This window comes from Globicephala melas, chromosome 17, assembly GCF_963455315.2.
Source record: "Globicephala melas chromosome 17, mGloMel1.2, whole genome shotgun sequence".
In the NCBI taxonomy this organism is placed as follows: Eukaryota; Metazoa; Chordata; class Mammalia; order Artiodactyla; family Delphinidae; genus Globicephala; species Globicephala melas.
In genome coordinates this window covers 8,643,689-9,797,121 of record NC_083330.1, presented here as the reverse complement: position 1 = coordinate 9,797,121, position 1,153,433 = coordinate 8,643,689, and the positions used below count along the sequence as shown (strand labels likewise).

General features: G+C 40.1%; 4 protein-coding genes, 2 long non-coding RNA genes, 1 other non-coding gene and 1 pseudogene across 18 annotated transcripts; 4 read left to right on the top strand and 4 right to left on the bottom strand.

Moving 5' to 3' along the window:
- Window positions 1–68,102: 68,102 nt before the first annotated feature.
- Window positions 68,103–74,459, bottom strand: LOC132593736 (uncharacterized). Its single transcript, XR_009559525.1, has 3 exons — window positions 74,358–74,459; window positions 73,249–74,213; window positions 68,103–69,892 (listed from the first exon to the last, which is right to left on the bottom strand). It is a non-coding gene; the product is annotated as an uncharacterized lncRNA (long non-coding RNA).
- Window positions 74,460–89,281: 14,822 nt separating this feature from the next.
- On the top strand, window positions 89,282–89,384 carry LOC115855080 (U6 spliceosomal RNA). The gene has a single exon (XR_004040272.2). It is a non-coding gene; the product is annotated as a U6 spliceosomal RNA (small nuclear RNA).
- Window positions 89,385–89,646: 262 nt separating this feature from the next.
- LOC115854902 (UDP-GalNAc:beta-1,3-N-acetylgalactosaminyltransferase 1-like) lies at window positions 89,647–90,706 on the bottom strand (annotated as a pseudogene).
- A 360,267-nt stretch (window positions 90,707–450,973) lies between these two features.
- Window positions 450,974–484,416, bottom strand: YTHDF3 (YTH N6-methyladenosine RNA binding protein F3). Of its 2 annotated transcripts, XM_030859662.2 has the most exons (6): window positions 484,071–484,416; window positions 483,543–483,567; window positions 480,101–480,246; window positions 477,717–477,802; window positions 467,651–469,234; window positions 450,974–454,086 (listed from the first exon to the last, which is right to left on the bottom strand). In XM_030859662.2, the coding sequence occupies exons 3-6, from the start codon at window positions 480,156–480,158 to the stop codon at window positions 454,063–454,065; spliced, it is 1,752 nt and encodes a 583-aa protein (XP_030715522.1). In that variant the 5' UTR covers window positions 480,159–480,246; window positions 483,543–483,567; window positions 484,071–484,416; the 3' UTR covers window positions 450,974–454,062. The 2 variants fall into 2 exon arrangements, with proteins under 2 accessions (XP_030715522.1, XP_030715523.1); XM_030859663.2 differs by lacking the exon at window positions 480,101–480,246 and having other exon boundaries at window positions 484,071–484,415.
- Window positions 484,417–484,552: 136 nt separating this feature from the next.
- On the top strand, window positions 484,553–550,237 carry TTPA (alpha tocopherol transfer protein). Of its 6 annotated transcripts, XR_009559571.1 has the most exons (6): window positions 484,553–485,116; window positions 488,235–488,394; window positions 492,331–492,389; window positions 497,716–497,842; window positions 508,238–508,347; window positions 511,101–512,284. XR_009559571.1 is itself a non-coding variant. In XM_060287412.1 (5 exons), the coding sequence occupies exons 1-5, from the start codon at window positions 523,617–523,619 to the stop codon at window positions 550,167–550,169; spliced, it is 672 nt and encodes a 223-aa protein (XP_060143395.1). In that variant the 3' UTR covers window positions 550,170–550,237. The 6 variants fall into 6 exon arrangements, 5 of the variants coding, with proteins under 5 accessions (XP_060143395.1, XP_030715527.1, XP_060143396.1 ...); XM_060287412.1 differs by lacking the exons at window positions 484,553–485,116; window positions 488,235–488,394; window positions 492,331–492,389; ... (1 more) ...; window positions 508,238–508,347; window positions 511,101–512,284 and adding exons at window positions 523,617–523,820; window positions 531,348–531,501; window positions 537,018–537,211; window positions 539,155–539,265; window positions 550,161–550,237; XM_030859667.2 differs by lacking the exons at window positions 484,553–485,116; window positions 488,235–488,394; window positions 492,331–492,389; ... (1 more) ...; window positions 508,238–508,347; window positions 511,101–512,284 and adding exons at window positions 523,617–523,820; window positions 531,348–531,501; window positions 537,018–537,211; window positions 539,155–539,265; window positions 542,077–544,182.
- Window positions 550,238–552,867: 2,630 nt separating this feature from the next.
- Window positions 552,868–576,659, top strand: GGH (gamma-glutamyl hydrolase). Its single transcript, XM_030859671.3, has 9 exons — window positions 552,868–553,085; window positions 556,027–556,141; window positions 560,109–560,159; window positions 563,939–564,023; window positions 567,287–567,425; window positions 569,835–569,941; window positions 570,025–570,115; window positions 574,083–574,220; window positions 575,740–576,659. Exons 1-9 carry the CDS (start codon window positions 552,977–552,979, stop codon window positions 575,859–575,861), a joined length of 957 nt encoding a protein of 318 aa, XP_030715531.1. The 5' UTR covers window positions 552,868–552,976; the 3' UTR covers window positions 575,862–576,659.
- Window positions 576,660–607,591: 30,932 nt separating this feature from the next.
- On the bottom strand, window positions 607,592–1,131,241 carry NKAIN3 (sodium/potassium transporting ATPase interacting 3). 2 transcript variants are annotated; one of them, XM_060287463.1, is made up of 7 exons: window positions 1,130,963–1,131,241; window positions 873,875–874,012; window positions 865,312–865,392; window positions 750,711–750,908; window positions 638,601–638,661; window positions 619,166–619,235; window positions 607,592–609,433 (listed from the first exon to the last, which is right to left on the bottom strand). In XM_060287463.1, exons 1-7 carry the CDS (start codon window positions 1,131,014–1,131,016, stop codon window positions 609,424–609,426), a joined length of 612 nt encoding a protein of 203 aa, XP_060143446.1. In that variant the 5' UTR covers window positions 1,131,017–1,131,241; the 3' UTR covers window positions 607,592–609,423. The 2 variants fall into 2 exon arrangements, with proteins under 2 accessions (XP_060143446.1, XP_060143447.1); XM_060287464.1 differs by lacking the exon at window positions 619,166–619,235.
- LOC115854986 (uncharacterized) lies at window positions 1,130,478–1,153,116 on the top strand. 5 transcript variants are annotated; one of them, XR_009559594.1, is made up of 4 exons: window positions 1,130,478–1,130,808; window positions 1,145,746–1,146,309; window positions 1,148,036–1,148,204; window positions 1,151,495–1,153,116. It is a non-coding gene; the product is annotated as an uncharacterized lncRNA (long non-coding RNA). The 5 variants fall into 5 exon arrangements; XR_009559596.2 differs by having other exon boundaries at window positions 1,130,479–1,130,808; window positions 1,145,894–1,146,309; XR_009559595.2 differs by lacking the exon at window positions 1,130,478–1,130,808 and adding an exon at window positions 1,131,032–1,131,269 and having other exon boundaries at window positions 1,145,894–1,146,309.
- Window positions 1,153,117–1,153,433: the final 317 nt, after the last annotated feature.

Here is a 1,153,433-nt window from a genome sequence, read left to right as displayed (position 1 = left end):
ATGACAGTTTGTTTTGTGGTAGTTATCAGTTCCTATTGATAGTTACTAGATTATTGTCGTGTACTCCTAATGCGTTGTTAGTTTCTTGAATGTTTCATTTGAAACAGACAAGTTATTAATGAGATACTGCCAAATAGAACATTTTGTAGATAAATCAAATAGATACATTTAATATGAAAGATTTAAATTATATAAAAAGTATATTTGAGCATTCTAATTCTTTCGAGAATGAAAAGATTAAATAACGAAAACCATAAGAAAAAAATAAGAGGCTTTACATGACATTCTCTCATGCCCGATACTCTGCAGTGCTTTTTATGGGAAATTACAGCTGCCAGAGTTAATTTAATTTGATGTAATTTAATTGTTGAATTTGTATTTTGTACACATCATTGGAGGCCCTAAAGCAATAATATCTTTTTCTTTAAATAAATAATTTTCTCTCACAGTTTAAAGAAATGATTGGCTTAGAAGACATTATTATACTGTAGAGAATATGCAAAGTACCATACAGAAAGATTTTTCTGACACCAATCCACCAATGAAAGTACTGAGAGGATCAAGACATCTATTTCTCTCCTTTTACAAAAATGTAATTTAGTCTTAAATTCTCACCAAACACCACTGCCATGGTTACAGGGCTTGGAATAGATACTCTATCTCCCTCACAACTAGCCTCCCTCACCCAGAATTCCCAATATGCAGTGCCTGCTCCACCATCTTGCTTTGACTCTATGAATGTAAGTGTAGTGACACTTCCGTAGATGCGTGTCTCACATCTAATGTATTCATTCTATAAATTGTCATTAATGTCAATAAAAGCACAATAGTTTCTAATTCAAACAGGTTCATGGATGTACTCAAGGATACTGAAATTTAATAAACATAAAAATAAAGAATGAAAAACATTACCCTATATCCAGCTTGAGTTATGAGTGATCGGGTATTTGACTCTTCTGGATGTCATCTAATGTTGTCACATTTTCTCTCCTCCTGCCTCCCCAGATGCCCTCATCCTAGTCTGAATCTCTAGGGTTCCAGAGAAGAAAGGATACAAATGCCCTTGAAAATTCTCACGTTTCTTCCTTTTCGAAGGCAGAAGAATGTATCTAAAAGCAAATGAGATGAACTGTAGGATATACATAAGTATTTTTTTTTAATATGTTCAACCTATGTATTTTCAGGTGTCTACCATATTGGGGGAATTATATATTATTTAATCATCATTACACACTAGTGTAGGCAACATTATTATCTACATTTTACTGATGGGGAAACCAAGGCAATTGAGGTCAATGACTTGCCCAAAGTCACACAGCAAGTGAAGGCACAGTTAGAATTTGTTCCTTGGTTATGATCAACCCTGAGCTGGTTTTCAGTGAGATGTTTAACTGCCATACCTTGTTCTTGGTTCTGACATCTACACAGACATTCATTGAGATATCCATGACCACACTTGATTGTTATATACAAATCATGCTGAGTTTTGCTCTCATGTTTCCTCTCATGACAGTGAGATTGCTTTGATATCCAGCCTCTCACACGGAGCCAAATGCTCTGCCCTTCTCAGGAACAGAAGGAAAGTGTAGCTTCTCTCCTCTATTTCTGTCACCGAAGAGACTCAGTGAAAGTTCCTCAGGCCTGCCTGACACAGCACCGCACACCCATTTTTACCTCTTCCATGTCATTATCATTGTAGGAGAGAATCCCCAGAAGTTCTTGAAATAAATTTGATTGTTCAGGAGTAGAACAGACTTGGCCTATTTGACTCCTAGATAGTCACAGTTAGTGGGAGCTCTACTGACAGTTTCCTCCTGAAGCTAAATAGTGGAGTGAGTCAGTGAGGTCCTTTCTCAAAGAACTTCACAGGCCACCATCACTCACAGTGCTGCAGGAGCTGGCATACGTCAACTTGTGAGGCCAGTTTTTAGCAGCCCCTCCCAACTCCACACTGAGTAATGGCACATTGGTAGCTTGAAATTAGCCATGGTAAGAATATTTATAGCACAGACCTTAAAGAAAAACATTACAAATTACAACTCCCCCCCCCGGCAAAAGCTGATTATTAAACATTTATCAGCATTACTTAAGCTTCTCTTTGAATTCTTTTTGCTTTCCCCAGCCCAGAAGGTTTATTTTTTCCTTCTCTTTTTCTGTGGGTAAGGGTGAACAAAACTAGATCCACATTCTTTCAAATCTTTTAGTTTTATACTTGCTCTAATCCCTCTTGAACTATTGGAGACCTTATATCTAGTTGTCATAATGAGGGAGGGTAAAAGAAAGTAGGGAAAATTTGGCTTATAGTTCACAAAATATATTCACAGAAATAATGTGATGCAATTGCACATGGAACACTTCCCAACACTTTCCAGAGGGAAAAAATCAACATCGATTCGACACAATGTTTTCCAGAGAAGGGAACCCTTTCCAACTCATTTTATGAAGTTAGTTACAAAACCAAAGAATGTACAAAAAAAGAAAATCATAGACCAATACGCCTCATTGAATACTGACATCAAAATCTTTAACAAAATATTAGCAAATATAAATCATCGATAGACAAAAAGAATCATACACCATGACCAAATGGGGTTTATTCCAAGGATACAAGTTTGATTTAATATTTGAATATCAATCAATGTAGTCTACCATTTTAACAGGCTAAAGAAGAAAAATAATATGATCAGAGAAATTGATGAAGAAAAGGTGATTCACAAAACACAATACCCATTCATGATAAAAACTCTTAAAAATAGGAATAAAGGGAAACTTCCTCAACTTGAAAAGGACATCTTTAAAAAAAAAAAAAAGCTCTACAGCTAACATTACACTTAATGGTGAAATATTCAATGCTTTCCACTAAGGTCAGAAACGAGGCAAGGATGTCTGCCCTTATCACTCTTTTCTAACATAGTGCTATAAGTTTCAGCCCGAACAATCAGGCAAGAAAAGGAAGTAAAGACGTACAGATTTAAAAGGATGAAAGAAAACTGCCCCTATTTGCGGACGACATGATTGTCTCTGTAAAAAATGCAAAGAAATCTTTAAAACCTCCTAGAACTGATAAGTAGGTTTAGCAAGTTCAAAGAACATGCCCTAAAACACACAATCCAATTGTATTTCTATATAGCAATGAATGTGTGGATACCAAAATTTAAAATATTTACAATCACTAAATAAATAAATAAAGGAAATAGGTGTAAATGTAACAACATATGCATAGGATTTGTATGCTGAAAACTATACAACACTAATGAAAGGAATTTTTCAAAGATCTAAATAAATGGAAAGGATGATGATGATCATGGAATGGAAGACCCAACATAGTAAATATGTCAGTACTACCTAAACTGATAGATGTAACTCAATTCTTATTAAAATCCCAGAAAGATTTTGGTAGATGCAAAGTTTTCCTAAAATTCATATGGAAAGGTCAAGTAACTAGAAGAGCAAAAAAAAAATTTTAAAGAAGAAAAAAGTAGAAACAATCAGTCTACTTGATTTCAAGACTTGTTATTTAACTACAGTAATCAGAACTGTATGGTATTGGCAAAGGGATAGAGATACAGAACTCAGAAATAGACCCATGCAAATAGGCTCAACTGAGTTTAGAAAAAGGGGCAAAAGCAATTCATTGGTTGAAAAATAGCCTTTTCGGGCTTCCCTGGCGGCGCAGTGGTTGAGTGTCCGCCTGCCGATGCAGGGTACACGGGTTCGTGCCCCGGTCCGGGAAGATCCCACATGCCGCGGAGCGGCTGAGCCCGTGAGCCATGGTCGCTGAGCCTGCGCGTCCGGAGCCCGTGCTCCGCAACGGGAGAGTCCACAACAGTGAGAGGCCCGCGTACCGAAAAAAAAAAAAGACAGTGGACTTTGTTCAGCACCAGACCCAGGCTCTTGAATGTTTCCCTTTCCTCAAATCATCCATAACCTTTATCTATCCAAAACCAAAGCCAAACAAACAAATAATAAACATAGGGAGAGAACTTTGGAACTTTTCCAATTTTACCTAAGGGTCATACTATTAAAAGTGAAGGTTTCTTCTTATTAAAAAAGAAAAAAAAAAAAAACCCTATATTCTCTTCTTCATTAACCTTGAGTGGAAAAAAAAAGAAAAACCCTATATTCTCTCTCTCATTAACCTTGAGTGATGGACCCAGATATTTTCTATACTGACACCCTGATGCACATGGAATCCACTAGGATTCTGAGGGGAGGCATAACCAGCCTGATTCTATTGGCCTCACTGAAGACAGTAGCACCTGTGCTCTGGTGTCAGCCCATACCAACAAGGGTTCCCACTAGAGAGATCTAAACGAATAATGTCCTTAGCTTCTGGAAGTTTCTGTGACGGCCTGTGTTTCCTCAAAGAGAATTGCTGCACACACTACACATCGCGGCTGCACTGCAAACAGCTCCTCGGAAAGAAGCGGAGCACCGAGCCCTCTGACCGCACGGTGGCTGATCTCAGAGGAAGAAGTGGTTTCCTCCACTCAGCCGGCTCCACCTCGTCACCTCTGAGGCCACCTTCCCTTCCCCAACTGGTTCTGACTCCGCTCTCTGCGCATGTTCTATTTCCTAGAATAACAGCAAACTTATCACTGAATTTACTCTTCGGTAAGAAGCAACTGTAAAACCAACTCATGTGGTTCAGACAAAGCCTGGGGGAAATGGTGGTGCTTCTTTCAACAGCACGTCTCTGGGCAGAGGAGGACAAAGGATGGAAAACGAACAGACACGCCAACCGGCAGTGTCCTGGCTTGTTTCTGTTTCTGCTGAAATCATAGGCACTTTTTAATGAGTAAGTTCAATGATCGTCCTGGCCTTTCTTCCATCCCCTCCCTCTAGGCTTTTCCTATTGTCTTTAACTGCACAGAATTCCACTTTCTAATTTTTTTGTGTACATTTTATAAAAATCTCAAATAAGATGGTTTGAGGTTTTTTTTTTTTACTTTAAAATGTCTTCCCTTTTTAAGCTGAAGACTCTTCGTCTCGAAAGATCATAAAATATTCAACGTTTTCCCTAATCTAAAAAGGGAATGAGATGACGCAGTATTTCAATGACCTGGTCAACGCTGGCCGTCTTCACGAGAGGACAAGATGCTAGGAGAGCAACACGCAGAAATCGTTTAAGAAGAACGGTTGCTCTTCAAAAATGTCAGCTAAGCTACAATTTCTCTGTTCATTAAAATTAACATAGGGTGCTCTTTCAGAAAAAAAAAAGTCAAAATACTCACAGTCTCCCTGGTTGTTCTACATCTGTGTTTAGAGCCAGCCAAAGTTTTAGCCACAGTTCTAACACCCCTCTCTTACTGGTCCCTTGGCACCTACATTGTGCATTCCCATTTTATTCCAGCTCTGCCGTCACACCCAAGAGGTGACTCATTTTGGTGGGAAGCAGACAAGAAGATGCCCAAGGTTTGACAATGTTCAAATCAGAGTGTTAAGTGAATGCAGAAGATTATACTTAAAATACCTGTCACAACTCAGGTGGCATCTATTTCAAGAGCACAAATAATCCAGTATTTTGTCATCTTGTCATTCACGGCTCTTTGAGAGAAAACAGAAAGCAGAACAAGCTACTAGTGAAACTAAATAAACAAATTTTGGTTCAGGCAGGGGGGACAGACCAAGCTATTTTAAAACCTTAAAATATAATCACCTTACTTGCTTGTGTGAAGTGCACATATTTTGACAAAGTTTTAAAGCCTGCATTTTTCTGAATTAACATGGTTGTCCAAATATCGGCTGATTTCAAGTGATAATGATAGCAGTGAGAATGAAGATGGCATAACTGCTCTGCTATATATAAGCTATATGTAAAAAATTACACATTTACACACACATACATGATATATATATAAACTTTATAAGTGATCAGACAGGACTTCTTAATTTGTATCATTAAAACAACCATATGCTTTATACTAGAGACCATTTCATGCCTTTGGAGAATTTAAAATAGATAAAAAACCATAAATAGTACATCTTGCCTCTTTTGTATTTCATTTTCTATTTGTACAAACACAAAATAGAAATGTATATCTTAAAGGTTGCCATGCAAGTTGCTGGGATGTCTGATTCTCTATAATTTTATCACCCCCATACTCATATCAATATTTAGAAATTTGCTCTAGAGAGAGATTGATTTACCATATGTGGTGATAACAACGATTACAAACTCCCAATATTTCACAAACCATGATATAAATTGACTTTACTTCACACTCCTGGATGCCATTAGGCTCCTCCCCTACCAGGGAAATGGTTTCCATGGTAACTGAAAGGGGAAAAGCACAGGGAAGGAAAAAAAAAAAGAGGTACAGAAAGCTTAATGAAATGAGGTATCTATGGAATAAACAAAATATGGACAAGTGTTGGATGTCAGAACACTCTTAGGACTTCTAGATACAAATACGTCCAGAGATGCTAAGGCCATATCATCTGACAGATCAGATGAGAAGGAAAAGACCGTGCCTAGGATTGGACTTGTTAAAATGGCCAAACACCAGCAGGGCTGCCTGCTAGTTCCCAGTGTAGATGTCTCCCAGTAAATGAAGCCTGCTGAATCTTTCTATCACCACCAACTCTGCAGAACCCACATGGGCATGGCTGGACCAATTCAGAGCGCAGCCAAGAGTGAGATGGAAGCAGAGCTGTTCACAGGAGCCCTGAATCACCCTCCGCAAAGCAGCTGCAGACCTGTCTCAGCCACACAGAGAATTTAGTGGGTGTCAGGCACTAAAATACATCCTGACCAGTTCAGGCGCTTCGGAAGTTCTCTAGAATGAAACGTTAGGTGGTCTCTGCTTTTATCTTTTTCTCTATGTTGCTGCAGTAAAATATGCAGCAAATGTCATTTAATTTTATTAGATTCTGCATATATGTGGCTTTTAGAATGAACTCAGGGGAACACACATTACTTATAAACATATACTTTTTAATTAATTTTTCTTTGTAATTTGAAGTAGGTAACTAATGCATTCATGAAACGATATGTACTCCCTCTGGGGGGCAACTTTAATACCTGCAATTCCTTAGCTTGTTAATCAAAGACTTTTTAGCCTTGTAGATCATTTATATCAGCTTAATGTTCAGAAGGTTGAAATTGCAGCTATATAAAAAAAAGTCCTTACCTCTTACAAAATCAGAAAGATAAAAACCTCATGGAAATTCTACAGGAATGGGAAATGGAGGAAAGAGTCTTTCAGAGCTGCTTTCCTTGAAAATATTTTGTAGCTTTACAGGGGGAAAAAATAGCTTTTTCCCCCAGAAGACACAAAGACATTGCTTGGCTGAAAATGCAGCAACAGTCAGGAATCTCCATCTTGGAACCTGCCTATTTCCAGTAGTTTTGTATTTTGAATGAATGCCTTTTTTTGCTCCTTATGAAAATAATATTGGCAAAAAAAATAAATAACATGGAAGAATTTGATTTTGTGAGGGTTCAATTCAGCTTTAAGTTCAGGTTTGCTAGTCTCAGACTCCATTTGTTTTTCTCCTGTTATGTTTATGTGTCACCCCGTCATTAAGCTCAGTTTCCTCCTGCACATAGTCAGACAAGAAGAACGGTTTCACCTGCACCCAGGGCAATGGCTTTACACGCAGAACTGTGGTGGGAGGCGCCCTAACTCAGAGAAGGGAAGAGGATGGGAACACATTCTCCGCATCTGTGATCCTTGCCCATGGTGAGGCACTGCTCCTTCACACGTGTGCATGCTTGTGTGAACATCTGCACATGTACAGACACCTTCACTTGGACGTGGACACACACACACACACATGCACACACATTTTTCCTTGTAGATACACAGCTACATTTTAACTGTAGTGGCAGTTCTACCATGGGGCCAAGGAGAGAACGGTGGACCCTTAGAGATGGAAAGAAGGTTTGAGAACGCCCCATCTAATCACTCGTTCATAGAGTGGGGGAATCAGACGTGGCCTTATTTTCACAGCCTGGTTGTGCTGCTGACTCATATTGAACTTAGAGTTGCCTTAACGCTCCTAGATCTTTCTACCGCCTGAAGTCTGTCCTACCCATTCTGCACTTTGTCTGCACCCATTCAGCTGACTTTCTGAAGCTGATGGCAGATCATTACGTTGATCGCTGTTAAAATTTATCTCACAGGCTAAGTCTCCCTTTTAGCCTGTTCATATCGTTCTCAACCCTCATTCCATTATTTTAGTATTAGCTGTTACTCTTGGATTTTGAGTCAGTCACAAAGTTGGACAGGATGTGATTCATGACTCAATCTAAGTCCTCATTCCAACTTGATGCAGGTGCAGATGAAGAAAGGCTGTCTGGGCTGCTACTAGAGACTTCTCTTGGAGTAACAAGAATATATATTCTCTGAAAGTTAATCAGCTGTGAGTATACCTCACTGGGCTATCGGGCCACATTTCTAAACTTTATCCATTAAGGGAAACTAGGAAAGAGTTTTGTGAATACTTCTGGAAATTACGAAGACTTCTGTTTCTCCTTGACCATTTTATGTGTATATCAAAAGAAAGGGGTCTGATGTGACTGGGATCCCTTGTGTTGCTTCCAATTGTCTTTCCTTCTGTTTACTCCTTTACTGGGCATTTCTTCTTACTGCCGTCTTTCCGTGATACAATAATATTCCTTCATAAGAATTGTTTTAATAGTTTTATCTGAGTATTTTTCTCCTTCAATTTAGAAGCTTCCTGCTAACCTTCTTCCTGACCCTTATACTGCCAGCCCCTTATCAAAGAACCTAGGTTTCAGGGTCTCAACCTATAATCCAGAAAGCCAAACTGTATTATTTAACAACTTCTCTTTGGCCTTCTTTAAAGTCACAACATTCAATAGCAATGAACTGATAACATCACCTACAACTTCAAGTCCTTTAAAAAGTGTTTGTTTTTTGTTTTGTTTGTTTTTGTTTATATATCTGTAACACTTCTTTTTGTGAGTCTGTAGAAATGGGAAGGGGCTAATGGACTTGATGACTCTGGATAAGTCCTCTGTCCCTAAGGATGTCACTTTCAGGAAGAAATCTCTTGCTTCCAACACATCAGGATGTCAGTTGCTTGACTTCCTCTTCTTTCTGCCATAGGAACTCTGCTCCAGTTGGGCAGCAGCTCAGATGGGCTGAAGTGACAAGAGGAGAAGAAAAAGCGGGTCGAGGTAAGAAAGCCAGAGAGTGATTCTGGGCCCTGACTCACTGACAACTCGTCAGCCAGGTACCAAGGCCACAGGTGGCAAACAAAAGACCTCATGGCTCCGTCCCAGAGGACCACACAGTGCTTCCCAGGCCCATACTGCACTAACACATCTAATTTAGAACTCTTGCTTCTGTTCCGGTGTCCCCAATTTCCAACGTGATACCACATGCCTCATCTTGGCCTAATACATCCCCTCATATTGATGCTTTCCTTAAATTGTCAACTTCGCCCTAGAAATTATTTCTTAGATCTGTTACATAATATTTTGAGAGGCCATGTTGATGCTATGGATATTTTGTTGCTGTGAGAGTGAGAGAGGAATGAAGTAAGGATCCGGGATGGAGCAAGGATTGCTGGATCATTTTTTGTTTCCATGAACATCTTTTCAGAAGCAGAAAATACCCCTGGCACCAAAAGTCTATTGAATTGGTTATTTCAAAACCTTTCTCCTGGTTCTCTGTTCAGCTCGTGATCTCAGTTCTGTTGTTGACTCCATCCTGCACCTCATCACACACCTCACACCCAAGCCCGGACCTGGGAACTTGGCCTTGCACCCTGACTTTCACTTGCCAAGGAAAGGAGTTCAGGTAATTGTGGGAATCAACTGAGCTAGTTTTATACAATTCTGACCACTGCCCGTTTCCTTTTTCTTATTATACAGGAAGAAGAAAACCAAACCCTTCCAGATGGTGTTCATCATTACTCCACCAACATTTGTGCAAGAAAAGAATCTGGGACACCTAGCACACAGTGGAAAGATTTGAGGGGCCATAAGAGTTCAAATATGGAGTCTGGTGATACAAAGACAGCAGTGGGTAGAGTTTGGAGCCCAATAAGTTTCCATGGATTTACACAGTTATTTTTGTAAAATAGGACCATAAGCTTTCAGATGGCTAAGGAAATATGTAGAACACTACCAGAAGGGAGTGATGGACCACTGCAGGGAGGAGACTGTTCCTGTGAAGGATTACTGTGAGTTTGGAAGGCAAAGGCAATAGGACAGTAAAGGGATATTTGATTCAGTTCTTGAGGAACTCTAGAATTTTCTGGTGTCCTGGCCTTTCAGAGTCTTAAAGTTGGGGTTCTGTCAAACTGCATGGGGCAGCATAGTGACTGTCCCATGAGAGTGTATATTTCTGTATTCTCATCCACTGCCCCTCAGCGACTCACAAGCATGCATGCCCAGTTCTGGCCTCTCCCCTGAGCCACAAGGTGATAAATCCAACGCCCATAGGTACGTCAAAGCTATCTAAAATTTAACAGGCCCAAACGAGGATGCTCGATATACCTTCTTTTCTAAGGCTTCTCCCTACACCAGTAAATAGGGATTCCCTATATTCCCTCTTTCAGTAAACAGCACCATCACCAACTTACATGCAAAGTCAAAAACATAGGAATCCTCCTGAATTCCTTCACCACTCACACCCAATTCAGCAGGAAGTCCTATTAGCACTGCCCCCAAATATATCCCAAATCAACCCACTTCTTCTTATGTCCACTGCCACCATCTTAGTCCAAACCATCATCAACCATTCCTTAAGTGGGCTACTTCAATAGCCTCCAGACAGGTCTCTCTGTAGCCCTCTAAATCAATTTACATGTTTTCCTTGTTCAAAACCTTTTGATGCTTTCTATTCTAGTGAAACAAATTAATGTGCAAAGAATTTGCAGGGCCTATTCAGTCCCATATAATCTGGGTACAGCTTTATCTTTATCTCCACTTTATCTCCACTTACTCACCCGGCCTTCCCTGGTCCCTCCACTTACTCACCCGGCCTTTATCTTTATCTTTATCTCCACTTACTCACCCGGCCTTTATCTTTATCTTTATCTCCACTTACTCACCCGGCCTTCCCTGGTCCCTCCCTCCTATTGTCCACTCCCACCAAAACTTGCTGTACCTCCAGGGCCTTTTCATTGACCCTCCATGCTATCCAGAGCTTTCTATTTTCAGATCTTGTCCTGACAAACTCTTTATTATTCAGGTCTCAGACCAAACATAAACTCTTTATTATTCAGGTCTCAGATCAAACGTCCTTCCTCAAAGGTCACTTCCAACCACCCTACTTACCATTTTTGAAAGTCACTCTCGATCTCATTGCTTTGTAGTATTTCTTTTTTATTGTATTTGCCACCTAAAGTTGTCTTGCTTAATGATTTACCTACTTCTTTACTCATTTATTATCTGTTTCTCCTGCTAAAATATAAGTTCTATGAAAACAGAAATCTATTATGTCTATTTCACCACCACATCTCTTGTGCCTGAAGCATGACATTCGATAAATAACTGATAATGATGTAACATGAGGAAAATTCTCCTTTTCTTTAATTTTTAAATTTTCCTTATTTAAACTAGTTTAGCTATGTTTCCTGAATATTAACAAAATGCATAAAATCTTAGCTCATAATGACAGTATAGAACTTTACTGATTCAAATAAAAATTATTTAGCTACTGAAACTAATGAACTAATGAGTATTGATTCATCACAGGAAAATGTTGCTAGTGAACATTTTATTTATTTCACTAGAAACCATCAGTATTTTAATCTTTTATAAGAAATTATTATGTGAGGTTGCAACTTGATACAAAGTAAAGTGAGTGGCAAGAGAAATAGACATTTCCCTTGGTAGCCTTCCTTATTACTTACTAATAGACATCCTTGAAAAACATTAAAAGTTACATAAAAAAATCAGTAAGAAACATTTCTAAATCATGATTTATAATCTGAGAGACATGAGTTAACTGGCAATGATCTCACAATCCGTACTTGAACAGTAGTGTGCAGAAGATCAAATAAAAAACTATTCATAAATCTATAAACATGTAGTTGAGAAAAACTCAGTTTGAACATGTGTACGAAATTTGTACATAAACATATCAGTCAGCAGAAGCTCATTCAGGTAGAATAAGCAGTAGATAAAAATCCAGAAATCCTGGATGCTAGCAAGGTGATCATCAACCAACTTGCCAGTGCTATAAAAAGCAAAACAACTAAAGGTATAATAGTTTGCGCTTATTGAGCAAATGCTACATGCCAGGCACTCAGTTCTAAGCACTTTATAAGCAATGGTCCTGTGTCTCAAATCCTTTTTTCAATGACCCGAGCATTAACAAGCATTTTTACAATGTATCTAATGAAGAACATTTTAACATACTAATTTCACCAACTTAAGAAAGCCAAACATTAGGTAGTTGAGGGGGAAAAAACCCTTCATGATCAGAAATACAGTCTGAGTAGTATGAGGAATAGGGTTCAAATATCTCAACCTTATGGGAAAAGGCAAACCTTGGACCAGGTTAGTAGCCAGTTCTCAGAAACTGGGAATTTGCAGGACAAATGGTAGGCAGAGATACTGAGAAATGAGAAAAAGCCAGGCGTGGAGGAAGTCCTTCAGGCCCTTGCGATGCCTGAGGTCTTTGCTTGGTCTGGGAGGCTCCACGTAGGCTGGCCTCTGTCGTGCCTCTGATTCACCTCCTACTCTTCTCACCCATCCTGGTTTTTTGCTGTGCCTCCAAGTTTCCAGGCATGCTCCAGCTCAGAGCCTTTGTACTCTTCCAGTCTCTGCAGGAATGCTCTCCCCAGATAGCCTCAGGATTAACTCCCTTGAAAGAGGTCATCTTTCAAGCGCTCACTCATTCTTTCCTTCTCAGTGATGCCTACCCTAACTGTTTCCCTCTACCTTCAGCACTACTGGTGCCCTAATCCTACTTAACTTTAATTTTTCCATAGCATTTGTCACCTTCTTATATATTATGTAATTTACTGGTTTTATTCAGTGTGTTGGTTCTTTCTCCACTCTGGAATCTAGGGTCTAAGAGTGCATGGAGTTTTGTCTGTTGTAATATATTGTGAAAAAAATGGCTTCTACTTTCCATCCCTCCCTGTATTAAGTTACTAGGGCTGCCATAACAAAATGCCACATACTGGGTGGCTTAAACATTAGAAATTTATTTTCTCACAGTTCTGGAGTCGAAAAGTCCAAGATCGAGGTGTTGACAGGTTTGGTTTCTCTTGAGGCTTCTTTCCTTGGTTTGTAGCTGGCCGCCTTCTTGCCATGTCCTTGCATATATAGTCTTTTCTCTGTGCGCATGCAACGCTGGTGTCTCCTTGTATGTCCAAATTTCCTTTTCTTATAAGAACACCAGTCAGATTGGACTAAGGCCTACCCTAAAGGCCTCGTTTTAACTTCATCACCTCTTTAAAGGCTCTACTCCAAATAGAGGTAGTGGTGTTAGGGCTTCAATGAATATTGGGGTGACACAATTCAGTGCATAGCACCTTCTATAGCTATACATTTGTCACATAACCTTGCAGTGGTCTCCCACTCTGCCTCTAAGTTTGACCATCAGACTTACTTTGGCCAGTGGGATGTTAAGAAATATGACAAAGGCTTGAAAAGCACATACATGATTGGACTTGTTCATCCTTGCTCTTCCATGACCACCAGGACACACTAGACTAGCCTGCTGAATAATGAATGAGACACGTAGAACAGAACTATGCTGCCCCAGCTGTACCAGCCAAGGCCATCTGAGGTCAGTCACAGCCAACTGACCCCCAGCTTGATGAGAAAGCCTGCAGACGCGTGAGTACCGCAGGTGTGACTGGCCAAACCCATGCCACACCAGTTGAACCCTGCAACGCATGTTTATTGTTGCCTCATGCTCTGATTTTGTGGTTGTTCACGTGTTATTGTGGCGGTGAAAAACTGATACAACTGTTTTGTCCATCGATGTATCCCAAGTGGCAAGAATAACACCTGGCACATTGCAAGGGATCCATAAATAGTTCTTGAATGAATACATGAACAAAGTCTAGAGTTAAATGCACATAAACAAGTGCCTGTCTGCAGGGGACCTCTTTCAAGATCCATAATACATCTCTCAGTAGGATGGCTTCCTCTGGCTTAATATCCTTGAGTTTTAAAGTGGTTTCCTGAGTAGCATCTAACATACGAGTCATTACGGTCTAATAGGTTTACTACTCTTTGAGGAGCATGCATTTCTTCAGGGAACGTGGCCTGAAACAGAAGAATAAATATGTGAAGCCAATAAGGGAAATAAGAGGGGGAGAGCTTTGAAGGTCTCCTTGCTGCATCTCAAAGTTCATTAGGTACAGGTGACCACGAATCCACCCAGAGGAACTGTTGACTCTAGCCTAAGGCTTTAGGCTGAAGGAAATTGTTCAGAGGTGATGAGGGAGTATTACAGAGAGACTAGTAAAAGTAGTGGGAGAGTGACTTTAGTAACAGTAAATAAAAATATAAGAAGAACTGCTCTTTGGAGCCTATGTGATGCTAAACATCACTTTTACACGTTATTCCCTCATTCTGAGCAACCCCCCACATCCTCACCCCACTTCATCTAGCTCAGCCTTATTCCTTCTTCAGTGTGAACATCTCCTCCGCTGAATGGGAGGCAGGAGGATGGGCAACCAGTCCATGCCCCTCCCACCGGACCCCAAGGAAGTGTTATGTAATCTCATACTACCTTATGCTTTCCTTGACACCATTTTCCAGAATATGTGATTACAAATTGTAGTGTATGTTTCTTGTGCACGATTCTAACTCCATGAAATTAACGTGTCTATTTAGCTCGGTATATTATATTCTTAGAATCCAGGACAATGACCCCATGACCCCAACGCAGGTTAGTATACAATTAGGGAGAATTAGGGAAGTGACCAAATATTATTCATTGTGTATTCTCCCTATCTAGTAATAGAGAGATATCACTGATATAGGTATCAGTGAGAGAAATCACAAATGAAATTAAATACTACTGAAATAAAACATTTTTTAAAAGTCTGATCATTACCAAAGAATTTCTGAACTTCTTTACTTGAGGAAGGTTTTCAATAAATATTTGTTAAATTGAAAAATTACTTTAAAGAAAACATTCTGAAAAATTATATTTCTGTAATGAACTCAAATTTCTCAATTAATATATTATTAAGGTTTTCGCAGTTTTTCTCTATTGAGTAAAATTCCAATAACAAGTGATTCACATTATTAACCAATTTTGGCAGTTTTGTCATGCCTCTCCTAGCATCAGCTTATGAGACCAAATCTAGAATAAAAAAGTTTGGAAGCAGAGTGTTTCCACAGATGTGGAGATCATGCTTAGATTCGGATCTCTACTTGGGAATGAATAGAGACAAATTATGAAAATGCTGTTTCGTGAACTTCAGGAGGCTTTGTACCCAAGCTTGGAAGGTCTGATTCTGATGGAGAACTTTGTAGAGGAAAGAGCATTTGCAAAAGCCCAGTTACATAGGAGCAACGGAGAGAAAGCTAATGTAGCTGGAGGGCCTTGAGCCTGAGATAAGGCTCTAGTGTTCCCCAGGGCCAGATCATGCCTGGCTTAGAAGGCTGCATTAAAAGTGCCTGTATAATCACTCTAGCTATCATGTGGAAGAGAGACTGGAAGGCAGAGTTAGATGAGGCCACTGTGACCATCTAGTGATCCTTGACAAGGCTTGTGGGAGAGACCCTGGCCACAGATATCTGCTATTTTTTCTTTTTCACAGGCATAAATAGAAATGTGTTTTGAAATTAGCCAAAGCTTATTTTAAGGGGAATAATGCATTAGACTTGTTGAGACTTTGGGTTGGGGCCCTAAATATCTAGCAATGAGGTCTTATCCATGGACTGTAATCCCCATTAAAAGAGGTTGTGAACATAAGCAAAACTCTAGTGCCTACCCTTACAACTGGCAACAGCACCGCGAATGAATGACTACATGAATCAAGGGTTACAGAAAAGGGTTACAATCAAGGAGAGACTCCAAGAAACGCGGGCAGTAGCAGTGAAAGCCATTTTCCTTTCTAAACCCTAGTTTCGTTACTTGCAGGAACCCGATAATTTTTTTTTCCATTTTTTAAAAGCATTTGTACAGATGCCCAATCTATATGCCGTACCATCAATTAAAATAGACTGTACAAAATGCCCACTCTGCAAAGCGCGCCTGCCTCTGGTCCACGTTCTGTTTCAAAACTGGCGCAACCGAAATAACTAAAGTGGCTGTTCAGCTCTGGGGTCAGCAATTTGTTCTGTCTCAATTCCTAAATCCCGAGGCAAACAGCTCTGAGATGCTAGAACGAAGAGAGCGAAAAGGAAATTGCCGGTTCTTTTGTTGCCTTATTAAGCCTGCAGTATTCTATTTAATCATATCTTCCTCTAGGAGAAATCAACTATTTGAAGAAAAATGCATTCCTGGTGTCTGAATGCTGTCTTTCAATAGGGAGCAAAGATCAAAGAGGGTGTGTTTTCTAATCTTTGAACATTGACAATGTCCCTTGTACTGCAAAATAGAATTACTTAGGGCCGTTATGGAAACCCTGTAGTTTTGAGCATATAAATGGAATGTCTTAAGACATCATATAAAATTAATTGTAACATATTTAATAACCCTCAAATAAATTGGAAAGAACAAGGTATTTGGCACTTGGATATTTATTTTAAACATTTCACCAAGTACGTGGAGCTCTGTAATGTGTCTGAAGTATTTGATACAGATAAGATATCTTACACAAGCTCGGCATTTTTCCCCAATGTTTGTAATTTTTGGTATAAGAAAATTGGACAGTTTTTATCACCAGATAATATATGTTAACCAGTGTCTGGGAAAGGGGAGAAGATGCGTGGCTGCTGGGTTATCACGTGGCCTGCCAAGAAAATAAAAGGAGACTCACGGTAAGTGATTTTAATCTGTTGGTCAGCGCCCTATTCAGGGTGTCAATTTTTTTTTTTACGCAAATGCAGAGGAAAAGGTTCATAACACAGAATGCTGAAGTTCTGTGATTTGCAAAGAGTAGGCACCTCACTGACTGGTGGATTTATTCTCTATTTGAAAGATAGCACTTGGATTAACCAAAGAGAGCTTTCTTATTTTTGTAATTGCTTTATCATTCCAAGGGGATGCTGGTGCATGGCTCATTTTCCCTCTCTTTCCACTGCCCCTTATACCTCTGCCTCTTAATCACAGGACACTTTGCCCAAGAATGCATTTACAGAAAATTGAGATACACACTCTGCATGAATGAAGGCAACTGTGTCATCTACATTTTCCACAATTCAGCCATGCCCTTTGTTCTTGGACATGATAGAAAATCTGTTTTCATTCTCAATTGGAAAGCCAGCATGAGTTAGACCAGATGGCTGCTGACCTTCAGGCGATAGAGAAGGGGAGAGATTCCCAACTGTTCTCATTACTCGGGGCACTAACCTCCTTTGGAGCCACAGCCTCAAGAAGCTGATACCTAGAAAACATTTCTCCTTGAACATAGACATTTTACTTGTTGTGTGTTGAGACGCTGGAGGTTGCCTAACTGTCATGGCATCAATGCCTTGTGCCACTGTTTATATACATTACTCTTTATCCATGGAAGTCAAGCTGCTGGTGTTGTAAATGTCTTGATAAGTAAGCAAAGACATCTGAGTTCAGATGTTTTCAAATTTTCCCTTATTTTATATCCATCAGTGTGTAACGCACTCAATGTGTGTGTGTTTGACTGAATGACTAAAACATAAATGTTAGTTGCCACACCTTACATTATCCATAGGTATTTTCAGAAAATGCACATATACAGAAGTATAATGCATACACTGAAAGCGCTCTGTCAATGTGTCTCCCAGTAGAGCCAGTGCTATAGGCTCTGTTATTATCCTCTTTAGCTAGATGAAGAATTCGATATTATGTAACTAGTAAGTGCGAGAACTGGCACTGGATCAAGTCTGTCTCTCCAACTCTGATGCTCAAATATTTAACTAGGATGTTCTACTGCTTCCCCTTTTGTTATCATGGGGAGACGGCTAACTAGGTTAAAATTATATCCCAAAAGTCATGGGATAGTTTCCCTGTAATTTTTCAGAGTCCATGTCTGCTCATTCTTTGTTTATTTACATACTTACAAGAAATAAATGACTATATGTGAGATATAATGTATCAGTATTCTTGCTACAAAATTGAAAGAGCTGATGAATGCTTGACAGAGTTTGGGATAAGAGTATTTTTCTCTTCTATTTCCATGAGGTTGCCTTTTAGATCTGATCTGAACTGACATCTCCCCCCAGGACATCTGAGTGTGCAGAGTTATCGGTTCTCTGTCTATTTCCTATTGTCTAGCCAAGAAAAACTGGCATTTTGCTGGGCTGGGTCTCTAGCTCTCTGCACTGCATATATTAAATGAATAAAACTGAAAGGACTGGGTCATTGGAGGAAGTGTATCCATCTATTGAGCCACAGATGAAGGGGTGTCTAAAATGCGCCCTTAATTATGGAACGTATCTGAATCCAGTGTTATGTCACATATTAGTTAAAATCACAGACAGAGCAGCCCTTTTCACCCACATAGCTATTCAAATATCGCTTCTTGGCAAAACTGCGTTCGCATGCAAGATGGCGGTAAGTAGGATTCTGTTTCTCCGTTAGCCTTAAAACAATCCACTTTCTTCACATCTTAGTGCCGTAATTCTGTCCCCTGGCTCAGCAAAAATAACGATCCCTCGGGAGGTACAGCAGAGTGGAAGGAACCTCCATTACGAGGGGAGAGAAAACCCCTGAGGCCGGGTCTGAGGGGCTGAGGGAGTGGCCTACAGCTATTGCTTCCCATCACTCAAAACTGTTAACATGGCAGTTTGCTTACTGAGCACATTTGTGTTGGTCTTACAGGAAGGTGGGCCCCAGGTCAGAGCGAGTACACTTTACTCGCATCCTCGTCTTTATCCCCTCCATTGCAGAACTTCTGCATAAAGCTAAGAATGTTTCTTTTCACAGCGTGTCTCATTTCCCCTGGCCCACACTTATCCATTCTAAGTGTGTCTGTTATCAAGTACTTACCAATTTAAAAGCAGCAATTTTTTTTGATATTTTGTTACACATTCAAAAGGAAACCATTATACATCTTTAAGGCCTCAGTTTTTGAATCTAAAGGAAAATTGTAATTGGGCAGAAGGTTATTTACTAGGTATTTTTGAAAAGACCAAATAATAGCTTTTCAGCATATCCTACATTAAGCAGCATCAAAATGATGCATGAAGATAGTATCCAACAATGACTTGGTAACTATGTGTATACATGGTTATGGCATTTTAATGCATCTGCCCATATTCTAGACTCCATTCACAAAATTGTTCTGAGCTATTCAAAGATGTTTTTACTTGAATATATATTTATTATTTGGCACAAACTTAGTCATTTTATAACCATCACTTTAAAACTAACACAATAGTTTTGAAACTATGTTGAATTTGAAGGAAATTAAGGAATCAATAATCTGAGATACTAAAAAAAAAAAAACCAGTTTTTAAAAGTATCCTTCTTGTTGCATTAAGAAAACTTACTTCACAATTCTCACATTCTCATTCCTAAAAATGTTTAAAGACAGAGCTTTTCCCCTCTGAATTAGTTGTTTACAAGGATAGCTTGCAGGCAAGAAAAAAGTCTTCTGCCCCCTCTTCTGGCTTTAATCCAATAAAAAAAATAATAGATATCGAGGGTCAGCTTTTACATGTCAGTTTTAGTTACTTGGAATGTTGAGAAGAATTTTGAAGCTCCATTCTGACACAGTGGAAAAAGTGTTATCAATTAGTGATGTCTGCCTTGGGAACACAATTGAGGAATTAGGTCCCATGTGCCATATATTTAACATCTGTGCTTTAAAGTTTTTCTTAAATATAACCACTTTTATTGAGTTGAACTTTATGAAAAAAATAGTTGCACATAGTAAGATTAAATGATTTGTGTTTATTGAATATTGCATTTTTAAATGGATATATATATATATTTTTGGATATATATTTTTAATTTTTGGCTATATGGTTCAAAATATGACATGAAAGAAATCTCATCAGCTTAATAATCGTAACTTTTGTATTGTACTTTGCAGGTTGCAAAGCACTTTTCAAAGACGTGATTCCATATGTGCTCCAACAAACCTATGAAGTAAGTATTGTATATTCCCTGTTTATATATGCTTGGACTAAGACACAAGAGTTTCAATAACTTTTCCAAAATTACACCCAGGATGAAAATGCCTGCCTCACAAAAGTAGTATATAGTGAGATTGTTGAGAATAGCCAAAGAATTCTGAGATGGCTACATTCACTCATGATGAGAGTTCTAAAATCAGTCTGAGAAGATGCTCTCTAGACCATCCAGGGCACAGCTGATACATGATTGCTCTACTGTATGGTCCAGCCAAATCAAACTGCTTATAATTCCACAGTAAAACAAAAAACAAAAAACAAAAAAAACACAGTGATTTTCTACATCTGTCCCTTTGCTCTAGAATGTCCCCTGCCCATTTTTATCATCTGGTTAGCTCCTACCTTCCTTTCAAAACAACTCAGGCATTCTTTCATTTTCACTGTCTTACCTGTCCCTTCCCAGAATTGAAATAAGTGTCCCTCTTTATACATCAATGAACTCAACTAGGGAAATGTTCCACCAAAATCTCACACCAAGGAGCTTCCCCTTCTGAGGGTTCTATTGGGATAATAAAAGGAGTTTTTGTTTAATTATTCTGTGATTGCCAGGACATTCATTAGATGATGTGGGATCACCGTGCCTTAAAACACATAAAGACAGATGTAACACACTCTATTTTCCCTTTCTTACGAATGTCTCCTTTCTTACCTCTGTGTGGTAGACGGAAGCTTGGAAGGACCTACATCCTGGGGCCCATTCGGGAAACCTCTCTCTCTTCCACTCCACAGAGTGGGATGCGTTCTTAGACACAAAGTCTCTTCTTTTTTCTTTTGTTTCTTCCCCTTCACTCCTTCTCTGCTTCCATAGATTGGCTCCAGGATTCAGAATATGGGAATGAGATCTTTTTACTGAGTCCCCACTTAAATCTTTAGGCTCAAGAAACACCCTCCAATCCAATGTTAATAAAAATTCTTTGTTAGATTATTAGACACATACAAAGCCATGAAAAGTTACCTTCATACTTAGTCTGCTGCTGGTTATCATGGGGGTAATTCCTTTAGGAAGGATTATTAATATGAAGGATATAGGCATTCTGGATTCTCTGGCTATAATAGCACATAACAGCAATGAATCTCCACAATTGTAATACTCCTTACATAGATTATTGCATTTACAAAATAATCTGAATAAAGTAGACCTTACAGCTCAAGAACTACTGAATCCTTTTCCTTCAGTATTATTTTTTAGAATCTCAGTCATTCCTTTTTGATTCAATAATTTCTTACAGGCTGCCCCTATCGACACAGCCTAAGGTCATATAGAAGTCTTTGAATCCATTCACTGATATGTATACTCACAGTTCCCCTTGTATTTTTGCGGCAGGGAAATAATAATCACAAGTTTACTGGGAAGGTCACTGTGGACAACTCCTTTTAGCTACTGTCATACATTTTGTTTTACTGCTATTATTATCATGATATGTAGTAAAACAATGGTGCTCATGTCAGAGCCAAAGGGCCAAGATACCAAGTCAGTCTCATCATTATTTCCTTTCCTTCTATTCAATTTCTTCAGAATTCATCCGTATTTGCAAAAAAGAAAATAAGATATAAAGTAGACTAGATAGGATTCACCACCCTTTTACACTGCTTGTGTGCAGATTCTTTTTAAATGACTAGAAAAGCAAGGAAGAGTAAGATTGTGAGGGATACATCAAGCTTGAGAACATTTAAGTGTCTGGGCTAATATACAGCAAATATGGTTCACTATAGGTAAATGCAAAGTAATGATCTTTCGAGTAAAGAATATAAAATGGGAAATATCTGCTTAATGGAAAGGTGCTGCAGCATGCTGATTAGAAACACATTTGAGAAGTTGCTGCAAAATTGTATCCATTTAGCCTTTAGCCCAACACGGGATTGCAGAGAGATACTGAGTTAAATTGCTGGAAAAATGTGTTGTAAACCAAAGGTAGAATCACTGTAATAAAAAGTAAGTATCAGAGACCTTCAAGATGGCAGAGGAATAAGACGTGCAGATCACCTTCCTACCCACAGATACATCAGAAATACATCTACACGTGGAACTGCTCCTACAGAACACCTACTGAACGCTGGCAGAAGACCTCAGACGTCCCCAAAGGTAAGAAACTCCCCACGTACCTGGGTAGGGCAAGAGAAAAAAGAAAAAACAGAGACAAAAGGATAGGGACGGGACCTGCACCAGTGGGAGGGAGCCGTGAAGGAGAAAAGGTTTCCTCACACTAGAATACTCTTCGCGGGCGGAGAATGCGGGTGGCGGAGGGAGGAAGCTTCGGAGCCGCGGAGGCTCTGAGCGCAGCAGCAGGGGTGCGGAGGGCAAAGCGGGGAGATTCCTGCACAGAGGATCAGTGCAGACCAGCACTCACCAGCCAGAGAGGCTTGTCTGCTCACCCGCTGGGGTGGGCGGGGCTGGGAGCTGAGGCTCGGGCTTCGGTCGGAGCGCAGGGAGAGGACTGGGATTGGCGGCGTGAACACAGCCTGCAGGGGGTTAGTGCGCCACGGCTAGCCGGGAGGGAGCCCGGGAAAAGGTCTGGAGCTGCCGAAGAGGCAAGAGACCATTGTTGCGGGGGGCGCAAGGAGAGGGGATTCAGAGCGCCGCCTAAACGAGCTCCAGAGACGGGCATGAGATGCTAAGACTGCTGCTGCCGCCACCAAGAAGCCTGTGTGTGGGCACAGGTCACCCTCCACACCTCCCTTCCGGAGAGCCTGTGCAGCCCGCCACTGCCAGGGTCCCGGGATCCAGGGACAACTTCCCTGGGAGAACGCACGGAGAGCCTCAGGCTCGTGCAACGTCACGCCGGCAGGGCTCGCCCTGCACTCCGTGCCCCTCCCTCTCCCCGGCCTGAGTGAGCCAGAGCCCCCGAATCAGCGGCTCCTTTAACCCCGTCCTGTCTGAGCGAAGAACAGACGCCCTCCGGCGACCTACACGCAGAGGCGGGACCAAATCCAAAACTGAGCCCCTGGGAGCTGTGAGAACAAAGAAGAGAAAGGGAAATCTCTCCCAGCAGCCTCAGGAGCAGCGGATTAAACCTCCACAACCAACTTGATGTACCCTGCATCTGTGGAATACATGAATAGACAACAAATCATCCCAAATGAGGAGGTGGACTTTGGGAGCAACTGTAGACTTGGGAGCCGTATGGCTACAGGCTCTTGGTGCTCGGGTTGGCTGTCAGGCCAAGCCTCTTAGGTGGGAGAGCCGAGTTCAGGACATTGGTCCACCAGAGACCTCCCAGCTCCACATAGTATCAAACAGCGAATGCTCGCCCAGAGATCTCCATCTCAACGCTAAGACCCAGCTACACTCAATGACCTGCAAGCTACAGTGCTGGACACCCTATGCCAGACAACTAGCAAGACAGGAACACAACCCCACCCATTAGCAGAGAGGCTGCCTAAAATCTTAATAAGGTCACAGACACCCCAAAACACACCACCAGAAGTGGTCCAGCTCACCAGAAAGACAAGATCCAACCTCATGCACCAGAACACAGGCACTAGTCCCCTCCACCAGGAAGTCTACACAACCCACTGAACCAACCTTACCCACTGGGGGCAGACACCAAAAACAACGGGAACTACAAACTGGCAGCCTGCGAAAAGGAGACCCCAAACACAGTGAGTTAAGCAAAATGAGAAGACTGAGAAACACACACAGATGAAGGAGCAAGATAAAAGCCCACCAGACCTAACAAATGAAGAGGAAATAGGCAGTCTACCTGAAAAAGGATTCAGAGTGATGATAGTAAAGGTGATCCAAAATCTTGGAAATAGAATGGAGAAGATACAAGAAATGTTTAACAAGGACCCAGAAGAACTGAAGAGCAAACAAACAATGATGAACAACACAATAAATGAAATTAAAAATTCTCTAGAAGGAATCAATAGCAGAATAACTGAGGCAGAAGAACGGATAAGTGACCTGGAAGATAAAATAGTGGAAATAACTACCGCAGAGCAGAATAAAGAAAAAAGAATGAAAAGAACTGAGGACAATCTCAGAGACCTCTGGGACAACATTAAACGCACCAACATTCGAATTATAGGGGTCCCAGAGGAAGAAGAGAAAAAGAAAGGGACTGAGAAAATACTTGAAGAGATTATAGTTGAAAACTTCCCTTATATGGGAAAGGAAATAGTCAATCAAGTCCAAGAAGCACAGAGAGTCCCATACAGGATAAATCCAAGGAGAAACATGCCAAGACACATATTAATCAAACTATCAAAAATTAAATACAAAGAAAAAATATTAAAAGCATCAAGGGAACAATAACAAATAAAATACAAGAGAATCCTCATAAGGTTAACAGCTCATCTTTCAGTGGAAACTCTGCAAGCCAGAAGGGAGTGGCAGGACATATTTAAAGTGATGAAAGGGAAAAACCTACAACCAAGATTACTCTACCCAGCGAGGATCTCATTCAGATTCGAGGGAGAAATTAAAAACTTTACCAACAAGCAAAAGCTAAGAGAATTCAGCACCACCAAACCAGCTTTACAACAAATGCTAAAGGAACTTCTCTAGGCCGGAAATACAAGAGAAGGAAAAGACTAACAATAAAAAACCCAAAACAATTAAGAAAATGGTAATAGGAACATACATATTGATAATTGCCTTAATTGTAAATGGATTAAATGCTCTAGCCAAAAGACATAGACTGGCTGAATGGCTACAGAAACAACACCCATATATATATGCTGTCTACAAGAGACCCACTTCATACCTAGGGACACATACAGACTGAAAGTGAGGGGAAGGAAAAAGATATTCCATGAAAATGGAAATCAAAAGAAAGCTGGAGTACCAATTCTCATATCAGACAAAATAGCCTTTAAAATAAAGACTATTACAAGAGACAAAGAAGGACACTACATAATGATCAAGGGATCAATCCAAGAAGAAGATATGACAATTGTAAATATTTTACACCCAACATAGGAGCACCTCAATACATAAGGCAAATGCTAACAGCCATAAAAGGGGAAATCGACAGTAACACATTCATAGTAGGGGACTTTAACACCCCACTTTCACCAATGGACAGATCATCCAAAATGAAAATAAATAAGGAGACACAAGTTTTCAATGACACATTAAACAAGGTGGACTTAATTGATATTTATAGGACATTCCATCCAAAAACAACAGAATACACTTTCTTCTCAAGTGCTCATGGAACATTCTCCAGGATAGATCATATCTTGGGTCACAAATCAAGCCTTGGTAAATTTAAGAAAACTGAAATCATATCAACTATCTTTTCCGACCACAACACTATGAGGCTAGATATCAATTACAGGAAAAAATCTGTAAAAATACAAACACATGGAGGCCAAACAATACACTACTAAATAACCAACAGATCACTGAAGAAATCAAAGAGGAAATCGAAAAATACCTAGAAACAAATGAGAATGAAAACACTGTGACCCAAGACCTGTGGGATGCAGCAAAAGCAGTTCTAAGAGGGGAGTTTACAGCAATACAATCCTACCTCAAGAAAAAAGAAACATCTCAAATAAACACTCTAACCTAACACCTAAAGCAGTTAGAGAAAGAAGAACAAAAAAACCCCAAAGTTAGCAGAAGGAAAGAAATCATGAAGATCAGAGCAGAAATAAATGAAATAGAAACAAAGAAAACAGTGTCAAGGATCAATAAAACTAAAAGCTGGTTCTTTGAGAAGATAAACAAAATTGATAAACCACTAGCCAGACTCATAAAGAAAAAAAGGGAGAAGACTCAAATCAATAGAATTAGAAATGAAAAAGGAGAAGTAACAACTGACACTGTAGAAATACAAGGATCATGAGAGATTACACTGGTATTATTTTACAATTATTTTATGTATTACCATACATGAAGTGAGCTGTCTTGCTAACCCCAAGACCAGCAATTGTGTGAATAAAGATTTATTAAGAAAATCCTTAGCCAGAGTACAAATGCACTGCCTCAAGTATAGAGCCTAAAATATTGCACGTTTTACTAAATTTGCATCCAAATAATTAAAATATAAGACTTCTATAAGACTTGTGTCTCAGAGTATGCTGGATGTCCTACTGTATGATCAGACGTATTGAGGAAAATTGCTTTTTGACTCACACAAAAGGGAAAGCTTCCCTAGAAAAAGTGTAAGTCATAAGAATTCCATTTTTGTGTCTAAATAGTGACAATATTTTTTAATTTCAGAAAAAAAATGAATAACTGAATTAATGTGTTCTAACATTTAAAAAATTATCAATAAATTAGGAAATTTTTGCATAGAAAGATAATTCTATTTTTATAGAAAAAATATTTTCTAAATCATTTTCGTAATTTCTTGAGATTTCTTCAGAATTCTAGTTCTATCCATTTCCTTTACACCTAGATAAAAATACTTCACATATATTATATCTCTGAAACCTTGTTAACTACTTAGCTCACTATTAAACTTCAATTTCCCCCACTTTCTACAACTAATGCAGATTTTCTTTGTTGTTGTTGCTGTCCTTTGGATCCATGTCCATTGTTTGCTATCATTGGTTACCACAGCACAACAGTGTGGACACCAGCAAGCAGCCCCCAAACACGTGTCTGCATACAGTTTGAGAAGAGAGCCCTGAAAATGTCTAGTTATTTGAGGAAAAGTACAGGGCTTCAGTTCAATGTGTTTAAATGGATTCAGTGGTTATTTTTCCAGTGTTTATATTGTGCAAGGCAATCTGATTTCTAAAATATGGCCCTCAAAGTCCGCCAAATGGATAATCCTAACCCAGATCTTCAAAAGTGGGGCAGCTCTCATGTCCTTTGCTATGGGGTTATCATGGCTTCCTCGGTCCAGCAAACTTTCCTTTAAAGCAGCATCTGGAGCTTCCGATCTGGCTTATATGTCTGTGAGGTCTAGTGCACTTGGGGCTCAGAAAATGTCATTGGCTTAAATAACCTACAAAAATTGGCCATGATATTGTAGAACAGGCCTGAAAATAAAGTCCCAGGGCTTGCACCCCACTCCTTCCACTTGCCCTTTAGACTCTGCACATTCAGGACGTGGTCTGGAGATGAAGGATGGGAAAATAAGAAGGAGCATCTGCTTCTCAGACTGAATCCCCACGCAGCCGTTCAACGCTCTTTTATGTTTACTATCTCTTAATCCTTGCAACATCTCTAGGAGGCAGCCTATACTATTATCCTCAGTGCACAAATGGGTGAAGTTTGAGAAAATGAATCATCTGTCCTGAAAAGCTGTTCTTATCTCCTCATGGGCTTCATCAAGACCACCTGAAATTTGGTCTAATCTCAGGGGTGGGCTAGCCAATGCCTCGGGGAAGCGGAAGAAATAGGAAAACTAAATCTGTGTCGGGCTGAAAGCAAAGACAGGTAAGGACTTCATTCCAGTCATCTCTTTCCACTACAAGTCTATAACCTTGATTAATCTCAAAACACCCCTCTAACCTTGAACAGAGGCGTAGAATGAGAACTCCCGCTGATTTTTCTCCTCACATTTTTCTAAATACTCTTTAAAAAGGGAATATTGTATTCACATTCTAAACGTCCAAATAATTAGCTAGGGATTTGGGAAACTCAACCTGGTCAGTATCAGTACCGCCCAAGAACCTATCCCAGTGTTTGTGTTTGTTTAATGCCCATTGCCTTTTCTTCATTCATTCAGCAAATGTTTACCAGCACCTACTGTGTTTCCTACACTGCGTTTGACATCAGGTGTCTATAAAAGGGATAAGGTTTCGGTACTTAAGACATTTATTCTTTAGTAGATGAAATAAGTCATAAATATGATAGGATAAGATCAACTGCATGATCAGGATAGCACATGATAGTATGGGAATGTAGAGGAATAAAACTTAAATAGAAAAAGGTCAGGGAAGGATATTCAGAAGGTGTGAAGGGTGAGGAAGGAGGGTTGGTGGAGAGAGAAGCATGTGCAAAGGAACAAAGCTGTGGTTAGCTGTTGGTATGTTATTATAACTGGAGGAACATGAATAGAATCTCAAGAGAAGATGAAAGCAGAGACCAAGACAGGGACCCTGATATGAAGTACGAATTTTATCCTGAGGGCAGTGGAGAGCCATTGAAGGATTTAAAAGGGGGATTCTTTTGATAAAGATCACTGACAGCAAAATGGGGCATGGGTGGGAAGAAGGGAGATCGCACATGTTAGGGAGTAACTGACACAACTGCTGTGGAATTAGAAACTTGCTGTCTCCACCACAGCAAGTGAAAATTATTTGTAACCTGGAAAAAAAAGTGATTGTCCTGCCCTTTTTAGAACCATGCAAACAGGTCGTGCTAACTGAGTTTTGTGTTTTCATCATATCTGACTACATTTCATGTCACATCTTTCTTCCAGGTCAAAGGCTCGTTCAAAGTTAGGATGTACTCTGGCTTCTGAAACTCCTTGTATCCAGTTCTAATAGTATTTATTGATATATGTTTACCAAGAAGAATTATATGTTTCCTTTTAAAAAAATTACTTGTAACTAGAGACAAAAACTACCAATTTATATAAAGAGAAAAATCTGATGGGAAGGTCATTATATACCTTGTGCATATTCAACCAGCTCGATATTGCCCATCTATTTGCATATTATTGCACATTTAAAAAATATCTAGTGACCACAACATTCCAGTACAATTTCATGTGAAAGAGAATATGTTTTAGTCTGTAAGAAAGCCCAGACACTGTGCAAGGTATCTTGTTCCTTGTTCTCTAGGTTAAAATACATCATTTATAAATGGAAATAAAGATTCTACACATGGTCTGATTTTTGAACTCAAGTTTATCAAGGCAATGTTTGACAATGTGTTATCTATATTTCGCAGATGAGCAATTAAGATTCAGAGAGATTAAGTGATTTGCTAAGGGTAACACAGTAGAAGATCTGACTCTATGATCTGTATTTTCTTCCGCAACAAACACATTATTTGCAGAGTGCTTCGTATTTTACAAAATGCTCCCATATGCATTTTCTTATTTGATCCATTTTATAGATGTGAAAACTGAGTACAGTAACTATGAAGCTTATAGGTATAAGGCTAAGAAGCGCTAGGTACTACACCGAAAATCCATTTTCTTAATAGAGATTTTACCTCCTTTCCCTTACATCTTGCTCCTCTAGGATTTATTGTATAGAGAAGAAAGCTGGGAAATTACATGCGAGTGTATTGAGAGAAAGGGAAGAACAGAGAACTCAGGCATTTTGACCTTTCTCCCTTTGTAACTCATTCTTTTTTTTTTTTTTTACAGTCTGTTGCATTTATTATTATTTTTTAACATCTTTATTGGGGTATAATTGCTTTACAATGGTGTGTTAGTTTCTGCTTTATAACAAAGTGAATCAGTTATACATATATCCCCATATCCCCTCCCTCTTGCATCTCCCTCCCTCCCACCCTCCCTAGCCCACCCCTCTAGGTGGTCACAAAGCACGGAGCTGATTTCCCAGCTATGCAGCTGCTTCCCACTAGCTATCTACCTTACGTTTGGTAGTGTATATATGTCCATGCGTCTCTCTCGCTTTGTCACAGCTCACCCTTCCGCCTCCCCATATCCTCAAGTCCGTTCTCTAGTAGGTCTGTGTAATTCATTCTTGAGACCGGCACCCATATGTAAAATTTTCCTTCCAGAGGTAGTCAATGAAGAGCCCTCTTGTATTAAACTCTACAGGAAAATGAGGGTTGAAACATCAAATATAAATAGAAAATTTATAAAATAAATTATAAATAAATTATTCTTTTTATATAAGTAAAATAAAAAATTTTAGAAGTGGCCCTTGATATTTCTGTTTTATATAAACAATTAGAACTCCATATGAGAATTCACACACACACACACACACACACACACACACACACACACACACACACACCAAGTACCAAAAATCCAAAAAGGTGAAAGAACCAAGACTCCTATCAATTCTATTAGTTAAATACTTTATCCTGTAAACCTAAGTTGTGTAACACTAAAAGCAAAAGTCTTACCAGTCTTCCTGTTTTTTTCCCTAAGGAGAAATTAAACTGGATTATCTGTTTGATGACTTCAAATAACTCAATTTTCTAGTGAGTATGAATGGGAAAATGCATGATAAGTCAAAATGATAATTGTAAAAAAGTGTAGCAACACTAAATGCATCCCCAATAACTTCATTAATTTATAAAGTATCTAAAATATTAAAAATAAGATAGAGGTGCAGGGATTCTAGTGCAGATTCTGTCATATGAAGTTGTTACCTTCGGTTTGTTTTCTCGTGCTCCTTATCTATTAAAAGTAGACGATAATTTCTTCCCAGTCTACATCATGACTTGTTTTAATAAGTGGTATGACTTATGTAAAAAGTTTCTTGGAAACTATGGCATTCCGTGGTATGAGGTCGCTATCTCAGCTCTCCTTTATTTTAGACTGAACTGCTCTGCTCATTGTCATCTTTTCAGGGAATAAAAATTTGATTTAAAAAAAGAGTTAACAGGGCTTCCCTGGTGGCGCAGCTGTTGAGAGTCCGCCTGCCGATGCAGGGGACACGGGTTCGTGCCCCGGTCCGGGAAGATCCCACATGCCGCGGAGCGGCTGGGCCCGTGAGCCATGGCCGCTGAGCCTGCGCATCCGGAGCCTGTGCTCCGCAACGGGAGAGGCTGCAACGGTGAGAGGACCATGTACTGCAAAAAAAAAAAAAGTTTACAAATGTAAAGTATTTTCTTTAAAGTGATACTGACCATGAGTTGGGGTACAGGTGAATTAACGCAATAACAGGAATAAGCCATTAAAAAAAGAAGAGGAGACAACCTCTTTTTTCTGATATTTATATATGGAAATATGTTTATGTCACACACACTGTGTTCCTTGCTTTATACGTTCCTTAATCCTCTCAATTCTAAAGACCTTCAAGTCTACCCCATTTCAGTAACATACTTATCCCTTGTCCTAAATGAACTGGCTTCTGAGATTTTAATCATTAAAAGCTCTCTCTTTTACTGTAATTTCCCTCATTTTCGCTCATCCCCACCCATCTGTTTTCTAATGTCACCAAGGCCACCGGTTCCTTGACCCTTTCATTCCTTGTCAGTTAGCTTCTTCTTGCTTCACTGTTAAGCAATGAACCCATTGTCTAGCTCTGAAATCACTCACCATTACCCTCAATCCTTCCGCTCTCTTTTTTTTCTACCTTAATGATTCAGTGTTGGATCAAAACAGTGATTCAGCTCTGTAGCTACAGGTAGACAGCACTGTACCTATTCAGCTGCTGGACAACACAGCTACCCAGACTGATGCCGCAAACAAGTGATACTGAACTAAGTGTTTCATTAAATGAGCCAGGACTATTTTCAGACTCTAGAGCTGATGGAACCTCATTTTACAGATACAGTACAGTACTCTGGTATAACATTTGTCACATTATGATCCTACTTAGCTATGCTCTCTGTGCTCATACTAGAGGATTTATTTCAAAGGCAGCTACCTTCGTGTACCTCAACCACCTGCTACAAGCCCAGCTCCTCATGCCTCTTCCAAAATTTCCCACTGTCCTCTGGTTTCCCCATCAGTGTCCCTTCGGCTTACACCTCTCTGTCTCTGCCTAATTCTACTGATTAACTCTTCAACGGCTTTCCTGTTCAGCAAGACAGTTCCTTGACCCAACATCCAAAAGGTCGATAATCCCACACCTGACTCAGTCTGTAGACTTTCACAGGGATGGGCACTTCAGGCCTCAGCTTGCCTGGGAGGAACGATTGGACATATTTATTATGATTACTTATTTGTACAGCTGTATTGTCTAGAAGACAATGAAGCACTTATGACCAAGAACAGAAAGAGTTCAAGACATCAAAGTTAAATCCCCTACATAGTGTCTTCCATGGATTACTTGCAACAGAGTCATCTGGGACTTTTTAAATATATTCTTCCCTGGACTCCACCCAATACCAGTCATATTGCTCTCCTGAGGGGGTAGGGTAGAAGCATTTGAACAAGTTTCCCGGGTGATTTTTTTTCACCATTTCAAAAGCTCTACTCTAAGGAGACATGTGTTATAGTGGTGAGAATTTCAAGTGCCCTACATACTCTAAACAGGCTATAAAATGTAGAGATGCAGAAATTAACACAACATTGTAAATCAACTACAGTTCAATAAATTAAATTATTTTAAAAGGTAGAGGTAAGCGTAGGTTCCGAGTTGGGCTAAAATCTCGTACAACTTACTTCCAGAAGATCTCTGCCCCCTCAAGAAGCTGAATTCTAGGGTTACCAAACCTTTTCAGTTTTCTGATTCCAGAAGCCTGGTATTTTATGTGAAATCTGCTGATTTTTATACAATGGAAAATAGTTCTTAATTTGTTAAAAATTGTTTGAACTACAGAAAACATGTCTACACCAGTTTATAATTCTGATTTTAGAGCAACCTGGACAATTATAACTAGAAAACACATAATTGAGGGCCAAGAAACTAGAAAACCAGTATTTGAAGGCCCAGCAAGCAAGGAGGGACACAATGCAAATAGTCCACAAGGAAAGAGAAGAATGAGGAAGAGGTCAAGGGAAGAAAGGGCTACAAGTGAGGGCTGCTCAGCAGCATCGCATGGTGCGGAGAGGTCAAGCTGGACCAGACTGAAAGTACACAATTGGCAATTAGAAAGTCATCGGCGACTTTGGTGAGTGCACTTTCCGAGCGCTGGGGCAGAAGCCAGAACATAATGGGCGGAGAACGAGTGGGATTAAGAGAGACAGAATCAAGTAGAAATTATTTTCCAGACACTTGGCAGTGAAGTTGAGGAGTGAGCTAATACAGTACAATGAGAGTAAGACAGTACAAAGAAAGCTGCTCTCCTAATAGTTTTATTGAAACAGAACTTTACTCGATGCTCTGTGGTGACCTAAATGGGAAGGAAATCTTAAAAAAACGGAAGGTATGTATACGTATAGATGATTCACTTTGCTGTACAGCAGAAATTAACACAGCACTGTAAAGCGACTATCCTCCAATAAAAATTTTAAAAATAAAATAAAATAAAACTAAGTAGGAAAACAGAAAAGCCAGAGCCATAGATTTTGATAGTGGGAAGAGAAGAAGAAAATCGGAGGAAGAATGGATAATGGATAGATTATTTCCATTTATTTAAAAAAACAAAACAAAAAATTAGTACACACTTTTCCTGTGTTTGCATGTCTGTAGCTCTCTCCTTCTTTTGGGCTTATAGATGGCAGGTTTTTTATTGCTTTTTTGTTTGTTTATTTTGTCTCATTTTTTAAAGCAAATCTCATTTTCTAGGCCTATTGGCTTTGAAGGAATCATGTCACTTGCATGTTTGCACAGAAAAATAAAAATTTTAAATCTTAAAAAAAAAAAAGAACACACACAGAAACGTTCACAAATCCTACGTGTAGAGTGCAGTGAATTCTCCCAGAGTAAACACCCCTTTGACCACCACCACGGTATAGAAACAGAACATTAGAATATCATCAGCACCCCAGAATCCTCCCTCATGCCCTTTCAGTCATGTCTCTCTTTTTCATCACCAAAGGTGACTGCTATCCTGACCTCTAAACACCACAGAGTAGTATTGCCTTTTGTGAACTTTGTGTAAATGAGATCACAGAGTATGTAATCTAAAGTGTTCACTTGTTCACTCAAAAATAATTTTAATAAAATTCATCCATGTTATTGCATATATGTAGTGTCACTTATTTTCGTTGCTCTATAGTATGGCTAGATTACAATATATTTAGGACAGGTGTCTAGTTTTGGCAATTGTGAATAACGCTGTTATGGATATTTTGTATGTAAACATTTTGGGTATATTTTTACGCACATATGCGTGTTGATTATTTACCTGTGAGTGGAATTGCTGCATCACAAGGTAAATGTATGCTTAAATTAATCAATGCTATTCCATTTTTCATAGTTGTACTATTCATATTTACATTCACATTCTCTCCATCGATATATGACTTCCTATTGCTCCATGTTCTTTTAACACTGAGTACTGTGTTTTTAATTTTGGCTCGTTGATGTTTTGTAGTGGTATCTCATTATGACTTTAATTCATTCACATTTCCATGATGATTAATGAGTTGACCATTTAGATACCCTCCTTTTTTGAAGTGTCTGCTCGTCTGCCCACGTTTTTTCTATTGAGGTATCCAAATTGTTTCTTGTTGAATTAAAGGAGAATTCCTTGTATAGTCTGTACAAGAGCCTCTTTTACATTTATATATGTGATAAATATTTTCTCCAACTCTACACTCATAAATTTATTTATTTATTTGGCTGTGTTGGGTCTTCGTTACTTCACAGGAGCTTTTCTCTAGTCGCGGTGAGCAGCTACTCTTTGTTGTGGTGCGTGGGCTTCTCACTGCACTGGCTTCTCTTGTTGCTGAGCACGGGCTCCAGGTGCCTGGACTTCAGTAGCTGTGGCACGCAGGCTCAGTAGTTGTGGCTCACGGGCTTAGTTGCTCAGCGGCATGTGGGATCTTCCCGGACTAGGGCTCGAACCCATGTCCCCTGCATTGGCAGGCGGATTCTTAACCACTACCCCACCAGGGAAGTCTCTCCAACTCTACACTCTTAAACAGTCATTTTCACCCTCTTACTGATGTTTTTTGATGACCAGAAGATTTTGATTTCACACAAATTGATCAATTTTTTCCTTTATGTTAGTGCCCTAAAATCCTATAGCTGTAGAGTAAGTCTTGATATCTAGTAGACTACAGTCTTCCACGCGGCTTTTTTTCTTCAAATATCTTATAGCTCTTCTTGGCCATTGCACTTCCGTATAAATTTTAAACCTGGGTTGTCAACTTACACATGCATGCGCATGCATGTGCACACAAATAAAATCTGTCATTTTAATGAGGATTTCTGAGAATTTATAGATCAGTTTGAGAATTCACCTCTCTTTAATATAGAGTTTTCCAATTTATAAACATAATATATATCTCCATCTATTTAGGTGTCCTTTACTTCCTTTCAGTGAAGTTTTATAGTTTTCTGGGTAGAGCTCTCTCACAGCTTTTGTTAGATTTATTCTTAGGAGTTTGATGTATGCTCCTGTAAATTGTATAATTATTTAAATTTTATTTTCTAATTATTTGTTAATTAAAACCTTGTTAAGGTCACATATAATAATTTATCTATAGATTTAAAATTTTTCTACATAAAAAATCCTGTTGTTATAGAAAGAGTTTTACTTCTTTGTTTCTAATCCTTGTCCTAATATACCTTTTCTTGCTTTTTCAAACCAAAGCTTCCATACTGTGTTGAAAAGAAAAATGACAATATTTTTTCATTTTTCCCTTGGTTCTGTTCTCACAGGGAAAACTTAACAATAATTCACCATAAATTATGCTGATTATTGATTTTTAAACTTTCTTCTTTTTAATAAATAAATTTAAGGTTTTAACTGTATCCAATAAGTTTTAATATGAACTAATTCAAATATTTTTAAAATTTCCATTCTACTTTTTTCTTTTAACCCATTAGTAATAGAAGTATTTGAAATTTTTAAAATACAGGGTTTTTTTTTTGTTTTCCTGTTATTTAATTTTCCTGTTATTTATTTTTTAATTTTCCTGTGATCAGAGAGCATATTAAGTATTATTTCAATTCTTTGAAATATTTTAAGATCTATTTTATGGTGTAACATATGGTTAATTTTCATAAAAGCTTTGTTGTGTGCATTTGGAGAAAAATGAATCCTTCAGTCTGGCAGTTAAATATTCTGTATCTGTCACTTATGTCAACTTTGTTAATCATGCTATTTAAATCTATATATATTTTAACATTCTTTTTGATTTTTATATCAGTTATATAAAGATGTATATTAAAATCTCCCCATGACTATAAATGTATCTATTTTTTGCAGCTCTGTTAATTTTTGGCTTAAGAAAACTTAAAGCGACATTATTAGTTTCATGTTAATTTAGAATTATTATATATTTCCAATGAATCAAATCTTTTGTTACTATAAAAGTTTATAAGTAGTTATTATTTAACGAACAATATTAACTTACGTCACCCAAATGATTGTTAATTTTGTTCTTTATTCCATCTTGCATCTCCAAATATTAATTTTAGATTATTTTCCTTTTACCTGAAAAATATTCTTTAGATTGCATATCCTAGTGAAAATTCTTCTAGGTTTTCTTTACCTGAAAATGTTTTTATATCACCTTTATTTCTTTAGGAAGTTACGCATTGTGTGAAGAATGTGATGTTGGCAATTTTTGTCATTAAGGGTAGCATTACTTTGTCTTTTGGTTTTTAATTTTTTTTTTTTTTTTTTGGTACGTGGGCCTCTTACTCTTGTGGCCTCTCCTGTTGCGGAGCACGGGCTCCGGACGCACAGGCTCAGTGGCCATGGCTCACGGGCCTAGCCGCTCCGCGGCATGTGGGATCTTCCCGGACCAGGGCATGAACCCCTATCCCCTGCATTGGCAGGCGGACTCTCAACCACTGCGCCACCAGGGAAGCCCGGTTTTTAATTTTTATGTTGAGAAATTGACTGTCTGTCTGATTGTGGCTTCTTACAAAGTAATGTATCTTTTATCTCTGGATGTTTTTAAGATATTTGTCTTTGTATTTGGGGGTTTTCAACAATTGTTCTATTATCTGGTTGTGATTTTCTTTACATTGATCCATTTTGAATCAGTAGGGTTCACAGTACTTCTTGAATTTGCAGCTTGTTTCTTTACTCAGCTTTAGAAAATTCTTAGTCTTCATCCTTTATATATGTCCTCTATTTTGATACGTCAGTTACATATATGTAAGTCATTTTTATTATATGTTTGTTTTTTATGCTTTCTTTTTATTTTGCTTTTTAAAACTTTATTTCAACATAACTATACTTACAGAACTACACTCATATTGGTTATTAGAACACAATTGTCCTATCTTCTAACTTACCAATTCCCTCTTCAGCTGTGTCCTTTCTATGTTATTCCTAACTACTGAATCCTTATTTTTGATTAAGGAATTTGTCTGTTTAAGAATTTTAATTTGCTAATTTAATTTATTATTTTCAGTTCTGTGTCACAACTCTGAGAAGTTTGCCATATTTCACTATTATTTGCCACGTATTATGGTCAGAATGATATACAATTATCCCATTTTAGGGGACGGATAAACCGGTAAGGCACAGAGAAGTGAAGTAAATTGAAGTCACACAGTGAGGGGAGGTAGATTTTTCAGCCAGCTCTGTGGGGCTCCAAAGCTCATGCCCCTTTCCAGTTTATTAAACTAGATGTAATATTCTGTAAACCAAGGAAAATACAAGATAAAGAGCCTAAAAAGATGATAAGGAATGAATATAGTAAACAGTTTACTTTTCATTCAGAAAAATTTAAGGGAATCTTTCCTAAATTACTTCCTTCATATTTCTCTCTGTTTGTCTGAAGATACTGGTGATGTGAACCTAAACAAATGTGTTTCTGTTGCATGGCAGAACCCCAGGCCTCAGTGGCCTCTCTCTCATCTGGCCTCTTGATGGGCAGAGGGGTGGTACTAAGAGAATATTTGTGGATGGATGTAAAAAAAATAAAACAAGAGAAAACAAAAACAGTCTTTAATGTGGCTTTGAAGGCCTTCCCCTCTCCAACTTTCTTCTATCTTCTTGACCTTCTCCATCCCTCCATTCAGACTCCTCTCTGATGTGAAAAAAACAAAAAAGATTTTTATTTTGAACATGTTAAGTATGAGATGTTTATCATACATCTGTTATATACCAGGCAGATATACTGGGGCAATAACATGACTTTCCCATCATATCTACTACAGAGCATATCTGTTCACAATCCAGTCATGACAGAAGCATCTTTATCTTGGACTTCAAAGGGTCCTTCTCACTCTAATAATCACTAAGGGTCATATCATGGCACCATTGGCATGACCTGATGCATGTACTCCCCTCTGAGAGAACTGTTCACTCAAAGTAACTTCTGCTGTATTCGTTGTTACACTATGGATACTGTAGAAGGGAGAAAAGACATCAAGACTGGGAATACAAAAGAGAAAGACTGTGACATAGACTTTAGCCTACAGGTGCTCAAAATACGCAATAGAGGATAAAGACGTGCCAAGCTGGAGATCTGAACACCATCTGCCATGGATTCATTAAGCCCTGGAAAATGCATCTACCTAGAGGTCCCATCTCAAGGAGCATCAAAGGGGGATGAATGGCTGCAAATTTGAATTGACAGAACTGTGAAGTCATTTGTGTGTTTTTATTTTTACAAACACTAATCCACAGGGTCTTGTATAACATTTCCTCTCACAGTAACCTTTAAAAAGGTTATATTATCCCATTGTGGAGAATTATCTGAATAGAGTTTTACCTGCATTTAGGGGCTGAGAGGAACACTTTGTCCAAGTTAAATCAGCAGTACAAGTGTATATATTACATCTTGAGATACATTTCTTACCTGCAATTAGTTCAGACAACAGAGGGTTCAAAATACACAGTTTAATTTTCCAAGGCATTTGGGACAATAACAATATTGCCAAGAAAAAAGTCCTGCTGAAGACCTATTTTAGGTACCCATTTGACATTTAGAGTAAAGATATTCTTTAGCATGTTAATTTATATAGACATCTTTAAGAAAATAAAGGGCTTGAAAGACTCTAGAAAAATAGTACTAAATCTCTTCATTATTATTGTGTTCCCTTTTCCAAAAAGTGTGGAGTAGATTAAGAGGGTAGCTGATAGCTATAGGGGATTATGGTAAAATGGAGACTTAAAAGGAATAACAGAAAAATGTCACAATCTTGACTGACTTTATGAGTAAACTTGCTTGACAATTCATTCAAGTTATATTGATAAAATGGCCCTTTTAAAACGCAGTGTCATGCTACATCTTATATGTTACATTTTTCCACATTTTAATGGAACGTTTGTAATTACATTAGATTAAAATGTTATAAAATAGAATATCATGCTATTTGGGACAACACAGGACAAACCCACAGAATTGAACTTTCTAGCATTTCCCCTTCCCTGTTCACTTTTCGGGAGAGCAGAACTGACCTCAGAATTTATTACGCAAGATCAAATAATGTGTTTTCTACTTTGCTGTCTTGTTTGTTTATTGTTGGTGGTTGTTGTTATTGGGCTCCAAAAAGTTTGAAGTTATATGTTTATTGGATGACTGTATTAAATGCAGCTAAATAGAATCATGGAGCAATTGGGTTTTCAGGGGCTTAGGAACCAACAAAAATATTAACTAAGCCACTGTTCAAATTTGATCAAGCTTGGGAAAACCTAAAAATCATTGATATTAGATTGCTTGTGGGTGACCCGAGTTAGGATTCTTAATACAGCATCAGGAGGCATTTATCTGTGTCATAAAATAACCACAAATATTTGCTTTCTTTTTGAAAAACAAACTGAACCCTTCTTTTGCTTTACCAACCTCTCTAGTTTAGGGAAGAGGCTAACAAAGGGTGGTGTGAAGATGAAAAATTTTTTGTAATCAATTTCTGTTTGAATTAAGAAATAAACAAAAACAATAGATAACTCCCTGGGGAACAAATTCACTGGAGCAGGAAGCAGATAATCAAGGATTTGTACTTTTTATTTAACAATCTATAATCTTAGTTATAGCTGCATAACTAGTATTTAAAAGAATATCTGCTTTAGCAATTAGGTGTGGAAATCCTTAGCTAATAGGACCAACTCAATACTAAAATCCTATAAGGCAAGGATTTTAATGAATGTGGTTTGGGTTATGTTTTATTTAAATCTATTACAATCATATCTATATTTGAAAATGTTAAGTCACTGTTGAATATCCTCTACTGGTTGTATATTGTACAATTGTGCCTTTTCTTTTCAGCAATACAGAAATTTACATGTTGAATTAAAATGAGGGAAGAAGTATTAACAGTTTCTTTCTTTTTAAATAAAGAAATTATAAAGATCGTAATTGTTCCTGTCCCAAAGAGCATGTTACAGGAAGTTTATAGGTAGCTTTCAATTTTTTTCTTATATGAGATTCTATCTGTTAGTGAGAACATATTAGTACAAGAGATTATGTGACATAAGGCAATATTGGCAATAGAATGAAATAATGGCTTTTGCCAAGGACACATGGAATGAGAGGGTAAACTAGCTACATGAGATGAAATGAATTCTACCCATGCTGTGACGTTCATTCTGAATCTTCTCTGGATGTTTTGATGAGAAAGAGTAAAAGTATTGGATTATTTTATTACATAAATTTAATTTAAAGGAGAGAGTAAGGTCAATAGATTAAGTAACAATCAAACTTCTGCCATTAGCTATAGATGTTGTGTAATCTAACTCCCAGATTTTTAAATGAACAATTTTCCCTCAACAATATACTTGGGAAAATTGCTTCCTCGTTCCATTGGTCAAAAGCCAGAAGAAAATTTTGTTGCAGTAACTTGGGTTCATTTTTCTTAGAAAGAATACATGCAAATGTGGGAGACCAAAAAAGCAATGTTTTACATATAAAGTATAAAAAGAAGATAGCAGATTCCATGTCTATGTACATTGTATACACACACACACACATGCGTGCACATGCACATGCACACACATGCACACAGCATTTGCATGATGCAAATATGTCACAGAGCACTGATCTTTTCATTGTAGGAACTTGAAGGGCAGCATAGAACTCCTACCTCCCTCACAGAGGCATGAAACACACAAGTGTTACTCTGTAAAATGAATTTTATATTGTGATATTCCTGTTACTCAGTTAACTGAAATGTATTTTTAGGATTTTCTTTTTACAATACCTAGACTACTTAAAATAAGTAATGAAAAAAAATGAAATAGAAAACCATCAATTATTTTTCCTGTCAATATACTAGCCTAGCACTTTCCAATAGAAATATCATGCAACCAACATACATAATTTTATATTTGCTAGTGGTTACAATAAAATAAAACTAAATCTACAAAAAAATAAAACTAATCTAAATCTAAACTAAATATAAAGGTGAAACATACTGTAATATATTTTATTTAACTCAAGATAGCCAAAATATTTTCATTTCAACATGTTGTCAGTATAAAAGTTATTAATGAGATAGTGTACATGTTTTTATTGTCTTCAAATCCACTTGTATATTACCCTTACAGGGCATCCCTCTTTGCAGTAGCTCCATTTCAAATGCTCGGCAGCCGCATGAGGTGTGGTTCTGTGAAAAGTATTTCTGATTCTCAAGTCTAACCCTTCGCAATGTCTCTCCTAAACTCCTGACTCATATTTCCAATTGTTATTATCCATTTCCAACTACATACAATGTACTGTGACTGACTGTAATATTTTTGGCTTCTTCCTCTAATCTCACAGCTTCACTACTTTTGTCCCTTACCTTGGTCAGTAGCATTGCTATCCACACCCTTAATTGTTCAAATTAAAAATCCGAAGGATATTCTCTACTTTTCCCTCTCCCTCATTCCTCTTCAATGGAATAAGATTTAAAACATTCCAAGTTTGCACTATTTTTTGTTTCCCCGCCGTCTCAACTTCATTCAGAACTGTAAACATCATGTACCTGGATTATTAAGGACTTCTTAATTCATCTCTCTACCATTCATCTCTACCATTCTCTTACTTCAAACCACCCCATGATCTCTTGAGCATGTGGGCTATGAATTAACTTTTTTTTTTTGGTCGTGCGTCGAGGCTTGTGGGATCTTAGTTCCTCAACCAGGGATTGAACCCGCGCCCTTGGCAGTGAAAGAGCGGAGTCCTATCCACAGGACTGCCAGGGAACTCCCGACTTAAAAAAAAATTAAAATTAAGTTATATTACTCATGTAAATCAAGATGTTATACAGATTCCTTTGGCTATATTTCTATTTTAAAAAACACGTTGCATTTCTTCATGTACTAATTGTAAGAAATACAGCAGCAAACTAGACAAATTGTCTTCCTGTTCTCAGGGAGCTTAAAGTGCAGTGCCTATGAGATGCCCACTAGGACAAAAAGAAAAGTTTTTGTTTTTTTTTGCGGTACGCGGGCTTCTCACCGCTGTGGCCTCTCCCGTTGCGGAGCACAGGCTCCGGAGGCGCAGGCTCAGCGGCCATGGCTCACGGGCCCAGCTGCTCCGCGGCATTTGGGATCCTCCCGGACCGGGTCACGAACCCGTGTCCCCTGCATCGGCAGGCAGACTCTCAACCACTGCGCCACCAGGGAAGCCCAAGAAAAGTTTTTAAAACTATGACCCCATACTACACATCCAGTTTGCCCTGAGCAAGTAAACATGACCACCAAGCCAAAAAAAATCACCTTTAGTGGTGTAAGACTTTAAAAAATTAGTCTCATTGGAATCATTGGAAGGCTAGTCAAGTTTTTTTTTCCCCCTTAGGAGTTAAGTGTCACTCTAGTTTATCGCTATATAAAGTTGATACTCTATGTAAACTTTTAAAGAGAAGAGAAATGGCTCTAAGTTTAGTAAGAATGTTATATACTATTTTCTGATTATATTTCACTAATGAATTATAATAGTATTAATCTTTTACCTTGTTTATTTATTTCAATTCCCTTATTTCTGCCTAGCTCCAATCCCAATTCATTGTATTGTTTCTTCCCTATTTTCATTCCGATGGAAATCTACCCAAAAAATTACTTTGCAGTTATAAGAATTAAGACATCTTTTAAGGGATACATTTCACTCTATAAAATCCATATGAATCCTACTACAACACTGGATTATTGTTAAGACGCTTTGAGTTCCTCCACTGGATCGGGCTGGAGCCCAAGGAAATGAAGTATGGAGGATCGTGCAGAAAGTGTGATGGGATGGGTCTAGAAACAGTGAACCTCACTTCTCCAAATATTTCATCGGTCAGAAGGCAGTCACATGGTCTGGGAAAGACAGTCTTCTTGGAAACCAAGGAGGAAAAAGAAAGGGTTTCTGCATATAAAGCTACATTTCTTCTGTGCAAGGAAGTGGATATTTTTATCCTCACTTTATAAATGAAGATAGGAGGTATTAAGTAGCTTGCCCAAGATCATGGAGCTAATAGGGAGAGAGTGAATTCAAATCTAAGTAATCTGACTTGAAAACCATTTATCTTTCTACGGACTTTTTTTTCTGGCTGATTGCTTTTTTCTTAAACTTTTCCAAAATAACGGGGAGGCAGTAGTTGCCCTACTTCCACTTCATTACTCTTTGTAGTAATTTATTTGATTGATAAATTTGACTCAGTCCCTTCATCTATTTAGAGCAACCTGCCTTCAACATGTTCTTGTTCATCTTTCTGCTATATGGGAAGTACCTGCCTAGTCAGGGATATGTTATAGCTCTGCCTTGGGGAGTGGAAAGGAGGTTATTTAGAGTGTGAATATTAGAAGGACTTGGCCATGGAGCCAAACCACTTTCCCAATAAAACTTTTCACTAATATAGCTGATGTCTTGATCTCACTCCATCTCAATCCTTTCTCCCTAATGGTTCCAAACTTCAGAGGGGAAAAACGGCATATAGCTGGTCTTAAGTCAATCTACTATTTCATTTAATTTTTAGAACAATAACTTAGCACACAAAATTTAAAAGTCAATGTACATCAAAGGCGACTAAGTCCCTTCCAGAAGAATGTGTAGCCATTAGAAATTCCAAGACAATTAAAACAATAGCAACTTTTGTATGTTGCATAATACTTGACGATTTCATTTTTAATCATGCTGTTTAACATCGGTTATAACCAGTAATGGAGCAGTACCTTGAAATGGGTGGTTAGTAACATAAATGACCCCAAGAATAGTTTTGTCTTTGCTTAGAATGCATAGAAGTTTGACATCTTAGCGTGACCCAGTGACTAATGAAAGATACCCCTTTCCAAGAGGGAAAGAGGGGAAGAAACTGAAGCTTGAAGAGGTCAGACTAGGCAAAAAGTTTGTGGAAAAAGAGGAATGAGGGCAAAAACCTCCTGGAACTTGGTCCAGTTTTTATTATTTAATTTTTGAGAGCAAATACATTCTTTATTATGAGTAGCTTAATTCACTGTAGTGAAGGAAAGTATCCCAACATATACTCTATAATGGAGGGTTGATATTTCACTTCAGTTAGTCCATGATGTGAATCTAAGTGCAGTTAATGAGGACTGGATTTTAGTTTATATTTTCTAATGGGATTTTTTTTTAATGAATACCTTTTTTTCCACAGTGGAAAAAAAAATGAAGGAAACTCAAGTAACATGCTCTAGGTCATAATATAAGTGCAAAACCAAGCAAGAAAATAAGCTAACAGTCCCTCTCTACCACTTATAAGTACAATGTAATAAAATTCATTATAATAGCATTCTAGTTTTGTCATAAAACCTTAACAAACCATAGTTATTACATGAAAAATAGAGTAACTAATATTTTGCCTAGTAAAACTATAGTAAATTGGTCCTAGTAATAGCAACACTATAATGATCATACTGAAATATAGCAGCAAGTTATGATCTGTATATTTACTACATTATTATAATAATTTTACTTCTACCATAGATTTCTTTTATACAAAAGCTAAATTTACTCTAGTAATTGCGTTCTCTTTTCACTTCACTTCACATAAGACCGTAAAAGAGTAACGTTTGATTTGAAATATGAAAGTTTCAAATTTTTTTTTTTATTAAATGATTTGCAGTTGGGGAAGATTAAAGGAGAAAAACACAAAACTTTTTCAGAACAAATATATCTACCTGTGTAAGACTAGTAAAATGTCAAAATCAAAAGGTAAGCTTTTATCAAAATTTAAGCATAAAATTTTTCTTAATATGTGGAATACAGAATAACCTGACATAACTGAACCGAACTGAAAAGAAGCTCTTGAACATATTCTATGTCATCTCCAAGGGAATCTCTCCATCTTTTCCTTGCCTGGTGACATGGACCAATGCACTTGGACTCTGCCTGTTGTACAAGCTCTCAGACAAAGGTAAGGACTCAGAGTCAGGAATTTCTAAGGGGAAATGATGTAAAGGGACTCATTGACACTCGTCAGAGGATGCAATAGACAGTTGAACAGCCGTGAGCCTAGGAAGAACTGAAAACAGTTTCTTGGCCAAGAGTAATCTTACTCATTAGATATCGACATTTCCTGTGAGAATTCAGGTCTAAAAGTGTTTGATAAAGAAACTTCAGCTTCTATAGAAAATGTTTTCTCCTTCTCTGTCATTTGCTTCTACCTGTTCATACACTGAAGTGACCGTACTGTGACAGAGGCTGGCTAGATGCTCACCAAATCTGTTTCCAATTCCTGGACATAGAGTTAAACTACATTTCCCAGCCTGTTTTTAATTAGGTGTGGGCAATATGACTCTGTTCCGTCCCAGAGAACGTCTGCCACCTCCGGGCTCACCCTCATGAGAACCTCATCATACTTCCCGCTCCTATAGTCGGTAAAGACGGCAGCACCACAAGATGAAAGGGACCCAGGTCCCTGTGTCTCATGCTTGCGGGAGAGGTTCCCTACCCTCGTGGCTGCAACGTGTACAAGCAATTCATCTTTACTGTATTCAGCCATTGAGAACCTGAGGTTGTTTGTACAGCACTTAACCTTCACTGACATTGGAACCCCAAGTTCCAGTGGCCTCTCTGAATTTTGCTTTAACACTATTTGTAGAAGCTGTGAGAGAAAACAACTTTAACTATACTATGTTTTCTTTCTCTTTCTTCCCTCCCTCTCTCCCTTCTTTCCTTCTTTTTGTTTCTTCCTTGCTAATGGAGCTAAGTAGGTGGAGGGCTATCACGCTCCCATACCCCTATTTCCTCGCCTTTCCTTTCTTTCAACTCTCAGTACCACCTCTTTGCTTCTGTTTTGAATTATATTTGGAATAATATTGTAAATGCAGATGTGTAATGTTTTGACGGTAACCTCCTAAGAACCTCTGCTGAATATCTGTACAAATCTAGCACAGAGACTCAAGCAATAAAAGGTTTACGTATAAACTGTCTAAATAGCTTAAGGATGTATTGTAACAGTGAATTTCCTGTTACTTAACATTACTTAAAGTAAGGTAGAAAAACACTGGTGATTTTGATTTTGAGCTCTATAATTTCTAAGACAGAAAAAGCATTGTGTTTCATCATGTTTACGGGTTTTTTCTGTAATTTCCTGCCTCTTGTTTGTTTTCAGAACTTGCATTGTATTGACTCCTTCAACCCAGCTTCTTGTACACACCTCTGCTGTGCATATCTAGAAGATCTTTCTCACTCCTTGCAAGAGAATCGCAAATCCAGCTTCCCAGCCCCACAGTAAATGCCATATTTTATATGAATTGTTTCAGAAGATTCTCCAAATTGAAACGGATCACCTTATTCTCTTCCCATTGCCTTCATTTTCTTAAATGGAATTCATCTCACCATACCTCTTACAGCCTGTTACAAGGTATCATCCAGAACACACAAATATCTGTCAGGGTCTTTCTGCCTTTAGCAAATTTCCCTCTCTCTAAAAACTCGAGAGAAGAAAACGCAGCAAGTCCTCAAGGGCGATGTAAGTATTTGTATATGTATGTGCGTCAGACTGGACTTATTATTTTTTTAATTGCTTAGAAAGAAACAGATTTTTTTATAGAAATTGTCAAAAGCAAGTTTTGCTCTAAATGAAATTTGGGTTTTGTTTTTTATACGCTGCTAACATGAGATAATCTGGTTCGTTTGTTTGGAAGACAGGCAGCATGGGAGCACTTGGCTGTTCCTGATTCGCTGGTTCGGTTGGAGAGGCTCGAACAGCATTGCTGAGGAGCTGTCCAACCCAAGAACTTCAGTTCTCTCCTCCCCCACTGATGGCAAACATCCAGGGTCCTCCTGTAGTGGCCCCTGAGAGTGACCCCGGAATCCTTAACATCGTGTTAAGTGCAGTTGCTGTAACTGCTCAGAATAAATCTTGAGTTAAAACTTACTTCCCGGGCTTCCCTGGTGGCGCATTGAGAGTCCGCCTGCCGATGCAAGGGATGCGGGTTCGTGCTCCGGTCCGGGAAGATCCCACATGCCGCGGAGCGGCTGGGCCTGTGAGCCATGGCCACTGAGCCTGCGCGTCCAGAGCCTGTGCTCCGTAACGGGAGAGGCCGCAACAGTGAGAGGCCTGCGTACCACAAAAAAAACACCTACTTCCCATCTCGTTTTTAAGGCACTACTGACACATGAGTTTTAAGATCAGAAAGGCCTATGTTCAACTCTCTGGCACTAACCTGTTATCATTCAAGAGGACATTTTGGGCACTGCTACTTAAGGTGGCAGGGTAACCGCCAGCCTCCAGAAGTGAGCCCAGAACATGGTAGGAGGCTGGCACCCAAATTCCTCCCTGTTTTGCACCGTCCCCTTTTGGGCAGGAACATGGCCTCCGAGGGGAAGGTCACGGTTGGCTCGGGCACCTACCTGCCTGCTCATGTATCCAAAGCCTTGACAACTTCCCTTTATCAAAATCTGCCTGGATTTGTTGGCTTCCTTAAAAAAACCATAACGCAAAAAGGTTTTGCATTGAAATGCTGACTTTCACCCAGCCTTAGAAAAAGGATGTCCAGCACATGGATGGAAGAGTGGCTACATTTATGTCCAGGGAGCTTATACGTGACCTTCTTACAAGAGCAACCACTTCTCTTTTAAGCACTTCTCTTGCTATTATGCGTGCGTGCACACACACACACGTGTTCACATGTGCACGCACACACACAACTTCAGCTGCGCAGGGCATCTTACTATGTATGTCGGTCACCTACAGGAATGTCCTGCACACTATTAGGTATGACGTTCATGTTAGCACACTTGTCTTTCTAGGTGCATCTATTGTTTATTGCTCATTGTTCCGTCGGGCTATATCTATGTATTGTTCTTCCAACTATTTTATACTTTATCAAAGGGGTGGGTGTCTCATCCAAACAGAATTCAGATGAACTCCACCCAAAGTGGGTAGGTGAAATTCTAGGCAGTCTTAGATTTAGGAATGGAGATCTCTGATTACTAGCAACAAGCCTATTAGGGTATTTCTTTCAATATTTTTTCTTAATTATGTAAATGTAAGGGGTAAATAACCACCCTTGGTATTCAAAGGACAACTGAATAGGAATGTTCAGGAATTCTTTTGTTTGTTTTTAGAATTCCATATCAAAAATCTCTCCCCCTAGAAAGGGGGGATCTATGACCAATTTACAAAAGATATTCAGGAGTCTTCAGATCTAAGGAGACCCATTGGGGTGAATGTGGTTGCTCCATGTCAGGTCCAAAAGGGGGGAAGAACAATAATCTGGATTAGCATCTGTTCACTCTACAAGGGATTAAGTGCTCATTAGACAGAGTTTGTGTGTGTTTGTCCGTTTTCCACTGTACATGACAGTTTCTGGAAGCTTCTACTGACCCAGCCATGCTGGCACAGTGGCCGGAGCTTGCGGAACAACGGCCAAGCCTGTGGGTGTGAAGTGGAGAGCTGGAATGTGGGCACTCATGCAGTGGGCAGGGATCTGAGCATCACAGGCAACCAGGCAGAGCAGACCTGTGTCTCTCACACACTGTTCTCACGTCGCGGCAACAGGCAACGGCAGAGCTGCAATTCCAGATCCCCCTAGAACTAGGTGTTCAAGGCAGCACTGGTTCTGCGTCAGAAGTGAGCCCACGAGGGTTCTTGAACCCTTGGTATGTGGGGACCTCAAGAGGAACATGTAGGATTTCATTGTTTATGCGATGATTTCCTTGCTCTAGAGAGTAATTGGGAAAAAAAAACCCCAGATATTTATAAACTGAACTGGTGAAGCAAGACGTTGGAGAAGTTTCCATTTGCCATGTCATCTACTCCCCTCCTTGTTTCTTGCTCTATAATATAGAAAACAGAAGAAGCTAATGTATGCTTCCATAAATAGCAGAAGTCTTATTTAGTATGGTCAGTAAAAAAGAAGCTGATGAAACCACTCCAAACTCCAAAGTGTAAATGAGAATTCAGAGCTATGCATATAAGGACCTATAAAATGTATCACTACAGGTAGGGAGGACTCTATAAAACAATGTGGATTATTGGATCCAATCTGCAGTTGTGAAGCACTAATTCTACACAAGGCTCTACGTCTGAGACTTTATCCTTGAGATGGGGTAAAGAATTATGAAAAGTGTTGATCCAAGAGTCCAGTTCCTTGGTTCTTGTTACAGGACTGCATCTTGCTAGCTTTGTGCCTTAACTTCTCTGGCCCTCAGTGTCCTATATAGGAAGTCGGGGGTAATAACAGTCCCCATCTTACAGATTTGATGTGGGAATTGAATGACTATTTAATATAAAGCTCTTAAAACAGTGTCCGGCACATCCTAATAATGAAGAGTTGTTATCATTATTATCGTCATGGTTATTATTACTAATAGTAATGGCAATAGTACTATGTTACTTGACTTGAATAAGGAAGTAACATTAGACCCTCCCCTCACACATAAAAGGAATTGTAGACTCAGGATGATGAAAGGAAAGGGGGAAAAAAATCAAAAGGAGACAAACAATTGAAAGCACCCAGGATACTTATTTGGGGCAATTGGAAGGAGACCATTTTTCAAGGAGTTTTATGCATTTAGTCAGTATACCAAATAAATTCTTGGATCAATACATCGAGAAATAACTTTGTAAAGCGGAAGTCTAGGATTCTTTGGGTCTCTAAGGGCTCCCCTCCCAAGGTAACAATGCCTTTCTAGGTGTTCACCAAGTAACACGCTCCCCACCCTTCTGCAGCCACAGGGCCGGGGAGGTGCAGGAAGTTAGCTTAATGCCACCAGTTGTTAACTGCTGAGCGAGATGATAATTAGTAATAATTACCACACTTCAAAGAAATTAAAAATAGTACAGTGTGCTCTCTTGATTGTATTAAGTAGGCATGGCCTCTGGTCTGAGCTCAAGCAAGAACTCCAGCCACAGAAATAAGTTGAAAAGCTACAAAGAATGCTGATTTGTCTGTGGCTTTTGCTGTTACCTTCTCCTTTGGACTCATTCTCCTCTATACAATGAATTCAATCAAAAGTTACAGTGAAGGAAGGGGGGATGCAAAAATACTATTTTGGACATAAAGGGAAAACAAAGAAAATTGACTTTCTCTAGAAGATAGGGAAACACATGTTTTTTAGGAGGAAGAATATTTTTAAATTGTGTCTACACTGACAGTCTATACGGGTGCTAATTTAGTTGTTTTTTGTAACTGTTATCAAACTACAAAATTGGCAGGGATTTTTCTCTCAAGTGCTTTATTTATTCCTTTTTTTATTTTGGTGTATGAGAAAAAAGGTCCAAGTGTCAAAACAATTGCTGGTTCAAAAAAATGGATTCATTACCTGACTTGTGTGTGTGATAACATATCAAAAACAAAGAGTTAGTACATCCCAATTCAAGAGAAACCAAAAGGTGACTAATGATCTTCCCACATTCAGAATACAGGGATTCATTAATGAATCTTTCTTCTCTGTGTGGCTCAGACGCCCTAAAATCGGGCCCATTTTTCTTTCTTATTTTCAATTGGCTCCGTCTGCTAATTTTAACTTCTTGCTTTCTTTGGGGGTCGGGGTGGGTGCAGTAGTTTTCAAATAACCTTTCAGTGACACAAAGGAAAAACTGGAGTTTGCAGTTTGGGGAAGCTAACGCTTCAAATTAGCAACTGCATCTAACAGCAGCAGCTATGATTAGAAACAGACTCCTGCCAATGGCACCAACAAAAGAGAAAGAGATGCAGAAGCACACGCCATGAAAGCCAAAGCCTCCTGCGGGAAGACGGGAGGGTCCTGATGGTGCTGGAGAAAACGAACTTACGATACCATGACTTTAAAATATGGGGAATAATATTTATTATATTTATACTGTACAAATGCAACAGCCAGCGGGGTTGGGGACTGTACAAGATTGCTTTATGACATAATGGTAACACTTGATTTAATACATGAATATCACAGGGTCTTCTACCGGGAGCTCGTTAGGCAGGTCACCATATTCTGGGACATATATTGGGATAAATCGCTTACACTGACTGTTAGAAAATACATGCCATTTTCCTTTTGCATTTTTGAACAATCTTTTAATCCTGATAATAAAAGTCAGGCATTTGAAGAAAATCTAGAGCTTACAGAAAAGAATAAGAAACCAAATATAATCTCACTATCCAGAGATAACCTTTGTTGATATTTCACATTTTTGTCTTGCACTTGTATGTCTGCATGTATATGATAAATACGATAATGTAGAAAAACAATTTGATTGCTTTTAAAACTACATATTTCTTAAAAAAATATTTAAAGTATAATTGATTTACAATGTTGTATTAGTTTCTGGTGTACAGCAAAGTGATTCAGTTATATTCTTTTTCATATTTTTTTCCATTACGGTTTGTTACAGGATATTGAATATAGTTCCCTATGCTATACAGTAGGACCTTGCTGTTTATCTATTTTATATGTAGTAGTAAAACTATATTTTAATATACAGAAGTAATAGATGCTTATTGTAGGAAATTCAGAAAATGTGGAGGAAATTTCAAAAAAGACAAATCAGTCATAATTCTACTATCCGTATCCTGGGGTACGTGGATCCAGATTGCCTTTTTCTTTATACATATAGGTTAATATTTTAGCTACTCATTTTAGTCAACAATACATCATCATGTACATCTTATCAAGTCTCTATAACATGCTTTTTAATGGCTGAATAACATTCCACTGAATGACTGTACCATTGCTTAGGCAACATATTTTAGGATACTTGAGTTATATAAATGGCCATTTTCTAACACTTTTTCAATAATAGGTTTTTGGTTTTGTTTTGTAAATTGAGGGCTGTATGTGTACTTAGGAGTAGAGTGTGATAGGAATACCTAACTACTCTGCAATTAGAGACCCGGGAGATGCACTATGGTGCTTGCATCTTAGTGTCAACAATACTAAAGCTGCCACTGACTGAATTATTAACAGGAGGACTCACCAAAAGCAGCCCAAAAAGATGGCACAGTTTTGATCCTGAGTAGCCAAATGTGGCCCAAACAGAAAGGTCTGTATTAGCCCCAGCATTTTTATTTACCAAGTTACCAAAGATAATACGAGGGATCCTTGGCATTTTATAACATCATTTCACAATGTCCATATGCAAACTCATACTAATTGTTGGAATTAATCACCCTTTACAGCAGCTATATGAAATAGCTTTCTGTTTCCAAGTTCTGTAAATGGAAAACAATAAAGAGATATAAGAAAATGTGACTTTCATAAAACGATAGAGGAAATCACGAGGAAAACAAAGCACAAATCCTTACTTTTTCCCTTGCTTCCGCATTTAGAAAAGAATTAAAATTAGATCAGGAAACCTATGTTAAGAATCTTTTCTTGAATAAACCTGTTCATTCCTCATATAGATCTGAAGCTACCCACCCTTATAGAGAAGTTTATGCTTTTCAAAAGCATCTAGATGGTCAGGGCTTCAAACTGAACAATTTATTTAGTCGAGTCTATCCATACATGAGTTAGTTTGAACTGTATCATCAAACTGGTCATTAGTGATGATTAAATAAAACCCCAAAGAAAGAAGATGTATGTATGTTTATGTAAGTGTATAGTATACAATTTTTATATTTTATTGCGTTTTTGATTAAGCCATTCAGTATTTTTGAATCAAGTAAACCAAAAATATTAGTTATATCTAATATCTAACAGTGTTATCAAATGGTCATAAGTGTTGATTAGGTAAAGTCCCAGTGGTGAAGACAGCTCCGAGCAAATATAGATATCTGCTATACGTGTACAGTAGAATTGCTTTTTCCTTTTTAAGTGCACATATATCTTCATGTCTGAAAGAAAAATGCTGATCTATCTCTAATGTTGCTGCAGACTATCATCTGTCCTTTCCAAAAACCTGATGAACAGACAAACCCCAGGCTCTTCTCCATGGAAATCCCACTAAACAATATTGCTAATCCTGAGCATTCCACTAAACCAAACAACTAGTAAATAAGTTTAGAAAAAAAAAAAACAAAAACCCTTTTTGTTTGATCAAAGTTATCGGTAAACTCAGTCAGAATAATTGAACTAGGATTCTCAAATAGGCAACACTCGAAGACTCTTCAAAGGTTCACAGGACAGAAACAATTTCATTTTCAAAGCATACAGGGCTGTGTAAGAGAAAATGTAAAAATACCCTCACAACAACAGTGCTCAACTAAAAATAAGCAGTAGAGATTCAGCCATGTGGAAGAGTTTCTACCTTACAAATCCCTAAGGATTTTGAATAAGAAAGCTTAGACTAATAGCTGTGTGTGGTACAGTGGAAGAAAACAGCCCTTCAGGAAAACTGTGTGCTCGTGTTAGGATGTGTCCAGTCAAGTTATGCTCTTCCTCTCTCAGAGAAACAGAAATCTTGAGCTATGAAAAGAATAAAGAAAGCTAGATAAATTTCTGTGTGGTGCTGAAAATGTGAATTATTCTTTGTTCTTAATATATAGAGGCAGGGTGCTGCTAACAGAGCATGGGCTTTGGAAGGAGATTAACTGGGTTTAAATCCCAACCTATCAGTGTGCGACCTTGGGCGAGCAACTGAATTTCACCCTCCTTCCTTGTAAAATAGAGGTAATAATACCTGCCCACTTTTCAGGGCAGGATATAAGCAGTAAATTACCTACTGTGAGGGGCAAAAACAGCTTAACATAGTCCCAAGCACCTGCTGGATACCCAACAAATGTTAGTTTTGTTTCTTCCTCTTAAGAATACTTGGCTCTAAATACTAACACTTGGGTGCCTGTATAAAAGACACTTTAGGATTTTGGCATTTCTTAATTTTCAGTTTTATCACAAGTTCTAAGTGTTCCCTTAGTTTATCTATGTTTTCCTCATTGTTTTCCCTGTTTTATTTTACTTCATAGCTTTTATCATCACTTGATACCTATTTGCTTGTCCGTTTTCTACCTTTTGCCGTTAGAATACCAGCTATAAGAGAGCAGGAACTCTGTGCAATCTCCACCAGTGGGACTTCAATAAATATTTGTTGAAATAAAGAATAAATGCCTTATAAATGTGTTTTATTTAAAGCTGTTTCCAGCATTTCATGCTGAAATCGTTGGCAACAACACACCAGCTACTTGTAAATAAATACGTACACGAATAGATAGTATCATAATATATACTCTTACAGCTCCCCACAAGATAAATAGTTCCCTGAATACAACCAACAGTTAATCAATATTTGTCAAACGTGTTAATACGAGCTCCTCATTCAACCAATATATATGCATGAGTATATCTTCGGCTGGCAGAAGGGTATTGTTTCTTATTTTTGTGCAGACGAATGACTGCTTTGTGTGGAGATAAAATACCATAGTCATGTATCGCCTAGTAACATATATTCATAATTTACCATAATAAGTACTGGAGGAGTCTTGTAAAAAGCAATATTCTGGGATTGAGTTGTCATTCACACATGTACAAATAAATATAACATCATAAATGTTTAGGTGTGTTATGTGTGCATATGTGTACGTGCTTGTTAAGTGGATCCTGGCTGTCTATTTGTTGAATAATTCATTAATATATTCACATATGTGTATAAAAAACAAGCTATAAAAATGCATTGACACAGTGGCATGGTACCGTAAATGTTGGGATAAATGGTATATGCCAAATGTCACTGAACTGAGTTGTGAAAGAAGAAGAATGCTAAAGTTTGATTAAAAAAAAGGCAAATTATGTGAGATGAGCTTAAAAGAAGCCAGGTTGTATACCATGTTTTTATTTACCATCCTTTTAATATATATATATATATATTGCCACGGATGAGAGAGAGAAATGGAAAAGCCTTCCAAGGGCCTTTTGGACGACAAGGAACATTAGAAACAGGGGTGGAAAGTTCTGGTCGTGGAGAGATTGTAGCCAACCTCCGGCCCGCACACCCTCAGTACTTCAACTCCTGCCAGGCAGGAACTAGAATCTTCTGTAGAGCACCATTATAGTATTAGGAAGTAAGACAACCACAAAGGAGAGAAGAAAGGCTCTATCTACCGCCGGATAGGACTCTAAAATGCTCCCCTGTGAGGAAGGCTGGGGCAGCGTGAGTCGGAAGAAAAGACCTCCCCACCGAAGTGTCATGTCTAAGAGAAGTTCTGAAGCCGGCTAGGAAAAACATTTCCACCCCCAAGGGCTTTCATTTATTTTATTTTTTTTTAAGTTAGTTCAAAGTTAGAGATAATGAAGCACATTTGTGTAATTCCATCCCTAATCTTGGCTCTGGACCAAGGCCTCTCCCATCTCTTGCCTACCTATCTCGATTCTCAGGCTCCTCCCACATCAGGGGAAACTCAGGGATCTCTCGTGAAATGTGCTTGACAAGTTATTGAACATTGGCAGAGGATGGCACTATTGATAGAGAATCCAGACACACACACACACACACACACACACACACACAGATGCTTGAAAGCATCTTTCTCCATTCGCTCTGTCAGTTAGAATATTCTCCTTTATTGATTTATTTATTTTTAATTGGAGTATAGTTGCTTTACAACGCTGTGTCAGTTTCCACTGTACAACAAAGCGAATCATCTATATGTCTACATATATCCCCTCCCTCTTAGACCTCCCTCCCACCCACCCCCACCCCACCCATCTAGGTCATCACAGAGCGCCGAGCTGAGTTCCCTGTGCTGTACAGCAGGTTCCCACTACCTATCTATTTTACACATGGTCAATCCTTAAAAAAAAAAAAAGAATATTCTCCTATAACTCCCAGCCCACATCACCATTTTTATCCAGACCCCTTTATTCCCCTCAGGAACAGTCTGGGATCTTCCAAACTGGCCTGTGACTTTCTCAGTAAGGTAACAGGGAAAAAACCCAATAAAATAATATTGAAAATCCTGCGGCACCACCTCCCGTACTCCCCGCCCCAGACACACACACAGAGGCACACACGATTCCTTGCTCCACTTTACAATGGAACACTGGCTGTTTCATGGGCCTTGTCTGGTGCTAAGGCCCAATACATCTGAAATCTAGAAGCTGAAGGAAAAATAAAAGCTAGGTGTGCAAAGGAGCCAGAAGGAATTGTTGTCTTGTCCTGGATCAGAGCTGGAGAATATTCCCTTCTGTGATTTCCTCTCCCCATCACAGGGCTATGAAAAGTCTCCCTGAAATAGGGAGACAGAAGAGGGGAAAGAAAAGGTGAAAGAAAAAGGGACAGTCGTAAAAAGACTTATTATTTACTTTTGAAATAAATCAGCAAAGGGAGGCCCAATCTGCCACGCACTCTGAGGGCCCTGGGATCCCACACTGACTGATGTGCCGCTGCCCATTTTGATCTGCACTGAAATTAACCATCAGCTGCTTTATGAAATATTATCTTTGTTAGCTTTACCGCTAACAAAAATACACTTCCAATTTTTCACATCCACACACTACATCTATTAAAGCAATCTGGGAAATTAGTTTGAGATAAACTGTACAGCAATTTTATTCATAGCTTCCCCATATCTCACACTGTTAATCTGCATCACAGCTCACTAAATAGTGCCTAATGTTTATTGCATTTAACTGAATGTATACAATTCTGAGGGTACGCCAGGGACCGATTATCATAATTATACATGTTTCTATGGAAACCCACAAGTCTAACAGTTTTGATTCATTATATTGTTATACCTTCTAGCACTTTCTAATTATTAGGTGCCCATAAAAAGTCTCCGTCTTGCTGTTACTATAGAAATGAGCTATAGACAGGCCTCAATTGTTAACCCTTAAAGGACCAAAATATATAGACTCAGACAGCTGGTAGCTATTCACATAACTGATACAGCTAATAATTTCATCTGTTACTTAAATTCATAATTGATTTTATATAAATTTCTGAAAACATTTCGCATGGATAACTCACGAATGATTATCTCAGATTTTATAAAACTGTCCTGACTTTGAGGTTCCCTATCCTATCAAACCCCTTCAGGTCTGATAAAAGACACACGAGCATTAATGCAACCTGGAATTAGCATACGCCCAAATCTGGAGTCTTTCAGGACCTATTTCTTATTTCATAGTAAGGATGCTTTTGCTGCTGTAAACTTAGAATTCACATGCTAAGTGATAAAACAGATAGCTCAGGATATTACAGCAAAAACTCAGATGTACTGAGAGCCTTTAAATCAAACATCTAAAATGGCTTCAGACTAATATGGCTATTTAGGTATAATTTAATATTGCTACTTAAATTGCAATTTGTAATTTAATATTTTCATTTTACTTTTTCTCCTATATTCACTAACAGAACCCTGTGAAAATTGAAAGGGACTGAGCAGTTTCATTGTCTCTCTAACCCTCCTGCTATTATAGTTTTCAATTAGAAGTGCCTTTTAATTTAGATCAGGAAAGCTCTCCTAAAGTGACAGCTCGCCCTTCACACTGCATATCTATTTATTTCGGAAGTCAACACACCATTCAATAACCTGAGAACAGCCCTGATTGCTATGCTAATAGTATTCAGAAATATGTCGACACAGATCGAAGCAAGTAAACTAAGGCTAATTCATAAAGTGAATAATAAAAGGCAAAGGAAAGCCTTTCATACCTTCTACTACTACTTCTTCAGCTGGAATCTTAAGCTTACAAATTTAATTTTTTTTCCTCCCTTAGGGAAATGAACACTATATGGTAACCAAACTGAAATTAGATTTTACCTAATATTACAGCCTTGCCTCTTTGACGCGGCTTGTTTTATTATATAAGGCTGCCATGGGAAGCACAGAGACAATGACCGGGTATGTTAATGTTTGTGTGATCTAGGAGTTGCTTGCTTCAGCTCAAAGCTAAATGCATTTTGCTTTTGGAGGTAGGGGGAGGAGATGGGAAGCCATAAGAATTTTAAACGGATGCCCACATGAAAAACAACAGCACATGTGAGGGAACAATTGTCTTCTTATTCCACGCCCAAGCCACCCATGTCCATAGCAGCTCCCCGCCAATTAGGAATAAATCAGACTGTATAAAGAACAAAAGGTATGGACATTTGCGTGTTGACATTCAAACTCTTAAAAACCAGAGAAGCGATCACAGCCTTTTGTTCCCAACTCTTATAACGCCATTAGCCTCTGAGAAAAGTAGATTTACCACTAAATAGAAAATTTAAAGTCAATTAAGAGTAAATTAAATCAGAGTTTAAAAACTCCATTCATCAGTATGTGCATATATTACTACTTACATGTATGTGGCCTGAAATTGATTATATTTAATTCACATTAAAATTCGTCTCTTCGCTATAACCAGTTATTGGTTATCCAGAATAATTAAAGTAGGTCTGCGTATTTTTTTTTACTTAACCATAGAAATTATACTAACCTTCGATAATCAACATCTTATTTTTCATCGTGTTTATACTGTCATTCCCATGATTATTAGTTACTCCACCTAATTCAATAGCCCCCTCCAAAAATCTAAAGAGCTTTTTCATACATTTTAAACCAAGCAAATGCATATACTCATTGATAAAATGTAACAAAATATATGTGTGCAGAAAATATATGAATGTGTCTAGATGAGTCAAAGAACTAGATGAGAAGAACAATGATACTAGAGCCAAGATTTCACACACTCGATTAATAAGCCTTAAAAGTGACAATAAAAGCTTCTGAAAGCAAAAGCACAACCGTTGTGTGTTTTTTGAGAATACCTTAAGATCACTGTTAAGTTAGTGAATCCTGGGGTAAGATGGGGGTCAGATACCGAGGTCAGGAGGGTGATTAGGCAACAAAAGCAGAGACAGTAAGTCGTTCAAGCAGCAAACATATTACCACCTGGGATGTCATTTATTTCCTAGCGATAGAGGTGGGTAAAGTCCCTGCACGGTAAAACCATGAATTAATTATATTCTGCCCCTCCCAGTGAGCATAAAGTGCTCAGATTTTCTTTTGGGGGGATAGGGGGAAAGATGGCTTATCATTCACAGTTGGATGTTAAAATCCCAGAGGAGAAAGCCAATAAAAGCAGCTCCTAGTGACAAAAATCCAGGAGCTGTACCATCACTATCAATCAAACTGAAATGTTTTAGGATTCATATTTATTTTCACCACTTTGTCACTGAAGAAAATGTCTAGTCAACTAGACAATGTATAAATTCTAGTTTTCTGATGCTTAAAAGAAAAGTGAAAAGACATTAGGGAGTTGTGATTTACTTCAGTGGAGGGGATTCCTTTGGAGAAGGCCGGTCCATGGTGAGGGCGGCTGATAGATGCCTCTGGCACTGTTTCTAGCCCCCAGGGTCAGTCTCAGGGGGACCAGCATCAGCCAGGCCCCGGGCAGAGGCACCCAGACAGGTTCCCCTCCTTCAAGTGTTCAGGATGAAGCAGGAAGATAATGTTATTTCTGTGGGGCTTAATCAGAGGCCCTTGGGCAGTAGTTCTTTTTCCAGTTTAATTACAAGAAATCAGAGAAGGAAGTAGATGGCTTGCTCCCCAGTTAGGAGCTAGCCAGTAAGTGTAACAGAGTGAGACCAGATAAAACAAATTCTGATCCAGCTGAAGGAAGATGTTCTGGGGAGAAAATGTAGGAAGAGAAAGAAGCCAAGGAGAGGCTCAGCTAAGCAGTCACCACAAGCAAAAATGCTCACCTACACTGTTCCTTCCAATACCCTTCCTGGCCGTTTGTCTTCCATGTCAATTTAACATAGACACACGTGCCTTTCAGCTGTGGATTGCCACATCGCTATGAGCACTAAGGATCTGGGCAGGGGCACTGGGTACCAAAAAGAAAGCAATAAAGGAGCCACTCCCACGGGAGACAAAATGTAATCACTACACAAGAGTATTACAATACCATCAAAGTGTCTTAATGTGTCTATTTTTCTCAGGCCCGATGTATTATTTCAGAAAATATTATATTGCTTATGCTTGAGGAACACAAAAAGTCAAATATTTTAGTTTCTCCTCTTTAAGCAAATAAAGAATATAGCTCTCACTTTCTCTTTCTCTGTGTCTCCCATGTTTCCTCTCTCCCTCTCTTTCTCCCGCTCTCTAACTCTCTCTCTTTCACTCTTCTACTTTATCAGGGCATCAACAAAACACTCATTATTATTCACTCTGGAAGACAGTCGTTTTAAGAGGCTAATCAGCAATGCTCGCGGTTTATGTTTAGTTTTTAATGCTACTTGGAAGTTGGAAAATGAAAAATCACCAGTATTAACACGTGTTTGTTTGAGTCTCACTGTCTGGCTGATAGACACCGTTCCTTGGATGTTCATACATGGCACACACGTGTTCCCTACCAGCAAGTAGCTTACATTCTCTCCCAGAGGCAGGACACAATACTAAACAATTACATATACAAGGGGTGTGCTGCAAACCAGTGTGTCAGCCAGTACGTGCTCTGTGACTCAGGTAAGGATGGGGGGGCTAGGGAGGGTTGGGACTACCGGGGACTTGAACATGAGCTACAAGGAATGGTAGGTTTAGCTCATGGAAGGGAGATGCGGAAATGTATTTGACAAATACGGAAATTATAATCACCTAAATAAAGTGGACCGTTTGTTTAGATGGAGAAGAAGCAGAGAAACTAGAGGGTGCTGACTGATTGGTACAGGAGTTTGGGGATTATTGTATTGTAATAGAAAGTCATTAACGATACTTTTGAATAGAAGATGTAGCTTGTGTAGCAGGAGAAAAGTTGGAAATCATGTGCCAGAAGACTAAAATGAGGAAAGATTTTGCCTAAAAAGCCTGTTAGAGACTCTTATACAATACTTCTATAGACACGAATTTTATACTAGAGTGTTCCTGGGGAGAGGAAAAAGAAACAAGCGTGATGAAAGAGAAGTAGGATGAACACATTATGGGCAGAGAGGAAGAAATAAGGGGTTAGTCCAAGCCACCAAGGCAAGTCACAAAGGGATGAGGACGTACTGGCAGAAATCAGTTTTGGGGGCAAGAGAATTCGCTTGACTGTTGACATATTGCTGGAAACCGTGCTGAAGTCCAGCAGGCAGCAGGACTAAAGATCGGAAAATGATCTTTAAAGCGAGGTCACTAATTTTCATTCTCATAGTCATGCACATGTTTTGTTTTGTGTTTTAAATGAGCCAGTAGGTAAATGAATATGAATAAGTAAAAAATGAACAGTACATGTGATCTGACAGTTGATGTTGTAAGAAAGAATAAACTCTACAAGAAGATATGGAGGGGGAAAATTAAATAAATAAGAACCGAATCTTTTAATTTTCATCCAACTATGGACAAAGGAAGAAGTAAAAGAAAGAAAGAAAGGAAAGAGAAGGAGTCGCAAAAATGAAGGGAAAATCTGCAGCAACATGGAAGGACTTGGAGGGCATTATGCTAAGTTAAATAAGTCAGACAGAGAAAGACAAATACTGTTGTTATCACTTAGGTGTAGAATCTTAAAAAAATACAACAAAGTAGTGAATATACCAAAAAAAAAGATGCAGACTCACAAATATAGAAAACAAACTAGTGGTTACCAGTGGGGAGAGGGAAGTGGAGAGGGGCAAGATAGGGGTAGGGGATTAAGAGATACAAACTACTATGTATAAAATAAGCTACAAGGACATACTGTACATCGTGGGGAATATAGGCAATAGTTTACAGTAACTATAAATGGAGTATAACCTTTAAAAATTGTGAATCACTCTATTGTACACCTGTAACTTATATAATATTGTACAGTAACTATACTTCAATTTTTTAAAAAAGTGAAGGTAAGGCAAAGACGAGAGGATGTCAAGAAGAGAGAAAAATAGAACAGTAGCCTAAGGGAGGTATCAAGACTGAAAGAAGCTTTAGTGACGTTGAATTTGTGTGTGTGTGGGGGGGGGGTAAAATAAGAGAAAACTAGACACATATGAAGGCACAGGAGGAGACATCAATGAAAAAGTTCAGGTTAAATGTTTCATTCTTATAAGGACCGGTTGATACTCTCAGGGGCGAAGGCAGAGGGGAGAAAATTTGGGAGAGTTCCAGGAGGACTTTAGACCTGGCAGTGGTAGGGGTGGGGGGAGGTTTATTCTATTGAAAAGGAAAGAAGAGAAAATAAGTGATGATCCAGAGATATTTTGAGGTTTGAAGAGATATGTGCACAAAGATATAAGTAGGAAAGAAGAAGGAATACATGCCAGATGGTCTCAAACTAGGAACAAAATGGCTGGGTAAACCAGGCTTTAAGGAACCAACTGAATGAAGCCAAAAAGTAAAATTAATATTGAAGAGTTGAAGGGGCAAGGCCCTAGTATTGCTACTGTGAACAATAGTCACCAGGATTTTTACTGCTAAGTAAAACTTCCATCTGCAAATCTTGGAAGACTACCAGGTGTAACAGTGAGGCAAACAAAACTGTCAGCAAAAAAAAAAAAAGGAACTATCTTAAAACTCAATTCAATTAAAAATATATCTTGAGCATTGATTACATGCCAGGCACTATATTAGATAAGAGCAGGAAAATTTTAATGGAATTCTAGGACCTGGAAACTTGCAAAAAGTGAACATAAAATTTGTGCTAGTTTCTTAAAACTCTAAAAATGAGCTTCCTCTAACCAGGATGACTCAAGATGACATGAAACTGGCCTCAGATGACCCCTCCATTCTTTTCCATATCAGCTTGTTGGGAGAACTCTGCATATCTAGCCAAAAAAATTTAAGTGAGGATTAGGTAAACTAAGATACCACCAATAATAATGCTGTTGTGCTACCAAAGCCAGAAAGAAATAGTCTTAGTTATTACTCACTAATTTCCGTCTCATCCATCCCAACGGCTGTAGGTTTTCTCATGACCTACAACAAAGCATGAAAAGCACGATGAAATGATGTACAAAGATTTAACAGATGTTAAATATTGAATGACTACTGTTTCGGGAACACTATCCATGTCATCTCAATAAATCTTTATATCTTTATGAAGCAGGTATTATCATCCCCATTTTACAGGTGAGGAAATTAAAGCTGAGAGACAATAAGTAACTGCCCAAGGTGACTAAATCAGTAAGTGGACAAGCTCCAGCTGAAGCATAGCTGCATCGTTTTCCGAAGTCTGTAAATTTTCCGCCTAGCCTAGTGATGCTCAATCTTGGTTGCATATCAGAATAAGGTGGAGAAGTTTCAAAACATATCAGTGCCTAAGTCTCATCACAGACCAATGAAGTCAGAATGTCTGTGGGTGTGGAACCGGCCTCTGGGTGCTGAATGATCTTCCGGGTGACTCTCACGTGCGGTCACCACTGGGAACCACGCTTCTACATCAAGCTGCCATCATTCAGTCATCTTTCATCCCTCTGTCTTTCTCTGACTTCCTCAGAGTCAGCCTACTTTTTTATTAGTGCTTACACTGGACAATAAGAGCAAATACTATGTCTTCGTGACCTTATATTTTCAAATTCCTGGTTTTCTCATCTGCAATTGTCCCTTCTAGCTGAGACTTTATGATTCTATAATTAATAGGTGTAACATCTTTTAAATTTTAATGAGTTATATTTATATCTGTTATACACATAATACACATTATTCTTAGAAAATTATTTATCAAGTATTCACTATTTTTCAAGCACTATTCTAGGGACTAGGGGTATGGTAAGGAAAAGAAAACACAGGCTAATAAAGAGTCAGAATTTGAATTCAGCCTTTTAATTATAGGTTTAGTCCTCTTTCTACTTCCTTATACTCATATAGAGTACATTTATGTAGCTATTATAAAATTATTAAGGGGGAAGCTAATATAATCCAAGGGTTGGCTATGCAAACATTACGTTTATTACAATATATTCTGTATATGATTCCGTCTGCTCCAAAACATTTTCCTCACTATGCTATCTACTCTAATTCTTCTTTTACTATAAAGTCTGAAATTCCCACCACTCTTTAGAAATAGACATCAAATATAAAAATGACGATACTTCAGTAAGGGTTACTATCACCTGCTACTTACAGAAGTCCTGATTAAGAAGAGCTTAAGCCAATCAGTTCTTTACTTCCAAGAAGTCTGAAGACAGGTGGCTATTAACATTGGTTCAGTGGCTCACAGATGGCAAAGCCAGTATCTCTGTAATTCTCATGAGCAGAGTGACAAGATGGTGACAAGATGGATGTGCAGTGCCGTCATTCCCATCTACACTAAAGGCAGGATAAAAGAAAAAGGGGCTTTCTGTGTCAGCTGTCTGTCCCTTCCATCAAGAAAGCAAAACATACCCTGAATCCCCAGCTCACTCCAGCTCATATCTCTATAAACCTTGTTACATGATCGTATCTAGCTGCAAGGGAGACTGGGAAAGTGTGTCTTTTCTCGTCTCTTTAGTGAGGACTTGAGAGACAACGTCTAGGCTCTAGTCACACATTATTTAGAAGCCATATTTAAAAGGTACTGCATTTGCAAGGATATGTGGACCATCAGGAAGTCTAGCCTTTTCTCATCTGTTCATTCACATTACTTAATCAAATACGCTGAATGTTTTCTTGGAAAGCTCAGAGCTCCAAACCGAGGAATCCCGGAGTTTTTAGACAAGAAGAGGTCGAATGCCAATGATAGCCCTATACATCTGGAAACATCAAAAGGGACTAAGGATTTCAGCACCTCTGAGGGGTGGTTGGGGAGGCAGCTGCTCATAAACACGGGAGATCCAAAGAAGGGGTCTGTGGAAAGGTCGTGGAAACATGGACACAGTTTGGATGAGAGTTGGTCCTCTCTCCATGTAAACTGATTCTAATATTGCAAAAGTCATTTCAGTTTTAACTGCTTTATTGGGATATAATTTAAATACCATATAATTCACACATTTAAAATGTACATTTCAATGGTTTTTAGCATATTCACAGATATGTGCAAACATCACCACAGCCAAGTTTAGAACATTTTTATCCGCTCAAGGAAGCCTGTAATATCACCTGTCTATCCTTCATCCCCCACCCCTGTCTTAAGCAGCCACTAATCTACTTTGTATCTCCATAGAGCTGCTTCTTCTGGATGTTTCATTTAAACGGAATCGTATAATACGTAGCCTTTTGTGACTGGCTTCTTTCACTTAGCACTAGGTTTTCAAGGTTCATTCGTGCTGTAAATGCATCAGTACCCTATTCCTTTTTATAGCTGAATAATATTCCATCCTATTATTTATGTTTGTCCATTCTTTAGTTGATGATGTTTAGGTTGTTTCCACCTTTAGGCTACTCTGAATAACGTTGCCACAAACATTACTGTTTGAGTTTTTATGTGGACGTATATTTTCATTTCTCTTGGGAATATACCTGGGAGCAGAATTTCCGGATCTATATTAACCGTTTAAGAAATTGCCAGAATGTTTTCTAAGGTGGCTGCATCATCTTGCATTTTCACAAGTAGTGATAAGCGTTCTGATTTCTATACATCCTTGCCAACACTGTTCTCTTTTTTTATTCTAGCTCTTCTAGTTGGTGTGAAGTAATATCTCATTGCAGTTTTGATTTGCATTTTCCTGATTACAAATGCTGTTGAGCATCTTTTCATGTGCTTATTGGCCGTTTTTATTTCATCTCTGGAGAAATGTCTATGCAGGTCCTTTGCCCAGTGTTAACTGGGTTATTTGTCTTTTTTATTATTGAGTTGTAAGAGTTTTTAATATACTCTAGATACAAGCCTAATATTAGATAGATGATTAGTGGATACTTGCTCCATTTTTTTGGTTTTTTTACTTTCTTAATAGTGGTTTTTGAAGCACAAATGTTTTTAATTGAGATGTTGTCCAATTGATCTTGTTGTTGTTCGTGCTTTTAGTGTCATATCTAAGAATTCACTGCCCAGTCCAAGGTCCTGAATATTTACTGCTATGTTTTATTCTAGAGTTTTATAGATTTAGCTCTTACATTTGAGTTTTTGATCTATAATCAGTTGATCTCTGCGTATGGTGTGAGGTAAGGGTCCAACTTCATTCTTTTTCATTTGGCTAACCCATTTATTCAAAAGACTATTTTTTTTTTTGTCTATTCAATGGTTTTGGCATCCTTGTTGAAAACCAGTTGACTATGGACACATAGGTTTATTTCTGGACTCTCAGTTCTATTCCATTGATCTATATGTCTGTCCTTATACTAGTACCATACTGTCTTGATTACTGTTGCTTTGTTGTTAACTTGAAATTAGGAAGTGTGAGTCCTCTAATTTTGTTCTTTTTCAGGACTGCTTTGGCTATTTTGAATCTCGTACAATTCTAGATGAATTTTAGAATCCGCCAGTTGCTACAATGAAGCTAGCTGGAATTCTGACAGGGATTGCATCTTATCCGTAAGATCAGTTTGGGGAGATTGCCGTCTCATCAATAGTAAGTCTCCTGATCCATAAACTGGTTCTTATCTTGTCAAGGACATTTCTTACTGTCTCTGTGTTTGCCATTGTTCAGTCCCTTTTCACTTTATTGGTCATGTGTAAGCAGAGTGTAATAAGGAAACAGAGAATCGAAGTATAGTGGTATATGGACAAGGAACCATAATTAAGGAATAGAACATGGTTCCTGTGAATAAATCCAGGTAGAACAGTTTCTTGTAAGATCAATCTTTTGTGTTTGAAGGGAAATCCTAGAGGCATTCCATTCCAGCGCCTCATTTGGGGTCATCTCTTTCTTTCATATGCTGCAGCCCTGGGCTCCCTTTTTTTTTCTTTCTTTTTTATTGCTGTGGCTGCCATGGCAACGGTTCACATGGGCTGGAATAGAGAAGATGAGGCCTCCGCGGAGCCATCATTAGTGCTACTCTGGCCAGCAGGGGGTGCCAAGAAGAGCAGCCACTTGCACCTTCTGTTTGTAAGTGTTCACACCCACACCCAGGAAAGCAGAGGACCTGGAACGAACTGAGGGGTGATGTGTGTACTACTACAAAAGGAGATCTTGAACTCTCTGGAGAGGTTTTTAAAGATTTGTAAGGATTTCACTAGGAATTCATATCAGAACATAATGTGTGAGTGATTAAATAGATAGGAAAATTGAAACTTAAAAAATTTTCACTACAAAATATGACCTTTCCAGAAATCAGAGGTCATATTCTTATTTTTACTTCTTTCTGCTACACAGATTTAATTTTTATGTATCCTTCACTCAAAAGACTCCCACAGGTTAGCTTCTCTTTGTGCAGAGTGGTTAGACATCCTAAGGAATTAACAAATGTTTATTAAGTTGAATTCAAATGCCTGTTCTCTAGATGCTGAAGGAAATTCTGTTTCCATTCAGTATAGAGCAGTGAACTGACCACCCACCAGTGCTTTCCTAGAACCACAGAATGAAATTTCAAGAGGACACCTGGTAGCTCTTTTACAATTCCATTTCACGTATGCATCAGAATATTGTACCCTCACACACGTAAGCAGGCAAGCAGCTATTAAATTAAAATATGATGCCAAATACACTTTAAAAGAACTGTGGAGAACAAGGTAATGACCTCCTATCACCCTCCCCAAAGTACTGTGTGGATAGTCATGGATTTATATTTTGGGGTTTATATTATGTGGAATAATTTGCACAGCTCTGACGTGTGAGCTTGAAATCTTCAGATCTTTGACGCCTATGGCTGACAGTTTTTACCTTTGCAAATTCTTTGGTATGCAGCCAGTGCTGCCTGATACACAGAGTTGACTAAATATTTAGCAAATATTCATACAGTTACTCAGCGCATTAATTATTGAACAAGTTTCCACTCGACCATCCTTCTTTTTGCTACAGCTAATTCTCCGTCGCTCCACTGACATCTGTTCTGGGGAGAGGCAGAGAAATAGCCAGCTCAGCAACTTTTATTCCTTTCAAGGTTATGCATTAAAGTGTGAGAAAGCAAGACACCCATGAAAGCTACATCACTGGCTTGGCTAGCTTAGAAGTTTAAATATATAGATGAAATTCCTAATGGGTATGTGTGTTTTGCTTTTTGAACAAACTTATTTTTAAAGTAACTCTTTAATAATCTATTAACTGACAAAAAAGAAATTTTTTTTTTGCAAAGCTAAATTTTTTTATTACAGAAGACAAAATATTTTCCACTGAGTAACGTTCATAATAATAATTATGAATTACAACAGAAGCCCTGTTCTTGATGAAAATATTCTAATTTTAATGGCTTATTAAAAACATTTATTTAGTTATTGAATATTCAATCTAGTTTATCTTATAGACCTTAGATATTTCTAAATAATGAAAGCCAATACGTTTATAACCACTTAAACTGAAATGTACAAGTTCTGTTTTCAGTAGCTTTTTCTTCTTTTTTTTGAATTTTATTTTATTTTTTTCTACAGAAGGCTCTTATTAGTTATCCACTTTATACATATTAGTGTATATATGTCAATCCTTTAAATAGCTAAAAAATAATTATTTCCATAGAGACTAATTATAGTATATTCTCCTGTGCAGTATTTCATTTTTTTTCCAGAGGAAACCCAGGCTAGCTTCTCTATTCCCATTTTACAGAGGAGGCAGATGAGGTTCTGAGCTACTCACTGATTTTTCCCAAATTCACACAACTGATAAGTGGCCACACTGGCACTGGGACTTGTGTTCCGTTTTATGTAGTGTAGCATAGCTATGTATATTAAAGGGAAAAAATGGAAATATTTGCTACTGGGATCAATAGGATTTTATTTTAGCAATGTTTTCATCATTCTCTGTATTCAGAATTGAAATTACATTATGCACAATTCTCCTCTTGATTTTGATAGACTATACCAAAAAGAAGTTACTGTTTCCATAAACCAGATCAGAAGAAATGGGGGAGAAGGCGGACCCGGGGATTTTTGTCCCCTCGTAGAGCAGCTGTGCTACAGCACTGGGATAGTCTGGACCAGAACGAGCAGGTGTTCAGGGATCAAGTGATTGCATCATCACCGCCAATCAGTCATCCAAAAATTCATAACCTTAGAGAAGACGGTAGAAATAAGATAGGTCGAGGGGGGGAGGGGCGGTGCAGAGGAGGAAACCAATTACTGTCAATATTCAACTGCAGCATAGTCTTAAATAACAGGATTCTCTTTGGGATCTTTAACATAGAATTTGCACTCCTCGGAAGAATATCATTTCCATTACAGAGTTTGATTTCCGCTTTCAGTTAGATCTAGGTAATTTATATCTCCTTCATAGAAGAACAGATCCCAAGCTACCATGCAAGCATCAGGCATCTCAGCATTTCTGTATTCCAATCTAGTGCAGAGTTCTCATTTCTACACCCTTTAATTGGGTCAGCAAGATTTTGTTTTTCCATCAAACATTCTCAACAAGACGTTATAATGTCATATCATATGCTATGTCTCTTCATTTTTTCCCTAATAACATTATCATAGTTTACCCATTTGGGCAGTCTACTTAAAATCTTAAAACTAGGAATTTAAACAATATTTTTGGGATCACAGTAAATAAAGATTTTGAAACAAAACACCTTAACATGCTTCTAAAGTATCCTTTTGTGAAGAAATGCTTAAAAACAAAAGATTTGCTATACATGTGATAATTAATATCTATTATAAATAGGTCAGGATTTCAAGGTTACTGACCAACCATTAATTACTAGTGTATTGTTTCAAATAAATAATAATACAGATTATTTACAACATTATCAGCAGATGTGTTCATGTTGTAAAACACGGGTAGTATATTTAATTAGTTGTAAGTAATACAAATGCTCGACATAAACTCTTGAGACTTCAGATGTGGAGATGGTTTGTGAAAAGCTTTGAAATCCACTGGCACACACCATTCTTTCATTCAAGACAAATATGTGGACGAATCAGCAGGAGTCCATTCTGGCTTCCAGAGAGTGCCCTGGAGCTGTCCACAGGAAGGTGCTGGAAAAGGCAGCCGCAGATGGTCCAGGTACACAATTATTTCAGCCTGAAATGCAGCAGAATAATCAGACTCATGTTAGGGTATTTCTACAATTACATGACCTGGAAACGGCTTCATGAAGGGTTTCAGGGCCACCTTCAATCTCCTTTGATGATTATAAAGAAAAGATATTTTTTTCCTAAGAAATAGGGAGAAGATTCACGTAAGACAAGGAATCATTTATTTAGTCTCAGATTTAAATGACATTCCTAATAGGTACCTGGCTCAATTGCTAAAAAACTGGCATTTTATTCCAGAAGATTTAAGTTCTTTATTGAAGAATGCTAAGTTCAGACTCTCCGGATGTTCCTAATATTTCCAAATCCATATTGGAAAATCAAACATCATTTAAAAAATCAGCTATTTACCTCCAACAGAGTTGCCCTCCTAGCACACTGAAAAGAAAGGGGACAAAAGGATTTGTAGTTTTAGCAATATACAAGGACTGGCTTTCAGATCCGTGGTAAAGGTCAGGTGTAATATTCAAAAACAAATTAAAAGGCAGCCATTCTATTGGACTCAGAAGATTCCAGCAAGCATTGGGTACCCATGGGCATTGGCTCAAAATGTGTTTATTGTGATCACACCCCAGATGATGCTGCAAGCACTATTAAGGACCCTATTCACCACCATCCTTCTTGCATTATGTATGCAGTTATTGTTTTGCATTATGCACTATCTAAAATGATACAAAAACATTTTGCTGAAAAATAAACCACTGGTTTTATGCTTAACACCAGGATTACAAAATGCGATGTCATGAATTATTCATATCGTTCGATTTAATGTAATCATTTTCTCCCCAGCGCTAAGCCTCTGTGAATGGTGTCCTATGCAGCCACTGTTTTGAAGAACTTAATACGAGGGGGAGAAACACCTGGCATTAACCGACAGTGAATTAGGCCCATTGTCACTCTGGAAAAAACACTGCAGTTTAATCTTTGATCTTCTGTACATCCTAATTCCAAGGAGCATTTATCAGCGCTACAAAATGAACCAACCTCGGGAATTTATGGAAATATTGACCTCGACGTCTAGACACAGATGTATACAAGAGTGCACATACACATTTGAAATGTGAACTCTAGAACGGAATCCGTCTCTGTTTCTTTCAAAGCAATAGCAGGATCTATTTTGAATGTGTTTACACTAATAGCAAATAGATTTTGATACACATTGATAATTTATTTAGATCAAATCTTTCAGAGAAGAACTGACCTTAGGACAAAGCCTTTTGAGAAAGATAGATACATCAATGCAACTTAGCCTGCAGATTAAAGTAATTTATCTGCAAGGCAGCCCCGCCCCTCAAAAAAAATCAAAACCGAGAGAAAAGAACACTTCTGAACGTTTGAAACTCTTTAGAGAAAGTACAAACATTGGCTTAAAACTGGTAGAAGAAACTTTTAAAAATCAGAATCTCCTTCTGGTGGCCTATCTTTGACTTTGAATCCATGTTTAACGAGAAAAGTTATACCGAAATGTTTCTATTACTCTTAAATTAGAAGATGCTTCGTTCTGGGATTGAATATAAGACTGTGTTATTAGTGAGAAGAGAAGAAATGCAGCCAGCCTGATTCCTAATCCCAGCCCCTTTCAAAGTCCAGCCCCCAAGCATCTCAAAGTGGTACTCTCATCTACCCTACCACCCACAGGATGGGGTAGGGAGACCCAAATGATGTACTGAGAAGTAAAACACATCCAAAACGCTGAAGTGATCCACAGATGTGAGGAGTTATTACTTAAAACCAAAAATGTCTGTAACCCGTACATGTCTGTAATCTACAGAAGGTTGGAATGGATACTGATACGGGTATCAGTAAGAAAGTAAGAAAGGTTTAAAAAAAAAAAAGGAATTGACTTAACCCAAAGAAAAGAACAACATGCATAGCAATTTAAAAATTAAATGGTACCCAAATCTATATGGAATAACTCACCCAGGTAATCAGGAAAAGGAAGGAAAGTTTGTACATAGTGTCAGGCAAGATCACAGTCACAGTTCCAGGACAATTTTTATCTCTCGCGGCACCTAGTATAGCATCTGGCACATAGTTGGGACTCAGCCAGTGTGGCCTGATTGAAAATGAAGATAGCTACCATGGTCAACCAGTAATTCAACGTTCAGTCTTTCTAAGGTCAGTGTAGTCTGTCAACTGCTCCTCTGTGATAACAAACGCCTGAAAAACTTGAAACTTGGGCTTTACCAAAATAATAATTGACAATGTTTGCCGCTTTTCAAAACAGCAATGGGGTATTTTAAGAGGTGCCGGGGCAGGGGGCCGGGGAGTAGCAAGAGAGGCAGAGCAGTGGATGGAAAGTATTCCTTAAACTAATGGCTTCTTTGATTTGTTTCTATAACAAATCTCTTTTCTACTTCATAGGTAAAGGAAAATTTCTCTTTCCCCTAAATAAAAATTATTAGGCACTTTGTCTATCAATCTTAGAAGCAGGCTTCAACTAGTCTCATTAACATTGTGAACTGGGCCAGAAGAAACCGTGTCATGTCATAAGAGCAGCCTTCCTTTCATTTCAAGAGCACCTTGACCTTCTCCAGCACCCTGTGCTCCTATCATCGTTCTCACTGCTTCCCAGGGCGGCTGTCTGGTCTCCCGAGGGTCCATCGGTACAGGGTGATCCCCAGAGACAGTCTGCACGGGAAGCCTTTAGGGTCAGCTTTTCATTTGCTCACTTACACACCCACGGTTTTAAAACATTATCATGGCTCCAAATCCAAAAAATGTTTGCGCTTTAAAAAAAAAAATCTGGAGAACTGAGAACCAGAGCCGGTGCTTTAAGCCTCTCCGTGAAGCTACAGCCTAATTACTGCCTGCTGCGTGGCGCAGTTAAACACAATCAGTCAGAAAGCCTTAAAGATACAATATCCCTTTTCACAAACTGTCTGCTTGTCAATTCCAAGTCACCCCCCTGCTTTAAATCAACCAACCACAGAGCTGTTATGAACAGCAACTGATTTTCCATGCAGTGCTGCAAAACAAAATCACACCGTATCCTATTTTTAATGGCCACAGTTTTTCAACTACATAACAAGAGTTAGCTGGCACTGCTGAGCTGAATGGTATCAAAAAAATGGGTTCAAGTAGAAATAGCATGGAACCCTTGAAGTGAACAAGTACAGACCCAATTACAACCGCTCAGTACCAATTACATCCAAATAACAGTGGAGCAAATTCCCCCTTAACAGTTATATTGTAGACATCAACTTCTTTTATTTTTGTTCCTCTAGGTTACAGCTTGATACTTAAAAGGAAAGAAAAAGGCTGAATCATAAATATTATTTTATTAATACATGGTCTATTTATGCACAAAGACCTTTCTGTGATGTCAGCTTAGAGACACGGTACCTTGGTCACCATAGAGAGAAGTGCTCTGCTTCTTTCTTGCAGAGTTCGTGGTCTGTCAGGAATTTCACTTGGGAAAATCAGATTTTCTTCCTTGTGTATTGCTCATTAGAAATGATCTTCCCTCAAACAATACTGTTTTCAATTATTTGAGCCTTAGAGATATAAACAGACACTACCAGGGAATTTTTTTTTCCTTTTTAAAGGAAACCTAGCCCCATCTCCAAAGTAGTGGGTAAAATTAGGCATTCCATGAATTAAGGAAGCTGCCACTCGGGCCCCTGGGGGTTGATACATGACAGGTGCCTTAATAGCTAGAAAGAAAAAAGGAAGAAAGGGAAATAGAAAAACAAATGAGGCTGAATGGGAGTTGAAGAGATGGAAAAGAAGGTGCAAACACCAAATAGGTCCTTAAAACACGGAGACAAGGTATGAGGAAAGAAGCAGCAAGGGAGACCAGATTAAACCAAGCAAACCAAGGAAACGTAGCTCTAGCGTATGTGTGGTGTTTTGTTGACTATCAGAGAAATGAGGTCCCTTCAATGTCATCCTGTCTAACCCTGGACCACATACTACCCCAGTGGTCACCCTTGCTCTGCTGGAATGTTCTGCTATAGCAGCCAGCGTTCACTTATTCCTTGGGTATTAACTTCACTTCCAACTTCTTCCAGGCCAGTATGGGCTCTAGAGTCGTCTGTAACAGCAGAACACCGGCTGCACCTTTCCAAGGCTGGCCACTCAGGCTTGAGGAAGGTAGCGAGAGAAATTAATGATGTCTCCAAGGCTTCAACAACATGCTTCAGAGGATAGGAGCACAGTTGTGAACAAGTAGATCCTTCTTTATTTGCCCCTTTGCTCTGCCCATTTTCTCATTATTCAGAACCATGAGATGGAGCATGTGGCCCCTAATTTCCCCAGCTTGCTATCCTTTGCTCTTTCCTCTTTTCCAGTTCAGTGTGAGCTTCATCCTGAAACACAGCAAAACAGAATATGCACCTTGGGGTGTAAGATGAAATGCAAGTTCTTTAAAAGTTTTCATTCAGAATAAAAGCTAAACAAGAGACATGCCACTGATACCAAGAAAAGTGTTAGAAAGCTACCAACCATCTCACCTTAGAGACGAGGAAACTGAGACTTCGGATGACCATGAATTCAATGGCACATTTGTCGTCAGCAAGCAGGGGTGTCAACGGCAGTGACACCTGGCATTGATTCCAAGACTCGTGGTAGCAGGGGGAATGCTATTTATTGTACATAGTGACTCACAAATCTAGGTTATGTGAACTATAAAAAGCCTGACTCAGAACCCCAGAGAGCAAGGAGGTGATACTGCTTGAAATATAGGCCATAGATTGCGGTATGAGGGTGTTTGTAGGATTATCTTTCAAGGCAGCACGATCCAGGCAGCATTGAATATAGCCATAGGTCCACTGATGAATAGGTGTCAGGAACTTTATAACATTAACTACAATAACTTGTGATGGTAATCAGCATATATACTTCAGGGCGTTCTTGGTGAGAGGGAGGGAGAATCGGGGTATAGCCGAGGTGGAGGTTGTGAGGCGATGAGCCTGTGATGCAAGTGCGCCTGGGGGTGGCCAGAGAGGGCAGGAGAAGCCAGGGCCCCAGACCCACCAGCAACCCAGGGCCAAGTCTCTGTCAATCTCTGCTATCTCTTTGTCCCTCTGGAAGGTCAGGGAGAAAAGTTATAAACGTTTCCATGCCCAACTTCAACATCTCCCCCAGAATGTTAAAGCAAGTCTACCTTCAGGACATTTGAATGATTTCAACCGCTCCTGCCTTGCCTCCAATTTCCCCAACCTCTGTCAATAACTGACGTTCCTTTAGACACTGAGAGCTGAAATGACCTAAAATGCAAATGCTTGGATGAGGTAATGTTTAATCAGTGAAATAAAAAATAGAACCAATCCATCAAAAGGCAAAGCCTGACTTGTGATCTTTTCCTGTTTTGACGGAGGAGTCTGTAAACAGTAGGAGGATACTGGTTACCTCACGTACTGGGGAGAAGAAATCAGTTTTAAAAGAGAGAGAGCTGAAGACACAGAAAGAACATTTCAACGACAGCCAACACAGCAGGGGTGTGGACGGAGGCTTAGTATCGAGTGTATTTTAATCTGCAGCTAGGAAAATGGAGTTTTATCCTCAAATGATTTAGGGAGATTTTTGTGGGGATGTTTTGGAGATGTTATGGGGATTTTTATTGTTTGCTGCTTCTGTCGTTTTTAACATCACTTGCTTCCTATAAAGAGAAATTTTTCCTTCAGGGGATTCTATCCCTGTAACTATATTGACTTAATTCTGAAGCGCCAATGCAATTAAAAGACGGTTCTAATTAATAGGCAATAGAATGGTTGTATGTGAAAGATTTAAGCAGTTTATGCTTGGTGCACTAAACGAATCTGAACAAAGTCGCAAAAGGCATCGGAGCTCCATTAGAATTTATCAGCTGAGATGCTTGGAATATTTTTCACACTGGGTAGCCACACTGCTCCCTGCATTTGAGATCGCACTGAGAGGAAAAATAAGGTCGACATATTTTTCTGTACCGGTGGCAGTAAAACGGCTTCTCATTTCAGCTGAGAAGTGCTAACCACCAGAGCAAAAGTACCTTTACTGCAGGAATGCTGCTTCTGACCCGCCAAAGAGAAATCTGATAGCATCACTGTGTGTGCTTTTCTAACAGGCAGCTGGACTGAGTGGGTCAGGCTCTGGGCTTTGGGGTCAGACTGCCTGCTTTCCAATCTGGCGCTGGCCACTAACGAGACGTAGAAGCCTGGGTGGGTAACTTGCTCTCTCTGCTTCAATGTCCTCATATAGAGGAGAATAGGATAAGAACAACCTTTCTTCTTAGGGCGGTTGTGAGTTACGTAAGTTAATTGACATAAAGCACCCGCGATGATGTCTTACTGTGCCGTGAGCACTTGATGAATTTTGCATTATTATTATCTAAGTCTGTCGTCACAGATCTGTGATGGTCTTGTAAAGGAGCTGCATGACTAAGCATGTTCCATATTTCATAGGATTATATTTTGTCCTGTGGATCTTATAATGCGTGGTCAGGTATGAAGGGAAAGAGGTTCTAAACTCTTATCTCCTAAATAAATAAAGTTCCCCAATGGAATGCTGTACAAAGCATTACAATTCCACTTTCTCTTCTGTTAATGCCCATGATTTCTGAGCACTTGAAAAAAAGATGATCCCTGGTTACCCGCAGAGGCTAAACACAGTAAATCTTAGATACTGTGTCATTATCACTTATTTACTTTTAAAAATAACGTCCTTGATATTCTTACTCCTGCGTGCAGTCTGTAGTTAAAATAGCAAGAAAAAGTATTATTCAGAAATGGAAGCATTTAATCCCCTACCTACCAGAGGCCATCTTAAAAAAGTAAAAATGGTACAGAGAATTTTGGTCTTTACATAAGTCTAAGATGAGAGGGTATAAAGTAAGGAGGTAAGAGGGCACCAATGGTAATTTTGCCAGTCTTGGGGCTGCCCAGCTTCTGAACTCTCTGCCTATGTTTCGAGAAGTCTCCCCTCATCTGGTGCAGTTGTGCCATTTTCGCAGCCATTGTCCTGACATGAGTCCTAGGCATTACCAAGAGCCTGAATAGGACGGGTTGGATAGCGGCTCTGCTATCCAGGCAGGGGCTGCTGTCATTCCAGGGGCAGCTCCAGGCTCCAAGTTCTGTGGGGCAGGAAGTAAAGCTCGGGGGTACAGTCCCCAGGGGCAGTGGCCTCTCCACCGGAAGCCAATTGAAATGTCACCTTGGGCTCCATTCCTGGCTGCTTAAGCTCTGAGCCTAGTTCTCTGGCCCTGGTAGAGATTTTGTAAGCTCCCCAATTATCTTTTTAGTAAATTTCTTTTCACCATACATCAGCCACTGTAAGTTTCTGTTGCTTACAGCTAGGAACTCTGGTGGACTGATAAAGTGGCCAGCGGGGTTTTTCTGAGCCAAACAGTCTCATAAATATTGATAAGTATGAACTGAAGTGAAATAACCTAAGCAGCTTTCCCTGGACTCTTCTTGATCAGGGCACACTGGAAACTGCACTACTTTCTGAGTGCCAGGTATCGGGAAAGACATCGTCAGACTGGAACTTGATCCCAGCGCAAAGCTAGGATAACAGTGTGGGAAAACCTATCAGTTAAGGAAGGTTCTGAGGCTATTCCTCCAGATCTCTGCTTCCAGGCTGGAATAACATAGACCAACGGCAAGCTCCCTTTCCTTCAGTAATCCAACAGGATCCTTACGAAAGGGCTACCTTTCCTAGAGTAACTGTCCTCAGGGCCTTCAGCATGGGGTAGCAGGTGAGATTAGGTTACATCTGAGATCCCTTCCCAATACAAGATGCTATTCAAGCTTGGGTGACCTAAGGTGAAAAAATATTGTCTGACGTCCACTAGCAATAACTTTTCATCTTCAGTACCACCATCTAATGTGAAGGAGAGAGAATATTTGACATCACAGGTAAAATATCATGTGTATTCACCAATTTTTCTTACCTAAGGTTTCAAAATGGACTACATTCAACACCTAGTAGGAACTCAATCAATACTGCTCTGAATTGGACTGAATTATGTCCCTGTGTCCATCCATCCAGAACATTTTTTCTAATTTTTCAGCTTATCATCCTTACTGGTTCCCTGACTCTGTGCTCACCTTCTCCCTGACCCTAAATTCACAGGCACTGCTGTAATCACTGTGTCTTCTTGGTCTCTCCCCTACAGACAAGCGCATCTCAGCTTCAGCCTGACCCTGATCACCAGCTTTCTTTACCAACTTTTTTTTCTTCCTTTTTGTCCATCTAGTCCAAAAACCCACTAGTCTCCCTCTGCCCAAGTTCCATTCTCAGAGTAGAGGCTCAGAAAATATTTGTTGAATAAGAGAATAATTCACTATCTCGTAATGACTTTTTTTTAACACACATTGGCTTAAAAAAAAGTTTATCATTTTCTGATATTTCCTGATGTTAATGAGCACATATTTTAAACTCTTCTTGAAAAGAAAAAAAAAACTGATTTAAGATCTTTCAAACATCACTTACATTTGTACTTATTTTTATTTGGGGTCAAAGAACATACCTAGAAATAAGACTTAAAAGGCTATCTGTGGTAAACGTTCTATAAACTTTGAAAATGATGGCTCATTTTCAACGCTATCGTTCATAGCTTATCATATTCCTAAAATTATGTAATATAACAGTGAGAATTAGCATTGCTGTAGGCAAAGCTTGCAAATAAATGCCTCTTTTCATAACACTAAATAAATGTAGAAGACTCTGCCCTCTTTATTTAACAAACCAGGGCCACTTTGACCTTACATGAAAAGGTACTGGTATTACGCGATTAAGTAGGGACTTTTCCAATTTGCACTTGAACACTGGAAGTACTAGTTAAGTGAGGTATAAGTCTCTTATTTTAAACATTCCATCACAAAATTTAGGTAAAGCTGCCTCAATTTTCCTCACAACTGCCCAGCAAGTAGCCTTTAAAAATTTTAGCCACTAAAAAAAGCATTTCTATTAATTTTTATCTTTCTTCCTTCAAATATTAATGAATAGATCCAGTGATAATTAGCAATTTTCCCTAATTACAGAAAATTGGCATTTCACAAATAGCAAACTCTGATATCTAGTATTGTGCCAGTTTTCCTATTAATTTGGAAATTCAGCAATTATCACCAGAACTATGTAGGTTAAAGTGTGTCGGATTCTGGATAAACAACTTAAAATACCCAGCAATACAAGGTTCAGTGTCAAGGAAAGTTCAATATCGACATTTAAAGACAAAAAAAATATTAGTGACCACCCCTGCTATTACAGCTCTGTGGGAAGGCTTTCCAAGTTTGTTTTCTTTCAGCCCAGCCCCTCAGATGACATCAGTGGCAGAACCTGGACAGCTTGCCTCATTGTCATTTGGAAGAAAACTGCAACAAAAATGTAAATTCTCAAATTGGAAAGCAGCATATACAAAAGTGCTGTATCAGGTCTCCAATGGACATTGTTATTAATTTTCTTTTCCGGAAACAGAAATTCTCCAAGACCTTCGTTGGGTGAGAAGTAACTGACACACTCATGCACTTAATCCCTAACATGTAAATATGTTTACGGAATGCAAACCAATCTTTATACGAACTGTGTTCTTGAGGTTCACCTTGCTGTTAAGAAGTCAGGTGTTGCGGAAGTGCAGTATATCTCAGTTCACTTTGGAATAGCTTGTTTCATGCCGGCCTCTCACAAGCCCCTAATTAACTCTGGTTAACACTAGGAGTCAGCAGATAGACTCTTACTTTTTCATCTTAATGTGTGTCAGGATTACTCTCAGCACAGTGTCACTTAGTTTTATCTAGAACAGATCCTCGTAAGTTCAACAGCTGAAGGCAAATGCTTGACTAGGCTTCCCAGCTTTCAGCAGTCTTTCCTGAACTCAGCAATTCTGAGACCAAAATTTAGGCTGCATTTGCATGTCATAAAAATAACTGGTTTTTCTGAAATGTAGAAAATTCAGTCAACTGAATCAATCCTCAGGAAGCCAAATCATTTTGACAGATTTTTTTTTCATTAAATTGATAGTGTTATGTGTGTTACTCAACCTCCTCAAAAAGGGAAAACAAGGTCAGGCAACAAGGGTGGTCAGATTTCTGTTAACGTGATAAATAAAACTACAGTTTCCAAAAATGCCATTCAGAAATTAAGAACGTATTAAAAATCAAACTATGTTGAAAAACATCGCAATTGATTTTCCACCTTCAGGGAGGGAAGACAAGAGAGGAAATGGACTAAAATTCCAATAAAAAAGATTTAACACACATTACTATATATAAGATAGATGACCAACAAGGACCTATCTATAGCACAGGGAACTCTACTCAATATCCCGTGATAACCTATATGAGAAAAGAATCTAAAAAAGAATGAATATATGTGTATGTGTAACTGAATCACTTTGCTGTGATTGAAACTAACACAACATTGTAAATCAACTATACTCTAATAAAGTTAAAATATAGAAAAAAGAGATTTAAGTCGAACCAAAACAAAATCTTCCAGTCTTTGGGGGTTAGGAAATGATGAAATGTATTAGAGAGGGTGAGATAACAGGAGACGTTCTTTCCTGTGATACAGTTTCCAGTCCACCAGAATTTCGACATGAGGGAGATTATTTCCTGTATCACACCCTATGAAGAAAAGAAAATCACAGTGGTTCTGCGTTTTCCCTCAGGCCAAGTCCAAACCTTGACACACCGTAACCCATTCACCCCTGCCTCCTGCAGTTCCTCGTGCCCCCTCCACTTCCTCGTGCCCCCTCCACTCTTGCTCCCTACTCCACCGCCCCCAGACATCATAGCTATCCCTATTCATTGCACCTTTGGTCAAGACAGCCCTCTCCCCTTTACTCTACTTAGGCAAATCCTGCCATGCTTTCAATCTGTCAGCTCAAATTATGCAGAATATATCAAGCAATGCTTCCTTCAGTGGGACAGTCCAGTTGGACATATTTCCTCTATTTATCTGAGTCCTACCTGAATCCATTTAAATCCCACCTCTTCCTTGAAACTTGTCCTAAAAACTGCAGGTAATGATGGCCTCTCCTCACTGTGAGTCTTGTAATACCACAGGCATTGTACTAGATACTTACTTTGGCACATGAATTTTGCGTTAGAACTTTATTGGTTCACTAACTAGTTCCATTTTCTAATTATTTTTAGGACATGAGACATGTGTCCCTAATCAGATGACAGCGTCCTTCCTTGAGAGCAGGAACAAATCTCACCTTTCTTGTGTCATCCACAAAGTCTAACAAGTACTTGACAGAAGAGGTTAATGGTTTAGAGAAAGGCTCTGGGGTTGGACCAGAGGTCATTCTAGTCCTTTGTCACTGACCAACCAGATTATGTTGTACAAATTGCTAAGTTCTTACTAAGTAAGTAGCATTTGTAAAAGCGGTAATAATTTCCACCTCATTTATTTGTTAAGAGGATTAGATAAAATAATCTATAGAAATTCCTAAATGCTGTGGAATATGGGGTATAATAGGAAGCTGGATCATAGTCTATGTCTTATATTATAACTTACATTTGTACTATAAATATTTTTGGCCTTATCTGAAAGCAGAGGACTCACTCCAAAGCCTGTTTTACTTCTAAAATAAAATACTAGAAACTCTGTTTTATTCTTTAAAATAAACACTTGACTCTGGTCTTTCCCTGTGAACCGCCTTCCTCCTCCTTCAACCTCTGTTTTTCCTTCACCTATAGGGTGTCAAATCACCATGGTTTTTCTGGAGTAATGGGGAGTGTCAACACCATTAACCAGCTTGATCTAACTATACTCAACAAGTAGAGAATTCATATTTTCTCAAGAAAACCTGACACATTTACAAAACTTGATTATCACTAAGATTATAAAGCAATATTCAAAGATTTCAAAGGTTAATACTCCAATCACATATTCTGATCACAATTCTAAAAAATCAATAAAAAGAAATTTTAAAGCACCATACATTTGGAAATTTTTATAAAACACTATTAAATAACCCATGGTCAAAGAAGAAATAAAAATGGAAAGATAAATGAAATTATAATAATTAAACTATAATTTTATAACTGAAAGATAACTTTGGATATAATAAGTTTATCAAAAGTTGTGCCATATAGTAAAAACAGTATCTACAGGAAAATTTAGTTTTAAAATTTTTACATTAGAAAAAAGCTAAAAACTAATGTTTCCAATTAAAAAATATTTAAGTATAATGAAAGATAAATTAAAACGAAAAAAGATAAAGTTAAAAATATTGGGTTTCCCTGGTGGCGCAGTGGTTAAGAATCCACCTGCCAAGGCAGGAGACACGGGTTCAAGCCCTGGTCCAGGAAGATTGCACATGCTGCAGAGCAACTAAGCCCGTGTGCCACAACTACTGAGCCTGTGCTCTAGAACCCGCGAGCCACAACTACTGAGCCTGTGTGCCGCAACTACTGAAGCCCGCGCACCTAGAGACCATGCTCCACAGCAAGAGAAGCCACCGCAATAAGAAGCCCACGTACCGCAACAAAGAATAGCCCCCGCTCGCCACAACTAGAGAAAGCCTGCATGCAGCAATGAAGCCCCAACGCAGCCAAAAATAAAAATAAACAAAATAAGTAAATTATAAAAAAAAGAATCAATAGGCTAATTGTTAACACCGACAACCAATGTTTAATAAACAAGTAATAAAAGTATTAATTAGTGAATATAAAATTAAAAAGATTCAATACAGAAGGTCAACCAAAACAATTTTTTTAAAGGCTAATAAAGTAAAAAATCTTTACTATGCTGTCTAAGGGAAAAAAAAGAAAAAATACTAATAAACTAAAAACTAATACGTAAGAGAAAATTCTGAGTTTTTTTGCCAGTAAATTTGAAGCTTTTTATGAAATGAACAAAATCCTAGTGAGATATAATGTATAACTGATTTAGGAAGAATGAGAAAGGTTGAAAAGTCCTATAGCTATTAAAGAAGTTGAAATAGATGTTTTCACAGGTTAATTCCACCAAAGTTTAAAGGTGAATATCTCTTATGTTATGCTTGCTCTCCCAGAAGATAAAAAAGGGGGGATGCCTTCCAGTCCATTAATGAGGTTAAGTGTAACCTTAATATCAGTATGAGAAATGCAAATTACCTGCCAGATGCACTCACCATCCTGATAGTTTATGTGAGTTAAATCTTTATCTTGCATCATGTGGCATCATAGGACAGTATGCTATTTAAAAATCAACAAGTAAAAGTATAACAATACTATTTAAAATTATGGGCATACAACCGATGAAGCTAACAACAGACACAAAAAATTATCACCTCTGGGGAGTAAGAACAGAGTTGGTGGGTGGGAGAACTTCTTCAGAAGCACTTTTGAACTGTTTGACCTATAATCAAATGATAAATTAAAATGTGTGTTTTATCAAAAAAGAAGAAGAGGATATATGGATAAGAAGTAAAGATAGCAATTGGAATATAACATATTTCCAGGAACAGGAACAGGTTAACGAGTGTCTGAAAGTTTAGATCTTATTTTCTTCTTCCATTACCAGGCTGCTTTCTTCACGATTGGCTGGGACAGTGTTGCCATGGAACCAGGGCTTGTATAGTCACAGCATCATGTTTGTCATTGTTCAGACGTATCGCTTTTTTTCAAAATAGGTATCAAGGCTTTGCCATAAATTAAGTTACCTCCTTTCCCTGTTTTGTTTTGTGGTTCTTGAATCACTAGAATTATTTGGATTAATGCACATTTCCTCATTTGTTTCTATAATAAAAAATATAAATATAAATGAACTGATATGTGTAAAGTACCTAAAACATGGTAGACATCTAATAAATATAAATTTTCTTTTCTCTGCTTGGGTTTCTGGACCCACTCATTACTTCTCATTGGAAGATTTAAGGGGGGAGATAGGATCAAATCGAATTTTGTAGACTTCAATTAAGCACTGCCATTTTCTTAAAACTGATGTCCTTTTATTACTAGAGCACATAAGTGCTATTTGTTATTCCAGCACTTTCATGAATACATAAGCACTCCTTTTCATTTGTATATCCTTAAAGAACTAGTATGTTGGCATTATTTTAAGATAAGATTCTCGAAAGCACATTCAATAGTTTTTGTGGAGCATTTAAGTGGATACAAAGATTGAGGAGTACCCAAATAGTTACCGTCTACCAAGGATCAAAGTTACATCATCATATTAGGACAACTTGAGAAAATAAGGGATGGGAAAACAGAGTTCTTGAATAATTTTATTTGTTTGCCCTCATTGCATGCAGTGAAAAACAAATCCTCTTGTGATTCAAACATTAATAAAGCATTCTAGATAGCTCTCAATGTCTTCAGTACGTATATTGCTGAAAATATTAAGTTTTTGTAGCTATTTTCTTAGCTACATAGACGTCTTATTCTTAGCAATGACAGCTAACAACACTTTCTCTTTTGCAGGGGATAAGTTAAATCCAAAAGGGTCCTGGGACACAAACGATCCCTGCAAATATTTCCTGATGTCAGAAAGACACTTCTCTTCCCCATTTATCCTTGTAGTAGCAAAGTGATATTAAGTTCCTTAGTTTGACTGGAAAAGAAAATCACCAAAGTAGGGCTCAGTCAAGGGAAAAAAATCATTGTATGTTCAAATATAATACTGCGGTTCAAAACGAAACAGCAAATGTTGGAGCCAGTACTCTTCAGGTCAGATGAATAAGAGCTGCAGATGAAGAGTGATACTCTCCTTTCTTGCTAAGATTTTGCTATTGTAGAAGATTTGGAGGTGGGATATTAAATTATTTGCTCTACTTTGTGACCACTGCATAGTATTCTAGAGCCTCCTATGTGAAGAAAGCTCATGAAAATAAAATACAGAGAAAGAGGCGGAAATGTTGAAGCCCTTCATTGAGGTTCTTTAGACCAGTGACCACAGAAGAGATCCCACAGTATCTAGAGTTCAGTGCTGCCTTAAGGTTCAATGAATAAAGACGTAAAGACAAAAATCCTTATGCCTTCCATTACTGAAGTATTAGCTAATAAGTGAACAAAGACATCAGGATACCTGGCTGAATTTCCCTCATTTCTTCAGGATTTCTGGAATCATACAGATGTTGAAATAACCCCTTTGAATCAAATGTATTCTACTCTATGGTAAATGAACTTCTGCTTCAGAAGTTCACTTGAAAGAAATTTGATGAAAGGCTTGATGTCTTGGTCATCTGCAATTTTCCTCAGTTAATGCACACTGGGCTCTGGATAGGAAAGAAGGACTTTCACAGAGCATGAATCGAGCATCTATACCGTTTTTCACACCCACCTCAAATCTGAACCCTTTGAAAAATAGGGGTGTAAACTAACTTTGTGAAAAAACTGGTCTCAGTAGTCCATAACCTAAAACACATTGTACTACAGGGGTTTAATCTAACTTTGTGAAAAAACTGGTCTTGGTAGTCCATAACCTAAAACACATTGTACTACAGGGAAATAATATCCTGAGGATTTTTTTTTAAAGGAAACACACTCCCCAGAAGCATTAGCATTATGTTTGGTTTCCATCCACGTCAGGTGTCACACTTTATAACGTGGGATACCTCTGTTTACACAGATCTATTTCAATAAAGTTGTTAAAATTCAGATTGTGAACCCCACTGCTTACTAGCTTATGGAGTTTTTATATTTATGTATTCCTCTACAAAAAAAAGCTTTATTTGTGGATGGAGTGAGTACTGCCTATTTGTAAAGTCCCAAATGGGTCTTCTTGTGCCAAAGCCTATTATCCTACCATTATAATTCCATGTTTTTGAGTCCTGAAAACTTTTTGTATTCAGAAGTTCCCTATTATACTTGTATGCACAGCTCTTCAAGCTTATGTTTCTAAAATTGCAGTAGATCTACCACCTGGCACATGCAGAATTGTGTCAAGGGAATGAGAAACTATATAATAAATATGACATCTCCTCCTGGAAAATAAATTTCACTTGAAAATTTTGATGCAGAAAGTGAAGTGATTTAAATGAAAATTTAAACACATTTTCTTTTTAAATATATATATATTTATATTGTTGAGGAGAATGCTAAGTGTGTGTAAATTGTTAGGCTGAAACCCAAAACTTCAAATAATTTCAAGGATATGGAGTTCGTGCTAGTGATTTTCATTTGTTTGTTTCAAATGGCACAAAGTACCCAGGTGGCTTAAACACACACACACAAAATATTTGCTTAGATAAATGAAAAGTCCAGGAACGGGACTGGCTTTAGATACAGCTTGTCCAGAGACTCAAAAGATGTCTCCTAGACTTTGTTTTTCTTCATCCTCTCTCAGAATCTTCCCTCCTCCGTACTGACTGTATTCTTATAACCAAAAGATGAGTGCCAAAGCTTCATATTTTATATCTTCTCTGTCTTTAATCTCAGGGGGAAAAAAGCAAGAGTCTCTTTCCTAGAAATCTCAGGAGAAAAGAAACCTTGAATCTCACTGACTCCGGTTGGGTCACTGAATGAATCATGGTGGCCAGCTATAGAATTAGCCAAATGTCACACCCACCCTGGAACTTCAACAGAAGTCTGTAAATTAAGAGTGGAAGAATCCTCTCCCCACTAGGTAAATTGTGGGATGTTTCCCAGAATAAAAGTGAATCATGCCAGGTGGCATGTTTTACACACACACACACACACACACACACACACACACACATTGCTGTCACCCTGCCTCACCTCATACACACACACAACACCTTCCCAGGTTTAGTTCCATATCTTAAGGGTATGCTGGTGGAAAAGAATCTGAGACACACTGCTTTAACTTATCCACCAGCACTTTAGCAGGGATTAACAGCTGGTGGAATCCAGCAACGCTCACTGGCGATAGGATAGAAGTACCCAGATCAGAGGCTTCCGATGCACTGACAGCAGATGCACCAAAGATCCTTAGCTCCTGAGTTCCTTTAGTGCTTTTCTCACCTAATGACTTGCTGATGGGAGATAAACCTAGCTGACTTAGTCAGCGTAGGCAGAGCTGGAGGAGTGTTTGCAGGACAAGGCCTTTTTGAACTCATCTTCAAGGTTGGCCAAGATAGTTGCCAACAGTATAATGAACCATAATAATGACACTGCAGAGAGCTGTAAAGTGCAGGATGATCAATGCTGAGCTCACAAAGTATCTGATCCTCTAGGCAAACCACACAACTGGGAAATTCCTTGTTAATGGATGAACTTTGTTTCTCTCCAAATTTCAACAGCAAGGGGTTTTGTTTCACGTGCTATAGCACTGCACTATATTTTCCCATACTCCTTTTTCCCCAAAAGCAGATATCTTACTCTGCCTCAAGAGATTACGTTGAGTTTATTATGAAATTTATTTTCATGTAACTACTTGTTAAATATACATGAGGTAGTGGATTTTGCTAGGGAGAATCCAGATTTTGTTTAAGGTGGAAATGTGCCCAGAAAAATAAACCCTCCATATTCCAACCTTGATCACAGATAAGGGTGACCTTGGGACATATTTCTGACCATCGAGATATAAGCAGAAAGCTTCTGTGGATTTCCTTCCCACTTCAGTGACTTCCTGACACACAGACATGAAGGTTGAGCTGAAGGAGCCATTCTGTGACCATGTGGTGACACACACGAGGGTAAAACCGTGTGTCAAGGAAAGTATAAAGAAGGAAAGAGCCTGGAACAATGATAGAATGTGCTGTACCACCCTGGGTCTAGGCTTAGTTGTTAGATGAAAACCTTAACGTATGTTGTATGAAGCCGCTATAATTGACTTTCCTTCTGTTGCAGGCAGCCAAACATTTTCTTCATCAGTAAAGGCTGCTTTTCAAAATTCTGCAAAATCTATTGATTTCTCACAACCATGGCAGAAAATTAGCCCAAAATAATTCATTCCAGTGGAAGTTCAGCCAGTATAATTTCTCCCCATTTTCTTTTTTTCATTTAATTGATTTTATTGTAACTGGATCAGGTCTGAGATGAGGGAAATGGAAATAGCCTTGTTATAAAGAATCAAACATTATAATGGTTCTAACTGAAATTAAGCTTTTCTTATAGGAGAATTATAAATATATGAGCATTACAAGAGCTGACTATACACTTTCAAGTTCATATTTTCTGCCAACAGATTTGATCTTTCACCATCATGTAATCCAGATAAAAGGAATCACTTGTCCCATATCAGGCATAATGGGAAATCACACAATCCCGAGAATATGGGGGCAAGGGGTGCCCCTCTTTGACCAACTAGCAGGTCAAAGGTGATCTACATCATCTCTCCTATGAAAAAATGTGCTTCACCCTGACATGGAAATCAGATTTGATTTTAGACCACATAGTAGGGCTTTCCTCTTGATGTGAAACTAATAACAATAGCAGCTGTGTTTTTTTGTTTTCTTTTTATTCTCAAACTGATTGTTAATGAGAAAAAACACGGAGCAGTTAACAATGCAGCTCGAATCTTTAGTCTTCTCTTTCCAACTCAAGCACTGAAATATGACACTCCTTTCATAATATTCTGGCCACCACATTCTCTCTTTTCTTTTTGGCTTCAGAGTCCTTTCCAAAAGGAAACATGCTGCCTGGCATTCTATACTCCTCCTAATTTCCAGGTGGAAAAATGAGACAGATGAAGTGACATCTAAAAACACCGGGGATGATATTTTTAAAAACAAGACAGTAATTCAGATCTTCTTGCTTTAATTCTTCTCTGTGTTACCATGACAAAATATTTATCAAAGTTCAAGAGATTACTGATATGCAATAATGACCAATGACTACACATTAATGGAGCTATTCATAATAAACTCATTAGTGAAGTAACTGGAAAAGAAGTTTAAATATAAAGAGTGATTTTCACTATTCTGTTTATACAGTATTGAAACAACCATAACTTCAAACACCCATAAAAGTGCAAAACTCTAAGTAACATTAAACAATAATTGATAACTCTGAAATACTGCAGCATCCTGACGTATCTTCCAAATGACCAAAAACAGATGAAATTCTATTCAGTATAACTTCAGTTTTTTTACACAGAACTATGTATTTCAAAAACTGTAATCCATGTAAGATATACACAAAACCCTGAACTGACTGGATTGTTCAATGAATAATACTTCACACTGCTTTGTTGTTATGGACAAATGAGCTTATAATTCAATGAAACCCATTTAAGAAATTCTAATCTACAGAATGACATGTTCAAATTGTTTGTTTTATTAACAAAAACCTCCTATTCCTTTGTCAGATGTTTAATTCCTCTAAATATCATCTTTAAAAGGCCTGACTTGATTGTTGTCAAAATAAACCACAGGTCAAGTGCAACCCTCCAGTATCCAACCTATGGGCTCTTCATGAGTTTTGGTTCTGTGTAAGCCACACAATGACCTTCCCATGAGTTTTCCATTGGAGATTCCACAGTCTAATTTTAACAGTCTCCACAAAGTATCCCTCCCTTCTCTAGGCTTTGGGTAGAATGTCAAATTAATAATGGCATGTGGGTGCTTGCTTCGGCACATATACTAAATTGGAATGATACAGAGAAGATTAGCATGGCCCCTGTGCAGGGATGACACGCAAATTCATGAAGCATTCCATATTTTTAAGCTGGGACGAAGTGAGAGAGTGGCATGGACATATATACACTACCATATGTAAAACAGATAGCTAGTGGGAAGCAGCCTCATAGCACAGGGAGATCAGCTCGGTGCTTTGTGTCCACCTAGAGGGGTGGGATAGGGAGGGTGGGAGGGAGACGCAAGAGGGAGGAGATATGGGGATATGTGTATACGTATAGCTGATTCACTTTGTTATACAGCAGAAACTAACACACCATTGTAAAGCAATTATACTCCAATAAAGATGTTTAAAAAATAAACAACAAAATAAATAAACACTGATATAAGGGGAAAAAATGGCAGGTGGTGTTCCTTAGCATAGCTTTGCCAAAATGTGATAATTTCCTTGGAAGAAAAGCCATGGGCTGCAATCATGCATCTGAGTTGACAGACATTCAGATGGATCCTATATAAAAAGAAAAGGTTGGTGTCTTCTGGAATATGAATGTCCACTTTTAATAAATTCAAACAGATCCCAACATAAACATCTTCAAACTTGATGGGTTTTACGTGACTCATCATTTCATAGATTCTTGGCACCAAATTTCTGGATATTATATAACCCAACCCACCGCAGTAGGGAGGAAACACCTTGAAGGGATACCCCTGGTATGAAATATGGGGGTTTTGGTAAAATCTTCTATAGGAATAATCATCAATTAGAGGATAACTTGTGAAAAACTCCTCTGAGTGGTTTAAATTTAAAAGATACTTCACTAAGTTGCCAGTATTGATGAAAACACCACTGTCTGTCTTCGTGATGTACTATGCGTTGGGGCAAAACTCAGTTACCCACCTAAATGCCATAATTGTTTTCAAGGTCACATTATTGTATGTGTCTAAAAAATCTTGTATTATGTTGCCATAAAGGAGGTGTTCATCCTCTAAGGATAATGCTAATACTTTGTCTTCCCTTTCAGCCTACTGGCCTAATAAGAAAAACGTAAGAACCTCATAGCTCCACCAAGACTTCTTTTCACCCCGAGTAACTCTAATGGCCCGTCTGGCTTTCACATCTGAGGGGTGTGAGGTCACCGGGATGACAAGACATGCATTTTGATGAGAGCAGCTCCAATGCTCTCGAAGTGTGAAGCGGAAGACTTGTCTGCAAATGGGCTCATAGTCATAGAAGTACATACAGTTCACGCGTTCTAGCACATTGTAGTGGGAAAGACTGAGGTACCACATCACCAGGAAACTCAGGAGCGACGGCAGCAGGAGGCTCCAGGGATCTCAGTGACATCCACCCGGAAGGGTGGTTCGGAGCGCCGGGGCCATTCACAGAAGCTCAGGAGCACGCGAGCCTCGGGTTCTTGATTTATTTCTTCTGAGTGAAAGACCTTCAGTTTCATCAACTGAACATTCCATAGCAAGTGGTAGTCAACACTAATGCTTGAAATTTCTACTGAAAAACAAGACTCTCAGATTGGCCTAAAACTCTGCCATATACTGCTTACAAGATACATGCCTGTAGAATTTCAGATGAGACTAAAGCACTAGTTGAAGTCTTTTGTTTCCCGTATTCCATATGCTTTAATTAAACGATTTGCCGTGAACTCTCCAGCGCGCCGCGCGCACCCTGCTCCAACGCGGGCAGAGGGCCGACCCTCCCCTCTTTCCATTTTCCAAGGCCATGTTAATACTGACATCTTGGACAAGTCACTTAACGTTTCTGAAACTCACTTTCTCCATCTCTAAAGTGGTATTAACGTATCACCTATTCCCTAGTTTTGTTATGAGGATTAACTGAGATAATCTGTAAATATTTCCTGGTAAAATATAAGCACTAAAAAACGGAATCCATTATTATTAATTATTATTTAACTGTATAATCTTGACTGGAAAGAAACATATCAAAAGGCACGTAGTAACCCCCTAATATGCATTTATGAATGAATGGTTAACAGTGGTTGTCTGTTTGTTGGGAGTAAGAGAGTTGGTGATTCTTTTTTCTCTTCTTCTGCATTTTCTAAATTTTATTGAATAAACATATTTATTATTTTATAAGAACATTTGTTCACCTCTCCATCCACCCTAAATACCTAATAACCAAAATTATATATATTATATAATATTTACTATAATATATAATTTGATATAATAAATATATTTAATACATGTTTTAATATAGTTATTTCGTATTTAATTGATAAAGTATAGATTTATAACATATCTGAGGCTTTATTTAAAAGACTAAGAGTGTTAGAATGAGGGGGAAGATGCAGTGATGCCTCTGTGAATACAAACACATATGCACGTATACATGCACAGACAGTCACAAATTATAACAATAAGCCATTTGAACAAGACACACCTAAACCATGGCATCAAGAGTTTAAAAGTAAATATGTAGTCTATAAATAAAGAAAGCAAGGATAACAATATTATCTGACATATAAAATTCAAGGTGACAAGCATCAAACAGTAAGAATGCTTGCTTGAATTATATTATTAATAATGTGGCCCATTTTTATATGGTAGAATACAGCAAATACGTAATTACGTTGCTGCGTTAGGAATTAAGAATTTCTGTGTACGAAAATAAGGGATCAAAATAAAATGACACAGCAAAAACTTGTAATGTTAAATCTGAATTGGAAATACTATTAAATCATGGACTTTTTCTTTAAAAAGTATGTATTCCCTAGTTCTGTCCACTTAAAATGCCTGAAGGCAATGACACCCCCAGAAGCAATGAGTGCTCCTATATGTAGACTGTGCTCCGTAAATACCAGGGTTCTTTGGATAAGTGGCTGATTACAAGTCTGAAGCATAACATTAGACTTGCCTGAGACATCTTGTTCCAGAACTCAAGGACACTATCACAGACTAATGGGGTTACAACCCGATGACACAGGAATCATATGAAGGAAGAAGGGACACGTGAACGCCAAAGAGCGCAAAGTCTACAAATTATTAAATCTATGGAACAGAAAAGCTATGAGTTAAAAAAGGAAAAGAAAAGAAGAATTTATAGTAGTACTTAATAAAGAGAAAGCCAAAATAAACTCAAATCCTGAAAATTATTGCAAATAACCATTACAACAAAGAAATCTAGCTAATGAAAGTGAAAGAGAAGATAGAATTTTAAAAATAATTCGACTTCTGGTTTCCAGTTCCATATGCAAGGAGCCTGGAAGTCACTCCATCATAGCAACAAGCAAAAAGCTGAACAGACTGAAAAATCAACAATTCCTCATGGATTCATAAGAGAGATTGAGGGCACAGGACAAATCCCCAACACTGGAGAGACAGATGGCTGAGTATAGGGAGTCACATACAGTCAAGAGCATAAACTGCCACAGGGACCAGTGCCAGGGTGGGAAAACCTCAACTATAATTTAAAAGTTGCTGGAAGCTCAGTGTGGACAAGTCCGAGAGTTAAAAACTTTGGGCAGACCCTATCGCATTGAGATCCCCACGCGTTTTGTAAGTTTCACCCCCAGGAGCTCAACCAGATTCTCACTGTAAATACTGGAGAAAAATCCCCTCTTGCTTCCAGCAGGGGGAGGAGAAAAGAAAGAAACTGGAAATGAACCACAGTACTCTGGGTTGTTTTTTTTTTAATGGATAAAACAAACTTTATTTTATTTATTTTTTTTAAATTTATTGTAGGGCTTCCCTGGTGGTGCAGTGGTTGAGAGTCCGCCTGCCGATGCAGGGGACATGGGTTCGTGCCCCGGTCCAGGAAGATCCCACATGCCGCAGAGTGGCTAGGCCCGTGAGCCATGGCCGCTGAGCCTGTGCGTCTGGAGCCTGTGCTCCGCAGTGGGAGAGGCCACGACAGTGAGAGGCCCGCGTACCAGAAAAAAAAAAAAAAAAAAAAAAAATTATGTATAGTTGATTTATCTATAGTTGATTTACAATGTTTTGTTAATTTCTGCCATACAGCAGAGTGATTCAGTTGTATATATAGATACATTATGCATGTATATACATATACACATTATACATATATATGTGTGTATATATATGTATACATTCTTTTTCACATTCTTTTCCATTATGGTTTATCACAGGATATTAAATATAGTTCCCTGTGCTATACAGTAGGAACTTGTTGTTTATCCATTCTACGTATAATAACTTGCATCTACTAATTCCCAACTCGCAATCCATCCCTCCCCACCCCTCTCTGCCTTGGCAACCACAAGCCTGTTCTCTATGTCTGAGTCTGTTTCTGTTTTTTTTTTTTTTTTTTTTGCGGTATGTGGGCCTCTCACTGTTGTGGCCTCTCCCGTTGCGGAGCACAGGCTCCAGACGCGCAGGCTCAATGGCCATGGCTCACGGGCCCAGCCGCTCCGCGGCATGTGGGATCTTCCCAGACTGGGGCACGAACCCGTGTCCCCTGTATTAGCAGGCAGACTCTCAACCACTGCGCCACCAGGGAAGTCCTGTTTCTGTTTTGTAAATAAGTTCATTTGTGTCGTATTTTAGATTCCACATATAATTGATATCATATAGTATTTGTCTTTCTCTTTCTGACTTACTTCATTTAATATGATAATCTCTAGGTCCATCCATGTTGCTGTAAATGGCATTATTTCATTCTTTTTTATGGCTGAGTAGTATTTCTTTGTATATATCTGCCACATCTTCTTTATCCATTCATCTGTCAATGAACACTTAAGTTGTTTCCATGTCTTGGCGATTGTAAATGGTGCTGCAATGAACTGTGCTTAACAAGGCCTGTCCTTAGGAGAAAGTACTTAATCAGCACTTAATCTGCTGAGGTATTACCAGACCATAATGGACCTAGGGGAGGAAACTGATCAACTCCAGTCAGTTCTACACTTACACATGGGAGAAGGGAAACACTGAACTCCAGCTCATTCTAGCCATCCTGTCTGACTTAAGGGGAGAGAAAAAACTGAGAAATACTTGTGAGGTTCACAGTCTAGAGGCATAGGTTCAGGTAAGACTGAGACTTAATCATAGGACTATACAATTATTCGCCTGAAAACCCACATTATCACCACATTACTAGAGAACTCTTTACAGCAGTGCTTTTACCCAGTACATCACGTCTGGCTATCAAGAAAAAATTACAAGGCATACTAAAAAGCAAAAAACAAAATTTGAAGAGAAAGTGCAAGTGGCAGAACCAGACATGACAAGGATGTTAGAATTAACAGAAAAGGAATTTAAAATAACTATAGTTAATATGCTAAGGGCTCTAATGTAGACAGCATACAAGAACAGATAAACAAGGGAAACAGAGAGATGGAAATCCTAACAAAGAACTAAAAAGAAACAAAATGAGGAATACATTAGATGGGCTTATTAGTAAACTGGACACAGCTGAGGAAAGAATCTCTAAGGATATCTCAACAAAAACCTCCAAAATTGTAAATAAAAGATAGTAAAAACTTTAAAATAAAACAGAACAGACTATCCAAGGACTGTGGGACAACTACATAAGGAAACAGAAGAAATATCTGGAACAATAATGAGTGAATTTTCCCAAATTTTCAAACTGGTCAGACACCAAACCACAGATCCAGGAGGCTCAGGGAACACCAAGCAGGATAAATGAAAAGAAAATATATCTGCACCTAGGCATGTCATTTTCAAATTACAGGAAATCAAAGATAAAGAAAAATTTTTAAAGCAGCCAGAGGAGAAAAACTGTAAGAAAAGAATTATGTTCAACTTCTCCTCAGAAAACATGCAAGCAAGAATAGAGTACAGTGAAATATTTAAAGGGTTGAGAGAAAAAAACACCAACCTGGAATTCTGTACCCTACAAAATTATCCTTCAAAAGTGAAAGACTTCCTCAGACAAACAAAAAATGAGGGACTCTATTGCCAGTAGACCTGCCTTGCAAGAAATGTTAAAAGAAGTTCTTTAGAAGAAAGGAAAATAATATAGGTAAGAAATTCAGATCTACATAAAGAAAGGAAGAGCATTGAAAAAGGAATAAGTGAAAGTAAAATAAGAACTTTTATTTTTCTTATTCTTGGTTCTTAATAGATAACATTTTTTCAAAATAATAATAGCAACAATGTATTCAATTATATATATATTTGTAAATGCTTATGTGTAAGTGAAATGAATGACAACAATGATACAAGGGATGAGGAAGAAGGAATTAGGGTAATTTTCTTATCATAAGGTACTCACTACCAGTGAAGTGGCATAGTTTATTTAAAAGTGAACTTGGATTATTTGTAACTATATATTGCAAACTCTAGGGCAAGAACTAAAATAGGGGGGAAAAATGAAGCATAACAGATATGTTAAAAAAGGAGAGAAAATGGGGTCATATAAAATGCTTGATTAAAACCAAAGGCAGAAAAATAATGAAAGACAAAAAGAGGAACAAAGAACAAGAGCAACAACTAGAAAAAAGTAACAAATATGGTAGTTATTAGTGCAAGTATATCAATAGTCACTTTGAACACAGATGGTATAAAAGCACCAATTAAAAGACAGAGATTGTCAGGAATTCTCTGGCGGTCCAGTGGTTAGGACTCGGGGCTTTCACTGAGGGGGCCCACGTTTGATCCCTGGTCAGGGAACTAAGATCCCGCAAGCCACATGGCACAACCAAAAAATAAATAATAAATAAAATAAAAGACAGAGATTGTCAAAGTGGATCAAAAAACAGGACCCAAATATATGTCATCTACAAGAAACCCACGTTGTATATATTGCATACATATAGCTTAAAATTAAATGGATGGAGAAATATCTACCATGCTAACACTAATCAAAGGAAGCAGGAGTAGTGTATCAATTTCTGACAGAGCAAATTTCAAAGCAAGGAAAGTTATGAGGGATAAAGAAGGGCATTACATAACGATAAAGGGTCAATTCTCCAAGAAGACATAACAATGTGTATGCACCTAATAGCAGGGCATCTAAATATGTGAGGCAAAAATTGATAGAATTGCAAGGAGAATAACTGAATCCACCAACATAGTTGGAGACTTCAACACCCTTCTATCACAGATGGAAAGATTCAGCAGCCAAAAAAAATCAATAAAGACTTAGTTGAACTCAACAGCACCATCAATCAACTGGATATAATTAACCTCTATTGACTGCTTCATCCAACAACAGCAGAATACACATTCTTCTCAAGCTCACATGAAACAATCACCAAGAAAGACCACATGCTGAGTCATAAAACACACATTAACAAATTTAAAAGAATAAAAATCATACAATGTCTGCTCTCAGACAACAATGGAATTAAGCTAGAAATCAGTAACAGAAAGGTAACTAGAAAATTCCAAAATATGTGGAGATTAAAAACCACACTTCTAAATAACATGGGTCAAAGAAGAAATCTCAAGAAAAATTTAAAAATATTTTGAACTAAGTTTAAATGAAAACATAACTTACCAAAATTAGTGGGATGCAGTAAAAGCAGTGCTAAAAGGGAAATTTATAGCATTGAATGCATACTTAGAAAAGAAGAGGATGGGAGTGAGGAGAGGAGGAATTGGATGAAGGTGGTCAAACAGTACAAACTTCTAGTTATAAGATATAAAGTCTAGCAATGTAATGTACAAAATGGCAACTATAGTTAACAATGTTGTATGGTATACTTGAAAGCTGTTAAGACAGTAGATCCTAGGAGTTCTCACCATAAGAAAATTTTTTTTCTTTTTCTTTTGTATCTACATGAAATGATGGATGTTAACTACACTTACCGTGGCAATCATTTCACAATATATATAACTAATACCATTATTCCATATGCCTTAAACTTACACAATGCTGTATGGAAAGTATATCTCAATAAAACTGGGGGGAAAGAAGAAAAGAAGAAAAATCTAATATCACCACCTAAGTTTCAACCTTAGGAAACTAGGAAAAAGAAAACACAGCAAATTCAACCCAAAGTAAGCAGAAAAAAATAATAAGTATAGCAGAAATCAATAACATTGAAAACAGGAAATCAGTAGAGAACATCAACAAAACCAAAAGTTGATTGAAAAGATCAGTTATCTGTAAGCCTCTAGCCAGGAAAACTAAGACAAAAAGAGAGTGCACACAAATTACTAATATCAGAAATGAAAGAAGGCAATGACTTTTTAGATACAATACCAAAAGCATGATCCATGAGAGAAATTACAAATTAGCTGGACTTCATTAAAATATAAAACTTCTCAAAGTTAGCAGAAGGAAAGAAATCATAAAGATCAGATCAGAAATGAAGGAAAAAATAGCAAAGATCAATAAAACTAAAAGCTGCTTCTTTGAAAAGATAAACAAAATTGATAAACCATTAGCCAGACTTATCAAGAAAAAAAGGGAGAAGACTCAAATCAATAGAATTAGAAATAAAAAGGGAGAAGTAACAACTGACACTGCAGAAATACAAAGGATCATGAGAGATTACTACAAGCAACTCTATGCCAATAAAATGGACAACCCGGAAGAAATGGACAAATTCTTACAAATGCACAACTTTCCGAGACTGAACCAGGAAGAAATAGAAAATATAAACAGACCAATCACAAGGACTGAAATTGAAACTGTGATTAAAAATCTTCCAACAAACAGAAGTCCAGGACCAGATGTCTTCACAGGCAAATTCTACCAAACATTTAGAGAAGAGCTAACACCTATCCTTCTCAAACTCTTCCAAAATATAGCAGATGGAGGAACACCACCAAACTCATTCTATGAGGCCACCATCACTCTGATACCAAAACCAGACCAAGATGTCACAAAGAAAGAAAACTTCAGGCCAATATCACTGATGAACATAGATGCAAAAATTCTCAACAAAATACTAGCAAACAGAACCCAACAGCACATTAAAAGGATCATACACTATGATCAAGTGGGGTTTATCCCATGAATGCAAGGATTCTTCAATATACACTAATCAATCAACGTGATAAACCATATTAACAAATTGAAGAATAAAAACCATATGATCATCTCAATAGATGCAGAAAAAGCTTTTCACAAAATTGAACACCCATTTATGATAAAAACCCTCCAGAAAGTAGGCATAGAGGGAACTTTCCTCAACATAATAAAGGCCATATATGACAAACTCACAGCCAACATCGTCCTCAATGGTGAAAAACTGAAACCATTTCCACTAAGATCAAGAACAAGACAAGGCTGTCCACTCTCACCACTATTATTCAACATAGTTTTGGAAGTTTTAGCCACAGCAATTAGAGAAGAAAAAGAAATAAAAGGAATCCAAATTGGAAAAGAAGAAGTAAAGCTGTCACTGCAGATGACATGATACTATACATAGAGAATACTAAAGATGCTACCAGAAAACTACTAGAGCTAATCAATGAATTTGGTAAAGTAGCAGGATACAAAATTAATGCACAGGGGTTCCCTGGTAGCGCAGTGGTTGAGAGTCCGCCTGCCAATGCAGGGGACACAGGTTCATGCCCCGTTCCAGGAAGGTCCCACATGCCGCAGAGCAGCTGGGCCCGTGAGCCATGGCCGCTGAGCCTGCGCGTCCAGAGCCTGTGCTCCGCAATGGGAGAGGCCACAGCAGTGAGAGGCCCGCGTACCACAAAAAAAAAAAAAAAAAAAATGCACAGAAATCTCTTGCATTCCTATACACTAATGATGAAAAATCTGAAAGTGAAAATAAGAAAACACTCCCATTTACCATTGCAACAAAAAGAATAAAATATCTAGGAATAAACCTACCTAAGGAGACAAAAGACCTGTATGCAGAAAATTATAAGACACTGATGAAAGAAATTAAAGATGATACCAATACATGGAGAGATATACCATGTTCTTGGATTGGAAGAATCAACATTGTGAAAATGGCTCTACTACCCAAAGCAATCTACAGATTTAATGCAATCACTATCAAACTACCACTGGCATTTTTCACAGAACTAGAACAAAAAATTTCACAATTGGAGCTGGAGGAATCAGTCTCCCTGACTTCAGACTATCCTACAAAGCTACAGTAATCAAGACAGTATGGTACAGGCACAAAAACAGAAAGATAGATCAATGGAACAGGATAGAAAGCCCAGAGATAAACCCACACACATATGGTAACCTTATCTTTGATAAAGGAGGCAAGAATATACAGTGGAGAAAAGACACCCTCTTCAATAAGTGGTGCTGGGAAAACTGGACAGCTACATGTAAAAGAATGAAATTAGAACACTCCATAACACCATACACAAAAATAAACTCAAAATGGATTGAAGACCTAAATGTAAGGCCAGACACCATCAAAATCTTAGAGGAAAAGATAGGCAGAACACTCTATGATATAAATCACAGCAAGATCGTTTTGACCCACCTCCTAGAGAAATGGAAATAAAAACAAAGATAAGCAAATGGGACCTAATGAAACTTAAAAGCTTTTGCACAGCAAAGGAAACCATAAACAAGACAAAAAGACAACCCTCAGAATGGGAGAAAATATTTGCAAATGAAGCAACTGACAAAAGGATTAATCTCCAAAACATACAAGCAACACATGCAGCTCAATATCAAAGAAACAAACAACCCAATCCAAAAATGGGCAGAAGACCTAAATAGACATTTCTCCAAAGAAGATATACAGATTGTCAACAAACACATGAAAGAACGCTCAACATCATTAATCATTAGAGAAATGCAAATCAAAACTTCAGTGAGATATCATCTCACATCAGTCAGAATGGCCATGATCAAAAAATCTACAAACAATAAATGCTGGAGAAGGTGTGAAGAAAAGGGAACCCTCTTGCACTGTTGGTGGGAATGTAAATTGATACAGCCACTATGGAGAATAGTATGGAGGTTCCTTAAAATACTAAAAATAGAACTACCATTTGACCCAGCAATCCCACTACTGGGCATATACCCTCAGAAAACCATAATTCAAAAAGAGTCATGTACCTAAATGTTCATTGTAGCTCTATTTACAATAGCCAAGAGATGGAAGCAACCTAAGTGTCCATCAACAGGTGAATGGATAAAGAAGAGGTGGCACATATATATAATGGAATATTACTCAGCTACGAAAAGGAACGAAACTGAGTTATTTGTAGTGAGGTGGTTGGACCTAGAGACTGTCATACAGAGTGAACTAAGTCAGAAAGAGAAAAACAAATACCATATGCTAACACATATATATGGAATCTAAAAAAAAAAATGGTCAGAGGAACCTAGGGGTAGATGGGCACAAAGATGCAGACCTACTATAGAATGGACTTGAGGATACAGGGAGGGGGAAGGGTAAGCTGGGACTAAGTGAGAGAGTGGCATGGACATATATACACTACCAAACGTAAAATAGATAGCTAGTGGGAAGCAGCCGCATAGCACAGGGAGATCAGCTCGGTGCTTTGTGACCACCTAGAGGGGTGGGATAGGGAGGGTGGGAGGGAGACGCAAGAGGGAAGAGATATGGGAACATATGTATATGGTTAACTGATTCACTTTGTTATTAAGCAGAAACTAACACACCATTGTAAAGCAGTTATACTCTAATAAAGATGTTAAAAAAATAAAATAAGATAAAATAAAACTTCTGCTCTTCAAATGACAGTGTCAAGAGAATGAGAGGACAAACCTCATACAGGGAGAAAATATTTGCAATATACATAACTGATAAAGAAGTGTTAGCCAAAATATACAAAGAACTCTTAAAATTTAGCAACAGAAACCCAAACAACCCAATTTTAAAAAAATGGACCAAAGACCTTAACAGACATCTCACAAAAGAAAATATACAGATGGCAAATAAGGATATGAAAAGATGCTCCACATCATATGTCATCAGGAAATGCAAATTAAAATAGCAATGGGAGACTTCTATATACCTATTAGAATGGTCAAAATCTGGAACACTGACAACTCCAATTGCTGGTGATGATGTGGAATGACTGGAACTCTCATTTCCTCCTGCTACAAAAGCAAAATGTTATAGCCACTTTGGAAGACAGCTTGGCAATGTCTTACAAAACTAAACACATTTTTATATAATCTAGCAATCATGCTCTTTGACATTGCTGGTGGGAATGAAAAATGCTACAACCACTTTAGAAATACGTTTGGCAATTTTTTATAGTTAAACCTTTACTTAGCATTCAACCCAGGAACTCCACTGCTAGAAATCAAAAGACAAAACAATGAAAACATACATTCACAAAAAGGCTTGCCGAATGTCCATCAACTAGTGAATGAATATACAATTGTGGTATATCCATACAATGCAATCGTCCCTGTAGGTTAAAAAACTGTATTAGTGATATATGTAGTAATATGGATGAATGCCAAAAGCATTAAGATAAATGAAGAATGCAGACACAAATGACCACATAGTTTATGATACCATTTATATGACATTCTGTAACAGTCACATTTGTTCCCCAAGCATGTTTCCATGTCTCTACATGAAATACACTTTTCTTCCTCACCTGAAAAATTCTACTCATTATTCATGGTACAAGCCTCCACCAAAATATATCAATCATTGGTTTCTGATGCAACTTTTTGGAAGTTTCAGTTACAGAAATTACTTTTTTAGAGGTATTTTTCCTCTGTTTTCCCTAGAAAATATAAATTCCTCAAGGACAAAGATCCTCTCTCCTTTGTATTCCTAGTGTTTGGCAATGACTGATACGTGGTAGGATCTCAATCCATGTTGAACAATGTGTTTAGTTTTCTGTCTTCCAGGTTCCCTTTTGGCCAGCATTTCTATAATGAAAAACAATTCAACTACAACTAAGTTGTCTCTATTTTAATTTATTGGTGTTGTCTAATTTTAGAGAATAAGCCGAAGAAACAGAGAGTATCTTATTTTTTCATATAAAAATATAGCTTTTAGTACACTTTCTCTTGGTCATTTGATAGAAACTAAGTCCTTTCTTCTTCTTTCTTGTTTCCTTCCTTCCTTCCTTCCTTCCTTCCTTCCTTCCTTCCTTCCTTCCTTTTTTGATTGTCAGTATTTCCTGCTAAGGAAATAAAATGAGATGGTGTTTAAATAAAGACAGGAAAGATAGAGAAATCTATTTAGTGGACACTGAGAAAATTCTGACAGCTGCTGTATGATGGAGCTGGTGATAATTATATTTTCACAGACACATTGCACTGATATTTAAGCAAAATACACTGAGAATAAATACTTATAGAAACATGGCAATTCATTTCTATTGTCAAGCAAATTACAAATTCCGAAAACTTCTTTAGAAAATACCACCATGAATTCTCATTCATTTGTTAGGCTTGATTGCTCCTGAGAAAGTAAAGGTTTTGTTTTTTAAGATATAAACATGTGTCTACCTATATAGACATAATTAAGAAAAGTGTGCATATTTAAAACAACATTTATAGGTTAGTAAAAAGATACTTTTATTTAAGGGCCTTAAGGTAGAAAGATGATGAAATATAGAGCTAGCGACAACATTTAAAATAACCAAGAGGAACAAAAAGAAAATAGAAAACTAAGATCAAATGAATATAAAATGAATTTATAAATACACACACACTTTCAGGGGAAATCTATTTTAAAGGGTAACTTTAATACTGCATAGCACACATTTAAAAAAATAAAATTTTCACTATGAGAATAAGCAAGGAAATCTGAAACAGGGCTCCCCACAAAGTTCCCTTTGCTAACACTAATTTTCACTCAATCCATGTGTAGATAGTCTTGGACTGTGGTCTCATAGGATGAGTGGTGAGACCACTAAGGGGAGAAGATTGAGAAACACAGCCTAATACTCATGATCCAAGGCGGCCAGCAATCATTCTTCCCACGGCCTCCGGAATCCGCCATCTCCAGCTTGTCAGCTCAAAAACGTTGCCTTCTGTTTGCCTGGGCTTTCCCTGCTCTCAAGGACCTACTGCTTCAGATTATTCCTTTCTTCCTGCCCCCAGACATCTAAAATGTCATTGAACTTTTGCTCTGTGCTCTATAATGGGCTGTTGGAATCTACTTATCTTGCAGCCACCCAAGACAAACCTCTATGTAAGTTCCCTTGCTTTTTAAACCTGCCACCAGCCAAGCTAGAGTGGCCTGCCTCTTTCTTGGGTGTCTCTTGCCCTTTGGTTCAGAGACTGGTTTCAGATTACACCAGGAAGCTCCCGAGGAGGTTGCACAGCAACAGGGGGCAGTTCAACCCATTTCCTACAACTCAGCTGAAATTTCTGGAATGCCAGTGTGAGCCAACCTTGAAGGGCTGGGAAGGTCAGACATAAAGACTGTGACACTTCACTCAACAGCAGGAATCAGACGTTCCTCTAGGAAGTAGGAAGGGCTGGTCCCCTACTTTATTCATCCAGCTTCTTCAGGGCAGAATTCTAAGGAACAGAAAGAATCAACACATTGGAGCTCAGTAGGAAGACGGGGGAGGGGAAAACAAATGCCAAACACAACAGAGAGGATAAAGTCCCAAGGAGGCAGAAATACTGGCAGAGATGGTCACAGATATCCCTATGCCTCATAGAAAATTCTCTTTCTCCACTTTAACTTCCTGCAAAATAAAGTATTTGTAGATGTGAAGAAATTTCAAAGTAGCCTGGAGGGGCCCTGGAGATGTTTGGGTTCTTGAGAGGTTTGAACTTCAAGGGCTTATGGAAAGGATTTCAATGACCTGAGGTCTCTGGGTCTCCTGAGACATTTGGGTGAAAAGGAGGTAGAGGTCTTTCTATGGCAGTGAGCGCCAAGGAACATAGTATATCCCAGAACAGAAGCTGGGGCTAACTGTTCAGGATTGACTCTGGTAAAGGGAGAGGAGTTGTCTGAGTTCCTTTTTCTGCTGCCCCTGCTTATCTAGGGGCAAAATTTCAAGACAAAAGTCATGTCTATAAATTAAGAAGACGATTTTGGAGTTATCATTTATCATTGCTGCATCTCTTGGGACCTAACCCAAGGAGAGAGGAACACTGTTTGAGGCAGTAAGGCACTTTAATAGTCTCCATGCAAATCCCGGAGGGGAAGTTTGCAGGGAGAAATCATCTCCACCACAAAAAATGAAAATGCACAACTTGAATCCTTTAAAGGCCCAGGAGATACATAAATGAACAAACTTACAATGAATAATATCCCTCCAAAATGCCATGAAATGTGTGTTTAAGTTTCTAGTATAAACAAATTCACCTCAGTACAAAACACAATGCAGAATATTAATTAGTCACCATTAATCTGGTAACTGGATTCTCGGACAAAACAGCTGCCCAAATGTATAGCTCTTTCTGGAATACATAACATTTGGAGTTAGAATCCTCATAAATGAGGGTGGTGATGAGAAACTGAAAAATGTTCTTCTAAATTTTAAATGAGATAATACAGTGCCTGGCATATAGGAAATGCTAAATAAATGGATTTCATTTTCTATACATTTCTATTCCCCATCACCCTGGACTTCTCCTTTTTGCACATTCTTCCTTAATGGCCCCAAATTCCTGATGGCATCACAAACCAATGTCAGAAAGACCCATCCCTGGATTATTAGGGACAGTACTCTCTACACTGCTCTTAATGTTGTGCAGGTGGGATACAGATCAGCTGGGATTACATTTAAATAGAAATGGAGATTCAGAGCGCAGATTTAACAGCAAGTCAAAGAATGTCTACCAGAGTAGCTCATTAATTACATGATAATTTTATTTTATTTTATTTTACAATGAAATAGCATCTCTGCATCCAGGAAAATGTTCCTTTACTTGCTGTTTGAAAGCAATGATTTCCATAGCTGACTTGTGTACATGTATTCCTTCAGTGACTGAATGTCTGTTTAAAGCAGTTCAAGAGCTCAGAAAATTCCCTCTGATGTGACTATAAGGCAGGAACAGTATTTAGGATATTATAAAACTGCCTCTGGTATTCAGGTTTGCAAGCATTTAACAAGCACCCTCTGCAGAGTCAGGTACCACTGGGTGCTGGGAGGATAAAAATAAACAAGACACGGTAGAGTTTACCTTCAAGGAGCTCAGAGACAAACAAGCAGGTGACTTCAGTACCATGTGAAATGAAGGGTTATGATAGAGAAGGGGCACCAGATCCAGCTATCCTGGGAGCAAGAGGCTGGAGAGGCGACGTATGAGGTGATGTATGAGAAGAGTCTTAGACGGTGAGTGACACAGGCCAAGCAAAACAGTTTGGAGCAGAGTAGAGCGTCCCAGGAGGGAGTGGGGCAGAGAGTGGAAATTGACTGGGGTCAGAGGAAGCTACTATTACGTAAAAGAGCTTAAAGCTCAAACTAGAATGGACAGGGAGCTTCAGAGAAGCTTATTCAGAGGAATGTCATGGTTAAAGTTGCCTTTTATTTTTTTATTTTTTATTATTATTATTATTTTTTGCGATACGCGGGCCTCTCACTGTTGTGGCCTCTCCCGTTGTGGAGCACAGGCTCCGGACGCGCAGGCTCAGCGGCCATGGCTCACGGGCCCAGCCGCTCCGCGGCATGTGGGATCTTCCCGGACCGGGGCACGAACCCGTGTCCCCTGCATCGGCAGGCGGACTCTCAACCACTGCGCCACCAGGGAAGCCCTAAAGTTGCCTTTTAAATAGTTGACTCTGATAATCCATCTGAACAGGTTTGGGGCTGAAGTTAGGAGGCCCAAACAAAGGATAATAATGGCCAAATTTAGGATAGGGGCTGTAGGTTTGAAGGAGAGAAAATAGGTTGAAAACATATAGGAACTAGAAATCATGATACCGGTCATTCATTATATATGGAAGGTAAGGTCGAGAATGAGTCCAGGGTTCTTCACTTGAGCAAATACTGATACCAACAAACATGAGAGGGATACAAGAATTCTCTGAACCAATAAGCTGCTGCATAATTCAAGGGGCACTACAGCGTATAGAGGGAGAGCGTGAGCTTTTGAGCCAGAGTGGCTGGGTTCAAATTCCATCGCCATCGTTTAGAATCTAGGTTAACTTGGAAGAGCGCCTCCATTCTTCCATGTAATTTCCTCATCTATGGAAAGGTGATGATAATGGTAGTACCTATATTGTAAGATTGTTATGAGGATTCCATAAGGAAATATATGCAATATGCTTAGAGTAGTTTCTGACACAGCAAGCAGTAAACTATATATATATGTATGAAAAACACTCAAGGTGAGAAGATAAGCGGAACAAAACCCAAACTGCAGTGAATACGACCATGAAGTAGATCAAAGGCAGAAGCGTAGCATAAGAAAGTCCAAAGAAGTAGAGTTTCAAGGAGCAAGAGGGAGCGAGTTTCAGATGCTGTTGAGAGATCAAGCAAAGTTAATGTAACAAAGGACTTTAAAGGCAGCAGATAGGTACACAGTGAAATATAACTTCTCATCCTCTTCTTCAGATGAAGCTCTACTGTGTTTTGAAAGCAAAAACAACGACTACTTCTCTCTTAGATGTTGTCAGTTCCATTTCACCAAGCCAATACAAGGCATAAGAGCAAATGCGATTTGGGACAACTGGCTAACTATTTAGGAAAAATAGAAGACAACTAAACTGGATCCCTATACCACCCCTCATATTAAAAGAAATCTCAGGTGCATCAGAGATTGATATGTAAAATACGAAGTCAAAAAATAAATTCATAAACATTTTGTAATCTAGGGGTGAAAAAGTATTACCTTTAAACATGATGAAATGTTTAGACACTATAAAGAAATGATTTACAACTTTTCTATAGAAAAAAATACCATAAAGAAAAATTTTAAAAACACGACGATACGAATATTTGTTGACTTATTTGATCAATAATATGGCCAAGACTCTAATATTTGAAAAAATATGTCAAAAATGGAACAAATTTATAAGAAAAGACCACAACCCCAGGAGAAAAACTGGCAAAGAACATGTGTAACTCACAAGAAATGAAAAATAAATGAATAACAAATCATTGAAAATATTCTCAATGTAAATGTGAATTAAATCTATAAAGTAATTCTATTTATCACCATCCATGTAGGCAAAGGTTGATAAGGTAAATACCTTCTAATGTCGATGCTGTTAGAAAAAATAGTCACTAATTTTTACTAGTATTTGGAGTATAGATTATTAAAACATCTTGGTCATCATTTAGCAATAGCTATTAAATTTTAAGTGCAAACATCAATCCATCCACCCTACAAAAGACCTGGCCAGTACTCTTTAGAACTATCAAAGTGATGGGAAACAAGTGAGAAATAGTCACAGACCAGAAGAAAGAAGAAACACAATGACTAAATGCAATTGGTATCCTAAATTAAATTCTGGGACAACAAAATTCAATGGGAAACATCCCACTGAAATCTGGAATTTAGTGAATAGTAATGTACAAATATTGGTTTCTTACTTTTGACAACTAATATGGTTTATTGTATTACCATGCTAATATAAGATGTTAATTTTAGAGTAAACTGAGTGAGGGGTATATATTATCTTGCAACTTTTCTGTAAATCTAAAATAACTCCAAAATTAAAAGTTTATTTAAAAATTTGATTAACCAGCAATTTCATTTCTAAGAAATGTATCCTATAGAAATACTGCAGCAGGACTTCCCTGGTGGCTCAGTGGTTAAGAATCCACCTGCCGGGCTTCCCTGGTGGCGCAGTGGTTGAGAGTCCGCCTGCCGATGCAGGGGACACGAGTTCGTGCCCCAGTCCGGGAGGATCCCACATGCCGCAGAGCGGCTGGGCCCGTGAGCCATGGCTGCTGAGCCTGCGCATCCGGAGCCTGTGCTCCACGACGGGAGAGGCCACAACAGTGAGAGGCCCGCATACCGCAAAAAAAAAAAAAAAATCCACCTGCCAATGCAGGGGACACGGTTTCGAGCCCTGGTCCAGGAAGATCCCACATGCCTAAGCCCATGCACCACAACTACTGAGCCTGTGCTCTAGAGCCCGCGAGCCCCAAGTACTAAGCCCACGCAACACAACTACTGAAGCCCACGTGACCGGAGCCCATGCTCCACAACAAAGACAAGCCACCACAATGAGAAACCCGTGCACTGCAAAGAAGTGTGGCCCCTGCTCACCGCAACTAGAGGAAGCCCGTGCACAGTAACGAAGACCCAACACAGCCAAAAATAAATAAATAAATAAATAAATAAATAAATAAATAAATAAATAAATTCATTAAAAAAGAAATCTTTGCCATAAATGTCCTGAAGAACATTTAAGAAAAAAAAATACTGCAACCAGAATAAAAAAATAAGTATATAAGGATATTCAGTACACAGTAATTGTAACTGGAAAAAGAAATGTAGAAAAGAAGATTAAATAATTGAGCTGTAACTATAAAGTGGAATGTTATACATCTATTAGAAAGGATGTGTTCTAGACTTAAAACTACGGGAAAGAAAGTTGTCTATGGTATATTGTTAAAAGAAGTAAAAGCAAGTTGCTGTATACAGATGCAGATAGAGAGATAGAAATAGATATTTACAGTTAAAACATACACACACACACACACACACACACACACACAAAGAAGGAATCTGGAAAAAACATGTAATCCATTTTTGAGAGATAGGAAAGTGGAGGACTTTGACTCTCTCAGTTTTTCAAATTTTTCCCCTTGAACATTATTAATTTAGTACAATTGATATGTTTCTTTTCAAATGTTGTAATGGAAAATATAGTGGACAATTAAGAATTAGAAAATTTAGGAAATATCCAGTTTTGCATTGCCATTATATGATCTCGGGCATGTGGCTTAGTGTATCTGGGCCCACCTTTCCCCAGATAACAGGAAGAAGTGAGATTTGATCACCTCTTGATATCCTTCCCAGACCTAAAATTCTATTAGTTTATTGTCTTGAATGTTGAGTGATCCTGCCACTCTAACATCTGTAGATATTGGTTTACTTAGTTTTACAATGTCTCTGTTAAGAGTTAATAAATGTTATCTTTTAGCTGATGGAGGAAGAGGTATGGGGCAGGTAAAAACGGGATATATTAACTCATTTACTCAAAGAGTTTCATAAAGTAACTTGGGACTCATGTCCAATTCATAATGAACACAACTGGTTTGTGGTTCATTACCTAACGGTAACATTAGGTTACCTGGAATATTCCTTTTTTACAAAATGGTTTTGACCAATTATTGGACACCATCAGCCTGAGAGACTATATATACTTTCAGAGGTTAATGGACATTTCAAAGGCACCATGATTCAAACTTTCTTTAAACTCTTTTATACACTTTAATGAGTTGCTCCTAGTCAACCTTGGGCACACACATTATGAAGAAGAATTCAAACACATTCTTTTCATTCCTAACAATTATATATTTTTCTGAAATCTATTCAGTTATTGCAGGCAGTGTAGGTTTATCAATTACCTCTCCAAGCTGTCCATTATCTATTTTGAGAGTATAATTTGTTTCCCGCATAGAGTACGTGTTAACAGCATGATGAGTTTTACATTTGTAATTAATTTTGAACTGACAAAGAAGGTAGGAAAAATTCTCCCATAAATAAAATGAATGCAAGTGTTTAAACAAAAGATCCTAGTAACTTCAAGCAACTAAAAAAGAAGAAAAAACTCAATCTTCTCTATCTTTTAAATTAAAAATACCAAGATATTTTGTTCCTTCTTCACGACATTCCAGAGATTTTGAAATTCTAATACTAAAAAGGATAATAAATGACAGGTATGCACACTGCGTTGAATCTGTGAACAAGAAATTGTTTACTTCTCAATAAAATTAATAATATTAGCTTTCCTGTACATGACCAATTGGCTTGTTCACACAAAGTTTTATCAAAAAAATCATTTTTCTAGACATAAATTCCTACCCATGATGAAACTAAATATTTTGCTACTCTTAACACTTTTAGAATGATAGAGAGCTTGAAATTAAATTACACTAAATGCCTTTATATTTATTCGGCATTAAACCTTATTTTCTTTACTGTCATTCTGCCAGCGTGATATCATCGGAGTTGAAGAGGGATGCTAATGCTATTTATATTACACTGCACTGTCCTCTAATTGACCTTGTTTGTGCAATGGAACGGCTGCTTTTCTCAAGCTGCCAGCCCTTTATTGCAGCATTTTGACCATGCACTGGTGGCTCTTTGTGCTAATGCTGAGTTCAAGAATCAATACTGCATTCCCCACAGCCAATAAAGGCAGCTGACAGCATGAATTAACTGAGTGTGGCCAGTTGCATGGAGGGCCATTGTCTTTAAGGAAAATCTGGACGTGATTACCAGCCTCCTTCTCTGAGTGAAGGTTTTAATGCAAAGTGCGAGGTTTCTATAATTTAATTTTGGCCTGCTGCTCTGACACGCTCTGCTTTGCCACCTCTTCATAGAATCCAAGCTATAAATGGCTGCAAACCAAAACACACACAGAGACAAAGGCAAAGACTCACAGTCATATGATAGCAGTGGTTTCACCTGACTTGGCCATTCTCTTCTGATAGTATCCTTATAACAGGTTCTATTTCTTCAACCCAGTCTACCTACCATAGTCATAAGTCAAGCAAAAGTTAAAAATTAAACTTGTTATAACCTCTATATCTAAATGAAATTTTCATATGTGGCAAGGTTGAAAAATCTGCATGAAGAACCCATTGCTTTCAAATCGACTGTCAAAATTATAGAGAAATTTGTCTCTACGTCCTCATCCCCACCCATGGCAAGATGACTTCCGTCCCCTCTATTCCACTGACCTATTTTCCCTTACAACAAAATCCAATCAATTATTTTCAGCTCTTATCTTCTCCACAGTATTTACTGTCAAAGACTTCCTCCTTTGTCAAGCGTTCTCATGTCTTGGAATCTTGCTGCTTCTCAGTGTTGGTGGTCCTCTCATTTTATCCTTCTCTTCTGACTTTAATGTGGCCCCTCTGTGTACAACCTCATCCTTCTTCATGCCTGTAATTACTTTCAGTTTCCATGTATTGACTCCCAAGTATTGACTATCATCTTCATCTCCAACCTGGTCCTCTTAAGAATTTTGATTGTCCCATCAGTATTTTGAACCCCTTATGTCTCAAACTCAGAGCATTATCTCCTGTTGGGTTTTCCAGTTCAGTAAATGACCATCAGTTTCATATGCAAGAACCTGGACCTGTCCTTCACCTTCCACCGAATCAGCTATCAAGTCCTCCTAATCTACCCCTTATTCTTGCAACCAAGACATCCCCTCACCTCCATCGTTTCCACGGCCTCTTTATACTAGTCAGGCTCTCCTTCAAAGGCCTTCAAAGGCCTTTCTCATCCATCCCTCCATACTTGGCCCTGCCCCTGCCGTTGAAACATCCACCCTGAAACTAACCTTATCTTTCTAAAAATCGAATCGGTTCACATTACTTCTTGTTAAAACATTTCAAAGACTCCACATTAAGACTTTAGCTACCTCTTTAGCTTCAAGTTTTACGGGGTGTTGTCTTTTGCCCTTTTGCAATGACATGTATTTTGGTCCCATAACTACTAACTCAATGATTTAAATACAAGGACAAGGACCATGGCAAAGACTTACTTTGCAACCAGAACAAAGGAAAACTATTAGACACTTGACTGCAATCATTATGCTCCAAGGCTGCAGTTATTGTCTAAGTTTCCACAAGTATGTTAGACAAAGAGAAAATCCACAGAATAACAAAGGGGGATTTATGTAAGCCTTTAAAAGGGGAAATGACATGTCATTTCTTGTTTTATCAAAAGACCTATATTTCCAGAGAATTTTAGTATTGAAAACATCAGTTCTGTTTATAATAGGCAATGCTCTTGGTTGAAATTAATTCAAGCAGAGTTATTCAAGGGACAGTGTATTATATACAAACCATTTAACTTGAGCTTTAAAACGATTTTTCATGTCTGAGAATTATCAAGAAGATACCGGTCTGGATCAACACTTTCCATAAACTGGAATAAAACCTGTGGTTTTAAAGGCTTTTATTTTAAATGCAGACATGTGTGAGACTCTTAAAGGCACATTTTCAGATCTCTTCCCCCTCCAAAATTCTGTTGCTATTCATTTTTTTCAGGGCGGTTTTATTTTACTTCCATTGTCCCCAAATATCCTACCCATTAAAAAACAAATTAAAGCAGCTCATGCAGCTCAATAACAAAAAAACAAACAACCCAATCCAAAAATGGGCAGAAGACCTAAATAGACATTTCTCCAAAGAAGATACACAGACTGCCAACAAACACATGAAAGGATGCTCAACATCACTAATCATTAGAGAAATGCAAATCAAACCTACAATGAGATATCATCTCACACCAGTCAGAATGGCCATCATCAAAAAATCTACAAACAATAAATGCTGGAGACGGTGTGGAGAAAAGGGAACACTCTTGCACTGCTGGTGGGAATGTGAATTGGTACAGCCACTATGGAGAACAGTATGGAGGTTCCTTAAAAAACTAAAAATAGAACTACCATATGGCCCAGCAATCCCACTACTGGGCATATACCCTGAGAAAACCATAATTCAGAAAGAGTCATGTACCACAATGTTCATTGCAGCTCTATTTACAATAGCCAGGACATGGAAGCAACCTAAGTGTCCATCATTGGATGAATGGATAAAGAAGATGTGGCACATATATACAATGGGATATTATTCAGCCATAAAAAGAAATGAAATTGAGCTATTTGTAATGAGGTAGATGGACGTAGAGTCTGTCATACAGCGTGAAGTAAGTCAGAAAGAGAAAGACAAATACCGTATGCTAACACATATATATGGAATTTCAGAAAAAAAAAATGTCATGAAGAACCTAGGGGTAAGACAGGAATAAAGACACAGACCTACTAGAGAATGGACTTGAGGATATGGGGAGGGGGAGGGGTAAGCTGGGACGAAGTGAGAGAGTGGCATGGACATACATACACTACCAAACGTAAAATTGATAGCTAGTGGGAAGCAGCCGCATAGCACAGGGAGATCAGCTGGGTGCTTTGTGACCACCTAGAGGGGTGGGATAGGGAGGGAGACACAAGAGGGAAGAGATATGAGAACATATGTATAACTGATTCACTTTGTTATAAAGCAGAAACTAACACACCATTGTAAAGCAATTATACTCCAGTTAAGATGTAAAAAAAAAGATGTAAAAAAAACACAAATTATATAATTCTTATATTCCCACTTCCAGAAAGGCTGAAATGAAGTTGGTAATGCTACAGCTACCTAAGCTGCCTCATTCTCCCCAGAATATGTAGCCATCAGCTAAGAAATAGGTGTGTTCAACTTCAAGTCAGCATGTGATGCTCCTTCCAGGATATCTGTAGAAAACATGTTTGTTGCTTTCCTACCCTTCCTCCCACCAGCTCTTTTCATCTCTCATATGAGGCACTTCCCTGGCCTGAGAAACTTCAAGGGTTTATGGCTTGGCGGCTCAACACCATTTGAGGGTTCTGTTGAGAGTGCAAGAGGCAGATAAAAGGAAAGCATGCACAATTCTCTGTCCTCCACACCTCTCATGGAGGACGGAGGATTAGAGCGTGGAAGGAGGCTCAGGCTGCCTCCATAATGACTGGCTTGCTGCTGCTTGTAATGTATGAAGAGTTAGTGAGCGGCAGCGGGAGGGGCATTTTGTGATCGTAGGTACATTCACTTTGCCATTAAAAGAGGCAACGTGGTCCAAGAAGCCTGAGGAGGAATCACCAGGTAACATCTCTAACTCACCCTCCCTTATTTTGTCAGGAGCCTCCTGGCATTGAAGTATGGCTACTAGCAAGAAAGAAAGTGGACACAAAGGAGAAAATGTCACACCCCCTTATACTTGGGAAGGTACATTTGTGTAGCTGCTTCCGAGACTTCAAAGTGACTAATTAATCCATTAAGTACTTTGGCTCTTGATTTAGTTTACCTAAAATGATTCTTCTGAGCAGCAAGATCTTCTGATTTTTACCAAGTTCCCTTAATCAAAGGCAACATCCACTGGATTAGATCTGCCTAAAAATATATTTTATAGGATTCAGCATACTTTACACATTCCTGAAATAACTCTACATTTTTAACGACAATTGTGGTTGCCCGGCCTTTTGACCTGATAGAAAAGTAATAGCAGCCCAGTTCCTTGAAGTGGTGCAAGTCTGGATGGGAGTGGGGGAATGGAGAGCCATTCTTTAAAGTCTTCGCTGTGGGCCTGTCCGCAAGAATCGCTGTACATCAAAGCCTGAAAATATATAGGCTTTTTCTCCCTCTTCGGTCATGTGCAAAAGCCATGTTTATTTGTTAATCTAGTCTCCATCCCCTTACCCTTACCCAAAAAGTCCTGTTTCCATTAATAAAAAAATGTGGCTGCTTTTTGTTTTTCGAACCAAGCCTCCGAGTGAATTATCTGGGGGCCCCCTGGATAATATACGAGAAGGCTCTATGGCATCAGCTGGGAAATCTGCAGCCAACATTGGAATAATCAAAAGTGACCCATATGCAATAATAGCATGTGTGACAGTGAAGAGGGGACATCAGGAAGCAGGTGGTCTATATGACAGAAGATCAATACTCCTGTAGAGGGGATAAAATAGATTCCAAATGGAAAACAAGCTCGTGGAGAATACATCCAGGAAGACAAGAGGAAGGAAAATAAGCCAGACGTGCAGAAAACAACACAACAAAGAGAAAGTGAGGGCATGTGTGAGGCCCACAGCTGATGTGATGATAAAAACTGACTGTGTGAGAGTCGATAGGAATTTGCTTCCCTGGCAAAGAAAGGGGGCGATGCAAGCATTCAGGAGCTCAAGCCACTCAGGTGAGCCATCTTCTCTATGCTAGTTTAATATGCTTAAAACGTATCGTCATTTGTACAAAGTGTTTACAGCCTCAAAAACTTGGTTTTGTTTAGTGAGGCCTAGTTTTTAGTAAGGAAATGAGGACAACCCATATTTCACTTCTTCTGAAAATTATTTCAACGAAAAGGGAGATGGATAGAGGTAAACCTAATTTGCATTACTTAGTTCAAAAGAAATGTTGCTTTGATGCCACTGCGTATACTTGCAGTGCTTCCTTGCTCTCCTGGGAGCTGGTTTGTATTAACATTCCATTCCTCTTTTTCATTATTGCTACCACATATATTAAAACACACGTACGCGCCCCCCCCACACACACACAAAATTAGCTGATAAAAACCATAACAGCAACCTCCAGTATGAGAACTTTCTCCAGAATTCAATTCCAAACATAAATAAAACTAAAGACTCTGACAAATGTTAATAAAATTTCATTAGCTTAAAAGACAACATTGGAATTTCATGATTCTTTGTTCCTATCGTGGGTCGCGTGAATCCGTGCTTCCAGGGACTCACGTTATTCTGCAGTTAGGCCTGGAGAATATTGCAAATCTCCTTCAAATGGTGGAACATTGCATTGTCTACAGCGTCATCTTGATTTCTTCCTTTTATTTTTTTGTAAAGGAAACTCGCAACGCGTTGTTCCTCAGATGCTGGGAGAGGAGTGGGGTGTCTCACTTCCCATCTGCTCACTGATACCCGAGGAGGGTTTTCCTCCCAACTACTGCAAACCTACATGGAAATCAGAAGTCAAGGACTGTGATCTTCTTACAGAAACGGCTTTAAAAATCTCCAGCTATTCCTGCAATGCAGCAGATGCGTGGGCTACTGCCCAGCTCCGGCTGGCTCTCAAAACTGCTGACACCAAGCCTGAGATTCTGTAAGGAAGCGGCGTAATGTTTACCCAGAGCTGCTGGGGTTGATGAGATGCTCTCCTTGGCACGCTCTTCAAGTACATCTTTTGTTCCTGCATCCCCACGTTGCTTGAAATGGTCTTGCTTTCCGTGGCTCTGGGCTCACTCTGCCTGGACGGCGAGCTCCATGAGGGCAAGTCTGTGTGTAATAATTCAGGTATCATCTCTCACAGGGCACAGAACATGGTAAGAACTCTGTGATCACTTGCTAGCTGAATAAACGGAATGAATAACCTTGAAGAAGCCTCCTAAAGGCCAATCACTTCCTGAATCTGGCAGGTAGCTCTGTGTCCCTAAAGGAAGACACATAACTGAGAAGAGCCCACTCCCCTACCGCCTGGAGGGGAAGAAAAGCCAAATAAGCCCTGATGCTGAGGACTCATTTGGACCAGCACAGGGTAGACTATAACTGGGGGCTGTACTGAGAAACACAGGCTGAGCCCTGCGAGCAGCTCATTGAAAGGGAAGGAAGGTTTTAATGAACTGCCTGGAGGGCTCCGCCTGTGTTTCTCAGTACAGCCCCCAGTTATACACTGCCCTGTGCTGGTCTTTCTTTCCTGACTGGAATTCCTTTGCTCCTCAGGATGAATCTCAGCCATGGTGAGCCATCTGCGTGTCTGGAACCCAACCAGGGAGTGGGATGCTGCTTCCAAAGTCAAAACCAGGGTCAAGCTCTTGCCTTTTGACCCTATTATTTTAATTTTGGGTGAGTCTTAAAAAGTAGAGATACCTGGATGATTACAGCTCCAGCTCCAAGTTTCTCGCAGCCCCAACCTCCATGCCTGATATAAAAGGCCCAGGAGACTGCGGGCCCCTCCTGCCACTGCCTTTCTCCTGACTGCCCAGCCCTGCTGGCCGAGCTGCCCTGCTGCAGTGTGACAACGCCTGATTCATGGCTGTCTGCGCTCAGGCAGGCAGGCTTTCGCTGGAGCCTGCACAGCTGCTGTATCCTGACAAGAGCCCACGTTTTATCAAGTCTTTCCCTCAGGAAGATCAGAAACCACGTGGCGCACAAACATCTCTTCATCCGGCCCCATCGCTTGGGAAGGGAAGACTCCGTGAGGCCTTAGAGAAAGAGGCTGTCAGAACTCTAACTAAAATGCGGCTGGTGTGCAGAGGGTTACTCTGTCCTCCAACAGAATGTACCATATGCTCTTCTGTAAGCACAAGTGACTGAATTTATTCTTTATCTGAAAGGTAGTTAAAATGAGTTGTCAAACACTTTCGGTTTAGTACCATATTCAAGACTCTTTTTTTGTTGTTGTTTCAAATGGCTCTTTGCGTAATTAGGACATTCTTAAATATATTAAAAAGACCTTTCGTCTATTTACCTATTTAATAATTTTCAAATTTAAGTGTCAGGAGCAAATCAAGGAAGATCTAATATAGAAATGCCTTCTGTGTTATTAAACAATGCATTTAATCTCCAGGACTTCCAGATGGATATTTCAGTCTGGGGCAGGTGGATAATGCTAGCAGCCCTCCCTACAATGCATAAACATACATGCATGTACACACACATGTGCACATATATGCATGCATACATAGTTATCTCTCTGCGGAGTGCTACAAACTCTATTTTTTATGCCACGGGCTACAGGATATAACCAAGTGAGAATTATAGTCTTTTGTGGTTTCAGAACAGTATGAACGTTCCTTAAAAAACTAAAAATAGAACTACCATATGACCCAGCAATCCCACTACTGGGCATATACCCTGAGAAAGCAGTAATTCAAAAGGACACATGTACCCCAATGCTCACTGCAGCACTATTTACAATAGCCAGGACATGGAAACAACCTAAATGTCCAATGACAGATGAATGGATAAGGAAGATGTGGCACATATATACAATGGAATATTACTCAGCCATAAAAAGGAATGAAACTGGGTCATTTGTAGAGATGTGGATGGACCTAGAGTCTGTCATACAGAGTGAAGTAAGTCAGAAAGAGGAAAACAAATATCGTATATTAACACATATATGTGGAATCTAGAAAAATAGTACAGATGAACCTATTTGCAGGGCAGGAATAGAGACACAGATGCAGAGAACAGACATGTGGACACAGAGGGTGGGGGAAGGGGAGGGGGGACGATTTGGGAGATGAGGATGGACATATCTACACGACCATGTGTAAAATAGACAGCTGGTGGGAAGCTGCTATAAAGCACAGGAAGCTCAGCTCAGTGCTCTGTGACGACCTCCTAGATGGGTGGGATGGGGGAAGGAAGCCCGAGAGAGGGGTCATATGTATACATAGAGCTGATTCACTTCATTGTACAGCAGAAACTGACACAACATTGTAAAGCAATTATACTCCAATAAAAAGGGAGGGAGGAAGGAAGGAAGGAAGGGGGGGGAGGGAGGGACGGAGGGAGGAGGGAGGGGGAGGAAGAAGGAAAAGTCCTTTGTGGTTTAATAAGGAGCTAAATGAGAAGAATCAGAATGTCCCCCTTGATCAAACCCCAGCCTCTATTTGCTCATCCTATCTGGGTTTCAAACGACCCCTGCTTCCCAAAGCCTAATCCCATTCTCTGTGAACCACCTGTGAGGACTTCACCATGGGGACTTGAAGACTTTGTGGGAGTGTCAAATGTATTTTATAAGGAAAACTATGTTTTACTCTTTTGAAGCTATCAAACAAAAAAAGAGTGCTTTTCAGTGTCGTTTTAATACACGAACCTAGGGATAATTTCCTTAGCCAAGTAAGGGAGCTCTCTTGACTCCATTTCCGTGCACACTGATATTTGCTTGAACCCACCCACCTGCTGGTATAGACAAACGGGTAACTTGGGAGATTTTTTTCTGTTCCTTAATGTATCAAACCCCAGCCTGATTCTTGAAAAAATAAATATTCTAAGAAAAAAATTAGGGGAAATATCTGCTTATCTCTCCTTTTTGAATAAAGAACAACACAAGACAGCATGAGCAAGGGACTAGCAAAATGAAAATGTGGCTTTAGAAAAGGTTATTCACAATCTGAGCAGCAAAATTCATCCCAGGTGAAATCTTTTCTTTAGAGAAGTGGATGATTTCCTTGATGCTCTAAGTGCAAATGGTATTAGATATTCAGGCACCTGATCTAGCCACCTGGATGGGTTTTTGGATTCTGTAAAATTCATTTTCCTTTACTCTTAAAACATCATTTATTTTCTTTATCTAGGTATGTAAAGGGAAAGAGAAACAAACAAACAGAAATAAAAATTACTGAAGAGGGGACATAACAAATCATTCCCTAAGCAGTAATAGTTGTGGAAAGCGGCCTTTCACATCCACTAACTTTTTTCTCTGAGTGAAAAACAAACACAAGTTGAACATATTTTCCCTTGAAAGCTGCAAAATGGTTTGTATTCTCAGAATTATCAAAGTGATTCTGTGCTCTCAGAAGTATCAAACAATTCACAGGAAAAACTGGAACTACTAACCTATTAGTAATGATATTCAAAGACGGAAGGAGAGAAAACTGAGGAGACAGTTCTCCTAAACATGTCAGTGTAAGAAAAGAAGGAGACTTAAAATGACCTGTCCAGCTTAGAGCAAGATGTTTGAAATGATAATTAGGAACTCCGATCATTAGAGTTTTGCCTTTTTATGCTAATTGCATCTATTTTAACTTAGTCTTCCTTTTTCACAAGGTTTAAAGTAAATCTTCTGATATAAAACTACTGAATTAGACAAATGACATTTGTTTGATTAATGTCTCTCATAAGCAAGGACTCCATGACGTCTGCATGTTTCTGTCAGGTGTCATTTAGGCTACATTTAAATTTAGGCTAGGATCACGGAGACACTGGATAAAGGATTGGTTTCGCTGTGATGATGTGCCTTTCCTATAGGCAGATAATGAGTGTGAAATAATTTTTCATATATATGGGATGGGAGAAGGAACAGTGTCAACTCAGAGCATATTTTATTTCAAAAATAGAATAAATTTGAAATAAATTCCCCAAGGCTTGTAAGTAACTTTCACTCACCTAATTTGGCATGTGTTTACTTGCATTTATGTACCACATTTGTATTACTATGTGACCCATATTAAACCAATTTAGATTATGGTTGGGGAACGTTGAGCAGATAATTTAGATTACCACAAATATCCTTAATGTGATATTTTTAATCACTAGCTAATTTAAATGGTAACAATTAAGATTGTAGTTATAATCTTTACCTGTTAGGAATGTATTTAGCTGCAGGTAATGAAGTACTAAACTATACTATCTTAACAAAATAGGTATTGGTTTTTTTCCCACAAAAAAGCAAGACGAGCTGTTTCTTTTTTTTTTTTTTTTACATCTTTATTGGAGTATAATTGCTTTACAATGGTGTGTTAGTTTCTGCTTTATAACAAAGTGAATCAGTTATACATATACATATGTTCCCATATCTCCTCCCTCTTGCTTCTCCCTCCCACCTTCCCTATCCCACCCCTCTAGGTGGTCACAAACCACCGAGCTGATCTCCCTGTGCTATGCTGCTGCTTCCCACTAGCTGTCTATTTTACATTTGGTAGTGTATATATGCCCATGCCACTCTCTCACTGCGTCCCAGCTTACCCTTCCCCCTCCCCATATCCTCAAGCCCATTCTCTAGTAAGTCTGTGGCTTTATTCCTGTCTTACCCCTAGGTTCTTCGTGACATTTTTTTTTCTTAAATTCCATATATACGTGTTAGCATATGGTATTACGACAAGCTGTTTCTAATGTGAGTTGGACAGCTCTAGGATGTCAAGCCAGACATGTTTTCTCTCTTACAGTCACAAGATGGCTGTACAGCTCCAGGCATCACATCTGCATTCAAAGCAGGAAACGAGGTGAAAAGTGGTGTGAACCATGTCTATTCTTCTATACAAAAAAGGGAAAATCCTTTGCAGAAACAATCTTAACAGACTTCTTCTTAGATTCCATTGGCAGAACTGAGTCTCACGACCACCCCTTATGCCCTGGAGACCAGGAGAGCAAGGAAAATGATTGTCGTGATTGGCTTTGGCTAATTACAATCTATATCGGATCCAGGATGGCAAAGGACATTGCCATTCTGAATAAATGTGGGCTTCTGTTAGAAAAGAAAAAGGAGAATGGATGTTAAGTAGGCAATAACACTGTCCTACATCCATAAACAGAAATCAATAGTTCTCTTGCTTATTTGCCAAAATAGGCAACCTTCAGTCTTCAAACTCAAAGTGTTTGCCCAGCTGACAACAGTCAAGCACGTCATCTCGGTATGGAGAGAAGCATACTTCCTACTCATTTCCACAGGGTCCTTCATATCTATCATCAGGACTGATGTTATATGACAGCAGAACTTAACCAAAGTTCAAATAAAATATCTTTCTTCTCCTACTGTTGTTTGAAAACTGCTTCATATGGGCCTATGCGTGTCTTCACACTCCATCTTCTCTACATTTGCTCTCCAAGCCAATAAGGAACAGGTTGCTTGGTTTGTTGTAAGATGCCCAGATCATCCTCAAGGTCTTTAAGTGAGTCGACAGAGCTTCACGGAAAGTTCACAGACGCTGGTAAAAGACAGACCTGAGCTTGCCCCCAAGTTTCTTCTCTTACTTGCTGCCTAATCTTTGGTAAGTTACTTTCTACTTCATCCTTCTCATCTGGACACGAGTGTAACCATCTCCAACTCATGAGCAGCGACGAGGATGGAAGGGGTCATGTAGACCAACGTTCAGGACCCCCCATGCTGTGCCTCAACCTCTCCCCCTTAAAAGTGTCACCTCTCCTGGGAGCCAGCAGAGAGGAACCACTGCCCGCTGAGAATTTCAGGATTGGTCTTAAATCTCGCCCTTAAGTCTGCAGAGAAAAAACTTTCATTTCCCAGGTTACAAAAGGTCTTTTATTTTGCTGAGATAAAAAATGGATTCAAATCCTTCCAAGTTTAAATCTGCAGTCCTAGAAAATAGAAACCCGACTTGACAATTCTTGGAAGTTGGGGTCTGGAGGCTTCTGAAAACAGAGATCCGGGTCGCTGGGGGTGAGGGAGGGGAACAGAGTGACCGCACAGAAGAAGGTGAAGAGGTTCTGAAGCTGTAGTCAAGGCTTCCTTCCCTGCGACCTTCAGCCCTCATTAAAGTAGCTGATCTCTCCTCTAACTGCGTTTTTTTTCTGAGTTTATTTTATATCCAAGCTAACATCAGTTTTATGATTATGTAGTCAATGTTATCTGCTTTCTCAAGTGTAGAAATAGGCTAATAATAATATCTTTTTCCGTGGAATTATGTGGGGATTAAATGAGCTAATGTAGGTGAAAGTGCCCAGCACAATGCTTGACTCAGGTTTGGTCCTTCAAATATATGCATTAAGCACGCGAGTGTGTGTTTTCTGACTAGTTACTCATCAGAACTTTCCAAAGTAATTTTCATCATTCTTTGAATAGTTTGGGTCTTTTAATAAATTTCCAACTTTCTTCATTTTATTCATTATAGCCTTTCGGAAGTCTTCCCAAGGGATATAACATACTAACTGATGCTCTGCTACACTGAATAAACATTTCCAAACCATTACATTTATATGAAAAATCGTTTTTCATCTATCTGCAAAATTTCGTTTACAGCACAGACTGTCCGTGAGGAACAGACTTAATGTGACTCTTGTCTAGAAATCATCCCTAAAAACAGCAAAAGCCACTCCTCTAAAGGGAAGTTTTGATGAAGAGACCTGCAGGGCAGAACTGATTCTCATAGAAAACTAACACCCTGGGACTTTCCGGGTGGCACCGTGGTTAAGAATCTGCCTGCCAATGCAGGGGACATGGGTTCAAGCCCTGGTCCAGGAAGATCCCACATGCCTCAGAGCAACTAAGCCCATGCGCCACAACTACTGAGCCTGTGCTCTAGAGCCCACAAGCCACAACTACTGAGTCCACGTGCCACAACTACTGAGCCCGCATGCCTAGAGCCCATGCTCCGCAACAAGAGAAGCCCCCGCTCTCCCCAACTAGAGAAAGCCCACACAGAACAACAAAGACCCAATGCAGCCAAAAAAAAAAACTAACACCCTGCCTGCACCAGTAATTCCTTTCCAAACATTCATTCCATGATGGGTAGACACAGCCTTAATGGCAAGTGAACACTGTATTTGAAGGATTGTTTTTGAAAATTGGAGACACATTAGGCATGAGTCTCATTTATGTAGAACTAGAAAGAGCAGCTCTGCTACTTGCAAAGCATTAGAACAAAATCCTGATCATAAATAAAATAAAAAGTCACACATAGTGTTTTAGAGCTTAATTGACTATGCTGATTTTGGCATATTTTCTTTCCTGTTCTCCAAACTATTTAAGTAATAAAGTTTTAATTGCTATCTGCACCAATTAAGAGTCCTTGGCAAAATGCTTGAAAGCAAATAATAAGTGATTCAAATGTATAAATAAAATGAAAATATGCTAACATAGGAATGATAGACTGTACATACAGCACACGGGGGCTTCCCTGCAGGAGAATGGAAGAGTCCGCCTCTTTCTAATATTACCATTTTTTTCTGTAGCAAAGGAAAAGGCAGCACCAGCAAACAGAAATTGCTTTTCACTTTGCCAACAAGCTAAATAGAATGAAATTTCAAAGAAAGTGACTGGAAAATGTACACGGTTGATGCTAAATTTGCAAAAAATTCCAAAGATATGGGTACAGTTTGTCACAAAAATGATGTTGAAATCTTTTTGTTTTGTCAGAAAAATTATGCAAAGGAAAAAATTGCCAATTTTCCTCCTCCAGCTCTTGTCCTTGCCTATTCTAGAATCTGTTGGCTTTCTGAAGAAAAGAGACAGGAGTATTTTTACTTTTAAATCTTTTATTTTGCTAATCAATAAGAATCTGTGGCAGCCATGTTTCTGTGGGAGATTTCAGGAAGATAATAGGCCTGCATCTGTCCCTCACAGCATCAGAGGATGACCAGAGACAGAGCCTTACATGAAAGCCCTTTTTAGACTTCAAAATGCCCCCAAATGTTCATTTCCCTTATTAGCTAAATGCTGACTTAGATACATTGAAATACTGTTTGTGGAAAAGAAAATGAGATTCTAAACTCGGGATCAAAGGGAAATTAGATAGCCTTAAAAGTAAGGATGGAAGATAAGAAAAAACAAAACATTCTTTTACTAAGATTGATAGACCAGGCCTAGATTCAGTCCTTATCTTTCATAACAACAGCAACGCACTTTTTTTTTTCACAGATCAGAGGAGCACAGACTCTTGTCTGAGTCTTCTCTGAACACCCAGCCCTTAAAACGTAGGAGGTCTATGCAAGAAGGTCTGTAAACACATTCAATGAATCAATGAATGTTCACTAATGAACAGGTACAGGGCTGAGGTTTTGTGGTTTTTTTTAACTTGCCATTGTTTATTTGTCTTTACATTAAACGTATGAAATAGGTTTGGTCCTTCATTTTTTATAAAAAAAAACTAAAAATCGGAAAGGTATTTGCTATATGCTTACTCTTCCTAAGCATTTCACATAATTATATCATTTAACGTTTCCTACAGCTCTATGGGGTGAGCGCTATTATCCCCATTTAAAAGTAAGAAAATTGACATAGAAAAAAGTAAAATTACTTGCCTAACAAATGAGGCCCACCAAGCAGGATTCTAATCCAGGCAGTCTGACCCCCAAGACCTCACTCCCAGTGTGAATATTATTCTGCCTTCCCTGCTGAGGGCACACAGCAAGGATGCGGTACAGACAAGATTTTGTATCTGACTCTGCTTGATTCCAAAGCATGATCTCTTTGCATTCCACCTCCTGGAGAGTATTTCAAAAGTTGCCAAAATAGAAGATTGGAGTCAAAAAGAGTTGGAGGATTGGGAGTCTTGGTAGGAAAAACTGAAGTTGATAAGCCCTGTTTTGGGGTCAGTTTTGCTAAGGAGACAAAGAGGAAGACAGCATTGATGCATTGATGTGAGTGAGGGAAGCTGACCAGATCCAGGAGAGAGTCTGAATTCCATCACTAATGAGTGGATGACACTGAACGCTTTAATGCAACTGATCTAAGACTCAATTCCTTAAATGAGAGACTCAAGTAAAAGAGTGAAGCAAATGCTATGCAACTTGGGTTTCATACCAAAGTAAGCGGGACTATGAAGTTAGAAAATGCCATGTTAGGGCTTCCCTGGTGGCGCAGTGGTTGGGAGTCCGCCTGCTGATGCAGGGGACATGGGTTCGTGCCCCGGTCCGGGAGGATCCCACATGCCGCAGAGGGGCTGGGCCCGTGAGCCATGGACGCTGAGCCTGCGCGTCCGGAGCCTGTGCTCCGCAACAGGAGAGGCCACAATGGTGAGAGGCCCGCGTACCGCAAAAAAAAAGAAAAGAAAAGAAAAGAAAATGCCATGTTAGAGAGTGACAGTATGTCTTAATTCTTTTATAGGAACTACTGGCTGTAATTGAAAAGTAATAGACCAGGTCTGCTTTGGTGGGAAGGAGTATATGATGTTCAATTCTGTTTCATTTGAAAGCTCTTTTGAAAGTTAGAATCTTCAGTTGGACCTTAGGGTCAGCTTATTTTTTTTAATTAAATACAGATTGCTCTAGAGTAAAGATCATTCAAAATCCAATCTATTTGTTTTCAAATCAGATACAAGGTATTTTTGAAAGAATGAAAGAATGATAACAATGAAAAGGACTTCAGAAATGCATGTAATCCAACCCTGTGTATTTAAGCCCTGTTTCCTCCAAATGTCTTTGAAATGGTTCAACCATGAACCCCTTCAATTAACTAGAGTCTATTGAATACTCTTTGTGTAACAATAATATTTATTGAACAATGCTCTGTGTCATATACAGGGCTAAACTTCATTTGGATTATCTCATTAAATCCACACAATAACCCTTATAAAGAGTGCTTTTATTATTACCATGTCACAGACAAAAGGCCTGGAGCATATAAGGAGGTTAAGGTAATACCCAAGAGTACAGAGGTCATAAGTGCTCAGGCCAAGATTAGAACTGGGTGTCCATAAATCCAGAGCCCATGAAGCTAATCCTCAAGTCACAGAGAAACTGTACTTGGTGCTGTGTTAATTCGGAAAATTTTGTTTTTGGAAACAATATTCAATTTATGGAAAACTTGAAATAATAAGATGAGTAGCATAAGAATAGTACAAAGAACATCATTATACCCTGTACATGATTCATCCATTAAAATTTTACCCACTTGCTTTGTCATTTGGGGGATAGATAATAGTTAGATAGATGATGATAGATAGCTAGCTAGATAGACAGATAGATGACAGATTAACAAATTGATATTGTGAAAGGAAAAATCAAAATTAAGTCAGTATTGCTAAGAGAGCTCTCTAAAATGGAGCCAGGAGACCATTATAGAAGTGAAACTTTGCATGTCTCAGCCTGGATGGAATCTGATCTTTTGACTACTTGTTGTCGTAAAAAAGTCACCCAGAACATCTACCAGAAACTCAAGATACTTATCCGACCCTTATCCTAAAATAACTCACAACAGCCTATCTACTCATTGGACCCCCTACCCTATAGTAACTCATGATTCCTTAAGGACAAATGTTTCCCAACTCGAGTCAGAGTTAATCACAATTCTCGGGGCTCTTTGTCTTCATAAGCCTCTGACTGTTTCTCTTCCCCAAGCACCCTTTTGCTTTTACCCTAACCTGTGTCTCCTGAATTGCAATTCTTAAGACCCCAAATAAACTCTTTTCTTATCTGCAGCCTTCTGAACTGTTTTTTGGTTGACATTACCAATAGATCTATAGACTTATACAGATAGATAGATTAGGTATTAAGGTAGGTGAGCAGGTAGATGGATAGATGGGTGGGTGGATAGAAAGACAGATATTACTTTACAGATATAGATACAGATACAGTTGTGTACCTTTTTTTCCTGAATTCTGAGAGAGTGAGCTGTATATATCAGGGTCCATTATCTCTATATACTTCAATATCTAATTCTTGAGAATAGGGTATTTTCTAAATAAATATCCTATTTATTTATAGGATATTTATTTATAAACTACAGTTATCAACCTCAGTATAATTAACATTGATAGGATACTTTTTTCTAATCCTCTGTCCTCTAATTTTGTCAATTGACCCAGTAATGTCCATCACAGCATTTTTCCCTCCAGTGCAAGGTCCAGTCTCAAGTCAGTTAATACATTTTATTATTATGTCTCTTTTGCCAAGTTTAATCTAAAACATCCTACAAACTTTGTTTCTTATGACATTGACAAGTTCGAAGAAAATAGCCCTTTATTTACATTGGGATATTCTTCATTTGGGGTTTGTCTGTTTCTTCATGATAAAATTCAGCTAGTGCATTCCAAGCTGGAATAATTCGTAAGTGATATTGTGTCTTCCTCAAGTTATCACACCTGGAGGCCCACGATATCCGACTGCCCATTGTTGGTAATGTTAAGTTGGATCAACCAGAGAAGGTTTGTCTCGTTTCATCATTATATATTGCTACTATATATTTACTATTATACAGAAACTAAATTGTACATAACTATATATATATATATATACATATATATATATATACACACATATATAATAGTCAATATATAGCTATATGGAGTTAGTATTACACTGGTACTATTTTTCCCCTTACAACTGTAAGTAATCTGTGGGGAGATACTTTAATACCAAATAAATATCTTGCTCCATCAAAATTTTCCTCTGAATCAGTAATTCTTAACTGATCCAATCTTTAGCAAGATGGTTGCAAAATGCTGATTTTCTAACTCCAGCACTTCCTCTATATTTACCAGTAGGCACTTGGGATTCTACTGTAAGCAACAACCCTCCCTTTTCCCTCTTTTATTTGTTTATCCCTATTCTTATTTTTCTGTGGTCTGTTACTGTGCTTAATTGTTTTGGTGCTCAGATTGTCTTAGATGTTACCAGTAGAGGTCCTTGGAGCTGTTTCTGTACCCTTGCAATATGTCCCATCATTTTATTAACTGGGGGAAGGGGGGGGGGCTTACTTTGTGGAATAAGAAGATATTCCCAACTCGTTTTGTACCCATTGTACCTCAGCCCTAAAAACAAACATTTCTTCAAGGAATCCTAATTCCTTCTCATAAGGGAACAGTATTAGAGACAAGATGCTAGTATGATAAGCTTTATTTTTAATCTTTTATCATTCTTTAATGTAGAATTTCTAAAATTTTTAGAGCTATCAGAAATCTTCCACTAATTAGAGCATGAACTCTTTCTTATGTATGTGCAATTTTAGTGGGTCTTGAAGGAGTTATAGGAGGATAAGGGAAGGGAGAAATATGGGATAAGAAAGTAATGAAGAGCTTCCTGAATTCCACCCCTAAAATTTTTAAGTGGCAAATACTCAACCTTGAACATCAGGGAATTGGGTTTTAGAATGGTTAAGCTAAACATATTATGAAGAAATGTCATCCCATCTGCTTTTGTTCTATAATATGTATTAACATTTCCCCAAGTTTGTTCAGTGGAAATTAGTTTTATAAGTTCCTCTTTGAGAAAGGCACTGTGGTCAAGTTTAGGCAATGATGCTTACCAAATATTAGCAAGTTAAAGGCTCTGTTAAGTCCTGCGTTAGAGAGACAACTGGTTAACTTTAACCCAATATCGCCACATTTATTTGAACCCCCCCCAATAACACTTGTTCCCATCATTCAGAGCATTATTTGAAAATGTTAATCTGTATATTTGAAGCTAATTTGTATATCTGAAGTATAATGCTGTTGAGCTGCCTTTAAGGTCCGTCCTCTTGTCCTTTTCTCTTCCATAGCCCTCTGAGCAGCCTTCTATGATAGCTCTTAGTAAATTGCTTTGCAACCAGTTATCTGCTTATCAAACAGCTCCATTTGACAGAAAGGTCCTAGAAGACACAAATTTGTTGTCCTCAATATTTGCCATTTCTGTTACAGTACCTGGTACCTAATAGGCATTCAAAAGATACATCTGCTGTTCAGTTGAAGCAGTGCCTTGCCTAAGAGATATCGAATTCACTCGAAATTTTATCTTAGTCCAGAAGTTTCTCTTCCTTCAGCTCTATCCCCCTTCAGTGAATTATTATCAAATTAAGTTTACCCTGGAAATTTAGGAATCACTCTCCTTTATCCTTAAAGAATAGATGTCCAGTGGAAAAACAAAGCAAAACATAGCCAGTGAGTGTAAAAGTTCATTTACCACTTGGATCAATGATGTTTTAAGTGATGGGTGTGGCCTCCGTCTCCATCTAGCCCAGGATGAAATTGAACCCGCTGGGCAGAGCTACTTGTTCATCACTTCACGGTCCTTTCACACTCTACTAGGGTGAATAAGACAAACAAGGTCCCTCCTCTCATGGAGCTATATTCTAGAGGATGAAGACAAATGAAAAAGAAGTGAGCAAATAAATAAACAAGAAAATTCCCCAGAGCCCTAGGCACTTTGAAGACAATAAAACAACATAATAAGATAGAGGGTAAAGCGAAAAGGGCTAAAACTTTGAGGATGAGAAGAAGCCAAGCCTGTGAAAATTTGAGGGTCTGAGAATCTGAGAAGGAGGGAACAGCAGGTGGAAAGACCTTGGGGCAGGATGCACCTTGGAGGGCTAAGCACCAGGAGGGGCCCAGTGACAATGAAGCACAGGCATCATATGACATCCTATTGCTGCAGCATGCGACCATCCTTAGCAGCATCTTGGGAAGGAGGGGGATGAAGGAGTAAATGATAGAGAAAGGTCTGAAAGCTCTGAACAGCAATAAATAAAGGAGGCGAGGTTTTAAAGTTAGGTGATGGATGATAATGTACAGAATCTAAGTGAGCAACACGGTGGGAAAACAGCACCACTGCCTTAGCTGCTTATCCCTCAAATCTCCCTGCTGCCTTTCCTGTGCATTCCCACTTGGTTTCTTTCTCTTCTGCTATCAAAGTCTTACCTTCTGTATTTGTCTCCCCCAGCCCATCAGCAGATCTCTCTCTTCTTTTCTACTTTCGTTCTCCCTTTACCTTTCTTATTCTTCTTGTGTGTCATAGCTTCCCCTTCAGCTAGCCCTTCTCATTCATATTAATTTATTTGACAAACCTTCACCAAATTACTACTTTAACCAGTCACTCTTCTAAGTACCTGAAGAAAATACTAAGATGAATTAGCTTTAGTGCCCCCGGCCCTCAAGGAACTCCTGGGCTTCTATGGGAGACAGATGAACACATTGTTACAATACAGTCTGTGCTATATAAACGTACAGACGCATAGATGGCCCCTCATCTTCATACGCCTTCTTCTCTCTGCCTTAAGCAATCATAATATGGCAACAGTCTCCTGGCATTCCTGCTTTCACCTCTCTGCCCTAAAATCTGTTTCACATGCTGCCTTAAAAGTAATCTCCCTGAAATACTGCTCTTGCAAATTTTGGAGTAAGAAGAAATGGGTTCAAAATGTGCCCTCTAAAATAAAAATTAAGTGCAGTGTTGGATCTTGGATAAGATCCTGGAACAGAAAAAGGGCATGAGGGAAGAAACTAATGAAAGTCAAAGAGGCCCACGGATTAGTTATAATACTGTACCAATGTTAACGTCCTAGTTAACTGTTCTATGGTAAAGTAAGATGTTAACATTAGAAGTAAGATGAGCGGTCTGTAGGAACTCTCTGTACCATTTTTGGAATTTTCCTGTAAGTCTAATATTCATTTAAAATATTAGTTAAATGGGGCTTCCCTGGTGGTGCAGTGGTTGAGAGTCCGCCTGCTGATGCAGGGGACACGGGTTCGTGCCCTGGTCCGGGAAGATCCCACATGCCGCGGAGCGGCTGGGCCCATGAGCCATGGCTGCTGAGCCTGCGCGTCCGGAGCCTGTGCTCCACAACGGGAGAGGCCACAACAGTGAGAGGCCCGCGTACCGCAAAAAATATATATATATATTAGTTAAATGTTAGTTAATATTAGTTAGCTAATACTGTTTAATGTTAGTTTTTTTTCTTTAAAAAAAAGAAAGAATACACATCACTGAAAATGTTCAAGAACAGGAAAAAATAGAGTATTTCTAGCAGTACTGTTCTTAATAACAAAAAACATAAAACCACCCAAATGTCAAACAGAAAAATGTCATCCAAAATATTATTCATACAGTAGAATTCAGGATGGCAGTGAAACGAGTGGACTGCAAGTACACCCATCAACACACAGGGGCCTCGTAGACACATATCGGGCAAGAGAAGCAACTGTGGTGGAATCCGTGTGGTGTGAGCCCAGCTGCCTAAGGTCTGAGCACAGGCCAGTAGAATACTAAATGTAAACCTGTGTAGAGAAACACAGGTGGGCGGCACGTATAGAAAGAGAAGAAAAGGGATGACGACCACAGAAGTCAGGCTGGGCTCCCTCTGGCACAGAAGGGTGGAAGCACACTCAGAGAGGAAACACTAGCTCTCCTCCTGGCGGTGCTCACATGTGTGTTTGTTTCATTATAATCCTTCAATTGCACACCTACCCCTTTATCATCCTTCTGAATGAGGATTGTGCCTAACAGTTTTAAGTATATACAAAAATTATATATTATTCAAAATTACATATATTCTCAGTAGGGGAAGGGAAAATTTTTCCTCTAACTTTCTAGGTTCTTCTGGCCGGCCAAAGAATTAAATTGACATGAGTCAAATCAACAGGAGAAAATCAAATTTAATTTTGTACGTACGGGGGCTTCATGAGAAAAGACCCAAAGACAAGTTAGGCAAGTGAGGCTTATATGCCGTCTGAGAGGAAGAGAAGGGGGAATGGGGCTTGGGACTTCAGAAGGAAGGAAGGTGATTCAGGGGAAGATGGAAAAGAGCAAATGTTTGGTTCACAAATGTTTGCTGGGCCACACAGAAACAGTGAGACTCAGAGAGGAATTTTAAGAAACAGACTTTACGAGGTCCCATTCCCCCGCTACCCCCCAACTTCCCCACCCACAGTCTACCCACCAAGTTCATATTATACTATAGTTATCTATGGCATCTATGGCATCTATGAAGATAGCTCCCTTCCTGGAACAGATCCTCTATCTACATTCTTTTAGGCAGTTAAGGGGAAGGTCAAAAGAATAACTTCCTGAGTCTTCTATTTCTTAAAACGATCAGCCCCAAATAATCCTCATTATTATTTAGCTCCCCTAGGGCTCCAGCATTACTGTGTGACTCCAGGCAAGTTGCTTCTCTTGCTTATTTGTTAGTCAACTGATTGTGATGATGACTAAATCAAATGATGGGTAAAGCACTTAACGCAAGCTTGGCCAATAGTAAACGCTCAATAAATGCCAGTTTACAAGTAAAGATATATATAAATACATTTTTAAGCATATAGCATTAAAAATAAAAAAGGAGAAATGGTCTCCTCAAGGCAGAATTAAACCACTTTATTAGCATTATTATTATGCTTGTTATTGTGGTGTTAAAGTAATAATAACTAACATTTATTGAGCTGATACTATGTTTCATGTTTCAGGAGCTCTGCTAGTTCTAAGGGGACCCTGGATTCTGGATGTTTAATTTTGTAGGTGATTCTACCACAGATGAGAGTGGATCCTCACTTGGAAAAGCAGAGCTCTAGCAGTACTGTCCCACAGAAAGAGGACACAAGTGTTTGAAAATGTAAGTCTTATCATTACACAATTATGGCAAGGCAAACAGATCAGAAAACGACTGCCATCGAAAAGGTCGTTTGTTATATTCACAGATCCCAGGAGGAGGGGCAGGTCATTCCATGGGGAGCCACCTGGGGAAGTACCAGGGTCAGTCAGGAGGCAGGGAGTGAGGTGACAGTGGGTGAGAGTCTTTATTGTGGGTTCCACAGGGAGGAATGGGTGAGGCAGGGCAAGCCGGTTTGGGATAGGCTAGTTTGAATAATTCCAGCTGGCTCTGGGGCATAGGGGCTCTTCCTAGCTGTCTGGTACCTGGACCTAGGATGATTAGGGCAGGTGGATACCGGCCTGGAGTGTAAGAGTCGAATAAAGGAGGTAGCTGGGGGGTATGGGCTCTGGATTCGTCGCTTTGTATTAATATATGGAAGGTGCTCTCACATGCCAACTTTTACTATCTAGAAATTGGCGAGCCCGGGGAGACACAGCCCCTTCGGGGTCAGCAAGGCCCCAAGATGCCAAAGCATCGAATACAGAAACTAGAAAACGCAGTTGTAAAGCTAGCCACAGATGTAAATGTACATTTGCTAGTAACAGAGAGTGAAAGAAAAGAAATGAATTCTAAGGAAATGTCTTAAATATTATCATTTCAACATGTAATTGATATAAAAATTATTAATGAACCATTTTACCTTTTTAATACTAAATCTTTGAAATCTAGGATGTATTTTACACTTGAAACAGGAGGCGATTTTGACGAGCCACATTTCAAGGGCCACATGTGGCTAAGGGCTACTCTGTCAGACAGTGCAGCTCTAGAGAACCACAGAAGAACTCCGTGAGGTTGACAGAGACTTCCGAGAAATCTCTGAGCATCTGCGGGGGCAGCCGTGTGGCTCATTAAAATGATCTCTATCCTCTTACTCCCAGCCCCGCCTCAGCACATTATCAACGCTGCTCTTGTCTTTTCGGAGCCCCCTCTCTCTGCCCTCCCCCTCAGTACCAGGTCCCCCATCACTGCTGCCACTTCCTCTTTCCCCATCTCCCTGTGAGTGGTCTCTCCTGGGTTGGACAAAGGAAAGATGCTGCTACGGCTTTTCTCGAGTTACTGGCATAGAAATCACCTCTCCTGTGGAAGGGACTGAGAGTGACCTTGGTGGGGAGAAGGATGCCAGAAGAACTTCCTGAACAGGCTTTGGCTGCCAAAAAATAAAAATTTAAAAAAGATAATCACAGGTTCTATAGTCACTGCTGTATGCACAAAACAACCCTTACCCAACAATAAAACTTCTTTCTTGGTGATCTGGATATAAAGAAAGAAAACTGATTTTTTTGTCGTTGTTGTTGTTATTGCAATCTATATGTCAGCTAAAGGATCACAAAAGAAAAGCCAAAAAATAAAAATTTATATTATATTAAAGGGTAAAATTATTTAAAACAAAGTAGTTTGCTAGTCTCAGAAAACAACTTCAAATCATGTCTGCTTTTTCATTTTTGCCTCTGATCATTTGCAATATCTACCAGCATTCTTGGTGACATTTAATACAATTCAAGCAGTTTTAATGCCGAAATGAGCAAGGTCCATGTAGCACTTCTCAACCTACACATCACATGACAAGCTAAGTTTCTCAAGATAACGTTCCCTTGGTTTCAAGCTCATTCGCCTTTGATCTCTATTTTTTTTTTAAATAAATTTATTTATTTTTGGCTGCGTTGGGTCTTCGTTGTTGCGTGCAGGCTTTCTCTAGTTGCAGCGAGCAGGGGCTACTCTTCCTTGCGGTGTGCAGGCTTCTTATTGCGGTGGCTTCTCTTGTTGCGGAGCACGGGCTCTAGGCATGTGGGCTTCAGTAGTTGTGGTACGTGGGCTCTAGAGTGCAGGCTCAGTAGTTGTGGCGCATGGGCTTAGTTGCTCCGTGGTATGTGGGAATCTTCCCGGACCAGGGATCGAACCCCTGTTCCCTGCGTTGGCAGGCAGATTCTTAACCACTGCGCCACCAGGCAAGTGCCTGATCTCTATTTTTAAGGTATAAATCTGACACGCAGGAAAGTGAGGAATAAGGAGCATTGTCCTGAGCCAGGAATCCTGTGAATACATCTCAGGCAGGTTGATTCACAGCTCAGCACACAACCTGCGACCTGAGAGGTGCCCTTGTCTTCACTGTGTTTCCTATAAATAGTGGTTGACTACAGATCTTCACAGAAAATGTCAGCTCCAGTGACATTTCCAGGACTAAGAATTTAGATCTACCTTAACGTCTTCTTGAAGTTTCATAAAAGATTTATAAAAATATAGCTACAGGGCTTCCCTGGTGGCGCAGTGGTTGAGAGTCCGCCTGCCGATGCAGGGGACACGGGTTCGTGCCCCAGTCCGGGAGGATCCCACATGCCGCGGAGCGGCTGGGCCTGTGAGCCATGGCCGCTGAGCCTGCGCGTCCGGAGCCTGTGCTCCGCAACGGGAGAGGCCACAACAGTGAGAGGCCCGCGTACCGCAAAAAAAAAAAAAAAAAAAAAAATATATATATATATATATATATATACACATATATATATATATAGCTACATCTGGTAACAGCCACTCTAACTTTGCATGTTGAAAAAAATTCTTGTTTACGTTGTTATTTTCAATCAAGTTACTCCTCATGAACATCTCTGGTAAAACTCTCTGAACGTGAATGAGAATGAACTTGAACTTTAAATGGTCTTGAAAAATATGCATTGCTATTCCTTATAAAGTAGTACTTAAAAGGCGCATGGGTTATACAATGACACGAAGCAAAAACTAGGGCTTCGTTCTCGGTCTCAATTACTCAAGTGATACAGGACAGAACGATGCTTCAAGAGATTTCTCAGAAACCCTCCACGTCCATGATTTCAAGGGAAATCACTAGTGTGTCTTCAAAACACTAGTTTGCACTGGTGGAATATCTGTCTGATGAAAGGCCACAACCCAGTACAAGGTAATCATTAGGGAGACATTATTATTATTTTGCTAATTAGTCAAAAATCATTGGCTTTCCCGTGGCTTCTTCCTGCTGAGCAATCATTTGATCTCGCTTATGTTGACAAACACGCACGTCACCGATTCTGCTTCATTTATCATTTGACAGGGACAATGTTTGCTTCTTCGTGTGTGAAAAAAAGAAAACTGAGTGTAAGCAAACAGGCAACAGGAACCAGGCGATAACTCAAACTCGTTTTCTTGTTTAGAAATAAATTTATAAATAAATAAATAAACAAGTAAACAAACAAATAAATAAAAGGGTGCAATTGCTTGCTTCCTAACAAACTAGTTTTTGTGTGCTCTGGCAGGTGCTAACAGAGATTTCATACCCTTAAGAATAAACCAGATGAGAAAGCGAGGAAAATCGGCATACTTAATATTGAGAGAGGGAGCAAGTGAGAACCTAACAAAAGACTGAAAAATCTTATGAAAGAGTCAAAGATGTAGGATATTCTTTTTTCTGTTTGAATTAATAATATCGAACATACGTTCAGCTAGAAAGAAAGATAAAAAGGACCTTCCCTTTGCCTCTACTTGGTTGAAATATAAGAAAAATGTTACATTCTGTGTAAGACAGACTTTCAGATTCAGTGTGACAATCATTTGAAATTCCAATCAGGCTGCTTAGATTCTGTTACTAAAAAAAAAAAAAGAAATTAAATCAGGAACTAAAATAAAGTGTCTAATAATTGCTTTGGGAAAAATATATTTGCTTCTATAGAGGAATGTGTCAGATAGAGCTTAGCAAAATTTTGTAGTCGGGGCAGCCCTGGCCAGTTAACGGGATCAAATGCTTGACTGACTGGTTGATTATTTACGCAGAAATCATCATTATGATAAGAAAAAAGAAGTGGATTCAAGGGCTTCAAGTAAAAGGGCACCTGGAGGTGGCTAAGGGGGGCAGATTGGGACAAGAGTGAGGCAAGGAGGGGGTCATACATCCCAGGTTAGAATAAACTGGGAAGACTAGTCGGTTTCTACAAGGAGGACCTGGTTTGGGAGCCTGATGTTCCCAAACAGTGTCCAGGTTCTATGTTGCCTGTAATCTCAGGTGGATTAAAAATCACTTCCTTCATCTGCAAAACAAAATAGCCATTTCACCCAGATACTGCAACTCAGCTTCAGACAGACCCCAAAATTCTTAAAACTGCCGGTGTTCTTATATGAACATTGAAAAAATCTTAAATAGAAGATTAAGTGGTTGCTGAGATGTGAGAAACACAAGTCAAGGAACATTCCCTGTATGTTCTTACGTCTGTTTTAAAAGTATATGATCAGTGACGTGGATGCGATAATCTATTAAAGGGTCGTGTAATTTTTATTAGCCGTGAAAACTCCACTTATATAAATTCCTTTAAATTTTTACTAAATTTTACTCATGGTTTTCATTTGTGAATGTAATTTGTATTAGGGAAACAGTACCAAACTGCATTTTTAAAAAACCTTTCCTGCTACTGAAATTTAATATGTTATAGCTTAACTTCTGTATTTGTTAAGTAAGAGGCATTCGGAATTCAATAGTTTAAACCCTTTCTTTACCAGCATCCCAACAAGTGTTAGATTTTTCATCAGACAAGAAAAATATTATTTAAATAATAATAATAGTCCACAGATAATTTTCTTGGCAAATTTTAAGATGTTAACTATGCCACTGCCCTCTTATACAGGAATTTTTAAAAGTGAGGCCATTTCCAAGTTTATGTGGTAAGTGGAATCAAGGTGGTCTGGATGTCATGCTTTAAGTTAGAGGAAAGTTACTAGCTAAAAAGAAAAAAAAGCTACAAACTTTATCTAAAGTACTTTTCTAAGCCATTTTAATAAACAAAAGCAAATTTACCATGACGAAAGAGTAAGCAAAAACAAAGATCTTCCTTTTATTCTCCAGAAGACACAAAGTATAATTTGTTTAGGTACACAAACAACTTATACTTTGTGTCCAGAAGACACAAAGTATAAGTTGAGCTAGCATTTAAGTGCTAGCTCAAATGCTTCTGATCTTTGTTAAACGGTGGAGGTTGGCTTGACACACAATTTGTGTATGTATCTAATTCCACCTAAACATTTTGCCAGAAAAACGAAGTCCCAGGGCCCTTATTTTGCCAGCTAACTGTCCAGAATGCCTTTTTCCCCTTCCTCTTAACCCATGCTTTTAGAGATAAAATTAACTCCTGAAGAATAAAATGCTTTCTTCAGAATGTCTGACAACTTTACAAAGAGAAAAATCAGTGTTTTAGTCACTATTTGCAAATAAAATATTATAATAAAATGCTTCTTCTCATCTTAAATGGATGCAGGATATTAGCACATAGAATATTCAAGGCTTAACTCAAATGATTAAAAACTGTAGCTGTCTCATTAATATAGGATTTTAAGGTAATGGCACAATGGCTCATTGGTTCTTTGTGTGAATAATGTGATCAAACGAAGCGGGGGAGGGGAGGGAGGCTAAAAGACTACAGAATCATAAGAGCTTATTTCCACTGGCCACGAGGAAAATATATGGAACAGTATCCCCACTCTCTTTTCTTCTCCCTGACAATGATTTTGAAACGTTGAAATACAACTTTTTGGGCTACTGTTCGTCAACAATGATGGCTAAGAGGTACCTGGCAGAAGAAATCAAACAATGTGCTTATTAACTTGGATTATTAACAATTTGCCCACATTTCTTTTCCACTTGAAATTATAAGGGTTATATTTTGAGTTTGATTATAACTCTTGTATGTCTCCAGGTATGGTGAGAAAAGGGACACACGCACACACACACACACACACACACATCTCTGACCTACTGCCTTTGGTTTCTTATCTATCAACATAGCATCTCATGTTTGCCCATTTGAATAGCATCTTTGTTCCAGACCCATGAAATTATTTCACACACTATACCAATTAAGTCCCATCACAATTGTTCTTTTCTTAGGAATTATCCCATATTCCAGATCCAAAAGTGAAATCACAGGGAAAAATGAATATTCCAAACAAGAACTAAAAGTGATTTGAAAAATCCCACTCCTTACTCATTATTTTTTCTCAAGTTTTTGGACCATTTTTATCTCTCTCAAGAGTGCTGAAAATCTACACACATGCAATAGAGGCTTTAAACCAAGTTACATGAACATGGAATCTGCTCTGTGCAAAAAATAGAAATATCATATCACATTCATTTATAGTAATAATTTCATGCTTTGTCAGCCTGTCATCTGTTATCAAAATTGTGGACAAATACCCAGATTAATTTGTTCAACGATAGGGTAGCACTGCAGTATAATACAAGGCTTTTCTTTTCATTCTTTGTGTCCCAAATCCTATAAAATAGGGCAAAAATAAACAAAAGAAATACACATGTTGTGTACACATAGTGTGCAATCTATGTATTTAAAGAGGCAGGGTTTCTCACATAAAGGTAACCACGAAAAACCGACTCAAAGAAAACCAAATCAATTTTCAGTAGACAATGGAACAATTAAAAGGCATCATGACTGAATATGTCTTTCCCACTGCAGCTTGGGATGTATTTTTAGGGTTAAGTGGGCCGCAGTCAAGCCTCCTGTAATCCCCTCATTCTGGAAGGCAGTTTGCTCCAGGGCCTGAGCTGGTCCTTCTTCCCTAGCTTGGTCTCTGCCACTGCTTCGCCCGCCTCCCTGTGTCCAACATCAAAATCACACACCGTCAAGAGGAAGAAAGCCCTCTGCTTCCGCAGTCATTGTGAGTGATGGCAACACACCAGGACGATGGCGAAAGTGTCGGAGAGAGTGTGTTACCTCTAATCACCGGCAATTATCAGAGAGGCCCCCTGAATTCCGCCCTCTGTCCCAGGCCCTGGGAGGGAGCTGCGGTGGTGAACAGAACAGAGGCATTCTCAGGAAACCATTTCATCTTAAGATTTCTATACCATGCATTTTTAGCCTCTTTTTTATGAGGGCTAGAAAGATACCACCTCACGTTTGTTTCCCAGTGAATGTCACAAATCTGTTCTCAGACTAAAGAATATCCTTGTCAAGAGAGGCTGCTAAAACCCCAAAGCAGACAGTTAATATTTTTGTTCCATTTTAATTAAATGCTTAAAACCCTCAAGGCACCCACAGTATTCATTCTAAGAGTTATTTATCTAGATAAACTGTATTAGTGTAGGTGAGAGATTATCATTTTATCACATTTTATAAATTACACGTGGCTACATGCCTACATACCAGTCTCCGCTTCCAGGAGATACTGTATTTGTTTAAAAAAAAAAAAGACAGCATTTTATTTTTTTATACAACCGTTTTGAAAACTATGCATAGCACATTTCATTTACAATATAGGTTAGGTACATAATTCTGCTGGGTAGAGGTATAGCTGGACAACAGTGCTATTTCTAACTCACCTGAACAGGTTTAAAATTGCAAAAAGTTGGACTTATGCTTAAAGTTCTTGATAATGAACTAAATATATTTTCACAGCCTGCATGCACTCTTAAAGGCAGATCCTGCTGTGGTCTCCTCCGTAAGCAATGCCGTAGGTGTTTGCATATCGGCATAAGATGTTACAGTGTGGTGGAGGGCTTGAATACTTTCCAGAATGAGGGAGCCTTCATGATTGGTCCAATTGATCACTGCAGTCGCTTGATATTACATGAAAGATTGGTGTTGAAGCATATGGATTGGATAATAATCAGAGTTGTTCTGACATGGTCTATTTAATAATTCAAAAAGGAAAATTTGAAAATGATTCTGCACAAGTCTGCAGCACCCAGGTGACACTTTATTTATAGCAAATGCTCTTTGTGTAGTTTGTGAGCTGTGCAGATTTTCTGTTCGATGTAGTTCTTTTTCTGAAGCATCAATATTCCAAATCACCATCAGCAAACAATCAGACACATCACCTGTCACTGTGTCAGGGGTTGAAATGTTCAGCTTCTCTATACACTGATGTAGCAGAAACCAACATGTAGGAAAATCACCGTTTATGAATGTGTCCAAAATGCATAGAGTTAAAGGCTTTGTGGAAGCGATTGGTCCACCTGGAAAGAAATACTTACTGGGAACATTCAATGTGGTCAGAGTGTTTCTATTTAATGTATCTTTTGTACCACTGGAAAAATCCAGGGTGGGTAGAAATGCAGCTAGATGAGTGATGCTAACCTGCTCTCAGGTGAGCACACAGTCAGGCTGTTTCAATAGTTGAGAACTAAGAGCCAGGTGCTCATGGTTCCACATGAACATGTGGAACCTATAAAAAGGGTCTGAGCACGATGGGAGAGGGGCAGGCGTGTTTCCACACCCCCCAACTGCTAGCTCCCCCACTATGCTCAAGACCCCCTTGGCGGGTGCCCTCGCTGGTCACCCTTTTGAGTGAGAGTAGCACAATCTGTGGACCACATTTCCCCCCACCTGTGACATGGAAATAGCACTACAATACATCATGGGCTTTCTTTCTGACTACTCTAGCCAAAGAAATGATTCAGATGGCCCTGAGGAATTTTTAACATATGCTTTGGAAATACTAAATGGTAACAATTTAAGTTTTCAAAAGGAAAGCCAATCGTTACTGAAGGGCAGGAAATACATTCTTGTCTTACATTATACTGCTGTACTTCTATTTTTAGTCTCAAAAATTAATCACAGCATATGTGCAAGTGCACAATTCATAAGAGCAACCCTCGCCAATAGGCTTTGACTCCATAAACAAGGGCGGGTCGCACGTTGCAATAACCACATACCATTTTAAATGCTAAATTTGTCTCTTAATGGTTTTGCTCACTAAAAAAATGATCTGACAGATTTTAATCTTGGAGGAAAGCTGCAATCTTTAGTATGTTTTCTAATCTTTTGTATTTCATCCTAGTAAGAATCAGTACATGAAGTGCTGACATATATCCAGCCTCAGAATGAACTAATTTAAATAGACATGGCCCCAAATTCTTAGCAGCCACATCAAAATGTACTCATCAGGGCTTCCCTGGTGGCGCAGTGGTTGAGAGTCCGCCTGTCGATGCAGGGGACACGGGTTCGTGCCCCGGTCCGGGAGGATCCCACATGCCGCGGAGCGGCTGGGCCCGTGAGCCATGGCCGCTGAGCCTGCGCGTCCGGAGCCCGTGCTCCGCAGTGGGAGAGGCCACAACAGTGAGAGGCCCGCGTACCGCAAAAAAAAAAAAAGCACTCATCATCAGACACCTGGTTGTCAAAGGTACATGTTTTTCAATGTACAAAATAATTGTATGAACATTTTCTCTTCCCTGAACATGAATCTAAGAAAGACAGATGACAGTCAACATCCAAGGGAATTTTAAATTGAAAATAAAACAAATTAGCTGATACAAAAAGATAATAAAGTAAGAAAAAAGGTCTATCTCTCTTGGCCTAAATGTTCTTCATTCCAGTCCCCAAACTACTTATGACCCATCACTATTGTTACTGGCTACAATCAATATTTGAGATGAGGCGATATGATGTGTAATGCCATTTTTCATTTTGGCTACGCCACGTGGCTTATAGGCTTCTTGTCCCGACCAGGGATCGAACCCAGGCCCTCGGCCCCGAGAGCACGGAGTCTTAACCACTGGGCCGCCGGGGAATTGGGATGCCACTTAACATTGCCCAGAGTTATCTTCATTGGAAATAATAAATAAATACATCTGGTTTACATACAGCATGAGGAGCTTCAAAGCATCCTAGAGCACCCCTAGGGAAAGGAGGTGAAGTCTGTGCTTCTGAATAAAAACATCCACTCTTTTTCTTGTAAGTATTTCCTACCGTCATGAAGCAGTTACATTATGCTCCATCACCTCAAGTGCAAAGCTGTCCTCATGGACTTTGATTTTCTGAAGAACATTCTGGGAGAATTTAATAAACAAGAAGGTTAGGGATACATGGCATTATGATAAATTAAGAAGGCTTGGGACCTGAAATCATAGGTTCTTCCTTTCATTTCTCATCAAAACTTTTAACTCCTCAAAAGAGAATGTAATCACATGGCCAGATGAAAGTTCACAGATGAGGAAAAGACCACGACCTCTGTATGTATACAGGTGACATTTATCCGGGGATCTGGGTCCAAATATCTAGATGCTAACAGGAGAAGCTGATTGTATCCTTTCATGGTCCACCCCCGTCTATCCTGTTCCCTGGCCACTGAAGCACCCCTAACTTGGTCTGCTCATCTCTCAAATGCATAAGACAAAGAGACAAAAAAATCCCTGCATTAGTTTGTTTCATATTTGCAATCTAATTTCATCCTGAAAAGTATTTTATAAGTTAAGCATCATTAACCCCATTTTATTGATGATGACTGTGAATCCTAGAAAGTTAAAATAACTTACCTGGGGTCAGACCTCTGATAAAGTAGTGAAGCTGGGTTTTCAACCTTGAGCTTTAGAACCCAAGTTCCATGACTTGTCCCGTAACCAAACAACAGATAATAAATGACAATAAAAGAGCAACGCACACGTCGTAAATTTGGCTAATCAGCATATTCTACTTATATATAGCTCAGTCCACTCAATTATCTGTTATCTAATAACTGATTTAAATAACGATTAATAAGTACAGTCATGTTGTCAATTATGATTCACAGAACCAAGCCCATGCCATGAAATAATAATCACAAGAAAAAGACAGAAGAGACAGGGGATTCGTCAAAGGCTTTGTAAACCACTCTCCCCAAGACAAAAGTCAACAACATGGGGATTATTTAAGTACATCATAGTATTTCTCTATAGGTGCTTACCTCAGGGGCGGGGCTATTGTCACTTTTCCTTACAATGCTATTATTTTTATTTTTATTTTTCTAAAGTAGGGAATTAGAGATCGCTCCCCGCCCCCAAGATCCTGCCCATCTCTAGCTGTTTCCGGGACAATGAGATATGAGGCAGCCCATCTGAAACTTTTCAATTCTCTATCGGGCACAAGTATGGTGTCTCTAGAAGTTACCTCAATGTATTCAATACAGACATTCCTGGAAGTTTGGATAAAGTGTGAGTTTTTTTTAATTGAGCACCTTTTTATATTTATTGGAATAGATGACTATTTAAAGGAAAACCCTGTGAATGCTTTCACAACCTCAAATACTGGATTTCAAAGTTAGTGGAAAGAGCACAGAGTTTATGCGAACAAGAGATCTGAGTTCGGGCTTCCCCGGTGGCGCAAGTGGTTGAGAGTCCGCCTGCCAATGCAGGGGACACGGATTCGATCCCTGGTCCGGGAAGATCCCACATGTCGCGGAGCAACTAAGCTCGTGTGCCACAACTACTGAGCCTGTGCTCTAGAGCCCGTGAGCCACAACTACTGAGTCCGTGTGCCACAACTACTGAAGCCCACGCGCCTAGAGCCCGTGCTCCACAATGAGAGAGGCCACTGCAATGAGAGGCCCATGCACCGCAACAAAGAGTAGCCCCCGCTCGCCGCAACTAGAGAAAGCCCGCGCGCGGCAACGAAGACCCAACACAGACAAAAATAAATAAATAAAATAAATTAAAAAAAAAAAAAAAGAGATCTGAGTTCAATTTCTGCCTTTGCTGTGTACTACCTTTCCAGAATGTCAGTGGTCTCATCCTTATTTTTTTATAGGACTGCTTCAAAAGTTGATTAAAACAGTTTGCATTAATGCACAATATAAACTGTAAATGTATGATGCAACTTAATTATCATCAATATGTCCTAATTTTAACTCATGCAAGAGAGATTGTAATCAAGTGGCAATATGAAAGTTAACATCTTTGATAACTCAGATATTTTTGCGATTATTTTCTCATAGAGAGATACAACTCTTCTTTTGAAATGATACTGTGTCCTCAAGATCTGAAAAACACAAAAGGTCTTGTTTAATGCCCCTCTCAACCTCAATCTAAACAAGAAACCCTGTTATACTCTTTCATAGTGTCTGTAATTTATCTTCACAGCACTTACTGAAGACTCTTTTTCAAAAATAAAGAAAATTAAAGACTATTGGCTTGAGCCCCCAAGTTCCTAGCCTATAAGAAGCCAAAGTATTCCCCATACTTTCTGCGAATCTCAGAGTATTTAATAAACCACAGCCCTTCTGTCCCCCTTAGGCCACCTCGATTTAATCTCTCACTGATCAGGGCAAAGAGAGCGGCACTTTTATAATTTTTCCACAGATGATCCACTGTATCGAGCTTTTCATGAGTTTAAAGGATCGCAGAGCACCTCACAGCTTTCAGCTTTCTTCCCCTTTTTAAATTCTACCTCGACTGTCTCTTCCCCTTCCCCCCATACAGGAAAACTAGTCAATCCCTCCCTTGGTATCCATATACAGCCCCTTCAGTATCTTCAACACCCCCCAAACCAAGGTCTTTTCAGTATTTTTCCAAATAATTCTGATTCCATTCATAGAATAATTTCTACTCCCAGCTATTAACGTAAACTTTTGTGTCCCTGTTGTATTCATCTTTATTTGTATAATCATTTGTTGACCGTCTCCCGATTTGGACTGTCAGTTCCATGAGGGACCATATCTATTTTTCTCATCACTGAATTCCTAGCACCTATACATAAGAGCTCAGTAAATATTTGTTGACTGAAATTAATAAATGAGAATGAATAGAATCTAAAGGGGAGATGGGAAAGCAGTAGACAATGCAGTTAATTGTAGATTGACATTGATTTCCAATAAAGTTCTCTTTAGCTGTCTATGCTTCAGAAGTGGTTTCCTCCCCATTTTCCATCTTATTTGAAGAAAGAGGAGGGAAGAGAGGAAGAGAAAGAGGAGGAGGTGGGGAGGGGGAGACAAAACAATTTAACGCTCGATATTTAGACTGCATTGGGTTTTTTAATGAAACATCTACTATTTTCCTCAAAGAACTATTAAATGTCATTTCTATTTAGTCTATTTAGGTATATAGCCAATGAATAGGCTTCACGATGGGGATACATTAGCAAGAAAACACTGAAAAAAACTAAAATAATTATTTACAGTGCTGGCATTTCTGAAAATATATTCAGAGACTTTTATCATTTTGTGTTAAGCTTTAACAAATAAGAATAATATTTATTGGCCTGAATGTGGACATCAATAAAATCCCTTTTGATCCGTGTTCTGTTTTAAAGAATTTCCCAATTTCTGGTTGGAATGAAATCAAAATCTGGAGCAGGAGGTGATGCCCTTTCCCTAGATGATAAAGAAACCTACCAAATGGCACAATAGATTTTAATATTACGGGGAAACGCATCTGCCATTTGGTTGACTTTCATTCTGATGAAATGGTTTGGGGTCAGCGCACAGTTGCAGCTCTTAAATGCAAATGCTGCCCGATCTGAGCACAGGGAATGACATCAGCGCCTTTGATGAGAGGATAGAATCAATACAGAGGTCAAAAGTGCACCTTTGGGAGGAGAGCCGCAATCAGGCACAGGGATTCCCCAAGATTACAATTCCCCCGACCAGACAGAGCAGTTGCAAGAGCCTTCTTCACACAGGGGGGCTCCCTACCTACCACGCAAAGGAGAGGCTCGTGAGGGTTTCTCGCTACCCACACTCATCTCTGCCCCGACTTGATTGGATGATGTTGCAAAGTTTGCCAACAAAATGCTGACATGTCAGACCAAACTTTCAGAAAATCAATACCAAATAATTGCCCAGGCCATGCTGGAAGATAAACTTATCCTGCATATTATGTACCTTCAGTTCTAGAGTGTGGTAAGCCTCAGAGCCCAGGGAGTTAAGCTGTTCTTATTGCGCATAATATACCTTTATATATCAGCAGGCAGCACAAATCATTTCCTTCCCTGCTGCGTAGTACCCAGTGATTCCATCTCGTCTCTATATTCATTTTTTGTACAGACTGATGCCCTGAAATGCTACGCTGCTGTCAGTTCCTGGATATCCCTTACCTGGCAGCCAAAGTGGAGTACTTAGGAATAATCTCTTGTCCTCACAGTAAACGTCTCCAGATGGTGGTATAGTTTGATAAGTTTAAGAAACAGATCACAATATCAACCATACTGTATTTCCCATAAAATCCTATCCTACAGAATGCACTTCTCAATTTTTCTACTGAATGGATAAGTGATGAGGTGAAACAGATACCAGAGGCCCTTTGTTATTGCAATGTTTAAGTAAAATGATTTCTTCATCCAACAATATTAAAAGTCAAGATATCAAACCAATTATAATATAGCATATACGTTTGTTTATACTTCAGTGACGAGAGCTATTTTGTTATAAAAATTAGAGCAAGAACCATATAATTCTTCACATTTCTAAACTTAGTTTTCCCCTCCCCCAATTAAAAAAAAAAGATTTCTCTTTTGGGTCATAGCTGTGTGTCTTCTACGCTATTGGTTTCAAAATGTGATTTCAAGCTTAGACAACAAAGCAATGACCTAGGAAAAAGCAGTTCAGTTGCCAAATGTATGAATGCCTAATTCCTACCCCCATGCACTGTTGTTTTTATTATTGTGTTAAGAAAAATAGAGAGCTAAAAATATTTCAATAAAAATAACAGACATGCCTATTCAAAACTCTTTGGATGCTAAATTCCTGCCAACCTTGTTCATCTCAAAGATATCATATTCCCATTTATAGAAAAATCTACCACATAATATAATTTGGAGATGCAGGCATAGAATGGGTGGGGGGAAAGCCAGGAATAAAAAGAAACTATGTCAAGGTATTTTAGCATGAAATTGGCTTGAACAGGAGGGAAAAAAAGAGAAGGGAGTTTATAATAACTGGCACTGGAATGCATATTCACCTCCTTAGAAATATATTAATTTTCCGTGATTGTTCCTTTGCACTTTATGACAGAAAGCAAGGCCCTGTTAACATTAGTCCAGCACCATCTTTAATCACATTAATTCAGTAACGTTCTAATTGGAAGACGAAAGACTAGTGTTTTATTTACATAAATATAAACGATAAATGAGCAATTCCTGGATTGAATCAAATCAATACACACTGCATTGTCATGTTGACCTCACTAGCCTTGAGGTCAATAAATGTGTGAGTCCTCAGAATAATACCCCATCAAAGCCAGAGGCAAATCTCCGAGTCTCCAGGGATGTTTCCATCACTCCTTTATCTACTAGTCTGAGGCTAGCTGATGAATGTGTGACGATGTTAGCTGGATGAAATGCAATATTTAGAACTGAGAAAAAAAGACCAGCCCGGGTGACCCCCTGGCTGATATCTAGCATGTATTGTTGGCTGCATCTGGTAGGGGTTAGTTAGCCGGCTCTTACTCACCAAATGAGTGAACCACAGATGGACGCGCTCACACTGATGTGTCAGCTTAGCGTCCTGACTTGAAGAATGTAATTTATTAACAACTGGAAACCTGGCACAAATATGCCATATCTACAGCAATTCACTAGAATTTTCTGTTTTGCCACCAAATTGTGCCTTTCTGCCAGGATACTGCAAACTTGTGAAAAATATGTGTTTCTTGTCCTTATTAACAACTCACAATGCAATGAATTAGTGAACATTACCTAAAATGGCCTTAAGAGATTGTACCAGCCTAAGGTATACAGAGAAAAAAACTACACTTCCAGCAGCTTATTGAAAAAGGAAGAATACTGCTATATAGCAACTCATAAATTATTATCAAAACTATGCTATCTACAATATCCAAATATCAGAATAAAATTAAATCAACAAATACGTATTGATTATCTACAAATCCAGACTATTCATTAGAACTAAGTTTCAGGATCATTTACTCTCTGAAGGCAATTTATCATCTGATGGCAGATTAACAAACTGAAAAGACTGAAAGAGAGAAAAAGATTCACGGGAAAATACACCTAAATATATAATGCATAAGAAAAGACTGTTTTTCTATCTTATCCCTGAGGCAACTTGAAAAGGAGTTCACTTTTGAAAGCTAAAGAACTATCCAAGTTAAGAGAAATAGCCTATGTTTCTGACTGCATGAAACCTAAGAATTAAGGATTAATTTGTGAAAAGATGGGATATAGAAGAGGGTTCAAGAGCAGTGTTTTAGATGAAAAGAAATTTTAATATACATTTTTGAAAACACAATATTTAAAATATTAAGGTATTATTAATTTTGGTACAATAGTGGAATTATAGTTCTTTTTATCTTTTTAGAGTATACATTAAAATTATAGGAAAAAATAATATGTCTGGAATTTGCTTCAAAACAATCCAGACGGAGAGAAATGAGGAGTTCTGTTTATGAAACAAGAATAACCATGAATTGATAACTGTTAAAGGTGGTTGATGGACTCATGAAGCATATTCATGATGCTATTCTCTCCACTTTTGTGTATGCTTGAAATTTCATACAATATTTACATGTGTATACAAATATATTTACAAATGTTTTAAGTATGTATAAATTATAAATATATATGTATGTATACAAATGTTAAGTTTGCATATATGTATATACATACATATATAAAATTTTATATTTATATAATACACATTCGTATTAGTAACACGTTGAAGGTTTATCTTTACCCAACACTGAACACTGGTTCTCCAGCTTTTTTGCTGAAAGTCTTGTCTGTCCCTCTTGCCAAAGTGTTCAAGAGTAATCCATCCTATATTCACTATATGTCAGGCCCAGTGTTAGGTTTTGAAGATTCAATGATCACTGACAGGTTTCTGACTTCATGGCACTTACATTCTGGAGGAGACAGGCATTTATCAAACACACAAATGACTAAGCAAGAGAGCTACAGATTGTGATCAATACTCTGAGGAAAGTAAGCAGAGAAATAAGAGAGAGAGAAACTGGAGAACGCCACCTGAAGGATAGTGGTCAGAGAGTCCCTCTTTATGTAGGTAACATTGGAGCCCAGTCCTGAAAGATAAGAATGGACCAGCCATGTACATGTTGGAAAACATTTAAGGCAGAGGGGTTAGTTCAACTGATGATCCTAAAAAAAAGAATAAGCATGGTATGTTTAAAGAACCAAAGGTCAGTTTGGTTGGAATGAAGAATTGACCACACTTGCTATGGGGCATCAGAGAAATAGAGACTCTATCTTTATTTCATCTATCTATCATCTATCATCTATCTATCTATCTATCTATCTATCTATCTATCTATCTATCTATCTATATAACTTTACGTAACATATATCCTTTATACCCATAGCTATAATACATATATTACCCCTAATACAAATATGTATATTTTTTATCCTAAATATGCAATACATAATTTTAAATTTAAAATACATTTTTATTATTACAAAGGTAATACAAGTTCACTGAGGAAAAATTTTTAAATAAGCTAAAATAAGAAAATTAAATGAGAGACCCATAACCTCCCCTTACAAAATGAGCCACAATTACCATATTATTCTTTTAATCTTTTCCTTTCATATTTTTGAATAAAATAATGTAAATATATATAGAGAGAGACAAATTTTAATCTGATTTATTTCACTTAACAATATAGTGTGAATAGCTTCCATCTCAACTATTTATTACACATTAATTACATTGTGTGGATAATTTATTTAACCCATCCTCCAACATTCAGTAAGTACATTACTTCTATTTTTTCACTATTATCAGTAACACTGAGATGAACACTCACAGAAAACTGTGTAAATCTTTAATGATTTCCTTATGATACAATTCTAAAAGTGGAATGACTTAGCCAAAAATCATGTACAACTTTCAAGGCAAAGTGCTTACTTTTGCTGGAAGAAATATGCATCAAAATAAAAACCATTCTCTCCACATTATTCAAATCTCCTTTCTGTTTTATTTTAATTCTAGATCTTTGAACTTCTACTGTCTGCAGACTTAAATCCTTATGTAGGACTTATTCCCCCAGGATGGTATTTAAGAACATACTCACGCAGACAGACTTAGATATTTTCTTTTAATAAGATGTATTGAATTCATCCTTCACATTAAGAAAAAAGCGTGGGGGGTGAAGGTGTTTGTTTTCTTCTCTTTTACTTGGGGATCACATTTAACCTATGTGATAAATCCTAAATTAACTTAGACTCCTACAATTAGAATCGGGAAGAAACTTAGAGTTTCCTTATTCTTGTTCTTCTCCCCTATTCAATGGAATTTGCCAACGTGGCAAATATGGTGCTCAGAAATGAACATGACTTTGTTTCCCATGATCTGAATATTGTATTTCAATTAATGCTGCCTACTGTGCTGAAATCTTTGTCTACATCCTGCCCTCAAAAAATAAAGAATAGATTTTTTTTTATACTGGTTGGCCTTCAATTTTCTCCTAATAATTTCACCTTCTTGAGATTTCTATCCTTGGGTCTGCAGTACACACACTCAAAGCTTACTGCCTCTTACGTATTTTGAAACATTTTGGAATTCTTTCTCTGGTTAATCCTTTGTTTCTCTCTCCTTTTTTCTTTTTCTTTGTTTCCTTTCCTTTTCTGCAGCTACTCACATGTTTTACTTGTGTTAAATAGGTATATTTGGGGCCATGCTCTCTGGAAGGGTGAAGTACATATGAAATTGGACAGGAAGAGAGTGAACCATCCATTCTCAAGGTTTGTTCAAGACTCTTCTCTAGGACTTGCCCAGAGAACCTTGCCGCTGTTCACCATGGATGAAGCAGCCCTAGCATCCACTTAAAAGAAGGGTATACGCTGGCTTTTAAAACAAAATGTAGCATTTTGTTGGGACCAAACCATCTTAAAGTTTGTCATTTGGAACAAAGTTAACTGAGCTCCTCAGGCATGGAGAAAGGAGTTATATGTATTTACATGCCCAGCACTCTCAATAGACTGTGAGTTCCTCAAGTCAGGGGTTCTAGTTTATTGATTCTTCTTCCTCCAGCACCTGAGAAGTGCCTGGAACAAAAGATTGCTAGAAATATTTGTTGACTGGGCAATTCATAAGTAAATGGATGGGTAGATTTCATGGCACAAATCATTCATAGTATTTGTAAGGTATGAAGATTCTTTTTCAAATTTGCAATTTCAGATTAAATTAATACATGTACAAACTGTCTGACTCTGCTTTTTACACATAGAGAACCCCCCACACAATTACCTTTAAACAGTTTACTTTTTAAAATTTTTTGAATTTAAGTATAGTTGCTGTATGATATATAACTTACAGGTATACAATATAGCGATTCACAATTTTTAAAGGTTATGCTTCCTTTATAGTTATAAAATATTGGCTAAATTCCCCTTGTTTTATAATATATCCTTGTAGCTTATTTTAAACAGTTGAAACGCACAAGCCTATGCTTACTTCTTTGTGACTACCTAAATTTCTCTGAAAACAATCATTGTTATACAAAAGTAACGTTCACAATGGCTACTTTGTTACTTTAACAATTTACTTTGAAATCCAAAAACATTTCCTCTACTATTATTTGCTGTAAACCATTTGACCTGTTAAGCATGGAATAATTCTGATTTATTTTCAAGTTGTAAGTTTTTTCAATAAATTAAGTAGAAGTGCTCTCTATTATTATTTTTTCTCAAAATTTCAGGTCATATTCAAAATAAGAATGAAAACAATTGCTTTTGAAATTATCTGTATATACTTTTAAGAACATTCTAATAATTCCATCTTTTCTTAAGTAAAATTTTCTATTTTGTTCAAAGGGACACTTTCTGCACTGCAGAAAGGTTTAGTTTTGTTTTGGTAGGTACTTCTGCCCACTCTCTGATTTTTCTTTCATAGGCAGGAACTTAACCTCTTATAAATTTACAGCAATCAATTAATCTCCTCCACCCTTCTCAGTTTATGTGAAGTGGCCCCCAAATAAATCTTTGCTTAGAGTGCACTGTGATAAGCCTTCTCTCCGGGATTTTTGTTCGCAACCCAGATCTCTGTTTCCCAACTCTGAAAGCTGACCTTGGTTTTCTACTTCAAAGTCAGTGCATTCCTCCGCACCATACTTTTTAAAATTATGAGTAGATTATGTGCCATCTCACTGTTTACTCACGTTTCCAAAGTTTCACAGCCCAAAGACGAGGAATGCAAAAGAGCATACGGAATCACTCTTCGGAGTTGCTGGTGCAACTTTATTAATTATGTTGATAAGTGTGGCTAAGATTTGAAGTTTGGCCTTCTATCTTTTCCATATTTAACACAACGCAAGACGACAGGTTTACAATTCAGTCATGCCATCCTCACCAGGAAGGTTCACAACTCTAAATACTGCTGTATGATCTTAGTGAACTCCTATTCAACCTCTGCTGCCCAGCTCACCATGAAGGATTCTTTGACTCCTGAAGGAAATGTCAGCCATTGATTCCTTCCGTTGTTGAGGTGCACATCTGCCAGCTGGTCACCTTGATATCATGGCTTCTTTCTTATGATGACTGCATCCTGGACAAGCATGCTCCTTTCCATGCTTCAAGTCCATGTGGTTCTGCTGGGACCCATTGCATTTCTTCAGCTGTTCATGACAGACGCCCAAGTCGTCGGCGTATCCCATTCCCACGGCCTCAGTGATTGGTTCAAGAAGGGGCACAAGATCTAACCCAGGCCAACGTGAAGGATTTCAGGAATTTTATTGGAACTGGTGAAAAGGATGTGCGTTTTCCAATGGGATTGCTAAATTGAGGATGATAACAGTCTGCAGCTGCCGGGAACTATGTTACTTATGAAGAGTGCCAGCTGGATAAAGAAGCCAAGACAGAGGAAAAACAACCTGAGACAGAGCCAGAGACAGAGCAGAAGCTGACTTGCTTAGCAGCCCTGATACCTTATGGTTATCTACAGTCATTGTCAGTGTGATTTGTTAGCAGGTCCATGTTATACGCTGCACTGTGAGCTCCTCAGCAGTATCACTGATGCTCCCCAGGGTCTTGAATTTGGTTTTCTTTTCACATCTTTCTCAAGCAGGGTTTCTTACACATAAACCACAAAACACACACGGATTTGAGGGCTGTTCTTTCATGTCACCCAAAGATGATGTGATGGTTAATTTTCATAGGTTAACTTGACTGAAGCATGGGGTGCCCAGATATTTGGCTAAACATTATTTCTGGCTGTATCAGTAAGGATGCTTCCAAATGAAATTGGCATTTGAATTAGTGGACACAGGAAAGCATTTTTCCCTGCCCAGTGTGGTGAGCATCATCTAATCCACTGAGGGCCTGAAAAGAACAGAAAGGCAAAGGAACAAGAATTCATCCCTTCCTGACTGACGGCTTGAGTTGGGACATAGATTTCCCCCTGTCCTTGACACTCTTGCTTCTCAGAACTTCAAATTGAGACTGAGTTACACCACTGGCTTTCCTGGGTCTCCAGCTTACAAATGGCAGATCATGGGATTCTCAGCCTCCATAAAAATGTGAGCCAATTCCTTATAATAAATTTATTTACATATATAGATAGGGGTGTGTGTGTGTGTATATATGTATGTGTATATATATGTGTGTATATATATATCCTATTGGTTCTATTTCTCTGGAGAACCCTGAATAATACAGGTTTTTTTTCTTTTAATAACTAATACCATTCTAGATGTCCAGGAAAGACACTAATTCATTATATACAATGGATGCCTGAGGGCAATCAGGCTTAATTTCCTCACAGATTCTCCCCCCTTGAAAAGGCCTTAATTTTTTCCCATGGTTTCTAATGATTTCTGTATTTTCATATATAAAAATTTCTCATTTTTCCCTATACTACCTAGCTCTTGTTTCTATACTCCAGACACTAGTAAATATATTCAGTTGGCCTTTCAAACCCTGGATGTGCAGGTGTGAAGTCATCATACTTGTCCCCAAAAGTGCTTCTCTCCCTGGATTTCCCTTCAGTCAATGTCACCAGAAAATGGCAGTCATTCTAGACTACTTCTTCATCCCATAAATCTCAACTGTATTTTTTCCTATAGATTCTAATTCCTCAAATGTTCCTTAAATCTATATTCCCAATTCAATCTCTATTGCCACTGCAGGAGTTAGGCTCATTATTTTATATCCAGACTATTTTAAAAATCTCCGAGAAGTTTTCCTGCTTCCACCCCCTGTTTCTTCACACTCACCCGTTATAGCCCTACCAGGAATGTCTTTCTAAAATAAACGCTTACCATGCATTTCTTGTCTTCTCTACTCTGTCAGAGACAGAGTTAGAATTCAAGTCAGGTTTGCCTGTTCTATAACCTATCTTTTCTATATATCAAACTATACTTACTGAGTTCACCTAGAATAAGATTTTTCAAACTTTTTTTTAGCTTTGGAGCCCTTGGTTTAAAAAGCATCAAGCGTGGGCTTCCCTGGTGGCGCAGTGGTTGAGAGTCCGCCTGCCGATGCAGGGGACACGGGTTCGTGCCCCGGTCCGGGAAGATCCCACATGCCGCGGAGCGGCTGGGCCCGTGAGCCATGGCCGCTGAGCCTGCGCGTCCGGAGCCTGTGCTCCGCAACGGGAGAGGCCACGGCAGTGAGACACCCGCGTACCGCAAAAAAAACAAAAACAAAAACATCATGCACAGGTCAAAAATGGAAAACACAAATTAGAATTATTCTGGTTAAAGCAGGGGAAAAAAATACCTAGGAACCATGCCTGTCAGCCCCTTCATGACCTCCTCACATCTCCGCAGAATGTTATTTTTTTGTAAATCAGTCACCCATTTTACAGATGAGCAAACTAAGGCCTGTCAGGATTCAATGTTCTGCCCTGGCACCATCTCCCTTGCCTGCGATTCAGCTTCCTTCCCACTCTATCAAGCTGCCTCCCTGAAAGATGACGTATAGTCTATTATTTTTAAGAATTTTATATCATATGTTCATGAACAGGGGAACTAATCTTTTTAATTGAAAATGCTGAAAACCCTTTAATAAAGCATATAATTCTTTGGTAATGCCAAATGGTCATCTTTCTGATTCATCTGTTTGGGAAGTTTGGTTGGCACTTATCAAATTTTCTCACGGTCTAGATTTCATTATCACTTAATCTACCTAAAGCTTGCTGCTACATTCCACCCCTCTGTGACAGCTGGCTTATTTGTAATGAGCTATTTGGCCTCTGTCTATACCATTTCTTATAGATAAGTATCCTTGAAAAGGCAGAATTTGTTGGTGGCCTTTACCTCTAAACCTCCTTTGAATAACTGTGATTTTTATTGAGGTATAATTGACAGATAACGTTATTTAGTTTCAGGAGTACAGCATAATGATTTGATATTTGTATATATTGCAAAACAATCACCACAATGTCTATAATTACGGTTATTTTCATGGCTTTCCAGACCTTTATCTAAACTCAACTAATTCTGCCTGATGGGTTGTATTCCATTGCATAATTTTTTTTAAAGACCAAAAGTCTGAATCAGATACAGTTGCCTGTAAGTCTTGAAATGGATTATATGTGTGGAGAGAGATAGATATATTTCCCACCTGATCTCCTCCACGCCCCAAATTCATTTTATATGCAGAGCTTTTCTGCCTCTAAAATGATCCCTGTGCAGCAAAGGATGGTGAGATATGTAACACAGTATAACATAAGTGCTGGACAGTCATGGTTGGTGTGGAGCGCTGAGGAAGGGAAGGACCCAGGGACAAGACAAAGAAAATGAGGACCATGGACCAGGGAGATTAGGCACAGTCTGCTAGGAAGACAGGGATGGTGCCCAGGAACCTCTAATCCAGGGTGAGAGAGCAAATGATGAAGGTTCCAGAGCGTGGGGTTAGATTAGCTTAAAGATGTGAGAGAAAGACCTCGGCAATGAGGATGACTGAGAACTGCGTCAGATGTGTCGCGCCCTGCAGGGCACCAGCATCAGTTCTGGCCAGTATGGGTGGCTAAGCACTTGTTTCCTCATCTTCCTCACTCTTCCACGTTCACCCGCTGACGTTGTGGGCTGTGGAAGGTAGGATGGCTCACTCAGACTTGGCTCCAACCGCAGAGTCACAACATTCTTAGGTGAAATGATTACATTTCCAGATGTGAGTCTAAAGCGGCCTTTCACTAAAATGATGTTTCGTTACAACCCCGGGTTCTGAGGAAATTTTGCCAAGTTCTTCTCACAAAAAGAACAATTTGGCAAATATTTTTCTGTTCGCATCAAAAAAAAAGTGACCTATTACAGGAAAGATTTTTCCTTCCAAAATCTCCTAGAGTGAAAGATTTCCATCTTTTTTTTATACTGGGGAAGGGAAGACAACTGTAACCCATTTTCCCTATTCCCAACCTTGGTCAAAAAAACCCCTGGTGTTAAACATATAGGGGTGCCGTGATAACCAATTCAACATTTTCTTTAGTCTATGCCTTTGGGGTCAGTAGCTACCAACCACGATCCCTGAGAAATAGCCTGTCGGCGCATCTATTCCAACCCTCAAGGTGTGGGGAGAGGGTGCAGGGAGGAGAGAATGGGATGAAAATTGAGGGGATGGGCATTCGTGATAACCCTTGATAATACAGTGTTTCGTATTTCCTATACAAAGCTCTCATACCCAAAATCAAACTAAAAACCCACTGAAGGAAAGAAAAGCCTTCAGAGTGTGTACACAGCACAGGAAATCAATACATACTTCTCGAATCAAAATTTAAATTAATTCGCGCTTTCTTTTAAGACCTAACCAAAATCAAGTGAGAGAGAAATCCAAGCTATAATTTAATCCAAGAGGAAATCTTCGACTTTTTTAAACCAACAAAAAAGAGCATTTCAGAAAAAGGCTTGTTACTAATTATATTTTGCTGACATATGCCAATTACATTCAGCAATATTGTTCTCGCAGCCTGTTGGGTCACGTAACAGCCTGAGAGAACAATGATGCTGAATTAACAACTGGAGTGAAAGCTTTCAAGAATCTCTTACTCAATTAGATGCTGACAAATTTACCTGTAAGTCATAAAGTTTTTTATGCAATTTAAATAGTTTCATAAAGTACATTATTTCACACAGTTAACACAATAGCTCTGAGATATGGAGTCCATTTTTACATATTTAGAACGTTCCTTTCTTATATTTAAGTGACTTAGTCAAATATTTATGCATATTTTTAGCCATTTCATCACATAATGTATGTATTAAGTTGTCTCTACAAGTCATTTGAAGCTAATGTAGAAAATGTAATTCACCAATTCAATGGCTTTCCAGTGATGTCCAGTTATGAACAAATTATTTAACCTTCAGAAGGCTGGTAGTGATAGATGCTAAAGCAAAGATTAATCACAAATACCAAAATTAAGCCAACAGGTAAATGTTTTTAAGCATTCATGACTCATAGAAATATTAACAGTCTGATTGAGGTACCAGAAATAAGCATTACCATATGCATTACAATGTCATTAGGAATACAGTTTGCTTTTGGAACACAATTGCTTTGTATTAAATTATTATTTTAGAAAAAGAGGAGAATGTTTCCACAGCCATTGTACAACAGAAAGTAGAGGTACAGAGCTAGGATTGCATGATAAAAGTATCACACAGAAAGTCTCACATAGACTGAAATGCGCTCTAAGAACTTCATCGGACTCTATATTGACCTCTCCCTTCCAGTGGGGAGTTCAAAGATTGTTCAAACCTTGAGAACACACAGTGACAACAATCTTAAAAAAATATAAGATCAGGATCTTAATACCTATATCTTAGGTATTTTTCTGACTGATCGATTAACTGAATAATCTCCCCGTAAGTATATATATAAGTACAAACTCCTTGAGAACAAGAGTTATATTTAGCTTGTTTAAATTACAGACAGCAAACATACAGGTTTCCACAGCTATCTGAAAGTTTCCTACGAAACCTTTCTTAAGCTGAAATGGTGAAAGCAAAGAAGCAATTACCTCAGGCCACATCTTGCTAATGGATGTACAAAATAAATAGAGTTAAAGCACAAATGCCCCCAGACCCAGATCAAAACTATGGCGGTTGGATGCTGAGATGCTGAGTGAGGTTCCCGGGGAAGGAGCTTGGCCGGGCCACACTCGCCACTCAGGGTGCCCGCTGCCTCTCTAACTGCTGGCCGCAAAATAAATGCTAAACTAGATTTTTGCTTTTTTGCCTTTTTCATAGAAGCAAATGTCTTCTTCCAATTTCTTTTATTTCTTTCAGTTAACAAAAATAGGTACTAATGTAGTTCTTCCATAAAAGAGAACTTTTGAAAAGCAGGGGATGCCTATACAACATCTCATTGAAGCAAGCCTTACTGATTCCATGCGAAAATAATTATGACAAATTTCTGGTACTTAGCCTATAGGCTAAGTAAAAACCATGTTGAGCAAGACATATTCTGACCTTCCTTAAAATTTTATTTTTAAATTATTTTTCTTTTAATGTTATCAAACTTAGCCAACTTTCAAATAATTCTCACACGTTATAGAATATTATTCAAACAAGAATAACTAGAGTCATATTTTATATAAAGTCTTCAGAATAGCATAGGATTCCTTTCTAAAACACTCTTGGGCTGCACCAGGGAGAACTGAATAATTTAACAGGAAGTTTGGGAAAATCCAGGGTAGTGATATTCTTCCCCTTTAAAATAAGCATGTCTATATATTCCCCAGTCTCATAAGCCCTTGTAAGTTTTCCTAGATACTATTTTAAAAAATATGTCGTGTCAAAATCAGCTGAGATTTCCTTTCTATAATCATTTCTCAAAACAAGGATTCTGGCTACTGGTTCAGAAGTCATGTGGATTGTGGGTACCCTCCGCTTAGTCTCATTTACAGGCTCTCTTTGCCCTCTGGTAGATAGGAATGGCTTATGGAGTCCTTACTTGATTGTGTATCTTGACCTTGACCACTGATGCTTTAGAAAAGCACTTCTTGCTTGTGCAAGGCAGCCATCGCTCTAGCAGTTCTTCTTCTCAGCTTGAGAAGGCTTCAGGTCATGAGATACGGCCCCTTCTCTGGACCACTATCTTTGTTTGGCTTTTTCTCTTGAAATTATCTTGTGCTGACTTCCAGACTTGCACTATCATTCATTCTTTTTTACTCTCTTCTCTCTCATTCCCTCCCTGAAGAGGGGAAGCCTTACTTGTGTGCACACACACACACACACACACACACACACACATGCATACACACAGAGGAAAATCTATATGTGTCAGACATTCAGCAAGGGAAAGACAAAGGCACTGAGTTAATTACCCATCATTTACTGCTGCTGAGAAGAGCAGATGGCAGCAGACGATATGTAAATGGCAAGGGGCAGTGAATTATTCGATTTTTTTAGATTAATCGTCGATGACAAAGGAAGTGATTACAGGCTGTGACATTTATACAAATGTATAAAGTACATCACACTAAAAAATAGAGCTTAATATTATTATGAGGATGTCAGGCATATGAACGCTATTGTCATAATACAAAGCAACAAATTTTACAAAAAACTGAGAATAGGCTCTCCTTTTACCTTAAAACTTTAGGGAGGCCCAGACTCTGAAAAAAAAAGATGAAATCAAGTCTAAATATCATGAAATAGTCCTCCAAAACCTAACCAGATAAAATAAGGTACAAGATATAGGGACTGCACCACAGAGTAGAATAATGTTTATGGGAACATGAAACAAACCGTATTGTTTGCTCACAACAGATCTGGTGCCACATGAGGACAGAAAAGGTGCTAATAAAATACAGGCTAGCTGCACAGCACAGGGAGATCAGCTCGGTGCTTTGTGTCCACCTAGAGGGGTGGGCTAGGGAGGGTGGGAGGGAGACGCAAGAGGGAGGAGATATGGGGATGTATGTGTACGTATAGCTGATTCACTTTGTTATACAGCAGAAACTAACACACCAGTGTAAAGCAATTATACTCCAATAAAGATGTTAAAAGAAATACGGGCTAGAAATAGAAATTAAAATTAAAGGTGATGTTTGGCTGTGAGGCCCATTTAGGTGGTGTGGAGGAAGAACAGATTAAAAGGGAAAAGAAAAAAAGACCGTGTTCCTATTATATCAAAATACTACCTTATCAGACACACACAATCTCCCAATAATTTTCAAGGTTAAAATGAAGAAATTTCTGACCAAGATTCCCTTCTAAGTAATATACACATATGTATAAACATGAGCCCAAGAGCACAGACGACCACACACACACACACACACACACACACACAGACACACACACTACAGCCTCTTTGCAGGAGGGAAGCCCAGTAGGCTGTATTTTCTGTTGCTTCCATAATTAATTGGTACACGAACAAATCAGATGCTTTCAGATGCTTTCCTTTGCAGATCAGAGAAACTGCCCCATCATCAAAATGTTTTCAATCACCCCGTTATTAAATCTAGATGGTGCTAATATTCTTGAAAAGAGAGGAAGTCGCTGAGGCACATGTTTGTTCCCTGAAAGCGTTCTGGGCACTGCGGTTCTGAGGCTGCCCCTTTGGATGAGAGCTTAGCTCCGAGTATCAGCATAGAGAAAGGGGGAGAGTTTAGGGCACATTTATTTATACTCTTCAGAAATACTTTCAAAACATGCAAGGCAAAACAGCATCAAAATTACCACTAAGTACTTCACCATTATTTATTCTTTGTGGACAATAGGGCCACCGGTGCCTGTGAATGAATGTGTGTGTGTGTATGAGAGAGAGAGACAGAGAGAGGGAGAGCGGATCAGAGGAAGACAGAGAAGAAGAGAGGGAGAGAGAGAGCGATCCCCGAGTGTGATGGGGTGGGAGCCGCGGGGGGGGGGGAGGGGTGTTATTAGTCAGCAGCAGCGGCACGGGATAGAGCATTTACGTCTGTCAATCCATTTCGAATGAACGTGGGTTCAGGAATAAAGTGCAGGCAGAACCAATCTGCCCGGAAGAGAAGAAAAACATAAAATATTGCACAAAGAAAGGAGAATTTCCAGGGTGGCTTTAATAGCATCCCAACTGGCAGGTGCATGAAGCAAACCATTAGCTTTGTGGGCTGGTTTTAGAAAATATTATTGTTTTTTGGGTTTTTTGTTTTCATTTAACCATACAAAGCAGTACTCACAGATGCAAATAATGCTGACGTAGGCCTTGCTGTAAACAGGATGGGTACACGACTTCACGACTTCCGTTTTGCATTTTACCTGTACAGACGCCTTGCTGACATTATATAAATGTATGCTTAGATACAGGTGATTGTTACCTTTAGTGGAAACGGAGCCTAAAATGTAGCCACCTTATCTTTACTCAGCATTTCATATGTATTTCAATGCAGTCATCTTTTAAATAAAAAGGTTGAAATATTAGTGAGGGTTAACCACCCCCTGGAAAAGTTATGTAAATATCTGGACCCCACGACAGAAAAGGACAATTATTTGAGCCAAGGCTACTTTTCTATACGTGCTTCACACGCACTCTGTCTTCTGTACCTTCAGGGCACCCGGCCTGTGACTTTAAGTTCATCATTGACAAGTAAAAATAAGCCAAACAAAATAATTCTCCCTATATGTGAAGAGGGAAATATTCTGGAAAAATTCACATGTAAAAAAACTTCTAGAAATATGTATAAAATCGTACAATATTAAAATAGCAGCCCTATGAAGCCAAAGTTATTGGCTGCTACTGAATCGTTATTAGAAGATCCACTCAATCATTCTTGCTCCAGATACTTTTGTTTTAAAACAAAACAAAAATTAAGAAAACATATTTACCCACAGTGAAAACTGTATCAGAAAGAACCTTTACTTTTAAAAAACCTCTGAAAGGAATATAAATAATTTTTTAATCTTCCTTGGATTTTATTAGAAGTCTCTCTTCCCCAATTCATAGGAAAAGAAAACAAAAGACAAACAGAAATCTAACTGGTAATCAAACCCTTGTACATTAACAGTCAAGTTGCCATTGTGTTTAAATATTTGTTTTAGCAAAATATTTTGTAAATAAAAAAAAAATTGAAAATGCTTTTATACATAATCAAACCAAATTGCATTTGCTTGATAACAGATCATACTAAGGACATATGTTATGAACATAGTATTCATAAACAACGATTTAGTATTCATAAACATATTGTGAATAAAAAAGGATTTGTCTATTAATGTAATCAGATCAAAGTATCATATATAGAAAAATCTTAGCAGGTCAAAGCCATTATAGTGAAAATAACTATAAGCCTTTTAAAGAAATACAGATTATAAATACAGACTATATTAATATACTATTACATAAAAACATACATTCATTAAACATAGATTATATACTAATGGTTAACTTGGAATATTAAACTGTAGTCTGCATTTGTATTCAGGAAGATCTAGAACGAAACATTTAGATAGTGAATACAGGCATTTATTAAGATGCCAGTATTTCTAAATGACATTTAGAAAATATTTTAAAAGGATATTTTTGGAATTTAGGTAAATGCATTTTAGGAAATATAACCAAACTTCAAATTATTTATTTAAATTGAATGTTAGTTATGCCAGCTACATCAAATGAAATAAACATTTTTCAACTAGACGTAATAAGATGGGTTAAAAATTTTTAAAGCTGTCTGCTCATGGAAAGTAATGAGCCCATGCATTTCAAAGAACATTGAAAGAGATGAGATTAAAACATTAGGAGACAAAGATCTATAGTCCAAAAGTAACTTATTGTTTTAGTTTATTCTTTGCTTTACTTTAATGCATATATTGCAAGCTTCTTCGATCTGAAAATAGAATAAAAAGCTAGGCCTAACGTGAAAAAGTAAACTCCGTAATATGCATAGGTAAAGAAATATATTTCACTAGAGCTTATTCTTATGCCTTTGTACTTCACCTTTCTAAACAGTATCACTTGTCTTTGTAAAATATTTTACTAACATTTTGCATTTTGCATGCATACACATATATACGCTGTGCATTAAATATTTACAATGTATTTTATGTACATACCACATCTCCTTACACCAACACTAAATCATTTGCCAACAGCAAAGATAAAATGTCTCCAAAGAGAGAATGAATGCAGTAGCTCCTCTTTTCTTTTAAAATGTAACTGAATGAGGTAATATTAATAGTACTTCAAAGCATGGAATATCTCTAATTTGCCCACTTTCTTATTTAGAGATGGTAAAATGTATTTTGTCTTTTGAAAAGAACATCAATTCAGAGAATGATGAAATTCTGTCTTATGAGAGGAGACCTTACATTTAATCTTTGGATGATTCTTCCAGTTCAACTCAACTGACTCCATTTTTATCAGTTCTATTTTTAAGGACATTACAGCATTTACTATAGCAACCTAAACCCAAGTAGTTTTTTCTCACTTTCTTTCTCCACCTAAATCAAACCCATAGGGCCCTCTGCTGGGAGGATTTCAGATTGCATCGCGTTGCCTTCATTTGGAGCACAGGAACTGTTTGTAATGCTAACCTTTTTTATTTTATGTTAACAATTTTTATTTTAGAGGACATAGGACACCAGGTTACATGCAGCTTCCTCAACACAACAGAAAACATTTTGTGTCAAAATAGTAAAATATATCAGCACATGATACCTTTGTTCCAGAAACTCCAATCTGTGCTGCATTAGTTCGGCGGGAATGATGTTAAAGCAGCAGATTCTACTCACTACATTCTTCGGTCTGTAAAACACTTGGATGCTGTTTTCACAAAAGGGAATTGATACAGGCATCCCTTGGTTTAGCCTGTAAGAGTGATCTAGAGGCGAGAGATACACTCATTCGACAAGGAATCGTTGAAATGGGTTCTAGGAGGTTTTCAAAGTATTAAAATTTTTATACAGTCATTTGCAACAGCAATATTTTCCCATATTTAAAAAAGATGTAATCCAAGGAGAAGATTAATGAGCTGCTAAAGGGTATTTTTTTTAATACACGGCTTTGTGTGTAGCACATTGTTAATATCAAATGGAGGAGGAAGACGGTTGGCATACCAGGGTGCCACCTTTCTGGGACAGCTCGGGGCTCCCATATGCTACAGACGCCCTCTGGGTCTCCTGTAGGTTTCCTCAACTTATGCGGACTCCTATTTGGTTTCAACGGTGGCACGTGTCTTATCACTTCCCACCGTCCTTATGGCTGCTACCCCGGGCTTCAGCCTCATCTCCCAGAGAACCATCCTCCAGATCTAACACAGCACTGCTTTCTCTAACAGGAAAATGACACATTTTACTTCATCTTTTATAAAAACCATTGTTGCTCCACACGCTTAACGGCATGACTTTTATGGGTAATGTGGCTGACCTCTTGGCTGGGTCAAGAAGCATCTTAGTTGACATTGAATAACTAATTTTTTAATGCATTGTGTTCATGAAAGTTCCCGCTCAACGCATGTGGCAGACTGACAGATTTGGAAAACCCTAAAAATTAACCAACAATTTATAAAATTCTCACTTTATATGAAACGAAAATGCATATTTCAATCATACTTGGGGGCCAAAAACAAGGTGTGTGCACGCCAGTTTGTCTTCTCTCAAGGACCCTTAGCTTCTATGATATAGATTTTTAAAAGTCAAACTAATTCACCTCAAAAAAAGGCTTTTCGCTAGCCCCAGGCAAAGGGCATTAGGTCTATTTTTTAAAAGACTCAATCATCCCACATTATTTAAGAAGATATCAGAAAGTAGGCCTTAGGAATCTTCTCTACATGAAAGGAAATGCTGATCTTCTTACCCCTGAGCCAACCTAAAGCTTTTCTTTAGAACTTATCCCAGCACACCTTGTCTCCAATAAAACTAGCTGAAAGTTTATAAAATGCATACCCAGATAGATAGATAGGTAGGTGCCAATACATATCGATATATCTGGAGGGAATGAAAGAAGGAACTTAAGCCAGGGAAACAAAACTTAGGTAGTCATGAAAATAAGCAATGGTCCCTAAGTCAAAATTTGGGAAGGGAATCTGGGAATAAGCTCAGAAAAAAATCAAGATGGCTGCTTTGCTTTATCCTTCTGGCTTTAGCCTTCACGGGACTCTGTCCCGGAATAACTCTTGTGTTCGTTTGCTACAAGCATTTATGTATTTTTACCTCATTCTGTAAGGGGAAGGGGAGGAAGTAGAGGGGACGGCTGTGAAGGAGAATGTGACATTGGTAAATAAGGACAAAACCAACCCAAGGTGTTTGAGACAATGAAATTGCGGTGAAGGAGGTCAAAAGAGTAAAGGGCATTTCAAAAATAATTCCAAGACAAATCCATAGAATTAGAAATGGGATTTGGAAGGAAGGCCAATTTTCCTAAACTTGAATTCATTTGCATAATAATCCTGAAGAATTTCCTTCAGTAACTATATGATAAGGATTCCAGCTATACAGAGAAGGGTACTCAAAATTCCAACCAAATGAAGGAGCAAAATCTTCAACCACAATTAAACTCTGGGCGTTAGTATATATCTATCAGCTGATTCTGGTCTCTTAGTCTCAAATTCCTGAGCTCAGAGCACAGAAACTGGGAAAAGTGCATTTCCCTGGTTAGCAGATTCATCCCTGCTATCTCCTGGGGGATGAGAGAGATGTGTCCGTGGCCCGCAGTCAGCACTGGCAAGTCACTGCAGCCAGGAGATTTGCATCAGCACCTTGGCAGACTTGGGTGTCATTTGTGAACTCGATGGCGCATTCTGAACTCGTGGGCCTTCTAAGTTCGTCCTCTAGAAGGAACGTCTGCAGGCTCTGCACGGCATTTTTTACTGATTAGGTTTCTTGTGTTGAGTTTTAGCCTGACAGTCAAATGGAGGTGCCTTTTTATCATCTGCATCTTTGCATCTGAACGTCCTCATTTCAAGAAACAACATCACCTTTGGAAGGTAAAGTAAGTAGTTACAGAATCATGTTTCTTTTGGGGACACACATTAAGTGTTTATATGCGAGAAAGCATCACATGCTAAAAGCAATTTGCTTAACACTGCCCCAAACTTCAGACGCTGGGTAGCAGACTGCTCATCAATAATAAAAGTGAGAATCACCAGTGCTTCTAAAGATATGGTTGTTAGGTATATGCACCTTGTGTCCTCATTAAAACGTTTTGAGAATAAGATCTCAACTGACCATTGTATCAGAGCATCTGATATTAATTTCTACCTGTCCTTGCACCGGGTGATAAAGGTAAGCACTTGAATTTTCCATACTAATAAGATTCTGCAAATACATATTTTGATGTATTTAACTAATGAAAAAAAATTGCATACGCATACATATTTTCAGCATCTTTCAAATCAGTTTCAGGATTGGAAGAGTTGCCTGGGTCTCTTCTCTTTCAGTGAAAACATTTAGTAAAATCACTTGAGGAAATAAACCATCAACAAGATGTATAATACTGTTAGTTTTCAAGAGGCTGAATTTCAGCAAATTAGATCAAATTCCATAAATTTGATAAAGCACGATAAAAAGAGAAAAATCCATTTCAAAAACTGTCTTAAAATCATAACCTTAGAAATTCCTTTATCCAGAAAAAAAAAAAAAACTAAAGATATGCTTTTTTCCACTGAGAGTAAAAAGGAATTCAATAGGGAAACCTAATTTTAAATGGCAACCAGATAAACCTCTAAAAATGAATTAAAACATGTCCTAGTGTTTTTCTAAGTTTGTCTAAAGAAATGTCCAAGGAGAACTATTTAAACTTCTTCCTTTTCTTTGTGGACTCTAAATCAAACCAAAGCAATAGCATCCCAGGAAAAATCTTCATCACTAAGATTCACCAACAGAATTCTAGAAAGAGCTGAGGGTGGTCCCCCTCCACTGATGGTATATGACGGGCTCCTGATGCCAGCTCTTTGTGGGTTGTATTAATAGTCCTCAGAGCCTGGATTAATGTTAATTAGAAACACTTTCAGGTTAGGCACTAAACTTTCATCCAGCATCCTCATATTTTGTAATTTTCCAAATTGCAGAAAAAACAAATGTATCTTTGGCTTTTACGCTATCAAGAGAATATGGTATGTATGTATGAGAGCAAGGGTTTAAACTGGAAGAGAATCCACAAGGGCCAACCTTCCTGCCTCTAAGCTCTCTCTCTCTCCAAGCCATTCTGGCATTTTACCAAGCGGATCTCTGTTAAAATGCTTTATTCATCAGTTCACCTTTCTCTTTAAAACCCTCAGTGATGCAAGGTCAAGGGCAGAATCCTTGGCTTGGCGTATAAGGTTGGGTTGTCAGGTAAAATACAGGATGCTTAGGTAACTTTGAATTGCAGATAAATAACAAATACATTTCTTTTATTATAAGTATGCAGTATTTGGGACATAATTTAGACTGAAAAATTACTTGTTGTTTTTCTGAAATTCACATTTAACTGGGCATCCTAAATTTTTACTTGTTAAATCTGGCAGAGAAGCCCTGACCCAACACTACTGTCATCTAATTTCCCCACCGCTGCAGAAGCAACCCTCTGTTCCAGACAGAATAGGGCCTCCGTGCTCCCAATACCTGCACTCTCCCGACTCCGTGCATTTGTGCAGTGTTGCTTCTGCCCATCACGCCCTCCTTTCTCCACTTGATTAAAACTCTGCTCGTCTTGAAGACCCAGTTTAAACTGCATCATTTCCATAAAATCTTTCTCAATCATTCCAGAGTCAATTCCTATAGCACATTGTCTTTCACATTAATTCCTCAATTGTCTCTGCCCTGTGGTAGCTTTTTTTTTTTTTTTTTTTTTGTATTTATCTTTTTCTTTTTCTTTTTTTTTCGGCCGTGCGCAAGGCTTGTGGGATCGTAGTTCCCTGACCAGGGATTGAACGCAGACCCTTGGCAATGAGAGCGCAGAGTCCTAACCGCTGGACAACCAGGGAATTCCGTTATCTTTCAAATTTCATTTATAACCTGGAGTCAGTTTGAGCTTTTCTCCCACTTAAGCTCACATCCTCAAAGAGTTTATACCTGCTGTTTATCTTGTGCATTTGCTCACAGACCCCAGAACCCTGTCTCGAGCAAAGCATACTTTCAGGAGGGGAAGCAGAGGTGAAGACGTACGCTGGGAGGCGCCACTATGTACTGGAAATTTTCGTATGTTATCTTATTTCATTCTTACAACAGACTGACATTATCTTCTATTTGCAACTGAAGAACCCAAGGCTCTCAGAAGGGGCGAGCAGCTTGCCCACGAGAGCAATAACAGAGGCAGAATCTGAACCCAGGTCTGACTCCTGCGTCAGTGCCCTGACCCCACCTCCATAAGTGCCCTCGTCACTCGCTGCTGCTGCTGCTGCGGCTGCTACCGCTAGGTTTTCAGGGAGGGTTTGGAAGGCTTGGGAAATGAAAAATCAAGGCAGGGCAGCTGAGGTCAAGTAGGCAACTAAGGAACCTTGTAGGAAGCACAGATTGCAGCAGGGACGGGCTCTGCCATCCTGGGAAAAGCAAGAACAGCTGGGGCAGCAGAAGAGAAAAACCCAGTGCATGGGGTGAAGAAAATTAAGTGGAACAGGGGCAGAGCTGACTCCACATTTCCTGGTAACTGAATGCGTGCGAGCAAACAGCAGTCCAGAGCCAGCCCAGGCGAGGGGCTCGCCCCACACTCTCCCTGTGGGCTGAAGCAGTTGGGGTCTTGCCGCAGAATAGGGTTGCTGGGGGAAAGGCAGAAAGGGGAGAAGCAGCAGGCAGGAGCCTGGAGTTGAATTCCCAGCAGAAGCTAGGCATTTACGTGCAGTAATTTCCTGTAGGTCAGTAGATTCTTAAACAGCATGAAAGCTCCCGAAAGGTCAGTGAACATTTTTAAAAATTTCAGTCCACATTTGTGCATCATCGCATGCTTTGCTGTGCAAAGCTCAGCAAGGGAGAAATGCAGTGATTCTAGGGTCCGGGAGCCTTACCCTGCCCTATGGAAAATACCATCTACTAGAGAAAGACACTTTCCTTCACCCACCTGGTCTTTTGGAAGGCTTATCTGATGATAAATTTCATCTCTGTCTCCTTACTGTTCGGAGTCCTCTGCAGTCAGCACGAGTGAGATAAGAACAGAGGAGTTGGATTTTCTCCCTCTTGCTTTTGTGGATTTCTGACGTGGAGGCCTCTCATTTTAACATATTTCGTGCAGTTAAATGTGAGCCATTTGGAAGAAGAACATTCCAGAGAACATTTGCCTGCCCACTGAATAGCCTCAGTAGCTAAGGTGAAATGCAAACTGTTGTTGTCAGGATAAGCAATGATTCCCCCACGATGCCAAAGACATTATCATCAACTCAGGATCAATAGACATTACAAAGCAGCGCTGCTTTCACTTTCAGCTTTAACCTTTGAGAAAATCAAGGCTTTGGAATATCGAATCGGATCAGGGCATCAGCTATTGCAGACACAGATACAATTAGGGCATCTGGCCAAACAATTATAAACCTTCTTTGTAAGGTGCCTTAGTTTCCCATCCTGTGTGGCGTCCACACAAATAAAGCATCTCACTGAACAGAGCTTTGGCCTTAACACATGCCAAAGTGCGTTTACAGTTCACGATTATGGGACATTCCATTTTACATATGGGAAAACTAAAGTCACAGGGTTTATAAACCCTAGATGTTGATTAACCTATCAGTTCTCTAGCCAAGAGGAGTGGCCAAAACTGAACTGAATGCATGAGGTGTTATTAGAGTCAAAAGATGTAAAGTCTCAGCTAGCTAAACAACCCTCTGCAATTGATGAAAGCTTGCTGAGTGAGAGGCCGCTCTTCAGCCGTAACCCTGCAAAATCCTTACGAAGGAGACACTCGATTTCTGAGGCACCTATAATTTTGCGTACTTTCCTGCTAAGGTGGTTTTTCTGCCCACTCGTCACTATTTCTGATGGCCCAAAGGTTCAGACTTGGGGGACAGACAAGGGATGCTTTGGAAGCGGGACAAAAGTGAATAGCAGTTTTAGGAAGCCAAGCTCCTTGGACAAAGCTCCAGTTTGCTATCTGTTTTGGAAGCAAGACAAATCCTTCAGACATTTCAAGGGCACACAGATACACTGAAATACAGAATCTTGCTAATAAATGACAGCAGCCAGCCAACCACGCTGGCTGGCAAGGGGCCACCAGAGGCGAAGTGATTCTCTCTGAGCTAAACTGTAGGTCAGGTCTTCCCTCGCTCTCTCTCTTTCACTGTCAGTAAACACACACACACACACACACACGCAGGCACACACACACACGCAGGCACACACAGACATACACATATGCACTCTTTGCGTGTGTATACCACTGAACAGGTCTGTGACAGAATCTGAGATCCAGAGAAATTCATTCTTTTGCCTCTTCTAAGTAAAGATATGCTCATGGATTATGAATATCATAAATAATTTTGTCTGCAGGCCTAGGGGGCAAGAGGGCCCCGAGGAGACCATACTTACTTAACATGCGATCTTCAAGCACATGGAGAGGGGAGAAGTAGGGGTTCTTGGAGAAGATGAAAGGCAGCCGTGTTGTTTATCCTCAAAAGGGGCAGGTGAGTAGATGATCTGGTGTCTGGTCTCGAGGACACAAAGGGCAATTTTTGGAAGGTGGTGGTGATTAATGGCGCCCCATATTAGCAGAGGGCCCAACAGGAAGAAATGGGCCTATAGACGGAGTTCAGTTAAACATAAAGAAAAGTGTCTGCAACTTCAGGTTGATCAAACACGGAAATGGCTGGCAGGGAGTTGTTCATTCCTGAGTTCTTCAGAAGAAAGTAATCATTTATCTTCCTGGTGTCTAAAATCACACCTGTCTGAGAGGACCTCCCAAATGACCACTTATTACTTATTCCAGGTTAATGGTTAGAAAATGAGAATGTGGAAACTGAGTGCTATAGGAAATTATATTACAATGCCTCCAGTATTGACAATATATTTGGTACTCATTTAACACCAAAACAAACCCATGAGAGTTACCATTGAGCTCCATGCTGTCACTTGGCCTGTCAGCTACAATGGACACAGCTCTTCACTTCCTCCTTCTTGAAATCTATCCTTCACTTGGCCACTGGAAAGGCACTTTCCCTCCACCTTATTGGTTACTCCTTATCAGCCCAGCCTCCAAATGTGGTCATAGACCCAGTCCTTAGATGGACCTCTTCTCTTCTCTGGCTATACTCCCCTCATAGGTGGTCTCTTCCAGTCCTGTGGTTTTAAGTACCACTTACACTTCCAAGACTCCCAAATTTATATCTCCAGCCTGGACTTCTCCTAACTCCAAACCCATACACCCACCTGAATACCCTACACCTCCCACTGGATCCCTAATAGAGAGAGAGCTAATAAGATCAAGCTCCCAATATCCCTCCTCCTTTGTCACTAAATTTGCTCATCTCACCATCTTTGCCTTCTCTCTAAATGGCAAATCCATTCTTCCAGTTGCTCAGGCCCAAGATCCTGGAGTCCTTCTTATTTCCCCTCTCTCTCTCCACCCCACATTCAATCCACAGCAAATTCTGTCAGTCATACTCTCAAAATACGTGTAATTTAACCTTGCTACCACCTGCTTCCAGCCACCATCATCTCCTGCCTTGATCCTTGCAACACTGTCCTAATTCATCTCTCTGCTTCCACCCTTGCCATCCAAAGATAGTACAGGATCATTCTTTTAAAATGTGTTAATTCCTATCACTCTTCTGCACACATTTTTCATTGGCTCCAAATTCATTCAGACTAAAGCCCAAGTCGTTATGCTCTGTATTTACCTTGGTCCCCAGGGACGTAGGTGAGTGGGTCGCTCTGACCTCATCTCCTATTATTCTTTACCTCACTCACTCATCTCCAGCCATGCCGGCCTCCTTATTAATCTCTGACCATGTCAAGCATGCTCTCACCTCAGGGCCTCTTGCACTTGCCTGGAAATTTCTTTTCTCAGATATACAAATTGCTCCCTTCCTCTCTCCTCGCTCAGAGGACATTTTAATAGTGAGACCTTCCCTAACTAACCATTGTATAAAATAGTAACCTCCACCCCAGACCCCTGCCCAGTCGTTCTCTCTGTGTGGGTGACCGTATAATTTACCAGCCAAAGAGACATTTACAGGACTGAAAGGAGCCACTATCGTGACAACTACATGTGACACATACACCAGGACTTTTCCAGGCGAACCCACGTGGATGGCCCCTAGTACCTATCACCACCCAGCAGAGCATTTACTCGTGTGCTTGCCCATTGTTTGACTCTCTTCAGTGGACCATAATCTCCAAGAAGTCAGAAACCTTTTGTTTACAATTACATCCCCAATGCCTAGAAGGTAACTGGCCAAAGTAGGAGGTGAATCGCTTACTGATTCAGTGGAGAGCGGGATGAATCAATACGCCCTATACTGAGTCGAATCGATCAGAAACTGTGCTATATCAATAATAATTTAAAATATTAGCTAAAATTTTGGAACGCTTACTAAGTAACTGTGATGGCTACTGTGTACACATCCTCATTCACCCTCACACCCATCCTTTAGCCCCACGTTACAGACTGAAGGGTGACACTCAGCTTGAGGATCCGCCTGAAGGCACTGACCAGGCTCTGCCTACGATCTGTCTCGACTCCATCCTTCCCTCCGTCCTCAGGGGCCCTTGCTAACGTCCACACTCCACCTCCCAGGCCTTTCCACTGAGTCTCCCAGCTGGCACTCAAAGCCCCCGGGGATGGCGTGAGCCTGCCTGCCTCTGCCCCTCACCTGATGCTCTCCCACCTCCGCCTCCACCCACCCTGCCCGAGACACTTCCAAGTGGGCAGCAGCCCCTCACTGATCCTCAGGCTGTGTGAGCTTTTCAGCCTCCTTCTTACGCTAAGGCCCCTCCCTTTCCCCCTCCCCCTCCTTCCTGCATCTGTCAAAGTCTGCCGTATTCCGTCCTATCTGTCCCATAACATTTCCCAAATCCCCCCAGTAAAAGTCAAGATCTCTCTCTCCCAAATCGGAAAACGCGTAGTTGAACCCATTCATTGTTTATTACAATGTGCCTTATTGAAGCTCTTTATATGTGGTTATTAGAGATTCACAGAAGACAGGGCCATGCCTAATTCCTCACTGTATCTTAGCAGGGCCTAGCAGAGTGCTTGGCTCCTAGGAGGAGCTAAAAACAGTATTGATTTTGCTAGATGTGCTGTGCGTGGATTGTTTAAGAAGCAGTTGGAGATGCAGAGCTGAAGCTCTGGATAGAAATTGTAAACATTCACATGTAGATGAAAAATACACGTGTAAGTGAAAATGAGAACTTTAAGAAAACAAGTGACAAGTGAGAGAGCTTTAAGAAATGCCATATTTAAGGTAGAAGTATAAAAAGTGTGAGTAATTTTTAAGAATGACTTGGTATTCATAATTCTAGGTAATATGTAAATATATACAATATGACAGAGAAAGGAATGAACGAAGGGTACTGATAGAAATCCCTTCCCTTTTCACGGCATACCTGGGGCTGATTTCTTAGCCTTGATCATTTGGTTTCCCCGTGAAGTTAGATTTCAGAGCAGACCCCATGAGGCCATCAGAATTCGTATGTAAGAAATATGGGTACTATCGTGTGTAGCTCTAGACCAGCAATTTAAGGGGGAAAACTATACAATGGCTCAGTGAAATCATTCCTTTGAGCTACTGTACAAATTTGTTTGATCCACAGACCTACTTGGGGGAGGGGGAAAGGAGGCTGGGTCTAAAACAAATTAAAAATGAAAATTTAAATAAAATGTTAAAATGCAGCCGCACACAAAATAAATCAATTTGCTTTGGTATATTAGCGGGCATTGACACAACATGTAGCATTATACATAGCTTTACGATAAGTCGTAAAAATCTTGCAAGGGAATGCATTTTATTTGCAACTTATTTGCAGATCAAATGTGAGAATAATTTCCAAATTTTTGAAAACAGACCACACAAATCTCCATTACGTCGGGACACAGGCAAAGTTTCCAAGGACAAAAAAAAAACACTGTTAGCCTGACTTGCACCAATACCTGAGCTATCAATTACTTCACAGGCAGTTATATCATTGAGTTAGTCTGTCCTCCCGCAAGGTTACCGTTACAGTATTGTCCCACTGATGAAGCCAAGGTTTAAACCGGGAAATGTGTGTGTTTGACCAGGTTGATGTGTTCAGGTATTAGCGGCCTTCTCAGCATTATCATCACAGGAGCAGCTGGTGCTTTCCTGGTGTCCCTGTGAAGACCCCATCGCCTGCCTTTTGTTCTATGCATCACTTTCATTAGGGAGCGTACGGCGGCATTTCCCAGGTGTGTTGCCTGTACAAAGGGCATTCATTCTACTGGTGCCCAGGTATTAAAGATAAAGGACCCAAATTATAGTCGGAGCTGTGTGCATGGATAAATGAATCAGGGAGAGGATAATGTTCCTGTGCTTCCTGGGTAATCCTACCCTGAATTCCTGAGATGCTTGTATAGACACGTTAGCCAAGAGGGAAACAGGTCTTTGGGTTTCTTTGCCTTGAGAGACAATGAGATGCCCCATGAATGTTCCGCCTCCTTCTGTCTATAGGAGAGCCTTTAAAATGCTAAGTTCCCAAGCCAATGTTACAGTGATGCTATTTAGAAGTATATCTAGATGGCAGAGGTTGTGGGAAAGGACAGTCTACCCTTTCCCACCCTGGAACATTCACAATAGTCTTCCTGCCTCCAGAGTCTTGAGAGGGAGTAAGAGGAAGTTAATAGCCAAAGCCAGCCCGTGGTGAAAGCTTACTGTGGTCCATGAACTGTTGCGAGCTTTGTCCTTATTTACTTATTTAACCCTAATTCAGCTACGATTATCCCCATTTTACAGACGAGGAAACTAAGATACACCGCAATTATATAAATGACCCAGGATTACATAGTGAATGGCAGAACTGAGATTTAAAATGCAGGTCGTCTAACTCTAGAACCTACCTCCTGAGCACCTATACTCTGAAGATATTACATCTCCCTACTTAATAAAATTTCAATTAAAATGCAGTATGTTCATCTGCACAATAAAAGCTATCACTTCCTCCTTTATTAAACCATTTTACCCTTCCTCCTCCTTAGTAGGTTATTTGAATTCTCACCTGGATCTGTACTGAGGCATCCTGATGCTTTTGAAATCTATTTTACCTTTGAAAAGGGCAGAGAAGGACACAAATCTTGTCAGCAGTTTTCCAGACTATAGAACAATCAGGGAAAGAGGTAAAGGAAGAAGAGAGGGATTTTTTTTTTTTTTTTTTTTTTTTTTTTTTGCGTTACGTGGGCCTCTCACTGTCGCGGCCTCTCTCGTTGCGGAGCACAGGCTCCGGACATGCTGGCTCAGCGGCCATGGCTTATGGGCCTAGCCGCTCTGCGGCATGTGGGATCTTCCTGGACCAGGGCACGAACCCGTGTCCCCTGCATCGGCAGGTGGACTCTCAACCACTGCGCCACCAGGGAAGCCCGAAGAGAGGGATTTTTAAAGGTGTTAATATCTATTGAGTGACTCTACAAATTGAAGTAAGATATTCAAGGCTGTATTAATTTCCTAGGACCACCATAACAAAGTACCGCAACCGGGGTGGCTTAAACAAAAAGAATGTATTGTCTCAAAGTTCTGGAGGCTAGAAGTCCAAACTCAAGATGTTGGCTGCATTGCTTTCTTCTGAGGGCCCTAAGGAAAGAGTCTGTTCCTGGCCTCTCCCCTTGGCCTTGAGATGGCCGTCTTCACATCATCTCTCATCTGTGCGTGTCTGTCTCTATGTCCAAATTTCCCCTTTGTGTCAGGCACCAGTGATACTGGATTAGAGCCCACCCTAAGGGCCTCATTCTAACTTAAAATGAGGGTCTCTATAAAGACCCTATCTCCAAATAAGGTCACTGAAGTCCTGGCAGTCAGACTTCAACATATGAATTTGGAGGGACACGATTCAACCCATAAGAAAGGCCACAGAGCTACTAAGAGGTAAGGCTGGGATTCTAATTCGGATTCTTTGATGCCAGTAGATGTTCTATTCATTATCACGCTACTTTGCATTTAAAGACCCATAAGCAACTTCCGATACCAAGTTCTGGGGTACTCAGTAATTCACATGAGGCTCTAAACTGGTAAAAATAGGCAAAAGGGTTTCTTTCTGAAAATAAACATCTTTAATTTCTGTCTCTCCAACATCCCTTCCTCACACTGGAAATAGCACCTCGTGTACCCTCCCCTGGGGAAATGACCCTCCCCCTCGTGTTCTGCGGGCTGGAGACCTCAGCACCACCTCCCACTGCCAGACACAGGGTGAACTCAACTCTCACCGGCATCTCTTTCCCTTGGGTCTGAAGACTGTAAAGACCTGATCCCAGATTTCCCAAAGTTAATACTCCCCCCAAAAAAGAGAAGCCTGAAATCCGATACCCTGAGTACCAGCACATAAAAGCCAAGTAAAGAGACCTAGAGATGGAAAAACAGACAGAACAGACCAACAGATAGAGTGACTGAGGTCAGTTACGCTTTCAGGCCCTGGTTTTATTTATCCTGAGAGTAGATCTACCCCAGCCTGAGCATGGGTGTGTTATATGAGTCAAGAAATGATCCCTTTCTTTTCTTTTTCCCCAAGACAGTTTGAGTTGTCTTTTATTCACTTGTCCCCAAATAGCGGCTGGAAGTGAATAAATCCTGAATCTCATTTTTATATATGTAATTGCACCACAGAATTTATAACATATGAAGTACCCTGATATGAAGAAACATTTCAGAAGTAGAATTCATACAGTCCTATTTCAGAAACCAGTTTAACTGTTTGAAAGGTCATAAACTCTATGTTTTCCATTTGCACCATAATCATTTTGACTCATAATTTCACACAATAACCCCTAGAGCAAACCATCAAGATGGTTAATTCATTTTAAGTTGAAAAAGTGAAAATTAATAAAAGTAAATATGGGGGCTACTATCAAAGTGCTGCTACTAATGGATATGTTTTTCATCTCATCATTACAGATCATGTTTTAGACCAGAGACTCAAACTATTCTATATAACATTTAAAATAAACTGTATTGCATTCTCTGGAATAAAAAAAATTTCAGAACCCATTTCCAAATACAATAAAACAACTGCTCATTTACATAAACGTCTTTATTACTTAGTCATATTTTTCTGTGTTAATCTTGAGCTTATTTACCAGACTTATGCTTTAAAAATTAGTTGGATAATCTGTATCTCAGCAAATAAAGTCAACAATATTTTCTGGAGGAACAGCATCTTCCTCAGTAATGAAAAGAAAACCAACGGCTAGAAACACCAGCTTTAAAAAATTGAAAAGTTCAGATTTCAGGTGAGAAATTTTATATCTGCAATACAAGAACACTTTAAATTATATAAAGTGTCACACGTCTTCTCCCAGGAGTATTCCTCCTGCCAACGTCATATAAAGAAGAAGTTCATAAATCATATGTGCATACCGTGTACAAAGTGTTGTAAGAATATTTCACCTGCTTTGAAGCAACATTAATTCTAATGGTTGAGGGAAAAAAATAAGACATAGAGGACATCTGAACCTGATTTGAACCACTTGAGCCTGATTTCTTATATTCTTGGAACTGTATATACTGTCTGTGTTCAATAAATATTTATCCAGTGGCTACATTCAAATAATGGATCATCTTTAACAGAAACATATTCCAAGGTGCTATAGAATAAATATTACATAGACAATAGGTGAATATAGATACAGACAGATGTGGATATTGACACATATATAGATATGTAGCTGCAGATATCCGTATAGCTATAGAGACGTGGGCATAGACATACAAGGTTCTAGTTATTTATAGTTTTCTGCCTGCAGTAGACATCTGTTATTTCCGTCTCTCCAGCATCCCTTTCCTCCCACTGGAAATAGCACCTCATTACCTTCCATTGGGGAATGGAGCCTCTCCTCCACTACATGTTCTGGTCAGCTGCAAATCACAGGACCTCCTCCCACAGCCAGACACATGGTGGATTCATAAAGTCTCACCAGCACCTCTTTCTCTGGGGTCTAAGAATTGTAAATATGTGATCCCAGATCTCCCAAAGGTAATGCTCCCTCTTCCCTAAAGAGAAGTCTGAGATTTTGAGCACAACACTCAAAAGCCATATGGAGAGCCTGAGAGATGGACAGACAGAGAGACAGACCTCGTGTGGCTTGAGCTCCATGGCATGCATCTGTTACACTTCCCAGACTGTAGCAAAAGATAGGAAAGGGAAGAGAGAGGTGATGTTTGCAAATGCCAAAAAGGAATTTGAGTCCTTATGTGAGGAAAAAAAGTTTTTCCCAAAATTTGGATTCAAGAGTCTTCTACAAAGCATGGAGGGTGTTAAACGTTGAAATGGGACACGATGAAAATTTTTTTAACCAGGAAGTCTTTAAATAAAAATACACTCTTCCTCAATCAGACTTTAGATAAAATAAGGAACAAGATGTGAAAACAGAACTTAGAACTGTAAGGATGGGATGGTCGGGGCAAAGCTAGATACATAGAGGTCCCACGATTCAGTACACGCTCTACGGAATTCTCCTAAAGCACGTGAAGATACAGGTGCAGCTAATTTAAAAATAAGATGAGTGACCATGTGGATATCTACCTTGCAAAACACAGGAAGCAGAACTGCTTTCTAAAATAAAGAATCTCCAGCATTTGATGTTGGCTAGATATAAATAAGGAAGGAGAAAAGAACCGAGATAATTCACACAAAGTCTCGGGAGTAACACCAGTGACCAAATAATTCAGGAATGAACTCCCTTCTGGGAACCAGCTCCCCCCCAGAGGCTCCCTTAGCCTCTGAAAATAGCACTCTAATTGAGGCCGTGGGCCTTCATTGTAAGATTTAGAGATAATTCAACAATATGCTTGTGCCTCTGCCTTTTCTATCAAATGAAGCAACATAAAAAAAATAGTTGTTCAGAGTTAAATTATTTTACATAGAGTTAAATCATTCTAACCCCCAACTCTCTAATGCTAAGTAGGGCAATCAAAATACAATTTAATTTTACCAATAATGGCTGTGGTTTGCTATAGCCTTCAAGAGTTAGACATATTAAAGGAACCTAGAGACACGTAACTCTAAAATGTTTAATTATAATATGTGTTATAATTGTCAAGGTTTAATGATTCATATTAAAAAAAAAATAATGTGTCTGTTGCTTCATGGTTTTGAAAGGGAGCCTTTCACTAAGTCCCTCTTCTGCCACGTCTATTGACTTATTCCCAGTACACTAGAGAAGAGGCCTTTAAACCGGTTCAGATGATTTTCAGGGGTAAAATCGCCCCTTAACAAACTCCCAACTCTTCCTTCCAAGCACGACACGAAAATGACCAGAAAGAGCAGATTTACTTTGAGGGAGACAACAAAAATATCAGCATGCATAACATATTCATTTGTACCAGAAACTGACACTATTTCACATGATAAAGAGCTGCACTATCAAAAGTTGAGACATTCTCAGTAACCAAGAAGATTATTCAGGATAGAAATTTAAGACCCTTATCTATTCACAAGAAACACACTCTCGCAAATCCAGAAAACATTTTGTTATCCTTCAACTATAGAGGACAGGTAAATATCACTTTTAAGGTCACGTATATTCTATGGGCTGGTATAACACACCATGGTCCTAGTTCCACTACTATGTTTCAGACACTTTTTATTATTTATTTTTCTTTATTCTTTAAGATAAAAATATATAGAAAGACAAGGCAAAATGAAACGAATCCATTAGATTTAAAGAGGTGGTAAAAAAATACTTCCATCAAAGAGAGGACTAGAGTCTAAGTAGTTGTCATAAAATTGTTCCACATTGATAAGCTTTCTTTCTAAACAATTTTTAAATCCTCTTCTAAAACATATGCCATCAGAACCATTTTCAAATCTCCACTAAATTTTAATAATGCGCTTAAGTGTTTAAGAATACTTGGATGTTCTTAGGTAATTATTAGGATTTGAAGGAAGGTTTATCTTTGCTCTTAGGTCAAACAGAGACATATTTAAGCTCAAAATATGAATATGAAATGGTGATGGCTAGGAATCTGCAAGTAAGTTCTCTTTTGAAAAAACCTCACTGTCCCTGCCAGAGATGGCAGAAATTACACTACCTACCATTCCTGTTGGGCTGCTGCTACACACGGTCTGCCAGTACACAGTGGACCTTAGGAGAGCGACTGACAACACCTACCACTCCTGAAGCCACACACAGGACCTCACAGGTCCCAAGCCACCCATGAATCTATCCCCCAAAATTCCACAAGGACAAATGACTTCACAGCACAACTCTGAACACCTGCCTATGACAGTCTCATGAAAGCCAGTCTTGCTCCTTATAGAGTTTAACTAATGATAGAAAATGCAGCATAACAGGTCTTAAACAAGACAAAAGTCTATTACTATCTTAGGCAAACAAAGTCCAGCAGTGGGCAGTTCAAGACTGGGTAGGTGGGGAATTCCCTGGTGGTCTGGTGGTTAGGACTCCGCACTTTCCCTGCTGTGGGCCTGGGTTCAATCCCTAGTCAGGACACTAAGGTCCTGCAAGCTGTGTGGCATGGCCATAAATAAATAAAGTCTGAATTCTGAAAAGATATTTCAAAAAAAGAACTTAAACCCAATAACAACAAAAAAATAAACATTAAAAAAAAAAGACTGGTAGGTGGATCCCCCTTCTATCTTTTAGCTACTTATTTCCAGCACATGACTTTACCTCACAGTCCAAAAGCGCTGCTGCAGATCCAGCCCTCCTATCCACATTCTAGCCAGGAAGAAAGAAGAGAGTTTAAAACAAAGTTTGACCCTTACTCACAAGGATACTTTATGGGAGTTATATATATGACACTTCTGCTTACATCTTACCAGCCAAAACATAATCATTTGGCCACGTCTACCAAGGAAGCCTTGGAAATGTAGTCTCTGTTGAAGGTAGCCAAGGAAAATCAGGGGATTCTATTGCTAAATTAAAAGAAAAGAGTTAATACTGAGGAATGAATAGCAGTCTCTGTCTCTTTCCTCTCTTCTAAAATGCTTTAGAATTTAAAAAGTTAAAGGGAGGGTGCTATTACACAATCAGATATCAATAGCCAATGTAGAAAAGATAAACATGGAGAAAGATCATAAATACAATGATTTCAGTTTTCTCATTTGAGCATCACGATACACTGTGAAATTATATTTAAATAAACAAAAAAGTCTGTAAAAATTTATTATGACAGATGCTTTATGAAAAAAAAAAATAATCCGTCAAGAGCAAAACCCCACTGAGTATATGTGAGTAGGATGGATTTCTAAAAATTGTATTCCCAGGAAATTATAAATTATGTCCCATTAGAAAAGACCCAACCACAGCTAATGCTCTAACCAAGAGCAAGACATTTCTACAAGTTCTTTATTGAATTGTTGCTTAATATTAGAAATTACATTTCTGTGAAAATAAGTATATTTTAATTTTATCTGTTCGGCGATCAACTTAAGATCTGGGGCAGACAGCAACACTGAATTTACACAGTGACCAAAAACTGCATTTTTTTCCAGCCTTGCAGTTTGGCTTCATTAAAAAAAAGTCTCATCAGAAGTAAATCACTTCAGCAGAAATCTTTATGGCATATGATGTAGGTAAGATGGATAGTGCTGACGGTTCAGGAGAAAATTACTTTGCCAATCCAGGTATGTTCTCAAATTCAGAGTTTAAAAGCCAGAGAGCAAAACACACCAAATTATAAGCCAGAGCAAATAAATATTAAGACATTAATGTGGCTGAAATATTAATACCCTCTAAGGTTAGGCTCTTTCAAGACAAAATTTCCACTGAATATTCCAGACTTGATTTATTTCCAGTCGATGTCCCACTAAGATATGACCTCTCCTAGCCTCCCTTCTACATCCCTAATCTTCAATCCAACAAATGAATGCTCTTAGACATAAAAATTTTAAAACTCATGGAAGGAGTTAATCTGGAAATTTTGATCAAGAAGAAATAACTTTTCTCGTGTGTGTGATCACTTCGGATTTCTCCACTTCAAAGAGGAGAAAACAACATTCACGGCAGCACCAGGAATATCCAAACTCAAGCCAAGTCAGGGTTAGTGCACGTCAAGTTCCTGCAAAACACTTTCAGAATAGGAGCGAACAAGCAAGAACCAGAAGCCACAGTAATCACTTTCTGAGCCCCTCTAAGCGAAGGAAGAAAATGGGAAGGGACCCAGCGTTTGACACATGGCCCTCAAGAGCCAGAAAAACTGTGTCCAAAAGACCTAACTCGCTTTCTAGCTGAGGCAATACATTTTGTTTATACATTGCTGTTAATCGAAGAACACTTCTGGGTGACTGCTGCTAAAGTTGATTCCCTCATTCATTTACTCCTCCGACAAATAGCTACAGTTTGAACATTTACAATTCTAATCCCCTGAGAAACAGCATGAATGAAACACACCATCCTTACCTCCATGGAAATCACTCTGTGTGTGTGTGTGTCCGCCTGTGTGCGCGTGTGCGAACGCATACTACAGAATCTTAGAGAGGAAATTGACATAAGCATTACAAATACTGTATAAAGGGAAAATATGGAAGCTAATTAATCCCTCAGAGGAGCGCCAGCCTGACTTGGTGGTGGTGGTGGAATAGGACAGGGGGAGAGGAGAGACTTCTCAACGCAAATGACATATAAACTGAGACCAGTGTGTGAATAGAAACAGAGAAAAAGAGAAGACAGTTTCAACGTGAATGCAGAGAAACAGTTTGAAATCAATTCATGGTTTGGTGATCCAACTGGTCAATAGAATTATTTTCCCTAACTACTGATAACTGAATATTGAAGACATTATTTGCATTCATTCAACAGATATTTTCCTGAACCCTTGATGTACCGAGCACAGTTCTGGGCAGTGGGTGTGCATAGAAGCGAGAGGAGGAGATGGGACCCAAGATTCTGTCTCTAAAATGTTTCCTGTTGATTTTGGAAGTCAAATTAAAAACATTAAGCATTTACACAAGGATGAAAGCATTCCATTACTATGCATTAGAGTCACCGACTCACAGGGACACCATATCCCCCAAGAGGCAGGCACCTCTAGTGGTTATGAATACGGACTTGGGAGCCAGACTGCCTCGCTTCCAATTTTCACTCTGTCATTTATCAGTTATGTGAGCAACAGCGAGATAATTAACCTCTTTGGGATGCAGTTTCCCATCTGTAAAATGAGGGTAATAATAATCGTTCCTACCTCACGTGGTGGTTTGAGGATTAAATAAGTTAATACATGTAAAGCACTTAGAACAGTGTCTGCTCCATCGTAAGCAGTCAGTCAGGGTTGCATATTATTACAGCGAAAATTCCAGTATAATCATCCTGGAGTTCAATTCACTCTATGTTACTCTGAATAAAGAGCATTCTGTCAGTCTCGGGGCTTTTATATAACCTTAGACAAGTCACTTAAACATCATTAGCCCAAGTTTCCTCCTCTGCAAAGTGGGAGCAATAATACCAGCCTCACAAGACTGTCTTGAGGATTAAATGAAACAGCAGACTGAAGGGCCTGTAGGCTGCAAATTGCTATGCGACCGCTGCTTGTTGTTATCATCTAGCTCTTTTTAACCCTCGTCCCCAAGTTGGTGTTTCTCTCCTTAGGAGGAAGACAAAAACGAACACACGTACAACTTTGACATAATGTCTCCCGCTTTCCAGATAGGAGAGAGCAGTTAAAAACGAACGCCTGCAAAGAAAGACCGGAAACTAACTTGACATCAATTTATAAATTCAAAAGCTGATATACCTTCAGGGATGAAGAGTAGAAGCAATACCTTTTTAGTGATAGTTTCTGCTTTCCACGAATGCTGCACTCTGTCTTACATGAGTGGACATCTGCGTTGTCCTTTCTTCAAGCAGCGTTTGGATAACTGAGAAATCAACACACCAGCAGCCCGTCACCTCCAAGTTTCATGTGAGCCCCACCTTGCTCCCCATCTGAGCGCTTTCTGTGTGTTGGTTTCCTAAGAGGTCTGCCACACCCACCTTTCCTCTGAGAAACACACTCCAAAGAGAGATGCTTGGAGGAGAGGAAAGGGTTGACCTGACAGGCCCGGGAACTGCCTTGGATTCACTTCACTGCCCCATATGGTCGTTGAACACTGACTGTGTGTCTGGCAATGTTTCTAGTCTCTGTGGAATGTGCCAAAATGAAGCTGATAGAACCCCAAGCCCAAGGGTCTCACAGACTCTAGTGGGAGAGATGTACAAAAACACAAATTACGCAAGTCAGAATTTGGAATCAGTGCTAAAAATAAAAGTGCAAATGAAGTATGGAGGCTCAGAGATAGTAGGGATTTAATCAGACGGATCAGTGAGGATGGGGCATTAAAACTTGGTTCTGCCTTCCCAGAGGAGACAGCATCTCAGCGGAGATGTGAAGAACGAGTAGGTTTCTCAAGTGGGGAAAGGAATAGACAAGAACGCCAGGTTGAGGAAAAAGACTGAGTACATAGACGTGTGTAAGAACAGCTTGTGTCCCTAAAACAAGGAGAAGAACAAAGGGACTGGGACATGGGATCTGATGGGGACAAGAAGGAAGAAGGAAATTAAGGTGAACAAATGTTAGACCCAAGATAGAGAAAGCCATAGAGAGAGTCGTAAGAAGAAACTGGAATTTTCTGGGCAGATTTTGCCATATTATTTTCTGGGCCAGTTTTGGAGCAGTTGTGTGGATAACCCACTCCTGGGTCTGCAGAGCTAAATCCCTCTACTCTGGACAAGAAGCACCAGGGATTCATTTCCTTCTAGAGAAGAACTGCCATCAGCAGACAGGATACTATGAACTTACCAGCTTGTCCAACACCTGCAGGCGGGACGTGTCCAAATGCTGCAGTAAAGACACTGCAGGACTTGGGACCTGGAGAAAACATAAAAAAATCATACTGTTCACTCACTAGGGACAGTGTTACCACCTAGAAAACTGATGGTGTGAAGATACCTGGTCATTTAATTTCATGTTAACTGATAACGCTTGATTTCTCTGGAATATACATATATACATGTATGTATGTGTATTCATGTTTATAAGGGGGCCTGTGGCTACATTAGAGTGTGTTATTTCTTTCATTTCAGGTGAAGTCTCTGTATAAAATGGAAACAATTAATTTCAAATGCCTCAGTCTCCGAGGAGGAAAGCCGGCTTCCCCCGATCAGCCCCAAGGGGGTAGCTGGCTCCACTGTGGCATTTGACAGTTTGTACTGTTCTTTCCCTGCCTATTCCTACCCCCAAGAAGTTCTAGAATTTGCCTGTGATTTCCTGCCATCTCTTCCCCAGGATTCCTTCCCAGAGGAACACACAGAGAGTGGGGCAGAATGATAGGCGAGAAGCAGATTGCTGAACTGGCTCATTCCACAGCTGTCCTATTTTTTTTCAAGTAGTTTAGACAAGGGTAAAAGAAGGCAGTCACAAACTAAACACCCACACAGCTTTTTATAATCCTCTGTTCACACTCTCTTCAGAAGCAGGCGAAAATTAAGGTCCCAGTGATTTCGGTTGAGCCCGAGTCAGGCAGGCAGATGTTGCCTGATCAACGGTGTTTTGAGGATTCTGCTTTGAATTTAGAGCCGGAGAACAAGGCCTGCCTCTCCCAATCATCGATGTTCTTTTCAAGTTTGTCTAATTCATTTTTGAAATTTGGAGAGGAGGAATTATTTTCATGCCTGTTTTACTGACTGGAAAATCGTAGTCCTAGACGGTGGAGCCAATGATTGACAATTGGTATTCTTGGCACCCTTTCTATTTTGTCTAAGAAATTGGCACAGATCCAGAGGAGTGAGGACATCTGCCGGCCATAACTCACAACAAGATCAGTACATGTTTATTGAGCAGCTATTATTAGGAATCAGAAAGACACAAACCAGTATCTTTTAAAGCCGCTGTATTTGAGGAACTTTTATTCTAGATTAAGAAATAAAACACACATTTATGAAAATTTAAAAGCTAAATAACAATGTATGACTGAAAAATGCTCTCTAGGGCCATCTTTCAGGTGTTCCTAATCACTCAACGTGGAATGTTTCCGAACTCTCCACATGGTCCCTCTGCTAGCAATACGCCTCCGACGCAGAATGCCTCCACATTGACTCAGAGGGGTGGTCCCATGAAACAAAGCTGACCGGGGGGGAAAGGTGTTCCCCATTTCTGGAAGTTTGGGGGCCACATTGCTAAGCGTCGTAATAGGGTCTTCACTCTGGTTCCAGTTTACATCCCATAACTTCATTTCTGTATTCCTTTCCTACTGCTGCTATAACAAATTACCGCCAACTAGCAGCTTGAAACAACACGGATTTATGATCTTGCCATTCGTTCTGGAGGTCAGAAGCCTGAAATGGGTTTCACTGGGTTAAAAATCAAGGTATCGGCCGGGCTGTGTTCCTTCCTGGAGGCTCTAGGCAGGAATCCATTTTCTTGCCTTTTCCAGCTTCTAGAAGCCACCTAGACTCCTTGCCTCGTGGTCCCCTTCCACCTTCAAAGCCAGCAACAAGGTCAAGTCTTTCTCACATTACATCACTCTGATACTGACTCTTCTGCCTCCTCTTCCACATTTGAGGACTCTTGAGATCACATGAGATTCACCTAGAAAGTCCAGGCTGATGTCTGCCTCTCAAGGTCAGCTGATTAGCAAACCTTAATTCTCAATTCCATTTGCAACCTTAACTCTGCCTTATGTAACCTAACAGCGCCACAGGTTCCAGGGATTAGAACATGGACATCTTTGAGGAGGCCATTACTCTGTCTCAGGAAATATTTTCTCCAATTTTCTCAGGCAAAGCCCTCTCTGAACAGTAATTCATTCCTACCACTTTTCATTCAACCAATATTTCTATTGCTAAGGAGCAATAATTCTATTATATTTTGAGTAGACAATGATGAACAAAACAGACAAGATTTCTTCTCTGAGGGAGTCAAGTGGAAGGTCTAGAAATGAAACAACGAATCACATATGTAAAAGTAGGTCATAAGCCATGATGATGCTGTGTGAGTAGGAAGAACCGTGTGCACAGGAGAAGCTGAGGGGGAAAGGGTTGGAATGGAGGGCTCAGGAAACACTCTTCTGAGAAAGGGATGTTTAACCTGAGGCACAAGGGGAGTTAGTCAGGGGAAGGGAAAGAAGCAAGTGTGGCAGCCAAGCGGGGACAGAGGTTGGTGTGATCAAGGCACTGACAGCAGCAGTGGACCTGGCATGAGAGCGCCTGAGACACAGCCTTCTGGCTAAAACACAGCCAGACGCGAGAGCTGCAGCCAGACCTCGTGGAGGAGTTTGCACTTTGTTCCAATGCAGTGGGACATCATTTTAGTGGTTCCAGCAGGAGACAAATGTAATCCGTTTTGCATTTGAAAAAACTCACTCTGGATGCTGTGTGAACAATGATTGGAGGAATCCAGAAAGGGAGCAAGAATTCCAGACAAGAAACGTTTGGGGAAAGGAGATGGAGACCGCACTGAAGAGAGAGGAAGAGATAGGAATGGTCTTTTAGGGCACGCTTATGAGAGAAATATAGATTTCTGGCCCATGTTAAGTATTCATTTGAAATGATATTGATACATTTGAAGGCAAACCTGTCTGCCCAGTTTATAATTTTCACCAGCGACGATCAACTGCTCAGATGTAGCCACAGGGGAGACAGATGGTTGGATTTATCCCGCTTTGGGGTTTGGCCAAGAAATATTGTGGATGGAAAATATGGTGGGTGAAAACTGGGGCAAAGCAATTGAGGGCTTTTGCAAGGAAGTGATTATAATGATTTACCACCGAATCCTCACAGGATCAGAAGGCAAGGAGAAGATGGGGAGGAAAATAGACGGTAGAAATCTATGGAACGATGCCATCGGTATATTTCAACAAGTGAATTAGGAGGAGGTTGATGGGAGAAAATGGGCTATTTCGTTTTGTTATTTTATATGTAGTGTCCTTCCTGATTATGGCAACATCCAGGATGTGACTATGGGAGGGAGATGGAAAGCAGAAAAGAGTCAGTAAAGATGGGTGGTCCAGGAACTGGGAGTTCAGTGAGCGGAAAAGGTCATCTCTGTGGCTGTCTGTGTGATCCAGAGCTCGTGATAAACAAGGAGCTGGTTACCTAGAGATTATTGGCAGACCACACACTGAGAAGAGACAGGTGGTTTTACCAGATGGTATAGGATTCAAAGTAATAGGATGGAGTTGGATTTTCATAAGGTGGAGCAGAAATACTGGCCAGAGTTGGCAGTGGGGATCGAGAAGGGCACTGACTCCACACCTCAGCCCTGAGTTACTGTATTTTGAGAAAATAAGCAATGAACCTCTCGTAAGAAAACCACATCTTTATGGAACAGCTGGGTGCCAATTAAGGATCCAGGAGGTGGAAGCAGCATTCAGATAAGAGTTTGGGAATATAGGGAAGATTCCTGAGTGTGGACAAGAACTCCTGAAGGCAGATGGTAAGACTTGGGGATAAGAAGGGAGAGAGGATTGGATTAGACCAGAGGAAGAAAAAGGATATGACTGAATGATAAGGTTTTTCTGTTTATATACTTCCTTCCCCACTAGAGAGTGAGTGTTTGAAGACCAAGGACTTTGTCTTATTTCTTTCTATATTTTAGAATAATACTCGAAATATCGGGTGCTCAGGAAATGTCTGTTGAGAGAGTAAGGCATGATTGCTAAATGGCAATTACAGAGTATAACTTTGATGCTATTCAGAGGAAATAATCCTATGGCTTAGAAAAGCTATGCAGACAGTGCATATGTACTGCATGATTTTGAGCAACAACGCATCTAAGTGAAACAGCATGAGAATAACTCTTGAGGGAAGAATATCTGGAAGTAAAAACAAGTATTCTATGGTCATCTAAGACCTGGTTTAAGAAGCAAAGTTCTTCAACACCTAAGTGGAAATTTCCACGTATTTGATGAAAGAGGAAAAACGGGACACTCAGCAAATGCGAAACCTATTTATTTCCTTTTCGATCTTGGAAAGGCTGGATATAATTCTGATTTATTTCAGCGTCACTTCCCAGATCGTCAGACGGTTTGTGCAGAAGTGGGTTTTCTCCACCACTGATGGAGTACAACGCAGACAACTCCTCCCTGTCTTAGGCTGCAGGCTTCTCTGCCCCATAAGATCTAACAGGACATTTTGCTCATGAAGATAGCTTCACAGTGACTGGCTGGCTTCAGAGATGGGTCACTCAAGAGATAAAACAGAACATGTCATTTGCTAGGTTAGTACAAAGAAATTAGTGCCAACGGATAATTTGGCAAAGTGTTCAATGTTGTGGAGATTACAAAAGGGATTAGCATCAGCAGTGCGACCTGCAGCCACGTGTCCCTGTGCCCACAGATCTGTGCAGGTTCTTCCAGAACCACAAAGGAAGACAGGCTGCATCTCCCCTCAGTGAGTCTGCACTCCACTGTGGGAGGAAACAAATGAGAACAACAAGCTCTTAGATACTGAAATAAAGGGAGTGGGTATGGGCTACAGTGGAAAAAAAGTCAAAACTCAAGAATCAAAAGAACTGAGTGCTGGTCTTGCTATCACGTTAGGTCTTTGAACTTGGTCTTGACCAACACAAACTATTTCAACTTCAAAATGAAGTGGTTGCATGGAATGATTTCCAAGTTCCCTTAGAGTTGTAAACTTCTATTAGTTTGAATGTATACTAACAAAGACATTCCTTATTTCTTAGGAATGTTTAGAGAAGCAGGGGTTATCAGAGCTAGGTGGGTTGGTGGAGGTCTTCCCATTTGTGAAAAAGAGGATCTGGTTAGAGGGAGAGTTTCGTGTGGGCGGTCATGCATGAGCAAAGGCTTGAAGCCAAGAAATCTCACGCACAGAAAAATGTGGAGACATTTGTGTCTGAAGAGATGCGCACAGCCTGAGAAGTTGTGGGAACACATTAGTAAGGGGAAAAGAGTGGCTTGCCTAGTGACTAATTCTGCAGGTGTGATTTCGAGCTGTAGTTGATTTTTGAAGCGATTCGGAGCCACGGTTGATTTCTGAGAAAGGAAGTGACTGATGGAAGGAAGAAAGGAAGTGGAAGAAGCCGCTAGGATGAGAAAAGCAAGGGCCCTTGGGGAAGCCCTGGGACAGGAGAGAGAATCCTCCCCTCCTACCCCCCGCCCTGTGTGACCTTGTGTCCCCTGTCTCTCACCTCCTGCAGCCTGGCGATCTTTCTGGGGGAATAAACAGGCTGGGGAGTGCCTGTGCCCAAGGGGACAGGCTAGAATTCAAGTTTCCTGCCACCTGGACCAGAGCTCTTTTCCAGTAAAGCCTGCCCCCTGCCACTTCCCTCACGGAGGCTCTTTCCCCCTTTGTTTCCACATCTCCGAGAATAGAACGTGTCTACATTTCATGGGTGCTGCATCCTAAGTGATCCAAATAAAGGGTTGGGAAAACGGGTGCATATCACAGCTGATAAGTGTCGCGTGTCGCCGGAAATAATAGAAGGAGAGAAGCAGGAGAGGGCCCCTCTTCCCTCTCTCCCTAACAGAAATCTAACGGGGCTTCGGGGAAGGAGGAGGGTGAAGTCGCCGTGCTGTGCTCCATTAGCATTCTAGCCACACACTGTCCCATCAGGGGCAATGCTTCCCGCACACACACGTGTTCAGGATATCAGTGTGATGGATCTGAGCAAGGGCCCCTCCAAACACAGTGACCATCTGCTAGGCAAAACATAGGGGTCTGACAAGCAGAAGCCATTCAGGCCCGTTGTTGGGCCACATTATTACAGATTTGACAAGGGTAATGAGGGGCTGTCATTAACCTTACATGACAGGTGCCACAATGACACACTAAAGCAAGGACAAAGAAGCCCAACTCAGTAAAAAGGCACCTACTTCTCATTTAACCCTGGAATTATGTGATGCCATTATTCCTGACGGAGGCTGGCAGGCCTGGGGTTAATTTCCATTTCTGTGTCTGCTTGTTCTCTTTTTAAAATGTACTCCTCGTATGGCTGAGGCAACTGTTGGGAAGGCGCTGCATTATTTATCACAACACACTGAGTTAGACGCAAAGAACAGAAAGGAGCTACTGGCAAAAAAGAAACAAATAGATTCCACGAGCCCTGGCGATGGCCGGAAATAAGGCTGCTACACTCTGCCTGTGATAGTTAAGGTAACTCTCACCTGTGCATGACATTTCTTGGAATCTTCTGCTGGACTTTTACCAGACTTAAAGGAGTAGGAAATAGGAATAGATCATTACTATGGCTTTTCAGGCCGTGGACAAACCTGGGGTTGGGGGGTGCGGGAGTTAAGATAATAGTTTTGACCATTAAAACACTTAATTTTAGAATCTAACCTTCAGGATCTTACTGTTGGAAATATCCTTAAGAGCATCCCGTGCTTTTGTTTTATTTTACAGAAGGGGAAGCCAAAATCATGAGGTGACCAGGTCCTCCCAGCCTCACAAACCCCCGAAGCTGAAGAGGTGACGGCCAAACAGCCCCCATGCTGTCCTGCTTTCCAGAGTCATGCGTCATCCCAGCTTCCTCTTTGATCATTCAGCTTTCATTACCAAAAGGAAAATCTTCTTCATTTGATTATTTTGATTATTTAAATCTCCTCTGAAAAGCATGCCGGCACGCGTGGAGTTTGCCATGCTACTGTTCGTGAGAGTTCTGTTTCATAATTCGGGAAGCGGGTTCTGCATAATTTGGCCACGCAAAGCGTTTCTCTCCTTGGTGCATTCTGTCTGCCTGATGCCAGGGAGCCACAAAAGTCATGACAGCCAATCAGGATGCTTTATTTTAAGTTCAGAAACTGTAATCAAGATGGCCCAAGCCATGAAGCAAAAAAAAAAAAAAATTTAGTAGAAAATAGAAAGTTCTGGTTTGGGTAAAAGATCTTATTGCTTTAGGTACCACCTGCCTAAATGACACCAAACCAAGGCAGTTCCAGAGTCTGTAACAGTCAAAAGACTCCAAATACCTAGCTATGTTGGTCTAAAATTCAATCTCTCCCTTCTGTCACGTGTCCAAACTAGAAAGATGGATAATTTAATTTTTATGAAAGGTACCCAACTTTTATATGGCTCAAACCTGAGCCAATGCCATCAGGTGGGCCTGTGCCTGCGACCGAGGGGTCTGCGGTCCTGCTCTGTCACTCAGCTAGCATGAGATACCAGGAAATTACTAAATTTCTCTTGGTTCAATTCCCCCAGCTGCGGAGTGAGGAGATTAGATGTGATACTGTCAAAGGTCAAAACTAGTTCTGTTTTGGCCAAACACTTCCAAGTCCACAGCAGAGAAAAGGTTTCTGCTGTTCTTCCAGAACGTTCCAGCAGCTCCTTCTGAATATAATCAACTCAATACGTGGATGAGTTTGGGTGATTTGGGAACTAGGAACAAAAGAAAATGAAAAGAATAAAAACCATCCCATCCCCCTGGGATTCATGTGCATCTCACATAAAAGCATAAAGGGTCCAGAAAGTTCATAAATGGACCAAGTTAGGCAAACGCACGGGCAGTGGGAGTGGACGGTTGTAGAACTGGCACCCTTTGGCTGAGGTAGGACTGGAGTGGAGGCAAAAAGGAGAAATGGGCGCAGTGCTAGAGTACAGGGTATTCCTCTGTAAAGCCACCTCATACTCTACTATCTGCCACACGGGGCTCAATAAATCAGTGAGTGAATGTATGGAAATGTGAGTGTGAGAAACACAGAGCCCACTAAAACACGAACCTTCTATCTTTCTAGATACCAAACTTCATGATAGCAGAGTATCAACTCTTCCTCACAAAATTACCAGTTAAAAGTAGAAAGATGTTTGGGAAAAGCCAAGAGAAAGGAAAAATCCAAAGTGGGCCAATCTTGACATCAAGAAAGGAAAATATTTAGATTTGACCTTGAAAGTTTGCTGCTGTGTTAATACTCTTTTTAGCTAGATTGGTGGTGATGTCTTGGTAAGATCTTTGGCTCGGTTAATTATCATAGTTACTGAGTCCTCATAATTTCCCTGTGTGGAATCCTGACACACAACTGCAATTTAAAAATCAAAAGGAAAGAGTTTAAAAACACGGTGAATTTAAAATCAGAGCACTTGTAAGATGTACTGGTTATAGTTAAAAGTGTTCATTTTTACTACTATTTTTACTCTTAATTCATAATTTTTAAAGAGTTAAAGCAAAGAAGTGGCAATTTTAGAAGGTACTAGAATAAAATCTCATATAGAAAACCAAAACAGCTGAGTGTAATTTTTATCTTCTATACAGGTGTATAAATGTCCAAAATTTGTTTTCCTGACCTAAACTGCTAATTTAAAAGTGTTACCTGACAGCCTGTAACACAGAGTATTTTAACAGTTTTCCAAATAACATACTTGTAAATAAAAATTATAACGCACTAGGACAATATTATAATGAAATTTAGCTAACACACTTAAAAATGTACACATATATACTACACAATAAAGCTTACATATTCCAATTGTATGTGTGTTACCTATACACCTAATGTTTATATACCTAATGTATATGAACAATACATTAACTATCTTTTCACTATATTCCGTATGTTAAATGGGACGAACGTTATTCTCAGAATTTGAGAGTGTCAAGTGAAAACAAATCTGGACTTATGTAAGGAGAGATGACTCGAAAGTCTATTGCAGTGGGTGTGGGGGGAGGTTGGGGGACTACTGCAACAGGGAGAATTCTCCAACCTTAGGACCTACAGGCTTCTCAAAGTTAGGCAGAAAGGGTTTTTTTTTTTATGAGGAGTAAATAAGGCCAGAAAGAACTGGGTGTCAGGAAGTGGGATAAGTAGGTGGCATGATTAGAGAATTGAGCAGGAAATGTCTCTGTGATCAGCCAATTTTCAGGATGGGTCATTAGGAGGGGCTGCTCTGCATTTCCAATGCTTGTTTAAGCTCAAGGGCAGGCCAAGCTCTAGGGGCTTGTAGAGAGGGGAGAAGCCAGGCTAAAGTTTGGTCAAGTTGACAAGTATTTTGTCCAGATTGATCAGTGGGGACAAATCCTTAGCTAATCATTTATAAGATAAAGAATAGGTATTTGGAAGATCTACGTTGGTCTTTGTCATAGATAAACAATGAGATCATCCCTTAGCTTATCTAAGTCTTATGAAGGAGGAGGATTCTTTGCAGCAACCTCAGGAATGCAAAAAGATAGAGACATTTCTTTTTCTTTTTTTTTTTTTAATTTTTTCATTGTGGTAAATACACATAACATGAAATTTACCATCTTAACCATTTTTATGTGTACAGTTCAGTCATGTTAAGTACATTCAAATTATTGTGCAACCAATTTCCAAAACTCTTTTCATCTGTTAAAACTGAAATTTTATACCCACTGAACAATAACTCCCAGTACCTCCCTCCCCCAGCCCCTGGAAGCCACCATTCTACTTTCTGTCTATAAATTTGACTACTATAGGTACTTGAATAAGTGGAATTATACGATATTTGTTTTTTTATAACTGGCTTATTTAACCTAGCATGATGTTCTCAAGATTTATCCATGATGTAGCATGTGTCACAAATCCTTACTAGTTAAAGCTTGAATAATGATCCATTATACGTATATACCACTTTCTGTTTATACCTTCATCCATTAATGGACATTTGAGTTGCATCCCCCTTTTGACTACGGTGAATAATGCTGCTATGAACATGGGTGTATACAATAAATATTTCTTAGAGACTGTACTTTCAATTCTCTTGGATGTATACCCAGAAGTGAAATTCCTGAATCATACGGTAATTCTATTTTTAACTTTTTGAGGAACTGCCACACCATTTCTCATAATGGCTGCACCATTTTACTTTCTCACCAGCAGTGCACCAGGGTTCTATTAAAGAAAAACAGAGCCTGCTAACAGTTAAAGTGGTAAAAATATATTTTATTTGGGAGCTATCACAATAGGGGAAAAAGAGACCTCAGTACAGAACTGGGCTTAATTCTAAATACAGTATGTACAAGCGGGGGTTCACAGCCAAGGAGCAGGGTGGGGTCAGTAAATGGAAAATTACTAAGAGGAAACAGCAGGACAAAGGGAGATTCTGGCCAAACTGACTCGACACGGTTCTTGCTGAAAGCTGGCCAGGGTTTTCAGATATCACCTGGGAAATCACAGGGGTTAAGAAATTTGATCAGATATTGAGGGTGATCAGATATCAAGGGTGGGAGATTCCAACTTAACTGATTTAACAGGATTCTTGCTAAAACTGGACAGTGCAGAGATAAACACAGAAACTCAAAAGCTGGAGCCTAGTTGAGTAGAGGCTTCAGAGGAGGCTGATTTCAGTCAAGGAGAGGCTCTTTGTCAGTTCCAATTTCTCCACATCTTCACCAACACTTGTTATTTTCTGCATTTTGATAGCTGCCATCCTAATGGGTGTGAGGTGGTATCTCATCATGGTTTAGGTTTCCATTTTCCCAATGATCAGTGATGTTGAGCATCTTTTCTGGTGCTTGATGGCTATTTCTATATCTTCTTTGGAGAAATATCTACTCAAGCCCTTAGTCCATTCTTTTTTTGTTTTGCGGTACGCGGGCCTCTCACTGTTGTGGCCTCTCCCGTTGCGGAGCACAGGCTCCGGACACGCAGGCTCAGCGGCCATGGCTCACAGGCCCAGCAGCTCCGCGGCATGTGGGATCCTCCCGGACCAGGGCATGAACCCGTGTCCCCTGCATCGGCAGGCAGACTCTCAACCACTGTGCCACCAGGGAAGCCCTGTATTTGTGTTTTTTACAGTTTTTTTCTCCCTATAATTGATTTCCAGTCTCATAGTGTTGTGGTCAGAAAAGATGCTTGATACAATTTCAATTTTCTTAAATTTTCTGAGGCCTGATTTGTGATCCAAGGGGTGATCTATCCTGGAGAATATTCTGTGTGCACTTGAGAAGAAAGGGTAATCTGCTGTTTTCGGATGGAATGTCCTGTAAATATCAATTAAGTCTATCTGGTCTGAGGACATGGGGAGGGTGAAGTGTAAGCTGGGACGAAGTGAGAGAGTGGCATGGACATATATACACTACCAGATGTAAAATAGACAGCTAGTGGGAAGCAGCCGCATAGCACAGGGAGATCAGCTCGGTGCTTTGTGTCCACCTAGAGAGGTGGGATAGGGAGGGTGGGAGGGAGATGCAGGAGGGAGGGGACATGGGGATATATGTATATGTACAGCAGATTCACTTTGTTATACAGCAGAAACTAACACACCATTGTAAAGCAATACTCCAATAAAGATGTTTAAAAAACCCCAAAGCTATCTGGACTATTGTGTCTTATAAAGCTTGTGTTTCCTTATTTATTTTCTGTTTGGATGACCTGTCCTTGGTGTAAGTGGCATGTTAAAGTCCCCTACTATTATTGTGTTACTGTTGATTTCTCCTTTCATGGTTGTTGGCATTTGCCTTATGTATTAAGGTGCTCCTATGTTGGGTGCATAAACATTTATAATTGTATCTTCTTTTTTTTTTTTTTTTTTTTTTGCGGTACGCAGGCCTCTCACTGTTGTGGCCTCTCCCGTTGCGGAGTACAGACTCCGGACGCACAGGCTCAGCGGCCATGGCTCACGGGCCCAGCCACTCCGCCGCATGTGAAATCTTCCCGGACTGGGGCACGAACCCGTGTCCCCTGCATCGGCAGGTACACTCTCAACCACTGCGCCACCAGGGAAGTCCTGTATCTTCTCCTCGATTGATCCTTTGATCATTATGTGTGTCCCTCCTTATCTCTTGTAACAGTCTTTATTTTAAAGTCTCTTTTATCGGATACGAGTATTGCTACTCCAGCTTTCTTTTGATTTCCATTTGCATGTAATATGTTTCTCCATCCCTTCACTTTCAGTCTGTATGTGTCCCTAGGTCTGAAGTGGGTCCCTTGTAGACAGCATATATATGGGTCTTGTTTTTGTATCCATTTAGCTAGTCTGTGTCTTTCCATTGGGACATTTAATCCATTTACATTCAAGGTTATTATCGATATGTATGTTCCTATTACCATCTTCTTAATTGTTTTGGGTTTGTTTTTGTGGGTCTTTTTCTTCTCTTGTGTTTTCCACCTAGAAAAGTTTCTTTAGCATTTGTTATAGAGCTGGTTTGGTGGTGCTGAATTCCCTTAGCTTTTGCTTGTCTGAAATGCTTTTGATTTCTCTGTTGACTCTGAATGAAATCCTTTCTGGGTAGAGTAATCTTGGCTGTAGGTTTTTCTCTTTCATCACTTTAAGTATACCCTGCCACTCCCTTCTGGCCGGCAGAGTTTCTGCTGAAAAATCAGCTCATAAACTTATGGGGATTCCTTTGTATGTTATTTTTGTTTCTCCCTTGCTGCTTTTAATATTTTTTCTTTGAATTTAATTTTTGTTAGTTTGATTAATGTGTGTCTTGGTGTGTTTTTCCTAGGGTTTATCCTGTATGTGACTCTGTGCTTCCTGGACTTGGGTGACTATTTCCTTTCCCACATTAGGGAAGTTTTCGACTATAATCTTTTCAAATATTTTCTCAGACCCTTTCTTTTTCTCTTCTTCTTCTGGGACCCCTATAATTCGAATGTTGGTGCATTTAGTGTCGTCCCAGACATCTCTGAGATTGTCCTCAATTCTTTTCATTCTCTTTTCTGCTCCTTGGCAGTTATTTCCACCATTTTGTCTTCCAGCTCACTTATCCATTCTTCTGCCTCAGTTATTTTGTTACTGATTCCTTCTAGTGTATTTTGCATTTCAGTTATTGTGTTGTTCATCTCTGTTTGCTTGTTCTTTAGTTCTTCTAGATCCTTGTTAAACATTTCTTGTATTTTCTCAATCCGTGCATCCATTCTATTTCCAAGATTCTGGATCATCTTTACTATCATCACTCTGAATTCTTTTTCAGGTAGATTGCCTATTTCTTCTTCATTTATTTGGTCTTGTAGGTTTTTACCTTGCTACTTCATTTGTGACATTTTTTTTGCCATCTCATTTTTTTTTTTTTTAATGAGTGGGATTGTGTTCTTGTCTTACTGGTTGTGTGGCCTGAGGCTTCCAACACTGGAATTTGTAGGCTGTTGGGTAGAGCTGGGTCTTGGTGCTGAGATGAAGACCTCTGTGAGACCTCACTCCAGTGAATATTCCCTGGGGTCTGAGGTTCTCTGTTAGTCCAGTGGTTCTGACACAGAGCTCCCACTGCAGGAGCTTCAGTCCGACCCCCGGCAGTTCATTTGGGGGTTACTCCTGTCTCCTTGGGCGTCAGGGTCCCCCACCAGCGGCCGACAGACACCCTAGTTGTGGGGAGACACTAACTCGGCGTCTTCCCACACCACCATGTTGATTCCCAACTGGGATTTCTTAACTATTGCTGCTTTCTAGGAGCAAGGGACTGAGGTAAAGTTTGACATTGTCAAGAATAATGCTCATTCTTAACTGTTATCATCAATTATCGTGGGAAAAGATGTAGCAGAGAATCTTCAACCCCTAACTATAACCTTAACATTCAAAGAGCAGAGTGACATGGTCCACTGTAGTCCAACATGAAGAATCCAGGAGAGCATGCAGGAGGGTTCCCCTGATATCCAGTTCAAGTCCCTGTGCAATCCAATCAGAGGACATGGTCAAGAACTGGGCAAGTAGTTGGGAGTCTAGGAAAGCATGTGATTCATATGGCTCAACAACAAACCAGAGAAGAACCACATGGGCAGGAAAAGCAAGGAGCACCTGGAAACAAGAAGTCACGAGATAGGCAAGATCTAGGCCGAAAGCCAGGAAGTCACAAAAATTTGAGAGCAAAGAAAGGCTGGTGATGTGGGACATTGTCCTACGGGTGGAAACAAGATGAGTAAACCAAAGGAGAGGTCCCTAAATCTCAGCCAGTTCCTGTTTGAAGCAGAGACCCAGAGAATCTCCAGGAGGTAGATAAACCATGAAGTCATCTCTTAAGTCCCATCATCAAACAGATGCCCAAATACTTTCTTATTTTTCTATAATATATTTTAAAATATTTAATTTTTCATCTAGAAATTTCAGTAATACATAAACATGACTTTTTAAAAAGTTAGGGAATACTACAGACACTGTAAAAAGTAAATCATTTTCCCCTCTCCAATCCACTTCCCCTTATGTAGACTCAATCACTAGTAATAGATTCTTGTGCATCCTTTCAGAAAAATTTGAATGCACATATCAGTATTTCCAAAAGGATATATTTTATATATTACCTTGCATCTTATTTTGTTTATTTAATAATATTTCTTGGAGAATTTTTCTTCATCGTCATATTTGAATCTCCCTCATTGTTTTAACAGATTTGAATCTCCTCACAGTATTCCACTGGGTTTATCATATTTAATCAATTACCTATTGATCAACAATTACATTGTACCCATTCTTTTGTTATTGCAAAAGTACTGCTAACTTATACATATATTCTTAGGAACACATGAAAATATGTCTGTATAATAAATTCTTAGAAACGGAATTTTCTTGTCAAAAACACGTAGATTTAAAATTTAGATAATACCAAATCATCCTCAAAAAACTTTATACCAATTTGCAGTTCCACTAAAAGTGTATGAGTGATTATTGCCCCATCCTGTGTCTATACAGTGTAGTATCAAAATATTTGATCCTTGCAAACTTTTTGCAATAAGCATCTCCTAGATTTATTTCATTATGAGTGAGGTAATGTCTCTGTTATATTTATAAAATAACCATATTACTCTCTATTAACTATTTTCTGCCCATTTTAAAATTAGGTTTTTTATTATTGATTTGAAGGATTATTACATATTAAGAAAGTTAAAAGTCCTGTATCTTACATATCACAAATATATTTCCCAGTGTGACTTTGTTTACAGCATTTGTTTAATAAATTTGTTTTTAATTTTATGTAATTGTTATTTTATGTTTCAAAACTAACAGCATTTAAGTTTTTATTGTTTTTAGAAAGAAAAACCTTTCCCTTTCCATTATTAAGAAAAATGTTTTTCCAAATTTTTAATCTACCTAGTATTGATTTTAGAGTAAGGGATGAGGCAGCAATTCAAGTTATTTTTTTTTTCAAATGGATAATTGATTATCTCACACCATTTATTTAATGGTCCAAATTTTTCCTATTTCTGCTTCTATCACATGTCCAGGAACCATGTATATACCTAGCACTGACCAGCTCTTCCAATACAATGATGAATAGAATCAATGCTGGTGAGCATCTTTGCCTTATTCCTGATTTTAAAGGAAATGCTCTTATTTGGGTACCATCAAAAACGATGTCTGCCAACCGAACTTTTTTAAAAGGTCAGAAGATCTGAACAACTATTTCACCAAAGAAGATAGATGAATGGCAAATAAGCACATGAAAAGCTTATCAACATCACAGGTAATCAAGAAAACACGAATTAACACAAAATAAAATACTACTATACCCACTAGAATGGCAAATAACCATTTTACAAATTTGTTACAGGATTCTGTGGAACATTTAGCTCCTGTTATTATTTTTATTATTCTTGAACTTATGCTGAAGACAAGAGAGATCCAGTAGAGGTTTTGGCTGAGATGCAACATGGCCATACTTGTCTCTCAAAAAGATAATCATGGCAGCAATGTGAAGGGGACTGGAGTGAAATAATCTTAGAGGTGCAGAGGCCCCAGAGAAGAAAGCTATTAGAAACAGTCCGGAGAAAGGAAAGCTTGAACCATGGCAGTAAGAAGTGAGGGAACAAATTAAAAAGTCATTACGAAGACAAAAATTGATAGAGTCTGGTGTATGATTAAATGTAGGATACCAGGATTCCAGAATTAACCTATTGGTAGCACTGTCCTAAAAATCAGATATTGAAATCTGATTTCAAAGTGGCAAAATTGTATAAATTGTATAACTCTCACGTGAGGGAAAATATTAATGAGGTATAGTTCCAATCAATCTTGAAAATTCTTAAAAGATAATCTTGAAGGTTTTTTGTTTTGCTTCATTTAATCAAATATTCAGATAAACATAATTAAGTCTATTGACTTTTTTTCCATGTGTAGTATGTATTACACAATACACTTACAATACAAAATAAACACACTGGCTCAGGAAAAAAAATGCATGAAGAAAAGGAAATTACAGGAAACAATTTTTTAGTTTAAACAGATATGTCAGTTATGTGCAGATACCCTAAAAATGGAATAGAAATTTCATACATTTTGAACAGGAAGACTGGGTTCGTTTAATATGTTTAGCATATCTTGGTAAATTGAAAAATATATAAAATGGCTCTCCACACGCGCTTAGTGTTTTAGCCTAAAACACTAAAATCTGGAGGGAAGGGGAGACTTCTGTATCTAAAGAAAATAGGCCTATGGGGACAAGAAGAACTGAATTTGGATACAAACACCTCCTTGGGACTGATACTTATCTTTTCTGAATTTCAGTTTCTGCTTATAAGTGAGAATTATAGTCCCCCGCTTCCAACACACATACAGGATTTTTGTGAAAAACAAGCAAGTTAAAAATTGTGAAAGCATTTTGAAAATAGTGAAGCAAGAATGGCATACGAAGCACTTCTCCAAAAGCGATGACACCTGTGCATGCCCTTTCTGACTTCAGACTAGCAATAGACTGGCTCTTGGCATTGGATTTAAATGGATCTCCTCACTTTAAAAGAAGAACCATCAAGGCTGGTTCAATCTTATTTCCTAAGGACTTAAAAAAATTTTTTTATCCTGTAAAATCATGATAGGATAGAAGAAATTCACAAATAACCAAACTGCACATGTACTGCATATGCATTCCTTTAAACATGGGTTAAAATCACACACACACACACACATACACACGATTCCAGATGATCATATCAGAATGAGAAAAGTCATTGTTGAGAAACTTCAGTCTAGACTGTTTGTTTGGCATGTTCTTAAAAATTCAAAGGCCTTGTGTGTGTGTGTGTGTGTGTATTTGTGTGTCAAATGTTCTCAAATCTGATGACGGCAATCAATAGTTGAGCATTAATTCTTTCTGCAAAACTTTCAGGTAAAATGTTATGTTGCACTGCCCCACACGCACTCTCCTATGTAGGGCCCACACCAGGGGAATGGAGTTACCCATCCAAATGTTTTGAGAGCCAAAGAAACTACTGTCTAAGTATTGATTTCCCTTTCTAAGGAATTGACTTTGTCCACTTGAAAATTGCCATGATAGGAATGCTCACTCGGGAATTTGGCCAGGGTAATAGTTTTCACAATTCATCGTCCCACTCTTATGAAATCTGACACCTATTTTGTTAATGAATAAAATAGGTCAGAACCTGAGCATTAGCGCAAATTCAAATGCCAGAACTTCCAGTAACTCAGCTAATTCTTTATATTATTGCTCAGGACTCTGCTTCTAGAATTCTCAACATCGGGACATGAGAATATCTATCAAACCAGCACATGCTACTTTAACCATAATAATTTCAGAAAGTAAAATCGCCAGGGATCACAGTCCCATGCTAAACAAGCAAAGCCTATGAAAGGAGTAAGATCAAGGTGCCCAGGAAATGAAGGTGGCTTAATTGCCCTAAGATTTGAGTCCTATTCTTAGTTATACAACTTACTGTGTAACCTTTGAAAATTCACTGAAACTTCAGTTTCCAGATCTGTATAATAGAGATAACATCTTTCCTGACTGCTTCACAGAAGGAGGAATGCATCTAAATGCCCTTCGTAAACAGTAAAGCCCTATCTAGTCACAATTACAATGTATTATTAATGGAAGATCATGGTAAGAGATGTTTTTGTGCCTGTTGGCATCAACTTGCAATTGTTACTGTTGCTTTGTAAAAGGCACATTAGGAAGTGGTTTTTTTCTGGAAATCTCTAGACGTGAAAATTTATCCACATCCCCATTCTTCACACTCTGTATGAACATTGCTCAATGTTTCTTCACATGCTCTGCAAGACAGACTCAGAGCTGTAAAGTATAGGCTTGGGAAATAGATGGAACGTCATCCAGACTCCCTCCGATGTAACAGTACAGTAAGTCCCCTGCACACGAATGAGTTCCGTTCCTAGAGTGCGTTCGTAAGTCCAATTTGTTAGTAAGTCCAACAAAGTTAGCCTAGGTACCCAACTAACACAATCGGCTATACAGCACTGTATTGTAATAGGTTTATAATACTTTTCACACAAATAATACATAAAAAGCAAACACAAAAAATAAAGAAAACATTTAAAATCTTACAGTACAGTACTTGAGAAGTACAGTGCAGGACCAGCTATATCACCGCTGCTTTCACGCTTGCTTCCGGACATCCTGGGCTTGAAATAAAGATACTGTACTACTGTGCTCTACACAGTACCATAAAGTACACAAAAGCACAACCACTTGTATAGGATGCACGCACGTGACAACGTACGCCAGACACGTGAACTTATGTGACTGCACATGCAAACGCACGTTCACATTTTGAAAGTTCGCAACTTGAAGGTTTGTATGGAGGGGACTTACTGTGTTTATGTTAGGTATCAAACAACCAAACGAATAAGCAGTAGAGCATAAGTTCCTTATTTTGTGCACTGCTGCCTCCAGCATGTACAATAGAGCCTGGCACAGAGAAGGCAATCAAACTCTTCCAAATCAATTCATTAATGCTTTTAACTAACGCCGTTGGTATGACCATCTCTAAAGGTCAAATATTTTTTGTAAGCACCATTCTATGGCTCTTCTCAGAGCTGTTGTATATATAACATCTCGACTCTGCCAAAATTCAGGGTTTCCAAAGCAAGAGCACAGTGACCAATCTGCTTGATAAATGTTGCATATAATATTTATATTTGTTTTATATATAGTCATATATAAAACATGTTTTATATATTCTCATATATATGATTTGGTACTTAGAAATAAAAACACTTTTATTAACTAAAAGGTTCACGGCATAAAGTGTCACAGTAACTGGAAGGTTTTCTTAACAATAACTAAACAGTAAGAATTGTTAATTTCAAGCTTTATTGAGATCTGCCTGATTTGAATTTGAATTTATTTTTCCCACTTCTTTAAGAAAATTATGCTATAAATATAATGAAGTATTTTGTGCTTGAAAATCTTACAGTGCCTGAATATTGTCAACTTGAATATTGGCTTTTTTGTGCAACAGAATAAATAAGAATTTGGGTTGATTTTGTTTTGATCCCAGAATGTACACTAAACTTTCTTTTGAGAATAAACCCCTTTTATCAACTTTATAGTATTTTGCCTCTTGTTTTAAGACTGAAACTGCAGGGTACGGAAAAAAAGAAAAGGAAAAAAACCTTTCCTCATTGTGGAGACTTCACTGAAATGATTTTGATAAGTATACATTTTACTTGGAGCATTTTTATAGCTCCATAACAAACAATTTTTGTTTTCTCTGTACTCCGTCTCCTCAGGTTACAACTACAGGAAAGAAAGATGAACCTCAAATCTCCTATTTCTGTGTTACCAACTAATTGTTTAGAAGCTTCAGGACTCACTTACCAAATTAGTATTATTTTACTGTATTCACTGCACTGGAACAACCAGGATTTTTTAATGAACATCCAAAAGAGACAATATGGTTTACCAACAGAGTAAAAATTTGGAACCTTAGGTGAGATGCTGTGGCTTTTGAAGCATTGCACTGTACCGATGGCAGGAATTATTCATGTCAGCTCTGCCAGGTGAGAACATACTTTCTTTTTTAAGACTGGGATCTTGTGGTGATGGTGTCTTTCTTACTTTTAAACTGAGATTAAAATGTTATATATTCTCTTTGGGATTGAATCTAAAGATATGCTTGTTCAAATACATGTAGCCCAACTAATCCAAAATCATTTACTTAAATTTCCCCCCACCGCCCCGCTCCCAGACTGCCTGGAAATCCAATCTGATTCGTATCTGCTTGAGCAATAGCATTGGGTCTGATTAACTAGGGAACTGGTGATCTGCCTTTGTGGACGAACAGCTTTTCCTTCGTATGTTCAAGAATCAAATCAGAACCAAAATTCAGGTTTGGTTTAGTGACCAACTATCTGAAACTTCCGTGAATTAAAAGTGAGCAATTATTTCTTCCTTCTCACTGCAACCACTCTGGTCCAAACCTTTAGCATGCCATGCTAAAGAACTCTGAAAGCATCCCAGCTGGGTGTGACCAGGGTCTCAGAGCTCTTGTATCCATGTGCTAGATCATTTATTCTGCAAACACTCGCAGAGTCTCAAATGAACATGAGGGACTTTAGGGACACAAAGATCACAAGACACAGTCATTGCCTCGTGCCTATAATAGACTGCAGAGAAAGGGAGTGTGTACTCAAATATTTTTTGAACTGGATCTTCAAGAGAGGGAAAGTGGAAAGGGAATTCCAGGGGAAAGGTACAAAGTGAGCTAAAGTATTAAGGCAGGAAAGATGGGCCATCATTGTAAACAGTGTAGCCATGAAGCCCAACGTCACCCACTAGAGATACAGAACACTTGCTTCCATCTGAGAACACCTAGCTTTGCCACAGTGCTGGTACACAGCAACACAGTGACAAGAAAACCTTACATAAAAAGAATGCAGAGCACTTGCTCAGAGTTGAGTCATGGTGATCTAGTGCTCAAAACTACTTGACATGACCTTTGATATTGATTATTTAATAAAATAAAATTGGGACTGCACAGCTGGGATATGGGGAATGTCTTCCACCTACTCTGGGAAACCCCTTGTTGGGACACTGAGGGAAATTTATTTGCTGAAGGTAAAAAGGAGCAGCTCTGCGTTGGGTCCCCAGCTTGGCTGTGACGCTGCTTCTCCTCAATCTTCTCGTACCCCTTTCTGTAGAATAAATCTCGCTTTGCAGAGATTTTTGGAATTGTATTAATGGCCTTGTGACAAACAGTAAGTTGTCCAGATGGACTGTATTTATTCCCACCCACCTTCAATCCAAGCAAAATTGAAAGCTATCTCCTTTCCCTTTTCCTAACAGTTTAACCACTGATTTAATGCTTAACAACTAGGATTGGTAATTTGTTTATGAGTTTCTTGCTCCCTAATAAAATGTGAGTGCCTCCACGCCAGGAACTATGTCTCTTCATCTCTGCATCCCCAGAGAATAATACAGACACCATGCACAACACATTATTAAATGTAACTAGTGTGTGCAGAGAACATGTTGGGCATTGGGGGTTAGGAGAAGGTTGGACTCCACCAGAATTCAGGTCTTGCAAGACCCTAGAGGCCCTGTTAAGGCATTTGCGGATCCAAGGAAAGTGATCTCAACAGTTCTTTCCGTACACACCTTATTTCATGTTTCTGTAACACTTTCAGGAGGTATCATTATCATCCCTTTGTTATAAATGAAGAAGCTGAGCCTCATCAAAATTAAGTCAATTGCCCTAGGTCTCTAATCCAGTAAATGGGGAGCCAGGACCGTGATACCCCAAGTCCATGCTCTTAACTATTACTTTACACTTCAACTCCAAGAATTTTATGTCACGATGACGGCCAGCAGGTGAGTTAACTGTCCTCACATGTCAACAGGGACACCCATCTAGATCACACCAAGAATCGGATGTCTCGAGTTGTGAATCAGTAAGTCTCAGCTCTGTTGGATTCTGAGAGCAAGATCATTAGACAGACTCTAAATGCCTCTTCGTACAAATTGGCCCCAGGGCAGCAGAGGAAGCTCCATTTGTTCCTGCCCCCTTGCACACTTCCCATTGAAAACGCACTTTGGACAAAGCCCATAGGTTGTATTATATGCCTATATGGAAGTATAGCATCTTGCCTGACAGAAACAAATGTATTCAAGTATAAGCTCCCAAAACCTTTCCCCTTCCTCACCTCCTGAAAGAGATTCTGTTTGTGCTGCTGTGCCAGTGTAACAAGTTGGGAGAAGGAAAAAACAAACTGAGAGGACCTTCACCGACTAAACAAGAAAGGGCATGATGTAAGAGGAGGGTAGGAGGAGGGGATGCATAGTGAATGAGATTATAGCAGTAGAGACATCTAAAAAGGATATTGAAGAAACTTTGGTATTGTGTTGAAAAGTATAATCTATCTTACAGCCCCTCAAGAAGAAATTTACCATGTTCTTCAATATTTGGGGGGTAGAATGTTTTTCCTTTGTGTATGTCACCTTGGTCAGATGGGACTTAAGACAGATGCAAGAATCCACGGTCTCCGTGAACGTCACTTATATCTGGCAGGACCTTAAGGGTCTCTCTCATACTTTACTTTGATGAAGCAAGTGTGGGTTGGTGAAAAAACTAGTCCAAAGTACCACAAACTCAGTGGCTTAAACAACAGAAATCAATTTTCTTATAATTCTGGTGGCCAGAAGTCCAAGATCAAGGTGTCACCAGGACTGGTTTTTTTCCTGAAGCCTCTTTCTTTGACCTGTAGATGGCTGTCTTCTTCCCTCTGTGCTTTTGTGTATCCTGATTTCCTCTTCGTATAAAGACATTAGTCATATTGGATTAGGGTCCATGTTAATGATGTCATTTTCGCTTAATAAGCTCTATAAAGATCCTCTCTCCAAATACAGTCACATTCTGAAGTACTGGGTGTTAAGACTTCAACATATGACTTGTCGGGGGGGACACAACTGAGCCCATAATGCAAAGGCAGAAGTATGACTCATTATACGGGTCTCTGTGTCTACAAGACAAAAACGAATCAGATGCTCAGGAAAAGCAAATGTGCTCCTCCTACTAATGACTGAAAATATATCTCCTGTAGATTCTCAGAAAGAGGTTTCTGAGTAACAGGTGGGAAATTTCCTTAGCAATATTCTTAGAGTAAATACAATGCATTTCATAGCACTGTTTCTTGTAACAGTCTTCAACGTAGGTCAGTGGCACAATGCTAAAATGCAATTTAGTGAAAGTATATCTACAAGCATGCAAATTCACATGATGTGTTGGCTTAATCCCAGAAGAGATTTTAGAATATCTAAGAGAATGGATTAATAGTTCTTGTTATGGAAAACCTCCATAAATGTTTCTCTCACAAGAAACATGTTTCTCCTTTCAGAAGTCTTAAGAGAGAGGCGGTTTGAAGTTTTACCTCCAAAAGAGAACCTGTAGTCCAACTATTCTCTGTTGCTACTTTCAGCATAGATCCAAATACAGTCAGGTCATCAGAGCTGGGGTGACTTCTCCTTCTAAGAAGACAGTGCTCTTAGTGGTACGAGCAGGTGCTCTGCAAACTGCCTTTGATCTGCTCCTCACTAGAACTGTATCAAGAGCAGACAGCCTCACCAAGCCCTCTGTCACTGTTCCTCAGTTGTAAACTGGGGACAGCAGCGCATAAAGGCTAAGCTACTGTGTGTGGACCACGTACAACAGCTGTAACACTCCACAAGTATGAGTCTTCCTTATGATGAAAGCTAAGGGATTTCAACAATAGCCTTGATACAACTTCCATGAGCTCTGTATATAACCAGTGCCAAAGCAAAGATTCGAATTCAGTTTTCCCTGACTATACTGCACTGTCGTGGTTCTCAAATGTGAGCCCCGTGACCAGCATCACGTGGGGTACTTGTTAAATTCACATCACAGGATCCCTCCCTGGAGTTTCGGGTAAAGTAGGTCTGGGACGGGGCACAAGATTTTACATTTCTAAAAGTTCCCACACTCCAACCAGTGCCGTGGTTCCTAATCCACCCCCACTTACAGCTGGTGGACCCCAAAGAGTTATGTCACTTCTTTCAGTCTTGTTTCCTTGTCTGTAAAACAGGGATGAAGACAGTGTGTACCTACTTAGCCTGCCTTGGGAGGATTAAAGAGTGCAGAGCCTGGCATGGCCACTTCTAGATCATTCCAGTGCTCTCCAGAGCGCCAAGCTGCCGACCTCAGTTTTTGTGTATAACAGAATATTAGTAGGATGTTCTTCCTCTCTCAGGTTTGATTCAAGCCCAGAAAACGGAGCACAGGATGATAGATGCCAAGGACCCCCTCTTCTCATTACAAAGTGGGGTGCTGGATTAACTACTCGGAACTTGTAAAGGAGATGACCAAGCACTCCTTCAGGCTGACCCTGCACAGCAACCCCTTTCAAGGTGTTAAAAGCCTTGAGTTGAAAGACCAAGAGTACCGATGGCTGTGGGATGTCTCTGTGGATTCCAGGAAGTGATCTATGTACGCATTCCCGTACTTTGCCTCTTGAAGTAGTCACCAAACTGAGAGACCATCACCTCCAGATGGTACAAGTCAAGGAAGCCTTTCCAGGGTTCTTACCTTGCGTCCTCTGGCTCCAACCCTGGAAGAACCAGAATCAGTCCCAAGAGGGGCTGGTTACCACGGAGAATAGGAGTACCAGACAGAGAAAGGGAGGAGACACCCAACTTCCACTTCATCATGCAGCTTCCCATAAGCCACACCTCAAACTGGAGGAGGAAACAGCTGTAACCTCTGATAAAGTTCTGAGTCGTCATCATTACAATAGATTAGGTAATTTCACTATTAAAGTAAGACTTCTTTTATAATTAGAAGTCCTGAGAGACTTGTGATTTGAACGAGTCTAGAAAACTAATAGACTTGCGCAGAATTTCATCCAGGGGCAGGAAAGGGACTAGCTCTCACAGCATGTTTGATGGGACAATGGGGATGAAAAATAGGCTGCTTCTGAGTTGCACCCTTAAAGTTCTGGTCTTTTAATGAACCACGTACATGCATACACCTGCACATCCCATGTCACTGAAGCATACTTCTTGGTTCTGAGACTGTGCTTCCTCTCAACATATGCCAGATGAGAAAATATCTTTATTTTAATGCCACTTTCAAAGAAGAGAGACATGATCATTTGGAGCAGCTCTCAGAAGCCCAAATATAAACCTTAAAAATACGTATCCTTCAGTGGCTATTTGAAATATTATGCAGACAAGCAAAACATGTACTGTTTATAGTCAATAAATATAAAAAGTACTTTCTAAAAAGGCTCTAAGAAACTTAGCTTATTCTAGATCAATCAACTACCGTTTTTAAGAAAAATGTTTTGCTGCTATTGGCTTGTTTTTCCAACCCAAGTCACTAATGTTCCTATTCGCAATCCTAGGAGATGCACAGCTGCCAGAAAACATCTGAACTTGTCAATATACGGAGCAAGGTTTATATTCTCCTTATGCTTTTAAACCATTTTTCATGTCCATCAGTGACATGGTGTAGGTAGTATCGTGAAGGACTAAGTTACGAGAAGCCAGTATTCGGGCACACTGAATATTTTACAGTGAGGATATTCTTAGGGCTTGGTTGCTACATTATTTCCTGCTTGAAAACACTCCAAAATTTTCTCAGAAAATTTTTATTAAAAATCAAGTGCTATTTGTTGTTTCTAACAAAAAAGCATCCATTGTAGCTTTAATTCACCTCTAAACTAAGATACATTCGTATAAGACATAGCATTTTTATCTAGCTTCATAATTGAAATAATTGTTTTTCCAATGAAAAGCAATTCACTGGACTTCCAAAAGCAGTCCAATGAAATTCACACACACACACACACACACACACACACACACACAGAGTGATTCCTAAACTCAATGTGTGATTTTGGCAAATAGTTTTAATAAACACTTTATCACCTGTAGAGCCCATCCCAACTCCACATTAGGAGTTATCTGTCCAGGAAAAAAATTCAAGAAATTCCTATTGCCTCAAAATAAGTAAGAACTATTTCTTTAAAGGGGCTGTCCATCCTCATCCTTTCTCCTTAACTTGGGCCTAATAAAATGGTCTATATCTACCTCACTGTTTAAGCACAATAAATATCACAGCCTCCTACATTATAAAGAACAAGAGTAAGGGTTACAGAGAGAAAAGTAGTAGAATTAAAACTAGAATTCCAGTCACTGATAATGAATTTCACTTCCAGGAATTCACTTCCAAAGTTACTGAATAGCAAAAAAAAAAAAAAAAAGTATAAATACTCCAGAACTGTAAATGTAGATTGTAACATTACACGAGAGATGATATAGTATGTCAGGCAACTTGGGTTCTAATCCTCACTCTGCCATCATCCACTCGTGAACCCAGAATAGGTTGTCTATCTCCACAGAGGCTTTAGAGTTAACAACAATAATGGCTTACCCACTGAGCAAAGCTGTTGAGAGAATCTGGCCAGTTAAGAAAGTGTGGGGTCCTTAAAATCAAAATAAAACAGAACCCGCCCAAACAACAAGGTCCTACTGTAGAGCACAGGGAACTATACTCAATATCCTGTGATAAACCATAAGGGAAAAGAATATAAAAAAAGAATGTCTCTATGTGTATAACTGAATCACTTTGCTGTACAGCAGAGATGGGCACAGCACTGTAAATCAACTACACTTCAATTAAAAGACAAAAACAAAACAGAATCCGCCCTGGGAACCAGTCAGACTTGAGTTTGAAACCAGGCTGTGCCTCTTCCAGGTCAAGACCTTGGGCAAATCATTTCCTCCCTGTGTCTTTATCTCATCTAAAAATTGGATCTGGAAGTAATTTAAAGTTTACAGGGTTCTTAAAGGGATTAAATGTCACAATATATGTTAAAGATGCAGTACATAACAGATGTTCAATAAATGGCCGTTGAATTTATGACTCATCTATGTGAAAGTGCTTGGGGAATATGAAGGCATCTGCATATGCAAATCCTTAATATCACATAACACATTCATGTAATTAGTCGAAGAAGGACTTCAGTCAGTATAGCTGCACAGCTACATGCACTTCTATTCTTATCCTTTCCCATAAACTCTTTCTAGAAGGTCCACTTGTTACATTTTGTAAAACTCCATGATTCCACTTAGCGTTGACCGCTAAAACAATAATGTCTGTCATGAGCTTAACACTCCTTTTACAAATAAAGATGACTATTAATTTCATACAGTCTATCATTATAAGCAAACATTTCCTTTCTCTAGCTGCTTCCCTCACAGGTTTCCAATTCAGGGAAACCTCGTTTCCAAACCACAGTATTGCTCATACTGAACTCTGTCTACAGCTATACTGTGGCTAACACAGTTTCCCAATCAAATGTTTATTTTTAAAATGAATCACATAGACTTCTAACCTCTAAGCAATCCTAAGTAAGAGCATGAATGATAATAACTCCCCAAAACTTGTAAGAATCACACACTGCAAATGATGTCTCGCAGGGGCTGGAAAACACAACTCGAGCCCATGCCCTTCTCTGCACTGCCTGTTACAGTACAGAGCATTTGCAGGTTTCCCTGTGCCAGTAAAACACTGGAAGGAGGCAACTTCTGTAATAGGATCATTGGCTAAAATGAAATGAGTCAACCTGATCAATCGAAATTGCACATGCAGCAGAGAGCTCTTAATGGATCTTAATCTCCATTAGGCTGAGCTGGAGGAAGCTGCATCACATTTCAGCCATTTATAGTAGCGTCGTGGTCCACGAGCAGCTTTCAGGGAATGGGAGTATTCATCCTGGGGTGCTCTGGGACAACCATCAATGGGATGGTAAACTCTTGCATCATTGGTGTCCAGGAAATGCTCTGAGGGATACTCTGGAGAACTGTCTCCAAGGCTTATAAAAATTTTAGCAGGAATTCATGGTGGGTCAACCAGAAGAACATTAGCACATGAAGCTTTTCTGTCATGTGTAATTAAATGTGGTTTAGAATCCCTTAGACATGATTTATAAAACCAAAAGGAACAGTTCCAAGTTTGTTACCAGAGGCCCATAAAGGGTAGGCTATGAGGAAAAGGACAAGGATGAAGCTTTCCAGAAGTAGGCATACTTTGCACGTGACACATGGAAATATAAAAAACCTAATGTTTGGATGCCCAGAATGTGAAACTAACTGCCTCTCAATTTAATATATAATAGGGAAAGCTCCATGTGGAAATTCGAAAGAAAAGGAAAATTGCACACAATTTAGAAGACTACCCATTGTACATGCACTTGGAAATTACAGCACAATATCTCCTAATTAATGTTGATTGAGTACTTTGATTTCAAAAATTGAAAAGCATAATACATGGACATTGCATTACACATTCACACACCCTCCCCACAAAGTCCTTGAAGTCAGAGACCAAAATAGAGAAGCCAATAGCAGATTACTTCGTTGCTTTTTTTCTTACTCTAAGTAAAGCTTGATGATTATAAATTCCAAAGTCCAGAATTAATAAAAGCTGAACTGTCTTGGGCTATGGCACAAATAATTTATCCCAAATGTTTGGGCTACTTAATTGGAAATGTGAGGATTTTTTTCCATATCATATCGATAATTGAGATTCAGTAACATGTCACTACTACTTCTGTTATGATAGCACTTCATCACTATAGAACACGGTTGCTCATTTTCACATCTGACTCTCAGCTTGATTGTGCCTAGATGAATTGTGAATCCCTTGAAAGCCACAATGTCCCTTTTCATCATTTTACGCTCTGTGCCTAAGACAATGGTGATATAAAATAAGTACGCGATATATTCAATTGAATAAATCTGAGAACAGTAAGTAATTTTATATACCATAATCTTTCAGTGAGGTATTTAGAAAATACTATTTTTTTAATGTTTATTGGAGTAAAATTGCTTTACATTGTTGTGTTAGTTGCTGCTGTATAACAAAGTGAATCAGCTATACGTATACATATATCCCCATGTCCCCTCCCTCTTGCGTCTCCCTCCCACCCTCCCTATCCACCGCTCTAGGTGGTCACAAAGCACCGAGCTGATCTCCCTGTGCTATGTGGCTGCTTCCCACTAGCTATCTATTTTACGTTTGGTAGTGTATGTATATCCATGCCACTCACTTTGTCACAGCTTACCCATTCCCCTCCCCGTGTCCTCAAGTCCATTCTCTACGTCTGTGTCTTTATTCCTGTCCTGCCCCTAGGATGTTCAGAACCATTTTTATTTTTTAGATTCCATATATATGTGTTAGCATATGGTATTTGTTTTACTCTTTCTGACTTACTTCACTACGTATGACAGACTCTAGGTCCATCCACCTCACTGCAAATAACTCAATTTCGTTTCTTTTATGGCTGAGTAATATTCCATTGTATATATGTGCCACATCTTCTTTATCCATTCATCTGTCGATGGACACTTAGGTTGCTTCCATGTCCTGGCTGTTGTAAACAGTGTAAACAGTAAACAGAACATTGTGGTACATGACTCTTTTTGAATTATGGTTTAGAAAATACTATTTTTAAAGGTCTGAGAGACCTTTAGAGACATGTCAAAAGATCACCTTGACATGAAAAACTTAAGTAGGAAAAAAAGCCAGATTTGTGTATCATCTGGGTACTTCCACAATAGAGGATATAATGACATCTATGAACTTCTCAGGTACGCTGCTTTATTGTCTTCAGTCACAAACTTAAAAAACTAAGTCACAAAGTTTTAATGTGTTGGATTTTTCTAGTAAATAAATATGCTGAGAATGATGGGAAAAAAAAAAAAGAAACCTAAGTAGCCAAATGTGTTTTATTTTCTTTGCAACTGAACACAGACAGGAAAGAAAGCACGTTATGTAAGTCAATTATTGGTGTCAGAAGGACTACCTAATAATTTACATTTTTAATTATCTTATTATCTATTAATTGCTGCTACCCATGGCACTTTCAAAACAGACAATCTTATATAAAGTGCCTGACCACACACAGTAGGGACTCAAGATGCATTGTGGAAAGAAGACATAAGTGAGTCTCATTCCAAGACAATGATGGAAGCAAGCATCCAGCTTCCCTAGGTGCCATACCATAAACAGTCTGGGTCCCAACACTTAAGACAACCTTTCTTTCTGTTTTAAAAATACCACTCTGAGCTCCCTGGACTATCAGAATGCCTTTACCTGCCTCTTCATTTTAAATTATCTTATTATTTATTACAAAAATACGAAGGCTAAGTCAAGTGAGAATTTTCCAACTCTTTAATTAATCTACTCTACTCGATTTGATAGTACTTAACTCATCCTGTCTTTTGGGAGAAGTTTCTTCTTTGTATATAATCTTCATCTTAGATAGGCTTAAATTGGCTTTATTATACCACTACTTGGAAGAGGGGAAAAGAGAATTTGCCAGTGTATGTCCAGATTTAATAAATATGATTGCCTAAAACCTAGCAAATGTACATTTTATTTGATATCACCAAAAGATCCTTTAACCAACAATTTCTTTCAGTAAAAAGAAAAAAAAAATTCTAGAGTGCAATAATTACAATAGACCCCAGTGGGAGGTGTGGGGCTCAGCTGGAAGGAGCAATTAAGTGAAGGTTCTGAGATACTGCGTGACTTTTGTGAAAGGAATGTGGAAGTGCCTGTCTCTATCCATGACTGGACAAGTCACTCCATTCAGCCATCATGGTCTCTGCATTTTGCAGGTTCCAGGAACTGGCCCAGCTGGGAGCCTGGAACTCAATCCACTTTAAAATACCTGATCAATCATTAACTGTTAGAAAAGATGAGCCCAGGAGAAGGTCTCTTATCAAGGAATCTCTTAAGAATTTATCTTAAGTAAACACAATTTTGAAAAATTATGTATTGTAATTAGCTCCAGAGGCATAATCCCCTTAGGAAGAGTGTGAAATAGAGTTTGCCTTGTCTTCCAAAAGAAAAATGCTTTATCTGTTCAAAACAATAGGCCTATTAGACTACTAGACATTCTTTTCAAATAACATGGCAGATTAATTCTAAACAAATGTTAGGACATTTTATTTTCCAAAAGGAGTAACTTTATGAGGAGGAAGAGGGTTTTAGACACAATTTTCTCACTGTGATCAGTTTTATAGAGTGTTTTATCTCCATGAAATATCAGATCAAAGCAATTTAAGACGATTTATGAAATTCACCAATCTATGACAGCAGCAATATTACCTGGTGGTTATGGGCAGAGGCTCAGGAGCCTGACTGCCCTGCTTTGAATCCAGAATTCTGCAGTTACTAGCTGTGTTAATGTCTCCATTCTTCAGTTTCCCATCTTTGAAAGGAGAATAATAATAAAAAATATGTATCTTTTAGGTTTCGGGTACATAAGATCAAATGAGTTTATATGTATAAAGTCCTTAACACAGTGTCTAGCAAGTTGTGAGTACTATTCAGAGTTAATCATGATTATTATTGTGAATAATAATGCCAATGGGTATACAGTCTGGGACAGTCATGATATTAGAGGCTACTCTATCTTGATATTAAAGCCAAAGTCAGGATCCACAAGAATGTTTTCAAATACATGTAAATGTTAATGGAAATGATATTAACCATGGTTATGTCTGATTCCCTCCCTGTCTTGTTAATTTATATCCAACAACTTGGTACAGCTAACAGATATACTGAATATATGACTTACTGTTCCCCACATACACATATGCTACAGGAGAGTATACTTTGATGGGGTTCAGGGTAGGCCACCCCAGAATGTGCCACTTTGACATGTGGATTATTTTGAGCTGAAGACAGTCAAGGCCCAGAAACCTGAGGAAGAGCTTTTACCTCCCCCATAACTGCCTAAAAGAATTTAGACAGAGGGACTGGTCCAGGAAGAGAGCTACCACCAGAGATAACTACAAAAAATATGGACTAGGAGTGGTGAGCTGGGGGAAGCCTGGCAGGGCCTGGAGACCAGTCCTCTGTGTGTCCCACTGTCTCTGAATAGCATGGCAAGCATTTGTTTACAAAACATGTGCTCTTCCCATCTTCCCACAAATTGCCCTCCTCCCTTTTGAAGTCCCAGACCCCCATCCCCTCCTCCCGAGCTCGGGATGGCATATAAGCCTCTATTGTCTGACTGCCTTTGGATCTCATATTCTATGGGGCCCCTGAATGTACATAATTAAATTTGTTTTTCTCCTGTTAGTCTATGTTAATTTGATTATTAGGCCAGCCAAAGAACCTAGAAGGGAAGAAGGGAAAAGTTTTCCTCCCCTACAAGTTCTTTTTAAAAAATTCTGGTGATATGTTTTAATCATCCTACAAAAGCGATCCACTTCCTACTTACTTTCAGGAAATGCAAATCAGTACCAAACATCAAAGGTAAAAGCAAACTCACTGAAGTGAAAGGCATTTCCTAACATTAATTACATTTCAATTAACTCCATCAATTTTAAGTGACTCCACACAGCGCATTAATTCTTTCAACTTTAAGAAAATGCCTTTTACAGTTAATTTTATTCTGTCTATCTTATCAGGATGTAGTTCCTTCTTGGACAAGATGGTCTGTTGGTAACAAATGTCTTTAAAATTGTTTCATGCTAAAAGGAATTCCCTCATGCTCTACAGTACAGGACTCTAAGATCCCAACCGAGTGGTTGTGCAAAGGCTGGAGAAGATTTACGGCTCTTCTTGGGGAAATCACTACCCTTACTGCAGGTGTCTCTGCAGCCACTGGGGTAGGCTCAAGGGGCTTAGGAGAAAATAAGAACTGGATTCTTAAGCGACTAGATGAGAATATCCACTTTGCTGCCTACACATTCAGTACATAAAATATATGGCCCTTGGTTAAGCACAGAAGTACAGAACACCTGCTCTACACTTAAAGAAATTGATCATGATCTAACTGTAAGTCAGGACTGCCCAATGGCTTACTCAAGTCATCTGGTACTAAAGAGAATGTTCAAATGGGCATCCAACTCTCTAATCAATATTCCCTAAATTCTATCCCTATATTAACGTACATGATCACAAGAGAAAATTACTCAGCCCTTGATGATGAATTCAAATATTCTGCTAAGTTACAATTTTATGTTACCACCAAAGCTTTTGTAGGTCAAAACAAGGAGCATTCTTTTGAAAAGTGTCTGGGGCTTTGCAAAATTATAATTGAAAAAAGCCTTCTGCACTTCATCCAGAGTGCTTCAGGAAAGTACACACAAAATAATACTCTCCCTTGAATTTAGCTCAGGAAAAAGTTGCTTTCTACAAATCCATGTACATATTTTCTTTGATCAGACAATGAGAGCCATGTGCCTCAAGTGTTTCCCTGGGTGCCCTGATCATTGGGAAACAGTGACTTAATTCATGAAGAGTGCCAGTGCTGGGCATAGTAAACACTCCGTGACATCCACCTTCTATTATTAGCTATTATTAATCATTATAATCTTATTTTAAGTGCCAGGTGACATTTCCTACTTGCTATAGATGGTCTCTGTTCTAATTTTATACCTGATTATCCTGTTTTGTATTATTTCATTGTATCAGCCACCTCAAAATAGAGAAAGTGTAAGTTCAAATTAAAATTTTTAAAACAAGTAGGAATTCAACACAGTATTTCTGATTCCAATAATGGTATCTGTGAATCCAGTAATGTGATCCCAATAATTGGTGACTTCAATCATGTATTTAAAACTTACAAATTAGTGCTGATGACGGAAGTAGAAGTAAGGCTGAGATTAAGGAGGATGTTAATTTTCCTACCACAATGAGAATATTGGTCCAAATTCAGTGTGTAACTATAATTTTCCATTTGTAGTTAGGTATAGTACATTCTCAGTAGGTCAAATTAACTGGGAGTTGTGGAGAAAGGCTAAAGTAATGAATGGAAAGTTTAAACTATAGAACACATAAATAACGTGGTCGTATTATTTGAAAAATCATGAAAGCAGAAGCCAAGTGAGTCCAAGTGGGAGGGATGCAGGGCATGCGGTGGGAAGGAGGGCTGAGTGCAGAGGAGAGATTCAATAAACAGAGGAGGGCACCTGCATGCAGGAGGCTGAGTGACCTTGCTCTGAACTCCGGAAGGCGATGGCAGGAAGATGCAATAGCACAGGCTCGTTGGAACTGAGATGGAGTCATTCCAGATTTCTAGGAGGGGGGCAGTCTCTATTCAAGCTGGAAATACAACCTTTTTAGGACATTATATAAATCTTTATAATTTGCTCCCATTTCAGTCACTGTAAATAGTCCTGAAATCATGGGCTATTGAAGCAGGAAGGAACCCCATGGACCATACAGCTAGAAATTTCGTTTGGCAGCTGAGAAAACTGCAGTTCAGAAAGGTTACCCAAGGCCACACAGCTGGTCAGTTAAGCAACCAATACTTAATATCAGCGTTTCTAATTCTCAGTTCAGTGTTCTACACCCTGCTATCCTCCTTGATAGGATAACCAAACGTCCCTATTTGTCTGGGACTATCCTGGTTTTAAAATTGAAAATCTCATGTCCCAGGAAACCCATCAGTCCCAGGCAAACCAGGATGGTTGGTCACCTTAATGGAGGTATGAATTATTATTCATATTCCTAGAATTTCAAAAGAGTAGTTTTCATCACTCATCTTACCAAAATTCTCGAATAGCAATAGCTTGTCCAAAACAGTTCCAGAATTAAGAGTGGTGACTTTATGTCATCGTGGGAGAAGAAAGAGTGGTGACTTTATGTCATCGTGGTAGAAGAAAGAGTGGTGACTTCATGTCATCATGGTAGAAAGGAGGTGGAAGAACCTCTTCATTTCCAGTCTCACTTGTGGCTGGAATACCTGCTGTTAGTCCCAGGTTATGCTATCAACGGCCCCCCATCCCTATCCTTTTGGGGCTACCAGATCACTGGTAAAATTTACGGAGGGTCTGCTTTTCCCAACACCAACTACATCTAGAAAAATATTTCAAAAGGTAAAAACAGAGTGGGATTGGTTACAAGACAATATTTTGCTCCCCTACCCCAGCCCATTACTCCAGAAAAGCGTGGACTGGTCTAAAAAGATCAGGCAAACAAACGTACAGACTTTAGAGAAACTCAACTGTCTGCTTCCCTCCAAAGTCACCCAGAAGCAAAAAGTAAGCCCTCTTGAACACTCCAGTTGGAGCACACTGGAAAGCAAACTGCACGGCCATCTGCTTTCCTGGGGAAAAGGCACAGAGGACACCTGGAAGAGCAGGCTCCTATCACCTAGCAGCAAAAGACTGGAGCAGAGGACTGTGATTTCCACCCTGAAGGCCTTTCAGGCCGCTCAGTGCTGGTCTGGCTCTGCCCCTCCTCTAAGTCATGCTGGCCGGCACTGTCCCTGGCAGCCCAGCTCTGCCTCAAAGTCACGGCTTCCACCAGAGATGCAGACCCTACAGCTGCGTCGCAGGCAACTCCAAGGATCTGAGCATCCACTTCCAACCCTCGTGTGGAGGGTGGGAGGAATTTTAATTTCAGCTTAAGCTGCCCTGAGTTTGTCAAAAAGAAATGCCTCCCGAGAAGACAGACAGAGAGGGGAATAGCACGTCATGCTTGTCCCTGGATTCACCACCTGACACAGAGACCTTCCTCCTGTAGGGAAATGGAGAGGTTGTTTTTTCTTTCCCCCTTTTCCCCTTTGATTTTGTTTTGAAGGAGCTTATGCAAAAAAGAATTTTTTGAATCAATTCCATTCACACTAAAGGAACCATGATATCTTACTTTTTCCTTTACTTTTTTACTTTTTTTTTTTTAAAAAAAAAAAAACCTCTTTTACTGAGTCTACATGAAGCTAAAGGGTATGGAATCAAGCCTTCTACCTAAAGGTTGCTTCTCAGAAAAGTTTGTGATTCCTGGCAATGATTCAGTGAAGGTGCAGCTCATCATATAGCTTCCTTTAAATGTCCTTTTTTGAAAGTCCACGGGAGTGGGCAAAACACCAAAGCGTGGATCAGCCTGGCTCAAAATAACATGAATTACAGCTAATGCACTTTCTGTGAATTGGAAAGATAGTAAAATTTCAATGGGAAGCCTCTGGTTCCATCCCGCTCCAGATCATTGTCAATCTCCCATCTGAATACTCGCATCTCTGAAGCTTCTTTTTTTTTTTTTAACATCTTTACTGGAGTATAATTGCTTTACAATGGTGTGTTAGTTTCTGCTTTATAACAAAGTGAATCAGCTATACATATACATATGTTCCCATATCCCTTCCCTCTTGCGGCTCCCTCCCTCCCACCCTCCCTATCCCACCCCTCTAGATGGTCACAAAGCACTGAGCTGATCTCCCTACGCTGTGACAAAGTGAGAGAGTGGCATGGACATATATGCACTACCGAACATAAAATAGATAGCTAGTGGGAAGCAGTCTCTGAAGCTTCTTGGTTGACTCAGAGCCACAGAGGCTGCCTGCCTTCCCCTGCTTTTGCAGACTGACTTTTCTACTGAGCACCTGCAGTGATACATCAACATTATCTCCCCCCAAGGGTTTAATTCTGTGTTTTTTGTTTGATTTTGTTTTGTCTTAGGAAGTCTCTCTGGAAAGAATGCTGAACTTAAAATGTGAAGACCTGCATCCAGTTCTGCCACTAATTGCCTTGAATTTGAGCAATTTCCTGAGCCTCTCTGCATGCCAGTTTCCTATCTAGAAAATGGCAATCATAACACAATTATACAAGTTTATTGGAGACTCACAATGGCACAGGTGAAAGCGCTGACACACAGTAGGTGCTTAGATATTTACGCAATGCTTCAGATAAACGATGACCTGAATATAAAATATTTTTTGTGCCTATCACCACAACAGACCTGCAGAGCAGGGCTCAAAAGCAAGACTTTGACCTCAAATAGATTGCAATCTCAAAAGAGCGCCTGTTAGGTGCCACAGGCTAAGTATTTTAACATACATTGTCTTACTTAGTTCTCATAACAACTCTATGAGGCAAACATTATTACACCCTTTTTGCAGGTGAGGAAAAGAAAGCTTAGAAAAGTTAAATATACATTTCCCAAAGTCACACAACTGATAACTGGCAGTGCTGGGACTAGAATAAAGGTCTGTCTGTTTTCACACTGCCCTCCAGTGCAAGCTGAGAAATCCTTAATCACATGCACACACAGAGAGACATGATCATATTCCAGAATGTTCCCTGTTCTCACTCAGGACTCAGAGGGTTAAAGAGAAGATGACAAAATAGCATGAACAGCTGGTTCCAAGGTGCTAGTTGCTCTTCTGTGATACCATTTTATTTGTCCTCTGCAGCTGTACCAGAAAGTTTTTGTTCTCTGAAGGAAATACTGAACTGGAAAGATAATTGGTATTCAAGACACACATGTTTTCTACCAGCAAATAAGAAGAACGCACAACAGTATTCTTGAAGGATGCTGATTTTTTTGTGTTTTGCAATTCTGCATTTTCAAAAATGACATCTGTTTTGCGAGTGACTAAAATCTCTGGAGGAAGAATTTGTAAAAGGAAATAAAATTGTGTTTCTGAACAGTTTACTCCTTACTGCCTTCAAATGATATTTGTTTAGTTGGCCCATTTTCCCCCAAACTTTGTCAAGGCAGAAGTTTTTCTATTTCCTCCCCACATCTCTGACAGGTTTGAAATGATGTTCCAGTGGCAAACGTTTTCAAAGTTTCTTTTAGCACTTTTTTGCCATGTATCGAATCATCCTTTCTTTTGAGCATTCCAAAACAAAAAATGTGCCTCCTAGGAGCATAAATGAATATAATGCATTGCATTTATATCACACGTTCTAGGAGGAACTCAAAAGTATTTGACTGTCTTCACTTTTCTAGGCTGTTTATTTTTGCCAGTGCATCAACAAATACAAAAGTTTGAGAGAACCATTTCTTATTCATTCCCATCTCTTGATTTATCACTTCCTATTCCATAAATTTCCAGTCTCTACGGCACACAAATAAAAAGATGCAGTAGCTCATGTAGTCTGTCAGACAAATCCCAGTTTTAGAGAAGAATGAATATTAACTAAGGTCATCTAAGGAAGCACCCACTGCAAATGGTGCTGTGTCGGGTTGAACGCTCACCCTCCCAGATCAAATTGTGGCCACTTTGCAAGAATCGCCTTCCTAACCCCAAACATACACCACCTGCCACGTTGTAACTGGCAGAATCAGCACCCTTCAAGGTGGGCTGGAACTCCTCGACTGCAGGTGTGAGTCTTTCTCCTCCTGCCTTTGCCCAAAATTTATGGAGCCATGCATTGCAGAGAAATGAAATATAAATGAATATTTGGGAACTTTCATGAGGCAGAAATCTCCCAAGTTGTCCTGACGATTTAGTTCTCATTTATCTAGTCCCATAATTCACAAGCTGTAAACCCTGTTTGTTCAACATTTCTTTCTCAAAGTTTATATGTGTCATTTTTGTTGTGATATCTTAGTCATACACACTTCAACTTGCCTTGGATTTTAGGCCTTGACTAGCCAAGCACACCTGCCTCGGTATTTTCTTTCTTGCGCAATCCTTCTGGCCCTTTGGTATCTACTGACTTTATGTCTTCTCTGTGCAAGTACTAAAGCAGACATTCCCAGACTACTTCACAGATAGGATGGCTCTATCATTACAAAGTGTGAAGAGATAAAAGCTACAGATAGGGAAGAAATTATATACCTCATTCTTGGAGTCAAAATTCTCACTTGCAAAGGCCAAAGCGAATGCAATCACCAAATGAGGCTCACAGATACAGAAATTTATATACAAATAATAAAAGCAGCATATTTGTCAGGAAACTCCTAGACATAATAAGAGTTCTGCCATGCCTGATGATCTGGGGTCAGGACCCAGGTTAGGCATCGTTCTCCACCTTTTTAATAAGTTCCTGATGTCACCACGAGCCATGGTGACATGGCTCACATGACAAAATAGACTCCACTAGCTCCCCATCACTAAGATGTGCCTCCCCACAGAGTTGTTCTGCTGGAAAAACCCCTGAGATTGGAAGCTCTGGTACAGCCTAAAGGACAGGTCCCACATTTTCTAAGTCACTGTGAACCATGGGAACAGCTAAAATGGGTACAGTGGACTTGTCCATTTGTTACCTAATGAAAATGGGGTCTGCTTACCTGTGTGCAGGAAAGCCAATCTACTGACACCAGGTTCTGGTGCAGGAAAATGCAGTGTTTATTGCAAGGCTACACAAGGAGCATGGGCAGCTCATGCTCAAAAGAACTGAATTCCCCAGTGGATTTCAGGGACGGGTGTTTAAAGGCAAGGTGAGAGAGGGGAGTTGCAGTGTGTGTGATCAGCTCGTGCACAATTCTGATTGGTTGATGGTTCCTGATTCAAGACTGACTTCCTTGAGGAAGCGATGACTTCACTGGGTTTTGAAAAAAATGAGTAAGATGGAGGAAGAAAAAGGGAAAATTTTCCAAACCAAAGGGGCAGTTTGAGCAAAGTCAGGATGAAATGTTAACAATCTACAAAGATACTAAATTAGTAAGCATGAGGTAGTCCTGGAAATTAGCTTATTTAACAAGCATTCCCTGACTAATTCTGATGGAGGTAGATCCAGAACCATACTTTGAAAAAAATCATTCCACATTCTAGTTCTTGAAGAACTTACTCAGAAATATTTGATAGTGGGTAAAATGCATCATTTGGCTTGGTGAGAGAGGACAAGACTCTTGTGTGGACAGGTCTTTCCTCCACACCCCTACCCAAGTGATCTGTCCAAAATATGAATCTGATCATGTTACCTCCCAGCTTATAATCCTGCAGTGACAGACCACTGCCCAGAGACGAATACACACAGTTTTAGTGGACCATCCCTGGCCTCACAGGAATTGACCTTCCTCCCTGGCCTTGCCTCTGGCCTCATTGATCAAACTCCACCTTACAATTACATTAAACTCCACACCTTCTGCTGCTTTTTATAATTGTTACAAAATTACTAAAATTTAAAACATATAGAAAAGGCTTTCTACTGAAGCTATTCAATTAAGTAAGATTATTGTTCTTATAGAAACATAGGATCAATTCAAGTGTTAAGAGTGGAATACCAGAGCACTTTGCTTCCATCTGTGGAAATGTTAAATGGTCTCATAAATAGAAGTAAACCAAAAGAGTTCAAAATTCTGACAGAATGTTAGAAAATATCCCATGAAATGATGAGACAGTCTATGCAATGAAGTAATAATGATGAACACAGGAACAAAAAGCATGCTAATCTCCCAGCCTAATATGTACACATACATACATGCACAGACACACACACACACACAGATGTCTTATAACACTGGAGGGCATCCTGGAATCTATGCATCACCAAAATATTCAGTGATAAAGACATTTTCTTCCTGGCACATTAGAGAGAGAAACTGAGACCAGACAGCTAGTAAGATAAGACACACTCTCCCTTCAGGAGCACATGCCGCTTTGGCAAACACAAATATCACTCACTCACACACACATGTACTCAAGCCTGTGCATAATTCTCTTGACAACTCCAACTTACAACATTAGCATATGAATGGTGAGGCTTACAGTGATATTCACCCGCCAAATGGAGTTTATAATATAAATGCAATGAAAAGTATCTGAAAGATTACTCTTCGTTCCGAATTGAGTCTGTCAGAGCCTGTATGTAAAATATATGTAATATCTGTACAGAACCCAGTGTAAATATATTCTTCCTGCATGCTCCATGGAGAAAAGCTGAGATGGTTAGGACAGTACTAAATTCATACTTCCTTTCCAAATAATGCATAAAATAAATGGTTCCAATTTCCTAGCTTTATGCATGTGTATCTTCCCCTGTTTCCAATATTTCATGTTTATTAGGCTAAATGTGATATTTTTCAAGGTCTCTCTGTCTTCATTTTGTTTTTGTTAGATGTCCTTTTCCTAGCTGCCAAGAATTATTCACAACTGTAGGAGAAAGATTTTACAACTTGACCCATAATCTACTCACATGAGAACCAGAAATTACTTAGTGTATGTGACATGTCTTTCCCAGCAGATTATAAGCTCCTTAAAGGGAACGACATTGACTTGTTCCTCTTTAAAGTCATGCCATCTTTTAAGTCGTGTGCCTAAAGAAGCAGCAATGTGTCGTCTCATGTGACTCTGCAGGTTGTCTGGGTGATTCCTCTCATGCCATCACCTGGGTTTGCTCATATGGCTCCATTAATCTGGGATGGCTGGCCGGGCTCAACACTTCCAGCTTCACTCATAGGTCTGGCAGTAAGTGCTGGCTGTCAGGTGGGCTTCCTTGGTCCTCTTCCTCATGGCCTCTTGGTGTCCAGTTGGCCAGGCAGGCTTCCTTACACGCTATCTGAGGGCAAGGATGCAAAGCTTCTTACTGCCTTCCCTCAGAGGTCACACAGCATCACTTCCACCAATTTTTATTGGTCAAAGGAAGTCAGAGGGCCCAGGTACGGATGAGAGGAGATAGATGCCACCTTGTGGTGGGAGGACTGGCAGTTAGCCGGCCGAGGGGCAGCATCCGGGACGAGAGGAAGCTTTGTAGCCATCTTTATAAATAAGTTACCACACCAACACAGGCCTAGGAAACATACAGTAATGAAAAACAACTTGGAGAAGCGTCATTCATTCATCCATTTCTTCACTCACCCATTTAACAAAGAGTTCTCAAGTGCCTACGGTGGTAAAGCCATAACTTTGGTAGCTCTGGAAACAGAAGGAGCAACAAGGCAGAACTAGTTCCTTTGTGGAGTTTATAAAGAATAAATGAATGAGTGAGTGAGTGAAAGAAAGGTGAGAGGCAACTGAGTGGAACTTGCAGATATACGGCTTCAAGTTCTAGGATCCTTTCTTAGTTAAAGGTTTATAACTTTAAAATGTCTGAATCTCTTATTGGAAGTGGGCATCCCCAGCCAGGATACTATCAAGGGGCTAAAGTCGGAGTTGGATCCCAAGAAGCTGGGGCTGGAGCCATGAATTTCTATTGAAGGCAACATTGGCTACAAGAGCCAGAGGACCCTGCTTGGTTTTAAACATGAGAGCCTCCAGTACCACTGTATCAGTCTGGCCAAAAAAGCAGAGTAAACTGTAATAGAGAAAAGGCAAGGAGAAAAGCCTTAAGAGAACCAAAAAAGAGGGAAATCTGGAAATTCAAGGAAAAAGAGTGTTTGTTTTTTTTGGGGGGGCCACACCGCGGGGCATATGGGATCTTAGTTTCCCAACCAGGGATCAAACCCACACCCCTGCATTGGCAGCACTGAATCTTAACCACTGGAAGTCCCAAAAAAGAGTGTTTTAAGAAGTTAATCACCTCTGTCAAATGTGATAGATCAAGTGGAAAAGAAATTACTGAATTTGATAATGTAGAGGGTGATGTACAAAGGTACAAAATAATGTCCTCCAAGAAGCTGCTGCAGCTAGTGTTATTTGACTAAAAAATATTTATTTTTAAAAAGTTTTTTTGATGTGGACCATTTTTAAAGTCTTTATTGAATTTGTTACAGTATTGCTTCTGTTTTATGTTTTGGTTTTTTGGCCTAGCTCCCCAACCAGGGAGAGAACCTGCACCTTCTGCATTGGAAGGTGAAGTCTTAGCCACTGGACCACCAGGGAAGTCCTGTCTAAATATTATTTAGAATGTGTTCATTATATCCATAGATGACTCCATGTCGAACAGGACTACTAATAATTTAAGACAGCTCATAATGTCAAAGTAAACAGTAAGTTTAAAAATGGCCAGCTTAAAAATACATACATACATACACACATATATATGAGACAGGCACAAGGCATACACATAGGTACCAAACAGAAATATATAACTGTGAGAAATAATTAGATAAGCATAAGTAAAGGAAGAAAAATATTTGGGAAATATATCATTTTCAAATCAATAAAACTGTTATTCTCATACCTATTGCTCTCACGTTTTACTAGGATGATTTACTAGGATATCAACATATGACTCCTAAGAAAATAATGTTTCTACTATATGTTAATCAATACACAGTACATACAGGGGAAAATAAAGTGGCTTAGGATCAGTTAACTGCTTTTATTGACTATGTAGATTACTACATCAGGTCCAATGTCATACACACAGGACACTGCAGCCATTTCCCTCCCTCTAATTGTTTATACTCTATTAGTTGTCTAAATTTTCCAAAAATTTCAAGTTTAATTTCTCTGTCATCTTTGAATTTTCCTCCAAATAACTTTCTCTCTACAAATTTTAAAGGTCTGGAGTTTTTGTTTTTTGGGGTTTTTTTTTTCTACATTTTGAAGACTGATGGAGAAGGTGAAGAGATAGGAGGGATAGGAAAGAAAAGAGGAGATACCACATCAATGTAGAGACGTCAGAAGAAGCCCTTTGGAGACTGAGGCTTACTTGGCCTGGACCCCAGCCCACTCTTCAGCTGCTGAAAGTCTGATGATTGCCCCACATTCCTGCCAATCTCCAGAGACTACAGCAGAAGGTCCACTTGCATCATTCTTACAGTCTGTCTTGTTTCCTTCCACGCATCACTCTAGGCATGCAGCTCTGCCCTGTCACCAGTTTCCACTATTCCAAGTCCTTTGTCAGTTTTTTAAAAAAAATTATTCAAGATACATGTGGTTGTTGGGATGTGTCACAGTCTCCAGCCATCATCTCCCTCCTTCCACTCTCTTGCTTCCTCTCCTCTCTGGAGCATATATATGCTGGACCGTAACTCTCACCCTCCAAGTTCTTCCAGGCAGAGCAGACTCCCTTTTCTTCCGAAATCCTAGCACCAAAGAAGGATGGTATTCTGCTTCTCCCAAACTTTCTTACACAAAGTCATTGAGGCCCTTAGCAGAACCAAGGCCTGAGCACCAACAGGGCCTATTCTCCCTAAAAGGCAGATAAGCTAGAGGTAACATGTTCGTCACAAGTAGACTTTTGCCATAACAGTACGCCAGAGTTCTGTGGTTACACACCTCACTCCAGGTCAAATCCTCTCTCCTAAAAGGTAACAGATCCCCAGAGTGAAAATCTAGCAAGAAGAAGTTAGTCTTTATAAAAAGCACTGGACATGTTCTCCACGTGTGTCTTTTATAAGCATTCCAATGCAATTTCTCCAAGAAAATATACCTAAGCAACCAGAAAATGTTGGAAATCTGGAAAGGGAAATTAAAAGGTCATGTGCTTCTTACATTTATTTCCTGAACCCTCTAGTATGTAACTCAGGCAAGAAGTGAAAAACAGCAGGTCAGGCTCCCACTTCTTCTATTGAAATGTTATCACAATTTAACAAACTAGAAAAGGGGTGTGCCATGATATGCTAATGACTTCAAACTAGGAAGTGTGTGAGTTTCTAGACTTTGGGAAAAGCTCATTACGTCTTTAGCCTAAGAAAAAGTTCATTTTCGTCTCTCACATGAACTAGACTGTTCCTGTAAGCCAAGTTTTGTATTAGCTTCCCTGCAGTACGTTTTTTTACCTTTGTCTTTTGAAAAAGAGAGAACGTGTCTCCATAGTCACCTTTCCCTACGCTCTAACGCTCTACCTATTAGGATCGTAATGGTTTGGGACACTACGATATAAGATGTGATTTTTGAAAAGGCTTCTATTAGGGTGAGAATTGCTGCCTCAGCCACATTTTTTACATGCCATTATTTTGGGAAAAAGTGATATTATAACCAGATAATAAGTATCTATTTGGGCAAACACCTGTGCTGATTTTTTGAAGCACTAATCCCTTAGCTTTCTGAAAATGAAAAGTGCTTTCTTCCAGTCTTTCATTGTGTCCTTAGTTAGATCCTCTTCTTCCTCCTGAATATTAGTGTTTCTAAGATTGTAACCACAGGGAAGTGGGCTTCTCACTCGATGCTCTATCCTTCTATAATCATATCTAAAAGTGTGTGTGTGTGTGTGTGTGTGTGTGTGTGTGTATGGGTGTGTGTGTGGGTGTATGTGCTGTGTTGTATGTGATAAAGTCTAAGGCTCAAGGGAAGTAAAAGGCTTAAGAAATAAATTTGAGAAGCATCAACTGAAAGAACTGAAGTTAAATAGACTATGTTTCCTCTAACAACAGAAGAAATATACATGAGAAATCAGTAACAAAGTGTATTTAGAAAATTATAAAAACAATTAAAATTTTAAACACTTTAAATAACCATGAGTCAGGTCTCTAATCTGCCTACAAGAGACTCACTTTAGAGCTAAAGACAGACACAGACTGAAAGTTAAGGGAGGGATAGTTCATGCAAACAGAAATCATAAGAAAGCAAGGGTAACAATACTCATATCAGACAAAATAGACTTTACAACAAAAGACAAAGATGGGCATTATATAATAATAAAGGGATCAATATAAGAAAAAGATATTACACTTGTTAACATATATGCACCCACTAAGGCGGTACGTAAATATGTAAAGCAAATACTAACAGACACAAAGGGAGAAACTGACAATAATACAATAACAGTAGGGGACTTTAGCACCCCACTTACATCTATAGACAGATCCTCTAGACAGAAAATCAATAAGGCAATGGTGGTCTTAAATGACACAACAGACCAGCTGCACTTAATAAATATCTATAGGACATTCCATCCAAAAACAGCAGAATACACATTCTTTACAAGTGCACATGGACCATCCTCGAGGATAAATCACATACTAGGCTACAAAACAAGTCTCAACAAATTTAAGATGACAGAAATTATATCAAGAATTTTTTCTGACCACGACAGTATGAAACTAGAAATCAATTACAGAAAGAAAAATGAAAAAAGAGCAAACACGTGGAAACTAAACAACATGCTAGTAAAAACCAATGGGTCAATGAAGAAATCAAAGAGGAAATCAGAAAATAACTTGAGACAAATGAAAATGGACACACAACACTCCAAAATCTATGGATACAAAAAAGACGGTTCTAAGAGGGAAGTTTATAGCAATACATGCCTTCCTTAAGAAAAAAGAAAAATCTCAAATAAACAACCTAAAATAGAATTAGAAAAAGAACAAACAAGAGATATTTTTCTTGAGAAGATATCTTTCTTCTCTTCTTGAGAAGATATTTTTCTTATAAGCACATGAAAAGATGCTCAGCACGGCTAATTATTAGAAAAATGCAAATCAAAATAATGAGACATCATCTCACACCTGTCAAAATGGCTATCATCAAAAAGTCAACAAACAACAAATAACAGCAAGGATGCAGAGAAAAGGAAACCCTCGTACACTGTTGGTGGGAATGTAAATTGGTGCAGCCACTATGGAAAACAGTACAGAGTTTCCTCAAAAAACTAAAAATAGAACTACCATATGATCCAGCAATTCTGCTCCTGTGCATACATCTGAAAAAAATGAAAACACTAATTTGAAAAGATACATTCACCCCAATGTTCATAGCAGCACTATTTACAATAGCCAAGATATGGAAGCAACCCAAGTGCCCATCAACAGACAAATGGATAAAAAAGATGTCACACACACACACACACACACACACACACACACACACTGGAATATTACTCAGTCATAAAAAAGAATAAAATTCTGCCATTTTCAGCAACATGGATGGACCTAGAGAATATTATACTAGTGAATTATTAGTGAATTATTATTATACTAGTGAATTATTAGTGAATAATTTTTAGTGAAAAATTTTTAGTGAAAAAAAATTAGTGAATAATTATTAGTGAATAATAATTAGTGAATTATTATTATACTAGTGAATTATTAGTGAATTATTATACTAGTGAATTATATTATATTAGTGAAATAAGTCAAAAAGGGAAAGAAAAGTCTTTAACTTGAAATCTTTCTACAAAGAAAATTCCATGACTAGATGGATTAACTGGTGCATTCTTCAACATAAGGGGGAAAATGCCCTAGTTTTACACTGATTTAGGAAGTAAAAATGAGAAAACCTTATTCATTATATTTTACAAGGCAAGCATAAATTGGATACTGCAATCTAACAAAGACATTAAAAGAAAGAAATATCATAGACCAATCTCTCTTCTGAACACCTGTGTAAAACACTTGACAAAATTAAACTTCCCAACAGTTACATTAAATTTAAAAATTTAATTGAGTAAAATCAAAAGAAGTCTTAGCAACTAATTATAATATGATAATATAATGTGAAAAGTACATTTCCAAAAAAGCAAAGATCATAATAATGATAAAACGAAAGCATTCTCTATGCAATCAAAAATGAGACAATGATATCTTCTGTCACTTCAGTACATTCAATGGAGGAATTAACTAGTGCAATACAAGAAGAAGAAATACACATATAAAAATCTTTAAAGGAGTAATAAAACACTAATTGTTGAAAAACATATTATTATATATTTAGAATATCCAAATGAATATACAGATAGCAACAACAACAAGAACAGCCAATAGCCACAATAATCCCTGGGGAGGGGAGAGAATCTTATTTCCAGAGTTGCCATATTATATCATTTTAAATATCCAGTTATAAAGAAATAATTATATGACATGCAAATAAATAAGAAAATATGGTCCATATGTGGAAAAAAGTTGTCAATAGCAACTTTATCCAAGAAGACTAGCTGTTGTACTTACTGGACAACTTAAGACTTTAAATCAGTCATTTTAAATATTATCAAAAAACTAATGGGGGCTTCCCCGGTGGCACAGTGGTTGAGAGTCCGCCTGCTGATGCAGGGGACACGGGTTCGTGCCCCGGTCCGGGAGGATCCCACATGCCGCGGAGCAGCTGGGCCCATGAGCCATGGCCACTGAGCCTGCACGTCTGGAGCCTGTGCTCCACAATGAGAGAGGCCACAACAGTGAGAGGCCCGCGCACCGCCAAAAAAAAAAAACCAAAAAAACTAATGGAAACCATGTCTAAACAACAAAAGGAAAGTATACAAATAATATATCACCAAATGGAGAATATCAGTAAGGAGCTAGAAATAATTTTTTAAGTAACCAAATAGAAATTCTGAAGTTGAAAAGTGGAATAACCAAAATGAAAAATTCATTAGAGGGGCTCAACAACAGATTTGAGTGGGCAAAAGAAAGAATCATTGAACTTTAAAATAGGTCAATTAAGATTTTCAAATCTGGGAAACAAAAAGAAAAAAGAAGAAAGAAAAATAAATAGTCTCAGATACCTATGGTGCACCATCAAGCATATCAACATATGCTTAATGGGAGTCACAGGAGGAAAGGAGAGAGAAAAAGGAAAGAAAGAATACTTGATGGGAGAGGCCACAATAGTGAGAGGCCCACGTACCACAAAAAAAAAAAAAAAAAAGAATACTTGATAATAATAACCTCAAACTTCCCAAATTTGATTAAAAAATATATAAATCTACATATCAAAAAAGCTCAACAAGCCCAAGTAGGATAAACACAAACAAATCCATACCTAGACACATTATAATCAAACAACTGGAAGGCAAAGAAAGAATCTTGAAAGTAGCAAGAAAGAAGTGATTTATCATATACAAGGGATTCTCATTAAATTTAACAGCTGATATCTCATGAGAAACCACAGAGGCCAGAGGACTGTGATGATGACATACTCAAGTGCTAAAAGGAAAGGACTGTCAACCAAAACTTTTATAACTAGCAAACCTATATTTCAAAAATGAAGGAGAAATTTAGACATACTCAGATAAATAAAAAGTGAAATAATTCATCACTATAAGACCTCCAATATAAGAAATTTAAAAGGGAGTTTTCAGGTTGAAATGGAAAGACTAAAGGTAATTCAAAATCACATGAAGAAATAAAGCACACCAATAAAGGTATCTAAATAGGTAAATACAGGAGTCAGTATAAATTTATTATTCTAACACTTTTCTTCTCCTTTCTTACTTAAAAGATTATTGCATAAAGCAATATTATAAATCTGTGTTGAAAGGCACACAATGTACAAAGATGAACTTGTAACAATAACAACACAAAGGTGGGAACAAACTTCTACAAGAACAAATTTCTTTATATACTTTTAAAACTAAATGGTATTAATCCAAATTAGATTATTATAAATTAAGATGCTAATTGTCATCTCCTGGGCAGCCACTAAGAAAATAATTCAAAAATGTATAGTAAATGAATGACAAGGTAATTAAAGAGGTATACTATAACAGGCTAGAAAATATTTAACACAAAAGAAGGTAGTAATGGGGAAATAAAGGACACGAAAAAAAGATATGAGACATAGAATTCAAACAGCAAAGCAGCAGAATTAAGTTCTTTTTCATCAGTAACTATTTTAAATGTAAATGGATTAAACTCTCCAATCAAAAAGCAGAGACTGGCAAGATGGATTTTTTAAAATGATCTAACTATATGCTGTCTATAAGAGACTCACTTTAAAGACTCAAACAGATTGAAAGTGAAAGGATAAATAAAGATATTTCATCTAAACAGTAAACCAAAAGAGAGTTGGTATGGCTGTATTAATATCAGACAAAATAGATTTTATGAAAAAAATTATATGAGACAAAGAAGAATATTATATGATGATGAAAAGATCAGCCCATTAAGAAGATACAATTATAAATGAATATGCACTTAATGAGATATCCCCAAATCACATGTAACAAAAACTAATAGAATTGAAGGGAGAAATAGACATTTCGACAACAAAAGTAGAAGACTTTAATATCCCACTTTGAATAATGAACAGAATAACTAAACAGAAGATTAATAATGAAATAAAAGACCTTAACACTTCAATCCAGTTTGAGCTAATAAACTTCTATAGAACATTACATCCAATAATATCAGAATACACATTCTTCTCAAGTGCACATGGAGCATATTCCAGAGTAGAACATACTTTAGGCCAATAAACAAGCCTAAATAAATTTAAAAGAATTGAAATTATACAAAGTACATCTCTGACCACAATGGAATGAAATTAACTATTAAAAACAGTAGAAAATTTGGGAAATCCACAAATATATGACACTTAAACAGCATACTCCTAAATAATCAATGGATCAAAGAAGAGATGACAAGGAAAATTAGAAAATACTTCGATATGAATGAAAACAAAAACACAACATGCCGAAACTCATGATATGCAGGTGAAGTTGTGGTCAGAGGAAAATCTATAGCTTTAAATGTACACATTTAAAAAAGATAAAATCCTAATTCAATAACCTAATTTTCACCTAAAGAAATTAGAAAAAGAAGAGCAAATTAAATCCAAATCAAATAAAAGAAAAAAAATTGTGAAAACTGATGTAATATATAATATGAAAACAATTGAGACAATTAATGAATCCAAAAGTTGATTCTTAAAAATTATCAACAAATTTGATAAAACACTAAAAAGGTTGATCAAGCAAAAAAGAAAGAGGATGAAAAAAACCAAAAACTGGAATGAAAGAGGGACATTACTACCAACCACAGAAATAAAAAGGATTATATGGGATTATTATAAACAACTCTATGCCAATAAATTAGACAATCTAGATGAAATGCTAATAATCCTAGAAAGATGGAAACTACTGAAATTGAGAACAGAAATAGAAAATCTGAATTAACTTGTAACAACTAAAGAGATTAAATCAGTAACCAAAAAAACACACAAACAAAAAAACAGAAAACAACAACAAAAAAACCTTCCTACAAAGAAAAGTACAAGATAAGAAGTCTTCACTGGTGAATTCTACCAAACATTTAAAGAATTAATACCATTCTTTAATAAACCTCCAAAATACAGATGGGGGGGGAACACTTCCTAATTCATTTTATGAGGCCAGTATGACCTTGACACTCAAACCAGACAAAGACATCACAAGAAAAGAGAACTATAGAACAATATCCTTTACAAATATAAATGTAAAAAATCCTCAACAAAATCTAAATCCAGCAAACTATAAACAGGATTATATGCCATGACCAAGTGCAATTTATCCCAGGAATGCAAAGCTGTTTAAACATATGAATATCAAGCAATGTAATACACCACATTAACAGATTAATGGACAAAAACCACATGATCATCTTGATAGACACAGGGCAAGCATGTGACAAAATCCAAGTCCCTTTCACGCTAAAAACACTCAAAAAACTAGGATTAGAAGAGAACTTTCTTGACGTGATAAAAAGGGATCTACAAAAAAATCCACAGATAACATCATATTTAATAGTGAAAGAATAAAAAGTTTCCCACTAAGATCAGAAACAAGACAAGGCTAGCTTGCCATATCTATTCATCATTGTATTAGTTCTAGCCAAGGCAATTAAAAGTATAATGGAAATAAAAACATCCAAATTGGAAAGAAAAAAATAAAATTTTCTCTACCTGCTGATGAAATATACGTACATATCCTAAAAATTCTACAGAAAAAAAAAAGAAAACAGAAGAAGTAATAAATTTGTTTAGCAGGTTTCAGGATACAAGATCAATATACAAAAAAAATCAACGGCATTTCTATATTCTAGCACTAAACAATTAAAATGATGTTAAGAAAATTCCATTTAGGGCTTCTCTGGTGGCACAGTGGTTAAGAATCACCTGCCAATGCAAGGGACACGGGTTCGAGCTCTGGTCGGGGAAGATCCCACATGCCGCAGAGCAACTAAGCCCGTGCGCCACAGCTACTGAGCCTGTGCTCTAGAGCCCGCGAGCCACAACTACTGAAGCCCACGTGCCTAGAGCCCGTGCTCCGCAACAAGAGAAGCTGATGCAATGAGAAGCCCGCGCACCGCAACAAAGACCCAATGCCACCAAAAATAAATAAATAAGTTTTAAAAATAAGTAAATAAAAAGGAAAATTCCATTTATAAAATATAAAAAATAAAATACTCAGGAATAAATTTAACTAAAGATGTACAAGGTTTGTACAATGAAAACTACAAAACATTGTTGGAAAAAATGGATATTTTGAGGAAGGTAATGAGTGATACAGTGCACTAGGGCAACTTCTGGGCTGTTTGTAAGTTTTTATACTGTGATATAAATAGTAGAGGCACAGGTGTATTTAATTTGTAAAAATTCATTGAGCTGTACACTTAAGATTTGGGCACTTTATTGTGTGTATGTTATGTTCCATTTTAAAAGGGTGATAAAAATAAATAGCTAATTAAATCATATTTTATTTCTATTCCATTAAACACAATGCATTTAAAACAGGAAAGACAGAAAACTACACTGCAATGAAGATACAGAATTTTTAAAAAGATGAGCTAATAAAGAGTATCCCACAATGGAAAATGAATTCAAGTCACTGGGTCAAAGTAAAGTACATCTTAAACTAATAAAGGGTCTGTTAATATAAACTTGCAGAATGATAGTAATTATGAAGAAGTTGTAGAAGACTTGAATAAGGGAGAGATTCTGATTTTCAAAAGGAAAAAAGGTAGAATCCAGGAATAATTCATTTAGAAAAGTGATATTGATCTCTATCAAAAATCAAAAACATCTTGGTCCCTAATACCATTCTTTACCAAATGGAAACAGTTCTCTTCAGAGAAATGGCTAACTACAGGCCTGTTGCAAGCTGGGAACAAAATCAACCTGGGCACCCTGTGAGTCCCCAGATGTTAAATGTTAAAACAATCACCATGGGCTTCCCTAGTGGCGCAGTGGTTGAGAGTCCGCCTGCCAGGGGACCCGGGTTCGTGCCCCGGTCCGGGAAGATCCCACATGCCGCGGAGCGGCTGGGCCCGTGAGCCATGGCCGCTGAGCCTGCGCGTCCGGAGCCTGTGCTCCGCAATAGGTGAGGCCACAACAGTGAGAGGCCCGCGTACCGCAAAAAAAAAAAAAAAAAAACAACAATCACCACCACCAACAAAACAGTAGTTGTATGTCATGAGGATATGAAGGAGCGCCCACTGGCAAATCTTGGACAATTTAAACATCAAAATAATTAAGGACAGTAATTAATTATAGACCACTGCAAAAATAGAAATTCATGAGTCTATTGATAACAAATAGATAACTAAGCATCTAAACAAATAAATAATGGAGAAGACAAAGCTCTTGCTTACAGTACAATTTCAAGAGCCAATAGGTAAATGTGATTGGAAAGGTGTAGTTAGAAAATTACAGTTTAAAAAAAAAAAAAAAGAAAATTACAGTTTAGCACCATTGGAATAAAGACTGTTTCAAGCAAGAATTATCAATGGATGCTAAATATAGGGGAAATTTTTGATGAGGACCAACCACAATACGTGCATAACCTTACAGCCTCCCTATGGATGTCTAGTAGTTGCAAGAGAAAAAGTAGTAACTATACAGTGACAAAGTAAGTAACACCTTTACCCAGTAATCAAAATTAACATCACCAATGAGGGGCAGATGGACATTGTGTATGTCTAGAAGCAACACTCTCAGAAGGACACAAACATCTCTTCTGTTCCATCTTGGAAAATGTAACCTAATTTTAATCATGAGGAAACTTTGGGCAATCCCAAAATAAGAGACAGTTGTATTAAAAGAGAGGAAAGGATGTAGAATTCTTTTAAAAGCGCCAGTGTCGTAAAAAATAAAATCTGTGGAAATTTTTCCAGATTAAAGTAGGTTAAAGAAATATAACTACAATAGCTGATCCTAGATTGGATTCTTTAATAAAAGGAAAAACAATTCAGTAAAGGACATTATTGGAACACTTAACAAAACTGGAATAATGACAGTAAAATAATGGTATCAACATTATTTTTACTAAAATTGATAGTGTCCAAGAAACAGAGAGAAAGAGAGAGAGAGAGGGATTGATGATTAAATAATAAAGCAAATGAAAGCAAATGGGGTACAAGAGTAAAAATAGGTCAATCTTACTAAAGGGTATACTAGTATTCTGTGTACTATTTCTATTGTTGTAATTTTTCTGTGAGCTTCAAATTGTTTCCAAATAAGAAGTGTTAAAAATTAAAAATCAAAATAAAATCTATAACAGTTATAAAACTAACATTAATTGAGGGCCTCCATATTCCAAAAATTATTTAAATATTCTTTTATTTAATCCTCACAACACTGTCCAAATAATTTAACAGGCTTAGGAAAATTTGTCCTTGGTCTTTTTTTCTGAAAATTTTACTTAATTCCTTGATTAAATAAGTAAAAGGAACACTGGTCAAAGTTCTTTGTGACATTTGATGGTTTTGAGTGATGGATGGTTTTTACCAACAGGATTGCTGCAGATAGGAGTGGATCCAGATTTCATGGGACCTGAAACCTTTAGAAATAACAGAAGAAAAGACTCTTCCAGAGTGCAAAGTTACAACACAAAATTACGTATTCATTATTCATTAAATAATAATTATTATTTACTAAGTAAACATATTTAACAAGAATGAAAAAAGAAATCACAATAAATAAACTTAAAAAAAACGGTAACTACCAAAAATATCACAACAACCAGAAAAATAACATAATATTTATATTAATTTACTACCTGACATAGCTGTGTAATACGATTTTCCTACAGGTTTTTGTCTATGTACTCTTGAATCACTTCTTCATATGATACTAATTTTGCAATATTTTTCTAGAGAGAACAGAAAGATATTTCAATCTTCTATTGATTTCGTTGATCGAAATTTGTTTTTCATAATTTCTCATGTAGAAAGTTTCCTTTGATTTCATAATTCCTTTGACATCATTACTCTTTATGTCACATACATTTTCAGTACTACTGCCAAACTTGGGGAAATATCTTTCAACTTATTTTCTTACGGAAGACCTACTCACTATAGTACAACTACAAGTTTGTATCCTAAAAACACAGGAAGTCTGATAAATTCTATTTTGCGTAAGTCCATCAAAAAAGACAAAATATATATGTTGTCATAACTGTATATATCCTATTATCAAGTATATATCTGACAACAGTTTCTGTTTTTTTTTTTAAATAAATTTATTTATTTGTTTTTGGCTGCGTTGTGTCTCCGTTGCTGCACGTGGGCTTTCCCTAGTTGCGGCGACCGGGGGCTACTCTTCATTGCAGTGCACAGGCTCCTCACTGCGGTGGCTTCTCTTGTTACGGAGCACGGGCTCTGGGCACGTGGGCTCAGTACTTGTAGCTCGCGGGCTCTAGAGCACAGGCTCAGTAGTTGTGGCACATGGGCTTAGTTGCTCCGCGGCATGTGGGATCTTCCCAAACCAGGGATCGAACCCATGTCCCCTGCATTGGCAGGCAGATTCTTAACCACTGTGCCACCAGGGAAGTCCCAACAGTTTCTGTTTTAACTGTGTCAATAAGAACAAAATCATTACTGCAGATATACATGGATGATTGAAAGAAACTTCCACAGTGTAGCTTCTCGGTCTAGGATCTATAGTATATGTCATATTGATATACAATCTCTGACCTTACAATTGTGTTTTAATGCAGGTTGAGTAGGCCCAGGGGAAAGGAGAACGATTTCTGGAACACATTTCTACATTGGTCAGCTTGAAACAACTATACATCTGTGTGTCCAGTTGTAATGCATGAAATGACTTTAAACCACGTAATTGTCTCACTGAATCCAAACTAAGTACATTCCCAACTCAGTTCCTCCTTAGCTCAGTTCCAGAAACATCCACAGCCATTCCAAACATGAGGAGAAACACGAAGGTTAAGTCAAAGTGGAAAAAGACAGTAAAATATCTCACTTTTGTAAAATTACAACGTGATATGACCATTTGAATATACTGCTAAGGCCCTCCCAGGGCCTTGGAGGGGCCCATGCAAGAGAGGGCCTTGAAATTAAAGCTTTATTTAATATACACACCCCTGGCTTCAGGGCATCTCTTGGCAGAAGAAATTGACAGTTTCACCCTGAACCCTTTAATTGAGTCTACTGTCCGATCTAGTAAACTATCAACTTGTTATAATAGCCTGTTGCACTATTAGGGGCATTAATTCAGCTCAAGGTGGGTGACAGTCCCATTACACTCATTAAGACCAATTCTGAGAATCAAACTTTTGAAGGTTACTTGTTTAACCTGGAAGACATCCAAAGGACAGTGACCAGGAAAATATAAAGACTCAAAAGAAGAAGAGGGCTTCCCTGGTGGTGCAGTGGTTGAGAGTCTGCCTGCCGATTCAGGGGACGCGGGTTCGTGCCCCGGTCCGGGAGGATCCCACATGCCGCGGAGCGGCTGGGCCCGTGAGCCATGGTCCGGAACCTGTGCTCCGCAACGGGAAAGGCCACGACAGTGAAAGGCCCGCGTACCGCATTAAAAAAAAAAAAAAAGAAGAAGAGTTATTAGAATTTGGGTATTTAGTATGTCAGAGATGACTTAGGGAGGAAAGACCTTTGGCAGAATGTGAAAGGGGCTGTCATACGGATGAGGAATTGAACTTGCTCTACATTCTCTGGAGCAGAAGAAGGACTAGGGTGTGGTTTGGAGACTTAGTGCAAAAAATACATATAGAATATCTCATGAATAATGTTTATGTTGATTACATGTTGAAATGGTAATATTTTAAACAGCTGGGGTTAAATCACATGTATTATTTTCACCTGTGTCTTTTTACTACTTTAATTTGGCCACTAGAATTTCTAACAGTATATATATAGCTTGCATTTGTGGCCCATGTTATGTTACTATTGGATAGCACTGGTCTAAGCTTTCAGCCCCACCAGGATAATCCCTAAGCCCTCAAAGCCATTGCAATTTTACCAAGAGCTGAAGCACCAAAGCCATTTCATATTTAGGCAGCTTTGACTTGAAATTCTCTTTTCTTGAATTTACTGCATTTACTGTACCTGGTTCATTGGTGTCACTTGGCTTTATCTTAAATCAGGAAAATGAGCTCCTATAGTGTTCAAAAATAGTCCAATAAAGATATATTACTGCCTCTTTGCTCAGTAGGGGTAGATGGGTCATAACAGGATGTCTGACACTAGCAGGTTTATACAGTAATTTTTTTCTTATCAGCTACTTAATGAAATGAATTTCTATCATAGCATCTTTTAAATGTTAATACTCTTACAGCTGTCTTCAAAGACCTATTTTGAACTAAACATGTTATCAATCAAAATACTCATTAAAATTCAGTGCAAGCTTATATGAAGAGAGAGATTAAATCATTGAGGCATCTGGGCCTCTTATTCCACTAATGTGACCTCATTATATCGTAATTTGTTATTACAGAAATTTAATTTTCTGATGCCATAGAATTACTAAGGGTCTTCACATTTCCCAGATTTTCATCCACCCTAAGTGCAAACTTTTTGATCATTTACTGGTTGGGTCCTTGGGTATTTTCAAGATTTGTGCTTCTGACAGACAACAACTGTAACCAAAGCAAGCAGTGCTCCCTGATGCTGGAGGGAGGTTCCAAGCCCTAAAGGCGCCTGGAGAGGGTGTTCTCTCTAATGAGGTAAGAAAGTACCTTGAATTAGCATTTCATTTCCTGGTAGCCACCATTAATAGATGTGGATCCTGATTTTTCACACCTTCGCACTCTCTACCTTATCTCTTAATGGAATCTTCCTTCCATGGAGGTGTGATGGAGTCAGAAGCACAGAGAGGGTTGCTTAGAGGGCTGAGCAGTTTGCCCACCCACCTCAGAGAGTCGTGAGGACAAAAGAAGGTAACGTGGGCTTCCCTGGTGGTGCAGTGTTTGAGAGTCCGCCTGCCGATGCAGGAGACACGGGTTCGTGCCCCGGTCCGGGAGGATCCCACATGCCGCGGAGCGGCTGGGCCGGTTAGCCATGGCCACTGAACCTGCGCGTCCAGAGCCTGTGCTCCGCAATGGGAGAGGCCACAACAGTGAGAGGCCCACATATCGAGGAAAAAAAAAAAAAAAGAAGGTAACGTGCAATTCCTAGTACAGTGCCTAGCCAAAGTAAACCCCAAAACAATCCGAGTTCCCTTCCTCTCTCCCCACCACCTTAATCTAATCATTCAACCAAACCTGCTACTCGGTTTTCTCCTGCTGTTTAAGGAGAACCCAAGAAAAACTAAAAGGAGAGACAGAACACCCTGAGTGTCAGGAATCAAGAATACGATATTCAACAATTTGGTCCATTTTTCCTACGAAGACAGTTACCAAAATACCATAATGTAGAAGAAAACTCAGAATTTCATCTGAAAACCCTGTCACCTTTAACGCATACACCTGTACCTATGTCCAACACTGCTTTCAATTACAACAAAATGGTCATTCTTTTCATCTCTAATATTGTTTCTCTTTGTTACCTTCTCTCTTAAAAAAAAAATTATCGGGCTTCCCTGGTGGTGCAGCGGTTGAGAGTCCGCCTGCCGATGCAGGGGACACGGGTTCGTGCCCCGGTCCGGGAAGATCCCACATGCCACGGAGCGGCTGGGCCTGTGAGCCATGGCCGCTGAGCCTGCGCGTCCGGAGCCTGTGCTCTGCAACGGGAGAGGCCACAACAGTGAGAGGCCCGCATACCGCAAAAAAAAAAAAATTACCAAGTTGCCTAATTACCACGGCCAGGGATGAATTCTGACCGGATCCCAGAACCCAGAGTAGTCCCGTTGTGATGGTCACTGATTTAGTGGCTTAGTTCCTATACTGCTTACACAGAAAGACTCAGAAAAAAGGCCATAAGTTGCCCATCAGATCAACAGTCTCTTAGCCTCAAGTCATTACAGTACATCTTTTATGACAGATGTGAGCTGTCAGGAAGTGGGTGTTTCATTTTACTCTCCAATTCCGTCTACTGTCTCTCCTACTATTCTCCTCCTCTGGCGCCCTGTCTCATCTACACTGGCCTCCTTCTTCTGCTTCCACAGCCAGCCTCCCACCACAGTAGGGTCTTCGCACGTCCTGTTCCCGGGGCTAAGATGCTCTTCCCCCAGATTCCCACATGGCTCACTCTCACACTCTACAAGGCTTTGCTCAACTGTCTCAGCAAGGCTTTTCCGATGACCTAATAGCAAACGAAACTCCTTCCCTGCCCAGGCCCACCCCCCATCCACTGCCCTGTTCAATCTTCTGGATGGCATCTATCACCATCTGACACCCTCCATACTTTACACGTTGTTCATTATTGTCAGTCTCCTGGGCTCAAAGGCGAGGTCCACAAGGTAGGGGCCCTGGGCAGCTTTTTTGCTGCAGTATCTCAAACACCTCCAAGAGTGTTTGGGGCAAAGGACAGTGGGTAAGTGAATGGAGAAAGCATATAGTCACGGATTTTTGTCATTTTGTTGGAGTACAACAAATAAGAGTTAGTCACACAAGGACATTATTTTTAAGTCCATGCAGTGCATAATTTGGGTCACTTGATTTGTACACACATGTCTGTTTGTAAACGTGAATGCACCGCAGTCTACATTGGTGGGTTGTCGTGGTGCCCATTCTTTAGGCCCTGAAAAAAACCAAAGGGCTCTGAATTCACACGACTCTGAATAACATATGACAGACTACTTTCCCACTGTTTTATGTGAAAGAATAAAAGAGAAATATGTAGGAGAAAAAGCCATCATAGAGTGAAAAGGAACGCCCGAGTCTGCTCAGCACAGCTACCATTAAGTGCAGCAGGATCCCAGGAAAACAGAGGAACTCTAGATGGCTGGTGACAACAGCTTCAAGTCCCTCCCAAGCAACAATGTCTGGCTCTCACCTCCCCAAACTTCAGCTTTGGAGATTCCACAGCCAACACAGGAGGGAAACTGTGGCTTCAACATTAAATAAAGAAAATGAAATCCCTCAAAGCAAAAGCATGGCATTTCTTCTCAACACCCTCTGTTTTTTTGTCCTCTATTATTTGAGATCAAGCCTGAGGGCGAAACCAAAACAAAGAAAAAGTAAACAATTCTTTGCAGATAACTCGCAGTTCAATAACCTGATAATTATTCGGCTTAAAGCATGCTTGTAAATATCATTTCAAATGAAGCACTGATGATTTTTAATCAATGAAAACTGACATTTGTTGAAAAGGCTTTCTGGATAATTACCTTGCATTCTTATTACTAAAGCAGATTTAACGGAAAATCAAAACAAACGATATTAATTACATTGTAGCCTCGTTATGTATTAATAGGTTCAGAAACCAAACACTGAGTGTCTTATACAGCTGGGTGTAATATTTATATGAAGCTTTATGATGGAAGCCAGCTTAATTCTAACGCTTCCATTTTAGTGCTCTGACCTTCTGCTCTCTGGAAGTGTGAGTTTGATCTCAACTAGGAATCCATGTTTCTGGCACCAACATTTTGGGCTCATGCCTGAGAACCCAGAATGTCAAAGGAAGTTGACTTTCTCATGCCAAGAGACATGAGCTGCATGACTGATCACCTACCTTTAACTCAGAGTGATTATTGAAACACTTCCCCTCTGGCTGATGAATTTATAACCTCAAGCAAAGGAATCTCACCCTGTGCCTATGCATTGAGATCTGCTATTATCTTTGTGTCCAGCAAGCAACTGAGCCGGTACAAGCAGGAGCCTGAAAATGAGGACAGTACCACAGGAGAAGGGATTTCCTTAGGTCTTCATCTCCTGTACTGGCTTTTAGACCATCACATCTTTACATTCATGTTCAGCTCTTTCATTGTAATTAGAAATCAGCAGGTGGGTTTCCTAGCTGGGGAACCTTTTTTTAGGTTGTACAATACCTCTGAGAATCAGTGTTTGCATCTGTAAATTGAAAATAAAAATAATGGTTGCTGTAAAGATTATATAAAACAGAATTATTATGAAGATTAAATGAATAATCCAAAAAGTGCTCAGCAGACATGTACTAGGCTGTCAAAAAATATTAGTTATTAGTCATTATTGTTAAAGGCCCCTTCCAGTCTCGACATTCTGTGACTACTCAGATGCAATATGGAAACCCTACTGTGAAAGTCTAAGGAGACTTATTACCTCTTAATGTCTTACTCTGGCACAATAGCCTTCTGACCTCTAGGCTTGCAGTAAAACACTAACATGAACAGTATGGACAAGTACAGAGAACTGAGTAAAGTTTGGACATAAAAGTCCTCCCTACCAGAATGTAGACCACACACAAAGCAGGGAGAGTTCACCAAAGCAGGTAGAGTCAAGACAATGCCATCGTCCTTGAGGACGACTTTTGCAAAATCTGAATCACTCATTCAGCAAAAATTAAATGCGCCACTAAGTGTTCTAGGTACTGAAGACTCGGCAGTAAACAAAAAGACAAGGCTGTCTCGCGAAGCTGATGTTCTGGTTGGGAGAGAAAAATGGGTGGAGTTGAAAGGAGCGGGGAGTGACATAGCGCCCTTCATCCTCCTAACAGCCTCCTTGGAACCTTCCCTGAGTTCTCCGTGTCTCCACTGCGTGTGTCAGTCAGCATCAAACTGCCGTTGACTTGTTTCTTTCCTATAAATCCTCAATCACCCCCTCCTCTTCAATTCCACTGACACTTTCCTCAGCCAGGTCTATATTCTCTCTAGTCTTGGTTACAAGACCAGCACCTTAGCAGATCTTCCCACCACCAGTCTCGACAACCACTGAAATGCTCTTTTCTCATTTGAAAAAATTCTACTCAGCCTTCAAGTCCCAACTCACATGTCACCTCCTCCATGGATTCGTGCTCAAAAACCTCCACCTCACATTCCAACACAGGCAGAACTGATCATACGTGCTCTGTAATTTCTTAATTTGGTCGCCCTTCCAGTTACAGCTCTGCTAGGCTGTTAACAGAACCCGTTCACTCATTTGGTAAATACTTATTAAAATCTGTACCCTAGATCTGGTCCTGTTATAGGCACTGGAGTTAAAACACTAAATGAGACAAACTAGGCCCCCATCTCAGGGACCCAGTGGTTCGACCCCCCTCTCCTTGAGGTTAGAGGTCATGTCTTATTTACCTGAGTGCCCCTGAATGTCCTGCATGCAGGACTTGCTGAATGTCCGCCTCATTGCCAGAATTTGATTCAGAGAGAATAGGTGTTGGCCAGGCCCAGCCCACCAGATTCTATGCCAGCATATGACACCGCATTCCCCAGTGTGGGGGAAGGTCCCTCATTCCTTTCTCTAATACAGAGAGGAAACAATTACACTTCCCAGAAGAGTTCTTAATGTTTACCCTTTCATCCCATTACTTTTAATTATATGGGGAAAAAGACATCCACCTCCTTTCACAGCAAACCAAAATTCCTTTAATCTATAACTTAAGGTAAAATTGATCATTTTCTATCATCCACAAGTATTTTCTTTAAACATTATGCTATTAGTCATTCAAATAAAATAATCCCTAAATTTTCCTGTCAGACGAATTGCTATCATCATATCAGATAATACAAGCACACAAGTGTGGCAGAATGAAAGAGGAAGGCAAGATCGCAGAGCTCTATAAGGTTTAAAATGTTCATTTATTCAACTTGAAGGCTTCTGTATAACCAATACCATTGTCAGATACTAGAAAGAATGGGTGCTAGTGAGGGAGGAGCTACTTTCAGGGAATGTATTATTAATGAGATAATTATTATTACTAAAATGAGATACATTGGTGTTGTCTTAGTTAGTTTGGGCTGCCATAAAAGAATACCATAGATGGGGTGGCCTTAACAGTAGAAATTTCTTTCTCATGGTTCTGGAGGCTGGAAGTCCAAGAACAAGGCCTTGGCAGATCCAGTGTCTTGTGAGGATATTCCTCCTCGTTTGCAGATGGTCATCTTCTCATTGTATCCTCACATGGTGGAGAGAGAAACTGCAATCATTTCTCATGTCTCTTCTTATAAAGGCACTAATCTCATTCATGAGGCCTGCACCCTCATGACCTAATTACCTCCTAAAGACTCCATCTCCAAATACTATCACATTGGGGATTTAGGCCTCAACATACGAATCTGTGGAGGACAAAAACATTCAGCTCACAGAAAGTATTATTAGTAACATAATAAAATGAGCATGAGAAACTATAAAAGGACCACATAAACTAAGAGAGTTAGGCCTAAACAAAACTTAGAAGTAGTGGAATAATAATGTCTTACATTTCAAATATATCATCTTTGGCCAGACCATCAGTTAAGTGAGTACCTGAACTACTACACGCCTCACCTGAACTGTGCTTTAGCATCATTCCATAAACAAATATTGAGAGAACTTACGAGAAACAGGACTTTGAATCTGGCTCTTCTATTTCTTTTAGGATTAATTCGTTCATTCCATGCATTCATTGGACATTGTTGACATTGATTATATGCCAAACATTTTATCCAAGGCCCTGGGAATGGAGAATTAAAGTATCATACGTTCCTTTAAGGAGCTTATAGTTTGGCGTTAAGTCAGACAAGCAACGTATTATCACCCAATGTCACAAGAGCTATGCCAGGCTTCAGTTCTGAGGACTCTGTCATCTCTTAAGACAGGCACCAAGCCTGGATGAGGGGATCAAGGAAGGCTTCCTGGAGGAAGGGAGAGCAGCATGGAAGGAAACTCAGACAGAAGGAACCAGAAGAGTGAAAGTACAGATCCTAGAAAAGTATAAAGCAGTTATACCAAATGGCTGTTACAGGTGTAAATGAGGACGAGAGAGGTCAAGGATGAGAGAACCAGTCACTGCATCACATGGTTGCCCCTTATGAGAATCCTCAGGAAGAATTTCAACCCTAATATCAGGCAGTTATACCTCTCCTGAGCTACTGAGTGATGTCATCTTGGGAACATGACAAAGTCTGCATGCTCTCTGTCAACAGTACAGAACATTACTGGCGTGCTCTGTTCAGTACCTTGCCTGGGACTTGGCATAAAGCAGGCACTTGACAATTTTAGTTGAATATCAAAATAAACTTTGGGGCTATTAGCCTTGGTTTCATCTTACCTTCCAACATGATTTTCTTACCTGATGTTTGTATTTTTATCTCTATAAATCTTTGAAAGGAGATGAGCTATAAAGAAGATAATTACATTTAAAAATACAACTTCCTTTCTTATGTAACTCTGTAGGTAAATCCGAAATTAACGTATCATTTTAAAGATAAGAAAATTAAGGACTTGTGATTCTGGCCAAAAAGGTATTAACAAGGACTGGATTTACTTGAAATGCCTCCTACCCTAAACACCAAAAATACTGGAGAAAAAATATGAAACAACAGTCTTTAAGGCATTGGCTATCAGGCAGTGAAGGGCAGTGATCCCTGGAAGACTAGAAATTAATGAGGTGAGCCCCACCACTGCTTGAGGTTACTTCCTTGAGAGAAATGTCCAGACCATGGAGAAGGGAAAGGGAATCAGGCAGAACCCAGCAAACTCCCTGAGTTGAGGAGATGGAGATGAAGGTCTAGAGGACAAAATGGCTAGAATTCGAAGAACAGAGCACAGGCGAGGAAAGAGTTGCCCAGAGAGAAAATTCCAGTGATCTGCAGAGGCAGGGTCCCCTTGATTATTCATCAGAGCACTGCTCAGCTCATGCATGGAAGGAAACTACTCCAGGCCAGGGAAAGAACCAGTCGAGAGAATTAGAGGGAAAAGTACCCAGAACTTGAATAGAGCCAAGAACAGTGCCTGTCTCCCTTCCCCACCCCCTCCCCCAGTCCGACTGGAAATCCTCCCGATTCTCAGGACATCAGGTAGAACACTCAGAAGGGTTTTGCCTCAGTAATGAGACAAAATACCGCTGTGGACTCACCTAACAAAGCTTAAAAGCAAGACCTGAAAGGATCAAACTGCATCCAAATAACTTAAAGGTGTCCCAGAACAAAGCTCAGGGTGTGGAGGAATAAAAGACCTGGAGCCCCCAAAAGCCAAAATTCACATCCCATCAGAATTGAACAGGCATGCAAAAAAACCCAGAAAACAGAACTCATAATGAGGAGAAAAATCAATAACCTAAAGTGACCCAGAACTGACACATGTCAGAATAGCAGACAAGGACGCGAAATCAGTTACAACAGCATTCCGTATGTTCAAGCAGCTACAGAGAAATAGAGAGGGATGGATAGAAAAAGATCCAAGTCAAATTTCTAGAGATGGAAACTACAGTGACTGAGATAAAGAATGGAATGGGTGGGATTAACAGCAGATTTGAAAACGGAGGAAAAAATATTTTCAAGAATTTGAAGACACAGTAATAGAAACAACCCAAAATGGGACACACAGAGAAAAAAAGCCTGACAAAAATATGAACAGAGTACCAGTGAGCTGTGGAACACTTTTGAATGGCCTCATATATGTGTAATTGGAGTTCTCAAAAGAGAGCAAAGACAGCAGGGAGCAGAAAAAATATTTGAAGAGATAATGGCCAAAGTTTTGCCAAACTTGAGGACAATTATAAACCCACAGTCCCAAGAAGCTTCTTGAGACCCAAGCATAAAAGACATGAAGAAAACTACATCAAGGCATATCATAATCAAATTGCTAACGAGAAGGCAACTAAAGCTCAGAGCATTTACCTGACGTCCTATTCAATGGACAAGTTTGCACTGGGTCCCTTCACATTGAGCAGACTTTATTCATATCTTAAAGCGGTCACAGACACGGATTGGCAAGGAATAGATCAGAAGTGAAAGCAAGAAGGAAAACACTACTTAGGAACGAAGGCAGAGGCGCTGCCATAGAACCCTTAATAAAATATGTCAACACTTCACGCACTTAGTCAAGGTTAAGGAGGCCTTGCCTCTGCAGGCAATGAGCTCTGCCAGCCACACTGGGTGTAAAGCCAGTGCCAAGGGCCACAGGGTATGTTTTCATCTCACTATGTCATTACCCCATTTCTTCAGTGTGCCGCCTTCTCAGGCCTTAATTTTCAGCGTCTTGTTCATTGTGGTGGGTTTTTTTTTTCTTTTCTTGTTCTTTTGGTCACTGGATTTTCTATTGTTGTGAAAAATAAATGCTAGGTAAATAAATGGGCTGTGTATCATTTCCAAAGCTTATAAGACCAAGAGGTTTATCAATTTTCTTTCCTCTTCTCTTTTTGTACTTGTAAAGCAGAAATTCCCCTACTCCTTTATACACTTGAAGATGCTGATTCTTTCAGTATTTGCCTGATGAGAATCCTTGTTCCCTTGTGTTTCTTAAGGAGTCTTTTAGTTTCCTAGCTTGATTTTGCTTATTTTGTGATTTCATCTCTCTTCTCTTCTAAATAATAATAAATTAAGAGAACAAGTGGTAAAAATTTGGAATTAAATTTATTATTGGACTAAGCACACTTTTAGTTTACCTTGCCGTCTTCCCTTTCCACTCCACAACTCTGAAATACTGTTTTTACTGAAGTTGAAGCACTTAAAATATGCTTCACGTTTTATTCAGCTAACAATTATTCTACCCTATTAGGCACAAACACTGAGCTAGACCTATATAGCCGGTATGAAGATGAGTGGCAGTGATCCTTCCCATAGGAAGTCCATAACCTAGAGGCAGTGAGACAAGACAAAACTAAACAAAACCCAAACCAAACAATAATAAGTACTTTCCTTATCAGTGGGTCTTCTTCTGAGTAGTTTGTTCAGATACAAAAACACACACGGCAAGTTATAAAATCCTTGTTCTAAACTAACTCAGTGTTGGTTGGGGCAGAATTCAGACCCGTACTCATGAAATCATGCACATATGTGTGTGTTTTCAAATAGCGTTTTTGAAATTTCGGTCTTTTTTTGCATATCAACTCTGTAACCATACAGCAAAAGTATGATATACCCAAAACAAGCAAACAAACCAAAAAACCCTTTATCAGGACTACTTTAAACCTATAAAACTTAGAAAACTGGTAGTAGTCAGCAGGCCATGAGAAATGAACATCGGATAGCCCAGAGGTTCTAATTCTGGAAGTAAACTTGGCTTTAAGTAATGCAGGTAATACTTGTGTATCTGCTTATCTTTTTCTATTTATAAAAAATTTTGAAAGGATGGTGACGCCCATCAATTATGAACACTTGTTCATAAAAACGTGAACATGATTCATGGTGTCGAGATAGATGTAGTTTGGAGGCAGACCATCCAGGGAAAGACAGGACAGCTTGCCTTAAAACCCCTCCTTGATCGCCTCACTTCCTGGAAATTGCAAAGACCAAATAAATAGCTGGAGTGTGCACTAGCTGAGTACAGAAAGTGAGGAAGGTGTCAAGGAGGGCGTCTCAATTTATTTCACAGTCATTCATCCTTCCCATTTCTCTGCACAGGCCCCAGGCAGGTGGATAACACAGCCATCAGAACCCGCGTGAGGACGGCTGAACAATCAGGACGGGTGGTGCCAGTCCGTTCGTGAGACTCAGCCAGGGAAGGATGGAGCCCGAGCAGCAGGGCAAGAGGGCGTGCGCGAGGTCTGGTCTCTGGCCTTGGAAAAGGAGCTTCCATTTCAAGGTGCACAGGGATGTCTGGGAGCCAAAAGAAAAAAGCCGCCTAGCCAGGGGAGAGCCATGAACGATGGAGTAACTAGGAGGTGCCTGGGGAAATTTATGTGTTATTTCCTGAAGTCAGAAGAAAAGGAGTCGCAGGAAAATACTTTATGTCAGCTCCTGAATTGTTTTATGGGCGATTTCCCTAGAAAGATTTTCGTTTTTTCCTTCTGAACTGTTCAGCACCCAAGCTCTCCCAGGATTTTCTCATTTCCATCCTCCCAGGAGTGGATCCTAACACTCCTGCAGTGAAAAGCCCTCTCCTCTCCGCTTCAGCATCTAAGTCTTCTATCATTCTTTTGTTACAAATGCTCTGCCAGCAACAGAAGAGATTCTTTCTAGAAATAGCAAGGGGATGAACATGGGGGTGCGGTGGAGGAGTGCAGGGAGAGAGACAGAGATGGAGGCAAGACAGAAGGGAAGGGCAGAAGGAGAAGAACGCAGCGCAGGGAGAGCCAGTGGGAAGCGCCAGCCTCTGAGGTCTTCCTTGGTCTTTTGCTGCCTTTCTCCCTGGCTGGCCTTCCTGAGAGCCGCTGCTCAGGGGCCGGCCTGCTGCTGCTGCCACTGCTGCTGGAGCTGCTCTTTCTTTCCTTCAGGCTCTCCTCACCATTGTGATGCAGTCATGAAGTCATGCTGCCCTGTCACACCTCATCTGCAGCCCTGTTAAGGCGGAATGAAATCACTTCTATTGACCCCCTGGCATATTTATAGGCGCCATAGGCGCCACCTCCCCGAGTTGCGCTTATTCACACCCGTGTGCGAAGGGAGCGTTCATCAGGGGCCACGCGCCCTGCTCCCAGGCTGCCAAACCTACCCAATTACTGAGGCTGGAAGGGATCGAAGGAAAAAAGAAAACAAAACCCTCTGCTGGGCCAGTTCTCGTTCGTAGCCTCTAAACATCAGACCTTCTGACTCTGCACGCTTCCCCTGTCCAATCTGCACGCTGACTTTGAACCAGCAGCGCGCTCATTATCCTTCGTTGGCTGTGTCTCCGAGATCCCCCTTTTCTTGTTAAACAATGAGCAAGAGACGCTGTGTTTCTTTCTGGAGAAGCAGGGGAGAGGATGCGAGTATAGCTGCAACTCCTCGCCCTTCTTGGCTTCCTCTTCAGATGTGCAAGTTATGCAGCCCTGCTCTTCTGAAGGGCGGCCAGCACTCTGATCCCGTGCTGCCCTCTATCTTTCTGTTTCTTGCTAAAGATGTTGCAGTTTCCTTTAATAAGTGATTTGGAAGAAACCATTAAAATTAGGAGGAAAATTGTGTCATGTGATTTACAGTCATGAGAGCTAGATGCAGACATTCCCTTAAATGTTGACGGACGAGATGGCAAATTGTTTAAAAGTATGTGTCTCTTAACACATTAATTTATTTAGAGCTTTTTTTTAACCAATACTTTTATAATTTCTATTTCTCTTGATGTATCTCATTCTTCAGATTAGAAAAGGAAGCAAAGATTAATATTATTAGACCTACTACCTTAGCCTGCAATGTTTTTTGAAGCTCATTACAATAGAACATTTATGAATTAGGATTTTTTAAGTTATGGAAAGCAGAGTTGAAGAAAAGCAACAAAACCTGCCTGGGACACAGAAAACCTGGATTCTTGGCCCAGCTTTGCTTCCACCTAGAATCATGACCTTGTAAGTCATTAATCACTCTGGGCTTTAGCTCCCATATCTGTGGTTCTGTCTAGAGCTAACACTTCCATACTTATAAGCAGGGGACTGAACAAAGGGAGCCTGGCTAAATGACACTTGATTAATAACCAAGCCATTTGTGAGAACGGGGGCAAAGGTTGATTGCTTCCCTTATCCCCATGGACTAATGCATAATAGCTAGTGAGGCTGCAGCAGCAACATACAAAGCATAAGAAAGACACCTAGACCAAGCATCAACTATACAGGGTGTGTTGGTCCCTACCTAACCATTTCTCAAAGAGAGAGAGAGAGAGAGAGAGAGAAAGGGGAGACTGATTTGGAGCTTTAGCCAATTTCTGTGGTATAAATACCCCCATCATGGTCAACTTGAATCTATCAACTTGATTTCACTGATGGAAGAGTTAGGAAGAAATGCTGAACACTTGACTCAAGAGCCCTTAGAATGGTGCTCCAGCACAACGCAAGTTCCACAGGTGCACATTGCTACATGCTCTGCCCATGTACCCCCAAGCCCCACCAACCCCTATGGTCCCCACAGATCAGCTGGGCTTTGAGTAGGGAACTGGGAATGGTAAAATTCCAGTGAGAGCCTGAGATATAAGATGAAGACAGTGAAATTGCAAAGAAAGGCTTGTCTTCACAGAGAGGTTTTGAATACTTCTCAAAAATGTGACAGAAAATCCCCAAAAACAGAAAAGAGAAAAAAGGGATCTTATGCCTCCAGTCTTTCTGGACACATAGTCTGAAGATACCTCAGAAGAAAATTTCTTCAAAGGTTTATGTAAATTTTGCATTCTATTTTGGAACTATCTAGGACTATTTTAATATAAAACTAATATAAACATTTTAAAACAAACAAAAAAAGATTTTATATACCCCCTAGTGTATCAAAACGTAAGTCAATACATGACTCTAAAATCAAACCACAACTTGAAGAGCTTAGAATGGCTTTCTAAATGAAGGAAAGAAGAAAGGGAAAGAGGAAAGGCAAGAGAAAGGGGAAGTGGGCAGACAAAACAAACTACAAACTCGATAAAAACACTAAAGCATGGAAGAAGAGTTGGCTTGCAAGGAGATACCACAGTTGTGAAATTCTTCTTATGACTCAGCTCATCATCATTCTCCATGACAAAAAGGTTCCAAATTTCTGTGCTCTTTAGCTCACTAGAGAAATGAACACTTTCTTATTTAGGCTAATGCCCATTTAAGCAAAATTTAAAGGTCAGCAGAAGAGGTGTTATAGCAGCCACCAAAATGGGTGTGTTAACAGGAGTAAGTTGAGAAAGACCGATGATAGAGAGCATCAAGCACAGACACTGAATTATGAGGACGTAATAGCTTTGGTTTAGAAGAAATTAACATCACATGGGTATTGACTCGCTTAGAGGGAAAGAGTAAGCAGTAATCCAGAGGCTCCACTACCTCAGTGGGAAAGGGAATGTTTCAGATTATTTGTACAAATGGGTCAAAAATTTCCTGAATTGATATCGGACAGTTCAATTTAATCTCATAAATATTCATGGTGCACCTCTGAGTACAAAAATCCCAAGTGGAGAAGAAATTGGTGCAGGAAAAGGGACACAGCCCAGGAAGTGTGTCTGGAGATAAAGACATGATACACACCCCGAAGAAGTGAAGACTATAGCAGGGGTTGCTACCTAAAGCACAAGGAAGAATGACAGGTGTTATATGAGAGGTAAAAACACAGTGCTTGTGTAATAACTTCCAGTGGGGAATAAAGAAATGCACTGTGAACTGATTCTACTTCTACTTCACAAATTTGTTTTTTTCCTATAAGTGGTATATTTTGCTTATGCAGAAATGAGGAAGTCAGTTTTATCTCAACTAGATATACCCAGTTCACCACATTTTTTCTTTTCTCAAGTATCTTTCAGCACAGAAAAAGGACTTTTTATGCATTGCTAGCTAAGTCAAAAGGAGTTTACAAATAGCCTGCCTTTCTAAAGACCTTGCAAACCAATTTTCAGTGATGAGCTCACAGAGCTGTGTGGTCAGAAAACTCTTTTATATACCTCCCAGTGCTGAAGGGAAGACTTTGCTTTCAGGTTCTAGCCAAGAGTCTAGAAACAGTTATTAAAGAATTAATTTTTACTAAGGGATATAATTCTGAACTTAACTTTAAAAACTTGTTAACATCCTATTAAACTTACCTGTCATTTAAAAATTTAATAATGCCAATCTAGTGTTTATTATGGAAGGATAGAGGACCATATGGAGGCTGGTAAAGAGAACACTACATGGCCCACAACGTGGTTGAGCTGGGAATTCTTCTGCCCTTTATATAATGCCACCTACACTACTCAAAGCCCAACACCTCACAGAAATCTAATAAACCTGGTTGATTAGTCAGATGTGCAGCCAAACATCTAGATATTTTGAAATTTCAGGTAACTGAATTTTCTTTACTTATAACACATTCTTGGAACTGCAGCTAAGAGCCAAATTCCAACCATCCATAGCAGATAAAGTAGCAAACGCATTAACTGTGAATCAAAACATGTGCTTTGAATCAGCCTAGAGAGGCCTGTAGTGTCATAACAAACACAGACTCTGGGTCCAGACTCCTTGGATTCAACTCCTAGCTTCTCCCCATTCTTGAGCTGTAAAGCCATGGACGGCTTACTAACCTCAGAACTTTCCTGCAGGGGAGGCTGTGATGATTAAGTGAAGATCTGCCATATATGGAAGCCATCCTTCAGCAGTGTGTATGTGCAGCTATTGCTATAGCCCTGATCCAACCAGCATTTCCAGATCTTTCTATTCCCCCAGTTACACATTTCCCCAAACATGTACCCTGCTATATAGTTAGGCTATTAATGAAAGATTCTTTTACGTTTCCAAGCCTTGTGAAATTCCAAAGAACAAAGTTGAGTCAATATTTTAGAGAACGACATCTGTGATAACACTTAACAAAGTTTTCCATGTTGACCCATGGACCTCAGGAAAAGGTGAAAGAAGGGGGTCATTGATGAACTTTAGGGAATCTGTGACCCTCTCAAAAAAATTTTATGCAGAAATGACTATGCCTCCATGGACATTGGAGGAAATTTCCATGGCTTTCAGCAGATGTGAGAAAAGACCCAAAAGATGACTAAAAAGCCCCTGTATGTGAAACAAAATATCACTGATTTTTTTGATTCAAGGCAACCTTAGAATTCAAATAGAACCTAATCCAGGTATTTACCCCTGATCTTCATGTGCTTGCCACCATTTTATGTTAGATGACAATTATTATATTCATGCAACTTGTTTTCTTTAACTTGCAGTTAAAACATAGATATGCAAAGTATATCACACCCCATCTTAAAACGCAAGGTTATTTATACTATGTTGAACTTAACGGTTACTTTCGATTAGAATTTTTATTACTCCCCTTTCTACTTCAGATGTTTTTAGAGAAGCATCCCGTGAAGACATAGAGGGATAGTAGGAAGAACAGAGGCTTTGGCATCAAACAAATGCGGGTCTGAATTCCAGCTTTCCCTCAGAGGAGAGACAAGAAACCTGTACAAGAAAATGGCTCTGAGGAATGTTGTAAACTACGTAAAACAGGCAAAGTACAAGACCCAGGGACACCGTGGACATGCCAAGGTGGTTTTCTTCCCCTTTCCTTCCTCTTCCTGCCCTCTATCCCGTAAGAGAAAGTATTGCAAGTTTGAAAGTGGCACTTACACCACAGACTCCGACAAACTGAGTATAATCACGTCTGGTTTTATTCATTACATTCAGAAGCATACATCCCCTGGAAAAAGGACGAGTGGTGATAAATAAATAAATAAGTAGCTTTTAATGTTTAAGTGCGGTAATTTGTTCTATAATGAATTCATGTTAATAAAAATTTTAAGTGTACATGGAGATCGTAAGATTATCAGTGTAATATTACTGAAAATGACCAATTCTTGGCCAATTATTTTGTGTGCCCTCAGTGAAAAATTTTATATATTTATTTTTAAGTTATTTCTACATAAATTCATATCTTTCACATAGGTGCATTTTTTTGTAAGAAATAGATCTTTAGTACAAAAACATCTTCAAAAATATTTCTAACACTTGAGTATTGGGAAAGATTTTTTACCACTTGAGTACTGGTAAAAAATGTCAGTGACTCAAAGGCTTCATTTCTTGTTTTAAACCCAAGTCTTGTCTCTTCAGGACCAAACTTTTAAAGCTGCCTCAAAACTTAAGTCCATAGAGAAAAACTGATTTTTTTCCCCATGGATTTATTTATTTATTTAGGGCTGTGTTGGGTCTTCGTTGCTGCGCGTGGGCTTCCTGTAGTTGCTGCGAGCGGGGGATATTCTTCGTTGTGGTGCACAAGCTTCTCATTGTGGTGGCTTCTCTTGTTGGGGAGCACGGGCTCTAGGCGCGTGGGCTTCAGTAGTTGTGGTGCACAGGCTTAGTTGCTCCCGGCATGTGGGATCTTCCTGGACGAGGGCTCAAACCCGTGTCCCCTGCATTGGCAGGAGGATTCTCAGCCACTGCGCCACCAGGGAAGTCCAAAAACAACTGATATAAGAATTTTAAACTATCAACAGTATTTATTATGATAAGATAAAGCAAAAACAGAGGGTACTAATTACCACAGTGACACATTCTGAGCTAGCCGAAAAGCAGAATTCACATTTCTGGTTCTCGATGAAATAGACATTAGATTTACTGCTGTTAAGGAAGCCGTTTCCGACGTTATTTACATTGAGGGATCAGTGACAGTAGCATTTTATGGCTCCCTAAGACGAGATCAGCCCAGGACCTAGGAGCAGAGGAAAGCATAGTAATGGATCTTATGGGGATGTTCAAGGGCCTAATAACTCCAGGTGGTCTTAGAGGTCGTGGAGAATATCGCATCAGGCGCTCTCGGGAGGAAGCAGGGATGTGCAGCTGGTCCAGCGCTCAAGTCCTCTTCACAAGCTGCACCAATACGGGTCCTTGTCACCCCCCAGGGCAGCCCTGTGGTGAGCAATTATTACACCATGTTCTGTGGATTATCACCCGACAAGTAATTTCTCAAACGTTCTCATTAAGAGATATCTTGAAAGCGACAGACTCCAGCTAGGAAGGAACAATGAGAGGCACTACGGGGCAAACGGGGACCAGGTGGGGACAGCAGTTCAGCAGAGGTTGCTATGAGCCCCTCCCCCTCCCATCCCAGGCATCCCTCCCCTCCCCCTGCCCTTCAGGGAAAAAAGCCTTTGGCTACTCTTAAAAACTCACGAATGGAAGAGTAATACCAAGAAATACCAATGAATTCTCCTTTCAACTTCTAGGTTCCTGCATGTGAATTCCGGTTCTGCCTCTCAACAACTACATGACTTTCAGATTATTTTTCCTCGGGTCTCAGGGAGAAGAAGACCTGCTTCCTAAGGCTGTTGCCATGACTAAATGAAGTAATGTATGTGAGGTACCTGGGCCAAAGGCCTGCACGTGGAACGGACCCAGGAAATGGTGGAAATGTGAATGTTTTACATTGATTGAGTAGCTTCTCCAGGCTGGACCCTGTGTGAACTTTCTCAGCCGTCCGACAGGGAGTGTGAAGGAGCTTCTAACTAATGGCCGTGCCCAACGATCAGCCTTCAGAATTCAAAACGGAAGTGCCAGCCCAGCCCTTCACTTGTTCTTGAAGTTTCCGTCTGTCGGGCTGCATGTTAGGGGATGGAGATACAAAAATTAGAAAGGAAATCCTATAGTTATACGTATAACTGATTCACTTTGTTATAAAGCAGAAACAAACACACCATTGTAAAGCAATGATACCCCAATAAAGATGTTAAAAAATAAATAAAATTACAAGGGGGAAAAAAAAGGAAATCCTTGCCCTCGTATTTCATAAGCGAATGGAGGAAACGTATATACTAACGCTAAAAGGGATCAAATGAATAGGAGAGGAGATTATAAAAGAGGATTCATAAACATTATCTCACATGTGACTCTGTTTTCTTCTCCAAATGGATTTCCTCTCATGTTTGTTACTCTATCACTTAACACACGATTCTGTTAAGTGGCTGCATTTTGCCAGCTCCACAAATGGCATTAGCCTTGGAGCCACGTGGAAAACGCCACACCCATGCAGTTTTGTTCCGTCCCTGATGGCGCAACCCATCCACTTCGAGCATTTCAGAAGGCTGGTAGGGTCCCTCCATTGTTATGGTAGACGAATGGTATGGAACTGGTAACAGGACAACAAGAAGAAAAACCACACACACACCGGCTGTGGTAGATGGGCACTGCCAAGGCCCCATGGCACTGCCTCTGACACCCGAGGGAACAGATACAGGAGGGAAGGAACTAGGGGGGGGCTCAGCTGCACCACAGTAAAGGAGATGACGGGGAGAGAGACCCGTCCAGCCATATCCCGGTTTAAAGTCAGTTGCTCCCTGACTGAAGCACGGTCTAAGGAACCTGCTTGAGATCTCAGTAACAGCTTCCCCAGCTCCGCACCAAGCGGGGCTAAGAGCTTAGTCCAGACGTTCTACATCAACCTCAACTCTGATTATGCTTCTCAGAGTGGGTCTGTAATGAAATGCAGGTCTAAAGAGTAGTCAACTTTTAAAATCAGAAAGCACTTCAGTCTCGTTAAAGGCTTAAAAATCGTGTGATACAACTGTTTACTCAGCACACATCAGGTTTATCCTCAGGACAAGGCAATGACCTGCCATGAATGACACGATTTAAACTGTTTCTTAGGCCCAAGTACTGTTTGCAAAACGCTTTGGAGACTTCCTTATACATGTAAGCTGGAAAGCCAAGATAAGCCCGTGTTTATAGCATCCAAAATCTTAGCAAATATTCTAGCCTGTGAATTATGAATTAGCAAGATTTCATTATTTTTCTTTTAGAAAATGAGAGGCATCGGGTCCTGCAGAAAACCTAAACAAGTCCTTGGAACTATGGCATTAAAAAGCTTCTCAGTATTTATAAAGCTATATGTGGAGAAAGATCAAGGTCGTGAGGAAGCACACCATTTAAAGGATAAGATACACAGAGAATACCCGCACTTTCCTCTGAAATATGTCCTATGCTTTGTCCCCCAGTGAAGAAGCAATTATCTCCATCACATATGACGTAGCATGTTCTACTTGCCCTTCTAGATAGAGGAAAAAAGCACTCAAATCTGAGGTTTATCTTCAGCGTTCTTTCCCTGTCCCATTTAGCATCCTTCTGCCACCTCTTGGAACCCCAAGTCTCTGGAACTACTTTGGTTTCCAACCACCAGACCTTTTTCCTCATCATCCTCATACACACACTTTGTTTTTTTCCCATTCTGCTCTTCTAAAGGAGCTTAGAATACAGAGAAAAGGAGAAACCGTGGACTTGAGAACAGATGTCTGAGTTTGAGTGGTGTGAGTCCACAGATGCAGTCCAAGCATCAGCAGTTTTGAATGCTTCCCAAGCATATTCAGCTGCGTTCAGAATTAACCTGATGCTAACTGATGGTGTTAATACTCAGCTAGAACTCCTGCTAGAAAGCAAGTACAGAAATCCCTACTTTCTTCCATCAACATCAGTTTATTGTGCTACCCAGTCTAAAGACTAAGTGTCCAAGGATGAAGGTTAGCACCTCGTGGCAAAGCTGCCCATGTGTCAGTGAGTCTTCAGGACATTCTCGGACTTCCTACTCCATCCACCCAGCAACTGGTCCTAACTCAGGCAATACCTGAACTTCCTCTTGTTGCCAGTGAGACTAAGGGACAGAACAAGATAATTCAGATGCCACAGGGGCTACTCATTTAATGTATGCAGAGTTGAACTCAGGTATGATCTCATAGGTCTAAACCTTTTCCAACTGACTAGGAAAGAAGAGTCCAGTGAGCTAGGCTCCTCCCTAAAAGTAGGGCACTTCTGTTTTCAAAGGACAAATTCAACTCGCAAAATAATATGCTTAAATAATTTAGATGAAAAAATAAAGCTACCCATATCACCCATATGAAGCTCAAAGAATCATCTGAGAGGAGACTGGTCAGTATATAAATTTCCTGATATTGTGTCTTATCAATAGAAACATATTCAGGCAAATATATCACCAAGCCACTTCTGGAAAACAGCTTCTTCTTCCAAATAGGGAGTAGGCTTCCAGCCAACCATATGGAAAACATTCATTAAGAAAAACAAAATTCTCTCACCTTCACCTCCAGACTGAGCCTTCTTGCTATGACTTACAAATACGGCTGCACATACAAATGACCTGGGACTTTCTTTTGGTGTCCCACCAAAATTTACTATATAATAACAATATCTGAGTGTGGCTTCTGGGAATCTGTATTATTGAAAAGTTCTTCATTCATTCAAGAACTAGAATTGGGATAACTGAGAGGCTCTGAGGGGAAAAAATTAAGTTAGGTCCACACCTCACATTGAAACAGGCTGAAGTCGCTTGATCCCAAACTAAAAAATAAATAAATAAAACCATAAAGGAAGAAGCAAGAAACTACGTGAGAATTCTTTTACCATTTCAGAATGGGAATAGCTAGAAACTATCAAAGAAAAGATTGGTTAATTAAGCATTATAACATATTTTAAATGTTGTTATAAAAACTGTTGAGAGAGATAGATAGACCATAAGAAAGTGAAAAGATAAACTGGAAAAAAAAAGTTTAACTTATATGACTTTTAAAAATTTGGTCTTTCTAATGTAAAGGATTCCAACAAATCAATAAGAAAAATCCCAACAACCCAGTAGAAAAATGAGCAAAAGATTAGAATACATAATTCACAGGATAAGAATAGCAAATGGCTCATAAACATATGAACATATTATTTTTTTAATTTTTCATAATAACAAAAAAGTAAATTAAAACTACACTGAAATATCTTTTCATAGTTAAGAATGGTAAAAAATCCCAAAGTTTGATGACACTGTTATTGAACAAGGCATGGGGAACCACTTTGCTCTCTCAAGTGGAGTGTAAATTAAATATCCGTGGAGAACAAGTTAGCAACAGCAGTTGATGTCATGTGGCCTAGCCACTCTCTTCTCTTCTATAGGCACACTTTCAGCCATATGACAAGATATATGTATAAAACTGTTACTGCAACATTGTTTGTAATAGTAAAATATTGAAATTAACCCAAATGTCCATCAAGAAAAGGGTCTGTTTTATTAAATTATGGCTTAACCACACAATGGAGTACCTGGCTGCCATAAAAGAAGATCAATGAAGTTTCTTTATGCACCAACAGGTAATGACATCTAAGGAAACAAATAGAAACGCAGCACAGTCTGTATACTGTTGTACTATTTGATCTTTTTTAAAGCAGAGGGAGGGGAGCACTGCTGTTCCTTGCTATCTGACCTTTCAGTCTCTGAAGAGTCACTGTAACTGCCAAACTGTTCTATTCAGCATTCCCTATCTAAACTGAAAAGCTGCTATAATGAATCCCTACGCAAGCACCCACAAACATTATGCACGATTCCAGGCAAGGTCAGAGGGAGTGGCAATCAGGTCTCAGGTGTCCTCCAGATAGAATGGAGTCGCGGCTGATGCTGTCTAATCAAGTCCTGCTTTATTGTCATTATCTTCCCCCACCTTAAGTAAAACAATATCTCCTAAAAGCAGAGAAGGAGAAAACAGGTGAGCCAAAGAGATATAGAAGTGCCCACACGTAAGAAGAAAAGTTTGAAGTGATAAAGCAGATGGAGAGAGGAGATCTCAGCAAAATGCACGTTCTGATTGACTAGGTTTGGGTTTGGGTCTGAGATTCGACAAAGCTAACAAGCTCTCAGGCGATGTTAATGATGCTGGTCCTTGGACCATATTTTGAGTAGCAAACTTTGTTATTGTGTACTGCAGGTGAACATACTCATTAATGAGTTCAGTAAGTGCTTGGTGTTTTATGACGTAGACATCCTTGCTCAATTAATATATAACAATTGGAGAAATAAATTGAGGTTTCTAATTGCCTGGGAATATATTATTTTTTCCTTTTAAAATAATGGATTATAAGCTCAAGTTATATAAAAATTTGCAATCCAATAGGTTTTCAGAAAGTTATATGTATATGCACGCCTGTATGTTTATTCGCTCTGATGTGAGTAAAATAACTCTGAAAGGTTCTGGAAGAATAACAGGTTTAACACTGAGTACATGGGAAACATGAATAGTATGTGAACTTTATTGTATTTCCTTTTATGCCTCTTGAATTTGAGTCATATAAATACAATATTTATTATTGAATAATTTTTTAAAGTTCCCCACCTGAAACTGATGACCTCTTGAAGTTGAATGGAAAGGAAGGAGAATTCATGCAGGTCTAAACCTACAGAAAGCTTTTCCAGGAAAGACATGGTGCTGAACTGACCCTGACCAATTTGGAATACCTTCAATCTACACACAGAAGGAAATAAGTGTACAACAGTTGTGAATGAGAGTTTTGTATTTTTCCAATAGCTTTTTGAAAGATACTTGTTAGAGTTATATAAATATGAAAAATTTAAATCACTTTATAAAGAAGGATATAATGAAAAGAAATGGTACCCTGGCCACCACCTATCCATCTAGGATGGATCCACAGGGGAAACCATTTTTAATATTTTCTTCCTATGATTACATCCATGCTGACAAATAGTGTGTTTCCACACGTATTTATAAATTCAGGAACTGTACGCATTAATCATCACTCCCTGCTATGAGGAATTAGGATTGGGCTCACCTTCCGTCACTCCCCACCTCCTCCCATCATCCACTTAAAATGGTTATATCACTATTTTTTTAGGCTTTCCAGCTGTTACGTTTATAACTGTAAGTAATATGTTTCCGTCTTTATTTTGTACTCTATCCACTGATACAGTGTCTCTTGACCCCTCCCTCTGTCTTATGAAAATATTCCTGCCTCCATCCTTCCTTTTAGCTGTCTCTCCATCTCTGGTCCTCCAAACACTGGCATCTACATTTTACATCTCCAGGGTGATCATATTTACACTCCGTTTTCAATGTAGTCCATATTTTACCCTAAAAGACTTATCCTACACATTGAAATTTAATGCAGTGTTTACTTAATTATGAATAAAACTATCATTTGCTGTAGAGCCAACAGCATAATATATTTTATTTCTTGAGCAGCTTTTCATTTTTCCTAGTGGTCCTAACTGGGTTCTTTCCTCCCATTATTTAACTTTTTCATAATTTTAAGACCTCATGATTTTTTCCTAATATTTTCATTTTTCCTCTGTAATGTCACGTCATATTTGTCCACCGTCTCTTCCTTCCCAGAGCCTGCCATTTTCTGCTGCAATCTGTACCAGTCTAGGCTTGTAACACAATCCTCTTCCTAAACTTCCCCTCTTGTTGTCCTGGCTTGAATCCCTACCATCTTAGCAGGTCTTCTGACGAAAGGAAAAGCTTCTGGCCAAGAGATTTTTCCAGCAACTACAATGAGACACTCTTCAGCCTACCAAGGACTTTTCTGAGGAAAAGGACTAATGGAAAAAGTCAAAATACAATATTCTATGCTCTTTTTTTTTTTTCCCTGCCTCCAGGATAGCAATATGCCTTTTTGAGAAGATCCCTAACTTGATGATTCAGATAAGACAATTTGGAACTTGATTTTAATTTAGTTATTTAACTCATGCCAGTTGTGATTTATTCTGTTTCATACTGAAATACTGTACTTTATTTTTCTTTCCAGAATTATTTGACAGACACTAAATAGAACCCTTTTTTTATAGTAAAGAGTGCTTAATTGTCAAAGGAGTAAAATATTATACATGGACAAATGACTAACATTTTACTGTATTTTACTAAGGTGCTCTGACTCTGCTTCCTTAATAATGACCAATTTTTTCAGAGTCTACTTCTTCTGAGCTTGTAAGATGCGGTAGGGAAGGAGAGCCATGATGATTCACCAACTTGATTAACTTTTCTCTCTTTTTGACAAAGTATTGTGTCATGATTATGCACAGCTCTGATTCCATTTAAATATCTGTGTGACAAATATTCTGCAGAGGAAAAAGAACAGGACTTGAGTAATATGACTAACTCAGCATACATAATTTGTTAATGTAGTTAGCTCTGATTCAGAAGTATGAAATCCTCAGAATTCATGGAATGCATAAAAGACAGACAGTCTAACTTTTACTTTTCTTATACTGGTTCAATTTATTCCAAATCCTAGCCTTTTTATACAGAGATCAATATCTTGAAGACATTCGATGTGCAAATGGCTTATTTTATTCATTTTAATTTTTAAAATCGGACCTCGAAAATTTAATTTGGTTACAGAGCTCACTGTCCTATCTTTTCTATTTGCTTAGTGAACATTTACAAAATGTTTAGCATCTATAGGTTCCTCCTATTTATCTGGCACAGTATGACACTCTTGGAGGAATCAAAATACTTAAAGTACTAATACCTCACTCCAAGCGATTTTACAGAAACATAAATGTTAATATGAAACAAAAAAAATATTCCAAACAGTGAAGAATCAAGAGCTACATTATGTGGCACAAAGAACCGTGTGGCACTTAGAGAAATCTGAAGGAAACAGAAGTGGGGGCTGGATCACCCACATAAGGCTTAGTGAACAAAGATGAGACGTGAAGAGCTGCTTGTCGGTCAGTCTGATGCAAACACTTGAGGCCAATGTATTGACTGTGAAACACAAAATTTCCCACTGCATCTGGAACATTATTTAACTTCTTGGGGTATGTTTTCTTCGTCTCTGTATCATGGGAATAAGATAAAAAGATTCATGCTTGCTTCTGTAAGTTGACTCTAAAAGTCAACATTTGTGTGTGTATATGACTTTAAATCGTGCCTATCATTCTACCTAAAATTCATGCAAGTAAAACTCTTTATTCTTTTCAAGTAACTTGAGCTCAGAAGGCATGATCATTTTAGAAGACGTATTAATAGTATCCTGCGACCAGCCTAATGCACTGGAGATGTCATTACTCAAGGCGGGCCGGGTAAGCTTATTTTAAATACCAGTCCTGTGGCCAAGAATTTATAATAGAGGATATTTCACTTAAGGAAATAGGTATTTCCTGGAAACTCTGAAGACTGAAAAGCAGAAGTACTAAGTTAAACCACACGAAACTGACAATCTGTAGGGCATAATATCGGCAATTTTCTATGGTTCTCTTTTCCAATTAGGTTCTCTTGGTAGCCACCACCTGTAGATCAGACTCTCCCAAAAATTACACCTAAAAAGGAAGAGCTACTTTTATTTCTCAAATCTTAATATTTAAAGTTGGAGGTTGCTAAATCATCTCCAAAGCAATCGAAACAGGCAACAGACCCTTTCTAAATTCCATGAAGTTTCTTTGAAGATTTCTTTGTGGATCTCTTACCTCAGCTAAGAATAAATAGGTTAAGAATATGTGTATTGGGTTTTCTGTACATTGAATAAGATCACTTATTCTGGACCTTTCAGACTTTCATATAAGAAATAAGGAAAAGAGGACAGAGAGAGATGTTTGTCAGCCTTGACCCAGAGTTCTTAAGACAAAGAGGAATAATGTACTGAGGTCTATTCAAGCTTTGGCTTCTCCACAGATCATTACAACCAAGGTGCCAATTAACACTAATGTGACAGTGGCTTGTATGACGTGGACAGCTGGCCACTCAAAGATACACAAGGACCACCTGCTCATGTAACATAGGCCACCAAACAGGCACCAGATGGTGACAACATTTGAATGTTATTACTATAGTCACTTTCACCTCAGCTCTATTTGAACTGGACATTAGGAGAAAGAGCTGTAAAATCTGCATTTGATTTTTAGAACAATATGGTTCTCTATCAATCTCACATGTATGACTTCCTTGAGACCAAAGAATCATCCCTGGGCATTGGTGGCTCAGAAGAAAGTTCTGTATCACATGGCAATTAGAAGCAATTGGCTTAACCAAGACGTACTATTCCTGCTGAGATGCCCTTCTGGAAAGCTTGGAGAAGAGAAATGTGGAAAAATCAGGGACAGGAAAAGACTTGACTGAGGTGATGGAGTTGGGGGTTGGTAAAAAAGTGAAAGACGGTTGTCAGAAGAGACAAGTCCAAAGCACCAAGAGGAGCCAAAACATGCAGTTTTTGCCGCGTATCCCAAGCCCTTGAACTTTGCTCCTGGCTATACAGATTTTCAAGGAAAAACATTCTAGAAACTTTTAGACATGCTTATTGCCCAAAAAAAAAAAAAAAAAAAAAGATGTAAATACAATTTTTTTCAATAAATATGCACTAGGAGTTTGAAAGAACATTCAAGAGTTCAAATCATTTCCCCAAACTGTGGAAAATGTTCTGTGAAATTGACTGATGCCCTAAGCATGGAAAAATAGTTATGAGGCAAAATTTGGTTGACAAATTCTGGAAACATAGTTTGTACCTTGACAAAGAGCAATCCATGTTTGTATGTCATAGGGAGAATAGGCTTCAGATATCATGCCCAAATCCTCAGTAAAGAAAACAACACTGTCTAAGGATCTAGAGATCACATGCAAAATTGTCTAGCAAAGTATACAGCAATCAAAAGACCATAGAGATTCCACTAATATTACTGCATTATAGACTGATGTGGTCTCTACTTATCTGTGAAAAAAATCAGATTCCCATTTCCCTAACGACATAGGTGACCCTTGTTGAAACAGCAGCCAGATGTCCAATAAGATTTCCTGAGTTTCGTAACGCAACAAACTTAGCAGGTGGTCCTAAGTCTCTAAATCAAACTGTTAGGGCTTCTTGGGGGTGAAGGGTGAGGATTCCTAGCTTAGGAGAACAGGGTCAGTATGGAAAAAAAGCCTGAAAAACTCTAGAGAAAGCAAAAGAATAGAGAAAACATATCGGTAAAATTTGACAAATGCATTTCTCAGTATTATGTCAAACATGTTTACTGAGCAGCACAATTAATAAAAAATATTCTGTACTAGAGCCCCTAATTATTATTCCATGCAGGACAGAATACCTCTTCATTATGCCTTTTTGAATTGATTGTGTACATCAAACAGTCGAGATATAAATAAAATATGCCTGCATGCATAATGCCCTCACATTAAAGCTAAAGGCAATTAACCTATGATTTCTCATTAATTAAATTAAACAACTTTCTAAAAAATGTCTAAAATCAAAACAGCTTTCTTTTAGTGTAGATTTTCTCCACAATGATGCAGAGAAGCTGTTTACCAAATTTATCACACCAATTAAAAAAATGCTGTTTCTGATTTTATCCCAGGCTTGTCTCTAGTTTTCTCCTGAGGTTCCAGTCTCATTTAGCTAAATCTGATTACAATGTCAGGGTTTAATTTTTTTTCCTCTGCCTTTAAAAATACCTGTTCTCATCAAGACTTTTTTCCTATTAAATTGTCCAAACCCCTTCTCCCTGAGCTGGATCCATATCATATAGTGGAAAATTCAAATTATGTGGTGAATTTGCTGAATTTAGATAGCTGAAACACATAAATGAGATACAAGAGGGCATAATGGGGCCCAAGTACAGGGCAGCCCTCAGCAAGGCTGGAAAATGCTCATTACCTCCTCCTGTTCAAGCTCTTTCCAAATCTCCCTCTCCTTCCCTGACTCCCAAGTTATACCGAGTTGTTAGGTATTTCAAATTTCAGTAGTCTCCCCTCTACAGAGTATTTTCACTTTAAAACAGGTATAAAAGGATATGTTCCACCAAGGAATATACCCTTAATAATAGAAACCTTTTGTTTTGCTTCTCTATAAAGTCCTTTGCAGACCCCCTAAAATCCCACTATATTAAGAGACCACGCAGCCAGAGACTGCCTCCACCTAAAGCCTGCCCTTCTTAGCACACAATCGGGCGCTAAAAATTTTCTTAAACATCATGCATTGATTTCTTAAACATCAATCCCTTCTCCAATGGGCAAAGTGTATATATATATTACATATATAATGTATATATATATATTACATATATAATATATATATATATATAACACTTTTTCTCATATCCTGAGGATCTGCCTGAAACAGTGCTTTCACATGGTAAGTCCTCAATAAATGATGCTGCACTGAACTGAGTTTAAGCCTGGGTTCACTCCTTCCCCCCAGTGAATCAATCCCATCTCTACTACCACAGGCTGTTAGTGACAGCCTTTGTCTTCTAGTTCCCTGGATTAGAACTGTGAAGATATCCTTCACTCCTTGGTCACCTTTTCTTAATCCTTTTATTGATTTCCTCATGAGGTGCTATCATCTCTTCCTCAAAATGACAGGAAGAAATGATGCCTTCCTTTTTCTTGATTCCAACGACCACAGCCTAATACAGACACATTATTTTGCCCTTAGAAACGTAGGCTTTCCCAGACAGCCCTCTAATCCCACTCACTGCCTCTAAATTATCCCTCTATGATATACGTTACCTGTACTCTTTAACAACAAATCTTCCTTCAGCCTTGTTTTGCCCTTGACCTCCTCCTCACACACGTACACCAGCTGTAAAGCACACAGTATCCATTGTCTGTTCAACAAATATCATCACCTTCGCTCCTAGTAGAGCCCTGGATTTTGTGTTCTAAAGGCAGGAGAGAGTCTATACCCTTACAAAAGAACCACCCTTCCTCTGCTCTATGATTGGTCTAAACCAGCTAGTTTCTGGCCAATGGACTTTAAGGGAACGTTTCTGGGGAAGCTAATAAAATCCTCAATAACATGGCAAAGCTTCATAAGGACAAAATACTATATCTCAGTCTCTTCCTTACTGCTTGGAATATGAGTGTAAGGTTGTGACGCCTAGACCTATACCAATAGGCAAGAACAGTAGATCAAAAGAACAGAAAACCTCGGGTCCTTGATGGCATCATTGAGCTGGGAGCCAACTCTTCAAGACTTTTTGTTAAAGAATAAGAAATTTAAATTTAGTACATTTAATTTAGTTGAAAAAGATCAAAAGAAATTATTTTACTATACAAGGTGAATCTGCAAAAAGACTCTGTAAAGCATTGTTCTTCAATGCCCCGATCTGGGAGCCCACTGGCACAGAAGACCATGAGTACTCTGAATACTAGGAAGCTTCATGATAGATTCTTTAGGAGACTGATAACATACTGCACAGGGTTTAATGGCAGGGTACACACAATCTCTGATCCAACAAAGGCATCTGAGAAATTCACTAAGCACGTATTTAAACAATTGAATCTGTCATGTGCATTCTGAGAAGTCCCTGAAGAAGAGTCAGCCTGACAGCATACAATGGCATTGGAGAAGCTATTATAGTCAATTCTATGAATCAGGTACCCTGATTCCCCAAGGCAATTTTTACAAGAGCGGGTCAATGGCTTACATTTAAGGCTTTGTTTTAAAAATGATACGAGGGATTTGAGAAAAGGTTTCCTTTTAGTTACAATACCTTTTAATACTACATTAAAATAAGACAGGTGCTACTGATACAAAGGTACATTCTGATAAAAGAGGATTTTATGATAAATCTTAAAATGAAGTACTAATCCAATTTTTACTGCAGACCATCATAAATAGAACACAGTACGCGGTGCATAAAGAAATGAAAAAGCCTACTAAAAAGGTCTAAAGTATTAAAGTAATGTGACTGAGTTTTACAAATCTGTACGTGTGATTTTAGTCACTTCAATGCAGTCATCTCGTATATGGTGTGAGAATGTAGCCCATTCTGATGCTCTTCCATGTAGCTGTCCAGTTTTCCCAACACCATTTGTTTAAGAGACTATCCTAGCCCCACTGATTACTCTTGGCTTCCTTGTCAAATACAGGTTGACTATATGTATAAGGGCTAATATTCCCAGGCTCTTGATTCTATTCCATTGGTCTACGTGTCTGTTTTTATGCCAGTACTGAACTCTTTTGACTACTATAGCTGCTTTGTGTCAGTCTCAGCCTATCAACAGCGACTTTATCTGCTAGGAATGCCTGAGGGCACCTGGGCCCATGCTATTTGTGGTGAGCCCCCCAATGTGGCGGCTGGACCACTCTTGTGGTTCTTATTATAAGAACCACAGAGTAAGACACGCCACAGCAACAACCATCAGGGAACTTGGAAAAAGCAAATGTTATTATTCACCAGTCCTGGAGGGTACCTGGCACACCTGGGGCCGTACCGCAAACTCATGGATTTGGAGGGAAGGAGAGAAAGCACAGACCTGGGGTTCTGCCTTTATTCGTGCGTTCGCTATTTATTGGTGAATTTAAAACATAAGAGCAAGAAGTAAAGTACAGGAAGGGAGAAGCAAGTAATCAGTTATCTAGGTCACCCGGGGCTTTCTAAAAGGGAAACTTCATGGATGAGGTACGCCTGGCCTTTATTTACGTTGTTGTGTGGCTGGCCATGTGTTTACTCGAGATGAACGTCTCTGAAATGGATGCCTTGGCAACCAAAAGCTTCATGTCAGTCTCTTCAATTACAATTAAAAAAAAATGCCAGATATTTCACTAAAATAGCTTAGTAATACAATTTAAAACCAGGAAGTGTGATGCATCCAGCTTCTTCTTCTTCAGGATTGCTTTGGTTATCTGATGTCCTTTTGGGTTCCATATAAGCTTTAGGACTGTTTGTCCTATTTCTGTGGAAAAATGCCATTGGAATTTTGATAAAGGATTGAACATATAGGTGGCTTTGTGTAGTATGGCCAATTCAATAATATTAATTCTATTAATCTATTAACACTGGATATCTTTCCATTTGTTTGTGTCTTCTTCAATTTCATCAAAGTATTGTAGCTTTCAGACCTGTTAGTATTTGCTTAATATATTTAGGTGCTCCAATGTTGAGTGTATATATATTTACAATTGTTATGTCTTCCTGATAAATTGACCCCTTCATTATTATATAATGACCTTCTTTGTCTCTTGTTACCATTTATAACAGGCCCAAAGTCTGTTTTGCCTGTTATAAGTATAGTTACCCCTGCTCTCTTTTGGTTTCTACTTCATGTATTATCTTCTTCCATCCCTTCACCTTGAGCTTATGTGTGTCCTTAAAGCTGAAGTGAGTCTTTTGGAGTCAGTATATAGTTGGATCCTTTTATAGTCATCTAGCCTCTCTACGTCTTTTGATTGGAGAATTAAATCCATTTACATTAAGAGTAATTATTAAGGAAATTCCCTGGCGGTCCAGTGGTTAGGACTCTGCGCTTTCACTGCTGAAGACCCAGGTTCTATCCCTGGTCAGGGAACTAAGATCCCGCAAGCCATGCAGCATGGCGAAAAAAAAAACCAGAGTAATTACTAATATGTAAGGACTTACTAATACCATCTTATTAATTGTTTTCTGGCTGTTTTGTAGTTTCCTTGCTCTTTTCTTTTTACCTTGCTGACTTCTTTTGTGAATTGATTTTCCATGGTGACGTGCTTTGATTCCCTTCTCTTTTATCTTTTGTGAATCTACTGTAGGTTTTTGCCTTGTGGTTATAATGAGGCATATATAAAACATCTTACAGATATAATAGTCTATTTTACATTGATAACAACTTAACTACAATCACATACAAAAACTCTACCCTTTTGCACCCTCCCATAATCTTATGCTTTTGATGTCATAATTTACCTCTTTTATATTGTGTATTCATTAACAAATTATTGTAGCTATAGTTATTTTTAATACACTTGTCTTTTCATCTTCATAATAAAGTTGAATGGTTAACACTCCACCATCTTACAGTATTAGGGTATTCTGAATTTGCCTATGTATCTACCTTTACCACAGTGCTGTATAGGTTCATGTTTTCAGGTTACTAATTAGTGTCCCTTCATTTCAGCTTGAAGGACTCCTTTCAACATTTCTTATAAGGCAGGTCTAGTGGAGATGAATTCCCTCGGTTTTTGTCTGTGTAAGTCTTTTATCTCTCCTTTGTTTCTAAAGGATAGCTCTGCCGGGTAAAGTAGTCTTGGTTGACTTTTTTTTCTTTCAGCACTTTGAGTATATCATTCCACTCACTCCTGTCCTATAAGGTTTCTGCTGAGAAATCCACTGATAGCCTTAGAGGAGTTCTAAGTTACAAGCTTTTCCTCTCTTGCTGCTTTTAAGATTCTCTCTGTGTTTGACTTTTTTGTCAGTTTTATTATAATGTGTCTTGAAGATCTCTTTAAGTTGACTTTGGTGACTGAAGAGCTTCGTTAACTTGGATATCCAAATCTCTTCTCAGATGTGGGGAACTCTAAGCCATTATATCTTTAAATACACTCTCTGCCTCCTTCTCCCTCTCCTCTCCTTCGGAATGCCGATAATTTGTGAATTGGTCTTTTTGATGGTGTACCACAGATTATATGACTTTCTTCTCTCTTTTTCACTTTTTTTCTTTGCACTCCTCTGACTGACCACAGGGTGGAGAAGGGGGTGTGTGGGCGAGGCAGTGTACTAGGGGTGCCCATGGGCCAGTCACGTGATCCACAGATGAGGCATTTCCAGGGGCTCATGAGTAGTCTTCTTCATGGAATCCATGACACAGTTAGTATCTGTGTCCCTTTAACATCCTCTGAGAGTTCTATACGCTGCTTTCCCCACCTCTATTTGCCCCTCAGTCACGTGGCTCACGATTCAGCACTCTGGATGGGGTGGAAGAGAAGTGAACCTTTTGGCAGCATGCTGCAGGAGGCTCGAGCTGAGGACAAACTTCCTTGGCCCTAAGCCGTGCCGCCTTGGGAGAGGGGTGATACAGGTAAAGTCAAACTGCTCCTCTTACCCACTCCAATGTGTCCTAACTTGTATTTTTTTGTTGTTGTTGTTCTAATGGAGTTCTGAAACTTCGTCTATGGAAACCTGGACTTTCACAAGGACCCTCTCATCTGTGAGTGACTAACTCAGTGTTCTCCAGGGGCTACCAGACCATGGCCAATAGAGGCTGCAGTTGGCTCACAGGCCACTGCAGTGTCCACACCTGGGACCAAAGTCTGTCTGCCTATTATCTGATGTGCTGGTAAGATAAGACTTCTCCCAGGTTCCTTGGCATATAGTGCTGGATCCACAGTGCCTGCCTCCCCCAAAGGCACGTTTGTCCATGGATGGATGACAAATTTTTGTTGTTGAGGGAGAAGAGACAAAAATGAGGGAATTCTTAGGCTGCCATGATGCTTACGTTACTCCTGACCATTAGATTTTAGCTGACGTTCTGTATTTATCCTCCTTCAGGAAAAGAATGTACTGACCATGCAAATGTACGTGTTTCAGTTCAGTGTCAGTTATATACCTTGTTACAAATATCAAATAACTCAAGTCAAATCTAGGTGGTGAGAACACAAAAAAAGCTGTGAACAAAGATGAAATAAGGGCAAGTAGTGTAGCATCTAAGGAAAATTAGAATCAAACCTGGAATTAAATTCTAGCTGTGCCAGTTTATAAGCTGTGGGACCTACATATGGTAAGTCACTTGATCTCTCAGAATCCAAGTCTTCTTATTCGCAAATGTGAATACTAATACAGTATGGTATTGTTGGGACAATTAGCAATGATATATTTCTAATCCAAATGTCAGTTGAGATCACCCTTTCCTTTTCATGCTGTGATCTCTGGAAACTCCAGTCCCCAAGATGCTTCGAGTCACATTGGGGCTTAAACTCTATGGTCCGCTCTCCTTCTAAACTCTTGTTTCTGCTAAATCTTTGATCTCTTTCACATTCTCCCTCCTATATCTTCCTCTTTTTTCTAAATGTGCCACCTCAGAGCGCAATCTTTTTCCTCTGATTTTTCTAAATCATCCAAGGCATTTATGCCTAGTAGACACTGACAGAGTATTAACAGATTTAAAAATAAATATTAGAAATGTTGTGGGCTATTTCCTGTTCCCAGCCAACTTTCCTACTAACATTGCTCCCTCTCCCAACGTTTTCCTCAAATCTCCTTCCCTATTCCCAACCACCAAAGTTTGTTTTATTTCTTTTGAAAATCAGTGTGTTACCTTTGCTTCTCACTCCCAAGGACATTCTTGTTATGCCCAGAGAGGATGATTTTAAGAAGAACTTGGTGGACAGCATTTAAAGTAATGTTGTTTAGCTACATTCCTAAAATTCCTGGAACAACAGACATTCAATTAGTGGTACTTGTTATCATTATGTGTATAAATCGCCAAGGTAATGACCTTGAAATGCTATTCTCTTTTGAATATATATATTCTTTTATGTTTGTTAACAAACCAGTCCCATTATTTTATGGTCACCACTTACAAATCACCATTCCAGAGGCCACAGAGGGTAATTCAATACTTTTGATTTTTAGAGTGCTGAAAAATAACTCACAATCATTACTTTTTCAATTATATCCCAACAAATGGACATTTTTTTTCCTTGTTTTGCTCCAACAATCACCTAATTTTCTGTGTTAGATGTATTCTGCTTTGGTCTTTAGAAATCCACCTCTCTGTACCCTCAGTCTTTATGCCTCCTCTTGTATTGCTGACACCAGCCCCACAGCCAGGGTGTATCTTGTGATCTAGGCTTAAAGAAACAGTACATTACACTCCCTGGCTTCAAACATAAGTCAAGGATGGACACACTACCAAAACTGAATGAATCAGACCAAGTGAGACAATTCTAGATGCTTTTAGGAAAGCCAACTGTAATAGTTAATTTTATGTATCAACTTGATTGGTATAAGGGATGCCAAGATATTTGGTCAAATATTATTTGGGTGTGTCAATGAGAATAATTCTGGATGAGATTAACATTGAATTGGTAGACTGAGTAAATCAGATTGCTCTCCTTAAGGTGGGTGGGCCTCATCCAATCAGTTAAAGGTCTCAGTTGAACAGAAAGGTTGACCCTCCTCCAGTAAGAGAGACTCCTTTCTGCCTGACTGCCCCTTTGAACTGGGATATCAGCTTTTTTCTTGCCTTCAGACTCAAACTGAAATGCCAGCTCTTCCTGAGTCTCAAGCCTGCTGGCCTGTGGATGGGAATGAAACCATCAGTTCTCCTGGTGCTCCAGCTTGCTACTGCACCCTGCAGATCTTGGGACTTACCTGCCTCTTGTCTCGTGAGCCAATTCATAGGTATATGAATCGTTTCTCTGGAGAATCTTAATACACCAACTATGCAAGATGGATCTTTTATAGATATGTTGTTATTGTCAAACACACAGATAATTTTTCTGAAAATAAAGCCAACACAGCAGAAAACTGCACTGACAGGCAGAGAGAGAAAAAAAAATCCTGTGGTCTTTCCTTGAGCCCTTGGTCAAGCAAAATTTGAAACCAACTCTATCCCTGGGTTTTTTCTGTTACACAGCAGAATAAACTCCCTTTTTGCTTAAAGGGCCTTTCTATGTCTTGTAACAAGAATTTTAACTGACAGCTCATTTCATCCAAATTGGGGATAAATAAATACAAAGAAATACATACAATCATCCAGATAAAAGTAAATGGAAACACGGAGACACACAATAAATGGAAAAAGTTTACACAGAGTCACATTTAAACCAAGTATGCAAAAGTACATGTAATTAGCTTCTAGGGAAAGGTCCAAATTCAGGACCTTCCTAATGGCTAATAATTAATAGTTGTGAAATTTATAATTTCCAAGAAATTAAAGAACATTAATTGCATAGGAAGACCCCAGTTTCCTGATTCAAGAAAGGAAACCAAATATAACATTAAGATAGTCATCAAATCACAAGGAAAGAGAGAAAAATAGGAAGAAAGGAATGGAAAAGAATTACAAAAACAACAAGAAAACAATTAATAAAATGACAATAGGTATATATTTATCAATAAAGATCCAAGAATTTTATATTATAGAGCATGTCTTAAATCACAGTATTTTGGAAACTTTTCAAATAATATAGGACTTCTCATAATATATAGCATTCACAGAATAGCTAACTTTTAACAATGTAATTCCTTAGAGAACTCTAAAAAATAAATTGGTTGAAAATATACCTCTGTAAAAATGAATAATTTGATACAAGATCATTGGATATAAGCCAATTAAATGCTGGAGGACGTCTGCTAAAAATGATAATTTGTGATTCGAAGTTGTTGAATGATGCATGTTCATTCTTTAAGACAATTTGATAGCAAAATCAATTGTCTGTAACCTAACATGTGAAAGAAAACCCATACCAGTGATATAAAGAATACTTATCTTTTTATTCTAAAAAGCATTAAAACTATTTCATCCACAAGTGATTTCAATTCATTACAATATCAGGATAATAAAGAGGAAAACATATGCCCATTATACACTAGCATGTTTTCAATGAGGATATTATCAGGTGGGAGAATGGCAACAACTGACTCATTTGTGAATGTAGTTTCTTTGTGAGCCTCAGTATGAGAAGTTTATGTTGAGTTTATATGACTTAGTCTAGTTAAAAAACTACTACAGATCACAGGACAGAGGCCTAAATAAAGTTTTTATAGGAATATAGCCACACCCATTCTTTTATGTTTTATTTATGCTGCTTTTGGGCTCCAGTAGCAGATTTGAGTGGCAGAGACACAGACTGTATGGCAGTAAGACTAAAACATTTACTATGTGTCCCTTTAAGAAAAAGTTTGTGTACTTGGGACTTAGTTAATAACTGAGGACTGCCCCTGGGTCCAAGTGCGCTATTTTCAAATCTTAGATACTTTTTTTTACAAAATTACAATGGAAATTGTGGGTAAAAATTGTCAATATTGAATGAGTAAAACTTAAAGCCTAGTTGTTCATCATGTAGAATACTGGCCCAAGGAACACAGATTTGAAATTAGTCAGGAAGGAAACTAGCACAGAATTTAGAAGACATGCCTATTTAATCAGTGGACCTATAACATCAGGTAAAGTAGAAGATTACCTTTTCAAAATTGAACAGGTTAATTAATGGACTAGCAGGATGAAAACAGAGGATCACTTGCTAAAAAGTGAATAATGAACCTATAACATAGGGTGAAGTAGACTACTATTTAAAAAATGAAGAGATTACTCAATGAGCACATTCAGATGGGACTAAAATCAGACCCCACAGTTTGCAAATAAACCATAAAAACTGCAGGGAACTTAAAGTCTTCAGGAGGTATTCTATTTAATTTAAACTCTTTAATCAACTATTCTAAATGAACAACTACTATTTACAGTAATAAAACCTGAAAAAAATTTGGAGACTACAAAGGTCAAGCAATTCTCAAAGTAACTTCCTTTGTTGTATTTTATGAGGGTTCACTTAATACATGTGCTTACTATCTCAGAGTTGTGGGACCATCCTTCCTAAGAAAACTCAGGATCTGGTATAAATACTAGAAATAAAAGAGTAACTATCTGTAGGGTAAAGTAAGAAAGAGCAAAAGAAAAGATAAATGTGCTCCAAAGAAATGGGATAAAATCAACATCTCTTAGCATGAATGTTGCAGGCCAAAACTCATCTCATTTATGCTTGAAGAGAGAATATACCACACCTGTCATCTCTCTGCTTGCTAAGCAGGAAATGAAGCTGGCCAGCTAACACATATGAACTCTGTTCACAGAGCCCAAAATCAACTTTCTACTCACAGCAGAGGCCTGTTTAGGAAAAGACCTACACAATGACAGAAGAACGCATGCTAACCATCTATATTAATCAACCTAGTCCCTCATAAGTAATTTTAAATATGAATTAATAAAGAAGCACTGCCCAACATTTGAGGAAAATCAATAATGTGAAATAAAAATGAAAAGGTAAATAAAGAAAATGAATAAGTTTGAATGAAACAAGATTATTTGGGAGAACAGAAGAAAACTTTTTTGAATTTTTAATATTTAATTAATTCATTAATGAAAATGTATGATACCCAAGAAACAAAAACAGACTGCCATCTATTTTTTTAAAAAATCAAAGAACCAAATAAAGAGTTCTTAGAAGTAAAAATATGATTGGTTAAAAAAAATAGAAATAGGAATAAATAAGTAAGGTATCTTCCAAGCATTGAACAAAAAAAGACAAAAAGGTAGAAATATAGAAAAATTTGACTGTCATATAAGATGGGATGAAAGGAAAAAACTTCAGAAAGAAAATAGGAGGGAGTAATCAAAGATATAGTAGAAGAAAAATATCCCAGAGCTGAAGAAAATTACTAGATAAGAATGGTACCACAAAGATTATTGAAAAAGTCTTAATACCTAGACACATTCTAATAAAATTTTAAGTACTCCCAAGATAAAGAGAAAACCCTAGAAGCTTCCAGAAAATGAAAACAAAAGCAAGCAAGACTCATACTGCTACCAAATATCTCATTCAAAATACTGGATGCTAGAAGAAATGGAACAATATCTTCAAGGTTCTGAGGAGGGGATTAATATCGACCCTAGAATTTTACACAAACTATTAATAACATGTGATGACAAAATAAGTGCATTTTCAAACACGAAAAAACTATGAAAGCTTTTCACAGATATATCTAATGTGAAAAATAATACTTCAGAGGCAACTGAGCAATATTCAATTCAATGATTCAAAAAACACTGACAGCTAAAGACATCACACACACACACACACAAAACAGAAGGAATTGGGAAAGAAAATGACAAAATTTTGAACATTTCCTTTTCTGTGGTTGATATCTTTCTTCTTGGTTGTTCATTGATACAGTATTTAAAACTAACCTAAAGACAAAGTCTAGAATTCTTAACTATAGTTATAATATTGAGTAGAAACAATAATATCATTTTATATAGACATGAATCAAAAGATAGTATCTGAAGTTAATTAAGAAATACTGGTTTAAGTGTAACATCTAAAGTTATAAATGTATATGAATAAAAATAATTATATATAATTATATATAATAAATTAAAATTATGAGTAAGGAGAAGGGTGTGAGAGTAACAGAATTAAGTCACTTTCTCCTTTTCATACTGTGGTAAAAATAGATGCTATGCTAAGTTGCTGAATACAGAAAGAAATATAAGATTTAAACACTAACAATAAGAATTATGAAAAGTGGTTATATCTGAAAAGTGGAACTGGAGTTGAATGATATCATGGGATATTTTTAATTTCATACTCTTTTGCATTGTTTAAATTTTTGCCATGGGCATATATTACTGTAATAATATTAGTAATAATAAAAAATAATTATCCCAAGTACTAACCATGAGATGGATTTCTAGCACCTCACTCACCATATTCAAATATGGAAAATACAATCCCAGAATCTATATGTATTCCCAGATATGAGTGCCTAAAACATCATAGAAGGTTTTGAGATTTTTAGAAGAAATAATATTTTTATAGTATAATTTAAATATGATAAGAATTCAGGTGGGACCTCCTGAGTTCCATCTTGTTTACCGCATAGGTAACTTTACCAGTGTAGTTTTTAACTTCCCATTAGTTTTTGTCAAGCCAAGAATTAAAACCCTGTGAAGTAGGAGCATCAGTTCCTCTTTTGAGGCAACCAAGACAGCATTCAGTAGATCCTAGGACACCAAACAATCACCAATAAAATTCAAAAGTCCCAACCATTTCATTCTTCTTAGCCCTTTAATCCTAATAGTCCAATTATGAGTACAAACAGGACCTAGGTTGAAGTTAATGTAAGAGGAAATTGATCACTTTCTAACCAGTTCATAGAATCCTTCCTAAGTGTAGCAATAAGCACAGAGGAGATAATTATAGTTCTGTTTCGCAGATTTCCCCTAGGGCTCTGCTATGCACTTCCATTCAGCAAGACCAGTTTCTCTTAGTAAAGAATTATTCATTCATATGTATTCAACTCACCAAAGGAGAACAGTCCCAGAAATGCAATCTCCTCCTTCTGCATTGGCTCCCAGTAGAACTCTACCAAGCCTACTCCCAGACCAGTCATTCAGATGTCCAGAGACAAGTATCTCTACCATGGAGATGTCTAAAGTAAAGAACAGTTGAAAGATTATTAGCCTGTGTGAACCACGTACAATTTCAGGAAATGCATCAGGATTTTTCCATGAGACACAACATCAAGTAGTACTGAGAATGAACAGAATGGCAGTAGTTTGCTTGCTTTTATGTTTCCTTCTAACATTTTGCCCTCAAAACAAAAGGTTTAAAATCATGGCTATAAAAACAGGTTATTAAAATTGAGATGCTCTTTAAATCTAGCAGGAAAGCTGACTCCTCCAGATTCTTATACGTGGAACCCCAACCAACAACATTTCAGGGAAGAAATTTTAATGAGTGGCAATTTTCAGGAAATCTAATGAGAAGAATACAACTTTTTTCTTATCATATAGTAGCTCTAACACTGCACCTGTTGTGGGTGACTTGGCCCAAATAAAAAGGGGCAAGCTCATCAAAACAAGATGTATTATATGTAACTATTTGGGACAGTATACTTTCTTTGTTTTTTACAACATAATACTCAGACTGGAGTGTGTCTCATGGTGATTTATACAGAAAGACTTCACGCAGGGAAAGGGAGGTCAAGAAATGGATGGAACTAGTAGTTACACTAATGTATATATTGATACTTCTCAAAACTCATCTAACTGTACTCCTAAGAGCTGTGCATTTACAGCATATAAAGTTTACCTCAATTTAAGAAGAAAGACGTTGAGTCATCCTGACGTTTTAAGACCCCAGGAAGGTGAGGGCTTAGAAAGGCACTGTTTTACCTGAGCAGTCCTCTTTTTGCACAGTTCCAGTATGTATGAATTTCAGTTACCACGGTTCAGTTAAATAACAGCAGTTCCCTGACATATAGCTCAAATTTCAGCTGCCACAATAGACTACCTAATTGCATAAAGTGCAAACTTCATTGTTAGCCCTTCAGTCCACAGATCACTATGTAAATAATGGATGTACTCATGATTGATGACCCATCATGTCACTTCTTTCAAAGTCTGTTGGTGACTGGTCACTGAGCATCTGTTATTCAGTTCACACAAGCTTGTAGTTGTGTTGCTTCCTTGTCTTTTAGTGGTAAACCCTTAAGACATTTTATGAAAATGAATACTTAAAAGAGAGAATTAGCCAATAAAATGAAAGTGCAGCAAAGAAACAAAAAGTGGTAACACTTGGAAGTGAAATTCGAATCAAACGTCTATTAAAAAAAAAAAGGAGCTGACTGGGAATATTGACACTGCTGCCCTTCAAGAGACCCTAGATATACAGCTGGAGGAACTTAGTGAAGGCCAACAACTTACCCCCATGAATGATAAAAGCACTTGTGACAAAAAAGATAAAGGTGTCACAGAGGAAGTGACACCAAGAAAAATGTTCACATTAAAGGAATTCTCAGAGATATTTCATGACATTGAAAGCACAACAGTTAAAATGCTGGGAGGTGGTCCAAAGGAGTGTGACAATTCCCAAAGCATAGAAGAGATGCTCACTCCATACCATAAGTTATATGACAAGAAGAAGGCAACCACCTTTCAATCTATTTTTCTTAAGTTTTTTACAAAGAAATAATACACCTTAATTCTCAATGTTTCTAATGTTTTAAATTAGTGTCATAAATAAATATTAACTTTACTATTTTTTATTTTGTTATGCATTTCCAATCAATAGTATGATAGTTTTTAAATTTTTTCACATTTTGAAGGGTAGAAGAACAATTGTAATTTTTTCATTGATTTTTAATTTTTTTTTAATTTCATTGTGGTAAGAACACTTAAGATGAGATCTACCCCCTTAACAAATTTTTACGTTTGCATTACAGTTGACCCTTGAACAATGCAGGGTTAAGGGCACCAGCCCCCTGCAGTCGAAAATCCACATATAACTTTTGACTTCCCCTAAACTTAACTACTAATAGTCTATGTTGACTGGAAGCCTTACCAATAATATAAACAGTCGATTAATACATATTTTGAATTATACGTACATGTATCATATACGGTATTATTATGATAAAGTAAGCTAGAAAAAAGAAAATGTTATTAAGAAAATCAAAATTAAGAGAAAATACATTTACAGTACTATACTGTATTTATTGATACCGTAAGTTTATGTCATCTGTTTGCAAGATGAATCATCTGTCTGTCACTATCTACATTAATATTGTCTTATATGATACAAAACATTATATGCTCTATGTATTACTAACACTCGACATCAAAAATGAAAAGATAATGTGAAAAAGAAATTCATATTTATTTATAGGTATACCAATTCATGCACTGAAAGCAGCATTTGTAGCAGCAGTATAATTGCTTTATGATAGCACACTGTAATCAATGTAATTGTTTCACAGTAGCCTAGCTATACCTAATGAATGAATTATTATAATATTTTTATGGCATAAAGTATTATAGTCATATTCATAATACAGGTATTAGAAACTGTTACACTTTTTAAAAAACTTATGTCATCATAAGCTGATACACAGTTTCTCCAATTATAAGGGAGAGAGGCACACTATACAAAAATGTTTCAAAAAGTCTTTGAAAGCAAAGTTATAAAACAGTAAGGAAACTAACAGTAAGGAAACTATTTAATTTTATATTAAATATCTCTCACCTTATGCCTACATAAGGATAGACTAGTCTTTACATATATATTATGCATTCATGACATACCTGACTTTTTTCAATATTTCTAGGCTATGTGGTTTGTCTATGATTTTTTTCAAATTGTCTCAAATCTCCAAAAAATTTTCCAATATATTTATTGAAAAAAATCCAGGTATGAGTGGACCCATACAGTACAAACCCATGTTGTTCAAGGGTCAACTGAATAGCACTGATGACTACAGGTACAACGTTGTACAGCGGATCTTTAGTATTTACTCATCTTGCTTAACTTTATGCTCATTGATTAACAAGTTCCCATTTCTCCCTCCCCCCAGCCCCTGGCAACCACCATTCTACTATTTGAGTCTATGATGTTGACTATTTTAGATACCTCATACAAGTAAAATCATGCAGTATCTGTCTTCCTCTGATAGCTTATTTCACTTAGCATAATGCCCTCAAGGTTCATCTATATTGTCACATATTGTAGAATTTCCTTCCTTTTTAAGACCAAATAATAAACATTGTATGTATATACCACATCTTCTTCATCCATACATACATCAGTGGACATTTAGGTTTCCACATCTTGGCTACTGTGGATAGTGATGCAATGAACATGTGAGTGCTAAGATGTCTTCAAGAATCTGATTTCAATTCTTTCAGATAAATACCCAGAAATGAGACTGCTGGATCATATGGTAATCCTATTTTAATTTTTTGAGAAATGTCCTTTCTATTTTCCACAGCATCAGCACCATTTCACATTCCCACCAACATGCTGTGAGGATTCCAATTTCTCTTCATTCTAGCCAACACTTATTGTCCTTTATTTTAATAACAGCCATCCTGACAGGAATGATGTGATATCTCATTGTGGTTTAGATTTGCACTTCCCTGACGATTAGTGACATTGAACATTTTTTCATATACCTGTTGCCCATTTGGAGGTGAGAGACACATACTAAAAACTATAAAACACTGATGAAAGAAATTAAAGAAGACACAAACAAATGAAAAGACATGTCTTGTTCATGGAGTGGAAGACTTAATATTTTTAAAATGCTCTTACTGCCCAAAGTGGTCTAGAGATTCAATGGAATCCTTATCAAAATCCCAATGGCATTTTCTACAGAAATAGGAAAAACAATTCCATATATTCAAATGGAACCACAAAAGACCACAAATAGCCAAATCAATCTTGAGAAAGAAAAACATAGCTGGAAGCATCACATTTCCTGATTTCAAAATATATTACAAAACTATAGTAATCAAAATGGTATGGCCCAGGCATAAAGCCAGCCATATATGAAACAGAATACAGAGCCCAGAAATAAATCCTTGCATTTATGGTCAACTGATCTTCAACAATGGTGCCAAGAATCCAGTATGGGAAAAGGACAGTCTCTTCAGTAAATGATGTTGGGAAAACTGGATATCCACAGGCAAAAGAATGAAATTGGACACCTATACACAAAAGCAACTCAAAACGGATTGATTTAAACCTAAGATCTGAAACTGTAAAACTAGAAGAAGACATAAGGGAAAAGCTTCATGACATGAAGTCTTTCCAATGACCTCACAGATATGACAGCAAAAGTATAAGTAATAAAAACAAACCAGTGGGACAACATGAAACTATAAAGCTTCTGCAAAGCAAGGGAAACAATCAACAGACTCAAAATACAACATATGGAAACACAGAGAAGGAAAACCAGAGTCCTGCCTCCTTTCAATACTGCTGTTTTCCACAACCCTGCACCATGTTGGAAATATTCTGTTCAGGACCTCTTCTAGACTCTAGTGCCTAGAGTTTTAGTCACCTGGGGAAGCAGACCACATGCCACAAGCCCTGATGTTTTCCACCTACACCATATCTACCTGAAAGTTCCTCAATTATCACTCTCACCTCAACATTCAACCCTAAGTATTGGGATTGAGTAAAACTCTGGTACCTGCCCTACTCTCTCCTCTGACTTCCTTTACTTCTCATTACCTCTCAGGTTAGACTCAGGCTTATCTTTATACAATAATATCCTTTTGCTAGGAGAACAGGTCTTTCAGTGAAGAATTCCAGGATAAAGTTTTATTTTCTCTACACTCAGGGAAGAAAATAACCAATCAAAGACCACCAACCTTGACTGTCGGTATGCTATAGAAATCTCTAAACAAAGCCCAGATTTTAAGACAATCCTGTTGCAAAGTCCTCTATTGGATATTTTATGGTGACTATTAATGCCTTCTCTTTGTATCCCAGTGGTAGCATTCCCAACATCCACCCCAACCCCTACTTCTACCTCATACTCACCTCTAGTAAGATGGAGGGCTCTATTTGAATACAGAGATCATCTCATGATAATGCAAAAGAAAGGGGACATTAATGTGCTTCAAGTATTATTTCCCTTAAATGAAATAGATGTGATGATGAGAAACTCCCCCATGCCAACAGCACATGAGCACTGTCTACAAGAAGGTGGCTGTGGCCCAGAAAAGGGTTGTTGGCCTGTGAGTTCCCTGAGAGGACCATGACTTTATGTACATATCACTAGAAAAGAGGGGATATCAACTGAATGCAGCCAAAAGGGCAGTTTAAAAAAAGGAGTTTGGGACTTCCCTGGTGGTGCAGCGGTTAAGAATCCGTCTGCCAATGCAGGGGACACAGGTTCGAGCCCTGGCCCGGTAAGATCCCACATGCTGCGGAGCAACTAAGCCCATGCACCACCGTTACTGAGCCCGTGCTCTAGAGCCCGCAAGCCACAACTCCTGAGCCCATGTGCCACAACTACTGAGCCCATGTGCCACAACTACTGAAGTCCACGTGCCTAGAGCCCATGCTCTGCCACAAGAGAAGCCACTGCAATGAGAAGTCCACGCACCGCAACAAAGACCCAACGCAGCCAAAAATTAATTAATTAATTAATTAATTATTGAAAAAAAGGAGTTCAAGGAGACTTCCAGACTTCCCTTGTAAGGAGGTTTGTCCTTGCTGCTTCCATTTTGCAGAGCTACTATTACCTAAACAAATTATGAGAAATAGTTAAAATCTTAGAAAAGTTTAAAATTAAAATTTATACATATATAAAAACCAAGGAAGGCTAAAAAATTAATTTAAAATTTGAAAGAAAAAAGAAAATAATTAACAATGGGGAAAAGAAGAAAAAAGATTAAAATTTTAAAAGGCTAAAATGAGTAAGGTTAACCAAAGGAAATAAGAAATATAAAACTATCAAAAATCAGGAGCAAATAAAAGTCATCAAGTGAAAAATTTTAACTAAAGGAAGGAAAAGTAACTTTAAACTTAAGAGAAAACAGAAATTTGCAAAAATAATTTGCCATGCTGGGTTACATGGCACAGATGCCCCCATCGAACTGAAGGAGTTTCTTGCCCAGGTCCTGGGAAAGCTGTCTGTCAACCTCTCAGCTTCAGCCCTCTCAGATGTTTTCTTCTACTGAAGAGAGCCACTGTGCCCTAAGACAGCCACATCCATCGTGGGGATATAAATCACTGTGGGGAGACAAAGCCCAGGCAGATCCAGTCATGCCAACTTGAGACAACTCTAACCAGCCATCCCAGCTTCAGAGCTCATCATGAACACGTTTAGTCATTGGTAACACACATGAGCTTTAGGCGATGTGGATTTAGGGGTCTACTAATTCAAAAACAATTTAGGGCTATAGTGGTCTAGGATATCTTGAAAAATCCCCTGAAAGTAAAGGACAAATTACTGAATATCCCACAACAAAGAAGGAAACACTATGCCTGATAAAACTTTTTGTGTTCTTGAGGCATGTTGCACCTGAAAATACAGCTGCCAAATGCCATGCAACACAGATAGCTGCCGGATTTGAGGGACCCAGAGCAAGAAAAATCTCTCCAGCAAGTTCAGGCTGATGTACTAGCAGCCCTGATGCATGAGCTATGCAACCCAGAAGACCCTATGGTGTTAGATGTATCAATGCTGGGGAAGGGTACCATGTGGAGTTTTTGGCAAGTCCTCATGGGAGAATTACAACATAGACCCCCTAGCGTTCTGAAGCAAGGCTGTGCAATCTTCAGCAGAAAACGTACACCTTTTGAAAAATAGTTCTTGATATGCTGATTGAATCCTGATAGGGATAGAATGTTTAACTATAGGAGAACAAGTCGCCTTGCAGCCTGAATTGCCCATCATGAGTTGGATTCTATTAGATCTACCAAGTCATAAAGTCGGACTGGCCCAGCAGCAATCCATTGTGAAACTGAAGTGGTATAACTGGGATTGAGCATAAGCAGGATATAAGGCCAAAAGCAGCCTGATAGGCAGATAGCCCAGAACCCCATGTGTCCACCACAGTGGTCCCTTCCTCAGCTCATAACAATGGTTCCATTTGCGGAGAGGACTGAAGAATGAGAAGACAATGAAACACGTTGTTATTCTTGAGTAAGTCAGCTCAGTATTTAGATTCAAGCTGAAAATGGATGGCAGCTGCACTACAGCCTTACTGAGAAGTACCCTTAAAGGACAGAGCTCAGGGGAAATCCTCCAAGTGGGCATATTCTGAGGCAGTGCATTTGATCAACCACTTAGAGTGGAAGGAAGAGTGGCCTGAGGTTAGCCCAGCATTTACGTGAACTTGTGGGCAGTGGCAAATGCCTCAAATGATTGGACAGTTGTCTAGAAAGAAACAGATTGGAAGATCATGGACTAGGAAACCTAAGGTAGAGGCATGTGAGGCACCAAACAGGAGAAGACACAAAGTATGAAGATCTTTGTATCATGCATGTTAACAGCCATCAGAGAGTATCCCACCATGGATGAAATGCCAAAAAACCTAAAGGACACAAAGGCTTAGCAAACTGACATCAGTCAGTCTCTGACATGTATGAATAAACAGCTGATACTACCCACAGGCCCAAGAGTATGGGTTCCCACTTATCAGTGCTACTGTAGCTTTTCCAGCTACCGTACGTCTAAACTGTCAGTAATAGATACTAATGCAGAGGCTAGTATAATCTAGAACAGATAATAGAGGAAAGAAATAAACATCAGTTGTGTACTCAAAACCAGATGTATCATCAGGGTCCACTACCTTTTCCTTACATGTTTTGAATAGGTTACCTCAAGAAAAGAGACCTAACAAACTCCTGGAAGAGCTACTCAAGAACTTAACTGGTAGATACAAGTAGTGTCTTCATGTAAGTTCTTGAAGAAGCTCCTCCAGGAGTTTGGCAGGTCTCTCTTCTTGGTCTTGAGTCCTGTGCCTTAGTACTAAGTTGCGAACCACCCAGATCCCCCATTACAGACTGAAAGATTTATTCCACCTAGCTGTAGGAAAGATTGTTGGCAAATAGCTTCCAGATGTCAGCCCTCTCTGGGGAACTGTAAGTTCCCCAGGAACACCTGCCTTAGTGTTTCCCACGGGTATCCTGTATTCCATAACTCATGTATATGACTGGTATAAAGACCCAGCCAGCTTGCCTCAACTTGGGACAACCCTGAAGGATCATCCCAGATCTTCTTTTTTTTTTTTGTTCTACTTTTCAGTGATTGGTACCAAGACATAAAACTGAAAGTCATCTTTTAGGCTTTCCTGACCCTCATCTTCAACATCCAATGAGTGCTTCCTGTCTACCAGACCCCATACCGAGTGCTTTACCTGCGTTGTCTCCTTTACACCTCGCCACTGCCCTCTGAGACAGTGACTTCTCTTACCTCCATCTACAGGTAAGAAAATTCCAGTTTAGAGGTAAGAAGTAAATTTCCAAAGTCACACAGCAAGTAAATGGAGAAAACAGTTTCAGACTATCTGCTCTAGAACCAAATCCTGAGCCAAATCTCTGTATGCTTTTGCATCAGAAAAGCCAACACGTTCCTATTTTTAACTTTGCATCCTCACCCAGTCCCTTTGGGAAAGGAATATTAATTATCCAGAAGCAATTTTAAAGAAAATGTTCCTGCTTGCCACAAGGAACAGAAGTTCATTCAGGTTACCTCATCTCATGCATGGTTAACATGATACATACACTGTCTAATAACAGGATCTTAGACTCTAGAAAGAGACATACAATAAGACCTTTGGAAGAGAAAGAAATTAGGGACAAAATGAATATTTAGGATCCAAGAAACTCCAAAAGCCAGCTTATCTTGATGCTTTTCAGCTACAGTTTGTTGATACTTCCTCTAGCATTTATCAGTTGGCATGGCTTAGTTCTTTCTCTGATTTTTCTTCTTTCTGGGTGTATCTCTCCACTTATACTTCTACTAACTCCTCTATCCTCTCCCCATATCTCCAGGTCAAACTCCTGAGGGAGTAAAATCATATTTGAGTAGAGCTTTCAAGTCAAGACTTCTTGAATGCTTTTGGCTGCCTGCAATTGCGTGCCCTTGGGAAGTTCCAGTTCAATAAAATGTGGCCAGGGTAGGAAAGACTGGACATTGCCGATATAGGAGATGACCACCTATGCCTAAAGACGTTCTGAGAAAGGTGCCTTCAGCCAGCAATGGACAGTAGGAAAGTTTCCCTTTGAAGGAGATCGACAAGGCAGGCCTTTTCAGCTTTGACGATCCAGTATGTTGTGGAAGACTTGTCAGGGATAGAACACACATTTAACACTTTACCACTAGAGTAAGCCTTTCCCCCACCCATTAGAAGAAATGACATATTTCTCTCTGCTAGAATCCCTACTAGTTGCTGCTTCAATGTGTGAGACAGGCCAGGACTTCAAATGTGCTTCTTATGGGAGCTTATGGAATGTGATGACTGAAAGAGTGGGTCTTACTATGAAAGAGGCAATGGGAATGGAGAGAAGCATAAGCCAGAGATATTTTATAGTAGGTAAAAATTAAGGTGCTAAAGACAATGAGATAAGGAGTGGAATCAATGGCAGGAGTGAGAGATGCCAACTATGACATAGGGACTATGGGGCCTGTAGTTAAGGCAAGAAGTACAGGTTGAACAGAGGATTTTTTTTATGGGGAGAGGATGACATATGACACATTTGATTTCGAACATGTTGCATTTGAATTTTCTTCAAGTGATCCATGTGGAACTTTCCAGAAGGAAGTATAAATCTGGATTTGGAGCTTAGAATAGAGATTGGAAATGGTCATATACATTTGGCAGCGTATGGTCCATTCTAGCCCTTCCACTTTGAATATTACTTTCAATAAAGGAAAACATGCCAAATAGAATGTGCATTTCTTTCTGTGATCCCCAAAATAGACGTTATCTCTTTTTTCTTATTGCTTGCAGCATACTGAATTTCCGAGAGAAAAAAAAATCCCCCAAGATTACATACTAAATGATTTCATTTGTATAACATTTTTGAAAAAACAAGAATATATAAAATTTTATAAATGAAGACCATGTTAATGGTTTCCAGAAGTTGGGCAGGGGCTACTGGAGGAAGGTGGGTGTGGTTATTAAAAGGGCACCATGAGGGAGTTTGCGGTGATGCAACTGTTGCGGATCTTGACTGTGGTGGTGGTTCCCATCAACATGCACATGTGATAAAATTACATATAACAAAACATACACACACACATAAGCACAGGCAAAACTGGGCAAATAGAAATGAAGACTGATGGACGGAGCAATGTTGATCTCCTGGCTGTGATACTGCATTCTTCATTTTCAAGACGTTACCACTGGAGAAAACTGGGTAAAGGGTAAGTGGGATCTCTGTATCATTTCTCATAACTGCATGTGAATCTACAACTATCTGAAAATAAAAAGTGTAATTTTTAAAAATAGAAATGTAAGATTATTTTGAGGAAAAAAAGTGTGCTTTCTCCTTATTTTTCCTCCATTTGCTTCCTTAACTTAGGAAACGTTTGTGGCAAGCTGGTGGAGACAACAGAATTTAAGGAGGAAAGAGTATCCCGAAGTCTAAGAATAACTTGCCCTCATTGGGATGGAGTAGGGTGAGGGAATTTGAGAAAAAAGTAAAGAGAGAAAGAGACTGAAGAGTTCTTAGCACTGGATGACTGAGACAAGAATAAGTGATGTTTATTAAGATGCTGACCAAGGAATGCCCAAGAACAAGGGCCAGCACACTGTACAAAGCAATGCCAAAGTACCCCCAGCATTTTTATAAACCCAAACAAAGGGACAGGGTGGGCATCTACTGAATAGTGTTATTTGAAGGAGGTGCTCTCCCACCTACATTTAGGGAATGATGTTAAACAGAGCCATGTTGAGACCCACCCCCTGCTCAGCGCAGCTACAATACCTCTCTGTTTCTTTAGCATTCATCTTAAGCCTAATAGAAAGTCTACATTTTTGTTTTTCCATCATCCTGTATGCTTTTTGTTATTTAAACCTCCTTTGGACATTAGTGGATTCCTTATAAGACTGGAGCTCAGCAGAGAGACTTCTTTGCAGCCACACTGATTTCTTTATACACCTCTAACTTTCATAGTGCGTGGGGATTATGAGTATTTTGTTTTCTGAAATTCTATTTGGGGGCCCTTCTACCAATCTTAAGCCACATTCTTCTCTATAATCACCCACCAATGAACGATACTTTCCTCGGATTTTGTTTCAGTTTGATTTCCTTGACACTAATTTATATGTCTGATTATTCTTGGAATTACTTTATTTTTTTTCCTTATTATGAAATCTGAGATTTCTTGTATTACTTCTGCATCACCAGCGAGTTCTTCCTTCCTGACAAGAACTGGTTCCAAAGTTCTGCATGTTACAACTTCTATCTTCTTGGAGAACAAAGTCTCATCAAGCCAATTGAAGAGTATATCAAAACCATGCTTTTGGCAGAGTAAGGCTTTTCAGCAGATGTCTGAATAGTTCAAGTTTCCTATAACAACCAGATCATATCCCCGCACCTGCTTTATAATCCGTGTGAGAAATGCATCATTCCTCTCCCCTAACTGCCCAGCCATCCACAGTAGTGACATCACATGTTTCCTTCTCAGTGTACCCTTAACCAGATGTTCTCAACTGTGTTTCCAAAATTAGGCTTATTAACTTTCTTCTGTAGGAAACTTCGATACTCTCCAGCCATTTCTATCTCTATTTCTATTCTTCTTGTCAATGCTTAAGGTCACTTGCATTGCCATTTATGGTACTGGTGATTGTTATAAGCAGATGTATATCAATCTGTGATAAAAATCTTCAGTTATTTTATTACTCTATGCAACAGTATGTAGTTACCTGTAATCATAAGTGTCAATCATGGCCTTCTTATTTACTTTTCCCCCAAGAGTCAATAAGTCCTCCCTCCTCTAAAGGAGAAAGCTATACCACAGCAGCAATTATTGATGATATCAAAATGTTACAGAGTTCTTTGAGGACATTTTCTTCTTTCCCCTCAACTTTCACTTTTTTTTTTTTTTTTTCGGTACGCGGGCCTCTCACTGTTGTGGCCTCTGCCATTGCGGAGCACAGGCTCCGGACGCGCAGGCTCAGCGGCCATGGCGCACGGGCTTAGTTGCTCCGCGGCATGTGGCATCTTCCCGGACCAGGGCACGAACCCGTGTCCCCTGCATCGGCAGGCGGACTCTCAACTACTGCGCCACCAGGGAAGCCCTCAATTTTCACTTTTTAGATGCCTTTTCAAACAGGTTGGTGAGGCTCCTGTTAAATATGTTCTTTTCAGGCAATTGCCCAATGAGTCAGAATGGGCTGAATTTCATAAAATGGTAAGAAAAATCATTCTCATCTGAATCATTATTCAACTTGTTTGACAGTGAGCATACAAATTTAAATAACAGAGAAAAAAACTTCACTTCTCCCTGTGGCGCTAAGTAACTGATTCTGAGAGGACCAATTGTATTATATGGTGAGGCAGGAATTTTTTGTTTCTTCTGGCCGCACCACACAGCTTGCAGGATCTCAGTTCCCCAACCAAGAACTGAACCCAGGCCACGGCAGCAGTGAAAGTGCCGAATCCTAGCTACTAGACCACCAGGGAACTCCCCAGGAATTCTTAAATAAAAATGTTTTCATTGTTTTTAGCTCCCCTTTTGTGGGTTTTTTGCCTTTACATTTTGCAGCTTGCTTTATGAGTACCAGCATCATTGTACAAGCTCCTCACAGATGTTAATGGCCCAGAATGATAAGCTTTTAGTATAATCTCCACTCAGAGCTTCTTCATATCATTCCAAAAGATATTCCCAAACATTCTAGTTCAATGATTGTTAATATAACACAAAGTGATTTGTAGAGTTTTGCTTGGGATGTTCCTATGCTTGTTTTAAACAACATTTAAAAGAAAAAGTTAAAAAAACTTTTCTGTTAGTACTCACAATTCCATAACAGGTATCTCCTTTGTCATGCAGCAGTAGGGGTACAGGTTCTAAAATGAGAACATTGATGACATCCAGATAAGGGGGATTGTCTGCTTCCAGAGAGGAGAGTCCCCTTGGTGACCAATTTCTTCCCAAGAAAGTCATAGGACAAGTAGATGACAGGGAATCCACTAGCCTGAGTAATCAGGTAGCTAGTATGTATCAAATTAGCAGTCCAGGTCACCTGTTTTCACATGTGGCCAAAACACAAGCAGAGGAGAGAAGCAAAAAATAGAAAAATGTAAAGATCAGAAATAATGTAAACACAACCTAAATTGCAATGAATGAATGCCAGGAAAAGCATCAAAATCAACAGTGCAATGCAAGGTAAGAAATACAACCACAGGAGACAGAAGGATTGCAAGAGAAGAAAAAGGAAAAGGAAATATAAGGGTGCAAAATTACCAGGGAGAGGCAACAAAGCTACTGTAACCTAAGATTTAGAACATAATACTTTTTCAGTATTTAATTAATATTATTTTTAACTGTATAAAGCAATAATAATTATGATGTTAATGGAATTTAAAGTATATTGTGACATGGAAGCAACCTAAATGTCTATCAACAGGTGAATGGATAAAGAAGATGTGATATAGATAGATAGATAGATAGATATAATGGAATATTAGCCATAAAAAAGAATGATATAATGCCATCTGCAGCAACATGGATAGACCTAGAGATTATCATATTAAGTGAAGTAAGTCACACAGAGAAAGACAAATAACATATGATATCACATGTGCAATCTAAAATATGATACAAATGAACTTATTTACAAAAGAGAAACAGACTCACAGACATAGAAAACAAATTTACAGTTACCAAAGGGGAAAAGGGGTGGGGGAGGGATAAATTAAGAGTTTGGGACTTGCAGATACAAACTACTATAGATAAAATAGATAAACAACAAGGTCCTACTGTATAGCACAGGGAACTATATTCAATATCTTGTAATAAACCATAATGTAAAAGAATATGAAAAAGCATATATTGTGAAGAAGAATGAAATATACAAACATATGACAAAAGTTACACAAATGATAGAGTGAAACTGATCTAAGATTCTTTCATATTTGGGAGAAAAGTAAAAGTTTTTATTAACATTAAAATTTGATGTCAAGAAACCTCACTAACTTCTAGGAGTAATCACTAAAACAATAGCAAACAAGTATAGACTTCCAAATTAATAAGGCAGTGGTAAAAAAATCAAATGATTTGAAAAAATACTCAGGTCAAATGAAAGAAAGGGAATAGAATCAGAGAATAGGCAAGACAAATAAAAAGCAGATAGATGGGAGGAGACGTTCAAGATGGCGGAGGAGTAAGACATGGAGATCACCTTCCTCCCCACAAATACATCAGAAATACATCTACATGTGGAACAACTCCTACAGAAGACCTACTGAACGCTGGCAGAAGACCTCAGACTTCCCAAAAGGCAACAAATTTCCCATGTACCTGGGTAGGGCAAAAGAAAAAAGAAAAAACAGAGACAAAAGAATAGGGACAGGACCGTCCCCTCTGGGAGGGAGTTGTGAAGAAGGAAAGGTTTCCACACACTAGGAAGCCCCTTCACTGGCAGAGACGGGGGGTAGCAGGGGGGAAGCTTCGGAGCCACAGAGGAGAGTGCAGCAACAGGGGTGCAGAGGGCAAAGCGGAGAGATTCCCGCACAGAGGATTGGTGCCGACCAGCACTCACCAGCCCGAGAGGCTTGTCTGCTTACCCGCCGGGGCGGGCGGGGCTGGGAGCTGAGGCTCGGGCTTCGGGCGGAGCGCAGGGAAAGAACTGGGGTTGGTGGCATGAACACAGCCTGCAAGGGGTTAGTGCGCCACAGCTGGCCGGGAAGGAGCCCGGGGAAAAGTCTGGAGCTGCGGAAGAGGCAAGAGACCATTGTTTCAGGGTGCGCGAGGAGAGGGGATTCAGAGCACTGCCTAAACGAGCTCCAGAGACGGGCGTGAGCCGCGGCTATCAGCGCAGACCCCAGAGACGGGCATGAGACGCTAAGGCTGCTGCTGCCGCCACCAAGAAGCTTGTGTGCGAGCACAGGTCACTATCCACACCCCCCTTCCGGGGAGCCTGTGCAGCCCGCCACTGCCAGGGTCCCGGGATCCAGGGACAACTTCCCCAGGAGAACGCACGGCATGCCTCAGGCTGGTGCAACGTCACGCCGGTCTCTGCCGCCGCAGGCCCGCGCCGCACTCCGTGCCCCTCCCTCCCTCCCCCCAGGCCTGAGTGAGCCAGAGCCCCCAAATCAGCGGCTCCTTTAACCCGTCCTGTCTGAGCGAAGAACAGATGCCCTCCAGCGACCTACACGCAGAGGTGGGGCCAAATCCAAAACTGAACCCCAGGAGCTGTGTGAACAAAGAAGAGAAAGGGAAATCTCTCCCAGCAGCCTCAGGAGCAGCGGATTAAACCTCCACAACCAACCTGATGTATCTGCTTCTGTGGAATACATGAATAGACAACAAATCATCTAAAAATTGAGGTGGTGGACTTTGGGAGTAACTGTAGACTTGGGGTTTGCTTTCTGCAACTAATTTGTTTCTGGAATTATGTTTATCTTAGTTTAGTATTTAGAGCTTATTATTTATGGTTGATTTGTTTAATGATTTGGTTGCCCTCTTCCTTTTTTAATTTTTTATATATATATTTTTCCTTTTTCTCTTTTTGTGTGTATGTGCATGCTTCTTTGTGTGATTTTTTCTGTATAGCTTTGCTTTTGCCATTTGTCCTAGGGTTCTGACTGTCCATTTGTTTTTTTGGTTTTTTAGTATAGTTTTTAGCGCTTGTTATCATTGGTGGCCTCGATTTTTGGTTTGGTTGCTCTCTTCTTTCATACTCTATTTTAATTATTTTTAGCTTTTTATTTCTAATAATTTTTTTCTATTTTAATATTTTTATTTTATTTTACTTCTTTATTTTTCCTCCCTCCCTCCCTCCCTCCCTCCCTCTCTCTCTCTCTCTCTCTTTCTTTCTTTCTTTCTTCTCTACCTGTTTTTCTGAGCCGTGTACCTGACAGGGTCTTGGTGCTCCTGCCAGGTGTCAGGCCTGAGCCTCTGAGGTGGGAGAGCCAAGTCCAGGACATTGGTCCACCAGAGACCTCCCGAACAACATAATATCAAAAGGCGAATGCTCTCCCAGAGATCTCTGTCTCAATGCTAAGACCCAGCTCCACTCAATGACCAGCAAGCTCCAGTGCTGGACAACCCATCCCAAACAACTAGCAAGACAGGAACACAACCCCACCCATTAGCACAGAGGTTGCCTAAAATCATAATAAGGTCACAGACACCCCAAAACACACCACCAGACATGGTCCTGCCAACCAGAAAGACAAGATCCAGCCTCATCCACCAGAACACAGGCACCAGTCCCCTCCACCAGGAAGCCTAAACAACCCACTGAACCAACCTTACCCACTCAGGGCAGCCACCAAAAACAACGGGAACTACAAACCTGCAGGCTTCAAAAAGGAGACCCCAAACACAGTAAGTTAAGCAAAATGAGAAGACAGAGAAATACACAGCAGATGAAGGAGTAAGGTAAAAACCCACCAGACCAAACAAATGAAGAGGAAATAGACTGTCTACCTGAAAAAGAATTCAGAGTAATGATAGTAAAGGTGATCCAAAATCTTGGAAATAGAATGGAGAAGATACAAGATATGTTTAACAAGGACCTAGAAGAATTAAAGAGCAAACAAACAATGATGAACAACACAATAAGTAGAAATTTAAAATTCTCTAGAAGGAATCAATAGCAGAATAACTGAGGCAGAAAAACGGATAAGGGACCTGGAAGATAAAATAGTGGAAATAACTACCACAGAGCAGAATAAAGAAAAAAGAATGAAAAGAATTGAGGACAATCTCAGAGACCTCTGGGACAACATTAAACGCACCAACATTTGAATTATAGTGGACCCAAAGAAGAAGAGAAAAAAAAGAGACTGAGAAAATATTTGAAGAGATTATAGTTGAAAACTTCCCTAATATGGGTAAGGAAATAGTCAATCAAGTCCAGGAAGCACAAAGAGTCCCATACAGGATAAATCCAAGGAGAAACATGCCAAGACACATATTAATCAAACTATCAAAAATTAAATACAAAGAAAAAATATTAAAAGCAGCAAGGGAAAAGCAACAATTAACATACAAGGGAATCCCCATAAGGTTAACATCTGATCTTTCAGCAGAAACTCTGCAAGCCAGAAGAGAGTGGCAGAACATATTTAAAGTGATGAAAGGGAAAAACCTACAACCAAGATTGCTCTACCCAGCAAGGATCTCATTCAGATTCGACGGAGAAATTAAAACCTTTACAGACAAGCAAAAACTAAGAGAATTCAGCACCACCAAACCAGCTCTACAACAAATGCTAAAGGAAATTCTCTAGGAAAGAAACACAAGAGAAGGAAAAGATTTACAATAACAAACCCAAAACAATTAAGAAAATGGTCATAGGAACATACACATTGATAACTACCTTAAATGTAAATGGATTAAATGCTCCAACCAAAAGACATAGATGGTTGAATGGATACATAAACAAGACTCGTATAGATGCTGTCTACAAGAGACCCACTTCAGACTTAGGGACACATACAGACTGAAAGTGACAGGATGTAAAAAGATATTCCATGCAAATGGAAATCAAAAGAAAGCTGGAGTACCAATTCTCATATCAGACAAAATAGACTTTAAAATAAAGACTATTAGAAGAGACAAAGAAGGACACTACATAATGATCAAGGGATCAACCCAAGAAGAACATATAACAATTGTAAATATTTATGCACCTGACATAGGAGCACCTCAGTACATAAGGTAAATGCTAACAGCCATAAAAGGGGAAATCGACAGTAATACAAGCATAGTAGGGGACATTAACAACCCATTTTCACCAATGGACAGATCACCAAAATGAAAATAAATAAGGAAACACAAGCTTTCAATGACATATTAAACAAGATGGACTTAATTGATATTTTTAGGACATTCCATCCAAAAACAGCAGATTACACTTTCTTCTCAAGTGCTCATGGAACATTTTCCAGGATAGATCACATCTTGGGTCACAAATCAAGCCTTGGTAAATTTAAGAAAATTGAAATCATAACAACTATCTTTTCCAAATGAAACGCTATGAGACTAGATATCAATTACAGGAAAAAATCTGTAAAAAATACAAACACATGGAGGCTAAACAATACACTACTAAATAACCAAGAGATCACTGAATAAATCAAACAAGAAATCAAAAAATGCCTGGAGACAAATTACAACGAAAACACGATGATCCAAAACCTACGGGATGCAGCAAAAGCCATTCTAAGAGGAAAGTTTATAGCTATACAAGCCTACCTCAAGAAAAAAGAAAAATCTCAAATAAACAATCTAATCTTACACCTAAAAAACTAGAGAACGAAGAACAAACAAAACCCAAAGTTAGCAGAAGGAAAGAAATCATAAAGATCAGAGCAGAAATAAATGAAATAGAAACAGAGAAAACAATAGCAAAGATCAATAAAACTAAAAGCTGGTTCTTTGAGAAGATAAACAAAATTGATAAACCATTAGCCAGACTCATCAAGAAAAAGAGGGAGAAGACTCAAATCAATAAAATTAAAAATGAAAATGGAGAAGTTACAACAGACACCACAGAAATACAAAGCATCCTAAGAGACTACTACAAGCAACTCTATGACAATAAAATGGGCAACCTGGAAGAAATGGACTAACTCTTAGAAAAGCACAACCTTCTGAGACTGAACCAGGAAGAAATAGAAAATATAAACAGACCAATCACAAGCACTGAAATTGAAACTGTGATTTAAAATCTTCCAACAAACAAAAGCCCAGGACCAGATGGCTTCACAGGTGAATTCTATCAAACATTTAGAGAAGAGCAAACACCTATCCTTCCCAAGCTATTCCAAAATATAGCAGAGGGAGTAACACTCCCAAACTCATTCTATGAGGCCAGCATCACCCTGATACCAAAACCAGACAAAAATGTCACAAAAAAAGAAAACTACAGGCCAATATCACTGATGAACATGGATGCAAAAACCCTCAACAAAATACTAGCAAACAGAATCCAACTGTACATTAAAAGCATCATACACAATGGTCAAGTGGGGTTTATCCCAGGAATGCACGGATTCTTCAATATACGCAAATCAATCAATGTGATACACCAAATAGAAGGAGAAAAACCATATGATCATCTGAATAGATGCAGAAAAAGGTTTCGACAAAATTCAACACCCATTTATGATTAAAACCATCCAGAAAGTAGGCATAGAGGGAACTTACCTCAACATAATAAAGGCCATATATGACAAACCCACAGCCAACATCGTTCTCGATGGTGAAAAACTGAAACCATTTCCACTAAGATCAGCAATGAGACAAGGTTGTCCACTGTCACCACTATTATTCAACATAGTTTTGGAAGTTTTAGACACAGAAATCAGAGAATAAAAAGAAATAAAAGGAATCCAAATCAGAAAAGAAGAAGCAAAGCTGTCACTGTTTGCAGATGACATGATACTATAAGAGAATCCTAAAGATGCTACCAGAAAACTACTAGGACTAATCAATGATTTTTGGTAAAGTAGCAGGATACAAAATTAATACACAGAAATCTCTTGCATTCCTAAACACTAATGATGAAAAATCTGAAAGAGAAATTAAGGAAACACTCCCATTTGCCATTGCAACAAAAAGAATAAAATACCTAGGAATAAGCATACCTAAGGAGACAAAAGACCTGTATGCAGGAACTATAAGACACTGATGAAAGAAATTAAAGATGATAACAAACAGATGGAGAAATATACCATGTTCTTGGATTGGAAGAATCAACACTGTGAAAATGGCTCTACTACCCAAAGCCATCTACAGATTCAATGCAATCCCTATAAAACTACCAATGGCATTTTTCACAGAACTAGAACAAAAAATTTCACAATTTGTATGGAAACACAAAAGACGCCAAACAGCCAAAGCAATCTTGAGAAAGAAAAATGGATCTGGAGGAATGAGGCTCCCAGACTTCAGACTATACTACAAAGTTACAGTAATGGAGACAGTATGGTACTGGCACAAAAACAGATATATAGATCCATGGGACAAGATAGAAAGCCCAGAGATAAACCCACACATATATGGTCACCTTAGTTTTGATAAAGGAGGCAAGAATATACAATGGAGAAAAGACAGCCTCTTTAATCAGTGGTGCTGGGAAAACTGGACAGCTACATGTAAAAGAATGAAATTAGAACACTCCCTAACACCACAGAAAAAAATAAACTCACCTAAATGTAAGGCCAGACACTATCAAACTCTTAGAAGAAAACAAAGGCAGAACACTCTATGACATAAATCACAGCAAGATCCTTTTTGACCCACCTCCTAGAGAAATGGAAATAAAAACAAAAATAAACAAATGGGACCTAATGAAACTTAAAAGCTTTTGCACAGCAAAGGAAACCATAAACAAGACGAAAAGACAACCCTCAGAATGGGAGAAAATATTTGCAAAGGAAGCAACTGACAGGGGATTAATCTCCAAAGTTTACAAGCAGCTCATGCAGTTCAACATCAAAAAAACAAACAACCCAATCCAAAAATCAGCAGAAGACCTAAATAGACATTTCTCCAAAGAAGATATACAGGTTGCCAACAAACACATGAAAGGATGCTCAACATCACTAATCATTAGAGAAATGCAAATCAAAACTACAATGAGCTATCACCTCACACCGGTCAGAATGGCCATCATCAAAAAATCTACAAACCATAAATGCTGGAGAGGGTGTGGAGAAAAGGGAACCCTCTTGCACTGTTGGTTGGAATGTAAACTGATATGGCCACTATGGAGAACAGTATGGAGGTTCCTTAAAAAACTAAAAATAGAACTACCATGTGACCCAGCAATCCCACTACTGGGCATATACCTGAGAAAGCCATAATTCAAAAAGAGACGTGTACCACAATGTTTATTGCAGCACTATTTACAGTAGCCAGGACATGGAAGCAATCTAAGTGTCCATCAACAGATGCATGGATAAAGAAGATGTGGCACATATATACAATGGAATATTACTCAGCCATAAAAAGAACGAAATTAAGTTATTTGTAGTGAGGTGGATGGACGTAGAGTCTGTCATACAGAGTGAAGTAAGTCAGAAAGAGCAAAACAAATACCATATGCTAACACATATATATGGAATCTAAAAAAAAAAAAAATGGTTCTGAAGAACCCAGGGGCAGAATAGGAATAAAGACGCAGACATGGAGAATGGACTTGAGGATATGGGGAGGGGAAGGGTAAGCTGGGACGAAGTGAGAGAGTGGCATGGACATATATACACTACTAAACGTAAAATATATAGCTAGTGAGAAGCAGCCACATAGCACAGGGAGATTAGCTCGGTGCTTTGTGACCACCTAGAGGGGTGGCATAGGGAGGGTGGGAGGGAGACGCAAGAGGGAGGAGATATGGGGATATATGTATACACATAGCTGATTCTTTGTTATAAAGCAGAAACTAACACACCATTGTAAAGCAATTATACTCCAATAAAGATGTTTTAAAAAAAAAAATTACCCAGATACCCTTTTCCCAGAGGAAAAAAAAAATAGCAGATAGATGGTAGATTTAAACTCAAATATATTAAGATGTGTATTAAATGTAATTGCATTAAAAAGTTTCAATTAAAAGACAAAGCCTGTTTACTTAGAAATAAAATGTATGCTGCTTAAAAGCACTATCTAAAGCATAAGGATACAAAAGGGCTTAAAGTAAAAGGATGTAACAAGATATACGATGCAAACATTAATGAAAACTATATGAAGTAGCACATAAATACCACACAAAATAAAACAAAGAAAAAGGCACTAGTAAGATAAAGAAGCTCCTTCATAATGATAAAATGTTCAATTTACCAGGAACATATAATTCTAAACCATACTCACTTAATAGTATAATCCCAAAACAAAACAAAAAGTAGCAGAAATGCACGGAAAAATTAATTCATAATTAAAGTTTAATTCACAATTAAAATGAAAGAATCTTAGTATACCTCTAGAAGAAGCAGACAAAAATCAGTAAGGATACAGCATATTTGAAGAACACGATTAATAAACCTGAATCACTGGGTGATACAACATCCAAACTCAACTGCCGAATATACTTTCTTTTCAAAAATACATGAAACTGCTTCAGAGATAACAATATACTCGACCATAAAGAATTACAATCTCAGAGTATATTCCCTGATCACAATGAACTTATGCTAGAAATTGATAAGCAAAAGATACTCTAAAAATCCCCCATATGGTTTAATATAGGAAATATAGTTTTAATTAACAAATGGGTCAAAGAAGAAATCATAAAGATAATCAGAAAGTCTTTGAACTGATAGATAACGAAACTAATTTATATGCAAACTTGTGGAACTCAGAAAAAAAGACAGGATTTAGAAGAAAATTTCACTAAAAATGGCAAGAACCTTGCACCAAAATTTTTGAAAATTTAGATGAAATTGACAAATTATTAGAAAAACACAACTTAAAAAGCTGACATAAAAATAACAAATAGAATGTAAAACATTCCCATAAAGAAAACTCCAGGCTTCACCAGCAAGTTGTTATAAATATTAAAGAAAGAAATAACTCCAGTCTTATAAGAAATCTTCCAGAGATCAGAAAAAGAGGAGACACTTTTCAAATAATTTTACAAGGTCAAGATAACCTTGGTCCCAAAACTCAACAAGGAAGAATAACTGCAGGCCAATCTCACTATGAACAGAGTTTCAAATATTCCAAATCAAATACTAACAAATTGAATCCAGCTATACACAGAAATAATACAATATGAACAACTTTCATCTGCCCCAGGAAAGTTGGGGCAAAGTTGTTTTTACATTAGAAAACCCATGTAATTTAGTGCATTTACTGAATATTATGATGATTTGCACAGAGGCAGAAAAGGCATCTGATAAAATTCAACATCCTGTCAAGATAAATATTAGCAAACGACCAAAAAATATCAAGTATTCTATTTAATGGTGAAACATTAAACATTTCTTTCTGAGATTGGGGAAGAACAAGAATGCCGTTGTTATTTCTATTCAACATTACGCTGGAGGTCTTAGCAAGTGCAGTAAGATGAAAACAGAATGAAAGGTAAATAGATTAGACAGAAACCAAACTTTCACTATTCACAGATGATGTGTGTGTATAGCAAACTCCAAAAGATTCCACTGATTGTTAGTTAGATTAATGAAGATGTATCAAGTTAGCCTGATTCAAAATCAATGGATAAAAATCAGCTGTGCTGGCAGTGTTCTGTTTCTTTACTTGCGGACTTGCTATATGTGCATCTGCTTCTTACTGATTTGTTAAGTTGTACATGCATGTTTTGTGCACCTTTTTTATTAACCCATACCCATTGCTAGTACCCTAAAGGTGTCATACTCTTCCTAACAGGTTCTACCAGCTCTCCAGAGAGGAAAAAGGTATGTAGCACTCAGCCTGAAAAGCAACAGTATACTTACATGAAAACACTTAAAGCCTTACTTAATGGACACTTACTTCTGATGCTCAGGATTGGCTTAATTCCATTCCTGTTTTACTGTTTAAGTTTCTTTTTAAAGCAACCATTTCCTTTATATCGTTTACAACAGACCCTGCAAAACTATGACAGAAGCTGTTTATCCAACAAATGATACTATTTCCCTTGTAGATATTTTACCTTAAAATAGACATTTACTTGGACAATTCTATGTACCTAGCTTTCAGTCAAAGAGATCTATATATTACACTTGGCCCTTGATGCACTGATCTATACATTAGCCTTTCCCTGAAGGAAACGGTCATTCAGAAGGAAGGAGCAATTTGATAAAGCCTAGACAGCAAGTCATTGTAAACAGAACTGAAACGTTTTCTTAAAGACAAAGTAGAACCATTTATTTCCAACCTCTGATCAGTAGACAAAAATAAGTTGCATATAAATTTATGGGCACAAACAAGCACTATTTGATTCACTTATTGTTAGCTGCACTGAACACTGTTAAAATCCACTGGAAGCCCAAAGAGCCATTAGCAAAGGGTGGCAGTCACAGCATCCCTGTCTTCGGGCCCAAGAGCAGAATAGAAAAGCAGTGACAGGCCTCATGTAGGGATATGGTTTAGAACTCTGGCAAAACTCCCATGCTCCTAGGGTACCTGCTTCCTCTTACAAAAACAGCATGCACTTTAAATGCCTGAACCACTTTTCATCTAAAAAAATACCATCCACTACTACACGGTTATTGTAATAACCTATATTATATGTACATTAGACATTAGAAATACAAACACTGACATTCTTTGCCTTACCTGTTATGGCACAAGAAAGCATAAACGAGTCTGTCAAATAACAAAAGGCTTTTGTTAAACATCCCAAAACTAATCTGTTATTACTCTGCCTGTCAAGGGGGAAAAAAAAGTCAGAAAACACAAATTCATATCATTTTCTATTAACCAACTAAAAATAGAGGGTAAAATGTAATTTCACTAGAAAAATGAATAAGTACTTGAAAACCATCACATTCTATAAAGGTCTAGCTTTTGGAAACTGTAACCCTATCATTAAATTATTTCCCTAAATCCATTCACACAGTCATGTGCTGAGTCTAAGAGGAGGAGGAAAGATCATTTTTTTCCCCAAATTTGGTATCTAGCTTGCTAAAAAAAGACAAAGGCACATTTTATCATCCTGGAAAAAGTGACTTCAGTGAAGCAGATAAAGTGTCTAATAAGGCCTAATTATCTCATGTTGTGATTCTTTTTAAATCACTTTTAACCTCAGGAAGAATTTTAATTATCTTGTATAATAAAGTCTCTCCTTATTTCACCCCCTCTAGGAGAAAAGAAATATTAAAGCTTATTTTTGTCAAAAGATAAGAGCAGTATTAGGTTTAAATTGATGTCATTATGAAATATTCGATATCAGGATTACAAATTTCAACTTCAGTAATTAATCGAGCGGTCACAAAAAGAGTATCATTGCACCACCAGCTCCTAGAAAGGCCATCATTGCTATCAGCACGCCTGTGATACACCAGGGATGGTGGGGGAGAGGAAAATGTCTTCTTTCTATTCCAGTAGAGTCTTGTGATTCCAAGGTTAAATTACTGAAGCAGTTTGGGAGGTACGTTTTAATATGATTTTCAAAAAGTTTTCTCCTCATTATCAACTCTTTAATAAACACTTCAAAGTTTCTGTGAGTTTCTCTACTGGGAAAAAATATTAATTCATGAGTTCTTCTTCCCAAACACACACTCACTTGTCTCACTGGGATTCAAGAACTCAGGAAGGAAATGTTATGCAAGGTCTGCATATGGAGAGACAAAGTTTCCCTTCCTCTTTTTCCTCTTTCTCCTACAAATGCAGCCTCTGCACGCTGGGCACAGAACCTCTATCCTGCAGTACGATTCTGGCATATTGAGGGACAGCCTCTCCGACTCAGCGAGGGTCTCTGAAACAGGGCATTAATCTATTTCTCTCCTCTTCCTTCCTCATTCACATAAAATAACAATAGTTAGTGTTGACTAGATGCTCGGCACAGTGATGAGCCCTTCCCAACACATTTATCTCATTCATATTCACAACTCCACCACCCTCTACTAATGAAGTAACTGAGCCTTAGAAATATTCGGTGGCTTCCCCGAGGTTACACAGCTAGTGGATGATGGAATTTGAATGCATCTCTGTTTCAATTTACAGAATCTGCTCATGTAACCATCACACCAGTTTTAACACATTCCTTTATTTTGACAGAATGGAAGTGACTCCTTTCCTCCTTAATATAAGGATGCAATTTGGATATTCATGATGTCTGGGAAAAGCATGGAATTTTTCACTTACTTGTATCTTTATATAGTTGTCTTTGACCCTTGCCACAGAAACGTATATATATGGAATATATATATATATATATATATATATATATATATATATATGAAACTTTATAGCAAAGTTGCTGGTATACTGAGCCTCATGTTAAAACTCATACTACAGAATTAAATATGAGCAGAATCCAATTATATCAAATTTTACTTAAAGGAACTCAACTTCTCTTTGGCTTACTACAATAGAAGTCTGTGTCTTATTCTGGTCAAATCCCATTGGCAGTGTATAGGGGATGGGAAAGAAGCTCACCTTCGTGCATTTAGGGGCCCAAACTGTCAGGGACTCTTGATGTCTTGCAAGGTCACCTTAGGTGCCAACCTCCGGCCCGGGGTCTTACCAAGAAAGAGTAGAGGACAGCAGGGAAGCGTTTTCTGAGAGGCAGAGAAGTACCCACAGAGAAAAGGGAAGAACTGGGCAAACAGCCAGCCAGTCTTGTTTACCTTAGGTATACACAGTAACATAAATTAGGTAAAAAATTGTGATTAGAAGAGGCAGGTATGGGTATTCTATGGCATGGACTGAAATTTCATTTTTTAATGTGATTATGTTTTCACTATCTCTCAATTTTATTAACTATTGTTTAGTCTGTATCTGTGTTAAGACCCTTTAAATACTCTCTAGAAGAAAAGAGAGGACTATATTTAATAATTAATAATTAATATTAATAATATTATTGAATAATATCCTATGGGATCAAATAATAGTAATTTTAATATTAGCCAACATCTACAAAACATTTCTTATATGTCAGGTACTGTTCTAAGTATTTGACATATATTAACCCATTTAACAAAATCACTATGGTTAGTCATTTATTATTAATAGGTAAATAATGTTGCTTTAATCTGTGATATTCATTTTTGTGCTGGGAAGGTTAAACCACTGCCTCATAATCTTTTTTGAAGTCTTAATTTGATTAGGAAACCTATTTTTTATTTTCAACACAAAGGTAAACATCAGACAAGCTTAACTATACAATTGGTTAAAACACAGAATCATGGTCTTCTCCCAGAGCTTATAACACAATAGGTCTGGGATGATGCCCAAGAGCTTTCAGTTTCCCTAAGTGACTCTGATACTGTTGGTATAGAAAAACTGAAAGGACTTAGTTTGCAAGGGTGCAGACGCAAGGGTGCAGAAAACCCTACCTAAAGAACTTAGACCATTGGACTCTTCAAGGAGTACAAGAGAATGGCTTACGAGAATGGATACAAATCTGATTTTGATTAGAATCATAGAAAACAATGTCCCTGGATATTTCTTGTAATAAGATTTCCAAAAGTTGTGTAAGCAGACAAGGCTTCAGTTAAAATCATGTCACACTGAGTTTGTACGTCTCCGTAGAGATTCTGCCAGTGTTCTTGGTGGGACGTCCCAAACCCCTTCTAAAAAGAAAAATTCAGAGATTTTAGGGCCGCCTAATATTTAGTGCTACCTCTAAGAGAGAAATGAGAAGGCAACTAGGAAGAGATCTCACAGGCAATCCATCTCTCCGGCCAGGAGGAAGGAATACTGAGACAATTAAGAGAGATGGGGCGTTCAGGAACAATGCCCGAGGAGGGTGCCGCCTATAGCCCACCCTCACAGCCAGTATGGGGTGGATACAAGCAGAATAAGGACCCCATTCCTCAACTCTGGACTGCTTCTGACTTTGTAATTCGAGAAGAGGGCAGAACATGACATGGTGATGGACACCCCATTCCTCTTCCTCCGTGGATAATGTTGAGTGGGACCTCTTCCGTGCCAGAGTGAATTTCAAGGCCTCCACAGAACATGACTGGATCTGGGGACTTTTAAGTTCCCACTTTTTTCTGAAATGAAAGGCTACATGTTTTGGTCTCTGCTCCTGATTCTCACTGCCTTTGCTAGACTGGCTTTTTTTTTTTTTTTTTTTTTTTTTTTTGCGGTACGCGGGCCTCTCACTGTAGTGGCCTCTCCCGTTGCGGAGCATAGGCTCCGGACGCACAGGCTCAGCGGCCATGGCTCACGGGCCCAGCCGCTCCGCAGCATGTGGGATCCTCCCGGATCGGGGCACGAACCCGCGTCCCCTGCATCGGCAGGCGGACTCTCATCCACTGCGCCACCAGGGAAGCCCTAGACTGGATATTTTTAAAGTCCTGTTTTAACCATGAATGAGCAACTCGAGTCTACCTTCCAACAGGGAAAGAAATTACTATTGTTGTATCAAAAGCTGATCTCTTCCTGTTCCTCTAAGATTATGTTCGATGGGGAAGGACGATCAGTTGCTCCCCGCTCTCCACCCCTTCCATCGGGGAAGGATGCAGCACAGACAGAGGTGTCACCAGCAGCCATAGGGCCATAAGCTCAAATGTGTAACAAACCTCTGTAAGAAAAGGAATCACTCCCTGAGAGTCTCTCAGTATCGTCGCGCCACCAAGCATTTCTGTTTGAGAAAGGAAGGACAGGGTACGAGCTGCAAGAGGGCAAGGAGGAAGCAGTCCATTCTAGCAATTCTGCCATTATGATTTCACTTATTCATTCAGCAAGCATTGACTGAAGGCTACTGTATACCAACGCCGTGTTGGACTCTGCAGACACATGGGCAGAAAGACACACACAGGTGGTCCTCTCATATACTTTCTATTCCAGCAGGAAGACCAGCTATTAAACAACGACATGCATTACTAACTAACTGTGATTCCAGTGAGGCCTGTGAAGCATGGCTACAGCCTGGGGAGCTGAGTTGGTCCAGGCATCACGGAAAGCTCCTTGAGGAACTGACACTTAAGTCCTGAAGGATAAGTGGAGTTCTCTGCTAAGAAGGGTTCAAGTAGGGAAAAGAGCTATTTGAAGGCCCAGAGGTGGCAGCATAGATGGTGTATGTGAGGAGCTGGCATACACCAAGGGCTTGTGTAAATGCAATAAAGACGGCAGGGCACCAGCAGGAGATAGGGCTCCTGGGAGGTTCATATAAGGCAATCATGGGCCCATAATTAACCATAAAAGGTTCTCCAAGCATCAAGGACTTTGTCCAGAACAATCCAAGTACTGTCTTCCAATCCACCTTTTTAAAATCCAAAGCATCTGGTGCAGTGCTCTGCCAAAGGTGTCCAATGAATGTCTGACGAATAATGAATAAATTAATCAAAAATGTAAGCATGTGTATAAAATCTATCTTTCACACACTGGAATTTGTGCTTTGGTCCATTTGCCGCAATATTGCAAAATCATATAAGCGTCTGGGCTTCCTGAATTTGAAAAGACAGCTTAAAATAATTATTGAATTCTGAGCCTCTATTCTCTCAAATTAACTTCCAGTGCAGCATACATGCTCTTAACCAGCTTTTCTAGTTTTCTGTCCAAATAAAATAAGAGTATTTCAAAAGACATACGGGGCCATTGATACCACATCAGATACCAGAAAATCTTAAAATGTTTATTTACAAAAGTCAGAAGAGAGAACAGTATCATAAGCAGCTGAAAACAATATGGACGACAGAATGGAAGACTTCCTACCAAATTTCTCCACTCTTCACACACCTTTTTTCTCCATCTATCCCCATCTCTAAATGCATTCAGCCAAAAGCTTGGGAAATTTAAAAGCAAGTTGTATGCTTTAGACAGTAGGTGCTTCCGCATTCTTTCTATTCATGTTTTTGTTCATCTGTTCCTATTTCCTGAGTTGTACATCAGAAGCTGTGCGAAATGCAAGAGATGCAAAGATGGATGTAACACAGTCTTTACTATCTACACCTCTTAGTAGGAGGTGTAGATAGATAGTAAGTGTTCAAGCATCTCAGGTAGGGACTCTGGGCCTGGGGGCAGTGGAGACACCAAAGAAGGAACAGCCAGTTCTATCTGAGGTGGGGTAGCAGTGGGGACCTGCTACAGAGAGGTCCAGACGAGAAAGGCTCACAGAGGAGCTGACGTTTTCCTAAGTCTTAAAAGGTCCACTACCCAACAAGGGACACAGAGAGGTAGCATTCCAGACAGAACCACCAGAGCAGATGCAGAGAGATGTGAAATAGCTTGCAATACTCAAAGAACTGGGGAGTTCCCTGGCAGTCCAGTGGTTAGGACCCCACACTTCCACTGCCGGGGGCCCGGGTTCAATCTCTGGTCGTGGAACTAAGATTCCGCAAGCCATGCTGTGCAGCCAAAAAAAAGAAAACAACTCCAAGAACTGCATATAGTTCAGTGCAGAAGAATACGGAGTTCAAGCCAGAGCACAAAACCAAGTCTGGTTGTGGACATCTTGTATTGATGAGAAGGCAGCTACTGAAGATGCTTACACAGGGGAGTGATAAAGCCAAGCATTTTCTTTCCAAAAAACAAGCGTAAATAATAGATTACAAGGTGGGGGAGGGATAAACTAGGAACTTGGGATTAATAGATACACACTACTATATATAAAATAAACAAAAAGGACCTACTGTATAGCACAGGAATGATATTCAATATCTGGTAATAACCTATAATGGAAAAGAGTCTGAAAAAGGATAACTGAATCACTTTGCTGTACACCTGAAGCACTGTAAATCAACTATACTTCAATTTTTCAAAATGAAAAAAAAAGAATGCATTGGACTAACATTGGCATTGGGACATTTACTGAAGAATACAAAACTAAATAATGCATTCACATCTCACAGACATTTTTCTCCCTTCTTTGACATTACAATTTCTGGAAAAAAACTAAAATGTTTTTTAAACATTTTTAGTTTTTTAAAAGCTAAAAATGCTTCTACTGTATGTGAAGAGATTTGGAAATTTCTTAAGTCCCAAATTCTTAATTCTAAAAAAACAAAAAGAAACAAAGAAAGAATGGATTATGAGGAATTTAAGACTAGAGGCAATTGTCTAGGCAAGAAGCATTATAAAGTTAGAACTGACAGAATTCAGTTGGCTTCCTGAAAACCTAGGTCTAAAATAAAAGGAGAGTCAACACAACTTTTACTTTTCTACTAACACATTGGTACCTTTGTATAGAATTATTCAAGGCTAGAGGTGGCTGGACTTAGATGTCATCTAACCCAGTGCCCTTAATTTGCTAAAGAATCTGAGACCCCAAGAAATAAAGGTCACAGAGCCAAGCAGGGCAGAGTAGACTCCGGTGTCCTTAGTCTGAGTCAGGCATCCTAAGGGCACCCGTCTCTTCATCTCTCCCCACTTTATTAGTTAATCACTTAGTGACCAGCTATCACATGGTACTACTAGGATTCTATTCCAAGAAACTACACAATGAATTTTTTTATAATACAAATAATTTCATTTTGTATTTTATACTTTCTTGTGTTTATGCATTATATTGTGCATGCCTAAAATTATTTTTTAAACTGTTGAAAGTCCACTTTCTGGGAGACCCAATAAACTATGACCAGTGTGAAAAACAGTGATCATTAACATTTGTAACTAATTCACATTCATCTTCGGTTTCTTGGTTGCAGTGATTCTAAGGGAGTCTTTTGCACCATGAAAATTACAGGCCTGTGTTTGAAATCTAGCTCTGCCACTTGCTAGCTGTGTGATCTTTAAAAAGTCACCTAACCTCTCTGTGCTTCAGTGAAATAGGCCTAATAATAAAACCTATCTGATAGGGTTGTGGAAGTCTTAAATGAGCTAATGCTTTAGAACACTGCTTGGCATATAGTAAATACTACAGAAGTGTCAGCATTTATCAGTATGGATAAAAAGGTTCAACTAGCCATGGGGTGGTCCAAAGCAGGCCCCTAACAAAGACAAGGCCTATCTGTGATAACATATCACCAGAGATGTTTATCTCTAGCTGATTTCAGCCTTCCATGAGTCTGTTGGGATATCCCATAAAATCAAGTTAAATTTAGGGAATTCCCTGGCAGTCCAGTGGTTAAGACTCTGTGCTTTCACTGCAGGGGGCCTGGATTTGGTCCCTGGTTGGGGAACTAAAATCCCACAAGCCGCGTGGCCAAAAGTATTTTTTTAATTTTTTAAAAATTTAAAACTCAAGTTAAATTTGAAGGAGGTGATTCTCCCTCTGTCCTTGTTTGTGATTATTTTCTTCTGACGTCCGACTCTTCACATGTTATCTTTCCTCATTAAGGAAATAATGGGGTACTATTTTGCAAGAATGGTACTAAACTTACCTGAAAATGTCACAAACCCCGCTGAATGGTTTCTAATGATGCTGCTGCATTTCTCCAAATAATAAGAAATCCCTCCTCACGTTTTCTGATCCTGCAATCAAATGCTCATTTTTATTGTTTTAATAAGACATTCCTATTCTTCCAACACTAAACACGCACTAAGAACATATTAGGTGGGGAACACTCAGCTAGGTGTTACGGATACACAGACATGACCTGTACTCAAGTGAATCACATTATTCCCTTTTCTGTTTGTTTACTTCACTCCTATCCATAGAGTACCTACTGGAAGCCAGGCCCTGTCCTTGGGAATGGTGTCTAGTGGTGAGTGAAACAACACAGGCGCTGCCCTCGTGGAGCATCGTCTATTTTATCTATTATACAGGTAATAAACAGGGAAACAGACAAAGGAGCACAAAATTACAAACTGAGAAAAGGCTTATGAGGGCAAAGAACAGGTTAAAATGACAACCTTCTCGCTCCTCCAAGGCAGGAGTTCTGTGTAAATAGAGTGGGCAGAGAAAGCCACCGTGAAAAAGGAGAGTCGAAGGTGACACCAGCCCAGCAGCCTGCCATACAGAGAACAGAGGAAAAGACGGTCGAAGCTGAGGAAACAATGATTGAAGCCCCAGGAGGGAAACAACTTAACGATGTTCAAGCAGAAGTAGCCCCGTGTGGTGGCTGGAGTGAAGGCAGGACGATACCACGTGAGACGCAGGGACGAGCAGGCACAAGAGCGTGCAGAACACTATAAACCACGGCCAAGAGGGTGTGTGTTATTCCTAATGCAACAGGAAGTCATTAAAAGATTAGGAGAGGTGATGTGCAATTTACATTTTGTAAGGTTCTGCAAATGCAGCTGAATTCTTAATGAACCTGATGCTAGAGCATGAAATGGACAGCCATCTTAGAGTACCATCTGAGCTGCCATGTTGGTGTACCTTAGGAGTTAATGCAGCCACCCCAAATGATCAGCCTGAGTGTAAGTGAAATGAGGAGTCTGGAGGCAAGGTCAAGGCCCCTCAAACGATCAGTCTAACTCAGTCATGGCATTCAACTCTCTCGCCAATGACTGGTTCAGGGATAGGCATGTGACCCAATCCTAGTCAATTCTAGTGAAGGAAAAACTGAGGGCTCTGGGGGAAATGTGTCTTGGTCCCAAGAAGAAAACACAAGGAGAGAGAATCCTTTCTTTGTCCTGTGGACATTGCCGTATCAGGAACCTCTACTGCCATCTTGCTCAGAATGGCTAAGGATGAAGCCAACGCACAGAGGAAGACAGAAGCCACACGATGCGCACGAGCTGAGCGGGGGCCCCTCCTCCCCTGGATCCCACCCTTCCTATCCCAGGGGGAAATCAAGTTCCTCATTGCTAAGCCAGTCTCATTAAGGGTTCTCTTGCTGACACTAAACACATCCTTACTAACGTACGCAAGTCCCGTGACTTGGGGAAATGATCAAATCGCTGCATGTTCAAAGTCCATGAAAAAACAAACCCTCTCAAGGGTTCTACTATATATTTTTTAATGCTGTACATACCTAATTTTTGAGAAACATGTAAATTCTCTCAAAAGCTTATAAATCAAGGTGTGTAGACAGAAGATATCTGGCAAAGAATTAAAGTACTTTTTAATAATGTTTTCCGTGGAATAGAAGTTTTGAAAAGAGAAATAAGTGGAGAAAAGTCACAAATTTCAGTTGCAAAGAAAAGGCAAAAACATAAAAGTGAGAACATGTTGAAGACCATACTTTAGTAAATAACCCCTGAAAGACAAAAATAAAAGAATCTACAAGAAAGGTTTCTTTCTCTCTCTTCTTGATTTATTAGCTACTAAGTCAGATGAAAAGTAGAAACAGTACTATTGAAGTTGAGAGGGGAGAATTATTTGGAGGACACCTCTGATGTTGTAAACAGCAGGGAATTGTATGAGCAACAAAAACGTCTTTGGATGGCAAGTTATGGAGAGAAAGGATTTATTGAGCTTTGTGGCCCTCACATCCCGAAACAAGTAAAGCACAAGAGCAGGGAGAGATTAGCATGGATCACAGGATCAACAGAAGGTATATGAAAAAATTGTATTTCTTGAGCAGCTGAGCACTGAGGACCCTGAGAACACGAAAGACCTAGACTAGAAACAACAATACCCTTAACGGGAGAAGACTGCAACTGCACAGTTCCACTGCCACACGGCACAGGACGTCCCCAGGATCCATTCCTTACCGGCGGCCTCTCTGCGAGGAAATTTCAGCTCGAGTCATGGAAGTCAGTCTGCACATTTTAGATTTTGGTCACCGTGAAGCTAGTCTAACTTCCTGGTCATTTATAAAAATGTCAGCTCAGATATAAACATTAGGGTACTTAGAATGTTTTTGAAATATTTAACCTCTCACACACATAAAATTTTTCAGATTTTTCATCTTCTAGAAAGTGAGCAGGCCCCTATGTTTTCCCTTCTGAGATGAAAAAAAAAAATTTTTTTTTCCAACTCATTCCCCAGTTTCATACTAGTTGTAGTAACAGCAATTTATTCTTTGAGCAAGTTTCCCAATAAACTTTGTCAAAGGGACCCACATGAGTGCTCATGTGTGTATAAACATACATGAAGATGTGATTCACTGTAAGCGAAAATATGAAAAGAACAGATTTACCTAGCAAGTAAATTCAGGGATGTCTAATCACTTTACCAAACTACCCACTATGGGAGCTCTTTAAATACCGAGTTTCCATGACAAGTTTTTATAAAATTATTAATTCATAAACATCGATATACATATCCTGGCACTGCTCTCTCAACTCCGTGGGCTTCAGCACAGCCCCAGCCCTTGAATGACGTGGAACACACATTAAAACCTCCATTGCCTGTGCAACTGACTACTGTCCTTCAAACATAGCTAAACACATTTGATTTTTCCCCCAAGGTAAAGAGGTAACTGTGAATACGGCCAAATAACCTAGACTATGAGAAATGATCCATTGTCAGACTGTCTTGACTATTTTCCTTGCAATCATAACAAAATCTCGCCTGTTCTCTCCTGGAAAAAGCGATGAAAACCAACATGCCACGTGATTGTTTCGGAGGAGAAATGAGATGAGACTTGGCTGGGGGCTTCTCTCTCTGGAGGGGTATTTTGTTTCCCACAATGGGCACGACCTGTCTAACCCCCGGCCTGTGAGAAGCGGGAGTCCGCTGTCATCCAAAGTCAGAGGTGGCAATGGCAGCCGTGCAGAGGAGGGGGCGCTGATGGGGAGTCCCCCAGGCAGATGGCTGTCATCGGGTCCTGTGGCTGCACAGGGCAGAGCAGGGACACTGACCTTCTAGAGCCAAGATGGGAAGTATCCCCTCCCAAGGCCAGTGGGACTTCTGATACCACCACAGGGAAGCCAGCTGTGCCCATCAAAGCAGAGGCCACCTGTGAGCACACCTGTGAGCACACCTGTGAGGACACCTGTGAGCACACCTGTGAGGACACCTGTGAGCACACCTGTGAGGACACCCACAGAGATACTGAGAAACACTCTGGAGGAGCCTCATTTATATAAAAGGAGCCAGTGGGAGATCTTACAGCAATTATGGATTCAGGTCTTTTCACTTGGCCGTTCTCCTTCTCTGAAATGTTCTTCCAGACAGACACATAGCTTGCTTTCTTACCTGCTTTGGGTCTCTGTTCAAGTATCACCTTATCAAGAAGTTCATCTCTTTCATCTCTGACCACCTTTCTTAAAATAGCAATACACACACACAATACCCATCCCGTACCCTTACTTTAATTTGTCCAATGCATTCTCACAATCTGACATACTGCATACCTTACTGTTCAACTCTTTTCCACTGGAGGCTCTGCAAGGTAGAAATTTATGTCTACTTGTTCACGGTTTTATTCCTAGTACTTAGGGGAGGGTTCGGCCAAGAGTAGGCCCTCAATTATTCTTTGTTAAATAAGTAACTAAATCTAGCCCACACTGTGGTCCACGGTCTCTCATTTCTTTGCCCCAGTCCAGCTACTGCAACAGTCACGTCTGGAACCTTGTCATCACCCAAAATACACTGCTCCACTCCCACACCTCTCTCCTCCACTGACGTGTGCAATTTCTCCCGCCGCAGACATTCTTCAAACTCACCATGGCTCCTTTTACTTTCTTCCAACCATCAACTCCATCCTTTAAAACAAACCCTTTACTTCTCTTGGCTCAGCCTTCATTGAATATCATTCCGATAACATTTCTTCATGCTCTCTGTCTGAGCTGTCCTGTCCCGCTAGCCCAGCCTGGGTGGCCCAGCTCCACACTCCTCTGTGACTCACCCCACAGCCAAGCATGGCTGAAGAGAGCCACACAACAGAGCAGTTAGCCGATTAGATGAAGCGCTATGGCTAACCTCACAAAGGTCCTCAACACCCACTCTAATGCCTTCATTTTCACCAGGCAGTCTCTCCTCCTAGTTTACAGAGAAAACAGAAGCTGTTAAGATGGGGAAGCATCACCTTTTCAAAAGCAAACACACAGGCCCACTCACCTCTCACACATTCCATCAACTTGCTTATCAGCTTGAATCCCATTCTCACTTATCTTCTGAGGGAACTCCACTATCAACTATCCTTGTATATTTGTCTTTTTTCCTAGGATCTTATATTAGTTTGCGAGGGTTGCCATCACAACGCATCACAGACTGGGTGGCTGAACAGAAATCTGTTGTTTCACAGTTCCGAGGCTGCAAATCAGAAAGTGCCAGTCGAGCTGGCTCCTCCTGAAGGCTTTGGGTTGTGTCCCGTGCTTCCTGCCTGGCTCCTGGCGGCTTGCTGGCAGTCTCTGGCGCTCCTTGGCTTGTAGCAACATCGCTCCAGTTTCCGCCTCATCTTCACGTGGCCTTCCCCTTGTGTGCGTATCGCTGGGTCCAAACGGCCACTTTTTGAAAGGACACCAGTCATACTGGGTTAGGGCCACCATACTCCAGGTTGACCGCACCCTCACTTCAGATAAGGTCACATTCTGAGATACTGGGGGTTACGACTTCAACATATAAATTTTGTGGGGACCATTCAACCCCTAACAGATCTACAACCTTCCCAATGGCTTTTCAATATGCTTAAATCTCTCCCTTTAACAAAAATCAACAGAGTCCACATTTCATTCTGAATTCTGACCCTGTCTCTATCCTTTCCTAACAGTCATTTCTTTTCATTGCTTTCTTTACCCGATGTCTCTATTTCTTTATTTCCCTTTCTCTCTTTGAGTCACTCCAAACAGCTCTCCAGTAGCTCCCAGAAAGGTCAACAGTACATAACACAATGGTTATCTTAGTGCTCAGCTTATTTGGTTCCCCAGAAGCACCTGACAACACCAAACACACCAACTCTCTCAAAATATCCTCTTCCACTGGGGCCTTGTCACTACCATTGCTTTGCCTTCATCTTTCTACTCACTTCTCCACTTCCTTCGCAAGCTAGTCATCTTCTAAGCAGCCTGTAAGCAAACCTATAATCTTTCATCTTTGCTCCTGGATCCTCTCCTTTTTACACTCTATACTCTTTCTAGATGATCCCATACATACCTATGGCTTCAGTTACCTCCCAGACAGAGGTAACTTGGAAATTGACCCGGCCCAGGTCTCTCCACGGTTGCCAGACCTGTGAATCCTACTGGCTACTTGCTTATTCTTGAATGTCTTAAACTTTTGTCAACTTCACATTTCTAAAATTGAACACAAAATCTTCACTCCATCACCATCACTAACAGAGCAGTCCTCCTCTTGCATTCTCTGCAGGGATGAATTCAAACATTATGCAGACTTGACTAAAGGACCATATGCCGAAGCTGTTTCTTCTTCCTTTAACTTCATGCTGTCCTCCAACTCAATTGCGTTTAAAGTACTTATTAAGCATCTAAGATTGTCGCTATTCAAAATGAAATATATTGGGCTTCCCTGGTGGTGCAGTGGTTGAGAGTCCGCCTGCCGATGCAGGGGACACGGGTTCATGCCCCGGTCTGGGAAGATCCCACATGCCGTGGAGTGGCTGGGCCCGTGAGCCATGGCCGCTGAGCCTGCCCGTCCGGAGCCTGTGCTCCGCAACGGGAGAGGCCACAACAGTGAGAGGCCCACGTACCGCAAAAAAAAAAAAAAAAAAAATTACATGCAAATATTCATTAACTCTCATAACAATTCTGTAAGGTAATTTTATCTATTCGCATTTTGCAGATGAGAAAACCGGGCTTAGAGAAGTTCCCTTACAATGACCTAAATAGCAAATGATGAAGCCTTGTGTCAACCTAAATCTGACTCAGAATCTGAACCGTTAGCCACATGACTAAACTGTCACAGTCATAGAATATATTGAAGTCATCAGGAGAACGCAGAAAGCCGCATTTAACCCTGGTTTTGAGGAATGAGAGAACTGAGCAAATCATGCCATCTGGGCAAAGTGAAGAGTATAGTGACCCTGACATATGAGAGAGACAGCAGAATCCATTCCAGTGGACCTGAGTCCCTACTGCGGACTATTAAATAAAAGTGAACATATAAGCTAGGGTCATTAAATGGAATTTCTTGAATGCCAGGCTGAGAAGTTAAAACTTGAACCTCTAAGCAGTAGGAAATCAAGAGCAAAAGCGTAATGATTTTGAAAAGAGGAGGATAATACAGTCTGTTTTTGTTTCCACTGCCCTTTCTGATGGCACTCAGATCTCTAATAGCCATTTTGGGTTCGGTGAGGACATAAACTCTTCCTTCCTGAATTATAACTGACACCTCATAGACGGTCACAGTAATGTTATCCCAGCAATCACCATGCATTAAAGGCGGGTAGGCTTTCAAAAGTAAATTTATAGATACTTGATAAGATTACACAAATTATTTAGAATAGGTGCTTTCTCGGACCCAATTGCCTTCTCTTTTATATATTAACGCACCTTTTTCTCCATCAAAGATCTATGCCAGAAATTAATCTGGAGAGTAAAAGATAAGGGTGTGGGACCGTTGTACTAGGAGATGGTGATAACGCATTCCTCATGATGACTGCTCACGTCCAGCTCCCAAAATGCCCTATTCTTACATCATGGCTGTGTATCAGGAGATAAACTAGTCGCCCCACAGGAAGATTGAGATCATTCACTGATTAGAATACCTAAATTGAGTCAGGAATTTGCTAGGGACTGGAGACCTATGGAGCAAAAGGGTCTCTTACACTCTTCGAGCTTCCAGTCTGGGGGAAGACAGACATTAGCCCAATAAACACAAACATACACATCGATATTGATGAGGACTCACATTATATAATTCACTTCAATATAACAGATGAGTTAAATTAAAATTTGTTTTGTTTTTTGTATGCTCTAGGCCCTGATGTGCAATCCTGAAACGTGATTCATGTGCAAAAGTCCTCAAGCAAGTTATTCAATTTCACCGAGGTTCAGTCTCCTCATATATCAAATGGGAGTAATAGTAACAAATGGGGAGTTTTATAAACATAAGTGAGATAATTTATGTGAAAATGCTTGCATTGTGCTTAATACATACTAACTATTAAAATATGTTAGCTACTGTAATTCTTAGAGCCTCCTAGGAGTCTGTATCGTTCCTGCTATGGGATATAGAATCTGATTAGCCAAACAGTTCTTAACTGCAACCACATCAACAATGTTTTGTGCTAACAGTGTATGCTTACAAAGTATCTCTTACAGGCACCGGATAACATTCTGGAAGTAGGGAAAGAAGACGGTAGTTTTTAATCTAGTAAGGGAAATAGATATGGATACAGATCGAAACAGACAGAGATGTACAAACCACAGTGGGAGCTGGACTTGGTAAGTGTGGGCTGGAGATGGAGAAAGCTAAGTGGAGCACGACACACATTAGAACACTGGAGGGAGAGTTATCTCAACGGTAAAAAGCCTTACGTGCATCTGGAGGCAGGACAGAAGCCCAGGTGGAGGCAAAAGAGAAGAACAAGCAAAAGGGAAACACTTCAGCTCCACCCCAGCCTCCTGGTGGGGAGAGCAGCCTAACCAACGTCAACCTAGAAAAAAAATACACGTTGCAAAGAATGCTTCCATTAAGCATTATCCATTGTCCATTCTGACAACGATGATCCTAGCTTCTTGATACCAACTTCAATACAGATGCAAGGAAGAGACATAAAACAGTCCTAGGTCTCAGGTGGTTAAGATTTCTTTACACCTCAGAGTTGTTATTTTTAAAGTCTCAGCCTGAAAACTGACGTCCTCACAAAAACCTGCAACTGAACATTTATAACAGCTTATTCGTAATTGCCAAAATGTGGAAGCAACCAAGATGCCCTTCAACAGGTGAACACGAATAGGTGAAGATGAATATCAAGATGAGTAGATGAAGACATGGAAGAATTTTAAATGCATCATCACTAAAAGCAAGAAGCCAATCTGAGAAGGCTGTATACTATAGTATGTAGACAGCATGATTCTAACTAGATGACATTTTGGAAAAGGCAAAACTATGCAAGTTACTGAGCCAAACTTGGGTCCACTCACCTGTGCACAGTAAAGCCAATCTACTGACCCCAGGTTGTGGTGAAGGAAAGTGCAGCATTTATTGCAGGGCATCAAGCAAGAAGCCCAGGCAGCTAATATGCAAAAAACTCAAACTCCCTGATAGCTTTCAGGGAAAGGTTTTTAAAGACAGGGTAAGGGAGAGGGATGCGGGTTGTGTTACCAGCTCGTGGACGTTCTTCCGACTGGTTGGTGATGAGGTAAGTGGGAGTTGGCATCATCACCCTTCCGGTTCCAACTGGTCTGGGGTCTACGTGCTTGTGGGCAGCAGACAGTTAACTTCTACCTGGTGGGGGCTTCAGTACCTGCAAAACGGCTCAAAGGCTCAAAGCTCAGAATATTATCTGCAGCTCTTGAGGAGGAACTAAAGGTCTCTGACTTTGTTTAAGGGCTAAACCATTATTACTTTGCCTTACTTGACTGCTTTCCTCTGCTTCTGCATTTTCTCACTTCTCCAATTAAATTTATTCTTTGGACCTTGGGGAAGGCCTAGGAAGCTATTCTACAAACAAGAGGCAGACAGAGGCCATGGCAGTGGGGAGGGGGTAGTCTGTCCCAGGAAGGCCCCATAGGGTTCTATTCAGTTACCTGGAGACAGTAAAAAGATCAGTGATTGCCAGGGCTTTGGTGGGAGGTCGGGAGGGATGAAGAGATTGGAGTATAACTGATTTTAAGGCAGTGAAACTATTCCATATGGTATTATAATGGTGGGTGCATGTCGTTATATATTTGTCAAAACCCATAGCACATACAACACCAAGAGTGAACCCTAATATAAACGATGGACTTAAAGTTTAATGATGTGTCAGTGTGTGTTCATCAGCTGTAACACAGGTACCCTCTGCTGGGGGATGCTGAGAGTGGGAGAGGCTGTGTATGTGTGGGGAGGGGATATACGGGAAATCTCTGCACTGAACACTCAATTTTGCTGCGAATCTAAAACTGCTGAAAAAAAGTCTACTAATTTTTTTTTAATCCTCAGTGGATGAACACTGTGTAGATTAGGTGACGGGGGTGGGAGGGAGGCTTGTTTTTCCTTGTATATCCTTTTCAACCTTTCGAATTTTACGTCATGACAAAATATTTCCTATTCAGTAAATAATTTCTTCAAAAATTAAAAGGGGAAAATATATATCCACATCAACGGTATTTGTTTAGTTTACAAGTAATTAAGTCTAAGTTTACAAGTAGTAATACATGGAAACACGTGGAAAACATGATTGGTCATCCCGAGGTAGCTCTGCAGCCTTGTACCCACCTATCTCCTAGAAAGCAGACACAGCAGTGGAGGGATTTGCCCCAAGACTTTTATCTGACCAGGAGGATGTTTCCTCTTCCTCTTCCCGCTATTTCACTGCTTCTTTGTATTGAAAAAGAATCGGAGTTTCACAAGATGTTCTAATCTGGCTCAAAGGCAACAGATTGTTCAAAATTAAGAAAACATGAACCAGCTATGTGGTTTGGATACCTTCACCACTTAAGAAATTATAACTGACCTTTACACCTGATCTCTGGCCTCTGCCTCATGGTCAAGCCTTGTCATTCAGCCAGGTGACAGGGTTAAAGGTAATGCCACAACACTTCTGGCCTCCCAACACCCAGGTACAAGGGCGCACTCCCAGGGACTGGGATGCTTCTTAGTTCAAGTTTCCACATAAGGAAACGGCTACTGGAGGTAAAGAGGAGGGATGACGATAATAGCTGATATTTATTGCAACTAACGTGCGAAGCATTGCTCTGAGCACTGTTCGAGTATTAACTCATGTAACCCACTCAACCCCGCGAAGCAGCTGCAGCTCTGTCCCCACTTTATAAGGAGAAAACAAACATACACAGCGGTTAAGTAAACTGCCGAGGTTACCCAGAGATGGAGTCAACAGACAAACTCTGGCAAACTGTGATCACTCAGCAGAGAATGAATTTGCCCACACGCCCCGATACTTGCATTAGGATTTTAAAATAGAGGCCAGGGCTTCCCTGGTGGCACAGTGGTTGCGAGTCCGCCTGCCGATGCAGAGGACACAGGTTCGTGCCCCGGTCCGGGAAGATCCCACATGCCGCGGAGCGGCTGGGCCCGTGAGCCATGGCCGCTGAGCCTGCGCGTCTGGAGCCTGTGCTCCGCAACGGGAGAGGCCACAGCAGTGAGAGGCCCGTGTACCGCAAATAAATAAAAAAAAAAAATTAGAGGCCACAGTTCTCAGCAGGATTGTGGAGTTGCTCCACTTCAGAGCTCAGTGCTCTGAAGTGTTCTGGGGAAGAGGAGAAGCAGCCTGAGAGCCATTCATTCTGTTCAGAAGGCGAGCAGCAGAGTCTGCTGGGAGGTCTGAGCGTGGCGTAGTTTCGGGACCTTAGAAGCCAGGCTGGGATCTCAGGAACCAGTCCCACATCCCTTACTGGGATCTGTGTGCTGCAGATCCCCAGGTCCAACCTCAGGAGTGACCCAGAAGCCTTAGCGATCTTCAAATACTTCCCGAAGCAGTGATTCTCCAGGTGTGGCCCCCAAGCAGCAGCGTCTGCATCACCTGAGAGCTTGATAGAAATGCAAATTCTCAGGCCCCATATCAGACCTCCGGAATTAGAATCTCATAGCGGGGCCTAAAAGTCTGTGTTTGAACAAGTAATTCTGGGTGATTGTAACGTGGGTCAAAGCTCGAGTACCACTGCCCTGCAGGACTCCTATATTTGATCTGCGTCTTCTGTCCCCAGAGCGCCCCCTTAGACAGTAATTTTCTGGGTATCCTTGGAATCACCTGAGCTCTCCTGATTCTGGGACCACCCACCTGTGACAGTAGCACATAAACAGAGTCAGGGGTAGGGAGAGGGAACCTGGGGCTCTGACTTCCCGTTCTCTTTTCTAACCATTTTGAAGGAAAAGAGAGAGTGATGATTTCTCTTCTTTTGAAAATGCCAAAGGCAAGCTAAATCATTAACACGTTCATTTTTGACAGAAAGGAATCACGTGGGAGAGTCTCTCAAACTTGGAGTGATTTATTCTGCTCAAACCCCAAGTCAGCCCAGGAGCCCTGGCCATTTCTGGCAGTGGTGAGAGTCCCAACTAAATCAAATAGAGTGCGATGCCTGCGTGCATGGACGTGCTGAGTCTCTCCCAGACACTTTGGAAACCCAGGACAGAAAATCTCATGGAATCTTCAGAACCTTCCCTTTCTCCTCCTTCTGTGTAGATGTGTTAAAAAGATGTGTAAGTGATTGTTCTAAGAATCTGTTCCACCGGCTCCAGTGCAGGAAGCTGCAGATGCAGCTGCTGTGTGATAAAGGAAATGGTTTCTGGAAGCCCAGCTCGAGGCCTGTGTTCCTCATGCGCCCTCTTGTGGCCACTTAGAGATAATGCAATCAGGTGAGGCCTCGGACTGTGTTCTTCCGTTAAAGCTACAATTTAGGGAATTTGAAATCTCAAGAATTCAGGATTTGGAAAGCTTGTCTTCCCATATATTATGCTTGCCTTGGGCCTTGTGGAAACCTATAGAGCCATTCTTCCTAAAATGACTGTGATGGTCTATCCCAACTAAAGCTGTTTTGCAAAGAATAGCGAATAAGTATCAGCTTTTTGTTTAAAGAATGTACTCGGGGCTTCCCTGGTGGTGCAGTGGTTAAGAATCCGCCTGACAATGCAGGGTACATGGGTTCGAGCCCTGGTCCGGGAAGATCCTACATGCCACGGAGCAACTAAGCCCGTGCACCACAACTACTGAGCCTGTGCTCTAGAGCCCGCAAGCCACAACTACTGAGCCCGCATGCCACAGCTACTGAAGCCCACGTGCCTAGAGCCCATGCTCCGCAACAAGAGAAGCCACCGCAATGAGAAGCCCACGCACTGCAATGAAGAGTGGCCCCCGCTCGCCGCAACTAGAGAAAGCCCACACACAGCAACAAAGACCCAACGCAGCCAAAAATAAAAAAAATTTTAAAAAAAAAGAATGTATAACAATTAAGGAGGCTGCAAGTAGAGAGAGGATAATTGAATTACCGTCGGCTTGTGGCTGTGTTTACATGGGCAAAGCAAAGTGCAAGAGAAAATTTAGATCATTTGCAGGCTTGTTCATCAGTTAAACCAAAAACAAGCTGTAAAAGAAATTAAAGATATTAATTTCTACCTAATAATAGATATTAAAGCATGTATGCATGGAGACTACACATGTTTGGTGCATGCCAGCCCTGCACAGCCCCCAGGACGAATTCCTTCCTGCTGTTGGTGTGGTTCTGAAATCCAGCGTCCTCCCCGTGGCTACAGTGCCTTAAGTTGGGAGAAGGGGACGACTTTCCTTGGCTCCCAGGGGGGATATCCCAGGGGTTATATGGCACTGTCCTCTCCCCTGGGCCCTTGTTCTTCACCTGAAAAACACTTCCCTGCCCCACTAAGCTCTGAGAATGTGAAGGCTCTGTTATTGGTGCATGGAAGTGTAGCAGTGTTATGTTCCTGCTAGATTCTCTTCTGGCTTTAGAAAGAAGCCTGCCTACAGTTAATAAGTTTTCAATAGAGAGCAACAAGATCTAAGTGCTGAGCAGTGTCTAGCTAATCACCTGCACAAGTAGATATTAATGAAAGTTTGATAAAGGGAAGATTACATTAATTATTCAGTTTTTTCTAATTGTCCAGAAATAAAAATGGGTTGTCGGCAGCTAGACAAAACTTTCCAGAACAAGGAAACATGGGGATGAATTAGGGGATTAGGAAGCACGTAAGATTTAGGACAGGGCAGCTCGACCTTGGCACTCCTCGGCCGTTGAGTTGAGTAATCCTTTGTTACAAGGGCTGCCCTGTACCTTCTGGGACGCACAGCAGTACCCCTGCGTTTACCCGTCAGATGCCAGTAGCGCCCCACGAGTGGCGATAACCCAAATGTCCTCTGATGGCAATACCACCCCCAGTTGAGAACCACTGTTTTGTGGGGATGAGGCTGGTAGCAAAATTATTAAATATTGCAATTGATGAACCGAGATGAGACAGAAGGTGTGTGACTACAGGGCGCCATGATGCGCAGGACAGCAAATGGGCTTTGGGGTTAGTAAGACCAGGGCTCAGGTTAAATGACAGGACCTTAGGCCTCTTTTTCTTTGTAAGCCTCAGTTTCATGTATGTACAATAATAACAATAATAATATAACAATGATAACATAACAATGGTAGTTAAGAATAACACTGCTGATAGGTTAAATGAAATAAAGCTCATAGGGGTCTAGTATATTGCTATTTATTAACAAGCTCAGTAGATAGCAGTGTCTCTTCCTTACCTCCACAAGTTTTTAGAAATAAAGTATAGCTTCTTGGGGTAGTTTAAAAGAGTCCTGGGAGACTGGCACAGGTAGGGTGGGAAGAGCCTTGTACCTGGGATCCTTGGTGAATGTCACCCTCCCTTCCTTCTGAAAGATTCTTCCTGAAATATAGGCTGTGCCTATTCAGAACGGAGGGTGGCGCAGTGCATTAGCGCTCAGGATAAATAATCACAAGGGCAGCAAAACAGATAAGAGCGTTCCAGAAACGGAAATATTTATAGTCTTTAAATGTTCCACTCTGGTCTCTATTTTTCAATCAGAAAAGTGCAAAATCATCCTTTTAACATGGAGAGTAAAATTCTTATACTTTGATGTCAATGAAACATTCTTGGAAATCTGAAGGAGGGTATGTTTGCCATGTTATTTGTGTCTGACGCACATCCCTCTTGAATAACGAGTGCTGTGTTTTCAGATTAGGCCTATAATGCTTCATGAAAGCCTTAAGTAACTCTCTGGAAACATCTTCATTGCCCTTACTGTTCCTTACAGCTTCAATTAAATCATTTGTTTACCTCTTACATAAACTACCTAAAAATAAAAAGGTGTTCAAATGATTTAAATTTCCCACACAGTAACAGTCATGGCATCAGTAATTTATTCTTGAATAAATTATCCCACTAAAGATTAATTCTCCTTTTCCCAGAATCCCTGAATCCTAATCTGTTCACATGTCTGATTCTCTTCTTTCTAACATTCAAGACCCCTTGTTTGAAAACGGGGAGCCTGGGAGAAGACTGAAATTCCCCGTTTTTAAACTTTATCCATGCCCTCATCACTGTCACAAATTGTTCTAGGTGAAGCTAGCTGAAATTAACAACATATGACTTTTTTTTGACCTACAAAAATGGCAAGTTCACATGGTTTAAGTTAAAATTCTATCCCAGTTTCTCTTACAATTCTGCTCATCCAATGTCACTTTCCTCATGGAGTTCTCCACAGTAGCTGCCACCCTGAAATGATCTCCCTTTCCTAAAGATGCCTACTTTGCGACAGTACTGTTGTTGATCCCTTATTATATTACTTTTGCGGGTGTTTCCCTTGGAGAGAGTGTAAACTGCAGAACTCAGCCAGGAGAGCTGTACTGGATTCTTGAGTCTTCTAAGTACTTGCTGGGTGAGTAGGGGTCAGCTATTTGGCCTTCCTAAGTCTCAAATTCCACTCTTGTAAAAGAGTTGTCTTAAGTATTGAGACAATGAATTTAATATTTTACGTAGTGTCTAAATGGTTAAATGGTCATTTAAAAAAATGAAATCTTGAAATCTCATCAATGAACTCCTGACGCCATGCCTTATTCACTGCAGCCTCCCCACAGGGGTTCAACGCGTAACAATGACAACAACAATATAACAATGAGTAGGCATTTACATACTTATTTCGAGTAGGCATTTACTCTACCTAGTACTTTGCTAAGTATTTTCCTTGTATTTATCTCATGTAATCCTCACAACAATCCTGTGAGGTAGATACTGTTAACATCACCATTTTAGAGATGATGAATTTGAAGCAAACAGAGATAAGATAAGTGGAACACGGCCACACACGTGGAGGAGCCAGGGCTGGAACCACGGTAATCTGACGTCAGAGTCCCTAATCTGTTCGATAGCTCCCTGGTGATGCCCTAGATCTACTGCAAAGGCCTCAAAGACTTCTTTCTACTTTAAAGAGTCCATGATTCCAACGTGATATTCTTGGAGCACTGTCATTTTTACTCACTAAACTCATCAATCTGCCCACTTTTTTCTTCGTCCTATTAACTGTTCGATATTTCATTTGGGTTCTAAGTAGCTAGAGATTTTTGTCAATGTAGCTGGGCAGGACTAAATCATGGTTAAAATTAAGAGTTCAGTTCATTTTGACCGTCTACCCCCTATTTGTGAGGTACCATGTGAGTCAGTCAACAAATATATATGAATACCATACAGTACTTTGCTAAAAGTATTCATAGCAGCATCATATGAAAAGCCTAAGCTTGACATTCAAGAGCTGATGCTGTGGAAGACACGAACGTAACGGAACTTGGAGAACCATCGCAACAGATATCACATAACTGCCCCTGTGTGTCCAGCCCACACTTTGCAAGGTGCCATGGGATCTAAACAAAAGTACAATGACTCTTGACTGCAGAGACCACACAGTCCCGTGAAGATAGCGACACTCACATGTGCAGTCAGGTGACTCTGCAAATCAGCATAATCATTCCTTTAACAAGTATAGATTAAGAACCAACTACCGGCCAAGCCTATGCTGGGAACTGGGACAAGGGTAAACAGGTTAGGCCTGGCCTTGCCCCCATGAATTGAAGTTTGGGGGAATACATGACAGATTTTGTGGGAAGGACAGAAAATAAAGTCACAGTTTAGAGAGCTGACTGAGGACTACAGTAATTGGAAAAGGCCTCTTAAATGAGGTCAGGATTTGAGTTTGGTCTTCAACAAAGGATGGTAACATGTCACCTAGTGACTTAATTCCCAAACACGGCAATCAACACAAATGCATAATGTGGTATCATAATTTCATAATGGTGGTAAAAGACAGCCAGTGAAAGATGATTACACCTTCACCATGTGCATTCATATTCACATCATCCTTCACAGCATTTTAAGCTTAGCATTCTTTTTTTTTAATTTATTTTATTTATTTATTTTTGGCTGCGTTGGGTCTTCATTGCTGTGCGCTGGCTTTCTCTAGTAGCAGTGAGCAGGGGCTACTCTTCTTTGCGGTGCACGGGCTTCTCATTGCGGTGGTTTCTCTTGTTGCAGAGCACGGGCTCTAGGCGCTCAGGCTTCAGTAGTTGTGGCACGCGGGCTCAGCAGTTGTGGCTCGCGGGCTCTAGAGCACAGCCTCAGTAGTTGTGGCACACAAGCTTATTTGCTCTGAGGTGTGTGGGAACTTCTCAGACCAGGAATCGAACCCGTGTGCCCTGCACTGGCAGGCAGATTCTTAACCACTGTGCCACCAGGGAAGTCCCTAAGCTTAGCATTCTCATTTCACTTACTGAAAGAACTAAGGCAAAACGTAACCTCAAATTTGAAAATGCTCCTTGCAAAGATTCTTATAGAACTATGTTAAAAAGCCAAAGTTCTGCACTATAGTTAAAATTGATGTGTTTTCCTTTCAATTCAAAACCTCAATTTTCAGACCTTAATATCTTGGACTTTTCAACCACAGGCAGTGGGAAGTTGGTTACAGAGACTGGTTACTATGAAGAAGGGGGCTGCTAATAGCATACTTCTGAAGTCCAACTGTGGCCTGTCATCTTTCAGTGGTTAAGGAAGCAATCCAGAGAAAAATATGTTGAGGGGTAAATTGCTAACTCAATCAAGATGAATAACCTGGGCAGGTCAAACTGTATTTTTTTCCATTTCCTTTAATACTGGTCCATAGTGTGAGTAAGAAGCCCAGCTATATTTTCCCCCATATGATGGTTTAGAAAAGATTTCCACAATATAATTCACATGGTATCAGGGATTATCTTTTTATGCGCAAACTAAACAAGATGAAATTATGTCAGCACAAGCCTCTGCAGATAAGATATGTCAAAAAGATAAATTACATAATTTATATTTGCATTCCTTTGCATTTTAATATTGTTATATTCTTTGCATTTCTAATTATATTTGCATTTTAAATATTGAATTCATTTTTAATTTCAGGGGTAAAATGATATGCTATAACTAGGAATGGATGGACATGAGACCCTTTCACATTCTTGTCTTTGCCACAGCTGCAAGCAAAGACTTCTTTCCTTCCCATGATCCCCCAGGACCCCCAAAGACCAGCATAATAATACTAATGCCTAGCTGCCTACTAATATGGCACCTCTTACTATTGCTCAAATTATTTCTCCCAGCCACGTGAGCAAAGTAGACACCTCTGCCCTGTGACACCCCCTTACAAGGGGCATCACACGTACCTCTGCCTCACCATGAGGCTTGCTTACGTGAGTGGACGTAGAAGTTTTGACTCGGCCAGCACAGCTTGCGTGCTTGCCCTCTGCCGTGAGAACACCAACCATGTCTCACATAGGGCTGCACCCTCACCTTGAATCCAGAAGTGAGAAGACATACGGAGTGGAACCGCAGACGATCTGCACCACTGAGCGGACCTACAGTTAGCACCAGGCTGATTCCATGGCCCTAGGCGCTGGCTCGCAGGGGATCCCTCAACCTGGGCCCTGGCTCACCCCGGTGCCTGCTGGCTCCAGCGGCCCCAGGAAGCTCCCATGGCCCAAGGTGACTTCCCTGTCACCAGGATCCAAGTGAGTTCCTGCTACCCCAGGACTACAGTGGCTCCTGCCATCCAAGGTGGCTTCCGTGGTACCAGGCTCCCAGTGGACTCCCACCAATCCAGGCCCCTGACCCACCCCAGCATCTGCTGGCTCTGGCAGCCCCAAGTGATTTCAAAGAAAATGAGCTCCCAGCCCACCCAGGCAGCTCCTGTGACCAATGTCTCCCCATGGACTTTACCCAACCCGGGCTCCCAGATCACCCCTGAGCTAGCCAACACCTGTGGCACCAGGCTCCTGGTAGGTTCCCAAGAACTCAGAATGAAAAAGAGTAAAGAAATTCTGCATGCGTTATAGGATACCATGAAAAGAAACAATTTACACATTATTGGAGTCCCAGAAAAAGAAACAATTTACACATTATTGGAGTCCCAGAAAAAGAACAGAGAGAGGGAGAAAGCACATAAAGTTTATTTAAAGAAATAATGCTGAGAACATCCCAAATTTGGGGAGAGATTTGGATATCCAAGTTCTGAAGCTAACTGGCCACCCAAAAATTTCAACTCAGAATGATCTTTAAGACACATTAGAATAAAAGAAAAGATATATTATAATGAAATTATCTAAATTCAAAGAGAGAGAATTTTTAAAGTAGCAAGAGAAAAAAATTCCTCACATAAGGAATTCCACAAGACTATCAGAGGATTTGTCAACAGAAATCTTGCAGGGCAGGAGAGAATGGGATGATATATTCAAAGTGCTCAAAGAAAAAAAAAGTCAACCAAGAATACTTTCCTTGGCAAAGCTATCCTTCAGAAATGAAGGAGAATCTATGAAACAGAAACAGAATCACGCACACAGAGAACAGACTGGTGGTTGCCTGGGGGTGGGGGTGGGAGAGGGATGGATTGGGAGTTGGGATTAGCAGATGCAAACTGTTATATATAGAATGGATAAACAACAAGGTCCTACTGTATAGCACAGGGAACTATATTCAATATCCTGTGAGAGACCATAATGAAAAAGAATATGAAAAAGAATGTATGTATATGTATAACTGAGTCACTTTGCTGTACAGCAATAATTAACACTACATTGTAAATCAACTATACTTCAATAAAAAAATAAAAATTGAAAAAATTGTTTTAAATTTAAAATAAAAAATAAGAAAAAAGAAATAATGAGTTTGAAGATGAATAAAAACTAATGAGTAAAGTGGGGAAAAAAAGAAATAAAGGGGAGATTAAGACTTCCTCAGACAAAGCTAAGGGAAATCATCACCACTAGACCTGCCTTTACAAGAAATGCTGAAAGGAGTCCTTCAAGCTGAAATGAAAGGACACTAACATTAAAAAATATTAGGACAGTAACATTTAAAAAACATCAAAATATAAAACTTACTGGTAAAGCTAAGTATACAATCAAATTCAGATTACTCTAGTACTCAATATGGCAGTGTGATAATCAGATTATCACTTAACTCTAGTATAAAGGTTAAAGGACAAAAGTATTAAAAATAACTATAGCTACTATAATTAGGTAATAGATACACAATATAAAAAGAGGTATATTGTGATATCAAAACCACAAACTTATGGGGAAGAAGGTAAGAGTGGAGTTTTTGTATGCAATCAAAATTAAGCTATTATCAGCTTAAAATAGACTGTTATACCTGAAAAATATTTTATGTAAGCCTCATAATAATTACACAGCAAAAACCAATAGTAAACATACAAAATATAAACAGAAGGGAATCAAAGAATATCACTATGAAAAATTATCAATTCACAAAGAAAGACAGCAAAGAGGAAGACAGCTAACAGCATACTCAATGGTGAAAGGTTGAAAGCTTTTCCTCTTAAATCAGGAGCAATACAAGGATGCCCACTCTCACCACTCCTATTCAGCATAGTACTGGAAGTCCTAGACAGAGCAATTAGGCAAGAAAAAGTAAAATAAATAAAATAAAAGCCATCCAAAATGGAAAGGAAGAAGTAAAATTGTCTCTTTCCACAGATGATATAATCTTATATGCAGAAAACCCTATAGACTACACACATACACACACACACACACACACACAAACCTGTTAGAACTAATTAAGGAATTTAGCAAAGTTGCAAGATACAAAATCAACACAAAAATCTGTTGCATTGCTATACACTAACAATGAAACAACTGAAAAAGAAAGCTAGTGGCAGGGCAGAAATAAAGATGCAGATGTACAGAACGGCCTTCAGGACACAGGGCGGGAAGGGGAAGCTGTGACAAAGTGAGAGAGTAGCACTGAGATATATACACTACCAAATGTAAGACAGATGGCTAGTGGGAAACTGCTGAATAGCACAGGGAGATCAGCTCGATGCTTTGTGACGACCTTAGAGGGGTGGGATAGGGAGGGTGGGAGGGAGGCTCAAGAGGGACGGGATATGGGGATATATACTTATAACTGATTCACTTTGTTGTACAACAGAAACTAACACAACATTGTAAGGCAATTATATTCCAATAAAGACATAAAAAAAAGAAAGCACCCAATTTACAATAACATGAAAAAGAAGGAATAAATTTAACCAAGAAAGTGAAAAAAATCTGTATGCTGAAAATTAGAAGACATTGATGAAAGACACTGAAGAAGACAAATAAATAGATCCCTTGCTTATGGATTGGAAAAAATAATCTTGTTAAAATATCCATAGAACCCAAAGCCATCCACAGAGTCAACGCAATCACTGTTGATTTCCAAGGGGTTTTTCACAGAAATAGAAAAAGCAATCCTAAAATTAGTATGGAATCGCAAAAGGCCCCAAATAGCCAAAGTAATCCTGAGAAAGAAGAACAAAGCTGGAGGCATCACAATTCCTGATTTCAAACTTTATTACAAAGCTATGGTAATCAAAACAGTATGGCACTAGCAAAAAACAGACATACAGACCAATGGAACAGAATTGAGGACCAGAAATAAACCCACACATATTATTTGTTCAACTAATATTTAACAAGGGAGCCAAGAATACTCAATGGGGAAAGGAGATAGGGCAACAGGGAGATGTTGATCAAAGGGTATGAAGGTTATGTGAGATGAATAAATTCTGAAGATTTAAGGTACAACAAGGTGACTATATTTAATAGTACTGTATTATACTTGAAACTGCCTAAGAAAGTCTCAAATGTTCTCACCACACACACCACACAAAATCGTTAGCTGAGATGATGAATGTGCTAATTAGTTTGATTGTGGTAATTATTTCATAATATATACATAGATCAAAACATCACGTTGTATACCTTAAATATATACAGTTTTTATCTGTCAGGTACACCTCAATAAAGCTAGAAAAAAATAAAAATGAAAATGAAAATAAAAATCTTTCAAGTGTTGACAGCTACAGGCTTCACAGTACTTGGGATGCTAACAGAGCATGAACTACTCCCATCAGATGGTGGAGATAAAAACATCATTAGAAGCACATTAGCAGAACTATAACCAGAGATGAGGTTTGAATTAGCGGAGGAGGGAGAAGAAGAGGAAGAGAAAGGAGGAGGAGAATTTTAAAAGTAAGACGAGGAGGAGGGAGAAATAATCACCTATATCTCAGCATACAGAGAGAAGCGTAGCTAACATTTCAGTGTCAGCACAGACACACAAATACACACACACAGTAACTTCAGCGCTTTTCCTAAAGTTGGCAGGTGTACAAAACTTAGACGAGAGCCAGTCGGTTATAAGCATGTCAGGTTTGTCATAGTCATGCAGCATTTAAGAAGATGCATTTAAGAGTGAAATTTAGGTCCAACTATGAAAGAAGGGAAAGAAAACAGATGGGTGAGTGGTATTTCTAGGGCTTGTCAATCTCTCAGGAATCTTGAAATAGACATCATAGAAGAGAAGGAACTGGCTGGGAGGATTTGAGAGCATCAGTATGGAATTAGATGAGAACAAAAATGGCCTTGTAGATAGGAAAGTTGATAGAAGGGGACACTGTGATAGAACAAAATAAAGTAGATTAAAACTAGGGGAAAAGAAGCTTAAGATTTTAAAATATAGTCTCCCCTAACAATTAGTTAGAATATGAAAAATATATGTTACTTTTAAAATTGGTAGGCATGATACTGAGACTGCTTTGGGAGTGATTTGACACATGTATATCACGAAGTAATTATTACAATAAGATTAGTTAGCACCTCCATCTCCTCATATAATTATCATTTTCTGCAGTGATAACATTTAAGATCTCCTATTAACAACTTTCAAGTACACAACACAGTATTGTTAATTATAGTCACCGTGGCATATATTAGACACCCAGAGCTTATTAATCTTACAACTGGAAGTTTATACCCTTTGACCAACATCTCATCTCCTCTGCCCACAACCCCCAGTAACCACCATTCTACTATTTCTGAGTTCGTTTTTTTAGATTCCACACGTGAGATCACGCAATATTTGTCTTTCTTTGTCTGACTTACTTTACTTAAAATAATGCCCTTGAGGTCCACCTATGTTGTCCCAAAAGACAAGATTTCCCTATTCTTTACGGATGAATACCTATTTATTTATTTATATAACATTTTCTTTATCCATTCATTTGTCAATGGCCACTTAAGACTGTTTCCACGTCTGGGCTATTGTGAATAATGCTGCAATGAACATGGGAGTACAGAAATCTCTTCAATGTCCTGCTTTTCTTTCCTTTGGATATATACCCAGAAGTAGGATTGCTGGAATCATATGGTGGTTCTATTCTTAATTTTTTGAAGAATTTCCATACTGTTCCACAGTAGCTGCACCAATTAACATTCCCACACACAGTGCACAAGGGTTCCCTTTTCTCCATATCCTGTTATCTCCTGTCTTCTTGTTCTCTCTTGTCTTCTTGATGATAGTCATTTTAACAGGTATGAAGTGGTATCTCATTGTGGTTTTGATTTGCATTTCCCTGATGATTAGTGATGTAGAGCATCTTTTCATGTACCTGTTGGCCATTTATATGTTTTCTTTGAAAAAAATGTCTATTTAGGTCCTCTGCCCATTTTTTAATCAGATTGATTTTGGGTACTGAGTTGTATAAGTTCTTTATTTTGGATTTTAACCCATTATCAGATAGATGGTTTGCAAATATTTTCTCCCATTCTGTAGACTGCCTTTTCACTCTATTGATTGTTTCCTTTGCTATGCAGAAGATTTTAGTATGATTCAATCCCATTTTTGCTGTTGTTGCCTGTGCTTTTGGTGTATATCCAAAAAATAGTTGCTAAAATCAATGTCAAGGAACTTCATCCCTATGTTTTCCTCTAGTAGTTTTACAGCTTCAGGTCTTACATTTAAGTCTTTAATCAATTTCGAGTTCATTTTTGTGAGTGATGTATGTCAAATAATGGTTTTATTTCCTTCTTTGCATGTGAATATCCACTTTTTCCATACCATTTATTGAAGAGGCTGTCTTTTCCCCGTGTGTATTCTTGGCACCTTTGTTGAAGATCAGTTGGCCATATATGTGTGGGTTTATTTCTGGGATCTAGAATAGAGAATTCAGAAACACTTGCAAGTTTTATGCCTAGCACCCTACTACTTACTTTGATCTTACATGTTTGGTACCAAGAATGCTGACCAACTACAGCTCTGTATAGGAAAAAACATCCAGTATTCCTCCTGGGTTTCTCCTTTATTCTCACACTCATAACACTTCTAGTCACCAAACGTGTGGGGGGTTTCCCACACCAAGCAGTTCTCTGTTACACGAGCTGGTCAATTCTGACACTATCTACTAAAGATAGCAGCAGAGTCCACAGGTTACGGGCTCAGTCTCATAAGACTGTCTCCCCGTCTCAGATGCCAGCTGCAAGTAGTAGGCCCCCAGGTTATCCACAATTTCTGTCTGGCTTGGCCACAAATCAGAGGTTCCCACGACCTCCACCCCTTGGATTTGATTTTTGCTAAAGCAGCTCACAGAACTCAGGAATACACTTACTTACATTTACTAGTTTATAACTAAAGGATGTGAAGAGCCAGATGAAGAGATTATGTAGGATGAGGTCTTGGGAGGATCCCAAGGAGGAGCTTCTGTCCCATGGAGTTCGAGTCCGTCACCCTCCCAGTACGTGGACGTGTTCACCAACACGGAAGCTCTCTGAGCTCCATACTACTGGGATTTTACGGAGGCTTCCTCACATAGGCATGATCAATTATTAACTCCATTTCCAGCTCCTCTCCCGGATCTGAAGGGTGGGGCAGGGGGGTGGGGGGTTGAAAATTCCAAACTTCTAATCATGGCTTCCTCTTTCTGGTGACCAGCCCCCATCCTGGAGCCATGCAGAGTTAGCTCACTAGTACAAAAGACGCTTCAAATGCTCCAATCAAGGTGGACTTTACATGGGTTTTAGGAGCTCTCTGCCAGGAACCGGGGGCAGAGATGAAGAGATAGGTAGGTAGGTAGATAGATAGATAGATAGATTATATAATCTAATGTCTCACAAGCTCCTTTACAATATTTAAGCTCCTTGGGTACCAATTCCATACACAGACCTGTCCTGTATTAAGTGGATATAGTGTTGGAGATTCTAAAATAAATTTGTATCTCCAAATATAAAAAAGATATAAGAATAAACAATTGATGACCCTCACATCTGATCAAATTTTCAAAACTCACCGTGTTAAGAATCAAGCTCTGTTTTGAAAATTGATCCTCAGAGGAAAAAAAAAACCGGGTAGGGGGGAGATTCTGAGCTGCTGACACTCAAACTGGAGAGACTCGATGTTGATAACTGAAGACTTCCTTCCCACCAAATCTATATCTAAGGGCGAGAGCAAGAAATAACGATGATTTTGAAGCTTTTGCAAAAGTAGAAATCCTATCCCTAAGCAGTTCTAAACAGAAGTTAAATCTTGAACAAATACAAGAAGTGAATATAACAATAAAGAAGTAAAGTGCTATGACCATTTCCAGAATGGAAATATAAGGTCCTTCTCTCCTCCCACATTTGTAAGAATCTCACGTTTTCACAAACCTCAAAATTCTGTGGAGAGGGTATAGTTTACTGATTTTTTGTACTTTAAATAGCACTTGAAATGCTTTTTTAGTACAAAAATAACACAATGATTTTTTCCTCTTAAAGAGTGGCTGTCCTTTTAGGTTTGCTTTCATCACTTTTAAAACATTTAAATGCCAAAGTTTTGTTATGATTTTGCCACAATTTTTTCAAATTTATGTTCTTCCAAAATTATTTTGAATGTGTAATGTGATAGTTAAGAAAGTGGGTTATGAAATCAGAACTGTCCAGCTCTCCTGTAGCTTGCCATGATCGTACAGTGGTTAGTACTCTGCATTGTGGAATCAGAACTGTGTTAAGTCCAGGTCCTGACAATTAATATAAAAAACTAACATATGCCCCTATGCCGAGGCTGTTATTTTTTTTAACCTGGGTGGATATAAAATAGTACATGTTCCATAACATTGTCATGAGTATTAAATGAGATATTGTCTATGAAGTGCTTAGAATAATGCCTGACAGAATAAGCTAAAGGTTCTTGAATATTGTGGAAATGTTTATTAATTGGGTAAAAATTAATTTCAGCTAGGAGCAGAGTGTGCGAACAAGCATTTGGATACTCAATAAATTCTGTAGAGGGAATGCTAAGGAAATACCTGCATTGACAAATGAATGAAATGTTACACAAAGTAATGTGTTGATGCTTTTCCTACTCTCCCAGGCAAGGTTAGAGCTCCCTCCTCAGGACTCCCTCAGCATTACAAACATGCTTTTATCACAGGACTTAATCGTGCTGTCCTCTGGGTCAAAGACTGTCTTGTGTCTTGTTTAGGTCCGAACGCAGAGCCTGGCGCTGTGTCTGAGTCTCCACAATTTCTCAATAAATCTTCCATCTAATGACTGAATTTCAATTCCTTAAACAAAGGTTAAGACTCACGTGTAACAGAACCTCTGTCAGAATAATCCCCTGGCCAAACTGTTCCTGAGAGGAGGAGGGATGCTCTGAGAAATGCTAAAATGGAAAATTTTAAAATAAAAAAAAGGGTCATAACCTATGGCCTCAGTTATTTATTCAACAGTCATTTAACAGGCACATAATGGGTGAAAGGTACTGCAGAGGATACAAAAATAAAACAAAGTGACATTTTCCTGTCCTAGGAGAGCTTATATTTGAGTAGAGAAAATAACATTTTTCATGTATCAGTAAAAGTAGCATATAGTAAATTCTGCACAAGCAAGTTTCTTTTAAAAGGACGGATTTCCAACTCATGTGATAAGGTTGTCCATCCTAAGAAAAGAAGTATTTAGGCTGGTTGTTGAAGATAGGTAAGGGCTCGGTGGGGCAGGTGGAGGAATAAGAATGAAGATGGAGAAAGGGCATGTCAGAAGAAACAGCAGGAGCGAAAATGCAGAGAGAGGAAAATGCAATCTGCGTTTAGAAAAGTCTAGCTTCCAGCTGCACTTGTAACATCTGTCGCATGAGGGAGGCAAGGAAGCCAGCTTAGGCGTGTACTGTTGAGCCTGAATGCCAGCCTGGACTGTTCTCAGCGATTTAGGAAGGTCAATGTGGTACCGTGCGTGGAGTGGTCTGGAAGGTAGGGAGGGATCTAGTGTGAAAGCTCAAGCTCAGGTCCCTAGTGCCAGAGCAAGGAATTAAAGAGAACTATCTACAGGGTCAGATAACTAATGGCTGGCAACTGACTGTGGGCCTGAGAGCCCAGCGGAGAGGAGGCAAAGATGACTTATCATCATTACACAGTCAGCCTCTGGCCAGGAGATGAAGTATTCCTTCCCTGTGACTCACACATTTCCAGAAGCTTTGGATTTCCTGGAAATTTTTATTAAATTTCTAAGTCTTTCAACAATACATTTTTAAACCATTTTTACCACTTGTTCATGTTGTAGTATCTCTGTGACAGATTTTAGAGCGGAGACTTTCTTTTCCAACTCCTGACATGAATCGGACCCAACATGACCACCTTTGACTAATTGGTCTCCAAGTCTATTACCTCAGTATGAGCTGCTGTCGACTGTTTTGTCCTAGACAGGAACAAATGAATGGTTAGATGAGTGGTTTTCTGGTAAATAAGGAACTTCTGGGTATGTTCGTACCAGTAAAAGGCAAGATCTGTTACCTCGTCATACTGACGGCAGGTTTCCAGGGTTTACTCCCAGTAGGTACTACTCACTGCAGCCCAGGGAAGTGGTCTCTGGTGCATAACAAAGGGGAGGGTGCCGTAGCTAATTCGCAGAGCCTGAAGCCACGTCTCTGGGTTAGACTTCTCTCCTTAGCTCTTCTCTTTAGCATCTAAATACCTATTTAAAAATCTCCACCTAGGTGTCCCACATGCACCTCAAATTCAGCACGTCCAGAAGATCATTCCTTCGTTGTCCTCTACCCAACACCTTCTTATTTTCTTGTATCCCTTGGCACCTAAGTCTACAGCCATGTTGGTCTCTTCTCCTCCTCTCCTTTTCTCCATAAAGGAGCGACCTGCTTACCCTATACCTGGACCCTCATCTTTAGTCCTATTTTACTGCCTTTGTTCCTCAACGCTTGCCTAGGACTTCTGCAACAACGACAAACAAGTCTCTTGCCCTCATTCTGTCTCCTTAAATCTATTCACTATATTAGAACCAGAGTTATTTCTTCAAAATGGACATTTAAAAGTGTAAGATTTTGCTTTAAACTTGTCGATGACTTCCACTTTCGAAAAAAGATAAAGTCCAAACTCTTCAATTTAGTCTTCTGTTGCAGCACTTACTACATTGCATAGTGACGGGTAGCACTTTTATCTGAATCCTCTAACACATTAAAAGCTTCTAAATGTTTGTGGGATGGAAGAAACGAAACAGTACTCAGTATATTTTTATGATATTATTTCATTCTCACAAAAACCCTGTCAGATAAATATTGTTCTTCCCATTCCACAGAGGAAGAAGTTGAGAATCAAAAGAGGATATTCAGCCTGTTGAAGGGACATGGAGAGTAACGGACAGAGACTGGGTTGAAGAGCAAATCTAGTTGACCCCAAATCGCAACAGCTCACTGTCCCTCCATACGGCCCTTTACTTGTATTTGTTGTCTTCTAATTGGTGTAGCTACCCTAGGTAAGCCTGAGACACACCTTTTGCTAAAATTTGTGTGTGTGCATATACATGTGTATTATTAGACTATGAACTTCTGAAATTCAAAAGCCATATTCACTTCCAGCATGATACCTTTTATACATGCCTTTAGTTGGTTCTTAATAAATGATTTGTTAATTTAAATTAAATAATGCAATGGTAAAGGTAATTTTGTTATTTTAGGAAACAATGAAGCTTACACCAATTACAAAGCATAAAGTAATTTTTAAAGTATCATTTAAGCACCATTCTATATGAGATAAGTAGTATATAAAGAAAAAAATTGCTGTATGCATTTACCATTTGTAGCTCATGAATTTTAACTACTAAAGAAGACAATATGTCTCTAAAACCTTGGTGTAAGTAATAGCCCAATGTTCTCAGGGCAAATTTTTTCAGTTATATTACTAATAAGATTTCACTTTGCTTTGGATTCAGATAGTCCTTGGCCAATAGCATTATTCAGTCTTTCATCTTGAATTCTCTATATAAAAAATTTCTTTGGGATCATAACCCTTACCAGTGATGGAAACTTCCAGGTCAGGTGAAGTGGTAAGTTCTAAGAGAAGGAATCTCACAGGGGGTCTCCAACTTTTGCCAAGATGACCTTAACTCCATATTGATCAAATATATCTGTTCTGATGAATTCTAGAAGCTATATTTTTATGACAAAATTTTGAAAAGTTAAAAAAAAAATAGGGAAGTAGTCTGCATGGAAGCTGAGTCATCTGAGAAAGGGGCTGGAAAAAATGGAGATATATAACCTGGTGATAAAATTAGGAGGAATATCTACAAATATTGCTGCATTCAAATATTTGTTATCTGAATGATATAACATTTGAATGACAAATAACAAACTATCTGAGTTTGCTTTGTGAGTTCACTGTGGGGCATTTAACCTCTGGCCAAAAAAGGAAGTATGTGTTTGTTTATTTTAATAGAAAACGTGGATCAAAACATCCTTTCCCTAAAATAATTTATTATAATCCTATTTGTTTGACTATGACTTTCTGTGAAACATACATGTTAAGATAGTGAGCGCTCTGGAACATCACGGCAGACTATCTGTTGGTTATTGTGGAGGATAAACCATTTACCTTGTGGAGTTCACGTGGTTTTACACGCATACTAATTGTAATAAACGATGCCAAATCAAAACAATGTGTTATCTGAATGACAGAGACACGGTATTCGTAGAACATACTCTTTCTCTAGAAACTGGCCCTCTTTTCCCCTTTTTCCACATGACTGCAGCAGGAATGGCCGTGTTCACATATGACAAACACAGATTTGCTCAGAGGTGGAACTCGATTCAAATAGAGCAGTAACCGGCCTCTCCAGGAATTATGGAAGAGAGAGAGAGGGAGAAAGAGAGAGAGAGAGAGAGAGAGAGAGAGAGATGAAAGACATGGAAAGAATCTTGGTGCCTTTGAGTCTCTGATTCCAGACCATTCCTCAAGCCTAATGCATTTGTGCATTTCTGTCCTTGGGTCCCATAGGAAAACTCTGCATCTTGCTTATTAAATTCCCCTTTATGCTTAGGCTAGTTAAGGTAGGGTTTGGTTACTTACAAATGAAAAAGTCCACATTAATACAGTTGTGACATGGAAAAGAAATTGGACATTCTTATTGTTTCCATAGAGAGATTAAACAAGGACCAAAGTACTGAGGTTACAAAAAGGCAGACATCAGTGAGAATATATCGGAGAACTTTAGAATAGTTCAGAGGAATCCGTAAGTGTGTTGCTGAATGCGCTTTCTATCCCTAGAAACATTAAAGGAAACGCTGGCTCTTGATCTGATACAGACGTAGTAGAGAAGATTTCTGACTCCCAGGAAATTGGACGAGATAACCTGTTAGGATCTTTCCAACTGTGATTTTCAATGAGGAGTTACAGCGATACATTATCACTCATCTTCAGGTCCCCTGGTACCCACCTCAAGTATGAAACTATGTTCTCTCACCTGCGATTATCCCAGTGCCCCCCCACCTCCATCTCCAGGAGTTGAGCTCTACTCTGTCACCATGTTAAAAATTTGGTGCTTGGTGAAATGGCATATGACAATTATAAATGTCAAGGTGGTTATGGGAATAAGAAAGAATTGCTAACCTGATACAGGGAGAAGAGTTTAACCGTGGACAGTATGGGAGTCAGCCAACAAAGAGGCTGGTACTTGAATGAAAATGATGGAGGAAGCACAAACTCAAGGTGCCGGCAAGGCTCTGCCAGCTCGACGCAGTTCACCCAACATTCCCTGCATCGAGGTGGTGAGTGGCTCATTACAGGAGTGCAATCAAGTCACTGAGTGGATGGATGGATGGATGGATGGATGGATGGAAGGATGACTGAGTGAGTGAGGAGATGAAGCAGTCAAGAAATTTAGGCAAGAAAATACGAGAGGAACCTGAGTATAGAAAGTTGAATTAACTTACAGAGCTCAGCACAATCAGTTGGAAAACCACCTCTTTAAGCCTGAATTGTGTGCATCAGGTCTACTTTGCACTTTCAAGGCTCCGTTCACTTGGTTTCAGAAGTAACTGTTCAGTTTGACCACTAACTAGAGCCCTTACTGCCTTTCCAGATTCCAGAAGTATTCTCATCACAGCCACAAGCAGATTCTTCATCACCACGGCTCAGACTCATTCCCTCAGAGCCTCAGACTCACGTTAACCAATGTTACTTCTCTGTCCTTCAATCTGAAGCAAACTTGAAGTGGGAGAGTAATCTCTGAACAAAACAAGAGGTTTGAAAACAATTTTGATGGTTGGAAATAAATTAAAGTGCTTAAAGTGCCCATTAAATTCAGCAGAGCTTGAGTCGTGCTGGCAACAATAAAGAAACCAGGCTCTTTGGAATCTGAAGACTCTCGAGTTACGTAAGTGACCTGAGAGTTCTGGGAAGAGAAGCCTCAGGGGGCCTTGTTCAAGCCCCTCACCCAGGGGCTCTGAGGATGGAGATGGCAGGCTGCTCCCTTCCCCAGCCCCTTATTCACTCTTCACATGTTCAAGCTCTGTTTGAGGGATTAGACGCCTTCTCTCTCTACTTTCAGACCCTTGTCTTTCCTCTGTCCCATTTCTTGCCTGGAAGTGTTGATGCTCTGAATTCCATTTTACTGGGTGTATCAAGCTCTGAAGGTCAAGGAGAATAGAGCAGAACAATTCCTGTGACCATGGACAGCAACCTGCTCCTCAAGCACTCCTGGAGGCCAAGCCTTCCACATACTTGGTTCGCTTCCAGCCCCTTGATTTTTTCTTTTTTTTTTTTTTTTGATAACCCACTCGTGATTTTAGGCTAATCAGGCAAAATATTAGCTCCAGTGTTGTGAAGAATTTGAGGTGGGGTGGGGTTATTTTGTTCTGTTGGATCCAGTTCACAGGAGGAATTACATCCACAAGTCATTTGAAAGGGAACCCGTATCTTTTACTTTTGCTCTTTGTGCTGGTAAAGGATTGACTCACACGCTCCAGAAGAAACAGCCCCCTTAGAGCATTAGCTGCATAACCCGTGCTTGTACCACCAACATGAACCAGCGTGACTCACTGAAGGACTGATTTTTTTTTTAAAAACTCCTGAGGTGACCATGTCAGTGCCTTCGTCTTAGTCCTAGACGAGTAAAGATTCTGATTATTTCTATTTGACACTATATCTTCCATCCACTTTACCACGTGGTAGTTTATTTATTAATTCATAACCAAATTTGTCTCAAAATTAAAGAAATTTTTCATACATGGATTTTCAGATTATTACTGCGTGCTCTGACAATCACATGAGGTCCTGTCATAAAGTGAAACTCATTAGTCACTAAACATGTTAACTCAGAAATCTCAGTGGCTTCACACAGTCAAAGTCATTTTCTAACTCAAGTACAACTGGTGAGAGAGGTGCTTGTCTGCCAGGTGCTTGGCATCCAAGGACTCAGGCCCCTTCTCACTTGTTGGCCCATTGTCCCTTGATGCTTAGCGGTCCTCTGATGGATCTCGGCATCCAGCAGATGAGGGCAGATGGAGAAAGAGAGAAGGCACGGAAGTTGCACGTGAGGCTTGATGGGCCAGATCCGGAAGGGGTATACTTGCTTCTGCCCAAGAGCCATTTCCTGCAGCCTAGGAAATGGTCTCACCTGATACAATGGAGGCGGGGGCATATAGCAGCTATTTGTCCAGGGGGAAAGGAAAATGGGATTGAAGAAAACTAGCCAGCCTCTGGCACATCTAATTGCTGAAGAGGAATAATAATCCAATATTTTTGAGTACATACTCCGTACCAGTCACTGTGCCAAGTACCTGAAATTCATTACTTCATTAATCCTCTCAGAAACCTAGAACTAAGTCTCATTCTTACTATTACTAGCTTATAAATGAGGATTCTGAGGCTGAGGAGCTCTGTCGTTCAATCAGAGTCACACTGTCATCCACAGCGCAGGATTGGGACTGGAGCCCAGGCACACTGTTCCTGGAGTCATGTTCTACATCCACGGTCCAGACGGCCATGTCTCCAGTTGCCGCCCTGTCGTCCTCTACGGGATCCGCACTCCAGCCCCGTGACTCCAGGGTCAGTCGCTGCCTACGCCACCCCTTCTACCTGCTCTCCCTGACGAATTCAGCAGAACGGACCAGTCCTTGTTTCACATCAAAAGACAGCAACGGGGCTTCCCTGGTGGTGCAGTGGTTGAGAGTCCGCCTGCCGATGCAGGGGACGCGGGTTCGTGCCCCGGGCCGGGAAGATCCCACATGCCGCGGAGCGGCTGGGCCCGTGAGCCATGGCCGCTGAGCCTGCGCGTCCGGAGCCTGTGCTCCGCAACGGGAGAGGCCACAACAGTACAGTAACAGCTTTTTTAGAATGAGCAACCCACCTCTGAACCCGCTCGGAGGGGAGCCTAAGCCCAGTGGGTCCTGCTCTGCTTCATGGGGCAGGTATGATATATACACAACCTGTGATTTAATTTTCTGAGCAGTTATCCTCTTTTCTACCTCTTGAATCCCCTTCTGCAGAGAACACTTACATTCTCTGCACGTCTGGCTGTCACAGATCAAAGTCCTCCTTTTCTCTGTTTTCTATATTCTTTCTCCCTCTCTCCCTTCCCCCTTTTCCCCCACCAATACACACACACACACACACACACACACACACACACATGCACAGGCACAGGCACACGCACACACCAAAACCACAAACAAAAACAAATAAAAATTCCATCTGGGGCTGGAGACAAGGTCTGCAGTATTTTTTCAATCCTCCAAATTTCCAAGGCCCAAACCACATACATACGGATTGCATGGGTACAAACATGAAAAATAATAGAAAAAGTGATAGAATCATAATCATTCTAACTGCTATGACCTAGGTCCTCTGGAATGGTTCTTAAAATTTTGCAAATGGTGTGGAACCAACGCGGAACAGAAATTAGAGAGGAAAGGGAAAAAGTGGTTGCGGCTTTTGAACTAATTCCCCCACTCCCGTCCTGCTCCAAATAAAGACGGTGGAGCCTGAGGCCATGCAATTTCAAACCAGTTTAGTGAGCCTGGAGCATTCTCCTAGGAGCCCTGAAATTCACGGCAGGCTCAAGACAGATCTGTAATGGATTCAGTTTTTGGACTCAAATGCAATAGGTGAATTCACTTAGGCTTCTCTAAACCTTAAACTGTTAAACAGGCAAGAACAAAAGCTCACCAAAAGCCTCTTTCAAACTGCTCTCAGCTGCAAAACACTTTTTTTTCCCAGACAAACCTCCTTTTGGACTAATAGCCAAGGCTTCTCTGTTTAAACTCAAGGAATGATTTTTAGAAGCCATGTTTTGTTGTGAAAATACACCAGTATCATATGGTAGACTTTGTGTGTGTGAGATTCTCTTTCCACCATTAAAGGGAAAATGCACCAGGTTGCTAAAGCAGAATTTCAGCTGGATGTGTTTCAGGAGGAAACCATCATAACTGCCTTAAGTAGACAACACCCTAATACGGGCATTAGATAACACAATTCACTGAAGGAAGGAAAGAGGAGAAGGCAAGCCTTTGGAAGACTGTTCTTTAGTAGAGATACACACCCTGTGAACCCAAACCGCTGCCATGGAAAGACTGAAGGGATCTGTTCATAAGGGAGGTCAAAATGTAAAATAAGCCACCTCTGAGGAGCGTTCGATGCATATTTAAGGAGCCCAGCAGTTGCTGGTTGGGTTCTGCTCTCCCCAAGCCCGAGACAGCTCATCATTAGACCAGCTGGGGACAAGAGGCGAAGTGGTTGAGGGCTCTGGCAAGAATCGAAGACCTGATTCTGAATCTCAGCTCTGCCTCTCACTAGCCAAATGACCTTGGCGACTCACTTTACCGTGTGGTTCCCACCTGCAAAATGGGAATAATGGTAGTACCAAACTCACAAGTCAGTTTTAGCAAGAGAGATACTTGTATGTCTTGTGTGTGCTCCACTCCTTAGCAAATGGAATTTGGCAGCAAAAATTTATAGAAAAGTGATGTGAAATAGCACTGGCCGACTAGAACACGGACACGTGCACTGGAGCCAGCCTGGGCCCCCAAGGAGCACAGGAAGGAGAGTGATGGCAGAGACGTCCAGACACACGTGAGAACTGCAGTTTGGTGAGGATGAAGAAGCAACTGTTGAAACTGATGATTTGAGTCTTGTTTACCTGCATTTCCAGAGTCCAGAATATGGTAGAAATACTCAATAAATGCATGGAGAATGTATGTGCGAATGTATGCATGCATGAACACTACTGCCATAAATGTCTCCAGCCAGTGTGCTAGTGGCCAAGACGGGGAATGTCCACGCTGCGGTAAAGAAAGCCTGTGGGAATGGTGAGAGTATATCTGGCATCTTGAATCTATTTTATAAATTCTCCAGAGCATTAAAAAGTGTCTACTCTTTGAAGAAAATGTATTGCTTGATAAACACCCAGTGATTTTTTAAATGAATAAATGAAGATAATCAAACCCGATTTCATTAGTACCTATGTATCTAGCCTTCTCTCCCCAGACAACTCTGTCCACCAAGCTAGCTGAGGACGCTTTTCTCATTATGTCCTGGAGCTGAGGGATCTGCTGAGTGGAGCTAAAAACAGGCTGCCTTTGCTGTAGCCCCTCCTCTCCCAGCCACCGGCCAACAGAGATTCTCTGCAAAAACAGGACAGCTGCAATGCAGTATTTCCTCTGGAACTCTGAGGCTGAATTAAAGATTTCAGACATACAGTGAAAGCATATTTGTTTTCAGTGTTCAGACGCAGTTCCAATGGTAGCTGCTGAAGGAGGCGGATGAATTATTGCCAGCTCAGCGGCACTTTATTGGGCTGGCCGATCAGAAGGGTGTTCTGCTGAACTAAATTATTTGAGGTCCCCTTGAAAATGATGTAGCTCTTCCCCAGAAAGAGTCTGCTGCTCATAACTCTAACCCTTTAGTACCACTGCAGGGAGCAGAACTGGAGAGGAGAGCTGTCCAGCCCTGAGCCTTCCAGACCCAGGAAAAGAGTACTGATAAAGCAGCAGCAGGAGACTCACAGCAAAACAATGGGAAATTGGAGGCCACCTTTCCTGTTTAAAGGTCATTTTTCTTACTCCTACTGATGCTAATCACAGAGATTCTGATTCCTCACTGGAGGCTTGCGTTACTCTGTACAATATTTCTCCTGGGCCCTATCTCGCTTCTGCACATTGCGTATTCCGGGGGATGTATTACTGTCTTCTGGTCTTCAGTACATTCTTTTTTCTTTCTTGCCTGCCCTCTCACAGACTTGCCACTAAATTCTCTGGTCTCAGTGTAACAGAAATCTGTCAACATCAACTAACAGACTACACCTCGGTCGCAATTCCAAAGTCCAAATTAATTCTTAGAAATCAGAAGAGAGTTAAGGCTAAAGACAGGAACTGCAGTGTTAGAGCTAAACGTCCCGGGTGAGGTATGAGGGCTGGAGAAGGAAAACACAGCGTCCCTTGCCCACTCTTCCGTAGAATTTTATGGTCCAGGATGGAAAATGGAGTCTGGTTCTGCACTTTGTAAGGTTGATATTCAGGACCGATGTAAGATCTCATTAACCCGCCTAGCCCCTCAGTGAGGTAAAGAGCCGCAGTATGAACTTGGCTTTATAAACAGGGAAATGGAACACCATCAGGTAAAGAAACACAGCCAAAACTACCTGCCAAATTAATGCAGGAGACAATACCGTGCGTGTGTGTGTGTGTGTGTGTGTGTGTGTGTTGTGTGTGTGTGTGTGATGTTTGGATTTAGATCTACTTTTAGGTTATGTTGCTTTTTGTTCTCAATGATTTTTTTTCTTCCTTTTCCTGCCCTTTTAAAATTATTTGAACATTATGTTTGGCTATATCTCTGTATTATACATATTTACATATATATGTAAGCTTTCGATAAGACTCTTACCAGCATCTGACCATTTCTAGAAATTCATGCAAGCTAATTAGAGAGTAGATGAGTGAAAATGTCTTCCAGAGTTAGTCTCTGTCTTCTTCCTTCCCAGCCGACTTTATTTCCCCTCTTCTGTCATCTCATAACTGGTAAACCCCATCGAATCATTAAGCCCTGTCTGTGACATTGCTACTTGGTTAGCTAATATTATCCTGCACTCAGGGGTGAAAATGTTGCATCTTTAATTTTCCTGAGCCCTTTCTGCAAGCAACTAGACTCTTTCATTCCAGAACATTCAATTCTAACTCCTCTTTTCGTAATGAATATATAAAAAGAGGATTTTCACAAAAACCAAACAGCTTCCTAAATAAGCTCTTTGCTCTCTTCTAGGGAAACTGCTTCAGCTGTGGGATACTTCGAATGTCCTTCTTATTTACCTCTCCTGAACTAATTCATCAGTGTTCTGTGAAAGCAGCCGTACAAGGGTCAGAGAGGGAGGGAATATTGTCCTTCACCCCAGGCACCGCAGAGGGGCGGCGATGGCTTAAACTAACTAGCCTGTAATAATACTGGCAAATGTATAGGGTTCTTTTATGAACAAGGTAATGACCATCTGAAACGGTCACCTTGACTTCTCCCCTGTCCCTCAATCGTTTAAACCTATTATTATGAGACAAAAGACATGAAATATCTGATTCTAAGAGGCAAGTAAATCATTTGTACAGAGATCATAACAGAGCTCTGCCCACACACAGTGTGGGGAGGCATGTCCCCCGATGCGGACCACTGATCGGCTGACCATTTGCCAAGTTTGGGGTAGAGCTTGGCTCAGAGCCCATGACCTTTTTCACGAAACCAGGAGAACTGACTTCACCCCCACGGCATGCCCTTGGGAAAATCAGTCCACACTTACAGCAAGTAGGACCCCCTGAGTGCCAGTGGAAAGGAGGGAAAGGAGAGGATGGAAGGCAAGCCTTCATGACCTCAGCAACACTCCCCAGAGGCCTGGGGGCATGGAGAGGGAGGTGGGATGTTTGGGGGGTTGAAGACTAGCACAGGAAGGGCAGCCTAAAAGATAGGCAGGTTTGGGAAATGTCTGAGAGGATGGGCACCAATTATCCAGGGAATAAACAAACTTCCTGACCTTTTGTGGATAAGGAAAATGTAAATTTGTGATTTTCCAGCCTTGGAAGCTGTGCCAGGGATTTTTCCATCCTATTTTTATCGATGAATCTCAATCCTGCTCCTTCACTGTGATCCGAAAGGTTTTTTCTTTTTTTTTTAAATGTTCTGAGAAATGAGGGTAGCCACACCTCCCATGGCAAAATATTTCCACTAAGATATGTATTGCTCTCCCTAGCTGTCTCCTTCACCCAGGGAGATAAGACAAAGCTTATCTTTACTTCAAGGTTCAGGCAATGTTTTGTTATAAGCTGAAAAACAGAAACAAAATGAATTTGCCAAAAGGAAAGAAACATACCATTGTCCTGGCATTATAAATTTTTCAACTATTATAATTTGTACTTTTCAATAAGTGGTTTTGGGGTCCCATCTGAACACATACAACTTTTTTTCTCCCTGGAAAATGGGCATAACTCCCACTTGAATCAAGAGAGATGTCAGATAGATAACGTTCCCATTCCTTTCACTGATTTAGATTTGCTGTGCCCATAACTGCTTTCTTTGGAGAAAAAACAGAAGGGGAAGACAGAAGAAAGAAAATGAGTTGAGAAGAAAATGAGAAAGGATACAGGAAGGGAAAAGCATTACAGAACAGTAACATCAATAAAAAATAAGCCAGAGAAAGAGGATAGGTAGATTACATTTTCCCCATACGGGCACTGACAAGAAAACCTGGGTTTTGTGTCCTGGAAGTGTTGGTTTCCCAGATAATTAAGAATTGTTCTCAAGAATTCCCTGGCGGTCCAGCAGTTAAGACTCAGGCTTTCACCGCCATGGACCCGAGTTCGATCCCTGGCCGAGAAACTAAGATCCCACAAGCTGCGTGGTGCAACCAAAAAAAGAAAAGAATTGTTCTCAAAACTAATTTCCTAACAGCATTACACAAGGTTTAATACAAGCTCTACTCTGAGTAGAGCTGCAGAAATGAAGAAGTAGAGAAGATCTGTACTCCCCAAACAGTGGAGGACAGGGTCTCCCAAGTAGGACTCTGACCTGTGTACACAGCCCTTCTGGGGCATGTAATAAATCTAAGAAGGATCCCTGTGTGTGTACCTAAGGCGTCTAGACAATAAGTACTAGAGTTTGGCAGCCTTGGCAAAGATGCTCATGACTGAGCAAAAACAGAAGAGGAAGCACAAGCTTTCAGACAATGGCAGGCAGGTAGGAAGAGACGAGAGCCTAGGAGACTAAAGCCTTTTTCTTTACAAACAAGAAATGGGGGGCACAAAGGGGCTTCTGTACCTGGGAGGGCCCTACAGGGTCCTGCTGGGTTTCAGCCCCCCCTTTTCTTTGATACCACTCAATCCTGAGGGGAACAGGGGCATGACAAGAATGGGAATAAAGTTTTGGATAGAGAGGTTAATCATAAACTCAGCAGGGGAACTCAGTGTTGGGGGGACTCAATTTCAACGTGAAATTTAAAGTATAGTTTGGGGGTCTTGAAAAAACAAGTGAGGCTCTCCTGATCCAACCAAAAAAGGTTTCCTGACCCTCATCTCCACTGTTACCACCAGTAGGCTAGGACTCCTGGGTGGAGGGAATGAAAAAAAGCCTAAATGCCCATTAGTAATGTTCAGCAGGTCAGGGTGGGATTGGCTCCACCCTACTTCCTGACAATCCACTGCAGGTAGCAGGGAAAGGATTAAAGTGGGACTCCCAGATTGAAGCTGAGATCTACTTCCTCCTAATGTGGGGAAATCAGAGGCTGAGAAGAAGAATATGATCCTGCGCCCGGAAAACATTATGGTTAGTTAACTGGATCCTGAGCTAAGTTTCATTTGAAAATCAAAAAAAAAAAAAAAAAAAAGATGTGGCTTTTTTTAATGTCTTTAATGTCACAGAGCAAATTTATTCCATACTTATGGCAATACAGGCATGCAGAATACATACAGAAAACAACATAACACAAATCCTCTGATCTGGAGGAATGAAGGAGTACTCAGATATGAAGAATAAAATGAATACTCAATTGAATTAAAGACTATCTGGTCTTAAACAATCTTTTCATTTCTCTGTGATTTAATTTCTCACTTCTCCTTGGGAAAAGTAATAGTTGTTATTAAAAGAAAGAAGTATTATGAGAAAAGTTTATGTTTAAATGTTGCTTCTGCACAGGAAGTATTACATAAAAAATTTTCTTTCATATAAGTTCTCTAAAATGCCTACAACACCATTTCTCCAGGAAACTTACTGGGCAGAGAAAGTAAACTGTAACTGAAACACCAAATAATGTCTGCTAAAAGAGCCATCCACCACATAAAAACAAACAACCATTTCTACAATTTATTTTATCGGAATGATTTAAACTCTAAATTATTTTGGACCACTAGTCAAGTATTAATTCCAAATTTAATTCTTCTCTAATCTAATGTGTCAAGTACCTGGCATAAAAAAGAACAATAGCTCAGGTAAGAAATAGGAAAAGTGTATCTAATTATTAAAGATAATAGTATAATAATTTTTTAAAAGGATGCAAGTTAATTGATTCTTACATTTTATTCTCTATTCAGATTTTAGTTCTTTATTTTTTTAATGTTTTTATAACCATAGATTGTGGATTAATCTGTTTAAATGGGATAGTATTTCACAGAAAATGGACATCCTCATGAATCCCAGAACTCCTTACCAAGATGAAAGGCCGTGTTAATAAAACAGTATTAAATTACTCTGCAGTAGTAATTGCTCTGCTTCTTTCTACCACAGTGAATGGTAATAAAGGAAGATTTCCCCATACAAACGTCCACACTATTTCAAAAAATGAGACCACTGGCTTGATTTAAAATTTGGCTGTAGGGCCTACCAGTTCTAATTAACATAACTAAATCTTGATTTAGAAAAGAGATAGAAAGAGGTTAAAAAAATACAGCATGTCCTAATCAAATAAGAAGATAATTCAAAGGTCTTCATTTTGCCCATGGAAATGACTGCCAGTTGAGATACATGAAAGGAAATTTAATCAAGTTGATATAATCTAATATATAGGAACTGACTTGAGCTTCATAACGTAAAAAAGTTTTCTCTGATTCAGGCATTCAACACATTATGAATACCAGGTCAACAGAATCAACATCAGTAACTCCAGTCCTATATGGGAATTTTATTTTTATTGAAGTATAGTTGATTTACAATACTGTATAAGTTTCAGATGTATAGCAAAGTGATTCAGTTTTATATACATATAATATTTCTCAGATTCTTTTCCATTACAGGCTCTTACAAGATATTGAATACAGTTCCCTGTGCTATGCATTAAGTCCCTGTTGTCTACCTGTTTTATGTATAGTAGTGTATATCTGTTAATCACCTATATGGGTATTTTTAATTGTCCTAAAATTTTTCACTGGGGCTTCCCTGGTGGCACAGTAGTTGAGAGTCCGCCTGCCCATGCAGGGGACACGGGTTCGTGCCCCGGTCCAGGAAGATCCCACATGCCGCAGAGCGGCTGGGCCCATGAGCCATGGCCGCTGAGCCTGCGCGTCCGGAGCCTGTGCTCCGCAACGGGAGAGGCCACAACAGTGAGAGGCCCGTGTACCGAAAAAATATATATATATATATTTTTCACTGTAGCTTTTTACATTAATCAAATAAACAAATGAATGGTAAGTTATCAGCAAAACAATGGCTATCTTCTTAGAAGCCAGAGACTCATGAAGCATAGCTACAGAGGAGACAGATATATAGAAAGCGGAGGATACTTGGCAGTGTGTATACACCTTAGATGACTCACTGGGATAATTTATTTCAATTTAGATGTCTTTTAATTTTGCGGATTCACTCTGAGCTAGGAAGAATTTATGGATAATTTCATTTTGATGATGACATGAATTAAGAGTTGGAGGGTAGAAATATTCTAATATGAATATTTAGAGTATTAGAATATTTAGAATATTAGAATATAGAATATCCTAATATGAATATTTAGAATCACTAAGTGATTCTAGGTGGTATAGTGATTTCCAAGTTGGCTAATCAAGTAATCTGAAAAAATGATCTGGAAGAAAGGAGACTGAAGACCACCTGAACCCAATAATCCATCTAATAGCAGAATAACCAGGCGCTATATAAATCCTAACAGTATGAATCATGAAAGATACATCATCACCTGGGATATATTTTACCAAGAATATTTAATCTAACTCTAACCAAGACGTTAGTTCTAACTTTAAGTTTACAGGAAATACAAGAGATAGAACAAGTTAACATCAGACAAATCCAGAATATGCGACACTCCACAAAATAACCTGTTTTATTTTTTCAATGACTCAATGTCATTTAAGAATTAGGGAGAAGGGGGACTTCCCTGGAGGTCCAGTGGTTAAGACTCCACACACCCACTGCAGGGGGTGCAGGTTCAATCCCTGGTCAGGGAACTAAGATAATACGTGGCATAACACATAACACATGGCATGGCCAAAAACAAAAATTAAAAAAAAAAAAAAGAATTATGGAGAAGAAAATTCCAAATAAGACACTTAAAAGATACAACGACTAGAGTCTGTGGGTCTTTTTGAATTCTGGTTTACCAACCATAAAAGCCATTTTGGGGACAAATGGAGAAATGTAAATGTGAACCAGTATTAAAAGATAATAAGGACTCATGTTAATTTTGTTAAATACAATAATGTTACGGTGAATACTTGAAGAAATGTCTTTATTTTTGTGGGCTGCACATGAAATATTTAGATGTAAAATGACATGTCTATAATTTATTTTAAAATATCTTTATGAAGATGGGGCTCAACTTCCAGTAATGGTGGAGAGGTGAGATGACAATGTGACCCCCACAGATAATGACTACAAAATACTGGCTAAAATTTAAATTCGGATGATTAAAAAAATCTTAGAAAGCATCTAAACACAAGCAAAAGCAACAGGAAAGTTTGACTGTGAAAAAACTGCAGCTGGAAAAGTTAAGAATTTTGAGTCTGTGGCTATTCGATCCATGGCTCTAGCCGACCTCCACAGCTATGGCTGTTGAACTGCCGTGGGAAACACAATAGCCTATTTTAGCTAAAGGTGTCACAGACTGAGTTCAGGCTTGGAAAGCAACTGGAATTTTAAAGGGGAAATTTTAGCAGCAACAGAGCCTCAGAAGGAGCGAGACCAAAATTCAGAGCAAACTGTACAAATCCCTGGCTGGCAACTAAACTATGCATAAGACCCTGGTGGGAAAAGTATTCAGAGACTAGAGAAAAAAATATTTTTGAAATTTAAACAGAACCAGAACTCTAAATTTGGTGCTTATCTTACTGAGGGCATTCCCCAACTACGAGTGGTTCAGCTGAAGAAAGCTGAATCCGCATCAGTCAGAAGAATGAGACAATAGAGCCTGAATCAGGTAGAAACTGGGAGACAGGGGTCATAGACAGGAAAAAATCACAGAAGCAAGGCAGCACAGAGAGGGTGAGCTGCACCTCAAAAAGGATTTTCTTGGCTGGCTGCCACATTTTATAGCTATGGGGATAACTACAAGGGACAGGTAAAAAGGCTGCGTTTGGAAGCCTTAAAAACAAATAACAGGGCTTCCCTGGTGGCGCAGTGGTTGAGAGTCCGCCTGCCAATGCAGGGGACACGGGTTCGTGCCCTGGTCTGGGAGGATCCCACATGCCACGGAGCAGCTGGGCTCGTGTGCCATGGACGCTGAGCCTGCGCGTCCGGAGCCTGTGCTCCGCAACGGGAGAGGCCACAGCGGTGAGGGGCCCGCATACCGCAAAAAAAAACAAACAAACAAATAACAGCTGTTTACAGAAGAGACAAAGTCTACAGTTTGAATCAAGACAAGGTGATCACCTACTAGAACAAAAACCCAATAATACACAGGATAACATGACAGAAGCCAGAGTTCATTACATTTTCTATAATATCTAGTTTCAGTGAGAAATTAGTACTCATGCAAAGAATGAAAACTGTGACCTATATTCAGGAAAAAAGGTAGTCAGAATCTGACTCTAATTTGGGCCAGATGTTGAATTTAGCAGGTAAAGACATCAAAAAAGTTACTACAAATATATTCAAAGAATTAACAGAAAATATGTTGGAATAATTATAAGAAAGTTTGCTAGCAATAATTGATATCTCAAGAGAAAAGTGGAAATTATTTTTTCAAAAGGATATCATAGAGCTGAAATGTAAATAACTAAAATTACAAAGGGCTAAATGGGCTGAAAAGCAGACAGGAAATGCGAGGATATAATCAGTGGACTTGAAGATAGATCCATAGAAACTGTCCTAGCTGAAAAAGACGCAAAAAAACATTAAATAAAAAAGTAGCAATACCTCAGAAAACTCTGGTAACATTATGAAGTGATCTAAGCAGGTGTAATGGGAGCGCCAGAAGGAGAGAGAGAGAGAGAAAGAAAATTTTTTTTAGGAAATGTCTGAGAACTTTCCAAATTTGTTGGAAAACATTAATTTATAGAACTAAAAATCTCAATGAATCTCAGTCAGAATAAATGAAGAGAAAATCATCCCTAGGTACATCATAGTCAAACTGCCATCAGTCAAAGAAAAACTGCAGTTCTTCAAAGCAGCCAGAAAAAATACATTACACACAGGAAAGCCACAATATAACTAATGACTAACTTCTTACCAGAAACTATAGGAGTCAGAAAAAATTGAAATAAAATGTTCAAAGTGCAGAAGAAAAAAAATGTTAATCAGGAATTCTATATCCAGCAAAGCTATTCTTCAAACTGAAAGAAAATAAAAACATTTTCAAATAAACAAAAATGAAATGGATTTATCCCTAAGAGAAAAGAGTCACTAGAAGTCTGAAGGAGAATGCTATTAAATTGCAGCTACTCATATCAACAGGATGAAGACCCCCAGAAGTAAATATGTGGTAAATACAAATATATATATACTTCGTACATATAGTTACATTTTATATTTATGTATAAATATATGACATACATACATGAGTCATATATGATAAAAATAGCACTGGGAGTTGGCAAACAAAAATACACTGTTTCAAAGTTGCTATATTTTACCTGAAGTAATTCAAATATTCTGAATTGATCGGGGCTAATTTTAAGATGTATGTTGTAAACCTTAGAGCAACCACTAAAAAAAAGTAATACAGAAAGACAAAGCAAAAAGTCAATCAAAAAATTAAAATGGAAAACTAGAAAATACCTGATTACCACAGAAGAAAACAGAAAAGAAAGAATAGAGAACAAAATGTTGATACAAGTAAGAACAATAAAAAACAAATAGCAAAAACGGCAGACCTAAAGCTACCACGTCAATAATTACTTTCAATGGGAACAGACCAGATACTCCAATCAAAAGGGAGAAATTGGGACTTCCCTGGTGGTCCAGTGGTTAAGACTCCATGCTTCCACTGCAGGGGGCACAGGTTCAATCCCTGGTTGGGAATTCTGCATACCACTATGCAGCATGGCAAATAAATAAATAAATATATATTTTTTAAAAGGCAGAGATTGCCCAACCAGATATAAAAGTAAAACCCAACTATATGTTCTCTATAAAATATGCACTTGAAATATAAACACATTAAAAGTGAAAAACTGAAAAACTTTTTTTAAAAAACAGATTATTATGGGATTATATGAAATCATGTGTGTGAAACTTTTGAAAATTATAAAGCATTACAGAATTTAAAGAATCTTTCATTCAATAAAAGAAAGTGAAAAACTAGAAAAAGATATATAATGCAAAAAGAAAGCTGGAGTGGCTATATAAAATCAAACAAAATAGACACCAAAACAAAGAGTACCACTGTGGACAATGATAAAAGGTTCAATATATCAGGAAAAGATAACAATTATAAATATGTATGTGCCTTACAAAAGAACTTCAAAATATATGAAGTAATGGACCTAAGGGGAAAAAACAGACAAATCCACAACCATCATTAAGACTTTAACACACATCTTTTCTGCAATTTATTTTTAAAAACTAGACAAGAGGGCTTCCCTGGTGGCACAGTGGTTGAGAGTCCGCCTGCCGATGCAGGGGACACGGGTTCGTGCCCCGGTCCGGGAAGATCCCACATGCTGCGGAGCGGCTGGGCCCGTGAGCCATGGCCGCTGAGCCTGCGCGTCCAGAGCCTGTGCTCCACAACGGGAGAGGCCACAACAGTGAGAGGCCCACGTACCGCAAAAAAACAAAACAAAACAAAACAAAACAAAAAAACTAGACAAGAATATCAGTATTTCTGATAGAAGGCCTGAATGATACTAACCACTATCTTCACCTAATTGACATTTTTAGAAAACTAAACCCAGAAACTGCAGAACACACACCTTTTTGAAGTGCACATAAAGCATTCACCAAGATGGAGCATATGATGGGCCTTAAAACAGGTCTCGACAGATTTCAAAAGATTGAAAACTTACAGAGTATGTCTTCAGAACACAAAAGAATTAAATTAAAATTAGCAAAAATAAAATTTTTAGAAAAACTTCAAATATCTGAAAATTAAGCAACTCTATTCCAAAAAACCAATGGGTCAGAAACAAACACACAAAAAAAAATTAGAAAAAATTTAACTGAATGAGAATTTGCTGTGATGTGTAGAAAAATGATTATTTAGAGGGAAAACATTACATGCTTATATTAGAAAGGCACAAAGTTCTCAAATCAATAATCTAAACTTTAATCTTCAAAAAACTAGCAAAAGAAGAGCAAATCATATCTAGACTAAGTAGAAGAATAAAAAGATAAGAACATAAATCAGTGAAATAGAATATAGAAAAAACAATAGAGAAACATCAATGAAGCCAAAAGTGGTTCTTTTCAAATATCAATAAAGTTGATAATCTAGCTGAACTGATCAAGAAGAGAAGAAACAAATTACCAACAGAGAGGGGAAATATCACTTCAGATCTTACAGACATTAAAAGGATAATAAGGAAATAGTATGTATAACTTTATGCCAACAAATTTATCCAAACAGATTAAATGAATACATTCCTTAAAAATAATAAATTATCAAAGCTCTCTCAAGAAAAAGTAGACAACTTTAAAAGTCTGTACCTATTAAATAAATTTCTCTGTGCACAGATTCTGACTGTGAAAAGTCTTAAGTAATCTACTACTAAAACCAATAAGTGCATTTAGCAATGTCAGAAGATACAATATACAAACATTACTTGTGTTTCAATACACTAGCAATAAAATATTGGAAATTAAAGTAAAAATAGTACTATTTACATTGAATAAAAAATTATGATATAGTAAAGTATAAATTTAGCAAAATATGTGCTATACTTCTCCACTGAATACTACAAAACATTGCTGGCAAGATTAAGGAAGCCCATGTAAATGCAGAGAAATACCTTTTCAAGAATCACAAGACTCAGTATGTTAAAATGTCAAACCTATCCAAATTGAGCACCACAATACCAATCAAAATCCCAGCAGACTTTTTTTTTTAGAAATTGACAAGCTGGTTGTAAAAATTTATATGCAAATGCAAAGGACCTAGAGTAGCCAAGTGATTTTGAAGAAGAACAACATCGAGGACTTACACTACATTATTTCAAGACATATTATAGAACTATAGTAATCACAACAGTTGTAGTATTGCCGTAAAGGATAGTCATAAACAATGGAACAGACTAGAAAGTCCATAAATAGTCCTACAAGTAAATTGATTTTGAAAAAGATACCAAAATAATTTATGGGGGGCTTCCCTGGTGGCGCAGTGGTTAGGAATCCACCTGTCAATGCTGGGGACACAGATTCGAGCCCTGGTCCGGGAAGATCCCACATGCTGCGGAGCAACTAAGCCCGAACGCCACAACTACTGAGCCTGCGCTCTCAAGCCCACGAGTCACAACTACTGAAGCCCACAAGCAGCAACAAAGACTCAATGCAGCCAAAAATAAATAAATGTTAAAAAAAAAATTATGGGGAAATGATAGTTTTTTCCAACAAACAGTGCTAGAACAATTTGATTATCAGATGCAAATTTTAAAAGATATTGGACATTCATCTAATATCATTTACATAACTTGAAATGGAAAATTATAAAACTTCATAAAGAAAACACAGGAGAAAAATCTTGCTGATCTTGGCTTAGCCAAAATTTCTTTACTATCAGCCCACGTGCTGCAATGAAAGGTACCACGTGCCACAGCTAAGACCTGACGCAACCAAAAATAAATAAATATTTTTTAAAAAACTTTCTTTACTATCAGAAAGCATCAACTACAAAAAATTTGATAATTTGGAATTTATCATAATTAAAAACTTCTGCTCTTCAAAACTGACAGTTAAGAAAATGAAAATACAAGCCACAGACTGGGAGAAAATATTTTCAAAATCCACATCCAATAAAGGACACACTGCCAGAATTATATAAACAGCACTTAAAACTCAATAATAGGATTACAAACAACTAAATTTCTTAAATGAGCAAAGACTCAGAAAGACACCGCATAAAATACGGTATACAAGGGGCAAATAATCATGTAAAAAGGTGTTCAATATAATTAGTCATTAGAGTAATGCAAATTAAGATACCACTACACACTCACCAAAATGGCTAAAATTTAAAAGATTAACATAATCAAGTACTGGTGAGGATGTGGAGCACCTGGAACTCTCATTCATGACTGATGGGAATGCAAAATGGTACAGCCACTTGGAAATAGTTTCACAATTTTCTATAAAATTAAATACACACAGTATGACCAAAATTCTACTTCTAGGTGATTAGCCAAGAGACATGAAAAAAAAATCTACACAAAGATGTGTACCCAAATGCTTATAGCAACTTCATGCAGACGGGGAAAAAAAAACCTGGAAATAACCAAAATGTCCATCAGCTACAGAATGGGAAACTTCAGTATATCCATACAATGCAACACTAATCAGGAATAAAAAGAAAAAAATATTGATAAGTTCAACAACATGGATAAATCTCTAAAGCATTACGCAAAGTGAAAGAAGCCAGACATAAAATACTATCTACCTTATGATTCAATTTTTGTGAAATTCTAGAAAAGATAAAACTATAGAGGAAGAAAAGAATTCAGTGGTTTACTGGGGTTTTGGTGGAGGAAAGGAATTGGCTGGAAATGGCCATAAGAAAATTTTAGGGTGTAGAATGTTCCATATCATGAGTCTGCTGGCTGTCACGTGACTGTATATATTTGTCAAATCTCATAAAATTATTCACCTAACATTGAAATTTTTATTGTATGTAAATTACACCTTAATGAAAAACCTTAGGATTAATAAAGTTGTATAAATCTAAAACATGGAATAAATATAGTAAATGTTAATAAATTGTTAAATCTGTACGATGGATATATGAGGCATTACATTCTTCTTTCTCTTTCTCTGTATTTTGCAGATTTTCTTTGCAGAAATATTTTTAAAGAAGATGTTGACATGATGGGAACATCATGATGGTGAACATCAGGAAATTTTTTTTTTAATCTTAAAAAAAATTTCTTTCCCATCAAATGTAGCCACTACCACATATAGTGGCTCTCTGGCATAAGTTTACAACCCTGGCTAAGACTGAACTGCAATCTCTCTTGAGGCTACTTTCACTGCCTTGAAAAATAGTCTCAGGAACAAAGAGAAAACCAATAGTAAGATCAGTGGTGCTATTTTCACAGAATGAACAATTTCTTACTGGCTTAGACTCCTTTATTCTTTTTTCCTTTCTTTTTTTTTTTTGGTGCAATATTTGTTAAAAGATTTTTTTGGTGTTTTATTTATTTTGGATAGGTTTCTTTTTAGCATGGTAGTTCACAGACCATTTTCCATTTTTATTTCCTTTTTAAATGATCACTTGGTCATCCTACTTTTAGAAAATGAAGGAGCAAAAAAGAACATGTTTCACTTCTCTCACTCTCTAAAACAGTTCTAAGAAATTGAGAGAAAATACTAAGGCTGACATTTAGCAATTATTAAGAGTCTTTGTTTTAAAAACAAATTCCCTGAAACTCTATGATACATTAAATACTCACTAAAATTAATGAGAATGCTTTCATTCTTACCTGTGAAAAAAATTTTTTTTAATGCATGGTTTAGATAGGAAAATTTTTAGTCTTGCAAGTGATCTGTAAGTGTTAAGAAGTCTGGAGGGGCCATATGAGAGAAAGTGAGAATGTGGAGAGCTGTGTGGAAAAAAAAATAAAATTGTTAAGAATATGATGGGTAAGAAGAAAAAAAGATATCACAGCTTTTCTGCTTCTCCCTTTCTACCACAGCCTTTCACTAATGTTCTCAAGTGAAACACTCTTCTGAAAGTTTAAACAAAATCAATATTTTCCTTCATGTCAAATACATAAAAGCATATTTTCAAAGGCAGAATTTTCTAGTTATCCATTTGTCATGGTGGAAATGATCAATATTTGATGTTAGGGAGAAAATCATTTATTTCTGTACATGTTTTCAAGTAAACAATTTTCGTTTTTAAAAAAAGTCATGTTGTATATATGTACAATTATCATTCTTTCTGTCATCTTTCTCTGACCTAATAAAAGGAAGAAAGGGAGGAAGGAAGGAAGGGAGGAAGGAAGGAAGGAAGGAAGGAAGGAAGGAAGGGAGGAAGGAAGGGAGGGAGGGAAGGAGGGAGGGAGGGAATTTCTTCTAACTTATTTACTATGGAGAGAGTTAACTATAGCACTTCCAACAGAAGAGAGAAAATAAATACTACTACCTGAGAAATGAGGAAGACTAAGAGAATAGCTAAGACTGAAAGTCTCTCAATTTAGTCTGTGAATTCCCACTCAATGGCACTGAATCCTGTTAGCAAATGATTTTACTATAAAGTCTCAAGCACAGGGTAAGCATTCTTGAATTCTCTTCAGAAATCCTTCACTTGTACCCTGAGGCTGTCAATATCTAACAAACTAGAAATTCAAAGGCCACTCAGATAACTTTTTCCCTTGACAGTAACCAACCACTGCTATCTTTTACTTACCTCCTTTTACCAAACAATGTATCACCAAGAGAGATATGGGAATTCCAACATCACGGATTTCATATTTGTGTAGATATACTGTCTTTTTATTAGATAAGTATTTACCACATGCTAATATTATCCAAGAAATTGCAGAAAAATCACATGCAAGGCACATATTTTAAGTGTGGTTTCCACATGTAATTTACAAGATAACATCAGAGATAGTTTCATCTCACACTATGATAGAAAAAAAATAACCAAATATTTACTAAGAACACCATGCAGACAGCACTAGGCTAGGCACTGTCTGACTTACAGAAATGTATAGGACATGGTTCGCACCCTCAAGAAAAGCACTATTTCATTAAAGAGAAAGACTTAAAGACATAAATCTCCAGGCAGCAGTGTAAGAGGAGCCATGGGGCAAACCCGTGACTAGATGCCAAAAGGATGCACCAATAAAATGCAGTGCTCCCTCGGAGGCAGTGAGTACGGTAATTTGCGGAAAATTCTGTGCAGTGACTTAGCGTTAAGTCAGCACTGACTGAAAATCCACGCTTTTTGAGTAGTTTGTCATGCTGAGAAGGACACAGAATTCAAATTTGTCCTGCTCTGGTGGTGTGAACTCAGGCTCTGCCATCTAGAATCTCAGGTTCAGCATTCCTAAACTGGAAATAATAATACTTTTTCATTCCCTTGTTGTGAGGATTAAATCAGACAACATAGAATTAATCTCAAATACACAGAATATGATTTTTTAAGTTGTAAGCTATTTTATTTTCCATTGTTATTGGATTTTAAGTATTGGCTGTGAGATTCCTATCCCTTGGGAATCTGCTTATCCTAGACCCAAACCCCAGCTCCCCAGCTGTGCAAATTAGAGAAGTCCTCCCATGATTGCTCTAGGATTCTTTCTCATGCTTCTCACCCCCATCAATCTGGGCATGAAGCACAACCAATACTTCGCCCTTCTTCTAGATTTCCACGTTAAAATCCACTGGCTGCTAAGCACAGGCTGTGCCCAGGGATGGCGTGGGGAGAGAAGAGGCACAACATCCCAAACTTCCGAAGTTCCAGCGTCCAGTTAGAAGTCCCTCCAATAATTACGCAAGCTTAGTAGTAACAGTCGACTGGTCTACCAAAGGTAGCCTCAAGCCAAATCCCTTCCTCTTGGCATTTTTTTCCCCCTCAATCTATCCTGTATATGCTGCACCCCCCCCCCCGCCCCCAGCTACCAGGGGTGGGTTTGCAAGTGGTTCCAGCTCTTATTTTTGTGACCATTCTCCCCTCAGTGGAAGCTCATGGAAGGTTCCCATCTCCAACCAGGTCCCTGCTCAGAGGAACACTGCTCAGACCTCACCCTGAGATGCACCTCCAGTTCCCCGAGTCTAGTTCAGGTAATCAAGTTTGCTCTGTCTTATTCCCCAAGAGCTTGGTTGCCTCTTTTTGGCCCTCTTATTATTAGTTTCACTAACAGCAAAAATTTAAGGTTTCCCATAAATGTATTGGAGCTTCTTCACTGGTAAATGTTTCTGTAAACTTTTTATACCCATAGCCCCAAGTTCTAGCAGAGCCTGATTTTTTCCAAATGACATTCTATAGTAATTTCTGGTACAGTTTGCTGCAAAAACATCTTAAATGTGCACATGTATGAAGAAATCTTTTCTCCTAGTCTGTGGTCAGGAATTGACTGAAAGAATATCCCAGAAACTTCTAGTTTACCGAATACTGAATACACTGAATAGCACACATTCTGCCATAGAAACAGAGCCTGGCAGACATGAAACCATGTAATATCAGACCCAACACACTGTAACTGCAGCTGCTTCTCTACCTCCAAGGCCTCTCATGCTATATCATTTCAGTGGCATGTTTTAACAACAACTCAAATTACCCTCTGCTACCTGAGGCACCTCAGTCTCCAAAATGTCTCCAGTTTCTGCAACGGGATCCCAATTATCTGCCATTTCCCAAAAGCTTATAGGAATTTATTTTATTTTTAAGCTTACGAGACATGCATGGTATTTATGTGAATTTATATGAAGTTTGGGCTTATAAATTTGTGTACAGAGCTATAATATCTTCACTACTTTTCCACTCTTTCCAAAGCAACAATGATATAGCATCTGATTTCCATGGCTCTCAGTAATTTGTTCATATATGCTGGAAATGTTTCCGTTTTTAATTAAAATTAATATTGTACCAGAGATGGTCTTTTCTGTATTACACATATCATATTTGAACAATGTATTCTATACATACAGACACCCCCTGCCATTCTAACATCAACCTGAATTCTATTATTGGACTCATTTGGTATGGCAGGCTGATGTACTGAGGGTCCTGAAGATCGGCCTTATGCTCCATGATTTGCTGGAGGGACTCACAGGACTCAGAAAATCTGTACACACTGTTACAGTTTACTGCAGTGAAGAGGTACAGATTAACATCAGCAGGAAGAAAAGGCTCAGAGGACAGAGGCCAGAAGAAACAAAGCACAAGCTTCCAGCTGTCCTCTCCCTATGAAGTCATGCAAGGACAGTATATGATTCTCCCCTTAACAATGTGTGACAACCCATGCTAAGTGTTGCCAACTCGATCATCTCACCTGAGTCTTGGTGTCCAGGGATTGTATTGGGAGTCTAAGACATAGCATGCAGTACCTGTATGACTGGCCTTAGCTACTCAGTTTGCAGCTCCCCTCCTCCAAGAGGTCAAACACATGGTACGGTCCACAGCCTCAGGCATGCCAAAACAGGTGCTCACCATAAATCATATGGTTAGCGCAAACTATCTCCTGTGGCCCAAGATCTCAGGTATACAAAGAAACTTAGCAGGTAGGATACGCCAAGGACTCAGAGGTCATCTTCCAGAGGCCAAGCCTAGGGTCAGTTCTGAAGACGCTGGGAATGTATAGGGTTTGAGCAACCCAGACCTGCTGAGTTCATCCTTTCCTGTACAGCTGAATAATAATTCCCAAAGATATCTTGGCCCTCATTCCTAGAATCTGTAAATGTTATCTGATATGGCACAAAGGACTTTGCAGATAAGATTAAGTTGAGAATCTTGAGATGGAAAGAATATCCTAGATTACCTGAGTGGATCTTAAATGTAACCACAAGCATCTCTATAAGATAGAGGCAGAGGCAAATTTTACTACAGTGAGACAGAGGGCAATATGCCTGAAGCAAGATGCTGAGGTGCTGGCTTTGGAGATGGAGAAAGGGGCCACAAGCCAAGAAATGCAAAGAGGGCAACGAGAAGAGGCAAGGAAAGGAAGTCTCCCCTGGAGCCGGCAGAGGGAGCATGGCCCTGCCAACAACTTGGTTTCAGTCCAGCAAAACCGATTTCAGACTTCTGTCCAGAACTGTAAGCCACTGGGTTTGCAGCAATTTGTTACAGCATCCGTAAGAAACTGATACAGTTGGGGACAAAACTTTGTAATGAGATGGCTTTGGCATTTCATTTACTAAATCTTCTTAGAAGTCACTCTTTCATTTCATTTAGCTCTAAAAGAGTGAAATATTATAGCAGGATGTCAGTATATACATGGACATGCATGCACACATTTAAAATGCAAATGATCATAAGCACAAAACATTTCAAGAATTTGAAAGCCTAGAGAAATAGCAGGCTAGCTACCCTAAACCAGATGGCTAACTAATGGATTCAGCAGTTGTCCTGTAAGGATATTAAATTCAAATATCAAAAGCTGTAATATCCTGAGTACTGTGACTTAAATATAAAAAAATAATTGCTAACATGGAAATTTAAAAAAAGCACACTGGCATCACACGAAGGGTAAGATAATCAAATGATGTGGGAAGTATCAGTGAACTTTACTGGGTTCCGGGTCTGAATTCCATATTCTATAATAAACCTTAAAGCTACTCACACTACCTTATTTCCTGTTTTTATAGATGATAATATGGTCATCTTCTGCCTTTGGTGATTTCCCCAGCTTCAGTTAACATACACATTTACTCCTCTGTGAATGTATACTTTTCAGTTCTGATTCACATATACATATTTTAACCATTAGGTCAGAACAGGGTTTTTTTCCCTCCAAGTATATTGGTAAATCTTTAGAGTCTTTTTCTCACCAATCAGATTTACCTATATATAATTATATTTATTTTTATAGTTCATTAATTTCTCTTTTAGTCATGATGTAAGCCAGTGGAACAGTCAAATAACCAGCACGATTTTCCTGAGCTCTATTTTTGTGGTAGATAAAAATAATTTTTTAAATTAAATTAAAATAGTAAGAGTTAGGAAAGATGTCTATCCAATCTCTACCATTTTGTGTGTTCATTGTGCTATACTCTGTAAATTGATTATCACAATATACTATGTACATTACACAAATAGTGACTTCTAAACCATCAAAATGTGTAGAATAACTTTGGAATCTACCACACTGCATCATCTTGTTTGAAAACTGATAAGCCATATATGGGCTATATGTCTACAATGAATAAGGCAGAATATTCATTTGTGAAGAACAGTCCAATTTATGACCATTCACAGTAGTTGTTCAATAAACATTAGTTACATTTACATGTTAATATACTTTAGTAAACAGCCACTCTGTCATGAACTTTATAACCATTTGTGTCAGAATAGAGCTCAGTCTTCATTATGTCCACTTCATTGAAACTTTATGTAATAAATTAGGAAACAACGGTGTCAAGAGATTAGGTAGTTTGGCCAATTCTCTCAGCAAGTTATTAGCAGAGTCTAAACATGGTTACAGAGTTTAATAAAAATTCTTACACATACTCCCAATTTATCATGAAATATGTGAGAATATAGTTCCCATTGATAACTCTTGAGATACAAAATATTCAGGTTTTCTTTCTCCCTAAATAAAAGATTGGAGAATTTTTAACAATCTAGACAAATTCATGTTTATAAAAGTCATGCACCAATTGCTACATCAGATATATGAGTCTAAATTAAATCAAAGTATTAATATCTGATCCAATTAACTGGAGGTCTAAGAAGATATTCAATCTAAGTAATTTTGTTTCTGTAAAGTTTTTCAATTAATTACCATAACTGTTAGCCAAAATATCAGATTTCCTCCGAATAACTGTAGCTTTGGGGACCTGGCCAGAGGTTGTGGCATCCTGCAATGCTTTCCACACTGATGACTGGCTCTGGGTATCAAGGGAAAATGCAACTCTTCTCAGAGCTCAGCTGGCAGCTCCTACTCAGACGCATAGAGCCATTTCTACTGTTATTTCCATGGAAACCACTAAAAACGTAGCTTAGTGAACCAAGAACCAGGTATGAAGCCTCTCAGCTAACTGTACTGCGAGTTCAATCTCTGATGGACAAAATGAGGGTCATGTGGTTACTTAAAACCTAATATCCTCCATAGTGACCAAGACCCAGGTGAAGATTTTATAAAATTAAACTGGTGTGAAGGTGGCCCAAAGCCTCCCTTTCCCTACTAAAGGACAGCTGCTTATAACTGCCAGAGCAAGGGCTTTACAACAGCTAAAGAAGTAATAGCTATAGTCTTCTGTGTGACTATATCCAGCCTTTATATGCTACTTTGTTCGAAAAAGACAAGTAATCATATGGATTCTTACTTCAGTTCTATGAGTACTATTATCTGCACAATTATTTAACATTTTTAAAACGAATTTGCATTAAAATTTCTCACTTTAAATCAACAAAAATAGAGTTCCCAGTTTGTCATAATCAAGTCTTTAAATCAGTTCTTAGTCCCTGAGTACATATGACCTGACACAGATACGAAGGGGACCAGGAAAATTCACACCTACATCATGGTCACTTGAGGTGACTGCTTCATCCTCAAAGTATTTACTGAGCACCTACAATGTGCCGTGCACTATGTCGAGTGCTAAGGATAGAGTGGAAGTAAGAAAGGCCTAATTCCTGTCTCCAGGGAGTTCCCAGCCTAGGGTATTCCATACTATAGGTGACCCAAATCTGCTGATTGTGGGACAAAGTTCAGTCAAGTAACCATGTGTGTAGAAAAAGTTGCCTCTGCTAGCTGGGGCTGAAAATTATCTAAGGTAGTTATCCTTCTAGTTAACCCACAAAACATGCATTGCTTAGGATAAGTAATGCTGCTGTTAAAGAAAGAAAGAAACCCTGAAATCTCAGCTCCTCATTTACCTCGTCATGGGGAGGGGTGAGGGTGCTCTGTTCCATGCTGTTCCTCGGCAGCTAGGCTACTACCACCTTGTGGTTCCACCCTCCTCTAGGTCCTTGGAGTTTTTATTCTGTAAGTAAAGAGAGTGGGACGATTTGATAGACCAGGCCTGGAACTTAGGCACATGACTTCTGTCCACATTCCAGTGGCCGGAACTCAATCTCAAAGTCACACTTAACCCCACCAAACTCTAGGAAATACAGTCCAGCTGGTGCCCAAGAAGAGGAGAGCACCTCTCCCTCTCCCCACCCACGAAGTTCTCTCCATTCCACCAGTGCACTGGAAAGAGAGCAAAAAAAGTGTACAAGAATTTTTCTCAGCTTGGCTGGCAGTGAAACACATGACCCACTCAAATTCCATTGTCAGAACTCAGTCTTGTGGCCACATTTAACCAAACGAGATCCTGAAAGTTTGAATATCGTTCAAACTTTCAGGATCTAGCGTCCACGGGTAGAACACAGGCACTGGGATTACTCGTCCAATCTTACACAAGCTCCCTTTCAGTCATTACTAAGACAAAGAAGAAAAGTGCACCCTTACTTGTTCACATGCATTTCTTTGGCTGCCCCTATGGGATTCTTCTTTTCAGAGAGTCCTTGAAGTCTTTTAGTTTTCTGTTTTAAGTAAGAAATTAGAGGACTCAAAAGGTAAAATCTTGAATAAACTGTAGTCTGATAGCTAACCCAAAGCACACTTGTAACTAAATTTTAGATCTTCTCATTCATAGTCCATTTAGTTGACTTTTATTAAATACATACTGTGTATGTAGCACTGTGCTAAATATTTAGGGAATAAGAAAGAAAGAAAGGCCTAATACTTCCCTTCAATGAGCTTTTATTTATTTTTAAGAAATAATATATTTACATAAAAGAAACACATATATACATAATTATTATTTGGAGAAATGCATGCAATTGCACATAATGTGATGCTGGAATCAGAATAGGGACTCCAGGACAGTTTGTAGACAAGAAGGAATTGTGCAGAGAATAACTCCCAGGAAGAATTTCACTGAATTGCAACTTGAAAACTGTAGGATGTGGATGAATAGAGAAAGAGAGAGGACTTGGAGAGATGATACTGAGGTGGCAAGAAAGCATGAGCAAAACTCCATTCTGAACAGCAAGGAGACAGGTGTGACTGAGGAGAGCCGGTACTGGGAACAGGAGAAGTGGGGAGATAAAGCATGAGGCCTCATTGCTGGTGATTCTGAAGACATCATCTCTAAATGATGTTAGAGAACCACAGTAGGGACTTGACCTGGCCATCACATGCCTGTCCAAGTGCTGAAGAAATACTGCCCTGGTGACAATATGTACAGCACCCTGCAGAAGGCAGAGATGACTGACAGTGGTCAATTCAGTGGACCCTGACAGAGACTAAGGAACAAGAATATGAGAGACTGAACAATAGCCGTGCTGGAGAAACCTTACAGAGAGAGAGTGAAACAGCCCTTGACAAAAGAATCTTACATTCATGAAACAACACACACAAAAAACTTTAAGATGTTACAGAATAAATGCCCAAACCAATAATGTAGCCTAACATCCCCTACATGGTGGCCCACTTCTAGTAAATCCATGTATTCGTGTCCTGTTTACATTTTTGTTGTGAGAAGAAATTATATTACTACCTACATAAGACCCTGTGCTCTTCCCTCAAGACAGTAATTTTTTGGCAAAGAGATTAAGTAAAGCCACAACCCTACAAAGAAATGCAAGACTACACACATTATCTCTTACAGGCAGGCAGTGATGTCTGTAATACACTAAGGAGATATCTTCTCAAAAGAAACAGATGTTCTTAGTTGACAATGGAAATGTAAACAGAACCTTATGGAATTTTCTCATTTGACTTATTTATTTATTTATACACCACCTTTGCTAAAAAACAAATTAGACAAGCTTAGAGAGGTAAAACAAGATAAAGTAAAAACAGGTGATGAAATCAGGTCAGAAGAATAATACAAGTAGAAAAAATAAGATAGAGCCAAGAGTAATGCTGACACTTTTTTTTTAATGTGATAAGGCTCTATCCACTGGCTGGAAGCGAATCCAAAATTTAGTTCTGAACTTTATGCCCAAAACAGAATTGTTTTCATGATAACACAGTGTTCATAAAACAAAGCATTTACTCAGAAGAGACAAAGCCATGCCTAGATGTAAGAACCCCCCAAAATTTCTCTTGTGAATTCTTAAAAAAGAGGTAACAATTATTAATATTTTGTATTGGTCGGAACTCTTACCATTGCAAATGATAGAAAGTCTGACTCAAACCGGCTGAAGCAGAAAAGATAATTGACTGACTGGTGTACTGAAAATCCGAAGGGTTAATCTACGGTTTCAGGCATCACCAGATTCAGACGCTCAAGTACTGCTGTGAGGGCTCTCTTCCTATACCTCAGTTCTGCTTTCCTGTGTGTGGCTTTATTTTCAAGAGGACTCTCCCCACTTAAAGGCAACAATGGGCACCAGCAATTCCAGATACACATTCTATCAGATTAGTACCTCTAAAAGAAATAGAGAGCCCTTTCCCAGTTGATACAACAGAAGTCCTGGGACCGGTTCTGGCAGTCCCAGCTTTGGTCACATGCCTCCATGTGAACCAATCACAGTGGCCAAGGTAAGGTCCTCGTGTCTCGTGGGGTTGGGGTGGATCACTGCCATCCAATCCACATGGACTCAGATCGGAGATGAGTGGATCCTTTAAGGGGTACTGGCCAGGCTAAGTCATGTCTCCTATACATCCCAACAACATACTTCTAGAAAAATAGTTAAGTATTTATTTAATAAGGTTGTTTCTTATACATTTTCCTTAATGGGGTTAATGTTCTCACACCAAAACTCTACAATTCTATTAAGGTCACTAGAGTGTCAGCTAAGCACATACCTCTCTTTTGGTATGGCTTAGTTGGGTTTTCTGTGTTAGGTTTCTGGAATAAACTAGAATTCACTCAGATGGTTTAAATAAATAGACTTTAGGAAAACAGTTACTTATGAAAATGTGGGCAGGAGTAAGGATGCATAGAAGAGGTATTGACGCACCCAGAACACAGCAGCTTTAGGAAGTTGTTAAAGGGGACATGATTTTGGCAGTGGGTCTGTGGATTTGGAGCTGTCCAGTGAGAGCTATGGTTGTGGAGGAAAGTACTTGCTCCCAGGAAGCAGCCGAAAAGCCAGGGGGAAGTGGGAAAGAAATATCTGAGATCAATATTGAATCCCACATTGAAATCCAGGACCATTTCACCTCGAGACTTGATTGGAGCAGAGCTTCAGAACACCACCGTCCCAGTGACACATCCATCCACCATGCAGCATCGTCACTTTCTATTCCTACAACCCTCAGGTACAATAATGGTTAGCCAACTAAGTGAGACCCTCTGGGAACACCTGAAGGAGAATTCCTAATGGTGATCTTGCTGAATCTTCTAGAGTTGAGCATGGGTTTGTTTAGCTCTTATTTAAAAAAAAAAAAAAAGCAGCGCTCAGCAACTCGCTTACCATCCTCTTAATTTACACTATTACCCGTTGTATCATATGTAACACTCTGAGCATCACAATTCAAATTAATCCTGTCAGTGCCTTGAAGCTCAACACGGACCAACAATCCTCCTATGACTCATGCCACCGGGCAAAACACCTGACACAACTCCTCAAGGCAGGCTTTGCATGGTGAAACCTTGAATGGAGACCAGATGGATTCTGGACACAGACTCTGCTCCCACACTGCTCCCAAATGCCAGCAGTGGACAGCATTCTCCAATGGGTACTGAGTACCTCTAGATGTGAACTCCACCTCTGTCAGATGACCCACCTTTCTCTTTCCTTTCTAAGGCCTCCTCCACCCCTTTACCTTCCCCCATCTAGGGAAATCCTTTCAAGTCCCAGAGGATGAAAGCTTGCTTTTATTTATTATATATTATGGTCTAGCTCAGAGTTGTCTAATTCCAGTCATGGTAGAAATGATCTGTAATTCTGAGCTATATATACAGTAGCTTCCCAAGCCAAGTCTGCCTATTGAGCACCTGAAATGTGCAAACGAGGAACTGACTTTTCATGTGTTTAATTTTAATTCATTTAAATTTAAATAGCTACATGGCCATGAACTAGGGGCTACCAAAAGGACAGGTTTAGCTCTTGATACTCAAAAACTAAGAACTGATTTCCTTTTATTTTTGCTCCTGATTCCTTCTGATTCCCCCCCCCCCTTTCTTTTTTGAGGTTGGAAAACGAAGTTTTGTTTGTTTGTTTGTTTGTTGTTGTTTTTTGCGGTACGCGGGCCTCTCACTGTTGTGGCCTCTCCCGTTGCGGAGCACAGGCTCCGGATGCGCAGGCTCAGCGGCCATGGCTCACGGACCCAGCCGCTCCGCGGCATGTGGGATCTTCCTGGACCAGGGCACGAACCCATGTCCCCTGCATCGGCAGGCGTACTCTCAACCACTGCGCCACCAGGGAAGCCCTTTTTTAAAAAAATTATTTAATTTTTATTTATTTTTGGCTGCGTTGGGTCTTCGTTGCTGCACGCAGGCTTTCTCTAGTTGCAGTGAGCAGGGGCTACTCTTCGTTGCAGTGCGCGGGCTTCTCCTCGGGCTCCAGATGCAAGCGCTTCAGCAGTTGTGGCTCGCAGGCTCCAGAGCGCAGGCTCAGTAGTTGTGGCGCATGGGCTTAATTGCTCCACGGCATGTGGGATCTTCCCAGACCAGGGCTTAAACTCGTGTCCCCTGCATTGGCAGGCGGATTCTTAACCACTGAGCCACCAGGGAAGCCCAGAAAACGAAGCATTTTAATAGTCATTTCAGATAATATGGACATTCTTTTTTGATATTACATAGCTTAACAAATGGTAGTTTCTTAAAGATCAGTTGCAACGAGAAATCTGAAACCATACGTTTTGTACTGTTAACCTTAAAATTTATTGGTTTATCTTGCAGTTTGAATTGATCTTTTACCCATGTGTGATTTTGTAATATCGTGTATTGGTCAACTGGAAAATATTGATTCACTAAGTTATACGACCGTTCCAACTGTATAGCGGAAAACCCCACCATATACTCCTGCATGATTAAGAGTAAAAAAAGACAAATAATGTCTTTAAAACATTGTAAAAACAGCTTTGGCTTTCTGTACTCTCTAAATGGGTGGGTGGGGCTCTCCACACCTACTATGAGAACCACTATCCTAGGACGGCTACAGCCAACAGCTTCTGAAAACATAAAGGACGTTTGAGGTATCATTTTACGGCAAAATAACTCAATTGGATAAGTCTACAGTTAAACATAAAATGTTTTTCAAGATTGTGAACACACTTCACAAATAAAGAAAAGCCTAAAGAAAATAAAAGTCACTTACACTTTTGTCTTCTAGAAATAAACATGTTACTCTTTTGGCCCACTGGCACCTCTCCTTAAGGGCAGGGACTGTGTTTTATTGATCTACAAATTTAAGATCTAGCACAGTGCCTGGCCCTTACAAGCACTCAAAAAGTATCTTCTTTTTTTTTTTTTTTTAATACCATACATAATTTTGTACTTAATTCTTTTTACGTATACTGTACATAATTCTCTATCCTTTTCAGCCAGCCTTGCAGTGGGTCCACTTCCGAATATGTATTCTTTAACGACTGCATAACATTAAAAGTTATAAGCTCAAACTCACTTAAAAAACTGTGACTTTGCTTTAGCAAGGAGTAAAAACTTTGCAAAGAAACATAGAATTAAAGATGATACAAATAGATATAGAGATATACCATGTTCTTGGATTGGAAGTAGTAACATTGTGAAAATGACTATACTACCCAAAGCAATCTACAGATTCAATGCAATCCCTATCAAACTACCAATGGCATTTTTCACAGAACTAGAACAAAAAATTTCACAATTTGTATGGAAACACAAAAGACCCCGAATAGCCAAAGCAATCTTGAGAACGAAAAACGGAGCTGGAGGAATCAGGCTCCCGGCCTTCAGACTACACTACAAGCTACAGTAATCGAGACAGTATGGTACTGGCACAAAAACAGAAATAGAGATCAATGGAACAGGATAGAAAGCCCAGAGATAAACCCACCCACATACGGTCACCTTATCTTTGATAAAGGAGGCAAGAATATACAGTGGAGAAAAGACAGCCTCTTCAATAAGTGGTGCTGGGAAAACTGGACAGCTACATGTAAAAGAATGAAATTAGAACACTCCCTAACACCATACACAAAAATAAACTCAAAATAGATTAAAGACCTAAATGTAAGGTCAGACACTATCAAACTCTTAGAGGAAAACATAGGCAGAACACTCTATGACATAAATCACAGCAAGATCCTTTGTGACCCACCTCCTAGAGAAATGGAAATAAAAACAAAAATAAACAAGTGGGACCTAATGAAACTTCAAAGCTTTTGCACAGCAAAGGAAACCATAAACAAGATGAAAAGACAACCCTCAGAGTGGGAGAAAATATTTGCAAATGAAGCAACTGACAAAGGATTAATCTCCAAAATTTACAGGTAGCTCATGCAGCTCAATATCAAAAAAACAAACAACCCAATCCAAAAATGGGCAGAAAACCTAAATAGACATTTCTCCAAAGAAGATATACAGACTGCCAACAAACACATGAAAGAATGCTCAACATCATTCATCATTAGAGAAATGCAAATCAAAACTACAATGAGATATCATCTCACAGTGGTCAGAATGGCCATCATCAAAAAATCTACAAACAATAAATGCTGGGGAGGGCATGGAGAAAAGGGAACCCTCCTGCACTGTTGGTGGGAATGTAAATTGATACAGCCACTATGGCGAACAGTATGGAGGTTGCTTAAAAAACTAAAAATAGAACTGCCATACAACCCAGCAATCCCACTATTGGGCATATACCCTGAGAAAACCACAGTTCAAAAAGAGTCATGTACCACAATGTTCATTGCAGCTGTATTTACAATAGCCAGGACACGGAAGCAACCTAAGTGTCCATCGACAGACGCATGGATAAAGAAGATGTGGCACATATATACACTGGAATATTACTCAACCATAAAAAGAAATGAAATTGAGTTATTTGTAGTGAGGTGGATGGACCTAGAGTCTGTCATACAGAGTGAAGTCAGAAAGAGAAAAACAAATACGTATGCTAACACATATATATGGAATCTTAAAAAAAAAAAAAGGTCATGAAGAACTTAGGGGCAAGATGGGAATAAAGACACAGACCTACTAGAGAACGGACTTGAGGATACGGGGAGGGAGAAGGGTAAGCTGGGACAAAGTGAGAGAGTGGCATGGATATATATACACTACCAAATGTAAAATAGATGGCTAGTGGGAAGCAGCCGCACAGCACAGAAAGATCAGCTCGTTGCTTTGTGTCCACCTAGAGGGGTGGGATAGGGAGGGTGGGAGGGAGGGAGACGCAAGAGGGAAGAGATATGGGGACATATGTATATGTATAACTGATTCACTTTGTTATAAAGCAGAAACTAACACACCATTGTAAAGCAATTATACTCCAATAAAGATGTTTAAAAAAAAAAAAGGGACTTCCCTGGTGGCACAGTGGTTAAGAATCCGCCTGCCAATGCAAGGGACACGGGTCCAAGCCCTGGTCCAGGAAGAGCCCACATGCCACGGGGCAACTAAGCCCGTGCACCACAACTACTGAGCCTGCGCTCTAGAGCCCACGTGCTGCAACTACTGAAGCCCAGGCGCCGAGAGCCTGTGCTCTGCAACAAGAGAAGCCACTGCAATGAGAAGCCCACGTACCGCAACGAAGAATAGCCCCCGCTTGCCGCAACAAGCCCAACGCGGCCAAAAATAAATAAATGTAAAAAAAAAAAAAAAGAATTACTGAGGGTAAACGTGGATATCCTGGCTGTCATCACAAATTCTAAAACTCTGATGATTGCAGTCTTCATATAAATTCTTTTCAGAAAATAAGTTTTTGCAAAAAGAGTGAATAACACATACATATAATTCTTTAATTTGTAATGTGGGTTAAAAATAAAAAGGATAGGAGGTTTAAAAAAAAAAAAAAGTAAATGGCTTGGGTCCAGAAGGGCTCTAGAGCCGAAGTTTGGGGAGTGGGGTCGCTCCTCCACAGACTCACCGGGCCTGGGACGCCTGGACACGGGCCACCGCGTTGGGGAGGGTCCCGGGACCACGACATGTGGCGCTTTCTGTGGGGATTTCGCGGGAGACGAACATGGGAAATATACGGTCCAGCTCCGGCGCCCCTTCCATCCGCGGACCTCCCTCGCACTTGGCTGGATACCGGAAGTGGAGACAGTTCTCACGTCTACAGCCCGGCAAAGCTCGCGAGACGTTCGGAAAGACTGAGCATGCGTGGACCGTGCGTGCGCCGTGCCCGCCTCCCGCCGTCGCGTCGGGGAGAAGGCGGAGGTTGTGGGAGTGTTCCCGCGCCGGCTTTCCGGGGTAGTCTGCGGCTTTGGGCTTTGAATCCCAGCTAATAAAAGTGACTCGAATCCGGGGCAAAGGGTGTTATGTGCCGTGTAAGGTTGACTTGATTAGCCTCAGTGCTGGGACAACATTCTGGCCCCCCTCACGTGTCACTTCCTAGTTCTCCCAGGAGCATCTCACATGGTAGAAATGAAGAACTTAGCAGAGTTGAAGAAGGCAGAGAGAAGTCAACATCATACCCATGACTGCACATCGCTTTTCCTGTGCCTGTTCCAGGTAAGGAGGTGCCTGAACCCCATATGATTTTGTGGGGTCTGTCCGGGTGGCATAGGCCCCGGACTGTCTTGGAAGTTGATGGTTGTGTGCCCTCAACGGTGGTGCAGCAGCAACAGTCTTGGACCTGAAGAGGCCTGTGGGGCAGGAACAAAGGATGGCTCAGCAGTGACCTTCATAGACCATCTGCCAGGAGCAGGTAGGTCAGCAGTTGCCACATTGGAAACAAATGTGGACAGATGACGGCTGCCAGATGTCTCCCCTCTGTCCAGTTCCGTGGCATCATTTAAATCCCCCAGAGATATGATGGAACCAGAGGGAAAAGGAGAAGTCCAAATCGGTTGAAATTAGGTTTTAACAAACCCCAACAGATTAGCACACAAAATTAAAATTTAGTTTTATCTATAGAAAAATGAGTTGACATTTATTCCTCACCTAACTTTGTGAACTGTTATATTATGATATTATTATTGTTGTGTATATATATCATATGTTATATAGATTATGTATAATATATCTTCCCCCAAAAGTACCCAGTGAGAGTGGACTCGAAAATCTACTCAGTATTTACAGTAACCCAACTCCTCTTTAAAACACCTAATAGGTTACATTATTACATCTAGTCCCAGATGTGGCCATGAGTTTCTAGCTCCACTGAAGAAAGGTAAATTAAACTCACCCTGGAAGACTAAACTGCACAGACACTTAGAATTTTTCCTGACTTGATGGAAGGGAGAACAATACTTTGTTTTAAATCAAGTTTGAATATGGCTTGGATTTATTTAACTAGAAATCCGTCTCTGCTTACTACTGATATTTAACTATGTTCATGTTGCTGCCTTAGTTTAAGCATCCAGCAGGTTGCCTCTAACATCCATCCTTTTCTCCTTGTCTACCTGCTTTTTACTATGCTGGCAAAGCAGATCAGACTCAAGAAATTAGTGAAGTTTGTCTTCAAGTCCTCCCAATAGCACATCTCCCAGCACCCTGGTACCCACTCCCCACACCCCGGTGTAACTTGAGGAATCTAATATGGGCTAAGGTGTTAGAACACTCTGCCAAGGTGACATGCACGCAGGGTCCCCTGTGCCTAGTGCCTTAATCATAAGGGTGGAAATGTCAAGTGCACCAAAAGAATGCAGGGAGTCGCCGAAGCTCAGTGGAGACAACAGACCTAAACAGGAGGTCCAAATACATCACTTCTAATCTGACACAACCATCAACTAGCTGGAAAACTTGAAGCAAGCCACTTAATCTTTCCAGGCCTCAGTTTCCTCATTTGTGAAGACCTAGATAAACTCTAAGATTTTTTCCAGTGAAAACACTGGATGATTCTGATTTCATCTGTCTACACATGTGTATGTATGTGAGTAAATTACAGTCACTTACTTTAAAAATATCCTGTGCCATTTCTAAGATTTGTCTTATGAAATATCTTATAAAGCCACAATAGTAAAGAGTTTGCTGCTAGTGCAGAAACAGGTAAGCAGAACAGAACAGAAAGCACAGAAATAGACTCAAAGATATAAGCTAAAAGCTAAACATTGTTTAATCACTGCACATGTGCCAGATACTGCACGTTGCTTATTATCATTATTCAACTTATCACTTAGTCCCTGCAACATGATGATTGATGTAAGAGGGTGACTTATTGAGAAAGTCGTGGGTGTCTTGTTATTTGTTTCCTTACCTTGTTATACACTCCTTGGAACAAAATCTAAAGGTTTTTTTCACCCTTTTTCCATCAGAAAAGTTAGCAGGACCTGTGTTGCCAAATCCTACCCAGAGGTTATAAACCAGTGACCCACGGTGCAAATCTGGCTTTCAAATGTAAAACCCATAGTGTGATTTTTTTTAAATATGTTAGTTGCCAATATTTTAAAATAGGGATGTTTCACTTTTTTTAAAAAATCCAAATTTTCATCCTCTCTTGAAAAATCAGAAGATTATGCAACACTGAACATTTATTTCCAAACAAGATCAGCAACACAGGAGTAGCAGCTGCCCCTTTAGGCTGAGCACGTGCTTGCAGTTCACCACAGAAACTCCCCACTCTCTGCTCGCCTCCATGTTCCCACCTAACTGGCCCCTGAGGGCATTTCATTTTGCACTTTCTGATCTCCTTACCTCCAGCAGTAAGTTACCAGCTTCTGTGGTTTAGGCTCTGAAGGGAAGCAACATGGATCTCCTCAGACTGGAGGGTATAGAAACATTTGTGCACTAGGGGTCAGACAGGAAGGCGTGGCAACCCACCCTGGGCGGTCGTTAGGTGCAGAACACTGGAGCCTGGAGACTGCAGCTTCCACGGGGCCATGAGACCCAGACAGCTTTGGGGGAGCGCATCCAAAATACCAGAACCTCCTGAGGGGATCAGGGAAGGACTCAGTACTAAGCCTCAGGAACTGACAAGCCTTGGCAGTGTCTGGGGTTGGTGCCCTCCTCAGAAGCTGCTCGTACTAGAGGAACCAGACGGGCCCAGGCAAGTGGGATGGCAAGCCATACCCATCCACGTGAAGACAGAGTGATCAATGATCAATACCTAAAGGCAGTGCCCTGGGCTGTGGAGAAAATGGCATGTTCTCCAAGAGACTCCTTCCCAAGGCCTTTTGGAGCACTGAGGGCTTCTTTACCCTCCTGCAGAACTGGAGAGTGCCCACGAGAGCAACTCATCCTGAACCTCCCCTGGCGTTTAGTGAGTGGGCAGGGGTGGGGCTGGGGGAAGGGCTGGCGTCCCTATTTTCAACAAGCTTCCCTGGAGATTGTGCCACTCGGACTGGTTTGGGATCCCTTGGACTAGCCGTTTGTTCACTAAAGTCCCCTACAGCTCAAAAATTCCATGATCCAGAGAGCTCTTTTGCATAAAAAGGTGTCCATGGATGGGGAAAGGATAAAGGGTGAGAAGACTAGTGCAGAGCACATGGACTGATGGGAAATTGATAACCATGAGGTTCCCTACCAGGGTACAGGTCCAACCTAGGAATTCTGTTGTAATTTGCCGATATATCAGTGCTATCATCAAAATAATTCACAAAATGGTCTGTACCTCATAAGCAGTGCAATGTCACTAGCGGTAGAGGACATTTGCCATTAGGCCGCCAGGTACAAGCAGGTGTTTCCCCATCCTGGTGGCACCTGATTTCTTTTTAAGGCCTTACCTTTCGCCCAGTGGCTGTAGCCTCAGGACACAGACTAGGCTGCTTCAACGAGAACTTGTTTAAGGTTGAAGGAGGCTTATTTCTGTCTTATAACATTTAAATTATTTCTTGTATAACATGGAAGTTATATGACATAGAAGTTATTTCTTATATAACACATAAGTTATTTTTCACTTATAACATTCGAGATGGTGGGTCCAGGCCTGAGTGGTGGCTCAATGGTTTTGAGCACACAAGCTCCTTCCATGTTTTGGCTTTGCCATCCCAAGGGTATGGCCCTTGTCCACAAGGTCAAAGATGACTTTCCACAATCTTTACATTCAGCTATAAAAAGAAGGAATGAGAAAAAGGGAACATGAGTACCTTCCTTTCCTTTTAAGCGTACAGCCCAGAAGTTGCACAAACCATTTCTGCTCATATGATCTCATTGACTAGAATTAGGATACATACTTTTGTATGAGAGAGGCTGGGAAAAATGCAGTCTTTAGCCCGGCTAAAATTTTATTACTAAAAAAGAAGAGGAAAGCAGACAATGGGGAAACAGTTACAGTCTCTGCCACAAAAGGAAAATCCCCGGTTCCTACCCTCCATTAAGAAATTCAAAGGGCCCCATTCTTCATTTACCAGCATCAAAGCAGCCAGGAGTTGGGCACGTAACTAAGAATGGCCAATTGAATGATCTCTCTCAGGGTTTTGAATCTTGAGTTAGTGAGGCAAGGATAGAAAGTTAATTGGGGGCCATATATTGTAGTGGCTGTGTGCTGACCCAAGTTACTGCTAGGAGAATGTTGCCATACTTTTTCCTAAATCCTGGGGCTCTGTGTGCCCCTCACTGTCCCCAAACCTGGCCTCGAAGCCTTCTGTTGATTCTACAGCATCCTTCTCCATACCTACCATATGCTAATACCTTTCCAGTAAATTTCCTTTTGCTTTAGTTGGCTAGATTCCATTTCCATTGCTTTCAGTGTAGAACCTTGAAGACAGAGGGTTAGCCTCAGCGTAGGGAAATGAAAAATCTCAAGCTCAAGAGGTTGGATAACCCCTGACGTGTGCTCTCAGAACCCCACACAGTGGAGCCTACGGGTCATGTCATTATGCACCCTATTTTCAGAGACCTGGGGCCTGGTCTACAATCCATCATTCCCATTGTACTCCCCATCTGTATTAGTTACCTAGTGCTACATAACAAATAACCCCAGAGTTGCACAGTCTAAATCAACAAACATTTATTATCTTGTAGTTTCTGTGAGTCAGAAATCTGAGTGTCGCGTGGCTGAGTGCCTCTGGCTCAAGGTTGCTCATGAGGGGACAATCAAGCTACCAGCCAGGGCTGTGGTCTCATCTGGAAGCCCAGCTGGTGGAGAGAAATGTGCTTCCAGGTTCATTCGTGTCGATGTCTGCAAGCCTCAGTCCCTCCTCCTGTGGGACCTTCCACAGGGCTGCCCACAGCATGGCAGCTGGTCACCCGCAGCTGAGGGATCAAAGAGAGAGCAAGAAAGAGCACGCAGAATGAAAGTCACAGTCCTTTACCGTCCAGTCTCAGAAGTGGCATCCCACTATTCCTGCCGCACCCTGTTCGTTAGAAGTGCATCACTAAATCTAGCCCACACTCAGGAGGAGAGGATTACACGGGGCATGAACACCGGAAGGCGGAGATCACTGGGGCCACCTGTCTGCCTGCTGCACCAAACCATCATTCGCTCCATATAAATAAATCATAACCGGGGGCTGAAAGTATGATTCTTTTTTTTTTTTTCATGAAATGGCCTAAAAATGTTTAAGTGACTATTTTGCTTTCAGAATATCAGGCAGCAGTTGTCAGGCAGAACCCACCACTGCCAATTTTTTTTTTTAGTGTACTATAATTTAGGGTGCACTGCCACAAATGCTATTTTATATGACATCCCCAAGGATATTTTTAAAAAGACAGTTATATCAATTTCTTGAATTTTATTATTATTATTATTAACAATAATAACAACCAAAGGAGCAAAAAGAGGTAATGTGTCTCTTTCTCCATTTATCCTATTTCTGTCCTCTATTATGGTCTCCTTGGCTGCCATAGTAGCTTTCAAAAAGCTAGTTCAGTTACTGAAGTACTGCCCATTAAATTAGAAATGATGGGTTTGCCAAAGAAAGCAGCTATTATTTCAGAATAAAAAGCATAGGCAAAGGTACTGCCCACTCTCAACGAATTTCCAGAAGTCTTAACACCTTTTCAAAGCCATTGTGAACAACAGAACTAAGTTGATGCTTTTGAAATCTAACGAATTGTTAAAGGCACAAAAGTGAAGACACCTGTAAATAGCTAGATTTTCTCAATTATCTAATAAAAGAGCTTATGTGCAAACAAAGTCATGTTTAAGCATCTTTTTGCCAATTGTTCAAGCCCTGGAGTCCTCGTGACTTTCCATAGCTTTCGACTAAACAGCAAGATGAGGTCTGGGCACACACCCTGGGAGTCTACCTCTTGGGGTGGCCAGAAGCAGTGGGAGGTGACGCAGGGTCCAGAAAATGTTTGCAAAATTTTATTTCAATGCGTAAAAGAAAAGGAAGGGGAACGTTTATTGGCACGATGCTCAGACTTCCCTTTGACAAACACGTTATCTCATTTAATGTGAGCTTAAATGTCACTTTTCTCAAGGAAAACACCCCTCACCACCCTCTCTGAAGGATCTCCAACACCCCTTTCCCCTTGTTCTCTGCCACACACCCTATTCATTTCCTTCATAGCACTTACTTTAGTTTTATATATGCATTTCTTTGTTTCCTTGCACGTGTACTACACTAAATTGTTAGCTCCACTCACACCACAAGGCAATGCAGCAGAGAAGCTAAGCCCACGCACGGGCCCTGAGACCAGGCTGCCTGGGTTCTGTCCTGGACATGTTCATCACCAGCTGTGTGCCCTCCACAAGTTTCTTAAACTCTTTGGGCTTTACTCTTGCCGTTTGTAAAATGGAAGTAAAAGTAGCCCCCTTTGCTGTGAGGATTTAAGTAAACTAATGTAATCATCACTGGAAGATCACGTGCCACTTAGCGGAAACTGTTAAGGTTTGAGTTATCATTGAATGCCTCCCTTGGGGCTCAGTAAGTATACATGAATAAATCCATTTCTCACAATAGTTCTACCAAATAGACGTCATTGTCTCTAGGTCCGCAGATGAGTAGACTTACTGACCGAACCTCAGAAGTCAGCCAGGTTCACATACTAGTTAGTAGTCATGGGACATGTCTGTGAAACGCCAAGCAATCTACATTTCCCAGCCCAAATTACCTAGTTTTGTGTTACCCTTCATGTTAGTTTTATTTTCATTGTTTCCTAGCTTTCAGTGAAGGTTCCCAGCCTTACATTAACTGTATTAGGCCGTATTTACAGGAAAATCACTCGCTTATGCTTGAGCCCTAGTGTAAAACCGGATGGGTGGTGCCCCTGCTGGAGGCCAGCAAGGGTCCCCCAGGGAAGGGATGCAGGAGACGAGAGTCGGAGTTTCAGGATCCAGGCACCCTTCCCCCAGGTTAAGGTTCTTCTAACTCCAAGGCGAGTTTGGAGGAGCTGGGCCTTTTTTTATTGAGGACTCGGCAGTTTGCTTTCAATATTTTTGCTAATTTTCCCAAGAATCCTACTAATAGGTACAATTATTCTCATTTTACAGGAGAGACACTGTGGAGAGGTTGCGTAACTGCCCAGTCCCTGTGCATCGCAGCCGCGGAGCAGGAGTGCGGCTGAACTGATGGCGAATGCGCTCTGGGGGCGGAGCCCCGCAGCTCTGAATCCTGGCCCACCCTCATCCCAGCTGAGGCAAGGTATTTACTGTCTCTGAGTTTAGCTTTCTAATTTGGAAATGGGAAGTGATAATAACTATCTCATCGGCTTGTTGTATAATTTAAACAAAGTCTATGTATGGAAAGTGCCTTGCGTACTCCCTGGCGCACAGTGTGCTGGATGTAGGGGGTACCAGGTGAGGCTGTGGATAGTGTCGGCATTTCCACCGTCAATGCAGTGATTCTTCACGCATAAGATGAGTTGCCCAGACGGACAAGAGGAAGGTGGGAGAGAGGCCGTTCTTACAGAAGGTATGGCCTGGGAAGGCATGGAACGGATGTGCTTGAGCAGCATGGCTGAAGGAGAGGGGGCGGGAAAGATTGGGATGCTGTGAACAAAGAGTTTTAAGTGCAAGAGAGACACAGGCAGATTTGCATTTTTAAATGTTGCATCGAGCTGCAAGGGTTGAATCAGAGGAGACAATAGAGGCATAAGGAAGACCAGGACCCAGTCCACGGTGAACATCTGCATTGCGGCTGGGCTTGCAGACAAACAGCAAGATGGGATGCAGCTTCCAGCCCGGGCTGGGGGGCAGACCTGACAGCATTTGACTGTAGTCTGAGTGGGCTGGAGAGAGAGGAGGCGGGAGCCTGTGTGTCCAGCGAGGCAACCGAGCAGATGGACCAGCCACGAACAGACCTCCAGACCAGACCGCCAGAAGGAAGACCAAGTGTTAGTGGTGCGGCAGAAAATGAAGAAATTTATCAACAAACGTAAAGCGCTTAGAGGGCAGATAGCAGACGGCTGAGTCCTATAGGATGAAAGATCAAACCCCGGGTAGACAGTCATCTTCCTGTGCTTGTGCGCAAACAGCCTGACTCCGCACCATTTCCTCAGCAGGGCTCCCGTCCCCTCGTACCTGGGCACGGTGCCTGGACCCCCGCAGCATGGGTGGGAGTTAGGTTCTCAAATAGGTGCTTTTTCTTCATTTGAGCATCACATGAGCTAGCTGGCTTGTGTTCAGGGCCATGACATGAGAACCATGTGTATGTTTAAACACTAAACTAAAAGTCAGCGTGAAAAAGCTCTCACCCTCCAAGAGCTACCGGGACGTGAGATGCGTGTCACTCCCCCTCAGGACACACCTCTGTTGAGTTGAAACCAGACAGACCTGTTTAGTCAACTCAAGTTGTTATTTCCCTCCCCTGTTTCTCCCCATTTTAATTTGCTGAGTGAGAATAGTTGGACTCACATAAGTTAAACATATGATGTGAGTCCTCTATAGAGGTTCAGTTGGTCTTTAATAAACTAGTTAGTACGTGATTAAACCTTCTAAGTTTCATGTGCTTCCCCAGATTCGCCCCAACCGGAAGGTCGTGCTGTGTGGGAACCCAGAAAATGGAGTCCTACCAGCCAGTGGTCTTTGAACTTCCTTGTTTTCCTATTCCTTGCAGGAATTTTGAAAGTTTATATGCCCCTTGCATATTTTTTAAGTTGATATCAAAATTTGTTCATTATCAGTTTAAGTAGTTGCAAAATGTATAGTTTCCAGCGTAGTGTAAATAATGATTTTTTAAAATAAAAAAAAAAAGAAAATTAAAATAAAACTATGAGATCTCCCTTTCAAATATAGCCAGTGGAACGTAATACTGTATGATTTGGATACCCTTCCTTATCCATCTGCAAAATGGACACTAACAAGCTCTTCTTTAACAGTGAAATTTCTTATATTATTCCTTTCCTCCTCATATACTTATTGCCATTCCACTGCATTTACAGAATTCTATCCTAATGTAATATATTTTATCTGTAATGATTTTTTATTATTTTATCATAGTATTCTACTAAAAAACTGTATGTATACTGAAATTAAACTTTATCATTTTCTGTGACTACATAGTTCTAAGTGTTAAAGATATTTTTCTTTCAGAATGTTATCAATGTAAATATCACCATTGATTACAATTGATCAAAACAACGTAAAATACATTAAGTAGGTGGATTAAATGTCATTAAATATTACAAGCTCCTATCCGTTTCCTGTTGCTGCCATAACGAATGACCATAACTGTAGCAGCTTAAAGCATCACATCTGTTTTCTCACTGTGGGTCAGGAGTCCAGGTATAGTGGGGCTGGGCCAGTTCCTCTGTTCAGACTCTCAAGGACTTGGCAGGGCTGTGTTCCCTTCTGGAGGCTCTAGCGGAGAATCCGTTTCCAGGGTCATTCAGGTTGTTGGCAGAATTCGGGTCCAGGCAGCTGTAGAGCTGAACTCCTATTTCCTTGCTGGCTGTCAGCTGGGAATCACTCTTAGCTCCTACAGGCTTCTCTCTGGTCCTTGCAGGGAGCCCCCTACATCTCGAACTAGCCACTGTGCAATGTGTCGTTCTCACCCTCCACATCTCTTCTGCTTCCCTTCTTCTGCTGCGCCTCTCTGACTGAGGCTTCTGCCTTCTGCTGCTGCTTCTAAGGGTTTATGTGATTATTGGGTCTACCAGGTAATCCAGGACAATCTCCCTATTTCAAGGTCAACTTATTAGTAAATTTAATTCTGCAAAGTCTCTTCAGAGCAATACCTGGATTCGTGCTTGTTGATTAACCAGGGGTCAGGGACCTTGGGGGGACATCTCAAGAATGCTGCCTATCACAGTGACTTCTCATCAAAAAAACATCTAGTGAGATACATGAGGCCATTTTATTTTTTCAAAGAAATCATGTGTTTGTGGATGGATATTACTCACAGGATGAGATAGGATGAGATATGTTCAACATAAATTATATTTCTATGTTTCATCTTCAGATACGCAAGTGTTGAGAAATTTTGTCCACATAAATAAGCAAGTGGGAACAGAAGTTTTGTTACAGAGATGTCAGATGTCTTTAAACCCCTCCTAAATTATCCTCCAAAAATATCACGAAGTAATATATCTTCAGAAATCTTTTTTTTTTAAACGATCCGTCAACTAAAAAGCCACTGAAAGTCCCCTTTAATTCTGTAGAAAGCAAAGAATTAAAAGCCATCTGACTTGCAGTAGGGTTCTTTACCCAATCATCCTTATTCTCAATTTCTGGGACTTACACCAAAAAGTATTTACAAGACTTATTGAGTGACTTTACCATGCTTATTACTCTTTCACTTATGAAGATAATGGAAATAATGTTTTTGACACAAACAAGCTTGGGGGGAAAAGAAATGTTTTGTTCCCCAGCTGTGTCATACTATGTAAACAATATTTTTAAATTAAGTACTCAAATTCCAGAGGTTAGAATGGTCCCCCCAAATAACCAAAAACCTACCTCAACAGAACAAAGGGCAAGGCTGCTTTTATTACATAATGAGTACCAAGAAAAGATTCAGAAGTGGCTTAATCACAAAATCTATGTTAACCTACAGTAAGAAACATTTTTTCTCAGACTGTCAACAATAACAGTAATAGACTTTTCAACCCCCTCGCCCCAAATTAAAATGAATATCTCGACCAACAGGCTAATACACAATTTCAAAGGCAATGTAAGCTCAATAAAGAATAACAGAACAAAACAGAAATAGACTGTTAGGAATTGCATGGGATCTGTTATACAGCCCAGCCTCTTCACTGCATCCTGAGAGGTCACACAGCACCAAAGCCAGAATTCTTCCCTTAGCTCACCTTACAAATTAACTTTCACTATCTCAAAAATATCCCTGTGCCATTTATCAATTTATTGCCTGCTTCATCTGCAAGATCACCCTTCATTGCCTGCTCAGCAAAAATTGTTCTGGATCCTTTAGTTTTTCTCGGCCAAGTGTCATGATATTAAGCTTTGCCAGTAGACGGCACTGGAGACATATTACAGGAGGGAGGGGCTTTCTTGCCCATTCAGGTGTGCTTTCTAGAACTCTCCTAAAGATGGCATCTTTAGGTGGCGTCTCTGGCACTCAGCTCCCGCGATACCTGCAGCCTCTTCAGGACACAGTTCATGCAGCACTGCCAGCCCGGGCAGTACCAGCAGCCAGCAGCTCCCGTGGCATCCCTCTCCAGCAGCTTTTGTAACCTGCTGCTGTAGAGGACCTCCAGTGAGGTACCTCCCAATCAACAGATTCCCTGCTGTCCAGTAAGTTCCAGAGGGGGTGTTTCCAGCCACTTCTACCAGAAGTCACACCTCAGTGACTTCTCTGCCAGTCACTGAACTATATAGCGATTCCTTCTCCAACAAGGACTGGATCTCCAGCTGGGGGTCAGGGCGAGGTCCTCCTCCTTGGGTACCCGCACTCAGCCTCAGGAGCAGTGACTGTGGCTTAACAACCACTATTTCTGCGTCCTGTGACATTCTCTTTACTTCTTACCAGCCAATCTTTTGTAACTCCAATTCACTGTTATTTATATAATTATAAACAATAATTATATATAATTATAAATAACTATATTTATATAATTATAATTAATAATTCTTTACATTAAGATTTCCTTGTTCAAATTTCCATGTGGTTTCCCTCTTCTGCTGGGACCCTGATATAGCCCTGAAATCAGACACCTCCAAGAGAACTTCCCTCAGCTCAGCTAAAGACAGATATGTCTCTAAGTTTTACAGAGAAGGAAATTTTTTTGAAAATGTTATGAGTTTCTCTTTTTAACAGATCACATTATCTGAAACAAATTAATATTATTTTTAGCAAATTCCCTTATTATACATGATGAGTAATCCCTATCCATTTAACCTTTCCTCACGGGCTCTCATTGATTCATTCAGCGCTCTTCACTGGTCTTTCAGGATCTCCTAAATGTGAAGAGGGATTCTGTAATCTCACGACATGCTGTTGTGCACGTCTGTTATAATAGTTACATTTTCACAAGTGATGAAAAGTGAGAAACATGCTGATGCAAAGGTAAAATCATTTTAATAGGTAGAAAAGGCACTCTTTCTTTCATCTTTCTTTATTAAAAATGCAAGTGTGGAAAGCAGAGAGGGAAAGAAGAGAGACCACAAAATGTTAAGCAACCTAATCAAAAATAGAAAAGAAGCTGGTAATGAATGCCTAAATAATAAAATGACAACATGAGAGTGAGAATAAGGGCTCTATCGAGCTTTTAAATCTAAATTCAGACTTCATAAAAGATTTCTGGTTGCCCTTGGAATTCCCTGAAGGACCTTAAAATATATAACCCATCATTTGAATTAATCCTGCTTTTGCTGTTGTCTTCTGAAACAAGCCCAGAGAGTTCTTCAATACTTCAAGGTCATTTTCTGCAGCAAGGGCAATAGAATTCTGCAGCCAATGTAAGTCGATTCAGCAGCTGTAATAACAGGAAGCCATCTGCAGCCCTGCATTTAGTATGCAAATGAGAGAAAGCAAAGGTCTAGCATTCGATGTAAGATCTTAAATTTTATACCTCTCCCCTCCAGCTTTCTATCTGTTTACCTCTAGTAAGATCAGATTCATTCCTTCCTTCATTAAATAGTTACTGAGTATCTGGGGAAGAAAGACACGAACTTGAATGACAGGAGAAACCTGCTCAGGCCACTTTACATTTTCTTATTCCCTTGATCTACCAATGCCCTTTTGGATTTACTTGCCTCCCTAAAAATCCGGGACGAGTCAGTCATATATGAACTGGAGCTGAGTAGTAGCTGCTGCCCCTTTAAACCGGCCCTGTTTCCCCAAATGCCTTATCTCTTACACACACCTGCTCCACTCATTTACATTACTTACCTTACCCTGCAAGCATTCAGATTTACAAATGATGCCTTAGAATAACTGAGAGGATTTTCAAAGGAGGTAAATGGGAAAAGAAGATTCTAGAGTGTAGACAAACATGAGCAAGATTAGGGATTCTCTCCCCATTCCCACCTCATCCTAGAAGGAGGTGTTGCCTGGCTGAGAGGAGAAGTGAAGAACAATCTGCAGATCAGAGAGCAGCAGGGATGCAGCCCAACTTCATGGCCATATACCACTAACGAGGAGAAGCCCCCGGAGAGGAATGGTCAGCTGTGCGTCTACAGTCAGGAAGCACTGAGAACTTAACCAAAGCCTCTACATCCCAAGGATGGTGTAGAAGTAACACAAAGCTGCTGGAGATGCTGGGGCTAAAAGGAAAGGGACACAGCTGCTTGTCAGCAACCTGTAGTAACTAGGTCATACCCCAAATGGTGACTCAACTCTAGAGAAGGAAGGGAGCTCCAGGGACTGTGATTAGGTTTTCCACGAGCATGGTGTCAATGGAAGAGGGACATAGAGACAGAAATACGCTTGAGGTGTAGAAAAATATTTAAGTGACCACACTCACTCATCTGAGTTTGTGGACCATTACGAAAATTTCACAGAGGACCTAAAAATAACTAAGTATTCACTTTGAAGCCAGGAAGGGAAGTGGTTCTGAGGACAGGACATGGAAGCATGAGCTTTATGTATTTAGATCAGTGCAGTCAGGTCATTTTGGCTGTAGTACAAAGGTCAAGATGGGGCCTGTCAAGATCAAATATTGGAAAGGCAGCCAAGAGTGTGACCATGGAAGATATAAAAGAGAAAGGATTTTATCCTGCACGCAAGAGACGTAATTGAACAGGACCCAAGATGTTGAGCCAGTTGGAGTAGGTGGAGAGGAAATAAGTTCAGTTGTAGACGTGCTGACTTGGAGATGTCTCTGGGACATCCAAGTGGCAATATCCCCAGATATTAATGCTGGATACATTAATCTGGGACTTGGGAGAGAAATCTGGGTTGTCAATACATACGTGGACATCAGCAGCCCATAGATGGTAACAGAAGCAATGGGGGTAGGTGGAATCATTCAGGGAGTGTGTCAGGTAGAATAAGGTGGGAGAGGACCTTGAAGAAAACCTAATTATAGTGATGGTCAGAGAGAAAGGACTCTGCAAAGGAGACTGAGAAGGAGCTTCCAGAGAAGAGGAGGAAGTAAGGGAAAGCATCATCCTGGAAAACAAGGGAAAAGAGATTTTCAAGAAGTGGCCAAACATCTCAAGTACAGAGGAACAAACAAATAAGATTCTTTTTTTTAATGTGTATATTGAGTTCCGTGACCTGAAGCATGGATTTTCAGGGTAAGATCAGTTTCAGCTGATGGTGGGCAGGCATCCTTTTCTTGTGAGTTGAGGAGTGGGTGGGCCGTGAGGAAGTGGAGACCGTGTGTGCAGATAACCTCCAGGGGATTTAGCTCTGGAAGGAGGGAAGAAATGGAGCTACAGCTGGAAGAAATTTGGAGGTCCAGGAAGGGTCACTTTTAAGATAGGAGAGAACTGAGTATGTCAAAAAGCATCAAGGGGAGAAAAGTTTGAAGATGAAGGAGAGGACTTTTATTCTTTGATTTTATTAAATAAACATTTGTATAGCACATACTTATCACTTTACCAATATTAACTTATTTAATCTTCATGGCAAGACAGTGAAATAAGTAGTGCTATTATTACCCCAGTTTTCAGAGAGGGAAACTGAGGCCTGGGGCAGTTAAGAGGCTTACCAAAGTCACACAAGTACTAAGTGCCACAACTGGGATCCAGTCCCGGGCAGTGTCTCCAGGGCCCACGCTCCTCTCACAGGTTGGTGCTACCTCTTAAGAGGAGGGGGTAGTCAGGTTCAGTTCTGGGAGGGCAGGAAGAGTGGAAGCCAGGGTGCAGGCGAGGGATAAACATTAGACAAGGAGAACACCTTGTCCTATTAACAAGAGGCACAGAAGGGACGGGAGAAACAGTTCATCTGGTAACTTCTGTTTCTTTTTCTCTAAGTAAGAGATACCGCTGTCTGCTGAGATGAAGGTGGAGACGGAAGGAGCATGCATTTGGGAAGAGTAGACAGTGTTTAGCCATGTGAACAGTGGGAGACAGCTGGCTGGAGAAACACTCAGGCCTGGCTGCCTAGCTATGCCGACAAACCAGCTGTGGTCGGGAACCGTGAATTCATGGTGGTTGTAATCAAAGCAGCTACGTCATTTGCAGGGCCAAGTGCAAAATGAAAACATGGGGCCCCTCCTTCAAAGAGCAGAAAAAAGGACTCCTAAGCGTCATAAAATATACAACTTTTTTATAAAATAGATAATAACTAATGAAAAAAATAGATAATAACTAATGAGAACCTACTGTATAGCACAGGGAACTCTACTCAATGCTCTGTGGTGACCTAAATAGGAAGGAAATCTAAAAAAGAGGGGACATATGTATATGTATAGATGATTCACTTTGCCGTACAGCCGAAAGTAACACTACATTGTAAAGCAACTCTACTCCAGTTAAAAAAAAAATACAACTATTTTTCCTTTCTTCTGCTGTCTCATCTTATGTTCATCTGGTCACATGCAGAGCAGACACATTGCTTCCAAGAACTAAGCAGGAAGATAAGCCTGTGGACTCTCTTCTGGAAATTCAGATGGTAACTGAACTGGTCATACTCATCTGTGTCTCAAGTGTCTACTTGGGAAGTTCCCATCCAAGTCCAACAGTGATTACTTCACATTTACTTTACACCATTTTAACCATAAAATCAGCTTTTATTCTCAGACAATTTTGATAAACTTAATCCACCACTGGTTTCCACTGTGAAGGAAATTCCTTCTGGAACGTTCCCAAAAGTCATAGTTTACAATATACTAATGATAAAGGAGTCGTTGAGGAGGAAACTTCTGATCTAAAATTCTGAGAGGTTCTGCCCAATTTTAAAATCTCTTTGAAGCATTAGAAAAGAATTGACAAGTGGAAAGACCTCTCTGGCATCGTGTCATCTCCATGCTTCCTCTGTGGAGTCTTAAAACCGACACGGAAGAATTTGGGTTGTAGTATCCCTCTTTGAAATTGGCGATGAAAAATTAGTAGTTATGCAATTTAAAGTAAAAAAATAGCTTTAAAAATTATAGGCCCTTTCAAAATTGATTGAATTTGAAGAAAAATGTGTATCTTTTTATTACCTCTGAACTCAAGGATACTGAACTGAATGAACACCTATATGGAACCAAAAAGAGCAGTCTATTTAAACTATATGAAATAGTGCTGATTTCCATGGCTCTTAACTAAAAATTCATTTCCCTCACTCTTAAGACTAAATCACATTCAATTCTATTACTCTATGGAATGATTGTGACTTGAAGACTTTTATAATCTAACTTTTACTGATGACCTATATGCTTTAAAAAGCTGAGCTGCTTTTTCCCTGAGAGAAATGGCAGTGGGGTTAATCTAGATTATTTGAAGGGCTACTAACTCCCAACCCCCATGCAGCTTGGCTTAACACAGACCACTGGTATAAGCATTATTCTTAGAAGCTTTGAACTGGGTGAGGCTTTAGAGATCATCTAATACAAGGTTCCATTTGCTTCATGAATTTCACACACTTGCAAATGAATGATTCTTTTTCGAAATGTACAACAAGGTATAAAAAAGAGCCACAGAGAACCAGAAGTACATGGTTGGATATGCATAAATAGCAAGCATCTTCTACATCTAGTGTGTGGAGGGAAATCGCTTGTGTTTTGGTCAAAGTTCAAAGGATATGTTCATAGTCAATTATTTAACTTAAAACACCGCATTGTGACCCTAGTCAAATAAGTCAGTATTTATTACATAAGTACCAAATTGTACCAAGCTAAACTATATACGCCATCATGTGAAACGTACAAACTAATGTGAGTCCACTGATATTTTCCCAAAGAATAAAGAAAAAGAAAAGAATATCTTCCTTCCTACCCACTTTGTAGAGAAAAAAATGCTTGGTTTCAAATAATATTTTTGTTATAGCAATCTTCACCTTTTTAATATTGATAATTTAAATGTCAAATACAGAACAATCTCTAAATGTTCAAGACAGAATCCCAAGAGATGATATTCCAAACATCAGCAGTTTGCAAACAGTTGATCGCTCTCCTTCTGAAACAGTCTTCACTTGCCCTCCGACACCACACTCACCTGGTTCCGGCTCCCCTTGGGGTGCCCCTTCTCACACCTGTTACCAATCCTTCCTCATCTCTCAACTCCTTAACTTTGAAACTCCTCAGGACTCTTTCCTGGACTTCTCTTTTCCACTTGTTCCCTCATTGATCCGATCCAGGCTCATGACTTTAAATGCCATCTCTTCGCTGGGGCATTTAAACCTCCAAACCAAAACACTACCCCAAACTTCAGACTCATATAGCTAACTACCAACTTGATATCTCCATTCAGATATCTAATAAACATCTCAAATCTAACATACACAGCATGGAGCCTCGAAACCTCCTTCCTCTAGAATCATCCTCATCTCAGTTGTGGGCAATTCCATCCTTCCACATGCAAAGTAAAGACTTGGAATTGTCTCTAACACTCTCTTTCTCTAATACTTCATATCCAATCTGTCAGCAAATTCTGTTTACCTTCTCAATAAAAATAGAATCCAACCCCATCTCATCATATCCATCACTCCCACCCTGGTCCAAGCCACCATCAACTCTGCCTGGATTATTGCAATAGCTTCAAAACTGGTCTCTCTGCTTCTACCTATTCTCAACACTGCAACCAAAATTATCCTTTTCATCTTATCTAGTCTTGCTAATCTGTGTCTCAGGTGTCTAACTGTGAAGTTCCTATCCTGCTCCAAGAGTGAATACTTCAAAGTTACTTAAGTCAGGTTATATTACACCTCTGCTTAAAGCCCTCCAGGGACTGCCCAGCTCACTCACTCAGAGTAAGCCCTGCCTCACAATGGTCCTTAAGGCCCCACACGATCTGCCTGTACCTGGGTGCAAGCGCACACACACACACACACACACACACACACACACACACACACAGCATTACTTCTCTGCTCTTATCTGCACTGGCCTCTTGGCTGAGTCTCAAATATTCAAGAAATGCTCCTGTTACAGGAGTCTTTCACTGGCTGTTCCTTCTGCTCTTCCCACATATTGACAAGACCCACACTCTTACATGCTTTGCTCATTGCACAGCGTGAGTCTTTACTGATCCCTCGATTGAAAGTTGCAGTAGCCTCCAGCTCCCAGAACTCCCTAGCCTTCTTCCTTGCTGCTTTCTCTTTTCCTCCTTATCACTTATCAGTCTCAAATATATTTTATGTTACATACTGAGTTTATTATTTTCTCTCTTGCCCACTAGAATGCAAGCTTCATGACGGCAGGGATTATCTGTTTTGTTCACTGGATATCTTTAGTAACAGTCACAATACCTAGCAGTGCTCAATAAATGATTGTGGTAGTGGATTCAGATATAGACTTTAAACAGCTGACATGGTATTAGATAACCTTCGGGCAATTTTGTTTTCTTAAAATTAGATGCTTTTACAATTTAATCCTTGATTTTTGTTACTTATGCATATTCTAAAGACTTTCAGCTACACACTATGAAAAAAAGATAGATATAAGTTAAAGACTAGACCTTAAAAAGATGAATACCTTTTTTTTTAATTTCCTTTGGTTCAATTTTGCACCTCTACAGAGATCAATGAATTGGTTTTTTCTGACCTTGGACAGAATTTTATATATCAATTACAAGCCTTTTCCACCTTTAAAAAGTTTAGTTCCTATTGAACAAAAATATATGGAAATATAAAGTCACTTTCTCTCAAGGTTTTATTTAATAAAAGACAGTCGTGAAGATTGATACAGTTAATGTGGATTTGGTTTACTTACTTGTTCCAGAAATCTCTCTGCCAATCAGTTTAATAGAATTATTGTGATTTTATAGAGTGTATATTGAATATTTGAGCTTAAATCAACTGTGTTGTGCAATTATCTAAAAATCAATTGACAAAGTATTTGCATATTACATTGACTGCCAGGTATTATGGAACCAAGGGCAACAAGATTTTACTGTCTGTCTCACATACACACGTGTGTACACACAGGCACAGACACAAATATTTTGAGAACTTTTACTACAAAAGGAAAACATTTAATTCCATTTTTGAAGAGAGTAAAGACAGGGAAATGAATTACACATTCAAATGCAGAAAGGTAATTAGAAGCAGAATGGGACCGTTATCTGACTTTCAGTCTAGTGCTCAGCCGATGACTAGGCAAAGCACTGTTCTTTCAAGAACAATATAAAGAATAAACGATGTCAGCACTGCTCCCACTACTTGCCATCCACTCATAGCTCACAAACACGGTGGTCATAAAATTGTAAGACAAGAAAAATCTGGGTGGCTGCAGTAAGAGGAGAATTTTTGGAGAATTCCAAAGTGGAAATCTCAAAGAATGGATGTGTTCTTTGGGGGTGAAGGGAATTTTTCAGGTAATGTTCAGTCTAGAAGTTGGTTTCTTCTACTCCTAAAAAAAGAGAAGAGATCTGCATAGTCTAGCCTTCTCCACCACAGGACGTAGAGAGGAATGATCCTCAGGGAAAAAAAAAAAAATGACGTCACTTCTACAAGTGAGCATCACTGAGAAAGAATGTGGAAGGAAAGCAGAGCTTATTTTCCTGTATCGTAGCTGAGCTAACGCAAAGGATCAGGTGGCCAAGGCATTCACGTGAATCAAAGATCTTACCCAGTGTCAAGCTTTGCTATTAGTTGCAAGAATACAAGTAGCTAAGATGCACAAGACACAGCAAGGCGAGGTCTGAATCCCACGTACAGCCCTCCAGGTCTTTACTTTTTGGATCAGTTGCATCCCCTGGCTCAGCGCAGTGAGTTCTCCAGGTAAAGTACGGTTTTCTCTCTTGGCAGGGAGCATTCCAGGTTATGAAATATCTCTGAATAATATCCAGAAAGTTAGACCCCTGACATTTTCTAAGAAGCCGTGTCACATAAATTTTTAGATTCCAGGTTTGTTTACCATAAGCATTCTAAATCAGACATCTTGCTAAAATATTCCACAGTGAAGGACTCTCCTCCTGAAAAACACCATGAATTATTAAGTTGGCTTTTAGCATTCTTACCAGAAGATACACCTCATCACCTGTCTTCTCTCTCTTGGGCATTAGCAAAGATTGTCTCCGTGACCAAACTCTAGTCAGCCTCTTCTGAGCTCTTTCTCAACTAGACCTTGACTTTTGGACTTCTGTGTTTGTCTCTGAATTGTCCTATTTTAGCAAGAATCTTGCCAAGTCAGTTTAACCAGAAAACCTCCCCCTTCCATCCTCCATATTTGATCGCCTTTGATATCTATTCAAATTCCTTATCCTTTACCATCCCCCAGGTGACATGTGATCACACTGGCCTGCTTTCAGCAAGAATCCTGCTAGGTCAGTTTAGCCAGAATCCGCTTATTCCAGATATTTATTTCCTCTTAGTAATTTTCCGCCCGCCGACCTCCACCCTGCTCCTTGGTTGTAAATTCCCATTTTTCCTTGTTGTCACTGGGATTGAGCCTGATCTCTGTGCCTTGCTACAAAACCCCGTTGTAGTAGGTCACCCTTGAGTAGAGTCGTCTGTACCGCCTTTAACGAGTGTCATGAATAATTTTTCTTCTTCAACAGCATCCACCCTCAGCTCCCCATAAAGGGAAAGAACTAGATCACAGGCTGTCTTCTTCCTCCCCGGGTTGATCTGTGTGGCCGCAAATTAGAAATAGCAGTGAGTATTACTATGGCAATATAGTTAATGATCACCCAGTCCTTATAGTGTGAACCTTAAACAAACATAGACAAAATATCTGGCAATTCCTTGCAATTAGTACAGAAGTTTTGATATAAGGGAAGAACTTTCCAAAGCCAATTAACACAGGTTTGAAATAGCATGACAGATCAGTAAACAACTTCACAGAAGAAAACCAAACGTGTGGTCTTGACAGAACCAACACAAAGCTGATGCTCCTGGCCTCTCCACTATACGTTACTTGTAATTTGCTGTCTACAAAATTATGCTTAAATATTTATTAATTTGTATCTGTCGGGTGGGTTCTAGTTTTCTCAAGATGTCTTCTCATCGTCGTTAATATGGTTCAAATGTAATGACCCCCTTCTGGAATTGTTAAGCTGAAACCAGATGATTCGCCACATTTGCAGCATCAAGATTATGGTACCCAAAGTTGGTTTTAAAAAGTAATGCTGTCTTGCTGCTAGACTGCAGTGCACAGTCTACACTCATTGTTTTTTTGTTTTAATAAAATTTGTTGATTTATTTATTTATTTTTGTCTGCATTGGGTCTTCGTTGCTGTGCGCGGGCTTTCTCTAGTTGCGGCGAGTGGGGGCTACTCTTCATTGCGTTGCGCCGGCTTCTCATTGCAGTGGCTTCCCTTGTTGCCTAGCACAGGTTCTAGACGCGAGGGCTTCAGTAGTTGTGGTGCATGGGCTCAGTAGTTGTGCCTCATGGGCTCTAGAGCTCAGGCTCAGTAGTTGTGGCGCACGGGCTTAGTTGCTCTGTGGCATGTGGGATCTTCCCGGACCAGGGCTCGAACCTGTGTCCCCTGCATTGGCAGGCGGATTCTTAACCACCATGCCACCAGGGAAGTCCCCACTCTCATTGTTTTTATAAAGTATTCCCAGGCAGCGTTCGGAGCAAAGTAAACACACGAGGACTTTGTCCTTAAGGAAATTACAGTCTAAAAGGGTCAACAAACAGAAAAATCAACAAGGTGACTATTCCCACTCTGACCCCACTGAGCTGATGGATGTCACTAAAACAAATCATTAGTCTACAGAAGGACGTACTGTCCTGGCTCACATAGACCTAAATCCTGGCTCTGCCGTAACTCTCTGTTGGCCCCTAGTGCACCACTTCCTTTTTCAGGATCTCAGTTTTATCATTCATGAAATAAATGAAATTTGGATTAGATGATGCAGAGGCCCTTTCAAAGTCTAAGTTCATGGAGGAAATACATACGATAAATGGATGGAGAGAATTAGCATCCCTGATGTTGGTACTATGAGACATGTCATTAAGTCCCAAGAACTGAGTGCAGCACAACATGCATTTCATTTGGCAGATTCCTATGACTCACTGCACGGAGAAAGGATGTGAAGCGTCTTGACTCTAGTGCTTCTATAAATATAATATGATCCTGGTTCATATTTTGGTCCCCAGGTATTTGAATTCTTGAGTCCTGGCCTTAGCCTTGTACTCAAAGGCTATTTAGGTAAAAATGTCTGACAAGCTTTATGCCTTTAGTTAAGTTGCATACAAAAATGGCTTGTTTGAAAGAAAAGCAAACATCATTTCAAACTTTTAAAAGGAAAATTCAAAAATTTCAGAGAATACAGTCATGCTTTCTGGTCAAGGCACTCCCATAAGGAGCTGGACAATTTTTGTGAGCATTTGAAGTTTCATTGTCAGAGTACCACGTGGCACGGCATTCTGAAGTCTTCTTCCCAGCCCTGGCCAGAGTGAAAGAGACTATTATGATGAGTGAAATAAGCCTGACACAAAAAGACAAATGCTGTGTGATCTCACGTACATGTGGAATCTAACAGAGTCAAACTCATAGAACCAAAGAGTAGAATGGTGGTTCCCAGGGACTGGGGGGGTGAGGGAAATGGTGAGACGTTGGTCAAAGGGTACAAACTTTCAACTAAGAGATGAATAAGTTCTGGAGATTTAATGTACAGCATGGTGACTATAGTTAATAATACAGGATGATATACTTGCAATTTGCTACGAGAGTAAGCGTTCTCACCACACATACACAGAAAAAAATGGTAGCTACGTGAGGTGATGGGTGTGTTAATTAACTTGGTGGTAATTATTTCACAATGTATACACATATCAAACCATCACCTTGTACACCTTAAATATATACAATTTTTACTTTTCAGTTATACCTCAATAAAGTTGTGGAGGGGGGAGAGAGATTATTATTGAGAAGCCAAGATGCTAAACCTTGAACCTGGCAAGGCCTAAGCTGACTGCATAAGTTATGTAATTTTTTTCCTGAGTCTTCCATAACTCTTAAAGAGGAGAGGGGAAAATCCAATTTGAGTCTTTTTCTGAAGTACCTCATACTGGCAGAAACATTTGAATTTCTTAACTGGTGCACAAGCTAGGAGAAGAAAACAAGATGGGTAGAGATTTAAATTCAATTCTTTTCTTCTATTGTGTGAGGCTGCAGCATCAACAACTGGCAATTGAGAGAAGAGATACATCATTATACTTATTTATAGCATTAACTACTTTACATTCATCCTCACAAGTGAAACTGTAAAAAAAAAATTATAAAGGGAGTATGTGGTTCTTTCATTAGCTTGTCTGTAATACTGGATTGGTCCATAAATTAATGTGTATTGGGGGGGAGAGAATTCAAAGCTCTGCCATTGTAATTACAGCTCTTTAAATATCAAAAGACACAAAGAAAGATTCCTTTTGAAAAGCCTACTGACTGTCTTGGCAAGACACTATTAATTACTTGCATAAATCTGCAGTTTGTACACCCAGAGCTCTGGGTGACATTATATTACATTATCCGAGCTTTTAACAGTCCCCACTGGTCTCAGCATGTGTTTCTTTAAATTCTTGTTTACCTAGCGATCCCTCTGTAAACTTCAGCCTCCTGCTTAGAGGGAGGGAGCAGAGCTCTGGGTCAACAGGTAGATTTGAGTCCCTAGTATTGTCTATAACTAACACGATTCAATTAGAGAAACTGTACCAGGCGAATTATTAAATTAGGCTGGAGATTGCCACGAGCAGTAATAATATCACACTCTGATTTAAAACCAAGACATTTAGCTTCCATAAACGAACTGTTTATAAACAAACCACATGGGCAAGTGGAAGATACAAAGTGGGCCTCGGATCTAAATTAATAGTTAAAGCCCTAGAGAAAGGACACTAGAGAACCTGTTATATCTTAGAAAATATTTGCCTCCAAATTTCTAGCCTTTATATATAAATTTAATCAACATTTCTCTTCTGAACATCTATCGCACAGGAAAGTTAATAGAATTAAAGTCTGGCCTGTGGCTCTATATTTTTGCAATAAATACAGACTCTAGGGAACATCCTCCAAGCTGCTTTGGAGGAGAGGGGAGAGTGTGTTACTTGATAAAATGAAAACCTAAATTCAAAACAGCGAATGTGTCCCCTGCTGTGCCCAAGTGCCAATTTTCAGCTTTAGCCATGCCTAAGCACCCTTTGCAAAATTTTTTTAAAGGAAAATGCGTTTATGACCAAGCCAAATTGGCCCATGTCGTCTATTTGGGGAGAGAGAATCAGGAAAAGCAAACAGAATGTCACAAACTAAACTACGCGAGAGCATCGCACCCAGGAGAAAGGAGGGGATGCTCTTCCTCAAGGCCAAGGCAAGCTCAACACAGTGGGAGATGAGGCTCACTCAAGTCAGACCCTTGCTATGATCTCAGAGGTAGCCCTGCTCTCACAGCCGTGAAACCTAACATGACACCATTTAATAATACAAGTTGTTGTATTCCTCCTAATGACCAACAAGCCAATTAATTATAAGACTTGGCTGACAGCCAATTCTATTGATCTCATGAAGCTTGATCATGTAATAGAATGGAACAGCTCCTTTACATCTTCTCAATCTTTCAACTCTTTATTTTACAGACAAGGAAACAGAAAGAGAAGGTACATGATTTTTTAAATTTTCACAAATAATTAGTTGGTAGAGTTAAGCTTCAAACTCCTATTTATCTCTTACTCAATGATCCTTTTGCTATTATGCTTGAGAGTAAAAAGTACAGATGAGTGAATATGTACTTTCCTTAAATCTAACAACTGCTTTTTGCTGTGGTAGCCATGGTCCAGCTAAATAACAAGAAAAGAAATTTTAAAACAAACGTATTATGTGGGAAATGTTTTAAAGAATGTTTGCCTGGGGCTTCCCTGGTGGTGCAGTGGTTGGGAGTCCGCCTGCCGATGCAGGGGACGCGGGTTCGTGCCCCGGTCCGGGAGGATCCCACATGCCGCGGAGTGGCTGGGCCCGTGAGCCATGGCCGCTGAGCCTGCGCGTCCGGAGCCTATGCTCCACAACGGGAGAGGCCACAACAGTGAGAGGCCCGCGTACCGCAAGAAAAAGAAAAAAAAAGAATGTTTGCCTGGAAGGAGGATTAAGAGTCACAAGCTGGATCATGTCACTTCCTTACTTAACACATTTCAGTGATGGTCCTTGACTTGCAATGGTTCGACTTAATGATTTTTTGACTTTACGATGGTGCAAAAGCAATAAGCATTCAGTAAAAACTGCCTTCAAATTTTGAATTTTGATCTTTCCCAGGGCTAGCAACCACCTCCGATCCTCTCTCATGATGCTGGGCAGTGGCAGTGGGCCACGCAATCATGAAGGTAAACAGCCGGTACACCTCCAACCATCCTGGACCCAGACAAGCATTCTGATTTTCCCTTTCAGTACAGTATTCAGTCAGCTACATGAGATATTCAACACTGTATTATAAAATAAGCTTTGTGTTAGAGGATTTTGCCCAACCGTAGGCTCATGTAAGTGTCCTGAGCATGTTTAAGGTAGGCTAGGCTAAGTCTATGATATTTGGTACATTAGGTATATTAAATGACTGTTCAACTTATGATATTTTCAACTTAGGATGGATTAATGGGGATGTAACCTCATTGTAAGTCAGAGAAGATCTGTACTGAGATTCAGGCTCCACTGTGACCTTCAAGACTCTGCCCTGGGCTCTCTCTCCAGCCTTCTCCCATGCCCTTCTTCTCCTCCACTGCATTCCTAGGTCATCTGACTCCTTTCTGTTCGTGGTCGTCTCTTATCATCTCCCTCCCTAGATCATAAGCCTCATATTTGTCTTTCTTGTTCTTCATTTTATTCGTGATGCCTAGCACAGAGCCTAGCATATGGTGTGTCTTTAATACATTTGTGTAGAATAAATGAATGAAGTCAAGCATGTAAGAATGCTTGGAAAATTTCTAGGATGTAAAGCACTATTAAAATGTTAAGTATTTCTTCATTTAATTTTTAGCGCATTTGGAATCTGACACTTTCACACAGTTGCTAAGGGACAGATTTATGGCCTAAAGCTGCACACATTGTATTATACAGTGACATCTGGATGAGCCAGAGTAACTAAAAATACACCACTTTAATCACCTATCACCCAACTCCTTGTACTCACCAAACTGAATGTTCTTAACTATACCTCTTATTAATAAAAAAGAGGGCTATTTCATGTGCAGTAAACAAAAATGAAAAGGCATGACCTTTCACCTCCTCTATTATCCTGTCCCTGGTTGGAGGGCAGGATACTCTCAGATCACACACAGTCATCCTCTGGAGACAGATGTGTGCGATGGCGGAGATGATGTTATTGGTCCCTCTCTGACCATTATTGACTGAGCTAAATTTCTGCCAAGGGCCTCTCTAGAAAACGTAGCAGGAGCCTCGGGGCATTATCCCAACAGAAAACCTGGGCCAACCAGGTCTCCAGCTCTGACGGGGTTGGTCCTTCTGCAGACTGGTTCCTCACCTTCAGAGTAGAGGAGGCTGCCCATTGGCACATATATAGCAGCTAAAGTCTCTATACTCATGAAGTTTACATTCTAATTAGGAAGACAGAAAAATAAATAAGTAACTATATGTCAAAAGTGTAAGTGCTGAAGAGAACAGAAAAGGGGAAAGCAGGATACCAGAAGGGTGACGATGGGGCTGAGGCGAAGGAACCAGACTACATGGGGTGGAGGTCAGGGAAGGCCTGAGCGATAGGGTAATATTGAGTAAAGACTGTATGGGTGAGCAATCCATGCAAACCCCTGTGGAAATGACCATCTACACACAGGGAGCATGTGAGTGCTGCTGTACATATGTGGGGAGCATATGCCGCATTAACTGTATTTTCTTATTTTCTGTATTCTTGAAGCTCTGGCATCTAGAGCCTGCTGATCCTGGAAAGACTGACACCCCACCACCACCCACCCCCGCCCTGTGGGGTTAGCTAATTCCTAGAGATAGCAAACCACTCACTCCTGGAACATGCATTTCATATGCAAACCAACCAATCCAAAGCTGACACCCCAGCCACCTCCTTGAATGGGCTTTTACTCAGGGCCAACGTTCCCCTTTGCTAGTCATGCCAAGAGCAGGTATCTGACAACTAAAGACAGCCCCTGTACCCCAGAGACCACTAAAATTACTAAAACTGGCTGGTCCTAAGCATGCTTACCCTGTCTTGCCATGCTTTTCCCTGCAGAAACCCCAGTAAACGCTTTTACCCCTGCTTTGCCCGCACTCCTCTGCCTCCTGATGGCCCCGGTGCTTCCTTGTGTGGCCCTGCATGGCCTGTGATGCTTCTAGGGAACTGTGAGTAAAAACTTCTTCCTTCATGACAGTCTGACAGTCATCTCCATGTCTGCATGTCTTGCCATGCCAGATTAAAACAAATCTAAGGACTTTTAAAACCCATGCCTAGTGTGTTCAAGGAGCAGCAAGAAGGCCAGTGTGGCTGGAGCAAAGGAAGTAAGGGGATTAGGATGAGGAGAGAAAATGGGAGAAGGAAACAAAGGGGTAAGTCATGTAGAGCCTTAGATACAGTTATAAGAATGTTGGCTCTTCTGCCGGGTGAAATAAAGAGCCAGTGAGAGATTTGAAACAGAAGAATGACATGATTTGACTTAAATTTCAACATGATCAGTCTGGCTGCTGTGTTGATAATAGACTAAATGGTAGCAATGGCAAAAGCAGGGAAATAACTTGGGGATTTTTTACAATAAACTAGGCAAGAGGTGTTGGTGCCCTGGACCAGGATGGTCGTAGGGGAGATAGCAAAAAATAGTTGAACTCTGGATATAAATTCTTTTGAAGGTAAAGTCAGTAGAATTTGCTGATGGATTGATGTGGGTGTGAAAGAGAGAGAGAAAAGTCATGGATGCCTGCAAGGTTTTGGGCATGTGAAACTATAAAAATGTGATTGCCATTTACTTAAAAGGTAAAAAACTGCAGGAGGAGCGTATTTGGGTTGGGGACGTGGGTCACAAATTAGGAATTCATGTTAAATTTGAGATGCCTAATTAATTATGTTTAAACATAATTAATTTTATGACTAACTCGCAGCAAGCAGCAATAGGTACGAGTATATCTTATGTAAAGAATGATAGAGTAATTTCCCATGTGAGTGAGGCTCACATGGCAAGAAACTGAGCGTGACCTCCAGCCAACAGCCAGCCAGGAACTGAGGCCCTGATTCCAACAGTTCAAAGGAACTGAATCCTGCCAACAAGCCTGTGCAGGACACACATCCTTCACCAGTCAAGCCTTCAGATGAGACCCTAGTCTCTGCTGACACCTTTATTGTAGCCTCATGAAAAATCCTAAATTACAGGACCCAGCTATGCTGTGCCTATATTCCTGACCCACAGAAACTGCAAGATAATACTTGTGTATTGTTTTAAGCTGCTGATTTGGGGATAATTTGTTATGCAGCAATAAATAACAAATACAAGATCATTAGAATGAATGTGTACATAAGAGAGAACTGGGGTTTGGCCCTGGGCTCACCACTGTTCAGAAGTCAGGAAGGTGCAAGGGGTTGGAGGACACTCAGGGAAGCAGAAGGGCAATGAAGAGACGGGAAGACAAAGGGGTCAGTGAAGAGGGGGAAGTGATCAACCAGTAAATGCTATTGATGAGTCAAGTGAGATGAGGGCTGAGAATGTGTCGCTGGAGTTGAATGCTGAGAAAATAGTGATACTATAAAAAGGATAGGGCAAAAAACATATTTAAAAACTTAACTTCTTTTATAAAGATAGCCAAAATTTCACAGATGGGGTTTCCTTTAAGTCAGATATAGCTCTATCTATTCCTGCTGCCGCAGTTGATCATAAAATTCTAACACTGAAAAAGAATTTAGCGACTTTCAACTTCAAATGTCTCTTGCATCGATGAGCACAGTGAGCTAAGTGAATTATTCAAGGTCACATAGTTAACTAATAGAGGACTTAGGAGTCAGAATGAGAGCAAAGATTCCTGACCTACTGCTCTTTCTGCTACATCACATTCCTTCTTCGATTTCCTACTGCAACGTGGATGACTAAAAACCCTAAAATGCTGTATAGCAATATTAAGTATAGCTAACCTTTCTTACCCGAAGTCTGGTTTATTTGTGCTCTCCTATATTTAAAAGTTTGTAAACGTCTTATTAAGAGCAAGTGTGTGGGATATTCTTTAAACCATTGAAAGAATCAACATGTAAAAGACACAGGGATACTGACGTGGGAGGTGGCAGAATTTAAATTAAAAGCTCAGTAAAGCCAATAAAATTCTTTTAGTTAAAACAACTGCCAATGACCGCACTATTTTAATGAACATTCTACAAAGTTAGTCTTCAACATATAAAATAATTTGCTTCAGAACATTTTTCAGAAATCATTACCTTGCTTATTTAATTATCACTCTTGTTTCCATTGTATTAAAATATCGGCTCCATGAGAGTAGGGATCTTACATGTCCTGCGCACTTCTGTTTCTGGGTACATATAACTGTCCCTGGAAACCGGTAGAAAGTAAGATATATTTGAAGGATGAATGAATGTTTGAACTGGGCCTTGAAGAACATAAGTGGAGGCATGTAAAGCAGAAGAAAAGCCATGGACACGGGCCTGGAGGCATAAGAGTTCCTCACGTGTTTGAGGATGGGGTGGGGCTCTGCTCCCTGGACAGTGGATGATTAAAAGAAAATGATGGGAAACGTTAGAGTGGAGCCAGCTCGCCTGATTCTTGAATGACCGGTGTAGAGTGCTGGCCTCCATCCTGAAAATTCAGAGGACCCTCCAGAGATTACTGATAGGAAGAATGATAAACATCATGAAACCTGAATTTTAGAAAGGACTTGTATTTCCGTGTGGACGAGAAGTTGAGAATGAGACAGGAAGGAGGACAATATATTAGAATGCCTTGGATTGGTTTTTAAAAACATGTCATCTGTGTGCTTGAGCTACAACCGTGATCAAGATATTTGCCCTCAGGGAAATGACAGTCCAGTGGGAAGGCAAATGCATAAGCAAGCGACTGCAGCTCAGGGTAATGAGTACAATAGATGGAGAAAACCCAGAATGTGGTGGGTGCATAAAAAGGATTCTGAGCTCAACTTTAACTGCAAGTGACATCTATCGTGATGGCAAAAATATGAGAAGTATCAGCAGTGTAGGGGGGTGGTCTAGGAAAAGGGAAGAGCATAGCCCAGGAACAAAAGGGCTGCTATCCCAGAGGCGAGAAATGATGCTCCCTGGACACACACAGCAAGAAGGCAGTAAGGGCCATTCAAACCACAGGAGCACAGAGATTCTGTTAGTGCACACACCGGTGGGGAGTATTTCCAGAACCCCATAACTTTCTTGCAGGCCCTTTCTCCAGTCTGAATGTTGCATCCCCACTCCCATGCCCACCCCCAGAGGTAACCGGTATTCTAACTTTCATCATCACAGGTTAGTTTTGCCTATTCTTAATTTCATATGAGTGGAATCACAGAGTAAGCTCTATAGTTTGATCTGGTGGTAGTTACATAGGTGTGCATGTACCTAAAATCACACTGTACGTTTAATATTTGTGTGCTGCAGCGTTCACAAGTTATATCTCAATTTTTAAAGCAAGGGAGGAGGAAGAAAGGAAAAAGCACAGATGACACCTAGGCAGCATTTCTCAAGATTTCCACCAGAACCCCTTAGAAAAGGGATTCCCTGTTCAGATAAGCAGGGAAATCGAGTTAAAAGCATTTTCTTCTGCAGATCTTCTCTGAGCTTTTACTACAACAGTAAGTATTGTGAATCTCCAGAGCTGTGATAAATAGCCAGACTTTCTCCAATCTCTTCTTGTGGAGTATCTCTCAGGACTCAGATATTAAGGAACTCACTGTGGACCCGCCCTCTAACCTGTATATGTGGGAAGTGGATTGTGTGACATTGGAACTGGTTCGTGAGGGAAATGATCTCCCGGGCATACTGCATTTGAGATGCCGGTGAATCCTGCAGGTACCAAGAGTCCAGGAGGCAGCTGAAATGCAGGAATGGTGCTCCAAGAGCCTTTAGGCCTGGGAATATATTTTGAACTCTGATATATGGTTGAGGCCTGGAACTCTGTGGGTAGACATGGATTACATCCCCCAAGAAGAGATATCAGGTGAGATGCTCCCAGGACCCAGGGGGCAGTGGGAAAGAGGGAAAAGGGACAGGAAAGTGACAAATAAGGAGGAGCTGTGGGATAATAGGGCTTCCGTCTGGATGAGACTGATGCAGCAGGAGAATGCGGCTCCTCCCAGCAACAGTACAGGTCCAGTGCTTTCAACCCCATTTCTCTCCTTTCTTAAGCCTCTACTCAAAACTCTCCCCAACAACCAGAACTCAGAGCTCCTTAAGTGTCTTTCAAGGTTCTCCAAAGGGACAAGATTTTACTGGATTCTTAACCTAGTGAGAAGAGAAGCCTAGTATTCAAAATACAACATTTACTCTTTTGAGGTGTTTATAAATTGTAAACACTGGTTCTAAAATAAGAACACTTCTTCCAGTCTAAAAGTTGGTTTTCAAAAAAAAAAAGACGTACAATATGAGTGTGGTTTGTTTATATACCTTGTTCTCAAAAAAAAACCAAAGAAATTTCATTTGAATTAAATATGTTACATGCCTAGTACTACTTAATTAATAATAGTTCTACCAATGGTTGTACACTTTGCTTTCATTACTAGCAGATCAAGATTTGCACATAGAATACCACAAAGGTGGATTTAGATACGGAGTTAAAAGTTAAGCAAAGGAAAAAAGTTAACTAGTCGAGAAGAGGCAGCAGTGAAGTGAAAATAATATTGCTAATATTTTATGAAAAATGTAGAAAGACAAGATTTTGTGAATACCAAAGAGACAACCAATAAAGATCTTGTTTCTTCCATCTGACTAATCTGGGAGCAGCAGAGAATATCATTCATTTTAACCATCTTAAAAAAATGATCTTATAATATTGCCATCTGTTGGCATATGCCAGATACAGCAATCCAACAATGCAGATAATGAAGCAAAACTACGGAAAATAAGGGACAGATGTGAAAAACTCACACACTCATTTGGCTTAGCGTTTCACTTCTGTAATCTCAGAAGCCTTCCCAGTGACACAAATCTGATTCCTGGATGCAGTATCTTGAAATGTTATGCTGTGCAGCAAGCAGTGTGCCCATGACTTACTGAAGGTCCACTCATTCCAACACATCATGTGTTCCCTCATCAATATTGGGACTCTTCTACCCAAAACTCCGTTTCTGTCATCAAGGGAGGGTCCATGTAGGTATACATAGGTGTATATTACACTGAATGTATTTATCCATCCTTCTAAAAATTGGCCTCACTGGCGTTTGAAGTTAACTGTGACAAGAAATGCAAAAAAGGCTCTCATCCATATGTTCTACACACCATTCTGAGATCATTCACATTTTTGATTGGCAGAGAAAAAATGAAAAGTAATACAAATATTAACCAATTCCTGCATAGTGTATAAATCTGTTCATTTAAACACCATATCTCCTTTTTACCCTTTTAAAATTTTGGACCGTAAGTTGCCTATTCAAAACTGTTTAGTTTAAAATGTGATGAAATAGGGACTTCCCCAGGAGTCCAGTGGTTAAAACTCTGCGCTTCCACTGCAGTGGGCCCAGGTTTGATCCCTCATTGGGGAACTAATATACTGCATGCCACACGACACAACCAAAAATTAAAAATATAATGTGATGAAATAAATATTTAATTATTCCACAACACTTGCTGCACCCTTGCCAGAGCATCACAGCTTGCAGAGGTCCCCGACCAGGGCTTGAACCTGGGCCCTGGAAGTGAAACTGCCGAGTCCTAACCACTGGACAACGAGGGATCCCCGCCAAACACTTTTCTATGCAAAAAGGAGACCCCAAACACAGTAAGTTAAGCAAAATGAGAAGACAGAGGAATACACAGCAGATGAAGGAGCAAGGTAAAAACCCACCAGACCAAACAAATGAAGAGGAAGTAGGCAGTCTACCTGAAAAAGAATTCAGAGTAATGATAGTAAAGGTGATCCAAAATCTTGGAAATAGAATGGAGAAAATACAAGAAACGTTTAACAAGGACCTAGAAGAGCTAAAGAGCAAACAAACAATGATGAACAACACCATAAATGAAATTAAATATTCTCTAGAAGGAATCAATAGCAGAATAACTGAGGCAGAAGAACGGATAAGTGACCTGGAAGATAAAATAGTGGAAATAACTACCTCAGAGCAGAATAAAGAAAAAAGAATAAAAAGAACTGAGGCAGTCTCAGAGACCTCTGGGACAACATTAAATGCACCAATATTCGACTTATAGGGGTCCCAGAAGAAGAAGAGAAAAAGAAAGGGTCTGAGAAAATATTTAAAGAGATTATAGTTGAAAACTTCCCTAATATGGGAAAGGAAATAATCAAGTCCAGGAAGCACAGAGAGTCCCATACAGGATAAATCCAAAGAGAAACATGCCTAGACACATATTTATCAAACTATCAAAAATTAAATACAAAGAAAAAATATTAAAAGCAGCAAGGGAAAAACAACAAATAACATACAACGGAGCCCCATAAGGTTAACATCTGATCTTTCAGCAGAAATTCTGCAAGCCAGAAGGGACTGGCAGGACATATTTAAACTGATGAAAGGGGAAAACCTACAACCAAGATTACTCTACCCAGCAAGGATATCATTCAGATTTGATGGAGAAATTGAAAACTTTACAGACAAGCAAAAGCTAAGAGAATTCCTCACCACCAAGCCAGCTTTAAAGTAGCAGGATACAAAATTAATGCTCAGAATCTCTTGCATTCCTATACACTAATGATGAAAAATCTGAAAGAGAAATTAAGGAAACACTCCCATTTACCATTGCAACAAAAAGAATAAAATACCTAGGAATAACCTACCTAAGGAGACAAAAGACCTGTATGCGTAAAACTATAAGGCACTGATGAAAGAAATTAAAGATGATACAAACAGATGGAGAGATATACCACGTTCTTGGATTGGAATAATCAACATTGTGAAAATGACTATAGTACCCAAAGCAATCTACAGATTCAATGCAATCCCTATCAAACTACCAATGGCATTTTTCATGGAACTAGAACAAAAAATTTCACAATTTGTATGGAAACATAAAAGACCCCGAATAGCCAAAGCAATCTTGAGAAAGAGAAACAGAGCTGGAGGAATCAGGCTCCTGGACCTCAGACTCTACTACAAAGGTACAGTAATCAAGACAGTATGGTACTGGCACAAACACAGAAATATAGATGTATGGAACAGGATAGAAAGCCCAGAGATAAACCCAGGCACATATGGTCACCTTATCTTTTTTTTTTTTTTTTAATATTTATTTATCTTTGGCTGCGTTGGGTCTTCGTTGCTGCGCACAGGCTTTCTCTACTTGTGGTGAGCGGGGGCTATTCTTCATTGCAGTGCGGGAGCTTCTCATTGTGGTGGATTCTCCTGTTGTGGATCACGGGTTCTAGGCACGCAGGCTTCAGTGGCTGTGGCATGCAAGCTCAGTAGTTGTGGCTCGCAAGCTTTATAGCGCAGGCTCAGTAGTTGTGGCGCATGGGCTTAGCTGCTCCACAGCATGTGGGATCTTCCTGGACCAGGGCTCGAACCCCTGTCCCCTGCATTGGCATGTGGATTCTTAACCACTGCACCACCAGGGAAGTCCCTATGGTCACCTTATCTTTGATAAAGGAGGCAAGAATATACAATGGAGAAAAGACAGCCTCTTCAATAAGTGGTGCTGGGAAAACTGGACAGCTACATGTGAAAGAATGAAATTAGAACACGCCCTAACACCATACACAAAAATAAACTCAAAGTGGATTAGAGACCTAAATGTAAGGCCAGACACTATAAAACTCTTAGAGAAAAACAGGCAGAACACTCTATGAAATAAATCACAGCAAGATCGTTTTGACCCACCTCGTAGAGAAATGGAAATAAAAACAAAAATAAACAAATGGGACCTAATGAAACTTAAAAGCTTTTGCACAGCAAAGGAAACCATGAACAAGACGAAAAGACAATCCTCAAAATGGGAGAAAATATTTGCAAACGAAGCAACTGACAAAGGGTTAATCTCCAGAATATACACGCAGCTCATGCAGCTCAATATCAAAGAAACAAACAACCCAATCCAGAAATGGGCAGAAAACCTAAATAGACATTTCTCCAAAGAAGATATGCAGGTGGCCAACAAACACATGAAAGGATGCTCAAACACATGACAGGATGCTCAAACACATGAAAGGTTGCTCATCATTAGAGAAATGCAAATCAAAACTACAATGAGGTATCACCTCACACCAGTCAGAATGACCATCATCAAAAAATCTACAAACAATAAATGCTGGAGAGGGTGTGGAGAAAAGGGAACCCTCTTGCACTGTTGGTGGAAATGTTAATTGATAACGGCCACTATGGAGAACAGTATGGAGGTTCCTTAAAAAACTAAAAATAGAACTACCATACGACCCAGCAATCCCACTACTGGGCATATACCCTGAGAAAACCATAATTCAAAAAGAGTCATGTACCACAATGTTCATTGCAGCTCTATTTACAATAGCCAGGACATGGAAGCAACCAAAGTGTCCATCAACAGATGAACAGATAAAGAAGATGTGGCACATATATACAATGGAATATTACTCATCCACAGAAAGAAACGAAATTGAGTTATTTGTAGTGAGGTGGATGGACCTAGAGACTGTCATACAGAGTGAAGTAAGTCAAAAAGAGAAACAAATACCGTATGCTAACACATGTATGGAATCTAAAAAAAAAAAAAAGGTTCTGAAGAACCTAGGGGCAGGACAGGAATAAAGACGCAGACGTAGAGAATGGACTTGAGGACACGGGGAGGGGGAAGGAGGGGGAAGGGTAAACTGGGACGCAGTGAGAGAGTGGCATGGACATATATACACTACCAAATGTAAAACAGATAGCTAGTGGGAAGCAGCCGCATAGCACAGGGAGATCACCTAGGTGCTTTGTGATCACCTAGAGGGGTGGGATAGGGAGAGTGGGAGGGAGACGCAAGAGGGAGGGCATATGGGGATATATGTATACGTATAGCTGATTCACTTTGTGATATAGCAGAAACTAACACACCATTGTAAAGCAATTATACTCCAATAAAGATGTTAAAAAAAAAGTCTACTCAGCAACTTTCAAGTATATAATACAGTATTGTTAACTATAGTCACCATGCTGTACATTCATTATATGTCCAGAACTTTTTCATCTTATAACTGTATTTGACCAACATCTCCCATTTTCCCTACTCCCCAGCCCCTGGCAACACCAATCTATTCTCTGTTTTGACGAGTTTTGTTTTTGTTTTTTTTTTGGATTCCACATATAGGTAAGACCATACAGTATTTGTTGTTCTCTGTCTGACTTATTTCATTTAGCATAATGCCCTCAAGTTTCATCCGTGTTGTCACAAATGACAGGATTTCCTTCTTTTTAAGGCTGAATAATATTCTACTGCATTATTACAGTGTATATATCAGATTTTCTTTATCCATAGGTACTTAGGTTGTTTCCATACTTTGACTATTTTGAATAATGCTGCAATGAACATGGGATTGCAAATACCTCTTCAAAACAGTGATCTCGGGCTTCCCTGGTGGCGCAGTGGTTGAGAATCTGCCTGCTAATGCAAGGGGACACGGGTTCGAGCCCTGGTCTGGGAGGATCCCACATGCCACGGAGCAACTAGGCCCGTGAGCCACAACTACTGAGCCTGCGCATCTGGAGCCTGTGCTCCACAACAAGAGAGGCCGCGATAGTGAGAGGCCCGCACACCGCGATGAAGAGTGGCCCCCACTCGCCGCAACTAGAGAAAGCCCTTGCACAGAAACGAAGACCCAACACAGCCAAAAATAAATTAATTAATTAATAAACTACCCCCAACATCTTAAAAAAACAAAAACAAAAACAGTGATTTCCTTTCCTTTGGATATATACCCAGAAGTGGGGTTGCTGGACAGCTCTATTTTAAGTTTTTTGACAAACCTCCGTACTGTTTTCCATAGTAGCTGAACCAGTTTACATTCCCACCAACAGTGCACGTAGCTTCCCTTTTTTTCCACATCCTCACTCAGCTGTATTCTTGATAGCATGAGGATTCCTAACAGAACATATAAATTTTGTGCCTCTGTTAAGTTAATAGTCTTTCAAAAAGTAATAAAAGCATATTTTCCACATTATGGATAACAACCTTATAACCTAATAGGAGCAAGAAACCCTATTTTTCCTTTAAAAGGATCTGTCCGTTACAAAAATTTGAGAACATTGGTAAAGTACCTACCTTAGCATTTGTTTTTATGAATGTGTCAGTACCAAGTTGCTTTGCATCGAAGCCTAATGTAAAACCAACAGAAGTGAACTTAATCTGGAAATCCTGCTTTTTAGCCAAATGACATCAAGAGCTGCAAGACAAAAGGCTTTACAGCAACTCACAGGGAGAAAAGTGGCAGAATTAAACTATCACAGGGCTGTGATAGGAGAGTTGTGCTCATCACAAAAGCTTTTACACCTTTAGTCATCAGCACCATATTCACACGGGAAGGAGTAAAGCAACAATATGTCTCCTATACTATCTAACATATACTTCATCTTCAGCTTGTGGAAATTCACAACATTGAAGAAAAACAATTCACATCCATAATAAGGATCCGAGAATCTTCTCCCCCAGCCTCCCATGCATTAAAAGGGTTAGTGCTGTTCTCAAGCTTGAGAAAGACTCGTGTCAATGTTAGGACCACACCTTTGGGACACACCAGCCTGGTTTCCCCCAGGCTCTGGCTCTCACTAGCTGTTTGATGTAACGGAAGTTCCTCAACCCCAGTAAACCTGCTCTCCACTTGTAAATGGGAATAACAAGAAACCACCCTATTGCTCATCAGGATGAAATGCCATCATTTGTTTAAATCACATGTGTTTATAAAAGACACAGCATGGAGCTGTTTTAGAGCAAGATCTCAGTATGTTTTCATTAGTTATTTTTCTTATTATTGATTCCTCACAATAAAGTGTCAAGGTAGAAATTATGGAGCCTATTTTACAAGTGATGAAACTGAGACTTAGGAATTTCTAGTAACTGTTACACAGCCAGGAACTGGTGTGGGGGCTCTGGAGCCTGGAATCTGTCTGTTCTACCACACTGCCCCTCAGGCAGTAGCCCAAGAATTCTCACGCTGTGGCTGAAGGTACACGGGCCCAGCCAAAGGCAGCGCCACCAGCTAGAGCTTCCTGTCCTTTGTTACTAGAATCTGGGCCAACACTTCTGACTGTGGTGAGCAAAGTTTACCAGACACGCGATTACCAGTGATAATCTTAGCGAGCACGGCTCCGTGAACAAGACAGAAGTGACTGTTGTCGTGAAAGATAAAAGCCCTTCCTCCGCTTCCCGCTCAGCTCCCTCGGGCTCCAGGAACCACGAGCAGAGTGGCAACGTCTCACCTCCCTTCAATCGGATGGCACTGAGATAAGGAAGCATGAACACCCAACATATGCTTCCTGTTCCTGCCAGAGAATTTTCCTTGTTATCTATTCCAGTTAGAGGCTTTGTGGTTTCCATTACCAGAGTAAAAGTAAATCAGCGTGGGGTTTTTCTGTTTCTTTTTTTGGAGGGGGAGGGGGAAACCTTTTCTATACCTTGATGTGCCCTCAAAAATCAACTGCAGGGCTTCCCTGGTGGCGCAGTGGTTGAGAGTCCGCCTGCCGATGCAGGGGACGCGGGTTCGTGCCCCGGTCTGGGAAGATCCCACATGCCGCGGAGCGGCTGGGCCCGTGAGCCATGGCCACTGAGCCTGCGCGTCCGGAGCCTGTGCTCCGCAACGGGAGAGGCCACGACAGTGAGAGGCCTGCGTACCACAAAAAAAAAAAAAAAAAAAAAAAAAAAATCAACTGCAGAAGCGAATGGATGGAGGAATTGGGCGTGTGATGAGTGTGGTGGCTCCCACATCAGACATGACACAGTATATTCTCTACACAACAGGGAGATAAAACTCTCTAGACTATCACAGGTGACACGCCTGCAGTAAAGTCAGTCCTTTTTATTGCCATTAAATGTGCTCTGCATCAGCATAATATGTAATCATTCTCCATGAAATGGATGCCTTTAGACTGACTTAGTTTCAGTGAAGGAGAAATAACACAGATTTGTGATGTGGAGTTATTAATGGTGATGGGGGGTAGGAGGATGGCGTGGGGTTCTTGAAATGTCCTCCTTTGAAGAACCAAAGGCAGAGGCTATAAAAAGGCCTTGACCACAATCAGCGAGCAAGGACTCCACAGCCATTTTTTAAAATAAACCCTTGCAACATTATCTTTTATCTTCATCCAGTTTCTGAAGGGTTCCTGTTAGGGACCTGAGACACAGTATGGACTGGGAGACCCATACCATAAACACTCGTCTTTGCTCCCATGGACACATGGAAGCTGGAGGCTCGCCAGGGTGATGCGGTCCATGCAACGATCCCTTCCTCTGATGGTACCCTGCTCCTACCCACGGTGTCAGGTTCAGCTTCCTAGAAGGTAAGTCACAGCTCTGTCACACATTCAGTCCCTATTTATGTGAGCCTGTGTCATGCCAGGCGCTGGGAAAGGCATATGAAGGGTACAAGTCCCAAGGAGCTTGCAGTCAGTTGAACTGGGCTCTGCACTAGCATGTGGTAGGTGTCACAGTAGGATTAAGTGTGAGGATGGGCCAGCAGGGTCCTTCCCAGGTGCTGTGGAAACGGAGCAGAAGAAAAGAGCTTTTGTCCTCTCCTAATATGAGCTCTGAAATAGGAACCTAATAGCTGCCAGCAGTCATACTGAAAAGGCCAGGAAACACTTGGCTGGAATAAAGCCAACATACCAAGAGAAATCAGGACAAGTGATTGAGGCAAAGTCCAATGCACTGGAGTCCCTGACTCCAGGTGTCCAGGACTTGGTCACCTAATCCTATGAATTCCCCATTTTGGCCTAAGCAAGTTCAAATGTGATTTCTGTTCAATATGAATTTGCAACCCAAGAGTGCCGGACAATGTAAGTGACAAGTGGGCCCAGCAGGGCGTCCAAGTCAGTATATTCAGCAGGCAGCTGGCTGGATGCAAGGTTCAAAAATAGAATCTAGGATAGAAATATCAGTTCAAGAGTCATTAGCCTATAAAAGGTAACTAACTTCATAAGAGCAGAAAAGATCTTCTGGAAAGAAGATCTAGAGTGAAAAGATAAGAGGACATAAAAACCAAACTTCAGGAAACAGAACTATTTAATGGACAAAGAAAGATGAACTAGAAAGGAGAAGAGAAAGTGAGCCAGACCCCAGGTGGCCTCTTGGAGATGTGACCGTTTCACTGAGGAGGGCAAATGGGGCCACCAGCTCGAAGCATCCTGGCTTGGCCGGGAGGCAGATGCCATGGCAGATTTTCCACAATACTGTCAGGTGGCAGGGGTGCCCTGGGGTGGAGAGGTGACACCTGCTCCCTAGCAAGCAGTGAGTTCTTGGGTCTTCTCTGCGGATGTAGTGAGCGGTCCAGGCTGGGGTGGAGAACACAAGGGTTTCTTGCTGCTTTGGGAGAGTGTGGGAGACATTTCTGTCTTGTTTTTCTGCAAGTTCCATGAAAATGGTTCTCTTCAAAGCCCATTGTATCTGTCATGGTTTCCGTCTGTCTTATAAGCAAGTCATTCCTTTATTTGGCATCTGGAACATCCCAGCCATTAAAAACCCCATGTTCTCTGCACTGTTTGGCCAGCATAATAGCTGGCAACAATTCAAAGCAAAGAGTTTTAACCTGACGGCGTGGAATGGATAAATGAGGGTAGGTCCTTTGGTATGTACTCTAAGCACTGTATTGCTGTTTTCTATAAAACAACCCATAAGCCTTTAACCTTTAGAGAAAATGAAAAAGGTTAGTGTTTGGGGGGAAACTGACCTCTTCATTAAGTCAATATGTCTGAGCTGAGTATGTTTTAATAAACCTTCTGATTTTTCTTGAGGAAAAAAAAAAAAGACTGCCAAGCACTTGAGTAAAAGCAATTTCAGAGACATATAATCAATGTTCCCCTCATCAGGAGTGAAGTGACGGAGACAGATGGGGAAGAAGCTGAGGAGGGTAACGGGAGCAAGATGGTTCTAGAGTTAATTCTGATTCTACGACTAGTCATGCAGCTTTGGGCAGGTTGCTTAACTTTACTGAGCTTCGGCCTCCTTATCTATAAAAACACGAAAGGTAGACTGTGATTGTGAGCTACAGGCACGCCACACCTTTTGCAGAGGTTTTGATGATTATTCAGATGGACTGACCAGGATAGTAAACCCACCCACTCAGAGACCTCTCAGAACTTCCACTGAGACTTCCTAAAATCCTTTTGCATAAGTCCAACTAGGCTTCCTTAAAAAAAAAAAAGAAAAAATGGTGGGACTTCCCTGGCAGTCCAGTGGTTATGACTCCATGCGTGGGTTTCATCCCTGGTCGGGGAACTAAGATCCCACATGCTGTGTGGCATGGCCAAAAAAAAATGGTGACAAGGACTTTGGGATCTGTGGTCGGTTCTGGAAACTTCATTGATCCTACATTGCAGATGCCCTCAGCCCCTGAAGGAAAGGAGGGGTGAATTCCCCCTTAGGGGATACTGTAGTGTGTGCGCCCGGATACCCTCCTTAGGACTGAAGCACATCTCCGCGCTGAGAGCTTTGGTGGCAGGCAGCACTCAGTTCCCTGCCCACCCAAGAATTGCCCCTAGTTAAGGACAGCCACATGGCCAAGGTCACACTTCACCGCACAGGCTGCATCCGATAACTGGCTGGTGGTTATAAAGGCCAGAAGGCCGTCCCTACCTCAGAGCCAGGCTCTGCTGCCTTCACCAACCTCCCCGCCTCCCGCCACACAGGGATTGATCCCGAGGGTCCACCCTGGAGAACCTCCTGCATCCAAATCTCCATCCAGAGCCTGTTTCCTAGGAAACCCCAGCTAAGTTACCAATATTTAGAAAGTATATTGCTGGGCTTCCCTGGTGGCGCAGTGGTTAAGAATCCACCTGCCGGGCTTCCCTGGTGGCGCAGTGGTTGAGAGTCCGCCTGCCGATGCAGGGGACGCGGGTTCATGTCCCAGTCCGGGAAGATCGCACATGCCGCGGAGCGGCTGGGCCCGTGGGCCATAGCTGCTGAGCCTGTGCGTCCGGAGCCTGTGCTCCGCAACGGTAGAGGCCACAACAGTGAGAGGCCCACATACCGCAAAAAAAAAAAAAAAGAATCCACCTGCCAATGCAGGGGATACGGGTTCGAGCCCTGGTCCGGGAAGATCCCACATGCCGCAGAGCAACAAAGCCCGTGCGCCACAACTACTGAGCCTGCGCTCTAGAGCCCGCGAGCCACAACTACTGAGCCTGCGTGCCACAACTACTGAAGCCCACGTGCCTAGAGCCCGTGCTTCGCAACAAGAAAAGGCACCGCAATGAGAAGCCCGGGCAACCACAACTGGAGAAAGCCTGCGCATAACAATGAAGACCCAACGCAGCCAAAAATAAATAAATAAATAATTTTAAAAATTAAAAAAAGAAGTATATTGCTGATGAGAAGGAAATGCAGACAGACAGGCGTTAGGAGTGAGTTATTGTCTAATGTGATCCCAGACATTTAGGGCACACAAGAGGAACTTCTGAGTGGTATTTTTCAAGTGCACCTTGGCCCACTCTCAGGAGACTTAAAACCTGAAAAGCCCAGCACCCTTTTGGAGGACCTAGTACCAAATTTGTGTGAGTGAAAGGGGTCATAATGGACAAACTTCCAGTTCTGAGTCCTGGGGATGTAATGCACAGCATGGCAACTATAGTTAATAATACCGTAACGTGTATTTGAAAGTTGCTGGAAGAGTGGATCTTAAAAGTTCTTATCACACACACAAAAAATATGTAATCATGTGTGGTGCTGGATGTTAACTAGACCTGTGGTTCATTTTGCAGTGTATACAGATATCGAATCATTATGTTGTACCTCTGAAATGGATACAATGTTATATGTCAATTATACCTCAATTTTTAAAAATCTGTAAAGTGAAGCAGAGGGTCTGCTCCCAACTGGCCCTGGTTGGAGCCACAAGTCTCTCGAGTCGAGAGTGGCCCTGGAGACAACCGTAGAGTCACTTACCTGTCACTGAGAACAAGAGTGCCACCCGGGGGCCGGCCCGGGACCCTGAGGAGAGCAGGTGAGGGCTGGGGCTTGAGGGGGTGTGGCAGACAGTGGTGACATCAGCGACCACCCCTGGGCAGGAGGCCTAAGGTGACTTTTCTGCACACAGGGACCCCGTTCCACCTCTGGCCAATGAGGAGAAGCACACTGTGTATACTGAAACTTCCTCAAAGTGAATGTGAATTGCGCGAAACTGAGGCAACTTGCTTCTACAGAAAGGTTCTTAGGGGAAAAAAATCCATTATCCTAAATCGCTGAAAAATAATTTACTTTTTCTTCTTTTTTTTTAATTCAGTTGATTTACAACTATAGTTGATTTACAGTACTGTGCTAGCTTCAGGTGTACAGCTTCAGATTCTTTTCCATTATAGGTTATTACAAGATATTGAATATAGTTCCCTGTGCCATACAGTAAACCCTTATAGTTTATCTATTTTATACATAGTAGTGTGTATCTGTTAATCCCATACTCCTAATTTATCCCTCCCCCAATAATTTACTTTTTTACCTTAGTTTCTGGGGGGAAGAATATCAAAACTTCTTGAAGTCCTCTCCGCCCATTTCCTCACCTTTGTACCCCCGGCCTCTTGCCTCTCCTCCAGCTCCTGCCTCTTGAGCTCAGGGCACTTCCTTCTCTCTCCTGTTCCTTCACCCTTTCTGTGCCTTTCTTTTCCCTGCCGGTGGCTCCCTAACCTCTCAAATATACCTCGCTGCCCCCTCTCACGCTTCCCCAGTCTGTGCGTGTGTGTATGTGTTTGGGGGGGGGGGAGAGACACCTTACCTGTTACCCCCAGGCCTGGGACAGGAGGTCCTGGCCTCTTAACTGCTTGCGACACAGGGTCCTTCCTTCCTCACAGACTCTCAGCAGCAGCTTTGCTTACATTCCTGTCATACTACATGTACTACATTTAAAGCTGTCCTTTATTTCAAACTTACATCCTCTTTACCTTTTGGTTGTTAAAATATATCTTTTATTAAATGACGGTAACAGTAGGTGGTAGTGGGGTTTTTTTTTAAGTACTTGGCTAAATAAAATGTCTGCAACCTTATATCAGCCTTCAAAACTTTCTTTACATTTTACAAGCCCACTAAATACAAAACTCTTGGAATCATTATAGTTAAACAATATGCACAGCTGAAACTAATAATTTTATGTCAGTTATACCTCATTAAAAGAAAAAGACAATATGCAGAGAAAGAAGGAAGCACTGGGGACTGTCAGTCTGCAAAACGTTGACTGCTATCCCTCTTGGAAGAAGAATTTGAGGAAAGATTAAAAAGAACAGAAAGGAGCAAGGGGGTTAGAAACACCCCAGACAATATACGAGGGCTCTTTGCATACATTTGCATACATGATAACATGTAGGTGTTCACACCCCGACATTACTGATGATGAAACAGGTTCAGAGAGCCTAAGGAGGGTGCTCAAGACAACCCAGCAGGGGGTGGCCCAGCCGCGTGGAGTTCCCCCGGTAGTGGGGACAAGAGGGACATCCCTGATGAGCAGCTGGATTTTAGAGACAGTGGAACTGATGGCTAGGTCCCAGGACACAGTATATACGACCCCCAAACAAAGAGCGGGGAGCAGAAAGTCTGCCCCGTCTATCCTCTAAGGACAGACAGGGACATTCTTCTGAGAGAGAAATCAGTTGGAGGGCCTTAGATATGGAGCCAAGCAAAAAAGGAATTATCATCCTTAACCGACTAAGTCATCTACGCACGTCCACATAGAGTCACACGGAAATTTAATTCCCCGCCCACCAAGTGTTTCTGCTGTGTTCTCACACTCAGACCTTTGCCTCAAGTTATCAATAGCTTTCTTCCCTGTCTTTCTTTTTAACTGAGCTAACTCCACCACTGCATCCTGACAGTATAATTAGCACTAGCCTTGGGAGAGGAATTGTTCTGCATTAAAAAATAAGTATTGTAGACAGATACTTTTAGGTCTTCTTGCATGGCTGAGGAAGAATCAGTACACTGCACATAGAGTCACGACAAGTCAAAGAACAAAGGAAGAGGAACACTAATGAATTCTCAGATGTGTTGGAAACCTGTTAAGTCACAGGTTTGACAGTAGATGTGGAGTTAAGTGATTTTTAATTTTTTTAATTGTAATTTGAAATTGAATATAATCCAAGAATGCTGTCTGTCATTTCACAGAACCTCACTAATGGTTACACAGGAGGGACACAGTAACTCCTACCAAAGGGATTCCCTTAGGAATCAATCTTCTAAGAGTTTGAGACAGTGGTGATCCTCCACAAAATTATGCATCTATTTTCCTCCATGTTTTTCAAACTGAGCTGTTTATGCTGGTCAGGAGGGCCAAATCGTCATCTAGGAAAGGAAGAAAGAGAGATGTATTTCCTGAACAAATACTGTAATATCTTTCTGTAATATCTGAACTTATACATAAATCAGTCTACCAGCTCTATCAATCACAAAATGAGATAGGTTACAGGAGAATGCTTGGTCGACTATTCAGAACTCCTTTGATGTGATATATTATTATTGTCATTATTATTGCTACTTCTGCCATTACCATATTTGAATTTGGTATTGAAACGTATAATAAAATAAACACTAATTCAGACTAACTGAGAGAGAACAGCCTAAATCATACACTGTGTTATTAAAATGTAGTGTTATTATCGTAAAATCTGCAGTCTAACTTAAAGCTCCTGCTAACAAGTGCAACCAAATACAGTTCTGTCTGTTCTGCTTCAAGATAAGAACCATTTGTACTTGAAATTACACATTTATGTGCTATAATGAATGTGATAGATTCTTTAAAAAAGAATCCATCCTGCTAATTATTGTAAACATGTCTATATATTAAAACCTCATTAATCCAGGCTTCCAGTAATTCAGAGTTTAATCTTATTTTCCCTATGCCAAAATGAAATATACCTTTCTCTCAAGATAGTGTAAAGGTATATTTCAGTAGAGCACAAGCTGAATTAGTAAAATTTAAATATATATTCTCTGAGATTTTATTCGAAAGGCTTTCAAAATCCTGCATTGCTGCCATCTGGTGGCCAAAGTGGTTCTCTACAATAATTTTAAAATTAAAACTACCTGTATAGAAACATAACAGTTTGAACTCTACCAATATGGGTATGCTGTTGCAGATGTAAATATCTTGCCATAAAGCAAGTGCAAGTAGGGATTTAGATAATTACCTGTAAAAATGCCCATTTATATTTTTTATATGCCCAAAGAAATTCTTCAAACATGTTCTGTTGTGGATTATTAATTACTGTACAGAACAAGGTCCCTGCCTATGAATACAACCCCAAAACAATGAGGAATAGTCTCTGTAAAAGCCGCTTCATGTTCTTTTTTTAGCATAATACAGAGTTTTTAACAGTTCATGGGGTTTTGAGTTCTATTGCCATAGATTCAAGCTGTACCAGGTACTGCTACTTATTAGCTAAGTGACTTTTGGTAAATAACATAGTTGCTCTATATGCTCTGTACCTCATTTTCTCATCTGCAAAATGGGGACAATTGCATTTATCTTTCAGTTTTGTTGTGCGGATTCACTATGGATATTATAAGCGTATAATTAATGGTAGCAATTACTAGCATTTCTGTCCTAAATGGCAACACAGACGAGACTCAAGGAGAAAGCAGACTTCTTGTTTGGACTCTAACCCTAAATTTTCAGTCAGTTTCTACCTAAAGTGCAAACCGATGGCCAACTTTCTACCCTTCCCGTGTAAACACTTAGGAGGAGTTTCTTCGTAACTGCTCCTTGTACTGTGACTCCGGCCTCTTGAAAGGCAAATATTTCTTGGTATTCTTAAATAGCCAAGACTATAAGGAATCCACACTCAAACATGGGGAAAATGGGAAACAGCCACTGAATTCAACCTACCCTTTTAAACTACTTCCTTAAAGGGCAGAGTTCTCAGCCGAAGGTACTGCTCCCAGTGACCAGTGTAGAGGGACGTTCTGATTCTGGTAATTCGCCACCTGTCTGAGCATCCTGAAGCAGAAGAGGGCACCATCTGGACATCCAGCTGTTACCCCCCTGCTATGCCCTCAGAGAGGTAATTTGCTGCCCCCTTCCCCCCACCAGGCCTCCCTGTTCTCCCAGAGCGAACATTGACTCATCACATCTGGTTTCCGAAAGGACTTGACTCAGATGTTTAGCCTTAGGTTGTTATCTCTGTGTTAAGACGCTTTGGTAGCAGGAAAACTGCATGAGGGGTTTAATCGTATTGATGTAGCACAACCAGCAACTGCATAACCTCACCCAGGACCACCTGGCCTGGCTCAGCCCTCCAAGCCCACACATCAACTTTCATTAAGTGTCATATGTGTGCTTGTGTGGCTCATGGGCTGGGTGATAAAGATTGGTCAGAAATCAATAAGTAAAGACATAATTTTTATTTTCAAGAAACATCGTGTCCACATTGGAGAAACCAGTAGTAATAAGGGAAATACTAAAAAATTGCCTTAATATAATGCAGAGAGTGCATGGTTCTTTGCAACAAGGAGAAGGAAGAGATCAGAGCACACTGACATGATTCTCATCTTTGAGTGTCTCTCACTCACAGTAAGCGTGATTATTAGGCCTCAGCACCCTTCCGTCTGCCATGTAGTTCATCCCATAGTCTACTTGGCCCCCCAAAAAGTTAAATAGCTAAATCACTTATAGAATCTTTTCTTGGGCTTCCCTGGTGACGCAGTGGTTAAGAATCCGCCTGCCAATGCAAGGCACATGGGTTTGATCCCTGGTCCAGGAAGATCCCACATGCCTCGGAGCAACTAAGCCTGCAAGCCACAACTACTGAACTCGCGTGCCACAATTACTGAAGCCCGTGCGCCTAGAGCCCGTGCTCCTCAACGAGGGAAGCCACCGCAGTGAGAAGCCCACGCACCACAACGAAGAGTAGCCCTCACTCGCCGCAACTAGAGAAAGCCCACACGCAGCAACGAAGACCCAACACAGCCAAAAAGAAATTAATTAATTAAGTAAGTAAGTAAGTAGTAAAAAAAATTTAAAAAAAGAATCTTTCTTGATCAACAGTTACTATGTACATGGAGCCTCTGAAACAATCCAGCATCATATTCTTGTTCCAGAGGCGTGTAAACAGAAATTGGTTTATAAATTTCAGTTAATAAGCTTGAAAACAAACTAGAGAGGGATTAATGCACAATTCAGATTTGTCATAATCAACCCCTAGATGTGAGAGTCTAGACAGGCAATAATAAAGATTAACAATCTTATCAGGATTATGAGGCAGCAAATTATTGGAAAAGACATCTTTGATTTATTATAGTCATCAAAGGAAGTATTTCAGAGCTGTAGAAAATGATGTAAGTCAAAATCCAGAAGAGACAGAGTCAACGGTGAACCACTAACATGACTTGTTTCTTGGTATCTAAAAATTATTTGAAAATACAACAAGGAAATTAATTTTGTCTATCTTGGAAAGAAGGATATGTAGCCAGGTTATCAGCACATATTTATAAGAGCCTGAGCTACATCAGACCACATCATGTCTTTTGACATAATTGAATGAGTACATAGGAGTACCAGAGTAATAATAATCTATTTACACCTTAACATAGCACTCATGATGAAAATCCATGAAAGGTCTACAAATATATGGATAAAGGAACTAAAGATGAAAATCCATGAAAGGTCTACAAATATATGGATAAAGGAACTAAAGATGACATAGTAATTAACAAATCGGTTTCTAGAAGGGCTTAGATAAATAACAGTACTGTTTCTTGTTACCTTTCTTCTTGAGTTCCAAATGGCCACACAAGGATTTTGGGTGCATCCCCACTTCATAAGCTAAAAGGTTTGTCTCAGAGCACCTACACTCTGAAAGCATGTGACATAGAAAAGAAAAGATGTCGTGGGGAAAGAGAGGTGCACTGAGGGGGAAAAGTGTGGAAAGCTCTGAACACAGCACAGAGAATTCAGAAAAGTCAGATTGTGAGGGAGACTCACTGTCCTAGTTGACTGTCACTTTGCCATATCCTGCAGGCCACCACTAAGTCATATAAATACCCTGAGTTTGTTCCTTCAGCCTGTCATGCCACTCACTCTCAAGGGTTGAGACCATATGCCCCACTCTGGTTACTATAAGCATTAGAATGTGAGTTCCATTAGGGCAGAGGTCTTGTATGTTTTATCAACTGCTCTATCCCTAGTGCTTAGAAAAGTGCTCAATACATAGCTGTTGAATGGATGGTAAATATGATCAATAAACTCACTGAAATAGTCTGTCTGATGGGTTCAAGATAAATACTAACTCAGTAGCTTTTCTCTGCAGAAATAATAACACTTACAAATACAAACTGAGAAAATATTCCATTCACAGAAGTGACAAAAACTACAAAGCAGTAACAATACAAGAACAGCAGAGATGTGAAGAACAGTACAAATATTACTAAAAGACATAAAACAAAATTGGAACAAATGCAAAGATATAACATAGTTGCATAGGAAGACAATAATAAAAATGTCAGTTCTCCCAAAAGTAATAATGTAAATCAATGTAATTCTAAGTATCCCAAAAGAATCTTTTATTTCATTAGGATCATCTTGAATTTCATAGGGAAGAATAAATATCTGGAATAGCCAAGAAAACTATTTAAAAATCTAATGACAATGGGAGATGTACTGTAAAGCCACTGTAATAAAATCATTATGGTATTGACATGAAAATATATTAAAAATAATAAATCAGTGGAATAATATAGACAATCCAGAAATAGATCCCAGTGTATATGTCACAAGGGGATACATTAATTTCACGAGTAATGAACTGATTCATTTCAAAAGCGTAATGGCATAGCCAGGGCTCCATGAGGAGAATGTAAAAGCGGGCGGGCCTTTATTTACACTATATACAAAGTCATCTCCAGGTGCATACAGGAGTTATCTGTATAAACAAATAAGATAAATGAAAATGTTTGAAGAAAATGTAAGAGACTGCATATGTAATCTAGGTATGGAGAAAATTTATTAACCAAGTGAGAAAAACTGAAATCTGAAAGAAAGAAAAAAACTAGACAGGGAATGAGGAAGGGAGGAAAAGAAGATTTGACAATACGATTTTTTTCATTAGGGTGAAAGGGTCGTAACCAAAATCAATAGATAGCACAGGGCTTCCCTGGTGGCGCGGTGGTTGAGAGTCCGCCTGCCGATGCAGGGAACGCGGGTTCGTGCCCCGGTCCGCGAAGATCCCACATGCCGCGGAGTGGCTGGGCCCGTGAGCCATGGCCGCTGAGCCTGCGCGTCTGGAGCCTGTGCTCCGCAACAGTAGAGGCCACGGCAGTGAGAGGCCCGCGTACCGCAAAAAAAAAAAAAAAAAAAAAAATAGCACAGGCAAGCAGTGCTTTGGTGGGGGGGGAGTCACAACTTTGAAGATTGACAAAGTGTTATCATCTGTAATGTGAAGATTGACAAAGAGTTATCATCTGCAATAACATGGGAAAAGATATAAAAATAGTTCACAGAAAAGCAAATCTGAGTGACCAGCACACACACAAAAAGATTTCAGATTCACTAGTAGTCAAGTAAATGCAAAAAAATACAAAACTAAAATGTAACAATGAGGTATCACATCCAGCAAAAGTTAAAGTGCAATAAATGCCTACTACTGACAAGAATGTAGGGGGAAGGGAGACTCATACTACTAGGTGAAAGGTCAATTTTATAGTCCTTCTGGAAAACAATCTAGCAACACCTAATAAAATTTAACAGACTTACCCCCTTGGATGGGAGCAATTCTACCGGTTATCTATCACATAAAAATAAAGGCACCTAAAAATATCTACAGCTATGTTTTTTGCAGTACTGTCGATATGGCCACAAACTACAAGCAAAGCGGCTGTCTATCAATCTGGGGGATGCTTGAATATATTAAGATAAAATTACACCATGAAATAATTTGCATCACTTAAAACAATGGTTAGAATGATACTACATACTTGAAGAGAGTTCCTTGAAGTTTTCTTGAGAAAAAGAAAACACATAAAAGTAGGAATAATATAATGCCATTTTTAAAAAGAACTGAAAAATGGCCTTCTGTGTGTATTCATGTGCATACAGAAGTGTATCTATATGCAGCTTGTTTATAATTATAGAACATGGAGTAAAACACATTCATAAGGGGTAAGGTCTGCCTGATTTAGGGAGGAGCAAAGGAGAGAAGCAAGAAGAGGCAAACAAAGGAGAAAAACATGTTACAGCCTCCCCAGATAACGATATGATTCCATGTAAGCATTACATTCAATTATATATATACGTGTATATATATGTGTGCGTACATATAAAGAAAAACATTTAATTTAAAAAATTAAAAAGTGAGAAAGGGAAGGAGGAAGAGAGGAGAAGATGGGAGGGGTGGAGGTAGGGAGAGACGGGGAGAGAGAAGAAATTGGCTTCAGTGATCAGCCTTTTCAGACTTACATCACATCAACTACTTCACTTACTAGCGACTCAAGACTCAACCTTGACAGCCTTCAACAATATCAGATATTTAAACAACTTGGTCCCAAATGGGAGTGCATTTTTAGTTTTTGTAATTTTTCTTTTCTTTATCCTTCCCTCCTCCACTTCTTCCTTTTTTAAAAACAAGAACAACCCATTGCCAGTGTTGAACATGGCCTACATGGCTCAGAATCTTACCTGACTACATTGAAATCTTTTAAGCTGATGTGCCTACAGACTGATATTCTAAGCTTTTTGTAGTATGTATGAAATCTCAGATAATCTATTGATGAGAGGCTTCTCCTAAAAGCAAAACTACCCAGTTCCAAGAAAAGCTTGCTTCTGCAAAACAACAACAAAAGCTTGCATGTCTTCTGAGTTATAAAAGACAAGAGGCTATGTTTCCAACACAGAAGAAACAGTTTCTGAAGCACCTTAATAAATCTCAGTAATTGTTAGCACACCACCAAGTCAAGCAGAAAACAAAGAAGGATATCAGTTTCTCAAAAGATCAAGGTCAATAAAATTGGTTCCAGCAACCATTCAACAATTTATAATGAGATCAAACTTGTCACCAAATATCTTGGGAAAGTAATTACAGTGGATGTACTTTGAGGCTTTGGGTTAGCATAAGGCGTCACCGAGGAATTAAGAATGATGACAGTATTAAAGGTTTAGAGAACAATGGTTGAGGAACACGAATACCAGGGAAGGAGGTTTTAACACAGACATCGAGTCTGCAGACTAAAATTAACTTGAATTCAGGTTAGTATCATTCAAATAATCTATGTCCATTAAAATTTTATATTCAGCCCTCATCTCATCATTCATTCAAGCTGCCTCCCTCATCTTTTCTCTGCTTTAGCAAGAGTAGAGGACTCGACTAATACTAACCCCAGCTTCTTTTTGTTGAGCCCCTCTTCTAATAGAATCACACTTCATATCACATCTCAGTTAAGCATAATTGCAAGTTTGTGAAATAGGTATTTATTTCACCATGTTACGATGAGGGGACTGACGCTCAGAGAGGTACAGAGAATATGATCAAGGTCAAACAGCTAGTAAATGCCACAGCAGGGATTCGCAGCCATGGCCAGCTTCAAAACCTGTGCTTTTTCTGCTCCACTGTCATGTGTCTCTTGTTAAGTCAAGGTTGTCCTGGAGACAGCCTAACACAGAGAACCCACCATATTCACAGCCATAATCTGGCTTGGAGTCACTGACTCGGTATTATTCGTACAAGGCCATTGTGGTTGTTAACATCTGTGGGATGGATCTGAAGACGTAACTGCCCACCCCATCAGTTCATCTTCCTTAGACACTCATCTAGTAGGAGGACACTTGGTCCATCTGCCCCTCAGTGAATGGCACTCCACCCTTTCCCCACCAGCCACTATCAATATCTCAGACTCCCAGGACTTACAGGCAAGTGACCTCAGGGAATTAGTCATGACCCAACTCCATATTATCTTTTCTTGGGGAAAAACAATACACATTTCCTCCTCCTAAGCTCAGAAAATTTCATGGGAAGAAGAATATTAAAGGCTAATGGGTAATTAAAATAAGGTTACAGAATCTTATCCCAGAGAACATCGTGGATTGTGGAGTACTCAGAGACTCTGTGAGCTAGAGGTCTCCAGGCCAACATGCTCACTTTGCAGCTGAGGAAACTGGGCTCAAAGAGGTGACATTACAAAAGCTCCTCAGTGACGCAGCCCTGCCTACCTTTCCAACCCTAGCCCATGCCCCTCTGCCATCTGTCACATGCCAGTTAGAACAGAGCAGCTAAGTGCAATGGACAGACTGCATGTTTCTCTTCCTCCATTTCCTCGTTTTCAAAACAGGGATAGCTCACCTTTTGGTCCTTCAACCCATCCTTACTGAGATTCAACAATACTAAGAACTTTCTAGCCAACCTCACAGGGTTTATATGAGGATTACTTCATTAGAATTGATTAACGAGGCTTAAATTCCATGCACAATTCTCAGCCTAGTGAGTGCTATATAGTAACTTCTCTGTAAGTTATTAGTATTCTTATTTCCTTATCTCACCACTACATCTTTGTACATGCTGCCCTGTCTGCTTGAAATGCCCTTCCCCAGCTTATTCATTCTTCAGGCTTCAAAATATCACCTCCTCTGTAAAGCCTTTCTTTTTTTACCAGAACAGTAACTGGTTTCCTTCTCCTCCTCTGAGCTCTCTTTGTGCATACATCAATTATAGAAGTATAATAATACTTTGTCCCATATCTGTCTTCCCCCATCTCCACTAGACACTGAGTTCCTTGAAGGCAAATGGGGATGATGGTGTCTTATTCATAACAGAAGCGCCAACATTTAGTGCAATGGCAGGGACAAAATCGATTCTCCGTACACGGATGCTGAAGAAGTGAATGGCCTACATGAACTTTTAGAGTCAGTTGGTCATAGAACCAGAGATCCCTGGTCCCCTGATCCTGCTGCTTGTGCTTGTCCCTCTACCATGCTGCTTCTCTGCATCACTGGGGAAAGGGGCCACAACATGCTAGTGTCAAGGTACCACAGATCAGCCAATGCTCCCCAACAGGCCTACGTCAGTCTGGGTCCAATCGGGAGACAGAATCTCCACAGCAATTTAAGCAGAGGAAGTTTAACATGAAGTTTAACATAACTACACTATGACTTAAGGGTGAAACTATATAAGAGAGAGTACCCGAGGGAAGACAAACATAGGAGGTGGTCCCCTCCCCCAGCCTGGGGTCCAGATCTCAGTGGAGAAGGAAGAGTTTCAGGCCACTAGTTGGCAGACAGATTTGTGGGCCCACAATCACAGGGCAAACAGGAAGCAGCCTCTGTGACACAAGCAAGCTGTGGCTGGTGGGCATGCCCACAGATGTGCAAGGGGGGAGGGGCACCAGTGCTGGTAAGAGGTCTGGAGTGCCTAAAGTTTACATCAGGAGAGCTTCAGGAGACAAACCAGAGATGGAGGGAGCAAGCACGCAGAGGGAGGTGGGGTGCCAGTGTGGGCAGAGGGCCTAGGGTGCAGTGTCTGTGATCATCAGTCCAGGCCAGGGATGCAGGATCGTCAGAGAACCATGCGTTCCTGACTCATGGCCAGGGCAGAGCACCAGTGACGTTCTCACACCCACACTGCTGACAGACAGGGTAGGCACCAGAACCAACACAAAAGCCCATTCCTTCTGCAAACTCCTTCTGGTGCCCTCTATGAGAAAGCTTAATATACTCACTATAAAGGAAAAATGTTTAAAGTTGGCCTGTCCTTTATGACAGAGTAGATATTGAAAGATGAATTTGGAGCTGACGGGCAATAAATTGATAACTGGCACAAAGCCTAAATGGAAATTTCAGAGTGCAATAACTGCTTATGCTAATTTTTTGAAGTCCAGGAAATTGCCAGTCAAAAGTGAACAACAGGTTGGAGCTGAGGAATAATGAGATAATACAGATAAAGGTGTAGCACAAAATATACTTTCAACTAATATTTTTACCTAATTCCCTTAATATTATTATAAAAGTTTGCTATACGAGTTATCTATTGCTGTGTTTCAAATTATGCCAAAAATTAGCAGCTTAAAACAACATGTACTTATTTGCTCATGGTTTCTGTGCATCAGGAATCTGGGCCCAGACTGATATGGTCCTCTGTGTCAGACTCTCTCACAAGACTTCAATTGAGGTGTCATCTTGGGCTGCGGTCTCATCTGAAGGCTCAACTGGGGAAGGTTTGCTTCCAAACGCACTGTGGTGGTTGTTGGCAGGACTTGTTCCTCAACAACTGTTGGACTGAGGGCCTCAGCTTTTTAAAGGTGATGGGCTTGAGGCTACCCTCAGCTGCTCCCCACATGGGTCTCTCCAGCTTGTTTCGTCAGAGCAAGCCCATGAGAGGAGCCAAAGAGAGTGCAAGCAAGACAGAAGTCACAATCTATTATAACCTCATTTTGGAAGTGATGTTCCCCACCTTTGCCATTTTCTGCTCGTTAGGAGCAAGTATCAAGTCCAGCTCACACCTAAAGGGAGGGGCTCCCACAAGGACAGGAATACCAGGAGGTGGGGTAATTGCAAGCTCTGTCAGAAGTTGTCTGCCACATTGCCTTTTGCTTTTCATCTCTCACTGTTTTCCCTTGAGAATGTAAAATTAATACATGAAATTATATTGTTTAAAATCCCTATTAGAAATCTAACTGCATTACTCTGGTGGGATAACATATTTAAAAGATCTTTGGTAATGCAGGAAATGAACACAAAATTTAAAAAAAAAATGCGCTGGCTACCAATCACAAAATCTCCCTCAATTTAGACAAGTTCAGCCATTTGAAACCAATTTTGAAATGTTTCAAGATTAATCCCTAAATTAATACATTGTGCAGTCATACACACTTGTAAATTCTTTCTCAAAAGTTTAATTCGACATTCTAATTTTATATTTATTGTATTCATAGCTACCCCCAAATAACTGACTACAAAGCACAATTATCATAGTGAAAGAGTACTTGTTAAGCATTCAGTTTTGCCCACCAGTGTCCATATACACATGTAAGGGTCTTACATTCTAACAGTTTACATTCTAGAAGATTGGACCCTGATGTGACTAAACATAGCTATGGCAGCGGTAACAGAATCTTATATTGCCCTTTCTTAGATATTCACAGCACCCTTGCAGGACCAAGACATCCTGCACTGATAGGACTTCCTCTGAAATGGGAAAGTTAAATGATAAATATATAAACAAGGGAAATCAACATGGTTATGTAATAACCGACAGAGGTTAGCTTATATAGAGTGGTCAAGAAAGGCCTTTTTGAGAAGGTGATCTTTAACCAAAGATGTAAAGAATGAGAATGAATTAGACTTCCAAAGAGCTGGAGAAAGTGTTCCTGGCAGAAAAAAGTGTAAGTACAAAGACCCTCTGTGGCAAAGGTATCTGCTTGGAAGCAGATTCTTTCCTAGCTGACCCTCCAGATGAGAGCCCAGCCCTGACCCACACCTTGACCGCTGTTTCATGAGAGACCTTGAAGCAGAAGACCCAGCTAAGCCATGCCAGAAACTATGAATAATAAATATGTATTATTTTAAGCTACCAAGTTTGTAGTAATTTGTTACCCAGAAATAGATAACTAATGTAGGGCCCGTCTGCATAATGCCATCATTGCAGTGACACTCAGTCCCCTGAAGGGAGAGAGAGTTCCTTCACGTCTCAGGTCACCTACTGGTGGCAAATAACTTGAGAACTCACATACTCCTCTTGTGGTACCATAAATGTCTATTGAAGCCCCAGCCAGGTAAAGGCATTGATCTTGATCTCCTTAGGCCAAAGGCATTTCAAAAAAGGAATCAGGGGGCTTCCCTGGTGGCGCAGTGGTTGATAATCTGCATGCCAATGCAGGGGACACGGGTTTGAGCCCTGGTCTGGGAAGATCCCACATGCCGCGGAGCAACTGGGCCCATGAGCCACAACTACTGAGCCTGCACATCTGGAGCCTGTGCTCCACAGCAGGAGAGGCCGCAACAGTGAGAGGCCCACGCACCGCGACGAAGGGTGGCCCCTGCTCGCCGCAACCAGAGAAAGCCCTCGCACAGAAACGAAGACCCAACGCAGCTAAATAAGTAAATAAAACGAATTTATAAAAAAAAAGAGAAAAGGAATCAGCAATATCCTAGATGACATTTCAGGTGCCACCAGTTTTGATACACAACATCTGGGATAGCCAGGGCTATAACAACTGAATTCAGTGGCAATAATCCACCTGAAGTGTCCAGCCTCCATTAGCCTTTTCAATGGCCACACTGAACTGTTACAAAGAATTACATCTCTCAATACCTCTGTTGTCTTAAAGTCCTTAATCATGGCTTTGAAGATGTTTATTTCTAGATAGTACTTCTATATCGCTTTTGTTGCATAACATGGATGGAACTGGAAGCCTGGTTAGTGCCTCCATCCCATGTTATCCTTCTACAAGCAATTCCCCTCCATTGGGAGAACCCTCTTATGCTTAATAAGCATTATCAGCAATGAGAGCAACAATGGTGCCTCACAGGGGCGAGACAGCCCCATCCAGTTAGTGACAGTGTTATTAAATGACAGTCACTTCCCTTCCACATTTCACTCCTATTGTCAAATCCAGCCAATTGAATGAGGGGCACTCACCCCACAAAAGAACCTGAGAAGATAGACAAAAGAGCCATCAAAGTTTGTAGCCCCAGCCCTTCCATTCTATCCCATTGTACCCTCAATGGAGTATAAGGTCTTCAGTTCCTTCTAGGGTCAGAGAGTTCCTTCTACGGTCGGTTCCTTCTTGGTCTCACCCTTAGCCTACCTTTTCCTTATAGGCTGTTAAAGCAGGACACAGGAATGCAGGGTCAGGCAGCTCCCTGATCAGTTCTCTCCAGTAGCTGGAGGTCAAGTACCACGGAGGAATCTGGCTCTAAAGAGGCACTTTCTGTTTCAGTTAGGTGGACAGCTGCCTCCTGGAACCCACTTCCCCCAGTTGCCATATGGGCCCAATTTCTCCAAAGCTCACCCCCTCTGTCTCTCCTTGGGAAGCTCCTGTTAATCCATCAGCATATTGCCTTATTGCTGGGTTCCTTTGAAGGGGGGTTGGTTTTAGTCCCATTCTTGGGTTTTGATTCAGATTACAGAGCCAGTGCTTCGTTTGGAGGGTGGGAAGGTCAGTCGTTGTCCTGGGCAGAGATCACAGCCTCCAGCATGGGGACTCCAATACCAGCAACAAAACCAGTGGAGTTCTCCACACTGAGGGGCCGAGTTTGAGAACTCATCAGCCATTCTGTAGGAACGGGGCTCGTTATTCGAGGTGCCTTTTTTGTCCGTTGTGCAGCTAGTCAGGGAAACCTGTAGGTCTCGTGCTTTGAAGGGCTTACTCCATGGCATTTCCACGGATTTATCAGCCTGGAGGGGGTCTCCCTGTGTTGGCCATGATGTAGTCACTGAAACAGAAATCCGAAGCCTTTCTGTGGAGCATGATTCTGTTCCAACTAAATCATTTGCATAATGGCTCAAGGCACTGGCCACGTGTGAGACAGCCTAGTTACTGCCAGTCACCCTCTTACAATAGAACCTTTCCTTTTCTCTTGTCAGACACACCGGCTGAGTTTCTAAGAGTTTCCTGCTAAGAAATATCTCCTTTAACTTCTCTCAAAAACTCAATAATTTCTTTCTTAGTTCCTCTTTCACCATTGATACCTTTTCATTTACAGCTAAAAGAAACCCACTGGAACTTTTTATTCCGCCTGGCAATCCCCTTACCCAAAATGCGTTGTAAGCATGACTCTGCCACTTACCAGCTGTGGGATACGAGGCAAAGATATTTCATCTCTTGTAGTTTGAACTTCCTCACCTCGGTAATAAGGATATTGACGCCATCCTTGCAAAGATGTTGAGAGAGGTATAGTGAATGTATGCATTAAGCTCTAACCACAAGTTCATTAGGTGTATTTTCTATTTTCTATATATTTTTTTTGGTCACACGGCTTGCAGGATCTTGGTTCCCCGACCAGGGATCAAACCTGGGCCCCCCTGCAATGGAAGTGCAGAGTCCTAACCACTGGACCGCCAGGGAAGTCCCCTATTTTCCATACTTTTGCAGGTGAAGAATGCGGCCTGCTAGATCAGTAAACAAAGGATGTTGCGGCCATCAAGCCATCAGCCATTGTAGCTCCCCTGACTGTGCACCCTGAAGGGATTCAGGATGGGTAGAAAGAGGATATTGGCCCTAGACGGTTAAGGTGCATATCAAAGGAATGATTTCAGTGAGCCCAGACTCTTGCATCTTCCCATACAGAGAAAAGCGCTAACTCATTAACTTGAGATGCCTGGGTTTCTTTAATAAACAGTCATCTTTTGATGTTTCGATTGCCTAGTTTTTTTCTGCCAAAACTCCTGCATATCCTGGCTCCTCCCTGACCTCTTTGGAGGAGTCCCTCAGAGCCATCTGAGAGGATGTCTTCCAGAAAGTCTGCTGAATAAAATGTAATTTTCAACTTTTAGGTCGTACATTTTTTTTCAGTCGACACTATCAACTTTCTGCCAAGTTTTCAGCCACAGGTAACTTGGGTCACCTCTTCTCCAACCTCCAATGACAATTTTCTCTCTGTCCTTCCAGGTCTCACTAACAATCCCCTCGAGTCTCTTCCAGATTCTACCCGTCCCAAAGCCAAATCCATAGGTCATAAGTTTTTGTGATAGACTGTAATCAGGAGGGGAATGAGACTGAAATTATTTAGAGGTTTCCCTTGGACATTGGGATGGATTGGACTTTCTCTCCGTGTAGTGTCATGTGGTCTCTCCAGGGTGCCCAGATTTTTTATATGGCAACTTAGGGCTCCCCAGAATGAAGCTTCCAGACCTTAATGCTTAGATCCACACAGGCAAGTGTCACTTGAGCTGCCTTCTGTTGGTGAAGCAGTCACAGGACAGGACAGATTCCAGGGGAAGATAAACTCTAACTCCCAATCAGGGGCATAACAAAGGAACTGTGGCCATTTTTTTTCATCCCAAATAGGCTTATTGAAGAGGTACTTTCGGAAGTATCTCCTCCCAGGTATATAACTTGGCATCTTGACTTGACTGGCAAAAGTTTTGGCCGTGGTGATCTGGGAGAATCATCTGACCTCTTTGCTGAGCTCCGGGCCCTTGCCAGAGCAATGCATTTCATTAAGAACAGATTTTGCTACTGCTATTTTATGCAGACACATTTTCACTGACTCATTCCTGGGATAACAATCTTAGCTATCAAGAAAAAGAGCCCTTTAATTTGTTCTTGGCATGGGGGTGGGGAGGTCGGTTTAAAACAGATTCAAAACAGAAGATAAAACAACACATCTCTTGTTGCTGATAAAAAGCAAAGTGTCAAAAGAAACAAAGCTGAAACCAAGCACACTTCCAGCTTGTTGCTGAAAGGAACTAAAGGAGACGGACAGCACTGAATTTTTGTAGGAGATATTTCTGACATGTATTTCACTCACCTGGATACATCACCTTATCACATTCATGCAGTACCATGTTCCAGAAACATCTTCTAAATAAGTGAACTCTGCCAGTAGCATTTATATCTTTATGGAACAATCAAGTTGATCTGTGGTTCTTGCCATCTAAATGTTTCCCAAGAAGCAAAAGAAAATGTTTGATTATACCTCATTAAACAAAATGACATAAAATTAGATGCTTGGGAAGATTATCAAACTTGGGCAAAAATCATGGATTCATTCATTCATTCAAAAATTTGCATTGACGAGACACTGCCACAGGACAAAAGCTACTTACAATTTCAAAAGAAGGCATCATAAAAAGCAGTATGGGCGAAGTGCCTTTAAAGAGAGGTCACTCATAAGAGGGGGTGACACTGTTAAAATTGTGAAACCACCCACTATCTCTGATGCAGCAACTCAGCTTACCTGCTCTTCTCTGCTCCATGCCGGCCACACAAAACTCACACCATTGGTAGTAGAAACTACCTATACAGTTGATTGGAGAATGCCAAATTTTCAGGCTGAGTTTCCTATAACTGTGCTCTTCCTAATAGAGTGCCTGGATGTCACCACTGGATTCACCTTGGAGGTAAGCCACTAAAGGACCACTGGACACATGGCAGCAGGCTTTGGTATTAGGCCACAATCAAGATTGTCCATCCAAATAGCTAGCTGAGAGACAGCACAGGTAAAATTCGATACAGAAGTCTAGAGAATGATGTCATGCCACAGAAGAAAAACCTGTGTAAAAAGCATTACTACTTTTATTTGACAAAGTAGCAAGGCTATGAGAATGGAGAAAGCAATCTCCATTCTCTAAAAATTCCGTTACCTCTTATTGAACACCTATATCTGCCTGTCATCAGATGAGCTTTCGCATAAATTCACTCTGCCCCTCGCAATAATCTTGCAAAATGGCATCAATATTCCCACATTTATGGTGAAGGAACTCAGGCTAAAGGAGGTTAAATATGTTGTCCATATCAGGTAAAGGTTGAGTCATGATTTTACCCAGTTCTGCCTGACATCAGAACCCTTCTGGTTCTAGTATACAAGCTACCCCAAGCAGAGAGAAGGATTCCAGCTGGGTGACCACAGAGGAACACCATCTAAAGCAGACCCAGGGGTACATGAAAGGCTTCAGGGAGACACTGATGCTGTGATTCAATCTGGGAAGGTCAGTAGATTTATTCATTTGTTTGTTTTCTAATTTTTATTTTATCTTGGAGTAGAGTTGATTAACAATGTTGTGTTAGTTTCAGGTGTACATCAAAGTGATTCAGTTATACATATACATGTATCTATTCTTTTTCAAATTCTTTTCCCATTTAGGTTGTTACAGAATATTGAGTATAGTGCCCTGTGCTATACAGTAGGTCCTTGTTGGTTATCTATTTTAATGCTCTTTTTTCTTTACTAAATTTATTTTGGCTGCGTTGGGTCTTCGTTGCTGCATGCAGGCTTTCTCTAGCTGCGGCGAGCGGGGGCTACCCTTCATTGCGGTGTGCCGGCTTCTCATTGCGGTGGCCTCTCTTGTTGCAGAGCACGGGCTCTAGGTGCGTGGGCTTCAGTAGTTGTAGCATGCGGGCTCAGTAGTTGTGGCTCACGGGCTCTAGAGCGCAGGCTCAGTAGTTGTGGTGCACAGGCTTAGTTGCTCAACGGCATGTGGGATCTTCCCGGACCAGGGCTGGAACCCGTGTCCCCTGCATTGGCAGGCGGATTCTTAACCACTGCACCACCAGGGAAGCCTGTTTTAAATATAGCGGTGTGTACATGTCAATCCCAAAATCCCAATCCCTCACCCCACCCTTCCCCTTTCATCTGCATTTAAATTATGTTCTTAATTACAAGCATAAGCTCTCGGTAGATAGTTCAAACCAAAGAAAGTTATAAGACAAAAAGCAAAGCCTCTCCTCTTTCCTCCTCCACACCCAGAAAGGCTAGCACCATGCTTCAGAAGTAGCCATTGTTACGAATGTCCTATGTATATTTCAAAAAACTTCAGCTATAAAATCCTTTTAAAATTGCTTAAATTATGTATTAAAATTATATGTGAATCTTTTATTTCAATTAAAACTCATGGTACAAATCATATGTGCTGTGAGTTTTTTTAATTTAAGAAAATTCATCACCATCTTCTCACATCGGCATTAATGGCTACCCAGTGTTTCACTGTTAGGAATTTACTCTTTACACCATTTACTCTTTAGACCAGCAGACTTGTTTCTATGGTTTAATTTGCTATTACAAACAGCACTGCAAGGAGTATCCCCACATCCCCACACCCTTTTTTAGGCACTTATGCACAAAAGGAGAAATTCCTAGAGGAGGAATTCCAACTTGTGTTGAAAAAAATGAAGATGATGGCTGAAGTGGGGAGGGTGGGCTAGGAGTGGGGAGAGCTCCGAAGCTGAGGGTCCAGTTAGGGGGCACAGGGCCAGCAGGTCTCAGGGCCTGGACAGCAGGAGTAAATCACACACATGGGCGTGACCTAAAGACGACTGTGGAGAAAGGCCCGAAACAAACTTTTTCCACCTCCCTCCCCGTCACCCATCCATCCACACACTGCACATGCCACCCGCGCATGCACACGGCGTGTCTTGTCTAGGTCAACCGTGCCTGTGAATTTCAAGACTTTCAGGTCTCATATCATACAAGCAAAAATCGCTGTAAGACTTTGAGGCCCAGTAGAAGTTTCCGGGAAGCCAGACAAAAGCACAAGTTAGGACAGCGGCTCGTAGAACAGCCGATCCCGATGACCCGGATTTACACTAATGGAGTAGATTCATTTCTAAAATTACCACTGTAAGATCACCGTGACTTTTCTTATACCAATTACCTTTACAGGAGTAGATTCATTTCTAAAATTACCACTGCAAAATCACCGTGACTCTTCTTATACCAATTACCTTTACAGGAGTTTGGGGAATGATAAAGAATGGAAGGGGGCCAGATGATAGAAAAAAATAAACTCATTTTTTGTAATCCTCCGAAGTGAATATGCATCCTCCAGTATAATCAAACTTTTCCTGTCTGTTGACAGTTGAGAAAATCTAAGTCAAAATATTATAGTTTAAAGAAAAACCTCAACCAGGGCAATGGAAAATGTAATCAAACCTCAATAGCTCCCTCTTCTGTCGTTTTATGTAATTAAAAAAATTTTTTGTTTTATTTTGTAATTGCTCAGTTACGAACCACATTAAGCTGGGCAGTACAGAAGCCAGTTGATAAGATCCTTACTCCTTTATCTGAAATTGGAAGCGTCACCCCTGTATCACAAATACGGGTTCTCTTATGGTGGAACATTTTTCTATATGGTAGAGGTATTAGGGTAACTTAAAGACGTAGCTACATTTCTGAAGTGAAAAGTGATATATATGTTTCGATAATAAGGAAACATCAATCTCTAAAAATCAGACTCATTTTTTAAAACAAAACTTTTAACAATTCACTTGTCGAGACAGCGTTGGCCCTGTGAAAGCTGAAAAGCCCACCCATGGCTTTGAAAAGGGTGTGGAAGATCTACAGTTTGAATGCAGAGAAGGAGACAAACACCAGGCCAATTAGGGAAAAAACAGGTTCTTCTACTCGAGGAGCCAGCACTGCAGGAGAGAGGAGAGCAGGGAGCCAGTGCTGACACACCCCGGAGGCTTCCGCAGGCCCCGCAGCGCGCATTCTCACTGAAGGCTCCAAACAAGTCTGAGCGAGGATTTTTCTCACTTTACAAACAAGAAAACAGAGGCGTTTAATTGTTTGGTTGGTCAACAGCTATGGAGAAGGTTTGGGCACAGACTTAGAAGCATTTGGCTTTGAAGTGGGAGCTAGAAAATCTGGGCTTGGAAGTCCTCCTGTCATTAACTGGGACCCTGGGAAAGTCATAGCATCCCAGCCTGTTTCTTCCTCTATAAACTGAAAGATGTGAGTCAGTGGCCTCCCCGGTGCTTCCCAGCACTCTTAACCATCGCAGGGCCAGTCACACTCTATTCCCCCACTTTATCTGACCCAGACAAAATCCAGTGTAAATGACAATCAAAGGCAATTTTGGAAAAAAAGAAAGAAAGGAGGGAGGGAGGGAGGGAGGGAAGCTGGCAGATTTCAAAAGAGCAGCCAAATAGAATACTTGAGATGGAATGGAGATATGGTCAGGCAGTCAACAGGTCCTTGGTAAGGAAAATGAAAGTCACGTGGCTTTTTCTCAAACAATAATTAGCAGCAGCAACTTTTCCCTACTCTTTGCATCACCAGTTCATAGACTGACTTCTGGATCTCAAGCAACGAAGGCCGCCATCGCAGATCGATAGCAAAGACTCCATCCATCCCAATCCAGGAGCAGATGGGAGGCGTCAATGATTCATTCAGCCGGTAGCTATGGAGCAGCTTCCGTGCCAGACAAAGTCCCTTCCCTCCGAATCTCACAGTTTACAAAGCCATACGTGAGGGGCTTCCCTGGTGGCGCAGTGGTTAAGAATCCGCCTGTCAATGCAGGGGACACGGGTTCAAGCCCTGGTCCGGGAAGATCCCACATGCCGCGAAGCAACTAAGCCCGTGCACCACAACTACTGAGCCTGCGCTCTAGAGTCCATGAGCCACACTACTGAGCCCACGTGTCACAACTACTGAAGCCCGTGCACCTAGAGCCCGTGCTCCGCAACAAGAGAAGCCACTGCAATGAGAAGCCCGCGCACCGCAACGAAGAGTAGCCCCCGCTCGCCGCAACTAGAGAAAACCCACGCGCAGCAACGAAGACCCAACACAGCCAAAAATAAATAAACTATTGCCTTAAAAAATTTTTTTTTTAATTTCAAAAAGAAAAAAGCGATACACGAACACTTCTGGATGAGTGCTAGGAAGAAGGTAGAGGGTAAGAGAATGGAGTGGCAGAGTAACTGATTCAGCTGTGGTGACCAGGGACGTCTCTGAGGAAGTAAACCTAGCGGAGACCCGTAGAAGAGAGCAAATATCTGATCCGGGCAGAGGACGGAAGAACTCGGAAGTGGGAATGAAACTGAAGCTTGTGGGAAGAAAGCAAGCCAGTGTGGCTGGAGGACGGGGCCAGGAAAGAAAGAAGGAGCTGGGATCTGAGGCCGGAGGGCAGTCCGGGCTGGTTAAGGACATGAGCAGGACGGCCGACCTGGACGGGAGAGAAACACAGCTGAGCAAAGTGGGGCAGGGGAACCCCTGCTCGCTTGCCGTTGTCCCTGCGTTTGTTACCACCGCCTCTGCTTGCAGCTTGGTAAGTTAGAGCGGCGGTACGGAAAGAAGAGCAGAGGAAAAAGGAAGCCAGAGGATGCTGAGCCGGGTCAGGTCAGGCAAGGAGGACCAAGGATAAAAGCAAACATTCCCCTGCAGATATCCCCACACAAACCCCTTACAAATACAAATCAAAACTAATTTGAGCGTTAAACCACTCATGTTCTTATTTCTGTAGGCAATAAAGCAGCGGATAGGGTAAGGAAATGATATGAAGTTACAGGGAAAAAGTTCAGTGTTAACTAAAAGCTATGAATCAATAGATCCCTTGTAATGAAGATGTTAACCGAGATAGGTGTTGGACTTTCTGTTAGTAGATCATGAAGGAAAAAGATTGGTGTGTGTCTGTAGGAAGGTGGGGGGCTGTGTACCCGGGAATGGTGGAGAGTTTCCCAACGGGACCCAAAAGATCTTAGGACAGCCATTCACACAGGGGACCGCGAACACCACGCAGCACACCAACAGTGTCCCCAGAGCCGTGGTTCCCAGAGGGCGTCTGCAGTGACAAGTTTATACTCAGATTCATACCAGGACTTTTCACTCATTCTCTCCTGAGTGTACAGTCCAGTTCTCCAGAGGATTACATACACAAGAAAGATGAAAATCCAGCTGCTATTAAATCAAACAATAAGCGCTTCAAACTTTTTCAGTTTTAGTTTCCAGTATGGTAAATATCAATAAAACCCACATGAACAAAAGCTCGTTGGTTACTCAATCATTTCAGGGTAACAGGGTCCTGAGACTAAAAAGTATGGGAACTGCTGCCCAAGCTGTTAATAAATTTGAGATTATTAATATTATATATTATTGTATTATAAACATGATGGAAATGTTACAAGTATGATATTGACTGGTGATAATTTTATTATTAATAAATTAGGGGAGTTACATTAAGACTAGATACCAGGACAATAGATCCAAGCATCAAAACCATCCAGGAACCACTGTGAGGCAGTAATCTGTCTAGCATTGGGCCTGTGCAACACTCCTGAATGATATAAAAATAGATCTACAATGATGAAACACTGGAGGCTTTCCTTTAAAACAGTGAAAGTTGCGCTTTCATTGTGGATGGATGTTTGCTCACCAAACTAAACACAGGAACTGAAGGGGAAGAAGAGGCTGTGTCTATATGTGAAAGAAACTCAGCATTAATGTCTTTTTTTATATCTGAACCTTTGTCAGAAAGCTGTTTAAAATGTCTTCTGTGAAATCTCTTTTTAATCTGGTTGAAAATAAATACAGATGCAAATACCTAGTTTATTTCTACACGCACACACACACACTCACATACACACATATGCTACTGATATTCATTCCTTTGGCTTTTCATTTGGTTTTAACACATGACCTTTCAACTATTGCCTGGAAAGCTGAAGAAATTTGGAAAAAAAAATTAAAAAAAAAAAAGAACAAAAACAAAGAAACATGCCAAGGCTACATAACTCTAAGACAGGTACCGAATATCTAAGTTCCTCTTTCTCAGGCCTTTTTTTCCCCTTATTAAAGGAGTAATGGCAGGGGTCGTGGGGAGGACCATCAATTTACATAAGCTCTGTGCCTTTCCAAAAGAGGAATGGTTTCACTCAAGACTTGACATGGTTTCAGTTGGCTTTAAATTTAGATACAAGAAATTATTAGTGGGTACATTTCATACAGAAAACATTGCTCATAGTTTAGATACTTGAAATAAATATGTAAGTGCTGGCACATTGTAGTTTCCAAGTGGTATGAATACTTCTTTCTCTTTATTACATTTATTTGCAAAGATATCCTAGCAGCTTATTACACATGGACACATGCAGTCATGTTAAGCTGTTTAAGGCAGAAGGAAAAAAGTTTTGGGACTTTAAAAAGAATAATTTAGGTTAAAACTTTAAAATAAAGTGTTAAATAATGAAAGATGTCAGTTAACGAGTAGATTCATAAGTGATACAAACTTTGCACATTTTAATTTAAAACACAAATACTTCAGGAATTCCCTGGAGGTCCAGTGGTCAGGACTCTGCGCTTTCACTGCCGACGGCCCGGGGTTCGATCCTGGTTGGGGAATTAGTATCCCACAAGGATTTGATTTAGGTCCAAGACTTCTCTGAATAAGAATCATGTCTTTCTTCTGTGAACCATACCTCACCTCTAAGGCACCATCTAACATTAACCACTGGAGTAAGAAATGAAAATACACTTGCAAACTGCACACAAACTTCTACATTTTAATGATTTTCCTGCCAAGTTTTTACTGTTTTCTGATCTATACCTAATTAGACAACTCACTTTTGTCAGGTATTTCCAAAGAAGTCAATTTAGTTTTCATAGCAACAACTATCAATCACATTTTATCAGTTTACATATTTAAATCTCATAATAAAAGAAATAAGTACAACTGGAATAAACAAGCTTAGAAGGAACCACAGATGACACTGGTAAGCATACATACATGGGCAAACTAGAAAACAGCTCTGAGATGAAGTACTAACTGTGCTGTAAGCACTGGGTGCTTTACAGAGGAAACAGAGTCAGTGACTGCCGCAAAAGCCAAGCAGAACAAGCTTAACATACTGGAGCTTTAATATCAGCACGCAAACATATGTTGAAGCTTTATTTGTAAACTTTTTACCTCGAAATATAATCTTGAATATATACTAGTTGGAACTACTATCTGTCAAATACTTTTTCCTTCTAAAGTTGTACGATATCACGAATAGTTGGAACTACTGTCAAATACCTCTTCCTTGTAAAGTTGAAATACGGAGGTAACACATCCATACAGTGTTTCCATTTTGAATTGTTACTAAATATTCACAGTGTGCTCTTATAATTTACTAATACACTTAAGTGGCATTAATATCGAGGCATTTGTAACAAGCAAAGCAAAAAATTTCTTGATCTGATTTTCATCTTTGGCTTTTCTTCTAGTTTTCATAGATTTTCTTGTTATTCTTCCTAGTTGCTTTCCTTTTGGTCTAATTTTCCTTTGGTTTTGCCATCTGCTCAGCTCTAGCAGGATAAACTATGTCGTTTGATTTTTTTTTTTAATAAGTGTATTTATTTTATTTTTGGCGGCATTGGGTCTTCGTTGCTGCGAGCGGGCTTTCTCTAGTTGCGGCGAGCTGGGGCTACTCTTGGTCACGGTGTCCAGGCTTCTCATTGCGGTGGCTTCTCTTGTTGCAGAGCACAGGCTCTAGGCACCCAGGCTTCAGTAGTTGTGGCTCACGGGCTCTAGAGTGCAGGCTCTGTAGTTGTGGCGCACGGGCTTAGTTGCTCCGTGGCATGTGGGACCTTCCCAGACCAGGGCTCGAACCCATGTCCCCTGCATTGGCAGGCGGATTCTTAACCACTGCGCCACCAGGGAAGCCCCTCATTTGATTCTACGTACTTTGAAAAAGCATGGCTGACAGTCACTGAAAACCCCGGAAATCAAAAGTTGCAAAAAACGAAGATAAATGATAATTTAACAAAGCTTTATTCAGGTAGTCCCTTTTCTCAGGATCTCAATCATGTAACAATATGAACTGAAAGTAATCAACTTTCTACAACCTCTAAACTGCATCTAAGCAGTAAAGATTACCGTAAGAAATATTCAACGGTAAACAATAAATTCTAAATTTTCCATAAGAAACAGAAGAGGAGAGCAACAGTTAACAATCGGAAGGCTTGCCACAGGCTCAGGGTTCGTGCTCACCACTTCCTATTACTTCATTTAATCCTTACAGGCTCCATTCTCATTCATCTTTTTTAACTGATGAAGAAATCTAGGCTTGGAGCCTAGTGGACCCAGATTCCATTGCAGGTTTATCAGCCTCCAAAGTCCACGCTCCCGGCCAGAATATTACGCAGCAGCCTCCGAAGTATTTCAAAAGCATTCCATCAAAAAACAGAGGCAGAGCTACTTAAGTCACCTTTTAAAGGAATGCATCATTCTAACCATAATATACTGTTTAACTCCTACCTTTGGTTTTTCAATCCAGTCAAATCTGAATGACTATCTCTTCTTACCTATACTCGTAAGATCAGGATATTTGGCCATCATCTAAGTTTTCTCTACTGATATAACTTCAATCCCTTTACTAAAATCTCCACACACAATGAGAATCCATTCAGGGAGAGGGTATGAGTCTCTATTAGAATTCCTCCAAAATCCATCTATTCCATTGAGAAATGAGGAAAGACAGTGGGAGGGGAGGGAAGTTCTAAAGAGATAAAAGCAAAAAGGACACACAAGCCTGCCAGGATGAGACTATGTTCTAGTAAAACAGATTCCTGTATCCCTCTTTACAAATACAAGGATAAGGGAGAGCATAATTGCCTACTCAAGTGTATACTGTGACTTCCTTCCAAAGTACAGTGTGGAAAGGAGGGAAAAAGGGTAACTTCATAATGGAGAAACGTGACACTACCAGAGCCAAGTGGTCAGTCAACATCAACAGGCATATGTTGGTGGTATGCATCCTTGACATGACGTGATGGAAATGGCAACTTTACCTTTGTGGTCTTCCTCCCAAAAACTCATAACCCCATCTAATCATAAGAAAGATATAAGATAAATTCCAGAGGAGGAGTACTCTACAAAATATCAATACTGTCAAGGTCACCAAAACCAAGTCTGAGAAACCATCGCAGCCAAGAGGAACCTCAGGAGACACGACAACTAAAAGTAACGTGAATCTACCCTTGATGGCGTCCTGAACCAGAATAAGGACAATTTGGTTAAAAAAAAAAAAAAAATCTGAAAAAAAAATAAGGGATCAATATTGGTCCATTAATTACAACATATGTACCAGACTAATGTGAGATGTTAGAAGAGAAGAAGCTGGATGTAAGCTATATGGGGACTCTCTGTACTGTCTTCCCGATTTTTCTCTACAACTGTTCTAAAATATAGTCTCTTTGGAAAAAAAAAAAAGGATAATGTAAAACGGCAGTAGAATTAAAAAACAAACAAACTTGGACTGGATTTCTTTGGGACACACATTCTCTTGATACTTTTTACCAACACTGTGGAAAAGATGAAGATTTTGAACCACTAGACTTCAAAACTCACTAAAGGGAAGTAATGGTTATATTTTATCAGAGTCAATGAATAAAATACAATTGGAGGTATTCAGTACTTATATTCTGAAATAAACAAAGAATGACTATCACAAATTTCACTGGTTTCCAAACTTATTTTTAAAAGTTCATTATTGCTAGAATAATCCTACAAAGCTATATAAATCATAAAATTATAAAAATTCAGAACTGCAGAGAACCTAAGATGCATTCTATGCAAATCTCCTGAATTTACCAAGTGCACTAACAACAACGGAAGTGATTTGTTCAGTGTCAATCTACCAGTTAGAAGTAACTATGTAAGTCTGGTCTTTCCAACTCCCAATTCTAAGATCTTCCCCTATACAGTAATTCCATTCTGGTTACAGATGTGTCAGAAACAGCCAATGATGTTTTCAAATGACGTTCAGATACTTAAAGCTCTAAGTGTGTTCTGTGTAAGGGGTATTCTTTGAAGCGGCCCAGGGTGGCAGGAAGGGATGCGGAACTCCCCCCAGTGTTTCGAACTCTGCACTCACATCTTCCTTGTACACTGACTTTTATAAAGACAGTTTTCATTTACATTTAGCTCCAATGTTATACATACAAGTAACTCAAAATATGGAGTAGAAAAATTCTGAACTTAGTGCACAATTTATAAACAAACTGTATTTAAACTGCCGCTACTACCTGTGGGTGATCTACAGGGGAGCTCTGCCCCTCACTATCACTGCACCAAGAGAAATGAGGAAAGAATACACATCACGATTACGCAATGACAAGTACAACTGACCCTTGAAAAACACAGGGGTTTAGGGGTGCTGACCCTCCACGACATACAACTTAAAGTCGGCCCTACTCACACACGGTCCCTCCATATCCGAGGTTCCTCTGCATCCACAGATTCAGTCAGCCTCAGATTGTGCAGTACTGTATTTACAACTGGAAAAAGTCTGTGTACAAGTGGACCCATGTAGTGCAAACCTGTGTTGTTCACGGATCAACTGTTCTGTGATTAGAAAGCAAATGACCTTGAATTGCTCAGTTAACTTCTAACTGCAAGAATATTTTAGTTCCTAGACTACAATTACTAAATCTAATGTCACTAAGCAAGATAAAGCAAAGCCAGTAAGAATTAGGGTCCCAACTAAAAATGAGTAGCCTCAAATATAAGTACGCTGAAGAGATGCAAACCCTCTTTAGGAGATGATGCTGCAATGTGGGACACCTGGGGTGCCTGTAAAACTGTGCCCTGATCGCAGGCTAACAGTGTGGTATGCAGCACAAAACTAAAACTCTGGTTTCCCCCATCTGAACGAGTGCCTTAGAGAGCCCAGCAATGATTATCAACGCACCATTCAGAGTCACCACGATCCCATCTCCACAAGCTCTATCCAGCCCAAAGGACAACGTCCACACTATTAAAAAGCATTCCTTGGTACCAAGAATGGGGGATTAGGGTTATGAGACAGCTGGTGCCAAGACTTCCTCCTATTAAGTAAGCCTCTTTCTCTTTTGCTCTAAGTTTAGTGTTAAGAGCATGTAATTCAGTAAGCTCACTGGAGTGGATAAAGATTAGGATAAACTGTGATCCTTCCTCTCTTTAATTTCCCCACTTAATTTCAAATGGCCAACTAAATCGAATGACATAATCTATTTGTACTTGAAAGGTATGTCAATCAGGAAATTCGTAACAGAGCTGACAAGAATGTTACGTTTTCTGGAAGGCAATCTGTATTTATAAAGATAAAATGGAAAGAACACAGATATGAGTGAACAATTTTTATTGAAACCCTCAAAGATTAAAGAGGACCAAATGGTGAGTTTGGGTACCATAACAGAAAATCTCACCTAACTGTACCATCATTCACAGGAATGAACAAACCCAAACACGACAAAATTTAAATTCTCATGTAACTGCTACAAGTGAATGTAAATGAACTAATCATTTTATCATAACCTTTCTTTAATCATATGAAAAAGAAGGGAATTTACATGGCATAACAAAAGATATGCAAAACTTAATGAAACACAATTCTCTTAAAGTTCTCAAACTTATTTTTATAGGATGCAGAATGCACTTGAAATGATTAAATGACTTAAGCTGATTCTTCTTTTATTGCAAACTGTTTTAACATCAGCTTAACCCCCATGCATGGTATTCAAAAAGAACACAGCTTTTGAATTAGAAAGATCACTTAAGTTAAAACGAGGATTGAACTTAGGAAAAGGCTGGGGTTTCTTCTGAAAGGAATCTTCAAGTACCAATATGTATAGAGAAAGAATACTAATTTTGGTTACATTTTCCCCCTTACTGTTAAATATACAAACTATATAATACCTTTCAAAATAAAACACCCACGTAAGATAACTTTAATTAAGAAACATTCAAACCAGATCTTGGAAAAACATTAAGCAAGAAAGTTACTGGGCCAATAATGTCTTAATTTGTGATTACTCAGAACACTGGATCAGTCTCCTGCTCTAGAGCCCAGTTTCTCTCCCTCTTGGTCCCCACAGCTAAGAAACCTTCCATTAGTTGTGCTACTGAGACAACTTCTGATCATCTCACTTAGAGGAAAAACATTTTGCTGTACACTGACAGACCAAGGAGGGAGAGAGAAGAGGCACTCGGAAGAAAATTTAAATGAGGAAAAAAACTGACCAATTGAAAAGTTTTGTTTTGTCTTGGTTTTTTCCCCAAAGGAATGCTGCACCCATTTCACTTAATATTAGAAATCCAGGTTAAAGGCACTGGGATGTACTCCTCACCATGAGTAGACTGCTGAGTTACATTTGACATTTCTGAGTCTGCTATTGCAATCAGCCTGCTTGCTGAGTGTTTCCGTGACATCTCTTACACAGAAACCTAATGTAAATTAAACAAGTTTCAATCCGTGTATAATGTAACTAGTTTTATAAAAATATTCAGAGTTGCTAATAAAGCACCAAGAAGAAGAGAACCTCAGAGAGAAGACTCAGATCCTTTCCACAAGGTCACCCCTGTACAGTTTTCTCTAACAGGACCTCCCGAGTGACAGTGTCCCCTCTCTGACATGTCCTACCTGTATAATCCTAGGGATGCAGAACGCTGCTGTGGTGACTATACCCAAATGCCAATTTTCATTACAAATAGTTACGAGACATGTTACTACAAGATTTCATGGCTTACTCTTAAAAAAGGTAAAATAGGTGCAATTTTCCTTTAAGAAAGTCTTTATTTTGTAATATACTATTAACATTTTGATGTTCCCTTCAGTAAACACTGGTAACTATCCTGGGACTACCAAAGCACTGTGAAGTAGCTACAATTTAGCTACAAATACTGTATTGGTTTTCGCTTGAATACAGTATTTGTACATTTTAAGAAAACATTGTACAAAAAAAAAAAAATCACACAAATGAAAGCCTCAAAGAAATATCTGTCACTAAATTTTGAATCGAAGTGACCAAAGACCATAGTAAATGAAAACATTTCTAAACATGATGTAAACATAAGTGGAGTAAATGCAAAACATCAAGGTACTCAAATCTACTGTATTGCTATTTTCATCCTTAACATATCTTTCTACATAGCTTTCTCCTTTTGGAACAGTAATATAAGGGGCAGTACATTATTTCATAACCATGTGCCATCAGATCAGTTAATACAGATGTCTGACACATAATTATACAAAATCAATTTGTTTCAAGATACAAAATTAATGTTGATATGTAATTAACGAAAAAAATAAGATGTTAAAAAGATAACTATAAGAATACCCAGATATATGCTGTATTCCCATTTATATAGATCTGATCAATAAAACATCAACACATTCACTTAGATACTGATTTAATCCATGGATCAAGGCCATATTTTCAAATATTTTAAGGATGCCAGGACACTGCAAAAGCTGGAGAAAGGAGTTGAGGAACAATATATGCTTGCTAAACAAGAACTATGTTTATTTAGCTAGTGAATACCTAGAGTAATAAATTTTTTACTTCATGATAGCAATCAGGCTCGCAAACACCCAGAAATAGGAATTAAGGGTTTTAAATGTAGTTATAAAGGTCATAAAAAGTCTGATTAGACTGAGGTACATTACTCAAAATTTTGAGATTCATTAAGTGGTAGCAAACAAAATAATTCCTCAGACAAATGCACATTTTTCAGTATACATATTATTGGGGGAAGGAGGGGAGAAGAATGTGCATTAACTGGTGAAATCCACCAAGCTGCATATCAATATTCTGTTACACCAAACAGTTTGAAGACAAGGGAAATGTTCTAATATAATCTCAGATTATGTTTCATTTGGCTAAAATAGAGCATAAGGTTGCTTTGCCATATTAAAAGTTTACTACAATAATTTTCACATAAACATTTAGACTTGAACTCCAGGACTAAATATGGCATGATTATTTTGCTTTTAATCTGTCAAATAGCTAAAAATTGACAATTTAAAAACTACAACAAAGAAAAAGTTGAAGCAGTGTGACTCTTACATCATTGAACCACTTCTAATGGTTAACTGTTAGTATTTAACAAATTCAAAGAGTTAATGAATCCTTGCATTCATTCAGTCTTCTGTGCCTTAGCTAGGATGCATAATTACAAAAGACAGCAGATACTGGTAAAAGCTTCAGGACAGAAAGTGCTTGACGAAGTTACAGTTCTCAAGTGTGTTTGGTGAGAGTATAAGGGCAGACGCGCTGATGAAAACCATTACAAGGAGAGTCAGTTCTGTGTTAGAGTTCAAAGATGTCACCTTAAGCAGAAAAAAGCTTTAATAACGTCTTCTTTGACTTATTAGGCATTTCCAGAGTCTACATCATTAGTGTTGTATAATTCTAACAGGACATCTTCATATGGTTATTGTTTGTTTCTATTTCTCTCCTGAAAGAAAAGCACAAAGACCTTTAACAAAACACCATCATTATTTAATGATTTAAACTATATGCATTTATAATGTAAACCATCTCCATAAGAAGTTCTTCAAATACTAATTTTCAAGTAATTAGCTAAAAACGATTTACTATTACCTATACACACCTCAGTGTGGTTACCACAAACCATTTTAAAATAAAGAAGTCCAAACACAAAGACCTAGTTCAGGAGATTATAGGTCCTCACCACAGCTCTGTTTTCCCACAGAATTTTGTTTAGGTGAGACTATTACAATAATGTCTTTCTAGCCCTTTCAGTGAGTTTTTGATGGTGAGGTATCAAAATAGACCAGAAGTCCTCTGAAGCAATTTGAAAACTATTGGCCGAGGTAGGGTTAGGAGGAAAGGAAAAGAGTTGCATTAAACTGCATTAAATTAAGCTTTCAGTATTAACTTAAAAAAAAAACAAAAAAAAAAAAACACTGAATCACAAGCTTCCTCCATATCCTACTCTCAGATTCAGCATAATTTTTCACATGAAGAAATAATAATACTTATTATAATTTCTTTTAAGAAAGCAGAAACCCCTTGAACATAAGTTGAGTGATGTTTTCATGATGTTTATTAACCAAATTATCCACATGTAATACTTATCCTTGAAAAAAAGGATGACTAGCACTCTGCATGCCTGTCAAGTGGATGCATTACGTAGTTTGTTTGTGCCACCATCTGCTTTAATGTGTCATCACTGGTTCTCATACTTTAGCAAGCATCAGAATCACCTGGATGGCTGTGGAAACACTCACTATTGGGCCGCAAAGGTCTGAAGCTGAACTTGTGAGCCTGCAGTTCTAATGAGTTCAAGGTGATCCTAATACTGCTGGTCCAAGGACCACACTGAAAGCCACTGTGTCTAACACATTATAAGACTCTCTATTTGTGGTTTCACTACTCCCACTTTTCTATAAGTAACACATGCTCCATAATAAATATGTATATACTTTGCCAATGGTCAAATTAATGTCCCAGCCCCTGTGACACCATCAGAAAACTGTATTTTAAATTCCAAAGAGGGCACTTCCCTGGTGGCACAGTTGTTAAGAACCCGCCTGCTAATGCAGGGGACATGGGTTCAAGCCCTGGTCCAGGAAGATCCCACATGCCGTGGAGCAACTAAGCCCGTGCACCACAACTACTGAGCTTGCGCTGTAGAGCTCTCGAGCCACAACTACTGAAGCCTGCGCGCCTAGAGCCCGTGCTCCACACAAGAGAAGCCACCACAATGAAGAGTATCCCCCGCTCGCTGCAACTACAGAAAGCCCGGGCACACAACAAAGACCCAACACAGCAATCAATCTATCAATCAATTTATAAAAATAAATTCCAAAGAGAACTTTAAGTTCTTTGTTACTAAAGTCCTTTCTTTTTCATCTTTATATATTCCTAGACTAGAATAACAGTATTTAATACAGAAAGCTAACAAATAAATGCCCTACTATAACTACAAATGAATTATTTCATACACCCATAAGCATCAGTGAGATATTCCTAAAGAAAAAAACAAAAATGAAAACAGACACAGAGCCAGCTAATTAATCATGTTTCCAAAGGATAAACAAAACCAAAAATCCAACAACATAAACAAAGGAAAAAAAAGACAAAAAAAGAATTTGGAACCAGGAATCTGTAGTCTAATTTTACAAAGGCCCTAAAGCTTTTAAAAAACCAGCCTCAACATAAAGGAAATTTATTTCTCAGCTGAAGGAAACAGATTTGTATGAGAAATGTTGAAGCCTGCTTTAATTAGCTGGATATAAAACACTGTATTACAGATGAAGCAAAAAGTGGTAACAGCTCACTGCTTAATCCTCCCCATGAAATGACTGATCAAAACTAGAGAAATTCATCAACTCCATGAAAAACCCCAAAACTACAGGAAAAAAGGGCAATACTACTTAAGGATAAGCTAGACAAAGAGAGGTTTAACCTGAGGGAGATGATTAGGTATATGAATGAGGACCATGTTTTATTTAAATAGAAGTTAGAGATGCTGTTTCATTTTGAACTGTAATCAATTATGGCACCTTTAACTGAATCAATAAAATATACAGATTAAATCTATGTACATAATGCATAACTTCTAACTCAGTGGACAGGAAAAGAGAAAAATTTTAAAAACTCCTTTCCTGTGCTAGGACAGGAAAGGAGGGAGAGGGGAGCTCGAAAGATCTAGGTGAATTAGAAAGCACAAAACATAAAATGGCAGAAATACACATTTATATTATTTATACATTTTTATCAAGCAATCAAAAAATGGAGGTTCATTAACGAAAACACAAAAGAGCTCAAAATTAAAAAAAGAAATCTAGTTACACATGATTTACAAGAAATTTACCCTAAACATAAAACAAGCCAAATGAAGACTTAGTCAACTATATTAATATCAGATAAAGTGGATTCTAAGGCAAAAACCACTGAGGCAAAAACCACTACATACTGAGTAAGAAACATTTTTTATAAAAAGCTGTAACAGTATTAAACTAAAAATACAACTTTACATATATTAAAAGTTTTCAGAATTACAAAGAAAACCTGACAGGTTCCTAATTATAGCAGGAGAATTTAACACATTTCTCTTAGTAATTGATAAAGCAGACAAGTTAATGAAAATAAAGACTGAATATACAGAATACAGAAAACGGAGCCAAATCATTACAGGGTCCACAATGAACAACCACAGAAAGGAACTATATGCCAGACCAGAAAACCAATCTAAATACCAAAGAGTCAGTATCATACATAGCATATTTTCTGACATCAATTTTAACAGCAAAACAGGTAACAACAAACAAAATCTTACCACATTTGGAAAATCTAGAACACATTTCTAAAAGTCTCCCAAAAAATCATAACAAAAATTCAAAATTTTTTATACCAGTACAATATAAATATACTAAATCTAATAAGCCCTGAAAAATAAAATTAGAAATTTAATGTATAGAATTTAAAAAAACATTTTTTTTAAAACTGAAAAATAATGAGCTCATCATCCAACTCAATATGTTAGGAAGTAAGTAGCATTGAGTCCCCCAAAGTAAAATGAATCAAATAGGACAGCAGGAGAAAAGAATGAAACAGAAAACAGAGATAAAGAGAGCCTAAGAGAACAAAAATAAAAACTGGTGTTTGGGGGGTAAAAGAGGCTGACAATAGAAAAATCTCTGGAAAGACTGATTTAAAAAAAAGAAATGAAGCATAAATAATATCGTGAAGACTCACACAGCTAAAAAAAATTAAAATAATATTAATGCCAATACGAAAAAAAGCTTAAAACAAAACAACTTCCTAAAAATAAAATTTACCAAAACAAATTCAAGAATACAAAGAAAACTTGAAGACTTATAATAACTAAAGAACTTTAACCAACAATTAAAAATCTACCCCAAAGAAAAACTCCCAGGCTCATGTGGTTTCACAAGAATTCTGTACTTATACCAACTGTTCCAGAGACTAGAAAAAGGAGTATTTCCTGATGTATCTTGAGGTTGGCAACACTTTGATACTACCTTCAGAAAAGCAGGAGAAAACTGAGTCCAGTCTCACTTGTCAGAAGGACCTCTTAAGGGCTGTTCTGATGGTAACGGAGTGTATAGAGGAGCAAAAGTAGAAGCAGGAAGGCCAGTAAGGAGGCTAGCACAATCATCATCCAGTACAATAATAATAATAATGGAGGATGGAGAGCTAGTGGAAAGTGTTTAGATTCTGGATCTATTCTGAAAGCAGAGCCAACAAGACTTACTGATAGATTGGTTAGATATGGAGTGTGAAAGAGGAATATTGCGAATTAGTCCAGTATTGTTGGCCTGAACTGGAAGGGCGGACAGTGGTGCCCTCTACAAAGAGGGAGAAGGAAGACTCTAACATTCTTGATCCTTCTGCATGACCACACTATAGTAAAGAACTACTTTACAAAGATTCCAGTGCCCACATTTGCATTTGATGCTTTATTGTGTGTCAAGTTTAAGAAAAGAACAGATGCAGTCTAATAATATAAAAACTATTCATCTGTACCAAGATCAAATAACCTCAAAGTGTACTATAAAATGGAAGAGTTAGGAAGGTGGTCAAATAGTGAAAATGGTGGAGGACAGTCATAACATGTGTTAGTTTAGGTGGTCCAAATGAGAGTAAAAACAGGGTTCTAAAACTTAAGACTAATTCATGCTTTGAGCTGTGATTTAGTTTCGGCAAAATAACATCACTCATCACACTAAATTTTTTGTTTATGTGCAGTTTTATTTTGGTTTTAGAGTTTTCACTTAATTTTATGTTTAAGTAATACAAGTAATAAAATTACAAGAAAAAAAGCATAAAGATCAAAAAGAAGTAAAACGGTCTCTATTTGCAGATGATATGATCTGTTAGGCAGAAAATCCTAAGGATGTTCTATTAGAACTACTAGAACTAATAAGTGAATTTAGCAAGGTCACACAATATAGGACATTTCTATTGATATAAAATTGTAGCAAACAACTGGGAAGACTGAAAATACAAATTACATTCACAATAGCAGTAAAAATTATATAAAATACTTAGAAACAAATTCTGTAAGAGCCATGTGGTTTTCAACAGTGAAAACTACAAAATTTTACTGAGAGAAATTATGTCTGTCTCTCCAAGACCTCTGAGTTCTACAAAGAAAGGGTTATTGGGGCTTCCCTGGTGGTACAGAGGTTAAGAATCCGCCTGCCAATGCAGGGGACATGGGTTCGAGCCCTGGTCTGGGAAGATCCCCACGTGCCACGGAGCAACTAAGCCCGTGCGCCACAACTACTGAGGCCTTGCACCACAACTACTGAAGCCCATGCGCCTAGAGCCCGGGCTCCACGAGAAGCCACCGCAATAAGAAGCCCACACACCGTAACGAAGAGTAGCCCCCGTTCGCCACAACTAGAGAAAGCCCGCGCGCAGCAACGAAGACCCAACGCAGCCAAAAATAAATAAATAAAATAAATAAATTTTAAAAAGAGTAAGAGCTATTTATCTTAAGTGGCTTACTGGTAACCTTTAATATTTATCTGTTGAATGAATAAGGGAACAGTTAAGAAAAGAACACGCAGGCTCTAAATATATGGTGATAAAGGTTGACTAGAACACAAGACATAGGCTAGAATTGTCCGTGGAGTGTGGGAGGAGCGGGATGACACTACTTCTCTGGAACCCAGTAACAAGGTCTTAAAGCCGAGCGAACGAATCAATATGCAACCGTATTTTGGAGTGAGATTTTGGACTCTTTATGATAAAATGAAAGTAATAAAATTATTATACTCCAGATTGTTGTTCACAAGTGGAACTGTCCACTTGTAGCTTTTTTACATCCTAGGTGTGTGTGTGTATATATATATTATATATATACTACATATATACACACACACACACACACACACACACACACACACACACACAATATCCTGCAGGGAACTGGTTCCAGGGCCCCCGTGGATATCAAAATCCGAGGATGCTCAAGGCCCTTACAGCTGGCCCCCTGTATCCACGGGTTCCATTATCTGCAGGTTCACATCTGTGGATATGGAGGGCTGACTGTAATCATGCATTTGTTGCTAAAGAAAAATAGACAACTGAGATACCACTCAATTTAAGGATGACTGTTCACACCATAATCCATGTGAAACAAATCTCTCCCAAAGATCTATGATTAACCCAATAATCCATCTCCTAAAAACTCATAAATTTCTTTATCAACATTGGAACTTAACATAGCCACTATTAACTCTCCTATAGGGTGCCAAGATAAATCTGAGGGGGAAAAAAATCAGTTATAAAATGCTAATTGAAGTACCTCTTTTCCCAATTCTGGCTTATAAAGAATTATTACTAAGCTCAGAACAGAGTATTACTACAATAAAAACAGATTCATCTTGATTATTCAAATATCACTCAATGTCTTATCATAGAATTACTCACTTAAATACGTAATGTAAGTTTATTCTGTCACGTGTGATACATCCTGGGCCAAAAACTGTTTTCCAGAGAAATATTCTTTAAATTTTACAGTGAAGATGAAAGGAAAAGCAAGATTTTATACACTGAATTTGTTTCTGTTCATCATAATCAACTCACAAATAGACAACTACAATTGTAGAAGAGTTTACTGAAAGGTCATCAGAGACTTCAACCATTCTTGATCCTAAGAACTGCAATCTGATTAATGGGAAAGCATTAAACTAAATGTTCCACTTGAGAAAAAAGAAGTACAGAACTGTCAGGAAAATGCTTACTGCTAACAACAGTAACTACTACTAAAATAACTACAACTGAAGTAATTTCTTGTATATTAGCACAAACTTGATTACTTTGAGACAGACCTAGACATCATCTCATCTCAGAATCAAAATTATTCCAATTGTGAAAAAAATTATATCAGGGACTAAACTTTACTCTTTGGAAAGGCTCAACGACACAAAATAGCATAAATGATTAAAATACACTGACGGTTCTGGAAATTAAAACTAATAAGGATTTTATTACAGTTATGCCTTAAGTTCATCTCAAAGTTACAGGTACCTGAAAAGACTAATTTTTCCTATATGGAATTTTAAAAGCTATTAAACTAAAAATCTCACCTCAGACTGTTTACTGATCAATAAGGATTTATAAGAATGAAAGAATATAGTAGAAGCTAAATGATGCACATTCAGTATAACAAAGGTAAAATTTCAGTAAAACGTTATCTAAATAGTCAAAAGTAGACTCTATGGCTATGTAGACTACTCGAATTTATACTGGACATAATATACTCAAAACATTAGCAGTTTTTTGTTTTCTTTATTTTCCAATCAAACTAGCTTTATCGTTAGAAGTAATACATACAATTGCAAGTTAAAGTAAAAAAGTAAAGCTCCCCTATCCCCCTCTAGTCTTTTCTATTTCAACTTCCTCTGATAGGTTACCACTACTGACTTTAAGTGGCATGCTAATATATACATTTCTTGACTTGTCAATTCGGACACTATCAATTCCCATTGTATATGACGAGCAATTTATCACAGTGAACGTTATATTCTCCTCTTCCCCGTCCCTACAATAGAACTCACTCTATCTTTAGTTCTGGTGACTGTCCTTATGACTTCACCCACTATGCGCCAAGCATTAGGTGCTAAGGATTCAGCAAAGAACAAAGCAAGTCCTACTCTCAAAGAGCATCTCCAAGGTCAGTGCTTCCCAACTGAGGGCTCCTGTCGTTTGTCTAAGACCACAATGCCATTTAACAGACGGAGGCTTACAGCCCTGAGGTCCACTGTATACAATGAGAACCTTCTGACTCAAAATGCATACGGAGTCCCTATTGATGGTTCTAGTATAACCAGCTACCAGGTGTTATCCTTCTTAAATTCCTTTTTCATTCTGCTGAAATACCTCTTCAAGTTTCTTATGAAGGGTATGTAGCTAAGCTCTTGTACACCTGAAATCTTTATTTTGCACTCCTCCCTCACAGATATTATTCGACACTCATCTTTAAGAACATAATTCTATGCCCCATTCCCCTATACTACAAAATATGATTTTATATGTGTCCAGAGTTGTAGATGACAGAATTCTGGTAACAGTCCGACTCTCCTTCCTGTGTAGCTTTCTTACAGGCCTTTTGCTCCGAAAGCTTTTCTCTTTATCTTATCTTTTTTATCTTTTACAATTTTAAATAATCCTGCTGGTTACTCAGTGAGCCCATCATTCTGAAAACATGTGTCTTTTGGCTCTGGAAATTTTTCTTTAGTCGTCCTTCCCTCCAACTGTTTCTTCCTGTGTCTTTTTAAAGACTCCTTTAGATACAGTGGACCTCCTTTCCACCACATCTTTCACACCTTATATTTTTCATCTCTATTATTCCACATTTGGAAATTTCTGATTTGAAATTCCAGATGATTAACTGGATCTAAAACATTAACATTTTATTAATCCACTTGCTTAAAAAGAAACATTTTTAAAAACTGCTGACAATCCTGTTTCTCATTTCCAAGAACATTTTCTGGTTTTCTTTTCTTTTTCCATGTGAACCCTAACAAATCAAATCTTGTTGTATAAATTACCTTCTGCTCTCTGAATACCTATTTCTTTTAGAGGATTTGTCTTGGTTTTTTCATCAAGCTTGATTTTAATCGAATATATCAAAGTTATGTGTTCAAATCTAAGAATGAAGAACTATACAAACACTGCAATAACTGGCATGGATTTTTCCTGCAGTTTTAAGTTTCACGACTACCCCTCAGTCTAAGATAGAGAATCTGACTTTCCAAGTTTTATATGAACAGACAGGGTATGTTTGGTCAGCTCCTCCATAGGCTGCTGTACTGGCAAAGCAAGCTGGGGAATTCCTCCTCTGCTAAAATAACCAGAAAAGGGACAAGAAAACAGTCAATGAAAAAGACCCAGCAATGACAAGATGGAATTCGTTTTTTTTTAAACTTCTTTTCTGCTATCACAAATAGGCTGAAGAACTTAAAGAGAAAAATGAAACAGTAAGAAGAGAAATGAAAGAAAGCTACAGTAACCACAAAACTAAATGTAAAATTTTAAACTACAAAACTTCTATTAAAAAGTATACAAAAAAATTTTTCCACACTTGGGGAAGGCAAAGATTTGAAGTCAGGTTAGTATAAGCCTTCTAAAATAGTTCTTATTCAAAACTGTTTTGGTTATTCTAATCTTAGCCTGGATCTTATACTACAAAAAAAGATTTAAAAAAAAAAAAGGCTTAAAGGACACTCTGGACCAAGTGACAGAATATCACGGTTACATGAGAGAATATCCTTATTCTTAGGAAATATATACGATACTTTTTTGGGGTAAAGAGCCATGACGTATGAAACGTACTCTCAAATTGCTCAAAAAAGCCATAAAGCAAGCATTTTTCCTGCTGATTGCATTTGAGTTGTTCCCTGTTATTTACTAGTGTCAACTGTACACCTAAGAACATTCTTATATGTATTCTGGGGTATGCGCGAAGTTTCTCTTAGGTATAGATATATATCCTGGAGGACAACTGCTGAATTACCAGGTACTGAAACATTCAGCTTTGTAAGAAAATGCAGAACTACCCACCCACATGGCTATATCAATTCAATGCTCCCACCTGCAACTGTATAAGACCTTTTGTTGTTATACAGTCTCTCCAATACTTGCTATTATCAAATTCCTTAATTTTGCCAAATGAGTGGATATAAAATATTTTCTCATTATAGTCTTGATCTGCATTTCCTGAATTATTATTAAGACTGAATATCTTTTTACACTTATTACCCACATTTATTTCCTCTCTCATGAAAGGATTATCCATATCTTTTGCCCATCTTTGTAGTGGATTATTTTTTTCTTAAACTGATTCACAGGAGTTCTTTAAATGCTCTCGACAACTGTCTCCGGTCAGTTATGTTCAAATTCCTCCCAGTTCCTAACATGTCTTTTTACTTTCTTTAAAGCATCTTTTGATGAACAGATTTTAATCTAGGCAAATTTTTATCAATCTTTTCTTTTATAAGTAGTGCCATTTTTTGTCTTGCTTAAGAACCCCTACTTTACCCAAGGTCTCTGAAGGATGTGCACCTGGGAAAATGTGACCTCGACATATCAGAAGCTTTGAGGAATTTCAGCTGAACACAAGACAGATGGGGTCACATTAAAAGAGAACATAAATAATAACTTGCAACTCCTTTTACTTAAAAAAGAAAAAAAGGCATAACCAGTGAAGGAAATCCTAGCAAAACACCACTAATTTGTCCTTTTTGATGGAGCCAAGGAGGACCTAGAATAGACAGGAGGCACATCCTTCATCACTGGGATGCCAAGAGTATTTGAAAGTAGTTTTGCTGGAAAGCCAAAGTGCAAACACAAGCGTACCTAAGAGGAAATCTACAAATGAGTATCTACAATTTCTGCCTGGACAAGGACTTTAACAGCTCCAGAAAGAAAACGGCAAGAACACTTGATATCCCACATGCCAAACAGTTAATAAGCAGGGGAAAAGGTTTCCTGACATGGTGGTTTCAAACTCAAAGGAAAGTCAAATTTCAACTACTAGCATGTCCATTGCACTGGCTCTCCCTTCTTACTCTTCACAGGTTGATGAATCACTTAACTGGTAAAGTCAACATACATCATGGCTCTCCCATCTCCACGTTTGCAATGGAAAGAGAATATGCAACTAACACCAAGCATTAAAGCACACACACACAAAAACAAACCTATCTGGGGGCAAATACCTGATCCGGATGATTCTCTGCCTGGTTTAATGATGACAGAAAAAAAAAAAAAGCAAAGAGTCTTAAAATATTTTTTCAGAAAAAAAGGATACTAACAAAACTATAATGAGTTCAGATAGACACTGGGGAAAGATAAAATACAAAGGGGAAAGAAAAGATAGTTTGGGGGGAATACTGTACCCTGATAGTGGTGGTTACACAAATCTACAAATGTGTTACAATTCATAAAACTGTACAGCCCAAAAAAGTGACTTTCACCGTATGATTTAAAAAAAATTTTTTAAGGATATATACACAAATATTTATAGGAGCTTTATTTACATTCTTCAAATCTGAAAGCAACCAGATGTCCTTCGAAGAATGAATGGTTAACAAACTGGTAAATCCATACAATGGAAAGACAGAATTAAAAGGAACAAAGAACTGATACACAAAGCAACATAAACTGCAAGGACATCGTGCTGAGTACAAGACTCCAGTGTTAAAATATTACACATTGTAATTTCATTCATGTAAAATTATGGAAAACGCCTTATAGAGAGAGAGAACAGATCAGTGAATTACTTACTAGTGGAGGGGAGCACTTGACTAGAAAGAGGCAGCAAAAGGTAATTTACAATTTTACTGTGTGTTAATTAAAAAAAATTAAAGATATATAAGACGAAGGAATTTAAAAATGATAATTACAGGAAGCAGAAATAAGCTTTCAACAGTCATCTTTGTGCTCAATAAAATCAAGATAAGAATGGCCAAGAAGGGGGAAAAAAAAAAATCAAAGTGGACTCTGGAACAAGGGATTCAGGTAAAAAAACAACAGGTGTGAAGGGAGAACTAGATGTGGTAATGTAAGCAAACTAACAGTCATTGAAAAATACAAAACCTCACAAATCACTGAACCAACACAAAGTAAATCAAATCAATGACATGGAAATTCAATTTTGAGAAACTCTCCAAACGCAAAGAAAAATAATGAAGATAAGAACCAATGGCATTCAAGGACAAAGATTCAATATATTTTTTGACATTACTAGGAAAAAGAAAAGGAAACAAATTTGGCCTACAGATGAAGGAATAAGCAAAACTGTAAGAGACCCATACTGTGCACATTCCATATACATGTTCACATAGCAAGAATAAATTTTGTGCACACAGACAGAAATAGTTATTTCCAAAGAAAGAAAATTTAGGCTGGCCCCAGACTTCTCCATAATATAAAACTATAAATAATAGACTATAAATAGAAAACTATAAAACAAAGCCTGAATGAAAAGACTGTGACCCAAGATTTCTATATCCAGTAAAACTGTTGTTCACATATCATGGCCAAAGAAAGGCATTTTCGGGATTTAGAAGCGCTTAATAAATATATTACATCAAATTACTCTTCCTAAAAAAAAAAAAAAATGATGATGGTAATAAAACAAGCTAGGCTCCAAATTAAAATGTCAAAGGTGGGTTCAGACACATTATAAAAAGACTGGCAGTAAGCCATGAAACAATTTAAATGTAAAATTTTTAAGTTTAAAAATATAAAGTTTAGGGCTTCCCTGGTGGCGCAGTGGTTGAGAGTCCTCCTGCCGACACGGGTTCGTGTCCTGGTCCGGGAAGATCCCACATGCTGCAGAGCAGCTGGGCCCGTGAGCCATGGCCGCTGAGCCTGCACGTCCGGAGCCTGTGCTCCGCAACCAGAGAGGCCCACGTACCACAAAAAATAAATAAAATAAAGTTTAAATCATTGTTGGTATATATGATTATAAAACATAAATAATTCCTGAGACAATTATATAATAAAAAAATAAAACTAAGATAAATTTTCAGACTGGGTAGAGGAGAAGTGTGGGAAGACGTACAAGGTGACCTGTCCTGGGTGATGGAAGAAAAGAAAAGTTGAATCATTTCTCCTGATTCACTATTTGTAAAGGCACTTACAGTGGGGCAATCTACTCAACTGCTGAGCTCAAAAACTCAGAAGCTACTCTTGATCCTCCTTTTTCCCTCACTTCCCACATTTAACCTGGAGAAAACTCAATTATATTCAGCAATTCACTGGAAAGGTTGAGCAGGGCCTTTAAGTCATATGTATTATTCCAAAGCAAAATTTCTAACAATTCAGGGCAGCAGTCACTAGCACCAGAATCACCTGAGGTGCCTGTAACAATACCAGGTCCCTTATCAAATATATCAGATTTTCCTTGAGTGGGTCTCAAGAAGCTGCATTTTCAGGGAGCACCCTAATTGATATTTATATGCCATAAAGTTTGGCAGGATCATTATTTCAACATTATTCAGCGGTGAGGATTGTTATTTGAACAATTCCCTCTTCTGTACAGACTAAAAAGCCACAGGATACTCAGGCGCACACAAACAGAAACGAATCACTGATGTTTTACATACAGATAAAGTTGAAGTTCGTGCTTTATCTTAATTTCTACATAGAAGCTTTCCATAGTAACCAACATAATTTACTGGAGAAGATTCTAACTTAAGCCCTGCTTCATTTGAAATTTAAATGTATTGTCTATGGAAAAATCTGCTAGTTGCCTATTCCATCCATTCTCTTTCCCTCCTATAAATAGGACTCTGCAATTTACTTTTGTAGCTTGGAACAGAAAATATTCCTCAGCCTGTCCTGCTCTATGGGCTCTGTGATCAAATCCCGGCCAACCTGACGCAAGTAATAAACAGTGTGTAACTTCAGGATACATCTCCCTTAAGAGTCTTACAGTGGGCAAATAACAGAATTAGAAATCAAATTCTGCAGAGTTTAAGTCCACTTCTCAATTCTAAGCTGCCTTCCTATAAAGTCAAATCCTTACTATATTTTGTACAAGTGCTTTAAGTGTACAAGTTATGAACAAGCCTCAGGAATCTTGGGGGAAAATATCTATTTATCATAAATACAAAATATGTAGTACTTTAAAAGCTGTTTGTCTCAAACTCCAAATACATTTTCCCGTAAAATTAAAGTTTAAGATTAGCGACTAGAATCCCTAGCCAGTTCTTAAGTCTGCTTAATTACAAATGCACAACTCAGGGCTCTGATAAAGAATAAAGACCTTTATCACCTGAGGAGTATGAACACGCAGGAAGCAAATTCAGAGTAAGGGTTACCCTTGGAAAGGCATCCGAGGCCTTCACGGGGGTCTGCAGAGTTCTGTTTCTTAAGCTAAGTGGCTGGTTGCCTTCAGAGTAAAGTTCTTAAACTCAGAATGTAATATTAAAAGGCATTAAAGATTACAATCCATACACACCACCCCAATAAAAAGACCCTACACACAAAAATCACTGTACTCTTACCCTACGCATGGCTTCCTCCTCTTCTTGACGCTTTTCATAATGTGCAAAGTCATCAAAGATTGAGGTGGTGTGCTTGAAAGTAGCAATTATTTTAAGCACTTGCTTAGCTTTTTCTAGGGGTACCTCTTGGGTGTCCCTTGAATTGGTAACTGGTTTGTTGTCATTATTTTCTAAGCGAATATGCCGTAACTGGTTATTGGGAACATCTTTGACAAAGATCCATTTAACTTCAAATTTGCCCTTCCACTTATCCTGAGACCAGACACCGGCATACGCGTTATAGTCCACAACAGACTTCATCTCAGCCACTCCACAAAAATGTCCACTGCCATTCACGCTGAAGAGCAAATAGAGTGGGCCCTTCCCATTCAGGGAACGGTAAGCGGCATCCAAACGCTTATTACCATGCTCAGTACTACACCAGATAGAGTACTTAATGGAACGGTGAATGTCATCCTCAGAATAGCTTTTAATTATAAACACCCGTCCGTTCTTCAGGTTCCAGTCAAAGTCTTTGGGATTGTAGTTGTTTATGGCCTTTAGCTTTTCCAGCACTGGATGCACTTCTACACTTGAAGGTGAAGCACTGGCAGGAACAACACCTAAACCAAAGTTTTCACCTCCCCCTCCACTGTTCTGGTGGAAGCCCGCCCCCCTGTTCCGAGGAGCGAGCCAGCGATTCTGCAGTGGCTGCGGCTGCGGCTGCGGCTGTGCTTGGTGAGGCTGGGCCTGCGGCTGCGCTCCCGGCTGCGGCTGCGGCGGGGGCAGCTGGCCTTGCACCAATGGTGGCGGCTGAATTAACGGCTGAGGCTGCTGGACTAGAGTCTGAGGAGGCAGAACTGGTTGGGCTGCTGGAGCCTTTACCACTGACCCCTTTTCATCCCAAGTTCCAATATTCATGTTGTGTTTTATAGGAGGTGGTGGCACGGCGGAGCCCCCGATCCCCACGCTGCCCTTGGGTTTGAGTTTCGGTTGAGGTTTGGCAGGTTTTCTGGCAATGGCAGCCCAGGAAGTTGGCTTAGGCGCTGCACTGCTAACGGGCGGCACACTATTGGCTGCAATGCTAGTCATACCACTGCTGCTCAAAGCTGTTCCTACAGTTTTTGTCACTGCGGCTGTCAGGTCACCACCAATTTTCAGTCCAGTCATGCCTTGCTCAATACTGCTAATGCCAGGCACCTTACTCAAAGTATCATTGCCAAATCCAGCCTGTCCATCAGTAATAGCTCTCCCAAGAGAACTAGGTGGATAGCCGTAACTGCTACTATAAGCAGAACTTTGTGTTGATTGTCCCTGAGATCCACTTGTCCCCCATGTAGAGAAATCAGCATTACCAGGAAAAAAGTTAAATCCATGTTGACCAAGAAATGGAGGGGTATTTCCTAATGCCCCAGGTTGACTAAACACACCATCTGGTATATAATGATGTTCTCCATTACTCATTTGTCCATAGGTTGTCAGATATGGCATAGGTTGGTCTCCAGCTGTGGACCATGCTGCTTCCCCAAGAGAATATGGAAATCCAATGGATGGAGCATAGTAACTAGGCATGTATGGATCTGACATTGGTGGATAGCTGTTATTCTGGAAAACAAAAGACCACAATCAGGACAGAAATAAGATTAGGGGGCAGAGAAACATCTGAAAGAGTAAAATCAAATAGTTTTAAATAAATGGAAAACAGATGCACTTGTTCCAGATAAAGTTAAAATTTCAGATCGTTTTATCAAGGAAAAACTTTACTGATGACTTTTTATTTTATCTGTAATGAAATTACAGGGTATTTTTTTGCGGGGGTAGGTGGGTGGGGGGATATGGTGGGGATTATTTTTGTTTAAGAGCCAGATCCTCTGTGCACGATTTAAAAATACTCTAATTTCTACAAAACTGATTTATAAAGTTTGCAGAGACACTGATTGTTAGCTTTATTTTTAGCAACTGATGAACAAAAAATTTATGTGCAAGGATTAAACAAACATGGAAACTATGCCCAATAATAGAGGAATTACAGTTTATCTCTATGATGGAATCCAGTTCAGCAATTAAATTTTGTACTTTCATAAAGAAAAACTAGAATAGAGAAATGTTCACACTCTGAGAGGAAAAACAAAAAAAGATTCAAGATTATACTTAGAGCATGATCCATATTTTTGTTTTGCCTTGCTCATTTTGAAAAAGAAAACAAAATCCTAATGGTTTCTTAATGGTTGGTTACAGGTGCCTATTTTCTAAATTTTACGTAACAAATTTATCACCTTTCTAATCAGAATTTTAATTTAGAAATAGTTAAGTTCCTATCATTTTTTCCAGAATTACTGTAATTAAATTGACCTTTATTTTGAATAAAATTAATCATCCATTTAGTGATTTGCCAAAAATCAAAGCTTATTAAAGAAAAAACTCAGTCAAATTTGTTACTAGCCAACGTAAAAAATAAAATATTCTACAGATTTCTTTTGAAAGTACGTTTCTTATGCCAAAAATATGTCTGATACAGCCAGCCCTCCAATCCACAGGTTCTGCATCCATGGAGCGAAAATATTCAGGAAAAAAATTTCCATGAAGTTCCAAAAAGCAAAACTTGAATATGCCACACGGGCAACTACTTACATAGCACTTACATTGTACTTGGTATTATAAGTAATCTAGAGGTGATCTGAAGTATACAGGGGATGTGCATGTTATATGCAAATACTACGCCATTTTATATATGGGACTTGAGCATCTGTGGATTTTGGTATCAGCTGGGGTCCTGAAACCAATCCCCTAGGGACACCAAGGGACAACTGTAATAGATTTTCACTCTATGATTTAGGTGTGATTTTTAAAGCCTTGGACAGAGCTTCAGAATTTGTAAAATTAAGCAAGATGAAAAAACTAAGCTAATATCTAGTCAAGACAATTTGTATTCCCCTCCCAAGGGTCAATACCATTTTGAAGGCTGATTATTCACTTTATTTACATAGACATTCTAAGTTCCCTGGAGCAAAGTGGAGAATGCAATGGAGCAAAGTGCAAAATGGAGCAAATGCATTCTGGTTTTTTTTGGCTGTTACTCTCTTGGGATTATTCTGCCACTGCTTTCCCACTCAAGAAAGTATATCAATATAAATATGTGACCATTACATCATAGATACTACCTGGAATTCATTTTATTTTTTAAAGGCCTATTATTGAAAACTAAAATGCTTTACTATTACTATTAAGTTACTTGTGACATACCTTACAACTATTAAAACTGTCCACTGTCCATAAGAAAGCTAATTTCATATTTTGCCTTTTGAAATGACTCTCATATAATTAAATAAAAATGACAAGAGAATCAAATAAAGGCTGCATTTAAGTTAATAATTAAGACATAGATTTACTGAGTGTTTTCAGTAAAACCTGAACTTAAAAACAAAAAACAACTATGGCAGCATTATTTAAAGAAAAAAAAGACTTTAAACACATTTGATATTAAGTATATTCCACTGTATTCAAAACTGGAAATATATGTGTCAACCATTTACTAATTTAGTTGAACATATTCTTTAACTATATTGGATAATTGTTAACCATATTTGAAAATATATTCAAAGAATGCTCACAATATTAGTATGAAGGAAATGAAGCCTGAGGGAAGCTCAAAGTCACCAACAGTGGTTTTCGAAGAAAAAAAAAAATTCTTGAAGAAATTAATAATGAGTAAGCTTCAGCAGCCATGGATATACACACACACACCTGTTTATAATTCAATCACCAAATTATTTATTGAAAGTAAAAGTATTCATAGTACTTCATACTGAAGTCACTGTTGAGAAAGCCCCAAAATTTAGCCAATATTAATGAACATACACAATCAAGATTTTTTTAACTTTTAAGTTTTTTTGGAGTTATTAAAGGTTTCCCTTTATTACTTTTTTAACCAAACACTTACTGAATGCGTACATTGTGAAAAATACTGATATAAAATATTCATTCTAAAAGAAAACCTACAGTTAAAGACACATTGCACAGGGAAGTGAATATATTCCACATGAGGGAAGAATAAGGAAGCTGAGTTGAATATGGAGGTAATCACTTTCAGTTTCAAAGTTTTAATTTAGAATGTTGGCGTTGAAATCTGGACTTAGTAAGTCTTTACCTGGATGTGGGAGTGGAAAAACAGACAAGGTGGAAAATTTTTAAGTTCATTCATCATGATAAAGTGTTTGCAAAATTATACTCGTAACTTATGTTGAATATTCTTACTTCACCCTCACAAATGCTGAATTTTGCGCAACAGTTACACATCAGGTTCCTAATCTGTCTATATCCATCACATGACTCAGGAATCAGCAAACTAAAGAGCCAAAAGGCAAATATTGTAAGCTCTGCAAAAGCCCAATACGGCATCTGGTTGCAGTCCCATATTCATCTTCTTTTAACAACCCTTTAGAAAGCTGCTAGCTCAAGGGTTTCCTCAAAGAAAACAAGTTTTGGTCCCTGGGTCAGTCTGTCAACCCGGTTTTAATACATTATCTAATATATACTGATTCCTATTAAAAAAAAAAGCCCCCCCAAGCTATATTATTAGATTAAATGGGTAACAAATTTTCACCAATTCTGCCACTTCTGGGGCTGGAGCAGGTCCACACTCTTTTGTTGTGGGGCCTTTTATTAAATATCTTTTCAATTATTTTTTAAATCATGGGTTTTACTACTTCACCCCTAAACTACTAATTTTGTCAAAACGGTAAGTTTAAATTACTTTAAAATGTGCTCCATTAATCACAAGGGCCTTGTCAAACAGTCAGCTCAAGCTAATGAGCAGAGATGCAACTGCTGTCCCTACCTGACTACAGAGCCATCCACAGTGTTTCTATGCTACCAACCTAGAATCCTTGAGTACAGTGGATAACCTAGAATCCTTGAGTACACTGGATAAATGGCCTGCTTTCTCCTGTTTATCAAACAATGCTATTTATTTCCTAATTCTTTCAGTAGTTTTAGCTGAATGAGATGTTTTTTCCTCAGCTTTACGAAAGTAACTTAAGCAGTCTCCTTCCAAAAGGCAAGGGTTTTGGTTTGGGTTCTAGTAAGAACAAAGCTGTAGGAAACTACTAACGTTTAAAAGTAAGATATGGTCAACACATTTTGTATTAGCAGAGCTTCAATTATAATTGGAAATATTTTTAAACGTTTTGCTAAATGTAAGATAGATTTTTAATTGCTAGCTAAGTGGAATGAAGGGGAACAAAATTTCCACCTACTGATGATGGAAAACAGAAACTCAAAACTTTCTTTCACCTTTTACTTCAAACCTGGTACAACGAGGTACAATCAATTTAACAGTTTATGTCCAAATAATCACTTTAAAATAGTTTATTCATAATTCTGAAATTGGTCAGTAATAGTGAAATTTTACTTTGTTGTGTAAAGATATATAACCTTTAAGAAAGTGATATGAAATGTTTGGCACTTCCTCAAAAGACTAATTGAAAAGGGGAAAATAACAATATGTACACATAAAAAATGATATATAATAATCAATGGATATAATGAAACATACTTGTAAAGTAACAGATCCACAAACCCTTTACCTAGAGCATAAACTTAGAAACGCAACCTGAAGATGGATGTGAACCACGAGGTAACTAAATTCTAATCCCAACCCAGTACTTATCAGCTGTGTGAAGCCAGTATCAAGTTACTTGAGTTTTCTCGAATATTAAAAAGAAATAAAGATAATGTACCTAGGACACACTAAATATTCAATCAACAGTAGTTATTCCCTACTTTTGCAGTTTCTATGTCAGTGATCATCAGATCATTTAATTTCTCTAACCCTGCTTCTTCGTCGGTAAAATGCTCTAATCAATTACATATCTTTAAAAATCTAGTTGTTAACTGCAAAGTGCTATACTGAAGTACAGGAGTTAATCTTGTTTTAATTTGAAAACTAAAATATAGAAAAGATGAAAAACTCTTCCTTTGAATTTCAAAATCATTTATAATTATCATTTCTTAGCCTTGTGAGTCAGGTCAATTGTTTTTCTATTATCTCAAAGAAAACTTGAACAATACTAAGAAAAAATTCATGATTACTGTTCTGACCTGAGGACACTTTAATACAACTCAATTATAACTGAGTCTTTCAGTTATAGTAACTTAATACCTATTTTTACTTCATAAATATCCAAACTTCCAAGAAAGAACATTGTACAATGTCCTAGAAGTTCAATAAAAAACGGTTAAGGTATTATTCACCAAAAACAGCACATCTGCATAGAAAAACGGAAACTGTTTTCCATTAAGAACCTGAGGTACTTCAAACCCCAGAACTAACTACTAGATTAACAAAAAGTTAAGTGAAATTTAATATACTTTTAATGTTTATGTACATTTTCTTCTGTTATTTTAAAAATATTATTGTACTTCTCAAAAAGTAAAATACACGCATATTTAATCACATAGATGTCATAAGAAAAAATGTATCATACATTATACTCAATTAATCTGAATATTTCATCAAGCATACTTCTTCATTCCCTAATTCTAGCAGTTAACCTAATCTACTTATTCAATAAATGCTTAATGAATGCCTACTACATGCCAGATACAGTGCCAGTCTACCTAGAATCAACCTAGAATCCTTGAGTACATTGGATAACCTAGAAAATAAAGATAAAGGACATGGTCTCTGACCTGGAACGCTTCACACGTCTAGTAGGGAAGACATATTTACCCTGCAATTTGATAGGTATTGTTACAGAAATAAGAAGAAAGCAAAACAAAAACTCTAGTACAAAGAGGAGGGGGCAAGTAACTGGAAAATCAAAAGACTTCATGAAGTGACAAACATGAGAGTCTGTGTGTGTACATCATATATATAAATGGAAAGCTTGAGATCATGAAAGAAAATATTCAGAAAATACTTATATTTTCAGAAAATAAGAAGTCCTATTCCCTAAATAAGTTACATGGATAAAGTTGACCAAAGATGAGGCAGGGAGGGAAGTGGAGCCCTTTTAAGGGCTCTCATATAGTGAATATATCCACTGTGGTGAAGCTTTGGTAAGTCTTTAACATGACGACGGCAACAGACTTGGACTTTAAGAGGACTGCTGAGTGGCAATATGGAATTACCAGTTAAGAAATCATTCCAACAGCAGAGATAATGAAAACCTTACCTAAGGGCAGTAATAACACGGACAGAAAAAATCTGTTACTGTCTTAGTTCTCTATACCTCTTCTCTGATAAGCATGGCTAGGAATTTATTTCCCCATATATACAGGCAGACCAATTCAAACTTCATTTTTTCCAATTTATTCTTCAAATGTATATGCACAAATTACACAGCATCTTGAACAGTAACAATTAAACCTGAATTTTTAATCAACTTAATCGTCAGATTATTCCGAGGAACTACAGAGAACTAATTTTAAGTCCTGAAGGACATACGTTTACTTTTAAAATTACTATGAAAATTATTCCCTGAGAACTTGAGCATGAGAAAATAGAGTATGCTGCCACAGAAGTAAAAGGCCAACAACCTGTTTTTAAAGCATCCCTGGGTTTGATCTGATTTAGATCTAAGCATATAAAACAAACATTAAAAACTTTTCTAGACTAAAGAATATCATTTTTATTATTTATAATATTAAAATCAGAAGAAGGGATTTAATTTTAAAGACATCCTGTATATTTAGTTGAAAATTTTTTTTAATTAGCCAATTATTTCAGCTAGGTCAGTACAACAAATACTTGTATAACTTTACATCTGAAAATAATTACTTTAGATATTTCATCAATAAATCCACTTTTCAATAGTGTACTTTAAAAGGTCAATTTGTAAAAACTTTTCTATTTTAGCTAAGTAACTACGATAAATTTAAATTCTGTACAGCTTACCTTTAAGATTTCAGATAATTTTCAATTCTGCTCTCCAATAAACCCAGTTTTCAATATTCTATAGTGTTAGTATTCTTTAAAAGGTAAATATGTATCCTGGTTAGACAATTATTTTTAGTTATTACAGAAAGATAATTGCTGAAAACCTATTCATCAGCACTGGCAAGGAGAGGGAGGTAAAATATAGCCGTACTGGTATTAAACTTTAAGACTTCTCTTTAAAGAACACATTACATTGATGCTAACATCAGTAAGTGATTTAATTAATATAAAGTATAAGACCTTCCATTTAAACATCACATTAAAAGAAACCTTTTATAGATGTTTTTGCCCCAACATAAGGAAACTTTTATGATTCAATTTAAAAACTGGGTTCACTAAGGTAAATGCCCTTATAGTCTTAAAAAATAATGACTTTCCAACACTTTATGTGAAATCTTATGCAGAATTCCAACATATAAAAACACATGAAAAGCAAAGCACAGCTCTGGCTGCTGCACGGGTAGGATCCAGATTACCCTCCCCAGGTCTCCCCTAGGCAGACCTGAAGCATCTCTGTGGAATGCCAAAAAACCAATCTTCTAAGCCCCTGTGACAAATAAATTATGAAACATCTGTTACCAAATAAAACGAGAAGATTCTCACAGGTAGCAATTCTCAAACATTTATAATCCATTAAAATTTCTTGAAAATAGAGTTTGAACAAGTCAGAGAATATTCATACCATACCCTTGTCTTAAAAAATCATTTTACATTAAAATACAAAAAGTATAAAATCAAGTAGCAAAAAACAATTATGTAAACCAAATAAATTTCCCAAACTTATCTGATCATGGAGATCTTTTTAGGAGAATATCTACTACACCTCATTATATCAGAATTTCTCAAAAAAGTTGGAAACACTGCCATAAGGATGTTAACTGAGATTACTGTATGGGACCAAATAGAACAGAATATATTTCTTTTAAAACTTGCACTACACTTCACAACAAATGATCTTGCCCTATTTTCCAGTGATACATTCTTTCACAACCTTTAGGTGGAAAGTAAATTTGTTATTGAGATCATAAAGGTAGATTACATAAGAATGAAATGAACTTTTTCATTTTTTTTAAAGTAGCCAAACTTTCATAGATTTTTATCACCCATTTTTATTTTTTCTTATTTATTTATTCCCTCCCAACATACGCTAGGGATGTAGATCAACAGATAGAAGGGGGTGGTTAAAGAGAAATAAATGTAGATCAGGTTGAACATAACCATGGCTCTCCAAAGTCCTAAAAATAACTGTACATTCCACAAATTGGAAACTACTTTTTTTTCAAATTTTCTCTGCAACTGCAAAGTTCTGTAACAATATTTGGTTCCTTATTCTTTTATAAGCTAAAAAAATCTAGGTTAAGATTTCAAGGTACATTTTTCATATGTCTTTTTATAAGCAAAACAACAAAGCAGTTTCATTCCAGAATGTTCTCTCTGAAGAAACTGGTTAATAATGAAAGTTTTTTTTTTTTAATTTATTTCTAGTAGCGACATTTTTATTAACAAACAGAAAGAGATGCAGAATTGGTATACAGAGACTAAGAAATACCATTCTTTTGGTCAATGTTTAAATATAAATTATTCCTATATACAAAAATCACAAGATTATTTGTGAAAAATTCAAACACAGAAGAACCTCAAAAGCGACCAGTTATTTGATTTGATGAAATGCTCCATGCCTACAATATATAAGCAAGTGTGTTTATAATATCTTTAATTCTATTTCCTATGCTACCAGATTACATACCAGGTTATATTAAAACTCTAAGTATACTAACCAAAAATTTCAGGCACAAACTAGTCTTCTCCCACAAACTTCTAGCTAATTAAACCTTATAATGTGCTTTAGCTATGAAGATATGGCAGCAGCATTAAAAGATTAAATTCAACAGTCAAAAAAAAAATCTAACTACAATATATACAAATGTTCATCTTCATATCCCTGTATTTCATAATCTAGTTTCAGCCATCTCCAATTTCCAAAGAACCCTCTTGTGCCAAAAGCCTGCAGCTGCTATTCACTATTATGTAGGCACACTGGGTTAATTCATGTTAGGGTTCGCCTCATTCAACTAAAATACCTACTTTAAAAAATCAATTAATACTAACGTAAGTTTAATTTCCTAAATATGTGACTGTCACACTTACCTGATTTGTCTGGCTACTCAAGTATGGCTCAAAATCATCATCATTTACAGCATCTTTTTGATGAATCGAACCGTTTTGTACTGAAACTAAAAAATATGTTTGTATTAGATGTACTGTAATTATCTTTATGAAACTCACAAAATAACCTAATATTTTCAATATTTTTCAAATCAAATCGGAAACTTATCCTGCGTTCTTTGTTCTTTTCATTTAAAAACCCCCTTTAGGATTAACTTAATTTTGGATATAAATATTTATGTGCCACCAAAAACTTACAAATCTTGTATATATAGGCCCAAGATTACATAAATACAAAGTATATATACACTTCTCATTACTAAAAACATAACGTAAATATCCCAATTTCAACACTGTAGTAAGCAGTTAAATTAAAATGTTAGAAGGGTTTGCTAATGCTATGTTCAAATCTAAAATAACCACTTTAAGCAGTGTTATTGACAAGATAGATTTCTGAACGTTCTCTACCTTTGTTAAATCACTTTACTACTCAGTCCAATAAAGGTAAATAAGTAACCTTGTTTGGTAACCGACGTTAAAATAAATATCTTAAGTGTCTCCAGTCAAAGAAAGTGGCTAAAATTCACTTGAAGCAATATCACAATAAATAAATATTATCATAAAAAATCTAAATAAAAAGGGCCTTTACTCTAAACAAAAAACCATGAAGACTTTCACAAGAAAGTATAAATAAAACTAAGACACTAAAGATAACCATGATTACTCTTGCAACATACGAGAAAACCAGTCAGAGTGATTTATAATGCCATATTTGTTCAGAGATCACTTCCATAAATGCTCTATATCAAGCTGTTGTTCTGGACACTGTCTTAGTGCCTCTGAGCACAGACTCAAGGTAAAAAGATCCTGGGTTTGAATCCCAAGTCCAACACAGAGAAGTTGGGGGAATCTCTAGTTAGTAACTTAGCCTGTCTAACTCTGACTACTTCTCTATTCAAGGAGGTTATTAATAGTACCTACCTCATCTCATCTGAGTATTCAATGACAGTATTTAATAATCTTGGATATTATTATCACATAAAACATTACAAGATCCAAACAGGACTAAAAATTACTTTAGGACCACATAAACAAGCTTATGACTAATCGACTAATCTCTTGGAAACAAAAAAAAGCCCCTCAATACCTGAAGATTTGTTGCTTAAAAATACAGTATTTTTAAATACAATACTTAAATATAAAATATTATAAATTAAGGTTAGGAGCAATGGATTTACGTTGTGTGTTCTTCTATAATACCATAACATCTTTATTTTCCCTAATCATTCCAATGAGTTCAGAGACATAAATGAAATATACAAGTTGACAGAGTCATGGGAGCAAAAATAGGTAAAATCCCTTAGTTCTTTGCCACCCACTGAGTAGCAATGATCACTCAAAAAAATACTACTCTGTGAAGTCTTCAAAGTAGACCTCTCATGATTCTACACTGCCCCTCAGAGACTACAAAAGAAACCTCAAGGTCACCGTGATCCTGGCTCCACTGAGGTGGCTTAACTGCATTTGATAAGGAATGCATCAATGCCAGAGTTGAGCTAAATGTGCTCCCCAGAATTTAAATATGTAACAGCCACTAGAAACAAAATTAAAGCGGAGGGTACCTTAGGTTATTTCAGGTGGGCTAATCATTTCAGCCCAAGAGATTCTAACATATCTGTTCTCCTTTACCACTCCTCTATCAAGGATAGTTATGCCTGGTCTATTACCTCCTGAAAAAGAATTCTTCATTACGTGCCTAGACTGGTACATATTTGTCACTGTTACGTACGTGTTTAACAGTATCTGAAACAGCTACCCATCTCAAAATTACAACTATTATCTCTTGTATTCATTAGATTATCATAAGTTTAGTCCACACTGCTAAAACAGTAAAAAAGTACCTACTTAAAATTTATCCAAATATATATTATACTGATCTTCTTACTCATCTGCTCTGTTCTATCTTTTCTTCTAATTCTAAGAGGCTGAGACTAAGAAAATAATCTCATACACTAAGTAAATAGTCTATAGTCATTTATAATGACGCATTAAAATGTCTAAGTCCTAAAAGATCATTCAAGGACTATGGCAATCTAAGGAAAAAGTATTTTATTTTGTTTTAAGTATTTCACGCATACTGATAAGCAATTTGCATCAAATTAGAATCTGAATAAGAAGCTAGCCCTAGAGTTTCAGAAGCATACCTTTCTTAAAGAAATTCAATTGTCTTAAAGACTTCAGGTTTTGAACATTACTTAATGACAATCTAATGTCTTGGAGACTGAAAGCCATTAAATAGTAATGAAATCCAAGCTAGTCCCATAGTCTGTACAAGTTCTTCAGGGAAAAAAGAACAGATGACTTACATGATTCTTCGCCTGTTTCCTCTGCTCTATGAAGCAGAGTCAAATCAAGATAGAACATGGGCCTTAGGAGCCAGGTGATTCTTTGCTCTGGTCCTGACTACATCAAGTTAGGAAAGTCAACAGATCTGTGCATCATGTTTTCCCACCTACAAAAACAGCGACAATACCATATACCCTCTATCTCCTTATAGGAATGTTTTGAGGATTAATAAAATGAAGCCTAAAATAACAGTAAAGTGCTTTGCAGTCATTTCCCGAGGGGTTAGGGGTAGGGTGGAGAGAGGATACAAAAGATATTGCCAAAATACAAGGCATTTTCCACTACTTTTCCGAAACACTAAAAGATAGCCAAATTCAGCCTAATTCTTTTAAATTGCAGTACCAAACAATGACTATGTCCCTCTGTTGGGAGGGGCAGGTGAGGAGAGGAGGGAAAAGATAAATTCCTTTCCATATATTTGCCTATTTATAAACTTAAGGGATAGGAGTAAGCAGGCAGCAAGGCCTGAGGCTACTAGAAGCATGGGATCTGACACTTTTATCTGTGGTGCCTGCAGGGAAAGGAATGGTACTTTTATTCCAGCAAGCAAAAATTCCACTTGTTAAATAAATAAAAGTGATATGAAGTCAGTTTTAAATTATGGGCCAATAGGTACATAACTATCCTTAAATTTCTACTATCCTTCAGTACTACCCTGGCCAAGGATAAAAGAGTTCTAATATTTAACATAGGGACAATCTATTAAAAAGAATTCAAACTTATAAACAAGTAAACCTAGAAGTATACTTATACTACAAAAGCATTTTTGCCTTACAAAGAGATTGATATAGAATTCCTTTTAAATTTTTGCTCCTTTAGTGTATTTAAGGACATACAGAAAAATACTTAGTAGAAAATCAAAGACACTGAAGCCAGGTGTTGGGCTAATGCTGTCAACTGAAGACTATTAAGAAAGGAAATACACAGTCCCTGAAATCATATTAAGTCAACTAAAAAGGATTATGCTTTCAGAATTCTGGTAATTCCTCAGGGACATGCATTTTTCATGAGGTTGATAAGTTCTGAATTCAAGTTTAATACTCATATTCTTAGAACACTGGGACTGTAGTTCAAGAAAAATAACTTTGCTTTCTGCTTCATAAAAGTAAACAGAAAAATTATAAAACAATTTTACTAGCTTGAAAACCAAGTCAACTAAGGCAGAGTAGTTTTTCTTAAACACACATATAGCTACTTGTATCAGTTCACTGGAACTGCTGCCTTTTCCTTGTAATTCTCAGAGGCATAAAAATACAAGTAATGTGTATGTGTATTTGTACACTTGTAGTATCTACCAATTTAAAGCAGCTTAAATGATTACCAATACTTTTAGGCCAACAGAATTTTTCCCTCCTGCCAGGTCTTAGGCAATAGTCTTCCTGCACCTTAACAATAAATAGATGAGGTGAGGCAGCAATTATCATGGCTACTGGAGCAATGGACTATTTTAACTACAACCCTCGTAACATACAATAGGATTTATGGCTAGAATTGTTACTTTTATTTTACAGAGAGAGGGGAAATTCTGACGGAAAGGTACAATGTGTTCAAGCTCACTTGGCAAGTCAGCAGTATGAGAACACAGGTCTCCTAGGAATCCTAGTCCATTGTTCTATCCATGGATGAAATTATGAACTGAAGAGTATGGGGGAAAGCAAGAAAAATTTCTTGGAATAAACAACTATCCAAATATTTGTATGTGTGTCTAAATACATCTAACAGAGGTGATACAAACGGATTAAAAAAATTTTACTAACCAGTAAATATTTATTTGTAGTTGATACACAATTTTGTTTATAGAAAATTTATATCTCTGATATCAAAGATGTCATGAGGACATACCTAAGTGAAATAACTGTCATAAATCAAACTTACAGTAATACAGTGATGGCTTACAATGCTGTAGATGCTCTATTTTGTTTTGTCAAACAAGTTAAGTACTTCATAGAACTTGCACTTACCTTAAAGCAGGTAACACAAAACACTTAGCATTTCAAATAGCCTTGCAAAGTGCCACCTCCCCACAGATCTAGGATAAAATAATTTATGCTAGGCAATAATGACCACAGATTACACATATGTCCAAGTCTATATACTTCCTAATGGGCAGACTAACAAAAAAAGAAATTAATGGATCATTCTTTTTAGATTTACAAATAAATTTTTTAAAACTCACTTAAAATAAATCAACAATATCAAATTCTGAGCTTTGTGCTTACACCACAGAAGATAATTCTAAAATTAAATTCTAAAATTTAAAATTGCTGTTTATATACATCTTTAATCAAAATAAAGCAATGAATTTGTTACCTAATACAGTGCCATATAACTAGTATGTAAAAATTCTCAAAAATATTGTACTACAACTCAAAAGAAAATTAAGCTGTGCATACAGAACCCATTCCTTTCAAATGTGCAATAGCTAATAAAAACCCTAAGAACGTAAGGAGCACCAATAAAAGATATTAAACTTTACATCTAAAAGGCGACTGTAGATCTTACTTTGTAGGTAATACTTCACTACAGAAATAAGAAACACGAAGCATAATTCTATTTAGTCTAATTTCAAGCCCTATTACAAAATGTAATAAATACATAGTTCACTGTAATGTTATTTAATTGGCACCGTCCCAAGAAAGCAGTTATTGTTCTACCCTTACTAATGTCACATGATTAATGTCATGTTTCAGTCAGCTGACTGTATGGTTCCATATTAATAAACACAAATCACACTAATTTTTAAAAATGCTTGACTTTCAGCAGTACTTTTTTTTTTCTTTTAGCTAAAGAGTAAATCATATAATCCTGGAAGGAACCTCACAAATTATTTCCTTCCCAATCCTTTCTAAAGTACCATATTGAGTCAAACCTTGCAAGACTACAGAGCAAGATGACATGCCTGTTCCGTCCTGATCTCTAACTGGCTACTGCCTCAATGGGACCGACTTCAACGGAACCAGTGACTAACGGTACAATTTCCACTACTGGAAGACAAAATTCTATGTGGGCTGTGCGTTCCAACGTAAACCAGACAGGAAGAAAATGTCCACTTATCTACATACACTGGGAGAATCTGTGGCAGAAGTCACATAATACAGACTGTAAAATTAAAGAAATGTCACTACATTCATAACAATACCTCCTTAAGTGAAATACAAGCTAATAAAACGGTTTCTCGTATCACTTTGGTTTCTATAAAGACCTACCAAGGACCTACCAAACTTTCGGACAGCATTTGGCTGCCTTAGCCGAGACGAACTGTTTCTCTAATCCTACATTTCAAAAAAACAAAAACAAAACAAAACAAAAACAAAATATCAAAACCAAAAAGGCCTTCACATAGTTTAAAAGTAACATCAAACCAACAATGAGAAATAAAGGTAAAAAAATATCCAAACTCACCTTTATTTCCTTGCCCTTTAGGTCTCTGTGTAGCAAGATGAAAGATGTGGTAATAAGGAAAAATTAAAAAAAAAAAAAAAAGGAAGAGAGGAAAAGCGTGTTAATCAGAGACGTTATCCGAGACAAGTTATTTTAAACAATCCGCGTAGGAGTGAAACCCACCACATCCTCCATCGCCACCGACCGCCCACCCATGCCGGGGCTTAGCCCTCCGACCCGCCACTCGGAAGCCGTCTCCCAGCGCTCGCCCGGGGTCAGCCCCACTTCTGCCGCCCTCAGGTCGCGTCCGAAGGCCCCGGAGCGCAGTCCTGCCTCCACCCTCCGCGGCCCCCGCGGCCGCCCGCCTGGACCGCAGGCTCCGCGGCCCGGGCGCACGCCCCGGCTCGGGCGGCGGGACCGCAACCAGTCGTGCCCGGGGCACCGTTACGAGCCCGGCGGCGGCGGCGACGGGGAGGAGCCGGAGCCCCACGCGAGGGTGGAGCTCCGGGGCTCGGGCCTTCGCTGAGCCTGCGGCCTCTGCTCCCTCACCTGATCCACGCTAGTGGCTGACATTCTTCACCGCAACCCGAGAGCTGCTGCTGCTACCGCCGCCGCCGCCGCCGCCGCCGCCGCCTGGGCCTCTCCCCGTGCACTCACAGCAGTTGGCTGCCGCCCTCGGCCGAGAGACTCTTCCAGCCGCCGCCGCTCGCTAAGAAGCCAGAAAGAGGGCCTCGCGCTCGGGAGTCGGTGGAAGGCGCCCGTCTCTTCCGCTTGCACACTCTCCTCCCCTCTCTCTCTCTCCGCTTCTCGGGTCCACAATGGCGGACAGGCTCCCTAGTCTCACTTCCGCTCTGAGCCTCCCTGACCTTCCGCTCTCCACTCTGACGTCCGCGCTCACCTCGCTCTTCCTCCCCCACCCTCCCGCCACAGGCCTTGGCTCCGCCTTCGCACCCTCACGTGATCTGAGACGGGCCCGCGCGGCCGACCCCTCGGCGCATGCGCCGCGTACGGAGCGCGGTTGTGCGGCTGCGAGCGCCGGCTTTCTGGGACGACTCGGTGCCTTTCTTTTGTCGCGCTCGGAGGTTGTAGGGCGTGCGTCGGGAGGCGGCGGCAGCAGCGGGGAGCTGGGCAGGAGCCGGAGTCTTTTTTCATTCTGGGCGGGAAGTGGGCGTGGGCGGCAGACGGGCGCTGCCCGGGATTGTAGAGCCCGGCCGGCGGCGCCCTCCCGGCGGCGGAGTGAACGTTGGTGGATAGGAACGCCGCGGCCGCCCCTAGGTGATCGAGCCGGGGCGGCCAGGCCTCCACCGCGGCCGCCCGAGGCCGTCCAAGGCCACGTGGGCGGCGGGATGAGTCGGAGGCCCTCGGTACGGAGTTGCTGGGCGAACCGCGAGCCAGCACGTGCAGCGAAAGTGGCTGGGTTGAGGCTCTGGGCGCCGACACTTAAAAGCACATAGGAGGTGCCCCGGCAAGTGTTTGTTCTCTCCAAACCCCAGGAGCATGGTAGGAATAACTCACATTAACCGTCACCTCTGAAGTCAGACTTTACCCTCCCCTGACGTGGATTTTGATGAATGAATAAAGTTACCTTGGGAAAGGTAAGCACAGTTGCAGGACGTTTTTTCAGTCCTAAAAGGACAGAAGTTTAAAGGTTCAAGAGAAACTGGTAAAGTTACTTTTCTGCAAATTGGCAAAACCATAGGAGCTGATTTACAACATTTTGAATGGTTGGTTGAAACAATGTCTTTGCAATAAAGGCAAATATTGAGACTCAATGTAAAGAAATTACTTAAATGGCCAAATCCTTACTTTACTTAAAAGCCATCGGATAAGTGATAGTTTATAAAATATAAAATTGCTAAGTTATAGGATTGACTTTGTGTTTAACAATGCAACAATATTTTAGAAGCAATGAAGAGAAGTGAATCTTATCTCGAGAGTCCAGTGTTTCATATACATCACCAAGAGGCATTTTGCAGGTCTGCTTAGCTCCCCAGTCTCTCCCATTTTGCCACAAGTCCCAAGTGGGACTCTGCCTGATTCTCAGCTCAGGCTGAATGCTTTTGCAATTTCCCAAGACCGCCCTGCTCCACCCTACCCCACCCTTCCAATTGCTGCTCTTAATCTCTCCAGTCTGTCCATCCTCCCTCCTTACAGATCTTAGCCTGAAAGAGTTTGCTACTACAGTACCTGTTATGAGTGGGGAAACAAACGGAGGGTATACAAGAGGAAACATGTGAAATCTTACAGGCTTTGCCTTCCAACCTTAATTATCTTAGTTAAAAAGCATGGCTTTGGGATCCAAACCAATCTGAGTTTGAATTACAGCTGGGCTAGATACATTAGTTGTATAACCTTGGGAAAGTCACTGAACCTTTCTAAGCCTTAGTTTCCCCATGAGTAAAATAAGGTCAGATATGGATAATTCCTGGCAGAGCTTAAGCCCTCAAGCAGTGGCTATACGGGGCTAATTTCTGGTTCCTTTGCTAAAGAATTCCCAGAATGGTGGTAATAGCTTACATTTATTCATCACTACATGTCAGGCACTGTAATAATCATTAAAATCCTCAGTGCATCGTTGGGCATTAAGTGCTGTTGACAAAAACTGACACACAATGAGGTTAAGAAAAGTGCCTGAAATAACACAGCTGATCACTGTGAGAGCCAGGATTGGAACACAGGCAGTTTGGCTCCAGAGCTTGTACTGTAGCCACCATATAATGCTGCCTAATGACATGTTCTCGTGAGTTTCTGTTCTCTTTCTGTTCCCCAACAAACTCCTTCCTTCCATATTATCCTAACTAGCCCGGAGGTCTGAAGTTGCAGAATGCAGCACTACCTACCATGAGATGTGGCCCATTTAATATTAAATATGTTTTAAGTACCTGTGGGAACTATCTCAGGTCCTCCCCACTGCCTCCAGAAGTGTGCAGACTCTAGCTGTAGAGTCTAGATTCTAGACAGTGCTTCACTCTTGCACAGGGCCGCAGGCATCTCAGCCTCCTAGTGAATACCCGCTCTGGTCACAGCTTGGAAATGAGAGGGCAGGCTGGAGTTCAGCCCCCTTTCACTCCTCAGCCACCGTGCTGCCTTTATCCAGTGAGCTTCCACTCTGCACAGGGGCAATCGTGGGCCCTGCACTTCTGCATGACTCTTTGTATCCGTTCCAGTTAGGTTCAGCTGCAGGTGATAGCAAGTCCAAGATAACGGGAACTTAAGACAGGTCAGTTTTTCTTTCATACAAAAGAGGTTTGGAGGGGCTTCCCGGGTGGCGCAGTGGTTAAGAATCCGCCTGCCAATGCAGGGGACATGGGTTCAATCCCTGGTCTGGGAAGATCCCACATGCCACGGAGCAACTAAGCTCGTGTGCCACAACTACTGAGCCTGCGCTCTAGAGCCCACGAGCCACAACTACTGATCCCGCGTGCTGCAACTACCGAAGCCCGCACGCCTAGAGCCCATGCTCCACAACAAGAGAAGCCACTGCAATGAGAAGCCTGCGCACCGCAACAAAGAGTAGCCCCCGCTCACCACAACTAGAGAAACCCTGCGTGCAGCAACGAAGACCCAACGCAGCCAAAAATAAATAAAATAAATAAATTTAAAAAAAAATTGGTCTGGAGGTAGTCAGTCCAGGGCTTGGGCTGCTGTCACAGAGTCAGGTATTGGGCTTCTTACGGCCTGTTTTGCCACCATCCTCGTGATAACACTTCCTCCACCTGGGGTCCAAGATGACTGTTCAACTTCCAGCCATCATAGTCATTCCTACCAGCAGAAAGCAAGGTGAAGAAAGGCACCTTTCTCCCCTTTAAGGACATTTTGTAGAAATTGCACTTCTGCCTGTCTCCTAACTAGGGCACAGTCTTATGAAAATACCAACTTAAGGAAACTTGGAGGATATATTTTGATGTATTCTGGTTGGCCATGTGCTCAGTTAAAAATCAAAGTTTACTATTAAGGAAGAAGGTGACAGTGGATAGTGAGAGACAAATTATAATAAACTGTGTGTATAGTAATTACCCAGATTCACTTCCTTACCTAGCAGCATTTAAACTTCTCTTTGAATTTTTGCCAATATTTAAGACAATTTCTAAGGCTTTTTGTTATCATTAAGTAACATAGTATAAGTGAACCAAGCATGGAAAATTCAATGTGAGGGTTGATTGATGCATTTTTAGAAGGAAGGAATCCTTAAATATCATGCTTAAGGTAAATCTAAGAGCTGAGCAGAACAGTGAATAAACCCCTCCTCCCACCAAAAAGAAAAGTAAACCTGCTTTGAAAGAGAAAAGTCAACAACTTTTTTTCATTCTTGTGTATACTACAGAGAAATTTACAATGACAGGAAGAAACAGAAAACATCAAGTAGCCCTAAGGTTTCCGTAAACCGGTGTTTTCCAGAGCGTTTCCCTAGTAACAGCATCTCTGGGGAACTTAATACAAATGCAAATGCTCAGGACCCACTGCATTTACCAAATCAGAAACTGGGTGGGGAACTTCTTTATTTTGAAATCATTGTAGATTAACAGAAATGTTGCAAAGATAGTACAGAGAATTCCTTTGTATCCTTCACCCAGCTTTCCCTAACGTTCACAAATTACTTAACCAGGTATATTTAGCAAAACTAGGAAATCGACATTGTTGCAGTACTATTACCTACAGACTATCGGGATTTCCAGTTTTTTCACTAACGTTCTTTTTCTTTGTCTCCCCCAGTTTTTGAGTTTCTTCGTCTTTTCTTGTCTCATGGCCTTGACACTTTTGAAGAGTACTGACTGGGCAGATATTTTTAGAACGAACCTCAAATTGAGTTTTTCTGATGTTTCCTTCCTCACAACTAGGTGGGGCTCGTGGATTTAGGGGAACAATACCAAAGGTGAGATGCCTTTCTTATCACATCATAACAGGGGGCATGTGACATCGATATGACTTACCACCGATCATGTTAATCTTGGTCATTTGGTTAAAGGGATGTCTGCCAGGTTTTCCACTTTCCATATTATAGTCTTGGGAGGTGAGTCAGGAAATCCAGCCCACACGCAAGGAGAAGGGGATTAAAGCTCCACCTCCTGGAGTATTTAGAATTCTTGTGCAGGGAAGGTTTGTCCTTTCTTCCATATTTATTTATATCACTATGGACTCATGGATATTTATTCTTTGGGTTATAATCCAGTACTGTCGTAATTTATTTAGTTGCTCAGATTGTTCCAAGCTTTGGCCACTGGGAGATCAGATTGATTTTTGCCATACCCCTGTTCTTTTTTTTTTTTCCCCCCAAGCACTTCACTTTGGAGCACAACAGCTATTTGATTCATTCTAATGTTTACTACAGGGACATTTACGATGACAAGGAAAAGGCAACAGAAAACATCAAGTAGCCCTAAGGTCTCCCTAAAGCATCTCAAAGTATGGTCCTTGGATAACAGCATCATTGCTACCTGGGAGTTTGTTAGAAATGCAAATTCCGCAGGGCTCCACCCCATAGTTACAAAATCAGAAACTCTGGGCTTGGGTCCCAACAAGCTATATTTTATCAAGCTCAACAGGTGATTCTGAGGCACACTAAAGTTTTAGAACCACTGCACCTAAGTTTCCCCAAAGATCCAGGTCAAAAACCTACTCAAAGAACCCATAAATTCTGTTACTAGCCTTGGTGAAAGAGTTTCTGAAAAACTTCTGGTTATTTGCATTAAAAATAAAGCAGACAAGGTATGGACAGATATTTCACCAAAGAGGATATACAGATGGCAAATGAGCATGTGCAAAGATGTTCGATGTCTTTTGCCATTAGAGAAACGCAAATTAAAATCACAGTGACGCATCACTACACACCTATCAGAATGACTAAAATGAAGTGACAGAATGCTTGCAAGGTTGTAGAGAAACTGCATCACCCTTACACCACCGGTGGGACTCATGGAAAACAGTTTGTTTCCTATAAAAGTAAGTACGCAACCACCAATGATAGTTGGATTCTTGAGCACTTACCCCAAAGAAATGAAAACTTGTGGTTGGCTATGTAATGGCTTTGCCGTGAGGCCCACATCCTAATCCGTAGAATTTGTGAGTATGGTACCTTATATGGCAAAAGGATCTTTGCAGTTGTGATTAAGTTAACGATCTTGACATGGAGAGATTATTTTGGATGGTTCAAGTGGGCCCAATATAATCAGAAGGGCCTTTATAAGAGGGAGGCAGAAGGGCCAAAGTCAGAAGATCTTGTGATGTTTTAAGCAACACTTGGTATGCCGCCATGAGCCAAGAAACGCCAGCCAACTCTGGAAAGAAAAGGCAGGGATCATATTCGCCCCTAGAATTTCCAGAAGGAACTCAGACTTTTTTTTTTTTTTTTTTTTGGCCATACCCCATGGCATGAGGAACTTCCTTGACCAGGGATCAAACCCTTGTCCCCTGCATTGGAAGCTCCAAGTCTTAACCACTAGACCACCAGGGAAGCCTGGAACTCAGGCTTCTGATCTCCACAACAGCACGATAGTAAATTTGAGGTTTTTAAATTAGGTGTGTGGTAATATATTACAGCCACAATAGGAAAGTCACGCACTTTTGTGGCACAAAAACCTGTACGCACATTTTTATAGCAGCTTTATTCATAATAGCCCAAAACTGGAAACAACCTAGGTGTCCTTCAGTGGGTGAATGGTTAAACATTCTGTGCTATGTCCACACCTGTAATACTAGTCAGTAATAAAAGGGAAGGAACTGCTGACGGACGAAACAACTTGAGTCTCACACTGAGTGAAAAAAGCCAGTCCTGAAACTTTACATACTATGTGATTCCATTTATATAACATTCTTGAAATGACAAAATTATAGAGGAAGGACAGATTAGTGGTTCCCAGGGGGTTAAGGAAGATTTGGGGGCAAAAGAGAAGTGGGTATGGTTGTAAAAAGGCAACGGGAGGGATCCTGCTGGTGATGGAAAGTTCTATCCTGACTGTATGGACATCGTTCTCCTGGTTGTGACATTGCTCTATAGCTCTGCAAGATGTTCCCATTGTGGGGTAGAGAGTATCCTGTGTCTTCTGGATGATTTCTTACAGCGTATGTGAGTGTACAATTATCTCAAGATAAAAATGAAGCAGACAGGAAAAAATGACATGCCTCTTATTAAATGAGATGATGTACAAAGGATTATTACATTTTATTTTTGAAGACTGAAGATATGGAAAACTGGCTTAATGTTAAATGAAAAGGGAGGAGCTAATCAATATGGTTCCAATCTTTCTGTTTATGTGTAAAAAGACTGAGAAGAAATCAATCAAAATGTTAACTCTATCAATTTATGTGGTCAGTTCCTTCTTTGTAACTTCGTTTTCCAGATTTTTTACTCTTACAGTTTTAAAGAGTTAACAAGAATTTACCTATAAGATAGTTATGGATGAAATGATATATGTCTGGGATTTGTGTCCAGATAATCCAGCTAGAGAGAGAGGAGGAGGAAACGACACTGGCTGTTGTTGAGTCTGGGTCCTAGGTACCTGGGGGTCCGTTTACTATTCTCCCTCTTTTAGTTTTCTGTAATAAAATTTTAAAAGAAGAGTTACCTTATTTTTGTTGTTGTTGTTCATTAAAAACAAGCAAATGTACAGTCGGTTCTCATTATTCTTGGTAGTTAGGTTCTATAAAGTCTCGGGGAAACTGAATTAGCAAACAATGAGCCGTTGCTCCCAGGGAATCACAGGGTTAGGTTCCTGCAAGCCTTTAATCATGACATTTTTGTCAGCCAATCAGAACATAACCTTGTTTTATTTTTATTTATTTATTAAAAATATATTTATTTATTTTTGGCTGCGTTGGGTCTTCGTTGCTGCGCGCGGGCTTTCTCTGGTTGCGGCAAGCAGGGGCTACTCTTCCTTGCGGTGCGCGGGCTTCTCATTGCGGAGGCTTCTCTTGCTGTGGAGCACGGGCTCTAGGCGCGCAGGCTCAGTAGTTGTGGCACGTGGGCTCAGTAGTTGTGGCTCGCGGGCTCTAGAGCACAGGCTCAGTAGTTGCAGTGCACAGGCTTAGTTGCTCCGCGGCATGTGGGATCTTCCCGGACCAGGGCTCGAACCCGTGTCCCCTGCATTGGCAGGAGGATTCTTAACCACTGTGACACCAGGGAAGTCCCTAACCTTGTTTTATTTATGTTTCATATATACTGTTGATTCATTAACATTGAACTCAGGGCCAACAGCACTGAACTCATGCCTGAACAGAGTTATCTTATGTGCGTATTTTCTCCTTAGGGCACATCACAGCCTTCTTGCACTTAGGGACACTAGATAGCATTGAGCGCTACAGGTGGGGGCCATTTTAAACAACAACAAAAAGCACAAAAATGTGATAATCAGCACTTAATAGACTACAAAAATGATGTATGTATACAGTATGCGAGCTGAAACAAGAAGAGAGTGTGTAGCCGTGTCAGACCTCAGCGGGGAGCGTGTGCTTCCCTTAGCAAATCAGATTCCCCCAATCTGCCCATGTGTATGTCCATCATCTCAAAACTGCTGGAATATTGATCTGAGGGTTACAAATAAATTTTTTTTAATTTTATTTTATTTATTTATTTATACAGCAGGTTCTTATTAGTCATCCATTTTATACACATCAGTGTATACATGTCAATCCCAATCGCCCGATTGATCCCACCACCTCCAACCCCCGCCGCTTTCCCCCCACAGATACATTTTAAGTAGGCATATCTACAAATACAGAATTCAGGCATAATAAGCGTCAACAAGTTAAAGTGACAAGTATAATGATTGACGCAATATAAGTGATAATTAAGTGTTCCTTTCTCTTTTTGTAGGTACAGACGAAGATGCTGAATTATTCAATAAAATTTGATATGAGTACTGTGGTTCTCATGTAAGTGAGTTACGTTAGTGAGTTAAATACATTAGAAAGCAATGTGCAGATGAAACAAATGTCATCTGTAGTTGGTTATAAGTGGTGGTGGGGTTATAGAAAGTTGGACATAACCTCCCAGCCCATGAGAAAATTAGATTTAACTTAAACGTTTGAAAATTACAACATTTTGGGGAGTTCCCTGGTGGTCTAGTGGTTAGGATTCGGCCCTTTCACTGCCGTGGTCTGGGTTCAATCCCTTGTCAGGGAACTGAGATCCCACAAGCCATGAAGTGCGGCCAAAATAAATAAAGTTACAACATTTTTGTCAATACTAAACCCACCACAAGCTGGAAGACTCACTACATGCTATCAAATGAGATTTGTGCTTCCCTGAATTTCACAAATGCATCAAGTAAAATACTTTAAAAGGAAAACTATTCACTCTAACGTGAAAATGTTGAAGAATTCCAGTTTTATTCTGGTTTTTCCAAAGTGATTTTTTTAATCAGGAGCTTCAAATGGAAAATATTGATGTTTCTGACAAATCTAGCATAATGAAATTAGATTTAGGTTGTAAAAGAATACGAAAAGACAATGCTTGTAAATGTCATTCAAAAGTCAGAAAAATCACTGGATCTTTAAAATGCTAAATATGTTCATTAGATCTTGTTTACTAAAACTAAGTGTGTAAAGCTGAAACTTTACACTAAAAGACCTCTTTTTTGGTAAAAATATTGTTTCCCATTAATCAACAAATACTGAATGCCTTCTGTAATTGATGCACTTTCTGAGGCATTTTGGGGGGATGCAAATCAGACATTGCCCTTATCCTCTAAAGCACTTTCCTAGTTTTGAAGATAAAACCTGCCCTTATCACCTCAGTTGGATAGTGGTTTACAATTTTCAGGAATGGTTTACATCTGTTGTTAAATAAGCACGTCTCAATCCTCTGAGGCAGGACAGTTAGGATGTAATCCATTCATAAGAGAAGAAAGTTAGACTTAGGTTGTAACAGTACGTAATGATAGAGCTGGAATTAGAACATAGACCTTTCAGGTGGTTAGGCCAGTCTTCTAATCAAGTTATAGGCAATTTTTTTAGGAAGGTCTCTGCTTTTTCCAAAAGAGTAAAATTCATGTGCCAAGTGCCATAGGAGTTTTACGAGATCAACAGAGGTTGCAGAGTGGATGGCGTTTACACGGGCAGTGAAGAAAAGTCTAGGTAGCGGGAAAGCAGTGAGCAGAGCGTGGAAGCCAGAACTCGGCGGTGGCATCAGGTGATGGGGGAGGAGGGGCGAGAATCCTGGATGTGCTGGCTTGTGAAGAAGGGCTGACTCCCAGGCCACCTTAGGACTCTGATGGAAAACTCCACTTACTCTCACCCTCTCCCTTCCCCACTCCCAATAGTGCAACGGGACTAGACCAGAGAGTGCTGTCCCAGGGTCCCTGGATCATGGCTGGTGAGAGATGAGTTACCGCGGGCTTCAGCCCAGTGTGGACGTGGAAATAAGTAACTGCCCTCCCCACCAACTCCAAACCCGAGGGAGTGCTCTTCTCTATTGTAGATGTGGTGGCCACTGTCTCAGGCGGCAGGCGGGACAGTCCTTAGGGAAGAAGAGGATCAGGTGCCTCAGATGCAGGATGTGGAGGCCAGAGGGCCAGTGCAGAAACCAGCTCTTCCTGCCACTGCAAGCGTGGCCCTCCGTCGGTAAAGGGCGCGGTGATACGTGGGTGATGGCAGTGGTCCACACACGTGAATAGAGAATTACAGACTCGATGGCTGCAGAGGGGATGGTTTCCTTAAGTACCCACAGCACAGGCAGTTGGGGTCACAGTTCCTAATTCCGTAGGGGGTGCTCAGTATTGTGAGCCCTACTGTTCTTACAGGCAGGGCGCACTTGTTGGAACCGTCATTTCATTTGTGCAGGATTCTCTGCGTACAATGCCCTGTTTGTTTGGGCCGCTGTAACAAAGTACCACAGACTGGTAGCCTATACACGTGTACAGGAGCGAAATGTATTTCTCACAGTTCTGGAGGCTGGAAGTGCTGGCACAGTTGCATTCCAGCCAGGGCCCTCTTTCTGGTGCATGGCCTGCAGCTTCGCCGTGTCTCCACGTGGCAATAGGGGCAGGGATCTATGTGGGGTCTCTTTTATCAGAACACTAGTCTCCTCTCAAAGGCCCACACTTCCTAATACCACCACATCAGGCATTAGGAATTCAACATACGAACTTTGGGGGGACCCAAACATTCAGACCACAGCATGCCCTTCACCTGTTAACATTTTTCTATTCTTCAAGGCCCTACAGTTACTTTTCCCCATAACATCTCCAGTCCCACCCGTCAAGATTAATTGTCCCCTCCTCCAACCCCCAGAGTACTTTTTAAACAATAAATTATCATTATCAGCCTGACTCATAAGTACAATTAATTGAGTGCCCATTACCTGGCTGATGTGTGCTGGGTCATTTACATGTGTTATATAACTTAGCCCTCACTGCAGTATATCTCCATGTGGCACATGAGACAGCTGGCAATGGAAATATTAAGTCACTTGCTTAAAGTAATTGGCTAATCATATATTGGTTTGTAAGATGCCAATAAACACCGTCACGCTGGTTAATAATGGTGCAACAAGAACTCGGGTGACGAGGACTCTGGAATAGAGACTGCCCAGGAAGGCTTCCTAAGGTCAGCTAGGCATATACAAGTAGTTAAGAGGGCAGGCTCTGGAGGAGGCCCCCCTGAGTGTGCATCTCGGCTTTTGCATTTACTAGCTCTGTGGCCTGTGGCTAACTCCTCACTGGCTCTGTGCTTTGGTGTTGTGCTTGCCTCTTAGGGTTCTTGGAAAAATTAAATGAGAGATAATTCTGTGGAGTGCTTGGCACTGTCCCTGGCAGATAGTAAACATTCAATAAACATTAGCAGTTATCATTATCATCATCATCATTATTATTAAATGTTAAAAGGTACCAAGATGTGTGGCAAGAGCTCCAGAATTTTACTAAGAACATCTGGATTCATGTCCCAAGTCTGTCTCTTTAGAAAGGCTGTCTTAAACAAGTATTTAACATTCTCCATTCTAATTTCTTAATTTTCAAAATGAGAAAAATATATTAGGGTTCTTTTGAGAGCTAAGTGAGAAATCACACCCAAGAATACTTGGTGAAACTATCAAGTGCTTCACAAATATGTTGTATCAATAGTATTTATTATGAGCTAATCTTTAAATATTTTGCAGCATTTTATACACTGCTTGCACACTGAGGTTTAAAAACGTTACTAAATCCAAATGTATGTGGCTAATGATGAAAAATATGAGATATTTACTAGTATCTTTGTTCTTCTCACTTTATGAGATGTTGATGACCAGTTGTTAGTTCACTGTATACAAAATAGTGTCTCTGCTGTTTAAAGTACTTAGAACATTCTTATTGTAGGTTGAATTATGTCCCCTGAAAGATAAGTCCTAACTGCTAGTACCTCAGAATGTGACCTTACTTGGAAGTAGGGCCATTGTAGATATAATTAGTTAGGATGAGGTAGGAGTAGAGCAGGCCCACAATCCAATACAATTGGTGTCTCTTATAAGAGGAGACCTGGAGAGAAGGCCCCGTGCGTGATGCAGGGGGCAGAGGCAGAAGTGATGCAGCTTCAACCCAAGGCCTGGTAAGGATTGCCAGAAGACCGCCAGAAACTAGGGAGAGGCAGGAGGGATTCTCCCTTATGGGTTTCAGAAGGAGCACAGCCCCACGGACACCTTGTTTTTGGACTTCCAGCCTCCAGAACTGTGAGACAAAAGAATTCTGTTGTTTTAAGCCGCCCAGATTGTGGTACTTTGTTACAGCAGGCCTAGGAAGCCAATATAATACCTTATGAATCTCTTTCAAGAATGTTCGATAATCTTAATTTTAAAAAAATAAGAGAGTTATTTTGGAGAATTAAAGAACCATAAAGTGGAAAAGAATAAAATACTATCTTAGACCAATACTATTCATGAGTCCAAAAATCTATGAGAGGCAACGAAAAATACTAAGAACACATGGGTTTTTCAGTCATATGTGCCTGGCTTCAAATTCTTGCCAAGCTACCTAATAGCTGTGTGAACTTTAGTTAAAACGTGCTCAGTTTCCTCATTTAAAAAATGGAATCATCGGGCTTCCCTGGTGGCGCAGTGGTTGAGAGTCCGCCTGCCGATGCAGGGGACACGGGTTCGTGCCCCGGTCCGGGAGGATCCTACATGCCGCGGAGCGGCTGGGCACGTGAGCCATGGCCGCTGAGCCTGCGCGTCCAGAGCCTGTGCTCCGCAACGGGAGAGGCCACAACAGTGAGAGGCCCGCATACCGCAAAAAAAAAAAAAAAAAAAAAAAAAAAAAGGAATCATCATGCCTATGTCCCAGGGTTGTTGAGAAGCGTTTTTCCAGCACCTGGGACCAAGCAGGGACTCTGGCACATGGTAATTCTGAGTAGATGCCAGGGGATGTTCTGTCCAACAGCCTGGTGATTGTAATTTACCACAATCTCAGATTAAGAATATGTAAATAATCCCTACATTCCCCTTTAGTAACTCATCACAAATATTCCATTCAGGAGTCAGATTTTTACTTGGGAATATGAAGCAGAACACTAACACTGATTTTACAGTGTCTGTCAGTATTCATCCAAGCCTCTCTCCTCTTTCTCAACATTTCCTTTTTTTTCTTTTTCAAGTAAAAGGAATTTAATCACATCTTCATTTGTAATTAAAAAACTGGAAACAGCTTACACATCTGATAGAAGCAGGTCATTTATATTGTACAATATGCAACTTATTTGAACAATAATATGGGACTGTATGACATGGTATTGTGATATGTATATGTGTATATATTTACACATTCACATGAATATATGTAACAAATACACATATATTTAGGGTACAACTAGAACACATACAGCCTAAAATAGCAGAGGCCTTTATTTGAACAATTAAAAACAACTGTGTTTTCATTTGAGAGAAGCCATTGTAGGGGTAAAGAAGCAGAATTCAAGAAGTACTTCAAGAAGGCTTTAACATCTGGAATCAGATGTCATGATTTCAGAAAGGTTAATACTCCCAAGTAGACCCTTGTTATAAATTGTCCAGCCTCAACATTTCCTTTTGTCTTCTTGGTCGTTTATCCATTTTAAAGCAGCACCTAGGCACTTCTGTTTGTACTCAGGGAAGGAATGTAGCTATGGGGCGGGGGTGGGGGTGGGGGCGTGCTGGCCTTTGAGTTTTAAGGATAAAAACTAATGGATTAATAGACAAAAGGCTGAGGAGGGAGCATCAAAATGATTACAGCTTCCCCTCCTTCTTCCACAGTCTCTCGACAGCCTCAAACAAGAATCGCCAAGGCTCAGAGGGGTCCTGAGTGTCCAAATGAGAGGAGCCTGGGAGGGTCCCAGAGAAGAGCACTCTCCCTGCCGAGTGAAGAGATAGCGCATCCCAGGTAGGGTGGAGGTCCCAGAGCCAGCAGCTCCAAGCTTCAGCTCTGGGGGAGACCCCTGGGCGTTAGCGGGACCCAGAGGGAGCGGCTGCCTGGAGCACCAAGCAGCGGAATGAGTCCCACTCATCCTTGGGAATGAGACCCAAGGACGGAGGCAGAGAAGAGCAATCCTAACTCAAAGGAGTCGTGGGATAGGAAAAAGACAGTCTCCAGGGCAACCTGCTTGGCCTAATCCAAAAGGTCCAGGTGGGGAATTGATATCTCAAGTGATCGAGGGTCCAGATGACATGGAAATGAGCTTCATCTCAATATCTTGGCTTTATGCAAATATTAGGGGAAAAGAGGGGAAGATACTGAATTGACCAAGACAAAATTTTTGCCAGCCTGGTAAAACGATGCCTTGGAATAGAAGTTGAATTGTAGTAATTCTACAATTTCTATGTGTACATTTCATGCACATATGAGTTTGTAGATGGAGATCCTGGCCTAATATACCTGATTTATCAGTTTGAACTATAAAGCTCAATTTAATCCAATCAATGTTTATTGAGTGCCTGCCATGTGGCAGGCAGTGTTCTAGCCCACATGATGTTTACTGTCCAGTTGGGGTGGTGGGTACTAAAAAGTAATTGCAAGTCAAATAAATGTTACCAAAAGGGAAGTTCGTGGAATCACATAGCAGAAGAATTTAGACTATATAGCGGTATGGTAAATGCCTCCTTGAGAAAATTACGCTTAAGCTGAAACATGAGAAATTAGAAGGAATACGCCCAAGGTGAAATGTGATCAGGAGAAGAGTGGTAGGGGGGAAAAAGGGAGAAGCAGTTTCAGAACTGTGAGTGACAGGCGGCACGGTTGGGGCATAGAGGGCAGAGGGAAGGATATTAGTGCTTCAGCTCAAAAAAGTTCTTAGATTTTTAGGATATTATTTCTTTGCTAGGTAAGTTGGCTGGAAAATCAGATAATGCAGCATATTTAGGTCTAAAACCAGGGGGAAAGTCTAGCCATTATTTAAAGTAGCATTCTATCATAATGCCCCAAATTCACTTGAAATGACTGATAGTTCTAGAGTAAAAATATTTTCACTCCTACACCCTATGCCTATTTCTAGACATTATCTGTAGTTTCATAACTGTGTCCAGATGAGGGTTCTCTTAAGGTCGTAAAGACTGTATGCTCTTGTAACTATGTCACTATCTTCCCAACATGTTATGGTGTTTACAAGTGTAAATGAAGTCAGAACTTTATATCACTTCCATTGGAACTCAGTACATTTCACATGTTCTTTTGATCAGAATCTGATCATTTATTTCACTTCTGGGTTGGCAGTCTCCAACAACACATTTCTTGTGTTACATCTGTGTGGGCTGGAAATTTACAACTTAAAATGCATTCTTGCATTAAACTACTATCATGAACGGTGGCTTCAACGAGGATATGCATCCTGTAGTATTGCTGAATTAATTTATTCTGCATTTGACTTTTGATTCGGCCCACTTGTGGTTACCTTACAAAGCATCCATCCCCTTCTTTTTGTTTCTTTTATTTCTATCCTTTTTTCCTCTGCAGTGCACACAATGTCAGTCTACCAAGCCCTATCTACATTACGTTCTGAATGTCCCTTTCCCACAATTCCCGTGCTGCTCCCTGGTTCAGGCTCTTAGCCTTTCTCACTTTGACTAATGCCTCCAAATTGCCTGCATGCTCTCTCCCATCAACAACCCTCCATCCTGCTGCCAAAGTTTTCCATCTTGTTGCCAATCTTTCCTCCTTAAAACCCATCACTGTTTCCCTTCACCCAAAGCAGCTGTCTCCAAATCTCAGTGAACTCGTACCCTTAACCGGAAAAACAATGAGGAGCATGCAAACCCAATACGGCCAAATTTATTTTTTATAACATGTGTTTATTATATTAATATTAGGTCTAATATAAATTGCATCACAAGAAGAACAATTTTAAATATAAACTGAACTGCAAATACATAAAAGTTACAGTTTTTCCTATACTCCCTTGAACTCCCACAGACTCACATATACTGTACCTTTGAGCTACAGTGTATCGCTTAGAATTCTCTCACCTACCACAGTCACTCTTTTTTTTTTTTTTTTTTTTTGGTGGTGCAGCATCGGCATTTTAGTTCCCCCACCAGGGATTGAACCCGTGCCCCTGCAATGGAAACGGGGAGTCCTAACCACTGAACCGCCAGGGAATTCCCATAGTCACTCTTGACTGTATCTTTGCACAGGTTGTTGCTTCTGCTTGGAAATTCTTTTACACTCCCACTCCCCCCAGCCGTTCTTTGCCTAATTCATACCCATGGTTCAGGACTCATTTGCTTGACTATCTTCAAGGATACCTTCCTGGATCCTCTCAGACAGGATCAGATACCTTTCTCTGTGTTCCCATAGCAACGTGAGCATCCTTTATGTAGGCTGTGTCCCTTACTAGTCATTAAGCTCCTTGAGGATAAGGATCGGGGATTTCATCTTCATGTTATCATTGCCTAGCACAGGACTCAGTACATAGAGCAACGTTACTATTCAGCTGAAAATAGTTTGTCAACGGTAGTTTGGTGGAAAGCAAGCTGGATGACATGTCGTTTTGGTCATGGTGGGGAGCTTGTAATGTTTTTTGCATCTTTAAGAATTGTTGCCCATTTTCCTTCCCCCCGCCCCAGGAACAGGATTGTACTTTTTTATACTAATTTTTTTTCATCTAATTTTAACTGCTCTCCACTATTAGTCATTTCAAAAATTTGGTACAACCTAAATGTTTAAAAATAGGTAAATTGCAAAGAGTATGCATGATATTAGATTGTAGAAAAAATACATACGCTGTATGTAAAAGAATCTTGGAGGATATATTCTAAGGTATTCATAAACATTTTAGTACAAAAATAGGTTTGTATTATTAAAACACTTCCTGCTCTTTACAGAAAATCAGAAACCACAAATAAAGAAATAAATTAAGAAACAGTCAAAATGTCACTGTCCTAGAGACAGCTGTTAGGTGGGAGAGGATGGGGGGAGGGGAGACATATATGAGTCGATTAGGGACGGATTAGGAAACGGGTCGTCTTGATTGGACTTTTGGAGGGAAGCACAGAAAATCAAATTAATTTGGTGGGAATACAAGGGATCGCTTGAAATAAATGAGGAATTCTTTTGAAGTAGCTAAACCTATCTTCCTACCTCAGATTAAAGTGCAGTTTATTCATTTAATTTTGCTAGCCCCAAATCTGGACAAATTAAGTATATGTTTATTTCCAGATTTATCCTCTTCTCCTCTGTTGCAGCCAAATTATGGTCCTCATGCTTCCCCTAAACTTGTCCCTAATGTCCTCTTGACTTTGCAAGTTATGCTATGCACAAGTTATTATTATAATGAAAGCCACCAATCATTGTCTATTGAAGTATGTCCACCTTTCAGAGCTCACCTGAGCTGCTTTCTCCTCCGTGAAGTCTTCTCTTCCCAGCCCACCCTTACCACTCAACTGCAAGGAATCGCTTCCCTTTGAATCTCTGTAGAGCCCTTTTTTGGTTGATGGCCTCTATATTCTGGTTATGGAAAGGGAACAGAGCAGAGAATATGCCGCGGAGCGGCTAGGCCCGTGGTGTCCAAGATTGCTTTTTTTCTTTTTTTTTTCGGTACGTGGGCCTCTCACTGTTGTGGCCTCTCCCGTTGCGGAGCACAGGCTCTGGACGCGCAGGCTCAGAGGCCATGGCTCACGGGCCCAGCCGCTCCGTGGCATGTGGGATCTTCCCGGACCGGGGCACGAACCCGTGTCCTCAGCATCGGCAGGCGGACTCTCAACCACTGCGCCACCAGGGAAGCCCCAAGATTGCTTTTTGGTGGAGGGAAAATACCCACACATAGAATTGGTGACCAGAATTATTATATAGATAAATATTTAATAGCTTGATGTAACCAAAGAAGCGTTAAATGAAACCAGTACAAATATATAAACTCTATTTTAAAATATAAATATATATACAGACATAGAAAAAATGTTAAAATGATATACATTCTTGAATGGTGGAATTATGAATGACCCTTATCCTAGTACTTTTTCTTAGTTTTGTAATATACATAAAATGAGTATGTCGAATTTATAACTAGAAAAATTGGATTTTTAGTTATAAATATAAAGCTGCTTCTTATTTTTAAAGAGAGCATATCAGTCTCCCAGATAACTTTAGGATGTGCAATTTGTGTTGAGCTTACTTTTAATGAATCCTGGGTCACTTTACATTTTTCCTCGTTTCCAAGACTGTAGAAAAACCAATTGATTTCTTCTAAAGTTCCACTAGGTGGTACTACGGTGGAATTAATCATGGCTTTTTTTTTTTTTTCCTTTTCTTTAATCCACTAGTTCTCAAACTTTAGATCCTGTTTTGGAATTCCAGGCACTATTCATTTCCCCCAGTCAATCTCTTCATGGTGCCATTACCAATTAACAAAAACAGATCACCTCACTGCACCTCTAGTGCTGATTTAATGTGATATTAAGGAGGTGACATCTATTAAATATGATAGAAAATCCATTGATTTATGCTGAATGATAATATAAGCAATGGTCTGTTGTAAACATTAAACAGACATATATCCAACCTTGATAACCATGAGTCCTTGGAGATAAATGGAGGTATCTGTACCATGTTTTGTGAACCACTAATTTACAATACAGTACGTTAAGAAATTTGGATTGTTAATTTTCCAATTACCAGTCATTCTCAAGTTTCGGATCTTGAGCTACAGGAATCCAAAATAATGGCACACTGACGATTAAATGCATGCTATTGTGTATGGCATTTAGACAGTCCATGCAGAGGTCAGAAGTGTTCTGGCCCAGAGGTCCTTTATTGATGAGGCTCAGTAAATTTCTCCTTTTGCTGCACATTTGTCCCCCAGCGATCTTTCTGGCTCATGGCTTCAGACATCACAAAATTTTCTCATTCTAATAATATATGCTCTTTAGCTTTTTCTCCTGGTAATTTTGTCAATAAATGTCATGAGTTGTAATACTGTGCCATTAGAAAGATTTAGCAAAAATATGTCACAATTCATTACTTATAAATAAATTTATGTAGTAAAAAGAAAAACCCCAATTTTTTTTTCCTGTATAGGGAAAAACCCAGTTCTTCCCTACTGTGTGTTCCTCTCCTGTGTGTCTCCTTTCCCACTCTCATCAAACACTTCACACCTGACACTTCTGGTCACGAAATGTGGGTCTTTTCCCCAATAACAAAGAGCAAGTCTTTGGGATGCCAGCTGGGTGTCCTACGATTTAACTAAATTCTGATCCTATCGACCTGGAGGTAGGTCAGATCCCACAGGTTAAGGGCTCAATCCCATAAGACTCCCCTCAACACACACTCACAGTCACACACTTCAGATGGCAGTCACAAGCCCAGGTTATCACCCGTGCTCCTGACCAAACTGGATATAAATCAGACGTCCGTTCAGCCCCCTCGTCAGCTTCCATTAATTTGCTAGAGCAGCTCACAGAACTCAGGGAAACACTTACTTACATTTACCATTTTATTAGAGGATATGATAAATGATACAGACGAAGAGATAGACAGGGTGAGGTCTGGGAGGGTCCCAAGCCGAGGAGCTTCTATCTTCATGGAGTTGGGGTGCATCACCCTCCCGGTGTGGATGTGTTCCTCCACCTGGAAGCTCTCCGAAGCCCCTCCCATTGGGATTTTATGGAGGCTTCCTCACATAGGCATGGTCAATTATCAACTCCATTTCCAGCCATCTCCCCTCTCTGGAGGATGATGGATGGGGCTGAAATTCCGAACTTCTCACCGGGAGCCCACTCAGACTCACCTCCACAGAGCAAAAGGTGTTTCTAGTGCCCTTATCAGTTAGGAAGTTTCAAACATTTTAGGAGTTTTGCGCCAGGGATGGGGTCAAAGACAAATATTAGAACAATAGGTGCTCCTAGTATTCTTATCACTTAAGAAATTACAAGGGTTTGGGGAGCTCTGTGCCAGGAACCCGGAACAGAGACATACATATATTTTTTTCTATAATCTAACACATAGTGTCTATAAAAGGTTGATGTGGTAAAACTAAATAATGACCTCCAAACGTCCACATCCTAATCCCTGGAATCTGTGAATGTTATTTTATATGGCAAAAGGGACTTTGCAGTTGTGATTAAATTAAGGATCTTGAGACGCGGAGAATATCCTGGATTTTCTAGGTGGGCTTGATGTAATTACAAGTCCTTATAAGAGGGACACAGGAGGAGTCAATGGCAGGGGAGAAGGCCACGTGACTATGGAAGCAGAGATTGGAGTGATGTGCTTTGAAGATGAAGGAAGGGGCCACAAGCCAAAGAATACAGGCTAGAAGCCGAAAAATGCAAGGAAGTGAATTCTCTTTTAAGAACCTCCAAAATAATGCAGCTCTGCAAACACCCTGACTTTAGCTCAGTAAAACTGATTTTGGACTTCTGGCCTCCAGAAATGTAAGAAAATAAATTTGCATTGTTTTAGGCCATTAAGTTTGTGGCAGTTTGTTATAACGGTGATAGGAAATTAAAATACTGATACTTGTATATCTGATTCTTGCTCAGTTACCTACCCCTATTAATATAGCATTGTTGCATCTATTTTGAAATCCTAACCTGCCTATATTATTGTAATATAAACATTGTAATACATTGCAAAAATACGTGCTACTTCTCATGGATTTATTAACTAGTTCAATTTTTCTGGAAGAAGGTTTAGCAACATGGATCAAGATATTTTTAAATGTTCATACCCTTTGACCCAATAATACTAGATATCTGAGAAAATAACCATAATTACATAGATTTTATACAAGAGTGGGCATTGTAAGAATATAACCAATATTAGAGGAGATATTAATAAAAGAGAAAAAACAAACAAAATAAATACCCTGCTTTCAGTAATGAATAAAATAGTGTGGCAGAAGGTTGACAAGAAGTAGAAGACTTGAATATATTATAGCTCAAATAGACATCAATAAAACACTCCACCCAACAACAGCAGAATGTACATTCTTCTCAAGTACACATGGAATATTCTCCTGGATAGACCACATGTTAGTCCACAAAACAGGTATCAATAAATTAAGAATATTGAAATCATAGCAAGTAACTTCTCTAACCATAATGGAACCAAAATAGAAATCAATAACAAAGAGAAAACTGAAAATTTTACAAATCTGTAGCAATTAAACAACACACTCCTAAACAACCAATGGGTCAAAGGAGAAACCATGAAAGGAATTAGAAAATACTTCGAGATGAATGAAAACTAAAACACAACATTCCAAAATGTATGGAATGCCTTGAAAGCAGTGTTCAGAGGGAAATTTAGAGCTATAAATGCTTACATTAAGAAAAGCACAAAGATCTAAAATCAATAATCTAACTTTCCACCATAAGGAACTGTCATTCTAAGGAACTGCTGTTCTAGGGAAAAAAAACCCAGCAAACTAAACTCAAAGGTAGCAGAAGGAAGGAAATTATAAAGATTAGAGTGAAGATAAATAAAATAGAAAAACAGTAGGGCTTCCCTGTTGGCACAGTGGTTGAGAGTCTGCCTGCCAATGTGGGGGACACGGGTTCGAGCCTGGTCTGGGAATATCGCACATGCCGCGGAGCAACTGGGCCTGTGAGCCACAACTACTGAGCCTGCGCGTCTGGAGCCTGTGCTCTGCAACAAGAGACGCCGCGATAGTGAGAGGCCCGCGCACCGCGATGAAGAGTGGCCCCCGCTCGCCGCAACTAGAGAAAGCCCTCGCACAGAAACGAAGACCCAACACAGCCATAAATAAATAAATAAATTTATCAAAAAAAAAAAAAAAGAAGAAGAAATACAGTAGAAACAATCAACGAAACTAAAAGTTGGTTCTTTGCAAGGATCAGCGAAATTGACAAAAGTTTACCTAGGCTAAGAAATAAAAGAGAGAAGACTCACATTACTAAAACCAGGAATGAAAGAAGGAACATTAATACATATCTTACAGAAATAAAAGGATTATAAGTGAATACTGTGAACAACTGTACGCTAACAAATTAGATAATCTAGATGAATGGATAAATTCCTAGAAAGACACAAACTGAATCAAAACTGAATCAAGAAGACATAGAAAATCTGAATAGGTCTAGATCAAGTAAAAAGATTGAATTAGTAGTCAGAAAACATCCAACAAAGAAAAAGCTCAGGCCTTGATGGTTTCATTGTTAAATTCTATCCAAAATTTAAAGAATGAATACCAACTCTTCACAAACTCTACTAAAAAATACAATTGGAGGGAACACTCCCCAATTCATTCTTTGAGGCCCATATTACCCTGACATGAAAACCACACAGACATCACAAGAAAACTAATGACCAATATCCCATTATGAATAGAGATGCAAAAATCGTCACAAAAATACTAACACACCAAATGTAGCAAAATATAAAAAGGATTATACCACGTGACTAAGTGGACCTTATCCAAGGAACGCAGGCTTGGTTTAACATTAGAAAATCAATTAATGTAAAATACCATTCAAAGTTTTGATTGTGTAGACTAAACATTCTAATTTCTAAATTGAGACTACTTTGGTGACATTAAGTGATCACAGAAATTTTATTAACTGGAAATGATCAAAAAAATCTTCCAGGAGCAGAGGAAAAATTTCGAATGGGCATATTGTAAAGTCACTGTGGGACACAGATATAAAGTTTCCTTCCGATTAACTTCCTTGAGCCCTGCTTATTCAAGGCATTGTTTACATATATTAATTTTTTTTCTATTATAAATTTATTTCTATAATGTTGGCTTGCAGGATCTCAGTTTCCCCACCAAGGACTGAACCCAGGCCACAGCAGTGAAAGCCTGGAATCCTAACCACTAGGCCACCAGGGAACTCCCACTCATTGTTTTATAACGGCTTTATAGAGAGATAATTTACACATAAGATAATTCACCTATTGAAAGTTTTCAGTATGTTAAGTATATTCACAGAGTTGTGCGACTGCCCCACTAGCAATTTTTTGGCAGATGTTTCATACTGACTCTTTCCTTTTTTCTGCATCATGTACGCGAGGGGCTTCCAAACGTAGCATTTAACCTTTGGGCCAAATCATCACCTGTTGTCCCACGCATCATAGGATGCTTAGCAGCACACCTGGCCTCTGTGCACCATACCCGTAACACACCACTCACTCCCAGCTGTTACCAACAAAAAAATCTTCAGACATTGCCGAATGTCCCCAGGGTACAAAAACATCCCCGGTTGAGAAACTACTGATACAGATGATGCATCCTCCTCCAGCTGAACTCTGCCTCCCAGCTCCTGTTTTTGTTTTTAATGGGCTGTTTAGACACAGTTCAGCACAAGACATGGTCTACTTCACACATACTTCTTTGGTGACCAGTGTCCCCAGGTAGCCCCTCTTGGACAGAATGTAAAGCAGTTCCAGGCCAGCTCTTTCTCACAGGTGCAGCCCAGATCTTGTCCTTGGGACGCAGCTGGCATCTTTTACCCTCACAAACTCAGAATGGGAATGCCCAGCCACTCTCCTCTCTTCTTACCCCGAGAGCAGCTTCCCACAGGTCTCTGCCCTGTGTTTTCCAGTCAAGAATCAGATACGCGTCTACTAGGTTGCCCTAACCACAGGGGTGCCAATCGTACTAGCTCTCAGAGGACCTCAATGAACTTGCTTAAGGATAAAGTCATCTCCACTTTTGACCCTTTTATACCCTAGATGAGGATAAAGAATTCAGGAGTTAGGAGCCAGTTTTCAGACAATGACTTTCGTATTCTGACAGAGCAGTTTGTCTTACAATTCATTTTGGTATCTGACATCTGAGTACCTTAGGATCTAGTAAACTTCCACTTTATCCCTCTGTTCCACATTTAACAATGTTGCAAATGGTAATTTATAGTGTATTTCATCAGGTACAGTATTAAGTAACCATTTATAGTGTAACCATTTGTAGTGTAACAATTTATAGTGTATTTCATCAAGTACAGTATTAAGTAACCATTAAGAATATTGCCCTTTGAAGAAATGCTCACAACATAATGGTGATTGAAGAAAAGGATGTAAAGTCTGTTTTTACCCTATAATATTAACATTAATATTGAAAATATATATTTCTAGACAAAAGAGTAGAAGGAATTATAATTGAATATTATTTGTGACAATCTCTAGATGGCAGAATTCTTTTTTATAATTTTTTGTTTTCCTCAAATTTTCTACTATAAGTGTGTATTGGTTTTTAATAGAAAAAAATGTCCTATGAAAACAAAATGTGCAAAGTTGATTCATATTCACATTCTCTTCCTTTTAATTTAAATATTTTTACAATGCACTGCACAGACTTCCAGAAATTTTAATCTATTTCTTCTTTTTCAGAGAGCTTCTCATTGCCTCAGAAACAAAGTCCAAATTCCTTCGTGGGAAATTCCAGGCCTGTCACCAGCCTCTTAGCCCTGAGTTCGTCTGCTCCTTCCGTGTTCTGACAGGTACTTGTGCGGTGGAGACCTTGCAACCTTTACTTCCTAGACTCCCTCGGCAGCTGGCTTCTAGTGGCTTCTACCAAAGAGATACTACTGAAAAACAGGCAGATGGGGGTAGAGGAAGAGAGACTCCCTTGTTCTCCATCGTATCAGTATCCCTGCAGCAGCAGCAGTCGGCTGTGGAAGAGTGTCTTTAGTGGCACCATCACCCACTGGGCAAAGCCTCCTCTTCAGTCTTAGCCTCAGCCCTGAAACCCCACTCCACGGCCCTAACACCTGTGAAGGGCCCCTTCCCTATGATTCCAGCAGTGCACGTGGCAACACCTCAGCTCCTCAGTGGATACAGCACCAGGGAGAGGACCCCTCCTCTGAGAACAGCCGAGGTGGCATGTCCCCATAGTTCTGGTCTGTGGTGACACCACCTAATCCCTTTATTCCTCCAGTTTTAGGGGTGGTAGGTGCTTCCTTCAGTTACTAATTTCTGGATTTCTTTTCTACGTACATTTTTTTCCTGGTTTTATTGAGATATGATTGACATACGGCACTGTATAAGTTTAAGGTGTACAGCATAATGACTTGACTTACATATGTTATGTAACAATTACCACAATAGGTTTAAACATCTCATATAGACACAAATGAAAAAAGGAAATATTTTTTCCCTTGTGATGAGAACTCTTAGGATCTATTCTCTTGGCAACTTTCAAATACACCACACAGCAGTGTTAACCATAGTCATCATACTGTACATTATGTTACTTCATTCTTGTTCTTATTCTCTCAGTTTTTCAACAGTCGTGCAAGGAATAATCTGCATTAAGTTGCCTATATTTGAAATGCCTAGAGTAATGTCCGTTTTCCTAACTGGTCCCTGACATCACCCATCACACCTGCTTAAATTCCACTGGCCATAATTCAGTCATGTTTCACCCAACTCAAGAGGAGGTGTCCTGGGAGATGTGGTCTAACTGCTCCCATGTCCAAAGAGAACACAGATCAAGGTGGTCCTGCTACCAGCTGGTACCAGTGGTCTTTCCCACATTGCCTAGTGAGGCACAGAGTAAGTTAACTATGATGCAAAACTAGACAGGACATTTTAAAAAAACCAAAAGAGGTATAATTGTCTAAAGAAAATCTAGGTATATATAACAAAAGACCTGAAATGAGCTTATTTTTGAATTGGACATTGAGTGTAGCTCTAAATTTCCTCAAAATGAAGGCCTATAAAGGGAGTTCCCTGGTGGCCTAGTGGTTAGGATTCTGGGCTTTCACTGCCGTGGCCCGGGTTCAATCCTTCGTCAGGAAACTGAGATCCCACAAGCCATGCAGCGTGGCCAAAAAAAATATATACTGAAAAAAATTTAAGGCCTATAAAGAAACGTATGGGATTGCAGTTTTGTTTTGTTTTGTTTTGTTTTTGCGGTACGCAGGCCTCTCACTGTTGTGGCCTCTCCCATTGCGGAGCACAGGCTCTGGACGCGCAGGCTCAGCGGCCATGGCACTGACCCAGCCGCTCCGCGGCACGTGGGATCTTCCCGGACCGGGGCACGAACCCGTGTCCCCTGCAGCGGCAGGCGGACTCTCAACCACTGCGCCACCAGGGAAGCCCGGATTGCAGTTTTTAAAGTATATTCGACAGCCTAGATAAGGTTTGTCCTGAAATGAAACACAAGCGTCATTCATCACATCGATCATCATATAGTAAATATTAGAATACACAAGAATCATAATTTGAATCTGTGATAATATGTTCATAAATCTTCTGCTCAGTTCTGATCATAAGTATTTTCATTTTAAAAATATCAATTTTGGGGGCAATAAATTTGAATTCTTAGATTATTTTCTAATGTTCAAGGCATGTACTACCTGTGTCCATAGGAAAAATAAAATATTCAAAACTTGAATAAATGATATTATATTTACATATATTTTTTCAAGAATAATATTGGTCAATAGCAGGATTTGGAATTTTCAAACTGTTACTATTTCTTTTAGTTTAAAAGTTTTTTTCAACTTCCATGTCTGGGTAATGTGATCTATCTACAACAAAAAGCAATTTAATATACTATTAATTTAGAGTCAGTTTCTAAAAGGAGAATGACAGATCCCCAACATTTGTGGCCCTAGAGTCTAGAAGCATTTCCGGCACATAGTATGTGCTCAACTGTTTACTGAATGAGAGACAGTCGAATCCAAAAATGTTAAATCTGTGATTGCTAGTTGTATACTTAAAACTCTAAAGCATGCAACTCCCATATCTCCAGCTCTGCCCTGTTTTTAGATAAAAATTAGGTCATATCGTATTAATACCTGAATCTTCCCTTCCCGCAAAAAGTCCTCCCTCCAACTAGGTATTTCAGAGAGGCCCAGGCAGGTATACACACACTCACAGATCAGGGGCGGCTGCCCTCACTGTCTCTCTGCTGGCTCAACCAGACAATCGCTGCTTCAAGCACTCTGCCTGAGCGTCTGGTACCCACCCCGCCAGGTGTGCTCTGGGCACATTCTCGTTGCCATGGTCCCAGCCTCTCATGGATAGCACAGCACGGCCCGCCCGCCTGGGGCCGGAGCCAGGAGGATGCCTCCTCTCCCATTTGTTACGTCCAGTTAGAGGGACCCCACAGCAGAGCCTTGGGGCTTTAACATTTAAATATTTAGTGAGAAATCTTGGAGTTCACCACCCCCCAAATGAACATTCTTTTATGTAGATCTTTGTACTCTTAAGCAATTATTTCCTCTTTTTTTCTTTTTTTCCCCAGGGCATTTTTCGGGACATTTTTTTTTTCAGGAATGTGGATTGCCAAACGATCTGGAGAGGTTGTGCCAGTTTACCCTCCCACCAGAAACTTAGGTTGATTTCCTAATGCTTTTATCAGCAATCATTTACATCTTCCTTTTTAATCAATTCCCTTCATCTTTTTTTTTAATTACAGTTTACGCAAGCTTCTTAGAGATGCATGAATATCAAGTTTTATAGAAATACATTTTGGAAACATTTGAATTATGAAAATTCAAATTTCATGTAGTACAAACTGAAGCAAATACTATTTGAACTTGGTTAATTTGCATAACTGATTTCCAGAACTAACTCACAGGGCAAGGCTAGGTAAACACTCTCTGGAGTTGGTTTTTGGTTATTTACAATGCTGGGTAGTGTACTAAAGGCCACCATTAAGTAAACTGACTGTGGGTGCCTGATTGCCTCGTTCCTTCTAAAAACTTCACATACAGACATTTATTCCTGTTTCCAGAATGAGGCCACCTATATAAATAATTTTCATGTAACAGGAATATTATGTATTAACATTTATCTATGAAAAAAGACAAATCAGCTTTTTTTTCTTTTCCTATTCTTAATCTGATGTTAAATAATAACTGTAGGACAGGCGGACTCTCAACCACTGCGCCACCAGGGAAGCCCTGTACCTCTTAAATGAAAGGTCAAAACAGGGATGGATATTCCTGGTAAGCAGGAGTCATAATTCAAGTCTAGAAGAAGGGAGTGAACAGAATCAAAAGCACAGATAAAGCTGATATTTTATTTATGAAACCTAAGATGCCATTGATTGTAAATGGCAGCATTATTTTGTGTATTACTTAGAAAAACATTATGATACACTGCTTTCTTATCACCCAAATATTTTATATTTATAGAAAGAACTATTTTAGACTTAGATAAATATTATTATCATATACCACTCAATAACTCTTGTAAATACATTAAAAAGTAGAATACTGGGACTTCCCTGGTGGCACAGTGGTTAAGAATCCGCCTGCCAACGCAGGGGACATGGGTTCGATCCCTGGTCTGGGAAGATCCCACATGCCGCAGAGCAGCTAAGCCCGTGAGCCACAACTACTGAAGCCCGCACACCTAGAGCCCGTTGCTCCACAACAAGAGAAGCCACCGCAATGAGAGACCCGCGCACCACAAGGAAGAGTAGCCCCCGCTCGCCTCAACTAGAGAAAGCCTGCGTGCAGCCACAAACGCTCAACGCAGCTAAAAATAAAATAAAATAATTTAAAAAAAAGCAAAATACTGCATTTCAGTGAGTCTAAGACTTTTTAAAAAATATTTTTACATTGCAGAAATCAGTAAGTATATTGTAATCAGTGTTGCCACAGCAATGCATCGTAGTTCAATGTCTTTACTTTTATAACATATATAAGAAATGTAGTCTTACAATACATGGCACTGTAGCTTCAATGAAAGATGATGTGAACCAAATACTTCGGTTAATGCATTCCTAAAACATCTTCACACCCGGGGACGATCTCTTTTGTATCACTCTTTAACTGACAGTCATCCATGTCCATGGTTTTCTGTACAATTATTATTCCCCTCTGGCATTAAAATGCAACATTTGTTAAAAGAGTCCTCGAGGGCTTCCCTGGTGGCGCAGTGGTTGGGGGTCCGCCTGCCGATGCGGGGGACGCGGGTTCGTGCCCCGGTCCGGGAGGATCCCACATGCCGCGGAGCGGCTGGGCCCGTGAGCCGTGGCCGCTGAGCCTGCGCGTCCGGAGCCTGTGCTCCGCAACGGGAGAGGCCACAACAGTGAGAGGCCCGCATACCGCAAAAAAAAAAAAAAAAAAAGAGTCCTCGAAAGAACTAAGCCTCGTTTGTTCTGGACTCTAAGCCAGGTTTACAATTTAGTAGAACTACTTTATTTTGACATTAGGAATGTTGATAATTACATGTGATTCACCAATGCCCCCATCTCCTGCCCATGACCTTTTGGTTTGTACCCCTGATCTTTTGGTTGACAGAGGATAAAAGATTGCACCAACTGCAGCCTTTGTGGAAAACATTTTGGTGGTTTCTCAAAAGATTAATCATAGGACTACAATACAGTGCAGAAGGTCCACTCCTAGGTATATATCCAGAAGACTTGAAAGTAGAGACTCAAACAAATACTTGTACAGCAAAGCTCATAGCAACATCATTCACAATAGCCAAAAGACGGAAGCAACCCAAGTGCCCATCAAGTGAAGAATGGATAAAGAAAATGTAGTAGATACATACAATGAAATACTATTCAGCCATAAAAAGAAATGCAATTTTGATATTTGCTACAACGTGAATGGACCTTGAAAACATTATGTTACATGGGCTGGTGGGGAGAAGAGTTATTATTTACTGAGTACCGAGTTTTGGTTGAGGGTAATGAAAAAGTTTGAAGAAGAGGTAGTGGTGAATACCTTGTGAGTGTATTTAATGCCACCTAATCGTACACTTATGAATGATTGACCTGATACATATTTTCTTATGTATATTTTTCCACACACAAAAAAGTTTGCACCACTATTTTATCTTCAGATTGCTTCCACGTCATGCACACTCCCTCTGTAAGTCTTAATGCGTGCCTTTTTGCGGTGTGCAGGCAACATCTACTGTGTCACAACCGTGGCCTGGACAATAGCAATTGTAAGAAGCCATTTACATGTATCCCAAATTCAGAGATGAAAAATGTGTGCCTCAGAAGGAATGAAATGAGGGTCAGGGACTTGGGCTAGAATTAGGTGTCGGTATTTAAGGTCACTAGGACAGTAATCAGAAGAGACTACATGTGATCCTGAGATAAATTCACTTGGCGACGTGGGTAGCAAAGTAGCAGACACAAAATTAGCTGATTTAAATTAGTAATCAGTTCAGTTAGAACTCAGTGCCAGAGTCACAAAGCAAAGAATGTGTGTGAGCATTTTGGCACGTTGAAGCAAAAAACTTAATAATAATGACATATAATCTACATAAGTATATATTAAATATATGTGATACACGTAATGAACCTGACAATGAACAGATCTTGAACAAACATAAGGATGCTCTTTTGATACCCTGCATCTGTAGTTACTACAACACACTTTCACCTATATTATTTCATTTGACTTGACCGTTGCAACATCCCAATGAGGTAATCAAAGGAACCCCTTTCAGAGAGGAGCCAGGCGCTTCCTCAGGGTCACGTCTGCTGCCAAACAGAATCAGGGTCCAACTCTGGCTTTCTGACTCCAAAGCCCAGGTCCTTTTCCCTCACCACAGGAATGGACCAGTAAGTACCCAGTTTACACCCTCAGTCCACAGTCCACAGACGTGGGGATACTTGATTGAGGGGGAAGCTAGGTCCTTCTGGGACATTCCCTGTTCTGCAACAGGTGTATAATACAAATCTTTCCCCCAGATCAAGCCCAGAGGGACCTGAAGCTATCTATCAGAGTAACAGAGCAATGGAGAAAAAGGACCACGTTGAGCTTCTAAGCGCTCCCAGATATTATGAAGCTAATCCCCAGAGCCCCAAAATACCTCTATGGTTTCCATCAGAATGAGGCTTATGGAGATAAGTGATAGATGAAGTCTTGACCTGAGTTTATTTTAGTGAATCTGATGGGATAGAAGACTGATTCTATGGTCATTTCCTCACTCGCAGAATAGATAATGGGAATAAGCATATTTGGTATCTGGTCATATCGGTCATGACCCATGGAGTACGTGCTATTTTAGTAGAAAGAGCAAAAAAGAATCCCTCAAAACGGACCACCTTGCTCTCTCTCTCCACCCACCCCCAATGCCAATCTCTGGTATTATCTCCAAGGTAGTAACCCAGAAGCAGGACCACATCCCTAGGTAACTGCAGAAATTGGGGCTATTTAACTTGCTCCTTCAGTTAGCAAAAGCCAAATGGTTCTTAGAAGGTGACTGTGAATTATTACAAACGTGAGCAGGTGGTGATGCCAGTTATAGCTGAGGTTCCAAGATGTGGTTTCTTGACAGGAGCAAATAAACATTGTGCTATTGACCTAAGAAAAAGGGCTCTCCAAGCCCCTATCAGTGAAGATAATCAGAAGCAACTGCCTTTAGGCAGCTGGGATCCAGATCTTACCCGGGGCTGTGCAAACTCTCTTGCTTTCTTACTTCATCCAGACAACTTGATTGTCTTAATATGCCACACTGGTTGGTCAGACAGGGTTCTGACCAGAAACAGATGGCACACTCAAATTGGGTAATTTAGGATATAGTTTAACAAAGGGACTATTTACAACAGTGAAGAGGTGGAAAACAAAGTCATTACCACCCTCAGGTTTGGTACTGGTTTAGTGTCCACCCAAAATTCATGTCCTTCCCAGAACTCAGACCATGACCTTATTTGGAAATAGGAGGAGCGGACAAATAAACTCCTGTATTAAATTGGTCGCATAACCCCACAGAAAACAGCATTTCTTAAGTGAATTTAAAACGCAAGTATTTTGACTGTATATCCCTAATAAGATATAGTTGGAAAAATAAAAAAAGGTTTTTATTATTCATCTTTATTCATTTTATCCTGTACACACAAGGTGTTTTGGGTCAGAAACAGAGTTCTTACTAAATATTTACAATAAATTAAGTGGGTTGGTTCCCCTTGTCCCATTCCTTGACCCCAGGGCAACTTGATGAATACTAAAGGATAATTTTCCTACATGAGTGGCCAAACACCCCTACTAAGGAGTGTTGAGGAAAAATGATTTATCTTTGCATAAAAGGAGGTTGTCCTCCACCCCTCCTAAAAGGGTCTCCTCCTTAGACCTCCAGACCTTTGGTATGTATATAAAATCTCCCCAGGAGCCAAAGAGATCTACTCCCTTTGATTCTCAGCTTCTACTATTTAGAGCTGTCTCCTCATTCTGGGATAGCCATTCCAGTCTTCTGTGGGACTCGAGGGACATTGTTCCAGCTAATGATTAAGAACTCTCCAGACAATAGGGGCTTCTTAGACAATGGGTGAATTTCCAGGATGTCCGGCCCCCTTCCGAGAAGGAGGGAGATAACAAAATGTAAAAAAGGTGTCTGTCAAAGACCAATCAGACAGCTGGGGAGAAGGAGGGAGATAACAAAATGTAAAAAAGGTGTCTGTCAAAGACCAATCAGGCAGCTGGGGACAAGTTCCCTCTCTGGTCCGAGCCTAAGCCGGGACCAATCAGCAGGAGAACACAACCAAATCTATAATTTACATACGGGGAAGTGGGAACCTATAAAACTGACATATTCGCGCCCAAAAGGGTTCCTTCTTCGACCTCCTGCGTGAGGACCAAGGAACCCCGGTGCACCGGCCTTCAATAAACCTCTTGCGTTTTGCATCGACTTCCGACTCTTGTTGTTTCCTGGGCGAGTCGAAACTCCTAGGAGACCGCGCAGGTCTAACAACAACAATCTTTTGATGTTCCCAACGACCCGCCCTTTGTTGCAAAACTTCTGTATAACCTGACTCCCCAGTCGCCTTGTCTCCTCGGAGAGTTTTCTCCGGGTTACTTGAGATGCTGCCTCCTGGGCTTGATGTCCTAAAAATTCCCTCCAAATGAAATATAACTCTCAAATTTTAGGTTGTGAATAATTTTTTAAGTCCACAGTTTCATTGCTTCCAACTTGGGATACAACAAATAGAGCTCCTACAAACATTTTTTTACATTTTTTTTGTTGTTGAACATATGGTACTCTTTGTTGAATATATGTATTCTACATATATAGACACATTTTGTTACACCCATGTTATACATATGAATATATGTGCATATACATAGAGTGAAAGTGCTGGTCATAAGGCATGAATATTTTCAGCTTTAGTAAATATTGCCAACCAGTTAATGAGAACAGTCAAGCATTTATCTTACCTTTCCCATAAAAACTAAATTTCAAGTTAACGAAATAGTTGATAACGGCAAGCTCCTATTCACAGAAAGATTCTTTCTAATAAATTAGGAGAGAACGGTAAGATAGAAAATGACCATTTTGCAATCCCTAATAAAGTAATGGGCCTAAGCACAGATTGTCATCAGCAAATGCAAAACTACTGGGTAAAAGGGAAATGGAAAACTTTAAAATGGATGGATTGGGGTGACAGCATCTAAACCAGCTAATCAATCAGTACCGTAAACCAAATGGACCACACGGATATTATGCAAAGAAGATGCAAAGATCCAAGGAAGAGTCACCTCATGAAATAGTCTTCCCAGAGTAAGACTACCTAAATCTAATCAAACATCTAGATCTACTTATTGTAAACCCATCTAACACTGTTCAGAATAGAGTAGCATCTGTCAAGGGCCACTATCAAGTCTCTTTCAGACATCTAAGGACTGGAAAATTACTGAAGACAAAAAGTTACAGATTCTCAGCACATCCTGTAGAAGCACAGCCAGTGCAGATACAGCTGTGGACCAGAACAGATGTGAACCACCCCTCCCTGCTGCACCTTGCTCTTTGAAACCCAATAAAAGACTCAAAGCCCCACCATTTGGAGTCAACGCCACTCTGTGCGTCTGGCCCCTTTCCTCCCTTGCAAAGTGAATAAAAACTTTCTTTTCTTCCCTTGTTAATACTTCTGTGAATTCTTTCACAACCCGCATGGACTCACCTAACACTTATCATAAGAAATGCAGGGGAAAGAGGAACAATTCAATGATACCACAAAAAAGCAACCCACCACATCTAGAATGTGGTAAATCCTAAGGAATATTGACCTGGTTACTCCAACAAAGTATTTAATTTTTTTTAAAAAAAAGAGGAGAGCTACTTTTTACACTTAGGCCAACCAACCAAATGAAGTGTGTGCATTTAGGTGTATCCTAATTTGAATAGACTAAAAGGGATATTTTTGAGACAAGCAGGGGAATTTGAATATAGACCGGGTATTAGATGATATTGGGGAATTGTTGCTAATTTTTTTAGGTGTGAAAAATGGTATTTTGATAATGTAATAGAAAGAAAAAAAATGCACATTTAAGTATTTACCAGGAAAATGATCCTTTAAAATGTAGGTAATATTTAAAATGTTACAGTTTATTAAAAAAGCAGAGGAGGGCTTCCCTGGTGGTGCAATGATTAAGAACCCACCTGCCAATGCAAGGGACACGGATTCGAGCCCTGGTCCGGGAAGATCCCACATGCCGTGAAACAACTAATCCTGTGCGCCACAACTACTGAGGCTGCTCAGCCCCTGCTCGCCACAACTAGAGAAAGCCCGTGTGCAGCAACAAAGACCCAACGCAGCCAAAAGTATCAATCAATAAATAAATAAAAGCAGAGGAGACCGATAAAACAAGACTGGCAAAATCTCATTGATTGCTGCAGCAGCCTGTTCATTAGCGTTCACTAGTAGTCTCTTTCTGTTTAAAATTTTCCACCATAAACATTACTTTAAAATTTTTAAGATAAATTTACATCATTCCAAGTGATGTAGGATAAAATTGTGCTTCAGGGGAAAACTGTGCACTGTATGGACTCCAGAGCACTCCGTCTGAATGATCTGATTCTGATTCTATCTAGGTTATTTCACAACACCATAAATTATAGCTCACTGATGGCAATGACAGCTACCTAAAAGCATGCAAATTCTGCCCTACCTGGTAGAGTTTCAATTGGCCTCCTCCCTTCACGGTGGAAGAAGTTAGTTTTGTCTCCATTTGCACATTCATTTCAACATCCTTTATTCCATGTAAATGTGTGCTATTTTGATTTCTCCTTTGAGCCTCATAACATCTGCCTGGTTCCCTGCTTACAAGTTAAATAAAAAATCCTTAACACACGTTCATTTTTATATCTGTATGAGAGTCATAATTGTACGTTTTTGGAAGTTATCTCTTAATGATAATAAATAGTATTTATGTCTTTCTTGTGAAGCTGAAAGTAAAATAATTGGTATACTTATGAATTATTACATGTTAATAAATAGTTGCTAAATAATTTCAGAGTAAACTGTAAGTTAGTTGTACAAATATTAACTAATTTTCCTTCCATTTTTTGTTTTCGTTTCCTTATGCCACTAGTTCCAGAAACCCCTCTGGAATCTTTGTATCAGAGGCCTGGATGTATGTGCAGGAAGCAGGTGAGCTTGCCAGAGCAACATATGAGTGAAGACACTTCAAAACAAAGAGTGAGTAACATCTCCAGAAAACTCATGCCAGGAATTCTAAAATGCTTTTTCAGATCTAAGATACATTGTTGAAAGACAGAAGGATGGTCTGCATTACTTAGCAAAACTGTCTGTTTAGGTCTTCTGCCCATTTTTGGATTGGATTGTTTGTTTTTTTGATATTGAGCTCCTTGAGCTGTTTGTATATTTTGGAGATTAATCCTTTGTCTGTTGTTTCATTTGTAAATATTTTCTCCCATTCTGAGGGCTGTCTTTTCGTCTTGTTTATGGTTTCCTTTGCTGTGCAAAAGGTTTTAAGTTTAATTAGGTCCCATTTGTTTATTTTTGTTTTTATTTTCATTACTCTAGGAGGTGGGTCAAAAAAGATCTTGCTGTGATTTATGTCATAGAGTGTTCTGCCTATGTTTTCCTCTAAGAGTTTTATAGTGTCTGGTCTTACGTTTAGGTCTTTAATCCATTCGGAGTTTATTTTTGTGTATGGTGTTAGATAGTGTTCTAATTTCATTCTTTTACATGTAGCTGTCCAGTTTTCCCAGCACCACTTATTGAAGAGGCTGTCTTTTCTCCATTGTATGTTCTTGCCTCTTTTGTCGTAAATTAGGTGACCATATGTGTGTGGGTCTATCTCTGGGCTTTCTATCCTATACCATTGATCTCTATTTCTGTTTTTGTGCCAGTACCATACTGTCTTGATTACTGTAGCTTTGTGATATAGTTTGAAGTCAGGGAGCCTGATTCCTCCAGTTCCGTTTTTCTTTCTCAAGATTGCAATAGACATTTCACCAAAGAAGACATACAGATGGCCAAGAGGCACATGAAAAGATGCTCAACATCACTAATTATTAGAAAACTGCAAATCAAAACTACAATGAGGTATCACCTCACACCAGTCAGAGTGGCCATTATCAAAAAATCTAGAAACAACAAATGCTGGAAAGGGTGTGGTGAAAAGGGAACCCTCTTGCACTATTGGTGGGAATGTAAGTTGATACAACCACTTTGGAGAACAGTATGGAGGTTCCTTAAAAACCTAAAAATAGAACAACCATATGACCCAGCAGTCCCACTACTGGGCATATACCCTGAGAAAACCATAATTCAAAAAGACACGTGCACCCCAATGTTCATTGCAGCACTATTTACAATAGCCAGGACATGGAAGCAACCTAAATGTCCATTGACAGATGAATGGATAAAGAAGATGTGGCACATATATACAATGGAATATTACTCAGCCATAAAAAGAAACGAAATTGAGTTATTTGTATACAGAGTGAAGTAAGTCAGAAAGAGAAAAACAAATACCATATGCTAACACATATATATGGAATCTAAAAAAAAAAATGGTACTGATGAACCTAGTGGCAGGGCAGGAATAAAGATGTAGACATAGAGAATGGACTTGAGGACACGGAGCGGGGTGGGGGAAGCTGGGGTGAAGTTTGAGTAGCAGCAACATATATACACTATCAAATGTAAAATAGATAGCTAGTGGGAAGAAGCAACATAGCACAGGGAGATCCACTTGGTGCTTTGTGACCACCTAGAGGGGTGGGATAGGGAGGGTGGGAGGGAGACGAAAGAAGGAGGGGATATGGGGATATGCATATGGCTGATTCACAATGTTGTACAACAGAAACTAACACAGTACTGTGAAGCAATTATACTCCAATAAAGATCTATAAAAAGAAAGTAATCAAGATTTCCTGTAGGAGTCTACTCTACCACTTCTCCATCTATTTTTCTTTCTCTTTTCCTCTTTCTTCAATGGTACTAACTGTAGGCACTGGAACTGCTTCACATTTTGGTCACAGATATGCCCCGCTACCACTGTACCTCTTGGCTATTAGGAGCCGTCTCTCACAGCCATCTGGGCTCCATGTTGGTTCCATTTTCACTGAGTTTAATGTTTATCAATCTCAATCAATCAATAAACCTTCTTTTGTGCTTATCTTATAAGAGTTTTACCAGTGCAGACCTAAACAAATTGGACTCCATACCCCATATAGCTCACTTCCAAAAAAGGATGTTATAGCCATGATACTATAGCTATGTCCATGACCTCTCACTGAACATTTTTTTTTTTTTTTGGCCACGCTGAATGGCTTGCAAGATCTTAGTTCCCCGACCAGGGATCGAACCCACGCCCCCTTCATTGGGAGCATGGAGTCTTAACCACTGGACTGCCAGGGAAGTCCCTCTCACTAAACTTCCTGCCCTATTTCAAAATATCAGATGCTAATTACTAAGAACAAGTAGAAAAATGTGTTTAAAAAATTGAAAGAGAAGAAAATATGCTATGTATACTCTTTCTTCTACTAGAAAAGACTGGCGTCCCTTGTAGTTTTCATTAGTCAGAGCTCCAGGTAAGGCTTTGCACAGTCTGCACCTTTTGGCTAGTACTTTCTTCCTGATCTCCCCCTCTCGCCCTCACCCGGCATACTTTCCCAATGCGTCCACTAAGCCCAAGCAAATGTCCCCTCTTTATGAAGCCTTCCCAGATCTCCTAGGCAGAGTCAGGAAGGCTTCCTCTGTGTTCTCTACAGCACTTTCTCTCTGCCTCTTTCATGACAGTTTTCATGTTGAATTGTAAGCCTTTACTCCAATAGCTTTCCATCTCACTCCAAGTAAAAATCAAACTTGGAATCTCTAGCCCTCATTTAAGTAAGTACCACAGCTTATTTACTGGATTCTGATGATTTATTCCGCTGGCTTCCCAAGCCTGCTCCACCCGTCCCCCCCACCCCGCCCCCCATCCCTAGTCCAGGCTATCCCTGGTCCAGCCTACTCACCCCTTGCAGGTGTTGATTCAAACATCACTGTAGGTGCTATCCTTCTTCACAGCTTTATGTTTTCCCAGAGCACTTATCACCACCTCTCATATTCTCTTTTATTGCTTGTTTATCTCATTCTTTGTCTATCTCCCTCCACAAGAATCAAAGCCCCCAAGACGAGGGTTTTGTCTGTTTTGTTTGCTGGTGGACCCTCGGTACCTGGAACAAGTTCTGGACACAGAAGCTGCTTAATAACTATTCTTTTCATGAATGAAATGGCAGTCTCTCTCACCTGCCACTGGACATCTTAAAGGCAAAGATTTGGTTTTATTTGTGCGATTCTAGTATTTACCTGTCGCATACTATATATTCAATAATAATTCGTCTCATGGGTTCCCCCTTGGGGAAACAGGTCAACTCTGGGATAGGGCAGAGATCAAGAAAAAGACCAACTTACCGACCTTTCTGGCTTCCACATCACTTTCCTGCTCCGTCTTCATTACCCAGGATCACTTAGATGAGGTCACATAAGGATTCTGGACTCTCTGCTGAGGGACTAGACATGGTGGTGAAGCATAACAGAGGAAGTATAGAGTGTTTAGAAAGATTTGTTTTTGGCACTTACTAGTCATTTATTGGTATATGTCACTAACAGAGTAAAGTGCCAAGAACTGAGAAGACTTTGCCTGGATTGGGAGGAAGGGGAAAAGCAGTGAGTCGGTGAAGGTGCCATTTTGGGATGTGTATTTTGGAAACCACTGTTGTAACACAGTTTGAGGTGAGGAGTCGGTGTGAAGCGGAAGGGGTAGGGAGAAGGGCTCCGCGGCGAGCCTGCCACCAAGACGTGAAGTGGTGGTTCTAAGGCTCCTTCCATTTTCAGGACAAGGAGGGAAGGAAGAAAGGGAGGAAGGGAGGAAGGGAGGAAGGAAGGAAGGGAGGGAGGAAGGAAGGAAGGGAGGAAGGAAGGAAGGGAGGAAGGAAGGAAGGAAGGGAGGAGGGAGGGAGGAAGGAAGGAAGGGCGGGAGGGGAAAAAGCAAAGTACGCTAGCAGACTATTCTGAAAACATCCCCCCCGCCCAAAAAAAAAAAAAAAACCTAAAAAGGGCTTCCCTGGTGGCGCAGTGGTTGAGAGTCCGCCTGCTGATGCAGGAGACGCGGGTTCGTGCCCGGGTCCAGGAATATCCCACATGCCGCGGAGCGGATGGGCCCGTGAGCCATGGCCGCTGAGCCTGCGCCTCCGGACCCTGTGCTCCGCAACGGGAGAGGCCGCAACAGTGAGAGGCCCGCGTACCGCAAAACAAAAAACAAAAAACACATCCCAACCAATCACAATCAACTAAGGCAAACAAACTTTGTCATCTTCCCCTTGACGTCGAACATCAGTGCCTTCCTTACTGGGAAGGCTGGGGTTCCGACCTGGAGCTTCCAGAACGCTGAGCACGTCGGGGCTGCCACATGGTTCCGCGTAAGGAGCGGCCGGGCTCACCCCTGCAGGCGGGGCGGGCGGGGGGCGTGCGCGGGCTGCCCGCGGAGGAGGAGCGGAGGCGGGCCCGAGCTCTCCCCGGCGCCCGGGCAGCGGCGGGAGCGGGGCGGCGGGCATGGCGGAGGCGCGGCCGGGGCCGGCGGCGGGGGCGCAGCTCAACGGGCTGCCAGACCACTCGCCGCTGCTGCAGCCCAGCCTGGCCGAGCTGCGGCGCCGGGCTGGGGAAGCGGGCGCTCGGCTGGCGCGGCGGCCGCTCAGCGACGCCTTCCTGCTGCGGTTCCTGCGCGCCCGGGACTTCGATCTGGACCTGGCCTGGCGGGTAAGGGGTTCTCCCCGCCGGGCCGCACCCGGGGGACGGGCCGGTAAGCCGCGGCTGGGCCCGGACCCTCGCCGACGCCCGGCTCGCCGGCCGGACCTCGGCGGGGACGCGGCCCGAGCGCACCGCGCGGCGGAAGCGGGAGCTCTGAGGATTCCCGCGCTGGTCCTTGCAGTTTCTCTGGGTCATGGAAACGGGAAACCTCGAAAAAAGCTGGAACCTTCTAGGGAGAGGGCCCATTTGACCCCAAGCACTGGAACTCTGCCCTGCACGAGTCTCCCGAACCTATAAAGTTTGGGGGAAATGCTTCACTTTCCGCGGCAGAGAGGGTGAGATAGAAAATGACAGCTGAAAAGTGGGAAGCCTAGAGTTATTCCATCTTAGCAGGTAACTCGACGTTTGGTGGGGGAAATGAAATTGCCAGTAAAACTGAAGATCTAAAGCCAAATCCTAGCAAAAGAGTATTATTAATAGTAACACTTAAGTGTCGAGACGGTAAAGCAGTCCAGAGTGTTCTGCGTGGGGGGATGCGGATGAGGCGCTTCTTTCTTTTTTTTTTTTGCGGTACTCGGGCCTCTCACAGTTGCGCCTTCTCCCGTTGCGGAGCACAGGCTCCGGACGCGCAGGCTCAGCGGCCATGGCTCACGGGCCCAGCCGCTCCGCGGCACGTGGGATCTTCCCGGACCAGGGCACGAACCCGTGTCCCCTGCATCGGCAGGCGGACTCTCAACCACTGCGCCACCAGGGAAGCCCGGCACTTCTTCTGTGGCTCCAGGTGTGTTATGACAGCTGGTTGAGAGCAGGGTGGTGGGAAGACAGGAATCAGAAAGAGGGGTACGACCTTGAGTTCTGGCACTTTGGACTCAGCATCCTCACCTGTTAAATAACGGTGAAAGGGCCTCCCGCGATGACTGGTTTCCAGGACTGAACATTAACCAGTTTAACGGAACAGGACGTACCCAGCACAGAGCCTGGCACGTAGGAAGTGCTCAGCAGTTGAACTTGATCTAGCCCTTTCTCCAAGTGGCTCGCTCAGTGTCACACGGCGAGCTAGGAGGCAGAGGAAGTATTAGAGTGCAGAGTCCCAGCTGTCTCAGTATGAGGATTTTTGTTGTTGGTAACTAATTTTTAATTGAAAAAGTAAGAAGTACAGACGGTAAAAAAAAAAAAAATCCATAAATAGTAAAGAATGCAAAGCAAGTTCCTAAAAGTAACTTTCTAAGGGAAAAAATTCCTCACCCCAGACCTTAGCTTGCCAGCCTCCTACCCAGTGGCAGTTACTGTTACCTGTCTCTTACCTTTCCAGGTGTAATCTACAGTCGCACAAGCATATGTATGTGTTTTACATTTTGCCTTTTTAACATAATTTATCATAGAGATGAGTCTGTTTCAGCATGTGTCTTATTCTTTTGGGGGCTGTGTACTATTGCATTATCTCAATTTATTATATTAAAATGTATTAACCAGTCTCCTGTATTGGACATAGGAGTTGTCATCAGACATTGGCAATGCTGCCGTGCATGCTGTTCATTCCTTCATTCAACGATTATTTTTTGAATTTCTACAATTTGCTTGACAGTTCACAAAACACAGAAACCAAGACACATAGGGTTTCTTCCACACCAACTGGGTATTCTAGTATGTCTTTTTCATTGTATCAATACAAAAATAGGAAAATCCTTATAGGATAAGTTGAACTTGCACAATTGCTGGATGAAGTGCAACGTGCATTTTCAGTGTTGATGAATAGACCAACTGTCCTCCAAAGTGTTTGCACTTATTTTATCACTTCTATGTTATCAATACATAATGGTGTCTTTCCCCATATTATCACCCATGCTGTGTCACCAAATTTATGATCTGTGTGTCAACCTGCTAGGAACTGGTTCTCATTACTATAATAATAATGAGGAACTGGTTCTCATTATTATTATAATATGCATTTATTTAATTACAAGTGAGGTTAATCATCTTTCATATATTTATCATTTTTAAATTCCTTTCTAATTAACTGCTTGTTTTGCTATTTTCTTCCGCGTTGTTTACATAAAATATAAAACATTTTATTCATATCTTCGTGTATTAAAGAAAATAGGCTGTTGTCCTAGTTTGCGGTTCGTCTTTTGACATCGTCAATGCTATTTTCTTTCTGTGAAGAATTTTAAAGTTTTTATGTAATCAAATGTATTGATTTGATTGTTCTGTGATTGCTTCTAGTTTCATAAGCTCTTCCCTTATGCAAAATTTTCTCTAGTAATTTATGACTTCTCTTTTTTATGTTGAAGTTGTCGATCTACTGCACTTCATTTTGACATTAGGAATGAAATAGGAGCCTACCTATTTCTTTTCTTTTATCAGATGTCTACTAAGCTCTCCTCATACTTACTCAGCAGCTACTAGATATGAAGACAAAATCTCAGGTCCAATGAAAAGTGTAGCTCTAATGGGGTATTAAACATTTATAGGTAACTAACAATTAAAAGTGTATGATTTACAGATTTCATTTTGGTTACTTTTTAAAAAAAATTTTTTTAAGTTTATTTTATTTTTGGCTGTGTTGGGTCTTCGTTGCTGCGCGCGGGCTTTTCTCTAGTTGCGGTGCGCGGGCTTCTCATTGTGGTGGCTTCTCTTGTTGTGGCACACGGGCTCAGTAGTTGTGGCTCAACGGCTCTAGAGCGCAGGCTCAGTAGTTGTGGCGCATGGGCTTAGTTGCTCCACGACATGTGGAATCTTCCCAGACCAGGGCTCGAACCCATGTGCCCTGCATTGGCAAATGGATTCTTAACCACTGTGCCACCAGGGAAGTCCCCGTTTTGGTTACTTTTTTAAAATAATGTCTACTATGTATAAAATAGATAACTAATGAGAACCTACTGTATAGCACAGGGAACTCTACTGTTATCTGTGGTGACCTAAATGGGAAGAAAATCTAAAAAATAATAGATATATGTATATGTATAATTGATTCACTTTGCTGTACAGTAGAAACTAACACAACATTGTAAAGCAACTCTACTCCAATTAAAAAAAGTAACGTCTAGGGCTTCCCTGGTGGCACAGTGGTTGGGAGTCCGCCTGCCGATGCAGGAGACACGGGTTCGTGCCCCGGTCCGGGAAGATCCCACATGCTGCGGAGCAGCTGCGCCCGTGAGCCATGGCCGCTGAGCCTGCGCGTCCGGAGCATGTTTAAATAGAAGATAAAATAAAATTGACCTCCAGCCTCTGTGTTGTATATTTTTTTTCCTGTATTATTTGTTTTTCTGAATTGTTTTCATTGCATCATGTCCTTGAGGAGCTGGCTAAGGACTGTGTCCAAATCTACGGGATGGGAATCAAGTTTCTGTGAACTCTTTGCCCTATTTTTCTGCCAACTTGAAAGGAAAAAGGGAGAGTTAAGAGTATGAAACTGTTTTTTCATTTTCCTCCACAGAGGCAGTGAATTCAGTTACACTCCTTTATTTAAAATATGAAAGCCCTATAGTTTTAGTGTATGAAGAAACCTTGATAAGTCCCTCAGTTTTTTTTTTTTTTTTTGCGGTACGCGGGCCTCTCACTGTTGCGGCCTCTCCCGTTGCGGAGCACAGGCTCCGGACGCGCAGGCTCAGCGGCCATGGCTCACGGGCCCAGCCGCTCCGCGGCATGTGGGATCTTCCCAGACCGGGGCACGAACCCTCGTCCCCTGCATCGGCAGGCGAACTCTCAACCACTGTGCCACCAGGGAAGCCCAGTCCCTCAGTTTTAATGAAGTTTCTCATTATTCTAGTTTTTGTATTTGAAATTATAACAAATTAGTGACTTTTGTGAATTCTAATAACTTTGGGAGTACCAGCTACTTTGGTAAGTAGTGTTCACGTGGATTATCTCACTATTTTCTCATTTTAGAAGAAACTGAGATGTAACGAGTAAGTAACTATCCTAAATTGCAGTTATGAAGGGGTAGAGCAAGAATTGAACTTGAGCTGAGCTCAGGGGAGCCTGCACTCTCAAGTGAACTCTACTTGCCCCATCTGTTTAAAACAACCAACTGTTAACCTCTGTCTATTCTATATATTCTTGTGAATATATAGAATCTTATCTGTCACATGTGAATATTCCTCCTTATATTTTTGCTCTATGTGATACGTTTTTTATTCTTTAATTATTTTTATAGTTTTCCTAAATACTTCAGTGTTTTCAAAATTCCACTGACACTCCCTGCTCATTTCCCACTAAATGCAGCTTCTTTTGTAAAATTCACTGAATCAAGTGTCAGTTTCAGACTCCGCTCTGCTCCTGGTAGCTACTACCCTGAAACAAATGTGTAATTTCTTCCAGTTTAGTTTTCTTATCAATAAAATGGGGTAACAATAGTTACCTCTTAGAATTTTCGAGAGCGGGAATTGAAATGATGCCATTAAACCCCAGAAAAGTGGCACAAATATGGTTGTAATTTTGTTGGAAAGTACACGAAAAATGTAAGGAGAAACCTACTCTGTTACAAAGCAGAGTTAAAATAAGCTGTAACTTTTTATATTTATTTATTGCTAGTGGTGGTACAAAACAGGTGCCTTTCGGTAATGAATATTCACCCGCAGGCAGTTTTATTTCTGCCGTGGACTTTATGTGGTTTGTTGGAGAATTGCTGGTAGCAGTTTACGTCATTTACATAATTTATTTATGTCAACCAGACTTTTGAATGTATTTATCAGTGGAAAAGTAATAATCAAAGATCCGGGTGTAGAGCCTTCAGTTTGCAAAAGTCAAGTGTCAAAAGTATGAGGGCAATTTGTGCATCTTTATGAAAGTCATTTTTTTCAAGCATGTGGATCCAGCTGGTTTAATCATGTATTAATTTATTCTTTCGTTCAACACATGTACCTATCTCCTAAGTGCCCAGCACTCTGCAGAGATCAATAAGCTGAGGAACCTGCCTCTATTCCCTAAAAGATCCCTTTTATTAAAAAAAATAAATTTATTTATTTTTGGCTGCGTTGGGTCCTCGTTGCTGTGCGGGCTTTCTTTTAGTTGCGGCGAGCGGGGGCTACTCTTTGTTGCGGTGTGTGGGCTTCTCATTGCGGTGGCTTCTCTTGTTGTGGAGCACGGGCTCTAGGTGTGCAGGCTTCAGGAGTTGTGGCGCATGGGCTCAGTAGTTGTGGCTCATGGGCGCTGGAGCACAGGCTCAGTAGTTGTGGCGCACGGGCTTCATGACATGTGGGATCTTCCCAGACCAGGGCTTGAACCCGTGTCCCCTGCATTGGTAGATGGATTCTTAACCACTGTGCCACCAGGGAAGCCCCCAAAAGATCCCTGTTAATGAAGCTATAACTTTTATTATTCCACGGGAAAATAAAATTGTTATTTCTGTATTGGAGCTCCTATGCTGCTTCTGGTGTTTTGCTTGAATTAGAATTAAAAGGACTAGTTTTCCATCTGAGGGAACTATAAAAAAAGTAATGAACATTAAAAATGCTAGTAACACTTATTCTGATGCCCCCTAAGAAAGGAGAAGGAAGAGAAATTCATCTTATAGAAGAGAATGAATATATCAGGATCTACAAGGTGTCTTTTTTTCTTACTGCTTTTGGAATCTGCTATTTAGGTCACCAATTATTTCTTTGTTGGCAAATTTACTGACTTTTTTTCTTTCTAACCTCTCTGTTGCATTTAACTCTTAGTAACATTCTCTTTTTTTTTTAACAGTTAGGGAAAGTTTCTTAAATGCAGAAATGACAGGGAGAAAGAAAGAGAAAGAGAGGGAAACAGTATCAGAGAGAAAGAAGTGAGGAGTAGAGCAACACAGATCCCTTTCCCTCCCTTCTGTACGTTGTGGTGCCAGATCTTCTGTGGTCCAACCAGATCCTCTCTTCCTCCAGCCATTCGCAGCCGTTGACGTCCCCCAGGGCTTGGAATTTCACCCTTTACTTGGTTTTTTAAACTTGTTTTTGCAGTTTCTCCTCCAGATCATGACTACTTCGTGATTACAGTTCTCATGTTCATTCCAGTGTCTCTCAAATGCAAAATTTGTCCTTTCCTTTCATCTGAACTTTGATTCCACATTGCTAATAGATTTCTTTAAACTCAAAACAAATATACTGTCGTTTTAGAAAAACTGAGAATGCTGAAAATCATGGAAAGGTAAATTGAAATATAATAAATTTTAACTGTAATTTGATGTCAGTATTCTCCACAATACACTGGCAATGTTTGTATTATTTGTAAATGCAGAGTAACCATTATTGGTGGTTTTTTTGGAAAAAAAAAGAAAATGCGGTGCTTTCAAACCATATTTTGCCAAGACCTAATATCCAGGCAGACTGTTCCACAGGCTATCCGAGTGTATACCACCGTTAACAAGGTCGATTTTTGTTGTTTTCTGTTAGTACAGTATAGAAATGTTCCTTTGTATCTTTTTTCTAGGAGAGAAAATAAAAACCAAAAATTTTTAGTTATCTTTAATATAAACCTGCACTAAAAGCTTGGATGAGCAATTAATCTAAATAACTTTCCCTATTAAGAGAGCAGCAAGGCTGACTACCACTCGTTATGCCCATGTATGCTTTACCCAGCACCCTGCAAGACACATGTTGAGAAAACATGACCTCAGAGCAGTTAAATACATGCCAAGACCGAATGGATAGTAGGTGGTGGAGTCAAGGTTTTCCTGAAGCAGCAGCAGCCTGCGAATCAAGCTCTTCACTACATAGCATGGCCTGTATGATCCAGTTGTCACCAACCGGTGAGGTCCAAAGAGAGCAGGGATTTTATTCTGCCCACTGCTATACCTCAAGTGCCTCACTAAGTGTGTGGAACATTGCAGATGCTCAAAAACATTTGTAGAGTTAATTCATCTGCTTGATTTCTTTTCTTCCTTATTCACAAAGACTAAAAGGTGGATGTTTCAGCCTTCTATTGCTAAGTAACAAACCAACCCCGAATTTAGCGGCTTAAACCATGGCTGTTTATTGTAATGCGCCACTTTGGGCAGGGCTCAGCGGGGATGGTTCGTCTGTGCTCCACGTTGCATGAGATGGGACCATGGCTGAGGTCAGGCTATCTGAGATGGCCTCTCATCGTCCAGGGCCTCTCTCTGCAGAGATTCATTATTTAATAATCCTACATGGTCTCTGGATCCCAAAAAGCAAAAAGAGAAGGTCTCAGGCTTCTTAACCAAGCACGGTGTCACTTCCATCAAAGCGAGACAGGAGGCCAGCTCAGCTTCAAGAGGAAGGAATCAAATGGACTCCACCTGCTGGTGGAAGGAATGACATGTGCACACCAGGAGGGGCGGCATTGTTGACAGCTATCTTTGGGAGACTCTTTACCACAGGAGACAAATAAAAATTCCTCAACTTTGAATTTGTGACTAACTCCTATCACCTGAGATCCTGCATGAAGTGTGCTTTTAGCTTTTACAGCTAAAAAGATACCCCAGGTTAGAATCCTGACATAATACATGGCAAGGGCCCTACATAATGCCAAGACTTTCCTATCGCTCTTACAAAATGCTTACCATGTATGCTATCTGTAGATAAGTTTTATTTTATTTTCCAGTTACTGGAAAACTACTATAAGTGGAGAGCAGAATGTCCAGAAATAAGTGCAGATCTCCATCCTAGAAGCGTTCTTGGCCTTCTGAAGGCCGGCTACGTCGGCGTCCTGAGAGCCCGAGACCCCACTGGCAGCAAAGTTCTGATTTACAGAATTGGTAGGTCACACACAGCACTTCCTCTTTTTTATTTTTCTTGACTGCCATATCGTGAAGCTTCCATGAGTTCATATTTAAGAATTTAGCTTTTTAGGTTTTAACTTGGGTTTCATTTAGTCTTTTTTAAAATTTTTTTAAAATTTTTTATATTTTCTTGGCTGCGCTGTGTGGCATGTGGAATCTTAGTCCCCCAACCAGGGATCGAACCCGCGCCCCTTGCATTGGAAACCTGGAGTCTTAACCACTGGACTGCCAGGGACATCCCTCATTTAGTCTTTAAGGTCCCCCAAATAGAATAAAACTGGACGTTGTGAGAAAATTATCCAAAACCAATGAAAATCCCACTTCCATTCTTCCACACAGTTAACTATATAAAGTAAGAGGAAAAGAAAACACAGAAGAGAACTAGGTGGAAAAGGTAAAAAAGATCAAGGTAAAGTGTTTCAAAAATTCAAATAAGAATTCTGAACTATAATAATACAAGCTCCACGAGAGCATAGATTTTGTCTGTGTTCTGTTCGCTGATGTTTCCCAAGCACCGAAACCAGGGCGTGGCACATGGTAGGTATTTATGAGATATTTTTGGAGTGAGTGACAGAGTGAACGGTGGTTGGGTCCTGCCCCAGGCTGCGGAGCGAGGGGCTCATTCTCCAGGTGGAGGAAGGGGAGGAAGGGGCCGTGGGAAGCAGCACCCAGGCAAGTATTAAAGAACCCCTGTTCCACGTTCCCCTCTTTCTTTTTTTTTTGTTTGTTTGTTTGTTTGTTTGCGGTAAGCGGGCCTCTCGCTGCTGTGGCCTCTCCCGTTGCGGAGCACAGGCTCCGGACGCGCAGGCTCAGCGGCCATGGCTCACGGGCCCAGCCGCTCCGCGGCATGTGGAATCTTCCTGGACCGGGGCACGAACCCGCGTCCCCTGCATCGGCAGGCGGACTCTCAACCACTGCGCCACCAGGGAAGCCCCCGCTCTTTCTTTTCACTGCTTCCTCTTTTCACCCCTAGGTCTTCCTAGTGTTTCCTGGAGGCTGGAAACCTATAACTTCTGCCCCTCCCTTCGACCTGTGTGTGATTAAAAATGGCACGAAACGGAGGGTTCACACTGTCCCCAGCATCCTTTCCTGGCCCGGTTGGAATGACAAAGATAACCAACATTTCATGAGCAGAATCTTATGAATTATCCTCTTACGGAAACTTTCACATCTGTAAATATTCTAGGGAACTTAAAGATATTTATAGATTTGCTTTTCCTGCCTGCTTATAGATAAGATACCTGCCTATAACTCAGCACTTGGCTGTCTTGCAAGAAGATCCTGCATTCAGTTCTTGAAAAGGTAGCAGAAGACTAAGTAGAATGATTCTGTTTTTCTGCTCCAGCTTCTGTGTCAAATACAGCTGGGTTAATCGTGAAGTCGTTGTCTGTAAGCCAGACATTACAGGTGCTCTTCTGTCCTGTCGTTGCCTCACCGGTGTTATGGGAAGTTGCATGAGGTTCCCCGAGTTCCTGAGGGTTAGAGTTGCCAGATTTAGCGAAGTATCTGTGTTTTATGTAGCAAGTGAAACTGTTTTATGAAAACTACAGTGTCCAGTTACATTTGAATTTCAGGTAAACAATGAATGATTTTTTTTAGTATGCATGGGGCATACTTAGACTAAAAAAATATATCCAGTTTATCTGAAATTCAGCTTTAATTGGGCTTCTTATATTTTATCTAGCAACCCTACTCAGGGGTCCCAGGAGCACAAGATGGAAACCTACAGGTGATTCCTTCTGTGAGTATCCTGGCTCTGCATGCCTGGCTGGAGGTTTTTTGGGGTCTCCTCATGTTAAGAAGTAAAAATGAGACCTTAATAGTGAAAAAGCAAATGTGCTACTTTGATCAGAAACACCTTAACTAATAGAAGTCAACAGTCTTCTATTGTTTAGCGAGGGCCTCTTTTTGTTTTAACATCTTTATTGGAGTATAATTGCTTTACAATGGTGTGTTAGTTTCTGCTTTATAACAAAGTGAATCAGCTATACATATACACACATCCCCATATCTCCTCCCTCTTGCGTCTCCCTCCCACCCTCCCTATCCCACCCCTCTAGGTGGTCACAAAGCACCGAGCTGATCTCCCTGTAGCCTCTTGCAGTTATTAATTTATAAGTGTACTGTTTAACTCAAAGAGATTTTAAGATCAAGAAAACATATCAATTTAGTGACGGTCAGACAGGAGAGTATACAGCAAATCTTCTGAGTGTTATGTAGAATAACATGTTACTCCAGGGCGAAAGGAGAAACTCAGAAGAGTTTTATGAGTAAAATGAAAGAATAGGATACATTTATATTTATACATTTTCTAAATTTAATTGATTTAATGGGAGGAACTAAAAAAAGGAAGTCTGTGGTAGAGCTTTTTGGGTAGAACGTTAGCATAACTCCTTCCCTGGTACCATCTCTGTGCAGTGTAAGCAGTGAGAAAACGCACAGAACCTTTTCCTCCAGTCCAGCAGGACAACCGAAGGGGAAACTAAAATTTTGCCATTATTGGCCTATAAGCCAAAGGATATAATCTTATGCCTTTTGAGACTCACTACTGTACTACAGCAGCAAAAGTAAAATTCAGCAGCGAGCATTAAGTTTTGACTGGCTTGGTTCTCAGGAACACAGGTTCTAGGGCATGCTGCCTGGGTCGGAATCCCAGCTCTGCTACGTCTAGCTACATGGAAAGCTGTGCAGCTATAATTCCATCTTCTCATCTGTCAAATGGGCATAGCAGAAACTTTCCTCATAGGGTTTCTGTGAGCATTAAATCTTGCAATACAGTATATATAAAATATAATTAGAAAATTACCTGGTATGTACTAAGCACTCAATAAATGTTAGATAGTTGCTGGAGAAGGAATTAAAAATGTACGGCAATCTTTTCTTTTGCCTTAAAGGAGCCCAGAGTCTAAACCAGCAATGTCCGATAGAACTTTCTATGATGGTGAAATTGTTCTCAGTAGCTACTAGCCACACGTAGCTGTTGAGCACTTGAAATGTGGCTATCGCAACTAAGAAGCTGAATTTTTATTTTATTTACTGTAATTATTTTAAATGTTAATTAATTTAAATTTACATAGCCACATATGGCTAATGGCTACTATTTGGACAGCACAGGTCTAGACAACTATGTTGGTGGGCTCAGAAATTTAAGTCAGTCACTATTTTCTGAACTGCAGACTTTCAGTCATTCTGTTCATATTTTGCACCATTATAGCTTTCAGCCAGTGTCTGAAGTCGTACAGTACACGTGAACTGGTTTATCCATGGATTGATTATTCAGATTCTTACCAGGAATCTGAGGCTTTTAAAACTAAAGGGCAATTCCATTGTACCTTTCTAGGAATACCTCTAATTATCCCTCCTGTTTCTTCATCTCTAGATTTTTCCTTGCTATTACACACTATCCATTAACATTTAAATCTGTTAGGATCAGCCATCCAAAAGCTCCTTAATCCCGTAAGACCCTCCAGCCTCCACCCTAGCCGTCTCCCCACACTTCATTCTTAGCCACATTTTTAGAGTTAGTTATGTTCACCATCCACATTTTCTCACAGGTCCTCTCAACGCCCCCTGGTCTGGTTTCACTGCCACCTCTCTGGTGAAATGACCTTAGCAAATCATCGGTGACCTTTTCACCAAATCTAGTGGATGTGTTTAGTGCTATTTCACTTGACCTCTTTACATAGCAAACCTCTTCCTCTTTTTTGAGGTATTTGCCTCCCTTCTCTGATGCCACATACTCCTGGTGTTTTCCTCCAACTTAAACTGACTGTTTCTTCTTAGTCTCCTTTGCTGGCACTACGTATTCTACTGTAAATTCCGAAATTCCTTAGGACATTGGCCTTAGCCTCCTCTTCTTAAGCTACTTACCTCTCTACCATAACAGAGAGAAACGTAAGTCCATGGTACTCCCTGCTATATAGACCTATAAGCACAGAAACTCTGAGATTTGTATCTTCACCCCCATTATCTCTTTGTTCCCAAAGCTCCGTACGACCAGTTCCCGATCTCAGCTGTATCCAACTGGACATCTCACAGTCACCATTCTAACGTGTTCAAAACTGCCTATGATCCTTCCTTCCTTAACACTTTTCTTCCAGTGTTTCCTATCTCAACAAATGGTACCACCATTCTACCCAGTTGTTCAAGCCAGAAACTTTGGTATGTTTAGAATTTTACCATTCCTTAGTCATGAATCTTTTTTTTTTTCTTAACCCTTCATCTTGTTAGGTATTGCATGAACCTTGTAATCTGAAGATTTGCATCTTTTTCCAGCTTTGGAAAATTTTTCTCTTCTGTTACTATTCCTTTCTCCTCTGTTCCCTATTCTCTGTATTATTGCCTTCCAGAACTCTAATTAGTTGGGTTTTGAAACTTCTGGATCTAGCTGCATGTCTGTTAACTTTTTATTCATACATATTGACTCCTGGGTCTTCTGTGTTGAGATTGAGAGACTTCCTCAGCTTGATGTTCCAAACCATTATTCCATCGTTGGCTGTGTCTCTTCTGACATTTATCCCATCAACTGAGATTTGCTTGGATTGTCATCTTTTAATTTCCAACATCTCAACTGATTCTTTTTCATAATAGCCTGTTCTCATGACAATAGCCTATGGTATCTTTTTTTCCTCACTGAAACAATTTTGTTTCTTTTAATGTTTCTTTTGCTTTATTAGCTGTTTCCTTCAGTTTTAGTGCCTTTGTCTATTGAGTTTGGATCCTCTCTTCTTTGTGTGTCTGTGTCTTTAAAACTATTAAAATTCTTAGTGGTTGCATATCTTTTTTAAAGATCACCTGCTTGCCTATCCATTACTGTCAATTTTGCATGACGTGGCCTGCCCCAGGACTGGTGGGGGAGGGGAGAGGACAAGAACTCAGTAGCTCCTCTTCTTAGCACAGGTATTCCTTGTTTTTCCTGGGTGTGGGGAGCTGGCTACCCTTCCGAGCGCACACTACTTTTCTAGCCTATATGGACGTGCCTCTCCTACACGCTGCTCGTCACGGAGGGTGTCAGAGAGACCCACCTGCCTGTCTGTTCCTCGCACATTTCCCTTAGCAGCAACCTCTGTGGTTACGATGGGGCCCTAGTTATTCTTCATAATTCAGAGCCTTGCTTTTCCCATTTTCAATACCTTCGAGCGTGGAGCATACCCAGAGGCATTCCAACCTTCAGCTGCAGTTCCATCCTGCTGTAGTTTGGGCTGTAGCTTCATCTGGCCATCAAATCCAGGCTGCATTTATTCTCTTATTTTCTCCGTGCTCTTAAGAATCTGTTCTTTGCTAGGGATTTGAGGGAGGGAGGGAGGGAGGGAGAAACAGGCACGTGTTCTTGGACCACCAATTTGACCTGATACTCAATTCATGATCTTTGTACGTGTTTTATTTCTATTGATCCTTTAAGTCTAAAAAGAATTCGTTTCCTTTTGTAAATCTTTCTGATTCTTTACACAGTGCTGAGATATGATTTTTTACATTTTTTTTTTTTTTTTTAGCACACTGGGACCCAAAAGTTTTCACAGCTTATGATGTGTTTCGTGTAAGTCTAATCACGTCCGAGCTTATTGTACAGGAGGTAGAAACACAACGGAATGGAATCAAGGCTGTCTTTGATTTGGAAGGCTGGCAGTTTTCTCATGCTTTTCAGATGACTCCATCTGTAGCCAAGAAGATTGCTGCTGTTCTTACAGTAAGTGTGTATTTTAACTGTTCGGCACAATACTTAGTTATATGTTAAAGAGAAGGGAGAGTACATTTATTAGAAAATTAAATACAATTTTAGAAATGATACGTAGAATTCAATAACGGTAAGAGGAAGTAAAGTGTTATTAATTCAAAAAGAAAGAATGTTGCAACAAACTGTGAAAATATGTTCAAAATTTCTAACCACAGAATTCATATATTTAAACAATAATGTGGTGACTTTATCTTTCAGTCACTAAAATTTTCTTCCTAAATTAAAAATTGACTCAAAAAATAATATTTATAGCAATCATACAACAAAATGTCATGTAGGTTTTGGTTGATACAGATTGATACAGTTGATATACAGGTTGAAAGATTGATACAGTTCTTTCCGGGAAAAAAAAAAAAAGTTTTAAAAATGGCCATCATCTTTGACCCAGTAATCCTGCTTCTGGAAACCTAGCCAAGGAATAATCTTAAATATAGCAAAGACTTTGTGTATAATAATAATAGCTTACTGTGTGCCAGGTACTTTGCTAAGTGTTTCAAGTGCATTACCACTTAATGGCTACACCAAAGCTTATGACATATGACTATTAATTTTTCCATCTTACAAATTATTTTACTATGTCAGAGAGGTGACATAGCAATGCCCAAGCATACACATTTTGTCAGCAGTGAAACAGGGATTCCAATCCAGGATATCTGAAGATAAAAGCTGTACTTAGAACCCCCATTGCTTCTATGCATAAAGATAGTTACTATAGCATCAATTTTTTAAAATAAATTTACTTGTTTAATTTATTTATTTTTGGCTGTGTTGGGTCTTCGTTGCTGCGCGCGGGCTTTCTCTAGTTGCGGCGAGCGGGGGCTACTCTTCGTTGTGGTGCGCGGGCTTCTCTTTGCGGTGGCTTCTTTCGTTGTGGTGCATGGGCTCTCGGTGCACGGGCTCAGTAGTTGTGGCGCACGGGCTTAGTTGCTCCGCGTCATGTGGGACCTTCCCGGACCTGGGATCGAACCCATGTCCCCTGCATTGGCAGGTGGATTCTCAGCCACTGCACCACCAGGGAAGCCCCCTATAGCATCAATTTTTATAGAAAAAAATTAGAAACAGCTTATTTGTCTAGAAATAGGAAAAGCGTTACTTAAATAATGGTACATCCATTTGATGAATTATAGCATCAATATTAAAGCTCACAATGTTTACAAAAATTGTATTATGTCAGTGAAACAAAACGGGGTGCAAGTTATTTAGAGAGCATATTAGCAGTTATGTTTAAAATAAAATTATTCATAGAAAGAACCTGAAAGGAAAAATCACAATTGATAACACATCTCTAAAAGCTATGTGCAGAAAAAAAAAAGAGTTTTGCATGAAAGAAACTTGGCAGGAAAAATCTCTATATTAACAACACATCCTTGGGTAGGGAAAATACTGATGGGGTTGTTCTTTGCATCCTTAACATTTTAAACCTTAGAAAAAAGCCGATATTACTTTGATGTGAAAGACTTATACCTGTGTCAAAAGTTTAAAAGTGTGTGTTTATTGTACTATTCTTTCAACTTTTATGAAAGTTTGATTTTTCTTCCTCAAAATAAAAATTTGAGGGGAAAAGGTTAAGTATCCAAATGACTCATTGATTTTTCAAAAGCACATTTATATGTGATTGGGGAAGATATTTTCTGTGTCCTGCTTATGAAAGATGTAGGTATTTCTTAAAATACTTGGCCTAAACTACAAGGTGCAACCTTTTTAGAGACCTTTTCTTAATCTAGGGACAGTGAACTATAAAGCAGGCTATTGTGTTGATGGAATAATTTTGAAAATAAAATCACACTTTAGGTATTGCTGTAAGTTTAGCAAGTGTTCAAAGAAGGGGCTTGTCGATACGATTACATATTGATTTATGCTTTGTTATTAACAAGACATTTTCTTTATTTTCAAAGGATTCCTTTCCATTAAAAGTTCGTGGTATCCATTTGATAAACGAGCCAATAATTTTCCATGCTGTCTTTTCCATGATTAAACCATTTCTGACTGAAAAAATTAAGGAACGGGTAAGTAAAACATATTCAAGTCACTATTCTTCTGCACCAAATGTTCCACTCCTTTGTTATTTAAAAATTGCTCTCTTATTTCCGCCCCTCCCCCCAACACACACAGCATTGTCCCAGTGTTTTGAATATTTATCTAACAACCCAACTACTTCTATAAAATTTCTTTTTAGTTTTGAAAAATCAAGTTAGTGAGGCTGTGGAAAAACTGGACCTCTAACACATGGCTGGTGAAACTGCAAAATGATATATTCCCTGTAGGGGGCAGTGTGGTCATAGTTATCAAAATCACAGCCTTCACATTTCTGGGATTTTTATCCTACAGATATACATGCTCATAAACAAAATTACATATACAAGGGGATTCATTGTAGCAAAATATGGGAAACCACCCAGTTTTCATCATGAGGGAGCTGGTTAAATAAACTGTGATGCACCTACACAATGGAACACAGTAAGATTTGCAGGATGTATTGTGAAGGGAAATAAGAACATGCAGAATCGTGTTTACACTATCTTTTGTATAAAAAGGGAAGAAATCAGAATCTATAGTTATATGGGCATAAAAGTTATTTTTAAAGGATGTGCAAAGAAACAACCAAAGTGGTTACCTCTATGGAACAAAAGAGAGGTACGGATGGGGTAGCTGAGGATATGGTTGGGAGCAAGACAGCTCACTGTGGACCTTTTATCTTGTTTTGATTTCTAGCCGTGTGAATGTATTACCTATGTAAATAATAAACATGCTTAAATTAGACACGTGTAACTGAAAACCATAGTACCCAAGGTATGTGACTTAATGTCGTTAGTTAAAGCAAATAGATTTGATTTTTTTTAATTAATTAATTTATTTTATTGATTTATTTTTGGCTGCGTTGGGTCTTCATTGCGGTGAGTGGGCTTCTCATTGTGGTGGCTTCTCTTGTTGCAGAGCACGGGCTCTAGGCATGTGGGCTTCAGTAGTTGTGTCATGCGGGCTCAGTAGTTGTGGCTTGCAGTCTTAGTAGTTGTGGCTCGCTGGCTCTAGAGCACAGGCTCAGCAATTGTGGCGCACGGGCTTAGTTGCTCCGCAGCATGTGGGATCTTCCCGGACCAGGGATCGAACCCGTGTCCCCTGAATTGGCAGGCAGATTCTCAACCACTGCACCACCAGGGAAGCCCAATTTGATGTTTTTTACCTATCTTGCAGAGTCTTATCTCAGGTGAATATCAATATTACTTGGGATTTTTCAAGTGTTGACAACAGAGTGTGAGTTCCCAAACTGGCAACCAGTCTTCTGCATGAATCTGTAGAGGATAATTTTTAGAGCATTTATTTAGACAAACGTTGGCAACATCTAATGCATGAACACAAACAGGTTTTAAAGGCATTGACAATTTAAATATCAAAAACTATTTAAATAGAAATACTGGTAATGTGAGTGATAATAGCATATTTGGAATGTTACAAAGTATATTCTTTCATACTAAGAAAATGTAACATCTTGCATCTGGTCAGAAAATGACGACTCTAGAGCTTCTTTTGAGGTTTTCCAGTAGGTATTTCTGTCTGTCTTCAAGAAGAACTGCCCCTATGGAAGATTCTTTTATTCTTATAAAAGCCGGGTTTTTTTGTTTATTCTTTTTTTCCTCTCTTCAGTATAGCTTGACAATAGCTGGCCATCTTCTGTTGAACGCTGACAGACATAAAAATAAGTATTTCTATTTTGGGTTATATTCTGGACCAAAAAAATGAATACAACAATAAACTGAACCTAATAAACAGGAGAACATGAGCAAGAAGAGAAGAAAAATTTTAAATTGAGAAGTGAAGCATTTCAATGAAAGTTAATTGACATGAAACAGACTTGCCAAAATGGGGAAGGCAGGGAGGACCAAATCTAGCCACTTTCTCCCTTTAAACATTTTGGCAGTACTCTATGAATGATTTTATTTCTCCCTTCCTGAAGAGATGGTTGAATTTCTTTTCAATTAGCTGGTAATATTTCAGACATTTCAGAAAAAAATCAAGGATTGGGACTGTAAGGTTCCTGAGTGCAAAGAACTTGTTTCATTCATCTTTCAGTCTTCATATCCTAAGCACATAGTAGGTGCTTATTAAATGATTGTTGAATGTACAGATGAATCCTAGCAGATGAGTAAAGGTATTTATGTATTTATTTTTAACAAGATGTGCTTTTAATCAAAGGTTCCAAGTCTTTATTTTAACTTCAGGACATTATATGATCAATTTTTATAGTTTAAAATGTTCAAAAATTTAAAGTTCTCAACACAACAACTATCATAATTTCTCTTAATTTTTTATTAGCCAAGACTGTCTGTCAACTGTACCACATAAATTATTCCCTGCGTACCTGATTGTGTGCTCAGATATATGCTTTTATTTAATATGAACTAATAAAAGGAAGAACATTTTTATCATCTACAGAACCATCCCAGGATATTCAATCTTTTGCTAAGAATCACCTGTACATTAGGGAATAGAATGTATAAAATGATTTTATTTAGAGTTTTAAAAATCTACTTTTGAAAGAAAAAAGAATGGCTTTTTGTAAATATTGTATAGTTATAAGGATGCAAATATAAGAGAACAGTAAATTGATCAGATTCAGAAGCAGCACAATCTAAACATAAGTATAGTTATTAGCTTCATAAGCAGAGGAATAAAGGATGTATCGGTAGTATCTATACATGTGCTCCTATCTTAGAAGTGATGAGAGCATCTTATCTTACAGTGTTGATTTTCCATTGGAAATGCATCTGATATACTGAGAGGCAGAGGGCATACCTTCTAAAACATTTTGGCTGTTTCAGATTCATATGCATGGGGACAATTACAAACAAAGGTTACTTCAGCATTTCCCAGACATTCTTCCAGTGGAATACGGTGGTAAAGAATACTCCATGGAGGACATTTGTCAGGAGTGGACAAATTTTATAATGAAGTCTGAAAATTATCTCAGCAGCATTTCACAGACCGCTAAAGGAGAAGAAGTTATTTAATGTGAGAGACTTCCTAATTAAAAATACATGAGTAAGATCCTACCTGGTTATATGAATGAAAGAAAAAGAATCATTAAACTAATGCTTTTCCGATTGATTTTTTTCAATGTAAAAATCTTCTAACTTGAGCAACATGGATATTTGGGAAATTTCTTTACTTTTTAAATATCTTTTCTTTACCTTTAAAGTAATTAAATATTATTATACCTTAAAAGCATAGAAGAGGTTCCTGATTTTTGCACTTGGAAGAAAGTTATCTCTAAAGTATCTTTTCACACGCACTTCGGTGTGTTTCTCAAAAGTTTTATTTTAAACAACTTTTCTGGTCACACTGGTTTGATTATAAATGAATAAATATTCACTGAAAAGAAATATTAGCACAAATCAACTGATTATAAAAATCTATTCACACTCATTTTGGGTGCGTGTCAGATAGACTATAATTCAGATTAAAATCTGAATACAGTTTTATATAGTTATTTCTGTGGGCCAGCAAGGTAGTTCACCTCAGGGAAATTCTATTTTACCATATTTGCACAATAGAAACTTTTGATTGAAGAGTCTGTACGCCATAAACTCTTATATGTAGCATCAATAGGTCTCTATGAAATTATTCATGTTGATACAGTTAACTACATAGAGATTCAGAGGTGGAATAATATTTGGTTGCCGTATACGTGGACTCTATTTTTTAATCGAACAGTAACACAACTACACAAGGGAGAGGAAATGTTTACATTTTAAAATCACTGTCAACTACATCTGGAACTTTTCAGATTATGCATGAAGAAATTTGGGTTTTACTGTATTATCAGAACATTCTAGCCAAATCCTACAATTCATATTTACTTAAAAAAAATCAGGAGTTAAAATGTGCTGTTTGTACTGTAGCTATGTTAAAGCATATTTCATTTATTGAGAAAGATATGTCAATATAGCTTTCAACTTATGACAGTTTTTATAGTATTTTATAATTTTTAAATTTTATTTTAAACTTAAAAATGAAAGAACACAGTATACAAAATTTGTTAAACATTTTTTAGCTTAGTTGGGTTTCAACATTAATCATACAATAGTATCTTTGTGAAAGAATATGTAAAGGGTGTTTTTCTTTATAAGAAAATTATTCTAATCAGATGAGCTGATACTTATGATTCTCTGTACGTATATCTGTGAAAAATTGAGAGTGATTGTGAATGTTCTTTAGAGAACGTGTTTGATTTTGATTTAGCATTGGGAAGGTAACTTTATATTATAAATTTAATTTAAAATATTAGATCATGCCTGTTTTCTAAAAAATGTCAAAATCTTCTTTACAAAATCATACAATTTAAAATTGTATAATTAAAAATGACAGCAGAATAAAACTATTTAAAAAGTATAAATAATAGCAACAACAAAAAGTTCTAGTTTACCCAACTTTTATTCCTAGAAGATTTACATCACAAAGTTCCACTTCATTCACATTTGGGTGCTTAAAACACTTTCTTCTGACTCTGTGAAGGAATGATTACTTTAGCACAAGAATAAAGGATAGTATTTTAAAATGTCTTTTAAATATGATTCATTGGTGATGTTACTGACAGTAAATAGAATTAAAATAAGTCAATCAGTAGAAGTACATTTCATTATAGGACTTTGAATATTTTATGAAATGCAGCGATTCACTGAAGAACATTCAAAGAACAATGTAAAATGAACGGGCAGTTTTATAAGGTGGCAAGATAAATAGCTATTGAATTGTCTCTATTACTTTACTGTAATTGCACCAGAGGTGCCTTTTAAAAGATTAACTCTAACGTGTGCTCATTGTGTTACTGAACTGCCCGATAATTTATTTGTTTTAATATTGTTCAAAACAAAATAAAGATCTTTCACGCAAACTATAGCTGTTTGTTTTTCATTTTTAAATATGAATATTAGGCATTCTTTTTCAAAAACTGCTTTTCCTTACAGAAGAGGTTAAGAAAAAAGTATCGCATCTAGCTGTCCATGACAAAAATGCCAGTGTTTTCTTTAAATGTTTCAATTGCAGACTGGCTTTCCTGCTGCTCAGTTCAATACCATCTTGCCCTGTCTTCTTGTGCTGAAAGGGACCCAAAGTTAATTTCATAAAACTAAGCCATGCATACTTCAGAAGTTAAAACTTCTAAGTGAGAAAAGCCAGAGTGTGTCACTAAATCAGATAATTGGATTCTGAAACTGCTGTGAGCCCAGATCACGATTTCATTTGTCAAATTATGTTTTTCTTACAGAAATAACACGTTCTAGAGCAAAGAATATCTTGTCTCCCACCTAAATTAAGCCAGTAGCTCACGAAACAGGTCAGACATACAGACAAGCCCAAAACTCAACAAACTAGTAAGGCGGTGTTGTCTGAAACACTCCTTCCTGGCCTGTGTGTTGAATTTTGCCCCACCTAGATGCTGTGGAGGAATTAGGAGTTACAAAGATTGAACTAGAATGATGGCAGTAAAATAAGGATTGGCAGCAGTGCCTCCCCACTAATGTTCTGGTTGGCAAGGGCACATCCCATCCTTCTCCCTCCCCCAGAGCTAGCACTTGATTGACTGCTCGCCTCTTCTCTATCCAAGTCAATCATATCAGTCTATTAAATATCTACTTTTGATAACACTGTACATTGAATTAAGTACTATAGTGAATAGAAAAACTAATTGGATGCTAACTAGAAGAGAGAAAATACTTATCCAAAATAGCCAGGTAGGACTTCCCAGGTGGCAGAGTGGTTAAGAATCCGCCTGCCAATGCAGGGGACATGGGTTCGAGCCCTGGTCCGGGAAGATCCCACATGCCGCGGAGCAGCTAAGCCCGTGCGCCACAACTACTGAGGATGCGCTCTAGAGCCCGCGAGTCACAACTACTGAGCCCGTATGCCTCAACTACTGAAGCCCTCATGCCTAGAGCCTGTGCTCCGCAACAAGAGAAGCCACCACAATGAGAAGCCCGCGCACCACAACGAAGAGTAGCCCCTGCTCGCTGCAACTAGAGAAAGCCCGTGTGCAGCAAGGAAGACCCAACGCAGCCAAAAATTAATTAATTAAAAAATAAATGGATATTTAAGGGAAAAAAACCAAAATAGCCAGGTAAAGTGCAGTACGGGTTTCTCCTGGTATCTGAGAGTAGAGCTTTCCTACCAAACCTTGCTTAAGCCAAAATGGGGTAACACTAACGGATGCACAAAATAAATAGAAAGCACAGGTGCTCATAGACACAGTTCAAAGCTATGGATGCTGAGATGCTAAGTGTGGTTCCAGGAAGGAGCGTGGCAGTGTCACTCTCACTGCTCTGGGTGGCGCTGCCTCTATAATGGCTTATGGCAAAACAAACCCTTTAGCCTTTTTTTGTAAAAGCAAAAATCCTTGAGGGATTTCTTTCGGTTAGTGAAAACAGGTACTAATGTAGGTTTTTGCAAAAGTGAAGTGGTGTAAAGCAGCCTTTCGAAAAGCAGCGGATACCTGTATAGTGTAAGAATCTTTAGAGTGGTTGCAATAAAGTGCTTTAGGAGTTTCACAGAAGGAAAGATCATTTCCACCCAGGGATCTAGAGGATGTGTTTTTAGCGGAGGTACTATTTGAAGCACAGCCTGTAAGAAGAATGGACTACCCCAGAGAGCAATCAGAAGTGAGGAGAGGGAGGCTAGTCCAGGCAAAGAAATAGCATGAGCAGAGACTCAGAGACCAGAAGGAGTAGGTCACGTCTGAGAAGTCGTACGTAGGCCTATATTTTTGGAGGGAGGGCAATGCTACAGGAGCGTGGGCCTTCTGCCTAGAAGGATGCTTGGGAAACAAAATATGGGAAGCCTTGAATGTCAGCTGAAGGGCTCTCAAATGTATGAACTGCTTATTTTGTGCCAGGCCCTATTTTAGATTCACATACATGTGTCACTCAATCTTTGCGGAAAAAAAGAAGTAAGTGGCATTATGCCTGTTTTTACAGAAGAGAACTCAACTCTGAAAGTGTCCATTCCTTGCTCAGAATCACAGGGCTAGTAAATGCCAGAATCATACTGAACTCGGCCGGCCTAGCTGTAAAGTCCACGCTCTCTGCAACACCACCATGCTCCTAATAGACCCAATTCCACAGGCCACAGGGCTCAATGGCCACCAGGTTCTATCAGTCCTACCTGAAAATATCTGACCATGACCCATTTCTAAGGCTAATCATCTCTCATCCTACCTGCTGTCATAGCCTCTCTTGTTGGACTACCAGCTTCTCACTGGTCCTGCCTTTATATACCCCTCCACTGCTGCAGTTATTTTTCTGCAAGATTTCATTCTCTGAACTTTCGCCAGAGCAACACCGCACGCGGGTAAATTACTAATTGGCACCTGAGGCCCTTCACGATGAGGCCCAATCTGTTTTCCCATCCTTATATCGCAGGACTCCTAACCCCACGTATACGCTAGGCACACCAACCTTTTTTTTTTTTTAATTGGAGTATAATTGTTTCACAGTGTTGTGTTTCTACTGTACAGTGGAGTTCCCTCTGTTATACAGTAGGTTCTCATTAGTTATCTATTTTATACATATCAGTGTATATATGTCAATCCCAATATCCCAGTTCATCCCACTCTTCCCTTCCCCCCTTGGTGTCCGTTTGTTCTCTACATCTGTGTCTCTATTTCTAGGCACACCAACCTTTTCCAAAAATATCACCCTTTCTACACAAGACCTCTCAGAATCAGCAGCAAGGGGAAGGGGGGGGGAAGGGGCAAGGGAGATGAAGTGTGTGTATTTTGTATCCTGGCCAAAATTCCTCAGAAATTACTCTAATCCCTACATTGTTCGGAGACAAATTATGTTTGACGAGATCAGCAAACACTGACCTTTCTCTTCTGCCCAAACCTGCTCACAAGGTCTCCAGTTTCCTGCTCTACGGCTCATGAGTAATTAGCTATGATTAGAACCACTTGTCATGACTGGTTAGGCAAGGTTACAACTCTTTGTCCTCCTGAAACTTGTTGACTGCGGAGAAAAGCATTTCCTGTTCGGATACCTGACTGAGACTTCTGCTTGCAGAACAACCCCCAGAAGCCACTGTTCACCCCTTTCCATGAAGGTCTAAGGCAAAACCTCGTGAGTGAAACACCCTGATAGTCAGATCCGGGGAGCTGTCTATATTGCAACAGCCAGAATAATCAACCTCTTTACTTGTCCAGTTTTTGTTGTTGATAGAAGCCTCCCAATATTCCCTGACAGGTAGGCAGGTGCCCCGTCTGGAGTCAACAGAGAAGTTCTGGGGAAGGTTGTGAGCAACTGTTTTACCTCAGCTGGACTCAGCCCATGGCCACGGGAATGTTACACAGAACTGATGTGTCTGAGCCTCCCTTGGTGGACTCTGACCTCACGCAATCACTGTGTCAGACTAACTTTACTCCTGCACACCCAACACACATATACACACAGTACAGCACCAATGAAGAAGATATTCTAATGGCCAACAGATGCATGAAAAGATTCTCAACATCACTAATTATCAGGGAAATGCAAATCAAAACCACAATGGGATATCACCTCACGCCTGTCAGAATGGCTATCATCAAAGCAATGACAAATAACAAGTGTTGGCAAGGATGTGGAGAAAAGGGAACTCTCATGCGCTGTTGGTAGAATGTAAATTGGCACCGCTACTATGGAAAAATGTATGGAGAGTCCTCAAAAATTTAAAATAGAATTACCATGTGATCCAACAATTTTACTTCTAGGCATTTCTCCAAATAAAACAAAAATACTCTTCAAAAAGATATGTGCACCCCAATGTTCACTGTAGCATTATTTACAATACCCAACACGTGCAAGCAACCTAAGTGTCCTCTGACAGATGAATGGATAAAGAAGATGTGGTATACATATACAATGGAATATTACTCAGCCATAAAAAAAAAGAAATATTGCAATTTGTGACAACATGGATGGATCTAGAGAGTATTATGCTAAGTGAAATAAGTCAGACAGAGAAAGCCAAATACTGTATGATCTCACTTATATGTGGAATCTAAAATACAAAACAAACAAAATGAAAACAGACTCAGATACAGAAAACAAGCCAATAGTTGTTCAGAGGGGAGGGTGGTGGAAGGGCAAAATAGGTGAAGAGGGTTAAGAGGTACAAACCTCCACTTAAATAAGAAATAAGGAGAGAGGGAGGGAGGAAAAAAAAAAAGAAAAGAAATAAGCCATGCAGATGTCATATACAGCATAAGTAATAATATTGCAACAACTTTGTAGGGAGACAGATGGTTATTAGACTTACTGTGGTGAACATTTTATAATGTATGCAAATATCAAATAACTATGTAGCACAGCTAAAACTAACATAATATTGTATATCAACTATATTTCAATACAAAATTAAAATAGAAGTCTTTTCTTCTAACTCCCATCTATGGGTCTCCTATTTCACCCTTCTTTTTAGATTATTATTACACATTCCTGCTTCTTCGTATTTTTAGTAACATTTTATGTTGGTCATTGTGTTTAACTAATAGAGGCTCCAGGTAATACCTCCCGTCAAGTGATGACTCTTCCTTTCTTTTGTCAGATAGCATGAAAGGCAAGTAAATCCAATCAGGTTTTGAGCTGGGCTGCAGACTTAGGAGGATTCAGTCCATCTCTGGTTCATTCCTATTCTTCAGGATTGGTCCACTTGCGTTTTTGGTTGGTACCCTGGATATTTTCTTTTTTCTTAGCCTTGAAAATTCTGCCTTTTGCAAATCTAAACTTAGTTCCTACCCTTTGCAGATTCAAAATATGGCAAGTGTCTGGAAGTGGAGTTCTGCTGTATGTTTGTTTCAGGCTCCCTCCCCCTCCAATGGGACTTTATCTCCAATGCTCTGCAAGACAACTCAATGTTTCACTCCCTTTCCTACTCAGCCTTTCTAGTCTCTGGTACCATTCCAGAACTCGGCACATGTCACGTGTGCTGAGCTATGAGCATGTACTTTATATTTTCCAATATTTTTCCCAGTTCTACACAACTGCAAACAGTTCCACTGATTTTTCTTTTGGGCTAAGTAGTATCTCTGTTTGGGTTAAGATATATCTCTGTATTTCTATCTTACCTATGTGTATATGTATAGATATTTACCATTTATATCCCTTTTTTGTCCATTTCTGTTCTTGGGCTGTAAACTTCTGGTCTAGATTTGATATGTACACAGTATTATCTAACACTTGCTTAAGGATATTTAATTTTAATTTGGAGCTTGGTCTTATGGTTTTGTTTGCTTGTTTGTCTGTTTCCTTGGGGGAGAATTTTCATTAGGTGAAATGTTACCATTCACCTTCTCTGTTTTCTTCTGAGTAGTTTTGTGTTGGTTTGATTCTTTTTAAAATAGGCCTTTTGGGGAATTCCCTGGCAGTCCAGTGGTTACTACTCTGTGCTTTCACTGCTGTGGGCCCAGGTTCGATCCCTGGTCGGGAAACTAAGATCCCACAAACCGCATGGTGCGGCCAAAAAACAAAAACAAGGCCTTCTTTAGACCCTTCCTAGTTGAAAGTGTTTTATTGTGCCAGTACACTGAAGTGCAATTCCTCTAACAGACGCTTTTAGTGGTGGCAGCTGTGTGTATGTGGAGGTGAGGTGGGGCTGCTGGCATGACTTCTCTTCATTTTTCCCCTTACCTCCTTCCTCCCCTTCATCGTCGTGCCTTTAAAGGACACTACCCCCTTGTCAATGCAGTTGCGTCCCCCTCAGAAGCAATGTTTATCTGAAGCTGCCACCTCTGGCTCCTTCCTGAGAGCCAGTATTATAACCTTCCAAGACCCAGGCTGTGTTCAGTCTTTTGGCACTTAATGTTTGACATTTTCTCTCAGGGTATGATTTTGCCTATGCTATGTCTATATCATCCAATACTCTTTTCTCTTTTTCCAAGATTCTCTGAAGCCCTGCATCTTCTACTCTCAGCATCTAGAGTCTTGCAGCAGTGGAGGAAGCTTGTTCCTGCTGGAGTTTGCTACTTACCAAATTTTCTGGTAATTTGATGTTTGTGATACCCTCCAACTCCTAGTATCGCATGAATCATGTGTAACTTTATTTGTACTCTTTGTACACCTCAATGGGTTTTTTTATTAAGATGTGTGGACAGATTCTGGTTCAGGCCGTTGACATCCTCTGGACCTCAGCATAACTTATCTGTTGTTTCATTTCTTTAAAATTAATTAATTAATTGATTGATTAATTAATTTTTGGTTGCATTGGGTCTTCGTTGCTGTGCACAGGCTTCCCCTAATTGCGGAGAGCAGGGGCTACTCTTTGTTGCAGTGCGTGGGCTTCTCATTGCAGTGGCTTCTCTTGTTGCAGAGCATGGGCTCTAGGCGCGTGGGCTTCGGTAGTTGTGGCTCGCGAGCTCTAGAGCACAGGCTCAGTAGTTGTGGCACATGGGCTTAGCTGCTCTGTGATATGTGGGATCTTCCAGGAACAGGGGTCGAACCTGTGTCCCCTGCATTGGCAGGCGGATTCTTAACCACTGCACCACCAGGGAAGTCCCTGTTATTTCTTATTAAAAGAAATTTAACTCTGTTCATAAGCAGCTCCAACTTATTAATTTTCATGCATCATAATTATCTATTATACAATTTATTCATTCTTTTATTGATAATGATGTAAGTTGCATGTAATAATTCACTATTACAAAAAAATGCTACAAAGAACATACTTGTATATATTTATTCACACATTGAAGCCTTTTTCTAGGGTACATACCTAAGTCTAAAAAGTGTTTGTGTTACAGAATATGTGCCTCTTCACCTTTACCAGATATTGCCTAATTGCTCTCAAAAACAGTCGTAATACTTTACAATTCTACCAGCAGTGTTAAGAGAATTCTTATTTCTCTACACCCTTGACTTAGGTTCACATTTTTGTCATACTGATGGATGTGACATATTATCTTGTCTTTAATCTGCATTTCCCTGATGACTAGTGAAGGTCTGATTTGTCTTTTCATATTCTTTTCCAATTTTTCTATTAGGTTGTTTTTCTTCCTTGTTGATTTTAGTTTTTCAGTATGTGCTAGAAATGAACACTTTTGAAATTCTTTATTTTGTAAATATATCTTCCAAGTTTGTGCCTTATCTTTAATTTACTTAGTTACACAGAAGTTTTCAAATTATAACATCATTAAATCTACGTTTTTTTCCACTAAGATGTCTTTTTTAAAATATAATGTTGTATGAAATCCTGCTGACCACCAAAGTCATGAACATACACTCCTATATTTTCTTATCAAAGTATAATATTTTGCCTTTTACATTTACATCTTTACTCACCTGGAGTTTATTTTTGTATTTTTGCCAGGTAATACTTTAATTTTTTCCTATGTGGAGAGTCAATTTCTCCAGTACCACAAATTCACACTTACAAAGGTTCTGTTCAATCGTGTTCAAAACCAGCTGAGAATGTGAGGCCTTTCACAACATCTTTTACCGCACCCATGGAGCTTATCACTCATCATGCCCTTCTACGGCAGCATTATTTTCTTGCCAAACCAGACTACATATTGCATTCACTCTTCTTGAAATACGTTCTCTCCACAAGTCCTGTTCTCTTTTTTCCTTACTAAATTGTAAACTTATGAAAACAGACTTTGTCCAATTCGTCTTTGCATCCTCCATACTTGCCATTGAGTTGATTTTCAAACACTCTTCAATTTTATTCTGAATTTGACCCTTATAGGTGGGAACGCTCACCTAGTATAAGCCAAATCTTTATATTTTTGGTTTTCACTCTGTCTTTCATCTACTTTCCCACCAAAATATGCCTAGTGTTTCTAAATCTCTTTTAAAATTTTAAACAGAAACCTCAAAAAACTTCTAATGACTAGGAACCCCAGTCATCCTTTCTGCCCCGTTTGTAGGACACTCTGTGCTTGGGGTCAACATTGAAGTTAGGAGGCACCGTCTGCGGGCCTGGCCTGGCCTTGCCCCTTTGCCGCGATGCCAGCGGTGGGCCGACCCAGCTCGGGGCTGGGGCGGTGCGTCCGTGGACGTGTTCGCATCCATCGTCCTTCCCTTGTCTTCCCTTCGTATAGTCCATAAGCCTCGACCCTGAACACAAATGGCAAGATGTGGAAATTACCTCCTAAGTCACCGTACATCCTTGTATGGAACGCTGGGGTGTCAAACTTGGCTGCCAGCCTTCCTAAAGACGATTTTAGCAGCTCCCGACGATTTTAGGCAGGGGCTGCCGATGGCGCAAAGTTCTCAGGCGACTTCTAGAACCTCTCGCCAGCTTCCCCTGCTGCCAGGTTACCATTTCGGTCAGGCAGAGACCCTGCGGTTCCCCTTCGACCGCTGGACCGGGCGCCCCAGTTAGCTCTGGGTGACTTAAGGTCACGTCGAGAAAACAACTGAAAGGGCAGATTCGAGGACGCGGAGACCGCCCCGTGCCCACCCGGCACTTTCCCGAGTCTCCGCAGGCGCGGCGGGGCGCGGCGGGGGCGGGGGCGCGGCGGCGGCGCCGTGATGGGGCGAGCAGGGTCTCTGGCACCCAGGAGCCGCCCGGCCCTGGCCCCGCCCCGGCCCCGCCCCGCGGCAGCCGCGCGCACGCGCCGGGACAGCTTTTCCCATAGGCCCCTGCGGCGGAGCACCGCCCTCGCCCTAAGCCCTGGATCGGCCGGGAGGCTGGGGTTGAGTCCCTTGGCTGCGCGCCGGCCGTGCCTTTGAAAGGCGGCGGGAGGCGGCGAGCGCGATGGCGAGCTTGGGTCTTCTGCTGAGAGTGCTGGGCCTGGTCCTTTGCGGGGCGGCGAGCCTTGGGCTGTCCGCTTCTCCCGCCCCCACCTCCAAGAAGCCCATCATCGGTGAGGAGGCGGCGGGGGCCGGGGGCCGGGACCGCGGTGGGCGCTTCCAGCAGCTGCGCTCCGGCGGCTGCGTCCTGTCCTAGAAGACCCAAGTTCAGGGTTAGGATGTGTGCCTTCCTGTGTAGCACAGGGGCCAAGCCATCATTTGGATCGTGCTGAAATATAGCTAATTAATGCCTCGTTGATTTCCTCAACTCCAAGGCTCTTAAAATTGGAAGGGAGGAAGGTGCACTGTGAAGAATCCTGCGGATGGTTTAATTGTTTGTACTTAGCTAGGAATTTCTACTGATTAAACGAATTCTATACATGCATTATCTTTATTAAAATTTCACCGGCTGAGGGCGCATTTCGAGGAACGATGCATTATAACGTATAAAAATCGAATTGGCTAGATAATCAAGAAATAATGGTATACCTTGGTCTTAGTCATCTCCAGCAGAGCAGGGCAGCAGCGGCTGGTGTGATCCTAATGGCAGTTCTGTTCGGTGTTAAAGTGAAGCATGTCATTTTTCGTTTTCGACAAATGTATGTTTTAAAAAGAGAGTAAAATCAATTTGCATTGCCAGAATAGACATTTGATACTGGGCAGGGGAAAGCAACCCAGGAGAAATCGGACCGGATTTTAAATTTGCAGAAAGTAACTTGTGTGTGGACAGGTAAAATGGTCTCATTTTAGCTGTAGTGTTATGCCTTTCATATTGTTTTTTGTGTGTTCCCCCCACCCCGAAGATGGGCACTGTATTGTGTGACTAAATAGAAAGTAGATGAGCATTTTTTCGTGTATATTGGTAGTGCCCAGTTTTCAAATGTGTTGTGTATCAGTATTTGGAACCCGGAATGCCTTATTTTATAAGCTACTTAAAATAGTGGTTAGAATCTCCCAGGGGAACTAACTCAAAGTATAATCTCATGTAGTGTGCTGGGAATTGTGGGTGCAGAGGGGAGGGAAAAAGGGAAGAAGAGGAGTGATTGTTTTCCCTTTGCTAGAAACAGTGGTTTCTAGGAAACAAGTCCAGGGTCAAGTATAGAAAAAGTAAGTAAGCTTTTGGTTTACCCTGATCCGTTAAGACAAAATAGTTAACTGAATACCTGTGTGCAAGGCACTGAGTTAAGAGTGCAAAGGATCAACGAAAAGAAGCCGCGAAATTCATGAGATGGCCTCAAAGTATGGGTAGAATTTTGGTCCCATTTTGAGGGGTGGGGAATATAGCCGAGCTCTTGTCCCAGGATGGAGAGGGGGCGGGGGAGAAGTTGGTGGAACTTACCTACTCTAATGTACTTTCCTCCTTTCTAGTACCTTGTGTCCACATGTCCCCAGCCCGCCTTTGTGGCACCTCATCCTTGCCTGTCCTGTAACCACTCCATTTCCTATGACACTCCCTAATTATTTCCCTGCTAACTGTTATTGTCCTTAATAAGGGCGATCTTCCCGCTCCATGAGGAGAAAAGCAGTCTTACTGAACAAAGTTTGGCATGTGGCATATATGTTAACTGAGTGCCTGATGAATACCAGTTATTGTAAGAAGCTGGGGATGCAGGTGACTGACTGATAAGGACGGCCCTGCCTGTCAGGTGGCCTGCAGAGACACAGAAGGTGTTCCAAATGGTGAAGTAGTGAGCGATACAGGCACAGGTATCCTCTCCGGAGAGATGTGTTTTGATGTGTCCTGGATGCCAGTGCTGTGCTGGGGCTGAGGTTTCAGGGGTAAGAGGCAGCCAGAGCGGTAGGTGGGCCCGAGCATCAGGGTCTGTAGAGTTTGTGAAAGTTTAGGAACCCATCGAAGTGCTCAAGCAAGGAGGTACCCCCTGCTGCTTTGATCTCTCTCTCTTCTCTCTCTGATTTCCTTTGCTGTCACTTTGTCTCCTTGCCAACACAGGACTCTAGTCACAGGCACTCCTTGCAGCGGGACAGGCACAGAGCCGACTCGGGGCCCTTGCACTTGCTATTCCCTCATCCTGGAACCGTCTTCCTCCAGATACCCGCATGTGGCTGACTCCCTCACCTCTCTGAAGTCCTGCCGACAGTGTCATGTTCTACCTTCTGAGAGAGGACTTGCCTGGCCACCGCATTTAAGAGACTTTCTTCTTTCCTGTAGATTGGAACTTACCCAGTCCTTCCTTCCCCAAACACACACCTTCTTCTGCTGCTTTACTTTTCTTCTCGGCTCTTACCACCAGCCATCACACTATTGTTTACCCTTTTGATCTTGTTTACTGTGTTTCCTCTCTTCTCTCCCTTCCGCACACTGGAATTAAAGCCCACAAAGCAGGGATTTGGTTTGTTCAGTTCACTCATGTGTCCCCAGCACCTAGTTCAGTGCCTGGTATATAGTACGATTCAGTAATATATGCCAAAACAGTGAATGGTGATGTCATCGGATTTCTTTCCATGTGGAGAACTGGATGGAGTTGGAAGGCAGTTGCTTAAGAAAGGATGCAGAGAGACCTTTTAAGGGGCTATTATAATAGTCTGGGGTCGGGGGGACGCAAGATATTAGTTGCTTGGATTAAGGTGGTGGTGATGATGTTGGAGAGATATGGATAGAAGATATTTTCACTCCTTTACTTTGTTGTCAAGGAAACGATGTGCCTTAGAGTGTGTGTGTGTGTGTGGGAAGGGAGAGGCCTCCTTCTAGATTGAAGGATCTGTACTCTGAAGTTGATTCTAGCTTTTGTGAAAAAGGCTGGTGCTATTGTAGACCTACTTGGGGGGCTTATTTGGCCTCCCTAATGAGGCAAGAGAGAAGACTACTTAAAACTCACATCAGCCTCCACTACTCCTTTCCCAAATTCTATAGACGTGCTCTCAGGAGAAGTTTCATATTTAATTCTGTGAATTAAATGAGTAGAGTAGTGACATTTCTAGGGTGATGTGTTTCAGTTTCTGAGCAGGAAAAAAGGAAATTGCTTGAAAGTGAAACTTCTTTTTTTTGTAATTTAGGAATATTAATGCAAACGTGCCATAGTGAGAACATGAAAATCCTGGGAAAATACTATATTGCTGCATCCTATGTAAAGTATCTGGAATCCGCAGGTGCAAGAGTTGTACCCATAAGGTATGATTCGATAGTGTTTACTCTGAGTAATACAAGCTGCAACTGCTGTCTTATCTCTAAAATTATCTTTTATCTCTAAAATGAATGCTTTCTCTCCTGTGATCACGTCATTCAAGTGTGTTCACATCACACCTGATTTTTGTCACACATCTAATGCTTAGGAGTCTCTCATTAAGTCGTTTAAGGTGTGAAGCTCTGTGCATCTGTGATATCATTAGACATGAGGCATATGTATTAGACGGAGAATGAGATGAGTCACCTTTCCCCCAGAAAAGGTGATCCTCATCAGACAGCGTGAAAGTAATGGAGTGAAGGCATCTGCAGCGGCACTTCATCCCGTAATATTAGGGTAAGGAAACACTTACGGAATCAAGGAGTGTTCTAGAAGAGGACTTTTAAAACACCTTTGCGCTCTACTCTAAAAGTTTGGGGGCTTCCCTGGTGGCACAGTGGTTGAGAATCTGCCTGCCAATGCAGGGGACACGGGTTCGAGCCCTGGTCTGGGAAGATCCCACATGCCGCGGAGCAACTGAGCCCGTAAGCCACAACTACTGAGCCTGCGCGTCTGGAGCCTGTGCTCCACGGCAAGAGAGGCCACGATAGTGAGAGGCCCGCGCACCGCGATGAAGAGTGGCTCCCGCTCGCCGCAACTAGAAAAAGCCCTCACACAGAAACAAAGACCCAACACAGCAAAAATAAATAAATAAATAAATTTATAGAAGTTTGGAAATTACTACTACAGCAGTGTTGCTTCAGTATAAATGACAGGTATTGCAATTTTAAAGGAGGTACATTATTTTTGTGATATAATGACCTAGAATAAGAAAATGATTCATGTCATATTCATGACATGACGTGATAATAAATGATGCATGTCATTTTGATTTGGAAAGAGTTGAATTTTTTAACAGAAACCTTGTAAGTATTGATATTATCTTATCATCCAAAATTGGTTATATTTGGGGGTCTTCCAGCACCCTCACCTAATCCATTATAAGTGATTTCACACACAAAACACAACTGTTTGCTCTGGGCAACTTGTTTTTGTAAATAATTTCGCATTAAACAATTGTAACAAAGAAAATTACTGCTCAAAAAGAACATTAATACTAAAAATGCAAATATTACAATTTTGAGAACGGTACCACCAAATGGTTTTATGTTTAGATTCATAAGGATTGTCTTTTTGCTTGATCTTTTACATTTAACTGTCTCTACTCCAAGATGAACGTTCGCTTTTGACATTAGTCTTCAATTTTATAGTAGCAGATCTAATTTTTCAAATGAAATCTTATTTGGAACCCAGGTAACAGCAGCATTTTAGAGCTGAGGCAGAGGCTCTGGACAGTCCTTAGGACAGTGTTGCAAAGTTTTGATCCTGGAAGCTTTTTCCGCAAGCTCTTCTTTTAGGACATAGTGCTGATAACACAGGTGGGAGGTGGAGAGTAAAAAGGCAGGGAGGCCAGTGCAGAGATGGCTGCTAGGTGTGAGTAGGCGAGGTGTGAAGCGAGAAGGGCTTGTCTTAGAGCAGTGGTTGTAGGATCTATGGGTAAATATTCTTTAAAAAAAAATCAGTAAGACCTGATGAGTAATAGAATGAAAGGGCACAGGGAGGAATAGATGAGAATGACAGAAGTTTTGAAATGGGAAATTTTGAAACTAGGGAAGTTTTGAAACTGATGATTTGTAGAATACTGGGACTTAAGCCTGAGATACTGAAACCGTGACTGTCAGCATTCAGGTTAATTTCCAGCTTGGGTTCCCAAAGTTCACTTGAAGGTATATTGCTCAGAATTAGAATCACGTGATCCTGTAAAAACAATGTAATGCATGACAGCTTAATTCCCAGAGGAACCTGCAGAGGATTGCCTAATGTAGAACGAGACAAGTGATCACACCGGTAACATTGGATTCATTTCTGAATTTCGGGTGCTGGGGACCAACTTCTGCAGTTTAGAAGGAAAAGGAGGAGGATGGGAGACCTAATCCTGGAGCAGCTGAAGAAGTTTGTCTTTGGTGTCCTTCCGCCTTCTGTCTGCTGCCTTCGCCCTCAGGTGGCCGCTGCACTCAGGTTATAATGATCTTCCGCCGCAGGACTAGGGAGACCCACCGAGTGTCCCCCACCTGAGAGCTGGCACGTGGCTGCCCACAGGCTGCTCTTGGTTTAAACATGTGCTTCATTCACGCAGTGCTTAAAATATGTACAAGTCAGAAGACTTTGTAAAAGTCTGAATTCTTGGCTTCCTTTTTTTTGAAGGCAGTTTTCTGGAGCTCATTTTAAACGGAGCACGTGCTGTCCATTGGCAACAGCGCCTGTCACTCCTTTTCACGTTGCTGAAGCTGTGTCATTTGCCATCATTACCAGACTTTCGCTCTTTTCTTTAAAAAGAACTTATTGAGAGGGTCTTTTGTTTCAAGAAAGTCTGATAACATGGAAGCACCATCTGTGTTCAGAGAATGTGACCTGGTCTGTTTTGCCTGCAAGGCCTCTGAGGCGCTTGAGTTTGTGACACCCCCTGCCCACAACCAACAGTTAAGCCCCTTAATAGTGATAAACAGGGCCCGAAAATTCAGTCATGGACAATGGGGGAGCCATTTACTTAGAATGACTGAAGTGACTGGAAACAGGCTGCATGGCTAGCTGGTAGGAGTCCCTGGAGCGCAGCTGAGTGATCTGAATCCGTTCTGGCTCCTCGTGGTGGTAGCTGCCCATCTGGTTTATATATCCATGGGGAAGATTCTGGGTCCCTGCTGGTTCCTTCTTTGCTGACACAATCTGGGGAGATTGAACTGGCAGAATACTGGGACTCACATTTCATCTTCCTATCACTTCCCAAGTCACAGCCACCTGCCCATCTATCCTCCATTTAAGATAGTGGTAAGCACCACTGCAGTGTCACCCACTGCTCTGTGGCTCTCTGCCAGAGGAGGATTATTATGAATTTCTGAACAGCACAGCTCATTTGGGCTTAGAGGAGAGCCTAGAGGGGTTTTCTGGCAAAGCACAGCTACGTCCGGGCATCATGGGTATCTCCTTAATAATGGGAGAAGTGTCCTAATGCCTCTAGAACTTTCCTGTGCGGCAGAAATGGACTGTAGTTGATATCTGAGAAGGCATTATGCCTTTTTATTCTCTTATACAACCAGAAGACTCTGAACGTAGCACAGTTCTTGCAGGAATTCATAAATAGGATGCTCTTTTCCCTTGTCCTTTCATTCCGTCGAACTTCTGGAAGAGTAACCTGTCTTACTGTGACATAAGTCAAGGTTGTAGCCAGTTGTCACAGACTAATCCCGTGGGTTTTCTCTGGAGAAGGGAATAAGATCATCAATAACGTGGTGATTGTTAGGAAAACCTTACCAGATGTTTGATGAAGGGAACTTCAGAATAATTACCTGGGCAAATTAGGCCCATCTACAGGGACCTGCATGTAGTCTGTACCACCTAGATCTGAACTCTTCTGACTTGTGAATACACAGTAGTTCTGAGACCTTTGCGGTTGGCGGTAGGGGTGGGTTGAAGCAGGGACTTGGCATTTATATTTTTTGCCGAAGCTTACTGTAGTTAAGATGGGTATGCTAATAAATCTCTTAGTCTTTACTTAAAACTACTGAATATCCTTACTTTTTTTTTTTTTAATCTTGGCTAGCAGAGAAATTACTGGTACCCAAATCTCATGGTCTTTAATGTTTTGCATATTAACATGTACCTCACAATATCAAATTACATTAGACCAGAGGAAAACATGTTTACTTGTCTGATTAGCAAAACAAGGATATAAGTATGTGGCTTTCATGTAGTTTGAAAAAAATGTTTCTAGGAAGGCAGAGAGGTGATATAATCCAGTATTTAAGAATTATTTTTCACCCGGCTTTTAAAAATTAATGTGGTGACTTCATTTAGAGGCTTACTTTTCTTCTTAAGTTTTGGAAATGGATGTTTTGTAATTATTTTTATTGTTTTCAGGCTTGATCTTAAAGATGAAGAGTATGAAAAGCTTTTCAAGTCTATTAATGGGTAAGTTGCCAACATTGGTTTAATATAGTGTAGGAGGTCTAAACAATGCAAAGAAGTGCATATAAATTTAATACATGTTTCTATGTAGCTGTCTCACAGTGGTGTAATACTAGTTTTCTGAGTTGAGAGGTGCAGAAGTCCTGCAGAGAGAAGGCAGGTTAAGAAATAAATGTTACACAGTAGACAACATACAATTTTTTTTAATGTGCGACATAGTCTTTATTCTTTTAATGCTTGTCTTAAATGTTTTGAAGCCACTTTGGAGGCCGTGGCATACTGCTTGCTTAGGGGATGTATAAGTCTTAAGAATGAGAATATTAATTGGTTATTTTTCCGAAGCTGACTTGGATAGAACTTGGAAAAAAAGTTTTATATCCTCTAGCTTCTCCGCAAAAGATATGATTGCTTAGCTCGCAGAAAAAAAAACAACCCTCTTAATCATGTGAAAAAATGTGCAACATTACTCACAATTAGAGGAAAGCTAATTATAGCAATTAAAACCCATCAAGTTAGCAAAGAGCAGAAAATGTGCTAGTACTCTGTGGTGAGGGTGTGAGGAAACAGTGTTCTTATCCTTTACTTATGGGAGTTGTTGATCCAAATAATCAATAAACAATTATTAAGGAACAGAAGAGAGTTTTATTCGAGCCAAATGGAGGACTATAGCCCAGGAAGAAAGTGCTCTGGAAAAACACGATTTTATATCTTGACAGAGCAAAGAACGAACATCAAACACAACAAGGGTACATTCCTTCAGGGTTTTGACAGACAGATTAGCACATATACAGCGAGTCAGCATGACCTTGGTGTCTGGGAAGGGAACCTTATCTTTGAAGGACTACTAGCATGGACGTCATAGGAAGGGGAGACATTTATCCCCGTCTTCAAAGTGGACTTTTTTTGAAACTTCTGGATAACGCATTATTTTCTTAGTGGTTAAAGCAGTTGTACAGCACTTGTTTGATGCACCATAGGATAGGCTGTTCTAGTTAGCGTAAAGTTCAAGCCAAGTCATGTGTAAGCCAGGATGATGTCCCCATACCTCAATAGGTGAAAATTTCTTCCATCAGGGTGAGTTATATAGTCTTTTGGGGGCAGGTTTTTTTTTTTTTTTTTTTTTTGTGGTACGCGGGCCTCTCACTGTTGTGGCCCCTCCCGTTGCGGAGCACAGGCTCCGGACGCGCAGGCTCATTGGCCATGGCTCACAGGCCCAGCCGCTCCACGGCATGTGGGATCTTCCTGGACCAGGGTACGAACCCGTGTCCCCTGCATCGGCAGGCGGACTCTCAACCACTGCGCCACCAGGGAAGCCCTTGGGGGCAGTTTTACAGTATCTATTGAAATTAAAAATGCACATACCATATGACCCAGGAAACCCTTCAGAGGAATTTGATTTTACAAATATAATCACCCCTTTTAACATATACACACTACTATATATAAAATAGATAACCAACAGGGACCTACTGTATAGCACAGGGAACATACTCAATATTTTATAATAACCTATAAGGGAAAGTAATCTGAAAAAGAATATATATACATACATACATATACATACATATATGTATAAAAAAATGAATCACTTTGCTGTATACCTGAAACTAACACAACATTAGAAATCAACTATACTTCAGTAAAAAGAAAATAATAAAACAGAAAGAAAAATATAATCCCCCCTTATGTGAAGACTTAGGCCCGAACATATGCATTGTAGAATTGTTTGAAATACTTCTGATTTAGAACCCATCCAACGGTCCATCAGTTGGGAATTGTATAAAAAAATAGACTATATGCATATAATAGAATATTATGCACAGGTTAAACATGAGGCTATCTATAGATGTTGCCCTGAATCACTATTGTTCTGTGAACCATGTGATAAGAAGCAAGGCACATAGTGGTGTGTATAGTATACTACCATTTACTTTTGTTTTTAAAGTTGGAGTGAGGAGATATGTATAGCATATATGAGGTCAACATAACAAATTTTAATGGTGATTTCTTTTTTCTTTTTTTTTAAAGAACACCCATCTTTTTAAAAAAATTAATTAATTAATTAATTAATTTTTGTTGCAGTGAGTCTTAGTTGCAGCAGGTGGGCTCCTTAGTTGTGGCTTTATAGGCTCCTTAGTTGTGGCATTCGAACTCTTAGTTGCAGCATGCATGTGGGATCTAGTTCCCTGACCAGGAATCAAACACACGTTCCCTGCATTGGAAGGCAGATTCTTAACCACTGCGCCACCAGGGAAGCCCCATAATGGTGGTTATTTCTAATCAGGAGTGGGATGGAGGGAGTCTATTTTACTGTAAAGCTTTTATAAAAAGAACTTTTTAAAAATTTTAGAAAACTGTTCATTAATATTTTTTTAAAAAAAGCTATGTTCAAAACAGTCGTTTGTATTCACCTCAGTTTGGATCAGTAAATATTTACAGTGAAGTTAGTTCAATTTAGTGAAACATTTACAATGCCTGTTATATGCAGTGTACTTTGGCATGGACAAAGATAAATAAGTCCAGGAGAGAGTATATGGTAGAACCTCAAAAATATACAGCAGGCAATGAGCAGGACTCTAATGCCACTTCCAAAACACCTTTACTGAGCCTTGTATGCAGTTTTTATTTTTTGGGGGGGGGGCTTGCAGAGATGAAAAGGCAGAGCCTTGCATTGAAGGAGTTTGTCAACCGAGAGGGACAGTCAAGTTTTACTTTATGAATGGACTTTGAGATTAAACATACCAAGTTTGTTCAGAGGCAGCTTTTTAAATACTGAGTCAATGAAAAGGGAGAACTGCTAATGAGTCTTCATTAAGCCACTTTAAACTGTAGGGTTTTCTGCTTGGTTTTGTGGCAGATGTTCTGCCTTATAGTTTATATATTTCCTACTAGACCACGATCCTACTAACAGCAAAAATTACCCATCTTTGTCTCTGTGGGCTAATACCTATTACTGAATGAACACAGTCTCAAAGGTGATATTTCACATGTCTCAAATTCATATTTAAGTATTTTCAAAAATTTTAATATATTTAATTCAACCTTTGTAATCTCTTTTGAATATCCTTAGTTACTTTAAGAGCTTTTTAGAGTTAGTTTACAAAGTTGATATGAAAACATAAATATTTTTCTCTCTCTCTCCTTTATGGGTAGGGTAAAATAAAGTCAAATGCTTGTGACTCCCCTTTTTCTCCTAGAATTTTTTAGAATGGTAATTGTGTTCTTTTTCAAAATTTTCTAACACCATTCTTATTTCTGAAGAGATTTCAGGGTAATAATAATAAATTTTAAATTCCATAGATATTTAATTCTAGCCTACTATATTTTTATGACTAGTTTGTTCTTTATTGTTAAAACAGATTTTTTTTGTGAGCTAAGCCTGACTCATGATTATGGACCTGCAGTTGATTTTGGCATCTCTGATCATCTTAATTTAAACCTAGCTATACTTGGAATTTTATTTCTACTTGATTTCTAGCTGTGTGTATTCTCCTCCCCTCCCCCCATTTATTTTACTTTAATTTATCCACACTCTATTTCAAAAATAAACTTGTTTATCCAAGAGGTTTGGTAGAATATGCACAAATTCATTGTTAACTGCAATAGTTTACAAATGGGTGGGATTGTAAATATTTTGTATTTTCTTTTTGCCTAATTTTTCTCATTTTCTCTAATGATCTTGCTGCTTATGTAGTAAGGAAAAGTTGTTTTAAAATAAAATGATTGTTTATTTTCTGGGAGTGGGGAGGGGTTGAAATGCACGCTGTTTGATGTTGTTTCAGGATCCTTTTCCCTGGAGGAAGTGTTGACCTCATAAATTCAGGTTACGCCCACGTGGCTAAAATATTTTACAAGTTGGCCATACAGGTAAACCTCAGTTATTTCTTATTATTCCAGGTGAGCTTTTGTAATTTTCCACGAGGATAATTCCTTTTTTAAGCACGTGGTAATACTTTCTGCACAATTACCCTAGTCTCGTCACACCTTTAGCTGTTGGGGTGCCTGTTCTTTTCCAGCCAGTGGCAGCTCTTGGCCATTTTCTCTGCGCTTCATTTAATTCTGGGCTCCAGGGAGCCTCAGGGCCCTGCTGGCCGGCCCTCTCTGTTTGGGCTCATTAATGTGAACCAGGCCCTCATGGTGGCCAAGTAAGCTGGCTTCATTATGTACTGGGCATTGTTCATGTGTTGTGTTTTTTTTTTTTTTAATTATTTTTTTGACTGTGTTGGGTCTTTGTTGTTGCATGCGGGCTTTCTCTAGTCGCGGTGAGCGGAGCTACTCTTCATTGCTGTGCGTGGGCTTCTCATTGCGGTAGCTTCTGTTGTTACGGAGCACGGGCTCTAGGCATGTGGGCTTCAGTAGCTGTGGCATGCGGGCTCAGTAGTTGTGGCTCATGGGCTCTAGAACGCAGCCTCAGTAGTTGTGGCGCACGGGCTTAGTTGCTCCGCGGCATGTGGGATTGTCCTGGACCAGGGCTCGAACTGTGTCCCCTGCATTGGCAGGCGTATTCTTAACCACTGTGCCACCAGGGAAGTCCCTGTTCATGTGTTGTTAATTCTCATCTCCTCTCCGTGACTTGCAGAGCCTCTTGATTCCTTTTTAGTCTCCTAAAAAGACTGCTCCTGCCTTTGCACCATAGCTCAGACCCTGGCTATTTCTCCCCTGAACTGTTAACAGCAATTTTCTAATTAATCTTGCTGGTCCTACTATCTCCCCCAACCTTAAATATTTCCCTAAGAAACTGCTTTTAACATATGAGATGCTTGTTTGAAAACTTAATGGCTTGGCTTGATGACCTGTATGTAGCCTTTTATAGTCTTTGAGTCAAGATATACAGTGTGTCCACAGCTCACCTTTTCCAGACTTTGCTTGTGCAGGTAATTGCAGCCAGGCTGGTATTTCCAGCACATACTCTGTTTCCTCCTACTTTCAGATCTGCTTAGGCTGTTCCTTTCTACCCTGTCCCTAATTTGTGCCTTAGCCAGCTTTTCAGGGAAGCCCAGAGACAGAATATCTTGAAGTTAGCTGTTCATGTCTCATCAGATTGCATGGCTCTGACACCCTTTGAGGCATTCCTCATTTCATATCATATGGTTCCATGTACTTAGTACATGCTCAGTGGATATTTTTTGGAAAAACTAGGGAACAAAATTGAGATTTTATAACATGAGTGATTTAAAATGCATTTGGAAAGCATATATATGAACATTATAAAGCCACTCTTCCTTTGCATATAGAGACTCATGTAACTGGCTTGTTCAATTTAAAAAAAAAGGAGCCACCTAACCCGTAAGACCCAAAGGCCTATTTAAAAAAATATAATTAGGGCTTCTCTGGTGGCACAGTGGTTAAGAATCCACCTGCCAGTGCAAGGGACACGGGTTCGAGCCCTGGTCCAGGAAGATCCCACATGCCGCGGAGCAACTAAGCCCGTGCACCACAACTACTGAGCCTGTGCTCTAGAGCCCGCGTGCCACAGCTACTGAAGCCCGCGCGCCTAGAGCCCGTGCTCTGCAATGAGAAGCCCGCGCACCGCAACAAAGAGTAGCCCCTGCTCGCCGTAACTAGAGAAAGCCTGTGCGCAGCAATGAAGACCCAACACAGCCAAAAATAATAAATAAATAAAAATAAATAAATTTTAAAAAATGTAATTAGCTACTTGAAGATTTCAAAGCAAAGAAAAAAGCTTAGCAACCTTGAACTTCCATTTAGCTGTAGCCACTGGGGTCCACAGGCCCTGATGAAGAAGCCCTGAGAAGTGATTTCTGTGAGATCTATTCGGTTTCACTCTGTGTCCTTTGCTCTGCTGATCACAACAAACAAAAGATGTGGTCCCAGCAAATGGGGATTTAACATTTAGTTCAGAAATCAAGTTTGGTGTGCATATGGAAACAGAGAACAGTTCAGCCCTCTTTTGTGTTTATTGTAAGTGGATGCAGTAAGACCCTTCAACATAACGTATACAATTCTAACTTCTAAAAATAAAATTTTCCAGACTTGCATATAAAAGTATTAAAATCCTATCTTGAGATAGGAAGTATAGGAATTAATGCTGTTCTATATTTTTCTCATTGAAGAACAGAAAAAAAACTCCCTAACAATTTCCTCATTTAAAATGAGTTACTATTAGGTTATAAATATATATATATATATTTTTTTTAATTAATTAATTTTTTTTTTTGCGGTACGTGGGCCTCCCACTGTTGTGGCCTCTCCCATTGTGGAGCACAGGCTCCGGACGAGCAGGCTCAGCGGCCATGGCTCATGGGCCCAGCCGCTCCGCGGCACGTGGGATCTTCCCAGACCGGGGCACGAACCTGCGTCCTCTGCATCGGCAGGTGGACTCTCAACCACTGCGCCACCAGGGAAGCCCTGTTAGGTTATATTTTACAGTCTATGCAGGAAAACCACTGCTTTTAGAAAAGTTACAAAACCCAGTTTTGTAACTATCAGCACACTTGGGTTTAATCTTTAATCAGAAAATTCAGTTGCTGGAATGCTTCTCCCCCAGTCACACTGGTTGTTGTGACTTCCTCTGAAGAAACCCAGTACATTTGTACTTTTTTAGTTGACAGCTTTTACTCTCTGAAATTTTATTTTACTTTTGCTTGCCGACTGTTCCTTTCCTTCCAGATCATGGCTTTCACCTGATTTAAATCTGATTAGCTGAAGGTGGTGTAATGCAGCTGTTACTATAAATTCTGAGATAATGGAGGAAAGACTTCCATTCAGAGTACGTTCAAAACTGGACAGTCATTTAAAGCAACAAGATTTGTAGAAAATGTGTAAATAGGCATTTATCTAGCATCATCCTTGATATTTACAGTCCCTGAATGTTACATGTGTTGTTCGGTAGTTGACTGGCAAATGTCTGTATCTTTCCCAGCACAACTGAGTTTGGATAGTTTGGTTAATTAAACCTGAACTATTATGTGGGAGCTTGATCTAAAGAGAAATTAAGTGATATCCTACTGATAGAAGAGAGAGTAAGTGATAGCCTACTACTATTGATCCTGGAAAACTCCTTAGAAATCCATGTATACCTCAGGTGCCAATCTTGTATGACAAATCAAATGTATAATTTTTATTTTGAAAAGTTTGAGTAAGCTTAGTTTTCTCTTTATTCTGCACAGGGTTTTGGTAATGGAGACTATTTTCCCACGTGGGGGACCTGTCTTGGATTTGAAGAGCTTACGTATCTGGTCAGTGGAGAGAGCTTATTAACCCTCACAGATACTGTTGGAATTAAAATGCCACTGAACTTCACTAGAGGTAAGAATTCTCTTTTGATCCTGAAAAAAATATTAACTGGGCAGGATTAATAAGTTGCAAATATCAGAGTAAAAATATGTTCATAACATTTGTTAATTTTTAAATTATTTGCACAGGCTGAAGATGTGAATGGTCACTTTTTGTACTGAGTTATAAAGCTGGCTTAAGGAATTTTGAATGTTGATAACTTATTGCTTCTAGTGACGTCAGGACAGTGCATGATTAAAAACTCTAAAGTCAGACTTGGTGTTGAGCCCTAGCGTTGTCACTGCTGCCTTGGGGAATCATTTACCCTCTCTTAGCTTTAATTTCCTGATTTGTAAAAGCGTTTACCTCTTAGGATTTTTTTGTGAGAATTAAATAAGATAATGTTTTCCAGGTACTCTGATAAGCACTTTAAATATTACTCTAATAAGTGTTAGCTCTTATTATTATAGTCAGCATTTTTCCCTTGGCTGTGTACTCCGTTTGGATCCCAGATAGGGTGCACTGCAATTCCATTCTAGTACTAAGGACCTGGAGTTAGCACAGACTCCAGTTAAAGGTTATCTCCGTGACTAGACTGCCCTTCTGTCGGATACCAGCCGCGAGTCATACCCCGAGGCCACCCATACATCTGATCAGATGGCCATGAATCTTGGGATTCCCACAATCCCCCTCGGGTTTAATAATGAACTGGAATGACTCTCAGAACTCAGGAAAGTGCTATGTTTGCAATAAAGAGTTTTACTGTAAAGGATACACATGGGGCAAGGTCTGTGAGGGAATATAGAACTTCTTGCCCTCTCCCTGTTGAGTCAGGGCACGTCACCCTCCTGGCACATCAATATGTTCACCATCCCTGTAGCTCCGGTGAACTTTGGTGCTCAGAGTTTTTATCGGGACTTTATTATGAAGGCATGGTTGATTAAATCATTGGCCGTGTTATTGAACTCAATCTCCAGTCCCTGTCTCATCCCTGGAGATCAGGCTAGCTCAAAGTCAGACCTGCTCTAGAAGTCCAATGCATGTCCATTGCACTACATAGCCAGGTAAAGTCAGACCTGCTATAATCACGTGGTTAGTTTTTCTGATAACCAGCCTCATCCTGAAGCTGTCCAGGGGCCACCTTGTGTCACCTCATTAGCATTACAAAGACACACCTATCAGTCCGGAAATTCCAAGAGTTTAAAAGCTCCCCGTCAGGAACCCAGGACAAAGACCAGACAAATGCTTTATTTACCAATCTGTGTAAATAGATCATGATTCTTGGAGGTTACTTGATTTCTGAATCATCAGAATTGAATGTTGAATGCTACCAACCATTCCTGTTCTCAAAAGGATTTTGGATAGAAAGTAGTAGTTGTTATACATAGAATCTATAAAATGCTCTATACTTTTCAAAGCTCTTTCTCATATTATCTCACTTAATTACTGCAAGAATCCTGTGGGAAGTGTATGTATCAGGTCAGTCTCTTTTGGTTGTATGTGGTTAAAACCGAGTTTATACAAAAAAAGGAATGAAATCTGCTGAAGTAAGGTATCAGCGGATTTTTATTATGTAGGGCTCTGGGATTCTAATGGAAGCCATTAGCATCCTGAATGAGGGATTCATTGAGGGACAGCTGGCGTTAGGGCCTTGAACACCGTCAGGATTTTCTTATCCCTTTGCTGGCATATGTCTGTGTCAGACTCCAGAGCCTTCATTGAGGTAAATTGCTTTTTTTTTTTTGCGGTACGCGGGCCTCTCATTGTTGTGGCCTCTCCCGTTGTGGACGGAGCACAGGCTCCGGACGCGCAGGCTCAGCGGCCAGGGCTCACGGGCCCAGCCGCTCCACGGCATGTGGGATCTTCCCGGATTGGGGCACGAACCCTTGTCCCCTGCACCGGCAGGCAGACTCTCAACCACTGCGCCACCAGGGAATACCATTGCTTCTTTTGATCTATTTAGTGAGTAGAATTATCTTGGCCTGGTTAATGTTTTTTCCTACGTTGTTGGTATTTTTAACCGTTTAAGTCCCAGATACCTTTGAAAATGTGTTAAAAGTTCTGGGTCCTTTCCTGAGAAAACAAATATATACACATGTGGAAAATTTCACCTATTTTTCAGCGCTGTCTAGAGAACTCATTTTGAAATCCTCTGCTTACTCTATGGCTAGCCTGCTCGTTATCACGTCTGAAGAATTTTAGTTATTTATGTTACAGTTCTACAAGAAAAGTACTTAAGTATGGAACATATTTGGAATTGTGTGTTAAACTTATTTTGTGCTTGACTAGAATACTTCTGTGGAAACGATGTGTTTGCATATCATTTAGTCATCTTGATTATGTCTTAACAATGGCCTCTCTCTGGCTGAAGATCAGTTGACTTCAATGGATTTTATTTTTTCTGTGTTTAAATTATTTCTTTTTATGCTTGAATTATTTCAGGTCCATTGCAGAGCAGAATGTTCGAGAATTTTCCTGCTGACTTGTTGCTGTCATTAGCAATAGAACCTCTGACTGCAAATTTCCACAAGTGGAGCCTCTCTGTGAAGGTATCACATTAATAACACAATGAAATTAATGCATTTAGATTTACTACAGAAGTAATTATTTTGTTTTTATTTTTGCACTTTAGAATTTTACAATGAATGAAAAGTTAAAGGCGTTTTTCAATATATTAACTACAAATACAGATGGCTCTATTGAGTTTATTTCAACAATGGAAGGTATGTATCACTGCAGATGTACACTTTATTTTACTTATTATATTTATTAATTTTGATTTTATAGTTCACTTATGAATAAGATCATGTTACTTTGGGGACTGAAGTTAGAAGTTAGGGCATTTTTGGAGACAGGAGGCCTGTTTTGCCCATGTTCCAAATCAGTTGTGGTTTACCTGGGTCACCCTCTATGATAGGGTGATGAAAAGGGGAAGTGAAGAGTAAGGGGAGAGTGGATGAAGAAATAAATGGAGAAAGTGATTTCTGTTTCTAGCAATACTGCAGCTTAAGTACGTGCTGCAGACAACAGCAAAAAATGTGACTGACATACAGAAAAACATCTTCCTAAGTAAATACATTGATGAAGTGACAGTAAGGGTATTCAGACCCCAAATTGCAGGAGGTAAGTGGAGTATTTAAACCAGCCTTATTATTGAGTCAGGAGAGCTTGAGATGAAGCTCAGGACCCCCCCTCCCTGGAGAGTACCCCCGTGGAGCAGGACGCAGAAGGCTGGACCCTCCGTGAATCCTGCCTGCACAACTGCAGGGAGAGTTTGCCATCCTGAACCGTAGCGCTAAGCGGGTGGGCTGGTAAATCAGTAAAGCCCCGAGTGTTTTCATGACAGGCCGGTCTAGCGTGGCCCGCGCTATACTAACTGGGAAGTTCGGCACATCTTAAGTCAAAAAGTGTGTTTGAAGCTATCTCGGACTGATAGTGCCTCAACGTGTGTGTCAGAAACAAACGTCAGTAGTGCTCTCTGGAGGAACCTACATTTTTCCGGGACTTTTAAGAAGTTTCCATATGAGGTTTTAAGGAAAGTGATTGGTTCACAGCCAAAACATCACAAGTGCACAAGGAAGCAAAGTACCATGAATGAGAGCTTGCAGAAGCAGTAGGTGGTCTGTCAGCTGGCGAGACTGATTGGTGCTACTGGCGAGGCCCGAGCACTGGACTGGAGTCAACTGGGACGAGGCAGAAGTAGTTCATGCTATTCGCAGGTTGTGGCCATGTCACTGGCTCCCTTGTTGGGGGAGGTCAGATATCTGAAGGTTCAGAAACGACCTCCCCGGAATTCTGGGAAGGCTGATGAATGCAGTCTGAAGTGAACCACTCTGAACTTCTCTCTCTAACCCTGTTTCCCCTCCTGTATTTCTTACTTTAGTTGACAGCGTTGCCATTCACCGCATCATCTAGTGTTGGCTGCCCTTGACTTCCGGCCCTCATCCTCCACATCTAAGAAGTCCGTGCCACTTGCTACTTCCCACATCCTTCTTGGGAATTCTTCTTCCCACATCTCTCTATTCCTCCTGTCCGACTGCAGCATAAACCACCTGCCACCTGTGTTGCCGCAGGAGCTCCTAACCGTTCCACAAACCTGCCTTCCAGCCGGTCACCAGCAATCCCCCGAGATTCCAGTCTGACTACATTGCTTGGGGAGAAAGCTCCTCAGTGGCTCTTCAGCACTTGGAGGATGGAGTCTGGATTTCCCAGTCATTTACTCAAGGTCTCCCCCGCAGCCCTCGCTAGCCTGGATTCCATGCACCCTGTTCAGTACACACAGCCCTCCACAGAGCAGCACTTCTTGCCCCCGTGCTTTTCCTTATGCTCTTTCCTCTCCTCTGAAAAGCTTTCCTTCCTCCCCATTCCCTTCTGCTGATGGCCTCTTAGCTAGCTTTAAGAACTCAGGGCAGTGGTCAGCTCCTGGAGGCCATCCCTGCCCGTTATCCTTTCTCGCCACATCCTCAGTGCTCCTCCTTTATACTTGCTCTGCACTTCCTAGGAATGTCTCTTTGCACTTATTTGCTCATGTTCTGTCTTTCCTCCTAGGCTAAGAGCTCATTGAGAGCTGGGACTCTGTCATTCTTTGTGTTTCCAGGACTTTATGGAAATCTCAGTAGATGTTGAATAGATGAGTAATTATTTAAATGAAAGAGTATTGGCTTGGAAATTAGGGAATAGGACTTCATGTTGGTTCTGTTCCTGGCTATGTCATCATACCAGGCTCATTTGAAATTTTTATCTTCTGAAAGTTTTCTGACACCTACTAGATAGAAACACTTGAGATGCTCCTATATGCGCATTTCCTTCCTGTTTTTGATATTTTGTTCTAAATTAGTGAGCCAGGGCGTGATTCCTAGAGTTGTCAGGAACCTGCATTGATCTTTTATTGACGCAGTTTACAAAAAATGAGTAAATCTCAACTTGCTTCTGAATGTCAGTGTGTATCTCTGTCCTATCCATTCATCTATCTGAAAAATCTTTATTACAATTTATCACTTAGGGTATTTCTTTTTTTAAATAAATTTAATTAATTAATTAATTAATTAATTTATGGGTGTGTTGGGTCTTTGCTGCCGCACGCAGGCTTTCTCTGGTTGCAGCGAGCGGGGGCTACTCTTCTTTGAGGTGCATGGGCTTCTCATTGCGGTGGCTTCTCTTGTTGCAGAGCACGAGCTGTAGGCGCGTGGGCTTCAGTAGTTGTGGTGCGTGGGCTCAGTAGTCGTGCCTCTTGGGCTCTAGAGTGCAGGCTCAGTAGTTGTGGCGCATGGGCTTCATTGATCCGCGGCATGTGGGATCTTCCCAGATCAGGGCTTGAACCTGTGTCCCCTGCATTGGCAGGCGGATTCTTAACCACTGCACCACCACTTAGGGTATTTCTTGTTCTAAATAATACTTTTCATATCTCAAAGAAATATATTAGAAGATCTGCCTTTCAGTTACCTATGTGTAACAGTTAATTTCCTGGTCATCCAGCCCATGGGTCTCCTGCTGGTGGCATCACATGTGGTTCAAGACAGAGAAAGAGAGTATTTCACAAAGAAGGGGGGGGGGAGGGCGCAGTGGGGAGGGATGGAGTAGAGTGACCGGAGCTGCTTGCTGGTAGGTTCTTTTCTCTTGTGAATCTAGACTGAAGAAGGCTAGGATAAAATAGGTTTCCTTCTTCTGACATGATCTCTCTTAGCAGAGTCTCATGGGATATGCGGACAGTACCCTTTTCCCTAGATATCTCTACTTTTGGATAATTCATTTCTCTAAGTATTTCCCGTGGTAGTCAGGGTTATAATTTCAAAGCAAGAATAATAGAGGGAGGATTTTTTTTTCAATTAAAATGAGGAAAGGCATATGTGAAGAAAAAAAGAGATGAGTATAGATATTTCTCAGAAGGTGTAAATATTACACATATTTTTTAAAAAATTATGGAATTTTAAAGCCATATTTAGAAGTAGAGAGAGTAATGTAATGATCCCCTGGGTACCTTTCTCTAAGCTTCAACAACTATCACATTTATATGGCCATTGTTGTTTCATATCTATTTTCTCCTCATACCAGCTTAGTTTTTGGAGTAAATCCTAGGAATCGTATCATTTTTGTATATAAAGATATTTAAGAATTCTAAAAATAAGTGAAGTACATTACTAAAAATCTTTCACACCAAATTTAAACTTTTAAAAACTATTTAAAAATTGTCAGCATGAAACCATGAACCTTTCCATAGACTGAGACAGAGACACAGTTGAGCCTGAGACTTATGTAAAAGGGCATTAAAGATGCTGGCGCAGTTCATGCTCATGTGAATGTCATTATAGGAGGGGATGAAAATGCGGTATGAAGTGGGGGGAAGAGAGTTGTAGAAGAAACTTGTGACTAATCAGATGTGCGGTTTACTATTGAGCTGGGATATATTCAAAGGCTCAGTTATTTCACTCTACTCTGATCACCTAGTAAACGGAATCGTATTTCAAATTATAAAAGGTTGTAAGTCAGTGAAATATTATATTGTGAACTTTCACATTGACTGTGAACTGAAATTGTTTGTGTCTGAGAGAATGTGCACAGTTTAATTTTGTCTGACATTGGGTGTTATAAAAATAATGTTTTACACAGCATGTAAAACATAATTTAATTGTTAAGTAACATCCCAGACCATTGTTACTACTTAATACTCACCAGTCTATGTTCTTTGTGCAGGATACCAGTATCCGGTGTATGGTGTCCAGTGGCACCCAGAGAAAGCTCCTTATGAGTGGGGCAAATTAAAAGGCATTTCCCATGCGCCTAATGCTGTGAGGGCTGCATTTTATTTAGCAGAGTTCTTTGTGGCTGAAGGTAATATGGGGCAGGGGTTATAATTTTGTCTCTCTAGTGTGGTTTTGAAGGAAATCGCCCTCATCTGAACTTCTGTGTACTTTTACTCTGTAAATGTTTTGTAGGTTTAACTTTTAAAAAAATTAATTCATGTGAAAGCCCTGAAATTGAGATATTAGTCATTCAGATCAAACCAGGACAGTTCTTTCAGTTAACGGTACTGTACAGTCTTAAGTGGGCTGATTTCCTGAACAACAGCATAAAGATTGTTTTGTTTTGTTTTCTTGAGTCCTTTTTTTTTTAGATTCCCCTCCAATTACTCTTTTTAGGGATAATGATTTAATTATGACATTCTCTGAGGATTAGATCTTACTTTTCCAAGACAATTATGTAAATTGACTCTATACTCATCAGTCTGTGGTTTTAAGGCTGCCTATCTGTAGGTATTGGCACAGTGGAGAAAGTTAATACGCTTTGCCTGCTTTTTCATGATGAAAACACAGGCATAGTCATGCTAGGTTATGTTTGTGGGTAAATTGAGAATTTGGCTATAGATGCTTGGGTTTTAGTTGAGTGATATGGGTGTAAGACAGAGCTACGAACATAACTTGCAAGGGATTAGGGCGTCGCTCTGGCAAGTCGCGGCCCCGGGAAGATTTCCATGAACTTTGTTTGCATCCTCCCTTCACGCTTGCCCTGAGGTTTTATCAACCCTCCGTCCACACTCGCAGGTAAAGTGCTTCCTCCTGAGTTCACTGTGGTTTAGAATTGTGCTCCGGTGAACGGGTCATTTCATTACAAAAACCCCAAATTAAAAAAAAGTTCTCCCGGGTGTAGTATTAGTCCCAAGAAACATTTTCATGTCGTTCGTATAGGAGTGATGAGAACAGCAGAGAGCAGAGCAAGGCTCCCTGCAGCAGTATCACAGGAACGGCTACATGGCCTTCATTTTCCAACATCCCTCTTTCTAAAAATGCCACGGAGGCCTGTATTTACTTTATTTTGACTTTAGGGTAAAGTCTGAGCCCTCACCCCCTCACACCTGAAGTTTCGCCATGCGACTTCTTTGTGCCTCCTTGCTTTTCAAATTTCTGCCTTACCTGGGGGAGATGCCTCCCTTCTCCCCTGCCTCAGCTTTGCCAGTTTCTCCAACCTCTTGAAGCGTCCTCCTGATTAGTCTATAAAAACTTCTGTGTGGTGACTAGACAAGACTTCTTGAGCGTTAGGACCTTGCCTTGTGGATGTCGCCATCCCCAGGCCCTACATCAAGCTATGCACACAGTAGGCGTGTGGTAGGCGTTTGAATGAAAGGGGAGTGAGCGCCACGTGGGGTCTGGTGCAGGGTTAGCACGGCTGCTGTCAGGAAGGCTCTACTCCAAATCAGGTGCTGCTTTATTTGGGGGAATTTGGTAAGACGTTTTTCCTTTTTGCTGGTATTATCCCACTTAATAATGCTGATTATAGGAAGAAATATTTTAAAGTAGCCTTTTGAAAATTGTATCCTATCTTTTTAAAAATTAACGCTTTCTTTTTCTTGCAGCTCGGAAAAACAATCACCATTTTGAATCTGATGTTGAAGAGGGCAAAGCACTAATTTATCAGTACCGTCCAGTTTATACTGGGAACATTTCTTCGTTTCAGCAAAGTTATATATTTGATTGAAAGCCTTCAATGTGTTAACAGAGAAATTTTGATTAACTCCATGATTAAACTGTTGTAATAACTTGTTACTCATGACGATAATAGAAGGCCACAGAGATTCCTTTTCTATGATGTTACTGGCTCTGATTCTTCATTCAGTATATTTGACTATTTATATCACATTTGATAATCAGTCAGTGAGACAGATACATAATCTGAGTGTTTTTCATGGAAAAGCTTTCTTTTTTCTGAAGATTAGAAAAAAATAAATTTATTGAAAATACAGATATTTCATTTTTTCTAATTGATTGATTCTGGAAATACATACCACTCCCTACCCATCCACCTACCTCATCCTTGCTGAAGACTCTTTATTTTTTATTAATTTTTATTGAGTTATAATTAACATACAACATTATATGAGTTTTAGGTGTGCAACATAGTGATTTGATATTTGTATACATTATAAAATGATCATCACAATAAGTCCAGTTAATGTCACCATAGGAGATTGTTACAGTATCATTGACTGTATTTTCTCTGTGTATATTACATCTTCAGGACTTAACTTATTTTGTAACTGGAAGTTTATATCTCTTAATCCCCTTTACCTACTCTGCCCTACCCCCTGCCTTTCTCCCCTCTGGTGACTACCTGTTCATTCTCTGTATCTATGACTGTTTCTGTTTAGATGTGTTTGTTCATTTGTTTTATTTTTTAGATCACATATATAACTAAAATCATTCAGTATTTGTCTTTCTCTGTCTGACTTATTTCACTTAGAATAATACCCTCCGGATCCATCTATGTTGCCACAAATGGCAAGATTTCATTCTTTTTTATAGCTGAATAATATTCCAGTGTGTGTGTGTGTATACATAATGGAATGTATATATATGTATACATATATATGGAATATATATACATACATATGTGTATGTATACATATGTATATATGTTTGTATATATGTATATTTATTGGGTTGGCCAAAAAGTGCCTTCAGTTTTCAAGTAAAAATAAAAGACACATTTTTCATTTTCACCAAGAACTTTATTGAAAAACATATTCACCCTTTTATTCCACTACCTTCTGCCATTTTTCAGGCAACTTCATAATTCCATCTTCCCAGAACATTTTACCTTTTTGAGCAAAGAACTGTACCAGGTACCTTTTACAGTCTTCCGGGGAATTAAAATTTTTTCCATTAAGAGAATTTTGTGAAGACCTAAATAAATGGAAATCCGAAGGTGCAATGCCCCGTGAATACGGCAGATGAATCAGAACTTCCCAGCCAAGCTGTAACAGTTTTTGCCTGGTCATCAAAGAAACATGCGGTCTTGCAGTATCCTGATGGAAGATTACACGTTTTCTGTTGACTAATTCCAGGTGTTTTTTGTTGAGTGCTGCTTTCAGTTGGTCTAATTGGGAACAGTACGTGTTGGAGTTAATCGTTTGGTTTTCCAGAAGGAGCTCGTAATAGAGGACTCCCTTCCAATCGCACCATATATACAACATCACCTTCTTCGGATGGAGACCAGCCTTTGGTGTGGTGGGTGGTGGTTTATTTCACTTGCCCCATGATCTCTTCCGTTCCACATTGTTGTGCAGTATCCACTTTTCATCGCCCACCACAATTTGTTTTAAAAACGGAACATTTTTGTTAACGATTAAGTAGAGAATCACATGCGGAAATATGTGAAGGTTTTTTTCCGTTTAACTTAAGTGGAACTCAGACATCAAAACAACGTAACCAAGTGGGTGCAAATGATTTTCAGCGCTTGATTTGGTTATTTTGAGAATGTCGGCTATCTCCCACGTGGTATAACGTTGATTGTTCTCACTTAATGTCTCGACTTGATCGCTATCAACTTCAACTGGTCTACCTGACCGTGGAGCATCATCCAGTGAGAAATCTCCAGCACAAACCTTCGCAAACCGCTTTTGACACGTTCGATCAGTCACAGCACCTTCTCCATACGTGGCACAAATCCTTTTTTTGCGTTTCAGTTGCGTTTTTACCTTTCTTGAAATAGTAAAGCATGATATGCCGAAATGTTTTTTTTCTTCCATATTCGATATTAAAATGGCCATACAAAAATTTACCAATTTTGCTAATTTTTTTTAATGCTCTTTGATATGACAGCTGTCACGTTAACAATCTAATAAAATTGTTTTGAATGAAGTTAAAGACAACTAAGTGCTACTAGAGCCATCGTAGGCAGAAAACCAGACGAACATTTTGGCCAACCCCAGTATATGTACGTATGTGTGTATGTATGTATATATATATATACTGCATCTTCACTCATTGTGAAGTGTCTATCCATAGACACTTAGGTGGCTTCTGTATCTTGGCTATTGTAAATAATGCTGCAGTGAACATGGGTACATAAATCTTTTCAAATTACTGGCCTTTGTTTTCTTCAGATAAATACCCAGGAGTGGAACTGCTGGATCATATGGTGGTTCTAATTTTAGTTTTTCGAGGAAGCTCCATCCTGTTTTCCATAGTGGCTATACCAGTTTACATTCCCACCAACAGTGCATGAGGGTTCTTTTTCCTGCACATCCTCACCAACACTTGTTCTTTCTTGTCTTTTTTTTTTTTTTAACGTCTTTATTGGAGTATAATTGCTTTACAATGGTGTGTTAGTTTCTGCTTTACAACAAAATGAATCAGTTATATATATACATATGTTCTCATATCTCTTCCCTCTTGCATCTCCCTCCCTCCCACCCTCCCTATGCCACCCCTGCAGGTGGTCACAAAGCACCGAGCTGATCTCCCTGTGCTATGCGGCTGCTTCCCACTAGCTATCTACCTTATGTTTAGTAGTGTATATATGTCCATGCCTCTCTTGCGCTTTGTCACAGCTTACCCTTCCCCCTCCCCATATCCTCAAGTCCATTCTCTAGTAGGTCTGTGTCTTTATTCCTGTCTTACCCCTAGGTTCATCAAGATTTTTTTTTTCTTAAATTCCATATATATGTGTTAGCATACGGTATTTGTCTCTCTCTTTCTGACTTACTTCACTCTGTATGACAGACTCTATGTCTATCCACCTCATTACAAATAGCTCAATTTCATTTCTTTTTATGGCTGAGTAATATTTCATTGTATATATGTGCCACATCTTTTTTTTAAATTTTTATTTTATTTTATTTTATTTTATCTCTTGTCTTTGTAATTCCTGAGCATCATCCATTCTTTTTTTTTTTTTTTTAACATCTTTATTGGGGTATAATTGCTTTACAATGATGTGCTAGTTTCTGCCCCATAACAAAGTGAATCAGTCATACATAAACATATGTTCCCATATGTCTTCCCTCCTGCGTCTCCCTCCCTCCCACCCTCCCTATCCCACCCCTCCAGGCTGTCACAAAGCACCGAGCCAATATCCCTGTGCCATGCGGCTGCTTCCCACTAGCTATCTACCTTACTACGTTTGTTAGTGTGTATATGCCCATGACTCTCTCTCGCCCTGTCACAGCTCAACCTTCCCCCTCCCCATAACCTCAAGTCCATTCTCTAGTAGGTCTGCATCTTTATTCCTGCTTTACCCCTAGGTTCTTCATGACATTTTTTTTCTTAAATTCCATATATATGTGTTAGCATACGGTATTTGTCTTTTTCTTTCTGACTTACTTCACTCTGTATGACAGCTCTAGGTCTATCCACCTCATTACAAATAGCTCAATTTCATTTCTTTTTATGGCTGAGTAATATTCCATTGTATATATGTGCCACATCTTCTTTATCCATTCATCCGATGATGGGCACTTAGGTTGTTTCCATCTCCGGGCTATTGTAAATAGAGCTGCAATGAACATTTTGGTACATGACTCTTTTTGAATTTTGGTTTTCTCAGGGTATATGCCCAGTAGTGGGATTGCTGGGTCATATGGTAGTTCTATTTGTAGTTTTTTAAGGAACCTCCATACTGTTCTCCATAGTGGCTGAACCAATTCACATTCCCACCAGCAGTGCAAGAGTGTTCCCTTTTCTCCACACCCTCTCCAGCATTTACTGTTTCTAGATTTTTTGATGATGGCCATTCTGACTGGTGTGAGATGATATCTCATTGTAGTTTTGATTTGCATTTTTCTAATGATTAATGATGTTGAGCATTCTTTCATGTGTTTGTTGGCAGTCTGTATATCTTCTTTGGAGAAATGTCTATTTAGGTCTTCTGCCCATTTTTGGATTGGGTTGTTTGTTTTCTTGTTATTGAGCTGCATGAGCTGCTTGTAAATTTTGGAGATTAATCCTTTGTCGGCTGCTTCACTTGCAAATATTTTCTCCCATTCTGAGGGTTGTCTTTTGGTCTTGTTTATGGTTTCCTTTGCTGTGCAAAAGCTTTGAAGTTTCATTAGGTCCCAATTATTTTTGTTTTTATCCATTTCTCTAGGAGGTGGGTCAAAAAGGATCTTGCTGTGATTTATGTCATAGAGTGTCCTGCCTATATTTTCCTCTAAGAGTTTGATAGTTTCTGGCCTTACATTTAGGTCTTGAATCCATTTTGAGCTTATTTTTGTGCATGGTGTTAGGGAGTGATCTAATCTCATACTTTTACATGTACCTGTCCAGTTTTCACAGCACCACTTATTGAAGAGGATGCCCTTTCTCCACTGTAAATTCCTGCCTCCTTTATCAAAGATAAGGTGACCATATGTGTGTGGGTTTATCTCTGGTCTTTCTATCCTGTTCCATTGATCTTTCTGGTTTTGTGCCAGTACCATACTGTCTTGATTACTGTAGCTTTGTAGTATAGTCTGAAGTCAGGGAGCCTGATTCCTCCAGCTCCGTTTTTCATTCTCAAGATTGCTTTGGCTATTCGGGGTCTTTTGTGTTTCCATACAAATTGTGAAATTTTTTGTTCCAGTTCTGTGAAAAATGCCAGTGGTAGTTTGATAGGGATTGCATTGAATCTGTAGATTGCTTTGGGTAGTAGAGTCATTTTCACAATGTTGATTATTCCAATCCAAGAACATGGTATATCTCTCCATCTATTTGTATCATCTTTAATTTCTTTCATCAGTGTCTTATAATTTTCTGCATACAGGTCTTTTGTCTCCTTAGGTAGGTTTATTCTTAGATATTTTATTCTTTTTGTTGCAATGGTAAATGGGAGTGTTTTCTTGATTTCACTTTCAGATTTTTCATCATTAGTGTATAGGAATGCAAGAGATTTCTGTGCATTAATTTTGTATCCTGCAACTTTACCAAATTCATTGATTAGCTCTAGTAGTTTTCTGGTAGCATCTTTAGGATTCTCTATGTATAGTATCATGTCATCTGCAAACAGTGACAGCTTTACTTCTTCTTTTCCGATTTGGATTCCTTTTATTTCCTTTTCTTCTCTGATTCCTGTGGCTAAAACTTCCAAAACTATGTTGAATAAGAGTGGTGAGAGTGGGCAACCTTGTCTTGTTCCTGATCTTAGTGGAAATGCTTTCAGTTTTTCACCATTGAGGATGATGTTGGCTGTGGGTTTGTCATATATGGCCTTTATTATGTTGAGGAAAGTTCCCTCTGTGCCTACTTTGTGCAGGGTTTTTATCATAAATGGGTGTTGAATTTTGTCAAAAGCTTTCTCTGCATCTGTTGAGATGATCATATCGTTTTTCTCCTTCAATTTGTTAATATGGTTTATCACATTGATTGATTTGCGTATATTGAAGAATCCTTGCATTCCTGGAATAAACCCCACTTGATCATGGTGTATGATCCTTTTAATGTGCTGTTGGATTCTGTTTGCTAGTATTTTGTTGAGGATTTTTGCATCTATGTTCATCAGTGATATTGGCCTGTAGTTTTCTTTCTTTGTGACATCCTTGTCTGGTTTTGGTATCAAGGTGATGGTGGCCTCATAGAATGAATTTGGGAGTGTTCCTCCCTCTGCTATATTTTGGAAGAGTTTGAGAAGGATAGGTGTTAGCTCTTCTCTAAATGTTTGATAGAATTCGCCTGTGAAGCCATCTGGTCCTGGGCTTTGTTTGTTGGAAGATTTTTAATCACAGTTTCAATTTCAGTGCTTGTGATTGGTCTGTTCATATTTTCTATTTCTTCTTGATTCAGTCTTGGCAGGTTGTGCATTTCTAAGAATTTGTCCATTTCTTCCAGGTTGTCCATTTTATTGGCATAGAGTTGCTTGTAGTAATCTCTCATGATCTTTTGTATTTCTGCAGTGTCAGTTGTTACTTCTCCTTTTTCATTTCTAATTCTATTGATTTGAGTCTTCTCCCTTTTTTTCTTGATGAGTCTGGCTAATGGTTTATCTATTTTGTTTATCTTCTCAAAGAACCAGCTTTTAGTTTTATTGATCTTTGCTATTGTTTCCTTCATTTCTTTTTCATTTATTTCTGATCTGATTTTTATGATTTCTTTCCTTCTGCTAGCTTTGGGGTTTTTTTGTTCTTCTTTCTCTAATTGCTTGAGGTGCAAGGTTAGGTTGTTTATTCTAGATGTTTCCTGCTTCTTAAGGTGGGCTTGTATTGCTATAAACTTCCCCCTTAGAACTGCTTTTGCTGCATCCCACAAGTTTTGGGTCGTTGTGTCTCCATTGTCATTTGTTTCTAGGTATTTTTTTATTTCTTCTTTGATTTCTTCAGTGATCATTTCGTTATTAATTACTGTATTGTTTAGGCTCCATGTGTTTGTATTTTTTACAGATTTTTTCCTCTAATTGATATCTAGTCTTATGGGGTTGTGGTCGGAAAAGATACTTGATACAATTTCATTTTTCTGAAATTTACCAAGGCTTGATTTGTGACCCAAGATATGATCTATCCTGGAGAATGTTCCATGAGCACTTGAGAAGAATGTGTATTCTGTTGTTTTTGGATGGAATGTCCTATAAATATCAATTAAGTCCATCTTGTTTAATGTACCATTTAAAGCTTGTGTTTCCTTATTTATTTTCATTTTGGATGATCTGTCCATTGGTGAAAGTGGGGTGTTAAAGTCCCCTACTATGAATGTGTTACTGTCGATTTCCCCTTTTATGGCTGTTAGTATTTGCCTTATGTATTGAGGTGCTCCTATGTTGGGTGCATAAATATTTACAATTGTTATATCTTCTTCTTGGATTGATCCCTTGATCATTATGTAGTGTCCTTCTTTGTCTCTTCTAATAGTCTTTAAAGTCTATTTTGTCTGATATGAGAATTGCTACTCCAGCTTTCTTTTGGTTTACATTTGCATGAAATATTTTTCCATCCCCTTACTTTCAGTCTGTATGTGTCTCTAGGTCTGAAGTGGGTCTCTTGTAGACAGCAAATATATGGGTCTTGTTTTTATATCCATTCAGCCAATCTGTCTTTTGGTGGGAGCAATTAGTCCATTTACATTTAAGGTAATTATTGATATGTATGTTCCTATTCCCATTTTCTTAATTGTTTTGGGTTCGTTATTGTAGGTCTTTTCCTTCTCTTGTGTTTTTTGCCTAGAGAAGTTCCTTTAGCAGTTGTTGTAGAGGTGGTTTGGTGGTGCTGAACTCTCCCAGCTTTTGCTTGTCTGTAAAAGTTTTAATTTCTCCATCAAATCTGAATGAGATCCTTGCTGGGAAGAGTAATCTTGGTTGCAGGTTTTTCTCCTTCATCATTTTTAATATGTCCTGCCAGTCCCTTCTGGCTTGCAGAGTTTCTGCTGAAAGATCAGCTGTTAACCTTATGGGGATTCCCTTGTGTGTTATTTGTTGTTTTTCCCTTGCTGCTTTTAATATGTTTTCTTTGTATTTAAAATTTGACAGTTTGATTAATATGTGTCTTGGCGTACTTCTCCTTGGATTTATCCTGTATGGGACTCTGTGTGCTTCCTGGACTTGATTAACTATTTCCTTTCCCATATTAGGGAAGTTTTCAACTATAATCTCTACAAATATTTTCTCAGTCCCTTTCTTTTTCTCTTCTTCTTCTGGAACCCCTATAATTCGAATGTTGGTGCGTTTAATGCTGTCCCAGAGGTCTCTGAGACTGTCTTCAGTTCTTTTCATTCTTTTTTCTTTATTCTGCTCTGCAGTAGTTATTTCCACTATTTTATCTTCCAGGTCACTTATCCATTCTTCTGCCTCAGTTATTCTGCTATTGATCCCATCTAGAGTATTTTTAATTTCATTTATTGTGTTGTTCATCGTTGTTTGTTTCATCTTTAGTTCTTCTAGGTCCTTGTTAAATGTTTCTTGCATTTTGTCTATTCTATTTCCAGGATTTTGGATCATCTTTACTATCATTATTCTGAATTCTTTTTCAGGTAGACTGCCTATTTCATCTTCATTTGTTAGGTCTTGTGGGTTTTTATCTTGCTCCTTCATCTGCGGTGTGTTTTTCTGTCTTCTCATTTTGCTTATCTTACTGTGTTTGGGGTCTCCTTTTTGCAGGCTGCAGGTTCGTAGTTCCTGTTGTTTTTGGTGTCTGTCCCCAGTGGCTAAGGTTGGTTCAGTGGGTTGTGTAGGCTTCCTAGTGGACGGGACTAGTCCCTGTGTTCTTGTGGATGAGGCTTGATCTTGTCTTTCTGGTGGGCAGGTCCACGTCTGGTGGTGTGTTTTGGGGTGTCTGTGGACTTATTATGATTTTAGGCAGCCTCTCTGCTAATGGGTGGGGTTGTGTTCCTGTCTTGCTAGTTGTTTGGCATAGGATGTCCAGCACTGTAGCTTGCTGGTGGTTCAGTGAAGCTGGGTGTTGGTGTTGAGATGGAGATCTCTGGGAGATTTTCGCCGTTTGATATTATGTGGAGCTGGGAGGCCTCTTGTGGACCAGTGTCCTGAAGTTGGCTCTCCCACCTCAGAGGCACAGCACTGACTCCTGGCTGCAGCGCAAAGAGCCTTTCATCCACACGGCTCAGAATAAAAGGGAGAAAAAGTAGAAAGAAAGAATTAGTAGAAGTAGAAAGAAAGAAAGAAAGAAAGGAGGGAGGGAGGGAGGAAGGGAGGGAGGAAGGAAGGAAAAAAGAAAGAATATAAAGTAAAATAAAATAAAGTAAGATAAAATATAATAAAGTTATTAAAATAAAAAAATATTAAGAAGAAAAAATTAAAAAACAAACAAACAAACAACAACAAAAAAAACGGACGGATAGAACCCTAGGAAAAATGGTGGAAGCAAAGCTATACAGACAAAATCTCACACAGAAGCATACACATACACACTCACAAAAAGAGGAAAAGGGGAAAAAATCATAAATCTTCCTCTCAGAGTCCACCTCCTTAATTTGGGATGATTCGCTGTCTATTCATGTATTCCACAGATGCAGGTACACCAAGTTGATTGTGGAACTTTAATCTGCTGCTTCTGAGGCTCAGCTGGGAGAGATTTCCCTTTCTCTTCTTTGTTCTCACAGCTCCCAGGGGCTCAGCTTTGGATTTGGCCCCGCCTCTGCGTGTAGGTCGCTGGAGGGCGTCTGCTCTCCGCGCAGACAGGACGGGGTAAAAGTAGCCGCTGATTCGGGGGCTCTGGCTCACTCAGGCCGGGGGGGAGGGAGAGGCACGGAGTGCGGGGCGAGCCTGCGGCGGCAGAGACCGGCATGACGTTGCACCAGCCTGAGGCGCGCCGTGCGTTCTCCCGGGTAAGTTGTCCCTGGATCCCGGGACCCTGGCAGTGGCGGGCTGCACAGGCTCCCCGGAAGGGGGGTGTGGAGAGTGACCTGTGCTCGCACACAGGCTTCTTGGCGGCGGCAGCAGCAGCAGCCTTAGCGTCTCCCGCCCGTCTCTGGGGTCCACGCTTTTAGCCGCGGCCCGCGCCCGTCTCTGGAGCTCCTTTAAGCAGCACTCTCAATCCCCGCTCCTCGCGCACCAGGAAACAAAGAGGGAAGAAAAAGTCTCTTGCCTCTTCGGCAGCTCCAGACTTTTCCCCGGACTCCCTCCCGGCCAGCCGTGGCGCACTAACCCCCTGCAGGCTGTGTTCACGCCGCCAACCCCAGTCCTCTCCCGGCTCCGACTGAAGCGCGAGCCTCAGCTCCCAGCCCCGCCCGCCCCGGCGGGGGAGCAGACAAGCCTCGGGCTGGTGAGTGCCGGTCGGCCCTGATACTCTGTGCGGGAATCTCTCCGCTTTGCCCTCCGCATCCCTGTTGCTGTGCTCTCCGCCGCGGCTCCGAAGCTTTCCCCCTCCGCCACCCGCAGTCTCCGCCCGCGAAGGGGCTCCTAGTGTGTAGAAACCTTTTCTCCTTCACGGCTCCCTCGCACTAGTGCAGGTCCCGTCCCTATTCTTTTGTCTCTGTTTTCTCTTTTTTTCTTTTGCCCTACCCAGGTACGTGGGGAGTTTCTTGCCTTTTGGGATGTCTGAGGTCTTCTGCCAGCGTTCAGTAGGTGTTCTGTAGGAGTTGTTCCACGTGTAGATGTATTTCTGGTGTATCTGTGGGGAGGAAGGTGATCTCCGCGTCTTACTCTTCCGCCATCTTCCCTTTCTTGTCTTTTTGATAACAGCCATTTTGATAGGTGTGCGGTGGTATCTCACTTGGTTTTAATTTGCGTTTCCCTGGTGATGAGTGATGTTGAGCATCTTTTCATGTGCCTGTTGGCTAGCTGTGTGTCTGAAGACACTTGAAATCCTATCCCTAGTTCACTGTGATGTATTCCTCCTCTGAGTCTCTGGAGTAGTGTGGTGTGTGCGCGCGTGTGTGTGTGTGCATGCGCGTACACACACATATTTCTGTTTCTGCTGTTGCAGCTCTGCAGTTAAAGTGCACTCCTCTTGAAAGCAGAGTGTGTGTTTTTATCTCCCACAATGTTCAGCACAGTAGGTCCTTAATATTTGTGATCATTTGTGAATGTATTTTTTTCCATGGAAAATAATTTAAATGCTGTCATATATTTGCCTGGGTATATTTTAATATATTTCTCAATCTGTGTTTCCCTCTTCCACCCCTCACCATCTCATATACCCTCACAAACACTGAAATTTAGGCTTTCCTTGAGGACAACCAAACAGTTAGAAGAGAGGATTTTTTGAGCTGTTTCTGACACCATGTAGGTATCTGCTGTCCTTATTCTTCCAGAGATGCTGCTGGAGAAGGGAACATGGGAAGCAGAGAGAGTGATTGGGCAAGATGCTGGAGGAGATTAGGAACGATTTTATGTACAGAAAGATAGGAGCAATAATTTGAAGACACTGATATAAACTGTACACTTTGGGCAGTAAGGCCGCACAGAACATAGAAATCAAAGGGGGTTAACACATTTAATCAGTTGAAAAGACCTTAACGGGAGTGTGGCAGATTTCATTATGTCCATGAGCACGAAGATTCCTTGTTAAGTCTTGACAGATGTGCCGTTTCTAGCTAATTTCATGTCTTTCACCAACCAATAGGAAAAGGTAGTGACACTGTTCTTACACTGCCCGGGCTCTTCCCAGCCCGTCTGTTGCAATGTTGTAGATCTGCTTGTCTCTGAAGTTCCCTAGTAGCCCTGAATCCCGACTGTATCATTACTCACAGTGCTGAATCATCCATCTTCCTGCCCGTGAATGCTGGCTTCTCATTGCTCCCAGAGATTCTGACCGTGCTCCACCGATGATGGCCACAAATGCAAGAAAACGTGAACCATCTTTTTTCTTCTTCACTCATGCTAAGTTTTCCATTTTTGCCAGCCATGTGTATTTTTTGAAGTCTTTATGCTGGAAGCACTTTATTCCAAGAATGGAATCTCTTGCAAAGTTGGCAACACCCCTGCCTTCCCCACGCCACCATGCAGAGGCTCAGCAGTTGGCCCGAGGGCCAGCGAGGAGAGCTTCCCATTCGGGCAAGGCGTGTCTGTCCCTGGTCAGCTTGGCTGGAGACTGACCCAGGGCAGCCGGACGTCACTACATCAGCGGAGCCAAGTGAGGACGTGCATTAGAAGTGCCTGTTGATATTACGGAGAAAGTCAGGAAGTCCTGGGAGGAGACGGGCGACCACTGCCAGAAGACCGCCTGACGTGTGGGGGGGCCTGGGAGAACGGCGCCAGCGGCCGGAAGCCTGAAGGCCGAGAGATGGGTGTTGCCACCCCACCGCCTTTGCGTGGGTAAACCGGCGGTGACACTAGCTGGAGGAATAGAGCCAATACGCGGGCCCACGTGTGGCTCAAGCCCAAGGGTTAGCAGATCTCCCGTTGCCCAGATCCCTGAGCTTGTCCTGTGCCCATCATGAGAGTCACTTAGCATCAGCATGTCAAGGGACATGGTGCTCCAATGGTTAACACTCGGCGTTTCCAATGCAGGGGGTGCAGGTTCGATCCCTGGTCAGGAAACTAAGATTCCGCATGCCGCGTGGTATGGCCCCCCAAAATAAAAAAGAATCAGCATGTCAACAGCACCGTTCTCGCCAGGCGGCCCTCCTGGAGCTGTCCCGTCGGCATGAATCCCAGAGCTGCTCAGGGCATCCTGCTGAGCCCGAGGATGCTGGGCAGCACCTGGAACGGGGAGAAGTGGGAGGCAGGACCCGTGCAGCTCAGGCCAGGCTCGGAGTGGCCTGCCCGCGTGGCCCTGCCCTGGCTGGCTCGTCCCCGCCGGCGGCTGGGGCAGTGCTTATGAAACGCTGAGGTGCGTGCCTCCTGGGACCGGGACCCGCATGGGACCAGCTCCAGGCGTGGGGTACCCAGCCCAGAGAGCACTTCTGCCCTTGACCAGTCTCAGGCACTGGAAAGGGGCTTAGGCAGCTTGGAGGAAGGTACTCCACAGCGTGGAGACCCCTGATGGGCCAGGTCTGAGCAGGGGTTCCACTTGCCCGAGTCTAAGGGTGATACTGCCTAGCTCAGGGCAGGCCCAGTGATAGCTGCAGCTGAGAGGGTAAACAGTAAGAAGTACTAGAAGGTTTGTTTCTGAGCACAAAGTATGGATGCCACACGGCCTACCGCGCTCGAAGAAAACATCCCTTACTGTGCCGGCACTCTTGCCTTGAGCCAGTTCATGGTTCCAGTCAGCTCCCCCTGTTCCTGGAGGTGGCTTGTCCGCTGAAGCTCATTTGTTACCACTCCTGGTGTCGAGCAGTGCTTTCCAAACTTACGTGTATCAGAATCACCAAGATCTCGGGATCTTGTTAAAATGCAGCTTGTGACTCAATAGGTCTGGGGTTGAGCCTGAAGATCTGCACTTCTCACCACCTCTCAGGTGACGATGATGCTACCAGCCATTGAGTCCCGCTTGGAGTATCAAGGATGCAGACCTGGACGCAGGAGAGGAGCGGAGGCTGACAAAGTGTGGGTGCGGGAACGTGTGTGGATTAGGAGACGGAAACAAAAGGAGGCAGGAGCGGGTAAATCTGGGGCTTCCTTTATACAAGTAAGAGACGCCTAATGTGCTCCCAACAGCTGTCAAAGTTCTTCCAGCATTTCCATTTCTTTTCCCTCGTGGAACATCTCCAATGGAACAGGAATGTGGGATTCGAAGGACAGGCCCAGTCCCTCATTTCTATTTGCATAGGCCAGCTCTTTCTGACTGCCCACAAGTTGTGTAACTTGTAGCCTGGCACGCGACGTTTCAAGAAGGGGTGTTGACTGTCTCCCTTTCCAGCTGCAGAGTGGGAAAGCCCTCAGCACCTCGTCAGGGTGAGCGACCCTGGTTAGGACGGTCCTGTAGCTTCTAAAAGCACAGTGATAACTCGCACTAAAGTATTTAGGCCCAGTACCCGGCACATAGTAGGCCTTCAGTAAGTGCCCCTCCCTCCTCTGCAATAATGGGACAGCCCTATGTATATGCTAGGAGCCTCTACCTTGCTATCAGAATAGCAAGGAAATCTTTCTCATATGGGAAGAATTAGGAGAAAAAATCTTTTGCTCCTTAGAAACAGAAACCTTGTTATTATTGAACTTGTAGGGTTTTTTTTTTTTTTTTTTTTGCGGTACGCGGGCCTCTTGCTGTTGTGGCCTCACCCGCTGCGGAGCACAGGCTCCGGACGCGCAGGCTCAGGGGCCATGGATCACGGGCCCAGCCGCTCCGCGGCATGTGGGATCCTCCCAGACCGGGGCACGATCCCGTGTCCCCTGCATCGGCAGGTGGACTCTCAACCACTGTGCCACCAGGGAAGCCCTAGCTTGTAGTTTTATTGGACTTAACAAATTTCCTTCTAAAATGAACAAAGTTTTTATTCCATATAACATTTTCATTCTCATAGTTTAAAATTAAATGGAACTATTTTGCAGTAATGAATCAGGAACACTAGATGTCAGGAGAGAATCAGCTGCCCTGATGCTTACCAGGTTGTGTTTACGTTCCGTTCAACCGTTTAGGATAGTAGATTTTATTTCTTTTTCTTTTTTTATTAATTGAAGTGTAGTTGATTTACAGTGTTGTGCTAATCTCTGCTGTACAGCAAAGTGACTCAGTTATACCCATATATCCATTCTTTATTTTTCATATTCTTTTCCATTATGGTTTATCACAGGATATTGAGTATAGTTCCCTGTGCTCTACAGTAGGACCTTGTTTTTTATCCATTCTAAATGTAATAGTTAGAATAGTAGATGTTATGTAGCTCATGATTCTGTGGGTCTGCTGGGCAGTCCTTTGGGCTGGGCAGGTAGTGAGTTAACACCCAGCTGCCCTGCCTGAGACCCAGGTCCTTCTGAAGCAAGGCTGTGAGGCACTGAATGCATTGAGAGGGGGGTTAATTCAGTTCTGCATCTGTGAACTGTCTTTGTCTAAGTGCTGGGCCAGTTGGCCGCAGTGGCCCTTTTAAAACATTGAGATAGAACTGACCTGATAATTTTCTTCCGAGGTATGCTTTGATCCCCTTCTCTTTATCTTCTATGTATCTGCTGTAGGTTTTTGCTTTGTAGTTACCATGAGGCGTACACAGAACAGCTTATATTTATAAGTCTCTTTTAAGCTGATAACTTAACTTTGAACACATACAAAATCTCTACATTTTTCCACTCCCCCTCCTCACATTTTATGTTTTCTTATGTCACAGTTCATATCTTTTTTTTTTTTTTTTTTTGCGGTACGCGGGCCTCTCACTGCTGTGGCCTCTCCCGTTGAGGAGCACAGGCTCCGGACGCGCAGGCTCAGTGGCCATGGCTCCCGGGACCAGCCGCTCCGCGGCATGTGGGATCCTCCCGGACCGGGGCACGAACCCGCGTCCCCTGCATCGGCAGGCGGACTCTCAACCATTGCGCCACCAGGGCAGCCCCCACATTTTCTTTTTATACATATATGCATATATGCATTTTCCACATTCTATGTGATGATTCTTTCCTAGAAATAAAGACTGGAATGTGCATGTTAAAGTAAGGAGGGCTGAACCATTTGGATATTTAAATAGTGCAATTAAAGTAGCATGGTTAAGGTTTACAGACTCCTACTTTACATAAATAAAAGCATGCATCAAAGCGTTAGAAGTGACGGAGTGATCACAGTATGTAGTTTTCTGGTTGGCATCATCCCAAACCAGCTACTTAGAGGTAGGATCAGACGTGTGTGGATTGTTGCTGCTCTGGTACTACAATTAAGCTTTTATCTTTTCTTCGCTTTCAAACAGAAAGGTCTGACAAACTATGTAGTGCCCTCAGGGCCTCTTGGAATCCACACAAATGATGCCCTTGTATTGAACTGTAAGTTAAAGAAAGAACTGATGCTGTGCTGGTGAACTTGTGTCAAGATACTACAGCTCAGGTCTCATCACTTCTCATTAAGGCCTCGAGAATTCTATGAACCTTGCCAGTCTCTACCTTGGGTCATTTTAACGTGTTTCGATTCCAAAGTCTGGCTGCTAATTTTGATTTTTTTTTTTCCCTCTGTAGGAGTTCCTGAATAGTTATGGCATAAAAGTCATTTACTTTCCCCTTCATAATAGAAAATTTCTGTTTTAGAAATTTTTTATTTTGAAATAATTTGTCTTAACAGAAAACTTGCAATTATTGTACAAAGAATTCCTGTATATCCTTCAGACAGATTACCCAGTTGTTAACATTTTACACATCTGCATCATCATCCTCTCTTTCTCTGCTTTGTGTGTGTGGGTGTATGTATACACCCACACACACATTCCTTTTTAACTAAATGAGATTAAATAGCAGGTGTGTTGCCTTTTACCCCTAAATACTTCAATGTATAGTTCCTAAAAACAGGAATTTTTTTTACATAATAATGTATAATTATCAACATCAACAGACTTTATTAAAATGTTGCCAATTGCCCTGCTATTGTTCTCTATAGCAAATGAAGAAAAAACGGGGGGTCTGGGATCTAATCCAGAATCACATGCTGCATGCAGTTGTCATGTCTTCTTAGTCTCCTTTAATCTGTTCCTCAGTCTTTGACTTTCATGACCTTGAATTTGTGAAGACTGTAGGCGAGTTGTTTTGTGGAAGCTTTCTTTAATCCTAAAAATCCTAAATCTTCAACTAATTCCAAAGGCATGACCTTTAATTTGCAATTGAGTTCTTGTTATCTTAATTTTCCCAGATGTAACCTGAAGACATTTACCTCCTAATTATGATAAAAGAAGTCAGTGTACAAGGGCAGAAACATGGGGAGGGAATTGACATTTGCTGGGCACCTGCAAAGTCCCTGGACTGGGTAGCTGATATGTATTTCATTTAATTAGCACATCCATCATGTAGCATAAATTATTATTATTATTGCTACTACCCACATTTTGCAAATGAGGAAACAGATACTCAGAGATTGTAACCTGCTCATAAGTAAGATAATGTTGAGAGTAACACTGAATGTAGGCATTGAACCACAATCCTTAGAAAGGTGAACAAGTCGCCAAGTAAAAGGGAAATTCAGTGGATGTCATCATATGAGTGTTTAATTTTTCAAATTCAACTACACATAATCAGCAAAAAACAAAAAAAAAAAACCAAACACAAAAAAACTGTAATGATAAAAAAAATCGCAGGGTGACAGCTCAATCCCTCCTCTGTAAAGACCTCTAACAACTAACTCATCTGACTGGTGCCCACAGAATCCAGCCACCCCTGACCATGGTTGCCATCACTTCTGTGGTCAAAGCCACTCCCACCTCTCACCTGGAATATTCCAACAGTCTCCTCACCTGTCACTTGTTTCTGCTTCTGCTCTCCCAGTTGTCTCTTCTCAACAAAGGAGCCGGAGTGATTCTTTTGTATCATTTTTTTTTTTAGAGTCCGCATGTAAGTGATATCATATATCTGTCTTTCTCTGTCTGGCTTACTTGGTACAATCATCTCCAGGCCCATCCATGTTGCTGCAGATGGCATTATTTCCTTCTTTTTTATGGCTGAGTGGTATGCCACTGTATATATGTCCCACATCTTCTTTATCCATCCCTCTGTCCAGAGCGATTCTTTAGAAACCTGGGTTCCATCCTATTACTCTTCTGCTCAGAACTCTTCGGCTACTTCCTAAATCACTCAGAGTAACAGCTGACCTTGCGCACTGGCCTCTGAGGTCTCAGGGACCTGGCATCATCTCCATCCTTCCCGCCCTTCCTCACTCCTGCCGCCAGCTGTGCCAGCCTCCTTCCTGGGTCTCCCCGCCTCCCAGCCGCTTCCACACCTGACCTTTGCCCTTGTGCTCCCGGTCTGAAATGCCCTTCCCGGCAGAGCTGCTGGCTCATGCCCTACCTTCCTTCCTCCCTTCCAGTCTCTGCTTAAATGTCACCATCTGAACGAGCCTTTCCCGATCACTCTACCTAAATCTCTCGTCCTGGCGCTGCCTCCTCGCTTTCCCTGCTTTCTTTGTTTCCACAGCACAGAAAACGATGTGATGTAGTTTTATTTACTTGATCACGTCATTATTCTCCGCCTTATCACCTAGAACATCACCTAGAACTTACGTGACGGTGAGGACTATTTTATCCTTCATCACTGTCTGCGTGTGGTTGGTGCCGATTAAATAACCAGTGAAGAGCTATGTGTTCAATGCTGAAAAACTCCTGACGGGGCTGAACTCGGGTGTACGATTCACAAGTACTGGACTTCAGGGGTGAATTACAGTATTTTAAATGGAAATGTTGACTATACTCAACTTTTGCTTGATGCACTCACTTTACCACTTCATCCCCTGAGTAAGAGTTGACTCCACTATAGAAGACCATGGCTGTGTGGCCTCTTTCATAAAATAAATAACAAAAACCTGGCAACCCAAAGGTCTTTAAAGCCTCTGACGACAATTAGTAAGTACGTGCTGGTGTTAAGGGCCTCAAGCATCCAATATACTTAAAAAATGTACTAGGCTCATAGTTTCAGTTTTAATAATTCAACCCCCAGAACATGAGGCTTTCTTTTTTTTTGAATGTTTGAATTTTATTTTATTTATTTTTTACACAGCAGGTTCTTATTAGTTATCTGTTTTATACATATTAGTGTATACATGTCAATCCCAATCTCCCAATTCATCCCACCACCACCGCCCCCCTACTTTCCCCCCTTGGCGTCCATACGTTTGTTCAAAACACGAGGCTTTCTTGCTTCCAACTCAAAACCCTTGTCAGCCCAGCAGCATACACAGAAAGGAAAGTAAATCTGACTCCATAAAGCCCTGAGGAGTAATAGGTCTTCAGGTGGACTTTTCATTTTCTTTCTTTCTTTTTTTTTTTTTTTGCGGTACTTGGGCCTCTCACTGCCGTGGCCTCTCCTGTTGCGGAGCACAGGCTCTGGACGCGCAGGCTCAGCGGCCATGGCTCACGGGCCCAGCCGCTCCACGGCATGTGGGATCCTCCCGGACCGGGGCACGAACCCGCGTCCCCTGCAACGGCAGGCGGACTCTCAACCACTGCGCCACCAGGGAAGCCCTCATTTTATTTTATTTTTTTATGAGGCTACGGAGGAGGGGGCGATTGCGTGGTCACAAACACACTAAGATTTCCTACCACTCTCTGTAGACACCGTGCATCATTAAAGCTCCTTAGTTACTCCGATTTCCTTCCGTTTCTGCTCCTGCAAGCTCTCCCGGACCTTGCCCTCTTCCTCCTCGGTCACCCGTCCTGTCCCCAGTCTTCTTTCTTCCATGTGTCTCATGACATTTGTAGATCAGTCATGACTAATGTAGATCAATGTAGCTTTTCTTGGTTTTCTTGACAACAACCTGCTTCCACACTGAGCACAACAAAGGGTGAGAAGTGGGAAGGAGGGTTTTCCTCTCCCTCAGCCACAGGCTGAGCTCCTCCATCGTTGGTAGCACAGTGAATTCTCTCTCCTTCTTAGCTGAGTTCAGTGACCCTGGCTCTTGCCCTGCAGCCTGCGCCATTTGAATGAACTCCCGAAGAGCACGGAGCACAAACATCTGAAAGACCTACTGCCCACGATTAAGCATGCAACAGGCTGTGCCTTTGCCATGCCCATCTATTTGTGGTTCATTTGTTTAATATTAAAATACTCTCAAATCTACATAAGCCATCTGCTTTTCCTCCACGTTCACTGAGCCCTGATGCATTAAGCATCTGTAACACTATTTCTCTTTATGTCATTAAAATGGGTAGGTGTTAATGTAAATACCAAGTGGAAAGCTTGAGTCGTTTCTCAGATTTTTCAGTCATGCTGTTTGCTGTATTATTATTGTGGATTAGTCTACTTTTGGTACGATTTCACAGTGTCGTCAAAGTCCTACTCTAATACTTAGATCCCGAATGAAAGATTTAATGACCTCAGTTAACACCCCAGTGACGTGGGTTTAATATTATGGTTCACCTGTTTTTGCTGTTTACTTTGCCGAGCTTCAGCCAAACTAAAGAAACTATGAAAATAGAGTCCGATTGCCCGTGAAAGAAAATGCCACCTTCCTCAGTAAAAAGAAAACCTGGCTTCTTCTAGGTTGGTACCTTAGGGAGGGACTCTACACTTGGGGCAGAAGGAAATGCAGACCCCACGGCTCCTCTGCTCTTCCCCACGTGATGCCTGAGTCACACTGTCTTCAAGGACAAGTCCTGCCCTCCAACGTTCTCACTCAGAGGAAGAGCTGGGGCCTCTTCTCCCAGTAGCCCATGGCATGGCTGGTTTAAGATCAAACCATTTTGTTTATTTATTACCAACTTGAATTTTCCTGAACAGATTATAAAAGGAAAGTCTACAAAGTCTTCTTTGTTGGTCTATGTCCCCAGCCACCCAGCCCTCTCTCCCCAGACGACCAGTGTAACTGATTTCTCTATATCCTCTATGCTGAGTCAAATACATGATAGGATTCCTCTCTTCCCCCGTCACCAACATGATAGAACACTCCACACACTGCCACAAGTGGCTCTGTCCCTTGCTCTGTCTTGGAAATCGTCCAACACACAGAGTTCCTCTTTCTTTTCTGACGGCCACGTAATAACCCATTGCGTGGCTCCACCATAATTGATTCATGCAGTTTCCTACCAGTAGGCGCTTGGGTTGTTTCCAGTCCTTTCCTGTACCAAAAAGCTTCAGTAAAAACAGTGAAGAACTTTCTTGCACATATGTGGCATCTGCAGGACAACTTTCTAGAAATTGCTGGATCAAAGAATAGGTGCGTCTTTAATGTTAGTATCTAGTGCCAAATTTACGCTAATGATATTTTAATTTACACTCCTCCCCAACACACACAAGTAATGTATGCATTCAACAAGATTTTACAAAAGGCTGGGGGGTAATGTAAGGAGATAAACCTAGTGACCTGATTTTAGATAGCATGGTTTAGGAGCTGTGGCTCACTCTTCTTTATTTTTTTTTCTTTATTTTAATTTTTTTCGGCTACACCGCGTGGCTTGCAGCATCTTAGTTCCCCGACCAGGGCCCCCTGCAGTGGAAGCACAGAGTCCTAACCACTGGACCACCAGGCAATTCCTTCACTCTTCTATACTTTGTGATCCATTAGAGCAATCCTTCCTGACTTTTAACTTTGCTTGTCCAGAGCAGAACCTCTCAGTGAGGTAGGGGACTTTCTGTACTCCCTCACCTACCTCACATCCTTCAGCTTCTCTGAGCCAGAAGGTAACACAAGATGCCTCAGGTAATACAACTCAGGGAATAGAAAGCACAGTATTTTTCCCATCTCTATCCTCCCAACATCAGCATCTTGCCCAACTAGGCCTGATGCCCGAGGCTGAGCACCAGCAGTGGGTATGTAGCAAAACCCTTGAGGAGACCAAAGGGTCCTGGGAGGTAGAAAAGGGGGAAGGGACGAGGGGGAGAGCTTTCTCTACTGACAGGAGAGGGAGGCCCGATGGTGTCCCTGGAGTATGCTGTGGATGACGTCATTGTTGACCTGCACAGTATTTTAGGAATGTAGAAAGATTCAGATTAAGATAGTCATTATTATTCTACGGAAGCTTGACGCGCGCAGGCTCAGCGGCCATGGCTCACGGGCCCAGCCGCTCCGCGGCATGTGGGATGTTCCCGGACCCGTGTCCCCTGCATCGGCAGGCGGACTCTCAACCACTGCGCCACCAGGGAAGCCCCAGATGTAACTTTTATTTGTGTATGAAATAGAGGGCTTTTCTAACTTTAATAAATACACATTGGAATGGGGAAAAAACATTAAAAACAGTAGTCATCTTTTACTTCAATGTACATTTTTATTCGTAATTGAAAAGAATATTATACTGCTAATTTATTGTAAGTGTACCTAAAGTAAAAGGTCCACAGAGGCATAAAAAAATGTATGCAGTTTCTATTAAAGAACACTTTCTGGTCACTTTAGAATATGAGTATAATATACAGATATTATATGCACAGAAAATGTAAAAAGGAACTGTGAAAACGAGTCTTGTTACAAGTTTGTATAAGAAAAAAGACATTCCTTTTTCACAGGCTACCAACATCATATAGGATAGTTCCTAACAGAATTCGACTTTTTCAGTTGATTCACCTGGTAGCTCAAATATGTGTAAGAAAAGAAGTTAATATACGATGAAGTCACTGCACAGTGTTGGGGGCAGTAGAAATTCATACTGGTACAAAATATTATTCAAGGTTTTTACATGAAGTTGTAGTGTTGAGATTGAGACACATCTTGGTTGGCAAGTAATCTAAGAATCGTTCAAGATGGAAAGTTTTGTTTAAAATGACATTTGTTAGTAAAAACGTTAAAGGTTAAAAACATGTAGAAATACACAGGCCATGTCCTTCTGTCCTCTTACCAGTAGATCCTTGCCTTTGTAGAGTGAAATGCTTTAGGTACTTCCAGTATTTTCCATAAGATGGCAGAGTTGATACTACAAATGTGAGAGCAAACTAAACTTTCATTCTGTTGGTCACAGTGACAAAAAGACCTAGAGGCATTCTCACCATTTAAATACTGCTACTCCGCTTTCAATAAATAATAATAACAATATTGAGTTTGTTAGAAACAATACCAAAGAAATAATTACACGTCGTGTAATCCCGGCAACTTCTGCCATCTTGCATAGGGATTGCTTTCATCATCGCACTGCTCCTTTACTGAGTCCCCTTACTTGTCTGCTCTGGGTTTTATTTAAAAGTGATCCATGAAATTAGACCAGGGGTCCCCACCCCCCAGGCTGCGGACTGGTACTGGTCCGCGGCCCGTTCAGAACTGGGCCACATAGCAGGAGGGGAGCGGGCAGGCGAGTGAGCGAAGCTTCAGCTGCCGCTCCCCATTGCTCGCATTAGCGCCTGAGCCCTCTCCCTCCAACTCCACCCACGACCCATCCGTGGAAAAACTGTCTTCCACGAAACCGGTCTGCGGTGCCAAAAAGGTTGAGGACCTCTGGACTAGACCCTGTGCACCACCCTCGGGTCATAGAGGTGGAAGGAGAAAATGTCTGTTGATAATCGCGTGAGTGAGTAGTGGCCACGATTGCTTTTGATTGCGAGGAGCTGTGAATGGGAATTCAGAGGCCCTGCAGACTTGCTTTGGCTTGTCTGGGATGGGTGACTGCAGTTCTGGCATTTGTTATTCAGGTCCTGAGCGGTAGGGGGCTCATTTTGTCCATTTGCCCTTTCGGCCAGAGTCACAACAGAAAAGATGGTACCGGTTTGGCCAGATGGACGGGGCAGCCTCTGGCCTAGCGAGACCTGGGTATCATAGAGTGAACGGATGTCATTTCTAGAGGCCGAACCCAAGGAAAGCAACTTATTGACCACCTGAAAGCTACTAAGATTTCTCCTGTAAACTTCTCAGGGCAAAGGTGTGATTTGTTTCCGTCACTCCCCCAGCTTCTGGCACAAAGTAGTTGCTCACTGTTTGCTGAATCACTGGGAGAGAGAGGGAGGTTGTGAATGGGCTCTGCTTTCTCCTCCTGGGGTTGCTGGGGCCCAGAATCTGGAGGAAGGAAGGCCCTAGCCTCTCCCTTCAGGACCTGGCTTGTACAGAGCAACAGGTTCAGGGTGATGAGGTTAATACTCCTTTTCACAACTGACTGTGAGCTCCTTGTGGGCAAACTCCTTATATCTCTAGTGCCTGCCCAGCCCCTCACACACAGCAGGCGCTGAGCAGGGTGTTTTGAAAGGAAGCAGCAGCAGCCGTAGCTAGACACCGGGTTGGGGGGATGCTGGCACACAGTGTGGCTTCAAGACGGTCATTTAATCCTGTCTCCCTGGAGGAGCTGGTGTACCGAACGCTAGTGTGGTCACCACCTGCACAGAGACTTCAAGACCAGTAGTATCTTCTGGGTATTGTCAGTTTTACACATCAAAGTGCAAATCAGACTTACCCATGACTGCAGAAGTAACTACACATTCTAGTTTGCTGTAAGCTGCTATTATCAGGAAAGGAGAGATTTCTTTTCATAGAGCGCTGATAGGCCAAGAATGCGCCAGGAAGAAGTTTGTTTTCGCAAACAGAGGAGTAGGGTAACACCTCCCGTGGAAAAAGCATGCTGCGCTCATGCTTGCTGCAAAGGCTTCCCTTGTCTGTGAAACATACCAGGACTTTGATATCTTTGCAACTGAAAAAGATCAGAGCATTCTACTAGAAGAGATAATTTGACAACTACAAGATGGAGAAAAATTTATCGAAGGGGAAAATTCCAGAGAACTAATACCAAAAACCAGTCTTGAAAATCTATTCATTTTTTCCCCCGAGAGAGCATCTCACTAGAACATGACTTCTATTTAGAATATTCAGGGAATGTCTTTGCTATTACTGATACTTTAACTTTTAAAATACCTCAGCGTCTTTATTTTAATCATTTTGGATGGTTAGGTTTCCAGAATCAATTTTATGTACCCAATTATTTAAGAAGAGCTTATTCACCACAGGGCCAATGTATAAAGTTGTGCAGGTGATACAGGGCACAGCAATGCCACATTTAAAGTGTTTCCATTCGAATGACAGACATTGAAGATCTGGATGGTTATTTGAAACTTTTTCCCATAGATGCTGAAGTGTCTAATTTAAATAAAAATCGATCATTTAATTTTAGGACAAATGAAAGGACCGTATCTTGATTAAGGGGTTCCTGTTCCTAATTTACAGTAAATGTTTTTATTGATAATCTGGATTTATCACCATATGAGTAAAATGCTGTCCTTTGAAGCAATACAGTTACCCACAGGCTCTACTAAGTGTATTCATTCTCCCCTTAAATGTCTCCAGACAACTGTGCTATAGATTTTTATTAGTTTTCTTTCCCTGTTCTTTTAGTTAGGGAGAGTATGTTAAATTATTGCAAGTGTTCCTGCATGTTGAAAGTATTCCTTTCTAATTCTCTGCTCTTTAGTCTGTCATGTGATTGACAATAATATCATTAAGATCATAAGAATTGTGTGCAAATTAAGAGTTAATAGGATTGGGCTTCCCTGGTCACGCAGTGGTTGAGAGTCCGCCTGCCGATGCAGGGGACACGGGTTCGTGCCCCGGTCCGGGAAGATCCCTACATGCCGCGGAGCTACTGGGCCCGTGAGCCATGGCCGCTGAGCCTGCGCGTCCGGAGCCTGTGCTCCGTCCGCCATGGGAGAGGCCACAACAGTGAGAGGCCCGCGTACCGCAAAAAAAAAAAAAAAAGAGTTAATAGGATTGAAACAGAGGGTTGAAGAACTTTTCTATGGGAAAAACTCAGGAGTTTCAGAGTGTGGACTTTATAACATTTATTGGGATAGTCAAAGACCTTTTCTGTGTGTTCCTCGGTTCTCAGTTCTGTTGTGGGTAGAGGTTGCCAGGAAGCAGAGTTCTTGTCACATATAAGGGAGTCTCAGAAAAGTTTGAAAGGTAAGCACAACTGAGAAGACAAGGTTTTCTTGTCTTTCTACCTACAATGGCAGAAATTCCTTAGTGTTTTCAGATTGGGAAGGTCTCGGGGGGAGTTCTCACCTATACATTTCTACCATGGGATGAGAAATAACTTTATTATTTGGAAAGAGAATAAAACATGCATTTAGAAAATTAATACTTTCCACTTCAGATGATCCCCTAAGGACTTAGAAGTATTTTGAAGTGCTAACACCCAAATTCCCTTTGAGTTATATAGGAGGAAATTGGAATATCTGTGTTTTTATGAGAAAACGAGACGTAGCCTTATTACAGCTGTCACCGATACTAATAATACTCTGTGCTGTTAGCATCCATCATACGGCATCTTAGATTTGCAGGGAAACTTTAATGAAAACGCTCCACTTTCTTAAGAGGTTTTAATTATCGTGCAGCCCCATATTTACAGATATGGAAATGTGAAGATCAGGTGGACTAAAATCAAGGAGGGTTGACGGCCATGGGCCCTGAAACAAAAGAGGAAAGAATAAAACAGGATCAGAAGTCCTTCTTCTCGACCCTCCCCCAAAACATCCTCTCGACAAAGATTAACGGGACCAATGTGACTCAAGCTCAGAACTTTAGAGCCAAGTCTTTGCAGGCCTAGAGCACAAACAGAACTTTCCAAAGGGTCAAGCAATTTTGATTTCTGGGGGAACTTGAGATATTTGAGTAATGAATGGCTTTTCTCTGTGATGTTAAAAAAAATCCAAAGATCAGTCCGGTGATTTTTCTCTTAATTCACCACACTAAACAAGTGGTTTAAAAATAATAAATCAAATGGAATTGACGAGCTTTGCTTGCCCTATTAAAAAACAAGTTAAGCATGCCACGTGAATTGCCCCAAATTCCATTCTCTAAAATTACTTAACTTGGTGCTCTGTAGATTATATTTTGCTTTAAAATGTTTAGCACAGGAAACTGATTTTCTTATTTCGAGTGATGGCAAAAATGAAAAGCTATAGAAGGACCTAAATAATTATTTACAGGTATTGCTTGAATAAATGGGTTAAATGGGACAGTTTAGAATAATAAAAACCCTGGACAATGCAAAGAGGAGTCTGCACAACACAGTGCAAGTTATGATGAGGGAACCAGAAAGCTAATTACCGTTCACACATAGAACACTCTAGTTGGACCGTCATGATCGGAGTGCAGTAGGAGTGTTGCAATGGTGAGGCTGTTGATTTCACTTTACATAGGAGACCCAAGAAAACTATTTTGTAAAAGTGCATTCAGTGAGTGCTGTTTTAGGTTTAAAAGAGATTTAAGATAACAGAAGTGCAAGAGAGCAATTCCCTTTAAAAAAAAAAAAGAGGTTTAAAAGAAAGGAAATTATGTGAGGCAGTTAAAAGATGACTTGAAGCAATTTACAAAATCACTTCCTCAGGAACAAAAGTCTTGAGAAGAGACTGATTATCTGGTAATTAATAGTAAACTATCTGCTGGCTGACAAAAAAGCATGAGAAGGCTCGACTGGAGCAGATAGAAGTATGTTTAAATCACGAGTCAAGAAAGGAGAAGGCAGGAAGGACTGAGCTGTTCTGACTTTCAGGAAGCAAAGCGCAGTGATCTGAGGTCTGCGATGGTTTTTTGTCCTGAGAAGACAAAGTGGCAAGAGGCACGCCCACTGGACAGGACTTTCTGATACTCAGATCCAGGAGGAGGGAAGGGGGAAAGGGAGGAGCCACCAGCAGGAACCCAGGGGAAAACAATCACAAGATTGCAGTCAACAGCCGAGGGATGGGTCAGTCCAGACTCGTGACAGCTGATGGCCACCAAATGTAGAGAAAAGAAGGCTGGACCGAAAGCTTGGCCAGCAGACCGACGGGACGAGGGAGAAGCCTTTGCAGCTACCAGCCTCTCTCCTCATCTCTGAACCAAGCGAACCAATTGTTGAGATCCTTTCAACACTACAGTTTTGCAGAGAAGGAACACATTGTCCCAGGCATCTTCCTTCTTTTAATTCTCGCTCCGAAAAATAATGTGACACTATTTATCCTTCAGGGAAATGGGCCACAATGGTGCATTTTAACAATGTGATTTTAGAAAAGGATGTACTTAGTGAAGTTTGTGTGTACGTGTGTGTACAGCATGGATAAGTCACCCAGTCTTATCTCAGTGATCAGTGCCAGCTGCCAGATTTGTAGGCACAAGGTGCGAGGAGAATATAACCAACACTTTTCAGTGATGAAGATCACTTCATGGGGGTATTGTTTAATGAGTAATACCTGGAAGGTTTCTATCTCTGTTGCTCTGGCTGTCTCCCTTTCACTCACACACACACAAACACACACACACACCACACACACACACACTCACTCACAGAGCCTAGGAGGAATATACGATAAAATCTAGTTACAAAAGCAGGTTACGATTTCCTTCAATTGTGTGTTTTCTTAGAGAAACGTACTATCAAGTAGTTTAAAATACACCCTCCCCTCCGTATCCACGGGTTTCCACATCCACGGATCTGGGGTGTTGGTGGGGGGAGGTGACTGTTTTCATTGTTAGTGCCGCTTTATTTAAGGGACTTGGGCATGGAGGATTTTGGTTTCCCTGAGGGCTCCCAGAACCAATTTCTCACGGATACAAAGGGACGACTGTACTCGTTGTCGCTAGCCAATCTTATGTTCTTAAAGAAAAACAGGTGAAAGGAAACACAAGTCTAACTTTTACTGAGAGAAAATAACAGAAAAGGACCATATACTGTTCACTTGGAAGTCCTTCCCCACCTCCCTAAGCACTGATGTCCATACATATTTGTTGAATTGAATGAAAAGAAAATAATGACACTACTGATAAATTCAGAAGCAAGAGTTGAAGAGTTACGACCACAGAAGAATTAATGTACTTTTGTAGCAGAACAGTGAGAACCAAGCAATACATTAGATTGGTTCTTGAATTTTCAGTTCAATTTTCAGAGAAGGAAAGTTAAAATATACCCTGCAGAATGATGGGAAACATTGAAGTACCTTGTGTCATAGATTTACATTTTTCTTTCTAAAAAGAAAGGCAGAAAGATGAGGTAGAAATTCTCATTTCACAGAGGTGATAATCAATTCCTCACAGTATTGAAGAATATATGTATTTTTCTATAATGTATTATAATTAAAGTAAATAAAAACATTATTCCAAAATATCATGCCCACTAGTTTGAACCTTGTGGCAGAGACTGCTAAGCATTCTTCAATATGCATTTCCCTTTCTTACTAAGAAATGAAGCCCCTAAATTTTAGATGGGTACAAGGCCACCATGAATAAGGACTACAATTTCCAGCTTTCCTTGCAACTAAATTGGGGGTGAACCAAGTAGTGTGTGCAACTTGTGAGACACATCCTTAAATGGAAGAAGCACCCTCCTCTGTCCCTTTTTCCTCCTTTTTAGCTGGAATACAAAAGCAATGGCTGGAACTTTGGCAGCCATCTTGAATCATGATCTTGAGAATGGCAGGACACATAGTGGAGCAAGACAGAAGGAGCCTGGGTCCCTGTCTCTAGGGAACCCAAATCCACCTCTTTGCTATCTCCAGAATTTTGAAATATGAAGAGACATAGACCTGTATCTTATTTAAGCCACTGTCATTTTTCTGTTCTGTCACTTGTAGGTAACTCTAATCCTAACGAATGTAGACTGACAACGTTGTCTGCCAAAGCAATTCTATGAGGATAACTAGATAGATTATTGGTTTCTTCAAACTGTTTTTAAAAACTTAACTCTGGAGAGCAAAGGCAAAGCATGCCCTAAATGGAAAATGGTCCAATGTTTTCAGTTACTCAAAGAAACAAGAACAATAACACCAAGTTAAGGATTGATATGTCCAAATCCAAATTGGGTAGAATTTCAAATTTGAATTCTTCCCTCCTTCCTCCCTCCCTCCTCTTCTTTCTCTTTCTTTTCTCCTTTCCTCCCTCCTTTCTTTCCTTCCTCTCTTATTTCTCCTTCTTCTTTTTCCTTAATTTAGTTCTCAGGTTCAAGCCAAGGTATATTCTGGATTCTTCAGATATTTCATTAAAAATGTTTAGTATTTCATGTGCTACTTGCTCTTCATATGCTTGCAAGTCTAAGGAAGATGATTCATTTATCACCTGACACCAAACTTTTCTACAAATATCAATATTTAAGAAGCTTTTCCTACCTTCTAGAAATGGCATTTTTTCCTTAGCTCTCAATAAAGAAATTAAGCTTTTTCAGGATGAAAAGGGAAATGCTGCCCACAAATTGTGAATTTTTGGGGAATTCTGTTTTTGGAAGAATTCTTTATTAATAAATACATTCTTCTAATATTTAAGATATATCTGCTCCCTTTCTGCGCTGCACACTATGTAGTTACGTGAGTAGTGATTCCCTGTATTAGCTTAACTTTGGGGCATAATATCCTTGAGTTATGGCCTATTTATCACGAATATTTGAGCAGCGTTCATAGATAGACTATCTGTCAATCAGAGATTACCGATGACTCTTAAATGGGAGGAAACAAGAAAAACAGACATTCAAGGTTTCGAAGTTTGAAAAGATCAATTATTGGTATTGTTTCCTACTTAATTCAGTTATCCATTTAAAGCAACTACTACCTTGGGCTAAAAGGTCAAGTCAGAACCTTTGAATTCTAATCAACTGTAAACGTTCTCCTAGTTACCTACTACAGCAACTCAGAAATGATAAGCAAGTATTTCCTTCAAGAAATAATTAGCCAGAATGTTTACACCATAGTAGTGAATCCACATTTTGGGACACTATACATTTTAAAATTAGGTATGAAATGAAGATCTGTTTATTCTTGGCAAGATTCCTTTCTAATTTGCAAAGATTGAAAAGAGCAATTTTGGTTTTCACTTGCTTCTCAGTTTAGCAGTCACGATGGTCCTCTCCAGATTTGCATCGTAAGTTTCAGCTGATGTTGATGAAGACGAATTCCTCTCAATCACGAGCGAGCGTACCATCCATTAAGTGAGACAGATGGCAGCCCTGCCCTATTTTGTTAGATCAGCCTCTTGAAGCCGGCTGCTCCCCTTATTTAGGTCTATAGGAAATAGCAAGGCTTATTTTTTCTGGAGGAAAAAAGAAAGAAGGATGCTAGGCAGGATGCTAGGCAGAATGTCAAGTTATCTTCAAAACAAGTGAGGCGATAGCCCTTCAGGTCGGAGTGATATGGACATAAGTTTTTGTTTCAGGGACACATACCCTCACACTCTATGGCGGGTGGAAGGCTAAGGTACTTGTGGATGTACTAGCTTAGAGCTTTTCCTAAGAGACGTTCTGGATTTCTCTGATCTAGGCAGTTCCACACCCCAGTGTGTCTTCTGTCCCTTGGGAATTCTCTAACGAACCCTCTGAACCACTGTCATTCCATCGATTAACCTGTGCTGCTTTGAAGGTAAATCCCAGCTGCCTGTGACTTCACACACTTCTCTTATCTTTAAGAAAAGTCATTGACCAAGATAGAAGACACGGCCTGGGGCAGGGTTGGGCAGGGTTCACGAGGCAGGATGCCAGGATGGTTCAAAGAGGAAAAAACCTGTGGTTTTAACGTTCGCGTCTCCATTCCAGTCAGCACTAGGGGCTCATGGGCACTGGGGGACGCATCTCCAGGTAAATCGAGACAACTTCTGAGGAGAGCGCTGGAACCTGGAGTTGGACCATCTTTTAGGATGAGGAGATGGTAGCACATGAATACAGGCTAAATACACGCGTCGCTCTGACCAGACACACACTTTGCATACAGGGAAGCCAAGATTCAGCAAGAGTGTAGATAGAGTGAACACGTTTTTGTCGAAAACCCTGCTGCGTGATGCACGGTGCAGCGTACATTCCCTAAAACAGGAGGCAAAAGCTGCAAAACCTGGAAACGCTCACTGCTAAGAGGCAGCAAGCTGGACGGTGCTGTGGTGGAATTACCCGGATCAAGGGGTGGCTGCTAAGTGTTACCGCACAAGCCTGTGCTGCTTTTCATCCCTTGGTCTTAAGTAAGCAGAACCTCTAAAGACTGGCCGGGAAGAGGAGAGGCAGGGAGGGGCCCAGTGGGAGGGAGGGGAGATGGGAGATCTATCTGACTTGTTTCTGATGAGTGGCAAATTTTCTGGAACTTTAGAATTACCATTATGGATTGCTGGGATTGGGGATTGAAACAGTTATAACTTAAATGAAGAAAGATTAAAAACTAAAAACACACGTACCATATTAAGTAGTTGCCTATATTGAATATCCATAGAAAGATCACTGATGTGAGGATTTCCTCCTCAAATCTGCAGCTAGACAAGATCTAGGACTCTGCAGTGCATTGTAGAAGTATGTTCAGATTTATACGAAGGTGAAACAGCAACACTAGTGAGTGTGGTACTGTTTTGTGAAGTTACTGTGTTTTGTTTGTGCGTGTGTGTGTGTGTGTGTGATGAAATGACAGTTTAAAATATTTAAATGTTATTTTTACTCTTCCGTCTTACTCATTTTCTACATTTTTTATATGCTATTAGTTTTCTCCATAATAATATGTATTCGTCTTGGAATTTGAATGTAAAAGTTACTTTAAAATTAAGAAATGCAGTGTTTAGTGTATACTATCTCTCATCTCTTAAATATGGGCAAGGTTTTCAAGCTACTTTTTGGAAAACTTGGAAGAGTTTGGGGTTTGCACGGGCTTTGCACAGCACTTGAATGGGTAACAAGAGCTCCGGACAGGATCCAGCTTCTTGTTCTGACATGACAGTGGTAACTGCCTCTTTCAATTGTGGCATGCTTCACAGTTTACACAGTAGTTTTTATATTTTCAGCTAATCCTCACCTTACCCTTGGGAGGTAGGGATTGTTGTTCTACTTTACCGATGAGGAAATCTCCAGGACCGAGATGTCTAACACTGCCCAAGACCACAGTGGTGGGCTGGGGACCCAACCTTCCCCCCCTTTTGCCCTCCGGCTTCTCCTTCCTCCGGTCATAGCCTGTGCCCTCTGTATACAGCAGGGCTTCGGAGAAATCACCAAATCCCCTAGGCTCCAGCCCCCAACTGTACAAGTCGGCTTGGACTGGCCCTTCTCCCCAGTCCCTGCTATCTCCTCTTCATTTTGAATTTGGGTTTATTCAGTGGAATGAAAAGTGATGGGATTCAGTGAGTGTCAGCTGACTGACAGGGCACAGCCCAGAGGCTGTGAGTACAACAGACCTCCGGAAAGCCCATGGTGTCTCTCATGAACTGGAAGGAACCAGGGCCAACTTTATTGCATAAATTCTGATTCTTAACAGAATCTTATAAAATATATGGGCTTCAAAGGAGAAGAAGGAAAATAAAAACCTCTACACACATACAAAAAATTGGACACAATTTAAGATGGTTTGTAGACCGACTTAGAGATGTACGGGCCAAGTTAACTTCTGGATTAAATACTGCACGTAGACATAATTTCGGGCCCTATAGGAGGCCTCATCTTAGTTGTTACACAAAGTGAGCAAAGCTTATTTTGATATGGGAAATAATAATTGAAAGATATGAAGGAAAAAACTGTGATATGTTTTCAACAGTCCTTTTCCCATGGAATATTGTTTCCCATATTACTTTCTTGGTTCTTGGGATGGGGTAGGAGAAAGAGAAGTTGATTCAGAACAAAGATAAACATCTTCTTTAGAAGTATTATAGAGAATTCCGCACCATTTTAATACTTTTTGGAATATCTTAAGAGCAACATTCCTGCTCACAGATCTATGGTTGTGATTTCTGTCCCATAAACCTATAAGCTGTATATTTAGGTCTGACGCCAGTGTCAGAACTGGGAGAAAGGGTAGAAAATCTGAACCTCAGAGATACCCTCCAAATGGGAAAGGTGTTCTACTGGTCATTTCACTCTTTCATACGCCCGTGATATATATTTTTTCAGAACATAGGAAGAACGAGATATCATGCAAGCATCTGAACATTGAGATTGCCATAATATGATTCTGGGTTTTCGAAAGTCGAGAACAAAGGAGGACTCTCTATTTTGTCTGTGGTGTTGAAAAAATGATCTGTACTCAGTCTGAAAGCCCCATCCACTATCTGTACCCATTTATCATCTGTCACCGCATCTAACTTCCTGCCGAGGAACCCCGGGTAACATCCTCTATGAGAACTCCCGTCAGGCCCGAGATCACCGCAGTCAGCAATGGGGACTTGACATCTCAACTACACAAAGCCACATTTCTCTTAGAATTGACTGTGGAAAGCTTTCACAGAATGTTTTTCATTTTGCATGCCTCACATTAAATATTGTTAAAAGATTAAAAACCAATTTTGGGGTACAATTTACAAGTATTCATGTAAGAAGGAAATGACTAAAAAAACACCCACCCAAGCACCTACAACTCATCTAGCGAACAATGCTAATAACACTTAGGCCGTGCCTGGAGAACTCTGTGATTCGTGGGAAAGTGGGGAGGTGCAGTCCATCCTCTGGAAGAAAGTGAGACGTGTCAATGCAGAGAGGTGCTGTCATTGGTGCTTTGTTTCCTAAGTCAAGTTCAGCAGCCGCATTTTCAGAGTCAGCGTCATTACTTATTTCGACCTGAAACAGAAAGGATGAAGTGCTTTAAAAGACTTCAAAATTGAAAACTAAATTTCCTTTTTATTCATCCAGGCTTTTCAAAAGGCAAAATGTGCCTTCTGCTGTCTGTGCCTGTGGCTGTAGCAATAAGCAAGCAAAACACCTGGGCTCCCTGCTTTTCAGATCAGGGCGGGGCAAGCAGGTGTAAATGTCAGAGGGGAGGACTTGCGGTTTCCTGGGAAAGACGTGTCAGCCACATAGCAAATGGGGAGTGATGTAAAGGTATTGCCTTTGGTGGCCCTGGGGTAAAGCTGACAGGGTAGTAGTATGTCTGTGAACTGCTAGCTACAGCCCTAGCCTAACCTTCCTAGAGCCTTCCATTGGCTGACTGCTGAAGAACCATCCAGGTCTGGCTTTCATACCACCTATGGCCCTTACATACATCCCACCCTGTGATGGTTAATTTTTTTTTTTTTTTTTCGGTACGCAGGCCTCTCACTGTTGCGGCCTCTCCCGTTGCGGAGCACAGGCTCCGGACGCACAGGCTCAGCGGCCATGGCTCACGGGCCCAGCCGCTCCGCGGCATGTGGGATCTTCCCGGACCGGGGCACGAACCCGTGTCCCCTGCATGGGCAGGCGGACTCTCAACCACTGCGCCACCGGGGAAGCCCTGTGATGGTTAATTTTATGTGTCAATTTGGCCAGGCCATAGTACCCAGATATTTGGTCAAACACCAGTCTAAAAGTCACTGTGAAGGTATCTTTCCTTTTTTTTTTTTTTTTAGAAGAGATTAACATTTAAATCAATAGACTGAGTAAAGTAGACTCCCTCCATAATGTGGGTGGGTCATGTTCATTCAGTTGGAAGGCATTAAGAGAAAAGACCGAGGTCCCCGGAGGAAGAAGGAATTCTGCCTCCAGACTGCCTTTGGACTCCAGATGCAATGTCACCTCTTCCTGGGTCTCTAGTCTACCTGCCTACCCTGCAGATTTGGACTTGCCTGCCCCGTGATCACATGAGCGGATTTCTTAAAATCTCTCTCTCTCCAGACACACACCCTATCGGTTCTGTTTCTCTGGAATACACACTCTCATCTCCAATCATTCTTGTCTCCACACATTTGACAAAGACTCTGTGCATCTTCCTGACTCCATAGCAGGTGGTAAGCCTTTGGAAGGTGAGGGCTGTGCTCTAGCATCTTCGTACAGTATCAGCCTCAACACAGTGTCTGCTATACAGTTGGCACCCAATAAATATTTGTTGGATACTTTTGTTTCTCTCTTGTGAAAAGTCTTAGCTGATCCAAACCTATTCATCTCTGAGGTTCAGTTGAAATCTCTTCTCCTCCATGAAGATTCCACTTCTACCTCAGCCGTGGTGTTTTCTCATCCTGCTAATGGCAACTCTTATGCTATCAGCTGGACCCCATGTGTAGCGAAGGGCTTTCAGCTTCACAACTAATTGTGCACTGATTGTTTCACTCAGGTATGTAAGTTTTTTCCTGCCAACTAAATTATAAGCAGGGTGCCAGTGGAGACGGTGTTTCATACTTATTTTATATCCCCATCCAGATATTCTCTTCCATTAACTCAGTTCAGTGACTCTATGGCTCGGAATGGACTTTTTCATCATACTTTGAAATAGCTGAAAAAAATGTTCAACTTCCCAGTTTCACTTTTTGGAAGCCACTCTTCTCCCTGTAAATTCTGTTCCCTCCTCACCCCTCAGGGGCGGGAGCCCTGCAGTTCTCTCCTTATCACTTATCACGCTTTCTCTGCTCTCCTATTTCTCTACATTCTGAAAGATGTAGCCCAAATATCTAGCCCTTTGACCCCACTGAGTTGAACAAGGATTTAAATGGAAAGATAAAGGGATGAGATTTTAATGGTGGGATTTTTATAGTTTTATATAACCTTTTAGTCTGAAGGAAGATTCCAGTTGTGGAAGTTTATTCATCCGTCCAACAGGTGACTCTTCTAGAATGGGATAAGGCAGCAGGGGAAGGCGTTTTCTTTCTTTGTTAGTGATAGTATTGGTGGGCATCGGGGGAACGTCTAGGTACCCACTACATTTATCTTTCACGTCACCTCTACTTATAGTTACTATTTTCTGCTTTGGGGCTTTAGCAACGTGGATTGGAAAAGCTGCGAAGTAGGCTGAGCCTGTCCCTATGATGCCAGGTAGGAATGCTGGAGGGTTACTTCAGGCATTGGGAAATACGTCTGCAAGGAGTTTTCTAATAAGACAATGAAGCAACTGTGAGAGGAGGCATTGAAAGGAAAGCCTATTGACCACTCTGCCTTAGGTTTTATTAACAGATGGATTTTTAAAAGTCAAACATACACACACAGAAGTAAAGAGAATGGTATTATGAATCCCCATGTTCTCACTATCCAGCTTCAACTAAAATAAAAATTATTTAATTAAGTTTCATGTAGTCACCACAACTTTATTATTTATTTTTTGGCTAGAGTATTAAAAGCAAATCCTAGACGTCATGTCTTGTGTGTCACTCATTGGCACAGCTCAGTGATGATTCCCTAACTCGGTGATTCTTCCTAGCCAGGGACATTTACCAGTTGTTTGCCACAGTTTGGCCGTGTGTGTGTGTGTGTGTGTGTGTGTGTGTGTGTGTGTGTGTGCGCGCGCGCGCGCCCGCTACTGCTGTCTAGTGGGCAGAGGCCAAGGATGTTGCTAAATATCCCAAAATGCACAGGACAGCCCCTACTACAAAGAATTATTTGGGTCCAGAGTTAACAGTGCTGAGGTTCAGAAACTCTGCTCAAGTAATAAAAATTTTTTCTTCTTTTGTTAAAACCTATTTATTAGCATATCTATCAAAATAGGCAACAATTCCTTAATATCATTTACTATCCAGTCCATATTTGCATTTCCCCAATTGTCTAAAAGCATCTCATTACAGTTGGTTTGTTGAAACCAGAATCCAAACAAGGTAAACACACTGTATTGGACTCGTATGTCTCTTAAATCCCTTTTAAAATGTAAGTCCCCCCTCCCGCGTTGTTTTCATTTGCCCTGTACTATTTCCCACATTCTAGAGTGGCTGATTGCTTCCTTGTGGTGAGATTTAACTTACTGTGTTATTCTTGTATTTTCTACGCTTTCAGTCCAAGATCAGTCAGCCCAAGATATCTCGTAGATGGTGCTGTGTCTTATTGCATCACCTCTGGAGACATAGAATGTCCAGTTATCACTCTTTTAATGATGGATCAATTAGTCTGGGTAGAAGAGTTTGAGTTCTGGGATCCTTAAGATCATTTTTTTGGGCAGATTTTGTAGATATGTTGGCAGTTACCTGAGGGTACCTACCCTCGAGGCAGAGTGAAATCAAATGATAAGACAGTGTTGTTATTTCAAAGTGTGTCTCCTGATAGGCCTGTCATTGTCTCTTTTTCTATTGCTTTTTTAAGTCTCTCTGTCACTTCCGGGGTGTGTGTGTGTGTGTGTGTGTGCGCTTGACTCTGTTTTGTACATTCTTTATTATGTCTTGTTTCTTCCCAGAACCTGTCATAACATGGGGATTATATATATTTTTGATGTAACTATAAAATGAAAAATATACATTAAATATAAAATTTGGTTTATCTTCATTACCTTTAATTTTAAAATCAGTGTGTACTTTCTCTTGGGAACAGGTGTGAATGAAGTTACTTTTACTTACGCTGATGCGTTTTTTCGGGGGGAGGTGCTCCGTATCTCCACACCACTACAGAAATCTACTTTATTCCCATTGACATCAATGACAAGTACTGAGAAGAGTCCTGAGATCCTGGGAGAGACAGGAATTGACAGCTTCCCTGGGGGGGGCACCGTTCAGATACGAGCTTTCTCATTTTGGAAAAGGCTTTATTGCTTCACAAGGCAGCACGAGGACCGGGCTCCTCGAGGCTCTGGGGGCAGTGCATGAGGCCATGTATCAAACGAGAGGGTCTTTGTGTCCCCAGTGAGGATGACTGACCATCAGTGGTGGAGGCCCTCTCGCGTGTGGCCGGCTGCACGGTTGGTGGCCTCGTTCCATCCTAGCAAGGACAATGGTGCATGAACTGGCCAGTGTAGGGATGAGTCAGAACTGCGGGAACCATATAAACACAGCCATCTCACTGCTACTTGGTCAAATAGCTACACGTTAGGTGTGTTCTTACATTGTCCCTAAAATAGTATAATCATTTCCTAGGATGGATCAAAAAGTCATGAATGCCAGTGACAAAGGGAAGGCTCCCCAAAGCCAGGGGGAGCGGTGAGCCCTAAGTGCCGCCCCGTTTGAGCTAAGTAAGGCAGGCAGGCAGGGAAGCTGCCTCTCCTTTGCGACCACTAAGAGGGCACTGAGTGCTGTACAGCTGCAGTGCTCTGCATGCTTGAGGCGTCCCGGAGAGTTAATGCCTCTGTAAGCGCCCATCTTTCCAGGGACTGACGGTTGCCCTCAGGCAACAGAACTGCACACTCAGTAATGGGAAAAGTGAGCCGCCATCCCATGAGCAGGTCACAGACACCTGGCTCTGCGTGCCACAGGGACAGACGCATAGATAGATGGATAGGAAGGTGTGAAAGCCAATCAAGGGCAAATGAAAACAGGATATAGCCAGAGAGCTATCATTTTATTAGTCTTCAGGCAGCTGGTCAAGACATGGAGGAGGGATGGGGTAAATGATGGTTCCCCATCGGTGTTTATTGGCTGTTAAATCAGGGTTTGAAAGCACATCATTCTCACCTCCGCATCTCCCACACACACCCACACACATCCCTTTGATTTGTCCTCCTGGCTGGTTTTTAATGTAGATTTTGTACATGCAGAATGGCCTGGCACCAACTTGTAAGGATACTAATACAAAACACCCGTTCTCAGGAAAGAGCGGAGATGGATGTGACCATGTCTGGTTCCGTCCAGCAGCCCGATCGTCAGAGGCGGATGCCCTCTGAGTCTGGGCTGTGAGGGGTGGAGGTACAGTGGAGCTGACGGCAGTGCCAGCCTGAAATGGGGGGCAGCTGCGTCTGTGTTCCGGTACTTGGTTGCAATAGCAGACAGTCTGTCAGCGGTGACCACAGAGCATGTAACAATTTTTGTGAAGAAAAATTAGCCTCCTGCAAAGGCAATCAGACAAGTCAAGATACCAGAGAAAAGTCAAGTTCTCATTTGGAAACCTTAGAAAAAGATTGGCTAAAAGTAACAGGAGAAGCTTTTTTCATCACGTCTTTCTTAACTGCAGTCACAGGGTGTCTTCCTCATGGAAATTTCTCCTCATGGAAATTTCTAGCATCATCAGATCTCTCTACTTCTCTTGTGAAACTCAGTTCTGAGATTCCACTGCTGTCTTTCTTTGATAAACTGCCTTGGTCTAATTATTTTTATGTGAAGAGTTACTGCTACATGCAGCTTAATTGCCCCACCACCCAGTTGCTAACCATTATGATGATTTTGACAAAACTTAAAGTAATTCAGTTGCTCGCTCTGACATCATTCCCTGAATATCTGTATCTCTTTCAGAGCTGCATGGATTTATGCCAAGCTATGCTTCTTCCTGAGAGGTAAATCTGCTTCTGTGAGCCCCCTCCCTTTGGGGTAGCTGCTGCTTCCACCGTGAGCTGCTGCGGAGGTGTCCTCTTCAAAGCCACTGATGACCAGGTGAGCAGCCCTTGTCCTGACCGTTTCCCCACTGTGAAAGGTGGTGTAGGAGCAGCAATGGAGGAGACGCTGGCAGAGAAGCAGGATGTACTTATGTTGAGAGTTACAGCTCCCTCATTCGCCGCCATGGCAAGACAATGGTCCCCAGAACAGGCTCCCCTTGACCCGTGTGTCACGTATCCCCAAGCCAGACCCAGACAACAATCACCGGGAGCATCGCCACGGCCTTAGGCATAAAGGATGCCATTGTTTAGATGGTGCAGCAATGCTGCTGAGGACCTCAGAGCATCCCCACCAGGAGCCAAGGTTCCTTCGCGGCTTAAACATCTGCTTCCTAGTAGGTTGCTGACTTTATGTGAGAACGGTGGTGAAGGCCAGATTAGATGTGCACAACTTTCAGCTTTATCCTCTGCAGCGTGGCCTCCATCCAGGGGACATTCGTTTTCTTCTTCTGCTTTTGATAAACTCTTCATCGTCTTTCCAACATCAGCTCAGGCATCATCTCCCAGTGGTGCCTTCTCTCCCCAAGTGAGAAGTAAACGTTCCCTCTTCTGCAAAAAATTGCCTTGGGGACATTGTTTTGTATCTACTTATTTCTATGTAGGTCTCCTCTACTAGATCATTCACGGCTGGAGGTCAAGCCCAAGTATTACTCATCTTTGTATCTCCAACCCAGGGCCTGGTACACATGTTGTGAGTGACCAACAAACAGTTGTAAATGGAAGTAAACCAATTTATGTAATCAGTGGGTCTTGATAGCTTGGTGCCATTACTTTTTTTTTTTAATTTAAATATAGTTGATTTACAATGTTGTGTTAGTTTTCGGCATATAGCAAAGTGATTCAGATATACACACACGCGTGCACACACACATACGTATATACCCCTTTTCAGATTCTTTTCCATTATACGTTATTACAAGATATTGAATATGGTTCCCTGTGTTATACAGTAGGTCCTTATTGCTTATCTGTTTTATATATAGTGGTGTGTATCTGTTAATCCCAAACTCCTAATTTACCCCTCCCCCCCTTTCCCCTTTGGTAACCATAAGTTTGTTTTCTGTGTCTGAGCCTGTTTCTGTTTTGTAAATAAGTTCATTCGTTGATGCTGGTACTTTAAAGAGAGACAAAGCATGAAAGACCAAATCCACGTGTGAACTGCCTCACATCACATCACCCCAGTGCACATCTTCACACCCAGTTGGACTGTGGGCCCTGGAAAAGTGCACTTTATGATTGCGAGCAGTGACACAATCAAACACAAGAATGAGGGCTCCCTGTACAAGTCTGCAGTGAATGTAACCACCCATCTGGAGTTGAAAGTTACCCATCTATACCCATGTTCCCAGGAATATGATAAAGATTCTCCCGATCTCCTTCATAAAGAGGCTTCTTCATAAACCTGGCTTTGTACTCTATGGAACTTAGAGCCTTAACGAAGGTTAAAAGCCAGGGTTCATGCCCCCTCTAACGATTTAGTTCAGAAGATTGGCTTTTCCTCCAGTCTTGCTGGTACGATGGATGTGGCATCCCTGAGCTGGTTACAATGGAATCCAATACAAAGGCTTTTATTAAAAGAAATCAAGCAGGCTGGTTGATGCCAACTGGATAAACTCTGCCGTATTTGCGTACCTGAGGGGGGCACCCACTGACCTCTTAAATTGTTTCATGCACAATGATTTTAATTTGGGTTTAGTTTGATCTTGCCGATTCCTGCTCCCTCCATGGTTGAAAGGCATTCCACATTCATCTGACATAATGATATGCATCATCTATCAAAGTGGAAACTTGTTCTCTTGCTTTCTGCAGCCTGTAGTTGAAGCCACATTCAGCTGAAAAGGTGTGGGAGGTCAGCAGTGAACAGGGGAGTTGAGAAAGCCCTTTGGTGCAACTAGAGATTATCATACTAAGTGAAGTAAGTCAGAAAGAGAACGATAAATACCATCTGATATCACTTATATGTGGAATCTAAAATATAACACAAATGAACCTATCTACGAAACAGAAACAGACTCATAGACATAGAGAACAGACTTGTGGTTGCCAAGGGGGAGGGGGGTGGGGGAGGGAGGGACTGGGAGTTGGGGGTTGGTAGATGCAAACTATTACATTTAGAATGGATAAACAACAAGGTCCTACTGTAGAGCACAGGGAACTATATCCAATCTCCTGTGATAAACCATAATGGAAAAGAATATTAAAAAAGAATGCATATATGGGTATAACTGAGTCACTTTGCTGTACAGCAGAGATTGATACAACATTGTAAATTAACTATACTTCAAAAAAAAAAAAAAAGAGAGTTGATCAAAGCCTTTTAGGTAAACTTACCGGGACGTTTCATGTGTTCTGGATTCACAGAGATTGAAGGGACTTTAGGAAACAGAGACAGAAGTCACTTGCCTCTGGGCCATGCCACAGGACACCCTTTTCAGGCACATGGATACACGAGTGTCATTTAAGAAAGGAGATTCCATTACCATCAGTAATCAATTGGCATTTTTTAATAACCTCCCCTAATAGTAAGATCTTTCTGGCATCTGACCGACATCTTTCATACTGCAGTTTCTCTGCTGAGTTATATTTTTCACCGTGGAGATGAAAGACATCATCCATCATCCTCTTTTCACATAACAAATATACAGAAGACTCTCTAAGTCACCGCTAGGCATTGTTTCAGTTCTTTTCTCACTTCCATTGCTCTGATCATCTTTGTTATTGTCACAATCCCTGCCAAGTTCCCCACATCCACAGATACCCACTTCTGGAGTCGATCATTTATGAGCACTCAGTAGCATGAGTAATGAGGTGACGGCTGCTTGGTCCTGGAACGTTATACGGGGTGAATGTTTTTCCAGATTAGGTTGGCTTTAAGAAACCAACATATATTTAAACATCTCTCATGTGACAGGCACAGTGCTGATTTGTGTAGCCTGTGAACTATGTTTCCTTCAGCTCATTCTGCTGGAATCGAGTTAATTCCACATGGGGAGGTGGAGTAACCAGTGCAGGTTTCTCAGGGCTTCCGCCCCAAAGAAGCTGGGGAAGGGGGGACAGATTTGGGCAGGAACCACTGTGGCAAAGAGGCAGCTGATGAAGACTTTCATGCGTGTTTCTTACACCAGTGACCGCTGTCCAAATTTCCTCTGTCTCCATGAAATTACAGAGCACTGAGCCAAAAGAATCGGAAGGTCGTCCGAGCAGGTCCACAATGTCATGTTGAGGGAAAGACCCCAGCTCCATCACTGACTACTTGAGAGACTTTGGGAAGGTTGTCTATCATCGATGAACCTCATAGATGTAGTAGTCTATTTATAGAATGGACTACTAATTAGTACATTACAGTAGTTTCATGAGGATGAAGTTAGATAGTATACGCAAAGTGCACATGATATCTATTATTTTATACAGTTGTCTATTTGCTACTTAGAGTTTTCTAGGAATGGAGTCATGGTATCTATTTTCTTGTTTTCTAGTATTTTATCAATCAAGTGACCATGATTCCTTCCTTATACTCAACTGAAATCTGTCCAGTTTGAGGTGTTTTTGTTGTAGTTGTTGACTTCCTTCCGGTTGGTCAAATATTTGAGTACTAGGCACAGTCATGGGCAACTTTACAGATGCTCTACATACCTTATCCCATTGAATCCATCCTCCCTCCTCCACCTATGAAACTGAGTCCAGGTGACAGAACCAAGTCTCAGAGACTTCAAGGGAGGCCCCTGGGGCCGCACAGATAGAGCATGGATCCCAACCTAGTCTTTCTTCCCTTTTCCCTCTGCTATGTTGCCCCCAAGACACATATTAAGTTTCTGTTTTGTAGACTAAATCATCCTTTTTTCCCTTCAATTTGGCAATCAACTACTGATAAAAAAAAATAAAATAAAACTATCATTTTAGAAACATAAACCACGGTACCGACTTCAAATCCTTTTTGGAATGAAAAATAATAATGATAATGTTGGGTTACATGTGAAAGGTGTGTTTCAAATATGAGTGGAAAATTAAACCAATGATTAGTAGTGGTAGGTCCAAATTATTTCAGGTTTGGTTAGTTTTGGCCAAGTTAGAAGGATTAATATTTTCCATCTCATCACACCTTTACTTACAGATGAACAGGCTTTAACTCAACATGATCCTGGTAGTAGGAGTGTGCATCAAGTCCACCTATGAAATCAACTGAAAATACAACATAGCCCGATATGAATAAATGTGCAAACTCACATAGTACTAGGTGATTTAAAAAGAACACATAGAAATAATATTAACAAGAATATCTGCCTATCACAAAAATGGAAGAATGTGTATTTAAGATAAAGACTGTTCAAAATATTATCAGTTGTCCAAAAATGGGGAAGTTTTAAGAAACACACATAGAACTTGGGATCTTAGTGACTGAAAAATCACGGTTGTTACTGGCTTTAGTGAAAAATGAAGTAACATTAAATAACATTAGATTTTAAATAATGTGTTTGTCCTTAGGCATACAGATATGCCCTTTCCCCCTATATATCAAAAGATATACCTTTTCTTCTTGTTGCCAGAATCCGTTTTTTGCCTTAAGAATATTTATTGCATCATTAGAAAGACCTTTGAGAAGTCACAAAATCTATGTCCTTGCCTTCTGTCCTCAAGCTGTCCCTGACAAATAAGCACCTGCATTCTGTTGGGTCCCCTAATTTTCTTTCCCTTTTTGGCCATGCCATGCGGGCTCTTAGTTTTCCGACCAGGGATCGAACCCATGCCACCAGCATTAGGAGCGCGGAGCCAACCACTGGGCCGCCAGGGAAGTCCCTAAGCACCTGCATTTTGCAGAGGAGGTGTCGACTTCTCTCTGGTGGTGTGGCACTTGCCTCACAGTCTGTACAGACTCACTATTTTTGGTAATATTCTTTCTAATTTCTTTCTGTTTTGATCAAAGCCTCAATCTTTCTTTTCCAAACCTAATGTCTACAGCTAATCTTAGTTCATTTCTCCTGATTTTTTTTTTTGTCATAGTCCATTAAAAATATTAATTAGGTCATACCAAGCTCTGGTTATACTACAGCACTCTAACATTAACAGATATGTGGGCATATAGGAACACTGAACTCTGTGTCAGTGTGTTTAGGTACACAGCTGTGAATATTATATTATATCCTCCACTCAAGACAGGCATACTAGTGAACTGTGATTTAGAGAGAGATGAATTAGCCTAGAAGTTCTAGTGAAGTCTTGACCTAATCTGACTAGCTCTATCCTTCCATCTCCACTGAAGGAGGTGAGGCGGAGCTTCACCAGATCACTGTGTAGACATGAGCTTTGGAGTCCTCTGGGGCTCACAACAACCAGGTGACAAGGGACCATCTCCAGGTAATACCCCTGGAGACCAGAGGAGGCTGAGGCCCATCCTTTCCCTACCAAGTCCCATAGGTTACCTGGATACAACCTCAAGGAGAGAAGCAGTGAGAGGGGAGTCAATGTGAGACACTAAAAAGATTTTCCCAGAGAGAATGAGCAGTGCCTAAAGGGGCCATTTAGTCAGACTGGATTAAGTTTTTATTAGATTAGATATTTAATCAAATATCAACTCCCTTACCTTGTTGACCAATGGGCGGGAATTTAGAAGAAAGATCACTTGATCAATTAAGATCATTGACTAAAAGTTGAATGATCCTATAATTTATAGGGCATTTTGGAAGTTAAAGGGGGTGTTAAACAAAAGTACAAATATATACATTTGTGAATAAAATTATTCACAAATTGAAAAATTATATTCAAAATAAAATTATTTATAAAAATAAAGATGAAAAATGAATACCTGTATTCATTAAAGCAAAATAAAAAGAAAACTTCTTTACATTTCTCATTTGAACGTTAAAATGGAACATTAACAGAATGATTATTTTTGGTATATATTCATGTACTGCCATGAATCTGCTCCTTAGCCCATCTCGTCTCTAACATACCAAACCACTGATATTTTGGGGAAAAAATATATATATAATATATAGTTTTTTCAGTATGGTTTTATTATTTTCATAAATTTATTTACAATCTTATTCAAAATTTCTTTTTATGATTAGTAAATGTGAAATTGTTGATACCTTAATTGACTGTAAATCACAGTATTTTTTTTTACTCTATTTGCTTTATTGTTTGCTGTTTCTCTTCCATATACATCTAGATTGACATGTATTGACACGTACACACAGAAATAATATATATACAATAACATTTTTCTGAATGATTCAAGAGTAAGTTACTTGCATAAAGCCCTTCACCCCCAAATATTTCAGTGAGCATTTCCTCTAAATAATAATATTCTCTTACATTTACACAGTAGAGTTTTCAACTTCAGGAAAATTAATACTGATACAATATTTTTATCTAAGCAAACAACCATATGCCAATTTTTTAGTTGACCTAATAATTTCCTATGTAGCATTAACTATTTTCACTGTGGAAATATCTTCCGTATAGGCGCTGCTAAATGCCAAGCAAGTTTGCTAAAGAGAGGACAGGTGCAGTATAGTTTAGCCCAAATACCTCCCCGGCACTGTTAGTTCTGTATAACATTTAAATGCTAATTTGTCCAGTTTGCTTGCTTTTGTGAGCATAAATTTCAGTGTTTTCCTTTTTTATAAGCTTTCATTTATTGCCATTTACTAAAAGCTTCAAAAGATGATTTGGGGGTGCTTCGTTTGATTTAATAACTTGATTTAATAATTTTATTTAAATTCTTTAACTGATCTTGAATGCAGGGCAGTTAAAATGTAGAAGACTCATTTATGAAGTGGTCACAGTCATTGTAGGGAACTTAGATTAACTTATAAAGCAGTTCTTTAAAGGCTGAAATAACCCTACCTCTGACAGATGAAGAGAAGCAAAGAGAGAAAATGTATTCTGTCATCCTGAAGTGGTTTTTGTTTGTTTGTTTGTTCGTTTTCAACATCAACCTCATTACAAAAATATTCTCAGGGAAATGCAAACCAAAACCACAGTGAGATACTACTTTATACCCACTAAAATAGCTATAATAAAAAAAATCAGCTAATAACAAATGTTGGTAAGGATGTGGAGAAACTGGACACCATGCACTGCTGGTGGAAAGGTAAAATGGTGCAACCACTTTGGAAGACAGTTAGGCAGTTGTTAAAAGGGTAAATCTAGTTACCGTATGACCCAGTAGTTCCACTCCTAGCTATATACCCGAGAGAAATGGAAACATACATCCACACAAAAATTTGTACACAAATGTTTATAACAGCATTATTCATAATATCCAAAAGGTGGAAAAAGTATTGTAGTTTATTTACCCTAATGTGTGTGTGTGTATATATATATAAATTTTGGGAACTAGACAAGACTACCAAAAGAGTAACTATTAAGGAGGAATCATTGAAAAGTAGGTAATTAAGACAGTGAAAACATCACGAATCGTTTATGGATGGAACACAGCAATGTGGCCTCTTGACAAGAGAAGCCTGGTGTTTCCATATTAGAAAAATAGTTTTTTATGCACACACCAGAGTAGGAAGGTAGTTGAAGTAAAGAGGTAAATTGAAATGCAAATGGAGGGCAAGTTTATAGACTCTGAAAGTGTTTTTAAAATGATGCTTTAAAAAATGAAGTTTTTTTTTTAAGATGACTTAACAAAATACTTGAAAACAACTCAGTAGGAAAGACCTTCAGCTTTTACGTGTGCAGAAAGGTAGTTATATCACATTGTTAAGAAAGTGAAGCAACTGTGCGTTCTAAAAGTCACTGTAATGAGAAAGATGTGAGAAGAAGATGCTGAATTGAAGGAGTTTCTCCAGTAGAAATAAGGAGATGAATTTCAATGAAACCTGGGAAGTAGCAGAAGAGGCACGGATGGTTTTCAGAAGTATTAGAAAAGGAGGTTTAGAAAGGAAGCATCCACGGAATCTGCAGTCATTACAGTGAGAACACCACAAAGGGTCTTTGCAAGAAGAGTGCCTTGGAAGAGGCGGGGAAGACAGAAGGAGGGGCCGGGCACAGCTTGGTGGGTGACCTGCAGGATAATTGAGTTGAATTCAATATACTCTGGTTATTAAAGTCTTAAAACGTAGAACAAAAAACTTAGCACAATTAACACCTGGCATCAGCTGATGCAGAAAAGCGTTATGCAGAGCATTGCCCCCTTCACCTGTTCTCGGAAACTGAGGTGTTACTAGAAAAGATCCCGCAGGGAGAGCCTGCAGCCAGGAAACCGCATTGTTTGTAGTCCTTTCAAACGTATTTCCTGTGCCAACTTCCACTTGGAAGAAATGATGTTACTTGGAATGGAATATCTTTGTGGAAGTGACCACCATGAGAAGAAATGCTAAATCTCGTTTTGGGAAAATAAGGGAAGTACATTTTTGCTTCTTACAGATCATACCCACAACATTTGCCAAATCATATTCTGTTACATTTTATTGAACCAGACGTTAATCATGGCAGATTAATAATTAAAATTTCATCGTATACCCATACAGAACAGCTATTAAAGGTCAACAGTCTTTTTGGGGGAAGGCATTGTTTTCACAGTTGTGTAGTATTTGAATCACATCCTAAAATTCTGTTATTCTCATGATAATCTTCACATATTGAGTACTTGCTGACAAGACATTTGACTTGGAGCAAGATAGCTAGGTGTGTTACCTATGCCTCCCCACATCCAATTAAATTTTACTGGGCTAGCCCGTTATTTTTCTTACATCGTGCAAGTAATTTATATTCTTAATCAATATTTAAACATGAATGCTTTAGTTTTAATCTAGTGAGTGCCCGATGTATCTTTCTTTACCGATTCATGAAGAATTTCATTGTTATCCTTGTTGGCACAGCTGGGTGTTTGAAAGCACACGGATTTTGGTCCCCGAAATATCTGGATCAAATATTAGTTCCACTTCTTGCAGGCTGCGAGCTGGGAAAACTCAGCTCTCAGTGTACTCGTCTGTACAATGCCTGCCAGGCTGTGGACGCCCTCGGTGAGATAAAAGCCGTGGACTGTGCAGCAGACCGCGGGCTGCTGTTGATTTATTCACACATTTATCTTATTCCGATGACACATTCCCATCAACTACTGATTTCCAAAATTTCAAAACCTTTGTTTAGCTTAGGATAACAACGGTTTGTGAGAATTCCAGCATTCTATTCCCCCTTCCCCAGAAGAGCATCTGTCCTTGGGGAACCTGTATTGAGCTTGCGTCTAGTCTGATTTTCTCATATTTGGAAAGAGTAGCTAGTCTGGAGGAGGGAGGATTGATTAGTCCATCACGTTTTGAAGGCTGAGGTTTCACCATCTCTGAGTGTTTCTTATTGTGGAAAATTAAGCTTCCCCGTATAAGGACGTGGCAAGGAAGAAAGTAAAGCTCAAGGGAGGCAGAATTTTCGGAGTTCAGTGTCACGTGGGATTGTGGCTCTCCCTCTGTCCAGGGCTGGTGCTGGGCACTCCCTGAGCACGTGCCCAGCCCATGTGACCCGCCCAGTGCACCCGTGATCCGCCTGAGTGCACACCTTTTTTTTTTTTTTTTGGCTGCGTTGGGTCTTTGTTGCCGCGCGCGGGCTTTCTCTAGTTACGGCGAGCGGGGGCTACTCTTCCTTGCGGTGCGCGGGCTTCTCATTGTGGTGGCTTCTCTTGTTGCGGAGCACGGGCTCTAGAGCGCAGACTCAGTAGTTGTGGCGCACGGACTTGGTTACCCCGCGGCATGTGGGATCTTCCCGGACGAGGACTTGAACCCGTGTCCCCTGCACTGGCAGGTGGATTCTTAACCACTGCACCACCAGGGAAGTCTGCACACGTGACAAACTTGATCACCATTTTTTTTAGCTTTTAACTGGCATTGTTTTTATTCTCTAGTCCTTTCCCCCCACAGTAGCACAAATACTGAGGGAACATCTCTCTCTTTTTTTCTTGGTATTTCAAGTCACTCCGTGGGATTCTTTGTAGGTAATATATCCCTTTTATGCAAAGTGCACAGAGTGACTTTTTTTTTTTTTTTTTTCGGTATGCGGGCCTCTCGCTGTTGTGGCCTCTCCCGTTGCGGAGCACAGGCTCCGGACGCGCAGGCTCAGCGGCCATGGCTCACGGGCCCAGCCGCTCCTGTGGCATGTGGGATCCTCCCGGACCGGGGCACGAACCCGCGTCCCCTGCATCGGCAGGCGGACTCTCACCCACTGCGCCACCAGGGAAGCCCCAGAGTGACTTTTTCCTAATGCTTTCAGTGTTTAGATGCAGGGATGCACTTATTCTAGTTATTCTGTAAGGATCCCATGGACCGTCTCTAGACTTTTGTCTTTGATTCTTGCAAGGGGGAACCTGGTTATAGTGTCCTTACAGGGTCCTTTGATAAGAAAGCATCTACCGCCGTGGCTTCTTTCCTCACTCTTAGTTGCTGGAGTCGTATCACCTTTATAAAGATGCCTCTGACATACCAGCTCCCACCATCCTACTTCCTCAATACACACATACACTTTTTTTTTTTTTTTGCGGTACGCGGGCCTCTCACTGCTGTGGCCTCTTCCGTTGCGGAGCACAGGCTCCGGACGCGCAGGCTCAGCGGCCATGGCTCACGGGCCCAGCCGCTCCGCGGCATGTGGGATCTTCCCGGACCAGGGCACGAACCCGCGTCCCCTGCATTGGCAGGCGGACTCTCAACCACTGCGCCACCAGGGAAGCCCCACTTTTTTTGTTTTGATTTTCTCATATTCAGAAAGAAAGGAGCTAGGTTCTCTTTTTTTTTTTCTTTCTTTCTTATTTGTGTTTTCATCTTTAACAGTGTATTTTCTATTCCCTTTAAAGTTACTCAGCTTTTTTAAAGCGACACAAATTGTGCTATTTTCCTATTGTAGACATACTCTTAACCCTTTGGTTAATCTTCATCACTAATTTGGTGGAATGGCTGTTTACTCTTATCTGTAGTTACAGTTTGGCTTTCCTGAAGTCTCTTTCAAAGTTTTTGTAAGTTTTCAGTTACTGTCTGCTCCAAATCACTGGAGGCTTTGTGTCACTACTGCTGGGCTCATTCAGAGGAACATTTTATTCTAGAGAAAACAAGATTTTTAAAAATTCTGAAAACACCTCCCTTTTCTATTTTTGGAGCTCCCTTTTCATTTTTATTTGGCTGAATTTCCAGCTTTTGTTTCTCTCATGGGTCCAGATCTCTGGAAGCAGATGTTCCCATAATCAGTGCTGACAGTTTCTTCCCACTTTAAAATTTTCTAAGAGTAGATAATATTTAAATAATGGCATAATGAATTTTTAAAATCTCTTTGGGGTCAATAAAGCAGAATAGAATGGCTGAGAGGAAAAATATTGCTTAAAAAGGTAAGGGCTAAAAACAGTTCTAAGAAGCTGTCTAAACAGATATAATTTTTCCCTTAAGTAATACATTTTTTCTCAGTTATCCAAGTTTTTCCCAATATATTTTTATCATTCTTATTTAAATCTGGCTAATGTTCTACTTTGCTCAATAAATCAAGTGACAAATACTTGTTGACTTTGAAGTCTCTCTATAATTCATTTTTACTGTCTGCTTCTACAATTTTGAACATTTCCTCTTTGAATATTCTTTTTTCTTTTTAAAAAATAGCCTCTATTATTACTTTTGGTTTTCCCATTTCTAGGGCAGACTCCCTCCCCAAAATGCCATTTCTTCTGAGATCGTTTTATAAATTCTTTTCTCTTTCTATGAATTACTGTTCAAAGAAAATTGAATCTGATCATATTCTTCCCAAGATTAAATCCATTCATTGATTGCATGTCATCTAGCAGAGTATCCCGGCAGGAGAGACCTGAGTAGGGTGTGGGTGTGCACGTACACACTTGCTGAGTAAGACTTGGGGTGGCTAGCCCTTTGGGGTGGTCATTTATTGCTCGGAAAAAGTAATGTATTTATCACAGAGTGCCTTACACATGTTAACTTTCTCTATAAGTGCCAAGATATAAAATAGGTTGGGACTCACTGGTGTTAAGACAGAATCCAAGGTCCCTCAAAGACTGACCCCGCTGTTCACTTAGTGAACTGAACATACCTCACTACTCATCACTTCCTGAGTATCCCATGGTTTTCCCAAGCTTTGTTGACATACTTTTGCCAGTATTTAAAATGCATTTCCTTTGTTCCCTTCCTCATGATGTAATATTCTTCATATAAGACCATGTCCTCATGCTCTGAGCAGCCATGCTTGGTGCCCTGACACACAGTTAGCCTCTGCTTATTTTTTTTGTGCTTCTGATTCACTTTATACAGACCATTATCTACACTTTACTCCTCCATAATTATTTACACGCCTTGCTCACTTATTAGAATGTAAGATCTCCTGGGAAAGGGACCACGTCTTATTCATTTCTGTATCCTTGTGGGTCTAGTATACAGAAGTCTTTCAATAACTGTTTCTTGAATGAATGAATCAAATCAATACAGGATTAGCTATTTAAACTTGTTTAAAGTCCTAAAATTAATCAATAATATGCTGGAACTGGACTCTACTTTTGGATCTGGATGGGTTAATGACCTCAGACAAGAAGAGATGTGGGAGAAATGCTGAATCCTATCAAGCATTTAAATGTCTACAAGAATTGGCAAGCTACCTAGAATATAGAAAGAACACAGAATTCCATCAGGAGCTATGGTTGAAAGAAGTCAGTGTAATGCCAGCAAAGCATCTGAGTCATGTGGGAAGACATTAAAATGTTTTAAAGCATTAGTGAGTATAAAACCAACCAGAAAGAGACTCTTAATCGGAGTAAAGTCTTGCGTCTACTCAAATCTAACGTCATCTGAGTCCTGATGCTGTGGGCGGCGGAATTAATCACAGTTGAAGGGTATGGAATGAGTTCTCCTCTTATTCCACCAACTATTTCAAAAAGCTCTGAACATCCATTTGTGGAAAGTGAGAATCCCCTTGGAACTGAGGTCCTGCTTCCCAGCTGAAAATCCCTTAACATACAGCAAACTCAAATTGCTTGAGATGCTTATTTGTTGGAGAAATAAATTTCAGTATTTATTTCAACATTGTGGCTCCATCATCTTAAACATGTGGCTTCCAAAGCTCCTGCGCTGGTCTGTATCCACCAGGCAGAAGCGGGAAGGGCGTGGAGAACCACGTGTGGAAGTGACGTGGGCGCTAGGCCTGGAAATGGGCATGTCCCTCTGCTCACAGTCCATGATCTGGAGTTCAGTGTCATGGGACACCTAACTGCAGGGAGCCTGGGAGATGCAGCCCAGCTGTGTGTCGGAAAAAGAACACACAGATGGCAAAGATCTGGCCAATCTCTGACACAACCATGTACATTCAAGCTTTGCACTTGACTGAACTGTACATAGCAAAGAAAGCTGTTCTCTGAGTACACCATTAACTCTACTCTAGACTTTTTGTTCTTATAATCAAAGAGAGAGAGCAAGGACAAACAAAAGAGAGGAGAGAAAAAAGAGAGAAAGTGAGTGAGAGAGCGAGCACCTGTTTCCTCCTCTGAGGAAAAATGTGGACAAAACTGAAAGGCTAGTTAGGTATAAAATTTAGAATTAATTTACTTTGTGCCTCGTACAACTTAGAAGGAGAGACAAATGCCTTTACTTCTCCCCTACTTTATCTTCACGTTGGCATCCAAGTTATTGGTACTCCCAAATACCTCACTTAGACCAGTTTCAAATATTGCTCCCAGAAAGAACACTAAATTATTCTTTTTTAGTCAATAAAATGCTTAGTATAAAGCACACGAAGGGACTTCCCTGGTGGTCCAGTGGTAAAGAATCCGCCTTCCAATGCAAGGGAATGCAGGTTCGATCCCTGGTCAGGGAACTAAGATCCCACATGCCGCGGGGTAACTAAGCCCGTGCACCACAACTACTGAGTTCGCGCGCCTCAACTAGAGCCCGTGTGCCGCAAACTACAGAGTCCACGCGCCCTGGAGCCCTAGCGCCACAACTAGAGAAGAGAAGACCTGCACGCCACAACTAGAGAGAAGCCCGTGCACCAAAATGAAGAGGCTGCATGCCTCAACGAAGATCCTACGTGCCGTAACCAAGACCTGACACAGCCAAAAATGAATTTAAAAAATAATAGATCTTTAAAAAAAATACAGCACACGAAGATGAGTGTTCTATATATGCCTCTTAGTGTTGGTTACTTGCATGACATTTCTTCAAAGGAATTATAAAATCTGACTTCCATTAAATACTTGGTCCAAGAGTATAGCTCTTGAGAATATTGTGTGCCATTTTGCTATCTAAGAGGGATGAACACCTGTTTCATTGTTTGTTCTTACTTTAAAATGCCTCTGTGTCATTGTCTGATCTTACTTAAAATGCTTTAGTGTAACAGTGAGAGTATAAGCTATATACTGGGGATGGCAAGTTAACATTTTAAGGACTTAATGATAAAACATCACTCCGAAAGCAGCCAGGGCCAGTACTTCAAAATGTGTTACCTATGTTTGCATTAGAAATCTGCTTAATTTGCGTGAGGATAATAGAAAAAAATTTTAATTGGTAAAATAAGTGCTGTTTGGGACTTCCCTGGTGTTGTAGTGGTTAACTCCGTGTTCCCAATACAGGGGGCCCAGATTCGATCCCTGGTCAGGGAACTAGATCCCACAGGCATGCCACAGCTAAGAGTTGGCATGCCACAACTAAGGAGCCCACGTGCCGCAACTAAGACCTCGTGCAACAAAATAAATATATATATTTTAAAAATAAGTGCTGTTCAAGAGATGGGACTGCCTGGGAAAACTCAAGAGATGGGGTTGCTTGGAAGCCAGAAGGGAGCAGTCAGCAGTGACCTAAGTCACCCATTACAAGGAAGCCCGGTAAGATCTAAGTGAACTTGACAATTAGGAGGTCATTGCTGGCCTTCGAGAGAGCGTTTTCAGTGATAATATAAGACAGAAAGCGCAACAGCCGCGGCCTGACAGTGGATAGGAGGTGAGAAAGTTACACTGTAAGTCTGGACTATTTTGTAGAAAAGTCTAGATGTGGAGGGAAGAAGTATGAGAGACAGGGAAGCTCAGTGTATACCGGGTGGGGAGCCAGGGTAATTTCTTTTGTTTTGTTTTTAAACTTATGTGGCTTTATTCATAAACTGAGGAAAAAGGTCCAATGAGAGGAAGAAACTGGGAGAGAGAAGGGGAAAAGAGATATAAAGTTAGGGAGGCGGAAAGAGAATCATGAATGAAGCAGGCACCTGAATACATGGGAAGGATGGACAGAAAAGCCACAGAAGCCCGGGGACAGAGTGAAGGCCTCCTCTCCTCTTCTGTGTCGGGAAGGAGAACATCATGGATGAGTATGGACAGTTCCGATGGGAGAGAGACCCTAGGAGCTTGTGGGCACCCATGCCTACTGGCTTTCCTTTTCTTTGCTGTAGAGTCTTAGTGGGAGAGTCTCAGCGCTGAGCGGGCAGAACAGAAGACAGGGTGAAAAGATCACGTCACTTCTCTGGGCTTCACGTCCTCATTCCTAAAGTGAGAGTAAGGACTCCAAAGTCTCAGGGTAGGGGGCACTAATACCGCGGTCTTAAGGGACCTGGAGAAGGCGCAGACTCAGAATGGGTGAGAGGAGGAAGGAGAGGTGGCCGGCGCACATGCGCACGTGTGACGTCATGGGGCTGCATCAAGGCCAGCTGGTGCAGCACGTTCTTCTCTGCAGCTCAGGGCCGGCTGGAGGGGTGAGGGCTCAGCCTACCCGCGGTGGGGCGGGCAGAACTGCTCAGTGTGAGGATTGAGAAGGGTGTGTGTGGCGGGCGTTGGGATAGGGATATTGAATTTAGAATTAAAATGGAAACACAAGGACCCTGTCGGAACGCTGGTAGCTGCTATCTCTCTTGGGCTCCTAAATTTTCCCACTAATAACCCACAATAAAACCATTGCCCAGGAGCCACATAAAATCCTCACAGCCCATTTTTTTGTTTTTTGTCGCTGCATTTAGGGTGCCGTGAGGATGTGATATTTTTTGTTGTTTTTGTTACTGCCTCGTAATCACAACTGGTTCCCAAATCCCTCATCTTCCATTCTGTACCATCTGGAGGATAGATCCTTCAGTCTTCCTTCTTGAGGAAAGGCCATGCCACACAGCTTGGGGCTGTTGGTAACCAAGAGAACCTGAGAGCTCCGACCTGTCTGACCAGGGATGGAGGGAGGTGGGATTATGTCTCCTTCAAGCTAACAGGCATCTGTGGAGAGCCCTTGCTGTAAGCGGTGAGGCTGATGCTTCCCACTCCCTGGGCTGCTAATCTGGATCAGACAGATCGAGATGTTCTGAATAGCTGCCTGATATTTACCATTTGTAAATGAATGAAGAGAACGTGATGCACTTGATGGTACCTTGAGATAACCCCCCCACCCCCCCACCCCCCGCCCGCTCTGGGCATCATCTACAGGGGTGTGGTGTTAGAGCTGAGTGCCTTGGGGATCCCCCAAGGGGTGATTCCTTTTGTTAATGGGCGCAGAGCTAGATATTGGCAGAGTGACGACCACCTTCATTTAAATAATTTCTAACGTACAGTTTCAAGTGGGAACACAGAAAATTAAACCCCCTCTGGGGTGTCGGTGTTCTCTGCTTGTTGGTGTCAACTTTCTGTCAAAACAGGCCACTTTTAGTAGCCAGTGAAAACTTCCAGGAAATATAAGTGTACAAACCATTTATACCTTATTGCAAATTAGTCAGATTTTTTTTTCTATAGTGCAAGGAATGGGAAATTTAAATTTTCATAAGGTGTGAGGACAGTGATATGAGAGATAATGTAATGACATGAGGGCATTTTCCTTGCTATGTGTTTTGTACATATTTGCACAGAATTTCACATCATATTTGTATGACAAATATTTACTGATTTCTTATGATGTTCCAGATACTGAACCAGGTCCTTGGATCCCAGGGTGGGCAGGGTACGATCCCCGTGCTCTACAAGTGGGGAACACAGTTAATTAAAAAATAAATTGAGCACAGGTTCAGAGGGTCTACTGAGGCACGGGGAAGAGGGCGTCCGGGGAAGAATGTTGAAGAACACGTACTTGAAGGGAGGTGACCGTGTCTCATCTGGTGACTGAACAGATGTGGGAAGTGAGGAAGAGTCAAGGAATGTGCCCAAGGTTCTAGCTTGTGTGAAGAATGGTCATTCATAGAAATGGAGACAGAGAATAGAAACGGAAGAATTCTCCCCCCTCTCTGCCAATGGAACTCCTAACCAACCTTCCGAGTCCATTTGCTTGCACAGTTCTTCACTCAATACTCACTCATTATCTATCGTACAGAGTGCCCATTATGTCAGGAAATGGGCGAGGCCCTGGGGATAGCATGACTTTTAAAAATTACAGTTGTGTTAAATGTTTCCAAGGAAAATGCAGTGTGCAATGAAACCATATAAGAGTATATCCTGGGTGCCCTCAACTAGCCTGGGGAGGGTGACAGGGAAGTGGCTAAATTGGGGAGAGACAGTTAAGCTGAGATCAGAAGGATGTATCTAAGTTAGTGAGTCAACAGAGAGAGGAAAGGGCTTGGTGAATGTAGGAAAACGGATGTAGCTGGAGATGAGGAAGTGAGAGGGGAAGAAAATAACGGCTGTAGATAGTCCCTAGTTAGGTTGAAATATAGGCGTTCTGGGTTGGAGAGACACGACCGTCTGGGTTCCACTTCACCATGAGGTTAGTGCTGACTTTGGAGCTTGTTCTAGTAAAATGGCTTCTCTAGTCTCCATGGAAAGTTCCCCTCTTGAGTCACTGGTTTGGGTACTTTGGTGTTTATGACATTCTTCTTGAGAGATACTGTCTTCTTTTCAGCTTTGATGAGGTATAATTGACAAAACTGTAATATACTTAAAGTTTACAACATGATGATTTGATATATGTATACATCGTGAAAGGATGCCCACCATGGAGTTATTAACACATTCATTACAGAGACTGTCTTGTTAACCTGCCCAAGGACTGGAATCCTCTCTGAACCAGAGCACTGTAGCTAGAACCCTATTCTGTGCGGCCTGACCTTCCCATGTGTGGGGCTGGCTTAGGTCTCCACCCTGTTGGACCCAACTTTTTGACCGTACGTCTGTCCCCTTGGCCGTATTTTGCATTTGCGTTCACTCTATGGTGCATCTATCTTCCAAGTCTCTGTGGCCTCCCTGATGGCTTGTCCAGGAGTCCATAAACTCAAGCTCTTGCTCTAATGTGGTATAGTGGAGGTTTACTCCATCTCCCTATATCTTTTATTCTTTTTAAGGATTTTTTGATGTGGACCATTTTTAAAGTCTTTATTGAATTTGTTACAATATTGCATCTGTTTTACGTCTTGGCTTTTTGGCCCCGAGGCATGTGGGATCCTAGCTCCCCGATCAGGGATCTAACCCACACCCCCTGCATTGGAAGGGGAAGTCCTAACCACTGGACTGCCAGGGAAGTCCCCATCTCCCTATATCTTGACCTTCAAAATTACTAAAAATCCATCTGATTATGCTAAAGAGATGCAGGACCTCCATTTGTTAAACATAAATATTTGTAAGTTGGATGAAGGTGGTCAAAAGGTACAAACTTCTAGTTATAAATATAATAAATACTAAGGGTGTAATAACAACATGATTAATATAATTAACACTGCTGTATGTTTTATATGGAAGTTAAGAGAATAAATTCTAAGAGTTCTCATCACAAGGAAAACTATTTTTTTCTTTTCTTTTGTTTCTACATGCGATGATGGATGTTCACTAAACTTATTCTGGTAATCATTTCATGATGTAAAGTCAAATCATTATGCTGTACACCTTAAACTTATACAGTACTGTATGTCAATTATATCTCAATAAAACTGGAAGAAAAAAATTGTAAATGTACCAAGCATCTCACTAAATTCTGAACATAATCCTAACACTTCATCAAATTTGAGAAGCTTGTAGTTTTGAAATCCATTTTGAAAAATGAGTTGCTGGGCCAAGAGAATTTACTTAATAAATAAACTCAGCAATCATTTAAAAAATATTTCTATTATTTTATTTTTGGCCACGAGGCACGGCTTGCAGGATCTTAGTTCCCCAACCGGGGATCAAACCTGGGCCCCTGGCAGTGAAGGCACTGAGTCCTAACCACTGGACAGCCAGGGAGTTCCCTCAACAATCACTTTTTATATTAGCTGCTATGTGCAAGGCATTTTCTAGGCTCTAGCGTTATATCTGGGAACATAGAGATTCTGACTGCAGAGATTTTGTATTCTAGTAGAAAGGTTAGGTAGTAAGTTTGTAGCTATTTGGCAGAGTTATGGGGACATGCTTCAGGCCCTAAATCTAAGCTGTGGTGAGGATAGCTGCAACTCACCAGATTGTTGCCAAAAGAAATTTATACTCTCTGAGAACCAGTAGATTCTTCATGGCTTATTGGACCAGTCCTATGACTCCTTTGAAATATTGACTGTGACCACGGGATCATCCTTACTTGGGTCTCATGTATTTCTCCATCCTTGACTCTCACAAATTTCTCCTGTCCCTCCACCCTTGTATGGTCAGGGCACCCAAGATGGCTGTTCTCTTGCTCTCTGTACATCCCCTGCTGGACCAGTCCCTGCTTCACCTACACCTTACCCACACGACTGACCTTCCCTCTTAATCATAGAGCCTAATCAGTAAATGCCTGTGTACTTGCCCCCGACCCCTGGTAGTAATTGTTCTAATCTTTACATCAGAATGTCTCCACTATGTTAGTTTGTCAAAGGGGTGGTGAGGGGCGTGCTTTTCTGCTGTTTTCCCTGGTAACCAATGAGTCAACCTGATAGTGGGGTATTGCTTCAGGTCCCTTTCTGCTTCAGACGTGTAAGATCCCCCATTCATTAAACCATTGATGTCTCTGTTGCTGACTCTGGGCTCTTTCTTCTGTCTTGAGCCTGGGCCTCAAGGGGTCAAATGGTTGTATAAAGAGCTATTTTGAGATTTTCCATGTAAAATGCTGAACCCACATCTGGGGAGTTCATTTTCTTTTCAAAAACTAATGCTTAGGATTTTCGATGTACATTTCTCCTGCCAATCAACATATACAGCCCAGGCTGGCCTTTGTGAGCCCGACAGACATCCCATTTGCAGTTTGCAACCTAATATCAGAAGAAGTAGTGCTAGCAACAGCTCCTCTGAAAAAGCCTGGCAATATTTATACATGTTAATACTATTTTTCAGTACTTTTTGCCTCCCCTCCACACTTCCTTGAATTAAAAACGTTCTTTTTAGTAAATCTGACAAGGTACTAACAAGCCCACAAGTTCATTTCAGCAGTAGACGGTTCACACACAAGATGTTGACTTTTTTTTTATGGTTATTTTTTATTTTATTTTTTTAACATCTTTATTGGAGTATAATTGCTTTACAGTGGTGTGTTAGTTTCTGGTGTATAACAAAGTGAATCAGCTATATGTATACACATATCCCCATATCTCCTCCCTCTTGCGTCTCCCTCCCACCCTCCCTATCCCAGCCCTCTAGGTGGTCACAAAGCTCCGAGCTGATCTCCCTGTGCTATGCGGCTGCTTCCCACTAGCTATCTATTTCACGTTTGGTAGTGTGTATATGTCCATGCCACTCTCTCACTTTGTTCCAGTTTACCCTTCCCCCTCCCCGTGTCCTCAAGTCCGATCTCTATGTTGACATGTTTTTACGATTACATGTTCCAAATATCCTGATCTCACAAAAGTGTTCACAGAGACTGATAGATTTTAAAAAAGGAAATAAATGAAACATATATAAATAGGCTTTTTCATTAGAATGAATGATGAAAAGTATTGACCCTACCTAGCAGTACTCTTGCTTTTGTGAGCTTTTTATTTCATTGTCTTTGACCTGAAATCACAGTCTTTATAGGAAATGGCTAAAGAGGCTGAAAGGTAACTAAGAAGATGGGTGGCTGGAAATAAATGTTTCCTCAAGCATTTATTACCCTTCAGAAATGTCCATCAGCTGAAATGTTACGCCCATACAACCACTTAAGCAGTGCAGAGGAGAGAAGTGGGTAGTTATTAATTTTTAAGGCTGGTGGACAGCTTTCAGTCCAAGAAAGGCTTAACTTTGCATTTTGAATAAGGCAGAGATTTTCATTAGTTAGAATAGAAATCGAAATGATAAATGATATATTGTCTGCCAAAATACTGTGACATTACATTATCTACTTGCAGTTACCTTTCAGAAGAAGCTTTCCAGAAGCATACTTAGATAAATTGGAAGGCTACCAGTATTATTTTCTTATTTTATGTTTAAAGTCTGGAAACACAATTCAAAGGACACGTCTTCTCGACTGGGGGTTGGTAAGGGCAGTTCATTGTTGCACCCGAAACCTAAGTGTTGGCACAAATTGTACTAGAGTATGAGATCATTGCAATTGGTTTCAGACATTTCTTTTTGCTCACATCTGCCTTCTGAAGACTCTAGGACAATTTAATTAAAATTGCACTTTGATTCCTACTGCTTTCAATAAAAAATATGAAATTACCCTCACTTGAGAACTCTCAGACTAAAAGGTTTGTGATTGCTTTCTACTGTTGACTTGCTCCCCGCCGATTATCATGTCAGGTTGGTCTACGGCATGTTTACTTTGTTTTGAGCACCCAAAATCCTTTTGGCTCTAAGTATTATTTGAATTGATGGTAACAATTTATACTTTATACTTTATACTACTTTATACAGATGTCTCTTGGTAACTTAATGTAGGGCCCTAATAACAAACAGTACAATTAAACCATGAATAGAATAGGCTGCTAGCAGGTGCTTCAATGCTGGTTTGATGGGCATTAAAATAGCTGATTCAGAGGTTTCTATAGAGAAACTTAAACTAGTTAAAGACTCTAAAATCACTAAAACTACGATATCTGCCAGGAGGAATCTGATCCATGTACAATGACATTATTTCTCTCAAAAAGGCTGCTAGAAGGTCAAAAATCTTTTACCCAATTTAGATGAGCCTTTTATTTTGCATGACATTTTGCATTTCCAAGTTTTGCTTGAAATCACAAGCTTCAAGGAAAAGCCCTTTATATATTTATTCTGCTAGATAAAAGAAGATTATTGATTAATCTACCTGTCCTCACACAATAAGGTGGGGACGAAGCATTAGAATCATTTGAGAACCTCTACTCAGTTCGGTGAGGAGAAGAAACAGGATCATTTTGGTACCTACTCAAAAGTATTTTATAAGGTATTCAGCTGGGATTTATCAATCAGTGTATCATTTGGGGGGAAGTATTTATTCAGCACCAATTCCAATAATTTTTTTAAGCTTTCAATTCCAGTTGAAATTGTCCTTGCTCAACCGGTTGTTTTTTGGCTGTCAGGCTGTCTTAGCTGTGAGTTGGAAGCATGTTGCTGATTTTCTGTACACTAACTTTGTCAAATTGTGGAACTACTAATGGAACACCTGAAAAGGTACTTTTTGAAGTTGACCTCATAGTCAAAAGTATTGTCATTACAACAGCACTTTCGAAACGTCAGAAACTTTCTAGCTCATCTAGCATTAAAAAACAAAACAAAACAAAACAAAGCCCCAAGCAAGCACAAAAGAGATGATGTGGTACGTTTGCGTGTTTTCACTGCCTAATGAGTTTAATCTCAAGGTCTAATATCTCTTCCGGTTGGTTAAATAAATCCTCATTGTTAACTGGATTCCAGTTCATACACCATGCACTGTACCTATTTGGTGGCAAGCACTCATCAGACCCTTTTGGAGTTGTGTTCTAGGAAGAAGTTGTAATGGCTAGCTAGACACTTGTCCTCATTTTTGTTAAGAGTCAACTTTGCAACCCAGAGAGTATCTGCAGCGGTATAACCAAATCCCTGGGATGGTTGGGTATGATTTGTTTATCTAATAATTTATTATTATTTTTAAATTAAATTTTTCTTTGGTATTACATGAACCCATAATGGAGTGGTGCCAAGGAGTGCCTTAGACATTAGCAGGCACCCCATAAATGCCACTCGTTAACCTACGTTGCTAAATCTCTACCCACATAACTTGGGGTAATATGTCTTTTTTTTTTTTTTTTTTTTTTTAGTGTTCTGCTAAAATGTGACCACTTAGCTTTTTATCATTCCATTAATTCTTTTTCAGCATCTCTCTCTTTTTTTACATCTTGCATTGAAGGTTGTCATTGTTCGTTTTCTCAGAGTATTTTATGTAGTTTATGTATGTGTAGTTCTTGGTAGACTGTGTTATTGTATTGATGTTATCGCTATTAGTCAGATTTCAAAATTCTGTAGCCAGCATACTTACAATTAGTGGTGGATAAAACAACCCCAATTTTCTACTCAGAGAAACGTTTAGGTCTCTGATGAAAAGTTACTAAAATGAAACAACAGCCATCTATCTGTAGGTGTCCCTGTCTCTGAGCATCCTCCCACATGACTTGGATTGAGAGTTTCAATACTTAGCGCCATCTTGTGTGTGTGCAGTATAGTTGGTAAATGTTTGATTGTAACTTTACTATGCTGATTTTAATCATTTAAAATTCCAAATATAAAAGATTTCACGGTCCTGTAATGATTAGTTTTGGAAGCTATATCTCAGATAAAATAAACCCACAGGTAGGTAGAATAATACTTACAGGTGTCCTCTTCTTCCACGAAAATACTGATCACATAACAGGCATACACAAAACCAACCAACTGCAAAGGAGAAAAAAATATCTTAAAAATCTAGGACAGATGTCCGTAATTAAAAAGCCTAGGTAACCAATAGATAAAGAATACACAGTATTATCGTCTATGAATTTGTAGTAGAAAAAAATCTTAAATGCTATTTAAATGTTTTAAAATAATAGCCGTGATTTTAAAGAACCTTTTCATTTCTACTTAGGTTTAATGGCTTTCTAAAGTAGGACACAGAACTGGGGAAAAACTGCAGATATTTCACTTAGACTTTGATTTGGGATTTACAGTTCTTATATTGCAAAATCACCACAGATTATTCAGAACATCTGTTTCTAAGTTTTGACTATTTGTAGAGCACTTTGTAGCAACTCTCATTATTACTACAACTATTTTAATGTTTAATTACCACAAAGGGAATCAAAATATGTTCATTGTAAATTAAATACCAATCATTTACTTAATTGTGGAAAATGCTCTGAGCATGTAAATTCTATTTGAATACGAAATTGTTTTGTTAATTATCCACTGCCAGCCACCAACACCACATATATTGTTCTTCTTACTTGACTGTTCCCCCTTTGTTTCTGCATCCCCTCCCTTCCCTAATTAGTAACTATTTGAACCTGTCCTTTGGCACGCAGGGAATGTTTAAGAGACTGAAACCTTTTTCCTACTAAGAAACAGGGATACAAAAAGGCTTTTGTACCCTAGGGGGCCTCACAGGGTCCTGCTTGGTTTCAAGGGCAGGGATGTGTATGTGCGCCCATAGTCCGGGGTAAGGCCTTCTGAAGAGAGCTGGCTGTGCAGTTCGGGAGCAGGACCCTACCCAAGAGAACAATATTCCTTTGCGTTCTTCTGCAGCCACATCATACAGGGAGGCTCCTGTTGCCTCATGGGATATTGCTAGTACTTTAGTAACACATGAAGTCCTAGCGTGCAGTCCTGGTGAGGCTACCAGAGTCAAGCCACATGTTAGATATTGTTAAAGGCTGGTTTTTCTTAGGTTTTTAGAAAATAGATAGACAGATAGAAAGAAATAGGAGTAACATTTTCTCCTTATGCTCCCATGGATTATCTTGTTCATTCCTTTTAATACATGGGTTCTACTTTGGATTCCTTTATGTACCTCATTAGATGAATATGACCTACTATGGAGAATTGACTTTGAAGATGACCCTTTTGCTTAAAGAGCAGTGCAATGAGTTCAGCTGACATGAGTCCTAGTGACAGAAACAGGCAGATCAGATATCTTTTGAACTCTAAAGAGCTAGACCAAGGGATGGCCAAACAAATTAAGAGTTTCTTTGTATGCAGTGTGACTAGGATGGCGGATACTTTGGGTCTCTTCTACTCACTTTGCAAGGAGAAGGGTAGTAGAAGAATGGATGAATCATGTTACAGTAGAAAAATGTCTGAACTAGTTTTGTTACTTTTGTTACACACCAACATTTAGATACTGCATTGTTTATCTTGGACGTTGCTTATTGAATAGTTAGGCCACAGGTGCTTGACAGCTTACGTAGTTCAATAATTTTTCCCCTACAGCAAACTCAGCTAAGTTAGATCTCACAAATCATTATTTTTCCATCTAAGTAGGTGAAAGATAAGCAAACTGTTTTGATTGAGTGCTGTAGAACTTTCCTAGTATAAAGCCAAGGCCTTCATGATAGCTCAATACTACGATGAATATTATTTTTCTACTTTCCTAATAGACTATACATCTCTACAAAAAAATCTGTTTACACCTTTATGCTGATTTGAAGTAGAATAATTATTTTGTCTTCATTGATACCTTTTGAGATGACAATGATGTCTAAAGTGTATATTAGCATATTATTAGCCTCTTTGACAGGGAACATATGTTGGTGTCTTCCAACATTAGCTCATTCCATTTGATATGCTGGGTCCATTGGCATTTACTGGTTGGTTCATTGGCATTTACTGGAAGAAAGGCCAGAGGACTGATGAGAAGGGTCCTTGAGAGCAAACTTGGTGAACTCAATGCTAAAACACTCTTTTCATACACCAATATGTAGAGTTAATTTGATGGGATTGAAAAAAATCCCATCCTGATAGAGAGATTTTGACTTGAAAATGAAGTCTACCCCACCCTTCTCTGGTTTGCCTTCCAAGAGACCTGGAAAGCAGTAACTGCTAATGACTGTTCCATAAATTGCTTCGTTACATATTTATACATTTAAAGGAACAAATCGAAGCAACCTCTAGGGACTCTTTTTAATACAAAATAAAAATTTATTTTTTTGCAGAAAACTTTTTAATGATTCTAATACAAGTTTCCTTCCAGGCTAAACAAAAAGGGGTTGACCAGATGGCTAATACTGAAGAACAAATGCAAGTTATTTAGTCTTGTTTCCATCATTTGAGTAAGTGCAGTTGAAATTTAGGGAGCGGTTTGGGGTCAGGATGAGACATTAAGCAAGTTAGAAGGACTGCATAAGAAGATGATTATAGATGTACTTTTATAAAGGCAAAAGGAGCAAACTCAACTGAATAATTTTTCAAAAAAATATTTATCGGGTTTCCCTGGTGGTGCAGTGGTTGAGAGTCTGCCTGCCGATGCAGGGGACATGGGTTCGTGCCCTGGTCCAGGAAGATCCCACATGCCGCGGAGCGGCTGGGCCTGTGAGCCATGGCCGCTGAGCCTGCGCGTCCGGAGCCTGTGCTCCGCAACGGGAGAGGCCACAGCAGTGAGAGGCCCGCGTACCGCAAAAAAAAAAAAAAAGTTTTTACTTAAGTTTTATTTTGTATTTCTTCCCTGTGTTTTAGAACCACGGATTATTTTAAAATTACTGGGTTAACTGTGTTTCTGAAAAGATTGTCTATATACTGAAGATAATTCATCGATAGATTTATTTCTCTTTTTCCAAATGAGTCTTTTTTTTTTTTTTTTAAATTTATTTATTTATGGCTGCGTTGGGTCTTCATTGTGGCGCGTGGGCTTTTCTCTAGTTGTGGTGAGCTGGGGCCACCCTTCGTTGCGGTTTGTGGGCTTCTCATTGCGGTGGCTTCTCTTGTTGCAGAGCACGGGCTTTAGGCACATGGGCCTCAGTAGCTGTGGCTCGTGGGCTACAGAGTGCAGGCTCAGTAGTTGTGGCTCATGGGCCTAGTTGCTCTGCGGCATGTGGGATCCTCCCGAACCAGGGCTCGAACCCATGTCCCCCGCATTGGCAGGCAGATTCTCAGCCACTGCGCCAACAGGGAAGCCCCCAAATGAGCCTTCTGACAAATAGAAAGTAAGATCAGGCTCTTAGTTGTAGTGATACCACACTATCCTTCCCTATTCAGTGAATTATTTTTTATTAATGAAATGTGAGAACACCCAGTTTTTAAAGAACAGAGCAATGCACAGCAACAGAAAATTTGTCATATCCAATTGTTTACTAATGGATCTTAATAATATCTTGAGAGATGTAAAGAAAGGAATTTTGGCTAAGTAATTGAAATACGCAATACCATTAACCGGAAACAATAAGATAAAGACATGCCGTATTAGAAATATTAGATCATCGTCCAGGCCTTCAAGCAGAATTTGTCAGACATAATCTCAATATTAATAACAAATGAATTAATTAAAATATATCCTTTTACTTTTGCTTTATTGACTGGCATACTAATAAAATATTTATTCCCCAAATTACTTTTGCTATCATGATTAACCAAATGACTGTTTAATTAATAATGTTATTCTCATGAGAACATGTCTAGACATCATGTTAATCACTTATCTGTAGAAGCTGACTGTTGTATAGTTCTTGGTTTCCCAGAACATGAGTTGAAATAGTCCCTGTGGCTTTCTGCTTATCTCCAAGAAATGGAATAAAATGCATTCTTGCCAATAGTGAAGACACATAAGATAAATAATATCAGGATAATAATCCTGATTATTTCTGCTTTAAATAAAGTTTTGAGTCATTCGCTTTAAAGACACCTCTTTTCTCTTCCATTAAAAACATCCATCTCTATAGTTGTAACAGTTGAATGATTTTCTCCTCCATATTGTAAATTCTGACTGCGTAAATTCAACCTTTTTCAATATATTAAATGGATGTAAATGGCATAAGACTAGATTCCAACACCATTTTTTTTTTTTTTTTTTGGTACGCGGGCCTCTCACTGTTGTGGCCTCTCCCATTGAGGAACACAGGCTCCGGACGCGCAGGCTCAGCGGCCATGGCTCCCGGGCCCAGTCGCTCCGCGGCATGTGGGATCTTCCCGGACCGGGGCACGAACCCGTGTCCCCTGCATCGGCAGGCGGACTCTCAACCACTGTGCCACCATGGAAACCCGAGTTACTTTTTTTTTAATTGGAGTATAATTGCTTTACAATGTTGTGTTTCTGCTGTACAGTGAAGTGAATTAGCTATATGTATACATATAGCCCCTCCCTCTTAGGCCTCCCCCTCCCCCAATCCCACCTATATAAAGCATTCGTCTAAGTAAAAAAAAAAAGACAAACAATAGAAAAATGAGCAAAGAACGTAAATATCTAAGCTATACAGAAAGAAAACTAATAAACTGTGGAATGATGTCATACATCAGTCATAAATTAAATGCACATTAAGAGTACAAGAAAACTATGTTATGACCAAATTTGCAATATTTTTTTTTTTTGTGGGTGTGTATTAGCAAAGGTGGTCAGATAGATATTCTCATATACTACGTTTGGAAGAAAAAGTTGGTAAAAAGCATTATACTCTTTCACCCAGTAATTTTACCTCTAAAAACCCATCACAGAAATATTTAAAGAATCTCTATAGTGATTTTTTTTTTTTTTTTAGTTACTTTTCTAGCAAGAGGGAGCAAGCCTACTCTTTGTCAGGGGTGGGATGGGGGAGAAGTTACCTCATCCCTTAGGGATGCTAGCTGAAAACACAACCCTGAGAAATGGTTCAGGCAAAGAGTGATGGTAAATTTGGAGGTCATCAGTGTATTTATAGATAGTATTTAAAGCCATGTGACTGGATTAGATCACTAAGGAAGTGAGTGAAGGGAGAGAAGAGATCCAGGGATGAAGCCCTGGAACATATTACATTTAGGGGTTGGAGAGAAGTTAACTCACCAGCAAGAGACAGAAAAGGACTGACCCAAGGGATACAGAGATACAAGAAAGCCAGGGCTATTGGGGGCATCCAAGGCCTCTGATAGGTCAAGGACAACCAGCACTGTGTTACTGAGCGCTGGGCTGGGTAAAGTGGAGGAAATGGGAGACCCTGATGGAAGTGGTTTTGATGGAGGGTGGGGCAAAAATCTGATCAGAGTGGGTTCAGGAGGAAATAGGATGTCAACGATTGTTTCAAGGAGTTTTGCCTAAAAGGAGAGTAGAGAAAGGGACAGCAGCTGGAGAAAGATGGGAGGTCGATGGGGATTTTGGTTTTTGTTTTGAAAAGTGGGCATTACTACAACATTTGTTTTCTGATGGGGATAAACTCTTTTTTAAATCATAATTCACAAGTTGGGGTCATGGAGAACAAAGAATCTCTCGCCTGTCCAAGCACACACGCACTTGGTATCTGTCTCCAAGCCCTCTATAATCCTGCTTCAACCTGGCTTCCGAGGCTTATCCCCGACTCTTCTTCTCTGCCATAGCCTGTGCTCCAACTCCCTACACATTCCCCATTCTTTGCGTGCCCGCCAACCCCTAACCCGTTCTCATCTCTCTGCTTGCCCAAACCCGCTCATCCTCTAAGTCCTGATGTTAATGTCACTTTCTTTGATCTCTCCAGTGGATTCGCCTCTAAGTCTGAACTGTCTCAGCACTTTGTTCTTATATCTCCAATGGCGGTTCCCAGCATTGCTTTGTATCATAGCTATGTGTGCACTTCCCAGTAGACCCTTGAAGGCAGGAACCATCGGAGAGAGCTGGTAGCATGGCCACATCCTCTGAGAGTCCTGACCTGGTCCCTTCAGGAAGAGGATCTGCTCCTTCCCTTACTTTGGCCTCATGTACCACGGTGGAGGCACGTTTCACATGATTATACTATCTGTTTGCATGTCTGTCTCCACCACCAGGCTCTGGAGAGAACTTTTTGTCAACTCAACTTTGCATTTCGGACACATTGCCTGGTACAAAGACGGTACTCATTAAATGTTTATGAATGAATAAATGATGAGAAGCGCTGTATTGCAAAGCAAAGTGGGGGCAGGGAAACCAGTATGGCTGAAATAAGGTGGGTGAATTCCAGCGTGTTAGCAACGCTGAAATTCCCACAGGGTTCCCGGGTCACTCAGCCAACGTAAAAGCCGGCTCTGCTCACCACAGCAGTAGCTTTCGTCTTGATAAGTTCCATAGATTTTTGCTGTTTTGCTTTGATACCATCTGGGTCATGCAATAAACACGAGAACAAGCCAATGACTGTACCATGTTAGACAGATGGATGTATCGTAAACATGTAGAAAGAAAAGGGATTTTAGGGATCTTGGTCTATTTCCACTTATGAATTAACTATTGGTTGATTTTACATGAAACCAAACATTTGAAGTACATTAAAAGTAGCTACAGGCATTCCTGAATACATGCTGCTTCCTTCCCTGGGGAGAGGAGAAATAAGATGATGGAATAAGAATTTTCTAGCCACTTTTCTGAAGTGATGAGTGGTTTTCATAAGGAATGCTCCAACCCTCACTGCAAGTCTGAATGCAGCCTGCCCTCTTGTCATGTCAGGATGACAGACGACAGAATGTCCAGGCACATGACACATGGTTACTAACTTGGGAACCTTCTGACTCCCTCTTTTAGAAGGGGTGTGGGCTCAGCTTTGTGCAATGGCTCACCCTCTGTATTGGATGGGACAGCAGGCATATCCTTCCTTCCTAGGGAGATATTTAAGATCCCACATGCCGCGGAGCGGCTGGGCCCGTGAGCCATGGCCGCTGAGCCTGCGCGTCCGGAGCCTGTGCTCCGCAACGGGAGAGGCCACAACAGTGAGAGGCCCGCGTACCGCAAAAAAACCAAAACCAAAGCAAAACAAAAAAACTCTGAGACTGAAGAAAGGCTGCAGGTGGACAGTCTCATCGCACAGAGCTGTGTGGACACGTTTCTTTCTCTGTGGCTTCCAGGAGGGCTTCTTCGTGCAACGGTCACCCATGTCCATCTGTTTTCTTCTGTGTGCCCAGCAGAACAAAGTCTGGGAACTTAGGATCCTCAGGGGAGGAGGTCCCCGGAGGGACTGGCTTCTTATTATTATGACTCTAGAGACAGTATCCTCGGAATCCTAGTAATTCCTAACCTATTTGTGTTTTAATCAAACTGCTCATACTTACCCTTCAGGAATCCAGAATGTGTTATGTCTGTTTATGGAAGTGTCCTAGGCCAAGTGAAGCCTGAAATGATCTGAAGACATTTGCTTCACTCTCCTAAGAGTCCCACTGGCACCCTGGGCTCCAAATGAATCAATGAATATGGAAATAAGTTGTTTTCTCTACGATGACCATAAAAATATACACTGGCAACAGCATCACATTACTTTGGGCTTTGGGGATTTACTGTCCTTATGTGTATGAGAAGCACTTGTGTAGACAGTCAAAATGGAAAACAAATGGTTTGCTGGCTTCCACCAAGGAAGATAAGCTTTTCAATGACACGCTTTTATGATGCAGACACTCTGCACAAGCCAGCTCAGCAATCTACAGAGGACACACGAGTTACTCTGACTTGCAAAAAGCTTTGTTCTCAGTGCATTTCTGGTGTCAGGTCATTGAGGAATAAGAGCATTGTTCAAACAGGACAAACAGACAGTCAAGCCTATTTAGGTAACTCACATCTGGGACCTTTCTAAGTGTCCACGGCCAAGCTTGATGATTCTTCAGTGGCATCATGTAAATAGTGTGGTAGGGTCATAGTACCTGAGTGTTACGAGGTAATGTGAAGAAAAATGTTTCTATTAAGGAAAATGTCTTCTAGTTTTTACCCATTTTACAATCTTAAACATAAAGCTAAAAGTCAATTTGTAAATGTGTGAGATGCACATAAATGTAGCTTGGAGCTAAAGAGTTGCTCTTGTGATGGTGTCGGAATGTGGTGGGTAGGGTCTTGGGTGAGCATATATGGGAACTTACTCCAGGTCACATCGAGCTCTGCCCCCTCCATACCTGACCCTCTACATGGAGTCAGGTCCAGGGAACTGGAGTAAAAGCTGGGCTTGGGCAGAAGCCCACTCAGACCCACCTCAACTTGTCTGTTCCATCTTCTGTCCCTCTTTCCATCTTGAGCTGTTGACTTCACTCTCTGGCAACTCAGACCTCTAGTTCTGATGACTCATTTTGAATCTGTTCTTTGGCTTACTAGAGCATGTTGACTCTTCTTGTGCCTCTCAGGGTCAAGGGTGGGCACCCTCAGTGTCTCAGGAGGGACATTCCTGCCAATACGCTCTCAAATCCAGCTTGCCACTGGACCACACAACCCGACAGTGGGACGTCCATCTCCAAATCTTACGTATTGAGAACGGAGATCCCCAGCACTCACTGAAAGGCAGTGGATGGCAGACTGGCCGTGCTCTGAGCCCCATTTTAGGTAGCCAGGCACTGCCCCAGGGCAGACAGATCTGTGTGTCTGTCTACTGCCACCCACTTCCCACTGAGGAGCTGGCTCAGTCAGCAAGGGAGTCGTTGAGAGGATATTAACAAATGGCAATGTCTGGAGCCCTGTCGATTGTGGACACTGCTCCCGCCATCCAGGGACAGTCATGCAACCTCCGTAGACTTCTCAGCCCCTGGCTGCAGATGGAGTTCTATGTGGATATATAGACTTTACAGATCTTAGGAGAACCCAAGAGAAAAACAGGCATTCCTCTGCTTGGACGATCTGTGGAATTTAAGGGGAGACATTTTGCAAAATGGAAGTCTACTTGTCCGTAATCAAGTGGGGTTTTCACAGGTTTCTTAATTTGTTTGAGGGATGTATTTGAAAGTCCCACCTAGTGACGTGTGGCAGGAGCTGTGATCCGCTTGGCTGTATTAGTACATGGAGTCAATTCCACCTAATTCCCTTCTTGAACAGAGACCGAATGAGACTGTGGTCTAGTTCTGAGAAGGCCCCAGGGTGTCCTTTGTGAGCAACTGGCTGCAGGACCAGTGCACCAGCCTTTGTAACCAATGAACCTTTGAGGGGAGCAGAGGCACAGCCTAGGATCTGCCCGGACTTCACTGTTCTGCAGCAGATCACCCATCCTCCATTCAGGGCCAAGGCGGGGGAGGATCCCATGTCATGGACCGCCTGACCTCTCCCGATGGTCTCTGTGATGAGTACTGCCACCTCGCCTGTGTGCTGTTCCTGCACCCTCCTTGGTTCTGAGCCTCTGTATCTCTTTTCTCACGACTTCTAGAACAACTTCAGGGTCCCCGGGACCAATGGTCTTCTTTGGAGGCATTCAGGGAGTTCCATTTAGCGCTTGAGGAATCCACAAGTGGCAACTCTTGCTTCTGGTGTTCCTCCAGTGTATCCGGTTCTCAGGATGGGTTTCAGCCTTGCTCCTGGAATCCAGTGCTTATCTTACAGTTAATGATTATGCTGGTTGAGAGCCCAGCTTTGTGGTTGGAGAGATCTCAGTTCAAATACTGCCTTTGCCACTACTATCTGAGCAAACTTTGGCAAGGTATTTGACCTCTCTGAGCCTCAGTTTCCTCATATATAAAATGGGGAAAATGATCATATTAAATACTTCATTGATTATTGTGAGGGTTACTGAGCTAGTGGATGTTTAGTGCTTAGCACAGGGCTTAGCAAGACACTATGGGTCCATTGATTCATTAAGCCCTTATATCTTTAAGACCTAAGTTCTATCATCATCTTCATTCTATGAAGGAGAAAACTGAGGCACAGAGGTTAATCAATTTGTCCTCAAACCACTTAGGTAGGAAGTTACACTCTGACTCTGTAGCCCATGATGCTGACCTCTCCCCTTACTGCTGCTATATATACAGCTCTTCTACAATCCAAATCTGCATTTACTTGGCAAAGCAGTTACAAGCTCCTTTATACTATAATCGCAAGATTTTTCTTTTTAAAAAATTAATTAATTTATTTTTGGCTGTGTTGGGTCTTCGTTGCTGTGTGGGGGCTTTCTCTAGTTGCAGTGAGCGGGGGCTACTCTTTGTTGTGGTACGCGGGCTTCTCATTGCGGTGGCTTCTCTTGTTGCGGAGCACGGGTTCTAGGGTGCGTGGGCTTCAGTAGCTGCAGTGCGTGGGCTCTAGAGTGCAGGCTCAGTAGTTGTGGCTCGCAGGCTCTAGAGCGCAGGCTCAGTAGTTGTGGCGCATGGGCTTAGTTGCTCCCAGCATGTGGGAGGGATCTTCCCAGACGAGGGATCGAACCTGTGTCCCCTGCATTGGCAGGCAGATTCTTAGCCACTGCGCCACCAGGGAAGTCCCAAGATTTTTTTCATAGTAATCTTACATGGGATTAAGTACTATCCAGGTGTTCACGCACCCCACTGCTCACCACATGCTCTGTTCTTTTAAAATGATGATTTAAGCTTTCCAAAGCATTTTAAAAGCCTGAGAAGTATAAGATTTGAGTCAAAAGCATAAAACAGTTCCAAGATGCTTGTGTCTAATAATCTGGAGTTTTTAGACTTTACTTTTAGTTTTACTAGATACTTTTCCAATACAATGAGCAACAGTCATCATTATTCCTTATAATATGTTGAAATCATTAGAAAGGAGGCGGTTTTCACTAATGTTATCCATTTTTTTATTGCCCAAACTAAGAGCTTTTTCCTAAGATGAAATGGCTTTGGAATGATCCCAGAACTATAAGGCTGTGATATTTCCTTTCAAATTCTAGTGTCTGTCAGGGTCCAGGCAAATTCATTATCATTGGAGTTTAATTGATTGCTAAATGTTTTGTTGGAATTCAGGTGCACCATGTGTTTAGATCCAAGCACAGTCTAGCAATCATTACTGAAAATGCAACAAGGTTAATTCACTATGATCTACTCTTAGAGAGTCTGTGTTGACCTCTAGGAGTTCTATCATTTTTGTTCCTAAGAGTCCTCAAATAATGTGTTTAAGAATCTATTCCATTGTAGATGGTGGAAGGATGGAGTTTTCTTTATAATTTGTGAAATTCATCTTTCAAGAAATGAGACAGTTGCCCAGGTCCAAGAAGGAAAACTTAACCACCCAAGCAGCAATCTTGGTTCTTTACCTTTGATAAAAGTGAGTTGCATGATTTATGGAAGCTGGGGACGAGCTCTGGGTTGTATGAGCCACACTAAAGCTGTTGCAATCCAAATATCTCATACAGAGCCACGTGCTACCAGTGGGACCAGTGGGATTCTCATAGGAGCAGCTGTTCCCGTGGTGCCAAAGCTGGCTCTCGGCAACCTTTGTTGTCCCCAGTTGGCATTTTCAAGGTTGATATCTCAGGCCCAATTGTCAACCTCCATCAAAATGCAGAATGTTTACATGTAACCGCATTCCAGAAAGGGAATTTGGGAGTTGGAGTGTTAATCAAAAAGGATATTTGGGTTGGGTAAGAGGGGTCGGACTGAAAGAAAAGTAGTTCTAAAACTGTTTTTTCAACTAATTTTTTTGGATTAAAATATTTTACTTCAAGAACCAGTGAAATTTCTAGATGCTTTAAACTGTACCCACAAAAATCCCAAGTAAAAAATAGGCGATATTTTTTGTAGCTGTGGGTGAAAATAAATGGTACCTCTGCTTCTATTTCAGGTGTTTAAAAATGAGAATAGTTGACATAGCTCTGACTCTTGGTTTCTTGTTCCAGTTGTCGGACTGAAACTGTTTTGCTGTATGGGCATCCCAGGAGAAAGGCATTAAGGGTTGGTTCAGTGGTAGTTAAAGCTGGTCTCCCTACTCTGCCCTGAGAAGTAGAAATTGTGTGGGAAGAAGCTTTGGTGTCACATAAACTCAGCGGGAGAGAATAGTGTTCAATGAGCTTTAAAAATATGGCATCTTAAAAGGGTTCTCGAGGTATCTCCCTCAGCATCACTGACAAAAAGTATATGTTCCCTACCAGGTTTGATAGCTTTCTACTTTTCCACATGATGGGAGCTGAGCTGCGAGAATGATCTTATTCCCTGTAGAGAATTCTAGAGAATATCTGAATGGGCATATATTACACAGCTATTTCTAGGTGATAATCTGATACTTCAAGACAGATGATATCTCCTTATATTTTATGGTGCATGTTTCTATTTCATTAGAAGAAGAGACCTATGTAACCATTTGTGGTGACATTTGAGTATTTACTAGGTACTTAGTTCTCCAGAATTTAACTTTCACAGCGTATTTGTAAGGTGAGTAGTAGTATCTTTTTTTTGTGGATGAGGAAATGAAGGATCAGAATAACTAGTTTCAGTTTACATAGCTAGTTAGTAGTGGAATCAGGAATCAAGTGTATGTCATTAGTCTACAAAGTCCACATATCTGACATAGTTTAGAATGTCTCCATATTCACTGGGCAAGACCTGAGACAGTGAAGACTTGGGTTTCATTAGAGCTTCTCCACTGAGAAGGCACCGTGCGTGGAAAGTGGCTCATGCTGCCCTCCCAACAGCCCTAGGCTCCCCAACCATTCTTGCTCATTGATGGACCAAACCAAGCCCGAGCCTGTATCACTTCTTCTCCTCCTTTCTTTGCTCCTCCTCTTGGGTCACAAAGTAGAGCAGAACTATAGTGCTCATGCCTTATAAATATAACAAATGAACTGGGACTTCCCTGGTGGCTCAGTGATTGAGAATCTGCCTGCCAGTGCAGGGGACACGGGTTCGATCCCTGGTCCTGGAAGATCCCAAATGCTGTGGAGCAACTAAGCCCGTGTGCCACAACTACTGAGCCTGCGCTCTAGAGCCCGTGAGCCACAACTACTGAGCCCGTGCACCACAACTACTGAGCCTGTGCTCTAGAGCCCGTGCTCCTCAGCAAGAGAAGCCACCGCGATGAGAAGCCCGCACACCGTGCATCACAACGAAGAGTAGCCCCTGCTCGCCACAACTAGAGAAAGCAGGTGCGCAGCAGCGAAGACCCAATACAACCAAAAAAAAAAAGAACAAATGAATTTTAACTTCCTCAGTTTCAACTGTGGCTTCATCTTCCTCCTCAAGCTTACTCCCAGCCTCAGCCTGGACCTCAGCTTCATTTCCAGAACCTGGCAAATTCTGCATTAATGTCTCGCTCATGATCTTCAGGAATTCCTCTACATAGCATCAAATCCTGACAGCTGTGAGATCCCTCTGAGCCCATCTTGGCAAATCAGTTTATCTTTTCATTCACAGTTTCCCATCTATTCAAATGAGGAGAATACATTAATAGATTGTTCCCATAGACTTTTCCTACAATAAACATCTTTCTTTTTTTTTTTTTTGCGGTACGTGGGCCTCTCACTGTTGTGGCCTCTCCCGTTGCAGAGCACAGGCTCCGGACGCACAGGCTCAGCGGCCATGGCTCACGGGCCCAGCCGCTCCGTGACATGTGGGATCTTCCCGGACCGGGGCACGAACCCGCGTCCCCTGCATCAGCAGGCGGACTCTCAACCACTGCGCCACCAGGGAAGCCCTACAATAAACATTTTTGATCCCATGGAAGTCCCGAATCCAACTCAACACAATCCTTATTATTGCTTATTACTTTGTTGAGTGTTAAGACTATTAAAGTGAACCGATCAATATATACGCAGACACACCTTACTGTATTTTCTTTCTCCATGCATTCCTTCATTCTTTCTTAACGCATCTGAGGGTAAGGAGTCTTTCCTTTTTAAAGGATCACTCCCGTCTCTCTAATGTTTTTTCTTATCTTGATTTTTCAAAGATTTTTCTTTTGCTCTTTTGAGACATTGTCTCCAATATCTCCTTTTCATGGACTCTTTTCCTTCTGCCTTCAAAAATGTTTAGTTCTCCCTTATCTTACAAAAATGTCACTTGATTCTCTCACGTCTCACAGCTTCTTCCTTCTACGCATGAACGTCTGAAATGAATGTTGTTATTAGCTGCCTGCTTTCCTCTGCTTTTCATTCCTTCCTTAATTCACTGCCATTTGGCTTCTGGCCCTACTTTTCTGCTGAGATTGCTCTTGTAAAGGTTAGCAGTGTACACTTTTTCAAATCTAATGGCCTTTTTATCCATCAGAAGTCACACAGAATCAGAGTCGACATGAAGCTCCAACTGGACTGTGAATATCAGATTCTGCCAGGCCTCCCCATCTCTATCCCACCTGCCTCTGGACTTCAGCGGCCCCAGCGCCTAGAAGCAATGCTTGCTGTGCTGACAGTGGACCGAAAGGCTAGGTCAATGGTGGGGCTTAGCAATGAATTCCTTTCTGACAGCAGCAGCATGGTCCTATGTGGGTGTGATGTTGAACGGCCCTTGTGTCAAAGGGGACAAGCTGGGACAATCCAGGCTTGGCACAAACTTAGGGTAGGAAAAATCTGCCTGGGATCTGGGGGAGGAAGGACTGGCTCCAAACAAACTTCAGGAGAGAGTCAGAGTCAGCTGGGATCCTGGCTCTAGTCCCTAGCGGAGGTTGTCCCGATTCAAGAGAGGAAAGAGAGCCAGGATCCAGCTTCGGGGTAGTGATACATTCGCCGAGCTCTTGGTTTTAAGGATGGAAAACAAGTGCAGTGCATTTGAGGAGAGTGAAGGAGACTGGAAGCAAAGGCAGCTTCAGATGAAAGGAGATACAGAAACCAGGGACAGAGGCAGCTAGGGTTGAAAGCCACCTTCCTTCCAGTTGAGGAGAGGGAAGCGTGGGGATTCGAGGAAAGAATCCAGCCCAAGAAATTAGGGCAAAATAACCAAGCATGCTGGCTGATGGCACAGTTAGGAATAGATCAGGAAGGACATGAGTTCCTCTGCATCCATGGCTTCTCTTTCTGCAGTTTCAGTTACCCTCAGTCAACTGTAGTCTGAAAATACTACATGGAAAATTCCAGAAATAAACAATCCATAAGTTTTCAGTTGCTCCCTGTTTTGAGTGGCGTGGTGGAATCTCATGCCATCCCACTTTGACCCGCCCGGGACGTGAATCACCCCTTGTTCAGCATGTCCTGCCAGTTAGTCATTTAGCAGCTGACTTGGTTATCAGAGGACCAGTGTTTGTGTTAAAGTAATCCTTATTCTACTTAGTAATGGCCCCCAAATGCACGAGTAGTGATGTTGGCAGTTTGGATATGCCAAAGACAAGTGGTGAGGTGCTTCCTTTAAGTGAAAAGGTGAAAGTTCTTGACTTAAGGAAAGAAAAAAAAGCCATATGCTGAGGTTGCTAAGATCCATTGTAAGAACAAATTGGTGAAATTGTGAAGAAGGAGGAAGGAATTCGTGCTAGTTTCACTGTTGTGCCTCAAACTGCAAAGTTATGGCCACAGTGAGTGATAAGTGCTTAGTTACGATGGAAAAGGCATTACATTTGTACAATAAGGTACTTTGAGAGAGAAACAGGGAGAGGGAGGCTAATTCACACAAATTTTATTACAATATATTGTTATAAATGTTCTACCTTATTATTGCTGTTGCTAATCTCTTACTGTGCCTAATTTATAAATTAATTATCATAGGTATGTATGTATAGGAAAAAACATAGTACTATACATAAAGGCTTTGGTCTATCTGTGGTTTCAGGCATCCACTAGGGGTCTTGGAATTTATCCCCCGAGGATAAGGGGGGACTACTGTATACAGCCTGATGCTCACACTGGCCCTGGTTACTCATTGAAGGCTATGGAATTACTTCCAGACCCTAACAGTGAGTTGGGAGAGGGCTCCTAATATATTACTAGGCTTGCATCTCACTAAGCTGGGACTTTACAAGGGCTGAGGGCATGCACTGCCTCTCAAACTCAAATGACCATACATATTACCGGGGATCTTGTTAATCTGCAAATTCCAATTTAGTTGATTTGAGGCGGGGCCTGAGATCCTGCATTTCTAGCAAGCTCCCAGGTGGTATTGCTGTTGCTGGTCTATAGGCAGCTCTTTGAACAGCAAGGAGGGCAGGAAGCAACTGTTGTTATGAGCATTTGGGGTAGGACAGAGCCTGTCATTGAAAGAAATCAGCCCCTGATTTCGTCCTTTGGTTTTGGTCCTACTGAAATCTAACCAATGTGGCCGATAGAGTCAAAGCAATGTGAGTACGGATAGCGTGCCACCGTTTAAAAAAATTGGGGGGAGGGAATGCACATGGGTATTCCCTTGTATGCTGTAGTGGGTTGCTAGTTGCCTATTCAATACGCATTGTTCCTTTGTTCTTTATTATTAGAATCCCTAAGTTTGGGAGTGGCAAAGCGCCTGGCTTAAAATCTACCTCCTCTGACAAGGCTAGTCAACTAGATGTGAGCTTTCCAAAAGCTCTTTGAAGGGAGCTGACTGCCGGGAGGCACGCCCTTTTGTTATTCCCTCCTCTTGGCTGGAATGTTGACGTGATAGATTTCACTCTAGCCACCATATTGTGATCACGAGGTGATTTTCAGGAAGAAAACTGAATGATCTGAAATCAGAATGATGAGGAAGGAAATATTAAAAGAGCTTGATTCTCTGGTGACCGTGGAGCCACTACTGTAGGCCTGCTGTGCTTGCATCCACATCCCTCTCAGATGAGAGTCAAGCACGTCTCTATCTTCTACATAACTAATACTCGGGCTTTCTTTTATACGCAGCTAAATTCAATTATAGGCTGGTATTATATGTACGGAATATTTCTGGAAGCTTATCCACAGAATTGATATCAGCTGTTGCCACTGGAGAGGGGAACTGATCCACCCTGGTTTAAGGGCTGGGAGGAAAATTTAAATTTTACAGTATTCCCTTGTGTCCTTTTTAGAGTTTTCATTCTTAGATAATAACAACAACTAACAACTGCAAATAAAAGGGGGAAGGGGAGGGTGGGACGAACTGGGAGATGAGGATGGACATATCTACACGACCATGCGTAAAATAGACAGCTAGTGGGAAGCAGCTATAAAGCACAGGAAGCTCAGCTCAGTGCTCTGTGATGACCTAGATGGGTGGGATGGGGGGGTGGGGAGTGTGGGAGGGAGGTCCAAGAGGGAGGGGATATATGCATACATAGAGCTGATTCACTTCATTGTACAGCAGAAACTGACACAACACTGTAAAGCACTTCTACTCCAATACAAAAAATAAACAAACCATAACAACAAAACACAAACAAAAAAGCAAACAAGTGAAACAGAAACAACAGTAATGTGAGAAACGAATTCTGTGAGTGTTCACGAAAAACATATTTCGAATTTCAGTCTCTGTTTTCACATCCTTTGAGTGATATTTTCTTTTCATTAAAGATGAAAGTGGACCCAGCTGCATTATATGGATTTAATCAGATATTTGTACATGAATGGAAGTTAGCATGCATAACTGACTTTCAACCCAACTCATTTTCTGACTTGCCTTCCGCAGAATTTCACATCAGGATTGCTATCCAAATAATTAAAGCTCCAGCATTTCTCTCACTGAAATCAGATCTCCAAGAGTTTGAATTCATATTTGTGATTGATAACAAGTGAATAAATGGCTAAGGAAGAAATCTGTTTTAAAGTATGTGTCTTTGTTGGGTATTGACACAATTTAATCCATCTAACGCAGTGTTGGATTTTCCTTGGCAATGCCATCTTGTGGCAAATATCTTAGAGGCACAAATCTTTAAGTATGATCAAAACGCAATTAATCAAGATCATTCAAGAATCTTCTGCTTACACAGACACCTCCACTTGCCTTCCAAGGCTCTGTTCTACTACAAAGTCAATCTTCTCTCTTCTGGTTAGGGAAAATTTCTCCTCTTTTACCCAAACGTTCCATACTTTCTCATCATTCCAACCCGTTGATCATGGACATTTCCAGTGTCTGGGTGGCTGCCTCCTTTTTAAACCTTTCCCCGTTGTATATGTCTTTATGTATACACGTGCGCGCGCGCGCGCACACACACACACACACACACACACACACATATATTTAGGAAGTAACTCATCAGTAAATGTCACAGCTCTCCCTGACTTCCCCAGGCCACACTGAATCACTAGAGGAAACATCTACTCAATATTCTGTAATAACCTATATGGGAAAAGAATCCAAAAAAGGATATATATATATATATATATCTATAACTGATTCACTTTGCAGTACACCTGAAACTAACACAATGTTGTAAATCAACTCTACTCCAATAAAAATAAAAAAAACAAAACAACAGGCCAGCCCTGCTGGGAGGGGAAGCTTGTCTTCAGTTCACAGATATGCTTCATTTTGTTCACGTGTTATTTTCTTAAAATGTTAAGATGGCTGTCAAAAATAAAATATTATTTTGGAAGATGTCACAAAACATTTCAAATATCTAGTTTTCCTTAAAAGAATTGGACCTGTAGTTCTGCGTGTCACCAGTCTGCTCAAACTGAACAGCTGCTGCTCTTTCAAACTGAGCAGTCTCAGATTTTCCAGAGTATCCCCACACCCTATTGACTGACCTCTGAGCAGTTTGAGTCTTTCCTCTTATCTTGTGATCCTTAAAAGGGGGACATGAAAGCTCGAGTGGGGAGGGGACCTGAGCCAGTGGATCCGAGCACAAAATTCTATGCAAACATTTGCAAGTATCTGCATTTGTCTGGAGAGAGTCCACTGCCTCAAGCACACTTAGAACTATGTCCTGCTTGTACGAGAGCCCAGCACTGATTGCTTCTGCGTGAAATAATTACACAAGTTATTTTCTTCTTATTAAGCCAACTGTTTACACTAACGTGTATTTTAAAAGTGGAATGGAGTCTATTAAGTATTAGAAGTCCCCCCTTTATTTTGTATGTCAGGTAACTGACCGACAAAGCTACTTATCACTGCCTGACACATCTTATTACCTTTTCTTTACCATTTTATGCTTGTATGTCTCAACTTTCCAAATTAATGACAGACTCCTGGAGGGAGCGGTATCATCTACTATTTATTTCTGGAAGCTAATAGAAGACCATATATATATCAATAAATAAGTACCTAAATATTTTTTTTACCAAAAGAACTGGGGTTTTGACATGAGAGAATCTTCTCCTCCTAACCTTTAAGATCTCCTTCCTTTACATCTGAATTTATGGTCACTTGCATTAGAATGGCACACCTTGCTTTGTATATTTGTATCTATGTTCTCAAGCATATAATTTGAGCATTTCACCAGGGGGCTAATAACTGCGGCCTGGAAAGTGTGAAGATAAATCTTATTCACAAGTCATTACATCAAGAGACATTTTCTCACATCAGTTAGTATGGCGATAGGTTTTAAAAGGTCTGCCTGCTTCCCCCCATGGTGCTAATGTGAAGTGAAGTTAATCAAAGACAAGAAAGGAAGCATATTTGGAAGGAGATTTTGCAGACGTCATTTGAAATGTTAACCTTTCTATGTAAGGCTGTGACTATGAAATACTTTTATCTTGAGTACCGTACTGCTTCCTTCCTTTTTTCTGTTTTTTTTTTTTTAATTCTGAAAGGTTTTACCTTACATGATACCTAGAGATGTCTCTTCTCAGAAAAGGAATTAAATGATTGTGTAACAAAGAACTACTAAAATATATTTAAAATATATATATTATATATAATATATATAAATTTATATATTATATATTATATATAAATATATATTATATATTTTATAAAAATAAATATAAAAATTATATTTAATTTTAATAAAATATTTAATATATTTAATTAAAATATATTTAATGACTTTAATGGATAAAAGTCACCTATGGAATCTGTTGTAACCTTTACCTCACACATATTCACCAGCCCCAGTCTTGTTATTTTTGCTTTTGCTACAATTTTGATCCTGTGAATAGAAGGATTTTAAGCCTGTCTCCACTTACTGATGGATTCTCAAAGAATTTTCAGCCCGGACTTTCCTGACATCCTTTCTCTGCTATTTCATTCAATTAATAATATCGATGTGTGTCAAGATGGAGAGAGGAAGGGAGAGGGAAGGAAGAAGAGGAGGAAGAGGAAGGAGGCTGGGAAGAGTGGGCTGTAGAGAAAGAGAGGGAGGGAGGGAGAGAGGGATGTGCGTTAAGACGGAAACCATGTCAGAGGGCTTTGCTAGGAATTTTTTTGCATTTTAGGAAAAGCAAAGTCACCATGCAAACCGGCCAAATAAGGATGAAATTTTGTCTCTGCTTAAAAAAAATAAATAGGAAGAGTATTTCAATAGTTAACAGTGACATCAAACTGGCTCTATTTGTCCCCCCCACTTCCCCCTCTCTGCTCGTTGGCTTCCAGAAGGGTCCAGCGACAGCGTGTTCTTCCACGCCGCTCCCTAGTCCCAGATGTCTCGTTGGCATTAAAGAGAAAAATCACAGCCCTCTGGTGGTCTTCAAAGGATAAAATATTAAAGGGATAAAGCCATCTAATGATCTTAAAGGGCTTATAAAGGTTGCAAAATGGCACATTACCTGGCCGTGGGGAAGTGCTTTATCTAGTGATGACGGAGGTGACATGATCCAGACTGAACACTCCAAAACGGTGACCCGCGCTTCCCTTCTGGGTGAGCAGGCCAGCCCTGCTGGGAGGGGAACCTCAAATCCAGTCTCCCTAGTTGGTGAGCGTGCAAGCACATACATGCTGAGAGCATGGACACCGGAAGGGCTCTCCAGTTAGAAGAGAAGAAAACTCAACTGACAAGTTGGAATGATAACTGTTTATGCTTGAATACATTTCCGAACTGGTGGCTTCTTCTATACTGTTGTTCAGGGGCACAGGCAGAAATTAAACACTCTACTTGTGGGCAGAAAAACGACCTTCCAATAAATTGGAAAATAGCTCATGGAACATACATAAGTTGTAAGGAAGAAGTGGTCTGAGTAGCAGGATTCCACTCGCATCCTGGGTGTGGGCAGTGGGCTTGAGTGAGGAAACTATCTACAGGACATATCCTTTCATCGTTGTGCAAATTAACTAACAAAAGGAAAATCAGAGACAGAGAGCTATCGATGCTCATTTGCTAGAGATCTGTTTGTTGGTCGGTATTCTTATTTGCTGTCAGAGCTTAAACATGTTTCAATAATTCCCTTTGAAGGGCAGTGTTTTTAAAAGTTTAGTAATGTTGGCCTACTATCTTTCTAAGGGGGCTTATTAAAATATTTTAATCTGCTTCAGATCAACGGATTCAAGAAGGATAATGTGGGTTCCAACAGGTAGAACTGTCAGCTAAGCTGAAGATCTATTTATGTTTAAAATAAATTATTCTTACAGCCGCCGAAACATACCACACTTTAATTGGGAAGGTGAATATATAGTCCATATTGATATATGTTTTCAGCTAAAATCTTATTGATGGAAACAAAATTATTTTAGTTTTCATTATGCCATTCCATTGTGGTTTCCCAAGATGAAACTAGAAATAGTAATGATGCATTTTTCTCCTTTCAAACCCAAACCTGATTAAAAGTCACCCCACACTCATACCAGTGCCAGACCTTTGCTCCCCAAACGCTCCCCTCTGAATCCTGGTCACTGCTCAAGGCCGATCCCAAGTGGTTTGCCATGAAAGCTTCCTGACTCTACCTTGGACTTCCCTGAAATTTCAAATCATGCCTATTCTGAGTCTCCAAGAATTCTGGTACCAATTCCAATGTCTGGGTTTTCCCCCATGCCACTACGCAATTCTCCAACATCAGCTGGGTGTCCTACAATTCAACTCAGTTATAACATATCTACATGGGGACACCATCAAATCCCACAGGTTAAGTAAGGGCGCAGTCCCACAAGGCTGCCCCTCTTCCCCACCCCGGTCAGATGCCAATCACAAGTCCAGGTCATTAGTTGTGCTCTGACCAACTAGCTATACATTGGAGGTTCCAATGACCCCTCTCTTTGGGTTTGATTAATTTGCTAGAGCTGCTCACAGAATTCAGAGAAACACCTTACTTACCAGACCATCTGTTTATTATAAATGGATATAACTCAGCTATAGCCAGATGGAAAAGACGCATATGGTAAGGTATGGGGAAAGGGCATGGAGCTTCCATACTTTCTTCAAGTGTGCCACTCTCCCCAAATCACGACGTGTTCAAAAACCTGGAAGCTTTCTGAATCCCATCCTTTTGGGGTTTTTGGATGCTTCATTACATAGACATGATTGATTAAATCATTGGCTATTGGTGATTGATTCGAGCTCCAGCCCCTCTCCCCACCCTGGAGGTCTGGGCGTGGGGAGGGGTTGAAATTCTAATTCTAATTACATGGTTGCTTCTCTTGGCAACCAACCCATCCTTGGCTGCAGTCCAAAGCTCACCTCGTAACATAATAAAAGACACTTTTATCACTCATCACTTTGGAAATTCCAAGCGTTTCAGGAGCTCTGTCAAAAAAGGGGAAGACCAAATATATATTTCTTATTAATCACAGTATCACAGTCTCAAATGGCATACCACTTTATTTGCTCTGCTTAATTTCCAAGAACCAGAACAAATTCCCCCTTTTTTCTTGGGTACTTTTTAAACCATTAAAAAAGGTATTTGTACAAAAGTGCATATCAGAGCTCAATAATGGCTAGATTTTATCAGTAGGAAGTGATGGCTCTCTCCTAGATAGAACCATAAGATTTACTATTTGCATCCCTAATTTATCACCTTCATATACTGCCTTATCTTGGTGTCTTTTGAAGGACCTCTTTTTTTTTTTCTTTTGGCCGTGCTGCGTGGCTTGTGGGATCTTAGTTTCCCGACCAGGGATGGAACCCACAACCCCGGTGCTGGAAGTGGGGAGTCTTTTTTTTTTTACATCTTTATTGGGGTACAATTGCTTTACAATGGTGTGTTAGCCTCTGCCCTACAACAAAGTGAATCAGCCACACATACACACACATTTCCACATCTCTTCCCTCCCACAGCGTCTCCCTCCCTCCCCCCTCCCTATCCCACCCCTCCAGGCAGTCACAAAGCACCGAGCTGATCTCCCTGTGCTATGTGGCTGCTTCCCACTAGCTATCTACCTTACGTTTGGTAGTGTATATATGTCCATGCCTCTCTCTCACTTCGTCCCAGTTTACCCTTCCCCCTCCCCATATCCTCAAGTCCTTTCTCTAGTAGGTCTGTGTCTTTATTCCTGTCTTACCCCTAGGTTCTTCATGATATTTTTTTTTCTTAAATTCCATATATGTGTTAGCATATGTATTTGTCTTTCTCTTTCTGACTTACTTCACTCTGTATGACAGACTCTAGGTCTATCCACCTCATTACAAATAGCTCAATTTTGTTTCTTTTTATGGCTGAGTAATATTCCATTGTATATATGTGCCACATCTTCTTTATCCATTCATCTGATGATGGACACTTAGGTTGTTTCCATCTCCGGGCTATTGTGAATAGAGCTGCAATGAACATTTTGGTACATGACTCTTTTTGAATTATGGTTTTCTCAGGGTATATGCCCAGTAGTGGGATTGCTGGGTCATATGGTAGTTCTATTTGTAGTTTTTTAAGGAACCTCCATACTGTTCTCCATAGTGGCTGTACCAATTCACATTCCCACCAGCAGTGCAAGAGTGTTCCCTTTTCTCCACACCCTCTCCAGCATTTATTGTTTCTAGATTTTTTGATGATGGCCATTCTGACTGGTGTGAGATGATATCTCATTGTAGGTTTGATTTGCATTTCTCTAATGATTAATGATGTTGAGCATTCTTTCATGTGTTTGTTGGCAGACTGTATATCTTCTTTGGAGAAATGTCTGTTTAGGTCTTCTGCCCATTTTTGGATTGGGTTGTTTGTTTTTTGGTTATTGAGCTGCATGAGCTGCTTGTAAATTTTGGAAATTAATCCTTTGTCAGCTGCTTCATTTGCAAATATTTTCTCCCATTCTGAGGGTTGTCTTTTGGTCTTGTTTATGGTTTCCTTTGCTGTGCAAAAGCTTTGAAGTTTCATTAGGTCCCATTTGTTTATTTTTGTTTTTATTTCCATTTCTCTAGGAGGTGGGTCAAAAAGGATCTTGCTGTGATTTATGTCATAGAGTGTTCTGCCTATGTTTTCCTCTAAGGTTTGATAGTTTCTGGCCTTACATTTAGGTCTTGAATCCATTTTGAGCTTATTTTTGGGTATGGTGTTAGGGAGTGATCTAATCTTATAGGAAGTGGGGAGTCTTAACCACTGGACTGCCAGGGAAGTCCTGAAGGACCTCTTCTAATGTTCTACAGGATTTAAATTTTTTATCTTGTAGTCACTTTACCTTATTTTTCTGTGTAGCTTTGTGCCTAGTCCATTGTTGGCACACCACATTTGTCTAATAAATCCACGCTAAAAAATTGAATATAGTTTTCTGGAACCCCTCGGATGAGTGCAACAAAAAGTAAGAAGGGTTCATTCAAAACTTGCTTGTTGGCAAAACAATAGACAAATAGATCAATGGAACAGAACAGAGTGCCCAGAAATAGACCCACATAAATTTGGTCAACTGATCTTTGACAAAGGAGTGAAGGTACTGCAAAGAGAGTGTTTTCAACAGATGATGTTGGAACAATTGGACATCTACATGCAAAAAACAAAGAAAAGAATAAAGAATATACTCTTCACAAAAATTAACTCAAAATAGGTCATATATCTAAGTATAAAACACAAAACTATAAAACTCCTAGAAAATAACACAGGAGAACATCTAGATGACCTTGGACATGGTAATGGTAATGTCTTGGTAGATCCAACATCAAAGGCACAGTCCATTAGAAAAATAATTGATAAGACGAACTACATTAATATTAAAATGTTCTGTTATGTAAAACACACTGTCAGGAGAATGAGCAGACAAACCATAGACTTGTGAAGAAAATATTTCTTCAGACTTCTTCAGACTTGTGGAGAAAATATTTGCAAAAGACATATCTGATAAAGGACTGTAAGCCTTTATCAAAGGCGACTTTATCAAAGTATACAAAAAACTTTTAAAACTCAGCAATATGAAAATGAGCAATCCCATTGAAAAATGGGCCAAAGACCTGAACAGACATCTCACAAAAGAAGATACACGGTTGGCAAATAAGCATATAAAAAGATGGTCAACAGCATATGTCCTTAGGGGATTTCAAATTAAAAAACGAGATAGCACGACACGTCTATTAGAATGGCCCAAATCCAGGACTCTGACAGCCCCAAATAACAGCGAGGATGAGAAGCGACAGGAATTCCGGTTGCTGGTGGGACTGCAAAATGGTGCCCTTTGGAAACACTTTGGCAATTTCTCATGAAACCAAACATACTCTTACCATTTCATCCTACCTTGGGTATTTAAGAGGAGGTGAAAACATGTCCACGCAAAAAACCTGCATGTGGATATTTATATCAGCTTTATTCATAATTGCCAGAACTTGGAAGCAACCAAGATGTCCTTTAGTAGGTGAATGTGGTTCACTCAGACAATGGAACAGTATTTAGCACTAAAAAGAAATGGGTTGTAAAAGCCATGAAAAGACATGAAGGAACCTTAAACGCATACTCCTAAGTGAAGGACGTCAATCTGAAAAACTAGATCCTGTATGATTCCAACTATGTGAAATTCTGGAAAATGCACAACTATGGAGTCAATAAAAGGGTCAGTGGTCGCCAGGGATTAGTGGGGAGGGAGGGGTGAATAGATAGAGCACAGAGGATTTTTAGGGCAGTGAAACTATTCTGTATGATACATATATATATATTTTATGATGGATACATGTCATATATTTGTTAAAACTCACAGGATGTACAACTCCGAGAGTGAACTCTAATGTACACTATGGACTTTGTACGATTATTATGTGTCAATGTAGGTTCGTCAATTGTAACAAATGGACCAATCCGATGTGAGGGTTTTTTTAAAATTAATTAATAAACTGTTTTTTAAGAACATTTTTAGGTTCACAGCAACACTGAGCAGAAAGGACAGAGAGTTGCCATATACCACAGGCATAGGGTTTTGATAGTGGGGGTCTGTGCATAGGTAGAGGCAGGGGGTATATGGGAACTCTCTGTAGCTCCTGTTCAGTTTTGCTGTGAACCTAATAAGGTCTATTAAAAAAAACTTATTTAGAAAAACAGATCAGATTTTTGTTTACCAGAAAGGGGGAGCAGGGGAGTGAATTGGATGAAGGTGGTCAAAAGGTACAAATTGGCAGTTAAAAGATAAATAAGTTCTGGGGATGTAATGTATGTACCGTATGATGACTAATAGTTAACACTGCTGTATGGTGTATTTGAAAGTGGCTAAGAGAGTAGATCCTAAAAGTTCTCATCATAATAAAAAACCCATTTTTTTGTGTGTCTGTATGAGATGATGGATGTTAACTATTATTGTGGTAATCATTTTACAATATATATGAGTCAAGTTATTCTGCTGTACACCTTAAATTAAACAATGCTGCATGTCAGTTATATCTCAATAAAACTGAAACCAAAAAAAAGTCTATTAAAGGGCTTCCCTGGTGGTGCAGTGGTTGAGAGTCCGCCTGCCGATGCAGGGGACGCGGGTTCGTGCCCCGGTCCGGGAAGATCCCACATGCCTCAGAGCGGCTGGGCCCGTGAGCCATGGCCGCTGGGCCTGTGTGTCTGGAGCCTGTGCTCCGCAACGGGAGAGGCCACAACAGTGAGAGGCCCGCGTACCGCAAAACAAACAAACAAACAAAGTCTATTAAAAAGTCAATATGATGTATTAAATATGCAGATTAAACCAAATACAGAAATGATTTTCAACGTGACGCTTCAGTTGAATTTGAAATTAACAGTCTAGCTCTGGCACCTGGACCTTTAGCCATGCCCCTCACTTCTGGTGTTCAGTAGATTTTGGATTCTGTCAATTTACAAGTAGGACAAAGTAACTTGGAACAGGAGTCTCCAAGCTGATGGCCCCATGGGGAGAATCCCCGAGCCACCTACATCCTGCTTTGTCTTTATCGTAAAATGGAAGGACCTGGGGAAGGTTGTGTGTGTGTGTATAAAACCATAAGTAAATCTTTAAAAACTCCTGTTTTAAAGAAAAATGGATCAATCTATTTAAATCTAAGCGTGCAGTTACTGAAGGAAATCTGACATCTCTGTGTTTCTCTACCTTCTCTCTCCCAAAGCTCTGATATAAAAATATATAAGTCCCTTCATTCCACACTAAACTCTGGGTCAAGACCTGGCAAGAGGATGGGATGCTGGACTTTAAGTGAACACTCTTTATGTCGGGGAGTTGATGGTAGGGCTTTTCAGAAAGGCTCTCCATCTATTGATGCCTTGGGCAGTCTGCTTGGAAGCACTGGGTGATCTCAAGGAGCTGTGTGAATTCAATTGCTTCAGTGAGGTGGCAATATGTCCAGAATTCTGGGTGCATGTCCCAGCTTCCGCTCTGGATGTGTGGCTAGGGACAAGTTCCTCTCTCTGTGTCTGTTTCCCCCTCTAAAAATGAGGGTGATAATACTAATATCTAGCCCACGAATGGAATTTCCATTTGGATTAACTGAATTATTATAAGTAAAGGGATTATGTGGTGTCTGGCGCAGGGGAAGCGTTACATATGCATCTTAGTAGGGCCTGAAGATCTAGGACTGTGGGAAGCCTCCAGAGTTTAAGGAGCTTTTGTGACATCTGCCTGTGGACAGGGTTACAGTTCTATAATGGGATGGACCTGACACCAAACTGACCCGCAGGAAAGGCTGCTGACCTCCCAGGGAACGGCCTTCTCTGCTCTGTGGGAGCTGGACGGGTTATTCACAGGGCCATGCCCGGCCCAGAGCCCCCTCACGCGGGCCCTCTGTAGGCGGCCCCATGTCGATGTCTAGGTCAACAGCAGCAACGGCAGAGGTCAAGTTCTCAAGAGTAGCAGCAGTAACTGTGGATGGGGCTAAGCTGAGGTGCTTCAGTGCTTAATGCCTCCGCCACCAGCAAGACTCTCACGTCAGACAAGGAGAACTGCACAGTTAGGTTTTGCTTTTTCCGGGAGGATATATTAACTGCTAAGAAAAGAGTTATTTGATTAACCAAGGTATTATCTCCATTGGGATTTTATAGGTTGAATTCTTGTACAGAAAGAAATGTAAACCTAACAAAGCAAATACCTTCTTCCCTTCAAACATCTAATCCATTTATTGCCGTACTAAAAGAGCCTCCCAGCATTCTGAAACACCAGAAAAACAAACAACAAAAAAACCGGGAAGGTTGATATAAAGCAGATTATTGAATGTATCTGATCCTTGGTTGGAATGCAAAGTCTCCTATTAGATCTTTGTATCTTTCTTTATGCTGACACCATCATTTAACTGAAAAATAAACCTTCTCCCATTTGTTCATTGGGAAAAAAGTATAAAGTATCTGATTACTTTATAAAATATAAAAGTATCTGATTTTGGTAGGACTAACTGATCATTTTAGCATTAAAATTTTTAACTAGAGGGTGAGGAGTCTGACTCTAGGTAGGATCCTAGGTGCGCTCTTTCAGGCCCAAGCACAAGCGATGATAAAGTCCTTAGCTGCCAGGTGTCAGGGAAAGCTGCCCCGCCCCCCGCCCAGGCTTGGTGCTTGGCTGGGCACTGCGCCTCTGAAGGGAGTTCCAGGCAGGGACTCAGCGCTCCCCCAACCCAGCTCTGCTCTTCCTAGATGCCTCCATGTGGAGGCCTCATTTCTTTTTGTTCTCTTACCTTGTTATCTTAAAATAAGTTTCTACTCTGCCTTTTAACCCTTTTAAATTAAAAGAATTCTACTTGATGTCAGTTCTCTAGATGGGTCCTACTTAAGTTCATTCCTCAGGTTCGATGTCATTCATCTTCCTTCTAAATTAATTTTCCCATTGAAAAAATGCCACCAAAACCCAATAATTTTATTTTTCTTTCTCAAAAGTATTTTTGTAAAAAGTTAAAAACAGCTTCTCTTTAGAATAGACATGTCTTTTCCAAAACATTCTTAGCCAAGGCCATTTCTGAGGGCACGCAGACCAAGGCACACCACCCTTCCATTCTGTCCTTTCCATGATCAGGTTATATTTCTCTCGTCCTCACCCATTTCTTTCATATGCTCCATTCCCATCAATAGTCTGTTGTCAGAAAGCTACAGGGGCAAGGAGGAAAAAACATCTAATCTTTTAGATCTTTTTACGTTTTGCTTCAATTTTTTACTTTTTCTCCCCATCTCCACTGTGGGCAGCCGGGGGAAAGGTCTGAATACTAACTCAGGAGATGGCTTTGTCCAGCTGTGGATCCATCACTAGAAGTCTATGGGCAGGTTATGGAAACACTACCCACGTTGTTGTCATAAGGCAGAGCACGTGATGACAGTCCTATCAACACTCCCTCACGTATTTAGACCTTGAGCCTCTCAGGGTTTATCAGTGTTGAAGGCATGCAGTTTTCCCTTACTAAGTTTTTCAGAATATGAGACTTGAATAATGGTGTTCAAAAGGAAGCCTTCACACAGATGATAACCCTGCCGTGATCACAAAAGGGTCCCAAAGCACAGGTAGGACTCAGGGCACTGGATGGATCAAAGTCACAGTGCCGTGGTATCATCAAGACCTTATTTTATGTCTGAAAACAAACCGGATGTGGGGTTAATCCAAGCAAAAATTCTGTTTTGTCTGAAACACCTTGCTATTTCGATATAAACTGTTTCTGCCTGAATGACTGAGACAAATGCCTCCTTGGTCCACTTCCCTTTGCTAGTAAGGTCCTAGCTTGTAATGGAAGCAAATACTGGGTCATGGGGAAAAATGAAAACGAACCAAGAATGAATGAAAAGGAAACACGAAAAGAAAAAATACTCTGCCATCAGTATGATAAAATGATTTTTGCTTTCATTAAAAGTTTAAAGTTCTTAGGCCGCACCATAGAGGATCATTTAAAACTGTTGCAAAGCTCAAGCGTTCGTAATTTGGCTTTTTTTCTCGCGAGAACATGTTTCCTTTTCTAATAGTCATATTTCTCTTCTTTTTTTCCTTTAAAGACGCTTTTCAATCTCCAGACACCCTAGTCTTTTTTTTTTTTAATTAATTAATTAATTTATTTATTTAGGCTGCGTTGGGTCTTCGTTGCTGCACGAGGCCTTTCTCTAGTTGCGGGGAGCGGGGGCTACTCTTCGTTGTGGTGCGCGGGCTTCTTATTGCGGTGGCTTCTCTTGTTGTGGAGCACGGACTCTAGGCGCAAGGGCTTCACAAGTTGTGGCACATGGGCTCAGTAATTGTGGTGCATGGGCTTCACTGCTTCACGGCATGTGGGATCTTCCCGGACCAGGGCTCGAACCCGTGTCCCCTGCATTGGCAGGCAGATTCTTAACCACTGCACCACCAGGGACGTCCCCAGCCTGGTCTTTTAATGCATTCTAGTCAGATCCACTATCTTCTTTTCAGAGTGACATGAGAATAGCGTACAGGGTCTCCTGTCAGTTTAATGATTTAGTTGATTTGTTGATCTGTCTTAAAACCATTTTATGCTTTCACTGCTGGGTGTACTACATTTCTCTGTACATGTGTTTGTGAATTTATGTACAGATTTTCAGTGTAAATATACTCATACGTGTACAACCAAGGGATCGATTTCATTTGGGGAGATGGCTCAAGGAAAAGCTTTTTACTCTCTGCTTTTGAACTGCGAGTGGAGCATGGTTATTAAAAGGATGTAATATGCTGCTTTAAATATCTCAGTTCAGCATCAGGCTATCGGATTTGTCATTATCAACTAACATTTCTTGCTACTGGGCAGTGCACTTTAGTAGGAAATTTATTATGGCGACTCATTATTCCTGGACTCTGTTTCCTGCCTAACTTGACTGTGGGGCTACAGGCTACTCAGAAAATAGCAGTCAGGGACGTAGGGTCTGTATTAGTGGAGGCTGGAGGTTCCCATTTGAATAACAGCCATCCGCTGGCCAGTCAATTCTCAATTCTCTCCTCTATCTCTTATCTTCTTGCTGAACTTTCTGGTGTGTCTAATTTTGGTTTAGTATTTAGTATGTTTATGAGTAAAAATAATGACTATAGTAATTATCAGGCATTGATGATAACTTAGTTCTAGGCACGATGTTGAAAACTTTTATACATTAAAGTCTTTTTTAATAAAATTAAAGAGTAATAAATTACTTGCTTTGATTTACCTCTTCCTTAATTTGAGAGATGTTTGGTGTGAAGGATTGAAGGGTTTGGATTCTCTAGTATGGTTACATACGTACACATGCACACATGTGCACAGGAACACACTTACATGCACACATGTGGATACACATACAGCTACACAAAACACATGCACACACACATACACACATACATATGCACAACACGGACACTTAAACCTGGAATTTTTCACTCCTGTATTTTTGGATGGTAAAGCAACCATTTTAAAGAGTTTATGGAAAGAATAACTTGGGCCACCTTTCCTCCTGATCTGAGACCCCAAACTTGTATTATCTGACTTCTCCTTGGAGTAGTCTTATTCTTTTCAGTCTCTGTGTTATTTCTTGTATCTGTATTTTTTCCATTTCTTCAAGTCATTGACTTGTGTCCTATCTTGCCTAAAACCTATATATCACCTCAATGTTATCTTCTCCAATTCCAAAATGATTTTCAGGGACCTTTAAAAACTCTTGACTGTATTTTATTTAGAACTAAGACTTTTTTCATGATTTTCAGCACCTGTTTGCCTGAAAGAAGGGGAACTCAGATATTATAACAAATGCTAAATATTTCCTTTATTTCTTCCCTGAAAATGCCTTAAATTATTTTTCACTTGAACCTTTCAAGTTTTTAATATCGGATCCTCTTTTCAGTAAACACGTTTTCTTTAATGTCTTTAATATTCAACATTAAAATATTTTAATTTTTACTTCATCTCAACTACAGAGAATGATTTCCTAAGTGACTTTGTTATGATCTCATTCATTGCTTCTATAGCATATTTTCTTTTTTGTTTTTGTGCAAATTACTATCTTCTTTCTAGAACCAAACTGCTTCACACCCTGTCACTTTTGTGGAAAGTTTCTTCTTCCCTTTGACTATGTTTTACATGAGGCATTGGCTCTGTCCTATAAATGGGAAGCCAAATCATATTTTTTAATGCCTTAAAATACAAAGGGGCAGCTGTCTAGTTTTATTAATACTGTTTTTATAATTTGATTCCTGACAGTATATTCACTTTTTGGCAATAGTACCTGTAGCCAAACTGAACCGCGGATCAAACAGATTGTTGTAAATACAAGACAGTAAATGTAGAAATTTGGTTAGGACAAGCACAACTTCACACTGCAAGGAAACAATTGGAGCCCTGAGTGTATCATACGGCTATCAAGAGAGTTCATCTGTTTCACAAGTGACATCAGAGAATAAATGAAAAAATGTTCCATGTCAGCTCCTTCATGTCACATTGAGATGAATCTGTCTTTATTCTTTCACTCATTTAAACTTATTTTAGGATATGAAGTGAAGGCTTCTGATTCAAACCTCTTCATGGTTTAATCTTAAAATCATTCACAGTATCAAACACTGATTAGATGTCAAATTGCTAATGAAAAAAGCAAAATAGTTTTTAGTAACAAATAGGCTCATATCCTAGTATAATCAGAAATTACAAAATAGCATTGAAGTTGTACCACTTGGAAAGAATGAAGATGCCATTTCTTTTAGTCACTAAGTGGACTCCTTTCAAGCAATACAATGAATTCTCACAATATTTTAAAAATGATGCAAACTGAAAACTTGTAGGAGTTTGTTTTCATGGTGGTCTAACAGACCCCCCAGGAACTCCCTGTAGGACCATAGCCAAGGGAAATATCCCTTTCTGGGATGTCACTGTTGGCTCCCCTAGGCAGGTACAGTCTGAGGTGAAGTAGAGGCCAAAGGATTAGAGTCCATAGTGAGACACAGGGAACTGTAATCCCGGCAGATAATTGTGACAGTGGAGCTCTGACAGAGTCACTGAGACATGGTGGGGAGACGGGGTGGGTGTATCATGGCTCCCGGCAAGGCTAAGGAGAAAGGTACAAACTACACGCCAAAGCACTAAGCCGCCACAAAGAAGCAGCTGGGATGCTAGCTTTGGTGCAGGAGTGGAGGCAGGCTCAACATGCAAGAGGGCTGAGGCCCAGGTAAGCATCTCAGAAAGCTTTGAGGGACAGAGAAGCTCAGAACAAGACCTAAAGCAGGTTTCTTCTCTCTGGAGGCAGCCCAAAGATTGACCCAGCCCACCCTGCTCTCCCATCCGTCATTGCTGACCTACTTCCTCACCACCAGGGTACCATCTCATCTTCTCACGAGGTCTCAGTGTCTGCGTCTGCATCTGGGTCGTGTCTTAGCACATGCAGGCCTCCCGTGGTGGGGGAGGGGAGAGGTGTCACACTGGATAACATAACAATCTATGCCATGCCTCCAAATAACCTGCTTTCCTTGTGTCGTTTAGGTGGATGAAGATGCTGAGTGCGAAGCTCTATATACAGTTTGGTGCCATAAACGAAAAAGCAGGAAACCTCTGGTGAAGCCCTCGGGAGCTGGATTTTGCATTCCTGGAACAGACAATTTTGGAAAGCTCCCAAAAGCTTGATGAAGTTGTTTTCCTACCAGCTTTGTAGCCAGCTAGACCAAGGTAGGCATGAAATGGGCAACCGAATCTGGTTTCTTGTCTCAAGGACTTCTGTGGGGTTTACTGTTAGTCAGTTTGCATCCTTGGGTGTGTTTGCTCCGTGGCCTTAGAATGGGCCGGTGGCAGAGGGCAGTTGGTGCTTAAAAGTAACAAGGATGGGGCTTCCCTGGTGGCGCAGTGGTTGAGAGTCCGCCTGCCGATGCAGGGGACGCGGGTTTGTGCCCCGGTGCGGGAAGATCCCACACGCTGCGGAGCGGCTGGGCCCGTGAGGCATGGCCGCTGAGCCTGCGCATCCGGAGCCTGTGCTCCGCAACGGGAGAGGCCGCAACAGTGAGAGGCCCGCGTACCGCAAAAAAAAAAAAAAAAAAAAAAAGTAACAAGGATGAAATTGGTGATTAACACGGCAAGGGACGTTCTGGGGGTGGAGGATGGGTGTGCTGGGAGAGGCCAGCATGATTTTCTCTGACAGATGCTATAAATTGAAGGTGAGGCTCTAAGTACAGTCAGTTCTGCTATAATGCTTGCTTTGAAAATATGTGATTGATGTATTTGGGAACAATTTTAAAGTAATGCAAGTTTTGCATTTGCTTATGCATGACTTTGTCGGTGAGAAAAATAAGCAAACAGAAAGCTGCAGCCAGCTGAACTGAGCTGTGCAGGAAACCACAAAATTCACACACGAACACACCACCAGCATCTCCCAGCTACCTGGGTTTACCACATGCGTTATGAACCAAGCTCATTTGCTTCTGAAGTTACAGTTTTCCATCAAATTTCAGGTAAGTTTTCTTCCACCTCTTCACAATAAGTCTCAGGCTGGGACCCTTCTGTCACCCACTTTCACAAGCAAACTGCAGATCTTTTTCTTTCAAGGTAAAATACCATATTTATTGTAATATTTACCTATTTCTTAGCCATTTAATATGTGCAAAACTGTGCTAACATCTTAATAGCTTCATATCTTTTCATATGTCATTGATGAAGTTTTTAACTGTTTTTCCCCTGACCCCTCTCCCCCATAAATCCTGTGGTTTTTCTTATACAATTTTTTAGGGACATATCTACCCCTTCAGAGCAGAATTGACGTGACATTTGGTTTATCCACTAATGTGATTGGGATGGATTATAAAGGGTTTAGAAAAGATATCTGCGGTTGCATTCTGGGATTCTGATAGAGGAGTCCTTCCAGTCCATCCTTCTTGATGACATGAATATAGATTTCTCAGTAGCCACAGAAGGAGGATGTTTTCCTAACACCACCGTGAAGAATGTAACAGACACCAGTGTGCCTGATAAGCAAGACAGACACAGGGTGGAGGTGATGGAGGGTGATGATTTGAGGTGTGGAGACCTCACTGATAGTTAGCGCTCTCCTGGGCTAGCTTTCTGCCGCTCCAAGGTGAACACAGACAGTCTAGCTGGGGCTGTAAAATGGACAAATTCTGCACGCATTGCAGGCAACTGGGCAGCTGGGGGCCTTCAGAAATTAAATTCCAAGAGATTTAAAATTGTCTTTCTCAAATATGTGATATCGCTTATATGCGGAATCTAAAAAAGAATAATACAAATGAACTTATTTACAAAACGGAAAGAGACTCACAGACTTAGAGAACAAACTTATAGTTACCAGAGGAGAAGGGTGGGGGGAGGGATAGTTTGGGACTGATATGTACACACTGCTGTATTTAAAATAACCAACAAAGACCTACTGTAAAAAGAAATAAAATAAAAAATATTGTCTTTCTGTTTCTGTGCCTTGGGAAGGTACTGGCTCTGGCAGTGAGAGGGCAGAAGAGGGCCAGTAAATAAGTCAGCTCTTGGCTGACTTGTGTGTGTCATTGAGGTTCTGTTGGTCTGTGCTAATGGCTAATGGGTCTTTTGGCTCCCACCAGAAAGCGCCACCAGCATTTCATGAATTGATGGTGAGGGTTTGATACAAGACAGCTCGTTCTCCCACGTGATGCAGTTAGACTCCACAGAGCTGATATTCAGATGGAGACAGTTCCGTTACCGTCTTCCCTGTGGGCTTCACAGCTTTCCCTCCTTCGCTCCCTCCCAGGACTTGCTGTCCACAGTGACAAACAAGTCACACGTCTGGGTTGTTTAATGTTGACTTAATGTTAAATTGGTCTATGCATGGCCTAACTCCTTTATTATTTTATTTATTTTTTGGCCACACCGTGGGACATGTGGGGTCTTAGTTCCCTGACCAGGGATCAAACCCGCGCCCCCTGCAGTGGAAGCGCAAAGTCTTAACCACTGGACCGCCAGGGAAGACCCATAACTCTTTATTTTTTAATTTTTTTTTTTGCGGTACGCGGGCCTCTCACTGTTGTGGCCTCTCCCGTTGCGGAGCACAGGCTCCGGACGCGCAGGCTCAGCGGCCATGGCTCACGGGCCCAGCCGCTCCGCGGCATGTGGGATCTTCCCGGACTGGGGCACGAACCCGTGTCCCCTGCATCGGCAGGTGGACTCCCAACCACCGCGCCACCAGGGAAGCCCTGGCGACTGACTCTTTACATAGCACTTACATTGTATTACATGTAATCTAGAGATGATTTAAAGTACACAGGAGGGTGTGTGTAGGTTATATGCAAATTCTCCTCCATTTTATGTAAGGGACTTGAGCATCCACGAAGGGCCCTGGAACCAATACCCCACAGACACTGAGAGACAACTGTATATTCAAAATGGACATAATAAGCTCAAACTAGGGTCTTCATCTTTTTTCATGATTATGACTAGTTATATGTTCTCAGGCATCCCTGTATGCTAGGAACTGTGGTTCACCTGTGTTGATACAGCAAGCCAAGAGTCAAATCGGAAAGTATCGATTTTGGATAATGATTTTATTTAATACCTGGTGCTCATTGCACAGATGTGCATCCTTGCGTCTCCTCGTGACAAGGAAGAGAGACAGTAGCTGGGCACATGGGTCCCTTCTGTAGATTTCTTTCCTTAAATTCTCCACAGACGCCATCTTTGACTGGTCATGAATTCATGTACCTGGCAGAAGATCCACAGCTGGCAGAGGGGTAGAATTCAGGCAGGGTTTTGGCTTAAAAAGTCTAAATATATTTCAGAGTCCTGGGATTTCTGTGTGAGCATTGGTACATTTCGTTTTCTTCATACTCCAGTATGCGTGCTGGCTGAAGGAGGCTGCTAGAAGTGATGGGAAAGCAGCAGCTGCAAGCCTTGGCTTTCAACGATTTCAAGTGATACTGGATAAGCCCCTGCATCCTTGGAGGTAAAAGGCTGTGAAGGACCAGGTAGTATCCAGGAATGTATATCCTTGGTGATATTTAAAATTATGGGTGGGTCTGGAATCTCTTGTAGCACTGACCAGAGACTGAGATTCTTTGGATATTGGGTTCATGGTGATGTCACCCAACTGAAGGAATTACCCAATCATTACACAGCGCACTGGGTGTATGAATCATTACACAGCGCACTGGGTGTATGAATATGGCCACCTGTTGAACAAGAGTCTATGTCCGTGTTGAACTAAAGCAGCACTTTGAAGATCCCCAGCGACTGAGGCTTCCAACTTGGCCATGTGCCCAGACAACTTTCTCCAGGACCCCCGGCCGAAGCCATCACTGACCAAGGCACGTGTTTATGTTTATGCTGAAGTCAGAAGAGGCCTCAGAATTCTTAGACACATGGCTGTCTAGGAAGTCACTCCCAATAGATGAGTTTTCATGCAAGATGAACCCTATCTGCCCTGCCCATGTGAGGCTTTGAGTGGGCATTTGGCATAATGCCCGTCCTGAAATGAGGCCAGGCTAATGACTCAGTTCCAGGAAAGCTCCAGTGTCTCTATAGAAGAAAAATCATCTGGGTGGAAGTATCAGGTTCTCGTCTTGGGTGTATGGATTGAAGGTTGTCTAAGTGTTGGTGTGAGTCGTGTGCAAGAACACAAGTCATCTTGGACAGCTGCTCCTAGTTAGCTGCAACCCAAGGTCAAGGGGTTCGGCCTCGCCCACTGGGCATCAGAGAAATTCTTTTGACAGTTTTGCACTGTAGACCACTGACCTCAAGTCAACAGGTAAGTAAATGTGGGCAAGCACCATGGACTATCCCCGGTGCCTATTCAAACATCTCCAGGGTTTACCAGCAACTTATTCAGCAGGAGGATGCAGGAGTGAGCCTATCACAGTGAATTAGAGATTCTCTCTGCGGGGGCTGAGCCAGGTCCTTACAAAGGGCCTTGGTTCAAGTTCTTGATTGGCTGTTAGTGTAAATTATTTGCAATGTTAAAATAAAGTAGAAGCAAGGGAAGAAAAAGCAATTTGGCGATGATGGAGCCTGGCACCTTGTGTACACTATCTTCTTAATCTTCTCAACACCCCCAGGAGGTAGGTGGTATGATTTCATTTTACAGGTTGGAAGAGTGAAGCCTAGAGGGACTGTGTACCCTGCCTGAGGTCACAAGTAAGAAGGGGCAGAAGTGAGATCACATTTAAGTGTGCCAGAGCCCTTCCTCACTCCTCATGGCATCACCTACCATACACCTATGCTGTTGGGAAAGAAGGCACAGCTTTCCTAACACACATATTTTTAAAAAATCATTTTTATTTTATTTTTTAGCCGCACCACGTGGCATGTGGGATCTTAGTTCCCAAACCAGGGAACGAACCCGCGCCCCCTGCAATGGAAGGGTGGAGTCTTAACCGCTGGACCACCAGGTAAGTCTCCTCCTATCACATGTTTTGCTTTTTGCAAAACTTAAAAAGCTTCTTATTGTTTCAGGTTTCTACTCTACAGCCAGCATTTAAGCAGACTGATGGGAGTCTGCCGTTCGCAATAATTCTGACGTTTCTGAGGTCTTCCCTCTATTCCCCTCAACACACAGATGTTCACGCAAAATGAAAAAGCAGAATGGCAACAAATGTCAAGTATAACAGTAATTCTTTCAGACAAAGCACTAAGAGAGCAAAGCTATTAAAAATTTCCTTATCCTCTGCCCTTCCACTTCCTGGGCTGCATCCTCTGTGCTACTGAAATCAGCACCATTGGAAGCAACATCTACTACTGCTACCTGGGTCACAGCACTGTCTCTGTAAACGTGAATCTAACTGCAAATGTGTCTCTGTAAACGTAAATGTAAATGTGGGTCTCTGTAAATGTGAGACCCACAAATAGCTTGTTTAGTATTGGAGGCTGGTGGGAAAGATCTAGTAAATTCTGTATTATTATTTATAAAGAAAGGGGGCAGGGATAGGAACATAGAAACTCATTATCTTTAAAGCAATTTAAACGTATATGTTTATTTATTTGAACTTGGTTAAATTTAACTAGACTCCTCCCAGTTAAGTAATATTTTAGTTGCAGTAAGGGTATAGGAAAAGTGAACTGAAATAAGAAAATCTTGCTCTTTAAAAGGGAACTGAACTTCCTCTTAAGTCAGAAAATAAACAGCAAGAAAATGATGCTTCGTTATGTACATTTCACGTTTCATCACTGGCATCACTTAGTAAACTATGCACACTGACATAATTAAATCATGCCATCCAGGACTGAAAAAAGTAGCACAAGAATGATGCTCTTCTTTAAAATCTGATTTTAAATATGTGAATCAAATCAACTCTTCATTTGTAAAAACAGAAAAGCTGACCCACTTGTCACACTTCTTACGCTGTTGATAAATCTTGCCCTGGTTATCTAGTCATTGATTTCTAAGAAAATTCATTTGTCAAAGCTTTTAGTTTATGCCTCTCTGTTAGGCATTCATCATTTACTGAACTGAAAACACACAGGCTTTCTCTCCTCACCCTTTATATATCACTTTAGCAGTTTTGATCTTTCTTCTTCTTTGATAGCTGTGTGATCATGTATGGATTTTTTTTAACATCTTTATTGGAGTATAATTGCTTTACAATGGTGTGTTAGTTTCTGCTTTATAACAAAGTGAATCAGTTATACATATACGTATATCCCCATATCTCCTCCCCCTTGCGTCTCCCTCCCACCCTCCCTAGCTCACCCCTCTAGGTGGTCACAAAGCACCGAGCTGATCTCCCTGTGCTATGCGGCTGCTTCCCACTAGCTATTTTACATTTGGTAGTGTATATATGTCCATGCCACTCTATCACTTTGTCGCAGCTTACCCTTCCCCCTCCCCATATCCTCAAGTCCATTCTCTAGTAGGTCTGTGTCTTTTTTCCCGTCTTGCCCCTAGGTTCTTCATGACTTTTTATTTTTTTCAGATTCCATAAATATGTGTTAGCATACAGTATTTGTTTTGCTCTTTCTGACTTACTTCACTCTGTATGACAGACTCTAGGTCCATCCATCCCACTACAAATAACTCAATTTTGTTTCTTTTTATGGCTGAGTAATATTCCATTGTATATATGTGCCACATCTTCTTTATCCATTCATCTGTTGATGGACACTTAGGTTGCTTCCATGTCCTGGCTATTGCAAATAGAGCTGCAGTGAACATTTTGGAACATGACTCTTTTTGAATTATGGTTTTCTCAGGGTATATGCCCAGTAGTGGGATTGCTGGGTCGTATGGTAGTTCTATTTTTAGTTTTTTAAGGAACCTCCATACTGTTCTCCATAGTGGCTATATCAATTTACATTCCCACCAACAGTGCAAGAGGGTTCCTTTTTCTCCACACCCTCTCCAGCATTTATTATTTCTAGATTTTTTGATGATGGCCATTCTAACTGGTGTGAGATGATATCTCATTGTAGTTTTGATTTGCATTTCTCTAATGATTAATGATGTTGAGCATTCTTTCATGTGTTTGTTGGCAGACTGTATATCTTCTTTGGAGAAATGTCTATTTAGGTCTTCTGCCCATTTTTGGATTGGGTGGTTTGTTTTTTTCTTATTGAGCTGCATGAGCTGCTTATAAATTTTGGAAATTAATCCTTTGTCAGTTGCTTCATTTGCAAATATTTTCTCCCATCCTGAGGGTTGTCTTTTCATCTTGTTTATGGTTTCCTTTGCTGTGCAAAAGCTTTGAAGTTTCATTAGGTCCCATTTGTTTATTTTTATTTCCATTTCTCTAGAAGGTGGGTCAAAAAGTATCTCGTTGTGATTTATGTCATAGAGTATTCTGCCTATGTTTTCCTCTAAGAGTTTTATAGTGTCTGGCCTTACATTTAGGTCTTTAATCCATTTGAGTTTATTTTTGTGTATGGTGTTAGGGAGTGTTCTAATTTCATTCTTTTACATGTAGCTGTCGAGTTTTCCCAGCACCACTTATTGAAGAGGCTGTCTTTTCTCCACTGTATATTCTTGCCTCCTTTGTCAAAGATAAGGTGATCATATGTGCATGGGTTTATCTCTGGGCTTTCTATCCTGTTCCATTGATCTATCTTTCTGTTTTTGTGCCAGTACCATACTGTCTTGATTACTGTAGTTGTGTAGTATAGTCTGAAGTCAGGGAGCCTGATTCCTCCAGCTCCGTTTTTCCTTCCCAAGATTGCTTTGGCTATTCGGGGTCTTTTGTGTTTCCATACAAATTGTGAAATTTTTTGTTCTAGTTCTGTGAAAAATGCCAGTGGTAGTTTGATAGGGATTGCATTGAATCTGTAGATTGCTTTGGATAGTAGAGTCATTTTCACAATGTTGATTCTTCCAATCCAAGAACGTGGTATATCTCTCCATCTGTTTGTATCATCTTTATTTTCTTTCATCAGTGTCTTATAGTTTTCTGCATACAGGTGTTTTGTCTCCTCAGGTAGGCTTATTCCTAGATATTTTATTCTTTTTGTTGCAGTGGTAAATGGGAGTGTTTTCTTAATTTCAATTTCAGATTTTTCATCAAGAGTGCATAGGAATGCCAGAGATTTCTGTGCATTAATTTTGTATCCTGCTACTGTACCAAATTCATTGATTAGCTCTAGTAGTTTTCTGGTAGCATCTTTAGGATTCTCTATGTATAGTATCATGTCATCTGCAAACAGTGACAGCTTTACTTCCTCTTTTCCAATTTGGATTCCTTTTATTTCCTTTTCTTCTCTGATGGCTGTGACTAAAACTTCAAAAACTATGTTGAATAATAGTGGTGAGAGTGGACAAGCTTGTCTTGTTACTGATCTTAGTGGAAATGGTTTCAGTTTTTCACCATTGAGGATGATGTTGGCTGTGGGTTTGTCACATATGCCCTTTATTATGTTGAGGAAAGTTCCCTCTATGCCTACTTTCTGCAGGGTTTTTATCATAAATGGGTGTTGGATTTTGTCAAAAGCTTTCTCTGCGTCTATTGAGATGATCATATGGTTTTTCTCCTTCAATTTGTTAATATGGTTTATCACATTGATAGATTTGCATATACTGAAGAATCCTTGCATTCCTGGGATAAACCCCACTTGATCATGGTGTATGATCCTTTTAATATGCTGTGGGATTCTGTTTGCTAGTATTTTGTTGAGGATTTTTGCATCTATGTTCATCAGTGATATTGGCCTGTCATTTTCTTTCTTTGTGACATCTTTGTCTGGTTTTGGTATCAGGGTGATGGTGGCCTCATAGAATGAGTTTGTGACTGTTCCTCCCTCTGCTATATTTTGGAAGAGTTTGAGAAGGATAGGTATTAGCTCTTCTCTAAATGTTTGATAGAATTCGCCTGTGAAGCCATCTGGGCCTGGGCTTTGTTTGTTGGAAGATTTTTAATCACAGTTTCAATTTCAGTGCTCGTGATTGGTCTGTTCATATTTTCTGTTTCTTCCTGATTCAGTCTTGGCAGGTTGTGCATTTCTAAGAATTTGTCCATGTCTTCCAGGTTGTCCATTTCATTGGCATAGAGTTGCTTGTAGTAATCTCTCATGATCCTTTTTATTTCTGGAGTGTCAGTTGTTACTTCTCCTTTTTCATTTCTAATTTCTATTGAGTCTTCTCCCTTTTTTTCTTGATGAGTCTGGCTAATGGTTTATCTATTTTGTTTATCTTCTCAAAGAACCAGCTTTTAGTTTTATTGATCTTTGCTATCATTTCCTTCATTTCTTTTTCATTTATTTTTGATCTGATCTTTATGATTTCTTTCCTTCTGCTAACTTTGTTTTTTTTTGTTCTTCTTTCTCTAATTGCTTTAGGTGTAAGTTTAGGTTGTTTGTTTGAGATGTTTCCTGTTTCTTAAGGTAGGATTGTATTGCTATAAACTTCCCTCTTAGAACAGCTTTTGCTGCATCCCATAGGTTTTGGGTCATCGTGTTTTGATTGTCATTTGTTTCTAGGTATTTTTTGATTTCCTCTTTGATTTCTTCAGTGATCTCTTGGTTACTAAGTAGTGTATTGTTTAGCCTCCATGTGTTTGTATTTTTTACAGCTTTTTTCCTGCAATTGATAACTAGTCTCATAGCGTTGTGGTCGGAAAAGATACTTGATACGATTTCAATTTTCTTAAATTTACCAAGGCTTGACTTGTGACCCAAGATATGATCTATCCTGGAGAATGTTCCATGAGCACTTGAGAAGAATGTGTATTCTGTTGTTTTTGGATGGAATGTCCTATAAGTATCAATTAAATCCATCTTGTTTAATGTATCATTTAAAGCTTGTGTTTCCTTATTTATTTTCATTTTGGATGATCTGTCCATGGGTGAAAGTGGGGTGTTAAAGTCCCCTACTATGATTGTGTTACTGTCGATTTCCCCTTTTATGGCTGTTAGTATTTGCCTTATGTATTGAGGTGCTCCTATGTTGGGTGCATAAATATTTACAATTGTTATCTCTTCTTCATGGATTAATCCCTTGATCATTATGTAGTGTCCTTCTTTGTCTCTTCTAATAGTCTTTATTTTAAAGTCTATTTTGTCTGATATGAGTACTGCTACTCCAGCTTTCTTTTGATTTCCATTTGCATGGAATATCTTTTTCCATGCCCTTACTTTCAGTCTGTTTGTGTCCCTAGGTCTGTAGTGGGTCTCTTGTAGACAGCATAAATACAGGTCTTGTTTTTGTATCCATTCAGCCAGTCTGTGTCTTTTGCTTGGAGCATTTAATCCATTTACATTTAAGGTAATTACTGATATGTATGTTCCTATTACCATTTTCTTAATCGTTTTGGGTTTGTTACTATAGGTCTTTCCCTTGTCTTGTGTTTCCTGCCTAGAGAAGTTTCTTTAGCATTTGTTGTAAAGCTGGTTTGGTGGTGCTGAATTCTGTTAGCTTTTGCTTGTCTGTAAAGGTTTTAATTTCTCCATCGTATCTGAATCAGATCCTTGCTGGGTAGAGTAATCTTGGTTGTAGGTTCTTCTCCTTCATCACTTTAAATATGTCCTGCCAGTCCCTACTGGCTTGCAGAGTTTCTGCTGAAAGATCAGCTGTTAACCTTATGGGGATTCCCTTGTGTGTTGTTGTTTTTCCCTTGCTGCTTTTAATATTTTTTCTTTGTATTTAACTTTTGATAGTTTGATTAATATGTGTCTTGGTGTGTTTCTCCTTGGATTTATCCTGTGTGGGACTTTCTGTGCTTCCTGGACTTGATTAACTATTTCCTTTCCCATATTAGGGAAGTTTTCAACTATAATCTCTTCAGATATTTTCTGAGTCCCTTTCTTTTTCTCTTCTTCTTCTGGGACCCCTATAATTCGAATGTTGGTGAGTCTAATGCCCCAGAGGTCTCTGAGACTGACCTCAATTCTTTTCATTCTTTTTTCTTTATTCTGCTCTGCAGTAGATATTTCCACTACTTTATCTTCCAGGTCACTTACCCGTTCTTCTGCCTCAGTTCTTCTGCTATTGATCCCTTCTCGAGAATTTTAAATTTCATTTATTGTGTAGTTCATCACTGTTTGTTTGCTCTTTAGTTCTTCTAGGTCCTTGTTAAACGTTTCTTGTATTTTCTCTATTCTATTTCTAAGATTTTGAATCATCTTTACTATCATTATTCTGAATTCGTTTTCAGGTAGACTGCCTATTTCCTCTTCATTTGTTAGGTGTGGTGGGTTTTTATCTTGTTCTTTCATCTGCTGTGTGTTTTTCTGTCTTCTTACTTTGCTTAACTTACTGTGTTTGGGGTCTCCTTTTTGCAGGCTGCAGGTTCATAATTCCCATTGTTTTTGGTATCTGTCCCCAGTGGCTAAGGTTGGTTCAGTGGGTTGTGTAGGCTTCCGGGTGGAGGGGACTAGTGCCGGTGTTCTCGTGGATGAGGCTGGATCTTGTCTTCCTGGTGGGCAGGTTCACGTCTGGTGGTGTGTTTTGGGGTGTCTGTGGCCTTATTATGATTTTAGGCAGCCTCTCTGCTAATGGGTGGGGTTGTGTTCCTGTCTTGCTAGTTGTTTGGCACGGGGTGTCCAGCACTGGAGCTTGCTGGTCGTTGAGTGAAGCTGGGTGCTGGTGTTGAGATGGAGATCTCTGGGAGATTTTCGCCACTTGATATTACGTGGAGCTGGGAGGTCTCTTGTGGACCAGTGTCCTGAAGTTGGCTCTCCCACCTCAGAGGCACAGCACTGACTCCTGGCTGGAGCACCAAGAGCCTTTCATCCACACGGCTCAGTATAATAGGGAGAAAAAAAGAAAGAAAGAAAGAACGAAGATAAAATAAAATAACATATGCAAAGCCGTAGGACCAGGGCCTTGTCACTGACCACCAGTCTCGTGGCTGGGATTCGGTGCTCTCACTGCCTCGACCCAACCTCAGTCACTGGTCGGAACTGAAACCCTGCTTCAAGCCGTTGCAGGCCAAGGCCACCTGAGATCAGGGTATGTAGTGAAAGAAACCTGTCTTTTCTCTGGGTGATTCTGTCTTTTTTTCTTTCTTTTAACATACTGTCCAATACTTGCTTAAATAATGCTGGTTTCCTCTTCCTCCAGACCTGCCTGCGGGAAGAGTGTTCTTGATCAGCACACACACCTGTGAGGCCTATTATGTGAATGTGTGCTGAGAACTTCCTTTTCTCTGATTTTATTTCACACCTTCTGGGATAACTGTGATAAGCAAAAATAATGAGTTCAAATGCTACATCACTTACTTAGGAAGTTCTCAATCTTGTCCTGATCCTGTTTCTTCCCTCATTTGGGGTTCTGTACTCACTCTGCCTGTGTCCAGCACTTCTCCTGAATAGGACTTAGATTCAGGTCCTGTGGGGCGGAGGGGGAAGCTAAGGAAGCCCTGAGTCTCTCTTATGGAACTTCTTGTTTGGGGGAGGAGTGACGGGGGCGGTGGAGGGGGTATAAATACAGGGCAAGAAGGCAGCTCTGTTAGGTGCAGGATTATCACTTTAGCAGCAGGTCAATGAATCTATTATTAGAATAAGAAGAATAAGAATTATAAACCATGTAACCAATGGAGGAACGAGAATTGAAAATATGTGAACTCTGAAGGCATCCCTAACTTTGGACACCTGCCTTTACAGTATCTCTAAAAAACGCAGCACGTGGCAAAATATTCCTTTTTTATTTCTAATTGTATCCAAATATGTTCTAGGTCTGGAGAGCTGTTCTTCGATTTACGGTTGTGTACAATGTACTTGGTGGGTAAAATAGGAATTATTTCATCCGAATTTCCTTTTGGATGTGGGACATGCAGATAGTGGCACGGAGGGCATGGAACACCCTAAGACCTTCTTGGCCAGAGTTCCTTGTTGGGGGGTGGTAGTGGAATTCATGGAGATTCATCGATTGCCCAGGCCCAGTGCCTCTGTCCCTTGGCAGACCAGGCAGTGACAAAGTCCACGGGAAGCCAAATGCAGACAGTTGCCAAGAAGAAACAAGCTCCTTTCACCAGTAAGTCTTTCTCACTCTTGTCTTTGCCTCAATCTTCCTTTTACGTAAACTTCAGGAAGACCACATCAATCCTAACACATCAGCATTCGGTACTGAGAAAACTAATGTAGAACAAGAAAAGAGAGCGTCCTTGTTAAACCCTGGCTGTGAACACCTGATAATTTTGAAGTCAGAGGGAATCAAAATAGTATCTGGGGAGGGCAATGCAGTGAGAATCTTCTTATGACACAGAAAGTTCCTCTACTTCATTCTTGGCGTAAAAATGAACATTTTCTTGTACCTTGATTTCCCATTTTGTTGCCAGCACTAACCTAAAGCTCAAGTAAGTCTCTGAAATGCACGCAGTTAATCTGCAGTTTTCTGAAAGGAATCTGAAATCCCTACCGTCCCCAGAAATAAATCTTCCTTCTTGGACATGAGAACAGACCATTTCGAAGGAGTTATTTTATTCTGTGGATACACTCACTTTCTCTCCAGGTTTATGTGCAGTAACCCTGGAGAGCTCCTCCATTATGCCTTCCGTGAATAATGGAATCATGTCTTTTAAAAGCTCAAGGCAGAAATGTGAATAAATTGAGCTGCAAAAAAAACCTCTCAGGCCAAGGATGCCCTGTCAGATCAGCGAGGCCAGAGAGCTGCACGTTTGAGACACTTAAGCTGATATTTCAGCTTTTGCCCTGGCAGTTGCCTTTACCACACGATTAATTTAGCACACAAATAGCCTTTTATTGTGAAATTGCAAAGTGCCTCAAAGCACTCGTTGGTTACAGATTTTAGGGCCTTTCCCATAAAGTCTGGGACCCCAAACGACTAATGAGATTATCGTCTTCAAGCTTTCTCACTTAGTCACTTACAGCAACACAAATTTGTCTTCTTACAGTTCGGGAAGTCAGAAGTCCAAGATGAGTTTCCCGGGCTAACACCAGGGTGTTGACAGGGCTTCGGGCCTTCCTGAAGGCTTCGGAGAAGAGTCCGTTTTCCTGCCTTTCCCAGCTTCTAGACCCTGCATGTATTCCTTGGCTGGGCCCCCTTCCATCTTCAGAGCAGCAACGGCATGTTGAATTTTCACTTCTCATCTCTCTGCCTCACTTGTCTGCTCCCCTCTTCCACTTTTTTTTTTTTTTTTTTTTGCCGTACACGGGCCTCTCACCGTTGTGGCCTCTCCCGTTGCGGAGCACAGGCTCAGCGGCCATGACTCACGGGCCCAGCCGCTCTGCGGCATGTGGGATCTTCCCGGACCAGAGCAGGAACCCGTGTCCCCTGCATGGGCAGGCGGACTCTCAACCACTGCGCCACCAGGGAAGCCCCCCCTTCCACTTTTAAAGACACTCCTACACTGTTGGTGGGAATGTAAATGGATACAGCCACTATGGAGAACAGTATGGAGTTTCCTTAAAAAACTAAAAATAGAACTACCATACGACCCAGCAATCCCATTCCTGGGCATATTCCCAGAGAAAACCATAGTTCAAAAAGATACATGCACCACAATGTTCACTGAAGCACTATTTACAATAGCCATGACATGGAAGCAACCTAAGTGTCCACTGACAGAGGAATGGATAAAGAAGATGCGGTACATATATACAAGGGAATATTACTCAGCCATAAAAAGAATGAAATAATGCCATTTGCAGCAACATAGGTGGACCTAGAGATTGTCATACTGAGTGAAGTAAGTCAGACAGAGAAAGGCAAATGTCATATGATATCGCTTACATGTGGAATCTACAAAAAGGTACAAATGAACTCATCTACAAAACAGAAATAGAGTTACAGATGTAGAAAAACTTACTGTTGTCAGGGGGTAAGGGGGGAAAGGATAAATTGGGAGATTGGGATTGACATATACACACTACTATATATAAAATAGATAACTAATAAGGACCTACTGTAGAGCACAAGGAACTCTACTCAGTACCCTGTAATGGCCTATATGGGAAAAGAATCTAAAGAAGAGTGGATATAGGTATATGTATAACTGATTCACTTTGCCGTACCCCTGAAACTAACACAGCATTGTAAACCAACTAAAGACCTTTGTGATTATATTGGGTTCATTTGTATAATCTAGGACGATCTACTCATCTCATCTCCTTAATCGTATTCACATCTGCAAAGTCCCTTGTGCCATGTAAGGTAACATTTTAACAGGTGCTGGGATTAGGACATGCACATCTTTAGGGGCCGTGATGCCACCTTCCGAAATACGTGGCTGCAGTAGATGTGAGAACCCTCTAACTTGCCTCTTCAGTTTGAAAGTCCCTGGGGGACATGCAAGCGTGTAACACATGCAAGCATATCACTGCAGGCCCTGAGGTCCGTGAGGCTGAGATGCTGTTCAGGTGATTTTTCTTTCTCAGACATCCTCACTAAGTCACAGATTCAATACTGACTTTCTTCTTGCTTTCCTTTGTCATAGTTGTATTTTTCCTTTATGTGCGTTGAGTCACCAGCTTTTTAAACACAGAAACTAGGACTGAAAAGGTATGTAATACTGTTTAAATGATTGGAGAAATCACCCTGTAGTATTTGCCTTGCTCAGAATTATGCAATTTATTTGTGGAACTTCTTTCATCCTGGAAGGTCATTCAGCACTGGGATAGCAAAGTTACCATCAGTCTGACTCTCAGGCAGTCTGGTCCTCTGGAGGACTCTTCATAGAAACATTTTTTTAAACACTAAAGAATGTAGAGAGCAGGGTAAAAGGACAGGAAAGCAGAGGAAAGCAAATCTCACTTTCTCTTCTATTGCTTCTTTTCTGATTCTCTAGATTTAAATAGAGCAAGCCCTAGAGGAAAGCTCAAACCATGTTTTACAATGAAAAATTAATTTCTTAGAAAGCCCCGTTGACGTCTGTGGTGAAACTGAGTAGATTATGTTAAACAATGGTATCTGCATGATAAACTCTAAGTATATAACCAGGTCACTAAGTCAGTCAACATCCCTTTGAGAGCTCTATTTTTTTGTGTGGAACTAACAACTGAAGAATGATGTAGGTCAGGGAAGATGGATGTGGGAAACATTTTCCTCCCTAGTGATAACAGTAAGCTTGGCTAACATTAACAAAAGCCATTCATTCATTCAAAAATACTTATTGAATGACTACTAAGAGCAGTGCTGTGTGTGTGTGGGGGGGTGTGGATGTAAATATAAGCCTGAAAATAAAATCCATCCTATCCTCTATCTAGTTTATAATCTAGGGAGAAAATACTGTAACTTGTATGTGGTTTCTGGGTGCAGTGAAGACCTTTTATAAATCTTTGATTTTCCACAGCTTGGAACCCACTTCTGATTTCATTTATCTGAACCATTCCAAGTCATCAAAGGAAGGTCTCTAAAAAAGACATTTCTTTTTATTTATTATTTTAAAAGCCTGAAACATCACCATTTCAGATATGAATGTCTTTTGTTTTTTCTACTAATTTGTAAGAGACTTTTTAGGAAGGCCAAATCCATCTGATAGGGCGACAGGCTCATATATATCACTCTGCGGTGGTGTAAAGTCTATTTTTTAAAATATAGGCCAAAAAACCTCTAAGATCTTTAGCTAGAATAGTCTGTCAGGCTTGGCATATTTTAGATTGGTTAAAAAAAAGACAACTGAGAGTGCATAAATAAGGGAGTTAAAGTCAATGATAGATGAAGAATTCTTGTTATTAAGCCTTTAGAAGGAGGAAAGATGTAAAGTCAAAAGCAACATGACATAGAAAGGGCCTTACTGTCAGATTCTGCCTGATAGAGAGATGGGAGTGGATATATTTCGGAAGGGGATGAAATTACATCAGAAACATCTGCTTTCTGCGGTGCTCAGGTGTGGAGCCGGGTCCCTATACCCCTTGTACGTAGGAGCAAGGGGAAGCCCGCCATGCATACTGAAATTCCCCCGTTATCCGAAGTTAAGAAAGTTAATGACAAGTCGCTCATTTTCTTGTCACTCATTTCTTTCTTAGAGGAGTACAGCCTATCCTCAGGAATACAAATATTGTCTGGTTCAAGCTGAAGGACACTGTATAGTTACATTTTACTCAAATGACCGGAAATTGGTGTCCCAGATGCAAAGTTTATTCCCTTGGATATGTGCAAATACTTTGTGCAAATTAAATATGTGATGGTTTTTCTATCTCTTATGCCTAATAATTATGTCTTTTTATGAGAAAGTTAAAAAATTTTTTTTTTATACAGGAGCATAGTTGATTAACAATGGTGTGTTAGTTTCAGGTGTACAGCAAAGTGATTCAGTTATACACATACCTGTATCTATTCTTCTGGGAGTTTGGGACTGACATGTACACACTGCTATATTTAAAAGAGATAACCAACAGGGACCTACTGTATAGCACAGGGAACGCTGCTCAGTATTCGGTAATAATCTAGATGGGAAAAGAATTTGCAATCATATCTTATAAATGCAAAATCTTTCATATATAGAGAGAGAGTCAATCACTACTCCACCAACCAGTACCCCCATCTGCTATATCTAAAGGATTGGTTTAAAACTTATGTAGACCATACCTGGGGGCAGAATAACATTTACACGTCTAATAAGACAATTATGGAATAACTTGAGAGTTAACCTAGCTACATAATTCTATTTGTTTCCATTTTCCATTCTTATTAAGTTTCCACTAAATCCACAGTCTCTTTCTAAAAGTCCCATCTGTCTTCCTTAGTGTTTAGAGAAGCACTCTGTACGTTGCCTTCACACCCATTTTGATATCATTACACATTTCTAAATCCTAGGATTTAACTACTTCCTCCATATACTTTTTATTTTCCTAGCAAGTTTCTAAGAATCAAGAGGGCTTTTCCTTACTTTTATCTCTCATTAGCTCTTAGGCTGTACTTTGCACCAAGTAGACAATTAATAAACACAGACTATGCAGCCAAACCAATTTTAAAAATTTAAGTTCGAGGTCTCTCTTGACATCGGCCCCCCCAAGCATCCTGCAGTTCCCTACAACAGGATTCCCTCTGGTGAGGGGGGCATATTGGATCATGTCTAAGGTAAACTGCTCTTGTAATTTCAAGTTGTTTTTGGCACAAGAGACAAAGTGAATTAGCTCAGTGTCTTTTGTTTCTCATTAACCATGAAGCATACTGAATTTAGAAAAATTGTGTGAATATTATTTGATAGTACATTACATTTTGTCGAATCTAGCTACTCCAAAAGTTGTTCTGTTACAAATCAGTAGACAGATGGAAAAATACAAAATCCTGAGCTACAAACTTGAAACAGAAATACCGTTCTCTGGTCACCAAAATGCCACGATGTTTGCATACCATAGTACAATGCTGTACACATTGTTTCCATATTCAGATAAAAATTTTCCACCGAACAATTAAAAATCACTTTGAGATAACTCTAAAATCTTACTGGAATTTTCAGGCAGGGGGAGGCAATTCTTTAAATTGCCTGATACCGATTGAGGGGGTCTTTCCCATGCATCTATATTATGAACATCCACAGCTCACTTCAGCAACTGTTATTATTATTAAATCACGAATTGCCGATTCAAACATATCATGAAGTAATGTGTTAATCTTTCTTTTTTTTTTTGCGGTACACGGGCCTCTCGCTGTTTTGGCGTCTCCCGTTGCGGAGCACAGGCTCCGGACGCGCAGGCTCAGCGGCCATGGCTCACGGGCCCAGCCGCTCCGCGGCATGTGGGATCTTCCCGGACCGGGGCACGAACCCGCGTCCCCTGCATCGGCAGGCGGACTCTCAACCACTGCACCACCAGAGAAGCCCTGTTTTAATCTTAAATGGAGACGGTGTTATGTTCTGCATCTCATGAAGACGCACAGGATCAATCAACTTCAAACATCTTAAATAAACTGCAAATTTGTGAAGACAGAAAGAAGGTATCATTCATTAAAAACAAATGCCAGTTCGTTATACCCAGTGTCATTTACAGGGTCCTAACAGTGGGGAAGCTGCTTACTCCTTGCTAATATTTTCTTAGAAAACACATAGTGGAATCTTGCATGAATGTCAAACGGAGGCAGGACTGTGAGTCTAAACTTTTCTGTGAGTGAATTTGACAGAAATTGCGTTTACTCCCTTTAGTGATAAATGTACCTGTCGCATTTCAACTTTCCAGGCAAACTCGTTTTTTGTTTACTAAAAGGTTTATAGCTTTCACTCTCTGCTCAACTCTTCATACAAATATTAGTGCCTTAGGGGCTTCCCTGGTGGCGTAGTGGTTGAGAGTCCGCCTGCCAATGCAGGGGACACGGGTTCGTGCCCAGGTCCGGGAAGATCCCACATGCTGCAGAGTGGCTGGGCCCGTGAGCCATGGCTGCTGAGCCTGCGCTCCGCAACGGGAGAGGCCACAACAGTGAGAGGCCCGCGTACCAAAACAAAACAAAACAAAACAAACAGATATTAGTGCCTTAACTCCTTGAATTGACTAAACACTGATTAAGTTCCTAGGCAGGTTATGGGGTCCAGTTTCTTAAGTATCACTGGACATTGCTTCATTTGAGTCATCTCTTTACCATGGACCTCACCACAGAGAGCTGGAAGCCATCAGAGCCAAAGCTATGAGGTAGACACAGGGAGAGGCCCCGCCCAAACTCCATCTGTCTGCGGGCCGGGTCTGTCCAGTGCCGACCCCTGATCCATGCAGGTGACTTTGTTCTTTGCTCTCTTTGATGTAAAAAAATCTGTCAGTTCTAGGTGCTTGACAACAGCAGCTGCTACTTTGCCTTCCGATTTTAGTAAAAGATAATCTTTTTTTTTTTTAAAGAAAAAATTCTCCAGTTTTTACTGGAAATAATTGTAATACATCACTGCATAAGTTTAAGGTATACAGCGTAATAGTTTGAGTTACATGTGTTGTGAAATGATAACTACAATAGGTTTAGTTAAAAACCATCAACTCATATAGATACAATAAAAAGAAATGGGGGGGGGGTGCTGGGAAGATGGCGGAAGAGTAAGATGTGGAGATCACCTTCCTCCCCACAGATACACCAGAAATACATCTACACGTGGAACAACTCCTACAGAACACCTACTGAACGCTGGCAGAAGACCTCAGACCTCCCAAAAGGCAAGACACTCCCCACGTACCTGGATAGGGCAAAAGAAAAAAAGAAAAAACAGAGACAAAAGAATAGGGACAGCACCTGCACCAGTGGGAGGGAGCTGTGAAGGAGGAAAGGTTTCCACACACTAGGAAGCCCCTTTGCGGGCGGAGACTGTGGGAGGTGGAGGGGGAAGCTTCGGGGCCGCAGAGAGCACAGCAACAGGGGTGCGAAGGGCAAAGCGGAGAGATTCCCGCACAGAGTATCAGGGCCGACCGGCACTCACCAGCCCGAGAGGCTTGTCTGCTCCCCCGCCGGGGTGGGCGGGGCTGGGAGCTGAGGCTCGGGCTTCGGTCAGAGCGCAGGGAGAGGACTGGGGTTGGCGGCGTGAACACAGCCTGCAAGGGGTTAGTGCGCCACGGCTAGCTGGGAGGGAGTCCGGGGGAAAGTCTGCACCTGCGAAGAGACAAGAGACTACTTCTTCCCTCTTTGTTTCCTGGTGCGCGAGGAGAGGGGTTTAAGAACGCTGCTTAAAGGAGCTCCAGAGACGGGCGCGGGCCGCGGCTAAAAGCGCGAACCCCAGAGACGGGCGGGAGACGCTAAGGCTGCTGCTGCCGCCACCAAGAAGCCTGTGTGCGGGCACAGGTCACTCTCCACACCCCTCTTCCGGGAGACTGTGCAGCCCGCCACTGCCAGGGTCACGGGATCCAGGGACAACTTACCCGGGAGAACGCACGGCGCGCCTCACGCTGGTGCAACGTCACGCTGGCCTCTGCCGCCGCAGGCCTGCCCCGCACTCCATCCCCCCCCCCCCCCGCATGAGTGAGCCAGAGCCACCGAATCAGCGGCTCCTTTAACCCCGTCCTGTCTGAGCAGAGAACAGACGCCCTCCAGCGACCTACACGCAGAGGCGGGGCCAGATCCAAAGCTGAGCCCCGGGAGCTGTGAGAACAAAGAGGAGAAAGGGAAATCTCTCCCAGCAGCCTCAGAAGCAGCAGATTAAAGTTCCACAATCAACTTGATGTACCTGCATCTGTGGAATACATGAATAGACAACGAATCGTCCCAAATTGAGGAGGTGGACTTTGAGAGCAAGATTTATGATTTTTTCCCCCTTTTCGTCTTTTTGTGAGGGTGTATGTGTATGCTTCTGTGTAAGATTATGTCTGTATAGCTTTGCTTCCACCATTTGTCCTAAGGTTCTATCCGTCCCTTCTTTCTCTAAATAATTATTTTTTAATTCAATAACTTTATTATACTTTATTTTATTTTACTGTATCTTGTCTTTTTTCCTTCCTTCCTTCCTTCCTTCCTCACTCCCTCCCTCCCTCCTTTCTTTCCTTCTTGCCTTCTTTCCTTCTTTTCTTGTTTCTTTCTTCCTTCCTTCCTTCCTTCCCTCCTTTCTTTCTTTCTTCCTTTCTTCCTACTTCTGCTAATTCTCTCTACTTCTTCTCCCTTTTATTCTGAGCCGTGTGGATGAAAGGCTCTTGGTGCTCCAGCCAGGAGTCAGGGCTCTGCCTCTGAGGTGGGAGAGCCAACTTCAGGACACTGGTCAACAAGAGACCTCCCAGCTCCACATAATATCAAATGGCAAAAATCTCCCAGAGATCTCCATCTCAACACCAGCACCCAGCTTCACTCAACGACCAGCAAGCTACAGTGCTGGACAACCTATGCCAAACAACTAGCAAAACAGGAACACAACCCCACCCATTAGCAGAGAGGCTGCCTATAATCATAATAAGTCCACAGACACCCCAAAACACACCACCAGACGTGGACCTGCCCACTACAGAGACAAGATCCAGCCTCATCCACCACAACACAGGCACTAGTCCCCTCCACCAGGAAGCCTACACAACCCACTGAACCAACCTTAGCCACTGGAGACAGACATCAAAAACAATGGGAACTACGAACCTGCAGCCTGCAAAAAGGAGACCCCAAACACAGTAAGATAAGCAAAATGAGAAGACAGAAAAACACACAGCAGATGAAGGAGCAAGAAAAAAATGCACCAGACCTAACAAATGAAGAGGAAATAGGCAGTCTACCTGAAAAAGGATTCAGAATAATGATAGTAAAGATGATCCAAAATCTTGGAAATAGAATGGACAAAATGCAAGAAACATTTAACAAGGACCTAGAAGAAATAAAGATGAAACAAGCAACGATGAACAGCACAATAAATGAAATTAAAAATACTCTAGATGGGATCAATAGCAGAATAACTGAGGCAGAAGAACGGATAAGTGACCTGGAAGATAAAATAGTGGAAATAACTACTGCAGAGCAGAATAAAGAAAAAAGAATGAAAAGAACTGAGGACAGTCTCAGAGACCTCTGGGACAACATTAAACGCACCAACATTCGAATTATAGGGGTTCCAGAAGAAGAAGAGAAAAAGAAAGGGACTGAGAAAATATTTGAAGAGATTATAGTTGAAAACTTCCCAAATATGGGAAAGGAAATAGTTAATCAAGTCCAGGAAGCAGAGAGAGTCCCATACAGGATAAATCCAAGGAGAAATACGCCAAGACACATATTAATCAAACTGTCAAAAATTAAATACAAAGAAAACATATTAAAAGCAGCAAGGGAAAAGCAACAAATAACACACAAGGGAATCCCCTTAAGGTTAACAGCTGATCTCTCAGCAGAAACCCTGCAAGCCAGAAGGGACTGGCAGGACATATTTAAAGTGATGAAAGGGAAAAACCTACAACCAAGATTACTCTACCCAGCAAGGATCTCATTCAGATTTGATGGAGAACTTAAAACCTTTACAGACAAGCAAAAGCTGAGAGAGTTCAGCACCACCAAACCAGCTTTACAACAAATGCTAAAGGAACTTCTCTAGACAAGAAACACAAGAGAAGGAAAGGACCTATAATAACGAACCCAAAACAATTTAGAAAATGGTAATAGGAACATACATATCGATAATTACCTTAAATGTAAATGGACTAATTGCTCCCACCAAAAGACACAGATTGGCTGAATGGATACAAAAACAAGACCCATATATTTGCTGTCTACAAGAGACCCACTTCAGACCTAGAGACACATACAGACTGAAAGTAAGAGGATGGAAAAAGGTATTTCATGCAAATGGAAACCAAAAGAAAGCTGGAGTAGCAATTCTCATATCAGACAAAATAGACTTTAAAATAAAGACTATTAGAAGAGACAAAGAAGGACACTACGTAATGATCAAGGGATCGATCCAAGAAGAAGATATAACAATTGTAAATATTTATGGACCCAGCATTGAAGCACCTCAATACATGAGGCAAATACTAACAGCCATAAAAGGGGAAATCGACAGTAACACAATCATAGTAGGGGACTTTAACACCCCACTTTCACCCATGGACAGATCATCCAAAATGAAAATAAATAAGGAAACACAAGGTTTAAATGATACATTAAACAAGATGGACTTAATTGATATTTATAGGACACTCCATCCGAAAACAACAGAATACACATTTTTCTCAAGTGCTCATGGAACATTCTCCAGGATAGATCATATCTTGGGTCACAAATCAAGCCTTGGTAAATTTAAGAAAATTGAAATTGTATCAAGTATCTTTTCTGACCACAACTCCGTGAGACTAGATGTCCATTACAGGAAAAGATCTGTAAAAAATACAAACACATGGAGGCTAAACAATACACTACTTAATAATGAAGTGATCACTGAAGAAATCAAAGAGGAAATAAAAAAATACCTAGAAACAAATGACAATGGAGACACGACGACCCAAAACCTATGGGATGCAGCAAAAGCAGTTCTAAGAGAGAAGTTTATAGCAACACAAGCCCACCTTAAGAAGCAGGAAACATCTCGAATAAACAACCTAACCTTGCATCTCAAGCAATTAGAGAAAGAAGAACAAAAAAAAACAAAGTTAGCAGAAGGAAAGAAATCATAAAGATCAGATCAGAAATAAATGAAAAAGAAATGAAGGAAACAATAGCAAAGATCAATAAAACTAAAAGCTGGTTCTTTGAGAAGATAAAATAGATAAACCATTAGCCAAACTCATCAAAAAAAAAAAGGGAGAAGACTCACATCAATAGAATTAGACATGAAAAAGGAGAAGTAACAACTGACACTGCAGAAATAAAAAAGATCATGAGAGATTACTACAAGCAACTCTATGCCAATAAAATGGACAATCTGGAAGAAATGGACAAATTCTTAGAAATGCACAACCTGCCAAGACTGAATCAGGAAGAAACAGAAAATATGAACAGACCCATCACAAGCACTGAAATTGAAACTGTGATTAAAAATCTTCCAACCAACAAAAGCCCAGGCCCAGATGGCTTCACAGGCGAATTCTATCAAACATTTAGAGAAGAGCTAACACCTATCCTTCTCAAACTCTTCCAAAATATAGCAGAGGGAGGACCACTCCCTAACTCCTTCTACGAGGCCACCATCACCTTGATACCAAAACCAGACAAGGATGTCACAAAGAAAGAAAACTACAGGCCAATATCACTGATGAACATAGATGCAAAAATCCTCAACAAAATACTAGCAAACAGAATCCAACAGCACATTAAACGGATCATACACCATGATCAAGTGGGGTTTATTCCAGGAATGCAAGGATTCTTCAATATATGCAAATCTATCAATGTGATAAACCATATTAACAAATAGAAGGAGAAAAACCATATGATCATCTCAATAGACGCAGAGAAAGCTTTTGACAAAATTCAACACCCATTTATGATAAAAACCCTGCAGAAAGTAGGCATAGAGGGAACTTTCCTCAACATAATAAAGGCCATATATGAGAAGCCCACAGCCAACATCATCCTCAATGGTGAAAAGCTGAAAGCATTTCCACTAAGATCAGGAACAAGACAAGGTTGCCCACTTTCACCACTCTTATTCAATATAGTTTTGGAAGTTTTAGCCACAGGAATCAGAGAAGAAAAGGAAATAAAAGGAAACCAAATCGGAAAAGAAGTAAAGCTTTCACTGTTTGCAGATGACACAATACTATACATAGAGAATCCTAAAGATGCTACCAGAAAACTACTAGAGCTAATCAATGACTTTGGTAAAGTTGCAGGATACAAAATTAATGCACAGAAGTCTCTGGCATTCCTATACACTAATGATGAAAAATCTGAAAGTGAAATCAAGAAAACACTCCTATTTACCACTGCAACAAAAAGAATAAAATATCTAGGAATAAACCTACCTAAGGAAACAAAAGACCTGTATGGAGAAAATTATAAGACACTGATGAAAGAAATTAAAGATGATACAAAAAGATAGAGAGATATACCACGTTCTTGGATTGGAAGAATCAACATTGTGAAAATGACTCTACTACCCAAAGCAATCTACAGATTCAATGCAATCCCTATGAAACTACCACTGGCATTTTTCACAGAACTAGAACAAAAAATTTCACAATTTGTATGGAAACACAAAAGACCCCGAATAGCCAAAGCAATCTTGAGAAAGAAAAACGGAGCTGGAGGAATCAGGCTCCCTGACTTCAGACTGTACTACAAAGCCACAGTAATCAAGACAGTATGGTACTGGCACAAAAACAGAAATATAGATAAATGGAATAGGATAGAAAGCCCAGAGATAAACCCACGCACATGTGGACACCTTATCTTTGGTAAAGGTGGCAGGAATGTACAGTGGAGAAAGGACAGCCTCTTCAGTAAGTGGTGCTGGGAAAACTGGACAGGTACATGTAAAAGTATGAGATTAGATCACTCCCTAACACCATACACAAAAATAAGCTCAAAATGGATTCAAGACCTAAATGTAAGGCCAGAAACTATCAAACTCTTAGAGGAAAACATAGGCAGAACACTCTATGACATAAATCACAGCAAGATCCTTTTTGACCCACCTGCTAGGCAGATGGAAATAAAAACAAAAATAAACAAATGGGACCTAATGAAACTTCAAAGCTTTTGCACAGCAAAGGAAACCATAAACAAGATGAAAAGACAACCCTCAGAATGGGAGAAAATATTTGCAAATGAAGCAACTGACAAAGGATTAATTTCCAAAATTTATAAGCAGCTCATGCAGCTCAATAAGAAAAAAACAAACCACCCAATCCAAAAATGGGCAGAAGACCTAAATAGACATTTCTCCAAAGAAGATATACAGTCTGCCAACAAACACACGAAAGGATGCTCAACATCATTAATCATTAGAGAAATGCAAATCAAAACTACAATGAGATATCATCTCACACCAGTTAGAATGGCCATCATCAAAAAATCTAGAAACAATAAATTCTGGAGAGGGTGTGGAGAAAAGGAACACTCTTGCACTGCTGGTGGGAATGTGAATTGGTTCAGCCACTATGGAGAACAGTATGGAGGTTCCTTAAAAAAACTACAAATAGAACTACCATATGACCCAGCAATCCCACTACTGGGCTTATACCCTGAGAAAACCAAAATTCAAAAAGTGTCATGTACCAAAATGTTCATTGCAGCTCTATACAAAATAGCACAGAGGTGGAAACAACCGAAGTGCCCATCATCGGATGAATGGATAAAGAAGATGTGGCACATATATACAATGGAATATTACTCAGCCATAAAAAGAAATGAAATTGAGCTATTTGTAATGAGGTGGGTAGACCTAGAGTCTGTTATACAGAGTGAAGTAAGTCAGAAAGAGAAAGACAAATACCGTATACTAACACATATATATGGAATTTAAGGGAAAAAAATGTCATGAAGAACCTAGGGGTAAGACAGCAATAAAGACACAGACCTACTAGAGAATGGCCTTGAGGATATGGGGAGGGGGAAGGGTAAGCTGTGACAAAGCGAGAGAGAGGCATGGACATATATACACTTACAAACGTAAGGTAGATAGCTAGTGGGAAGCAGCCGCATGGCACAGGGATATCGGCTTGGTGCTTTGTGACCACCTGGAGGGGTGGAATAGGGAGGGTGGGAGGGAGGGAGATGCAAGAGATATGGGAACATATGTATAACTGATTCACTTTGTTATAAAGCAGAAACTAACACACCATTGTAAAACAATTATACCCCAATAAAGATGTTAAAAAAAAAAAAAGGAAGAAATTTTTCTCCGTGTGATGAGACCTCTTAGGATCTATTGTCTTAACAGTGTTCCTATATATCATACAGTAGTATTAACTATAGCCATCATGTTGTATATTACATACCCAGTACTTACTTATCTTAAACTGGGAGTTTATAACTTTTGACTACCTTCCTCCAATTCCCCCTCCTGCCACCTAAAAGGGAATCTCAAGGATGGTCAGAGAAGGCCAGACTGACATTATGCAACGCAGTATTGAAACTTGTGGATGGAAGACAGGACTGTAGTTAATAAATTTGCTAAGTCTTCCTTGTATCTTACTGTTACAGATGTCTGTACATTACATTAGAAATCTATAACAGAAGGATTTGTTATATTACAACATTTATTTTAGACATAGGGGTTGAGTGGGAATTATATGTTTTATTTTCTAGCACAGTATTTTCAGTAATACAACTACTTTTATAGTTGGATATATCAGTATTTTTATGGTTGTATCCAGCCGTGATGGTGAACATACATTAAAAAATTCAGAAAAAAATTGATAATGGAGACTCTAAGAAGGAAAGGAACTAATTCACCTTCAGAAGGATTTATGGAAAATTATATTAATCAAGCCCTTGTTATGTTCAGGAATGTATATTGAGTGTGTTCACATTTACTATTTGATTTTCAACCCTTTAGTTAATGCTATTTACTGTTTACATCCACCCTTGAGTTTAATATTAAAACTCAGGTTCAATTCTAGTACATACACTTCAGTTTGTTGAATACAGAGGAAAAAACTGGATGTGTTTATTTCTTAGTGGGCAAAATAAGTGATAATCAAATATGAATCTCAGATTCCTGATAAGTCGTCACCAAAAGACCAATTGAAGAATATTCAAAAATGTTGTGTCAGGTGACTTATAGCTATGGCCCCAAATCCAAAAGTAAAAACAAGAAAGACAGGAAAAATATTGGTTTGTGAACATATATCTAGAAATTTGCTATGTTCGGTCATTAATCATAGATCCTTTCCATTTCTGTCTTCTGGCGCCCACTCTGAGCACCTTGAAGTTCAAATCTATGTCTAATAATAGAATTCTGGCTCCTCCTTTGATCGATGTTTTTGCTTTTAGTAATTGGAACACAATGATGGTTTCTTAAATGTATTCATTTCCCACTTCATTTCAAAGTCAATTTGAAGCAGATGTGGCAAATTAAAAAAAAAGTCTCTATCTTTCATTCTGTGATGGAAGATGGGACGCACGTCTTCCAAGAGTCTACTTTACGCAGGAATAGCTTTAATGAACAAAACATGAGTATTTATAAAAGAAAGGTGATTATAGTTTTTAACTGGGTTTTCTTTTAAATATATATGTATATGTATGAAATCACTAAACTGTGAAGAACAAAAACAAATTAGCTTTGTTACTTTTCCTCTATATTGTCATTCTTCCTCTTTCTCCACTTCTTCCTCTTCCTCTTCCTCTCCCTCACCTTCTCCCCCCATCTTTCTTCCTCCTCTTCTTTATTATCATCATCATTACTATTAATTTGTCAAAATCCATAAAACCATAGGGCTTAAATACCCTATCAATATGATGTGGCCATTTAATAAACGTCACTGTTCCTACCCATTCCCTGCAATACACCTGGTCTTATTTCCTCTTGTTTTCACGTCCATTTAGAATCTATGCTCTGCTGTGCTCTTGTCTTTCGAACAACCTTACTTCAGGAACCTCTCTGCCTGGTTTGCTTGTAGCAATTTTCTTTCTCATTGAACTTCCTTATCTTTTATGGTAGTGACACGGGACATCGCCCCCCAGTCCAGCTATTCCCAATTAATTTTTTCAGTGTGTCTGAATTGCTGGGAGTCCAACATTAGGATGCACTAGGATCACAGGGGTGGCTTGTTAAAGACGTGGGTTTCTGGATTCCCACTTGAAGAGATTCTTTTTCAGTAGGTTTGGCAAGGGGTGGGGACTTGCTTTTTCACAAAACTTCAGACCATTCTGACGCAGGTTCTCGAGGTTGGCACATTAATAAACTCTGCAATAAGTCAATGACTCGTGACTGTGAGGCCTGTGTTTTCCTGAGGAACTCTCTCAGTTATCTATTACTATATAACGAATCTCTCCGACACTTAACAGCTTAAAGCAACCACAGTAATTAATTTTGCTCACCCATCTGCAATTTGGTGGCAGAAGGGTGGCAATGTCTTGTCTCTGTCCCTGTGGTATCAGCTGAAGTGGTTTGCTTCCAGCTGGATATCCACTTCCAGCATGGCTCACTCACATGGCTGGCAAGTGGTTGCTGGATGTCAGTCAGAAGCCTTGATTTCTTTCCACGTGGGATTCTCCATGGAGCTGCTTGGGCTTCCCCACAGGATGGTGTGTGGGTTCCAAGAGTGAGTGTTCCCAAAAAAAGTGAGTGGAAACTTCCAGTTTCTTAAGATCTGGCCCCAAAAGTTGACACAAAACCATTTCCTCTGTATTCTATTTGTCATAGCAGTGAAAGGGCTCTCTCAGATTTAAGGGGAGGGGACAAAGACCCCACCTCTTGGTGGGAAGGTGTCAAAGAAGTTTTGACTATTTTCAGTCTGTCATAGTAACTTGATTATTTCAGACTGTGATCACTAAAAGGGAATTTAGAGGTACAAGGTGGATGGTGAACCACTGGGGCTCAAAGAGAACATATTAGAACTTCATTATATATTTTGATTATATTTTTAGGTATATTATCATATATACCTAAATACAGTGTATTTTTTGCTTTTGATATAGTTATATGAATTTTAATACATGAATAGATTTGTATAGCCGCCACTGCAATCAAGATACAGAACAGTTTTATCATCTTAGAACACTCTCTTATGCTATCCCTTTATAATTACACCCTTACCTCACTCCTGGCAAACACTGATTAATTTTCTATGACAATAGTTTCCCCTTTTTGAGAACGTCAAATAAATGGAATAACAGAGTGATACCTTTTGAAACTGACTTCTCACAATGTATCTGAGGATCATCTAAGTTGTTGCACGTATAGGTTGTTTGTTCCTTTTTACTACTGAGTAGCCTTGCATTGTATCAATACACTAGCTGGCTTATCTATTCACCTGTTGAAGGACATTTAGGTTGTTTCTAGCTTTCAGCTCTCACAAAATTGCTATGGACGTTCATGTATAGAACTTCATTATATTTTAACTCATGCATTAAAAGTACATACATGGGGCTTCCCTGGTGGTGCAGTGGTTGAGAGTCCGCCTGCCAATGCAGGGGACACGGGTTCGAGCCCTGGTCTGGGAGGATCCCACATGCCACGGAGCGACTAGGCCCGTGAGCCACAACTACTGAGCCTGCGCGTCTGGAGCCTGTGCTCCGCAACAAAAGAGGCCGCGATAGTGAGAGTCCCGCGCACCACGATGAAGAGTGGGCCCCGCTCGCCACAACTAGAGAAAGCCCTCGCACGGAAACGAAGACCCAACACAGCCAAAAATAAATAAATTAATTAATTTAAAAAAAAAGTACATACATGTGAGGTATGTTTAAAAATGGGCATAATGTATTGTTACAGTAATACATGTTTATATACATATAAGTTGTGTGTAAATTCTCCTCAACTTAATGGCAAGGATATGTGATCAAAAAGTCTGCAGACTGTGTCGCTAATGGTTGAAGCAGGGGGATAGATGCATGTACCTTCAACTCTTTTGTTTTAAAACTTACATAATATAAATTTTTAAAAGGTTTGCAGACCTCTCTCTGGCCCACCGGACTCATGTGATTGGTGAAGAGCTGAGCCTTGAGGGTATTATGGACTTGAACAGATGGCAGAGAGACACCCGGGTCTTCTGCCTCTTTCCAATGTGTCATGCAGCCGATTTAGGTGAACTAACAAATTACATAAAGATTTCAAGTAACTATATATATTCTCACATTCTAGTATTTGGTAACCACATATTTGGACAACTTGATGGATACTTAGAAAACCACACATGAGGGCAAATTGAGGTCAGTGGCACAACTCTTGCTCCATCTTTGTTCTTTTTTTTTCCCTGGCACACTAGACATGTGCACGGCAGAGAAAGCAAATCAGCAGCCTTGTGAAAACTGAAAGTCCCCGCTCTCTTTGCCTGGTGTGTGAGGAGATCCTATTTCTTAGCCTTTTGTTACTAACCCCAGCAACTAGTAGAAAAACAATGGATACAGACTCTAGCAGGGGTATGACTCTGCTACCCTGATGCGAAGGAGCTTAATTTGTAGGAAACCAGCACGTGCCATGCTGTGACTTCTTTATTGTCACTGGTTTGGGTTGGGAAATTGTTTACATACTATTCATTGCTATTTATTTATCTATTATTTCCCTGTAATTGTTGCTGTAAAAGGAAAATTAAACCATCCAGATCAGCTTAGCTTGGCTAAAACCTACCAAATGACAGTTGTTTCCCTTCCACACTTAGACTTTGATGACCCATCAAAGATAAAGGGGGAAAACTGAGACTAGGGATAGAGTTGTAGCCAACCCAGCCAAGGAACTCAGATTTGAAGCACATGACTATAGTTCCTTACAATTCAGCAAGTCTCAGCTAGTCAAGTTCTCACTTACTTCCTCTGTTTTCCTAGCCACGGTACTAGGAGAGCATTGTGTTTCCAATAAATAATGTATAATTAATTTGCATTTCCAAAAGCATGGTACCCTTCACATATAATTGTCTTCTCTGTCCCCAAACAGCAGGTGCTAATGAGATCAGGTTTTTGTCTTGGAGCAAATCAGTTCCTGTTATTTGGCAATTATTTAGTGCTTAGGGGATGCAACTCAATTTCTCTGGGTTCATACGTTGAAAAGCGACCTTATTACTATGGAGCGGATAGAATTCTTCTACGTGGGAAGTCTTATTTAACAAAGAGAAAAAGGACCCTTGCTCTAAGGAAATTTTAATACGTACTGCCTTAGAGGACTTCATAATTCTGAGTTAAACAGAATATAGAGGCCAGTGGAGAGGCTGCTCACAATGTTGAGTATGGCTTTGCTGCTTTGTAATAAATACTCAATACTGAGTTGCCTACTCAAGAGAGTTTAAATGAATAGAAGTTTGTTCTTTTTATTCCTTAGACAAGATTTTTACATTTATACCCACACGCACATTTACACACATACTTGTTAGAGATGAATAAACTCTTATTGTAATACATATACATATATATATATATATATATATATATATATATATATATATATATATTTTGCTGTACGCGGGCCTCTCACTGTTGTGGCCTCTCCCATCGCAGAGCACAGGCTCCGGACGCGCTGGCTCAGTGGCCACGGCTCACGGGCCCAGCCGCTCCGCGGCATGTGGGATCTTCCCGGACCGGGGCACGAACCCGTGTCCCCTGCATTGGCAGGCAGACTCTCAACCACTGTGCCACCGGGGAAGCCCTGTAATACCTATTTTGTTCATGCCTTATGGCCTCAACTTTTGAGGTCTTTTCGATGATGCACTGTTCCCTTAAGCTAGGAAATGAGGCTAGAGTAACATAGGTCACTGAAGTGATAATCCAGGCGGCAGACGTCTGAACCAGGAGCATGCATTTTGATGTAAGGTGAAGCACTTGCCATAACTCACCCTCAGTGTTACTGATATGCCTGTAAAAGATTTGTTCTCCGTTGTTTTTTGAGGCGTCACTACTGTTGTGCCCTTCATTCTCTCAATCCCTACCTTTCTGTGACCGATGGGGCTGCCTGAAACTGACCAGCAGTCAGGGGCCATAAGGCAGCGGGTATGATGGCTTTACCCGCTGTAGGAGTACCATGGAATGACGGAGCTCCGTCACCTCACACGTCACAACAACATGATTTCCACAGCTGGCTGCACATGAGGGTTACCTGGGAGCTTTTCACACAGAGCTCTCTGGACCTCATTTCATACCCAGTTGGGAAATCTCCAGAGAGCAAGACCCAGAGACTCAACAATCTTTTAAAACACTCCTGGGTAACTCTGATCAGCAGTTTTGTTGACCATTGTTTCAGTTTGTTTAACAGGTTCAAACAGAGGTATGTGTAAAGATCACACACACATACACACACACACACACATTATTATAACTAATCAAACTAGTGGATCACTTAATCTAGTGGATTTGATATCATGACAGCATCCGGGCACCTTTTGTAGGCAGACTGTAGAGATTAGAGAGACAACAATATTCCCAGTTTCTCCATAGTAGCTCAATTGGATGTACATGCTGTACGATGGACTTGCCTCAACACCCTGTTGAATCTGTAAAAAAGGCCCTTATGATCTCTACCTAAATATATGTCTAGTAAAACTGAAAAATGAATAGGAATTATAAGTAAGATCACTAAGCTTGATAAAGTTTGCAGATTATTTGGGGGGAAAATCTACTTCCTTATGTGTATTTCAGAACTACCTTAAATTTGCGAAGACTCATGAACTGTTTCATGCTTTGGAGACAAGTGTAAGGAGGGGATGGGAGTCCATGCGCTTGGTTCTAATCTTACATCTTTGTTATGCCACGTGGGAGACCTTGACAAAGTCACGATCTCCTTTCTTGTTTGTTTGTTTGTTTTCATTTGGGTTGCTTGGTCAATCATCTCTAAAGTATCTTTGGGCTCTATATTCTGTGATGATAATAATCTATGAAGCAACTGTCAGAACTGTGTTGTCCTCTGTCCTACTGGTGTTTACCGTTTAGGTAGGTGACATTACACCTCCTTGAGATCATAAGTGACCTGTAGCATCAGCAGCCCACTGGTTAGTGCCGAGCAGAGGTCTCTAAGATCGTAGGGAAGGTTGATGAGGGAAGGCCTTGTGGTAGAGTTAGAACTGGGTCAGGGCCATAAAAAGAGGATTTAAATAGGTGAAAAGAGTGGTGAGGGCGGACTTCCCTGGTGGCGCAGTGGTTAAGAATCTGCCTGCCAATGCAGGGGACTGGGGTTCGAGCCCTGGTCCGCGAAGATCCCACATGCCGCAGAGTAACTAAGCCCGCGAGCCCCAACTACTGAGCCTGCGTGCCACAACTACTGAAGCCCGCATGCCTAGAGCCTGTGCTCTGCAACAAGCCACCGCAATGAGAAGCCCGCGCACTGCAACAAAGAGCAGCCCCCGCTCGCCACAACTAGAGAAAGCCCGGGCGCAGCAACAAAGACCCAACGCAGCCAAAAATAAATAAATAAATAAATAAATAAATAAATAAATAAATAAATAAATAAATAAATAAAAAAGAGTGGTGAGGGCATTCCAGGCCAAGTGGGAAGCTGGGAAGTTGGAATATACAAGCACTGCACTCAAGCTTTCCATCCCCCCATGAAAGAGTGACTGAATCTCTCCATGAAGTAAAACTCCCTCTTTTGTATTCCCAAAGCATGTTGCAACTACTATTATTATGGTGCTTGCCATGATTTTTTTTTCTTGTATGTTTTTTTCTTCCCTTAGACCACAGGATCATCTTCCATTCACCTTTACATTGTCAAGATATCATGTATGTCGTAGATTGAGTACCTGTGAAATATGCTACATGAATGGATAGAGGAGACGACGAGAATGCTAGGGACGTGAGGCTGGTGGAGTCCGAGTCGTGGCCCATCACTCAGGTCCCCGTGGGGGGCTGAGCGCTCATTCTCCCAGCGACTGGGAGTGTTGGTTGTTGATGGCCCTTTACTCAATTGCTTTTGGGAAATTTCTCTCAGCTGAAGAAAGCTGTCTCATCCAGGTCAGGGAGGGGTCCATATCCAATGGCTGGTCAGTGCAGCAATAAAAAATCTCAGCCTCCTTCCCTCAAAGTGAGCAATTTGGAAGGGCTCTGACAGCTCCAGAGCTCCCTGGGGGATTAGGTGATGTCTCTGTGAGATTTCACTGCGGTTCACCTCTCCCCTCTGTTCAGTCCCACTTGCTCGCTTCGCCCTGTCTGCATCCTCAGAACACACCCCATTAAACTTCCAGGTGCAAAGTTCCACCTCAGAGTCTGTTGCTCACGGAATCCAATCTAAGACAACCAGTGTGGGAGTTTAATTTTTGCTACTACAGAGGATAAGGTCAGAACAACCCTGGCTTAAGCCTAAATGACGGTTTCGTGGGAATTAGAAGGAGTTGCCCTGACTCATCTATCAGAAAATAATGTCCCTGAATATACAAACCTATGTGATTATAAAGGTGGGAGGCACTCCCACAGTTGAGTGGTGCTTTGAGACGGAAAGTGGCAGCCTTGAAGTGGAAAGGTAGATTTGTGGTAGATCATGAAGGGTTTTACTAATCAGTTTGTGGATTTTTATCTTCTCAATGCTACACTCTCATTTTTGCTGAAGTTCAAGGGTAGCAATATGATGCTGGCTTTTAAACCAAATTTAAGTAATGGTTCTTTTCATAGATGGCTACGTTTGAATTTGCTATCAGGCTTCACCTCCATAACATTCTTGAAATATATCCTTGTGAGTTTTCTATTCAGCGTTATATGCAATTTATTTGTACTTAGCATTACAATGCCAAGGGGGAAATGATTTATGATTGCTTGTGCATCTGTATATTTGTTCGCTGGGGAACATCTTTAGCTGAAGGGTGCATCTCCTAAATATGGTCCCTGGGACTTCTCAGGCTACACGTGACATCATAATAACCTGAACGCTTAGCCCAAGTACGGCAAGAATAATGTGACGCAGTACTCTGTGATGTGTGTGCAGAAAAAGAGTTGAGAATCATTTCCCAATTTGGTTCTAATGTAAGCCTTTCTTAGAGTCCCCTAGATTAGTTAATTTTATCCTGTGATACTTTCCTTATAATACTAAACCACACAAAACCAACACATATGTTACACACATGCAAGTCAGATCATTAAGGTAAAATGCTTTATAGATTAACATAAAATTTACCTCATGTTAATGCTTTCATTGAAACAATCTTGTTGTGCTAAAGAATCAACTGCTTTCTAATTCTGTACTTTTCTCAATGGAATTTTTTGATGTCTTTAACTCAGAATCCTTCAAATATTTTTTCCCCTTCCAGTGAGAGGAAATAAATTATGCCCCACCATCAAGAAGATAAAATCTGCAATAGAACAACCACTATAGATCAGTTGGTACCTTTTTCTTTTGACAACACGCTTCATTTTGATAACACAAGGATTTGGCCACCTTCCTCAACCCAATTTAAACTTCACAGAGGATCATAAACTAGTAACGAGAAACTGGATTTTCACAGTTGCATCCTGGAGGGATTTTTTTTTCCAGCCCTAATCTGTAGCTTTGGTCATCAGCCTCTGTATAATAGCTTTTCAATTGCAAGGCTACAGCCACATTGTACCAAAAAGTACAGCTTCTGTGGGTTTCCCTTTCTAATGTGCAGTAAATAAGAAATTCATTATTATCTCAAGTTCCCCCTTTCAATAACATGTGTCACTTAGTAAGATCCATTTATGGGCACATGCATGCAAGGACCTGGCAGTGTGGATTTCTTAGGAATCTTCTACCTGTTGTGTCCTTCAAATGAGATGAAGATGGGAACTCAAGAAGGACATTTTCAGCAACCGAATACATTATCTTTTATCATCTACACTAATATTGATGTGCTGAACATGTGGATCCAGCATAGAGGTATGTGTCTTTCACTTTAATATGTAATTTAGAAATTCATGACCACTTCAAAAATAATGATGTGCTTCAAAATGAGAAGCATTACCAGCAGTACTATCTCTCCAATTCTGTTTCTTGTTCAAAAAGTCCTCCTGGGGCTTCCCTGGTGGCGCAGTGGTTGAGAGTCCGCCCGCCGATGCAGGGGACACGGGTTCGTGCCCCGGTCCGGGAAGATCCCACATGCCGCGGAGCGGCGGGGCCCGTGAGCCATGGCCGCTGGGCCTGCACGTCCGGAGCCTGTGCTCCGCAACGGGAGAGGCCACAGCGGTGAGAGGCCCGCGTACCGGAAAAAAAAAAAAAAAAAGTCCTCCTGGGCTTCCCTGGTGGCGCAGTGGTTGAGAGTCCACCCGCCGATGCAGGGGACACGGGTTCGTGCCCCGGTCCAGGAAGAGCCCACATGCCGCGGAGCAGGCCCGTGAGCCATGGCCGCTGAGCCTGCGCATCCGGAGCCTGTGCTCCGCAACGGGAGAGGCCACAACAGTGAGAGCCCCGCGTACCGCAAAAAAAAAAAAAAAAAAAATTCCAGTAATCCAACTGCTATTTCTCCTTCTAAGGTTACCGTCTTTCTGGACAGAAACGTTTTCCAGTGATGAGAAAGACATTTAAGCGTTTGAGTATTAAATGTGAACTTTGGTATGGAGACAAGACCTCAATCTCGACAGAGTGAAAGAGGAAATAAAAACACAAAGAAAAGAGAAAATGAAATCCACCACTGCCCTGTCTCCATCCTAATGGATCATGAAGCATAAAACTTTGCCACAGATTATCACCTGCTTGGCAGTTAGATATTTGAGAGTTGACTTTGCCAGTTATAAAATAAAACATTTACTACAAAAGAGAGGGAAACACATACTACTAGGCAACAGTTGGTATCATTCTTACTTCAACTGTCATTTGACAGAAACCAAAAGCTCAAACTCTGTAACTCATTATTACAAAAGATAATTTAGGCTTTGAATTTTGCAAGAGTATCAAGGTAAAATGCAATCAGCATTAATTAAAATACTCCTGCTTATAATTATGCCTGTGACAGGTTTAAGAGAACAAAAACTACCAGGAAACACATATTGCAAAGATAATTAAACAAAAACAAAGGCGCTGTAGATGCAGATTGCTTCAAATTATTTAGCTAAATATGCACGTTCTTGTTTATGTTTGTTTACTGAGAGTTTCTTCTTCACAGACTGTTACTCCCCGATATAATCATCTTCCATTGTCAAGCACTTCCTCAGATCTCACCTACTCCAGGGAGCTTTCCTGAAATTGGTATCATTTTGCTGTAATTCTCTCTCTCACCTCTGGCCGTTGCTTTTTAACCTGCCCCTCCTTCATTCCCACCTTAGTCTGTGGGTTCACCAGAGTTCTGCCTTTGTTCTTGTCTTCTTGTTCCACACATTTTTCCCGGGCATGGAATACCTTTCACTTCAACCAAAGAGGACAACTAACCTCTGATCCTAAGCTGTCATCCTCAGCGCTGCCTGGATGTCCTGTGGACCTTCACAGCGAGCGCGTCTAATCCCGCACTCCTCATGTCCTCCCTCCCCAACCTGTTCTAAGTTCTGTATCCTCTACCTTGCTTAATGATGCTACTATCCGGTGAGTCATTCTTCTCTCTCCCCTTTCTTCCACTGAGACGCCAAATCTTAATGAAATCTGTCTCAGCGAAAGCATTTCCTTTCATTCCCAATGCTGTGTTCAGGCTCTCATCATCTCTTGTCTAGACCATTTCAACAGCTTCCTCCTTTTTTTTAAAAAAAAAATTTATTTATTTATTTTTGGCTGTGTTGGGTCTTCTTTGCTGCACACAGGCTTTCTCTAGTTGAGGCAAGCGGGGGCTACTCTTCTTTGTGGTGCGCGGGCTTCTCATCGCAGTGGCTTCTCTTGTTGCGGAGCTTGGGCTCTAGGCGGGTGGGCTCAGTAGTTGTGGCTCGTGGGCTCTAGAGCGCAGGCTCAGTAGTTATGGCGCACGGGCTTCGTTGCTCCGCGGCACGTGGGATCTTCCTGGACCAGGGCTCGAACCCGTGTCGCCTACATTGGCAGGTGGATTCTTAACCAGTGTGCCACCAGGGAAGTCCCAACAGCTTCCCCTTTTTGATGTTGCTATTGCCAGATCACTCCCCCTTTATCCCACACTCCACATCTTTATCTTATAACTACAAAACAAATACGACTCTGTTATTCCCCCATTTCAAACCTCCGTTGGCCCTCCATTTCCTACAGGATTAAATACAAATTTGTACGTCTGGAAGAGTTTGTTAGTTAGGAAGTACCCTCAGCCATATGGTTACTATCTTTCAGCTTCATAACCCCAACCTCTCGCCTTGGTTTCCTGCCTACTCCAGCCAATATTTTCCTAAGATAATTTTTTAAAAATCAATACTGTTTCCCCTGCCTGGTCCTTTCCTTCATCAGGCAGGTCCTCCCCCGAACTTTTAATACTTTTCCTTGTTTTTTAAAAATAAAATTTGTTTACTGAGACTATTTGAAGCTTATTTTTTATATTTATAAAATTTTTTGCAAGCTTTTGGACAGAAAGTTTTCAAATCCTATCAGCTTATCCTCAGAGTCAAAAGTGTGGGCCTACAATTTCAGAGCTGATAAAAATCTTTCATGAGTCCAACAGTAATGGAGATAAAGAGATCTTGTCCCCAGTAATTTCTCTGAAAAAAATTCCATCTTCATCCAGTCCACAGAGGAAGTACAAATTGCTCCAATAAATTATTTTTCCCCCAATGCCATGACTGTTACCAATGCCACAAAATACAGAACACCATAACCCAAAAGAAGGAAATATGACTAGTGTGACTGAAAAATTAATCAATGCTGTCTATGACTCAGAATAAATTAAAATGAAGATTAGGTGCTAAATGTTCTGTTATGTAAAGTGGTGATGATTAAGCAATATATCTTACTATTATGGAAATTTCCAAACATAGAATTAGCATAGGGAGAATAGTATAAATGAATTCTCATTCATATCAACCAACATCAACAGTAACTTTTGGTCAATTATGAGTCATTTATCACCTGCAATTATTTTTCCGGACTATTTTAATGCAAATCCCGGTCATCTGGGATTGTTTTATTTGTGAACACTTCAATTTTTAACTCAAACATACAAGATCTTTAAAAATCTTAACAACGATACCATTATATTACCTAATAAAATTAGCAATAATTCCTTAACTACCATTGTTATTAACAATATTATATCCTTATTCATATTATTATTAAATCATTATTAGCAATAATTTCTTACTATTCCATCCAACCTGTTTTCAAATATCTTCAACTGTCCCATAAATATCTTTTTCACAGTTGTTTTATTCAAATGAGGACTACCTATTACATTTGGCTGATTTGTTTCTTAAGTGCCTTTTAATCTATATTCACTTAGTTTCCTTTTTGTTTATATCACTTATTTGCTGAAGAAATTAGACCATTTATTACACAAAATTTTTCACATTCTATATGCTAATAATGAATATGTGGAAACCAAAATTTGAAAATAGTTACAATCATTCCAAAGATAATAAAATACTTATGTGTAAATTAACAAAATATGTATAGGGATCTGTATGCTGCAAATTACAAAATGCCAAGGAAAGAAATCAAAGGAGCTCTAAACAGTGAAGAGACATATCATGTTCATACAGACCGAACAAAGTAAAGATATCATTTCCTCCTAAATTGATGTATATATTTAATGTGATTCCTAATAAGATTCTAGCAACTATCCTATAGTCATAGACAAACTTATTTTAAAATTTATGCAGAAATACACAGGCCCTGGGATAGGTAAAACAATCCTATAAAAGAACAAAGTGGGAAGAAGCATTCTATCCACTACTAAGTCCTCCTATATAGTTGTAGCAATCAAGAGAGTATGATATTGATGAAGTGATTGATACATGGGCCAGTGGAACAGAATACAGAGTCCAGACATAGACTCATAGAAAGATGTCCAACTGATTTTAGACAAAGGTGCAAAAGCAATTTAATGGAGAAAGATGGCCATTTGTACAAATGGTGCTGGAAGTAACCACAGGCAAAAATTATTCTTGACCTAAATCTCACACCTTATTCAAAAAATTAACTCAACAGGGATTATGGTGTTAATGTAAAATGTAAAACTATGAAATTTATAGAAAAGAGTGTAGGAAAAAGTCTTTGGAGTTTATGGCGATGCAAAACCTGAGACTTGACACCAAATATGTGATCCATAAAAGAAAAAAATTGATAAACTGGACCTTGTGAACAGTCAAAGTTTTGCTCTGTGAAAGGCCCAGTTAAGAGAACGAAGAGATAAGCTATGGACCGAGAGAAAATATTTGCAAGTTACATATTCAACAAAGAAGCTGTATCTGGAATCTATAAAGAGCTGTCAAAATTCAGTAGTAAAAAATGCAAACAATCCAATTAAAAACTGGGCAAAAGACATGAACAGACATTTCACTGAAGAGGATATACAGATTGCAAATACGTGCATGAAAAATTATTCAACAGCTGTAACCATCAGGGACTTGCAAGTTAAAACCATGAGACTTTTTGATATACCTATAAGAGTGGTGAAAATAAAAAACAGTGACAACACAGAATGCTGGTGAGGATGCAGAGAAGCTAGATTAGGCATACACTGCCAGTAGGAATGTACAATGGTACAGCCACTCTGGGAAACAATTTGGTAGTTTCATTAAAAACTATGTATCCAACTACCACGCAACCCAGCAATTACACTCTTGAGCATTTATCCCAGAGACGTGAAAACTACGGCCACACAAAAACCTGTGCACAAGTATGCACAACAGCTTTCTTTGTAACCGCCAAACGCTGCAAACAATCTGGGTATCTTTCCACAGGCAAATGAGTAAACAAAGTGTGATATATCCTTAGCAAGGAATACTACTATGACAGCAATGGAAAGGAATAATTGATACATGCAACTACTTGGATAAGCCGACAGGGAATTAAGCTCAGTGAGAAAAAGCCAATCCCAAACCTTTACATTCTTTATGAGTTCATTTAGATAACATTTTTGAAATAACAATATTGTAGAAATGGAGAACAGATTAGTGATTGCCAAAGATCAGGTACTGAGGTGGAGAAGAGGGGCAGGGAGGGAGAGAAGTGGGTGAACGTTAGAAAAGAGCAATAGGAGGGATGCTTGCGGCGACGAAAATTCTCTGTATCTTGACTGTAACGATATCGATATCCTGGTTGTGATAATATTGTTGTGCAAGATACAGTTCCTATTGGGGGAAACTAGCTAAAGGTATACAGGCTCTTTCTTTATAATTTCTTATGACTGTATGTAAATCTACACTTCTCTTAAAATTTAAAAGTTTAATTAAAAATGTAAAGAAGAAACTAAGGATAATCTTTTTTTTTTTTTTTTTTGTGGTACGCGGGCCTCTCCCTGTTGCGGCCTCTCCCGTTGCGGAGCACAGGCTCCAGAGGCGCAGGCTCAGTGGCCATGGCTCACGGGCCCAGCCGCTCCGCGGCATGTGGGATCTTCCTGGACCGGGACACGCACTCGTGTCCCCTGCATCGGCAGGCGGACTCTCAACCACTGCGCCACCAGGGAAGCCCAGGATAATCTTTAATGGGAGAAAACATATATGCACTTTCCAAGTGGGCAGCAAATAAACATATAGATACATACATAAGTAGAACCAGGAGTATTTAAAACTATCAAGTTAACAAAAGTCAGGAGAAGGGAAAAAAGAAAGCAAAAATCCACACCTACCTACCTAGACACATACACACCTATCTACATGCATATACACACAGTATGGTAAATAAAAACATAAAATAAGAACATCAAAGTTTGTCCAATAAATAGAAACGCATTTAGCTCACATATTAAAAGACAGATATCTCCTTCAGATTTCACATTTCCTAAGCGAAAAAACGGAATGACTTGTGTGTGTGTTCTCAAATTGGATTCAGGGTCCAGACGGAAACTCAGTCCCCCTAATTCCCATGTTCGCATGCTATAAATAAAAAAAAGAACCACTTTTATTCCAGAAATGACCTACTTCACCAAGTATCTCCCATTAGACTTGCTGGCCTGCCTGGTGATATCCTCAAATCATAAAAGAAGAGAAATATGCCTGAAAACCAAATTACATTTTTCTCTGGCGTAAAGGCGCTTCTGTATTTCAAAGGTCATTTATTTTTCCAGTTTTCCATTTTTCAGTTTCTCAGCATGTGACCGTGGGAACCTCCCCTGAATCTGAAACTCACAAACATAATCACTCAAGCAAGCAGCTGACTCTTCTAAAGGGAAGTCTCTTCCCCCGCCCTCAGGGCAGGTTGGGGCTTTGCAGTCCTTGAACTTAGGGAGCTGACTTTCACCTTGGACTTCCTGAGGAAGACACCATAAATGATGTGATCACTAAATGAGAGTGACCAAGGGCTCTGGATTTTAATTAGTCTATTTCCTTTCACTGTCATAAAAACAAGTGAAGGGATACAAAATAACTTTATTGATGGTAGACGCAACTAGACTGGTTTGGAATCACAAGACCTAGGTTTGCAGCCCATGAATGCCATTTCTTAGCTGTGTGATCAAGAGTAAATATTTGGCCACTTCAGTTTCTTCATCTGTAAAATTCGGAGCTATTAAAATTTGCTAAGATTGTGAGATGCAGTGAAACGGGAAAGCCTCTAGCCTTCGATAGGCATTGAATGCATTTTTAAAAAACTGAATCTGAATTATTTTGAAAAGACTTAAATAAAGTAGTACTGGAACTACTTAATTACCTATAAGATTGTTTCCCCATGAAAATTTCAGGCCAGATATTTCCTTTGCACATACACGTTTCTGGGAATACTTATCAAACCAGTGTGATTAATACCATTCGACAGTTACAAGAGACAACAGAAGATGGTATGCTGAGGGAAACACTGTCGACTTAGGATAACTGTTGAGCTAAACTACTATTACAGAATGTAGCTGAAAGCCATTCAGACCAATGAAACCAGAGTTTACTGTTCCCGAGCTCTATGAAAGAACTGCTAAGGCATATACTTCATCTACTTCAAGGGTAACTGAACCTAGAACAAAGAGGGGTTATATGCAAGCAGCAGTAGTGATCAAGGAAATTGATAAGCAGGTGCAAATATCAAAATAAGCATCGTTTGGGCTTCCCTGGTGGCACAGTGGTTGAGAGTGCGCCTCTCGATGCAGGGGACACGGGTTCATGCCCTGGTCTGGGAAGATCTCACATGCCATGGAGCGGCTGGGCCCCTGAGCCATGGCCGCTGAGCCTGCGCGTCCGGAGCCTATGCTCCACAACAGGAGAGGCCACAACCCCGAGAGGCCCGCGTACTGCAAAAAAAAAAAAAAAAAAAAAAAGCATCGTTTATCCCAAGGGAAAACTTGGGAAAAAGAAAAAAATAAGCAGCTGCTATAAAAATATTAGTCACTAAGTTGTGGCCTTTATAAATAAGGTGGACCTAAAACACTAGACAAAATTATATGGAAAATGAGAGGGGGATGTCTGGAATTAAAGTGTCAAGGACTTTATGTCCTTATTATGTTCAAAAGGAAGATAAAAACATAAACTTAGATTTTTAAATCAAGTACATATGTGAATCTTTAAGGGTAACTACTGTAAGACCAGAAAAATATACATATCTCCTTAACTAGCAGAAGGGAAGTGACGGGAATAAAGAAAATGGATGAATCTCACAAAAAAGCAGGAAAGGAGTAGAAGCAAGGGAAAAGCATGGTGAATTGAAGGCACAAAACAAGAAATTTTAAAAATCTATAATCTTTACATTGCAATTCTTTATTGATTAACTAGATAAAAACTATGAGAGGAAGATTACTCATCCACTTTAGGACAACATCTACTGATGAAGAAAGTGGGAGAAAAAGGTGCTTTGATGATATCTGCAAAGTTTTATTTTAAAATACCCGAAACAAAAAATGGCAAAATGTTAATACTTGTTCAATTTGGGTACAAAGGTCTCTGTTATATTACTTTCTGTTAATTTGAAATATAAGACAATAAAAATAATCCATAAATTATATATGTTCACAAGGGCATAGGTGTACAAATTAACGAAAAGAAAATCTATCCTTTGTTGCAAAAAAGTTTAATAAACTAAATGCTAGATTTAGGAATTGCTGGGGAAAATGGCGGAAGAGTAAGACACGGAGATCACTTTCCTCCCCACAGATACACCAGAAATACATCTACACGTGGAACAACTCCTACAGAACACCTACTGAACGCTGGCAGAAGACCTCAGACCTCCCAAAAGGCAAGAAACCCCCCATGTACGTGGGTACGGCAAATGAAAAAAGAATAAACAGAGACAAAAGGATAGGGACGGGACCTGCACCAGTGGGAGGGAGCCGTGAAGGAGGAAAGGGCTCCACACACTAGAAGCTCCTGCGTGGACGGAGACTGCGGGTGGCGGAGGGGCGGGGGGAAGTTTCGGAGCCGCGGCGGAGAGCAAAGCAACAGGGGTGCGGAGGGCAAAGCGGGGAGATTCCCGCACAGAGTATCAGGGCTGACCGGCACTCACCAGGCCGAGAGGCTTGTCTGCTCACTTACCGGGGCGGAGGTGCTGGGAGCTCAGGCTCGGGCTTCAGTCGGAGCCGGGAGAGGACTGGGGTTGGCGGCGTGAACACAGCCTGCAGGGGGTTAGTGCGCCACGGCTGGCCGGGAGGGAGTCCGGGGAAAAGTCTGGCCCTGCCGAAGAGGCAAGACACTTTTTCTTCCCTCTTTGTTTCCTGGTGCGCGAGGAGCGGGGATTGAGAGCGCTGCTTAAAGGAGCTCCAGAGACGGCTAAAAGCGTGGACCCCAGAGACGGGCGGGAGACGCTAAGGCTGCTGCTGCCGCCACCAAGAAGCCTGTGTGCGAGCACAGGTCACTATTCACACCCCCCTTCCGGGGACCCTGTGCAGCCCGCCACTGCCAGGGTCCCGGGATCCAGGGACAACTTACCCGGGAGAACGCACGGCGCGCCTCACGCTGGTGCAACGTCATGCCGACCTCTGCCGCCGCAGGCCCGCCCCGCACTCCGCGCCCCTCCCTCCCCCCCGGCCTGAGTGAGCCAGAGCCTCCGAATCAGCGGCTCCTTTAACCCCGTCCTGTCTGCGCGGAGAGCAGACGCCCTCCAGCGACCTACACGCAGAGGCGGGGCCAGATCCAAAGCTGAGCCCCGGGAGCTGTGAGAACAAAGAAGAGAAAGGGAAATCTCTCCCAGCTGAGCCTCAGAAGCAGCGGATTAAAGCTCCACAATCAATTTGATGCACCTGCATCTGTGGAATACATGAATAGACAATGAATCATCCCAAATTGAGGAGGTGGACTCTGAGAGGAAGATTTATGATATTTTCCCCATTTCCTCTTTTTGTGAGTGTGTATGTCTATGCTTCTGTGTGAGATTTTGTCTGTATAGCTTTGCTTCCACCATTTGTCCTAGGGTTCTGTCTGTATTTTTTAAAAAAATTTTTTCTTTTATTTTCTCTTAAAAATTATTTTTTATTTTAATAACTTTATTATATTTTATCTTACTTTATTTTATTTCACTTTATTCTTTTTTTACTTCCTTCCCTCCTTCCTTCCTCCCTCCTTCCTTCCTCCCTCCCTCCCTCCCTCCTTCCCTCCCTCCCTCCCCCCTTTCTTTCTTTCTTTCTTTCTTTCTTCCACTAATTCTTTCTTTCTACTTTATCTCCCTTTTATTCTGAGCCGAGTGGATGAAAGGCTCTTGGTGCTGCAGCCAGGAGTCAGGGCTCTGCCTCTGAGGTGGGAGAGCCAACTTCAGGACACTGGTCCACAAGAGACCTCCCAGCTCCACATAATATCAAATGGTGAAAATCTCCCAGAGATCTCCATCTCAACACCAACACCCAGCTTCACTCAACGAACAGCAAGATACAGTGCTGGACATCCTATGCCAAACAACTAGCAAGACAGGAACACAACCCCACCCATTAGCAGAAAGGCTGCCTCAAATCATAAAAAGTCCACAGACACCCCAAAACACACCACCAGACGTGGACCTGCCCAACAGAAAGACAAGATCAAGCCTCATCCACCAGAACACAGGCACTAGTCCCCTCCACCAGGAAGCCTACACAACCCACTGAACCAACCTTAGCCACTGGGGAAAGACACCAAAAACAACAGGAACTACGAACCTGCAGCCTGCATAAAGGAGACCCCAAACACAGTAAGATAAGCAAAATGAGAAGACAGAAAAACACACAGCAGATGAAGGAGCAAGATAAAATGCCACCAGACCTAACAAATGAAGAGGAAATAGGCAGTCTACCTGACAAAGGATTCAGAATAATGATAGTAAAGATGATCCAAAATCTTGGAAATAGAATGGACAAAATGCAAGAAACATTTAACAAGGACCTAGAAGAAATAAAGATGAAACAAGCAACGATGAACAGCACAATAAATGAAATTAAAAATACTCTAGATGGGATCAATAGCAGAATAACTGAGGCAGAAGAACGGATAAGTGACCTGGAAGATAAAATAGTGGAAATAACTACTGCAGAGCAGAATAAAGAAAAAAGAATGAAAAGAACTGAGGACAGTCTCAGAGACCTCTGGGACAACATTAAACGCACCAACATTCGAATTATAGGGGTTCCAGAAGAAGAAGAGAAAAAGAAAGGGACTGAGAAAATACTTGAAGAGATTATAGTTGAAAACTTCCCTAATATGGGAAAGGAAATAGTTAATCAAGTCCAGGAAGCACAGAGAGTCCCATACAGGATAAATCCAAGGAGAAATACGCCAAGACACATATTAATCAAACTGGCAAAAATTAAATACAAAGAAAACATATTAAAAGCAGCAAGGGAAAAGCAACAAATAACACACAAGGGAATCCCCTTAAGGTTAACAGCTGATCTTTCAGCAGAAACTCTGCAAGACAGAAGGGACTGGCAGGACATATTTAAAGTGATGAAGGAGAAAAACCTGCAACCAAGATTACTCTACCCAGCAAGGATCTCATTCAGATTTGATGGAGAAATTAAAACCTTTACAGACAAGCAAAAGCTGAGATAGTTCAGCACCACCAAACCAGCTTTAAAACAAATGCTAAAGGAACTTTTCTAGGCAAGAAACACAAGAGAAGGAAAAGACCTACAATAACGAACCCAAAACAATTAAGAAAATGGGAATAGGAACATATATATCGATAATTACCTTAAATGTAAATGGACTAATTGCTCCCACCAAAAGACACAGATTGGCTGAATGGATACAAAAACAAGACCCATATATTTGCTGTCTACAAGAGACCCACTTCAGACCTAGAGACATTCCCTTACTTACCTGAAAGTAAGGGAATGGAAAAATATTTCATGCAAATGGAAACCAAAAGAAAGCTGGAGTAGCAGTACTCATAACAGACAAAATAGACTTTAAAATAAAGACTATTAGAAGAGACAAAGACACTACATAATGATCAAGGGATCGATCCAAGAAGAAGATATAACAATTGTAAATATTTATTCACCCAACATAGGAGCACCTCAATACATAAGGCAAATACTAACAGCCATAAAAGGGGAAATCGACAGTAACACATTCATAGTAGGGGATTTTAACACCCCACTTTCACCCATGGACAGATGATTCAAAATGAAAATAAATAAGGAAACACAAGCTCTAAATGATACATTAAACAAGATGGACTTAATTGATATTTATAGGACATTCCATCCAAAAACAACAGAATACACATTTTTCTCAAGTGCTCATGGAACATTCTCCAGGATAGATCATATCTTGGGTCACAAATCAAGCCTTGGTAAATTTAAGAAAATTGAAATTGTATCAAGTATCTTTTCTGACCACAAAGCTATGAGACTAGATGTCAATTACAGGAAAAGATCTGTAAAAAATACAAACACATGGAGGCTAAACAATACATTACTTAACGAAGTGATCACTGAAGAAATCAAAGAGGAAATAAAAGAATACCTAGAAACAAATGACAATGGAGAAACGACGACCCAAAACCTATGGGATGCAGCAAAAGCAGTTCTCAGAGGGAAGTTTATAGCAATACAATCCTACCTTAAGAAACAGGAAACATCTCGAATAAGCAACCTAACCTTACACCTAAAGCAATTAGAGAAAGAAGAACAAAAAACCCCAAAGTTAGCAGAAGGAAAGAAATCATAAAAATCAGATCAGAAATAAATGAAAAAGAAATGAAGGAAACGATAGCAAAGGTCAATAAAATAAAAGCTGGTTGTTTAAGAAGATAAACCAAATTGATAAACCATTAACCAGACTCATCAAGAAAAAAAGGGAGAAGACTCAAATCAATAGAATTAGAAATGAGAAAGGAGAAGTAACAACTGACACTGCAGAAATACAAAAGATCATGAGAGATTACTACAAGCAACTCTATGCCAATAAAATGGACAACCTGGAAGAAATGGACAAATTCTTAGAAATGCACAACCTGCCAAGACTGAGTCAGGAAGAAACAGAAAATACGAACAGACCAATCACGAGCACTGAAATTGAAACTGTGATTAAAAATCTTCCAACAAACAAAAGCCGAGGCCCAGATGGCTTCACAGGCGAATTCTATCAGACATTTAGAGAAGAGCTAACACCTATCCTTCTCAAACTCTTCCAGAATATAGCAGAGGGAGGAACACTCCCAAACTCATTCTATGAGGCCACCATCACCCTGATACCAAAACCAGACAAGGATGTCACAAAGAAAGAAAACGACAGGTCAATATCACTGATGAACATAGATGCAAAAATCCTCAACAAAATACTAGCAAACAGAACCCAACAGCACGTTAAAAGGATCATACACCATGATCAAGTGGGGTTTATTCCAGGAATGCAAGGATTCTTCAATATACGCAAATCTATCAATGTGATAAACCATATTAACAAATTGAAGGAGAAAAACCATATGATCTTCTCAATAGATGCAGAGAACGCTTTCGACCAAATTCAACACCCATTTATGATAAAAACCCTGCAGAAAGTAGGCATAGAGGGAACTTTCCTCAACATAATAAAGGCCATATATGAGAAGCCCACAGCCAACATCATCCTCAATGGTGAAAAGCTGAAAGCATTTCCACTAAGATCAGGAACAAGACAAGGTTGCCCACTTTCACCACTCTTATTCAATATAGTTTTGGAAGTTTTAGCCACAGGAATCAGAGAAGAAAAGGAAATAAAAGGAATCCAAATCAGAAAAGAAGAAGTAAAGCTGTCACTGTTTGCAGATGACATGACACTATACATAGAGAATCCTAAAGATGCTACCAGAAAACTACTAGAGCTAATCAATGAATTTGGTAAAGTTGCAGGATACAAAAGTAATGCACAGGAATCTCTTGCATTCCTATACACCAATGATGAAAAATCTGAAAGTGAAATCAAGAAAACACTCCCATTTACCATTGCAACAAAAAGAATAAAATATCTAGGAATAAACCTACCTAAGGAGACAAAAGACCTGTATGCAGAAAATTATAAGACACTGATGAAAGAAATTAAAGATGATACAAATAGATGGAGAGATATACCATGTTCTTGGATTGGAAGAATCAACATTGTGAAAATGACTCTACTACCCAAAGCAATCTATAGATTCAATGCCATCCCTATCAAACTACCACTGGCATTTTTCACAGAAGTAGAACAAAAAAATTTCACAATTTGTATGGAAACACAAAAGACCTCGAATAGCCAAAGCAATCTTGAGAACGAAAAACGGAGCTGGAGGAATCAGGCTCTCTGACTTCAGACTATACTACAAAGCTACAGTAATCAAGACAGTATGGTACTGGCACAAAAACAGAAATATAGATCAATGGAACAGGATAGAAAGCCCAGAGATAAACCCACGCACACATGGTCACCTTATCTTTGATAAAGGAGGCAGGAATGTACAGTGGAGAAAGGACAGCCTCTTCAATAAGTGGTGCTGGGAAAACTGGACAGGTACATATAAGAGTATGAGATTAGATCACTCCCTAAAACCATACACAAAAATAAGCTCAAAACGGATTCAAGACCTAAATGTAAGGCCAGAAACTATCAAACTCTTAGAGGAAAACATAGGCAGAACACTCTATGACATAAATCACAGCAAGATCCTTTTTGACCCACCTGCTAGGCAGATGGAAATAAAAACAAAAATAAACAAATGGAACCTAATGAAACTTCAAAGCTTTTGCACAGCAAAGGAAACCATAAACAAGACGAAAAGACAACCCTCAGAATGGGAGAAAATATTTGCAAATGAAGCAACTGACAAAGGATTAATCTCCAAAATTTATAAGCAGCTCATGCAGCTCAATAACAAAAAAAACAAACCACCCAATCCAAAAATGGGCAGAAGACGTAAATAGACATTTCTCCAAAGAAGATATATAGTCTGCCAACAAACACATGAAAGAACGCTCAACATCATTAGAGAAATGCAAATCAAAATTACAATGAGATATCATCTCACACCAGTCAGAATGGCCATCATCAAAAATCTAGAAACAATAAATTCTGGAGAGGGTGTGGATAAAAGGGAACACTCTTGCACTGCTGGTGGGAATGTAAATTGATACAGCCACTGTGGAGAACAGTATGGAGGTTCCTTAAAAAACTACAAATAGAACTACCATATGACCCAGCAATCCCACTACTGGGCATATACCCTGAGAAAACCATAATTCAAAAAGAGTCATGTACCAAAATGTTCATTGCAGCTCTATTTACAATAGCCCGAAGATGGAAACAACCTAAGTGTCCATCAACAGATGAATGGATAAAGAAGATGTGGCACGTATATACAATGGAATATTACTCAGCCATAAAAAGAAACGAAATTGAGCTATTTGTAATGAGGTGGATAGACCTAGAGTCTGTCATACAGAGTGAAGTAAGTCAGAAAGAGAAAGACAAATACCGTATGCTAACACATATATATGGAATTTAAGAAAAAAAATGTCATGAAGAACCTAGGGGTAAGACAGGAATAAAGACACAGACCTACTAGAGAATGGACTTGAGGATATGGGGAGGGGGAAGGGTAAGCTGTGACAAAGCGAGAGAGAGGCATGGATATATATACACTACCAAACGTAAGGTAGATAGCTAGTGGGAAGCAGCCGCATAGCAGAGGGAGATCACCTCGGTGCTTTGTGACTGGAGGGGTGGGATAGGGAGGGTGGGAGGGAGGGCGATACAAGAGGGAAGAGATATGGGGACATATGTATATGTATAACTGATTCACTTTGTTATAAAGCAGAAACTAACACACCATTGTAAAGCAATTATACTTCAATAAAGATGTAAAAAAAAATGCTAGATTTATAAAATAGTAAAAGAGTAATATGCATTGTGGGGAAGTCCTAGTCATGATTTTGGAAAGGTAATCCATGTGCCCCCTTTGCTTGCTACCTATCCCATTCCCTCCATTCTTCAGAGCCCAGGCAATGGCCCCTGTCTAATGTCTGCTTGTTTTAATGTAGACAATGGGAAATAAGTAAGATAGTGTTCTGCGATTTCTGAAAGATAGTACGGTGTTCCTGAAATTCTCCAGCGTTAACTGATGCTGGAGAAAAACCCAGAGTGGCCCAGCACTGCATGTCTCTTGACCTATGTCTTGATTTCCAGTTCAGTTTACTGGGAATTCTTTTAGGAACAGACCTGATTTTATAATAGAATTCCGTACTAAAATGGACTTCCATCGCAATAGTTAAGTGGTATCTGTTCCCACAGCCCCTCTGTTGGGGACCTTCTCTGCATTTCCACAGAGTTAGAGTTTTCTTAATGCTGGAAAGACAAATTATTTTGGCATCTTAGGGACACAGGCAACTGTCTAGAAGTCTCACATTACTGGCAACTCTCCCCCAGATAAATAACAACTATAGAAGATGAAGAAGAAAGAAAATGAGGCTAAGGGGAGGGTTGACATTGAAGAGACCTCCAGTTTTCCTCCTTACCAACTTTCAATTTCCTTTCCTGACACTTCACTCACCTCAAGAAACACTTTCAGAGATTTAAGCCCAGTATTTTAGGTATATTTGTCGGGGCGGGGCGGGGGGAGCTATAGATTTTCCCGAGAGTAGCTTCAGGTTTGAGGACTATTTTCTAAGTATTGTTACTGAGTTCCGTTTTTGCCTGATGACATTTTATTTATTAAGAGCATTTATCAGTGACAGTTGAATGGATTTTTCTTGTACTTATACACCACATCGGAAGTGAAAAAGGAATTTTCTATGACATTTGTCTCATGCTCTATTTGATATTTATTGGAGCCAGACTAGAATCTACACAGTTAAAAATAATCACTTCATTATGAGGCCATTTCTTACCAGTCAAGCCACCTTACTTCCTGCAGAGAAATAATATTCTACGCGCGCAAAGGCTACTGATGGTGGCAAAAGAAATACCCCATAAGAGATGATAAGAGAAAAAGAGCGAAGCTACTGACAGCACTGCAGCTCACTTGTTTTCCTGGTAGCTATTGGACTTATAAGAGAGACTCTTTGTTTTAAAAATAAAAAAGTAGATATTCAAGTATGTCTAAAATCGTAGGTAAAAGGAATGACTCCCAACTATTGCTTAGATACTTAAAAGGATTTAGTTGATAAAACAGGGCATCATGCTGTTGCTACTTAATTGGTGATATTTTCCTTCCCTCGGGCTGAAACTCCAGCAAGGGTAGGAATTATTGAACCCCCAAAACGTCAGGTGAGATGAGGATTATAGATATTCTGGGTAATGATACTGAGGACCCATTGGTTAGATATTCCTAGAGCTGAAAATGAAAAGGTAGAGGTTAGGTCCTCTCAGACCTCTGGAACCGGCTGCCAGACACTCACCCAACTTTACCAAGGAAATGAGCAGCTGCACCCACACTGGCTGCCACTAACTGCCACGCTATTCCCATCGTCACAGGTAACCTGCAGGGGGGGGGGAGTGGCCCCAAGGAGAGACAGAGAGCCAGCCTATACACCGGCTTGTGACCTACAGCCTAGCACCAAAAGAGGGGCTGAGCCAATGAGATTCATCCTCTTAGAACTTCAAAACATGTGCACATTCTCAGTCGCTGGAGAGAGCTGAGGCCAGAGGGCTGTGATTTGGAGTAGGGCTGGGGGTGCCACGTCTGTAGTAAGTTGAAGGCATGAAGGAGTGGAAACTATGAGTAAGCCGAGGAAGTCTAGGGCCACAGGAGAAAAAGTGGGATGGGTCAGCAGGAAGGACGGCGATGCCATGGCCGGGTCAGAGTCGGGGTCACGTCTATTTATTTTCCACGGTGTTCAGCCGAGTCCAGGTCTCCTTGGACTCCTGGGAGAGCTACGCCTGTTTCTCCTTAGTCAACCATCCTTATCTGAAAAACATTAAGGGGGCCTCTTTTTCTCATAAGCAAATGTGTCAAGTGAGACCAACTCACTTCGAAATGCCAAAGCTGAGTTTGAGAAGTCTGAATCTCTGAAATTCCAATATAGGTTGCTCTGCTATCTGAAAGGAGAGCATGCCTAGGAAACCCTTCGTAAACTGAAAAGGCATAAAGCGGAGAAGCAATGACCTTAGGACATATCTTGATAACAGGGGCACAAAATAAATTGCGATAAAGCACTGGTGCTCACAGACACATTTCAAAGCTCTGGCTGCTGGCTGCTGAGATGCTGAATGTGGTTCCTGGGGAAGGAGCTTGACGGTGCCGCTGCCGCTATGACAGCTTGCTGCAAAACAAAAGCTATTTTCGATTTTCACCTTTTTTAGAAAAAGCAAAAATCCTCCTCGGATTCCTTTTAATTAGTGAAAGCTAATGTAGGTCTTTTGAAACAGTGAAGTGGCATAAAGCAAACTTTTGAAAAGCAGAGGATACTTGTGTTTGGCTTTAAAGAAAATTTTTATTGAAGTATAGTTGATTCACAATGTATTCAACTCTTGATCTACAAAGGTGTCAGTTGCATGCTGTTCATCCTGATACTGTGTTGTTTGTGTACCACCTTGGGCATGCGTAGAACACTTAGCCCAGCACCTTTGAGTTCCTTACCTTCTACCATTTTTCCTACTGAATCTTAAGCTCAGATAAATCATTAGGCTTCCCTGAACCATACTGTTTCATAAAAGTGTTTATGTCATTCCCTCTAACTGGAATACTATTCCCTAACTTTTCAACCTGCAAATTCCTATTCAAGACTTATTTCAAATGGTAGCTTATCTGTGAAACTTGCCCTGATTTCATTAGATTTCATAGATCCTTTCTTCATTCCACTCTTCCACAATACCTAGTTCTCATGTGCCACACTACACTACTCTTCTCCATTAAAAGTTTGTCTAAAAGGCTACCTAAAAGGCCATGAGGTCCTTGAGAACAAGGACCGTGTTTTTTATTTCCATTTCTGGCACAAGCCAGTACTCTGTAAATGTGTACTTTTATTTCTTTTTTGGCCGCGCCATGTGGCATGTGGCATCTTAGTTCCCCGACCGGGAATCGAGCCCAGGCCCCCTGCAGTGGAAGCGCAGAGTGCCAGGGAAGTCCCAGTGTGTGCTTTTAATTAACCTAAGAGCACTGAAATTTTAGAAGATGATCCCAAACAAGTAAAAAATTCAAAAATCAAAAGGCACTTATCACGTGGTAACATCACGTATATCATACCCCACCACTTACATGTGGAATGAAATAAGCTTGGAAAAATCAAAATAAACAACAATATTTTGAAATTTAAAGCACTAAACACAACTTATATCCAATATTTCCACTCAAATAATTGTCGAACATAATGATTGAATTATAGCCAAGAAAATGAGTAGTCTGCCCTTTGGAATAACTCAGTTTCCTTGCAAATGTATCTATCCTTCCTTCAAGAGTTTGAGGATAGTTTAAAGTAACTTGTTTATTCTGAAATCCATTGAAAATATTGGCTTGGAATGGACTCTGGGGGCAAAGGAGAGACAGTAACTTTTTTTAAGTAGAGAAGTTAATGATTAGATTTGCATTTTAGAAACATGTAGAGAATAGCCCAATGAGACTTCAGGCAGGAAGACTCATTAAGGAACTGTTCAAAGTCTAAATTAAGGCAGTGGCTGTGCAGAAGGGGAAGGGAAGACAGGGAGAGATATTTACAGGTATTCACAGTAAAGCACCGAATGTGCATATACAAAGGTAGGTATAATCAACAATATTTACTTTCAAGGCCTTTTGGTAAAGTAATGCTGTTAATTTTTCTGGAATTTGTATTATGAATAAGGACAATAGTTTTCTCACAGAGAAGACTTCAATCTTTATAATGAGTGAAAGTCAAAACAGCTACTTAAAATGAGCTAATTCTTACCATGAGGAACAGCCATTTACACTGTTAGGAGTTCTCTATTAAAGGAAAATGTCAACACATTTTCCACTGTAACAGCTAGGGAACTAGGGATATATGCATAGTACCAAGAATCTTTCATTTGGAAGTAGCATCGTTGTATCCATTTTCTAGAAAGTCAGATATTCATGTTTTGCTCATGAACAACAACAAAATAACTGGTATAAATCAGGTGTATATGGAATTTGTTCTAATGGACCAACTACAAATAATATGTCTTAGTCTACACACTGAAGAATTTTTTTTTTTTAAGCCCTGGAGGTATAGAGTCAAAGAAAATTCAACAATATTTAAATAGCATCGAGAATTTTGATTTTCAAAAGAACCTGAGTTGTTGGCAAGTACCTTTGAAAGACCCTCCATAATAACACAATTTAAAATTGTAGTTTAAAATGTGGGCTGATTCTCAATTCAGTACCAAGTGATTTGCAAAATTATACACCTACTTGCTCAGGACAGAAAATGTGGTGTCATTATTGGTTCCTTTCTTTCCTCTTTCTTCCCTGTGTCCAAACAAGCATTAAGATCTATTCATCTTACACTTTTAGTGGCCTTTTCATCCCCACTGCCATGTGGAAGATTATAACACTGGCCACATTATTTTGCAACTCTTCCATTAAGAGGTGGAACCTTTTTCCGCGTCCCTTGAATCTGGGTTGGTTTTGTGACTCCCTTTGGCCAGTGGAATACTTTAGAAGCGAGGTTTGAGCTAATACATCCAAAACTAGGACTCAAGAGACCTTGCAGTTATCGCTAGCATGCTCTTGGAACCCTGTGGCTGCCATGAGAAGAAGACCCGTTTAATCCCCACAATGACATTCGAGAGGTGGGTACTACTGTCGTCCCCACTTTAACGATGAAGAACTTGGAGCACAGCGAGGGTAAGTAACTTGGCTGAGGTCATCTAGACCAATCACTGCCTAGAATTCAAACCCAGGTATTCTAACTCCAGAACCTACCCACTTAGCAGAGATAAGTGCTCTGGTCAACCAAGGATGAACAGAATCTCCTTGCTATCGGTGACAGGAGGAGTATGCACCTATCACTACAGGTAACACTGATCAGAGTTGCAATTACTTATTCAAAACTATGTCTTTCTCAAGTGTAGCGATAACAGGACCATGCCCTCCCATTCTTTGTGTATCCCCAGTGCTTGGAAACGTACCAGACATAGAGCACATGTTTGAGAGAATTATTTCCCTTCTAGAATTCCTGCATTAAAGGTCCTAATCTTTGAATTCATAAGTAGCCTCTGAGCTTCCACTTCAACTGTTCATAAAAATGTTCATGGGGCTTCCCTGGTGGCGCAGTGGTTGAGAGTCCGCCTGCCGATGCAGGGGACGCGGGTTCGTGCCCCGGTCCGGGAAGATCCCACATGCCACGGAGCGGCTGGGCCCGTGAGCCATGGCCGCTGAGCCTGCGCGTCCGGAGCCTGTGCTCCGCAACGGGAGAGGCCACAACAGTGAGAGGCCCGCGTACCGCAAAAAAAAAAAAAAGTTCATGGACTATTCACACACACACATGCAGACAAGGAGCCCATTGCTCACTGCCTATTGGTACTCACTCATTGTCATACCAACACAGCAAGAAAAATAAATGGTGTATTGATATGCAGTTTTGAGAAGGTATCATAACTGTTTAAAACAAGAGGATGGCAGTATTTGTTTTCCTCTTTGTTCTGGTTGCCAAGGAAGTTCATAATTATCACGTTTAGTTTAGCAGATTTTCTCTGCCAGCAGATTTTGACCTCTCTCTCTGATTTTTGATTGTTTTCTTTGTTTTATCAATAGCTGTTTTTGGTCTTTTTAGTTTTGTGCTTTTATTATTAGCAGTCTAAATCTTTTTGGGAGTAGACAGGATATGAAAAGATCTGCAAAACCAGAAGTGGTATATTTTTGGTTTTTGTTTGTTCAACACATATAGCACATAGAATTGGAAATGGAGTATATTCATTGCTTAAGTGATGCCATGCCTTTCAACGAAAGAATTAGTTTATATCCTCCAAGGCACAGTGGAGGAATAACATTATGTAATGTATACAGATACAGAATCATTTAAAAATGTTTTCCCCCCCTCTTTCTCCTTTTGTTCTCACATTCAGTCTCTTCATAAAGGGTTAATCCTTATTCCCAACCAATAAAGGTAAATCTGCTAACCCGTGGGTTCCACATTGTCCTGCTTTGGGTCGGGTTGGAGAGCAGCTGTGGGTCTGAGAGCTCACCCACTGAAGCATATGCTCACGACTGCCCTCCAGGAGCGTGCCCCTGACGACTGCATTCAGACTGTTCACATGTACCGAGCACATTAAGAAGTAACCAAATCATCAGGGTTTCATACTTTACTGGCACCGTGCAGGTTACGGACCTTTCGCAGAGGGTAAGAGCTTATGCTGCTTTCTTTAGTTCAGCAATAAATATTTATAGGATCACCAGCCCATTGTCCATGGGATAACCAAATGCATTCTAATGCAAAACTGCAGGCTGCTTATCTAGCTGTTTGACAGAATGCAATTACACGACCAATTCTCTTTTTTGTGCCCTTCTGTTACTGCTCCCTGGATCACTCATGATGGACCCTCAGTAGGTGTTGTTTTTTGTTTTTCAACTTTCCCAAGCATTCGTGGTAAACAAGGTTAGACACATCCACTATTGCGGGCTATCCCATAAGTACTGGGATATACATTATTGTGTTTATGTCCTGATATGAAAATTTTTTTCACTACCACAGCAAATCTTACTTAAATCATCTATAGCTAATTAATTGTCTTTGCTTCCAGTAAGAGGCAGCATCTTTGATGATCTATGTATAATAATATTATATGAAATAACTACCATTTATGTAACACTTTTCTCAGAGAAGTTCCATATGTCCTGTGAATCTTGGGCTAACATCTTTATGGGCATGCTGGTACTTGTGATATTATTATCAGCTAAACTTTATTGAATGCACATTATGGGCCAATCACTGCACTTGGTTCCTTATATGTATAATCTCCAAGTCTTGCAATTACCCAATAAAAAAGACACCATTACTGTCTTTACAGATGAAGAAGTGGAACTTCTTAAAGTTTACCCAGGATATGGTAGCAACAGAATTCCAGTCCAGGTATGTTTCTTTCTACCACTGATGAAAAACTGATATGAGGGTTGAATTAATTCTCATAGGATCCAGTAGCAAAGATTATGTACGTTTAAATAAGTAATTCAATGTGCATCCTTCCATATAAGTAGATGAGTAATGAGGCAGAGCTTGGCCAATCTCTGTGATCCTATTTGATACCACCCACCCTGGGAAACAGGTGGCAATCCCTTAGGAGTACTGGGTTGGGGCAGGGTTTTACTACAGTGTCTTAATAACCTCCAAGCTGCCCCTCCCCCAATACACAAAAATGGAGGGTACTTAAAAATATATTATTCCAGGTGGGATAAAAACGATTCAGTACTATAATGTTAAATGCAATTATTCTCAATCATTTATTCATTCCACAAACATAGAAAGTTTTAATTGTGATTTTCATATGTCTAGTGTAAGTAACTCTGCAAAATTCCTTTAATTTGTAGTGTTTATCTCCATTCCTGTGCATACATTTGGAGGGACTAAATTTTCTCTCGTGATGTGGGAGCACTTGAGTTCAGCCCTTTTCTCTTTCTTGAGGCATGTAGAGGTGGGGACGAGAGAGCCAGCCTTCCTGCAGGACGCAGGCATTGTCTGCTCTCTGTCACTTAATTCAGTCCTGGTCCCATGGGAGCCCAGACTGTCCAGCTGTGAGGGTGCCTAATTTGGGAAGCAAGGATTAGAAAGCCCATTTAGTTGCCCTATTTAAAGCCATGCTCTTCAACTGGATTTATGAGGGATAAAGCTCATATTCAGATTTCTATCTGTCTGTTTCCTGTATTGTATTCCTGTTTGATTTTAAATTTAAAAAAGGGAGTGATGTATTATCTAAAACATTCTCTAAAAATATGATAACATCTCTATTCATTGCAGTATTAATTTTAGCAGGAAAGAAAAACAAGAAAAGACTGGATGTTTATACGTTAACTAGCTTTGCACTCCTGGCATAAACCCCCCTTAGTCATAGTATATGATACTTTTTAAAAAACAGCTTTATTGAGATATAATTCCCATAGCATACCAATCACCCATTTAAAGTGTACAATTCAGTGAGTTTTAGTATATTCACAGAGCTGTGCAAATATTACCCCAATCTAATTTTAGAACATACACTTCAGTCCAAACACGCAAGAGGAGGAGATTATGCAAGGGCATAAATGGAAAGAGAGAATTATTGGGGTTCACCTTAGGCTCCATCTATCACACAGAGCAAGGTCACTGGGGACCTCGGTGGTCACTTCCTCTGTGGCGGGAGGTTGGAAAGATGTAAATTAGGAGGCTTTTCAGAGGATGACTGAATCTCTAACCTGTTTAGTGGAATCACCAGCACTCTTTTAATTCGCTAGGCTAGAGACAATGAGATTTTAGAAATTTTGGATTTGATGACATAGAAAAGGCTCATTGCACTGGGGTAAGAGAGGCACTATAGGATCCTGAAGGTGATTTTTTACGTGGAAGAAGGCAGTACAATGACTTATTGAGGAAATAAGGAGTTGAGATGGAAGCCCTGGCTTTTTAGATGGTCTCTATAAAAGCTTCTTAGACTGGGACTGTTTGGATCAACTTTTTTGGAAAAACTAGCTTGTCAATTCATTGGTGATTTTTTTTTCATATTGAATTAATTGGGTTGAATAAACTGAATTAACTGAATGTTTTGGGTATCGTGTGGACAGAATTTCAGTCTTGCATGTTGATAGGAATGGAAACAATGGGAGTTGAAAGGGCACTGAAATGTCTTAGCATCTCTTGATACTTTGAATTGGATTCATCACCACAAAATTTATTACTTCTTCGGTTACTTGTCTGGATAATCAGGGCATATTACTGTGTCCACAAAACCTGGATGCTCTAATTAGTTCCTGGCATGAACTTTTGACCTTGTTTTATTTAATTTCTTCACTAAAAATTTTTTTTGCAATAAAAAGCTTTCCCTAGACAAGAAAATTTTCTATTTGATCACTGGACTGAACAGTGGATTCTAAGGGTGAGTGATGAAATCTAAGTTGGAACATTAAGAAATGAAAAAAAGAGTGGGTTTTGGACATACAGATGTGCTTTTATTTTCAAGAGTGTCAATATCCTGACCTGAAAGGAATTCCAACTAAAAAGGCTAATTTATCATAGGTGTTCACAACTTTGCGGTGAAAAAACTTTGAATGTGTTAAAATCACACACAATAATGATGTTTTAAAGCCATTTTTTATCCTGAAAGATTTGAATTCGATTTGCTTGTAAAAACAGGCACCAAGAACCTAAACTTCATGATACACTTAAGTAGCAATCTGTGGCAGTCTCCCTAATTAAAAAAAAATTTTTAATATAAAAAGGATATTAAATTTCTTGATACTTCTTTACGGACACTAATGACAAAGAAGCCGTCACATCTACTGTCACAATCAGTCTGCCTTCCCAAGGCCTGGGTGGGAGCAGATTCTGTGGGAACAGACTCTGCTTTGGGCTGAAAGTGGACTCAGAGCTGTCACTCCCTTTTGACACCTGTCCTCTTCTCAGCCGGAAGTCCAAGACCACTTCCGTGATAGAACTCAGGGGAGGGGAAAGCATCCCTGCTGCATGACCGTAACTTCTGCTTCTTTCCAGATGACACCTCACGGGGCGGAGAGCTTCCTAGGTGTCAGGCAGAAATCTATACCTCACCGGTAGCTTCACAAGGATGAGGTGGAGCCAGAGTTTGCATGAGGCGTAAAGGATCACGGCTGACACACCTGTAACTACTGCTGATGCAAACACGGGATCCTGTCAGCAAAGCACCCGTCAAAAATGTCCGTGATGTCCTGAAGATTGTAGGAGATGGGTTAGAAAGTCATCTTGTAGTAACAAACCAGAAGAGCTGGATGTGAACAGGGAGAAGATACTCTATGATATTCAGGAGGCAGAACGAGTGTCAATAGATGCAAGTTCCAACATAATGGATTGTGGTTCTACAGGCAAAAATTCGTTTTTAAAGCTTACAGCAGTCCAATAATGGATGGAGCTGCCTGGACAGGTAATGAGCTGCATGTTCAAGCAGAGGCTGCATCATCATTCATCAGGGATGCTGCAGATTCGCACTGGCCAGTAGAAATACAGAGTGAGCTGCGTATGTGATTTTAAATTGTCTAGTAGCCAATAGCCAGCCAGGGTCGGGCTGGTTTGGGTATGACTTGATCCAGGACTACATCTGCCTGTCTCTTTCTGTCTCTGTACGTGTCCCTCTTTCATACAGTTATTTTTGCCTCAGGTAGTCCCTCTCCATACGGCGGCTGCCTACATCTGCAAATGCACGCCCTCCTAATTCAGCAGTCTTGAAGGAAAGAATTGATATTTCTTAAAAGTTAAGAATTGTTGAACTGAGTTCCAATGATCAGCTTCCCTCACATGATTATCTCTGAACCCATCACTGGGTCCAGGGGGAGTAATATACTGATGACAATACCTGGGTCTCACGTCCAACCCTAGAGCTGGAGGGTCTGGGGTCAGCCCTGCCCTACCAGAGCCCACCTTCCCCATGCAGAGGGCAAGAGTGGGTGTGTGGCTCTCTAAGTACAGAGCAGTTGAGGTGCTGTTATCAAAGCTTGGGGGTGTGGGAGCTGGCAAGCCAAGACAATAGATGTCCGCTCTTCTTGCCTCTGTCCAACAGATGTCGGACACAGAAATCTCACAATCTGAAGCTTTTGACTTCCACGAAATTGTAAAACAGATGAGCAAAATTTGCAAATTGACTCTTTAGAACTCTAGTATCCTTCCAAAGCATACACTAAATGATACATTTATATTTAATATTAATACACTTCTATTAATATTGCCTTTTGTTTTATGCATTAACAAAGTATCCTCAATAAACACAGTAGTTTGGGGATATATCAGAACCGAGTTTGATGCCCTCTCCCCAATCACTGACCACAGGAAATTAGACTAGATATTTATTTCATGTCCTGGTGTGTTCATATGTAAATTAGAGATAATAAGGTCTACTTTGTATTACTCTTGAAAAGATTACACGAGATAATACTTCAAAGGACGATGCCAGGCACACAGTATACACCCAGTAAATGACAGCTATGATTTCTTTTATTATGATCGTTGGCTTTAAAATCCTTTACAGCCAAGCCTTACAACATGGTTTTCTATTTATTTGGATGAGTTTAACTGATTAATTAAAGCTGTTGTGTATCCTGAAGATTTTAGTTGTTCATATGTCATTGTCTGCATGTCTTCCTGATTATCTTTGCTACAAAGTAATAATTATGGATTGCAAATATTGCCTTGATTTTTATAGAAACCAATTTTAAACGAAAGAGCTATTTACATTAATCAATTTAAATAGAGAACACCACTTCCTCGTGGCTTTCTTGCTATCAATTTTACTTGTAGTCAAATGTGAATGGCTAATACTGCACTAATTGCTTTAAGTCATTATGAAATGACAATCAGTTGTGAACCATTAGAACGGCAGGATTTTCTAATCTGAGAAGGCATAACTTCTACTTCTAGATGATGCTTCTTTTAGGCTGACTATGTAAGTCTTGTGATACTTCTGGAAGTATTTCTCTATTAAAACTATTTTTAAAAATCTATGTTTGATTCCCATTATTTCTTATGTCGAGAAGAGATAAATTTACCAGTGGAGCAAAATTCCCAGACTCTCTCATCTCGGTAACTAGTAGCATCATCTACCCCACGGCTCAAATCCAAACCCCAAGCTCCATCCTTATTTCTTCCTTTTCCTCAAGAGAAGCCACTGCTTCTCTTCCTGCAAGAACCATTATCTAGACATTTCTATCTCTATTGCTACCATCCAAGTCCAAGCCATCATCTTCTCCCATGCAATGGGTTGCAAGAGCTTACAAAGTAGTTTCTTTTCTTCCACTCTTATTCTCCTCCAATCCATTCTCTAAGCAGCTCCAGATTGCTTTTCTAAATATAGATCATGCCACTCTCCTGACTGAAACACAGTAATATCTTCCTAGCATTTTATAATCCAACTCAAATTCTGTACCATCTTTAACCTCTACCAACTTCTCTGATTTCATCTTTCATCACTCTCTCCCGTGTTGTCTAAGTTCCAGCCATGTGAATCTTTCTGTTTCCTCTGGAATATTCCTAGACCCACACTTTAAATGACTTCTTTTGTGTCTCTGCTCAAATGCCACTTCCTAGGATACGCCTTCTCTGATAAGTATTGAATAAACCAATTTGATCATTTACAGTCACTAAGTCCTTTTTTTGAATAGATATTTAGAGGAAGTCAAGGGCCAAAGTTTTTCTCTCTCACAAACTTACTACCTAAAAGCAAGCAAGTCTCAGTACAAACTCTGCCACACACATAGCAATATTTATTAGCAAATAGCACAAAACCAGTCACAAAACCTGTTCTGCCAGCTCAGTGAAGTCCCAGCTTTCTGGTTTTTGGGGGCATCTGAAAAGCTGCTTCCGACAATATTCTAGCAGCAAGATGCAGCCTTGCTTTGAGTTGGAGTCAGGCAGCAGAGTCCTCAAGTAACTGAACAAAGGGCTGGTGTGAACCCACACTCTAGAGCCCTGTTCCCCAGCGTGTAGGGCCAGTAGACTCACTAGACTCACATGCTGTGTGTGTGCAAAGCAGCATGGGTGCTTGAAGAATATTTCTAGCCAAGGCGCATAACTTGAGAACCATTCATTTCACCAATAAAGCAACATTTCTATTACCAAGTATGCTAAATAAACCCTGTCTGGTGTTGATTACAGAAGAGAGGCTGACGGCTTTTGGAAGCTGCCTCTGATACGTGGGCTTTTGTTTAGGGTCGACCCTGTGATTAGGGTGCTGGAAGTGGGAACCCACCAGACAGAACTGCCTCTAGCCCCGCCCCCAGTGTGTGTAGTAACACTAATACACGTACATAGCACGCATGCTATACTGTGCTAAGGTGAATTACAGACAGCACAACACACTCCAACTCACCCCTTCACAGCACAGCGTATTTCTCCTTCCTATGACTTTCGAGTCTCTGCCATCGGCTGGCTTAGCTTTGCTTCCCTGTACGAATGTCTTACAAGCCAGTCATTTGCGATAAGACATTGAGAGGCTGTTATGTCCAAGGCATGTTGCTAAGCTCTTGAGGTGAAAAAAAAAAAAGCAAAAAAAAAAAAAATTGTTTTCCCTTTTTTATGTTAGAACAAACCTACTAGGAAAAATAGGGAAAACAAAACAAAACTAGAAAGTGAGCAACGGTAGAAAACAGTAGCCGTAAAGCGCTAAATGCTATCTGACCTGGTCCGTTTCCAGTCAGCCATCCCTCCCCTCATCGCCAGGCCCCAGGGCTTCATGCTTCCCGGCATTGACCAGATTTTCTGATTGCCAGGAAACGTTCTTTTACTTTCCTCCTCAAATTAAAATGAAACACACTCATAGTTTTTTTTATTATGTGATATACTGAATGAAATAACTTAGATGTACCCCCAGTGAGCCTCTGCTCGTGATTCCTCTCTTTCTGTAATGTTATCGCAATTTTACTTGTCAATTGGGCTCAAAATCTGAGCGTTATCTTTGGGATTTCCCTTTCTATTGCTTTCTTATCTAATCAGTGACCAAGTTCTCCTTACTTGATCTCTCTCCCTTCTGTTTCTTTTTTTTTTAATAATTTCATTTTTTAAGTTGAAGTATAGGTGATTTACAATGTTGTGCTAATCTCTGCTGTGCAGCAAAGTGACTCAGTTATATTCATATAGATATTCTTTTTTTTTAAATATTCTTTTCCATTATGGTTTATCACAGGATATTGAATACAGTCCCCTCTGCTCTACAGTAGGACCTTGTTGTTTATCCATTCTATATATAATAGTTTACATCTGCTAATCCCAAACTCCCACTCCTTCCCTCCCCCACCCCTTCTGTTTCTTCAGTGTCATTGGCCTCCCTCTATTCTAGCTCAGGCTTCTTTACCTCTCAGCTGCCTGCACGGCTGTCCTCCCAGCTTTGTGTCTCCTGAACTCAAGGCTACAACCTAATTCACCTTCCTTAAGCACATTTCTCATTATGATACCCCCTTGACAAAGAGCATTCAATGGGTCCCTGCCTTGACTAAATTAAACGTTAAAATTTAGAAAGTTTCAACACTAAAAACAGTTCCTGTGTTTAGATTTTCAGAACAATCTATTCCCCGAAGGTTCTGTATAATTAAATTTGCAAGGCGTTATATTGATAAGTTTTCACAAAAATAAACATGCGTATGAAAGCTAAAAATTCAGATGATAATATTGGTGCTTTGGCCACAAGGTGCTGTTTTCACTTTTCATCTGTTATTTGGCTTGGAGGTGTTTCTGACTGCTGGGTAGAGAGTATAAGTTAAAAAAAAAATCACCTTACGCTTGTATTGTTTTACAATCTGTAGAAAAATGAATGTGAATGATCATGTATTTACCAATGATACTAGAGTGTTAAAATCTGAGGAGCCTTCTTAGAACTTTCCAGGGGCCATATTTTAAGTGGAGAATGCCGACAACCTTAACAAAATGACTACTATTGTTTAGTCCTGAATGCTACAAAATAAGTCCATGTTTTCAAAAATGCATACATATTGGGATTCTTGTGAATTCTTTTGGATAATTTTGTCTCTAATTTTCCATTCCCAGTCACTTATTGCCATGGGGAGGCTATACTGATTGAACGAGCCAGAGAGGGTAGTTCTTTATCGCAACAGGTAATTAGGTTTTAAAAATACAGATGTACCTTAAAAATGTTAAAAGCAAGAATAGAGTCAGGATTCAGCATGTGTCCAAATCTAAACTTGCCTGTTCTCTCTGTCGAAGCAGCTCTTCCCCCAGCTGCCATGTGGATGCAGACCCCTCTGCCCTCTTGGGGTTTATCTCCTTTGCCTCCCGTCACTGCCAAGTCTCAGTAATGTTTTTTAAATCTATCCTTTGATTTCCATTCTTACTGACACTTCCTAACTTTCCCTTAAGCCAGTATTTCCCAAAGTGTTTCCTTTAGAAAATTGTTTGGGAATGCAGTAGTTTTCTAGATTCAAAAACATGCTTAGTTTCATTTTGAAATAATTTCAGACTTACAGAAAAATTGAAAACAATTTCCAAAGAATTGCCGTATACCCTTCACCCTGATTCTTCAAATGTTAGCATCTTAATACATAGCCATGGTATGGTGATAAACACCAGGAAATTTAACATTGGTCCAACACTACTGTCTAATCCATAGACTTTACTCAATTTCCAAGTGTCCCACAAAGATCTTTTTTATTTTGGTCTAGTATCACATGTTTCATTTCATTGTCATGTTTCCTCAGTCTTCTTTAATCTGGAAGAGTCCCTCAAGTCTTTGTTTTTCATGATTTTTTAAAAATAAATTTATTTATTTTATTTATTTACTTTTGGCTGCATTGGGTCTTTGCACGGGCTTTCTCTAGTTGTGATGAGCGGGGGCCACTCTTCACTGCGGTACGCGGGCTTCTCACCGCGGTGGCTTCTCTTGTTGCAGAGCACGGGCTCCAGGCGTGCAGGCTTCAGTAGTTGCAGCACATGGCCTCAGTAGTTGTGGCTCGTGGGCTCTAGAGCGCAGGCTTAGTAGTTGTAGTGCACGGGGCTCAGTTGTTCTGCGGCATGTGGGATCTTCCAGGACCAGGGATTGAACCCGTGTCCCCTGCACTGGCAGGCGGATTCTCAACCACTGCGCCACCAGGGAAGCCCCATGATTGTTTTTTTTTTTTTTTAAACAGCAGGATTTCTCAAACTTTAATATGCTCATTTTCACTGTGAATCTCCAAGGAGTGGACATAACATGACATCAGTCAAACTTATGTCACCATGGAATCTTTCTCAAGGTTCAATTTGTCGGACAGGTGTTCCAAGGACACTCTGGGACATATGGGTCCAGACTATGATGGACCATCCTGATATGTGTTTCTGCGGATGTGATCCATCCTACACACGACTATCAGAATAGCCTCCCTAGTTCAGAGTTGTGTGTAAGTCGTGACCTGCCTATAAACCCAAAATAGCTTGATTTCACTTAGGGTAAAGTCCCAAAGCCTTAACTTGGCATTCAAATTCCTCACCCCAAAGTTTCTTTCCAACTTAAGCCACTGCATCCATGCACATCCTCTTTTCTCAAGTCAAAGTGAATTACCCACCGCTCCCCTGGCTTCTTATTTTATTTCCCTGCTTAACGCTGTTCCTTCTGTCTGGAACACATGTGAGAAGTCGCCCAAGGTTCTCTCTGTTGTAGGATTCAGCTGCAGCCATGGGAACTCTGAACCTTGGTTTCTTCTGAACTTGCCTTTGACCAGTTGTAATAAGAATCAATCAAAACCCCTGCATGTCTGGACCTCTCTTTGGCCAAGGCAGCTCTGTTTCCTGGGATTGTGAACTCCAGAAGGAGTTTCTCTACCTTCTCATTAGGACAACTGACCTACTGCTTTTTTTTTTTCTTTCCTGAATGTCTCCATTTTTGCACTTTGTGATATGCTTGAATATTTTGTTTTTATGTATCTCGAGGTAATTAATTTTCAGAATTCTTAATTCTCCCTGTGGTGGCATGAATGAAAGCTGCTGTAAGCCCACCAGTAACTCATTTCGGATGTCCTTGAAATTCAGATCCCTCCTCTCGTGCCCAAAGCTCCTAGCACAGTGCTTTGTATAATGTAGGGGCTTCCTGGGTATGTTTTTTTGAATGAACGATACACTGCCTGTTTTCATTTAGAAAGAATACAAAAAGTGACATAAGATTTTCTTTATCGAATTTATATGCAATTTGATCTTCTAAAGGAAAAGGGTAAATGTTTTTGAATTAACTTTTGTTATTATGGAAACTGCTTTTTTTCAACCCAATAATTATTCCTACCTAGGGCTAAAGAGGAAACCTCTGCCAACATCTGAATGACATTAAACTACCCTAAGTAAAGCATTACTAAAATTACCTTTCTGGTTTCTAATTTCCCGATAGGCCTACAGTCACAATGTTTGCCTTGATTAATTATGAAACATAACTCAGATTTCCTGTATTAATGGTTTTGTGCTAGATATGATTTCTAATGAAGCTTTATGTTTCTCTGATAAAATCATATTTAAGTCTACCAAATGTCATAACTCACTTTTGCATTTAATAATCAATGTTTGGCAGATTATTTGAAACTAGTAGAGCAGTAATTATTTATGAAGACCTGCAAACATGTCTGGGATAATCATGATCATTTGAAAATCTGTGGTTGGAAACATATATGTCTGTGATGACTGATTAATATACAGAATAAAATCCAGTCATATACATACTATTAAGGAGAATGTTATGGTATAAGAGGATACGAATTTTAAATGTTTGTGTGTTTTAAGTTGCTCAAACCCATAGACGCCGTGTACAAGTGATAGACAACATTAGTGCTGTGTTAGATTTATGTAAGACCAAACATCTAAGCGCTGAGAATTGCTATCTGAAACCCAGATGTTTCCAAAACAAGGATATATATGTAGACAAAATAGATGGTGAATTGCCTAAGTTCCACTTAGGGTTTTATCAGTGGGCAGGTGAGGGCCTTCTACATATGAATTGTAAATCTGAAATTTTTGCTAAATATTGTACATGTATCTATAACAGATAGAAGTATTAAAAGTAACTATATGATAGAATATTTTTCAGCCATAAAAAGAAATGAAATTCTGATACATGCTACATGGATGAACCTTGAAAACATGCTAAATAAAAGAAGCCAGACAACAAAAAAACCCACATATTATATGATTTCATTTATATGGAATGTCTAGAATAGGCACACCTAAAGAGATAGAAAGTAGATTAGTTGTTGCTTAGGGTTGGGATAGGTAGTGATAGTCAAAGGGTGGAGGTTTTTTTTCAGGTGATGAATATCTTCTAAAATTGACTATGGTGATGGTTGCACAGATCTGTGAATATACTGAAAACTACTGAATTGTATGCTTTAAATGGGTGAATTGCATGGTATGTGAATTGTATTTCAATAAAGCCTTCAAAAATGTATGCACATTTCAAAGAAAGAGAACATAAACTGCATAGACATGAATACTGAGAAAGAAATGACTTAAAATCACAGTTCACCAAACAGACACTTTCAAACCCAAACAATTTTTTTTTTTTTTTTTTTTTTGTGGTACGTAGGCCTCTCACTGTTGTGGCCTCTCCCACTGCGGAGCACAGGCTCCGAGGCCATGGCTCACGGGCCCAGCCGCTCCGCGGCATGTGGGATCTTCCCGGACCGGGGCACGAACCCGTGTTCCCTGCATCGGCAGGCGGACTCTAAACCACTGCGCCACTAGGGAAGCCCCATAACCCAAACAATTTTATTAACCAGATATACTCTGGTTCCTGAACATAAAGGTGTCTGCCAAACCCTTTCTAGTATCGTTGGCACGGCAGTACTTCCTCGACAATCACAAACTCTATTCAGTATTTTGATGGTCCAATAAATGATTCCTTTACAGAACTTTAGATAAAAACCGATGATTCATTTTCCGAGGCTGGAATTGAATAGGGAGACCAGAGTTTGTGCAGAGGAGTAACTGATCTAAATACTCTATCCTTCTTGGTAGTGCTCAGAAATTGCCCCAAATTTGATGCGAGCAGAAATCATCCATTTCCTACAAAAATGGATTATTTGAGACAGGATGAATGGGGGAAGAATTTAGGGCAGGAGAGGTTGACGATGATTTCCTTCCTCTTAACTAGCACCTAGAATGCCCCAGCAAGCAAGCAAGATAAAAGAGTCTAAAAAAAAAGATAAAAGAGTCTGATATACTTAGCATTTTATAAGTGTTGAAATCCTCCTTTTTTTTTTTTTTTAACAACCAAAAGGTGGTTAGGAGATGTTTTCCAGCGTGAAATAAAACATTTTGAACTGTTCATTCCACAAATCTTTTAGCTATCAGATAATTATTAATTGCTCTCTATTACTTTAAAAACTGCCATGTAAAACCCATCAACACAGCAGGAGATTCCCCGCCTTCAGCCCTGAGAGAGGTTACCGGTAATCTCAGCTAAGGGCAGGAAGGAAATTGGAGGTTCTCTTTCCAATGTCATGAGGACGGTCAATGAAGTGGTCAAGACCAGGCACCCTGGAGACCACATGCCTGGGTGTCAGCTCCAGCTTCACTCACTCGCAGGCTATGTGACTTTGGGCAAATTAGTGAACCTCTTTGTGTGTCTTAGTTTCACATTTGAAAATGAATAAAATAATACCTACTTGTTGGGTTATTTTGAGCATTAAATGAGTTCATATTTGCAAAGCACTCAGAGCAGCTCCAAGCACATACTAACAGTTTGTTAAATAAAGGAAATGTTAACTCAGAAATAAGACCTAAAAGAAACCCACTTTTAATTATATTTTCATTTTTGGAGGGGTACAATTGATAGCAATTGGAACTTATTTCATAAGCTTACTTCTTGACTTGCATTCTTACACTGTGTGAGTGTATGTTATGAATTAGCAATAGTATTATCCGCTCCTGTGACCGTGCTATTTACTCTAAGCAGATGGAATAGATATTCACACAGTCTTTTGAGGATAAAGATTCCGTGGGATACCTTGTGGTCTAATATTACTGTTCACCCTTCTCTATTGAGTTTTAATTTATCTTTAAGCTGAAGATGTCTGATATGAAAGACAGAAAACAGGGATGAATGCTGATGATGGGACCAGATGGATGCAATGCAAAGAACACAGGCATGACAGAAAACCACTTCTCAGGGCACTCTGATGCCCAGCTCTGACCATGGTGACAGCCTCCAAAGACATTGAAGAATGAGACTTTGTCACCTATCAGATATGAATGAAAATACCTTGACAGTGAGCGTTCAAGACTATATATATGTAAAATTAGCCCCAAAGAGTTGTAGATAAGGTGAGTCTCAAGTGATGTAGAGAAGGTGAGTTTTAAAGGTTTAGAGATTAGAATTTGTCTACTAGTTATAAAAATGAGTTCCTTTAAAATACACATATCTTGTTTAATAGTTAACGTGAGTATATGTGTCTGTTTACCCACAAATAATGAATCCTGAAAATGAAAAAAGGCCTTAAGTTGCATATTCATTATTACTGACCTATTGACCTCAGAACTGGGCAGTCCACTGAAATGGAATATCTAGTAATAACGAAGATTTAAGAGTGCCTCCAAATAATTAAATAAAAAATTATGAGATTTGCAAATGTTTCATAATCTAAGAAAAACGATCATAACACCTCTTCTACTCTTCTACACAAATCATGCGATGATGAAACACATGAATTATTAATGAAAATGTGACACATATGTAAAACCATCTTTGGGGAAAACACACACTTAATGCTACATCTTTTTTTGCATCTTACCTCTCCTCCTTGACTGATTATTTAAATCATAAATACCTTTCCATGTCTTATATATGGTGTTTAAAATTAACATAATGATTGTTACTACCTAATTATCATGTTAGTACATTGTAAATTGCTGTACTATGTCTTTAATAGTATATGTTTAGACATAGCTAGCTAGGTTTGCTATCATAAATAACAGTAAAAAAAAAAACCATAGTGCAGGTAGCTCTTTGTTTCTGTTGAATCATTTCCTTGGGAGAAACTTCATTGAGTGAGGTTACAGGGCCAAAAGGTAGGGACATTTAATGGTCCTTGCAGTAAAGAATGCTTTTTCCAATAAGCAAGTAACAATTTATTATTAATGCTATATGTTATTATTTTAAAAATTTGCTAAGTTAGTGAAATAATTTTTCAAATTAATTTGCATGTATCAAGTTATTATCAAGAATAATCATATTTTAGACCTTTATAATTTGGATTTTCTCTCATGTGATTACATTTATTCATATTCTTCATAGACTTAATTATTAAATGTGTATGTTATTATTCATTTAAAAGACTTCATCAGGTCTATGGATAATGACCCTTTGTCTGTCATATGTGACGCAAATATGACTTTTAGCCACTTGTTTTATTTTAGATTTGTAAGATTTCATGTTCAGATTTTTGGTAATTAAATGTGTAAAGTATAGTATGGCAGAATGAGATTAAAGGATAATGGAGATTTTTGCAACCAGAAATATTTTATCCATATTCTCTCGTAGAAAAAGGAAATGCTGTGTTTTGGGCTGTAGTATTTAATTTCATATACTGTATATGTTTCCTCGTTAAATCTGTGGTGGTACATTTCCAGAGTGAGAATCCAAAGTGATCTGAAAATATGTACAGTACAGTGCTTGGAATTTAAGTGGACATAATTTTAAATTTTCACCGCAAACTGTTTTGATACTCTCCTTAATGGGAGCAAAGCAACAAAGATAAGCTAAACTCTCAAAATAAAGCACACATGGATGCGGAAGAACAAATTCGAAGGTAGAGTTATGGTCTCGGACCAGACTGACTTTCCTTTTCCCTGCACCTGGGTACCCTCACCAATCCAAACACCTGCATCAGAAATAATTTTCATGCCTATTTTCTGTTTAGGTTCTCTTTACCAAATGGTATGAAACAAAATCAAGACACAGCCACATTAAATTATGTACAACGTTTAAAAATCATGCATTCTGTGGACTGTAAAACTAAAATGCAGAGAATTTATACAACAATTTACTGAACAACTCTGAGTGAGTGGCTTACTCTGAGCTGGGTACAGCCCTAGGTATTACGGATACAGGGTGAACAAGGGATTATGATCAGAGCGCTCAGGAGCTTCCAACTGGTCTTTAACTGGTTACTTCAAACCTTGTTTCACTGTAGTGACTCTGAGACTTTCCACAAAAATCTGAAACACATTCAGTTAGCCAAATGCTCTTGAGAGGCATAGGTTGGAAAGAACTCTAGGAAACCAGAATGAGGAAAATAGATACATATTAAATAAAGTTCAGTCCTCAGAATAGAAATGTATGATTTCATGTCCCATGAAGATCATAGGAATGACATTTTTCATGCAGGAAACAGGTGTCAGATACGGGATTAATGAACTAAGGTTTCAATACATAGAGCATTGCCAGGATGTATCCCTCTAGTTTTTGAAGAAGGACCAGCCCGGGTAGGGCAGGGACAGGCAAAGAGCAGTTGTAGTAACAACAGCACCGTTAGCAACACAGAGCTATTGAGTGCTTCGTGCCAAGCACTGCAGAATATTTTGCCTACATCCCCTTCCTTTGCCAGATGAAGGGAATCTTCCCTCTGGCTCCAGCATTTTGTCTGTGCATTCACCCCTGCCAGTGTTTGATCAATGGATTCTTCCTGTTGTGTTTACCCACTTCAGACGTTGGAAGTGTTCATTCGTCATTTATTCATTCACTAAATATTTAGTGCCATCACTCTGCTAGTGACTGGGACCACGGAATTTAACAGGGGAAAAAAGGACACTATACCAGCCTTCAATGAACTTTCTTTCTGGAAGGTAGACAGACCAGAGACTCAATGACTCTAAAACAGTGTGCACATGGCAGGCCATCTGGTAGAGCCTGAGGGTGCATGAGATGTACAGGTCTACGAAATGCTCTCAGTGACACATGCACAGTTATTTAGTATAACATGTGTGTCATAAATTATAAAATACATAACTATAATATACAATTGACATTGTATTATACTATATATTATATATCATGTTAGATATATTGTATCTTATATATATCCAAAATCATTATATTTAGGTGAGTTAACAATCCAAATGTCAATCAATAGGGGACCATTAAAATAAACAATGAAACACTGATGCGCTGATATGGAAACAGCTCCAAAATATATAATAAGTAAAAAAAAGGAAAGTCTCAGAAGAATGCATATCATATGCTGTTTTTTGTGAGGTGCAGATAAGAATACAGTCACATTTTCTTATATTTGCCTAAAGACACTTTGGAGTCATACGCATGACACTAAACAAACAAACAAGACAAAACGGGGTGGGTTGCCCGATGCGGAGCAGAGATGGGGGCCCCAGGCAAATGGGGACACAAGGGAAGGAGGGAGGATTTTCACCGTACACATTTTTATGTTTCTGAATTAAGTGAATGTATTGTCTATTTAAAAAAACTAAACTAACATATCCTGGAACTTTTGGAGGAAAGATATCTACTTGTGGACCGTGGCCGGTGGATGAAGAGTTGGTGGGGGAGGACCCATTCCCAGCAGAGTGCTGCAGGCCGGGCTGCAGGCTCGCCTGCCAACAGGTCACACTCTGCATGGGTGGCAGCTGGGCTCCTGTCCGGGAGGGTCAGGAGACCAGCGTGGGAATCAGGCAGGGGCAGGTCATGAGGGCCTCAGCTGACAAGGTGCAAATTCTGATTTCATCTCCAAGGTGACGGGAATCACCGAAGGGTGATCAGAAGGAAAGTGAGTAATCACATCTGCACTTCCGCATCATGTCTCCAGGAGCAAAGTGCAGGCGTGACACTGGGCGGGGCAGAGCTGGGGCGGGGAGACTGATACTCAGATAACTGGCCATGCTTCAGGTGAGGTGGAGATCCCGCAGCCTTGATCCCGGCTGCTGCCTTTGAAGATGTTGGCATCATCCCCTCCTAAATGAAACGTGCCCCTCCCCTCAAACTCCCACAGCCTTTCCTGGGATTCCACTTGATCTTCAACTTGGTTTCGCTCACAATTGGCAGGAGGCCTCGGGGAGAACTGAGTGGGGTGCGGATGCTCTCAGAGCCTGTGTGGGACCCTATCCCTTCTTTCTGAGCTCTGCTGTTTTTGTCTGTTTCCATCAAGCTTGTACACATTTCCTGTTGAATGCTTATGACTGGGATTTCGTTTCTTCCAGTTCCAAGCCCTGCTGTTAGGCGGGACAATCATACAGGTGGTGTCCACCATCAGAGCTGTATCCGCGGGTAAGTCACTCAAACACTTCCCTCTCAACTTGCCAGAGAACTGCTGCCCTGAAACCCGTCTCCAGCATCCTGGCCGCCCTTGCCGGCCCCTCCCTGTGTCCTTCTAGATATTCCTGGGCCTTCAGCAATTATAGGGGTAACCCCTGGAGCAGCAGGGCCTCTGGGACTCTGCCTCATCTCAAAGCCCTTCGCCTGTTTGCTTCGTTGTTGCCCATGCAGGGGCTGTTAAATCTTGCAACTGTTACTTTTTCCACTAATAAGACATCTCAGCACATGCTAAGCATCTCAGCACACGCTGAGATACAGGAAGTATTCCCATATCATCAGATTTTAAAAAATCACAGTTCTAATCATTGTAGACATATTCGTATGAAATAAGTGGAAAATAAAAGAAAATTATATGCAATCAACCACAACAATAATACATAATTTGATCGTTGTGAAACAAAGTCAGGATATATTTCATTTTAACATAAAAAGAAAAAATATTGAAAATCCTGTCTGGCAGGTATATTATACAAAAAAAGTCAGAGATCAGCAACTTATATTTTTACTGCTGGAAGGCTGAACAAGATAATGAGGACTCTGTATGCAGGTGGACAGCTCTGAACGTTCACTAAACAAATGTGCTGAGGAATTAATTCATAAGTGACAAGTACTTATAGGTGGCAACATACACTTAATTTTGTACTTTTCTCTAAAGTAGGTTTTTAATGTTAGTTCAGCTTCTTATCATACTTTCACCTTGCTGTTCATTTGAATTGGAGTTACTATGGAGAAATGACTTTCTGATTCTACAGCATTCTACTGCATTCTAAAAACTTGGAAATCATGCCATCATGCCACAAAATGGGTTGGCAATTTTCTATGCATTTTTTTTAAAGGAGGGGAATCTGTTCACACATGAAGGATTCTAGAAAAATGTTTCAGTGTTACAAAATTTAATAAGAACTTTTAGAACCTAGGACAATTTCACCTTAAAATAGACTGAAACATTTTAAAAGAAAATTTGCCTCCATGTTTTTTTTTAAATTCAGAGGTTTAAACATATACAGTTTGCCACAATTTCATATGTAACTGCCAGGAGAGTAAAGAAAGAACAGAGAATAGGGAAAGGTTGATAAACATATATTGACAAGTGACAGCATATAGAAACCAAGAATAATCAGATTCCCTGCTACATTTCTGAAAGAAAATTCCTTAGCATTGTGGTCCAACCTCTTTGAATTTAGGGTAGAATTTGCCTTTCATTGAACTAGAACACTAAAAGATCTTTGAAGTATTTTATTCTAGTCTTTAGTCTTTCTAGAAAATTATAATTCAAATATGCTCTAAAACACTATTTTAAACCTTGACATATGCAGGTTAAAGAACAATAGTTAATAAATTATGTAAAGGCAGGTAAGACTGCTACATTGATGGCTCCAAATGAGCCATGTCTCCTGATACTCTCACCTTTCTAGAGGCCCCTCCCACAATGATACTGGCTTGGTCACATGACTTTCTGTAGCCAATGGGACAACAGTAGACATTACTCTCAAGTAGAGGCTTGATAAATGCTTGCATGTTGGGCTTCTCTTTTTGGAACCCAGCAGCCTGGCTGCAAGAAAGTCTGTCAAGTTTTCTTCAAAAAGAGAAGCCACGTGGAGGAGAATGTGGGTCAACAGCCAGCACCAGACATATAAGTGAGGACTTCTAGAATATTCTAACCACAGCAGAGCTCCTGGTGGAAGGTTCACGTGAGTGACCTGGCTAGTACCATGTGAAACAGAGCAATCCAACTGAGCCCTGCCCAAATTCCTGAGCCACAGGACTCTAAGCAACACACTGATACTGTTTTAAGTAATTACAGTTTGGAGCAGTTTGTTACACAGCAGTAGATAACAGATACAGTAAGTGTTAGCAGGGACTCCTAAAGTTCTTTCTGGAAATAATTCCAAGGTACATTCTTCATGGACATACACCTCTCGTACTTCTGTCATCTATTTATTTATTATTGAGCCTGTCTTTCTCATTCTGACTCTAACTCTAACCAGCTGGATAGAAGAACTGAGATGGTTGGTTCATGTGAAAAGTGTTGTGAGAACGGCTTTATTGCATATTGACTCAAACAAAATGCCAAGTCCTTGTCGGATCTCAAAGAAACAGCATTCTTGAAGATGGTATATATCTTAAATTAATTCCACTCCACAGCGTGATCAAACTGTGGCTGGGACAGTCTGGTGGAAAGAAAATGTCTTTAAGGAATTCCTAGCACATAAGCCTTCTGTGGTCCAATCAGACCACTGCCTCTCTGTTTCTCTATATGGAACTGTATCCTCACAACCAATTTCAGGCACTAAAATGTGTAGGACTCTCTGGAGGAATTTGTTTTCTTAAGAAATAATTATTTGAAATATGAGGTTTATTAGATTGAGAAAGACATCGGGTGTATTTTCATCCTTCTTTCTTTGGAACTAACATGACTTAATAAAAGAATGCATTAGAAGTAGTTGCAGCAGTAGAAGTATATTAGGAGAAGAGCCCACAGTAGTGAATGGGCAATGCACCACTTCTGGGGGATGGTGGTACTATTCCACTGAACTGTGGGGATTGTATCTCAAGTTAGAAACTACAGCAACTAACTGGTTCTAAAAACAAAGTGTCTGGATACCAAGAGGAAAAAGATGTCACCTGCCATTAAGCATAACTACCGTTAGCATCATCGCTGCTATTTCCATTGTTTAAAGGATGTTCTCTGTGTGCTTATCTACGGCATTATCTACCGGTGGGGGTGTATGGACAGAAAGTTTAGATATAAAATGCCATTAAAGAGAGTCCTGATCGGACAAACGTGATACTTACAGAGAGTAGTATTTGGACGGCACTGTGGATGACCTCCAGGTACTGGAAGTCGACGATGCAGCCGGTGACGGAGACATATGTGTAATCGTCCATCATGCCGTGGGCTGACGGGGGCAGCACTCTTCGGACACAGCCAGGCCCGTGTTCCCGCCACCACGACCGGTGTACAGAGATGTTGAATGTCATTAGATCTGTATCCTAGGATATAAGGAGACAAGAGAGCAAAAGGAGACAATCATATCACATCACATCTTTGATTTTCACTTTAGGAAGAATTCAGGATGAATGAAATTGTTGAAATGGTTTAAATTTCTAGTAAAAAGTGACAAAAGACAAAGTTAACATTGGCGACATGTATATCATATGGCTAAATGAAATAGCTCATTTTTCACATCGGTTATAGTTATTCAATGTGGTGATATAATTCTTTGAATAATAACATTTCAAGGTTAGCACACATCAAAATTCCAGAGATGACATGTTTATTTAAAAGTTCCTATGTTTATTTAAAAATTATATTGTCCATATTGAAATTTTCTTCTGTATTTTCTTGTTGCTCCATTGCCATTGGCATCACCATCATATGCTAACATTTATTGAGAGATTTTTTTTTTTTTTTTTTTTGCGGTACGCGGGCCTCTCACTGTTGTGGCCTCTCCCGTTGCGGAGCACAGGCTCCGGACGCGCAGGCTCAGCGGCCATGGCTCACGGGCCCAGCCGCTCCGCGGCATGTGGGATCCTCCAGGACCGGGGCACGAACCCGCGTCCCCTGCACCGGCAGGCGGACTCTCAACCACTGTGCCACCAGGGAAGCCCTATTGAGAGATTTTTTGCCTGATAGACATTGTTCTGAGCACTTGTCACACGCTATGTGTTCTTGCACGTACTATCATCATCCTAACTTACAGTAGGCTGAATAATGGTCTCCCCAAAATACATTTATGTCCTACTCCCTGGAACCTGTGGATTTTACCTTATATGGCAAGAAAAGGACTTTGCAGATGTGATTGCATTAAGGGTCATGAGATGGGGGTATTATCCTGGATTATCTGATGGGCCCTAAAGACAATCACATGTCTCCTTATAAGAGGGAGGCAGAGGGAGAGTAGACAGACACAAGGAGGAATAGAAGGACAGTGTGACCACAGAGGCAGAGCTTGGAGTGATGTGGCCACAAGTCCAGGAATGTTGGCTGCCACCAAAAGCTGGAAGAGACAAGAAAGGATTCTCCCTAAAACTCCAGAAGGAGTGCGGCCCTGCCAACATCTTGATTTCAGCCCAGTGAAACTGAGTTTCAGACTTCGGCCCGAAGTCTGAAAATAAGCTATGAGAATATAAATTTCTGTTGTTTAAGACACCAGGTTTGTAGTATTTGTTGTATAACGATCATAAAACAACAACAACAACAACAAAACAAAACTAAAACAGGTGAGGAAAGAAAGGCAAAATAAATTGCCCAACTTCGTTAATAAATAAATTAAATGAACTGCCTATGTAGTGGTAGATCCAGACTTGACCCTATGCAATCTGTACTTTTAGCTGTGACGTGATGTTATCCCATTACCAACTATGTTCCCCTGCCCAACCCCTTACAATTCCTCATACCCTGAAGGGAGCTAGATCCCTCCTCCCAAGTTGTTTCCGAAAAATGCCACTACAGCTGAGCAAAAGAACAAAGAAGGCAATCCTTGACTTTTACATATCAAAATAGGCTTTCAGAGCTCTAAAGAGAAACACCAGTGCAGGTGTTTAATTCTCAAGAGATGCCCCTTAGTATTTGCAGTGTCAGCCATGAAGAACTAAGGCTATAACATTTTTGTCATAAACAATAGTTTGAAAAGAATAGATGAAGAACCAGACTCTTGACTCCCCAGATAAGCTAAAGATTACAGCTGCCCGTGTGGAGCAGGAAGGAGGAGGTGTGATGATGGAGAGATGGCAAGGGCGCCTGTGGACTGTAGGCCGTGGACCGGGGACAGTGGATCGGCAGGGGAGCCGAGGACGCAGGAGCAGGTCCATTTCCCAGCCCCCACTCCACGCGAGTGTGTTGTCACTGGTGCCAGGGGGACCTGTTGAGTGGACACCACACGTGGCTTTTGCTCAGCCGCCCAGGGGCCGCCCACCGATGGTGCAGCACAAATAACGCACATCTGTGCATCCCAGTGTCCCTCGGAGGACAAGTCCCCATCTCAGTGGCATAGGACACTCCTAAGTACCAGAAATTGGGAACTCTGAAAACTTAGGGGAAGCCGGTGTGAAACGGAAAGTTCTTGAACTTCGAGGTGTCTGGGACTGAATAAAACCAGCGTGGGAGCCCCTCACCTGCTGTTACTCCCTGCTGTATGTGGTACCCACACTGCAAGGTAAGAAACAATTCCAGTTTAGGCTGGTAGGCAGTTATTTCACAGTTTTAGCTTCTCCTCAACTCAAGTAATTCAAGCACCATTATAAGTATGCCTCTGATTAGATCAATAATAAAACATTTTCTATCTTTTTTGTTTGTTTTTCTTGGTTATGGTTTGCTGCACATATCATTCAGTTACCTTCACAGTTACAGAATTTTATGGATAATAAAACATTTTACATCATTTTTTTTTTTTTTTGGTTGTTGGTTGGCTACATGTACCCTTTGCAGTTACCCTCTAGAGGGAAAATATTATAGAAAAATATAATTGCTTTCGCAAGTGAATTCAGTTTCATACAAAGCAATTTACCTACAGGCAAACTGCATGCTGCTCCCTTTCCCGGCCAGCAGATTTAATCTCTTATAGTTAGTCTTGGTCACTACAGAAAAACGATTATTTCCAATTTTAATAGAATTCATTAGGTTCAGGATAAACTAGTAGGACCTCAAAATCCATAGCAATTTCTATTCTTTACGCATTCTTACCTAGTGGCCTTTTCTATTGCAGGACTGTAAGTTCCTTTCAGTATGACTTTGACTGACATTTATATTATCCAAATAAAAGAAAAGTGAATTTATGAACTAATGACACATATTTGTTACACTCACAGAACTCTCTCAGTGCAGTTCTCACTTGATTTGTTGGCACTGTGACGTATTTATAAACTGTTCTATTCTTTGCAATGACTGCATTAAAATTTGAATGAGAAAATCAATAGCATCAAATTATACTTAAAGTTTAGACCTCTTAAATTTGGTATAAAATTTTATCACAAGTTTGTGTCTGATTTCTATCTCCTTCAGTAGTTAGATTTCAAACATTAAAAAACACCTTAACACATAATAAACTCAATTTCCTATGTCAGGCACGTCAAAGGAAATGCAACTCAGAAAACTACGATCTTTTAATAAAGAAAAAGTAAATAAATAAATGCAGAAGTTCATTTATTTTGTTGACATTTTGGCTATCATATCAAAGCGTGTAGTTTTCAAACACACGGGTTAGTGCTAAACCATAGGTCAACAAAGTAACCTTAAAAATAATTGAGTCTCTCAAATGTCATTTCTTTTCCATTTCTTGGAATTAGAATATTATCTGAGAATTTAAGCACACCATGGTTAAGAAAATTGACAACTGATGTCTTTGCCATTGTCCTTAGAATTTAAGAGATATGGATAACGGTATTTGTATTTATGCAAGTGTATGTGATTACCAAGGGACAGTTTGTAAAACAAGGAGGAAGAAAGCAAGGAGAGAGAGAAGAAACATGAAGGGTTTGGGAGGTGTGAGGACAGCCTGGAGAGACAGAGCATGTCCAGGCCAACAGGAGAAAGAATTTCAGGGAAGTTGGTAATGCCAGAGGCAAAAACTCCTCCTAAAATAAAACAAACAAACAACAACAACAAAAAAAAGCAGCACTGAATTTGCTGAGTGGTGGGCAATGGGGACCTTACAAAATGCAATGCCGGCAGAGTATTGGGAGTGAAAAACTGCATTTCAAGGAACTGAGGGGATTGAGAAGAGAGGATTCGGTGTTTTTCATGAAGTTGGGAGTCCAGGTAGTAAGAACATGGGGTGGACAAGAGTCAATCCGTGCGTCTACTCACACTCGCAAAGTTATGACTTAAAATTATTCCAGAACACTGCTTTTCCCTGAATATCTACTCAACTAAATACTGTTTAAAAGCCCTTTCATCTCATTAGTGTGAATCTCAAACTTGTTCCCATTTTCTTCAAGTACTTGAGTAAAAAAAAAAAAAAAAAAAGAATTTCCAGAATTCTTTGAAATGCTCATTAACTGTGTACGTGGATATGCCTGCCCACATTTTATTCCCAGTAAGTGTAGCTACAGTATTGGAATCGGCTTACACCCTGAAAAATTCAATACTCACTTTCTATTACAGTAGACCACTATATAATTTTTCATTAATCAGAGAACTAGTCTTTCTCTTATTCTTCTTTGTTCTTTTAATCATCTGCTTTTTTTTGGCATGTATCTAATTTAATTTTAGCTAATCCTCTTTATTTCTAGAAATGGACTCCCAACTACTAATAATCATTTTTTTCCTTTTTCCTTAGTTGTGGCTGGAAGGGTCATTGAATCCAATTTTGTATGGCTATCTACTCTGTCTTTTCACTGTCTTTTGTCATAAGCCAGCCCATGTGCAAGTGAAAATGTGACTTTGAAGAGATGTCCACAAGTATGTAAGAAAATAGATTTTGCTCAATTTTAGAGTTAGCTTTGGGTTTACATTTATATAATTAAATTCATGTCAGTTGAAATTTCTTTTGAAATACTGTTTATCTCAGAATAGGAATTAGAAAAATTAAAACAAATGTCTTACATTTCTAATAATTTTCTTTTCACTGAAGCACCAAACATTTCAGAGAGCACTGTAGATCTATATCATAAAGGACAAACACAGTGCTTGGTAGCGAGGTTTACGTGTTTGGAGCCCATTATACAAAGACTTAGCATCAGTTTAATTACTGATATATCAATAATTATATGTTATTTTCCTATATTAAAAGCAGCTCTTAGGGATAAGCTTAAAAGGTTTTCAAGCTTCCATTTGAAAGTGTTTGTCAGTTACTGTTGCTTTCTTTCTTTTTTTTTTTTTTAATAAATTTACTTATTTATCTACTTTTGGCTGTTTTGGGTCTTCGTTGCTGTGCGCGGTCTTTCTCTAGTTGCGGTGAGCGGGGGCTACTCTTCATTGCAGTGTGAGGGCTTCTCATTGTCGTGGCTTCTCTTGTTGCGGAGCACAGGCTCTAGGCGTGCAGGCTTCAGTAGTTGTGGCACGTGGGCTCAGTGGTTGTGGCTTGCGGGCTCTAGAGCTCAGGCTCAGTAGTTGTGGCACACGGGCTTCGTTGCTCCGCAGCACGTGGGATCTTCCTGGGCCAGGGCTCGAACCCGTGTCCCATGCATTGGCAGGCGGATGCTTAACCACTGTGCCGCCAGGGAAGCCCCCTACTGTTGTTTTCTTAGAGAATTCTTCCTGCAAGCCATAGCACATCATAATTATTTAGGCCCATGCCACTGGTGTTGAATATAAAGAACAGTCTGCAGAGTGAGGAGCAGCCATTGATCATTTTGATTTTGTTTCTTATCCTTACAACTAGGTATTGATAGGGCTTTTTTTTTTTTTTTTCTTTTTTTTTGGTACGCGGGCCTCTCACCCCTGTGGCCTCTCCCGTTGCGGAGCACAGGCTCCGGACGCGCAGGCTCAGCGGCCATGGCTCACGGGCCCAGCCGCTCCGCGACATGTGGGATCCTCCCGGACCGGGGCACGAACCCGTGTCCCCTGCATGGGCAGGTGGACTCTCAACCACTGCGCCACCAGGGAAGCCCGCTACTGGATTTTTTGAGGCACAAACTCAATTAAGAATTGAGAAAACCTAAAAAAACCCCAGAAGGTCACTGAACATCCATTATTGCTAGTGGGAGTGTGAATTTGTGCAGCCACTTTGAAAAAAGTTTTGTATATCCACTGTCGCTAGATAAATGTATGCCTTATGACCTAGTGGTCCCACTCTTGAGTAGGAATGTATTATCAAATGCATTTCTTAAGAAAGGTAAGTATGGAGAGAATCAGCCATCTTTCTCATGTGTTTATTAAAATAACTGAGACACTGTGCAAAACAAGGAGGAAAAGAACCATGGTGAAAGGCTGAATTTCTTTCCAAAACCATTGGATGCTGTGGAAGGATCCAAACGAACACCCCCCACCCCCCCTCACCCCCCGTTTTCTAATAATGACTTTAAAGAAATCACTAGTCCCATTAGAGGAAATGATATAAATGAAGCCCACCTCCTGCAGGGCCACCTTGAAGGGGGTAGGGGAAATACATTGAGAAATTTACAAAAGTCTGCAATTTGCAGGAAGACTTTTGTTTTTCTTTTAAATGTCAACCTCCCCTTCTCTTATCCGTGTTTACTTTGTAGTTGTCCATTCATTAGCCATGTCTTGTTTTATGCTGATTTGCTTTTTTAAAAAAATCCATATGTGTGCACTTTTTAAAAATCCATATGCACAGCACTTTTCTAGAAGGACAAACTTAGTAGTGGCTTCCTCTGGGGGAGAGGCATTGAAGGTTTGGGGTAGGAGATTTACTTTTTGTTCTAAGTCTTTTGTATTGTTTGAATTTATTACTGTGTATATATACAGTAGTGCCTTTTTTTTTTTTTTTTTTTTTTTTGCGGTACACGGGCCTCTCACTGTCGTGGCCTCTCCCGTTGAGGAGCATAGGCTCCGGACGCGCAGGCTCAGCGGCCATGGCTCACGGGCCCAGCCGCTCCGCGGCATGTGGGATCTTCCCGGACCGGGGCACGAACCCGTGTCCCCTGCATCGGCAGGCAGACTCTCAACCACTGCACCACCAGGAAAGCCCAGTAGTGTCTTTTTAATTAAAATGTTTTTTACGTGTAAGTTACACTTAAAAAAACATGTTACAAGTTTTATTTTTTGAATTTTTTTTATAAAGCAGTTTTTATTAGCTATCTATTTTATACATATTAGTGCATATAGGTCAATCCCAATCTCCTAATTCATCCCCACTTTTGATGTGCATCAGGTCCATAGGGCAGAACCAGGTATGTCCCTGCAGAAACAGCTTTTCCGAGCTGAGCATTTGTGCATAGAATGCAACAACATTTCAATGCAATGGAAAGAACCATTTCACGCCAGTGATGCCTCAAATATTATTTGTGAAAGTATAATGTACATTCCCAGATACTGACATTTATGGTATGTAATTGCTGCACCTGACGACACTAAGATTTGCCTACAGATGATTTTCTAACAATAAGTGTACATGTTGCTGTAATCTATGAATTTTAAACACCTGTAGTTTACTTAGCTAATTACCAAGCCCACTCAACACATCTGGCTTCTCTGTCTTTGTGTTAATCAATAACTATTTGATTACAATGTTATGCCTTTTATGCTAATTGGGATTTTGAGACCATAAAATGGTGCTACCTTTGTGTTTCATGCCTGTTACTAATGTGTTATATAGTTTGTTGTATTCAGAATTCATGCTGCATGTGCATGTATGCACACATTTTACTTCATTTGCACAACAGAAGTGTTTCTATTCAATCTGTTTTTTGCCAAGTTTACTGTCTGAAAAGAAAATCCTTGCTTATTTTAAAATTTTGGTTGGAAAATTCCTTGTTTGAGAAAAATAGATGTTTGTTTTAATCTGGTAGGCTTCTTTAAAAAAAAAAAAGGAAAAGTCATATGATCCTTTTAGTTGTTCCCTTTTTGAAAGGTAGCCGGATAAATAGAATAATACTGGTATTTTTGATCTGTGTATGTAGCTGCTGGTGTGGTTCAAAACCCTCTGCAAAAGAACACTGTTTTTTCTCAGTTGCTTCCTTTGCTCAAATAATCGTGAAGGCTGGAAAGAGGTCTGATTAATTGCAAACTTGGATGTGGTAAAAACCTCTCTGGCAGGTTCTTATCTCTCACCGCCAATCTCAAGTTTCAGAGTAACCATCTTGGAAGGCTTGCAGGAGGGAGCCTCTTGGGATCTGGAAATTCCAGAGACAAGGACTCAAATGCAGAGTTGGATTTCTATTGTAGCAGCTCGGTGTGTATATGTGTGCACACGTGTTCAGGGGGACGGGGGGCTATTCACTTTGCTGTGGGGCAGGCGCTGAACTGAGAATAAAAGTCCTCATCTGCCCACGATATTCATTTTGAGAGTACTGTCTCTCTTCATGTCTCCACAGATCCCCTAATATGACTGATAAGAAATCACACCAAGTATAGAGATGCTTCATGTCAGCATTAGCTCTCTGCCTTTCGTCTAAACAAGATTAAGTGTCACTAACCAGATATTCCACAAGTATATAAGGCCCAGTGGCCACAAAGGACATTGTTTATTTTATCACTATTAATTCTTTAGGGGGGGAATGATATTTAAGGTCATTTCTTTTTAACCCCATGGCTGAGTCATGGGGTTTTCTTTCCTAGTGTCCTAAGGAGTTCAGGGTGCTTCCAAACTATTAATTAATTCATATTATAAAGTGAATTCTTACTAGCAATGATTAATCCCAGTAATTTAAATTCCCCTAAATGAAGTAAAGACCACTTTTAGCTCTTCCTTAGAGCTGAATTTGAAGCTTTCCAAAGAATATTTGAATCCTTTTCAATTTGCAGGTCATGGGGAGATATATTAATTTCTGGTTGTCCTTACAGATAGCAACTACTCTTAAAATATCAACCTTGTCCAAAAGCACACTTAGCTACACTTTCCATAAGTACCTAGATGAATACACACACTATTATCCCAAGTAGAAAACCTCTTCCCTTTGACATTTCTGCAGCTGGCCACCAAACAACCCTCTGGCCATGAGCTGGGATTATTTCTGTGGGGCAATTTACCAGATGGCATCTTCAATGGATGTTGGGTAGTTACTGTAGCTACACTGTTTGTAGTGTCTAAAGTGGCAACAATGCCTGTCTATGCTCTGCCCAAGGAGACTTCAAACACTGTAGGTTTCCTCCTTATAAATAAGATAGTCCTACTGTACATGTAGATCATTATAAAGTTAAACATCTCATTAGGTCACAAGATCTTCTCTGAGAATGAATGCATCAGTTTTTCCTTGCTCATCTCTTTAACAGAAATGCTATTTATAGTCATTGTTCTTTATTCATCATAGTGCAAAAATGTCATATTTTCTTCATTAGCACCTTGTAATCTAAAAGTATACAATCTATATTAATTATAATATATTGGTGAATGCAGAACAAAGGTATTTAGAACTACTTTAATTCAGAGCCATTTATGTAGAAAGTGACTCACACAGTCCGATACAGTTTTCCTTTAAGAATGATGCTTTGAGGGGCTTCCCTGGTGGCGCAGTGGTTGAGAGTCCGCCTGCCGAGGCAGGGGACACGGGTTCGTGCCCCGGTCCGGGAAGATCCCACATGCCGCGTCTGTGAGCCATGGCCGCTGAGCCTGCGTGTCCGGAGCCTGTGCTCCGCAACGGGAGAGGCCACAACAGTGAGAGGCCCCTGTACCGCAAAACAAACAAAAAAAAACTAGACAAGCTCTCAGCTGATTGTAGGACAGTGATTCTTAGGACTTGGTCATCCCAGAGCTTTTCAAAGCTTCTCACATGTATGAAAGTGTCAAATGTTAGTTCCCCAGAGAATGCAACCAGGCTCGTGGTCAATGCAAAGCTGCCAATGAACATAATTAAAGAACTTTAGCGACAAGAATAGGGTCCATTTTTAGAATGCAAGTTACTTCTGATGGTTCTTAGATTTTTAAGGACGTGATGGCAGATCCTCCTTATCTTTCTGCCGCACCCATGCTCCCGACTCTACCCTCTGCCACCCATGCTTCTTGTCCCACCACTAGGAGAAGCAGAATAATGTGCAGGAGACTGTAGGGGGCTCGACTCATACAGGAAAGGAGAAGGAAAGATAGATTCCCAACAAGCCTTCTCTGACCGAAGCTTCCACGTCATACACAGGTTAAACACAGCACTGCAAAAATTCCGAGGGCGGTCCTATGCCTAATATTTATTGGAAGGCAATCATAATATTCTGATCTTTCTGGACTTATGAGGTGGGAGTGGCAGCAGCAATGTCTACTTAATGACATTTGTCTATTGTCTTTGTCCAGACTTGGACACAGCCAGTTCATATTCAATAGTACACCTGCTTTTTTCTGCTCATGTGAGTCCAGCTTTGTAATGAGAGTACTCTACGAACTCAGCATCCTACCTGCCCCAAGAAGCAAAGCCCTAGCCAGTGGAGAAGCTACCACTATTGGCAAAGCTTTGTGTCTTCTTCCTGCTCTTTGACCCTTTTCACATTGTAGTTTAATTTATCTTTTTATGGCCTACCTTACCCTCTGATTTTATGTTTCTCAAGACCTGGCATGGATTCATTTTTGTAAACACAGTGCCAAACAGAGTGAGTATGTAATAAATGTTCATTGAAGGAATTATTTGTTCTTAAATAAAATAAATGATACACACTACTATATATAAAATAGATAACCAACAAGGACCTACTGTATAGCACAGAGAACTATACTCAATATTTTGTAATAACTTGTAAGGGAAAAGAATCTGAAAAAAATAGGTATATATGTATGCATAACTGAATCACTTTGCTGCACATCTGAAACTAACACAACATTGTAAATCGACTCTACTTCAATAAAAAAAAAGAAAATGTAAAAAAAATACATACACTTTAAAATCAAATGGTCAATTCTGAATGTATTAAAGAGTTAAACATAAAATATAAACCATAAAAGAATTAGAAGAAAAACATGAATATTTATCTTAGGGTGAGGAAGTACTATATAAACAAAAATAGGAAGGGAAGAAAACAAATTTATGTAGAATAGACATGATAAGTTTGCTTTAGACAGCAACTAATAAGAAGGAGAATTGGCACTGGAATAAAGAATTGACTGCCTTGCACCTGTGTTATGCTAGGCTACTTTGAAAAATGGTTTTGCCAAAATTGAATATTTTCAACTACATGTTAAAAGGAATAATATTCATGTAAATTACATTGTGTTTATGCAGATAAAGTGGTTTAATACATTGAGGAAAAATGCTGCATGAGTTAAACCACATGCTTTAAAATGTCTTCTAAAAACTTATCAAAGAATAATTGGTTTGACCATATTTTTCAGAGTTTAGTCAACTAGCCTGGTGTCCCTTAGGTGTGATCCCAGACTTAAAGTACTAGGGAATTACTTATTTGTAAAATATGTACAGTTTTTCACTCCACAAGGATGTGACAAGAAAAGGTTCTTCTATTTAACCACAAGCCCTTTTTTTGCTGAGGTTGTTTTACAAGTAGTGTGTCACACTAACCAAAAAAAAAATCCCCAATCGTAGGTTTAAGGAGTCTAAGAGATAATGGATAGAAAGTCATGTTTTGGAAAAGCCATAAACTTTATTCTTATACCTGTAATTTTTGCCATCTGATTCACCATCATGAAGATTCTGGGGGGTAAATCACTGTTTGTCTAGTAAATTTAAAAGGTTTGAAGTTCTATTTACAAATCTCATTTTCTATACTCATGCAGAAATGCATATTTATAGGAAAGTAATAAAACTAAATACTTCTTTAATAAGAATCTTAATCTGAATATGTAACTATTGACAGTTTTAAATTAACTTAATGAACTCAGAATCTGAAATTAGCTCTTGATCAAAGTAGCTGGATAATGGTTATTCATCATTTGGTATTGTAAAAATACAACTTTAATTACAATAAATTATATGACAAAACAAAACACAGCTTTAGTTTTTTTAAAAAAAAGACTCTTGTACTACGATTTCAATCTTATTAGGCAGAAATCACTGACTGATGAAGCAAAGAGTAAAGCATAGACAGACATAAAAATCACATTTCAAATTTGAGAAGCTTAATGTATTATGGGGAATAGGCTCCTACTTCTAGGAAAATGACTCAGGGAAGTATTTCCAAAATAAATACTTTAGCTAGAAAACGAATATTCTTTCTATAGGTAAGTGTGACCATTTAACAATTCAAGCCACAGAATGTCTGACTGAATTGTGGCCTCTTCACATTTAAATTTCTGGGCGTGACACTATTTTCAGCTGCAGTAGTCAGACGCTCATTTGTAGTAAAACTCAGTGCTATCTGTCTCCTGATCAAATGTTTTTTTGCTACGGCAATTTTAAAGTAGAACTGAAACTATAATAAAACTGTGGAGATAGCCTCCTTGCTAATTTTGCATATTAGACATATCTTCAATAGCAGGTGTTAATTTCTAGGTAAATTCTGGTTGGGCTTCTTTTTTAATTAATTAATTAATTAACTTATTTTTGGCTGCATTGGGTCTTCGCTGCTGTGTGCAGGCTCTCTCCAGTTGTGGCGAGCAGGGGCTACTCGTTGTGGTGCGTGGGCCTCTCATGGCGGTGGCTTCTCTCGTAGAGCACGGGCTCTAGAGCACAGGCTCACTAGTTGTGGCTCACGGGCTTAGTTGCTCTGCGGCATGTGGGATCCTCCTGGACCAGGGATTGAACCTGTGTCGCCTGCATTGGCAGGCAGATCCTCAACCACTGCGCCACCAGGGAAGTCCCTTGGTTGGGCTTCTTGAAAGATGATTCCTAACAGCTGCTATTCTCTAAGCGTTTTTCTAAGAATTCCAGTTTCCAGGCCAAAGGGAGCAATTCCCCACGTGTCTGTGAGTGTTCTGATGCCAGCTCTTTAGAATGATACTAATCTCTATGCCACAGATTCATGTATTTTTTAATCTACTTCAAGGAAAAAAAAGGATATAACAGCCCATTAGGAAACATTAAATCCTAATCATTTCGTTAATGTTGTCTCCAATATGTGTTCTATAAAGTTGCTCACTTTTATAACTAAGATTCTAGTGTCACGGGTTAATGGGCAACATAGCTTCTAAGGTTGTGCATCTGCCATCAATCCATTATCAGGAAAGGACTAATCTGCCGTCCTAGCAGATGGATCAGAAGTCCTGTAGGGGTAAATTAACCCCCATTCTTTATTGCTGTGTCCTACAGATTCACAGAGCATTTCTACATATGATCATATTTGATTCTTAAATCCAGTCAGGAGGATGTGTATTAGTATTCTCATTTGTTTGAAGGGCCTAGCAGGGAAGCACAGCATCTTTTGTATCATGGACCAGAAGGAGCTGTGGGATGGGATCTCTTCTTATCGGGAAGGTCATTGGTTGTCTGTGCAGCTTCTGGAAGGATGCAGTGGGGGCACTGACGTGCACACACTGTCAAAATGACCCTGGGTTACCTAGTTCCGAGTTTTGGTTGAGGAGTCAGTGTTTCAACCAAACAGCAGTTACATGGCAGAGGAAGGTGGCAAACTCAGGCTGCTGACTCACTCCTTGTCTTTTTTGTTACGTCTTATGCCAAGTTCTTTGAAGGCACCAATGCTAACAGCCTCTACATCATATTCACAGTAAATGAGGAAGGTTGTTGAGCCTGTCTCTTTATGCCCCATCCCTTCCTGGCCCTGGCCTCGGGGAAGGTGACTACCCTCAGCTCTGGGGCGTCCTGACTGTTGTCTACGGTAAACTTGTTGTCCTATTAGGTGGCTGTTCAAGGGAAAGGCTTGAAACCCAACTCCCACAAGGCAGATGTGGGAAAAATATCCCCTACAGGACTAAAAATTTTTTGATTTCTAGGAAGCCACTATAATTGCTTTTTTCTGGACATTTCACAGTAGCATAACCAGAAAAACAACAACCATAATAGTTAACACGTACGTAGCACTTACAATGTGTCAGCCATGGTTCTTAGCATTTTATGTATTTTAACTGACTTAATCCTCACAACAGCTCCTGGGGTAGGTGATGTTATTCTGCTGACCGTGTAGATGAGAAAAAGGAAACAGGTACCCAGTCATGAAGCCTGGAACAGCTGCAGCCTTCCTGTTTCCAGTTCTAAATCAATACTGGAACATTGTCATTCTCAGTTACAACTGAATATACTTGGGCTCATTCTTGGTATAAGTAATTTGCTTAAATTGATAGCCAGTAAGAAGCAGACCTAATTTTGGAAGCCAGACCAAAGTGGCAAAACAGACATAGTAATAACCTGGGTCCTTGATGACATCACCTCATCATCAACCAGTCTTGAGACCTGCTCTACATCTGGGCTTTGGGATGCGAGATGCTAGATGCCCTTAAAGCCTATGACACTTTGAGTCAGAGTTTCTGTTACTCCCAGCATAATAATGGTCCCAAGGGATCCAAGAGTCATATTTTAGCACCGACTATGGACGCAGCTACCTGTGTTTGAATTTGGCCTTGTGACTTTGGGTCAGTTATTTTTTTTTTCCCTCTGAGGGAAAGTATCCTTTCCCTTTTTTCATTTGTAAAATGGGAATGATCTTGGTACCTATTTCATACGTGTGGTAAGGATCAGATGACATGATAAAAGCAGTTAAAACAGTGCCCCAAGTAGAGCTCGTATTCATGAATATTTAGTGAATATTAGTGACTTTAAACATTATTATTATTATTATCATTATTTTATTATATTTATTATTGAGCCTTGGTATTTTTCTAATCCATAAAATGTGAATAACAATAAACTTGTAGGGCTGTTAAGAGGATTAAATGACATAACCCATATAGAGTAAACTTTAGCAGAATATTTGGCATACAGAAAATGTTCAAAGAAATTTGGTAGTTTTCTTTCCAATTAATTTTTTCTCTTAAAATAATATACATGTGATATAAAAGATAAAACAATTACTAAACACTTTTAAAGAAAAAAAGCAGTCCTTTCTATTTTATGAGTAAAAGCTATCATAGCATGTTGTTTTCTTTAAAAAATTATATACACTAAAAAATAATACTGTCATCGTTTATATAAAGATTTACTCCTTCAATAAACCAGTCTGAATACGAACTTCATACTTTTTTATAAATGAAAACAAATTATAGTCTGTGCAAACTGCTACATAAAAAATGCCATACTATTGTACAAGCAATTGTTCTATTTCTGAAATGAAAAATGGAGACATGTCTGGCAAATTATATTGCTTGCTGAACCATAAACTTGTATAGATCAAATATCTAAGTACAAAAGTTAAATATCTAATACTATACCCGGAAGGAAATATACTATCTGGATAAACTGAAACTGTGATCTGTAAAAATCTCGGGGTTTAAGTATAATTCTGGTTGAAATAAACATTAATAATAACCACCTGATTCTAAAAGAATTCCAAATACATTACAATTAGCTTTCTAGTCCTCTCAGAAACTGATGAAGCTTTCTATAGAAGCAATAAACTATAACTCCATTTGCATTATTAAATTTAGTAATAGAATGAGGGCTTCTATATATCAAAGTCTTATTTACTGACACGTATAAACCATAGAACTGTTTACTTCAATCTTTGAGAGTTAACAAATTTTAACCTAACAAGTTTCATTTAGGGGATATTCCTACTAATTGAATAATATCCAATTCATAATAGACATGTTATGTAACCAAATGCAAACATTAATCTCAGTAATTCTTAGTGACATTGTGCTTTCTCCATAAATATTTGTTGAATAGATAAGAACACAGGAGGAGATAAAATGCCCATTCAAGCTATAGCTGAGAAGACCCAAGATGTGCTCAGCAGAGCCAATCAAGTTTTAAAGCCCTCACTCGTTATCATGCACGGAAAGCCGAGGATGAGAAAAATCTGAGGAAAGGCTCTCAAAGATAAAGGCTCAAACTAACAGACAGGAAAAAAAAAAAGGCAAGCAACTTTGAGAAAACAGATTATGCAGGGAGAAAAAAATCTACAAAACAAAACAATTAGGAACATGTATAAACCCCAAATAGGATGCTATTAATGCAGGACACCCACATTTTAAAAAAGAGCATTTGAAATTAGAAACATAATAGCACACCTGGAAATTAAGTAGAAGGGTTGGAAGATAAAGTTTTAAGAAATCTCCCTGAAAGTAGAGTAAAAAGACAAATGAATGGAAAATAGAGAAAAGGCAAGAAGCTAGAAGATTGATCCAGAATACGCAATGTTTGAGTGATAGAATTTCCCATTAGAACATGGAGGACACACAGCATGGAGGGGAGAAAATTAGCAACACATGATTTAAGAACATTTCCCCAAAATAGAGGTCATAAGTTTCTAGAAAGAAAGGGCCTGCTAAATGTTCTGAGATGCCTTGTTAGTGAAGAGTCTCACGTTTCCCAGAACTCATCCATTGCCGGGTCTAAAGACCTCTCAGAATCCCTTGAGCCAGACCACAACTTAACTCTCAGTGCCTTGAAATATGAAAGACTAAATCCAGGAACTCTGAGTGATAATTTAATTGAAGAATAATAAAGCAATATAAGAAAACTCCCTGGACGGTCTCATATTATTTAATAAGCCCCTTAAAGATAAATAGGAGGGGGGAATTTGTCAATAATGTCATATTCATGCAACTTTTTAGAACATTCGTCATCAAAATGTGATATACCTTCTGGGCTGTTAACTTCTATGAAAACGGTGTTTGTGGTTCCAAATGGTGCCAGGTGCTGCCAGTGAAAAATGAATAATTCTTAAAGCCTTTCATACCATTTGACCAAATCATCGTTCTCAGCCACAAACGAACCATACGATATGTTCTTCAGAATTTTCAGACCCTTTAACTTTGAACTCAAACTAAAACCTTCCCTAAACAAAGCATTTAAAAAAAAAAAAAGAGTAGCAAGGATAATCCCTGTTTAACTTCCTAGATTCCTTCCATTTATCTTCTATTCTCAATGATTATTTAATTAATCTCCACTTTTGCAAGTTATGTTCTAGCTGCTAAGAGTACACAGAAATAAAGGAGAATTCTTGGTCAAGATGGTGGTTTGCAACAAATATAAATGCACTTTCGTTCCCTCCTTAAGCCACCAGAACAGTCCTAAGAGTTTTAAGAAAAGCACACAGGTACTCAAGGATGAAGCCAGGCTTTACCTTGTAGGAGCGAGGCTAGGAGACTCTCTCCTGGGGTATCCGACAGCTGGAGAGCAAAGCCAAATCCACCCTAATATGAAGGAGATGGCCAAGAAGACTCACGGAATTCGTCGAGATTTTGAGCAACCCCTCCCTGAAGACAGGGGACAGAGACCACGGCAAACAGGGGAAAATGAAGTGCTTGGAAGAAACAGACACCCTAGTGGCAAAGACGGCTCTCTTTCTCCAGAAATAAAAGACCATCATTCATATCCACAGAAAGCAGAGAGAAAAGTATCATAACTATGAATAACTATGAAGTAAGATGAAGATTTTGTAAAAAAACGACCTTTTGGGTACTTAAAATATTATGGTGTAAATTAAAAGCTCATTTAGAAATGTTAGACAATAAAGTTAAAGAACTCTTCCAGAGAAACTCCAAAGAAGTTTAAAAAGTTGTTCAGAAAAGGAAAAGTGTATGTATTTCACCACATCTTATCTGCAAATACCATTTTCACAGCCATAATAAAATAAACACTGAATAAGAAAAATAATAAGAGCAAACAAAACAAAATTCACCTTGCTAATTTGCAAGAGTAGATGTGAAAACCTGTATTTAATGATTATCTTGCTGAAATGGTCTGTTGATCTTAAAAATCTAAATTAGAAAACGATTTTGTTAAAAAGAAAATGAGAATTTGCTTCAGAGAATACCTAGTGAAAGATGACCAAAATGCTAGATACTATGAGATTAAGCAAATTGTCTGACTTAGTTAACTGCAGTTTTAGGTAATATACTTTTAATAAATTAAAGTAATGAATGTATGTACTGCTTGCAAGGTAGAGGAAATTAAATTCAGTAGCTCTGGCATGGAACAATACCCCTATCCCCCCAGCCCAGAAAATAATGAGCTTCTTTGGAATATATTACCCTAATGGAGCTCATTCCCATGATGCTATGGAATGAAAGGAATGAAATATTGGTGCAAATGTAGGCAATCATTAATGCTGACAATGTGATTCAGTGAAGCATAACTCCCTGTCGTTTTTATTTTTAATTCTTCTATTATTATATGGCTTCAATGAAGTTTACATTGATATTTTGCAGAGGTCTTAATAGTTCTTAAATTTGACTTAGGAATCAAAACGAAACAACCAGCTAAGCTTTCCAAGAACAAAATTTTGGAAACAAAACTTTAAATGTTGCTAAGTGGGTTCTACAACAACAGAATCATTTAAGAGACCAATTTAAACTCAAACCACCTAGAATTTTCAAAAATGGATCTGTGGCTAAAGACAGAACACAGGCGACAATTTACAAGTCTTTAAAGTGCTGGCCCCTGACTCTAACTTGCAACATGTAAATCATCTAGAAAACTCCAAAAACCATGTTTGTCTCAGTCACTGGTGTTCATCCTCGGTAATACAAATAAAATAATTATTAGTTTGATCAGGAAGCAAATTGTCCACAGGCACTCTGTCTTTCTGTACACACTATCTGCATAAGAATCTAACTTTTGGACTTCCCTGGTGGTCCAGTGGTTAAGACTGCCCACTTCCAAAGCAGGGGGTGTGGGTTCAATCCCTGGTCGGGGAACTAAGATCCCACATGCCGAATGGCATGGCCAAAAAAAAAAAAAAAAAAATCTTTCAAGATCAAAATAACCAAATATTTGCTTCTAAAATGTCCACAATTTTCAGATTAAAATATTTTCTAATGCATTTGACACCCCTCCCCCATTTTTGGAGAACATTGTAATTGTATGGCCTCCTGTCTTAAACTGAATGATTTCTGAGTGGAATGATATCAATAATATTGGTTTAGAAGTTGTATTTTTATGTCACATATAATACACAGATGACATATTCAAAGTCTGAAATGAGTATAGGCAGCCATGACAGAACTGAAAATGGCATCATTGGATTTGATGTTCTACATTCATTCAACTTTCAACATTCTTTGGTTGCAGGCCTTCAAGTGCAAAGGCATTGTGGAGATGACCCAGAGGAGTGTGGACCTGAAGATGCTTTTTATCTAGACATGAAGACAAGCATGTAAAGAACCTGACTGTCCAAGACAGCAGAATGGAGAAAGCTCTCCAATGGGCACACAAGCATACATGGCTGCCGTTCACCCATAGGTGCTTACGTGGAATTTGAAGAAAAAGATGCACCTCTGGATGGCTGCAGCTCTGTGCATCCTGGGAACACAGGGGCAAGTGGAGACCATTGCATTCAGCCCCATAAGTTACTGCTTTGGAACTGCAACATCAGTTCCAAATGGGCACACACAGGGAGCCTTCCTGGAAGAGGTAGCATTTGGCTTTGGAAGAACGGGTGGCATCTCAATCAGTAGAGAAGCCTGGGAAGTACAGTCTGTTTCTCACTCTGGCCCTTTTCTCAATGATGCAAACGGGGATCCGAGACTCATTTTAGAGAAAGCTCATTTGAGCAGCGGAGGTGAATGTACCTGTCACATCATCTTTTCCACGTGGCACCCTGCTGCACAGGACTCTGCCAGTTTAGTGCCCCCATTTATTTCCTCAATACTGAAAATAGGATTTTACTTTTATTTCGACATAGACGGAGCACAGGAGGGATAGTCAATCGCCCATCTGTGGGGAGTTTCACTTGATCCACATTTAACTGCCCGGCAAGTTTTTCAGCTGTCCATTTGAAGGAGCCCCTGTGTTTCCACAACCCATGAAACATGTAATGACTAAATTTGAGATTTTTCTAATTGAGAGTTAGAAAGCATGACTAAAGCATACGTGACCATAGTAACCTGGTGAGTGTAGGCTGGGCATTTTTGACAAATGGCTGGTTATGTGTAGTGAAGAAGTGAACATTAGACACAGCACCAAACGGCGACTCCATCGGTCTGATGCCATGTTTTTAAACACCCAGATGGCCAAATCCTCACATCCATGGCATGAGAGCAGCATTATGAATCAAAATAAGAGAAAGGACCCAAAAGTGGTTACACTACAGTGATAAAAGGCTTACAACCTAAGCAACACACGGGGATTAATGAAAGGTAAATCTGGCTGGATTTAATGCTGACCTTCAATGAAATAATTTACCTTCCAGCAATCACAGATGGGTTTATAGGAGAAAAGACTAGCTATGTATAATTTTACGGCTAAGAAAAAGGATCAAAATGCAAACATAATCTTTAGAATGAATTTGTTTCTGGCCAAGAGTACCACGGAGCAGTTAGGGTCCATAAAGTAAATGGATGGAAGACAATGGTATAAAAATATAACTTTTTTAGTTTGGAAAATATGGTCTGAGTTTTTAAAATTTTGCCTGTGACAGAGAAAGTCTACCATCTTCAAACTATTTTGAAGAATCAATCAACAATACATAAAACAACAACAAAACAGTTAATGGATTATTGCTTAAAAATGTGGCGAGGTCAGTTTATTTTTTTTAAAAAAAATACTGGGTAAACACTTGTGCTTCAGATGTCTTTGAGCTTTTTACACAGAACTTGTTATTTTTACGTCTCTATCTTCTTTGCCAAAGGTGCTGATTAATAGGTGATTCAAGGTTTAAAAAAATGCATGTCTACCGACTTGACCATTCTGATTGAATTAGGGGCTGACTGGGGAAAGAGATTATATTTCTGGGAGCCTGTACAGTATTTCATAGTTCATAAATCACTTCCACATCTGAGTGAAATTATCCTGAGGCAATTCTGGAAAATACCATTTCTCCATTTTTTAGCTCAGGGAACTGCAATGCAGGTTGTAACAACGTGACTCCAAGCACCTGCATTCAAGCTGTAGACTCGCGCACCTTCTCTGAATTATCAAGTAAGTTCAAACCAAAAATAAACTACTTCAGACTACTTCAGTAGTAGTCTTCTCCCTTCCCCTCCACCCCACACTTTCTCCAGTTGACTGTTTAGCATCATAGAGCAGTGGACTAAGCTATCTACTCATTCTGAATTTCAAAATCACCAGCAAGCTATTAAATAACCAAGTTTCTTTTTCAAAAAAATCTGCTCTAAAAATGTCAAGATACTAAGTAATAATTCATAGATTACCCATGTTTCCATTCTGCATAGTGGTTAACTTTGAGCAGCATAAAATCTGTGAATTTACCTTTCTGTGGTATCCTACCACAAAGACCACAGTTCCTGACTAACTAATCATAATTTTGGGTATGTTAATAACAGCCAAGCAAATTTAAAGATCTTCCTTTAACAATACCCAATTAAAGGACAAGGCTGGGGCTTCCCTGGTGGCGCAGTGGTTGAGAGTCCCCCTGCCGATGCAGGGGACATGGGTTCGTGCCCCGGTCCGGGAAGATCCCACATGCCGCGGACCGGCTGGGTCCGTGAGCCATGGCCGCTGAGCCTGCGCGTCCGGAGCCTGTGCTCCTCAACGGGAGAGGCCACAACAGTGAGAGGCCCGCGTACCACAAAAACAAAACCAAAAAAACCAAAAAAGGACAAGGCTGAATAAACCGTGGGAAAAGGTTAGGCGAAGATCTTAAGTTCAACTTACAGACCCCTCCATCTCCTACCGTTCCTCCCTCCCCCAACAAAACTAGGAAAGTAGGTGGAAGAGAAGCAGATATTTAGAAGCATTCGCTATGCAAAGCTTCCCAATTAGTTACAGCAGCAATTATTTCATCAGAAGTTCCACAATATCAAAAGCAGTTTATTTCATTAGCACTAATTCCATTTTGAAGGGCAACGCCAATTAAAGACTTTTAATTGAGCATCATTCATGGTTTAATAGAGATTCTCAATGTAACTGATTTAGAATGAAAAGTATAATTATAGAGAAGCCCAGCAACGTGCTTTATAAGAATGAAATTAGTATTTTCCTTGAACTTGTTTGACCTTTTTTCAACAGCTTTTGTGGGGTTACATCAAATTTCTAATTTGCAAAAAGCAGGAAGCAAAATTGTGAAAACGATTTTAGGATAAATTATTAAGAAGTGGTGTGTAAATATCCTGAGGAAGGTCACAAGGAATCCAGCATGTGTCTCACAACAAGAACATCTGGATTTATTTCTCTGATTAGGTTCACAGATGGAGAATAGATGAAAATAGTCATTCAGGACTAGCTCTTAAACTGACAAAATCTTAGGCAATATTCTTATTCTTCAGGTAGAAAGAAATTTGAACAACAGATAAATGGCTTAGAAACTACTTAATCATATAGTCCCTCAGTGGCACTCATTAATAAATTGATGTCAATCACAAGGGAGGTTTCTGGGGAAGTGTTGCAGGGTTTCATCTTTTTATCTGTCCTCTTCAGCATTTTTCCAATTACTTACATTTCTTATGTAAAGAGACGGAGGGCAGACTCCCCCCACTCCATTTATAGTTGAAGTCAACTTCATGGTTAGTAAATATGCTGAATCAAAACTCTCTTCACATGATGTAGCCATGGGCTGAAATCTACCAAGTTCCTGTTTAATTGGAAAAATATAAGGTCCTACACTTGGCTGTACACAGAGGGGAATTATGTAGCCAAAGAGTCTTAGGAATTCGATTCAATAGGAATTCCATATGAGTCATTAATATAGCCTCAAGAAAAAAGAAAAAAACAAAACCCAAACATGATCCTAGGCTGAACTAGTAACAGCAAAACATCTAGAAGTGAGAGGATGGCTGTGCTCTGCCCTGTGCTGCATTCAATTCTGGGTGTCACTCGGTAAGAGGAGACAGAAGGGCTCAGATGACAGACGAACACGAACTTAGGTCAATTGTGAGACGGCTCATTGTTTATCCTGGGTCAGAATAGACTAAGCACTTGAGCGGAACATGAAAATTCTCTTCAAATATTTCAGGGTTGGATATTTAGAAATGAGGTTTAAGAAGAGCACTGAACCTTTTTTTTCCCTTCTAATGAGCATAATCACACTATTCTATTGACTCTCCACCTGTGAAAAGTGGGAACTTTTTTTTCACCATTTTTACCTTGTTCTTTCTATTGTCTTTCCATTTCCCAGTTTATATTGATTTAATGTGTTATTTTAGATCCAATTTAGGGTTAAATTAATTTATTACATTATTTGAGTGTTTGAGATGAATCAACAAACAAAATGGACAACAATCTCTGCCCTTGAGGACTCTATGTTCCAGCATTTGGGAGGTGCTAGAGGTTGGGAGGAGGGGAGAGACAACAGCAACAACAAAACCATAATAAATAAGCAAATTATTAAGTATGTTAGAAAGTGAAGAATGCTATAAAAAAGAAAAAACAGAGTTTATTGGGGGTGGAGGAAGTTTGCAATTTTAAATAAGGGGCGATGAGGACATTTCTCATTAAGAAAGTGGTATCTGAGACAGTCTTAGGAAGGGGAGGCAGAGAGACATGAGAATAACTCTTGGAAGAAAATACCAGGCAGAGGAAACGGCGTGTGCAAAGGCCCTGAGGCAGGCAGGTTCCCAGCACAGGGAACACAAAGAGGCTAGTGTGACTGGAGCGGTGGGCAAGTAGTAGGACAGAGGATGAGGATAGAGAAGTCATGAGGAGGTCAGGAGGAATGTTTCTAAAGCTCAGGCAGGGCCCTTTAGGCTGCCGTAAGGACTTGGTTCTTACTCCACGTGGAGAAAGGAGCCATGCAGAGTCCTGAGCAGAGGGCTGCCAGGACCTCTGGTTTAAAAGGATCATTCTGGCTACAGTTTTGAAAGCAGACTGTAGAGGGGCAAGTGCAAAGAGATTCAGACCAAGTCTCTTCCATTTATTCCTTAGTAAAGTAAAATGGAGGCAATTTAACAGTGCCATTTTGCATTGGCTGTATATTTTTTAAAAATTTTACTAGGAAAAAATGTAACAGAACATGTCACAAAGAAATCATTCAACTATATGGCCGGAAGAAACCTTGAGAAATAATCTATTCTACCTTGCCTCAATCAGATAGCCTCCCAGTCAATGATTTCAGACATGTATGAATCTGTTTTACCTTAGAATACTTCTAGTAAAAGAAATTTCACAGTGCCTTATAATCCATACTCCAAAGCTTCACAGATGTCTCTTTCAGAAATGCCTACCTTATGTCAAATAAGAATTCTTCATTCTATAAATTACATTTTTTTTCTCTCTCTCTCTCTTTGAAAATGGGAACTTCTTAAAACAAAGAACACTAAATGTAGAATTAAAAATCCAGATTTCTAATACCAGGATTCTAATCACAGTGGCATACCATGTAACCTTTGTCAGATCACTTTGTTTCTATGTATAAATAAAGTAACAGATGTAGACCTTCCTTTAGCTCCTAGGAAGAAATGAGCTCTATAAGTCTAAGACATAATTAGAATCATTGTTGGTATTCTTCTCATTAGGAATGGAGAATTAATCCAATCCCTTACTAGGATTTTAACTCAGCAAGATGGTGTATGTTGCCTATAGATACGAAATCTTCAGGGAGCACTGAGTCATTAATTGAGTCTGGGGGAAAAAAAACCACTCTGAATTCACCAAAAGCTTTTAATCCAGATTTAGATTCATTCTTACTCTATTACAATGAGTGACCTTTAAGGAAGAAACCCTGACAGTAATTTAAAAGAAGCTTAACAGAACAGTTCAATATAGCTAACACAGACTCCCTTAAAAAAAATATACTTCAGGTGTTACAGTGATGAAAATTAGATATTTAACTGAGTGAAAATTTACTTGATGACCATTAAAATTTAAAACTCAGTAGCTCAGTTTGCCAATTAAAAAAATATATATAATTTAAAAATACTCCCTTCGTTTGGAACCATTTTTCTCAAGCTGCCAGCAATAGCTAACATCGTGAACCTCACGGAGTCCACGTTGACCATATCTGAAATAGAGTTCAGCTTCCCTCCTGCTTTCCCAAGAATTGTTATTAAAATCATTCATTCTTAGCCCCAGGCTCAGTTTTGTATTTATTGCCATTATTGCTTCCGCCCTCCCAAGCCCTCACTGAGTACTGTGGATTCCATTTTCAGAGATGCCCAATATTCTTTGCTCTATGGCCATTGACCATTTCCCGCTTCACCTCATTACTCACCAGCCTGGATTATCTCAGTGCCCTCCTAACTGGTCCCTCGCATATGGCTTCCTCTCTAATTCATTCTCCATGCTGTTTCTGTACTTATTTTCTTAAAGCTTCGCTCTTATTTTTGTTCAAGTTATCACTGAACCTTCACCAGATGACATGCACTGTATTAGGTGCTGGTGATGTGGATGTAAATAAGACTTGGTCCTTTCACTTGTGGAAACTGCAGTTAAGTTTGGCAGAGAGACATGCCAGTAAGCAATTTTAACACAGTATGACTAGTGAAACATGAGCATGTGCTACGGCAACAGGAGGAAGGGGTCGAGGCTGCCTAAGGTGAGAGGCATTAGGAAAGTCGTCAGACAGGAGAAAGTAATATGAAATCTGTGTACAGAGTGACAAGTGGGCTTGCACCAGGCAGACACAGGGAGAGCTAATTCTCAGCAGAGAGAACAATATTTGCGGGGGGCATGGAGATAGGAAATACAGCAAGTTTGAAAATCTCTAACTCTTCCCAGTTTGCCAGGCTACGGGATGTGAGCTAAGAAAGGGAGAAGAATTGACAACAGAGTTTGGGCAGGAACCTTTCTAGAGTGGATTTCATGTAGCAGATAGGCGATTTAGACTTTATTTTGTGCTTCACAGATACTGGAAGTGATGTGGTAATATTTGGTTTTAGGTAGATGACTCTGGAAAGTGTTCTACTCGTTTCCTGGATGGATCAGGAACTGGCAGCAAGGAGATGAGTTAGTCTCTTGCCAGAGTCCAGGGGAGAGCTGATTAGGGCAGGGGGTTGGCGGGAAAAGGCCCTGTTACACAGTCTGTAATGTAATTTTTAGTTTTGTTTTCTAGGATTGGTTAGATAAGCCGAACTCATTGCATATGTCCATATAAATGACATTTGCTCTTTACCTGAAGTACATTGGCCTCCTGTTTCCCCTAGGCCCATGATTTAAAAAAATTTTTAAAAATATTTGTTTGTTTATTTATTTATAGAACTGAAGAACACATTCAAAAAACTAAAAACAGAGCTACCATGTGGTCCTGCAGGCCCATGAATTTTAAATTGGGTTCTTCAGGGCCTTAAGATTAGTTAGAGGTCCTTCGGGGGTCTTGCAGGAGGTGCTTAGAAGGAACGGGTGAGAAACCCAAAGGCCAAGTCCTTGCACCTCTACCCCATGCTTCAGTAAAGCCAGCTCTGCTTTTATTTGTTTTATGTGTGAAGTTCCACATAAGATTTTGGTTGAAGAAAGCTATCTAAACAACTTTGCTCAATGTAGTGGGTAGGGCCTATGCGGTTTTAGCATTCGTTTAGTACTGACGTCAGACTTGGAGGAATAACTGTTTTGCGCCAAGATGTAGAGAAAGGCTGGGCTGAGCCTTTGTTGTGACCATAGAGGAATACTGTATATACCATATGACTGTAGGTCACATGAAGATGAGATTTCTGGGACCAAGAGTATGTAAAGGTCACAAGTCATATTGGAAAGCTTGTTCCTTCCAGTCTTTCCAGATAACACACCTGCCTCTTGTCATGCGGTGCAAATTCTTATGTTGCAGGGAGCAGGTTATGGAATGCTTCAAAGAGATATAAGGTGTTTTACTTAAATATCATTTGATCAAGATACCATTATGGGGGGCTTTCCTGGTGGCGCAGTGGTTGAGAGTCCGCCTGCCAAGGCAGGGGACACGGGTTCGTGCCCCGGTCCGGGAAGATCCCACGTGCCGCGGAGCGGCTGGGCCCGTGAGCCGTGGCCACTGAGCCTGTGCGTCCAGAGCCTGTGCTCCACAACGGGAGAGGCCGCAACAGTGAGAGGCCCGCGTACCGCAAAACAAAAAACAAAACAAACAAAAAAAGATACCATTATGACATCCATAAAATCTTCTTCACACTGAAATTAGGTGAGCTGAATTATCTCTGTCCTTCCTACATAACTTGGAGAACCCATGGAACCACTGCCACAGCTGATAAATGGAGCATTCTAGAACTGATATTAGGAAATATAATTGATGGGACCTAAGACTAAATGTGAGACATGAGGGGGAGAAAGAATGTTCAGGTCTTTCCTGAGCTTCTGGCTTGTGCATCTAATGGATAACAGTGGTCTTTAACCAAAAGAATACACGAGAAAATGAGAAGCATAGAAAGGAAGACGTTAAGATTCAGTTGGAGACAAGTTGAGCTGGACATGTGTGAACAGCACCCAGGACGCAGTTTGATAAATGAGTCCAGAGCTCAAGAGAGAGTCTGGGAGGGGTCCAGATCTGGGAGTCATCAGTACGGCATTAGTGGAAATTAACAAAGTAGATGAAATTGCTGAGGGGCCATTTTTAAATGAGAAGAGAAGGCTAAGGATGGATTGCTGGGTGGCCCCAATTAAGGGAGGACACAGAAAGAGAGCTCATAACTAAAACTGAGGAATAAACATGAGATAAATGAGAAAGAAACCAGGAAAGAGTCATTATCATTAAACCGACAGGAAAAGAGAGTTTTAAGAACGAAAAAATGGTGATCAGTGTTAAAGTCTGCAAACAAGCATCCTCTGCTATAATTTTTTGTGCCTTCAACTGATCACAGAACAAGGCTCTACTTCTTAGTGTGGAATGGAAATCCCTTCCACATCTCATTTCTAATCCCTTTTCCTACAAACCCCCAGTATGCTTCTGTGCTTGCAGACACAAAATCTTTGTTCTAATAGCAGTCCTCTTTGCCCTTTATGAAATATGTTTTGTGCTTTTCTCATACTGCTCTTTATACCTGGAAGCTTCTTACATATTATCTTTGCCAATTGGACTCCTACTAATCCTTGAAGTTTGTGGTGGCTTGACTGCAAAAACGGCCCCTGTTTCTAAGCTCCTGGAATATGACTCTGAAGATCCTTGGTTCTTAAATCTGGATGGCTTCTGGGCCCACTCTTGCCAACAGAATGAGCCATGTGAAGCGTGCCAGTTCTGAGCCTAGGCTTCAAGTGGCCTTAAGAGTTTTCCTTTTCTCCCTTGCAACCCTGCCGTGACTTGAGAAAAAGCCCAGGATGATCTTCTGGAAGATGTCAGACCATGTGAAGGAGAGTCAAGCTCATCACAGGCCAGCTGCCAGCAGTGCAGTCGTGGAACATGTGAGAGAGCTCAGCTAGGATAAGTGGAGCTGCCTGCCTGACACGGAGCTGATCACAGATGCATGAATATTTCTAACTGAGCCAGAAGACCTGCAGGCTGACCTTTAGACTCATGAGCAATAATAAATGTTTATTATTTTATGCCGCTGTTTTAATGACTTGTTATGCAGCAACAGCTGACTGATACAGTGACCTAGCTCATGTCTCATCAATTCCGTGAACCCTGCCTTGATGAATCATGCTAGGAAAACAAAGTGAAAAACAAAAGCAAAGTACAGTTGAACCTTGAGCAACACATGTTTGAATGGCATGGGTCCACTTGTACATGGATTTTTTTCAATAAATATATTGGAAACATTTTTGGAGATTTGTGACAATTTGGAAAACCTTGCACATGAACTGCACAGGCTAGAAATATTGGAAAAATTAAGAAAAATCTGGTTATATCATAAATGCATAAAATACATGTAGATACTAGTCTATCCTTACATAGGCAGGCATAAGGTGAATGATATTTAATATAAAATTGATAATGTTAGTTTTTTTACTGTTTTATAAGTTTGCTTTCAAAGAATTATATTATTGTACAGTATGCCTTTCTCTCTTGTAACTGGAGAAACTGTGTATCAGCCTATCATCACGGGTTTTTTTTTTTTTTTTGAGTAACAATGTTTCCAATACTGTATTACGAATATGACTGTAATACTGAACTGTGTGCTGTAAAAATTTTATAACTATTCTCTCATTAGCGTACAGACAGGCTACCATAAAGCAATCATACTGTGACTTCTTCATATCAATGCATGAATCATTACACCTGTAAATATATTTTCACATTATCTTTTTATTTCTGATGCCTAGTGTTAGTAATACAACATCTGCAGCGTTTTGTGTCATATAAGACAATATTATGTAGGTACCAACGGACAGATGAGTCATTTTGCATTATCTATGAATACATACAGTACAGTACTGTAATGTATTTTCTCTTCCTTATGATTTTCATTTTCTTTTCTCTAGCTTACTTTATTATAGAGGTACAGTATACAATACATATACATTAATAGTGTTAATCAACTATTCACATTATGAGTAAGGCTTCTGGTCAGCAGTAGGCTATTAGTAATTAAGTTTTGGGGGAGTTAAAAGTGATAAGGGTGGATTTTTGTCTGCACCGGGGTCAGCGCCCCCAGCCCTCACCTTGTTCGAGGGTCAACTGTGGTATCTTTCCTTTGATAGAGGCAAGTGGCCTAAAATGAAGCAATACAGGAAGATAGGACCCAGAATATGCAGGGCCTGATGGACTTGTTAAGAATTTGACAACTTAACATTCTCAAATACACCAAATGTTTTTTTCTTTCCTCCTTTGGATAATACCCCAAAACCAACCAACAAAAAAATCTTAGACTTCTGTTTAAGGTTAAGAAGTTTTGAAACCTGGGGACAATTGGAAATCTCCCTGAAGACATTCAAGAGCCCTCTGTCTCCTTTCACTCCCACCCACCGTGGTGGGGGTCCCCGTCACTGCATCAGCCTCCACTCCAGACTCTGCCTGTTTTCCTGAATTTGGAACATGTTTAGAATCAGAGACAATGGAATGAGCATATCTCACCCTCTTTCTGGGGTTCCCGTCCAGAGTGGAGGCACTTAAGACACTCCAAGATTCACTTGAGTTGGTCTCTTTACAATAACACCTGCCTCTGTGCTGAAAACACTTCCATGACGGAGGAGATAACGTGTAAAGCCAGGTAGAGAAGCTACTTAGCTTCAAGCACTTCTTATGAAAAAACACTGAACTACATACTCGAAACCATGGAACTCTAAGATACGCGAAAGTTTTCGAAGGCCTCTGGAAGTTGGATGACTTTATCCTCTTTGATAGACGGGCAGGGATTGTGTGTCTGATACCTTCCTGCCTGAGAGCCAGGGAACACATCGTTATCTTCATAATTTAGTCCACGGCTTCTAGTTAGGATCCCAAGTATCAGGAAACACAACGGAAACGGGTGACGCCATTAACCTAGTGTCCCTGTGCCAGAGACGCTATTCCCTGAAGCTCATGACTTTGCACCTTTCAGGGTGCAGCTTATTCAGACAAACGCAAGCAGCTGCTGCCTCAGTGGAACGTTTGGCTCGTGTGAAGTGCGTGCAGCTGTCAGGGAAAACCTTCTCGGTGCTGCAGACAGAGAAGAGAAGTGGCTGGGAGCGCCTCTGTCACAGGCCTGGGCTCCTCCCCACCCAGCTTCTGGACAACTGTCTACACACCAGTGCTGCCAGCCAGGCGGCCTGAGACAGAGACAGACACTTCCGCGGAGGCGTGGATGCTGAATACCTCATGCTTTTCAGTGATGCGTTTGGAAAACTTCCCAGACTGTACATCTGCCTTGGCATGAAAACTTGTATTTCAGAGGAGGCTTTCAAGGGAGACAGTGAGAACAGCCACGTCTACTCACGGAGGGAGGGTGACAGTTCTTCCCTCTTTCAGGGACAAGTGCCTGCCTTGTCATGCTCTGCCCCCGTCGTTGTAGCTGCTGGTGAATGTGTGTGGTCAGGAAGGGCCCACTTGGTGCACGAGCCCCGCTGGGGGAAACCCTGAGATCGGTGCTACTGCCCAGCCAGCTCCTAAGGAGCAGGTACTTAGGATGGGCAGACGGGACTGCAAGGGGGACCAAGGCCAAGGAGCGTTTTTCACTCTACCTCATCGCCTCGTAGTATCTGTCTTTCCATTTTTGTCTTTGCTTTTCAGTGTGGAGGCAGGTAACCAGATGCAATGAGCTTCTTTTGATATCACTGGAGGAAATTGAGATTTACGTATCATAACTTTCCTAAGGGAACGTACAGGCCCAGCTGGTACTTTGTCAATCTCTTTACGGGGTTAGCCATCCTACTCTGTGATGACATCGCACATTTATATTCAAATGTATATAATTTCAGGGTCAAAAAAGACAAAGACACAAAAGAAGAAATTCTGGTAGGTGTGTAGGAATTCTGGGCACCTGGGTGGGCTGAGTAGGAATATCTGAACGTACTTTAAAATGTGCTCTTCTGATATAAAGGTATAGTGAGCTCCAAGGAGGTCTATTTCATAGAGAAAGAGTCTAAAAAAACAAGCACATAATCTACTTAGGTTTTAAAACCAGGTGTATTGGGATGACATTGTTTGCTGAATGGACATTTCTGGGTTTGTAAATGGACTAAATTAATGGTTTGGGAACTTCTGATGGGGTCAAATCCATGTCTGCCTAAAAGACAAAATGTACAGACAATGTCCAAGTGTAAATTCTTCTTAAAACCGGAAGAAAAATGAAAGATGTGAGATGCGATCAGGCTTAAACGCTGGCGTGTGCTTGGGGAGGGGCCTGCCCTCTGGGCGCTGTGTCTGTGATGAAGGCACACAGCCAGCTGGACAGAACCTCCATGAGACTGGAGGCGTTGATATCCGGTGTCTACACAGAAGGGATGATACACATCACTTTGGGTCACTTCCCAAGAACGGCAAGTCTAGTGAAGTGGAGAAACTTAGAACCCCTATCTAGATAGTTTATAAATAACTTTAAAATAAGTTCCTGCAAGCAACCAGATTATAGTTTCTGTTAAAATGTATTTTCCTCCTCAACATTACAGAAGCAAATATAATAGCCAGTAAAAAGTGGTACATACAATGTGCCAACTATAAAAGGGATGCATGTCTGCAATTGTTACCTGATATGTTTAAAGGGACTTAAAAACACGAAAAGGAATTTTAAACAATATGAATTATTATTAGGCTTAAATTAACTGAAGGATCTTTTAATGTTCCATATTTTAATAGGAAAAACTAAGCCATCTCATAACCATGCTATCTGAAGAATGGATGACAACATTGAAATGTTTATTCTTGAGATAAGAAGACTTTTTAGGGAAAGATAATACATTAGGCTTGTGTGTGTGTGTGTGTAACTGAAAATGCACTTGTTCTTCATGATTCCCTTTATACGCGTTCTCTAAGTACCCTGGTGTTTTCTTTCATAGCACTTTTAACATTTCTAACTAGATGTTTATTTTGGATACATTAATCTCCTTAAGACAAGGTATGCATTTCTTTTATCTCTGCTATGTTACCAGTGTCTCGTTCACGGTTCGGAATAAGAGAAGTGCTAACTCAATATTTTACCAGTGAATGAATGAATGTGTTTTGACCATTATTGGACGGAAATAATATTCATCAAACATCTACCATGACAAACGCTATACCAGGTGATCATGCATGTTTATCTCATTTAATCTTCCCTATGATTCTGAAAGCTAGATATCATCAGCTCCATTCTATAGATGAAGAAATCGAAGCTTGCTGAGGTTATCTGAACCATCTCTGTCTGTTTGGCTCCAAGGCCACTGCTGCTTGGACAGTGGAGGACATTCTCTGCCACTGCCCGTAATGAGAGCAGGTGCCAGCTCAGTGTAAGGCTGGCCTTTCTAAGAAGTCTGACAATTCTGGGCTGCACTCTCTTATGAGGAACCGAATTCTCTGTCACTGGAATTATGGAGTCTGCTTGACCATCTGTCAGGAACATATAATAGAGAAGATGGGAAAGGAAGTTGAATTAGAAAACCTCTAATGTTCCTCTCAACGCTCAAACTTTAATTTACTGTCTAGCCATATGCTGAAGTGGCAAGAATAATACAGTTCTTCCCTCCATTTGGCATTTCTCCCTTTTTCTTTTCCTTTCAAAGCAGATGGTGCTATTGTGCTTGTTGCCCCAGGAGATGGACGTACAGAACAACAACCAGAAAGTCTGCTGTCTTTTGGCTTTTCGATTACAAAAGCCCAAGCCTTCAGGGGGAAGCTGGAAGCTTAGGGGCACCGATGAAATATTTCAGAGAAAGATTTAAAGAAAGAAAAAGATGACAGCTCCCCCACTGGTTTGAAAAAGATAATCTGGATTGGTGAATTAGAATTACATAAACAAAGTGTAGACTGTTTCATGACCAGCAAGGTACTTACTTGATGCCTCAGAGAAAGAGGTACCCTTTAGCTTCCTTAGAGCCAGTGGAGGCAGCATTACCCCAGAAAGGGTTTGAGGGGCTTCAGAATACAAGACACCACACCTGTTTTCAGGTAAAACGCTGGGCAGATAGAAGAACCCAGAAAAATGTTGTCTGGAATGAGTGTCCAGGCATAGTAGCCAGAGAAGGCACTGGGGACCCCAGGATGAAAGGGGCATGCCCCCAAGCAGGGCCTTGGATTTTCAGAATCCCACCCCCTCCCTCACCTAAGCTCAGACACAACTCTGGGGAAGGGAAGGAAGCCTGCAGGGACAAGAGGAATGAAAAAGAGGCTTAAAGATTTCTTCTAAAACCTAAAGACTCATCAAACCAAAGCTTGAAGATTTCTTTTTAATCCCTTACTTGTCATTCCTGTGTTTTTCTGTTGCCTTTAGCTAGTTGAAACGAAAACACACACATTCCTCCAATGAGAATAGTTGAGTGTGTGTGTTTGGAATCATTCAAATGTGATCTTGTGATGGAATGCACTTGTTTATTTTGAGAGACTATCTTCATCCATTTTCCATTAGCTCTCTAGTCTTAAAATCTAGGTTAGGAGACTTATATAAAAATTACACCTCTGTTTCCCGCAGAGATGCTGGTTAGTGAAGCGGAAGTGGTGGACAGCACGTCTCTATTCCTTTCTCTGATAACATGCCTTTTCTGTAGGTTGTACAGCGTTTGTCATGTCAGGGTCCTTTGTGAAATGGACACCAAAGCTGCAAGAGATATAACGGGGCAGGGGCGGAGTGGGGATGTCTGAGAAAGGTGAGGTGCCCAGGCAGGGGAAGCGGCAGGGGAGCTCGGTCCACAGCGCAGGCCTGACCCTTTGGAAAGCAGAAAGGGAAGCAGGAGGGCTGCACAGGAGGGTCCGTGGATGGCAGTGCAGCTCTGAACAAAGGCTCATAAGGCTGTAGAGCCTGTCTGTTAGAGCGGGGCTTCGTCAGCCAGAAAGGACCCAGCTCCCGCACTTCCACTGTGCTTAGAGATGGGCTGGGAGCAGCCTGGGGACAGTGTGGCCATAGGGGATGCTGCAGGGGTGACAGCTGGAGGCTGTCGGCTAAGTGGCTTCTTTAAGGCAGACTTTCTCTGGAAAGGATATTTGAATGGCTTACCCTCCCAGCTTCCACAACCACCACTGTTCATTTTTTAAATGAAATGAATTCTTAGAATAGTGTGGCTCTGGACATGGAGTAGTAGGTTCATGAAGAGAGTTCTGGAGAAAGGACACCGAAAAGGTGATGGGATTGTAATATAGACGAGAAGCGTCTGGTTTAAATGAGCGGCTGAGCATCTGAAAACATGTTATCCTGAAGATGCAGCAGTCACGCTGTTGGGATGACTCATTTCCCCTCACCCCACTAGAGAACCTTACCTCTTCATATATAGGTGTCCCCTGCTTTTCAAAGGTTCATTTTACGCCATTTTGCTTTTTATGAAAGACCTACATTAGTACCTGTTTTCACTAACCAAAAGATACCCGAGGAAGATTTTCACTTTTAGGAATAAAAGCAAAAATAGAGTTGTGTTTGTTTTGCAGTGAGCTGAGCCATTGTAAAGGCAGCGGGCACCCCAAGCAGTGAGCGGGGTCCCGCCAAGCCAAGCTCCTTCCTGGGAACCACACTTAGCATCTCAGCATCCAGCTGCCAGAGCTTTGAACCGTGTCTGTGAGCATCTGTGCTTTATCCTGATGTATTTTGAGCATCTGTTGGCAAGATGTGTCCTAAGGTCATTGCTTCTTCACTTCACGGCATTTCGGCTTACGAAAGATTTCCTAGGAAGCCTCTACTTTCGGATAGCGGGGGAACCTGTATAGAGTTTTGCAGATATCCTTTATATAGATTCCATTAGCAGCCCAATGAAACCTCTCAGGACAAGTGTTTGAATGCCACTGTGATCGTATAGAGCAGTGAAGCTTAGAAAAAAATAAACTTCCCCATTTGCCTAAAAGGATAAGCAAAGAGAAATTAATGTTCTTTGAACTTGCTTTGTTAAAAGGCAAGAATGAGGGAAGTCTTAGTGATTTATTTAAAGTAATTGTTATTGATCAATTTTCAAAAGTGAGTGAACCAAAGAGGTGCTTCAGAAGTAAAGAATTAAAGCTTATTAAATTCAATTTCCTCTGTTGTGAGGAATAGAAAGTTAATGAAACTGAATAAAAAAGGAGGGTACGTTGTAAGTCAGTGACTGAAAGTGAGGATTGAAGACTTTTTAACACGATTTTTTTCCTAAACCAAATGGCATAATTACAGAGACTAACTAGAAAATCTCATCCAAGTCTCAGTATTCGTGAGTCTATTTTGCTCCCTTGAGCTTTTGGCAAGTGTAAGCTCTATACTCCCCAGATGGAGAGGATATTAAAATCTTTCCCACCTGTTGTCATAAATCTCACTAATGATGGACCTAGGCTTGCCTGGAAGGAAAACCCTCACTGGAGGGAAGAGCCTTTACAGCAACCTAACACACTGGTACCAGTCTTTCCAGTACATTGAAACTTGAGGATGTTGAGTGCAGAGCAGGATGTTGTCTTCCTGACCCCCCCGAGAACAAGGTATTTACAGGTAAGCCTACATTCCCCTCTCATAGAGTTTCCAGCTGGGGAACAAGCTACCCCCCGTCCAGTTTTTCTGGGAGGTGCTTGCTCCACAGAATTCACTTTATACTCCTGCTACCACCAACTCTCACACCCAGTTAACAAGATAATGGGAAGGGAGAATTACTACTTTTTTCAGGAGAGCAGAGATCAGAAGGGATGGGGAAAGGGGTACTTTGCTTCCCTAAATCTGCGGAAGGAAAGTTCCAAGGAAATAGCTCTTTAAAGATGGATGCGCCTACAAGAATTGAAGGTTGACAATTCTTTCTTTGTTCGGGAGAAGAACACGGGGGAGAGATAGCATGGTGGGTTCTGTCAGCAGAGCTGGGTCCCAGACCACCTTCCTCCTCTTTCCCCTTGACCACCCCTGAGCTCCCAGTTCTTGAAATGGATCCTGGACCTGCCTGTGGGGTTCAGGTTGGCAATGGATGGTAGGTGAGATTGGGAACTACCACACAGACTTCAGAGGAATTAGGGTAAAGCTGCCAGTGGGGGCTGGTCAGGAGATGCATGCCTAGGGGGTCCGCTAAGGAGCGGGACCCTTATCAGTGAGGCTCGTTAGAGACACACCATCCATCCTTGTCACAAACTGTGTACAAGCCACATCAGCAGTGTGACTATCCAAAAAGGAAATGCAATGTCACCCCAGGCAGTCCACAGAGAGCCCTCTCGTCTGTACCTCTTCTCCCTAATCTATCATCTGTGTGATACACGTGGGAGAGTCTCCTGAGAGCCAGACCAAAACCCCTTCCACTCCATGTCATGGAGGGCAGGGCAGAAATGGAGCAAAGACTCTGAATTTTAAGAACTCTATGTGTCTGATTTAATCACTAAATAAAACTGAAAAGTTAAAGACTCTAACCATGGTTTTATTATGGACTCACTGAACAAGTAGAAAAGACAGGATTCAACAGAGCACGTTCAGAACAATAACTGACAAATAAGAGTTTTATTTTTATATCCCAACACATCTTTCTCTTAATAAACCAGTTACTTATTGTAGATAAAGGATTAACAATACCCATTCTCCCGCTGCTTAAGAAACTGACCTTTGGCAACTCTCTCTCTGTCCTCCTGGTAAGTTGGTAAAGATAAGATGTACCGATGACATTGCGAAGCCACAATGAGTATGAGAAAAAGGGACCCACGATTGACAAATTACATCTGTACTGGGATTATGTGTTATACATGCTGATGAGAAGCCAGAATTTTTGGCTTTCCCGAGTAAGTGCCACGCTCTGACTGGGGATTCTAGAAGTTATGTCTATGGGGGGTGCTACAAAAGACATGAGATTCCCTGATGTATGAAGCATTTAAGCCAGTGCAGCTCCTGGACCTGTTTGATGTAAAACTCCTGCTGAATGGATTATTTCAAGAGCTCTCAGGAAGAAGAATACCTGACATTGACCATCAACAAGCTCTGCTTCCTGCCTAGATTCTTCTAATTGCTGGTGCCAAGTGTGGTCTATGATGGTCTTGAGTCAAAATGTTTAGTTGAACATAAGAAGACTCTCCATGGGTTTGCTCCCATATAAAAGTGGTTGAAAAAATTGCAGCCACAACAGAGCAACTGGGAGAAGATTTGTAAGCACCGCTATGCGTGTCTTTAGGGTGTCCTCAGGGAATCACATCTACTGTTTAGTGGTTCCCCATGACTCCCAGTGAGGGGCAGAAATTCTCCCTTCTTCTTCCCAACCTCCCACACATAGCCCAGCATTTTCTCGTGTTGATTCCTAACCTTTGTTTGCTTTTTTCTCCTTGTTCATTGCCATTTTAAATAAAAATTGCTAATATTTTTTGGGGGAGCTGACTCTCTTCCACACACTTTTCTTAAGTACTTTATCAGCATTATTTCATTTCATTTCATCCTCACAACAAACTATGAAGTGGGTTGATAATCCTCTCTATGAAGACCAAGATAAGTTTAAATAACTTCTCCGGATCATCCCGTTATTAAGCCATACAGCTGTGATCTAAGCATGTCACCCGGGAGGTGATTTAAAGTCGCATTCTAATGATATAGAAGAATCTTTGATTTTCCCTTTGGTAGCTTATATGAGTAAACTTATTTATAGAACAAATATGTAAACATACATGGTCTAATATTATTTTTGAAAGTCCATCTTCCCCAACTTCAACTCTCCTCATCACTTCTAGTGGAAAAGCAAAAAATTGTCCATATGGTGTGTTTTTCCTTATACGATTCAAAACTAGTTTTAATGACAAACCGTTATTGGAAAGGTGGAAGAAATGAAAATTGAAAGGCCACTGTTATGTGAATAAAAGGTAAATTAACTAAGTATCAGCTCTATGTCTAGGACACCCTAGAAGAGACCATGAACCTTGAAGGAAGACCAATTACATGAAACTGAAACGTTTTCCTTAGGAAGGGAAGGGGAATGTGAAAGTTCATTTGCTAGAATCCCTCATCCAATAATGGCAAAGTTCTCCCTAACACACAGCTGATCCAGTTGAGGCACCATTGCAATCACATATGCAACTTTGAAATTATTCACATTTTATCCATTTAAAAAAAATGGGCATTCAGAGCAAGTACAGCTCACTGGGAAAGTGTCTGCATTGAATATCTTGAATGGTTATTCTTACAAAAATAGAACGATTTAGGTGTGGTATGCCATGATTCAAGACCAAAGGGCTAAATAATTACTGAAAAAGCTTTTCTCCTTTATTGAAATCATTCTAGTTCTACCTTCATATTTTATAAGTTCATGTTTAGTTGCTACTGTTTCCAAAAAAGCTTGGGAGATCTCTACAATATATATGATATTATTCAACTCATTAAAAATATTTACTTGTCTTTCTAACTTTTTTTCTTAAGTCCCAATTATTATAGGGACTTTAATATTAATTATAATTAGAAAATTAGTTATAATTGAATGAAAATTACCCTGGAAAATTTATATAATTAAATGGATAATTATTTACCTGGAATTATTTAATATGGTGAAGCATTTTTGCAGAGACCCTAAGGCATATAAAAACCCAGCCATCAAAAGTTTTAGCTCAAATCACACATTATATGTTACTTTACTGAATTTCAGGGTTCAAGAGATTGGAAAATTCTATCACAAAACGTCAGAGTTCTGCAGAATATGCCCAATGAAATAATGAAAGTATGTTTGTCCCATTGTGGGTATTGGATATGCTGAATTCCACAGTATCTTGAAAATTTGACCTCTTTTTTTGCCTAAATAGAGAAGGAAAGGAAAGTGAAAGAAAGCAATAGCCAGAATCCTTTCTAAGCCAATCATGTCTCCTGACAATTCAGGGTGATTTTTGATATCTATATTAATTTCCTATGCCTGCCATAACAAATTACGACAATTTGAGTGGCTTAAAATAACACAAATTTATTATCTCACAGTTCTGTGGGTCAGAAGACCAGATGGGCTTGGCTGGGAACTTGGCTTAGAGACACAAAAGGCTGAAATCAAGGAATCAGCATTCCTTACTGGAGGCTCTGAGGAGCTTCCAAGCTCATTCAGGATGGTGAGAGAATGCAGTTCCTTGTGGTTGTAGGACTGAGGTCCAAGTTCTCTTTCTGGCTGTCGGCCGGGAGTGGTTCTCAGCCTCTAGAGGCTACTACGTTCCCTGGCTTATGGTCTGCATCTTCAGAATCAAGTCTGCATCATGCTTTGAATCTCTCTGACCTTCCCTTCTGCCTCATCTTACTGACCTCTTTTCCCAGTGGAAGGCAGTTCTCTGCTTTTAAGCATTCATGTGATTAACGAAGGTCCACCAGGAAATCCACCTATTTTACCATCCTTAACCTTAACTACATCTGCAAAGTCCTTTTTGCCATGGAAGGTAATATATACACGTTCCAGGGGTTAGGGCCTGAACATCTTTAAGGGCTATTCTGCTGTTAAGAATTGGCCATAGCTCAGTCCTGTTGTGTCTCATCTCTGCCAGATGCGTCTTCTAACCTCCACCTGCTTACTCTGGATGAGTCCCGTAGCCTTTGCTTACTTCTGTATAGGAAGCATACAATGATTCTTCTCAGAAATGTCCTGTTTCCAAGATGCCCATTCCTACTGAATCCTTGGGCCTACGCTTCTGCAGCTTTATGTTGTCCCTTCGGTTCTGACAGATGATCTCTTCCCTGCTACTTGCCTGGATGTTGGAATGTCTGATTTTCGCAGTCCTCTGCCCTGTCCTGGGTGGGCAGCATGGCTTCCAGATTTGTCTGTCCCAATCTGGAATCTCCAAATACGTCTTTCTGGAAGGTCTCAAGTCTTTCCATAATTTCTCCAGTTTTGGCCTGAGCTCCTCATCCTTTACCATGAGGCACCGTTGCTCTCGGTTTGTTCAAATTGTTTTGTTTTGTTAAATATTTATTAAGAGCTAAAAATAGAGCTACCATGTGATCCTGCAATCCCACTCCTGGGTGTATATCTGGAGGAAACCATAATTTGAAAAGATACATGCACCCCATTGTTCACTGCAGTACTGTTTACAATTGCCAAGACATGGAAGCAACCTAAATGTCCATCGACAGATGAATGGATAAAGAAGATGTGGTATATATACACAACAGAATATTACTCAGCCATAAAAAGAATGAAATAATGCCATTTGCAGCAACACAGGTGGACCTAGAGGTTGTCATACTAAGTGAAGTAAGTCAGACAGAGAAAGACAAATATCATGTGATATCGCTTATATGTGGAATCTAAAAAAATTATACAATTGAACTTTACAAAACAGAAATAGACTCACAGACATAGAAAACAAACTTATGGTTACCAAAGGGAAAGGGTGGGGGGAGGGATAAATTAGGAGTTTGTGATTAAAATATACACAATACTTTATATAAAATAGATAACCAACAAGGACCTACTGTATAGCACAGGGAACTATACTCAATATCTTGTAATAACTTATAATGGAAGAGAATGTAAAAAAAAGAAAAAATATATATATGTATAACTGAATCACTTTGCTGTATACCTGAAACTAACACAACATTGTAAATCAACTATATTTCAATAAAAATTTTGAAAAAGAGCTATCACTTAGTATGGAATGTTACTAAAATGTCCTCTCTCTGTTCCAGCAATTATTCACTAGAAATATGACACATTTATTACCTATGGTTTAAGCCAGTATCCCTGTGTTATGGGATGAATCACAACACAAACTCAAAATTATTTTTCACAAATCTCTATACCTAGGTTAATAGAAAAAAAGATTATGTAGCCTGGATCAACTATTTTCTCGACACTGTTGATAAATTATTGAATGATGATGTAGTTCACTGAGGATATTGTTAATCCTCCTGAAATGACTGGGCTGCAAAATATTCATCTTGGTAATCTGAGTCATTCTAATAAATGAACTGTATTAATAGTGTAGTAATCTACTTCGTAATTAGTTACTATGCAACTGGGGGCTAACTGGGTATTGGGTGGAATGGAGTAGTCACTGTCAAATCTCTTACTAGCATATTTCAAATATTATGTGACTTCATAAGCTCAAAGTACAAATATTTATTTTATGTCTACTGAGTGCGATTCATGGCAATACAGACCTGGATTTTTCCCTCAAGGCACTTACAGCCTTTTAGAGGAGGTAGCAGGTACCACAATTCCTGGAATTCAAAGTAGAGAGAAATGAAGCCCTAACAAAGGCGCAGATGAGGCATTAAAGAAACTGAGAACAGAAAAAAATGACTCCACTATCAAGAAACATACACACACTACTGTTTATAAAACAGATAACTAATAAGGACCTACTGTATAGCACAGGGAACTCTACTCAGTACACTGTAATGGCCTATATGGGAAAAGAATCTAAAAAAGAGTGGAGATACGTATAACTGATTCACTTTGCTGTACACTCGAAACTAACACAACATTGTAAGTCAACTCTACTCCAAAAAAAAAAAAAATACTTAGCACCTAGTTTAGGATAGACATTTAATAGATGTTCCTGAATGCATGGAGCCCCTCATTTGATTTGAATCTTGGTATATTTCAAAGAGGATGAAACCAGCAGTCCATCAAAGGGAGAAACGCAAACCAAAGCACAGTGATAATAAAAGTTCTAGTTACAGTGTTTACCTCTATGGTTTATATCTCTGTCAACTGTATCATTGTCATCCGCATCTCTCTTTCTCACCCTGGTCTCTGTTACTTAGTCTTATCCCCCGTCTCCTCTCCCCTCCCCACCCAGCACACATGGACTCAGGAAATTTCATCCATCTATAGCAGAAAACAAAAAATGTTGGCCATTTTCTTCTTTCCGTTTTCACCATGATCATCTCAGATGAGCACCCATCCTTTATGTCTGGTCTATTGCAAATTGGGCCCTTGTCCTTCGTGTTTTATTCCTCCAAAACCCCTGCTGCCACTTAAACCCCTCATCGTACAACTCCAAACATGTCATTCTCAGCATTGAAGCTATTTAATATTGCCTGACTACAATCTGGTCCTTACCCTGGCTTTCAAGGGCTCTGTGATCTGATTAAACCCACGGCCCCCCTATATTTCCCTCTAGTTTTCTACGCAATCCCTCGAACCCCAGCTTAGCCAGACTACTTGCTATGCGTTGCTTTCCTGCTCTGCTCTCACACTCTTCCCTGTTTGGGGGATGCCTTTTCTCATTGCTGTTCCCTATCACTTCTTGTACATAGAAACTCACCCATCCTTGAACATTCACCGTTTTAGCTCCTAGAAAGCTCCTCGCCTACCACATAGAAGTGCTTTTTGTCCACATTGGATCCATTTAACTTTTTCTGCACTTTTCACACTGTCCCACAGTACAGTTAAAACTAGTCTTCAAGCTCCTTGAGGGAAGAGTATGTGATTTTTTTTTTTTTCATTTTATGCCCTCATGATGGTTACCTAACAAATGATCAGTAACGGTTTAATGAATGGATTATTGTCACCTGGCTCCTCCCTGTTTTATTTCTCTGCAGAAAATTCATTTACTATTTGATCTTCTCTAGTTGGTTGGTTGGTTAAATCAATCTCCCAACCCCAGAGAGGAGGCTTTATTGGAGAGACTTCATTAAGTCTTTTTTGTTACTAAAACTTCAACGCCCAGGATCATGTCTGGCATGTTCTAGACACTCAGGCAGTAAGTGTTGAGTAAATGAACAAATGAATAAAACTGAAAATTTAGGAGCTAATCGTGGTGTCTTCATACACAAAATACGAGGTATTTTTTACAAGCTCTGATGAGTTTCCTGCTGGTTGAGTCTGTCATTTTAGGGATACTTTGTGCTTTGGGGACCACCGTTTAGGGGTACAGGGAGCTTTTTTTGCAGATTTACTAGCAGTAGTAAAGAACTTGGCCTCTGGCTTTTGGGGAGTCTGCCTTGGATCTTTTTTCTCCAGCGAAGAGTTTCTTTAGTGATTCATAATTACTTGGATACACCAGAAAGACACTTCCAAAGTATTTGTAGACTCAGTATTCTTGTATTTCCAGGCTTGGAATACTTGTTATATTTACCATTGACAGTTAATTATTATGAAACAGGGACATTCTAAGAGTTTCTCGATGCTGCTTAAGTTTGAGCGATAGGTAATTATCTGCTAATGTTTCCTACTGCCTGAAATATTCTAACAGGATCACTGCTAACATGCTCCTGTTTTATTCTCAAGAATAAGACATTCCGAAAAAAAAAAAAAGAATTAAGACATTCCTCCATGATAGAGAGACCACTTAGAGATCTCCTATATGGTAAAGAGTATACTTGGAATCTGTATGGAAACTATAAACTCTGAAGAGGTGAAAGTTACCTTCCACTGGCAGCTGGAAATAATGGAGTTCTCCAACTGTAATCTCAGACAGACTTGGGCTTGAACCCGGGCTCAAACACTAGCTGAGTGCACTTGAACAATTTATTCCAACTCTTGTCTATAAAATGGGAGTAAAAGTGGTCCAGTTTCAGGGGGCTGTGGTGAGGACTAAGTGAGATATTGCACAGAGGTACTGGTGACATCTCATATTTCTTATATGTCCTGCAGTCGGCTCCCTGTTGAATGCGGATTGCCCCCACTTAACCCTCACGATAGCCCTTTAAAGTCAGTACTATTATCCTTATTTTTTAGTTGGAGAAACTGAGGCACAGAGGGTTGCCTGAGACCTAGTAAGTCCTTAATAAATATATATTGCTAATTATCTGTATTGATGGATGTGTACTATTAGCATATATTTTAATCGAATTATATATTTCTTGGCATATATAATCTGATTAAAATGTATGCTAATAGTAATAGCTTAATGAACATTACATTGCACCTGATACTTTAACACTTTATAGGGTCATACTAATTTAATCATCACAGTATGCCTATGTGATGTGACTATTGCTCCCATTTTGCAGATGAGGAAACTGAGGCTTAAAAAGTTTGTCATGTGTCTGAGGTCCCACAGCTAGAAATTGGTAAAAGCCAATAGTTAAAGCCAGTCTGTGTGAGTTCAGAGAAGGTATGAGTAACCCTAACTTTACTACATGGCCTCCAGCCCAGCTCCTAATACCTCTGGAAGTTTCATATAAAAACATAAAAGGAAATGGGTCTTAGGAGCAGCACCATGGGTGCGTTAGTTTCCTATGGTCCCTGTAACGAATCACCATAAATTAGGTGGCTTGAAGCAAGAGGATTTATTCTCCCAGAGTTCCAGAGGTCAGATGTGTGAAATCAAGATGTTGGCAAGTTTGCCCTCCAGGGGCCCTAGGGAACGATCTACTTCTTGTCTCTTCCAGCTCTGGTGGCTGCCAACATTCCTTGGCTTGTGGCTGCTTCACTCTGATCTTCAAGGCCAAAATCTTCAACTTTCTCTCTGCTCTGTCTTCTCATTGCCTTCTCCTCCATGCATGTATAATCTTCCTCTGCCTGTCTTTTTTTATTAAAGACACATGGGATGGCGTTAGGACCCACCTGGATAACTCAGAATAATGTCCATCTCAAGATCCTTAATCACTTTTGCAAAGACTTTATCATATAAGGTAAGATTCAAAGTTTCCAGGGATTAGTCCTGGGATCTATGGGGACACCATTCAGCCCACTAGAGTGGGGAATATTTCATCAAATCCATGAATCCACTGGTGGTGACATCCATTATTATTTTATGTACCAATAATGGGAAAAATACCCAACGTGAACAGTCTACTTAGGAGACCTCCTAACGTAAAACGTAGATAACAACTATACCCTCAGTGTAGATATAATCCAGAAAAAAAATCCACCACACAGAAGGAAGGAGAAGGGCATCTTGCTTATCTCAATCTTGGCAGTGGGTGGAAAGAGGAAAAGGACTCTCTGAGAATTTGAGCCCAGGTGATACTCAGGGGGTCTAGTGCCTTGTGGTCAGGCTCAAGGTTGGTGGTCCATCTCTAAGCGTAGTGCCATGGCCGCGGAGGAGTCTGAGTCCTCAGAGATGCACATCTGCGCCCTCTAACTAGAGGAGCAGAAGTGCTGGCTGAGGGTGAGAGCAGTTTAGAACAGAGGGTAATTACTCTCCATTGTGGCATCAAGACCAGCACAGCTATGGGGGCTGCAGTTTACATCACTAAGCTTTCTTTTATAAATTATCCCAAGAAATGAGACTGCCCCAAATCCTGGAGGAACCAGTCCCATATCAGGTAAACTTACATGAATCCATGGGCCCTAAGCACACAGGAGGGGACTGTAGTGCATACTGCAGTATGACACCCAGGTCCCCCCTTGATGACCGGGGCACTCTTGTGGGCCAGGTGGCTCTCAGTTCAGTCTCTTCCAGGAACCGCCCTCTCTGGAAGGCAGTAGCATCACCCAGGGTTATGCCCCCTCCCCATATCCAATGCACCATTTCGGGGTACAAAGGCTCAGCCTCCTTGCCTCCAGGGACACTTTGAAGGCTTATCCCAGCTTCAGAGTTCACCCTGGGCTGGTGTGAGGCCACTACTGCTGCTGTATGGCATCTCAGCATCCCTCTACTAACCCTTCTTCCTTCTTTCTCCTACAGGTCTCAAGAGCACACCTCAGTGGTCCTTCAGCAGGTAACGCGCACCTCAGGGTCTGTTTCCCAGGGAATCTTACTCATTGAATATTTGAAAAATATAGAAACAAGCAAACTAACAAACCAGAAAACAAGAATACAAAAGCCCCAGGCTTTGTTCATCTGTGCACCGTATTTAAAGGCTGTTTGACCTGAACGACCCCACCACTGGGCAACAGATATGTAAACCGTGTACAACTCAGTCATAAAGTTAGAGATCTTTTGAGTTTTAAAATCTTTGCTAATTTGATTGGACCCACCAGATCGCAGACCTTTAAGTAGCTGTTCCTTTCTAATCTAACAGCATGTTCTTTGGAGACAGGCACTTCTGGGTATAAATTCTTGTCCTTCTAATTACTAACTACACATCCTTGCACAGTGACTTAGTGTCTCTGAGCTTCTGTAAAGTGGGGAGGGAGGTTACCGAGCTACCTCACGAGACTGTTGTGAACATTAGGTTAAGTATCTTCCGTGCAAAACCCTGGCGCTCTGTCTGGCACGGAAGAGGCAATTTCTGAGTGTAAGTTCCTCTTCCAGTCCCCATGAGGGTGTCTGAAAACCTCCTCTCATGCTGGCAGTGTCTCCTCCTGAGAATTATTTCAATAGAATAGCAGGAAATGTATTCTTTGTGGGCGGGTACTTTAAATAAATAAAGCTAACATACAGAGTAATAGGAAGAACAATGGCAAAGAAATCCTCTCTTTTCTAATTTAAAAAAAGAATTCAAAATCAGAGTCTGTATGTTATTACTAGAAGGCACTGTTGGTCTGACTGTGGTCAACCGAGACTCAGATGGCATGAGCCACCCCCCCTGCACTGCCACCTCCACGGGAACCTCCTATCAGGCCAGTGTCACCTGCCCCACCAGCATGCCTGCTCCCATCTCAGAAGCATGGCTTTGTCTGGTGGTCCTGAGAGCACCTGGCAGCTTTTGATGAGCTGGGGAGGCGACGATTAGCTGCTGGTCCAGTTCACTTGCTTTCTGCCATGTTGAAATCTGAGAATCCCCGACCCTCAAAGTCCACACAGAACTTCCACAGGTGTCTGGCACAGGACCGGTGATGGTGGTTTCAACCTGGCTGCTCTTCCAAGGCGACCCTGCCCATTGTCTGCATAAATCAGGTCACCATGAATTTTGGCAGGATTTCTTGAGCCTTAGAAGAAAAATGCATATGCTCTTCCAGTATCGAAAGGTTTTAAGAAAAAATATTAACTCTGATTCATAATAAATGATTAATTTTTTGTGAATATCTATCAAGGTGATTTGGAAATACGGGTATATTGATCATGCAAAAGAGCCGAATTCAGTGATCTTTGGCACAAGGCTTCTGAAAAGTTTAACAGAATTGACACAAGAAAAAATATCTCGTTACAGATAGAAAAAAATCACTTTTCATTTTTGCAGTGCCACGAAGTTGGCTAAGCTTTTTTGCATATACTAATGTGCACGATGATCATTTAAGATAGGTAGGTTATGTATTCTTAGCCTTGCTTCACAAATGAACAGACTGAAACTCAGAAACATTAACTTGAAAAATAAATGAGCTTCTGATTCTCAGACAAAAGCCGGACAAGACCACACTGTGGCCTGGAATTTCCAGGAAGCCTGTGCGGAAGCTGTGTGTGGAGCCTGTGTGCCTCACAGCTTAGTCTAGGATGCGGGCAGGAGAGTTTGGGGCGGGAGAATTGGATGCTGGAAGTGCTTTTCCTCCTACTTTATTATAATTCTCCTTATCTGGAGGTTTTGTAACTGGCCAGACTCTCACGAAAGACACAGCAAGAACATTCGCTGCTTCTACCCTGTGAAGTGAGTACCAGTGTTAAAGATTCTAACAATCTCACATGGTTATAACCTAACAAGCCTCTTCCCTTCACACATTCTCTCATTGGGGTATTATTCAGAGCTGAACTCAGTTCCCATTTACAGCTGCCTTGTTGGGCATCTCCACTGGGATGCCTGGCCGGTACTGAAAACTGATCCCGTCCAAATGGAATTAGTTACCATCCCCATCAAAATCTTTCCCTCTACATGTTAAGCAAACTAATAGCAAGACACCAGACTAACTGCAATCAAATAGTTAATTCTTTGCTTCCTGCCATCTTTTGTCTTTTGTGTTTCTGACGACTGTGACCCCTTTGTGTTGCCCTCACCCCAAGCCCAATACTTAAGAGACATTCACTTCATTAATGTGAACTGGAGCAGGGCTAGGTGCAAGAAGCTTCATTAATAAAGAGAGCTTGACACACGGACAAATAACAGAAAGGGAGATGTCTACCAAAAGGGCACTGAAACTATAAAGAAGGTAACAGTCACACCTGCTTCTGATGAGATAAGCAATGACTTCCCAAAGGAGGGACACCTGAGTTGGTTCTTGCATCTTTGTTCACTAGGCAGACCGTCAAAGGGGGGAAATTTCAGCTGAAGAGTCAGCACGAGCTGCGGCACAGGCCTGAAAGAGCCTGGCACATCTGGGGAGTTTTGAGTTCTTTCATATCATCTGGATGAGGCGAGAGACAGGTAGGGATCAAATCGTAGGAATCTGCATGCGTTTGCTAAGTGGGGCGGAAGTCTTCTGTAGACCAGTGATCAGCCCTGGCTTCACAAGCTACACAGGAGAATCACAGGGAGCACTTTGTATAAATAACAAAGACTCCCCCCGATTACCCTCCCAAACACACACACATGTAAGAGATTTGTCTGTTCCATCTTTTCGGTCCCTTCCTATGACTTGCCAAGAATGAAGAAGGAAGGGACCGAAAAGATGGAACAGACAAAGTATATCTACCTAGCATCTTGCACCCTCAAAAAGACTCCGTAGTGACAGGGGGACCAGTTATCTGAGTGTGTCACTCTTTTGCTTAAAATTAGAAATCACCTGTAAATCACCGCTGGCACTGTAAAAAACAATCAATTCCAAGGCTTCAGTGGCAGGATTAAATCACTCTCTCTCTCTTGCACCTCAGTCCAATGGTACTGTTTCCTATTCCTTCGACATTCTCTTTACTTTTTTGGCTTGGCTCATATCTTTTCCCTAGTAGAAGACATTTTCTTAATCTCTGTTTACAAAGATCTCTCCCATTTTTCTTCCAGGGTTGGCTCACACGACACCTCTTCTGTAAAGCCTCCCTTGATTCTCCAACCTCCTTGTAGATTTCATAGCATCTTTTGAACAAACATTTATCATTTTCTAACATCTTCTCTGTAACCATCATCTAACACCATCTAACATGCTGTCAGATCATATCATTATTGATGCTGGTGCATAATTGGCCTTATTGCAAATAAAAATGATGTCATCACTATACTTTACCATACACTGTGCTCTACAAGAACTTGCCCACTCCAGGCATAGACTACAGAAAATAAATGAACAATTTACAGATAATTTATAAATAAATTAATAATTTCCAATAAAATTTGAAATAATGAATTGAGTTTTTATTATCCCTATGTATGAAGAATTTTGCTTCTTAACAGTTTTAATAATAAAATTAATAATGAATTGGAGAAAATATAAGACTCATCTTAATATTCTCCCATGGCTATTAGATGTGTAAAGACCACTGATGTTGGCATCAGACAAATATGGAGCTGATACCATTTCATCATTTACTAGCTGTCTGACCTTGAGTAAGTTGCTGGCTCTCTTTGAAAATTAGTCTTTTTCTGTAAAATTAGACTTGGCCTTGGTACAAAGTGATGGATGGTGTGGATGAACCTTGTACCACACATCTACATTGCTCTTAATTTGCAATGGCAAGATGAAGGAGGATGACTGGACACTTGTTGGTTGCCTATGCTTTGTCTTTTTCTCCCTTTCCTCTTTCCCTATAGCTGCTTTTGGGGATTCATGTGATTTTGGAGTAGCTGAGCCCACCATTGCACTGGGATGGAACACATGAGCTAGAGAGGCCAGTCAGCACATTCCATAACTCTGGCTATGGTGACTGGTTTGCATAGCCATGTGATCTAATCCAGCTGAGTCAGACAATCTCAGGTCTTCTTCTTGGAATTGTGAGACAAAGGCATGTTACTTTCTTTTAGATGATGTGGGGTATGGCTGTCAGACCATGAACTGCTGCAGCCATTCTTTTCTACCATGAGGGAAGCCGTCCTGAAGAAAACACCATGAAAGGGGGGAAAAACTAAGCAGAGTTAGAACTCCAGTAATATTGTAGACCCAAGGATCAAACTGTGCCTGAAGCCTGACCCACATGCAACATCTCAGTTATAAAAGTCAATGAATTCTTTCTTCTTACTTAGGTCAGTTAAGTTTTACGTTACTTGCAAAACAAAGGGCCGTAACACAGAAAAGTACACTGGTGTGACATCATAAATAATTTTTCTTTTGTCAACTTTTAAAATAAAACCCTGAAAAGAATACATACAATTATAAACCACGTAGCTTCCTAGTGTTAATATTTCACGGAAAAATATAGTGTTTTCATTCTTTCCAAATGATTCTACCCCACTTAAGCAACTCGCTGACGTTATTCGGAAGAGATTTTTATGGCGCTTACTTGTCTGTATTCAAAAGTCAATAAAATCGTGGCACTTAATTTTCAGTTTTAAGCACCTAAGTCTTAAACTATTTTCAAGAGCACTTAAAAGAGGTAACAGAAAGCTCTTGGGCATAAGTAGATTTGGTTAAAGCAAAAAACTGTCAGGCAGGCTTTCAAAAGTCTCAACTCGTCAAGAGAGATATAAGAGGCATTCTTATCTGGTCTCATCCTGGGTGACGTGTTTGCCTCACAAACTTAAAAGTTGCAACTGTGTGCGCATGAAGACAGCATACTAAAACAGCTTTTAAAAGATGAGAGTCTGGAAGAAAACAATATGAATTTATTGAAAGCCACTAGCTATAGCTCCCCTTTTTACAGGAAAACATCTATCATGCCACTCTTTCTCCACACAAATAATTGTAAATGTTCAATGCTGGAGGACTGGGACAAACATGTACTTACTTGGGTTTTGCTTTTCCGCTTTTTAAAAAAATATGACATTCAGAATCATGGCATCGATACATAAGATGCTTTGTCAGAAGCAAGATAAAGCAAATCTAGCTACTTTCATAAGACAGATTTATCTGGCAAGATATATGTGTGTGTGCATTAGCAGATGTGGGGTTTCCCAGAAATGGTGGGAGGCTAGGGACTAGCCTTAGAAACAGATGAAAACCAAGAAAACTACAGAGGGACAAAAATCAGGGAACAGGAACCACAGTTTCCATATTTTAACTTGTCTAGAAGCCCACCACTGGGATTTAAAAATCTATAACTGTTTCCTCCTGATAGGATGATACATAAGAGCAGAAAGGTCGATTTCCAAAAGAAAATTGAGGCACTACTAAGAAGGGACCACCTCCTGGCTAGCTAAAGCAGCACACGTTTTCACTACAGTATCTGTAGATCCAGGGATGCTGAGGCAAAGTCCTGCCTCTTCAGATAGACATAGAATGCCAAAGGAGTAGACAGCATGGTAACTGCACTGTGCTTTGTGCCAGAAGTCTAAAGCATTGGGTCCAGTAATATATATCTCAAGGGGCTTCCCTGGTGGCGCAGTGGTTGAGAGTCCGCCTGCCGATGCAGGGGACACGGGTTTGTGCCCCGGTCCGGGAAGATCCCACATGCCGCGGAGCGGCTGGGCCCGTGAGCCATGGCCGCTGAGCCTGCGCGTCCGGAGCCTGTGCTCCGCAACGGGAGAGGCCACGACAGTGAAAGGCCCGCGTACTGCAAAACAATAAAATAAAAAAAAAAAAAAGGAGTGATCAACTACATGAAAAGTTGTTAAGAGATCAAAGAAAATGAGAACAGATCATTGATTATCGTCCTCTCCTCCCATAAAGCAGGCTGTGCTGACCTTGACAAGAGCAGTTTCAGAGAGAGGGAGATAGAAGGTTTGATTTGAGAGGGTTCAGCAGAGAATGGAATGTAAAGAAGTTATCATGGTGACTGTAAACACTCATTTTTTTAAATAAAGAGTGAAGAAATGGGCTCTAGATGGACCCCAAATGGGAAGGGATAGGGAAGATGTTTTTGTTAAAAAATGGGACCTATTACAGCCTTTTTTGTCAGGCTAATCAAAATGGTCTAGGAGAGGAAAAGTTGAGGCATCTGAAGTGAGAAGTGACCATCTTAGGAGTAAATGCTTCTCCTAGGATAGAGGGGATAGGACAGATAGGCTAGGACAGAGGCGATAGGATAGATAGGATAGGATAGAGGGGACAGGATAGATAGGATGGGATAGAGGGGATAGAATAGATAGGATGGGATAGAGGGGATAGGATAGATAGGATGGGATAGAGGGGATAGGATAGATAGGCTGGGACAGAGGGGATAGGATAGATAGGATAGGATAGAGGGGACAGGATAGATAGGATGGGATAGAGGGGATAGAATAGATAGGATGGGATAGAGGGGATAGGATAGATAGGATGGGATAGAGGGGATAGGATAGATAGGCTGGGACAGAGGGGATAGGATAGATAGGATGGGATAGAGGGGATAGAATAGATGGGATGGGATAGAGGGGATAGGATAGATAGGCTGGGACAGAGGGGATAGGACAGATAGGATGGGATAGAGGGGATAGAATAGATAGGATGGGATAGAGGGGATAGAATAGATGGGATGGGATAGAGGGGATAGGATAGATAGGCTGGGACAGAGGGGATAGGATAGATAGGATGGGATAGAGGGGATAGAATAGATAGGATGGGATAGAGGGGATAGGATAGATAGGCTGGGACAGAGGGGATAGGATAGATAGGCTAGGACAGAGGGGATAGGATAGAGGGGATAGAATAGATAGAATGGGATAGAGGGGATAGAGGATGGAGGAGTTGGCCTTTCAGAGAGCATGGAACATGCAGCAGTAGAGGAGGCCGAATATACGGGCTCAGGTGTAGGGCCCAGATGTATGGAAAGAAATAGTGAAAATACCAGCAGAGGACAGATATCCTCACAAAAACCTCATTTTTCCACCTTTTGCAATAGTCTTTAAAGCCATGTATGCAGCTCCAAACTTTCAATTCATTCATTTAGCAAACACTCCAGGAGGACTGGCCATTGGGGTGTCCAGCCCTGTTGTTTTACCTGCTTGACTGGGTTTGTCCCCAGAGCCTTTTCCCCCCCCTTTTCTATTAATGTTCAACTGCGTTCACTGAGGCTGTTTTGCAAGTTTATTGGAAAAGAACAGGCAGATAATATCATGTAGAAAGCACCGGTTAAGGTTAAGATGTGGGAGCCCGAATTTTGGGATTGGTGCTCTGGGGGAACATCCCCCCTTTCCTTTACGGGGGGTAGTCTTAGAATCGTCAGGAGTATGTGACATAATAAAGTGTGGTATTTGGAGGTAGTCGTATGCCGCATAATGTCCCCCTGCCCCAGCACCATCTACCTCCCAGCCGCTCTGGTCAGGAAGCTCTTGGATGCCCTTGACCCTTGCTTCGGCTGTTTACTAACACATTCCATCCCTACTGTTGGTTGAACCTTTACCAAGGTCTCTTGTGTCTGATCCGCATTTTCACTTCTAAACCTACCTCTGCATCTCAGCCCCTCAGAATTTACTGCCCAAATTTCTGCAACAGCCAGGAAGCCTCTCTGTGGCTTCAAACTACTCCTTACTCTTTTTTCCAAAATCACGGGCCAGAACTGCCACTCTCCTTCCCCCCAGAACTGCCATTTAAAGAAAGCCTGAACTCCACGTGACATTTGGAGCCTGCAAATCTGACAGTTTCAACTTCATCTCTTTTCCCATCCATCAAATCACCCTCTGCTCGAGCCACATGGAATTACCAGCCACACATGCTCTTTCTTATACCTTCTCGTGCACTTTTATGCCTTCACTTCTCCTATTCTAGTTTTCAAGTCTGAAATATAACACACTCATATCTTGGCCTTGCAAGTTATTTCAAGGATTCATCAAAAATTCTATATTCTTGGCAAAGCTTTCCGGATTATTTCAAGTCACAATGAATTGCTCTTTCATCTACTTCCCCATAGAAGTTATCTTGTACAGCCATCCCGGTACTTGCTTACGTCTTGTGGTAGATACATGCTTGTCTATGTTTACTTCCCATACTCGATTATCAATCCTTGCGGAGAAGGACAGTATTTATTCATCACTGAACCTGCTGAGCACATTCATACGATGTCTCCCAAAGTGCTTTGCCTGTAGTAGGCGTTCAAAGAATTTTGCATGAATGCACCAACCGATCTATGAAATATTTCATAAAAAGCGAAATAAAAACAACTTTGGGCCATTCACCAGATTGCAAATGTTACAAGGGCAGAACTTCTTATTAACTTTTTTATTCCCAGCACAAAGGACAAAGTGTAACTCCATGAAAATTTGTTGTATGAATGATTTAAAAGAGTCTAAGGATCAATGTATACCAGGTCCATCTGATGGTTAAAGGGAAAGGATGACTCCTGTGAGAAAAGCAATAAAACAAAAATACCTTCCAAAGAAAAGGGGAAGAAAACCACAGTAGAATTGTGGAGTCAGTTGCAGCTGGATTGGCAATGACTGGGATGCCCAAGAGAAGCACACGTTCGAAAGAAACTGAGGAAGAGGCTGTGCATCATCTCAGGCTGGGAGGGTTACGGGCATGATGAGAATGTTGACAGGAAATCGGAATTGAGACACTTTTGTCCACCCCTGTTTTGGATTGTCTGGAAAGACCGAGGAGCAAAGGCTGCGATTTGTAGAAACCACAGCAGGTAAATGTGGCAGCTCAGAGCACGCGGGCAGGGAGGGGGCTGGATTAATGCCCCTCGGCCAGCCTGGGCTCCTGTGTAGCACAGAAGGCACCAGAAATGACAGGTTCCTGTGGGGTGAGGGGCAGCTGGAGAGCTGGGAGCCTCAGATGGGCTCATTCTGGCACCAGCTGAGCGACCCTGGATCCAAAGGCTGACGGATGGGCCCCTCAGGATTCACACGAATGACCTTGGCAGGTGAACTGTACTAGTCAGAGCTGGAGAAGGGCCTGCTCAGCAGTGGCGATGCTGGGCTCCCCTGGAGCGGGGCCTGGATGAGTGAACACACAGGCAGTTACAGCAGCCGGGCCTGAGCAGAAACACAGGCGGGACTCCACGGTTAAGACGGATGCACCCATCTCAGCGGAGACCAGCCAGAGGACAGCCAGGACCAAGGGGCCGGTGCAGGGGAGCAGCCAGCACCTCGCACCAGGCCAGCCTCCCTCCCCCAAACCGCCATCCGGACATCAAGAGGACGAGGGGCCTCCCCTTCAGTCAGCAACCACCTGGGGGAGGAACAGGCCTCCTCAGGGTGAAGCTGCCTCAGTGGACATTTACCCAGGAGCGCTGATCTTGACTGAAAGAAACCGAGGGGCTGCTGGGTTTGCACCTGCCCCACCTCCGCGGCCCCGCCCAGGGAAGTGGAGGCTGGTGAGAAGATCACAAGAGAAAATCAAAGGTACCGATTTATTCGTTCTTGTGAACCCAGTGTGTTAACACTGCGAACTGTCAACTTGGAGGCCCCGGGGCCGTGAGAAGAGCAGCTTCAGACGGAAACCAAATGGTGGCCTGCGGCTCAGACAGTCCTTGACGGTCATAAGGGCTCAGGATTGCCGAGCCTGACTGGGCAAGGGAGGAGGAGAGAAAACCGTGGAAGGTCCAGATCACAGCGCAAGCCTGCTGACCCAGGGAGGAAAGCGAACCGACCTGGAGGAAGGGTGCCTGTGCTTCCAGTCAACTGTCAACTAACTGAATAATGCAAGTGGGTTTCTGCTACAATCCTAAACTTCAGAGCTCTAACTTCCCTATGTTGCCTCTGCTGAGTATCTGGAAATGTACTAGAAGGTGGTAGAAGTACTTTGTGCACGTCGGCCAGGCTGTTCCGGAGTGTTCAGTGAGTGTGTTCCTTGGGCAGAGCCAGGTGGGCAGAGGGAAGTCCCCAGCTGCCCAGAGAAGCCCCACGCACAGCCCGACCTGGGCCAGCTGACCCGCCAGCTCTGTCTCCCGGTCTTCCCTCTTCTACCTTTGGCTGCGGGATGTGGACACGGAGGGCGTGGAGAAAGCCCTCGAGGGACGGGTCTCCAGGGCAGCTGAGTGTCAATTTACTACACAAGCTCACATCCAGAATTGGGTTAAGACTCTGAACTTTTCATCTCTAACCACCTTTGATAGATTCCTTTCTTTTGTGAATAAAGTATAATTGATCATTTTGCCTCTAGTCCTGGACTACGTGATGCCTTTAATCATTTCACTAGCAGTTTTGATGTCACATTCGCCGGATACATTAAAGCTTCCATAATGCCTTCCAATAAAGTTTTCCAGGTCATCATCTCTACTAATGTAAGGCCAAGCATAATTAGCTTCTTTACTTTTCTAAGAAAGGAAAGAAACAAGGTTTGGTTTTTAAATGCATAATGTACAATTTGCATGTGGACACCTCACTATCCACATACTTAATTATAGATTATAAAATTAATGGTGTGTTCTGTGGTGTCTCCTTCTGAATCTGCTCCAGATCGCCTACGTGAGTCTTCACTACATCTTTGTGAGGTGTGGCCATAAGGTCAATTCTTTTGTTTGTCCAAGGTCAGTTACCAAATTAGCGCTGGGGCCCTGCATAGAGCTCAGGTCTCACGATTCCTGCTTCTGTGCTCCATCAGGAAACCTTCTTGCCCCCAAACCACGGAGTGGCTCCGGTTCAGCTAAGAAGGCGGACCCCCCCTGAGGTGCTCGGCCAGCCAGAGAGCATGCAGCCCACTGCAGGGCCAAATCTATCCTCACCCTCAGGCCAGAAAGCAGCATCACTAAATAGGTTCCAGGACCACAAAGAAGTAGCGCCCCATCTCCACCCAGCACAGCAGAGCGTGCTGGAAAGCCTCAGTCTCAGAAACGCTTTGTCATCATGACGATAGCAAAAGCAGAGGTGCAATGCACCCACGAGTCCCATTAATCGATTAAAAATGGAGAGTTTTACGTGCAAGGCCCTCAGGGATTTCCCACGTAACATGCAGATTCATCCTTACGAAACATCGCGAGGTACACACCGTCAGCCTAACACACGGCTGGTAGGCGCCAGAGGCCGGACCTGAGTTCAGATCTAACTTCATCTCCACTGGTAGAGCGGGAAGCACGTGAAGGTGAGCCCTTCAGAGCAGGTCACTGACACTCACGGGGAAAGGAGAGACAAACCCGAGGAGGTCATCTCAGAAGCAGGCTCAGCACGGACCAGGAGATGGAGTGGAATGTGTGCCCCTGTGTTCCGTCTTGGCTATGGTACTAATTTAATGTCATGACCTTGACATAGTCAGGCCCAGTGTCAAAGTGATTCCATGGACATATGAATGGTTTCTGACTGAATGGACACTTGGAGGGTGAAAAAGGATGAATTCCGTGTCGGGGCGGGGTTTCAGGAACATTCCTCTCAGGTGGGCTCAGGTCCTCTCCCTTTTTATCACTCCTTCCTCCCCATCACTGCTCCATTTTAAGAGTCTTGAATAACCCCTGCCTTCCAGATACACACTCCAGTGTAAATATGCAGAACATTCTGGCACTTAAAAACATATCCACCGCAAAGTAGGACAGGTTAGAATTACAGTGCAGCCTGGAGGCACAAGGGAGAGCAATGAGTAGGTAATACTTCACTTCCTGAAGTTCCAAGGAATAGTTTATCAGCCAATTGCTGCAGAGGGAGGAGAAAATTACTAACCAAATCAACAAATGCACAGGCTAGAAAACAAATGATTTCAACACCACTTCAAAAACCCATGTTTCATCAGTGAAAAATCACTGAATGGAAGGGAAGCTATGAATACTGTACTTATTTTAAAGACTTAATATATGACTCGATATCTTCATGGGATGATATATCCATTTATTCACAAGCGAACCATCAAATTATCCGAATGGATAAGCCTCATTTACATATAATACGCCAAGCAGTGACAAATTAGAACTCTGAGCATCAGAGCCTCAGTTCTCCAGTGATATACTCAATTAATTTCTTTCCAGATAAAGCAAACAAATAAACTAAACGACTGTTTCCAAAGTTTACTGAAGAATCTTGCACTACATCCTCAAGACCAAATCAAGTTTTTGCCAGAGGATGGTATGTCTTGTGTAGGATGCTTGCCTCACGACTGTCACTGGTCTGGGCATCCAATAAGAATCTTTTAAAGCAGGGGAAGACTGAGAGGCTATCCCAAATGTACCCCCAAGCCAGCTCCAGAGAACTGGATCTTCGCAGTTATATCACACTTTTGTGAGAATATACTCTCGGAATGCTACACAGAGCACATTCAAATTTAATTCCGAAGCCAAACACAAGCGCTTGGGATTATTCATGCCTGGGCTGCCCTTCATTAATGCAAATAATTAAAAGCTGATGATAAACAGAAAGGCACATGGACGGCTGAGATAAACCAAGAGATCTGCACTCTCTTCTGTCATTCTGTTTTCTTTTGTCCGTTTGGTTATTTGAATGTTTACAGTTTTCTCCATTTGTTCCACTTAATGACTGCTGAGGCAAGGGGTCAATAGTTTTATCCCAGTTCCTCAAATGAGGAACCTCAAATTCTGAGACACAGAGTTGGCCAAGGTCAGGCCAGAAGGGGTGGAAGATAGAATAGATGGCAGCACTTGTGTGTCCTCCTGCAGGGCTGTTTCTACTGTACCATCTCCATGGTATATTTCACAGAAGGCACCAACAGTGGGTACCATTCATTCATTCAACAAGTATTTACTGAGAACTCATTACATGTAGGAAACTATTTTATGTTTTAGGTACTGTGGACAGAATGATGAGCTGCATAAAGATCCCGCCTCCATGATACGAACGGGTTGATAATGCAACATGTAAACCATAGAGGTTTCTTCTTTTACTTCTTTCAGCTTTCGACCCATAGGAGAAATGAACAATTAGGGAATGGGCTTGGAATGTAAAAGAGGATAAAAGGAGGATTACTTGCTGATTTGTGGGAGTCCCAGTTTCCTGTTACTGAGAATTAACTGTGGGCACACAAGATGTGCTTTGCTTCTTTTATAATGCATACGTAAAGTGGATCCAAACGAATATAATTAAATGTAGCGTATTGACCACCAGTCTATTAAAGTGAATATTATTGAATACATGCTATACTACATTATTTCAGTTTCTCAAATGGATTCCGACATCTTAAGAGGTTTCACTGTACACCTTTGAAATATTTACAAAACTGTTCGGAGCCGTTGATAAATAATAGCAAATTTCAGGCATGCTTAGATAGCTATTTTGAAAGATAGAATTCCATATGTAGGCAGACCTTTAAAACAGTGTGAGAGTTGAAATACTTTAGGTACTGTTTGTAGCCTGAACAAAATAGCTGAAACATGAAAGTTATAAACACAATAAACTGCAATATAGCTTCATATACTGGAAACTGACCTTTCTAATGCTTGAGTTTAGAAAACACAAAGTATACCCCCCCTTTTTTTTAAAAAAGGTTTCATTTACACAAACAGATTTGTAATAAAATTGTCAATTATTTGGTAATATGTTCATTTACTAGCGGCTTCCATTGTCTTTCCTTACTTGTAAGCTTCTTTATCTGCCCTGAACAGTCCTAGCTGGAGGCAACCTCAGAAATACAGAACTCTGTTTCAAGCTTCTCTTTAAAATAAGAAAAAATTGATGAGGGCTATGTTTAAAAAAGAGCTGTTAGGAAGAATGAGAACTATATTTAATTTGGGGAGTGGCTGGGCTAGACATTTTAGAGTAACCTGAAAAACACTCTTATGCCAATTCACAAATTCATAGCCTGAAATAACATTCTTTGGGGAAGGATAATATTTAAATACAAATGTCATTTACAAAGTGAGGTTCTAATTTATGAGGCTGGTTGCCCTGAGTCACAGAAGAACCTCAAACATAGGATTTTATAATTCTATGACCCTCACTTACTTTGTGTCTTCAGCCAGCTAAATGTTTCTTGATATACGAAAGAAGAGCTGCTGAAATTCTGCAAGCCATAAAAGTATTCTCAGGCTCACAAATCTATGTCCTGATTTTCAAGGCTGAGATCAGAACAAGTTGCTGAATCAGATTTTTAAATTGGAAAACAGGGAGTGTAATGGAGAATCAATTGTAGCCATGGTTCAAAAACAGCTCCAGATGGGTCCTGCTGCTTTGCACGGAGGCAAGGCCACTCCTCATAGGAAGCAGCCTCTGTCAGGTCGGCTCTCAGCTGCCAGCTGCTCCCTGAGACCCTCCGCCTGGAGCCATCCCTCTGGTCCCTTGGGCAGACAGAGCCATGGGGCTTGGCCAGAGAAGGTGACTTTTGTTTCATTTTACTTGCAGATTCAAAGGAAAGGGGGCTTATTTTATTTCCAACACAATCTTTCCAAGATAGCAATTGTTTCATTGTTCCTAACTTCCCATACCCAATATTTGGAATGAAAATATATGGAGAAGAAATTTTATTGACTCTTACTGGGTTCTTTTTTTTTTTTTTTCTTACTGGGTTCTTTATTTCTTCTATAATGTTTTTGATTTCCAAGAACTCAGCTTTGTTTTCTGCACTTTTTAATCACCTTGTTATTGTTCTGGTGTTGCAAAATCTTTTCTTATTTCATTTAGAATATTAAGATAGTGTTTTTTTCTCCACTGTGTTTAACTTTGTTTATTGCTTTTTTTTTTTTTTTTTTGCACAGTCTAGGCTTCTAGAAGTTTATTTTATTTCTGCTTTGTTTTGGTCACTATCCTTCACTTTAAAGGGTTTCTTTAGGTATCTGTCATCCTTAGGCTGTCTGTTCATGATTAAGAGTGAGGGATTAAAACAATGATTAGAACCACTGAATCCACAGGAAGGGCTTGTCAATTTTGAGCTTCTCTGTGGTGATTCAGTTTGTATATGTCCCCAACTAATAACATAATAATGTTCTTTTCTTGTAAAAGAATACTGAACTAAGTGTATGTCTTGATCATACAAACAACAAATCAAACTCCATCCTACCCCAATGGAACAGCAGGGCTGGTGGAGCCCCATGTGCTACTGGGCAACCACTTACACGTCCAGATTCAGTGCCAAGTCTCTTCCTCTGTAAAACCTGCTCTCATTTCACCCTGCCCCACAGACCCAGACAAAATTAATTGCATCTTGGTGCTTTCAGGACACCTTGTATAGTTCTTTATTTTGGGACCTGTAATTTTTGTAATAACTTCCTTATGTATCCCCTTAAAATTTTATTTCCTTGAAGTGAAATCTAGGTCTTTTCAACTTTTAAACCCCAATACCTGGATCAGTACCTGCTATGGACTGAATTGTGTCCCATCCTAAAATTCATACATTAATGGCCTAAACCTTAATGTGATAGTATTTGGAGATGGGGCCTTTGGGAAATAATTAGGTTTAAATGAGGTCATGGGATGGGGCCCTCATGATGGAATTAGTGCCCTTATAAGAATAGATGCCAGGGATCTTGCACTCTCTCTCTCTCTCTCTCTCTCTCTCTCTCTCTCTCTCTCTGTTATCTGAGGATACACCAAGAAGGTGACTATCTAAAAGCCAGGAAGAGGAACTTATCAGAACCTGACCATGCTGACACACTGACTGTGGACATTTTAGCCTCCAGAACTGTGAGAAAACAAATTTCTGTTGTTTAAGCCACCCAGTCTATGGTATCTTGGTTAAGGCAGCCTAAGTTGACTAATACAGTATCTAACCCAGAAAAAAATTCATAACAATCCTGGATAAACCAAGGTGGGACTATTGCTCTGGACACAAATTCATAATGACGATAGGGAATTTGGTTCAGTGTGCCAAAATGAAGAATATCACATTCCTGCTTTCCTGAGTTCTGTTCTTTCAGTCTCTTTTTATAAATGGGTAGTAGTTCAGAGCATGGTTTGCGTATCAGACCCGAGTTTTGGCCTGGCTCTGACACTTACTAGTGGCAGACCATGAGCAATTTATCTGTGGTTGTTTCCTTCCCTGTAAAAGAGGAGCAATGAGTGTATCTACCTCAGAGGGTTGTTTGGCAAATGGAAGGTAGAGTGCTTAGAAAAGCTCTGGCAGAAATTATTGTCTCAAAAATGGTAGTTGTAGCTCCCACCTACCCATACCATTACACCAGGGGCATTCTAACCAACAACCAGAGAATCAGCATATAGTAGACTATTTAAACCTGGTTTATCCCAAATAATCTGCCTTCTTAAAAATCTCCTCAGAAACATTTTTGTTAATTGTCTGACTGAAAAGGAGACTAGATATTTTTCATGCTTTCTTTTTAATCCTAATGTTCTGCGAATGAGAAGCTTTTCTTATTCTTCTGAAAAAGGTTATATTTCTTCTGAGAACAAATGGTTCAGTCCATCTGTCTGGCAGTGCTTCAGCGAAGTTGCAGGGGAGCTAGTAGGAGGAGAGCCTTTAGGTGGTGTTAACCGACCAGTCTAAATTCTTTTTTCTTTAAATTGAAGTATAGTTGATTTACAATGTTGTGTTAATTACTGCTGTACAGCAAAGTGACTCAGTTATACATACATACGTACATATATATATATGTATACACATTCTTTTTTATATTCTTTTCCACTATGGTTTATCACCAGATATTGAATATAGTTCCCTGTGCTATACAGTAGGACCTTGTTGTCCATCCATTCTATATACAATAGTTTGCATCTGCTAAACCCAAACTCCTGCTCCATCCCTCCCCCACCCCCCCTTCCCCTTTGGCAACCACAAGTCTGTTCTCTATGTCTGTGAATCTGTTTCTGTTTCATAGATAGGTTCCTTTGTGTCCTAATTTAGATTTCACATGTAAGTGATATCATATGGTACCGGTCTAAATTCCAACTTCTCTTAAGAGACAGTTTAGACTGTTAGTTTAACATCGAAGGCCAAAAGTTCTAGATGGAGATAATTCCATATAAAGTACTGAATGACATTACTGCGCTGCCATGAAATTTGCCAAGTAATATTCCTCCCAAACCTTCCACAAGGGCAACAATCCTCTGCCAATGACACTTAATGAGGTGAATACTAGACAGTTATGCAAATTGTTCCAATATGAGACTTGGAAATTGTTATTCCTCTTTAATTCCTTGCGTGTCCCTCTTTAGCAATTCAAACCATAAAAAGGCATTTTAAAGAAGATGTGGCACCTTTTTATTATGCAAATATGAATATAAAGTGTGAATAAAAATTAAATTATAAGTTGAAGAAAAAGAACATGTATCAGCGTTATTCTGAAAAAAAAAATCCACTTTTCTCAAGGAGGAATAATCTTGCAAATGTATTCTCTTTTCCTTTCAAAAAAGATGTTTTTCTTTTTGCAGGTACTGGTGGGAAATCAGAATTAATTCAAATGAAGGTTTATTAGAAAATACACATCTTTTGGCATTCTCTGGATTTTTTTTTTTTTTTTTTTTTGTGGTACGTGGGCCTCTCACTATTGCGGCCTCTCCCGTTGCGGAGCACAGGCTCCAGACGCGGAGGCTCAGCGGCCATGGCTCACGGGCCCAGCTGCTCCGTGGCATGCAGGATCCTCCCGGACCGGGGCACTAACCCGTGTCCCCTGCATCGGCAGGCGGACCCTCAACCATTGCGCCACCAGGGAAGCCCTCTCTGGATTTTTTAAACAATTTGAAAGGTTTAATTAAGATCCTACAAAAGATACGTGAGGCAGCACACCTGTTCCCTCCAGGAGGTCCAGAGCAGCATGGCTCTAAACCCCAAGATTTTTTGTGGTGTCATTTCTGCTTTCTGCCATGGGTTCTCTAAACATTTAGCTTGACTTTCTCCATCCTTTCTCGAGTAGATGAAACTGTGTCTCAACGGTTGAGGAAAGAGGATGAAGAGGCAGTGAGAAGGTCCTGACTTCTGCCAGCGCCGCTCCACTGAAACCATCCTCACTGAAGTTACCAATAATCTTTGTCATCAAATCCATTAAATCTAATGGATCCTCTTCTGCTTCTGCAGTAATCAGGTGTCTTTTGGTTACCAAAACAATTGACAGAAAACAATTCAAACTGACTTCAGAAAAATAAAAGGGCATTTATTGCTCACAAACTGTAAAAATCCCAGGCTTCTGGCTCTTTACTGGTTGTTGCAGTGAAATTCCTGGCATGGAGTCCCATTGGCCTGGTCGGCTCACAGGCCATCCCTGCGCTCAGGGAGATCACATGCTGATTGTGTGCACCTGGGCCACGTACTAACCCTGGAAACCAGACGGTGGGGTTCACTCAACCCAAACCAAGTGAGCCAAGAGTAAGGGAGGCATGGTTCCCATAGGAAAACCAAAGTACACAACTGGAAGCACAGGGAATCCGCACATCCCCACTTCAGTGTTCACTGTATTTGAGTGGACAGAATATCTGACACTGATGACCCCTCCGGTAATATGGCCTTTCTTGCTGGCTTTGACATTGCTTGCTTTACCCACTTCTGCTACACCTTCTCTGGCTCCTCCACAGAACATGCCTGGCCCAGTCCCATCCCAAACTGTCCAGGACATCAGTTACTTGCTCTGATTCCTCCCTGAAGGAAATCCATTTAGGCTCACCCTGTTCTATCATTTACAAAATTCCATCTGCTAATGCCATTGCTTCACGTCCTAACACCATCCTCTGTCCAGCCTCTCCCAGGGGTACTGACCGAGGTGCGGAAAAGCCTCCATCACGTCCATTACTACGGGGACTGGAAGCTCCGGCACTGAGGCTTGACTGGACTAACCCCATGGACGCTCTGGCTTCCCCAAGAAGTCCCCAGAAGGACTGAGGGGCTCTTTTGCAGCCTTACAGACTGACAGCCAGGGGAGTAGGTCCACAGGATCTCTCAGGAGATGTGTCCCATGACAAAGCCCCTGGCTGTGTCTCCTATGAAGCTAACGACGTGATGCACCGCTGTGTGTTTGCTTTCCTGATTTTTCTACTTCACTCCTATTTTCTCTTATTCTTACCATCCCGCTATGGCATCCTCTCCCCCCAGTAAAAGGTTAGCATGTAGCTTTACTTTGGGCTTTGCTTCTTTGGACACCTGGGTTAGGACACAAGACCGTCTTTCTCTGATCAAGGCACATTTATGGTATAGGGTATCTGCAAGGCCACTTCATTTCTCACAACACACATGCTTCTGGGGAGACATCACCCACTCCCGTGATTTCAATCACCAACTATAGTCTGATGACTCTCAGGTCTCCAGCTCCATCCTGAGCTCCAGCTCCATGGAGCCAGCTCTTACTGGACACTTCTCCTTGGAAGGTTTACAGGTATTTCTAACTCAACACACCCCAAACTTATCCCCGTGCCAAACCTAAACTGCTCTTCCCTTGACATTTCCTTTCCTAGTGAATGAGACCACCAGACGCCTAAATCAGAAACCTTTAGTCACCGTGATACCGCACTCCCTCTTACCCCTCACTACTCACATCTGTTCTCCCATCAGGCCCTGACAATTCTATCTTTTAAATACACTTCAGCCGCAACGACTTCATTCCATCTCTACTCCATAACCTCTCCCAGCCACCCTCCTACCTTGCCTGCATTCCTCCAGTTCATTTTCTGTAGAGAGCTGTCCCTTTGTTTATTTTAATTTTTTCCAAACTGTATTGACACACAGTTGACCTATAACATTGTGTAACTTTACTGTGTACAACGTGTTGATTTGACACACTTATATACTGCAAAATGATTACCAGGTGGGTGCTGTGAGATGGGGGAAATGGGGAGATATGGGTCAAAGAGCACAAACTTCCAGTTAGAGCAAGAATAAGAGCAGATTTTGAGATCCTTTAAAACACTGACCTCGAAGCCTTTCTCATACCCAGACTCCTGATCAACGGAAGCTGTGCGATAATAAATTTCTGTTGTTTTAAGCTGCTAAGTTTGCAGTAATTTGTTGCAGTAGCAATATAAAACTAATATGTACTTCAATAAAAAAAAGGCTTTCTGTTATTTCAGGTAAAAAGTCCTTAATGAGGCTTCCTCTGACCTTGATGCCTTATGCCCTACCTTCATCTTCAGGTTCATTTCTTGCCTCTCAGCAATCTAGGAGCTTAGGCTTCAGCCCCTTTGAAGTTTTATTTTCTCATGGCTCCACACCCTCTCTGACCTCTAAGTCTGCACATAAACTGTTTTCCCTGCTTCTTCATCTAGCAAACTTCTACTCATCCTTCAGATCTCAGCCTAAGCGTCACTTCCTCCTGGAAGCCCTCCTTTCTTTCTACCCTTTCCCCAGTCCAGGTCAGCGCCTACCACACCTACACATTTGCTCTCCCAGCACTTACGGTGCTGAATCAGACATACCCTTTAATTCTTGTCTCTCTAAAAAGAGGCAGGCCCTCTATTTACTTTGCTGATAATTGCTTTCCTCAGAACCTGGTCCAGTGGCTGGTTTAAAAATACTCCTCATGTATAAGCACCTTTATAAGTAGTTTTGCTACCTTGCATTTTGTGTCAAGTCCCAGAACAGCCAGTGTTTTCTCCTCAGAATTACAGACAACTGTTGAGTGCAGTCTTGCCTATGTAAACTTTTTCAACAGCTTTCCTTACAGATCATAATTGATGGTCTTAACATGATTTTAAATACATATGTTCCAAGGTACAATATATTATTGACTAGTTCTAAGAAATAACACCACATAGACATGAATGCGTCTGTTATTACATATTGCAAAGTTTGTCTCCTTTCTGTCTTACAGATTAAAAAACCCAGTCTTGATTAGCAGATGCAAACTATTATATATAGGATGGATAAACAACAAGGTCCTACTGTATAGCACAGAGAACTATATTCAATATCCTGTGGTAAACCATAGTGGAAAAGAATATAAAAAATGTATATATATGTATAACTGTATCACTTTGCTGTACAGCAGAAACTAACACAAAATTGTAAATCAACTATACGTCAATAAAATTTAAAAAAAATCAGTCTTAAAGAATTGATTTCACAGCAAATGAGTAAATTAAGCACTCATCAGCATTGCTTGCCAGGGACGACATACAGGGAACTAGGGCTACAAGACACCTTTTTATTCATTTATGCCTCTTTGAGCTGACATTCATGGCTATTTCCCCCCCGTGGCTCTCAATCCTGGAGTTTTTACTTTGTGATTGACCTAACCTATTGTACCTTTAATAACATTTTTTTCATTATTATAATTTTTGCTTGTGTGTGTTTTTATTTTACTCCCCACTACTTTATGTGATCACATGCATTATATTTTTGCTCTGTTTCCAGTTTATTAACTGTTGAATAGAAGTTGCTGATGGCAAATTTTAGGGCTATAAAATGTAATATGGGCTCATATCATAAATGGGAATTTTAAAATGGAATAGATTTCCAAAGAAATCAACTTTATGTAAAAGCTAAGCCTGTTCAAAATGGATACATACAATGGCTTATTATACACATTAGGAACATATAAATTAACCTCCACATTTTATGGTCAGAACAAGCTCTTATAGGATCAGTCAGAGCATTTTTATGTCTAAGCATATTATCTCCTACATTAGTTTTCTTTAGTATCTTAAATGACTTTTTTGGAGCTGGGTGAATGAATGAAAAGGCTTCATAAGCACAGATTCAAAACCTAACACAGTGCACTGTTTTTCAGTTTCATATAGAAGTATAAAAATACATGATTAGTAGGAGTGAATTAGGTCTCTAAAAAAATCACCTTCTAAGCCTCATTTGATTAAACCTTTGAACTGAGTTGAGATGGGGGTTGGGAGGTTAAAGCTGTGGAAGAGGCTGGGAAGAGCTGCGGTGCTGGCTGCATGATGCAGACTCCCGAGGAGCCCCGGCCAGACCAGGTCTTCCGGATGTTTCCAGATATGAGTGCCTCACACCAGAGACCTTTTTGCAGAGAAGAGCAACAGCTGGCAGTTTGCCTCCCTCTTAGGCACCCCACCCCACCCACATCTAGAATCTCATTATTATTTAAGGATGTGGATCCCTCTGACCTGGGGTGGAAGGCTTCACCCTACTCCTCAGTTAGTAAGGGCTTCCTCTGAGGACCTGACAGGGAAACAGAGCCATGCCCCATTTCTACCGTTCAGATATAAGTATCAAAACTCACACCAGATGCTCTGGAGGCTGTCACTACAACCTGTGATTAAAACATTTATTTCTTGCATTCTTCCCTACAAAAAAAAAGAAAGACCAACTATCCCCAGTTAGTCAACATACCTGCATCTAATTTCCTAACAGAACGAGAAAAATGCCCTTTGATTTTTAAGCCACTGCAACTGACATATGTGAGAGTGTCTGTGTGTATTCTATATACATAATATGCTTCATCCCCAGAGTTTTTGGTATGTATTTCAAAGTAATGTTTCAAGATTTAATTATAAAGCAAAAAGCCACTTTTGAGAACAGTAATACTTATGGAAAGTAGAATATTAATTTCATGTAAATGGGTCCTCAGATTAACTAGGAAATACTTCCGAAAATTGTTTTAGGGGCTAAACAGTTGAGATAACTTGAGCCTCAGATGATTTGCATCACAAAGTTGCACTCCTGGCAAGAGCAGTAGTTGAGAATAGAAACCCCAGAATATCTTTAGTTGTCTAAAGCAGAGCTGGCGCTCAGCAGTAATGATGCCCTTTACTTAATAACCCAGAAAAATGCTATTTAAGAAACGTGGGTCTTTGAACTTTCAGAGAACCCATCACTTCGTAGAAATTTGGTTAATTCTTTTATCTTCAATCCAGTGTGATTTTTAAAAAAAATAAATTTATTTATTTATTTATGGCTGCGTTGGGTCTTGGTTGCTGCGCGTGGGCTTTCTCTAGTTGCGGCGAGCGGGGGCTCCTCTTCGTTGCGGTGCGTGGGTTCTCATCGCGGTGGCTTCTCTTGTTGCGGAGCACAGGCTCTAGGCGCGTGGGCTTCTGTAGTTGTGGCACACGGGCTCAGTAGTTGCGGCGTGCGGGCTCTAGAGCACAGGCTCAGTAGTTGTGGTGCACAGGCTCAGTAGTTGTGGTGCACGGGTGCATGTGGCATCTTCCCGGACCAGGGCTTGAACCCGTGTCCCCTGCATTGGCAGGCGGAGGATTCTTAACCACTGCACCACCAGGGAAGCCCCCAGTGCGATTTTTGATTTAAAAAAGGGCGGGGGGAGGATTTAAAATACTGGGTGCGTTTGTGGTTGTGTAGACAATCTCTTTATATCCTGGTTATTTTTAAGATATGTATCCTCATTCATCTTAAATAAAACCTCAGAAAAACCAAATGTGTCCCTGCTGTTACCCTTTTCCAAAAACAGCATATCTTCATTACATTTAAGAGGATAAATAAACAGTGTCATTTATATTGATATTACCTGGTAAGATTTTTTACTCCTTAAAACCCCAAAAAATTAGAGTAAAAATTTCAGGTAAATGGAAGGTTTTGGGTTAAATTTGTCCAGAGTATGAACATGAAGTATCATCAAAGAATTGCAGTTCAGCTTCACCCTCCTTATTTTTGCGCTCTCCAGCTCTGTGACCTGAAACCACTGAGGAGTGGCTCACTATTAAGAAGTCACCCAAGCTCTATTATACCCCTTGGCTTCTCCTGCTCCGTGCTTCTTAATTGGTATTGGAATCAGACCATCCTGAGACTGCTATGATTTGCCTTAGGTCAATGACAAGCTGATGAAGCAAAGTTAGAGACATTTCCCACAAGTAATGTTTGCTATATAATCCCCTCTGGGTGTTCCTTTAACCTACCTAATGAGAAAAATGCAACAAAATTCACATGTGCAGACATAATACAGCTACGGGTGGTGTGCCTGCCTACAAAACTACAGATTTGAAGGCAGATAACTGCATAAACAATTAATTATGCAAACAAATTAATCAGTGATCAGTTATGACTCACCTGTTTTGTGCTTGACACTCTGCTATGTGCTTCAGGTGATAAAGAATAAAGAACTTCCAAACGCATATGAATTTCTGAAGAACCATTTAGAAAACCAAAAGATCTTCAGAAAGAGAATGATAAAATCTATACTTATTATCAATATGCAGCCATTACTTAGCTTTCAGTCATAACCCAAAATAACGGATCTATAATCATCCTTTCCACAGACTTCATAATGTGAACATTTGATTCACTTAATTTTAAAAAGGTTCCTAAAAGTCGTAATTCTGAATTTCTAGGAAATGTGGGAGATAGGTGTATAGTAAGATATAAGGATCAACGGAGAGATTAAATAGGGATTTATTCTTCTGGAAGTCTAAAAATGTCACTTTGAAATTTTTTTCTTTCTTCTAGCTTTCTTTCAAAAAAACCTAGCTGTACTCCTTAACCAAGAGGCTGTGCTGGATGGGTATTGACTCCTTGTAGAGATGAGAGTATAAAAGCTTGCATTTCATCAACCTGGGTCCCACAAGGAAAGAGTTGGCAAACACTCACATCAGGATAGTTTGAGGTGGTCTAGGGTTTGCAGAGGGAGTAATTACAAGACAGTGACAAGGTCTATGAGAACTACAAAGGACAGTGTAGGAACCGAGCACCAGCAGGGTCAGTGGAGGAGGTGACCCTCTCAGACCTGAACAGACTGGGGAAGTGAGAGCCTAGCCAGGGGGATGGAGACAAGGACAATAACGGCGTGAAGTGAAGGGACGCTGCCAGCCTGAGACAGCCTGAGATGGTCTCACAAGGTGGAGCCCAGGAGAATAAAATCCCTGACTTCACTCTCCTCCCTCCCTTCCACTGTCTACCGGGTCCCTTCATTTGTTCCAACGGAATATTACTCAGCCATAAAAAAGAATGAAATAATGCCATTCGCAGCAACATGGATGGACATAGAGATTATCATACTGAGTGAAGTAAGTAAGACAGAGAAAGACAAATACCATATGATATCACTTATATGTGAAATCTAAAAAAATGATACAAATGAACTTATTTACAAAACAGAGATAGACCCACAGACATAGAAAATAAACTATGGTTACCAAAGGGAAAAAGGGGGGAAGGGATAAATTAGGAGTTTGGGATTAACATATACACACAACTATATATAAAATAGATAACCAACAAGGATTTACTGTATAGAACAAGGAACTATACTCAATATTTTGAAATAACCTATAATGGAAAAGAATCTGAAAAAGATTATGTGTGTGTGTGTGTGTGTGTATATATATATATATGCATATAGATAGATAGGTAGATAGATAGCTGAATCACTTTGCTGTACACCTGAAACTAACACAACATTGTAAATCAACTATACTTCAATTAGCAAAAAAGCAATTGGAACCCAGAGAGCATGGAAGTCCTTTACTAGAACCTATACAAATGTAGTCTCGGTATTTACGGGAAGGAGAGGGTAGAAAGTGGAACTGGAAAGTCAAATGGAGGGTAAATGGCATTGCATTGAAAGAAATTTTGCATCACTATGACTAATCCATTAGAACAATGAGAGATCTAACAGCTTACGTATAAAGAGAGGAACAGTTCTTTCTCCACAGGTGGAAAGGCATGCCTAGTAATGTTTGGAGTGCTGATGAAAGGATTCCCTAGGTGTAGGATGAGCAACAAAGGCAAATACCCGATAGCACACACAACGCGCCTTCTGAAGCAGTGTTTATCTGGGGAGTTGTGCAGGTCCCTCTCTGCCCACTGCACACAGAGACCCACAGGGCAGTCAGGTTTGGGGAGGGGCCCCTGGCCTTGGGTTTGGGGTTAATAAAATGCACAATTGGGAAGCCAATAGCAACTCTCCTAGCAGAGTCAGGGGCAGGGTCTAAGCTTGACTCTTGCAGCTCATATGATGCGGGGGTCCTTGGCCCAATCCTCCACATTGCCATTCTGCAAGGACTGATTGCCTTGGACACGCAGCTCTAACTAGTTTTTTTGGAGTCTTGCAGGATGCAACTCCTCTGGGAGACCAGCCTGCAGGGAACCAGTCTTGGATAAGTTAAGCTTTACCTCTGTAGGTAATGTTTTTGTGTGTTCACTTCCTAACTGTTGATATAGGATTTCTGTTCCTACCACATCAAAGTTTTAAAGTGATATTTTAGCTTTACAGAATCGTGTTGGATGTACCAGAATTTTAAAAGTCTTGTGCATGTAAATCACAGTTACTAGCTCTAACTGAATAAATTGATCAAGTTATTTCATTTTTCTGGTGCTAAGTTACCATAAACAAAGACAAGGGGCTCCATAAGGTGATCTCGAAGGGTTCTTTCAGCACAAACATTCTTTCACGTCTTTATGTCCGGAACACAGAAGAATGCTCTGAAAACTACGACCTGAACAGCACTTCCGAAGGTGACCATTCTGTGCTTAATAATGTATAAATTTTAGATAATGTCAGGAATTTTTAATTTTACCCTATCTTGTTATGATAGAAAATGCACACCTCCTTCTGTATTCACTGACAAATCTTTGTGTTTACGTTATGAACATATCGAGTTAATTAAGGCAAACGGTGATATGGATCTTCTAAATCAGCTTCACGCAGGGATGGTGTGAAAAGGAGGAAGGAATGTGCCTACAGAAAGCTCATTCTTCTTTGACTTACAAGTAACATGACTTTTGATAAACTTCCTACTTTCTCCGCAGGAAAGTGACTAAGGGGAAATCTACTAAAGAAAAGAGATTAACTTTTTTAAAGATAATTATTAAGGTATGAATTCAGTGGGATACATTTGCTTCACCAGAAAAAAGCAAAGAGGTGTAAGTTCATTACTTATTTTGTTTACATTGTGCGTTATATTGTTTAGCATTGTACCAACAGACCAAGAAAAGGAGGTCACATCCTAAAAATGAAGCTGTCCTTTGGGAACCTGGCAGGCAGCGTTCAGCACCAACATTATCCAATTTGAAATGAAATTAGAAGCCTAAAAAGCAATATTTTTAAAAATAACTACTTTATGGGTTTGAGAATTGTTACGATAATACATGTAAAAAAAGATATCGTCCTTGTCTAACGAACTGTACCTACTAGCATCCTATAGAAATATGTTTGGTTGAGAAACAGAATTCTGACTGAGGTTTCAATGACAGGTCTGCTCTGTTATGTAAAATGGTCACATTTTGGAAGTTTACTAGTGACAAACTGGTTCCTCTTTCAATAATTAGATTTAAAGTTATTACCTCAGGGTAGATGGGCATATGAATACTTTATTTTTCTTCACAGTTTCGAAGTTTTCAACAACCACCACGTATTAACGTTTATAATAACAAAGGGATCATTTTTCCCCAGAGTACAGTATTGTTGCTGGTCTGATTTGTTTCATCTATGTCTCTCCTGGCAGGTTTCATCCTAACATTTTCAGAACATATTAACTGATGACTCACCATTTTTCTGGACATTCAACAAGGGCCTCCTCTATTCATTTTCACATGAGATTAAAACATAGATAGAATATCTGACATTTATCTTAGCCAAATGCATTTTAGAATTAAGTGGAAATAACTCCTCAGAGAGCAGACTATAATAATTTAAAAGATTTGTAGCCTAGAAGAAAGCTCTACCTAAATTTTCCTGCTACCTGTCCCCATACACATTTTCATGAAAATAATTGTGATTTACATGTTAAAAAGTAAGCGATTCAGATAAGCAAGCCCTTCCTGGACTTACATCTTGCTTTATCAATGGTGTATTTAACTTATTGAGTCCTATTTTACTGCCCAAGAAACATCTCCCTCTGATTAGGAATTTAGAGCCGGATTAGGGTTAGACTTCTGAAAAACACCTAGGCGTATCTCCTGAATGGCAGTGGTCCTTCCCACAACTTATCAAAAGCCTACAGAGAGCAAATGTCTGCAAAGCATGCGTGGGTTACTGAGAGCATTTTTGTTATTGTGATTATATATTTCATGTCTAATTTCTTAGCTGCAATTGACATGGAAGAATCAGCCTGTATTAAGTAGAGTCCAGCTTTCCTGACAAGTTTCCAAAAACCTTTCTGTTCCTTAGGTCTGTGTTTACCCACCAGAAATATAGCAATATAACGTGCCTTTATTTATAAAAATTAAAGCAATTATTAAAATTTTCATCTATTTTGCAAAGCCTTCTGTTAGCACAATTACTTAACCTGACTTGGGAGGTTCTCTTACCCTGTGTAAGAGAGCTTAACACACTTTGGTGGCTTGTGAATCACCTGAGCATCTTGTCAAGGTGCAGATTCTGGTTCAATAGGTCTGGGGTGAGGCCAAGACTTTGCATCTCTAATAAGCTGTCAGGTAACGCTGATGCACTGGTGCAAGGACCACACTTTGAGAAGTGAAAAAATATGAACGAGGCATTTCTCTTCTATTTCTAGGGCATAGCCTGTGACTTCTGCTACCATAATGCTGAGGGTCAGAAATTATTGAGGTTAAAGAATTTGAGTACCACAATGTGACTGAAAGGAACTGGCCCTGGTTTCCAGCTGCAAAGAAAGAAACTATAAACAGACATCTCACACTGGAAGTCCCTCTGGCTCTAGACAAGTTGGATGAGCAGAGGACATATCTAAATGGCTGTGGGACTTGGACCCATGTGGGTGTGCTCAGAGGGCTTCCACTGGCTAAGCAGACCCTGTGTTGGCCAGGCTGAGAGTGTGCAGAGAAGTAGTGATGATTTATATATAAAGCATGTATGTTAACAAGGTACAGGGCAAAGGGAAGGTGCTAGAAACATTTCCTGAAGTGTTTCATTCAGCTTATTCCATCTTAAGTTCTACAAACGATTATGAGAAGAAGTTCCCTTGGGGAGGAGCCCAGAGCTTATGGAACACCCACCCTCCATCACTGTATTTTTGGAACTACATGAACTACGCACCTCTGCGCTTATAGGATTCTGGTAGTCAGGGGGCATGAAAACTGTATTGGGGTTCAGGGAAGGAAAAGATCGTATACAATTGTGACATCAAGGTTGAATCTGTAACATTAGGAAGAAGCAAAGATTATTGAATTAAGTCTTGAGAAAAACAAACAGGTCAGCAATATTAATAGGTGTTGCCATTTTTGGCATTTGGGGTGCAGGAGACTCAAATACACTCTGCAGCTCTGTACCTGTGTGATAGTTATTCCGCTATTAAATCTATTCCTCCAAGGAACAGAGACCTTCAGATCATGAAGTCATCTTGGCAGCTTTGAGGATGGCCAATATGGCTACAGAAGATTTTGAAAGGTGGAAATAAGTTACACGTTGATGAGCTTTTGTTTGCCTCTCTGTGTCTCTCATTTCCAATGACTGCTTCCTGCCACCAGCCCCTGATTTGTAGCATGTAACTTTCAGATGTAGAGGGCTGGTCCATGGCCAAGGATTAAGAGTAAGAATGGAGAAAAGTGTTTTTTTTAAAATGATAAATGTGGGGAAAATACTGGAGATGGTTTTTTTTTTGTTTGTTTGTTTGTTTTGTTTTTTTTTTGCGGCACGCGGGCCTCTCACTGTTGTGCCTCTCCTGTTGCGGAGCACAGGCTCCGGACGCGCAGGCTCAGCGGCCATGGCTCAGGGGCCCAGCCACTCCGCGGCATGTGGGATCTTCCCGGACCGGGGCACGAACCCGCGTCCCCTGCATTGGCAGGCGGACTCTCAACCACTGCGCTACCAGGGAAGCCCTGGAGATGGGTTTTTATTCAAAACGAATCTTTCTCCTACCATCACTGTTTTATAAAAATTCATCTAAGGAGCTTGCAGACCTTATTAGGATGGGTCAATCATTTACGTTTTCTAGGGTCTTTGACTAGGAGTCAAACACTCTAAGGACACTCATATTTTGATGAAGCCATATTTTCAGATTCTTACATATTGCCACAAAGTAGCAATAGAACATATTATTAGTATACTGTCCTGTGAGCTGTCCTAGCTTTCGAAAGTTAATGGAAGCCCCCAGAGTTAGCACATCTACTGGCTATTCCTTTGGGACTGGATAAGGAACTGCCGTAATTACATTTCTATGCCTTTCCAGCCTGCTGTTGATAATGTGTGATAGGCAGAGGGGGTCAACATAAAATGGGTGGCATATTTCACCTCATGGAAACCTGTGTGTTCTTGCATTTTCCTGTGTGTTCTTACTCTTCAGTTCCCCTTGTGCAGGACAGAAGGACCTCACCCCCAGGCCCCTGACACTGGAGGCGACCAGCCAGCTGCTGGGAGGCCTCTTTCCACAGTACTATTTGCACCATCATTACGCATCTTGACCCTCTAGAATGAATTAATGACAAATATGCCCAGGACTTACAGTACTTCTCCTTTGAAGGACAAAGTTGGCCTGAAAGTCTGTTTAGGCTCATCTAATAAGTGGTTCCAGGGGACTGAGGATTCCTTGAGATGGAACACTAAAGGCAGATAAGAACATTCTCTGGAGAAGCCTCCTAATTGCTTAGTGTCCTTATTTTGTTTCTGTGCAGGAAACTCCAGACTGAGAGAGCTCCTCATTTCTCGGCAGTAATCTGATTAGTGCCTTTGTACTGGAGTTTTCCTGAGGGGCAGGAGAAGAGCAGAAATCACCTGCTCCAGCAGGATGTGCAGACAGGGGCAGTTCATTTGCATGCACATCCTCATGCACAGGTGCTGTGTTTCTTCCACACCTTGGTGGGTCCATATAATAAAGGAATATTGCAGTGAACTCTCTGAGCAGCCTTGGGGTTGCTCTTCAAAGACTCCAGGCGATGAAAAGGAAGAAAAGGTCTTTCGGTTAAATCCTGAACTTTACAAATTAGAGGAAACCATTTGTTTTACGCCCGGTTATGTCTGGCCTTAGCTTTTGTTATTTAACAAATTTTTGTACTACACTCCTGAACTTGAAACCATACTTTTCTAAAACATCCTAAATTTTTTAGAGGATAGATGTTGATATGTGTATAAAATGAAAAACAGTTATGTTTTTATATAACATGAGGAAAGTTAATTCATTACAAAGGAGCAAAAAATTCAACTTTAAACATTTATAATTAGGAGAGTATAGTGCAGATAGAGTGCATGATAGAGTGAGCATTGCTGACTATTGTGTATTTTTCAAATATCAATTTATCATCACTAATTACTATCATTATAGAGTATGAACATAAGATTAATGGGGATTTCTGAGTTCTCTAATGAGGTTCTTTGTAGCAAAATTTATACCAGTGACATGAGTTCCTTCTGTTAGGGTATCAGTATAATTAATTCAGTTCTCTAATTATGAGGAAAGCCCTAAATAGAGATAAAAGTTTCATCAATGGAAGTATGCCCACCAAAATGCTATCCTAGACATAGCTGCAATTCACAATGAATGATTCGTCTCAAAGTGGAGAACTTCATGTTCAGAATGAGACTTTTATTTTCTGGGAACTGCCATGGACATGAATTTGCAAATTCAACATTGTTCAGAGATTTGTTTTTTAAAATGTGCAATTTACTATGGTAAATTTCATCGTTTGAGGGTACAAGGAGAGACTTGCTTTAGCGTCCATTTCTAATTACTGTGAATAAAGTGCATTAGGAAAATTCTAACAGGAGCTATTGCTATACATGATTTGTGTGTGTGTGTGTGTGTGTGTGTGTGTTTCTTCACTGGAAATGTGTCTATAGTTTTTGGAAGCTGTGAAAAATGACAGTTTTTCTTTCTTGAATCATTCATCATGAGACAATGATATAGAATATTTTAAAGTTTGCTGCACCACAGATTAGAGGATGAATATTGTAAATAAGTTCATTACTGATAGGACTGGAAATTTGGCCTCTCCAACCATAGTTCTCAATTTCCATCTATTTCTGAATCTGTAAGAAGGAATGAAACGGCCAGAAGTGTTTTCTTTCTTTTTTTTTTTATTGCCAGCTAGAATCATCCTCAGCTTGCACCGCTTTGATCCGAGTTCATTACCACAGCTTCGATGCTGATAGTGGTACACACACCTCACGTTCCTGGGTCATTTGCACGTGGTTCTGTTCTGTGTAGACAGGACAGTCAGCCCTCAGATATTTTCTCTTGCATTTTCCCAAATGGTAGTATGGCTTCTGCTGACATTGCATCACTGATTAGTATCACTAAGAAATTATGGTGTGGGAATATGATTCAACTTTCCGAGGTAGTTCCCAAAGGTAAGTCTGTCCACATGTGCTGTGCAGAGGGACGTCCCCATGGTCACCATCTGGGGGACAAAGAGACCTTCCTTCAAGAACCACCAGCTCTGACTTTGGGATTTTTATCTCAAACTTTAATGAATGTATTCTCAGAATTTCTTCATATGCATAAATATTTCATACTACAATTTGTGGGAATCACAGAATAAAAAAATATACGATCGCAAGAGGTTGTAACTTAGAGACAATCTCATGTAGCTTGTCACGTATTTAAACATTTAAAAAGAGCTTTCAAATGCTTCCTCCTTTTGCTTTACTGTTTGTATCCTCTATTTCTTTATTTTTATCTCTCGATGCCTTCAATGGCTAAGGTCTCTAGAGAAGGTGTTTTGTTTGTCTCTAGACTCTCACAGTTGAGACAGAGCCACCCGACCCACCAGGTAACTGGAATCCCCAGGTTCTCTCTGTTCAGTCTGAATTCTTTTTATCTTCGGCTTCTGAGATGAGATTCTACTTAATACAGCACTTCGACTTTCTTCTTTCCTCTTTCTCTCTCCGTTTTCTTGCTCTTGTTTCTCCCCACATGTCCATCATGCTGTCCTAAGGCCAGTTATAGCAGCCCTTCCATTCTCGCTTGGTTTATGGAGTAACTCCATTCACACACCCTTGCTCCTTCAAAGCTCTGTCCCTTCCCTCCCACTCTCCCTGGCGTCTCCCCACCAGGGACCACCTCTTCCCATCTCTGGCAGGTGCAGCCACTGCTCTCCTTGGGCAATATCTGTAGAGAAGAAAAGCACTTCTCTATGTAATTACATTTCTAATTCCTTGGTTTCAGTTAAGCATACATTCCTCAATCCACCCTAATTTCTTTTGTTGAGAGAGGAGAGAGGAGGGAGGGTCCCAGCTCCATAAGTAAAGACTCAGTCCTCCTGGCCTTACAGCCTGCACTGCGCTACAAAGTGTTGGCTGCACTCTCGAAGATGCTTAGGGACAGAGACTGGAGGTGACCTTGAATGACAGCTGCCTCTTCTCGGGAGGCTCACACCTTCACCATAACCTCTCACATTCGGACTAGGTAAGGGCAGGTCTGAGTGGGTTTCTACTGGGCAGGGTTCCCGCCGGTGCCCCCTGGTTGGCTGCTGTCCTGGGCCAGGCAGATCTGTCTCTAATCACATGGCTGAAATTGAGGGTCACGTGGCAGAACGTATGTCAAAGACAAGCTGCACTTTTGGCGTTTCTGTTCACAGGACCCTGGCCCACTGCAGGCGTTTCCTGGACTTCCCACTGCCTGCACTCCATCCCTCTGTTGTCTGTGGTGCCTCTCTCTACCTTCAGACAGTGACACCTATCCCGCGGGGCTCTTGCGCGGATTAGAAATAGCACTGGCAAGACTCGGACGCTCAGTCAGTGACCACTGTTACTGCTACTGCTTTTTCTCTCTCAGTGAGTCTTCCCCACTGCAAGAAACATGGGACGTGAGACACAGTCAGGACTACAGGACACGGAACCCTCACCCGTGATGACGAGACTACTGAGGTACTAGGGGTTGAACTGGTTGGGAACCTCAGGACCCTGCTGTACTGGGGCACGCAGTTATCAACAGTGACATGAAAGGAACAGTCACGTGGAAAATAAGGAGAAGAGGACGGTGCATCCCCACGAATACTTCTGTTTTCACACGTTCAAATTCTGCGGAAATAATAATGCTTGGAACAGCCTGTGAGATTGGAGCTAGCTTTCCCCCATTTTACAAGATGCAGCAGAAACTGAGGCTTGGGAAGGTTAGATAACTGGCTCAGCCCCCAGCTGTTAGGAGGCTGAGTGATGACGTGGAGTCCGGAGAGGCAGAGCCCCACGTTCTCGCTCTCACCCCACACTTCACAGCCTCCGAGCATCCCAAACAAGGGATCGCAGAGCCTCCCCATCTGCCCCTGCAGCCCCGGGTCATTCTGTCTCCCTTCCTGGGGCAAACGCTACAGATGACATAGAGATGGAACGTTGCCTCTTGGCAGGAAAAATCTGTTAGAGGGGTATTTTTATTAAATTTCTTTGAGTAGTCACGGCATGAATTCACCCTCATCTGTGAAAGCCATAATCCTTCAGGGCCATTTAAACCTAAACACCTACTTAAAGATATTTGTAAATTAACTGTTGTTGAAGCTAACTACGCAAACACCTTTTCTATACTTCAACCCCACTGAAACTTACAATTTCCTGCCCGGAACTGAAGGAAGGAAACAATTTAAAGTTCACGTTATCATTTGTAAAGAGTATTTTTGTATTTTCATTTTAAAACTCTGGACCAGGATTTCTCAGCTATGTTCCTCAAGGGTCCACAGGTACTTCAATGTTAAAAATCATGCTATGGGACCCAATCAAACTTATAAGCTTTTGCACAGCAAAGGAACACCATAAACATAACGAAAATACAACGTACAGACTGGGGGAAAATATCTGCATACTATGCGACTGACAAGAGCTTAATTTCCAAAACATACAAACAGCTCATGCAACTCAATATCAAAAAAAACATACAACCCAATCAAAAAATGGATAGAAGCCCTAAATAGACATTTCTCCAAAGAAGACATACAGATGGCCAACAGGCGCATGAAAAGATGATCAACATCGCTAATTATTAGAGAACTGCAAATCAAAACTACAATGAGGTATCACCTCACACTGGTCAGAATGGCCATCATCAAAATGTCTACAAACAATAAATGCTGGAGAGGGTGTGGAGAAAAGGGAACCCCCTTGCACTGTTGGTGGGAATGTACATTGGTACAACCACTATGGAAAACAGTAAGAAGGTTCCTTAAAAAACTAAATATAGAGTTACCATATGCTCCAGCAATCCCACTCCTGGGCATATATCCAGAAAAGATGAAAAATCTAATTCAAAATGATATATGCACCCCAATGTTCATAGCAGTACCATTTTAATAGTCAAGACACAGAAGCCACCTAAATGTCAATCGACAGATGGATGGATAAAGATGTGGCATATATACATGTACATATATACAATGGAATATTACTCAGCCATAAAAAAGAATGAAATACTGCCATTTGCAGCAACATGGATGGACCTAGAGATTATCATACTACGTGAGGTAAGTCAAAGATAGACAAATATTATATGATACTACTTATACATGGAATCTAATAAGTAACACGAATGAACTTATTTGCAAAATAGAAAGAGACATAGAAAACACACTTACGGTTACCGAAGGGGAAAGAGAGAGTGGAGGGATAAATTAGGAGTTTGGGATTAACAGATACACACCACTGTATATAAAACAGATAAACAAGAAGGACCTACTGCATAGCACAGGGAACTATATTCAATAACTTATAATAACCTATAATGGAAAAGAATCTGAAAAAGAATATACATACATATATACATAAAACTGAATAACTTTAATTTATACCTGAAACTAACACAATATTGTAAATCAACTATATTTCAATTAAAAAAATCACGTTAGCAGATTATATTAAAAATACATAAATTTTATATTAAAATATATATACACATGAGAAACTACCAAACCAATATAAATTGTTGCTCTTCTTATGCGATAATCTACATGTATGGAGAAAGAGTGTCGTAGCTGAGAAAAGGGGGTAGCCATCGAGAGGGCACCCCATGAAGGCAAGCACCACGGTCCCCCTGGGTGTCACACATCAGCTGCATCTCTCATTTACAGATGGTGCTGTGCTTGTCTTTACAATGTTCTCCTGGCCATTGACATTGTGTTAATAATTTCAACATATGACAACATCCAATGCCTAACCTGTACCAGATACGGAAGTAGCCCCATGATCAAAACGTCAATAAGACCTTGTACTCACCCTTAGGTGACTTAAAACCTAGTCAGAGAGACTGTCAAACCACCCATGAGAGCTTAATGCTCAGATGTTAAGCTAGCAGAAGGGAGAGGGGCCCTGGGAGCTCACAGGAGAGACATTTTTAGCAGAAAGGCTCTCAGGGGAGGTGGTGCTGAACCTGGATTTTGAGGATAAGGGGTTAGCTGGACATCAGAGGGAGGAAGGCTGTTCAGAGATGTGAGAGTACAGAGAAGTCTCTGGGGACGAAAATTAGTGTGGAACACATGCAGTGACAACTCCCTGTGGGGGAAGGTCAAGGGGAGAAAATGAACGATTCGGCCAAGGCCAGTTCGTGAGGGACTCTGGGTATCTTGTCAAATAGTTTGATTTTTCTTCTGAAAGCTGCGAGAAACCACTGATGGGTTACAAACACAGGAGTGACAGGACCAAATTTTCACTTTAGGAATCTTATTCTGCTATCAGGACGTTGTACGCAGGAGAGAATGGGGAGGGTATAGAGCAGTGTTTCATGTTTCTGGATTAGTTTTTAGGTGTAGGGTGGCATCCCTCATCAAGGTACAGGATATCAGAGAAACAGGAGGATGGGGGAGGGCAACACAGAGTCAAGATATCACAGAGCAGTGTAGAGGATAAAATGCTCCGACACATTCAGAGATCCCCATACAGAGGTCAGGAAAGATGTCCCTCTGGGGACATGGATTTTAAAAAGAGCTGGAGAGAGTGTGTTCAAAAGTTTCCACTGCTACAGAAAATTCCAGTAAAAAGGGACCCAATAGGAGCTGACTTGAGATGGCAAAGAGAGGTCGTTGGTGACCACTGGAGAGCAGTGCCATTCGAAATGCCAGGTCCCTTCCTTCTGGGGACTAAGTGGGAGGTTTGGAAGTGGAGACCGTGAAAACAAATCTGTCCTTCTAGAAACGTGGCTGTGAAAGAGAGATAGAGCCCGGATGTAAAGGAAAGTTGCCCTTCTCTTAATATGGGAGACAAGGCTTGAAGCTTCAGGCTTGTTTATATGATAAAAAGAAGGATCCAGCAGTGGGGGGAGAGCAAAAACACATGAAGTAAAGATGCGATTTCTAGAGGAAGCAGAAGGTGCTAGGCAGAAGAGCACCTCTTTCTGCATCAGAGAGAAGAAGTGATTACAGAGAGAGAGAGAGAAGGTAAGTGGAGGAAAGTCACAACTCTTTGCCTCTATTTCTACTTTGAAATAAAAAGCAATGACACCTGCAGAGCTGGGGGTGATGAGGGTTGGGTTTGAGACTTGAATAAAGTAAGGGAGACAGAAGTACTGGGATGGAGGAGGTACCATGTCTGGATACACCTCATCACAGTGTTGGTGACTTGCTGAATATATTTGGAAAAATCTAGAAAAATACTTTTTTTTAGGGTCAGGTCTTCCATCAGCCTTTGAGCAGGAAAGCTTCATTATTACATGATTATGAAGTGCTACTTTTAATGAAGAGTCTCTGTTCTCCAACACTAATTAGGTTAAATCCCATTATAATTGTCTGCCGAACGGCTTACACCTCATTTGACTGCAGAATATCATTTATATTCAGAGGGAAGAAAGGCCAGCCTACAGTGTGTTTCTACAGTTCAGACTCCACCTCTTGCTTAAACAATTATCTAATGTAATTACATTATAGTTATTAGTATGCACCTCTTAAAGAATCCAACTCTTGGGTGCAGACCCATACATAAATCTCAGAAACTCATATGTCTAATGAAAAGGAGTGAATTTGAAATACTTTAATTAGTATTTTCCAGTCTAAAAGAATATGTGTTGCCCCCAAATTCCTGGGTCTATCACAGTCCAGTACTTAGAATTTCTTTTATATTACTGAGTGATAATAAATTTATATTGAACTCTTTGTTCTCCCTCAATCTCCTCCTTCCTGATCAATGGAAAACATATATTTAACTAGTCTATGTATGTTGTTGCATAGTAATGATGTCTAATATTTATTGAGTGTCTACTATGTGCCAGCATTGTTCTAGGTGATTTTACTAGTATCATCTCATGTCACCCTCCTGGCAATCTTATGACGTAGGTGCTATTATCAGGAGGATGAGGATAGTTTTCCACTGTGTTTGTGGCTATCTCCCTACCACCTATAACAGTGTATAGCACACAGTAAGTGTACAAAACATATTTACTCAATAAACGAAACTCCGTTTGACAGGTGAGGAAACTGAGCCTTAGAGATGCTAAATAACTTATCTTACAGCCTGAGGTTGGAGCAAATTAAATGAGCAGATATAAGAAAAGCACTTAAAATAGGGTAGTGGTGAGGATGAAATACATTCATACATATGAGTTGTTAGGACAGGGACTGGAAGCTAGTAACGTTGCCCGGGTTATTTGCCAACATTACTAGAGTTATCCGTTTACTTTGCATCTTCCCCTCATGACTAGGCAAGGCCTTGCTCTTTCTGTACTGACAGCCTTGAGCCAGTGTCTTACATAAATTGGGTCATGCACAAACATGTTGGAGGGAAAGAATGTCTTCAAATACTGTAGATATTTTTGAGAGATTAATGAATCATTTCTTTAAATAAAAGTAAAATGAATTTAAGTCACATATTCAACATTCATTCAATAAACATGTATCAAGGATTACTCCTTCCCAGGTCCTCTGCTGGGTGTTTGGAATAAAATGTTGAAGAAAGACAAAAAGGACAGTCCCTGACCTCGTAGAAGTTGCCATCTGGGGAGGGATGAGTTAACAATATATGCCCTTTTTTTTTTTTTTTTTTTTTTTACAGTCTTGAATGGGAAGTTGCCTAAAACCATGGCTTACGCATGAGAAAACTATAAAAACTTCTTGACAACTGGAACACAAATTAAAGTGCTAACAGTGATTAAAAGCATGACCTCTGCAAAAACATTAAGAACATAGCATATGTATAGATTAGAGGTAAATAAAACACAGAGGAAAGGATGACTACTTATCAATGATGAGAATAACAGAACAGCCTAGAAGAATCACTTAAAATGATTTAGCATTGCACAGTAAGAAGAAAAATTCCACAATCCAAAAATTAAACATTGAGATGGGAAATGAAAAAAAAAAAAACCTGGTTGTGATAAAATTGGTTAGATAATGGGCTAATTTGTCCAGAAACATCCTATTTTCAAATACAGGTGATGACGAAATGTGCAAAATTTGCTATGCGGACCATGTGCAAACCCAGTGGGGAAAACATTAGTGCATCAATCATGTATCTTCTCGTGCAACCACATATACGAGCACTTCACTCCACATGGAGATGATGACATTTTAGCACGTCACTGACAAGAGCTTAGATTTAGGCCCAGTCTCCTCTCCAGGCCCTGCTACTCCTGAGACGTTTCCTAAAGTTGATGTGTGAGATAGCTTTTTAGTCTCCGTCAAGTCCTTTGACCTTCGTGGCCTTCAACATCCCCATCTGTGAAGCAGGATCGTGACCTAGCTCACGGTGCATTTAGAGATGCCCACAGTGCTTAGAGGGCAGGATGCTTTCACGGATGTGGGAAGCTATGGTAATAATGGACCCTGTATACTGAGCGCCCTGTAGAAGGCATATCGTTCGTACGATCTTATTTCACCCTTTCATGGCCTGTGAAGTGGGTGCTATTATTCTTAAGGATGAGGAAACTGTGTCTCTGTGGGACTCAGGACCTTGTCTAAGTGCTCATGGCTGCTCAGAAACTGGAACGACCTTTCTACCTCCAGAGTTTACTTCCTGTCCTCCGGGCCCTGTTACCTCCTACAAAATGGGTCTTTCTTTCAAACCTCCATGAAACCAGCATCCTAAGGATGACAATAGATGCACCCTTTCCCATCTCTATTTTACCAGAGTTGTGACTTTTTCATAAATAAGGAGATTTTTAAACTTGTAAAGAGTTGTGAAAAGACAAGCTGTTGTAATTACTGCAATCACGAGCACATCATCATCTTGATGAGCTGTTATATCAGGGACTGCATCAGCTTCACTTCAAAGCACGTGAAAGTAGCAGAATTCTACTATCTTTCTCTCTGGACCCCTTCCCATCCCAGCTCCTGAGTTCTCCATGCTTCAAGAAATACACTCTTCCCATCACCCTTTCCAGAGCTCAGCAAAAGCTCCCCATCACCCAGCATCCCTGGTCCCAGCCACGCCTAAGGGGAAAGCAGCCTGATCGCCTCTTGAAGTAATTCACAACAGCCTAGCCTACCAATAACTGCTAGAACAGCCCAACCCGCCCAGGACACAGGCATTTTAATCACTGAATCAGTGAAGCAATAATAGCTAGCATTCGCACAGGGCAAAAATACATTTAAAGCATATTTAATTCTGTGAGGTGCTGTTATCCATATTTCTCAAATAGAGAAACTAAGTTTTAGAGAGAGTGATTGTCACAGAGTCATTCTGCTGCTAAGCGGCAGGGCCACCACCGCAGAGCTTCTCATTCATGATTGCACATCCTGGCCATTATCGCTCACAGCTGCTCACGGGCACGGGCTTTCTTTTGAGAAGGATAAACTTCCTCCTTGGCTCTCCCCTAGTTCTGGCCACCAGCACATCTTTCCTTGGATCCACGGCATGGACAAATCATTCAGTTAGCGATGTGGCAAACCTTCAGAAACTTGCTAACTATTGCTCTGTATTTCACTGACATGCTGAACAGAGTTAATTGCTACATTTGGCAACATAGAAGTGAGAGTGGATGACTTACTGTCTGAAATGAGTACTTCTGGAAAAATGCTTTCAGTCAAAGTGTATTATTTTTTCACTGCTTCATTTAATGTGTGGTGGGTACCATTTTCGGCACTTTACATACAGTAGGTCATTTAATGCTTATGTTCACCCTAAGAGGAAGATGCTATTATTATGTGCATTTTATAGATGAGAACACTGAGGCACGGTGAGGTAACCTGTCAGAGAGCCAGTGGCTGGAGGTGACATGCAAACCTCAGGAGTCTGTCCTCAGAGCCCTGGCCTTTAGACTCGATGCCCTACTCCCGGTCTCCCAGGACCTCCCTCCTTCTCTGGGGAATCCTGCAGAGGCTGGTGTCAAACGAGAGTACCAGCAGCTATGTGCAGACAGGACATCTGACATTCCACCATGACCCAGTGCCTCTGAGGCTTTCTCGGCGTCTGTGCCCCAAAGGCCACTTGACGTGTTTGCTCAGTGAGAACAATCTCTGGAATCTTCATTGATCTGAATTCAACCTCTCCATTTGTCAGAATCATTGAGCCCAGCATAAAATATGAGTTTATATTAAGAACAAAGAAATCCATTTCTGCATTTCCATCTAAATGAGGCTTCTCTCCATGGAAATCAATGGCAGTTGAGTGTCTCTGAAGGGCCGAGATGTACTAATAGAATCATGGGGTGCACCTTCTACTTATTGTGCTGCAAGCAGGAAACTCTGGGCGGTGCCCATACCCCAGTGGAGAGGGTGGAGTTGGGAGCTAATGAACACAGAAATACCTCAAGGGCTAGGGAGCTAGAAAATTAGCCTTCCTCCAAATTAAGCAAACCACAAGGACAGGACTCATGGTCCTTGTGCAAACTACTTAAATTTTCAGTGCCTCAGTTTCCTTGTCACAGGGTTGCTGTCTGGGTTCTGTTGCATTAACACATGTAAAATGTTTGCAACAATGTTCGACATTAATGTAAAAAATGTTCAGTAACTTAGATTTGTCTTTGCTGCTGACTTCCCTAAGTGGATACATAATGTAAAGAGAGATAAAATAGTGGTCATGGCTCAAAAGAGATCCACAAGAGGAAGGGGGGGCGATATGGCAATTTCCAATTCCTTCTCACCCTTCAACTCCCTTGTCCTTTGTCACCTCTTCCTAGGAGCCTTTCTCAATTCCGTAAGCAACTGAAGTGCTCGTCCTCCTGTAATCACATGCTGTTTATTTCTCCATCAGAGTAATTGTCAAGCTTACAACCTGATGAGGCAGGAACTATTACTGTCCCCAGTTTCTGATGAGGAAACTGAAGTCAGATGTTAAGCAATCTGCCTGAGTCATAGAGTCTGTACATGGTGGAGACAGGACTCCTCACATGGAACAGAAATACAGGGACTGGGCGACCAACAAGGGCTTAATTTCCAAAATATACAAACAGCTCGTAAAATTCAATGACAAAAAAACCAAACAACCCAATTGAAAAATGGGCAGAAGACCTAAATAGACAGTTCTCCAAGAGAGACATACAGATGGCCAACAGGCACATGAAAAGATGCTCATTATTGCAAATTATTAGAGAAATGCAAATCAAAACATCAATGAGGTATCACCTAACATCAGTCAGAATGGACATCATCAAAAAGTCTACAAACAATAAATGCTGGAGAGGGTGTGGAGAAAAGGGAACCCTCCTATACTGTTGGTGGGAACGTAAAATTGGAGCCGCCACTGTGGAGAACAGTATGGAGGTTCCTCAAAAAACTAAAAATAGAGTTGCCAAATGATCCAGCAATCCCATTCCTGGGCATATACCCAGACAAAACTACAATTTGAAATGATACACATACCCCTATGTTTATAGCAGCACAGTAGCCAAGACATGGAAACAACCTAGATGTCCATCGACAGATGAATGGATAAAGAAGATGTGGTATATGTATACAACGGGATATTACCCAGCCATTAAAAAGAATGAAATAATGCCATTTGCAGCAACATGGATGGACCTAGAGATTATCATACTACACGAAGTAAGTCAGAAAGAGAAAGACAAATGCCATATGATACCACTTATACATGGAATCTAAAATATGACACAAAGGAACATATCTACAAAACAGAAACAGACTCACAGACATAGAGAACAGACTTGTGGTTGCCCAAGGGGCAAGGTGGTAGAAGAGGGAAGGATTGGGAGTCTGGGATTAGCAGATACAAACTGTTATATATAGAATGGATAAATAACAATGTCCTACTGTATAGCACAGGGAACTATATTCAATATCCTGCGATAAACCACAATGGAAAAGAATATGAAAAAGAATATATACATGTATAACTGAGTTGCTTTGTTGTATAGCAGAAATTAACACAACATTGTAAATCAACTACACTTCAATAAAATTTAAAAATAAAATAGTTTTAAAATTTAAAAGAGAAATACAGTGATTGGTTTTATATAACTCACTGTAGCACAGTGCCTAATTAGCTTTGAATTAGAAAAATCCAAGCGGGAGTCCAGGTTTCACCATTTCTTAGCCATATGACCTTGAGCAAACTCTAGTTTCTGTTAAATGTGAATCATGATGTCTACCCCTTGGGACTCTTGCGAGAATTAAATGAGAAGCACATGCCAAGGACCAGTAGGAACTAATTAATTGAAGCTTTTATTAGAACTATCTACTAGGTCTAGACCTTGATCCTAGCTTTATAACTTCAATGTCTTTATAACACAATGTCCAGCATTGATCCTAGCTTTATAACTTCAATTGCTTTATAACACAATGTCCAGCATGTCATGGGTGCTGATGAACGAATGGATGGATGGAAGAATGAGACATGAAGGATTAAGTCGGGCTGAGAATATTATGCTCAAATATCACAACAAAGTAATGCTATCTATCAGTTGCTCAGACCATGGTTAGTGTTGTTATTTTAATATGAATATATGTTCTGCTGGACATTCATAGAGTAATGAAGGTAGGAGAAATCATACAAATATAAAAGTTAGACATAGCTATAAACTTTAGAAATGGCTGTATCGATTGGCTAATGTTTCTAGGTACTTAATGTCTGTACAAATGTATGATATTTTTTCTAATCATAATATCCATTTGCACTTACATTATCTAGAAGCACCTATTCATTATGTTACTGAAAAATCTACCATCAACCATTTATACTCCATAACATTTTTATTATGACTATTGTTCCTCAAATAAGAACCCGGTCATTTGACATATGTTGATGGTCCATATAAATTTAAAGTGGTGTGAAATTTTTTCTGGCATCGTTGATCTCATAGGAGAACGAGAACATCCTCCATCATCTGCCAGGCCTGTGACAAAAGGGGCCCCTTATTACCTCATTGCCCTTATTACCTCATTGGTGGTTTTGAGGAATACCCCACTGCTATTATCCAGACAGAAATATGGAGATTTGCTTCTCCCTACAGCTAATGGTCTCAGACACTGGACTTTCTTTTCCTTTCTATGTCTCTGTCTCTAGAGAAACACTTTTTTTTTTTTCTCTTTTTCTTTTCCTCTCTTCTGGAGCCTTTGGACCCTTTGCATAGCTTACAGCCAACAGCAGTTTCCTATTCTTTCATCATCCTGTTGTATATTTTCTGCTTAAGAAAGGAAAGCTAGATTTCCCCCAGAAGTCTAGCTCAACACCTGGCAAATAATGATATTCAAAAAATATTTACCAAATAAATAAATAAACAGACCTCTCTCTGTGATATCTTACCTATTCTAATTTAATAAGTTTCTTTAATGTGGAGCTTTTCAAACCTTTAATAAATAATGTACATTGTAAATTCAATGAGTTACATATGGCACACAGCATTTCCAAAACTTGTTTTACCATGAAAAATTGTCCCCACAAAATCCTTTGTAGTATTATAGGTAATGAAGTCTGGGCAACCAAATACGGAAAATATTGCATTGGCTTTTAATTTACACCTCATTGTTTCCTAAAATTCAAGGTCAGCAGAGACCTGTAGTGTTCACTGAATATTCATGAGGTCCCTGCATCTCCGGTACTCCCCTGTTGTTGGGTCAGGGCCACATGATTGCAACTGGCACATAGGAATGCGAGAGCAAGTAATGCGCCATTTCTATTCCAAGGCACTTGAAAGTCAATGGATCTCTTTCATCTTTCCCTTCCTTTGCTGGGGCTAGTCTGGAAGTCAACTGTTGAGATGATGACCTCACAAGTTGAAGGGAATCTCCAACTCACCAGATGTAGAAGACCAGCTGCCAACTTACATCAGGGCTTGTGGTGAGCAAGAAATGTACTTTTGGAAGCAACCTAAGTGTCCATCGACAGAGGAACGGATAAAGAAGATGTGGTACATATACACAATGGAATATTACTCAGCCATTAAAAAGAATGAAGTAATGCCATTTGCAGCCACATGGATGGACCTAGAGATTGTCATACTGAGTGAAGGAAGTCAGACAGAGAAAGAGAAATATCGTATGATATCACTTATATGCGGAATCTAAAGAGAAATGATACAAATGAACTTATTTACAAAACAGAAACAGACTCACAGACTTAGAGAACAAACTTATGATTGGGCGGGGTGGGAAGGATAGGGGGAAAGGATAGTTTGGGAGTTTGGGATTGACATGTACACACTGCTATATCTAAAATGAATAACCAACAAGGACCTACTGTATAGCACAGGGAACTCTGCTCAATATTCTGTAACCACCTAAATGGGAAAAGAATTTGAAAAAGAATAGATACATGTATATGTATAACTGAATCACTTTGCTGTACACCTGAAACTATCACAACATTGTTAATCAACTATACTCCAATATAAAATAAAAAGTTAAAAAAGAAAACAAAAAAGGAATAATACATAAAAATAATAAAAATGTACATGTTGAATATTTACAAAACATTTTATATAATGAAAATATATAGAAAATTAAAACACTAAAAGAAAAAAAAAAGGAACTATTGACTCTGAGACCATCAGTCCCAAAGCATATTGATAATTTCAATTACAAAGTCAATAAGGGGAGAGAGGTTAAAAAAACAAGTGTGTTTATAAATACTGTGAGCCCAGATCTGTGAATTTTCCTCATTTCTCTTCTCCAGGATGTGCTACATCTGATGTCTTTCTGTCTTCTATTGAGTCTTTTGATCCTGGTTCAGAATCTGCTCACCTAAATGGCATTCTTAGAGATTATTATCCACTTTCAAATCTAGACATCTATGTTAAATAACCTGGATTATAAACAAATACATGCATACTGTTTTAGTTAAGACTTCCTTAGGGAGGAAAATGCCATAGTGGTTATATATACACATTTTATTTCTAGGGAAGAGTCTTCTGATTTTAGGTTGTTTGATAATATTTGAATGCAGCTGTTAATATTAGCACTAAGATGCTATTCTTTTTTTTTTCTTTTCTTGATTTTTTATTGATTTTTTATTGAATGAAAGATTCTTTAAGTTCTATAGTGCTTTACAAGTTTCAAAAGTTTAGGTCGATATTCTTTGTAAACAGACAGAGAAATAACACGTGGAAAGAAGGAAGAGGAAGACAAGTGGGTTTAGCAGATGAAAGACCTCAAGAGTTCAGCAGTAGGAATAAAGGGAGAGGAGTAAAATGATGACTGCGCATTCTGGACGAGACCTTCGGAGAAGGACGGCCAGGAAGAGGGGTCAGTTGAGATCCCTTGTCTCAACTGGTTCAATTGGACGGTAGTTTATCCTCAGTTAATAGGCAATTATGCCTTTCTTCTCCTAGCCTCACTTCATCCATGAATTTCTGGACTCAACACTCAAAAAAAAAAAAAAAGTTAATTCACTGTTAATATATTAACTCAATCTTACACAAGGAATAAAATTACAGCTAAATTAATGAACACAAAATGGGTCGCTGACTTAAATATAAAACACAAAACTTGGGCTTCCCTGGTGGGGCAGTGGTTGGGAGTCCGCCTGCCGATGCAGGGGACACGGGTTCGTGCCCCGGTCCGGGAAGATCCCACATGCCGCGGAGCGGCTGGGCCCGTGAGCCATGGCCGCTGAGCCTGCGCGTCCGGAGCCTGTGCTCCGCAACGGGAGAGGCCACAGCAGTGAGAGGCCCGCGTACTGCAAATAAATAAATAAATAAATAAAATAAAACACAAAACTGTGAAATGTTTAGTGAAATAAAAGTCCTATTTTATGGCAAAACAAGAAAAATTTAAACGCAAAAATTCTTCTCTGTCCTTTGGACTCCTCTCTCCGCACTGTGCATTGTGTGTTTGCATTATGCGGTGACCAGACCTCCTCCATCAGCAGGAATACTTGCTCAACCATAAAGAGCAACATTCTCCCAGCATCAGCAAGACAACTCCTTAAAAGACAACATTCCTTCTTGATCTTGTAATGGGTCACATGACCCACCCCACATGACACTTAAATCTGGATTATGTAAACTGTCAATAATACGTCACTTGATGTACAGCTCTCTGTCTCAAAAAACTTATATAACTGTGCTTTGATCTCTAATGGGCAGAACAGTTCTCAGTGCTTTCTGAGCTGCTCTTCCCAGGTTATAATCCTCAAATTTGGCTTGAATAAAATTTTCCAATTCTTTCTTAGATGTATTGATTAATTTTTCATCAACAGTTTGAAAAAGAAGAAAATCTTCAGGATCTAGGGCTAGCAAAGAGTTCTTAGACTTGACAGCCAAAGTATTATCCATAAAAAGAAGAAATTGATAAATTGGATCTCATCAAAATTAAAAACATTTGCTCTGCTACAGAGTCCGCTACGAGGATGATAAGACAAAGCTACAGACTGGGAGAAAAAATTTGCAAACCACATATCTGACAAAGGACTAGTAACCAGAATATATAAATAAGTCTCAAGGCTTAACATTTTTAAAAACCCAATAAATCCAATTAGAAAATGGGCAAAAGACATGGAGAGATATTTCACCAATAGCAAATAAGCACATGAAAAGATATTCAGCACCATTAGCCATTAAGGAAATGCAAATTAAAACCGGGAGATCTCACTATACACCTTCCAGAATGACTAAAATAAGTAACAGTGACAACACCAAATGCTGGTGAATATGCAGAGAAACTAGATAATTCATACACTGATAGTGGGCAGTAAAATGGTAATCACGCTAGAAAACAGCTTGACAGTTTTATGTGAAACTAAAGATGTAACTACCAAATGATCTAGCAACTACACACCTGGACATCTATCCCAGAAAAATGAAAACATATTCACAAAACACCTGTACACAAAAGTTCATAGAAGCTTCACTCATGATAGGCAAGAGTTGGAAACAACCCGGATATCTGCCATTATGTGAATGGTTAAACAAACTGGCACATCCACATCATGGAATACAGACTCAGTAATAAAAAAGAATCAACAATTGATACATGTAGCAACTTGGATGAATCTCCAGAGAATTATGCTGGATGGAAAGTTACATACTGTGTGATTCCATTCATATAACATTCTTGAAATAACAAAACAAAAGAAATAGAGCACAGATAAGTGGTTGCCAGACATGAACGACAGGAGGCAAGTATGTGCGTCTATAAAAGGGTACCATGAGGGATCCTGTAGTGATGGAAATACTCTTTATATGAATGAACAAATGTGAATATCTTGGTTGTGACATTGTACCAATAGTTTTTGCAAGATGTTACCACAGGAGGCATAGGGCAAAGGATACGCAGGCTCTCTCTGCATCATTTCTTACAATTCTATCGCGTCTACATTGTCTTCAAAGAAAAATTCAACAAAACATGGTTTTCCAAGGATACTATTACATAGGAAAATGCTCTTATTATAACATGTGAAAAAGCAAAATATGAAAATATAGTTTAAGTAATGACAAATTTAGAGAGTGTATGTATCTCTTTATATATGTGCTGAGTTATGTATATACTATGTACATATGCACACACACAAACACAAAATCTGCATTTATGCCGAGCTTAACAAATGGGAATACGGAAAGGTAATGATTAGTAGAAGGGGGCATAGATAGATATTTTTCTTCATTATATTCAGTACCTTTTTCAGTTTTTAAAAAATGTTTATATGCAACAACAGAACAAACCAGCATAAGCCATGACCACCCGTTCAACTCATACTTCAAAACTTCAGACCTTTCCTAGCAGGGTATCAGAAGAAATGCGAAATTATTGAAAATCTGGATCTGATATCAAATAAATAAATTATCCTTTCCCACTCTCCAAACTGATGACTTTTATAATTAATGGGCTAATTTAACTGCAAATCTTCAAGTCAGTAATATTAATTAAAAAGAAGACATGTAAATGACCTTCTGAAAAGGACTTATCTCTTAATTTTGCCCACAAATGAGCACTTGCGATTACTTCTTAATCAATACCAGGAAGCTGGCTAGAATTAATGCCAGGCCTCCGAGCTTCAGCCACTTTTAAGAGCACTCGAGATCACCGCACGCAGAATGTTCAAGGCTGGCCCTATATTATCCTTTAATTTACCTGACCTTTCAGGCAGTGAGTGAATTGAAGGCCTTCCATAGGCTTGGCCTGAATAACTGGCAACTTTCACTGCTTTAATCATTGACCAAAAGCTTTGGGAAACGTCAGCCTTTCCTATGCCATTGTTTAATATGTTAATAAGATCATTAATATCTTCCTTTGCTGAGAAAAGGGTCTGATACATAGAAACTGGTAGGAGGACGGCGGTGGATGGGGATGAGTAAAACTTTAATTTTATTTCCAAAAAACTGGAGTTACTTCCTCACTACCTTTCTTCTTGCATTTAGTTATAGCATAAATGGTGGCTAGCAGGTTTCTAAGAATCGATACCTAGAGGCAAAATGCATTGGCTTCTGATGTGAGATCTGGGTCCAAAGTCATCATAGAAGGTGAAAATCAAATAAACATATTCCAAATGACCCCTGGCATCCCTTAAATTGTCCAGAAAGACTTGTTAATATGCATTTGTATATAGTGCATCCTTGTAGCTTTTCCTTTCAGGGCTAGCCCTAGGTTAGTTCACTTTCTTTCTCAAGGATGCTGTCAACTACTGTGTTTTTTCCCACATCTTAACAAGCATTTTGTAAGCAGCTTTTGGCAGGAAAGAGCTCTCTGCAGGAGGCCCCTTTGTCTGTCACTAACCTTAAACCAGGCACCCCTCCATGCTCGACTCATCTCTGGCCCTAGCACACCTTTCAAATCTTTTGATCACACAATACCTTGCCTGATCTCTAATCTGTTGGTTCTTTCCATAGATCAAAGAAGTAGAAATGAGGAATAAGTAATTAACAGATGGTCAGACCTCTTCCCTAGCTTCCCCTTCAGTAAAAGGAGGAACAAACTGTGCGAACAAGATAGCATCTAAAGAAAGATCACGAAGACCCAACAAGCCTGCACACAAGCCTGCATGCAGCGGGGGATGGCGACTCTGACCCCCCGTCTCAGAGTTAACGGAGACTACTTCCCTTCTTCCCTTGACAACTTTCATGGCTGAGCACTGAGTCCACTGTCGCCCCAGACTGCTGGCATTCTGATTAAAAGCAACTTTCCTTTCTACCAACTTCTGCCAGTACTGATTTTTTAAAAGCGGGGAGCAGTCAGATCTGATTCGATTAATGATTTCACCAATTTGTCAACAGAAAGACCCTTAAAAACATTGCCATGTATTTTCAGTACCTTTTGCCCCTATGCATCAGCTGTTCCAGGCTTGAATATTTCCGTTTCCATTCCCTTGAAAATATAACAGACTCAGTATGGGAATTGCCAAGTTGAACTCGGCTAAGGTAAATAAATACTTGCAACTACCCGACGGCACTGCAACATCTGTCCACCGCAGCAGCATCTTCACTGGGTACAGTTTCCTGCTTAAATTAGTACAGGGTTTCCCCAAGTTGGAGGCTGAGGTCTAACAAACAACATGAGCACCAAATCGGAATGTTAATTACTCAACAGCATCACTGTAGAAAAAAGTGTAGAATATCTATTTTACTGATTATCATTCTTCTAACGAAGGGAAAAGCAATGCTGAATAAATAAGTGGGAAAAAATTTTAAAAGACAAGTCACTGTAAGTAATCGTCCTCTGCCAGGGAGGCGGTCACAACAATTGCACCAGTTTTCAGACACAGCTGGATGGAGGAGTAGCTTTAAGATACACCCTCCTCGGGGTTTCCCTGATGGCGCAGTGGTTGAGAGTCCGCCTGCCGATGCAGGGGACACGGGTTCGTGCCCCGGTCCGAGAGGATCCCACATGCCACGGAGCGGCTGGGCCCGTGAGCCATGGCCGCTGAGCCTGCGCGTCCAGAGCCTGTGCTCCGCAATGGGAGAGGCCACAACAGTGAGAGGTCCACGTACTGCAAAAAAAAAAAAAAAAAGATATACACCCTCCTCGCCTTGCTCACAACTGGGTTGACCGCTTAGGCAGCTACTGGATCCTGGGAAGTCATTTCTATGCTTCCAACCCCAAGCCTGAATCACATCCTTGACGTCCACGGACATGGGTCTGATATTCTAAGTCTGACTCCCTTTAGCTACCGATTTAGTGTGTGTTCCCCAGAGATTTAACTTCTCAGAGACGTGATTTCCTCATCTGCAGAAAGGGATGACGGGCACGGGGCAACGCGGCTGACTCTGCTGTCACTGTCAGTTGCAAGGTTCCACTGCAGGTGTCAGGATGAGGATAACCAGTGAGGCACCAAGTGGGGTGGCCACTGTTTCCGATCCTAATGACAGAGCTGTGAGTATACAATTTTTCAGATAATTTAGGGCCAAAGCCTTTCTGAAATCTGAAAATACAAAGGTGGATTTGCAGCCTTTGATGATTGAACACACAAGATTACCATGCTAAGTCATCTTTTCACTTTGTGGTAGGTAGCCTTTGTGTCAGCTACTTGGGCAGAGTTTTGTTATTCATAAATCTCCCACGTCTCAGGCTTTCAGGCTGCTTAGATAAGACCCAACACTCCTTGGTGGTGGGGGAGGAACGTATGAATACAGTACTACGTTTGCCCTGGTTTTTCTTTTCTTTCTTCCATTTTGTGATTCTTCTGTATACGGGAGGCAACTGTCAATAATGGATGTGATCTTGGTCTCGGACACAGCAGCCTAGGATCAAAAACCGTATTTGCCAGACATGGGTTATCTGACTGGGAGTAAATTATTTACCTTCTCTAAACCTTGCATTTTCTTATCTATTAAGGGGAAAGGCCACTTTCTTTGGGAGACTGATGTCAGGGTGAAATGAGCTCCCTCTGTGAACTTGCCTGGTACCCAGCAGATCTTCAAGTCCTCCTTTGTTTCTTTTTCCCTGCTTTCCGCCCTCTGCACTCAGTGTCTTTCCTATTCTGGATGAACCTAGCACCTAGTGTCAGGGTCCTTCGAAAGTTCTTTTCTCAATGGGATAGTAATTAAATCGTGTGGTGTGATAAAAAAAAAATCTATATTTGATATTTGTGGGTTCCTGGGACAGAGCTTCTCAAACCTTTGGGATTTCCTGAGATAGGACTATCTTTTGTTATTCACAGGAGCCCCTTTTGACCTTACCTGAGTTTATGTTAATGAGGTAACTCTTCAGGACAAAAGCCCTAGCTAGCTTCAGGGAGAGAGCTGGTTGCCAGAAGCAACCACAGTTAGAAGGTTGGAACTTTCCACCCCACTCTCCTTGGGGAGGAGGGAGGGACTGAAAATTGAGCTCAAATACCAATGACCAGTGATTTAATCAATCATGCCTACATAAAGAAACTTCCTTAAAAACTCTTGAACAACGTGGTTCCAGTAGCTTCGGGGTTGGTGAACAGAGCAACACATCGAGATGCTGGGAAGACGGCACACCTGGAGAGGGTGCAGAAGCCCCAACTCCCATCCCTTGCTCTCTTCTTCTCTTCCAATCGGCTGTTCCCGAGTCGTATCCTTTACAATAAACCAGTACTCATAGTGCCTTCATGAGTTCTAGTGGGGGGCTGTAGGAACCCCTGAATTGGTAGTTGCCTGGGCAGGAGTTTGAGTAGCTGGGTATCCTACTGCAGCTGGTGGGTGAAATGGGTCAGGCTTTGTGGGACCTAGCCCTTAACCTGTGGAGTCTGAGGTAGCTGGGTTGTTAGTTTCAGAACTGGATCGAATAGTTGGACACCCAGTCGGTGTTGAATTGATTAGTGTCAGAACTGAATCACTGTGAGAATTTCTCAAAAAAATCAAAATGTGGGTTTAAATATAACTGATCTTCATTGAAATCAGAAGAATTTCATGGTAAACATAATACAAGTTGGTAGCACAAAATACTTTCTAACCGACTTTCAGTTTCAAAACCCTTTCCACTTTTGCTCTCAATGCTAAAGGCTGTCTATGTTTGAAAGAAGCAAATATACTTCACATCTTGCTTTTTTTCTCTTTCCATGGAGGTTTCAACTATATATATTAGAAGTACATCAACGATTGAGTCAAGGATTTTGATTAGAGTCTAAAAATGCAGAGTGGATTTACCAGGAAACTAAGAAAGTTAGGCTCAGGACCCCTTCCTTGAAAAGACCCCTTCGTTTTCAAAGGAGCCCAGCTGGTAAAATCCCGGCATCCTTAAATAAGCCATTCAGAGGGCAAGGACAATACACTGTACAACGAAGGAGAAACAGGAAACAAAAGGGGAAGAAAAGTAAGGAGTGTGAAGTTAAAGAGAACTGAAAGTAAGCAAGAAAAGGGCTAGTAGGGAAAGGTGAGGGAGCAGACAGTTCAAAGCATGGAAAGCGTGCTCCATGTCACAGGAGACCGCGGCCGCCTCACTACGCTCAGATGCGATTACAGTCCTGCCCTCTGTATTCAAGGCTTTGGCACTTGCTGACTCAAATAACTGCGGATGGAAAATATTCGAAGAAAAGATTCCAGAAAGTTCCAAAAAGCAAACTTGAATTTGCGTGACAACTATTTACTTAGCATTTACATTGTATTTACAACTATTTACACAGCACTTACATTGTATTAGGTATTATACATAATCTAGAGCTGGTTTAAAGCACACAGGAGGATGTGTCTATGTTATATGCAAATACTATGCCGTTTATATAAGCGACTTGAGCATCTGTGGATTTGTGTATCTGCGGGGGTCCTGGAACCAATTCCTTGTGGCTACCTAGGGATTTGTGTATTGTTGCTCTCGTACAGGTGAGAAAACTACAGCTCCCAGACAGTATCACACGTGGCAGAGACAGAATTTAAAGCTCTCCCCCACACCACCTCTGATCCTTTAGCAAATTCTGCCAGTCCTGATTTCCAACTGTAAGTCAGTTCTGATTACTCTCCCCTCTGTCACTGCCACCACCCTAGTCCAAGCTACCTTTATTTCTTACCTGGACCACCAGGATCATCTCTCTATGGGTCCTCTTGCTTCTACTCGTTTCCTATATGACAGTCACACCAATCTTTGATCCTGTCATTCTACACTCAAACTTCTACTGGTTTCCCATTACATTGAGGCCAACTCCAAATTCCTACCATGGCCTATGAGGTTCCTACAGGATCTGGCCCCTACTCAGCTCTCCATACTCACAGCCAGTTAGGGACACAACACAGCATCCCTGCTATTTGTTGTACACACTAAGCATCCTTCCATCCTGGGGACCTGGCCTCCTCCCATATCTTTGGATGACTTGCTCCTGTCTTCCACTTGGGCCTCTTAACTCCATCTTCCCATGAAGTCACCCTCTATCCCCTTATCCTGCCTTTTTTCCTCTTGATAGCACTTAACAGATGATATCATGTCATGTATTTATTTGTTTATATATTATGTCTCTTTCACCACAATAAAAGCTCTGTGAGAGCAGGTTCTTTTCATCCCCCAGTTATATTCTCAGCACCTACAATAATACCTGGCACAGAGAAGATGCTCAATGAATTTGTTGCATTAAAATGTCTGATTCCAAAGCTGAGAAAAGAAAATTTTTAAGCAAGTTGGAACTTCTGTTAAAGAAAATTTCTAAAACAGATCATCTCTTGAAAAATATGTAGAAAATGAACATTTTCCAGTAAGCATTATGCCTCTGGTGCATTTATACCAGCATTATTTCTTGCCTTACATGCCTGACGAAGTGTTTTGATGACTGCTGTCGTGTTTTGTAAAGCCCCTTGAGTTACTTGAAGGAAAACACAATATAAATGCAACGTAATAAACCACCTCTCTGTTTGGTACTCATAATAAATTACATGAGGCTTTTGATGATTTAGTGAAAAATAAAGTAGGAAGTTTCTAAAGGTAAAGAAATAGATCAAGTCAAAAATCATTATACTCTGATCCAAGCATCAAGGGGCCTTAGTGGGTAAACCTATCACAATTTAGAACTTGGAAATTCATTTCCTGATGTTTTCAACAATGGTGAAAGCCTCCTCCATGCAAGGCATTCTGTTAGCTGCCACCATTATTATACCCCAGTCTAATCTTTAGTCAAACAGATAAAACATTGATTTTATTGTCTACAAAGCTAGCTCTAAATAAGCCAACATTTTTCCCCTTCTGAAAGTATACATATATTTTACATTAAAAATATTATAGACAGGGGCTTCCCTGGTGGCGCAGTGGTTGAGAGTCCGCCTGCCGATGCAGGGGACACGGGTTCGTGCCCCAGTCCGGGAAGATCCCACATGCCGCGGAGCGGCTAGGCCCGTGAGCCATGGCCGCTGAGCCTGCGCGTCCGGAGCCTGTGCTCCGCAACGGGAGAGGCCACGACAGTGAGAGGCCTGCGTACCGCAAAAAAAAAAAAAAAAAAAACTATAGACAAAGAATGAACAATGAAACTGTATGATTTAATTGGTTACAGTCACCCAAAGCCAAGATTGTGTAAGTAATTAAAAACTTACGTGTTTGCCAAGAGTGTTTTTCTACTGCCTTAGATGTCAAGACAGTTAAGTCTGCCGAGCCACTGAAGAGCTCTGTCAGTCTTCAGTGTAATGTCTTAAAAGTTGTCCACTCATGTGGACTTTAATTTTACTGATTTAAAAAAAAAAAAAGCCTCTGGGTAAAGCCAGAGTTGTGGTCTAATACTAATCTCTAGCTATTAAACAGTTTGATTCTTGGCTTTTATGGTAAATTTCTAACATCCTATATTTTGCTTTTAATATTAGATATAGAAGATAAAAAAATAATTTATCAAGTGGTCTTCTTGTTTTCTCCTTTTGGGAAAAACATGTGGGAACAAATGATTAAAGGAAACACTGCCATCAATTTGGAAGAGTTTATAGACCCAGCCAGATGGGCAACAGAGAAAGGGTGCAAAGCAGAGGAGAGAAGGTATTTGTCTTAGTTTTCAGATTGATTTCGTTGCTAACAACAATACACATTGACTTGCTTCTCATTTGGAAAACTAAACTCATTTAAAAATATAGTTACTATTGACACCTGTGATTTCAGAAGAGGAATTACAATGACAACCCTGATTTGCAATGTTTAAGCTTGCCAGGAATCTTTGGAGAAGTTGATTAACGTAAACATTGAGTATAAATTTTGAAGTATCTCAAAAGCCCATTTTTTGGTAGTGCTCCAAGAATGATCAATCATAGGTTACCCTTTGTTGTATTTAAATTATGAGATGCTGTATATGATGCTGTATATAACTTCCTACAGAAGTTACCCTTCAGGATACCTTACGGTATCAAATTCCACCGGGGGCTGAGGTTTCCTTCAGTTTACTTTTTTACAAATTCAAATATGAAGAAATTATTGTTACTGACTTAATTGCAATAGGGAAAAGAAGTGGAAAGAAATTACACTAATAAAAATGGGATTTTCCTTTAATCAGCTTCTTATGAATAGCAAAGTAAACTTCTGGTACAGGATGAAAGTGATTATACCCCCCAGAAGGCACAAGACTAAAGAAATAATATAGACAATGATTTCTTCTCCGAGAAATAAAGCCCATCACCATGCTTTCTCAGGGACAAGTGCATTAGGGCACTGGCTGATGCAAAGGTGCTTAATGGTCCCAGAGCAGGTGCATCACCCTCTCTGACAGCGCTCATTTGCATATGCACATTTAATCCCAGCAGGAGGTGTGCACTGAGGGGTCCCCCAGAGCAGAAATATAGACATTCTCAGGTAAAAGCAGTTCTTCATAAACGTTATAACCTCATTCCAAACTCCAGTTGTCAGTGAACAGCTTTCCAGATTGACATCTTAAATCAAGAAAATGTCACACATGTACAGTAACTGGCCTAATCTTTTCTGTAAATTGCTGCCTGTGGTTTTCAGAAATGTAGTAAATTGCTGGCAATTGACAACGTGTCTCCCTGCACGGCTAACTTCACTTCTGCACAGTTAACAAATCAGTCTTAAATTATTCATCAGATCACCCAATGTCTAGGCTCTTCTGACTGTCATTGATTTCAGGGACCAGTAGCCTGTCTGCCTCTTATACTAAAGTAAAATTCATACCATGTTCTCGGCATATAAGATTAATTGTATGTAGGAAATAATAATTACACTCTTTGTCTCAGGATCTCACTTAAGGGTGAGCACAGCTCACTACACAATCAGTGCCTCTGCCGTTCTCTGCTGCCCAGAAGCAGGACAGAGCATCTTCTCACACTGATACTTAAAATAGTCTTAATGCACCCCGATACTTCAAATACACAGAGGAAGTGTTTTCTCTATTAATTTTAGAATTAAGGACAAGCACAAAATGACAAATTATACGTATAAGCTAAAACATAGATGGTCCATGTAGAAATGACACCTTCAAACCATCGCACATTATTCTGGAAACAGGGTCAAATCAACTCTCCAGACAGCTCAACCAAATTGAATTTTTGTTGCTAAAATAAGTGTGGGGATAGAGTGCTTGTTCTGAAAGGGCTTCTTAACTCAAGGCCATTTTTCTTTCAGTAGCACACAGAGGATTTTGCAGGAAGCATGTTTGCCCTTCCTTGAAATACTTTTTGAATCAGTTACTGGCCCTAAGCTAAATAGTGCAGTTGTGCAGTGAAACACTCGTATATTTGAGGAGCACATTTGTCTATTTATGCTCAGGGAAATTAACTCCAGACCATCTCAAAAGGACCTCCAGCATTCTGGCATTTTCTCCCAACTGTTCCTAAACATATTTCCAGGCCACTGGTAGTCATAATCTGTACCTCGAAAGCTCCCTTGTTTAGAGCATGTCCTTATGTGACCACCTCCCAAGGGTAGTGACCTTGGCTCTGATGCATGTAACCCCATGGAGTTCTTTCTCCAATATATGCTGGCCAGAAGAGAGTCTGGAGAAAAAATACGGGATGGAGGTGGGTGGATTGATGAAAATTCATTATAGGGAATTAAAAAAAAAAGTAGCAACTAAAAGCACTTTTCTGGTGGACGGTAGGTCAATAACAGCATTTGTGTTTTAAAGGTCAGCATGGTACTTATAATGCTTTTCTTTACTGAGTGTGTCTTCCTGTCTTCCTTAGGAAACCCTCCCTGATCCCGGTGATGCTATGTTCTCTGTTCTATGGTATCAGAGGCCTTTTTCCTTCATCATCATAACACTGGTTACATTTTCTTGTTTTTACCTATTTAATGTGTGTCTTTCCTATGACATAGAACACTTTATGAGGCAGGAACTGGATGTAGCCCTACTACCTGGCACATTGCTTTGAACCAAGTAAATGCTAGGTTAAATGATCTGTAGAATTATATATGATTGGTCAGGTATTATTTTCAGCTGCATATTTCAAGCCCCCCCCCAAGAGCGCCCCCCCCCACCCCATATGAAAGAAATCTGCGTGGGCAACACAGGGCTGACACAAAAGCTCCACAGCGTTAGGGTCCCAGGATCCTTTTCTCGTTTTACTCAATTATTCTCATGGTTGACATCCTCCTGGTGGACATGGTTGAGATCTCAACCTCGACATCCTTCAGGTTACTTCATAGTCCCAAATGGTTGGCACCGCTGTGATAGCAGAATAGCGGTCCCCAAAGATGTTCATGTCCTAACCCTCAGAACTTGTGAATACGGTACCCTGCATGGCAAAGGGACTTTATAGAGGTGATTAAAGTGAGGGACCTTGATATGCTGAGAGAAGCCTCTGTTATGCAGGTGGGTCCAATCTAATCACCGGAGTCCTTAAAAGTGGAGAACGTTTCCTGGCTGCAGAAAATCAGAGAGACGGCAGCATAAGAAGGTTTGGGCTGCCATCTCTGGTTTTGAAGACAGGGAGGAATGTGGGCAGCCTCCAGAAGATGGAAAATGAAAGCAAACAGATTCTCCCCCAGAGCCTCCAGAAAGGAACACGGCCCTGCTGACACCTTGATTTTATTTTAATTTATTTTAATTTTTCCCAGTTATATTGAGCTATAATTGACATACACTATTGTATATGTATATATTGCAAAGTGATTACCACTGTAAGTTTCATTACCATCCATCCCTTCACAGAGTTACAAAGTTTTTTGGGATTAGAAATTTTAAGATCTATTCTCCTAGCAACTTCCAAATATACAATACAATATTAACTATAGTCACCATGATGTACATTACATCCCCAGGACTTATTCATCTTTTAATTGGAAGTTTGTACCTCCTGACCACCTTCATCTATGTTTCCAACCCCTCACGCCCTGCCTCTGGAATCCACTAATGTGTTCTCTCTATCTGTGAGTTTGTTTCTTTAGATTCCACATGTACGTGGTATTACTCAGTATTAGTCTTTCTCTTTATTTCACTTAGCATAATGCCCTCAAGGGCCATCCACGTCCCCTCAAACGGCAGGATTTCCTTTTTCTTCGTGGCTGAGTGATATTCCTATAAAATGGCACTTTTTCCTTAACTGTTAATCTGATGATGGACACAGGTTGTTTCCATGTCTCGGCTACTGCAAATAATGCTGCAATGAACATGGGGGTGCAGATATCTTTTCAAGAAAGTGATTTAATTTCCTTTGGGTAAATACCCAGAAGTAGAATTGCTAGATCATATGGTAGTTCTATTTTTAATTTTTTGAGGACCCTCCATACCCTTTTCCATAGTGGCTGTCTCACACCTTGATTTTAGACCATTGGGACTCATGTCTGATTTCCGATCTATAGAAGAAGGGTAAGATTTGTATTCTTTTAAATGTAAGATTTGTATTCTACAAGTCACTAAGTTTGGGCCTGCTTCTAAACTGAATTAGCTTTTAAGTAGCCTTTTCAGAAGCCTTCACAATTCTTCTGCTTATATCTTAACGGCCAGAACTCAGATGATCACACCTGTTCATATAAAGGCAAAGGAAATAGTGTTTTAGCACTTGCGCCTCAAACAGGTAGATTTTCCCTGACTCTTGACCAGAAGGAGGGGGAATAGATAATGGAAGATAGCTAGAAATTTCTGCCATCATTTGTTTAATGAAAGAGTGATTAGATGGATGTAGTTGAACACCTACAAAATTAGGAAAGTGATATGATTTTCATAGAAAGTTATATCTCCCATTTGTAAATTAATTTAGCAAATGGATAGTCTTCCTTTTCTTTTAAGTTAGCTAAATTTCACTCAATTTTGTCCCTCCCCGTCTAACTTTAATCTTAGAAATATATGTTTTTAAAGTTCCCATGCTTTTAGGTAATTAAGAACTACCGATATTCGGATTCCATAAATAAGTTCTCAGAGACCTTGAACCATACCAGCTTCTGCAAGAATAAAGTAGAATTACTTTTTTAAGGTCTTCATTTGTTTTCTCAGCTTCATTTCTTATCTGACTGTGAAATATTCCATCTAGTTTCTGAACTAGGCTGAGAATTCCCAGGAAAAAGCCAAATTTTTAAGGAGTCCAGAGCGCTGGATGCTTCAATGTGCTGATTTTAACAGGCAAGCACACTGACAATTCTAATAAATACAACTGAATATTGTTGCTGTACTTCTCCTGTTGTTCCCAAGTCAGAAAACAGCCAAAGGGGGATCAACGCTGAGGGCTTCCAAGGGGTGGCGGAGGGCTCCCCCCGAATCCTGGACACTCAGATACTTCCTGTGTCCCTCTCCCCTTTAATTACGTCACCTTGTGCTTCTGTTCGGTGGTCTGTGCTGGGACCAGCCCGTTCTGCTTCATCTTCTGGGCAGTGTTGCTCCAGGCACTTTTCCTCCGTTTTCCTCTCTGTTGGCCCTCAAACAGGACATGGGGGGGGGGGGGCTGGAATGGCTCCTGCTTCCGGCCTCTCTAACCTAACCTGGGCAGGTCCATGTTTGGCTGCCACGCCAGTCAGCCCAGCTGGTGGGCAGACATGACTTGTAAGGAGCTTCACACCAAACGGCATCTCCTTACAAGGACCCCTAAGATGTCATTCCATCAGCACCTCCCTGCGTCAAGAGAAAGCAAAACACATCTCCATTCCCGCTTCTCATCCTTGACACTAAACTTCTGGCCGATCATTTTCAGTTTTCACATCATTCCCGGCGACTCTGACTGATTTCATCATCCTTCAGTTCCCCCTGAATTCTCCAGCTTATCCTTTCTGAGCCAGGGATCCAGAACTCTCGTGCTGGGGCAGCCAGTGGTCCAGCGCTGGGGTTCCAGCAGCTGCTGGAACCAGCCACATCACAGACTGGATGCACAGATACTTTTAGGGCCATCTGTGTTCAAGGCTCTAACCCATCAGTCTGAAGCCTCAGGCCCATAATTCCTCACGCCATCACAGCCACCCAGTGGCTCAAAGAGAAACTTTCTCTGGGCAAAGAGAACTTCTGAGATATGATTGTTGTTACCTGTGATTTCCCTCCTGCCACTCTCACAGACTACATAGGAAAATTTGATGCGAAGCATTCAAAGGACTTGCGTTTGCCTCTCTCTGAGAGTAGTTGTTGAGTAACTGTTATCCTAGGCCCCTCTGTTCCTGCAGGACCCTCCAGCTCAATATTCATCCGTTATAATGTGACTGTGTGCTGCTATTTTATTTCGCAGTGGTATATGCTGTTATTCTGGTTTAAAAAAGTAAATAAATGCAACTAAATGTGTTTATCTGTCTCTATAATTTTATGAACCGTGCAAATGTCACCTGAAATTCTCCACCGGGATTGTATTCTTTTTTTTGTTGTTGTTGTTGTTGTTGTTTGTGGTACGCAGGCCTCTCACTGTTGTGGCCTCTCCCGTTGCGGAGCACAGGCTCCGGATGCACAGGCTCAGCGGCCATGGCTCACGGGCCCAGCCGCTCCGTGGCATGTGGGATCTTCCCGGACCGGGGCACGAACCCGTGTCCCCTGCATCGGCAGGCGGACTCAACCACTGCGCCACCAGGGAAGCCCCCCCCCCCCCCAGGATTGTATTCTTAATTGACGTTTCACAACGAAGAGATTGTGTCTTCAGAACAAACTAATTAACATCACAAAAAATCCAGAATCTTAACGGCATTTACTCATGTTCTATTCGTACTACATATTGTTCTAAAATGATCTTATGTTCAACTGACTGCATCAAAAATTTTGCAGTAGCATCTTTAAACTGCCTTAAAAACACAGCAAAGCATTTAGATACAAGCTATAAAGTGTGGTTTCTCTGCATATTCCAAAATTTAAAAAAAATAATGCCTGCATGGAAACGTAGCAGCCAACTTCCATGCAGAATGGCTTAATGTTATATAAACGTGGCTTAACAAACTTACATCTATTGGAATAATTATAGATTTATTAAAAATATTGTTCTATTAAACTTAGTGGAAGAATTAGCCAATTTGGAGATTGTCACATCAGCAGCAGCTGTTACGAGTGGCTGGAAAAGACTAAGGCTGGCATGAGGTCAAGGATCTCTGCAAACTCCACCATCAGCTCAAGGTTGGTTATAGAAGTTGACTACGTCCTGTCTTTTCTCCCTGAGGAGTGGAATCAAGAGAAGGGAGGAGAGAAAGGTATGTAAAGGCTGTAAGCCTGGTCAGCTTTGGTGAGAGGAGAACAGGTTTGAATCAGACAGGAGACTAATTTTTTTTTTTTTTTTTTTTTTTTTTGCGGTACGCGGGCCTCTCACTGCTGTGGCCTCTCCCATTGCGGAGCACAGGCTCCGGACGCGCAGGCCCAGCGGCCATGGCTCACGGGCCCAGCCGCTTCGTGGCACGTGGGATCTTCCCGGACCGGGGCACGAACCCGTGTCCCCTGCATCGGCAGGCGGACTCTCAACCACTGCGCCACCAGGGAAGCCCAGGAGACTAATTTTTAATGACCAAACTTGTGCACAGAATCTGTTACCCAGTGTAATAATGAATGGGAATAGGGTTGGAGATGAAATAGTTCGGAGACAGCTTATTCAAAGAAATAAAACCATTTCATGAATATAATCCACTGAGTTGAGACAATAACCCAGTTATTCAATTTTATATATATATATATTTATTTATTTATTCAATTACATTTGCATTGGCTTTGTTCAATGACTCTCATTCTGCAGCAATAAATAGAGTTACTGTTGATCGAATAATACATCCATCTGCTCTTTTGAAAAAACCATTTGAACCTCTACAGAAGGACATAAGATTATCGTACAAACTTGTGATTAAAAACTCCAAACACCACCCAGGCCGCAGCAATTACTTAGTTCATTGTGGTTTCTGTATGTCATTGGACTATAACGTAGCAGCAAATTGGATTTTTTTAGCAAAGGTTTTCAAAATGTTTGTATTTGATGAAATCTATTAAAATATAATACTGAGTTTAAATGTGCTTATAATTTTCTTTACTGTGGAAAAGAAGCTACAGGGAAAACAATTATCTTACCATACAAAGAACACTGAAGATGATATTTTCAGAAGTTATGTTCACTTAGACCAAGGCCAAGGGAAAAAGTATAGTTTAAGTCCTTTGGAATAAGGAATGCATAACTATATTTCCACAGCTTTGCTACTTTTGTTTTAAATAAAAGAACATAATTGCATCAATTAGGTAAAGGACTGTGTAGGAAACAATAAACATTTGCAAGCTTTTGGGTCTCATTTCGATTCAATGCCCAGAAGCAGATTGTGATGGTTCTTCCTTTATAAATCTTTAATAACTGGATAGATGTCCATCACCTCCAATCTCCCATTCCCCCAGTCAATATTACAGACAAAAACATTCTTTCAGGAGAGCAGGATAAATATATACTAATATATTAGTTCAGAACATAAAATATTTTGTTATTCCAGTGAACTGAAAGTTTAAGCATTTTTCCAAAGATTCTCATTGTTACAGATATGCTATTACTCATGATACAGTAAAAAGGATGTCATTCTTGTAGTTTCAAAAGCAGGCATAGTTTTGCTGGGTTTATTGGATGCTACTCCTATATCATTTGCTGATACATTATTCTCAAATACAGACATTTTGTATCCTAGCTTCAGCCCTCCATAAACATCATATTTCAAGGTTCTTTCTGAAAAATGTCTGAGGAAAAAATCATCAAAAGGAAAGGATAAATGCAAGTTTAATACTCATTGCTAGATTCAGCAAGTTGTATTTACGTAAAGAAAGAAATACACTATGCATCACTTATTTAGTTTGAAACTGCCCACAGAAGAAGAATTCTTTGAAACATAAAAATATTTAGAATGTTTATTACGAATAATGGATGGATTGTAAGCAGCTGAAGGGGATTGGGAGTTCTGTTTCCTATGCAATAACTTCTACACGGAACTCTGAATTATCTAAACGTTTGCTACTTGAAAGTGCCTGCCCAAAGCCAAAGTTAGTGGAAGAATCCAACCTTGAAGGAACATGAATCGTGATCAAGAAAGAGATTTTTCCTAGTAAGTACAGAGGAACAACTCAGGCTAGATAACAAGAGTGAGCCTTGAAAAAGAAGAATGATCTCATTGACCCTGCCAGACTGCTCAGGTGAAATATTCAGCTGAAGAGTCTCACAAGAGAAGAGAACCCTTGCGAGTGAATGGTGATGATTTAAGTCAAAAGAGGATAAGAAAGTGCTATTATTGCCATTTGGGGAAATGGCTTAAATTTCTTTTTTTTTTTTTTCACATCTTTATTGGAGTATAGTTGCTTTACAATGTTGTTAGTTCCTGCTATACAACAAAGTGAATCAGTATACATATATCCCCATATTCCCTCCCTCTTGCGTCTCCCTCCCACCCTCCGTATCTCACCCCTCTAGGTGGTCACTAAGCACCGAGCTGATCTCCCTGTGCTATGCGGCTGCTTCCCACTAGCTATCTATTTTACATTTGGTAGTGTGTATATGTCCATGCCACTCTCTCACTTCATCCCAGCTTACCCTTCCCCCTCCCCATGTCCTCAAGTCCTTTCTCTACGTCTGCATCTTTATTCCTGTCCTGCCCCTAGGTTCTTCAGAACCTTTTTTTTTTTTTTTAGTTTCCATATATATGTGTTAGCATACGGTATTTGTTTTTCTCTTTCTGACTTACTTCACTCTGTATGACAGAGCCTAGGTCCATCCACCTCACTACAAATAACTCAATTTTGTTTCTTTTATGGCTGAGTAATATTCCATTGTATATATGTGCCACATCTTCTTTATCCATTCATCTGTCGATGGGCACTTAGGTTGCTTCCATGTCCTGGCTATTGTAAATAGTGCTGCAGTGAACATTGGGGTGCATGTGTCTTTTTGAATTATGGTTTTCTCAGGGTATATGCCCAGTAGTGGGATTGCTGGGTCGTATGGTAGTTCTATTTTTAGTTTTTTAAGGAACCTCCATACTGTTCTCCATAGTGGCTGTATCAATTAAATTTCTTTAAGAATCAAAATACCCACAAATCAGGTACTATGAAAAAAGTGCAGTCATTAAGACACGATATAGAGAAACAAATATAGGTAGTTTTCCTTTTGTGCAAAGGCAACGTGAACGCCAGTACAGAGGAGAAATCAGGAAGGGTTAGTCCATTTCCCCCCCAGGCTTCCTGCCTAAGTTTTAGAAAACCCCTGATCAAAGCTCATGATTAATATAAGTCTACAGAGAATTTCTATACATTCATTTTTTATGTCTAAATTACGCTCATGCACAGTTACACACAGTCAGAATTCTAGGAAAACGTGACACACTGAAAATTCTCTAGAATCAGTAATGTGTAAGTTCCATACATCTCTCAGGAAAAGTCAATTAGAAGAAATATTCACGTAAAGTTTCTACAATTTGGAGTAATCAAAAAGATGCCATAAGGCATCAGCTTAATTTGGGGGGGGATTAAAAACGAGTACAACTTGAGTTCTCAACATAACTTGTCTTTCAGTAGCTTTAAATGTAGCAAATGAGTTGGGTTTTCATGTTTACATTCTGAATGGATTCCTAGGAAGAAAAAAATGATTTCAAGTCTTGGGACTTCCAAAGAAGCAGCAATAACTTATTAATTGTACCCTTGGTGATCTTAAAGTACAGCATGAAAAACAGTCTTAGTGCCTCCAAAGATTCATAAAGTCCTTCCAAGGGGGGCGGGAGGGACAGCAGGAGAATCTAGCTGCAGAAGCATTTCAAAAACGCTATTTCCATGTTGAAGGAAAGGGTTTAATTAATCGTGTTACAGCTGTGAAGTTAATATGCAGATCTGAGGTCCTATCACAAGGGACTGTTACATACTTTTTAAACAAGTCACTCAGTCCCACATTTCCTTCCCTTTTACAGCTCTTGCATAGTAATAAATATAGGTCCCACAGGTTTGCAGAATGAGGATCCTGATGTCTGTTAATTTCTCAATAAAGATGATGATGTTGATTGGCAATTATAAAAACCACTTTTTACTGAAACCTCACAATATGCCAAGATCCTTTCTAAGTTCTTTGTATGAATCATCTTACTTAATTCTTTCAACAATCCAATGAAACTAGTGCTGTGGTCTTCCTCACTTTGCAGAAAAGGAAACTGAGGCTCCAGTAGATTATGAAAGTGCAGGCACTTTTGGTCACCTACCCACAGTCATCCTCAACCTCACCATACATGCACACATTCCCATTTCCTTCAAGTTCTGGAAGGTCTGGGGAGAATCAGGACCTTCAAGACCACAGTGACAAAAGTATGATGCCAAGCTGATGGGCAGATAACAGCAAAGGGAAAAATCTGAAGGGTGTGATCGAGTCCCCTCGGTCAGACGTATGATTGCTCACGGCCAGACGTATGATTGCTCACGGCCAGGCGAGTACACTATTAGTTAATGAGAATGGCTCAGTAGTGCCTGTCATTGGAATAACACCCGAATCCATAGAGATGTTGTGGAAATTAATCTGAATCCGGTCTTTTGAGAAAGATTCACCATTTTAGAATGGACCTTTTGGGCAAAAATCAAAGTAGAGGGAGGTTTCTATTAACCTATCCAAGTGGGTAATTCCAAGAAATGCCTTCATGAACTAGCAGGAGATAGAGGGCTCTAGAAAGTTAGTATATAAACTAGCACACACGGACGAGGAATATCTTATGAAATGGGGTACAACCTGGAAAAAATGGCAGAGGTGCTTGGGTTTATCAAGGGTCCTTAACTCTGCTCTAGTTTTCAGCATAGATTCCCTACAGGCTGGAACTGAGGCTTCCCTGTGGCTAGCCAAGGAGAGGTTACCAGCCTTTGAAACAGTAAATAGAGACCAAGAGCATCTCTTTAGGATGCTCCTTTTGGAGTCATCTATCCTATTTATGGTCTAGAATACTTGGTTGACTGCTTAATGGCATTTGAACGGGTAATGAAATGAGTAACTGGGACCACTATACCCATTTTTTTAACCTTGAACCCAAAGAAACGAGGAAAAAAAAATCCTTGACATGCACATTGATATTAGAAAAGCAGTTACAAGAAACAGTTCACAAAGGTTAACTTGAGCCGTGGAGGGAAATCAGCCTTTGGGGGAACAAATCAATGCTACCATTATTATAGTTTTTAAAAATTAAAAAAAATCACATCACAGGATTATTTTGCAGCTTACCTGAGTTACCATATTTGGTAACAATGTGAAACACCAAACAAACCCTGATTACTATCTTTACTGGAGAAGCTGGTCCTGTTTTTATATTTCACAGAGACTTTCCGGGTTCAGTACTTTGCCTAAGGGCCCATAGTTTATAAGCACTAAAGACAAGATTTGAATCCAAGACTTATGATTTGAAATTCAGTCCTCTTTCAACACACTATGATGCCAATTCCATGGAACAAATTTCCTCTGGTCTAATTTATTCCAAACCAATTAATAGAGAAAGAGATAAAAGATGATTTCCGTCCAGTGAAATAAAAGTATGACTTAAAATGACCAATCAAATCATGAATTACAAAATGCTATGGGTTGAAAAATGCTATGCTTAACTTATTATCCATAATTATTTTATTCATAAAATTGCATTTTAAAATTACTTTATAATCTGCATGTTACAGATGATAACTGGGCACTGATTTAAGCACTGTCTTCTGTCTTAGAAATTAGGTAGAGGTAAAGGTAGATGTTGGTGCATTTGTATGTAACTCAGAAATGTCATTTCTGGTTCCTGAATACATTTGCCAATGTGAGAAAATGATGACAAGTTCTAATTATAAAGTTATTAGAGTGTAGAACAAAGAGTAATCACCTCTGGAGGTTCTGGAGAAAACGCTTCAGGGATATTTGCTGCTTGGCTAAATCGAAAATTCTTTGTTAGCGTATGGACTTCAGTGGAGCCTAACAATTCTAAAAGTCTCTGTGTTGGTCAAGGCAAATTTTCTGAGATCTAAACCACAAATGCTACTTAAAGAAAATTTGAGACTATCATACAACAATAGAATGTTTGCACAAATATAGTTGATAACAAGAAATCTAAAAGATAGATTACAGCTTTCTTATTCTTTTGGGAATTATACTGTTAGGTTTCTTCTCTACGATTTCAAGTGGGAACTGTGCTGGTTTATGAGAAAAATGCTTAAGAAACATAACTAGAAACTTAACCCAAGATGCTCTTCCATTTGGATGGTAATCAAAAGATGATTCTGTAAGAGTCATAATGAAAATTATGTGCTTTGCTGACATGAGCTCTAGACAGACAAATAATATTCGTATCACGTTGCATCAAGACAATTCTTTTCTGATCAGGATTTCACAATAGGAATCACTGCACTGATGTATGTAGTTGTCAGTAAACGTATGCTCCATTTACTATAATGAGGATTTCCTTCTCTGACAAACTTTATTTTTCCAGAATTAATATTCAAGCAAAGATAGCAATTTGCTATTCATATTTGTTACATTTACATCTTAGTCAATCCCTTTTCCCATTTCAAACACAAGAATGTTCAAAGCCATTTTTCACTTAACATATGGGGCTGTGGTCACTGGGACATTAGGCCTTTTTAAACTGGACATGAGGATACACTGGTAGCTGAGTTCCACGACAGCTTAACAAACTAAATCATAAGGCCATTATTTCAGAGTTTCATTGTATTAACATGTTCCCAAGGTTATTCTTTCTAATGGTACCCAAACTCTTTTTTGATTAGTATCCCATTTGTAATGTTTCTTAGATTACTATATATCCTTAGTATTCCATTTGTAATGTTGCTTAGATTACTGTATACATATATATATTAGTATTCCATTTGTAATGTTACTTAGATTATTTATTAGTGTATTCTTTTTAAAAGTGTACTTTAAAAGCATGATGGACTTACCTTAGAGAGCCCACCTACTTCCAAATAGAAGCAGATAATGAAAACATTCCAGGTGACCCAGAGGGCAGTCCATACTGTATACTGGAAAGAAAGGGTGGGGGGAAGAAAGAGAAGAAAAATGTGGAGATGAAAGGCATGCATACTAAATAAATCGATAATAAAAATGTCAATAAGTGTGTCTTCTGGGAAGAAACAGGGCACGCTCAGAAAAGAATGCTCCTTATGCGGTCCCCTAAGATCTCTAGAAATTAAAAATCCAATAGTTTCTACTGCTTTAAGTAGATGCCAATAAAACTAGATTTATTTTTACAGTGCTTTGCCTGCTTGCAGTTGCAAGTTAAATCCAAGTGCTGATTTGATTTGTTTTCTGACTACCAGGTTTTCCAAGGGACACAATTATGCAAATTTTCTGGGGGCTATCTACCTAGCTAGCTATCTTCTAGTTGCAATAAATCATCAATGGTTTAGGAATGTTAGTCAAAACGCTTCACTTCCATATCCCTGAATGAGGACCATGTTTGAAAATGGATGTATGGAGTAAAATTAACAACCTTTCAACTGTTGGACTATTTTATTGAGTGGAGTGTATGCCCCTACTATAATGATAGAATATAATGTGATTATGTAAAATAATTTTTAAAAGCACACAAGTTCTAATTATGGTAGGATTAATAAGTAAATCCTACTTATTAATAAGTAGGATTAAGAGTGAGCAAATAAGCAACATATTTCCATAATGGGAAAATACCTTCCAATCACAACCAAAAAACTCTAAACATGCCAGCCTTATTGATTAATTGGTTTTATTAATGTATTATGTATTAGGAAATGCCTTCCTCAAGAGTATTAGTCAGACTGAATTAAGGTAGCCTTAGATCAAGACTCATCAACAGAGAGGTCTTAGGGCTCTATTCATCCGGTCACTTTCTTAGGCAGACAAAGACACTGAGGTCTGGAAAGCTGACATATAGGACGGCTTGGATGACTCGGGATGGAACTTACCATGGCAACACAATGAGCAGATCAAATACAACGGTTTGCTCATTCATTTTATTGTACTGCAAAAATCTATGAATTCGTAACTTCTTAAACTGGCATACTAATTAAATTATTGCTTTCTATTGTTAAATTAAGATAAATGTTGAAATAACTTATTAGCTATTGTTAAATTAAGACAAATATTGAAATAATTTATTAGCTTCTTCTATGCTCTGCCAAATAACAGACTTATGAATTTTAGACACGGTATAAAATAGCCACGATCTTATTACAAACCTTATCAGAAGCTTTTCAACTTTTTCTAAAATTCAATTTACATTTTGTATCTTTGTCATTTATGATTTTTTTAAAGAATAATACATTAAAAAAAGAATAATACATTTATAATAATGAGTCAAGGCTCCAAAATCACTGGAAATTTAGAGGAGTTGGAAAATATATTAAAAAGTTAACATAAGTTAAAATATATATTTAGGCTTTTGGTCATTGCCGACATTGTTGACCTGATACCTTCCGCTGGCAAAGCCTTCTAGTGTGAGTGGGTTTAGATGTTTCCTTAAAAATGCACCAAATGCATTCCTCTGAACCACAAAATATCCCCATGAATATTGAAAATAGCTAATCTACATTCTCAATGTTTACTTTTTGCAAACTGATAAAGTCACAATAACCACAACACATTTTAAAGATGCTGCTAGTCAGATGGCATCTAGTATCTGATATTTTTCATCCTAAATCAATATAATTATGGGTATATTTGATTGACAGAGTAGTGCAGACCACTCATTCAGGAGGAAAAAGCCAGTGATAAAGGTTAAGGGAAGGACATAAAATAAAGCAAGACTAAAGTAAGAAAATGCACTGAATTAACTGTAAAACCACATGATTCTTCATTATTAGGACTGCAAGCCTAAACCCGTAAGTATGCTTTTAGAAAAGTAAATCAACTCATAGTTATAAAAAACACATAATAAAAAATTCTACTTAAAATCATAGCACAAGCTTAGTGATTGAAGTGTATTCTGATCCCTCACAAGTTGTCCTATTGATGACACTTTCAAACATTCAAAGATAAAATGATCAGGCTGAGTAGATTCCAACCCTCAGCTCCGAAATTCCTAACAAGAGTTACTCCGCTGCTTTCTGCATTCCTGGTACTGTGATAAGCACTTTACACAGATTAAGTCGTCTAGCCCTCACATGAATACCAAAGTAGAGAGGAAATCATCTGATCACCCAGTTAGTGTCAGAGTTGGGATAGGCACTCGGGCAGTTTGACTCCAGAGCTGGGGTGCTTGGGCATTACACGACAGTCTTCATTTTAAAAGATCTTAGGAAAAGGACTACAGATTAATTTGCAAGTTAACACTTCCCCAAATTCTGCAATTTATCAAACAACCAATTCACCAGATTACCAGTTTACCAAAAATTCATTCATATATATTCTATAACTGGTTATGTTTTTGAAATGCTTTCTTCTGTATTTTGCTATTGTGTCCTGTGTTATATAAATACGTAGTTTTTTAAAAAGCAATATTGTAATTTTCTTTATTCTAATACACTGGTTTGTTGAGAACAAAGGATACCTGTACAGGTGAATTTTGGACTGTTATGAGATGGAAACCATATACCTCAATGTGCACCTGAGACTCAAGTCTGCACGCAGAGGTAAGAGGAAAGGATTTCTAGCAACACGAATAACACATCCAAAGGAATTTTTCCTAAGCAGAAAGTATTAGAACCACATATGGTATAAGACACTGGCTATCCTCCCTCTCTTCTTTTTGACGTGGGTCAATTTATTTATAATGCAACTGAAACTAGAATAAAAAAAAGAGACAAACTACATTTTTAACAAATACCTTTTGGTTATCATGGAGTATGCCTACAAGCTCAGACAGCCACATAGATATACTTGAAGTATAGAAGACTTAACTTCTCAAAGTAAAAAAAAAAAAAAATCACTCTGTATAATTATCTATCCATCTGTTTACCCATCATCTATCTATCTAAATATAATCTATCAACCTATTTATCTATCCTACTTTGCTTATGTTCAGTACACATATTTTAAATCCTAATTTAATTAGACAATGCCCATAAATACGGAAAAACATCTATGTGTTCTCTGTGGCTTCCTGGATATTGCATAGTTCTATGAAGATATTTCAGCATTTTTTAATTGAAATGAACTTTACCAGTCTCCCAGCCTATTTCTTTCTCATAGAGCAATTAGTCCATAACATAAATTATTTTCACTTCCTGAGCTTGTCTGTTTTCCAGTTACCAGGAAGGCCACTCATTCATTCATTCATTCACATGTGTATCAATCAGATACAATATTATACTCAATATGTTAGATTCACTCAAAAAAAAAGTAGTTTCCTTGCTCACCCATTGTTCTAATAGTTTCTGGAGTTTAGTATTCATGTCCAGGGGGAAATAAATCTGAGACCACTGAATGGAAACCTAACACTCTTAACTGCCATGTTGAGCAGTAACTCTGGAGGGAGATTTATGATGACATAGTAGGGATATTTCCCTGTATAACAATTCAAATGAAAGCAAGTTGCAGTTCTTTGGATGTGGACATTTGTATAAAAGTCCAAATAACTAACGTATGGGCCTAGCATACTTACTTGGCTTTCTTTTTTTAATTTTTAAAGGAAGCTTTGAGTTACTTTTAATTCCAATGTTAATCTTTATTCAAAAACTGTCAAGTTAGTTAATATTTCTGCATTTAAATTAATGTAAAACCGCTTGATTAAATTATTATCCATGAAATGATAAAGATTTAAATAATTGTAGAGCAGAATCTCTGTCTAGAATTCTTAAGTAAGAGTTTAAAATATTTGACATAGGAGTGAAGCAGACAGGAGTAAACAGCTGATTCCAGAATGGTGCTTTTTATGACTGTTACATATGACTTAGCCCCCACTCTGCTTCATTTTGTCTACAGCCAAGGAAACACAAAAGTGCATTCAAATGCTATGATTACACTTGGCATCCCTAATGTATATATCCCACCTTGCACCTTAGCTAAAATAAATTTTAATCAGCGAAAGAGTACCCTATGACCAAGTTGGTTTTATCTTCTAAAAATACATGTAGAAGTAGTAAACTGTACCTTCTCAGCAGTGATGGTAACCAAAGGGGAATTATCTCTCTTCCATTTTGTGATTTGGGTGAATTTTTCTAACAGTCTTTGCAATGGGACCTCCTCAAGACAGTGTCAGGGGCCCACAATGTTATATTTATTAGAAAAAAAATAAGTCAAGGAATAAGTCAGCTAATGGTAGGTGCAGGCAGAGCGGCACATACTATTTTATCTTATAAATCCTGGTGTTCAGATTGAAAGAAGCAAGGCAGTAAGGCCAGCTTCTTTTGCAGAACTATTGTTGCCATGTTCTGAGATGAGAAATCACCGTCTAGTCCATCCAGTAAAATAATTTCATCCAATAACCTTTAATTAATTTATTATTTGTTTAATCAAGTATTAAGCATCTCTAAAGGCCCATGCACATCAGGATAACTTAGAATACAGCCATGGACAGGCACCGTCTGCCTGCCAGGAGGACACTGTTTTTTTGTAAATTTTTATTGGAGTATAGCAGCTTTACAATGCTGTGTTAGTTTCGACTGTACAGCAAAGTGAATCAGCTATACGTATACATATACAGGAGGACACTGTTGAATGAGATGAGATGGGCCTGGAAGCAAGGACGGCAACCGTGTAGACAGATAGGATAGAGTTACCAGGATCTATGGGTGCAGAGAGGCAGAGGCACTTAGCCTGCAGGGGGGATGGCCAGAGAAGGCTCTTACAGGTGACTATTCAGTTGAAGAATTATTAAGATTTTTCCAAATGGGTAAGGAGAATAGGGTGCTCCAGAGAGCAAGTGCAGTGTGTATAAACCAAGGAGGCAAGAAACAGCACGTGGTCTTTGGAAAACACGAATCAGTCAGCACGTCTGGCACGAGGTGGGAAGGCAGGGGATGCGAGAGACAGAAGTAACGAGCAGTTTTTGTAAGCTCTGATTTCCACCCTAAGGAGTCTGAAATTTGCCTGTAGACACTGGAGAGCTTGCTCTACGTGCCCCTTTACCTTAACCATTTTCATAAGGGTGATCAATTCTTTAAATTCAGCCATGATAGACCCTGTTTGTTTTAAGAAATGGCAGGACCCTACCCTCTGTGTCTTGGTGCTCCAAAATGTCTGCTAGCTTGACATGGATTCTATTTAACTGGCACTGCTGGTGACTGTTTCAGCCAATAATGGAGGCCAAGTTCGAGAGAAAAATCTCCTACAGTCAGAAATCTCTTTCCCGCTCAGTGAGAAGTTAGTATGGATTTTGGACCCAGGTCTCCGCTCAGTGCCGTTGAGAAGTGGGTGCCTTGGAGGCAGCCCTTGATTAGTGTGACATAGGCCATATTCATTTCCAGGCTTTTTCATACCAGAATTAATTGGAATTAATTAATTGGTGGCCTGGAGACCACCAATTGTGGCTTCGAACCAAAGTATTCATGAAAACAGCTCAGGGATGAGCTACTCGTGGTGTGATAAAGGTGATGTGCAGTAGCCACTTTCCCCATAACTAGGCACCCTCGATCATCTTCCCATTAAAGGCGCCCTCTGTGAACAGACTTCCCATACGCATTGACTAACGATTCTTCAGCATTTCTCCCCAATAGATACTTTATACCCATGTTAGAATAAGAGTTCATCTGGAATCCCACATAGGTAACAACATTCTATGATCAGCTGAGGAGGTAAGGCAGGATCGTTTCCAATGTCAAATCTTATATTGACAGTGGCAGCACAGCATCTGGAATGTGATAGTGGAAGCAGAGCATAGATCGTGATAACGCAACTCCAGAAACCTAACAACAGCATCCATTTCTGCCATTTACTCTCTGGGTTCCTTGGATACGTCACTTAACCTCTCCTTAACTCTTGCCTCATCTGTAAAATTAGGGATGCTAATACACACCCATAGGACACTTGTGAAGGTTAAACCAAATGACATGTTGGCATGGACCGCTTTCCTGACAATTCATTGTTTCCTTTCTCTCCCCTTCCTGGGAGAGGGTCTCGAATGAGAGAGTAAATAAAACAATAGGGATTTGGTTGGCGTACACACCAAGAGAAAATCAAGATGAGCAAAAACGTAGATTGTTTGTCTTACAGACATTTTTCTTTGAAGATTCTGAAAGACCTACATCTTCCTCCTTCAACATGAAGGAGGGAGAAGCGAGAGAAGGAAGTGAGGAAAAGATACCGGACAAAGAAGGGACCCCAGTCCTATCGCAAGAGGACGCTAGGAACCCGCAGGGAACTAGATGGGTAAACAATAGGTATTTATTGAGCACCTATGACATTGCATGTTCGCATGCAGGTCCTCAGTGAATGCTTAACGAGGGAATGGGACCTACTGCTATCGACATCCTACTGTGTGCCCTGTGGTGCTCCCTGCCCAGAACCCGCTTCGGTCCCCTCTACCCTGGTGAACTCACACTCACACTGCAGATCTCAGCTCCACAGTCACACCTGCAGGCTCAGAGGGGTCCCTCCAGGATTCATCTACTGCAGGCTCAGAGGGACCCTCCAGGATACATCTACTGGCACAACGTGCTCCTTTTTAACACTTGTGACAGTTGCAATTTAATGTTTATGTGGATGATTATCTGATAAAACCCACTTGCCCTCCCTAGACTGTAAGGTAAGTACCCAGGAGGACAGAAAACACGTCTGTCTGTATTTGCTCACCTTGTTCCCCGCACTGAACACAATGCCACACACAGCGTAGAAACCCAATAAATAGGAATGAATATGTAAAAGAAAAACGCAAGGAAGAAAGTTAAGACAAAACAGATATCGGGGAAGAAGGAGGGGGAGAAAGGAAGGAAGGAAGTAGGGATTGTGAGACCAGTTTGGTCAGGTGGGGCAGCCCAGAATACTCTTAGACTTTATCCTGCTACGAGTTAGCGAAGGGTTTCAAGCCAGCGATTTAGAAAAAGTACAAGGGACACGTTAACAGGGAGGAAGCCGAAGGCAAGCAGGAAGTCCATGTGCAGGAAAGAGACTGCAAAGCCTCAACCAAGGCAGGAGCTGCGTGAAGAGTGTGTAGAGCTCATGTGGAGAGGATAGAAGCACTAGGACTAGTACGTCACTGACGTGCACAGACAGCTTCATCCCATAGAGGCCACTGGCTGCACAGTCACCTGGCAATTTGTGCTTCAGCAGAAAACAACATCACACAATGACAAGCCTGTACTAAGTCCAAGTGCTCTGTGTTCAAGCAACAAACTAGAACATAGAATCCAATAATAGTTTGCTATTATGCATATTAAAGTCTCTTGAGCTGCAAGTCCACGTCTGTGAAACGCCTTTTTAATAGATCACACAGTGGCTTAGCAGAGGCTATCTTTCAGGGAAGAAGAGGAAAGCAGGGACTGTTTAGCCCCTGCAGTCAGCTGAGTGACAGAAATGTTCCAGGGTGCCTGGAGCAGCAATTTTGAGGGCAGAGTCTATGCTGTGGGCTGGTTACCTTCACCTCTGTGTGATATGATGAAAGATACCCAAAAGCCAATTTTGAGATGCAAACAGAGAATTGAGGCACTTATAGAAAAATGTATAACTTTTTTCTTTTTGATAGGTGTGACTGGATTAAACCAAAATGCAAAGATGGCATATTTTTAAGTCTACAGTTTTCTTCTAGTGAGGCAATCATCGCATTACAAGAAAATATTTACTAATTCTACTGAACATGGCATATTTATTCAGGCTCAATGAGCATTTTAGAGTATGTCACCCCTCATTACAGTTCCTTATACATGCTTGGTATTTCTGACAACCTTCTTATACATGTAGCCCAAAATATTCCCCTCTTTTTACACTGAAGAAATCTATTACTGGAAATAACTTCCAGTCAGTTGCAGATCACAGAATATCCCTTATTAAATTTCCCTACAATGGAGGGTGTGTTGCCATGTATGTCATAGTTTGGAGTATGGATTTATGTTTCAAATTTATCTTACCAAAGTGGAGAAATGTTCAGTAATATACAGTATGCAATATCTTAAAGGGTGAGTACTAAATAAATGCACATGCATTTGTAATGTCTTATGTCCATTAAAATTAAATTGTATTATTGCTATCAGTTAGTAAACAGTTATGGCTAGGTCGGTTTGCTTTTTAGGGTTAGTGACATATGCCACTGACATGATAGTTAATGTACATTTACATCTCATCTAACATCAAGACCACAACCAGTCCTACTCCATCCAAACCACATCTTAAATTTCCTTGTGAAACTTGATTTCAATGACACTGTGAGTCTCGCTATGCATCTCCCGCTTACAGTCACGTTGCTTTGCTCTCATTGTAAACATTCACTGAGTCTTCTTTCTCCCAGGTAATCATCTCTCAACAGAATTCAGTAATGAAGGCCAGAATGGCCAAGCCACGTTACATCAAAGGGAACAACTTAAATGATCTATTTCCTTCTTCTCCTAACAGTTTTGCAGTGTTTATATGAAAAGACATGGTAACAAAAAGACTTACCACCACGATATAGCGAGGTCTGTACTGAATGGTTCCAAACAGACCCAATATGACGACTATTATATGTAGAAAATTTCCAAGGATGGGCGCCCACTGGAAGCCGAGGAAGTCAAAGATCTGCCTCTCTAATGCTGAGAGCTGCAACAAAGCAGAGAGAGCCCGTGAGCATCTAATCCAAGCACCAGCAGACCGTTTTAATCTCGGTTTCACAGCTGGAGAAGGCTGCAGTCAATTTGAATCGCAGTTACGGACACCATCGTCACTAAGACTGTGGTGCCCATTTCATGTACTGCTTTATGCAACTTCTCTCAGAAAATATACTAAGATAACTTTGAGTATTATGACTTCAAGTGTTCATAGACTTGGAGAGCTAGAGATATACTCCTGAAATCATTTTCTATAGTAGCAAATCCAGGCAACATTTTATGATACCATATTTTATCTTATTAACTTATCATTATTTTTAGTAAATTATTGGCTTAGTATAACCTACTCAGAACAGTATCTCCAGGCTTGCAATGCTAGGACTATTATTATTTTGGAAAAAACCAAAAACAATAACAAAAGCTACCCATCTGTGCCTTCCTGTGTGAAACATGAATTATCAAATCTTCTGTTCTTTTTTTTTCCTTTCTTTAGATTGTCATTGATTATAATGACTAACCACTTTTTCAAAATGAAGCTTATTTACTTACTCTGGGCTTACTTACTTACTTACATGAATGATAATAACTCCTTCTTCAAAATGAGCTTACTTATTGACTGTAGTCCTGATCTAAAACTAGAGTTACATAGTTCCTTTGAACTATATTTTATTGAGATAATATAGTAAATGAATTTTATATAGTCCAGTGAATGCCAACAATGTCATTACCATGTACAAATGATATTTATTGCATTTTATATCTAAAAATTTTATAATTCTGCCTGCTGTATTTGGACACAAATCTTACACGTTTCAAGCATTTTTCTACATTTACTTTGATAAACTAGTATTTCTAAGAAAATGATCCCACGATTAACCATACTGCCAGCAAAAGAAACTGCAGATTTGAAATGAAAATGGTACCCTAGGTATTTCTCTAGTTATGTGGCAGGTGTAGGCCTGAATAGCTTTAATTTCCTTGGACATAAAGAAATGTCCTCTATCCAGTAAGCTGAATTTACCTTGGTTTAGATTCACCTTCAGTAAGTTGTGGAGGAGAAGAGAAACGAGCAAATACCTAAAGACACCCACTCCGAACCACATTCATTTCGTGGGTATTTCCTGATCGTCAAGTGATTTGTCACCATTCCCTGCACTCACAAAGTGGGAGATGCACAGAAATGGCTAAAACACAAAATAATCAGAGCAAGGTAAGAAGCAGCACAGTGTTTTCAACCCCCTGTTTCTCTCTGCTTGTGACTCTAATTAGTTCCCAGGAACCTTTCCCTAAAAACACAGCATTTTATTTACTGGTCCATCAGTGATGTACATATGCAGTTTTTTATGTCCAACAGGATGGATGTGCTCAGAAAAAACCAAAAACGTCCTGAAGAGCAGCTGTGGGCAATCCATCCTGAAAAGCAACCCTATTTTAAAGCTGTCGTGCGTCACAAAAACCTTTAAAGTGAACGTTTCAAAGAGAGGAAACCCCATTTTCTTTTCTGTCAGAAGATGCATGGATAGCATTCTCCTTTATGATATGAAAGAAAACACACACAATGAAAGGGAAGCCGAATTAACACCACTGATTAGAAAATCTGCAGTCTTTATTGGAGACACCCCGTCTCTCTACTTATTGATATTCATTTTCTGATAACTTAAAATGGATTTATAGTGACTTGAAATAAAAGCACAAATAAAAGGCCATAAACAAACATGCGGAAGAGACCATATCAAGGGTCAGGCAAGAGGCAGCTAAAACAACTATACAAACCATGAAAGCTAGATTTGAGTACTGTATTTTAAAAAGTCAGCTAACAATGACAAAAGGCCCTTCAAAAGTAAACAAATTACCATTGCATTTGGTATTAATTACTTTATCTAATTTCCACTTTCAGCTATTAAGTCATTTAGTTTAGAGGCAAATATATTCTCTCTCAATGTCATCATTAGCGATACCACTTTTTGCCTTAGAGCTTGATATTAATAATGATGACCCAGAGCCACAGAATGAAATTAAATAATATCCAGGTTGCTTTGTTAACTCAAAAAAAAGTATGAATATATTTTAAAAACATCTCTGTCAAAATGGTCTCATCAGTGATGTGCTCGAGCTGCTGCAGCTAGCCGGGGAGCATGGATCAGGTCCATCTCTTTCCAACTCCACAGTCAGTGACTTCAAGTTTTGGGAACTTGACATTGGCCATTATATTTACAACACGGACATCAGGAAATGCTAAAAAAAAAACCAAGGTCTTGTTTATCTGTTATGAGAGCCTATGGTAAAATATTTATCTCTACACCACTGAATACGGCACCTAGAAAATAGTGCTTCTAATTCAGGAGAGCAGTGAAAGGCGGAGTGATCAAATGTGTGATGCGGCATCAAAAGGAAACATCTGGTCCAGATGAAAGCAGAGGATGGAGGGCTCTGCGGAGACGCCATAGCAAAGAAGAGAACGAAGGAGACATTGAGAGAACTAGAGGTTTAAATAAAGGGAGAGAGTTTAAGAAAACAAAAAGGCAAGGAGACACTCAGAGAAAGCAAAATTAACCTGTCACCAGTTTAAAACAGAACAGGAAGCAGTGGCCTAAAGAACAATAGGATCATTTCCAAGTAAAAGGTCAAGTAGGTAAGACTCTGGGAGTTATAAGAATATGATGGAAAAGAACATGTATCTTTTCCTAACAAGTTAAAAAACGAAGGCAACCAGAATTTTAATAAAAAGGAAGAGTAGAAGGGAGAAGAAGGAAGGAAGGAAGGAAAGAAGGGAGGGAGGGAGGGAGGGAGGAAGGAAGGGAGGGAGGGAGGAAGGAAGGGAGGGAGGGAGGGAGGAAGGAAGGAAGGAGGGAAGGGAGGGAGGGAGGAAGGAAGGGAGGGAGGGAGGGAGGAAGGAAGGGAGGGAGGGAGGGAGAGAGGAAGGAAGGAAGGAAGAAAGGAAGGAAGGAAGGAAGGAAGGGAGGGAGGGAGGGAGAGAGGAAGGAAGGAAGGAAGAAAGGAAGGAAGGAAGGAAGGAAGGAAGGGAGGGAGGGAGGGAGGGAGGAAGGAAGGGAGGGAGGGAGGGAGGGAGAGAGGGAGGAAGGAAGGGAGGAAGGGAGGAGACCAAATCATTGATGCAAGGAAAGTATGGTTCAAAAATACTAACAAAAAAAATACTAACAAAATTAAAATTGGGCATGACTTTGAATGTAAATATGAAGAGGCCATTGAAACATTCTCCCTGAGTGGCATGGGGCTGGCAACACTGGAACTGTAAGGACAGAAATGTAACCCTAGATCATACTAGGGCTGCATGAAAATTATCCCACACTCATTGTAATGGGAATGTTGCTTATTGGCTTGTAACTTTCAGAATCCAATTGTAGAAAGCTTGGAAGTCTTCATTATGATTATGGAACAAAATGTAAGTATAATCTGACCATATAAAGTATATCTAACAGAACTTCGGAGAGACTGAATGTTCTATATAAATTCATGAGTATGGCAAGGGAAAGGGGGAGTGTTCTCAAATTCTTCCTGGAGGGTCAGGCATTTCCTTTTATCAGGCTCCAAGGTGAAAATATTTCCTATAAATATATGAATCATTAACTACATCCTATATTAACCACACATACTCCCAAGAGCTCAAGAAGTGTCCCTATTTCCTTAGTATGCCCAAGCAACATAGATAGAGACAAACAGGGGCACCTTTAAAATGCAGTAACTTTCTTATCGATCCATATATTATGTTTAATGCTTCACACAGCGTTTTGCCTAAAAGCTCATAATGATTACAAATGGTGAAAATTTATTTACACTTAATTAAAGAGCTATAAAAACTCCAGGTGACCAAACATTTTCCTGGTCATTTACTTAGGTTGGATCTACACAATATGCTTCTGTCCAAACAAAAGCTGGGTAAGAATGCTCATTCCTAAGCAGTGAGTACTCCTGGAGGTTGAACTTCACCGTGACCTGCCTTTTCCTTCCATTCCCCTGGGACTCTTCTCGGCTCACTAGAATCGGACACAATTAAAAAAGATCAAAACAGGGTTACTCACGTTAGTGGAATCGTAGGAAAGTATTTGATCAAACCATGGTTTCCTAAAAGACTGGGAAATTAAAGCATACTGTGCGACTGATCCTCTCTTCTATATAACCTGTACTCTAGGAATTCATGAGGTATTTTATAACCATGAAGGACTGAATCTTTCCTTAAAGAGGGAATTTAAAAGCTCTAACATTCCTACTGGCTAAATTGATACATCCCAGGTCATTTCAAATAACTTTTGGGTATTAGAGGAGGTTTCTTTATGCCTGGAAAGTCCGTGTAGCCCTCAGCTCTGCCACCATCATCCTTGCTTCATTTGCTCTAGCATCTCATAGCTACTCAATCCCAGTGGACTTTTCAAGCTTGCGGTTGATGATGCCAAACTGCTGTGTTCATAGACCTGGCCTAGGCCAAATTACGACCTTGGATTTTAAGCCATAATTTGTAAATATTTTTTCACGGCTCTAAAAAAATAAACAGAAGCATCAGTAGCATTTGTATCAGGAGCCTACTCATAGAGATGTGACATGAAAAGTCCTAATAACTTGCAGATCTACCACTGCATTAAAGCAGGTGCTATTTTAGAGAAGTTTCTCTTGTCCATAGACAGAGATAACCAAGCCTTAGGGTGTTCACAGACTTCGATGGATCCAGGAATTCTAGATATGGCCTGTTCATGATTTGGTTTATCCAGTAAAGATAGCAATTGTGTTAAGGGCTTCACAGTTTCTGCATGGTTTTGTACTATTTTTGGTAGCAGTGTTAGAAGGCAAAGTCTATTATTCCAGTGAAACCAGTAACCAATCATTTAGTGAAATGAATAAAGTCTATCTAATCAAGTCTAACAGACCCTCCCCAGTGGCCTGAATGACCACGAGTGCGTATGTAGCTGGGGAAGGTGGAACCATAGGGTTTGGAGGAGTATTTTCCTTGATGCCAAGCCGATTGTTGGAGTTTGTTCCTTGAATTAGCTTTACTCAGCAATTGTCTCCAGAACATCTGAAAAGGCTTCTTGAATTCTGTCTATATATTTTGAGTCCCTGTATTTCAAGGAAATTGAATGGGCATTTCCTACCCTTACAATTCAATCAGGAGGATAGAAGCTACTTGGTCATGTAAACAATTTTTGGAAATCAGAAAACAGTCACATGTTGTGATGCTAACTGTTTTTTGAAGAAATAAGGAGCTGTGGGTGACATATCAAGGAAAGTTTCCTGTTTAAAAAGGAACAGATATTGCACTGCACATGGACAGATTTATGGAGGCTGATGAGCCAAAAGAGGCATGTGAAGGGCATTTAAGAACTACGAATTTACTCGGGAAAGTTCTTTAGTGTATTTTATGCATCGGGTCATATCAACTGGTAGAATGACAACTATTTCATCAACTTCTTAGTATGTCAGAGAATAAGCTACCGAATTTTAAAAAGTGCTCTAAAGCCCAAGAGAATAGTAATACTATGAATGGGACATTATTTAACACTTACATTTTTCCATATTTATTAATCTCATTTGATGCTAAAAAACAAGATAAATATTATTATCTTTATATGAAGAAGTTCAGAACAATCAGCTATTTAGCATCAGAGATCAGACTAGCGTCTTTATGTCCTGATCCTATATTATTTCTACCATACTACCCTGAAATCATGCAATAAAATGCACACCGTTTAATGAGGTTAATTCTGGAATAAGCTCCATCGCAAGAGATAGAAATGATTTCGGAAACGTAGTGCGCTGTTTCATGATGTAGTCTTCCTCCCTCCTACCCCTGAATTTCTAAGTGGAGCAATCCCTCTCTCTGTCTGTCAGAAGAGGCGAGCTGCATTTTCCAGAAGCTTAGCTTCTGTGCTATCTCAGGCAAGCTTCAGTTTCTTCATCAAAGGTAGATAATAGTAATCTTACAGGTAAATATTAGGATATGCACGTCAAGCACTTTGGATGGTGATCAATAAGTGCTAACAGCTGTGTATTAGTTTACTGCTGCTCTTTGAATGATCTAACAAATTACTCAAACTTATAGAAGTATACTATCTTCTGTAGGTCAGAAGCCGAAACAAAAATGGGTTTTGTTGCACTAAAAGCAAGGTCTTGGGAGGCAGGGCTACCGTCCGTCTGAAGTCTCCAAGGGGTATTTCTTTCCCTTGACTTTTCCAGCTGCTAGAAGCTGCCCACATTCTCTGGCCCTCTTCCTTCATCTTCAAAGCCAGCAACCATGGGTCAAGTCCTCACGTTGCCATCCCTCTAGTGCCTTCTTGTCTACCTCGCTTTTCCACTTATAAAGACTCTTGTGATTGATTACGTTGGGCTTTCCTGGATAATTCAGAAAAATCTCTCCATTTTAACCACAGCTGAATACTTAATCCCATCTGTGACCTTAATTCCCCTTTGCTATGTAAGGAGATGTACTCATAGGATCCAGTGATTAGCACGTGGACATATTTGGGGGCCAATATTCTGCCTACCACACAGTTGTGATTTCCGGCCCTCTCAATGCTACCTTTCTCAGGGATGGGACCCTGATGTGTGGTAGAGGTGTGTACACATCTCAGCCCGGCCCTGACCCGTCGAGGAAGAGCCCAGAGCTTTCCCTAACCCTCTGTGAGACCCAGAAAACCATATCTGAGATAGTGTGATTCCAGCTCCTGCTATGTCCAACTCCATTACCACAGTCACCAGAACTTCTCTCAAAGCTTCCTGCGTCCATAGGAAGATTTCTTTCCAGAAAACTTCACTGAAGTAGCATTATAATTCAAAAATTGTGATACAGGTATTAGAATTCTGATGTAAATAAATAGAACTCTAACTCCACAAAAGTATCTATAGAAAGCTCTGTCAGCAAGGCATAATGGGAAAAAAGATAAATATTCTCAGTATATATACTCGGGCATATATCATATATCCTAGTAATACCTTATTTTAAATAAAAAGATAATGAATAAGTCCTTATTCGTGCCTCGATAAAGTCGCTTTCGTGTCAATAATCACTTGGGCTACGTCTAGTGATACTTAAGGATCAACAGCAATGCTCTGCACTTATATAGAAGTTTTTACTCTCAAGCCACTCTCTGATAATAACCAAGTACAGGATACTCTGACTTTTTCAAGAAGAATTAATTGAAAGAGAATTTGTAGTTTTTGGTCTCTCTAGAGCCCACAGTCTGCTTTGAGGGGCAGGCATTGCAAAAAATCACATGATACCAGATCATTTTAGGAAGTGAGATCTTACATATATATTATTAAAGTAATGATTAATGAATTCAATGTGGAAAGACTAAAGAGGCAAACAAAAAAGTTTTAAAATGCTTTTGATCCAATCATTAGAATATCATCATTGATTTCTTTTCAGGTATGGAAGCCCTCTCCTCTCTATCTGTGGATGTGTGCACGAAAGGTCAAGTGCTTTTCAATTTAGGTTAAATCAAATACAATCAGGATAACTGAAATAATAGGTAAGGACTGGGCAAAAAGCGTCCTAGAAGGAAACTTAAAGCCCACTAACAATAACTTTTGGGTTACTCACTGTTAGGGATTATTTTAGTAACTACTGTTCTCATATCAACCCAGTGAGCTTAACTAAATACACAAAGTTTCAAACTGTGGTTTAATTAAGGGAAATGAGGCTCTTAAAATTGAGAAAACTTTCAAAATATTTCCTTTGGCAGCACACAGTCTGAAAAAAGATTCTTACATTTTACCAACAGGTTCTTGTCAAGAGAGCGGTTTTCATACTTATTTGCTAGCCCTGCAGACACTGATAGGAGACATAAGACGAACCATGCCATAAAGAAACTGGGCGATAGCACTCTGCTTCCTTTTTTCATACTAAGTCGGTAATGCTCTGGGTAAGAATTTCACAAAAATTAGGCAGAAGGGAATAATCTGTTAGTATTTGTTTGAAGATGTCCCTTGATCTCTAAATGGGGTGATTACATCATTTGATTCAGCTTCTAAGTATCCTTCCCCTGCCAGAAATTCTCCTACGGCCAAACTCCTCCAACTTTGCCAAGCAGAAGCTGACCTTAAAATATGCAGTTCCAGTTCATGAATAGCTCAAGCCAGGAAGAAGGCAACTATTTCAGCAAAAACCCAAAGTGCCAGTTTGTTACAGAACAGTTTTTGAAGATTAAATTTCAACCCTCCAGTGGCGCCATAACGGATCCAAGAACACTCAAGTTGAACCCCTCGGCTGGGTGACCTATACAAACAGCTGGCAGGAACACGCCTGCTGTGGCATTTTAGACTCCCATGGAGGTTTTGCTTAAATGGCAACCCAGCATGAGAAGACGGAGAGAAGGTTACGGGACGGAAGTTTCTCTAAGGGCCTTTTCACATTTTTATTTGTAGTAGAGACCACCTGCAAAATTCTTTCTCTAAAGAATTCCTTTAAAGTATACATTTTCAGCAAGAACTAGATTTTTCATTTGGGAAGGAAATTAAATGTTTCTTCTTTGGAAACTAATATGGAAAAAATCTGAACATGCCAAAGTATTTATGCTATAAAGAAGACATTCTCACTTGAAAAATTAGAATGTACAATAGACATTTAAGTAATAATCAGTTCATGGTGTTAAAGTACGTGAATTTCAACTGTCTATTTTTCTTTTGATGGTTCTCTTTGTCTTTCTCTTTCTACCCTCAGTTCACTACGTAGCAGCTGCTTGGGTGTCCTGTTGCTGTCCAGACCCTGGGAAAGATGTTGACAATGGCAGCAAACCACTGACCGTGGAGCATGTCTCTAATTGCAGAGCTAGTGAAAACCTTAGACAATGATTGAGGTGTTTCTGGTGTTAAACTTGCATTTTATTTTCTTCTTCACAGTTATCACTAACCAACAGCTATGATCTAATTTGGTGACACAGTCTTCATCAACTTGATATGGGTGTATGATCTTCAGAGTCTCAGGGGACAAACTGAATTAATCACTTTTCAACCATGCTTATACTTTTTGGACATTAAAATGTTTCTCAAAGGACCAGGAAGCTTGATTAGCCTCTTGGTTTCCAGTTTTTTTAGATTATAAGTGTATAAACCAACTACATGAATTAGAACCTGTCATATTATCTGTCTTCTGGTCCCTCTTCTAGTGGCAGGGGTTGAATGAGTGTTAATTTTATGAGCTACACTGATCGAACAGAGATACACTGCCAACACCCTGAGCTTTTATCTCAGACACACTCATTCCCTTGCTTCTAGTGAAGATCCATATTTGTAAATTTCTTTATAAGGATAATGCTTTTTCCTGTAATATTATGTGCAATAAGTATAATTACTGTTCCATATGGCAGTGCTATTAATGATACAGAAGAACATATTTATCAGGCCAGGCCAAGAACCAGGAAGATCTCAAACTGAATGAAAAAAGACAAGCAATAGGTGTCATTACCAAGAGGAGAGAGACGTTAAAATTATTTGACACTACAGATAAATCAAAATGGAATTCTAAAAAATGTTCAAATAATCTACAGGAAGGCAGGAAAAGAAAATAAGGAAATGAAAAAAGTGTGAACAGAAAATACAAAATAAAATGTAAGATTTTAATCCTTAATATATCAGGAATCACATTAAATGTAAATGGTCTAAATACACCAATTAAAAGATAGAAATGGGAAGAGTGGATTAAAAAACATGACCTATCTGTATGCCATCTATAAGAAACTCACATTAAAAAAATGACATAAGCAAATGACTCAGCTTATCATTTTCAATTCAGCCTGAGAATCTTTGTCTTTTATTGTCCAATTATGTTTATTGTGATTAAAGATATATGTGTATTTGTTTCTATTATCCTTGCTTTGTATTTCTTTTTCTTGCCATTTCTAAGATTTTATTTCTACTTTCATCCCTTCTTTTGAAATTATCAGTTTTTCCCCATTCCATTTTATCCCCTTATTAGTTTCAAGTATATTAGTTTCAAGGCTTTATTACTTTTATTTAAATAATCACCCTAGACTTGTTAGCATATATACATAAGTTATCAGTGTCTAAAGTTAATCATCATCTTACCCTTTTTGTCAAACAATACAATCTTAGAACACTATAATTTCCCAAATAGGTATTTTTTACATATAGTTTTCTATCTTGACATTATTATTGTTATTGTTTTATTCAGTCAATGTTTATATCTGATTTACCCACATATACAACCGCTTCTTGCTCATCCTTTCTTCTTGTTTCTCAGACCTTCTCTCTGGGAAAACTTCTTTTTCCTGAAGAATACACTTTTAAATTTGTTAAATTGAGGGTCTCCTGGTGGCAAACTCTTTCCATTTGTCTTCACTTGAAAGTATCTTTATTTTACTCAAACACTTAAAAACATTTCTCATTAAATATATTTTACTTTCTGCACAATAAAAAATGTGCTGGATCCCAATGGTGCTAGTAAGAAGTAGGGTCTTGTTTCATTATGTTTCCTCTGAAGGAAATGTCTTCTTCCCATCCCTCCAATAGATTTAAAAATCTCTCTATGTTCTTGAAGTTTTTTTTAATAGGTATTTTTAAATTTTTATTTTATTTTATTTTATTTATTTTTGGCTGCGTTGGGTCTTCGTTGATGCACACGGGTTTTCTCTAGTTGGGGCAAGCGGGGGCTACTCTTCGTTGTGGTGCGCAGGCTTCTCATTGCGGTGGCTTCTCTTGTTGTGGAGCATGGGCTCTAGGTGTACGGGCTTCAATAGTGGCACGTGGGCTAAGTAGTTGTGGCTTGAGGGCTCTAGCGCGCAGGCTCAGTATTTGTGGTGCACGGGCTTAGTTGCTCCGCGCAGCATGTGGGATCTTCCCGGACCAGGGCTCGAACCCGTGTCCCCTGCATTGGCAGGTGGATTTGTAACCACCACGCCACCAGGGAAGCCCTGTTCTTGAAGTTTTGACGATTGACTATGATGTATCTTTGTGTGAATGTTTTTAATTTATCTTTCTTGGTAAATTTTGGTCTTCCAGAATCTAATGATTGATGCTTTTCATCGGTTCTGGAAAATTTTCAGCTAAAATTCTCTTCAAATAGTTACACTTGTTTTATTCTGCCTCTCTTTTTTCCCTTCCAGAACTCCATTCAGGCACATAGAGCTTCTCATTCCATCTTCCTGTCTCTTAATCTTCTATATTTTCTAACTCTTGTTTTTCTGAATTGTATTCTGTATAGCGTCCTCACAAAGTATTTTCCCATTCATTATTTTTCTCCACTCTTCCAAATCTGGTAAACCCACTCACTGAGTTTTAAAAAATTAATATTATATATATATTTTTTTTCTGTTAATTCTATTTGATTTTTTCCAATATGCTTAGTCATTGTGCTCTTTCCTTACCTAAAACCTCTCTTTCATTTCTTTGAGCATATTAATTCATGCTTATCTCATGTTCTGTGCCTGACTGATATCTTTGTGAGTTTGATTCAGCTATTTGATTATTCATTGCTTTATGGGTATGGCCCCTTGGTTCTTTGGATATTCTGAATTGTTGGTTGTGAATTTAGGTCCTTGGAACTTTATCTTTTAGAAATTTTGTGATTTATTTTGAAGGCAGATAACCTCCAAAAGGAATTTTATTTCCTTTTGGATTTTCATTTGTATTTGCCAGGTGCCTGGAGACACTAATAGCCTACCACCACTTTAACTTAAATCCTTTACTTATATATTCTCTGGATTTCTCAAGTGATGTGAATTTAGCTGACAAATCTGTGTGAGGACTAATCTATTTTTGTGAATACTGAGGAGACATGTTAACTTTTTTCCACCTAGTAGCAAGGTTGGAGGAAGACAGTTCTGCTTGTCTTTAGGGGATGAGTCTGGGTCTACCTCTCACCTTCACTGTGAAGCTGTCGATGTGTGGGGTTCCAGCTTTATGAGCAGGGTCTTCTATTAGACTCCCAGCTTGGGAAGTCCTTTGGGATTTGTCTCTTCTTCCCCATTCTTTGAGCTTTGAAAATAAAGCTCAAGTTTAGAAGAATTTAGTGTCTTGTTAACTCACTGATGCAACTAAAACATCTTTTAAATCTGACATTTCCAGTTGCTTTTAACAGCAGTGATGTTCAGGGAAATTATTCTACCATTCCGCCAGAAATACATCTTCCAAAGATGTTTCTGATCTCAAGTAATATATTGCCTCTATTACATGTTCCTCTCACAGAATTTAGAAAAGTCTTACTTCAAGGAAACAAAATCCCACTGACATGCTTTATTACGAAACTGATGGCATAGGTCATCTCTGTATTTTGAGGCGAAGTGGGAACTTGTACTTATCTAGTTCTCCATCAAGCAGTATTATTGTTTAATGTTAAACATCGGAACAAATGAAAGAAGAAATCCTCTTCGATAATAGTGATTAAAATTTCATTTTTCATTATTAAATTATGCATTTTTAGAAACTCATGAATCAGCCTTTGTTAAGTGGAAAAAATACTGCACGCTCTTTCTCGTCATGTAAATATTAGAGGGCAAAACAGTCTGTGGCATAAGATATAATATGTTAATAATCCAGGGCCTGGGTCAGCTTATATTTGTATCAGATAGCATACATACAAAGAGTATAGCAGTGTTTTGCATAATGTATCTGTACAATAAATATTTGTCAAAAAAGATTCTCTTTTCTTCAGAAAAAGAAAAGAGACTGGTTTGAGAGAGAGAACTTGCAGTGAAAATATTTGGTGGGAAATCTTGCTTTAAATCATGATAGGTTGAATAAATAAAATGGGCATTTACTTGAGTTGGAGGAAATAAGGGAAATGGTTTGATAAGCGGACTGAGAGGGGTAACTCCTGAGCTGGGAAACGCAGACATGAATAATGTAACCATTTGCATGGTGGATTTCTGCATTAATGGGATAAAAATGGTAGTACAAGCCTGATTATTCTTCCCTAAATTATTGAATTCTACATAACTTTTACATAGAAGGAGACACGGAGTTTTTATTTCTTTGTCTCCAATACAACCAGCACCACCTGTTTTTCCTCTTATAGCCATCTCGCCATGGCAACACATCTTGATTTACCAGCAAGATTGCAATTGTATGGCCAACTACATATAACTCTGTACTGCCAACCATGAATCCAGCAATTTTCTTTTTCTACCTTGGCTTTCAGAGTCCCCCTCCAGTGGCTGCACTGCTGCATTTTAGGGTACATCACAAGAGGAAAGAGTGTTTTTTAGTGAAAGGTGCCTTTTATCCCAGCAGCTGTCTCAGGGCTAGAAGGTCTCCAGCCGTTCTTTTGTGAAAGTTAAGACCTGGCTGGCAACTAAAAGTGTACATACTTGTCAAGAGCATTAGCAGAGACGTCGACGTCAACGTATCAAACCAGACAAAAGAGAAGCAGGAGAGCTGGCGTTAAGTTCAGAAATAGCACGTTCCTTTTTCATTTGGTCCACCTTGTGCCATTCCCAAATGGCGTGACGGTTTAATGAGACTTGGATGCTTCTTTAGTCATTGAACAGTGACATCCGTAACAACGGAAATGTGAATGAATGAATTGCTCATCAAGGTTGGACTTTCTTTCATCTCTATGGTTTAACTAAGAAGAGCTCGCAGGCGCTGCATTATGACAGATCGCCAATGCAAAGAAATCATTAAACTCTTCATCAGGGGATTATTAGACGCATGCTGTGAACAGCTTGGAAAAATTACAAACTGGTATTTTTCCAGTGGAAATCTGGAATCAGAATATTATCTTTATTCTAATAAGTACTAAATTAATCAGAATAAATCTTCAAATAAGCAAAAAAAGGAAGACATATTAAGAAAGTAAAACATAGAAAATATTAGAACTGAGTGTGATATGTTAATGTAGGTCAAACAATGTTCAGCAAGGTCCTCACTCTGTATTTCCTCAACAGTTGTGTCTATGGCTCTATAATATTTAGTACATGTTGAATTCAATAGTTTTATTTTGGGTAAATGAATGATGTCCTGGATCAAGGCATAGGGAACCCGATGGAAAGACCCATCTCCTCAACTACTTTGGTATTTTGCAGGTAGTAGAACTGATTGAAAACATTTGCAAAGAAATGTGATCAAAAAGATAGTTTTTCCACCCAAATAGAGTAAAGGTATAGCAAGTCTTTCCAAGAGAGATGTTACTCAAGCCAAAGATGCAGGATCAAATAAAATGTACATGTCAAGCAATATCTCTGATATCAAGATTTGTCTACCAATATTTCAAGAATAAACATACTCTGAACATTTCCCACCTGACTTCTGCATCCAAACGTCTTCTTGCTGAAACTACTGGAAAAGTGATGGGTTCATTTCTACAATGATGTACCTCTGTTGTCTCTGAAGGCAACTCAACTGACAAACTTACTTCCAAAGGTCTCAAAACACCTGTTCAAATGTAAAAGTTTTCTGTCCTCTCTGACCTTTGTAGCATGAGTTAAAAGTTTATAAGTCAGAAGCAAGCCCTATTCTAGCACCAAACACTCAAACAAGGCAATACTAATTTCTCTTGGTTTTTAAGATTCTTCTCTTTTCTTCTCTTTTATAATAATTACTAAGGCACACATATAGGCATCATTCCCACAGCTCCTTTGATTTTCCTCTTTGTCATGGTTCAACCACACTGATTTTTGGAAACTAACTAGTCCACGGCTTCAACAAGAACAAAACAAAATCCCCATGGCCATATAACACTCTGTTCAAATTACAGAAGCCTGAGCTGGAGTGAAGTTAGGGACCCTAGAGACTCATCCTTTGCCTTTCCTTCCTCCGTCCCACGCCCGCATCCACCAGGGAGGAGCAGCATTTGAAAAATACTAAAGTAGATGATGCAATTATTTTCGCACATTCCAGGACAGCCACCGATAGAAGTTTTCTCTTCTTTAAATCAACATTCACTACGGGGCTTTGCGTAAACAACCCAATTTAAAAATATTTGTCCTCTACTCTATGTCAAGGACTAAGTATGGGGCCAAAGTCCACCCAAGCCCACAGTCAAGTTGAGGAGATTGGCAAATAAATCAGCCACACAAATACTGCAGAACAGTGAAAGGGAGAAATATGGGAGTGACAGAGGTAGTATCGGAGACTCCCAGCAGGTCCTCAGTAGCTCCGAAGTACTTCTGGGACAACAGCGTCAGGATTTATAAATAAAATAAGGAATTTACACTGTTCTGCTTGGCCAGCCGAAGATACATTTGACCTGTTCTTGTGCAAACTCACTCTCTTCCCCATCTTCCATACAAAGGAGATACTATTCTAAGAATCTGTAAAAATCCCTTACAATGTATAGCACATCCAATTTTATAGGAACACATTAAACGCACCAAAGTCTTTTTATTTGTGGAAAATGCAATGCTTGTTTTTACCTCAGAGAAGTTGAATAAATATGACTTTTACCTTGAGAACCTTACTCTTTGAAAATTATTTCTGCTCTCCATCTCCTTTTTTTTTTTGGCGGTATGCGGGCCTCAGCACAGGCTCTGGACGCGCAGGCTCAGCGGCCATGGCTCACGGGCCCAGCCGCTCCGCGGCATGTGGGATCTTCCTGGACCGGGGCACGAACCCGTGTCCCCTGCATCGGCAGGCGGACTCTCAACCACTGCACCACCAGGGAAGCCCTCTGCTTTCCATCTCTTGATAAACATTGTTTAAAGGCACTGTACAGAATGTCTCAAATTCTAAATTCAATTCAGCCAATGTCAGTGATGTTCCAGGAACCAATTTAGGCAATGCCAGAGATTAAAATACAAAAGGAGAGAAATCATTTTTTTTTTAAATGGGCTTTAGAACCTCGTAGGAGTTGTAAGCCAAGTTCCTAAATGATGGAGCAGAATGAGATGAATGATGTAAGAGAGGTGAAAACCAAGTGCTGTCCTAGCTCAAGGAGGAGATGGAATTATAGCTTCTTGAGTGTTGTCCACATTTTTCAGAGGAAAAGGGGGAATTGGTATGAAAATGAAAGGGTAAACACCTTTTAAAGGCCATGGATTGACAGCAAATAGTGAATCACAGGAGAATGAGAAATATTTATCAACAAAGTGACATGATTGGAGATACGAGAAAAGGGCAATCAATGTAGACATGCAAACTATAATCGTAAGAGTTTCTAGTAACTTGTTGGTTTCCCACACTAGTTCCTACCTCACTACTAATAGCATTTGTTCCTGCTTCAATTCATATGTTCATTCTTTCAATGAAAACATATTAAGTGACATGGTAGGCTCTAGAGGTACAAGGTGAGCCAAAGGAGACTCTTCTCATGAATGCTGCACTTCTAGAAACATGAGGATGACACAAGGTAAACGTGCAGATGTGAGTGTATGTATGCATTTGTACATGTAAATATAATCTCTCAAATATTTGAATAAAATTAATTTGAAGACATTTATCTAGAAGTACAGATCAATTTAAGGGAGAAGAAAAAGTCAGAGATACAGAGATAGAGACAGAAACTGGTAGGGGAAAACTGGGAGAAAGAGACAAGAAGAGGGTCCATCTGGATAAAGGAAAGGAATCAACAGGTTAGTCTAACGAAAAGAGGATTTGTTCATCATCACTCAAACTATTTCAACACAGACTCATGTTGCCAAATTTCTGAACAAAATTTTTCCTTCTCAGGTGAAAATGCAAAAGGTTAAAGTGACCGTATCAGCTGCTAGCTGGTTTTACCTAGTAACATTATTTTCAAACTTAAAGGTTGTAGGCAGAAAGATGAAGGGACATACCTGTTACTGAGGCTAGATTTTATGCAAGATGAAAACAAAGACATGATTTTCCTGGGTTTTACCCTGAGAAAATCATAATTCAAAAAGAGATATGTACCACAATGTTCATTGCAGCTCTATTTACAACAGCCAGGACATGGAAGAAACTTAAGTGTCCATCGACAGATGAATGGATAAAGAAGGTGTGGCACATATATACAATGGAATATTACTCAGCCATAAAAAGAAACGAAATTGAGTTACTTGTAATGAGGCAGATGGACCTAGCCTCTGTCATACAGAGTGAAGTAAGTCAGAAAGAAAAAACAAATACTGTATGTTAACACGTATATATGGAATCTTAAAAAAAAAAAAAAAAAGGTTCTCATGAACCTAGGGGCAGGACAGGAATAAAGACTCAGACGTAGAGAATGGACTTGAGGACACGGGGAGGGGGAAGGGTAAGCTGGGACGAAGTGAGAGAGCGGCATGGACATATATACACGACCAAATGTAAAATAGATAGCTAGTGGGAAGCAGCCGCATAGCAGAGGGAGATCACCTCGGTGCTTTGTGACCACCTAGAGGGGTGGGATAGGGAGGGCGGGAGGGAGACACAAGAGGGAGGGGATATGGGGATATATGTATACATATAGCTGATTCACTTTGTTATACAGCAGAAACTAACAGAACATTGTAAAGCAATTAGATTCCAATGTTAAAATGTTAAAAAATAAATTAGAAAAAAAAAAAAAAACTTAGGTAGTACAGAGGCCAAGAGACAAGGAGGGCACCGGGGAACAGACTGGGGAACAGACTACCGAATTGGATTGAAAGATGTGGGAGTTTTGCGGCACCTCATTTGAGAAAGGGAATTCCTAACAGCTTTTTTACTGAGTGTCTGGGTGAGGACGTGAGCTCTTCCTTAAGGGCCTTGTACGTTTCATCAAACTTTAGGGAATGCTATAAAGTTTACAAGAAAAATGAGAGCATTAACGTAATCTATAAAAATTTATTCACTCTTATAGTTAATGAAATGTTTTCAAAATCTGTTTAATATCTCTAAAAGGAGTCTTAGGTAGAGTGGACGTTTGCAATTAAATATGTGGAAGGAAGCACAAATAACGTCTAATAATAGTAAAATATTACTTTTGTGGTTTCTTTTTTCCTATAATTTGTTGGAAACTGTTTCATAAGAAAGGAATACTTTTTAAGAGGAAGTTAAATCATCTATAAGCTACATCTTGACTAGCTTACAGTTCTCTTTCCCACGTTCCTTTCTGTTATTTGTCTATTATTTGTGTATATTAAAAATTGTAAACACACAAAAGTGCATGGTTACATCCAGTTTTTTTCACTTAACATAATATAAAATTTTCATGTTGTTAGAGTTGTTGCAACCATAATTTCCCCAGGTACATTTTATTCCACCAGGGTGACATGCCGTAATTTACTTTATATTTTTATTCCAATGGGGATTTTTTTCACTAACATGCATTGAGCACGGGCGCCAGTTGCTCTGGGAAGCATGTGGACCCAGGGATGAATGGGATGCAGAGCTGGTCCTGGTGCAGCGTGAGGACCCCAAGCAGAGGGGCGCCAGGGTGCTCTGATGGCAGTGACCCCCGGCTGGAGGCAAGGGCTGAACTGAGTCCTGACAGGGAGGTAACAGATTGGAAACTGTAAAACTATTTCTTCAGCATTACCTTCCTTAACAAATGTTCCCAAGTCCTGCATTTGTAGTTCAGCAAAATGTGAACTATGTTTCAAGTAGTAAAAGGCTGAACATATTTTCAGCTCATTTATTAAAGCTCAGCTTTAACTGTAGCAGGTTTACTTTGCAAACTCATGAGGAATAAAGGGATTATCAGAGAAACGGGAATCACCTTTTGGTCGCTGCAGAAATTCAATTTCTGTTCACGTAGGTCCAGGTAAGAGCATGGGAGTGGATGGCTGGTACAAGATGCACAACCCAAGGGATCACAAACCAACGGAGGTTGTGTTTTTATCTTCAGCTTTAATTAAAAGACTTAGAACCCAAGACTTCGTATATTCAAAGTGTGGGATGTGGGCCCACAGAATCAGTAGCACCCGTGAGCTGGTGAGTACTGGTGAGTACTGCAGAATCCCAGGCCTCACCAAGAGCTACAGAATCTGAACCCACATTTTAACATGATTCCCAGGGGACTTGTGTGCACCTTCAAATCTGAGAAGCCGTGCCTTAGAGACCACCTTCCTCGTGATCGACTGCCACGCAGTGTGCCAATCCCTGTGGCCATGGAAACAGTCAACCCGGGACTCTCCTTGCAGCTTGAAGCCCAGTGATAGCTGACCCTTCATACCGGGTTTGCTTGTGGGTGATCAGAGGAGCAGTTCTATCACGTGTTTAGACCATCACTGAGCTGGGGGCCAGGGGCCTTGAAATTCTACAAGCATTTTAAAGCCAATCCAAACAATAGAAATGTAATCACTAAAGTCATGAAACGCAGCCTTCTGTTCTCCTTACCACCAGCCTAGTGGCCTCTGAGTTTTCCCTTCCGATGAGAAATGAATAAATAGGAAAAAGCCCCTGATTGTCAACTGAGGCTGCCATAAGCCAGGGACTTATTTTTACTAAGTATTAATGATATGCCTCCCGGGAATTCCCCAGCAGTCCAGTGGTTAGGACTCCACGCTTCCACAGGTTCGATCCCTGGTCGAGAAACTAAGATCCCGCATGCCGTGCAGTGCGACAATAAACAAGCAAATAAACAAACAAATAAAATGCCTCCTGATACAACGTTCTTTTAGTTACCTTTGCTTTTGGCAAACACATACAGGAGAAAAGCGAACCTCTGAGGCCTGGAGGGAAGGAGATAGGGTCCCATGTTAATAACCCACCAGGAGGGCTTCCCTGGTGCACAGTGATTGAGAGTCCGCCTGCCGATGCAGGGGACGCGGGTTCGTGCCCCGGTCCGGGAGGATCCCACATGCCGCGGAGCGGCTGGGCCCGTGAGCCATGGCCGCTGAGCCTGTGCGTCCGGAGCCTGTGCTCCGCAACGGGAGAGGCCACAACAGTGAGAGGCCCACGTACTGCAAAAAAAATATATAAAAAGATAACCCACCAGGAGATACCAGAGGGAGATAAACCAACGGAGACCTCTCCAAGGACAGGGGTGAAGTCACCATGCAACCAGTGTTAGAAAATTCAGGCAACTCCGATCATTAGGGACACTAGCAAGTCACTCAAAATGTATCTGATCACAGCAGCTGCTGGTCCATCGTGGGGCACAACTGTAACTCATTAACAACCTCACCCTCATCTGACTTCTTCAAACGAGTCCCTCAATCCATCTTTAGACCTTAGATACCAATGATGAAAAGGGCTGTCTCTGATGGAGGCTCAGCTGCACCAGATCTTCACAAATCCACTTTCCTCCCAGGCATCAAACACGAGATAATAGAATATTCATTGTTCATTTAAAACCATATGCTCCATTGGCACAGATCCCATCGTTCAATATTTAAAGCTGTGGTGGATCCCCTGACATCCGCTGTCAGAATCCTCAGGATAGCGTGTAACGGCAAGACTTAAACATCTACTATTGTATTTCCTTTTGTTACCTTTTCCAACGTTTCATAAGCTTATGTTTAAATAGAATGAAATTATAGAAAATATTTCACCCAGAGGCAATCCGGAGACTTCTGATTTAAAATAGTGTCTGGTTCATACTCATGACACGGCCTTTTCGAATTCATACAGTGATTATGATGAAGACGCCAAAACAGTGAAAATTCAGAGAAGTGCAACACAGACAAAGGGCCAAGCACAGACTCTGGGAGAAACAATCAGTGGTACAGCTGGGTCCAAAAGCACAACGAGTACCCATTTGTGCTCTGTTATTTGGAAACCATGCAAACCTGCAATTGTGGATAGAGATACCGAGATGCTACTAGTCGCAATCACCTCAGTATCTTCACCATGTGCTCCTGAGATCCGAAATGCAAGCTTCAAAGCAACTCTGAAACTAGCTTCTGCTTTCTCAGGGAGACAATGTAAAGCATCAGCTTTGCCACCATCAGTGCTTCTTCCTACATCCATTCCAACTACCACGCTCAGAAAACGACTGGGATTGCAATAGGAGTGGTCTGATGAAGGTCTCCTGTACCTTATCCTCTAATTCTGAGATGGATATGGGCATGAGAGTAATGCATTAACCTGCTGTAGACAAAAGTAGGAAGAGGACAAGCCCTGGAAGCAGTGCATGCTGGGGAATGTAGTTTTTCTACATAGATGGTCAGCCATCCAGCAGCAAATAGGCTGTCTGCTTGCAAAAAATCAGGTTTGGATGAGTGTTTATACTCAAGGAAATATACATTAAAATAATAATTAGTAATTTGGATTGCGCAGATTGGCAAAACATTTAAAGGCTGACAATTTTCAGTATTGGTGAGGGTGTGGAGAAACAGGCATGTTTATATATTTTTGGTAAAATTTATACTGCCTTTTTGGAAAATAATTGGACTTCCACTAATTGGATAAATATTCATATATCCTTTGATTGAATAATTTTACTTCTAGGAATCTATCTGACTAAAAAGACATTTTGCTCACATATGCAAAATGCTTTGTGTATATAAAGATATACACAGCAGTGTTGAGTATAACAGTACAAAAACTGGAGACAAAGTGTCTGTCATTTGAGAAATTTTTACATAAATTATTGCATATCAATCCCATAAGGTCATTAGAAAGAATAAGATAGATTATATTCACTTAGTTAAAAGATGTGCTCAGTGCAAATGACCTAATTTAAAAAGTAAGTTGTGGAATAGTATCTGTGTTATAGTTTTATTTAAGTAAGACATTTTAAAGTTGGTGTATACACCTATTTATTTTAGTTTGCCTAATCTCTGGATCTTAGGGAATGTGTGCTCTATATAAATGTTATAAATAGTGTAATGCGTGGGGGGTGTGCGAAAATATACAACCAACTTTACAGAAGCTAAACCTTGAGGAACCTTATTTCAGGGAAAGATAAGGCTGAAAAAGGAATCCTAATTATTTGTGCTCTATAACTCTATGTATCTATATTTTTCAAATGAGCCTTTAATACTTTTGTGATGAAAAATAAAAAATAACACCTTAAGGAAATATAAAAGTATAAAGTTTTAAAGTGGTTATGTCTGAATATTCAGATTCTGGGTTTAAATTTCTTATATATTTCTGTATTTTCCAAATTATAATGACATTATAATCACAAAACGAATCTTTTAAATTTAGCATGCCAATTTTGTTTCTTTCATCATAGTAAAGAAGAAAAAATAACTTGGAAAAAAGCACACAAATATTAACAGTGATTCCCTTCGGTTAATGACACCCAGGATAATTTTAAATGAAAACCTTCGAAACTCTGGGAGATGCCGGCCAAAACAGTTACACATTACCAGACACCTAAAATGGAAGGAATGTCAAAATGGAAAAAAGAATTAAATTCAGGAAACCAGTCTGAGATGTCCAATCAAGGATGTTACATATTGGCAAAGACTTTGCCGAAGTATCTAATTAAAGAGCCTATATAAAGCAGATAAAAGATTAGCATTTTCTCTGGGTGCTAAAGGTATGGTGCCCAGGAACTGTTGCATTCTAGATCAATGTGACAGACAATTCCAGGCATTTATGGCCATGCGTGCTCAAGCCCCATCTGCGATTCTACTAATCCCAATAGGGCTCTGCAACGTTGTCGACGGTGTCTCCTATGGGGCCCTCAGAGGCAGTGCCACCTCTGAGCCACTGTTTACACAGAAACTGAAGGCATAGTCCATAGAGTGAAGTTTCTAGAATTCTCCTTCTGGAACAGGCATGGAAGGAAAATGACTGATCTCTAAATTCTCTAGACATTAAAGGAGCAGGGTGAACCAAAGGAAGGCTAGAGGCCTGGAATGCTAGCAAAAGCAAGCAGGCGACACACTGGTTCAGAAAAACGACACGAGTGTGGAACCTGCAGCATCACCGGTAGGTAATCTCAGGTAACAAGCTGGTTTGCTACAGAAGAAAGCAGGCTGATGGCCACACAGAAACTTTTCTTCTAATGTGCGTTTTTGCTGAAGAGATCACCCATGCAAGTATGAGTCATCTCACAGAGACTCTCAATGGTGAGAGTAAAAACTTGCCTGTTTAACTACATGCAAAATATTACATGATGTTTAGGTGTATACACTTACTGAAAAGAAATAGGAAAGCAAAGGACAGAGGAAGTAACACTGTAAAGGTGCCTGAAGAACATTTAACTGTTTATTGAGGGTTCTTTCTAAAGTGTGGTAGTGGGTGTACGGGTATATATAATAACTTTTTTTTACACATAATTCCATGTGCTTTGAATATTGCAAAAATCATTGAAAATTAAAGCACTTAGACTCCAGATCCCCTCCCTCACTCCATGCAGCAGAATGACTGTCCTTTCTCAATTCTGGTAGAAGATGAAACATTTATCCTTTGGAGAGGAGGACAAAATTTAGACTAGGTAACACAAATTCTTATCAGCGGCAAGGCTCCTGGTAAAGGAAATCAGAGGTCTGAAAATCCACAAACCTGATATTACGAACTACCACTTCCCTAGTTTTCTTCCCAAGTGGGGTCTCAGAACAGTGGGAGCTGGGGCTTCACTCTCTGGGCAAGAGTCTCTCTGAGGGATTTGACCGGACCAAGAGAAAAGATGCAGCAATGCAGCCATCTGTGTCTTCCCCCAGGGCAACCATCTGGCCAGATAACTTTATAGTCAAGTCCACAGGCAGTAAGACCCACCCACATGCATGGAGATTTGTATTAGTTTGCTCTTAAGGGTGAGCAGGCAGTCAAGGATCATAACACATCTTTAACATAAAAGACTTCAAAAAAATTTAAAAAGTAACTCAGAAGAAAGAAACCGCATAGAGAGAAGCAAAGTCCACAGTCACAATAGGAAACAACCCAAACCTACCATTTATATTCTTAGAGATCGAGAAGAAGATAACATTTATAAAGCAAGAATAGGATGCACTAAGGAAGAAGCACTAAGCAACATAAAAAAGAACTTTCCGAAATTTAAAAACATAGCAGTAATAGAAAACTAGGTAAGATAAATTTGAGAAAATATCTCAGAAAATATAATTAAAAATAGGACAATAGGAGAAAAAGGATGAGACATACAATACCTAAATAATAAGAATTCCCAAAGAAACAACAACAAAAAACCCAAAGTAATTTAATAAAATTTCTCAGAGCTCAAGAACAAGTTTCCAGATGAGAGATCCTTCTCTCGAATCAAGGGCTCAGCAAAATGGATGAAAATTACCCTAACAAGCTATACCATTATGACATTTCAGAACACTGGCTAGAAAAAGAAGGTTCTATTCTTCTTCCTTTTTGGGGGGAGGGAAGATTATATAAATATACAAAGGATGTAAGCTCACAATGCCATTGGAATTCAAGTTCATTTACGTTGTCAGAAATGACAGGAATTTCATGGCAATACACACTCGGAAACCACTTTCTTTTGGAACTCTTTAAGATTTATTGTACAGGAAAAAAAAGACAACTATAAAGTTACTTCATAATAGGAACTACCTCTGCCAATGACATGTTTAGTGATCAAGCCAGACCTACAATTTTCTCAAGTTCCTCAGGGCTCTGTTTTCCTGTCCCTGTGCTCTGACACCTGCTTTCCATCAGTGGAAGCAGCTCCTGGCGGAGACCCTGGACTCAGGGAGGCTGGGCTGTAATCACAGTCGCCATCACTACGAGGTGCGGTACAAAGACTACATAGCTCTGTCCTTGAACTTGGCTTCTCTGAGGTTGTGTCAAAAGTGAAAATTATCCTGCACTTCAGCAAATGCATTGTTGAGTAGAAGGATCTTTCAAAAGCAACCTGATCAAAGGTGCCCCAGAAAGCAGAAGTCAACTCTCAAAGTTACCAGCTTCGCTTCATAGCGACTAGACTCTTGCACGTTTTCAAACAGGATTTATCTTCTGAGGTTCCTAAGAAAGCCATAACTACAGTCGTCCCTCAGTATCCAAGGGGGATCGGTTCCAGGACCCCTGCCCATGGGATCAATATAAGATGACCCACATATAAGATGACCCGCACAGTTCAAACTCATGTGGTTCAAGGGTCAATCGAGTCTCTATGAAACTGCACACTAATGTTCAAAGGAATTGCTGATTGAGAGCTGTTGGATGAAAAATATAAAAGAGGGAAACTGATGAGAGCATTACTGGATATAATAGGATGCAATTAGGGAGAAGTGGCCAGGAGTATATGAAGCTAAACTAAGAAAAAGAGAGTCTTCCTGGTGAGTGAGACTGGAGAAGAATTTGTTTCTAATCGAAGCCTTCTTATGACTCGTGGCACCTTAGAAAGATGCTGAGCGCTTTACAGCAGTGGCAGCACCAAGGCTGAGATGCTTTAGAACCCCAAGAACTTCTACTGGTTTCCTCTCCTGGCCAACATAAACACAGAACTAGGTAAGTGGAGAAAAATCATATAGAATATAAACAAAGGTATCTTTTAAAAACACTTTGCCGGTACACTCTAAGTAAAATGAGTGTATTTACTTGACAAATAGAACTTCAAAACAAATGCCTTCTCTCTTCCTTCCAAGTAGCTTGTTATCCCTGGGCCCCAGTTATATAAAAATTCTGAAGCAGCCCCTGGACATACTAGCATTTTGTCTCCATTTGAAATGTGCCCTACCCAGAATTTATTCTAAAGTACAGGCATCAGGTAACGATTCATCTCTTCTTTCTCTTTCCCGAAATGCTGTGGTGCTTATTGCAAAACCCAGCTTTTGCGCATGTGCTGCCACGTATGCATGCGCTTGTTCCCGAATGAGACGGGCCCCCCTTCTGATGATTACTGCTTAGATCTTCTCTCTCCTGCTGGGAAGGCGGAACTCAGCGACACTGAACTAAGTTCACAAATCACATTTCTTCCTCTCTGAGCATCGGGAAGATTCCTGGAATGTAGGCTGAGAATGGTTTGGACTGTATATAAAATGTATTTCAGTTTGGGGGAAATGAACGGAGGTTTACTGCCACTATTCCAATATCACTGAAGAGAATGTGAGCAAGTTACCTCTCTAAACTCTGCTTCATTTGTCAAAAGAATTTAATTCAGGAGACAAGAAAAAGTAGCGACTGTTTCAAGAGGGTTTTATAGGTTCTTCCAGAGACAGTTTCATGTTCCTGCCTGTTTCTGCCATGTTTCTCCAGGCCTGGCCAGATGTGTCCATGGATCCACCACTTAGAACATCCAGGAAACACCCACTGCTGTTCTACTGGTCCCCTTATCCAATTTCTACCAAGAATATGCTAACAGCAAAAGCAATTCAGTAAATCCAGTCGATTAGGTTCCATAACAGGACATATATTAACATCATTGTTAAATTTACGCTCGACATGCTAAGTGTTTAATAACTGTTCTGTATGTTTATGCCTTAAAAAAAAAATATATATATATATATATTTCAGATCTAGTAGGGAAAGCAACTGAATCATGCTTCCCTTCTCTTCTTCAGTTAGAAACCTGGCACCATGGGTGTTTGCAGTCTTGCTTTCTGAAGGCGTTATAATGATAAATTGATTTTTAAATGAAATTTACTCTTAAAACGTTATAAACATTCTTTATCATGTTCCAAATGGATCCACTTATAGGAATGTTCCCAAAATACTTAGGGACATTTTCTTGAAAATATTAATGTGTGTCCAAGAGAACTTAATACATATATATATACATATATATATATAGAGAGAGAGAGAGAGAGAGAGAGAGATATTTGCAGATTCATAGATATGTGTGTCTATACCTGTGTATACACATATGACATATGACTTGTATATGACGGAAGCAGCACATACACCGTGACATATGTTACTAGTACTTCAATAAGATGAGCAGTAGTATGGATTTAATTCAGTGCTCATTTGTTAGCTCTATCAATTTTGGCTGCAAAGAGGAATCACTCAGTGTTAACTGAACGGTGGTAATGACTCCATAAAGACAGTCCAATTCCAAGTATGATAAATAATGCTACTCATAAACAAAGCATGCACACAATCAAATCAATTTGAATTTCAATATACAGCTGCAACGAGTGGAATGTTGTTCGTCTAGCTGTGTTTCACAAGCTGCTTATGAATACTTCCTTTGGGACCATTCTGTGGTACTTTCAGAAAATCAGGAAACATACAAAGAAAGAAACAACAAATGGAATGTTATTACATCTCTGCCAGGAAGAAAGAAGAATTTTCCTGACAGGGAGAGGCAGCCACGTGGAAGTAGAAAAATAGAGGTATCTGTTAGACCAGTGGTTCTCAAAGTGTGGTCCAGGAGCCAGAGCATCAACAAATGGAAATTCTTCTAACTTCTGTTAGAAATAGAAACGCCTGGGCCCCGCCCCATTCTTGGGTGGTGCCCAGCCCCCTGTGGTGGCAAAAGCCCTCCAGGTAATCCTATATGCTAAAGGATGAACACCGCTGTGTTGGGCTACCAGTGATAAGAAACAGCTGATGATTTTTACAGTTCACATGTGAGACTCGTCCTATGTCAGTTTTAGGGGGTTGAAAAAATACATTTAATTATGATCAAAGTGACATAATTTCCAACTACTAAATGAAGTGTGGATGGGGGTGATTTCATAACTCAGCAATATCCACACTGTGAAAGAGGAGCTGCACTACGGACTCCGGACAGAGGGGGAGCTGTTCTACTTATAGTGTTCCTGTTGGCTGGTCTTTCTTCAAAGGGGTCCGCTGGTCCATCCCACCTGGCCTGGGTCGCACTAACCGTCAAAGGAAGCAACTCCTCCCGTATACGGTCGTTGTTTAGCTTGGAGCCGAGCTTCCTGAGCACACCCATTTGAACACACATATTGGAATCAGCCTACAAAGGGGGAAGGGCTTTCATTTCATGACCACGGTGCTTAATAGAGTGGCAGATGCAAGGCAAGAAAGTCATCAGAGAATAAAGAGAGCCGCAGGAAACTCAGGAGCTGGGCCAAGCTCCACCCACCTTTCTCATTTTCATGAAGTTGCCGTGGCGATGATGATGCCCCCTGAGGGCACAGACCATCATTGCTGGGGGACCAGCAGGGCCCTCTGAGGATCCCTCACTCTCCAGCGCGCTCCCGTTCTCAATTTCAATCTGCCGTCTTTCCTTCGTGTCTAAAACCTTGCAAATTTAGATGATATTACAGAATAACTATTATCTTAACTTTGTTCTCCATAGTTTCATGGTGGAGGAGTTCTGTTTGCTGAGTCCAGAGAGAAAAGACTTAAAAGATCTAGGCATAAGGGGGAGAGAGGGTGGGAGAGGGATGGAGTGGGAGTTCGGGATTAGCAGATGCAAACTATTATATAGAGAATGGATAAACAAGAAGGTACTACTGTATATAGCACAGGGAACTATATTCAATATCCTGTGATAAACGATCATGGAAAAGAATATGAAAAGAGAAGATACATATGTGTATATATACGTGTGTGTGTGTAACTGAATCCCTTTGCTGTACAGCAGAAAGTAACACAACATTGTAAATCAACTGTATTTCGATAAAATAAAATTTTAAAAATCTAGTCATCATTACCATTCGTGGGAATATAATGTGAACTACTGATTTATACACATGGACTTTTCCTCTCTATATAAGTAATGATCAGGGTCTTAAAGAAAAGGGAAAACAATTTAAAAAGTTTAAGAAGCTCCAAAAAATCATCTATAAGGGAAAAAAGCTGTGGAGAGAAGGAGGCGATTTTACTGAGGTTTCAAAATGGAGAAACTCTGTCCCCTAAATGTAATTATGTTCCTCAGAGAATGACTCCCCCCAATCCAAACATCCTGAAACACTTGTTTGGGAGGCGGAATCTGAAGATTCCACCATATAAGGCTCTCCCAGCCCAGGGGGCTAAGGTGACGCCAAGCCTAATGAGAAAATAGGAGAATTTTTTGTTTTCTTTTTGGTGTCACCATATGGAATTCCAATCTAATTTTTCCAATTTGTTCCACTGCAGCTGGGCCATGCTATAACATACCAACAGTTGTTAACAGTTCTAGTTATTATAGGTTAAAATTCCATCTTTTTACATTTTTTTCCCTTGAGATAATCACACTTTAACAGGGTATAAGTTACACTTGCTGTGGAGCCTTTCCTGAACAAACTATAAATTGCAGCTCCCTTGCCAAACTCCTCTTTTATTTCCTGTTTCTTTTCTCCTACAGCACATTTCATCACTCCAAAATGACACATTTTATGTTTTTATTTGAATTATTTTTTGTCTCCCCCACTAGCATGTCAGAGATTTTTGTTTGGTCGACTCTTGTATCCACAGTGCTAGGAGAGTGAGTGACACAGGGTAGACACTGAAAGATTTGCTGAAAGAATAAATAAATGAATATTCTAGGTGGTGATAATTCCTAGATCTAAATGCTGACTCAACTGTGCTAGAATGCAAAGCATTGAACACAATGGTGATATGGGATGTGAAGTAGGAGTTTTCATACACAGGTGCTCAAATCTCACTACCTCCATCCATTTGGACACTACCTAGAACGAGGAGACTCCAGAAACTGCTGGGGAGAGCTGCCACAGTCAGGCTACATTAGTAAAATTCCTCGCAGAATGGAACTGAAAGGCAGAGCCAGACCACTAAGTGATTACAACCATACTGACTTCTAATTGGACTCACTACCAAAATATTTCCGATATGGTGTTCATCCAGAGATGCTGAAATGCTGACACAAACACACACACTACAAAGCTATGTATCATCACAAAACCAAGGCAAAATGCTGAGCCTGCCTGTCAGGGATGCTAATTCTTCAAAAGATTAGCTTCCTAGCTCTATGAAAACATGGATAATTATAGCATGATGTTTATTATGCTGTAGCTAGCGAAGTACACATTCATTATAATGCAGTTTTCTCCCCTTGGGGCTTCAGTGCAAATATAGACGTTATACTTTGGACAGGATCACGAAGGCACAGAGCCTCAGTCTGGGGGATTAAGCAGGGAGGGGATGCTTGGCAGAACTGACCGCGGCCTTGGCATGGGTGAGTGGCTTTGTCTCTCTGTCAGGCCTTGATGTCACCTCCCGATGCCACGAGGCTGGACTTCCCCTTCAGCTAACGGTCATGATCAGCGTGATGACAAGGTACATGAGAGACGATCACCTCGTTTCTCAAGGATGTTACCGACAAACAAGAGTTAATAGAGCCAGACTGAGGCATGATCACAAAAGAGAGCATCAGATCAGGTGCGTTCACCAAAGAACAGATGCCAAAGATAGAAGAACGTGTCCACTGGGGCTCACGAGTAAATTCTAAATGACAGAGTGTTTCCCCAGACACGCGGAGGTGAGGTGTCTTCAGTCCCTGCTTCACCACTGTCATCTGAGGGGGCTGAGCAGTCATGAAGACCCTTGGCAGGATGCAGGGCACCCAGGGCTGATCCAGACTTCCAGGAGGAAGCGCGATTGTGCAGCTGGGAGTAGCACTCCCACCAGGAAGGCGGGCAGTGAGGCACGTGCCCAGCCGCTCAGAATCTGGCTATTTCCCTTCAATCTGTCTGCTCCTCTCCAATCAGACCAGGCACCATCTGAGCAGGGTGTTGGGAGAAAAACACCACCAGCTAGTCGTTCACTTCAGACCGTCTCTATGTCAGTGCATCTTAAACTACTTGGAGGGTCTTTGTATTCCTTTACTGCTTTACTCAGAAAAAATGATACGCCACCTACTCTGCATCAGGGAGTGGGCTGGGGATGCAGGACGTCAGGAGCCCTGTCCTTGAAGAGCCCAGGATAGTTGGGAAAACTGACTTGTGATTAGATCCTTACAGTGCACGGTGAGAGTGCTGCCATTACGATTAAAAAATATAAACATAAAAGACCCAGTGGGCTGGGAGTGCAAGGAGGGAGCGATGAAGACTCTCTGAGTATGAAAGGAAATAACTTATGAAACATGGATAGAATTCGTATGATGCTTTAAGGATAGATAGGTAAGTACCGTCCCACGAGACATGTTAGGCAGATTTAGTAGAGTGTGGTGTGCTGAACAAGATAGAAAGACATGGAAAGACAGAAGGCACTTAACATTCATAATCACCTAATGTTTGTGACATACTAAAGGGACAGGAGGAAACATCAGGTATCTGGTGAGCTGTGGGGGTGTTCGTTAGGGGTGTTTGTTATTGCATCCCACAGACAGACCACGTGTTTTAGGCTCAGAAACTGTCTATCTCTGGCCCCCTGAGTCTGGTCCTCATAACTGCACCCTCAGTGAGGAAACAGACATTTCTTAGGTGGTGAAGGACCAAATTGAAACAAAACTCAACACCAGAAAATGGAGAGTTGAGAAAAAAGCAGAACGCAGTACTGTTTGCATTTTCTTACACTTGAAGGGAGTTTATTTGCAGAGGAAAACAACTTTCTAAGTTGTTTTAATAATTAGTCTTTCTAATCCAAGAACCAACAGCAACAGCATCAATGAAGAGCATCACGTTCTGCTCTGAATTCACATGGTCATCAGACATCTGCCAAGATATCAGCTCTTAAGGTCATAAGATAAAGACCTAACTTTAAAAGTTCCTTGAGTTCGGTTTCTGGTTGAGCTTAGACTCTCTGGCCTATTTAATGGAAGTTATGCAAGAAGTATATTTACTACAGAAACTTGTCAAAGAGTTTGGGACAGAGAGGTAGAAACAGAAAATGGTTCCAGCGTCTGAGTCAACGTTTCAGGGTCACTTCCTGTTCAGGAGTAACAGACTCTCTTGAACTTGCCTAATCATTCCCTCCCCCCATTTCACTGCTCAGTTATTGTTCCATTTGTTTGCAGTCCTAAGTTCTATGACTTTACTGTAAGCCATCTCAAACCTTTTTGCATGTGGTGAGTCAATGCATTTAATAAAGGCAAACTAGTCAGTGCAATGTCATCAGAGCAGGGCTCCAGCCAAACCAAGTGAAATCCGGACTGGCTGGTGCTAGAACTTGTCGAAGAAGCTTCTAGCATCACTACCAAGACTGTGGGATTTGTTCACTTCATAGGAAGACACCAAGAGCCCAGCTTGACGCTTCTGACTCCAGTGCTCGTTCTGTACGTGGGTTACCACTCTCCTCGGCCCTCCAGCCTGTACTGAAAGTGTAAGAGGATGTGTCTACTTCATTCTCATAGTAGGAGGCAGAAAGGAACAACGTTTCAGTAAGATTTGTCTAGAAGAATTTGAAGTCCAACTACAGAAGGCCTTAGTGAGTTTTGGGTAATTTTGTTTTCCTTTTAAATTAACGAAATTTCAAGGTTATCATGTAAGAATGCCACTCTCACTTGCATCCCGATTTGCCTTCTTGGATAGCAGAGAAAAAGGCTGAATTACAGGAAGAGGCCAAGAACCGTATTCAACCCTAGGTATGCCCGTGGGAGTATGTTTAGTATGTGGACCTTACCTGCTGTGTACGATAAAGGAGAAGTAGTTTAGAACTGCTGGGCTAGAAGAATGAAAATGGGCCTTGCTATCAGACAGTCCTGTTTCTAATCCTGCCTCTGCCACTATGACTTCGGTCAAGTTACTTAGCTTCGCTGCACCTTGGTTTTCTTATCTGAAAATTGGGAAAACGGTAGCTACCATTCAGTGGGATAAAATGATATAACGCGTAGGCACTCAATCTATGACTTATTTCCTCTTCATTCCTGAAGTGTTCTGAACCATTACTATACAAACTAGGAAGTTTTTGGTTGCAAATAACGGAAGAGCCAACTCAAACTGAGGTAGACCACATGGAATGTACTGGCCCCATAATTGAAAAATTATGTCGGCCGGGCTTCATGGGTGTTGTTATGTATTGGCTCAGAGGGTCACCAGAAGTCTGTTAGTTGGCACCCCTCAATTCTGCCTTCAACAGAGCCTAAGTGCCTTCCTATTACAAGATGGGTCCAGGAGGATGAGCTTCGGGAAGGAGAGAGAGAGAGAGAGAGAGAGATCACTATGTGAATGTCACTCAAATACGGACGTTATGCAGAGGGAGAGTGAAGGTATAGATTAGATGCTGGGATGGGGGCAGCCAAAAGTCCACTACAGCAACCATAACGCTGGCATTATAGAGTCCTTATGGAAATCCTTTATGTTACATTTATTCTACAAAAAATATACAAATAAATGTGTCCTGTGTAGAGACAGAGAAAGAGAGAGAGGAGATGAGAGGGAGTCGGGAGATATTAAAAGAGAGAGAAGATTTTAGTCTACAGAGAAGGGAGAGAAGCCATAGATCAGGGTCCACCCACCGTGACCCAGTCCCATCACCTCTTGGACTGGAAGCTGGGGAGTCAAGGATAGTGTTTATCTTCTCTTTAGAATTCATCCAGTAGTTTTCTTCTTTCCATAAAATCACACAGATTGATATAACGGCCAAGAAAGAACGGATATATTTTCCCCACGCGCGCACACACACACACACACTCCCCAACACCAAAAATCCCTTTATTGAATCCTTCATATTTCATATTGATATCAAGTCAAATCTCAGACCCACAAGAATCCCAAGGATTCATTATACTCTTGACATTTCTGGAGCAGTATTATACATAAAAACGCTTCTGATTAATGTTTATCATTGGATCCTGACTGGATTGGAGAGGTACACATACTAATACGCTTTCTAAAACATTAGTTCTTAACCCGTCCATAGCATTTACCAAAGAGCAAACATTCTTCACATCTGAAATAAAGGAAAGGAAACCGAGGCTCAGTGAATTAACTCCCAGATACATAGTAAATGATCTGCCAATTACAATATATAGAGATTGTGTCTCCGGAAACTTCCAGAACGGTCACACACTCAAAAACTTTACCTCACTGTTTCAAATGGGATGCTTTATCCCCATTATTATTTTGTAAAGATATAGTTTGGTCAAATGTGTGCATGGAGGAACATTATAAGGAAAGGTTTTATGAAATTCTCTACTATAGCTAGGGACAAATGCTCTAGTAATTGTTGTCCGTTGTATTACATAACGAGTCCTCTGAAGATGCTATGGGATTCCTTGGTGGAGACTGTACTTCTTGACATCTGGCTTCATTTTATCCTCCATACTCTGTAAATTTCTAACTGTTGATATTTTCCTCTTTGCTTTGACCAGTGGAAGCTGTGGAAGCTACGACCAGACAACCACACCCGTGACCCGCCATTGGCTACACTGCGAAACAAAACGGCAGAATAAACTTGTGCTTGGCACGTTTTTCTTTTCCTACTCATGTCTTTTCTCCAACCAAATATTCCAACAAATTTATTTCATGTAGTGTTAATATTAGTATTTTCAGGAGATACCTCAAATCCCTTTGGATGAAGTGAAAGAATAAACGAGTGAATGAAACAAAGAAAAAGTGAGTAAATAAATCTCTCCCACCAGCTTTGAGTACAATCTCAACCTGAAGCTCTGATCTTGCTTTTTAAACTCCCTTCTGGATATTTTCCAGTTAAATGACCTACAACTGACTCAAAAATCTAAAATAAAACCCATCATTTTCCTCACAAAAAAGTCTCCTCCTTCTGATATCCCATCAAAATGTGTTTTGATTATTTTTATGATATAAATAATTATGCGTATTATAATTAATGGTAGGATGTTGGGAAAGGGGATTCCACCTCCATAATCTCCATTAATCTCCTTACAACACTATAAAATACTATTATTTAATATAGAAATTGGATTCTTTTCCTTAGTCTCATTTCAAATATGGATCATAGATTGTTTAGCATGCATTTTAAGTGTCTAGATGTGATATGGCCCCTATGCTTCGTGCTAGGAATACAAAATCAGATGGGCACAATCCCTGCCCCCTAAGAAATTTAAGCAATCTGGGCATCACCTTTGACTCTTTCATTCCCTCACCCTACGTATTTCGTCACCGGATGTAATCGAGCCTTCTTTTGCATTGTCCTGTGGGACCCTTCTTCTATTCTTGCACAAGCATCACTGTTTACAGTTCTTTCATCTTATTTTTAGACCACTGTGATTTCTTCCTCACTTATTTCTCTAAATCTTAGCCCCAGCCTTGTCAGCCTTCTTTCTGCCCACTACTCCCAGGTTAATAGTCTCCAAATACCTCTTGGCCATCTCTCTCCTGCTTCAGGTAGCTCTACTTCCCCATCTTAAGGTACAGCCTTTTACAAGCACCAGTTCAACTCTCCTGCTCCCACAGCAGCCTCTGCCACGCTGCATCACTTCCATTTCCCAGCAGGACCGCATTTCCTGCTTCAGAGAGAAGGAGAAGCCTCAGATTCCTGTCACCCCCACCTTCGCCCAGCCCACCCCTTGCAGAATGCCTATTTCTCTCATCTACCCATCCTTCATCCCTTCCTCTCAAGGGGGAGTAAAATGTGCTCGTTGATTCTTCCGGAATCCCAAGTCAGTAGAGATAATATGCGCTTTGACAAAGTCTGCTTTGGCAGCCCTGACAGATAGAAGGAATAACACTGCTAGATTCCTTTTTTGAGAAAGGAACAGAGAAGACTGGTAAATATGATCACTGTGGTCACACCTACAGTAGGAGCGTATTTACTGTGGGAAACTAGCTTCTGCGATTAATCTACAGTGAAAACATTTAGACCTGACCTAAGTTAAATAGACAGATTTACTTAAAGAGTCTTGAAACCACTCACTCGGGTCAAGTTTAGAGGTAAAATCAATGTAATTTAATTTTCGATGGAGAAAATATGGGCTGGAAGATACATTAGATTAAATATAACTTTCAATTATTTATACGGTCAAAGATGGAGGGACTCTTCCAATGAAACTTTTGATATAAATCCCTCTGATTAGCACCAGATCCCATCCCATCTGAAAGAGGAGCAAGAAGCAGGTGTACAGAACAGAAGAGGAGAGGCAGTTACCCCCATGGGATGCCGTGGCAGGTTTACCAGGAACAAGGGCTCCCTCCGACGTTGTCCTTTTCCTCTAGTTATGAAATTGCTTCTTCTTCTACGGCCGCCTCCTCCTCCCACTACTCAATATTTGTTTCCCTTGAAATGTCAATTTTGAAAAGGTTACGATCCACTCTTAAGTATGCATCCCTGAGTAAGCATTTGAAAAAAATGCAATCAGATCTCATTAAGGGGTTCTGCGACAGAATTCTTGGTACACAACTCCCCATGCAAGCTAATGTCAGTGTAGCTGAGGGCGCGCAGCAGGAATTATACAGCTGTTGCTAATCGAAGAAATTTACATGCATTCATTTACCCTTTGAGGGTCTCTCCACACCCCCCACCCCCGCCCCACCACAGCAGCCTCTGTAAAGGATGAAGTGACAGAGCGATAGATGGTTCTATGCGGGCTCTCTGACGGGCCCTTCGGTAAAATCAATCCTTACGCGCAATGAATACATCTTTAATACAACAATTTACATCACCAAACAAATGCAGCTATTAAACCAGAGTATCTCAGCAATTCTCTGAAGGCCTGTATTCATTTCATAAAATCTGAAGATATACTCAGGAATGAGAGTAAACAAGTAACCTGCACGGGATGGACAGAGTACTCTTAAGAATGAAGAGTGAAAAAATAGCACAACTGTGCAGTCTAAGACCTTTGCAAAGAAAGCAAAACCAGTTGGAAAAGTTCTGGATAGCTACCTTAGAAGGCTGGGGGTGTGCCTGGACATTTCCAATAAATGAAGAATGCCATGGGGGTTAATTGATGTCAGTAGTGCAAGGCTGAGAAGGCCACTCACTGTGGATGGAAGGTGAATAATTTGTTCCTTTCAGGGCTATTTTCTGAATGACCTGTGTTGATTCCCAATCAGCAGACAGAATTAGTTAGCACTGCCCACGTGTCCCTTCAGGGCCTGCTGAGTTTTCAATCCACTGCCATTTGGTTGAATTATTCCCTAAATGAATCAATCACTAATTCATAATTAGATCCAATGACAGCATAAATCTCTGTAGTGGAAACTTTGGAAATGACAACGTGAGTCTTAAGACAAATCAGAGACATAGCATGACTGTTAGTCGTAAAACCAGTTGAATCTTGGCTTAAAATCTTGGTCAAGATACATCAGCTAGATTTTTGAGAAGTTTGGTGTGATGAACCGAATACTTCGTTTGTTCATTTATCCTCGTTTTTCATATACATACACAGTGACTCTTCTAGCGCAGTAGGATCTATCAATGTCATGGACATAAAACATCTTGTCCTCATTTCTACGTTATAGAGAATATTATATGAAAGCAACTATTGTTACTTTAAGGCCAGATTATTATCCTCGAGAACCAAAGCCATACAGGAGAAATTCCTTGTGGCTATGCTAAGACTCTATAAAATAATGGACTATAAAATAGTAAGGCCAAGCCAGCTGGATTTCTAACTCATCCTCCTCTCTGTGAGGCTTGGAGAAGTCTCGGTCTCTGAAGTAATGTTATTGGCATCACATTGCTTCTTTGAATCCTTGCCCCGCTGCACACTCCAGTACAGCTGACCGTACACGTACGTGTGTGAAACAAAGTACTGGGGGTGTATTACTTCCTTACCCTCTGCCGAGGTGCAGAACCCTGGGGTGCCTTTGTCGTAACCCAGAGATCTCATGGGAAGGCTGTGACAACCAGGATGTGAGCCTTTCCATTTCCCTTTCCCTGGATCAGGAAAATATCTCCCCATCCTAAACATTTTGATTTCTGGTACGCAACAGTCAATACCAGTGAGTTATTTCATTACTCTCTCTCACAAGTTTGCCTAGCCGTTCCCTTCTCGCCGCACTGCCTTACTTTGTATCTGTTTAGGTGAGTCTAATGGATACTGAGGAATACGGTCAATACTGAGAAGCGTGGTCGCTGTGCTATTGGGATCGAAGGGCCAGTACTCCCCAGCCCTCTCTCGCCAAACACAGTATGGAGATGAATACGGGTCTCATGTCTGAATATGATTAGATCTTACCGCTGAACAAATCCTAGACCATTGCCTTTCTGAGCTCTTTGCTTCCTATTCACTCTCAGCCCCACGAGGGGATGAGGGTAGCCGTGCAACTTGAACGTCGTTGCCACCACTGCTTCCTAACAATTGTCTGATCCAGGGAACACTTGCCTAATCTCAACCAAAACATGGAGAACTTCTTGTCCTACATTCAAAATGTTTTAACGGCAATTATGGCACATAAGAATTCAGACTTCCCCGGACCAAGAAATAAAATGATTTAGGGAAAACCTTAACTAAAATCTTATCTAGGAATAAAGATTTTGATGACGTCAGCTCAAGATGTTTTCCGGTTTCTAGAATCCTTTTTTTCTTGAATTGACAACCCCTAAGGACTCTGCGTTAATGAGTCTTCTGAGATAAATTGGAACTGATGTTGTGGAGAATCGGAGGCTGCAATCCAGGTCTCGATCCTATCTGCTCATTCTGTCAATCATTCAGCTACACTGCCAACAATTAAAGCAACTCAAGATGACTTGCAAGTGAGGTCAAGGGGCTTGCTCTCTGCGTTTCATTCAACATGGACGCGTCCTTGGCCTCAGCCGTCTTCTGCAAACCGTTTAAAGGGATGCATGTGTGCCTCTCAGAGACACACGAGGCTTACTGCCTATTTACCGAAATCATACTTATGGTGATAGAAGGACTCCTCCACAACGCCAAAACTTTCCTGCTTTCATAGCTAAGCACTGGCTCAATGATACACACACTCCCAGGCAAGAAAAAAAAAGTTAGAAAATTCTACAGAACCAGTTATGTAATCACAAAGATTAATCGTTCTTCCAAAAACAACATTTAAAAACAGCTGGTGTGTGGCCTCTCTACCCACCGGTTATCCCAGAATCATGGAATCAGAGCAGGGAGAAACCTTGAGAGAACAATCCCTCGGTCCTTAAGGAAGACTGTGGCTAAATCATCCCAGACAGAAGTACATTTGCCCTAATTTTAATGAGCTCCAGGGACAGAGCTCTTACAACTTTCTATTCTGAATAGAGAGAAATCTTTTCTTACAGCTAAACAATCTCTTCCTTTAGAGCTGCAGTCTATTCATGGTGCCTGGCTATTGTTTGAGATGGAGGACCTCTCTAACAATTTTTATATCACACACTCTTTCCACACAAATGGAAATAGCTTCCTTCCTTGAGGACTCTATTTTCCCAAAACCTTAAAAATATTAAAATAGTTTTGAGACACTCCCTTGCTTCTCAAAGTTTTCTCTATTTCTTCTTAGCCCTTAAGTCCAGACTTAGATATTATTTTCCAGTAAAAGTCTAACCAGATCTTAATAAAATAACAAGTCTCTGTGCTGCCTAGAATGTTTGCCCCTAATCATGTGTGTACTTGAAATGTGGTGAGTGTGATTGAGAAATGGAATTTTAAATTTTATTTAATTGTACTCGATTTAAATTTAGATCTAAAGACTGGTATTGGCTGCAGTGTTTGGAAGACTTGACACGTGTGGGACAACTTGGGTTTGTGAATCTCCTTTTTCAAATGTAAATTTTTTGACATAAATAACATTCAAGTATTGCTGATGAAAATTTAGCACCTGCTTTGAGATATCTTTCAGTGTATAATACACAGAGGACTGGGGAGACTTTAAAAGAATTTAAGTATCTCACTAATATTTTTATATTAATTACATGTTGAAAGTATAATATTTTGTATATACTGGATGCTATGGACTGAATATTTGTGTACCCCCACCAAAATTTTTATATGTTGAAGCCCTAATCTTCAGTGTGATGGTATTTGGAGGAAGGGCCTTTGAAAGGTAATTAGGTCACAAGGGTGGAGCTCTTGCTATGACCCAACCTGGCTCAGACTTCCAGCCTTCAGAGCTATGGGAAATAAATATCTGTTGTTTAAGCCAACCAGTCTGTGGTATTTTGTTACAGCAACCAGAGCTGACTGAGACACTGGGTTAAATAAAATATATTATCAAAATTAATTTTACCTTTCTTTTCTTTTACTGTTTTTTCACCTAAGCAATCACAATCCCGAAAATTATCCCTTAACAAGAGTTCTATCTCTTATTATATTTCCCCTCATAAGCTTCATCAATCTGCAGGATTAAAAGGTTGAGAGAGGCGGTACTTCCCTGGTGGCGCAGTGGTTAAGAATCTGCCTGTCAATGCAGGGGACACGGGCTCAAGCCCTGGCCGGGAAGATCCCACATGCCACAGAGCAACTAAGCACATGCACCACAACTACTGAGCCTGCACTCTAGAGCCCGCAAGCGAGCCACAACTACTGAGCCTACGTGCCACAACTACTGAAGCCCATGCGCCTAGAGCCCGTGCTCCGCGACAAGAGAAGCCACCGCTCGCAACAACTAGAGAAAGCCTGTGCACAAGACACGAAGACCCAACGCAGCCAAAAATAAATAAATAAATAAATTTTTAAAAAAATGGTTGAGAGAGGAAAGGAAGTCAGAAGGGCAGGACTTTAGATGTTGTGCCACAAAGTCATGAACAGAAGCAGCCAAAGGAAGAGGATTTAAGGTTGTCTCTGTGGTCTCAGAGCTCCAGCTAGGTACAAACCTAAGGACATCTAATGCACACAAACAAGTTCGTTTGAAGCTTTTTTGGTTTTGTCAGTCTTGTTTCAGATTTTGCATATGATAGATGTGAAGCAGGAATCTGCAAAAACGGGGAAAAAGCTGACAAGAGAGTGTTACACATCCTCAGTCGTCCGCTGGTCTGGGAAAGCCTTGGATGGCTTGGGTGCAGAGCGCTGGTCTGGGTTACATGTGGTGGGACGTATGTGTACAGGACGGGGCTGAAGACAAACACCAAAGTCACAGAGGGAAGAGGTCCTGGCAATTTGAAAATTTAGGAAGCTATTTTGAATGCAACTGGCTACGAAAATATTAGCAGTATTATGACTTGGAAACAATTTTTTAAAGTATTACCTCATGGATTAGAGCTGAGAAAGGTCCCATCAGCAGACCCAGCTCTGTCTAGGAAGGGAGATGACCGACCATGCAGAGATACCCACAGATGGTGAATTTTGAGGGATCGGTGTTCACTTCTATCACCTTGTGTTAAAAGCTGCTTTTTATTTCATCTTGGAACCCCTTTCAGGTGTCTTTTAATGATACCAAAAGAACGTGTTCTGTGTGTACCCACTGTGATTGTAGGCATTAATACGGTACATGTTCTCATGTATTCTGATCTTCCAAGAAAGTAAAATGTGTAATGATCAGCAGCTTTTCTTTGATGTGATGTGTATTCATGACAGTATCATTTCAAGGGGCAGAAAAGTGAATCTGGCCTGTTCTTACAAAGAAACTCCCAGGAGGATGAAAGCAGAAGACATGAGATTTCTGCTTGCAGATCTTTTAACGAACCATCTTAAGAATTTTAGCAAGTCACCTTTCCCCTCCAACTCTTCCTCGACATTTTGAATACTAGCTTTTGTTATTACATTTATTTTTATTTATTTATTTATTTATTTATTTTTGGCTGCGCTGGGTCTCCGTTGTGGTGCGCGGGCTTCTCATCGTGGTGGCTTCGCTTGTTGCGGAGCATGGGCTCCAGGCGCGCAGGCTTCAGTAGTTTTGGCACACGGGCTCGGTAGTTGTGGTGCACGGGCTTAGCTGCTGAGCGGCATGTGGGATCTTCCGGGACCAGGGATCGAACCCATGTCCCCTATATTGGCAGGCAGATTCTTAACCACTGAGCCACCAGGGAAGTCTCATTACATTTGTTTTTAATATGCTGACACTGCCAGGAATTTCACCTCACTAATAGAGGTTCCCTGAAGGCAGGGACTGTGTCCTCCACTTCTCTTGTGGTTCCTAAGTCCTGGTACAAAGCTCTATATGAAATATTACAGAGTGGTTTTTTTTTTTTTTTTACCTTTAGGAAAAATATGTCCACCTTACACATTGTTAAAGCTATTAAATATTAGAACTTGCATGTTAAAATGAGTTTGAGAGATTTCCAAGTAAATCCCTTCATGGTAGAACTGACAAAGCTGGGACCCAGGCATTAACGTCACTTCTAAATCCTGTAGCTAGTTAGCAGAAAACTGCAGCTAGAATCCAAGTCACAGGAAGATTTGCTTCTTTATGCTGTTTTAGCAACAGCAGAGATAATTTAGGTGGACATTTAAGAGCAACTCAAATACACAGACAAAAATATTTTAAAGTCTCTCCTTTTAACTTTAAAGAGACGTGTTTTAAAAAGTAATTTTTTACTGTGTTTTAAGAAAAACAATTTTAAATCTTTTGATTACTAATGTTCTTGATGCCAAAAGTTATATAAAAATGAATATTTAATACACAATGAAATCGTATATCTTTAATACCCAGCATCACTTAGACAGCAACTACTGTGTGCCAGAAACTGTGCTAAATACTTCACATGCATTATCTCATTTAATCTTCCAACATCCCAGGAGGAAGGCATTAATGTTACTGATACTTTGCAACGAGGAAGCTGATACACAGAGACATTACCTAGAGAGTGCAAAGTCCACGGTCACCTGTTTCCATGAGGAAATCAACTGGGCACCTGCAGGGGCTGAATTATACTTGAGTCTTCATGTTTGCTCCCACAGTCAACTCACGTAGCTGAATATGACCAGTGAGGTGAACTCATGCTGTGATTTCCATGCCATTTGACGTGGAAGATAGAGATATTAATATAGATATAGGTATAGATATAGACATGGATATATTTCTCCCAGATAGTTCTCCTGTGTAATGAAATTCTGAAAAGCAAACATTAAAAATAGACCCATTGTAAACAAACTGTTGACCACAGGAGAACTTAAAATCCATTTCAGGAGAACTTAAAATCCATGACCCCGAGAGAACAGAGTGTATACAACACAACAGAGTGTATACAACACCGTGTATTCAACGGTTGATGAGTAGAAATTAAATGTATCACTTTTACCCAAAGCTTCTGATTACTGATGAAATACAGTCGTACATCATTCTCTTCCCCTCCAGTGTCCATGAAAAGCTGTGAGTTCCAGATTATGTGGCTACAGAAAGGTGAAGACTCAGCTTGTCTGTATCACTTCACAACTGTACGCAGAACCACTGTCCCAGAGAATTGCTTAGATCTGCAGCTGACTTTGCTTAATAAGAAATAAACCTTCGGAATCTGGGGATATTTGTTAGTATGACGCATCTCAGACTATTCTTGATTAATACTCATGGCAGTTTCTGAAAGTAAGTTTGTTAGAATAACAACTGTCCTTGTGACGGAGCGTCATCTTATTTTATGCTGAAGACAGAAGAATGTTACTGCCGCAGTCTAGAAGTCATAACTGACCTCTGCAATCAGAGGAAAGAAATGGCTACAATAATTCACTCATCTATGCAATCAATATTTTGGTACTAATTTAAAAAAAACTCACAGATACTTTTAGCATTAAAATGATGGATTAGATTGGATGGTGAAAAAGAAGATAGTATTGGAAGGAAATCAGTAGAGGATTTATGACGAAATGTCTGGATGGAGCTGAAAGTGGTACCAAGCAATAAAATGCAGGAGACTGAAGGGGAAGGCATTTGCGGTGTGAGATGGAGATCAAATTCTCAGTTGGGTAGACATGAAATTTTATATAAAAGAGACTTCCAAAATGGAAATGTAAAACTGGCAGCTTGGTACACATTTGCAGATGATTCTCAAAAGAAAGACTTGGACTCCAGATACAGATTTATAATAGCAATAAAATTATTCAGTATCTAGGAATTCAGGGAACCAAGAACACATAAGATTTGTACAAAGTATAATTTTAAAACTCCGTTAGAGGATATCAACCGCATGTAAATAAAAAAAGAAATATACTTTGTTAATCGATGGATGTTTTCACATTTTAAAAATCTTTATTTTTCTCAAGTGTATCTGTAAGTTTGACACAACGCCAAATTGGCAGAAAAAGCTTTTTGAGACTCTTGGAAAACTTACTTAAAAGTAATGTGAAGTGTAGGCTGTTTTGACAAAAAAGGCAAAAACAAGGGTCTTACTTTATCATACATGAAGACACATTTCCAAGTAATAAGCAGAGGTATGATACTGCTACAAGATGGAGAACCCTGAAAATGCTGCACAACTATGTTAACTTGAAATATGATCATGCTGGCACCAGTAATTAATTGTGAAAAGGTAGATGGTTTAGCAGAAGATATTGGGGAAAGAACTGCATACCAGTTAAAGGAAGAACCCTCCGAATCCTAACCTTATACCACACAGAAAGCAGATAAGATGAGTTGGAAAGGCGATTTTGATCAGAAATGGATGGCGGAGGGTGGAGCTATAACTTAAGAACGTATAGAACAGTTTGAGACTCAGAAGTGTACAAACTACATTTTGAAAAAATTGAAGAGCATCCTACAGAGGGTGTCTTAGACGAAGTTGACAGATACATCATAGACTGGGAAAGAGTTACAGGATCTAAAATAAGCAAGGGGCAATGTCTCAAAAATATAAGGAAACTCCTACACATCAAGAAGAAGAAAGGCAACCCCCCAAGAAAATGCAAGCAAATGACATAAATAGGTGATTCACAGTAAAATCCAAAGGGCTAACAAATATATGCAGAACCGTTCAACCTCATCAGCAATCTAATAAATGCAAATTAACACAAGATATGACTCCTCTTCCGTTGGACTGACAAAAATTTGCAAGTCCAAATAATATCAAGTGTCGGTGAAGATGTGGGGAAACGGAAGACCATGAGGAATTTTGGTGAGAGTATAAATTAATATGACTTTTCTGGAAAGCAATATGACACTACTTGGTGCAATTGATTATCTGTGTAACTTGTGATTACATCCACCCTTGGATGGATAGATAGATATACACTTATGTGTATATACATGGTGTATCTATACATGATGTATAGATACACATACATATATCTTGACAAAAGGGAATATGCATAAGAATACGCAGCATAGTATTATTTTGGCATGGAAGAGATACGGGCAGTTTAGGAGAGGGGAAGTAAAATATGCAAGGTTTATGCTGTGGAACTTAGAAAATCATTAGAGGTACATACAGCACTGGCATAGATTTTAAAAACTCTGTTGAACCGAAAAAAAAAACGTCAGGAATCAGAATGATCCTTTGGCACGGTTTTGTTTTCTTTAAACTTAGCATGATCTTGTTTTCTTGAAAACATGCACAGATAAAAACAATATTGCAATGGTATATTCATATTCAAGGATACAATTTAAGGATACTCTATGTAAAAAGAAAGTAAGCTACTATTATTAGTAGATCAGTGAACCGGCATGTAATTCAAATTATACTTAACCCAATGGAGCAGACCCAACTCACTACACAAACACAATTTCTGATGAAATATACAGAAACCTATGTGTAGCGTTAGCTATATTGCAATAGGGAGATTTGGTGTAGGAAAGCAATACTTGAAAATTCAGAATACAGAAATAAAATGGACGTTGTAGTGTTGTATCAGAGTCATAGCTATTCTCATGCCTTGCCCCTAGAAAATCTGAGTGGAGGCTCTGATGGTGAGCGTGAGCTGACGTGACAGAATGCAGCTTTGCAAATGCGTCGCCTGAACTTGCATCATATTTCATTGTAGTAAACAGCATTAGTAATATTTTTCCTAGCAAAACAGGAGGCATCTCTTTATCATAATGCATTACTACTATTTATACATGCGAGGCTAGACAGGGCTTCTGTCTTCCAGGAATGTAAATGCTTTGACAAGAGCAGATTATTCTTCCCAATAATTGTGTTCCAAAGGAAATGTACATGATGCCAAGTGAGCCGTCTAATTCAGTTTCTTTCAACATTTTATATTATGTTTTTTCAAAAATGGACTTATGATGCCAGTAGGAACGCAAATACTGTTACAAACTCTTTTACTTAGTGTGTTTCCCACACGCCCTGCTGCCATATTTTTTTGGTGTGGTTAAATTTATTTGTTTCTAAATACTTGTTGGGAAGCTCGTTATTTGTCACTTGCTGGTAATGTACCATCTGTTCAGAGAAAATGAAAAACGTGATAAATAAAAGTTTTCCTGATCCGAAAGGGAAGCCAAGATGAGACTGAGGATTTACCTGAGCTTAAAAACGCGGTTACATAAATACACACCCCAGGTGAGAGGCATGGTTTTATTTGTAGCAGCAGCAGCTCAGATGCAAACAGTAGGACTAACAGTTTGTTCACTGCACATGAAGGAGATTTCCCAGCACCAGTCCCTGCGGTGTGGACGCTGCCCTTTAGGACCTGTGTCTGTGGGAGTCCTGCAAAGTGCCTATTCCCCCAATGCAGCTTCTAGATGAATGGATAAGCAAGTATAAGATTGGAATTTGAGATCAAGGGAGGCGATTTGGAGGATTAAAAAGCAGAAACGAATATCAACCTGAAACAGGACTGACTCTAAAGTTGAAAAAGAAGTCAGAGGGATCTAAAAACCCCAAATCCTTTAAAACCAGGGAAAACATGGTCACATATTTGAAGGGGTCCTGTTTCTTTGGCCAGATCACAGGAGGCAGAAATGAGAACATGTTTCCAGGTTTTGTTAAATATTTAAAAGAGAAGATTGGGTAAAAGAAATGAGTTAAGAGCATTAGTGAGAAGAGCTGGTTGGGAGTATTGGGGTTAGCTGGCTAGGGCAATAGACTCCTTCCAGACCTAAAATCTCCTATTGATAGCTCCAAATTCATCAGCCTGATAGTCACAATAGTTCATTCATTAAATCAATCATCCATCAATCGTTCTAGTAACTTTCATAGATGAGAACGCTTCAAGGTACTGGGATATCATGTCAAATCAAGACTGTCTCAGTTCTCCAGAATTTCATGGTATAAAATAGAAAGTCGATTCACCCATTCATTTTCGCTAAGAGAGTTATACCTACTGAGCATTACACCTTTGCCAGGCACCGTGCAAGACACTGGGAATATAAGCACGAGCAAAAGACACCCAAGTGATACATTCACAGAGATGACTATTTAGACGGGGAAAGAGATATTAATTAAAGAATCATAAAAAACAGTTCCCTGGTCATAAACAAAGATAAGCACCATGAATGAGAGGGACAAGGCTCTCTTGAAGACATGGACCTGAATATTAAGAAAGGCTTCCCCAGGGTTGTGGTTCTTGAGCTGTGATCAGACAGATGAATAGAAGTTAGTTCGGTGGAGATTGAGAAGATAACATTCCAGGCAAAGGAAAGAAAAGTTTTAAAGATTCTGTGAAGGGAGAGGATAGCCTGGATCTTTTGAATAAATGAAAGAAGGCCAGTGGGATTTGGATAGAGAGAGTAAGAGGGAGGCAAATGTGCATCAGGGTTGGAGAGGGTCCCCTTGCATGTCTGCGTATGAAGTGTAAGGACCTTTGTCTATCTCCTGAGAATAACAGGAAATTTTTGAAAAGCTTTAAGGCAGAGAACAGTCACCATACTATTTTTGTCTAGAAAAGATCATTTCACTTCAGCGTAAAGCACAGTTTGGAGAGCCCACAGGATACAAGGAGATTAAAAAGAAGACTTCTCCAGTGATCTGGGTGGGAGCCCATAGTGGCCTGGGGTGGGCAGGTTACAGTGGCCTTGGAGAGACTTAGGAAATCATTGGTCACTGAATCAGTGACTAAACATAGTGAAATAAGCACTAGAAAAGGTGAAGTGAGCAAACTGGGACCCCAGAGGAGTGACAGGAATTAGACTGCAAGACAGCATCATGAAAGAAATGCCTCTTACATGAAGTTACGAGTGAAGAGTTATACGTTGACCCAAAGCAAGGGGAGGATGTGGTAGTTCAGGGCTTGCAGAAAGCAAAAGGGGAGACACAGAGGCTGAGGTGGGTGTGGCGAGCCAGACCAAAGGTGGAAAGAACACTCCAAAGTTTGTGCTGGAGGTTTTCGAGCAGTACGTATAAACCTGGCAAGTTTACGTGGGTTCCATCAGGAGAGGTGACACAAGGAAAGCAACTGGGCCGTTTACCTGGGAAACGGGGGCGGAGGGGGGTTGGTGTACCAGCAAATTACATTGACGAGAAGCAGCCATTGTTGTAGAAGGAAAACACTGGAGAAGGGGTGACATGGAGAAGGAAGGTGAGTCAACAGAGGCAAACGCCAAGAAGGGGTCAAGTGGGAAGACTAAAAACTGACTATGGAATTTGGTAACACGAGGTTAATCCATAGAATGGCTCCCACACATTATCCAAACTTCTCTCTCACTGTGCTGCTAAAATCCAACTTTTAGGTCATTTCCTCTCTCCTCCTCATTCTTTTTTTTTTTTTTTTTTTTGCGGTACACGGGCCTCTCACTGCTGTGGCCTCTCCCGTTGCGGAGCACAGGCTCCAGACGCGCAGGCTCAGCGGCCGTGGCTCACGGGCCCAGCCGCTCCGCGGCATGTGGGATCTTCCCGGACCGGGGCACGAACCCGTGTCCCCTGCATTGGCAGGCGGACTCTCAACCGCTGCGCCACCAGGGAAGCCCCCTCTTCCTCATTCTTTTTCTTATTATTCCTCTCTGCTTCCTCCTCCTCTCCCCCCTTCTTGTTAATAAGCCTTGTTTTTGTAAGGGGTTCAGTCGCAAATGGTCTAAGACAATCACAGCAAATCCATTTGTCTTTCCAGCGATTGATCTAGATGGGAGGTGTCAAGGCAAAGTGGCAAAAAGAGCCAAAGTCCTGAGGATGATGGCGTGAAAGAAGAGAAGACCAGGTCCTTGAGGACACAGCTGGACCTGAGCAAATCCTAGGACCAACCACCTCCAGGTTCTCATAGAATAAACCCCGGATGTCTGAAAGCATTTCTAACAGACATAATAGCTAACCGTTGTTTCTTATACAAACTCCATTTTGTGTCCATTTCCCCTTTATTCAGTTTAGCTCCTCTTGCAAGAGCTCCTTTAAAATCTTCATATATCCCAAATGAACCCAAATTTCAAGGCCCTATTAAGTATCACTTTCCATCACACGGTTTTCTCTCTTCTTCCCAGTCGTAAGGAATTACTTCTCTGTTCCCATCCCTCACCCATCTATTTCTCTTCCTGTAAATCTCTATTTACAAGATAGGTATTTATGTACTTGTCCTGTGTCCCTTGCTGGGCCTCAATTTGGTCAAGGGCAAGATCCATGTCCAAATTAATTTCATTTCCCAACACCTGATACATTGTTTTGTCCAGAGAAGGTCCTTAGAAGTGACTTAATAAAATATCTGAGTTTCAATATGAATGAAGCTGGCAATAGAGATATACGGAGAATGTAATATTTAGGAGAGTTATGATAAGAAAGAAAATTCCTAGTAGAATAATCAAAGTCAGAGGAGAGAGTTAATAGCAATTTCAGACACAGCGTCACGGCAAATGGCATGTTACTGGAATTGTGGACCCGTATCTCATGGCGATGTAGTCATGATCTCACACTTCTGGCACCTGGATGCTCATGGCGCTTAGAGATAAGAATGCAACCACTGCCGCATTTCACTAATAGCCCAGAGATCAGGAACACCAACCCCAAGGCTGTTTGTGTTAAGCCAGGGCCATGCAACATTGGCAATAAAGGAAGGAAGCATATGGAGCACAGACATAAGTGGAAGTGACAAAGGATGTAAAGAACAAGGGCCACAGATCTCACTGGATAGGACCCTTCACCCTGGCACGGTGGGTGGTCAGAGTTATTCTGAGACAGTGAAACAGGGTCTGAGGTACAAACTATAAAGTGAGGTGAAGGATAAGAAGAGATGCATCTCTAAATGCTTTTCTCAGCCTTTGACAAAGCTTTTCTTGACAAAATCCCGCTGCACTCCCCTCCCGTTTTCCTTTGATCAGTGCTCTGTCATTCGTGTCGATCCTGCACTCATTTTAGCAAAGTCCTTTAGCTGTCCTTCCTTTGTGCCCGGTATTTTTGCTCCTCCCGCAAGGCTCTAAGCTAGACCCTATAAAGAAAGCCATCTCCCTCCTAAAGACGGTACAGAACTGTGCATTCCTGGAGGGAACCGTGCATGACTGTGGAGAGAAGAAGTGAATGAATTCCCAAAAATCCCTTCTTTAAAAACCTATCGAATTGTGCAGAGGCACAAAGGGGCATTGGAGTACCGATGATGATAATGTTCTCTTTCCCTTTCTGGGTGTTTGTTACATTAGTGTGGTTACTTTGTGAAGATTCATTTCATTATACACTTAGGATCAGTATATGTTTCTGAATGTACGTTATACTTCAGAGCCACAGCCCAGCGTGCCAGTGTGTGGGGCAAAAGGAAACCGGTGGCCGTGCCTCGGCTTGGAGGAGCTAGAAAGCAAAGGAAGAATCCAAAAGTGATGTCCAAGGTGGAGGGAGGAGGGGCAAAAGAGGGTGAAAAGTAAAGGACTGAAAACAGCTTGGCCTGGAACGATTCAGCTTTATTATCTGTAAGGAGGACCTTCCTCCTTGTGCTTTCGCTTTGCACTGTGGGAAGGCCTCACTGCTCTCTAATCAAAATCTCCCCACATTTTCAAGACCTGCTTTCTCCCTGGCCCAGTGCACACCTTTCAATGATTATGTAGGGAAAGAGGCATAAAAGGAATTGTTTCCTACAAATAATACTGTATCACCTTCCCTATAGAGGCCCCATCACTACATTATGACAGATGTCTGTTTTAGCTGAGTCTGAAAAACAACACAACAAGATGTGTTTCAGCACTTATACTGTGGAGAGAAAACATAGCTCTCTTGGGCACCAATGATGCACCAGCAGAGCCTCCCCAAAGGTCACCAGATACACTCTCAGCCCCCATCTCTTTCTACGTGTCCTTTTGGCACACCCTCCTCTCTCACTGGCCCTTGCAGTGGGCAGCCGGGTACAGGCATGTTTACCTTTACAGACCCCGCATGGAACAGCTGAATCATTTGTTACAACTGGGGGGATGTGGAAGCAGGTTTGTAACAGAAAGGAAGAGAGAGTCATGTTAATAATTTCTCCTCCATCCATCCTGGGACACTTTTTAAAAAAAGAGACAAAGAAGGAAAGAAATGATGGCAACTCTGTAATTCTCAACCAGTGGCATATAATGTTAACACTTCTGGGAAGGTGATGGCTTCAGTAGAAAGCCTCGTAAGGACCTGGGAGTGGGCATCAGGTGGACAACGGCGGTAGGAGGGACTATTCTGACAGGCGTGTCAGCCATTTCTACCTGATTCACATTAGGTTGACCGGAAGAATATCCTCAAACAACTCTTGGCTGGAGGAAGAAAAGTGAAACACGATTCTCTTAGTGAATAAGTATTTATTGAGCGTCTACTGTGTGCAGAACTAGATAGTTGCCGAGGTACTGACTACATTGGTTTCTGATGAATCCCAGCAAGTAACTCATAATCCACAAGCAGCATTTTATGCTTTGTTCACATTCCAGACTCAGATCAGAAATCTTCATCCATCTGGTTGTATCTACAATATCCAAGATTGTTTCCATTTTGTAAAGTGAAGCCGACAAGCACATAATAGAAATATTTTTTCTAACTGCTCACACACTTTGGAAAACAACTGGAAATTATTCACACAGCGCAAAATTATCTTTATTCAGAAGATCACATGAAGCAGCGTGTTCACATCAAAAACATTTTACGTTCGCAATAACCACCAGCCATTTATGCAAGAGCTTCCCTGGGTTGGTAGATATTTTTATTGCTTCATTTTGCTTCCGTCAAAGAAATGGAATAGATGCTTTTAACCTATTATCAATTCCACATCAGGTGAAGAGAAGGGAAACGCAAAGCATGAGGAAGAGGTCGGGGAGGAGGAGAGGGGCCTCCAATGTCCCCTATAAAGGAAACAGATTCAGACATGGTCACCCCAGACACCCTCTTTAATTTCTAATTTTATAAAGCAGAAGAAAATATGTATGTCCTAAGTCACACATGCACACATATCCCCACACAATTACCCATGGATTCTAAGGAAATGCAGCTTTATTTATTTTTTTAGGGAAAGGGTCCAGAATTACTTCATGCAATTTTCTCCTTTGAACAGGTAGCTGGGGGAGTCACAGTCTCCACTGTAAAACAGCACATGTCTGTAAGACGGTATGGCAGGCAGAAAAAAGCCCCCCCGCCCCAAATGATTATTGGATGTATTACTTTGTAGGACAAAAAAAACAACTTTGCAGACGTGATGAAAGATGTTAAAATGAGATTAGCCTGGATTATCCAGGTGAGCCCGATCTAATCACATGGGTCCTTAAAAGCAGAGGATCTTTGCCAGCTGTAGTCAGAGGAACATGTAACAGTGTAATAATGACCGGAGAGATGCGATGCTCCTTAGGCTTTAAAGAGGGGGGCACAAGCCAAGGAATACGGGTGGCCTCTAGAAGCTGGAAAAAGCAAAGGAACAAATTCTGCCCTAGAAGGACTTCCCTGGTGGCACAGTGGTTAAGAATCCGCCTGCCAATGCAGGGCACATGGGTTCGAGCCCTGGTCCGGGAAGATCCCACATGCTGCAGAGCAACTAAGCCCACGCGCCACAACTACTGAGCCTGTGCTGTAGAGCCCGTGAGCCACAACTACTGAAGCCTAGAGCCCGTGCCCCGCAACAAGAGAAGCCACCGCGATGAGAAGCCCGCGCACCACAATGAAGAGCAGCCCCCGCTCACCGCAACTAGAGAAAGCCCGCACACAGCAACGAAGATGCAATGCAGCCAAAAATAAATACATAAATGAATAAATGAATAAACAATAAATAAATCAATTTATTTAAAAGAAAAAACTTCTGCCCTAGAGCCTCCATAAAGCAACCAAGTTCTGCAGCACCTTGACTTTAGCCCAGTGAGACCTGTATAGGGCTTTGAACCTACAGAGCCGTTAAGATAATACATTCGGTTACTTTAAGCCATTCTTTTGGGGTAATTTGTCAGCACAGCAATAGAAAGCTGGTACACGTGGGCTGGCAGATAAGGGTTTGTTGGTGCTAATATCTCAAAGAAATGCACAGAACCATTTCGACTAAGATGTCAGTGATATTCTTGGAGGTGGGTCTGGCTATATTTGGTAAAAAGACTGACAAAATCAGGTCAAAGGGCGTGATTTCAGTAACCATTCAGCAAGTCCTTATTATGTAGTAGGGAATGTTCATTTCTTTTCAATAGTAATTAATAGTCATATAAGGCTATGCTTCTATTTTTATCATGAAAGCATTGTTGAGGGCCTTACCCTTTACTTCACTCAATAGACCCTAAATAATACACCAAGTGGGAAATTTCTCTGAGTTTAGAACCAGCAGAAATGTTGCTCCTCAGAGCGAACTGTTGCGTACATTCTTCTAAGATCATCTCAAGGGTATGACTCATTCCCACAAATTTTTTTTTGTGAGTAGGAGCCAGATCTGTCTTGTTCTTGTTTGCTTTTCAGTACATACGTGCTAGGTACAAGGGATTCACCCAACATTACTTGTGAAGGGAATGAATTCATGACTAACTCTTGACTAGGTTTTGTGCACGGCCTTTATTGCCATATTGACCTTATTCTCGGCAGAACTGCTTTTCGTGGTTCTTCCTTTACCATTTTTTATTTATTTTTTCTAGCTTCATTATATTTGTCTTGTCTGCTCTCAAAGGACTTAGCTTATGGGGAAAAAGAAGACTTGCATACTAACTACGATAGAATGAAAAAGCACTAAACAGATACTCAAGTGTTACAGGACCCAAAAGGAAGAAGTGGCTAAAAGTAACTGGCACTTGGCTTTTACAGAGGAGTGTCATCAACACAGACAGTTATTTGGGGGACACTGAATCATCTGGTGTTGCAAGAGCATAAGCTAGTGGGAGAGGAATCTGGAAAAGACAGTAGAATAACACTGTAAAGGACAACGCCAGCTAAGCTAAGGGATTATGGCATTATACCATAGGCAACAAGGAGCTACTGAAGGGTTCTGAGAAGACTAACCTGTTTATTTCTGTGTGTCAGGAAAACAAAACCAAGTAAAACAAAACTCTGATGACAATATAATGGGTAGTTTCGAGAAATGGAACAGACATCAACTTGAACTTTTTTGCAATAATCCAAGAAACAAACAGTAAGCACCGAAACATAGACAGCTGGGACCAGATTCGAGGGAGACTAAAGAAGCAGAATCAACATGACGTGACCAGTGACTGGAAGTGAGGATTGGGATAGAGGGGAAGAGAAAATGACTATGGGATGATGACATTTTGATTGTAAGCAATAGGAATGCAAGAAGAAAAAGAGGCACTGAAGAGAAGGTAATAATGCTGCACATCTCCTATGTATTGAATGACAACCATTTGCCAGGTTTTGTTTTAGACATTTTATACTCACCGTTATTCTGCGAAGTAGGTTCTACAGGCTTCTTTTTATATATGCTGCACAAAAAGTTTTGGTATCTTCTCCAAGACACCAAATTAAGAGCCAGAAATCAAACCCTGGTCTGTTCAGGCACAAAGGTCATGCTCTTTATACTATTCTTTACAGTCTAGGTTCACTTTGGACACATTGAACTTGAAAGCCAAAAGGATGTCCACACACAGAAAGCTATTGCAGATGTGCCCGTGGTGCCCAAGAGAATAACTGGGGTGTGAGATTTCAAGTCATCTGAAGGTAGATGGTGGCTGGGGAAGCATCTGAGGGAATTTAGGGAGGACACATGGGAACAGAGAAGACCAAGGATGTTACTCTTAAAGGGTAGCTGGAGAAAGAGGAAGTCAGAAGGGGAAACTAAGAACTAGAATAAGTGAGAAATGAATGGGGAGAGCATAGCGTCACAGGAGTTGAGGGGGCGTGTCAATAAGGAGCGGGTAGTCGGCTGGAATAAACTAGAAAAATTACAGGAGGGTGAGAAACAGAAAGGGGCCACTGGATTTTGCAAAGGGGAATCCATCAGGGGCTCTGCAAACACAGCATCGCGTCCGTCATCAGGTACTGGGACAGCCCAGAAGCAAGACTACAGGGTTGGGTGCTGAGGAGTAGTGAAGAAATACAACCTGTTCTTCATGACATTTAGCAACGACAGGAAGACCTGAGATAGAACAGAGGATGCAGGAACAAGAAGAAAAAGACAAGGTATTTTTTGTGTGTATATTTTCCTGTCTATAGGAAGGTTTCCTTGGGTATAACAAGGCAGTGGCGAGGGAAGACTGTGAACATATTAGAAGGAGACGGGTTTTCCTCACTGCCTTGGGAGCTTATTTGGTGGCGGTGGGAATGATGATGCTAAATGCTGACTACATCCCTCTGAAGGCCACCTGCTGTGTCCGCATGGGTTGCTACAGGATAGACTGCAGACAGAGCTCTGGGCAGCTCTATGGCACGTCTAGAAAATAAGGACTATTCAAACCCTCTTCAACTTAAACATGATATCCAACTAGTTTATATCGGTATTTAAAACGCATCCACTGAGCAGAACGCTGTGTCTCAGACATGAATCATCGCTTAGCATAGTTATATCGTTAGTAAATACCAAGGATAATCCCTCAAGTTTACGATTTTATTTTGCATACAGAAAGAAGCACTGATCTGAATACTTACACCCAGGAAGTGTAAGTCCAGCGGCTTCTGTTTGCTACAGAAATTGATTTCAGCTTTGAAGTGAGCAGTCATCAAACAAATATTTAGAGCACCATGGGAAGAATGCCAAAGTCTAGCCCCGGCGTACAGAATGCACATCAGCGAGTACGCACGTTCTGCGTAATGGCCAGACATCAGGGGTGGAGACAGTAGAATACAGTCTGACTCCCCAAGAGGAGCTACAAGAGCAATAAAGGCTTAGAATCAGCAACAGACATGAGAGATGAGGAGACCCATAAAAGACACCAGTAAGCAGGAAGCTTCGCCACTTGGAGGGAGTTGAGAAAACAAATGAAAATTAGCAAAAGAAGCGTGTCGGCCCTGAAGAGAAAGCCTGAAGGGAGCACATTCCATGCTGCATCCTAGATTCCTTTGTCCCTAGAAGAGCAATTTTAAAAAGAGAGAAGGAATTCCCTGTGATCCAGTGGTTAGGACTCAGCTTTCACTGCTGAGGGCCAGGGTTCAATCCCTGGTGGGGGAATTAAGATCCCACAAGGCGCAGGACAGACTCAGGTGGATTTAGTAGGGCGATGGAGTGAGGGCAGGGCTGGGTCCTCCAAGAACCACTCATGGAAAGTCAGGGTATGATGTCTTCCTCTGCATCCCATTCTTTCATATATTCAATACATTTTTACCCGGTATTCATGAAACAATACTAGGAAACTTGGGAGTGATACAGTTATGTCATAAATCATCTTTGCCTTTCCCCAAATTCTCAGTTCAGTCTAGCTCTAGTTGGAAACAGTCAAAAAAATACCATAAATGGAATAACTAGGACAAAAGGAACATGTGTAAGAGTCTGTTTATATGTATGTAATCGGCATAACAGAAGAAAACTGGATATGGTCTCAGATTTTCTGAAAACCGAAGTTGTTTGCCTTTTGTCCAGCAGTCACATTCGGTATAGCAAACCCCACTTCCTCCCTTGTGGCGGCCTGGGAGTCATCCGCTGCTTCCAGGATGAACGCTTATCTGGACATTCCCTTCCTGGGCTTCTGCCTTCTCTGGTTCTCTCTGATGACCTCCCTTCCCCTCCACATCCAAACTCAGCTGCCTCCACCCTGACATCAAACACAGCCTATTCGTCAGGGTCCAACTCCTGGGTCGTTTCCTCGATCAAATCCTCCCCACTGCTGTGTCCTTCTCTTTACCCCTTCCCACTGGTACGTGGTACCACAGAGGTAACATCTAATTCTCTTCTGATCATTTCTTACATTGTAGAATATAGCCTGACATTTTTCTCCTGGGATCGAAACCCACGTAGCATTTGTCCTCAGTTAAGGAAGACATGCTAAATGTCATTATCTAAAGCTTTCAACTGCTGAAATAAATCTCCAAGGAAGCTGATAAGATTCAAAGAGCATAGCATTAGAGCCATAATATTTGGGTTCAAATCCAGACTCTGGCAGCAACTCACCACGTGCTCTAAAATAGGACATCAACCTTGCTGAGGCCCAGATTGCTCACCTGCAAGATACAGGGTTGAGGACGACAGAGTTCTCTGGCGCTTCAAAATCCCCAGGCCCTGCGACCTTGCTCAGTGACAAGCGGTACACATATTCAGACCCATCCAGACACACTTCCATGAAGTGTTCACTGACGTTCGTGTCAACCTTCAAACGTTAAGTCTGATCTTCCTCTTGAAATAAATCATTAGTTCTCCCCTCCTGTTATCAGTTCTTAGAAGATGCTTCAACCATGATAAGACATAATAAAAGGAAGATTCATGGGTGAACTGAAAAATCCTTGCAGTGACAAGGACACAAAAGGGAAAAAAAAAAGACCAGAGAGAACACCGCATTCTTTTGCAGTCTTTGTTTATCTCAGGTTTCAAGGTTTTATTAGTGGGATGACCAGCTTACATCCTTAAAAATATACTGCCTAAATTGTTATTAAAGAGAAATATGTAAGTCCTCCTCTTGTTATTAAGTAACCTTGATTAAAGCACCTCTTTATAGTGACTTTCAACCCCTTGGGAGACATGATGCTACAACCTTTGCCACTTTATTTGCCGGCCCAGTGATACACGAAATATCATTTTCTTCTATTTTTATTAAGTTAACATAAATAAAATTTAATTTTGCTTGAGTGCATTAAATGAAACACCTCTCAAATAAATTTGAGATATACTGTGAGTATTGCAAAATTGGATTTGGGAATCATTCAATGACATTCTGTCTTGAGAGGCAGCAAAAAAGAACAGAAAATCCAGCTTCTGTCTTCAAGAAGTGTGATACTTGCCGTCACTTTCACCAAGGGCTCATCATGGGCCAGGGAATATCTTTTCATACTTATAGCAGTTCTTCACATAAATGCCACTATTACTTCCATCCTAGTTGTGTCTAGGACAGTCACATGGCACAGTCTGACATATGCTACAGAATATGTATCAACAAGGAACCCTTTCCTGGGGTTCATTAGAGAACCTGAATTGATAAAAGTGGGAGAACATAGAATAAAAAGGATTACAGGAGGAAATCAACTTCCTACAAAAGGTGACATTTGACTCAGTCTTGAAACTGTTATTAGATACAAATAAATTGTATTAAGTGGGAAGGACATTCCAGAAAAAAAAGAATAGAGAATGGCAAGGGAAGTCCTATCACAGTAATGATCACATCTGTACTTGGCTTGCTCCATGTCAGTTGTCCCCACTATGCTACAAGATTCATCAACTCTGAGACTCCACCTTGCTTCAAGCTATAATCCCAAGTCCTAGTATATGTAATATAAGTTGAATGAAGGGAAATACATGTACCACTTAGTAGACTGAGTTATTGGCCCAGTTCTTTATTCATCATAAAGACCTTGGCCATGTAAGTTTTCAGTTCCTCCCTAAAATGGTAGACTGTGCTTCGTCCCTCTGTTATGGACTGAATGTTTGTGTTCCCTCCAAATTCATATGTTGACACCCTAACCCTCAATGTGATGGTATCTGGACATGGGGCTTTGGGGAGGTAATTAAATTAAGATCAGGTCATGAGGGTGGGACCCTCATGATGGGATTAGTGGTGCTATAAGAAGAGAGAGATCTCTCTTTCCGGGCATAGGCATGGAGGAAAGGCCCCGTGAGCACACAGTGAGAAGGATGCTACCTACAAGCCAGGAAGAGAGCTCTGACCAAGAACTGAATCTGCCTGTGCCTTGGTCTTGAACTTCCCAGCCTCTAGACCTGTGAAAAATAAACGTCTGCTGTTTAAGCCACCCAGTCTATGGTATTTTGTTATGGCAGCCTGAGTTGACTAAGACACACTCACTGACTTTGTACTTAGCCATGTGATTTGCTTTGGCCAATGAGATTACACCAGAGGTGATCTAAGCAGAGGCTTGAAACGTCCTTGCTTTTTCCCCTGTGCTTCTGCTGGTACCACAAGGCACATGCAGCACAGTGCGTAAGATTATGAGAGCTGAAGAGGCAGTTAGGCTGATATAGCAAGGTGGAGGCGTTATGATGCTGTATGTGTGAGAGAGTAGAGCTGGAAGTAGGAATAAGGTGAAGACGAAGCAGTTGAGGGATAGTTTTCATAATCAAATTGAAAAGTTTACATTTCAAGAGGAGGTCTGAGGAGAAAAGCAATCACATTATACAATCTTTACAATGGAGTTGAGTAAGATAAGCCCAAAACTAAAGATGACAGAAATAAAGCATTCTCCAGACCAGTTCTGCCCTCCCCAATAACAAGTGCTGAAATCTGCTATATTTATGTCACTTTTTTTTTTTTGACAAAGCAACCAGGGATCTTGTTTTACAATGTGTTACATAACAACCCTGGCTAAATATTATTCTCAATCTAGCCCAAAGGCTTGATAATTACCAACCTTCCTTCCTTGTGATGGTAGCCTACAGTTATAATCAGTGTACATGTTACACACACACACACACACACACACACACACACACACACACACACCCCTGGCAATGTTCTAAAAACCAAATAAAATGAACTAAGCAATGAGAGGATTTGAATGCATGAATGCCAAGTAGGGTAGCTTACCCATCTTCCCTTTAACCACTCAGCCACTTCAGGAGTAGGTGCCCGCAGCCTTGCTAATGTTAATCCTAAAATTTTTGTAGCTAATAAACTCAATCTGGCAATGCCAGAAACTCAGTCTGAAGAAATCAGTAAACTAAGTTCCCTACGGCTGGGAACTCAGAGAGTCAAAAATGTCCAGGGGCACTGGAATCAAAACTCCAACTGCACAGCACAAGACTCCTGGATTTCAACATCAAATTCAAATGCGGCTCTCAGTGCCTTTATCAGGGATATTTTGGGCCTATGCTAGATACTTAGGGTCCTCTCTTAATTGGAATTGGCCTCTGGGAAATAGGATGCCAGCCTTTAGTGTGTCTCCACTGAAAAGAGGTCTGGAACCAAGCAGGGACTAGTGGGGTTGGAAGTGAATTATAGAATTAGTAGACCATTTTCTGCTCCTATTATAGGAGTTTATTCTAAATTAAATTACCTGCAAGGCAACAGACACTGCTAGGAGCTTAAAGGAAAATTCAGGGTAGATCTAGAAGTCACTGCCCACATATCTCACAGAACTTTGCATCAATAATTATTGTTTTTATCGCGAAAATAGAATATATATCCTATCTTCCACTATTAGTTTTCAAGTTTACAACTGAGACAGACATTCTATGTTTAGTAGTTCATTTTGCTATAATTTGTCATTCTTTGTCTTTCCCTCAAATTCTACACTTTTATAACTAAAAACTACAGAATTACATATTTTGAAAGTTTTTTCTTTTTGTAATAGCTGTCAAAAAGCACTTCACACACCTTGAATTGTGTCACGGTAAGACATAAAGAAGTTATTTTAGCCTAAAGCAGAAGAAATAACTTTTTTAGATTATCAGCTCCTTAGTTGGCAGCTGTATCATTAGGGAAATGTCTTTTTTTTAAGACCTTGAACTTCAATGCTTTGTTAATTGCAAAACTCCTTAAGTGTTCAGAAATGACATTATTCTCTAAAGCTCATACCCATTAAGTAAAGCATACCCATTGTAGTTATTAAGATACTAGGAAATCACTGCACCAGTGAGGAAGCAGAAAGTAGGAGGCCACAGACCGAAATTAAAACATTCCCACTAAGAAACTAATTGCATAAACAATACAGAGCGAATGAGACTTCTGCCTCCCCCAAAACGAGCTAAAGTCAGTCCAATCTATTCTAATCATGTTGTACAACCCATTTTAGCTCTGCCTTTTTGAAGGAGGGTCTCCAGTAGGCTTTCAGAACTCTCCCCATGTTCCCTGACACCACTGAAACCTACCCTTCACATTATCACCATCATGAGGTCTGATGAATAAACGTATATGCGTGAGGAATGAATGAATGGATTAATACAAGCTTGGAACAAGCAACACAAGTAGACTTTCTACTAAACTTGTTTCAGCAGTTTTGTGTGTCTACCGGAACCAGGGGGCAAGATGGTATTCTACGAAATTCCTTTCTCGACGACACTGCTCTTTCCCCTGGAGCTCTCTACATCTCTGATCACCCAGCAAGGAGGCTCTGGACAAGCCCTGAAACTCAGCACTTTCAACATCATTGAGGCAGGACAGAGGTAAAGACCTGAAGCTCACTGGAGTTATTAAAACATGTGATGTTCTCCCACATGGTGAAGCTATGGTAAGAATTCTGGCTATATCAGATTTCTATGCCCCTTGGGAGGCAGTCTAGGAGGATTATTAGTCTAATTTCAAACAGCTTATTTCTTGTGTGTATTTACAGTTGTCTGCCGTTTCTTGTATGTTTACAGATTACAAGCAGTAAGTACATCACTAAAAGCTGTTAAATTAAAAGGGCATAACGATTTTAATAAAAGCATATAACCACGAATGATACTTACAAAGAAGAGGTTCCCCAAACTCAATGTTCAGTTAGTAGACTGACAATTCCTTGCTTAGACCAATTTAATGGGGTAAACGCTGCCTTAACTGTGCCGTGGGGTGAGCCCTGGGCTGGGGTTGGCACAGCTGGGCTCTATTGCTAAAAAGCTTCCGGGCTTGACTATGGAGAACAGCATGGAGGTCCCTTAAAAAACTAAAGATAGAACTACCATACGACCCAGCAATCCCACTACTGGGCATATACCCTGAGAAAACCATAATTCAAAAAGAGTCATGTACCACAATGTTCACTGCAGCTCTATTTACAATAGCCAGGACGTGGAAGCAACCTAAGTGTCCATCGACAGATGAATGGATAAAGAAGATGTGGTGCATATATACAATGGAATATTACTCAGCCATAAAAAGAAACGAAATTGAGTTATTTGTAGTGAGGTGGATGGACCTAGAGTCTGTCTGTCATACAGAGTGAAGTAAGTGAGAAAGAGAAAAACAAATACCGTATGCTAACACATGTATATGGAATCTAAAACAGAAACAAAAACGGTTTTGAAGAACCTAGGGGCAGGACAGGAATAAAGACGTAGACGTAGAGAATGCACCTGAGGACACGAGGAGGGGGAAGGGTAAACTGGGACGAAGTGAGAGAGTGGCATGGACATATATACACTACCAAATGTAAAATAGATAGCTAGTGGGAAGCAGCCGCATAGCACAGGGAGATCAGCTCGGTGCTTTGTGTCCCCCTAGAGGGGTGGGATAGGGAAGATGGGAGGGAGATGCAAGAGGGAGGAGATATGGGGATATATGCGTATGTATAGCTGATTCACTTTTTTATACAGCAGAAACTAACACACCATTGTAAAGCAATTATACTCCAATAAAGATGTTAAAAAATAAAGAGCTTCCAGGCTTGGAAGTCAGCCCTTGGGTTAACCTATTAGCTGTGTGACCTTGGGCGAATTACCTCATTCTTATGAATCTCAATTCTCTTATCTACAAGTTAGGACTCTTAGTTCATAGAGCTGGTGAGATATTAAGTAATGTGGGCAAACAGCTTAGTACAGTACAAGATAAGTCAATAAATGAGAGTAAGAATATCTATACTTTGAGTGCTTCAGCTAACGTTTTTTCCATTTATTAAAAAAATCTAAAACCCTTTTTGTCCCACAAGAATATATTTTAATATATTTTTACATATTCTCTGTTTAATTATTCCCTACTTTTGTATCCCCCATAACTTTTGCAGTATTGACCAAATGAATTTATTGAAAAAAGCCAATTTAGCACTAAAGAGATGTACCTGTGTAATTCTCATAGTGCTGATTTTTAACATTTAATTAATAGTCTGTGCTCGTTCATTTATCTCTAGCGCTCAACCATAGATTTCTTTTCCTTTTGCTGGTATAGTGTCTATTTTTCTGACTCTATATCAATGCTCTTCTATTAATTTCAATCCTTCTCTCAAATCTATCCTTAATTTTTGATTCAAAAACACTTAATAAAGATTTACATAGCTTACACATAATTGGGCATGAAACAGTTACAGCAAAACTGCAGAGCAGCAAGCAGAGAGTTTTAACTCCAGCTGCTATAGCAAAATAGGATAATGGATAGTGAGGGATAGGAAGTAACCACAGAATAAAGGGTTTCTGACGATGGAGGGAGAGATTTCCACGTAGACCTCAGACCAGACGTTGCTCTTTCCCTCCAAAATTGCTACCAATTAAATTCCTGATAGCATTTTCTGTTATTCACATGCAGCTGCGAAAAGCATAATTGCAAAATTGGCAGAAAATGGTGCTTCTAACGTTTTCACAGATTTGTAAAGTAACAAGTCAGAACATTTAAACTAGTTACTACAATAGAATAATAGTTGGAAGGTATGTGTTCAGACTAAAATTTGAGCAATTGCAGATAGAGTTGAGTAACATCTTGAGATTATGATGTTTAGCTCTGATATAAAGAAGAAAACAATTCAATAAGGTGGGGCATGGGCCATATATACAGTATCTAGTAAGACAAAAAGAAAACGAGGACCATAGAAGACTCACACCATCCCTGAGGTGCTGGTTCATAGATTTGAGGTGGAGCTTGGGCATCTAAATTTACAAAGTTTCACAGGTCATTCAGGTATAGGGCTAAGTCCAAGTGGTACCAAATTCCATCATTATACTTATTAAACAAACACTACACTCCACTTCTGGAGAGAAGCAACTCGTCACATTTTTTGTTGAACACCATCATGGACCACTAAGTTCTGCTAAAATCCCTGATATATTCCTGTCTTTATTCTTTCCATTTTAGCTGAACTTCCTGGGAAAGTTCTCTATGATTTTCTATGTCCTCTCTTCACCTACCATTCTTGACTCAAGCTGCTGCAATGCATCTTCTATATTCACAACTCCAGTTAAACTGTTCCCTTTAAGATCATTCATGACTTTCTTAATGAATAAATCTAATGAATGTTTTTAGTCTCCAATTTTTTGTCTTCTCCCTTTAGAAGTAACTGACATTGTTGATTACACCCTCTTTAAAACAGTCACATTCTTTTTGTTTATTTATTTATTTACTTTTGGCTGCATTGGGTCTTCGTTGCTGCGCACAGGCTTTCTCTAGTTGCGATGAGCGGGGGCTTCTCTTGTTGCGGAGCACGGGCTCCAGGTGCGCGGGCTTCAGTAGTTGTGGCTTGTGGGCTCAGTTGTGGCTCTCGAGCTCAGGCTCAGTAGTTGTGGTGCACGGGCTTAGTTGCTCTGCAGCATGTGGGATCTTCCCGGACCAGGGCTCGAACCCGTGTCCCCTGAGTTGGCAGGCGGATTCTTAACCACTGCGTCACCGGGGAAGCCCTACAGAGTCACATTCTTTTATCTCGTCTTTTGGCCTCCTCCAGGAGCTTCTCCTCTTCCTGCAGTTTAATATATGGTACTCACTAGGGTTCTATGCTTAGTCCCCTTATCTTCCCACTCTAGGTGCTTTTCCTAACTAATCAAAGAAATGGGGATAATACTCAGAAAATTCTCATTAGCCTAGACTTTTATTTTCTACATTCACTCAAATAGGACTTAATATCCACGGTGGAACTACCTCCACCATCCTTTCCCTCCCACACATGACACCTGCTCTCTTTCCCTTTTATTTAAGTGATTTTCAGTGCTTTTAAAATTTTATGCAGACTGCAGTAAACTGCTAATATTGGTGTCATTAAATCCATAGAGGCCATTATTTCTCTTTGCCTCTTTCAAGAAATAAAAAGAGGGGCTTCCCTGGGGGCGCAGTGGTTGAGAGTCCGCCTGCCAATGCAGGGGACACGGGTTGGCGCCCCGGTCCGGGAAGATCCCACATGCCGCGAAGTGGCTGGGCCCGTGAGCCATGGCCGCTGAGTCTGTGCGTCCGGAGCCTGTGCTCCGCAACGGGAGAGGCCACAACAGTGAGAGGCCTGCGTAACACACACAAAAAAAAGAAATAAAAGAGGAAAAACGTGTAGGATAAGTCTTTCAAAAGACAATTCAGATGTGGTGGTTAGTTTGAGAAAGCAAGGGAAGCCCCTGTATGTAGTTACTTCCAAAACATCTAACTTACGAATAGGTAGGAAAGAAAAGTAATGTAGGCCACATGGGCAAAGGCTAGAACAACAGTTGGCCATTGGTCTTTAGGATCCATCTGTGCTGTGCTTATAATTTCAGTTGTCTGGTAATGATGTAATGATACATTGCCAGTGGACAGGCTAAGGAGTCCATTTCTTAGGACTACTGTGACATTTATAATAAACCTTTCTATACAGTTTGGGAAGTGTGATCTTATGACTTTCTTTGGATATTTACTATTTCTCCTTCCTTGTGGAAGGTAGGGAATATGTGAGTGTTCAGTTACCCTCTAAAGATGCTTGTTCATCAATGTTGGGTCTTAGTAAGAAGTTCAGAAAATGAGAAAGGGCGTAGTGTGTTGAGAATCCACAGTCCCGATATAATACTATTAGTCACTATTTATTGTGTGTTTATTTTGTGCTGGCCCTACACATGCATCTCTTGATTCTTACAACAACCCCGAGAGAAAGCTATTGTTATCCCATATTTTCATTAAAAAATAATATAAGAGGTTGAATAACTTGTCCAAGGTCAGGCAACTACCAATGACTCACCAAAGCACGATGTTAATTCCAGTCTGTTTGACTCCACCGTCCTTGTTCTTACTACTGTGACTTGACATACTGCCTCTCCCGTCATACAGCTGTGATCTGATTGACGGGACGGGCATTCCTTTTGCACCCATGGGTCAGCTTTTCACTTTGTGAAGCACATGTAAACATTCATGGAGTTTTGTTTTTCAGTGAGCTAACACATTCTCATATTCCTAAACTTCTGCACGAGTACTTATTCTTACTACTTCCTATGTAGTAAGAATAAGTACTCGTGCAGAAGTTTAGGAGGCCCATTTCTTTTTTTCAGGGAATACCGACCTTTGTTTACACTTGGGTTCAAGTTCAGAACTGCCATCTTAGTCTAGCAAGGCAAAAAAAAGCACAGATCCTGCGACCAAGGTTCAGAATCCAACACAAGGCATATTAACTGGGTGACAACCAGCAAATGTTAGCCAGTTTCTTCAGTAAAGTGGGAAGAGTGTCACCTCAGCTTCCAGCGGTCGTTACAACGGCCTCTGCCCCAGCTGCCACCCCAGGCACCGTCCTGCAGGCAGCTGGGCTGAGAGAACATGGGTCTTCCCTTCCCACCTGATCTTCTGAAGAAGGTTTCTATTAATCATTCTGAGTCCTTGAAGTATATAATGTGATTGCTTCATCCCTTATTGTCTCCTGTATTTCTCATCATGCTTCTCTCTCAGAGGAGAGTCATGTAAATTGCTACTGTATCAACCAGAGAAGTAGAACCAGCAGGAGATACTATATTAAGAGATTTAGTGCAGGGAATTGGCAATTGGGAGCCTCGGATCAGCAAATCTGAAATCATGAGGACAGGCCATCATGAAGGGCAGATTATGACCCATGGACAGGCAGGGGTACAAGTGCAATTTCTTCTCCTGGGGAAACCTAACTCTGCTTTTAAGGGCTTTCAACTGATTAAATAAAGCTTACCCAGATTATCTAGGATAATCTCTCTTACTTAAAGTCAACTGACTATGAACTTTAATCACATCTACAAAACATCACCACAGTAACACCAAAATTAGTGTTTGAATAACTAGGGACTGTTCCTTGCCAAACTGACACATGGAAAAGATTATCACAGCTGCTATGACCACTTTTAATATGAAGAAGTAATAGTTATCATACTACTTTATATATTTTCAGCTTATTTAACATCTGATCCTCAAAAACCTCTGAGAAAATTAGATTAGGGTTTATTGTGCCCAATTTACAAAAAAGAAAACTGAGGCCCAGATAACTTGAATTTATCTAGGGTCATACATGGAAATGATGGAGTTGGACCTGAAGCCAGATTGTTGGTTGATGGGTTACTCTTGCCATCACACCCTGATGTAGGTCACTGATCCAATTATTCACCAAAGGCACCGGGCAATATTAATGACAGGATGATGCTAGAATTTCAATTTGCAAGGCAGGAATGTTCTGTCTCAGACAACAATGATAAGTTATTTTAAATTCAGTGTATCCTGTACTTGGTTTATTGACTGCCTAACTGATATTTGTGATGAGCAAAGAACATAATTAAAATAAAATGCAAACTCACAGCTCTTTTTTTTTTTTGCGGTACGCGGGCCTCTCACTGCTGTGGCCTCTCCCGTTGCGGAGCACAGGCTTCAGACGCACAGGCTCAGCGGCCATAGCTCCCAGGCCCAGTCGCTCTGCGGCATGTGGGAACTTCCCTGACCGGGACACGAACCCGTGTCCCCCGCATCGGCAGGCGGACTCTCAACCACTGCGCCACCAGGGAAGCCCTCACAGCTCTTTTGAATATGCTAAATGTTTTGTCTTCATTTTCCAAACTTGTTATATCTTAGAACCTACCTGTCATAGACTTTAATATATTGTTTTAAAAATCTCCATTATTCAGATATTAAAAGCAAGGCACAGGGACCTACAAAGACCTTCAGAGCCCCTTCAAGTGTTCATTCGCTCTCAGATACCTGCCGACATAACATGTAACAGATAACTGATGAGGTTAATATGTTTCTATAATTTAAAGGTTTACATCATTTTAAAGATTTCAGGATATATTTTTAAATTTAATGCTATGAACGCACAATTCAAGATTTAGATAAATGTATGTTTAGCTTTTACATTTTCAAATCAAATAAACTGATGACTGTCATATAATAAAATAAAAATAGTAGCTAGCATTTATTGAACTCTTAGCCTGTCTGCCATTTTGCTAGAACAATATAAAATATCATTTAACCTTCCCAACAAACTTAGGTGGCAAGGACAGTTTGAGGGAGCTTAAGGATGCACAGCTGCTAAGCATCAGTGTCACAGTTTGAACCAAGGTCTAACTCACTCCAGGCCCTCAGTTCTTAGCCCCCCTAACTAACTACCTCTCTGATTAATGCAGCCTTACACACAGATACTCCGCAAAATCTCAGGCCTTACACTGATTTTGTTTTGCTCACAGTAAGTAGTCTATTGTTCTTTTTCTTCCATTAGCAGCAGCCCTACCAGGTATCCTTAGCGCCCTCCACCGATCCCATTATTCCAGACTAACCAGAAGCCCACACACTGATAACTTTCACCACAAGCTTTCCCACGAAATGAAAAGGAAAACAGGATTCCCAGTAAATAGCAACATATAATAGTCCTTACCTCACTTATTCATTCATTCATGATATGTATTTACTGAGATGACATGCTACCCTTTGAGGTAGGCAACGGTAAAGATGGAAAAGAAAAAATTTCTGCTCTCAAAGAATTCGTTGTCTATTGGGGTGGGGCAATGGGACAACTATATAAAACAATGAATCAAGTGTCACGACAAAGGAGCATACAGGGGCTATGAAATCACAGGGAAGTTGACACTCAGCCCGTCCCTGAAGGCTAGGTCAGAATTAGGAAGAAGAAATAAGAAACACCTTCAAAGCACAGAGAACAGTATGTACAGTGGCACCAAGATACGGTAGAGTCTGAAATGTTTCCAGAACACTGAGATGTTCTCTGTGGGTGAACAGGCAAAAGTAGGTAAGGCGGTGGTATCCCTGGGACAAGAGGAGGTCCGGCTAAAACTTGGTTGGGTAATTATTGCCAAATTTATTGCAGCACTGAATTCCATTCAGCCAAAGTGACCTAACTTTATAAATGTCAGTTTAAAGATACAATGCTTAAGCTCATAAAACTAAAAATTAGATTTTAAGGTAAAACATTGCCAACAATGAAATGAACCGATAAATCTCCCCAGTGCTCCAGCTGCCTTCCTAGAAATGTAATAAGCTACCAAAGTGAAGCTCTCACATTTAACGACAACGTCAAGACTCCTCGAGAGAGTCACAGATATTTGTCATTTTTCTGGTATATGCCTCCAAATTCTATTCCCACATGTAATTAGTCGCTGGCAACGGAACTGGCTTAAATGCAGTTGTTATGAAAAATGACAACGGGCACATTTCAAAAGAATGGGAGGGGTTTACAAGATGTGCGGTGATAATGGGATTGGATGACACTACAATTAATAGCGTCAGGATAATCCTCTTCTACCGAGTCAGTCTGTTAGACTGTCATGTGTATTTTGTGATCATATGTGAAAATGCAGGTATTCAAAACTCTTGAAAAAAATGAAGTTTCCAATGAGAGGATCACTAAAGCACGAGGCAGTAATGTAGCCGTTGAGCCAACTTGGAAACTCAATTGTGTCTTTCTGTGATAATACCATTATTTGAATTACAACAGGACATGCTGCCTCCGCCTCTAAAAACATACCCTTTCATTAGGATTCATACAAAAAAAAAGAAGAGTGAACCTTCATTTTAGAAATCAGTGCCTCCATGCCCCAAATGTCCACGTGCCCATTCCCCTTGTCTCTTTGCTTCCATGTATAGAACTTCCTCTAGACTTCCCCAAACTCTGCCATCCATAAGCAGTGCACGGCTGTCCTTTTTCCACTGAGTGACCCCTGGAATTCTGAGTTCTTGATTACAAGAGAAGCACAGATTCTTTCGGTTTCTTAGCACCACGTGTGCCATTTTGGCCACCAAACTCAGCATCTCAGAAAATCCGCTTTGCTCTCCCATTCATCAGTGCCCCACAGCTGGTGACGGCCCAAGCTGTGTGGGAAGCCAGTAGGGGTAACTAGTATCTTTTGTGATATTTTCAATGCCTTGCCTTTTATTTTGATGATGATGAATTCTCTGGCCTGACCTGGTCTAGGAATTGAGTTTCCCAGTTACTGGTCCAATTGAAAGAAAGAAAGTAAAGGTGTGAGAGGTGTTAGTGCTTGTGACGTTCAGGCCGGGTCTACATGAGATGACTGATTTTGTCAACCTGCTGCATCCACTTCCTTTGCACCATCAGATATCTAAACAGCAGCAAGGCAACTTCCAAAACTATTACTGACCCTATTTTCGATGGCCCCCTCCCCACGCCTTTCACTCTTCCACAATGCAGCCTTTCCTCAGAAAGAGGATGCAGGATGAAGCTGTTGCCAGTCCCCGTTTACTGAGCCTTAAGAAATCACAAGCAGTAAGAAGAGCCCGAGAACGGCGCTGGGAAGATGAATAATGTCTTTCCCACTTTTCCCATCCATGGTGAGCACTGGCACTTTTCTCTGTGCGTTTGTGAAACTGTAATAAAGGATATTACTTTTGCACGTGGCCTTAGGTCGAAGATAGCACGTCAAAAATCAAATGCAAGCGAGAAAGACACCGCACTCAGCTCGTGCTGAGCTGTGCTTCCAAGCTTAATTTGAGCGATATTTCAAATTACCATGAGGGGATGTTCCAAATATTTAATACGTTAACTGTCTGAGCACCAAATAGTCAGATGAAAGAATTTACACACCCCAACATTTAAAAGAAGATGCAGGAGGAGGAAGGAGGAAGAGGATGGGAATAAGAAGAGGAAGAAAGAAAGGAGGAAACCCTATGACCCTGAGCTCAGCACGCCATGAATGAACTCCTTATACAACTTTTCATCTTTGAGATCAACAGATTCTGACTTATGGAGGTTTTCTTTCTTCCTGGCTCCAAGGTCGACCGCCCTTTCCTGGAACTCGCTCCTCTCACAGCATCCTTTATCAGGCTCCGTTGAGGCTCCCCTGGTCTGACTCTCTCGGTCTCCTTTGCTGGCTTATTTTATTCTGCCCCCTAAATGTTGGTGCCCCTAGGACTCTATCCTCAGCAGTTTTTCTTTCCGCTTTGCTTGTGTGATCAAATCCTCTCTCCTAGCTTTGCCTCTATACCAACCATTTCCCAAATTTTCTTTCATCTCCATCCCTGGTCTTGCTCCTAAGCTGACACTCTCATTTGTACTGTGTATTTTCAGCTAAAAAGCCAACGACTACTTCGTAATTAACATTGACTTACTGTCATCACTCAGCCCCGCCCTCTCCCCATATTTCAGAAGTCCGTTAATGCATTATCAATCCCCTGCTCACTCAAGCTAAAACACTTTCCTCCGGGCTTCATATCTGATCGGTCATTAAATCTCTTAAGTCGACCTCCAGAATCACTCTCAAATCCATTCTCTCTTCTCTTTTCCCAGGGCCATCGCCTTGTTTAGATCTGAGTCTCTTTTCCCTGAACAAATGCTACAGCCTCTTAAAGGATCTCTCTAGGTCCGCACTCTTGTCCTTTCAAGCCATCCTCCGTACCGCTGCTCTATGTGACACAAAGTCATAGAGTGACAGTCCCATCAGTCCATTGTGTTCTTGGCTTCACACTTTTCCCGAATAAAGCTCAAACTTGTTGACACAGAATAAAAAGGTCCTTAAAAAGATGACTCCGATATGTATAACTTAACCTCTATTGCCAGCCTTCTAGTTTAGCAGACAACAAACGGAGTGAACACATAATAAACATCTGCCTAATGAATGAATGAGTTTTAAACAGGATTTGATACATTTGTGCTATTAGAATGTTATTTCCTCTTGGTGTGGAGGCAAGAGACCCCTCCTACACTTGGTGGTAACGTAAACTGGTGTCGCCACTACGGAAAACTGTATGGATATTCCTTAAAAAACTAAAAATAGAGTTATCATATGATCCAGCAATCCCACTCCTGTGTATATATCTGGAAAAGGCAAAAACTAATTTGAAAAGATACATGCACCCCAATGTTTATAGCAGCACAATTTACAATAGCCAAGACACGGAAGCAACTTAAGTGTCCATCTACAGACAAATGGATAAAGAAGATATGGTACATATATACAACGGAATATTACTCAGCCGTAAAAAAGAATGAACTAATGTCATTGGCAGCTACGTAGATGGACCTAGAGATTATCATACTAAGTGAAGTAACTTAGAGAAAGACAAATATTATATGATATCACTTATATGTGGAAACTACAAAATAACACAAATCAACTTATTTACAAAACAGAAACAGACACAGAAAGCAAACTTATGGTTATCAAAGGGGAAAGGGGGAGGGATAAATTAGGAGTATGGGATTAACAGATACACACCACTGTATATAAAGTCGACAAACAGCAAGGATTTACTGTATAGCACAGGGAACTATACTCAATACCTTGTAATAACCTATAATGGAAAAGAATTGGAAAAAATATATATGTGTAACTGAATCATTTTGCTGTATACCAGATACTAAAACAATATGGTAAATCAACTGTACTTCAATTTTTAACATGTTATTTCCTCTCTATGTGGTAAAAACAAATAAAAATAATCTAATGTGTCTGACCTGAAATTATACATATATACCCCACATAGGTTTCCAAAGCCTCTTAGGAATGGATTTTAAGAAAATACTTCTCAGAATTGACCAATAGAGATTCTCACTCCCACCATTACCAGTGCTTCTTTCTAGGGTTTTTGTCCCCACTCACATGTTGCAGGGACAGAACAAGCAAGCAGGAGTTGCCCGGGCTGTGCATTCACTATGACAAAGGACGCAACCCTGGGAACGTCCAGGCCACATCTTCTGCTGGCCCAGGGGCTCTGCCTGCCAGGGACTATTCAGCTCTTGTTGGGTCAAAAGAAAGAAATAGATCTTAATACATAATGTGGTGAGTCCAGTGACAGAGTTGTGCACAGGATTTATTTGTCCTGGGTGGATGGGAGGAGCTGCTGTCACTAAGTCCGTGGCACAGTAAGTGCCTGTCCACACGTAAATGCAGTCCTGGTGCCAAGGCCACTGCCGACGCTGCCCAAACAATGGCTGGGTCCAGCTGCTTGTGACTGGAGGTCCCTTAGCTTTGGTTATTTCTATGGATTTCTAGATGACCTTTAGTAAAACTCTCCCATACATTTTCATTCTTTTTTATTCCATCAGTTATTAAAGCAATGGACATTTACCAAATGCTACCCCAGAACTGCCTCTGTGCTAGCTGATGGGCATGTAAAGTTTGGCTCTCAAGCAGCTCACAGTTCTAGCTGGAGTGGCAGAAATAGATGGATAGTTAGTATATCATGGGTTACGTCCAATGACAGAGTCATGCACTGGAATTACGACTATATGAGATGAATACATCGCCCAACCTGGGGCTTTCTTAGAGAGAGTGCCAGCTGAGAGGTGTCTCAGTGGATAAGTAAGAGGTGGCTGGGGAAAAGGGAGACAGCATGGAGGTCAGAAGTGGGACGGTACATGCAAGGAATTACAAGCAATTCGGTGTGGCTGGAGCATCAGGGATGAGAGGGGGACACAGGAGAGGATGTTGTGAACAATTATTAACATCATGGGGTTAGAAGAAGTTAAACGTGAATATGAATACCTACATCAAGGAAGAATTTAGCATTACCTGTCACAAAATCACTCAATAAATTGAAATGACAATGATATCATGATTATAAATATGAAAAGCATGACAGATGTTGGGTTTTTAAATGATTACGCCCAGGCATCCAGATCTCACAGCAACTGTCAGTCCACGAGGGTGGGGCTGCTCAGGTTCTCTTGGGATTAGTGACTTCTCTGTCAGGGTCCCCTCTCCTGCCTCTTTCCAGGTCCCTGGGGAATTATTCCATTCTGCTCATTCCTCAATTTTTTTTTTTTTTTTTTCTTTTTTGCGGGCCTCTCACTGTTGTAGCCTCTCCCGTTGCGGAGCACAGGCTCCGGACGCGCAGGCTCAGCGGCCATGGCTCACGGGCCCAGCCGCTCTGAGACATGTGGGATCTTCCCGGACCGGGGCACGAACCCGTGTCCCCTGCATTGGCAGGCGGACTCTCAACCACTGCGCCACCAGGGAAGCCCTACATTCCTCGATTTTGTCTCTGTAAATTCTGCACCCTACAGACGCTGAGAAGCATCCCCTGCCCCCTGCACCTGGGCGTTATTCCTCATCAGTATTCAGGGGACTCCAGAAGTCCATGACCTTGGTGTCCAGCTTCAAAGAAAACCTCAAAGTTATTCAAGAAATGGTTTTTCAGGGTACAATTCAGAGCTGTCCTTTAAATAGAAACCCAGGGCTTTTCTCAACAAGCCCTGAGGCATCCATCCTCTGGGACCATTTTAAAAGTGTCTCGGGCTGACTTCTCCTCTCGTTGGGGGACTTCGGGAAATCCCAACTCTGTCCTCTAATTTCTACATCCAAATAGGAAAAAAAATTTAATTACTTCTTCCCTAACTTCATCTTGAAAACAAACACTATCACATGGAAAACCGTGAGTGACTGAATTCCCATTTAAATTCCTGTGAAGGGAGATGTTATATGAAAACCAAGTGTTACTTAAAAAACAAAACAAAACAAAACTTTGATTCAAAGAATATCAAGCTAAATTCTAGAATATTCCGGGGAAATGGCAAGATTTTTTTCGTTGTCTCTCTTCATTCGTTTTCCTTTCCCTTTCTCCCTTGTTTCCTTGCTATTTAGAATTCCACTGGGGGCAACTGGGACAGAAACATGCTGACCAGCACTGCACCAAATGAAGCTTGTGAAATAACATGTCTAAGGTTGACTGGCTTCTGAAAGTTTACTCGGGGTCCCTGAGGGGTAGAATATTCCTTATCTTATCTTTTCTCCTAAGTCATCACAGTCAGGATCAGAGAGACAACAGACACATTTTGTCTCTTGCCTCACTTTTGAATAAGGTCCCTGTTGAGTGCGTCCAGTTTGTCCAGAACCATCTTAGTCCCGACTTGGCACTCCCTTCTCCTCAGCAACCAAAATTGATCTGTTATTCTCAAGACTAAGGACAATGTGGGGTGAGTCCAGACTTGACAAGACGCTCGGAGCAGTCCCAAAGGTGACTCAGGATATCTCATCCAAGACAACGCAAACACGGTGGAGAGAGTGGGGACTTTGAAGCTAGGATCTGGGTTCAGATTCAGACCTCACCACACAGGCTCTGTGTGAATCTGGGCAAGTTGATTTCTCTCTGCATCACTTTCTTCACCTGTAGAACGCGTGGCATCACCTACCTTGCAGTGTTGCTTTGAGGATTAAATGAGACAATATATGTAGACTCTGGGATGGAATGGGTGCTTAATAAACTATAGTTCTAATAATAGCAATAATAAAATCAATACACAAAGATTTAGATCAGTTCCTCTGAGAACACTCACATCTAGGAATTCATTCTTAGACTGCTCAGATTCAGAGAACAATCAGACTAAGTAACACCTCAAGTCCAACACGACACCTTATGGCCTCTTATGACCGCAGAGGCCAGCACCTGCAGACCACACTAGACGCACAGTACGAAACAGAGGATTAGAAGATGAAGCAGTGGGGGGCCCTGTCTGAAGCCAGACCTGTCAGATCCCAGGGCCCATGCAGTAAATCTCCACTCCGTGTGCTCTACCTGAGGGTGCTCCGTTCTCTGAGAACCTCCTGGGCATCCAGTACCGTGGCCCCCTCACACCACCACACCCAGCACACTGCCTGGCAGTGGTATGAATATTAGCGGACCGACACTGTTCTGAATCCTGTCGCGCTTTAGAAGTATTCAGGGAGCCCACCACACCCCTCCACCTTTGACACTCTGGCTTATTTCATATGGTGTATGGCCCAGAAAATAGGTATTTTTTAAAACCTTTCCCGTTGATTTTAAAGGACTACCAGGTTGAGAAGTACTGTGGAAAAGTGCTTTGATATTAATAATAAAGATGATTAATAATAAACATGATAACACTAATACTGGTACGTATTGAAAGTTTACTACATGATGCTCATGGTGCTAAGTGCATGGTTACACAACTTGCCGGTGGTAGATTCAGGATAGGCAGTTAGGTCTGAGTGACTTCAATGCTTATATTTTTAACCAGGACCACATATGTGTCTTGTGTTAATTTTCTATTTGATGGCCATCCATAGAGTAGAGCTGAAAATTAATGTACCACATGACTTTACTTTCTTCCAGGGTAATGTACAGCTATTTTAGCAGTGGCCACTGGAGCTTGTGACCTTGGCTTTGTATAAAGGCATCATAGGGTGGTGGTTAAAAGCATGCATGCGTGGACTCTGGGCCTGGATAACATTGGTTCAAATACTGGCCCTACCACTAACCAACTGAATAGCTGGCTCTCCTAGTTACCATTTGCTTAACTTCTCTGTTCCTCATTTCCTCATCAATAAAATGGAAATAATAATAATAACAATAATAATAGTACCTTACAGAGTTCATTAAATTACTACACATGAATAGCGCTTACAACAGTGTCTGGCATATTGTAAGAGCTATATACGTTTTGGGTTTTTTTTTTTTTCCATCATTGTATACCTGGGGCAATGCCCAACGGTGGGAATTTCAGGAATCGTGGAGGCCTGTTGGGGAGACACTTTTGGATGGTTAGCTCTTTGCCACAGTTCTAGGATCACGCTACATTTGTGGCCATTTGATTCTGAATCTTTAGCTCACACGGTGAATGTGTGTTAGCGATTCTCATTGGGGAGAGGCGGATGGTGCTACCTTCTAAGGAGAATTTAGGAATGTGGGGGGGCATTTTTACAAGGAAAGGGGGAAGGAAAGGGGAAGCCCTACTCATACATAGTGGGTAAAAACCATGATAATTTCATGTTGCATTCAAGGGAGAGCTGCCCCACCCCAAATGGCAATAACGTTCAATTGAGGAACATTTAGGAAGCAGGATACAGTCCAGGGTGATGGTCTAGAAAAGATTTTATCATAAAGTCAGAGAGAAAAGGACAAGTGTAAGTTTCCTTTAAACTTGAAAATGAGAGGGAGACTATTTGGAGAGTAAAAGTGGCAGCTGATGGAAATCAGTTCTGCTGGGCAGGAAAGAGGCCCCTGCGGGGGTACAGTATGAAGACTCCCACACAATATTTAGTCTAAAAATTCAGGGCCCTAGGCTGCAGGTAGGACACATTAAAAAAAAAACTGTACTATAATTATTATTGTGTCAGAATACATAAGCTTATGAGCAGAGAACAGAAAGAATAAAGTAAAAACAAACACAGCTTTAAAAAGTATTAGGGTAATAGGACTATGTATGATTTTTCTTTCTTTTAAGAGTAAAATCATTGTGAGCAAATCCATAAATGAAAAATTGACAAACATATAATGACTTTTTAACCATAGTGGTGAGAATGAAGCTAGTGTTAAAAATAGACAGTCTTGGACTGGAGAGCAATCCAAGAATGGAGATAAAACACAAGCAAAAATATGGCCCAAGCTTCCTCCTTTTTAAATAAAGAAACCTGTTTTTGGAAGTATTAGGTACGAATACTAATACCTTATATCTTTGACTTGTCCTTCTAATTACTCTAACACACTTTTATATCTTTTCATATATGAGAGCTTTTAGAGTTCATAATCCTCTAAAGAATTAAGCTACCCCCTCTTGATTTCATAATTTTCACAGTAATGACACAATTTAGAGTGGGTGGATACATCTGTGGCTGTGTTACTTCTAAATTTCAAACACAACTTCTGTTTAGTTGGAGGCATCCTTTGATTAAGATAGAATCTGTCCTGACTGGAAATCTTACACAATTTAACCATATTTCTAGTTCCATATAACTTTCATTTCTGAATTATTATTTATGGGCCATAAAATTGGCTGCTTATAATGAGAAAAAAAAATCACTCTCCCCCAGGCCCATTTAAAACACTCTGAGCAGAGTTTACCCTATTGAATTTGGTATCATACATGCCATAGATAATACAAAGTACACACTCAGAAACAATATTTCTAACATTGATGTCTTTGATTTGCATTGTTTCCTTCAGTGGTGATATTTTCCTGTATGTGATACTCTCTAAAACTTTAAGCATCTGGCTTTGACCTGTTTGCACTTTAAGTTGAATTACTTACAGTAACGAACCTGGAATTCTCTTTTCAAACATCTCAGGAGTTTTTCTATCTTTTATTTGAAATGGCATTTTCTTCCCCTGGTGGTAAGTTAACTCTTCTGCAATTTGCTGTACTTTCACCTACTCTCCTTCTTCGGCTTCATTTTTTACAAAGCCACTTTTTTCTTTCTCCAAAGCACACAGTATGTGGATGCATTTTATGAGCTACCTTTTCTCCTATGGAACAATTTTTGTTTCAGGTCTCAGGAGCATCTTAGTTCTAAAACAGGATGATCACAAAAATCTGGTTATTTCCTGTCCTTTCTCCTATTATATTACACACAAAGTACAATAAAACAGAACATTCCTCCATTTATCCTTTCTGCTTCTCAATTTCAGATTTTGTCAGTGCAATAAAAAGTATTATGTTGAGGGTTTTTTTTTTTCTTTTGTGTTTTCTATTTAAGATGGCTCTATTATAAAAATAACCTGTTATTTATGTATCAATTTTAGCTCATAGAAGTTAGTTTGTTTCCTAGGTACGAATTAGGTTCTGGAAACTATTTAATATACGTATTATCTTTTCTAACATTTCCTTAATCTCCTGTATTTTGTAGGTGAGCCTGTTTCTCTGCCCTCGTCCTCAGAATGTCATTCCTCTTTTTCTCAGCTTCCAGGCTGCATTATACTTCAATGAGAGTCACCACCATTGTTTCTGCTTTACTGCTGAATCCCTCTTTCCCATTTTCTTTCTCTGTGGGACTCTCTAGGTCCTAGAGTATACACCTCCCAGAAGCCCCCTTCACACAATAAAGCAAAGCGCCCTTATCTCCTAGAGATATGATTTCTCTCCCCCGAGGAAGCTCAATCTATGGAAGTATAAAAGGGAGAGGCTTAAGAACCGTCCTGTTGTGAGAATTGTTTCCTGGGCTCTGTGGCCGTGATGAGAGAGCCGCAGCGTCCTCGAGAGCCATGAAATCAATGAGAATAACAGCCTGGGATGCTCCTTCCCTAGTTGCCTCTGCAGTGGCCACACAAAGAGACAGCCCACAGCCCTCATCCAACCCATCACCGGGCAAAGGATGTGCGGCTGTCACTGTCCTTGGCAAAGGACTCCAGAAGATGCTGGAGTGGGTGTGTGTGTGTGTGTGTGTATAAATGAGTGTGAATCTAAGCCCATCCCTGCCCTCATCCCAGTCCTGGCAAGGAGCCTGCGCTCTCATGCTGCTTACCTCCGTGTGCATTTCCCCACATGATGGATACTCAACATTTTTCACCAGCTGTTTCCTCCCCACGTGAACATTTCCTGCACTGACTTTCCCTCTGCCCAGGAGATCTGTAATCGTTTCCTCGCATTGCTCTTGTACCTCGCCTATGTTTTCCCCAATCAGAGCCGCCTCTGTATTTGCAATCGAACCACAAATCTTTCCATCCTATAGTCACAGCACACTCCCTCTCTTCTCCTTTCCCTTTGTCTTGTTCACTTTAGAATTCCTGTGATCGCTTTAGAGTGTCAGAGAAAAGCAGAATATTATTCATGAAACAAGAGACAGGGTCAAACAGACAGAGGCAAAAAAAATAAATAAATTACCTAAAATGTTGTATTTGGGGGAGGGTACGATGGCTTTTGAATTCCTATAGAAACAGACACTAACTATACAACATGCACGTGATTCCAACAATCCTTCAACAGCAAAGATACATGGCTGTAGTCTATGCTTCCATGATAAGAGTTTCAAACAACGTGCAGACTCAATTTTTCTCCATTCCATCCAAATAAGGTAGACAATTTACTACCCTGCCACTTCCCTCTGTGTTTTCACATATCTATTTCTCAGTGACAACATGCCTATGAAATAAGAGCCATGGTTATAAAATTCCAAGCCTCGTAACCTGATCGTGGAATAGAGCAGCAAAATGCTTCAAATTGGTCTTAGTACGAGCCGAACCTGAAACTGTGAGCCACAAACTCTAATGGTAACAAACATCTACTGAGTACGTACCACGTCCCAGATATTTTTCCAGATAACTGACTTCTTTTGTTTCATTTTATTCATCACAACCTCAAGAAGAAGGTGTTATTACACAGCAGGACTTGTGGTGAGTCTGAGTGATTTGCTCAAGTTCACAAAGATAGACCCCTTGGATCTGACCTGACCACACTTCACGCTCTTGTTCTTAACCACTACTCCCTACTGTGGTTTATGTTGATTCGTTAAAATGTTTGTTCGTGTTCTTTAGCAATAATTTTGGTTCTTTTAAATCTGCGTGAGTTTTCATAGGGCCCTCAGATGGCATCAACCAGGGAGCCCACCACAAACAAGGCACCAGAAGGTGTGACTCTGGGGGTGGGCAGTGCCGGAACTGGGGTGCGAGCTCATTCTCACCATGGAATATGAGATCTTTGTGAACTTCCAGGACTTAATGAAGAGGCAAAGCGAAACGGGACTGGAGAGAAGAGAATACGATTACCGATGTGGCTGTCAAACGTGAGTGTTCCCCAAAACCACCCATGGGAGCTTGTTAAACATACACGTGTCCCCATCTACCCCCAGCCATGTAGTTTCAGGGTCTTTAAGGTAGAGCCTGGGATTCCAAAATTTCACAAGCAGAGTGGCTAGAAGAAAGGAGCTGAGGAGTACAGGGTTTCTTTGGGGTAAAATATATTTTTTTCCTATCCTAATTACTTTTATTTTTTATTTATTTATTTTTTAAATTAATTTTTATTGGAACATAGCTGATTTACAGTGTTGTGTTAGTCTTAGGTGTACAGCAAAGTGAATCAGTTATACATAGACATATATCCAATCTTTTTTAGATTCTTCTCCCATATAGGTCATTACAGAGAGTACTGAGTAGAGCTCCCTGTCCTACACAGTAGGTCCTTATTAGTTATCTATTTTATATACAGTAATGTGTATATGTCAATCCCAGTTTCCCAATTTATCCCTCCCCTCATTTCCCCCTTGGTAACCATAGTTTGTTTTCTACATCTGCGACTCTATTTCTGTTTTATAAATAAGTTCATTTGTACCGTTTTTTTTATATTCCACATATAAGCGATATCATATGATATTTGTCTTTCTCTGTCTTACTTCACTTAGTATGACAATCTCTAGGTCCATCCATGCTGCAGATGGCATTATTTCATTCTTTTTTATGGCTGAGTAATATTCCATTGTATATATGTGCCACATCTTTACTCATTCATCTGTTGATGGACACTTAGGTTGCTTCCATGTCCTGGCTATTGGAAACAGTGCTGCAGTGAATACTGGGGTGCATGTATCTTTTCGAATTATGGTTTTCTCTGGATATATGCCCAGGACTGGGATTGCTGGATCATATGGTAGCTCTATTTTTAGTTTTTTAAGGAACCTCCATACTATTCTCCATAGTGGTTGCAGCAATTTACATTCCCACGAACCACGCAAGAGGGTTCCCTTTTCTCCACACCCTCTCCAGCGTTTATCGTTTGTAGACTCTTTGATGATGGCCATTCTGACAGGTGTGAGGTGATGCCTCATTGTAGTTTTGATTTGCATTTCTCTAATAATTAGTGATGTTGAGCATCTTTTCATGTAATATTTTAAAATTAGGTTACCATGATGGTTGCAAAACTCTTTAAATATTCAATACTAAAAAATATTGAATTGTATCCTTTAGGTGGGTGAACTCTATGGCACATAAATTGTATCTCAATAAAGCTGTTGAAAAAAAAACTTATGGGCAAAACTGACCACAAAGGCACAGCGTTTCAGGCAAGTCCCTCTGCCTACAGCTCACAGAGAACAGAGTTGGAATGGATCGGTTCTCCGAGACGGAAGTGGCGTGGTTTTCTCATTCACTTCAGATAAGTAAAGTCGTTTATGACAAAGACAGAAAACATACTTAGAAAACAAACTTAGAAAAACATAGAAAACAAACTTACGGTTACAAAAGGGTAGAAGGGGGATAAATTAGGAGTTTGGGATTAACAGATACACACTACTATAGATAAAATAGATAACAAGGATTTACTGTAGAGCACAGGGAACTATATTCAATATTTTGTAATAACCTATAAGGGAAAAGAATCTGAAAAAGAATATATATATATACACTCACACACACACACATATATATGTATAACTGAATCACTTTGCTGTACACCTGAAACTAACATAACATTGTAAATCAACTAAACTTCAATTTTAAAAAAGTAGTTTAGGGCTTCCCTGGTGGCACAGTGGTTAAGAATCCGCCTGCCAATGCAGGAGACACAGGTTTGAGCCCTGGTCCGGGAAGATCCCACATGCCGTGGAGCAACTGAGCCCGTGTGCCACAACTACTGAGCCTGCGCTCTAGAGCCCGTGAGCCACAAATACTGAGCCCATGTGGCACAACTACTGAAGCCTGTGCACCTAGAGCCCGTGCTCCACAAGAGAAGCCACGGCAATGAGAAGCCTGCGCACCGCAACGAAGAGTGGCGCCCGCTCGCCGCAACTAGAGAAAGCCCACACGCAGCAACAAAGATCCAATGCAGCCAAAAATAAATAAATAAACCAAAGCTGAGATTAAAAAAAAAAAAAAAGTAGTTTATGACAAAGATAGAGCCCTCCAAAGGGAAACATGGTCTCTATTCTTTTTGGTCCTTTCTATTCTTTGTTCCTTCTTTCCATTTTACTTTTTTCTGGAGAGGATTCAAGTAAATGAGTATGTTTTAATACCTTGTCTACTGGCTTTTTTTTAGCTATGCCCCTTTTCATTATTTTTATAATCATCCCTCTAAGAATTACAGCATGTGTTCTTAATTTATCATGATCAACCCTGAATTCATATGTTTTCTTTCTTTCTAATGTAAGATATTTTAACTGACTTTTCAAAAATTTAGGAGAGAAAATAATCTTTTATATTTACCCTTTATTTTTTCCCTTATCAAGGTTCTTTATTCCTTATTGTAGATATAAATTTCCATGTGGTACCATTTCCCTTCAGCCTGAAAAACTCTCTCTAGCATTTTTGATAGTTTGAGTCTGCCAACAACCATTTATCTCATCTTTTGTTTATCTGAAAATATTTTTATTTAACCATAATTTTGGAAATTTTTTTATTGTATATAGAATTCCAGGTTGACAGTATATAGTTTTTGTGTTATAGCACTTCAAAGGTTTTGCTCTATTTTTTTTTGCCTCCATTATTTCTTACAATGTCATATTTATTATTATTCCCTGTAGGTATTCTTTTTTCTGGCTCCAAGATCATGAGGTCTTTCTCCACTTTCCATCCCAGCTCCCAGCCTCTGCTCACTCAGCAAAACTCCCAAAGAGGGAATAACTAGATGGAGAAGATTACTTAGTGTTTGGATTGGCATTAGATTAAAATATAACATGCCAGCCCAAAGATCCACCCAGCATTTACTGGTTTCTGCTGGTCCCAGCAAAGACAGTTCTTCTCTGGCTGGTTGGAAATGCCAGGTGATAAGTGAATGCTAAGAACAATCAATCCCCCGAGAGTTCAGAGGAGGAAGGAGCATTGCCAGATACAGTACGGGACATCCAGCTAAACTTGAATTTCAGATATACAAGATATACATTTTTAGTAAAAGTATATCCCAAGTATTGCATGGGTTATAATTATATTGAAAAATATCCCTTGTTTATCTGAAATTCAACTTTAACCGGACATCTTGTATTTTTCCTAAATTTGTCCCTAGGAGGGAAGGGCCACTAAGAGGAGAAAAAAGGGTCTAGAAGCAAGGAAAACTTGAGTCAGGTTGTTAAGAAGGGCTGAAATGATCAAAAATTGCCACATAACGTATATGCAGGTAAGTACTGGGAGAAATGATCAGAGAGATGTGTCAGGTTCAAAACCTCGGAGGGTTCTGAATGCCAGTCTCAGAAGAATGGACTCAATTTTGCTGGCAAAGATGAACAGAAAAGATTCTCTGTAAGTCTCTCATTTTTGACCTCTTTAAAGGTAACAGTAGTAATAGGAATCAATTTTATGGTATAGGTCTTCCACAGCAAAGCACTTTTCCAATTTTATAGGGCTTTTTGCTTCAATAAGATCCCATTTTCCTTTTTACATTTTTCCTTAGGTTTTTACAGCCTTCATTTGTTCAGTTATAAGAAATGATGATGGCTCTACCTTCAGAAATGGGAAACAAATAAGATTTTCTATTCCTGTCAAATAAATGAAAATCTAGATCCTGTAGAAACTGACAAATGCCAGACAATGGACTTTTAACCAGGTTTATCTGAACCATCTTGCTATACTTCGATGCACAATTACAAATCATCCTTTCAAGCTCTTCAGAATCTCAGCCCGGCCAAGAGCTAATTAACTGCTCTGACGGTGGGAAGTTACGGCAACATAAGGCACAGTTTCTGAATGACAGTTAAGGTATTTAATTTGAATAAAAGGGGAATTAAAAAGCAGCAGTGAACAAGAGCGGCATCAGATAGAGAATGCCTATATTAAAGATTTTTGTTTGGTTTTAAAATCGTCCCCCGGAAATTTACATTGGGATGAATGCTTTAAAGCGTGAGACAGCCTTCCACAGCAGACAGTACGTGACAGAAGCAGACAGTGACTGTGTTGGTGCAGCCTCTCCCAGCAGGGATTGATTGATGTTTGGTCCTTGAGCATTTTTCCTGCTTCTGATCAGGGGTCAGAACATGAACGAGGATGCCCAGTGCTTAGCGTCATGGTCAGAAAAGCTAAGCTTCCCCTAACGTGTGTAACCTAACCAAGTGACGGCTGCATCCTAACTGATGTGTGGCATATATGCATCATCTAAGAACTGCCCTCGTCATTAATTTGTAGCTGTTTTCAGTCACTGTCCAGTCTCCCCCTCCACCCAGTCCTCCTTCCAGGTCTGAGAACTGGCAGCAGAGATGGGAGTTTTTCTTAGGTGCCTTCTGGGAGAGCAGTTCAGACAACTACAGCTGAAGTCTTCTGGCTGTTTCTGTCTCTTCCGTATTTTACCCCCTATTACGTTTACCTTACCAAGTGGAGAGGAAAATAACTTTTTTGAGGTGCCAAGAAGTTTCATGTGTTATTCTACTTAATTCTTACAAGACTATCACGAGGGCGGCACTATTCCTATTTTCAAGGTAAAGAAACGAAGTCTCAGAGCTTTACTGTCTTGCCCATCATTCAAACTCAGATGGGCTCTGACGCCAACCGTATCTGCTTCCCACCTGACCACACAGGTTCACCAGGTAGCCTTGCCTTTCTTCTAGAATCTTCAGCTCCAGTTCTCTTTGTAGCTCATCCCTGATTTAATTCTAATTTCACGTGGCATTAAGGGTCCCCAGAACAACTTCCTTCCCGCCCAAAGGTTGAGTCCTGTCTGTAACAGAGTCCTGCTCATCCCAGAAATGGGGTGGAGTTGTCCTTATCAGGTCATGTGTGAGTCAGCTCCCTAAATGCCCAAGATTTCCAGGCGCTTCCCCAACCCCCAGTGCCTTAGAGTAGAAAGTACTATTTACGTTCATAGCCATAGGAGTCCTTCTGCTACCCAGGGATTTGATCATTTTTCACAGCTAGTTTTCCAACTCATATGTACTTCCTTCCACAGGGGGCAGATAAGTGTACGCATCAAAGATTTTGTTTACCAGTAACTCTAATGTTTTATGATATACAAGAGATTTTCCTCTTCTAAATAATATCCTGCAACTTTTCATGGAACTTAATTTTAACAGAACTTATGAAACATTCCAAGTGTATTTAAAAGTATAAGAAACATATAACATCTACATAGTTATCACCAAGACTGAACAGATGTTAACATATTGCAATTTGCTCTAGATCATTTTTTTAAAGAAATACAATGTTACAGACATTGCTAAAATGCTAATTTCATCCTGTACCTCTTCCTCTCTAGAAGTATCCACTCTCCTGAAGTTGGTGTGGATCATTTCCGAGCACAGTTTTGAATTTCTATAATATAAATAAATTCATCAATAAGTAATATGTGTGGGAGTTTTAAAGATTTATGTAATTGCAATCCAACTGCACATTTTTTTATGGCTTGTTTTTCTCCCACCTTTTATGGGTGTCTATCCAAGGGAAACTTGATGAGCTCAAGGAGATATGTACAAGGATTTTCACTTAATCACTGTATGCCAGTAAAACAAAAAATGAAAACAACCTAATTGTCCCTCTCCTGTGCAATGTTTACATAAATGTGATTTATGGAATGGGATGCTATCAGTGCTATCCAGCAGTTAAAATGGATCAACAAGATCTACACATCTCTATAGAACTTTTCTTTCTTTTTTTTTTTCAAAATGCATTTAGGACAAGGAAAGCACTGAATATAAAGTGAGTTTTTACAATAGTAGGTTTTTTTTTGCTTCTGTTTAAGATTGATCCCTTGATAATATAAAATATTGAATGATTTAGTACATAAAAATTCTTAGTGTTATCACTGGTGAGAAAAAAGAAACTATTTCAGTATTTTCTTTATCTAAACCTCTGCTCTGTCTTCAGCTCCTGTGTCCATGCCTGCAAGGCAGACAGCAAAAAGATGCAGGATTTTGACACTAAATTAAGTCAACATGTTAGCAAACTCTCATTCAGTCCCCATCACTGACTCCACTAAAAACTCAGCATAAAGGAAGTCTACCTTTCATTCTTAATAAATCGGTCCCCTTTACTGTATTTGTGTACGGCAATCAGATCAGTGATGTTGTTCAGAGGCTTGGTCTTTCTTGCTATCTGGTCTTATCAAGTTGGTTCCGAAAAGACTTCAGATGACTTATTTGTATGCAGACCAGAATTTCCAAATTGGCAGCTCGACTGACCACAACATTCAAACTGCCATATATAGATGACAGTAAATTACTTCCTGTATTACCTCCAGACTATTAAAGCTCCAGTGGTATGAGAATAATGCATGTGTGCACTTGCGACCGTCAGTAGGTAACCAATCAATAAAACAATATTGCTCCAAATTTCAGCAGAGCAGAGGTCTGATAAGGTAAAGGTAGCCTGAAACATGTTAATAAATATATTTAGCAAAACCTCTATTAGTGAAGACGAGGCTGCTATGAACTGGGAGATCTGGAAAGCATGCTGGGACCAGTGCAGCTCAGAGCTGGAATTCTACTGGAAAGTTTATTGTGGTTGAACCTAGAAGGGAAGAGAGGTGTGAGTCAGATAGTAAGTACTGAGCGATCTGATTGAGTTGCTGAGGCAAAACAGCAACGCTCTGACCGGCCTGAGTAGGTCAGGTCGTCCTGCCGTAGGCCTTCCTTGTTCATGGCGATCTTAGTGAGCTTATCACAGCAATAGGTTTGCAATTTGTCGTAAAATTATGGGATTAAGGTTCCTTTCTCCTGCCAGATGCTTAGTTGGATAGAAAGGACTGTGCCTCTCTTGTCTGTTACATATTCCCAGTGCCAAGCAAAGCTCTTCGAACACATAATAATACAATCATAAGAACATTTAAAGGGGTAAGAGGGGAGAGTCCCAACTTAGAGGTCCTATTGGGCACCAGTCTTGATAAGGCAAGTCTTCCCTGTGTCTCCATCCCACCTCTGACCAATCCAGCAGGGCCAGTGAGTCATAATTCCAGAGGAACCACAGAGTGGAGTTCAGAACACAGGTCTGGCTTCAGGCCACTTGGTCCATGTTCAACAGTATTATTCACCTGCTGTGTGACTTTGAGCGAGTTACTTAGCTTTCATAAGCCTCCACTTTCCCATCTTTAAAATGGAAAATGGTTTCACACATTGTTTTTAAGGATGAGATAATTCAGGCATTGCTTAGTGTATAGTACCTGCTCAAAACATCACTTCTATTATTACCATTATTATTTATTATTCAAGATTAGAATTCATTTGAAAGGAATAGGGCTGATAGGAAATAGGAGGGCATGACACAACATCCAGCCATTGGTACTGGTTTAGGATGGCATTCCAGACTCCAGGATGTGACGTCTCAGATGGAATCACTCGCATGTTTCAGAAAACAACCCAGATTTATGGTCGAGGCCAACAGAGAGGTGATGGGCTGGGAGAGGATGATGGAGTTGTAGGCCTCCAAGGCTTGAGAAAAGGCAACAGAACATGGAGGTGGATGAGAGTAAGTTTGATTATTGGGAAGAATGCAGAAATCCAACAGATATCCACTAGGTGCTGGCATTAGGGCTGCCTTACTCAGAATTAGTGATCCAATTTTGAGATGCTGGCAAAGAGAGAGGAAACAAGTCAGGAGCTGACATTCATTCCGATGGTGCCAATTACTACAGGAAAGCTTATCTAGAGACATAAATATGACATTAAGCAGAACTGAACTTTTAAGGATGTTGGAAAAGGGGACTGATGGCCATATACTTATTATACTTTTATTGAAATTAGATCATAACAAAATAGAAACCAATGTGGATAAACACAGGCATACCTCAGAGATATTGTAGGTGCAGTTTCAGACCACCACAATAAAGCAAATATTGCAATAAAGTAAGTCACACAGTTTTTTGCTTTTTTGGTTTCCCAGTGCATATAAAAGTTATATTTATACTATGCTGTACTCTTCAGTGTGCAACAGCAGTATGTCTAAAAATATGTGTTTACCTTAATATGAGTCATCATATGAGACTTCAGTGAGTCCTAATGTTTGTGCTCGTGGGGGGGGGGTCTTGCCTCAACGTTGACGGCTGCTGACTGATCAGGGTGGTGGCTGTTAAAGGTTGAGGTGGCTGCAGCCATTTCTTAAAATAAGACAATGATGTTTGTGGAGCCCGAAAACAATTACAATAGTAACAACAAAGATCACTGATCATGTACCATCCTAACAAACACAAGGATAATCAAAATGTTAGAATAATGTGAGAATTACCAAAATGTGAAACAGAGACACAAAGTGAGCGAATACTGTTGTAAAAATGGAGCTGATAGACTGGCTTGACACAGGGTTGTCACAAACCTTCAATTTGTAAAACATTCAATATCTGCAAAGTGCAGTAAAGTGAAGCACAGTAAAAATAAGCAAGGTATGCCATAGTGGATTTAGATTATTTTTCACTTTTGGTAAACAGTTTTCACCACATAATGAGAAACTGTGCATTGAAGAAACTTAGAAAGAATCACTGATGATCCGATGGAAAGACAGACTGTGTTCTTGGATTAGAAGAATCAATTTTATTAAAATGACCACACTACCCAAGGCAATCTACAGATTCAATGCAATCCCTATCAAATTACTAATGGCATTCTTCACAGAACTAGAACAAAAAAATTTTAAATGGGTATGGAAACACAAAAGACCCTGAATAGCTAAAGCAATCTTGAGAAAGAAAGATACAGCTGGAGGAATCAGGCTCCCTGACATCAGACTATACTACAAAGCTACAGTCATCAAAATAGTATGGTACTGGTACAAAAAAAGAAATATAGATCAATGGAACAGGGTAGAAAGCCCAGAAATAAATCAACTCACGGTCAATTAATCTATGACAAAGGAGGCAAGAATATATATATATATATATATATATATATATATATATATATATATATATATATATATAATCTATGACAAAGGAGGCAAGAATGGAGAAAAGACAGTCTCTTCGATAAGCGGCGCTGGGAAAACTGGACAGCTATATGTGAAAGAATGAAATTAGAACATTCTCTAACACCTTATACAAAATAAACTCAAAATGGATTAAAGACCTAAATGTAAGACCAGATAATATAAAATTCCTAGAGGAGACATAAGCAGACACTCTTTGACATAAATTTCAGCAATATCTTTTTGAATCTGTCTCCAAGAGTAATGGAAATAAAACCAAAAATAAACAAATGGGACCTAATTAAACTTAAAAGCTTTTGCACAGCAAAGGAAACCATAAACAAAATGAAAAACAACCTACAGAATGGGAGAAAATATCTGCAAATGATGTGATCAACAAGTGATTAATTTCCAAAATATACAAACAGCTCATACAGCTCAATATCAAAAAAAAAAAACCCAATTAAAAACTGGGGGCTTCCCTGGTGGCGCAGTGGTTGAGAGTCTGCCTGCCGATGCAGGGGACATGGGTTCATGCCCCGGGCCGGCAAGATCCCACATGCCGCGGAGTGGCTGGGCCCGTGAGCATGGCTGCTGAGCCTGCGTGTCCGGAGCCTGTGCTCCGCAACGGGAGAGGCCACAACAGTGAGAGGCACGTGTACCGCAAAAAAATAAAAATAAAAATAAAATAAAATAGTACGCATGTATGATTTATTGTTGAAGATGTAATTAGTCCCTGAATGTTTTCCTTCTTTAAAAGTCTGTTTATTCTGCAGTTGTTGTGTTAACATTCTTGTTTTATTTAAGTGTGTTCTTGCTGATTAGCATGCATTTATGTAGTCAGGATAATTAGGGTGAATTACATCAATTTGGAAAGGTTAAATTCTAGTAATTATACATTTGCAATTTAGAGTATAAATCTGATGATGGTATATTACTTGCAGTGCATACGATAACGGCAATTTAAGAAAGATGTTAGGGCTACCCTGGTGGCGCAGTGGTTGAGGGTCTGCCTGCCGATGCAGGGGACACAGGTTCGTGCCCCGGTCCGGGAAGACCCCACATGCCGCGGAGCGGCTGGGCCCGTGAACCATGGCCGCTGAGCCTGCGCGTCCGGAGCCTGTGCTCCGCAACGGGAGAGGCCACAACAGTGAGAGGCCCGCGTATGGCCAAAAAAAAAAAAAAGAAAGAAAGATTTTAACTTAAGAGTCCAGGATATTGTTGACTTAAGCAATCTATTGAGTCTATAAAAATGTTTGAGTTTGAACATTCTAAAAAAAAGCAAGCTGTAAATTGATACCTTCCCATTTTATAGTTGAAAATGCTATGTTGTGTCTGTCTTTAAAATGTTTTCCAGTGGGGAGAAAGCTATTTAGAAGACTACGTTAGAAAATGGAAAGTCCTTCTACATGCTAAACTCAGTACATTGAAATAGCCATTCTAACTTCACATTTGAGCTATAGTCCCAGGTAGTTTTGCAAACAAATTTTAAGTTGCACTATTAAAAGGCACTATGATGAATAATTCACAGGTACATCTTTATTTCAAGTATATTTAAGCATGTGGAATGTCATTGATATCAAGAAAGATTCTACTTCTGACACTTTTCAGAGTCAGCACTGAATAACTGGAAAGTTTAGTTGACAATAAACTATTTGCTTTCCAAAAATAGTTATACCTGAAGATCCTCCTGACCCATCATGGGGGACTTTTCTTATATTACAGGATTTAGAATACCATCAGGATAGATCTGTGAACATCTTTAAATAGAACATTCTAACTAGCATTTCAGATAAACTCTTTAGCATTACACTAACAGCATTAAAATGTTTTGGGGAGTTCTCTGGTGGCACAGTGGTTAAGAATCCGCCTGTCAGTGCAGGGGACATGGGTTCAAGCCCTGGTCCGGGAAGATCCCACATGTCGCTGAGCAACTAAGCCCGTGCGCCACAACTACTGAACCTGCACTTTAGAGCTCGTGAGCCACAACTACCGAGGCTGTGTGCCGCAACTACTAAAGCCTGCATTCCTAGAGGCCGTGCTCTGTGACAAGAGAAGCCACCGCAATGAGAAGCCCGCACACCGCAACGAAGAGTAGCTCCCACTTGACGCACCTAGACAAAGCCCGCGTGCAGCAACGAAGACCCAATGCAGCCAAAAATAAATAAACAAACAAATAAAAAGAATGTTTTTGAGCAAAGACAAGAAAAAAAGGAAGGCCCACACAGTGATTGATGTTTTTTAATGTTATTTTATGAATAAAATACTAGTAATTACTCTCTTTTTAACTTTCTTCTGTTGAAATCCAAATGCACACATACACGTACATTTGTACCTAGAGAGATGATACGTTAATAATTATTTGATAAAATGTGCTATTATCAAGAGTAGTTCTACTGACTTCGTGATGTAAGAGGAGTCAAGGGATGCACCAGCTTTGCCAGTTTTAATTTGAGAATACGTTCTGAATACTGCACCTTTCATTGATTTATTTTTGAATAAACTTTATTTTGGAATAATTGAAGATTAACAGAAAGGTCGTAAAAATAGTACAGAGAGTTCCCATATACCTCTTACTTTTTGCTTTTTGTCCTGGGATGTGGAGACATAGATAGGTAGCTAGCTAGATGGATAGATAGACAGACAGATACAAATACACACAAAGCAAGGGAAAGATCATATATAAATGAAAGCATTTAGGGACAAAGGATCAGCTCTAGGGGCGAGAGGAGAATGAGCAAATCACCAAGAGTTAATATAGTTTTCCATATTATGACATAGTTTTTACATATCACAAAATTCAGTTCAAAGACACGAGTTTTAATTTCCTTCAACAGCACCTTGGCATGTTTTAGGATATGTCTACTAGCTTCCATGACAGGACTTAAAAAGCACTAAGTTACGATATTCTAATGTAGACCATAATAGGAATGCTGTGTTTCTGCTAAGTAGCTCTGTTTGGCAAGATGGATTGCATTGACTTTCAACATTTTCCAAGGTAACATCAATGTTAATTGCTAATAAACCTTATACTATGCCTAAAACAGGTTTTAAATTTGCTGGATTCTACTAAACTGAATTTTAATGGACCAAACTCACTTTCATTGCACATTTGGTTGTTCCTACTTATACAGAAACATTTATTAGCTCTGAACAGAATTACAAAAATGAATTAAAATGTCAGTTTTCCCTTGAAGGAGCTCAAAATTCTAAAAGAAGAAACAGAAAGAAAGATCAAACAAGATTCAGTAAGAGACAATATGAGATGTGCTGTAAGATTTGAGCACTCCAAAGCCTGTGGGAGCTTTGAGAACACATGGGGTTGGGAGAAACAGCCTTTAGATTCTGGGAATGACTGGAATGTTCTGGGCACTCAGTAATATGAGAGTAGGTCATCGTATGAAAAGAAGAAGGCATGAACCAAGGTTTGTAAAGCCGCCATACGGAGTGCCTATGCCCTGTGAAGAGGCTAGCTGTCAAATGGATGGGCAATGTTTTAGAAGCAACAGAAAGACCTTCCATCTGACAAATGCATGTTGTTCTGCAAAGACAAAGACCTGGAACACTGTCCACCCCAGCTGCTTTTGCAAATCAAGACAACCAACAGGACATGCTTTCTTCCCAACCTTCCCAGTGACAGCTGGTTCAGCTAAATTACCAACAGCCCATTATTCACACCGTGGAAGGGTTGGGTCAATGACCTCCAAGACCAACCACCCATCAAGCTCCAGTCTCGTTTCCATGGACAGATATGTTTTGACATGTTTGTATTTTTAAAAAGCCTTATTCCTTTTTGATAAACACGACTCCACTTAACATGATCCTTTACACACACTTCCTCTCTGTAATTTTTCTGACTCCTTAGGTTTGGCAAATAAGTTTTTGTAGAACTAGCCCTAGGTGTGAGCAATCAAGTCAAAGGGCTGAATACAAGACACGGGCTCTTTCAGAAACAGCAGCCTCGACTAAGCAGCTGAAAAACACAGAAAGATTAATCTTGACATAGACTTGCAGATACTCAGACAGGAAGATGACAATATGCTTTGAGTTTTCCGCTGTGCTGTAATTTTTGTTTCTACACGAGAAACAAAACTAGAGCATTTGAAGACCAGATAACATTAACCATTCCCCTCTGGGACGTACCTATAGACACAATCTAAGCCAAAGAGACAGAAAATCTGTAGGTAATCAATAGTGAGCCTCTGACAGTGTGGCAGCTTTTGGCCACGTGCCTATTTCACCCACCTGAGAAAGACTTGAATAAATCTTCCCTGAATAAAAATTAATTGGGTATAAGCCGGTGCTAATGACCATGGTAAGAAAAAGCAATTTACAATATATGACAGACCCAAATTGTTTCAGATTATATCCACATGTGACTAATTTAATGTACTAAGAGCCACTGGTGTAAATTTGAATCAATGGTAAACTGTGCCTAAATCATGCTTTACTCAATGCTTTTGATCAATCATTATCTACCTAGAAAAAAGACCTCACAGCTAGAAAAAAAAAAAGAAAATAGATTTTCAAAAGAAATGATGGTCTTGAGAAGTAGAAAAATAAGATTATAAACCACAAGTGGAAATCATTGTGTGCTCAATTACATTAAAGTCACACACTCATATACCTCAATAAAGCTGAAATTTAAAAAAAGAAACATTAGACAAACTACTCCATCCCCCCCAAAAGTCACATGATCATAGCTGAAGAAGACTTCAAAGTCAGCCCGTCCTCCAACAGATTGAAAGATTCTGCTCTAACACCATCACTGCAAGTGGATTTTCTCACCTCTGAACCCAGTATCAGAGAACTCGATACTTTGCAAGTGAGCTCGCTGTGCTCATGTGTGAACATTCTAATTTAAAGTCCTCCTGCCTAGATACAGATCTCATCTTCTGTGTGTGTTTGCTGTATCTTCCTGAGCATGGTGAATGAGTTGCATTATTCTACTGAGTGGACCATATTGGTGTTCAAACGTTCTTAACTGGTAATTGAGGTATCCTGGAAAATAAAGTAAGCATGTGCATGTGGAAATATTGGGTTGGCCAAAAAGTTCGTTCGGGTTTTTTCCATCACATCTTATGCATAAAACCTGAACGAATTTTTTGGCCAACCAATAAGTATGTGTAACAAGTAGTGTCCTACTAAATAGCAGTGTCATCTTCACACCCCTTTAGCTTTTCCAACCTCAGATATTCTGCCCAGCAAATGAGAGGTCATTTCTGAAGCTTTCTAGACTGCTGCCAGTTGTAATGTCCTATGAATCTGAATACTGTTTAATTAAGTTTAAAACACTTTCCTATCACCATCTCCATAAGGTGTGGAAAAGAACTCCTTTGGTAATTAGGAGAATAACCAAAATATAAAAAATAATACTTTTTTTAAAGTCTCAAGAATACTTGACTGTGAATGATGTCAAGTAATCTATTTCTACTGTTTGAAACACTCAGTTTTTAGGATTCTACAAAATGTTTTTATGGCAGATCTTAGCATAGATCTTCCCATCAAACATCCACCAAATAGCGTGAGTCGAGAAACAGACTGCTCACATGGTGCTTATTACCACTTTGCATTTTCTGGCTGAGTTGTCGCCCAACTAGCTAAGTTACCTGCTGCTTGAAATGTTCGAAGAGCACTAACCAATGCTGAAATACGGCAGATGACATGGATGTTGGGATTTCATCATGCATCACTTTGACATCTGTTTGAACCCAATTTTTGTTTTGCAAACTCAACAACTTCTACCTTACCTTCTTGCCTAGCTTCATTTCTACTTTTCTTTGTAAATTATCAGATATAAGTCGTGACCGAACTAGTCAAAGGTCAGTTGAAATACCTACCACTTTGGAGAAAGAGAGAATTGATAATGTCATTCTGGGTCTTGAAATGTATATGAGAGAGGGAGAGGGAGAGGGAGAGGGAAAGGGAGAGGGAGAGGGAGAGGGAGAATAAAATGTGCTCAGGATGGGATTGGTGAGGGAAACACACAGAACTCAATGTCTTTTTCAAACGCTATTTAGAAATATTTATTTCCTTCACGTAGTAGCAATACACATGTTATTTAGAAAATTTATAGCAAATTTTGGTTTGCTTGTCTTCTGAAAAACTCATAAGAACATTCATACTTCTGAGAATTCCGGCCTAATTTCTACATAAGCTATCTATCTAATCTATAAATCTATAATCATACATTATGCATGCTTTGGATAATCATGTAAATAATCAGATTGATTTGGGGAATCCTTTGAGGCTCATCACACTGCTTTCTTTGATATCCATGTTGGAATGGCCATTGGATTCTTAAATTAAGCAGACTGTTTTCAAGGGAAGATGATCCAATGGCAAACGATTGGATTCTAGTTAATTGTATTTTATGATAAGCTTACTGTATTTTAAATTACTGTAGCATAGTCATGAATGACAGCTGCCTCTGCTCCAAATAAATGTAATCCAAACTAATTTGAAGAAAAAAATCATAATTCTATTTAATATTTTCAAAATTGGTGTCAAGACATAACTTACCCACACTCTACACTGCATAAATACCATCTATATGACCTTTGGAGAAATATCACTGTATCTCTCACTGTTCACTGTATGTATTTCCTCATCAACAAGGTGGATTAATCATCTCTACCTACTCTTTTATTGGTTTTCCATAACATCTTATGGAAAAACCGGAATGAACTTTTTGGCCAATCCAATACAAAGTTGTAGTGATGTGCTTTCAAAGTATACAACACCAAAATAATATGACATTCTTCAAAATAGCTGTAATTATTTAGGAGTTGGATCAAAATTTCTTCTGCAGGGATTCTAGGTTCTAGTTTCTGATGCTGAATTACGTTGTGGATATATGAGAAGGCACCCCAGCAGAGATTAGGAGCGAAGACTTGAGCCCCACTGACTGGGCTCCATCTCCTAGCTCTGCAGTGAACTCCCTGTGTGACCCGAACAGGCTACTCAACCTTTCTGAGCCTCAGTTCTCTACTGGTAAAGTGTGTATAATAACAGCATCTCCTCACAGGGTTATTTTAAAGGTTAAATGAGTCATTATTTAAAGTGCTTAATGCAGTGCCTGACACATAGCAAAGCCCCTATAGACCTAATAATTATTACCATTAAATTGATTAAGTGGCATTTGCTTTAGAGAAGCAAGCCTCAGGCAGCTCTTGTCCTGTTGCAGAATATTTTCACAGGTTTGAGATGTTATTGAAGACAGGATTACAGCGCTTACTCCTCTAATTCTCCTGGGTCTGGGAAAGCCATACTCTTTGCCCTTCTACTCTCCTACCTCACGGGTGCCCTCACACCAAATCTCATCCTCAGTCCACACAAGTGGATAGTTTTGAAACAATGGGGATGTTAAGACCAAAGCTGCCACCTGCTTCGAATGCTGGAGGTTAAGATTCAGGATAATTCAAATATCATTCCCTTCAAACATCATTCAGATGATTTTAATAAATCCAGGAGATTTTCATTTTTCCTGTGCTCTTGACCGTCCTTAAATGAAGTTCTAGCAAATAGTGAAGGTGAGCTAGAATTTCATTAACTCACGCAGTCCTAGTGGCAGTAAAAAGATCTCTGCTGAAACTAAACATTGCGATGCTATCGATAACAACAATACACCTTGGTCATGTAATTTATGAAGATGGTGACTTTGCAGATTTAGAGGAGTTTTTAAAGTACAATTTGATAGGGCTTCCCTGGTGGCGCAGTGGTTGAGAATCTGCCTGCTAATGCAGGGGACACGGGTTCGAGCCCTGGCCTGGGAAGATCCCACATGCCGCGGAGCAACTAGGCCCGTGAGCCACAACTACTGAGCCTGCGCGTCTGGAGCCTGTGCTCCGCAGCAAGAGAGGCCGCGACAGCGAGAGGCCCGCGTACCGCGATGAAGAGTGGCCCCCGCTTGCCGCAACTAGAGAAAGCCCTCGCACAGAAACGAAGACCCAACAGAGCCCTAAATAAATAAATTAATTAATTAATTAAGAAAAAAAAGAGTAAATCCTATTTAAAAAAAAGTACAATTTGATACACTAAAGTAAGTTTTAGCCTCAGGTTTTCATTTGTAAGGTTACAACATTCTTCATGAATTAACCAAGGATGGCAAAGTGGAGGGAAAGAAAAGAATGAAGTAAAAACAGAGCAACACATCAGTCATCAAAGGCACAACAAAATTATCCCCTCCATCCCATCAAGGTTACAAGAACTATAAATAAACATTAAAACACACTAGTCACCTGAATAGAAAGAATATTGAAATTAAAAATACATTATTTTGCTTTTGCCTGAGGCTCTTCTTACTGTGGATACCCATTTATCTTCTTGCTAAAATTCCTTTCAGTCAGAGCCATTTATATCCACTATTGACAGAGAGCAAACCCAACAAGGAAGGAGCACGTGTGGGCAGCTCTCCTTGTGGTCTATGCCATGTGATGGTTTACTATGCCTTATTAAATTTCAATAAAAAGTTTTTTCTGACAATTCAGTAAGGCATAAACTCATCAAGAAGTAAAGGGAGGAGGTGGGAGACCCTTGGCAGTTGTTCCCTTTCTAACTATAAACAAACCTTATGGTATTTTAATACTTAAAACTCACTCATTCTGAAGACATATTCTACCTCTCTCAATCACGTATACATGACCCAAAGGCTGGGAGAGAAGGAAAAAAGAAACAGAACTCAAATGCATGTCAAAGTTTATTGTTAGTTTTATGACAGAACTCAATGAAATCTAACAGAGCAAAGACTGTAGCTATATTTGACATAAATGGACAAATCTGCCCTAAAAACCCCAGCATAGGGCTATGTATGTGAAATAGATCATTTTGACAGTCCTGAGTTCTCCATGGGCTCTAAATATTTTATGTCCTCCCCATTTGTGAATGCTTCCAGTCAAATACAGATATAGAGTGGAACACAGCAGACTGATGTTCTGGAAATCGGACGCAGATTTAATAGACTATAGGTAGAGTAAGCCTGGCTTCTAATCTTAGGTTTGCTTTCATGCACTTAGAATCTCATGAAGTATTTGTCAACATAGTCCTTTGAAGACTTGGAAAAGGATGCAGAAGAGCGGATCCCATACTTTTTAAAGCACTGCTTCTAAAGACCACTTGCTTTTCACTTAAATGAAGCTGTCTAACCCCAGATACTTTTGAGATTTCTGGTGCACTTTAAATATTCAGTTTCTTACAAAGATCACAATACAAACATCTTCACACGGTAAACTTTTGAGTTAGCAAGGATAAACCCTATAAGAGAAGAAAGACAGATAACACAGTTTGAAAAATCCCAAGATAACATCTGCTCCTTCAAAAGATATTGGATAGGACAATTTTAAGGTCAAACTAGGAACTGTGCTCTAATTGTCAATAACACCAAAGAAGAAAGAAACGTGGAAAAACTGATTAAATGGAGTTTGGGGATTTTCTGTGCATTAAAAAAAAAAATCCATACTACATCATATCCCTTATAACCAACATTTTTCTTAATTTTAGGACTCCTTCATTTGGCACCACGACCTGACCTGACCCAGAAAAAAACTATGTACAGCTTTTATCCTCCTTGTGAGAATTCTGACACAGTCCCCTGCAGAAATACTAATGTGTTTGATGACGGAGTCTAAGACTTCACCAGGGTTTGTACAAAATTTATAGAATATGTGTCATATCACATTTCTGAAACCTGAAAAGTTCTGAATTCTGAAACACATCTCACCCTAAGCATTTTGGATGAGGAACTGTGGATCTCTAATAAAGTCAAACACTTTAATAAGATCTTTCAGGAAGCTTAAAGAGATGATCATGACCCAGTGCCATTATTTACCAATATATGTTCATCTCCAATACAATTAACAGGTAAATTCTGAAAAATAATTAGGTAGTTCTGGAAAGTTGTCAGATATGAGATCAACATTCAAAATTTCTTCTACATAAGGAATAACTAAATAAAATAAAAAATAAGATATTATTCAAACAGGCAAAAAGACAATAAAATATCTAGGGATTGTTGTAATCATGTATAAAGAATGCATAAGACATTGTACAGAAAATTTTTTATTATAAAACTTTATTAACTCTACTAAAAGATACAAAAGATCTGAATAAATGGAGAGTTACACTCTGCTCACTGAGAGACAACTTCACATTGTAAAGATGTTAAATCTTATCACACATTTAAAATAAAGGGGAAGTGACTCATCTAATATATGAAGATATACAAAAAAGGAAAAAAACCAAAATATAATAAAATACCATAGCTATAGCAGTAAAAAGAGTATGGAGGGCTTCCCTGGTGGCGCAGTGGTTGAGAGTCCGCCTGCCGATGCAGGGGACACGGGTTCCTGCCCCGGTCCGGGAAGATCCCACGTGCCGCGGAGCGGCTGGGCCCGTGAGCCATGGCCGCTGAGCCTGCGCATCCGGAGCCTGTGCTCCGCAACGGGAGAGGCCACAACAGTGAGAGGCCCGCATACAGCAAAAAAAAAAAAACAAAAAAAGAGTATGGAGCTCAATTATCTCTTAAAATCAGTAACTTTATGTGCTACTTCTTCAGCAAAGAATAAAAACCTTAGCCCTTTGCTTGAACCAATGAGACCTAGATCGTATTCAAAAGTTAATGACAAGCAAGAGGGAAACAGAAATAGAAACAGAATAGAAAGCAGACAAACCAAGCTGAGATTGTTGACAACTTATCCCCAGATGAGGCCTCAGAAATAGAGAAGGTCACATGGCAACAGTTGGCGGGCTCAGCCTCAGGGATGATTCTGAGAGCAAAGTTCGCACGGGTCATGAGAGCTCTGAAATAAGTCAGGATATTTGGAATAGAAGTTTTGCGCAAATATTTATCACCTCACACGCAACAAATTCTTGTGATAGCCACAAAGTGACCTGCTTGCCTCTGGCACCCCACGGCCAGATATATCTTCCTGGAACGCTGCATGTCAGGAGAATAAGAATGTCTGACGGAAAAGATATTTCACGGCCATCTTTATTTCACAGTCCTTAGCTCTCTCTTGATGAGAAAAAAGAAAGGAGTGTGTAGTCACTAGAAAGTTATTGAGGAGCAAGGGAATTTTTATGTGCGTGTGTATATATATATAGTTATAGTCATAGCTATATATAGTTATATATAAATATATAGTTATAGATAACATTTTATGTGTATAGCTTTATATATGTACAATTATATATATTTTGTTTTATATATATATATATATACAAAAAGTATATATATATTCATACATTTGAGCATGGACATGGATGTAGGTTGCAGGGAAAGTAGCAGAAGAAGTCTGCAGATGAAGGAGACATGGTGACAACGAAAGGAGATGGAAAGGACTGGATGGAGAGCAGTGTGAGACAATGACCCAGGACAGGAGGCGGGAATCTTATTTCCTAAGACAGAGTGAAAGTGACACTCTTGTCAATATACTGGTTCAACTGATTCTTCTGACTGATATCTACTGACAAAAGTGCTGTCTTGTAAGCTGCAAACTTTGTCTGAATCTTGACCAGCTTTTCATCTTCAGTGAAGGTTGGACACGGATCCTTTGATTGACATTAATGTCTGAACGAGACCAAAGAAGTCATAAAATTCACACCTGAAGGGCACCTTTAGTGGGGGCTGGATTTTGTTCCAGCATTTACCTTCTGGGTCCTTTCGGTGTACAGTATGGAAGGTAATTAAAGACTAACAAATCGATACTGGAGATAATGATGTTTTCCTAATTCAGGAACTGCCCTGACCTTGGACTTGCATGAAGGAGTAAACAAAATGCACATTTCAGTAAAGGCAGTGCACCCGATCCCAGTTACAAAGTGGGGGGCAGAATTCAATGAAAAGTGGGTCCTGAACTGCTTTCCATTAAAATCAACATCCAAGTGCAAGCAAAAAAGCCTTTCTTCTCATATTAATATGTACTTCCCAACAGAGTAAGTGAAACAACAAAAACTACCATAAACTGAGATTGGAAAAATAGCTGATCCCGTGCAGTAAAGTAGAATGCTTCCCCTTGTACGAGCACATGTTCATAATTCAACAGCAAACAAACAAACAAACAAAAATGTTTCTCCGTTGACCGCACCTCATGTTTGGTGGCAATGGTTGTTCTATGCAAAGAACTGAGGAAACTGTGAAAATAGATCATCTTTGATAACATCTGCCTGCAAATGTTCGGAACACTCAGCATTTGATTCCACGCGGCTAAGTACGAAAGTTAACGATTCTGCCTTACACTGGGTGGAGTATTGAGACTTCCAAGTCTGACACGGAGAGTGACGTGAGGGGGAGCAGTCTGGAGTGTGCTGGATGCATTTTTTCGCTCAGGATGAATGCTGAAGTGTGGAGACACTTGAAGGAAATCTATTCCTTAGCCAAAATGATGCTGGTATTTGTCATTTGCTTTCTTGCTTCCAGGCTCAAACGTCTGCTAAGTTTGATCTTTTTAAGCACTGAAAAGCATGGGCTGGCGGGGATCAAACTTATACTAACAGAGAAGTAGAGGCTGCATGGTACTCGTCTTAACTGTCTCCTAAGACGTGGCACCTCCCTTACAATTTGTGAACTGAGAGTGTCCTTCACAGAGTCTTCTCTGCAGTGTGGAAAAGGTCCGCGTTTCATAATCCAGAGGAGCTGGGTTCTCATCATGGTGCGTCACCCACCAGCTGTGCAAATGTGGACCACAGCCAGAATGATCATTTACTTTGCACATCACTCTCCCCTGCTTAAAATCTTTCAAGAGCTCCCTAGTGACCCTTGGACAAAGCCTAATATCCTTAATTAACTTGGCCTAGAAGGTTCTGCATGACTGGCCTTGCCCACCTTTCCAGTCTAAACCTGGGTGACACCACTGCTTGCCATCCATCCTCCAGCTACACTGGCCTCTTTCATTCCCTGCTCTGACACCCAAGGATCAGCAACTTTGGGCTCTCAGCCATCCTGAGCACAGATATTGGCATCTTCATGGTGGCTGCTTGTGACACTGGCCTCAAGGGCATCTTTGATAAGTGGGCGCCAAGGAGAGAGATGATATGGTAGGTGACCTGAGGTGATTCTGGGTGACAGACTGATCTGTCAGCTATTAGACTCACTGGTGTATGTGTAAGTCACAAAGGGGAAGTGGGTCTCACAGCAATTTTAATTGAGCCTAAATGTAACTGTCACCCTATTTGTGAACACAGCTCACTTTTGATTTTAGAGCACTGATTCCCATTACAAAGTATAGCTAAAGAAAAAAAGAATGAACGTTGATTTTATCTATTCCTTCAACTAAGGATTGGACCACTACCTATGGACAGATACACATGAAAAATGTGAAACCTGCACAGAGAAGGGGCTGAAAAGAAGGGAAGTGAGGGAAGCAGGGCTAACAGAGTAGCAGAAAGGAGGGACATGGAGCCAGGTGTGGCCACCGCTCCTGCAAGACGCTCTGTATTACGCCCACCATGCACCTGCTCAAGGGATCCATAATGTATTCTCAAATTAGGGGGCATTATATACAACAACGATTGGTATATGTTTATTAAAGAAAATTTGGAAAATTAGGAACATGGGAGGATTAAAAAATAATGACCCAAGGTCCTTGCACAGTAAACCAAATAATGATAAACCTCTGCCGTATTTTCTTCTAGCCTTTTTTGACATATGTAGTTTTTAGACTTATTTTTAGGTTTTAACAAAGTTGACAGCTTACTCATTTTACAGCAGTTTCCCAAGCTATCATACATCCTTCCTAGACTTCAATTTAAATAGCAATATTTATTCTATCAGGAAGAAAGAACATCCCTACTTGGATATTAAAGTCCTTTCCAGTGTTTTACATATAAAAATAGTCATCATACATTTCTAAGTTCACAGGATACGAGTTACCTGAGGACGCCCAAAATGTTGTCGTTACTGCTTTCAGTAGCTCCCATAACTTAGAATTTCAGGGACCCTTCCTTGCATAGGAAGACAGGAGGACATAGCCTGTAGCATCAATAAGTCATTTTAAGTCATTGCTAGAAGTGACAGAAAAGCACTGCCCAGTTGTCAGTCAACACTGCAGGATGTCCACGTTCACAGCTAAAATGGAGCCTGTGTATAGAGAAAACATCTCAATATTCTGCTATTTGTGTGTATCTGTAGGTATGAAGGACTTTATTTTGCAAAGAAAACTTTTCTTTCTTTAAGAGTGTTAAAGCTTCATTTCTACTCAGAAGAAATTTTGTAACTATTCCTCGAGGGAAGTACAACTAAGTCAGCCATACCTATTTTCTTGTCTTGTGGCTGTTCTGTGAGATATTATAGGTCATTAATGATCAATGGTTTTTCATATGCTTTTAGCATCTTCTGCCAAAGGAGAGCCATTCTACTTCTGTCCATACTAATAATATTGAAAATTTCACATCTAATAATAGCATTTTGGAATCATACATCTCTTCTTTCTAATTCATTTGCCTCTATTGTAACATTGTGAAATGAAACTTAAAGTGATTAGAAAAACAATATATTGAAGAATCTAAAACAATCTTTCATTTACTTTGGTGCATTTTATTTAGATTTAAATATAATTATTAATTCATTTTAATATCATCCCTCTTTGTTGGTGTGTCCCACACATCAAAATTACATTTTTTTCTACTTTGCAGGGATCTTAATTCTGTTTGCACCAAATCTGGTACTTTTGAGAAATGTGAAAAATGCTAACTGCCAAGTCAAGTGGCACCAGTTCAGTAGCCTGTGACATCGCTATTTATAACAGAATGAGGTAGATTTCTGATGTTTTACTATTTTTATGAAAAGCTGTTTGACATTTATATCATTGTTATTTTAGGAAACTGGTCAACATGTGAGAACTCCTAATTAAGTGACCAAACTAAGATTTCTGAAAAAGGATACTGTCTCCAACTTGTATGTGTTAATATAATTGCTTTACTGTGTACTTAACAACTAATAACAAAAAAGATGAAGACTGGAATCTATCGATGGTTAAGTAAAGTTTCTGCATTCATTAAGCTGGTGCTAGATAGCCTCATCCACCAGAGGGCAGACAGCAAAAGCAAGAAGAACTACAATCCTGCAGCTTGTGAAACAAAAACCACATTCACAGAAAGATAGACAAAATGAAAATGCAAAGGACTATGTACCAGATGAAAGAACAATATAAAACCCCAGAAAAACAACTAAATAAAGTGGAGACAGGAAACCTTCCACAAAAACAATTCATAATAATGATAGTGAAGATGATTCAGGACCTCAAAAAAAGAATGGAGGCAAAGATGGGGAAGATGCAAGAAATGGCTAACAAAGACCCAGAAGAATTAAAGAACAAACACCTAGAAGAATTAAAGAACAAACAAACAGAGATGAACAATACAGTAACTGAAATGAAAAAAACACCAGAAGGAATCAATAGCAGAATAACTGAGGCAGAACAATGGATAAGTGAGCTGGAAGACAGAATAGTGGCATTCACTGCAATGGAACAGAATAAAGAGAAAAGAATGAAAAGAAATGAAGACATCCTAAGAGACCTCTGGGACAACGTTAAATGCACCAACATTCGCATTATAGGGGGTCCCAAAAGGAGAAGAGAGAGAGACAGGACCCAAGAAAATATTTGAAGAGATTATAGTCAAAAACATCCCTAACATGGGAAAGGAAATATCCACCCAAGTCCAAGAAGCTCAGAGAGTCCCAGACAGAATAAACCCAAGGAGAAACATGCCTAGACACATAGTAATCAAACTGACAAAAATTAAGACAAAGAAAACTTATTGAAAGCAACAAGGGAAAAACAACAAATAACATACAAGGGAACTTCCATAAGGTTAACAGCTGATTTCTCGGCAGAAGCTCTACAAGCCAGAAGGGAGTGGCACGAGATACTTAAAGTGATGAAAGGGAAGAACCTACAACCAAGATTACTCTACCCGGCAAGGATCTCATTCAGATTCGACAAAGAAATCAAAAGCTTTACAGACAAGAAAAAACTAAGAGAATTCAGCACCACCAAACCAGCTCTGTAACAAATGCTAAAGGAACTTCTCTAAGTGGGAAACACAAGAGAAGAAAAACACCTACAATAACAACCCATAACAATTAAGAAAATGGTAATAGGAACATATGTATCAATAATTACCTTAAATGTGAATGGATTAAATGCTCCAGCCAACAGACACAGGCTTGCTGAATGGATACAAAACCAAGACCCCTATACATGCTGTCTACAAAAGACCCACTTCAGATCTAGGGACACATACAGACTGAAAGTGAGGGAATGGAAAAAGATATTCCATGCAAATGGAAATCAAAAGAAAGCTGGAGTAGCTATACTCATATCAGAAAAATAGACCTTAAAAGAAAGAATGTTACAAGAGACAAGGAAGAACACTACATAATGATCAAGGGATCAATCCAAGAAGGAGATATAACAATTATAAATACATATGCACCCAACATAGTAGCACCTCAATACGTAAGGCAAATGCTAACAGCTATAAAAGAGAAAATTGACAGTAGCACAATAATAGTGGGGGACGTTGACACCTCACTTACACCAATGGACAGATCATCCAGACAGAAAATTAATAAGGAAACAAAAGCTTTAAATGACACAATAGACCAGATAGATTTAATTGATATTTATAGGACATTCCACCCAAAAACAGCAGATTACACTTTCTTCTCAAGTGCACACGGAACATTCTCCAGGATAGATCACATCTTCGGTCACAAATCAAGCCTTGGTAAATTTAAGAAAATTGAAATTGTATCAAGTATCTTTTTCAACCACAACACTATGAGATTAGAAATCAATTATAGGGGAAAAAACACAAACACATGGAGGCTAAACAGTACGTTACTAAATAACAAAGAGATCACTGAAGAAATCAAAGAGGAAATCAAAAAATACCTAGAGACAAATGACAACAAAAAACATGATGATCCAAAAGCTATGGGATGCAGCAAAAGCAGTTCCAAGAGGGAAGTTTATAGCAATACAATCCTACCTCAAGAAACAAGAAAAATCTCAAATAAACAATCTAACCTTATACCTAAAGGAACTAGAGAAAGAAGAACAAACAAAATCCAAAGTTAGTAGAAGGAAAGAAATCATAAAGATCAGAGGAGAAATAAATGAAATAGAAACAAAGAAAACAATAGCAAAGATCAATACAACTAAAAGCTGGTTCTTTGAGAAAATAAACAAAATTGATAAAACTTTAGCCAGACTCATTAAGAAAAAAAGGGAGAAGACTCAAATCAATAAAATGAGAAATGAAAAAGGAGAAGTTACAATGGACACTACAGAAATACAAAGCATCATAAGAGACTACTACAAGCAACTGTATGGCAATAAAATGGACAACCTGGAAGAAATGGACAAATTCTTAGAAAGGTATAACCTTCCAAGACTGAACCAGAAAGAAACAGAAAATATGAACAGACCAATCACAAGTAATGAAGTTGAAACTGTGATTAAAAATTTTCTAGCAAGCGAAAGTCCAAGACCAGGTGGCTTCACAGGTGAATTCTATCAAACATTTAGAGAAGAGCTAATACCCATCCTCCCTGAAGTCTTCCAAAAATCTGCAGAGGAAGGAACACTCCCAAACTCATTCCACTATCACCCTAATACTGAAACCAGACAAAGATACTACGAAAAAAGAAAATTACAGATGAATATCACTGATGAACATACATGCAAAAATCCTCAACAAAATACTAGCAAACAGAATCCAACAGAAAGAAGATGAAAGAGTGAGAGGCGATCTCACAGACCAGTGGAATAAAGGCCTTTTGCATAAGAAGATCAGGTGACAAGTTAACTGGCTACCAGCCTCCAAAGCAATACGCCCTTTCATGCAAAGGGTTGAGAACAAGGCAATATTATGTTGAAGGGGTGACCTGAGCTGAAACATGAACAGGATTGCAGATTTTTCTGATTCAGTCACACAAAAAGAAGTGTTAAGAATTGCCCTTTAAGGCTTCCCTGGTGGCACGGTGGTTGAGAGTCTGCCTGCTGATGCAGGGGACACGGGTTCGTGCCCCGGTCCAGGAAGATACCACATGTCACGGAGCGGCTGGGCCCGTGAGCCATGGCCGCTGAGCCTGCGCGTCCAAGCCTATGCTCTGCAACAGGAGAGGCCACAACAGTGAGAGGCCCGCGTACCGCAAAAAAAAAAAAAAAAAAAAAAAAAGAATTGCCCTTTGAGACTCTGAAGACTAAAGAGTACCTGATAAACTGCAAGTCTGTTTGTGCCCCACAGCTGCACAGACTGCCTGAGGTTACATTGAGAGACTCAAATCACTGCACCTTAAAAACAAAAGACTGAGCTGCACTGCATTCTTAATGTTTCACCATCACTAACTGGATTTTCCTGGTGAAATTGTCGTCTGCAGTGGCTGGCACTTTTTCTCCATGTTTTGAGAAAAAAAGAATTGGTTGGAATAAAACCTTGCTTTCCATATGGTTGACTTGAAATGCATCATTGAAAAGGTCCTTAAGAAACCTTCCTGGGACTCCAGGAGGGCTCACGCCAAGGAGTACTTCCAGAACTTCTGCTGCCACTGTCCTTGTCCCCACAGTGAGCCACAGCCACCTCCTACCTCTACAGGAGACCCTCCAACACTAGCAGCCATGTAGCTGAGGGGGTCTTGGTGCTCTGCTCGGGTGTCAGGCCTGAGCCTCTGAGGTAGGAGGGCCGAGTTCAGGACATTGGACCACCAGAGACCTCTCAGCCCCTCGTACTATCAATCAGCGAGAGCTCTCCCAGAGATCTTCATCTCAACGCTAAGGCCCAGCTCCACTCAACGACCAGCTAGCTCCAGTGCTAGACACCCATGCCAAACAACTAGCAAGACAGGAACACAACCGCACTCATTAGCAGAGAGGCTGCCTAAAATCATACTAGGTTCACAGACACACCAAAACACCCCACCGGACACGGTCCTGCCCACTACAAAGACAAGATCCAGCCCCATCCACCAGAACACAGGCACCAGTCCCCTCCACCAGGAAGCCTACACAACCCACTGAATCAAACTTACCCATGGGGGGCAGACACCAAAAACAATGGGAACTAAGAACCTGCAGCCTGCAAAAAGGAGACCCAAACACACTAAGTTAAGCAAGATGAAAACACAGAGAAATACACAGCAGATGAAGGAGCAAGGTAAAAACCCAGCAGGCCAAACAAATGAGGAGGAAGTAGGCATTCTACCTGAAAAAGAATGCAGAGTAATGATAGGAAAGATGATCCAAAATCTTAGAAACAGAATAGAGAAAATACAAGAAACATTTAACAAGGACCCAGAAGAACTGAAGAGCAAACAAACAATGATGAACAACACAATAAATGAAATTAAAAATTCTCTAGAAGGAATCAATAGCAGAATAACTGAGGCAGAAGAACGGATAAGTGACCTGGAAGGTAAAATAGTGGAAATAACTACCACATAGCAGAATAAAGAAAAAAGAATGAAAAGAATTGAGGACAGTCTCAGAGACCTCTGGGACAACATTAAATGCACCAACATTCGAATTATAGGGGTTCCAGAAGAAGAAGAGAAAAAGAAAGGGACTGAGAAAACATTTGAAGAGATTATAGTTGAAAACTTCCCTAATATGGGAAAGTAAATAGTCAATCAAGTCCAGGAAGCACACAGAGTCCCATACAGGATAAATCCAAGGAAAAACATGCCAAGACACATACTAATCAAACTATCAAAAATGAAATACAAAGAAAAAATATTAAAAGCAGCAAGGGAAAAGCAACAATTAACATACAAGGGAATCCCCATAAGGTTAACAGCTGATCTTTCAGCAGAAACTCTGCAAGCCGGAAGGGAGTGACAGGACATATTTAAAGTGATGAAAGAGAAAAACCTACAAACAAGATTACTCTACCCAGCAAGGATCCCATTCAGATTCGATGGAGAAATTAAAAACTTTACTGACAAGCAAAAGCTAAGAGAATTCAGCACCACCAAACCAGCTTTACAACAAATGCTAAAAGAACATCTCTAGGCAGGAAACACAAGAGAAGGAAAAGACCTACAATAACAAACCCAAAACAATTAAGAAAATGGTAATAGGAACATACATATCGATAATTACCTTAAATGTAAATGGATTACATGCTCCAACCAAAAGACACAGACCGGCTGAATGGATACCAAAACAACATCCGTATACATGCTGTCTACAAGAGACCCACTTCAGACCTAGAGACACATACAGACAGAAAATGAGGGGATAGAAAAAGATACTCCATGCAAATGGAAATCAAAAGAAAGCTGGAGTAGCAATTCTCATATCAGACAAAATAGACTTCAAAACAACGACTAGTACAAGAAATAAAGAAGGACACTACATAATGATCAAAGGATCAATCCAAGAAAAAGATATAATAATTGTAAATATTTATGCACCCAACATAGGAACGCCTCAATACATAAGGCAAATGCTAACAGCCATAAAAGGGGAAATCGACAGTAACACAATAATAGTAGGGGACTTTAACATGCCACTTTCACCAATGGAGTTATCAACCAAAATGAAAATAAATAAGGAAACACAAGCTGTAAATGACACATTAAACAAGATGGACTTAATTGATATTTATAGGACATTCCATCCAAAAACAACAGAATACACTTTCTTCTCAAGTGCTCATGGAACATTCTCCAGGATAGAGCATACCTTGGGTCACAAGTCAAGCTTTGGTAAATTTAATGTAACTGAAATTGTATCAAGTATCTTTTCCGACCACAACACTATGAGACTAGATATCAATTACAGGAAAAAAACTGTAAAAAATACAAACACATGGAGGCTAAACAATATGCTACTAAATAACCAAGAGACCACTGAGGAAAGCAAAGAGGAAATCAGAAAATACCTAGAAACAAATGACAATGAAAACACGACAACCCAAAACCTATGGGATGCAGCAAAAGCAGTTCTAAGAGGGAAGTTTATAGCAATATAATCCTACCACAAGAAAAAGAAAAATCTCAAATGAACAACCTAACCTTACACCTAAATCAATTAGAGAAATAAAAACAAAAAACCCCCCAAATTAGCAGAAGGAAATAAATCATAAAGATCAGATCAGAAATAAATAAAACAGAAACAAAGAAAACAATAGCAAAGATCAGTAAAACTAAAAGTTGGTTCTTTGAGAAGATAAACAAAATTGATAAACCATTAGGCAGACTCATCAAGAAAAAAAGGGAGAAGACTCAAATCAACAGAATTAGAAATGAAAAAGGAGAAGTAATAACTGACACCGCAGAAATACAAAGGATCATGAGAGATTACTACAAGCAACTATATGCCAATAAAATGGACAACCTGGAAGAAATGGACAAATTCTTAGAAATGTACAACCTTCCAAGATTGAATCAGGAAGAAACAGAAAATACGAACAGACCAATCACAAGCACTGAAATTGAAATTGTGATTAAAAATCTTCCAACAAACAAAAGCCCAGGACCAGATGGCTTCACAGGTGAACTCTATCAAATATTTAGAGAAGAGCTAACACCTATATTTCTCAAACTCTTCCAAAATATAGCAGAGAGAGGAACACTCCCAAACTCATTCTATGAGGCCCCCATCACCCTGATACCGAAACCAGACAAAGATGTCACAAAGAAAGAAAACTACAGGCCAATATCACTGATGAACATAGGTGCAAAAATCCTCAACAAAATACTAGCAAACAGAATCCAACAGCACATTAAAAGGATCATACACCATGATCAAGTGGGGTTTATCCCAGGAATGTAAGGATTCTTCAATATACGCAAATCAATCAACGTGATACACCATATTAACAAATTGAAGAATAAAAACCATATGATCATCTCAATAGATGCAGAAAAAGCTTTTCACAAAATTCAACACGAATTTATGATTAAAACCCTCCAGAAAGTAGGCATAGAGGGAACTTACCTCAACAAAATAAAGGCCATATATGACAAACCCACAGCCAACATCGTCCTCAATGGTGAAAAACTGAAACCACTGTCTGCAGATGACAAGATACTATACATAGAGAATCCTAAAGATGCTACCAGAAAACTACTAGAGCTAATCAATGAGCTTGGTAAAGTAGCAGGATACAAAATTAATGCACAGAAATCTGTTGCATTCCTATACATTAATGATGAAAAATCTGAAAGAGAAATTAAGGAAACACTCCCATTTACCACTGCAACAAAAAGAATAAAATACCTAGGAATAAACCTACCTAAGGAGACAAAAGACCTGTATGCAGAAAACTATAAGACACTGATGAAAGAAAATAAAGATGGTACAAACAGATGGAGAGATACACCATGTTCTTGGGTTGGAAGAATCAACATTGTGAAAATGACTCTACTATCCAAAGCAATCTACAGATTCAGTGCAATCCCTATCAAACTACCAATGGCATTTTTCACAGAACTAGAACAAAGAATTTCACAAATTGTATGGAAACACAAAGGACCCTGAATATCCAAAGCAATCTTGAGTAAGAAAAACAGAGCTGGAGGAAACAGGTTCCTTGACTTCAGACTATACTACAAAGCTACAGTAATCAAGACAGTATGGTACTGGCACAAAAACAGAAATATAGATCAATGGAACAGGATAGAAAGCCCAGATATAAACCCACGGACACATGGTCACCTTATCTTTGATAAAGGAGGCAAGAATATACAATGGAGAAAAGACAGCCTCTTCAATAAGGCGTGCTGGGAAAACTGGACAGTTACACGTAAAAGAATGAAATTAGAACACTCCCTAACACCATACACAAAAATAAACTCGAAATGGATTAAAGACCTAAATGTAAGGCCAGACACTATAAAACTCTTAGAGGAAAACATAGGCAGAACACTGTGACATAAATCACAGCAAGATTCTTTCTGACCCACCTCCTAGAGAAATGGAAATAAAAACAAAAATAAACAAATGGGACCTAGTGAATCTTAAAAGCTTTGGCACAGCAAAGTAAACTATAAACAAGACAAATAGACAACCCTCACAATGGAAGAAAATATTTGCAAATGAATCAGTGGATAAAGGGTTAATCTCCAAAATATATAAACACCTCATGCAGCTCTGTATCAAAAAAACAAACAAACCCAATCAAAAAATGTGCAGAAGACCTAAGTAGACATTTCTCCAAAGAAGACATACAGATGGCCAAGAGGCACATGAAAAGCTGCTCAACATCACTAATTATTAGAGAAATGCAAATCAAAACTACCATGAGGTATCACCTGACACAGTTAAAATGGGCATCATCAGGAAATCTACAAACAGCAAATGCTGGAGAGGGTGTGGAGAAAAGGGAACCCTGTTGCACTGTTGGTGGGAATGTAAGTTGATAACAGCCACTATGGAGAACAGTATGGAGGTTCCTTAAAAAGCTAAAAATAGAATTACCATATGACTCAGCAATCCCACTACTCCACATATACCCAGGGAAACCATAATGCAAAAAGACACATGCACCCCAATGTTCATTGCAGCACTATTTACAATAGCCAGGTCATAGAAGCAACCTAAGTGCCCATCGACAGATGAATGAATAAAGAAGATGTGGTACATATATACAATGGAATATTACTCAGCCATAAAATGGGTCATTTTATGATCAAGTTGGGTCATTTTTAGAGACGTGGATGGACCTAGAGAGTGTCATACAGAGTAAACTAAGTCAGAAGGAGAAAAACAAGTATCACTTATTAATGTATATATGTGGAATCAAGAAAAATGGTACAGATGAACTGGTTTGCAAGGCGGAAATAGAGACACAGATGTTGAGAACAAACATATGGACACCAAGGGGGGAATGCGTGGAGCGAGGGTGGAGGTGGGATGAACTGGGAGATTGGAATTGACATATATACACTAATATGTATAAAATAGATAACTAATAAGAACCTGCTGTATATAAAATAAAATAAAATTCCAAAAGAAAAAAAAATAAAACGCTTATATGTGTAGAAAAAACAAAAAGCTGGTGCTCACAGCTGTTTTATAACCACTTAATATGACAAAAGTAATGTAATGGCTTTATTCTGTCTCATTTGAAGTCTCCATATTAAACACTATTTTAATAAATAAAAGATGTTTGTATAGTTTAGACTCTTCTCAGAAAATACCTTTATGTAAAATTCACAGCCCTAAATTCAGCTCTACTCAAGAGTGAAAAAGAAACTTCACCTGACTGCCTTAATATGAATAAAGCTAGTAAGACTTGGGGTAAATTATGAGTGAAAGACTTTTAAAGAACTATTTTGGCACTTTAAAAATCTCCATTTATCAGTGAGGATGGGGAGATACTGTCTCTTCCACATACCCTCTGGTGGACCTGTGAGATACGTAATATCTGAAGGGCAATTTGATGATCTGCTACATTATAGTTTAAAAATGTTCATATGCTCTGACGCAGCAATTTCTCCTTAGGAATTTACCTTGAAGAAAAAAAATCAAAGCAAGCAAAAAGATTTACATCTAAGAATATTTATCCCAGTGTTTCTTTACAATATTAAAACACTAAAGGGACTTCCCTGGCAGCCTAGTGGTTAAGGCTCCACGCTTCCAATGCAGGGGGTGAGGGTTCAATCCCTAGTCAGGGAACTAAGATCCCACATGCTGTGTGGCTTGGCCAAAAAATAAAAAATAAAAATAAAAAAATTAACTTCATGCTTTTGCTCTGTCTGGGTCGGTTACTCTCTAGACTTAAAATAAAATAAAATTAAATTAAATTAAATTAAAAAGTGAACTTTATCTTTGGGCCACTTACATGTACTTCTATATGGACACATCTAATTAAAATTTAGCATAGTTACTTTTAGCAATAACTCCCTTTCAATGGAGTTCGTAAGGGATTAAAATTATTTTTTGACTTCACATGTCTACTTGACTATTTTTATTTTTTATATGATCCATTTGTCCAGCAATTCAGTCCCCTCATGTCATAACACTGTCAGCATGTGGTTTTTGGTAAAGGTGAAAATAAAGGAAGCTGTGCTGGAGAGTTTATTGTGTCTACCACCTTCAGTTGTCAGAATCTGATGCTGCTGTGAACCAGAAACTGGTTATTAGGCTCCCAGGAGAAACTGCCTTTAACCATCAGGAAGCCTAGCCCTGGTGGCCAGTAAAGTCCCGACACTTCCAGTAGCTGAAGGTGGACATAAGAGACAGCACACACCCTAAGGTAGAATTTCAAAGCCTGAACTGTCATACTTCAGCAGCTAGAGGTATTAGAGATGACCGAAAATTGTCAATTTATCAGAAATCTCCCCTTTTCTTCTCCTCCTTTCTTCCTCCCTTTCCCCGTCCTCCATCGTCCACCTGCCCCTCAGAGCCCAGTGTCTTCAGGCACTCTCCTAGCTAATGCTTGCTATTGGGAAAGAGAGTATCTTGACGTGTAAGAATAACTGACATATATCAAAGCTCCTTCAGCGTTAATATGTGTTCTATGAAAAATCGGGGAAACGAGAGGTATTTAATGGTTGACTTGCTTATTTATTTATTTATATATTTATTTATTTTTAACATCTTCATTGGAGTATAATTGCTTTACAATGGTGTGTTAATTTCTGCTTTATAACAAAGTGAATCAGCTATACATATAAATATATCCCCATAGCTCCTCATTTATTTTTTAACCACCGGATTTCTAAGTTCCTTAATACACATGTGTATAGTTAATTTTCAAGAAAGGTCTATAGACTGAATGCTTCCCAAATTTAATCATTATGTAACCGTTTTAATCAAAAAACACATTCAGGACTCAGGCTTTCCAAAAGACATTTTTGAAATTCCTAAGCCTAAATCCAGTGATATTTCCTTTTAGGTAGAGTCTGGAGCCTTTATGGAAAGGAATGACTTGATCATGATGTAATTTGTTTCTTTACCTGTATCAAGTGCAGGGACAGAGACTGGGAGGAGAAGTGGTCCTTTCCTAAAATTTTCCTCAAATATGGATCTCTGGGTCTTTATCTTCAGACAAACCCTGGTTCTGATAAAGCAGAACGCTCCTACCCCTGAGCAGGACCTACTCAGGGCTGCAAAGCTCAGGGCCGCATTTCCAGCTACTTCCAATGTCACTGCATCCAGGAATCGTTCCCTGACTGCTCCCCATGGGAGCAGAGCCCCATCTTTTGCATTCTCTTCCCGCATTTGCCCATCCCTTTCTTCCTTGTTTCCCTGTTCTCTCTCTCACCTTGTGAAATCTGAGAGCAGAGTCCTTGACTGACTCGCCTCCGTAGCATCCTGCAAAATGCCTTTTGCATCTTGGATTCCACTTAAGTATTGTTGAATGAAAAAAAAAATGAAAGAAATAAAGTTGAGACATTCGTGACTCAATGGTAACAACAGGGTCTAAATCCTGCTCTATTTTGAGACTCAGCTCAAGTGTCAGCTCCCTAAGGACACCATTTCTGACTTTCTTAAGAAGAATAGAGGTCTGCTATAATGTCAATACAAATCTCTAGCAGAAGACTTATTCCAGGGTGTAATTATTAAGTATTTTATGTGCATTTCCCTCACTGGATCTTATCCTATTCATGTTGGTGTGGTCTGCATCAAGCTCACACAGACTATAAGCTCCATGAGGACAGAGGGCGTATCTGTCTTGCTTGTATTTGTGTCACCAGGACTCAGCATAGACTCTTGTATTCGGTAAATACTCAAAAAAGATAGGATGCATGAGTGAATCGAAGATTAAAAAACAAAGGCACAAAAGGATGACAGGATGTTAAGGGACGGATTCCATGCCCTTGCTTGACTTCTATGTTCATTAAAGACTTAGTTTCAAAAACCACAAAAGGGAGAAGCTATCGATATTTCCATCAAGGGGAATTTTAACTCCTCTTAATCCAATTAATTTTGTCAATTAAATTTAATGTCAAATGAAATTTAAAGTAATAACCCCCAAATTTGGGACTTGCTTAGAGAAAAATCCCTGTCATCTTATAAAGAAAAAGTATAATAGATATCGAATTGTCCATTTCTAATAGCACTTTTTTTTTTTTTTTTTTTTTTTTGCGGTACGCGGGCTTCTCACTGTTGTGGCCTCTCCCGTTGCAGAGCACAGGCTCCGATGTGCAGGCTCAGCGGCCATGGCTTACGGGCCCAGCCACTCCGTGGCATGTGGGATCTTCCCGCACCGGGGCACGAACCTGTGTCCCCTGCATCGGCAGGCGGACTCTCAACCACTGCGCCACCAGGGAAGCCCCAATAGCACTTTTTAAAATGGTTTCATTGCAGTTGGGCTTAAGAAATCACTGTACAATGCAAATAAAGTTACCCAAATCTGTGAAGACTGTATTTACTGTTAACTTTGCTCACATTTTTTTTCTAGTAATTTAAGAGGTGGATACTTAGAATTATATTTTTATTTTACTAGTATCTATAGCTACTTTGCCATCTGCATTTTTTAAGCCTTATTGTTTTAGAGCAGCAAAACGGAGAAGGTATAGAGATTTCCCATATACCTTTTGCCCTTATGCATGCATAGCCGTCTACATTATTGACATCCACTACAGAATGGTGCGTTTGTTACAACTCATGAACCTATTGTTTTTTCCCCCTTCTTAACCCAATTCTATGAGCTGATCATTCCTGTTCCCCACCTCCTACCAAGAGACTGTCAATAACCTGAGCTAATAAACCAAATATTTATTAGAAATTGATGCTTCTACTCAGAGATGGCCCACACACCTGTGATCTAAAATTTCGCAGGAAATGCCCTTTAATGACTACATTTTCAGTTGTATTGAGCTGAAATCAGTAAGATTTTATTTGAATACAGAAGTCCCCCAAATAGTCAAATTACTCTTAAAAGGGCCAGAACATCTATTAAACTTTCACAAACATAAGATGTTCTGTCAAAGTAATTAATTGAGGATTTCATTAATTACATTGGAATTAAGAAGGCAACAAACCACTCAGTGGTTAGTGGGCCGTCACATTCAGAAATGAGACAGATTCATTTCATTGGTTCAGAAGGTACCAAGTCACTAGAGAAAACATCAGGGCGTGGGTGTAATGGATACTGCTGAGCACTGATCAAATATGAAAGCACTATTTTGGGATCAGTAGGATTGAGGTAGTGTGGAATGCATGGTGATCTTCTAAATGACAAGTCGCATTCCAAGGGACAACACAGTCTCCTGTTCTCAGACTCATTACTGTATGTTGAAGTGCATGAGAAGCAAATGTTTGGAGCAAATATGAAATCAACATTCAAAATTCAATTCACATGGTCCGGGCTAAGGACCTTAAACTTGGATGTATTCTCTCTCGGATAACGCATTATACTTTGGAGAGGCTATTTCCCTTTTGACACAGCCCTCAGTAAAGATCAAAGACAGCATGGAAAAATATGTGTGCGATATTGACAGACGTCAAATATCATGCTAATGTACAGTTTCTGTCACAGATTAACTTGATGCATAAGCCCTTAAGTCACATCAGTATCACAGGGGGTTTCTAGGTTACAAATCTAAACCACTCCTCAGTCCTCTCTTCTAACATAGAATTAGTTCATTAAAATGATTGTCTAGTCGTAAGGAAATAATTTCCCTGTTTCTCGAAGTTCCTCCAAGTGACGAAAGAGCTCTTAGGCTAAGTTTTCCTTTGACTGGAAAGGCAGTACTCAGCGGGGAAATTAAACAAAATCCTCCTGCAGGGATTTCTAGTCTCTGATAATTTCAGACTTGTGTGGAACCATCATAATGATCCCATTTTCCTTTAGTATTCTTACAACATCAGAGATCTTCTTTGAGTAATTTTTATGAATTATTTTCCGTGATTTGGCTATCTTGCGGGGACAAGCAAATTGAGGAGACTATAAAGGGAAATGATCAAATTAGAATCTTTTTGAGGATAAAACCATGTAGTCAGCTATTTGGTTCTCCATTAGTTTTCTACTACTTATTTCTTTTGCTAAAAATTATTCTCTCTCGTATACATAAATATCTAAAGGGCTTTGACACGGGATAACTACATGTCAGTTATAGTTAAATTGGGTGGAATTGGTTCTTACAGCCAGTTAATTAACTTTTTCCTTTTCATATGCTTTTCTTTGGGTTGTTTTTAGAGCATCTCAAGCAGATAATTAAGCATTGTCTAAGGCACTTTTACAGTCCTTGCTACCATCGATTGCTAACAAGACTTAGCAGAAAATAAATCACCTTTTTTTTTAGGCTACCTGAAAACATTTTTAAAAATCCTTTGTTATTTTAGAATACAAGAAAATCAATTGCTACAGCAATAAGGCTTGTCAGATACAAGCCTTGACTAAGAACAAACACAAAGATGTTATTTGTTTCATTTCGTGATAGTTTAATCTATTTAAAAGACCCTTTTACCTAAAATTATGATTGTTTCCCCACTATTCACCTCTCCGAATTCACAACTTCAAGTACAATATTAGTTTATTTTTGGTCACATATCTTAGTCAATTTAACATAAATCAGTTCAGTCAGAGTTTGGAGCAAATTATAGAATATAGTTAACAGAAATAAAATGCTATTAATATGTTTATTTTGAATATAAGGTATATTTAACTAAGAGAGTGGAGATACAAGTGAAAAAAACAGAGATGCACCTTAATTCTTTATGTTCTTCGTAAAATACATTTAGAGAGTTAGTTTTCATGTTTTCAGAACATCCACTTTCAAGGAATACAGCCTGATTAAAGGTGAGAATTAGAGTAACCCAACCAGGAATCACTCTTTGACTCAGATTGTCTTTGGATATGACGTAAGAAAACTAACCTAATGAAAGAAAGAGTGCTTTCCAAGGAATATTAACATACAATGCAAAGTCATAAACAAGTTTGTAAAATGTTAAGAGTGCTTTATCTCCCTTTCTAACACCAACTTTCCCCTGAATCATATTTCTGTGCCATTTCTCAGTAAACCAGGTTCATGCCATGTGGACTCATTCTGTGCCCTCTGCCTGTGCTGGGTCTACAAGTACCCTACTAATTATCCAATATCCACACGGACTTCCATCCCTTCCATGATTCTTTCCCGGCTGCCCCTCTCCAAACAAATATTTATAACCCTATTGCTATATTTTAATTTGAGACAGTTTCTTCAATCTACCCTCTTACTTCAGAAATATATCCACTCTCAAAAGCACAGTTTCCATTTTGACTTCTTTTATGGACATGTTTAAGAATGGATCAGTCTTCTACATCTGTGACTCTATTTCTGTTTGTAAATAAGTTCATTTGTACCATTTTTAGATTCCACATATAAGTGATATCATGTGATATTTGTCTTTGTCTGACTTCACTCAGTATGACAATCTCTAGGTCCATCCATGTTGCTGCAAATGGCATTATTTTCTTCTTTTTTATGGCTGAGAAATATTCCATTGTATATATATGTACCACATCTTCTTTATCCATTCCGGTTACCAGTGAAGAGAGTGGTGTGGGGGAAGGGATAAATTGGGAGATTGGGACTGGCATATACACACGACTATATATAAAATAGATAACTAATAAGGACCTACCGTACAGCACAGGGAACTCTACTCAATACTCTGCAATGCCCTATATGGGAAAAGAATTGAAAAATAGAGTGGATATAAAACAAACAAAAAAGAATGGCTCGCTTACCAGCGCAGCTGTAGCACACACGCTGGAGTGTGCTGGACGTGATGGCTATGCCACTGTGAAAGCCTGATGCCTTCGGCTCCACAGGAGTGCATTAAGAAACAAAGGTAGCCCAAGGTACATTCTCCACAATGAATGGGTTCTTCTGAGCAAACACATGGAAAATATTTCTCTGGGAGGCAGAACCAAAGGCAGCAAGCAGAGACATTCTCTGTGCACAGAAAAATCTACCGAAACATCATCTCTGTATTAATGACACTGTTAGCAGTAGTTACCTCGTACCTAGTAATTACCAGTGTCAGGATACATATCACCTCAATTCTTCTTCAGAAAACTCTTTAAACTATTATTATCTGCACTTCAGATGTGGAAATTGAAGCTGACGGACAACAAGGGACTTTTCCCAGCCAAGCAAGGGAGTGAGGATAGGAGTCCACTTCAGAATCTCAGGGACCTTTGCCTGTTGGCCATGTTCCCTTTCCGCTACTCTTCCACTGGTTTATAGCAGAGCCTTGTAACAATCTGGAGAGGTCTAGGACATTTCCAGTTTTTGAGGACCTTTATATATATATATATATATATATTTTTTTTTTTTTTTCCCCCGGTACGCGGGCCTCTCACTGCTGTGGCCTCTCCCATTGCGGAGCACAGGCTCCGGATGCGCAGGCTCAGCAGCCATGGCTCACGGGCCCAGCTGCTCCGCGGCATGTGGGATCTTCCCGGACCGGGGCACGAACCCGTGTGCCTTGCATCGGCAGGCGGAATCCTGGTGTACTGTTGGTGGGCATATAAATTGATGCAGCCACTATGGAAAAACAGTATGGAGGTTCCTCAAAAAACTAAAAATAGAACTGCAATACCATCTAGCAATTCCACTCCTGGCTATTTATCCAAAGACAATGAAAACACTAATTTGAAAAGATATATGCACCCCCAATGTGCATAGCAGCATTATTTACAATAGCCAAGATATGTAAGCATCTTGAGTGTCCCCCAACAGATGAATGAATAAAGAAGATGTGCTCTGTGTGTGTGTGTGTGTGTGTGTGTGTAATGGAATATTGCTTGGCCATAAAAAAGAATAAAATCTTGTCATTTGCTACAATAGGGATGGACCCGGAGGGTATTATGCTAATATAACAAAACAGCAATAGACTCACAGAGAACAAATTAGTTGTTGCTAGAGGGAAGGGGTTGGAGGGATGGGTGAAGTAGGTGAAGGGGATTAAGAGGTATAACCTACCAGTTATAAAATAAATGAGTCACAGGGATGTAATGTACAGCACAGAGGATACAGTCAATAACATTATAATAACTTTGGAGCATAATCTACAAAAATATTGAATCACTATGCTGTACACCTGAAACTAATATAATATTGTAAAAATTTGAAATATTTAATTAAAATTGTATTCAATAAAAAATAAAAATAATTAAAAACATTAACTCATTACAAAATTTTTTAAAAGAATTATAAGTGAGGGGCTTCCCTGGTGGCGCAGTGGTTGAGAGTCCGCCTGCTGATGCAGGGGACATGGGTTCGTGCCCCGGTCCGGGAAGATCCCACATGCCGTGGAGCAGCTGGGCCTGTGAGCCATGGCCGCTGAGCCTGCGCGTCCAGAGCCTGTGTGTCCAGAGCCTGTGCTCTGCAACGGGAGAGGCCACAACAGTGAGAGGCCCGCCAAAAAAAAAAAAAAAGAATTATAAGTGAAAGTTAAAATTTAAAATAAATCCTAGGGACTTCCCTGGTGGTGCAGTGGTTAAGAATCCTCCTGTCAATATAGGGGACACGGGTTTGAGCCCTGGTCTGGGAAGATCCCACACGCCAAGGAGCAACTAAGCCCGTGTGCCACAACTATAGAGCCTGCGCTCTAGAGCCCGCGAGCCGCAACTACTGAGCCCACATGCCACAACTGCTGAAGCCCACGCACCTAGAGCCTGTGCTCCACAACAAGAGAACCCACCGCAATGAGAAGCCCGTGCACCGCAACCAGAGAAAAGCCCGTGCGCAGCAACAAAGACCCAATGCTGCCAAAAATAAATAAATTTTAAAAAATAAAATAAACTAAGGTAAATCCTAGAAATAAATATTGATGAATATTATAACTGATCTTGAGGAGGGGAAAACTTTCGAAGAAGAATGAAAATGTTATCATAGATGTTTGATGACATAGCTTGTAAAGTTCCAATAAAACAAAAATGATAAAATACTTGAATGAATGTGGTAGTCAATAATTAATAGTTTTTAACAAAAATCTTACAAAAAACTAATCCAATGAAAACATTAGCAGAGGGCACTAATGTGTGATTCACAGGAGAAACTACATAAATGTATGAAAAAAATGTCAACCTCACCAGTAACACGTTGCAAATTTAAGATTCTCGGTATGGCAGAGACAGGTAGTTATTCAAATCTGTTCTATTTTCCCTCAGTTAATTCCTAGTTTCTAACTGGGTTTAGAACTGACCGAAATAAACACTGTATCTTCCAATTTCTCTAGCAAGGTTTGGCCAGGTGTCCATGTTCTCATTAATGGGATAGGTACAGAAGTTTTATAAGCAAACTCTACATTGTATCCTTTTCACTTTCCTCCATCTTGCTGTTTGGAACATGGTGGTCGTGGTGATGTGCCAATACGATCTCACACCAAGTGGATGGGAGCAAAACACTGTGATGGAGAAACACGGTAACAGCAGCAAGGGTCTTTGGAAAACCTTCTGAAGAACCCACCCATCAGACAGGAAGGGACCTCCTCTGCTTACCATGGAACATTAAGTAAGAGGAATGATCAACTTCTCCCCCAATTCATATGTTGAAATCCTTAACCCCCAAGGTGGCAGTATTAAGGTGTGGGGCCTTTGGGAATCTGAGGGCACCTTGATTCTGGACTCCCAGCCTCCAGAACTGTGAGAAATAAATTTCTGCTGTATATAAGCTACCCAGTTTGTGGTATTTTTGCTATAGTAGCCTGAATAGACTAAGACAGTCAGGGATTACAGTAACAGCAATTTGGTCAACAACTAAATTACAATAAAGGAATATGTACCATATTTACAAGTAAAAATATTGAAAGATCACTTGAAATTTATTTTTCATTAAAGTTTTCCCAGAAAAACACATATGAAACAACAAAGTTGTCTAATCTATTTGCATGATTACATACAAATTTGTGAAAAATATGGTTCCTCTTTTCAAATGTAGGATCAGAGACAGGAATTAGCAGTCTCTAATTAGCAGGAAGAAGAAAATTCTTAAATACTTGTGTGCTTAAAGATTTTTGTTTAGATCAGTGGAAATTCATTAAAACTACTTTTAGATCTAAAAAATGGTGTAAATGGTATCTCAGTGTGTAAATATGACATTTTTTAATATAATACTTTAAAATTATAATCCCAGGTTCTATCACAGGTCCTGTGTTTGAGCAAATTTTATAGCCCAGAAATTAGGAAACAACAGCCTTATAATGTAAATTAAAATTAGGAGTTTGTGATTAACAGACACACACTACTATATATAAAATAGATAAACAACAAGGACCTACTGTACAGCACAGGGAACTCTACTCAGTATCTTGTAATGACCTATAATGGAAAAGAATCTGAAAAAGAATATATACATATGAAACTGAGTCACTTTGCTGTACATCTGAAACTAACACAATATTGTAAATTAACTATACTTCAATTTTTAAAAAAGGTTAAAAAAAGACATAAGAGAAATACCAAAATAATATTTTAAAGTAAGAGTGAGTAGTATCTGACTTATTTTTTTATGGGAAAGAAAGTTTTAGCCTTATACTTTATATCTTAGCAACTTATAGTCTTATTTTCCTAGGTTTTGGAAACAAATCTTAGACATCATATAAATTTTAATGTAGTTCTTAAATTTACAGAGGGTCCCTCTGAAAAGCTCACACACAGTTCACATAGCAGACACTAGTTCTAGTGAGGCACAGCCCTTCTCGCTTCAAGATGTTGAAAATATATTCAATGAAATTAGTTACAAGCCTTATATATTTATTTGTTGCCCATATCAAGTCAACAAGCATTTCATGAATACATTGTGTGCACTTAGCCATGTGTTGGGTATTGAGGAGAGAGACTAAATATAAGCCTGGCTTCCCTAAGAAAGATGCTGGGACAATATTTCACTAAACATTTGTGGTGACTAAGATAAATTATCCTCGGTTGTACTGTAGTGAGCAATATTGATTGAAGAACTTATTGGAGAAAGGAGACTCATAAATTTCGAACTGGATACGGGTTCAAAATAACTTACAGTCAAGTAATAACTTGTATGGTATAAATTATTAATACTTTGTTAGTTAAGAGAAGGGAGACATTAGTGAGCTTGTAAAGGAAGAAAGGCTCATCAAGAGTACGTGAATTTAGACTTAAAATATGAACAAGGTTAAGGTAGGGAGGAAGGGTAGAGCTGGGAGGAGCACAAGAGAAATGCATTAAGACAGAGGTGGGCTTGGGGAGGGGGCGTGGGGAGGTGTGGCCAGGATATGTGGAAGGTAAACTTGGGTGCTCCATGAGCAACAGATGAAAGAGCTGTAATAGGAGTGAAATATATTATTTTATTAGCGTGTTTTAGCCCAATATTGGGATGGCCAAAAAATTCATTCAGTTAGTGAACACGGTGTTCAATAAAATTCTTGGTGAAAATGAAAAATGTGTCTTTTATTTTTACTTAAAACCAAACGAACTTTTTGGCCAACCCAATACATATTAGTGATGTGATCTGTATTATACTTTAGAGCCATGAGGGAACATGCAAATGTGGCCTAGAAGCAGCCATGAGGTAATTAACCCGAGGTGGGAAAAATCAGCAAACAACCTGGCCAAGGAAATAAAACTGACTGAGGGAAATAACTGAGTACACAGCAGACACACAGACCACGTGCAATAAACAAAGAAAGCCACATCTAAGGTTTCAGAGTAGCTTTAGGAAGGCAAAAAAAAAAAGAGGTTGGAAGATTCTTGTACTTCTGTGACCAAACAAAAATGATTAACAGGAGCAGTCAGACTCAGATGGCCCCCAAAGATCCCAGCCTGCTGGGACTCACATCTCGGTGTCATCTCCTCCCCTTGACTACAGGCTAGACTAGTGATGCTTCTCATTAACAGGATAAGGCAAAGGTGATGGGATATCAATTCTGTGGTTAAGACCCACAAGACTGTGACTTCTGTCTTAGCACATTCTCTCCCTTGCTGGCCTTGACGGGTGCTATGAATGGGTAAGGGTAGGGAAGTTCACTGGTGAGTGAGGGGAGGGGAGTTCTTACGAATGTGCATAATTGTATGTTCAAGACTCACCCTATAGCGCTCCCCTGAATGAATGATGTAATGGCTCAGTGCTAGTCAGAGAGATAAATGGCTAGTCAAATGCAAATCTTTACATATATTTTTTTCTTTAGCTTCTTTTCACAAAACTCAGAAGCACGTTTTTTTAAATTTTTGCTAGTAGGACTAGTATTTCAGTTATGAATTGGTCCCAATTTTTATATTTTGCCTCCACAGAAAGGGCTCAGTACTATTTTTCCCCTTTTGTTTGGACAGAAGGTAATTCAGACATGCTAACCTATATTTCAAAAGAGAACACTCGTGTGGTCTGTCAGACTACTCTTTCTTTCTAGCCAGGGTTTTCAGGAGTTACATTTTATCCTTCGATATTTTACTTTATTTAGGTATTTTTACTTGTCTTCTTTTTGCATACTACATGTATTTCTGTGAGATAAACATTTCAGAATAGAAATACATAATGTCTGTCCATTCTTTACTTTTTTCCCTATTCTTTTAAAAAAATATTCATAGAAATCCTATTACGTACAAGGTGCTGTGGGCGAAGGCATATCCAGTAGGGAAATCATGATTATTTCAAAATAAGATCAAAACTAAGATCTGAGACTCTATAAACAATTGATCCAGATCACTCACATTTTGGGGAATGTGTCTGTAATCGTTTTCCCCCATCTTTACAAGTATATGAATGAAATAATTTGATTCTTTTCTTTGTATTCAGTTATATAAACCAAATTTACTGAAATATACGTGTGTATAGTTGGGGAATAGAAGTCACCCACTTGTAGCCGGCAGCTGGGGCCTCACTTATTTGTATCACCAACTGTTTGCACGGTGCCCGGCACAAAGTAGGCACTGAGCAAATATTTACTGACTAGAACAGAGTAGGAGAAAATTGATATTTGGCTCTTAGACTTTACTATTTGTAACTTATTTATTTAAATGTCTGTGAAATTTACCATTGCAAACCGATTCCACATTAATAATGCCCACATACAAGTTAGCAATGTGCAATACTTACAAAATTAACTTTTGTGTTCCTTTCCTTTTTTTTTTTTTAAGAGAAAAATGATCTGATTTTCTTTTAATATATGCACTGGGGCTTAGTTGCTCTTTAATTGACTGCGCCGGTCTCAGTTGCTCTTTAGTTGTGGCATGAGGGATCTAGTTCCCTGACCAGGGATCGAACCTGGGCCCTCTGCTTTGGGAGTGAGGAGTCTCAACCCCTGGACCACCAGGGAAGTCCCTGCGTCCTTTCTCTTTTACAGCTGTATCTTATTGAGTTTGTTTTTATCTCACTTATACCCGTGATTCCCCAACGGCCAGCTTTTGAAAACAAGAATGTTCTTGTTTGTATGTGAATAATTTATTCACATTTTGCTCCACCCACCAATTTTATTGATATTGAAATGTGGCATAATGTCAGGCATATTGTTATTAATAGCAAAGCTGTGTTAAACTAGGACAGAAGTCTGCTTTGCATTAATAAAAGGCCTTATCAATGCAAAATATTTTCACATTATCAAAATCAGCTATGCAGAAACGTAAATACAGTTCTCCAAGGATGCAAGAACTTGAGTTCACTGGAATGTAAGTATTTCTGGGGCTGCTGTAAAACTTTAGTTGAATATACTGACCTAGCAGATTTATAAACTTGAAGTAATCATTCTATTTCTGGTCTAGCAGCTGTGAAAATTAATTAAATCACACTTGAAAACGTAGGAAATGTCTATAATTTTTTCTTCATTTACTTCCCTAAATAAACGAAAAATAAATAACCAACTTGAAGCTATATTTACAAAGATAATATCATAGGGTTATTAAAAAGAGAGTAACCCAAATAACTTTTAATATTAAGATTTGTTATTGCATTTCACAAAGGGCTTTAGATAAATAATGAAATGTGGATTCTGCTAAAACATTCAGGGTTCATGTGTAAAATAATGTATTTGTATAAATGGCCCATAAACAGAAATGTCACTGGTACTTACATTAATCAGTCTATACTTTTCAACATTTTAATTTTGGATTTGTGCAAATAACTATAGCTTAGATCCCCTTTGTAATTTCTGAGCAAACTGTTACACACTTAGAAATACTCCTGTGGTAATTTTTTCTCATACCCTTAACCTTATACAAGGAGAAGTAGACTAAAAAGACAAATATTTGCGATCAAGACAATATAAAGCCAGGTTTTTACAGCTGTTAGTTTAGTCAATGTTTTTGTTGGTTTACGATTTGATCTTGTCTGAATATTTAACTTGTTTGAGTCTGCGTGCAATTTAAGCCACATGACCGTGCCATTCTCCTTATCTGTGTGGTCCACCCTCCCTGCCTTTTCCCTCGTTTACTGAAGACTCTACTACTGGTCCCTAGTCTTCCACTCCACCCAAGTGCTGCCGTCATCTGGGTAATTTCAGAGACTGTGGAATGGCCCGCTTGACGTGGTGGTTCCATGGACCATCTCTGGACCGACCCCTTGACCTCCTTCTCCACCTTGGGCTGTTGGGAAGCCCACAGCTCTGCTGACTGTGTTGTCATGGGGTCCTGTTCCACCTCTTTACAGGGACTCCATCATGCTCTGGCTCCCCATCCTTTCTCTGTATCTACAGCTGATACTTCTAGTCATTCTCCAAAGAAGAGCCGATTCGTAGAAAAGACAGCATCCGCCATACGGGAACTCTCTCAACGGACCCGCCTTCATTATGATCGCACCTTTTCCCTTCACTCCTGAATGAACAGAAGGAACCTTGCTCATCTGAGATGGTCCAGCTACTTTTGCCTGGGGTCCCATCCTCTCCTGGCTGTTCAGGAACCCTGTCTTATTTATTATCCCTCCCTCTCCTCTATCATCCACTCGCTCCACTATATTAGACCTTTTCCTCAGCTTTTAATAATGTTAAAAAAAAACTCTCACATTTGAGACTGTTCGTATTTCCTCTGTACTTGAAGCACCTTAAATGATATTTTTGTGCTTACTTTCTCCATATCTTCACCTCCCTTCCATGCTGCAAGTCACTGAAATCTGGATTTTCTGGATAATCATTCATTTAGACAGTCGACAGATACTGTCTGAGAGCTGACTATGCAGGAGGCACTGTTCTAGGTGCTGGAATAGGGCCGCTAATGAGATACACACCTTCCCAGTCTCCAGAATCTTATGGGAAGCCTCTTTCAGAGATAACGTAATTCATTTACATTTTCTTCCAGGCTTACCATACTCTCCATTCACCCTTTTTTATACAATTACACCTGTCTAAATAAATCTCAGAAATAAATACATATTTCATGTAATAAGTTCATCTTATCTTCTGAAAAAAATAATTTAAACACTCCCAAGGCAATAGGAACAAAAAATAGGGTAGCTTTATCCCATATAAATTGTGACTATAATTTATTTCTTTTTTCTTTTTTTTTTTTGGCCATGCCGATCGGCTTGTGGGATCTTAGCTCCCCAACCAGGGATTGAACCCGGGCCCTCGGCAGTGAGCTCTCAGAGTCCTAACCACTGGACCACCAGGGGATTCCTGTGGCTATAATTTCTTATGTTAAACAGCATAACCAATTCTGACCTTCAAGAAGATACATTAGAAATCGCTGAGAAATCAAAATAAAGATACTAATAAATAAAACAGCACAGTGACAGCTCTTGCTGCTAACAGTGAGCATGCGTCAGCTTATTTCTCTAAGGTGCCAGGAGCAAACGACTACTTATGTGAACCTGAAGAACTTGAAATAATCTTTCTATTGAACCTTGGGAAATTGTTTGTTTTAATTGTTACCATTTCCATCTGGAAATCTTTAAATTACTATCCTATACCTTCATTTCTGTCATTCCATTGATACCAGAGATTCAACAGCTCGCACAAAATCCGCCTGAGGTTTGAAAGGGCGGTGACCTTGCAGAACTGTGAAAGTTCTAGCTTCAAACATTGCTTGCTTATGTTGATGTTCTGGTTTAATTTGCCCTTATGCTTACTTAATGTCGAGGTTTATATGTGGAAAATGATAAATAAGGATGGAATGCCATTTCAGTTTACATCCATCTGCACAAATAGAGGGCAGTATACTCCTCACCAACTAACTCTGCAACTATCACTGTTTCCCAAAACTTTCTGGGTTGTGTGTTTCCCACACACGTAAGATCTTTTTGCTTCCATCGCCGTCTTCCTGTTTGCCTTTCTTCATGCCTTTGCCACAGCAAAAAAGGACACGGCTGAGCTGAAGGATGCTGGCAGACACCCCATAACAGACTAGAGACCTAGGATATGACTGTAAACCGGGAACTGCAGATGCCCATTATAAACGTAGGTACTGAGAGTTAGCTTTATATAAAATTTATCATCCATTTTCCAAGGACTAAAGGGGGCAGGTACTGTGATCTAGTGGACAGAGAACTAATTGGGAGTCAAGCGACCTGGTTCCACTCTGAGCTCCGTGATAGCTGTGCTCTGCGACTCAGAGCAATTCACCATATCACTCTATTTCAACTGTGCTCCCTGTAAATTCGATATACTACTTATCACCTCCAACCCTCCACAGAATTTGAAGATCTAAATGAGTTATTGCCTGTAGAGTTCTTTGTGCTCCTGAGGGAAAAAAAGGTACATACTTCAATATATAAATGCTTTAATTTAAACAAAATAACCCCAGTACCCTCATAACCTCGCCCTGCAAAACAACAAAAGGTGAATTTTAGAAGCTTTGGTTTTTTTTTAAGGAAATAGGTAATTAAAGGCACAGATGGGATGCTAAGTTTTATTTTCTCCTCTAATGAAATGTCAGGATGGTAGCAAGGATCAGTATCTTTGGAGCAACAAGGGCAATGGCATCCTTATGAGACTCTAAAATCGTAAAGATTGTGAAGGACGCCACTGATAATAGAAATGCCATTTCTGAGCTGGGAGTTTTAAGACGAATCCTCTAGAAAACTCCAAAGAGTACCTCAAATATCCCAATACTCAAAATAATATTTAGTGGCCATCTGTCGTGCACTCCATCAGATTGCCAGAAACTGTAAATATATTACTGCCCGTTCAAGGGCTCCATCCTCTCTCCCTGAATAAGCTGAGGTTAAAGCAGTGGAAACATCACAGTCCATCAGCATAGAAAATGCAGAAGGAAATCATCCTAACCTGCTGCCCAGGAAACAAAGTCACATTAGAAACGTTCTCTGAGTGGTAGATGGGGACATTTTCCTGATGGTAACCAACACAAGAACAGTCATAGGGGCAAAATAAATGAAGGGCTTGTTCTGGGAGTACAGTGCAAACTAATTTGGCTTAATTTCTTGTAGAACAGATAAAGTACCGCTAAACATGGAGGACTTAAAGTAGGTTCTCAAAAAATAAACAAAATAAAGTAGGTTCTCACTAAATTCTTGCTAATATCATAAATCAAAATACAATTTATACCCTTAAGAGAATTTTTAAAAAGGTGAGATTTATATTGTTAAAGAATAGTTTATATCCAGGACAAATAAATGATGCTGAACTTTTAACTTGAAGAGTCTACTGCAGTCCCATTCCACAGAAATGTAATATGAACCACGTATGTAATTTTAAATGTCCTCGTAGGAATATTAAAAAAGTAAAAAGAAATAGGTGAAGTTAATTTTATTAACATATTCTATTTAACTCAATATATCCAAAATATTATCATTTCAACATGGAATCAATATCAAAAGTGTTAATGAGATAGTTTCCATTCTTTTTCACACTAAGTCTTTGAAATCTGATATAGATTTTATCTCAAGTTGGATATTAAAATTTCACTCATTAAAGTGAAATACAGCCCTACCAAAATGGTACAAAGTTAGGTTAAATGGAAAAATTTAACAAAGTTAGGTTAAATGGAAAAATTTGATTGTTTTTAAATTTTAATTAAGATCAACTAAAAATTCAGTCCCTCAGTCTTACTAGTCATAATCCAAGTGCTCTGTGGCCACATGTGGCTTGTGGCTACTACAGGGGACCGTACAGACTTAGCCCCCAGAGTCTTATCTTTTTCCATAAAAGTGTATTTCTTCTCCTGATCACGCATCACACTATTTGTTCGCTATTACATACAAATTTAGTTCCAATCACTCTCATCCTTTAGAAAGAAGGGAGACAGCAGATAGATTAGCTTAATCTGTAGTAATACTCCAGATTATGTGTGTATGTGTTCGTTGCCCAATTCGAAATACTTGTAGTCTAACGTGGGGAGTGGAACGAAACTAGAGTCGCTGTGATCTCATTCATATCTATCACCTACTGCCTTGGGCTGCCTCAGGCTCTTCATCCAACCTGAAGCCCACAGCAGGAGCCAGAGGGAAGGTGGGATTGAACCCATCTCAGTGGGCCTTCTGGTAACCAGAGATCCACTCCTGGAGTATCGTTACACACTTGACTTCTCCTATAATCTGAGGTTTCAGTGGTGACTCTTGCAGTGACAAGTGAAATTCTAGCGATGTTCCAATGAACACATCTTTCTTTTTTTAAAGTAAACATTTTAGTAAGAAGAGGAAGATGATAAATGTGCCACATCATAAAGAAACTAAACAGAAATATGTCAGTGGACTAGCATTTTAAAATATAAACAGGTAATTTATTTAAATGTGTTTCTAAAATTTGTCGCCTCCGATTCTCATGGCCTTTCCACTCTTCAAAGTAGACCTTGAAGCTGAGGGGTAGCTCCTCAGAGAAAGAGAGAATGCAAATACAATCAAGTGTTCACTTTTGACCTACAATAAGCCTCAAGACCCATAGCAAACAAAAGGTAAAGCTAATGCATTAAATTGTAATAATTAAGTTTTTCTGAATTTCCAAAGTATTAAGAACATAAAGGACTTAGAGGAGGTGAGAATTCACGTTGGCAGAAGAAACCCTTTTCCTGCTCAGGAGATGAATTCTGCCAGCAGAGGGGTAGATAGTCCGGGCCAGTTTTTCCCATCCCTGTACATTCTCCTCCTCACGCCCAGAGGTGGATGCTATTTTCCCTTCCTCTGAATCTAAACTAGTTGGATGGCTTTGCTTTGACGATGGATTGCTACAAACACATGGTCAACATGAAGAAGGCCTGGTAGCTTCAGTTGTCACTCTTTTGGATACCTGAGCGGTCAGATAAAGCAGTTGGGCTACACTGATGGGGAGTCTGTGTGAGAGGGAGGTCCAGCCAGGCCTCAGCTGTTCCAGCCACCCCCACTGACAGCAGAGATGTGAATACAATTTTATTGGGTCAGTCAGCCTGACGTGAGGCTCCAGATGACCACAGTCATGTAAAGGACCTCAGGAAAGACCAGCAGAAAACCAGCCCAGATTGCTGAATCATGGGCAAATAAGTGATTGTTGTTTTAAGCCACTAGTTTGGGATGGTTTGTTACACAGCAATAGATAACTGATACAAGCAGGCAGCTGAGTATAGGCAGGCAAGAGACTTAGCTAATGGCAGAGGTTTCTGAGAAGGCATCTCTTATCTTACCACTCCTCTAGGAAGAGGCCCAGTGTGTGGTGTGGATGAGAATCAAGGAAGCCCTATATAGATTGTCCTTTTGGAGAAGAGGTAACTGATTGGTGATGAGACCTATGTTGGATTTGTGGGTGAAGACTAAAACAGTAAGCTTCCTAGGAAAGACTCCGAAAGCAGAATAGTGAAGCATCAGCCTGAAGGAAAAGATGGCCAGACATGTCCATACTGAGAGGACTTAAAACAATCTTCTGAACTTTCTATAGCCTCAGCGGAGGTAGGGAGGTGCCCACAACTCCAGCAGGTGGGTAGATGTGGTCTGGATCATCGAAATTCTCCAGCAGTGGATGCAATAAAGATTGGGATGGGTTAGCAAAGATCGGCAGCTCCAAAATACCATTCTGAATGTCAGAAGAGGCTGCAGGATAACCACAGACCGATGACCTTCTCCCCAAAGGCCATGAACCACAGTCCTAAGCCTCCTAGCTCCACCCTGGAATTTAGATGCCACCAGGGGGAGAAGTGGGAGTGTGGGGGAGGTAGGGAAGGGGGATGAGAACTCAGAACTGGTTGAGTTTAAACCCTGAATTGATTAAAAATTACCACATTTGCCAGTCTCATGCAGAAGTGATATCAAAGGGAATAGGGACTTGGATTCTGAAGCTTAACATCTATAAAAAATAATGTTGCATTCCTTGGTCACTTGAATGTGTGACTATTGCATATAGACTGCCTTTATCTCTAGTCTGTGAATTGTTTATCCCTGCCCTATTACATATTTGTCTATGACTTTTATAAGATCTGGGAAATAGCATCTTTTCATACATGGTGAACGAGAGGTTAATTTTGGAAGCTTTAGTAAAGTATTACCAATATATTTTGTTGATATTTTCCCACTCTTCTGGAGTAATATTCCGTAACTTCTATGTACTTTTAATGGTTTTACATTATTTTATAAAAATTATAAGAAATTAAAGATTATGCTGGTCCATTATGTTGTTAGGATGTGTGTGCAAGCGTGTGTGCATGTGTGTGTATGTTGGCACGTGTGTGTGCTCTCCCACATAGACTAAGGCCTGTGTTGCTTGTCTAGCTGTGACTGTAGCATATATGCATCAGTAAGGTAACTGTTAATGTTTTTATGCCCTTCCATAAACAGTAACTTTTATAGCATCTTTTTTTTTTTTACAAGCGTCTAGGATACCAGTAAAGTGTGAATCCTTAAATTGCTTATCATTGTTAAAAAATGGAAAGACAGTTACCACAAATAGCAATATTTAATTCCCAAGGATGTTTTTCTCACCCCAGAAGTATGTGTAAGACCAAATGACACTGTATTGAAACAATTCCCAGTGAGGCAAGGGTTTCCTCAAATGCCCACAATGGAATATCACGTGATACTACAAAAGAAAACCCTCTGGTTCCTTCAAGAAAATAGTAAGTGTGCATTACTCTGGTGTCACTTCCTAGGTAACAATGCTTAAGATACATTTTCTATGAACTATGAACTCAGATTCTACTGAAACAGAATATAGGGTTCTGCACTGTAATAACCTTTCTTTACCTTTTACTAAACGTTTTCTGCCAAAATTCAGCATCTTTGCACGTGGTCAACATGAAGATTCATGCTGCTGCTGCAGTTGAGGAAGCTGGTGCTGAATATGAAATCAAGCTTTCTTATCTCCAAGTCAAATTCTTTATTTCTAGTATTTTTGAAGAATGTAGTGAGAATGTTTTTATTTAAATCTAGTCTGCAGGTTTTAAATAACAACACATACGAATTATGATGAAGAAAATGGAAAGACAATTACCAAAAATAGCTGCTCCTCTGTTCATCTTACCAAACAGATGCAACATTTTGACAGCTAATCAACCTAGGGTTTTTTTTTTTCCTGCTATATCTGTCCTGTTCCTGGATGACCTATTAATTTTAATGGTTTGCTGGACTCCCATTTAATGGTTCAATGAATATAATACATTTGTGCTTTTCTTTGCATAATGAAGTGGCCAAGTAAGCAAGACAATTTTTTGAAGTTATGTAGCTCAAGACAATTCAAATATTTCAACTTCCCATTATAATTGTAAAACTTATCTAAATTCTATCCTTAAGTTTGAAAACTAGCTCTAAAGCGAGCTTCACGTGACTACAAAAATATCCACCAAATTATATACATTTTTTAAAAGCTGTGTTAGCAAAATGCTCTTTATGATTGTGTGAAAAAATTTATTTCTCTATGTTACATGTTTATTTAGTTTTGAATTACTCTGGCATCAGGTAATTGCCAATAAACTTAACTACTGTGCAGAGTAAAAATATTCAGTAGTAACTACTTTCAAAAGTATAGAGTTGTGGGCTTCCCTGGTGGCGCAGTGGTTGAGAGTCCGCCTGCCGATGCAGGAGACACGGGTTTGTGCCCTGGTCTGGGAAGATCCCACATGCTGCGGAGCAGTTGGGCCCGTGAGTCATGGCCGCTGAGCCTGCATGTCCGGAGCCTGTGCTCCGCCGCAACGGGAGAGGCCGCAACAGTGAGAGGCCCGCGTACCGGAAACAAACCCAAAAAGTATAGAGTTGTCCTACAAATTTCCTCATAGGTTTATTCTATCAGAATTTTGAACTATTTGGCAGTTCTGATATTTTATCAGTCTTAATTTTTTTTCCTACTAAATATATTTTAGCGTTTGAATTAGAACTTTCTCAAGTTGTCAAGTGATTTTTTATGATTTTTCTTGTTAGTAAGAGAGGGTCAGAGATTAATATGCTAAAAAGAAATTATCTCGGGCCAGAACGAGCCAGAGAACAATTTCACTCCACAAAACATGAGAAAATGTTTGTGATTTTTTTGACACTATGTATTTTTCCCAAATGAATCCAGTATTTCACACACACAAACTCATCTTCATACTGCATTGAACAATGTGTGGCATTAAAAACTTGCCTATAGGCTTCCCTGGTGGCGCAGTGGTTGGGAGTCTGCCTGCCGATGCGGGGGACGCCGGTTCGTGCCCCGGTCTGGGAGGGTCCCGCGTGCCGCGGAGCGGCTGGGCCTGTGACCCATGGCCGCTGAGCCTGCGTGCCTGGAGCCTGTGCTCCGCAATGGGAGAGGCCCGTGTACTGCAAAAAAAAAAAAACAAAAAACAAAAAAAACAAAACAAAACTTGCCTATAGCCATACTTCCCGTTGTAATCTGCAAATTAAATCTCAAAGATTGGTACTTGCTCTTATTTTTATCATTGCTTTATTTTCACTAAAGCCTATTTTAAAGTCACGTTTATATACATTTCACTTCTTATCCATAAGATTTCCTGATTTTCCTACTTTGCTCCATTTCAGCATATCTTTTCTCCCTTCACTGTATCCAAATTACCTTTCTGCATATCAAAGGCTGACTCCCCTTTTCTTTTGTTCTCATCTTTCATGGTCATCCTTTTTATTTAATGTTGTCACCTGGTTTTGACCTTATTCCACATACTGAATTTGATCGTTATTTCCACCAACCAAGTTCACTTCATTTCCTGCAAGTCCCTTCTCAAGGAATGTTTTAAACAAAGCCACCTCTTTGACCCTTAAGGCTGCGACAGAGACCTGGCCTCCCCAGAGCAGCCCAGGAAAGTTCCAATGGTGCCAGGAGAAAACGATGCACGCACCTGCACAGACACCTGTTGTTTCCAGACTGGCTACCCCCGCAGCGGCTATAAAGGCAAATCAGGCTCCCCTTAGACTGAACTGAATTCCATTATTCACACACAAAAAAACAAAATAACATTATCTAAGTGAAGTCATTACTGCTACTGTGCAATAAATGATACTCAAGCGGCCTAGAAACTTAACTGCATTCCCCTCAACTACTAAACTATATCAGGAACCATTTAATAAACAGTTATTCTGCTTTCTTTGCATCTCTTTTCCTTGATATCCACCTGTACAGATTTCTAGGTCCACATGTGCTACACAAATTTACTCAGTCTCCTTGTCTGCAAATAGGGTTATTGTAAGAAATCAGGAAGAGGAATGAGATAACTATTCAGGGGTATTAAGCCCTTTCTATTCCCTAAAAAGAGGGCAGCCCAGAGCATCCCTCAGCTTGGCACGGCTGCGGCTGCCCCGGGATGGCTAGACAGGGTGTCACCACCAGGCCCTCTCCTTTCTGCCTTGGCCTTGCTATGGAAGTTATCTCTACCAGCACCTCTCTTCCCTCAGTGAAGTGCTGGGAGGGGCACCTCTACCTTTATTTCTCCCTGTTTCTCCTCTGCACAGGAAAACGAATCAAATGCCAGGTGAGAGCCTGCATTCTGGGGGCCGGGTTTCTTTACCAGGCGGAGGTAAGGTGTTGACGTGCAGGACTCATGCCTGTCGTGAGACTGTGGATCTGATTCATCCGTGGATGAAACTACGCTCTGGTTGTGGGGTTTTGTGTGGCCAGTTTCCACGTAGCAACCCTCCAGCCCTGCCAGCTAGAATCCCTCCAGGCAGACTATCTGCCCTTGGCGGTTTCTCTACCCGCGGCTAAGCAGGGGAGGCCGATGTGGGGTGTACCTGCAGGGCCTGCTCTACTTTTGTTCCCAGTTCTCCCGGAGAAGTCTATTTTAGAGGGATAAGGCACTAGTCTGGCCCATTAAGCAAGCTGATAACCCAATTGCTCCCTTGGTCACGGAGGTTTTGGTCAACTAGAGATTTCCTTACAACTGGAAGGGGCAGACCATGGCAAGGGGAGGCGTGCCTTATGCCCTACAGCATGCTCAGCATAATGGACAGCTGGTCAATGTGGCTTAAATCTCAACTTGGAGACAAGATACGTGGGAAAGCTGTGCAAACTCATTGAGTTCTGGTGTCTTTATTTTAATATTAGGATAATGCAACCTCGATGGCTGTTTTAAAAATTAATTCCGAGAATGATTGTCAAGTGCCTGAAGTAGAACTTGGTGTGCAAGACAATGGCCAGGATTTCATAAAAGTAGCTAATTAGGTGTGAACTGCAATTAGTCCACTTACGCTCGAAGATTTGCCTCAAACGCTTGGGTTTTTGGTTGCCACATATGACTTCGTTGGGCCTGAACTGAAAATAGCTAAGCATTATAAATATTTTTTTCTTCAATTTTTTTCAAAATCATGGAATAAATCCATGCCCCATACACAATGTTCAACTGGAAGTGGCTATATTTATAATGAACAAAGATAAAGCAATCTGGCGGGTTTTATATATTAGGAATGATCGATATCAATTATTCAATTTGAAAAAAAAAAACAAAGAAACGTCAGGGGCCCAAAGTACACTTATAAAAACAAAGGCGTTTTATTCAATATCTAAAACCTTCACAATAATGCTTATAAGGTAGCTGCTGATTCACAGAAGCTGATGTTACACACTGTTCTAGGCCCACGTTAGTAAGTTAAGGTCTATAACGATTTAAAAGCAAACACTTTGGGAAATTATTAGATATTTTTAAAAGTTAGTGTTCTATGATAAGAGGTAATAATTTATTCTGATACCCCAGAATGTCATTAAATATCAAGGCATCTGAGTTACATTTACCCAGGCTAAATATACCATGCCTGATGGAAGAGTATTTGGAAAGCAATTTTTTATTTATATAAAAGAGAAATCTTTTTGTTGCCAGATATTTACCTGGGCAACAAGAAACCATAAGCAGAGTTATGGCTTCTCCTTTCTCAGGATAAGACAGGAAAGCACATGGAACAAACGGTGTGCTTAAAATTATAACTACTACCCACCTTACTAGAGCCACATGGAATTTTAGAATGAAAATCACTGCAGCTTTAATTGAGCCCAATGCCTCCATTTTACAGATACGGAGAGTGGTGAAGTGACTTTCCCAGGGTACCACAGCCGCACCCAAATAAGTGCCAAACTGGGGAACAGTATCACAACAGACAGGTTTTTGCATTTTTCTCCTCCTAATTGGGGTAGGATCATACTGAAGAGGAATAAAGGTGATGACGAGCAAATGTGATCTATTTATTCATCTGTGTCCTCCATAAAATAACGGGTCCTTTCTGAATGTAAGCGCCAATGCTGAAGGTAAGATGAACCCCTTCACTTACTATACACGGTAGTTTAATGAAGGCTGCAGACGTAAGCTGACAGTGATTCATTCAGAGGTCAAAAATGGCAGCCTGGGGCTTCCCTGGTGGCGCAGTGGTTGAGAATCTTCCTGCCAAAACAGGCGACACGGGTTCGAGCCCTGGTCTGGGAAGATCCCACATGCCGCGGAGCAACTAAGCCCGTGAGCCACAACTACTGAGCCTGCGCGTCTGGAGCCCGTGCTCCGCAACAGGAGAGGCCATGACAGTGAGAGGCCCGCGCACCGCGATGAAGAGTGGCCCCCGCTCGCCACAACTGGAGAAAGCCCTCGCACAGAAATGAAGACCCAACACAGCCAAAAATAAATAAATAAATTTATTAAAAAAAAAAAAAAAAAAGGCAGCCCGCATGGTAACTCTACCACGAGCATATTTTTATTTCATCCACTCCATGTTTGGGACAAAAATCTCAGCAAAAAATAATAAATCTAGTATTCTGGCTTTATTGAAAAATCACATGGGCCCTTATACCATGTGGCCCACAGTCCCACGTGGCAACATTTGTCTAGCACTAAGTAGTGGATGATGATTGCCTGCTTTTGATGGGACAAGAACTCCCCCATTTACTACACAATCCACCACATCCTGTTGTGTGACGCTCAATTCAATTATGTTACCTGCCTGGCCTGGGTGGGTACTTACGACCGTCTGTGAAGATGATCATACAAACTGATACAAAACTTTACTATAAGTAGTACGACCTTTCATGTACATCCCAAATCTTGGAGAAGTATAGGCTGTTATCACGTACCTGGGATGTCTGATTTATTGCCTTTCTTACACTCCTTCTCATGTACTGATTTGGAGTTTCCAAGTTCACTATTTTACGTGGTGCTCAAACTCTGGTCTTGTAAGACCAGCAGGCTCTCCACTGTATCATGTTCTTTACCATGTCCATCATTCCAATAACCCAGTAGACTTTAATAATGCTAACTTCTTCCCCTTATAACAATGTTAGGTCAGAAAGTAAGAGTTATCGTATTATAAATTCATTCGTTTGTTATTTTTATTGTTCATACTTGTCATTTATTTAAAATTAGACATAAATAATTAACCTAAAATCATGCATTAATGTGACAGAATAATCAGAAACTAGCATTCCTTTTTGGGAGAGATCATGTCCTTTATATCCTAGCTTTTTTTTTTTTTTGCCTAACAGTAACGTTTCCAGATACCCCAAGGATAACTGTAGCTACCGCTTATCAGTGACAGTGCTTTTATTAGGAGCTTTCTATTTTTAAAAAGTTTAAATTTTCAAAACAATCTTATGAGGTGGGAATTATTATAACTACTTTATACATGAATAAATTGAAATTTGGAGCAAGTAATAAGCAAGTTACCTGATGTATGAAACTTGCCATGTGACTTTGTCAGGTGTCCTTTCAAAACGTGGAGTCTTTTTCTCCACACCGTAACTGGGGCTTGGCCAAGTGACTTTCTTTGGTTCATAGAATAGCAGCAAATTAGATATCAGCAGAGGATGAAAAACAATGCTTATGCAAGCAAGAGAAAGGAAGTCCCAGTGCACAAGCACAATTCCATCCACTGCCTTTGGTATACTGAGACCTCCACGAGGGGGACCCAAGCTACTGTTAGGAGACATCTCGTGGAGGAGAACTGCAGCTCCCTGGCCAATAGCCTGGCGATTACTAGTCCTAGGATGAGGCCATCCTGCACTACTGAATGGATAAACAAACGATGGCATATATATACAATCCATTTCATCCATGTCGATTCACACAGAAACCTGTATGAATCTCAAATGCATTATGCTAAGTGAAAGAACCAGACCAAAAAAGGATGCATACTGTAGACTCCATTTATATGCCATTCTGGAAATGACAAAGGTTAGAGACAGAGGACATGTCAGTTGTCACCAGAGGTTAGGTGTAGGAGAAGGTCTGACTACAAAGGGACAACACAAGGGAATTTTGTGGGGGAATGGAACAATTCTGTATTTTGACTGTAGTTGTGGCTATATGACACTAAACACCTGTCACAACTCATGGAACTGTAATCAAAAAGACTGAATTTTACTGCATGTAGACTAAAAAATAATTTTAAAAATACTCTCTCTTCTCAGTGTTAACTGTGCAATTGTGCAGAACTGAGAGAGTTGAAGTTAGAAGGACCTGGATTATTTATATTCTGGATCTGGGTTTTACTATCTGAATGATTTAAATAAATAACATAATATTTCCGACCCTCAGTTTAGAATATGTAAATGGAAATAATAATACCCATTTTAGGTTTCCATGCTTCATCTGTGAAATGAAGCAACTAATACTCTGCAGAGTTACGGCTGAGAGTTAAGTGAGATAATGTCTGTAGAAGGCCTGGCACAAAGCAAGTACTCAATAAAGGGAAATGAAGATGGTGTAGATGTTCACGATGATGATAATGATGATGGAAACGATGGTCTCCATTAGAGGAACACTATTCGGAAGAATTTATGCCTCTAGGAAACTAGTAGGATTCTCAGAGTTCTGATTCTAAATATAGATTGTGTCAATATGTCCTCCTGAAAGATCCTGCATCCCACTGCTAATGAGACTTTCAACAAATGGAAGCTTCCAGGATGAATGAATTCAGCAGATGTATATTAGGCACTTACTACATACAAAACACTGTCAAACGTGTGTTCTATGTAGTAATTGCATTTATAATTTCTAAAAGGTCTCTTACAACATACAATGATATCTTATAAGATATCTATAGACCTTGGGCTTATCCTTGATACAGGAAGTCCCTCTGTAACCCTACTTGTTACCTCTGAGGTCATCCTTTGGGGTCTGCAGGCTCCGAGTCCTAAAGCTTTGCAGAATTCTGGAGCCTTTGCACCTATGACTATGACTTTTCAGTGAAAGCTGTTTATATTATTTTTGGTACCTTTACCTACATTAAATCCTTAAAATCAAGACAATCATCTAAAGTCACTGAATCTTTGGATGACTGATGTTCAAAATACTAAACATGGCCCTAGCTCACACCTGAATGCATTACAGTCCCAAGAGATAAAGGATAATCCTTCACCACTGGGGCCAGGAGGGGTCTCCAGCTCCCCGGTCCTCCCTAACAAAGGAACTTCTCAGCTTAATACTGATGGAGTTTAACTGGAAGTTAGAAGAGGGAATGATCAATCTGCACATGCAGATCGGTAAAAATAGTATTAAAATATTCATGTCTAGGGGAGAACTCATGACTATGTATGTATTCATTGATACTAACCAACTATCATACCTTGAAAAGAACACTAAGCTAGGAGACTGGGCTCTAGTAGTGCTGCAGATGAAATCTCTCCCTTCCATCCATCAGAGACCTAGACTGGAGTGAGTCCATTTGATTTAACTCTTTATATAACCGGCCATGTCATCTACTTTGGGGCAGGCATGGAGAAACGATGTACCTTTCTATTGTCAAACAACATCTCATTTCCTTGTTCTATTTAATTGACAAAGTATTTTTCCCTTAATATAAATAAAGCACCATCCTAGTCAAACAATATTTTGTAAACCTAAAGGATTAGATATTTGACTCCTGGGGGTTGTGAAGGAAATGGTAGAAGGGCATCCTTGTATAAAGTGGTTTCATGCATGCTTGAAGCTTTAGGCAGAGAGAGTAAATTTCAGCGTGAGTGTGATTGGCAAGATAAAAATGTCTTGCTGAATGGGGAGAAAATGGATTTCAGCATTCTTAAAGGTTCTCCTACAAAGAAAAAGTAAGTAAAAGATTTAACTACAGGAAAAATTGTCAATGCCAAGGGGAAGAAAAAGCAAACTGAAGTTTCAAACATTCAGAAATGATAAAGGGTCTTGTAAAGAAAGTATGGAAACAGTACTTTATTCACCTTTATGATTCTAGAAAATGTAACATGGAATAAAGCATAATTTACATTTTAGTTGCAAAACCAAGTAATTGATATTTTAAAAAAACAGGGATACTCAAAAGTAGTTCACAGTGGGCTTTTTTCAATAGGCCCCATAAGAAGTAAATTATAAAGTCCCCATTTGTGCCTCACAGGAAAAAAAAATCCATTACCATTTGCTTTTTATTGGCCTAATAGTTCTTCAGAACGGCTTACAACTGAGCTTATATTTCACACATGAACGTTTGATTGAGCTCACCTGTTGTGATCTGCTTTAAGTGCCCACATTTCAGGAGCAGCTGTAGATTGCTGAAACCAAGGCTTTTACTATAATGTTTTAAAATAATTGAGGGAGCTTTTCCTTTGTTCCGCTCTCACTTTATCTCACTTGAATGTTAAACAGAAATTACTCAAGTTTGGAAACTCGGGGTGGCGTTGTTGATAATGGAAGCCTGCTTATCTCCCAAAGTTGAGACTGCCTCTCCTACCCGTTTCTCGTGACAAGGCTCTGCTGAGACCAGCACCGGAGCTACCAGCCTTGTCCACGGCCACCATTGTCGAAGCCCCGACTCACCAGCTGGGGGTGTGAGGGCCTTGGGTGCTAATGACCAGTGCTGGCAAGGGGGGCATCCACCTCCTGGGTTGTCGATCAACCAGAAGATGTGAGAGCCCTAAGATGTTCTAGCCCATATTCCCATTATCATCTGGCAGAAGAAAGAGATGGAAAACCGCATCATCAAAAGTGGTAACTAAGAGAAACAACTGCACTTACGGCAAAAGTGAAAGTCAAGAGGTCCAAGTGGTTGCCTCAGTTGTCGTACAGAGGCACGCGAGTGAGTTCATTTAGCTTGTGAAAGTGAAAAATATTTATTAATTTAAAAATCTTCTCATGACATCCTAGCTCGAATTGAAGGCTACGTTGTCTGTTTTTCATTCTTCAGTCAGAAGTCTACCTAAGCCATTTCCAACAAAAACGTTTTGTCATGTTCTTAAACCATGTTAACATACTAGTCACCAAACTCCTTTACAAATAATATTACTATTTAACAACGTTTGCTGCCGAGACACAACCACATTATATTATGGCTCAGGACATATCACATTTACATGCTCCTGTTTACAAATGTTCTTTAAGATTTACTACAGGCAATCTTGAAAAATAACAAATCTACAACTCAGACCTCAGATAAGACTCGATTGCTGAGTCTACCTTAACCAGGTTTAAGTCTCAAAGGAAATAATTCCAAGGTGCTTTGGGCAGCCTGGGACAGCTGGACTCTGCAAAACCTCTGCAGCTTTTCTTCTGAATCTGTTGCACTACGAGTCACAAACAAATGAGTCTCTTAAACCACATTCTTGTCCGTGGTTCAAATAAAATGTTTTGTAATTTTAATGATTATTTATTACAATAGGTAGTGTTGGTTCCATTCTTCGTAATATTCCTTAGCTAACAATATTGAACATGGTGCTAGGAGAATTATTAGTCAAAAAGGCTCTATTTTCCTTTCATAAAAGTCAAGTTGTTACAGAAATCAACATAAGGAATATGTATATTTTTTTACAAAACTGTTGAATGACATATGTCAATTTTTCTTTACACTGAAGACTAATAATTCACCCAATAACAAATATTTTTGTATCCTCAATCGAAAATATGTGAATGTTCCTGAATTCTGTTTAAAATCAATATATGATGTATAGTCATAACCATGAGTAATGACATTCAAAGAAAAACAGGATAGTAAGGAAATGCCTTAAAATGTAAAAAGCTAATTGTAGTCTTCCATAAATAAAAAAGCTACAGGCAATATTTTTCTTCCTGAGTTTTCTTTATCCTCTTTTTTAATGAGTACACTTTTATTGAATATTTTTTAAAAATATGTAAAGCAAATATGCAAATGCTCAAGCTCACGCTACTCAGATAAATGCAAATTAAATCAACAATGAGATACCACTTCATACTCAAAAGATAAACACAAATTTATCATCAGAAAGCACTGAGTGATGGTATAGCAATAAGCACTGTGTGATCCTGCAGGGAGAAGTCGCAAATTGCAACCTTAGAACTTGGTAAATTTGAAGTTTTGTGCTTATGTGATCTGTCTGCTTCATTCCTATAAGCTTAGAGAAATTCTTGTAGCGTGTGTACACGGAAATATATGTCGAATGGTTTATTTCAACAGAGTTTGTAAGAATGAAAACTAGAAACAATAGAGCTGTCCATTCTTCTCTATAGAATACCATATAGAAATTAAAATAAGCAAACTAGAGCTTCATGTGTCGATATGTATAAATCTCAAAAACATTAGGTTCAGAAGAAAAAGCGATAGTAGTGTTATACGGCACATAATTAAATTTTACATACTAATATTTAAATAAAGCTTAAATATGCAAAACAATACCATATTATTTATGGGTCCATAAATATAAAGCATGAAAAGATTACCGAGAAAAATAAACGCCAAATGCCGCCATGTGGAGGATGGGAGAGAATGGGTAGAGCAAGAAATACACAGGTGTTTCATTTTTTTCTCTATATTTTTCTGTGTGCTTGAAAAAATATCAAAATAATAATAATGCACTATAAAAAGATCAAACCTTTTTAAACAACCCTCTCAATTATAAAAGAAAGAAAAATGGTTTGAAAAACAAGGTATCTAGACTTCGACTGATTTTTAGATGCCATCTATTTTGATTCTTCAGCCTCTGATATCTTTAGAGTTACACACGAGTTCTCTGTTAGATCTGATCTTCTGACAACAAATCACCTTTAAGCTCTAGGGATTTGTCTGGAAGGGCAGCTTGGACAATGGCTCTGCAAACCAAGGTTTTGAACACGTGTACATTTTAATTAATTGAAGCAAGAAAAACTTCAGTGAACTATGGAATTGAAATATCCCATAGATAATAAAACTAATCAGGATGGGAAGAATAGAAGAGTAAAATTTCCTGTAATGATTTTGAAACTCCATAGAGGAAAGAAACCGCTGTACGGAAATGATGAAGTCTATCATGCAAGCTGCTACCCTTAAAAATAAATAAAATCCAGGGACCTCCCTGGTGGCACAGTGGTTAAGAATCCACCTGCCAATGCAGGGGACATGGGTTCGAGACCTGGTCTGGGAAGATCCCACATGCTGCCGAGCAACTAAGCCCGTGTAGCAACAACTACTGAGCCTGCACTCTAGAGCCTGCGAGCCACAACTGCTGAGCCCGTGCTCTGCAACAAGAGAAGCCACCGCAAGGAGAAGCCCGTGCACCACAACAAACAGTAGCCCCCCACTCGCCGCAGCTAGAGAAAGCCCCCCACTCGCCGCAGCTAGAGAAAGCCCATGCGCACCAATGAAGACCCAACGTAAGCAAAAATAAATAAATTTTAAAAATAAATAAATAAATAAAATCCAAACTCTAGATTCCTAGAGGAGAACACAGGCAGAATATTCTATGGCATAAATTGCAGCAATGTTTTTTTGGATCCATCTCCTAAAGTAAAGGAAATAAAAGCAAAAATAAACAAACGGGACCTAATTAAACTTCTGGCTGTCTTTGTAGTTCCTCCCTGTTCCTTTCTTCTTTTTCTCTCTTCCCCTGTGTTTTGGTGGTTTTCTTTAGTGTTGTATTCAGGTTCCTTTCTCATTTTCTTTTGTGTATTTACTGTAAGTTATTTCCTTGTGGTTACTGTGAGGTTCACATAGAACATCCTACACAAATAGTAGCCTGTTTTAAGTTGGTAGCAACGTAAACCTGAACATATTCCAAAACTTGATTCTTTTACCCGCACTCCCAAACTTTATACTTTCCACGACACATTTTACATCTTTTTATTTCATGCATCCCTAATTATGGTAATTTTAGTTAATTTTACTACTTTTCTCTTTCAACCTTCATGCTTGCTTTATAAGTGATCGATTCACTACCTTTATTACATATTTACCTTTTCTAGTGAGATTTTTGCTTTCATATGTTTACTTATTATAAGTTAGGCCATTTCTTTTCAGCTTAAAATAGTCCCTTTAACATTTCTTGTAGGGCTGGTTTAGTGGTGATGAACTCTAGCTTTTACTTATGTAGGAAATTCTTGATCTCACCTTCAGTTCTGAACGATAACCTTGCTGGGTGGAGAATTCTTGGTTGAAAGGTTTGTTTTTGTTTTCGTTTTTCCTTTCAACACTTTGAATATGTCATGCCCGTCCATTCTGGCATGCACACTTCCTGCTGAAAAATCTGTGGATAGCCTTTTGGGGTTACCCTTACATGTAACAAGTCTTTTTTTTTTTTCCTTTTTCTGTTTCTAGGATTTTCTCTTTAACTTTTTAAAAAATTGTTCTGTGTCTTTTTTTAAAATTTCTTTTTAATTTCTTTTTAATTTTTTGGCTGTGCCACACAGCATGTGGGATCTTAGTTCCCAGACCAGGGATCGAACACGTGCCATCTGCAGTGGAAGCACAGAGTCTTAACCACTGGACCGCCAGGGAAGTCCCTCTTTTAAGTTGCAACATTTTAATTATAATGTGTCTTGGTGTGGTTCTCCTTGGGTTCATTTTATTTTTAGATCTCTAGGCTTCCCGGATGTGGAAGTCTGTTTCCTTCCCCAGATTAGGAAAGTTTTCAGCCACTATTTCTTCAAATAATTTTTGTGACCCTTTCGCTTTCTTCTCTTTCTGAGGGCCCTGTAATGTGAAGTTTTTCCACTTGATGTTGTCCTGACAGTTCCTTAAGGTGTCTTTACGTTTTTAATTTTTTTTCCTTTTGCTGCTCTGAGTTCCGTTTTTTTTCTCTTCCAGCTTCATGACTCATTCTTCTGCCTATCCTATCTGCTGATGGGCCCCTCTAGTTCAGTTCTGTTCAGTTATAAGTTCTATTGGTACTTAGATCTTCTGTCTCTTCGTTGAAGTTCTCCCTGTGTTCATCCACTCTTCTGAGTTCAGCGAGCATGTTTCTGACCATTACTTTAAACTCTCCATCGGATAGACTGCCTAGCTCTGTTTCATTTAGTTCTTTTTCTGAGGTTTTGTCTTGTTCTTCCATTTGGAACATATTCCTCTGTCTCCTCATTTTGCCCAATTCTCTGTGTTTGTTTCTGTGTATTAGATAAATCAGCTACCTCTCCCAGGGTCGAAGAGTGACCTTCTTTAGGAGATGCCTGCAAGGTTTGGAGGCACAGTCCCACCCAGCTGTCAAAGCCAGGTGCTCAAGGGATGTTCCTTATGTGGGCTGCACGTGCTTTCCTGATACGGCCGGGCCACTGCGGCTGCTGCAACACACTGGTGGACAGCGCTGGCCCCTGGACTGGCTGTGGGGTCTGCCTGAGACTGCCGCATGTGTTGGTGGGTGGATCTATCGCTCGGCTGGCTGTAAGGCTCAGCCAGGGCACAGGGGTGGACAGGGCTCTCAGCGGGCTGTACCCACTGGCACTAACAGGCTAGAGGGAGAATCTGAAAATGACGCCCAGCAGCATCGGTGTGAGTAAGGCAGCCTGAGACCACAGAAATGGCTCCTGCCTGTGGCTCTGTCCCTGGGGAACATCCCAACTGGTTCCTGCCTCTCCAGCAGATGCTTCAAGATTAGTATAAGTGGATCCCCTTCACCTACTGTCCATGTGCTTTTCAACCTGGTGTTTTTGCACTGGTTTTGGGATCAAGTCAGTCTGGGTGTGGGCCCTTTAAGAGGGAGTTTTTCATCCACTGCAGTCCAGTGATTTTCCTGGACATACCGCCCCCCCGCCCCCGTTGGTTTCCAAGGCCAGGTGTTTAGAGGCTCACCTCTCCTGTGCAGGATTTCTGGGTTGGAGTGCCTGGTGGAGCTAGAATCCCTGGAAAAGATCTGTATTTTTGTGATCCTTTCTGCTTGTGGGTTACCGTGGCTGGGATGTGTTTTTTTCCTTGGTGAGACTGTCCCTCTGCCTCTCCTACCTGTCTGGATGCTGCCTTTTTACCCTTTGTTGTGGAGGCCCTGTGCATCACTTTTCAAATCCCTTTCTGAGGGAATTATTCCATATGCAGTTGTAGATTTGTTGTGTCCATGGCAAGAGGTGAGTTCGAGATCTGTCTACACTGTCATCTTGAGACCTCTCCTATAAAATTTCCAAGTTATAGAAGTTAAATGATTTGGGGGAAAAAAAAAAAACTTTTACAGAAGCTTTATAATTATCTTTAAGGCATTGCTCTAAGTCTTGATTTGCTAATTGACTTTTTGTATGTTAATAGGCCTGAATCTATTAATATACACATTAAGTAATGCCCTAATTTGCTTTAGTGCTTTCATTTAATGGAACTACAGCAGAGCACATACAGAAAACTATTCATTCACTCATTAACATGCCCAATAAACATTCACTTTTCCTTATACTCCAATGGGTTTTAAAGAAAAAGATACGTAAAAAATTTTAAACTCACATAAACCTCTAGAGAAGGAAAATCAAATGAGAAATATCCTCTGGGTAACTGTTCCCCATTATTTTGGTACACTGCACCATTCTACATACTTTTTTTTTTAAATTTCTAATCTGTATTGAAAAATAGATACTAAGCACTAATTAGACACCTTTCTAATTTCAGGCTAGCAATTCATTTCTTCTGCTTGAAAAAAAGAAAACTATGTCTTTCAAATAGAACTAGTTGTTGAGATAGTAGATTCTCCAATAGACTTTATGATAAATGTTGGCTTGCCCAGAAGTTAGCTGGTGGACCAGACGCAAAACAATTTTCCTCTAATCCCTGGCATATCTGTTTGATGACTCCAGGCAGAAATGATATCTCCTTTCTCTGACAGTTTAAGGCACTTGAAACATATAGTTTCGTATTATAATTTTTGAATAATATATTTTATCTACCCTAAGGACAATCAGTAACATTTGAGTAGCACTTTTGGAATATACTGTCTCATGGCTGATGACATGTTCATTTGATGGGGCAGTACTACAGCTTCACCCAAACCTTCAAAGAGAAGAACAGCTACAAGGACAACATCAAACAAAGTCCAGTGTTCTAAGGAGGCAGACTGAATACTCATCGTCCCAGACAGTTAGGTAGCATCCACTGGTCCCAGTACGAGGGCTCAGGCAAGACAGAATTGGAACCGTAGATGAAAAAAGCTAGAGGAAGACACGTTCTCGAAAGTGATCTCATCACGCTGACTCACTGTCAAGAGAAACAAAAGTTCTGGAGGATACCTTAGGTGTGCACAGAGGCAGTCCCAAGAGATGAATGGGAACAGCATCACCAGGCATGTGCTCTAGGGCACTTTGCCGTCGCCGTCAGAAGTTCTTCTTCAGAACAGAACTCAGTTATTACTGCGTCTTTCAGAGCTTTACCTCCCTCTCCACATATCTTTATTCATACTCTTTCATTCCTGCCCTCCTACACTATTCCTTTATCTGAATGTAACTTACGGTGTTTTCCCACTTTTTTTTTGTACTCTCTGCTTTTTTCTTCTGCTCTGCAGTTTCTCCTGCCTGTTATTCATGCAGTTTCCAAAGCCTCATGGGTTTCTCCACCCAGCTGGGAAACTGTCCCTGAGTTTGACACACAGCTTCTTTCTGCAGCTGCCGCTCCCTCATCAAGCGTCGTCTGCGCTCGTTGTTTGGTGCTATGTTCCATTCTCCTGGCTTCTGGAATCGACATCGAAGATCCGGAAACTATCTGGCAGGAGTTGATAGATAGATGCCCAGCTCTTTAAAAACCAGAAACCCTTATGAATGCGTCCCTCAAATTCCTGCCTCCTGTTCCTATTGTCTTCTAAATTATGTCCTATTACTTGAGAGTGATTCTTATAACATACCCCCTTGCTTAGCCCTTGGTGCTCATTCATTCGCTCACTCAATATACACTGAAATCCTCTGCTGCCGGACAGCTTGTACGAGTGCTGGAGCGAATCTCAGTCATCAAGGACTATATGGCCCAGTGGGAGAAACAGACCAAAAGATGACTAAGCTACAGTGCGTTGCAAAAGGGGCCTGGGCGGGTAGTACGGAATGTGCATTTGGCCCATCTTGGAGGGCCTAGGAATGCCTCCTGGAAGAAGAGACATGGAAGCGAAGACCTAAAGGAAGAACAGGAGTTTTCAAGGCTAATAGGAGGAAGTGAGCAGTACAGGCAGAGGAGAGCACACGCACCAAGCCCAGAGGCAGAAAGGAACATTCACAAGACTGCTCGTTGCTGGGAATGGCAGAGGAAATCTTATCCGTAAACACTTAACTCTTCACTGCTAACTTCACATTACATCCATTTAATATAAACAAGTACATACGAACGTTAAGAATATGAATCATGGGCTTCCCTGGTGGTGCAGTGGTTAAGAATCCGCCAGCCAATGCCGGGAACACGGGTTCGAGCCCTGGCCCGGGAAGATCCCACATGCCGCGGAGCAACTAAGCCCATGTGCCACAACTACTGAGCCTGCGCTCTAGAGCCCGCGAGTCACAACTACTGAGCCCGCGAGCCACAACTACTGAGCCCGTGAGCCACAACTACTGAAGCCCGTGCGCCTAGAGCCCGTGCTCCGCAGCAAGAGAAGCCACCGCAAGGAGAAGCCCACGCACCACAACCAAGAGTAGCCCCTGCTCACGCAACTAGAGAAAGCCCATGTGAAGGAACGAAGACCCAACACAGCCAAAAATAAACATATTAAATTTAAAAAAAAGAATATGAATCATCAGGCACATATTTGTATTAAGAATATGAGTCATTAGGTACAACGTTTAATAAAATCACGGACCTGGAAGGATTTTCAATAATGCATTTGTCTCAACTCCCTAAAAATGTTGAGTCAGTAACAGTTATTCTCTGTTTAAAACTATAGTGAAAAAGAAAATGGGCCACTATAGACTGAATAAATAACTTCTTTAACTTCATTCATTCATTTAATCATTGTACAAATACTTAATGAGTTCCTACTATTGCTAAGCACTTCTCTCAACATGCTTACTATGCTAGTAGAGGGAAGAAAAGACCAACTCTAAAACCAGTAAATAGCTAAATACATCACGAAGCACTTCAAATATAAACACCAGTGCAAATGATCCATAAAGCTACGATGAAGTGACATAAAAAAGTTCATTTCCTGGAAATGCGGCTGAAAGCAAACCAGACTAAGAGTTCTTTCTAACAGATGGCGTTTGCTGTATTTCCTTTACAACGTTCTAAATAACCACAAGTCAGATTCCCTTTCTAGAGGTGGACTCCGTGTATCAGGGATAGCGGGCAACATAGGAGACTGGTGAGGAGTAGCAGCTTGCAGGGGTTACGTGCTCGGGCTAATTTAGAGACCAGCTGTAATCCTCATTCTGGCATTTTCTAACTGGATGAAATTCAGGAGGTTACTTAACCTTATATGAATCTCATTCCTTTTTTAATACTATGAAGATACAAATTATAATAACGTTAGTACAAACTTGTTGGGCTGTTTTGAGGCTGAATATGAGTTAATTCACGTTAAGCTCTTAGAGCAATGCCTGGCCTGCTAGCTCCCTGCCTTATAATCCATTAAGAGAACAGTGAAGACCCTTGCTGTTCAGAACCACCACGAGGTTTATGAGCTATTTCTGCCTTCCGTGCTCTTGATAGCTATCACAAAAGAGCTCTTTACTGCTCCAAATGGTAAAAAGCTGGTTTCTTTTTAGACAAGCCTACCTGGTTATGTCCAGATAGCAATTTTCTTTGAGATTAAATAGTCAGGGGCTAAGCACAAGCTGCTTGGGAACCTCCACCAGTAATCAGCCTGTCCACGTGTCGATCCCACAGGCAGATGCTCAGTCATTCACACAATGGACCACAGCTGCTCAGTGCGATAGTTGCCCCGAGACTCCATAATCTGGAGAGACACATCCTCCCCTCCTTCCTGGCTGCATCCCCACCGGAGTTGCTGGAAAGGGCTCCAGGACAAGTGCATCTGCAGTGAGGCTGCACTGTGCCCAGGTGAGCTTTCAGGTGTGGGTGCCTCTGAAGAGCAGCTCACCTCACAGACCTGTCACAGCGACGTTCGAAGACCTTGACATCAGGGCTGCTCCTCCTTTGCCATTTGTGTCGTAAGACCTTTGGAATCAGCCTCTGTCCCCTCAACCAGGAACATTACCACCAAGCTCCATTTAACCTTTACACTAGGAACAGAATGAAGGCATACGTGGCTTTCCCGTCACTGCCCCTACGACAACACAGGGCAGTGGCACCTTCAGAGCAAAGTGTGCAGGGGTGTCTTCCTCCCACAAACTACGTGTGTTACCCAAGCAGGAGCATCCGTGAGAGTCTATAAGTGAAAAGGAGGCTCGCTGCCCCTCTGCTTTCTAAGAGAAGACAGGCCTCATCCTGCTACTCTGCAACTTGTAGAACTATGGGGACCCCAGTCAGTGGATGACAGCCACGGGATCTCTTGACGGGGTGGAGTTTGGCGAACTTATTCTCTATCTGTCCTTCCCCTCTGGACCAAAGAGAGGCAGCAACCCTGGGGAAGCGGCTCTGCTCTGCAGATCCAAATCTCCCTTCTGATCCAGTGGTCCACCGACCAGCCTGGAGATCGGGAAGGGTTAGTATGTCCACTTCGCTTGCTGACAGATATAAACTATGCAGTCCAATAGCCGTTTATCAGGTAAAAACCAAAAAGTGATCCTTTGATCTCTCTCTGTGTCTATGTCTCAATTGTTTCCAAACCAGATAAATAGAAAGAATAGAAAGGATGATATTTACGGATCTTCTCTGAAATCCCAACCCTTAGTTCTTTAAGGAAAATAATGTTTAAATGTAAGAATCTTAGCTAAAGTACATGGGAATTCGTAAAAGACTTTAAAAGTGTAGCTAAGAAAAAGGAAACTCCCCCTAGAAATTGTCCTTGCACTTTTTGTTGCTGTTGTTTGTTTGTTTGCTTAGTTTTGTACCTATATAAACCAATGAACTCTGTAAGCCTGAAGAAAATAATACAATAACGTGTAAGTTATTACTTTACATTTATTGGTAAATCTGAGAAAATAAGTGGGATTAGCTAGTAACACAAGCAATCGACGTTATCACTTAAGGCATGGCTCTTAGCAGCACAAATGCTGAAGACACCTTTTCTTTAATTCACTGTTAAAGGACAATTGGTGTCTGAGGACCCCGAGATGCACTGTGTGAAGAGATGCCGGCTTCAGCAGTGCTCCTCTCTCAAAAATTACATATTCTACCACTCACATCTAAGGAAACACGTTTAATTTTTTGAACTAAGGCATAAAAATGCAAATGTGAGCTTATTCATATCTATACTTAGATCTAATGGAATAAAACTTCTCCTTTCGGCTTACTTAGCATTTTGTACCTTATCAACCACCATTCAAATGCATTAAATGGCTCTAATAATGATGCACAATTGACCTGTCCAGTACTTCAGCATTCCTAATCATGTCTAATTTCAGTCTGAAAATGAAGAACAGTCTAATTATCAAACTACTATCTTCAGGTCCTTTGAGTATTAAAAAAAAAAGTCAAAGAACATTAATTAGCTTCAACTCTCAATCTTATAAACTTATGTACTTCTTGGGGAAACTGCCAGTGACACAATTCCAGCCTTTCCTCCACATGTGTGCCTGAGATATTAACAACACCTAGGCTTGATAAGTTAGATAGACTTTTCCATCTGTTATCCTCATAGTATGAATCTGTAATGTACTCCACTGTTTCCTCTTAAAGTGTCAACCAGAGTTAGAAACCTAGTGTTTAATTAGTCCATGGGCTACCTCAAAGAGCAAATAGCTTGATGACCTTCATATGTGTCAAAGAAAAAGAGTGGGTCATACGTTATCATCTAAGAACAATTTTAAATACAGAGCATTGGGCTGGCCGAAAAGTTCGTTCGAGTTCTCTGTAAGACACTGTGAAAACCCCGAACGAACTTTTTGGCCAGCCCAATAGAACTCACAAATAATACAACTTATTAGCATTTTAAGAGTGCAGACTATCCCTGAATTTCTGAGGAACTCAAACCCCTCTCTTTTTCTTGTAAACTCTGCTGAGTTAACTAGAATTGGGGGGCAATGTCCAGGAGAGGAGAGAGGTGAGGATGGAGAGAGTAGAGCATTTCCTGAAACATATTTAGGAGTTTGGGCATTAGTTTTCAGGTTTGCCTTTCTTAGAGCAGTAACAGATGTTTTGCCAAACGAAAGAATTTAATTACCAAATAATCTGGGAATATAAGGTTATTTGGGGAAACAAAGAGATGCCTTTATCCCAGGACTTCTAAGAGCCTTTTATACGCAAATGAGCAATTTTTCAGCAACAAGAATTTTAAATATACTCTATAGAATTTCTAATTTTCTTTTTACCATCAAATTCTTTTTTAAGAGGACACTTCTTTATAGAACTTGGTATCACAAAACGCACTTGAAGTATGACTTCAGGCAAATGGGAGACATTTAGAGATTTTAATCCTAGGAGTGACACGGTTTGATGTGCTTTAAAGATAAGAGTGCTCCGACCAGCTGTGTGAAAAGAGGCTGCAAGGTGGTCATGGAGCCTGTCAAGACAAGATCGGAATGAAGGCAGCAGTACTTAGGAAGAGAGAAGCATACAGACTAGGATCTACCTAAGAGAAAAAAATTGGCAGGACTTGGCAATTTGTTTGATAAGGGGGTAGATGAAAGATGTTTCCCGATTTTGAAGTTTCGATGCCTGGGTGAATACAGTGCCAACAATCTATTAACAGATGGAGAATAATAGAGAAAGAACAGCATGAGCAAATGCACAAGCACGTGTAAATTATGGTTCACAAACTTCTTTCACACTCATTACTTTGTCCAACACTCAGAACAGCTCTAGGACATGAGCAGCGTACACAGTTTTTTTGTATTTTAATGATGAGGAAAATGGGATCAGAATTTCAAATTACTCTACAAAGCTAAGCTAAAAACACACGTATAACAAGGCGAGGATTCCCCTCCACCCCTTAAATCATCTCTCAGTAAAGAGAAAATGTTTCTATATTCCATCTCTGATGGTTCAGGGCTCTATATAACTGTGTTTTGAAGAAACTGCATTAGCCTGAAATGTTCTCCACCAATTCTGGCTGAGATGCTTCTGGAGCTCAGCTGAATAAACTGATAAACAGGGAGAGCCAAGAACTATAACCTGGATTTAGGATTAATGCTTAGGATTATGTCCTCACACCTGCCACTGTTGGCAGTTACTGTAGTCAAAGTTTTAAAATATCGCTTTGAAAAGTCATATGGTGTTGCTACATTTTAGAGATCATGACATACCTACATACATACATACCTACAGCATGGATGTGAAAAGAACTTTCCTAATATATTTATAGCTTGAGATAAAATATAGTGGCAACATCATACACAGAAACAAACCTATTGAATTTTTAAAAACATATGAATGTAGAAACAATGGACATAAAATACTGCATTAGATGACCCCAAAGTGGCTCTAAATGTTGAAATACATGTGAAGAATCTGAATGACATTTTTAGGAAATGAGAGAAAAAAAGCAGCTTTACTAATACACTATATAATTGCATATGTGGCTTTAAGTATATATGATTAATTAAAATTATAAATTTAGAATTAAAAATCAGCCATAGACTTTCACCTACATCTCTAAGAGTTAGACATTTAGACTGGCCAAAAATACTAGTTCCTCTTATTGAGAAAGTGGGAGAATCATCTTTTGTACTGAGTCGCCTTTTATTCAGGCTTCTTTGACGTTTGGATGCTGTCCACTCTCCACTACCACCCTGTTCCATTGACTCAAGAGGTGCCTGATTAATCCTATCAAAGCTGAAATTGGGAAGCCAATGCTGACCTTGAAAGCAAGAGAGGCCGTAAAGTAATGTGGAATTAGGAGTGACATATAGGGTACTGACCTTCTAAACTGTGTCACAAAGATTTCAAAGTTTGCTTCTGAAATTGGGAGAAACAAGGCTTCCAGAAAATGAAAGAATGTATGTGCTGTGACTTGGGGTGTTTATGGGGAAATAGTATGGTGGTGTGAAAAAAGCCCTAGGCTTGAAAACAGCCTTGTGGTCTTCTACCTGTGACTCATTTCCGTTAGGAGTCAAATCTCCACGGATCTCTTGCATTTCTGCACATCTTGACAGTGAGAGACTGACTGCCCTTTTCTCTGGACTGTGTTTTCACAGGTGTTTGGCTAGCAAGTAGCCTTGGAGGGTGGAGACAGTATCTCCCTCCAGAGAAAAGGGCAGGCAGATTTATTCCCCTGTATAATAATGATAAATCTCCTTGTAGAGGGAAGGGCAGACATGCTTTCTGCCCACTTGAAAAGATTCAGAGTCCCTAAGCTCCGGGTTCTCCTCCTTGAACGTGACCCACTGCGTGTGCGTGTGTCAGATGGACACGGCCACGTCCCTCTGTGGGACCAGGGACCAAGGGGTTGGTGCACAGATGCTGACACACTGGCTATGGTCACCCCTGTGTGTAACAACCTGTCTTCCACCTCTGACCCAGGAGTCTTGGGTCTCCTACCAGCATCCATGTAACTGTGACAAGCTAACTTGCTAGTTTGCGAGTAGAGTGAAATCTCAGACACTTCACAGTTCTCGAAATTCTACACATTCCTCCCTTTACTTGCCTAGAATAAAAACAGCTTGGGCTGGATGATCTTTGGTTCCCTTTCCAGCTCAATGAGTACATATGATTTATATTAAGAACAGAAGTAGCTTTGGCAACAATGGTGCTTCTGTTTTCGTTGTTTAATAATTCTTGAGGTTGTTTTTCCAAAAGAATTCCACATCTGATGCTTTGAGTTTTATACATTTCCTCTTTCCTTAAAACAAAGCAAAACAAAAACAAACAAACAAACAAACAAACAAAAGTGACTGGCAGGCTTTCCATTTACTTTTCAAAACACAACCTGATCTTATCAGTTAAAACTTCAGCCCTTAAACATCTCTGATTGAACTGTGATCAATCTCTTCTCAGACCCCTCATGCACACTCACTTCCTTTCAGAAGCCACTCAAATACAGTTTTAGTTTTGAAGGTTCTCCCAGCAGCTGAAAATGTCTATTAACATCGTACCTCTGACATCTTAAACCAGTTGGTCTATTTTATACATAAAGTTTATATTTGTGGCTGTTTTAATTCCAGTGATGTTAGCCACAAGAAAATGTTATTCTCCACATTTGATAAGAAAAAGTATTCATTCATGTCTGACAAAAATTTCTCTATAAGAGCAGGAAATTTGTTCACGCATTAATAAATGATTATTGAGTTCCTACTATGTGCCAGGCACTGAAATAGATTTTATGATATAAAAATTAACAAAATATGATTACTGCCATAATGCGTCCAGTAACACAGAAGAGTCTATAATCTGGTGAGATCTCTTATAGCTTCCATGTCCTTAGAAAAGAAATAATACACCATTCATACGTTAAAATTTTCTGAATAACAGCTGAATGAATGAATACATGGGTACTGAATGAAGAAATACAAGTATGCAAACTGAGGAGAATCCAGGCTATGCCTCAAACACATGCTTTGGCAGCCTAGGGATTTCTGAACCCATTTCAGATCAGGAGTGTTAATGAAAACTCATCTCTTTGCAGCAAGTAGAATTTAAATTCTAATTGCATTAAAATCCCTGAGCTAATATTTCGTACTAAGAATGCACATAGAAACTATTAAACTAGACTTAAACTAACCCTGTCTTAGGGAAGACTTTTCTTTTTTTTTTTTAACTTTTGTAAAGCGGGCAAAGGTGCGCCTGAGACACAATTAGCCCTTGTCACCGATTCCTAAACTGATGCCACAGGCCTACCCGCGGTTGAACTGCACACTGAGGCTTCGGAGGCTTCACTCTTAAAGGCACAGACGACACTACATCCGGGGATCAGGCTGTTGATCTGATCTGACTGCTGATCAAGCAATAAGAAGGCAGATGAGCTCATTCTTCCTGTTGGGACAGACCCCTAAGTCATCAACCTGCCTGACTGTACTGAGAAGGGTAAGTCTGGGTCTCCGAAGCTGGAATAGGGTTATTATTATGCAGGGGGTGTTTGTAAAGGCTGGATCGTTGAGATTTTGATCATTAATTTATTCACTCCACAATTATTCATGTGGTGCCTATGTCTTGGGAACCAGTGCCTAGGAAGGAAAGTAGTGGAGGGTTACAAAGATGAATGGTGTCTTCGTGGACCCGAGGGATCTGTAGTGCAGGAGGGAGAGAGGCAGGGATCACCGTGAACGTGACAAGCCATGTCCTCGCGGCGGTCGGGTGCTCAGTTGAGGTGCAGAGGGTGTAAAGTCGTCTCCAGAAACAAGAAGCAACTGTTTTCTATCTGCTTCTTCAAGATCTAGATCAAATGTCAGTTATCTTTAATGTTGGGAGAAGTAAGGCCATTTAAGAGGATGCTGTTCAGCTTAATGCTTTTCCCTCAAGACTCCTCCAGAGCGTCTGACTGGCTCGCCCATTTTTCAGCCTCCTTTTCTGCTCGTCTTTGGTACCGCATCCATTTACTCCATAACTCCTGGGGAGGCAGGGGAGACACTGCCCTACAAGCCCTTTAAGTTTAATAGGTCGGAATCAGTGTAGGTGAATGAAATGTTCCATGTGCTATGGGACGAGTGTGTGTAGGATCCAGAAGCCAGTTGTCATTTCTATCAGGGGTTGTTGGAAAAGCTTTAGCGGACATCTTGATGAGAGCAGTGAGAGAAGAGCAGATGCTCACCGCCCAGGCAGGCAGACGAGAAAGAAGAGGTGAAGTTCAGCCGCATGAGGGTTGAAATCGAGGCCCCTCAGCACCTACGGCCCCACCTTTACCTGACTTCTCTAAAAATCCCTGCTCTGCAGAAGTCTGACTTGTTCCAACAGCATAATTCTGTGCTCCCAAGATGTCCTCTCTCCCACTCTTCCTGAAACTTTGGTTTCCGTCAATCTCCCTGCCTGGTAAGCGTTACCAGCCTTCATACCTGGTCTTTGACCAACCCAGCAGCTTCATCCCTATTGATTCATCCGTAACTTGTACTGACCCAGCCTGGGAGGGAGTTCTCTGTCTCCATCCCGGAATGAGACTTCTACAACCCTGCTTCTTCCATGGTTGCCCAGGACTCCTGCATAGTATCTCAAAATAAATATATCTTTACATAAATCACTTTATATAAGTTTATTACAAAATAAATTACTTTTCGGTGATGATACTTTCCCTCGGAATCATAAATTCTAAAGGGTTGAAAGGTACTTTTCAACAGAAATTGACTTGTAATGGGCATTTGGTAAACCACAAAAACTGTGCTGGGCAATTTCATATTTTTCATATTACTTGGTTGTTCTAACATCTCTTCGATTTAAGAACTATGATTTACATTCTATAAATCAGACACCTGAGGACGGGGAAGTGATAATTTGCCCAAAGTGACACAGCTAGTAAGTGTCACTGAGTCAGGGTTCCACCTCCAGTCTCTCTAGCTCTACGATACTTCTCCAATGCCTCTGCGTGATCACCTTCAGTGATGAAAAAGCTTATTACTCTCTACGGTAACATATTTTGATATTTTTATGATGATTAAAATATAATGACATATTCAGTGCTAAAAATAAATGAGCTATCAAACCCTGAGAAGACATGGAGGAACTTTAAATGCAAATTATTAAGTGAAAAACCCAATCTGATAAGGTATATACATATGCTTCTCACTCTATGACATTCTGGAAAAATTAGAACTATGGAGACAATAAAAAGATCAGTGGTTGCTGGGCCGGTGGGGGAAGAGATGAACAGGCAGAGCACAGAGGAATTTTAGGGCATAAACACTCTGTATGATATTAAAATGATAGATACAGGCCATTATACATTTGTCCAAACCCATAGAATGTACAATACCAAGAGTGAACCCTAAAGTAAACCACAGACTTCGAGTGAGTATGATGTGTTAGTGTAAGTTTATCCTTGGTAAAAAAACATACCGTTCTGGTGAGTCATGCTGGTAGTGGGTGAGGCTATGAATGTGTGGGTGCTGGTCTTCTAGAGCAACTTTAGGTTTACAACGTTACAATTTTGTTGTAAATCTAAAACTGCTCTAAAAGAAATAAAGTCTTTAAAAAAAACAAACAAAATGTATACGACATAAAATTTACCATTTTAACCATTTTTAAGTGTGCAGACCAGTGGTATTAAGTACATTCACACTGTTATGCAACTATCACCACTGTCCATCTCTAGAACTTTTTCAACTTCCCAAACTGAAACTCTGCCCCCAGTAAACAATAACTTCCCATTCTCCTCTCTCCCCCTGCCTCTGCAAACCCCCATTTTGCTTTCTGTCTCTGTGAATTTGACTGTTCTAGGTACCTCATATATGTCGCATCATATAGTATTTGTCCTTTCGTGCATGGCTAATTTCATCCATTATGCAGGTTTTCAGGTTCATCCATTTTGCAGCCTGTGTCAGAATTTTATTCCTTTTTAAGGAAAATTTAGTAATATCCCATTGTATGTATATGCCACATTTTGTTTATCCATCCCTCTGTCAGAGGACATACGGATTGTTTCTACTTCTTGGCTATCATGAATAATGCTGCCATGAACATAGGTGTGCAAGTATGTCTTGGAGACCTCACTTTCAATTCCTTCAATCCTTCTGGAATTGCTATATGGCGATTCTATGTTTAATTTTTCTGAGTAACCAACATATTGCTTTCCTCAGCTGCTAAACCATTTCACATTCCTACCAGCCAGGTACAAGAGTTCCATAAGGCGACATATTCTGGACCACCAAAATTAAATGTAAATAATAATTTGTCCGGAAAAGTGGACCCCTTGCCAGCACACAACTCCAAACCTCAAAGGAGTAAGAACGTTGAGGGTGAGTGTATCTTCAGATCCTGGGAGAAGTGGGAGGTGGGTATGGGACAGGGATCTAGCCAGAGAAGATCCTGATATATGTAGGTTGACTCTTTGGAACTAGGGTGAATTGAACAATTGTCTTCTGGATGGAACTTGCCTTCAAGGAGACATTCACATCTCATGCAGGGACTTCCATAAGCTGGTAGCTGACCTGGACCTGCTTCTTCTCCAAGATACATCCTGCTAGTTTTCTCATGTATTTGATCCTCCTGGGACCCAGGACTGTCGCAATCACATATGTGGCTTCAGTGTTCGTACCCACATCAAGTTTCAATCTCTGCTTCTCCAATCACACTTTTCCTAAAGCTTTATCTCTTCCCCAACTTTACCTAAGTCTTATGTTTAGAGCCAGCTTTATCCACTAAGCACATCCTGCTTTCTACCAATTGAACAAACTGCAGTCTGTCTTCTCTAACATCCATACCCAGTTCTAATCTTTTCTGTCTAGTTAGGTTTTTGCCCAAACCTAGGCTTTAACTTCACTGAATTCATTTCCTGCCCCAAAGTCAGCAGTCTCAACTCCTTGCCTCTCTAAAGCAGAGGTGCTTTGCTCCAACACTTCCTAGTGGTATCAAGGATTTAAAAATTCCATTGCTGCACCTCCACACGAAGACACCTGGACCCTCCAGGTAATTTGGAGACACCACCTTGTGCACGTACCTTCATTTGCACATAAAAGCATGGCAAAAAATACAATGACGTAATTTAAGAAATAAAATGAGAAATTTTGAGAAATCTTATGAGGCTCGGGGAATACTCAGACTCTTTCTTTGTCCATACAGAGTTACATATAAAGTGATTACTACTAGAATTACCTATTCTAGTTCAGGTGTGTTTCTGTAATAGCGTGTTCAAGGATTACGTAGCCATCACTCCTGCTAGACTAAAACTGAAAAATCTGACAACAGAAGGGACTTATCTAAAAGCCAGATGTAACAGGGACACTTCTTGTCCCTGTTGAATGGGATGCATGGGATGTAGCTCATATTTCTTGGTCAGTTCTACTTCTTGGATGAGCAATGAGTAAATACATTTATTTTTCATGTACTTGAATACAATCATCATGCTTAATGGTTTCCAGACTAATATCTCCAACTACTTCAAAAGTCTGTCATACAACATGGTTTTCCGTATCCTCAAGTGAGGACATTCTAGTTTATTAGGGCTTATCTTAAAAGCTGGATCCTGCAGATGAGTAATGCTCAGTGGAGAGTTTTGTTAATCTCAGCACTGCATGCCTGTAGAGCAATCAAAGATTGTGTTACCTATTTTTAGAAGCCAGAGACACAACTGGTTCCCATACAAACTGAGCAACTGTGAGCAACTGAAACCTCTATTTGCACATTAATGTTGTTAAATATATATTCCCCCATGCTATGCTCGGGCGGTTGATTTATATATGTATATTATCTTGCCTGTTTCTTTCCATCATGCAAGCCAACAGAAATACTTTTCAATTTTAGTAATGTCACTAAATTTATCTGCAATGCCTAAAAGACTGTGTCATCTTCAAATATGATAAGCATGCTTTCTGGGACGAGCAGCCTTACAAAAAAGAGAAAATAGTTTAAGTGGGATGACTTGGTTTTAGTGAACCCATGAGGTGTCCTAGTGATTACTACATTCTTTTAAAAGTAGTCGTCTTCTGTTCCATGACATTAGCCCTGAGTTGGAGATTAATAGTATAATAATCCACAGTTGCTTGAATTTATCTTTTCCTCAGTTTTGGAAATTAGGATCAAAATTGTCTATCCCTGGCAGCCTAGTATGTTTGTAGTCAAAAATTTCTAAAAGAAAATACTGACAGTGAATCTAAAATCATATCTTCAAACCCTTTTAAGAACGAACAATTCTTCTGTTTGAGATTTGACTTAAACCACCAAACGCTTTCTCACCATCTGATCCTCTATGGGAATGATGAAGTCTCTTTCTTCCAATTTAAAGTTCATTCTCTTACTTGGACAACAGGAAGAAATGAAGAGTAAGTGCTTCTTGCTTTCTCGGTGTCACTCTGTAGCCTCATACTTATCTACCCAGAAAGGGACCTATCACATCCTTCTTGTTATTCTTGTTCCAACAAGCTTTGCAAAACTACTTCTTAAGTTTTTGAACATTTTTCAAAACATCCCACCATTGTAGGCTTTAGATCATCTGCCATTATATTTACATGTGTATTCCTCTTTTTTTTTCAGAATCCGAATTTAGTTATTTATGCACCTCTCCTTTGATACTTTTTTATGTGCATCTCCTTTCAAAAAGTTTATTTAACAGGGATCTAATTATATTTCCGCTGAAATTTTTACTCTTTGATCTTCATTAGGATCACCTGTAAGTGTACAGTCAGGATTTGTATTTTGAAAGTCTCTTACCATTCCCAAATAATCTGTCTTTTTAGAATCTTTGAACGTGGGAATGAATCTCTTTTTCTAAACTTTTCTGCTATCTTTTTTAGAAAAGGTAGGCTTCAGATCTGGAGATGTCCAACATTTATATTTCTCTCTACTGTGACTTCTAAGTTAATAGCATCATGGGCTCCTGAAGTTCCCACAAGATCTAAAGCTCCAATACATTTTCCTCTTTGGATAGAATTAATTCAACAAAAGCTCCTATCTTCTTTCATAGAAATGCAATTTTAAGTTATGCAGGACATAGACAAGCCAAGTACTCTGCTTTTAGTGAACTGAATTTACAGGAGAAATCTTCATATTTAAAATCCTCCATTACTACTCTACTCTCCAGAACTAGCTTAGCGTTTATATTGGAAAGCATCACATGTAACTATATCTGTCCATGGCAGATATCTGTGCTGGTTCTTTAGGACTGGATGCTATCATCCACTCATTCACTTCTCTAAAGGTCCTCAGTTCTCCTGATTATCACTCATCATTAGTTTTCTTAGCTTGACCATAATAAATGAAAGGTAAACTGGGGATGTGATATCATTCGTTTATTCCTAGAATAAGGCTACTTGTACAGTTATTGTGCCCATTAAAAATACTGAGTAGGGGCTTCCCTGGTGGCGCAGCAGTTGAGAGTCCGCCTGCCAATGCAGGGGACACGGGTTCCTGCCCTGGTCGGGGAAGATCCCACATGCCGCGGCGCGGCTGGGCCCGTCAGCCATGGCCGCTGAGCCTGCGCGTCCGGAGCCTGTGCTCCGCAATGGGAGAGGCCACAACGGTGAGAGGCCCGCGTACCGCAAAAAAAAAAAAAAAAAAAAAAAAAAAAAAAAAAAAAAAAAAAAAAAAAAAAATACTGAGTAAATGGTCATTGAACTATTATACCCCATGATTTCCCTGAACATGGAAAACCCAGTCTAAGTCTTATGGTCTACAAGGGCCCTGATGATTCTGCAGTGATCTGCTAACATAGCATAACATGACTCACGTCCACCTTTCTGGGGACATGTAGAGCCTAGCTCCTGTTACATCAAAGTAGAAGCCTCTGGCAGACTCAGCCATAGTCAGGTTTTGCCATTTCCTTACCTTCTAAAGCTTTGGGGGTTAATTTTCAACCTTCAAAATAAGAGAACTAATCACACTTCACAAGACGCACTCACTTATTCTGTATGTATATAATTTTAAAGCCTTTGGAATGTACATGTGATTAAATATATCCAAGGTCATTTTATTGCAAATTAGTTTGAAAGTTAGTTTAAGAGCTGAATAAGGTTTAAAAATCACTGAAATTTCTTATTTTATTGCCTCATATGGTACACTACGCAATTCCAAATTTTTTAGTTTTAACAGCTTACTACCTGTTTAGCAAACTGGAAAACTGACCTTAGTCAACACATACAGGCAACTGAGTTGCAGGATAAAAAAAATACAGCAATTAGAACTACAAAGTACTTATTAGATGATACAGTTCACCCCTTCCCACTGCTAACTCAAAAGAAAAGCAAAGTATAGAGAAGAGAAAATACAATGCACCATTCTCTATTAAAAGCCTACATATAAATGTTAAACTTTCTAGCTGAAAATAATTCCGACACAGAGAGTGATCTAATGTTCTCATTTCAAAATGCCTTTTGATGGTTCTTCCACCTTGTGTAGAGAACTTAAAAATACCACAAGCATGAGCATTGTTGTGATAACAATAATTCAAAATATAGACATCTAGAAAGATCGTGCACACTTATGCACTTATGTATAATATATGTACATAATGTTCATAAGTACATCATGTGCTTATGTACAATAAATTTGCCATTTACATCAACTGTTCTAAGTAGAAGTCAAAGAGATTGGTCTCCTTGATATTTAATGTGCTTATAAATTCATCTCAAAAAGTGCTTTACTTGGTTTTTAGGGGAGTCCATCAAGATCCAACTCAAGGACTACAACACCCCAAAAGCCATTACGACACACAGCCTGGCTGTCAAATTTATTTCTGAATCACAACAATCAATCCATACTTTCATGTCAAGATGAAAAACCTTTTCAAGATTTTTCTTATCTTCAACTTTTTGATAAAATTACCTAATGTTAGTAACATTGACTTTAAATATATTAAGCAACACTTGGGTACTAATTATACATTGTCCATAATGACTCCTGTGCTCATCTATAAAAATCAAAATGTGAACTCTACTACAGCAATTTTGCATTCACTTTCAAAAGGTTAGTTTCTACACTCAGTACACTAAGTATAGGTTTTTAAACATTTGTTAAACAAGGAACTGTCTTATGTGACAACAGACTAATAACAGAAGTTTTGTGAAAAGATAAAGGAAAGAGAATCAGAGCGTGCAATCACGAAAAATCACCAATCCACAAAGGTATGCAGCAAGAAAGAAAGAAAGAATGAAACTACAAAGCAGCCAGAAAGCAACTAAGAAGATGGCATTAGTAAGTCCTTACATATCAATAATTACTCTAAATGTAAATGGAATGAATTTTCCCATCAAAAGTCACAGAGTGGCTGGATAGATTCAAAACAAAACAAAAAAAACAACCAGACCCGAGTATATGTTGCCTACAAGAGACTCACTTCAGCTTTAAGGAAACACTGAGGCTCAAAGTAGATGGATGGAAAAAGGTACTCCATGCAAATGGAAACCAAAAAAACAGGGATAGCTATACTTATATCAGACAAAAAAAGACTTTAAGTCAAAAATGGTAACACAAGAAAAGAAGGTCATTATGGAATGATAAAGGGGTCAAGTCATTAAGAAGATATAACAATTGTAAATATATAAACACTCAGGTTGGAGGACTTAAATATGGTAAGCATATACTAACAGAGCTGAAGGGACAAAGAGACAGCACCACAATAATAGAAACGGACTTCAATACCCCTTTCAGCATTGGATAGATCATCCAGACAGAAAACCAGCAAGACAATGTTGGACTTGAACCATACTTTAGACAAAATCGACCTAACAGACCTACAGAACATTCAAACCACTGGCAACAGAACACACAATCTTCTCAAGTCCACAAGGAACATTCTCTAAAATAGATCATACAATAGGCCACCAAACAAGTCTTGGCAAAAATAAGAAGGCCGAAATCATACCAAGTATCATTTCCAGCCACACTGGTATGAAACTAAAAATTAACCAGAGGAAAGCTGGAAAACATAGGCATATGTGGAAACTAAACAATACACTCCTGAAAACCAATGGGTCAAGAAGTAATCAAAAAGAAAACCAGTGGGGCTTCCCTGGTGGCACAGTGGTTGAGAGTCCGCCTGCCGACGCAGGGGACACGGGTTCGTGCCCCGGTCCGGGAAGATCCCACATGCTGCGGAGCGGCTGGGCCCGTGAGCCATGGCCGCTGAGCCTGCGCGTCTGAAGCCTGTGCTCCGCAACGGGAGAGGCCACAGCGGTGAGAGGCCCACGTACCGCAAAAAAAAAGAAAATCAATGTATTTCTTGAAAAGAATAAAACTAGAAACACAACAAACCAAAACCTATGGGATGTTGCAAAAGCAGTTTTTAGAGGGAAGTTTATAGCAATAAATGCATATATTAATTAAAAAGAAAGATCTCAAATAAACAACCCTATTTTATATCCCAAGGAACCAGAAAAAAAAACAACCACTAAGCCCAAAATTAGCAGAAGGGAGGAAATAATATAGATCAGAGTGGAAATAAATGAAATAAAATTCAGTAAAACAATAGAAAAGATCAACAAAACTAAGGGCTGGTTGTTTTTTTTTTTAAATAAATAAAATTGACAAACATTTAGTTAGACTAGCTAAGAAAAAAAAAGACTCAAATAAATAAAATGAAAGAGGAGACATAACAACTGATACCACAGAAATAACAAAGGATCAAAACAGAATACTATGAAAAATTATTTGCCAACAAATTGGATGACCTAGAAGAAATGGAGAAATTCTCGAACACATGCAACCTTCCAAGACTGAATCATGAAGAAACAGAAATCCCAACAGTCCAATACCAAGTAAGGAGATTGAATCAGTAATCAAAAACCTTCCAACAACAACAAAAAAAAAACCTGGTCCAGATGGTTTCACAGGTGAATTTAACCAAGCATTTAAAGAAGAATGCCAATCCTTTTCAAATTCCTTTAAGAGACTGAAAAGGAAGGAACATTCCTAAATTCATTTTATGAGGCCAGCATCATGCCAATACCAAAGCCAGATAAGGACACTACAAGAAAAGAAAACCACAGGCAATATCCCTGATAAATAGAGAGGCAAAAATTCTAAAAATATACTAGCAAATCAAATTCAATAGCACATTAAAAGAATCATACACCATGATCAAGTGAAGTTTATTCCTGGGATGCAAGGATGTTCCAGCATGCAAAAATCTATCAACGTGATACCCCACATTAATAGAATAAAAGATGAAAATCACAATCGTCTCAATAGATGCATAAAAGGCATTTGACAAAATTAAACATACTATCATGATAAAAGCTCTCAACAAGTTTCATATAGAAGGAACATATCCCAACATAATAAAGGCTAGATATGACAAGGGTACATCATACTCAACAGTGAAAGGTTCAGAGCTTTTCCTCTAAGATAGGGAACAAGGGAAGGGTGTCCACTCTCACCATTTTTATTCAACATAGTATTGGAAGTCCTAGTCAGAGCAATTAGGCAAGAAAAAGAAATAAAGGGTATCCAGTTTGTAAAGGAAGAAGTAAAATTGTCTGTTTGCATATGATATGATCTTATATACAGAAAATCCTAAAGACTCCACTAAAAATCTATTAGAACTAGTAAACAAATTCAGTAACATTGCAGGACGTAAAGTTAACATACAGAAGTCAGTTGTGTTTCTAGACACTAACAATAAAATATCTGAAAGAGAAATAAAGAAAATAAACCCTTTTACAGTAGCATCATAAATATTGAATGCTGTTATATGTCAACTGTATCTCAATAAAACTAAAAGAAAGAAAACAATAAAATACTTAAGAATGAATTTAACCAAGGAGATAAAAGATATGTACATTGAAAACTATAAGACTTGGATGAAAAATATTGAAGAAGACACAAACACATGTAAAGACATCTCACTTTCATGGGTTGAAAGACTTAGTTTTTTAAAATATCCATACTACACAAAGTTGTCTACAAATTCAGTGCAATCCCTCTCAAAGTTTGAATGGCATTTTTCACAGAAATAGAAAAACTTTCCTAAAATCTGTATAGCCAAAGTAATCCTGAGAAAAAAGAATAAAGCTTGAGGCATCAAACTTCTTAATTTCAAACTATATTATTATAGTTTAATAACTATAATAATCCAGCCAGTATGGTATTAAAAACAGACATGTAAACCAATGGAATAGGACCAAGAGGTCAGAAATAAGCCCTCACATATATAAACTAATATTTTGACAAGGAAGCCAAAAGTATTCAACAAGGAAAGGCTACTGTCTTCAATAAATGGTGTTGGGAAAACTAGATAATCACATGCAAAACAATAAAACTGGATCCCCATCTTACACCAGTTACACAAATCAACTCAAAATAGATTAAAGACATAAATATAAGACCTGAAACCATAAAACTCCTAGAAGTAAAACAGGGAAAAATCTCCTTAACATTGGTCTTGGCAATAATTTTTTGAATATGACACCAAAAGCACAATCAACAAAAGCAATAATCAACAAGTGTGACTAACAAACTAAAAAGCTTCTGCCCAAGAAATGAAACAATCAACAAAATGAAAAAGCAACCTACAAAATGGGAGAAAATATTTGCTAACCACAAATTTGTAAACCATATATCTGAGGGAATGTTCAAATCCAAAACACATAAAGAACTCATACAACTCAATAATAAAAAAAAATCAATGAAAAAATGGGCAGAGGAACCAAATAGACATTTTTCAAAACAAGACATACAAATGGTCAACAGGTACATGAAAAGATGTTCAACATCACTAATTATAAGAGAAATGCAAATCAAAACCACAATGAAATGTCACCTTATACCTGTTAGAATAACTGTGATCAAGAAAACAAGAGGTAGGTGTCAGCGAGGATGTGGAGAAAATGAAGCCCTTGTGCATTGTCAGGGTGAATGTAAATTAGTGCAACCACTATGGAAAACAGTATAGAGGTTCCTCAAAAAAGTTAAAAATAGAAGTACCATATGATCTAGCAATCCAAATCCTGGGTATGTATCCAAAGGAACTGAAAACAGAATATTGAAGAGTATCTGCACTCCCATATTTATTACAACATCATTCACAATATTCAAGATATGGACATAACTTAAATATCCATCAGTGGTACAATGGAATATTACTCAGCCACGAGAAAGAAGGAAATCTTGCCATTTGCAACAACATGGATGGACCTTGAGGGCATTATGCTGAGCGAGATAGGTCAGATGGAGAAAGATAAATCCTGTATGATATCACTTGTATGTGTAATCTAAAAAAAAAAAATGAACTTGTATAAAGAGAGAGTAGAATAGTAGAATGGTGGTTACCAGGGGCTGGAGGGATGGGGAAATTGTGGAGATGTTAGTCAAAGAGCAGTTTGAAAATGAATAAATTCTGTGAATCTAATGCACAGCATTGTGACAAGTTACCCATACTGTATTATATACCTGAAGGTTGCTAAAGACTAGATCTTAAATGTCCTCACCACAAAAGAAAATGATAATTATGTGACATGATGCAGGTGTTAAGTAAAGCTATGGTAATAATCATACTGCAATATATAAGTGTATCACATCAACACATTTTACACTTTAAACTTACACAGTATTATATGTCAAATATATCTCACTTTTTTTTCACATATGGGGATATATGCATCTCAATTTAAAAAAAAAGAAAAGAAAGAGTAAAACTTAAGGCAGATAGAAAGCCAATGTTCTAGAAAATAGCATAGGGTGGAAAAGTGAGGGTAGGGTATTAGTATGAAGAGGCTCAAGGACCCAGCACTAATACATGTATAGGGACTGCCTGGGTTTTGGTCAAGGAGAAAAGAGAGAGGATGCTCTAGGAGGTGCTAGGGTCCAAGTGCTTGCCCTGGCTTGCAGGGCAGAAGATGGAGCTGGAAAAACTTGGGTCCCAGAAGAAAAAAATAATGATGATAGTAGGTTTACATATATAAATGAGAGAGTAATGTTTTATCAGGAAAACAATTTGTCACCTGAGTAAAGAGGATGTTATGCAAAAATAATAACTATTCAAATAATGCTCTCTCTATGCCTGGCAGTGTTCTGCGTGATTTACAAATATTAGCTCCATTAATCCTCACAACAATCTTAAACAGTAGGCACTATTATTGTCACCGTTTTGCAGATGAAGAGGTGAGGCAAAGTGAGGTTAAGTTGCCCAGGGTAGTCCAGGAGTTAAGTCACAAAACCAGAATTTGCATGTAGTCAGTTGATCTTTGGACTAGGCACCCTTGTGCAGATTACCAAATGATTTTCTAAAAGATTAAGAATAATAACTAATGTTATTTGTACTCTGAGATAATAATGATAATAAAGGAAATAGAATATATAGCAGCTATAAAATCAAAAATAACATTCTGCAATTGTATTTTCCACTCCAAGTTCTTCTCATCAGATTTGCTTTCTACAAGTATATTCTCAGTTTCTCCTCCACGGGTCTCTTACTGGAACATTAGCAGTTATATTAAAGTCTGCCTTGCTCCATTTTTCTAACATCTACCATGACTCCCCCTGGATTCTAAGAAAGCAAATTGTAACCTCTCAAGGGCAGTTCTTTCTGTGACTGATGGCCTAACCCAACTTTTGACATTATTAATATATTTTCAGAGAACATTATAAAGAGTGTGGGCAGCTGTGCCACGCTGGCTGTGGCTGCTGTGATAACTCTCTTACATTCAGTACATCAATGAAAAAGCAGCCCTGTTATTCCGAGTCACCAGAAGAGAAACATCAAGAGCTCTGAGAGCTCCTTTATGTAGAAGTCTCAGCCTTCCCCATAGGGGAGGCAACCTGGTGTCCAGCAGTATGTGACCAGGTGATAGTCAAAATACATTAATGGATTCAGGAAGCAAGAAACCAAGTATTTTTGTCACAGAGGAAAAGCTTGATTTAAAAGGTTTTTTACTGCATTGGTCTTTGTCAATATAATCTGTATTTAGAAGAAAACCAAATATGTTCCAAACTTTATTATGAATATATAGCCATTTATATAAGATGGCGAACAGTTCTGAGTGCCAATAAAAGAATATATTTCCACTTTTCCAAAACAAACAAAAAATATTTTTTTCTTTTCTTTCTTCCGTTTTTTTGTTTGTTTTTTTTTTTTTTTTTTTTGCTTCAGAGTTGAGAGATTGTGAGGAGTGATATTTATTAAGTTTTGAAATTTTGAAATTCAAGCCACAGTAATAGAAGGAGGTAGAGAGGCAGATACCTCTTTTGCTTTGTATCCTCCTTTTACACAAATATTGAAAACAACTATTTTTCTCTAGGGGGAAAAAATACAGATATGAATGGTTTCCCCAAAATGATAGAATGGATTAAAATTTGGATTGAGAGTTGGAAGACCTGAATAGTAGTCTTGACTTCAAACATTTATTTCTAAATAACTTACAGTTTAATAGCTTTTAATAAAAACTTGCATACCAAAAAAAAGGGTTAAACAGGCAATCAGTAAACGACATAGAGTATAAAGGGAGAAAATTTCCTTAACCTGTTACATCTAACTGAGGGTCCTGGGCACGAAGTGAAAAGGAAAACATGATGAATCTCATAGGTCACTATCGCTAAAGGAAAGCCCACCAATTCCTGACAACGGAAGCTGTTTCTGGTTTTTGTTTTGTTTTGTTTCCTGGTCCTAAATTTTAGAAAGAATTTTTTCTTATGTATCTTTATATAAAAAGGCATCAAGTTAGATTCTTTAGAAAATGCAAAAGCTCTGGGTAAAGGTTAAAGGTATTTTCTTGAACTGTACTTGAGTGAAGGTAATTTTGCAGAGAGTTAATCCACTGGAGGTCAAATCAATTGCTTTGGATGCTCTACCTTGATGGAAGGAGTGACCAGATAGCTCCAGGACCTCTTCTGCTTCTTAGTCAATAAATCAGGGATTCTGATTAGATTAACTTACTAGTTCTATTATTTCTAGGATTAATTTCATTTAGACTTGCCATTATTGTTAACATGCCATCCAATCCCAGAAGGCCATGGTATAGGAATTCGCATCATCTTCTTTTTGTCATGAAATTAACATTACAAACATATTTGAAATCAAATTATGTGCTTTAAGAGACAGGGTCTCCCATAGTACTTGAAAAATAATGCCTGTTGAATTAATAAGTGAACACAAATATTTCAAAGTTCCAACTGCCACTTTTATACTTTGTCTTTAAAAGGTTCAGATTAATGGATAACAAGTGAACTGTCTGCATGTCCTGTGAATTCTAAAATAAACAACACAGAAATCGTGCTGTAGCCGATACTAATTCCAAGGGTAATCTAATAGCACCAAAATACATGCTGCAATTTCTAGATAAATAAGAAAGTAGTTAAAAGTTAAAAAAGTAATTAAAAATAAAAAAATAATACTTTAATGGATAGTGAAGGTGACCCAAATATGCCACCCCAAAATATGCCTCTTTGGTGTATTGATTATTTTGAGCTGGTTATTTTTAAGAAACAGCAGACACAGAAGTTCTGAAAACTGAATAGAAGTTACTCTTTTTTAAGAGACATTCACACTTATAAGGGGAATCTCCATCTGTAAGCCTGTCTCCTTCTCTGTACCAAGAAGAGAAGGAAATTTCGATAAACTCTCAATGGAGAAAGCAATGACTTAAAACTGCACAACAATCTTACCATTATTTACTGTGCTTTTCCAGGTAACGTTCCATAACTAGCATCCTCCCCTCTCCCAACCAACATCTTCTTTTGTCTTTAGCTGCAGATGTAATTTAAGGACTCAGCTCATGTCCCTTCAGAGAGGAAGGTAAAGATTTCACCTTGTCTCTTCCTTTCCAAATTAGCTTAGCAGGAGAAACTATTTGTGTAATTAAACTGGCTAAAATTGAATGGTTATTATAATTTTCTTTCATCTGCTAAAAAGACAAAGTTTTATTGGACTATTAGTCTACTCCTGATAAGCAATTATGAAGGATTTTTCTTTATTTCCTAAGTAATCTGCCTAGGATGCAAAGATTTTGTGTCTTACCAAAATAATTTCCTGTGCTTCATGTTGTCTTTATGAGGTGTTTGATTACTTAAAAAAAAACTGAGTCTTCTCAATATTAAAAAAGCTAATTTTTGCTCACAGTTATGTAACTTCCTGTATTTACCTTTAAAATCTTTTGTCACTTTGGTTAAACAGATAACTAAGTATTGCTTCATAATAATCAGTGATCCTATTTGGGCAAGTGTCCAAAATCTTTGATATTTTTGATAAACTTCCCCAAATTCTAAATGAAGTCTTTTTTTACCTTGAACTAACTTTGGGATTTTCCAGAAGGTGCCTGGAACATCTCAAAAGATTTGTTCTCTCTCCTTATAAAGGAGAGATGCTAAACTAATCAGGCTTATTTGATATGTCAAATTACATTGGAAGTATTGGTAAACAAGAAATAATACCAAGTCTTCCTTATGTTGTATTTGTATGCTAGTGCTCCAGAAATTATATAACATTACTAGAAATCTGATATGTCCTGGTATAATGTTATCACTTGTAATTCTAGTTATTAACTTAAAATGTCATATGTTACAGAAATAAGCAAATTTCCTTGTCAGTAGCACTATAATGAACTCTCATGAGACCTCTAACGATGGCCATTTTTAAGTCTTTTTGTCATTTACAGAAGTTATTGTTTTACTCTGCTCTTTTGAAAATGTGTTTCATCTTCAGAGATTCATGGAAAGGACTCTGACAAGTATAGGTTTCTGATACTTTAAGATCATACCATTAAACTGGGTAAGAATTTACAGAACTCAAAGGAAAAACTGGATTCATAAAATTACTAACAAGATTAAGATCAAGAAGAATTAATTACATGGGATTGAACAAATTCATGAGGATGACTATAATTTTTATGATTTTTTTTTTGTTTGAAAAACTGTTGCTTCTTTAATGCTTTGTTTTTCCAGATTTAAGGAAATCTGTTCTTTTAATCTCTCTCTCTATGACTTACAGAAATCTGGTATAGTATATCCTTGTGAACAATGATGAAACAACTTTTCTCCCTACTTGATCCGTCCAGAATTTGGAAACTCTTAGTGAGTGAGTATTCCTATTACCGTGGTAAATAAGAATCTGTTCTTATAACAGGACACAATTGGAAACATTGTTTATGTTTCCATGGCTTCCATGGGAATGTCATAATTGAGAATGATATGCATAGACTCAGATATAATCAGACAGCTCTAAGGAACTAAGATTAGCTTTATGGACCTGAGGCAGGAGATAGATGGGCTCCAGGTTAAGCATTTACAACTGGCCTCCTGTTCATACCTCCTGGGGTGAGAAGAAGATGAGCTCCAGGCCCCAGGCCAGACGTTCATTACCAGCCCCTTGTTTGCATTTCCTGAGGCAAGAGACAGGCTCCAGGAATACATATTTATGAGCGGACTCCTGTCTATAATTTTAGACAGGAGATATAAGAAACAGCAGCAGGAATAGGGTACATGACCAGACATTGGGCACTTTTATGGCAGAGACAGAGAGGGGCTAAACCCTGTTAAAAGATCAAGGAAATCATCTATTTCCCATCATTGGGGCAAGAGAGACACTACACATACGCAAAAGCCTTCACAGGGTCAAAAAGGCAGGGGATGCCAGACCATAGTAAGTCTTGCTATCTTCCTCCCAGAGGCCTTGGCAATGAAACCCATCTTGACTGTGAGGTGCGTGCGCACCCAGGGGATGGTCCAGAGGCAAATTAGCCATGGGGTCAAAACAATACTATTGGCCAAGAAGAAGAGAAAGACCCGGAAGACAGCCCCTTCAAAAGGATTTAAACTTCCCAAAGGTGCGTCTCTAGTGACTCTCTTGCTTGAGTTCGCCCCTGTGTCTTTCTGCACGTACTCTGCTTTTCTAAGAAACACTTTACTTTCTTCTATACCTTCCGTCACCTTGTCAGATTCTTCCTTTCAAGGTAGACAAAGGACTGGGGACGTGGATTCTGACTGCTGGCCCCATGGTCTAGTGGTTAAGATACTGGTTTCCATCCAAGCGACCTGGGTTCGATTCTTGGTCAGGGAGCTAAGATTTTGCTTCCAGCTATTGCTCATTGCTGCTTGTCGCAAGGTGCCATTTACTGCCATCTGCATCCGAAATCAGACCCAACAAAGCCCCTTGGAAGAACAGCTTGGTACCTTGCTCACAAGGGTCACAGCAGCCTCATCATGTGAGTAAGGAAGGTCACTTCCTGGCAGACTCAGAAACCTCAGTATATTTGGGGAACCTTGAGAAGAGAGGATTTTACCCAAATCTAAGGTTATTGCAAGTGAAGTTTAATTCTGAGGCCTTGACTTGGCTTCCTAGCTTCAACGCTTTTACAAGTCCCAATCTAAGATCCTTATGAAAAGTTCTGGCAAAGGAGATTTAAAAAACCAATGATCAATCATTATTCTTGCTGCATTTATATAAATGATCAGGCCAACTTTATTGAAACTAGACTTAGTTTGCCAACAAATTAGTGTAATTATCTTTGATAGAAATGGTTTTAGAGAGAAAAATTATGTTTCAGCAGAAACCATAAAACACCTTCCCGTACGTCACATTCTAGTCCTGTTCATTGTTTTTGAGGTTTTGTTATTTTCCTGTAACTGGATTGAATCCTGAATTCTTCTAGTTTCCTCAAATAATATGGCTAAAACTCTCCAACCTAATGTTTCCAATTTTCTCTCTTTTGACTTGGAATACTATGAACAAGAGCTGCCCTTTTCCCCAAAATCCTGCAAATGAATTTGAACAACTTAATATAAACTTCAGAGAAATCACAGCAATAGATCATGTTTAGACAACAAGCATCTTCATGTTTGTTGCTGTGTGGGCAACTCACCTGGGCATATATCCAGAAAAGACAAAAACTCTAATTTGAAAAGATTCATGCACCCCAAAGCTCATGAACCCCAAAAAAGATTCATGCACCCCAAAGCTCATGAACCCCAAAAAAGATTCATGCACCCAAAAAAGCAGCACTATTTACAATAGCCAAGACATGGAAGCAACCTAAGTGTCCATCAGCAGATGAATGGGTAAAGAAGATGTAACATATATATACAATGGTATATTAGCCATAAAAAAAGAAGTGAAATATTGTCATTTGCAGCAACATGGATGGACCTAGAGGTTATCATACTAAGTAAGTCAGACAGAGAAAGACAAATATTATATGATATCACTTATATGTGGGCTCTCAAAAACAATACAAACGAACATACTTTCAAAGCAAAAACAGACTCACAGACACAGAAAACAAACTTACAGTTACCAAAGGGGAAGGAGGGAGAGAGGGATAAATTAGGAGTATGGGATTAACAGATACACAACACCGTATATAAAATAAACAACAAGGATTTACTGTATAACACATGGAACTATATTCGAGATCTTCTAATAATCTATAATAAAAAAATAACTTATAATGGAAAAGAATCTGAAAAATTATTACGTGTGTGTATGTATATACACACACACATACATCTTTCCAAGTCACTTTGCTATACACCTGAAACTAACACAACACTGTAAATCAACTATACTTCCATTAATAAAAAAGACGGCCACAAGATATCTGACACCCTTTCCTATTAAGATTGTCCATCCATTAAGGGTCGTGTCTTTTCCCTTCAACCTGGGAAGGGAGGTCTGTGATTGTACTGACCAGTGAAAGTGGCAGAAATGAGGACGTGGCGCCCATTTCCTGGACCTAAACCTCACGAGGCTGGAAGCTCCCACTTCCTGTCTCTGGAACACTCTCTAGGAGCTGAGCTTCCACGTGAGAAGTTGGACTCCCTTGCTGGAGAAACCATGGAGAAAGGCCTTACACCTACCGAGAGATGGGGAGAAGCCCTCCTGAGCCCTCCCTTCAAGCCATCTTCATGAAAATAAAAGGCCCGTGTAGGGAGCCTTCTTGGATATTACACACCAGGTGTTGTCAAACTATGGCCCACAGCGCAGATGCCTGATTTGTAAATTAAATGTTATTAGAACATGACCACAGTCATTTATTTTCATAATGCCTGTAGTTTCTTCCACATTTCAGCAGCAGGGTTGAGTAGTTGTCATATCAAATATGTCCCACAAAGCCTAAAATATTTACTGTTTGGCCCTTCACAAAAAATGTTTGTTCACCTCTATTCTAGACCATCCCAGACACCTCCAAATGACCACGGATGACACCATCTAGAGCAGAAGAATCTTTCAGCCAAGCTGCCTGTATTTCTAATCTACAAAAATCATGGACTATAATAAAATGGTGGTTGTCTTAAGCCACTTGTTTTAGGACAAATTTTTAATGCAATAATAGAAAGTTGGAACATACTTCATTACCTGGAAGTGTGATGTTATTGTATAAAACCTATGACATGGCTTTGGAATCAGGCAGTGGACAGAAGCTGGAAGGGCTTCAAGGAGAATGTTAGCGGAAAGAAAGACTTTTAAAGAGAGTGTTAGTAAAAGCTGCAAGAGCCTTGAAAAGACTACTGGCGAAGCCTTGAGGGACAATGAAAATACGCTATTGGAGGCTGGAGAACACAGAACTCTTTTACTGTATGGGCAGAAAGGTCAGCATCAGTGTCGCGTGTGATAATGAAGAAAACAGAAGAGGAATTGAATGAATTTGTGAACCAGGCAGAGAAGATTAACAGGCAGAACAGAGAAAGTGCCAACAGGCTTTTAGCTGCCGAGGGTAAGATATGAGAAGAGAGATGAACTAAAGGAGGAATTGTTGAGTTTGTGAGGGGGAGTTACAGGAATAACGGAGCCAGGGCTGCCTGGGTATGAAAATAAAACTGTTTCTCATCCCAGTCTCGCCCAGCAATAGACTCGCAAACTCAGAAATAGCCTCAGGACAAAGGTTAAAACCAGGCTTCTGCCTATAAAACTTGACACGGGGTAAATAAGCTCATGGGTGTTTCTTTGTTCAAAGAATCTGAGGGCAAGTCTAATAGGGCTTCTAATAACATTAAGGGCTATACACATCTTAGACCCTCTCTGCCAGGAAAGAAGGCTTCTATGAACCTAAGGATGTGCTTGATAAACTCTTTCAACTAGATAAAAAGGCTTCTTTGCATCATAAATAATCTATGGCCAGAAGCTGGACAACAGTCCTTCCATAGAAAGTCACCCCTTTCCCCTTAAAGCTGAGGACGCCCTGTAACTATACAGACCAATAGTATATGGTGGAAGCTATACGGTGCCAATCTAGGGGCCTGGCGCTTAAGAAACTGAAAGTTTCTTGTTCCTGCCTCTTGGGTTACTTACTCTTGAAGCCCCAAAATACCATGTAAGACCTCCAACTACTCTGCTCAAGAAAACATGTGAAAAGGTCCTGAACCCACAGCCTTCTGGCTTGAATGAAGCCATCTTTGACCCTCCAGCAGAGACACTAGCTGTGGAGCACCACGGATGCCACATGGAGAACGGCCCAGCCAAACCCTGCCTAAGTTTTGACCACAAAATCCCGAAATATAATGAAATGGGTGTTGTTTTACAGCACTCAGGTTGGAGGTGATTTGTGATACAGAAATAGACAATAAACCTACGTTTCATATTGGTACTAAAAATACAGTTATAATTTCAACATCCTCAACCTTCAAACTCACTGAGTTTGGAGATCTATGGTATCTGTTTTGGGTTGAATCGTCTCTCCCCAAAACATACGTGGAAATCTTAACTCCCAGAACTTGTGAATTTGACCTTATGTCAAATAGGGTCTTTGCAGATGTAATCAGATTTAGATGAAGTCCTCCTGGATTAAGGTGGGCTCTACTGGTGTCCTTGGAAGAAGAGGGAAAATTGAGCACAGACATACAGGGGAAAAGGCTATGGGAAGATGGAGGTAGAAATTGAAGTGATGCCTCTTTAAGTCAAGGAATGCCAAGGATTACCAGCAGCCACCAAAAGTAGAGAAGGAGTCCTCCCTTAGAGCCTTCAGAGGGGTCATGGCCTTGCCAGCATTGACTCTGGACTGCTAGCTTCCAGAGCTGTGAGAGAATGCATTTCCATTATTTTAAGATACCTGATTTGTGCCACTTTGTTACTCCAGCCCTGGGGGACTAATATAGCCTCCTCTGGCAGGTGGTATAGAGTACAATTTACATGTCTGTTCCAAATACCACCGATAACATACAACACATCTTCTGGAATATGATCGGTATGGGGTCATAATCTTCACGTGGCCCGGCACATATAAATTCCAAATATTTAGGCTAGTTTTCCATATTGTGCCAATGCTCTTCTTTATATATTGATTCTTGAAGTCATAGGGTTGACATAGTCACCCAGGCCTCCAGGTCTCCTGGTCTTTCAAAAATCACTTAATGGCTTATAGACCTTACGCCTAAGGAAGAGACAGAGCCATAAAAAGGGATTAAAAAATACCCAAGGAGGCAGTGCCATTACTTGCCAGCAGTGTGGTGATGGATAACTGTAATTATTCTCTAAAATGGGATTTGGAAATGTTCGATGGCTTTTAGTGACTCATTCTAAATACTTTCAAATAATGATACTTGAGCCCAAAGCCATAGGTAAAGCATTTAATGATGTACCTTTGTGTCTCTATCAAGACTTCAGAACTCCTATCACCCTAAGAACAGGAGGAAAGTTTCTGCTGCTTGTTTTTACTGAATGATAATACATACAGCTAAGAAAAGTGATCTATCAAGTTAATGCTTAGTAAGTGCTCTTCCAAAGTGGTTGTTTATACCTGGCTTCAGGAAAAGACCAAATAAATGTGACTATCACAGGATTTCAGTAAGGGCATCCACAGTATTTCTTAAATGACATTAAACTTCCCTTAAGTAGCCCCCAGTACGCCTAAGCAGAATGCGGAATTATTGCTTTATTATTATTAAAATGCATGTCATATTTCCAGATTGTATTCATTTGGCCAATGGGACCTGCACTATAATGAATTAGTGCCAGATTCACCTGAGCTATAAAAATAAATAACAACTACATGATGATCTTTTGATGTACGGCCAAGGATCATTTAATTTGTAGAGTCATAAAAAGGTGAAACTAACCACAAATTCAAAAATGCCAGTGAGTACTTGAAGGAAATATCCTTTAGGGACAGGTAACTAGTTTTTTTATACAATAAAAAAATTAATTTCTTAGGAGATAAGTTGATAGTAAAATGTCATATTTCTATACTAGTGTAATGGGAAACCTGAAAATATTTTTAGGGGTATTAGCTTGTGCATTTTCAAAAACCATCTTGTAAATTGTACCAGAAAAACTTTTTATAAAGAAACTAATAAACAAAAACCAAAACAGAAACATCGCTTCATGGCAAATAGATGAAGCAGAGGTTTGTGACTACAGACCTAGGTAGACAGTGCAGCTCATTCATAGCTTAGCAGGGGTCCTTAAGTCACCACATCTTCTCAGCCTTCAGTCTCCTTGTATACAGAACGAAAGGATGTTACTGCCTATGTCACTAAATCATTATGAAGAAAAATGAGGAAAGTGTATGGAAATTTTCCTTGTAAATTGCAAGCCACTATGCAGATGTTATGTTATTCATTGGTCTAGTTGAGAAAGTCACCCCAAATTACATTTATGTATATTCTCTTTAACTTAACACTTTGAAATTTCAGTTCCAATTTAGTTTATGTTTAATTCTTTCTGATGATGAGTTTTTGTCTTTACTCGAAATATAAACTCAGAAAACACTAAACCCATCACTTATTAACAATGGATATGTATAAGAGAAATACTAAGTTCTCCTGGAGGTCTAAAGCAATATGCTGTTAAAACATTCTTACTGACCTTTAATAAAGTCTGTTAGGCAGAAACAAGGGTTTAAGAATGTAATGGACTGGGAAACATTTTATTTCTGAAGCGTTTATGATTTCACACATTCCCTTTTCAAAGTCTTTTTAACAGCTCTGACATGAGGCTCCACTGAAGTTTCAGAAGGAATGTAGACAGGTTGAAAGGCATACAAGTAAAAAGGCTTCCTATTAGAATCAAAATGGAAATAACTCCTTAATTGTTCCCTTCAAATTCATATCATGATCAGTCAGAGCATGTCTCTGCCCAGGTCATCCAGCTGGGGAGTTCCCCTGACTTCAAAGAAATCTCCTCTGAGGGAAGACATCAGCTGAATCATATCTGAAGACAGAGTTAAACATGAAAATAAAAGGACTTTTTATCATTCTAAAAGAACTCTTCCAAAGCACTGTTTAATGGGTCTTTCACAAACAAAGACAAAGATACACAATAACCTATGGGTCCTGGAGCTATAAACTAGTTGTTAAAAGTCCAGTTGGGAGATATTTGCCCCTAATGCTCATTAACTCACCTTCCAGCTCATCCAGGATGAAAATCAAACTCCTTCCTAGAGCTGATAAGAGAATTATTCAAGCTTTCCCAACTCTTAAAGCAGAACACAGGCTTCCTACGCTCAGTGCTTCCTTCTTTGGATGGTAATGACATCTTTCAGAAAAAGAAATGAAATGTCTGAATGCAGTGCCCTTTCTAGCCATTCAGCCATTTCACACTCATTTATTGTCTATTCTATGCCAGATCCCGTGTAGACTGTACCAAGCACATGAGGGCCGGCTCCTGCCTTCAATTTCACCAACCAGTAGGAGAGACTGTCATGTGAATCACAAATTACTGTAGAGGGGGAGGGGGGTGGGACCTGGCATAGATGGGAGTCAGAGACACCAGCTTGTGTGTCCAAGAAGAGGTGGGTCTTCTTGGACATGTAGGAGTTAGCTGGGGAGGGGAGGGAAGGGAGTCCAAGGAGAGAGCAGGTGTGAAGGGGCACAAAGCACCCCAGTACTTTAACAGAGCTGTGCAGAGGGCTTTGGAAGGGGAAGAGAGAGTGGGACAGAGGAGGCTGGAGAAGTGAGCAAAGAGATTTGTGTCCAACCGGAGTTTGGACTGTGACCTGAGTGATATAGGGAAGCAGTGGCACGTGTCTGAGCAGGTGGGAGGATGCTCCTGGAGTGTGTGTGTGTGTGTGTGTGTGTGTGTGTGTGTGTGTGTGAGAATAGCAGGAGTACAGAGAATTAAAGAAGGTCTGGCTGGGAGCAGAACGGCTAGGAAGCCATCACAGTAACCTGACCGAGGGAAGAGGTGCTAAAGCATTGACTTAACGCTAGTGGGTAAACCGGGGAAGGGCACACTAAAAAGGAATACTTCGGGCATTAGAAACAAATGAAATCTGGCTGCTAATAAGGAAAAAGGAACTGTTTCCAATGATTTCCAGATTTCCATCTTGAGCAACTGGATCATCAGTGGTATCTATCACCTGAGACCACTGTACTAAAGGTGAAGCAGGTGTGACTTAGTTTCCTGGTTCTTCGTATAGAAAGTGAAACAGGTTTGTGCCCCGGTCCGGGAAGATCCCACATGCCGCGGAGCGGCTGGGCCCGTGAGCCACGGCCGCTGAGCCTGTGTGTCCGGAGCCTGTGCTCCACGATGGGAGAAGCCACAACAGTGAGAGGCCCGCGTACCGCAAAAAAAAAAAAAAAAAAACAAAAAAGGACTTCCTTTGCTAAATCAACCCCAATGAAGTATTACGTATAGTTGGGTCACTCCAACAAAGTTAATGATCATTCATCTCTTAGCATTTGCGACAAACCCTGAAGAATCCCTGAGGCTACCCTGGAAATTGAGGTCAAACATTTAATAGATGAGTCCTGGGCAGAAAGTCTTCTGAATGAGTGTAACAGAAATGTCTAAAATACTACTACTCAGGCCATTATATTCACATCACAATTTGCGTGTGTAGCACTCTGGAAAACGGACTTCGTAAAAGCTTTCTATGAATTCCATTTTCCACAGTGTTTTCCCTCCTAATGTCTTTTTAAAACAGTTGGAACAGTTACGCAGGGGTTGTTACTTAGAGAACATGTGCTAAAACAGATCTACTCTCCTTGTCAGAAAAAAGGGACGTGTCCTAAACGGTGCCCGTGTCTTAAAAATCTATTGTCTTCCTCTGTGATCTATTTACACAAAACACCAGGCTAGTCTATCCCCAGCAAGGTCCTACAAGCTGAGGACAGCTAGAGAAAACAAAGCAAGCTGGGAGAATCATCTTACCTGCAGCTTACATGAGCTAGGGCTCTCAAGATTTAACCTCCTGAAACAAAGATTGTTGTCTTCACAAGAGAATTTTGGGTTCAGCGTTCATGACTACAGATCCTTGTCACATAAGAGTTTGCTAGCATTAATACAGTGTAAAATGCGTATTAAAAATATCTGCTGCAAAGGAAGCAGTGTTTCGATTATTGGCAAATATGTTATTTGGCAACACATAACCATCACAGGGCACCTTGAATGGACAGGGTTCTTTGTAACTAAAGACTGTCTATCAAAGAAAGTTCCAGATTCTAATGTAACACAAGTTGGGGGCTGGGGAAATGCTTAGATCATACTCCTGCCGAAGAGGAAGAAGCATATGGTACAGGCTGGCATTGCAGCTGGAGCCAGGTAATGACCATTGACCGGAGGATCCCTTTCACAAGAAAGTAGTGCCTTCTTATCAATAGAGTTAAGGCTGTTGCCAGGGAACCACTAATCTAAAGTCAAGGACAGGAGTCTGGTCACTTCACAAGTCTCGGGGCCTCTCATTATAGCAAAAAGGAGGCCTTTTCACTTGTTCAACAATAAGACCCAACTGAAGGCCTGGAAAATGGCGCCCTCAAGCAACACTGACCACCACCAGGGCCAGACTGTGACACTGGATTAGGTCAGCAGAATAATTTAACATAGCAGGAGCATTTTTCTGGGGTGCCATTGAATACTGAAACATCTAAAATTTGCCTAGTAATTGAGAAATTAAAATTTTTCATCCACTTTTGCCGTATATACTTGATTCAGTGTTGTATTACATGCAGAATATTTTAAATCTTCCCTTAATTCATGGCCTTGTTCTGAATGCCTGTATAGGAACTTGAGAGAGAGTTTTTCAGAAGGTGGATTTACCCACCAAAGGGTGCTTAAAAATCAGTCTTACCTCAAGTGACAATTAGCAGAAGCAATTCTGATAAAAACGCATGCATACATTTTATTGCAGGTCTTTTTGGGGTTTTTTTTGTGGTACGCGGGCCTCTCACTGTTGTGGCCTCTCCCGTTGCGGAGCACAGGCTCCGGACGCGCAGGCTCAGCGGCCACGGCTCACGGGCCCAGCCGCTCCGCGGCATGTGGGATCTTCCCAGACCAGAGCACGAACCCGCGTCCCCTGCATTGGCAGGCGGACTCTCAACCACTGCGCCACCAGGGAAGCCCCTATTGTAGGTCTTTTTAACTGGAAACACTGTTGTGTCTCTCTTCTGTGCCACAGACGGGGTTTCTCTTATTGGCAGCAGTATCTCCAGGGCTTTGGTCACAGTATCGCCTACAAACGTTTTACGAATGAATAAATAAGTGAACAAAAGAGTATGGAAGTTCAGAACCATAAGTAGCTTGATATGTGGTCTGCGTGTGGGCTTACAGCACTGTGAACAGTTGTGCTAATGTCTATATCCTTTTACAAAAGGTGCCACAATTCTTATAGCACAGTTTCTGAAAGGACAAACTTTTATGCTTTTAGGAACCTGTGAGTGAAACAGGTTGAAATTCCCCCAAATAGAAAAACCTTTTCATGAATTCAGCCCATTGTGTCTATCAATCCCATCAGTAATATCTACTATTCCCCCTTGAGCTCCTTATAATTAATACCAGCTTTTTCAAAACTGCTGACATTTATGCCCTGAGCACTTGAGCTTCCAAAGAAACATTCTGACTTACATCACAGGGAAGTTTATATGTGCCAGTTATGCATCAACCCCTGCACTGTCATTTTCCTCCAGCTTCCAGAATAAAGGGAAGAAAAATCTGAAGGCTAAATAAATATCTACAAAAAAAGTATTGTTATTTCAAAGACACAACTCTCATTATTTAAATGACTTGGGTCCATGAGTTAACTTCATTCAATCTGTAAAACTGATTTCCTGAAGGAGAGTCCCCATTATCTGTTTAATCAATGATAGGAGAAACTTGAGCGAGTTTACCCACGTTAGTGTTTCACAACAATTTCACGGATTAAAGTCCACATCCATAATTAGCTTAGCATAGAGACAGAGGAAAAGTAAGTGGTTCTTGTCTCTTTGCTGGAAACATAGTTGCTAACAGGATGGGGGACAGTAGGAGCTGATTTGAAGGCAATAGGTTCCCAGGTCAGCTCTTTACTCACTAGAGACCCAGTTTCATACATCCCTCCTTATACCGACTAGCAACCATTCACTCCTCCTGAAAATCAGAGACAGAATAATATGAGACAACTCATTTGGAAGATTTGAATATTCAGCTTCAAATCCTCAGATTTCTTCTAGAAGTTTCTTGGAGATCACAGTTCTTGCACTTATAAACCCAGAACATCTCCCATCTCCCACCTTTTCAAGTGCGTGTGCAAAAGGAATGTGGCGAAGCAGGTGGGGAGGGTGGGATCCTTGCATAATTTACCTCCTCTTTCTTTCCCAAAGTTGATTCTATCCTGCTGGATGATTAAGAAGATTTCAGGGGGATGGCTCATTCGATCCACAGATACTCAGAATCTATAGTGATCATCAATGTTCATTGTTTATATAACCCTAATTTTTTTTCCTTCAAACCCTCACAAATTTCTATGTATCTAACATCTAAAAAGACTGAATAATTGCAAAGATGTAATTTTCACCATACTATAATTCATTACATTTTAAAATAAAACTGCTACATTAGTCTTTTAAATATATCCTTCAAATCTAAATACTACAGTGAATCCACCAGCACCTACTATGACACATATGTACAATCATGTCTTTAAGAGTCAGAAATTTTACGTAGCTTCTTTCTCTCTTTGAACTCATAATGACATTTCACATCCCCCAAAGAATTTCATTCTCATGTATAAACATTTTTTCTTAAAACTTCCAAACTACTTTACTTCTTTGCAAAAATCTGTCTATAATTAAGACTTTTATTTTCTGTCACTACCGTTCCTTCTGTCAATACTCACATCAGTATTTGAATGTTCCTTTCTTTCGCCCTCCACTGGTTTTTATTTCTTGGAACCACACACAACACTGAAATTAGGGATGGCTAAGAGGTAAGCCTGTTATTTTGCAGAGTGGGAGAATGGAATTTGAGAAGAGGGATGTGGGAAAGGGAGCCCATTCCAACCACAGGCATATTTCAGGCCGATCAGTTTTATGGAAGACTGAATGGAAGTTGAGGATCTGGAAACTGAACCTCCTGAAAGTCTTCGTGCGCCATGTGCCCTGGTTGGCACGCACATCCTTGTCTGGAAAAAACCACCAAACTAAGAGCTCACTGACACCAAGAACCTCGCTTGGGTTTGAACCAGTCCGGAAAATGCCCTGGACAGAAGGCATTCTGGCTCCCACATTTATGCCTCCTTGCCCCATCAGCCCGCAGGTCATCCAGACGGCCTCCTGGAGGAGGGGGCTCCTCTCCCACTTCTTGGCCTCCCACTCGAATGGGGTCTCAGGTACTGAAATGATCATGGTGTTGGGAGTCAGACAGACATGAGATGAAAGCACAGATCTGCCACCTGTTATCAGAATGAACTTAGTCAAGCTAATTAAATCTCTGGGCCCTAGTTTCCTCACCTTATAAATGAAGCTAGTAATACCTGACTTTTGTGAGGATTAAACGAGGCAATACCTTTTTGAAGTACTGAGCACAGTGCACACAACACACCTGTTTGCGTTGCCCCTTTCTACCCTCCCCCACAGGTTGTTAGTCAGCATCCTTATCGGCTCATCTCCCAGCTCCTAACCAAAATATACACATTTTAGTCAGTTCTACCTTAAAGTTAGGATATAAAATGGCAGGAAACAAATGCTGCATTTTCTACATGTTTACATGCTTTGTTTCGTTTTTATTTGTCTTGGTTAAGTTTTTAAAATTAGTTATCAAAACCTACATCTAAACAATAATTCTTCAAGGGCTGAGATTTCGGGTACAGCCCTGCAGGGGGATGAATTTGAGGCAAGAAAGAGCTTCTCCATTGCCCAGAAACTGTACTGTAGTGGTTGTTCCCGACTCAGTCCAGGCGTTGGGTGGCCTTGACTATGATCTGGATTGACCACTGAAGTCCTTGGGGCCTTGAGGGGAACAGATCTAATCTTCCGAGTGATCCTAGGGTCACCATCATTGCCTACACCCACCCCCAGCTTCTGAGCAAGGTCTGCAGCAGAAGGGTCATATACCTGGTTGATGCCGTTTCATACATACAGCTTAGTTCCATTTCAGACAAGAGCCAGCTCTAGGTCTGTGTGGATCTGATTACACAAGCCTTAAGAACAGGCACACAGAACCAGCTCCTGTGCTTATTCAGCGTTTGATCAAATACTCCAAGTAATGGCAATACCCACTTCTACTTTGATCCTCAGCATGTTATAGACTAATCAGCTTACAAACTAATAAATAAAAAATAATAATAAAAATAAGGAGAAAGTCCCAAGTACTCTAGCACCTACCACAGAGTAGGAATATTTACGTTACAGAAATATTTTCTAAATACTTTCTAAACGCACTAAACCTCATATAAAGTTGTTCCTTTCCCCAATTTTAGAATTAATATCTACAATGTGCTTTGTGATGTTTTAAATACAGGTGTCTTCCCTGTCCTTTAGCTTTCTTCCTAACCAAATGGCTTTGAAAGGTCATGTGGAATTTAAATACTATTGAAAATAGCCAACATTTTGCTTTCAGTTATATGGAATTGAATCCAACCCCATCTACTCTCTTCTTTAAGTCTTTAAGTACATTTTTTTTTAAGTTTAACATTCACTTAAAGTTTCCTTCCTCCTTTATATTGTCTTACACAACGCCTTTGTCTTACACAAAGGCATTCTCTAAGACAATATAAAGAAAGTAACCTGAAAAAAAGTAGAGCCGATTTTATTTTACAAACACAGCAAACAAGTTACACTACTAAGTCACCAGACTGACACTGCACCAATGATTATTTTCCATTTTATAGAAATATCACCTTTAGAATTTTTCTTCATGTATCAGGGTTTATGAAATTAATTGACAATTGAGGTATAATGCAAGATATATAGTACCAAGCAGAACTGTGGGATACAGACAAGTTTCGGGGATATCCATTCTGTTGTAGAGTTGTAGCTTAAGCACTGCTTGGAATTTGGGGGGATCTACTAATACGTCCAAAGTTTCATTATAAACAGTCGAGGCTGCTTCAAAGAACTAAGAGTACTTCTTGACCTTCCTGCTAAATTGTTAGGCAGGACATATTTCTGTTTCAGACAATACAAACAATCTGAATGACCATACTTATCTACATGTAACTGAAAAATCATACAAATACACAACTTGAAGGATTTAAAGCCCCATGGTTGGATTCTCTGGAGGTAACAGACTCTAGGATTTGGAGATTACAGGTCTAGGACTAGCATTCATATTACAAACAAGTCTAGGATTTTTGTCTTGGAGTAGGACTTAGAACCTGTTAAATAGCAACTTCATAAAGCATGCCCTGACTCCAGTGGGTGATGGTTTCATCCTCTGCCGTGAATTAGAATTAAGTAGATCTGCAGCTCCTGGCTTTCAAACACTTCTGAAAGTGACTTGTATCCACATTATCAAAATAGGAAGTATTTAGGCAGAGCAGTTTTCCTTCTTAATAAACATAAGATGCTTTTCAAGGCATATATGATTTAGAAACTCAAATAAAATTTTTTCAGCAATTTAAATCTTTTTGCTTTTAAATGTTACCCTTGCAACCTCTTGAATCATGCTTAAATAGATTTGTTTCAATTTGGACACAGATGTGCAAATACTATTATTTTTAAAATTCAAATTTAAATGAACACCATTTTTATAAAGCAAAGCAACTTTTGGTATATGGCTTGAGCACAGCTTCATAATGGATGGATATTTGGGGTTTTAAAATGATAACATTTTTTCTTTAGATAAAACACCAAAATGTTTTCCAACCAGTCTGAATCATACTAACTTTCAAGATAGCCTGGAGCAAATGACAACGCCCTTTTAAATTTCAATATATGATGGATTAGATGATTGATTCACTTTTCCACGAGTGAGGCAAAACAATATCTATTTTATTATGAAGGTAAACAAGCACCTCCTGCCATTTGTCAATGGGCTATACAGGCAGACTTTCAGCTGTGAAATGCAAGACTTCTCAGCAGATTTTTCCAAATCTCCCACGCACTTGCTCATTTCCCTACTTCTGCTAATGGGACCTTCCTTTTTACAGAAGTTGGCTTATCACCTAGGCTCAAGCTCTTTGAATTACAAGACTCTTGCTTCTCATTTGCTGCCTATAGTCAACTGATGGCCAAGTTCTATTGATTTTATTTCCACCACAAGCCATGAGGATGACCTTTCATGCAGAGTAAAATTACTCTAGTTGACCATTCTCATATGTCTTCCAAAGATGTTGCAATATACCCATAAGTGTCCTGCATCCAGATGTGCTTTTGGCAGAATAATCTTCCTAGAATACAGCTCTTGATTACGGCCTTCTCTGACACACCTTCAAACTCTTCACGTTGCCATGTGAATTTAACTTTCAATTCCTTAACTCAAAATTAAGGCTCTCCGGGCTTCCCTGGTGGCGCAGTGGTTGAGAATCTGCCTGCCAATGCCAGGGACACGGGTTCGGGCCCTGGTCTGGGAAAATCCCACATGCCGCGGAGCAACTAGGCCCGTGAGCCACAACTACTGAGCCTGCGCGTCTGGAGCCTGTGCTCCGCAGCAAGAGAGGCCGCGATAGGGAGAGGCCCGCGCACTGCGATGAAGAGTGGCCCCCGCTCGCCACAACTAGAGAAAGCCCTCACACAGAAACGAAGACCCAACACAGCCAAAATAAATTAATTAATTAATTTTTTAAAATGCTGTCACTTTATATGTGTATGTAAAAGCTGTAAATGAGAAAAATCATAAATCTAAACAGACTCTCAGATAGATTTTCAAGTATTTAAAAAAAATTAAGGCTCTCCCTAGTCCGTGACTCAGCCGTCTTCACAACCACACTTACCCTGTGCCCCACTTAGAAGGAAGTACAAATCATTCCTCACGAACACCAGGTCTGAAGTTACCATATTGTCCTCAGACATGGAGACTGAGGAAAGCTGGGGAGCTGAGGGGTCTGTCAGGTGAACAAGCCTTTGAGGTACAGCTGAAGACACCACTCGGAGTCATCTCCAGAAAAAAAATTAAATAGCAAAAAAGTATACTTTTCTTTAAATAATTTTCAGAACAGCTAGCTTCTCCCACAGCTATCTGTGGAGACGAGCTCTGGCTCTGGTGTCAACTATCCAGCCAAACCTGCCCCATCTGTTCATTCAGGACCACAGCTCCTAACTGAGCGCTAGGTTCTCCTGACCTGTTACACTTATCCCTAAGCTTGAGCACCTCGATCAGTTCTGACCAGCTCTGTTTGCCTTACTCTGTCTTCCCCACAGCCCTGCCTTAACCTGGCTGTCCTAATGCCCCTCTCCATCCAATTTAAATTCAGTTGATGCAGTCTTACTGCACAACCTAACACCACACACCTTATCCCAGAATACTCCGGCTGGAAGTGCTCTCTTCTCACCTATAAAAACACTTTGTACAATTCACGTAACATTGCTCACGTTCTGCCTGGAGTTATTTTTTCTTGTTTTTTTTTTTCTACATGTTTAATAGCACAACAACTTGAGGCCAGGACTTGACGTTTTTTGCTTCTTCTACAAAACCCCAAATGGTGCTTCACGCAAGAGAAGCCTAATACATACTTGTGCAGTTAAATGGAATTTGTGTCATAAATGAAAAATATACTTAACTGCATATTTGATTATGTGCCTCTTCTTCCTACAAGATTATAAGGGCTTTTCTCCCCGAGTACTTAGTAGTGTCGGGCACACAGGGGTGCTCAGAGAAAACTGCATGTGGAAGGGAGGAGAGGAGAGAAGAAAAATAAATAAGGAAGGGAAGAAGGGGAGATAAAGAGATGGAAGGATGGAAGGAAGGAAGGAAGGAAGGGAGGGAGGGAGGGAGGGAGAAAGGGAGGGGATAAAGGAGATAAAGAGGAAACAGAGCGAGAGAACATGTTTCTACATGAAATTTTGGCTTGTTGATCTCACTGAATTTCAGGAAAATAAAGCTTTTTGTGCAGCATTTTTAATAGAATAGAGTGAATTAAAACATAAGGGAAAAAAGCTGTTTCTTTTAAAATGATTAGGTAAGAGAGCATTTAAAATGGAATGGCATGCGGCTGGCCAGTGTGTCACCAGGAGAAGCAGCTGTTCAGCTACCCAAGGTCTCGTGCGACTGGGGGTGGGGACAGCAGATTGACAAGGACAGGCCCTCAGGTCGAGAGGCTCAGCGATGCAAACCACGTCTCAGGAGGGTATTCAAACCACCAAGCTCATGAAAATCAAAGTGGTAGAATTAGGATGCAACTTGACTCTTCTAATGTACACCGAGAAATAAAACTGTGGCAGAACTGATGAGGTCATGACCAGCACACGCTCTCCCTGTGGACACACCTGCATGGAGTGTCCAACGTTAAGGTTAATATTTCTTGGTGAGTGCTAGGATCAGAAGCAGGCAAGTTCGTTACAGGATTTGAAAGGGTGATAGCATTAGTCTAGGATGGTTTGCAGTGTCTGTCAGCTCGGTGGTCATTCATCCTGAACATGGAATTCTATTACCTTGCTCTTTGGCCAAACGTATCACTCCACTAAAACCATCAGCTACTGACTGATCAGTGTCAAAATTCTGACATTCCGACTCTTCTTTTCCTATGTTCTATTGCTGACCAATATGTCTCTCCACTCCCCTCCCCCCATAAACACACTTCCTTCTGATGATTGACACACATACCCCCTTTCTTTACCTTGTATGAATATATTCAGTCAGGTATTTCTCTCGCTGGGAAAAACTATCTCATTAAGGTTTTCACAACTCTGCTCTTTCTTATTGCATTCTGCTTTAATAGTTCAACTATCAGAGCTGTTTTATTACTACTAATTCTAAATTCCTGGGAGATACCCAATTATTACCCACTGCCACGTGCAGCAAGAGGTAGTAAAACAGTCCTCCTTTCAAAAACTCCTTCACGATGTTTGAAGGTGTTCGAAAGGTACAAACTTCCACTTAGAAAATAAATAAGTCTTGAGGATGTAATATACAGCATGGTGATTGCAGTTAACAATATTGTAGTGTAGGGCTTCCCTGGTGGCGCAGTGGTTGGGCGTCTGCCTGCCAACGCAGGGGACGCAGGTTCAGGCTCTGGTCCGGGAAGATCCCACATGCTGTGGAGCAGCTAAGCCCATGCGCCACAACTACTGAGCCTGCGCTCTAGAGCCCGCGAGCAACAACTACTGAGCCCGCGAGCCACAACTACTGAAGCCCGCGCGCCTAGCACCCGTGCTCTGCAACAAGAGAAGCCACCACAATGAGAAGCCCGCGCACCGCAGCAAAGAGTAGCCCCCGCTCGCCACAGCTAGAGAAAGCCCACACACAGCCATGAAGACCCTTCACCCCCCAAAATAAATAAAATACGTAAATTTATGTAAAAAAATATTGTACATTTTAAAGTTGCTAAGAGAGTAGATCTTGAAAAATGGTAACTGTGTGGTTATGGATGTTAGCTAGACCTATTGCAGTGATCTTTTCACAATATATACGTATACTGAATCATTATGTTGTACACCTGAGACTAATGTGTTATACGTCAATTGTCGCTCATTTTAAAAAAAGAACTTGACAAAAAATTATAAAATTTAGTTCTCTCCCCAACTACTACAATTCAGTAATACACATAGTAAGAAAACAATTATCAGCACTTAAAACAGTAAGACATTTAACAAATGCAAAGGAAAAGTACAGGCAGAACTGAATCAACAGCAGATATAAACTAAATCTTTTAACAATGTAACAGTTTAAAACTAATAAAGGAAAAGAAAGTTCAATCAAAGTATTTGACTACAAATCAAAATTCCAAGAGAGATAGTAGTAGTTCAGGGAAGAAGAATATACTGAAAGTGCAGGGTTAGGGTTAGGGTCACCATCCCCTGCTCTGCTCTGATGCCTTACTCTGAGCGCTTTCCAACCTGCTTCTCCAGAACCCAGGGAAATGGCTGGGTTGTTAGAAAGCAGAGTAGGGAGATCTCAGGGCTCAGAGGCCAAATTCCCCATTCACCAATGCAACGGATGAGAATGAATCAAGGTCCTCAAACCTAATAAGATATCCAAGCACCACAAAGTTTGGGAACCCAGATGGAGACGGTGGGTGGAGAACAGGCTTTCATTCTTTTTCATGCACAGGTTAGTGCCCATGGACCCGAGAAGGTGGGCCTGGCGACACCATCATGCTTAGACCTTGGGGAGAATCACAGGATGCTCAACAGACATTTTTAAGGGACATGCAGAGAAAGAGGACTGGCTTCCATTGTCTCTAGAAAGTAAGTCAAAACTTGCCCTTAAAAAACTAGTGGTGTCTAGGAATAAATTTGTCAATAAGAAACAACAAAGTCAGTGGGCACTCTGTAAGCTGTACTGCTACATGTTTATTCTAATTAGTAACTGTATTCTGCACTGAGATGGGTTTTTTTAAGGTAGTTGCAATTTTTGCAATGTCCTCTTGTCAAAATTATATCTGCATACATTATGGAAGGCCCTAACTCAAATTCTATTTTCTCCTTTAAAACCCAATTTCTGCCAAATGATCTGTAACCATTAAAGCTTTAAAGTCATATTTAATAGAAATATCTGTGTTCAAGAGAGTTATCAACAATTAAAACAGCAATAAAGATGTATTTGGAACTCTGAGGGTTGAAAGATAAAAAAATACTTTAAATTTCGTATAATCAAGGGTGAATGATATGGTAAGTACGATTCTAAGAACAGTCTGTTTACAGAAAAACTGTTCTGCGCCAGGCAATGTGCTGTCTCCTTTACAGACCCTGAAAAGGGTCTGGTCCTTGAAACACTCCATAATTTTTTCACTTTACTGACCCAAAGTCACAGGGCAAACGAGGCTTAGAACTTGAGATTTAACCGCATTTCCTTCCCATTTTTCGCTCTTTCACTATAACTGAGACTTCCCAAAGCAAGGTTCGGGCCACGTAAGAATGGATGTTCTTGTGATTTATAAGTAGCTTCTGCTGACCTACTGGACATCTATATGCCAAGGATGCAATCAAAGCAGGATGCTGTGACTCTAGGCAAGTTAGAACAGAGGCAGATGCTTTCCTACGGCATCCAGTGGCGCTTCAACTCCTCGCATGTGAAACGATTAAATCCAGAATCTTAGTCCCAGAGTGGTTATGTCATCAGCCCAGGGCCCAGGTCCTTCAGCAACAGTGAGACTTAGTCTCTTATACCTGCTGGCTCTCAATTCCTTGTTCTTCCTTCATTCTCTTTGCATAGTTACATTTCAGCAAGTACGTGGTAAGTGTCCACCTGTGCTAGGTGAATCAGCTTTGAAGACTCAGTTATGCATTAGAAAATAACTTCTCTGGCACGGTATTAAAACAAAGTGATCTGGACCTCTATCAAGCTACACGGCCTCCTCTGTCCCCTGGTGGGAACTGGCAGAGCGCTGATAACTTCTTGCATTGGTTTCCTTCCTGCTGGATTACATGCTTAAGCAGATGGATTTGGACACATACACAACTCCTCAGCCACGCGTTTTCACGTCATCCCCTAGGATGTATTTCTGTAGATGACTATGCTTGTCCTATTCCAATTTAAATAGAAAAACAGTGACTTGCCCAGGATCCCACGGCTGGTTGGGGACAAGATGAAGTCTGTTCCATTTTCTACTTCCCTGCTCCTGGCAGCTTCTTAAAAAGATAGCTCTAATCAAATCTTATTGAAAAATAGGAAATTAGAAAAAGATTATTAGATACTCCCTTGAAAATTAAACCTCTAAAATTGTAACAACTTTTGCAATTCTATGTTGGTTATTTTCTTTTTTTTTTTTTTTTTTTTTGCGGTACGTAGGCCTCTCACTGTCATGGCCTCTCCCGTTGCGGAGCAACAGGCTCCAGGCCCAGCTGCTCCGCGGCATGTGGGATCTTCCCGGACCAGGGCACGAACCCGTGTCCCCTGCACCGGCAGGCGGACTCTCAACCACTGCGCCACCAGGGAAGCCCATATGTTGGTTATTTTTATTCTATAAATTTATAATCCTGTAACTAAAATTAAAACATTAAGTTTTGTGTTTTACATGCTGTGTTTCTTTTACTAATCAGGCAATATTTTCAATATGTACTTTAAAAGATTCTGCAATCCCAACAATTTGGAATTTGAAATTATCTTACTTTTCAAGTTAAAACTTTTGAAAAATAAGTTGATTCCAACCTAAGATGTATTATATCCGATTTGAGAGAGAGCAGTCACGGGGAGTGCCTGTCAAGGCTATTCTTTGATAAGTCAACTATATTTTCTCATAGCCTCCAAATTGTGTATGCAAGTCCCTTCACCACATTAAGCTACAATTTCCAAAAGGGTCCTCATTTTAAGGTGATCTATTCTGCAATAAGCATTATCTGGTCCGGATAAAGCTCACTTGGGTCCCTGGAAGTGTAGTTAGGTGTTAGCAAACACTTTCTTTTTTTTGCGGGGGGAGAACCTCATAAAAAAATGAGTGGACTAAAAATTGGATCCTCAGTCACTGGCTGGTTTTCAAGAGTCCTGTGGCCACTTCAGCAAATTGGAACAGGGAGCCATGGTCACGGTGGTGCGTTTCCAAGGTCACTAGTCTCATCCAGGGACCATTCAACATTTTCACACATCTCATTTTAATTGTCACAGAATCCGTGACCAAAGAGCACAGCTGTTTTCAAAAGAAACAGTAAACCAACCACTGGAGAACACATTTCCCCAACTGTCATTGACCTGTTTGAATTCCATGCCTTGTTTTTAATAGTCCTGAGGAGTCCAAAACCATGACCAGGGCACAAAACTTCCGCACTGCACGCTCCCTCAACCCACTCGAGTTCAGGCAGGCAGCTCAAGTGATTTGCAACATGAACTTGTCACAACGCCACTGCTTCTTCAGAGGTACAAGTGGGAGGGGTTAACAGCCCACACCTCTTTGTAATATCACTGTTGTAAAAAGAAGCCCCAGAGATGGTGAGCAACACAAAACATGAATCTACTGACAAAGATGCCCAAATAGTACTTTATTATGATCAGATTAAACCAGACCATCATTATTTTCTCCTACTGCATTTGTTTACTAAGAAGAAAATAAACTGCGTGACATGTTCTCTGGAGACCTCTGGCTTTTCTCACCCCTGAAACAATGCAGAGGACAGGACTCACATCTTCAGGCAGCGAATATTCACTGAGTACTTTCTGTGCACCTGGCACTAGGACAAAAGCCAGAAATCGTCATCAAACCTCCAGTGGACATACTGACATCCCTGAGGGTCTCGAACTTGGGCTACTCTGTTACTCTAACAGAGCATACGGTTGGTTAACATGGTATTTTAAAATCCATGTTTATGTTTTCCTTGTTATTGATCCAGCTTCTAAAGAGAAGTGAAAGAGAAACAGAGCTTTTGTGTAATGGACTTTAATTACTTTTCTGCTTAGCACCTAAAAATAATGCCTAGTCTTTGAAATACGACCTGTAGATTTCACTTTGATAAAAAGGACTGCAAAAGAAGTTGGGAACCCAGCTGAGGTAAGAAGAAAGGTTGCTTTTATCCATGTGGTTTAGGGGAGTAGAAGAGACTAGTGCAAAGGATAGAAACTGCTTTCTTCCTAATGAATAGGTGACCCACATGAATGCCCTCGGTTTCCCCACTTGGCAAACCTGACATAGAAACACCGCCAAGTTATGCCGCCATGAATAGCTTCGTTTGAGAATTCTGAGCATGGCAAGGGGCAGTTCTTGAACATGTTTTTATTCATCATGGAAGCCTTGTAGGCTAATTAGGCAAGCGAGAACGCTCAGACTCAGGAAGGAGTGATATTCAGGCTGTTTCTAGGATAGCTTGTGGTAGCAGCTGTTGAAAACCACAGTGAGGCAGCACTACAACCCTACAGGAGAGGAGGTGAGAAGGACTATGGATGGAGATGGACCTGGAGGTTAGTGAGTGAGCTGTTACTATAGTTCAGGCCTGACTTTTATTCAGTATGTGAGAAGCTGTTAGTGACATAGGACTTGAAGTGATTCATTAGGAATCAGAACCACCACTTTGAGAAATGAGAATGCATACTCTTCAGAACAAGAGAACAATTCCCCTGAAAGTTGTTTGGGTCTAGCTAAATTGCAGAGTCCAAGTGTGTATCAGCAACAAACTACACAACAGGGTTATTTTCTTCATATCATTCAAAACCGGAGTGCAAGTGGAAGGCTAGACTGATTCAGGGTTAATGATGTGTAGGGTAGCTATAGCAGATTGACAAAGGGCACTGAAATGACGGATGAAGGAAGAGCTGAACTCTGGATTCACAGGAAATGTAGAAATGGAAAACCTTCCAAAATGAGTAAATAAATTGGGAGAGAAAGAAGGCGATGAGGGATGTGACACGGATATCTCGATGAGGTTGAGAAGCAGGGGTGGTGGGAGTTGGGGTTGAGGGAACAGAACATAAGACTTTAGAGCCTGGGCAGTTCCTGGCAACACTCAGGATGTGATTAAGACCCAGGATGACCATCAGCAGTGGAGTTAGTCCCTGGAGACGGATATCTTTGCCATCCTTCATAAAGTAAGAACTCAAGCCTCCTAGGGTTTCCAACAAGAACTGTGTGAGGACCAGGGCAGTCAGCCCTGGTGGCGCTGACACGTGTTCCCCTGTAGGTTCTCCGAGTGACATCTGCTGCCACACTGCCTCTAAACTCTTCTTCCTTCACATCTCTGGACCAAGTGAAGACACTTAAGTTAATTATGTCTGGCTCTGTTGAGACCAGTTCTGAAATAGTGAGACTCTATTAACGACTTAGTGAGACAAAAGGGAAACTGATAGAGTAACATGAAAACTGGATACTCGGGCTTCCCTTGTTGCACAGTGGTTAAGAATCCAGCTGCCAATGCAGGGGACACGTGTTTGAGCCCTGGTCTGGGAAGATACCACATGCCGTGGAGCAACTAAGCCCATGCGCCACAACTACTGAGCCTGTGCTCTAAAGCCCGCGTGCCACAACTACTGAAGCCCGCACGCCTAGAGCCCATGCTCCACAACAAGAGAAGCCACCACAATGAGAAGCCCACGCACCACAACAAAGAGTAGCCCCCTCTCGCCACACCTAGAGAAAGCCCAGGCGAGCAACGAAGACCCAAGACAGTGAAAAAATAAATAAACTAAATAAATAAATAAATTCAAAAAAAAGAAAAAGAAAACTGGATACTCTTTTTTTCTTTTTCCTTCGTTTTATTTTTTAGTATGATTTCAGCATGCCAGCTTGGTTCCCCCTACATGGAGATCTTCCTGTCTCGTTCCCTGCTCCAAGCAAGTCATTGAGACTCCCTACACCTTGGTTCCCTCACCTAAAATGTGGGTAAGCCTTTCAGATCTACTCCACATGACTTGTGAGAATCAACTCAATAAGATGAATTCTAAAGCACATAGAAGCCTTTATTGTTATATGTGCACTACGTTATTGCTAATTTATATTATCTCCCATTAAAATACCTTCATAAAGTATAATCTTTACATTAAAGGCTACTTGTGACTTTTACTTCCTGGAAGACATGGTAGATAAGCTCTAATTTTATCAAATCTATGTTGAGCAATACAAACTCATTTCTTCTGCAGTTTACACACTTTCCCGAAGTGCAAGTCTTTGGCCATCTGTCCTCCCCCCACTCTCAGTGGGGCTGAAGCTGAAGTGTTCCTGCTGGAGAAATAAGCTGTCCAGAAATCTGGCTATAGTCACTGTTGTCACCATCATCATTGTCATCACTGTTACTCAGAGCCTACAGTAATAGCTAACACATGTAAAAGAAAAACCAGAAATCTTGACCACAGTGAGAGAGAGAGCTTGGACTAACTTACACAGATGTGCAGTAGAACAGTATCAAAGTGGGCAGCACTTTTAGAAGCCATAATTCTTTTTTTTTTTTTTTTTTTTTTTTTTGCTGTACGCGGGCCTCTCACTGTTGTGGCCTCTCCCGTTACGGAGCACAGGCTCCGGACGCGCAGGCTCAGCGGCCATGGCTCACGGGCCCAGCCCTCCGCGGCACGTGGGATCTTCCCGGACCGGGGCACGAACCCGTGTCCCCTGCATCGGCAGGCGGACTCTCAACCACTGCGCCACCAGGGAAGCCCAGAAGCCATAATTCTTAATTACAGGATCCGCCAAGTGCACCAGGGAGTATTTTAAATACCTGAGTCACCAAAAATGAAGAAGAGTAGCAGCCTAGTTTCATGTTCCCTAGGACTCAAAATCCTAATTAACGTGGAACCTCAAAGCTTTTATCCGTTTCAATACCCAGTTCCCCTCTTTAATCCAGTATTTCAGTGTGAGATTGAGATTTCAAGTTTTCCCTTTCAACCTGTATTTTTTTGGATAAAGTCACTGGTCACAGATGTAACCAAGCCCAAGAATCATGAATCACCACCCACCTCCCCATTTGATTGGCATTTCTCATTGCAAAATATGCTATGCTTTTGACACACACCACTTCTTTTCTGGAAACGTCTATTGAAAGAGATGGGAAAGCAATTCCTTGAAAGTCAGCAGCTGAAAAGGTCTATTCACAATAATGTATATATAACTGTGCACATTCCCGTATTTTGAACATTATCAGAAAATAATGATAATTTTGTCAGTAAAGTATATAGATTCTCAACATATAGCTCCCAAGGCACTACAAGATCCAGATTACTATTTATGTAAAGAAGTCTTTTTCCCCATTCCTGAAGCCATGATGTATATTTTCAGTGCTGTCTTAAGTTTTCTCGAAAGGGAAAGCCATTGACCACGTGCACACATCACATCTAAAGTACATCACTTAACTGCTTGTCCATTCAAAGCAGAAACCCTTCTCCGCCTCTCACACGCTACTGCTCGAGTACCATCACTCTAACCCCAGCCCTGTCGCGGGTGTGCCCAGAGCAGGCAAGCAGCAAAAACACTTGCGAAGTGAATAAAAACATGAGTGAAGTTTCTTCACTCTTTATTTTGCCGACTGAGCCCTCTAGCCCTTTCCTCCTCCCCTTTGATTTTGTATAACCTTATCTCCAAGCTCGCTAATCTGAATTCAGTCTTCCTTTCTGCTACCCAAATTCCGTCCTGGATTTCACCTCTCCCTGACTCTCCACTCTGGCATTTAGGCCTAGGCTCGCATACTTAGTTTCTGGATTAAGTTGTATTCCAAAAAAAAGCTCAGCCCAGCTCCTTGATCCACAGACGCCACTCACCCCATCGCCCAGCACCCAGAAGGATCCCATGACCTGTGGGAAACATGACGAGGGGGAAAGAGATACATAGTAGATGGAGCTAGAGTTTGTTTCTACCATTTTCTTCTATTCAGACAAGCTGAACAACACTGAAGATATAGGACGGTTGACAAAAAAAAATAAAAAGCAGATTGTGGGGTTGGTCTTCACACAGGAGCATAATTAGACAGGCGTATTACATGGTAGCTGGCACTGAGAAGAGGATGCTACGTATGTAAAAAGAAGGACTAATAGGGACACTTACAATAATGAGATTATACACTGGATGGCACTCTCCAAGAAAATCCTAAAAAAAATAATCCATATGATATCATAGAATATTAGTTCAAATGAAAATAATTATCGTCAGTGCTAAAAGTGTATTTCACAACTTACATCACCCATTCCTAAGATATCGCTTGTATTTTCTTGCATAACGAACTATCTATTCCAAAATGATACTTACCATGATATTCCAGTGGGAAATATTAGATTTCTGTGTACAGTAAAATCTTTTAGAATACACAAAAATAATTTTTAAAACTTTATGATTTTTTCTTTCCTTATTACTTTTGGAATACATGAACATCTTCAAATTCTTCTTTTAAACTTTCTAAGCTTATTCTTAATTTTAGAAACTATAAAATGACAACAAAATTCTTTTTCAAACAGAGTAAAAATAAAGCATCCCATTGTCTTTACACAACTTTTATAACGTGTGTATATTCCCTTCTTGTGTTTTTAGACATCTTTTTACCTCGTTATGATAATAGTGCGTGCAATTTGTGCCTTGCGTTTTCATTTATCACTGTACATCTAGCATTTTTCTATGTGGCTACCTAATTTTCTTTATAGTTATTTTAAAAGACTGCCTGTTTTTCTATCATGAAGATATTCTACAATTTGAGTATCCCCTTGATTGACAGTTGTCTTATTTGCAGGTTTTAAGGAATGCCATGGTGGACAGCTTTAGGCACTACTTTATTGGGTTTTAACAATTCTATTTTTAATTTTATGAACTCATTTTTTAAAAAAAACTTCATGGGCTTCCCTGGTGGTGCAGTGGTTGAGAGTCCGCCTGCTGATGCAGGGGACACGGGTTCGTGCCCCGGTCCAGGAAGATCCCACATGCCAAGGAGCAGCTGGGCCCGTGAGCCATGGCTGCTGAGCCTGTGCTCCGCAGCGGGAGAGGCCACAACGGTGAGAGGCCTGCGTACCGCTTAAAAAAAAAAAAAAAAAAAAAAAAAACTTCATTATATTGTTGCAAATATTTCCTTAATCTTTTGCTTGCCTTTTCAGTTTTTGTCACTCAGTTTTTACCCTTCATGTAATCATAGATCCTTTCCTTTGTGATTTCCCAATCTTAAAAAAATAGAGAATTATACTCCTAAAGAAACTGACAACTTAAGGTGAGGTTTTATGTTCATCCTTCCCTAAATTTCTAATCAGTTATTGCAATACCACTTACTAAGTAATTCTCCTTATCTTCATTGTTTTGTAATGTTTTCTTCAATAACCATTAACTTCTAAAGTATGAAGAAATATTTCTGGGAAAACTCTTTTGTTTCATAGGTCTATTTTTTGTGCCCAAACCAGAAAACTCTATAAATTAATTTGCCTTTTAGCATGTCTATACTAGTTATAGAGATGTTCCTCTTAAATAACATTTAAATTTTTTTTTTTTTTTTTTTTTTTTTTTTTGCGGTACACGGGCCTCTCACTGTTGTGGCCTCTCACTGTTGTGGCCTCTCCCGTTATGGAGCACAGGCTCTGGATGCGCAGGCTCAGCGGCCATGGCTCACGGGCCCAGCCCTCCGCGGCACGTGGGATCTTCCTGGACCGGGGCACGAACCCGCGTCCCCTGCATCGGCAGACGGACTCTCAACGACTGCGCCACCAGGGAAGCCCACATTTAAATTTTTTAAAAAATGTTTACTGTTTTCTTCAGATGAACTTTAGAATAATTTCTTTGAATTTCCAGAGTTTCCTCTTTAGATTTTTAATTTCATTAAACATATGCGTTAGACTGCAGAGAATTCATACTTTTATACATTGAATATATTTTAAATAAAGCAATGACCTGTCTCTTCGTGTACTAAAATCTTTACTCTTTATGAGGTTTGGTGGTCTTCTGTTCGTCGGCCTACACAATATCTATTAAGTTTACTATCACAGGTACATTTTATTTGCTTATAATATGCTCTTCTTCTCATTATAATTTGCACTTGATAATGGTTAGTATATTAAGGGAACTTCAAAATCTAAGTGAGAAAAAGCAGAAGTACACACTTAAGGAATATGTAACGATTTAGTGAACCAAAAATGCCCAGCTTTCTGACCCACTGCAACCTCTCTGCTCCACCAAACACGTTCCTTGCTAGCTGACTGTGAATTCTCTAAACCTTTTAAATTATTTATATGAAAAATATGTTTTGCCATTTTTCCCATCTGATGTTAAAAATTAAAATTTAAGATAAACTCTAAAAATCACAATAAAAACCTATTTTAGCTGAATAGGTTACTTCTTAAACTCCTTTTATTTATCCCATCTGTAATATTTTTGTTTCATGACTGATTCTTTTCAATTACTAGAACTATATATTTTAAAGATGGCAATTAAGTTAAAATTGACCATGATTTTTATTTTTTATAATTAGAAATTAAACTTTTGACTGAAGTCTGTCTCTGCATTTCCATTTGACTGGATAATCTCATTGCAATCCATACCTACCTTTATCAAATTATGTTCCCCAGACACAGATAAATGACATATCAGTAGGATTATAATTTCATTTGTTGCTTCTCCTTCAAATGAATTTTGTTAATACATCTGTTCCAAAAAAAGGTTCTTCTTGTCTATTTTGAATTAAAATAATACAATTATGTTTCATGTTATTATAAACATTTTTTTCCATGCTTATTGCATGGCCACCTCTCAGGAGAGATTCTCTCCACCCCTGCCAACTGACAGACACACAAACACCACCCTCCCGCGACACGCATGCAAACTCAGGTCTGACTGGATGATACGAATGAAGCCTCCAGTGAACAGCAATAACATGTCACAGCCGCCACACGATGTGAAAATCACTTAGCCACTCAGATCCTACCAACGACAGGGAAACGATTTTCCTTCTGATTATGATTTTGGACACAGATAGCACCCCCATTCCCCAGATTTCTAATTGAAAACTCCTAGATCAATATTAAAATTCAAAGTTGCACATTTTTACTTAAAAATATACCACAACTAGGGAAGGCGGAAGATGGCGGAAGAGTAAGACGCGGAGATCACCTTCCTCCCGACAGATACACCAGAAATACATCTACACGTGGAACAACTCCTACAGAACACCTACTGAAGGCTGGCAGAAGACCTCAGACCTCCCAAAAGGCAAGAAACTCCCCACGTACCTGGGTAGGGCAAAAGAAAAAAACAGAGACAAAAGAATAGGGACGGCACCTGCACCAGTGGGAGGGAGCTGTGAAGGAGGAAAAGTTTCCACACTCTAGGAAGCCCCTTCGCGGGCGGAGACTGCGGGAGGCGGAGGGGGGAGCTTCGAAGCTGCGGAGTGCACAGCAACGGGTGCGGAGGGCAAAGCGGGGAGATTCCCGCACAGAGGATCGGTGCCGACCGGCACTCACCAGCCCGAGAGGCTTGTCTGCTCACCCGCCGGGGCGGGCGGGGCTGAGAGCTGAGGCCGGAGCGCAGGGAGAGGACTGGGGTTGGCGGCTTGAACATAGCCTGAAGGGGTTAGTGCACCACAGCTAGCCGGGAGGGAGTCCGGGGAAAAGCCTGCACCAGCAGAAGAGGCAGGAGACTTTTCCTTCCCTCTTTGTTTCCTGGGGCGTGAGGAGAGGGGTTTAAGAACGCTGCTTAAAGGAACTCCAGAGACGGGCGCGAGCCGCGGCTAAAAGCGCGAACCCCAGAGACGGGCGCGAGCCGCGGCTGAAAGCGCGGAATCCAGAGACGGGCGCGAGCCGCGGCTGAAAGCGCGGAATCCAGAGACGGGCGCGAGCCGCGGCTGAAAGCGCGGAATCCAGAGACGGGCGCGAGCCGCGGCTGAGGGCGCGGACTCCAGAGACGGGCGCAAGCCGCGGCTAAAAGCGCGGACCCCAGAGGCGGGCGGGAGACGTTAAGGCTGCTGCTGCCGCCACCAAGGGGCCTGTGTGCGAGCACAGGTCACTCTCCACACCCCTCTTCCGCGGAGCCTGTGCAGCCCGCCACTGCCGGGTTCCCGGGATCCAGGGACAACTTCCCCGGGAGAGCGCACAGCGCGCCTCAGGCTGGTGCAAAGTCACGCCGGCCTTTGCCACCGCAGGCCCGCCCCGCACTCTGTGCCCCTCCGTCCCCGCCGGCCTGAGTGCGCCAGAGCCCCCAAGCAGCGGCTCTTTTAACCCCATCCTGTCTGAGCAAAAAACAGACGCCCTCCAGCGATCTACACGCAGTGGCAGGGCCAAATCCAAAGCTTAGCCCTGGGAGCTCTGAGAACAAAGAAGAGAAAGGGAAATCCCTCCCAGCAGCCTCAGAAACAGCGGATTAAAGCTCCACAATCAACTTGATGTACCCTGCATCTGTGGAATACCTGAATAGACAACCAATCGTCCCAAATTAAGGAAGTGGACTTTAGGAGCAAGATCTATGATTTTTTTCCCCTTTCCTCTTTTTGTGAATGTGTATGTGTATGCTTCTGTGTGAGATCTTGTCTGTATAGTCTTGCTTCCACCATTTGTCCTAGGGTTCTATCCGTCCATGTTTTTTTTTTAATTTTTTTTCTTAATAATTAATTTTAATAACCTTATTATACTTTACCTTCGTTCTTTCTTTCTTTCTTTCCGTCCTTCCTTCCCTCCTTTAGACAACGAATCATCCCAAATTGAGGAGGTGGTATCTGACAGCAAGATTTAGGATTTTTCCCCATTTACCTCTTTTAGTGAGGGTGTATGTGTATGCTTCTGTGTAAGATTTTGTCTGTATAGCTTTGCTTCCAACATTTGTCCTAGGTTCTTTCCGTTCCTTTTTTTTTTTTTTTCTTCTAAATAAGAAGTTTGTAATTCAATACTTTATTATACTGTATTTTATTTTTACTGTATCTTCTTTCTTTCTGTCTTTTTTCCTTCTTTCCCTCCTTCCTTCCTTCCTCCCTCCCTCCCTCCCTCCTTTCTTTCCTTCTTGCCTTCTTTCCTTCTTTGCTTCTTTCTTTCTTTCTTCCTTCCTTCCTACCCTCCTTTCCTTCTTTCTTTCCTCATACTTCTACTAATTCCCTCTACTTTTTCTCCCTTTTATCCTGAGCCTGTGGATGAAAAGCTTTTGGTGCTCCAGCCAGGAGGCAGGGCTCTGCCTCTGAGGTAGGACAGCCAACTGCAGGACACTGATCAACAAGAGACCTCCCAGCTCCACATAATATCAAACGGCGAAAATCTCCCAGAGACCTCCATCTTAACACCAGCACCCAGCTTCACTCAACGACCAGCAAGCCACAGTGCTGGAAAACCTATGCCAAACAACTAGCAAAACAGGAACACAACCCCACCCATTAGCAGAGAGGCTGCCTAAAATCATAATAAGGCCACAGACACCCCCAAACACACCACCAGATGTGAACCTGCCCACTAGAGAGACAAGATCCAGCCTCATCCACCACAACACAGGCACTAGCCCCCTCCACCAGGAAGCCTACACAACCCACTGAACCAACCTTAGCCACTAGAGACAGACATCAAAAACAGGAGGAACCACAAACCTGCAGCCTGCAAAAAGGAGACCCCAAACACAGTAAGATAAGCAAAATGAGAAGACAGAAAAACACACAGCAGATAAAGGAGCAAGATAAAAATGCACCAGACCTAACAAATGAAGAGGAAATAGGCAGTCTACCTGAAAGAGAATTCAGAATAATGATAGTAAGGTTGATCCGAAATCTTGGAGATAGAATGGACAATAGATTGGACAAAATGCAAGAATCAGTTAACAAGGACCTAGAAGAACTAAAGATGAAACAAGCAACGATGAACAACACAATAAATGAAATTAAAAGTACTCTAGATGGGATCAATAGCAGAATAACTGAGGCAGAAGAACGGATAAGTGACCTGGAAGATAAAATAGTGGAAATAACTACTGCAGAGCAGAATAAAGAAAAAAGAATGAAAAGAACTGAGGACAGTCTCAGAGACCTCTGGGACAACATTAAACGCACCAACATTCGAATTATAGGGGTTCCAGAAGAAGAAGAGAAAAAGAAAGGGACTGAGAAGATATTTGAAGAGATTATAGTTGAAAACTTCCCTAATATGGGAAAGGAAATAGTTAATCAAGTCCAGGAAGCACAGAGAGTCCCATACAGGATAAATACAAGGAGAAATACGCCAAGACACATATTAATCAAACTGTCAAAAATTAAATACAAAGAAACAATATTAAAAGCAACAAGGGAAAAACAACAAAAAACATACAAGGGAATCCCCATAAGGTTAACAGCTGATCTCTCAGCAGAAACCCTACAAGCCAGAAGGGAGTGGCAGGACATACTGAAAGTGATGAAGGAGAAAAACATGCAGCCAAGACTACTCTACCCAGCAAGGATCTCATTCAGATTTGATGGAGAAATTAAAACCTTTACAGACAAGCAAAAGCTGAGAGAGTTCAGCACCACCAAACCAGCTTTACAACAAATGCTAAAGGATCTTCTCTAGGCAAGAAACACAAGAGAAGGAAAAGACCTATAATAACGAACCCAAAACAATTTAGAAAATGGGAATAGGAACATACATATCGATAATTACCTTAAATGTAAATGGACTAAATGCTCCCACCAAAAGACACAGATTAGCTGAATGGATACAAAAACAAAACCCTTATATATGCTGTCTACAAGAGACCCACTTCAGACCTAGAGACACATACAGACTGAAAGTAAGGGGATGGAAAAAGATATTCCATGCAAATGGAAGCCAAAAGAAAGCTGGAGTAGCAATTCTCATATCAGACAAAATAGACTTTAAAATAAGGACTATTAAAAGAGACAAAGAAGGACACTACATAATGATCAAGGGATCGATCCAAGAAGAAGATATAACAATTGTAAATATTTATGCACCCAACATAGGAGCACCTCAATACATAAGGCAAATACTAACAGCCATAAAAGGGGAAATCGACAGTAACACATTCATAGTAGGGGACTTAAACACCCCACTTTCACCCATGGACAGATCATCCAAAATGAAAATAAATAAGGAAACACAAGCTTTAAATGATACATTAAACAAGATGGACTTAATTGATATTTATAGGACACTCCATCCAAAAACAACAGAATACACATTTTTCTCAAGTGCTCATGGAACATTCTCCAGGATAGATCATATCTTAGGTCACAAATCAAGCCTTGGTAAATTTAAGAAAATTGAAATTGTATCAAGTATCTTTTCTGACCACAACGCCATGAGACTAGATATCAATTACAGGAAAAGATCTGTAAAAAATACAAACACATGGAGGCTAAACAATACACTACTTAATAATGAAGAGATCACTGAAGAAATCAAAGAGGAAATCAAAAAATACCTAGAAACAAATGACAATGGAGACACAACGACCCAAAACCTGTGGGATGCAGCAAAAGCAGTTCTAAGGGGGAAGTTTATAGCAATACAAGCCCACCTTAAGAAGCAGGAAACATCTCGAATAAACAACCTAACCTTGCACCTCAAGCAATTAGAGAAAGAAGAACAAAAAAACCCCAAAGCTAGCAGAAGGAAAGAAATCATAAAAATCAGATCAGAAATAAATGAAAAAGAAATGAAGGAAACAATAGCAAAGATCAATAAAACTAAAAGCTGGTTCTTTGAGAAGATAAACAAAATAGATAAACCACTAGCCAGACTCATCAAGAAAAAAAGGGAGAAGACTCAAATCAATAGAATTAGAAATGAAAAAGGAGAGGTAACAACTGACACTGCAGAAATAAAAGAGATCATGAGAGATTACTACAAGCAACTCTATGCCAATAAAATGGACAATCTGGAAGAAATGGACAAATTCTTAGAAATGCACAACCTGCCAAGACTGAATCAGGAAGAAATAGAAAATATGAACAGACCAATCACAAGCACTGAAATTGAAACTGTGATTAAAAATCTTCCAACAAAGAAAAGCCCAGGACCAGATGGCTTCACAGGCGAATTCTATCAAACATTTAGAGAAGAGCTAACACCTATCCTTCTCAAACTCTTCCAAAATATAGCAGAGGGAGGACCACTCCCTAACTCCTTCTACGAGGCCACCATCACCTTGATACCAAAACCAGACAAGGATGTCACAAAGAAAGAAAACTACAGGCCAATATCACTGATGAACATAGATGCAAAAATCCTCAACAAAATACTAGCAAACAGAATCCAACAGCACATTAAAAGGATCATACACCATGATCAAGTGGGGTTTATTCCAGGAATGCAAGGATTCTTCAATATACGCAAATCTGTCAATGTGATAAACCATATTAACAAACTGAAGGAGAAAAACCATATGATCATCTCAATAGATGCAGAGAAAGCTTTTGACAAAATTCAACACCCATTTATGATAAAAACCCTGCAGAAAGTAGGCATAGAGGGAACTTTCCTCAACATAATAAAGGCCATATATGACAAGCCCACAGCAAACATCATCCTCAATGGTGAAAAACTGAAAGCATTTCCACTAAGATCAGGAACAAGACAAGGTTGCCCACTCTCACCACTATTATTCAACATTGTTTTGGAAGTTTTAGCCACAGCAATCAGAGAAGAAAAGGAAATAAAAGGAATCCAAATTGGAAAAGAAGAAGTAAAGCTGTCACTGTTTGCAGATGACATGATCCTATACATAGAGAACCCTAAAGATGCTACCAGAAAACTACTAGAGCTAATCAATGAATTTGGTAAAGTGGCAGGATACAAAATTAATGCACAGAAATCTCTGGCATTCCTATATACTAATGATGAAAAATCTGAAAGTGAAATCAAGAAAACACTCCCATTTACCATTGCAACAAAAAGAATAAAATATCTAGGAATAAACCTACCTAAGGAGACAAAAGACCTGTATGCAGAAAATTATAAGACACTGATGAAAGAAATTAAAGATGATATAAATAGATGGAGAGATATACCATGTTCTTGGATTGGAAGAATCAACATTGTGAAAATGACTCTACTACCCAAAGCAATCTATAGATTCAATGCAATCCCTATCAAACTACCACTGGCATTTTTCACAGAACTAGAACAAAAACTTTCACAATTTGTATGGAAACACAAAAGACCTCGAATAGCCAAAGCAATCTTGAGAACGAAAGAAGGAACTGGAGGAATCAGGCTCCCTGACTTCAGACTATACTACAAAGCTACAGTCATCAAGACGGTATGGTACTGGCACAAAAACAGAAAGATAGATCAATGGAACAGGATAGAAAGCCCAGAGATAAACCCATGCACATATGGACACCTTATCTTTGATAAAGGTGGCAGTAATGTACAATGGAGAAAGGACACCCTCTTCAATAAGTGGTGCTGGGAAAACTGGACAGGTACATGTAAAAGTATGAGATTAGATCACTCCCTAACACCATACACAAAAATAAGCTCAAAATGGATTAAAGACCTAAATGTAAGGCCAGAAACTATCAAACTCTTAGAGGAAAACATAGGCAGAACACTCTATGACATAAATCAAAGCAAGATCCTTTCTGACCCACCTCCTAGAGTAATGGAAATAAAAACAAAAATAAACAAATGGGACCTAATGAAACTTCAAAGCTTTTGCACAGCAAAGGAAACCGTAAACAAGACCAAAAGACAACCCTCAGAATGGGAGAAAATATTTGCAAATGAAGCAACCGACAAAGGATTAATCTCCAAAATTTACAAGCAGCTTATGCAGCTCAATAACAAGAAAACAAACAACCCAATCCAAAAATGGGCAGAAGACCTAAATAGACATTTCTCCAAAGAAGATATACAGACTGCCAACAAACACATGAAAGAATGCTCAACATCATTAATCATTAGAGAAATGCAAATCAAAACTACAATGAGATATCATCTCACACCAGTCAGAATGGCCATCATCAAAAAATCTAGAAACAATAAATGCTGGAGAGGGTGTGGACAAAAGGGAACACTCTTGCACTGCTGGTGGGAATGTGAATTGGTTCAGCCACTATGGAGAACAGTATGGAGGTTCCTTAAAAAACTACAAATAGAACTACCATATGACCCAGCAATCCCACTACTGGGCATATACCCTGAGAAAACCAAAATTCAAAAAGAGTCATGTACCAAAATGTTCATTGCAGCTCTATTTACAATAGCCCGGAGATGGAAACAACCTAAGTGCCCGTCATCGGATGAATGGATAAAGAAGATGTGGCACATATATACAATGGAATATTACTCAGCCATAAAAAGAAACGAAATTGAGCTATTTGTAATGAGGTGGATAGACCTAGAGTCTGTCATACAGAGTGAAGTAAGTCAGAAAGAAAAAGACAAATACCGTATGCTAACACATATATATGGAATTTAAGAAAAAAATGTCATGAAGAACCTAGGGGTAAAGCAGGAATAAAGACACAGACCTCTTAGAGAACGGACTTGAGGTTATGGGGAAGGGGAAGGGTGAGCTGTGACAGGGCGAGAGAGAGTCATGGGCATATACACACTAACAAACGCAGTAAGGTAGATAGCTAGTGGGAAGCAGCCGCATGGCACAGGGATATTGGCTCGGTGCTTTGTGACAGCCTGGAGGGGTGGGATGGGGAGGGTGGGAGGGAGGGAGACGCAACAGGGAAGACATATGGGAACATATGTTTATGTATGACTGATTCACTTTGTTATAAAGCAGAAACTAACACACCATTGTAAAGCAATTATACCCCAATAAAGATGTTAAAAAAAAAAAAAAAAAAAATATACCACAACATTGATAACAGTGTTTCTTTCTAAATGAGGAGAATTGTGGCAAAGGCAATAAAATCAAGGCCTTCTCCATCGACATGTTGTTCAATTGGTGTTATATTTCCAAGAGTAATTAAAAAATATATATTTTACTACACCAAACATGGACACAGCCATAAAAGGCTGTTAAATAAAGGAAGCAAAAAGACTTGGGGTAATACACAGAGAGGCTTTCCTTTTTGAATGACCATCAACTCCTAAATTCACAAAGTGTTTCTCTCTAATTATCTTGAACACAGATCCTATCCATACATGAAAAAGGGTAATGATAAAATAAATTTCATTTAAGTTAAACCTTTCTGTGAAGGGGGGAAATGTTCAAGGGAACTGAACTTCAATCCTGAACTCTCCATCTGAGGAGCCTTTATTCCAGCAAGAGGACAGAACACAGTCTCTCTGGGAAGCAGATGTGTCAACAGTGGAAGAGCGTTTTGAAGCCTGTGGTCAGGGCTGTCTTTCTGGCATGGGCCACTGAACCACACAGTCGAGGCTCCATTTACTGTAAAATAGGCCTACGACAGTGCTCGCGTCTGAGCCCCCATCACACTAAAACCTCTGATCCACAGAATCACGGAGGTTCTGAAAGCCATGGTGAGAGAGAAGAGAGGTTTTCTCTTTACTCATAGTTTTCTCACTAATTCCAGAAACAAACAAACAAAAAACCAAATGCATAAAAAAGTGAACAATGATAGAATAGCAAAACATTTTTCACAATGTAAAAATATTTTAATAACAAGAGAGAACCGACCAAACCAAAACACCTATTCAACCTCGTTAGCAACAGAACGTCAGTACCCAGACACTGGTTGCTTAGCTGTATCAGAGAGCGTGGGTGGCTTAACTCCTTTACGCGGGGAAGCTATGTCTTAGAAATACAGGGAAAATGTTATCTTTCTATCTCTAAACTTCTTCTCATTCATTCATTCACTTGACAAAAAGCTACTGAGTACCTACTCTGTGTCAGAGACTCGGAGTGATAGGCAGATAGCCATGAGAAAGCAGAGATGGTCCCCTTTGCACATGGATTTCTCAAGGTCTTGGAGGTACAGGCAACACACTCAGTAAATATCTAGCTGCAAGTTATGATAAATGTCATGAAGGACAAAAATAACGGTTATAACTGGAGGAACAGATTCAGGTTGGAAAGTAAGAGAAGGTGTCTTTAGAAAAAGTGACTTTACACCGATTCCTAAAAGAAAAGGGATGGTCACCTGCATAGTTAACTTAGGAGTAGCAGCAAGTGGGATGGCACTGGGTAGAAAGGGCATGGGACTTTGGGGGACAGAAAAAAGGCCAGTGTGACTGCAGCAAAGCCGACAGAGGGAGGTGAGGGCAGCAGGAGTCAGGCTCGAGAGGGAGGCAGGGGTCAGACAGTCTGGGCTGTAGACTGGGGCTCACCATCTTAACGGTGGTGGGAAGTGGTTGGCAGAATTGATACGGAGGTGGGTCAGAATCGGATCTGAGCTATTGCTTAAAAGATCCCCGTGGCTGCCAAGTGGAGAATGAGGGGAGGCACAGCAGTCTACTCAGCAGGTGACTACAGTGGTCCAACAAGAGGAGGTAGCACATTACCCACTGGTGGTCTTGGTGATGGAGAAAAGCAAATACAGTCAAGAGCTATTTGGGGACAGAACCTAAAAGACTTGGAAGTGCATCAGGTATGAGAGGTGAGGGCAAGTGTGAGGCCCTCAGGTCTCTGTAATAAGCAGCTGGATGGAAACAGGGGCCAGAGGTGGAAAAACGGTCAAAGGAGGAGGGCACCCAGGGCTATGCTTTGGAATTCTTATATCAGGGCAGCCAGTGAGGTAGACGGCAACGGGCCATGTGGATTTGGAGCACAGAGATCCGGGCTAGAGAAATGAACTGAGGATCTGTTGGTGTGTAGAAGCCATGTAAAGAGGGGAGAGTGGGTGAAAACTGCCCTGGGCAAGAGATAAATAGAGACGGCTGCCACCCAGGACGGATCCCTACCGCGGGGTTAGCAATGTGGACACTGCGTGTAGCAATCTTGCAAGGAAAGGAAGCGAAAATTAGCCCTAGAGATGTGAATAAAACAGGGTGTTTAAGGAAAATGGCCCGGTGCAGCAAATGCCACTGAAGGGTGAAGAGAGCTGAAGAATGGAAGGTAAGTATTAGGTTTAGCAATAAGGAAGCCCTACGCAAGAGCCATTTCAGTAGAAAATCACGGGTGGAAACGTATTGGTGTGGGTTGAAGAGTAAACTGGAATAAAGTGAAGATAAGGTATAAATATATGTAGAAATAGCTTGTGTATAAGAGTATCTGAAAAGTATTCTTATAAGGTAGAACATAGGACTCTGTGCTTTTTTTTTTTTAAGATGGGAGATAAAAGGCAGATGTGTTCATTAGGAGGAACGATGCAGTAGAAAAGAGACAATTCAAGGGAGAGGGAACGGGCCCACGTAAGAAGCCACGAGTCAAGAGTTACAAACAGAAATAGAGTCACAGATGTTGAAAACAAACTTATGGTCACCAGGGGGGAACGGTAGGGGAGGGATAAATTGGGAGATTGGGATTGACATACACACCCTACTATATATAAAATAGATAACTAATAAGGACCTACTGTATAGCACAGGGAACTCTACTCAATACCCTGTAATGGCCTATATGGAAATAGAATCTAAAAAAGAGTAGATATATGTGTATGTATAACTGATTCACTTTGCTGTACACCTGAATCTAACACAATGTTGTAAATCAACTGTATGCCAATAAAAATTTTTTTTAATTAAAAAAATAAAAGAGTAGATGAGGCAGCCTTAGGAAGGTGGACTAATGGGTGGAGAGGAGAGAACAGTGATTGATGGACGGCGGGGAGATGAGGGAAAGCCTACCTGACGGCTCCTGTTTTCTCACCCGGTCAGAGTGTGGGACTAGTGACAGTGAGAGGTGGGGCAGAGGACGAGATATAACAGCCCAGAAAGCTTGAAGAAGGTGGAGGAATGTGCGGAAGTCACTGCAGTTTGGAAAGTCAGAGAAAGTTGAAGACCCAGTGGAAATCCGCGATAATTTATAGCAGCGCCAATATCCCCAGTTTCCAGAATTCCCCTCTATTTATTCTCTAAATTAAAGCATCTCTAACCTACCCAGGCGCTTGGGCATGAATGTTTGCGGTCACCCTTGACCCTCCCTCTGCACGTACTTCCAAACTGTGCATCAACCCTGCACATTCCAACTCCAGACCCCTCCCCCGCTCCCTTGGTCCCCTGGCCATCGACCTTATTCAGTCCTCATCATCGCCTGGAAAGAAAACTGCTCTCACTTGCAGGTTTCCATCCTCCAGGGTCTCTTCTCTTGACCTCTTTCCACGATCCCACTGCTTTGCTCACCACACGCACTGGCAATGCTCACTGCAGCATTGGCTCATTCCCATGGCCCTTTGTTTACCCTTTGTTTTTTCCTGGAATTCCTTTTCTCCTTTCAGGCAAAGCTAATTTACTCCCTCATCTGCAGTCCTGGCACTTCGATGTCCAGCTCCCCGTTAGACTGTGAGTCTCTCAAAGGAAGACAGTGTCTGTTTGCCTCTGTGTCACCAAGTTCCAGCAGAAAGGACCAATGACACAGTTTTCAGGGCCCGGTGCAAAATGAAAATGTGGGCCCCTTGTTAAAAAACAGTTAAGAATTTTAAAATGGTAATTGTCTGGTGTCACAGTAAGTGTGGGACCCTAAGCACGGGGCCCTGAGCAACTGCACGAGTTACATACCCATGAAGCCACCTCCCAGCGAAGTACCTGAAAGATACCGTGTTCATGAAATCACTGATGCATAAATACAGAATTTAATGAGAGATTAGTATATGTAGATATAATCACTGATTAAGTAAGGCTGTGCTATGATAAACAGAGCGCTAGATTTGGTCTCTGATACTAACTGGCTGTCTGATCTTGGGTAACTTCCTTGACCTTCACTTTCCTAATCTCTAAAACAAGAGGACAGGATTAGACCGCTTCTCAACCACACTTTTAAAATCCCAGAATTTGTAAACGTGCTCAGACCTCCACTCAGTCTGACAACCTCTCTTACTAGCAAAGAAAAAGAAAAAGATAGAAGACACTAATGAATTTCAGAATATGCAGGTGATTCCCTTTATTTATAAACTCAGCATCTATGAGTTTATGAGTATCTATGAGTATCTATGTTAAGGGTCTCACTTGAACAACATGAGAATTTTGAGTGAATGTTATAGACAATTAGTAAAATTGGGAATCAGTAACTCAACAAGATGGTTCAAAAACTAAAGCTCAGGTAGACAGGGAGAGACATGATTTAATTTGTGCAACACTCCTGTTTTCTGAGTGCTTACAATGAGCTTCACAGGGCGCCAGCCCCTAAGGATTCAAAGGCAAACAATTCCAGGTCCTGAGCTCAAGAAACCTGCAGTCCGTGTATTTCTGCACATCTGGACAGACATGAGTCATGTGGGTCTTTTCCCTTCCCTATATGCACATAACAATAAGGAAACAACAAATGCAGAGCAGTGGTTAAGCCACTTCCTGGCTTGGACAAGCTACATATTCCCCAGAAGACTTAGTTATCTCCTCTACAAGATGTGGTAAATATCAGTACCTTCCTTGTAGAACTGATTTAAAAACTGGATGAGAAAAAGACTGCAATGTACATTGCACCCAACAAGTGTTAGTTTATATTTTTCCTGTATTCACTAGGCACAGGTGAATTAATAACCACAGAAAAGCTATTTGCAAAGCTCACTAGAAATGTCCCTGAGATCTGCTTTCTACTTGATCCATGATCTAGGCTGGCCAACTCGATTACCCACAATTAAACCAACTTCTGTTCTCTCGGCCTGAGCATACTGGTTCTCTGGGTTAATTTCACAGTGCTCTGTTCTAGTTTACATAGAGCCAGAGTTAGTTACAAGAAAGCAAGAAAAAAGTTTCCTTAATTAACTCTCTAAATATATTTTGAGCAAATATGACCCTCAAAAGTATCTTCAATGTTCCTAATAAATCTTCCTCATCAATATCAGCTTCTCCCCACATCAAAGAAAACTCTCCATTCATGAAATTTTGACTAAAGTGGTAATGACTATCTAAACAAAGCAACATAACTGAATATTTCTTATCTTCAAATTTTGGTTTATTCCCACCCCCTCAGAAAATAAAAACAAAAGCAAAAAAACCCCACTTTTACAAGGAAGAAGATAAAACTCACTGGTTGTAACAAAATGTAACACTGTCCTCCCTGGTATTTGAAAACTATGCCTATAAAGTTACTGAATTCTGACAGGTAACATCAGGCATCTTCTAGCAAAATGTGCTCTTAGGACATATATGGTTTTTTAGAAAGTGTTTTTCAAACTAAAGAAAGTTTATAAAGATTAATAATTCTAAAGATTTGGAGAGTCAGAAAAATGAAAAAATAAGTTTTATTTATTACCTGCGGACCTGTGCTATATTCTAAACACTTCTACATTTTCAACAGAAGAGAGAAGAGATTAAATATTTTTCTGTCTAGGTAAGGGACATTTATAATGCTGGAAAAATATATTCTCCTAACAAGCATATTAAAACTTATAACACACTCTTGTTGGGATTATTCTTATGAATATAAAGATGGACAATGTTGAAATTATAAATTGTTGATTATTAGCTTATTTTTTTAATCCAAGAATATCTTCAGGGAGCTACTTTAATAAACCTCAAAGGATTCTGTAATTATTTTGTTCCACTAAATTATAGTGGTAAATAGTATTAAATTTTGTTACATCGAATAGTGTTTGAACTAAGGGAAAGATTAGTGGGTGGGGAGGTTAACCATTTTATTGTAATGGAATCTGGAGGGAGAAATCTTATGATTGAACAGGAGTAAATCCATTATAGTCATTTTACTTCAAAATGTTGATTAGGAGTCTCGATGTCATTAAAGTACAAATTCAGTCTAGAAAGACAAAAAGGTAGGTGAAAGGCATCTTATTTTTAAAAATGTGAAGCTACTGTAGTAAGTCACATGTATTTAGATACAGTCTAGTTCCCCTAATTGATGAAATGGCCTTTCTATAGCAAAGGGACACCAAAGGAACATACTTATTTTCTCTCCTCTCAATGCAGATCTGCAAATGTACGGGTCCAACACAGTCAGTCTTGTAAATTTACAATTCTAGCGCCAAAGTGTGAAAATTCAAGTTTTCAATCACTTGAAACAAATCTTGTCCTTTCTTGCTCTTTTGATGATGTTAACTGAACTATGTAGGATGAAAGCTGATTAAATTACTGTTCTCAGGGAGCTGACAATCTAGTGTGTGGACAGGAATATACACCTCAAGGCAGAAATATGACACCACCCAAGGCACTGTGGAAGCATGAAGGAAGCAGAAAGATTGATTTTAGTAGGAGGATTTGAGAAGGTGTGGTTGAAGAACAGTTATATCGTCTTGATAAGCTATTGATGGGTGAGGATGGGAAGCAGAGAAAGAGGTCATTAGGTGAGGAAACAGATGAAAACTAGGACGCACAGGTCATGCCCAGGCTGAGCAAGCCAGCGTGGTCAGCTGGAGCACAAACAGCAGGCACGTGGTGTATGTCCTTCACGGCAGGAAGTGGGCAGTAAGACGGTGTTGGGTGGGTGGTGTTCAAGGGGGGTAGAGAACAGCAAGCAGTTAGAATCTGACTATGGAAGGATGCTAAGAATTTGTAGCTGTTTTTTGGGCTGTGGAAACCCACCAAAAGGCTTTTAATAGATGGGTTATGAGGGAATAACTAGGAATTTCTGTCCCACTGGAATACACTGAAGCTACTCTTTCGGTCCTTCGTGTAGGATGTTTTCTGAAAAGAGATCTGCAGGAAATTTCAAAATGTTCCCCAGTAAACTTTCTAAAATGAAACCTAACGTATTTCCAAGTATCTATAGCCCAAGTGCAGATAAACGCTATTGATATGTTTCCACAGCTCCCCTATGAAAGCTCCCAAGTGTCTTAATCTTATACTGAAATGAACTGGTTTCTGTCCAGTTAAGAACATAAATCAGGCTCCTAACCCACCCACCACTGAAGGCCAGCTTTGCCTCTTCATGTCAGGATTGTTTCTTTAGTCAAAAACAACGACTAGCTGGGTTGTAGGTACTTGTTAGAGAATCACGGACTGAGTGGTGCGGGGAACTTGCCAAGAATACTGATATTTGAAAATGACACTTTAATAGGAATCCATTCACTTAAATTGTACAAGTTCTATCATATTAAATTGTAATATAAATAGAGGATTCCTAGACAGCATTATCTCTGGTCCACAGAGAATCCCTTCATTAAAATACGGTGCTGTATTGTGCCTTCTACCTTTGAGAGAGGGTATATGAGAACTGTTCATTTAAAAATATTTCTGTATCATCTTTCAGACAAATAGAAAGAAAACATAGTCAAGGATACTGACCATTATATTTCATCACTTCTTTACATGAAGCTTGCTTAGATAAATTTTATATTCTTTTTACTTTCAAGGTAAGGGTCATGTGCTGTTTTGTCAGAAACGAAATCTTGAACAATTTATTACAAAGGGAATGGTGTGCTGAATTTAGGAAGCTCAGAGTCAAATTAAAGGTCTAACGATAACATTCTGTTGCAGATATCTGGTGTGATCACTTCCTTTCCCCAAACCTTCTTTGCTCAGTGGGGGAGGAGGGGAGATAAATTAGGAGTTTGGGATTACCATACACACACTACTATATATAAAATAGGTAATCAACAAGGACTTACTGTATAGCACAGAGAACTCTACTCAATATTCTTCAATAACCTATATGGGAGAAGAATCTGAAAAAGAATAGATATATGTATATGTATGTGTATAACTGAATCACTTTGCTGCACACCTGAAACTAACACAACATTGTAAATCAACTATACTCCAATATAAAATTAAAAATTTTTTAAATCTATTTTTTAAAAATCTTTGCTTTATTTTAGATTCAATTTGATTTAATAAACATCTATGGAGTATCTACAATATACCAAGAACTTGGGTAGACCTTTGGGATGCAGATATAAATAAGTATCTTATCTTGCACTGAAAAAATAGGTAAGCTACCCCAAGTCCTGTAATGGAGGAATGTGCATCATAAATAAATACGCCCACATGTAGAATATACAGATTCAATCTTCTAGGAGAAAAGTTGTGTGTAATTTAGCCTTTCTTTTTTTTTTCAATATACAAGTACAGAAAATTGAATTGATAAATCATGTAAAATCCTAAGTGAAGAAAAACTACCATTGCTTTCAGGCTTCCTGGTCCAGATATTTCCATTAGGACTGCGTGTTTTCCTGTCTATCAACTCCAGAGGAAAAGGGACTCAACAGGGATGGAATCTGAAGGCCCTCAGATGTCAAGTTTCACCCACAATTCAGGAGGTGGTATCAAAAGCGGGCAATGGGGTCAATACCAGTGGTGCCACAGAGAGCTCTAAAAGCCACTTGGAGGGGAACCCCAAATCCTACTGCAGAGCCTGGCCGGGGACAGGAGAGGAGAAACCAGGATGGAGCTCAGGGAACCTCTGATGAACTGCTCCCCATAATGTGTTCCAGCCTCGGCTGGTTTAGGGTCAGCCTCTTAAACTCTAATTCTCATTCCAGGGACACCTTCAAAGAACGCCACAGCTCCTGATAATGGGATACCCCAAAGCCAACATTTCCAAAAAGAAGCAGATGCTGTGTTTGTAGGTGAGCGCAACATACATTTGTGTATTCTCTCAACTTTCCTCCATATCACAGAATATACAACTCAGCAGAAACATTATTTTGTCAAGATTTCACCACCAGCAACTTCAGATCAATGGCTTGGAAGGCATACAGTCTCGATTTTACAGTGACTCTTTCTTCTCCAATGAATATGTATATTTCAGTGGCTGTAGCATTTGCGAAGCCTGGGATATATCAGGAGAAAGATTAAAGGAGAAGTTTTATGACATGTATTGAAGGGTCCTAGGACAGTGTCTCTCTATTTTCCAGAAATAGTAATATACTTGAAATTATAGAGTCATTCTAGTGCATTCCCAGACCAAGGCTTTAAATTACTGTGTTGCTACTTTTCACTAAAAAGAATCTGAAAACTAAAGGGCAGTTTCTCCGCCAGCTCGCTCACAGATGCACGTCTAAACCACTGAACTCGGATGTCACTGAAGCCATTTGTACCAAACTTATCTAGGAATTCTTATTGGCTTACATTTAAATAATTACATATGTGGGATGTTCCAGTTTCAGAGTTTATTTTTGCATCTCACTTATACCACATTCATGGTTTACCTTTTTCCTCTTGTTGAAATTCTACCCACGGTGCATCATTACCTCTGGGTCTTGAATAAGCCATACTCTCTGAAACTAAGCACCACACATCCGCCATCTTAACCAGAACAGCAAGGACAGCACCAAAGAAAGTAGAAAAAGCCTGAATGTCCCTCACTGCCACCACTGTCTTCCCCTAAGTCCTATTCACATGGGTTACAATGACCAAAAGATTAGACAACTTCCTAGAGTCCCACAAACATAACTTTCTGAGCCAGCGAGCACCAGTGCCATGTTGGTTCACTCCACCCCAGCAGAGACCCCCTTTTTATACCCTTTCAGGGACCACCCTTTCCGGTATGAAACACACCCAGAAGTCAAGGAGGCAGGTGGCATCGCAGTTTCTCCGCTTATAAGAACAGTATTTTCAAACTTTAATTTTCTATGTCATCTTCATAATTCTCGCTACTTTTGTGCTGCCTGTTGTACAGTTTCTCTTTAAATCAACACACTTAAAAACAGATAAATGTACAAGATAAATAAATAAATAAAAATAGATAAATGTATCTCCAAAGGCATCAAAGAGTTTCATGGGCCTGTTCTTTTTATTTCAAAAGTACATAAACACAACATTTTTTAAATAAAATATTTGCCCACATATCACAAAAAATGGAGACTATTATAAGTCAGGCTTGCAATTAAGCACTTTCCAATCTTTAACTAAAACTGCAAGTGTAAGCATAAATACCATCAGTTAATTTGAAAATTCAGGAAACAGAAGCATTGCTGATGACTGGCTTTAGGAAGGTATTTAATGAGCGCGGCTTCTATTTGGTGTGGCTTCAGCAGCTCTGGTTTGAGCCCTATCGTCAGTCCGCTTCCCTTTCTTAGCAAGCTGCAAAGCCATTAAGGCACCCCAGGCATCTTCCTGAAGCAGGTCTGTGTCCATGTATGTATATTCTGTCAAACTACTTGCCTAATGAAGTTTTGAAACTCTAAGGGGGGGGGGGGTTATGTGTGCATATTCCCTATAGCCAGAAACCCTCAGAACAAAAGGAAGGTCAGACCTTGAAAAGAAAATAGTCTAATTACCTGTTTTTCAGGAGTCCAAGAGAAATTTATTAGTGATCAACTGGTCATTACAGAGAATGGACATAACAAGATGGAAGAAATGGTCTCCGCACTAACATGCCTTCTAATGAAAGGTCAAAAGGCAGAGTTGACTTAAGGCTACTGACAGTGTAATGTCTACAGTCATGAAAATGAGGCACTAGGAAAGCTAATTAGCAGGTACCTGTAACACGTAAAGATAATTTTTATTAAATGAGAAAGACACACAAAATTCAGACCTTTAAAGTATTAAGAGGGTATCTACAACTGAACACGTAAACATATTTTTGATTGAAGAAACATTTATACCCAGTGAAACGCAAAGATCTTATTTATACACTTCAATGAATTTTGACGAATGTGGACACCCCTTTAGCTAACGACCCAATGGAGATACAGAAATTTTCACCATTCCAGAAAGTTCCCAACTGCCACGTTCCAGTCACTCCTCCCCCACCCTTAAGGAACCACCATCCCTTCTATCACTATAAAAGTTCTTGAACTTAAATATATTATACAGTAAGAACTTCCATGTTTTCTTCTAGAAGATTATGTCTGTCTCCTTTCTCACATTAACAGTATTTTTGAAACTCATTTACGTTACTGAGTGCATCGGTAGTTCATTCAGAAACCGGGATATTTGGGTTGTTTGCAGTTTGCGGACATTATGAATAAAGCTACTATAACAACTGTGTACAAGCTTTTGTCCCGACACATATTCCTCCCGTGTAAATATCTCGAAGTGGAATTCTGGAGTGCAGTAAGGATATGTTTACGTTTCTGAGAAACTGCCAGTTTCCCATTTTACATTCTGCCAACGATGTCAGTGTTCCAGGTGCGTCACATCCTCACCACCATTTGTGTTGTCTTTTTTTTTTTTTTTTTTTTTTTTTTTGCTGTACGCGGGCCTCTCACTGCTGTGGCCTCTCCGTTGCGGAGCACAGGCTCCGGATGCGCAGGCTCAGCGGCCATGGCTCACGGGCCCAGCTGCTCCGCGGCATGTGGGATCTTCCCGGACCGGGGTACGAACCCGTGTCCCCTGCACCGGCAGGCGGACTCGCAACCACTGCGCCACCAGGGAAGCCCTGTGTTGTCACTCTTTTAATGGGTAAGAAATAGTATTTGGTTGTGATTTTAACTTGCATTTTCCTGATGAACAATAACTGGGAGAATATTTTTCATATGCTTACTGTCATTTATATCTGTCCCTGTGTGCTTGTCTCTTCAACCTCTTTGTCCATAAATTCGTCTTTTTGTCTTTTAATTATTGTTTTGTATTAGTTCTTAAAATATTCTAAACGCAAGTCCCTTGTCAGGAAGGTGTAATGCACATATTTTCTACAACGTGTGTCTTGTCTTTTCATTTGCAAAGTTTGTCTTGGGATGAACGGAAGTTTTTCATCTGATGCAGTACAATTTATCAGCTCTTCTCTTTTTTCTTTTCTATAAGGTCTTTGCCTATTCCAAGGTTGCAATGCTATTCTCTCACATTTTCTTCTAGAAAGTTAGGAGTTCAGCTTTTATGTTTATGTCGATGAACCATCTCAAATTAATTTCTGGGAATGGAATTAAATAGGGGTCAAAATTCGTATTTTTCCATATGTCTATCCAGTATTCAGCACCATCTGTTGAAAAGATTTTCTTTACTCCCTTGAATTGTCTTGGCGCCTTTGTCAAAGCTTAATTACACGTAGGTCTGCTGTGCACTCCTTATGTCTCTGTACTCTATGTGTCTGCCTTTATGTCAAGCCACACTGTATCGATTATTGGAGGTTTACAACACATCTTGAAATCAAGTAGCAGGAGTCCTCCAACCTTGTTCTTTACCATGACTGCTCTGGATAGCTCGATGCTTTACATTCCATTTACATTTCAGAAAGAGCTTGTCAATTTGTCTAAAAATAATGAAGATTTTTGATTGGCATTATATTGAATCTATATTATGCAGTTTTTGAGTGTACTGTCTTATAAATATCGGTCGTGTCAGTTGATTACTGAGAGTTGCTGAAATTGCTGATTATGAATTTATCTATATTCTCCTATAGTTCTGTTGGTTTTGCTTAATATATTTTGAAATTCTGTTAACATTTGATTGTATATTAGGTTTTTTAATTGACCCTTTTATATTTATTTTTTAAATGTTCTCCTTTGTGATTGGCAATACTCTTTTTCTGATTTCCATTTTGCTTAATATTCATAAAGCACACTCACTTTTTGATGCTTGTTGTTGGCAAAGTACATCTATCCCCATCTTTGATTTTTTTTTTTTTTTTTTTTGTCTGCACCATGTGGCTTGCCAGATACGGGATCTTAGCTCCCCGACCGGGGATCTAACCCAGGGTCCCTGCAGTGGAAATGTGGAGTCCTAACCACTGGACTTCCAGGGAATTCCCCCCATCTTTGATCTTTAATTGCATATATCAGGATTTTGATTTTTTTAAATCCACTCTGATAATACACAGCTTTTATTTGGAATGTTTAATCAATTTATATTTGATGCAATTATTGATTTGTTTGGGATTTTCCATTGTATAATAGTATATTTGCTAATTTGTCAGTTAGGATTTTTATATTATTGTTCTTCCTCTCTTGCTTTTTCTAGGGTCATTATCATAATTATTTCTAATTTTATTATCTCTGCTGGCTTCCAAGCTACAACTATCTTTTATGTTTTCTGTAGGAATTACAATATGCATCCTTTACTTACCACAGACTACTTAGTAATTAATATTGTAATACTTGCTGTAAAATATAAGAGTTTTACAGCAATACAACTCTATTTATGCCATCTCTTTTTCACATATCTTATATCCATATGTGATGTAATATTCATAATACAATCCCATTACTTTTATTTTCGTTGCCTTTGAAAGAAATAAAGGAAAAATATTTATCCAACTCTTTATAATTTCTGATGCTATTCTTTGCTATTTGTGGCCCAGCCCACAGCCAATGTCTTGAGTCGTAATTTCATCAACTCCTCATTTCCCACTGTGCATCTTCCTGTCTCTGTTACCTGCTCCACAAATTTCAGCCCTGACCTCCAATACCTGCATCCTCGTATCAGCAACACCCCTGCTGTCTGGGTGGGCTCCAGACCCTGCTTCTCATTCAGAAAGTACCTTGTAGAGTCTCCCTTTTCCCAAGGCCATGGCCCTGCACTGCCCGCTGTCCAATGCCTGAGAAACTGCCTCATCTCTTCTGTCCAGCACTACAGTTGTTTACATCAAAAGAGAAAATTCAGTACCACTTACTCCATCTACCAGAAGCAAAAGTCTACAGATAATTAAAGGAGGATTTTAAAAATAAATAAAGTGAACTTTATTTAAGGATATATCCTAAATCCATGTTAACTTACCTTAATCCTTCCTATAAAACAAACAAAATTAATCCCTTTGTTTTGGATTTCTAATTGGGAAAACAGCCCTGTATAGTACATTTCATCTGAACTTTAAAGATGACTATATATGAAAAGGGTCCAGAGAAGCTGATACATTTTTATACCACACGAGCTACATCACATAAAGGATAATGACTCATCTTCCTTTCCAATAGGAGGTCAGTCACAGACCCACAGAGGGAGTGCCTGCAACACGGGGCAGCCCAGAAGGCTCAGTGTGTGAGTGACAGACACTAGTGGTCATCAATAACTCCTGTCCACTCACATGCCTATACATCGCCACAAACCTGCCCAGGTCCAAGTTTAAATCTGGAGTAAACCAGATGTTCAAAAATACAAATCTCCTTCTGTTCACCTACAAACTAGAAATTACTACACAGATTCAGAAAATATCCTAAGGAAAAGGTATCTTGTTTATATAATATTCTATCCAATAACTGTTGACAGGTTCGTTAAAAACTTAGCTGAAACACACTTGTTTTTTAATAGCAAATTTATATTATATTCAAGAGTATCTAGCCTTGATTTCAAAAGTAGTTTGTTTGGGGGCATTTTCTGAAAAGGGCATTTTATACATCATTATTAAAATTGAAATTCACTGTTCAATAAAATTTAGCTATCATTAGCAATTAATTAAATTATACAGATCAAAAGAAAAAATAAAAAAGTCAAAGATCATAGGAATAGAATCTTTTGTGGTAAAAGTATGGAGCATTAGGAAAAAGAAAATTCAGAAAAGTAATGAGAAAATACGCATTTTATTTACTATTGCATAGAAATATTCATTGAATTCTAAAGCATAGAAATATTAGCTGAATTCTTAAAAGAGAGTCAAAACAATTATTTATTGTGATGATTGACTTGAACAAATTGAAACTATTCCTAATGAAAAAAGCATTGAAAATTACCATTCTCATTAATTTGAGCATGACTGCGAGTAATGATAAATTCCTGGCCTTTTAATTTTAACTTTCCTCAGCAGTCTATTAAATACTGCCTGAAAGAAACAGACGAACTAATAAATTGGGAAATTTGCCAACCTAATACCAAAAGAAAGTAATTTTAATAGCAAAACCGAATATGCAGGTAAATATAAAATTAATCTGAAGCATATACATACTTTATAGCACACCATCTCTCATTTTTACAACTGGTCATTAGGATAGAGCTTGAGGTAATTAGAAGTACAATAATTGCTCCATTTCTAGTTTTTCTTCTTAAGTCCAGCGATGTTGCCTAGCAATGCAGAGCCTTGTCACCACTCAAAAATACTTCTCTTTAATTACTAATTTAAAAAATAAAAATCAGAACTGACATAATAGACCTACCTACTAGTAACCTACCATTCTCTCAAATCTGAATTTCTTCCCTACATTTCCAACGTATTGGATCTTACTTAAACCCAAGAAAAAGACACCCTGATTTTATACACAGCTAAGTTATAGCCTCAAATAGTTTATCTTTCTTCAGCATCTAAAAAGTCATGGAAAATCCAAGAAGAAAATGATTAGTAAGCTTCAAATTCAGCAGAGTGAATACTGTTCAATGTATATTGTTCAATATATATTCAACACTAAAATAATTAAAAGGCTCACATCATGGTAATACTCATAGAACTAGTTTTCTGATAATAGAATTATATTAGAAACATTATAATACTACAAAAATTGTACATTGTGATTCCCTAAATTATACTAAATAATACTTTAAATACAAATTATAAAAGGTTCTCCTACTCCTTTAACATAAATAATATTTGACTTTTACAGCACTTAGATTTACTCTATTCTTCATCAAAACTGGTCTTTAAACTGGAAAAGGCAGGATTCATGTAATTTTAAAAAAGAAACTGAAGTAAGTCTATGACTATGGAATTAATGGGCTTAACAACTTGAGGAAAATGGCAGAAAAAACTCAGATTACATACTCTCTTACTTCTACTCTTTTTGAATCAAGATGGAAAATGAAATAATATACCAAACACCTTAAAAGAAAATTAAACTCAAGAAATAACGTAAAGTAGCCAGAGACTCCCCCCAAACACACACACACACACACACACACACACACGCACGCACACACACACACACAGCCTTAAGTCTCAGGCCCAACTGATATATTACCATAGTGCAGAATCCCAGAGTGTTGTATTATCACAGCTGATTCACAGCAATCACAGATAGCACCCAACTTCACTAATGATTAGTGAAGGATACTAAAGATTCTCTTTGAAAATTCTAGCCAGACTCCTCTGAGCCTGCTTCTTGAATAGCCCCATCAACCCTGGCCTACAAGGATTGAACAAACACTAACACAGTTTCTAACAGCTCAAGGCTGCATCCCAAGGACGACCCTAACTCCCCTTAAAGTGCCTGCCTGAGAAAACTCAAGGCTGCCCAAAGAGTTTAGTGTTTGTTCCAGCCAATGCCTGAAAACAGGGCCCCTGTCTCCAGGGTCTGTGGGAGGGTAGGAGTCAAGTCACAAGCACCAGTTAACAAACTCTTCACATGGACCAACCATCCCTTCCCACTTTTTGTAACTCTTCACTTCCCTAACTCTACAGAGCCCCCATTCACTCCCTCCCTGTATCCTCATTCTCCCTTTAAAATCCCCCATCGCCTCTTTACAAATCCAAGTTAAACTCAGTTCCCCTGGACTCATTTCCCTACTGCAACAGCATATCCCCAATTGAAATCTGTCCTTACTGCTTTAACTAGCGTGGGGCTTGTTTAACAGTCCAAGTAACAGCAGACACACTTGCAATCATGAAGAAAGCCTGAACTATCACAGCTTCAAAACATTCTTTTCCCCAAAAGGGATGCAGTTCAGCTTCAGAGTGACAGATGCGTGTCACTACGTGTCTAATGCAAGTTATCTCAGAAAAAAGAGTTGAGGGCCCTCTTAGTTTTTATATTTCATTCCTTGTGTGGCTGAAAAACTCACATGACTAACTTCCACTCTCTGGCCACCTGTATCACATAAATTCCAGGTTTGTTTATTTATAAGAAGTAATCAAGACAGAAAGAGGATACTCTACTAAAGACAATCTTAGATACGAGCTTCTCAGATTATCTTTCTGTTACTAAATCTCCTTGGAATGTCTGCAGGATGTCTAGTGGAGGTCAGCAGTGGCCCAGGGTGTCCTTGAGAAGGAGGAAAAGGGCCCCAAGACCACTGTTAACTCTTTCCTTCCCACAGAGGGTTCTAACAGACCCTTAACTGGGACCTCAGAACCACAGTCAGAAGTCTGTGCCGTCATGCTACAATGGCATGAAAACCCCACTTGGGCAAATTTCTCAAAAGGAGCTGGTACAGGGGTGGGCCTGACAAGATTTCATCTCTTCCCAGCAAACTGGAAGAATATATGAGTAAACATGATTTACTAAAAGCCAGTTTTATATGAGCAATATTAGTTTTGTTGGCATTAATGGAGTGGCATGGCGAGAACCTGTAACAGACACACATCTTTTTTTTTTACATCTTTATTGGAGTATAATTGCTTTACAATGGTGTGTTAGTTTCTGCTTTATAACAAAGTGAATCAGTTATACATATACATATGTTCCCATATCTCTTCCTTCTTGCGTCTCCCTCCCTCCCACCCTCCCTATCCCACCCCTCCAGGCGGTCACAAAGCACCGAGCTGATCTCCCTGTGCTATGTGGCTGCTTCCCACTAGCTATCTATTTTACGTTTGGTAGTGTATATATGTCCATGCCTCTCTCTCGCTTTGTCACAGCTTACCCTTCCCCCTCCCCATTTCCTCAAGTCCATTCTCTAGTAGGTCTTTATACCTAGAGTCTGTCATACAGAGTGAAGTCAGTCAGAAAGAGAAAGACAAATACCGTATGCTAACACATATATATGGAATTTAAGGGGAAAAAAAAGTCATGAAGAACCTAGGGGTGAGACAGAAACAGACATACATCTTGATTTCAGGAAGAAAATACACACAACCCCCTCATGATTCTTACAAAGAAAAGAAGTAATTGTGCTGCATACCAGAATTTTGGTGTGTTTTCATGAATTAGTTGATTAAACTATGGTAATCAAATGTTTATCACTTAGACCACTAATCATCTTGAGCTAAAACTAGTTATGTGGTTAGGGTCTCTTTTTGGCTTTATTCCGTGCAAGGTGTCTGTTTTGGTCTGAAGAGTAACTAGATAAAAGCAAAAAAGTGATGTATTAGGTGATACAGAGTATAAAAGAATCTAATTTTTACTGGATAAGAGAACTTGAATAAGGAGAATTCAAGAGGTTCTCAGCTGATTGGAATGAATGGCTGAAATCAATACAATGATATGAACAGACGTAATAAAAAAGTACCACATTTGGATTTTAATCAAATTATTCTTTATGTACAGAGCAGGGATTGGCAAACTGTGGCTCAGGAGCCAGAATTATCCCACCACCTGTTTTTGTAAATAAAATGTAACTGAAACACAGCCACACCCGGGGATCTGTGTCATGTCCACGACTGCTTTCTGGCTACAAAGGCAGAGTCCAGTAGTTGCCACAGAGATCAGCTGGGCTGAGAAGCCTGAAGTACTTATTATCTGGTTCTTTACCATATAGTATGCTACTCCCTGGTACAGAATGATGGAAATTCTGATTGTCAATGGCTGCTGTGAAGATTTGAATTGTTAATGGACAATCAGCTGATAAAAATCAAAAACAGACAAATGCAATCTTAGGTTGCATTAATAGAAATAACGGTAACAGCTGTAACCAAGTCCTAAGTTAGTCGCCGTCACTAATGCTACAGGTGCTCTTCACACCGCATGGTCAAGCCATAGACGGAAGACGGGGTCAAGTTCCAAATGCCGCACCTTAACAAGGACAAAGAAAACTGTCCTCAGGGTCACACCCTGAGGAAAGTCACCAGGATGGGGAAGGTCAGTAAATGTGTCGTAGGAATAACATCAGAGGAAGCTGGCAGGTCTCTCCATTCCTTTGAAGGAATTTTCAAGGTTTCGGCTAAACATAAGGAAATCTTATCCTGAATGCTACATGTCCGACAAGATATCTGGGTACCTGAGGGAGTGACGACTTTCGTGTCTTTAACCCTCCTTTCCAAGAACTCAGATGGGGACTCAGTGCTTCTCAGTGGGCTGCTACTTACTACTTTAGGCAACACTTTCTCATCGGGCAGGACTTCCTGTTCGCTGAAGGCTCATCTCTGCTCTTTGGGAACCTGAGTGCCAGTAGCACCTCAGCCACCCTACGGCTCCCATCACTGTGACAACCAAAACGTCATCACATAGGTCCAAATGCCCCAAGCGAGTGGAAGGGTGCAATACTGGCCTGGGTGAAGAACCACATAAAATGGCATGTTGTGGGAATTCCCAAGGAAAATGGTTGAATGACCTGACTCTAGGGTCACCTTCCACTCCAGAAGTCTATCCATTCAATCCCTCCTTTATTCACTTTTACCAAAAACATTCACGGAGCACTTCTTCCATCTGAACACTAGGATCCCATTGTTCCGCCCGAGGCTGGCTGGAGGGCAGGCTCTTTTCTAGCCTTTAACCACCAGTCCCAGCCTCTGCTGTTAGCCATACCTTTCTGTGCACTGCTCGGCTGAGCTGTGCAAGTAACTACCCTAACCTCCAACCACGGTGGGGAGGCAAGCTGGCCTTGGGCTCCCCGCACAGCCTTGTGGACTCTCCCTAAGTTTGGGGGAGGAGAGAGCTGACTGCCACAGGAGCTCAGCATCCCAGGTCGCCCTCTGAAGAAACGGGAGAGCTGAAATCAGTTCTCTCTTCTCAGAAGAAAGGGATTGTGGTAGATGAGCTCTAAAACATCATTAAAAAAAAAAAAAAGGAGGGCTTCCCTGGTGGCGCAGTGGTTGAGAGTCCGCCTGCCGATGCAGGGGACACGGGTTCGTGCCCGGGTCCGGGAGGATCCCACATGCCGCGGAGCGGCTGGGCTCGTGAGCCACGGCCGCTGAGCCTGCACGTCCGGAGCCTGTGCTCCGCAACGGGAGAGGCCACAACAGTGAGAGGCCCGCGTACCGCAGAAAAAAAAAAAAAAAAAAGGTAAAAGACCCTCTATTGGTGCCATGGCACCAGTGGACCCCTAGAAGCCTTAGTACCCTGAAAGCATTCAAATACAACCGCTGGTAATTCTTTGCTACAAGGAAAATGGAGCACCGTGAAAGCATTACATTATTTACCTGGATAAAGTATAAGGGAAATTCTTAGCTCATGCTATCCCGTCCACCTCCCAGCGCTACCAGGCCAGAGCTGGGGTTTATGTAGCTGCCTCAGCTCTTACGCACACCCTGCTACTTTATCCCAGACAACACAACCAGGCTATTCTCAGTTTTCTCCCTGAGTCAGTCCAATGTAAAGGTTTCTTTCTAAAACTCCCAGTCTCTGGGTCTGCCACAAATCTTGGGCTTAAAGACAACAGTAAAAAACAAACAAGTCAAAGAGTTGATTGCAATAAGAAAAACCCTCATTTGTGGACGTATCTTGCTGTCATGAGCTATTCTGTTGAAAGTTTAGGTCACAGTAAATCTTATTCAAGCTGCATTCCAATCCTGGCAGAAACACCCACTGAGATTTATAACTTGAGGCTTTGACTCTGTATTGCTTCTAACTAAAACGAAAGCAACCCGAAATACTTCAAAAGAAATTTCAGAGAGAATGCTCTGAATATGTTTCATGTTCGATGCTAAGAAAACAGGAGACATATCCATGTTCTTATGAGTGACATCTAAAAATATTAGGTTTTTGAGAACAATTTTTAAGTTTTTTTTAAGTAGTGCTTGAAGGTTGGTTGTGTGGCCCTCTTTAGGGTTGAAAATGGTTTTTGAAAGCCCACGAAAACCTAGGTAAGCCACAGTGCTGCCGATAAATAGTTCCGCGATATTAGTGAAGTTTCAAGCTATACTTATCCACCATGGAGAGGGGTTTTATTGACCAGTGGTCTTCTAGATTGCAGAATTACAGAGAATACATCTGTCTACATATTACATCCAATCCCACGACAACAGAGGTGGCCTTTGACCTCTGGGGCAGTAATGACAGTGACAGATGATGTATAGGGGATGCTTTTCAGACAACAGCAAAGAGGGTTTACATTTTAGTGACCAGATAAGAAAAAAGTGAAGACCCATGTGCCAGAAATTAAATTAACTGCACGTAGAACTGTTAAGACGTTTCACATTACCTATGTGAAAGAGGGCATCACTCAAGTCAGTCTCCCTGGGTCAGACTTTCCCAGGTTTCGGATACTGTGTACACCCCACGGGCAGCTAATCAAAATAGGCTTTGTAACGGAGTAGAAAGAACCTGGGTCTAGACCTTCATGATGCAGAGCTTGATTCTCAGCTCTGTTTTACCTCCCAGTGATGTGATCCTGGGCAAGATACTTAGCTTCTCTAGATCTCATTTTCCCTATTTGTAAACTAGGGATAACACTGGCTATATGCAGGGTGGTTGTATAAAATACAAAGAACTACATAAAATACCGAGCATAATAGTCTATAAAGTTGAACTATGATCATACCTCCCTACTTATTGCAACGTTGCCAGTGGTTATGTCATTTTCTGATAATTTTAGGTCTTCAGAGGAAGAAGCAGAAGAGCATTCTCTTGTCCTTCTTGTCAACAGAACTCTGGCTCTGCTCATGCAGTGAGGTGTCCTACCTGGAGGATGGGTCTTGGTGAACTAGGACATGACAGTTCTGCACTGATTGGTCCAGAAAGGGCACGTGACCCAATTAAATATGCAGAGAAATCTGGAAAAGATTTTCCTTCCAGATGAAAAGAGAGCTGGGAAAGAGGAAGGGCTCTTTTCTATCTGCCCATTTCCTTCCTGAGTTGAGTATTTTCACGTGAAAGCACGAGGCTTAGAACTGCAGAAAGCACATGTAACTAGAGTAGACAAGACCAAGAGAATCCCAGAAACACCACATAAGGCCCTAATGCTGTTGAATTGATAATCTGACCCCAGCAGCGAGCTCTCTCTGGATTTCTTGTTACGTGAGATTTATTAATAAACAGACAGTGCTTCTCAAACACTCTGTAATAAAGGACATTTCTTTTTGTAATTTTCAATCCGTTGAGGACAAAACCTTTTCTAAAATTCAATAAAAAATTCCTAAGATAATGGTCAACCACTTGAATGTCAGGACAAATTCAAATTGCTACAAATGGGTCTAAACGCTGACTTAATTACTTAGCTCCTCACAGGTCAGAAATGAAATTTATGTATTGATACCAGTCTGTGGATCATATTTTGAGTAGCACCGGTTTAACCAATTTTTACCTGGGTGAGTTGCTTCCTGCAAGCAAAAGCAACCTGACGATACTGAAGATATAATAACACATTCACCCAAATTCGACATATATCTGTTGAGCAACTCCTGTGCATAAATCAGAGTACAGGCACGGTGAAGAATACAAAAACAAGGATGATGGGCTTCCCTAGTGGCGCAGTGGTTGAGAGTCCGCCTGCCGATGCAGGGGACGTGGGTTCATGTCCCGGTCTGGGAAGATCCCACATGCCGAGGAGCAGCTGGGCCTGTGAGCCATGGCCGCTGAGCCTGCGCGTCCGGAGCCTGTGCTCCGCAGCGGGAGAGGCCACGACAGTGAGAGGCCCGCGTACCGAAAAAAAAAACAAAAAAAAAACAAGGATGGCACGAACCTTTCCATTCCTACAAAGGGGGAAATATACACAAATAATAAAAAATAAACCAAAGAATGACAGCAATACAGGATATTGGCCCAGAGTAGTAATTCAGAGAAGATAACCATCTTCAAATATAAAGCATGTTCATGTGAATGTAGCATAGTATCTGCCAACAGAATCAGGACGAATAACTGGGGAGAAACATACAAAACTGCCAATATTTGATCTAAAAACACTAAAACTTCACCGGGGTTTACTGATTCAGGAATCTATTTTTAAAAAGTGAGTAATTTTTCCATATATAGAAAAACGCTATGTAGGAAAATCGAATTGAGTGATTTGCTCTATTGCTACAATTTGGAGTCATATCTACATGAACCAAGGTTTCAACTGTGGAACACAATTAGCACGTTGTATTTATTATTTGTTATAATTCAAAAACCAGAGTTGTTATACTTCTGAAAATAATACAGTATAGTTAAAATATGCTTCCTTTAAACATAGTTTGTGTACAAGGGCAATGATAGACGCAGTTGGATACTTCAACTCTTAAGTGGGATGTGTACTACAATCCTCAAGTGTCCCCTTAAAAGGCACAGCATGTAAGATTAACTCTTTCATGCTATGTTTCCCTTTGAACGTGTTCGAAGTTGTGATAACATCTATTTAAAATTACCATTTTTATTTCATATGTGTGTATATTTCTAGAGGAATTTGCCATCACTTAGCAAGAAGGTACGCATGTGAAGTGAAGCATCTGAATTTTTAAATTGGAAAATCCCTAGCAAGAATTTTAATAAACAGAAATTTAACAATTTTAATAAATAAAAATAAATTAAAAATCTAGATTTTAATAAATCTAGAACCACTTCACACTTTCTAAACTGCAGTTTTAAGATTTGTTTCAAGAGTAGAAACTCTCTTGTTACCAAGGCTATTGCCCCAGAATCATACCCCTGCCTCTCCCTCTAATGGAAACCAGTTACTCTTATCTAAGTTTCAGGAGGAATCTGCAAAGAGAAAAAAACAGGAACTGTTTAGAACCAACTAGGCCCAAGAGAGCAGATTTGACTTCCAGCAGACCTTGAGCCTCATTATAAGCTCATTGTAAGACTAAGTGACACACCCACCAGCGCCATGACAGTTTACAATTGCCGTGACAACAGCTGGAAAAGCCCATACAAAGACTAAAAAGGAGAGCTGCATCAGTTCTGGGTCCAAACCACACCCATGTTACTGGATAACGCATAAATATTCCTCCGACTCTGTCCACTTCCCTCCATTTTACCTCGACTCCACTATATATTTGGTGCCTCCACCCGAACTGGATTGAGAAGTTCATTTGCAAACTCGGTTCCTGCTTCTCCATCCTTTGGCTGTTGAATAAAGCTTGTGCTGTTCCAGTCTCAGCATCAGTTTCCTTAATGACTGTGGGAATCTGATGACTCCAAAGCTGGTCCGGTCAACCAATTCAGTAACACTTGCCCAAATAAGTCTTATTTAGACTTTAGAGTTTTATAAAACAATCTTAACTGTTCTGCTTAAAATGCTACGAGCCTCCCTTTCCTACAGAAGATCAAGATTGGAGTTCAGGGCCCCTTGCTTGGTATTTCCTGCTTTCTCACCTCTGAGGATCCTAGCGACACTTTCTGGGACTCTCCGGGACTCTCCAACTCCTTAGCAAACCTTAGCATGTGTGACAGGGACACACCAGTGCAATGGCGTGCTTTTTAATGTGCACATCTTGTTATTCCCTCTCTTGAAGAAGGTGAGGTGGATTGTTTTGTCACCAGAAAATTCCATTTTTATTAATATTTCTCATTATTTTAGATACTGCTAATGTGCCACATGGTTTGACCTTCTACTTTGTCTACAATAAAACTGAGCATAAATTACTTACTCATGATTATATCAGTTAACCTTATCCAAATTCGTTGACACTAGGCCACCATCCTTCACACTTTGTGCCGATATCACGGTTCCAGAAAGTGGCCCTGAGTCCCCTCTCGGGCTGGGTTAGATGCCCACTCAGGACCCCGGAGCTTCTAGGGCTTAGTTCTTTATCACAGCACATTACGTTGACATTATCTATTTACTTAATTGTCTTTGGTCACGAGACTATAAACTTCTCAGAACAAGGTTGATTTTTGTTTGTTTTTTTTGTTTTTTGCAGTACGTGGGCCTCTCACTGTTGTGGCCTCTCCTGTTGCGGAGCACAGGCTCCGGACGCGCAGGCTCAGTGGCCATGGCTCAAGGGCCCAGCTGCTCCGCGGCATGTGGGATCTTCCCGGACCGGGACACGAACCCGTGTCCCCTGCATCGGCAGGCGGACTCCCAACCACTGCGCCACCAGGGAAGCCCCAAGGTTGATTTTTAAATTCATCTCATAGATAGTCATAAATACAGTTTGGACAGTAGTAAAGAAAAATGATTTCAAACGTTTGGATAGGTAATGTTACTATTAACCACACTCCTACCACAAGCATTAGTCAAAAAATCTCCCACATATATTATAACAGTTACTCATGTGATAATCCTCTGTGCTTCAGACATTTACTGTGACTAAACTATGTTTTGTTATCATACATGCCACACTCCACTGAGGGAGGACTATGTGTGCCCTATTGAGTCAGTATCTGGCACTATGCAGGATACATGGTTAGCCCTCACTAAATACCCTTGCAGAAATTCACAAGCAAACGAATGGATGGATGGTGAATGAATGAATGAATATAATGGTTTCTGAAATTTAGTTCAGTTCTATCTAGTCACAATTCCCTGCTGTGATTCCATAGATGAGGCTCCAAAAAGCCCCACAAATAATCATGTTGGTGGAAGTGAATTAATTTTAAGTGCTGGGCTTCCCTGGTGGCGCAGTGGTTGAGAGTCCACCTGCCGATGCAGGGGACGCGGGTTCGTGCCCCGGTCCGGGAGGATCCCGCATGCTGCGGAGCGGCTGGGCCCGTGAGCCATGGCCGCTGAGCCTGCGCGTCCGGAGCCTGTGCTCCGCGACGGGAGAGGCCACAACAGTGGGAGGCCCGCGTACCGCCAAAAAAAAAAAAAAAAAAAAAAAAATTTTAAGTGCTACAAGCATATCAAATGGGAATAATAATGTTCAAAATTAGCACTCAGGAAAAATACGTGCTATTATGCAACATATTATTAACCTTTCAAACTCACTTTTCTCTACACAAAGTTAATAGAAGGTAGAAAACAAATTAAGATAGGAAAGGCAGAATGAAAGAGAGAGAAGAGTGAACAAAGAATGAAGGGAGAGCGGGAGAAGGGAGAGAAAGAAAGAATAAGGTCCCTTTCAAATAGAGAAGAACTCATTCTAAATCAGTTCTGTGGGGCATGGAATATCCTGAGAAATATGTCCTTGGGGTGATGTTTATTTTCAGTTCAATCATAAATGATAAATGCAGGAATTACATCACATATTTGAACCCACTAAGTTTCAGATCCTTAAAATCTCAAGCCAAACTGAGAGGGCATCATCCAATATTAAAACTTCAGACTTGTTTGAAATTTCCTCGTGCCTTCAAATCTGAAGCCACCTAATGCAACCAAAAAAGTTTAGTCAATGTAGAGCTTCCCAAAGACTCTAATTTCGAGATTACAAGTTTAAGTGTGAATAAGAGAAGGGAACTGGCTCAAAAACATGATTAAAATATTAAAAACGTTCTGCATCATACTTAAATGAAATGACTACTTCAAATGTACAATTATAAAAATAAACAAATGTGAAAAATATTTGCTTTGCAAGTATCAGGTACCTATTGTGTGTCTATCAATGTTTACTGAAAGCTGCATGGTTTATTTTTCTGCTTCCAACAATTGATGTGTGATGGTTTATTTTATGTGTTAATTTGACTATACTAAGGGATGCCCAGAGAGTTGATAAAATATTACTTCTACTACATGCCAATATCCCTGATGAATACAAATGCAAAAAGTCTCAATAAAATACTTGCAAGCCAAATTCAGCAGCACATTAAAAGGACCATTCACCATGATAAAATGGGATTTATCTTTGGGACACAAGGATGGTTCAACATATGCAAATCAATGTGATAAACCACATTAATGGAATAAAAGAAAAGAATCATACAATCATCTCAGGAAACACAGAAAAAGGATTTGACAAAATTCAACATCCATTCAGGATAAAAAAAAAAAAAAAAAAACTCTTAACAAAATAAGGCGCAGAAGGAACATATCTCAACACAATAAAGGCCATATATAACAAGCCCACAGCTAACATCATACTCAATCATGAAAAATTGAAAGCTTTTCCTGTAAAATCAGGAACAAAACAGGGTGCCCCCTTTCACTGCTCCTATTCATCACAGTATTGGAAGTCCTAGCTGTGCAATCGGACAAGAAAAAGAAATAAAAGGCTGAGAATTGAAAAAGAAGAAGTAAAATTGTCTCTATTTGCAGATGACATAATCTTATATAGAAAAAATCTTAAAGACTCAACTAAAAAACTGTTAGATCTAATCAATGAATTCACTAAAGTTGCAAGATACAAAATTAACATGCAAAAATCCATACTATTTCTATACACTAACAATGGATTTTGTGAAAAAGAAAGAAAGCATTTACAATAGTATCAAAGATAATAAAATACTTGGGAATAAATTTAACCAAGTAGGTGAAAGACCTCTAAGCCATGTATAGATTCAATACAATCCCTATCAAGATTCCAAAGGCATTTTCTACAGACATAGAAAAAAAAAACTCCTAAAATTTATATGGAACCACAAAAGACCTTGAATAGTCAAAGAAATCCTAAGGAAGAACAAAGCAGGAGGCATTACACTTCCTGATTTCAAGCTATACTATATAGCTACAGTAAACAAAACTGTATGGTACAAGCATAATACCAGACAAACGAATCAATGCAACAAAATGAAGAGCCCAGAAGTAAACACAGGCATATACAGTCAACTCATATTTGACAACAGAGCCAAGAATACTCAATGGAGAAAATACAATCTCTTCAATAAATGGTGCTGGGAAAACTAGATATTTACATGTAAAAGAATAAAACTTGACTCCTATCTTACAGCATTCACAAAAATTAACTCCAAATCCATTAAAGACTTAAATGTAAGACCTGAAACCATGAAACTCCTTGAAATGGGTCTTGGCAATGACTTTTTGGTTATAACATCTAAAGCACAAGCAAAAAAATCAAAAATAATCAAGTGCAGCTGTATCAAACTATCAATAAAAAGCTTCTGCACAGCAAAAGAAATATCAACAAAGTGAAAAGACAATCCACAAAATGGAAAAAAATTTTACAAACCATATATCTGATAAGGAATGAATATCCAAAACATATTAAAAAAAACACATACACTTCAACAGCCAAAAACAAACAAAAAAAAAACCCAACTAACCCAATTAAAAAATAAGCTAAGGACCTGAATAGACATTTTTCCAAAGAAGATATACAAAAGGCCAACAGATGCTCAACATCACTAGTCATTAGGGAAATGCAAATTAAAACCACACTGAGATATCACCTCACACCTGTTAAAATGGTCATCATCAAAAAGACAAGAGATAACAAACACTGGTATGGATGTGGAGAAAAAGGAACCGTCACGCACTGTTGGTGGGATCGTAAACTAGTATAGCCACTATGGAAAACAATATGGTGGTACCCCCCAAAATTAAAAATAGAACTACCACATGATCCAGCAATTCTACTTCTGGGAATATATCTAAAAGGAAACAAAAACATAAACTCAAAAGGATATCTGCACCCCCATGTTCACAATGTTCACAGCAGCATTATTAACAATAGCTAAGACATGGAAACAACCCAAGTGTCCACTGATGGATGAATGATGAATGAATAAAGAAGTTTTTATAGATATCTCACAAAATATACTCTATATATTATATAATACATATTACATATAATATTACATGTTTTTTTAAATATATATACACACACATATTCCAGCCATAAGAAATGAGGAAATCTTACCATTGGCAACAACATGGACAGACCTGGAGGGTATTATGTTAAGTGAAACAAGTCAGACAGAGAAAGACATACTGTATGATCTCACTTATGTGTGGAATCTAAAAAACGAACAAACTGATAGAAAAAGAGGTCAAATGTGGGATTACCAGAGGTGGAGGAGGGTTGAGGGGGATCGGAGGAAGGTGGTCAAAAGGCAAACTTCCAGTTATAAGGTAGATTAGTACTAGGGGTGTAAAGTACAACATGATGGCTACAGTGAACACCGCTGTATGATATACAGGAAAGTTGTTTAGACAGTCAATCCTAAGAGTTCCCATCACAAGAAGAACATCTCTTTCCTTTTCTTTTTTTCTTTTCTTTATGTTGTATCTATATGACCTGATGACTATTTAGCTGAACCTTCTGCTACAATCGCTTCACAATATATGTCAATTAAACCACCAGGCTGTACACCTTAAACTTAGACAGTAACGTATGTCGTTTAATCCTCAGTAAAACTGGAAAAAAGCCTTATTTCTAGGCATGCCCAAGAGGGTGTCTCTAACAAGAGATCAGCATTTGGATCAGCTGACTGACTAAAGAAGCTCGCCCTCAGGAATGCTGGTGGGCACCATCCAATCTGTGGTTGACCCGAACAGAACAAAAGGGCTGAGGGAGGGAGAATCTGCTCTCACCGTCTGAGCTGGAACATCTATCTTCTCCCGCCCGTGGACATCAGCCCTCCTGGTTTTCCAGCTTGCAGACAGCAGGCGGGGACTTCTCAGCCTCCATGATCACATAAATCAATTCCTATAATAAATCTCCTCATATACACATATAATAGGATATACGTCTACATATCATCGTGGTTCTATTTCTCTGGAGAACACTGACTAATACAGGCTGAATCTATCCTTTCAGACAAAAGCAGCCTCAATCTATTCTATTCTTTAAATCATCATAGAAACAATTTCCAAAATCTTCTTCCAGGAAACTTCATAACACATCTTGTTCAGACAAAAGTGTTTACAGAATTTGATCACGCCTGCCATTTGGTAGAAGAGAATAATTATATAGTCACCGCCATGGTTTTACTATGGAGAGAAAAGCGAATGGAGTGGTAGAAAGAAACACGCAGCTACTCTCAAGCTCCAGGTAGTAACTGTAAACAATGATTTGGGAAGTAGGCAGTTAAGAATTGATCACTTGCACACCTAAATTAACGTCAAACTCATTTTCTGTAATAGCGCCTTTTATGCACCTGTTTTATCCACTGTTTGCTGCCATAACGTGCAAGTTTCTGACAGCACCTTTCTCATACGTCAAGGAAGTGGCCGTTTTGGAAATTTCACACGGCTCCTTTCTCAGCTACATGGGTGGGAAAGGCCAGATCATAAAACACTGCTCCAGGTGGCCTCTGAGAGCCTCCGTAAGCATGTCACACTCACAAAAATACAACTGAGGAGAGAATTCATGGCATGACACAGGCAGATGGTGGTCACGGGAGCAGTGGCACAGACACCAGTAAGTTGTAATTTTACCGTCACAACGGACAGCTGAACAGATAGAGCTGCAGCTGGGGTCTGCAGAGGGAGGGTCTCCGGGATGCGAGTCGGTATGTCAGCCTCACTGTCTGCATCTTTCTCTGTAGTAAGAGACTGATGCAGGAAGCACAAGTAACAGATGTAACTAAATATGGTGTAAGTTAACATCAACTGCGTCTTATTATATGGACAGGCCCCGTGCAATTATATAGGCTAGAAGCACGAGTTAGCAGTTGTCAGATCTTGGGAAGCACCAAGAAAGCTTGAGAATCAAGTGGATAAGGACGAACGAGGAACAACTCTTCTAAGGTGTCCAAGTTTCTCTAATCAGTCATCTTGCTGTATTATTATCTTTCATTGTTTGTGCTTCTGAGAAGAGTTTTATGTATGTGATTTAAAGACTTAATGGCAACGAACCGAAGAGCTGAAGATGACATACATACTATTCTAACCATCAACGTTGGCTCAGTAACTGAGGTGGGTCAGAATAGGCAGAGTAGGACAGTGATTCCAGGGATGAAGGAAACACAGACTGAAGCAGGAGGAGGTTGGGGGGAGGAGGGGACTTTCCGTTCAACATTCCGAAACAGTTCCTTGTGATGCTAATAACCTACCATTAGGCTAAACAGTCCAAATTCCTTCATTTTTCCTTCTGAATTATTTCCAAATCAGCATTCCCTTTAAGCTGGACTATACATTTCTCAAAATATTTCACTGAGAAATATGAAACTATCACATCCTTTCGCTTAAACATATCTGATCAAAGCTGACAAGACGGGATTGCTACATATCATGCTTACATTTACGCATTTCAGTATTCACTGCTCAAAGAATATCACACTGCGATTCGTCTTCTGTCTGTCGTTTATTACTGTTCACATCTTTATCTCCAGGACTTTCTTGCAAATTGTTATTATTGCACATAATGGAGTTTATACATGAGTGTGTAGTTTAATCCTGTCAAAAACACCATTTCCCCTATACTGGAATGTGATAGAAAAAAAAGAAGTCCAAATACCAGGAACTCCCAGAAACGTCTAAGGATTTTATTCCTCAGGCTTAGAGATAAAGCTTATGAAGTTTGCCACGATTTGCTGCACTATCTTTCCACTCACACGTACTTCAGTCTGGACAACCTATCTCTAATGTCATCGAACTTTCTGCTGCTATCTTGAGTTCAGTTATATCACATTAAATGTTGTCCTTATAGCACTAATCCTGCATCCGGTTGTGACCCCCCCCCCATAAGGTGAGCCTCTTGTACTCATTTGAGCACCTTGGAGAAAATCGCGGCTACACCGCAGCTAACCAGTAAGCTAACCAGTAATTGTGATGCCTGTGGGATAAGGGTTCTCTGTTGCTTTTCCTTTCACTTTGGGTCACGGAAAGCACATAGGTATTGCAGGTGAAGTAGGACCCAAATCTAAATTTCAGATTACCTCCTAATTAAATACAATGGAAAATACATATTGACTAAAGAAGTGTATTTCTATTCATAAAAAAGAGCTTTTAACTACCATTCTCCAAAGGGCATTTTAAACCTTTCATTGGTATGAGTAATCAACATTGCAAAATCAAATTAAATTTTATGGTGACTAAAAATATAAGAAATATAAACTTTAGATGTCTGAAAATGTTTAAATATAATTATCTCTTCAGCTTAGGTACAGTCCTCTAAAATATGCAAATAATATTATTTCTTCAATATAATGGGACAAAAGTAAAGCATCTTGAATTCAAATCCATGCTTATTTTTAACTACCAAACTACTTTGTCATTAATAAAGAAAAATATACTAAGAAAATCAATATTTTGTACTTGTGTTGTCTTGAAAGAAAATCGAGCTATTATTTATATCTTAAATTCCCCAAAACCTCTGCCCTCCAATAAAAGTATCATCCGTGATGAAGGAGTAAAAAAGTATGTACAAAGACACTTTAGGACTAGTCAAACTAACATATTAATAATAGATGACCAGTGTTCCTCTGTATGATGTAGTCTGTGAAATGTTACAAAGTGTTGTCTCCTTCTTGTAAAACACTTCAACAGAACCCCGTGTGCGAAGGACAGATCCCTGAGGACAACTCCGTCTGTATTGCCAACCACAGTTCTGTTTTAGATGAAAAGGCTGTAAGGGAACCTTCACAGGCTTCCTAATGGTTCAGTGGCTTCATCTAATGCTCTCCCCTCATTGGCCCTGCATTCAAGACACTCAGTCAATGATGCAGTATTTAGATCTTTGACAATCACACACTCCCAGGCCAGGGAAGAGTTTCCCATCAGAGAGCAAAAAGGATTCATGGCTTCAAGTCTTATGGAGAGAGGGAGGACAGTTGTTAGTTGAGGTCCCGATGGTATTGAAGATTCTATCTGGACAGTGAAAGCATTGTCAGAAGTGGTTCATCTGTTGAAGAAAGTAGAGCATGCACAAACTGTAGAATATTTGGTCTGTATAAACCTTACCTTTCATTCTTTTGTTGCAGGATAAATTGGGGTGCCTCCTGAGAGACTCTAAAAATACACATCCATCAGGAGGAAAGCTACCTTCTACAAACAGAAATGGAAGAATAAAGAAGGCTGCTTCAGAGAGTTACATTGCCACTTCTTATTACTTAAGTCACTTGGATCGTAGTTTAAAATCACATTTTATATAAAGAAACCACCTGCTTAAATAACTACTCTTTCCAACAGGTTTGGCCTGAGCCCAGAGAAACAACTCTCTCTTTTAATCCGGTCTTAAGATAACACACGCAAAAATTTGTTATCCACTTTTCTACATTTCTGATGACTTAAGCCATATCCTAACATGATTTCAATACACAGCATAATGTCTCCACATTTCAGTTTTCTCATCTGTAATTAGGAAAAATATTAATATCTGGAAGAATGAAACAAGGGAACTGAGGGGGCAATAGGATTTTATTCCATATTGTAACAAGGGAACTTTTTAAAATTCAGAAAATAAATTTTATGAGCCAAATATCTTTTAGTGTGCTCTCAAATAAATCATCTTCTCACAGCCTCCTGCAAGACTGAATATTCAGTATTTCAATGTGGGGACAATGGAAAAACTGAAGCTCATGCCAAGCCTGGAAGAACCAGACATGGTGTAAGAGGGTATGTTGGTCTTCCTGCCACTGATTACTTGACATCCCCGTGGAAGGAGCTTTGAGGACCAACAAGTAGGCAAGTGGGGCAGCTGGGCGTGGGCCTAAGTCCTTCTTCCCTCACAGGAATCAAGCAACACCCATTAGGCAGAAAGGACTTTCCTCTCAGTGTGGGATTCTAGAGTCTAGTCAGTCACCTAGAAGTGAAACGATGATCAACTCTGGATCATTTAGTCACAAATCAGTTATCAACTCCAATGTTTAGGGAGGTCCGAAAGCTATTATACAAAAGGAGTTAATACTGGAATTTTTGAAAATAAAAACTTCTCCATTATGTTTACACAATTTTGCAGATGCACTCAAAAGCAATAAATAAAACATTTAGGTTAGGAAATACACTTTCTATTCACGCATTAATTAGTTACATTAAGGGCTTTATAAATCAGCTCCTGTATGTCCAAGGAAGAAAACCTGCTTTCTTCTGATGAAAGGCCCATCCCAGTGGCGGCTGGTAAATCATGAGTGACTCGCTCGGAGGAGCGAGAGGAAGGCCTGATTGGAGTTTGCGTATCTTTATGACATGAACACCTCCACCATAATAGATTTTTAGCTACCAATATGATGCCACTGGATGCAGAGTTGGAAGGCGATGCTGAGCAGCGTACTGTTACATAGAATTTCTACCCCACAGACACCATAGATGTAACATCACCCCTGGAGCACCAATAACAGTGCAATGCAGTGAAAATAACTAGGAAGGGCTGAGACTGGGATGTTTATTACTTTGGATTGTAATATAATTTAAAATGTATGTAACGAACGCTTAATAAAGGCTGTATTTAACAAGTGGCTCACAGAATTCCTGGAAACATAGCAGTAAATTCTCCCCGGTTGGTACGAGCTGGCCCTAGTACATCACTGCCTTCATCTGCAGATAAAAGGCAAATGTACAGAAGAGAGAACAGAAATCGAAGCACAAGAAATTCAATTAAAATATAAGGAGGACTTGGCTACTGGTGAAAGTGTCCATTCTCGGAGATATTTAAGAATCGACAGCAGGGTCTTCAGTATTGAAGATTCATGCTTTGACCTGCTGTAGTGCTAAAGACGGGTCTAGATCATTTCTTAAAGACCTCTCAAATCTAAGATATGATACGTTTCATAAATTATCATTTGAAAGAGCTCCCTCATCAAGAATTTATATTTTAAATACAAATTGATAACGAGTTGCCATTAACGAGAATTTTGTATTTCCCATTATCTTAATTATGATCCGTCACAGCTAGTTATCAGTACAGGAAACGCAACTGGAGAGCAGAGCATTCCACTTTGTACTTTAATTAACAGATTTAACCAATCAACCTCTGTAGCCTGGCGCTTCCCACATGCAAGCACTTATTATACTACATGTGAATCAATACCAAAGTATAACCACGGTCTCTAATGACTGCAATAGAGAGAAACTGTCAAAAATATATTTATGACTTATCATCACATCCATTGAGCTCTCATCTCTTACGAGAATCTGACTGCTACAAACCTATTCCAATACCGCTTGTTAATAAAGGAGCTAGGCCTCTGTATGAAACCATTCTTAACACGAGTACCTGTGGACAGAGTGGAGAGAAGAAACTCAAACATTTAATCCTACTTAATGATTCAGGAATATAATTAATCAGCAAAGCCATTCTAAGGAGTGGTCCTCTAGGCAGAAAAGAAAAAAAAAAAAAAAAGAAAGAAACCTAGAAAAACAGAACAAGATCATTAACATTGGCACAATCTTGCCCTCCCTTCATTTAACAAAGGACCGTCTAATTCTTGCAATCAGAGCCCTTGTCAGTATCCCCAGCCCGGCTGCCCACCGGCCTTCAGCCTCATCTTCCATCCCAATAGACAGATGCTTCTCCTCCAAATCTAGGAACTGGGGATGCTCTTACAAGAGTCCAACAGAATAGCAATCTGCTATTCTGGATTCACCTTGAATCCTTGAAATTCAAGGATTTCACCTTCCCTAACTCCGTGACTAAGCAAGACTCAAGGATTTCCCCAGATTTTTTTTTTACTATGCCCATCTTAAAATATCTATTCTCCAATCCTCTACCTAGACCTATGTAGAATCTAAAAAAGAGTGGATATATGTATATGTGTAACTGATTCACTTTGCTGTACAGCAGAAACTAACACAACATTGTAAAGCAACTATACTCCAATAAAAATTAATAATAAAAATGGAATGTTCCATTAAAGGATATTTAGGGCCTATCGCCTGCTTTATTTTAGTATCTGCCAAATATATCAAATTAAAAAGTAAATCAGATAGTTTGTGCTATTTGCTTGTTCTACCATTTAACTGGCATTTTGAATACCGCTCATTGACAAAGTGTCATCTTTTAGTCTAATGTTTCATTCTGTTGTAAATGCATGAAGATTCACACACATTAACATCAATTAGTGTTAATGGGGATTAAAAGCATGAATTTTTGATGCACCTAAGAAAGAAGGTCCGCTTTAACCTTATCAAGTATTTGTCAAATAGTCTCCCTAAAATTGACATTCGAAATGTCTTCAAAATTGTTTGAAAAATCTTTTTTCCAAAATTAATGTTAAAATTTCTTTGCAGTGTAACGTAAGTTTTACAAGAAAATCAAAACAAGCAATTAAAAAGATAATCATTTGTGGTTTTCTTTTTAACCTTCTCATTTTTTGTCTAAATTACTATAAATGTTAACTTGCCTGTGAATCAGCTTCACTTTCAGAATGACTGATAACATTTATTCTCCTATTCCATAGTATCTCCACAATGATACTAGACACCTAACTTTCACAATGCAACACTACAAGGCACCCAAGTCTCCAGTCCCGTGCCAGGGTGCCCCTCCCAGCAAGCGGATCAAGTGTTGGATGTCTGCCTAACACACCACACCTGGGTGCCGCACACAGCCTTATATTAATGCTCTGATCAAATACGCTCTGCTTCTTATCTTCCCGGGTCCCTCCATTGGGCTGGTCATCTGTTCCATTTTGCTTCCCAGTACTATTGCTGCTTCATTCGCTGGGACCTTGGGAAGAAGGGAAGGTAGATGCTTCTGTGGTTTGTCATCTCATGGTGAAAGCCCTCAAATTTTCTGTTTTCTGTTCTGATTTTTATCTTTAATGAGTAATTTTTGTTAAGCACTTGAAATCCTGCCTTTGATGCAAGATGTATTTCACCTGATGAAAACATACGCTTAGGAAAATTGTCAAAATATACACAAATATATCTGCTTTATTTTCTGCTCACATATACAAACGTTTGCAAAGAAACTGCAAAGTTTATATTAATATGTCTCTAAGGCCAAAATCTTAAGTAATATTAAGTCAAAATTTCTTAGGCTTACATTTGAAATTCTTCCTTTATATAATCTGGATAACTGTTCAAATGTTTCCTGGAGACCTAAAGTATACGTTGTAAACTTGGTGAGAGAAAGGTGAAAAAATACGGACAGAACAGCTCATTTTTTAAAATAGAAAGTCCTATCGAAGTTCTGGGGAGAGAAAGCAATTTATTTTTCAACATCTTATGATCAGGATTATCCTCTTAGAGGGAAAACAAACTAGGCAAAACAAAAATCCACATGGAAGTGACCAGAATGAGAATGATTTTATTAAAACTGGGGACCATTTTTTAAAAAAATCAATAGCACTTGATATTTTACGAAGAATAAAATAACACGGGCTTCCCTGGTGGCACAGTGGTTGAGAGTCTGCCTGCCGATGCAGGGGACGCGGGTTCGTACCCCGATCCAGGAGGATCCCACATGCCGCGGAGCGGCTGGGCCCGTGAGCCATGGCCGCTGAGCCTGCGCGTCCGGAGCCTGTGCTCCGCAACGGGAGAGGCCACAGCAGTGAGAGGCCCGCGTACCGCAAAAAAAAAAAAAAAAAAAGAATAAAATAACACAAGTATATATAAATACTCCCATTTCAGTGAACTTTGTGCATTTCCATTTTCTCAGTTTTACCACTTTGAGTCCTGGTTTCCATCCTGTTCTCATCTATTTTATGCTCTCTCTCTCTTATTCTTTTTTTTTTTAACATCTTTACTGGAGTATTACTGCTTTACAATGTTGTGTTACTTTCTGCTGTATAACAAAGTGAATCAGCTATACATGTACATATGTCCCCATATCTCCTCCCTCTTGCGTCTCCCTCCCACCCTCCCTATCCCATCCCTCTAGGTGGTCACAAAGCACTGAGCTGATCTCCCTGTATGCTCTCTCTCTTGACTGATCTCCTCCAAGGCTTTAAATACCAGTATTGGACATGGTGCCCAAGTCTGAATATTTGGTCCAAAGTTGTCCTCTGAGTTTCAAGCTCAGATACCTGACAGCTACTTGGCCTTAGGTGTCAGAATCTTAAAGTGTCTCAAACAGAACCCTTGTGTCTCCAAACACTCCTGGCTCCACCTTCACACCCACAACACCCAATTTTCCCACTTTCAGTAAAAAGCACTTCAATTCAAGTCTGTTACACAAAAAGTGCGGGTCGACCCCTTAGCAAGTCCTAGGCTTTTACTCCTAAATCATGTCCCAAGTCCATCCCTTCCCCCATCTGTCCTGATTCGAATTCCCGCATGTGTCTGATTCAAATTCTCCCTTGCTCAGAATAACAGAAGAAGATCCTGGCTGCGTTTCTTCTCTTGTTTCTCTCTAGTCTATTCTCTACTCAGCAATGAGAGTGTTTTGAAACACAAGGCACTGGACGCCAGGACTCTGTTTAAGATGCGCCAGTGGATCCCCATTGCTCTTTGAATGAAGTCCGGTGCCACCGCAGGTGTCCAATGCCATCTCACCACGTGCACCCCATCTCATGCCGTGCCCTCGCCACACCAGACTCCGGTCACATCTAGAAACGTTCAAGGCTCCTTCAGAACTGGAGGCTTTGCACATTTGGTTTCCTCTCCTTAGAATGGTTCCCCTCCCTCTGCAGGACTGAGAAGTCTTCCTGAGCACCCCAGCGAAGACGACCCCGCCCTACTTCTCTGTGTATATTACACTTTCATCTCCTTAATGGTACTTCATACCTGTAATTAGGTAATCTTTGTTTACAGAGTTACTGGCAGCCCTTCTGCCCTCAGATACAAACTCCAAAAGAGCAGGCCTACATCTGAATAGCTCACACCTGTATACCCAGTGCTTGGGACTCTATGAATAATGGTTGAATGGTGTTGATTATTTCAAGTCCAGGAAGCAAAGAACACAGTAGAGCGAGTGCAGACTCAAATCTGAACCCCGGTTCCAGTCTACCAGCTGGACAGTCTTGGGCATGTCACTGAAACTCTCTACCTCAATTTCTAAATCTCCAAAATGAATGGTTGTGAGAACTACATGATTTCAAAAGTATCTACAGCAATGCCCAGCACAGGAAAAAAAAAAACAAAAAAAAACTCAATGAAGTTTAGCTATTCATTTATGCATGAATTTATTCTCCAAGTATTTACTGAGTGCTTACCCTTTGCAGGGTGTAGTGTAAAATTCTGTGAGTTAATCAGTCTTTGCCATTTGTGGACTTGAAATCCAGTAAAAGAAACAGCATGGACACAAAGAGATAAACACAAAGAAAGTTTGCCAAGGGCTGCTGAAAACAAGGAGCACAGACTGAGTGGCTTAAAACACAGAAATTCTATTGTATTACAGTTCTGGAGGCTAGAAGTTTAATATGAAGGTGTTGGCAAGGTTGTTTCCTTCTGAGGGCTTTGAGAGAGAACCTGTTCCATTCCTCTCGCCCAGCTTCTGGTGGTTCGCTGGCAACCTCTGGCTTTTCTGGGCTTGCGCGAGTATCACCTGTTCTTCCTGTCACATGGCATTGTTCATGTGTGCATGCCTGTGCCCACATTTCCCTTTTATATAAGGATACTCAACTAATTACACCTGCAATTGTCCTTTTTCCACAGAAGGTCAGGTTCTGAGTTATTGGGGGTTAGGACTTCAACACAAGAATTTGGGGGGAACACAATTCAACCCATAAGACTATAAGAATATAACATTTCTTAAGCAAATCCAATACTCTGTACACTTAAATAACAAGAGAGCTGTAAATGGATTTGGATTTGTAGAAAATTGGCTCATGCAGAACATTGTAATGGTTTCAACACCAATCACGTCATAACTAAAGGCTCATTATTAGCCGAAATTTTAATTTCTCTTTTTCTAAGTTTCATAAGATGAACCAGAGTATTTAAATATAGAAAAAGAATAGAAACTAAATGATTACAAATTATATTTTTCAGGAGAAGAGAAAAAGCTATTAAAATTAAAAACATCTTAAAACAAAAGCATCAGTACATCTACATAGTAAAATAAATGTATCTGCAGCTACCGCCAGATATCTATAAGTGAGGGGTACCCTTCATAAAACTTTGCTTAAAAACACGTTACCACAACTACACCACCATCATTCAGACCCCTCTCAACACATTTTATCTCAGCATCGTAGTGTCACAGGTGATCACAAGACGGTTTGAATGTGGAGTGGAGAGACAGTTAACTGGTTTTCACTGTGAGAAAAAAATGACTGGTTTTATTTCATTTGACAGGATGTTCTCTAAAATAAAAACAGAGTCCATCTAGGTGTTAAGAGCTGCTTGTTTTCTCTAAACCCTCTAAAGATTTCTGTTACTGTGGATATGTAAAGTAAGACTTTGGGATCTTTAGGCCTCATAGGAATATGGTGGTAACCTGTCCATAAAGTGATGCAAGGTGCAATGAATCTCCCCTGGTAATAACCACATCCGGGGACAAAGCTGCCCCTGTGATGTTGAGAAGACATCTAAAGCTCTGTGGGGGCAAGCCCTGCCAAGCTAAGTTCAACATTTCACTGAGGCCATTCTGAGAAAGTGGCTCAGAAATGCACGTGGAAGAAATTTTAGACTGAAAAACATGCCGTTAAGACTCATTTAAATGTGGCAACCAAAAACAATTTAATAAAAGCATACGATCAAGTGTTTCACACGTATATAATAATAGAATACACATTCTTCTGAAACAAGAAAAATCAAAAGTAGCCTCACAAAAATGTGTCTAAAGTTCTTGGATGACTTGATGAATCTGTTACCTGGTGATGAACTGCTTTTTCAGAAAAGATTTACTTTGCACAGTTTTCTACAGGCGTGCACTCATGCTTTTCACATTCACTCCAAGCTCATTTAGCAGAATTAAGAACGTGAATGTGGCATCTGAGGCAAACACACAAATGTGCTCGAGGGTAGAAGCACAGTAACATGGGAGGTGGCCAGAGCGGTGCAGTGAAGGAAGTAGAAAGAACAGTGAGATTTTGCAAACCAAAGAGCATCCAAATACAGTAGCCTCAAAATGGTAAATTCTCCCTAATGATATCCCCAATCTGGGGAGGAGGGAGGTCGGATGAAGTGTGAATGAGATGATAAAAACCTTTCATTTGTTTCTTTAACTTTAAGAAGGAATTAATGGACCATCTTTTAATGGTCCGCACAGTGACTCAGTCATCAGCACGTAGATTCTCTTCAGCAAATGTGTCCTCCGAATACCATGCGCCCTCAACACCCGCACTTATTTGTTGCTTCATAACCCCCATCTTCCAACAGTTGGTGAGAGCAGAAAAAAACACGAAAGGGAAAATAGTAACAGCTGGTTTCAGTGGAAACAACAAGAGATCTGGGAGTCCTACCCAGTGGCATGCTGGAGGAGGCTTACAGCAGATCAGAAAGTTAGACCTTTAGGATTTTATGAGCCAGTTGTAAAACACAATCATTATTTTAAAATAAATAATAAAAACTTTAAATTGTATTAAAAACAGAGGGACTAAATATTTAAAACACATCCTTTCCTCATTATTTTACTGTCTTCCTTTTTCTATGCTTCTGAGGTTATTTATGCTTATTTTATCTGTATGATGGAAATGCTATGTAATGTTGTAGTTCAAACTGGCCAAGGTGGGAGTATTTACACCAAAGAAATTGGCAAATGCTAAAAATCAGGGTGTAACATTGTTTTGTTGATCGTCTAGACTTAAAAAAGTGATGGAAAACTTTTTTCTAGTAATGTGTATTCAACCTAAAATGTGTCATGTCATTATATTGCCAATAGCACAAAAGAATTGAGGCAACCCCAAAAAATGGACAGAAGACCTAAATAGACATTTTTCTAAAGAAGACATATAGATGGCCAATAGGCACATGAAAAGCTGCTCTACATCGCTAATTATCAGAGAAATGCAAATCAAAACCACAACAAAGTATCACCTCACATGGTTCAGAAAGGCCATCATCAAAAAGTCTACAAATAATAAAAGCTGGAAAGGGTGTGGAGAAAAGGGATCCTGCTACACTGTTGGTGGGAATGTAAATTGGTACAGCCGCTATGGAGAACAGTATGGAGGTTCCTTAAAAAAATAATAATAGATTTACCATATGATCCATCAATCCCATTGGTGGGCATATATCCAGAAAAAATGAAAACTCTAGTTCGAAAAGATACACGCACCCCAATGTTCACAGCAGTCCTATTTACAATAGCCAAGACATGGAAGCATCCCAAGTGTCCATCAACAGATGAATGGGTAAAGAAGATGTGGTCCATATATACAATGGAATATTACTCAGCCATAAAAAAGAAGAAAATATTGCCATTTGCAGCAACACGGATGGACCTAGAGATCGTCACACTAAGTGAAGTAAGTCAGACAAATATTATATGATATCACTTATACGTAGAATCTAAAAAAATAATACAAATCAACTTATTTACAAAACAGAAACAGACAGACATAGAAAACAAACTTATGGTTACCAAAGGGGGCGGGGGAGGAGGAGGGATAAATTAGAGGAGTTTGGGATTAACAGATACACACTACTATATATAAAATAGATAAACAGCAAGGATTTACTGTACAGCACAGGGAACTATATTCAATACCTTGTAATAACCTATAATGGAAAAGAATCTGAAGCTGTACACCTGAAACGAACACAGTACTGTAAATCACCTATAGTTAAACTAAAAAAAAAAAAATTGAGGAAATAATTTTCCAGTACTTGAAAACTATTACCCAATTCCGCAAAGAATCTGCTCATACCTTGGAGGAGGTCATGGAGAGGACCTGACCTCCAGTTGACCCTCGAGCTGGACCCGGGCAATGAGAGGCTCCCCACTCCCTCCCAGTCTTCAAATATATGTCCTGCCCACCATTCCCTCAGTCGGGCTTGTTTCAAGGATGCAGCCTGTACAGAGCAATGTGTTGTTGAGACCATCTGGACGGTAGACATGACTGAACCCAAAAAGGCCTCTAAATAAACTGAAGATTCTGGCTGCTGTGGGTGGGGGCGGAGAGCAACTCAGCTTGCAGCCCTTCCAAGACAAGTGTTGTAAATTCTCTTGCAAATTAAACCTGCCGCCTACCAATCAGGAGTTGCCTGCCTCTTCTGCCCCTCCTTGGCCTCGGGCTATGGGGGGGGAGGGGCAGTCTAGAATTCCACCTGGGTTCAAACCAATATCACGTCATCGGTGGAGTGAAGTCACAATACCAACTTCCTGGTTTCACTTTCCTATTCCTCCTCAAAGGAAATAAAAATATTAACCAGCATTTATGTCAGAACTACAGAACCAAGAGTCCATCAAGTTCATCAAACTAAAGAGATCCTGCCAGAATTAATCGGTTATGTAGAATTTACAATAAAGAGTACTGCGTGTTTTATTATTATTATTTGTCAAAGTGACTGCTACACATCCTTATATATATGTAAGATTTATAATGTATTATGTAACAACCTAAAATATACATATATGTTTTGTTTTGTCCGAGATCCAATTATTAAGCGTTTACCATCACGCGGCTGTCTCTACCATCCAAAACCTATTGATCTGAAGAAGGTGTTTAACTCTACAAGCATCAGCTGCCTCATCTGCAAGCTTGTGAAATGGGTGCCTTCCTCAGAGGATAATTTTAGGGGTAACATAAAATAACGTTCATGCAAAAACCCGGTATGGATCGCAAATGTTAATTACCGTCATCCATTCAGCTGTATGTTTTCTCTCCTAATACGAGCTCTTCTAAGGACTCGCAGGGTTTACAAAGATGAACAGTGTTTGATCCTTATGCTCAGGCTGCTTACGGTCTAGTAATGTGGAAATCACTAAAATAATGTAAGAGGATGAAATGTGTTCTAACAGAGGAAAAAGCAACCTACCGTGCAATTAAAGGAAAAGAAGGGATTGGTCTTTACCTGGAGCACCAAGGAAGACTCCATAGAGAAGGTGGAATTCTGAGATGAGCTTTGAAGAGTAAGTTGCATTTCTAACAGTTGAGAAGGTGTATGTGGAAAATGCAGGCATTCGAGGCTGACACATGAAACACCAAACACATCACCATCACAAGTATCACAACCTCAGCTAAGGAAATCATAACTGCATTGATAAATCCGCTGCATCAAAAACCCTTCCATGTTACTTCCACAGAAAACAGAAAGCATTCTGCTACTATAGATTATACACTCCAGTGTGCCCATCTACAGTTCTGCATATTCAAAGGTTGACTAAATATTTATTGTCTTCCCAGCTTATAAGCCATGTCCACTTCTGATAACCAAAGTGTAAATTATCCTCTGACCTTCTCTCCTTAATGAAAAAAATTCATGTTCCAGTGAATTTTCAAATTATTTTTCAAGGAAACTCTATAAAATACATCCTATTGTTCAATAGGACAAAAGGGACTGTTCCACAGATTTAAAGAAAAGTAGTCACTGATTCCAGATCTATAAATATATAAATTATGCACACATTATGTCAACAATGAAGAGCACCTCGAAAGTGCAGGTTTAATGGGAGAGTAAAACATGGAGGAGAAAAGCGAAGCCTTTTAAAACATTCGTGGGTACAAGGACTAACTATTAAATAAAGAGCATTATTTTATCCCTCAGTTAATGAGTCTTGCAAGGGTTGACATGACTTGGTCAAACTCACCGAAAACCTTTTTCCTCTTGCTAGTCAAAATATGCTAGCTAATGTTTATGACTTTAAAAAACAACACCTGGAAGAAAGCTTGACAGAGAATCTACTGAGTCTGTATTAAGTGTAATAAAAGAGCGATGTCTATTAATCTCTCACACACAAGTCTCACACGTAAGGTCTGTGGCCTTGACCTCAAGCGACTATGAAATAGACCACAGGCCCAGTCTAGGTCCCAACAGGACATATGTCAAGATAAGCATTCGCTCCCCACTGAAAGCCCTATCGATCTCCACTCTTCCCATTCCATGCACTTCCTGGCAAGCCACTGCGCCTTCTCTCCCTGATGACAGCTGTCAGTCTGTCGCTGTCTGAACACGCAACATTTCTACAAAATCTAAAGAGAAACTGGAAGGGCAGGGGCTGAAACACTCTGTTTAAAAACACACAGCGCGACCTCCTTCCTGGAGATCCAAGACTCCTCAATCACCCCCTTTCAAGCGCAGGAGGGAAGAACCGCCTCTTAACTAAGACTTGGAGCTCGCCCCGTCTCCTCGGACCTGGGCATTCCCACGCACCTTGTTACACAACGTTACTGGAAACCATCCCGAGAAGAGAGAACCCACAAGCCCCTGTGAAACTTCAGCGGGAGTGCGGAGGTGCTAAAGCCAGCCGGCCAACCCAGGGGCTGGGAAGTCGCTCACTTCCCCGGCGCCCGGGCAGCAGCCCCCGGACCTCGTGGCGACGCCCGGCGGGGGCGCGTGAACCCCCTTGCCCGGGGCCGCGGGGAGACACCGCCCTCCCGCAGGGCGACCCGGTGAGTGCCCGCGGCGGGGAGGGCAGTGCGAGGGGAGCGGCGGGGAGGGTGGGAGCCGGCGGGAGCGCGGGGCTCGGCCGCCCGCCTGCCCGGCGCCCGGAGCTGCGGCTCCGCGGAGGGAGCCGGCAAGGCCGGTCCCGGGGCAGGAACTCACCAGCTGCAGCGCGCAGAGGCCGATGAGCGCACAGCGCCCGGTGCAGCAGCCCATGGTGCCCGCGTTGTCCGAGCGGCGCGTGCCGCCAGAGGTCCGCGTCGTCCGGCGCCGCTGCCTCCGAACTCCTGAGCAGCCCCCGCCCGGCGCTCGCCCGGCCCGGCCCAGGCTCCACCGCCCCGCGGCCGCCGCTCGCAGCTCTCTGGGCCGGGCTCGCGCGCCGCCTTTGTTAGTTTCCCGGCCGGGCAGAGGTCAGGACGGCGAGCACGACCCGAGCGTCTGGCGGGGGTCCCTGCCGCCCGCTGTGCAGGTCTGCTTCTTGGGGAGGGGGCGGGCCGGACGGGCGGGGTTGGGGGCGGAAGGCAGGCTACAGATGGTGAGTGGGTGGAAGTCTGTTTAGGGGAGGGGAGTGTGTAGGAGGTGGGCGTCTGAAAAGTGCAGAGGGCCGCGTGTGTGCGTGCGTGTGTGTGCGTGTGCGTGTGCGTGTGGCGGGAAGGGATGAATGGAAGGGAGTGCCGGGGGGAGGGTCGGCCTGTCTTGTTTGGAGTCTGGAGAGGGAGGACGAGGAGGAGAGAATGAGAATGCGAATGAATATGAATGAGCGTGAACAGGGGCGACTGCGGGTGCTGGAGACCCTCGGCAGCGGGTGGAACTGGGGAGACCCGGGCGGGGCTTTCTCGCTGGGGGCTGTGCTGGGTGTCGGGAAGGTGGTCAAGGCGGGTGCGAAGGAGGGAACCGGGTTCGGCTGAGGTGCCCCGGAGGTGGAGAGCGTGGGAGTGGAGACGGCGTGGTGCCCGTGGGAGACGGGCCCGGAGGCGAGAAGCCGAGGGCGGGCGAGCGCGGCGGAGCGCGGGCCGCGCTCCGAGACGGCGGGCTGCGAGCGCGGGCGCGTCCGCTCGGCCGGCGCTGGGCGCGCGGCTCCGGGATCTCGGGGCCAGGGTCGCCCCTGCCGCTGCGGCCGGCTGCCCGGAGGGCGCCCCTGCCGGAGTCTCAGGGGGAAAGTTGACCGAGTTGGATGGGCGAGAGGCGGGCGATGCTGCGGCGAGGAGGTGCGCCGGCCGGGAGCGCGGGGATGGAGCGGGACGCCGCGAGACCTGGCGTAGGTTTTCTCCACTAAAATGCTGTAGAGATTATCACCAGGCGTGAAAGGAGAGGACGCGTGGCTTTTTCTAGGAATGGAGAATGTTTCCTGGGTGAGGATAAATATGATTTCTTCCTAGAGATAATGAAATTGTTTGGAAGGGTCTTGGAAATAAGACCTGGTCCCGGATGGTTAAGATCCAGGACAAACTCTCCATGAACCCCAAGGAGGCCCTCTTGCTCTCTGTCACCTAATAGATTAGAGCGGAGGAGTTCTGCGGAGGATTCAGTTTCTTCAGGCTCGGTGTCAGATTTCATGGGCACGTTTGCTGTACCTGGTGGAACAACGCACGGGGCTCACGCACCTGGAAGGGCAGGAACAAGCCTCCCGGCCAGTTGTCTCAAGAGGTTTTCTGCGGATCTTGGCACTGAAACCCCGTTCTAACCCACTGCGGCCCTCCTGGGTCCTTAGTGGTAGGTTAGTGAGAAAAGGAGAGAGATCTCTGTGTTTTTAAAAATTCACTCCGTGCAGGGTAACTCTGCTCAAGGCAATCCTTCACACATTACGGGGAGTTTGGTTTTTATTTGTTTTGAAATTAACTGGCTCTTTCTAAACCGTTCCTTCAGGACTGAGGTTTATAACTTAAAACAGAGCTCCCAGGAAAATGGTTGCATGATGTCTTTGAAATGCTAGTAGGGACACACGGAATAGTCTGAAGATTTGGGTCAATGAAGGGGTCAAGAACACGAGTTGTTAGATTCCACCTCTGTCCATTGTCTGGGAGAAGGGGACTAATAGAGGCAGAAGCCTTTTTTCCTTTTTTTTTTTTTAAACCCAACCTTTAAGACATCAGAGATCATGAGGGCATGCTTCTTTTATGCACAATAAACATAACCGTCACCATTCATGATGAATGAAAACAACAGGAAAAAATAGACCCTGACAAAGAGATAATTTAGCATATAGAAAAGGACAACACAGAAAGTTCCAGGTCACTGACCCCTCTGAAAGCTGTAGGAGGCAGCTGAAGAGGGAGAGAACATGAACTAGTCTACCTACAACTTCCAGAAATGATCACAGCCTCTTCACGATCAGGGACTGTGATGAATGATGATACTAAACATAATGGCCCTTCTTTCCCTCCACATTTACATATGTTTACCCCAGTATACTTTTTTCATCGTTTTATTTATTTTTTAGGAAGTACCAAATTTGCAGCGTCCTTGCCAGGCACCAGGCTGAGTACTTTATGTGTATTCATTTATTAAACCCTCAGAACAGGCTATGAAATGGGTGCTATGAGCATCCCCAGTGCAAAGATGTGGAAATGGGAACAGGGCATCCCACGGCTACTGAATGGACCAAGAGGAACTCAAAGCCAGGTCATGTGACTCAAGAGCTCCTTGATGTACGTGTTCACCATACTGCCTTTAAATCTTAGGATGCGAGTGACACCTGCACTGGCACTAACTGCTCCCCACTGGGAAGCAGGCGTAGTAATTTGCATTTACCCCATCTTCAGAGTCAGTGCCACTCACGTGGTGTGATTCCAGGGAACCAGGAGGGTCCTCCTATACCTTTCCCTTTCCCACTGCCCTCTCTACTGATAGACCCAGATCGGCGTTTCTTCCTTGTACAGTTAATGACAGTTGAAAAATACATTTGGCTTTGAAAGAGAGGAAGAGGAAAGACTCAGAGATGGCACAGTGCTAGTAATAAGTCTAGAAAGTGTGTGAAACTACCTCTGTTTTTCTCTTCGGTCTCTCATTCCTTTTCTAAATTGAATTCCATCATGAACTAAAAATCGTCCTCCCTTCCTTCTTTGTTTCCTTTCTTCCTCAGTGCTGCCCTCAAATACTTCTTTCTTCTTTTCGTAACTGCTTATTATGTCAAAGGCTACGCTAGCTGCCAAGTTTGCAAAGCTGAGTGATATACTACCTCTCCTCCCCCGAAGGCTTGGAGGTGGGAAGGGAAAGCAGAAGGTCAATGGAGCGGGGCCCACTTGGCACTGAGTGCTGTCACCGAGTGCTGTCACTAAGGGAATCACCTGTCTCTTGGGGAGGGGAGAGGGGAGGAGAGGAGAGTAGACAGGGACTGAGCAATGGAAACAGTGGGGCCCAGGGAGGATTTTGGAAAAGTTATTAATGAAGAAATAATAATCTAAGGATCAACTAGTCCAATGTATGGTTGGTTGTGTCATTCCTCACTGTAGAATCTCAGACAAGTCACTTTGCTTCCCTTCGAGGCCTCATTTTCCTGTGTAAAGTGGGCGTGATGTATGACTTGCCCCATGGGAATAAGCCTGACAGTTCTTCTTCATCCTCCACCTACATGTGTCTTGCTCCCTCACCTCATGTCACATCCATAGAGGCCTTTGCTGACCACGCCATCTGATTTAACACCCCAGTCAGTCTATTGCATTTTCAATCAAAACATTGCTTTGTTTATAATTTCCCATCTCCCCCACTCAAAACAATGCTGTTTCTCTAGTGCTTATAACAATAGTTAAACTCAACATTTGCTGAATTAAAAAAGATAACGTGTACATTTTTAGCATAACACTTTGCGCACAGTATTGACTATACACGTATACACACATATATGTAGGATACAGTAAGTATGAAACATATACGTATACACAGGCAGACATACCCTAATGACATCAGAGTCTATGGGTTTTTTTCTTTCTTCTTTTTATTTCTCAGTTTCTTGGTAAAATTCCTTTTGAGAAACTCCAGTCCTGTCCCCCTTAAAGTTGAGAGAGAAGCAAGATATCTATGCACAGGAAGAGTGAGATAACTGAGTTAAGAGAGTGTCCCTAGAGACCAGACTCAGAAGTGCAGATGTCTAGATTTCACAGGACTTCAAATACTAAGATTTGAGACACCAGCTTGAAGGAATTCAAGTTCCTCCTTAATTATTTCACTGCTTTTTAAAAAAAATTTTTTTGAAGACTTCCAGGTCTGCATTTTTGTTTGAATGAAATAGTGTGCAGTTTGATCAAGTGTTCTTCTGTCTCCATTGAGAAAAGTTCCCAAACGTGCCCCTAAATGTGTGCTTTTTGCCCTGGTGCCTGCTTGATGGGGGGCCCGTCTTGGCACCTTTTTTAAGCAAGAAAATTTAAATCCTCCACACAGCCTCCTGCAACTAGCTTAACTTCATGAATATCTGACAGACATTGTAATGACAGGATGGCTGCTCAGTTGGAGCAAAGATAAGGTTCACCCTGGAGCAAAATGTGGAGACCTACAAGTGGAGTGTGTGAAGCATGGCGGTAAAGGCTGTGGTACATCAGTGTGCTGTCCAATGTCTGCTGAGGCCACAGTCAATTCTAGTTGAACTGATTCACTTGTTATGCATAGCAATGAATGTCCCAGAGAGATAGTTCTTGCTATTACAAGCACTTTACATCATAGTATTTAAAAGTGACCCCCCCACCAAGGGCTGTTTTATTAGGAGGTAAGGTGAGAAAGAAGTGGAAGATGGATAGGGGATGTAAGAGTGTTTTTAAGGACACCAGAAAGCCTGGAAGATTTGAGAATTACAAAAGGAGAAAGCGAGGAAATTTCTTTGGAATATTTTGCTTCAAGAATTATTAGTAATAGCTAGTTTTAAAATCTGAAAGGGATAGCCAAGCACCATCTTTTTAAATTTCTGTTTGGGTTAAAAACTAAGCCTCAATTAATATTTACCTAGCACACACTTTAGTGGTCTAACAGCACTGATCTTGTGGCTACTATTATCATAATTAATATTGCAATGATATGCATGTAGAGTGTTTCTAATATCATGAACTGAGCCACCACTACTGACACCAGGAGTTCAAGCATTTCTCACTCAGTAGTTTATTGCCAAACATTGGCGACCATTGGGGATTTCTATGCAACAAACGCTCCTACACGCCTACTATGTCAGAGCCCTCATATCAGAGACACAAACACTTCCTTTATACCATTAAAATCTGCTCCCCTGCCCTCTGCTTTTCTCAAGATTTCAGAAGATCAGATTAGACGCCTCTGCATGGTGGCTTAGCTAGACATCCAACAAAGAACGAGAGAAGGTGGCATGACTGAAAGCAAAAAAGAGAACATTAATACAAAGTCAGTGAATCCTGATGCCGCCCAACTCGGCTTTTGTATGTATGTATGTATGTATTATCTATCTATTGATACCTATCTATCTATCTGTCTGTCTATTGGATTACATTGTGTTCAAAGGAAAGCAAAGATCTTTTTTTCTTTTTTCTCTCGTTTTTAAACCAAGGATGTTAAAATTTTTATCCATTTCAGCACCATATGTGGAGAGAATATCTCTACAAGATGATGAACCTTTGCAGCAGATTTGCTCACACCTCTCTGGTTCCAGAATCGGTCCTATATTATTACATAATGTTTATCTGAGATGGTAACATTAAGGAAGGTATATGGAATCTCTATAATTTACTTTAACACCTTTTTTTGGTAAGTCTAATAATACTTAAAAATAAGTAGTTAAAAGTAAGAAACAATCATATAAAATATGCTACACATGTAACAGCAGGCATATGCAATACTGAACAGTAGCCCATCAGAAACGTAAAACCTAATATAAAGTGCATTAGCTCAGGCTAATATGAAGCAAACTTTTTTTTTTTTTTTTTTTTTTTGCGGTACGTGGCTTCTCACTGTTGTGGCCTCTCCCGTTGCAGAGCACAGGCTCCAGACGTGCAGGCTCAGCGGCCGTGGCTCACGGGCCCAGCCACTCCGCGGCATGTGGGATCCTCCCGGACCGGGGCACGAACCCGCGTCCCCTGCATCGGCAGGCGGACTCTCAACCACTGCGCCACCAGGGAAGCCCAAGCAAACTATTTTTTAGGTATATATAAATGATGGATTTTTTACTTTGTCCATGGTATTATAATATGCATATATGGTCCCCCCAAAATATACCAATGTGCATAAATATACATTTGTTTTCATTTTAAAATCAGTGATTCAATTATTTCAAATCACAATGAACCTGCTGCTGCTTATTCCCATGCATTTTTATTCAAGAAATCTAGAGAAGTTTTAAAAACCATTAAAGACAATACAATCGTATCATTTCCCTTTATATTTTTGAATGGGAAAATAAGAAAATGAAATTGATAGTAGAGAAAATGAGTAGTCCTTTGTAAAATCACTGTGATATTCCGAGGCAGTCTTGAAAATTTGAAGTGGCATTCCAGGCCAAATGGCATAGATTCCCTTTGCATTTACTAGATCCCTAAGTGCCCTCAGTAAGGCTATGGTCTCACCTGAAAGAGTTACAACTCACTACATTATACATTGTATTAAATAGTGTCCTTTGACCTCTTAGGTTTGCCTGGTATGTTTTCCATAGTGGGCTTAACAGAGCAGTGGTAAGGAACTGATAGATTTTGAATACAGTTGTAAATATAGCTCAGTTTTGAATATGTTATATATAAAAATAAGTTGATTAAAATAAAAATTAATTAAGGCACAGAAATCTATTCTTGGTTTTAATCAATCCTGAGTACCTGCAAACAGGTCCTCAGGTGTGTAGGCAAATCAGTGGTGCTGGGACAGAGTGGGAAATGCACAAAAGCAATTTTCCCAAGAAGCACATCCAGTCTAGAAAAAGTCTTGTTAAGATGGCATCCAACAGCGGTTCGTAGTGGATGCTCTGGCTGTCCCACCGCATCCCTCTGTCCTTACCATTTCGGTGCACACGGGTCCAGTTCCTCCCGGCAGTGCCTGGATTTCACATGCAGGGCAGGCTGCGGCTCCAGAGAATTTCCACCTCCTGACTGATAGAAGTTGGAAGAGAAATACTTCAGCTGCCTCGACACTTGGCAAAGATAAGTCAAAGGTGCATATTCTGTATCATTTCCCCAGCTTCCGTGGCCCTCAGGGGTAATTTGTTTCATAATTTACTGGGTTGGCCAAAATACTCGTTTGGGTTTTTCTGTAACATCCTATGGAAAAACCCAGATGAACTTTTTGGCCAACCCAATACCTTTTATTGGCTCTTCCCCTTCTCGGTTTCACGTCCACACTCCGCTTCCGTGGTTTCCAGGGATCATCTCGCAAACAAACTGCTTGCATTTGAATTTTCATCTAAGGGTCTGTTTCCATAAAAGCCCAAAGTAAGACATGGTTACACTCACCTGGTGTCCCATTCTTGGCACCGGTACCTTGACTAAGTTATCAGTAGGATGCAACCTGGATTTTATACATGAAAACGACTTAAAGTGATTCTTTAAATCCATTTTATAAAAATCATAAAAAGATGAGCAGGTAATGACTTATCCCACAGCATAAGTGGGATGCATACAGTTCACGATCGCTAACCCAAACATCACAATATACTACGTGCAAGAAATTTTACACAGTGGGATGCTGACATGAATTTCCCATTTCTTCCTCACTAAGGATCTGAGTCACTCTTAGCAAGAGGTGACAAAAAGAACTAACTCTGTTTTGCTCATGCCTGTATTTCTCTTCCAACATTGATGGGTTCTGCCCAGCTACTTCTAGATATCCTGTATAATGATGATCTCCAATGAAGTAATCTTGCCCTCGCAACAAAACTCTTATTCTAATTATATGCTAATTATTCTCAGTCTCTGCCTGTGTGCAGCTCAACATCTGTTTTCAGTACAAAGTTACCAACTCTTACATTCAGAAAAAGTCACTTCTGGCAAGGGTTACTCCTGGGTGCCTCTCATCGGTCCCTAACACCTCCTTCCTTTCTCCATTTGGCAAAGCTCAGTTCTCTGTGAGCCCTCATTTCGAAGAGGAAAGGTGAGCCTTTATGTTTCTACTCCTTTTGGCAGAAAGAACAACTTCCAGATGGTGTCATACTCTGAAATGGAAGCAGAAAAATACACCTGTGATACTTGCTGTCGCTTTAGCTCAGAGGTTTTACTGCTTTACTGTTTAATTCCAGTCATGTGATGACACACTGATTAATGAGTTGGGTTTTGTTTCTTAAGTCTCGTTGGAGAAAAGGCATATCCAAGGTTGAAAGATGGAGAAAGAGGCCCATCTCAGCGACAGTTAAGCTTGAACCTTTGGGAATACACGTCAAAGCCCATTAGAAATAAAAAAGCTACCAGAAGAACACACTGTCATGCTTCTTCTGCCATAAATGCATCCTATAAATGATTGCTCTGAGCAGACAGTCTCTGTAGCGTGAACCAACCCTTCAACTGGGCATCACTGCATGTTAGCATTAATGCTTTGCCCAGATTTATAGTGCTAAAGTGCTGTTATATCTTTTAATGCATTTGGTGCTCAAATAACCACAGACGTATCTAGAATAAGCAAGTAACACAGCGAGTCAGTGACTGTTAACCTCTTTTTCTGCCTCGTAGCCATCGTTTACCATCAGTAAAACACATTATCTCTGTTAGTTAAGGCAAGTAGTGTTAGCCGCTGTAACAAACAAATCCTAAATCTTGGTGGCTTTAGACAATAAAACTTTCTCTCTCCCTCACACAAATGTTGTTGTTGTTTTTAATATATTTATTTATTTATTCTTGGCTGCGTTGGGTCTTTGTTGCTGTGCACGGGGTCCCTCTAGCTGCGGTGAGCGAGGGCTACTCTTCGCTGCGGTGCGTGGGCTTCTCATTGCGGTGGCCTCTCCTGCTGCAGAGCACAGGCTCCAGGCATGCGGGCCTCAGTAGTTGTGGCTCGCAGGCTCTGGAGCACAGGTTCAGTAGTTGTGGCGCACGAGCTCAGTTGCTTCACGGCATGTGGGATCTTCCTAGACCAGGGCTCGAACCCACGTCCCCTGCATTGGCAGGCGGATTCTTAACCACGGCGCCGCTAGTCAATGCGGAAGACTTTCCATGTGATTGTCCAGTGACTCAGCTTCTTCCATCTTTTGGCTTCACCCTCCTCCCGTTCAGCTGATTGAAGGGGAAAGAGTGAGAGAGGGGAGGTTTGCTTGTGGAAGGTTTTTAAGGACCAGACCTGGAAAGGAATACACAGCATTTCTGGGCTTATTCTTTGGCCAGTACTCAGCCACATGGCCATATCCAAGTTCAAGGGAGGCTGGCAAAGGTAATCTAGCTCTGGGACCACGAGGAGAAAGAAGTAGGATTATGGAGAACACATAGCCAGATATAATATGCTGCTTCTAAGTTCCTCATTTTGTCCTGGAACCTCCCCCACTAGAGTACTCCCTCCCCTTCATGCACTTCCCTTCTCTAGAAAACGTTCACCCGTCACGGTCGCTGAGCTCAGACGTTGCCTCCTCTGAGAATCCTTCCCTGATGGGCTCGTGCCCATGCTCAATTTGTATAAGGTACCCCTTTTCTTGTTCCCTTTCCATCTTAATTATCCATTATTACTGAGTTACATGAGCTCTATTTCCTCTTCTGCCTTTGGACAGTGTGTATTAGTGACAATACATACTTGCTGAGTTACTGAAAGAATGGGGCCCATTATTTCCCTTATATTCTCTAGTGGCACCAGAATAGCAATCCTCCAACACATACAGCACTGACTTCATAAGGGTCACCTGTAGCGTTTGTCACACCTAGTCCCTCAGCACCAACCCTCAAATGCTCCTCCCCCCGCCCTGCTCCCTTGGGCAGAGTGTATATCAAGCTCACTCATGACTTGAGGCACCGCATGACTTGGTCATGTGACTTGCTCTGACCAATGGAATGTGGGCAGAAGTAAAGGTGAGTCTGTTCACAACAGCTGAGCCACAACCCACTCACACAACTGTAAGCAAGAAAGCACTGTAAGCCTCTGAGCTTTTTAGCAGTGTTTGTTGTACAGCATTACAAAAGCAAATGGTAACTCTCTCACCCTGATCGTTTTTTAATAATGGATCAGGGTGGTGCCTAGAAATCTGTATTTTAAAAGCCCCCAAGGTGCTCAGCCAGCCATGTTTGAAACTATTGTACCCACTAGTCTCCTACTTAACAGCAGAAAAACCTAATATTCAGCCCATGAAGCAGGTCATCTCTTAAGACTTTATTGTCAGCCATTTCCCCAACCACTTGCCAGGGAACATGACTTCGGTTAGACTTTCAGCTGTTCTCAGGGCATGGGGAACGTGGACCCTGCTGCAGTAGGGGATTTGGGAAGCAGAAGCAGCCTGGAGATGAGCACTGCTGGACCCTGCCAGCCTCAGTGTGGGCAGTAGTGCTATATGAGCCTATATAGGATGTAGGTTGGTATAATTTCCTTCTTTCAACTTGAATTCATTGTTTCAACATAGTGTATTAAAGTGGGCCAGATTACCAAATCTTAAACGATCAGTTTATTCTAAATCATTAGGTAATATAATTTAAAGGTAAAATAATTATATTATGCATATGGTCAAGCAATAAGAGATGTGTTTAACAGTAAATAGCATAATTACTATTTCATATGTGTTTGCAAGGACTTTTTTCCCTACATACCTGGCATGTAGTATGCTATGGTTGGCCATTTTTTAAAAGACGCTTCAGTGATTTTGTTATGGCTCTTTTCAGCCATGTAATATGACTACACGTGATTTCTCCAGTGATACACATTCTCTGCTCATGAACTGAGGATTTGCAATAGGCGCAGAAGAACCTGGCTCCACGATAGCTGTTCTTACATGCTATAGTTCAATAAATGACAAAGGAATTTGACTTTTGCTGTTTCTTTAGCAGAGGAGGGAAAGTGTAGGGAGAAGAAATATATTCAACTCTTTAAATGCTATGTCTTATTTCCTCCTATCATGGTAGTAAAGGAAGAGGAGATAGTCATAAGAACACTGAGAAATTTCTCACATCCGTGAACCACAATAGGTAGGGAGATTAGAGTACTTTAAAAAAAAGAGTTGACAGTAACCTTCATTTCAAATACAGAGTTATAATCCCAAAGCACAGGCGTATCGTGTCAGAATCCTCCGGGACTCCTCTAGTTTGTCACAGGCAGCAGTCCTGGCTCATTTTTTGTGCTTGCCCTGTTCCTAGCCTAGTTCCTAACTTTAAAAATGTTTGTTGAGGGCTTCCCTGGTGGCGCAGTGGTTGAGAGTCCGCCTGCCGATGCAGGGGACACGGGTTCGTGCCCCGGTCCGGGAAGATCCCACATGCCGCGGAGCGGCTGGGCCCGTGAGCCATGGCCGCTGAGCCTGCATGTCCGGAGCCTGTGCTCCGCAGCGGGAGAGGCCACAGCAGTGAGAGGTCCGCGTACCGCAAAAAAAAAAAAAAAATGTTTGTTGAATGAATGGATGGGCAAGTGGACAGTGGTGGGGAGGGGAGATTTCTTCTGAGCCCAAATGGGAATCATTGATGATGCTAATCCAAAAAGTCATGCATGTGGTGAAACAAACATTTGCTACCAGAAACTTTTGCCCTTTATCCCTGTCCAAGGAGGGTCTCATGCTAGCACCATCTGCTGGGGGCTTCCTGAGATGCCCATGCAGACAAGTCTTCTAGATTAGCCTGCCACTTCCTCAAAAGCTGGCGGACCCTATTGCTGATCCAAGTGCTGCAGAATATTTTTGTCTGCTGTTACCTTTCTATGGATGCCATTGAATATTTTATAGGATCGTTGGTGTTTTCAGCAAATCCTATTTTCAATATATCCTTGAAGAAACAGACATAAAGATGATCTGCTTTTAAATTCATGTATGCTTATATCTCATGCTAAGAAAAAACATTCTTTATTGAAATTGAAGCAGTTTATGTAAAATGACTAAGTTACTAAGTATTTATAAGCGAATTGAGAGGATGAGTTTTATCTAAATGCTCTGCAAAAGCATACTGCAGGAAAAAGCACAGCCTTCTTATCATAAGCAACATATGAACCTGCTATTAATGGATGTAAACTTAACTTATCCTGCAGAAAGTAGGAGTGGATCCTCTGAGCTTAACTTGAAGAAGGCAGGCAATTTTTTCTCTCATTATTACTTGGTCTAAGGCACAGAAATTCAGGCAAAATTTCCTGTCATTACTACTGAGTCTAAGGGTGGAAATAAAGGTAAATACAACAAATACCCTATAACACTTCACCGTCATTTGTAATTTTAAGCATAGACATCATTAGACAATTTTAAAAAGGAAATGCAGATGGCTTAGTCCGCATATTAAAAAGCACATGATAATGCTAACTTTGATCTTGAATGAGAAAGGAAAGCTCTGGGCACTCCAAGCAAGGTTCTAACCATAAGTCTGGCCTCAATCTTAATGTTCCTTATTTTTTTTATTGGAGTATAATTGCTTTACAATATTGCATTAGTTTATACTATACAGCAAAGTAAATCACTATATGTATTTCTTTTTAATAAGTTTATTTATTTATTTACTTTTGGCTGCGTTGGGCCTTTGTTGCTGCGCGTGGGCTTTCGCTAGTTGCGGCGAGCGGGGGCTACTCTTCGTTGCGGTACGCGGGCTCCTCATTGCGGTGGCTTCTCTTGTTGCGGAGCTCAGGCTCTAGGCGCACGGGCTTCAGTAGTTGTGGCACGTGGGCTCAGTAGTTGTGGCTCACAGGCTCTAGAGCGCAGGCTCAGTAGTTATGGTGCATGGGCTTAGTTGCTCCACGGCACGTGGGATCTTTGTGGACCAGGGCTCAAACCTGTGTCCCCTGCATTGGCAGGCGGATTCTCAACCACTGTGCCACCAGGGAAACCCTATACGTATTTTTTTAATACCTGGGGCAAAAACCTGGCTAATGATGTCCAGCAGCTCTGCCCAGAATACAGTCTTATTTCTAAAGTGTTTGGCTAAAGAGGGCCTGGTTTTTTGCCCTGGTCTGAAGTTGTCAGATGGTTCTCAGCCCAGGGATATAAGTTTCACGAGAGCAGGCCCTCTTTTACCTTTTCTACAGGAAATTTTGAATTTTACCTTTTCTACAGGAAATTAGATGTTGCATTGTCTTCAGCACACCCTTTAGGCTCCAAGCCCTTTAAGAGACTGTATCCAGGCCAAATATGTGTGTTAGATAAGCTTTGTTCAGGCCTGAGTTATGGTGCTGTTGACTGTGAGTTAAAGGTTAATGGATCAACAATATACATGAAATAAAGTCTCTTTAAAGAGAAATGCAGAGAAAACAAAACCTTGTTTTATCAGGAAAAATTTTTTTCAGCTGGGCACACAAGGACAGATTATAATGAGCTGATGTAAACAATTCAAATATTTTTTCATGTTTGGTTGACTATCAAACCTAAATAAGTACGTCTTTTTTTTTTTTTTTTGCTGTACGCGGGCCTCTCACTGTTGTGGCCTCCCCCGCTGCGGAGCACAGGCTCCGGACGCGCAGGCTCAGCGGCCATGGCTCACGGGCCCAGCCGCTCCGCGGCATGTGGGATCTTCCCGGACCGGGGCACGAACCCGTGTCCCCTGCATCGGCAGGCGGACTCTCAACCACTGCGCCACCAGGGAAGCCCAAGTACGTCTTTGAATAACATTTTTTGTAAAGGTTAATCGAGGCAGGACCCTGGAATTTCACCAGTTGTTACTTCCATAATACATGCTTTACAAAGTCACTGTCCTAAGCCATTTTCCTATTGGCAATTTACTTAGGTATTTATCCTCTGGTATGCAATGTCTATTAGTGATTGCATTATGAAACCCCATCACTGTCTGCTGGAGTCCACATAGGAAATGAGACACTACCATCCTCCACAAATGGAGTCAGAGAGACCACAGGAGGAGACTCAGAAAGCAGGGACATGGTGGCAGCAAAAAACAAAATGAGACAGAAAGGGCAGTATTTCAGTTTAAGGAAAACTAGAGAGCATCCCAAACAAGATCTATTTCTGCTGAGGGCTGCATTCAGAAGATGACCTGTAGGAGTTGGGGATTTCAAAGATGAAGGAATGCTGGCTGATATAAAGGTCCAGCTCACAATCATGGGAGGAAGTGGGGAAAAAAACTGATTGCAAGTGAAAAGAGACATCAAGTAGTCAAAGAACTATGTCTCCCTAAAAATGGCAGGAATTGGGGTGGAAAAAAGAATCCATGAACGAAGCACTACAGTTCTCCCTAAATACAGAAGAGTGTGTGACCCAGAGACTGGAGGTCATATCGAGCGGGCAGAGAGGTGGTGTTGTAACCTGATGCCATGGGCTTTGGTACATTTTTATTTAAGAATGGAGCAGTTATTCTTGGAAAAGACTTAGGGTAGATTGCTCTAGGTTCAGAAATTGGCAGGAACCTGGTGAGGTCGGAGAGCAGCTCCCCGCTTCCAGGAAGTCTTTCTCCTCATGGAAGTGTTAGGATGTGCTAGGAGAATACTAAGAAGATAACGAAAATATAGAAGAACTTGTTCACAGTAATCTTGGATTCCGCTGGGCACCGTCTAAGGGGCGAAGATAAGGAGCAAGCAGTGTTTGAGGAAGCGTCCGAGGGTGGAAGAGTAGAGCCGTGAAAAGTGGCCAGAGAGGCCTGACTTTTGCCTTGGGTCCCATGATTACCAAGATGAGAAGAAGGGAAGGAATTTACTAGCCAGAAAAGGTTCCTAAATTTGATATGAACGTTATAATGAACATTATCTTAATGCTAGAATTGGAGCAGGTCTCAGGTGTTATCAGGGTCGATGCAGAACTTCCCTCTTTGTGGCACACTAAGTGTCCCATAGCCTGGGGGAAGATTTCTTTCCACTATTGCTTGCTGAGCTGCGGTCCAGGTGTGGGTGAGGTCCTAAGGATGGTTTACAAAGCTCTTTATCATCCATCTGCATCTCCTGTTTCTCCCACTGTTTCTCCCTGGCGCGACTAAATGTCCAACAAGGTTTCCCTTTCCACTACCAAGCTCCGGACGGGCACCACGCGTGTGGCCTCTTCACCTCTCCCTGGGGAACTCTTCATCAATTTCAGGCATCAGCTAAAAAGTCCACTGCTCTGTGAAGTCTTACTCACCTGCTCCTCTTCTCCCCAAGCTTCACCAAATTCCTCCTTCAAGTCTTCAACCAAACTGAAGGTGACCTGGAGGGGCAGAATTGGACCGAATTAGACAGACATGGTGTGCCGAGACCCCTAAAGACAGGACTCATGTTCATGTCTAATGGAAGAAGCTTTAGCAAAGTTTGACTGTAAATCAACACGTAAACATATGTATCTGGGAGACAAGAGCCAGTGACGTGTTGTAAAACCTCCGGAGCCCAATTGCCTGTGCTCAAGTCTTGCGCAAGCAGCTCCACGGCCTTGAGAAACTTACATTACTTCTCTTCCCTTCTCTGTAACATGAGGACCATGATACAGGTTCTTAACAGAGAAGTGCTACGAGACTTAAATGAGCGAAGTAATATAAAGCTGTTGGAACTGCTCCAGACCCATGGTGAATACGCAGTAAGAGGTAGGTATTATTTCGATCAGTACAATTTTTAAAATTCTCTTGACTTTAATTGAGAACTGATGTTGGATTTGGTTACATAATGTATTTTGTTTTTCCTTTGCTTTGTTCATTATTTGATATTTCTGTTTTTCTCTTTCTTTTGGAAGAATTCAAGCGATAAAAAGTAAATTAAAGAAAATCATTAGGAAACTTTAATTTTTCCTGAGCTTCATATAGCTCATGCATCTTTTCAAATTATGATTTTTTATGCTTAAGAACACAAACACACACATCATAATCATTTAGAAGTAATTTTAAAGGGTTATTTAGGTGCTTATTTCATATTCTACCCATAATCTTTGAAAGAGATTGCACTAAAGTATTTTTAAATGGGTAAGCAAATAAGAATATGTTTAGACAGCATGAAACTCTACTTCTTTTTCTTACCAGTTCTTGCTCTTACAAGTTTGTATGTTTGGTTTTTTTTTTTTTTTTTTTTTTTTGCGGTACGCGGGCCTCTCACTGCTGCGGCCTCTCCCGTTGTGGAGCACAGGCTCCGGATGCGCAGGCTCAGCGGCCATGGCTCACGAGCCCAGCCGCTCTGCGGCATGTGAGATCCTCCCGGACCGGGGCACGAACCCGTCTCCCCTGCATCGACAGGCGGACTCTCAACCACTGCGCCACCAGGGAAGCCCCTGTATGTTCTTTTATACAGGGCTTTCTTCCTTGTACTTCTTATTAGAAACACATGAGAATGTAAATAACGGTAGCTCTTCAGCTGAAACTGCAAAGTGAAATGTATTCTGTGCTTTAGTGGCGTTTACTCCACTCTTAACATAAAATAGCAAGTGGAAGATTTCAAGACTTGAGGTCTATTTATTAACAGGCTGCTTAGGACAGCACTTGTACTGTCCTTTCCTGGAAATCTCACTAACTCAACAGTAGTCAATCCATCATAGCTTCACAAAGGAGGCGATGAAAAGCATGCCTGTCTGCTGCACTTGAAATTGAAATTAGCCTGATTGGATTGCACAAACAGTCCTCTGTAGTCAGCCCTGGTTGACTTCAAAGGATTCATATGCATGGAAGAAAAAAAATGCAAAGCTACAAAGAGTTGAGAATGTGGAGCAAATAATGTCATTTTTTACTTAAGGCTTAAAATAACAAGCAAAACAAAACCAAGAAAACCCAAAACCCTGCTGTTTCCAAACAATTAATTTTAAAACTATATGTGATTAGCCTATTTACTTGTCATTTAATAGCTACAGGTGGCTCTAAACATTACTACTGAAGTTTAAGGCAATTATCTTTATGTACCTTTTGAAATGCATCTTGCTTCGGTAAGTGAAGAAAATGGATGCTATTCCTGAAATCCTGCAATGTTTGTTTACCATTTACAGTGGGCGCGGCAAATATCAGTGTGTGTAGGGCCAGGCAGGAGTTGTGGTAATGGAAGCAGCGTGGATGGAAAATGTGATGAACTTGTTTAAAGGGGAAGCCATGACTCGGCATCAGCGAACTGCTATCTTGCAGGGAGAAGAAACAGCATTGCCTGCTCTAAAGACTGTCAAGTTTTTCCACAATTGCAGTTAATTAAGAAATTAAAACATTGTGTGGGCTAACAAAACAAGAGTCATATTTATTATATTTCATAGAAAAATCAGTTGTGAGGGTGTGTGGAGCAAAAGATGAAAAGGTAGGGTTGCTTGAAAATTAGTCACTACAAGAAATCTCTGTTTCTTCTAAGTTGCAGGAGTGAAAATGTTGCCTGAAGGTCAGTGGCAGATACTTCAAACATTCAGATGTCCAAGTTCAGCTTCTTAAGCAGGAGCCTAGGAGGTTGCGTTTCTGGGGCTGGGCCATTACTGCTGTTTTTGAAGCTGCCACCATGAGGACTCACACGTCAGCTGCTACAGGTGTAGCTAATATTGTCATTACTTCCTGAATTATTCCCATTCCCTCCCTGTAGCCTCCATCATGGGGATCCCTCAGTGCTGCTACCGCTGCTGAAATCAGTGTTGTCACGACTTCCAGATCTGTTGCGACTGCAGCATTAATATCACTGCAGCTACCACTGAGGGCAGCTTTAGAGGAAGCAGGTAGAGAGTAACTTCTCCCCTCATCCACCAGTATGACTTTCTGTCAGGTCCACCCACTGGCAGATGACATAGAAATGATATGCCAATTTCTTTAAGGGTACATGTGCAAAATTCTCCTAAAAATATTAGAAAACTAGGTTGACCATACATATAAAAAATCCATCAGTAATACAGAATAATAGAATAATGGCATTGGTTTTATCTAGTAATGCAGGAATGCTTGAACAATAGAAATTCTTTTAATGTCATTTGTCACATTAACAGATCGAAGGCAGAAAACCATAGGATTGTCTCAGAAGATGTGAGAAAAAAACATGATGATAAAATCCAATACCTATTTATATTACAAGCTTTTTACCAACCTAGGAATAGAAGACAACTTTCTTAACCTGATGTGTTTACCTATAACAAAACCATCAACATTATCATATTTAATGTTAAAACAATCAATATTTTCTATAAACACTAAGAAAAGGAAAGAGATGTCTGCTGACAGTCCTTATATTTATTATTGTTCTAGAGTTCCTGGCCAGTACAGTCAGACAGGATGAAGAAATGTTATATAATCAGGAACAGAAAAAGACATCAATTGTCATTGTTTGGAGATGTTTAAATTACCCATATAAAAACCCAAGAAAGTCTGTAGTTAACACTATTCAAATCAACAAGGTTTTTACGTATAAAGTCAAGGTAAAAAAAAATCACTGAAATTGTTATAAAACAGCAGCAACTAATTAGAAAATATTATTTTTTAAATATACCATTTATATTAAACATTAATGTACCTAAGAATTAATCCAGAGAACACATGTAAGACCTTTCACTTAATTTTATCGAGTGACATAAATACCTATATATACCTAAAAACAAACAAACAAAAAAACATGAGTATACCATGTTCATGGTTGGGAAGGCATAGAATCATAAAGATGGCAATCTATAAATTTATAGTTATTCCAATAAATACTCCACTAGTATTTTTCTTAGAACTTTATCTTAAAAGTCATATTGAAAAATCAATGGAAAGAACAAGCCAAGATTATGTATAATATTCTATCAAATATTAAAACTTAATAAAATTATAATTAAAATAGCTTTCTTTGGCTTAACGATACACTAATAAACCAATGGGGAAAACTGCATAGCATCAAAAAATAGATCAATGGATATACTGAATATTTTGGACTAGTAATGAAAGTTGAGGTACGACAAATCAGTGGAAAAATCATACTATTTAATAAATGATGCTGGAATAATTGACTATCCACATATAAATAAAATCTGTATTTTGTATCATATTATGAAAATCTACTTGGGTTAAAGACTTAAATAAGAAAAGCACATCTTTAAAATATTTAAAAGTATATATAGAAAATTAACAACTTTGGTGTAAGAAAGGGTTTATTAAACAAATACCAGAATATAGGAAGAGCCAAAGAAAAGACTGATAAATTAGAGTATATGAAAATTTTAAATTCTAGGCATCCTAAATAAAGGTTAAATACCAGCCAGAAAACAGAATTAGGTATTTACAAAACATGTAACTGCAGAATATAATATCCACTGTATATCAAGGATCCCTACAAATCAATGAGGTAAGTAATTCAATAGAAAAAAATGGTTAAAGATTCTGACACAAAATTCACAAAAGATGATAAAAAGGAATAGTGGGTTGTTATGGAAATATAATTTAAAACAGCAAGGTACAATTTAACAACTATAAGACCGATAGTTGCCAGTTTGAAAATATAAAACCGTGGCAGGAACTCATATACTGATAAGAGGAATTTAAATCTGTCACTTTGGAAAGTAATTTGACAATATATGGTAACATTGAAAAAAAGTATATATATTATATATTGTTATATATATTTGTGTGTGTGTGTGTGTGTGTGTATATATATATATATATATTTACAAACAGAAATTCCACCAGGTAAATCTTCTTCCTAGAGAAATCTCCCTAGAGAAATCCATACACATGTACAAGTACTTGAGTACTGACCAAAATCCACAATGCTAGCCCTATCCCAGGACCCCTTTTCAAACAAAGCTGTTAGGTAGATGGTTAGAAAAGTGACACTTTGTATGGCCCCTGGGACATGCTGCTGCATCAGTACGGCACTGTCTGTCATGAATGACCATAACCCACCTTAGAAAGATTGTAAACACTGAGAGGCTGGAATGCTCCCTTCCCTAAAACTGATCACTATAAATACTTGTTAACTAAACAAAGGAATGTCGTTTCTATTATCATCATATAAATAGAGGAAAGTTATTTCTATCATCAAGTCGCAAATACTTTAACAGAGGGGAGAAAAGACCATTTTTTAAAACAATCTCAAAATCTCCTCCAGATTCATCTTGCATTTTGTATGTCTAACTTCTGTATAACACCAGCTTGTTTTATTCACCGCTGGTACCATAACCCATTTAGAAATACGAAATGTCTTTATGACCACATGAGTAATTAACCAAATAAAAGGCAATATACGAGCCAATTATTCCAGGGCATAACCTTATCCTTGGAAGGAAATTTGATAATAAAAGGGTTTGCATTACTTTTTTTTTTCTATTTTAAGAGTATCAAACTGATTCCCAAATAAAATCTAATGCACTAAGATAATATGGTTCAATAAAAGGAACAGCAGCCTTATACCCTTTCTAATGAAGAAAATTAATTTCCTAGCCTATTTGAAATGTCAGAATTCACACTTAAGATTTCCATGAACTAAAATAAATAAACTAATAAGAAACAGTTAAGGGAAAAAACTGAAATAGTAGTGCTATCAAATGGGTTATATGATAACGATTTCCATTTAATAAAGATTTTTGTATATTTTCCTAAATATAAATTCTTCAAGGAAAACAGAATGTTCTGTTAACACAGGAGAAACACTCAAATGGAATAAATGATTTTCCTTTCCTCTTTTGAATAAAATAAATGTCAATTACTTGGCCCATGACACACCAAGTTAGATTGACAGAAAAAAAAGAATGTGGTTAAATAGCTTCTCATTTGGTGCACTGTTTATGTGTTTGGTCTTGATGATAATGCACTGAAACACAATCAATCACTGATTTTAATTTCCTTTATTGTGTTACAGACAGATGAGAAGGCAAGGGAATTGAATGAAGGAGTTGTTCAGCCAGGCTGTGCACCGTCTCTAGATCCGGATGGCACACATATCCTGCGCTCTTTGCAACCTGACTAAGCATGGCTGAGAACCTCCTCACGCAGTCCGTGCAGCTCACAAAGCACTTCCCTAAGAGACGGAGTTCAAAAAAGACTCACCACCTTCCTCTTTTTGTATGTGAGGGGATCATAAAACAAAAAACCTAAATTTCATGAATCACAGAATAAAGACGTCTTATATTCTGTATGTATTATATGTTCTAAAAACAACAAGATTAGTAATAGTTGCCTTTGACACTACCAGGCACTCAATAATCAAGAGTGTAAAATAGATAGTGGGAAGCAACCACATAGCACAGGGAGATCAGCTCGGTGCTTTGTGACCACCTAGAGGGGTGGGATAGGGAGGGTGGGAGGGAGACGCAAGAGGGAGGAGATATGGGGATGTATGTATACGTATAGCTGATTCACTTTGTTATAAAGCAGAAACTAACACAATTTAGTTGTGTTATTATACTTTATTATACTCTATTATTATACTCTGATAAAGATGTAAAAAAAAAAGAGTGTATTTACTAATACTTTTCATTATAATATGTTGGCAATTCCTGGTTCTTTCTCCCTCTTTCTCTTTTTAACCGGACAGACATTAATAAGAATTTATAATATAAAGTGAATGAAATTATTGTATAGAGATGAGGATAATAATTTTTTCTTCATTAAGTTGAATATTTTCTATAGGAGTAGAGTCAAACCTAAAGAAATGACCTATAATTAAAGACTTGAAATGTCTTAAGCTTTACATCCAACAAGAATACAATTGACCCTTGAACAACATGAGGGTTAGGGACCCCGCGACCCTCCACAGAGTCAAAAATCCGAGTATAACTTATAGTCAGCCGTCCACATCCTGAGGCTCCTCCTATCCCGAGGTTCCTCTATATCCTGGATTCCACATCTGTGGATTCAAACAACACGGGATCTTGTACTGCTGTAGTATTTACTACTGGAAAATATCGCATATTACTGGATGCATGCAGTTCAAACCCATGTTGTTCACAGGTCAACTGTACAGGATTTTTTAAGCCTTTTATTCAGCACTCAGGTTTACCACCCAAGCACCATCCGTTCTGAAATCCTTTAGTTTGAGAAATTGTTTCTTCAAGAAACTTCTTCAAAATGCTTGACTTTTCCTGGAAAGCCATACATATAGCCTCTTATCTTGGACATCTGTCAATATACATCAATACACTGGTTAAAAAAAGTAACATATTTGGCGACTAAATAAGCATCCCTTCTTCCAGACAATCTTCTGTGATGCTCAAGGGGATGCAAACCCTCCCTTCTTGTCTCCCCTCCCCCAAGTTCTCCACCTCTCATGGGGCACCAAATACACAAAAGGCATTTATTTGTTTTTCTGTATCTTGTCCAGTTGACTGTGTGCTCCTTGAGAAACAGAGTCACAACTTCTCCATCCCTGTATCTCCCAGGGCCAAGGACAGTGCCTGGTATCTGAGTTTAATAAAGTGAAAAGGATAGTTGAAGAATCTTTCTATTAAAATAAAATCCACTTTTATGTCCCTTGCCACTGAATCTCTGGATATTTCTGAATAGCCGAGAGCACATTTAAAACATTCCATACTGTTCTGTGTTTTATTTTGTTTTTTCATGTAATGGCCAGTCAGGTGCGGCCACAAGAGGAAACACAGGAGAGATTTGGGAAAACAAGGTTTATTATACTCACAGGTCCCAGCACACGATGCAGGCCCACGTGGGGAAGCCTCAGGTGATGAGTAGGCAGAAAGCAGGAGTGAGGGGAAAGCCTGGGCTAGACCTTTCCGGGGGCTTCCCGGCAAAGGCAAGGCAGGTTAAGGTGAACAGTTAAGGACTGGCTAGTGTGAATACATTCA

Bases quoted from the DNA above. Each gene is read 5' to 3' on its own strand.
- YTHDF3 (XM_030859662.2), bottom strand. From the start codon at position 480,158: ATGTTCTATCTTGATTTGACTCTGCTTCATAGAGCAGAGGAAACAGGC. The intron at 477,803-480,100 runs GTAAGTCATCTG...CATATTTTTTAG, and splicing joins GGAAACAGGCGAAGAATCAT to TTTCAGTACAAAACGGTTCG. The intron at 469,235-477,716 runs GTAAGTGTGACA...TTTGTTTTCCAG, and splicing joins TGAGTAGCCAGACAAATCAG to AATAACAGCTATCCACCAAT.
- TTPA (XM_030859667.2), top strand. From the start codon at position 523,617: ATGGCGGAGGCGCGGCCGGGGCCGGCGGCGGGGGCGCAGCTCAACGGG. The intron at 537,212-539,154 runs GTAAGTGTGTAT...TTATTTTCAAAG, and splicing joins AGATTGCTGCTGTTCTTACA to GATTCCTTTCCATTAAAAGT. The intron at 539,266-542,076 runs GTAAGTAAAACA...TGGCTGTTTCAG, and splicing joins CTGAAAAAATTAAGGAACGG to ATTCATATGCATGGGGACAA.
- NKAIN3 (XM_060287463.1), bottom strand. From the start codon at position 1,131,016: ATGGGCTGCTGCACCGGGCGCTGTGCGCTCATCGGCCTCTGCGCGCTG. The intron at 750,909-865,311 runs GTAAGTCCATCA...CTTATATCCTAG, and splicing joins AAGTAGGTGGGCTCTCTAAG to GATACAGATCTAATGACATT. The intron at 638,662-750,710 runs GTAAGTATCACG...TCTCCTTTGCAG, and splicing joins CCGTCCAAATACTACTCTCT to TTGGTTGGTTTTGTGTATGC.
- GGH (XM_030859671.3), top strand. From the start codon at position 552,977: ATGGCGAGCTTGGGTCTTCTGCTGAGAGTGCTGGGCCTGGTCCTTTGC. The intron at 556,142-560,108 runs GTATGATTCGAT...TATTGTTTTCAG, and splicing joins GCAAGAGTTGTACCCATAAG to GCTTGATCTTAAAGATGAAG. The intron at 570,116-574,082 runs GTATGTATCACT...TTCTTTGTGCAG, and splicing joins GTTTATTTCAACAATGGAAG to GATACCAGTATCCGGTGTAT.